This window comes from Pongo pygmaeus, chromosome 8 (assembly GCF_028885625.2).
Source record: "Pongo pygmaeus isolate AG05252 chromosome 8, NHGRI_mPonPyg2-v2.0_pri, whole genome shotgun sequence".
Lineage (NCBI taxonomy): Eukaryota > Metazoa > Chordata > Mammalia > Primates > Hominidae > Pongo > Pongo pygmaeus.
In genome coordinates, this window is record NC_072381.2 from 86,880,156 (window position 1) to 87,928,938 (window position 1,048,783).

A 1,048,783-nucleotide genomic window follows, 5' to 3' on the forward strand; every position below is an offset into this window, starting at 1 on the left:
ATACATACATCATTTAAAAAATTTTTAAGTGGATAACTCTGTAGTGGTAATTACATGCAAAATGTATAACCATCAGAACTATTTCTAAAATTAGTTCATCACTCCAAACAAAAACTATACTCATAAAACAATAGCACCTATTTAACTCTCGCCTCACACCCTACTAATCACTAATAAATTTCTGTCTCTATGAATTTGTCCATTCTAGATATTTCATATATTTGGAATCATACAATATTTGTCCTTTGGAGTCTGGCTTATTTCACTTAGAAAATGTTTTCAAGGTTCATCCTGCTGTAGCCTGTATCAAAACTCATTCCTTTTTATGGTTGAAAAATAATCCTTTGTATTTATGTGTGACATTTTGTTCATCTATTAATCGATTAAGGATTCATCTGTTAGAGCTTTTCTATGTTTTGACTATTGTAAAAAAAAATACTGTGGTAAACACTGGAGTACAAGTATCTGTTTGAATCACTCTTGAATTATTTTGGGTGTGTATCCAGAAGTGGAATTATTCTATTTTAGCCTTTTGAGGAACCTCCAAATTGATTTCCACAGTAAGTGCACAATTTGATATTCCCGTCACCAACGTGTCTTTAACTTTATCCACATCCCGGCCAACCCTTGCTCCTCCCCCTGCCCTCTTTCTCTCTCTCTTTTTTCTTTTTCATTACAGTCATCCTAATAGCTGCAAAGAAGGCTGGGCTTGGTGGCTCATACCCGTGCTACCAGCACTTTGGGAGGCTGGGGTGCCAGATCACCTGAGGTCAGAAGTTCGAGACCAGCCTGGCCAACAAGATGAAACTCCATCTCTACTAAAAATACAAAAAAAAAAAAAAATTAGCCAGGTGCAGTGGTGTGTGCCTGTAGTCCCAGCTGCTTGGGAGACTGAGGCAGGAGAATTGGTTGAACTTAGGAGGAGGAGGCTGCAGTAAGCCGATATCATGCCACTGCACTCCAGCCTGGGTGACAGAGTGAGACTCTGTCTCAAAAAAAAAAAATATATTGTTGCGTAGTAGTGAAATAGTATCTCACTGTAGTTTTGATTTGTATTTCTTGAATGACTAATGATGTTAACTATCTTTTTATGTGCTTCTTGGCTATTTGTACATTTTCTTTGAAAATGTCTATACCAGTTCTTTGCCCACTTTAAAAACAAATTTTTTAGTTTAATTAATTCCTAGCAATTTATCTTTACATTGCATTTGCTTTGGGTTCTTGGTCATGAAATCCTTACCTAAGCCAATGTCTAGAAGAGTTTTTCCAATGTTGTCTTCTAGAATTTTTACAGTTTCAGGCCTTAGATTTAAGATTTTAATCCATCTTGAGTTGATTTTTGTATAAGGTGAGAGAGGAGGATCCAGTTTCATTCTCCTACAAATGGCTAGCCAATTATCCCAGCACTATTTGTTAAAAAGGGTGTGCTTTCCCTACTTTATGTTTTTGTGTACTTTGTTGAAGAATAGTTGGCTGTAAGTATTTTGGCTTATTTCTTGCTTCTCTATTCTGTTCCATTGGTTTATGTGCCTATTTTTATACCAGAGCTTTTGTACTGCAAAAGGAACAGTCAACAGACAGCCCACAGAGTGGGAAAAAATATTCACAATCTATACATCTGAGAAAGGACTAATATCCAGAATCTACAATGAACTCAAACAAATCAACAAGAAAAAAACAAACAATCCCATCAAAAGGTGGACTAAAGATATGAATAGAGAATTTTCAAAAGAAGATATACAAATGGCCAACAAACATATTTTTTCAACATCACTAATGATCAGGGAAATGCAAATCAAAACCACAATGCAATACCACCTTACTCCTGCAAGAATGGCCATAATCAAAAAAAAAAAAAGGCAAATATTGGCATGGCTTGGTGAAAAGGGAACACTTCCACACTGCTGGTGGGAATGTAAACTAGTACAATCACTATGGATAACAGTGTGGAGATTTCTTAAAGAACTAAAAGTAAGACCACTATTTGATCCAGCAATCTCACTACTGGGTATGTACCCAGAGGAAAAGAAGTCATTATACAAAAATACTTGCACACGCATGTTTATAGCAGCACAATTTGCAATGCAAAAACATGGAACCAACCCAAATGCCCATCAATCAATGAATGGATTAAGAAACTGTGATATACATTTTATATGTATATACACACAGTAGAATACTTCTCAGCCATAAAAAGGAATGAATTCATGGCATTCACAGCAACCTGGATGAGATTGGTGACTATTATTCTGAGTGAAGTAACTCAGGAATGGAAACCCAAAGATCATATGTTTTCACTCATAAGTAGAAGCTAAACTATGAGGATACAAAGGCATAAGAACAACACAGTGGACGTTGGGGATTCAAGGAAAGGGTTGGGGGTGGGTGAGGAATAAAAGACTATAAATAGCATGCAGTGTATACTGTCTGGGTGATGGGTGGACCAAAATTTCGCAAATCACCACTAAAGAACTTACTCATGTAACCAAATACCACCTGTTCCCCAATAAACTTTGGAAATTAAAAAATAGTCTCTTTGTCTTCTGTTGCTGAGCTATAAAGTTTCTTTATATATTTTGGATATTAAATCCTTATGCGATATATGATTCACAAATATTTTCTTCCATTCCATAGGCTTCCACTTTCTTCATAATGTCCTTTGATGAACCAATGTTTTTAATTTTGATAAAGTTCAACTTATCTATTTTTTTTTTGTTGTGGTGGTGTTTTTGGTGTCATATTTAAGAATCCATTGCCAAATCCCAGTTCATAAAGATTTATCTCTAAGAGTATCATGGTTTTGGCTCTCATATTTGAGTTATTGATTCATTTTGAATGAATTTTTGTATATAATAGAAGTAAATTTTTTATATGTGGTGTGAATTAATTTTTGTATATGGGATGAAGTCTAACCTTAATTTGCATGTGGAAATCCAGTTGTTCTAACATCATTTGTTGAAGATTTTTCATTGTCCATTGAAGATTTTTCATTTTCCATTGAATAGACTTGGCAGGCTTATTGAAAATAAATTTTCCATAAATATATGAATTTATTTCTGGACTCAATTCTATTCCATTTATCTATATATCTATCCCTGTGCCAATTCCATACTGTTTTAATTACTATAGCTTTTTGGTAAGTTTTGAAATGGCAGTGTGTGAATCCACCAATTTTGTCTTTTTTTTTTAGGATTTCCATGTAAAATTCTAGGAATTTGAGAATTGGCATTTCTTTTTCAGTAAAATGACTGTTGGAATTTTGCTAAATATTGTATTGAATCTTTAGATAGCTTTGGTAGTTCTATTTTAGCACAATTAATTTGCCTTCAATCCATAAACATTGTGTTGCTTTCAATTTGTTTAGAACTTCTTTAATTTCTTTCAGTAATACTTTGCTCTTTTCAGCATACAAGTTTTCACATTCTTCATTAAATTTATTCTTAGGTATTTTGTTCTTTTAGATACTATCATAAATGGAATTTGTTTCTTAATTTTATTTTTGGATTATTTATTTCTAGCACATAGAGACAAGAATGAATCTTGTGTTTTGACCTTGTAATTTGCTGAAATTTTATTAGATCTAGTAGATGTCCGATGGATTTTTTTTCAGATTTTCTATATATAGAATCATATAATCTGAAAAGAGAAATAGTTTATTCCTTTCTTTCCAGTTTGGATGTCTCTTATTTGTCTTTCTTGCTAATTGTTCTGCTAGAAGTTGCAATGTTCACTAGTGATTTAAGCAGACATCCTTGTCTTGTTCATAATGTTAAAGAAAGTATTCAGTCTTTCACCACTGAATATGTTGTTACCTGGGAGTATTTTATAAATGTCCTTTATTAGGTTAAGGAAATTCCCTTCCATATACTCAGTGACTTTTATCATGCAGGAGTATAGAATTTTGACAAATGCTATTTCTGTGTCAAATGAGTTGATCTCTTTTTTTTCTTCTTTGCTGTATTACATCAGTAATTTCAATGTGCTGCTTTACATTGATTGATTTTATATTGAACTATACTTACATTTATGAGATAAATTCTTCTTGGTCATAGGGCATAATCCTGTTTAGGAATTTGGTTTGCTAGTATTTGATAAAGGTTTTTGCATCTATATATGTAAAGAATAATCTCCTGTAATATTCTTTGCTTGTGAATTCTTCATCTGAATTCACACTATGGGAAATGCTTGCCTCATAGAATGAATAAATAAGTAATATCTCCATTTCTGATTTTGGAAAGTTTGCCAAACAGCTGCTGCCAGTTCTTCTCTAAATGTATCCTAGAAGTCACTAGTAAACCCATCTGGTATTAGAATTTTCTTGATTGGGAGGTTTTTTACTACAATTTCAATTTCTTTACATGTTATTGGTCTGTTGACATGTATTTTTTATTTCTTCTTGAGTGAGCTTAGGCAATTTTTGTGTTTCTAGAAAATTCATCAATTTCATCTCAATTATCTAGTTTATGGCCTAATTTGGTCATATTCTCATAATCATTTTTATTTCTAAAACGTCAGTAGTAATAACCCCAATTTTATTTCTTATTTCAATTATTTATTATCCCTTTTCTTCTTTGTTAGTATAGCTTAATTTGCCAATTTGTCAACTTTTTTAATACAATCGGCTTTTGGTTTTATTATTTCTTTATCTATAATTCCAGTCCTGTATTTTATTTATTTCCATTTTAATTATTATTATTTCTTCTCTTCTACTTGTGTTTAGTTTGCTCTTCTTTTCTGGCTCATGAAAGTCTGAAGTTATATTATTGATTTGAGATCTTTTGTACATTTTTTAATGTAGGTGCTTACAACTATACATTTTCCTCTGAGCACTGCTTTTGCTTCATCTCATAAGTTTAGTATGTTGTGTTGTTATTACTTATCTTAAGGTATTTGTAATTTTCCTTTGACCCATTGCTTGAAAAGGTGCCCATGGTTTAATAGCCATATATTTGTGTATTTTCCAGTTTTCTCTTGTTGTTGATTTAAAATTCCATTCCATTGTGATCTGCAAAGGTGCTTTGTATAAGTTTAATGTTTTTAAAATTTATTGAAGACCTCTTTGTTGCCTAACACATGGTCTGTCAGAGAGAACACGTATTCTGGTGTTGTTGGGTGGAATGTTCTATGTATGTCTGTTAGGTATAGTTGATTTGTATAAATACTATTGTTTAATTCCTCTACTTCCTTGTTGCAGATTTCCTATCGATAATTTGCAGTGGCCTATTGATGTCTCCAACTATTATTGCAGAACTACCTGTTCTTCCACTCAATTTTGCCAATGTTTGCTCTGCATATTTTGGGGAGCTCTGTTGTTTGGTGCATGCATATTTATAATTGTTTTATCTTCTTGAAAAATTGATCATTTTATTAGTGTTTAATGCCCTTTTTTCAAGAGTAACAATGTTTAAATTAAAGTTAATTCATATCATATTAGTAGAGCCACACCACCTCTCTTTTGGTTTCCATTTGTATGGAATATATTTTTCTGTTTTTCACTTTCAATTTATTTGTGGCTGGGATCTAAAATGAGTCGTTTATAGAAAATATCTAGTTGTATGATTTTTAAAATCCATTACACTAACGTTTTCCTTTCAATTGGAAATTTTACTTCATTGACATTTATAGAAATTATTGATGAGGATTACTTCTCCCATTTTGCATTTTGTTTTCTACATGGCTTATAAATTTTTGTTCCTTTCTTCCATTAATACTTTTTGTGATTAGTTGATTTTTTATAGTAAAATGTTTTAAAACCTTCATCATTTTCTTATGTGTGCATTTTAAAAATATTGTCTCTAACTCCCACAAAGATTGTGTTTAACATCTTAAATTTATAATCATCTATGTTTTAATTAATCCCAACATTACTTCAATAGCATAAAACATTCTGTGTCTGTGCAGTCCCCTTACCCATTTTATATTGTTTCACAAATTACATTCATATATATTCTGTGCTGAATAACATAAATTTATAATTATTTTTATGATTTTTTCACACATATAGAAAATAAAAATGGAGTTATAAACTAAAAGTAAAATAATTCTAAGTTTTATAATTGCCCATGGACTTACTTTTTCCAGGAAACCTTTATTTCTTTATTCACATTTAAGTTATTGTCTAGTGTCTTTTCATTTCGACCTGAAAGAAACTCTTTAGCATTTTTCATAGGACAGGTCTGCAATTTATAAACTCCCTCATCTTTTGTTTCTCTGTAAATCTCTTAATTTTTTACTCTTTATGATAGAATGCTTTGCTAGATGTAGAATTCTCAGTAAGGAGTTGTTTTTTTTTTAATCTTTGTTTCAGGACTAAAACATGTTATTCCACTATCTTCTGACCTCTATCATTTGTAATGATAAATCAGCTCTTAATCTTATTGAAAACCCCTTGTACATAATAAATTGATTTTCCCTAGCTACTTGCAAAAATTGTCTGTTTGTCTTTAGCTTTCAATAATTTGACAACTATATGTCTCACTGTGGATCTCTTTATCTTACTTGATGTTTATTCATGTTTCTTGAATTTGTATATTTATATCTTTCATCAAATATGAAAAGTTTTCAGCCATTATTTCTTCAAATATTTGTCCTGCAATTTCTCTCTGTCTGCTTTTTCTGGGATTCTCCTTCATGTGTTGCTCCTCTTGATGGCATCTTACAAGCCCCTTAAGTGCCATTTACTTTTCTTTATTATTTTTTTCCTACTTCTCAGACTTGATAGACAGAATAGATAATTTCTATTGCTCTATTGTCAATTTCCTGATTTTGCCTTTTGGCTGGTAAAATTTGTGTTGAATTTCTCTATTTAATTTTTTTATTTCAGTTTTTATACTTTAAAGCTCCAGAATTTTTGGTTCCTTTTATAATTTTTCTTCATTGATATTTTTGTTTTGTTCACTTATTATTTTTCTGATTTTTCTTATTTGGTTGTTCAGGTTTTCCTTCTATTATTTGAGCATGTTTAAGATAATTTTTTAAGATAATATTTTTTTCTGTTAATTACAATATCCAGACATTTTTAGGGACGGTAGTTGCTAATTTATTTTATTCCATTAAATAGGTCTTATTTCCTGTTTTTTTGTAAGCCTTGTGATTTTTTTTCTTAAAAAATGGACACAAATATTACAATGTGATTCTGGAAATCAAATGTTCCTGCTTCTTATGGTTTACTATTTTTAATTATTGAAAGTTCTAGTAAACTGTTGGTATAGTGACTTTTCTCTGCATTTTTCAACAAATATATTTGTTGCATATATTGTGAAAAAAGTTTCTGTTCTTTGGCTTTTGTTCAGCTAGTGTTTGACAGAGTTTTCCTGAACACTAGAAACTAAAAAAACAAACAACAACCAACCAAACAACCTCTCTCTGTCTTTAAGATTTGGTTCTGTCCTGAGTACCTTTTTAAACACTTAGCCAGACTTGAATTAAGGTTAGGGATCTGTAGACTAAATAAAGAATATGTGGTACATATACACCATGGAATATTATGTAGCCATGAAAAGGAACAAGATTATATAATTTGCAGGGACATGGATGGAGCTGGAAGCCCTTATTCTCAGCAAACTAATGCAGGAACAGATTTGAACAGAACCAAACACTGCATTGTCTCACTTGCAAGTGAGAGCTGAACGATGAGAACACATGAACACATGGAGGGAAACAACACATGCTGAGGCCTGCTGAGGGTGATAGGGGGTGGCAGGAGTGAAAGCATCAGGAAGAATAGCTAATGGATGCTGGGCTTAATAACTAGATGATGAGTTGATCTGTGCATCAAACTATCACGGTACATATTTACCTATGTAACAAACCTGCACATCTGCACATGCACTCCAGAACTTAAAATAAAGGTTGAAAAAATAAAAGGTCAGGGATCTGTATCAGACAAAACAAAGCTACAAAACACTATAAAACTTAAGGACTTCTTAGGTCTTTTTTGAACATGCACTGTATAATTGGCACGTATGAGGCTTTTCAAGTCTCTCCTAACTCATGGGTGTTTTTTATTACCCTAATTTTCCAGGGAGAATCTCTGTTCTTATTGTGTTTCCAGGTCTTGGATGTTCTTTTATATATCTTAAATGTCTTTTGCCTCAAGCTTAGGTTTCTTAGGAGTCCAATCATATAGTTAAGCAATTCCTACCACTTTTACCATCTATTGTGGTGCAATAGACAAAACAGATGAAAATACCTTACATCATTCCTTCAGGTAGCCCCCATATAGGTTAAAATGGGCCAAAATAATTTGCAAATGAAGTTGTCTCTTCTACCTCTGGAAACAGGGACCATTCTCTCACACTGGAAACATGGGCTGCTGTCTGCAAGACTGCTCTTCAACTGGGGAGTGGTTATACAAAGGGAAAATAAAACTGCCACAATGATTTTTAAATTATTTTTACATTGACATTTTATTGCTTTAGTGTTCACTGGGTTGCTATAAACCTGTCTGTTTTCCAGTGTTCTGACAATGTTGATTCTGATGGCTTCTGTTCGTTTTTCAATATTTCTACGGAGGGACAGAAGCTTGGAATTGCCAAATGCAACATCTTGATTATGTCACTCCCTTCCATCTGTTTTAGTAAACTTTGTGTTTGTGTGTGAGAATACAACCATTTAAATTTATTTACATATACTCTGTGGCTGTTGTTTTGCTACAATGAGTTGAGTTCAACCAAGATTATATACCCTACAAAAAATTAAGCACTTATCTGGCCCATTGAAAAAAGATTTTCTGATCTCTGCCCTAGACTGATAAAGTCCAGATTTCACAAATTTCAAATAGATAACTTCCTTTATAGCCATTTTGTTTTTATATTCTACCTTCACATTTAATGAGTCTACATTTATTACTTAGCACTTTGTATATACCAAAAATTCTTGATCTCTTTCCTGAAATTTTACATTTATTTTATGTTTAAAAAATACTAGAACTCAGAGCATCTCAGAAATGTTCAGTCTCGGCAAGCTAGTGAATGTTGAAACAGATTCACAGGCTTGACTGATTCCAGAGCCAAAATGCTAATCAGTTTAAACATATATTTTGGATAAAATTGATCTGCCTCCATAACAAAGGCACTGGGCTTACAGTTAACCTGTAAATCAGTTGTGGATGTAGAGGCATTATTGCCAATTCAATTTGGTTGAGATAAGCTTTAATATTCAGTCCTGTTATTCTGAGTGTCAATTAGAGCCAAGAGCGAGCCTACGATGTTATCGATGTTATCGCTTCTCCTCCAGCTGAGAACAAAGTTCTAGAATGGCCAATTCATTTTTCTGGTCTTTATTAACCTAGGCAGCCTACACCTGCAGTTATACTTAATCATAATAATGAGTCTCTTTTTAAAATAGTATCACAGAGGGGGAACAGAGTGTTTGTTCATTAAATCTCTAATGAAACATTGTATGTAGCATAAGTGTATTATTTTGGATTTATTACATCATATGGAAGTACAGAATTTAACAGAATGTATCCCAAACTCCATATTAGTTTGGCCAGATAGAGAAACAATTTCCTTCATCCCTACTAAGAGCAAACTGAGTTGTGGAATTCCCAAATATAGCTTTCATTGAAATGGATGGGACTTCTAAGATCAGTAGTAGCATTTATATGATGTTATTCTTCAGTTGTAAGCCATTAATTTGATTAGTTATCTATTTGCATTTTTTATTTGTTATACTGATTTCATTGCAAACTGGAGAAAAAAATAAGGGAAAAACAAGCAAGAAGAGTTAACTTTACAAATATTTCATTTCCACTAATTTCTACTGTTTAAAAAAAGAAATTTAAATTGAAGCAGCATAACTTACGCAAAAAGCATTGGATTCATGTTTGGAGTCTGGATTCTACTCACAACCCTGAAAATAATTAGCTTCTTCTTCTTCTTCTTTTATTTTTTAGATGGAGTCTCATTCTGTTGCCAGGCTGGAGTACAGTGGCACAATCTCCCCTCACTGCAACCTCTGCCTCCCGGGTTCAAGTGATTCCCGTGCCTCACCATCCTGAGTAGCTGGGACTACAGGTGCATGCCACCGTTCCTGGCTAATTTTTTGTTGTTGTTGTTGTATTTTAGTGGAGATGGGGTTTCACCATGTTGGCCAGGATGGTCTCGATCTCCTGACCTCGTGATCTGCCCTCTTCAGCCTCCCAAAGTGCTGGGATTACAGGCGTGAGCCACTGAGCCCTGCCTAATAATTAGCTTCTTAAGCTTGGGCAAGTAATGACCATTGTGTTTCAATTTAAAATTAATGATAAAATTAATGTGTAAGAAGGTATTGTCTCTGTTTCAGAAAAATATGTGCTGCATGTTATTGTTTTCATTGGGAAATCATTGGCTAATTCCATAATTTATATGAAGCTCCTCGAATTTCATTTTCCTCATTGTGAGTTCATTCTGTACTTAACCTTGTATTATAAGATTTGCTATTGTGGATGCCAAGGCCCTTGTTCCACTGTGGTTTTACTAAAAATCTAGTTGCAAAAGGCAGATTAGGAGGAAAAAAGGCTTAGAAATTCATTTAATGAATATACACAGCAGCCTTCCAAATGCAGACCCTAAGATAGAGGGGAAATTAACAAAGTAAGGACAGCTGTGTAGAAATACTATTGGCAGAAAGGTATATGATCTAATAATGCTAATAGGCTGGGTGGGGAAACCCAGCAAGTCCTGTCAGTCTAGATTTTTCTTGACATTTCTAAGCATGTATTTTTTTCTTCTTCTGGGTATGGGGCAGCACTATCTTTGGACTGGGGGTTCTTAAGATGTTCAGTCAAACAAGGTAAGTCACACAATTTCTTTATGGCTAGTTTTTACACAGATAAGGTGGAGGAAAAATTAGAGTAATATATTTAGGTTTTATGGCTGGCTTTGAAGAAAAGAAGTTCTGTTTACTATGACCCACCATTGTGGAAGAGAGATTCTAGTTTCTATGGCTAGCCTAATCGGAGATTAGAACTGAGAGACAAGAGGACAGAAAGTCAGAGAAAAACGTTTGTTTCTGAGTCTGCTGCTGAGGCTTTCATTTGGGGGTTTTGTTTTCTGATCCCCAGAACTATCCTACACTGCAATTGCCTATTTACTTGTCTGAGTTCCTTAGTTAGACACTGTGCTCCTTGAAGACAGTGAGTAATTTTTAAATACTATTTTACTCAATTACGATTGCTTGATGTCTGGCACACAGCAAGCCCTCTACAAATCTCTATGCATGAAAGAATATAATTTTCATCACTCATTCCATTCTGAAATGCACACACACACACATACACACACTGATGAAATGATCAATGGAAAAAGAGACAGGTAGGTAGATAACAGCTAATAAAAAATAATGGCTGCAGGTTGTATAACACAATCAAAGTGTTTGTTGTTGTTTGTTTTGTTTGAAATTAACTGACATGCTGGATCTCACTGACACTAGCATCAAAATACCTGATATTATTACCCATGACATATGTTAACTAGTGGTTTCTATGACTGCTTCCCATCAGTACTCCCCACCTCAGTGATCCTTAGTGATCCATTTACTCATCAAATCAAAACTAACTTCCCCAAAGCAAGGCTATTATGAATTTGAAAAGTTGATTATTTCCCAGCAGATAACTTTAAATGTCATGAAGCCTATTTAAAGACAACTTTATATCACAAACCTTATGTTCAAGTCTTAATGTACAACGAAATGGACCAAATGAGGCAAACAGAATCAGGCTTCCAAATATAATCATAATTCTAGGTTAGCTCTCAAAATGAGATTGCAGTTCATATATTCTACAAAGTATGTTTTGACATTAAATGTAATATACTGACGATCATTTTTCTGATTTAGACTTGCTTTGGTTTCTACCTTTAGGTAGATGGCTCTAACTACAAAAAAGTAGCTATGCATCTGCCAGGCTATATCTCCCTCCCAGCAGTGAAATCATGCCCTATCCTCCACATTGCATTTTCCTTCGATTCTTATTTGCATATGAATGTTTTGCAATGATTTTTTTCTCTTTCTTCTAAAACTAAGCAGAGATATTTCCTCTATCTATTGTTATTCATTGTGAGGAGAGGCATTTTTTTTTTCTTGCAGGTGGGAGAGTATAGATAAGGGTAATAAAGTTCCCATAGTTTTATTTTTTTATTTTTTTCTGGGCATGAACTAGTGGTATTTATTTTCTTTTAAATCACAGAGTATGATTGCTGTAGCACTTCTTCTCAGTTCTATTTTCTTTTTAAAAAACAACTGTAAATTCAATTGTACAGGCAGTTTCAAGTAATCAAAACATAATGTATTTATCTTGACATCTGTGGTTTGTGTATTCAAGTCCCTACATTCTCTAACTTGTAATGTTTATGAGGTAGTGCATGTGAAGAGTTCATAAGTCAAATTCACACTTAATTTGTACTGGTTCCATCATTCATCATAAAATGTGCTACTAAACAATAGTGAGTATACTGTCTATATGTAAATGCACAAATACACATGCACACAACACACAACAAAGCAGCTTTTATGATGTACCCCTTGCATCACGATACTTTACATAGCTATACAAATCCTACAAGAGATAAAGTAAATATAAAAGCTATTTTCTGCAGTTGTATGTATGTAGATGTATCCTAGAGAAATGCTATTGTCTCTCAGAAATAATATTTGTAAACTAATTTTTTTAAATTAGCAAACCTAAAGTACTATACTATGGAATAAGTTTGTCTTATTTTGTTTTTATTCAGTGAATATAGATGAGTCTATATTCACTGAACTCAGTGAGTTCATTCACTGAGTCTTTCAGAAGAGTGTTAATATCAAAATTATCATATGGTCTGATTTTTTTTAAAGCCCAGTTCCCACAGAACAATAAGTGGTGAGGTTCTGACAATTACGAGGGAAAGTTCGTACCAAATACATATCCTAGTTCTCCATTTGCACAAGAGAGCTAATTTGTAGAAAACAGAAGACAAAAAGGTGGTAAATCAAATGTGTTTTATAATCACATCTGTGAGAGAAGAATCTTATGACTTCTGGGAATATCAAAATTTGAAATGACTAAATAACTGACATGCCAAGGAATTTGTATTCTCTTGTTCTTTTCCACACTAGGGGAGAAAATGGTAAAAACTAGTATAATTATGTTGCAAAATATCCATTGAAATATTTTGAAAGTTAAAATATGGATTTAAAATAAGACAAATGGATGTGGTTTTTTTTAGATGTGTTTGCCTAAGAGATGAATACTGTGGATATCTGCTGGCTTTCTTGATTAAGCCACAACTGGTGGACCTCACAAGTGTCAAATATGTTGTTCCAAAATGTCATCCATTTAGACTCATTCCCCAGCTTGTTATTGCTGAGTTTCATTTCACATTTGGAGGCATCCTGTTGGGGAAACTGAAGAACAGATGTTAAGTGTGAAGTATCTCCCTCCATAGTTCACGTCACATTGTTTGAGCTGCCACATGTAAACAATATAGACACTAAGCCAGCTGGTCCTCTGCCTACTGCTGACATGGCAGAAAACATCTAGGAGGTGGTCAGAGGGGCATATGTATACCTGTTAAGTGGCCTGGTTCTCCAATAGTCATGCAAGTATTGCTAAATTTGTTTCACTCCTGGGAATTCAAGCTTCTATTTCAGATTCCGAATCCACGGCAATTAATTATCTTCTTTGAATACCCAAAGCAATTTATGTTGCTTAACCTATAATAAAGTTAAGTCCATTATTATTCCTGTTTTATAATTGAGGAGACTAGGGTCTGGATTATTTAAGTAACCAAAATCACACAGTCAGTCAATGACAGAGTCCATGATTAAAATTCTGTCTGTCCCCAGATTTGTGCTCTTTAGATAATGACATTTCTGCACAGTTATTAATCTGAGTAAATAGAATCCATAGTGAATTATTAGCTGATTTAAGGAGATTCCATGCAAATAAAAGTCTTTCTGTCATTTCATGTTCTGCCTGTCTACATTAATACAAATCAAAACAAGGCAGTTTATTTAAAAATATTAAAAGTAATAGAAGATTGAATGGAAGGATGAATGGATGGATTAAGAGATAGGTAATAGATAAATTGATGAGAGAGAAAAACACACACAGAGAAATAAAATAAAATTAACCACACTAATAAAAGTATGATTTGATATGTAACAGAAAACATTCTTTAGTTTGTTGGTGTGTTTGTGTGTGTGTGTGTGTGTGTGTGTAGGTATTCTGTCATAAAAACACAATTATTTAAAACATAAAGTCTCAATCTTTTTCTTAAGAAATATTTTAAATTTAGGCTGCTTACAACTGTGAATTATTATTATTATTATTATTATTATTATTATTATTTTAAACAGAGCCTCACTCTACCACCCAGGCTGGAGTGCAGTGGCACGATATCGGCTCACTGAAACCTCTGCCTCCTGGGTTCAAGAGATTCTCCTACCTCAGCCTCCCGAGTAGTAATTTTTGTATTTTTAGTAGAGACAGGGTTTCATCATGTCGGACAGGCTGGTCTTGAACTCCTGACCTCAGGTGATCCTCCCACCTTGGCCTCCCAAAGTGCTGGGATTACAGGTGTGAGCCACCATGCCCCACCCAACTGCAAATTAAATTTATATCAAGAAAAAGGGGGAAATATTAACAAAGACATTTCTTTTTAAAAAATTATTATACTTAAGTTCTGGGATACATGTGTAGAATGTGCAGGTTTGTTACGTAGGTATACATCAGCCATGGTGGTTTGCTGCACCCATCAACCCATCATCTACATTAGGTAGTTCTCCTAATGCTTTCCCTCCTCTTGCCCCACACCCCCTGGCAGGTCCCAGTGTGTTATGTTTCCCTCCCTGTGCCCATATGTTCCCACTGTTCAAGTCCCATTTGTGAGTGAGAACATGCGGTGTTTGGTGTTCTGTTCCTGTGTTAGTTTGCTGAGAATGATGGATTCTAGCTTCATCCATGTCCCTGCAAAGGACATGAAATCATTTGTTTTTATGGCTGCATAGTATTCCTTGCTGTATATGTGCCACATTTTCTTTATTCAGTCTATCATTGATGGGCATTTTGGTTGGTTCAAAAGTATTTGCTGTTGTAAATAGTGCTGCAATAAATATACATGTGCATGTGTCTTTATAGTAGAATAATTTATAATCCTTTGGGTATATACCCAGTAATGGGATTGCTGGGTCAAATGGTATTTCTAGTTTTAGATCCTTGAGGAATAACCACATTGTCTTCCACAATGGTTGAACTAATTTACACTCCCACCAATAGTGTAAAAGCATTCCTATTTCTCCACATCCTCTCCAGCATCTGTTGTTTTCTGGCTTTTTATTGATTGCCATTCTAATTGGCATGAGATGGCATGTCATTGTGGTTTTGATTTGCATTTCTCTAATGAGTAGTGATGATGAGCTTTTTTTCATATGTTTGTGAACCACATAAATGTCTTCTTTGAAAAGCGCCTGTTCATATCCTTTGCACACTTTTTGATGGGAATGTTTGTTTCTTTAAGTTCTTTGTAGATTCTGGATATTAGCCCTTTGTCAGATAGATAGATTGCAAAATTCTCTCCCATTCTGTAGATTGCCTGTTCACTCTGATGATAGTTTCTTTTGCTGTGCAGAAGCTCTTTAGTTTAATTAGGTCCCATTTGTCAAGACATTCCTAAACAGCAACAGGTCCAATATCGGAGCGTTTATGTCTTTGTCCACAAAGCGAGTATATTCTGATGCACAGTGCAGCAGTGTTTAAGGATATATTCTCTTCATGGAGTAACATCCAACTCAAACTTTAATGGTAACTATTTAAATCTTTCCAAGCTCTAAAAGCAATTTCTTCTGCTTAAATTGCTTTTTGGGGACTGTAATACATGTGGGCATTCTTACCCTAAATATAATCCTTTTTGCATTTATTTTCAACATTTCTTTTATGGCCATTTGAGTGACTTTTCTCTGGTTATTTATGCAATAAGTGACAATCCTATTTGGTTTTCTATTTGAATATTCTGTAAAAGCCGAATAACAACTCCAAAACACAACACAAACATGCACATACACATAAAAGCACTGGATTTTATTCAATTAGTAAATGTGTTCACTTAAATTCACACACAACTATACCTATAGGCATGACCACACATACACAAACACATACACTGTTTCTCATTCCTATTTCCTTTATCTGTGCTTGGTTTAGTTATGGCTTTTTTTTGCCTCTAAAACTTTTATTTTAAAAAGAAAATTAAAATAGGTTATTGGGATCAAAGATATAAGCTTTTTGTTATTTTGAATGCTTTTTATAATTCAGAATATACACTTGTTATTTCAGTTCTTATTTTTATAAATGTTGGAAGAGTTTGTCTAATTATCCTATAAATCTCTGGAGAAAGGTGGACACCATATACTTCATTTCTTGGATATATGTATAAAATTCAGTAGGCAATGTAAAAATGTTTCTGTGTGAATTTATGTGAGTTATAACTCTAATTCTACATAAATATTAACCTCAGATTACCACATGAAAGCTTAGTCACCAAGTATGCCTTATACTGAAATACCCACTGATTGAATCAGTGGACAGGCGACTCCTGTGTTACATTAAAATCACCAGCATCAATAGAATATTTTCTTATTATCCAGATTCTCAATCCACTGCTTCTATTTCACAAACTTCTCCCCCATGAAAAACATACACACACACACATACCTATCTCCCAGATAAATTCTTATGGTTATACCAAAGTAATCCCACTGCTTCCATTTATTAAATAATTGATTGAAAATGTTTAAGTGAGAAAAATGGTTGTGTAAGAGTAATATTGTTAGCAATTGCTAAAACTGAATGTTTATGTACCTTCAAAATTCATATGGTGAAACCCTAGTCCCCAATGTGATAGTATTCAGTGGTGGGCCCTTGGGAGGTAATTAGTTGGTGAATGAGATTTAGTACTCTTTTAAGAAAAGACACTGAAGAGATAATCTCTTTCTCTCAGTCTCTGCCATGTCAGTATATAATGAGAAAATGGCCATGTGCAAGCAAAGAAATAGGCCCTCATCAGTCACTGGATGTGCAAGCACCTTTATCTTAAATTTTCCAGCCTCCAGAACTGTGAGAACAAGCATTTTCTAATTAATCACCCTGTCTACTGTAATTCGTTTTAACAGCCCAAAGTAACTAAAACAGCAATTACCTCGTGAATTTGGAAATGGTCTGTGTACAAATTATTAGTAATTAATTTTGGAAAATTTACTTATTCTTTTGCAAATCTCAGTTCTCACTAAAGAATAGGGATGATAACAATACCCTATCCCCACCATGTCCATGAAAATTAAATGGTAAAATGAAAGCCTGATGTATAATGGGTATAAAGTTTTCAATACATGCTGATATTTACTTCTTTTCCCCTTTACGAGAACATGCAATATGCTGTGATGAGGTCTTATTAAAATTCTCACAATAATTGACATTTTACAAGTCATATTATGTAATACTTTTTGCCAAACCTGGCTTGATAAGTTTTATTTTACATTTGAAATTTGTACTTAGACTTATGGGACTACTTTCTTCCATGAAAGATCTAATACCCTACAACAAAATACTTCATTATTTGGAATTAAAAAGTGAAATTATTTGATTATATCTAAGCTAATTTAAGTATTTTTAGTATATAATGTTTAACTATTAAGTAGTTTACTTCAATTATTAAAATAACTGAGTCAGAGTAACTGATTATACTTCCTAGGCACACTAGGCCAGATGTCAAGAATCAATAATTTTATTTGCAGAGCTGGCACTCATTAGCTCTGGGTTTGGAGAATTCATTTATTCTTTTCATTCTTTCTGAATAGTTTAGCATTGTTTTATAGATGTGATTGAGTTTAAATGCACTATTTGGAGGCTTATAGGCTCTATTCTTTTAGGGAAAATAATTTTGAAAAAGAGAATAAAAAACTCTAGGTCAAAAGGGATCTATGGCTGTCTCACAGCAAGAGTGAAACACTGAGATGCCTACATGGTATATAAAAATTAAAATAAAGAAGGCAAGCTGACTGTGAAAAACAACAGCTAAATTATGGCAATAAATGACAAATGTCAGTAATATCTCTACTGGGGACACTATGGAATGGTGGGGACTGAGGATAATTAGAGAAGACAACCTGCCTAAACATGGCAGCATCTACTAAGACTTATGACTCTGTTGATGAAGAATATGAGTAGATGTCCTGATGTTTAAACACATACCAAAAATTAAGATGTTCATGTGAAATGTTCTTTTTTTTGTATTTTGCTAAGTTGTTTATTTTAAAGTAATAGTATTTTTTATTCAAACAAACATATTATCAGCTTAAAGGCCACTAGTTTCTTATCTATTAAAATTTGCTTTTCCATTTAATGATTGATTGAATTTTTTCTGTGACATCACAAGTAAGTTATTGGTTTTACATGAACAAATGCATGAATGGAATTATTATTACTTTGACAAATGCTTTTACATATGTAAAATTTTCACCTTAGAAAGTTATTTTATGTGTTTTTACAGAACTACCCTCTCTTCCATGATATATCTTTGTTAGTTATATTTATTTAAGTAACATTGAAGATATTTAATTATTTTTCTGTTTTCATTTATCACATTCTTATTCCACTAAAACACCTATATTTTCTTCAGTTATATGTGATTGGATTTTTTTAACCATCCAGATAGATGTCCTGTGACATAATAGAACCTTTTTTACTCTTAGAATTAAAGAGCTACACCATAGTACAGAAAGCTTATTAATTTACTATATCACAGCTACTATCGTGTGGTATGTAAATTATGTTTATGAAAATTTATAATTATTCAGATTAAGTCGTGCATATGTAATGTTAAGATTTTTTAATTTCAGTTTTCTGAGAACTTGATTTACTAAAAGGTAAATAAATCACACTAGGCTATCATTATTATTTTAAAAGTTATGCCCTAATCCTCTTCTTACTCTTTGATAAGCTCATTCTGAAACCACAATTCCCAACTCCTCCTGAGTACAAAAAAACGTATTTTAAAGTAGTGATAAGTATTTATTGTGTCTGCAACTACAACTCCAACAAGTAATTTGTTCAACAATTGTCAGTATGAACTGGATGTCCTTTACATCAGTTCCCTAGATTTTTTCAAGGCCATTGGTGCTTCACAACATTTTTTCAGAGGTTACATTCTAGTGACTTTCTTTATTGTCCATTCAATAACACTTGCTGAGACCTAGGGTGTCAGATTCTATTTTGCCTGTTATTTGGCATTCCCTTCTCTTCCCAGGCCATTTAGCTACGTATTTCCTATTGGACTATCTGCTTTGGCATTTAGTAAATAAATACCGTAAGTCACTGAGGGTATGGGAAGAAATACTGAGTCATAGATACCATTTTCTCTTAGGGAATCTTCCTCTGAAAGCTTGCAAGTGTGGTATAGTTCAATGTAGTGCTAACAGCTTCTGTTCTAAGGACACAGCTAATTGGGTTCATAATCCAAGTTAATTTAAACAGATTATTTAACTTTTTTATGTTAGTGTTTCTATTTTGTAAAATGGCTATAATAAAACCATTTACTATATAAGATTGAGTAAGATCTTCGTAGATCTGAGGAAATATTGTACTAGAATCTGACACATAATAAATATTCCATATATTTTGGCCTTTGCTCTAATTGTTATTTTTAGCATCAGCTTTCTATCTCACCCTTGAAACCTGGCTCAGCCCCTGTGGAACTGTAGTATATCACCCCTGTCCCAAAAATGAAGACATAGACCATTTACCCTTACATGGTTCCTATATCCAAGGTCCCAGAAAGGTATAAGGGAGAAATGTCACAATAATATTCAAAATATCTGAAAGCAAACTGCTATTATTTTAGTTTGAGAATAGAGCTTGATAGAATTTGACATTGTATTTCCCTAAAATATTAAACTTGTATACTCTCAACTGTTATATTATTTTAATATCTATAATTATATATATTATTATATATGTTATATTTATATATATTATTTATATATTACATATATTATAATTATATATTTATATATTATATATTATATATTTATATATTATATATAATATATTTATATATAATTATATATATTTATATAAAATATATATTGTTATAGTCAAAATTTTCATCCTATGTTCTATTGAAATAAAAAACTACTATTAATATGAATGTAATCTCATTGAATATTACTTCTTCAACTGAAAAAAAAACCTAAAAGAAAAAACCGTCAAGAAGAAAATGGATTACAAATGAACCTAAGATGAGAAATTTTGAAGAAGAGACATCACTTGTGTTCTTGGTGGGATGCTAAATGATAGAGAATAGTTAGAACAAATATTAGTTCAATATTGAGTCATCTGTCCCCTTTCAGTTCTCTGCCTCTTTTTCTACCACGATTGTGTTTGCTCAAAAATACAAGTATGAGGCAACATAATTTGTGGTCTTCTCTTTTATTTTTAGAGATAAATACAAATTCTCTGGGTTTGAGCTTTGGCATCAAATAAGCCTGCTGAAAACCATCTTTTCCTTCATTTTTTTACATTGGGGAAAGTTTCAGCCACAAATGAGTCTTCAACAGGCCACCTTTGGACCATCTGATGTACTGTGTTGTTGACTTAATATATTCACGTATAACAACTGTTGTTATCATGCTCCAAACAGCAAGTGTTGAATATAGAGACAGGCCTACAGTAGCCTTATGAGTCACACTCCTTGCTTGACAGTCTTTAGACAGAAATTTCCAAAGAGAAAACAGCCATCCATAGTGCAATATTCTATTTCACACCTTCAGTACCTTAAATCTTCCATGGTTGGTAGTATATGTACTGAGCATAGGCTAATGGATTTTTAATTTCAATTCTCAAACTCTACATCCATTTTTTTTTCTCTGCATTAAGCACTGAGCAGGTGGCATTTTCTAATTGTTCATGTCATTTTTCTTCCATCATGAGGGAAAGAGCTCAGAGACGTGTACAGTGGCATTTGTAGTTAAATGATGATGGTTGGATAAAGGAGTGATATGTGTTCTTTGATCAGGAAAGCATTTAATTTGGGATCCATGGCAAAAGAAGTGTGTGAGGTGGGGCTGAGCCCTGCCCTCAGTAGTTTAGGTGCCATTCAACATTATCTAGCAGTGCTTTATCTTGGCTCCTGATGCTTGTTAAGAAATGATGAATTGGAGCATGCAGTTAGTAAGAGAAGTACTCATTATCTGCATTTAACAGAATTAATTTCATCTGCAGCTGTTGGTAACCTCATGGGGGGGGCATTGTTGCAACTGTGAGGAAGCTGCAAAGGATGACTGCAGCAACTATGATACAAGTTACAGGGTCTCTGCTTGTGGTTGGGGATTTAGGCACAATTGCAGATACCAGCTTTCTCATCTAATGATACCAGCTAAAGGCATCTCTTATAATTCTTCCCTTCCATTTTCATTATACATAAATTAAGAAAACAAAATACATCATGCTTAATAATAAGGATTCCGAGTAGAAACTCACCGGTTCACCTTAGCTATATTTTCCCTTTTGGCTTTCTTTTCTTTTACTTTCTTCACTCTCTGTCCTTTTTCTTTAAAAATTTTGGAGTGTAAACATAAACAACATTTTAATTTGAGTCCTTATGTGTTGATAGTATGCAGGGAAGAATGGGAAAGTCACTGTAAGTGGAGCTCAGAAAGAGCTAACAAATTCACGAAAGAGTGAGATTATTGCCGGTCTTCCTAATTTTTTTTTACTTTCTGTTTCTCACACTCTCCCATATTAAATGAATTATTTGGAACTTTTTTTTTTCTTTTTTTTGAGACGGAGTTTTTCTCTTGCTGCCCAGGCTGGCGCGATCTCGGCTCACCGCAACCTCCACCTCCTGAGTTCAAATGATTCTTCTACCTCAGCCTCCCGAGTAGCTGGGATTACAGGCATGCACCACCGCGCTCGGCTAATTGTTTGTATTTTTAGTAGAGTCGGGGTTTCTCCATGGTGGTCAGGCTGATGGCGAACTCCGACCTCAGGTGGTATGCCGGCCTCCGCCTCCCAAAGTGCTGGGATTACAGGCGTGAGCCACCATGCCCGGCCTATTTAGAAGGAGTTTGGCTGGAGCAACCTATAAGTAGAATGGTACAGAAGTCTATTCAAAGCAAGAAAGATATATTAAAGACAGCATAATTAATAGAAGGGTTCAATACATGGTGCAGAAAAGAGGAAATTATTCAAAGCTGAAACATTAGCAATGTCGGGATTAGGTTAGCCCAAAACTAGGAAGATGATTTATGAGGCTAGACACAATGAAGAATAGGAACAGGTCACAACAAATGATACATGATAAGGTAGGTAAAGCATTTCTGGACTATAGACATAAAACACTAGGAAGACAGGGGTTTATTTATCTATTTATTGAGACGGAATTTCGCTCTTGTTGCCCAGGCTGGAGTGCAATGGCGTGATCTCGGTTTACCGCAACATCCGCCTCCTGGGTTCAAGCGATTCTCCTGCCTCAGCCTTCCGAGTAGCTGGGATTACAAGCATGCGCCACTACGCCCGGCTAATTTTGTATTTTTAGTAGAGACGGGGTTTCTCCATGTTGATCAGGCTGGTCAGGAACTCCAGACCTCAGGTAATCCACCCACCTCGGCCTCCCAAAGTACTGGAATTACAGGCATGAGCCACTGTGCCTGGCCGACAGGGGTTTATTTTTATGAGTTACAAACTATGTGCTTTGAGAATGAGGCAACAGATTTAAGGATATAAGCATAATTTAAGGATATTGAAAATGATATGGGAATAAACTTTGTTTAGTCATTCATGGATTTATTCATTCTTCAAGTGTCTATGTGTGTGAATATTCAAGAATTCTAAAACCACATGGGGTTACGTGTAACTATATAGGAGCCTAATACCATAATGGAATCAGAATATACTTTGCTGAATGGAAGAGACTTTTAAATGAAAATCTTCTCTCTACGTCTTTATGTTTGTAACAAGAATCCACTGAAGGCCTACATTTCCCCAAAGGTTAACAGCCCCCTTCTCAGTTTTCCTGGTAAAGTGTTTTTATATTGGTAGAATACCTTCTATCACACTCTATATTTTTCTCATCTTAAGTAGAAAAAAATTTTGTCCTTTTGCTTGGGACTGTTAACAGCCCTGGTAGTGGATAAGTAGAAGAAAATGATTCTGTGAATTTTCTGTGGTATAAATTTTAGCCAATTTAGGACTTTTGACTGAGGGACCATGCAGCCAAAGATTTAGGAACTTCAGCTCAGGAAAGAAAACTACACAGGTGTTTAATTTTGTCCTAGCCTCTTATTAGCTGGGTAACTTTGAGCAAGTTTTATACATATCCTTCCCATGAGTTTTTCATTTCTAATATTGGCTTAGTAATACAGTATGTTTCATAGACTTGCTGTAATGATTGATGGGGTATATCTAATAGTGTTTGTTTTACTGTAACTGGGCCACAGTTAGGAAGTACACAATTAACATTAGCTGTCATTATTCCTATTATTAATATGGTGATGGGCAGCCAAAGCGCATTTAAATAATTATGATTAATATTGATAAATAATAAATTATTTGATGAATCAGGAATTTTATATTTTAAATGATATTTTTATTGATATTGGTAATACAATACTGATCAAAGACTAATATATGTTTTATATATATTTACCCTTAAAATTTTTACATATATAACTATACTGGTATAATATGTACATCAAAATATAAAAATATGGAATTTTTTTATACTTTAATTTCTGGGATACATGTGCAGACCATGCAGGTTTGTTACATAGGTATACATGCGCCGTGGGGGTTTGCTGCACCCATCAACTTATCATCTACATTAGGTACTTCTCCTAATACCCTAGCACCCCAACCCCCAACAGGCCACAGTGTGTGATATTTCCCTCCCTGTGTCCATGTGCTCTCATTGTTCAAGTCCCATTTATGAATGAGAACATGTGGTGTTTGGTTTTCTGTTCCTGTGTTAGTTTGCTGAGAATGATGGATTCCAGCTTCATCCATGTCTCTGCAAAGGACATGAACTCATCCTTTTTTATGGCTGCATAGTATTCCACAGTGTATATGTGCCAAGTTTTCTTTATCCATTATGAGATAAAATGAGACATAGAAGTTATAATCCACCATAATAGATCATCTTGCGGGGAAATAGGGATCTACAAATTCCTCTTTGGAGGCCATAGGCAACAAGATAGGAAATAAGATTCCCCAAAGGCTAAATATTCTTATATTCTTGCTTCTTTTATAAGTGGTTTTAGTTGAAGATTGTATATTCATGTGAGAGTAGAAGGAGATAAAATTATAAAACATTATTGTTATGGGCAAGAGTCTGCAAATAAAATTATTATTAAAATCTTCTTATATTCTTCAAGATAATTTCCAAGATGCTACTAGTTAAGCAAAAACTCTAATTCAGATTAGTTTTCATTATCTTTATATAATCTTGAAACCTTAAGAAATTTTAGCTAAAGGAGGATACTGGTAGCAAATAAATCTTAGAAATATATGTTGAGCAATTTTCAATACAAAGCCCTGAAATTCTTGACTTTTGTATAACCCAGAACCCCTAAAAAAGTAAGAAAGACACATGTACATAGAAGCATTTTGAGAAATTTTACATCAAAACTCTCATCAGGTATCAACTTTGAAAAGTATTCCCTGACCTCCTAGACTTGGCTAAATGTCTCCCTGTTTTAAACATTATGGTAACACTTCCTCTCCTGCGTTACCATAACTAACTTTCCACTCATGCTTCTTTTAAGTGAGCTGCTAATTTCCATGAGCCCAAATAATTTCATCTTTCTTTCCCTGATACCTAGTGTAGTACTCTGCACTTGATAGGTGTTAGGAGACAGTCCTCCAAGTGTCTTTTGCATTTCTGCACAACTGTTGTTCTGCATTAGGCTCTCTTTTAAAGGATCTTTGTATAGAGAACAGCTATGAAAGACTAAGTATCTCCCTCTAAAGCAAGAATAGATTTTCTTACCTATTGGTAATAAAGATTTCTCCCTCCAAGGCAAATCCTGGGTAGGTTTGCTTATATCTCAGGACAAAATGATTGGGCTCCTTCAGCCTAGAGTAACTCAGCTCTGATGTAAATCCACTGTGTGTAGTATCTACCCAGGTCCCTCTACTTTGTCTTGTTAGACTTTTGGGTTAAAAGGAACAATAAGAATGAGGAACTCATGCCCCTTGCTGTGCCTTGAGAAATAAAGTCCTTGTCCATGAACCAGGGGTCCTGTATCTTCTCCCAGCATTCATGACACTGTGGCAGGCTAAAACAGAAAGTAGTTAATAAATGTGTATACATGAAGAGAATATATATAAAAACAAGTACACCTGCATTCCCCATTCATATTGCATGGGGGAATTTTCAAAACTCCCATATCCTTAGAATATAGTATTCCTGATCACCTCATGCCTTTATATAGAGCAGGTCAGTCAATTTCAAGACAGTCTAACACAACTCTATTTTGCATATAAAAATCCAAAAGGTAGGGTTAGTGGATTTTTGTTAGTCCATTATTTACAAGTAACATTAAACATTCTCCATCTAAACTGATAAATTAAAAAGGGATGACTTTTGCTTTGGAAGTATAGTCACTTTATCCACCAGTGCTCTTGTTAAATACTTTTGATGTAGAATTCACTATTTTACAGATAAGTGTGAAGCACTGTATGTAAATGTGTTAATAATGAAAATGAGATATTAAGAAATTTATGAATAGATTGGCAAACTATAAATTTTAAAAAAGTACTTCATATAACAGTATCTAAAATAAAATCATGTTTGCCAGCAACTTGCAAAGACATTGAGCACAATAATAGGCCACTGAAGCCACATTTTATTCATTGTGATCGCTGGCAAAATGCCCAGTCATTTGCAAAGTGTAAAATAATGGGTAATAAAGAATAATAAGCTTAAGACCTAGTAAAGCAAAATCCCTCTTTTAATTCTGAGCTCAATTATCATTACTATCATAGTTGAGAGATAGTCCGTCTATGGCTTCTCATCTCACCTCAGAAGTAGAATAAGCCTGTGAAACTCTCAAGGTTCAATGACCTATTTTTCTCAGTTATAATTGGAAAGCACTTAGAGACGTTAATGAATAACAAGACCTTTTAAAAGTCAATTGTAATATCACTAAAGAGAAAAATTTTGTCAATATCATCCACATATAAAGATACTAAGATATTTTTATGATAAATAAATTTGTCACCAGCAAGTATTATGTATTTTCTATATAGTTAACATTTTAATAGGCTTTTGAGTTTATAGGAAAATATAGAAGGAATAAATATCTTTTTTCAATGACATTCTTAGTTAAAAAAATAAAACCAGAGAAAATGAATTAAAATATACCACTCATTATAAATAAATGTATATCAACTAATCGTAAGAGGGCCTGAGTTAAAACAGTTCTGAGTAGGATACTGATAAATTGGGAAGGCTTTCTTGAAGAAAAAATGTTTTAAATAATCTAATAACAATAACAGTACAGGTTAGAGCAGACAAAAAGAAAATTAAGGATAAAGTCAAGGGAATTTAAAAAGGTAGAAAGATAATGATAAGACAATATTGTTTGGAGCTCTGAGGGTTACATAGGTTAGTAGCAGCCCTGCAACAATTTGAACAAATACAGTTAATGAAATGAATATAATACAGCTGCTCACAATGGCTGTACAGAGAACTGTGTGTGAGCTACCCAAAAGACACTATAGCTTAACAGCAGGTGAGTGACATGAAGAAGGAACTTTTCTAATATAATAATAATAATTGTTAGCATTTATTGAAGGCATAGTATTCTGGTGACATATATCTATTAGCAATTTAATTATCATGAGAAGCATACAAATAAGATACTATTATTATTTTTATTTTATGAAAGATGAAACTCAGGCAGAGAACATTTTAATCGTTACTATATGGATCCATTGTGTGATTGTAGGTATTCAAAGATAGGCACTGTGAAATCAGAGCTATGCTTATAACCATCATACCATATTGCTTCTTTAGATAATTGTTGTAAATGTTAGTATAATTTTGAAAAAAAAATAGGTCAAGTATCATTTCAGTGAATATAAATGAAAGGTAAAAGAAGTCATTTTCAATGGAGGACCAGCTTTAAGTAAGAGAAAAAAAGAGAAAAAGAAACCCTGTAAGATAAAGGAAAAAAGAAAGAAAGAAACAAAAAGCAAACCCCAAACCTGATGTCCTTCTTTAACCCACTGTGATAGTATCACCACCACAAAATTGCCACTGCTTATTGGCACAACAAATAATGGCTAGTATTAATCCATTCATACACCAAGCTGGATATAGATCAAGTATAAATAAGAAAAAAATGTGACAACTATGTGCCAGCTAGACATTTTCTTTAATTACCATCCATTTCATTTCACAACCCAGATGTATATAAGAAGATCAAGAGTTTCAAAAGAAAAAGCATTTTGGAAGGGGATTATTTTGGTTATTCTTGTGCCCCAAAGAGTGGTCTGTTAAACATTTATATTTTGTGAAATAAATCTCTTATGAAACCCCATTAGATAACAAAGCAACTTAACCAAAATAAAGATTGCCACCAATATGACTCCCATTCAGTAATTGGATATATTGTTTAAAATGGGGTAAAAGATTATTGTCCTAGTTTACTTAGTCATGATTTTTATCTCATGAATACAGTTAGCAATGAGAGTTTAAGATAGTAGAACCACAGTTTTGGTTTCCTTCACTCAGCCTTAAGTTGTCTATTTTTTCTGATTATCTAAATAATATAGTTCATCTTTATGATTAGTACATAAATAAAATTTGAGTCTTTCTTGGCATTCATTACTTTACCTTGAAAACAGAGAGTATTTACTTTTTGTGCGGCAAAGGAGGCCTAATGGGGAACCTTGACCTTCATCTCAATTTGACGGTAAAAAGGTGCTCCTTCCTTCCCCTTTTGCTTGCCATGTGTCTCAAAAAGACTAGTATAAAGAATATATAAAGAAGTTTCAAAACTTAAGAGTGAACAAAGTCAAATTAGAAAGTGGGCAAAAGACAAGAATATACGTTTCACTGAAAAGAATATATGTTTAGAAAATCAGAGCATGAAAAGATGTCAACATCATTAGCCATTAGGGAAATGAAAAATTAAAACCCCAATGGGATTTCAATATATACTCAAGAGAATAGTTAAAATAAAAAAGTAATGACAACACTGAGTGCTGGCAAGGCTGCAGGAAACTATGTAACTCCTGCATGGTTGATGGGAATGTAAAATAATAAAGCCATTCCCTTTAACAATCTGATACTTTCTTTAAAAAGCAAACAAACAATTTAACATGCAATGACGTTATGACTCAGTAATTTCACTCCTGAGCATTTACACGCGGTAATTTTTAAAAACCACGTTAATTTAAAAACTTTACACAAATATTTAGAGCAGCTTTATTTTTAATAATCCCAAACTGGAAACAATCCAGACATTTTTGAAGGCGTAAATAAGTTTAAACAAAATGTGTTACATTCATGCAATGAAGCACTAATTAGCAACAAAAAGAAACAAGTTATTGATATAGGCAACAACCTCCATAAATCTTCAGAGAATTATGCTGAGTAAATAAATATAATCCGAAAAGATTATGTGATGTGGAATTTCCCTTATATAATATTACTGAAGTGACAAAATTATGAGAATGGAGGAAAGATTAGTGGTTGTCAAGGGTTAAAGACGAGGTGAAAAAGAGGAAAATGGATGTGGCTAGGAAAGAACAACATGAGGGATTCCATGGTAATGGAAATATTCTGTATGTTGCCTATATCAATCTCCATATATTTGTTATGATATTGTACTATAGTTTTGCAAGATGTTACCATTGGGATGTAACCATAAGGTTACAAGAGATCTCTCTATATTATTTCTTACAACTGCAAGTAAATCTACAATTATATCAAAATTTAAAGGTTATTTTAAAAAGAGAGTTCTTAAATTAATAATTCATTCTCCCAACTTTAGAAGTTAGAAAAGGAAGACTAAAGTGAGCACAAAGCAAGAAAAATGAAGAAATAATACAGATTACAGCAGAAATCAATCAAACAGAAAATGAGGCAAAAAACAATAAAGAAGTTTAATGATCCAAAGTTTGAATCTTTGAAAAGATAAACAAAATTGAGAAATATTTAGATGATAAATAAAAAAGGCTGGGCACAGTGGCTCATGCCTAAAATCCCAGCATTTTGGGAGGCCGAGGCGGGTGGATCACTTGAGGCCAGGAGTTTGTGACTAGCCTGGCAAACATGGTGAAACCCAGTCTCTACTAAAAATACAAAAATTAGCCGGGCATGGTGGTGGGTGCCTGTAATCCCAGCTACTCGAGACGCTGAGGCAGGAGAATCGCTTGAACCTGGGAGGTGGAGGTTACAGTGAACCCAGATCCTGCCATTGCACTCCAGGCTGGGCGACAACAGCGAAACTCCGTCTCAAAAAAGAAAAAAAAAAAAAAAAAAAGAAAAGAAAAGTAAAGAAAAAAGAGAGAATGTGTTGATTACCAAAATCAGGAACAAAGGTTACTACTACCAATCCTCCCTCATCCCATCCAAATATATGAATTACAAGGGAAATACTATAAAACACTCTGTGACCACAAATTATACAACTTATATTTAAGGTACGAAGTCTTAAAAATATATAAATTACCACAGCTGAAACAAAAATGAATAGAAAATCTGAATAAATATGCAATTAAATTTTAATTAGCAATTAAAAGTCTTCTGTAAGGGAATATATAGGACTACATGACTTCACTGGTAAGTTATTTCACATATTCAATGAAGAAATGATACCCATACTCAGAAAATAGAAAAAGAGAGAAACTTCCCAATTCATGTTATAAAGCCTATACTCAAAAGCAAAAATGAAAAAAGAAAGAAAGGAGAAGAAATTTTTAAAAAGAAAAAAATAAAAATAAAATTACAGATCTATATACCTCACAAATATAGACACAAAAATCTCCAATAAAATATTATCAAACTAAATTCAACCATATATAAAAATGATTACACTCCATGACTAAGTGAAATTAATCCCAGAAATGCAACATTGTTTTAGTATTTAAAAAGTAACTAATGTAATATATTATGTTATAAAATAAAGAACTAAAATGAAATGATTGTCTCAATGATGCAGGAAAAGGATTTGACAGAATCTAACATTAATTAATAAAAAAAATAGAATGGAAATTCCTCAACCTGTTAGAGGACATCAACAACAACAACAACAACAACAACTCAAAACATTACATTTTACAGCATATCTAATGGTGAAAGACTGGATGTTTTCCCCTCAAAATTGGCGACATGCCAAAGATGTCTATAATGTTCGCTCTCATTAATTCTATCCAGTATTGCACTGGAAGTTATAGTCAATACAAAGAAGAATATATGGATAAAGCCATCAGGAAATCGACGTGGCCGGGCACAATAGCTCAGGCCTGTAATCCCAGTGCCTTAGGAGGTCAAGTCAGGAGGATTACTTGAGTCTAGGAGTTCAGAACCAGACTGGGCAACAAAGAGAGATCCTCTTCTCTATGAATTTATTAGTTTTTTAAAATTAGCCAGGCATGGTGGCTTTCACCTCTCAGTCCTAGGTACCCAGGAGATTGAGACAGGAGGATTGCTTGAGCCCAGGAGTTCGAGGTTGCAGTGAGCTATGATTGGGAGACACTGCACTACAGTCTGGTAGATAGAGCAAGAAAATTTCTCTCTTAAAAATTTAAAAAAAAAAAAAATTATATTCACAATACTATAAAAATAAACCCTTGGAAATAAATTTAGCAAAATATGTCTAAGATTTGTATGCTGAAAACTAATAATCTAAGCAAATGGAAAATCATTCCATGCTCATGGGTTGGGAGACCTACTGTTGTTTTTCTAGTAATTCTCCCATCATAGACCTACAGATTTAATACTATTGTTACCATACATTAGCCATATTATATGAACATAAATATTTCATTTATGAGCCTCATATCTAATTATTTGTTAATTACATATAAAGTAATTACTTTAATATGAACTCTTTGAAAAGCACATTAAAAATGGGTCCCCGAGACCTTGGCTTTCAAGTTCAGATGAAAATATTCAATGTGAACTAGAACATTTAGTAATCAAGGTGTCATCTTCTGCCTTATTATCTTTTTATTTGGAAAACTATGTTCGACTCCAAGGTATTGAGTTGATAGGGAGAGTTGAGGCAGAGATTTCCAGTCTCTCTTTACTTCAGTGTAAGAGAAGTAACCAGTTTAATTGTTTAGAACCCGACATTTATTTAGTCATGTCTTCATAGTGTTCAGGTTTATTGTCTTCAATGATTGGACACCAATCTGCTTCCTTTTTGACTTTCCTAGGCTTGGATTCATTAGATTCTCTATTTGTGTCGTTTGGAATGCAAAGACTTTCTCACAGGGTAGAGGTTATTCATTCTCTTTCTTCATTCTCTCTCTCACTCTCTTCTTTCTCCACCACAATTTTTGCCAAGAGCAAGTCAGGTTTTTGGTCAAGCTAAGTTTTTACTTCATGCTTTCCTTCAACTAAGTATGAAATAAATCTATTAAATAATATTTAATTTGGTCTCAAATGTGAACCATACTCTCCAACCTAGTATTTCTACCAAATAACCATGAACTGAAATTTACTTCATAGTTTTGACCTTCATAAATTGTTTGTTTCCCCATTTATCTTCAATTTTTACATATTTTTAAATTATTGATATCAACTCTGGGGAAAAGAATAAATCTTACACCCTGCATAACAACAGATACAATAAAAGAAGTATGTTCCTTAACGTGAGAAGAATGTTAACCCATTTCAATCACAAGTATTTGATTCTTCCCATGAGTAACACTATGCTATGCATTGTGGAGTTTACAGAAGAGTTGAGATATGATCCTGACATCGTGGTATATAATTTCATTTGATAGGGCAAGGCATATGTGGTACAATAAAGATATAGATGTTACTGATGTACATGAGAGCCTTGTGGGCTGAGTTCCCTTATAGAAGTGGAGTTTGTGCAATCTTGAAAATGGGTAGCATCTGGATAAGAAAAGAGTCAATCAAGTAAGAGAAATGCCCCAAAATTGCTTCTACAATGGTAGAACAGCTTCCTTCAGAAAAAGCTACATAGACTTTTAAATTTAAAATCATAGCATCTTACAAACAAATATATAAATACCATTTACTTTTATGTCTAATAGATTTTGGGAAAGTATCTAAGTCAATGTTAAAAATTATATTTCAAATCCTCACATGCATCTCCCTTCACTAATTAAATAATAGTGAACTGTGTTTTGAAATCATCAGATGCTTCAAAATTAGTTTGCTTTTCAAATAATGCAATGTAGTAAAATGTGGACTTGCAGAGTTCTTATATTACTGTGGTTCTTCTATGAAAATAATGTAAAACTATTTAAAATTTTTCCTTAAATGTTTCACAAGTGTAAAGTAGGTACAACACCACAAGCAATATTTGCTGAATTATTACAATGTATTATATGTCTTTTACTTAATATGAGTTTTATATTGAGAACTTTTTTCAAATAATAATTCTCCGAGATGAAGATAAAGTGCATGAAAACTTGAAGTAAAGATGTATTCACCCTACAAGACTTAATAGTGAGACTGTGCAGAACACAAGACTGCGTTGGCCAAGGGATTAAAGAGGCAGAGCAGAAACTGCTTCCAATGTTGTTTCCCAATAAATAAATAAATAAATAAACAAACAAATAAATCTTGCCAGGTGTTTTCATCCAAGGAGAGAGTAACGCTAACCTCTATCTTCATGTGTACATTTTTCTAGGCTTCTGGAGCTTGTCAATGATTCCTAAACTTGGCTTTATGTTAGACTCACCCAGAGATGCATTAAAATCCCAATGAAACTAGGCACGGTGGCTCACACCTGTAATTCAAACTACGTGAGAGGCTGAGGCAGAAGGATCTCTCAAGCCCAGGAGTTCCAGGCTGCAGTGATCTATGATCATGCCACTGTACACTAGCCCAGGTGACAGAGTGAGACCCTGTCCCCTACCCCTCCAAAAATCCTGATGTCCAGGTTATCAAATTAGAATTTTTGAAGGTGTGATTGAAGCAGTGCTATTAAAAGCAAAGACAAAACAAGGCAAGCAAGCTAACCACTTGATTCTAATATGGAACAAAGGTTAAGAACCACCAGATAGAAAAAGAAAACAAATTCATTTATACTGATTGTCTATTACCTTTAAATAACCTAGACCTCAAGAGATCCTAATATACAAAAGCTTTGGCTAGGACGTGAGAATCTATTATAATTAGCATTTTCATTAATATTAATATCTCACTCATATCATCCACAATATTCAATGTAAGATGGATCACAGACCTAAATATGAATGCTAAAGCTTCTAGAAGAATACTTTAAGGAACATCATAATAATCTTGGGTGAGATAAACAATTATTTTTTTCTGGAGCACAGAGCATATTAAACATAAAAATAAAAATTGTATTAATGTTTTTACTATGTTAAACTTATGTTCATTTCTTCAAAAAATCTCATTACATATATAAGGAACTCCTTCAACAACAGAAAAAATAACTTAAAAGGGGGGCAAAGTGACTGAATACATTTTCTTCAAAGACATACAAATAGCCAAAAGGTATATGAAAAGATGTTCAACATTGCTAATGATCAGAGAAATACAAATGAAAGCCACAATATGCTATCATTTCACACCCATTAGGAGAGCCATTATAAAACAAAACAAGACATAACAAGTGTTGGCAGTGATGAACTCTTGTACACTCTTGCTGTAAATTGGGATGTAAATTGGTTCAGCCACTGTGAATAACAGTATGGAGGTTCCTCAAAAAAACTAAAATTAGAACTACTATATGATCCAGCAATCTTACTCTTGGGCATATGTCTAAAAGAATGGAAATTAGGAGTGGTAGACTTACGTGCATACCCCTGTTCTTTGCAGCATTACTCACAAAAAACCAAAATTTGAAAACTTAAATGTCCATCAGTGCATGAATGGATAAAGAAAATGTGGTGTATAAATACAACAGAATATTTTCAGCTTTAAGAAGGAAGGAAGGACATTCTGCCATTTGCAACAACATGGATGAACTTGGAGGATATCATGCTAAGCATGATAAGTCAGTCACAGAAGGACAAATTCTGCATGATTTCACTTATATGAGCTTTCTAAAATAGTCAAACTCATAGAAATAGAGTAGAATGGTTAGGGGAAGGAGGAAGAAGGGTTGCTGTTCAACGGGTCTAAAGTTTTAGTTGTGTAAGTTGCGTTAAGTTCCAGAGATTTTCTGTACAACATCATGCCTATACTTAACAGTTCTATATTGTACATTTAAAACCTTATTAAGAGGATAGATCACAGGTTATGTTTTTATCCCAATTAAAAATGAATAGAACTGTCACAGTGAGATAACATATTTGAAATACATAGACCTGACAAAAGATTTCTATGGAGAGTAAATAAATCCTAAAAATTGTTATGCAGAAGATAAATCACTCAATTAAAAGTGGGCAAAAGACTTGAACAGTAAGTTAATAAAAGAAGACAGCCAAGTGGGTAATCAGGATAAGAAAATGTGCTGAACAGTTGTTCATCAGAAAAATGAAAATAAAAACCTGAATGAGATGTCATTACATATCCAAGAGAACTGGTAAAATTAAAATGGCTAAATACCTGGTGACCAATATGGGAGGATAGCTTGAGCCCAGGAGTTCAAGGCTGCAGTGAGCTGATTGTGCCACTCCATTCCAGGCTGTGTGACAGAGCAAGACCCCATCTCTTGCACACCAGCATGGCACATGTATACATATGTAACTAACCTGCACATTGTGCACATGTACCCTAAAACTTTAAGTATAATAATAATAATAAAATAAAAAAATAAATAAAAAAATTTAAACATACAAAAAAAAAGAAAAAAAATAATTGGGAACTGAATATAACTGAATTGAAGAGGTTATGAAACAAAGAAAATTTCATACATTTGTGGTGGGAGAGTAAATTGTATAGCTACATTTTAAAGAAGTTTGGCTATTTCTTATAAAGTTAAACTGCACACATACCCAATGACATCGTAATTCAATTTATAGGTATATTCCAAAAATAAATGAGGGAGGGTGTGTATTCACACAACAGACAGATATAAAATTATTCATAGCAGTTTGTTTTTCTTTGTAGGCAAAAACTGGATGTAACATCTATAAAGAGGAGAAGAGATAAACAAATTATGATAATGACTTACAGAGTAACAATACATAGCAATAAAAAATAAAATATTGAGACATAAAACAGCATGGATATATCTCCAAAACATCATGTTGAGTAAAATAGGTCAAACACAAAAGCTTAAAATCTATATGACTCTAGACAAATTAAGTTTAGCGAGAGGCAAAAGAAAACTATGGTCATAGTAGAACATCCTTTGACCAGTGGTTGTTATTGACTGGAATAAAGCACCAGAAGATTTTCTGTGGTAGTGAAACTGTTCTTTATCTTAATATGGGTGGTGTGAATATGAGTGCATAAATATATAAAGTTAAGGTATACACCTTAAATTTGTTCATTTTATAAAATATAAATTTAGTCTTGGTAATGTACCTCCAAAATTACTTCTCAGCAAACCTACCTTCAAAACATTTAAATAATTTTTACTACTGCTGTTATCCACCCAGGCCAAGCCAACATCATGTCTCATCTGAATTTGTATCTCCCTTCCTGCTTCTGCATTAGCCCTCACCTTCAGTCTATTCTCAATATCCAAGCAAGAATATAACATAATATAACAGAGATCACGCCACTCTGCTCACCCACTTTTAAGGACTTCTAATTCCACTCTGAGTCATTATTGTACAGATTATACAGCTCTACTCATGCTCCCCACCAGGCACACCTCTTTGATCACAGCCCTGTTGCTCTTCCCCTCGTGCCTCTGTTCCAGCTTCACTGTACCCAACACTTCCTGATGCTCTTTGGGCAGGCTGGGAATTGTTTCTGTGTTAGTCCATTTGAGCAGCTATAACAAAATATCATATACTAAGTAGCTTATAAATGACATAAATTTATTTTTCACAGTTCTGGAAGCTAAGTCCCAGATCAAGGTGCTCACATATTCCATATATGGTAAGGCCCTATTTCCTAGTTCATAGACCCATCTTCTTCTTCATATGGTGGAGTCGTCATATGGTGGAAGGTACAAACCAACCCCCTCAGGCGTCTTTTATAAAGGCACCAATCTCCTTCATGAAGGCTGTGTATTCATGACATAAACACCTTGCAAAGACCTTAACTTTTAATGTAGCATACTGTGAATTAGATTTCAATATATGAATTTGGGGGATTGTCAATATTCAGATCATAGCACTCTCACATTAGATGCTTTTTACATGGTTTCTGTGACTGAAAACACCTGTCTTCAAATCCCTCCTGGATTGTATTCTTACCTTCTGTGTTAGTTCCTTCTCATGCTGTTAATAAAAACATATCCTAAACTGGGTAATTTATAAAGGAAAGAGGCTTAATTGAGTCACAGTTCTGCATAGCTGGTAAGACCTCAGGAAACTTATAACCATGATAAGGGAAAGCAACACATCCTTCTTCACGTGGTGGCAGTAAGGAGAAGTGCCAAGCAAAACAGGGGAAAAAAACCCTGATAAAACCATCAGAGAACATGAGAACTCACTCATATCACAAGAACAGCAGCATGAGGGTAACTGACCCCATGATTAAATTATCTCCCACCAGGTCCCTCCCATGATACGTGGGGATTATGGGAACTACAATTCAAGATTTAGACTTAGTGGGGGACCCAGTCAAACCGTATCACCTCCTTCAAGTCTTTCACTCATATGTTACTGTCTCCTTCATGCCTTCCTTTTTTCCCTACTTAAAATTATATCTCCTCCTCGTGTTCTTTGCTTTGTTTTTTTGTTTTTGTGTTTTTTTAATTTCTTTTTTAAAATGTTTTATTATTTTTTATTGTTTATTATTTTTATTACACTTTAAGTTCTAGGGTACATGTGCACAACGTGCAGGTTTGGTACGTATGTATACATGTGCCATGTTGGTGTGCTGCACCCATTAACTCATCGTTTACATTAGGTATATCTCCTAAGGCTATCCCTCACCCCTCCCTCCACCCCACAACAGGCCCCAGTGTGTGATGTTCCTCTTCCTGTGTCCAAGTGTTCTCATTGTTCAGTTCCCACCTATGAGTGAGAACACACAATGTTTGTTTTTTTTGTCCTTGCAATAGTTTGCTGAGAATGATGGTTTCCAGCTTCATCCATGTCCCTGCAAAGGACATGAACTCATCCTTTTTTATGGCTGCATAGTATTCCATGGTGTATATGTGCCATCTTTTCTTAATCCAGTCTATCATTGATGGATATCTGGGTTGGTTCCAAGTCTTTGCTATTGTGAATAGTGCTGCAATAAATACAGGTGTGCCTGTGTCTTTATAGCAGCATGATTTATAATCCTTTGGGTATATGCCTGGTAATGGGATGGCTGGGTCAAATGGTATTTCTAGTTCTAGATCCTTGAGGAATCACCACGCTGTCTTCCACAATGGTGGAACTAGTTTACAGTCCCACCAACAGTGTGAAAGTGTTCCTATTTCTCCACATCATCTCCAGCACCTGTTGTTTCCTGACTTTTTAATGATCGCCATTCTAACTGGTGTGAGATGGTATCTCATTGTGGTTTTGATTTGCATTTCTCTGATGGCCAGTGATGATGAGCATTTTTTCATGTGTCTTTTGGTTGCATAAATGTCTTCTTTTGAGAAATGTCTGTTCATATCCTTCACCCACTTTTTGATGGGGTTGTTTTTTTCTTGTAAATTTGTTTGAGTTCTTTGTAGATTCTGGATATTAGCCCTTTGTCAGATGAGTAGATTGCAAAAATTTTCTCCCATTCTGTAGGTTGCCTGTTCACTCTGATGGTAGTTTCTTTGGCTGTGCAGAAGCTCTTTAGTTTAATTAGATCCTATTTCTCAATTTTGGTTGTGTCGCCATTGCTTTTGGTGTTTTAGACATGAAGTACTTGCCCATGCCTATGTCCTCAATGGTATTGCGTAGATTTTCTTCTAGGGTTTTCATTGTTTTAGGTCTAACATTTAAGTCTTTAATCCATCTTGAATTAATTTTTGTATAAGGTGTAAGGAAGGGATCCAGTTTCAGCTTTCTACGTATGGATAGCCAGTTTTCCCAGTGCCATTTATTAAATAGGGAATCCTTTCCCCATTGCTTGTTTTTCTCAGGTTTGTCAAAGATCAGATAGTTGTAGATAAGTGGCATTATTTCTGAGGGCTCTGTTCTGTTCCATTGGTCTATATCTCTGTTTTGGTACCGGTACCATGCTGTTTTGCTTACGGTAGCCTTGTAGTATAGCTTGAAGTCAGGTAGTGTGATGCCTCCAGTTTTGTTCTTTTGGCTTAGGATTGACTTGGCAATGCGGGCCCTTTTTTGGTTCCATATGAACTTTAAAGTAGTTTTTTTCCAATTCTGTGAAGAAAGTCATTTGTAGCTTGATGGGGATGACACTGAATCTATAAATTACCTTGGGCAGTATGGCCATTTTCACAATATTGCTTTTTCCTATCCATGAGCATGGAATGTTCTTCCATTTGTTTGTGTCCTCTTTTATTTCATTGAGCAGTGGTTTTGTAGTTCTCCTTGAAGAGGTCCTTCACGTCCCTTGTAAGTTGGATTCCTAGGTATTTTATTCTCTTTGAAGCAATTGTGAATGGGAGTTCCCTCATGATTTGGCTCTCTGTTTGTCTGTTATTGGTATGTAAGAATGCTTGTGATTTTTGTACATTGATTTTGTATCCTGAGACTTTGTTGAAGTTGCTTATCAGCTTAAGGAGATTTTGGGCTGAGGCGATGGGGTTTTCTAGATATACCATCATGTCATCTGCAAACAGGGACAATTTGACTTCCTCTTTTCCTAATTGGATACTCTTTATTTCTTTCTGCCTTACTTTCCTCCATAGCTCTATCAACACTTAACATATTATATAGTTTAATTACTTATGTTATTATATATCTCCTTCCAAGAGAATATAAGCTCCAAAAAGGATGTGTTACAAGTTAGGAGCTTAATGTGAATGAATGAATGTTAGTCTTATTATCTTTTAAGTTTACTTATTTTTTTATTTTCTACATTTGTCACCTTCCTATGTTGTTTCCACCTTCCTAGGTCCTTTGGGATGTGCATACAGAAAGCAGCAATACTAAGGTAAGAAAGTTTCATCTTTGGATTAATATTACAATCTTGAGACAGTTTTGCTTTTCTGTTGCCATTAGCAAAACCACATTCCTGCTGCTGTCAGTTATGATGCACTGAGAAAACTTCAGATACCTAAACTTTTTCCAGAGAAGAGAGGCTTTACTGGTGTTCCAGTCCTAAGATGAGACCACTTATGCATCCTGGTTTATATTTTGTTTATTTGCCTTTATTCTGTTTCTCTTTATTTTTCTTTTCTTCTTTCTTACATTTTATTTCTTTTTGGAAAAGACCATGTACAAACAGAGTAATATATGGATCCATGCCTATCCATCTTAGTACAATCATGTATTAATTGTACGTTGTTGTATACATTTGGTACATAGTCTATATATGGACATATGCTATGTATGCTATATATCATAATATACATAACCATTTCTCTATTGATGGACTGTTACAGTATTTTCAATTTCTGATAGCAGCAAAAATGATCCTTAAGTTGCTATTATCAATATTTATTTGTACATATCAATGATGGTTTTAGAGGATTAAAAACTTAGAAGAAGAATTTTTAGGGAAACCATATATATACTTTTCACATTGTCATAGATAAAGAGCACTCATATTTTTTTCTCCACTAACAACAACACAAGATGACTGGAGAAAAATAAATCACCAAATATAAAGATACTTGCATGTTTTATAAGTAATTAATAACTACTTTCTTGTAACAGTAAAAATTATTTTGTTTTGTATGAGATGACTTTTCACTGTAACTTTTAAAAACTCATTACATACAAATCTATCCCATCAAACCCAAAAGCCATTGCTAGCCCAATAGCTCCTGTCTTAATATGAAGTATGAGATAAAAGGTCTTAATCTTCCAGAAAGTTGTTTATAACATGCTAAATATGAGAGCACCCAATAGTCAAAGACATTATCTCTGTGATGCAATTTTGAAAGTTGGTAAAAATTTTTTTAATCAATTTCATCCTACAAGCACAGAATTTAAACCATTCTTTTAAAGTGGATTTTAGAAGATTGGAATAGGAAGTGTCAGAAGTCAATCCCTCCACAAAAACTGCCATTAAAGTGGAAAAAATAAGAATTAACATTTTTGGAATTCTGGATCCTAATCAGATAAATAACAACCATTAGTAGAGTGCTTGATGCTATTGGTCTTTAGTAAGAAAGTGGCTGCATGCACATGCCAGATACCATCACTCATTCTTATTCACAAGAGTCAAAAAGTGAAAACAAACCTGTATGTGTGGATAAACAAAATGTGGCATGTACACACAAGGGAATATTATTTAGCCATAAAAAGGGAATGATGTTCTGACACATGTTTACAACATGGATAAATCTTGAAAACAGTATGATAAATAAAATAAGGGAGATACAAAAGGACAAATAGTATATGATTCTACTTAGATGAAAGATCATGAATAGTCAAATTCATGTAGAGGGAATGCAGATTGCATGTTTCCAGGGCATGGAGGCTGGGGCAAGGGGAATGGAGAATTATTTCTTAATGGTACAGAATTTCTGTTTGACGTGATAAAAAAGTTAGGAAAACAGTGTTAATTATACAACATTGTGAATGTATTCAATATCACTGAGTTTTAGAATTTAAAATTATTAAATTATACCTTTTATGTTATGTATATTTACCACTGGGTGATAACATTGTATTAACATAGGCAAGTCAATTTTAACAGTTGTACCACTCTGGGGGGAGGATACTGATAATGAGGGAGGCCATGCATGTGGAGGCAGGGTGTATATAATATATATATACACACATATATATATACACAATATACATACCTAATATATATACATATTATATACACCCTGCCTCCACAGGCATGTAATATATATATGCATATATGCATACCCATGACTCACTCTAAATTCAGGATGATCTCACCTGAGATCTTTAACTTTATTATATCTGTAAAGCTCCTATTTCAAAATAAGGTGACATTTACAGGTACTGGGATGGGAGAGGGTCTAGGACTCAAACACACCTTGTCTCCAGCATGTTCCATGAGCAAATCACTAGTAAATGATTGCTAGCAAGGTGTTACTATTACAATGAACCCCTAAATATCAGAGAAAGAGTTAGTTGGGGAATATCCTCTCCACCACAATCTTAGTCATTTAAGTCACAATCTTAGTCATTTAAGTCAATTTAACAATATACTGAAATATTTTTCTTAGAAGTTTAAAGTTGCATTAAAAAGTAACAATTAGAAATTATAGGTAGCCTTTAGTTATACAAGTGACATCTCAAAAGGAAGATAATTTATCAATTTCAAACTTTCCCTGCAAGTAATACTGGATGAAAATTAAATTGGCAAACATAATTAATAATCATGGGTTATTAATTACTTCTGCAAGGTGGGTGTGCTGATTTTAAAAGACTTGAATAGAACATAAATTTCCTTAATTTGATACTGTAAATGGAGTAATTTGGTTAATGTAAATGGTAATATTTAAGTGATTTTTGCTCAGATCTTACAACTTAAAATATTTTTCTAAAATTAGATTTTGTACCATCTCTTCAGCACGTTCCAGCCTATATCAGTCAGTCCAGGCTTCTATAACAAAATATCATGGACTGGATGGCTTACACAACAGACATTTATTTCTCACAATTGTAGAAGCTGGAAAGTGCAAGATTAAGGTGCTAGCAAATTTGTTTCCTGGTGAGGTCTTCTTCCCGGCTTGCTGTATCCTCACATAGCAGATAGACAGAGCGAGAGAGACAGAGAGAGAGCACTCTATAGACTCTCTTCCTGTTTTCATAAGGACACTAATTCCACTGATGAGGGCCCTACGCTCATGACTTTGTCTAAACCTAATTAATTCTCAAAGGCCTCACTTCCCAATACTGTCACAGTGTAGGGTAGGGCTTTAACATGAAATTTGAGGGAAAAGAAATATTCAGTCTGGAACAAAGCCCCATAAATTTCAAAAAGCTGTGGGACAGGAGGGAATGGGGATAGTATTCAATGGTACCACATCCAAGCAAATCTTGTATGGTTAAAACAAAACAAAATCAATATAATAACATGAAATTTTACATAGAAACCTATATGATTATAAACTGTATGCTTACCATAATCAACACTGATATACATTGTCTTAAAAATACTTAATAGTGTTCTTTGTTTAACCAAATAATAGAGGCATTAACTAGTTTCCTAGTGCTGCCAAAAGAAATCGCTACAAAATTTATGGCTTAAAATAATAATAATAATAATAATAATAATAATAATAATAATAATAATATCTCTCAATTATAGAGGCCAGAAGACCAAAATCAAGGTAGATGCAGGGCCATACTTCCTCTTATGGCTCTAGGGAAGAATCCTTCCTTGCCTCTTCTAGTTTCAGGTGACTCCTTGTACTCCTTGGCTTGTGACAGCACAGCTCTAACCTTTGTCTCTATCTTCACATGACCTTGCTTGTGTTTCTGTGTCCCAGATATCCATGACTCACTCTAAATTCAGGATGATCTCACCCTGAGATCTTTAACTTTATTGTATCTGTAAAGCTTCTATTTCAAAATAAGGTGACATTTACAGGTACTGGGATGGGAGAGGGTCTAGGACTCAGACACACCTTTTTGAGGATACTATGTGACCCATTACAAGGCACAAAGTAATTACCATAGGCAAACTGCTTGTGAGAGCTCACTCCAGTTTGGAATATATTCATGTTTCCGTGTAAGAGAAAAATCCGTCCCTGCTTCAGTTCATCTTGGCATCAGCTCAAGGCTGGGATTCAGAGACATGTAAGTGTGGAATACCAGATCCCACCACACTTAAAAAGCTGGCATACTAAGTTCATAAACAATGTGGAGTGTAAACTTGTGTCATACAGTTTAAGTATCTTATAATAGCCTTAATCACACTTTTAGTAATTTTCCCCACCATTGGGTGCAAAAAATAAAATTTGTTAAAAAATTAAATAGAATAAAAAATATATATACCTCTTTGAGTGGAAGAATGCTGTCAGTACATTTGGTTATTTTATTCCATTGTATAAATTCTCTGTAGTGCTCTGTTCATAAATGTATTGAAAGTTTGGCTAAATTGTATCAAATTTGTGATTAAATACAAATGTGAATACTATAAAATATTACAAAGGACAATCCGAATACTATGCTATACCAATTGTACAATGGCTTACAGAGGCCATAAATATTTACTTTAAGGGAGTAAAGTAACTTATAAAGTAATATTTAAGAACACCTCAAATCCTTGAATAAGTTTAAAATGTTATTACTATTTGCAAAAAGTTACGTATGAAGTCAGCTGACTATTGAAAACTTTTCAATAACAGAAATATATACATTACCTAAAACACATATTCCAATATTTTCGAGAAACAAAATACTGAATTAAATCATCTGTCTTTAAATGTTTATTTATTTTGGTTACAAAGGTCCATGAAAATGCTTAACATTGATTTATTTGATCTAAAAATTTAATATGTAATTTTTATTTTTAATGTATCGTTTTTCCCATTTATTCTTTTCTAAATAATACTTTTCATCCAAAGTAGATGACTGAAGAAACAAAATGCTGCTTTCTTTATGAACTTGTAATACATTTCAATAATAATTAAGATACTGTTCAGGGTGTTGAAATGTACAATATAACAAATTGCATTTGCAGTTGAATAGTAGCAGAGTAGAAGCTGAAAAAAATAATGTATAATAGTAGCTTAAAACAGATGATAGCAGAGCAAAGAATTTCCTGCCAACGTCCTCTGAAAATCAATCCTTTCAGGCTTTTGTGCTAGCATTAGATTTAAGTTATAGACAAGATATATATATCTGACCTTTTCCTTTCCCTTTCTATACCCTGGGGTCAAAGTCTCCTGTAAAAGGACATTTGCAGCAAATATTTTCAGCTGCGGTAGAAGGAAAGGGCAGGAGTAGGAGAGCAGAGCAGTATGATCAACTCTTGCCAATGCAATATCACTTGATTTGCAACTAGTGTTTAGTAAAGAATTTTGCTGTACAAAAATAGCGTCTTAACTGGATTATTGTAAGACAAAGTATGCATTTTTCATGTCGTATTAGTATTTTGTTAATAAGTCTAGGGAAACCTACTAAATCCCTATACTAAAGTGAATTTGATTCTCGCATAGAAACTTAAATTCTCCGGGTGATACAACTCAGTCCTTCTACTACAGTAGCTCTTTCATAAATGTCTCCCAAAGCACCAAGAAGGAACAAAGAATGTGACCCAGGAAGCTCACACCACGAGTCTACATTCCAGAAACCTTTGTTCAACAAAACTACAGATGCTCTGTTGAATCCACTGGAGATTGTCCTGATGCTAAGGGCAAGTATATAAGTTAATGATTTTATTAATTTTAACATTGTTAAATGTTTTCCTTTGGGGAATTCTAATTTATATGTCAATATTCAGGTAATATTTGCTGAAAACACAAACTCTGAGAGTCAAAATGATCTGCGTTCACATTCTCATCTTCTGTTATAACATAGAGACAACTACTTTATTATCTTTTTAGAAACTTTCACAACTACTTTAGTTTCTTCATAATTTTATAAATTAATCTATCTCAAAAAACTTTGCCCAAAAGAGTTAGTAATAGGTATCAACTTCAGAAAAACTAAAACTTTAAAAATAACTTTTAGAAGGAAAATGAAATACAGAAATAATACGTCTCATTTACACTTAATTAAAAATAATATGAATTGTCATTATTTCCTATGAAAACATCTCATGCCAAGTTCTTTTATTAAGTTTGGATTTAAAATGTTATAATTCAGTTGAAACTGGTAGAGTCTTAGTAAAATTATAACAATAAGAAATTGTTTAAATTATATATATAATATAGAATAATTACATTTAATTCCACTTGTTAGTCTATTCTGATTATTTAGCAGGTTGATTCATAATTTACCAACTTGGGTCAGAAATATTTCCTATTCTTAGCTTTTGCTGTCAGCAGAGATAATAATAATAAAAAGCCTGAACAACAAAGGGTTGTGTATTGTTTCAATTTAATTAAAGTTGATTCCCTGCTTTAAGAGAGACTCACATTTTATATTTTATTTTTTTATTAAAAAGAGAATCTAGATATTTGCTTTTCCAAATTTCCCGTAAGATAAGAAAGACATATTTTTTCTTAATTACACCCTTGCTAAGTCAAGCTAGCTTCCTGACCTTGGACAAAATTCTTAACCTCTTTGTGTCTCATTTTCAATAACTGTGAATTAAAGATAATAATTGTAGTATATTTCTCAAGGGATTATTGTGTGAATTAAATAAAATAATCCTCTAAAATACTTAGTACAGATTCTGGAACATAATAAGTAGAAAAAATTAATAACTTATTTTTATTTACTATATTATATGACATACTTTTTCTTTATGATCTTCAGGAGAATTTCTACTTATCTTAAAACCATACATAGATATTTATCTGCGGAGAAACATATCTCTGTTATTTCAAGGTCTGTGGATTACATAATGGTCAACTCTGATTTACTGATTGACTAAACAAAATTTTAAAACAAAAATAAAAATATCACAGCTATGTTGGTTTTAACCATTCTAAACTGATGAAATTTGCTTTCTGTTTGGTTTGTGACTAGGAAGCTAAACATTATTTATTAGGACTAAAAATTTCTGGTGTCTAAAAAAATTCAAGAGGAAAACTTTTAGTTTCTATTACAAATGGGTATATTTGAACTGTTAAGATTTAATTGCGAGTATGTAGATAATGCAAATATATCTTAGGGTACAACTTTTGTTCTTATTAAGTTACCCATTTTACATTTTGAGAACACTAATAGAAATTCTTGTCAAAGAGAAGATCTAAGATGGTTTAAAGAAAATATTAAATGAAATCAAACTTACTTGTCAAGCTGCATAGCACAACTTACAAGTCATAAATCACACTCTGTATGACAGCTACAGGAGGGATCTGGGTAGTAAAACAAAATGATGGATTTTATCTTTCCTGTTTTTGAGTTATTAAGAACTAGTTGAACTATAGAATGATGTGAAAGACTCACATCAGAGATGGGAGGTTATTTGCAGAAACTCTTCTTTTCTTTATCACATTAATGTCAATATTTGACATTTCCATATGACTAATTGTTGAACTAATTTTTGATTTCATATGCCAACTATTAATAATCCTCTTTTCATCTAGAAAACAATCACTTTTTGTCTATCTGTAAATTGATATTTGTTATGTTAATTTATTTTTGCTTATTACAAGGATTACCTTTTATTTACAAAAAAAGCATTCATAGATTTGTCTTCAATCAAATCTCTTAAACATTAATTGAATTATTGAAAGGAATTTGAAAATTATTGTGTTTTTTCTAAAATAGTAACATCAGCATGTATATCACGTTAATTTTGTTTACTGTTTTTTGCTTCACATTAACTATATTTAACTGATTTTAACAATCTTAGATAATTCTAAAACATCAATTATTTTACTTGGATTTATTAATTCATTCAAAAATTATATAATGAGAATCTATTATTTGCCAGGCACTAGGCTAGGCAAAGGTAAGAGTGAATGGCAAAATCATGTTCTCCCTGTTTTCCTGTAATATATTGTCTGGCTAAAGGCTGTGAAGGAAGAGTAATGTGAAGGAAGAGTATTCGAAGGATATAAGAAAAGGGCGGACAGAATTAACTGTATGTAGGCTGTTCTTAGGGAAGACTTCATCTAGAGGTGGTACTTGGCCTTCAGTAAGACGTATGATTTGATATTTGATGTTAACTAGATAATGGAGGGGATAAGATGCTTTCTCAGCAGAAAGGACATAGTAGGCAAAGTCTTTAAGATAAAAGCATAGTGCAAGCTCAAAACTAAAAGGAGGCTTGTGTGTCTGGACTCCAGAGACAGGAAGCGTTTAGAGAGTCTAGCAGAGATAGCAGAGAAGACTTTATCTTTTTTTTCTTTTTCTTTTTCTTTTCAATAGCAACCATCTTTCCTGTGAAAAATTCCCTCTCCTGGTATTTTAGTTTTGTGGATCCAAAAATTATAGCATTCTTCTACCATCATGGGGGTGAGTATATAATAAAAAAGTCTGTTATTCGAGCATATAAGAAACTTGGAAGTCATCACTCCCATCCTTACAGCAAGAAAAATGCTGTACAAACAGACTATCAACAACTGATTTTAAATCCATTAGAGGACTGAGGTCACAGAACAAACTGCTGCTCCCACCCTACATCCCCACTAAATTAGAGAGATGGGAAAATGCAAAGAATTGTAGCTTAGTGGAGCGAAAGCCCAGGAGCCCCCATAGGAGTTAGTAATGGAGTAGAAAACTTTAATATGTAGTTGATTAATTTCTGGAAGTCAATTGTGGACAAGCTTGAGAGTTAAATTTCAAAAACATATAACATGATAATACTAATTAAAAGAAAGCTGGATTAATATATTAATTTCCAATAAAAAGACTTCAGAGAAAGAACAATTTTAGGGGGATACAAAGATGTACTACATAGTAACAAAGGGTTTAATTTTCCAAGAAAACATAACAATCCTTAATGTGTATGCCTGTAACAGGCTGTCAAAAACACATGAGGTGAAAACAGAACTGCAAGAACAGACAGATAAATGCACTATTATAATTGAAGATGTTAACATCTCTCTATCAATGATGAATAGAACCAGCAGGTGGAAAATCAGTAAGCACATAGTTCAACTGAATAGCACCAAAATCACTGAGTCCCAGTCTCTCTTCCTGGAGGTTGACTCTTGAGCAGGGACGTCAGGAGTAGAGTGATGTCCAGGCCATATCTAGTAACAAATAAATCAGAATCTGGACATGATATGTAGGCAATCGTTTCTTTAAAAAATTGCCCCAGGAAATTCCACTGTGAATCCAATGTCGAGAAGTAATACGTGAAGTCATTTTCTTTGAATTCCTTCTGCCTGAGATATATAGAGCTGTTTTGGTTATTGAAATTGTTTTGTTTAGCAATTCATTCAATTTTGTGAATTAACTTTCAAGAAATGCCTTTTCCTTGTTGTAAAATTATATTGTTTTATGTTACTATAATTTTTAAATTGTGATAAAAGTTGCTATCTCAATGTGGTCAAAGGAAACAAAATTTCAATTGACAGGAGAAATAAGTTTCAGAGATCTATTGCACATTGTGTAATAGATGTATAGTGACTGTAGTTATAGTGACTATGGAAATAGTGACTATATTTAATAACAACAGTATATAATTTAAAATAATTTAAAATAACTTAAAAATTATTGAGAGTAGATTTTAAGTATTCTACATATTATTTTCTTTGTGACATGTGCATCTTCTGTCAGCTTCCATGGGAAATTTGACATTGCAACCTCACCTGAGGCCATCACTTTTTCCTTGATGCTATGAATCATCCTGTCATGTGTTTGTACCATATCAATAGTGAAACTGACAGTGCTCTGATAGGGGTATACTCTTTTATCCCAATCTATATCCCAATACCCAATAGCGCAGTGATCGTAGAATCTGGTTGTATTCATCCTCTCCTGGATCATTTCTGTGCCTTTGTAATATAGTCCCTTTCTTCCCTTATAGGCTCATAACAACATTAACAGACACTTTTCAGAAAGGCAGGTAAATAATTTGTTAAAATCTCATTACTGTTGTTTAACAGAAACATATATATGCATGTATATGTGTGTACTGTATGAAAAAAGTGGAATTAGAGTTTATCTAGAAAAGAAAAAATTACCTCAACTAAGTGCAGAAATGAGTAATCCTTTAACCAAACCATACAATTGTCTCTATCATATTTCCACAGATAAGTCAAAAATTTTAAAAATCTTATTGTTCATGCATAAATGCAGAAAACAATACATCTAGTATATGTTTGTAATCTATTATACTTTTACAGAAGCTGTTTGATACTTAATACTATGGTTATTAAGAAAACAAATCCTTGCAATGGTTTTGGAATTAAAATTTCATGTAAAAATGATTATGTAGATTAAGAAAAGTTGCAATTTTCTGGACTCCTGATATTTTAAATAAAAGTAGTTTCCAAAGGTGATTTATTTTAATTTTTAATGTAAATTTTCACAATATAATCATCCTGTATAATTTTATTTTTCAACTATTATTTTTGTCAACTCATTATTTATTAAGAAACAATTACTTCTAAATATTAATTTATAATTCTTATGCTATAATAAAAAATCACAGCTTGTTGAATAAAATATCTGATTTATTACTCCCTAAGCCAACATTAAATTATTGCTATATCATGTATTTTGATGGTCATAACTCTAGGTTTATATAGTAATTTCACTCACTTTCATTTACATACCTAGGAAATTTGCAGTTAATTCCAATATGAATAATATCTTTGTAACTAAATTTATCACGAAGCTCAACATAACAATTTAGTAAAGTTAATCTTCATTTCATTTTACTTTTGTACAACTTTTCCAATGAAGTGATCCTCTGAGATTAGGACTAGTTGAAACCTTAGGGCAAATATATAAATTGCTTAAAAGGAAGCCTTAAAATGCTTTAACTCAAGCATTGAATTTGAACATAGAAATGAGAGGAAAGCTTGGATAATTTTATAAAGAAATGCTAAGCATGTTTTCCCCTCAAGGAAACATTTAAAGTCAACTTTCAAACTGAATATTACTCAAACATCAATCATTTAACTGTACAGCCTGGGACATTTTGGGCATGGCAAATTCTAATGGAGGAGACTGCTGGAAATTCTTAGCCACATAGAAATCTGACTGCTTAATTTTGAAAGCTGCAGAGCTGTTAGTAAATTTTTTTATCTTGTTTTTACATGTAACTTAGAAACTACTCTGAAAAACTCTCTTAATAGTTTTTATGGATGAGTGTGGTGGCTCACGCCTGTAATCCAAGCACTTTGGGAGTCCGAGGTGGGTGGATCACCTGAGATCTGGAGTTCGAGACCAGCCTGGCCAACAAGGTGAAACCCTACCTCTATTAAAAATTAAAAAATTAGCTGAGCTTGTTGGCACAAACCTATATTCTCAGCTACTCGGGAGGCTGAGGCAGGATAATCGCCTGAACCCAGGGGACGGAGGTTGCAGTGAGCCAAGATCGCGCCATTGCACTCCAGCCTGGGCAACAAGAGAGAAACTCCATCTCAAAAAATAAATAAATAAATAAATAAAAATAAAAAAGAAAAGAAAAGAATAGTTTTTACTTTATTTCTCCCAAAATATGTCAAAAATGGCATAATGGCACACTTGCTTTTTCTGTAGTCAAAACCATTTGTAAATAAACTTGAAATGTACAGTGTAGAATCCAAGGGCAGAAAATAAAGGCTGAACATAAAACTAAGAACCTGTCCAGCATCGAGGCAGTGGCTTTTTATCAATTTCTCTCACTCCAGGGCAACATTTGTTCCCTTACTCTTGTACTCTTTTTATCTCTATTGCTTGCCTGTGGCTCAATAATATTATTCTTTATAACATTACGGAGGCCATATGGCTTTGCTCATTTGCTGGATGAGCATCCCTATTATATTCTTCATCTCAATTGGAATCCTCAAGTGAAAGAGGCTTATTGATTTCCAACCAATAAATGGATAAGTTCCACCTAAATCAAGTGTTCATTCATTGTCCAATCCACTGGACCAGGCGGGCTTGAATCATACATGGAAGGAAACTTCCTAACATGCTAAATGGATTGGCTCTCACAGAAGATGATCTTGAGTGAGCAGGTTTCCTTACAAAATATAATATACTAAGATTGTGGTATTCAGACAGCTCTTCAATCTTTAAGGGAACTGTGGAAGTAAACCAGGGGTGACATGGGATTATTAAATATTGTGGACCAGGTGAGCTCTAGGCTTCTCAATGTCACTTAAGGTAACTACCCTGCACTTTCATCTATTTTATAATATTGCCTTTAGTTTTTTCCATGAAAGTATTAGGTTTGGAAAAACAAGAAAAACAAGCTTAAAATTCTTTCTCTAGTGAATTGGTTGTGTTTATAAATCTTTAGCTTAGCCTGAGTCCCCGTTTGTGAAATGTATAAATCCTTTTGATACATTAACAAACACTTGGAAAATGACTTAACTTATTAAGTTGAATTCTCTAACATAAGGGTTATAAGTGAAGGCTTAATTACTCAGCATTACTGAATTCAATATACCTGCCTTTTCAGTTTGCCTAGGGTGACAAATACATTTCATTACAGCTTGCCAATGTAACACAGCCTTATTTCATTTTTATTGTAAATAAAAGTACATTCTAATATGTTTTAGCTGAATACAGCAATGTATATATTCAACAGCTTCCCAATAGGGAAAATAAAAAAAAAAGTTATTTCTTTAGCACAGAGCTTTATTTTCCTTTTAGATAACAGAAAAATACTTCATGTGAAATAAAACCTTCTTACAGGTAATGAGACCCCATAGAATTTTAATGAAAGACAATTGAAGACCCATTTTTAAATAAGCCATTAGGAAGAATTAATATAATTAAGAATAGAAAGAATAAGATAAAGATATAAAAACAATTAACCAAGGAATATTTCTATATTTCTTCCTCATTTTCTTGAGTTTTAAAAGTTGTTGAAACATTTTGACAGCTATAGAAAATGACCTAGGGAGTTCACTCATGATTTCGCTCTCTGTTTGTCTGTTATTGATGTATAAGAATGCTTGTGATTTTTGCACATTGATTTTGTATCCTGAGACTTTGCTGAAGTTGCTTATCAGCTTAAGGAGATTTTGGGCTGAGACAATGGGGTTTTCTAGATATACTATCATGTCATCTGCAAACAGGGACAATTTGACTTCCTCTTTTCCTAACTGAATACCCTTGATTTCCTTCTCCTGCCTAATTGCCCTGGCCAGAACTTCCAACACTATGTTGAATAGAAGTGGTGAGAGAGGGCGTCCCTGTCTTGTGCCAGTTTTCAAAGGGAATGCTTCCAGTTTTTGCCCATTCAGTATGATATTGGCTGTGGGTTTGTCATAAATAGCTCTTATTATTTTGAGATACATCCCATCAATTCCTAATTTATTGAGAGTTTTTAGCATGAAGGGTTGTTGAATTTTGTCAAAGGCCTTTTCTGCATCTATTGAGATAATCATGTGGTTTTTGTCTTTCGTTCTGTTTATATGCTGGATTACATTTATTGATTTGCGTATATTGAACCAGCCTTGCATCCCAGGGATGAAGCCCACTTGATCATGGTGGATAAGCTTTTTGATGTGCTGCTGGATTCTGTTTGCCAGTATTTTACTGAGGATTTTTGCATCAATGTTCATCAAGGATATTGGTCTAAAATTCTCTTTTTTTGTTGTGTCTCTGCCAGGCTTTGGTATCAGGATGATGCTGGCCTCATAAAATGAGTTAGGGAGGATTCCCTCTTTTTCTATTGATTGGAACAGTTTCAGAAGGAATGGTACCAGCTCCTCCCTGTACCTCTGGTAGAATTCGGCTGTGAATCCAGCTGGACCTGGACTTTTTTTGGTTGGTAAGCTATTGATTATTGCCACAATTTCAGCTCCTGTTATTGGTCTATTCAGAGATTCAACTTCTTCCTGGTTTAGTCTTGGGAGGGTGTATGTGTTGAGGAATTTATCCATTTCTTCTAGATTTTCTAGTTTATTTGCATAGAGGTGTTTGTAATATTCTCTGATGGTAGTTTGTATTTCTGTGGGATCGGTGGTGATATCCCCTTTATCATTTTTTATTGCATCTATTTGATTCTTCTCTCTTTTTTTCTTTATTAATCTTGCTAGCGGTCTATCAATTTTGTTGATCCTTTCAAAAAACCAGCTCCTGGATTCATTTATTTTTTGAAGGGTTTTTTTGTGTCTCTATTTCCTTCAGTTCTGCTCTGATTTTAGTTATTTCTTGCCTTCTGCTAGCTTTTGAATGTGTTTGCTCTTGCTTTTCTAGTTCTTTTAATTGTGATGTTAGGGTGTCAATTTTGGATCTTTCCTGCTTTCTCTTGTGGGCATTTAATTGCTTCAAAGAGAATAAAATACCTAGGAATCCAACTTACAAGGGATGTGAAAGACCTCTTCAAGGAGAACTACAAACCACTGCTCAAGGAAATAAAAGAGGATACAAACAAATGGAAGAACATTCCATGCTCATGGGTAGGAAGAATCAATATCATGAAAATGGCCATCCTTCCCAAGGTAATTTACAGATTCAATGCCATCCCCATCAAGCTACCAATGACTTTCTTCACAGAATTGGAAAAAACTACTTTAAAGTTCATATGGAACCAAAAAAGAGCCCGCATCGCCAAGTCAATCCTAAGCCAAAAGAACAAAGCTGGAGGCATCACACTACCTGACTTCAAACTATACTACAAGGCTACAGTAACCAAAACAGCATGGTACTGGTACCAAAACAGAGATATAGATCAATGGAACAGAACAGAGCCGTCAGAAATAATGCCACATATCTACAAGTATCTGATCTTTGACAAACCTGAGAAAAACAAGCAATGGGGAAAGGATTCCCTATTTAATAAATGGTGCTGGGAAAACTGGCTAGCCATATGTAGAAAGCTGAAACTGGATCCCTTCCTTACACCTTATACAAAAATCAATTCAAGATGGATTAAAGACTTAAATGTTACACCTAAAACCATAAAAACCCTAGAAGAAAACCTAGGCATTACCATTGAGGACATAGGCATGGGCAAGGACTTCATGTCTAAAACACCAAAAGCAATGGCAACAAAAGCCAAAATTGACAAATGGGATCTAATTAAACTCAAGAGCTTCTGCACAGCAAAAGAAACTACCATCAGAGTGAACAGGCAGCCTACAAAATGGGAGAAAATTTTCGCAACCTACTCATCTGACAAAGGGCTAATATCCAGAATCTACAATGAACTCCAACAAATTTACAAGAAAAAAACAAACAACCCCATCAAAAAGTGGGCGAAGGACATGAACAGACACTTCTCAAAAGAAGACATTTATGCAGCCAAAAAACACATGAAAAAATGCTCACCATCACTGGCCATCAGAGAAATGCAAATCAAAACCACAATGAGATACCATCTCACACCAGTTAGAATGGCAATTATTAAAAAGTCAGGAAACAACAGGTGCTGGAGAGGATGTAGAGAAATAGGAACACTTTTACACTGTTGGTGGGACTGTAAACTAGTTCAACCATTGTGGAAGTCAGTGTGGCAATTCCTCAGGGATCTAGAACTAGAAATACCATTTGACCCAGCCATCCCATGACTGGGTATATACCCAAAGGACTATAAATCATGCTGCTATAAAGACACATGCACACGTATGTTTATTGTGGCACTATTCACAATAGCAAAGACTTGGAACCAACCGAAATGTCCAACAATGATAGGCTGGATTAAGAAAATGTGGCACATATACACCATGGAATACTATGCAGCCATAAAAAAGGATGAGTTCATGTCCTTTGTAGGGACATGGATGAAATTGGAAATCATCATTCTCAGTAAACTATCGCAGGAACAAAAAACCAAACACTGCATATTCTCACTCATAGGTGGGAATTGAACAATGAGAACACATGGACACAGGAAGGGGAACATCACACTCTGGGGACTGTTGTGGGGTGGGGAGAGGGGGGAGGGATAGCATTGGCAGATATACCTAATGCTAGAGGACAAGTTAGTGGGTGCAGCGCACCAGCATGGCACATGTATACATATGTAACTAACCTGCACATTGCGCACATGTACCCTAAAACCTAAAGTATAATAATAATAAATAAAAATAAATAAAAAAAATTAAAAAAAGTAGTATAGAGGGCACTTCTATGACCTTAAGATTTAAAAAAAGATTCAAAAACTAACCATTGAAGGCTAATAAATAAGATAAATAGGTTAATAAATAGTAATAAAATAACATAAAAAATAAGAATTTGAAATTATAAAGTAACTCACTGAGAGTGAAAAGGCAAGCAACAGAATGGGAAATGCAATTTGCAAACATAAATACAATAAGAACTCTTAAAATATACTTTTTAAACTCTACAAATGAATTTTTTGAAAAAATAAAAATGTGACCAGGTATGGTGGCTCACGCCATTAATCCCAGCACTTTGGGAGGCCAAAGTGGGAGGACCACTTGAGCCCAGGAATTTGAGACCTGTCTGGGCAACATAGTGAGAGACCTCTGCCTCTACAAAAAATTTTAAAAATTAGCCAGGCATGGTGGCTCTGGCCTGTAGTCCCAGCTACTCCTGAGTATCTAGGCTCTTCTGAGTCTGGGAGGTCAAAGATGCAGTGAGCTCTGATCAACCACTGCACTCCAGCCTGGGTGACAGAGTTAGAACCATCTCCAAAAAAACTTTTTTAAATAAATAGTTAATAAAAGTACAATCAAATGAAACATCAACAAAGGCCTTTTCAAAGAACTTACCACACAGAATTTTAAAAAATTAAAGAAAAAAATAAACAAAAGGAAATCAAGCTACTTATTACTTATTAGATAAATAAAAATTAAAAATAAAAATAAATTCTACTCTGTAATTATGAAAAAGCAAAATTTTAAAAAATAAAGTGTATTTAGGGTTTCTATAGAAGCTGCGCAAATGAAATTTGCATGCGCTGATGAAGGGAATGTAAATCGCTATGACTCTGAAAAATATTCAACTTAATCTTGTAATGAACGTATCCTTTCTACCTCATTGTCCAAATCCATCCTGACTGTATATGCATATATGCGTTTGCATGTTTGTGTGTATGTATACATATATACAGTGTGTGTATATAGAAATACATACATAAATGTGTACATATACTTCCTCCTAAAGTTATGTATAATAATCTTTCTAGAAGCATAATTTATATTAGCTCCAAACTGGAAAATATATATCAAATATAGAATAAGTAAGTACAATGTGTTACGTTTACACACAAACTGCATGTTGAGTGAAAGAAGTAGCTGTAAAGTATCAACAGATGTGAGGATAATGGTGAGAGGGAGAGTAGCTACTGGGTAAGGGAAAGAAGGAATTTCCTAGAATTCGGCTCAGATTTTATTACTTCACATGAGTCATCTTTATAATGCTGTGCTCACTTTTGGATAATTTTTCAGGCTGTACATTTGATGTTGGTACGTATGTCAGTGTTATACTACAATAAATATTTTAAAAATCAACATTCCAGAAGTGTTATGAAGTGGATAAATTCCTTTAATGTGAAATCATGTTTCTTATATTTTAATTAGAGCTGCCTTTCTAACTTGTCTGTTGAGTTTACTCACCTGAAAACAAGGAGTTAATAAAAGTAGCACCTTCACAGGTTTATAATGAGACTTAAATCAGTCTAATACTTATAAAAAGCTTACAATTGTACAGACCTACATTAAGTTCCATATAAGTGTATAATAAACAAATAATTATCAATTATTAAATTAATACTACTTGTCCATCCCTGTAACAGGTGCTAGGACAATAAATGTTATCCATTCCCTTCCCTTAAGGAAAACAAAGACCGTTAGAAAATATTAATGTGAAAAGTGATAATAGCTATGGAACAGTGTTCTCAGAGTAAGATACTCAAGCTATTTGTATAAGAATCTTCTTAGTGTATTTTTGAATTTATTCTAAAAATTATTGTGAGCAAATTTGGCATTGGGGCTAGAAAAGTTCATTTAAAAAAAAATGGCAATTTTTTTAAATGCTAAAGGTGAAGAGCCAAGGCTGTATATTATGAAAAAAACGACACAACAAGAAGTAACAATACATGTTTGCTTATGAAGGTCAAGAGAAGCTTTCAAAAATACCGAGATACAGGAACGGGATCTTAGAAAAGAATAGGAGTTTTCCAAATGGTCAAATAAGGTAAAACTATTCCAGGAAAATTAAACCATGTGAGCCAAGGCCAAGAAAACTAAAATTATATGTAGTATTTCAAACATTTAAAGTTTGATACAGCAGGAATCTAGTTGCTAATGAGAAGCATTTAGAAATAAAGCAAAAGCCAAATCTCTGTCATAAATGTTTAGACACAATCAAATAAGCAATGAAAAGACGAGTGAAAAGATTTAATCCCAGAAGGCACATATATATTTAATCCTAGAAACACACACACACACACTCACACACATGCACACATAGCGTCATTGGAAATAAGGCTTAGAATAAATTACTAGTGAAAATGAATGTTGACTTTTTACTATATTTTTATGAAAAGGTTTTATCCCTTTCACATCCTTTGCATATATCCATATATGCAACCTTCAATAATGTAATTTTTATAATGATCACGGTATTGTACTCCTCAATATTTTGACATTTCACTCTCAGTCTTCCTTTTATATAAACTCCAAGAAACTTGGTCAATTCTCTCCAGACTTTATTATCTTCTGAATTGCTGCCTTGATCAGCCAAGATCTTTTTGAACTTCAGATAAAGATGCATTTTATCAGCCACCATCCAGTGGGATCAATTTGTTGGTGCCAAAATTGAGATCTCTTTTTATGTCCGTTTGATTTACATGGAGTCAGAAATACCAAGGCATTAATTCCTCAGGGAACTTATCCACCAAACATTCACAAAAACTGTTTTCTTTTTTTTTCTTTTCAAGCATTTTGTTGCTTATTATTTTCCAGTTTCTCAGTTGATATTCACTTCATTCACTCTTGCACTGCTACAATAAGGATTGCTCAAAGAGTTTGTGATAATAATAACTTTCATCTTGGAACATGGTAACTGATTTTTAACATCCCAACTACTCTAAATCACTAGACATCAGCATTGCTGTCATGAAATTAGTTTTACAAACACTTTCAAATAAGATGAAGGCAGAAACTAAGACAGTGGCAGAAGATAGTTAAGTATAAGGGTTGTTAATTAAGTAGAATTGACACATTTCATTATCAAATGAGAAGAAAAAGGCGATATTTTAAGTAACTCTACCATGTGTCTTGCATACATTAATCTAAGAAGGTAACATAGAAAGGAAAATTAAAGAAGAAAAATAATTAAATAGTAGGTATTGGAAGTACCTGTTAAAAGTTCAGAAGTTCTCAGTAGACAGATATATTTGTAGAAGTTTTAAAGAAATAAGTAGTAACAAAAGTAATGTGTGATAACCAAAGAGGATCAATTTCAGAACACTGGTAAAAATAATGTTTAATGAGCAAATCAAGCAACCAAAATGTATAATATGTTCTCCAAAGACTTGTACAATAATGTTCATAACAGTTTTCATTATGATAGAGTAATATTTGGGAAACAACTCAAATATTCATCAAAAGTAGAATGGATAAATAATTTGTGTTTACTCATACAAAAGAGGTTAAGAAAATGAATGTACTATAATGATATATAACATTGAAGCAATCTTCCAAACATTATCATGCTGAGCAAAAGAAGCCATACATAAAAGAATGCATACCGTATGATACATTTATATTAAGCTCAAAATCAGACAAAACTAATTTATAGTGTTAGAAGTCAAGGTAATGACAAACCTAGATGGTCACTAACTGGAAGAAGTCAAAACGATGATATCTGAGGTGTGGGGGCTGCCCTGTTTGTTGATCAATGTGGTGGTTATATGAGGTTGTTCTATTTGGGAAACTCATTGACCTACACTCTCATAATTTAGGACCATTTCTGTGTCTATATTATGCTCCAATAATACAAAGTAGCTAAAAATATAGAAGTAGAATCAGGAGAGGCTATTCCATGAATCCAAATGGAAAAACAGGGCACGGTGGCTCACGTCTGTAATCCCAGCCCTTTGGGAGGCTGAGGCAGGCATACCACTTGAGCCGTCTAATTAAGACCAGCCTGGGCAACATGGCAAAACCTTGTTTTTACAAAAACATAAAAATTAGCTGGGCACAGTGGCACAAGCCTGTGTTCCCAGCTACTCAGGAGGCTGAGGTGGGAGAATCGTTTGAGCCTGGGAGGTGGAGGTTGCAGTGAGTGGAGACAGTGCCACTGCCCTCCAGCCTGGGGGACAGAATGAGGCCCTGTCTCAAAACAACAAACAGCAGCAACAACAATAACAAACGGGAAAGCATTCTGGAAAGAAGGATGTGACCAGTAGTGCCAGACTCTGAAATCCATGAAGATGAGTATACGTCTAGGTAAACTCCTCAGGTGCCAGGAAAAGCTATTCACAGTGAATTGCTTCACAGAGCGGATATGCCATAAAAAAGGCCACAAGTCTCTTTGGGGAAGGCATGGGGAAATATTTACTGTGAGTGGTGCATCAATAGTGCAGAGTCCTCCAGGCACCCTGTTTAATCAAAGGGCTCTGAGTCAGAAAATTAACACAGAAACTGGGTGAGAGGCTATATCTCCACAGTGGTGACTGGAGTCAAGCTTTTAGCTGCAGACCTGAAGAATTTCTTGTTACATGAATTAAGCAATATTCTAAAAGGGTCTCTATTTTGTTCTAAGGATGTCAAAATCATTTAGCCACTGCCAAAGTTTTCTTGGTCCAAGGCACTCTGATGACCTGTACAACTCTACCAGCCTTGATTGTAGATATACCCACATTTTGTTTGGTGGTTAAGTTCTATAATGTTGTATCTGATTTTCTGGAATCACATCATTCCTACTGAAATCTGTGAGCACTTCTCAATTGTGGCCTCCTTTATGGTTCACGTCTGGCCCACAGAAGTGAGCAAACAGTACTTTCAGTGATGGAAAATCTCCCCCTCACCCATATGTTTCTTAATGCCTTAGTTAAGGGAGTCTCTTCTGGATCTTCTCATGGAATGTAATTGGGGAGCAAGTGTGCAGAAAACACATGAGAATCTATTCCGTTGTTAGACGGTTCAACCTGTGGGAATGTTTATGATTAATTGGCTCTGAGACAAGGGCATTAATAAATAATGTAATACTGTTGGTTGATTGAACAAATTCTGTAAAGTTAGCACAAACAATAGCTACAGAAATTACATGTATTTTCATCTGACATGGCTTGGTAATATTAGAGAAAGTATAGGTTTTAGAAATGTTACACTGAATGTGTATACAGGTTGAAGTAGCCATTTTCTCACTAGTTATCAGATAGGTAAGTAGTAGGACAGAAAAGCTCTTTCCTCTCTAAGCTATTCATATTTTCAAGCATTTATTCTGAGTGTGTTAATGATTTGTAAAACACACATGGCATGACTTTGATTTCTCCACTATGAATGGTGTTTCAGCAACTGGGCATCACGTAGTTTCCTTTACAAGTCTCTACGTTTTGTTATAGTCACACATTGTCATTACTTCAAAATGTTCACTTGTATAATTCTTGCCTCTGAACTGAAACATTTTACTCTTATTGTCAATAAGCTCTGCTTTTGTGGTGAAAAGATTATAATACTGGCACATGAGTCTTACAACATTTTCTGCATAACTAACTGGTTGAGATTGGACAGCATTGCTGGAGACCAATGGAAGCAGAGCTATTTATGGAGGTAGACATAAAAATAGAAGCATCCACTGTTGGATTTCCTGGACATATCCCAGCAATAGGCAGAAGGTAAGCACTGAATAAATATTTGTTTAATAACTGAATGGTTGGATAAATGTCAAGTGCCTGGTAGAGACAAGAACAATTAGGACTATGAATAGGAGAGCTTTAAATGAAGCAATATGTTATGACTTAAAATAAAATTAAATGAGGAATTGAAAACTGGGAGTCAAGATTACTTTCAAGAAGCTTGGTTGTAAAGAGAGCAAATCAAAATTACTACAAGTAAAATTATGAGTGTTTATTTGTTTTAAGACTCACTTGTACATAAGTATAACATAGTGTTACACTTAAGGCTACCCTCTTAGCAAATTTCAAGTAAACAATACAGTATTATTAACTATAGTTCTGACTTCTTTAAAACTTAAAATCTCTTATGGCAGATTTTTGATATGACTAGATTTTCTTTGTAAAAAATTAAAAAAAAATCTCCCAACCATCAACCACAGAGAACTAAAGTTCTAAAGTAGTATTGTCCAGAATCATGCTTATGACAAATATGTGTTAATGTGTTGTATAGAAGTGTCAGAATCTATTTTACTTATAGTTATATTTCTTGTAAAGTTAATCTTTGGGCTGTACTTCATACCATAAGCTTCAATTAATACATGCAAGACTGATTCCCTCGCTCTGAGACCAACAATTGATCAAATGGAATTTAGGTTTATAATAGGATAAACAGTATTATGAAAAGATAAAACAAATTATGACAGCTAAGTCATCAAATATTATAATGAGCATATACTGTCTGTTTCTATCAAAGAAAGAATGGTAAGAGATAATTTTATGCTATGTATTATTTCATCCTCTTCTATCTTCTGCAATTCATAAAGTTATGTGATAGCAGTTTGCAACTTATAGTCTAATAAATATTGTATAATTTAATTGAAATAATTGGGTCATCACATTTAAACTCTCATTACATTGACATTTTGTACTCAGGAAATAATTTGAGATTATTTCAGTTTTCCAAAAGATCATGAGATGTAGTTTGAATTCATTATAACAGTGTAAAAACAGTGTCTTTGAAATACTTTTTTTATAGATAATAAATACACTAAAGCTGAAAACTTTCAGCATTTTTCTCTTTATTTTCCAGTTCTACCATGACCTTAATACATTGACCTTAAGCCAAGGAAACAATTGTTATCTGTGAACTCTCCATTCAATATATCAAATGAGAAAACAGGAGTCATCTTCCTAAATTCAAATAGCAAAATGAATGTTTAAAAATCTTAATTTAGAGAAAGATTTGTCATTCGTTATCTGCATGTCTGTGCTCTAGCAGTATCATGTTTCCTATCACATTTTTTTTTCCCTTAGAAATTAGTGGACAGAATTTTGAGAAGAGGTTTTGTTTTATTTTCTTCACAAGTGATTCATGAGGGTCCGCATAATTATGTAGAAGCAGAATTGCGTTACTGTTTTGGTTCTTTTTCCTGAAATGCAGTCCCAAATTCTTCTCTTCAGTGACTGACCATCAATTTTACAGAATGAACAATTTCACCCTCCTCATTAGTTATATGCACCAGATTCACTTCTTGTGGGGTCATATTTGGGTCATTGCATTTGGTTAATAGGGAGATTCTGTATTGCAGTATACTCATTTTGATATTGTATTTTTCTCACATAAAACTGCAAAGGAAACTCTTTTCAGAGTGAAGGCAAACCTGCAATCTATGGTTATAATGGAGTAGATCCTGCAAACACCTTGAAGTGCCTTTTTAATGGCTCTTGTATATTGAAATGAGTGCCTAGAGGTCACTATATTATATGTCTATCGTATTGAAAAATGAAATATTTCAGTGTACTGAACTCAAACATATAATCTTGTGATTCAAGTGAGTGTCCCCTTTCGCTCTATATCTTTCCATTTCTGCTATGTTTTTTGCTTCCTGATATTACTATTAACTTTATGTCATTTAAACTTTATCATAGCACATGCCTTTCAAATATCTCTTCCTGAATTGTTTCTAGAACCCTTTCTGGTTATCCTTAGTTTTCTCATTTTTAATTGCTAGTACCATTTTTACCAAGATTCTTCTTTTTAACACTCTATATAGTCTGGTTGCCATTCTAGAAGGTAAGTTATTGCCCAGGTTGTACCTTGGTAAGTTTTTAGCAAGTACCTAATTATGTTACCAGTTCAGCCTTGTGAGTATTCTGCCTGACATTATTTATTTTAACAGTTCTCAGCTCTTTTGGTGACTTCATCTTCTTCTTGTAACAATTTTTTATTCTAGTTTGAATGCACCCTGAGGGGGAATAATGCCATATTTTCTTAAGCGATTTATTTGTATTTACTCAAACAAAAAGTAAGCACTTATTGTAGATGTTCAAAGTGAATATAATTCAATTGGCCAGATTTGCAACATTTTAAATAGAAAATATTATCTTGGACAGCCTAAAGCTTCACTACATCAATTTCTATGTTTCATCCTCTGAAGTGATTTTCATCCTCTGTTATTTATGTAATTATGGCCTACATAGAGCTAGAAATGTGTAAGAAGTGTAACATTCTAAACTAGCCTTACAGAGAAGCTAGATATCTTGTAAAGAATGTGTAAGAGGAAATAGAAAACAAAAATTCTCTCACTGCTTGATGATACTAAAATTTCTATTATATCTTTTATGAGGTTAGGGTAACATTTGTAACATTATTGAACAAAGAAAGTAGAAACATAATACCATAGGCCAATTTTATCTTGAACTAAAAGTGAGGCAGAGGAAAATGTTAATGCTACTAAATGAGTCAGTGGTTAGCTCAAACCCAGGGTATATTAATAAAATTACGACATAATTATCAGTTTATTTCAGGACTGTAAAGATGGCTATGCATTATAAAATCTATTTTTTTAATGCACCAAAGTAGTTAACTAAAGTAGAAAAATACATGGCTATTGTAATAGATAAGCAAAAGTTCAATACCTGGTTTCAATAAAAACTCATTGAAAACTAAGAATTAAAGTAACATCCTATCCTATAAACAGTAATAAAATTTATAATAAAAGTTTTCTTTAAAGGCAGGGAATGAGATAAAGATTCTCACTATCAATATGAATAATATGATTACATGCAACAAGTTGGTAACAGCAATGATTTGGAAACTTGGAGATACAAAATATCCACTTTGGGCAAGAAAATAGCCATTATTATCCTTAAATATTTCTTGTGATTGGTTTCTTGAATATAATAGTAATCAAAACGGGGAAATCCCCATTCAAGAATAAAAGTTGAAATTAGGTAGGAACTCAACTGAAATTTTAGTCACCCCCATCAACAATGGAGACAAGAAATTCTGTATTAACTAGCTTATAGAAGTTTAGTATATATACAGTTTTTTCCATTTATTTCATCAAATTTTCCATATTGATGTTATAAAGAAAAGACAGTTGGGACTGTTAGCATTGTTTGAAACCATGAAAACTATACCTCTTGGACTAAAAGTGAGGCAGGCATGGGACAATGTCAAAAACATAGAATTAAATAGCTACTCTGTAGCCTGAAGGCCTTGGTCAGAAAATGGGGAAGTGAAGTGCTATGCTTGGTCCCCTCCAAAATTCATGTTGAAACTTAATCCCTAATGTGGCAGTATTGAGACGTGAGATCTTTAAGAGGGCTCCGCCCTCATGAAAGGATTAGCCCATTCATAGTTTTGTGTATTTAAATAGTTAATTAATTAATTGGTTATCATGGGAATGAAACTGGTGTTTTTATCAGAAGAGGGAGATAGACTTGAGCACAGCATGTTATCATATGCGGCACTCTCACCATGTGATGCCCTGTGCTGGCTCAGAAGTCTGTACAGAGTTCCCATCAGCAAGAAGGCACTCACAAGATGCAGCCCTTAACCTTGGAATGTTCAGCCCCCATAACTGTTAGAAATAAATGTATTTTCAATATACATTACCTAATCCAAAATAGTCTGTCAGAAAACAGACTAAGACAAGTAGGATTGTGAGGACAATGGAGAGTTGGCCTGACTCTGAGATCTGCACTAGACGTCAGCACACAAATGAGGTACAAGTCACACTTCTACAAATGTATTGCAAATTATCAGTGATTATTTTTATCACATAAATATACTGTCACACATTTATTTGACAGAGTTTGGAAATTAAATAATAATGTGTATCATTGATGGAGAAGGAAACCAGGTTAGGAACACATGCCAATATCCAAGGTCAGAGAAGGATGCAAACCTGTCGGGTAATATTCAGATGAAATGGTCACTCATCAATACGTGAGCAGAACAGATAACACTGTGAGGAAAGAAGATGACTAAAAACAAGCATGTTCTACTGAATAATATTTGTTTAGGCTGGTGCTATTAAATATTCATCAGAAAAAATGTATTCTCCAAGCAGTATGTAAATACTTTTGAGATTCTCCTAGTTCCCATAGCAATAGTAAAAGTGAGAAGATGCTAGCCAGAGAGCTCTCAAATCTCTTTTTTCATCCTCACTTGCTTTTGCTGACCTTGCTTCTTACTATACTGTGAAAAGAAGAAAGTGTCTACAGACTCTAATTACCATATCTACCCTCCTTCTAGAGCCTCTGTTTTTCACCACCTCCTATGCACGAACTATATATTTCCCTGTCTCTACAGACAATTCCTTCATTAGTGCCTTAGATCTTACCCTCTCTCATCTACTACAGAGTGCTGTGGTCTTAATTTTTCCTTATTTCTCCTTCTTCACCAATTTTTCCACCCTACTTCCTTGAAGCAACTTCCATGTCAACTACAGACTAACCTATTTCTCTGCCTCTTCTTCCAACAAAATTTCTTGATAGAATGGTCCACTGTCATTATCTACGGTTATTTCTTTTTTTTAACTTTTATTTGAAGTTCAGGGACACGTGCAGTTTGTTATACAGGTAAACTTGTATCATGGAGGTTTGTTGTACAGATTATTTGGTGACCGTAACAAGTGTCATTTTGAAGTCATGAAAATGGAAGTTTAGTTACTGTGGGTTTAAAAGAAAATGAAAATAATAATGTGTACAATTTGTTTTTCATTTTCTTTTAAACTCAACAGTAACTAAACTTTCATTTTCATTACTTCAAACCGACATTTGTCAAGGTCACCACATACTTAATGTTGCTAAATCCATTAATCGTTTTTCAATACTCATAAGCCTTAAACAGATCAGAAATATTTGATATACTTCCTCCACCTTGATACACTTTCTCTACTGCTTACAGCTAAGCACTGAAGGACATTTACCTTGGGGGCATTATAACCTTAATACAGTTTTTGGAAACATATTCCAGCAGATGGCAGTACTGTGCCATGAGGAAAGGACACATTTTTGATTTGCACAAAATTGCCATTTGTGCTTCCTAGAGCTGGGTATCACATGGCTTTTGATTTTTCTTCTGTTTTATTTCCAACACCATCTCAATCTCTTTTGGTAGTTTCTCTGCTTCTCCCCAAGCTCTTTACATTGGAGTATTCCAGGCATCAGGTCTTAGACATCTCTTGTGTATTCATGCTACTGCTTTTGATGACCTTACTCGTTACCATGCTCTAAACACTCTTGAAAAGCCAGTAACTCACATATTTATATCTCCATCTCAGAACACTTTCTTGACTTTCCAGCTCCTATTTGCATTCCACTTGAATATTCAATATACATGTGAAAATTTTAAAAAGTCCCGGAACCTGAATTCCTAGCTTCTTCCTACTTATTTACACCTAAACCTGATCCACCTATCCCCATGATGGCAACTGTAACTTTCCATTAGCTCAGCAGAAACTCTGAAGTTATTTTTAACTCATATTTCTTCCCTCACACCCACATTTAATTTATTAGGAATAACATTGGCTCTACCTTCCAATCATAACTCCAATCCCCCAACTTATAACCAAGTCCACAGGTGCTACTCTGGTCCACGCTGCATCTCTCACTTGCTTCACCAATCTTCTGACTCATCTGCCAGTTTCTCTGCCTTCTGTCTTGTCGCCTTTACTCTATTTTCAACACAAGAGTCAGAATAAACATTTTGTAATGGAGTGAGTTTCATTTCTTTGTTCAAAGTGATCCAGTGTTTCCATACCTCACAAAGAAAAAATTCAAATTACTTACCATGTTCTGCTAAGTCCTGTTTTCACTGATCTTTATACCATTCCTGGTCCTCTGGTTACCCTCCCCATTGCCGATTCCAGTTTGCTGTATCACAAACATGCCAGGCATGCCGTCTCTTCAAGGTCATTCAGTGCTTGTTGCTCCTGCCTGGAAAGTTCTTTCCCACCTATTTACATGCTGTGATCCCATTTTAGGAACTGTCAGAACTGGAAATTGTTCTTCACTTGTTTTTCAGCATCTCTTGAAACAGTGACCAAAGCATGGAATGTAAGCTTTTCAGTTGGATATACCCAAACCAAATTTCAAACTTCAACTACAAAGCTAGTTACGTCATGTACAAGGCACAGGTAGTTACCTTTTTTTTTTTCCCGGTAGTTTCCTACCAGTTATAATTCTGTGAAATGATTTACAGCAATTTTTCCCTCCCTGCTTAGCACTCCCAAGTATCTGTTGAGAAATCCAGTATTCTATAATATTTTTTAAAACTCAGCCTGACTCAACTTGTGTGTCTTGTAACTAAGAATCCCAAAAGATAAAATATCCATAGTAAATAAACAACTCCTACAAATCAATAAATGTCAAAAAGCCTCAAAGGAAGGAAACTTTATTAATATTTAAAATTCATCTGTTCTTTGATCCAGCAATTCTTTTTCTGGGAAAGAACTAGAGGAAAGTTCTAGTTCATAAAAACATAACACCAGAATAGTTATTTTGCCAATGCTCATTGTGACTAAAAGAAATTAAGAAGAGCCAAAATATCCACAAATTGGGAAATGTTCAATTTAATCCTTTAACATAACAACACTATGAAATACTGTGTAGCTACTAAAAAGGAATATTAAAATTGTACCTCTTTTTTCAGAAGGTATCTGTAACCCTAAAGTAAAATCAAATTGCACAGAAATATTAATAATATGAGAGCATTTAAAATTATTTTAAAATCATTTTTTTAAATTCATCTGTGAATGAGTGGCTTATAAATGTTTCATGACTTTTATAATTTTTAAAATATGGATTAATAATGCACATTAATAAAGCATAAGTATCATTTGCTGAGTTCTAGGAATTTATAAAAAATTTGCTAAGACATGACTTTAAATTATCAATGGACAAAACAAATATTCTTTACTCCTGAAAATTCAGTAGTCAACAAAATTGTAATTCATAGCATCTGCAAGAGAATTTGCCATTTGTTTCTGCCAGACAGTAAAATTTTTCTTTCACATTTCTGATAGCCTTTGCAAAGATGTAGGCAGATGTGTTACATCTGTGAATTCAAAAAAGATTTTAGGAACATCCAACCCTTCTGCAGGAGTTTTCTTTCTAGAGTCTCCAGTGATTTGGGGCAATTCCCAAGGCATTCATATTGCTCACAAACTGGGTGTGGGTGTTAGGGTAGTTATTAGTCAGTGTCTTTCCTCTTTTTTATTCTCCCCTCTGCTTCATCTAATCTTTGTCACATCTATGTGGCAAGCTGCTTGAGAGAGCCTCATAGAGGCCACTGTTGACAGTGCTTCGAGTTAGGCTATCACTGTCCATGCCTCCTGATGTTCTCATAGCTCCGAGTCTTTTGTCATTCTGTCATGCTGCCAGGCCTGTGAGTGATGGCCTGCTCCAAGAGTTTAGTAGATAATTCAGTTCACCTCACAACCATCAGATTTTCAGGTAAAACTTCCATAAAATATGTTTTTTTAAAAGAATATAAATTCCTCCTTTCTTTTTTTTTTTCTTGAGATGGAGTCTCGCTTTGTCACCCAGACTGGAATGCAGTGGCGTCATCTCGGCTCACTGCAAGCTCCGCCTCCCAGGTTCCCGCCTGCCATTCTCCTGGAGGCCATTCTCTTGCCTCAGCCTCCAGCATAGCTGGGACTACAGGCGCCCGCAACCACGCCCGGCTAATTTTTTGTGTTTTTAGTAGAGACGGGGTTTCACCATGTTAGCCAGGATGGTCTCGATCTCCTGACCTCGTGATCTACCTGCCTCAGCCTCCCAAAGTGCTGGGATTACAAATTCCTCCTTTTCTTAAAGCCTAAATTACAAGAACATTTTTGTCAAAAAACATTAGAAATGCAATTCTGCATATTAACTTGGGTTCACTCAGAATAGCATGTTGTCCAATAGAAGAGAAACAAAATAACAGGTTTATAAAAGACCAGTTTACATATCTACTGTCATTTGATTAAATTGAGTTTTTTATTGTTTCAGTTAATTAATGACAAACACAAATATATGTCTTTCATGGTTTATGTAAGTGTTTCAAACTTCTATTGCATTGCCATATATAATAGGTATTAGAAAGATTTATTTTGTGTCAGATGTTAAGTTTTCTATCAACATTAATGCCTTCAATCATAAAAGTAAGCCCTAGATGTAATGTACTATTATGGCCCTCATTTTATAAATTACTGAAATTCAGAGGGGTTGCCAAAAGGTGGATGGGGCCAGGATCCTCACATACTCAGTTTGAATGAAAATTTATGTTTTTAAATAATACATCACAGTTCTAGACTTTTCACAGCCCACAAATATACCTATTTTGCTATATGAAAAGAAAGAAAACATAAAAATAGGTAAACTATTATTTATTCTTCTCAGCCAAGTAAATAGGCACTCCACTGACAAAGGTAACAATGGTTAAAGGAGATAATATTTAGAAGACACCTTCAAATTGTAATCTTTTAAACACTTATGCAGAAAAAGAAAAAGTTTTAGATCCTCATGTAAAAAACTGAGCCACATTACAGATCATCTTTGAGGATCATGTATGTTTAACCAAACAAAAGACATGAGATTTTCTTGTTTATTATAGGCAATCAATGCAAAGGGAAAATTTCTTCGTCCTCACATAGAATTGATTACAATTTATTATTCAGTGTGAACCCAAAAGTGTAAAAATTGAGCTAAATTAGTGAGAAGTGTTTAATTTTAACACGTTTTTGGCATAAACTTGGTGCTATAGTTTGGATCTTTGCCCCCCTAAAACTCATGCTGATATTTGATCCTCAATGTTGGAGGCAGGGCCTAATGGGAGGTATTTGAGTCATGGGAGTGGATCCCTTATGAATGGCTTGCTGTTGTCCTCACAGTAATGAGCGATTTCTCACTCTATTAGTTCCCTAAAGAGTTCATTTAAAAGATCCTGGCACCTCCCCTCTGCTCTTGCTTTCTCTGTCATCACGTCATTTCTGCATATGATGGATCCCCATCCCCTTCTGCCATGAGTGGAAGCAGCCTGAGGCTCTTACCAGAAGCAAATGTTCATACCATACTTCTTGTACAGCCTGCAGAATTGTGAACCAAATAATCTTCTTTTCTTTGTAAATTATCCAGCCTCAGCTATTCCTTCACTGTCAACACAAATGGACTAAGACACTTGAGTACCTTATTTAATATGATCTATAGGTACTGTCAAGCATTATTATTGCTATTTTTAAAAGAGTATTATCTGCTCCAAGGTTGAACAAAGTCAAAAATACAACATTAAAGTTATTCTTAATGATTCAATTTCTTTCTTCTACTATATCCCACAGAGCATTGTTAAAGTGAGAAGCAATAAAGACCTAGTTTAGATAAATTTTTCTGTAATACTCAAGCAAAATAATTCAATGGAGTACACTAAACCACAACATCAGCCATGTCATTTTACAGAAAATGTCCTTAGAATTTGCAATGTAATTATGTATTAATGGAATGCCCCATAGAGGAGAAACCTAAAAGTTATGATCAATATTTAAGTTTCATAGACAAGGAAACTAACTAAAGAATGGTACTTTATCACAAATGATGTATTGATGGCATTTCTTATTTCTCCACATCTTTTATACTCAGTAAATTTCGCTGAATTAAGGGGACATTTTTATTAAACACCAGAGTACAGAAACCAAAGCAACATGATGTCTGTGAGTTCCATGCCAGAAGCTAGTAGGGTTTTCACTCCCTGAAATGAAATTTCTCTTTCTAGTCTACTACTTTTGTGATCAAGATGCTTTGTAAGAGCTGTACAGTTGATGATCTTTGATATAATTCCCAGGTCTTGATTGAGATCTATGTTATGGTGAAATTTTGGTCTCCTGAGTATGAGGAGCTCAGTAGGTAATTTTCCTACAGGTAAACATATTTTGTTTTTCTCTGATAATGAGATGTCTCCTTTCAGTTATGTCTTGTGCTACAATTGCCATCAATAGATAAGTGGTTTAAGTCAACAGGAGCTGTGCTTTTAATAGGCACAAATATGTGGTTCTATTGATTTTCATTTAAATCTGTATGCATTTGGGGACATAATACCTGTTTACAGGACACAGCATAAATAAGAACGTACTTTTGTTGATGAAAATAGGTATCTTGGTTAACAAAAAAATAGATGTGGAATTTAGAAACAAAGCAAATGTTCTAATTTAGTCCATTAGACTCAATGTAAAGAAGTTTGACAGTTAATCCATGGACAGGAGTACAGGATGCATATATTCAGACAAGAGAAGATCTCCCTTTTTTAATATAAGGTAAACCAGATTACATATTAACAAGTCAATTTGGCCTACTGATGGTATTTTTCTGTCGTTTCACTGGTCAGTAGTCTGGTTGCTTTACTCCTGGTATCCATAAGAGGGTGGCTTAGTTGTTGATCAATGGGGTTATTAACCAGTGAGACTTTGATGGCTGTAAATGGCTACTTGCAATTTATAACCACCTGCTTTAGACTAACTCAGCTGTCAGTGCCTGTACTCAGAAATCCAAAGGGATATAAGTATTGATTTTTTTTTCAGCTTTAGGAAAAAACACTTATGAGCTTGGTCATTGGACATTGATCTGTAAAAGTAGTATTTTTCAACTAAGAATTATCAAAAATATAGAGTTCTAGTTATGAGCCAACTTTCAATTTCACAAAGTATTTCATTCTGAGGACACTGATGTATGAGATGAAAAATGATAAAAATAGAACAAAAGACAGGGAAAAGTTGTCATTTAATAAATTAAACATACATAATTTATCTCACCCATGGCGTAGTAATTGCAGGCTTGAATAATTTCCAAAACTTTTCAGTCTGAAAACAAAATCCACACCAACTCTCTTTGGCAAGGTTGACTGTGGCAACAGAGTCATTGAGGAAAGAAAAGGAAGGAGGATACACAGAGGAAGAAGTTGCTGTGGAAGTAGAGAGAGAAGGCAACATCTCATAGTGGGCTTCTACCTCTTGGTGACAGATTACAGCAAAGTTGCCCTCAGGTTCCTCTTGCCTCAGTGTTGAGATACATGATTGCTATTTTAGCTTAGTTTTCTTTATTGCTGGAGTCTTAATTTTATTCTCTGGCTCTTCTAACTTAGGCTGTTTCTTTATAGATTAAGTATTCTGGAAATTGGATTTTCAAGTAGTTATTTTCATCTGACTAGGCAACCCATTCAGTATCAAAAATTGTCCCTGATGCTCTCTATTGGCCTAAACGTTGTTATTAATGATATCAATTACCCACTTCACAGGCACTGTATTTTCTAGTCTTACCAGATAAAGAGGTAAAGTAGAAATAAGGTAATTAATGCTTCTGAACCTTTGTTCAGTTTGGCCTGCTTAGAATGTTAAAGAAATTTTTTTCTTTCCCTTCCTCCCTCTCTCCCTCCCTCCCTCTTTTCTTTCTTTTTCTTTCTTTCTCTTTCTCTCTCTTTTTCTTTCTTTCTTTCTTTGTCTCTCTTCTTTTTTAATGTTTAAATTTTCACGTGGGCTTTTTGGGAAATGTTGAGTTCCCTCTTATACACAGTTGATCACTGGTTACTGTAATTTGGGTCTAAGAATAAATTGACTTCCTCATATGTATCTTTTCTGCTTCTTCCAAGATATTTCTTACTAATTGCGAAATAAAGTCTTCTCTTCTAGTATTTGGTCTGACCTCAGTTCTTGACACAGAGCTTCTAAAGTCTTTGTAATTTCCTGACTCATATGAGCATCTTTTCTTCTAACGAGGTGGCTCTTGGTGAGCTCCTGGCTGGGGGCTGTTCACCAGAAAGACCAGGCAATAATTAGAATCTTGGAGCTTTCTACCTCACATCCCACTCTGCAAAGAGGGGAGAATAGCTGAAAATTGAGTTAATAATCAATCATGCCTTACATGATGAAGACTCCATAAAAATTCCTGAACTATGGGGTTCAGAGAGCCTCTGGATAGGGGCAGCATATCCATGTACTGGGTGGGTAACACATTGCAACTCCACAGATAGTGTCAGAATTGAATTGAATTATAGAAGACCCAGCTGGTGTCCACTGAATAATTTCTTGGTTTGTAAGCCAAAACCCCCACATATCTGCAAGTTTGTCAGAGTGTTCTATTGAGTAGTGTGCAAAGAGAGAAAAAAACAGAAATACGTAGAGATAAAAAAGTTTGCTTTTTATTTAGAGTAATATATGATTGTATATTCTTCTGTAGAGTTTATAAAGTAATAAGCTTGAATTTTTCTTTATAGTATATACTATGATAATAATCATTTACATGTTTACGTATTAATCAGAACTCTTTAGTTTGTAAATGCCAGAAACACCTAAGTCAAGGCAGTTAAATTAGAAAGGGTACTTTACTGATTTGTATCAGTATCAAGTCCATGAACAACACTAATATGGATGGTTATATGCAGAATGCTCAAGTAAACACACTCACCACACACACACACGCATACACAACACCATTTTCCCAACTCTTCATTCCTCCATCTCTTACTTCCCTAAATATTTAAGCAAATTCTCTCCTCCTTAAGATTGACGTTCTTCAAAAAATTAGGGTCTTCCTCACTCTTTTTAACAGAATCTCAACTGCAGAAATGAAGAAACTAACTCTAAGTTTCTGAAATCTGTTAATTAAACTTCAAATGACTTGTATTCCTATATGACTTGGTTTAAGATCAAAGCTGCCCAGATACATAATCTGGCTTGGTCTAACACATGGCCTTACAAAAGCCAATTTCACAAAAAGGGGGAGGGGTTAGATAAGTCAGGGAAACAAGGGTGGAGGGAAAGAGATTGTGTTGGTGAGGAAAAAAACCCAGAGGTTCACTGCAAAGTAATTTAAGCACCAAAAGGATGTGATCGCTTCTGTATCTGTTTTAGTGTCAATCTTCATTTATAGACATATCCCTAGAACCTAACTTAGTGCTGGACAAATTATAGAAGCTCACTAAATACATATAAATGGCTATTTTTGCATCCTACATATGTCTCAGCCATACCCTACTTAAATGCAAATTCCTTTCCTCTTTTTTTTTTTTTTTTTTTTTTTTTTTTTTGAGACAGAGTCTCACTCTGTCGCCCAGGCTGGAGTGCAGTGGTGCGATCACCACTTATTGCAAGCTCTGCCTCCCGAGTTCAAGCGATTCTCCTGCCTCAGCCTCCTGGGTAGCTGGGACTACAGGCTTGCACCACCACGCCCGGCTAATTTTTGAACTTTTAGTAGAGATGGGGTTTCACCATGTTGGTCAAGCTGGTCTCGAACTCCTGACATCGTAATCTGCCTGCCTCGGCCTCCCAAAGTGCTGGGACTACAGGCATGAGCCACTGCGCCTGGCCTCCTCTTACTTTTTTTGTAACTTTCACTAGCTTTGACTACAGTGAAATACTCTATTTGTATTTCATAACCAATTTCATATCCAAAAGCATATGGGAATATTTATGTCATCATAACAAAATATCAGTGTAAATTTGCATTCTATTTACTACAGTTTTATTTGCCAAGTTATGAACAATTACAAAAATACAAAATGAAATATAAGTATCTCATGTATGAAGAAAATAGTTTTAATTTATTATTTTTCTCATGTGTACAGACACTAAAACATTCTACAACTTTTCTATATTTTATTAAAATTTATATATGAGGCCAGGTGCTCATGCCTGTAATCCCAGCACTTTGGGAGGCCGAGGTGGGCAGATCACCTGAGGTCAGGAGTTCAAGACCAGCCTGGCCAACATGGTGAAACCCCAACCCTACTAAAAATACAAAAATTACCCGGGCGTGCTGGTGGGCACTTGTATAATTCCAGCTACTCAGGAGGCTAAGGCGAGAGAATCGCTTGAACCGGGGGTTGCAGTGAGGTTGCAGTGAGCCAAGATTGTTCCACTGTACTCCAGCCTGGGTGACAAAGCGAGACTCCATCTCAAAAAAAAAAAAAAACTATATATGCATATATAATCTCAATTTGAAAGATGATAGGGCACAAAGCATGTGAACACTTTGGCTTTGTACCAAATGCCACCATATGAGTTTAATCAAAGGAGATAAATTGTTTAACTATATTTCAATGAACAGTACAAAATACCACTACTTTTTAAATTTAATATTCCCTATTATAGGTGTAAAATTTTTGAAAATTTATTCAACAGCTCTAATATGTGATCCTTACTTCTTTTATACATAATATTGGTATGATCTTATTTAATAGGATTATAACAAGAATAGATAAAATATTCCACAAAAAAATGTGATTCACACATACTAAGCACTCAGAAAGTGGTAGCTATTATTATTTTAGGTATCTTCAAATACTGAATATTCTTCCAAATTCTTTGTTTCTAACAGCGAGGATTTAAAATGATATTAGCTGAGTCTTTTATTAAAGGGTACTGAATTGACAGAAGCATTTCAGGAATATCACTGGGAAAAATAATAATTGTAATTATTTGCCTGATAGTTTTCATCACTAAGAGAAAACTAAAATCACCTTCCTGCATAAATTCACCTATTTGACAATTTAATTATTTGAAAAAGCTGATAATATTTCTCCATGGAATAATATTAACAGATACATTTTAATTAATATTTTAGTATTTGTAGTTAATAATTATTCATACAAAACAGTCACTTGCTTATATTATTTGATTTTGTATTAATTACCATATAAATGATAACTCATATTTAATAACAATGAAAGAGATTTTCTAATATTAAGAATGTACGTTCCCTGGAAAAACTTATATTCTAATACATGTACAGAATTCTATAACAGAATGATAAACAGGTTGATAGATACAATGTTTTCAAACAATTAAATAGATTATATAATGATCAATTCTATCAGAGAAATCAAAAGAATATGTGAAAACAAAATGAAAATAAAACAGCATGCGATTTATGAATAGTGAAAAAGAGAACATTAATATATGATGAATTTTTGATGACAGGTATTAAATCACTATAGCTTTTAGATTCCAGTCATTTATATAAAAATACATATTTTTATCCTTAAAGAATATTTTTTATCATTTTTGAAATTATATACTTGGCAAATATCTAAAATATACATTTTTTTAAATGTAATTTTAAATGACAATTTAAAATCAGCCAAGGAATTACACAATACATTTAGGGGGCTTAGAGCAAAAGAAAAATTTAAGAACATATTTTACAACAGCCAATGCAATAAAATAGTGATGTAGGAGGCCTAAAAATTGTTAATGTACTGACGAAGTAAGAGACAATTTGTGAACTGACAGAGATGAACTTCATTAAAGAATTAGTCTATATTTTAACAGGTGAAGAACAGAATGTACGCAAGCTGAGGACGTAGAGACTCCAAGTTTAGATTACTCATTTTACATATGAAACATTAGAAAATGTTGAAAGTGATATTATTTCTTGAAAGAAAAATGACCTAATTGGAATAAACTTAATTAATTCATTTAAAATCTCAACACCAAGAAAGATGTTTTCATAGTTTTACTTACATCTTTTAAGAATGTAGTTGAGGAAGTTCTGCACACTAACTAGACCTCCATGAAGTTGATGGCTTGATGTTTTTCTTCAAAAATTTAATGATACAAACAGACTTAGCACAATATAAATGAATTAGGTTTATATTCTACTTGGAAAGCATTCTACACAGTAAAAAGGCAGAAAACAAAATTCTTCACTAATAGGAAGCTATTTTGTGACTGTGACAGTTGAAAAGCAACACCAAACTGGCTACATTTCTCTCATTCTTGGAACCTAAAAAAGAATAGGTATGGATCTACTGAACCATACTGAAAAATAATGTTTTAAAAAAGCTATTGCACATTTTCAACAAATAACTTAAATGTACTAAGTATACTGAATGTTGAATTTTAAAACTTAGATGTAGACACTTCTTGTAGACCATCATCATATGAGCCTCTGTCTAACGAAACAGTTAATTCCACTATTTATAGGAATAACTTATTTATTCAATATCTACATATGTATTCTGTGCTAGGTAGTGGCATGCTCTGTCCACTGGGGATACAGAAATCAAAATATTTCAGAACTCAAGGAGATTTTATGCCACATAAATGTTGTGGTGTGTCGGCTTTTCTCTTTCTCCTCCACTACTCTTCTCGGAGTCTTGTTCGCATCCTTCCCATTTCCAAGACCTGCCACACAATCAAGTTAACTTTTAAAGGGAGGGGTGTTGTAGTATCATTGAAGACGGTAGACATTCTGAGAAGTGGTTGTATTGCCAATATCAATAGTCTGATTTTCTTAAGAGATTCTTACTAACCCTAGATATCTAAAGATGTTACTGAACCCCAGTAGCCAAATTCCAGCTCTGTGGAACTCATCCTGGGTTAAACTACTAGAAGGGAATGAATTTTGACTGAACAATTACAGTAGTTAACAAGAAATTTAAGTATTTTATTAATTATTTATTACAAAGAAAGAAGATGTTCTAATTTTTAAAATTATGTATTATACAAAGGCATAACAGATTTTCCAGCAGCAACATTGCATGAAAGTTAGCAATAAAATACACATTTTTTCTTCCCAAAGTTGATTATTTCAGCACCTCACCAACATAATCAAAGACTCAGTTTCTATGTAACATTGTGCTCACCATCCTTGGCATGCTGGCATTGCCTTTTAGGCTTATTACCCTCATGACACCAAAATGGTTGCTGAAGTTTCTGGCTCTACCTGCATTTGGAAAACTTAAAGGCAAAAAGGCCTGAAATCACATTTTTAACAAATTGTATACAAAGCACTGAGAACATAGAATCTTGTGTCTAGGTAAATTGTCATTCAGTTATGAAATCTTGACAAAAATATTCAGATAAACAAGCTATCAAAAAGCCTGCCACACAAATCCTCCTCTCCCCACATTGGAAACTGTTATTGAAGAGGAGAGACAAATCTATGAGAATCCAAAGAGAGGCAGTGAGTAGTACCGATCAAGTATTACATTATAAGTAGCTGGAAATGGTTATAAGTCATAAAATGCTGAAAAGCCTAGGAATTAAGAGAAAGTCTTCAGATAAAAGTACATTCAGATATTCTGTAATATGTGAATTATTTGTGAGTGGACAATATTATGTAAAATGTGTTTGTGTACAAGTGTGTACTGTGTATGCATGAAAAGCTAAACAACAAATAGTTTAACATGGATGGCACCACTCCTTTTCCTTGCCATTGCATGATCCAAGGATTGCATATTGTAGATCTCACAGTGCTTATCTTGCTCAGACCGATTACCTCTCACAATTGAGGGGAAAAAAATTAAATTGTTACTCACTTACCTATCTTTATAAACTTTCTTGAGCTTAGCGAAATCCCTGGACAAAAATAAGTGCCTAGTATTAGTTTAACTAGATTATGACAGTGACTCAAAATAAATAATGAGACCCCTGCCCCTTTTCTTTCCTTTCTGTACTTACCTTCTTACTGATTGAATTGTTTCCCTTCTTGGGATACTATGTGGTTCCTACATGTACAAACAATAAAAATATAATACATAATAAATAACATATATCTCAAAAGAATCTGAGGAGAGTAGATAAATAGTTCACATAAGGGATTCTTGGGTATTGAAACTGGTAAGTATCTTGACTGTCATGTTAGAACCTACGCAGATGATAACACTGCACATAGAATTTGCATGTACCCACAAATGCATACAACTGAATAAAAGTAAAACTGGATTAATCTGAGTGGATACATTGCATAAATGTTAATATTCCAGTTGTGATATTATACTGTAGTTTTACAAAATTCTAATGTCAGGAAAAATGGGTAAATTTTACCAAGGATCTGTCTATATTATTTATTTATTTATATTTTATTGACGTATAATATTAACAGATGTATGCAGTTTCAGGGTATATGTGATAAATTTAAAACAGTCCAATAATTTGTAAAGATCACATCAGTGTACTTCAGATATCCATCATCTTAAATATTTGTTTTTTTCTTTATGCTAAAACCATTTGAATTCTTCTCTTTTAGCTATTTTAAAATATACAACAGATTATTGCAAACTATAGTTACCCTACTGATCTGTGTAACACTAGGTCTTACTTCATTTATTTAAGAGGATATGTGTGCCCATTAATCACCTTGTCTTTAACCCTCCCCTTCCCGCACCTCTTTTGCAATTGCGTGTGAATCTACAATTATCTAGATTTTTAAAAAAGAATCTGGTAAGTCACATCTTAGTATGGATATGTCAAAAATTACATTATATTTGCAATTTGCATTTTCTTCTCTATATTGTTTACGAACTGTGTTTTCCTTGTAATAGATTAACAATTATAATCAAGCAGATGTTTAGCGTTTTAGGTAAATAAGGAGTTTGGCATCATGGGATGTAGGAAGCCTCTGACTCCACCTATAAACAATATCATCCTTGTTTGTGTATTAATTTATCCAGTACTTATAATTTATTCATATGAATAGATACAAATTAATTGTGCATAACCTAAAGATTGGTGCATAAATTAGGCAATACATGTGCTATTCTAATTGTAGAGATATGTATACATTTTCATTTAATACCTATCTTTCAATAGAATGTAAGGTTCATGAAACTCCAAGTGGTTTAATGTTTTTTCCCCATTCCTAGTAGCCTGCCTGGCATTCAATTAGTATTCAACAAATATTGGAGAATGAATGAATAGGTACACAATTCTGTGAAATATATAGAGAAAGATATTTCTGACTGGAGATAGTCAAATAATTTTGAAAAATGAGATGTTTGTAAGAGGACTTGGAACTGGATTAAAAATTATGAGCTAGGAAAGGAGGAAAAGAACATTCTAAGGGATTGCTTAACATCTGCAAAGGCGGGGAAGCAGAAAAAATTAAGGGCAAGACATATTTGGGGAATGGTAAGCAGGATATAAAGGCTTAGAAAAAGAGATTTGAATTAATTTCTGAAACGTTTTATATATCATGCTAGATAATTTTTATTTATTCAATAACCTTGACGTTTTCAGGCAGAGAAGGGAAGCAGTGAATTTTTTATTCTAAAAAATCTAATCTGGTCTTGCTTTATAACTTTGTTTGTGGGGATGAGGTAGAAACTGGCACAGGCGTCTGGAAGGAAGGAGGAATGAGAATATGCCTTAGTTTTCTTGGACTACCATAACAAAAGACAACATATTAGGTGGTTTAAACAACAAAAAATTATTTCTCACAATTTTGAAGCCCGGAAGTCCATGATCAAGGTGTCTGCTGATGCAGTTTCTCCTGAGGACTCTTTTTTGCCTTGAAGATGGCTGTCTTCTTTCCTGTGTTCACATATGGTTTCCCCTCAGTTTGTGTGTTGTCTTGTGTCTTAATCTCCCACTAAAAGGACACCAGTCATATTGGATTAGTGCTCTTGCTTAGAACCACAATTTAACTTAATTATCTCCTGAAAGACCCTATTTCCAAATACAGTCACATTCTGAGGTACTATGGAGTAAGGACTTCCCTATATAAATGTTGTGGTGACACAATTCAGCCCATAATGGAACACAATTATTAATTCTGATGACAAGAGAATTTTCATAATGTATATCTAGACATAAATGCTATGTCTATAGACAGTCATCAAGAAATATTAAAGTTTTTTTTTTAGACTAAAGCTTTATTTTCTGTACATGGAATCAAGTTTTCTGTAGCCCAGCCAGTTCATCAGATAAGAGTATTTGGCTAAACATCTCCAAAACCTTCTCTTTATAGTTCTATTTTCCTCAATCTCCCTTCCAAGATTGATTTTCATAGAAACAGGTGACAGAGTTTCATTAAGTGATAAACAGGCATTCACACACTAAGCTGTTACCTTTCTTCACCAACAGAAATGTGCTATCATTGTACTTCCTGGCTGTCACATGTGGCATCTCTGTGGCATACCTACTGGCCTTTTTCCCGAGACATTTTCAATGGTTGACTATAATCTCATTATCCTTTTAATTCCATACGTTACATCACAACAAAATACATTTCTAATCATTCACCAGCATCAAAACTACAATCACTTCTTGTGAAATTTCTTCTATTGAATGCACGTAGAATTATTTACTATCGGATGGAAAGTTAAAGACATTTCTACTACAGAATGAAATTCTAGCTAATTAAGTTGGTAATGGAACTTAGATCTATCAAGCATGTTCATATTTTACAGTAACTTGAATTAACTAGCTCTAGTGATGCTAATGTGATTTTGACATTATTTTCAGTGACAAAATCTTAGCCTATTTTAATCAATTAAATCTGCAATTACATTAGAAAGTGTATAAACCATTTATTGAAATTATTATAAAGAAGCAAACAACTGAAAGTAATAAAAAAAGATTCATTTCTGTAACTGAATGCATCGTGGCATCTAACTACATAGTGCTCTCATATTCTTTTGCATATTTCCATAAAAAGACATCCATACAGTATCATAATTTTGCTTATAATATAGTATAAGATAGTGTTATATAGTATACTACATGCATAATATAGTATTTTATTATTATATAGAATATATAGTGTAATATATGCTATATATAGTATATTATTAATAATATAATATATTATTTTATGATAAAATATAATCTAATATAGTATAATATAGTATACTATACTATGTTATATATATATATATATATTAGAATAGAATATAATCTAGTATACCCTGATATACTGTGGTATAATGTAATATAGTGTAATATAATATACCACAGTATACTATATTTGATTATATTCTATTCTAATCTATTCTATTACAGTATGGTATAATATATTATAGTACACCATACTATAGTGTACGTAATACAAAACATAATATGATATGGTTTATTTTTCTACTTCTTCCTTTATTCTGCAGGCTATGTGAAGATATTTTTGCATCTTATTCTAAATAGGTAATAATTAAAATGACTTTAAATGAATGCCTAGAAAAAAATAAATGAAGTGTCAAGTATAAACATTAACAAACTCACAAGCACTGACACTTTCATTGCCTTATTCATTGCTTTGAACCTCATAAACGACTAACTTTTATTTGTACTGTAAATTAATGACTAACAGTTAGAAAAAAACCTAAAGTAGGATTAAAAATATCCTGAGCCAACATGTATCTGATCTGACCCTAATTCTTTGATGAGCCAAAGATTTTCTCCCAGATGCAAAAGGAAGTCTTTGAAATGCTAAAAATTGGAAGAGAAGGATAAATAAAAAGGCAATTTCTGGATTCTTTGCAAAAACACTTTTTAGAGATTTGTCTACTTGGTGAAATATTATGAAAATGGATTGACGAAACTAAAGTTGATCTGTTAATATAACTATTTTTTAGTTAGTGATAGTAAAATTTCATCTTTATCAAATGTTTGTGATGATTAGGACATTACTTAATCATTTGATTTTGATTTCACTTTTAATTTATAGATTAATGTGTAGGTTACAAAACTAAACATTTTTGCATATCCTATGATGACATGTGAGTGAAATAATATAATATGTAGTGTTTTGAGTCTGTCTTCTTTTACTTAGCATGATGTACTTGGAATTCAGTCATTGTTTCATTTGTCTGTAGTTCATTCCTTTTTACTACTAAGATTATAATACTACATTTATCCATTCTCCAGTTGAGGGACATTTCAGCTCTTTCCAGTTTTTTGCGATTATGAATAAAGCCGCTATAAACATTTGCTTACAGGTTTTGTATGAACAACAGCTTTTGCTTTATTTAAGCAAATACCTGGAGAAGGAACTGCAGGATCAAATGGTTAAGTTTATACAGTATTTAACTTTATTGGAGAGTTGTAAACCATGTTTGTTTTTGTTTGTTTGTTTTGCATACTGAATTTAGTTATCACTTGCTGTGTACCTACCCCCAAAAGTAGGTAGCTTAGAAGAGCAAACATACATTATTTCACAATTTCTGTGGGTTAGGAATTTGGAACTTGATAGCAGGGTAGCTCTAGCTCAGGGTTTCTCATGAGGTTGTAATCAAGATGTTCCCAGGCTACATTCATGAAACGCCTCACTGAGAGGAGAGGGGTCCATTTCTAAGCACTCACATTGATGTTGCAACGTGGTCTCAATTCTGCCACATGGAAATCTTCATAGGGCTGTTTTAGTGTCCTCAAGACATGTTAAGGGAATCTCCCAGACCAAATGATCCAAGAGACAGATCGATGAGAAAGCAGCAATGCCTAGTATAATGTAGTAACAGACGACACAGATCTTCATTTCCACAGCATTTGACTTGATGAAAGTGAATTACTAAGTGCAGACAACATTCAAGGATAGATGAGTTAGCCTCCCATTTGAAGGAGGGAGGAGTGAATATAAAAGGATTACTAGATATATATTTGATAACCACTACACATAGGGATATCTACTATCTCTAGCATAAATTATCAAAGAGCTACCCCTTTTCTATTTAATTGTCTTTGGCTTTCGAAAAGAAATCGAATTACCATACGTATGTATTTTAGGACATTCTATTATTTAGCATTGTTTTATATGCCTCTTTTTTATTCAATAAAATACTGTCTTGATTACTACAGATTTGAAGTCAACGATCAAGTCGTCTAGCTTTGTTCTTACTTTTCAAAACTGTTTTGTCTCTTCTGGCTTCATTGACTTTTCATGTAAATATTGTCAATTCCTTCAAATGTTCTTTGGAATTTTTATTGGGATTGCTTAAATTTATAGGTCCATATGAACACAACTAAGATCTTAATAATACAGAATCACAATCTATAAATACACTATATTTGTTCATCAATGTAATTCCTATATTTAATCAATGTTTTATAGTTTTATTCTTTTCAGGATACATATATTACATGTATTTTAGGAGATTTATACTTAAGCATTTCATGATTAATAATACTACTGTAAATAGTACTTTTTTCTAGGATCAGTTTCTAATTGTTCATTAGTAGAATGAAAATGTTAACATTTCTTATTAACCTTGAATTCTGAAAACTTGTTTAACTCATTTATTAGTTTTGTTAGCATTTTGTTGGTTCTTCACTAATTTCTATCCAAACAATTTTGATGTTTGCAAATAGATATAATTATACATTTTTCCTTTCCAGTCTGTATGTCTTTTATTTCTTTACTTGCTTTACTGCATTTGTTAGGACCTCCTGTATGATACTATGCAGGAATTGTGATAGTTGATATCCTTGGTTTTTTCCAAACTTAGAGAGAGAAAACCCAGTTTTTCAGCAATATGTAGAAACATTATGTAGAACTGTGTGTGAGCTACAGTTTTTGATTTGTTTGCCTAAGATATCCTTTCTCAGATTGAAAACATGTTCCTCTATTTTTGGTTTTCTGAAAGTTCTGTATCATAATTGGATGTTAGATTTTGTCAAATGCTTTTACTACATCTATTATCTTTTTTTTCCTTTAGTGTGCTGATATGGTGAGTTACATTGGATGATTTTCCAATTTTGAATCAATGTTTAATAACCAGATAAAACAAAATTGGTCAAGATATATTATCAATTTCATATGTCCCTGGATTTGATTTACTAATAATTTGTTAAAGTTGGTTGCATCTATGTTCATGGGAAATAATTATCTATAGTTTTCTTTTAATGTAATATCCATATTGAGTTTCAGAGGTGTATTAATTATGCTGTCATAAAAGTGAGTGATTTTGAAGGTGGTCCCTTCATTCTTTATTGGAGAACTGATTGTGTAGGATTGATACAACTTCTTCACTAAGTATTTAGTATAATTATGCAAAAAGCTCCATGAATATTGAGATATCTTTGGCTATATTTTTTAACAACAAATTCGATTTTTTTAACAGATATAAAGTTACTCTATTTCTTCTTGGAAAATTTTTGGTAGTTTATTTACTTAAAAAATATTTCCAATTAATCTAATTGGTCAAATTTAAGGACATAGAATTTTGTTAAAGTATTTAATAGCCTTTTAATATTCCTTTAATAGCCTTTTCTCTTTTTTTCTTTTTGTATTTTTTGTCAGTCTAACTAGAAGTCTATAAACTTTATTGATATTTTCAAATAACTATCTTCATTACAGATTGATTTTTCACCTCTGGTTTTCTTTTCAATTTTTTATCTATATTTTAATTTTTTTTCAAGTTTTTAATGTATATTTTATTTCCTGATGTTAGCTTTACATGTAATTTGCCCTTCTCTTATCACAGATGATTTTTGGACATCTGTATCTTCTAACAAAGACACTGAATTTTATACATTTTCTTTAAGCATTACTTTAGCTTCATCATACAAATATTGGTAAAAAATTTTTTCATTGGCATATATTTTACAGAATCTCTTTTGACTTCCTCTTTGATCCACTGGTTATTTAGATGTATGTTCTTAATTTCTAAATAGTTGGTTTGTTTTTTTTTCAAATATCTTTCTGTTACTGAATGCTATTTAATTATGTCCCAATAATACAGTTTTATCAGATTTCAGTATTTTGAGCTTGTTCTTCTGTGTCACCGGGAATATGATCCGCCTGGGTGAATAACACATGGGCACTGGAAAACAATATATAATCTCTGATTCTACAGAGCATTTCAGGATGTTGGGTAAATCACATTGGTTGACAGTGCTGTTTACTTCTTTGTACTTACTAATATGTCCTGTACTTTATCTATCAATTCTATGAAAAACTGAGATATAAATTTTGCAAACTTGTCTATTTCTCTTTATAGTTCATCAGTTTTGCTTCATATATTTTAGACCTCTACTTTTAGGTGTATGGACATTTCACATTGTTATGCTTTTTTGAGTAATTGCCCCATCATTATTTATTTATTATTTATTTATTAATCACATTATTATTTATTTATTATTTATTTCCATTCCCTCCTACAGCAACATCATTAGCTCCTCTTTTTCCACAGGGTACGACTTTTATTTTTTTCCATAAGTAATATAGAAGAATACAATCTGCATGGACTTTCGTGTCTTTCCTCAGAAACTGATGTTCTGCTTCCCCAGGCATGCACCATGGGAATGGCTTTCTCCGGTCCCGTCTGTCATTCTGCCTTCAATCTTTCTTATGAGGACAGAGTAACATCTGTATCATGTGTGGAAGCTAGAAATCTAATCAACTTACTTTAATTGGAAATTTCATCCACCGAGTGTTCATTTCACAACCCTTTTATTGTCTGATCTTATACATGGAAATCTTGAAGCTTAAAGAGCTTTTAATTTGCCCAAGATCAGACAGCTAGGAAGTGAGAGCGCTATGTTGCCTCTTTATTTTTTACTTCACTTATTTTTCTCTATACGGGGAAAAAATTATATTCAGAAATCAGATATATCTTAAACTGTTGAAATATTTATTAATATCAGTAGATCAATGGAAAGACATTTATATGCAGTTTTTTTCTTTTGCACACGTTCTATAATAATGTGAAAGGCTAGAAAAATATAAAAATGTTTTCTCAAAAACAGGCATATGGCTAGGGATATGACAGTAAAATGCTCTTTGATTCTACTCCATTTTCTTGAATAGTGTAATGTAACTCTATAATTCTAATAATTATTATTATTATTTTGAGACGGAGTCTTGCTCTGTAGCCCAGGCTGGAGTGATCTTGACTCACTGCAACCTCCGCCTCCCAGATCCTGGTTCAAGTAATTCTTCTGCCTCAGCCTCCCGAGTAGCTGGATTTACAGGTATGCACCACCATGTCCAGCTAATTTTTGTAGTTTTAGTAGAGATGAGCTTTCACTATGTTGGCCAGGCTGGTCTTGAATTCCTGACCTCGTGATCCGCCCGCCTGGACCTTCCAAAGTGCTGGGATTACAGGCGTGAGCCACCGCACCTGGCCAACTCTATTGTTTTCAAGACTCTAATATAGTAACATAATTGCCATATTTGAAAAAAAAAACTTCTAAAACAGACTATAATATCATTACAATATCCAAATGTCCGTAAGGGACATAAAAGCCTATATTTACGAAATTGAAAACAATAAAAAGGCTAAACATAGCAGTAAGATTTAGGAGCAGTGTGAGTTGAGGCTGGATATGGCAGCAGAGACTCAATTATGTAAGGGAAGAACATGGTACATACTTCTAAAACATGATAGTAAGTTTCAACTTTACCACCAGACCAGTGACAGCCATTGAAATACTTTTACAAAGCAAGAGATATGATTAGTTTTCATGGATGACACAATTCCAATTTTTGTGATATATCTTAATTTCAAAGAGTTGAATAAAATATCTGATAAATTCCACTATTGCCTAAAATGTATTTAAAATCAAAGCTTTTAATCGAATTCTCAGACCATCAAAGGCATAAACATTTATTTTAAAGTATTAGCTTTAAATGTTATCTATCAATAGTTTTTATGGAAAATATAATGGAGAAATAAGGTGAATATAATAGTAAGGTAGCTTAAAAAATCCTCTGAAGTGAGTATTTAAAAATATGACTTCATGATTAGACACATCTATAGCCAAACCCATTTGACTGTATATTACAAGGTCTTAGTTACCATTTAATTAACTGAAGACTATAAAAACACATTGAATGGTACAGTAAGTTGTACTGGTTATCATAATACATTGGTAAGTAAGCGTCAATCATATTGTGGATTTCTAAGTCCTTACTCTTTTTATAGAGCAGAAAATATAACCAGGAAGTTTTATTAGGAGATGAAATTAAAATAGGGAAAAAAAGGAATTTAGCAATTATTGTCTCTTCTAATTCAAAATGTCAGCTATAAGAACATACATCTTTCCATATATATAATTTTGAGAGTGGAATAATATGGAGTAAGGGAAGTTTTGTGTTTACATTGTTAATCGGCAAAATATAAAACTTAGTAAAATGCAGAATTAACAAAATTGCCACATTTCGGGCAGATCACAAGGTCAGGAAATCAAGACCATCCGGGCTAACACGGTGAAACCCCGTCTCTACTAAAAATACAAAAAAATTAGCCGGGCGTAGTGGCAGGTGCCTGTAGTCCCAGCTACTCGGGAGGCTGAGGCAAGAGAATCACTTGAACCCGGGAGGCGGAGGTTGCAGTGAGCCAAGATTGCGCCACTGCACTCCAGCTTGGGCAACAAAGAGAGACTCTGTCTCAAAAAATAAAAATAAAATTGCCACATTAAACTTTTTGTGAGTAGTAATAATAGTAGAACTCTAAAAAGGTTTCATATGTGTTTAGCTACTCCCTAGTCCATACGCAGAATAGTGGAAGATTTCAGAATTCACCTAGTTTAAGATTTGGTAACAAAAGTCAAGGTAGAACAAAGGTTATTTTTAAAGAAGATACTGTAAGAGGCTAGTCCTCCTACACCTAAGGCTCATCTCCGCATTCCTCTAGCCATATGCATGCTTGCTTTCATTTTTATTGCAGTGTAACATAAGCTATAAAGTTTATGAACTGTGTAACTCTTAGGTGTACAGCTTGAATATATTTTATGTATGTATACAGCCATGTAATCACAATCCATATCAACACATAGAAAGTCCAGGTTCCCAGAAAGTGCCTCATGCCCCTTCCCAGTTAATACTTGCCGCAGGGAAAAAAAAAAAAAAATTCATTTAAACATCTACCATTATTTTATGCTATTTATCAAGAGTTCGTCCTCTTTTGAAATTCATTTAAATTATTAGTATTTACCCTTTTCTGTCTGGTGTCGTTCACTTAGGATAATAAATTTTTGATTTACAGCTATTATTCATATCCGCAGTTTGATATTTTTAATTGCTATTTATTATTCCATTATATTTCATTTGCCTATTTATGTTCATTTGGTTTATTCTCAATTTGGGGTTATTATTAATAAAATTATAAAAAATACATTGTTTCACTTATCTTTTAATAGGCATACATGCTCATTTTTTTTTCTTTGCTCTGTAACTAAGAGTGAGATTTCTTGGTCATAAAATTAGCATGTGTCATAGAATTAGCCTAAGTTAATACCACTAAAATGTTCTGATGTAGTTTGACTACGTTCTCATAAGGAATATAAGAAAATTTTAGTTATTTCATATTTTTTTCAAGCCCTGGTATTATCTGTCTTATCTTTTTTAATTTCAACCTTTCTGATAGGTATATACTGATATTTCACTGTAGTTCTAAATTTGTATTCATATGATCAAAGGTGTTACACAATTTTTAATATATCTACTAGCAATTTATATATATATAATCTTTCTTCAGGATATCTTTTGATTAATATGATGTGTTAAATTTAATGATTATATGTATATACATATATAATTATATTAGAGAAGCATATATGCAAATAGAGGAACATCTGATTAACTATCAGAATTGGGAAATTTGATTTTTTCTATTATTGAGACCTAAGGAAGAAATTGAAGTCATACTTCATAAGCTATTGGAAATAATTTTTATATATAAGAACCCTTTGGAAAACAAAAAATCACACATTCATTTTTTATTAAGAAACATTCGCTGAAAGAAATTTTATCAGCAAGAATCTAAGACCTGGTTCTATAAAATCATTGCCATAAGGGCTTTAAAAGCTCAGGAAATCTAGGACTTGGAGAAGTAATAACTTATTTACTGTTTAAGACCCTAAGGTGACCCTGTAATTTCTACCTGCTTAGTATTCACTTTTGTATAACTAACTCCTCTTAAGAGTGGGAGATACTTGTCGCTTGCAGCTAGTTAAGAGAATATGGCAAAGATGATGAGATATTCCTTCTGTCATTATAGTTAAGTTATAAGACTTCATCTTGCTGCCAAGAAACCAAATGAGCTTCAAAGTGGATTAATCCTAAGTCCAGTCTCCAGATAAGGACACAAACTGGCTAATAACCTGATTGCAGCCATCTGAGATCCTACCTAGAGGACCCAATTAAGCCATGCCCAGACTCTTGACCCACAGTAATTTTGAAATAAATGTGTGTTGTTTTAGGAAGCTAAGTTTGCAGTAATATGTTAAGTAACAATACAGAGCTAATACTGTAACCATTAAATGCATAATTAATATAAAACAATCTACTCAACTACTTATATTTAATTATCACAACAATCAAATTCCCATTCTATCGAGTAGAATTTTGAAGCTTGAAATGATTATGCTTTTTCAAAAGTTCAAACCATTTGGCAGTGTTCAAGCCAAATTTAAATTTGGAAAGCCCATTGCATTTCTTTCATACTGCACACCCTATGTAACATTCTATTCTATGGAAACAGACCAGGGCAATTCTTCAATAATATCAAAGAGCTCAGGCATATTCAAATTATTTTGTCTAAATGTTGTTTATGATGTTGACTGCAGTAGGATGTGAGATCAATGAAAATTGATAGCATAGGCATGATATACTGATAATGAAAGTTGATATGCACAAAAAGTTGATATGCATAGATGTGAGACCTATGAATGCTGGGAAATAAACTGTGGTCAACAAATAGACTCAGTGTAACTCCCCTGTCACAACTTTGTTCTGTCTGCTCCTATCGATGAAGCTGTTCTGGCAGAAAGTAAGCACTACATAGATAGGGTATGAAAACTTGTGAAATCTTGAAAAAAATTCTGGAAAGGGAACCATCTTGAAAATACAGCTAGCTAATGAAGCAATTATTCCTTTAGCACCTTTCTGCACTATGTTTCAATATTTCATTCAGAATATATATGTATTCTCTTTGAAGAACATTACCTTTTGCTACTGAATAGCTAAGAGAAACCTTGGGTTTTAAATAAGTAGTTTAGGCTCATTATAATAGCATAGATTATAAAAAGCTGATGGTCAAAATGGAATAAATTTCTAATCCTGTGGGAAGGTAATAAACTTTATTATTTTGACCTAATAATCAAGACATACATGCATATTGTAAGATAACTCCAATAATTACAAAAAAAGTTCAAAGGAGAAAATGATTTTTAAATTTACAAATAAAATGTACATAAGTAGCTCATATTGACATGTAGTAGTTTTAGTAAGAAGACATTATTTATCTTAGTAATGACAAGGTTTCTATTTTTCTAGGTAGAATAGCTGTGGTTTTTACCATTCAACTTTGAGTTGGTAAAGGAGATAATTAAAGCAAACTAGTTTAATAGGAATACGGATAAGCCTGAGTAAGAAAGTCCTTGGAATAGAGGAATGGCATAGATTTTGAAAATATTCAAGTGTATTTGTGTAGGGCAAGTAGAGCAGTGCCGGCCTGATTGTTGTGTGGGTGGAGGGATTCCTGGGGGTGTCACACTCTACTACTAAATATTTCAACTTGAAACATGTGACTTTAACAAAGTTACAAAAGAGATATGACAATGTGATTTTCTTGGGACAAGTCCTATACAGTGTGCGTTGCTCTGTTCCTGCCTTCTTGGTTCAGACCTTGCGTGTATGCAGGTAGCAAACATAACAGAAGTTACTACATAACAGTAAGTCACTATAACTCAGGTCCTGAAAGAAAATATTGAATCTACACCTGTAAGGAAATCTAAGAAGTGGAAAACAGGAGAATCACAAAACAACTAGATATGGCCACAGTTCCAACCACATTTCCCCAGGGCAATGTCTGTGTAATTTCATATGAATCTACCCCTGATGCTATTGGAATCCAATAGCATCATTTGACTAACAACATACATATAATTGGCTGCCTTTATTTTCCTGTTTTATTTCTTCTTTCCCTATTAATGTCTCATAGATTCAATTACAAATAAACTTCTTCCTGTACTTAATTCTAATCAATGCTAAGGTTTTATCATGCATCAATTTTGCTAAGGGTTTGCTTTCTAGGAGAACCTAAACTACGACATTTGGTGCCAGAATTGATCCTAAGAAGTAAATACTCAGGATACAATTCCGGAATTGATCACCAGACAGCTAAATGGCAACAACGATCTTATTGCTGGTGGGTTTAGGGAAGCAATCACCGTTCCCATATAATTGAATCACTGTTGCTAATACTCTGACCTATGTTAAATTGTTATGGAATCAAGATGGAAGAGGATGCATATGATAATGCAATACCCCTGTTATTTAGTCAGCAATAATTCAAAAGGCTCTGGAGGTATTTGTGTACTATTAGTGTCATTTATGATGTGAAGGCAAAAAATGCTAGGCTTGGGTTAGACAAAGATTAACTCAGAGAATGGGGTAAATATAGTGTTAAATGAGCATTCATCTCTTGCAGTCACCCCTACCTTTACTCATTGAATCCAAAGAAAAAAACAGGGGTCAAATATCACTATGTCACGTAGAAAGTATTATTTTAGATTTGGTAAGGGAGAAGGTTACAATGTTCTATCAAGGAGGTACAGAACCTCAGAGAATGTGCTTAGAATTTTATTTTGAAGATGGTGGAATGGGGATTAGGTGATAAAAGGCCAGGAAGAATATGGAGGGAATTCCCTTCTGTGCTTTATGACTGAATTTCCAGGCAAGGCACTTGGAGCTTGTTCTCATGCACTGTGGAGTGTATCTTTGAAGTGAGGATACATGATGGCTTACCATGAATGGGGCAGAAATGCTGTAAATACTTTGTCAGAGTGTGGGAGAAACTGTCAAAAAGCTCAGAGATGTCAGTCTGTTGCAACAGATATATTTTATAATATCCGAGAATCTACCAACTTACTAAATTATTCAGGAAGAGCCAAAGGACACACTCTTTACCAAAGCAATAAATAATTTACTAAATAGAGCAGTCACCAATGTTGTTTATAAAGATAATGGTTGTTCTCTTCTGCTGGCCAGAGTTGCTCTTAAGGGATGATTCTGTAGCCAGTGGCAATTGTAACATTCCAAAATAGCATAAGACAGGTAACTGCTTAACTGAGACAAAGTGACATGATACGGTATTGAGTAGTAAGGTCAACATGGCTATCAAAAGATCTTAGACCACAGGGTCTGGGGTGTTGTCTAATAAATCTGTATTGCACTATGGGTGAGCTAGATGACAGCTAAGAAGGACATTACTTGCCTTAAATACATGAAAAACCTCAAAAGTAGGTGAACAGAAGGCCAATGTTATCCATAATAGTGAACATAATAGTAGAAAATCTGAATTTATTTTTCAAATTTTCAGGCTTAAGCTAGTTCTCAGACTTAGATGCCAGACATGGAAGGAGAGGCTTAGTCACCTTAAGAAAAGCCCCAGCAATGCCTCAGCAAGCATACATCATAACATATTCACTAATACTTTCATCAATGAGACCTATGACCATTTTCTGGAATAACTGTCCACTCTAGAAAAAGAAATACACAGCTGTTACAAGACTTACTGCATGCAGGTTCTGAGCAGACACAGATAGCAATAGAAAACCAGTCCCATCATAAACCGTATTAGAGTGAACTTGTGCAAAGACAAAAACTCATATTGCAGTGAGAGTAAGCTGCCCTGACACCCTTCAGTCATTCTTGTGGTCCCTATGTTCATAGTCAGTAAGAGTATAGTTAGCATTCTGCAGAATAATCATACCGGTTCCCAGATCTATGGAATAAAATATACTACGAAAGAATGGTTAATTGGAAGCTACTGAACTGATCCTGTCTCTAGCCAAGTAAGTAAATTAGAAAGATGTTTCATCTTATGTAGACTGGAAGAGATTAATGCCACACAAAAAGACTTAAAGGAGGCTAAATTAGTGACATCTATCTTATGTCTATTCAATTTATCATCCCAATCCCAGTAGAAGCCAGATGGATCATTTTGCATGGCAGTGAGCCACAGTTAATTATTTGTTAGCCCTAGTCACAACAGCTAGGCTGGATGTAGTATTTTCAGTGGAATAGCTCAACACAACTTCTGAGACTTGGCATGTGTTAAACTATTTAGTCAGTATGCCATTTTTAATTCTCATGAAATAGGACAATGCAAATTAACGTTCACTTGGAAAGGTCAGTAATTCATTTCATGGCTTTGCTCCATTCTTTTTCTCAGTATCCCACTCTCTTTCACAAGAGATCATCTGGTCTCCACATAAGTGCACATGAAAAGCAGAAAATGGCACGTAGTCCAGATTCTCTGGCACGACACATGAATTCTAGTAGTTGGGAGGTAATCCTGCAAAGATTCAGGGTAAACCACATTAGTAAAGATTCTCAAGTTTCAAGGTCCGAACCATGCTAGAACACCCACTCTGAATGAAGGACAGTTTATTGTACCCTGCATCTTCAATGCACTAAGAGAAAGCTAGAGAACTTAGTAGGCCTTTTTGTATGTTGAATATATGTCACATTTGGGAAGGCTCATGTCGCCTACACAGAAAGGTTACAGAGAAGGCTATTAGGTTTGAGAGGTCCAGAGCAAGCAAAGCTTCTTCAGAAAGTTCAGTGCCCTGGGCACCTCCTCTAACACCTGGAATTCAGAGAAGGAATTTTGAGAGAGACACACTTTGGGGCCTATCTAGAACCTCCACTGCCACCACCATGTTTACTCTGTTCTGAGGCTCATTGTGTAAGCATTATGCAACTACCTGGATATTTAATTCCCCTTCTGTGGTAGAAACTGTCTGTGATCATTGACCCAAGACACTAAAATCCACACACTTTCCCCCTACTCCCATGACATCCAAATGATTATTTCTTTTCCAGACTTCTTTGTATACAGTTGTCTAAATTTGATCCTTCAAGTATCTCTCACCAGTCAAACCACTTGCCACTTTCCAGGTTCCTGTAATTAATTAAGACTTTCTATATCCAATTTCTTTTTGAAATTTACTAGTATCCTCTAGACATAGTCAAACCCAATTCTAAACATGCTTTTTTTTATTAATGTACCCACCTTATGTTATGATAATACCAAGTTTGTTATGGACAATTATAGATATATTTTCTTCCTTGGATAGGTAGCATCCAGTGAGTTTCAAACAGTGAATATTCCTTGTTGTATGTGACCCGGGTTTGTCCCAGAACTCTACAAGTTAATGTAGCGACTCTGTCAGTATGGTGAGGAGGATTGGGGCAGAGTGGATGGGTCTTGCTCTTTTTAATACCTATTTCTAGAATAACACTCTCCTTTTATCTGTTTTTTTACTGGATAAAAGGTGCAAAGTGTTCAAAGTAAACAAAATTAAAATATACTGCTTACAAGAAGAAATTCTTAGAAAGTATGAAGTTATATATCTGGCTCTCTAGGGGTTTGCAATCTACTATTAAAAATAGCACTGAAATATTTACAGCTGTGCAACAATGTACATTGATAGTACTGCCCAAATTATTCAGAAGTAAGAGGGTTTTTTTTTTTTTCTAACTGAAAGAGAACTTTTTAAAAAGTGGAAGATAAATCGAATTTTTAAACTTGAAATCTAACGAATACGAGTTTTGTGAATATGAGAGAAAACATATTCTAGGCAGGGAACATCACGTGATAACATCTTGGGTATAAGAATTAGCTTTCTATTGCTGGGGTGGCAATTCAACAAAAGCTCAGGGGCGTAAAACAAACTGAACTAATTATCGTACAGTACTGTAGGTTAGCAGTACAACACCAGTCTCATGGGCTGACATCAAGGTGATGGCAGAATATGACATCTTCTGGAGGCTCTAGGGGAGAGTTGATTACCTTGCTCATTCAAGTTATTGGTGTAGTCCAGCTCGTTGTCATAAGATTAAGGTCTTATTTTTGTGTTGGCAATGAGCTGAGATCTGTTCTGTTCCCAGCTCCTAGAGGGAACCATATTCCTTGGTTAAAATGAAAACTTGCATTTTTCAACTCACATTTCTTCCTTTGCTTCTTCTGCTTCCAAGAACTCATGTGATGAGATTATTCCCAATCAGACTATTCGGGGTCATCTTATATTACAATTAACTTATTGGCAATGTTGATTCAATCTGCCTCGTCAATATCCTTATACCATATAATATGATGCATTCCTAGGTTCCAGGGATTATTAAGTGGGAACCTTGGGTTGGGGGCATTATGGCATTATTATGTCAACCATAGTCCAGATATCTAAAAAAAAAAAAAAAAAAGTGCAGTGGTCAGAACACAGAATGAAAACAAAGTACTGATGTGAGGTTATGTTGGAAAGGTAGTAATGGCTAGTATATGTAGACTGTAGTCTTCTAAGGAATGCTGGCTTTATCCTATGTGCAATAAAAATCTATTGAAGGAAAATGAAATTGTTTAAGGGTAAAGAGTGTGTGTGTGTGTGTGTGTGTGTGTGTGTGCGCGTGTGCGTGTAGGCAGATGAGCTGGTGATAATATGATTCAATTTGCATTTTAAAAAGTTGGTTACATCTATGTTATGAGGAATAGATTGGAGGGAGCACAGCCTGATGGAGGTAGACTAATTAGGAAGCTACACCTGTAGATTATGAAGGAGATGAGTGTAACTTAGATAAGAGTGGTGGTAGTCAAGATAGTGAGGAGTAATTGAATTCCTTAGGAGGTAAAATTGTTAGGAATTTTTATATTCAAAGTGCTGTGAAGTATATTATGTATAGGAATAAATAGGACAGAATTAAACTATAGGCAGGCGGATTTCTGCTTAGCAGGTTCAAGTGACAGTGAAGGCATGGTGAATATATATTTCTGTAGAGCAGGAAGAATGCAATATAAGAGGCTGAAATGAAACATTTCTAACTTGCAAATATTTGAAAATAGAAAATTTCTCCAACTCAGCTTTATAATATTTATGTAAATGGTTTCCAGATCCACTGAATCAGATTCTTGAGGAGACCTGTGAATTTTGTATTTAATAAGCTCTAGAGAAGAATCTCAGAAAGCCAGACTGCCACTGACCTACAAAGACTTTGAAACACAGCCCTACATAATCATTATTATTCCTTGAAGATAAAACATACTTAATAATTACTACATTGAAATACATATTATAGAAGAAAATATTTAAAAGATAAAATATAAAAATACAGTGCAAAACAACATTTATACACCTATACTTAATATTTGGGCCTTTAAATTTTAATATTTATATATATTAAAGCCATTTCCTTTGTATTCTGACAGTGCTTATATTTAAAGTAATGAAAAAAGTTTGCTCCAAATTATAATATGGTCTTACTTTATGGGAAGCCCCCACTCAGAAAACATCTGCATTTATTGCCCTGTGGTGTACTCCCTCGGCACAGTATCCAAGATACTATTCACAGAGGAAGTTGTTTCACACCGGTTTGAGGACCTGAAGCATAATGAGAAATATAAGTACAATTCAAATGCTTCTTTTTTTCTGCCTATGAGATTGGGTAGGAAGGAATGCTTAATTTGTACACTCGGGACACATTCTATCAGCAAATAAATCACTTCCTGGAAGCCTGCAACTGTTGACGAGGCACAAGAAATTTTTGAAAAGTAGATTTTACAATTTCTTCTCTTGGGAAGTCTTAAGAATTTTTTTCTTCAGTCACATTCATCTTTCTAACATATAAATACGATTATATTTTCTTGCCTACATCCTATTATTTTCCCGTTGCCTGAAGAATAGATTCTAAACACACTAATGTGATTCTAAAGCCCCTCATTATCTGGCAGTCCTTTCCTATAGCCTTAGCTTTTAGCATTGATTTTCCTTTCTCCTCCATAAGGTAACAGTAGAGAGTTACTAGGCAGTGAAAGACTCAGAAAGAATACGTATGCAAAGAAAAGCATCCTTAGATCCAGTTCCTCTGGAGGGACGACTCAATTTCCTAAGTACTCTTCATATTAGATCATTCTGTATCCTTATAATCAAGAACCCATTTTTGATTACATATCTTGAGTGAGTTTACATTTTTTTCCACCAATGTAAATATAACCATACAAGATGTTCACCTGCCAGAGTCTCAATTATAGCTATCTATAGTCCTGGATTCCACCCAGTTCAGCATCTTGTAGGTTTCCATTTTTCAACAATGCATCATGGTTAGGTAAATGTTATTATTACAAAATGTATGAAAGTGACAGATTTGTTCCACAAGCCTTCACTTTTTACCTCAACTTCTGCTATTTTCTAAGCAAGCATGCTCAGTGAAGATGGTTGTCATTTACTACCGTTGTAGATACAGCATAGATAACTCCTTCCTTGCAAAGTACATCTTGCAAAATGAGTTCAGAAGCACAACTGGAGAGGCATCCAGTGCTTCTCTGACTGTGCTGGGCATTTGCTGAAAAATTGGCAGTACTCTCATAGGTAATCCTGCAGTGTTCAAAATGTTCTAATACTTTAGGTCTCTTGTAGGTCAGGTCAAGGATAAATGTGGAGAATTGTACATTAGGTGTACATGAAATGTGCTCAGAAATAGGCTGCACAGCTCAGAAAAGTGAACAGAAATAGGCTCTCATAGAGCTTATAGAAAACAGTTGAGCATTCTTGCTGCGGTGTTTTGGCTTTAGTTTTTAGGAACAAATTTTTATTCTATAGTACATCCTTTTGAAATAATAAGTTTAAAATGAAACTTTAGGTACTGCAATTTAAATACTAAAAAATGTGGTGATTAAAGTATAATTTGAATAAAATTTTCATTGACATTTAAATCCTATCATTGGGGCTTCTGTGATTATAGTGATTTCACAGAAACCAAGAAAATCAGACGATAAATCCACTGAAGAAGCACCAATATCCACATCAAAGGTCAAATATTTAGAACACTGTGCTTGAAAGCAGTGGAAACATATTCAGCTACAAAACATTGGTTTACCCATTACTGTAAGAAGTCTAACTTTCCATTGACATAAAAATAAAAATCGACCATTCTTGTGCTGAAATGTAAGTGAAATGGTATCTTTAATGTTTTAGCACCATTAGCAGAAGAACAATGCCAATGTTGAAATTATACTTATCATCAGTAGCAATAGATGTTTCTAGTAAAAAATCAGGTTATCTATCATTCCTCACGCTGGACAAACAGACTCAGATAAATTCAACTATAGAGTCAACAGGAAACAAGATTTCTCCATGGAATATTCTGCAGCTGTAAAGTGTCCCAACAACTCTTTTATTTGAGTGATTACTATTTTGTTACTCAAGAATGATTTTATATTCTAAAATAGTAGGCCATACAATTTTTTTTTGAAATTATATTAGTAAATAAAACATCTTACTCTCTTCTAGAAGATCTAAGTCACCCTGACATAGCAAAGCAGTCTAATTTCCAACACAGATATAGAACATCAAACAAGTGGCTTCCTGATGTAATATTCCACATTTATCTTAACTTTGTAATTCCCGAGGGAGAAAGACCCTGTGTCAGCTTGGTTATTTGGAACTGATATTGACTCCTTTATATACAGCCCTGCTTCGTTTGTGTCTGTTAGAAATTTTCTTGGCATAAATTTTACCTAAACTCAACCCTTGTCCATGACTCTATTACAATGTCATATGGCCTTTTTTAGTTCTAATGTTTGTTGACTAATTTTTGTCTTCTGCCAGGTCAAACCCATTATTGAGCCTAGTAAATTGTTTATTCAATTCAGTTGTACATTTCAACTCCAGAATTTCCATTTGGTTCTTATTATGATTTCTATATATTTATTTATATTGTTTATTTATTGAGACATTGCCATCATGACTTCATGTTCTTAAGGATGTGCTTTAGTTCTTTGAAAATATTTATGATTACTACTTTGAAAGTTTTTTGTCTGCTAAATCCAACATCTGGTCCCTCTCACTGTTTCTATTGCCTGCTTTGTTTATTTCCTTTCTTTCACGTGGTTTCTACTTTCTTGTCTGTTGCATAAATCATCATTTTTTGTTGTTGAAATTTAGATATTTTCGGTAATATATTGTAGCAACATTCTATACTCTTTTCACCCTTCCCCACAGCTTGTTACTGTTGTTCACTTGTGTATTTGTTTAGTGACTGACAGAACTATTTTAATGATGGTACAACCTTGGGTGTGTACACTGTCACCTTGAGATAACAGTGATTTGACAGGGTTCTCTTTGACTGTCTCTTTCCTAATTACATGGAGCTATTAAGCTCCATTAATTAAATGCTGATTGCTCTGTTGTTTTCAACAATGATCTGGCACATAAATAACTTCACAGATTGATCAATTTATATTCTGGCTCCTATAACTAGAGAGTGTTTGCAATTTTCCTTTATAATTAAGTGATTTCTCTGGAAGTTTATTTTGTTTCTTCCTTTTTGTTTTTAGGGTATCTGTTACAGATTTTGCTTCATGATTACCATGATGCTCACAGAAAACATAATAATATCAAGTTTTTTAAGCACTTAACAACCTAACTTTCATAGAAAAAAAAAATCTCTGTTTTCACTTGGCCCTCCATTTTGGTGTCACAATTTACTCCTTTTAATATTGCACAGCGTTTAACAAATTATTATACTTATTATTATCTTTAATAGATTTATCTTTTAACCTTCATCCTAAAAGAGTAAGTGATTTACACACCACCATTACAGTATTAGAGAATTCTGAATTTGAATGTGTCCTTACCTTTTCCAGTGACTTTTATACTTTTACATGTTTTTGTGTTACTCATTAGCCTTCTTTTCTTTTAGCTTGAAGTACTAACTTTAGCACATTTTATAAGACAGTTCTGGTGGTGATGAAAATCCCCATCTTTTGTTTTTCCTGGAAAGTCTTTATTTTTCTTTCACTTCTGCAGGACAGCTTTGCTGGGTACCATATTCTTCAATGGCACAGATTTTATTTTTTTTCCTTCAGCACCATGAATAAATCATCCTACTATCTCCTGGCATGAAAAGTTTCTACTGAGAAGTCTGCTACAGGCATATTCGAATTCCATTTATTTGCGTATTTTATCTTGCCGCTTTGATGATTCACTCTTTTTCTTTGAGCTTTGACAATTTGATTATAATATGTCTTGGAGTAGTCTTCTTTGGGTTGTATCTCACTGGAAACCTTTGACTTTCCTGTACCTGGATATTTATATCTTTTTCCTGGTTTGATTTTTTTGTGCTATTATTCTTTGAAATAAGTTTTCTATCCCTTTATCTTTCTCCATTCACTCTTGCACACCAATCACTCCTGCACACCAATCACTCATACATTTTCTCCTTTAATACTATCTCATAAATCCCATAAGCTTTCTTCATTTTTTCATTTTATTATCCCCTGGCTGTATGTTTTCAAATAACCTGTCTTTGAGCTTATAGAATTTTTTCCTCTTGATCAATTCTGCTGTTAATACTATTACATTTTTCACTTTGTTCATTTAATTTTTCAACTCCAGGATTTCTATTCGATTTCTTTTAATTAGTATTTTAGTCTCTCTTAAATTTCTTATTCTCATCACTTGTTTTTCTTATGTTTTCTAATTGTTTATATGTTCTCGCAGATTTTTTAGCTTTCTTAAGACAGATACTTTGAATTCTTTGTCACACAGTTTATAAATTTCCATATCTTTAAGGTTGGTGACTGGTACCTTATTTTGTCCATTTGATGATGTCATGTCTTCTTGATTGTTCTAAATCCTTGTCATGTGTTTATCCCTGCACATTGAAGAAGTAGGTACTTACTCCATTCTTTGCACTCTAGGTTTGTTGAGGAACATCCTTCAATAGTAAGCCCATCCTCAGATTCTGACTAGGTCATCTAGTGTTGTCCCTAAGCCCTGACCACTGCATTTCTTGTAGTGCTAGTGGAAGCCCTAAACCCAAGACCATCATTAACTGAAACAATGCTGAACTGAACAATATTTTGGCTGCTAAGACAGGGACAGCACTGGGGTATACTCAAAACTCATGGCTGCTGAGGCCAGCCTGTTGCTGTGAGTTATTTGAAGCCCAAGGCCACTGTAGTCAGCCAGTAGTGATGCAGGCTATAACTAACGTTTGTCTCACAGGAGTTATGTGTTCTTGTCTGGTGTCAGAATGGGTTTAGATGCTCAGTCTGTGGTTACTACCTTAGAGTCAAGAGTCATGGGGTAATGCCTAGTGCTAGGTTTTACTATCATGGGCCCAATATGGGATTTTACTATCATGGCCCAAGATAAAATTCTATGCCTACTTTCCTCTTTCTCTCTCAAGTGGATGGTATCTCTTTCTGCACTGTGCTGTCTGGGGTTGGGAGAGGGTTTGTGTGGTAATGTAAAACTGTCCTGCCTGCCCTCTTCAATGTGTCTTTTATCACTGTGCTATAATCAGGTGCTGTGATCTCTCACCTGGTTCTCTTAGCTATTGTGAAGATATTTGGGGACACAGATAGTTTCTCAAATTACTTTTCTGTGGAGGGACAATCACTGGAGGGGGCCTGTTCTGTCATCCTGCTTTGGCCTCTTTTCTCCCACAGACTGGTTCAAATTCAGGAGAGTTTTAGAGCTCTCTGTTTATATGGCCTGCATCTCCGCTTAGACAAAGTCTCTGAGCTATGGACCTGGAGCTGATGCCAGGAATAATGACCTGCTTCTTTGAGTCCACTGCTACTTTGGAAGAGCTCTGGTTAGGAATGGCAACTTCTGGGCATTGTTATTTCCCTTTATCTTTATGTAAAGAAGAATGGAAGCTCTACTCTATGAATGAGCTAGGTGGGAGCAGTTGGGCACAAGTATTATCAGCATGCTTCTCTGGCAAAGACCTCATTTATGAGTGAGATCTAGTGGAAGAAGGGAGCCTCCAACCTCTTGGCCAAACTCTCCTGGAATTGCCTCTGTATCAGGTAGCTGGGGTAGGAAGGGAATGAGAATACTGATGTTCCACCCTTACCAGGAATATACCATAGCCTTCAGATGTAAGGTGAGAGAAGAAATCCGATATTCTGGATGTACTTATTAAGAGTTAAAATCCATTATGCTGGGGTAGAGGGGCTATAGGAGAAAAGGAGTAGGTTCCAGTTCTAATGTCACAGATTCTCAGTGCACTTACTGAATATTAGATTTTCTTGAATAATTTTTTTTATTTGTAATTTGCCCTTAAGACTATTTCAAGAGACTTCAAATATTCTTTTATCTTTATTTTTCACAATTTACATCTGTTTCACTAGGGAGCATGTCTGTCTGCAGAACTCCTCCCATTGCCATTCTTGAAGTGACAATCAGAACTCTTATTTTTAATCAGATAGGTTATATTCTATTCTTTAACAGAAAACAGAAGACCAGTGATTTCATCCCATAACAATTTTGCTAAAATTCACTAAATGAGAAATGAAATTACTAATTTTATTAGTTTTTTTTTCTTTTATTTGTTAAAAAAATCCTCAATTCAGTCTAAGGAATAGTGTCTATTTAAATATTTGAGATAAAATATTTATGCATTCTAAGATTGATAATGCCTATTTGTTAGCAGATTTGATCTAATCTTCCTAGTTACCTTGGCTCCTAAAGAAGGAGTATTTGCTCAAAAAATATATTATTATCAATTGAGAAGTGTTGATTAGAATGACAACAATTTCAAATATGTTGACCACAAAATGCAAATTTAAATAAGTGTTTTAATTGTGTGAAAAAAATTAAAACTGATAACAATATACTAGAAAAATTATTTATTCAGATAAACATCAACAGTTCACTTTTGAGAGATAATAATATGGGACTATATACAAAGAATGACTATTGGCTTTTTGATGTTTAGATACTCAAAATGACAATATTATATTTTTTGTAAAGTATAGATATATTATTTAGATATTTATATTTATAAAAATAATTTTTGAATATTAATTATTCTAACAATATAATAAATCTGTATTAATATTATATAAGTATTTTAAAGCAATAATTACTTGAATTATTTTTAGGGCACTACTACTTTATATTTGAGTTGACCTTGCTTGAGTAAAAAGTTACTTTATCTCCCTAATGAAAGGCACCCATGTTAAGATGTAAGTCAAAAATTTAGACTTAAAAAAAATGAAGCAATAGCAACTACTACAAATGTTGTGATTTATCTTAACCAGTGGTATCCAGAAATTCAAACAAATTACAGGAGAAATTTATTAAATTTTTCATTGTACTATTATTTTCTGTGAATTATAAAAAGTAGACTGTGGATTAGAATTGGTTGGTTAAACCCATAGCAGTGTAGAGCAAAGATGAAATCTGAATTATAGACAAACATTTTGGCTTTATAATTTAGGTAGTCAAAAGGAGGCCAAATTTAACCAAAATTTAGTAATTAAAAGATCACTGAATATGCCTTAAAATATGTCTTTTAAATTAAATTTTTCTAAAGGTTTAAAATATATGTATATATAAAAGAGATTATTTTAATGAATCTTAATACCCACATCATCAAGATTGAATGATGTGTAACATGCACCATGTTTAATTTGTTAATTTTTGATTTACCAAAGTATTTGAATCAAGAACCGTCATCATGGATTGTCAGTATGCAGCTTTTTAAAGAAAGGATTGTTTTTCAGCGATGGAAATTTGAAAGTTTCTTAATTTTATCTAATACTCAACACACTTTCACATTGACAGGTAAAACAAAATAGTATTTTTATCATTTGTTTAATTGAAACAATAAGACAAGTTCTGGGGTACATGTGCAGAATGTGCAGGTTTGTTACATAGGTATACACTTGCCACGGTGGTTTGCTGCATCCCTCAACCCGTGATCTACATTAGTTATTTCTCCTAATGCTATTCCTCTCCTAGCCCCCCAACCCTGATAGATAAGATTTTTTAAGAATAGATTTACTGGTTATAAATCTTTTCTAATCCAACTTCATTGCCTTATCGGAGGAATAAGATCAGGTTTCCTTCATAGTGTTCAGAACTCTACAAATACTATTGCTTCCTTATGGACACGTTAATCTTGTTTTTTTTTTAAAAAAATATATATTTATTCTGTTTCCTGTGAACTGAAAACTAGAGGCAAAGCCCTCAGTATTTTTTTTCAGCCTTATTGCAAGACCATAGTATGATGCTTCTATTTCATTTTACATTATATCATGAAGCACTAAAAGTCCACGCTTAGTGATGGGTCACCAGGTTCAAGTTGTGACAGCTTGAACCCACCAGTGCACCTTTTTTGTTTTCCCTTTATAATGAACAAATAATTACCACGGTAATACATTAATGTCTTGTGAATATCGAGTCACCAAACAAGTTTTCAAGTAATGGTTTTAATATCTGTTGATAATTGTTGACTGCATCAATTATATCTTGAGGGGTATTTAAAAAGCAATTTTATGATATATTTTCCTACTTTTACAAAACTCAGAATTTTTACAGAAAACTGAATCAGAAAAATTCCTGTTCTTTAATTTATCAATTTTCAAAGTAGGTATTTGGTACACTAGCTATTTTAAATAGTGTCAAATTATTATTTTTTAAACTTATTTTGAACTATTGGACTTTTAGATAATTTATGTGTCTCAATCAACTGCAGTAGTCATTAGGAGATTAAATTAAACAATTTTTGTTTTTATTTTTGTTACTCTAATGATCAAGTATTTGCCCTATAAGATTCTTTTCAGACCTGCCACCCTATCATTTTGGTTATGACTCATCAGTCTTTGATATTGTGCTTTTTGGTCAAAAATTTACATTCTAGTTCCAATTTTGTGTGTTTCTTTCCTGCCTCAGACATAAATTCAACCATTTTTTCCCAAAGAACATTAATTTCTTATATTTGAGAATGGAATTGAGAGACAAAAATATATCTGGTAATAATGCACATCATTACTGGAAGTTGCTTCCTGGTAATCATTTTAGTATCCAAAATTATGAAATACATATCTAAAAAATAAAGTAACTATAAAGATTTCCTACCACTATTCCTAATTTCCATTTAACATAACACAGTTGTACTCATTTCTTTATAATAATTTTACTTCTATATTTTTTCTTTCAACAAAGAATTTATTCTAAATATCATTTCATAGTATTTATTTTAACACTTTTCTTACAAAATAAATACAATTGATAGTTATTTTTTTTAATCTGAAACTTTAAAATGTCTGTACACCAGAAAAAAGTGAAAATTCTACAGGGTGAAGAACTCAAGGTAGGGAATATTTCTAGAGTTCAAAATTGAAGTTTAGTAGGTAAAAATCATGGCACCAACAATCCCAACACAGAAATAAGTTTAATTAAAATCACAATTTTGTTTTTCTTATGAGCAGCTGTTATCAATTTTATGAGTAATATAGATGGTTAGTAACTTGTATAGAATAAACATTTTGTTGCCCTGCACACAATTTCTTTATTAGTAGTTCTGCAATGCTTTCCACAAAATCAAAATTATAAGATGCTTCCCTGGTAATTTTAAGGTACACCATATACCAGTCCATGCCTTGACTGGTGGTTCTCTGAAAGCCTTTCGACACTTCTTCCTACAAAAAAATTAATTATTCAATGGAACTAGTGACAGGTGATTCTTACATTAGCCCCGCATCACAGCAGTTTGGAGAGCTGCAGGTATACTTGAGTCAAGACTAGAAGTAGTAGGGCTGGGCACAGTGGCTCACGCCTGTAATTCCGGCACTTTGGGAGGCCGAGGCGGGCAGATCACGTGAGGTCAGGAGTTCGAGACCAGCCTGGCCAACATTAAGAAACCCCGTCTCTACTAAAAGTACAAAAATTAGCCAGGTGTGGTGGTGGGTGCCTGTAATCCCAGCCACTCGAGAGGCTGAGGCAGGAGAATTGCTTTCGCTTGAACCCAGGAGGCAGAGGTGTCAGTGAGCCAAGATTGCACCATTGCACTCCAGCCTGGGCAACAGAGCAAGACTCCATCTCAAAAAAAAAAAAAATTTAGAATAGCAGCAGTAAAAAGAAAGTCAGAAACAGAGAAAGGTTCTTATACTGAACTCTTCAATGAAACATAGCATTCTAGTTCTACAGAACGTTACACACTTTCACTAGGCTGCATTTTTTTCACTTTCGTTAAGTAATTTAGCCTTTGTTGTAGCACACTAACCTGCTCTTGCAAACACTGCCAACATTAAAGTAAAACTTATGTTCCTTGAAAAATAGTTTGTATACCTCTGTGTTAGTCTTTTGAATTCTTATAGAGGAATACTTAAATCTGGGTAATTTATAAAGAAAATAGGTTCATTTTGGCTCACAGTTCCGCAGATGGTATGAGAAGCATGCTGCTAGCATCTTCTTCTGGTGAGGGCCTCAGGAGGTTTATAATCATGGCAGAAGGCAAAGGGGAGCCAGTGTGTCACATGGCAAGAGAGGGAGCAAGAAAAAGCTGAGGAGGTTCCAGGCTGTTTTAAACAACCAGCTGTTGTGTGAACTAACTGTGAGAATTCACTCATTACTGCAAGGATGGCACAAAGCCATTCGTGAGAGGTCTTCCTCCATGACCCAAACACCTCCCGCTAGGCCCCTCTCCAACACTGGAGGTCACATTTCAACATCCAAAACAGATGACTCTCCAAATGAGTAAAGTAAAACTCTATCACCTTGTGGCAGTGGAAATCAAAATTCATTTGCAGAAGATTTGGGGTTGTTTAATTACAAGGATAACGAAATGATTAGAGAGAGTGACAGCTAGTATCCTAGAGTTTGGGGATCCAATTGCAAATTCAAATCAGTCCAGAATCATTGCTTCTTGGGCCTACCTGCTAGCATATGTACACTCCCCTAAAATATCATTAGAGACAATTCTAAGTTTTAAGCCTGGCTGGGATTTCTAAGACAATCATAAAGATTCTAAGAATCTCCAAATTGGTTGGTTCCCATTTTATACACATGCTCCAAAGAGATTGGGCCTTAAGAATAATAAAATTTGAAGGTTTAATTTCATTTCTGTCCTCATTGTCCCCTCCAACACACCCTGCCCCACCTAATAGAATAAACCTTTATTTGACAACACCAGCTGGGCAGAGGCTGTGAGCTAATCACAACTTCTCTATGGGCATAAAAGATATAAAAGTTATATTATTGGAATGTCTGACTTTTTGAAAATAATAGGATTAGGAAACTGGAAAAATAGTAGTTTTAATACCAGTCATATTTTAAAACTAATTCCTCAAAATTAAACAATTTTGCTGAGCTATAAAAAACTTTGGAACTCATTCACCCCAACCTCTTACTTACAGATTAAATGTGTGTATTGTGTCAATTCCTAAAGTGATTGAGTTACCCTAAGCTAATTAATAACAGGTAGACCTGGAACCCAAATATTTGTACTTGTAATTTAGTGCAAACACCAGGGAACTGCAGTTTAATACAGCTGCTTTCTAATGCCAGTCAATAGGTCAGCTCATTTTGTAAGCATAAATTACTGTCTCCCTAATATTGACTATGTTCTTTCTTACTGGTTTAGGTAGGCTTTTCTCATTCTAGGTTTTGCATTGCTACTTCGGCTTATTAAAAGTAAAAAACAAAAAACAACAATAAATACTATGATAAATCACATAACAGAATTTCATATATTTCAGATATAATGAATACTATTTTTCTCTCTCCCTTCCTCTGCAAAGACCTTATCTTCTCTAAGCGGCAAGCGTGAAAAGGAGAGAAATGATGAGGAAGTAACTGTGATCAAATGTTACTTTCTTAGTTTAGTGCAGACTTCCTTTCATTATTTTAATTTCATTCTTGTTTTATGATACTGCAAAGTGATTAATTTCTTTTCATCTTGTATTATTTTCACTTTTTACTTAGTTAAAATCTTAAACTCAATTTCTTACATAAAATTTCCAGGTGGATCAAGACACTAAACAGAGGTAATGGCATTTTACTGACAATCAAGCAATCTAGTGGGGCACCGAACACATTAAAGGGAGTGAAGACTAGAAGAATCAAAAGAATTGGTACCAAGAAGCCAGATTCACAGAGTATTGTGCATCATGCTAGCAACACACTTAAGGTCCAAAGTTAAAAATAAGGTTATCTGGTAGCAAGTAAGGAAGGCAAGAGGGATGTCTGCAGGAGAGAGGGCGTGTATAAACGCTTATATTTAAAGCACCTAGTTTTGAAGACAATATAATACAAAGATGGTTTCCTGAAATGAGGCAATTCACTGGAAATGCAACACAAAATGGCTTTAGGTCTCCTATACCTTCTTAGTGTTGAAAATTTTTTTAAATATTATTTTGTCTATTTTTCCTTTCACCTCATCTTAATTAAAACTAATCTTTAAATAATCTCCAGGATAATAAACATATAAACTCATATCATCCTCTTTTGAAAAGAAATTTTCTTTTCTGCTTGACTCTTATTTTCTGTTTGCTGAGTGACTTACTTTATATTTAAAATCATGCAAAAGTATGCAGACATGCCATCAACAAGCCCACTGTCTCTAAATGTCAAGCGGACCTCAGTTATTGAAATCTGAAAGCTGGTTTTATATTGCCCTTTTTGAGCAATTTATGATTGCCATATATTATACTACCAAAAATGTAGAGGCCTCAAACCAGTCTGTCCATTACTGTCCAAATCACTGCACAGTAAAAGGAAGCAGTGACTACAGCCATCATCCATGTAGTGTCGACAAATTTCTTACAGATAAAATTTCTGAAATGTGGACAGCCTTAAATTACTCAGTTGACAGAATTTTGTCAAGAACTGTTTGGTAGCTTTTGGCAACCTTGTAGCCTAAACAGATGCCTATCAACGTGCCTGTATCCATTTTATGCCTGATCTGTGAGAGGAGAGAGAAGGCAAAATATACTCTCCTATGCATATTTATCATGGCTTGAAAAGAGAGCCTCAGTCTATTTCACACTTATTGCCATAAGTAATTTAAGTTTGAAATCTTGAATCTTTCTTTCAATTTTGACCAGTAACTTACAAGCCAAGTAATGCCCTGCCCTTACCAATACTCAAACATCAGTATTGGAAAGATGGATTAGTTTCTTAAACCATCAAAATTAGATTAATTAATTAAATGATAATTCCTCGTAGTGTATATAGTTCATAGTCTTTAAAATGCTTTCACATATTCTCTTCCTTTACATTTTATGATAACCCTCTACAGTAGAATGCATGAGCACAATTGTTTGCAGCATGTGAACAATATGAGTGTAACCTGTTTTTACATCAGAGTGTCCGTATGTCTGGATGTGTCTGGTACACTGATGAAACAGACACTAGAAGTCTATTTATATTAAGGGACAAAGAAGCTCCTGGGGAAAAAATATTTAGAAGGAAAATAAGCAAAAGCTGCCAAGGTTATTTTAAGGACAATGGATCAAGATTAAAGGAGTAGAATATTTAAATGCATAGTATTGCACTTATATCTGAAATTGATTACAATAAGAATTTATAAAAATATGTCCAGGTCAGAGGGAAAAAAAGTTACAATTAAACTTAGTCTTTATTGTAAGTCTCTGTGAGATGCAGACATCACAGAATATTAGAAGCATTGTCAGTTTCACTGACAAAGTCAGCTCTCTGAATTAAAATTATTATGAGAAAATTAATCCTTTCCACTTATAGCATTATCTAAATATCTTTCTGAAATTATTCCAAATCTTACAGTGTATTAATAACTTAACAGAAGCTCCATTTGAATTGTTTCTTCACATTTTATACTACCATTCCTTAATCTCAGTGTACTCTTAGGTTGATTCCTGTAATTTAAAAGCTATCACAGCACCATTGTCAGTAAGAGGAGTATATTTAACAATAGCGTCTACTTTGCTGAACAGCCATTTTATTCACAGGCCTAATTGAAAGATAATCATCATTAGTGTGTTAATTTTAATTCAGAAGCCCCAAAACTCCTGTCGACTTATACTGTATTAGCAATCACAAATTGTTTACAAGTTGTGGCAAAAAGACTAAGCTTATTATGAACTAGCTCTTAAAGAAATCTTTAAAAATCACTAGAAAACCGCTGAGTGTGGTGGCTCACACCTGTAATCCCAGCACTTTGGGAAGCCGAGGTGGGCAGATCACTTGAGGTCAGGAGTTCGAGAACAGCCTGGCCAACATGGTGAAACCCCACCTCTACTAAAACCACAAAATTTGGGGGTGTGCTGACGGGCGCCTATAATCCCTGCTACTCAGAAGGCTGAGGCAGGAGAATCCCTTGAACCTGGAAGGCAGAGGTTGTAGTGAGTGGAGATAGCACCACTGTACTCCAGCCTGGGCAACGGAGCAAGACTCCGCCTCAAAAAAAAAAAAGTCACTAGAAAACATCCTTCAATAAAAGTAGACACAAAAACTCTTAATAGAAGGAATAGGGTAATAGGATAAATAACGATACACACGTGACCAGGAGAAGGAAAAGAAAATTATTATTTAGCAATAACAATTTGTTTTAAAAGCTTTTGCTTTTAAATCATTCTCTTTCTTTTTCTAAATCTTATACATTTGTGTTTTTTTTTTTCCTTTACTCACTGCAATAACTTATTTAACATGATGTGAACATAGTCACATCACTAAATGGTGGAACCTGGATTCATCATAGGTAGCATGGTTTCAAACACTGTGCTCCTAACCGCTAGAGTAATCTGAGACATAATTTTAACATTCATTGATATATTTTTTAGACAGCATGCCTCTTCTAATTTAGTTAATTTTGGTTGCTTTGCAACTGTGATTATTAAAACGTGTACACATTTTTGAAAACGTAATACTCTAATGTCAAATACAAAAAGCTTTATAGTAAAAAGTACCAATCCTTTGCCCACTCTACCTGATTCCCAGTTCCACTCCCCAGAATACTGCATTTAGTTCTTTAAGTGTATATTCTGGTTTGTGCTTCTGTAATTTTTTGGTTTTTATTTTGGTTGTTAATTTTTTGGTTGTTATTTGAATGTTACATACTATGCAGTGGACAAATTATTTCGATGTAGATTTAGTTAAGTGACACATATTTTCCTTGACTTGCATTCCTTTCCTCCTAAAATATTATTTTTAGTTCCTCCCATTGATAAGTAGTATTCCTGAAGCATTTATTTTATTCTAATAATTATAAAATAAGTGTCTTTATCATTTTCATTAATAATTATTTTAGCTCTCATGTAATACTTCTTCCCCAAATCTAACATAGATGGTTATCTTTTCTAATTCTGTATATAATTGAACTGTCAAAATGGAAAATCAGTAAGTTTTTATATTATTGTGATCAGAGTTTTATTGTAATGTGAAATGATACCTGATAATATATACTACTCTTGTTTAATTTTGTTGATCCTTAAATTTGTACATACATTTCTCTTTTTGTGCTACTTTCCTTTGACATATCCTTAAATTTAACAAATCTGTGTCATACGATAGTCTCTGCACAGATTCTCTCTCCACCGCCTCTCACGTTCATTTCTGCTCTAGATTTGTTACTTTCTGAGGCTTTCCACAGATTTATCCATTCATGATTCATCATTTTTTCCACAACTCTCTTCAGTTGTATTCATTATACCTTATGTCTTCTTTCTAAATGTAATCCTTTGTGTTTCTTGAATTCATCACCAAGTAATTTGCTTAGAGTTTGTGGATAAAACATTTCTTCTATAAATACCTTAAAAAATCTTTAGTTTGCCTTCACATTTGATTGATAGTTTGGCTGTTTACAAAAACGTAGTTTCAAAATAATTTTCCTTTAGAAATGTAAAAGCAGAGCAACATTTCTGTGAGGAGCTTGGCAAAATCCTTCTCCAAACTGCAATGATAAAACTTTACAAACATGACAAAAATGATAAATTTCTGGAAACTGACTCAATGAATATGTTTATTTAAAAAATGCACTAGTGGATCATTGGAAGGGATAGTCAATAAACCCACTTCTACTTCTTCATTTTCTCATCTGTGCATTCTACCATTTTGAGTCACAACAGGACATGATAGTCATTTATATCGGTTTTATAATCTTTATAAGGCATTGCCTCCAAGTCATTATGTCAACTGCATCTTAGAAGGACATAACTATCAACCTGGAATGAACATTCTGTTGAATCTCCAGATATGCATATTAGCTGAAGTCTTGTATGAAGGAAAGACAAAACCATACCCTGAATTTGTGCAGATTTTGGGGCAACATGAATTGCTGCTCCTTTCAGTGTGAAATAGGTTCAATGTAATCAACTTGCCTCTAAGTAACTGATTGATTTTCTCAAGTAATGGACATCAGCAGCAGTTTTTTCCATTCCTTGGTTAAGGGAAACCCATAATGTTGGGCCCATACATAGCCTTGATGTGTACTGCCACAATTACTACTCATGCATTCAGTACTGCAGTAAGGTATGACAGTTTAAACTTACTAGACTATCTCTTCCTGGTGATTGCTTTCTGGAAGGTATCAGTAAGCAAAGATCTTTATGTTTTCTTCCCCACTTAATACGTCTATCCATGCCATGTGCTATTTTCCCATTCCTCCTCCTCCTAATTTTTCTCTCTTTCCCATTTCAGAACTCTGGCCAAACAACCAAGTCAGTCACCATTATCCCTGTGTCCATATATTGTTCTAATCACTGACAATTTCCCTTTCCAAACAAGGTGGATATTCAACAAGGGCATTGCCTGCAACTCTGCCTTTTGGTAACATTTCCCTTCCACCCTTCTTCAGAGCCACCTAATAGTACAATTGTCATGTAGCAGCAGGATCCTTTGGCACTAGTGGATGCTGCAGTGTGCCACTCAGACTTCTCTTCATGTGTGAAGTACTCCTTTCTCTGCCACAAGTGTTCACTACTGTTCATCCCCCAGAACAGCCTGGTACATTCACCCTCAATGGAAGAGCCATGCCTGATCAAATAACCAAACAGCCCCTACCCACATTTGACCTGTGAATCAGCCCAGCATGGAGACTGTGTCTAAGAAACTACAAGCTGCTGCAGCTTAGGCAATTGAGGCACTCACAGGCATTGATGACTACAGCTGAATAAACTGCATGGAGACTACAATACTGTGCCCACCTGGAACCTAGGCAATCCACCCTACCTAAATGACACCCAAAGACACATCTGCAAGTGAAAATTTTTCCCTATGAAAGCTACTCTAAAATATAAGAAAAGGTGACTGTTCCACTAGATGCACAGACATCAACAAAGACACAAGAAAAATTAAAAATCAGGGATGCAGAATACCACCAAATAAATATAATAACTTTGTAGTAACTAACCCCAGAGAATGGAAAAATTTTTAATTGCCTGAAAAGGAATTCATTATAACATTTTTTTTAATTCAGCAAGATAAAGGAAGCACAGACATAAAATTTGAAAAAAATGAGAAATACAATTCTGTATGACAAATTCCAAAGAGTGAAATGTCATTAAAAAAATTTGGAGTTAAAAGCCCCAGTGAGTAAAATGAAAAGTGCAACTGAGGCTTTCAACAGCAGACTATATCAAGGAGAAGAAAAAAGTTTCAGAACTTGATGACAAATATTTTGGAATAATTCTGTCAAGAAAAAAGAAGAAGAAGAAAAAGTAATCAAAGAAAGCCTACAAGATATATGGGACACCATTCTGTGAGCATTTTTTTGCATTGTGGAAGTTATAGAGAGAGAACAGGTGGAAGAAGGCACAGAAATCTTATTTAAAAAAAAATAGATGAAAACTTTCCAAGCCTTGAGAAACATATGGACATCAAAATCCATGAAACTCAAAGAATCCCAAACAAAAGAGGTTCTTTCTAAAGCACATTATAATCATACTGCCAAACTGAAAGACAAAGAGAATCCTAACAGCAGCAAGATAAAAGCAGCAAGTCTAATACAAGGAAATCCCATTAGATTATCAGCAGATTTCTTAACAGAAAACTTGCAGGCCAAAAGAATGGGATTATACATTCAAAGTGCTGAAAGAAAAAAAAATCCTGCCATTAAGTACAGTTATTTTTCAGAAATGAAGAAATAAAGTCTTTTCTAAACAAATGAAGGCTGAGGAAATTTTTCACTAAACCAGACTTTGCAACAACATGCTTAAAAGACTGCTCCGACTAGAAGCAAAATGGAGTTATTACTATGAAATCATATGAAAGTATAACCCTCACTTTTAGAGATAAACTCATAATCAAATTCATAATACACTATTACTATCCTTGTAGTATAGTATATAATCTTTCAAATCTCTAGTAGAAAAGTTAAATTTCAAAATGGTAAGCTATAATCCTAGTTACAATAAGTTGTCAAGAAGACATAAAAAATGTAAATTATGGCAACAAAATTATAAATTTTATGGTGGGGTAAATGTTTGAATTATATGCATGCAATCAAAATTAATTTTTATCAGTTTAAAATATACTTACATAACTATAAGAATTTTTCATGAAAGTGCCAGATTAGTCACAAAGGAAAAAATTACAATATATACACAAATGAGAAAGAGAAAAGAATCAAATCTTACTACTACAGGAAAACACCTAATCATAAAGTTATACAACACAAGAAGAAGAAAAAAACATTTTTTTCTACAAAATATTTAGAAAACAACAGAATGGCAGGAGTAAGCTCTTAGCTATCAGTAATAACCTTGAATGTAAATGGCTTAAATTCTTCAATTAAAAGACACACAGCGGCTGAGTTGATTAAAATAACAAGACTCAACTATATGTTGCCTACAAGAGACTCACTTCAACTATAAGAGTACATATAAACTGAAAGTAAAGGGAAGGAAAATGATATATCACGCAAATTAAAACCAAAAGAAAGGAGGATAGCTATACTTACCAGAGAAAATACAATTCAATCAAAAACTGTAAAAAGATATAAAGGTAACCATCGTATAATGATAAAGGGGCCAATTTAGTCAGAGGTTATAAAAATTGTAAAAATATTGGCACCCAACACAAGAGCACCAAAATATATGAAGCAAATATAACTAAAATATTTGCTAACTAAAGAGAGAGATAGACTTCAATTCAGTAATAGCAGGGAAGTTCAACAACCACATTCAGTAATGGACAGATCATCCAGACAGAGAATCAACAACAAAAAAATGAGATTTAAACTGTATCCTAAATCAAATGAACCTTATAGACACAGAAGTTCTATGATGGAAGTTCATAACAATAAATGTCTGCATCAAAAAAATTAGAAAGATCTTCAATAAACAACCTAACATTGCACATCCAAGAACTAGAAAGACCAGAGCAAAATTAATCCAAAATAACTATAATAAAAGAAATAATAAAGATCACAGCAGAAATACACAAAATAGAGCTTAATAAAGGAAAGCAAATAAAACAGTTTTTTCCAAAAAAAGATAAAATTGACTCCTTTAACTAAACAAAAAATATGGATAATTTTCAAACAAATGCAATCAGAGATGAAAAAGAAGGTATTTAAAACTGATAGCACAGGAACACAAAGAAACTATTATAAAAAACTATACACCAACAAATTGAGAAACCTAGAAGAAATGTATACATTCCTGAACATATACAACCTACCAAAATAGAGTCAGCAAGAAATAGAAAATCTAAACAGAACAATAACAACTAATAAGAATAAATCAGTAATAAAAAGTTTATCAGCAAAGAAAAACCCAAGACCTGATAGTTTCACTGCTGAATTTTAACAAACATTTAAAAAACCAATACCATTTTTATATAACCACTTCTAGGTTTCTCAATTTTTTTGGCATATAGATGTTTCAAAGTCTTTCAAATTCATTTCATGAGGCCAGCATCACCCTAATATCAGAACCAGACAAGGATACAGTAAAGAAAAAGAAGTACAGGCCAATTCCCTTGATGAACATAATGGTAAAAATTCTTAACAGAATACCAGCAAATGAAAAATCAAAAGCACATTAAAGTGATTATTCACCATAATGAATTGGGATTTATTCCAGGGATGCAAGGATGATTCACATATGCAAATCAATAAATATGATACATCACATCAACAGAGTAAAGAACCAGCAATATATAATCGTTTCAATAAATGCACAAAAAACATTTGATAAAATTCAACACCCTCTCATGATTGAAAACTCTCAACCAATTAGGTATAGTAAAGATCTATCTCTATGTAATACAGGCCCTATGTGGCAAACCTACAGCTAATATCCTGAACGGGTAAAAGTTGAAAGCTTTTCTTTGAAGTTCAGGAACAAGAAACGACTTTCAGTCAACATAGTTCTAGAAGTCCCAGCCAGGGTAAGTAAGCAAGAAAAAAGAAATAAAGTGCATCCAAATTGGAAAGGAGAAAATTAAATTGTCCCTGTTGGTAGAATACATGATTTTATATATACAAAACACTAAATATTCCACTAAAAGCTATTAAAACTAATAAATATATTCAGTAAATTTCAGTGTACAAAATTAACACACAAAATTCAGTAGCATTTCTCTATGCTAATAGTAAAGTATCTAAAAAAAAATCAAGAAAGCAATTTCATTTACAATTACTACAAAAAATTACCTGTGAATAAATATAACCAAGGAAGTAAATGATATATACAATGAAAGCTGAGTATTGATGAAAGAAAATGAAGACTATATAAATAAGTGAAAAGATATTATTTCTTCATGGTTTGGAAGAAGGTATATTGTTAAAACCTCCACACTAGTCAAAGCTAACTACAGATTCAGTTAAATCCCCATCAAAATACCAATGACATTTTTTGCAGAAATAGAAAAAAAATTCTAAAGTTTCTGTGGAACCACAGAAGAATTCAGATAACCAAAGCTATATTGAGCAAAAAGAACAAAACTTGTGGTGTCACACTATTTGACTTCAAAACATATTACAAAGCCATAGTAACCAAAACAGCATGGCATCAGCAAAATAGACACACAGACCAATGGAACAGAATGGGGAACCCAGAAATCAATCCATACTCATACAACCAATTGATTTTTGACAAAAGCAACAAAAATACACATTGGAGTAAAAATAGTCTCTTTAATAAATGGTGCTATGAAAACTGGATATTCTCATGCAGAAGAATGAAACAAGCCCCTATCTCTCAAAATATACTTAAGTCAACTCAAAATAAATTAAATACTTAAATATAAGATGCAAAACTATAAAACTATTGGAAGAAAACATGTGAAAAGTGCTTCACAAAATTGGTCTGGCCAAGAATATTTGTACAATAACTCAAAAGCACAGGCAAAGAAAGCAAAACTAAAGAAATAAGATTATATAAAACTAAACAGCTTGTGAACAACAAAGAAAACATCAACAGAGTTAATGACAACCTATAAAATGGGAGAAAATATTTGCAAATTATGCATCTTACGGGAGGTTAATATCCAGAATATATAGGAATTCAAACAAATCAATTGCAAACAAACACTCTAATTTTAAAATAGGCAAAATAAATACACATTTCTCAAAAGTAGACATACAAGTGAGCAGCAAGTTTATGAAAAAATGCTTAGCATCACTGTATTAGTTGATTCTCATGCTGCTATACCTAAGACTGAACAATTTATAAGGGAAAGAGGGTTATAATTGACTTGCAGTTCCACCTGCCGGGCGAGGCCTCAGGAAACTTACAAGAATGGTGGAAGGGGAGTCAAACCGGTCTTTTTTCACAAGGCAGCAGAAGAGTGTGGTGCTGAGCAAAGGGGGAAGCCCTTGTAAAACCATCAGATCTTGTTGGAATTCACTCACTATCACGAAAACAGCATGGGGAGAGTGGGAGAACCGTCCCCATAATTCAATCATCTCCACTTTGTCTTGCCCTTGACATGTGGGGATTATCACAATTGAAGATGAGATTTAGGTGGGGACAAACACCCAAACCATATCAGTCACTAATCATCAGGGAGGTAAATTTCAAAACCACAACAAAATATCCCTTCACATCTATCCGAATGTCTATTATTCAGATTAAAAAAAAAAACAAGTGCTGGTATAAATGTGGAGAAATAATAACTCATATACTATTGGTAGAAATGTAAATTATTACTTCCATTATGAGAAACAGTATGGGGATTTTCAAAAAATTAAAAGTAGAACTACCATATGGATCCTGAAATCCTATTACTGTGTGTTTATCCAAAAGAGATGAAATCATTATCTCAAAGAGATAACTGGACTTCCATGTTTATTGCAGCACTATTCACAATAGCCAAGCTATGGAGCAACCTAATTGTCCATCAATGAATGAATGCATAAAAAATATATATATACACACACACATACATGTGTATATGTATATACACACACACATACATGTGTATATGTATATACACACACACATACATGTGTATATGTATATACACACACATACATGTGTATATGTATATACACACACACATACATGTGTATATGTATATACACACACAATGAAACACTGTTCAGCCACAAAAAGGAATAAAATCTTGTCATTTGCAGCAACCTGGATAAACTCAGAGGACATTATGCTAAGTGAAATAAGGCAGCACAGAGAGACAAACACCACATAATTTCACATAGCTGCAAAATTTAAAAATCTGGTTCCAATGAAATAGAAAGTAGCATAAGTGGTCACCAGAATTGGTCAAGGGTGAAAAATTACAGATACATAGGAATAATAAGACATGGTATTCTATTACATAGTAAGGTGATTACAGTTCAAATGTTATATTGTACATTTCAAAATATCCAGAAGAGAAGAATTTGAATGGTCTTACCACAAACAAATGATAAATGTTTGAGGTAACTGATAACCTAATTAACCTGACTCTATCATTATACAATGTATACATGTTAGAAATATCACAACATACTCTACAAGCTTTTACCATTATTATGTGTTAATTAACAATAAAATAAACCTTTAAAAGTTGAAATTATCCGTGGGCTCACCATGTAACTTTCTGTTTTGTCAATGGCTCCCATCATTCAATGTCTCTTCTATAATATCGGAAAGTGGTTTATCCAGTTTCTCACTTGTTTATAGCAGATCTAGACTATTACCAGTTTCTCTGCTATATACAGCAGCAGAAAACTGATTTTATTTTAATGAAAATAGTCCTCATTCAGTAAGCACTGTAAATATTTTCAGAGAAATATTTTTTGTTTACTCACAGTAAATACAGAAATTTTAGATTTAATTGATTTGCATATTCTATGTTAGATTTCACATGATCAGAAATATGTTAGACAACAATAGAATGTAACAATACTACAAATGTTATTCAAAATTATTTCAATTAATGCAAATTATTAGGACAAATATGCTATTTGTAAAATTACCTCAGACTACTTGAAAGAAAATAAGCAAAATAAGCTATAGATAGCTATGCTTAAATTTTAATTCTTGAAATTGCTACTGAATTATTGTAGCAATATATATATATGTATTTGCTAACTGAGAAATAAAAATTAATATCTTGCTTTTATATAGCCTAAAAACATTTCCCTATATATTGAGTTGGGCATGTACAATCTTTCTAAGAAGGGGCAATGTAGGGATTTTTAACCCCTTTTGCAGTGAAATAAATAAAAAAACAGTAAATTAGTGATGACTAAATGGGTATCTCAGTTTAAACTTGGTAAAATAAAATTTTAATTAGTTCTTTTTACACAATAATTTTATCTTTCATACACAGCTTTTATGTGATATTGCATTATGGTCATAAATTATATGATACTTTCATCTTTCTCACCTTTAACATCTAAAGCCCCGATTTTAATAAAAATAATTGTTTACATAGCCTTCTTTATGACTATCAACCTTGGATTTATCTTGTGAAAATATCTTTTTACATATATGTATACATCCTCCCTGTTTTCCAAGAAAAAAATTTCAAATATTGTTTTTTGGTCTGTGTATGTTATTATATCTATTATCCGAGTTTTGAAAATTATTCTGCTACAGCAATCCTTTGTTTTAGGGTTCTAGCAGCAGCTTCAATATTTATATTAAATGCTTATTATTTTGACAGTTCAAAGTCATTAAAATGACAGATTACTAGTTTGACTTTAGAAACCATTGGCATAAAAGGAGTAATGCGTATCTTGCAAAATTTACTGTGCAAAATGGAAGCAAATATATTTAAAGCTGTCAATGTTAATTGTATCTTTTTCTGGATGAGCAATAAATAAGTGCTGTTCTGATAACAATGGTGACATGACATAGGATAAGAGCAGGCATTAGAAAAGCGAGCAGTTCATTTTAGTCACTACGTCCAAATAGTAAACATTTTCTCTAAATCATACTAAGGTTTCCTTGAAAGTACTGTCAAATACTCATTAAATTTCTCTACATTTCTTTGATGTAACATGTACTGAATGTGTTTTCACCTTTATTTCTACAATTCAGTTATATCAAGTGAATTTTAGAATGTAGACACAAATGATTGTATTTTGTCATTTTATTTTCTTTTATTATTATTATACTTTAAGTTTTAGGGTACATGTGCACAATGTGCAGGTTAGTTACATATGTATACATGTGCCATGCTGGTGTGCTGCACCCATTAACTCGCCATTTAGCATTAGGTATATCTCCTAATGCTATCCCTTCCCCCTACCCCCACCCCACAACAGTTCCCAGAGTGTGATGTTCTCCTTCCTGTGTCCATGTTTTCTCATTGTTCAGTTCCCCTCTATGAGTGCGAACATGCAGTGTTTGGTTTTTTGTCCTTGAGAGAGTTTACTGAGAATGATGATTCCCAATTTCATCCATGTCCCTACAAAGGACATGAACTCATCATTTTTTTATGGCTGCATAGTATTCCATGGTATGTATGTGCCACATTTTCTTAATCCAGTCTATCATTGTTGGATATTGGGGTTTGTTCCAAGTCTTTGCTATTGTGAATAGTGCCACAATAAGCATACGTGTGCATGTGTCTTTATAGCAGCATGATTTATAGTCCTTTGGGTATATACCCAGTCATGGGATGGCTGGGTCAAATGGTATTTCTAGTTCTAGATCCCTGAGGAATTGCCACACTGACTTCCACAATGGTTGAACTAGTTTACAGTCCTACCAACAGTGTAAAAGTGTTCCTATTTCTCCACAGCCTCTCCAGCACCTGTTGTTTCCTGACTTTTTAATGATTGCCATTCTAACTGGTGTGAGATGGTATCTCATTGTGGTTTTGATTTGCATTTCTCTGATGGCCAGTGATGAGCATTTTCTCATGTGTCTTTTGGCTGCATAAATGTCTTCTTTTGAGAAGTGTCCCTTCATATCCTTCGCCCACTTTTTGATGGGGTTGTTTGTTTTTTTCTTGTAAATTTGTTGGAGTTCATTATAGATTCTGGATATTAGCCCTTTGTCAGATGAGTAGGTTGCGAAAATTTTCTCCCATTTTGTAGGTTGCCTGTTCACTTTGATGGTAGTTTCTTTTGCTATGAAGAAGCTTTTTGGTTTAATGAGATCCCATTTGTCAATTTTGGCTTTTGTTGCCATTGCTTTTGGTGTTTTAGACATGAAGTCCTTGCCCATGCCTATGTCCTGAATGGTAATGCCTAGGTTTTCTTCTAGGGTTTTTATGGTTTTAGGTCTAACGTTTAAGTCTTTAATCCATCTTGAATTAATTTTTGTATAAGGTGTAAGGAAGGGATCCAGTTTCAGCTTTCTACATATGGCTAGCCAGTTTTCCCAGCACCATTTATTAAATAGGGAATCCTTTCCCCATTGCTTGTTTTTGTCAGGTTTGTCAAAGATCAGAGATAGTTGTAGATATGCAGCATTATTTCTGAGGACTCTGTTCTGTTCCATTGATCTATATCTCTGTTTTGGTACCAGTACCATGCTGTTTTGATTACTGTAGCCTTGTAGTATAGTTTGAAGTCAGGTAGTGTGCTGCCTCCAGCTTTGTTCTTTTGGCTTAGGATTGACTTGGCGATGCGGGCTCTTTTTTGGTTCCATATGAACTTTAAAGTAGTTTTTTCCAATTCTGTGAAGAAAGTCATTGGTAGCTTGATGGGGATGGCATTGAATCTATAAATTACCTTGGGCAGTATGGCCATTTTCACGATATTGATTCTTCCTACCCATGAGCATGGAATGTTCTTCCATTTCTTTGTATTCTCTTTTATTTCATTGAGCAGTGGTTTGTAGTTCTCCTTGAAGAGGTCCTTCACGTCCCTTGTAAGTTGGATTCCTAGGTATTTTATTCTCTTTGAAGCAATTGTGAATGGGAGTTCACTCATGATTTGGCTCTCTGTTTGTCTGTTATTGGTGTATAAGAATGCTTGTGATTTTTGTACATTGATTTTGTATCCTGAGACTTTGCTGAAGTTGCTTATCAGTTTAAGGAGATTTTGGACTGAGACAATGGGGTTTTCTAGATATACAATCATGTCATCTGCAAACAGGGACAATTTGACTTCCTCTTTTCCTAATTGTATACCCTTTATTTCCTTCTCCTGCCTAATTGCCCTGGCCAGAACTTCCAACACTATGTTGAATAGGAGTGGTGAGAGAGGGCATCCCTGTCTTGTGCCAGTTTTCAAAGGGAATGCTTCCAGTTTTTGCCCATTCTGTATGATATTGGCTGTGGGTTTGTCATAGATAGCTCTTATTATTTTGAGATATGTCCCATCAGTACCTAATTTATTGAGGGTTTTTAGCATGAAGCGTTGTTGAATTTTGTCAAATGCCTTTTCTGCATCTATTGAGATAATCATGTGGTTTTTGTCTTTGGTTCTGTTTACATGCTGGATTACATTTATTGATTTGCGTATATTGAACCAGCCTTGCATCCCAGGGATGAAGCCCACTTGATCATGGTGGATAAGCTTTTTGATGTGCTGCTGGATTCTGTTTGCCAGTATTTTATTGAGGATTTTTGCATCAATGTTCATCAAGGATATTGGTCTAAAATTCTCTATTTTGGTTGTGTCTCTGCCCGGCTTTGGTATCAGGATGATGCTGGCCTCATAAAATGAGTTAGGGAGGATTCCCTCTTTTTCTATGGATTGGAATAGTTTCAGAAGGAATGGTACCAGTTCCTCCTTGTACCTCTGATAGAATTCGGCTGTGAATCCATCTGGTCCTGGACTCTTTTTGGTTGGTAAGCTATTGATTCTTGCCACAATTTCAGAGCCTGTTATTGGTCTATTCAGAGATTCAACTTCTTCCTGGTTTAGTCTTGGGAGAGTGGATGTGTCGAGGAATTTATCGATTTCTTCTAGATTTTCTAGTTTATTTGCATAGAGTTGTTTGTAGTATTCTCTGATGGTAGTTTGTATTTCTGTGGGATCGGTGGTGATATCCCCTTTATCATTTTTTATTGCGTCTATTTGATTCTTCTCTCTTTTTTTCTTTATTAGTCTTGCTAGCAGTCTATCAATTTTGTTGATCCTTTCAAAAAACCAGCTTCTGGATTCATTAATTTTTTGAAGGGTTTTTTGTGTCTCTATTTCCTTCAGTTCTGCTCTGATTTTAGTTATTTCTTGCCTTCTGCTAGCTTTTGAATGTGTTTGCTCTTGCTTTTCTAGTTCTTTAATATGTTGTCTGAAGTTGCTGAATACCTGTGAGATGTTAACATTTAGTGTATATTGGGATGTGTAGCCAGAGAACACTTAATCTGATTACAGCAGGATTGATGGGTCAGGTAAGAGGCTAAAATGTAAAAAGTAAAGTACTGAAATAATTGCAGAGAGAAGCAGACTTCTAAATTTTGTGTGATATTTTAAAAGAATAAAATGTTGATTTAAAAAAGTTAACGACAAGGCCAGGTGCCGTGGCTCATGCCTGTAATCCTAGCACTTTGGGAGGCCGAGGCAGGCAGATCACGAGGTCAGGAGATTGAGACCATCCTGGCGAACACGGTGAAACCCTGTCTCTACTAAAAATACAAAAAATTAGCCAGGCGTGGTGGCAGCCAGCTGTAGTCCCAGCTGCTCAGGAGGCTGAGGCAGGAGAATGGTGTGAACCTGGGAGGCGAGGCTTGCAGTGAGCTGAGATCGTACCACTGCACTCCAGCCTGGGTGACAGAGTGAGACTCCGTCTCAAAAAAAAAAAAAGTTAACCACAATGCCATATAGTAAGAATATATAAAGAATAATACCATCTTACAAATATCAATGTTTCAGTTGGTTAATGCTTTCGTTGATTCAGCAATCTTGTACTGAATATTCAAGGCCTTATATAGGGAGCTACATCATAAGTAGTACAGGCAGTTGTTCAAGTCGTGAATGATTATGAAGATTATAGAATTAGTGGAGATGATGTTAAGGACTACAGTGTAACTAAAGGTATTAGAGATATTCAGATTCCATAGGTGTTTCAGAGGAAAGAGAAATAGCTTTAAACAAAAATTTTAGAAAAAATGGAATTGGTGCTGCCTTCCTCCTTCCAAGGTGACCTCAGCACATTTCACCAGGATTTCCCCCAGCCACCCCCAATACAACTGGTGCCTACACTTTTCACTGGGACATTTATGGGAAAGCTCACTGGTGTGACTCTGCCCAGCTTTGTCCTCCTGACCATGGACTGAACAGGGAACTCAGGTCACTGGGTATTCTACAGACCAACCCATCACCTCAATCACCAGAGAGCACATCTTAGTAAAGAAAGATCAAGCTCATACCCATCTGATTGTGCCACAGGCAGCTCTTAGCTATCAGAGCCAACTGTTAGCCTGGAGGGTGAGTTCAGACAAGCAAGTCAATATATAATAATGACAATTTCAATTCAACAAGATATTACTAGATATTACTATCCTTTTTTTTTTTTTTTGAGACAGAGTCTCGCTCTTTCGCCCAGGCCGGAGTACAGTGGCGCTATCTCAGCTCACTGCAAGCTCCGCCTCCCGGGTTCACGTCATTCTCCTGCCTCAGCCTACTATCCTAAAAATATATATGCACCCAACACAGGAGCACCCACATTCTTAAAACAAATACTACTAGACCTGAGAAAAGAGATAGACAGCAATGCAATAATAGCAAAAGACTTCAACACACTGGTAATGGCACCAGACAGATCAACAAGGCAGAAAATCAACAAAGAAACTTGAATTATACTAGATTCTATACAAAATGTACCTAACAGACATTTACCATTCATTCTACTCAAGAACTTTAGAATATACACTTTCCTCATCTGTGCATGGAACATTCTCCCAAATAGATATTATGTTTGGCCATAAGGCAAGTTTCACTATATTCAAACTATATTCAAAAAAAAAATTGAAATTGTATTAAGTATCTCCTTGGACCACAGTGATATAAAGTTAGAAATCAATACCAAGAAAAACTCTCAAAACTCCACAAATGTGGCTGAGCATGGTGACTCATGCCTGTAATCACAGTGCTTTGGTAGGCTGAGATGGGAGGATCACTTGTGGCCAGGAGTTTTAGACTAGCAAGACCCCATCTTTTTGTATTTTTTTGTAAAAGAAAATTTAAAAACAATTAGCTGGGCATGGTGGCACATGACTGTAGTCCCAACTACTTGTGAGGCTGAGGCCAGAGGATCACTTGAGCTCAGAAGATTGAGGCTGCAGTGAGCTAAGATCATGCGACTGCATTACAGCCTGGATGACAGAGGGAGGATTTGTTTAAAAAAAAAAGCTATTCAAATTTATTTATTTATGAAAACTAAGCAACTTGCTGCTGAATGATCTTTGAGTAAATGACAATATTAAGGCAGAAATAAAAAAAAGTTAATGAATTACACTACAGGCACAACATACCAAAACACCTGGGATACAGCAAAAGCAGCACTATGAGGAAGGCTTATAGCATTAAATGCCTACATCAAAATGACAGAAATATATCAAATTATCAACTTAATGTCACACCTCAAGGGCCTAGAAAAGGAAAGAACAAACCTAAGCCAAACTTAGCAGAAGAAAAGAAACGACAAAGATCAGGTCAGAATTAATTGAGACTGAGACCATAAAAACAATGCAACATATCAATGAAATAAAAAGTTGGTTGTTTGAAAGGATAAACAAAATTGACAGACTGCTAGCTAAATTAACCAAGGGGAAAAAAAAAGAAAATTTCAAGTAAACACAGTCAAAAATGGTAAATGCGACATTCTAACTGATACCACAGAAATATAAAAGATAACCAGAAACTACTATGAGCATTTCTATGTGAACAAACTTATCACCCTAGAGTAAATGGACAAATTTCTGGAAACATACAGCCTCATAAGACTGAACCAGAAAGAAACAGACATCCTAAGCAAACCAATAATGAGTAATAAAATTGAAGCAGTAATTTTTAAAAAATTCTTTTTTTCCCTGAAAAAATAAGCTCAGAACCAGACAGGTTCACAGCCAAATTTTAACAGATGCACTATGAAGAGCTGTTATCAATTTTACTGAAATTATTCCAAAAAATCAGGAGGAGGAATTCCTCCCGAATTCATTTTACAAAACCAACGTTACTCTAATATCAAAATCAGGCAAGTACACACATACGAAAAGAAAATTACAGACCAATAACCCTGATGAACATGGATGCAAAACTCAGCAAAACACTAACAAACCAAATCTAACAAAACATCAAAAAGATAATACATGATCAAATATATTTTATTCTAGGGATGCAAGGATGGCCCAACATAGGCAAATGAATCAATATGATTCACCACATAAACAGAATTTAAAATGAAAACCATATGATCATCTCAATAGATGCAGAGAAGGCATTCAATAATATCCGAAGTATATTCATTGTAAAAACCCTCAACAATCTAGGTCTCAGAGGAACATACCTCAAAATAATTAGTCATGTATGACAAAGCCACAACAAACATCACACTAAATGGGGAAAAGCTGAAGCATTTCCCAGAACTAGAACAAGACAAAATACCCATTTTCACTACTCCTACATGATGTAGTATTGGAAGTCCTAGCCAGTGCAAACAGTCAAGAGAAAGAAATAAAAGGCATCAAAGTTGGAAAAGATGAAATAAGATTATCTCTTTCTACAGATGACATAATCTTATACCTAGAAAACCCTAAAGACTCCTCCAAAAGACTCCTAAACTTGAAAATGATGACTTCAGGATACAAAATCAACATATAAAAATCAGTAGCATTTTCATAAAACAAGATCGTTAAAGCTGAGAACAAAATCAAGAACCCAACCCTAACTATAGAAACACTGTTACACTGTTGGTGGGAGTGTAAATTAGTTCAACCATTGTGGAAGCCAGTGTGGTGATTCCTTAGGGATCTAGAACCAGAAATACCATTTGACCCAGCGATCCCATTACTAGGTATACACCCAAAGGATTATAAATCATTCTACTATAAAGACACATGCACATGTATGTTTACTGCAGCACTGTTCACAATAGCAAATACTTGGAACCAACCCAAATGCCCATCAATGATAGACTGGATAAAGAAAATGTGGCACATATACACCAAGGAATACTGTGTAGCCATAAAAAAGGATGAGTTCATGACCTTTGCAGGGCCATGGATGAAGCTGGAAACATCATTCTCAGCAAACTAACACAGCAACAGAAAACCAAACACCTCATGTTCTCACTCATAAGTGGGAGTTTAATAATGAGAACACATGGACACAAGGAAGGGAACATCACACATCGGAGCCTGTCAGGGGTGGGGGGCTAATGGAGGGATAGCATTAGGAGAAATACCTAATGTAGATGGCTGGTTGATGGGTGCAGCAAACCACCACGGCATGTATATGCTTAGGTAACAAACCTGCACATTCTGCACATGTATCCTAGAACTAGAGTATAATAAAAAAACTCAATCCTATTTATAATGGCCACAAAATAAAATAAAATGCATAGGAATACCTTTAACCAAGGAAATGAAAGACCTCTTCAATGTGTACCACAAAACACTGCTGAAATTGTAGATGACACAAATGAAAAAAAATCCCATGCTCACTTATTAAAAGGATATATTATTAAAATGACCATACTGCTTAAAGCAACTTACAGATTCAATCAAATTACCAATGCTATTGTTCATAGAATTAGAAAAAACAATCCCAAAATTCATATGTAACCAAAAAAGAAAGTAAAGAGCCAGAGAAATCATAAGCAAAAAGAACAAAGCTGGATGCATCACATTAGCTAACTTTAAATTATGTTACAAGGCTATAGTAACCAAAACAGCATTGTACTGATATGAGCATAGATACATAGATCAATGTAACAGAATAGAGAATCCAGAAATAAAGCCACATACCTGCAACCAACTGACTTTCATCAAAGAAAAAAAAAAGTACAGTGGGAAAGGATACCATGTGTAGTAAACGGTGCTGGGAAAACTGAATAGCCATGGGTGGCAGAATTAAACTGGATCTCTAATTAACTCACAGTGGATTAAAGGCTTAAATGTAAGACCTGAAACTATAAAAATCCCCAAAGGAAACCTAGAAAACACTCTTTGGGACATTGGCCAAGGCAACGACTTTATGACTAAGATCGCAAAAGCAAATGCAACAAAAATAAAAATAGACAAATTGGACTTAATGAAACCAAAAAGTTTCCACACATCCAATTAAACTAAACATCTGCTCATCAAAAGAAATAATTAACATAGTAAATAGACAACCTCCAGAATGAGAGATAATACTTGCCCACCATGCATCTGAGAAAGTACAAATATCCAGAATCTAGGATAAAGTCACACAACTCCAGAAAAGAAAATCAAATAAACCTATTAAAAAGTGGCCAAACGCCATAAATAGACATTTCTCAAAATAAGACATACAAAGTGACCAACAAACATATGAAAAAACGCTCCACATCACTCATCATCAGAGAAATGCAAATGAAAACCACAGTGTGATACAGTATTACACCAGTTACAATGGCTATTCTATAAAAAGTTAGAAAACAACAGATGCTAGTGAGGCTATGAGGAACAGGGAATGCCTATACACAGTTGGTGGGAATCTAAATTAGTATTGTCTGTATGGAAAAACAGTATGGATATTTCTCAAAGAACTAAAAATAGTTGTACCATTTTACCCAGCAACCTTACTACTAGGTATCTACTCAAAGTAATAGTAATCATTATATCAAAAAGCCATCAGCACTTCTATGTTTACTGGAGCACTATTCATCATAATAAACTCATAGAATCAATCTGTGTCCCTCAACAGATGATTGGATTTTAAAATGTGGTATATACACACCATGGAATACTATGCAGCCATAAAAAATAATGAAATCATGTCTTTTGCAACAACATGGATGGAGCTGGAGGCCCTTATTCCAAGTAACTCAGAAATGTAAGTAACTCAAAAATCGAAAATCAAATATCACTTGTACTCACTTGTAAGTGTGAACTAAACAGTGGGTAAACATGGACATACATAGGGAATTAATAGACACTGGAGAATCCAAAAGAGGGGAGACTGGTAGCGAAATGAGGGTTGAAAAATTACCTATTGAGAACAATGTTCACTATTCAGGTCATGGGTACACTAAGAGCCCAAATCTCCACACTGCAAATCTGCACATGTATCCCCGAATCTATAAAAATAAAAATTAGAAATTATGTAGTTTTATAGAATATAATATTTCAATCAGATGCAATGGTAAAGTGCCATTTGTGTGGAGTTTTAAGGGATATTGAAGAATAGGTCTGGAATATTGAAAAGCAGGTCTTTAACATTGTTTACCCTGCATTTTTTGAAGGAGAGATTCTCCTTAACAGACATGATTATTTACTTACCTTTAAAGGTATTCTTTTCAGTTTATCAGGTGTCCTTTCATGGCCTGCATGAAGTCTGGCATGCAGTAATTTAATTGCATTGGGAAGCAGGTACCATAACTGAACACCTTGCACTCTTGTTTTAAAGACAATGTGGAATAATGAACTGTCCTATGTTTTGGGGGTCAGACAGACTTTGGTTAAAATCTCATTTTCCAACACATTAGCTCCAGTAAATTATTTCCGTTGGGCAAGCAAATATTTGATGCTGATATCAGACCTCAAGTTTCACTGAATCTTGATAAATGCTTGAGTGGTTAAAATGATTTAAAATGATAGTTATACACCACATTTTAAAATCCAGTCATCTATTGAGGGACACAGAGACTTATGTTTCAAATTTGAACAACTTCCACCGTAAGGTGTAAATTATATTTCTCTCTATATTATCATTTATTACTATGAGTTATTGAGCATAAATCTATTCCCAGAATGGAATCTCTGCTGAACATATTTATAAATCTGAATTCCCCACACTGTAGAATGAGAAGCATGTGGTCATTCTTTGAGTTCTGTCTGAAATACTCAGGATTTTTTCCCCTCTCATTCTTTTTCCACATTATTTACCATAGTACCTCATGAATTGGATACAAACAAAAAAATTCCTCTTGAATTAGGAAAATAATGAAAGCAGTTAACAAGTACATGCTTCATAATTTAGTACACTATTCATTCCTGTCAGTAATAAGGCATTACCTGGAAATCACTTAAATGATGATAGCTCTATGCCTTTCTTCCATAAGGAGAAATCAGCTGTACACGATAATAAAATCTGCGGAACCTAGATAGTCAATTGAAAGGAAAAACAATTTAAGTCAGGCAAAACCCAATTCTACTTATTTTTTTGAGAAAAAGATTAAGCAAAAAATCAAAATCGATTGTATGACAATGACTCAAAGAAGAAAGAAAATTAAAACTTGTGTATATTTTTAAATATTTAACAAAGTGTTACATTAATAAAAATGTTTCAAAAATTTTTATCTTAGTGGTAAAAGTAAGATGTTATAAAAAAGTACGTTTTTCAAAAGAGTTTCGTCTATATTCACATACAATTGGCTTTCAGTCTTAAACAAAAAATGTATGAATGGCAAAATATAATTCTGATTTTTATGTTTGTCAAATAGTTTTAATTAATATTTGATTTAGAGAAATGTATTTCTTGGAATTCTTAGTGATTTCTGTGTATATAAAATAAATATATTTTTAAATGATATGTAAGACTAAGATAATCATTTTAATGGATAGATAATCTGGAATATAATCCTGCTTTTCTATGAGTTAGACAAGCTATAATGCAAATAACTTATGTAATATTTAACTTAAAATTGATTGAAACAATGTAAAGTGTTTGGTATATATCTTAGAGCAGCACCTCGTCTAGAAGTTAGATTATTTTCCCTCTCCAAATATCCACATTAGGCAAAATACATGTGGCATCATGACAACTGGATGGAAAATTTTAGCTTGAATAATTTTTTAATATATCAGGATAATGCTTTTTACTAGTATCCAATAGTTTTAAACCATAACATTTTTCCTATTCCTGGTTCCTCAAAATATTGCATAATTTAATTTATTTCCAAATAATGTACCTAAAATATATTTGCTTCTCTGCCATTCAGATACATAATTTCATAAGTTTAAATTTATAATATATATGGATTTATCAAGGCATATACATAAAACCGATGTTTAAAAAAATTGAATGTTTGCAACAGCATATATTCTAGATGCTATTTTAAAGACATTCTGAAAACATTAAAGTATAATATTTGTATAATGTGCAAATCCAAACTTTTGGAGACAATACTTATATTAAAATAATTTGTTGATACAATTAAGCAAAATCCTTTGATACCTGATTATAACATGTGCAAAAACAAAATTATAGACAAATGAACATATACATCAGTTCCAAATACTGCAGTCAATCTTCTCTTTAAGTATCGAATGTAAGGTCTCAAAAATGGGACAATAAATATTTAATATATCATAAAAATTACCACCTAAAAAATAATGTTTCAATTTAAAAACTTTTTTATTTCAATCAGAAATGGTAATATAATGAAGACCAATACTACTTTTAAAAATTCTTAAGTACTTAACTGTAAATTTTAATTTTCTTTAATAGGAATAGAATAATAAGACTCAGAACTTATTCTGAATACATTGACTTCGCTAGTATTCATCAAAACACTATGTGGGATCAAGCCATTTGCCCAGTCACATAACTGGAATCTACAGTATCAGGATTCCGGCCTGGCTCTTTTTAACTCCAGATTGGCACTGTTAAACTCTCCTCATAATGCTTTTGTAATTTGTGACAAACGAGTTGTTGTAATTAAATGAATAAATGAAAACACTGCACCTAATCTCCAGCTATGCTGGATGCTTTTAGTCCAAATTTAAAAGGGACATTTTATTTTAACTTGAATCAGAGAAATTGGAACAAAACTAAAACTCTTTCCAAAATTAAAATTTTCTTCTATGATTGCTTACTTGCAAAGGTAATTTTAACACTTGAAAGAAAATTAAACTGTTTTGCTTGCCATTAGGAGATTCACTGCTAATTACACAGAGAATCCCCTCAGAATCCTTAGATCAAACTCATAGACACAAAAAGCAATTTGGAAAATCTGTTGGGACATGACACAAAACTAAAATTCACCCATATTTCACCATGGCAAAGAGTATGTTTGACATGTAAGTACACTTCCTTTTCTTTAAAAATGTTTCAGTGAGCACGCATGTATACGTTTTTGTGTGTGGTGTATTGGCTTAGTATTAACAAACAGGCATCTAAAAATTTTAACATTAGATTGTGACAATTTCCCCATTCCATTAAGCATTCATCGAAAACGTGGTTCCAATTAACTCAAGGTGATCTTGCTACTTCATTGAAAGCATCTTTGAGACTAACAGTTTTCATATAAGAAAGCTTTAGTTACATTATAATAATAAAGTTATTTTCTGTTATTCGCTATTTGGTTCTATATACAGTAGACAATGTAATTGTTTTGTGGTATTAAATTTTTTTCCGGAATATTTAAGAAGCGGAAGTATCTTCATGGGTCCCTAAAATTTATCAGCACAGAAAAAGTGAACCATGCAGAATCTCAACATTTATCCTTAATATTAGAAACACTCATAATAACATTAGCTGCTTTTAAAACTTATCATTCATTACTATTGCATATTTTAGAGTGTTCAACTACTTCATATACTATCCTTAAGCATGAAGATGTAAATTGAGAGATTAATTGCACAGGTGATACTAATAGCTGTCAGATACTATATTGTTAAAGGGTAACAACTCAAATTTTTTTAAGTGACATAATCATTCCTCTATATCTCAGAAGGAAAAAATGAAAAAAAAATGAAGTAAGTAACTATTTTGTTCATTCCTTCTCACTCATGGATATACCTAATTAGATATTTGGAAAAAACAGTATGAGAATAAGTGAATCAGTCTTTTTTCCTCTTGTTTTGAAATACTATATCCTCAGACTCCATATGACTCCATTACCTATGTTAGATAAATTGTCCCTATTCTACAGCTTTGCAGTTCTTCACTTTGGCCATGACCTGACAAGTTTAGGAGGATGTCTTAAGAAGCCCCCTTAACCACAGACCTAACCCATATTTTCTATTATATTTATTAGAAATAAAACTTAAAATATCATACCATAACTTAGGAAGAGAAAGAATAATTATTTTATATCCTGAAATTTCAAACTACATAAATAGCAGAACAAAAGTTAATATGTCATGGAAACAAATATTATCAAAACTCTTCCAGGCTAAACAGATTTTTTCAATCAATACAATATTCACATTAACAGGAAAATATGTGATAACAATAATGCCTTATAGTGAAATGCTTCAGAGTTGAAGCCCAGGAGAGTGTTAATGGCCAACTCTGACTGATTGCATACGTGTGTCCATTTGTGTTGGTAGGACTGTGTGCAATCTGATCAAAGGCAGTAATAAAATATATTCAGTAATATGGATCACAAAAATAAAAATTAAAAACTGCTTGCTTCATATACAAGTTGTGCAATCAGGGGTGGTACCCTGAAATACATGGAAATGCACTAGTATTAAGTCTGAAACCCATCCTGAGAAAAATAAACTACAGCACCCATAGGCTTGTGGATAGGATTTGATAAACTATGGCACCCATACACTTGTGGATAGGATTTGATAAACTATGGCACCCATACACTTGTGGATAGGATTTGATAAACTATGGCACCCATAGGCTTGTGGATAGGATTTGAGAAAAGCAGGGAATTGTCACATAAGAAGCAAAAGGTTACCTTTTTCTGCTACCTTTGACTTTCCCGTTCAAAGCCAAGACTAGTACTGCCAAAATAATAAGTCAGAAACTCAAGCATAATAACTACAGTGAAATAATCAAATGTGGCTACAAACATGTTATCCAAGACAAGCGTGAGTCAGGGATACTTCAGCTGCAGTAAAGATTACTATGGTCAGAGTCAAGGGCAGCAAAAGCTGTACTGAAAGTGATCTGAAATAGGGGAAGTTACTGTTAAAGGAGGCAGTATACTCAGGCCAAATCAAGGGTATTATTTGGAATATTTAACAATAATGTGAGAAAAATAGACAATTAACAGTAGATGTTACTTAGGCGAACAAAAACATGCACCATAACATTATATGTTACTCTTCCAGACGTATAGAGACACATTCTCAAAGCCCTTATCCACTTTCAAACACCCAGATACAAAAGGCACACACACACACACACACACACACACACACACACTTGAATTCATTAGTTCTCAGGAAAGTATACAAAAACTCATAGGAGAAGGTGCAGGTGAGTTAAACATGAGCAAATTTTGAAGTTGATAACTTGGAGGATGTATTAGTCTGTTTTCATGCTGCATGTAAAGACATACTCGAGACTGGGAAGAAAAAGAGGTTTAATTGGACTTACAGTTCAACATGGCTGGGGAGGACTCAGAATCATGGCAGGAGGTGAAAGGCACTTCTTACATGGCAGTGTGCCCGAAATTGGTGGGTTCTTGGTCTCACTGACTTCCAGAATGAGGCCACGGACCCTCGCGGTGAGTGTTAACAGTTCTTAAAGATGGTGTGTCCGGAGTTTCCTCCTTCTGATGTTCAGACGTGTTGGAAGTTTCTTCCTTCTGGTGGGTTTGTGGTCTCGCTGGCTTCCGGAGTGAAGCTGCAGACCTTGGCAGTGAGTGTCACAGCTCTTAAAGCAGTGCAGACCCAAAGAGTGAGCAGCAGCAAGATTCATTGTGAAGAGCGAAAGAACAAAACTCCCACAGTGTGGAAGGGGACCCAAGCATGTTGCCACTGCTGGCTGGGGCAGCCTGCTTTTATTCCCTTATCTGAACCTCCCCCCCCAACCTGCTGATTGGTCCATTTTACAGAGGGCTGATTGGTCCATTTTACAGAGAGCTGATTGGTCCATTTTACAGAGAGCTGATTGGTCCGTTTTGACAGGGTGCTGATGCGTGCGTTTACAATCCCTGAGCTAGATACAGAGTGCTGATTGGTGTATTTACAATTCTCTAGCTAGACACAGAAGTCCCCCCAGATTAGCTAGATACAGAGTGCTGACTGGTATGTCTACTAACCCTGAGCTAGACACAGAGTGCTGATTAGTGCATATAAAATCCTCCAGCTACACATAAAAGTTCTCCAAGTCCCCACCGGACTCAGGAACCCAGCTGGCTTCACCCCCGGGCTGGGGTCGCGGGTGGAGCTGCCCGCCAGTGCCGCACCACGACTGCACTCCTCAGCCCTTGGGCAGTTGGTGGGACCCAGGGCCACGGAGCAGGGGGCGGCACCCCTTGGGGAGGCTCGGGCTGTGCGGGAGCCCACTGCCGGGGAGGGCTCAGGCATGGCGGGCTGCAGGTTCGGAACCCTGCCCCGCGGGGAAGCGACTAAGGCCCGGCGAGAATTCAAGCGAGGTGCCGGAAGGCTGGCAGTGCTGGGGGACCCAGCACACCCTCCGCAGCTGCTGGCCCGGGTGCTAAGCCCCTCACTGCCTGGCGCCGGTGCTGGCGCTGGCCGGCTGCACAGTGTGGGGCCCGCAGAGCCCACGCCCACAAGGAACTCGCAATGGCCCAAGAGCGCCGCACTCAGCCGCGGTTCCCGCCCGCGCCTCTCCCTCCACACCTCCAGGCAAGCAGAGGGAGCCAGCTGTGGAGGTGCTGGGAGCGAGGGAGGGCTGCCAGCACGCTGTCATCTCTCAGCAGTGGCAAGAGAAAATGAGAAAGAAGCAAAAGAGGAAACCCCTGCTAAACCCATCAGATCTCGTGAGACTTACTCACAATCATGAGAATAACAAGGGAAAGAGCAACCCCCATGATTCAATTACCTCCTCCTGGGTCCCTTCCACAACACGTGAGAATTCTGGGAGATACAATTCAAGTTGAGATTTGGGTGGGAACACAGCCAAACCATATCATTCTGCCCCTGGCCCCTCCAAATTTCATGTTCTCACATTTCAAAACCAATCATGCCTTCCCAACAGTTCCCTAAAGTGTTAACTCATTTCTGGGTTAACCTAAAAGTCCACAGTTCAAAGTCTTATCTGAGACAAGGCAAGTCCCCTCCCACTATGAGCCTGTAAAATCAAAAGCAAGCTAGTTACTTCATAGATACAATGGGGGTACAGGTATTGGGTAAATATAGCCATTTCAAATGGGAGAAATTGTCCAAAACAAGGGGGTTGCAGGGCCCAAGCAATCCAAAATCCAGTGGAGCAGTCAAATTTTAAAGCTCCAAAAGGATCTCCTTTGACTTGAGGTCTCACATCCAGGTCACACTGATGCAAGAGGTGGGTTCCCATGGTCTTGGGCAGCTCCACCTCTGTGGCTTTGCAGGGTACAGCCTCCTTCCTGACTGCTTTCACAGCCTGGTGTGTTGAGTGTGGCTTTTCCAGGTACACAGTGCAAGCTATTGGTGGATCTAACATTTTGCCTGTTACCCAGTTCCAAAGTCACTTCCACATTTTGGGGTATCTTTCCAGCAACACCCCATTCCTGGTACCAATTTATTGTATTAATCCATTTTCATGCTGATGATAAACACATAGCCAAAACTGGGAAGAAAAAGAGGTTTAGGCTGGGTGTGGTGGCTCACACTTGTAATCCTAGCATTTTGTGAGGCTGAGGTGGTTAGATCACCTGAGGTCAGGAGTTTGAGACCAGCCTGACCAATACGGTGAAACCCTGTGTCTACTAAAATTACAAAAATTAGCCAGGTATGGTGGTGTGCACCTGTAGTCCCAGCTACTCAGGAAGCAGAGGCAGGGGAATCGCTTGAACCCAGGAGGTGGAGGTTGCAGTGAGCCTAGATTGCACCACTGCACTGCAGCCTCAGTAACACAGCAAGACTCAATCAAAAAAAAAAAAATTAAAAAAAAAGAAATGAAAAAGAGGATTAATTGGACTTACAGCTCCAGGTGACTCTGGAGGCCTCAGAATCATGACAGGAGGTAAAAGGCACTTTTTACATGGCAGTAGCAAGAGACACTAAGAAAGAAGCAAAAGTGGAAAACCCAGACCCATCAGATCTCGTGAGACTTATTCACTGTCATGAGAATAGCACAGGAAAGAGCAGCCCCTATGATTTAATTACCTCCTCTTGGGTCTCTACTGCAACACATGGGAATTCTGAGAGATACAATTCAAGTTGAGATTTGGGTAGGGACATATCAGAGGAGAAAGCTAATAAAGTAATTCTGATATCGTGGATTGATGTTTTCAAGGAAATGGGAGACTATGTCCCCTGTATAGAATTGTATATGTTAACAAGAGATTCCTGATACAAAACTCAGACACAAAATAATGTAAAATTGTATATTGCTAAATGTACAGTGACAATAAACAAAAGATTACTCTCCAGAATATAGAAAGTACTACATGTAAGGAAAATGAAAAACAATTCTATTTAATATGGATAAAAAATAATAGTATCTAAGAAAGAGGAAATGTGCAAGTTTATATGTGTGTACAAGAGAGAAAAGCATATGCAATATAATTACTATTGAAAAAAATGCAAAGTATTTCACATAAAGATACCATTTTATATGTATCATACTGACTTTTATTAACTACCAGCTTGAGTGAAAATTGTTATTATCCCTTTGGAAAATATGTTGGCATTATATTGTTAAGTATAGCTTCTAAGCTAGAAAATTTAATTTAAGTTTATAGCATAGTTTATAGAAACATATACAGTTGGTGAAATGCACAAATATGGTCTTTATGCAATTTTTTACAATTGAAAAAAATCAGCTCGGCATGGTGGGTGGCATATGTAAATCAAGCTACTTGGCAGGCTGAGGTGAGAGGATCACTTGATGCCAGGAGTTCGAGACCAGCCTGAGCAACATAGTAAGACCACCTATCTCTAAAGAAATAATTAATAACTAGCCAAGCATGGTGGCATATACCTGTAGTTTCACCTTTTGGGAGGCTTAGGTGAGAGGATCATTTGAACCCAGGAGTTGGAGGTTGAAGTGAGCTATATTGCACCACTGCACTCCATCGTGGATGACAAAGGGAGAAGTGATTTAAAATTTTTAAGCAATCTTAATTTTTTGCAACAAAATAAATGAATTAATGTTTAAATATTAATAGGATGAGTCTGACACAGCATTTCAAAGGAATGATTCATGTCAGTGCAGACATGAATAATAAAAATTTAAAAAATAAAAGTAAGCCGAAAAATAATGCATCCTACATAGAGTTGCTTATTAACAAAACCAGAACCCAAACATAGTAATCACATACACACAGTCCCACACATAAAAAAGTTGTGTTACATGCATATACAATGCAACTATAGGAAAAATCATGACAATGTGTCTTCTGGTTTTGATATTACAGATAAAATCTTGGACGATGTCATCCTTGTCCTCACAAGAAAAATGTAAGAAACTGAATAGTCATATTCAAGTTACAAATAATCAAAGAAAAAGAGAAAATCTACAGAAAATTTTGGGGTTGGGAGAAACAACTTTCCTATATAGGACAAATAATAAGAATTATATAAGACTTTGCTTCAGAAACCATGAAAAGTAGAAAATAGTGGAGTAAAATATATAAACTATTAAAAGAAAAAAATAACCTCAACAACTTAGAATTCAGTATAGAGTAGAATTACTCTACAAAAGTAAAGATTAAATGAAGTCCTTTCAGATAACCAAAAATTGAATTTTGTTGCCAGTAGGCCTAACTTGAAAAAAAGTTAAAATATTTTTTTCACAAAGAAGGAAAATAATATAGAGAAAAATTCGGTTCCATATAAAGAGAATGTTGGAATAGGAATAAATTAAGGTAAAATAAAATTATTTATTTTTATATTATTAATTGATCTAACAAAGAACAGTATGTTCAAATTAATAATTGCATCAATGTACTGAGTGAATGTAACTTTTGGATAAGTGTGATGTATGACAACAATCTTCTAAAAGATGAGAGGAAAAACTGGAAAGACATTGTCATAATGTACTTGCACTACCCATGAAACAGTTTATTGTTATTTGGAAGTAGAATAAATTAGTAATAAATCTATATTTCAAGTTCAGGGGCAACCACTAAATAGTGTATGGTAGTATGTTAATATTCTAATAGAAAAATAAATAGGGTTAGTCACAATAAATGTTCAGTTAAAACCAGACAAGGCAGAAAAAGAATGAAAGAACAAAAATGATAAGCAAACAATATGGGCCATAAATTAAAAACATCTATTAATACAAATATGGTAGATGTAAATCTAATGCCATTATCAAAAATAATGGCATTAAATGTGAATGGACTAAATATCATGATTAAAAGACAGAGATGGGGGTCTTAGCTCAGGATCCATAAGACCCCTGACATCTCAAGGATCTCACCTACAGTACTCCATCTGTTTTTCTCCAGAAGGCCCTAGGAGGCTTGGCTGTAGCCGATGTCACCCTGTGACTTACAAGTACTGAGATATTCATACAGAGTACTCAAGAAAGCCACAGATGCCAGGAAATTAGCATGGCTGTGAAAAAAATTGCAGCACTGCCAAGAGCCTATCTGCCAGCCATTATTCTTAGGCATCATATATTGGATTTCAGCCAAAACTATAACACCAAAAAAAATACTCCACCAATATGCACCCTGTGAAACCAAAGTCAAAAATCCGTCTGCAAATAAAAATCGATACACATCCTTGGTTCTCTGAAAGCACTCAGAAACAAAACCAATGGACTATACTCAACTCACACTGCAGTAAAAGGAACACCAGCCCTTTCAGGTGAGACAGAATTAGTGCAACAACTCTGGGAATTCAAAAAGCCAGAGTGTCCCTTTATATCCAAGTGAGCCCACTAGCTGCCCAGCAATGTTCCTTAATTAGAATAAAGTTACTGAAATAACAGACACAGAATTCAGAATCTGGATGACAAAGAAGCTCATTGAGATTCAGGTGAAAGTTGACACCTAATCCAAGGAATACAGGAAACCCAATAAAATTATCCAGGAGCCAAAAGATGAAATAGCCATTTTAAAAAAGAACCAAACTGAATTTCTGGAACTGAAAAATTCACAATAAGAATTTCATAATAGAGAAAATTGTTAACAGCAGGATAGAACAAGATGAAGGAAGACTCTCAGAGCTCAAAGACCACTTCTTTGAATCAACTTTGAGACAAAAATAAAGAAAGGGAGTTTTAAAAATAAAGCCTCTGAGAAATAAGGGATTATGTAAAAAGGCCAAATTTATGATCCATTGGCACTCCTGAGACAGAAGGAGAGAGAGTAAGCAACATAGAAAATAAATTAGAGGACACAGTCTGTGAAAAATTTCTTAATTTAGCTAGAGAGATTGACCTGCAAATTCAAGAAATATAGAGAAGCCCTGCTAGGTGCTATCCAAGACAATCATCTCCAAGGCATATAGTCATCAGATTCTCCAAGGTCAACACAGAGGAAAAAGTCTTAAAGGTAGCTAAAGAGAAGGGTCAGGTCATACAAAACAGAATACCATCAGACTAGCGGTGAGCATCTCAACAAAAATGTTACTATCCTTAAAGAGAAGAAATTCCAACCAGGATTTTCATATCCACCAAACTAAGCTTCGTAAACAAAGGAGAAATAAAATCCTTCTCAGATAAGCAAATAATGAGGAAATTTGTTACAAATAGACTAGCATTACAGCAGGTCGTTAAGGGAGTGCTAAACATGGAAATGAAGGAACAACATCTGCTACCACAAAAACAGTTAAGCACATAGCCCACTGACACTGCAAAGCAACTATGCAATAAATTATATGAAACAACCACCTAACAACATGGTTACAGGATCAAAATCTCACATATCTATACTAACCCTGAATGCAAATAATCTAAACACCCCACTTAAAGACATAGAGAGGCAAGCTAGATACAACTCAAGACTCAACTCTCTGCTATTTTCAAGAGAACGTCCCATGTAACAAAATCCACAGGCTCAAAGTAAAGGGGCAGAGAAAGATCTACCATGCAAACAGAAAACAAAAAAGACTAGGAGTCACTTTCCTCCCTCCCTACCCCTTTCTGTCTTTCTCTTCTCTTCTTTTCTCTTCTCTTCTCCTCTCTTCTCCTCCCCTCTTCTCTTTTCTCTTCTCCTTTCTTTCTTTTCTTTCTTTCTTTCTTTCTTTTTCTTTCTTTCTTTCTTTCATTCTTCCTTTCTTTTGAGATGGAGTCTCACTCTGTCACCTGGGCTGGAGTGCAGTGGCATGATCTCGGCTCACTGCAGCCTCCTCCTCCCAGGTTCAAGTGATTCTCTTGCCTCAGCCTCCCAAGTAGCTGGGATTACAGGTGCCCACCACCACACCTAGCTAAATTTTGTGTTTTTTAGTAGAGATGGGATTTCATCATGTTGGCCAGGTTGGCCTTGAACTCCTGACCTCACGTGATCCGCCTGCCTTGGCCTACAGAGTGCTGGGATTACAGGCATGAACCACCATGTCTGTCCCCACTATGCTCATATTGGATAAAACACACTTTAAACCAGCAACAAGAAGGATAAAGAAGGGTATTAGTAATGATAAAGGACATAATTCAACAAGAAGACTTAACTGTCCTGAATATATATGCATCCAACACTGGAGCACCCAGATTCATAAAACAAGTTCTTCTTGACTTACAAAAAGATTTAGATAGCCACACAATTATAGTGGGAGATTTCAAGAGCCCACTGATAGCATTAGACAGATTATTGAAGGAGAAAGCTAATAAAGAAATTCTGGAATTTAACTTGATACTTGACCAATTAGATCTAATTAAATATTTACAGAAAACCCTACCCAACAACCACAGAATATACATTCTTCTTTCCACACACTGAACATATTCTAAGATTAACCACATATCCACTCAAATAGCAAGTCTGACTAAATTGAAAAAAATCAAAACTATACAAACACACTCTCAGACCATTGTGCAATAAAAATAGAAATCAATATCAAGATATCTCAAAACTACACAAATACATGGAAATTAAACAACTTGCTCCAGAATAATCCTTGGTGAACAACAAAATTAAGGCAGGAATCAAAAACATTCTTTGACATTGATGACAATAGGAACTTAACTTACCAAAATCTATGAGATTCAACTAAAGCAGTGTTAAGGGGAAGTTTAGAGTACTAAACATCTTCATCAAAAAGTTAGAAAGCTCTCAAACTAACTTTACACCTAGAGGAACTAGAAAATTAAAAAAAACTTCAACACTAACAGGATAAAGTAAATAACTAAAATTGGAGAAGAACTGAATAAAATTGAGACACAAAAATTCATACAAAAGATCAATAAAACAAAAAATGTGTTATTCATGAGAATAAATAAGATTGAGAGACTGCTAGCAAGATTAATGAAGAAAAAAGAGAAGATCTAAATAAGTAGAAATAGAAATGATAAAGATGACTTCACAACTGATTACACCAATATTCAAAAGATCCTCAGAGTCTATCATGAAAATTTCTGTGCATAAAAATTAGAAAATCTAGAAATGGATAAATTCCTGGAGACATAAAACCTTCAAAAGTTGATTCAGGAAGAAAGTGAAAACTTGAACAATCAAACAAGTTTTAAAATTGAATCAGTAATAAAGAACCTACCAACCCAAAAAGCATAGGACCAGAGGCATTAACAGCCAAATTCTACCAGACATACAAAGAAAAAAAATGATACTACTCCTACTGAAAAAACTTCAGAAAATTGAAGAGGGAGGCTCCTCCCAAACTCATTCTATGAAGCCAACATCAGCCTGATACCAAAATCTGGCTACAACATAACAGAACACTAAAACTTCGGGCCGATATCCCTTGTGAACATAGGAACAAAAATCCTCAACAAAATACTATCAAACTTAATCCAACACCACATCAAAAAGATAATAAACCACTATCAAGTGGGCTTTATTCATGAAATGCAAGGCTGTTCAACATACACAAATCAATAAATGTGATTCACCACATAAACAGAATTGAAAACAAATATATGATCATCTCAATGGATGCAGAAAAATCTTTCAATACAATTCAATATACATTTATGACAAAACCCTCAAGAAACTAGGCATGAAAGGGCATACCTCAAAATAAAAACAGCTATCATAACCTCAAAATGATAAGAGCTATCTATGACAAACCCATAGCCAGTATCATACTGAATGAGTGAAAGCTGGTAGCATTCTCTTGAGAATCAGAACAAGGCAAAGATATCAATTCCAACCACTCCTATCAACATAGTCCTGGAAATCCAAGCCAGAGCAATCAGACAAGAGGAAGAAAGAAAAGACATCCAAAAATGAAAAGAATATGTCAACCTATCTCTCTTCACTGACGATATGATTCTATACCTAGAAAACCCTAAAGACTCTACCAAAAGGCTTCTAGAACCAGTAGATGACTTCAGTAAAGTTCTAGGATACAAAATATATGTACAAAAATTAGTAATATTTCTATACCAATAATGTTCAATCTGAGAGCCAAATCAAGTACACAATCCAATTTATAATCACCATAAATAAAAAAATAAATACCTAGGAATACAGATAGCCCAATAGGTGAAAGATTCCTACACAGAGAATTACAAGTCAATGCTCAAAGAAATCAGAGATGACAAAAATAAATGGAAAAGCATTTCATGCTCATGGATTAAAGAAATCAATATTGTTAAAATGGCCATACTGCCTAAACTAATTTACAGATTCCATGCTATTCCTATTGAACTACCGTGACATTTTTCACAGAATTGGAAAAATCTATTCTAAAATTCATATAAACCAAAAGAGAGCCCAGATAGCTGAAGGAATCCTAACTCAAGAGAACAAAGCCAGAGAAGTATCACACTACCTGACTTCAAGCTATGCTATAAGGCTACACTAACCAATACAGCATGATACTGGTACAAAAACAGACACATAGACCAATAGAACATAATGGAGAACCCAGAAATAAAGATACAAACCTGCAACCATCTGCTATTTAACAAAGCTGAGAAAAGCAAGCAATGGAGAAAGGGCCCCCTATTCAATCAATGTTGCTGGAATAACTGGATAGCGACAAGCTGAAGAATGATAGTGGACTCCTACCTTTCACCATATACAGAAATTAACTCAGGATGGATTAAAGATTTAAATGTAAGACCTCAAAAAATAAGAATCCTAGAAGAAAACCCAGGCAATACACTTCTTCACATTCTTGTAGGCAAAAAATTGGGGGCTGCATCCCCAAAAGCAATTCCAATAGAGACAAATATTAACAAGTGGAACTAATATTGTTGGGATGTTTGTCTCCTCAAAATTTCATGTTGAAATATAATCCCCAATTTTTAAGGTGGAGCCTAGTGGCAGGTATTGTCATGGGGGTGGATGCCTCCTGAGAGGCTTAGCACTATCCCTTTGATGATAAGTGAATTCTTGTTCTGTTAGTTCATGCATGATCTGGTTGTTTTAAAATGTATAACATCTCCTCCTTCTCTCTCTTCCTTTCACTCTCACGATGTGACAGTCCTTCTCCTTCTTCACTTTTCACCATGATCGAAAGCTTCCTGAGCCCTCAGCAGAAGCTGAGCAGATTCTGGAACCATGCTTCTTCTTGTATAGCTTGTAGAATCATGAGCCAGTTAATCCTCTTTTCTTTATAAATTATCCACCCTTAAGTATTTCTTTATAGTGACACAAAGCCAACTAACACAGGGACCTTACTAAACTAAAGAACTTCTACACAGCAGAAGAAATTACCAATAAGCAGCCTACAGAATGACAGAATATATTAGCAAACTATGCATCTGGCACAGGTCTAACATTCTGGCTCTATAAGGAAGTTAAACAATTCAACATAGAAAAGATAAACAACTCCATTTTAAAAATGGGCATGAACAGACACATCTCAAAAGAATACATACAAGTGGCTAACAAACATGACAAAATTCTTATCATCACTAATCATCAGAAAAATCCAAATCAAACCACGATGAGATGCTATCTCACACCAGTGAAGATGGCTATTGTTAATAAATCAAAAAATAACAGATGTTGGCAGGACTGCAGAAAGAAGGGAACTCTTATACACTTTTGGTTGGAATGCAAATTAGTTCAGACTCTTTGAAAAGCAGTTTGGAGAATTCTCAATGAACTTAAAGCAGAGCTACCATTTAACCCAACAATCCCGTTACTGGGTTTATACCCAGAGAAAAATAAATCACTGTACCAAAAAGACATAGCACTTTTTTGGTCATTGCAGTGCTATTCACAATACCAAAGACATGAAATCAACATAGGTTTCATCAATAGTGGACTGAATAAAGAAAATATGGTACATATACACCATGGAGTATTACACAGCCATAAAAAGAATGAAATCATGTCCTTCGCAGCAACATGGATGCAGCTGGAGGACATAATCCTAAGCAAATTATTGAAGAAACAGTAAACCAAATATTGCATGCTCTGACATATTAGTGGGAGATAAATATTGAGTACACGTGGACATAATGATGAGAATAATAAACACTGCATACTACTAGTGAGGGGAAGATGGCAGCAGGGTCCATACGTTGAAAAACAACCTATTGGGTACTATGCTCACCACTTGAGTGATGAGGTCACTACCCCAAACCTCAGCATCACTCAACATACCCATGCAAAAAAACTGCACATGTACTCCTGAAACTAAAATAAACTTTAAAATTATAAATAAAAAATAAAGAAGGAGGCCTAAGAGATATATTTAGAATGTATAGAACTGTAAAGACTTACAAAAGTTTTTAATAATGATGTATAAATGAGCAGAGGAATCAATGCAATACAAACTCCAAAATGCACAAAATATAAAAGAAGACATTTATTGAGCACTCACCAGGAGGTAGATATTTTTCAGGTATTGTTTATTTTTTCTCAATCTTTATTATGGTATAACTGACAAAAGTTTTATATATTTAAGATAAAAAATAAAAACATTAAAAAGACAGAGACTCAAAGTGTATCAAAAAAAGAGGACCCTGCTGGACACAGTAGCTCATGCCTGTAATCTCAGTATTTTGGGAGTCTGAGACAGGAGGATCACTTGGGGTCAGGAGTTCAAGACCAGCCTGGGGAAAATAGTGAGACCCAGTATCTACAAAAAAAAAAAAAAAAACACAAATATATTAGCTGGACATGGTGGCACATGCCTGTAGTCCTAGCTACATGGGAGGCTGAGATGGGCAGATCACTTGAGACTAGGAGTTTGTGGCTGCAGGCTGGTATGAGCTATGGTCATGCCACTGCACTCCAGCATGGGCAATTGAGCAAGAACCTGTCAAAAAAAAAAAAAAATGTATTTCTCTATAAGAAGCCCACTTTAAATATAAAGTCACATATAGATTAAAAGTAAAGGAATACAGAAAGTTATACCATGCTAACATGAATTCAAAGAAGCAGCAGTAGCTATATTAATTACAGAAAGAATAGACTTCAATGGAAAAAGAGTTATCAGGAATAAAAATGGGCATTATGTAATTATAGAAAGGTAAAAACTCTAAGAAGACATAAAAAATATATTTTTCATGTATCTAACAATAGAGCTTCAAAATATATAAAGCAAAACTGAGAGAAATGCAAGGAGAAATAGACAAATCCATGCTTATACCAGGAGATTTTAACACCCCTCTTTCAGAAATGGACAGATATCACAGACAGGCCATGTGGCAGAAATTATGACAACCCTCTACAATATGTTTCAGAAAATAACAGTGAAGAGAACACTACTCAACTCATTTTATACGGTCAGGTATGCAACCATAGTTCAAAATTTAGGAATCAATTAATGTAGTCCATCATATCAATACCCTGAAAAGTAATAATCATATGATCATATCAATAATGCAGAGAAAAACATATGACAAAATCCAACAGTCATTTATGATAAAAGCTCTCAGCAAAGTATGAATATAAAGGTACTTCCTTAACTTAATAAAGAACATCTACAAAAAACCTACATTATCCTTAAAAGTGAAAAATTAGATATTTTCTCCTAAAATCAGAAACAAAGCAATGATATTCTCTCATATCTCTCCTATTCAAGATGATACTACTGGAAGATCTAGCAAATTCAGTAAGAAAAAGAAAATAATAACCAGTGTTATACAGATTGGGGATTAAAAAGTAAAATTGTCTTTGCAGTTGAGATGATTTTCTATGTAGAAAATGTCAAAGAATCAAGGAAAAAACTCCTGGAACTAATTAACAATGATAGCAATGTTGTAGGATACAAGTAAAATAAATCAAAGTTAATTGCTTTTCCATATATCAGCAATGAATAATTGAAATTTGAAATGAAAGCAAAATACCCATTTACTTTCATATAAAAATTGTATAAATCAAACAAAATACTTACAACATCTATAAGGAGCAAACAGTAAAACTGTAACAAGGGGAGGAGCCAAGATGGCCGAATAGGAACAGCTCCAGTCTACAGCTCCCAGCGTGAGCGACGCAGAAGACGGGTGATTTCTGCATTTCCATCTGAGGTACCGTGTTCATCTCACTAGGGAGTGCCAGACAGTGGGCGCAGGTCAGTGGGTGCCTGCACCGTGCGCCAGCCGAAGCAGGGGTGAGGCATTGCCTCACTTGGGAAGCGCAAGGGGTCAGGGAGTTCCCTTTCCGGGGGTGACAGATGGCACCTGGAAATTCGGGCCACTCCCACCCGAATACTGTGCTTTTCCGACGGGCTTAGGAAACAGTGCCCCAGGAGAGTATAGCCTGCACCTGGCTCAGAGGGTCCTACGCCCACGGAGTCTCGCTGATTGCTAGCACAGCAGTCTGAGATCAAACAGCAAGTCGGCAGCGAGGCTGGGGGAGGGGCGCCCGCCATTGCCCAGGCTCCCTTAGGTAAACAAAGCAGCCTGGAAGCTTGAACTGGGTGGAGCCCACCACAGCTCAAGGAGGCCTGCCTGCCTCTGTAGGCTCCACCTCTGGGGGCAGGGCACAGACAAACAAAAAGACAGCAGTAACCTCTGCAGACTTAAATGTCCCTGTCTGACAGCTTTGAGGAGAGCAGTGGTTCTCCCAGCACGCAGCTGGAGATCTGAGAACGGGCAGACTGCCTCCTCAAGTGGGTCCCTGAACCCTGACCCCCAAGCAGCCTAACTGGGAGGCACCCCCCAGCAGGGGCAGACTGACACCTCACACGGCAGGCCAGGTACTCCAACAGACCTGCAGCTGAGGGTCCTGTCTGTTAGAAGGAAAACTAACAGAAAGGACATCCACACCAAAAACCCATCTGTACAGCACCATCATCAAAGACCAAAAGTAGATAAAACCACAAAGATGGGGAAAAAACAGAGCAGAAAAACTGGAAACTCTAAAAAGCAGAGTACCTCTCCTCCTCCAAAGGAACGCAGTTCCTCACCAGCAATGGAACAAAGCTGGACGGAGAATGACTTTGACGAGCTGAGAGAAGAAGGCTTCAGACGATCAAATTACTCCGAGCTATGGGAGGATATTCAAACCAAAGGCAAAGAAGTTGAAAACTTTGAAAAAAATTTAGAAGAATGTATAACTAGAATAACCAATACAGAGAAGTGCTTAAAGGAGCTGATGGAGCTGAAAACCAAGGCTCGAGAACTACGTGAAGAATGCAGAAGCCTCAAGAGCCGATGCGATCAAATGGAAGAAAGGGTATCAGCCCTGGAAGATGAAATGAATGAAACGAAGCGAGAAGGGAAGTTTAGAGAAAAAAGAATAAAAAGAAACGAGCAAAGCCTCCAAGAAATGTGGGACTATGTGAAAAGACCAAATCTACGTCTGATTGGTGTACCTGAAAGTGACGGGGAGAATGGAAACAAGTTGGAAAACACTCTGCAGGATATTATCCAGGAGAACTTCCCCAATCTAGCAAGGCAGGCCAACATTCAGATTCAGGAAATACAGAGAACACCACAAAGATACTCCTCGAGAAGAGCAACTCCAAGACACATAATTGTCACATTCACCAAAGTTGAAATGAAGGAAAAAATGTTAAGGGCAGCCAGAGAGAAAGGTCGGGTTACCATCAAAGGGAAGCCCATCAGACTAACAGCGGATCTCTCGGCAGAAACCCTACAAGCCAGAAGAGAGTGGGGGCCAATATTCAACATTCTTAAAGAAAAGAATTTTCAACCCAGATTTTCATATCCAGCCAAACTAAGCTTCATAAGTGAAGGAGAAATAAAATACTTTACAGACAAGCAAATGCTGAGAGATTTTGTCACCACCAGGCCTGCCCTAAAAGAGCTCCTGAAGGAAGCACTAAACATGGAAAGGCACAACCGGTAGCAGCCACTGCAAAATCATGCCAAAATGTAAAGACCATCGAGACTAGGAAGAGACTGCATCAACTAACGAGCAAAATAACCAGCTAATATCATAATGACAGGATCAAATTCACACATAACAATATTAATTTTAAATGTAAATGGACTAAATGCTCCAATTAAAAGACACAGACTGGCAAATTGGATAAAGACTCAAGACCCATCAGTGTGCTGTATTCAGGAAACCCATCTCACGTGCAGAGACACACATAGGCTCAAAATAAAAGGATGGAGGAAGATCTACCAAGCAAATGGAAAACAAAAAAAGGCAGGGGTTGCAATCCTAGTCTCTGATAAAACAGACTTTAAACCAACAAAGATCAAAAGAGACAAAGAAGGCCATTACATAATGGTAAAGGGATTAATTCAACAAGAAGAGCTAACTATCCTAAATATATATGCACCCAATACAGGAGCACCAGATTCATAAAGCAAGTCCTGAGTGACCTACAAAGAGACTTAGACTCCCATACATTAATAATGGGAGACTTTAATACCCCACTATCAACACTAGACAGATCAACAAGACAGAAAGTCAACAAGGATATCCAGGAATTGAACTCAGCTCTGCACCAAGCGGACCTAATAGACATCTACAGAACTCTCCACCCCACATCAACAGAATATACATTTTTTTCAGCACCACACCACACCACACCTATTCCAAAATTGACCACATACTTGGAAGTAAAGCTCCCCTCAATAAATGTAAAAGAACAGAAATTATAACAAACTATCTCTCAGATCACAGTGCAATCAAGCTAGAACTCAGGATTAAGAATCTCACTCAAAACCGCTCAACTACATGGAAACTGAACAACCTGCTCCTGAATGACTACTGCGTACATAATGAAATGAAGGCAGAAATAAAGATGTTCTTTGAAACAAACGAGAACCAAGACACAACATACCAGAATCTCTGGGATGCATTCAAAGCAGTGTGTAGAGGGAAATTTATAGCACTAAATGCCCACAAGAGAAAGCAGGAAAGATCCAAAATTGACACCCTAACATCACAATTAAAAGAACTAGAAAAGCAAGAGCAAACACATTCAAAAGCTAGCAGAAGGCAAGAAATAACTAAAATCAGAGCAGAACTGAAGGAAATAGAGACACAAAAAACCCTTCAAAAAATCAATGAATCCAGGAGCTGGTTTTTTGAAAGGATCAACAAAATTGATAGACCGCTAGCAAGATTAATAAAGAAAAAAAGAGAGAAGAATCAAATAGATGCAATAAAAAATGATAAAGGGGATATCACCACCGATCCCACAGAAATACAAACTACCATCAGAGAATATTACAAACACCTCTACACAAATAAACTAGAAAATCTAGAAGAAATGGATAACTTCCTCAACACATGAACCCTCCCAAGACTAAACCAGGAAGAAGTTGAATCTCTGAATAGACCAATAACAGGCTCTGAAATTGTGGCAATAATCAATAGCTTACCAACCAAAAAAAGTCCAGGACCAGATGGGTTCACAGCCGAATTCTACCAGAGGTACAAGGAGGAGATGGTACCATTCCTTCTGATACTATTCCAATCAATAGAAAAAGAGGGAATCCTCCCTAACTCATTTTATGAGGCCAGCATCATCCTGATACCAAAGCCAGGCAGAGACACAACCGAAAAAGAGAATTTTAGACCGATATCCTTGATGAACATTGATGCAAAAATCCTCAATAAAATACTGGCAAACAGAATCCAGCAGCACATCAAAAAGCTTATCCACCATGATCAAGTGGGCTTCATCCCTGGGATGCAAGGCTGTTTCAATATACGCAAATCAATAAATGTAATCCAGCATATAAACAGAACCAAAGACAAAAACCACATGATTATCTCAATAGATGCAGAAAAGGCCTTTGACAAAATTCAACAACCATTCATGCTAAAAACTCTCAATAAATTAGGTATTGATGGGACGTATCTCAAAATAATAAGAGCTATCTATGACAAACCCACAGCCAATATCATACTGAATGGGCATAAACTGGAAGCATTCCCTTTGAAAACTGGCACAAGACAGGGATGCCCTCTCTCACCACTTCTATTCAACATAGTGTTGGAAGTTCTGGCCAGGGCAATTAGGCAGGAGAAGGAAATAAAGGGTATTCAATTAGGAGAAGAGGAAGTCAAATTGTCCCTGTTTGCAGATGACATGATTCTATATCTAGAAAACCCCATTGTCTCAGCCCAAAATCTCCTGAAGCTGATAAGCAACTTCAGCAAAGTCTCAGGATACAAAATCAATGTACAAAAATCACAAGCATTCTTATACATCAATAACAGACAAACAGAGAGCCAAATCATGAGTGAACTCCCATTCACAATTGCTTCAAAGAGAATAAAATACCTAGGAATCCAACTTACAAGGGATGTGAAGGACCTCTTCAAGGAGAACTACAAACCACTGCTCAAGGAAATAAAAGAGGATACAAACAAATGGAAGAACATTCCATGCTCATGGGTAGGAAGAATCAATATCATGAAAATGGCCATCCTTCCCAAGGTAATTTACAGATTCAATGCCATCCCCATCAAACTACCAATGACTTTCTTCACAGAATTGGAAAAAACTACTTTAAAGTTCATATAGAACCAAAAAAGAGCCCGCATCACCAAGTCAATCCTAAGCCAAAAGAACAAACCTGGAGGCATCACACTACCTGACTTCAAACTATACTACAAGGCTACAGTAATCAAAACAGCATGGTACTGGTACCAAAACAGAGATACAGATCAATGGAACAGAACAGAGCTGTCAGAAATAATGTCACATATCTACAACTATCTGATCTTTGACAAATCTGACAAAAACAAGAAATGGGGAAAGGATTCCCTATTTAATAAATGGCGCTGGGAAAACTGGCTAGCCATATGTAGAAAGCTGAAACTGGACCCCTTCCTTACACCTTATACAAAAATCAATTCAAGATGGATTAAAGACTAAATGTTAGACCTAAAACCATAAAAATCCTAGAAGAAAACCTAGGCATTACCATTCAGGACATAGGCATGGGCAAGGACTTCATGTCTAAAACACCAAAAGCAATGGCAACAAAAGCCAAAATTGACAAATGGGATCTCATTAAACTAAAGAGTTTCTTCACAGCAAAAGAAACTACCATCAGAGTGAACAGGCAACCTACAAAATGGGAGAAAATTTTCGCAACCTACTCATCTGACAAAGGGCTAATATCCAGAATCTACAATGAACTCAAACAAATTTACAAGAAAAAAACAAACAACCCCATCAAAAAGTGGGTGAAGGACATGAACAGACACTTCTCAAAAGAAGACATTTATGCAGCCAAAAAACACATGAAAAAATGCTCACCATCACTGGCCATCAGAGAAATGCAAATCAAAACCACAATGAGATACCATCTCACACCAGTTAGAATGGCAATCATTAAAAAGTTAGGAAACAACAGGTGCTGTAGAGGATGTGGAGAAATAGGAACACTTTTACACTGTTGGTGGGACTGTAAACTAGTTCAACTCTTGTGGAAGTCAGTGTGGCGATTCCTCAGGGATCTAGAACTAGAAATTCCATTCGACCCAGCCGTCCCATTACTGGGTATATACCCAAAGTACTATAAATCATGCTGCTATAAAGACACATGCACACGTATGTTTACTGCGGCATTATTCACAATAGCAAAGTCTTGGAACCAACCCAAATGTCCAACAATGATAGACTGGATTAAGAAAATGTGGCACATATACACCATGGAATACTATGCAGCCATAAAAAATGATGAGTTCATGTCCTTTGTAGGGACATGGATGAAATTGGAAATCATCATTCTCAGTAAACTATCGCAAGAAGAAAAAACCAAACACTGCATATTCTCACTCATAAGTGGGAATTGAACAATGAGAACACATGGACACAGGAAGGGGAACATCACACTTCGGCTACTGTTGTGGGGTGGGGGGAGGGGGGAGGGATAGCATTGGGAGATATACCTAATGCTAGATGATGAGTTAGTGGGTGCAGCGCACCAGCATGGCACATGTATACTTATGTAACTTACCTGCACATTGCGCACATGTACCATAAAACCTAAAGTATAACAATAATAATAATAATAATAATAAACTGTAACAAAGAAAGTAAAGAACTCATCAAATGGAGAAATATTTCATGTTCAAGGATAGGAAGACTCAACACTGTAAGATGTCTGTTCTTCTCAACCTGATCTATAGGTTCAACACGATGTTAATCAAAATCCCAACAAGTTACTTTTATAGATCTAGAGATACGAATTTTAAATTTACATGGAAAGGCAAAGACCCAGAGTAGCCAACATAATATTGAAGAAGAGCAATGAAATTAGAGGACAGAAACTAATCAACTTCAAGACTTGCTATAAAGCTACAGTAATCAAATTAATCAAAGCTACATCAATCCATACAGTGTGGTATTAGTGAAAGAATAGATAACTAGACCAGTAGAACAAAATAAAAAGCCCAGAAAAAGACCTCACAAACATAGTTAACTCATCTTTGACAAGGGAGCAAAGGCTATTTAGCAGAAGAAGGGCAGTGTTTTCAAAAAATAGTGATAGAATAGCAAGACATCCACAGGCTGAACATTAATCCAGACACAGTTATTAAACCTTTCACAAACAGTAACTCAAAATAGATCATGGATCTAAATGTAAAATGCAAAACTATGAATTTGAGAGATAACATAGGAGAAAATTAAGGTGACCTGAGTTTGTCTATTTTTAGAACAATATCAAATGAATCATCCATGAAACAAAATTTTGCAAATTGGACTTCAATAAAATTAAAAACTCTTGCTCTGTGAAAGTCATTGTTAAGAGAATGAAAAGACAAGTCACAAAATGGGAGAGCATATTTGCAAAACACTTATCTAATAAAGAAGTTGTATCCAAAATGTATTTAAAAACATTAAAATTCAACAGTAAGGAAACAAACAGCCCAATTAAAAAGAGGCCAAAATACCTGAACAGACACAAAAAAGATATACAGGTGGCAAAGAACCATATGAACAATACTCAAACACCATGTGTCAGTAGGAAATTGCAGATTAACATAAGATACAACTACATACCTAGTAGAGTGGCTAAAACCCCAAACACTGACAGTACCCAATGCTGGTGAGGATGTGGACCACATAAACTCATTGACTGCTGGCCAGAATGCAAAATGGTACAGCCACTTTGGAAGATAGTTTGGCATTTTTTTAAATATAAGTAAACATACTTTCACATTATGATCCAAATATTGTTTTATGCAAATTAGTAGCATACCTATGTAGAGAGAAAAAAACTTGCACACAAATGTTTAGAGCAGCTTTATTAAAAATTATAAAAAATTGAAGCAATCAGGATGTCTTTCAATAGAGGAATAGATTATAATATGTAGTACATTTATAAAATAGATTTTTTTTCAATAGTATAACGTAATGAGCTATCATTCCATTAAAAAACACCAAGGAATTTACATTGCACATTGCTGAGTCTAAGAAGCCAATGTGGAACGCTTACATACTATGTGATCCAAATATACGATATTGTGAACAAGGCAAAACTACAGATACAGTAAAATACTGGTGGTTGCCAGGAAGGTATTGCAGGGGATGAGGGTAGATGAGGAGTTGGGAACAGGATGAATAGCTGAAGAGGAAATATCTAAAGCAGTGGAACTATTTTGTATGATACTGTAATGTTGGATACATGACATCACAAATTTGTCAAAATCCATAAAACTGTAGATACTAAGAGGAACCCTAATTTGAATTACGAATTTTATAATAATAAGAATGGTTTCACTACTGACTCATCAACTATGATAAATGTGTCACACTAATGCAAGATAACACAGGAAACTGTTTGTGTATGTGTGTGTATGTGTGTGTATGGGGGAGGTAAATGGAGATCCTCTGGACTTTTTCTCAATTTTTCTCTAAACCTCAAACTGCTCTAAAAACGAAGTCTTCATTTTTAAAAATCATGACAACTATTAAAACAAAATTTAGATTATTATTGAGGTGAAGAGATAGAGAGGAATATAATTAGGAGAGGCATATTAAGGACTTCAAAATAATTATTATGTACTATTCTTTAGGTCGATTGTGAGCAAATGAGTGTTTTATTACTAAATATATCATACCTACAAAAATTGTTGTATGTGTAAAAGTTAAAAAGGATAAATTAAAAGAGTGATAAACTTAATTGGTTTTGTAGGCTCCTTAGATTGTTTACCAATAGATCTTCAACTGATTTTTTCCAATCTTATCATGTAGGAAACTGTAGCACTTTTACTAAAATGATAAGAGAGAGCGTTCGTACTTAGTATATGTTTGTTTTTTTCCTCAGAAATGCTAACCCAAATTAATTTTAGTATATATAATATAATTTTGTCCTCCGTTTAGTTGTTTTGTTTATTTTAACATCTGAGACACAATTTCTCTCTTCCATATTGAAATCATTATATAATTTTTATTTGAGCATGGATATTTTAGTTTTCTATTGAGTGATAAAATATACTACATACCACATTATTTATTTATTATTCATAATATATAGTATATTCAGAAATATATTAACTTCCATTAAGAAATCCATGATCACTGAAACTGCATATTAAAGTAATATATAAGATATAGTCTTCTTACTCTTGGTGGAAATTAATGAAATGGTACATATATGATATAGAATATTTGAATAAACTAACCTAAAAAAATTTACTTTAGGCCTTAGATGTTGTGCTACCAAACAGCATAACTGAGACTGGGCAAATTATAAACAACATAAATTTATTTCTCATGGTTCTGGATGCTGGAAAGTCCAACATCAAGGTGCTGGCGAGTTCAGTGCCTGGCATGGGCTGCCCTCTGCTTCCAAATTGGCAATTTCTTGCTGCATCTTCCAGAGGGTATCAACACTGTGTTCTCACATGGCAAAGGAATGGAAGCAGCAAACTGGTTCCCTCAGCCCTTTTATGAGGCAATAATTCATTCCTGAGGGCCAAGCAATCATGGCCCCACCTTTTAATACTATTACATTGGGGATTAAGTTTCAACATTTATATTACAGAGTACACAAGCATGAAAATAATAAGCACTTTATGTGAAAAGTGGCTATAAATGGCCATTTTATAAATGGGCACCTTCAGAGGCTGAGGCGGAAGGATTGCTTGAGGGTAAGAGTTTTAGGCCAATGGCTGTAAAAGCCATATATGGCTTTCCAGGTATTGCTTTGATTGGTCATATATCTATTCTGGTGATAACCACCTTTCCCAAAGCAAGTTTTAGAGCTCTCCCTTTGGATTTGTGCTCACATTTCATAGGACATTTGTTTGAGACTACTTAATCTTTTCAACTCTTTCTGTGTCTGTGAATAAAGTGAGTGGGATGACTAAATAGGGTAATAAAGTTTTAATTAAGAAGTAATGATTGAGACTTGGTGCAATGGCTCACACCTGTAATTCCAGCACTTTCAGAGGCTGAGGTGGGAGCATTGCTTGAGGGCAGGAGTTTGATACCAACCTGGGCAACACAGCTAGACTCTGTCTTTAAAAAAAAAAAAGAAAAAAAGAAAAAAAATTAAAAATTAGCCAAACATAGTGATGTGTACCTGTAGTCACAGCTACTTGGGAGGCTAAGGTGGGAGAGCTGCTTGAGCCCAGGAGTTCCAGGTTGCAGTGAGCTATGATCACGCCACTCCACTCCAGCCTGGGTCACAGAGAAAGACCCTGTCTCTTAAAAAAGAAAAAAAAGTTGATTGCCAAATAATATACTGTATTTGTGTACGTCGTATGTGGTGTATATGCCATATATTGGCTCTAAAGTTATGTTCAAAAAGGGATTTTAAAATGTTGTGGAACAATGAAAGTGTCATAAAAACAACATGCAACACCTAGGTTATTGCAAAGAAAAGTCATTTTTATTCATAAGATTTGATAAATTTGTTACATAAATAAAATATTTTAAACTTACATTTAAACCTTCATATTTATTTGTAGATCCAATTTTTATCACGGAATTTAATACAATATGCCAATTGAATTTTCAGTGCTGTAAGGTCTGAAACCACTAATTCTATTTCTTCAGAATATATTACAGACCTTGGAAACTTTAGACCTCCTAGGAGTAGAAGTTTACTATAGTAATGTAAAAGGCATGTCTTTTTTTTTCTTAACATCTTTTACTCCACTATGATAAGATAATGTATTTTCTAAGGATCTAACACAAACACAATGCCATTCATAATTCTGATAAACATAATTGTTATCTTGCACGGAATGAGTAAAATTTATTTATTCAAGAAAAATTCATGAAAGTACCTACCTACTATGTACATATACTGAGAGGCTTACATATATTATTTCCAATTTTCCTAACAACCCTCCAAGCAGTTGTGTTCTTTTTGTAACTGCTGTTTATCATTCAGTGAATGAAGAATCAGAGAATTGAAGTGATTTTCTAAATGTCACCATAATGTACAAATTAGCCACACACTAGGCAAACACTTCTCTTTTGTCTATTTCCTTTATATATACCCAAGCAGGATCACTTTTCTATATGATTTATTTCAGCATTTAAACATATTATGTGCAAGCCATTGTTTTCTGAGTTATGGGAATCTGCTGACAATGAAAATATTGTTATCAATCTGTGGGGAAAAAACCTCTTTAGTAGAGTAATTTTATTTTTTTTCCTTTTGAGATGAAACACATTTACTTAATTTGCTAAGAAACCTTTATATTTTCACATGAATTTTATACCTGCCATCTTATGTTTTAGAAAGTTGTCCACTTTCAGCGAATACTTAATGTATTTCTTTACTAAAATTGTTTGGGATCTAACAGTGAATGACTGGTCTGGTGATAATAGAGCAGGTACAATTGACAACTCTGTACTTGCAGATTCCACTGAACCAAATGGACCCACAAGAGTGGCACATTGCCCCTGACAGAAGATCGTTTCTTCTCGCTTTGTTTGAAGATCATGTAGGTGCTTTATAAAATAAAGTTTGCCTGCCTCAGGATTCACCCTAATGTCTCTTCTGGGCAATCAGACCAAAAATAATCCTCAATCTAGTTAGAATGGCATAGTATAACCGAATGGAAGCTGAGCTTTAAAGAGAGAAGAGATTGTATAAAACAAGTAAGTTTCAGAATCTGGTTAATAAGTATTGTCAGAAGCTATTTGATATAGCAGGGAAAACATAAACTTGAAGAGGGGAGAATTTGTTGATATGGGAGAATCCTCCTGTGATACAAGATTTAATACTCTGACAAGAATCTTTGGGAATGATACTATCATGCTATTATGATGTCTCTTTTAATCTTGGATAAAGCAATGACTCATGCTAAATAAAGTAGAAATGCCAAAAATGCTGGTAAAGAAGGTATAAGGTACCTAGGCTTAGAGAAGTGAGGATTGTAAAGTACATATTTAACATAAGGCTAGAAAACCCACTGGCCAACTAGATTCATCAGGGATGAATCTAGAGTACACACCATTTACCAAAGTGATAGGAATGCGCAGGTGAGGGGGCACCACTGTCTTTGAGAACCTCAGTGGTGGCTTTTTTTTTTTTTTTTTTTTTTGCAGGCTAGGGCTAATAGTAAGTGATGATGCTGTAAAAGAAATTGATACTATGCAGCCATAAAAAATGATGAGTTCCTGTCATTTGTAGGGACATGGATGAAGCTGGAAACCATCATTCTCAGCAATCTATCGCAAGGACAAAAAACCGAACACCACATGTTCTTACTCATAGGTGGGAATTGAACAATGAGAACACTTGGACACAGGAAGGGGAACATCACACACCCGGGCCTGTTGTGGGGTGGGGGGAGGGGGGGGAAAGCATTAGGAGATATACCTAATGTAAATGACGAGTTAATGGGTGCAGCACACCAACATGGCACATGTTACATATGCATACATATGTAACAAACCTGCACATTGTGCACATGTACCCTAGAACTTAAAGTATAATAAAAATATATATGTGTATATATATTTTATATATATACACATATATAAAAAAAGAATTGGTACTCTGAGAGGCCAGGAGGTAGCACTGACATGTCAAAAGCTGCAACAACAGAGTGGTAGTTAAAGGAGCCCATCTTTAGAGATCTAAGGAGATGATTGATGATAGAATACAATGTTTCTACAGGGAGATGCATAAGCATTCAACAAGGGTACTGCTTATGTGATTGTCTTTCATTTGAATGTCTATCAGTTCAACATTATCATGTACTACAATGGACTCCTGATTTCTTCCTGCCACAGTTATTTGTGCACACACAAGTCTTTTTAGTACTTGCTAGCAGCATTGAAATACTCAACGCCCCCAAATTTTTCATTATACTGGATTCTTTATTTATCTCCGTACTGAAATCTATTGTCACCAAATAAGATTTTTCATCTATCTCCCAAGTGGTTCTCTACATAACGACAAAAATGAATCATTTAAAAATACCAATGAAATCTTGTTGCTCCGTACCCTGAACTGCTTCGATGACTTCGTGTTACATTTAGAATAAAATTCATATTCCAGGACTTTGAGATCCTACATGATCTAATTGTTTCTCCAACTTTAATCTGGTCTACTCTACAGACTGGACTAACTAGGACTAATTACAGACTATTAGTTGGTTTGAACTGACCACAAACTTTCCCAACTGAAACACTGCACATGCTGCTGTCTTTTTATCCTTGGCTGGAATAACTTCCTCAAAAAGTTCTTCACCGAGTGCGTTATTTAAAATAGCCATCCTGCACCATTTTCTGTCACCATCCGTTGTTTATTTAACAAATGATACCTGTGGCAATTTGGTTTTTGCACTTGTTTGTTAACCTTTAGTTAAGCTGTCTTCATACTGAAATGTGCATTATGCAAGGCCAAAGAAGCTTTCCATCTCTTTCATTGTGGAATCCCAGGTGCTCAGCACAGCTTCTAGCACATAGTATGTACTCAATAACTAATTTTGGATAAATTCATCAATGTAAACTGAGAGCTCGAGTTTACAGTCTCTAAATTCCACATGCAACTACAACAATATATGCAAGGCAACAATTATGTGGTCTACTTATCACTCCTTTTCTCAGAACAACAGCCCCCTTTATAAAACTTGCTCTACTCCAAACAGTTTTGCCCCAAAGAGAACTTTTTCATCCTTTCATTATCCAACCAAACCCTAGCCATGATTAATGTGAAAAAAATAAAACCAACACAAATAGGGAAAAACATATAAGATGAACCAATCCTTGTGTGAGATCCAATGTACTTTTGATTCAGCTTCCTTTCTTCATTTTTGTTCATTTGTTCAATTTCTTGGATTTTTTTTTTTAGCCAAAACTCATCCCCTTTCCTTCAAAAACCTAATCCCTTTCCATCAAACTTTAGCCCTAGTTAGATTAGGATCTCTTACACATTTAACTGAAAAAGTTCTAAATAATAAGATACATTTAGATTCTTTGATAGCGAGGCAGAAAATATATAGCACTAATTGTATATTTGCTTGAGTTTTTAAACACAACTACATGTCCTGCTCATCTTATGAGAATAGATGCTCATAAAAGCAAGTTATCCAGCTGGTGAGCCAATGGCTAAGTCTTGGATAGTTTTCTGAATGTCAGTACAAGATGATACATCTTTTCAGTTAAATTTAATTTGCCTTCACAATAAAAATTGAAAACCATTGAAATTTTCTGCATTTGCTCAGTATGTTGTTTCTGATTAATTTTATTGATGGTTTAACTTGGCATTCAAATTTCTAATCAAATGGATTTTCAAAGTCCTGTTAATTAAAATAACAGCATTTACAATGTAGCATGGAAATATAGATGCAAAAAAATACATTTGAGTGTCTTATTGTTAATAGAAGGCCACATATATATTTTAATATCTCTACTGTAATCCTCATTAAGATTACTGTCAGCAAGCTACAGTTCATCATATCAAATGGAAATATAATGCACAGTGATTTCTGTTTCTAATTGTACACTGTTCTTTATGGCCTTATCATTTCTATTTTATGGCAGTTGTTAAGCAGGACAAGAATATGGTATGCAAGCTAGTGTTTTGCTAAGCCATTCCACAGTGCACACTTAGTTGCAATAATAATTCATTTTATATGGTCTTAGTATATATTATGAAGCTATTTCCCAGAATGAAAATGTTGTTGATATATAAAACAAAATTATGCTTTAGTTTAAATTGTATGCAACAAGAAATAATGGATGAAGTCTGATTTGATTAGCAACCATATCATTTACATATGTATCTTAAGGGAAGTTAGTTTTAAAATTGCATATTTATAATGTGGTTTCCTAAGAAATTTGATAACTGAGATATAAAGAAGTTAAGACATGATACTCTTTTTGTTTCTAAAAATCTTTTTAGAATTTCAGGAGACAAATTATTTAGGGTTATAGTATTAAACTGATATATTTATAATAATAGCCACTTATATTTTTAACTTATTAACTATTAATAATTATTCAATATTTTGTTAATTAAATGAATGGATTTCTACCTGTGAGAAATAAGTTTCAACTGTTTGAGAATAAGTTTTTCAGCTTCAGATAATATAACATGATTTAAAAAATACATATAGAATTAAGAATACATTCTTCAAAGGTTAACTTACACACAATATAATTTCAGAATGCTTTGCTTTGGAGCAAAACAGAAGTCAATGTATAAAAAGACATACCGTTGATGCTAGTATTTCAGACTCAGTTTTGTCATTCACCCTTTTTGAACCTCAGCATTCTGTTCTACATGACAGCATTAGATTAAATCTACTCTGATTCTTTTTTTCCTCTTAACCTTTTGTAAAACTAATACGTATACTCTCAGAAGAAGCAATTGAATCTACTAGAATGTTTTGGATTTGGACAGCTTTGATAATTCAGATGATGCAATAATATTTAATATTTGGAATAATCAGAGTTTGGAGTGAGAAAGTACCTTCACATCTCTTCAGTCCAGTTTCTTTACCCCAGATGAAACATCGTTTCTCAGGAAGTTCACCAGAAGCTATCAAAAAGTTGTCTCCACACCTGGATTTAAAGCATTGGTAAGTTTGTATGCTTTTTTCTCACAATTAATTTTTGTCTTTATTCTATTTCTGTATCTTCAGTAAAATTTAGTGGGCTAATAAGAAAAAATTCAAGATTTAAAATATGTATGCTTATTAACAATATGTAATTACTTATTTTATCCACACATTTAAATTCATAGATTGTTCTCTAATTCGTTATCTAAGAGGAAGCATGTGGGAGAGCAAAATGAAGTTGCCTTCATGTCGTGCTGGCTTTTCCCAGCAAAATGTCTAAGTTCAAAAGGACCTCAAAAGGTGTGCAGAGTGATAAAATGAAGAGGATATAAGAGCACAATATCTTGAAAACACTTGAAGGGCAAAAAATGATCATGAAATTGAAAGGATATTAGTCTTGCTAGTTAAGAAGAGAAAAATAAGAGGAAATGTTCTAAAGGTCTTTAATATAAAGGTAGCATATGTTGTGCTTAGCATCACTGTGATGCGGTCAGAAGGGAAATTCCTATGTAACACAATTGAACATGGAGGATTATAGGTAGTGTCAGAGAAAACTCCTCCTGTGCCCTAATCATGACACAGAACTAGCAGGTTATTTTCAAACTAGAAGTGGTTATGAGCACAGGAATAAGATAGAACAGGGATAATGGACATTCGAGCCACAACCTTTGTTGATCTGTGAGTAAAGCTCAAATGTAGCCTTTCCTCATTAGTAATGTGATGAATTATCCTAGGATAATACAATAAAACAGGACAAGGAAGAATGAGAGCACTAACTTAGAACTTGAGTTAAATAAAATTTTACTTGTTAATGCTGCTGTTCTTGCTCAACTGAATCTGCGGACTAAGATTCATTCTCATTAAATTTGATTTAATGTTACATAAGAGAATGAAATGGATAATTGGGTAACTTTCCCTTATGTATCTGATAGAGAAGATTCAAGAATTTCCTGATGAGCTACAATTTAAAAAACACAAAATATATGCAACTGTATGCATGAATCTCCAGAACAAAATTCTGAACAAAAAATGCATTAAAAGTATATGTTTATACCCTATGATTTTATTTATATAAATGTAAACACAAGCCGTGGTCTTAAATGACAGGACTGTAGCTACTTTGGGTGTAGAGTAGTGTCTGGGAAGGGGCATGTCAGAGGCTTTTGGTTGTCTCACTAATATTGCTTTTATTCATCTGAATATTGATTATGTGTTTTTTGTAAAGAAAATTGTGATTAATTAATACAGTTGTGTAATAATCTGCATATATTTCTGCTTGCCATTTATGTTTTGATGAATATTTATGTAAAAAGTATTCTGTGTATTTCCAAGTATTGTTTACTCTAAGAATCCAAATGTGTTATAATTTCAGAAAATCTTTATATGTAAATCAGTACAGCAATAAATTAGAATAGAAATACCATAGAACTATAGTAGTTTAATCAAAACTCCAAATGAAAAGTAGAAAAAAGCTATGTAAGATAGAAAACTTTACTAGAAACTAACATCAATATTTGTCCAAAATGTAACTTATTTTATTAAAAGAATAAATTTATATATATTAATTTATATAGGTATAAAATACAATATATACACAGTATATAAATATTGTGTGAAATAATATATACACACATGCAGGTGAATTTCACTATTCAGAGTAGTTATGTTCTATAAATTCACTAAAAATACTGACTTAGAGAATACTAAGCCCCTATGGGAAATACACGGTTAGTGTCCTGTGCACTCTGGCTACACATTTTCATCAACCAATCAACACATAACCTTGTTTTATGCGTGCTTCAGTCTAAAGACACCTTATTTAATAATAATTGTTAATTCATTAACACTGAACTCACAGCCAATAACACCATCATTTGTGCCTGAACAGATGTCATCTAATACACCTGATTTCTCCATATAGCGGATCACAGTCTTCTAGCACTCAGGAATACTAGAAAGCACTTCAGCACTAGGCTGAGGGGGAGAAGCACTTGAAAGGGTAAAGTCAGCAGTAAAAAGCAAATAGTGCAAAAGAACATTGCACAAAGAGAGCTCAGAAAGGTCACTGATTAGGATATGAGAATTGAAACAAGAAGACATCTTGTTCTACCTTAGTGTTGTACATCAGGCAAATCAAATTTTTTGCTGCTCTGAGAATGTTCACAAATGATGGCAAAAACACCTCAAGTATTAACATGAGGATTGCAAATAAATTTTAGCTCATAGGAGAATTTACGAATATGGAATCTGTGAATAATGAGAATCGACTGCAGTTAGTTGAAGCAGTTGTGAAAAATTGAAGGCCAACACCACATCAGGTGTAAAAAATATCAAATTACCAAATTTTAAATGTTAAATTTTCCTCTAATATTTTAATGAATGTCAACATATAATCAACTAATTTGGAATTGCTGTGGGTGAGTTGCTAGAGAAACATGAATATTTGGAAATTTATTCAACTCAAAATTTTTTCCCAAGACAGACAATTTAGGAGAGCAATTAAAATTATTTGCAAGAGTGAGAGTGGCAACCTGCACTTCAGTATACTGTACCAATGTGGTCATTTTTTTCCCCAGCTCATCACTGCCCCCTAGGTGAAATGAACTGTTAATAATTCAAGAAAGCTTTTAAAATCATTTAAGGCATTTTGGTTTGTACTTGTAATCATTAAGAACAATTTCAGGCTCTCTGCTCTTCTGGTTCGACAGACAGCTGCATCTTCTCATGCATCACCAGCCGCTTCCCTGAGACACCATGGTGAAGGTGAAGGCCAGAGTCAACGGATTTGACTATATTGGGCACCCGGTCACTAGGGCTGCTTTTAATTCTGGTAAAGTGGATATTGTCACCATCAATGACCCTTTCAGTGACCTCAACAACATAGTCTACATGATACAGTATGATTCCACCCACGGCAAATTCCATGGTACAGTCAAGGCTGAGAATGGAAAGCTTGTCATCAATGGAAATCCCATCATCATCTTCCAGGACCAAGATCCTACCAAAATCCAATGGGGTGATGTTGGCACTAAATATGTTGTGGAGTCCACCGGTGTCTTCACCACTGTGGAGAAGGCTGGGGCTCATTTGCAGAGGAAGCCAAAAAGGTCATCATCTCTGCCACCTCTAGTGATGACCCCGTGTTTGTGATGGGCATGAACTATGAGAAGTATGACAACAGCCTCAAGATCGTCAGCAGTGCCTCATGTACCACCAACTGCTTAGCACCCCTGGCCAAGGTCATCCATAACAACTTTGTCATTGTGGATGGACTCATGACCACAGTTCATGCAGTCACTGCCACCCAAAAGACTGTGGATGGCCGTTCCAGGAAACTGTGGCATGAAGGCCGCGGAGCTCTAAAGAACATCATCCCTGCATCTACTGGCACTGTCAAGAACATGGGCAAGGTCACCCTGAGCTGAACGGGAAACTCACTGGCATGGCCTTCTGTGTGTCTACCGCCAACCTGTCAGTCGTGAACCTGACCTGCTGTTGGAAAAAACTGCCAAATATGATGGCATCGAGAAGGTGGTGGGGCAGGCATCGGGGGGCCCGCTCAAGGGCATCCTGGGCTACACTGAGCACCAGGTTGTCTCCTCCGAATTCAACAGCAACACCCACTCTTCCGCTTTCAATGCTGGAGCTAACATTGCCCTCAACAACCACTTTGTCAAGCTTATTTTCTGGTATGACAATGAATTTGGCAACAGCAACAGGGTGATAGACCTCATGGCCCACTTGACCTCCAAAGAGTAAGACCCCCAGACCACCAGCCCCAGGGAGAGCACGAGTTACAAAAAGAGGCCTTCAGCTGCTGGAGAGTCCCTGCCACATTCAGTCCCCCACCACACTGAGAATCTCCCCTCCTCACAGTTTCCATGCAGACCCCTTGAAGAGGGAGGGGCCTAGGAAGCCTCACCTTGTCATGTACCATCAATAAAGTCCCCTGTGCTTAGCCAAACAAACAAACAAACAAACAGACATAGAGAACAATTTCAGCTGCAAATAAAAGAAAATAGAGAACAAAATTTCCTCATATTATTTAGATGTTGGGAGGTAGGTCCTTACCATTATAAGTTATTTCTGATTTTAAAATATCATCAAAACCTCAGGTGTATATTTTATATGTTGCCATTTTCTGTATGCCAGAGTTACCATAATAGTTCTAGGAGTTTCAGACACATCGAGGCATCAATTCAATTTTTTAAAAATCTCCAAAGGAAGAAGAAATGTTGTGTTTATATAGTCTTATCTGAACCCTGTAAACAACTTCTTCTAATGTGTGTTTGTTCGTAATGGTGCCACATGCTCATGGCTAAACAGGCACAGGCAAAGAGAATAGCATACTTATGGAGTTGTGGGCTTCTTCTGTGAAACACACAACAGAGTGAAGATGAATGCAAATCTGAATGAATTTTGAAGTTCTGTAAGGACATAGGATGGGAAAGTGGATGCTTAGTAAGCAATAAATAACGTACACTACAGAATCATAACTAACACTTCATTAAATGACACTATTGGCTAAGGAAGATGAAATGTTACAATTTAAAATATAATGATTTTGAAATATTTAAGTTATTTTTACCAGCTGTGTTTATTTTTCAGTGTTTCTCTTTTGTTTTATTCAAGTGAAAGTTTTTGTTATATTAACATGAAAGTTGTATTTGAAAAAGTTTTCTGTACTACTCTTTTAACATCAACTTTATTTAGAACTCAGTGCCTTAGGGGACATTTGTTTTTAAAGAGGAGAAGCCCATTCAACTAAGCTTAGGTTAAAAATGGACTTCTGTATGATTTTTATATTCGTATGAAGGATTTTTATTAGGCAATATAGTCTCAAAGATGCTGCATGTATTATTTGGAAGGGGAACAGGTTGAGGAATTAGTTCTGAAAATCATTTTGTGATTAAATACGTCACTAAAGAAAATAACAAAATACAAGGTACCATCATAAAATAAAGAATGCCCAAAAATTATAATAATAAAATTATCAGAATATGAACAGGGCTAGAAAAGAAAAGACTTACTAGAACAAAATAGAAAGCAGAACCAACCTATACATGTATGTATAAATTTCGTCATTTGTATGGTAGTATTTCAAATTTGTGGAATCTAGATCAGTTAATTTGAATAAAAAATACTGGCTGAATTCCAGCTGGAAATCCTGGACTGTCCACTTAATATTTTCATTCTAATAGGCATCTTAACATCACAAGTTCAAAACAGAGTTCACGATTTCTTTCAATCTATCCTTTCCCATTTTAATATATAACAAAACTCTCTACTTGATTATTCAAAATAAAAATCTTAGGGTCTTCCTAGATTTTTATCTTTTCCGCATTTCAAACATTAGGTAAACCAATTACATTGAAAGAGATAACTGTTGTCATTTAAAAATGAAGTATATCTATAAAATTGTATATGGTAGCCCCTGCTTAGCCATGGGGGACACATTTCAAGACTCCCCAGTGGCTGCCTGAAACCAAAAATACCAAATTTAATGTATACTACATATACTATGTTTCTTCGTATAATACATATCTGAAAAAGTTTAATTTGTAAATTAGGCACAGTAAGAAATTAACCATAACTAACGATAAGATAGAATAATTATAACAATATACAGTAATGAAAGCTACATGAATGTAGTCTCTTTCTCTCTCAAAATATTTTATTGTACTGTCTTCCTCATTCTTCTTCTCTTAATCTGTCAATCTGATCACCAAGAGGACTACTGAGTGACTTGTGGGCAGGTAGTATGGACAGCGTGGATATGCTGGGCAAAAGAATGATTCACTAAGTGACTAAGGGGCGAGAGCCAGACAGTGAGCTTTCTGATGAACAGCGTGCAATTTAAAACTTATGAACTTTTGGCCGGGTGCGGTGGGTCACGCCTGTAATCCCAGTACATTGGGATGCCGAGGCGGGTGGGTCACTTGAGGTCAGGAGTTCGAGACCAGCCTGGCTAATATGATGAAGCCCCGTCTCTATTAAAAATACAAAAATTATCCCAGCATGGTGGCTCACACCTGTAATCCCAGCTACTCTGGAAGCAAAGAATCGCTTGAACCCGGGAAGCGGAAGTTGCAGTGAGCCAAGATTGCACCACTGCACTCCAGCATGAGTGTCACAGCGAGACTCCGTCTCAAAATAAACAAATAAATTAATTAATAAATCATGAATGGTTTACTTCTGGGATTTTTCCATTTAATGTTACTAACCGTTGTTGACCAGGGGCAACAGAAGCCGTGGATAACGGGGGCTACTGTACACAAAAATTACCATGATAGAGTTTTACGCAGTACAAACAAAAAACAAAATAGCACAATTCTATTTACATGTAGTTTATGTAGAAAGTCTTAAAATAATTGTGACTAGAATTAAGTACAGTAGATTACTATTAGTAATTATTTCTGATGTGACAGATGTGTTGTTATACACTTAGTTTACCACTTTCTCTTCCTAGACACATAAGAAGATATTTCTCAGCCTTTCTTGCAGTTATACTGAGTCCATGTACTTGGACCCTACACAAGATGTGGGATGAAAGCAGTGAAAGACATTTCCACTACTGGTCCTCTTAAAAATTCTAATACAAACTTCCAGTAATGACCTTGGAGACCCTATGTTCCAGATTGAGAAGTTAAAAGATAGACAAGGGCTACATAGCCTATATCAAGTTTTGGGTGAGTGAGAAATAAATATTGATTATGCTAAGACATTGATTAATATATCTTAGAAGTAGAATAATGAGAGCGTTTGTTTCCTAAGGTATATATTATTAAATTCCATGTTGTAACAAACAAACCCGCAAACCACAGTGACTGTATTGTTCCACCATACAGTGTATTTTTTATTGTGGTTAACAAAAGAAAACATATAACATGAGATCTACCCATTTAACAAAATTTTAAGGTTACAGTACCATATTGTTAGCTATATGCACAGTTTTACAACATATCTCTAGAACTATTTTATCTTGCGTGACTGAAATTTTATAACCATTGAACAGCAAATCCCTATTTCCCTCTCCTCCCAGTCCCTGGCAACCACTGTTCTCATTTCTGCTTCTGTGAACTTGATTACTTTAGATGTCTCATAGAAAATTTAGTATATGCATATAACAGTATACTAGTCAGTCATAAAAGAAGGAAACCTGTCACATACAACAACACGCATGAATCTTGAGGATGCTATACTAAGTGAAATAAGCCAGTGCATTTTTTTTAAAACTTTCTGTTGGATCTCTGTAGATGAAAGCCCCAAAAAATACACCTAAAAGTTATTTGTTTCCATTTATATGTATATTCATCCTATATTTGTTATTTTATCTATTCTTTGGAACACTTATATTTTATTTTTCACTAAATTGTACAGATTCTGCCTCTAACATTACTTATCACTGTTGAATCTTTCCTCTGCATTTCAATCTCTACCATTTTTGTTGAGCCTCTAATCTTCTATTGTCTGAATTTGTGCAAAAGCCTTGTTCCCAGTTTATGTCTGTGCACATGCATCACCTATAATTGAGACCAGATTGATTACTATGGAAAGCAAATCAACTTACGTCACCTATTCGTTCAACGAGTTTATTTGACTCCCAAGTTTTCATAGTATATTTTTAAAATCTTCGTAATTTATTCTCAGTCTACTTTTGTGCCTTCATCTCAATACCAAGTTTAAATGTCACTGTTTCTTTGAAGTCTTTTCTCATTAACAAAAATAATGATTTTCTTTCTTTCTAACTGCATATAAACTATAGCTTTACCATAGAGTTTGTAATATTGTTATAATTATTTTTCTTGCTGCCAGTTTATTGAATGGAAACAATGAAAGTGTCTTATTTATCAGTTTACTAGTTACAGTGTAGGCAATGTAGCTTAAGCACCTTAGGTATTAAAAAGTGTGTGCTGTTTACCTATGTAACAAACCTGCACATCCTGCACATGTACCCTGGAACTTAAAATAAAAGTTGATGAAAAATAAAATAAAATATTCTTACGGCAAGCAAAAAAAAAGTGTGTGTTAAACAAATTGTTGAATTCTTCATTCACTCTAGAAGTTCCCTTTTTATTTTGAAATAAATTCAAGGGTGTTCTAGTGTTTTACCACCAGCCCCATTATTAATAAATTTTGCATTGCAGTGTGTCATATTAGTTATTTGTTTTGACTAACTGAATATGTTACAGGATTCTTATTCATTGAGTTAAATTTAATTTATAGTTTAACTGTGCCTATGACAATGTCTTATTAAAACATACATAATGTAAAAAAAAAACCTAGGTTTGTATTTTCTTGACCAAGAAAATCTAAAACGTGCATTTATAAGCATAATGTAGAACTATTTTTATTTGAAAAAATAAAATTGTATGTATCTTACAAGTAGTGAAACAAGGTTAATTCATTCTTATCTGCCATACTGTCCCCCTCACAATTTATTACTCATAAGCCGTTTACATCATTTGCTTCCCTGTAATTTCTCTACTTGACAACATATAATAATAACAACTATAATAAAATTATCTGTTTCCACACTAAAGTATATTAACTTCTGCCTTCCATGTTCTGTGGAATCTCATGCCAAAGGCCTTTTTGAGCAACTGGGTCTTGACTGCTGCAGCTTGATGATAGAATCAGCACGATCTAATGAAGAATGACAGTTGGAAATCAGAGACAGTGTGCAATATAGAAACCATCTTTTTCTCAATGTCACCATGAATTATTTATGTAACTCAAAATATTTTATTTCAGGTTCAAAATAAATAAATCTGCTTTAAAACAAATTTAATAAGCTTATTGTATATTGTAGTTATCTGACACATTTGAGTATTTATTTACGTGTGTAATTATCACGAAAATCTGAGAGAGGATTTATTTTCTAGAAATTAAGCCCACTGCAATGAAATCTCCTTTTAGGTGTTCTAATACTTTTCCTTATAAACATCTTATTACCTTGCATTGATATGTTATATCAAATTTTGAAATGGGCATCATCGTCTAATTTTATTGGAGAACTAAATACTCTAGCCACTGAAAACAGTTTATGAGGGGATTTCTTTTAAAATTCTGTAAGGCTGATGCATCTAATTATCTCAGCTTCTTTCTTTTAAAAATGTATTTGACACAAAGAGAAAAAATGAATAAAAATGTATATGAAAGACAAAGACAGGTGTCATATTTTCTTTACTCAGAAAAAAATAACTTAAAATGCAAGGCAATATTAGTTAATTTAGAGAAAAGGAAGGATGAATTTAGTCAATAATTAGCTATTTTGCCTAATGTCTTTCTTATCATTGTTTAAGGCAATATTTACTTCTGCCTTTAGCAATCTTAGTTTCAGGAAAAAAGAGACATACCTTTACATTTATGAAAAATATAAATGCCAATCCATTTCAAGAGGCTAAATATATGATTATCCCTCACAGGTATACATTAAAAATTTGAAATTCTGACAACTAAAAATAAATATTAGCTACATGTCTTATGTTTTGTCGGTCTGAATATTTATGATATGATTTTTTTAATCCAATATGCTTGTAATAAAATTGTCCATTATGTGTAATTCGGGGAAGCTAAGACTTGCACTGTATTTTTCATTCTTGTTCTTTTTGGAAATGACTGGATAAAGCCTTCACATTACCCAAAGCTCTCTGGTTACACATAGCCCTGACAATGAGATGTCGACTTCCTCTGTCCTGTAATTCATCTGTTGTAGTCTCAGGCACAGTTTCCATCATGTTTTTGCTGCCTTCTTTGGGAGGCTTAATGCTGTTCCTGGAGTCAGTGGCTGATTGTTCTACCATGGCCTTAGCAATGGCATTGACTTTTCTTTGCTATTTTCTACAAGTATGGGGTGGGATAAATTGCAGTTACTAAAAGTAGTCATTGTTGGCCAGGCGCAGTGGCTCATGCCTGTAATCCCAGCACTTTGGGATGGCGAGGTAGGCGGATCACTTGAGGTCAGAAGTTCCAGAACAGTCTGGCCAACTTGGTGAAACCCCATCTCTGCTAAAAACGCACACACACACAAAAAATACTCAAGCATGGTGGTGCATGCCTGTAATCCCAGCTACTTGGGAGGCTGAGGCAGGAGAATCCCTGGAACCGGGAGACCGAGGTTGCAGTGAGCTGAGATTGCACCATTGCACTCTAGTCTGGGCAACAGAACGAGACCCCATCTGAAACAAAAAAAAAAAAAAAGAAAAGAAAAATGTAGTCATTCTTGCAAACTATACACCAAATAAACGCTAAAAGCCTTTTCTCAGTCTTCCTGTGCTTAATACCATACCTCTACGTGTCAAGGAGCAACTCACTGACCTCAATCCCATCTGAACATCAATGATATCCAGGGAATTTCTTAATTCTCATCCCAGTCTCAACTGGGCATTTGGTCTAAAAATAAAGAGTTTTCTTTTCCTTCCCCAAGATTAGTGGGCATAACAAGATTGACCCATTAAAGCAGACTCTTCCAGAAGTAGTGAACAGAATTCCTAAAGAAAAGCCAATGTTTTCACTTTTAAAAGCTAATCTCTTTTTATTTACTAAAAATGAATTAGTTCTTTCTTTTGGCTTCAGAAGAATAATGCATATAACTCATGTTTACAAAATTGCTTATAGTAGTTATACTTTGGTAATTATTACAATGTAGAAGTAAACATAATGCTAAAGTTACAAAGGCTAGGCCGGGCATGGTGGCTCACACCTGTAATTCCAACACTTTGGGAGGCTGAGGCAGGCAGATCATTTGAGGTCAGAAGTTCAAGACCAGGCTGGCCAACATGGCGAAAATCCCATCTCTACTAAAAATACAAAAATTAGCCAGGCATGGTGGCGGGCACCTGTAGTCCCAGCTACTAGGGAGGCTGAGGCAGGAGAATTGCTTGAACCCGGAAGACGGAGGTTGCAGTGAGCTGAGATCGTGCCCTTTCTACTCCAGCCTGGATGACTGAGCGAGACTTTGTCACAACAACAACAACAACAACAATGTAACAAAGGCTAATCGCCAATTAAAATAACATTGTGATAAAAGACTCTTTAAGATTATTTTTGACTTGAATCGTATTGAAAATGATGTTGACTCTGTCTGAAGACTTTTGAGGACAAAGGTCATTTTATAACACATATATTTTAATTGCATTGCCTGGCATGATGCTGTGTGTCTACTCAGTCCTGTTCTCAGCCCCCCTTCTAAAAAAAAATTCTTTTTGGACTACATAGAACTGGCTATCACTGTAAACCATATCACTCAATCTGAATTTCTAGCTTCTCTTTCTTTTAATATCTGCTGTATAAATTAGTGACAAAATATTTCATAGTCATTTATTATGTGTTGAATGGCGTTCCTTCCGAAAAAAAAGATATGCCTAACTCCTAACACCTGGTACCTGTGAATGTAATCTTATTTGAAAATAGGGTCTTTGCAGATATACTTCTTAAGATAAGATCATCTTGGATTGATGGCCTCTAAATTCAAAATGAGATCCTTATATGAGAACACAGTGGGATGTTTGAGACATATACATACGGAAGGGTGAGACAGAGTGGAAGATCATGTGAGGACAGTGGCAGAGATTAGTTACTCAGCTACAAGCCAAGGAACACCAAGGAATGCCAGCAGCAACCAGAAGCTAGGAAAGAGTCAAGGAAACTTGCCTTTTAGAGCCTGCAGGGGAATCAACCTGCCAATGCCTTGATGTTAGCCTTCTAGCTTCCAAAAGTGTGAGAGAATAAATTTTTGTTGTTATAGGCTACCATGTTTTGGCAATTTGTTACAACAGTCCTGGGAAACAACAGGTAAAAAAACCTCATTCTCTGTTAAGTCTACACCATCACTCTTGGTATTTAATTTTGCTCTCACAACCTAAACTTTCATCTCCATATAGCTAAACACCACTTGTGTATCGATATCTGAATCCATTTGAGTAGTACTACAATCCTACCAAACTCAACTTGCCCAGCACTCCCTTTAACTCTCTCTCATCATTTTACATGAAAATATTTATTTCAATTATAATGTTTTTGCTAAAATACTGTAACATGTATCTTATTTCAAGGGAGAGGAGGGTCAGAGGAAGAAGGAAGGGGCTATAGTATGTATTTTTAGCAAATTGTTTAAAACCCAGAATTATTTTTCTTTAATCCTGTTATCGAATTGTTCATCAATTCTGGTCATTTCTGTCTCCTGCACATTTCAAATTGCCAATCCTGTCTATCACCACAAACAGAATGAATGTTTGGATTTCCAATATATCTTGAAAGGGCATTTATATCTGCTTGAATTTAAATTAATTTTCCGATTTTAAAATTATCTTAAAGGCTTTTGTAAGTAGTTACAGAACTTTGATTTAGTTTTTCTTTTTTTTTTTCTTTTAGGTTTCCTTTTCCTTTGAAATTTATCGCGATATTTGGTGTACAGACAGTTCTAACTTGTTTTTTCCATATTGTAAGCCATTTGCCCCAGCTTACAATAGAGTTGTTTTCCTAAAACATTTGGAATGCCACATTTAATATATGCTGTATTTTTATGTGCTTATTCTAGTTATTACTAATTATCATTATGAATTTTGTTGAGACATTGCTTTAACCTAGTCATATCAATATGTAATGTCATCCTCAAATAATGGTTATTTTCTAAAAGTCATAAAATATTTTTATTTCTCCTTTGACTAAAATGTAACTAATAATTGGGTTTTTTGTTTGGTTTTGCTTTGCTTTGTTTTGAACTTGTATTTTTCTTTGACGTTCCAGGTATAATAATTTTTGTATTCCAAGTACAAGCATTTAGATATTTTAATCAAAATAGTTTATTGCCATATAGTCAGAGAATTCTATTTTCATAAATATAGTATTTGCAAAAAAGATTTTCTTTATAATTGAATATTTGCTAAATTTTTGAGAATGTTTCCTATGCATTTGAGAACAGGTCTATTTTCTATTGTTAGATCTGGAGTTTGATATATAGGAACAGTTTCATTAACTTTTCTTTGTAAGTTCTGTATACATACTGACTAAATATTATGATTGTATATGACTTGGACTGAGAGAGATAGGAAGTTTTATATGATTTAACATTTGTCTGTCTTCTTGAATCTACTCAAATTTTTGCTTTATGAAAATCGCTGGTGAGTTATTTAGTGCATAATTATTAATAACTGTTAAATGTTTCTTATGAAAGTCACCTTTTGCCTTATAAAATATTCTTCATTTTCACAGGTTCTTTGGCTTGAGTATACCTTTTTTGGTATATGAAAATATTGACCCCATTTGCATTCTCCTGTTGTAACCTTGTACGTCCTTTTTTTGTAACCTTTCTAGTTGTAGTTTCAGATGTACCACTATTATACAGAATAGATTTCACTTCATTAATCAACCTAAAATATTATAAGTTAGTAAGTTAAGCTTTTCAATTTATTTATATGAAAGCTAAATTTGGAATCAATGAGGTGATATGGTTTTATGCCTACGTGTATGTATATGAGGTATATGTGTATATATGTATATAAAGAGAGAGAGCACATATATATGTATTCAAGTGATCAAGGTATTATTTCGTTAGTTTTCTTCTTCTTTGTTATATTTAAGAAAGTAGTTTCCTCTTTTATGATACCATTTTTTTCTTTCTATAAAGATAAACTGAAACATCTGCTACCCATCCTCGTTTCCCACATATTAAAGAGTGATATCTGTATTTATTTCTCTTTACATGCAGGAAGCTGTTAGCAAATTATTATAATTTTATATAATCTTATTTTTCTTTCCTCATTTTTAAATCCTTCTAATTTTTATTTTAGACTACACACCATCTGTGTACTATGTTGACTTTTTTATTCCCGTTATTAACATTTCTATTTAAATATATCCTTATCCACCCCTAGACATTATGTCAAAGCTTCTCCTATAATTTCCTGTTCACATGAGCTCATTACTTAGACTTCCCAGAAAGTGCTCATGGTAATAGTCCACCCTTAATTGCTGCATGTTTAAAATTATTTGTCTGTGAACTTTATTCCTGTAGTGCTGTTTGACTAGATATTAATCTGTGTCTCCCTATATTTTCTTTAGTATGTTTGCTTCATTGTCTGCAGATGTCAATTTTCTATATGTCTGATGTTAATCTGCTTTTTGCTTTTTATTTTCTTTTAAATACTACATATTTTTGCCTGAATGCCTCCTCTTTCTTCTTCCTTTTTTGTTTAAATTTTGAGTAACTTTACTGGACTATATATCAGTGACTTCTATTCTTGATTAGTTTTTCTAATTCACCATTGTGCAGTTTCAATATTTATGTTTGTGTTCTTTAAGGAAGTTTTCTAGAACTGTATATTTCAGAGTTCATTCTGCTTTATTTGGTTTTCTTTATTTAAATTCCGATGAAACATACATTTTTGTATCTTGCTTATATTCTATGTAAGTTTTGGATCTTTTCTATTTTATTAAACTTTGATTTGATTGTTTTAATTTTCCCTCTTTATATTCTCTCTTTAGTCTCGATTTTTCTTATTATTCATTTCACGATGAAATTAGTTCGTTTTTTGTAAGTTGGTTGTCAGTTCTGAAACAAGTTTTTTCTATTAATTTCAAAATATTATCTGAGCTCTAACAATTCAGTTTCCAAATCCTCCTCCTTTTTGGTTTTCTCATATCTAACGTTTGCTGTCTTTCATTCATGCTTTTATGTGTATGTCTAGTATTCCATTCAGAATGCAGAACCTCAGCTGTGTAGGTGAGTGTTTTTAGTGACTTGTTAGGTTATTATAATATAATCATCATAGCTCTCTTTACTTCTCTCTTATTTTCAACAGAGAAGATGAAGTCAATGTGAACCTGCATTGGTGACTACATAGCTAAAACCATTCATATTCTAAACTTTGTAAGAATATCTTTTACAGTGTATTTTTTAAAAATTTTGAGGGTGGTCTGTATTCTATTGTTTTGTTGTTGCTGCTTGCCTATTTTCAATATATGTTTACATGTGAGCATTTGAAGAGATTTGAATAACACATCCTTATTATAATTTTGTTCCAATTAGAAGTCTCCCTCCCTAAGTATAAAAATTAAATTTAAAAATTGATGTTACTAGGTTCAGTTTCCTATTTGAATATCTTAAGTTAATTTTAAGACTGTTCAATTTACACAATATCAGAAAGTCTATATTCTGTTATTTATGTATTTATTTTCTTTAAATTATTAAAAATGATAAACATCATAAGATAATTATTATGGCCCATGATTATGTTATTAACTTAATAATTTCTGAAGTGATGTTTTGTACATACATTTATAAAAGAGGAATTCTGTATTCCTAAACTACAGGCATTGATATTATAACAATCATTTGTACCCATAACAAAAATTTATTTTTTGTAAGAAACATGCTCAACCCATATATACAAGTTGAACTGTACCTTTTAATGTTAATACATATTGGAAGCTGACAATTTCATATAATTAAACAGTAAATCATAAACACACACACAGGTAATACACAAAGAATGGGTCACTGGCCATTTTTATAAGAACTCTCGCGAGATCATTACCCAGTCTTAGAAGACATTTAGTTTACAACATTATGCAATGGTAACAATTGAACTTATTTATTTATATTTTAAAGTATATTATTACACTGCTAAAATTAGTTATTTTAATGATTTCTTTTTAAAGTCTGGATTTATATTCATTTTGACATTTACTTTTTGGTGACATTTTTATTTCTTTTTTATGATTTGCTTTTAAAGTGGTAATATTTTTCTTCCATGTTATTTTATCTAGTCTTACCCTGGAAACTGTATAACATTAATAATACTGCTTTCACTGTCCCTCAGAATGTATTTTCTGTTTATACAGTTCTTATCTTTTTCCTCTGACTTCTTTTCTGCATTCTTGACCATTCCTATACATTAGCTTGTGATAAAATCCCACCTAGACCTTTTGCCTAAATTCACACCTGATTCTCCAGGAACCTATCAGATAGCTGTAGTAGTTTATCTAATTAAATATTCCCCTCAAACTACCATACTGAAAATTGAACTCAATACCTTATTCAACAGGCTGCCCTCTTTCTTATGAACTCATTTTTACTCATTCAAGTGATTTAAGTCAGAAGCTTGCAATTCATTTTTATAACTCTCATATGTATTCATTCCTATAATTATGGTAATTTTAATACCCACATATGGAAATCTTTGAAAGTCATCTTCACTCATTTCCTACATTTTGCAAAAACCATAATTCAGTCCCTCATTATTGCTTTCTTGGATTATCACAACAGTGCTCTTACCTGATCTTCTACCTGTCTCCAATATTAATCTTCTCTAATCAATTCTTCACATTGCAGACAGTGTGCACTTTTAAAACTTCAATCAGATTATATTGCTCCTCAACTTAAAACTGTTTTATTGTCTCTCACTGCTCTCTTTATAATATCCAGAATTCTGCATATGACTGACCTGACCCTTTAGAATGTTACAGCTGCTTCCAGCCTCATTTCTGTCAATCTCCCCTTCACATGCCCTATGCAAAATAAAATCACAATGAAAAACATTCACTTTCAGAAAGAGTATCATGTTTATTGTTGCCTCTAGGTCATTTTTTTTCTGCTGAATCTTCTTCAAATACCCCAAATGTGAATAATTCTTAGGTTTCTTTATGTGTTAGCTTTGACAACATCTTCCATGAGAATACTACTTTAACCACAAGTCTGTGTTATCTGCCCTCTGTATTTATAGTATATTAATACTCAGCACACAACTTTTTCATTTTTTTTCTTTTCCTGTATCCCTTAATTGTTCATAAAGTTATTTATGTACCTGCACATTTTTATATCCCCAATGACTAGCACAATGCCTGGACCATAATAGGCACTTGACAAATAATATTTTCAATAAATTAACAACACCCTTGGAGATAATAATTTCACACTAACAATGGAATTCACTTCCTCCCACTTATCATCATTCAATAAGTGAGAGAAATGTGATTATCCAAAATAACACATAAATAGAATTAGAAAATATTAGAACTGATAAGAGTGAAATGCTAAACCAATAACAGCGATTATATCTCTGAAGAAAGTTGGATAAAAGATTATGAAAGTAAGATTTTAAGTTTTTATGGTATTTAAAGAAGTTATTATTAGAAAATATTTTATGTAATATTTAAAATACAGAAGTGAAAGAAACTCTAAATGTGATACACTGAGTCACCTGAATAGATGCAAAACTATTTAATGCTGGGTTCCTATTTAATATGCTCATTTTTCCAGTCTGAAGGCCAAAGAAAGCATGCAAAAGCTTATTTTTCAGGGTTCTTAAGAAAACTCATGTGGTCTCCATGATCAGGCATGTGTTATTGCTGAAGCTAAATGTATCTGGAAACACAGATGTTGAACTGAATTTATACTCTGCTGTAGCTTCCTGTGTTGTGGTAGTCTTGTGTCCTTTGGTAGATTTGAGCATCCACTTACTCAAAAAATACTTGTCCTGGCACAGAAATAACATTTCAATTTAAAGAAGGAAATGGACTAGATATTCTCAATTTCATTCCTTTGGACAAGTCATGTTTCTTCAATTACTCTCTGTGTCCTGGTCTCCTTTTTTCATTTAAACTCTAGGAATATGAGTAAAAGAAAAAAAAAATGACAAGATAAAAAAATAGTAACGTGGAAAAAGAGAATGAATGAACAAGAAAGAATAGAAAAAGAGATACAAAATGTTTTAAAGAAAGAAAAAAGGCAAGTCAATAAAAGAAAAGAAACAGATTATCCAAACACATGCAAAACACACGCACAACCAGACGACTACCATGACTACTGTCTCCCCAAATTCCCAGTTAACCTGTTAGTGACAGCCGTAAAATATCAGATCTTCATAAACAGAATTGAAATACTGTGATTTTTATTTCATTTTATATGTGCATGGAACATATATTGAAGTAGACCATATCACACACTCTGAGCTATAAAACAAACCTCAAAAAATTCATAGTAAGTCATATCATACACAGTGTATTCTGTGACCTGTGATCACAATGGAAGAATACTAGAAATCAGTAACAGAAAAATAATTCAAAAATTTCCAAAGACTATGCCAAGACCAGCTCAGTCAGGGAGACCCTAAACCAGCAGCACTAGAGGAATTAAAGACACACACACAGAAACATAGAGGTGTGGAGTGGGAAATCAGGGGTCTCACAGCCTTCAGAGCTGAGAGCCTCGAACAGAGATTTACCCATGTATTTATTAACAGCAAGCCAGTGATAAACATTGTTTCTACAGATGATAGATTAACTAAAAGTACTCCTTAAGGGAAACAAAGGGATGGGCCAAAATAAAGGGGTGGGTTTGGCTAGTTATCTGCAGCAGGAGGATGTCCTTAAGGCACAGATCACTCATGCTATGGTTTGCAGTTTAAGAACGCCTTTAGTCTGAGTGGAAAAAAAGAGTATCTTTGCTTAGAACTTCTTAGGAAAACAAATCAATAAATCTGTAGGAAATAAAAAAAAAAAAAAAGAACGCCTTTAAGTGGTTTTCTGCCCTGGGTGGGCCAGGTGTTCCTTGCCCTCATTCCCATAAACCCACAACCTTCCAGCGTGGGTGTCATGGCCATCATGAACAGGTCACAGTGCTGCAGAGATTTTGTTTATGGCCAGTTTTGGGGCCAGTTTATGGCCAGATTTTTGGCAGCCTGTTCCCAACAGACTAAATACATAGTTCTACATAATCTATGGGTCAAAGAGAAAGTCTTCAGTAAAATTCAAAAATACAATGAACTAAATCAAAATGAATATATCAAAATTGATGGGACATATCTAAATAATTTCTAAAAGGGAATACTATAAAAATAAATGCTTTCATTAAGAAAGGGAAAGTCTCAAATCAGTAACTAAGATCAGAAGTCGTGGACATTTAAAGCAGAAAATCAAGAAAAGTAAATGTTAACGGCTGGCTATTTGAAAAAAATCAACACAGTTTGCACACTTCTGGCAAGACTAACAAAGAAAAAGAGAGAAGGCACAATTTACTTGTATCAGGAAAGAAAAAGCAGATGTCACTATAGACCCTGCAAATACCAAAAGGACAACTCTACACACATAAATTTGATAGTGTAGATAACATGGACAAATTCTTCAAATGACACTAATTACTAAATTTATCAAATATGCAATAGATAATTTGAGTAGCCTTAAAACTCTAAAGGAAATTGGATTCCTAGTTAAAAATCTGTTGAAAAGAAATCTTTAGGTCCTGATTGTTTCACTGGTGAATTCTGCTAAATATTTAAATAAGAATTAACACCAATTCTACAAAATTTCTTCCACAAAATATGAGAAGGAAGCATTTCCCAATTCGTTATTTGAAATTAGCATTACCCCAATGTAAAAACCAACAAACGCAAAATAAAAACAAAGAAAAAAACTACAGGCCAATTACCAATATAGACAAAAAAATTTAAAAATATTTTCTATTTAAATATAATTATATTAGTCTAATTAGGATTAATTGCACTAATGCAAGGTTTGTTCAATATTCCAAAATTAATGAAGGTAATCCACAATATAAATAGGCTTAGGAAGGCAAATGATATAATCGTACCAATTGAGAACAAAATTGTCAAAGTCTATACCATTTTAGATAGACTATCAGAAACATAAACAGAATAACTTTCTCAAGTTAGTAAAATTACCTACAAATACCTACAGCCAATATCATACTTAGTGATGAAAGACATAGTGCTTTACCCTTAAGATTTGGAATAAGATAAGGATGTCTGCAACGTGTGGCATATTTGGGGTGATGGAATTTTCCTGAAACTTGACTATAGCAATATCATTGTCCCAACAATATTATTGGAGAACACTTGGCAAAGGATACACATGATTTGAATGAATTATTTTTACATATGTATGTGAATCTACAATTATCTCAAAACAAAAAGCTTAATTAAATATTGACATGAATCAAATTTCTAATTTTGGATTAATCTACCATTTCCAATTATAGTTTCAATAACTAAAACTCAAGCAAATCAAGATCAAAATGTCAATAAATCTAAAATTGAAATAAACTTACATATTTTCTAAAATATGGGACAGAAGAAGAAAAACAAAATTATTCTCTAAGCCAAAGTTCAGACGAATATTTATTTTGTTGAATCTCTGTATCGGAATGTATTTTTATATTTACACAATAAATAAATTTTTAAAATACACAACTAATCAACTTCCTCTAAGCTGTATTCCAGCATAAAGACAATCATATGTTATAACTTTCAAGTATTTTGTCATTGAACACTTTATTGTGAATTACAAAGTTACTCATGAACCTGTGAATGCATAAACTGTTGAAAAGCCTTTTTTCTACCATAATTTAATAAAATATAGACATGTTTTTCTTATATTTTCTCCTGTCATCATTTCAAATATTAAGCCAGACCCATTTGTCCTTCCCTTATTCAAAGCTTATTTTTCTGGGATAAAACATGACAACATTAAAAGTAGCTGGTTCTTCTTTTCCTTTTAGAAAATCTGAGTCTTAATGGTTGGGTTTTTGTAGAAAAATTACTTTGAAACAGAAATGTGCACAAATTATAAATATACGGCTCAACACTTTTAAAAAAATACAATGTATATTGAGAAAAAAATACCGATGATATTCTACAACCAAGCTGCTGCCTTCATAATTCACTTCCATCTCTAGCTGCCTCCACACAAGGATAACCTCTATTATAATTTATTTTACTATTGAATAATTATATCATTTTGAAATGTATACAAATGAGATCATGTTACTGAATTATTTCACTCAACAACATGTTTGTAAGATTCCTTCCTGACTTTTTAATGATTGCCATTCTAACTGGTGTGAGATGGTATCTCATTGTGGTTTTGATTTGCATTTCTCTGATGGCCAGTGATGGTGAGCATTTTTTCATGTGTTTTTTGGCTGCATAAATGACTTCTTTTGAGAAGTGTCTGTTCATGTCCTTCGCCCACTTTTTGATGGGGTTGTTTGTTTTTTTCTTGTAAATTTGTTGGAGTTCATTGTAGATTCTGGATATTAGCCCTTTGTCAGATGAGTAGGTTGCGAAAATTTTCTCCCATTTTGTAGGTTGCCTGTTCACTCTGATGGTAGTTTCTTTTGCTGTGCAGAAGCTCTTGAGTTTAATTAGATCCCATTTGTCAATTTTGGCTTTTGTTGCCATTGCTTTTGGTGTTTTAGACATGAAGTCCTTGCCCCTGCCTATGTCCTGAATGGTAATGCCTAGGTTTTCTTCTAGAGTTTTTATGGTTTTAGGTCTAACATTTAAGTCTTTAATCCATCTTGAATTGATTTTTGTATAAGGTGTAAGGAAGGGATCCAGTTTCAGCTTTCTACATATGGCTAGCCAGTTTTCCCAGCACCATTTATTAAATAGGGAATCCTTTCCCCATTTCTTGTTTTTGTCAGGTTTGTCAAAGATCAGATACTTGTAGATATGTGGCATTATTTCTGACGGCTCTGTTCTGTTCCATTGATCTATATCTCTGTTTTGGTACCAGTACCATGCTGTTTTGGTTACTGTAGCCTTGTAGTATAGTTTGAAGTCAGGTAGTGTGATGCCTCCAGCTTTGTTCTTTTGGCTTAGGATTGACTTGGCGATGCGGGCTCTTTTTTGGTTCCTTATGAACGTTAAAGTAGTTTTTTCCAATTCTGTGAAGAAAGTCATCGGTAGCTTGGTGGGGATGGCATTGAATCTGTAAATTACCTTGGGAAGGATGGCCATTTTCATGATATTGATTCTTCCTACCCATGAGCATGGAATGTTCTTCCATTTGTTTGTATCCTCTTTTATTTCCTTGAGCAGTGGTTTGTAGTTCTCCTTGAAGAGGTCTTTCACATCCCTTGTAAGTTGGATTCCTAGGTATTTTATTCTCTTTGAAGCAATTGTGAATGGGAGTTCACTCATGATTTTGCTCTCTGTTTGTCTGTTATTGATGTATAAGAATGCTTGTGATTTTTGCACATTGATTTTGTATCCTGAGACTTTGCTGAAGTTGCTTATCAGCTTAAGGAGATTTTGGGCTGAGACAATGCTGGAGAGGATGTGGAGAAATAGGAACACTTTTACACTGTTGGTGGGACTGTAAACTAGTTCAACCCTTGTGGAAGTCAGTGTGGCGATTCCTCAGGGATCTAGAACTAGAAATTCCATTCGACCCAGCCATCCCATTACTGGGTATATACCCAAAGGATTATAAATCATGCTGCTATAAAGACACATGCACATGTATGTTTATTGCGGCATTATTCACAATAGCAAAGACTTGGAACCAAGCCAAATGTCCAACAATGATAGACTGGATTAAGAAAATGTGGCACATATACACCATGGAATACTATGCAGCCATAAAAAATGATGAGTTCATGTCCTTTGTAGGGACATGGATGAAATTGGAAATCATCATTCTCAGTAAACTATCGCAAGAACAAAAAACCAAACACCGCATATTCTCACTCATAGGTGGGAATTGAACAATGAGAACACATGGACACAGGAAGGGGAACATCACACTTCGGGGACTGTTGTGGGGTGGGGGGAGGGGGGAGGGATAGCATTGGGAGATATACCTAATGCTAGATGACGAGTTGGTGGGTGCAGCGCACCAGCATGGCACATGTATACATATGTAACTTACCTGCACATTGCGCACATGTACCATAAAACCTAAAGTATAATAATAATAATAATAATAATAATAATAATAAAAGATTCCTTCATATTTTGTGTCCATTGGTGCATGATCAGTCCTCATTTCTCAAATGTGTTCTGTGGTACAATATAAGACAATTTCTGTATGTTCTTGATGGAGATTTCAGTAGTTTTCCATTTTAGGTCATTACAGGTAAGTCTGTTACAATTATTCCAGTTTCTTTTTTGTTGCTGCTGTTGTTGAACATATGTGTGCCTATCTGTTGAGTATATGCTTCGGGGGGAAGAAATGTCTGATTTATAGAAAGTATGTACATTTGGCTATAGTAGATATGACTCAACTATTTTCAGAAGTAGCCATACCAATTAATATTCTCACTATTAGTGTATGAGAGTTCTGGTTGCTCCATGTGGTCACCAACATTCTGTATTTTCCTTCTGTTTCGTTTTAGGCATTCTCATAGGTATGAAGAAGCACTCATTTTTTTCTTTCCTTAATTCTCATTTAAAAGAATGTAAATGTAAACAAAACCCACATTTAATCAGTCATTCAATAATACACTTGAAACTTGTATTAGTGTGTATATATCTCCATATGTTCATAAAAAGTAAAAAAAGTCATAAAATTGTATTTCATCTCCTAAAATTACTCTGAAGACTATTAAAATATATTATTTTTCTTTCTACCATCTTTCATTCTCTGTTAAGTCACAAGAACAAAGATATTGAGATAAATAGTATTCAAACAGTTATTTTGGATTAATTTATGGGAGTCTTTGAGGAGGTAGTTAAGAAAATCATTGAACCATGTAAGTGACCTTTGGAAATGTTATCAAGGGATATCAGTTTTGCTGACCTCAAATTTTGTTTGTTTTTAATTTATCTGTAGTACAGAAGCAATAGCTACCAGATTGCAAGTCTTCCTGTGTTTGAAAACAGAAAGTATTTACTGAGTGTTATTATCAATACCAATAATCTAAACTTGCAAGGTACACCTGAACTTAAAATTCATGAGCCAACCCTTACTTCCACTGAATTTTCCTTTCTTTGTTCTCTTTTTATATTGATGTTTCACAGAGAAAAAATAATAATAAAAGTTTCAAAATTTTGCAAAAAATATTGCTTCATCTTAAATCCATAACATTATTTCCACTTTAATCATGAATTCTGCATATGACTTTATAAAATACATTGTAGTCATTAATTTTTCTGTGTTTATTTGTAATTAACATACTTTAAACATTACAAATTATGACATTTAAAACATCTAAATAGAGTAATCATACAATAGTTTTTCCTAAGGCCATAGATATCATTTGGCTCTGTGTCCTCACTCAAATCTCATCTTGAATTGTAATCACGATGATCCCCATGTGTCCAGGGAGGGACAAGGTGAGAAGTGATTGGATCCTGGGCATGGTTTCCCCCATGTTATTTTCATGATACTGAGTGAGTTCTCAGGAGATCTGATAGTCTTATAAGGCAGTTTTTCCTGCTCTTGCTAGCTGTCTCTTTTCTGCCGCCATGTGAAGAAGGTCTTCACTTCCCCCTTCGCCTTCTGCCATAATTGTAAATTTCCTGAGGCCTCCTCAGCCATGCTCAACTGTGAGTCAATTAAACCTCATTTCCTTATAAATTACCCACTCTCCGGTATTTCTTTATAGCAGTGTGAAAATATACACCCAAACTTATATAGAGGTTTTCATCATTTTTATGCATTTATTTTTGTAAGTAATATTTTGTGTTTTCCCAGAGGTGTTAGGAAAGAATTTTCCAAATGTACTAAGTTAGAACATTATATCTGGACCCAATAAAGACTTCGGATTGGAAAAATATTAAACTTAGAACAATAGGAAATAATATTGTTATATTGATATTGTGGCTGTATGTTATAGGTAACATGAAAAAACAGAGTAGGTTTAACTGGCCGAGAGTCATAAATGCAGATAACTTATAGATATACAAAACAAAGTCATAGACTGTATATATTTCTATATAGTTACATAATTACAGCTATAATATAATTTTTTTTCTGCAATAGGGTTAATTTTATGGCATATAAACAAAAATTGTCATTAATATTCTCTTTCCAAATTTCCATACAGTATGTATACAATCATGCCCTTTATAATTTTAAAATTATTTTGTACATATTCATTTCATCTTCCTAACAAGAACCAGGAAAATCCTCAAAAAGTGATTATTAATTAATTAATTTATTTATTTGGCATCCTCATCAGCAAGCACAATGTTGAGGGTATAGTAATTGTGTGAAAAATGTTGCTTGTCTATACAAGTTCATATTTCATCAGGACCATCAAGTTGCAGTGCCAAGCACTTCCCAATTTTAAAATATATGAATCTGTTCTTCCTCTGGCTGAAGGATCCATTTCCTGTGGTTTATATATGAAATAACTCTTATTTTAATGAAAACAGCTCAGTATTCATTAAATATTAGTTATTTAAATGAATACATAAAAGCAAAACAACATTTCTAACTCTGGTCATACAATTATGTAACTTTAAATCAGTGCTAAAAATATTTATAAGACAGTATAAATGTATGCTGAAGCAATGAGGTAACCTTTCAAGAAGGTATAAATTGGGCACTTAATAGAGCAATTATTTTAAAATGGAAGCATTCGCACTACATCCTTATTTTTAGAAGATAAATAGTGGCGCCTTATTGCTCATGTGACTCAGGAAATTGTACTAAAAATCTTAGATGAAACAGGGAAGAGTGGCAGAGAACTCCCAGTATCTTAGACTTTTTTTTTTTTTTTTTTTTTGAGACAGAGTCTCACTCTCTCATCCAGGCTGGAGTGCAGTGGGTGTGGCTTGTCTCCTGGCAACATTCACCTCCCCTGCTCAAGTGATCCTCCTGCCTCAGCCTCCAAAGCAGCTGAGGCCACAGGCGTGTACCACCACGCCGGGCTAATTTTTTGTATTTTTGTTAGAGACAGGGGTTTTGCTGGTCTCGACCTCCTGAGCTCAAGTGATTCTTCTGCCTTGGCCTCCCAAAGTGCTGGGATTATAGGCGCGAGCCACCATGCCTGACCTTCAATATCCTAGACTTTAATCCATGCCTGGCCATGTGGGAATGTTCCATTTATGGTTTCTTGGTTATTTTTTGTGCTTTTTCTTGCAATGCGTTCACATCTATAAAAAAGTAGATTGGGGGCCTGGTGCAGTGGCTAGCGCCTGTAATCCCAGCACTTTGGGAGGCCAAGGCAGGCAGGTCACCTAGGTCAGGAGTTCAAGACCAGTGTGACCAACACAGAGAAACCCTGTCTCTACTAAAAATAAAAAATTAGCCGGGTGTGGTGGCACATGCCTGTAATTCCAGCTACTTGGGAGGCTGAGGCAGGAGAATCCCTTGAACCCAGGAGGCGGAGGTTGTGGTGAGCAGAGATCGTGCCATTGCACTCCAGCGTGGGTAACAAGAACAAAACTACGCCTCAAAAAAAAAAAAAGATTGATAAGAAGTTGATAAAGTTCTCTTTATTATTCAATTCAATATTGCACAAGTGATTCTTGAAGGCAATGGACAATTCAGAGATAGTTATTTCCATAGCTTTCTAATAACAACTCTCAAACTAACTTCGAAATGCCAATAAATAACGTCTATCTGGAGATAAGCCTGCTTATGTCAATCATATATTTTCAAAGGAGAGTCCAGTCTAGTTTCGTGAAGATAGTAAAGCATTAAAGTCAGCCACAAAAATGTTCAATTTGTAGAATGTTAGCAAAAGTAGTCATTAATGAAACTGGAAATGTTCAAGAAATACATGCAAATTAGAAAATAAAATGTCAATGTATTTTAAAATGTAATGAATTGCAATTACATAATTGTCTAATAATTGTAGAGATGATGAAAATAATAATTAAAACACTTTTTTCAAGAGTATTCCTTGATTTTTTTTTGTTTTATACAATGGTATTGCACAGATGTTCTATTATTTTTTAAAGTCACTCTTAAAGAAATTTTTATGCTACACATAATTGCATCAGAACATTGCTATCATCTGCACTTGTCATACATTTAATATTTGATCCTAGATTATTAATTTTAAAAGTCTTACGTTTTCCTTTTTTTTCTTTTTAATTATTGGCACAAGAATAACGTTTGTCATATCTCTTCCAGAAGATTAGCTCTTTATATATTCAGGATGGATGCACTAGTCCTCCTATAGTCTAAGAAACAAAGTTTTTTGGGAGATGCAATTTTGATGAAGAGTTCAACGGCACCAATTAATAAAGAAACAAACACATACTTTTTAAGATGTTAATTGTATCCTTTGTATTTGTTGCTTAAATTTAGCTAGGTTATATGTCTTATATTTGCCAATTCACAAAGTTTCAGAAATTGTCTTCTAGTTAACTTTAAGTATTACTCAGCGCTACCTATTTTCTTTTTCATTTATAAAATCTTACTATTATAGCAAATAACACAATAATCATCATAATAGAAACATTGTAGAAAATAAGCAGGATAGTTATTATGAACCATAAATGCAACATAGGAATGTTTTTTATTTAAGGTAAAGAAAAATAAGAGATGGAAGACACTAAAAGGAGGCCAGCTTTGCGAAGAATAGAGAGGAGTCAGCACGAACTCCTGCAACTACTTGGCAAAAGTAAGCCTCATTCACAAATGTATTATCTGTTCAACACCAGTTTATACACAAGATCACATGCAATTAATACTTTAGTAAACAATGAACAAATATCAGTGTACTCTCAAACAATAGAGGTAAATGATATTTTAGTTTTACTCAGCTGGATTGCAGCATTCTTCATGCAGCAGACGGAAGTATTTTCAGCAGAGGTGGATGCTGTTTCAACCGATGTAACCCTGGAGGATGAACGGGGAAAGCTCTAGTTACCATTTGCCCTAATAGTCAAAGGCACTAAAACTGACACAGGGTTCAACCACTTTCATTCATTTAGAATTGCTCCATCCAATATGGTAGCCACTAGATGTAGCCACACAGAGTTCTTTAAATATGAATTAGCTAAAATTTTAAAAAGTAAAATTTAAGTTCCTTAGCTGTTACACTGGTCACTCTCCAAGTGCCCAAAGGCTGCTTGTGAGCAGACAAATGTTTCTATCATTGCAGAAGGATGTACAGGCCAAAGCTAATCCTGGGAATAACACCTTGCCTGACATTTTAATCTTTTTAAAATCTTTAAAAGCATGACCTATATTTTGTCTGAACTTAATTAGATAAATTTTTCTTTTTATTTTCATCTAAGGGAGAAAAGTTTCATTTAGATTTAGGGTATTAACTGGCTCATTTGACAAGGTAAAGCAAGATCTGGCATAATTCACTGAAATTAAAGTGCTTGTGGTTTGTATGAACACACCACTGAAATGAAAGTGCTAATGGTTTGTATGAAAACATCACAACTGGAAATAAAAAGGTTATTCACTTTTCACGGCAAACCTTGTCTTTTTCTCTATGGTTCATGGTCTAAGGCCATTTTTTAAGACACTTTGCTATTTCTTCAATACTATTTGGAAAAACCTTTATTATTGATAAAGTATTTAGAATCAGCCTGCTTGTTTCATATAATTGAGTAGATATATTCTAGAGAGTTAAATCATATGTTTTAGATTTAGGTTTAACTTTTATGTTTTAGACCTTAAACTCAACCATACATATTATTAATTTCCATATTTCAAGTAATATCACTGCTGGTTCTCTGCCACAGATGGATGGTTCTTTCTTCTATTTTTGGTATTATCCAGGCCATTTCTCTATAATCTCTTTTCACAATAATTATAAAATTTGCCCCTTTGTCCTTCATTGTCACCGAAAATAGAGAATTTTAAATTGAAATAGAGACTTACTATGATACCTTTCTAAGTATAATGCGTTGATTAGTGGTAAAGTCTGGAAAGGCCTCTGGATTTGGACTGAGCCACGCTAACCTCTTTCTTGGTTCTCCAGCTTGCACATGGCCTATTATGAGACTTCTTAGCCTCTGAAATCAGATAAGCCAATTCTCCTAATAAATGTCTTCTCTTCACTTCTTCTTCTCTCTCTTTATATATATATATAATATGTATGTGTATACATATATATGTATACATATATATGTATACACACACACACACACACACACACATACACACACACATCTTCTATCAGTTCTGTTTCTCTGGAGAACCCTGACTAAATCAGAGTTCCTAACGGTTTTATTTCCTCTGGAGGATAATATATGTACATCTTACATATGTAATTTAAATTGCTACACATGCTACTTTTAATGCTATATTTATCAAAAAGCATGTAAAGTCTAAGATTATATGGGTCACCATCTAATGTTTTCCAAAAGGGAATTTTGAATAAAGTGAAATTGATTTTTTAAGAATAAGCTGAAAAATTAAAGATACTTACAAATCTCTAAAAACAAAATTAAAATGCTACAATTTGATTAGAAATGATTTAAAAAAATTTAAATGATATCTTATGTATATCTTTTTCTCTATTGAATTCGTAGACTGAGTAAAGTAGACTTCCCCAATGATGTAGATGGGTCCCATCCAATCAGTGGAAGTCTTGAATAGAATAAAAAGGCTGACTTTCCTAGGTGTAAGAAGGAACTTCCTCCTACCTGAATGCATTGAGATGGGACATTGGTCTCTTCCTGCCTTTAGACTCAAACTGAAACTTTGGCTTTCATTTAGTGTCAAACCTACCTGCCAGCTTTCACGCTGGAGCTATGCCACCATCTCTCCTGAGTCTCCAGATTGCTGATTGCAGATCTTGGGACATCTTTTCCCCCACAATCATGCGAAACAATTCCTTATTTCATCTCCCTGTCTCTTTCTCCTATTGGTTCTGTTTCTCTGGAAAACACTGACTAATATGATCACCATAACTGAACTCCAGATTAAAATTATGAGAGAAGTATGTAAAATGTATTTGCTTTTAGTAAAACAATAACATTTCTACTTAAATTCTTTTTTTTGGAAGAAAGTAGCTAAGTCTCGTTTTCCTGTAAAAGCATGTACATAGACATTTTGACTCATTGCTACTTTTTTCTTGTCTCAACCTTATTACTTAGAAAATATTGTATTTGTTTTACTTCTGAAAACATAAATGTCTTTTTTACTTCTGATAACAAATGGGCAAATAATGTTCTACCTTCTCTTACTAGCAAATACAATTATTTTTATTTTTTTTCCAAAAGAAACTTAAGTAAATTTAGTCAAGGGACATACTTCAGAGCATATTTTTGGTTAATGCTAATTTTTAATCTTATGTTTGCCTTTTTATATAGGGCTATTCAGATTCCTATATTATTCTGTTTTTACATATATTTATTGCACAATTTTAATTTTAAATTTTACCTGACTACAACTGCATGTTATAAACTCCTTGGTACACAAAATTTTTACAAACAATATTACTTCTTAGTGATAAAAATGAAATTATTAGGCCAAAAATATTTTACTAATTTCATATGTGAAGACTCCATTTTGATATATTAGTTAGGAAATAAGGTATATTTTTAAAACATTCTTTTTAGGTATATTCCTGTATTAGACTTTTTAAATTACAGAGTTAATTATCATAGAATTATAATATGCTTTGATATTTAATATTTGGATTTGTTTCTATTACTCCTGGAACAAATTACCAAAACTGTAGTATACTGTTTTAGTACATTATACCAGTATATTAGTATTAGTAAATCATTAAAATTAATATAGTACTATTTTCTGTTCCTTTATTGTCCTGCCTAAGTGCCTCATAAGAACTTTGAGCCCAAAATTATTATCTCAGGATTCTTTGACAAATTACTGTAATCGGCAGATTAATATAGTTTCTAATGGTCTCCATCTCCTGGGATTCCAGCCCTTGTCTAATAACCTCCCCATGTGTGTGAGCTGGATCTATTGGCTTGCTGCTATTGCATAGAATACAGCAAACATGACGAGATGTTGATTCTGTGATTAGGTGACAAAAGATGTGACTTCTGTCTTTGACTCTTTTCAATGGCTTTTTTTTTTTTGGCTTTGCACATTTTGATGAAGAAAGCTTCCATGCTGGAGAGGCTCACGTTATATGGAATTCTGGACAACAGCTGTCAAAGTACTGAATCTACCAACAAGCATGTGAGTGAGATTGATTATAACTTGTGAGAGTCTCTGAATAGAAGACCCAGTTAAGCCATGCCCAGATTCCTGCCTGGCAGAAACTTTGAGATAATGAAGGGTTTTTTTTTTGTTGTTTGTTTGTTTTGGTGGTGAAGAATATGTTTCTTATCTTTTTTTAAATTTTATTATTATACTTTATTTTGGGATAATTTGTTATGCAGGAATTGACAAATAATATAAATACTTTTGAAATGTAACTTTTTTATCTTAATAAACATTTAACAAATAATTTGAAGATGGATAATCACAGATACCTCAATTTTTACCAACATAACCAGGACCCCTCTTGTAACTTTGACTAATAAATGATCTTTTGAACATTACCACTTTGTAACTGCATTTTAGACTATGATTTAGTTGAATCACTCAAAGTGTGTAACGTCTTTTAATGTGCACTATCAATTATGTTCTGCCACAATGACCTCATTTTCAGTTCTTAACTATATTCATCTCAGTCTTGTGGGGTGACTCTTTCAAGAAGAATGACTGGTAATACCAAGAACTTCTGTTGTTTCCATAAATAACAGCCAGATTACAGCTAGAACCTCAAGGCTGAGCACACCGTTCATGTTTGGAATCCCAGCCCTTTGGGATTAATAGGCCTAGACAGGAGGATCACTTGAGGACAGGAGTTTGAGACCAGATTGGGCAACAATGCAAGATTTTGTCTCTGAAAAAAAATAAAATAAAATAAGCTGGGTATGGTGTCACATGCCTTTAATCTTAGCTACTCAGAAGTTGAGCCTGGAGGATTGCTTGAGACAAGCAGTTTAAGCTACGATAACACCACCACATCCCAGCCTGGGTGACAGAATGAGACCCTGCCAAAAAAAAAAAAAAGCAAAAAAAGCGCCAGACTTCAGGATTTCCATACATTTTGCAAAATTCCATACAAACTGCATGCAAATTTTGGGCATATACAATTTTTAAAAAAGAAAATTCACGGATCCTGTCAGACATTCTCAAATATTAAGGACCAGAGCCTAAAAAGACTAAGAAATCAGAGCAAGGGGCTGGACACGGTGACTCACGCCTGCAATCCCAGCACTTTGAGAGGCCGAGGTGGGCGGATCACAAGGCCAGGAGTTTGAGACCAGCCTGGCCAACATGGAGAAACCCCATCTCTACTAAAAATACAAAAATTAGTTGGTGTGGTGGCATGTGCCTGTAATCCCAGCTACTCGAGAGGCTGAGGCAAGAGAATTGCTTGAACCCAGGAGACGGAGGTTGCAGTGAGCCAAGATTGCGCCACTGCACCCCAGCCTGGGTGACAGAGAGGGACTCTGTCTCAAAATAAATAAATAAATAAATAAACAAATAAATAAAAATAAATGAATAAAAATAAATAAGAAATCAGAGCAATGTATATTTCATAAAGTCAGTGAGAACTTTCATATATTTTAGGAAAGCTTTTTATAAGATACAAACCAAAGGTCCGTGTTTTAAAGTTATTACTGATTCATTTATAGATATATTCAATAAATATATACTTGGTGACTAGTATGTATGCTATGCTAGCAAATCGAGATACAACTAGTATTGTAACCCAAACCCTAACTCTACCCTCTTTAGTCTTTTTGTCCTAACTCTCCCCTGTTTTTACTGTATAACAGGTTAGCTACGTTAGTAAGTGTGGCAACACATCGCAGTGTAAGAAGTGCTATAAGAGGAAATCAAGGCCCAATGGGAATATCTAGGAAGTGCAGCCAATGTAGATTTCCACAAGAAAGCTAAACCTTAGATGATCCAAGAAAGATAAAAAGATGCTAAACCATAATATGGAAGAAAGAAGGCAAGTTCTACGAACAGAGAAAATTTCAACTGCAAAGATGATAGAGTGTGTTACAATAAAAGCACAGAAGGCAAAGATTTAGTATGATTTAAACACATTTTGTATGGAGGGAGAAATTAGAAGTGACATGGAATCAGTAGGCAGAGAATACATTATGAAGGGTCCATCATGTTTTTGAATTTAAATTTATTTTGTTTTACATTTCTGATAGAATCAAGGGAAAAGCTGAAAATCCCTAGTTTCTAATTGAATGTTTTAAGAATCCTCTTATTTCTTTTAATTACAAAACAGTCATTCAATTGAAAATATACACATTCTACCTTTTATGCATTTTGCTTTTAAGATATTTGAATGATTTATTATAATTTTACAGGCATTTCTCTTTTTATTGACACATAATTATAATATGTCTTGTATTTGTCATTATAATAGTTTTAAAATTATCAGTTAATATTTTGTCCACTTTCATTTCATATAAAAATAAACATAATTGTTTCTGAAAATATAATCTCATACAATTTAAATGTTGAGTAAATGAAAAATGTTCTCAAACTGGAAAGTTATAATAATTCAGACTGAAGCCCTGAGAGATTCAAGGCTTGAAATGGCTCTTTGAGAATGGTAAGTGAGGCTTCAATCTTAAAAATATAACTTTACTTACAAATCATAAAACATTAATTGCTGTTTACTATATTTGTTTTCTATTTTTTTCCTGACATAGAAAAATAAATTACCAGCTACCACAGTTTTACCATAGACCAATCTAATTACCACATAAGATTTACACTCTCTCTTTGCTTTGTTAATTACAGGCAAAACCTATATTTTAATGTTTTTGAGAATTTAATTTGCACTTAAATCACAACACTTCAATTTATCTTATTCATTTGGAGTTGCAGCTCTTTAAATATTGAATCTGTTATAATATTGCAGAATAGATCACCACACTAAGAAAATTGCATTCCCAGTTTCTTCCCCTTTCAAAGCGCTTGTAGCTGCACAAGTTGTCAAGAAGTGGCCAACTCCTTGTTTCACCATATGCTTTTCTCTGCTGCAACAAGACTGAGATATGTATGAGGACAGGGATACAGAAGATGTCAATACATATTTTCAAAGAGTACATAAATGAGTGAATAAATAAATTAGGATCATTTGATGAGGATAGCCATCAAATATGTTGAACACTGATACTCAGAATTATAAAAATAACAATCATCAAAGTAAAACCTTAAGCCTGTAGGTCATAGATCTCATGTTAATTAGTTTACCACACATCAGGATCTGATCTTCCTTTTGGAAGATACCAATGCTGCTTTTGTCAAATTTTGAGTGGCTGACTCATGCTTAAAACACACATAAAATGCAGTCTTATAGTATGATAAATAAGTAAAATATATCATAGGGAATAGTAATTGGTTGAAATCAGTAAATTGTCTCCCTCTGATTACTCTATATGAGAAGTCACATTATAATCAGAAACAGGTTGAAAGTATAAAGGGAGAAGGTCTAGCTATTAAAGACAAGGAGCCAGGGTTCCCTGATGGAAGCTAGAACCATTTAGAGGACAGGTAATGGTGTAGATGCTACCCATGGCAGAGGCAAAGGAGGAGGAACAACCTAACTGTTACCCTTTGGGCACCGACCAATTTCCTACACACTAACTTTCATTGACTGAATCTGATCTGAATCCAGTTGGCAAACAAACTTGAAGAAATATAATTTGCAGTAGTCAACCCCTGAAAAACGGAATAACTAGGGGAAAGATGGGAAACATTCTGAGATAAAACAGGCAAAGGACCAAGAGTGGAATCTGGGGTAGATAACTACATCTGCAAAAGAGACCAGAAAAAGAATAAAAACTTTGGAAAAATCATTAAAGTTCTCTTTAATCATTTTTTGGGAAGACTCTCACATATGTTTTCATTCAATACATCATGTTTTCAGTATTACTTTGTTTAAAAAATATACTGTGTGTGTATATTTATGTGTGTGTGTATATATATACGCATAAATATATATGTGTGTATATATATACATATATGTGTGTATATATATATACATATATATGTGTATATATATATACATATATATGTGCATATATATGTGTAAAGTACACATTTTCCTTGCAATTAGTTCTTTGATCTGTACAGTTTTAGAAGAGTGTCACATAATTTTTAAATATCTTCATGGTGGTTTCATGCTTCTTGAGGTTTTAGATATCTTATTAAAATTATTTATAATTTAATTGCTTGTGGTTAAAAATTTACTCTATGTCATGTTTATTTATTTAAAATTTTGAGACATTTTATGTCTCTGCAGATAACCTGCTATGGGTAATGTTTCATAAATAATTTAAATAAATTCAAACTATGTAGTTTTTGGTAATATTATTCTATAAATGTCAATTAGCTAAAATTGATCGTGTTGAAATCTTCTGTATCTCTACTTATATTTTGTTTCCTTTTGTCAATTACTAACAGAGAAACGTGTTAAATTTCCAGCTACATTTCAGTATATTATTTCACTTCTATCAAATTTTGCTTTATGTATTTTCAATTTCTGCCACTGGGTTCATAAAAATATTGATCTTTTATTTTTATTGGTGTTCCTCTTCATCTCATGAAATACTCTTTTTTCTTGATATATACCTCATCTGACATTAATATAGTCATATGGACATGGGTTTACTGTTTGCATGGTATAATCTTTCCAGTCTCCTGCATTCTTCTTGTCTGTATCCTTATACTTAAGCTATTTTTCTTATATATGGAATATATAAAGCTTTTTTTCAAAAATCCAGTTTGAAAATCTCTAATTTTTTTTTTTTCTTTTTTGAGAAGGAGTTTTGTCCTGTCTCCCAAACTGGAGTGCAGTGGTGCGATCTCTGCTCACTCCATCTCCTCCTCCTACGTTCAAGCGATTCTCTTGCCTCAGCCTCCTGAGTAGCTGGGATTACAGACGTCTGCCACCATGACCAGCTAATTTTTGTAATTTTAGTAGAGACGAGGTTTCACCATGTTAGCCAGGCTGGTCTCAAACTCCTGACCTCATGATCCACCCGCCTTTGTCCCCCAAAGTGCTGGAATTACTGGCATGAGCCACCACGCCTGGCTCAAATCTCTACTTTGAATTGAATTGTTTAGTTATTTAATATTTACTGTGGCCAAGAAAATGGTTATTGTCATCTTATTTGTTTTTCAATTTATTGTGCCTCTATTTTTGTGCCTTTTTAGTTTGTTTCTTTATTCCTACCTTCATTTGGGTTAAATACTTTAAGCATTTAAATTTATATTCTCTGTAGACTTTTTTTAATATCAATTTGTCTTAACTTCTAAAGGTTACAAAACAATATGATATGCATACTTAACTGACCCCCGTCCTTGTTCAAAAATGTTTACCAGTATAAGAAAGTAAAAACCTTTCAATGGTAAAATTCTACCCTATTTACTCCTTCTGTATTTTTAGTTATCCTCTATTTTATATCTCCATGCTTTATAAATTCATGATGCATTTTGTTAAGTTTTCTTTAAATACTCCAAAAATGTTAAGAAATTAGAAAGCAAATTTATAGTAAAATGCCCTTTTGTAGTCACCTATACGTTTACCTTTTCCCTTTCCAGCAGTCTTCATTTTCCCCTGTGTTTTGGGTTTCTTTTGGTATCATTTACCATCAATGCTTTTAATATTTTTTTCTAGTGCAAATCTGCTGAACATATAATTTTTCTCATTTTGTCTCTTTCTGGAAATATTTTATATTGATTGTAAAATGATATATTTTTTAAAAATATAGAATTCTATTTGACTGTTTTTCTAACAGCACTTTAAAGATAGCAGGTAAACGGAATTACTAGGGGAAAGATGGGAAACATCTGCCTTCTGTTGTTTCAGATGAAAAGCCAACTATCTCATTTCAATGTTTCTTTTTCCATATTCTGTAGGTGCTTTTAAGTTGTTATTGTTGCTGTTATTCTTTATGTTGTTTTGTTTTCCTTTATCTTTCTCAGCAATTTGACTATTATATACCTCAGTGTGGTTTTCTTTATATCAGTTCTATTTGGGAATTGCTGAACTTCTTCAATGTTTGGGAAATTCTCAGGTATTATCCCATCTAATATGTCTTGTTTACTCACCAGCTCTACTTCTTCCTGAAATCCAATTAGAACTATGTTTTTCCTTTTGCCACTAAACTATAAATCAGAGACACTTTTATTATTTTTTATCTTTGTGTTTCTGCATTAATTTTTATGGATCAGTAGTTAAAGTAACTGGTAAGTTCTCCAGCTAACTTCAGTCCATAGTTAAACCCAATGAAAGGACATCTTAATTTTTGCCTTTCTGCTATAGAATATCTAAGTATTTCCTCTTCAGAGTTTCCAATGTTCTAGAAAATTCCCCAAAATGTTCACATAGTTTTTCCTTTTTCTAGCAATAAATTCTAATAAACATATCTTTATTATTCTAAAGTCCTTATGTAATAACTCCAATATCTGGATCCTTTGTGCTTCTGCGTCAATGACTACTTTTTTGTCTTGTTTATATGCTATTAATATATGTTCTTATTTTTCCTAATATAGTAGTTTATATTTTGTGATTGTATCCTGGATATGTATACAAGAACAATGGAAAACTTGGCAAATAATATTTACACATTGAATATAATGTTCATTTCCTCATCAGGCCATTAGGATTGGGGTTCAGTCCATCTGATGCAGTCCAATTTTTGTGCCCCTACCTATATGTGTCTGCCAAGAGACCTTTTCTGCTGCTTAGACCCCAACCTGCTCCTTCCAGAATCAGTAGACTCAGCCTTTTGTTTGCCAGGTAGTATCTTAGAAGGATGGACTTGTGTAACTAGTATTTTTCTATTAGTCATGTCTCTTTCAGTTGAAAATCACAGAAATTCAACTAAAATTGGTTTGGGTAAAAAAAAATAAAAAGAAAGATAGTTGATAGAAAAATAGAAAGATAAACAGATGAATGGATAATATCTATTAGCTCATAAAATTAAACTTCAGAATATAAAGTGACACTATTACGCCTCAGAGATATATTTAACAAGGAAGCCTAATGTCTGTAAGAGCCTCATGTTTCTCCTGGGTTCTACCTTTGCCTCCATTCTCACCGTCTGTAAGTAAGACTCTCCCACATATCACAATAGCCGTGGCTCTAAGGCTTCACATTCCCAATAGGATGAAAACAAAAGTAGCCCTTTGATCTTGCTGCTCTTATTAAATATCTCCATGGAATGTCTCCAATCAGCCTAGCTCACTGCAATATTATGCTTGATCCAGGTTCAGACCAATGACATTTATTGAAAATTGTAGGACCTATTCTCCCTACACGATCCGAGTAGAAGCAAAGTAAAAAGTAATAAGGGACAGAGGTTCTGAATGTAAAAACAAACTTACACTTTATTATATACTCTTGGAGCTGTTTGAAAGGTATCATTTGTACCACAAGCATAGTTTTATCAAAATAATAATTTGAGAAGTAAAAACCTCTGAAGAAAAAACCAATTTTTCTCTTTGCCCATTGATCAGAATCAATCATATTGAAATATCTATTTTGTCTGTGTGATACAGTAATACCAATCTAGCCCAAATATTATAATGCTGTTATTGCAACATAGCAAAAAGACAAGACAAAGAAAAAAATGGTAACACTGGATGGGCTGCAGTAGATATGTAATCCATCCTTGATTTTTACCTGTCTTGTATTACTCATGAAAAAGAAGGGTTCGTAATTTGTGGCTCAGTGTTTTGACATCTAAAATAGTCATAGGCCATACCCAGGGGCTCACATCTGTAATCCCAGCATTTTGGGAGGCCTAGGCAAAAGTATTGTTTAAGCCCAGGGTTTCAAGACCAGCCTGGGCAACACGGTGAGACCCCATCTACAAAAATGTTTTAAAATAGCTGGGTATGGTGGCACATACTAACAGTGCCAGCTACTTGGGAAGCTGAGGTGGGAGGATCATGTGAACTTGGGAAGTCAAGGCTGCGATGAGCTTTGACCCTGCCACTGCACTCTAGCCTGGGTGAAAGAGTGAGGCCCTCTCTTAAAAAATAAAATTAAATTAAAAATAAAATAATAATAAGTTAGGGGCTTTAGTTTCATGGAACATAAGTTTGTCCTACTAGATTCAAATTTGTTGCTAGAAATTGGGTACTATTTTCTCTTCTTCCTTCTTTGCTTCCATTCTTTCCCTATCAATAGAAAAAGATTTAGGTTTATGTTACAGAAACCATAACTCTTGTTATACACTGTAACCACATTTCTCTATTCAAGTTGCCTTATAGAAAAAAAAAACTTGAATAAGATTTATAGCCGACTGCTACCAAATGTTTAGTGGCATGCGGTTTATTTACTAACTTCACTCCAGAATCCATACTTTTGAGTTATTATTTTCACTTGACTGCTTTTTTATTTTATTTTATTTTATTTTATTTTATTTTATTTTATTATTTTATTTTATTTATGAGATGGAGTCTCGCTCTGTCACCCAGGTGGGAGTGCATTGGTGCAATCTCTGTTCGCTGCGACCTCCACCTCCAGGGTTCAAACAATTCTCTTGCTTCAGCCTCCTGAGTATCTGGGACTACGGGTGCGCATCACCACTCCCGGCTAATTTCTTTGTATTTTTAGTAGAGACACGGTTTCACTATGTTGGCCAGGCTGGTCTCGAACTCCTGACCTCAGGTGATCCACCCGTTTTGGATGCACTCCTCCCAGAATGTTATGATTACAGGCATGAATCTCCGCGACCAGACTTGCTCTCTTAACAGTTTACTTTGCTTGCTAAGGCATGTGTTTAAGTATATTTTTAAAGAAAAAGGCAAACTAATAACTAATTAATTAGAAAAATAAGCATATAAATAAGCCATTTGAATTTATATGTGATTTTTTTAAAATGACAATAGAGGGCATATAAAAGCGTATTTGTTACCTAGTTCCTTTGCCAGATGTAAGTGGATTTATTAGTGTAGGAGAAATAGAATCAGTGTCAAACTTCCCCTAGATTATTTTCTTTTGACTCCCAAGGGCTTCTTATTTGGTCTTTGTAGATAACCTTCTTCTTATCCAGAAGTTGATCACTGACTGAAAAGTACAGAGGTTAAAATGTGAGTTCTGACTCAAAAAGATCTGCATCAGTGTATTACTTTCCTAACCCTGCTGTGACAAATTATCACAAATGTAATGGCTTTACACCACACATATTTTATCTTAGTCTGTAGATCAGAAGTGTGACACAGATCTCACTGGGCTGATATTGTCCACAAGGTGCTGACCTTCTCTTAGGGTGAATCTGTTTCCTTGCCCTTTTCTAGCTTCTTAGAGGCCACCCACGTTCTCCATGCCCTCTTCCTCCATCTTCAAATCCAGAGATATCAATACGAGGTTGATTCCTTACCACACAGCATCATTCTGACCTTCTCTTCTGCCTCTCTTTTCCAGATTTTAGGCCTGCTCCAGTGATCTAGGACAATCTCCCTATTTTAAGGTCAGCTGATTGGGAATCTTAATTCTATTGGCAACCTTGATTCTTTTTTGCCAATATAACTTTACAAATTCACAGGTCCCAGGGATTAAGATGTAGACGTCTTTGAGAGACCATTATTTTGTTTATCACAATCACATCCTGAACTCCAGACTTAGATCAGCATACTGCCTCTCCAGCTCTTGGAATCTGTCCACAGTATTACAACCTTTGAAAGCTTCAGTTTCCTTATTTACAAATGGGGATAATCATCCTGACTTCACGGATTTGTTGTTAGGAAATAATGTGGCCATGTGCATAAAAAGTTTCATGTAGAACTAAACAAACAAGAAATAGCCAATAAATGTTAGTTGTAGTATTTCTGACAAATACAACTGAAGGAATGGGACAAATCATTAAAAATGTACATCTTTTTATCTATTCCTCCTAAATTTTCTTAACTTGTTCATTGGCTATAGTTACCGTAAAGGTAATTGGGAAATGTTTAAATATAATTTGAAGAGGCATATCATTAAGTTCATTGTTATATTTTAGTACTGTCGCCATAATTAGTAATCATAAAACATCGGGTTGTTTAACATTATCTCTATACTGCTGCAGAGCTTGACACAGCACGAGTGGGCCCACAAAATGCTAATCACTGTCCAGACAGACTCTGTGGACATTTTAAGGATGCTAGTACCACCCTGGCATCTGCCATGGAAGCAGATGCTATTTGCATCTGTTTGCTATGACAATCACTGATGATGGCAGGAAAAAAAAATCTACATTTTAAGACAATCTGTTCAAATATTCAAGAACATACTTGGCTTGTCAAGGCACTTTTTAAAAGTTGTTGTAAGAGATGAGATTTATAGGAAATATAAATTATTAAGCTACCAATACATTTTTTTCTGAGTTTACTACTACTTGTGAATCAAAATGTTGAGTATGGTTTCTAATCAATTGCTCTGTTGAATTCTGACACAGTTTTTGAGAGAGAGAGAGTAAGGACATTATTTTTCTTTTAAGACTTACACTAGAACTACTGACTATATTTGCCGTGTACTGTGAATTTGAAGTTTATTGTTTCTATAAGTTTATATATATATGTGTGTGTATATATATTTATATCTAAGAAAATGAGTTTCGTTATTTTTATAACAAAAGCAGGTTATAATAGGTGGAAATTCAATACTATGTACTGTCTTGTAAATTTAATCCATCAATTAGTATTAAAATGTATTTTATTATATGTATTAAACCTAGGTTATTTTCACTATTTTAGAAGAGAAAATAAATAAAATATATTAATTATCTTGTAGAAGAGAAACAGTTGTTAGTCTACACAGTACTACAACTCTTGTTTCTTTTACTTGCCAAGGCATGAAAAAAAACAAAAAACAAAAACAAAGGCAAGGACGTGCTTAGGTTACATAAGGCAGCTTTGCTATGATTGATCGCAAACACACAGTAAGTTGATCCTTCTGGGCATAGTCAAGGGAAGTTCCCTTCCTGGGCGCTTTTGGAAACGTGATCCTATGAGCCCTGGATTGTCAGAGTCCACGCCAACTGCCTGCTAGTTAGTACCCACCCTGCTGTGACCCTAAGGTCGACTGTTACCCGGGGAGTCGGGAGGCGGAACAGGAGCAAGCAGGAGCCTCGGAGCGAGTTGGGATGGAGAGAATCGGCTTCCTGGGAAGGAAATGGGAGTGGGGGTAACCAGGAACAGCAGGTGTGCCGACCTCCTCCTTCTACTGGCGCTCTTGGGCACCGCGCGGGGAAGGCAGTGGCGCACCAGCTGCAGTTCCCGGCGCGCCCGGAAGCGCGGGGGGAGCCCTAGGCCCGCGTTTGGCCACCCTCCCGCCGGTGCTCCGGGCTCGCGGTCTGGTGGAAGTCGCAGGGTCGCCCAGAGCCCTTTCGGGAAGCCGCCATGACTGAGCGGAAAACACTTGTTTCCGGACGCCAAGACTTGCGCGCTCCGGCCGCGCGCTTTTCTGCCTAGGAATTGGTGACGAGGGCCGAGGGCCGCCGTGCTGGGGGAGGTTGCGCAGAGGCTGGGGTGCCGGGGCTCCCCTCCCTTGCAGCTCCCGGCTTCGCCCAGTCCCGGGCCAATCGAAAGGGACAGCAGAGGGCGAGGTCCTTTCCGCATCCTTTTGAGTGGAAACCGATTACGCGGGGAAGGAGGTAACAGTTCTTGGTGGAAAATCTCCCACGAACGATTCTGGTTTTGTTAGTGTCGTTCCTCCTTTGGGAAAGCGCGTCAACGGGTCAGTGTAGATCTAGACAGAGTTTTGTTCCCGGAGACTGGATATGTGGGTGGGCGCGGGGCTGACCCTGCGGGGCATGGCGGGGTCAATTCCGCCAAGGAGTACCCTCTTCACCCACCATGTGAAGGGCGCCCTGCGGGTCTGGCCATGGAGTCCCCAAGAATCTGATCTCCAAGGGATTGGAGTGACCCCTTCATCCTGATGTCCCAGTGATCCCAAATAACCACCTACCAGCCTCCTGAGCCCAACCGGCACCGCAGGCTCCGGGCTAGAAGCTGGTTCTTGCCGCGCGCCGTCTGCGGGTGCGCTGGTTGCGTCCGCCTTTGCATCTGGGTTCCTGTCCCCGCTCGCTCTGCACCCAGACTGAGTCAGGAATACAACAGAAGATTTCCGACTATACTCCCCTGAGCTGGCCAAGAGTGATGTTCCCTGAAATCATGCCCTCCCAAAAAGCCTCAAAAATCAAGGACATGGGAAGTGGGTTTGGGGTGGCGGGTTGTGGTCGCGGAATCAAGGAAAGCCCTCCCCCTCAACCCGAAAGCATTTTGACAGAGTGCTAGGCTTGGAAGACCTGAGACCTAGTGAGAGCAAGAGTATGAGCGTCAACCAAGCAAATTAACTGTCCCCTGATTTCTTAGAAAATTTCACCGGAAACATTTCTATGAAGAAAAATTAAAGTCAGTTTATGTTATTGACGCTTTTCCATAGCCCTTCAATGTTTTTCTCCCCATCCCCACTCCCGACTTCTTTCTGAACCTTCTGGGCGTATTCTTCGCAGAGCAAAATGCCGTAACTGTTGCCAGTTTCCGAAGTTTCTAACACCTTTTGACAGTCCTCTTCGTCAAGTTTGGTCAGACTCTCCCAGTTCAGGACCAACATCAGAGGATGCTCTAGAAGTGGTGCATGAGAGCCTACCGGTGAATGGCCCTGGCTAGGAAGAGAAGGAGGTTACACAGGAGAGCCTACAGATATTTGTAAGCTCTCTTAGTGATCAACCTTCCCAACATAAACGCGCCAGCGCACACACACATACACACACCAAGTGAAAGAGAGAGACAGACTCCTTGACCGCCGCTAGAGGGAGGGCCGCTGGGCACTTGTGCAAAAATGAATAAATATGGACCCTGCTGTCTGGCAGAATTTGTGTTTATGTCACTTTAAAAATACTATTTTTATTTGACAAATCATAACTGGCATATAGTTATGGGATACATTCTGATGTTTTGATATTTGTATACAGTGTGGAATTATTAAGTTAAGCTGCTGTCACTGTTGAAAGGCTTCAAGTGACTAAGCAAGGAAGACCCTACCTTGGTTAGGTTGAAACTAAATAAGGAAAAACGTACAGCTGTAACTGCCTGTCACGGGTTCCTTTGGTCTTGAGATTCTCTATCCTGTTTACCCATTCTTCACTACTTTCTACACAACAAGTCTCAAGGTGCTCAGCACAGAACCTGGGCTCCTAATAGCACAGACAGTATTTTATATGTACATATAATATACACATACACACACACACACACACACACACACGTATTTCCTCAAAGGAATTGTAGGAAAGGACCACAGTAATGTGAATTCCGTTTTTTTCCACCTCTGTTTGATTCTGTGGCTTTAAGTAATAGCTGGTATACCATACAAAAACGTAAAAATAAGTTGGAAACATAATTGATCACTTTAGACAGGAAAAATAAATCCACTCTCCATTATATTTCTGAGTTTTAGAATTTAATTATTCACTGTATATCTGGAAATAGTTGCAGAATCCTCAGAAAATATCACTTATAGAAGGGTATTACTATAAGAAATACAACTTCCTTGCGCAAAGGCTCTTAAAGTTACTAAAGGGCATCTAAGTATGCAAATCGTCTTAGAATGCAGGGTAATGGTCATTTGAAGACATTTTAATACTTTCATCCATTGTGACTCTGAGTTAGGAAGTAGACAGTGGGGGTTAAGGAAAGATTGAGTATTATCTTGATTGGAATTTCAAGACAGGAAAGTCTAATCCCTTTCTTGTAAAAGACATCTCGATGGATTTCAACTAACTTTGAGAAACGAATCAGAATACCGACTCAAACCAGAGCTAAAGAGAAAAGTGTTTTTTTTTTTTTCTAAAAACCAGGTGTTGAGCTCCTTGGTAACCCAATACTGGGTGCGCGCGCGCAGAGTGGCCAGACCCCTCTCCACGCAGCTCTGGCTCTGTTCAATTCGGCAAGTGCACTCACAGCAGAACTGCCACCAGTATAACGTCTTGACGATGGGCTCCAGGGTTTGACACTCCGCAGCGCCACCAGCTCTGTTTTCTCCCCAAGTAAGCCACTCTCTACCTCGCGAGCAGATCGCCCTGTGCGCGCTACAATCCGTGGGGCGGGGAGACCTGGCGCTCACTCAGCGAGCTCGACTGGTGCTGACGTCCATTCAGGCCTTTAAATGTCTCTGTCCCTGCGCAGGAGGGAACGGACTTTGTAGCAGTCACTTTGCCCGAAGGGAGACGCGTCTCTGCTTTTGCAGGCGGCAGCTCGGACTCCCCTCACTCTTCCCAGCGTTGCGTTTGCCTCTGTCTTTGCCTCGAGTTCCCCGCAGCCTCTCCAGCGGGAGGCGCTTTTGATATTCGCACCCCGGGCGTGAACCAACAGGACTCCCCATGCCCTGTGCTTTTTCAGTGGGTTCGAAGATCAGAGATTGCGAGGTGCGCTCGGTGTTCGCTCAAGGAGCAGGGAGCTTCCTCCCCCTGATTTTGGTAGGGGGTGATTTGTTTTTCCCCCGAAAAGCGTCCTTCCCGCTCCTGAAGCTGCAACTTGTTTTGGTTTCTTCTCAGTCCTGTGTGTCGTTACAACATCAAAGTTTTTCTCCCTTACCCTTCCAAAAATCTATCCTTTTAATCCACTCTCCTCCCCCCGCGCTGTCTCCGCCAGGCCTTCTCGCTGTGCGGTGAGTGGATAGCGGGCGCGAGGTGTGGCAGTGGCGGCGAAGATTGGCGCTATCAGGAGGATCAAAAGGGAAGGATCTGCTGCTGGGGGCTCCCGGGTGACCCTTTGCCAGACGAAAAGAGCTGGGTAAGGGCGCAGAAGAGGAGCCGGAACCTTCTGGGACCCTGGTGCCTGACACTGGATTTTGATCACCATCCTTGTTGTGTGTCTCTGACCCTTTTTTTCCTCAATTGGTAACTAGTCGAGAGAGAAGCGCTTGGCAGGAGCTCTCTGCGGGACCTAAGCTCCCTGGCTGCTCGGGATCCCTACATCCGCTGCTGCTGAAGGAGCAGAGGGGAGGACGCCAGCGGTTGCTTACTGGAGCCTGGAGGTAGGCAAGGGGGTGGGATCCTGATTCTCAGCCCAGATTCCAAAAGGGTTTCTGGTTTCATGGAAACATTCTTCTCACCCTCATTTGTCATCGCACACCCCACCCCCGCTTTTCGGATTCAGGTTCAGGAATAACCAAATCCGTGGCACCCTCACAAGGTGGAAGTACCTTTCACAGCTCATCGCCTGAATGTCTCACTCCTTACATATATGTGTTTGTGTTGGGGGAATGTGAGCTTCTCAGGGAAGTTGATACCTTGCAGATTTTGAGAATGTCCAACTTGATTTTATTCAGTTTCTTAAAGGATGTGTTTCCTGTAGGCAAGAATTATGGGAAATAAATGTCAGTGTCATATACAACTGCAGTAGCAGCTCAGAATTCACCTTCATTTCCCCCCAAAAGTTTTCCCCATGCAAGTTTTCTTAATGTCCACATGTAGTGAATGGAGACTTGGCTTGTTCCATTATATGTAAGCCGGGGGGGGGGGGGTGTCACATCCTTCTCTTTTAAATTGGAGGATATCAAAGACATTAGAGTTTCTCTCCTTTAACTCTCTCATCGTTATCTAGCTCTCTTTCTGTCTCTCACTTTCCTACCATCCTGACTTCTTTCCTTATCTTTTCTTCTCTTCCTTCTCTCCTTCCTTCCTTCCTTCTCTCTCTCTCATTTTCTTTCTTTCCATCTGCTGCTCATTAATAAATATAATGTGAATTTAGAAAGAATGGAACACTTTTGCAATATACAGGGATGATAAAAACTTCTTTTCTACCTTGCCTGAAGTTTTTATTTAAGTATCTGATCCTTTTTAGTTGTGAGGTAATTTGAAGGATGACTGAACTAGTATCTTGGGTGCAATTCAGCATGGTAAGATTTTGTATACAGTATGTTTAATTGTTCCTACTCTTACACATTAGCTAATAACAGGAGTTACATGAATTGTTAGAAAAGGCCCTTGATTTTTGGCAAACAATATTTTTGAACTGTGGGGAAATGTTAAAAATCAATATTACAATTTACGTGGCAAGCATATGGATTAATAGATGAAAAGAGAGGCAAGTTAACCTTAAGAGAGTGGTTTAATGAAAAATCAGTGCCTGGAATTTCGTATCTACATACAGTGATCAGTGAAATAAATGAACCCATTAGTATTCAGATCTTGAAATGCTTGGTTCCATAAAGACACTACTGTACATTTTATTTCTGATCTCATTTGTGGGAATAGAATAATATTAGTTGGTTTTATCCACTTTTTCACACATGTGTGCTGTAGATTTCAGGATATCCTATAAAGCAGTGGGAGGCAAGATCCAAGATCTGGCCTCAATAACATTACCATCTCTCCTCTGCAAGGATCCCTTTACATTAAACTGCAACTAGTGGAATCTGGAACTTGAACTGCTGCCGCTGCTTTGTGCTTGCTTGCTTTTTTTATTTTATTTATTTATTTTTTTTCTCTCTCTCTCTTGCTCTGTACACTTGTAGCTTCCAGTCTGAACGTAAATCTGCAATGGCCCATGTTACTTGTATTCTTCCTGTTAGGGCAGGTCACAGTTGGGTTGCCCTGAATTAAAATAAATTAATCCTCTGACAGTATAGTTTATACATTTCCTGGGTATATACTATGTATGCCTAGGCTTCCTGCTGAGCCAGGTGTGTCAGAGGACATGGAGAGTATAGGGAGACCAGAGTACCATGAAAGTGGTGAGAGCAGGACTAAATTAGGAAGATGGACAGTACTTAAGGAGAATTAGGACTGTGTAGAAGAGGAGGAAATAAAGCAAAAATCTGAGAGGTGTGTGTATGAGAGAGAGTGTATGTGTATAGAAGATGGATTATCTTCAGCGGAAATCAACCTTATATTAAATCTGCATGAGCAGGTTTATCTCAAAGGGCAGATTTTTTGCATGGTAAATGCTTTGAAAAGACTTGAGAATCCCAAGGGGGGAAAAACAGATCTCATTTGTAACTATTGACTTTCAAATAAACTGTTTAGTTCCAGGCTCTAGAACAGTTTTTCTCAAATTTTAGTGCCAGAAGATGCTTAACAATTGAGATTTACAACTCCTAACACACAAGATACTTGTTCAAGAGGGTCCAATTAATTGCATATCTAACAGGATGAGTGATTCCCGTTCTCCTAGTTCAAGAAGTATTCTATGAAATTTACATGCTTAGTGTTAATGAACTTGATTTTTGTGAGGGAGGGTGTCATACTTGCATGTTAATCTAAAAACTTTCCTTAGTATTGATCTTCTTGAAATTTTCTTGCTTTCTTCTATCAATGCCATTATTATTGTCATGGCTGTCCTATTAGAAGATGGGTATTCTCAAATACCAAAATTTTATCATTTGTATATTTGCAGCCTTGGATGGTGGCCCTTTGAGATTTAAACCAGGAAGCACTAATACTGAAGTGACGCAAATGCTTCAGCATTATTAAAATCTTAAGTTAAAAAAAAAATCAGTGTACTGATGGGTTTGGTTAGATGATAGCTTTAACTAAACATTATGATGATCACTTTCTCACTGGAGAGATAAAAACTTTTTAAATTTATTCTCACCTTTTAATTTCATATATTTACATATTTATCTTTTTCCCTACTAATGCAAAGCAGTTCAGGTCACTTTCATGAAATTATACAAAGAGAAAGTAAATTTAACAGTGCCTACAATCACTTTTTTTCTAGTAAATTTCTTCATTTCCATTAATAAAACTTCACAAAGGTAACATACAAGTGAAAGAGATGATTGATCACGTTCTGAACCCAATGGTGAGTTTGGTCATTTTATTGAGTCTATTTTTGAAAATAACGTCTCCATGAAATTCTTAATTTTTCCCACTCTTTCCAGCCTAAAGATGCTGTTCATTCATTACTGTGGTCTTCAACCTGTGTGATGTTTATTGACACTATGGTGTCAGAGTTCTAATTTCCCCCTTTTGTACTATTTTCATATACAGTGCTATTTTACAGAACATGTTTTTGTCATCGTAAGCATTAGAGTTTTCTATTAATTAAAAAGTTTGCCCAATAACAGTACAGTATCACATATCAATAGACAAAAAGAATATTGTATTTGCTTATTTTCTTTAAATAACCACTTTAGTCAACTGACATTTCCCAGTTGTCTTACGCTATATCAAAGTGTTGGCTGGCTTCTAGTTTAAACTATCTACATGTCGAAATTTAAAAAAAATGCAGCTTGCATGCATTAATGAAATGTCCTCTCTAATAATGAATGTAATGGAATAATGTGAATTATAAGCTTATTCTTTAATTTTTTTATTGAAACTCTAATAATCTCTTTTGATATTTGGTTGGTGTTACACTAAGAATTCGGAAACCTGGGGAAAAAATTAGGAAACTAGTTTAATTCTCGGAAAATAACCTTAACCTAAAAGAAGTTTGTTTTTGCTTCATATTAACCCCAAATCACAGGCGTTATGATTGATATATTGAGATTGACACATAGTGCAGAGCATCCAGAATTTCTGCCATAGTTCAAGGGCTTCTTTGTAAAATAATTACACAACTGATAGCAAACACAATCAATTTCTATGTAAAAAAATATAAAGAATTTTGTTTTGTTGCTCTAGAAATTCATTTTCCTTTCACATAGCCCCTTTCTCCATAGGGTGAGAGAGAGATTAGTCCACAGGATGGCACTCTTGTGATGCATAGTATTTTGAATAATTTTACCCTTGAGCCATCTTTAGCTACATTAATACTAATGGAAACATTGACTTTTCTCCAATGATAAATTTTCTGACACTTTTTTTCTTCAAGCCAATGGATATCTATTAGAAGGTGTTAGTGCCCGTTTATTGCCAAAGACTGCCTTTTTAAAAATAATCCCCCAAGAGGATCTAGTAGCCACCACTCCTATCTTTTCTCTTCTCTCTTCATCCTCTGTGCTCTGATGAAAATCATATTATATCTATAGAATATATATATATATAATCTCTTGAATTGATTTCACATAAATCAGAAATATATATTTTTCATTAACTATAGTGTTATATATATTCTCATCCCTGTCCTATGTTCATAGAATGAGAATGGCTCTTCTTCCACTTATTACATTTGCATTTACATTGAATTCATCCATGTTACCTAAAAAAATCCATTCACACTAATAGTGATTTAATGGATTCCTTAACAAGAATGATTTGTGTTTTAAAAGAAGATCACTAGGAGAAGACAAATCTTAACACATGTCTCCCCTGAAGGTTTTCAAGTCCTTAGACAAAATGAAAAAACAAAACAACAACAACAAAAAAACCACTACAACCTAGTCTCACAAACCACAGCCACTTGTATGTAAGTCCAGTCCTACGACCTAGTTAAGGCCTGAATCTGTTTGATATCCCGTGTCTGGGAGTGCCAGAGCCCCTATTCAAAGTCTTCGGGTACAAATAAGAACTTGTGTAGAAACTCACATTTTAACAATGAGAATAGGACATTAACGTAAAAAAATATATAGAGCAGGAGGTGGAATCCAGGGACTAGCGATACTTCGGAAAGGTCAAACACCTGTTCGAGAACATGTTTGAAAATATGGAGAGCCGGAGGCAGAATCCAGGGACTTGCGATGCTTCAGAAAGGTCAAACACATGTTACATCCTCTGTCTTGGTATGCCATTTCTTGGTATGCCATTTGCTCAGTTTTATGAGTGGGATTAGACTAGAAGACAGCTCTGTGGTACAGAGAGCAAATCCAAGAGGCAGGAGAAATCATGGTGCCTCGGTCCAGCCCTTATTTTCTTTAGGAGTGGGAGTGGGGAGAGGACATTTGCCTGCAGTTTCTGGAGGTTTTTCTTTTGCCAGTGTGAGAAATTATTTTATGCTATGCCAACTAAAAGTTTGATTCCTGGTGAAAAGTGATTACTTTTTCTTTAATTCTTAAAACTATTTCATGATAGTCTTCTAAGAATTGTACTTCTTTGGTTACTTTACAGTGGAATTCTTATGGTTGATCAGCCATTCAATTTAAATAAAATATCTTACATTTTATGAAAAATACTCTTACACTAAGATGTTTCTGGACTGCATCCTACAGCTGAGTAAAGTTGGGTAAAATAGAAATATTGTCCTATGTTTTAAAGATGAACAAATCATTAGAAACGGTTTATATAACTATGTTTTTTCATTTTTCTAAAGTTCTTATTTGTGAATGACTCAGTTAGGTCTCCACCTCTTTTTCAGTGTTGAATTCCTTTCAAGAATGAAAAGAGGAAGAGAAAGGAAGTACAATGATCAGTTTTGACTTAAGATATTTAACTGTGGGCCAGGTGCAGTGGCTTATGCCTGTAATCCCAGCACTTTGGGAGTTCTAGGCTGGCAGATCACTTGAGCTAGAGTTTAAGACCAGCCTGGGCAACATAGTGAGACCCTGTCTACATAAAATGTATATATATATTATATATAAATATATATAGTTATAAATATATTATATATAAATATATAATATATACATATAAATATATTATATACATATATAAATATATAATGTAATATATAATATATGATATATACATATATAAATATATAATATATACATATATAAATATATAATATAATATATAATATATAATATATACATATATAAATATAATATATAATATATACATATATACATTAATATAAACATATATAAATATACATTATATATACATATATAAATATATATTATATATACATATATAAAATATATTATATATACATATATTATATGTAAATATATAATGTAATATATATTTAATGTATATATTTAATATATAATGTAATGTAAATATATATGTAAATATATAAAATATAAAAATATATTTTATATATTATATATAATATATTTATATACATATATAATATATATTACATATATAATATATTATATATAATATATATTATATACATATATAAATATACATATATACATATAAAATATATTATATATACATATATAAAAATATATTATATACATATATAAATCTATATTATATATTTATATTTATAATATATAAATATATTATATATACATATGTAAAATATATATATTATATATACATATGTAAAATATATATATTATATATACATATGTAAAATATATATATTATATATACATATATAAAATATATATATTATATATACATATATAAAATATATATATTATATATACATATATAAAATATATATATTATATATACATATATAAAATATATATATTATATATACATATATAAAATATATATATTATATATACATATATAAAATATATATATTATATATACATATATAAAATATATATATTATATATACATATATAAAATATATATATTATATATACATATATAAATATAGAGAGAGAGAGCGAGAGTACATTTATATTTAACTATGAATGATCTTTAAAAAGGGTTTCAATGTCATTTCCTCATTTTTTATACATTTTTCAAATCAGAAAATCATGTATATGTTAGTATATATGTCCACATATACATATGATGTTAGAGTTTTTCCTATATTTATTGAACTTTTTTTTTATAATTACCACATGTACCTTTTTTCACCTTAACACAGCAGTCCCCAAACTTTTTGGCACCAGGGACCAGTTTTGTGGAAGAAAATTTTTCACAGACCAGGGATGGCTGGGTGAGTGAGTTGTGGGGATGGGGTATGTGAAACTCTTCCACTTCACATCATAAGGAATTAGTTATTAGATTCTCATAAGGAGTGTGCAACCTATATCCCTCACATGCGCAGCTAACCGTTGGGTTCCTGGTCCTATGAGAATCTAATGCCGCTCTGAGTTCTGACAGGAGGTGGAGCTCAGGTTGTAATGCCACCCAGCATTACCTGTCCCGCAGGTCACCACCTGCTGTGAGGCCCAGTTCCTAACAGGCCAAGAGCAGGTAACTGGTCTGCAGCCCCTGGGGTGGGGGATCCCTGCTCTATGGTGTTTTCCACATTGCCAACAAGGACAGACTTTTTTGAATAATTAATAAGTTATTAAATAATCTGTGGGCTTCACTCAAAATGCTTCTATAAAGAAATTTTTAAAAGGACAACTAACAAATAGGCATGTTAGAAACCCATAATTTTCCAGTTTTTATTTCTTCTTTGCTAAAACATAGAAGTTAAATTCTATTCATATTATCTCTACTGTATATTCTCATAGATTCCAATATGCTTAGGAGAGTAAAAATTGAGTTTAGCAATGTTGTGATTTAATAATTTGATGAATCAATAGAATCTAATTGCTGTTTAAAAATAGTTTTCTAACATAAACATAATATATGTATATATTCAGAACAGTTTTTACTAATGCATTATGTATAAAATTAACATTTGCATGACATGTTATGTTCTTTAAAATGGGTTCATAAATGTATGACAAAATTTTAAATTATTTTTAATTTTAAAAGACTTTAGCTGCAAAGAGGTATACATGAATTTGAGCTGTTACCATTTGAGTTGTATTTTATATAGTATTATTTAAAAATTTTAGGAGCATTGAGTTCTTAAAACTTAATATAATTGAAAAATAATATATTAATTATTGTACCACTGCTAGATTATGTATTATTTATGGCTTTGCAATATACTTGAAAACCTAGTACTTCTTATTTTTAATTGTCTTATGTCTGTAAGAAACATTCTACTACATTATTGAAAATGGAGTTGAAAATTTTTAGGGTGCAAATATTCAAATTTCACACTCAGAATTATTGTTTTCCTCCTAAAATTCTAAAAGTTATAATAAGTAAATGTAATAATGTAATAACTAAAATGTGACATTATAATCAATGGGCATTATGATTTGCTCTCTTTAAGGTTCTGAAACATGTATTAACTAAAAAAAAGAGTAAATACTTTAAACTTCTGTAGATGTGTATTCTTGCTGACCATTTTGTATAGATGTGAGGGAATATAATTTATTCTCTATTTTTATAACTAGAGCTATAAAACATATAACCTGTGCAAATGCTTGTAACACACATGCAAAAAAAATAATAATTTTTCAAGAATGCCTGCAATTATCAAGCTTCTCACAGTCATTCACTTTGTGAAATATGTTGTGTGTTCTTAGCTTTAAGAATGTTTTTCAATTGGTATTTAGAATACATCTGGACCAAGATATACTGATGACATTTTGCATGTATTAAGGAATAACAAACCCATTTTTAAACATCCTATTTCCAAAAATAACAGGTTAAATTTGGTGAAACAGTACAGTGAATCTGTATTATTAACTGGGGGCATATGCTTAGGCAAGGGCATACTGGTTATTATAATGAAAATAGAGGAAGGGATGGGCAAGAAAGGAATAGTACTCCTACCCATCTCCAAATGGGAAAAGAAAGACTATAGATTTGGGAATTAAGTCTTAGAAAAGGAGATTAACTGTGCTAGGCAAAAATTTAATTAATAAATAAAAAGTTGGCCGGTGCAGACTTACTTTAATGAGCTTCAAAATAATTTAAGATGATAGCATTCCAGTTTAATAAATATTATATGTGACTTCTACATTAGATACTATATTTTCATCTGGAAAGCTATATTTTTCTACATGATAAGTAATCAAAAGCACATAGTAGAAATTTTCAAATATGCTGAAAATAGCTACAAGCTACAGAATTTAGATACTGAAAAATAATAATGAATTATAATTATTTTGTGCCAGTTATTACTTTAAGTACATTACATTTATTAACTCACTGGATTCTTGTTACATTACAAACTCCTAGTATTTTCTACAGTTATTGCTAGCTAGGCATTTTATATTCAGGAAAGTTGAAAACTTTGTCCAAAATTTCCCAGTTAGAAAGAGATTGAGTGTGGATTCAAAGCAAGGGTCCAGATACTGTGTTCTTGATTTCTAATAGCTCTTGAGCATATTTTAAATGAATACCACCTGTCATAATTTTAAGACTTTTGTTTGCCATTACTAAAGTTACCTCTAGCAGAGTGTGATTGCTTATTGCCAGAACCAATTATGCTGTAGATTTTTTAAAAATTCTGATGCAGTTTTCACATGTACTATGTAAAAAAAAGCCTTAATTGGTGTTTCTATATTTTACATTCTAAGACATTAATTTTATTACTCCTTGATGCCTGTGTTTTTTTCTTCATTACAGGAAGGAACTCCTGTTTTTAGTATATAAGCCAAAAGAAATATTGGGCTTAGTACATCAACATATGTGGTTGCATTTTTTTTTACAAGTTATACAGGGTTTAGCTGATCCTAAAAAGAAAGTTTCACCTTCATAGTACAGTGTTGACACAGTTTATTTACAATCACGCTTTTGTTATGTGCACATGAACATATTTAATTTTCAACTTTGTTCCAAACTCCCTTGTGTTCCTTTCTGTTTTGTGAAGTGCATTCACAGTTCTTTCTTATTTTTTTGTCATCATGCCTAAGCATATTTATTCTCTTTATCTGCCTTCATCCAGATTGGGATATTGTAGGACAAACAATTTTCCTTATGTCATGGATCTTAATGGGTTGATCTCTCATAGGCCTTTTTAGGTCAGTACACAGTACTGGGCGATTGTACAAGGTCAGTAATTGGGCTTCTAGACTCTACTGTTTAGTTTCTCTAAAACTGGACATTTTACTTGAAGCTTCTGTGCTTCAGTTTCTTCACTGCTAATACCACAAGAGTATCACAAGACTTTAATGAGATAATTCAGGTAACATGCTGATGTCAGTGCTTGATACACAGTTCAGACCCTTTAAAAGTAAACATTTTGAACAAGTGTTTGGGGGAATAGTAGTAGAAAAGCACAAAATCAGATACGACTTCTTGGTAGTTTGATGTGTATACAAAGGCCTTCTTATATAATCAAAGTGTTTGTCATGATCCTGAAAGGTAAACTATATGAATATTTATTTAAGTAAAACTACAGCTGAAATTGTTCATTTTTCTTTCCTATTAGGGCCCTCCTAGGAATGTTCAGTTTCTCAGCATTAATAGATTCATAGACAAAAGACTACAACAAATAACACTTGCATTAAATACTATGAAAGAATAATCAAAGAAGTTCACCTAAGTAAATTTTTCTGGTGAATGACTAATTGAATTAAAAATGAATCAAGAAAACAAAACATATTAACAAAAGAAGCGCAGTTTTACTGGTGTTCAATTTTTCAAAGCCTTCAAGTAGCTATAATTTAATAAAAAGCAATGCAATAGAAAAAAAATCCTGGATTCTTCTAGAATTGTATTTATTCTACATCACTAACTTGTTGAAAATTATTTGAAATGAAAGCACAGTTATTAGAAATAATTGTATTTCTTTTTATAAACACTGTATTTTATCTTGATTTCATTAGAATTACATTTATAGGATTTACATGCCTTTCTTTCTTCATTTTTCAAAACAAAGCAGTGTCCTTCAGGCTCGTTTGCTACTCAGTAACATCAGTTAAAAGTTAGAGTAAAATTAACTGAAAAGTTTAGATGGAAAATAAAGTCTTAGAATGTTCTAAAAGCTGATGACTGCCAAAGAGTGATTTGTCTGCAGCCAAAATGTCATTACCCAATGCTAAGCTGAACTGAAGGATATAATGTAATCAGTTTTCCCAATTTAAAAGATCATTTTCAGACAGATAATTAGGATAAAAATTAAAAGAAAGAGTACTGAAGAAGTTATTAGGTGATTTCACTCTAAGATAATGTAGAATCAATATAGTTTATCTGGATATGCTTGCACTAATGGTTAGAAAGAGAATGTAAATGCAGTTTATTGCCCTGCCATGGAATTATCTGGTTATGTCAGATCTTACATTCAAGCTCAGTGGAATGTTTGATGGTATAATTCTACTGATACTAATTGGTCTACTGTTCTAGCCATTTGCTTTTGTGTAGTTTTTCAACAGCAAAAATATAAGCATGTTATTGACCTTTCACAAACACACTGCATATTATTTTACAGTATTTTATTGTTTGCAGCAATTACGGTGAAGAGTATATCTTTTTATAAGACAGGTATTACTAATGTGAGTATTCTGTAGTGTTGTCTTAACCTGGGATCTGGTTATGCTCTCTTGATCTAAAACTTGTAAATTTAATCTCTCAGCTCTCCCACACACTCAGTGTGTAATGTGATACAGGAACAGGAAACTGTAGTAAACACTCCTGTTTGGATAGAAAAAGAAAGTTCTGTTTTTCTTTCATATAGGCATTTACAAAAAATACCTGAAGTTTTGTTTATGTTTGCAAAGCAAGCAAGGTTGAAAGGTTGCTTATGAGGTCTAACTGGCTTTGTCTGCTCAGGGATTCTTCAAGCTTAGCTACCATTTTAATGTATTAAGTAATACTATACTAAGTAATGTATTAATGTAATAATGTCTTTAATATATTATAATGTGTTACATTATAATACATGTAACATAATGTATTTAATGTATATTCTACAATACTATATTAAATAATACTTTAATAGGTTTTACTAGCTATCTAGGCAACTTAGTCCATTCAAGTTGACATCTAAAATTAACCACCATACTCACTATTGTAGAGACCAAATATCAACCAGTGCTAATATTCAGTGTTCTTACCTATGTTTTATGACACTGGAAATCATTAGGCACACAAATACTTCTCAAGTCACCTCAGTGCACAGTGTTATCAATATGTCACTGCCACATATCACAGGTTCCTATTCTCCCCGACTGTGATAAAAATTTTCTTGCTACCTTCAAACTGACACATAGGTGTGTTTGTTAGGGACACACCTTATTTCTCATTACAAATTTCTGTATCACTCAGAGAGTTACTCTTTTTTTTTTTTTTTTTTGCTAATTTCAGCATAATACATTGCAATAATGAAAACTCAAAAAATAAAATATATAATTAATTCTAAAATTGAAAGTTGTAACTATTAATACGTAGTTGTCTGCAATTCATCTAGCTCCTTTTTCTTTAAATAAAACAGACTACTTTTTCATTTATGAATTTGCTATGAACATTTTTATGCCAGTATTTTTCTACCATACAATTGTTTTACCAATATTATGCAGTTTCATTGTATCTATTGGTACAGCCTGGTATCAGGCTGAATTAGATTTACTGTTAAAGTGTGTTGTTACTATTTACAATTATTTAAAAGTGATTTTTCTGTCAATACTTGTAACTTGATTTTTGTCTTAGAAACTGGATTTTCTGCTTTTCTTTAAAAATGTGGAAAATTCAGAAGTAATAGAGCAACTCTGTTGCATGGTAATGGTTGGCTGCAGCAAAGAAACTGTTGTCCCACTTAGATACAACATTCTGACTCCAGATTTCAATTGTCACTGGTGACTCCACCTTAATCTTGGTACCTCTGTCTCAATGTGGCATTGATTTTGCAGTATTACAAATGCAGCTTTCAGAAACATCTTTATATATTTTTGTGCACATTCTGAATTATTTTCTTTTGTGTGTGTGACAGGGTCTTGCTCTGTCGCCCAGGCTGCAGCGATGGAATGATCATAGCTCACTGCAGACTCGACCTCCTGGACTGAAATTATATTCCTGCTCAAATCAACTTAGGTTCATATGAGTCTCCCAAGCAGCAAAGATTCAGGTGCCAGCCACTATGACTGGTATTTTTTATTTTTATTTTTTGGTAGAAACAGAATCCCACTATGTTGCCCAGGCTGATCTGGAACTCCTAGACTCAATTGACATTATTGCCTCAGCCTACCAGAGTGCTGGTATTATAGTGCTGGTATTAAGCCACCATTATTTTATTCTAATAAATTTCTAGTGGTAGAAAGCTATTGGGTTAAAGTATGCATTGAAGAGAGGGTACTAGTATACAACATATATATTTGCATTTTATTGCAGTAATATAAATTATCCCATTTATTGCTGTTTTATACTGTGCGTTTCTTAAAGGTGAGGTGAGACTGAGTTTAAAACTATGATTATTTTTCATTAATGTACCTTCATTTCTGAAATGATTTCATGACATTTGCAGTGTTTCCAATGAGTAAGTGATTTTTATTGTTTACTACTGTTTTTCACAGTTTGACAGCTTCAATTCAAGTTTTGATGTCTTATTTTCATATATGTAAGTTATATTCTTTAAATGTTGATGTCAAATCTATTAAACTTTTTTATTATAGTCACTGTTCTTAATTATTTGCATACAATTGTTTTACTATACAATCATTTGAATATTCATGTTATGATTTGTATTTTTAAGTCTTGTTTTACTGTTTCCAGCTAAGTTAATTATTTTAAAGGACATCGTCAGAAGTCTGACTTTTTACAGTTTTCCAAATAACCCAATATCTAATGACCATTTACTGAATGATTACATTATAAAATTAAAATGTGGCTCCAAATTAATGTTGAGAGCTTCCTATAAAAGGAAAATTATGTTCTTAGAAATAAACAATTTGCTGTTATTTGTGTAGAACATCTTGTGTATTTTAATTAGGTGGTATTAAACGGTAAACTGTCACCCTCCTACCAAGTAAACCTTGGTTGGCCAGTTATGACTATATATGAATGACTGGTATACCAGTTATTAATCAAATTAGACAAAAAGCTATAGAAATAAACCAAAGACTTTGGTTCATTTAAACACCTATGGTTTGAAGTTGATCGTACCCAAATAGTGACCAAACCACTTTAACAAACTGTATTATCAAACTTTTAACATCAATAGAAAATTTTATTTAAATGTAGATCATAGTAATGTTACAATTTTATGTGGAAATCACCTTCAGAAGGAAGGGTATTTTGAATTATTTTACTGTAGGTCTTTTCTGTTATAACAGAAAATACTATTAAAATGAAACGGTCTAACAAAAATTTTTCTAAGTCTTGCTTTATCCCTCATGCACTTAAAACAGTAGAACAAATTCCTTCTCATCAAGTACTTAGGTAGCTACTTGGTTTTCTTTCCAATAAGATAGAACTTTTTATGTTTCACCGTGAAACCAAAATAACTGCTATAAAATTAATGAATATGTTTGAATTCATTACAATCTCTAAAAAAACAGCACTTTCTCTGTCTACCTCTATGTTAGAGATGAGTATAAGAAAACGAACATCTCTGTTTTAGGTAACATTGGTTCAGAGATTGAGTTTACTACACGCTTCCTGACTGTTAAGTGATATATATCTCACTTTTCAAACCTAAAATAAAATTTAAATCATAAAAAAAGAGTAAAAGAGTTTTGTTACTTTTCTTTTTTTTTTTTCTTTTTTTTTTTTTTTGAGACGGATTCTGGCTCTGTTGCCCAGGCTGGATTGCAATGGCACGATCTCAGCTCACTGCAAGCTCCGCCTCCCGGGTTCAAGCCATTCTCCCGCCTCAGCCTCCCGAGTAGCTGGGACTACAGGCACCCGCCACCATGCCTGGCTAATCTTTTGTTTTTGTATTTTTTAGTAGAGACGGGTTTTCACCATGTTAGCCAGTATGGTCTCGATCTCCTGACCTTGTGTTCCACCCGCCTTGGCATCCCAAAGTGCTGGGATTACAGACATTACTTTTCTTTTAGTTTTAAATGGCTAAAAATGTATTCAGTAATTGAAAGTTGCATCAACACTTGTCCTATGAATGATTTGCGTCTTTTCTATTTTGCTTTGAGCTATGAGGCTACAACTTTCTAGAGAGTAAGAAAAAAATAATACTAGGGACTTAGATGAACTTTCACAGATTCATTCAATACATTTAGTTTGTAGGACATTTGCAAATTCATAGGAGCAGGAAAAGAAATAGGGATAGTTGTCTCCATTATCACAAATAATTATCCTTATGTGTGAACTTTCCCTTGCATCTTTTTGTTTCCCCGATGTCCTTTCAGTAAGGGAAGGAGGATGTTGATGTTTAATACAGAGCATACCTGTTTGAAAGTTGAATGTCTAGAAGTGAATAATCAGTTCACAGATTACAAGGTGGGGCATGTATTCGAAAGTCTAAAAGTGGTGTATATCCCAATTATATTTTTTGTTGGTGCTGCCTCTATGGAGTCCAGGTAACCTAATGTGAATATTCACAGATACCTAGGAAGCCTGGATCACAAGGCGGCAGGTAAAGATAGGCTATAGTGTCACCAGTTCCCTTCAAAGAATTTGGATAATTGAGCCAAGAATAATAACTTTCATTTTGGGGCTTAAGATCCAAGGTAAAGAGAAGGTGGTTAGGACACATGAGGCAAAACTAATAATGAATTACTGACTGGACACTGTCTGGGGATTCCACAATTAAGATCTGAGGAGTGCTTGCAGTGAGCCGAGATTGCACCACTGCACTCCAGCCTGGGCAACAGAGAGAGACTCCGTCTCAAAAAAAAAAAAAAAAAAAAATCTGTCTAGTAAATATGTATTGGAGAGTTTCAACTTTTCTGACAGGAAGATAGTATCCTTATAGGGTAGATTGAGAATATCATACCATAGCTTATAATAATATAGCTTGTATATTGTTTTAATTATAAAGTGTGAGTATTTGAAGTTTATGAAATGATGTGGGAACCATGCAGATACATTAAAGGCAATGCTCAGAATTTGTAGGAATTACACTAGGTTGCTAAGACATAGATTAGTAGAGCTGGGATGAGACCTCAATAATTTTTATTTCTTTTGAAAGTTTTTTTGCCATTGGCACCATTCTGCTATTCTGCATAGTACAGTCTAAAATATATACTTTATGTTTTGCTACTTTGAGAGATTTTGCTTTCATAATCTGAATAAAATCTTTGCAAATATATGATTCACTTTAAATAAAACCCTATATTTTGAAGGTTTTAGGTTTGCCATAAAATTTCAGTATTATGGGAGTTATAAGAATTTTCTTAAAATATCTGAATTTCTTCTTCTAATAAGATCTTACACAACTGACTAAAAATATGAGTATATGCAGCAGTCCCCCCTTTCCTGTCTTCTTATGATGTATTCTTTTGGATATGCCATATTCAATTTTAATTTTCAGGAAACACTTTGGCATAATAGAAAATGAAAAATCTAAATTCAGAGTCTTGGATTCTTGGCTCAGCTCCATCTTAATTTTTTATTTGATAATTAATTATCATATGTATTTATAACATACAATATGATGTTAATATACATGTATACATTGTGGAACATTTACATCAGGTGAATCAACATATCTTTCAACTCACATATTTATCATTACTTTATGGTGAGAACACTTAAAATATACTCTTTTAGCAATTTTGAAATATATAATACATTATTATTAACTACAATTACCCTATTGCCCAATAGATCACTAGGACTTATTTCTCCTATCTAGCTGAACCTTGTACCATTTGACAAATACATCTTCTTTTTCTGTCCATCCCACCTCCTCCAGCCTCTGGTAACCATCATTCTACTCTTTACTTCTATGAGTCTGACATTTTTTACTTTTCACATGTAAGTGACATCATGATGTATTTGTCTTTCTGTACCTGACTTATTTCACTTTACATAAGATCCTCTACATTTTTCTTTGTTTTCACAAATGACAGAATTTTCTCCTTTTTAAAGGCTGAATAGTATTCCATTGTGTGTATACAGTATAAATATGTATATATAATTTTCTTTATCCATTCATCCCTTGATATGCACTTAGATTGTTTCCATATCTTGGCTATTGTGAATAATGCTGCAATGAACATTGAAGTGTTGATATCTAGTCAACATACTGATTTTAACTCATTTGAGTATACAACCAGAAGCAGAATTTCTGGGTTGTATAGTAATTATATTTTTTTATTTTTGAGAAACCTCCCTTCTGTTTTCCATAATGGCTGCACTAATTTACATTCCCACCAACCTTTTACAGGTGTTCTCTTTTCTTCAAATCCTTACCAACACTTGTCTTTCATTTTTTTTTTTGTAATAGCCACTCTAAAATGAGTAAGGTGAAATCTCATTTTAATTTGCATTTCCCTAATCAATGGTGATATTGAACACCTTTTAATATCTCTACTGGCCATTTGTATGTCTTCTTTGGAGAAATATCTGTCCAGGTCTTTTGCCCATTTTTTTAACAGGGTTATTTGTTTTATTGTTATTGAGTTGAATTCCTTGTATATTTTGTATATTAGCTCTTTATCAGACATATGATTTGCAAATTTTTCTCTCATTCTGTGAGTTGTCACTCTTCACTCTGTTAATTGTTTTCTTTGCTGGGTAGAAGCTCTTTAGTTTGATGTAATTTCATTTGTTCTATGTACATTTTTGGTCATATCTAAGAAATCATTGCCCAAACCAATGTCATGGATCAGCTTTGTTTTTTTATTGGCTGTTTAATCTCAGCTTCAGTTTCTAATTTAAGAAATGAAAAGCCTAACTGAAATGATCTCAAATATTTCTTACAACACTGAGATTCTTTCATTCTACAAATGTACTTTTTTATGAAAGAATATCTTCTCTTTTGGTAACTTGCATGAAGTGCTTAGGTATAATTTCACTCTTTTTAGCTGAAATATCATATTGAGTTTACGTGCCTTAGACAATCACACAATTGTTCCGTTTAGATGTTGTAGGAAAGATTTCTGGCAAACTGTTTAGTATGGGGTTTGTTGTCACCCCATAAACACTCAGATCTTTAGACATTTTGATGACGGGCAAGTTTGACTCTGGGGGTATAATTGAATTTTCAGTGAGCATTGTCAAAATAAATGTCTAACCACACCCTACAATAGATTAACAGTTAAGTTTTCAACATAAGTAAATAAAACAGAAAAGTCTTAGCCCTTTATTTAAATAGCTTTAAGATTTCAAATAGCTTGCTTTATTTAATGAAAGCTTCAACAACTTGAAATGACTCGTACTTATCCTTTACCATCTACCAAAATGTTATTTCTTCCAGCTTTAACACTCTCTGTAACCGAGATTGGAAGTTAAAGTGAGATAAAAACCAGTGAGTCAAAGCGAAGCTAAGTCATTAGAATAGCTTTGTCTCCTTTCTGTCAGCTGAACATGTGAGTAATCACACGGAACTTAAGGGTATATAACCTGTATCACAGTGAATAATGAATGATTTAGTTCCAATTAAGAAGTTTCCTTTTTAAAAAGAACAAATTTAATGGTCCTCATGCATAAATTAAAGTTAGTTTGAAAACATGGTTTTGTTAACCAAATTTAAACTGCTTTTCCTTCACTTCTGAGGAGTTCCTGATATTGACTGGCCTTCCAGCTTCTAGAGCTTGCAACTTCCTCTTGATGTAGTCAGCCATGAAATCTGCAACTGATGGATTCAAGTTAGGATTTTGTTGTTGTTGTGCTTGGTCTTATAATTACCTAAGATACATCTCTGGAAGTTTTCAGTATAAAATCCACAAGGTTTGAAGAACACATTCTATTTTGCCTATTATTTAAAAATAGTTTCAATTTTTTGCTCCTTATGACAGTATAAATATTGTTTACAGAGCTATTTCTACTTGCTTTTGTATTACAGTTAACAATATATGATCAGATATTTATTTTCTAAATATTATCTTTACAGAACAGTGCTTTTCAGAGCAATTCCACACATGAAATCTCTGTGTGCAATTGCAAGCTTATGTACCAGATGAAGTGTTGACTCATTTTATGAATTACTTATCATTTTATGCATATGCCTGAGCATAAGCCTAATGTTAAATAGATAGCATGATTATGATTTTTTTCAGATTTTTGATATGTATTATTCTTGCATATACTATGTTATGGACAGTGTACATTAACTTGAATATTTGGATGATACAATATCTTTATACGTAAATGAAGAGGCCTTTCATTTTGACATAGGATTCCGATAGTTAGGTACACAGGGAGATATAAAGATCTGAACAGTGGGCACAATTTTTTGTAATACCTAAGAGTACCTAACAGTACTTTACAGATTATTAAAAATTTTCTCATATTTGACATCAGATGATTACCATGAGAGCTATGAGATGTTAAGGAAGGTATATTTATAGGTATTTATGAATATAAAGATCAAGGTTTGAAAGCATAGTGCATGCCCATCTTCACACAACCTGTAATGCTGGAGCTGCCTCTGAATTTCTCATCTCTTGTCATCTGGTGTAGTGTGGTTTGTATATAATGCAATACATTTATATTGGTTACACTCATCTGAAAATGCAAATCCTCTCTCATCTGTTTTTGCACATATAAAAATTACAATTCTTCCCAATCAGGTCAGATGTCATTTTTACCTTCTGGAATAGCCAACAGTGAAGCATTTAGCAAGGGACACAAGTCCAGAAACAAAAAGAAAAGTACTCAAATATTGTGTGTATATATGTGTGTGTGTGTGTGTGTGTGTGTGTGTGTACATATATATATATATAAAACATATATGTATAGTCCCATAGACAATCGCTTTTGGATTAACAGAAATTAACCCTTCTGGCCTTAAAGCTTGAAACTTACATTTGTTTTATCTGAGTTTCTTCCTCAGGAAAGGATCCCCAGGCCTCTCAGAACATATCAAAGAACAGAAACCAGATCATCACATCCAGACAATGAAATGCCAGGCCCTTTATTCACCATGATTGCTCTTATCCCACACTGAATTCCTTTTATTCTCATACATAGTTACACTTCTTTCCTGCTATATAAACCCCTCAGTTTTAGTCAATCAGGGAGGTATATTTGAGACTGATCTCCCATTTCCTTGGCTGCAGCACCTGATTAAAGTCTTCTTCCTTGGCAATAGTCATTGTCTCAGTGATTGGCTTCCTGTGTGGTGAGCAGCAGGATCTAGACAGAACCCATGGTGTTTTGGTAACAGACATATACCAATTATTTATGGATATCTATAGCTTGAAGTAAATTCATATGAAAAGAGATCTAATTTTTACCTAGCCAAGGAAGAGTCTCATCTGTTTTAACACATTTTCTGTCCTACCCAATGAAGTACAGAAAATGTGTTAAAGGAGATAAGACTCTTTCTTGAGTCCTGGAACACAGTTCATTTCTAATTTTTTTGCCTCTTCTCCCTACTGTATTTTATTATCTTTCCTCTCCCCTCTTCCCCCTCCCCTTCCCTCCGCTTCCCTTCCCCTTCCCTTCCCTATCTCTTCCCTATCTCTTCCATCCTCCCTTTCTTCCTTCCTTCCTCCAAATTTTGGAGTGTCTATATTGTTTTACAAATTATAGTCACTCGCTGTTTCTCTTCTGTGAAGTTTGTAATTGTTTTTATTCTCTTATCAGTCCAGTTTGTACTCTGTATGTAATCCATTATTACTTCTGCACTCATAGATGCTCCCATCTTTATCTACAAGCCAAAGGTTTCTTTAAGATCTAGACTCAGGTTTTGTCATTTGACCAGTAGGTGCTTTTGCTTGGATATTTTTATAAATGACTCAAATTATAAAATCTAAAATAATATTAAATATTCTCTCTCTCTTTCTCTTTCTCTCTCTCTGTCTCTGTGTGTGTGTGTGTATTTTATAACTTAATTGTTCAGTTTGTCATCTGCCTTTCATTCAAGGAACTTCAGAGTTATTTTCTTCTACCTCTCTTATCCTTGTATCTAGTCAGTATATGAATTTTTCAATACTATCTGAAGATTTTTCTTAAATGAAATTCTTTTTTATTCCTGCTACCTTAATTCAACCTTAATAATTTCTCTGATATGTTTAACAGCTTCCTATTTTTTTTACTCAATTTTATTCCTTATATCATTGTCATAATATATCTATAATTTCTCTATCACCTCTATCTTGCAACCGTTATTATTTCAATCCACCTAATTAACATCACTTACTTGTACTTGCTTATAACATATTGTGTAAAAATCCTAGTCTTGTATATAATTCTGCATAATCTAGTTTAAATCTAATTCTCCTGGCTCCTGTTTTTTACGTTATTCCTGTCTACCTCTCTCCTTCAACAACTAGTGACTTTCCACCAAATTCACACATTTCAATGTGACTTTGATTACCTTGTTTTTATCATATCCTCCTCTAATTATCTTACTATACTTTCTTCCTGTAAGATTCAGTTCAAATGCCAACTCTTACTGAAAACTTTTCCTAACTTCTTAGGATATAATTCAATATATAAGTGTATGTGTTTCTACATCATTCCATTCACAACTCTCTCACAGCACTTCTGCATTTTATTGTAATTCTCTTTGCCAAAATGATCTCGTAACATATGGAGAGCTCTCTGGAAGGAGGAACTGTGTATAATTCCTCTGTGAGGTTCTTGTACATGGAGCATTGTAAAAGCTCCAGATCATTTATTGAATGTGGTTTAGTGAAGAAATACGAGGGCATGGAAAAGGCAAAAGAAGCTAACTTTTCTCTTTTGCTACCCACAGACCTCAGGTGCGGTGGGAAACTACCATAAATATGGCTGAAAGTATCTGTACCACAATCCCAGACAGTCTGTAGGATGGAGCCAAAAATAAATAAATAAATAAATTAATTAATTAATTTAAAAAATTTCAATAAAGGAGAAGGGCAATGCAGCTTAGTGGAAAGCATAAGAACCTGAAATTTATAAGACCTGGGCACTGGTTCTACAATAGCACTCAATAACCAATAGCATATTGTGTAAAAATCCTGGTCTTGTAAGGGCACTTTGTGAAGTGGGCCCGGTTTCTCATATCCTTTCATACTGGGAGAAATGCTAAATAGATAGAAACCAACCTGGATTGCTCTGGTCTGAACTCAGATCACGAAGGAATTTAATCATTGAACAAATAATCCCTTAACAGCGGCTACACCATTTAGGATGTCCCTATCCAACATCCAGGCCATAAACCCTGTTGTTGATATGGACACTAGAATAGGATTGCACTCTTATCCCTAGGGTCACTTATCCTGTTGATGGAATTATTGGGTCAATGTGTAATAACTGACTTACACTAGTGCGGTCTTAGTTTAAGTCGTTTCGGAGGTTGAATTACGCTCCAAGGTCACCCCAACCAAATTTTTTTTTTTTTTTTTTTTTTTTTTTTTAAGACAGAGTCTCGCTCTGTCGCTCAGGCTAGAGTGCAGTGGCACCATCTCGGCTCACTGCAAGCTCCGCCTCCTGGGTTCATGCCATTCTCCTGCCTCATCCTCCTGAGTAGCTGGGACTACAGGCATGTACCACCACACCTGGCTAATTTTTTGTATTTTTAGTAGAGACAGGGTTTTACTGTGTTAGCCAGGATGGTCTCGATCTCCTGACCTCGTGATCCACCCACCTCGGCCTCCCAAAGTGCTCGGATTACAGGCATGAGCCACTGTGCCCAACCACCCCAACCAAAATTTTTAATGCAGGGATGATACGTTGAGGCCTGTTGGCTTGTTTGAATCTTTATTTGTATTAATGAATTAAAGCTCCACAGGGTCTTCTCATCTTATTTATTTATACCTGCCTTTTCATAGGTAGGTCAATTTCACTGGTTGAAAGTAAGAGACAGCTAAACCCTGGTGTGGCCATTCATACAAGTCCCTATTTAGCAAACAAGTGATTATGCTACCTTTGCAAGTTCAGGATAGTGCAACCCTTAAACATATGTCACTGAGCAGGCAGTGCCTCTAATACTAGCAATGCTAGGGGTGATGTTTTTGGTAAAGAGACGGGGTGAAATGTGCTGAGTTCCTTTTACTTTTTGTAATCTTTCCTTAGAGCATGACTGTATTGGGTTAAAATAAAGATAATAAGATGTCTATTAATCATTTGTTAATATCAGGTTGTTAATTGTCAGAGGATTATTCCGGTCTGATGTAAGCTTATGCAATGGATAGTGTCTTAATGTTACTTACACTAACATTATTGCTTCTACTGAATAATAGATTAGTTCAGTGTAATATTAGGAGTTCGACAGGGTGATTAGAAATGAAGTTAGTCAGATGTTGAGCTTAAACACTTTCTTAATTGGTGGCTGCTTTTAGGCCAATTATGGTGGTAAAATCTTTTACTCTCTATAGGAGGGTTATTTTCTAGTATCTGAAGAGCTGTCCCTCTTTAACAGTTAAACTTACAGGAGGATTAAGTAATTCTGTAGGTTAAGTTTAAAGTTGAACTAAAATTCTATCTTGGACAATCAGCTATCACCAGCCTCCGTAGGCTTGTCACTGCTACTCATGAATCTTCTCACTATTTTGCCACATAAATGAGTGTACTTTTCTAGCTGTTCTTGAGAAGCTCATCTGATTTCGGGGGACTTGGCTAGAGCTCTCTTTGTGAAGTTTATTCTAGTTAATTCATTATTCAAAAGATGAAAGGATTTGTCTTTGCTTTTTGGTGCTTGATATCGTTATTTCATTGTTCCCTTATGGTACTGTATCTATTGCACCAGAATAAGTAATTTCTGTCGCCTATACTTTTGTCTAGGGTAAATGGTTTGATTTAAGTAGTTCTAATAATATTTTTTAGCAAGGTTTGGAGCTGGAGCTGGCTCAAAGTGATCAGGTTGTAATGAAATCTTCTGGGTGTAAGCCGAGTGCTTTGGGTTAAGCTACACTTTGGTTTATCCAGGCGCACTCTCCAGTACACTTGCTGTGTTATGACTTATCTCTTCTGTATGTGTGTAGGCAATTATTAATAATAGTAATTTCTAGAGCACTACTTGACAAGGGTGATGGGCGTTGTGTGCGTGCCTTTTGGCCTTATTCAATCAAGCACTCTGTTCTTGATTTACTACTAAATCCTCTTCGAACATTTAGATTTCATGAAGGTTATTGTGAGATTTTTCTGGATGTAGAAAATGTAGCCCATTTCTTACCATCCCATGGACTACACCTTGACCTAATGTTTCAATGTGCATACTTGTGTTTACTTTATATATATATATATATATATATTTAGGGTTTGCTGAAGCTGGTGTTATATAGGCTGAGTGACAAGAGATGGTGAGGTATATCGGGGTTTATCAATTATAGAACCGGCTCCTCTAGAAGGCTATAAAGCACCGCCAAGTCCTTTGAGTTTTAAGCTGCTGCATGTAGTACTCTGGCGAACAGTCTTGTTAATATAACTATTTGTGTTTAGGGCTAAGCATAGTGGGGTTTCTAATCTCAGTTTGTGCCTTAGCTGTTGTGTCCTCGGACATTAAAGTCACTTTCGTAGTATATTTTATTTCAGCTGGAGATTTTTATGATTTAGATGGAGCTTAACTTTATTGACTGCAGACCTTAAACACTCTTTATGCCGAGTTTTATTAGCTTGGGTTAATCGTATGGCCGCGGTGGCTGGCACAAAATTTACCAACCCTAAATATTAGTATAGTTTAGTCATACTTTCACTTATTACTTAAAATTTATCACTGCTGTTTCCCGTGAGGGTGTGGTTGAGCAAAGTGTTATGAGCTGCGTTTATGCGTGCTTGGTACCTGCTTCTTTTGAACCAGGTGATCTGGAGGGCATTCTCACTGGGGCGGGGATGCTTGTATGTGTAATTTTACCGAGAATTCATAAAAAGGCCAGGACCAAACTTCTATGTTTATAGGGTTTTGCGGACCCATCTAGGCATTTTCAGTGCCTTGCTTTAAATAATTAAGCTACATTAACTGGATGAAAAACATTTGAGTGGTATTTTGAAATACTAGGGGGATGTCAGGGTAGATTCTTGTTGGGTATAAATCTGAAGTGGTCATTTACAGTCCTGGAAGTTTAGGGCCTTTAAAAAAGTTGAATTAGCAGAGGTTTTGGCTGAGGGGCCATTTGTAGTTGAAGTTATATTTGATTTAGGACTATAATATCTGGGATACACGCTTTTCAGAGAGGGATACTTGAAGTATTATATAAGTATTAAGACAGAAATTTAGTTAACATATAAATAGGAGATTTTATTTGGCTGGAGAATATTAGGATTTTTTAGAAAATTACGTTAATCGAGGGGCTACTGTTGGAGTGTTCATGGTTAAATTATGATTTTTAGGGTTCTGACTAGGTTCAATTTAAGTATCTTGTTTCTGGGGGTCGGCAAGGGTACCTCTTACCAATTTAACAACGAAGTCAGAGATGGAGGGAGGGTGGATTTTCGGATTTAATCAGAAGGAGTCCTTTAAATTATGCGTGAACGTATGTGTGTGCGTGAACGTACGTGTGCGTGAACGTACGTATGTGCGTGAACGTACTTTTGTGCGGGAACGTGTATTGATTGTTATGCCCTTCAAGCATGAATGAATTAGCACCTTATGGTTGGGTATGTTGACTCAGAATATTCAAGATAAGTACAGCTACAATCGATTCTGCAAGGATCAGCCTCCCGCCATGGTAAGTGGCAGCATCCCGAAAATTTAAAAATACCAAATGCATGACAGTGCTCCCGTGACTAGTTATTAGGGTGATAGTCACTAGTACATTGAGATATAAGGTTTGCAAATATTTTCTCCCAGTTTGTAGGTTGTCTCTCCACCCTCCACCCTCCTGTTTCCTTTGCTCTGCACAAGCTTTATAGTTTTAAGTAATCCTGTTTATCTATTTTTGCCTTTATTGCCTCTGTTTTTGCTGTACAAACTAAATCCTCAAAAACCTGCATTATCATAGTTAAAAGATTTATTTTTATCATATTCCAAATAGTTTAAAATGCTTTTGTTTGTTTGACATAATGGCATCAGATATAACATGGCATAATGTCATACTATTACCCTTTCAATTAAAAATCAAAATGTAAAAATTATAATTTTTAAATATGGCAAAAACGTAATGCATTAAAATACATTAAATGGTAAGTAACAAACGCTGTTAATCCCACATATAATCATGCCTTACTTTTATAATGCTTTGAATATTATAAAGTGATTTTCTATCTTTTATTATATTTTATAATAACCTATGGGATAGCCATAGGAGTAGATATTATTTTCTCTGGAGTAGATATTATTTTCTCTGCCTTGCATATGCCAAAAACGAGAGAGGGAGAGAAGTGAAGTGACTTTCCCTATATTACAAAGACACAATGGTGCAGAGTTGAAACTTTACTCATTATTTGAAATACTTTACAATTTTTCTAAAATATAGTGAGATCTAGGGACTGAGTGTTATGTTATACTCAGCGCTGTTTGAAAATTTCTCAGGATACTGGTTCATCCTTTATTAAAACGAACAAACAAAAAAAAGTAGGATCAAATTAAGAAAAGCAGAATGTTTTGGTAGGATTGGGATCTCAAAATAATTATCTCGAAGCCAATAAGGTGTTACATTATTTTTCTTGCTTTATTTTTAATTTTATTATTTTTGCTGTGTCTATATGGTGGTGTAATAACCTGAGAAAGACGGTTCTAATCACACATGCACTAATCACAACCATTCAACGTAATTTTAGAGTAAGATTTAACCAGGACGTAAATTTAAAAGTTCTTAAAAGTATTCAACTTCTGTGTCTATACTTAAGACTCCATCTCTAGGTGTCCGTTGATTATGCAAGTAGGATTAACAATAATTAATTTATCAACCTAATCTTTAAGCAGTGCAAGCATTATTATTAGACTTTCTTAAATGGGCACTATAATATGTATCTTGACTGAGCTTACTTATTTCATAAAAGAATGGTATTTCTAAAATTATCTTAGAGATTTTTGATATTCAATCTCAAATGTTTAATATATTTTCCAAAATTATCAAATAAGGCTGAGCACTAGCATACTCTAATATTTACGGGAAAAATGTAAATAAAAACACTTGAATTTCTAGGTTCTTTAACAATCTCAATGCCAGGATGAATTCTCTAAGTCTGAAAAAATTGCCATGACTTGGTACTAAGATCAGTATCAATTCAACTATTATTTCTTTAAAAAAATAACTCAAATAAAAGTTGCGTTTACCATTTTGTGCAGTGGTTCTTAATCCTGGTTATTCTTCTATAGTTTTTAAAAATACTGATATCTGGGTCCTTGGCCCAGTGATTCAGCATAAATTAGTCTGACATGTGGCTTTGTCATCAGGAGCTTAAACAGTTTTCCAGTTTATATTAATGGGCAGCTGAATTTGAGAATTACTGCTTTAGTCTTTTGAAATGAGGCCAGGTGTGCATATAAGGCCTTACTGTGCAAAGCTTTAAATTTGGGGGACATTTTGGTCATATAAAGCTGGTTAATACAGATGAAGTTTAAAAGAAATAGACTCACCTACCAGATATACTAATACTTTGCAGAAATCAAGATCATTTTGAGATAATTAAAAAGAAGAGAAAAATAAATTTCCTAAATGTTGAATTTATAATTACATGTTCTACCTTTCTCCTGCTATACCATTATGATTGATGGTTAGAATAAAATTCAAAGAATCTGAAACTTATCGTAGCATACAAAATTATATTTGTAGAATTTTCATGTTCAACATATTTCAGTGAATTTCAATGATTAAAAATTAATTATCCATGGGTGATATATATGATTATTCTATTGCCAAGACTGTTACATTAAGTAAGGCAGCCAGTTCCCAACAGATCTAGAAATCAATGTTGCAATCTGAAGAAGGCTTTTAAAGTCAATATTCTTAGGTACATATATAATTTTGTTATAGTCTCCATATTATTGCAATTCAGTTCTACAGAAGACCTTTCCTTTCACATCACCAGTCCAGTGACACTGGTAGAGTGTATCAAGGGAAATGTGAATTGCCTTCTTAAATTTCCAAACCAAATAATAGAGTGAATTGATTTATATTCCAACATCAAGTATGAAACACATTAGCAATTATGATCCATAGTAAAAATCCTGTTTTTATACAGTATAATTTACTGAGACTCACTTAAAATTCACATAACATTTGATTGAATTGGAAGGTGTTTACAATTGTAATTTTTGCAACATTGGAAATGCCAAATGTATTTGATTAATATCAACTTCCTGCAGCCACACCTGTATAATATTTATGTCTCTAAATTACTGTTTGTGGTAATTAGCAGTTTTTCCATTGCAATTAACCAACTTCAACTTCGAACATTGTCTGAGATAGCCTAACTTTTTACATTTTTTAGTTGAAATGTTTTAATTATATTTTACTTTGTGATTTTTGTTTTCCTTTCATCTTCTTGAAGTTTAACCTCAACAAAAATTTGAGTTGGTTCTTATTTATTTGCATCAAACAACTCTAAAATGTAATACAAATTATTATCACTCTATCTACATGGAAAAAACATTGTTAACAAATCTGTGAATGATTTAATCATTATAACAATTAAGACATTTACACACACACACACACATTTCTTCTAAAAAGAATGGTTAAAACCACCTGTACACTGGAAACATATTTTCACATAAATTTGCTCATTATTATTTGTACTTATATTGTGCAAATTATGTCAGTAGCTAGAATGACATGGATTTGACAAGAATAGAGAAAAAGTTGGTTTCATATCCCAGACTCTTAAAACATACTTTTCAGTTTAGGACACAAGCACTCTAAAGATATGTATGTAGTCCTCATGTCTGACATCTAATTCCTATGAGTTTCCTTCAACTAATACTAAATACATGTATAGAAATGGCCATAAACTGAGCTGTATGATGGTAATAATCCCCAAATGACAATTCAATCATTCATATCTTTGGGTTGTCTTAATTCCATTATATAAGGTGGATCTAATGGTCATTAGATCCCTAGATATGAGGGATCCCTAGAAAAGTATTTTCTTAATCTTAGATAATAATTTTCAATGCTTCGGTGAAAATTGTTTATGGAACTCTTCTATTTTAATCAGTCTTTGAAAATGGCTCTTTCAATGGTTGATAAGGCAAGTCATCACACAGTACTTCTATATTGTGAAAAAAAAAAGCTAAAGCAGTAATTAATCTTAATATATTTTAGGTATTCAGTACCTCTTATTTCCAGATGTATACAATAAATTCCTTTTATATCTTAGAGCTAAAACCAGAGAAAAAATTGTCTCTCTCCATAAACTATGCACTCTCTTTTGTCAGATAAAGAAAAAAGTGTAATTCGTCTTTATCTTCTTGGATATACTATGTGACTTTTAATTTTTATTGAAAAAATTGAACTTACTGATTTTTTCCTTGAGACATAAAGTATACATGTTCAGTGTCTATAGCATACATAAACAACAGTAAAATTTGTTAGAAACACCTATAATCTCAGCAAACAGAAAATTTATTTTATTTTAGTGAAAATATTACCTAACAACATTTTCGTTTTTGTAAGTATCAAAACTGTCTTGTTAGCATACATTTTCAAAAAGAAATTTTATTCTATCTTCTTTAATAACATACCAGTTTTTCTGTTATAAGTATTTTGAACATATATTTGGGTCACTAAATGCTATTTTAAAAGCATGGATTTCATTTGTTAGTATTCCATAACTAGCAATTATAAAGTTGGACATTCAGATTTATTTCAGTTTTCAATATTCACTTCCAAAGAAAGGTTACAATGAATATTTCTGTAGTTAAATCTAACCACACATGGAAGATTATTTCTTTTAGAAGTAGTATTACGTTAAGGCATTTGACTTACACTTTTAAAATCTCTTTAGAAAATGTTTTGTTATAATGGTCTATTTTTGTATGCCTTGTATTATAATTTGTATCAAATATATTTTTATATGCATGGTATATATAAGAAATGCAAATCTAATTAGATAAAGCAACAAATATATTACATAATTAAATAACAGTTTGACATAGTTTTAAGTGTATTTTTGAAAAAATACTGTGCTAAATTCCTATCAAGTCAGCACTTAAATTAATTCTTGAAAAAGATCCAGAAAACAAAGGAAAACAAACGTCTCAAATTTCTAGATATTTTAGGTGTACATTCAGGTTTCCAAAAGATAACTGATGTGGTAACTTGAGAAACATGGAATAAAGATTTGGGCACCCCACAGGGAAGCCACACAAGAATAGTCTAGAACCTCTCAGTTAGTAATAAAGGGACCCTGGTATCATTCCTAGTCCTGTAGGGGAGAGGTAGATAATGTACTAAAATCCAAAGACAGAGAAGCTTGTGAGGACAGGGCTGCCTGGCTGGATCTTTGACTTTTGGTCAAGGAAATAGTTAATGCCAGCATTCGTAGAAGCAGGAGGGAGCCAGGAATGTAATTACTTACCACACCCTTCTCTCTTCCTCCAGTTCTTGTTCTTCTCTCTTCCTCCAGTCACTTGCTCCTGCTTTTTATTGGCTGAACCCCACTGACATCAGGCAGTAAGGGAGCCCTGGAAATAATACATTGTATATTTCAGCCTCCTGGGTGCACAGAGCAGGTTTGAGAAGAATAGAGATTGGACTTGCCAGGGCAAATGAAAGATACCGGTGCATTAAGAAATCTCCACAGATATCTTCCTCCTTTTATTTTTTTCTCACGACTGCATCTAGACAAGGGAATTCATTTTTCTACTAGAAATACTTTATGTATATTCATTTATGATTTTCACTCTAAGAGGTATTCTTTCAGTGAGATGTTGAAAATCCTTATCACTTTAATTTACATGTATAGAACTCAATGTCTATGAAAACAAGTGTAGCATGTATACATATATATGTCATATATATAATGTATGTGTATTACACATCTAATACAGTATATCTTAGTATTTAATAATTTATAACTATTCAAATAAATCAACATATAAACTAGAAGTATACATGCATTGCTTTTTAAAAATTTTTTGTTATGTATTATGTGACTGTTTACAATGGAAAAGGACACACAGTGCAGTTTGACAGCTGTGTGTCAAATGAAAGCTAAACATCCTACTCCTAGCCAGGTTTTCCTACCTATTCCTCCTTACTCCTCCCCTGATACTCAGACATCTTCAGATGAGATTTTCACAGAAAAAGAAAGCAAAAGTTTGTCAAATAGGATATTCCTTTAAATCTTGAATTTTATTTTAATTAATTATGTTTAATTATTGACCCCTTGCTTTTTTCTTTACTGAAAAATGTGGATGATGACCACTTACCTTTTTTTGATACTGAAAAAGTTCTGCCTATCATAACTTTATTTATTTATTTGTTTATTTATTTATTTATTTATGAGAGAGAGTCTCACTTCGTTACCCAGGCTGGAGTGCAGTGGCCTGATTTCCACTCACTGAAGCCTCCATCTCCTGGGCTCAAGCAAGCCTCCTACCTCAGCCTCCAGAGTAACTTAGACTATTGGTGCACATCATTATGCTTGGCTAATTTTTTTGTAGTTTTTAGAGATGGGGTATTATCGTGTTGTACAGGCTGTTCTCAAACTTCTGGACTCAGGAGCTGGGGTGACAGATGTGAGCCACCACACCAGGACAGCCTTAAATATTTTATGAAGCAATGTATGTAGAGTGCCAAAGAAGTAAATTGCTAAAATGAAAACTATCTTGGTGTTTTTGATGGAAAAGTAAATGTTATTATATAGCTACTAGATAAGGCAATGGGACCTCTTTGTGAGATTTTGTAACTTTAATCCTTTCTTTCTTTCTTTCTTTTTTTTCTTTTTTTTGTTTTTGAGACGGAGTTTTGCTCTTGCTGCACAGGCTGAAGTGCAGTGGCGGGATCTTGGCTCACCACAACCTCCACCTCCTGGGTTCAAGCAATTCTCCTGCCTCAGCCTCCCGAGTAGCTGGGATTACAGGCATGTGGCACCACGCCCGGCTAATTTTGTATTTTTAGTAGAGATGGAGCTTCTCCATGTTGGTCAGGCTGGTCTCAAACTCCCAACCTCAGGTGATCCACCCACCTCTGCCTCCAAAGGTGCTGGGATTACAGGTGTGAGGTTACTTGCCTTGCCTATTCCTTTATTTCTAACAGTTTTTCATAGTGTTGCTAGGGCAAAATTTTATATTCACCTTTTTGACTTCATTTTCTTCAAAATGTCCCAGTTTGTCTTAGCTTTACAGTTTTTTTTTCTTCAGAAATGATAATAGAGCAAAGGTTTGGTAATACTAGAGGTTTTATTCTTTTTTCTCTTTGATCTGCCTCAAATGTTCTCACATGGCACATGATCATTATGACTCCCATCTTAATAAAATTATGAATTGACATTAAACTGTTATTGTCATACCAGAACTAAGACACACCATCTCATGGTCTTCTTGCATTTGTGCGAGCTTTCTTTATGTGTGTGGGTTTTTTTTTAATTGTTTCATTTTTGTTTTTATACAAACTATGATCTATATTGTATTTTGGCAAGCCATCTATAATACTTGGTAGCTTTGAATTAATGTCAGCTTTGAACAGTAAAAATTTTCAGAAGCAGGCGACTTGCAAATCTCACAAAGAAGTTTGTGGGTTTGGTACCATTCAGATAAGTAAAAGAGTCTTGGCTGCCAGCAACTTCTTTTCTGGAATTCTTTATTGCTGTCTTTGCCATAAATATCTACCAGACAGTCAAAAAATGTAGCCCCAGGTTTGCATTTGCTAATAAGGTGACAGAGGCCTATGACAACTCAAGACCAAATAATATAACACCTCCTACATCAAAGTTTTAAGCGCTTTAAAATAGAGGATCCAAGTTGCTTTGTCCATTAAAAAAGGTCAGCCCAGATTAATCTACCTTCCCACTCACACACTAGGTTATACCTGGCCATATGCTGTCGATTCAGCACTTGTAAAAGTGTCAAAACCAAAGCGGTTCATTTTCTCTGCTTTCTTTCTTTTTTCCTCTTATTCTTTTTTTGATATGACTGACATTATTCTGGTTCAATTCAACAAACCTGTACTGAGCACCCACTGTTCAGATACTCTCTCAGACCCAGGCCTCAAGGAACTTGAAAGCTAACAAATGACCTCTTAACAAGAAATTCTTGAGGAAAATACTTAAAATAGTGTAAAAAATTTCAACTGTCAAGAAAGCATCTTTTCAAAGTAGATGGATCTAAATTATCTTTATATCAAACCACCATTGTAAGATGTATTCTTTAAAGTTATTATATCTGAGAAGTCTCCTTTTTCTTTTAATCTTCACAAATGTTTTTTCTTTTGTTCACTCTGGAAGATTTTGATGTATTGGTTTTGAATGACCAGGATTATTTCAGAAAGATTAAACTAATAAAATTTTATAGGCAACAAGAGCAGTGAGGTGGTGAGAGGCATGTAAAACTGTGAGACCATAGCATTTAATGGAAACACTCATAGAAGGGAGCTAAAAATATATATTTTCCATACCAGAGCCTACTTTTCTTACTAATAATACTGAACACAGCAAATCTGAACCTATTTAAATAATTAAAAAGCCTTAAATATGAATATTGTCAACATCAATGTTGATTTTAAATAGAATGTAAATATAATTGAGAAGAATTTGCTTGACAAATCATACAACCTGCATCTTTACTATATTGAACATATTTATGTTGAAGTATTGTGATTATAAAAATGTTTATCTTGAATATATATTTTTCTTCTCTTGTATAACATGTATAATGTATGTAGTACCATTCATATTAGTATGTTTCTTCCCTGTTAACAATACAAAAAAGGTATGTACATGATTAAGTCTTTTTCTTTGAGAGAACATTCAGAAAGCTTAAAAACAAATTTTAAGTGAAACACTAGCAAAACTTTGGCCTTTATTAAAATCGTACTTCTGTTCCTACTTTAACCTGGTTCTGTAGTTTAGATTCTGATTTTATTTGTCAAAAGAATGCCTATGTACCCAATGCAAGTGACATAACATCCTTTTCAATAAGAATACAAATGCATGAATAAATACACATCTATTGCAAATAAAATAAAAATAGAAGGAGAGCAGATAATTATCGAGGTATAATATTTTGGCCAAAGTACATCATTCTCTTGTCATAAGAGCAAAAATATATTTACCAGTATAGCATGTTAATAATGCAGCCAACCATATTTTTAATCAGCTTAAAACATACATTTGGTAGAACTTAAGCTTAGCTGCATAAATGAGAGTAATGAACTTAGTTACAGACTTTTTGGACACATTTGCCCCTTTATCTAATTAAAAAGATTAGTAATATTAACATTTAATGCTGCTTTATATTTTCAAAAGGATTAGATCAGTAATGATTATAAATTTCCCTGGTATCTTTGCAATTATCACCATCCTCAAATTTATAGATGAGGGAATTTTTGGAAGAAAGTTAAGTACTTGAAATAGATTTTGAATCCAATGGGTTTCAGTTACAAGACTGGCCTAGGCTAGTGCAAAGAACTGGTAGCTTGAATTTATTCTAGAAAAGAAGGCAAGGCGTTTAGTCTTTAATCAAATTATTTAAAATAGAAATTACTTAAAATATTTAAAATAATATTATTATTTAAAATAATATTTGAATTCTGGGGTTTGTAGTAAGTTAGATGAGAGTTCAAAAACCAGCTCTGCCACTTATGAGTCATATATTCTTGAGAGAGATACTTTGGCATCTGTTTCTATATCTATTAGGCAAGAATAATCATAGTACTTATGTCATGAGATTTCTGTTCAGATTTAATGAAATGACCCTTTTTGCCCAAGAATAGAGAGCATTTGTCAAATTTGAGTATTACTATTTGGTGATGATGATGATGGTGATGATGATGATTTACAGACAGATTAGGCTGAATTCATACACATAAGTGAGAGCTGGATAGAGTCTTTTACATTTAGACCAAAAATGTGGAGATTTATCCTATATAGAGACCCCATATGGTGAAAACAACAGATTAAGATCAACAATTGCCTGGCAGAACAGTAGTTCTATGCATAATTTGACAAGCAAATTATCCTGAGTTGTGATGTTTCCATTTTATTTAAAATCAACAGAACAGTCTCTCTCTCTCTCATATATGTATATACACCCATATATATATACACATATATACACATATATACATATATACACATATATACATATATACACATATGTACATATATACACACATATATACACATATATACACACAGACACATATATATATACACACACACACACACACACACACACACATACACACATACCTGAGATGGAATTTCACTCTGGTGCCCAGGCTGGAGTGCATCGGCGCCATCTTGGCTCAATGCAACCTCCACCTCCTGGGATCAAGCGATTCTCCTGCTTCAGCCTCCAAGTAGCTGGGACTACAGGTGCCCGCCACAACGCCCAACTAATTTTTTGTGTTTTTAATAGAGATGGTTTTCACCATGTTGACCAGGCTAGTCTTGAACTCCTGACCTCAGGTGATCAGCCCTCCTTGGCCTCCCAAAATGCTGGGATTACAAGCTTGAGCCAATGCACCCGGCCAGAAAAATTATTTCTAAAGCGGTGAAGTGTTGTAACAGAAGTTTGGCATCTAATGAAAAAGTGTTTATAGTGTTCTGAATCTTTAAAAGAAGATATAGCTGAGAATTTGATTCCTGAAAGGCCAGGAAGCACTGATTTTCTTCAAGAACATTAGTCTCTGTTATCCATGTAATTGTTTACCCCAGGAAGAGTGAACAAAACAATCCCCAGTAATCCCATGAGGCTATAGGATCATAATTTTTAGGTTATTTGCAAAGAGTTATTCTTCTTACCAACTGTCTGTTCACAGGAATGAAGAAAAATGGCTACAATAATTCCATAAATATACATATCAGAAATTAATTTTATATGGTATTAATAATATAGGTTAATTTATAATTCTCCAGTATCTGAATAGAATATGAAGAAATTTACTAAGCAAGAAGGGTTTACTTAACAAATTAATGATGTCAAAATTTTCCAGGCATTAAAAAAACCTACATATTAATCAAATACTACTTTCAAGTGCCTATGATTTATTCATTTACATATAATTTACCTGCTAATACAATAATTAATTTTGTTATTTATAGCCTAACATTTTACCAAATTTAAAATCGATCCAACTGTGATCTTCAACAAAATCCTAATAATAAATATAGGATATTTATATCTATCTATATGTGTATCTACATACCTGTATCTATTTTAGAGATGAGAAAGCTGAAGCCCTGGGATTTTAACTGATTTTTTTTTTTTTTTTTTTGGAGACAGAGTCTTGCTCTGTCACCCAAGCTGGAGTGCAGTGGTGCCATCCTGGCTCATTGTGACCTCTGCTTCCCGGGGTTTAAGCAATTTTCCTGCCTCAGCCTCCCAAGTAGCTGGGACTACAGGCACCCACCACCACGCCTAGCTAATTTGTGTATTCTTAGTAGACATGGGGTTTCACCATGTTGGCCAGGATGGTCTCCATCTCTTGACGTCGTGATCTGCCTCGGTCGGCCTTCCAACGTGCTGGGATTACAGGCTTGAGCCACCGCACCTGGCCTAATTGATTTTTTTTTTTTTTTAAGGAAAATTCCAGAATTGAAATTCCAATGCTGACACTATTTTACATATACTATTTAGGCTTATGTGATTTTTCTCCCACTCATCTGATGAGACTTGACTTTCAAGACATCTAGCAGATGTAAAATCAGGCAAACTTCACCTCTGAAAATAATAAAAAATGTATTTATTTTTAGAAAAAATGATATAAGGTGGGTGTGGTGGAGCCCAGCACTTTGGGAGGCTGAAAGCAGGAATGTTCTTGAGCACAAGAGTTATTGTTCAGCCTGGACAATATAGTGAGACCTCATATCTACAAAATATATATTTTTAAAAAATTAGTGAAGCATAGTGGCATGACCCTGTAGTCCCAGCTACTGGAGAGGCTGAGGTGGGAAGATCACTTCAGCCTGAGAGGTGGAGGCTGCAGTGAGCCAAGATCACGCCACTGCCATCCAGCCTGGGTGACAAAGCAAGACCCTGTCTGAAACAAACAAAAAAATTGTATATATATATAAAATATTACTTTTCAAAATATATTTATTAAAATTTTCTGAATCTTTTTATATTGTACGTTTTATAAAAGCGGTGAAAAGATTGCATTTATGTAACCGATGTTGTGGAATTCTGTGTGTCAATAAGATAACTGTTGGCCAGGCGCAGTGGCTCATGCCTATAATCCCAGCACTTTGGGAGGCCGAGGTGGGTGGATCACCTGAGGTCAGGAGTTTGAGGCCAGCTTGGCCAACATGGCAAAACCCTGTCTCTACTAAAAATACAAAAATTAGCTGGGCATGGTGGTACGTGCCTGTAATCCCAGCTACTAGTGGGGGCTGAGGCAGGAAGTTCGCTTGAACCTGGGAGACGGAGGTTGCAGTGAGCTGAGATCGTGCCACTGCGCTGCAGCCTGGGCAACAGAGTGAGACCCTGTCTTAAACATAAATAAATAAATAAATAGGATAGTGTTAAGATCAAACAGAACATACACTTACACAAAACAAGAAACATTATGGGTCAGGTTATATTCTATTGAAGCTATGTAAATTAATGGAATGAGTTAAAGATACAAACACTTTACACTTGCATAATTCTTCCTGTGAAAACTTTAATCTCTGGCCTCAATATTTTTATTTTACTATAAGCATGTGATTAGTTTTAATGCCCACTGTACTCATTAGTTTGCCCCGTGATTAATGTGCAAAATTATCAGAGTGAATGTTAAATTTTTATAATTCCATTTTAATCAGTCATGGAGATTCATGTTTTAATTAGAAGAGCACCCCATTTTATAATAAAGATTGATGGTAGGAAAAATGTAAATAAATCTTGATATTATGAAAGTGATGGTCAAAAATTTATGGAGAAGGAATTTGCTATCCATAGCTTAATTTATGACAAGTTCATCATGATAACTTAATAAAAAGTTTTAAATTCCTAATCATGTTTTGTGAATATATTAATGGCAATTACGTATTTAAACTATCAAAATCTAACATCTGCATTTAATTTTCAATATGATTTTAGATCATTAGTGAAATATTCATCAATAACTCTTTCTGTTCACATCACATTAATAAAGTGACCATTTTGGGATAACTGCTGCCTATGGATTTAATTAATAATTCTTCTAAGCCTCATTTTCAAATGGTTACAGATTTAAGAAGGATTTTTGTGGTTGGCTGACCTGTGGTTCCATTTCTTATTAAGGCTAGGTTCATCAAATATAGCAAAAAATAAAAAGTCTATCTATCTATGTATATACAGAATAACCAGTTTGAATTTCAGATCAACCACTATTTTTTTAGGGACATATTTATATGTCCCTATATTTTATCTGCCAACATAGATATATACAAGGTAAGGCACATAATAATCCCAATTCCTTTTTACTCTTCTAGTCTAAAAATTGTATCTGGTTACATTAAGAAATGTGCATATAGACCTTTCTTTTATAACTCAAGAAGAAAGGAGCAGTTTCTGTTGGGGAAGGCGATCGTAGGAATGCTCAAGAGGATAAATTGCAGGTTAGATTGTTTTCTAAGCACTTTTAGGATTAAAGAAAGACAAGCAAGGGCCACTATTTAGAAACTGTTGCTCATGGATGACTGGATGAGCTTCTCAGCAGGGATGAGACTTTATGAGGTTCTAGATTGGTTGCACAGTACAGCACGGCTTTGAGGAGGAAGCCATTCTTGCACCCTGTGTGTGGAACCAGGACACTTTCTCAGGCACCACTGGGATGAGAAGTGGTGGAGGCCTCCGTGTCCACACCATTAGCATAGGCACAGGACAGAGAATGCTTTTTAAAGGTAGTGATCAGGATTCCCCAATTACATTCCCCATTACACGGTGGCATGTATTCACAGCTCCTTGGTAGGCTGAGGCAGGAGAATTGTTTGAACCCAGGTGGCGGAAGTTGCGGTGAGCCTAGATTGTGCCACTGCACTCCAGCCTGGGTGACGGAGCGAGAATCGGTCCCCCATGCCCCCCTCCAAAAACAAATTGCCCACATGTGTAACAATGTGTGTGTGCACGCATGTATGTGTGTGGTAGACTTTAGTGGGTTTCTTATTTAATTACTGGGCCTTCAGTCTTTTTATGCAGAAGCCCATACACCAGGTCCTTCAGACAGTTGTCTAATAAATGTCTTCTACTTTTATCTTTTATTAATATACCTTAATACATCAAGGAACTAAAATTAAGTTTTAATTTGCAGAGATTTTAAATTGACTCATAATCACTTCACGTATTTTTGGGATGTATGTGATGCAGTCCACTATTGAAAATATTTGTACTTACGTGCAGAAAAAAAAAGCAACATGCTAGGATAGAAGCAAAATTTACATTAAAAAAAACAGAGCAAATAGCCCTCTTTCATACTTAGGTAGTCAGCAATTGAAATGCATTTATAACTGGATATCTATTTAGATTGAAAATTAAACATTTTCAATGTTTCAATGAAAATTAAACATTTTCAGTCTAAATAGATATCCAGTTATAAATGCATATGTTTCTGAATATTAGCATTTGCTGTAGTAGATTTTATTTATTGTCTATTTTTGCTATTACTTAGTTCAAAAATTAGTTTAGTTTTGGAAATATTTTGTCCTTGATTATTTCACACGGTACCAAGTCATAAACTAAACATTTAAAAAAGTCTTCTGTATGTTTACTTTCCTAAAAGCACTGCTGACTCTATGTATGGCCATAGGGTAAAGATTCAATGAAAATTAGGCAAAAATGCATATTATGTACATTGAAAATATTGTATAAAATTTTAGTACATTTTTGGATTCCAAAGGAATCATTGACTCCTGATGAAGCTGCATCTTCAGAGAATTGGATAAGCAATGTATCTCATTGTGGTTTTCACATAGAGGAAAAGAAAAAAGGGGGAGAAATATTTCCTCTTTCTTGATGGAAATTGGAGTTTTCCATCTGTGATGGTTCATGAACTTCAACAATGTATGGCCTATACTAAATCAGCCACCAGATTCCAGTGCAACATTCCTCAGGACAATAGCCTGTGAAGATGCAGTCTGATGCTGATAGAAGAACATCGACTAGAGACAATGGAAGGTGGTGAAAAATGAGCCATTTTTCCTATTATATTGGAAATAGATTTTTATTCATAGATGTGCATGAACACTTGAGGATTTTTCAGGTAAAAGCCATAGTAATGGCCAGGCGCTGTGGCTCATGCCTGTAATCCCAGCACTTTGGGAGGCCGAGGTGGGCAGATCATCTGAGGTCAGGCGTTTGAGACCAGACCAGCCTGGCCAACATGGCAAACTCCTGTCTCTACTAAAAATACAAAAATTAGCTGTGCATGGTGGTGGGCACCTGTAATCCCAGCTACTCGAGAGGCTGAGGCAGGAGAATTGCTTGAACCCAGGAGGCAAAGGTTGCAGTGAGCCGAGATCATGTCACTGAACTCCAGCCTGGGCAACAGAATGAGACTTCGTCTCAAAAAAAAAAAAAATAAATAAAAAATAAAGAAGCCATATAGCCATATATTAAGAAGCCATTGGATATGAGTGAGTTATATGAATGATGAATACACAGAAAAACATATAGGTCTTGAGCACAGTGTATAGTGAAAATAGTTAAGAAAATGAAGTATATAACAAAATGTTATTTATATAAATTCACATGTGTGCATATAAAACAACAATATGTGGCCGGGCATGGTGGCTCACACCTGCAATCCCAGCACTTTGGGAGGCCGAGGCGCGTGGACCACCTGAGGTCAGGTGTTGGAGACCAGCTTGGCCAACATGCTGAAACCTTGTCTCTACTAAAAATATAAAAGCCAGGCATGGTGGCGGGTGCCTGTAATCCCAGCTACTGGGGAGGTTTAGGCATGAGAATTGCCTGAACCCAGGAGGCGGAGGTTGCAGTGAGCTGAGATTGCGCTATTGCACTCAAGCCTGGACAACAAGAGCGAAACTCTTTCTCAAAAACAAAAAACAAAAAACAAAAACAAACAAACAAAAAACAAATAAAAAACATAACAAACAAAAAAAACAACAAAAAACCCCAATACATTGCTCAAGTAATCTATGAGTGAATGGATGAATAAGAGTGGAGGGTGAGGGCAAAGGGACATTGGTTAATATTGATTACAATTCCTAGCATAATGTTTGCTGCCCTAATCATAAATATTTTTGACATCTTTTTTTTTTCTGAGATCTTAATCATCCACTAATATTAGCTACATATATTTTTGCTTCCTTCCATAATACCTGATTTTGCCACATCATACAACAAAGTTGCTTAGAAAAAACATAAGACAGTGTCTAGTTAGAATCTTGAGGAACAGAAAGTCACTTAAAGAAATCATATAAAAATTTTTAGCTAAGGACAGTTACAGAGATGAGTAGTTAAGGACAGTTACAGAGATGAGTAGTTAAGGACAGTTACAGAGATGAGTTATACAAGTGGGTGATCCAAGGGAGAGTATGGAACTAATCAGGAATTACTTCCTGAAGGAGCTGATGTTTGAAGTGTTACACTAATAATGCTTTTGAAATCATTTAAAAACCCTCATTTCTACAATAATTATGTCATCTAGCTACTGAAACATCTAAAGTACATTTATAGTACTTTTATATTATTGTTACTCATCTGAAAGTATTTCAAATTGGAGATGTGTGATACTAATACAATCAGATATTTCTGCGTAATTTACTGTTTCTTTTGAAATTCTAAATTCAGTAACTATAGTTCACATATGCTATATAAAAATTGGTATTAAATTAAAAAGTATTAACGATTCTCTTTTGTTCCAAAACCACAAAAGTTTGAAAAAATAAACATGTTTTAAAATGGAGAACTAACATCAAGAGCTTGTGCATATTCTTCTGTTTTCACATTGATATAGTTTGGTTGTGTCTCCACCCAAATCTCATCTTGAATTGTAGCTCCCATAAATCCCACATGCTATGGGAGGGAACCTGTGGGAGGTAATTGAATCATAGGGGGGTGGATCTTCCCCCTGTTGTTCTCATGATAGTGAATAAGTCTCACGAGATCTGATGGTTTTATAAATGAGAATTCCCCTGCACACTATCTTTTTTGCCTGCCACCATGTAAGATGTGGCTTTGCTCCCCCTTCCCCTTCCAACATGATTGTGAGGACTCCATGTGGAATTGTGAGTCAATTAGACCTCTTTCCTTTATAAAGTACCCAGTCTCGAGTATATATATCTTTATTAGCAGTGTGAGAACGAACTAATACACACATTGAATCAAAACTAAAATCAACGGCAATGAAAGTGCGATTGGTATAATTCAACTAAATATAATGAATGACACATTGGGAATTATCACTTTAAAATATTGTGTTTCAGGCCGGGCGCAGTGGCTTATGCCTGTAATCCCAGCACTTTGGAAGGCGGAGGCGGGCGCATCATGAGGTCAGGAGATGGAGACCATCCTGGCTAACATGGTGAAACCCCGTCTCTACTAAAAATTCAAAAACAATTAGCCAGGCTTGGTGGCAGGCGCCTGTAATCCCAGCTACTCAGGAGGCTGAGGCAGGAGAATCACTTGAACCCAGGAGGTGGAGGTTGCAGTGAGCTGAGTTCGCTCCACTGCACTCCAGCTTGGGTGATAGAGCCAGACTCCGTCTCAAAAAAATAAAATAAAATAAAATAAATAAAATAAAATAAAATAAAATAAAATAAATAAAATAAAATAATCCCGTGTTTCAGTTAATTTGAACTTTCAACCTGGCTTAATTAGACAAAGAGGCAATTTAAAACATTCAGAAGTATTTGTAATTTTTTTAAAACCATGGGTATATTAACCTTACCTGTTTTGGTTCTTAAGGTTGAACAAATTTTAGAAACTTTTAGAAATTTTTCACTTTCAATTGTTATGGTTAAATCGAGGGACTGAAAAAGTAACACTTGCTCTCTCTCTCTCCTAACTTTAACCTTTCTTAATTAAAAGATGGACTTTTTAAAAAGTTAAATTTCTCTTTTCTGAAGGGTTCAGAAATTCAAATCATTGAATTTACTACTGTGAAAAGATTCATTATGATTCTTATTTTTTTATATAAAAGATGTCAGCAAATTAACAACTGAATTCACATTTAAGAATGCTGTTAGCCATAGGTTGTGTGGATTGATCACCAAGGTGAATTTAACATTAGGCTTTATCTCCAAAATTAATTTCTATTGAAACCAATGTTAACTGACTCTTTTCAGTTTTCAATATATTTTCTTTTTTTGTCTTTTACCAGGAATATGGTGGTTATCCATAAGAACAGTGTTTTTCATTTTTATATAAAACTTAATGCCATAAAAAGTCTTCAAAATAGTTACTGATAATAATTTACATGATTTTAAGTAAACTAATAAGTTCTAGAGGATAGGGCTGGAATAAATAGTTGTAGTATAAATACATAGTTGACTGAAATAATTATTCTTTCTTTTTCTTCAGGTATCTCCACAGAATTTAGTATAATATTAAAATTGATATTAGTTATATAAGAACTGCATAAATGTAAAGATCTAAAAATTTTTCTAAACCTTTATATGTTTGTGTATGTACAAATAAAATCTGAAAATAAATTTTGGCCAAGTTTAAATATGAATTCAAATCACTTCTCTCTCTTTTTTTTTTTTAAGATGCAGTCACTCTGTCACCCAGGCTAGAGTGCAGTGGCGCAATCTTGGCTCACTGTGACCTCTGCAGCCCCGGGTTCAAATAATTCTTCTGCCTCAGCCTCCCGAGTAGCTGGAACTACAGGCGCGCACCACCAGGCCCAGCTAATTTTTGTATTTTTAGTAGAGACAGGGTTTCACCATATTGGCCATGCTGGTCTCGAACTCCTGACCTTGTGATCCACCTGTCTCGGCCTCCCAAAGTGCTGGGATTACAGGCATGAACCACAATGCCTGGCCTCAAAACACTTCTTAAACAATTTTGAATTTTTGTAGTGAAATATATTATACTTCAAAGCATGTACCCACATACATAGTTTTACATTACAATGAATTTGAGAAATTATTTTTGTTTTGGAGATGAGATGCAAATAAGTCATGTTTTAATCGAATTTTAATTAAACAGTTAAATATTCTTGCTTTCACTATTTTGTCCAACTCTATGTTTTCATTTTAGGCATTTTTTTTTAGATATCTGTTATTTTGGTTTTGGTATATAAATGAAAGTTGATTACAAAATTCATTTAATCATCAAGCACATCTACTTTTTTCTAATGGTTCATATTGATTTGAAACTAAAAGCATTTTGTGGATGAATGAAATTTATTAATCTTGTTACAAATCCTTCAGAAAATTTGACCATTACCCCATTTGGGAGTATTCATTTCCATGTAGCATTATATCAAACATGCAACACACATTATCCTTATCACAAAGTGTAATACAGTTGACCCTTAAACAATATGAGTTCAAACTGAATGAGTCTACTTATGTGTGGATTTTCTTTCACCTCTGCCACCCATGAAACAGAAAGACCAGCCCTTCCTCTTTCTCCTCAGCCTGCTCAATGTGAAGATGACAAGGGCGAAGACCCTTATGATGATCCACTTACACTTAATTATCAGCACATACATTATTCTCTTCCTTATGATTTACTTAGTAACATTTTCTAACCTTTATTTTAATAATATGGTATATATTAATAATACATATGACATGAAAAATATTTGTTAATTCATTATGTTATCACCGACTTCCAGTCAACTACTAACTATTATCTATTAACTGCTAGTAGCAGTTAAATTTCGGGGGAGTCAAAAGTTATATGCAAATTTTGGACTGCACAATAGGCAGCAACCCCCATGTTGTTCAAGAGTCAACTGAATATTCAACTCAAATAAACTAAGAGTATTCAGTGAGGTGCTGATAGAGTGAAAGTGAACAGTTCATCGTGAAGCATACTACACGTGGATGCCCCATTCTAGAGCATGTTAATTGGTAAAGATGTGAATACAACTATCAAAGCAAGCCTCCTCTCAGAGAGTATCTAACTTTATTTGGTTTGTTCTTTCTGAAAGGATGACGTTTTGTAAGTACCTTGAAGAAGGCTGATATTCAAATGTGGTATTTCATTGCTAGTCCAAAGGGAATTGTTCGTGAATTTCCTCCAAGTGTCTAACAGTATTAAAGTGCAATGTGTTTTTGGTACTTTCAGAAAATGACAATAGCATCTTGGAGAGAAATGCACTATGGACATGCACACTTGACAACTAAATAGAAAGTGGCAATTACTGCTTATAAAATGTTAACATTTGTTGATAATTTAGCTTTTCAATTAGGAATAAATCTACTCTGAAAGACTAGTCTTTTATAGGCACTTCGTTACAAACTACGGACATAAGTTTTCTCTAAAAATTAATTAATTATTTTATGTTGTTTTCCAGTATGGGGTTGAATTAATGGTATCATTTGGCTACCAAGTCTATTGTCCCCACCTCAAACATTGGAAAATAGACTTTTGAAAAAACATACACTTTTATTTGGCAAAATTTTATGTGTTGGGTATTTTCTGACAATAACTGAATCTGCATGGTTTTCTATGAAAACATTATTTGTCTTTTTTTACTTCTGATTGTAAGGATGGGCCTTAAGTCCTTATAAGATTACAAATTCGACATATTAACCAAAAACTGTTTGGAAGTGTTTGTTCTGGAAATGTCAAATTTGGACCAATGTAACTATAACACTTTTATATATTAATGAGTGGGCAGTTACAGAAATCAATATTACTAAACTGATTCAGATCATGTGTTATAGATGGAGGTTAACTGCTTCCACTGCAATCCTTAGGACCAGAGGTCAAATAAGAGAGCCAAGGAAGAGCTCTGATTTTTGTGAGTAAAAGCTCTGAGTTGAAATAATTTGAAGGAATTATACACTTTATTACTACTTTGCTTCCTATTTGGAAGTATATATAGAGATAATTATGTTGAAAATAATAATACATTTTCTAGGTTCAACCATCAAGAGATGTTACTAAAAGTCTATTATTAATGAGGTCCTATAGAGGAAGCCAGAAATATAACAATAAGAAGACAGATAAACTATTATCCTCCCCAGGTTTCCTTAGTATAACATCCATCCTCATAGAGTTTTCAGGTTCTTGCAGCAGCTGCATTTGACCCAGGGACATAAAATCTTTATTGTCTATTATATTGTTGGTGCTGTCAAAAATACTATCACCATATTTTTCTTTCTTTTCTCATTAAAAGTATAGAGTTTTACAGTTTGTGATAATTGGCACCCTGAAACTAAGGTGTGACTTGTTTCCAAGTTTAAAAATTTTATATATTTGCTGTCCACTAGTAGATTTCAGATTATAAAGGGGAAAATAGAATATTCCCCACTGCCTGCCTACATTATCCTTCATGTTGCCAATAGCAGGAGGCTTGGAAAACAATACTCTGACATTGTTTTGTGATATTCATTGATAGTTCCAAAGTTGATTGCCTACTCTGTGAAAGGAAGGCTGTAAGAGGGAGGAGCTTAGGATACTAAGATCTATGTCCTGGTCTCTAGAAATTTGTGGTACGGAAACATCTTTTCCCATGTTCTGCTCCATGGAATAGTTATTTCAAGGACATAGAAATATGTTAATTCAGAGAAACCCACGAATTACCACTATTTCATTGCCTTATTGTATATATGGTATGTCAGACTCAAAAAAATTCTGTAGTAGAGAAAACTATCCAGTTATAACTTGCTAAAACTCGTGACTAAGGAATCATTTGACAGTGCACATATTAACATTTAAAGACCAAAGAGTGTTGATTGGGTCTTAGAGTGAAAATGTTGGATGAATATATTAGCTCTGAAAGCAGTTGTTTCAGTCTTCATTGTGGTTTTTTTGTAAGTGACAATAAAACCCAGAATAAATTTCAAAATTTACAGAAATCTTATGGTATATTAATAAGGATACCACACTATGAGCTAGCATGTTTTTCATTTAATGATGGTAATATGAATATTAGCTTATATATTAATATATTTAAAAGAAACTTGTTATAATAATATACAATAATTAAAGCAATGTTACAAATCATTGCTTTCAGATAAGAAATGGAAACATCATAGACCATACATTGTTTTACACAGAAAATGGCTCAGACTTTGATACTAGCAGGATATGCCATCAAATAAAAACACATCAAAACAGTAAGCATACCTTGTTGGCTTAGTGTGAAGTATATGCTGAGTTATTACATAATTTGATATTGAATCTGAAAATTGTTGCTAATTCGAATTTTCTTTTGTATAAAGTTAAAATGTCAAAAGCTTTGAAATAGACTTTTACATTTGATTATTTTCAAATATAGCAGCTTTTCAATGAGATCATAAAATTCGATGGAATCTCTATTGTTGCAAATGACAGAATTCCCTAATATACAATAAAGAAACGTAGTAGAATTATTGAGAACTTGTAATTATTTCAAACTTCCATTTAAACTACAATGTTGAGAGAAGAAGTTTCAAGAAGTTTCATCTTGAAAGCCAGATCCTGGTATCTATCTTTCTTCCCAACTGAATATTTTATCAGGAAGCGGCTGCTGGAATATAAGGGACTAGAATTGTTAGATGATCCATCAATTTCTTTCAAGTACAGCTATACTGCCAGTTGGCAGTTGAACATTCCTCACATCTAATTACATTTACCTTTGTTGCTTTAACATTTGTAGAATTTTTGTCATCTAATTTTCTCAGCTCCTTTTCACTTACAAAGAAGCAATATTAGAGAAACTCATTACATCTGCAGCTGCAAACTAATGCTTTCAAATGTATTCCCTTGGTGTTATCATAGCGCTACATATCTTGAAACAGGTGTTTTCCACTTATGCCTTTGTAATGATCCGTTCTTCTTGTCATGTTGTCTAATAGAGTAAATGTAACATCATAATTACTAAAATTTTAAGAATCAATTCACTGCAAACAGATCAATGTATTTGTTCTAGTGACCTCTCTGAGATAATTTTCTACCATGCACTGCTTCTTTGCTTCAGCCATACTAGTCATCTTGCTGCTCTTCAAGTACCCCAAACCACATCAAGTTAGACCTTTTCAATTTCATTATTGCACTTTACACGAACACTCTGTTCCCTAATTATCAGCATGCCTTTTACCTTGATTTCATTCAGCTCACTGCTGAAATGAAACCTTCACAGAGAGACCTGTTTTCTCATAGCATCTGAAATATTGCCCTCAACACCTGCACCACCATTTCCTTCCTTACATGATTTATATTTCATCACAACCAAAATCCGTACATGACATATTCTGTATTTGCTTGTTTCCTCGTTTGTTGTTTATCTCTCCTCACTTACTCCTCATGGACTGTAAATTCCAAGATAGCATAATTGTATGTGTTTTGGTCATTGCGTTTCTTCAGTGCTTAGAAGAGTGCCTGGCATAATGAAGGCACTAAATAATTTTTAATAATTAATATTTAAAAATTATAATATATTAATATACTAGCTAGGTGGTTTATATTGCATAAAGTCCTATTTTCTAAATCCTTGTATTAGTTTCAGAACTAAAAACAAGTGTGAAGGAGACAGAATGTACTGGAGCCTTTTGAATATTCACTATACTTTATATACTCTAATATAAATTACTTTCATTTTATATTAAATATCATAAGGCAGTCCTTTTATGAATATTACTTTAAATAATTCTGGGGTACCTGTATCCAAAAAGAAACCAGAAAACTTCTCTAAACATTCCTGTATGGCTCTTAAAAATATCAGCAGTTTTATTTTGCTGATCTGAAAGCAGTTTCCCAAGGTGGATAACTGCTCTAAAGAGAGCACAGAGTCAAGTATTTGTCTGATAATCATTCCTTGGGAATATTTTAAAACTTCATAAAATATTGAAAACAATTAAAATGATATTTTTATTACAATCAGAATTATCTGAAGGAAGTTTATAGCAAGACACGTGGCATATAAAAAATATCCTAGCGAACTTATGTCATTCTTGGTTCCTTACATACTTTTATTGCTTTGCAAAGATATAGTGCATACGATGATAGAGTATAAATTTCAAGAATCTAAGGCAAGTTGGCATACTTAATCTCAGGCTTGCATAAACTGTAATATCTTTGTCCAATTCCCTACTATCTTTCTCACTATCTTAGTGTTTATTTGTAGCTCATTCTCCCTAAATTTATATTTCAGATTATGCAGTTGTCTCATATGTGTGATAATTTTAATCTAAGCAAAGTCAATGTAATACTTGAAATACAATTATTATATTTTTACCTAATAACAGATTTTGAAAGATTAGTAACTAATTTGAAGAGATTTGTTCTAGTTGCCACCTTATCAGTGGCTCCTATGGTACACATTGATGTGTAATGAAGGAGTTCTTCCCTGTGGAATTCTTAAATTATTACCTATTAATAATGATATTTACTTATTACTTTTTTCATATTTAAGCTATATATTTTGTATTTATATGAGAACTAATGTGCTTATAAAGCCATTCACATTTCTTTCCATGAAAAATATTGTGTTCATCCATTTGAGTTGCTATAAGGAATACCTGAGACTGCATAATTTATAAAGAAAAGAGGTTTGTTTAGCTCACAGTTCTACAGGCTGTGTAAGAAATAGAGTGCCAGTATCTGCTCCTGGTGAGGCCTCAGGAAACTTCCAATCATGGTGAAAGGCAAAGTGGGAACCTGTGTATCACATGGCAAAAGAGAGAGCAAGAGAGTGAGTGATGAAGTGTCAGGCCCTTTAAAAACCAGCTCTCACATGAACTCATTACTGCAGGGAAGGCACGAAGGTATTCATGCAGGAGCCACCTGCCATGATCCAAACACCTCCCACCAGGACCTACGTTCAACACTGGGGATCACAGTTCAACATGAGATTTGGAGGAGAGAAAACATTTAAACTATATCCTATATTTAGGGAATTTTGCTTTTGATATTGCTTTTATAATAGTGACCTTAAAAAAAATTCTAACATGGGGAACAACTAATAGTAATGATTATTGCCTTTGCTAATGCCAAGTTAAACAGACGACAACATTTGAAAGAAGAAATAGTGTATAACAGGGAATAAGGAAGTAGTGATAATAAGTCTGTTTTCAGAAGGTCATGCTTTTCATTAAGTCTGAATGGAAATCAATAGCATTTGAAAACATTTTCCACTTTGCCTTTATGTATATAGGCAAAGATATGATAGATATCTCATAGTAAATCCTGCAGTATAGTATAAATCACTGCATTCATAGAATAAGTAAATATATATTACTTTATACAAAAAGGCATTCTTAAAAGTCATATATAAATCAGATTTTATGCTCTTTGAATATCAAGCCATATATCTCATTGACTGACACTGTAATTTCAGAGATGTGTTCTCAAAGAAAAAAAATTGGTTCCTGAGCTTCAAAATTTCATATCAGAAAGCAGCAAACTTCTTTCTAACTTAAATTTAAAAATAAATGAATATTTTAGTAATAAATTATTTCTATTAATACTTAAGTGAAAAACTATGCCTACAATCATCCAGTGTTGTATTAGACACTTATGAAGACTAGCTCTAAAATGTGAAGAAAACAGGGTTGTCTTTTATAAAATGTTTTTCTTTGTAAAATTGTCTAAGAACCTCTTAATAATGTTTGTCTTTCTAATTCTTGTTGGCTGTATTTGTTCCCTGCCAGGTCTTTTCTAAACATGGCTATTACAGATGATAAAGCTGTCAAAAAATGCAACATGAAATTCTAGTATTTTTAAGAAACAAAGAGAAGCTATTTATAAATGCAATGTTGGTGTAAACAATTCAACTAAGAATTTAAGATGAAAGCTCTTCTTACTATCCCATGTTTGAGAAAAAAAAAAAGCTCTATTTTGCCCCAATTTAAGACACAAATATGCTTTTTGGATTTGTCTGTGTTTTTGCATTATGTAGGGAAAAATAGCACTATTATGAAAAAGTAAATTTTTTTCTAAATTATTATTATTGCATTACCTCTGCCTCAGGAGACCAACATTTAGTTTAAAATAAATTTACTGGCATTAGGGTGATGATGTATAGACATAGACAGAAATAGAACCATGTTCACATGATTACTCTGAATGAGTTTACATTAAATATCATACTTTTTATTACAGTGTTTTATTGAGCTTTACATTTTCTTACTTCTGAAAATCGCATATTTGGAGAAAACTAAGACCACTTTCAGTAATGTAGAAGGACTCACCCACATTTCCTTAGAAACAGAGTAAAATATTCTGAAGATATTCTCATCATGATGTTTCATCTGAAATTGTTATTTTTGTTTCATTTTTTTTTTGAGAAAATTCTTTGAGAAATCAAGGATGAGTTCTCTGAGTATTTGATACAATTTGGAAATTTCTGTTTGTTTTGATTGTTTTTAAAATTTATTTTTTGAGTAATTAACCTTTCCACACCTGAATAAATGAACACTCTTTGCCCTTTGTTATCCTAGAAGTGGACAGAGTATGGATGAGCATAACACTAAATGTAGGTAACTTATAACACATGTTTATATATGACCTGAAAAGCTAAAGGTTTATCTTGCTGCATTTCCATCTGCAATAAAGGTCTATCACATCTTGTTTGATACTTTTGAAAGTACTGAAGCATCTTATTGCATGGGTAATTTTAATATCTTCATGGTCCATAAACCATATACATCTTTTAAATGAATATTTATGGTAGTCATTCTTAAAGGTATATCTTATAGATCCAGGTCATTAGTAGCTTAGGAGGGACCAAGTTAAACATATTACATGGGAGTATGGTAGATGTGGTGATGCATAACTAGAATTGTGGAGAAAGTGATTTGTCGCCTTATTGCCTCTTCAGAGGAGGACATGTTGTCCCAGCATTAGGGAGTGCTTTCTGCAAACATTCTTTCACTCTCAGCAACACCACTCTCTCCACCATTTCCTCTCTCAGAGATTTCAACTAGCATCAGACAGCTGCCTTGCTCAAAGTTACCCCTCCCAGAATCCTGCGTGCAGTGACAGATGCAGCGAGGACATGGCTTTAAGACCTGGGTATCTTTGCTCAATGATGAATAACGTGAGGTTGTTTAATCTCTAGAGCATCCCTAGTGATCAAGGCTCTGTGCAGATAACTCAAAAAATTACATTTTCTGTTCCAACTTCTGAGTGTGGAATCTGTGAATGACAATATCAATAAGTGGCATTAAACTAACTATATTTCATTAGATACTTGACATCCTCTTTTGGAAGTCCCGATAACATGTCCAGTTAGCTTGTTCAAAGCCAAACTCATAATTCTGTTCTTTTAAACCAGGGTTTTTGTTTGGTTTGGTTTTTTATTTATTTATTTTTATATGTTTATATTCTCCAATTTTGTGTTTTGGTAAAAATACACATAACGTAATTATCATTAATTACATTTATATTATTGTTCAATCATCATTATTGTCCATCTCCAGAACTCTTACAATCTTTAAAACTGAAAAATTTTCCCTCCATTAGCCCCTGGCAACCATTATTTCACTGTCTGTTCTGAGGATTTTGACTACACTGAGTACCTCATATAAGTAGAATAATAGAGTATTTGCCTATCTGTGACTGGCTTATTTTACTTGATATAACACCCTCAAGGTTCACACATGTTGTAGCATATATTAGAATTTCCTCCCTTCTTAAGGTTGAATAATATTCTATTGTATACAAAAAACACATTTTGCTTATCCGTTCTACTCTTGATAGACTCTTGAGTTGCTTCTAAATTTTAGCTATTATTAGTAATGCTATTAACAACATGGGTATAAAATACATATTTAAGAAACTATTGGGTACATACCTAGAAATGGAATTGCAGAATCATATGGTAATTTCATGTTGAATTTTTGAGGATTCACCATATTATTTTTAACAACAGTTTTGCCATTTTATATTTATTCCCACTAACAGTGCACAAGGGTTTTATGTTGTCTGCATTCTTGCCAAATTATTATTTTCTGTTTTATTTTGATAGCTTCCATCCTAAATGGGTATGGGCTTGTATCTCATTGTAGTTTTTTTTTTCATGTCTGATGGGTAAAGTGCCAACGTTGTAACAAGGTTCGAGGGTGGCACAACTTGCACCTGCGTGTGAACACCCAGTCATCATGCTTATGAACTACAAAATAATCTCATTGTAGTTTTTATTTGCATTTTCCTAATGATTAGTGAGGTTGAGCATGTTTTCAAGTGTTTATTTGACATTTGTATATCTTCTTTGGATAAATGTCTATTCAAGTATTTTGACCATTTTTGAATCAGGTTGCTTGTTTTTTGTTATTGAGCTTTAGGAGTGCTCTGTATATTCTGAATGTTAATCCTTTACTAGATATATGTTCTGCAAATATTTTCTTCCATTAGGTAAATTGCCTTTTACTCTAGTGATAATTTTCTTTTGATACAGTCATTTTTATTTCATCTTTTTTTTTTTTTTACTTTTTATGAAGCCCATTTGCCTCTTTTTAATTTTGTTGTGTGAATGTCAGGTGTCTTATTAAAAAATATTGCCAAATCTGAAGTATTAAAACTTATCTTTCTTGTAAGAGTTTATAGTTTTAGGTCTTACATTTAAGTCATGGATCCATTTTGACTAAATTTTTGTATATGGTGTTAAGTAAGGATCCAACTTTATTATTTTGCATATGGATATCTCATTTTCCCTGCAACATTTATTGAAAATACTGCCTTTTCCCCATTGAATACTCTTGACACCATAATTGAAAATCATTTGACCACATATGTGAGACTTTACTTCTAGGCAACCTTTCCTATTACACCGGTCCATATGTCTGTCTTTATGCCAGTACCACAATGTTTTGATTACTGTAGCTTTATATGAAGTTTGGAAATCAGGAGTCTGAGTGTTCTAGCTTGTTCTTTTCTAGGATCAATTTAGCTATTTGGAGTCTCTTGAAATTCCTATGAATTTTAGAATGAGTTTTTTGTATTTCTGCTTTAAGACATCACTGGGATTTTGATAGGGATTGCATTAAGTCTATAGATTTGCATTGAATCTGTGGTGTTGACATTATAACAATGTTAAGTCTTCCAATCATGAATATGAGACGCCTTTTCCTTCATTTTTATATTCTTTAATTTCTTTTGGAATGTTTTGTAGCTTTTATAGGACAGGTCTTTTATTTTCTTGGTTAAATAAAAAGTAGTTTATCTTTTTGATGCTATTGCAAATTAAATTATTTTATTAATTTTGTTTTTGGATTATTCTTTGTTATTGTATAGATATGCACTTGATTTTTATGTGGTGACTTAATTTATTGGTTCTGTATTTTAGTGGAATTTTCAGCATTTTCTATAAATAAGATTATGTTATCTGTAAACAATGATAATTTGACTTCTTCCTTTCCAATTTTATGCCTTTTATTTTTCTTTTCCTTACATATTTTTTTCTGGCCAGATCTTTTAGTACTATATTGAATAGTAGTAAGCTCAGGCATCCTTGCCTTGTTGCTTATCACAGAGAGAAAACTATTAAGTTTTTCATGATTGACTATGATGTTTTATATGGGAATTTTATATATGAATTTTTTTTATTAGGTTAAGGTGGTTTCCTTATGTTTCTACTTTGTTGAGTGTTTCTTTAAATCATGAAAGGGTATAAAATTTTGCCAAATGTTATTTATGCATCAATTGAGATAACCGTGTGATTCTTACCCTTCATTGTTAATATGGTATATTACATTTAACAATTTTTGTATGTTGAAATATCTTTGATTTCCATTAATATTAATAAATCTCTTTTGCTCATGGTCTATAATCATTTTAATCTGCTGCTTAATAACTTGTTTTGCTAGTAATTTTTTGAGGATTTTTGCATCAGTGCTTATAAAGGATATGTCTATAGTATTAGGGTAATGATGTCTTATAGAATGAGTTTTGGAAATGTTCCCTCATGACAGCATTTTTGGAAAAGTTTGAAAAAGATTGATGCTAGTTCTTTAAATGTTTTATGGAATTCACTGGTGATGCCATCAGGTCCAGGGCTTTTGATGTCAGGAGATATTTTATTACTGGTTCAGTCTCCTTAGTAGTTATCAGTCTATTTACATTTTTTATTTTATCATTATTTAGTGTTGGTAAGTTTTATATCTCTAGGAATTTTTCCATTTCATATGTAATTAGACTTCTAGGCATACAAGTTTTCATAGTACTCTCTTATAGTCCATTTTATTTCCGTAGAATTGATAGCAAAGTCACCATTTTCATTTCTTATTTTAGTAATTTAAGTCTTCTCTCTTTTTCTCTTAGTCCGTCTAGCTAAAAGTTTACTAATGTTGTTGATCTTTTCAAACAACCAACTTTTGGTTTCATTGCTTTTCTATCATCTATTTTGTCTATCTCTGCTCTACTCTTTATTATCTCCTTTCTTCTACTTGCCTTCAGTTTGTTTTTCTGGTTTAAGTTGTAAAGTGGTTGATTTGAGATCTGTCTTTTTCTAAATTAAAAGAAAATATTTCTTACTTTTAAATGTAAGCATTTATAGCTATACATTTCTCTCAGCACTGCTTTTTCTATGTCTCATAAATTTTGGCATGTTGTGATTTAGTTTTCATTTGTTTCGAAATACTTGTACATTTCCCCTGTTATTTCTTCTTTGATCAATTTGTAATTTAGAAATATATGTTTAATTTCCACACATTTTTTGATTTTTCCACTTTTTCTTTTGTTACTAATTTCTAACTTAATTTTGTTGTAGTTGGCAAAGATACTTCGTATGACATCTTTTAAATCTATTGAGATGTAATTTGTGGCCTAACACATAATCCGTCCTGGAAAACATTCCATGTGCACTTGAGAAGAATGCATATTCTGTTGTGGGGTAGAATATTCTGTAAATATCTCTTACATCTTGTTGGTTTATTGTGTTTTTTAAGTCCTCTATTGTTATTTATTTCTTTACTTATCTTCTGATTGGTTTATCGATTACTAAGGGTAGATTTTGAAGTCTTCAATTATTATTGTAGAACTATTTATTTTTCCTTCAATTATATCAAAATTTCCTTCTAATGGTCTGTTATGTACATGTTGATATTTATTATAGCTTCTTGGGATATTGAACCTTTTATTAATATGTAATGTCCTCTTTTGACTCTTGCAACCCTTTAACAGTTATTTAAAGTCTGTTTTATCTGGTATTAGTATAACCACCCCAGTACTCTGATGGTTACTGTTTACATGGATCATCTTTTTCTATCCTTTCACTTTCAGTCTGTTTGTGTATTCAGATATAGAGTGAGTCTCTTTTAGACAGTATATAGTTGGATCATGGCCATAATCCATGCTGCCAGTATCAGTCTTTTGTTTCAAGGGCTTTGCTATTTAAAATTAATTGTTAATAAGAAGATAACTGTAACTGTCATTTTGTTATTTATTTTCTAGATGCCTTGTAGCTTTTTTAGTATTGAATTTATATTTTGTAGTGAAAATTTAAATTCGTTTCATACCCTTTTAATGTATATTCTATAATTATTTTATTTGTGGCTACCATGAGTATTAACCGCTAACACTCTAAAATTATAATACTCTAATTTGAATATATATTAGCAAAAGTTCAATAATATACAAAAACTCAGCTCCTATAACATCTTCATTCACTTTTTTTAGTTATTAATGTCACAAAATTATGTCTATACATTGTGCATTCAAAAACATAATCATTTTTAATATATTAGTATTCTCTATTATGTATAAAACAAAATGTAGAAGTACAAACCAAAGTTATAATAATGGGAACTTTAGACTAATAATTGTTTAATATATTAGTCTCTTGAAGTCTGTGGAAAATATAAAATGAAGTTACAAACCAATGTTACAATAATACTAGCTTTTATATTGTCCATGCATTTACCTTTACTGAGATATATACTTATTCATATAGCTTTGTGTTACTATCTAATGTCCTTTTATTTTAAGCTGCAGGATTCCTTGAGCATTTATAGCACTTAATGAACTACCTTAGTTTATGTATGAGAATAATTTATATATTCTCTGGGTGATAGGTTATGGAATTTTCATTCAGTGGTAATTTTCAGCTCCTGAATTTTTTGTTCATTTTTAGCCTTTCTGTCTCTATTGATATTTTCATTTTGTTCATCCATTGTTTCCTTGACTTTCTCTATGTCTTCCTTTGGTTTTTTGGACATCATTATAATGGTTATTTTAAAGTATTTATCTAGTAGATCTACCATCAGGTCTTTCTCGGTGACTTTATTTTGCTTTATCTGTTTTCTTTAAATGAGCCATACTTTCTTGTTCCTGTGTGTGTCTCGTGATTATTTGTTGAAAACTGGACATCTGAATTTAATTAAATGGTAAATCTTGAAATCAGATTTTCTCCCTTCCCTAGGGCTTGCTGTTTTTGTTATTATTTTGTTTATATTGTTGCAGGCTGTGTCTGTGGTGAAGATCAGCCTGAGTTGTAAACTTAAAGACTTTTATTAGTATTTTATGAACCTGCACCATTTCTTGATGATACACTGAAACTTTCTGATTTCCCTCATGTATGCAGTTGCTCTGGAAATATACTATTCTTTAATGTTTGACTTCTCAAAGGGGTAAAGGAAAAATGTAGGGGGACAAACAGCCTTTTAAATCTCCTGGAAGTCACCTTAGCCAGGAAAAGTGGGTTTTAGAACAGAAGGGAGTGCAAAACCAATGGCTACCACCTTTTTGTCTCTACCATTGTGCTCAGAAGCAGCAATGAACCATGACAGCACAGAACCTTGATAACTGAAGGATGTGGTCCTTTTTGCTGATGGTAGTTTTTGCAAACTAGAGGCAAGCTGCAGCAGAAATACTTGCACAGCTCCCTGTCTTGGGGTTGAGGGTGGGGATGGATAGTTGCTCCTGAGCTAACAGCTGAAATTAACCAAAATTTATTATCCACGCTTTCTCCTGGAAGTTGTAAGTTTCACTAAATTCAAGAATTCCAAAAGAGTTGTATCAGAGAGATTTTGCCAGTGTAATTATTAGTTATGTGTAAAGAGATTTCCAGTGCTTGCTTTTCCATCATCTTCCCAGAATTCTGTAAACCAGACTCATTCACAATGTTTCCATGAATGACATCACTGTCTATCCAGTCATGTAAAACAAAATTTATACATCCTTCTCTTTACCCCACACGTATCATTTCTCACAAAGTCATTTCAATTTTAACTTCTAAATATCACATAAATGGTTAATTACTATTGTTTGGGTGCCTGCATACTCCTGAGCGCTGATTTCATATCTTTTAATTACATATCTCAGCAAAGGCTTGGTATGCTCAGGTATGCCATGTGGACACTGGGGTTTATAGATGTACGACACACTTCTCAACTAAGTGACAAAGCTGGGTTTATACAGTCAGTTTTGATTCTACACATTTTACTGAACATGATGCCTCACATTTATTTTCTGGAAAATGATGTTAGATTAGGCTAAACAAAAGTTTTAAAACTATTATGAATAAATATTTTTAAAATAATATATACAAGTTTTTATATCAAATACATATATTTCTAATATTTCAAAACTATTTGAATTCATCCTTATAATAACTGTATAAAATAGCTAATCTTATTTCAATTTCACTGATGTATAAATCAGTAAATAAGGGACAACGATGGTATTCCAATATAAATTTCCAGCTAAACTGAAGTTCTGTGTTCTTCAGTGCTTTGTTATAATGTCCCCTTGGAACAGTAAGCCCTTAAAATGCTGACAAAATCATGAATTGTTACAATAAATTCACAAATGTTGCTACTCTTAAGACAACGTGTACAGACAGAGCATTGAAAATATGACAGAAAATCAAAGGATGTCTGTGGTTAATGTGTTATAATATTAAATAAAAAGCACAACCGTAGAAGCTTTGTCAATTAATGACTATTAATAAAAGTCTCCTGACTTGCCTCCCAGACTAAAAAATCATAAAATGACATTTAATATTTTAATTGAAAAAATAATTTTAAACTGGGGCAGTTTCTATTACTAGCAAATGTTATGACTGTAATAATATTGGGTTCTTTTCTTATTTTACTAACCATGCTACTTTCTTTTTTCTATTCTCCCCAAAATGAATCCAAATTCAAGAAATTTGAAAAGTGTCAGTTATTGGCATCTTGGAAAAACAGGCTGCTCTCCTCTTTCCACAAGTTTACTCTGGTATTTCCTTGAAATACTTGGTTTTAAAATGTACCAGGTAAGATGTTTGTCCTAAGGCAAACATGTGGTACTCTCTTCATGTAATTTATTTATGTACTAAGTGGATTAAGAGGCCTATTTGGGAACAGGAACATCTTATCATCAGCCCTCAAATCATACTATTTTGGAATTGTACTCTTTCAAAGACTATAGTTAAGACACCTGAAAAAATATTATTATCATTCATAAAAAATCTTTATTGTCCTATCATGTTCAAAAGTTTAAATACAGACAAATTTTGGATAAATATATTCTAGCTATTCCAGCTAATTCTTAAGCACTTATGATGACAAAGTTTTGTTTGGTGTGATAGTAGAAAAACAGACTAATTTTCCTAAAATTCCAAGGGTTTCACATTAATCTAGTTTTGAAAACTGTAGCCTGTATGTTTCTAACCTGGCTATAATAAAATAAGTTTATATAAAATGTTTAGTGATGTGAAAAGTTGTTAACTTCCCAGTTTTCAAAGGTCATTTTAGACATGCACTTTTACCTGAATTTCTTTCTAAAGATTAATTTCTTAACCTTTGTTCTGTGAAAGTATTTTTCAGGTTACTCCCTAGATAACACCTGAGTTATTTTTAAAATACATTTCCTCTTTTGTCTCCAGAACATTTCTAAATAACCTTCCCAGAGTATCTTAAATGAATTATTGAATTTGTCTTAAAAATAATTTTCACCAAAGAAGGCATATTTCTTAATACTGAAAATAAAATTGTGAAATTTGACTTCCATTTGTGAAATTTTTGCAACAAAAGTTACTCTTTATTTTCCTATGTTTCCCTTATTTGTATATTTCCCTTATTTATATTTACATGTTAGTCTTTATCTATTAATAGCCCAAAAATCTAACACCATTGGCTAAAAAGGATATATTAATTAATGGCACTGGAATACAGCTGGCAGATATGTCACAGGACTTGAAAGTGGAAATGTGAGTAATAAATACAATGTCAACAAAAGAGAAAGTTTGAAGATCATTGATATTACATGGTGACATTACTCTTTTTCATTACTGAATTGATTTACAGATGACAATTCACTGCGTTTTGATAAGTGGTGAAGGTTTCAGTGCTTTCAAAATGCTTACTTTTGGATATATGGTGTCATAATCATCTGGGATTTCCTAAGTTTCAGTATAGAATTATGGGTCAGAATTTCTCAGTGTGTTACTCAGGAACATATTTTTTAAAGCTCCACAGATAATTTTAATTCACTATCAATTAAGGCAATCACTGTTAGACAACCAAGACAGAAGGAAAATAACCAAATTCATTGATATGCAAATGTATGAAGGATGTTTTTGGGTGTGATAAGTCCATTCACAATGTTGGAAAAAACATCAGGCATTCCCAGTCTGAGAATTACTGGATTGTAAAATATTGTGCATATCAAGTGCTGCTTTGTGTTCTGGCCATCTTCCTGCATTTTTTCCTTCATTATATCCTCTACTGGCTGAGGGGAAAAACACTATACATTTTTTCCTGGACCTAAGAGTCTGTCACAATAACCTAAATTATTACAGAAATTTAATTCAAATTTCTAAATGTGGCAGGCCATTTTACAAATGATAGGACATGTTTGTTTGTAAACATTTGAAGGAGGAGAGTAGAAAGTTCACATGAATATCTTTTAATATAACTCTTAAATGCATTGGAAAATGGTTTGTCCTTAATGGCCTACAATGTTCTATGAGTCTAGGAGTATAATCACTGCCTGTTTTATAGTTTTATTTGATTTTTTTTATTTTTTATTATTATTATACTTTAAGTTTTAAGGTACAGGTGCACAATGTGCAGGTTAGTTACATATGTATATGGTGGCATTTGGAGACCTTTTTAGTGATCATTGGAAAGTACAGTGTTTGTAAGAGTCTTTTGGTACTTTGAAATATTATGTAAAGAGAACTGTACAGGATGTTGAAAAACATTTTTCTTTATTAGGGAAAATTCTGTCATTACTGAAGAAAGAGGACATGCACACTTTCACATCTACATGTGTAAGACTGAATTCTGCTGGCAGAAATTTTGGTTCAGTTAACATTCTCCATGAAAAAAAAGAAAATTCAACTCTAGGTTTTTTTTTTCTAGTGAGAATTATTTGTATTACATTAACGTGGAACACAATTTTTACATTTTAATATCAGTGGTCCACTTTAAAACTAGTAAAAACAAACCTGTTAACTATCTTTACTTGTGATAAAGTAAATAATGCTCCGATACTATTCTCCATGACATAATTTTATTCATTTCTCACATATGAAATGCTAATATTCCGCAGCTAGCCTTATAGTGCTTGTCATTTATAATGGCCACATATGATTTGCTTTTGAAAATAGTTTATCATTGTCTCTACACATTGTCTTTCTTTAAAAATAAAACTCTACTACACTGTATTTTGATTATATTCTGTATTTTGATTATATTAATGTAATAAAAGTTGTTATACAACACTTCTTTTCAAAATTTAAAAAACTGTTATTCAATGTGAAGTTTGAATAACTATATGATATTATTTATTATTAATTTAGAGTAATAATAGGCCTATTGACTACATTGGTATACATTTGGTTCTATTCGGGGCGTGGTATTTGTCCTACTTGATCATCTGTGATGTGCCTTACAAAGTGCTGTGTGAGATGTAAGGTGGAAGTGTAGGGCCATAATCAGGAATGAAATACCGTTATAACACCTGAAAGCTTACAAGAAATCTATGGTTATAGAGTCTGGATAGAGAGTTGGCACTGGGAGGTGACATAAGGGAGACTTCTAGAGAACTGTTAATGTTATTTATTTCTTTACCTGTGTGGGGGTTACATAAGTGTTTTCACTTTGTGATGGTTTATTTATACCAATAATATTTTTTCACATATCTGTACATGTATTACACTTCAATTAAAATGCTAACAACAAAAATAACAAATACCTTATAAGCAATACTAAAAGACTATCTCTATTCAAGGCAGGTAAAATGGAAAGAAAAACATTTCAGGAATCTGTGAGGGGGAAATTCTGAGAATAGAAACATATGATATTACTAGGTCATTTGAGTTATATTCTATATCATTTTAACAAGTTTAAAACAAATTTATGGCAATGCTAGATAATGTTATGTATAGTGCTTGGTTTAAAAATTTTGTACAGCTAATAAATAAGTACTTTTGTAATGCACACTAATTGTATGCATAGGCATTATACATTATTTTTATAAATAAAATATTCTGCAGTTGTTTTAAAACAATTCCCTGTAAATTATTTTCATATAAAATAAAAATTAGATGTAAAATGAGTTCTTTGAATTAATGCAATATTGCGCAGGATCTTGTTCAGCAGCTCAAGCACTCTGAAGGTCTTAGATAGAAGTTGTAGCTGAACACCTGCAGACATAAAGGCAAACCAAACCCATACCCATCATGTGAGTCAATTCCAATCCAGACAAATTATTTCTTCCTTAAAAATAAGATGATCACAATATCATCAACTTGTCCCCAAGAAAGTGATTGATCCTCTCAAACTATAGTGCCAAATGTGGTGTCCAGCATTTGTTTCTGTGGCTGTCAGAATATATAGTAAGCAATGGCTATAAAGAAATCAGCCCTGGTGAACAGAAGCCCATGCTGTGGAGTCTGGATTAGCCTCCATCTCTGCTACCACAGTCTCTTCACTGAGGCATCTATTATGCCGGCACTGGGCTATCTAATGACAGAGGTTGGCAGATGTCAGTTGGCATAGTCATTTTATCTACTTGGTTGTCTAGTGCCCTCTCCATGGTGAATATTATTTAGTTAGCATTAACACGAGGTTAAAGAGTCTTCATAACTTATTGATATTTCTGTAAGTCCATCAAATAGGTTTTCCCTAATGCTCTTTCTCTCCCATTTAATCTCTGTATACCCAGACCACTAAGTAAACCTCCAAACTCTTTACCACTTCCATATGTCCGTATATTTTCTTACCCGGTTCTTACTTCTTTTCAGAAAACATGAATGAAGTAGTTAGTGTCCATGGGGAAAATTTTTCTGACTTCTGTCCTTCGGGATCACTATTGATTTGGCTTTAAGATAGCAGCAATCCTTCATTACTCTGAAACCCATATTAAGCAAACCCATCTATTAAGCTAGCTGGGCCTTTTTTTCACCTCCATTACTTGGTCATAAGGTAACCCTAATGAATGAAAGCCTGAGATGAGGCAAAAGCCACATTAAGATAATAAGAGATGACAAGGGGGCTGTCGTCTCATGCAGCTTATTTGTATTCTCTGATTCTACCTCTGCCTGATCTTGAATTCATCACTTCTGGCTTATAATGGAATTCACTTCTGGCTTATAATGGCAGTCCTACATTTAACTTGTTGATTTTGACCAAATCCAGTTCATGGTAACCAGTTCTGATCATATAGCCTAATATCACAACATTTTCCAGAAAAGTAAAAATTAGTGAATAATCTAAAACAAACTCTACAAGTCTAATAGTCTTATTATATTATGAAAATATGATAAAAGAAGTTTATAGATCAATCTGCTTATGGGTGTTCACTCAATAAACTTAAATGTTTTAGCAAATCAAATCAAAGATATATAAAAATATATTGCAACTAAGTTTGTATTTTAGTGCTAAATATTGCAGATTAAAGGCAGAAGACATTAAAAGATAGATAAGTTTGGCTATATTAAAACTGGTACAATTGTGAACAGGAATGCTAAAGAATGTGTTTGCACAAAATGTAAGCAGCAGAGAGATAGTCACCAGACTATACAGAGAACTCATAAAGATCAAGAAGATGAAGAAACTTTCCCTCTGCCAATTGGTCAAATTGAATGTGTGAAAACACATTCAATAAAGAGCGAATACACAAATACGCATGATTAATAAATTATGATCGAATACTCAACTTTACTAGTTGTTAAGAAAAATGTAAAAAACTTTTTTGTTTTGTTTTGTTTTTGAGACACAGTCTCCCAGGATAGAGTACAGTGGTGCGATCTAGGCTCACTTCATAATTTGCCTCCCGGGTCCAGGCGATTCTCCTGCCTCAGCCTCCCAAGTGCACGCACACGCCACCACATCTGAATAATTTTTGTACCTTTTTTTTTTCTTTGTAGGACAGGGTTTCACCATATTGGCCAGGCTGATCTCAAACTCTGGACCTTAAGTGATCAGCCCACCTCGGCCTCCCAAAGTGCTGGGATTACAGGTGTGAACCACCACTCCTGGCCCAATGTAAATAACTTTTAAACCCAGTCTACAAAAAATAAGATTAAAACAATCTCATAGTTGCAAATTTGGGGAAAAGCATATAGTATCAGAAACCAATAGGATTTTCCACTTCCATTAGCAGCATGATTTGGCATAAGCATCTTGAAGACCAGGTTCACAATTTATGGTGGAGGCAAAGATATGCAGCAATAGATATCCCAGGAGTTCCATTCTTTAATGTAAATCTTAGGGCCCAAAGCAACTGTCTTCTATGAAAACCAGATGGCATGTGTAATATTTTTCATTATAACATGTCATTATTACATGTCTTATCAAAAATTTGGAAAAGCCTTAATGTTCACAACTAGGGCAATAAATAAGTTATGGTGTAATTATAAACACCACTAGGGCAATAAATAAATTATGGTGTAATTATAAACAACAAATACAAATTAATAATCTAGAGCTATAGTGTGTATATATGGAGAGAGAGAAAAAGAAAAAGTGTCAGATTTAGAACATTTAAAGAAGCTCATTTAAAGAAGTTTAAAATATGCAAAAAAATATATTTTAGAATACATTAAGTATAAAGCAAAACTAGTAAAAAAGGTATCTGAATGATAATGAACAAACACTGGAAGTGATTTCTTTGGATGACGTAAGGCAAATTGTGGGGAGGAAAGATAATGCGACTATAGAGAGCCATTGAAATATGTTTTTAATAATTTTATTCATCATCTGTATGGCAGATTCTCTGGTGTTCTTCATATTATTTTTATTAATTTTCTGTGCATCTACATTTTAGACTATACTTTAAAATCACCTAAAAGGAATAAAAAATCCACTAAGCACCCTCATTACTTCTAACATGTCATTCAAAGAGTGCAGAAGTTCAAAGATAGGATATTTTCTACATCTATAGTTACATTTCTCCTTAATAATTAATTTTAAATCTAGTCCATGTAAAATAAGTGGTCTTCACTTACTTGTTTCTCCTTCTTCAAGTCAAAAATTGAGAAGGCGCATCTCTAGAGAATAATAAAACATTTATCCAGGAGGAAAACTATACCACATAACCATTGCCCATTATCTGTGAAAGATATCCTTATAAATGCAGGATTAAACGAATTTTTAAGTATTGGAGAAGCAGAAGAACTTTGAGAGAAAATAAAAAGGCTTTCTTATATTGAAAGTATTGGGTGATGTAGTTGAAATCAGAAGTAAGCAGCTTTAGGGCTCAGCTCTACTGATGAGCTTTTGAACAAGGGAAAATTATATAATTGAAGAGCCCATTTTCTCATCTGCTTTGAAGATAGGGATAAGCTGATCTATCTTTTTTGATCATTGTGAGGATTAAGTGGATTTGAAACACTCAGCATAGAGTAATTTCTTAAAATAGTAGTTACTGGTAATAATTTTAATTGGTTTAGAAATATCTTCTATGATCCCAAAGATTGTTTTAATGTATCATTTTAAAATGTCTTCAAAACAGAAAATTACTTTATTAATTATAGAAATACTGATTTTCTCCAAATAGTAAGGAAGAAGTAATTGATATCTTCTAATTAACTTTTCTAGACTTTCCCAAACCCATAAACCCTTTTCAGGGGTAAAACATGGACAAATATCAGTTTAGAGGCATACTATAACATACCTGGCCAGTATGCCTCACAACTGTCTGTATCATCAAAAACAAGAATGCCAAGAAGAGCTTAAGGACATAAAACAGCTAAATTTTAAGTGGTATTTTGGATGAAATACTAAAACATAAAAGGACATTAGGTAAAAACTAAGGAAATCAAAATTAACTATGGACTTTAGTTAATATGGTTGTCCCTCATTTTACACAGGGTTTGGTTGCAGGACCACTTGCACTAATACCCAAATCCACATAAACTGAAGTCCTGCATACAGTCCTTCAGAAGCAATATATAGGAATATTTGGCCCCCCATATGTGTGGGTTTTGCATCCCACAAAATCCGTATTTTCAATCCGTGTTTGATTAAAAAATGTCTTCATAGGAGTGACCCTGCACAGTCCTAACTCAAGTTGTTCAAAGTTCAACTGTAATAATATCAATATTGGTTCATTAATGGTAATAATTGTACCTCACTGAGGGAAGATGTTAATGACAGGGGAAACTGAGCATAAAAGAATATGAGATCTCTGTACTTTATGCTCAAGTTGTCTGTAAATCTTAAACTGTCTATTAATATAGTCTATTAATAAATTTAAAAAACCTTTCTGGACTATTTTTACACATCTTATCATCTATTCTTCTATACCTTCAAAAATGAAGAAAAATACAGTTATGCCTAATTTAAAGGTTGAGAAATTGAGACTAGAAAATGTTGCAGCTTCCTAATGCAAATGTGGCACTGGAGAATGTATGCCAGTCTTCCTGAATACTGCTTCGGAATTATTAGATCACTGGTTTTGAACAGGAATTGAAAAAGTTATTTGGGCTGGACTGAGGTAGCGGGAACAAGCACAAGTTTTACGTATCTTTTGTTATGGACATAAACATTTTCCTGAGTACAGAGTACAACCTTTATTGTGAACCCCAGAAGAATTTAGGTAGTATTTTCTATGAACTGCATGTTAAAACTTGGTTCTGGTTCTTCCTAGACAAATTAAAAACTTATATTTAACATTTCCAAATTGAATCTATTTTTCAGTGCCTTTTATAGTCAAGTTCTTTAAGGACGTATAGATATCAACATCATCATTATCACCATAATCATCTTAATTATGCAGAACTTATATATATTGATCACTTAGTTTGTAACAGACTCTCAACTACATACTCATCATATTAGTTGACTCATGTAATCCTATAATAGTCCTGTAATGTAGTTAAAAGTTTTAGCTCCATTTTTGAGACAAAAAAATTTAAGATACAGGGTTTATGTTACTGATCCTTGTTCTCGCAGCTAATAAACAAGAGGACGAAAATTCAGGCTGAGAAAGTCAAATTCAGAGTCTCCTTGCAACCTCTGTGTTAGATACTACACAGGACAGAAATTGGAAGGAATGTGCCAAAATGACAATGAATGTTCATTAAAAATAGTATTTTTAATGTTTTTATGATGAATAAGTTTTTGTTTAAAGAATAAAAAACACTTCGTTCAGGGTTAGCAAACTATTTTAAAGCCTTTAGTGAGTAATAATGATTTATTTTAATTACTGGATTACATAGAAAGTTTATGTTTAACGAAAATTTAGGAATTACGTTTACTCAATAATTCAGCTATTTATGGAATGCTTCACATTTGCTATGCATACTTTGAGAATCAGAAATCCAGAGGTGAACCACACAAAATAACATGAATTTGGATTTCATGTTTTCTTTTATTACCCTAGCGATAGAAAATAGTAAATGAAATTATGTTGCTGAAAGAATCTAACCATCAGTTATTCTGTGGTCAATGATTATCTCTACTTAATTTATGAAATCAGCAATTTAAGAAAAATTGAGAGGCATATTTATATAATTAAAACTTATAAAAACTTTCATGTGTACTCTGTGTAATTCAATTAATGTATCTCACTTTGTTGTTTATCTTTTTGTTTTGTTTCTTTCCCTAATGGGCTTTTAATTAAATAACCAAAGTGACTGATATAATTCTTCACAAGATTACATGGATTAACATATTTAAGTTTAAATTATTTCTAAAATGTAAACGTTGTTTAGTATTCCCTGCATTTTAAGAAAACAAAATCACATTTATTGGGCAAAAAATGATTTGCTTACTTTTTCTCTTTTAGTACATATGTTTATAATAGTTTATAATAAAAGCCATTATGTTTTATAATATTTGTAAGTCATGCATTATTTAATATTTTCAAAGTATATTTTGTATTGGAATTCACTCACTAAATTTAAAAGAATGCATTCAAAACCATAATCATTTTCTCTACCAATAAAATGTTGACTGTAACAACTGTATATTTTTTCAAATTATGAAGTGCTAATTAACTACTTGTTCTAAAAGTATTCTTAGCTTTTGATTTTGGAACACAAACATAGGAATTAAGGTTACAATTATAGTAAGATATTTATATTTATAATACAGCTTTATTTTTACCTCACATAGCACAGGTAATACTAACAATGTGGCTTTAGTTTTAACCCACAAGAAAATAATAGATTTTATAATTGCAAAAATACTGGCAGTACCTTTAAGATTTATTTAAAGATTGTAGTTTCATTTGAGTTTCTATTTTAAGAAATTTTGAAAATCTGTTCACAATAATAAAGAATATGAAAACATTAGCCTCAATCACATGGAATGTAGAAGTGAAATGTCCCAAATCTACTCTATTAAATGATTAGAAAAAATTGATATCATATTGTTATATTAAAGGAAGTTTGAAATTAATATGAGTAATTCCAGAAGGCAATATTTTATTTGATATTTTAAAGCATTTAAGCCTTCCTTGAATAAGTCTGACTACACAGTATGAAGAATAAAGATGTAAAAAGGCAATAAATAAATTTGCTGTGCAATTCAGTGTTTTTGCATATGGATACTTTTTATTTTTTCACTTGTCTTTTTAGTGAGAGTTTAGTTGTGTTATTTAAATAAGGAAAACCTTCAGATATTGGAAGAATAAAGACAAAATAATGCTAAATTTTACACTTAGACAAGTAAAGGGAAAGTGGACATTTTATTACTGCTAAGAATTTTCAAATTAAAAGGACAAATTTAGCTCAAATTCAACATTTATGAATAGCTTTTAAAGTCGCATTATTCCTCTTTGATTTCACAATATGTACATACTCATTACATTCAATTTGAAAACACTAAAAATTATAAATAATAATTAAAATCAACCACAGTAGTAGCTCTCAGAAGTTACTACAGTTATATTGATAATGTGTATTCTTAGAGTCTTTCCTCTATTCATATATCCTTTTATTATATCCACAAATTGAGGTTAATTTGTTTTGTATCTACTTTACTCACATTTCAATATTGCCAACTTTTTTGGGGAACACATCATTAAATATTTTTTACAAGCTGATTTCAAATGTTACGTTTTTTCCTCAAATTGACAAATTACTACTTATAAATACATTTCGTATTACCAGACTGAAAGATTATTTATACTTTCCTGCTATTGAAGAATATTGTAATGGATTCTATATAACCTGTCTTAAAAGCGTTCACATAGAATGCATGTAATTGTAAACTAGATTAGGTAACTATAAAATTGCTATTGTCAACAGTAACTGAAAGAATAAGGAATTAGCAGCTGAATTAAATTTAGCAGTGTGATTCAGTTTTATGAATTGAAAATCTTGAGGTTAAAACTACTACCTACTGGCCGGGCGCGGTGGCTCACGCCTGTAATCCCAGCACTTTGGGAGGCCGAGGCGGGCGGATCACAAGGTCAGGAGATCGAGACCATCCTGGCTAACATGGTGAAACCCCGTCTCTACTAAAAATACAAAAAATTAGCCGGGCGTAGTGGCGGGCGCCTGTAGTCCCAGCTACTCAGGAGGCTGAGTGAGGCAGGAGAGTGGCGTGAACCCGGGAGGCGGAGCTTGCAGTGAGCCGAGATTGCGCTACTGCCCTCCAGCCTGAGAGACAGAGACAGACTCCGTCTCAAAAAACAAAACAAAACAAAACAAAAACTACTACCTACTACAGATAGCTTCTATTTTCATAATAGCCTTACAAGACAGAGAGAAATTTTTATATTTTACCCTGCAATGACACTATTCTTAGTATAATAAGTAATTCTCTTATGTATTAACAATCACTGGTGGGTGGTGTACTGTGGTGTCTCAAATATTAAGTATGTGCCTATTATTTTGTATTTCTTTGCTTCAGAAATAAGATTTGTGCCAGGATTTTTCTTCCCTCAAAGTATGCCAAGACATTGTAATTTAACGTACTCCTCTAGAGAAAACAGAATAGAATTCATTACAAAATATTTTGTCTCAAATATTGGAAGGAAGTTCATCTGTCTTTTTTATTATCATATTTACAAAACTGGACATCAAGGTATATATTTTGGGAGGGGCAATTGTTCTTGAAATGTATGAAGCAGAATAAGATAAGATTACAAGGATGGCAAATATTTCCATGGAGTTGTGGTTAACATTTTTCTTTTAAGCTTCTTTGTTCTTGTTTTATTCTTGAAATATACAGTGGATGTATATTTTTTCTTCATTGAGAACATATTTAGTGAAATCATTAATTAAAGATTCCTTTTGCTGTTAATTTAAATAATAGAGCAAAATATTTTGTCTTTTAAAAATGTGAAATAATAGTAAGTCTATTTAAAATTAACATATAAATTTAGACACTTGCAATACAATCAATACTTGCTTCCAGTGTTCCAAGCTGTTTTGCACAGACCTTCGTGCTCAAGGGCATGTTTGCATTACTGAGGCTGTATTCTATAAGAACACTGAGTCCATACTATGACTCATACTCTCAGGCAGTGTAGTCATTTTCAATGAAACCACAAATCTCTTATTGTCCCTAGGACAAGTCACAATGATGATTGATTTTATGAAGAGAAAAGAATCCTAGCTTTTTATTAATATATCACTAACATGTCCTTAAATGAGAGATAACAGAGTGAGTTTCACCACCCATCATTTTTACAACACTGAAGTAGATGAATAAAGGATAGAAATATAAAACTTTGATTGGAAGAATACAATAGATAAGAAGACATGCATTTATTTGTGCAGTAATTTTCCTCTCCCCCTATTCTGTCATAAGTACCAGACATTGCACAAGACATGAAGAGTAAGAAAAAGATTGACACGTATAAAACAAGAAAAATAAAATAGATATGAATTTGTACATAACAATATAATGGGCCAGGCCTCAAAGAGAAGATGGGTGAAAATACAAAATCATTGAGTCTTTGAGAAAGGGAAAAAATACAAAGTTCACTAAAATGCATGCATGTGCTCACACACACATCCCAACACTCACAGAAACACATGCATGATGCTTAGGATTTCCCACTATCTCCCCTCTAGCCTTTTCTCCTCTATTTGTCGTACCAATTGACAATGATAGAGAACACAACAGTTGCCTTTGTTTCCCACTTTTTCCTCTACTGACAACATTAGTGACAAAACAGGACCTAAGTCCCCTACTCAATCTGTTTAGAAACTTAAGGCAGGAAACATGTTCTCTTCCTATGACAATTTCAAGTCATTAGGAGAAACATTAAAAAGTCAGTGCATCAGCCAAAGACAACCGAATAACCTAAATTGAAAGGCAAAGGAAAATAAATAAAAGAACGGGAACTTCTACTTTTAGCCCACCTCATTTATCACTCTTTCTTTCTCCCTCCCTCGTTCTCTTTCTCTGTGCTGTTGGTGGTGTCCAACTTCAACTTCCTACCTAAGATTCACCCTGCTAGGTGCATAATGCTGACACAGAGCCTCATTAAAAAGAAAATATACTGCGATGTTCAATTGATGCATACCCATCATCTTGGAGTTTTTAATTTTGTTGTACTGAATGTTGTAAGCAAACTCATATTATTTTGTTTTCTATAATAATTTTAATATGTGTAATGGGCTATAAGTAATCAATGTTAAATTACCTTTTATCTGAAAATGATTTGAACTTCTATTTATTGTTAATATTATTAGAGAATATATTTTAGTAATTTAAGCACAGAAAAACAGGAGTATGAATAATTTGAACATTTGCTGGGGAAAAAAAACCAAAAAAACAAACAAACAAAAAACCTCTTCTTCCCTAATTAGATATGTCAATTCTTCAGTAGACTGAATTGTAGCTATGTTTGGTTATATTTTAAAATGAAAACAAGATGATTGAAATGTGTGTTATCCAATGTTATGTTAATATATTTTTATTTCATTTGTGGCTTCTTTGGTACTAATCTTTTTCTAATAAAGTGTGTTAAACCGGTTAAAATACTAAAATTATTCTCTTTTTTGTTTTCTAAACCATCATCTTTTTTTAAGCATTTTATCTCTTTTACTCAAACCTTCCATTTTTAATGCTACTCTAACTTCAGCTGTCATTTTTCTATATATTCTTCAACCCTTACTTCCTGAATTCTTTCTTATTCAAAGACTTCATAGTTCTCTATTCTCTCTCCTCCTTTCACTTCCCATGGTACATTTTGTCTTATCTCCCGACCCTTAAAACTTCCTTTGCTGTGCAGAAAGTACTCATGGAAAAGATTTTGTGTGTACTCTTGCTAAAGTGTATGCTTTTTGAAGGCAGAGGGTTTTAAACTTGATTTCTGTTTTCCAGCTGACACTCAGCTTTATGCTGAATGTCATAGAATAAGCATGACCACAGGAACTGCCTCCTGAGTAATCTCCCTTTCAAGGTTCACTTATTTCTAATCCATTATTTGTGGATCATCCAGAGAGTGACCTTTCAGATTTATATTTCAGACTCAGTCATATTTAAGTTTATCCTTTCATAGCTCTGCATTGCTTTCCATATAGAACTCAAATTCCTTGGGATTGAAACGAGGCATTTACAGTATACCCTCAGGTGACCTCTTAGACATTTTCTTCTTGCCATTATGTCTGTTTGTTATATATTACTGTGTAACAAACCACTCCAAAACTTTATGACACAAAATAACACTGTTCGTTAGGATCACGTTTTGTGTATGTGTGTGTGTTTGTGTGTGTGTGTGTGTGTGTGTGTGTGCATTTAGGCATTTAGAGAGGGTTTGGCAGGAGCAGTTTGTTTCTGCTCCATGATGACCAGAGTCTCGGATAAGTGTCTCAAATAGGTGGAGAAAGCTGAAATAATTCATATCTCCCAGTCTGACTTTCATCTGGATTTTTCATTCTTTTTCATGTGATGCTGGCCCTAGAATGACCAGAATGGCTTCTCAACTCACATGTCTGGCACCTAAACTGGGATGGCTGGAATATCTAGGCTTCCTCAGCTCTCTCTTTCTTTCTCTGTCTCTGTCTCTGTATGTCTCTCTGTCTCTCTGTCTCCCTCTCTCTCTCTCTGTCTCTGTCTCTCTCTCTCTCTGTCTCTCTCTCTCTCTCTCACACACACACACACACACACACACACCCCACGTCCCTGCATTGTTAGCCTGCTTCCTCACTGCAGAGTGATATCAAGGTAGCAGGAAGGTGACTGGCTTCCCTCAGAGTGAACACTTTAAGAGAGCTAGATGAACTTGTAAAGATTTTTATAGCATAGCTTCAAAAATTCCATAATGCCACAACACCTGCCTTCTAGTGGTTAAAGAAATTGGTAAGGCCAGTCCATCTTTAAAGTGAGGAAAATTAGGCTACTTATCTCAGTGGAAGAAGATCCATATTTGTGGCCACGTTTAATGTTTTTTTGTTTGTTTTTTTACTTCAGCCATACAGAATTGAAAACAATTTGTGATTAATAGCACCCACCTTACTCACCTTGCTCTCTATGTGTTGCAGCCTTTATGTAGACTATTGGTGCTGCCAAAGCTTTTCCCTCTCCTTTGTTAATCTGGATATCTCTGTCTCATCCTGCCTTACTCAGATCCAATATGCCATGTCAGAACAATTACCTCTCTTTCACCTGAGTTACACATCCCTTTCTTGGGTCCTCACAGCATCTTACTCTAATGTGTGTATGTTTCTCATATAATTGTTTATCGTATGCTCTCACCACACGCTGAACTTGTGCATAGAAACTGTATCATTGATATCTATAATAACCACGGAGGGGATCCTCTCTGATATGCCTTCATATTAGTTAAAGGGAAGCTTTCAGCCGCTGCAACTTCGGGATCTGCTGCAGCACCCATATCAATGTCCCCGGGCTGCTCCTTGCCAGTGACTGATCCCAGTGGGTACTAGAGCCAGGCCATTCCTGCCTGAGTAAAACTCCTCTAGTGGGTATTCTTCGTTCTGAATCTCCTTATCAGACTTCCTGAGATTTTTTTTCTTTTCAGAACTACACTACATTCAGATTCTTTTCCTATTCTATTTCCCTTCTTTTCCCTTATTCTTTCACAGGTATCAGACCTGCCTCATGGACTGAAAGCTCCCGCTGCCTCCTGCTTCCTTTCCCCTTCATCTTTCCCTGTTGTTTCTCCCCAAAATTTTCTTGTTATTCTAATCCCGTCTGTTCATCTGAGCCTCAGAGGACTTCTGCTGTATTCTAGTGACTATTACTATTCCGAGAACAAGATGGGAGTTCACGTAAGGCTATCAGTAAAAATAGACAAATAATTGAACAAGTAAGCAGATAAAACTATGTCTCCCTTAACCATCTGCATAGTATCCACTCTGAGGAAGCTTGCCGGTATCCTAACCTAAAGGGAAGCTGAGAACAATAACATACTCAGATCGTCTATTTGCTGTTGTGTTATATTGGTAAATAAAACCTCTAGCTTTGTAACATATATATAGTCAAAACTGTTTTGAATTTACGTTTGCCTCCTGTAAACACTTTCTTTAAGACAGAAAATCATAAATGACACTCAATAATGTATAATTTATAATAAAGTTAATAATTCAGAGCAGATATTATATATACTCTTTAAAAACAACACCGAAGTGCATCTTCCATTTTCTATAAATTTGTAATTATTCATCAAATCTTATGAGAAATAGTATCTGTGCAACTAATATACCGTATTATTTGTATTCTTTCACTAACTCATATCAGGAAAAGTATTACCAGCAACAGTCAGAAATATTAATTATGAAAAAATAATGTTTTTTATTTTGTTAAGATCAATTGTACATGTTGTTCCCTCTATGTACATTTTTCTTCCATATCAAAACCAGTGTTGTTTCTATATATAATTTTAATAAAAATGTTATGGGTTTATCACTTTGCTTGCTGAGGTAAGTAACATGTCACATCTGGTATATCTTTACATTCAGAATTAAAAATAATTATTCAGTGCCATCTGTGAAAACTTTGCCTGAAGAAATAACATCATTGACTTTTCTCTTTATAGGCATTTATTTTATTAATTAAGTTGAAAAAATTTCTGTAAACTTTTCTTATGTCCCAGTGCATCACTTCCATTCCCTTCCAGTATGATAAAATATTAAATGTTGGATAGGAAGTGATAGGTTACAATAAGAAGGTGAGGGAGACAGATAAAAATTTTACATAACCCAACTGAAAAAAATATTTTTAAAAGATTCTCAATAATTATTTTTAAATTTCCTGTATATTTATTCTACTTCTTCTGATAGATTAAATTAAATCTTAAGAACTGAGCATCTTGGCCGGGCGTGGTGGCTGGTGCCTGTAATCCCAGCATTTTGGGAGGCCAAGACGGGCAGATCACCTGAGGTCAGGAGTTTGAAACCAGCCTGGCCAACATGGCGAAACCCTGTCTCTACTAAAAATACAAAAATTAGCCAGGTGTGGCAGCGTGCACCTGTAATCCCAGCTACTAGGGAGGCTGAGGCAGGAGAATCACTTGTACCCGGGAGGCGGAGGTTGCAGTGAACCAAGATGCCACCACTGCATTCCAGCCTCAGAAACAGAGTGACAGAGTGAGACTTCATCTAAAAAAAAAAAAAAAAAAAAAAAAGAAAGAACTGAGTGTCTTCATTATTTTTCCACATTAGTTGAAATTCTTATCTTTGAGCCAATTTTAGTGACTTGGAGTGACACAGATTTAGACAGACTAAATATTTTGGTTCTATGCTACTTAACAGCACAGTAGTCTTCTTTAATCATTCATTTGATTCCTTGGACCTCTTTTGCCTCTTGTGGTTGTAAGCAAGTCCAGCTAGAGCATATTTAGGGAACTTTAAAAGGCATTTCTTTGAAGATAAACTTTAAAAAAGTGTACTACCTATAAAGTGTTTATGGAGGAGTTTTTAATTTTTTCCCTTTAAGTCTGGTTCCAAGGTTTGTTGATGCATGTGCTGTGAGATCTGCCTTATACTTCTTTTTGTGTTAGAGCTTTGCTCATTCCTTGCATAAAAGTGACCTCCGCTGATTTACGTGTAAAGTTTTCTTTTCCCTCTCTGTTCTAGGCAATCTGGTGTATATGTGTGTATGTGTTTCTGTGTGTGTCTGCATATGTGCACACACACGCCTGTGTATTGATGACAAAAAATACACCAGATTAAAACTTCAACATCTGTGATACTCCTTCAACCGGGCTTGTGCAGATTTTCCCCTTTATTGTGTATGATGGTGTCCAGTATGAAGTTTTTATAAAAGGAAGAACAAAATTCATGCTGGACACCATCATACACAAAATAAGAAAATCTTCTCCCTAACAGTAAGGAAAAAATAAACAGAGATTTTAATACTTGTTATGCCCAGAAGATAAAACAAGTAATGATCTTTATGCCTTGATTTTGGTTTTATATTAGAGAAGATTTTGGAGAACAGACATTTGAAAAATATGAATAGTTCAGATATCTTAATGTGTGCCATTTCACTCTTGGACACTTAAAATAAATTTGATTTGTGAAGAAATCCAGTATTCATTCAGTGTTAAAAGGTTTGACAGTTGTGTGTCAGAAAAGTCAAAATTACCTGAGGAAAACTAAATGTAGTAGATTTCCATGTGTAGCCAGTCCACTAAAAGCCATAATTTCATAATCTCTGTCTATACATACATGTATAAGTGTAACTAGCTACATATATGCATATATGTATACTGTCAGTATAATACATATATGTATAAGATTTGAGGAAAACTGGAGAAAAATGTTTAAACTCAGTTGATCTGCATCTTACCTGGTTCCATGAATAAATGGAGCTTAATCAGAAGTTGTTTACATCAACCACAGTGACTCAATGACTTATACCAGTAAGTAATGTGTCAGTTTTCTTTTTATCTAAATTCTCAAACAAATGAATATTTTAAGGGAGGAATTTACTAATCCTTACATGCAAATAGTTCATATTGGGGAAATTTTTGAAGAAAAAAAGGAAGGAAGGAACACATAGAAATTTTCATCAAGAATAAGAGAAAGCAAACATAAGACTTTGAGAAAATACAATGATATTTGATAGTAGCTCATACATTTATCATTAATAATTCCTATTTTAAAATAAGATCACAATCTTATGTTGCTTGTTGTAATTTGGGGGAAGTATATGGAATCAGATTTTTCTGGTCTGTAAAATGTCAACATCCTGGTTCCCAATGGCTTAAGAAAAAAAAAAGTGGCAAATATATGTGGATTTAGATTCTAGCTCTTCTTATAAGGTATGTGATCTGATCTCTCTAAATGCCGCTTTTGTTATCTGTTAAATATCCTTGGTAATTTTTTCTGACTAGTGTTAGCAATCAAGTACTGATAGAATTCCTGACATATTAAGTAGATTAGCTAAATATTACTTCTATTCACAATTTCTATGAACAACTATTATATATATATAATTGTTGCGGGGTACAGTATTTATATATATACATATATATACAGGCATTATATGAAGTATTTAAATATGAGACAAAATTCTAAGGTAGAAAAAGTGGGAACATTTGTAGCTTACTTCTTTGACTTCTCTATCATTTACTAAGCATGAATTTGTGCATATATATACACATTATATATATATAGACACACACATTTGTAATTATAATTATATGTATACACACAAACATATATAGGTGAGGGATATAGCGTATATATGTACATATACAGACATACTGTACATATGTAATTTTTGATTGACAAAAGTTAAGCATATTAAAATACGTATTAAATACATACATTACATATACTGTAGACATACTGTACACATGTACATATACATATGTATACATATACATACTATATATAGACACACATTTATATTTATATATACATACTAATATATATATTCAAGGGGCATAGGGTATATATGTACATATATGGACATACAGTATATATGTCCATATGTACATATATAGACATACTGTACATATGCACATACATGTACACATATAGGCATATACTGTACACATGCACATATATAGACATATACTCTACATATGCACATATATAGACATATACTGTACATATGTACATATATAGACATATATAGACATATATATAAAAAATACTGATTTCTTTGTGGTTATAGGTTCCAGAGGTCCTTCCATATTTGTCTGTTTCGGTAGGAAGTGGTATGTCAATCCTGTTAGATTGACATGGAGGAAATTTTAGAGATCATTTGCAAACTTTGTTCCATTGTTCCCTCTCAGGTTTATATATTGTATTCTTCTGACTCATTTATTGTAGCACAATTGAGATAAATTAATTCATTTTTTGATATTTGGCATCCTAAAATAGAAACTTTTTCTTTCTTATAGTTTGGACAAATCACAAATCTCTCCTGAGAGAGGTGGCTATAATATAATCCTAGATTCTGGTACTAACTTTGACCACTTTAAATGATTTCTGAACATCTTCTGACAAAAATGAAAATGTAATTAAATGAATAAATGAATATACAAATAAAAATGATTACTGTCAATTTGCTGCTTTTGAGGATTGGATTTCAGCCTTGCTTTATTGAAAAACCTGTGGATAGTTTAGTTGTTTCATAAAATATAAACAATATTGGTTAAAAGTAAAGTTATGATTGGTAATTTTCTTAGCATGACAAATATAAGTTTTTATAAAGAATAATATAAATTAAATGAAAATCTAAAGCACAGTAAATAAAGAAAATGTATACAATCATTAGAGGGATGTTACATAAAACAACGTAACACCTATTCAGATATCTTAGTGAATGCTTAGTATTCCTAAATCTATTTTTCATCCTTAATTTTTGGAAAAACAGTAAGAAGATGTAGATTACTTTCCTTTCTTCATTAAGAAAAGTTTTAATATGATTATAACACTACTGGGTATAATTAGATTAAATGACAGAAGAAATCCTTAGGGATATAGTTGGCACCAGAGTCAACATACCTAGATCTTCTATTTTTTTTCTTTCATAATGTTGGCTTTCTGGATTAGCTTAGACATTAAAAATGAAGATGCATTTATTTTTAAAAAGTAAATCTCACAGAAGGTAGTCTACTCACACAAATGGACTATGCACTTGAAAAAATAGATTAAGGCACAATCTGAGTTGTATCAATTGGTGATAGCTTTTTACTGTAATTTATACGTGTTTAGCAGCTTGGTTAAAAAAAATAAACGCTATTGTTTGACAGCCTGGATTTGAATTATTGATCCACAATTACATAGATATATTATCTTTGGCAAGCTTTTTATCCACTTCATGCCTCTGTCTCCTGTTTTAAGTAATGAGACTAATGACAGTAACTAACTCAACGAATTGTGAGGATTAACTAAGTTAATATCTGTAAAGTATATACAAGAGTACCTGGGTCATAATTGACACTAAATGTTTTTTTCTCTTATTATGCAACATACTAGAATGCATCCCAAGTTATTGATGTTATCATTTGAAAAATTAAGTGTATTAAAATACATTTTAATGCAATAATAAAAAATCACGACATATAGTGTGAAAACTCTAAATAGCTTAACTTTAGTCTTTAAAAAGGTTAAATTCATTCTGAAAAGTGAGAGTTGGAAATGAGCTTTGGAAATAAAATTGTGTTCAATGACCACTGTCAAAAAATGTTATTGAATATTAATTTGCACATAGTGTTTGGAGTTCTATGAATTACAATGAGAAGTTTCAAGTTTTTTGGAGACATCCTATTAAAGCATTTTACTTTCTTTTGAAGTACTGCATAAAGATGGTTTCTGTAAGGTTTTAAAATATTTTATCAATATAAAATATATTTTGAACTAAAATATGAGGGAATTACAATAAACAAGATAATTGCATAGTAGATGTCTGAGAAAGGATGATGATCATAATGATAATGATAATGATAATGATAGTAAAATGATATTAATGTAAATACCGTAATTATTTTCATTTTGATTATGAAGAATAAACTGGTGTGGCTCAGCTTTCTAGTTAAGGTAACTGTGAGTGGTAGAAATAATAATACAAATGGTGTATTACTTCAAAAACACTTGGTTAATATTTATTATGAGTTAGTGTTTGAGGGAAAAGTGAGGTTAAATAAATACAAGGGGAAATAATAGGAAGGAAGGAAGGAAGCAAGGAAGGGAGGAAGGAAGCCAGGAAGAGAGAGAGGGAGGGAGGGAAGGAGGAAGGATGCAAGGAAGGAAGGAAGGAAGGAAGGGAGGAAGGGAGGAAGGGAGGAAGGAAGGAAGGGAGGAAGGGAGGAAGGGAGGAAGGAAGGAAGGGAGGAAGGAAAGAAGGGAGGAAGGAAGGAAGGAAAGGAGGAAGGAAGAGAGGAAGGAAGGAAAGGAGGAAGGAAGGAAAGGAAGAAGGAAGGAAGGAAAGGAAGGAAGGGAAGAAGGAAGGAAAGGAGGAAGGAAGGAAGGAAAGGAGGGAGGAAGGAAGGAAGGAAAGGAGGGAGGAAGGAAGGAAGGAAAGAAGGAAGGAAGGGAGGAAGGAAGGGAGGGAGGAAGGAAGGAAGGGAGGAAGGAAGGAAGGGAGGGAGGGAGGGAGGAAGGAAAGAAAGAAGGAAGGAAGGAAAGAAGGAAAGAAGGAAGGAAAAGCTTGCCTATTCGTAACATGAACATTTTTATCTATGAAAAACTCTATTTAGTCTGGATGGGGAGGACTGATTCCAATAAATCTGTAAATGTACAGTGAATATTTATTTGATGACAACAATAGTTCTATTACTAAGTATTCAAATAAAACTGATAAATGTATTGTGACTTAACTTAGAAGTTGCTGACTGTGAAGGTGAATCCTAGGATACAAGGCAAGGAGAATGTCATCTGTGATCCTGCAGACTGATATCAAAAGGCTTGAACTGTGCAGCTCTTTAGAAGAAATGATTATCTGATCCTGGATATCTATCATTTCTCAAGCCATCATTCTATGTAATGAGTTCTAATTTAGAATTGAAGTATTAATAGTTCATTCAAGTGTGATTTTATCATGGTGAAGCCTTGAGGCCTTGGATTTGCTTAATTCTTAAATTATATTTAAAGATAGAATTGTATATTTTGTAGATAGAACAAATCAATAAATAAAAAACAAATATGTGATATCTTCACATCTGTTGAAGGTTTGTGATGTCACAGATGTAGAATCTCTGAAAGATTGTTTTAATAAATAGTATTTTATTACAGGGTCAGGAGAGACAACAACAAAGAAAACACATAGCCAAAAATAGCAGGTGTGGCCGGGCATGGTGGCTCATGCCTGTAATCCCAGTGCTTTGGCAGGCCAAGGGGGATGGATCATGAGGTCAGGAGTTCAAGACCAGCCTGACCAAGATGGTGAAACCCCGTCTGTACTAAAAATACAAAAATTAGCCAGGCGTGATGGCACATGCCTGTAATCCCAGCTACTGGGGAGGCTGAGGCAGGAGAATTGCTTAAACCTGGGAGGTGGGGCTTGCAGTGAGCCAAGATCACGCCACTGCGCTCCAGCCTGGGCGACAGAGCGAGACTCTGTCTCAAAATAAATAAATAAATAAATAAATAAATAAATAAATAAATAAATTAAATTAAATAAATAAATAGGTGTGCAGTATTGGTGTGTAACTATATAGAATGAAATGTAGCAAATAATTTAAGCAAGAGCAAAAAATGATGGCACAGAATTTGATTAACTATAAAATTATTCAAAAAACTGCATTTCTCTTAAATGTGAAAACATATTAGGGATATGTATTTTTAGCTAAGATTCTCTGGCATATATTGCTATTATTTTCTTTTCTAGTCTTACCTTGTAGTCTGGCTGCACTGGTATCAGCATTAATAATTTTTAGTCTCTGTTAATAATATTTTTTTCCAGGAATGATCTTCAATCTAATCTAAACAATGGCACAAATTCTGTACTATCAAAAAGAAAACATCTGGGAATTTGGGGCTAGATGAGAAGCTCATATGAAAGGACAGGACAGAAAAAAAATCTAAATTTATAAAAATTAAAAGAACTTTAGTGTGATCATCATCACCTAATGACAATGAGGGAGGATGATATCAACAATGGCTCATGTCTGTAAATAAAGAATTTGGACTCAATTGTAATAGATATATGCAGATAGAAGTTGCAGCTATACTGAAATCAACTGCTATTTCAGTAAATGAAAAAGTATCGAGAGAAGATGATAAATTTTGTGTTGGGCAACTTGAATTTCGTCAGAAAGTACTTAAATTTCTGCTACAAAGTTAGACATTCAAGTCTGGAAATTAAATAAGAGAGAGCAGTACAAGCAAATATCTGGTATTGCCAATTTTATATTCCTTCACTATTTTCTCTCCCCAGGTGAGAGAGGAAGGAAGTGAATGAAAAGTGCTTTTTTCCAAATGCTTGTATGCTTATGTCTTTTGTGAGCTCAAGAAGATCTTCAGTGGTTAAGAAAAATGCCGAGGAAAGTAGATATACAAATGCTACTGATATTTGCATATTTTAATATTCTATTTTTCAGTAGAGGAAATTTGGAAACCTTCACATTTAAAGATAGAAACACTTTCAAATACATATTGAAAGAATTCTTTGAGGTACAGCGATGCAAATTAAGCAGATTAGAACTGTTCAATAGGATCTGGAAACTGACAAATTTTGGGGCATAATGTGTGCTCTTCAACAAATATATAGTAAAAATCATTATAAAAGAAAGTACACAAAATATTTACATGATACAGGAATAAACAGCATTAGAAAATTAGAGGATTAGTGGCACACATCAGTTTCATATCTTGATGTTTTAAATCTTGTAATTTATTTCCTGAATATGAAATAAGTATGTCTTTTATGCATCTTAAAATTACCTGGGGAAAGATTGGGGAAACCTAGTAATCAATTGCAATATGATATAGCCTTTTTAGTATAGATGCTATATAACATGTTGATGAACTCATAGTTGCTTTCAGTTTATCTAACTGCATCAGAAGAGAGGAATAATTCAAAATATATTTTTTTAAAATGCTAGGATTTCCAACATTTAACTGCATTGTATTTTAATATTTTAAGCAAGATGTAAATGATATCTAATGTATGGTCTGATGAATTTTAATATCATATTTTTTCAAAAATGACAGTTAACATTTAGGTGTATCCCTAAATAGAGTGGAAACAGATATTAATTTGGCATAAAGTAACTTTCCAGAAGAAATGCTGACTCCATTTTAGCCCATAAACTCTCTCCCTTTCTCTGAATTTCTTTAGCATCTGTAAATATAGTTTCATATTGTCTTGTACTTCAGAGTTGTCTTTTTTCACTTTGGTTCACCAAGTGTAGACTTTACAAATAATAAAACTGATAAAAGAAAAAAGAAAAGTTGACTCCAAAGATCATGATTTTGTTGCCCTGGTAGAGGCTTATTCTATTCTCCATCTAATCGAATGATCTTATTCTCACATTTTTTAAAATTTCTATAAATTTACAGTTCCTCAAATGTTCCTGGAAGCGTCTTTACAACCCTACCAATTCTGTCAATATTGATCATGTAAATATTTCACATGTATATTTTCTTTGTGTGCATTACAATTATGTTTTTATTTTTTTTTTCAAAATTAAACTTCTATTTTAGATACAGGAGATACATGTGCAGATTTATTACATGGGTATATTACATAAAGGTAGTGAGCAGAGTACCCAATAGGTAGTTTTTCAACCCATGCTTTTCCCCTTCCTCCATCTACTAGTCCACAGCATCTGTTTTTCCCATGTTTATGTCCATGCGTGCTCAATGTTTAGCTCCCATTTATAAATGAAAATATGCATTTTGTTTCCCTGTTAATTCGCTTAGGATTATGGCCTCCAGCTCCATCCATGTGGCTGTGAAGGACATGATTTTATTCTTTTTTATGGCTGTGTAGTATTCCATGGTGCATATGTAACACATTTTCTTTATCCAATCCATTGTTGGTGGACACCTCACTTGATTTCATATTTTTGTTATTGTGAATAGTGTAGTGATGAATATACAAGTGCATGTGGTTTTTGGTATAATGATTTATTTTCCTTTGAATATATACTCAGTAATGGGATTGATAGGTCTAATGCAGCTCTGTTTTTTTTTTTTTTTTTAAGTTCTTTGAGAAATAGCTGCTTACTACAGTGGCTGAACTAATTTACATTCTCACCAACAGTGTATAAATGTTTCCTTTTCTCTGCAACATTGCCAGGATCTGTTGCTTCTTAACTTTTTCATAATAGCCATTCTGACTGGTGTGAGATGATAGCTCATTGTGGTTTTGATTTGCATTTCTCTGATGATTAGTGATGATGCGTATTTTTTCATATGTTTGGTGGTCACCTGTACATTTTCTTTTGAGAAGTGTCTATTCATGTACTTTGCCCATGTTTTAATGGTGTTATTTGTTTTTGCTTCTAGTTTTGTTTAGGCTCCCTATAGAATCTGGATATTATGCCTTTGTCAGGTGCCTAGCATGTGAATATCTTCTCCCATTCTTTAGGTTGTCTGTTTACTCTCTGATAGTTTCTTTTGCGTGGAGGAAATGCTTTAGTTTAATTAGGTCCCACTCATCAATTTTCATTTTTGTTGCAATTGCTTTTAGAGACTTAGCCAAAAATTCTTTGCCAAGATTGATGTTGAGAAAGATATTTCCTAGGTTTTCTTCTAGGATTTTTATAATTCGATGTCTTTAAATCTTTAATCCATCTTGAGTTAATTTTTGTATATGGTGAAAAGTAAGGGTTCAGTTTTATCCTTCTGTATATGGCTAGCCAGTTACCTCAGCAGCAATTTTTGAATAGGGAGTCCATTCCGCATTGCTTGCTTTGGTCAGCCTTGCCAAAAATTAGGTGGTTTTAATCGTGAGGCTTTATTTCTGAGTTTTCTATTAGGTTCCACTGGTCTATGTGTCTGTTTTTGTAGCAATACTATGCTGTTTTGATTACTATAGCCTTATGGTATAGTTTGAAGTTGGGTAGTGTGGTGCCTCCAGCTTTGTTCTATTTGCCTAGAATTGCTTTGACTATTCATGCTCTTTTTTTGGTTCCATATGGATCTTAGAGTAGTATTTTTCTAGTTCTATGAAGAATTAAGTTGGTAGTTAGATAGTGTTGAATCTGTAAACTGCTTTGGACAGTATGATCATTTTAATGATACTTATTTTTCTATTCAATGAGCATGGAATGTTTTTCCAGTCATTTGTGTCACTTTGATTTCTTTCATCAGTGTTTTATAGTTCTCCTTATAGAGATCTTAGCCGTATTCCTATGTATTTCATTTTATTTGTGGCTATTGTAAATGAGACAGTGTTCTTGGTTTGACTCAGCCTGGACATTACTGGTGTATAGAAATGTTACTGATTTTTCTACATATATTTTTATCCTGAAACCTTACTAAAAATTTTTATTAGTTCTAGTAAGATTTTGGTGAAGTCTTTAGAGTTTTCTAGATACACAATAATATCATCAGTAAAGGTAGAGTTTGACTTCAGAAGAGAACTTTCTATTTGGATGCTTTTTATTTCTTTCACTTGTCTGATTGCTCTGGGCAGGAATTCCAATACTATGCTAAATAGGAGTGTAAGAGAGGGCATCCTTACCTTGTGCTAGTTTTCAAGGGGAGTGCTTTCAGCTTTTGCCCATTCAGTATGATGTTCGGTGTGCATCTGTCATAAATGGCTATTACCAATTTGAGGGATGTTTTTACTTTTTGAAAATTTACTTTGACAAGTGTTCATTTGATTAGTGACTGACAAAGAAGGAGATGTGTAGGAATTGGTAATTTTAATGTCCTGAGAAACTGTAAAGAAATGTCAAAGTTACAAAATGGTGGTCAGTTCTGTCTTCCTGAAAGCTCATGATCAATCATGAGTTGAATCATGACAGTAAGATTATAAACTAGACATAATTGCCTTCATGGGAATTCCAGTTTATGTTATTTATGTCATGGATTCTGTGAAGGAGAGTTATTAAGGATATTTTACCCTGCTGGCAGAAATGTATACAGCTTGATGTGCAGGAATTCTCCAGCCAAACACCTGTTCCCATCTTGACACCAATCTATCAAAAACTATAGCATTTAACTGCCACCTCCTACACCGCTAGAACTGCCCACTGGCTTCAGAGGCAGCCAGAACACAAAGCTGCTTCATACAGCGTATCTGGGTTTATACTTTTTCTTAAGTAAGTTTGGCTTTAGGAAGTCTTGAAATACTAGAATAATAGCTTCTTTAAATTACTAGTTTCTAAGTTCAACAAGAGCAAGACTATTTTGTTTTATTCACTTTTGAATCCATTGCACCTATCACAGCACATAGAAGTCACTCAGAAAATGTTTGTTAAATAAATAAACTGCATGAGGTTGGAATTAATGAAGCGACTGAGTATAGCTACCCTTAATTATGGGAAAAAAAGCAGAAAGGATTGTGAAACAAGTTTCACCAAGTATTAAGATGTTTAGAGGAAAAAGGTTTAGATCTGGTTATGCCTCTTACTAGTTTAGTCAACATGAGCAGCTGCCTTAACCCCTCAAGAGACTGTTTCCCAATATGAGAAATTTAAGAAATTACTGTGTACCAGTATGCTATGTCCTGTGTATTAGGTAGTTCTCATGTAGTATTTGCTTTATTGATTCTCTTTTTATATCTTTATGATAAATAAATATTAGAAAATTATAAATAGCTATGTACAACTGTTATTCATAATTTAGATATTTTATTCATTAAATTTCCGAAACAGAATTACTTACAAAGAACAGATCTTTAATTTGATTAAGAAATCTGCTTATTCACTTCTTCATATTCATTGAAAGTCTCCAATAATTTTTCTGCTACTTCTGCTTTCCAGATATAAGCATTTTTCTTTCAATATGCTAATTGTTTTAAGGGATGTCTTACACAGGTCTCTATATAAACACTTTATGACATGCTATCACTTGCTCTATTAACACACATAAGATTAATCTAGTGATGTCATATGTTTCAAAATAATTCTTTGTGGTTAGTAGTTTCTCATTGACATGAATGTGAGAATGATCTGGCAAGTTGGCTACAACATCTGTTATTCAATTACCAGAAATGATTCCTGCACAATAATTTTAGTCACTGCCACAGGTGTGGCTCTCCTTTCTTATCAAGGAAAGATCTTAATGAGGGATATTCAGAAGGTCAAGTTTGAGTTGTAAGAAATGAAGGGTAGTCATATTGCCCATAGAAAAATATGTGTGGCTTTCAGAATTGGTTTCTAATTAAAATATCTTGGGGTTCTGCTTCCAGAGATTCCTATTTATTTTTCAAAATGGTATTCACACATTGGTAAATAGCTCTTTAGTCTACTTTAATAGCCATTAATAAGAGCCATTTATGTAAAAGATTACCTACTTTAATGAGGAAAAACATGTTTGAAAAAAACTGTTGCCTAGCTAACGAATTCAAGTGGATTTGATATAAGATAGATAACACTTGATCATAATGTGTCCTCAGTCTACTTTTTTCCTGCTTGTATGCCAGTAGGCTTTAAAGATAGCAATGAGGAAGATAAAAACCAAATTAACCTATTGAAAGTAAACTTGTCACTACATCTTTTATGCAAATTTGTGAGCAAATTGTAATTCAATAAATTTAAAAATAGCTAAAACACTCCAGTTAGTAACTAGTAGACAGGCATTATTGTTGAAGCCAAAATAAAATCATTCACCTGTATTTATATTTGTAAAATACAATGGTGCTAAAACAAACAAACAAACAAAAGCAACCCTAATTTGTAGACTTTGACCATTGTGATGGTGCAAATACTTCCACTTCAGCCGAAAACAAGTTACCAGCATGGCATCACTGAATGTATAGTTGAAAATAACTGTACACAAACCATTGAAAGCTATAAGAGCTATCAGCTCCACTGGCAGACCTACAACAATTTTATGTATTAGTTTTAAAATAATCCTGCTTCTTCTACTATGCATAGAATTTAATTAAATATATTTAGATAGCTTAAAATAATTAATTTTCCAGAGATAGGCCACAAAGACATTTGTATGATGTTCAGGCCCCCAAAAGACAAAAATAAACCAAAGAAAATAAATGATGTTTACATTTATCATGGGGAACAGTTTCCCACTTCTCTAAACTTTATTCTATTAATTCAGGGACTTATGTTGTTACTTTTTATTTGTTAAACATTATAACAATGTAAAAAAGAATATTCACCCGAAGATGTCTAATAATTTAAAGAACATAGCTGAGCAAAGCAAAATCATAGTCATCCTACAGAATCAGAAAAGATCCTCATTCAAGATTTGGCTCAGGTCACGTACACAAGAGGGAAAGATTTGGTTTAGATGTCATAGTAATCTTTCCACATTCACATATACAAGAGGATATGAATTTATTTAAAATTCATATGTGAAGCTTTTTGGGGAGAGAATGTCAGGACTTCCAGTTGAGCTCAAAATTAACTTGAGATGGATAAGACTAATAATGATGGTTAGGGAATTGTATAGGGATGAGGGTTCTTGCTCGTACTCTGAATTCCCAGCACATGCCAAATACAGGGGTTCTGCTCAAAAGCCGACAACAGTGAAACAGTTAAAAAATTGAATTAGACTCCTTATTATAAGAAAGAATGAGCTTAAAAATATGTCATTATTATATACAAATAGTGAAATAAGACACATTAGATTGAAAGAGATGAAAAGTAATGAGACAATGCTCATTTTAATAAAGGTGACTTCACTTGTTATACTCCTATTGCACTCAGATAATTTTTTTTTTGTGCTTTGCAATACTCTACATAACATTTCTTTGTCAGTTTTAGAGTTGATTGACTCATTCCTACTAATCTTGTAAGTAAATACTTTGAGGAGCATTAATGTAGCATATCCATGATTGAAAGCTCAAATCTCTTTATTTTTATGCATGAAACTCTAATTCTGGCACACTTTTGGGGACTGTGAAAAACATATATGTATTTGTGGTAATCAAATGTATACACACACACACACACACACACACACATATATACACACATACATATTTATTTATAATCCCTAAAGACAGAATTTATGTCAATATTAGTAAAGAACAAGAGAATTTATAATATCAACCCTAATACCTGTATACGTGATCCTAAAAGTAAAGTGATAAAAAAGCAAATGCATCTTGTATCTCTCACATGGATTTGTAAATAAACTGTAATTTAATAGATTTTTTAAATTGCTGCCCAGGTGCGGTGGCTCATGCCTATAATCCCAGCACTTTGGGAGGCCAAGGCAGGAGGATTTATTGGCGACTGGAATTCAAGTCTAGCCTGAGCAACATAGCAGGACTTCATCAAAAATTAATTCAAGATGGATTAAAGACTTAAATGTTAGACCTAAAACCATAAAAAACCCTAGAAGAAAACATAGGCAATACCATTCAGGACATAGGCATGGGCAAGGACTTCATGTCTAAAACACCAAAAGCAATGGCAACAAAAACCAAAATTGACAAATGGGATCTCATTAAAGAGCTTCTTCACAGCAAAATAAACTACCATCAGAGTGAACAGGCAACCTACAGAATGGGAGAAAATTTTTGCAATCTACTCATCTGACTAAGGGCTAGTATCCAGAATCTACGAAGAACTCAAACAAATTTACAAGAAAAAAAACAACCCCATCAACAAGTGGGCGAAGGATATGAACAGACACTTCTCAAAAGAAGACATTTATGCAGCCAAAAGACACATGAAAAAATGCTCATCATTACTGGCCATCAGAGAAATGAAAATCAAAACCACAATGAGATACCATCTCACACCAGTTAGAATGGCGATCATTAAAAAGTCAGGAAACAACCAGTGCTGGAGAGGATGTGGAAAAATAGGAACACTTTTACACTGTTGGTGGGACTGTAAACTAGTTCAACCCTTGTGGAAGTCAGTGTGGCGATTCCTCAGGGATCTAGAACTAGAAATACCATTTGACCCAGCCATCCCATTACTGGGTATATACCCAAAGGATTATAAATCATGCTGCTATAAAGACACATGCACACGTATGTTTATTGCGGCACTATTCACAATAGCAAAGACTTGGAACCAACCCAAATGTCCATCGATGATAGACTAGATTAAGAAAATGTGGCACATATACACCATGGAATCTATGCAGCCATAAAAAATGATGAGTTCATGTCCTTTGTAGGGACATGGATGAAGCTGGAAACCATCATTCTCAGCAAACTATCACAAGGACAAAAAACCAAACACCACATGTTCTCACTTATAGGTGGGAATTGAACAATGAGAACACCTGGACACAGGAAGGGGAACATCACACACCAGGGCCTGTTGTAGGGTAGGGGGAGCAGGGAGGGATAGCATTAGGATATATACCTAATGTAAATGACAAGTTAATGGGTGCAGCACACCAACATGGCACATGTAAACATATGTAACAAACCTGCACGTTGTGCACATGTACCCTAAAACTTAAAATATAATAAAAATAAATAAATAAATAAATAAATAAAAAATAATAAAAAAAGAACATTAGCTGTGTGATGCACATGCCTGTAGTCCCAGCCACTCCAGAGGCTAAGATGGGAGGATCACTTGAGCCCAGGAGGTTGAGTCTAGAGTGAGCCACAGTTGTGCGACTGCCCTGCTGCTTGGGCAGTAGAGTAAGAACTTGGCTGAGAAAATTTAAAAAATTTCTTTTTTAAAAGCTAAAGCACTCAGGTAGCAGTTAGTTGAGACCAATATCAGTGTAGCTTGCTTTCTCTTCTGTCCACAAAAAATACTATTAACTTCTGTTGGCACTTGTTAAGCACTAAGAAGTGTATCTTGGTTTTATAAAGAAGCAAATAAGCTACCTCATTGTTGTCAGAAGAAAAAACAATACCTATTATTGAAATATCAAATATTTAATTTATTTTTTAATAATGGATGCACTTTAAAAAAGTACATTCACAACAGCTGAAGACAGGACTTTTAGGGTGCCAAACCATTAAATTTAAGTTGTACATAAAAGTCAAATTTTTGTTTTGTTTGTATTCTGTTTCTCTTTTTTGATTTAATACTAAATTTGATAATAAGTTTGACTTAATAAGAAAGAAAATAAAATTCATATATGTTCATACTTTCATATTATTTTTGGTTGAACTGAGTCCCTTACAATATTATATATTGAAGTCCTTACACCTAGAAACTCAGAATATAACCTTATTTGGAAATAGTTACTGATGTAATTCCTTAAGATGAAGTCATCCTGGAGTAAATCGACCCTAATTACATAAATGGAGTTTTTATTTTTTTAAAAAGGAGTACTTTGGACATAGGAACTCCATAGGAAGAATGCCATATGAAGATGAAGCTCGATCTACAAGATCTACAAGGTCACTTCTGGTGAGTGACCCACCAGAAGGTAGGCAAGAGGCATGGAGCAAATTCATCCTTACAGCCTTCAGAAGGAACCATTCTGGTTGACACCTTGATCTTGGATTTCTAGCCACCAGAACTGTGAGACAATATGTTTCTCTTTTTGTAAGCCACTCAATCTGTTGTACTTTGTTATGGCAGTAATAAGAAACGAATATACACATGCACCGGAGGCAATGTCACCTATAAAATTAACCCATTCTCTCTTTATTTTCTTGCTGCTGCAAATTTTAACTAGGTAGGAAAAAATTCCCATCTAGCTCCCTTAATTCAACTGAAGTGCAAATAGACCAATCATATTTATACTAATTTAAGCAATGCTTGCCAGGGACAGTAGCTCTTCTTTATACATAATAAAAACTGCTAGGCAGTGTATAGACAACTGATACAGATTTGTACTGCCACTTCATGACGTTGCCTATAAATATAACCTAGCAGTAATAATAGAAGAATTTTAGCAATGTCTAATTCATTTGAATGATATGGCTTTTGTGACCTAATACCTACTCTGAGAAGTCGAAAGTCCATTCCTTTGACTTCTACAAGTGTTCCCCTATGAATCTCTAATTAGGAAATGGCAAGTTTGAAAATATTTACTGACAAGTTTTAATGACACAGTCACAAGTATAAATTATAAACCTGATTGTGTTGTTTGAGTGTGATAGTCTGTGAAAGACCCCAAATCAATAGTAGAGTGGTGCAAAGATGCACTTGAGTAAGAATGAGAAAACACTGCTTGATGGAAAGCACTCATGTATAACAGTGGTTTTGTATGGTAGAAAGAGTCTCACAATAAGGTGTTGTGCTAAAGAAAAAAGTATTAAAAGGAAGCCTTGCCAGATATTAAGGAAGCAGAGGGAAATATTAATTACATTCTGGGGCTATTTGAACCTTAATTGACAAATAAAAAATAAATTACTGTGTAAGTATTTGGCTAAAAATGTTAAGAATATTTTGAATTTTCCCATCCACTAAATCCACACAGATTTATCAACCATATCCTGTTTTCTACGTATTGGATATACACAGATGAATGTGTCTTAAACTTCAGAATAATGATACTTTCTACTATATTGAATGAATAAAATAGAATTGTGTTGATTATCTATTCTAAGTCAATGCTTACAAAATTTATTAGCTAATTTATTAGTCAGATACAACCACTGTCTTGTCTATTTGTAGCAAAAACCTATTCCAGTCCAGAGTCATTCATTATAACTTAGTAACACCATTAAGTGAGGGATACTGAATATCTGAGAAGGAAATAATTTTAAACAAATTGCATATGAAATTAGGTTAACTATAAATTCAAAATGCACATTTATTGATCCTGACAGCTCTCAATCTAATGACTCATTTTCATGACATAGAGTCTTCTCAGGTAATTACCTATTTTGCAGAATGCCGTCAGTCACACAAATGCTGAAGGTGTCAGCTTCAGTTTGCTTCTCTCTGATCTGTGCTACTTGCTGCCACCACATTATTGATTTCACCTTAATTCTGCAGTGATGAATAGTAAAATTATGAAGACAGATTTAGGAGTTACTTTGCTTCCATAAAATGAAAATACTTTAAAAGAACATGCTATATTCCTGAATGTATTTCAGTTCAAGAAAAATTACATTTTCTGTCAAATTGCAAAGGTTATATATCTTTGGGTTTTGGAAGTTTAGATAGGGTTTGAAATTGTTTAATGTGTCATAAATAAAAGAGTCTTTCAACTTACAACAAGAAATACATGTAAGCCAAAAGTAGACTTCCTTATAAGCCGAAATACTTTAAAAATTTAGGAATATTGCAATGAATATTTTGATAACATATGATTTATATGAGAAGTGAACAATTTAAAGTGTTTAATATATACAAGCCTCAACCTTGAATAAATGCTCATTCTCAGATTATTTATCTGGTGACTTTCACTATTATACAAATTATGATGAGAATAACTTACCTAGGGAATGAAACGTGTCTTCACATATTGTTCATAGCTCAGATGGTTGTAGCAGAGTTTTTATTTATTTTTATTTATTTTATTTTATTTTATTATTTTTTTAATTTTCTTTTTTTAAATTTATTTAATAAAAAATGTTCTGTAAAAAGCCATTTGTTTTTCTAAATTCTGAGATATTTACAATATTCAATATGAATTGTAATTTTATTTTTGTAACAAAAATTCACAATACCAAAATCCAAATCTGTTACTCTTGCCTATACCTTTCTGTTTTATTCTAAACAGTGCGTGAAGATCAGCCTACTCTACATTTCAGAGTTCTGTGATGCATTCTTCTCTGGGTGAATGATTTCTCTAAATCTAGGTCATTTTATAAAAGTAATTTTAAAGCAATAGAGTGTAGTAGAGTGGCAATGGGAGGACATATGCATAATCCAGCAAAGGTGGAGACATTTGACATAAAATTACTACTTAATGGAAGTCGGTAATTAAATTTAAAATTTTAAGTTCATTTGTTTAAAAATAACAATTTAAAGCTGTATTAGAGAATGTTTTCATGCAAGTTAACTAATTGCCTTAATTGATGTTTATATTTATTTTTGTTATATTAAAAGTGAAGCTAATCAAAAACCACTTCAAGAGCATTTATTGAATGTCCACTGTGTGCCAGTCATACAGCTGTGCTTTGGGAATAATAAATAAGCTATGGACAGTGACTCCAATACCTCACTGCGTTCTGAGGTATCAGAAACAAATACATGCAATATTTCATCCTACAATAAGATGGATATTTACAAGTGATATGGATAAAGCAGTATGAAATTACCGACCAAGAGAAATCTATTGCAAGATATGTATGCAATTTTAAAATTGTTAGTGGTTTCTTAAAGGTAAAATGAAATAGGTGAAACACATTTAAGAACATAAGTCAAATATCCAAAATATCATTTCAATGTATAATTATAATTAACACCATTAATGAGATATTTTACATTCTTTTACATACTAAGTTTCCAATTCTTATACCCACATTTCAAGGGCTTAGTAGCTACCTGAGACTGGTGGCCACTGTATTGGAAGTATGGCACTATGGAATTACAGAGGAAGGAGCTATTTACTTAAATATAACAATCCCTTGTCTCTCCTTTCGTTTTGTACCAAATCTCTTCTGAACTCAAAGACCTTGAGCCAGAAGAATAGTGCCCACAAAGTAAACCGGTATTTCCAAATTATTTACTCTATATACTTTTTCTTCAGTACTAAATATTTAGTCAGGAGGTTCTTTAACCGATTTCAATTTCATGGTAATAAAGAATAAGAAAGTAGCTTTGAATTACAAGGTAGCTATTTTTAGAAATGCTGCTGAAAAAAAAAGGTTTTTACATGTATGCCAGTTTTCAGCAGTGTTTTGGGGTAGGAGGCAGCATAGAAGAATAATTAAGAGTATGTTGGCCTGAGACTGTAGAACTGGCACAGTTTAATAGGTTCAGGATATAGTGAAAAGAGTGTGGGCTTTGATTCTAAATCCAGGTTTAAATTTTATTTGTTTAAAACAGGAGATGACATTACTATCCTCAAAACATTATTGTAGGGAAAAAATGCAATTGAGCATGTGTTACTACAATAGAGACTAGTGTATAGATGTTGGCCTTAAGCAATGTTAATCAACTTTTCTACCTTGATTAACATTGTCATGATTTGCCTTCTATATGGAATCTTATAAGGTTGAACTCATGGAAATAGAGATTAAATCGTGGTTACCAGAAGCTGGGGATAGGGGGTTGCAAAAAAAGGAAACAAGTTGTTAATCAAAGAGTACAAAGTTTCAGATAGACAGAAAGAATTGGTGTTGATATCTATTGCCCTGTGAAATGTCTATAATGCATTATATATTCCAAAATAACAAAGATAGTAAATTTCAGATGTATTTTCTTAAAAAATGATAGGTAAGCAAGGTGATGGACATGTTAATTTACTTGATTTAAGAATGCAATATTATATACACTTATCAAAACATCACATTGTATTCCAGAACTTCTACAATTATCGTTTATACATAAAGATATTATTAATTTTTTAATTTAAAGACTTTAAAAAAGAAAATTGCTACTTAGATGAACAAATAGAAAAATGAAAGAAAAAAATGAAGAAAATATATGACACCTGTGAAACACTAACAAACTAGTGAATAAACTCCTTGTGGAAGTTCTAGATGGAGGAGAGGGAGAAAAAGTGGCAGAAAGTTTATTTAAAAAATAATTGTTGCAAAATTTCCAGATCTTAGGAGGAATATGAATGTTCAGATTCATGAAGCTAATGGATCCCAAAAAAGGATCAACCCAAAAAAGATTACTCTGAGACATAACATATTAAAACTGTGAAAGACAAAGTTGAAGTTGTTACCAGTTTAAAATAGACTGTAATAACTATGTTTTATGTAAATTTCATGGTAATCACAAATAAAAATTCTCAAGTAGATACACGAAAGATAATTGGAATCAAAATATACCACTACAAAAAATCAACAAATCACAATTAAGACAACAGGGGAGAAAGAAAAGAACAAAGAAACTACAAATCAGTCAAAAAACAATTAACAAAATAGTAATCATAAATCTTTACCTTTACAGTAATTTAATGCAAATGAATTAAATTATCCAATCAAAAGAAATGGTGGATAAGTAATTTAAAAACATCCAATAGTACTCTGCCTATGGAAGACTCACTTTGGTTTGAGGACACACATAGGCTGAAAGTGAAGGGATTAGCAATGTTATTTTATGCAAATGGGTAAACTAAATGGAGCAGTCATGGCTATAGTTATATAAAACTAAAGAGATTTTTAGTCAAATCTGTCACAAGAGACAAAGAAGATCATTATATAATGATAAAGAGGCCAATCATCAAGAGAATATAATAATTTTAAGTATATATGCCGTCAACATTGGAGCAATAAAATATATAAAGCAAATATTAACATAACTGAAAGGAGAAATAGACAGCAATACAGTAACAGTATGGAATTTCAGTGCCCCACTTTCATCAATGGATAGATCATCCAGACAGAAAATCAATAAGGAAATAGCATATTTGAATAACACTATAGAAAAAATGGACCTATAGAACAAATAAAAATGTATTCGCCATCTCTATTCATCAAGGAAATGCGAATTAAAACCATAGTGAGATATCCCATCTGTTAGAATGACTATTATCAAAAAGACAATTTATAACAAATGTTTGCAAGGGTTTGCAGAGAAGAGAATTCTTAAGTATTATTGGATAAAATGTAAATTGGCATAGCTGCTGTGGAAAACAGTATGCAAGTTCCTAAAAAAATTAAAAATAGAAGTACCACATGATCCAGCAATTCTACTTCTAGATATACAGACTGGTCAGACTTATGATGGTTCAACTTACGATTTTGTAACTTTACGATGATGTGAATTCAATATGCATTCAGTAGAGACTATACTTGAAATTTTGAATTTTGACATTTTCCCAGCTAGCAACATGCCACATGATACTCTCTCATGATGCTGGGTAGTAGCAATGAACTCCAGCTCTCAGCCTTCCATGCTAATGTAAGTGTTCTAACTGCATTTAAGATAGGCTATCCTACACTGTGATGTTCGGTAGGATAGGCGTATTAAATGCAGTTTTGACTTACAATATTTTCAGCTTACCATAGGTTTATTGTGATGTATCACCATTGTAGATTGAGGAGCATCTCTATACCCAATGTAAATAAAATCTGCATCTCTACAAGATATCTGCACTCCCATGTTCACTGCAGCGTTATTCACTGTAGCCAAGATATGAAAACAATCAAAGTATCTGTGGACAGATAAATAGATAGAGAATATTTGGTAGATACAATGGTTTTACTTATGAATTTTTGACTTTAGGATGAGTTTATCTGGATATGACCGTATTATAAGTTCCAGGCCTCCTATGACTTATAATGAATTGATAGTTTCTACTGAATATTGCTTTTGCACCATCATAAAACAAAAAAAAAATCATAATGTGAACTATTCTAAGTTGAAGACCATTTGCTGTGCTGCCAGTATTAAATGCATTTCTGACTTTAAAATACTTTTGATTTATGATGAGTTTAATGGGGCATAACCCTATCATAAATTGAGGAGCATCTGTATATTCAGTGCATATTATTTAGTCAAAAACAGAAGAAAATCTTACCATTTGCACTAGCATGGATAAATCTAAAAGACATTATGCTAAGTGAACTAAGCCAGGTAAAGAAAGAAAAATACCATATGATCTCACTTCTATGTGAAATCTAAAAACAACATCAAATAAGCAGAGAGTAGAATGGTTTTTGCTAAGGGCTGGGGGTTAGTCAGAGGTTCCAAACTTACAGTTGTAATCAAATAAATTCTGGGGAGTCTAATATACAGCATGGTGACTATAGCTAGTAATACTGTATTGCATACTTGAAATTTGCTAGGAGAGTAGATCTTAAGCATTCTTACCACAAACACACACACAGACAAACACACACAATAATAACTATGTAAAGTGATAATATGTTAATTAGCTTGATGTGTATATACATATATTAAATCATCACATCGTACACCTTAAATATATACACATTTTGTTAATTATATCTCAGTCAAACTGGAATTTTTTTGAAAAGAATACAGAAGAGTAATCAGAGAGATATATCTCTTATTCATTTATAGAATACTTTCACAACAGAATACTCTATTTGCAATAGATTGTTTGTAGATTATAAAGTATCATTCTCAATCATTGACATGCTCACCGGTAGGCAAGTTAACATTATACTATAGAGAATTCTTTCAGTGGATTGGAAATATTATGTTCTGTTCCTAGAATAAGAATGATTTGTGTTCTTCCTAGAATAAAAAGCATATAAATAAATATATATACATATATATATACACACACACAGCTAATATTTTTTGAAATAATTTGGTAAATTAATTGCTTCCTAGTCTGGTTTTCATTTTCAAATAAATAAAACTCATTTATAAATAATACTTACAGTACTTGTAACTACTGAGTTTTGAGTTTTGCCATGTGACAATGTATATATATATATATATATATATATATATATATATGCCTTATAAACATGTTATTCTTCCTCAAAGATGTATGTTATGGTATTAGGTACATTTATCCATTTATCATGCCTTACTGACTTGATTCAAGAGGTTTAGAGAAGTAATATTCAATATCACATATCTATTAAACATTTTCATGTTGCATTACCTCTTCAAGAGGTAATATACATCATATGCTTAGGTTTTAAGTAACAACAAAGAAGTTGCTTGACATTTATAGTAAAAGCTTTTGAGAGAAACAATGCTTTTAATGTAATTTCACAACTGGGAAATTGTAAAAAAAAAAAGATACACATAATGGAATAAATTTTGGAGAAAATCTATCATACATTTTCAATATATAGCTCTATAAATTTTCTAATGATCATAAATGTACTTTTATTTTTTCTTTGAGTTAATTATATGTTTGTAAAAAGTTACAGAAATTATACAGAAAAATATAGTATGCACTTTACTCAGTTTTCCCCATAGTAACAGCTTACAGAACTGTAGTAGAATATCAAAGCTAGGGCTTTGACTTTGATACAGTCAAGATGCATGACAATTCCATCACCACAGGGGTCCTGTATCTTACCTCTTTATAACCACACTCACTTCCCTTCCACCCATCCCCACACACCTTCACTTTAACCCCCAGAAACCTTGAATCTGTTCTCCATTTCTGTAATCTTGTCTTTTCAAGAATGTTATACAAATAGAATTTTACAGTATATAATCTGTTGGGTTTTTTTTTTTTTTACACTCAGCATAATTTGCTGGAGGGAGATCTGTAAGAATTAAAGAAAGAGGAGAGAAACATGAAGGGTGGGTTTTCAGTCAACAGGAACAGGCTTATTTTAAATAAACCTGAGGGGGCGGCTGGCCGAGTTAGGGCAGAGCCACACTCTCTTACAGACTAAGAGTTGTTGTTTTTTTTTTTGAGACGGAATCTTACTCTGTTGCCAAGGCTGGAGTGCAGTGGTGCAATCTCCATTAAATGCAATCTCGGCTTCCCTAGTTCAAGCGATTCTTCTGCCTCAGCCTTCTGAGTAGCTGGGACTACAGGCGCACGACACCATGCCCGGCTAATTTTTTGTATTTTTAGTAGAGACGGGGTTTCACCATGTTGGCCAGGCTGGTCTCAAACTCCTGACCTCGTATTCTGCCTGCCTTGGCCTCCCAAAGTGCTAGAATTATAGGCGTGAGCCACCAGGCCCCGGCCCAGATTAAGAGTTTTTAAGGATTCAGGGTGGGAGAGTTTAACAGAGGCTTGGACTACTTCTGTGTCTCTTTGTTGTGCTTATCTGGGAGGGAGAGTTATGTGTCTGTTCCCATACATCTTCCTGCAGCTGCAGGCATATCCCCTGAGTCTGCTTTTAGCTTCCCTATCTTAGTGCACCTGAAGGGAAAGGAATGTGTTTATTAAGGCCCACTGTTTTACTGGGGCCCGTTGTATGAGGGTGAAGTTTGGAAGTTACCCAAGAGACTCTCCCCCAACCTCCCTCTGTGCCCCAGCTGTCTTATCTGTGTTTTACTGTCTGCTCTTTCTGTCTGCTTGTAGTCAGAAGAGAAGTGATTTCCTTGAAATGCATGAGGCTAGAAAGGGAGCTGGAACTTAAAAGTGGCGGTGTTTATCTGAGATGACAGTGCTCCTGCTTTGTTCATGATCCAGACTGTTACATATATTGTCAAAGATAAACAAAGCCTGACATGAGTTAAAGTAGCAAGGATAGATTTTAATCAGTAAGCTACTATTGCAATACCAAAAAGAGTTCAGCATGAACTGACATGCAATTTGTATAGACAGGTGATTGGGACTTTAAAGAGGGAATGACAGAATAAGGGAGAGGGACTCAGTAGGGTCAGGGAAGTGAAACATTACAAAAGTGGGAGAAGAGAGTTGTTCTATGTGAAACCCATCTTAGTCTGTTAACTGCTGCTAATGGAAGTTATGTTCTCCCTGTCTCCAACAGAGACTGGGAGACAGGGAACTTGTCTTTAATATTAGCCCCTGTCTCTCAGCCTTCAGTTTTCTCAGGTGATATTTAAGGAGAGTTAGGGTCATTTTAGGGATGTAACTTTAGCTGTTAGAAACTAAACTATGTTAGTGTTTTGCTCAAATCTTCATAGGCCAAGGTTTAGGTCTAGCTGAAAGAGAGCTCAGACGAGCCTGGCTAGAGTTGGTCAAAAAGATAATGTTTGTCAGTATTAATAGTATGTTCCTTTGTATTGTTGAATAGTACTCCATGGTAGGGATGTAGCACAGCTTGTGTAACCATTAACTTGTATGGATTGTTACCAATTTGAGCTACTAGAAGTAAGCTGTGATAAGCATCTATATACAGGTTTTAGCATGAACTTAAGTTTTATTATTCTATGAGGTAAATTCTCAAAAGTGCAATTGGCTGGAACACATGGTAGTTGCATGTTCAGTTTTGTAAAAAAACCACTATTCTCTTTATTTGGCCATTTTTTGTCCATTTATTTCTTCTACCAGCTTATTTCTTATTTACTAAAACTTTATGCAAATGTATAATTTTAGTAAAATGTAGAACAATGAACTATGAGTAAGAGTAAAAGCCAGGCATTCACATTTTGACTTTGGAGCTCATAGGTTACGGGTTTCTCAGCTATTAAAAGATAACTGTAGAGTTTCCAAGTTAAATATATTAGAGGTGCCTTTTGATCCTAAAATACTGAAAACTAATAGGACTTCAGTGCTCAAAATATTTAATATTTGTTAATTTACATCCTGGTTTTTCTGGAAGTAAAAGAAGCAAACAACAACAAACATCGACCAATTCACAAGTAAAGTGTTAGTTGAAGGACTTGCTAACATTTTACTATTAAATTTGACTTACCAGTTTTTTTCACCTCTCTTACCTCTAAAATCATGTTAAATTACTTTTTTTAACCTCTTTATTTATACTCTTTTTTTCAAATACCCTTAGTAGTTCTTTAGTGAGTTAATTTAGCTTTATTCCTATATTTCTTTATAAGTGTCATTTCTATTCACAGGATTTGTTCTTCTGTTCTGTACTCATTTTGGAGAAATTCACTAACTTTTTAGTGTCATTTTAAATTTGAGCCTTTATAAGTTGGTAGCAGTTTATGTAAAGTCTCCATTAGCTGATATAAAATTACAGAGGAACAGTTTTGAAATACACAGCCCATGTGATCAAATTCCCAAAAAAATCTGAAATTTTTATTGCCTAAATTGAATGATCTATTTGATTGTATTAAATTTTGGCTTGACTTGCAGTCACAAAGCACTAAATATCAAATATTATGAATCCCAAGGCATCTGGTCAAATATTCTTATAAAACAACTTATTACCTACGATCCTTCTTCTCGCCAATTGATTCTAAAATTTATGGAGAAGACTTGAGTGGTAAAAAGTACCAACTCTGTGATTTGCAGATGTTGTGAAGCTAGCAGGAAAAAAAAATGCTTTTAAGTGTTTTCTGCCATCTCCAAGGGAGAATCAGGCAGACACTGCTATTCAGAAGACACAGTCTGCGTTGTGCTCCTCCTTGAAATTATTTTCTTTAGTTTTTGATTGATGAGTGGTTAAAGAAGTGTATTAGTCCATTTTTACGCTGCTGATAAAGACATGCTCGAGACTGGATAATTTACAAAGAAAAAGAGGTTTAATGAGCTCACAGTTACACGTGGCTTGGGAGGCCTCACCATCATGGCAGAAGGCAAAGGGCACATCTTACATGGAAGCAGACAAGAGAGAATGAGAACCAAGTGAAAAGGGTTTCCTTTTATAAAATCATCAGATCTTAGGAGATTTTTTCAGTATCACGAGAACGGTATGGGGGAAAACTGTCCACAATTCAATTATCTCCCACCAGGTCCCTCCCATAACACATGGGCATTATGGCAGCTACAATTCAAGATGAGATTTGGGTGGGGACACAGCCAAACCATATCAAAAAGTATGCATAAAACAAAGCATACAGAAGCCAAGTAATAAGGAAAGCAGAGATAATTTTCTCGAAGAATGAGATTAAAAAGCATACTTTCCAGGGACATAAATATGTGTGGAGCTTAAAATTAGAAGATTGCTCAGTACTTTGGAAATCTGAATTCCTACAACACAAACTAACAAAGGATAAAGGTATATTTTTGAAAATTCTTTTTGAAAGGAAGATGCACAGAAGCCTTACAGAGAGTAATAATCCACAAAGGCTTGAATGTAAACAATCATGTGGATTAAATATAAGAGAAGTAGCCACATTAGAATAAGGATATGCACATGTCTAATTTCTTGATTTGCATGATGACTTTTTTTTAAGGTGGCATTTCTCAACCTTTTTGGTTACAGTATATTTTCTTCATTCTTAAGAGTTATTTAGGACCACAAAGAACTTTTCTTTATGTGGGCTATACATATCAATATTAACTAGATGAAAACTTAAATTGTGAATTTCATAACTACTTATTAATTAATTTAAAGGTAATACTAGATCTGCTATTTATTAGTATAAATAGCGTGGTTTAATGAAAAAAATAATATTTTCCAAACAATAGTGGGAAAAAATCTACCTTAATGAAAGACACCTAGATTCTCACATCTGCTTCTGCATTCAATCTTTTACAACAAGTTTTTTTTCTTGGATTATGGGAAATAAATGTAGCCTTCCACGATTTATAGTTGAAATACAAAGGGGTACTTAGTAGCCTTTTCAGACAGAAAATATTATTCTCAGGTGCTGCTGGGACTCAAAAACAATGCCCCGGGCAGGTGCAGTGGCTCACGCCTGTAATCCTAGCACTTTGGAAGGCAGATCACTTGAGGTCAGGAGTTTGAGACCAGCCTGGCCAACATGATGAAACCCCGTCTCTATTAAAAATACGAAAATTAGTCCGGTGTGGTGGCGAGCTTCTGTAATCCCAGCTACTCAGGAGGCTGAGGCAGGAGAATCACTTGAACGTGGAGGCGGAGGTTGCAGTGAGCCGAGATCGCACCACTGCACTCCAGCCTGGGTGACAGAGTGGGACTCCGTCTCAAAAAAAAAAAAAAAAAAAAAAAAAAAAAAAAAAAAATATATATATATATATATATATATATATATATATATATATATATGGCCTCAGAAGCCAAAGCTTTTCTCTGACCTTCTTCTGCTCTCCTGCCTGTCAGTCCTATTGTCCACCTAAGCTAGAGTAGAAAGTACAATCTCTCTTTCACCTAAGCAGGTCATAGAAACGGGAACTCAATTTCCCCACAGCCAGCCATAAAACTTAAAAATATTATTCTAACTTTCCCTCTGCCTTTCTGTGTAAAAACTGGTCATAAAGAAATTATTTGACCTCTTTTGTTTGACTGTAGGTCATAAAACCCTTATCAAGGAAAGGTCCTGTCCCATACCCAGAGGGACACAATACGTGCTCAGAGAGGACAGGAAGAATCTAGACAGACAAGTATTGCTGGGTTTCCCCATTCAGTCTGTTAACATTTGATTACAATTTTTTTGTCTAATCATATTTTTACACGGCTGTCTACGCTTCGCCGAACCCAATCATTAAAATGAGCAATTTCCCATATATCTTCAGATTTTCATTCTAAAGGCTCCCAGGTACATGTTAATAAATTTGTAAGCCTTTTCTCCTATTAATCTGCCTTTTGCCAGTGATTTTCAGCAAACTTTCGGAGAACAAAAGGGAAGTTTTTTCTTGACCTCTACAATACTATACCAAATCTCATCAAGTGGTAGTTTCTTAAAGGTAGTTTCAATGAGAAATCTGAAACCACTTAACAAAAACTTTTTGTATTGTTTCTAAAAATGCACGCTTCAATCTTGTAATTTGATGGCATCTCTTACCTTGAATGACTTTGTAATGTCATGCATCAGTCATTTGTAAAATATTAGTCGCTGTGTTATGTAGATATACATACATTAAAATATTTTATTATATGAAATCTTCACTCATTCTAAATCCTTAGAAAATTGTGACTATATACTCATGAGAGAATGGTAGTGGGTAAAAAAAAAATCTTATTAATATTTAGAAATTGTTTTGCCTTTGAAGACTCCTCAAAAAGATGCCAAGCAGCCCCATGGGTCTCTAGTCTACCCGTTGAGTATCTTGATTTAAAGAAAATAAGATAAAATTTTGCATCTGAGATGTGAAATGTAAATATTTTGATGTTTGGTACACCTTTTTAAAAGTGTAATTGAAGTAGAAGATTAGGAAGGTGGCTACAAAAGATAGCTTCTCATAAAGTATTCTCAAAAATAGTAGTGTTTGGTGCTAATATATAGTTAGCAATAATAGCAGTCTAAATGTCCTTTGCTTGTACAAATATGAAAAGGATACTCAGAAAATACTAAGAAACAGCAAGAGTTATAGCTACTATTCTTTCTACATCTTTATATCAATATAAAAATAAAGTTTTAATAAAAAGTATTTAGGTTATTATAATTAAATGCTTATTCGTGATTAAATTTCACAACATATAAACGCCAAATATTAAATAACTTATGTACATTGTTCCAACATTATCCATCTGTTTTATCACCTGTGATGTAATTGTGTGTTTATAACCGAGCATTTCTGACATTTATTTCATTTAATTTTAAAAAATATCTTTAATATGATGTAATATTCTAACCATGAGCTCTAATTGAACGAAAGGTAGATAAGCAAAAAAGGCATAATCAATACTAGAGAATACTACATAGATGACCAAGATCAAGTTTCAGACAGAGCAAGACAAGTTTAGGTTTTACTAGCAGAACTGAGTACAAGAATGCGGTTTTGATGTCATCAATGAGGCAGGGACACACTACATACACCTAGGTAACTAAGTGAGAGCCTGACTACAGAAAACAGCAGCCTTTTCATAAATCTTTATTTCATCTGTTTCTTACAATATTTCTATGAATGTGGACTGTTGGATCCTCTTAAGTTTCTACAAAGAATATTAATCACATTGTCTTAAAATGTGCTCAACTATTACTTTTAATGTCTTATTACTCTTTTTGCCAGTGGTTGTTCAGTCAATTAATCACCAAAATTATTAGGTGTCAAATATAGGTAAGACAATGTTCCAAATGAAGCCAATATACACACTAGCACTTGGTAATAGGCTGCTGTAAAACAAGTTAAAGATTTAGGAAAATCCTTGAAGATTTATTTCTCCCTTAATTGCTCCCTTATTTCCAGAAGGTAACAAATTGCCATTGTCATCTTGGTTTCCTGTAGAGGAGGAAGAAATTGTATTTAATTACTTCTCCTTCTGTTCTTTCTGCTTTGGGAAAGCAAGTGACTGAGAATGATAAAACACTGAAGCAAATGTCTGAAGAAATATGATATACTAATCCTTCCAGTGGCTTGGCCTAGACCCCTGTGGCTAGAAAACAATCTTTAAATTTAATACACCTCATTCTTCCAACTGCCAATTGTATTTACAAAAGGTGTCAAGGTTCTTAAAATAAAAGGCTCTCTGTGGTATCTGAGCAAGGGTAAACCAACAATTTTCTCCCCTAGGTTCACTGGAAGAGCTCTCAAATACCTGTTAGTCATTAACCTAGGGAAAGAGAGATGGTCCACAAAAATCACAGTTGAAGCCCTCCGGGTACCATGCATTATTTGCCCACAGCATGATTCTGTAGCTAAAATCCAGGTTCCAAACACTGTGTGAAAGTGCATTCTAGGAGAGTTAATCCCACAAGACACCCTAGAAAAACAAAATAATTCTTAAAACAAATTAGTTTGGAAAATACTAAATCCTGATTATAGAGGATACAATGCAAAATAGTTTATTAAATTAAATTGCAAATATGGAAATAAAGTAGCCAGTCTAACAGGGTTTAACTATTCTCAAACTTTTTATAGCAAGACATTATTTAAATTTCCATGAGTCAGTATTCTCATAAATACCATTTTGATTTAAGAAAATGGACTAGTTTTAGGTAAAGTTAATACCTCTCATTTCTAGCACCTCTTTAATTGCATCTTATTAAAGTTTGTTTAGTACTTTAATGGAACATTTTTCAACACTTATCAAAATGTTTTTCCCCTTCAGAAAGAGTTCTGATATTAGGCATAAATAAGAACACCAACCACAACTTAGTGTACTGTAAGCCCTCTCGCCAAATCCCCTTAAGAATAGCCACTGAAATAGTCACTGAAATAGGGATTTCAATCGCCAATGAAAAGATATGAGCGGCATTTATTTGGCTACATTCTTTACTTGAGTAAGGGAATTAATATTTTATAGTCAGTCTTCTCTAGATAATAATAATATCATTTCTAAGCTTCTATATGATTCTCACAAATATAGAAACAGCAAATACATAACTGAATCAACTAAGGTTTTGAATTTGGGCTTAATAAAAGAGATTGCTTTATTAGAGGAGCTTTGCATTAAGGAGGAGAGAAATACATCAGACTACTTATTTGCCATATGAATATTATCAAAATTAGTTTTTAAGTCTTCAACAAATCTAGTAAAAAAAATAAGCAACAACAATTTTTGAAACATGTAGCTAAATCCCAAAACATTTAGTAAATTTTGTCCAAATGGCATTTTTATTTTAATGTCAGAAGAAAATGTGTGAGAACAGAGGGTCTCCTACTATCAAACCAGTGTTTTGGCAATACTTTTGGAAATAGAATTAAGAACAATATCAGGTTTTGTCAGTGTTCTTCTCTCTGGTGGTCACTGTGCCTGATTTTTTTCTGTATGTCCTACATTACCTTGCACATACAAGGAGCACATATAGACTTGTTAAAATATGACAAAGAAACTTAGTGTCTGTTACCAAAAAGGATAGATCAGACTTTTTTCTTTCCAAAATGGCTTTTGGTACAATAAATATTAAGGACAGAATATTAGTGAATGCTGTCTTTAACATATAAAATAAGACGTGTGGTGGCTCGTGCCTGTAATCCCACCACTTTGGAAGGTTGAGTTGGGAGGACTGGTTGAGCTCAGGAGTTTGAAACCATATCTCTGAAAAAAAAAAAAAACAAAAACAAACAAACGAAAAAAAACAAATTAGCCACTCATGTTGGTGCGTGTCTGTGGTCCCAGCTACATGGGAGGTTGACATGGAGGATCACTTGAACCCAGGAGGTTGAGGCTTTAGTAAGCCACGCTCTCTCCACTGCACTCCAGCCTGTAGAAAGAGTAAGATCCTGTCTCAAGTGTGTGAGTGTATGTATATATATTATATATATATAGTATATATGTGTATGTATATATATAAAATAAATGAATACATACACTTATAAATGCACACAATATTTCTAAAAGTATAATAAAAAACCTAAATCAGTGTTTGATACAGGAAGGATAATTAGTTTGAGGTCTCAGCGGAAGGAAAAATTATTTTCCACTATTCTCTGTTATTTTTACTTTTGAATTTTAAACAGTTTTTTACAAGAATAATAAATTTTAAAAGCTAAATTACCAGAACAAACAAGGAAACACCCGAATCTATACTTAGCAGAAGTTAGTTCATCAAATCTTCCAGTAAGAAGATGGACTTTTAAGATTAGGACACAAGTTATTGAAATATTTGTAGTTTAGAAACTTTTTTTTAAACAATAAAGGGAGAAAAACATGTTCAGCTAGTGACTTTACACTATTGCTTTTCTGAAATTATTCTTTGTAAATTCCACACTCCCACATTCCATACTTTCACAATCCCTTTATAAATTTACCTGAAATATTAAATAACTAAACTTGGGGGAAAAAGTACCAATAATTTGGTTTTGACTTTAGGAGTATGTTATTCCAAATCAATATGTGATTCTACTGTATGAAGAAAAAATTTATCTTTTTCCCATCCAAATATTCAAAAAACATATTGCAGTTATTAAAACACTATCGACATTGTGATAACTTACTATAAGAGAAAATCAACATTTTTTAGAGTTAATATATTCAGTTCAGTAGAACCTTTTAACACATATCTAGCAGACCACAATACAAAAAAAGTCTCTGTTGTTAATCTGTTATATATTATGAGAAGCAAAAGTCATAGTGGAAGATAGTGGTCAAGTTTTCATTTTGGAGTCAGGAGACTCGAGTTCTAATCCAGCCTTCACTATTAAACTGCAAAGCCATTTGCCAATTTCTTGATCTCTCTAGTTAGCTATTTCTTCATCTATAAAATGGTTAGATTGTCTCCAAGGCTCCTTCCAGCTGGGAGTTTCAATAGCTCTATGATTTGTGACTCAAAGTCACAGTTGTTTCTTAAGAATCATAAATAATGTTTTGTTCCTGACGTATGACTTACACATTTAGAACCCAATTTTCTGCAAGTTTAAAATTAAATGTAGATTGCTGCCAAAGTCCTTATCAAATTGAATGTGGGGAAATTTGAGAAGTTATGTAGGGAAAACCAAAAGGTAATATGTATTATGACATATTAATTTCGATGATGGTTCCATAAAATATTTGTGTAAATTGTTCTCAATTGGTGCAATTAATTTAATGGGACAGCCGTATAAATCACATGTACATTGCTAAGTGCAGGATTCTCCCCTAACTGAAAAACAGACTAAGGAATTTGATTAGTAACTATAACCTTGAATTCTTTTTTGAGTTATACCCCAGATATTCCTCTGAAGCAGGAGAATGCTGTAAGTCTGAGAGCCTCATTTTCCTTCCACATGTGCTTGGTTTGGATTTGGTTTTTAGGTTTTGGTTTTGGACACCCAGTGTTTATTGTTTTTAACAGCGAACTATGTGCTCTAATATTTGTTACAGTCTTCACCTTTCAACACTGTATTGCAGCAGGGAATTTTATACATTTACTATTTACTATATCCTAAAATCTTTTGAGGGCATTTCAGATCATTGTTCTTGATCCTTGATTTTATTTCTGAATTAGCCCAGATGTTTGGATGTGTGCATACTTTGACAGATTGGTTGGACTTATCTCTCTTTGCCTTACTCCAGTTTCTTAAGTAAGTGCTTTCGCTAACTGTCTGTCATGTATTTGCATCAAGGTTACTAACACAATAGTATATTAAGTGTATTTTATGTATTTTCAGCTTTTGTGTTATGAAATAAAAATTTTTTTGTTTTGTTTTGCTTTGCTTTGCTTTGGTTATTTGGACCTGACATTTGAACTTGTAATATTCAGCTACCTTTATGTAGGATAATTTGACAGCAGTTCTGCTTCCTAGCTTTTATCGTGATCACACAATACAATATGACTTCTCACTTACCTGATTTCTTTATTATAATTATTAATTTTATTATACTACCCTGGATACAGTATAGTGCAGTTCCTAATATTCTTTTGAAATAAAGTAAAAAATTCAATAGAAATAACTTTTGAATAAAAGTTCAATACAATTTTCCCCAACCATTTTAGAAAGCTCACAACTTTGGAAATTCTATGTCAACTTTTAAAATCTGAAGTTATGTTCAAAGAAGTTACATAGAAAAGTAACTCAAAGTTATGTGTATGGTTAATCTCATCTGCAGGTTTATACATTCTAGGTCTAATTGAAGCCCACATAAAACTTTGAGTTAAACACACTGACGTGATCTAACTTCATTTAGAAATATCTTGTCTGAGAAACTTTTTATTTCAGTTTCACTGCTTTTCTAAAAATGTAGCAATGCTTTTTAAACTAACCGAAGTGAAATCTGTACTGATTTCAATTGATAGCCACATAGGATTCTTGTGTGTTTCTTAGTTTCGAAAAAATAATTTGTAATAGAATATATGAAAGGATAAAAAAATGGAACTGCTCTCTTCCCATGCTAATTTCATTGAACCAAAGGATAGCGCAGTCCTTACAGAATGCAGGCATGTATGCATTTCTATTATTTTCTAAAGTCATGCTAAAATTTATGGCATAGCCAAAACATGTAAAATGTATCCCACTTTAATTGTGGTCTACCCCACCAAGTCATAATAAAATCTAATTTTTAAAAATTTTCAAAAAATAAAATCCTAAATAAGGTGTCCGGGATGTTTTTTCTAAAATAAGTAGGGTAACATTTGTCCAGTTTGATTATCAAAATCACTCAAATTACAAGTTCTGATATTATACCTCAGTTTATACATGTAGATATACTTTAGGTTATTTTTATCTTTGAAAAGTGGCACAATGATTACATGTTTTTTTAATTAGCCAGAATAATTTTCATTTGGATATCTTTAATTGATCATGGTTAAGAAAAACACCTCAGCTATTGCTCATGTCTAAATCTGAAGGATTCCATACAACAAACCATTATCTTTTCTATGACCAAGCTTCAGTATTTAGGTATTTGTGGACCCTGAGTCATTAAAATGTCAAATTATTATATAAATCATTCAAATTCATAAAGACCCAAATTGGTCACTTTCTGGACCAGTTTCTCCCAATTGTGCTATATGAAAGTGTTTATATTGAAATGGGAGATCATGCCATTGCACTCCGGCCTGGGCGACAAGAGCGAAACTCCGTCTCAAATTTAAAAAAAAAAATTAAAAAATTAAAAAGAAAAGAAAACTCAAATTACTTGGGTTTCTTTATTTTTATTTTTGTAACATTGATTTTATAGCTTAGATTATAATACTTTAAGAAAGGATATAGAATCCAGTGGTTTCCAAATATATCTGCACTCAGCTGGTTTATGTGTGTGCATGTGTGCATGTGTGTGTTTGTATATGTGTATGTGTGTGTGCATATGTGTGTGTATGTGCATGCTCATGCAGATGTAGATGACAGCCACTTACCTCCCGAGAATTACTGTGCATTATATTATCAAAAGGTAGCCACATATTTTATGATTGTGATATAAATTAATACTTCTTGAATGTTTATTTGCCTGATACATGGCAAATGCTTTACATGCCCTTTTTTCATTTAATCTCCACTATAACCTGTTGAGTGACATTTTTTATGAAAATTATATGGCTTTGATCTTATGCAATTTCAAGAGAAAATTATTGTTATATTTTAAAATTTATAGATGCTGTGGTTAAGATTATCTAAATTCTATTTTAAAAAGTAATTATATGTATATACCTATATATATATCATAATTTAACAAATATTCCACGGTTTTTATGAGCTATGTTACTATTTCATGTGTTAATCTTTAAAGTCACTGAATATTCAATCAGCTTTCAGAAAATTGTAGCCATTATTATAGTTCACAAAATTTTGCTTGTTACTATGCAAAATAAAATAAATCTATTTGATCTGGGCTTTAAAAATGTATTATGAAATTGAGAACTAGACACCACTAAGAAATAGCTCTAAAACAATATCAAAGTGTATGTGAGATATTATATTCTGTATATGTACATGCTGAAGGATTCAGAACCTTGCCAGACACACTTCTACAAATTATACAATCTCTCTGGAATAAAAATTAGAGCCTTGAATAAAGTATTGAGTTTTCCAAATATTACCCTGTTTGTTCCTCCTCGATATCTCTTTTAGTTACCTTATCGCCTTCGTCATCTGACTTTTCTTTTTGAGCCTTGAAATGGTTCAGTTGTGAACCCTTTGGTATTCCAATCAAATACACTTTCTTATGTAGCTCTATACCTAGGTAACTTTATTTGTCTCTTCTAGGTAGATAACAGAGTTCCCAGACACACAAATAGTATTCTCTAACTTTAGACACATGAGAAGCCTTGTGTTATGTCTTGCATTATGTTATCACATACTGAACTATCTATTCAATAGCTTCCTTGGTACTTCCCAGGAATCTAATATTCAACACATTACATACTTACAACTAGCAGATTTCCTTCTAAACTATGTCTTCTCCAGTGTCCATCCAATCAAAGAATGTACCACCATCTACTTAGTTACCTAGGCCAAGACACCTTCATCTTTCTCCTGGAGGGACACATTAGATAATTAAATGGTATCCTCACACTCATTTTCTACCTCTAATCTGCCTTTGCACTAGAATCAATCTGATGTCAATGTCATCATTCTTGTATCATTCATGTGTTTAAAGCCTTTCATTGCTATTTTTACAACATTTTCATGTTAATGACCAAAATGTAAACATAGTCTAAGGTGACTGAATAATCTGACACCATTTATATTCTAATCCTAATTTAATGCCTCTTTGCTTTTTGTTTTTGTACTTATTTTTCAGTCTCCTCTTTAACTTAGTTAAAAGCCACTTAGAGGTTCAGCTAAAATGTCACTTCCTCAAGGAAGTCTTCATACAGGACAGAATTCTCTAAGACAAGTTTATCATATGGGGTTTAATAACTAATTGCATAATTATTTATTTTATAAGTGTCATTTTTGGTAGGATAGAAAACTTTTGAAGGACTAGATCGTGCTAGTCTTGCTGATGACTATACCTAGCATCTCTTGCAACATTGCCTGATACATGTTTGTTGAATGAATGAAATGTATAAATAAACTGAATTTAAATTCTCCTGCCATTGCAGACTCCTCAGCTCTAACTCAGATGACAGAGTTTACCTAAGACATGGACTTCTATCTTTCGTATATTGTTTATCATTGTGAATCTGTCCAGCTCAAGATTTTTGAGTCATCTGTGTATTTTTATTCTTTGACTGTGTCACAAAGTCACCATGTCCTCATCTACTAATTCCCTTAAAATTATGTTATATTAGTCTTATTATTTTCTTAAAGAATCCAGGTTATCATACCTTATGGTATTCTCCCAATATCTTTATTTTCGAAATTACTATAAACTCTAATTTCAGTTAAATATCAGTAATAAATACCTATGATCATAATTACTTTCACTTATCTTTAATAGCTCTTAATTGCTTAAACCACTAATTAATATTACTAAAATTAATTTTCAAGATGTATTTCCAGATTAATTTTTAGGCCCCAACTCTTATATAAATCTTCTAGTGCAGTATAGATTTCTGTATAAGTATTCAAACATTTCCTGCGTCTTCTCATTAGTTCATATCAAAGTATTCTCTAGAAAAACAAAAACAAAAACAAAAACAAAAAACTTGCCTTCAGAAAAGTTTCCAATGCAAGTCAGAACATTGTAAAGCCCTGAAATCAGCTCTTATGGCAAACTCCTATTTGTTAATACGCTACAAGACATAGTTTGACATGCTTGAAATTAAAAATATTTTGTCTAATTGAAGAACTAAAGCATTAAAGTACATATTTTGATTTGAATTTTCCTAGTATTTTTCAGTAAATAATTTTGTTACAAAAGGAACTCATTTAAATATATGCATTATATCTATGTATTTATTTTCTGAATGATAAAACAGAAAATATTTGTTGAATTATATTGTATATAAGATACAATACAGATATGAAAATAACTGTATAATATGAAAATATTACCTGATGTAATGTTTTTCATTAGTAATAGCCTCTATTATTCATTATTGTATGCTGTTATTATTTGATATACATTTGGGTGAATTTTTTCCTTTTAATTCTAGTTGATGAGAAAAATTCTACTTCTTCCATTTTTTATATGATGAAAAATGAAGCTTAGAAAAGCTAAATGACTTCCTAAAGTCACATAGTCAGTTATGGATGTACTGGTAATTAAACCCAAATGTCTTAACTTTAGAATTTTTGATTTTAAACACTTTACCAAATTTTAAATGACATAATTACAATTTTTTGTCTTTGAGACCTTATTTACAATATGTGAGCACTTTTTAGTTATTTTTAAAAATAATGAAATATATCCAACATATTTTAAAATAATTATTTTTAGAGCAGTTTTAGATTTATAGCAAAATTGAGATTTCTCATGTAACACCTGCCCCACATTTGCATAGCTTTTCCTATTATCAACATTCCTCACCTGAGTGATGCTTTGAATTTTTTTTTTTAATTTTACAATTGATGAATCTACAATGATATGTCATTAGCATCTGGAATGCATAGTTTACATTAGGGTTGACATTTGGTCTTCTAAATTCTATAGGTTCGAACAAAGGTATAACATGTATTCACCATTATAGTCATACAGAGTTGTTTCACTGCCCTAAAAATACTCTGTCCTCCACCTACTCATTCCTTGCTTTTGCCTAAGTCCCCTGATCCTTTTACGTTCTCTATAGTTTTATCTATTTTAGAAGTCACACAGTTGGAATCATAGAGTATGTAGCCTTCTCAGATTGCCTTCTTTGGATAAATATCAAGGTACTTGGTTGCTGAATCATAGAGTAAAAATACGTTTAGTTATGTAAACAGCCAGACAATCTCCAATATGGCTGTACCATTTTGCAATGAATGAGAATTCCTTTTACTCCTTGACAAGATTTGGTGTTTTCAATGTTCTGGATTGTGGTAATTTTTATAAGTGTGTAGTGGTTTCTTGTTTCAATTTGTATTTCCCTGATGACATATGATATAGAGCAACTTTTCATACGCTTATTATCTGATTATCTTTTTGGGAGGTCATTATACTATTTCTAATACTCATATAAATGACGTTTTATTCTCACAATATTACCAATAGTTTAAAAATTATCTTCAATGTTGTCCTTTGGCTTCCTATGCTACATTTCAGATTGTATGAAAATCTAAGACTTCAATATAATTAATTAAATTTTATTATCAACATAAAATAAAGGTTCCATTACATCAAAATAAACATTCCATATATTTAAATATATTTTAATTAATACAATATAATTTTAAATTATTTAACTATTTAAAATATTTATTGTATATTTAAATATATTTTAATTAATAAAACTTAATTTTAAAATTAGAAACTTACTGTATTTAAAATTTAATTCAAACTATGCATATATAAGATTATTACAATTTATGAAAACATTTGTTTATCTCTGTTAATTGTAAAACTTTGTAACTGTATTAAGGAACCAGTGTAGAATTCAGATATTCCCACTCTGAAACCTAGAACTTAACTCATAATAAGCATTAAATATGTGTTTAATAAATTAATAATTCAAAACTAGTCACTGTATTTTTATAAGATGTCTTTCATATTTGAGGCATGGTTTCCTATAAAAACTAATGAATGAGTTAATCTGTATAATTTAGGAAAATATATGTTGTTTAGCTATTGATGTTTAATTTGTCACACATAAAGGTGCTCCTTCAGAAATTTATTTTGCACAGTTAGGTTACATTTTGATAAGCAGTTAATTTATGAAAAATTAACCTACTGAGAATCTGTTTCTTAATATTGGAACTATTTGTTCTTCAAAACAAGAAAAAAAGAATAATAACTATAAATAAATTTTTAGTATGTACTATATTTTAGCCAATGCACTACACTTTCATATTACATCCTTTATTTATAATCACGTTAAGGATAAGAAAATTGAAACTCAAAAAGGAAAGATAGTTTGACCAATCTAACAATCAGCCCAATTACTGTTAGAGCCTAGAATAGAGTCCAGGCATTATTTCACAAGCAATCCTCTATCCCTTGACTCAGAAAACACTGACTGACTGTTTACTAAAGTTTCAAGCACTCTTTTAAGTCTTAAGGTTAAAAAGGAAGTGTGAAAACAAACTTTATCACTGCACAATAAGACATATTTTTACCTGATAATAAATACAACACTCCAATATGACATCCAGGTTATGATGGAGACATACATGTGATCATGATAGTGGATACTGGAAGTATTTCATTGATTCAGAAAATTGATGGAAGCTTTTTTCAAGAAAATATGATTGGTGGGGTTCTAAGCTTGAAAGGGTGCTCTCTGGGCAAAGAGGATGAGAAGGGGTGTTACTGCCGATGGAACAGCATGTGTCAAGGACACTGTAATTAGAGGAAGCATGGTATTTAGGAGGCATGGCATAAAGGACAATATAAGTGGGACAGAAAGAGATTGGAAATGACGTGCAATATGAGGCTGAAATGGCAGTTCAATAAGGAGAAATAATAAAGCCCTGCTGTTTTAAGGCAGGTAGGAAAAATAATAAGGTAGTCATTGTTTAAAATTAATTTTTACTTAGGAGAGGGTTTTCTTACATGTGAATGAATTTTTATTGCAAAGGTTTTTGGTCTAGGTATCACACATAGTTACAAAGACCTACAAGTGGGAAGGATGTAAAGAAATTACATACGAAAAACACATTTTAAAATATTTTTTAAAATTTGGCTATATAGTAAGTTACCTTGTTAAAAGATTGTTTTTTCATTAATTTTCCTTTAATATGTCAAGTACAAAGTAAGCGTGGATGATGGAATGACTGATTAATTGATAAGCAAGAGATTGATTTTAATCTGGACCATGGTACTGTCCATTTCACCATACAATTCACAGGCACTTTAAACAATGCCTCTTCGCTGAGATTCTGTTAGTTTATTGCTACCATTTATTATTTGCACAAATGACATAACTACTCCAAACTTGTAACTTATAGTTGGTATAATTGCACTTTCTGATTCACCTGATCTAACTTGGCAGTTTTAAGATTTCAGAGGAAATAATTAATTTATTAAAATACCCTTTATTTTCTAAAATACTATATAACCATCAAGGGGTATTATCTCATTTCTTGGCTTGTGTTTACTTCACTACCTCAACAATTTTTTTTCTTATTACAGATAAAATTAATAAATACATTATAATAGAGGAAATTAGCAAATACATAATCACTATCCAATGCTATTATTTGAATGATTTTTAAATAGTCCCCAGATATGATTAATAATTGTATTAGTTTCCTAGGACTTCCACAACAAATTAATATAAATTCGGTAGCTTAAAACAAGAGCAATTTAATCTCTCACAGTTCTGGAGGCTAAAAGTCCAAAATCAAGTTGTTCTCAAGGCTGTGCTCCCTTTAAAGCCTTTGAGGTGGATCTCTCCTTTCCTTTCTCAGCTTCAGGTACCCCAGGAGTGTTCCTTGGCTTGCAGATGTATCACTGCAATCCCTGCCTCTGCCATAATGTGGCAGTCTTTTCCTTGTGTGTCTCTGTCTTCTCCTCTTCTTACAAGGACAGAAGTTATATTTGATCAGGGCCTACTCTAATGACCTCATCCTAACTTGACCACATCTGCAAAGATCCTATTTTCAAATAAGGTCACATCTGCAGGTATTAAAGATTAGGACTTTAACATATCTCCTTAGGGACTTCAACCCATTAAAATGTCCAACTGTTGTTAATTTTGATCACAAGATCAATGTCACTTTGAAATGCATTGAGGCACTGTGTCATATAAAGAGTCAACTAATCAATATATATTTGTGAAATAGTAACAAATATGTATTATATGTATTTGGGTTAAAAGTCATAGAAGCAAAATTTACTACAGACAGCGTTCTAACTTTATATGCACTCAAAGATTTCACCTTTTACCTAAGTTCACATGGGTTGCCCAAAGATGTCAGAAATATTAGGTAGTGTAGACACAGATTTCTGTCCATAATTCCATAGGAATGATCAGAGTCTCACTATTCTATGTGAGATCAATAGACCAGCAGCATTGTCATCACTTGGGAGCTAGTTAGAACTGAAGAATTTGGGTCTCTGTTCTAGTCCCACTGAATTAGTATTTTCATTTTAATAAGATTCCTGGGAGACGCATATTCATATTACAGGTAGAGAAATGTTGCTCCAGAGAATTTTCTAATTACTTCAACACTCAATAGGAAATTTGTAAAACTTTCTTGTATTCTGACAATCTCTTTAACCCTCTGACTGCCTCATGTAAAAGTGTAATATGCTAATCAATTTAAATATAAAAAATAAGTTACGATAATATACTGTTTCATGTAATTGCTTCAGCTGGCTTAGTCCTTCATATTTAAATCTTCCTTTGAATTTCAATACTTTGGTCAAATTTATCCTAAAGTAATTGGTGCAACTATAGGAAATTTTAAAATATCATACATCCTAATACATTCTTTAAGATACCTGTTTCCTTAGTCATTTACCAGAATTCTGCTGCTCTTATTTGATTTATTAAACTATATTCAACTTTAAGATACTGTTCCCATAATCACCATTAACAATTTCTTTTCTGACTATTATAAAATTCATAATTTCATATGACTCTTTTTAGCTAACATATTTATCTTAGATATTACATTTTGTAAACTCTTTTTGCCCCGATGGAAAGCAAATATCTCATAATTTGCAAAAGGTGTGCATTTGTATATTCACACAATAAAAATTACCTAATTATTTCAATGCATTAAGTAGATTTCAAAAACATCTTTCACATTTACTTAGTCTATTTTATATGATATTTGAAATCTTTTATTCTAAAAGGAACTGTTACCAAATAAATATAATTTTATTAATTTAAATCATACATTTTAATATTGTACTTCAAGTTAAACTTAGAAGAGTTTTATTTTAACTTGCTATTTAAAACATTACAAATTGAACAGATGTACAAATTACACGTCAACATGGAATTTTTTGGGGGCTACTTTCCTACAAATACTAGGGGATATATTTTTAACTGGATAACCTTTCATCTATTTTAGCTCAGTCAGGGTTTGATCTTGACAATTAAAGAAATTGTATAAGAATTTTAAAAGAATGTACAAAGACATCTAAGAAAACTGATTAAGATTTTATTGAGTAAGAAACCTAGAATAATGAGACATGGTGAGAGATGCAACATTATTTGCGTGTGTGTGTGTGTGTGTGTGTGTGTGTAGGGAGAGTCTATAAAAAGAAGATAGTTTAAATTGCTCCTTTACAATTATTCTAGGATGGTTGATAGCATTTTGTTTTTGTATTCAAATGTATTTTTCTCAAATCCTATGAAAGATCATATGAAAATTGTATTAGTTCTCTATTACTGTCAAATTACCACAAATTTAGCACCTTAAAACATGTATTTATTATTGCTTCATTTGTGTAGGTCAGGAGTCTGGGTTTGGATAAGCTATTTCCCCTGCTCACTGTCTCACCAAGAAGAAATCAAGATTGCTATGGATGCATATGAAAATTATATGGAAATTCAGTACTCTGCCAATCTCATCAATTGTTTGTAAAATTCAAAAATTTTCTCCAGTTGACAGGCATCAAAACAATGTCCAAAGCCCTCAATGTCTTGCTAGCTGTCAACTAGACACCATTTTTCAACTCCTAGAGAATACCTACCATTCCTTGCCATCTGGCCCTGAGCAAACATGGCAGTTTACTCCTTCAAAGTCAACAGGACGGTATTGCAGCTTTGAATTGCTCTGATTTCTATCTGTAACGTCTGCGCCCCCTTCTGTACGGGCTCTTCAAGATAGCCTATCCGAACACATGAGGCCGTTTTGTAGCATGCATAGCAAGGGATAGGAGTTTGGGAGGCTATTTTAAAATCCTGTCTATCACAAAGTCACTGTCAGTTTCTGCTTTAAGGTTCAGGTGCAAGTTCATTATGAAGATAGCAATCATCTACTATAGCTGCTACTTATATAGTACTGAGTATATTTCATGCTTGGCATAGTATGACTCAGTTTTCATTGTTCTAAGATACAATTGAGTATTGAACAATGAGGTTATGAATTCATTTGTCACTTCAGGAGATATCAGACACATGGTGCCATGTTTATGTGCTTCATTTCTCATTTTAAAGTGTCCTAATGAAAAGTAGGTCACTTGAACAGTTTTTTATTTGAACTAAGTGAACACACTTTATAAAATGTGGATGCTTGATTTGCTTTTGTTGGGTGCAGCTATATTGTGGAATTTCAAGTCATTTTACAAGCACACTAATTTTATATTCTGCAGAAGTCTTTTCACTTTATCAGAAGCTATCTAGGTTCAAGTATCATGCAGAATCAAATACCCCATGCCTTTGTAGACATTTTCATCAATTACAAATCTGCAATGAGTCATTGAGACACAGGACGAAACTTAAATGTAATTTTGACTTTAAAATATAATAACTCAACCTTCTTAAAGATGTTTAGAAACATTTTGGTGGAGATAATTGCATTCTTCAATTGCTCAGTCATTTTACATTTGAATAAAGAACATGGAATCTTTGGAATCCATTTTCTTCTTCAAAGGCATAAACATTAATGAAGTTGCACTTAAGAGTAGATATAGGCTAAACCCAACAGATTTATACTTATCCGCAGGTAAAAGAGAATTTAAATCACAAGATTCTAGAAATTGCCAGCTAATCTTGTACATTTTGAACTTGATAGAATTTGAAGAGAGTTCACTTTTCCATTTCACATCTTTCCACTTACATTTATCTACATGTAGATAGAATCATCTTGCCAGATATTTGATGTGAGCTTATGTGAAATAAATGAATTCAAGTAGTGGGAAAGACGGGGCAACATTCAGAGAGAAAGATTCTTACAAAATGGGTTTCAGAACACTCAAACTAAGTCTTTTCCCAGAAATAACTTTGGTTGAGCATTCAGAAACACTGTTTTATATCTTCTATTGGTTTGCTCTTTTAATTTAAATGCTGTTAATTTTAGTTTTAAAAATATTTTATTTTCAATATAAAAATATTTTCGCAAGGAAATAAACATTTTAATGGCTGAAATTTTATGAAATTGTATTATCATTATTAATGATCAATTCATCAAAGCTGTGTTATTACTTACAAAAAAGTAAGCCAAGCCAACTCAAAATCAAAGCTTTTTAAAAAGTACCTCTTTTCAGCCAGGCGAGGTGGCTGATGCTTGTAATCCTAACACTTTGTGAGGCCAAGGCAAGAGGATTGCTTATGCTCAAGAGTTCAAGCGTGGGCAACATAGTGAGACCTTGTCTCTACAAAAAATTTAAAAAAAAAATCAGCCAGGTGTCATGGTGTGCACCTGTAGTCCTAGCTACTCAAGAGGCTGAGGTGGGAGAATCTCTTGAGGCCTGGAGGTCTGGGCTACAGCGAGTGATGATTGCAGCACTGTACTTCAGCCTGGGTGACAAAGCAAGATGCTGTCTCAAAGAAAAAATTACATGTAAAATGATGTATTCTGATGTTTTATTACGTCCTTTAATTTTTTCCGTTTAATATTTTATTTAAATTCATTTGTTCTAGCCTGTCATTTTCTACAGAACATTTTCCCATTAAAAATTGTCCCCAAAAGTATTCTGTGGTTAAATAAATCCAGCTAAACTACATATTTTGCCTATTTTGTGGAGACTCATAAAACAAATTAGCTTATTAAAATCAATGGAGAGTTATGCAGATATTGTGTAATTTTATTTACCTGACCTTTTCAGAACCTAGCCAATTATGAAAGCAGTCAATAATAATTGAAACATTAGTTTAAAACAATATATTAAGATTATTCATCTTTCACATTTGGCTTTTTCATATCAGTTTTCCATTGTATGATTACCATATATAAGCCCATATATAGTATATATAGACATATATGTGTATACCCATGTATATACTTCTGTCTGTATTTTCCTAGCTATTCTTATATGCTAAAATTAAAATGAATTCAAACTAATATCTCTAATTAAATTCATCAGCACAAGGTTTGTATTTCCCTCCTCACTTGATTATTTGTAAAGTCTTTCTCTGGCCATTAAAAACGTGGTTCCTATTTTCTACAGTGTAGTTACTTAATTGTCTAATTCTGTGTGTGTGTTAAATTTAGTTTTAAAAATATTTTATTTTCAATATAAAAATGTTTTACAAGGAAATAAACATTTTAATGGCTGAAATTTTATGAAATTGTATTATCATTATTAATGATCAATTCATCAAAGCTGTGTTATTACTTACAAAAAAGTAAGCCAAGCCTGTGTCTATGTCTGTGTGTGTGCACGCGCACGCACGCGCATTTGTGCGTATTTATTTATTTGTTGGATCACATTTCTTTGAATTTTTTTATGATCTTCTGGTTGATGGGATTTCTGATGAGAAATCTGTGATTTATGTCTTTAAGTTTTATTGAGATATAACTCATATACAATAAAATTCACCCATTTAAAATGTACAAGCCAAAGTTTTTAGTAAGTTCACGTGGTGTGCAATCATCACCGAAAGCAAATCTAAAATTATTTTTCCTCCTCCCCAAAATAGTCAGCCCATTTGCAGCCACTTCCCATCCCTTTGAACCTCACCCTACCCCTAAGAAACCACCAGTCTACATTCTGTCTTATAGATTTGCCTATTCTAAACATTTTATAAAAATAAAATCCTATGATATAGTCATTTGTAAGTATTCATTTTTTATTAACAAATAAGATTCCATTATATGGTTAGTCAACATTTTATTTATCCATTCATCAGTTGAAAGGCACATGGATTGTTTCCATTCTTTGGTTATCACGAATAATGCTGCTTTGAACATTTTTATATAGTTTTTGTGTGGGAGTGTGTTTTCACTTCACTTTAATATATAAGTAGAAGTGAAATTCATGGGTCATATGTTGAAAATTTTGAGAAAGTGAAAAATCTGTTTCTTAAAGAACCTGTAATCTTTTACATTCCCACCAATAAGGCATGAATATTCTAATTTCTCTACATGGACCACACAAGTTATTATGTGCTTTTGAATACAACCATGCTAGTGGATATGAAGCTATTTTTCAGCATTGTCTTGAGTTTCATTTCCCTATTCACTAATCTTTGCTCTGCTTTTGGCCATTGTATATGGTCTTTGGGGAAATGTCTATTCAAACCTCTTTCCCATTTTTAATTGGATTATGTATCTTTTTATTATTGAGTTCTGATAATTCTTTGTAAATTCTGGATAGAAGTCCCTTATCAGATTTAAGACATTCAAAATTTTTTTTCCATACTGTATGTTTCCTTTTGACTTAGTTAATGTTAATATTTGTAGCATGAGAGTTTTTAATTTTCATGAAATAGAGTTTATATATGTTTATGTATATTTTATTCCATTGATTGTAATTTTGGTTTTATATTTAAGAAATCATTGGCTAACCCATGAAGACATACACCTATTTTTTCCTGTAAGAGTTTTGTGGTTTTAACTCATACATATTTAGGTATATAATCCATTTGAGCTAACTTTTGTGTATGGTTTGATGGGGGGTCCAATGTCATTTTATTGCATGTGCATATCCGGTTGTACTAGCACTATTTGTTGAAAAGCTATTATTGACACCCTTGTCAACAATTAATTTACCATAAATACTAAGGCTTATTTATAAATTTATAATTCCATTCCATTAATCTGTGTGTCTATACTCATGACAGTACATCACTTTGTTTATTACTGTAACATTGTAGTAAGTCTTACAATTAGGAAGTATGAGTTCTCCAACTTTGGTTTTGTTTTTCAAAAATGTACGCACATAAGATTATATGAAGAAATAATCATAACAAACTTATAAAAGTTTATGCTACATATATATCTCAATAGCATCAAAAGAGAGAGGAATGGAGTAGAGATATACAGGAGTAAAGATTTTAATTTCAGTGGACTTCAATCACTGTAAATCTGAGGTAGATCCTGATGGGATGCATGTTGCAAAATCTAGAGCAACCACTAGGAAAATAACCAGTATATAAATAAAAGTTATTAAATGGAATAAAATTTAACTTTAGAAAATATCCTCTTAACAATAAAATAGGAAATAAAAGACAGAAAAAGGAAAAAGTCAAAAAGAATAAAAGAATCAAAATGGCAGATGTAAATTCAACCACGAAAATAATAATATTACAAATGAATATATTAAACAATCCAATCAAAAGTTAGTTGATTCAATTACTTGTGGTTTACAGGGGACACATTTTAGACTCAGAGATGCACAAGTTTAAAGTAAAAGGAATGAAAAATATAAACCAAAACAAAAAATTATAAAGGAGCTAAAGTGGCTATATGAATATCAAAGTAGACTAGAAAATAAAGAAACAATTATTCAATAATAGTAGTTGAAAATCTTCATACCCTACTTTTATTAATGGGTAGAATTATGCTGAAGATTGACAAGAAAATGAAGACTAGAACAACACTATAAACAAACTAGACCAAACAGACATTTGTAGAACATTTTATCCAACAGCAGATTATACTTTCATCTCAACATGTAATGTATGTAGACTATTCTCCAGAACAGACTGTGTTAGACCATAAAACAAGTCTTAAATATTAAAATGGATTCTAATCATGTAACGTACATTCTCTGTCACATATGAAAATCATGAAGAAACTAGAAAATATAGATTTATGCAATTACCTAAATTAGCTGAGAAAAGGAAGGAAGAATATATGTGCCACTATACTCTATTTTGTAATTCTATAAATAATTAACTTTTCCATGACTGTTTGCTTCTTATTTGGATTTGAATGACTGCCCAGAATCACTTAATCACTTAATTTCAGTCTGAAGAATTTCCTCCAACATATTTTATAAGGCAGGTCAGTTACCAGCCAGTTATTTCAGTTTTGTTTACATAAGGATGTCTTTATTTTGCCTTCATCTTTTGAAAGAGCTTTGCTACATATAAAATTTTTGATCACATATTTCTTTTTTCAGCACTTTGAAATGTCATCCTTCTGGCTCAAATGTATGCAATTAGAATTTAGCTATTTATTCTTTCCTTTTTTTTTTTTTTTTTTTTTTGAGACAAGGTTTTTCTCTTTCACCCAGGCTGGAGTTCAGTGGTATGATCACGGCTCACTGCAGCCTTGACCTCCTGGGCTCAATCAATTGTCCCACCCCAGCCTCCTGAGTAGCTACAAGTGCATGACACCACACCCAGCTAATGTTTTGTAGTGACAAGTTTTCACCATGTTACCCAGGCTGGTCTTTAACTCTTGAGCCCAAGCAATCCACCCACCTTGTCCTCCTGAAGTGTTGAGGTTACAGGCATGAGCAACCATGCCCCACCTAGCTTTTTTTTTTTAACAGTATGACTTTAGTGTATCTGTGTGGGTCTGTGCATTTATTCTACCTAGTGTTCATTGGGCTTCTTGGATGTGTTAAGATTTTTTCTCAATTTTGGCAAGTTTTCAGTCTTTATTTCTTTGAATATTTTTCTGTCCCTCTGTGTACTCCTCTAGTTATACTCATATCATGTTGCAACACTTATTGGTATACCACATTTCTCTGAGGCTCTGTTTATTTCTATTTATTCTCTAATCTAAGAGATTGTATAGTCTCTTAGCCTCAACTTTACTGATTATTTCTTCAGCCACCTCAAATCTACTGATAACATCATCTAGTGAATTTTTCATTTAGTTACTGTACATTTTTCATTCCAAAATTTTCATTTGGCTCTTTTTTATAATTTTCCTCTCTTTATTGATGGCATATATTTTGTAAGACATTACTATCAAGTCTTCCTTTACTTCTCTAAGCATCGTTGACTTTAATTATTTGAACACATCTATAATATCTGCTTTGAAGTTTTTTCTGCTGAACCTAACATTTGAATTTCTTCAAAGGCCATACCTATTGCCTGCATTTTTTCCCTGTGCACTCGTCACACTTTTGTTGCTGTTATTATCACTGAAAATAGAAAATATTAGGTCTTACATTGAGTCATTATTGAGACTGATCCCACCTCTACTCACTAATCCAAAGGGTTACTGTTACCTGCTTGGCTATTTGCTTACTTTCTTAGTGACCTGGTGGTACTAATTCCGTAAAGTCTGTTTACCCTGTGTTGTGTAGCCCCTGACATCCTTCCTTGTATTTGTTACCCTTTTTATGGTCTTTTAGCCAATTTTTGACTAATAAATGCTTGCATCAATCCAAGAGCTATTGTCTAGAAGTAGTCCCTGGATTGATATAAACATTTATGGGTCAAATATTGTGCCCAAATCCCCTTTGCCAGTTGGATTTCTGCCTTTAAGCCTTGAATGTGAGAGTGATTTGAGGAGAAAAGGCTGTTTTTACAGCTCTGAGAGATAATTTTTTTTTCTTTTTTTTGCTGTATGGTCAACCCAGAACTAAAAGCTTATAGATTCCCTTGTGAAAATTTCTGAGACATTGCAGTTTTGCTCATGCACAAATTTTTCAAGGCAGCCAATAATTACTGCTTTTATTTTATTTTTAAGCCTATATTCCTGGTAGTTACTCCTCCATCAGAATGGCTTATTGTTCAGTCAGTTTGTGGTCAGAAGTAGGGTTAAAACTTCACGGACCAGTGAGACTTTCGCTCTCTATTGATGATTTTTTTGTATGGCTTGCATAATCCTCTCAAGTACACTCCATCCATTCTGTTCTGATTGCCCTTGAGTAGGTGCAGCTTAGTGCCTGTGCACAGCCTTCTCAAACACTGAAGTTGAATGGGATTGCAAGAGACCTATTCTTAGCTGTCTCCCTCATTTTTTTCTATTAAACAGGCTGTTCTGCCATATTTGCTTGTGTTCTGGAGCTGATATTTCTTCTTAATTGTTCCCCACCAAGAGTTCTACAAATTCTTCTATTTAGAACAGAATTGAAGAGCTCCATATGTAAGATTGAAAATAACAATCTTGCACATGGAGCTCTTCAAATTCTGTTCTAAATAGAAGCAGCCCTCTCAGGCTAAGCTGCAGTTTTGTTCATTTTTCTGGTCTGCCTCTCTCTCTGTCTAAACTCCTGTGCCATTGCACAAAAGCTAGAGGCCAGACTCATTTTTCTGGAATTACTCCCCAGTAACTAGGTAAAGGTGGCAGACCCTGCAGTTCTGACTTTCCCCAACCAGCGTAAAACCTCCATCTGAAGAGCAAGGTGGGGCAGGGGAAATAGGAGCCACAATTATCTCAGCATGCTGTGACTGATGTAGAATCTCAACCTTACGTGGACTGGCTGGGTGGGAGAAGTGAGACTCAGTCCTTTCTACCGGGATTGCTGAGAATGAAGCTTTTGCAACTGAGTCTAGAGGTGGAATGAAAAATACTGGCACTCTATCCTACCCAGGGTGAAATCAGATATAGACTGAGAGATGGGGGTCAAGGGAGCCTCTGTCTTCTTGACCACACGTTCCTGCAATAGAATACACAGGGTAGAACTTCCAAAATAGATCTAAAAGAGAGGGATAAAGGAAGCAGATTGTGGCTGAAATGCCAAGGATTCTCAATGAAATTCAGCGGGCTTTTGAGCAAACTTTTTTCCATATGTTACATGGTCTTAGAAAATTTTCCAGAGATTTTACATAATTTTTTAAAAATAGTTTCACTAATAGTTACTTTGTCTTATTATTGGGAATAGGATCAGCCAAACCTTTTACTTGCCATCCCAGAAGTTCTGTCTCTCTGTAATTGTTCTTATCTTTCTTCCTCTGAATGTAATATGTATTTTGAAGGCTTCAAATTGGCTTTTTATCTGGCTTATAACAACTTCATTATGACATGCTTTGATGTGATTTTATTTGTGTTTATCTTCCTTAAGCTTTATTGACCTTCTTGGATCCATTGTGTTATGCTTTCTATTAAATGTGGTAATTTCTCAGCTGTCATTTATTTAAATATTTTTTTCTGTCTTTCACACATGCCTGCCTAGACAATAGAATTAGACATAGGTTAGACTGATATTATCCACATCAACTTAATTATTTTCAATGCACGTTTTTTAGCTTTCTAAAGTAAAGTCTAGTGTAGCCTTTACTCTAGAGCTAAGTATCTCCACTACAAATATGTGGCTCTTCTGAGGTTCCTAGGACAATCCCCATATATTCAATGATGTCACTTTACTGGCTAGTGGATACTCAAAAGATTTGCAGCACTTTATGAGAAAATAAAATTATTTAGCTGTACATTAATGGTACATTTTCTTTATCAATTGTTCCTTGCCCAGACTCATGGAGTTTTGTGTGCAGATTGTTCCTCAACCATAGACTCAAGGGTAGCTCTGTGTGTCTGAAGCTCTTTGTGGAACTCTGTCTCTTTATAGCTTCCTCTTCTTCATTACTCTGTCTTGCAAATTCTAGGAACCTTAGTGTCCCTAAACTCTGATCTCTGCCTCCTGAGTGTGGCAAAACCTTTGATTCAGTTTGTGTTTTTTTTTTTTTTCTGAATTGTAGTTGCTAAATTGCCTCCTGACAGAAAACTAGGATTATATAGAACACTTTCTGTTTATTTCCCTTTTTACATGCATGACAGTCCCCCGCTGCTTGTTGTCCAATGTCTGTAAATTGTTGTTTTGTTTATTTTTCAATTTTTTTCTGTTTGTTTTGGGAGGACAAGTTTTATAACAGTTAAAACTTCATGGGTAAAAGCAAGTCTTTAGGTAGAAAAACAATTTTTGAGTTTTCTGTAAACTTGTAGTTTATTTTTAAACTCCGACACTTCTTTCTAAGTTCCTTTGCTTTAATTTATTTTACATTGGGGAGTCATTAATTTTGCACATTTCACATAAAGTGTTGGTTTTTTAAAATTGTTTAGTTGTTTGAGCCATTATTTGTGTATATTTAAATTGATACCAGAATAATCTAATGCACTGAATAATATTTACTACCCAAGTCAGTATAATATTTTGATGCTTTAGAGGTGGCAGAAAAGTAGAAGACCATGTGTTTGCCGTCTGTGTTTAAATATGAGCTTTAGGAATTCTTACAACAATACTCGATGTTAACTACTCATCTCTCTTGGATAAGCAGGTACAAATGGAAGTACTTCTTACTTGAGATGTATGAGAGATTTACTGAGATAGCTTTCCATACCAGAATTATTCATGGGGTAACATTGGGAAGTGAATTTTACATTAGGAAGCTAAGTACTGCCTATAAAATTTAAAAACACATATTTTAAAGTGAAGATATTCTCTGAAAAAGTGAATATAAAAATTAAATAATAGGATTCCATATTTATTCCTTCTCAATGGCTTTTAAATAAAATTTTATGGTATATTATGACAGAGGTAATTTTCTAACTGCTGGTATGGTAAGACTAACCTGTTATATTTCTGACACATTTATTATTATTGGCAGAAATAAAACTCTGTAATCACTATTTAAATGACAATTTTTAGAGAATGTTGAAAGATAAGTAATGCATTGACTTTTAATCTTATAACTAAATTTATAAAGTTGCCTCAGTAGGTAATTATTTTTCTTTTAAAAGAAAATAAAAGTGATGGTGTTTTAAGTGTTTCAAGTTGTATATGTCTCTTAAATAATTGATTTATATTGAGTTGAGTATATGGAAAATAATTTTTTATAATTAAATAATAATATTCAGTTTGATTTGAATATATTAGTGCTAATGTCTTATACAACACTACCTTTTTTTTGGTGGGACTAAACTTCTTGAAATATCACTTTAAAAGAAAGATTACAACACTTTTTATTGCATTTACTTTCTGAATATTATTCTAGTGTGTTTCTTAATGCATTGCTTGATAACATTTTAGCTTAAAAACAAGGTTTTTTGGCTGTAAATGCTCACCAATATGAGGCAAATATTTCTCCACTGGCAATTTTGAATTTCTAGGTAACTGTTTTATACTTCTCATGGTAATTTTAAATTGGCGATGATGATTCAATCACTATTGTTCTTCTTTATGTAAAATTATTCCAAAAGCAGATTAAACTAAGTTTCTTTTTCAGCTTTTATCCTAATTGGCTCTGATAATTCTAGGAAAAAAATTCAAATTGGGGTATATATGTAATTTAATACTTAATTAATAATAATGGTCTGAAAAATAGCTACATCAACAGAAATGAACTATCTGATATTTATTTGAAATGTCAAAAGTCAAAATCAATTACCTTTCCTCTGCCTATAATGAAAATCTCCAGTTCAGTTCTTCTGCCAAAGAAATTTGACATGACTGCCTAAGTTGCTACGCATTGTTTGATAATAGGCTAAGTTCTGCTAATGTACTAACAGCTGTTCTGTTTAGATAATTCCTTAAGGCACTACAATGTAGACACTCTCACAAGTAGGAATCAATTGTTGTTTATTGAGAAAATGAGCCTCACCTCTAAGAACATCTTAAAATAAACTTTAGCCAAAATAATTAAAATGTTTTGATTGAAAAAGTGTAAAGCCACATTTTAAATTATGGACTTTCAAGAAAATATACAGTTAATACCAATTTTAAAATGGTGGATGGGATGTTTGTGAGATGGAGAAAATTACAATGTATTTAAAATTTAAGCATAAATTGGCAGTGTTTTATTTGGAAATGTTACCTTTACCTTGATATTAGCCACCATAAAATAAATTGCACATTAGATTTGATCAATCCTGCAGGACTGAACCTAACTATATTTTAAATAAATCTGAAGGCTAACCATTCTCTCACTAAAATTAAATATCTTATTGATTATGACTTTGAATTTATTAAAATCTTATGTTCACCTCTTTTTAACTTGAGTATAGGCTTACTTATATACAGTCATGAAGACAAGTGTCATAATTAAAATTACAATGTGATAGGTATAATCATTATCACAGAACAGACTCTGAAAGACATGTAGGCTCTGGCGATAGATGCTATACATGTGTGTTTTCAATACTCAAATATATGCTATTGGTGATGTATAGGAAAATCTAATAAGTAGCCAACTGAAATTAAATATTGAATGTTATTGTGCCATCCAGATTTCATAGCAGCACTCTAGCAGTAATCAAAAGTGGAATGACAGCTGGATTTAAGCAGGTTATTGTCAGAGTACATTCAGCAGTGAGACAAATAAGAAAGTTGTGACTGCTGGCTATAAAATGCTTAAATAGATGTGCCTCAGATAGATGCTATGAGAGGTAGAGAATGAAGGAGGGAAAGGAAATAAACACACAAAGGAAATAGGTGGATTCTTTGAGTGTTGTTATATACTTGATAAATGGATGTGCGAGAGTTTTAGAATTCAAGGAGACGGTAAGAAAGAAAAATGCTGACCGTAAATGAAGTTGAAAGAATCTGATGATGACAAACCTCAGTTGTGCTTATGAGATTGTGCCCCAGAATTGGGTGAAAGTGGAAGATATCAAAGCTTATATAAATAAAAGCTGTCAGCTAAGTTTCAATGCTCTGAGTGTGGGTGAATAAGTATTCCACTGAGCAATAATGAGGACCCATAAATATCAGAATAATTGGTCAAACAATGTAATCATAAATGTAGAAGGCATTTGGCTTATAAATATCATATAAATAGTTCAAATGACAGTAAGCAGGATGTCTTTATGCTGTAAATGACTGTACCCAAATGTCATTATAATTTGTATAGATTTAAAAATAAGCTTCTATTTTATGAGGAAAAGAAAAAATATCTTCCATTTAAGTCGAGCATGAAGTACAGGTATTTTGTGGAAATGTTGAAGTTTTAGTAGGTAGGGAGATTTTCTGCCCCATAAAATATTGGTTCTTGATACATAGTAAAACTGCTTAAAGGGAAATGAGCGGTGAGAAGAGGCCTCTGTTTAGAAGCATTGATTAATAAGACTGTAAGCTCCAACAAGCCAGGTGTAGTGAATCACACTTGTAATCTCAGTGACTCTGAAGGCAGAGGCAGGAGGATGACTTGAGGCCAGGAGTTTGACATGAGCCTGATCAACATAGAAAGACTCCAATCTCTAAAAAACATAATAAAATAAAAAAGATTCAGCAAAACTATGAGCCTATACAAGCCTAGGGAGTTTCATCTTAATAGCATTCTGGAATGAAAGGAATCAATGGTCATTACCTCTTTCCAAGGACCCTATATGGACAAGGCTAATTCATGTCTCCAGAAAAAAAGCATAATTTTATTGTATGTTTTTATAAAAATAACATACATATTTATTTTAGTTATTAATACAAAAATGTACCACATATAAATTATTATATTTTCTCTATGGCTATGGTTTGAGGCATTTCTGATTTGAATAATATGTTGTATGTAAAAAATTCTTCAACTCATACATATAGAAAAAAATTGCAAAATGATATAAATAGATATATTTGGTTGATTACTCTTTTCACTATTGAGTAACTGTATTTGCTTTTTATTTCTTGTTTCCTTCATTTATTTTTTAGGTTAAAAACTATTATGGAAGGTATCCCCAGGATCACCCTCACGTTTGGTGATTTGATAATATAACCCACAAGAAATGGTCGTCATTGTATTCACAGTTACAATTTATTACAGTGAAAGAATACAAAACAGAAGCAGCAAAGGAATAAATGGGGCATAACTAGAGCACATTAGGCACATGTTTCCAGGAGTGCCCTCCCAGAAGAATTGCAAAGCACACACTGAATTCATCCATCAGTAAGTTTTGACAACATGTGCAAAGTGTTTTTTGACAGGGAAACTCACCTAGCCTAGAAATACAGGATTTTTGTTACGGATTGGTCCCGTAGGGACATAAAGTCTATGTGACTGACTATGGTTATTGAAGTTCCAGACCCCAAAAGGAAAGCAAGTGTTTATCATAAATCACATTGGAATGCAAGTATCTCTTCAATATACTGATATAGTTTCCTTGGATAAATGCCTAGTAGTGGAATTACTGGATGGTATGGTAGTTCTATATTTAAATTTTTGAGGAACCTCCATACGGTTTTTCCATAGCGGCTATACTAAACGTGGATTGCAGGCGCCTCCTTGACATACCTATTTTAAATCCTTGGCATATATATACAGCAGTGGGATTTCCGGATCATATGATAGTTACATACTTAATTTTTTGAGGAACCTCCATACTGTTTTCCACAATGGCTCTACTAGTTTATATTCCCAAGAGCTTTCCTTTCTCCACATTCTTGCCAATATTTGTTTTTTTTTGTCTTTTTGGTAATAGTTATTCTAACCAAGGTGATATAATGTCTCATTTGATGTGTACTTTCCTGATGTTTGTGATGATGCACATGTTTTTAACCCATTTATGGCTGAGGTTGCAATTGTTCGAATTTTTGCAATCAGACCTTGGTGATGACCTTGAGCAGTGGGATATAAATAACTCCCACATGCTTAGCATTCCAATAATGGAACACTAGGCATAAATGTGACACTTATTGGCTATTTGCATATCTTCTGTTGAAAAATATCTATTCAGATCTTTCGCCCAGTTTTCAACAGGATTATTAGGATTTTTTTGCTATTGAATTATGGTCCTTATACATTCTAAACATGAATCATTTGTCAGATACATAGTTTGCAAACATTTTCTCCCATTCTGTAAATTATCTTTTCATTCTGATGATTGTTTCCTTTGCTGGGCAGAGGCTTTGTGGGTTGACAAAATCCCATTTGTCTATTTTTGCTTTTGTTGCCTATTCTTTTGAGGTCCTAACAAAAAAATCCTTCCCCAGAACAATATCATGAAGTGTTTTCCAGTAGTTTCAGAGTTTTGGGTGTTACATTTAACTCTTATTCATTTCGAGTTGATTTTTGTATATGGTAAGAGACAGGGGTCTAGTTTTATTCTTTTGCCTGTGGCTATCACATTTTCCAAGCACAATTTATTAAAGAGACTGCCCTTTCCCCAGTGTGTGTTCTTGGTGCCTTTGGCAAAAATTAGTTGGCTGTAAATGCAAGAATTTATATCTGGGTTCCCTGTTCTGTTTCTCTGGTGCCTGTTTTTATGTCAGTAACTTGCTGTCTTGTTTATTGTGACTATATAGTGTTTTTTGAAGTCAGGTAGTTTGCTGTCTCTTTGTTCTTTTTGCTCGAGGCTGCTTTGGCTATCTGGGGTCTTCTATGGTTCCATACACATTTTAGGATTATTTTTTCCATTTCTATGAATAATGTCTTGGTATTTTGTTAGAGATTGCATTGAATTTGTATATTTCTTTTGGTAGTATGAACATTTTAACAATATTAATTCTTCCACTTCATAGGATGAAGATAGGATGACTTTCCATTTGTTTGTATTCTCTTCAATATTTTCATATATGTTTTGGATTTTTTAATAGCAGAGATCTTTTATAATTTTTATAGACAACTTTTATAAATTTTATCCTTTTTTATTTTTTAATTTTAATTTCAGGGGTACAAGTGCAGGTTTGTAACATAGGTAAAATTGTGTCATGGGGGCTTGTTGTACAGATTATCTTATTAACCAGGTATTGACTTTGTACCCATTAGTTGTTTTTCCTGAACCTCTCCCTACTCCTACCCTCCACTCTTCAAAAGGCCCCAGTGTGTGTTGCTCCCCTCTCAGTGTCCATGTGTTCTCATCATGTAGCTCCCACTTATATGTGGTATTTGGTTTTCTGTTCCTGTGTTAGTTTGCTAAGGATAATGGCCTCCAGATCCATCCATGTTCCTGCAAAGGACATGACGTCATTCGTTTTTATGTATGCATATTATTCCATGGTGTATTTGTACCACATCTTTATCCAGTCAATCACTGATGGACATTTAGGTTGATTTCATGTCTTTGCTATTGTGAATAGTTCTGCAATGATCATATGCATCATGCATGCATCCATGTATCTTTTTTTTTTTTTTTTTTTGAGATGGGGTCTCATTCTTTCACCCAGGCTGTATTGCAGTGGCATGATCTTAACTCACTGCAAACTCTGCCTCCCAGGTTCAAGTGATTCTCCTGCCTTAGCCTCCCAAGTAGCTGGGATTACAGACGCACACCACCACAGTATGTGTCTTTATAATAGAAAAATTTATATTCCTTTGGGTATGTATTCGGTAATGGGATTGCTGTGTTGAATGATATTTGTCTTTAGATCTTTGAGGAATTGCCACACTGTCTCAATGGCTGAACTAATTTACACTCCCACCAACAATGTATAAGTGTATTCCTTGTGTATTCCTTTTTCTCCACAATCTCACTAGCATCTGTTATTTTTTTATTTTTAATGACCTTTCTGACTGGTGTTAGATGGCATCACATTGTGGCTTTCATTTGTGTTTCTCTAATAAACAGTAATGTTGAGCTTTTCTAAATATAATTATTAGCTGCATATAAATCTTCTTTTGAAGAGTCTGTTTATGTACTTTGCCCACTTTTTTATGGATTTTTTTGCAAAAATTTATTTAAATTCCTTATAGATTATGGACATTAGACCTTTGCTTGATGCGTAATTTGCAAAGATTTTCTTCTATTCTTCAAGTTGTCTGTTTACTCTGTTGACAGTTTCTTTTGCTGTGCAGAAACTCTTTAATTAGATATCATTTGTCAATTTTTCTTCGTTAACATTTGCTTTTGGCATCTTGATAATGAAATCTTTGCCCATGCTTATGTCCTGAATGGGTTTTACATTTAAGTCTTTAATCCACCTTGAGTTAATGTTTATATGCAGTGTAAGAAAGGGGTCCATTTTCATTGCTCTGCATGTGGCTAGCCAATCATCCCAGCACCTGAAAGAGATGGGAAGAATGGAACCAACTTGGAAAACATATTTAAGGCTATCATCCATGAGAACTTTCCCAAACTAGCTAGAAAGGCCAACATTCAAATTCAGAAAATGCAGAGAACCCCAGTAAGATACTCCAGGAGAAGATCATTTCAAAGACACATAATCATCAGATTCTCCAAGGTTGAAATGAAAGAAAAAAATGTTAAGGGCAGCTAGAGAGAAAGACCTGGTTACCTCCAAAGGGAAGCCCATCAGACTAACAGCAGACATCTCAGTGGAAATCCTACAAGCTAGAAGAGATTGGGGGCCAATATTCAATATTTTTAAAGGAAAAAAAATTCCAATCCAGAATTTCATATTCAGCCAAACTAAACTTCATATACAAAGGAAAAATAAGATCCTTTTCAAACAAGCAAATGCTGAGGGAATTTGTTACCACCAGACCTGCCTTGTAAGAGCTCCTAAAGGAAGCACTAAATACAGAAAGGGAAGCCCATTGGCAGCCACTACAAAAACACTGAAGTTTAGAGATCAGTGACACTATAAAGCAATCATGCAAACAAGTCTTCAAAATAACAACCTAACATCATGATGAAAGGATCAAATCCACACATAACAATACTAACCTGGATGGGCTAAATGCCACAATTAAAAGACACAGAGTGGCAATCTGGATAAAGAACCAAGACCCATTAGTATGCTGTCTTCAAGAGACCCATCTCTCATGCAATGACACAAAAAGGCTCAAAATAAAGAGATGGAGGAAAATCTACCAAGCAAATAGAAAACAGAAAAAAGCAGAGGTTGCAATCCTAGTGTCTGACAAAACAGACTTTAAACCATCAAAGATCAAAAAAGCCAAAAAGGCCTACATAATGGTAAAGGTTTAGTTTCACCAAGAAGATTTACTATCCTAAATATATATGCACCTAATACAAGAGCACCCAGATTCATAAAGCAAGTTCTTAGAGACCTTCAAAGATACATAGACTACCACACAATTATAGTGGGGAAATTTAACACCCCACTGACAGTATTAGATCATTGAGACAGAAAATTAACAAAGATATTCAGGACCTGAAGTCAGTGCTGGATCAAATGCACCTGATAGACATATATAGAACTCTCCACCCCAAACAACAGAATATACATTCTTCTCATTGGCATATGGAACTTACTCTAAAATTGATAACAATTGGAAGTAAATGCAAATGCAAAAGAACTAAACTCAGCAAATGCAAAAGAACTAAAATAATAACAGTCTCTCAGACCACAAAAGAATCATATTAAAACTCAAGTCTAAGATATTTACTCAAAACTATACAATTATATGGAAGTTGAATAACCTGCTCTAGAATGACTTTTGAGTAAATAATGAAATGAAGGCAGAAATCAAGAATTTCTTTGAAACTAATGAGAACAAAGACACAATATACCAAAATCTCTGGGACACAGTTAAGATATTGTTCAGAGGGAAATTTATAGCACTAAAAACCGCATCAAAAAGTTAGAAAGATACCAAGTCAACAACCCAACATTGCAACTAAAAGAACTAGAGAAACAATGCTAAACAAATCCCAAAGCTAGCAAAAGACAAGAAATAACCAAAATCAGAGCTGAACTGAAGGAGATAGGGACACTAAAAACCATTGAAAAGATCAATGAATCCAGAAGCTGTTTTTCTGAAAAAAATTAATAAAATAGACGACTAGCTAGATTAATAAAGTAAAAAACAGAAAAGATTCAAATAAATACAATCAGAAATGATAAGGGGGATATTACCATTGACCCCACAGAAATACAAACAACCATCAGAGAATATTAGGAACACCTCTATGCACATAAAATAGAAAATCTAGAAGAAAAAGATAAATTTCTGGACACATACACACTTCTAAGACTGAACCAGGAAGAAGTCAGATCCCTGATCAGACCAATAATGAGTTCTGAAATTGAGGGAGTAGTAAATAGCCTATCAACCTAAAAAAGCCCAGGACCAGATGGATTCACAGCTGAAGTCTACCAGATGTACTAAGAAGGTCCTGTACCATACCTACTGACACTATTCCAAAAAATTGAAAAGGACAGATTCCTCCCTAACTCATTACATGAGGCCAGCATCCTCCTTATACCAAATCCTGACAGAGATACAAAGATAACAAAAAAGAAAACTTCAGGCCAATATCTTTGATGAACATTGATGCAAAAATCCTTGACAAATCACTGGCAAACTGACTCCAGTAGCACATCAAAAAGCTTATCCACCATGATTAAATAGGCTTCATCCCCAGAATGCAAGGTTGGTTCAACATACACAAATCAATAAATGTGATTCATCACATAAACCGAGCTATAGAAAACAAACACATGGTTATCTCAATAGATGCAGGAAAGGCTTTTGATAAAATTCAACATCACTTCATGTTAAAAAAAAACCTCTAAATGAACTAGGTATTGAAAGAACAAACCTTAAAATAATAAAAATATATATAATAGACTCACCACCAACATCATACTGAATGGGGAAAAGCTGGAAGCATTCCCCTTGAAATCTGGCTCAAGAAAGGATGCCCTCTCTCATCACTCCTATTAAACAAAGTGTTGAAAGTTCTGGCCAGCACAATCAGGCAAGATGAAGAAATAAAAGACATTCAAATATTAAGGGAGGAAGTCAAGCTATTCCTGTTTGCAGATGACATGATCCTATATCTAGAAAACCTCATCATCTCAGCCTCAGAGCTTCTTACGCTGATAAATTCTACAAGTAGAACTACAAATCTCTGGTAAAATAAATCATACATGACACAAACAAATGAAAAAAACATTCCATGATCATAGACACGAAGAATCAATAACATTACAATGACCATGCTACCCAAAGCAATTTATAGATTCAATGTTCTCATTAAACTACCATTGACATTCTTCACAGACTGGAAGAAATTATTTAAAAATTCATATGGAACCAAAAAAGAGCCTGAATAACCAAGGCAATCCTAAGCAAAAAGAACAAAGCTGTTAAATTTATTCTTACAGGTTTTTTGCAGCTATTGTAAATGAGATTAATCTCTTGATTTCTTTGTCATGTAGTTTGTTACTGGCATATATAAATGCTACTAATTATTGTATGGTGAGTTTGTATCCTGTAACTTTACCGAATTCATTTATTAGTCTTGATCTTTTTTTTTGGTGGAATCTGTAGGGTATTCTATATATATAAAGATCATGCTGTCTGCAGAGAAGGATAATTTGACTTCCTTCTTTCCAATTTACGTATTTCTTTTGCCTAATTGCTCAGGCTATGACATCTAGTACTATGTTGAAGGAAAGTGGTGAAAATAGTCATCATTGGCTTATTCCAGATTTTAGAAGTAAAACTTTTAACATTTTCTCATTCAGTATAATGTTAGTTGTGGGTTTGTCATGTGCAGCTTTTATTATGCTGAGTTATGTTCCTCCTATAAAGAATTAGTTGGGAATATTTATTATAAAGGGATGTTATGGATGTTATCATAAGGGATGTTGATTTTTATCAAATGCTTTTTCTTCTTCTGTTGAGATAATCATATGGTTTTTGTCCTTCACTCTGTTGATATATCATGCTTATTGATTTGCTTATGCTAAACCATCTTTGCATCCCTGGGATAAATCCCACTTGATATTACTGAATAACCATTTTGATGTTCTCTTGGATTTAGTTGGCTTGTATTTTGTTGAGAAATTTTACATTCATGTTCATCAGGTTTATTTGTCTGAAGTTATGTTTTTATGTTGCATCCCTATCTGATTTTGGTAGCAGAGTAATGCTGACCTCATATAATGGGTTTGGAAGAATTCTTTCCAGTCTAATATTTTTGAATAGTTTTAGAATAATTGGTATTTTTTCTTCCTTGAAAGTTTAGTAGAGCTCAGCAGTAAATTCAGCAGATCCTGGACTTTTCTATTATGGGAGACTCTTTGTTACTGATTTAATCTCATTAATCATTATTAGTTTGTTAAAGTTTTTGCCTTTGTGATTCAATTTTGGTAGATTACATGTGTCTAAGAATTTGTCCATATTCCTTAGGTTTTCCAATTTGTTGGTGTATGGTTGTTAATAATATTATTTAATGATCTTTTTAATTTCTGTGATATCAGTTGTAACACCTCCTTTTTCATGCCTGAATTTATTTGAGTCTTGTCTCTTTTTTCTTAATGTTGTTAAAGATTTGTCAATTTTTTAGCTTTTAAAAGCCCAACTCTTTATCTCATTGTTTTTTATATTTTTCTTATCTATTTAGTTTTTTTCTTCTCTAATTTTTATTATTTATTTCCTTCTCCTAATTCTGTGTTTGGTTTGTTGTTGTTTTTCTAGGTTCTTGAGGTACAACATTAGCTCTTTTAGTTGAAATCTTTCTATTTCTTTCATGTAGATGTTTATTACTATAAACTTCTTTTTTAGAACTGCTTTTACTCTGTTTCATTATGGGTTTTAGTATATTGTGTTTCCATTTTCATTCATCTCAGGAATTTTTAAATTTATTGATTGACCCATCAGTATTTCAAGTTATGCTGGTTAATTTTCACGTATCCTGCAGATGTTGGATGGAATGTTTTTTAAATATCTGTTGGGTCCATTTAGTCTAGAGTCCAGTTTAAATTCTATATTTCTTTGTTGAGTTTCTGTGTGAAAGATCAATCCATTGCAGAAAAGTGGGATGCTGAAGTCTCATACTATCATTGCATTGCATTCTAGCTCTCCATTTTGTCTATTAACATTTGCTTCATGTATTTAGGTGCATCAATATTGGATACATATATTTTTACATTTATTATTTCCTCTTTCTGTATTGACCTGTGGTCTTTTCCATCTTTTTATAGTTTTTTACATAAAGTCCATTTTATTTGATATAAGGATAGTTACTCCTGCTACTTTTTGGTTTACATTTGTATGGAATATATCTTTCCATCTGTCAATTTTGGTCTATTTGTGTCCTTACAGGTGAAGTAAATTTCTTGTAGACAGCATATAGTTTGGTCTTGTGTGTTTTATCTATTCAGCCACTTTATGTCTCTTAATTAGTGCCCTAGTACATAGTACCAGTCAAGCCAGGAAGAGCACTTAAGTAGTATTTTCTACTTGCACTTCATTCTTTTGTTTACTCATATTTATCAAGGAGCTATTCTGGCCTGATCATGGTTCTAGGCACTTGACTAGAGTGGTGAACACAATAGGCACATCACTTACCCTCATAGCTATTACATTCTAATTAACATGTGAGATCAAAAAAGCCACATTAAGAACACTAAATGATGGCATCTGTTGCGAAATCACAAGTGTTTGTGCCAAGCACTTTGTTTCTACCATGCACCCAAAATTTATAATCCACAGAGATTGAAGGTACCAATGAGTTCTGTACTGGCATAGAAAGAATGACCATTTTCCGTCCTTGCCAGGCTATATCCTTAAGGCACTGAAGCAGTCCTACTTATGACCAGAATCTAATAATTCACTTTTGAACAGTCTTTTGACTTCTGATTCACAAATCCTTGTCCTTACCCTTATGCTATCTTATATGCAAATAGTATGCTTGAGTTCTCTCCTTCATTATTTAACCACAGTTGCTCAAACCTAGCCTGAGGAGTCACACTGAAAGGAAGCCATACCATACATTCAAGCCACACCATACTCACCTTCTGCCCTCCATGTCTCTTTTACAACCAAATGCTTTTCTCCTATCTAGGAGGAAAAAAAGATATTCATGCCCAATAATGAATGATGATTATATTCTTATGTTTGGTATCTGTTGGGGAGGAGGTAGGGATATCTGTACTAGCTAAGTCTGATTTCCTGTTCCAACGGTGGATAATATACTAGTACACACAAATAACTAAGGTATTATTGCTTACATTTTACTGTGTTAAAATATAACATAACCTTGGCACTTCACATGTTTTATTTGTTGAAGAAGTATCATATTATGGGGCCAACACCATCATGAAGGTCAGAAATATTAAATAAAACTGGATTTTTTTTCTTATTCTGTAAAGGCACGAAGGGAGAGGCAGCACAATAAGTGAGGAAAGAAGATAATCAGGGACAATCTACAGTATCTATTTCTTTCAGTAAATGTAATTGCAATGCTCTTTAGTTATATTTTGAATGCAAGAGTGCTTGGAAGGAAAATCCTACAGATTTTAACATTGGTATGATAAGTAAGAATTAAGCATATCAGGTATGGTGGGATTATTATTTTTTCATGTTTAAAATTTTCCAAAGCCAAATAATATATCAATCCACGTGATTTTTTTCTATATGTTTTTTCATTGTTTCTTTTGGAACTGTATTTTCCAAGTATGCAGTGGTCAAATATCAGTCCTTTGCTCTTTCTTTGGGTGGATTATATTTTATATGCACAGCAAAATTTGGGACATTTTTTTCCATTCCATTTTAACTTCCTAAGTAAAAGAATATTCCTGGAACATTTCCAATCATTGTCAATTGAAAAAGACATTATCAGAAGAACCTGAAGTCTAGTGTTGGAAGCTCACTGCATGATGATGGAATGAGAGATGCTATTCTAGAAATGACTCATTTGACTGCTGCTTTGCCTCATACTTCAGATGCTTTTTAAAACTCTGTCCATGACTGAGAAGCCTTTTTTTCTATTCTCAAAGGCAGCTTTTCTAAAATCTACAAGCATTTCGTGGGTAGAGAAAGTGCCTGGGGCCCTTTTAAGTCTTCTTAGAAACATAAGTCACACCCTAGCATATTCCATAGCAATCAGATCAATCCAGTAATTGTTTTAGCGTATACTTATTGAGCCTCTACTGTTATTGCACTGGATATTAAGCAGTGAACCAAGCAAAGTTTTTGTCCTCATGGAGCCTACATTGTAGTGTGGGATTAAAGCCAACAAATAATTGAATATATAACTGTTGAATGAAGTAAAACCCAGAAATATTCACCTGAGATGACTGTTATTCAGATATAGTGCAACTGGCAGTTGATTGCCAGTTTGCCTAATTCTGTTCTCCAATAAGGGCTGGCTAAAATTATGATTTTCAAAGAGAAGGGAAGTGGATAGGAGATAAGTTAGGAAGCTACTGCTTTGTGATTGTTTGGGACCATATTATTTCAGGACAGGTTGTGTATCACTTATCCAAAAGGCTTGGGACCAAAGTGTTTTGAATTTTGATTATCTTTTTTAGTTTGGCATATTTGCATATACATAATGAGATATCTTGGTGATGAGAGCCAAGTTTAAACACGAAATTCATTTATCCTTCACTTACACCTTTTATATATAGCCTGAAAGTAAATGTGTACAATATTGTAAAGAATTTGTTTATGGAACAAAGTTTTAACTGCAACCTATTTTACAAGGTCAGATGTAAGGTTTTCCACTTATGGCATCATACCAGGACTCAAAAAGTTTAAGATTTTGGATTTTTAGTTTAGGTATGCTTAACCTGTATACATTTTTAACAATACAGGTACATCTAAAAATGTTTTCCACTATCCTCAAAATAATGTGATACCTTAATAATTGGGCATCTTATCTGTTATAATACTGTTGCAAGTTTTGCTAAATAATACCAGTTAGAAATAAAAAGCAGGTAAGAGATAAAAAGTAGTGTTGCCATGGTTTGGATGTTTGTCTTTTCCAAACCCAGTGTGGAAACTTGGTCCTCTATGTTGAAGATGGGGCATAAAGGGAGATGTTTGGGTCAGAGTGGATCCCTCATGAGTAGATTAATGCCCTTCCTTGGGGTGAGCTTTCACTCAATTAATTCCCACAGATTTGATTGTTAAAAAGAGCCCGGTACCTCCCTCCCCTCTTTCTCTTGCTTTCTGTCTTGCCATGTGATGTCTGTACACATCCCTCCCTGCACCTTCCTTTATAGCAACACAAAATGGGCAAAGATGAGTGTTGTGAAGGTACTAATTTTAGTTAGATGGTCAGTAATTACCCCTTTGTAAAGGTGATATTTTGAGCAGACACCCAAAAACTCAAGTAAGCAAGCTCTTTGGAAATTTGGAGAGAGTATTTTGAAGATAGAATTGACAGGGCTTATTCATGGTAGAGAGTGTATTTTGAAGGCAGAATTTACAGAATTTGCTATTACTAAAATATGTGATTATTATGCAAAAAAACAAAAACATATGTGTTCCAGCAATCTTATTTGGACTTAAGTCTTCTGATCCTGACTTGAGCCTAACAACTAAGATTGAGAGGCAGCAAACTGGCAGGCATAACTCTTCCCAGCCGATTTGAAAGGGAGATATCTTCTCATTGCTTTCCTTTTGATACTTAACATTCCTTTAAATGGTATAAGTAAATATTATTTAAATTAAGTGGATTAAAATAATTTATATTTTGAGAATTACATAATATCTGAGGTCATGCTGGAGTATGCAAAGTCAGAGATGGAGAGAGATTCTCACCTATGAAACTCCCTATTAGCTGACTCAGGAAAGCTCATCTGAAAACTTTAGAAGTTGGCATCCTGCCAAATATACACACTTCAGAAAATTACTAAGATTGTATTTTCTGCCTGAAGCTAATTTTAGAGTTTAATGATTCAAAAATATAAATTTGTATTTATAAAGTTTTTTGTTATTAAAATGATGCTACTTTCTGCTCAGTGTGTCAGTACTCCTTCCATTCAGTGTAATGTACTGTAGTAAGATCTCTGACCTCCTGAAATATCAGCTATTTCTCTTCTGTCTGGGTGCTCCTTATACTTCCTATATATTTCTTATAGTTTTTACTTATTTTTACAAAATTTCATAGTTAATGCACACACATCTGATCTTGAATTTTTTTAATGTAGAAAATTGGTAATATTCACTTTTTTAACCTTCAACCCAACATGAATATACTATTATATGGTGGGAAGTGGCATGGTCTTGCATGCCAAGTAGGCTGGGTTACATATCTTAGTTTTCCACTTGCTGGCCATTAGAGTGATTTAGTTTACAAACACCTTTCCCAAGTCTTGATTTTGGTTATTACTTTAAAAGATTTAACAATTATATGTAACATGCAAGATAGTTGTCAAAAATAACTAAGGTAATGCATAAATAAAAATTGTCTAGTAGGCGGTGACTTCTTAATAAATATTAGCTTTATTGTTTGACTTTAAAAAGTGCTCAACAGGTGAAAGTTTTGTAATCTATTCGAGAAAAAGCATACCAAATTTTCCTTAATGCTATTGGAGGCAGATTAGCGGACATGGAATTATTAATCAAAAATTTTGCTGCGTAATGGGAGACCTATTTTTAGGTCCATCACCAATAGGGGTTATTTTCACTACAGGATTACAGTTTACTCAGGAGAGAAAAAAGCTGTTCTATGTGAATACTGGCTCAACTTGTTTCAGTTGTGATAATTTATGAAATATATCACAACTCTCTGTTTCAAGGTGTTCTAATCTGTAAAGTACTTCTTCCATGTAGTTGTTTTAATGATTACATTAGATACTTTAAAGTAGCAGCAGTGTTCCATGACTCCAACTTTTCCTTCAAGGTAAAATTCTTATTGCTGAGATTGCACTGGCTTGTGGTCTTTTTGTTAAAGAAGAAAAAGAATGATTTAGGTGGTTTTCTTTTTTTTTTTTTTAGTATACCCTACTTATGTTGTTATCTTTTGAGGTTTTGCATTTATTCTTCAAGAGAGTGCATAAAAAAGAAAGCTATAGCTGTAGTAAGTCAAAATTACACTTTCTTAGATCATCAGAAAACAATGCATTGCAATTCCACAAACCTGAATTAACACAGAGTTTATTCTGCCACAACGTTAAAATTAGAGAAAGTAAATAGTCCTCAACTGGTAAGTTTGTTTTCCATTTGTATAACTCAGGACTTTTCAAATTTGTGTTTCACTATTTATATTCTATTCATCTGAATTAGGACATTCCACTGTAACGTTGTAAGATCATGTTTTTGCAAAATTATTAGCAGGGTACATGTATAAAAGCAAAATCCCATAAAAGTACATCTGGAATTGAGTATTTTTCAAGATAATTTTATCCATCACACAACAATAAAATTATCTTTTAATAAAGAAAACTTGGTGATTTTCAAGGAAGGTTTTGGTGGCTCACGCCTGTAATCACAGCATTTTGGGAGGCCGAGGCGGGTGGATCACGAGGTCAGGAGATGGAGACCATGCTGGCTAACACAGTGAAACCCCGTCTCTACTAAAAATACAAAAAATTAGCCGGGCGTGGTGGCAGGCGCCTGTAGTCCCTAGTAAGGGAGGATGAGGCAGGAGAATGGCGTGAACCCGGTAGGCGGAGCTTGCAGTTAGCCCAGACCGCGCCACTGCACTCCAGCCTGGGTGACAGAGCGAGACTCCATCTCAAAGAAAAAAAAAAAAAAGTTCAGGTGTTTTTTCTCCTTTTCAAATGTATATGTCGGATTCTACCTATTAGAGTCAGGATTCTGGTAGCCATTCAAAGAAAACAAAGCTAAGTCAAAACTATGATTCTGAAGAACTCTCTTCCAAATAGCATAGCATTAACATACATATAATGAAAATTGAAATTAAAAACTAGGAGAAATGTGAAGAAACATAACCATAACGGAAAAACTTAATTCACTATTCTCAACATGTTCCTGATTAAGTTGAAAGCATAATTGGCACTGTAGAGAAATCCGAAAAAAATATTTAATTTAAATGGGATATAAGCAAATTTAATAGATACATGCCTTAGATGAGGTTCCTTTAAAAGCAGAGATTACAAAACTACTTGGCTATAGTTAATTTATTTCAGAGATGATCTCAGAAAGCACAAAGAGAGAGGGAAACTAAGAGAATGGAGACAAACAGTAGGTTGTACTAACGAGCAAGTTACCACTATGAAAATCTGGAATTCAAATGCACTGAGAACACTCTGAGAAACCCTATTGTAGCCTGCTTCAGAATATCTCACCAGACGATGGGGAAACTGGGCATAAAACCACCATCCTCCTTCCATATTGGCTGTGAGTCACCTTTCACTTTTCCAAGGGTATAAACACATCTAACTTTAGTTTGGCTTGTTTGAAATGGGCAAGATCCCCAGGTTACAGCACAAATAGTCCTGCATATAAGGGGAGAGGCAAAGATTTAAGTAAAGGTTGTGAACTTGGGGAACCTGTCTCTCACAGTTGCAAGTAAATGGCAAGGTGGGTGTGGGCAAAGAGACCTTGGTTAGAACATCAATAGCTTCCGCTATAATATTCAGTTATTCAATTTGGAAAAGATAGTCTGTTTTCCTGTGTTCACAAACTAACTACCCAACTGAGGCAGGTTGATCACTTTAGGTTGGGAGTTCGAGACCAGCCTAGCCAACAGGGATTTAACCACAATGTCGGTTCATCAGGCCGTGGCAGTAATGGAGGGCAATGATGTTCCAGATAAAAACATCAAAAACATTACAAATTTTAATTAGTTAATAATATAATGAAAGCTCTTTAACAATTAACATTAACATGAACTGTCCCTGCATAAACTTAGCCAGTCATGGTTAATGTAGTGATTATATAGTATATGACTTATTCATAAATTATATGATTTTTGTCACATTCTACATTCTCTTCTTGAAAATGTTGGTTCTTAATAAAAATCTCTCTACAAACTAAAGGCTATTTAATGTGCCCTAATAAGCTAAAAGAGCACAACTTTTATACTCATTAAAGTAAAATTACACTTTGTATATGTGAATGTATAAATTTAGTCAAGAAACTTTAAGGGAAAAAGAGTAACAGTATGAGCTATTAAAACATATTGTTGAGTTGAAAACGTATGTTCACACTAAAATCAGTACAGATGTTTAAGCAGCATTATTCATAACTACCAAAACTTGGAAACAACCAATATATCGTTTAGTAGGTGAATGGACAAACACACTGTGGTATATCCATATAACAGAATATTATTCAGCATTAAAAACAAATTAGCCATGAAGACATAAAAGGACATGGAGGAAACTTAAATACATATTACAAAGTGAAAGAAGCCTATTTGGAAAGCTACGTATTCTAAGATTCCAACTTCCATATGACATTCTGGAAAAGGCAAATCTATGGAAATGGTAAAAAAAAAAATCAGAGTTTAGGGAACAGTGAGGGATGAGCTGGTGCAGCACAGAGGGTTTTTAGGTCAGTGAAAACAACTTTGTATGATAGTCTGATTGTGAATGCATGTTGTTATACATTTGTCCAAACCCATAAAATTACAACGGCAGGAGTCAACTCTAATGTAAACCGTGCACGTTGGGTGCATTTGACGTGTCACTGTAGGTTTATCAATGATAACAAATGCACCACTCAACAAAGAGATGTTGACAGTAAAAGAGGCTATGCATAAGAGCCTTCTGCGTGGAATTGCTATGAACCTAAAACCTCTCTAAAAACTAAAGGCAATTTAAAAAAAAAAACTGTTATCAAAGTATACTAATCAAACTATCATGATAATAAATTACTTAAAATAAATAGAATGAAGAATTTAAGAATATATGGATTTCTGTTCATTTATCAAGCTAATAATGAACTATTTAATCAATGGGTAGGGACAAATACTTAACCTTTTTTTTTCTTTTTTGAGAGGGATTCTCACTCTGTCACCCAGGCTAGAGTGCAGTGGCACCATCTCGACTCACAGCATTCTCTGCCTCCCGGGTTCATGAGATTCTGCCTCAGCCTCCGAGTAGCTGGGACTACAGGCCAAACCACCTCACCTGGCTAATTTTTGTATTTTTAGTAGGGACAGTGTTTCACCGTGTTGGCCAGGCTGGTCTCGAACTCCTGACCTCAAGTGATCTGCTTGCCTCGGCCTCCCAAAGTTCTGGGATTACAGACATGAGCCACTGCACCTGGCAAATACTTAACTATTTAGAGAAAAGAGAAAAAATTGGATTCATATCTGATGTTTTAAGCCATAATATTTTCTAGGTAAAAAAGCAATTACAATATTTTTAAAAAGTGGAAAAAACAAATCCATGAAACACCAGGAGGAAAGATGAATACATACTGCTTTAATGTAATAATTAGAATATTAAATTTAATGTTTAATTTTATATATTGGCTTTTCTAAGTATGGCACAAATACTAAAAGCCATAAGTAACATGATCAAAATTTTGAGAAAATGAAAATTAACGATTTGGGAGATAATGGTTGTGGCAATATAATAAACAGCTAAGATTTAAAATATATGCATATTCTTGAAAATTAAATAGTTAAATGAAAACCCCTTAAGTAGAAGTGGAAATCTTGAAAATATTTAACTTTATAGGGATGATAACATTCACAGCATTAATTTTAAGGGGAAAAATAGAACACAAGTTAAATTTCCTTAATGGAAAATAATTATGTAAAATTGAGTAATATTCAATAATATTCAATAGCAATATAAACAATGAAGCATATCCTTACAGATTGTAATGAAAACAATTCTAACATACTGGCAAGGGAAACAGCAATATTTAGAAAAAATTAGGAATGTATTTCTATAAAAATTATTAGTTATTGCTCAGATCAGATATATGCATACATATATACATACATAAATATTTTTCAACAATTTGCTTAAAAATATGGAAAATAATCATAAAGCAAATTGTTGCAAGTTAACGCACAAAAAGCTATAAATATATTTTAATACCTAAATATGGCAAAACCAGGGAAATGTAAATTTTCAATACAGGTGTTAGTTTCTTTCAAGCTACCTGTTGCCTCTGTATTTGTTTCCTTTTCTCTATTGTATCATCCATAAGCCACTCTTCTTCTGTCCTTGGATTTCACTACTTGTACACCTGTAGCTCCACCTAATATTTTTTCTGTTTCATTGTTTCTTGATTTTTTGTTTCCTAAAATGACAGCTTAAAACGTTAATTTGATTCCAATTTATCAGATGCTTCTTTAAAAAAAAAAAAACACTTTTTTTTTCACTGTGACAGTTGTTGTTTTAACAGTCCATAGTTGATGAACATAAAGCTAATTTTGATAACTTAAAAACAGGATCAAAGCACAATTCCCCAAGCTTTTCAAGAATGAATTAGGTGACAGTGTGCGAAAATAAGAGATAAGTATTATGATTCTTCTCTTGCTTTAAAACTGGAGATATAGTTCAAGGTAGAATGTTTTTCTTAAATTTGAGCAAGTAAAAAACCCTGTTAATTTGTTAGTACATTTATTGGCTTGAATACCACCTATAAATCTCAAATGAAATTCAAATATTTTTTAAAGCAGGTGTTTTATTATGTTATCACTAAAGACTAAACCTTAGACAAAATCTGTAGCAGAGGATAACAATTAACAATAACCCAAAATGCTTTATTTAGACTGTTCAGATAAACATTTGCTTTAATTACATTATGATAGATAAAAAAATGTATTTCTATTTTAGAATCAAAGTAAGTTCTATAATCTATGTTTCACAGCAGGAAACAGACCTCAAAACCCATTTTAGCTTTTCAATTTTAGGCCCACAAGTTAAAATTTAAGAATATAGTGGCCTTTCCCTGCAAGGAGGTAGGAAATTTAATGCTACTCAGGAATTAGCTTTCAGCTCAAAATTCCAATCCTAGCTTAAACTATGATTGAAAAGAAATGAAAGTGTTCTAAATTCCATTTTCGACTTTCCTTCTTGTGATCTAATGCCCTAAAAACAACGACAACGAAAAGTCACTAGGCAGACTTACCTGAGTTGTAAAAGTTGGGCAACTTTCTAGGAATGATTTTAGTGTTCTCTGAGGAAGCACATTCCTAGGAATAAAGCTGTTTGCACATATTTCTATCACTAATTCTTCCCCCCTGCTCTTGAGAAACTACTTGTTTACTAGCAGATTTCTGGCAATTTACAAATATCCACATTTATACTTTGAGAATATGATTCTCTCAGTTAAGAAACGGCCATCGGGTGGATGGAAGGAAGGAAGGAAGTCCTGGCAGACGCACTCAGTTTTAATTCTTTTTTTTTTTTTTTTTGAGACGGAGTCTGGCTTTATCGCCCAGGCTGGAGTGCAGTGGCGCCATCTCGGCTTACTGTAAGCTCCACCTCCCAGGTTCAAGCAGTTCTTCTGCCTCAGCCTTCCGAGTAGCTGGGACTACAGGCGCCCGCCACCACTTCCGGCTAAGTTTTTGTATTTTTAGTGGAGACGGAGTTTCACCGTGTTAGCCAGGATGGTCTCGATCTCCTGACCTCGTGATCCGCCTGCCTTGGCCTCCCAATGTGCTGGGATTACAGGCGTGAACCACCACGCCCAGCCTCACTTTTAATTCTTAGTCAAACTTGTTGCTCTTTTTCTGATAGCTTTGTTCATATCTGAGAGACAATTGGAGTTTAAAATATCCTGCTTATTTCTGCCATTCTCTTATTGGAATTTAAATGTGGTTTAACTAATAGTGATAAAATATGGCTAAAATCCATCCATGACATTAAAATATATAATTAAACCTGTTGAGAGTTAACGTTTGTAAAATATTCATCTTGTAGATATTTTGGTCTCAAATTAATCATTAAAAGAATAAATCTCCAGCCAGGGCAATGCCCTAGTTAAAAAAAACAAAAAACAAAAAAAAAGGCAGGCCAAGATCAGGCTTTTCTTTTCCTCCTGTTTCCTTTTCCTCTCATGGGAGTGAGTGGTCAGCAACTCTGTCTCTGCTCCAATCTTGCTGCCGGGAACACAGTCTTGCTGTATTAGCCTCAGCCTGCCTTTTTTCTTTTCCTGTTTTGGTTTTTGGTTTCATTTTATTTGCTTGGATTTTTGTTTGTTTCAAACTGCGGCATTGCCCTAGCTGGAGATTCATTCTTTTATTGAGCAACTCATAAATGAATACCTATAATTGAGGAACTCTCCTTGAGGGTGTACTCAATCCCTGAGGATGACAGATACGCCAATAAATAACTAAACTTGAGCAAAACAAGGGTGATGTGAAAAATGTCATGAGAGCCAGTAGATAGAGCAGTCTGAAAGGCTCCCAGTGGATAGATCAGGGAGCATTCAGTATGGGCAGGAAAGGGAAAAAGAGCACATCTCTGAAAAAAGACTATTTTCTCTCTTGGCAGATATAAATAGGTGTGCTGTGTTTTGGGTAATACACTTGACAAAGATTCCCCATAGTGGGAGACGCTAGAAAGAAGTAGGGAGAATAAGAGTGGAAAAAGCGTCAGGGGAGAATGGGAACTGTTTTGTTTTTTCCTCGTTATATTCTTTCTTAGGTGATTTCAGTTCCTTCCGGTATCTTCCATGGTCATCTCTATGTGAGTGATTTTCAAGTCAGTGTTTCGATGCCAGACATTTCTCTTGAGTCCTTCTTCTCCATTCCAATTTTTCTTATCTTCTATTTTTATTCTAATTTGACCAGGAATTAGCTGTATAACTTGAGCAATTCCCTTACAAATTTTACACATTTCCTCATCTGCAAAATGATAGTTACCACGTCATATGTTTTAATAAAAATTCAATGAGTCAGCGGATGTAGGTGCTGAAAGTGTTTAATACATAGTAATTGATTAACAAATGTAACCATTATTATTATTTATTTATTGGGGATCATCACATAATATTTCTCCTACCTCCAATTAGATTTTAATCTCCTTTAATAAAATGAATTATCTCTATATGATCTATGAACTTTAATATAAAAGTTAGGCCAAAGTAGATATCTGATAGATTATTGATAAGTTTTATTTATGTTAATTAAGCTGTCTCTAGTATACTGTGATTTTCAGGTTTGATATGTGACATATTTTTCAGGTTGATTTTCATCACTTCATCCATGTTTGTAGTTCGCAGAATTAGGAAATAAATGATATAAATAGTAATCTCTGTGCATATTTTCATATTGGCTGGCTCCCCATTAATGATGAGCTCCAGAGGGCAGGTATTCTAGAGGTAATCATTATACCTGCACTGTCTAAGGAAAGGCAGAGCTCACAGTAGGCATGCAATACATGTATACATTGAAGTTCATTCAGTGACACTGATATCGTAAAAGCAATGACAAGTTTTTTCCCCTCAGAAAATATAAGGTAACTGATTTGTAGATGTTAGAATTTTCTTGTATTACATTATTTTAAATATGAAATACCATTGAATAGCATGGATTTTGCATCGTATTAATTTTGCTTTCACTTAAAATATCCTTTGACAAACTGTTCTCTATACTAGGTAAAAAATCAATGTCAGAGAAAGAATTATGTTTTGTTGATGTACCACCTACATCTAGGAATGTTTCCGGTAGCTCAGGGCAAATACTCAAGACAATGTGATGCTACATAGTAAATCTGTGAACTTGAGCAATGCTCACATTTATATCTTGACATATGAGAGATGATATACTTCTCCTAATTATTTCTAGACACCTCTACTTCCCATAAAAGTGGTTTTTATCTCTGGGTGCACATCAGAATCACAAGGGAAGCTTTCAAATTAAATAAGACTGATGAAAAGGGGCTGGCATTAGTACATTTTAAAAGCTCTGCCGTTGGTCCTAGTTGCAGCCAGGTCTGAGAAACACTGCAGTACACACCAGTACTCTCTCTGGCTAATCTCCAGTACAATACACCTGTGCATGTACCACCCAATGCAATTTATGCAATAGTCCTGGGAACTCCCCTAAATTATTAAACAGGTTCCACAATAAAGGAACCTATTCAAAACCAGTTCCAACCTAAAGAAATACTGCCTCCATACTGTTTTGGACTCAAGAATGCCACTCAACACTTCTGTGGGTCTCCAGCCTGTTAGCCTACCCTGCAGATTTCAGACTGCCAGCCCTCATGATCCTGGGAGTCAATTTCCTAAAATCAGTCTCTGTGTGTGTGCATACACACCCTGTTGGTTTGGAAGAATACTCATACACCAGCTTTACATCTGTGTTTCCAAGATGAGTTTAAAAGTCAGTTTGCCATCTAGTAGTCAGATCCACAACAGGGTTTGCATTTACCCAACACTAGTTTAAAGGAACAGACCTTTCAAGGTATCCCTCTTCTTAGAAGCACTGTTTTTTGTTGTTGTTGTTTGTTTGTTTTGTTTGTTTTTTTCTTTTTTTCTTTTTCTTTTTTTCAATTTAAGCATCACCACATTACCCTTATTACCAACTTGTAAACTGTGAAAATATCAAGGATGGGCACAAGTAGGGTTAAAATGAAATAAAATGCTTAAGTACAATATGACTACCTTGGAGCTAAAGGAAATTTTTATCATTGTTACTTCTCCCAATATACTGTTGCATATATATATATACACACATATGTATATATGTGTGTATATATATATATATTTACTCCCATTTACTGTTTTAGGCCATTTTTACAGTGTTTGAACTAAGAATACACCTTTATTCAGTTGCCTCTGGAATAGAGGTGGTGATTTCCACTTTCAAACACCCATGCAAAGCAATGTGAGTGCTAAAACCTCCTCGGTGGACTCAGGTCATCTTCCTTGCCATCTGTTGCTCAGGTGCTCTGGGGAACCTACTTCATTTTTTTCTTTCATTGTTTTCCTTATTATTCTCACTCAGAGTGGCATTTACATTTTTATTAAACTACAAAATGACAATATAAAGGTAAACAACTCCTTGGAGGAAAAAAAATGCTTAATCATAACAGTATTGCACAATCTCAATTCATCTTTATGATGTTTCTCAGCATCGTTGTTCTGGTGTATGTTTATAAATGCATACTTGCTTTGTAATTACTTATAAAGCTATAAAGAGAGTCCCCTAATTGAAGCTATTGACTGAAGGCTCACTCCTTGTCCTGTTCTTAAAGACTTTAAAGGAAGTGCTCCCTCCATTAGAAATGAGTTGATAAAGGAAAGGGTAGTATGAGAATCTCAACATCTATGTCATAGATTTTTGAATGAGATGAAAACGTATTTGTGCACACACACACAGGAAAACAATGGCTCTTACACTTTTCTATGTATTTCTTCTGGGAAATTTTGAGTTATGTCCCTAGTACACTTAGTGATGTGTATACTATATTGCAACAATGATGATTAAACAAAACAACATTGGTTGATACGACTCCCGGTAGGGAGAGTCTTCTGTTTATGTGTCAGTACTCCCTTTCTTTTCTTTTCTTTCTCTCTTTCTTTCTTTTGAGAGTCTCATTCTGCTACCCGGGTGACAGAATTCTGTCACCCTATCTCATTTAATAATTAATTAAATAATTTAAATTATTGCATTCGTTGAAGCCCAGGGAAAAGGACAAATGTATTGTTATACTGATCATACAAGGCTGCTGATGCGACTGAGTTTGACGCAGCTGAAAAATGTAATGCTGAAATTAAGACTAAGTAAGTACAATACATTTAGTAGCATGGCTTTCTCAAGCAGTTTATCCTTCAGTGTCACATATACTGTGCAGTGGCGTGATCATGGCTCACTGCAGCCTGCACCTACTGGACTCAAGTGATCCTACCACTCTCAGCCTTTCTCCGTAATCTCTTAGATTACAGGTACACAACACTGCACCTGGCTAATTTATTTTTATTATTTTTTTTTATAGAGACAAGGTTTTGCTTTGCTGCCCAGATTGGTCTTGAACTGCTGGGCTCAAGTGAACCTCATTCCTCAGCCTTCAAAATGCCAGGATTACAAGCATAAGCCACTGTGCTCGGCCTTCCATTTTTTGTTATGCCTCATAGGCTAGAATACATATCATCATGGAATAAAATATCTACAGGATGATATACATTATGGTAGATTTCTTATCAGTATAACTCTAGTCATTCTAGCATATGGAGTTAAAATATGATTGCTTTATTCATATTGTTCTAGAAAATTGCAATAATCCCATTCAGTCTGAAATTATTAAATCATATTTCAGATCATTGCCGGGTCTCAGCTTTTTGTTTGTTGGTTGGTTGTTGTTTTTTTTTTTTTTTTGTCTTGGATCCTGACCTTTCCTATATTTTATTTTCAATTGCAATTACCCACTTGTTTGCTCATCGTTGTTCACATACAAAGAGATGAATGTGGCTGATGTACAGTGTGCACTTTGCTTCAGATAAACACATAATACATAAAACATTTATACACATTCAGAATAAAGGCAGAGCCACTTCAAAATTCTTCTTTATTAAAAACAAGCTTCTACTGGGGAAAAGTGATACACACTTTATATTACTTGTGATTCTCAAAATATTTTGGATTTAGTATAACATATACCCTTTGCATTTACTACAGTTGGCAAACTCAGCAACCTTCAAGGCTTATTAAATTTGTTGAAACCTAAGGAAAATGACAAAAATATTGTTGTATTGATCACACAAGGCTGCTGATGTAATTAAGTTTGACCCAATTGAAAAAAGTAATGCTGGAGTTAAGACTAAATAGGTACAATACATATAGGAGCATGGCTTTCTCATACAGTTTAACTTTCAGTGTTACATACATTTCCTTTGGATTCATACTGTTTAGCAACCTGTGAGGACAATTTTACTAATGGACATAACTGTGAATGCTTTAAAGCAACAATGGAAACATTGATACTCCTTGCCATACTCGGAAGAAGTTATAAAATTTCCTGGCCAGAAAAATGTCTTATGCTCCAATTCTCTTTTAAGTTCTTACTTTCTAAAATGAGCAAAAGGAATTTGAAAGTTTTATTTGTGCATTGTATGTGTATAATGTACTATATATACATGTATACTATATATACATATATGTATGTGTATAATGTCCAGAAGGACCTGTGGTTTATTTGACTAAAAGGATATTAAGTTCCTTGAATTAAGGAAAACAGAATGTGATTTGTAACCCAAGTTTGGTCATATAAATGAATACATCGTAAAGACATGAACATATATGTCATAGATTATTACAAAAATTCACTGAATTTGGAAAATATATGAAATTCTATACTATATATTTTATGTCCATAAAAATGCATTATACTTATCAATTAGTAAGTGGTTAGACCTGTGGGAGTCAAGCTAGGTAAACTAATATCTATTTACCCTTGTCTCACAGAGTGAAAAAAACCCACAAAACCACGACTCTTTCACAGCCATAATGAAGGTGGTCTTGACCATTAATGAGTGTGACCGAATTCTCTAAAGTTGGTAGTGGCATAGTAAGGATGTTTCTATGGTAAAATAGTGAATGCTTCATTAGAGACAAACAGTAATTTCAACCAGATGAATGATAATCACAATATAATTTTGATTATATTTTTGACATTATCTGGTGGGTTTTCTGTTATTTGTTTAAGTGAGAAGTAAAATATGCTGAAAAATAAGTCCTAGAAGCCATTGAAAATTAGTATTTTTCTGTTCTGTTAAAAATTTAACAACCTCGGTTATTATTGCCTCCAATGGTGTCCAGTAAAGTAAAGGTAGTTTCTGTTTTGGTAAGAAATTGAAAACTTGACCTTATATCTGGGATGTTTTTTGAATCAAAGATACCTGTGCATCAGTGTTAAATATGAATGGTTTTATTATAAAATGAGCCCCAGAAGACAGCTAGAAATAAGATCAACATTCTGTGTCTACTAAGCTCATATGCATTGTCAAAACATGCTACGTCCTATAAAATGTTTTCCCCCCCAAAAATAATTGAATTTAGATTTAAGCAAGTCCCCAAATCTTATAATTTAAAGAATTATAGGGGGGTAGAGGAATATTTAAATACATGCTGATGTGAAAGCCATCCTGGCTAAAATAGTGTAATAGGGACTGTATTTACCTTCCTGCCTGAAATAGGTTACTGCCTAAAGAGTTTCTAGACAGTGGTGCAGGGAGGAGTATCCCAGGCAAAGCTGAACTGGCTCCCTGAATTGACAGCCTGAAGAGACCATGATGCATAGATGTCCTAGGACAGAGTGCTGCAGAAGAGAGCCATACGGAGAGAAAGCTCTAGAGATGTCAAGGATCCATTGAGTACCGATCAGTGTGGATGCCTGAGAAAACTACCTAAAGCTTGAAACAAGCCACCCAAAGGATTAGAGATAGTAGTGTCTGGAGCTAACACAGGGCTGAGAATAGTGCCTGTTCACATCAACCGCACTGGAAACCTTAAGATTCAGGTGGTTTGGGGTAGAATACACAGAACACTCTTGCTTCAGCAGTGGGGACTTATTGATGAGCACTGCATGGATCCTACCTAGCAAATTTTAATATCAGGACCTGAAAGTATCAAACTGTTTCCAAGTAATTAAACTATGTCCCAGAACAAAGCCCAAGTGTATTTATTGCGAGAGAAAAATATCCAGTGCTGAATGAGATAAAATATAAAATGTCTGGCATACAATTCAAGATAGGCGTGCAAAGAGGCAGGAACATATGACCCATAATGAGATAATACATTGGGTGCATTCAGGGTAGTGTGGCAATTACATAATTAATACCCAGTGCTGAAACAGAACTGGAAGATAAATATATTAAAATAATTATTGTAACAACTATATATGTTCAAAGTGTTAAGTAGAGGCACAAAATATGTTTTAAAAAGGCCCAAGTTGAAGTCCCAGATGTAAAAACCAAAACATGTCCGGTGAAAAATATACCAGACTGGGATAAACAGCAGATTAGATGTAGACAAATAAAGGATTAATTAATTGAAGACTTATCAATAGAACCCACCCAAAATGAAACAAATAATTCTCAAAGGAGGTTCCTACAATGGCTTTCTCCACTTCCTTCTATTGCGTTTTAACTGATTCTAGTATAGTGCCTACTACATTAAATGTGCTTCCATAGTCTCACCAATACTTTTATTTTAGCCATCCCAATACACATGATAATTACATAAGAGTATTATGGAATACAATAATAATATTAATAATAATACAAAAATAATATAAGAATAATGAAATATAATAATACCCATTAATAAGATATTAAAATAATATTAATAATATTCTTTTACATCATTATTTTTAGAAACAATATCTTTTGTTAACAGGTGGCACCATTCTCCTGATTGGTACCCCCACCTCTGTGGCATTCCTGTTTTCTTTGTCAGTTCCTGTTTTCTTCACATTCCACAATCACTTTTGTTCTGTGGGGTTCTGTTCTGGTTTTTCTTGTCAACAGTCCATGCTCCATCTGGACTACTTCATCCATTTTCATGATTGCAGTTACCATTCAATGCCCATGATCTCCCAATTATTTTCTCCAGTGTAATAATTCAATTATTCTTTAATAATTTTCTTTTTTTAGTTATATATATATTTTTTTCAATTTTTTTTCTTTTATTGTTATTATTATTATTATTATTATTATACTTTAGGTTTTATGGTACATGTGCCCAATGTGCAGGTAAGTTACATATGTATACATGTGCCATGCTGGTGCACTGCACCCACCAACTCGTCATCTAGCATTAGGTATATCTCCCAATGCTATCCCTCCCCCCCCCCCCAACCCACAACAGTCCCCGAAGTGTGATGTTCCCCTTCCTGTGTCCATGTGTTCTCATTGTTCAATTCCCACCTATGAGTGAGAATATGCGGTGTTTGGTTTTTTGTTCTTGCGATAGTTTACTGAGAATGATGATTTCCAATTTCATCCATGTCCCTACAAAGGACATGAACTCATCATTTTTTATGGCTGCATAGTATTCCATGGTGTATATGTGCCACATTTTCTTAATCCAGTCTATCATTGTTGGACATTTGGGTTGGTTCCAAGTCTTTGCTATTGTGAATAATGCGGCAATAAACATACGTGTGCATGTGTCTTTATAGCAGCATGATTTATAGTCCTTTGGGTATATACCCAGTAATGGGATGGCTGGGTCAAATGGAATTTCTAGTTCTAGATCCCTGAGGAATCGCCACACTGACTTCCACAGGGGTTGAACTAGTTTACAGTCCCACCAACAGTGTAAAAGTGTTCCTATTTCTCCACATCCTCTCCAGCACCTGTTGTTTCCTGACTTTTGAATGATTGCCATTCTAACTGGTGTGAGATGGTATCCATGCTCATGGGTAGGAAGAATCAATATCATGAAAATGGCCATCCTTCCCAAGGTAATTTACAGATTCAATGCCATCCCCATCAAGCTACCAATGACTTTCTTCACAGAATTGGAAAAAACTACTTTAAAGTTCATATGGAACCAAAAAAGAGCCCGCATCGCCAAGTCAATCCTAAGCCAAAAGAACAAAGCTGGAGGCATCACGCTACCTGACTTCAAACTATACTACAAGGCTACAGTAACCAAAACAGCATGGTACTGGTACCAAAACAGAGATATAGATCAATGGAACAGAACAGAGCCATCAGAAATAATGCCACATATCTACAACCATCTGATCTTTGACAAACCTGAGAAAAACAAGAAATGGGGAAAGGATTCCCTATTTAATAAATGGTGCTGGGAAAACTGGCTAGCCGTATGTAGAAAGCTGAAACTGGATCCCTTCCTTACACCTTATACAAAAATCAATTCAAGATGGATTAAAGACTTAAATGTTAGACCTAAAACCATAAAAACCCTAGAAGAAAACCTAGGCAATACCGTTCAGGACATAGGCATAGTTATATTTTTAATTGAAGTTTGAACATAACCACTCACATAGCCACTTCAGCACACCAAAATAAATATGTCTTATGGCCTTCTACCTGCTAAGGTCTTCCAGGTTTCTTAAACTCACCAACATTAACCATTTGCCCAGACTAAACCTGAAGTGTTTTCCTCTCTCTTAGCCAGTCATTAAGTCCTTCTAGTCAACCAATTAAATATCTTTTTAATTCTCCATCTTTTCTCTTACCCTGTAACCACTACCAATTATGAGGCTCATGGCCACCATTTTTCATTGCTTAATCATTTCTAATCTTGTTGTGTTCCAATCACTTCTTCCCACTTCAGCCTTGCTCACACAAATTTTAGATGATATCCTGATACTTTTCTCATTAAAGCTATTCAAATGTTCTTCATTTCTCTCTAGATAAAACTCAAATTACATAAAAAAGTATAGGGTAATCATTATTGACCTCTGCTTAGCACTACAGCCTAATCTCTTTTCAATCATTTAATCCATTGGATTTCAGATAAGTGGGGGAAAACTGCATTTTTCTGGTTTATTTAGCTAAGGATTCAAAACTTCCTAGGAATGAAGTAGCTACACAAATTAGGGTAATTTACTGTGAATATTTGGCAAGATTTCTTTCTTTCCTTTCCTTCCTTCCTTCCTTCCTTCCTTCCTTCTTTCTTTCTTTCTTTCTTTCTTCTTTTTTTTTTTTTGCCTCCAAGGACATTCGGCTGCTAATTGCCCTCTCTGTTTATGTAGGGTCCTTCAGAATTAAGAATGATAATCAATTCTTGCCTGAACACTGTTCTCTTGTACTTTTGCTTGTATCATCATTCCATAAGAACTTAACATAATAATCTCTGTACTTCCCTTTATCTGGTTCTTAAGTCAAACCTAGCACCAGCAATTGTGCATCCTCATTCTGCAGAAGAAAGCAGAATCACTTTGTAGTTGTTCTCAAACAAGTTTCTGCTTTCAATGTTATAGTCCAAATTGCCTGTAGTACTCTATTGCATGTTCTTATAGTTATAAATACTTTTTGAGTAGACACCTAAAACTATTTTTACTCATTTACCATTTTAGTGATTTTGTCTCATTAGTCTGTACATAATATCTATAAAACATAGCACATCGTCTGTCATTTAACAGCATTTGATAAACTTTGATTAATGAATGAAGAATTTTATCTGCAAAGGAACTCTGCTTTGTGTTTTCTCTATCTGTTACCTATTCGTTACTTTTTGATGATTCTTGCCTTACTGGTTTCATCCTTTAGATATTTTAGTTCTGCTATTCATCCTGCTTTACCTAAAAATACCAAGTTTATATTTTAGAGCTGTAATCCTGACATCTGATAGACACTGGGGTTTCTTATTTATTTGCCACTAATGAGAACAGATTAAATGGAGACAAGGTTGCTTAGGCTGTTTGCGATGTCATGCCCTAAATTTGTATTTTTCTTTAAAACAGACAAATTTAAATGGTATGATTAAGAGGAATCATAAGATTCTTTAAGGATATTTTATAGATAAGAGAAGTTCATTGCCTTTTCAAAATCAAATGTAAAGTAGAAACAAATCTGGGTTAACTCTTTCACTGTATCATTATTACATGTTCTTTATTATATTCAAGTCATCAGCAGAACCTGCAAGTGAAGACCCTCTATGGCTTTATTGAGTTCTTGGTATGTTGCATTTAAAAGAGAGAAGATATTCACAAATCAATATCAATATATTTAGAGTTTGTAATCAAGCCATTTAAAAGTTTATCTTATATGTTTAAAAGTTAAAGGATCCCTTTGGAATAAGCTAATACTGAAAACAAATGTGGAAAATTCTATTATTTATTAGGTAATACAGAATCCTGCAAGATTTATAATGAACCAAATATATATTATCTAATATTTCCAAAGTGGTATAATCCTCTATATATGCATGTGCAAGGATTCCTTATGTTGTGCACATGATTAGATCACTAGAAATCTAATAAGCCTGTGCTTTCTAAATATCTAAGAAAACCTAAAAGACAGATCGCTACTTTATAAATACTAATCCAAGAGAATAGTTATTTAGCCAACTTATTAATATAGTGACACATACAGTGACATTCAGTATATAGACTCCAAATACAATTTTTACTCTGAAAATGATTTATGGGAAATACAAAAGAGGATTATTGGTTTAACCTACCATATGCAGTCTAGCCTAAAAATGTCTGGCTTCTTTCTGTAAGAATCATAATTAAATCCATCAACATATAAAACGAAGCCGTCAGGCCCTCAGGGGTATCTTGGTACCACGTCATCCACCCTATCCTAGCTTTAGTTTTGGAAACATATTGGAGCTTGCTAATTAATTGTTTTCTCTCCTAAAAACATAAGAAGGGTCTGGCCCTTCTTGGATACCCACAGCAGATTGCAAAGAACACTGAGTAGGTTTTTATTCTAAAACTCCATGCCTTTTCTCTAAAAACTGTCACCTAGTGAAAAGCGACGCGTGTTTGCATCAAGAAAAACTGCTTTATAAATATCACACATGGACATACTAAGTAAGAGTACATGATCTGGTACACAAAAAATCAGATAAGATCATGTAACATCAATGTTTATGTTTAATTGCATATTAATGCAAAATGAGTACAAACTACTTCAACAGAAATTATTGAATTTTAGTTGATTATTCTGTGTGACAACAAGCACGTGGTAGTTAATAATTCCTAATTTATTTAAAAATGTTGAATTGCCCTAAGTAAATGACTCAGTTTTCTGTAATTACTTTGATAATGTTTGAGTTTTTTAAGGATATTCAGGTATAAATACCCTTCCCACCTTTCCTTTTGAAACAGAAATTTGTGATATGCCATTTTAGGACTTCGTACTTTCACATTGTATGCTCAGTTCATGTAATTCTGGATTTTGGTCTTCAACAGTCTTTTAAAAAGAAACATTGCCCCCATATTTGTATGTCTTCACTAGTGGTACAGTTAAGCTCAGTGGAATGATTAATTTGTGATTTCATTCAGAAAATATAGCATTCTTTCTGATAATTTGCTCAGGAAGAATGATAAAGCCTCTAATACTAATTACCAATTACTGCTCAGAACATTTACAAGATGAAGTGTTCATAGAACCAGACTCAACAGCATTATCATCTGTGGTTTCCAAAAATGATTTAGAGCAATTTTTTTTTCAGAACCAGGCAAGGCTGTCAATGTAGACTGTCATTGGCATACCTAAATTTATGATTCTTACATAATTCAGGCCTTATCCAATAAAAGTTTTAGGTAATTTTATTTTCATCCAAAATGTGTTTTGAAAGTATTGCATAATTAGTGTTATAGATTGAAAATATTCAAGAAGGTTTTCTTCCCACCTATTTAAATAGAAGCACCCAAAGTTAAATGGACTGGTTTCTGCTCCCATGAAATGACATTTTATACCACAAACACAAGATAAACAAGAGTTGGTGAATTCAACAGAGTTGCATTATTTATGAGACGTTTAACACAGAATGCATGAAGGAAATAAATGATCATAATGTTCATATATTTTCTTCACCATTAAAATATAAAATTTACAGTTTTAAGAATTCAAACCACATGTACAGACAAAAAGCAAAGAGATAACTTTTCTTGCTCGCCTCTCCAGTCCCTGTCTCCATAGGTAACTACTATGTACATTTTCCTGTTTTATTTCAAAATACATATGCAAATGAAAGTATGAACTTACAAGCACACACGTCATGATTTTTTTTTTTTGTTTACCAAAAAGCATCACATCCATAGATGCTATTATGTATTTTGCTTTTCTCATGTTAGAAGAAAAACTTTAGATAAATTAAGCAGAGTTGAAGCTATATAGAAAAATTATCTGATTGACTACAACTGGCATATGCCCTATCATGCCCACCTTAACAGCCATGATGAGTTGGCTATCTGTGATTGGTTGAAACTGTTATAATACTAAATCAATATTTAGTTCGTTTATGTATATACTAAGTAAGGTTGTAGTTCATTATGTAGGAACTCAGTATAAGGAGACAGCCTCAGGTTAATGGCTTCCTGCTTACTTAATTTAACACTCAATTCACAAATATCTTAAGACTTCTTAAAACAAGTCCTCTACTGATGGTAAATTATATGTTATCATTTCTTGTGGGGTGCCTTGTCTATAAACATATCAATAGATTAATTTGAAATTGGGGAGGTCATTAATATATAATTACATTTTTTATACAGGCAAATTGTCCTCAAAAAGAGCTATACTAATTTGTATGTTCAGTGAATTAGAGTATGTTATTCTTACGTTGAATAGAAGGAAAGCAAAAGTACTTATTCACCTTTTTTTTTACAATTAATAATCTATCACAGCAATGAAGAAACAGTACATTATTGAAATGTCTAAAGTTTTATGATAGTTCTGATAATGATTTTTAAATATTAGAATTGTGCTATGGTTTTCACAAATGGTAATTGTTGATATTATTTGGTAACTTCCAGCTGTTTTCTAGTGTCATATTAAGGATCCGAATGCTAGAATTTGCTTGATATAACAGGATCTGAATCGTAATCTTGAAATAAACTTAAGGATAAATATAGTGTGAACACACAGAAGAATATTTTATCTTCCAGAGATGTTTTACATTGTAGTTAGTGAACTATAAATAATAATTTACAATCCATGATGACTGCATACTTCCACAAGACGCAGTTATATTTGGGTGTAGTCTATTTGCTGGGTTGGAGTTACTATCCTCATTTTTCAGATGAGTATTGAAAGCATATTAGTTTGTGCTTAGGTAAAGGCAGAAAACGGCCTACTGGGTTTGAACCCAGATTTTCTTATTCAAAGACCATTTGTACTTTTACTATAATATACCATGCAACACACAACATTAACTGAGGGTACAGAGCAATATCTAGGTACTATTTGTAAGCACTTATATAAAGCATAAGATGAAGATATGTATGCATATATACATTGTATACATGTGTATAAATATGTATGTATTTGTGTGTATATATGTTTATTTATTTATATATACTCCATTAATTTCATAATAAAACTCAGGAAAAGCAAAACTTAATGGGCTTGACAAGTGTTTCAGTATCATTTATATTTTATTTGCCAATAGAATATAATAGATTATCTAGCTAAACTTCTTTTTTTTTGAGACAGAGTCTCTGTTGCCCAGGCTGGAGTGCAGTGGTGCAATCTCGGCTCACTGCAAGCTCCGCCTCCTGGGTTCACACCATTCTCCTGCCTCAGCCTCCCGGGTAGCTGGGACTACAGGCGCCTGCCACCACATCCGGCTAATTTTTTTTTTTTTGCTTGTATTTTTAGTAGAGACAGGGTTTCACCGTGTTAGCCAGGATGGTCTCCATCTCCTGATCTCGTGATCCGCCCACCTCAGCCTCCCAAAGTGCTGGAATTACAGGCGTGAGCCACAGCGCCCAGCCTATCTAGCTAAACTTCTAAGATAGAAATATTACTAACAACTCAAAAAGGCAATTACATAGGATATTACAATTTGATTTATTTTATTGTTTTGTTTTTCTCAGTTTCAATACTGTAATACCCTTTAAATTGGGGTGAAATTGTATATTATTGAACTTACTTTGTATTTAAGGGCTGATCCAGCAATTTAAACTGTTAATAAAAAAAGAAAAAACAACTTTGCTAAGCAATTCTTAATTTATAGGCTAAATTACTTTGCATGTATTCTGAAAAGTTCCTTTAAATGGCACATAGTACCATAAATGAAGCTTTTAGTATTAGATCATCAGAATAATAATGTGCAGATTTGTTTTAAATATTGAATGAGACACATTCTTATAAATATAAATATCCATAATATCTTTCTATGTTATGGTCTGGTCAACAAAATCATTTCTTTAAAATTCTTTGAATTATTTTATAGAATAAGACAAAAATTTCTCTTCTCTGGTGTTTTATAATTACATAAAAGTAAAAACCATTTTTTTCCTTTTTATTGTACATGGGATTTTATTCTGATGTGAAGGGGTGAAAATGACAAATATTCATAATTTGGTACTCTTAGATTCTCCAGATATAGCAGAAGCTAAATGAGATATCCTCAAGGGATAGTCTTTGTTTTTCAAGATATAAAGAATGGTATTTTAATGCAAGAAGAAGCCTGGTGGATGCACTGCCTAAGGTATAGAGGTAGGAGAGCATGAAGGCTGGCTTGGAAGTGGAATTGGGAGAGTGTTTGCAGTCACTTGTGGAAAGGGCCCTATAGTCGGGGTCAGTATCCAGCATTATCATCTAGAGAAATTGTAGTCGAAGCCAGGGAAATGGGACTGAGAATTAAACATAGAATCTAGTTGACCCTCCGAAACCCCCAAATTGGTGGCAAACTTTTTTCAGTATGTGGAACAAATCAGAATCAAAGTTCAGGAAAAGGAAGTGGCTGAGAAAATGAACAAGGCTGGAGAAGAGGTAGTCACGGTAATTTAAACAAGCTAGGAGGTTACCATAAAGAGGTTGGCTTTTGAGTATTTTTCATAGCTTCCTACTCAGCCTCTTTTCTGTTATATTTCTATTACAAAACCTAAACATGCATGTACAGGTGCTATGTCGATCCGCTGCAGTAAGAAAACAATATTTTATTGTCTGTATTTGAAATCAGAAAATGTTATCATGTGGGAGGGCATCTAATCCACCTATCCTCTTGCTGATGATCTTATATTTTCACATGTGATGTCCCAACATTCAGCTAGACACATGCAGAGACTGGAAAAGCAGACTGAAAGCACAGGGCTAAATGTTTCATAGGGAATAATGCCTCGGCTTGCTTAACCCTCAAACGACTCTGAGATTTAGACTAGTTCTTACTTTTAGATATGACAATGAATACATGTAGAGCTACTTAGTTTATTTGTATTTATATGTTTTTAAAATTAAAATATAAATTCAACAAATGCAGAGATAGTGCTTTATATTCTTAAAGTCCTCGCTTATTCTTTACCTTTACTGTTCTGTATTCCAAGGCCTCTTCTAGGTAAATCCTACTCTGCATTTAATATTTAAGAAATAGTATATACTCTTTGAAGGTATTACTAGGATATCAAGATTTTTTGTCTGACATCCTTCTTTATTCTGAATGTTTTTGACTTATATTTCAGTAGCTAGGTTAGTCATCACCCAACAACACTAGTTTTTTTGTGGCTATTAATATGATTAATACTGTTGAAATGTTGCCAGTGGAAATTTGTTTTTGGGGGATTTGTTGGTTTGTTGGTTGTTTAGTTCAGTATTTTTGTCTCAAAATCAAAGAGGTTTACTACGAAAACATTAAATGCAGCATTTCAGATTCTGGAGTATACACCATAAAAGAACAAAATATATTGATAAGAAAAATGCATTTTGATTATTTTTTGAATGCTAGAATGAATTATTCACTATTTCTATTGTGGGCTTAGTGTTAGGATAAGAAAGGAAACCAGAATCTAGATTCCTGTAACAAAATTGGAACATAAGCATTATACAGCAAACCTTCCTAGGTGAATTCAGGATGGGACAAATACTGTACTCTAAGCTTGGCCTGTATCTGCCCTCTGGGTCCTATTATCTCTGAAGTTTCCCTGAGTTAGTTTCTGGCTATGGGTCAAGGTAACATGCAGGCCAAACATGTGGATAATTAAGTTTACTTCAGAGACAACTTAACACAATGGCAATTTACACTCCAGTCTTTGGTTTTAAGAGGCACTCATAAAATGCAGTTTCAGAGACGCTTAAAATAGGTATGTAATCATTTTTCAAACTTACCCTCAGTCAAGTATATCCTTGAATATAACTGTCTTTTTTTTCTGATGTAAGTTAATTTTTTAAATTTTATTATCATTATACTTTAAGTCATATACCCTAAAACTTAAAGAATATAACTGTCTTAATCAGAGTATTATTCTGTCTAATAAAAGGGTATGCAAAAATGGAAAGACAAAAATATCTATTTCTAATATACAACATTTTTAAGACACTAATAAACTATTTAGTCATATCAATACTTAAAATACATTTCTTCACAATTGGTATAACTATACAGATATAACCGCATTTTTCGATATCCTGGAATATGTTGTGATATCTTGCCTTCTTTCAAAATAGAGAACAGAGACCTATCTTGAGAGATATAGCTAAAACTGTATAATTTCAAGTGTTTAGAAACAATCAGATAATCATTAAACATAGTTAGACAAATAGGTAATAGATAGATGTGTACATGCACACACTTTTTATTTGGCTTTTCACTTAATATAGATGTCAACTCAGAATCGGAGCTAAAAATAATATAGGTTTTCTCCGTGAAAATCATCCCGAACCAAGCTGCATATATTTAATTTTGGATCTTTAGTAGTATCACACATGTTTCATGAGCTTCTGAATGAATTCATTTTTACAATATTTACTACTTAAAATGAATTCTGAATGAATTCATTTGTACAATATTTGTTTACATTTTAATGTGACACAGTATGAACTCAAACTGTTTTGTTTTTTATTTTTTTATTTTTATTTTTTCAGATGCAGTCTTACTCTGTCTCCCAGGATGGAGTGCAGTGGCGCGATCTTGGCTCACTGCAACCTCCACCTCCCAGGTTCAAGGGATTCTCCTGCCTCAGGTTCCCGAGTAGCTTGGACTACCGGCTCATGCCACCACACCCGGCTAATTTTTTGTATTCTTAGTAGAGATGGGGTTTCACTGTGTTAGCCAGGATGGCCTCGATCTCCTGACCTCGTGATCCACCCACCTTGGCCTCCCAAAGTGCTGGGATTACAGGTGTGAGCCACCATGCTTCCCCCAAACTGTTTTATTTTAGAGGAAGAGGGAATGCGACACACATAGGCCAGGGCAGTGTAGCATAATAAAAAGAGCATGGGCTCTAGGTTCAGAAAACCCATATTTAGAACTGAGCTGTGCTCATTCCTGAGAAAGTCCTGGCCTATCATGCCATTGTACCTCTCTGAAATCTCCTTTGCAATCCTCTATGTAAACTTTAGAGTTAGCTTATATGGCATGTCAGGATCTAGATAGATAGATAGATAGATAGATAGATAGATAGATAGATATAGATAGATAGTTCATACCCCTTCTTCCATGTATCTAATTCTTAAAATATAATTTTCACATGTTTTATTCATATTTGAGAGACCTGGAAGAACATTTGTGTGTCAGAGGATTAGAGGTGATATGTGAGATTGCTTAGCTGGATAGTCGGAACCAGTCTCTTTTTTAGTGTCAATAACATTGATGTGAGCTCACACAAGACAAAAATAGATTCTACAGTAGCACATATACCTTATCAAACAACTAGGAAAGTGCCAGTGCTTGAAAAGAAAACCTGGTAGCAGAAAGTGTGTCCTTCTTTTAAGTGACCATATCAAGACAATACAATAAAACTACTGAAAATTGCAATGAATTTGAACAATGTACCAGTAAAAAAAAAAATTGTACAATATTTGATGTCTTTGATAATTTGCCTTTAGTACCAGAAGAGTTCTGATCATTTAACTCTATAGGTAAATGCCTGAGAGGGCTCAACTGCACTGGTATTAGGCTATTAGGTGCTTTCCTGAAGATTTTGGGGCTGTCAGACTCAGCAGATGCCTGTAGGCTATTTCTAACTTTGCTCTACTTGTTGTCTTAAGCCATCTCCTGAGAGTGAGTGTAATCTGTTATCCAAAGTGACAGTGCCTCTCATCACTGACCATTTTTTTTATTCCTTCAGACTCTTTGAGACCTTGATAAACTTTTCTCATGTATAAACGAGCCTGGGAAATAATTATATTTTATGATTGCACTGAGCTGAGCTGTCCATTCACTCTTAGCTTGTCTCAGGTTTCATTCCTCTTCTGGCAACCTAACTGGATTTTCCAGATTACATTAGAAGTCATTACCTACATTATGCATGTAGCTTGATATTATAGAACACTATTGCGTATCCCCTTAGTTCCTCAGAAGGATTTTCTAAATAAGTAAAGGTTAAAATAAAAATGCTTTAAGCCATGTTTTAATGCATATCTTTTTTATTTTATTTGTTTATATGTTCCCAGAGTCCTCAGAAATACCTACACTCAAAATGAGTGGCTTTCCTGGTGATGTTATGAAGTCCTCGTTAATGTATTTTGGGGGTGTTGGAAGTGAAAACGAACACTATAATGTTCTTCTGGCACAACTGAACACTTACTGTCCTCAGAAAAAAAATTAGTGAAAAAAACAGAATCTATGACCCAAGGGTTCTCGTATTCACCTTTTCTTAAAATGAGAAGGCTGAAAGACAAATGAAATGTTGCCATCAAAGAAGATAATTAAAATATATAGTGATGGTCCTAATAGGTATCTCAGGTCTTTAAGATTAATATAAAAATCTATAAAATTTTATTATTCCTATCATATATTTTGTTTTGTATAGGACGTTTTAACCAAAGTATTCTATCTTCTCCTCATGTCCCTTTTTAGTTTTATTTCTTTAAAAATTGTATTCACCTGTTATTTTGCATATATCTTCCTCACCACCATATTTTGACTTCTCATTTTAGACAGGGCAATCTTTCTAATAACTCCAATACATATGGATAGACACTGCATTGTAGGTGTACTCTTTGTATTTTATTGCCTGTTGTCATGAGTCTCCTATGATTTGTTATGTTAAATTCTGTCCAGCATAGATTTCTGGGGTACTTGCAAATCAGCATTTGTTTCTGATGCAACCAACATTGTACAAAATAGTAAAAAGAATCCTAAAGTCCTGTAATAGCACGTAGTGTTACCATTCTGTATTGGAACATTGACAGAATAGGCAGCAAGCCGAGCTTTGGATTTAAAATGAGGTTTTACAATGAGAACGAGGTGATTGGTGACATTTTTGAGATTGTCTTTATACTTAAAAATATTTAGAATTATTTTTACTCAATTTAAAGGCAACCTTTAATGAGAATAGTTACCTTAGATCAATCAGTGCCTAGATCTATCTATAAATTTGATTACAAATATTATATTAAGCATATTCATTAATACACATTGGGATGAAATATAAAGTATGAGATTTAGCTTATGATTGTCTACTTAAAATGATAGAATCAAACCTGATAAAAGAATTGAAAATTCTGTTTAATTAACAATTAATTCTTTTTTACTTATTCCTGAATAGGGTGGCTTCTTAGTCTCAGTAGAATGAAAAATTAAGAAATGTATTAGCAACTGAATTGATTGTTTTCAGTTTCGAAGTTTGTTCTCCTAAGTACACAACAAAGAAGTCTGGGTATATTGGCTTTCTTATAAATTACTTTTCCAACTATTGTGGGACCTTCAGGAAAATATTTTAGACATTAGTAATCATGATTATTAATATATTTTGAGAGATTTGCATCAGACAGAAACTCAGGATATAAATACATTTCCATAGTTAATCATTGCCCTTTCACCATTCAAATGTCTGCAATAACTGGTAAGAAGTTCTACACTTTAAAATGTTTACTTAATCAAAAATTCTCAAATTTCCTACTGAAAAAATGTTGTTTTTGTCTGCTGCAGTAATTATTCATGGGCCCCATATTTTTATATATTGGAAATGATTTTGCATGTATAAACTCATCCTGTAACACACATTTTCCCAGGATATGGAAGAACAAATATTTTTAAAGAATTGCACTTTGAAAATACAGGTGAATCTTGATTTATTTTTCACAGATCAGATATTTATTACAGAGTGATGTTAGTGTAAAAAAAAAAACTAACCTACTCTGTAACTTTTTGCACTTAGTCTTGTGAAAAATGCAGTTCCATGTTTGATTTCTGACAACTGAGGAGGTTAGAACTAGCTTAGCCAGGTCATTAGATGCCTATGGAATTACGATCCCCCTATGTCTCCTTTTTCACTTTGTATTTTAGTTTCTTAATGATTTTAAACTGTTGTTTTTTCTTTAAGATCAATTTTGTCAAGTAATATGTATCCAGATTTAGATGTTGAATAGTACCATAAAATTCATAATGAAACAGATTAACAACCCTCTGTCTCTTTCTCCCCCCAAATTATTCACACAACCCAGCGTTAACCAGTTTTATCCTAGCTCTTCCTTGGAAGCTATTGTGTGTGCGACTCTTGATTTTTCAATGGTTGATATTATTTGCAGACTTTCAGCTGTGAAAAACAAGGATTTAGACTCCTTATACTTATACTCCACTATAAAAACCTTCCCAATACACTTTCCTTTACTCCAATCCTCTGATGCTCTAATGTAACAAGTTGTAAATTTATAATATTTTAATTATGTGAACATAATTCTAATCTTAATTCTATGGTTTTTATAACTATTTTAAAAAATTATTTCACAACTATTTTTTAAGTCCTGAAGTTAGGACCTAATATTGCATTTTCTTTGGTTTAGTTTGCAGGGAATCTATTTTGTTCCCACACTTTACAATCATTTATATTTTGTTTTGCTGATACCATTTTCTTGTTTCCTCCTATTTGATTCTATTGCTCATTAAGCCTGATGCATTTCTGGAGACATAGGATCTCATGTCAGTATAGTCTAAACAATATTTTTTTATTTCTCTTTTTTGTTGAATGATTTCCTCAAGGGGCTTGTTAAGGAAGCATCCCTGGGACTTAAATATTCTATCATATTACATTTCCATCATGCCTTTATTCAACTCTTACCCTCGAGTATAAATTGCCTGGATGTAGAATTCTCAGTTGAAAATAATTTCCCCATAGAATTTTTAAATCATTTCTCTACAGTTGTCTCATAGATACTTGTTACTATTAACAATACTTAATGATTTCTCACTTTATGGTTTATATGAAAACTGTTTACTACACTTACCAATGCCTCCAGAAAGTGTGGTTATTTCACATCCATTTTTTTGCTTAATATCATAATTGTTACTTGATTTGTATTATTATTATCATTATTATTATTCATTGTGTTTGACACTTCTTTATGCCTTTGAACTTGCAACATTACATTCTCTTCAGTTTTTGAAATTATTATTTCTTTGATCATTTTATGACTTCTGTTTTATCTGTCTCTCTGTATTTCTGTTAGCAGTCGCTGTGATACAAACTACCCCAGAATGTAGACCTTTACAATGCTCATTTATTGTCTCACTTTTCTGCTTTCTTACTGTTGTTTGATTGCTTCACAAGTCTTAGCTGAGTGGTGCTGCTTTACACTACAGGTCTGTGTGAGTCAGTTCGAAAGACTCAGCACCATATGTCTCTCAGAGTAGTGGATTAGCCAGGTATGTTCTTCAGATGGCAATGGCAGACGTACAATAGGGCAACTGGAAACAATAAAGCCTCTTAAGACACAGGCTTAGTATTAGCACACTTTTGCTTTCATTTATGTAACATTAGAAAAGAAACATATTCCACCCATGATGAGACCATAGCAAGTATGCGCAGGTAGATGAGGCTCAACAATTGAGACCAATAATGCAATCCACCACATGCTAGAACTCTTTTTCATTGGATCTCACATTCCCTCCTTGATCATATTTATCTTCCCATTTTTATGATGCCACATTTTGGGAGACTCAAATGACTTTCTCTTCTAACCTTTCACATAGATTTTCTTCTATCATTTTTAAAACATTTCTCTAGAACCCTCATTCTCTGAATGTTTTCTTTTTAGAACTTATTTTTATCTTATTAAAGTTTTTGTTTCTCTGAGAATGTTTTATATATATATATGTGCATATCTATCTCTCTATATATTTGAGAAACCGCTTTGCTCATAAACGTGATTTTTTTTCTAGGTTTCTTTATTTTGTTTGTTCCTATTGGTGTGTTTGTGCGTGTGTGTGTGCGTGTGTGTGTGTGTATGTCAATGTGCTTCTCAACTACATGGTGTTATTTATTAATTCATTCATTTTTAAGACTGAAAAATGAAAAAGTTATTTAGAAACTCCCCATATAGGAATGGTTGCAAACTGGTTGGCCTTGGGCATAGATGAATACTCTAACTTTTTTGCAGGTAAAGGCCTGACTACCAGCATTCTAGGTACTGAATAGAAGAAATGTTTGCCTTTCTGTTGTTTAATACAAATATTTCTGGTAAACCTCTTGTTTCTAGTATGTCCCCACTTACCACCCTCATCTGTGTCTGGTGTTTCTCAAGTGAAAGGCTTCTCTGATTCATTTTTTCCAAAAAGTAACTTTATTTGAGTCTTTTCTTAAGGTACAGGAGGGGTAGTGGGATACAACCGTATGAAATGAACCAAAGGACCAAGAGGTTTGAAATGCAAAGTTGCACCTGATCCTCCTGTTTTCATCACCGACCTACATCTGATGCTTACATTTGTGAAGTTCTTGGAATTTTTTTGGTGTTTTTAACATTTATTCTTTTCAATAGAGCTTGACAGGAAGTGAGATAAATTGTGTATTTTCATTTCTTACCACATTGACTGAAATCCCAAACAACTCTTACTAGTATATAAAGCAAACCACAAAAAGAATACAATTGATTTCAGATGTTTTGTGGCATATTTATTTTTCAGTGTCTCATTGTTTTATGTAGTATGGGCTTTCAGATATAATTACTACTATTAATATTTCTTTTAAAGATGAAACTGAGGTTCAGAAAGGTTAAGTAGCTTGTCCTGTGTCTCAGAAGTCAGAATACAAACAAGGTTGAACTGAGACCTGGTTCACACTCCATTTTCTGGTAACAGAGGAGTTGAATGGTATTTTTCCCTGGTTGGGAGTTTTCATCCCTTTTATTCACTGTAATTTAGATTATTTACCAGGGATGCAGAAAAAAAAAAGCAAGAAAACCAAGGTGTTCAAACACCAGTCTAGGAACTTAAACAGACTTTTCTGCCTCATTAGGCAAACATTGAAGAAAGAAAAAGCAGAGAGAAAACAAGACATTGACACTGACATGTCTATATTCACAATTTTTGTATAATTTCAAACTTAGACATCCCAATAGGCATGATTGGGACTTTAATGTTCCCTTTCTTTTTTTGGGAGCTTCATTCATATTTAATTTTCCAGTCAATCCTTTTTCCTTCACCTCCCTTCTTTCTCCATTTAATTCTATGCATTTGAATCTGTAGAACCAGTATGAAATATCCAATATATTCATCATCTTCAGCTTAGTTCCTATTTTCCCTTTTCATGTGTCATGGGATGAATATGTGTTTAATGTCATTTAGCATAGTTCTGAATGTTTTTCAGTGCTAGCAAATATATTTGCAGCTAATTTATGATTCAACAATTTGTCAATTTTAAACAATTTGATAGAATAGTACTTTTAATGTTTAAGGTGCCTTCAAATGGGAAATGGAAATCATATGAGAATACTTGACAATACTTTCACTTTTGTTACTACAGCAGAGCTGGATTTAGATTTCTTCTTCCTTGCTGTTTTGGCAAGAGATTCTAATTTCTAATAAACTTTGGCAATTTCTTTGTTTTATTTTATTACCTAATCTGAAGACAATGTTTTATTTCTCTATTATTTCATTTGAATTAATAATCAATTAACAATAACTGTTTTTATTTTTCTTTTACTATGATATTTGTATCATATCAGGAATGTTCAATTACTGATTTATTTTCCAATTTCCTAAATATAGCAACCTTAAATTAACAGGCCATCGCAATTATTAGTAATTTTTAGGAGATGAGCAGCTTTTATTAATAGCGAGACATATAGATGTACATGTATATTTGTGTGTCTGCTTATAAAAATATAAACTTTAAAATTAAAAAATAAAACTGGCACTCTTTCTTTTTTTTTTAATTACAGTTTAAGTTCTGGGGTACATGTGCAGAATGTGCAGGTTTGTTACATAGGTATACACGTGCCATGGTGGTTTGCTGCACCCATCCACTCATCATCTACATTAGGTATTTCTCCTAATGCTAACCCTCCCCTTGCCTCCCACCCCTTGACAGGCCCTGGTGTGTGATGTTCCTCTCCCTGTGCCCATATGTTCTCATTGTTCAACTCCCACTTATGAGTGAGAACATACAGTGTTTGATTTTTTGTTCCTGTGTTAGTTTGCAGAGAATGATGGTTTCCAGCTTCATGCATTTCCCTTCGAAGGACATTAACTCATTCTTTTTTATAGCTGTATAGTATTTCATGGTGTATATGTGCCACATTTTCTTTATCCAGCCTAACATTGATGGGCATTTTGGTTGGTCCCAAGTCTTTGCTATTGTGAATAGCACTGCAATAAACATATGTGTGTCTGTGTCTTTATAGTAGAATGATTTATAATCCTTTGGGTATATAACCAGTAATGGAATTGCTGGGTCAAATGGTATTTCTAGTTCTAGATCCTTGAGGAATCACCACACTGTCTTCAACAATGGTTCAACTAATTTACACTCCCACTAACAGTGTAAAATTGTTCCTATTTCTCCACATCCTCTCCAGCGTCTTTTGTTCCCTGACTTTTTAATAATCACCATTCTAACTGGAGCGAGATGGTGTCTCATTGTGGTTTTGATTCGCATTTCTCTAATGACCAGTGATGATGAGCTTTTATTTCATATGCTTGTTGGCCGCAATAATGTCTTCTTTTGAGAGGGGTCTGTTCACAACCTTTGCCCACTTTTTGATGGGGTTGTTTGTTTTTTTTCTTGTAAATTTGTTTAAGTTCCTTGTAGATTCTGGATATTAGCCATTTGACAGATTTCAAAAATTTTCTCCCATTCTGTAGGTTGCCTGTTCACACTGATGATAGTTTCTTTTGCTCTGTAGAAGCTCTTAGTTTAATTAAATCCCATTTGTCAGTTCTGGCTTTTGTTGCAAATGCTTTTCTTGTTTTAGTCATGAAGTCTTTGCTTATGCCTATGTCCTGAATGGTATTGCCTAGGTTTTCTTCTAGGGTTTTATGGTTTTAGGTCTTATGTTTAAATCTCTAACCCATCTTGAGTTAATTTTTGTATAAGGTGTAAGGAAGGGGTCCAGTTTCGGTTTTCTGCATATGGCTAGCCAGTTTTCCCAATACCATTTATGAAATAGGGAATCCTTTCCCCATTAAACTAGCACTCTTAATTTATGACTACCAAGATAATCAGTGAATTCTGAAATGGAAATTTCTCTATTTATCCTAGATTTGTACTATAATATCTATATCTTTTTCCTTTTGATCTGGAATGTTCCATTCTTCTGCTTTTTAAAATTGGGACAAAATGTGATACACGATTATCACTAAACTTGCTTTTGGTGGGCACCAAAGAAGATCTCATTGAAGTATACGTCTTTTTTAACCTGGAAAAAAAATTGGGTAACATAGGTAAAAGTAGAAAGAATAGAACAGTGAACATCCATGCATTCACTATCTAGTTTATCATTAACATTTGCAGTTTTTGCATCTACATAAACAAATATATTAATATTGATTTACAGGATCTCTTTTTTTTTGGCTGAATTAATTAAAAGTTACAGAAACTTGATTCTGAGTGATAGCTACAAAGGCTATCCCCACCCATAGATAATAAAGATGATAACAATTAATTTATCACAGAAAAATTCAGTCCAGACTTCATGGTATGTGACTGAAGCCCCAGCTTACATATATATATAATATATATAATCAAATTAAGAAAATATCTATTTCTATTTTATTAAGTTTGTGAAAACCAGAAATAAACATTGCCTTTCTGATAATTAAAAAAAAAGAACACATGACTACATATTACTTTTCTTCTAAATCTCATCGCTGAATTAATGGATTTACTAATATTGAGCTTTGCATGCAATCCTAGAATAAATCTCCATCATCATTTCTTAAAAATCTGCCAACATATTGTTCTTTTTAACATATTGCTTCAGATTTTTTTATATTGCTCTGTAGTTCTCTTTTCTTTCCACTTTTCACAGGGTTAGGTACCTATTAGTTTCCTGTGCTGCTAACAAATGACTACAAACTTGATAATTTAATAGCTACTTACTTTCTCACAGATTTTTGAGGCCAGAATGCCAAAACTCAGCCATCAGCAGAGCCACATGCCCTTTAGTTGCTCTACAGATAATCCATTCCTTGCTTCTTCCACCTGCTGGTGGCTGTCAGCATTCCTTGGCATGTGTTCTCATCTCTTTCTGTTCCATCTTCACATAGCCTTATGCTCTGTGTGTGTGCCCAACTGCCCTCAGCCTCTTCTTATAAGAACTCTTGTGATGCCATGTAAGGCACACCTGAATATTCTACAATAATCTCTACATCTCAAGATCCTTAACTTAATTACATCTGCAAAGGTCCTTTTTCCAAATAAGATCAATAAAATCAGAGTTAGGAGATTGTCATATATTTTTTGAGCCACCATTCACTCTACCACAGGTATCATTGTTATTTTCACTTTTCTGTGCTTCTTAAAATGTTGTTAGGATTATCTGGTTTCTGAAGGTGTGGTAGGATTCCTCTTTGAAAATATATGAGACTGTGTCTTAGTGTGGGTAGGAAAGAGGTCTTAGATAAATCCCACTACTTCTTAGAAAATTGCAAATTAAACCTGTCTCTGCTGCAGTCAGTCAGTTTTTATGAAATATATTTTCTTAGAAAAAGTGACTGATTTAATTGGTTTCCTTCCTTCCTTTCTTTTGGTCTTTCAAATTTGTTGTTTTAAATTTCCAGTGTCTGTAACAGACAATCCCTAAATTTAAAATATTTTATTTGGGAAATGAAAATTTGCAATTCAGAACAAACACGAAGGCTAGGTGGTCTTCAGTATGTCCAAAGAACAAAGACAAGATTGGAGATTTTATAAAAAGGAGAAATGCTACTTATTGTTTTGAAAGAAAGTTAATAGGGAAGTTCTGATTGGTTACAGAGGTGGGTAAAACTAATCTTACAGTCAGAGCTGGTTGTTTCAGTAGCTATTAGATAAAACTGCTTTTAGGTAAGAACAGGCAGTTTCAGAAATTAGGCTTGTAGAGAATCACATTCTTAGAGTAATGTTTTATGCCCTGATATGGTTTGGCTGTGTCCCCACCCAAATCTCATCTTGAATTGTAGATCCCATAATTCCCATATGTTGTGTGGAGGGACCCGGTGGGAGATAATTGAATCATGGGGGCAGTTGCCTTATACTGTTCTCATGGTAGCCAATAAGTCTCATCAGATCTAATGGTTTTATATGGGGAAACCCCTTTTGCTTGGTCCTCATTCTCTCTTGTCTGGAACCTTGTGAGATGTGCCTTTTGTCTTCTACCATGGCTGTGAGGCCTCCCCAGCCGCTTGGTACTGTGAGTCCATTAAACCTCTTTTTCTTTATAAATTACCCAGTCTCAGGTATGTCTTTATCAGCAGTGTGAAAACGGACTATAATACATGCCCTGAGTGCTTTTTACTCCTGGCCTCTTGACTCTGTTACAGTTAGTTATGTAAAGAAAGACCCAATAATATGATCAATTTTTATGGTACCAATTATTTATTTCCCCTTATTATTTTTGGTGTGGGTGTACATTTCTGACTTCTTCTTTTCTGAATTTAGACATTTTTCAAAGAAACAGCATATTTATTGGCCTCAGTGTTTTTCTCTATTAAAACATACCTTTTTTTATGTCTTTCTCTCATTTTGTTTACTTTGCCACTTTTTAAAATTTTTAGTTATATGTCCAATAAAAATCCACAATAACTACCTCATTAATTTGATCAGTTGGCTTTTCTATATTCTTATGCATTTCTCGTCCACATGATTTGTTTTGCACTAAGAGAAATGTGTCAAAGTTGCATATAACTAGTGCATTTCTGTTCTCTTTTTATTTATTTTAATTTTTTGACATTATGAAGAGTATTCCTCACTGCTGTGTTGTTTAGTGTCCTACTTTGTTCCATTTTATTATTTGATGTAAATTATAACTTGTCAGATATCCCTATCACCACCCTCAGTTTATTTTATGTTCACATTTGTCTTACATGATATTGACCATTTATTTTTATCCATTCCAATTACAAGTAAAATTTGTCTTTTATATAACAGCGTCAAATTTTCCTCTATATGCCAATAACAACACACTTTGTTTTTTATAAGTGAGCTAAGCTTATTTGCATTCATCAGTACAACGGACCTCTTGTCTCAGTTCTTCTATACACTTTGTATTATATATACACTGAATTATTTATTGTGTTTTCAGTTTCACGGCAATCTTAAATTTTAGAGTTTTATTTTACTTTTTTCTTTGGGAAATTCTGTTTCATTCTAGTGTTTGCCTCCACACTAAAACTTTTTATAGTAGCCTTATTACCTTTCCCTTATTTCAATTCTGCTATCCTGTTTGTCAGCTTTGAATTATATCTTAGACTTCCACCTATTACCTACCAAGCAATTAGTGAGTGATTTCTGTTTGTCTCCTCTCCCTTCTTTATCCATATTTTAGTTATATGTTTCTATTTTGTCATAATGTTAAGTTGGTGCAAAAGTAATTGCGGTTTTCATCATTAAAAAATGGCATAAACTGCAGTAACTTTTGCACCAACCTGATACATATTTACTCTTATCCCTCTCCCTCAAGTTTTATTTTAATCTCAAATCTTCAGCTACATTAATTTCTTGCTCATTTTTTCTACTCATATTTTCTGGAATGAAGGTCATTCTCTTAGGTTCTCTAGTAATAGTGGCTCTTGTGCACAATGTTAATTATATTGTGGCATATTTGGAACTTTATTTCTGTAGCCTTTATACTTGAAGGTCAGCTTAGGTGGATATATACTTGTCCAGTGAAAGAAATCATGGATTTCTTCTTGTTACTTCGCTGCTGTCGTACCCTGTATGTTGCCATCCAGAATTCTGACTCATGTCTCATTTTCTTTCCTGTGTATGTGACTTGGTCTGTTTTACTTGGAGATCCTTATATTTTGACTGTTAAAAATAATTTTTTCCAGTCTAAAATTATTTTGACTGGAAAAAATAATTTGGGAGGCCGAGGCAGGTGGATCACGAGGTCAGGAGATCGAGACCATCTTGGCTAATACAGTGAAACCCCATCTCTACTAAAAATACAAAAACAAAAATTAGCCAGGCGTGGTGGTGGGCGCCTGTAGTCCTAGTTACTCGGGAGGCGGAGGTGGGAGAATGATGTGAACCCGGGAGACGGAGCTTGCAGTGAGCCGAGATCGTCCCACTGCACTCCAGCCTGGGTGACAGAGGGAGACTCCATCTCAAAAAAAGTAAATAAATATAATAAAATTAATAATAATAATTAGTATTATTATTTTTCCCTGGCAAGTTTTGAAACCTTGAATTACGTAGATTCAAAGTCCCTGACCCCATTTCAGGAAGGATTTCTTTTTAAATATTAATTTTATTCTATTTCCAGTCTTCAATATATGTCATTTTCCTGTTTCTGTGATCATTTTTAATGTGTGATTTTATTTCTATTTCTTTTCCCTTTCTCTTTCTGTACTCAATATTCCTCGTTCTTAATTGTTTCTATTTGTGCTCAGGCATCTCTCCTACATTTTTCCTGTATTTTATCATCTATATTTTACCTCTTTTTATTGTTGGCTTATTTGTAGAGGAAAAAACTATTGGTGGCAATTTTCTCAAGGAATTGTGATTAATAGGATGAGAGTATAAATGTATTACTTTAGCCATTATACTTCAGACTAATAAGCAGATTCTTATTTAATAAAGGTATAAAACAATGTAGATACTGAGGTGACTGTTGTTTCTACTTTAACTTATTTCCTACTGATTGAAACTTTCATATTTAATAAATGTTATTTTCAATCTTTCATAATCCAGGGGAGAAGATATTTTATATCATATATAGAATAGTGTTAACAGTTGTAACATATGCTTAGATGGCACAGGAAAATAGTATTTAATGAGCATGTAGGAATTGTGTGTGTGTGTGTGTATAACATTTTTTTTTTCTTAAATATAGTCACTTAGAAATAAGAAAGAGAGGCCAGGCACAGGGGCTCATGCCTGTACTCCCAGCACTTTGGGAGGCTGAGGCGGGAGGATCACCTGAGGTCAGTAGTTCGAGACCAGCCTGACCAACATGGAGAAACCCCGTGTCTACTAAAAATACAAAATTAGCCGGTGTGGTGGCACATACCTGTAATCTTAGCTACCCAGGAGGCTGAGGCAGGAGAACTGCTTGAACCCGGGAGGCAGAGCTTGCGGTGAGCCGAGATCACACCATTGCAATCCCGCCTGGGAAACAAGAGCAAAACTCTGTCTGAAAAAAAAAAAGAAAGAAAGAAAAGAAATAAGAAAGACAATTTGGTCCATTTATCTTCTGTTCTTTATGGTACTTTTTAAGGACGCTTGATTCTGATGTCTTCTCCACGCCCTCACTTTACACACATTTGTGTTGTTTTTCTAGATCAGCTATAGTTAGAAACCCTATGGCAGAAGTGTTAGATGGCATATTTAGTTTGATTTTTTTGGTTCTTTTACTATCTCTATTGTTTCTAGATAGAAGTGTCATATCTTCAATGAATAGTGCTTTCTTTCTGTCTTCTAAACCTTTAGTACTTGTATAAATAGAGCAATTTTTTCTTTATTAGCCTTGTTTACAAAACCAGAAATCACCATCCAAGGTGCCTCTTTTCCAAAATTGTGAGCTTGAACCTCCATACTTTCCAAGCCGTTTCCTTTTAGCTTCCTTGTAACTATTCTTCTGAACCTCCAGAACTCAAATTTACTCTAAAATGTTTCACTTAGGTGTGGAGAATAACCTTCCGGGTGTAAGCTGTGGGTATATTTTCAGAGCTTGTCCACTTTAAAGGGCCCAAACTCTTTTTCTGTGCATGCCCTGCCTGATTCTCTGCGAAGGGGCTGACTCAGCAGCTCTTATTTATTTCTCCAATTACAGGTATATTGAAAATTGAGATCCTTTTGTCTCCTACTTCCCCTGTAAATCTGGGATAAGAGTGATGGTATTTGATTTTCCTGTTGATGTGTGTAGCTTCTAAAAAGAAGATGGAGAGATTCAAATTGTATGGCCATCATTATACTCATTGCTTTTATATTATGTGAAACCAAAACTAGGACAAAATCACATGTGGAAATCACCCACAAATATGGGAACAAAATGACTCTTCTGAGGTAAAATTGGATGTGTAAAATATATACAGAATTCAGAAATTAAGATGTGATAGAAATCAACAAGAACATTTTTAACAGAAGGTAACCCTTTATGAAGTTTTGTTATAGTGGTGGCAAAATTATTTTTTTCTGAATGATACAAAGGAATTTTTCAAGCACAGTAAATGCTCCCACTTATAACCACCTATCTTCATAGTTACCAATTACAAAATTTACCTAACTGAAAAGAAATGCCAGTTTTTAAATACTTTGCACTTTCATTAAATGCATAATAAATACATTCTCTTTATGCAAATTTGCAGAGACAATTAGTATTGGTAGGTTTATTTTCTTGTACAAACTTATAACTCAATAGGATGGAGTCTTTGTGAACTGAACTTAAACTTCTCAATGATGGTAGTTAGGATCTCCTAGGATAATTTCATTCCATTTTCCTAAATAATCAGTAAAGAATTCTCTGGAAACAAACTAAAGCCCAAGAGAAAACAAAATTAAACAAAACAAAAGCCAAAAATAAACCTACATCCTATTAAACAGTATTTATACAAGATACAAATATCTTATATGTCATAATGTTTAAAATGTTTATAATACAGCATTGAAATTCCTGTTTCATTAAAACTGAAAAATTATTTAAATGTTTTAATCAAAACAATTTTGTCTCAGAATTTTAAAGGCACTGATATGTTTCTGTATTTTATTCTTGTATTTATCTTTTCTAATTTATGTTTTAATATTTCACTAAAGCAATCTTAAAACAAGGAATTGGAAATCCAGGGCCTTCTAAATAAAGTATTTGTGTTTGATTTGAAAGGCTCAGTCCTCCCTTTACAACAGTAATATCAAACTCCTTAACTAGGTTGGATATATGTTAATCACTTTAATTAATTTCCATAATTAAGAATTTTCAGCATTGGGTTAAAGAGATCAGATACTACTACTATGAATAAAATAAACACATATATAAATAAGTAAACAAAATTAAAAAACGATGAACTTTTATTTGTGACTATGGAATGTTATTTTAGAATATTAACACATTGGATATAACTCAGTTAATAAAAGTTGACATGGAAACTACTTTTGCCATGCACTCAACTCATTCATATCATGTGCGAAAATCATTTCTCTATTACAAGTAATTAAGCAAAATTATTTTACAGAATTAAAAATTTATTCATGTGTCTTTATTATTGTAAATATATGTAACTTCTCTGCCAATGTACTATCTATGGCTTTTTATGAGAGTTATAAATCCCAAGTTCTATAGATTTTGTTTTCATTTCTCATAGTTTTTCTCTGTTTCTCCCTGTCTCATTGTAAGTTACCCTGGTTTTCCACTTTTTTTCCCATCTTTTATATTTTCCATTCTTAATTTTTAAAAATTTAATTGAGGCAATACTTTGCAGAGCAGGAGGATGGGAATTAAACAATGAATCTCAGTTTCCTTGATCTGTGTTTTGTGGATTAGGGAAAAAAGGAAGAGGAAGGTAGATGAAATCTTGGTTATTATTCCAAATGTTAACAGCAGAGTTGTTAGCTGATGGCCAACTGCTACCAAATGTTCTCACTAATTTGTATGTTTTTAAATTATTTAATTAACTATTTGCTAATTTTAAAAGTAACAATACATTATCAAAAATGCGAGGTGTTGGTGGGACTGTAAACTAGTTCAACCCTTGTGTAAGTCTGTGTGGCGATTCCTCAGGGATCTAGAACTAGAAATACCATTTGACCCAGCCATCCCATTACTGGGTATATACCCAAAGGACTATAAATCATGCTGCTATAAAGACACATGCACACGTATGTTTATTGCGGCACTATTCACAATAGCAAAGACTTGGAACCAAGCCAAATGTCCAACAATGATAGACTGGATTAAGAAAATGTGGCACGTATACACCATGGAATACTATGCAGCCATAAAAAATGATGAATTCATGTCCTTTGTAGGGACATGGATGAAATTGGAAATCATCATTCTCAGTAAACTATCGCAAGAACAAAAAACCAAACACCGCATATTCTCACTCACAGGTGGGAATTGAACAATGAGAACACATGGACACAGGAAGGGGAACATCACACTTCGGGGACTGTTGTGGGGTGGGAGGAGGGGGGAGGATAGCTTTAGGAGATATACCTAATGCTAAATGACGAGTTAATGGGTGCAGCACACCAGCATGGCACATGTATACATATGTAACTAACCTGCACATTGTGCACATGTACCCTAAAACTTAAAGTATAAAAATAATAAAAAAAAACCTAAAAATGCGAGGTGAAAATACTGTGGTATATTAAAAATAATAGTTAATATTCTCTTCTTCCCCAATTATCTTGTAATGCCACACCCTCCAGGTAAGCAGTGTGGGTTGTTTGTATCAATACCTTCGTACCTTTAAGCTTATACCAAATAGGTATATATCTATATAGTATCTATATTTATGAAAGCCTTGCACCTTATTTTTTCTTTACCCCACAAAAGCATTATTCTGTACTTACTATTTTTTTTCTGATTTAGTTCACTTAAATTCTATTTGATTTCTTAAATCACACATTTCCATCTTCCTTCCCTGACTAAAACTTTGACTCAGCCAATCTTTCCCTCTCTATAATTTACCAAATGTATGCATTTATATTCTTCAAGTACATGACTATTCATGCTTTCATAAAATAAGTATATCTTAAAATTAGATTTTTGACTATTAAAAGTTTAGAGTTTAAATATTATAACATCAGGCTGGGTGTGGTGGGTCACGCCTGTAATCCCAGCTCTCTGGGAGGCCAAGGTGGGTGGATCACAAGGTCTGGAGTTCAAGACCAGCCTGGCCAATATGGTGAAACCCTGTCTCTACTAAAAATACAAAAATTGGCCGGGTGTGGTGGTGGGCACCTGTAATCCCAGCTATTTGGGAGGCTGAGGCAGGAGAATCACTTGAACTCGGGAGGCAGAGGTTGCAGTGAGCCAAGATCATGCCACTGCACTCCAGCCTGGGCAACAGAGCAAGACTCTGTCTCAAAAAAAAAAAAATAATAATGTCATGACTTTGTAATTGAATAATTAAATATGCTTTTGAAACATGTTAATGAAGAGCTAGATATTTTATGTCTGTGGATAAGTAAATCTGACATCAATATGTTAAACATCTCTATTTTAAGCCATAAATTGACATTTTAATAAAAAACTATACCAATAATAATTGGGAAATTATGAAACTCATTTCAATATAAATATGGAGATATAATTAGCCAAGAACAAAAGCAATAGCGTTTGAAAAAGCCGAGAACTGGCCGGGCGCGGTGGCTCACGCCTGTAATCCCAGCACTTTGGGAGGCCAAGGAGGGCGGATCAGGAGGTCAGGAGATCGAGACCATCCTGGTTAACACAGTGAAACCCCGTCTGTACTAAAAATACAAAAAAAATTAGCTGCGCATGGCGGCAGGCGCCTGTAGGGAGGCTGAGGCAGGAGAATGGCGTGAACCCGGGAGGCGGAGCTTGCAGTGAGCCTAGAGGGCGCAGAGAGACTCTCTCTCAAAAAAAAAAAAAAAAAAAAAAAGAAAAGAAAAAGCGGAGAATTTGTTTTCCTTATGTTATGATTTATCAGACTTCAGTAAATAATGCTTTGAATATGTTAAATATAGAAAAAGAGCATTAGAAAAGATTATGGAGCCCAGAAACAAACCACACATATATGAGGACTTCATATACAACAGATAGGGCACTACTTCTCAACAGGAGAAAAAAGGATTGATCAATAAACAGTGCAGTGACAGTGGTTGTACATATGAGCAAAATAAACAAGTATCCCTGCCTTACACCAGGCACAAAGATACATCCCAAGTGAATTGAAATCATAGAAATAATAATATAAATATTTACAAGAACGTTTAGGGAAATGCAATTATGTTATTGGGGAAGAAGAGGATATAAAAATTATAAATCATAAAAATGAATGATACATTGGATTATATTAAAATTAAAAATGTTTGCCAATCAAAAGATTACACAAAACAGAAAATGTCTGTTTTAGTTATTTATTTTTATTTTTTAACTTTTATTTTAGGTTCAGGGATATATGGGCTGGTTTGTTATATGGGTAAATTGCATGCCATGGGGATTTGGTGTTCAGACTATTTTGTCACCCAGGTAATAAGCATAGTACCCAATAGGTAGTTTTTTGATGCTCTCCCTCCTCTCATGCTCTACCCTTAAGTGGGCCATGGTCTCTGTTGTTACTTTCTTTGTGTCCATGTGTATTCAATGTTTAGCTACCACTTACGAGTGAAAACATGCAGTCTTTGGTTATGGCCTCCAGCTCCATCCATGTTGCCTGCAAAGGACATGATCTTCTTCTTTATTACTATTGTGTAGTATTCAATGGGGTATACATACCACCTTTTCTTTATCAAATCTACCAGTAATGGGAATTTATATTGGTTCCTTGATTTTGCTATTGTGAATAGTACTGCAATGAATATATGTATGCATGTGACTTTGTGGTAGACCAACTTATATTGCTTTGGGTATATACACAATAATGAAATTGCTGAGTTGAATGCTACTTCTGTTTTTTTTTGTTTTGTTTTGTTTTTGAAACGGAGTCTTGCTCTGTCACTCAGGCTGGAGTGCAGTGGCGCGATCTTGGCTCACTGCAAACTCCACCTCCAGGGTTCAGGCCATTCTCCCGCCTCAGCCTCCCAGCTACTTCTCATGCCTGTAATCCCAGCACTTTGGGAGGCTGAGGGGGGCGGATCACGAGGTCAGGAGATCGAGACCATCCTGGCTAACACGGTTAAACCCCGTCTCTACTAAAAATACAAACAAAAAAAAAATATGTATATATATTAGCCAGGTGTTGTGGCAGGCACCTGTAGTCCCAGCTACTTCTGTTTTAAGTTCTTCAAGTAATCGCCACATGGCTTTACACAATGATGAAACTAGTTTACATTTCTGCCAGCACTGTATAAGCAAAATTGTATGTTTTATATCAGATATCTAATGTACCAGAAAAAACTCTGAAATGTCTCTTCATATTATACCCAGAATCAATCTAAGTTGTATCCCTACCACTTGGTCCCAAGTCACTATTGTTCTCTTACCTGGATATTTGTAATAGTCTCCAAACAGGTCTCCAACTTTTCATCCTTGCCTTCCAATAATCCATTTTCAACAGCTACCAAAGTGGTTTCTTGAAGTGTGAATTGGAAAATATCAATCCTGTACTCAGAACCGTGCAATGCCTTCCATAGCACTCAGAATAAAATCAAAATCTATTAAAACATCATTTTTATATTGTCTACCCCAATTTATCTGTGACTTCATATCTTCTAGTCTACCCAAAACTCATTCTTCTCAGCCACACCAGCCTAATTTTTCAAACACAGATTGTTCTGATTTAGATCTTTGAACATTTAGCTGTAATTCTGTTTTGCAAAATATCCATATACCTTGTCCTTTACTTTCTTCCAATTCCTGCTGAAATATCAACTGATCAATGAAGTCATTGAAGGAGTATATAATTGGAGAGACTTGTGGTGTGTGTGTGTGTGTGTGTGTTTAAATGATAGCTCTGCCTATCCCAATTACTCTTGCTTTCTTTATTTTTTATAGTACTTCTCACAATCTGACATAACATATGTGCACGAAAATGTCTGCAGTATTATTTACTACAATCTCCCTAGAGTTTAGATAAACATTTGTTGGGAACAATATATATAAGAATAACAACCTTCACACATAGAATAATAGTTAACCACAAGATAAAGAGGAGGGAAATGGAATCATGGAGATTTGTGTAAGAGACTTTACTAATCTATATGGGCTTTTTTTATGGGGATGACATTTGGGTTTCAAATTTATGAGTATTACTGTCATTCCTTTTTGGATACATGAAATATTCCATTAAAAGTAACATAGAATTTTGGAAAACCCATAAACGGCTTACTCATTTAGTGTGTTTTAGTTAGTGGGACAATGCAATAACAAGAGAATTTGTCTTAAGAGATTTGCTTGGAGTATGCACATTCCACATAGATTGCTATTTTGAAAATACTTAGATTTAACAGTTTTAGAATTTCAAATTAATTTTAATTCCAGTGATATCAGATATCCAATTAGCGAAAGTTTTTAAGTTTTTGTAAGTCCTAATTATTAGCTTTATTACCTGGATTTTTTCCCTCAGAGCTCACAGATGTAATTTTTAAGAAACACAGGTAGCATAAATTAGCAACACTCTGGAAGCGAGAGATGGAGCCTTAGTCGTGACAAGATCTTATGTAGGCAGGAAACAAGCTATGCAGTTTCATTGTGATTGCAGTTCCATACATTAAAACAAAAACAAATTAAAGACAACAGTGAGAAGGTTTCATTTCATTCAAGTAGCTAGTGAATAATCTGGTCAACAAATATTTCAACAAAAGTTCATCATTTTAATTTTTGATTTACTTAAAGCTGTTGTGTATATACTTTTTTTGTATTGAATCCATTTGGAATTGAAATTTAAATATTACTCAAAATCCTAGAATTCTCACCAAATTGACTCTTTGAACCTAAGCCAGGTTATTCATGATTTTGTTAAAAGAGGAGATAAGGATTTAATACTTTACTGAATCATCTTTCTAAATCATGTCAAGGAAATAAATTCCAGCCAGTGATGCCTAATCCTGAGATAGAAATTAGAATTCATCTTGATGTGGAGTCTTGCATATTCAAAAGTTTGTAGTAATAAAATTTTGATCTCTGTTTTCTCAACATTTCATTTTTTCTATACATAAACTGGGTAGTCGTGAATTCCTAATATAATTATTAACTAAAACCAGTTTAGCAAGCATTTGGTTTATTGGCAGGCGTTGGCTTACTGTTTCAAACTAAAATGGCAGTTTTAATTAACTTTTTGACTTACATATGCAGAATAGTAATTCTAAGTATCTTAATATTCTTTGTGTTTCTTATGCCATTTTTTATTTTATTTAGTAATCTTTTCTTCACTGGGAACATTTTATTTTCTAAAAAGAATTAAAGGAATAAAATAACTGGCCTTCGTGGTTAAAAACAGAAAATCACTTCTTCTCTGGGCCAAAAATCTTGCTTCCAGTGTGAATACAATTAAATTATCATTAGGAACTTACTAATCTCCATGGTGAATGCACTTAGCTAAACAACAATGAGGTTCAAGCCAAAATTCTACTGAATATTACATGTCAAAATATATCAAAACATAAATGATTAAACCTTTGCTTGATTCAGAGACAATGTAAGCCAGATTCATTTGGCTATTTACCTATCCAGATATTTCTTATTTCCTTTTTTTTTCCCCTTCCTCTCTCACTTTCAACTTATTTATTTATTTTTGAGTCAGAGTCTTGTTCCATCACCCAGGCTGGAGTGCAGTGGCACAATCTCAGCTAACTGCAGCCTCAACCTCCTGGGCTCAAGTCATCCTCCCACATCTACCTCCTGAGTAGCTAGGACTATAGGTACGTGCCACTACGCCTGGCTAACTTTCTTTATTTTTTGTAGAGATAAGGTATCACTATGTTGCCCAGGCTTTTCTATCTACTTATTTGTGTATTTATGTACTAACCTATATTACATACCTATAAAAAATTCTTGGTGAATCTTGATTTCATTTAAAATTATGCCAAGAAATTGTTATAGTTAAATAAAAAATAAACTATTACAAATTATACATCATAGAAAAGGTTGATTTGGGGAATTAAAACTATATATTATTAAGGAGCACAAAGCTAAAGATTAAATGTAAACAGAAAACTTACACTATTATGTAAATGTAAAATAATTTATTATAAATGATTACTTATTAAAAATAATTACATGATATTCCTGCACCTAAAAGTGTTAACAGCCCAAGTTCCTAATGTTTCATATTAAACTGTAGCTAGACTAGATTGTTACTGATTAACATAAATATCATAAGTAAAATGCTTCTAAGATTTGAGGAGGCAGAGAATGCTTGTTTCTTTTCATCAATAAAAGGCAAATTCCCTTCAAAGCAAGTGAGTGTCCTATTTAGCCAAATTGCAGTACATCAAAAATTATAAACATAACTTCTGTTCATGATATGAAAATAACCCAATTCCTCAAAACCAGTGTAAAGATACAAATCTTATAAGCATCAGCAGAACAAAAAGACAGATTTTGTAGAGATATAAAACATAAGCATGACAGCAGATTTCTCATGAGAAACAGTGAAAGAGAAAATAAAACAGACCAAGGGCTTTAAAGTATCAAAAGGGAGGTAAAGCCTAAACCTGTATTACTAGTGTCCTATCATTAGCAAAAATATCTTTCAAAAACAAAGTGGAACAAAGATGTTTTAGACCTATAAAATATAAAATACTTAATAACCAGAAAATCCATCTTATAAGAAGTGCTTAAAATGTTCTTTGTGCAAAACAAGTTAGCAGATAGTAATATAAATATATTCAAAGGAAAAAAAATACCACTAGAAATGGTTACTACATGGGTAAATATGTCAGATTTTTCACATTATAAAAATGCCTTTAAAGGATAATTGCCTGTTTGTAACAGTAATAACAATATAATCTGGGGTTTGTAGAATGTGTAGAAGTCAAATATGTGACAATAATTGCACAAAGGCTGGAGAGGAGAAAATAAAGAATGCTACGGTAAGTTCTCACGTTCATTGTAAAATTGTAGAATGTCACATTAATTTAAACTGAGGTAGGTAATAATGTACACTCTAGACCAACAAATTATCAGAAAATGGGAAAAATGGATATTAACAAAAAAAAGCCAATAAAGGAAATAAAATAGAATACAAAAAATGTAATTCACGAGAGTGCACAAAATGCATAAAACACTAACAAAAATATTTTAATAGGAAACAAATAACAATACAGACTTAAACCTATTAATAATCATGCTAAATTTAAATAATCTAGTTATACCAATTAAAAGACAAAATTTATCAGATTGAATAAAAAAGTAAGCCTTAAAATGTTATCAAAAAACTGCTTTAAATATGAACACATAGCGCTCTCTGTCTGACACAGATAGATAGATAGATAGATAGACAGATATAGAGAGAAAGAATTTATGTATACATATGTATGTATCTATAATGCAGTATATAGTACATTAACACTGATAAAAAGAAAGGTGTAGTCAATTAAAGAGCAAAAATACAGGGAGAGTAGATTTCAGAACCAATTCTATTACAAAAATGAAGATCATTTCATAATGATAGAGAACTCAATTCATCTAGTACAATAAGTGTCCTGAATTTTTTATACATACTAACAGAAATGCAAAATGATAACTGATAGATATTCCAGAAGAAATAGATAAATACACAATTATATTCTTAAATTTCAATGATAATTTCACAGTAACTGATGGGATAGGTAGATGACAAATTATTAAGGATAAAGAATACTTTAACAACACATTAATATATTTGACCTAATTGATTAGGTCAAACACTAATTGATTAGGTCAAACCCTTCATTCTACAGGACTCAAAGACACATTCTCTCTGAATGTTTGTAGAAATAAGCTAAAATAGACCACATTCTAAGACATAAATCAAGTGTCAGAAAACTTAAAATAATTGAAGTCATATGAAGTATGTTCTCTGATTAAAACTAAATTAAAGTAGAAACCAGTAACAGAAAGGTTGCTGGAACCTCCACAAATACTTGGACACTAAAGAACACACTTTAAAATAATTATTTCAAATTATTGAATCAAATTCAATAATTATGTATTAATTGATTTAATAAAAGCATCCAAAGTTAATCTAGAGATATTTAGAATTATGAAAATTAAAACACAATGTAAAATTGTGGAAATCCACTATAACAATACTTAGGAGAAAACCGATGGTACCACACCCCTATATAAAAAGAGAAGAAAGATATAAAATTAGTGGCTTCACGTTCCATCTAATTAAATAAAAAAACAGAGCAAGTTGGAAGAAGCACAATAAAGGCTATATTAAGATTGTAAACAACAAATAGAAAAATGATAGAAAAATCAATAAAAAATCAAAGCTAAAACTTTGAGAAGACTGATAAAATTGATAAACCTCAACCAGAATGATCATGAAACAGAAGAAGCAAATTACTACATCAATAATGAATAAATGGCATCACCAGAGATTATACAGATACTAAAATCTAAGAATAACTTTATGCCAACTATGAGACAATTTTGAATAAATAGACACATTCTTTGAAACACAAACTACTTAAGCACCCTGAAGAATAAATTGATAACATGAATACTGAATATCTATTGAACAAATTGACTTTGTGCATAAAACCTCAACAAATTTACCTCCGTTAGAGGTAACTTCACTGTTAAAGTGCACTGAACATTCCAGGAAGCAATAACAACAATGATACACAAAATATTCCAAGACATGTAGTATAGTTTGAAGTCAGGTAGCATGATGCCTCCAGTTTTGTTCTTTTGGCTTAGGATTGACTTGGCAATGCGAGCTCTTTTTTGGTTCCATATGAGCTTTAGTTTTTTCCAATTCTGTGAAGAAAGTCATTGGTAGGTTGATGGGGATGGCATTGAATCTGAAGAAGACCTTTACGTAGCCAAAAGACACATGAAAAAATGCTCATCATCACTGGCCATCAGAGAAATGCAAATCAAAACTACAGTGAGATACCATTTCACACCAGTTAGAATGGCGATCATTAAAAAGTCAGGAAACAACAGGTGCTGGAGAGGATGTGGAGAAATAGGAACACTTTTACACTGTTGGTGGGACTGTAAACCAGTTCAACCATTGTGGAAGTCAGTGTGGCGATTCCTCAGGGATCTAGAACTAGAAATACCATTTGACCCAGAAATCCCATTACTGGGTATATACTCAAAGGATTATAAATCATTCTGCTATAAAGACCATGCACATGTATGTTTATTGCAGCACTATTCACAATAGCAAAGACTTGGAACCAAGCCAAATGTCCAACAATGATAGACTGGATTAAGAAAATGTGGCACATATACACCATGGAATACTATGCAGCCATAAAAAATGATGAGTTCATGTCCTTTGTAGGGACATGGATGAAGCTGGAAACCATCATTCACAGCAAACTATCGCAAGGACAAAAACCAAACACCACATGCTCTCACTCATAGGTGGGAATTGAACAATGAGAACACATGGACACAGGAAGGGGAACATCACACACTGGGGCCTGTTGTGGGGTGGGGGGAGGGGTGAGGGATAGCATTAGGAGATATACCTAATGTTAAATGACGAGTTAATGGGTGCAGCACACCAACATGGCACATGTATACATGTGTAACTAACCTGCACGTTGTGCACATGTACCCTGAAACTTAAAGTATAATAATAAAAAAAATTCTAAGACATTATGCAGGAGGCAAACCTTCCTGAAATAATTCTGTGAAACTACCCTGATACAAAACTAAGAAAAACACCTTAGAAGACAAGAAAATGAATGACGTGTATCCATCATGAAACTAATGAAAAAATTGTTAATATTTTAGCACAATGAATATAACAATACGTTGAAACAGTAACACATCATGAAAAACAGAAATTTTTATAGGGAATGAAAGGTTAGTTTAACATTGGAAAATCAATTAATGAAACACAATAATGGAAAACCAAAAAAAAAAAGAAAATTTTTATGATTATCTCAATACACAAGGTAAAAGCATTTGAACAGAATCTATTGTGATTCAGTAACTCCCAACAAACTAATAATATAAGAGATTTTACTTGTAGTATCCATAAAAGCCTCAAAATGGTAAAAGATACTATACTTTCCTTCTAATAGCAGGAACAATGCAGAAATGTCTACTCTATTGAACTAGCTGGCATTGTACTAGACATTCTAGTGAGATCAATAAGAAAATGAAAACAAATAAAAGTCATCCAATTGGGATGGGAGAAACAAAAATGACTTTATTTTCAGAAAGCATGAATACGCATGGAGAAAATTTAGACAGAATGTGTTATAAGGATAGTAGAACTTATAAATGATTTTTATCAATGTTGTAAGGCAAAAGAACAATATACAACAATTACTGCAATTCTGTATGTTATCAATGAACAAATGGGAAATGAAATTAAAAATCAGTTTCATTTACAATACAGACACAAAACATGAAATACTGAGAGATAAATCTGAGAAAAGATATAAAAGATTTGTGTGCTAAAAATTACAAAACTGCTGAGAAAAGTTGAAGAAGACTTCCATTTCCATAGTAATGGGAAGCATACTATGTTAATAAGTAAAACAACTCAATATTGTTAAAATGTTAATTAGTCACAAATTACTATATAGATGTAATGCAATTCCAGTTAAAATTCTAACTGGCTTTTGGGTAGAAATTGACAAATTGATTTTAAGATTCATATGCATATATAAAGTACTTACCTTAGCCAAATCAGATTTGAAAAAGAGCTGTGTTGGAGGACTAGATCTACCTGATTTGAGTAATAGAAAAAAAGTATGATATTGGCAACAATATAGAAAACAGAATAAAATAGAATAGAATAGAGAACTCAAAAGTAGATTTTTACATATGTTTAATTGCTTTTCAACAAATGTCTATATGCAATTAAATGAAACGGTATATTATTTTTAACAAGTGGTGCTTTAATTGGATATTTGTTTGAAAAAAATAAACTTTAATTAGACCACACTTGTAGCATATAAAAATTTAACTCAAAATTAGCCAGGCAAGGTGGCTGGCACCTGTAATCACAGCAATTCGGGAGGCTGGGTCAAGAGAATCGCTTGAGCCTGGGAGGCGGAGGTTGCAGTGAGCTGAGATCACGCCACTGCACTCCAGCGAGGATGACAGAGCAAGACTCCGTCAAAAATAAAAAAAATTAACTAAAAATTGATTGTAGATCCTAAATTGTAAATCCTAAAAGAAACAAATAATTTTTTTAGAAAAAAATACAAGAACATATTTTTGACTTTGGCTTAATCAAATCTTAGATATTAAACCAAATGGTACAACATTATTCTTCTATGATTCATGAAGTATTAAATTTATAAATTGACTTTGTTTTTAAAAAATCACTTCCTGTTGAAAAGCACTGTTAAGAGAATAAAACGACCAGTCACAGACTGAAGAAAAGTACTTGTATTCTTTAGATACAGAGTTAGCTGCTGTAATATTAAATGACTCTAAGATCACTGGGACAGGGAATATTTTTTTCTTCCTAATATTGTGATCCAATTGGTTGTGTAAAAATGGAGAAAAATGCATTTTACTTATTATCCTGGTATACAAAGGAGATTTTTCCAGGTTTTGGATTTCAAGTAATTTTCTAAATCATAAAATTCTGTAAGATTTTATACCAAGTAAAATCAATTTTTCATTATTCTTTATGTTTTATGAGAATTATTAAAAGGTGTTTATAACTCTTAATATTCAGTTATTGACCTATTTACTATTTGATGTATTATTTGCATTATATCGTGGAGTATAATACAGAATTTCAGTGTCTTGTTTTTCCCCATTTTATTGCAACATTAATACAAGAGGATGATGTTCTCTGGCATTATAATCAGGACTGGGTCTTACACCTTTTATGAAGACTAAATACCTTGATGCTGAGAATGTTTCACCTCTATTTTACATTCTTATAGTCTCTAAACTTCCCTTATAATAATCCAAGTAGTCCCTCCTAATCAAGCCTTATAATCACTCGTTTTCTTTTCTTTTTTGAAAAACAAGTTTTATTGATGGTGGGGGGTAGCAATGAATAGCTGATTTATTGGGGGTAGCAATGAATAGCTGATTTATTCGGTCACAAATCATAATGCTCTACCCAGAAACGCACCCCAGTAGGCAAACAGCATACATGTGTATTATTCCAGAAATGCTGACAATGACTTAACTCTAACAGAGACAATCTCAATGTTTTCAGAGAAAACAGATTTCTTCTGACTTGAATAATCAATCTTGAGTCATAAGTTGAGCTTTTCTTTATCTACTGTTTCAATCTACAATGAAATTACTTATTTGCTTTGCCTGTCAGTCCTGAAAAATGCAGTTTTCTTTTGTTAATTTAAGCTGTTTCTAGATGGACCTGTGTAAGTTTTTGTTGTATGTGCTTTCGTACATATGGGAGAGACATGTTCTAAGTACATAAGAACACGTGGTTAAATAAAGTACAGAGTTAATTAGCTGTACATTTAAGGATACTTAATAATTTCAGATGATAATATGCTATTTATATTATATGCTAAAATATGAGGAATGGAATGGTGATTCTGTGAAGACTAATATCATTTATTTTGGAATTCATATATACATAACTATACATACAAATTCCAACTTACAGAAGAACCTTCTGACCACATAGCTAGATTGAACGTTGAACACCATGGTGTTTGAGAATATTGGTGTTAAGGGGCCGGGCTCGGTGGCTCACGCCTGTAATCCCAGCACTTTGGGAGGCCGAGGCGGGCGGATCACAAGGTCATCCATCCTGGCTAACCATCCTGGCTAACACCGTGAAACCCCATCTCTACTAAAAAAAATACAAAAAAAGAAAAAAAAAAATTAGCCAGGCGTGGTGGCAGGCTCCTGTAGTCAGGAGAATGGAGTGAACCCGGGAGGCGGAGCTTGCAGTGAGTCCAGATCGCGCCACTGCACTCCAGCCTGGGCGACAGAGCGAGACTCCGTCTCAAACAAACAAACAAACAAACAAACAAAAAGAATATTGGTTTTAGGGGAACATGAGTCTTAGACCAGATCCTGGCTCCCTTAATAGCAGCACATTTTTCTACTTCTCTCTGCACATCAGTTTCCTTGTCTATAAAGCGAGTGTCTTTTTAATGTGAGGGTGAAATGTGAAAATACTTGTAAAACATTCAGTACAGGGTTAGTGTGAAGTAAACATAATACTGACAAACATCCAACTTAGTCCAATTCAAGGGATATGATTAAATGAAATAACAGAACTTCAGTTTTACACATCAGTATATTTTACATTTCTGGGGTTACTAGCATTTGGATAATAACCATTAGAAGAAGCATAAATTATTGTTAGACTTACAATGACTCTTCTTGTTATTTATTAAAAACTACTCTAAAACTTAGTGACTTAATATAACAATATACCGTTATATCTCACGATTCTGTAAGTTAGAAATTCTCTCTCTCCTCTCCCCTTTCATCTTGTGTCAATATGGCCTCTCCATGTGGATAGCATGGGCTTTCTGATAGCATGGCAGCCTCAGGATAGCCAGACTTCTTATATATAGAAACTCAGGGCTCCAAGATATTTGAAGAGATGAGAAGTGGATGTTGCCAGTCACGTAAGGCTTGGGCCCAAGAACTGGCCCAAGATATCCTCTGTTGATCAAGCATGTATAAAACTCACCCGGATTCTAGAGGAGGGAACAAAGACTTCACATCTTCATGAGACAGTAGTAAATAATCTGTGGCCATCTTTAACCTATCACAGCTACCAAAAAAGATTATAAATCTGCTAGATTACAAAATAGAAAATTATTTGCAAATGAGTATAAGAATGTCGTTAGTTAAAATAATCAAATTCAAACAAACCATTCATCATATGAGAAGAGCTATAAGTCAAGCAATACAAAGAAGCCATTATGAAAATTTAATAGTATAAAAGATATCCCAATATACTTTGCAATATTTAATGCTGGTTTGTATGCTAATTTTATCTCTTCAAAGACAATCCTAACAATATCAGGTAACACATGTTGGATTTCTAATTAGATTCTACATTTAAAATTTTAAATGTCTTTAGGGTATAATCACTCATTTTCTTATCAAACTCATCAGGCCTCCAACTAGTCCATGGTATCCTGACACACAGAAACTCTATGTTATCTTCCTCTGTATCATTTGCATTAGTCAGAGTACCAGAAATGTAAAATATACATATTTATTTTAAATTGAGAAAAGATGTATTTGTCATATAAAGTTTAACTCCCCAAATTCAACCTAATTGACTTCCCCTTCAACAGGGTAAAAATGTAGCCTCTCTGTTTGAAATTAGATATTTTTTCCCATAGAAATTATGGATGCTGGCCCAAATAACTCTGTTGTTCTTTAAATAGATCATAACCTTATACATTTTTCCCCAAAATTGTATTCTTTAAAATGCTATTTGGAGATACTAAAAGATCCTAGTTGTGAGAGTTAAATCAAACTGTGAAATGGATATTTAAATATGATATTTAATAATTTACTTTTTATTAATTTAGAATAGACAGCCAGTATAGATTATACATGAATTTGTACAGAATATGATTATAGAGGTATAAATCTAAAGTATTAAAATGGCCAACTAAACATTTAGTAATGGATTTTTAAGTCAAGTATATCAACCCATTTGTAAACACATTTTCCCACCACTCCAAGATGCCTTCTATCATGTGCAAACTAATACAGAAAAATATTTCCCTTTTCTTAACCTGAGTTGAATTTTGTACTTATTTTGTATGCTGCTCTTCATTAGTGTCAATTTATCTTCATTCAGTGTTCGAGTTTCTTCAGCTAGACCGTTAGCCCTTGAATGGAGGGAATCCTCATGCCTGAAATTCTTTTGTGTTTTTCAGAGTCCAACATTATATCTTAATATAATAGATATATTATGCAAAATAAGTACTCAATACATTTAGTATTTTAGTACTTGACACCCTTATAACATTGTGTTCTTTGTATCCAACATGTTCACCTTAGTATGGTAATGTTGCAGGTACCTTAGGTTACTTTAGTTGAGATTCTTATAAACTATTTAAAAAATGCATATTGTAATATGAGGGGAAAAGTATGGTCCAGATTTTACACATCTAAGGGTTATAACTTTAAATAAGCTGAGCTTGATTGTAATGATAGGGACAGGAGGCAGGGAGATTCTGGGAAGATGAGGGCAGGTCTCCGGCAAGGGCCCACCCTCAATCCGAAAAGCATGAAGCTGTGGCACAAAGTGAGAACTTACATCCCTGTTTTCTTGTTCGAATGTTGCCTTTTCCAAAAAAAAATCCATGGCCTGACCTACCTACCATCCTGTGCCCATAAAAACCCCAAGCTCAGCCATCATAGAGAAGAGAAGCAGGTGGACGTAGGAGACTGTGGTTGGATGACGGAGAGAAATGGCTTGACTTCAGAGGGACAGCTTGATGGCATAACTTCAGAGAAGAAATTGGCCAGAGGTGGCTGGACTTCAGGGGAAGATTAGCTTCCCACCCTATCTCCTTTTCAGGTCCCCTTCCATTGGCAAGAAAATCATCTGCATTTACCATCCTTCAATTCATTCATAAGACCTCATTTCTCCTGGACATTGGACAAGAGCTTGCATACCACCAATGTGGATGCCAAAGGCTGTCACACTGAGCCTTTGCCCTCGTTGGTGGAAGGCAGCCACTTCACATGAAAAGGCAGAGGGTCCACTGAGTTGTTAACCCTTGCACCATCCATGGACAGCCGAGCTAAAAAGCACTGTAACACTCCCTCTTTGGCTAGAGGGTTCGCGGGCACCCCCATAGATGCTGCCTTAGGGTTGGCATATAGTTGACTCCTGCCAGCACCCAAAGATTCTGCCCTGCTCCTGTACCTGCTCACCTGAGTGACCCCTCCCACGAGGGGTGGATGCAGGGGTTCCAACTGAGTGCATTTTGCCCCTGAGCAGCTAGATGACTCAAGTGCTGGTGTACTCCAGTTCATGCCTTACTTGCTCATGCACTCCCTCCTGTGAGGAGTTGAGAGCTGTGGGCTGAGTAAACCCAGCACTACCTTTGGGAGTCCCACCAAGGGGTCAGGTGAATATCCTGCTTTGTTAAGTCCTGAAACTAAGTATAAACATGTACTTCTAAAACTTTTACATAATGCATTTAATTATAGCTTTTGAAGTAGTTCTTATTCTCCTTCATGTCACGATTACCTGCTTTAAAAATTTCATTTACTATAGTGTTATACTTCTTTAAAAAGTGAATTGTTCTTACCATGTGTAGGTTTGTTATAATTTTTCCAATTCATTTTAAAACAAATAAGTATTTTGCTATGACTATACCATTTCATTTATTTCACATATATGCACATATAATTAATCTTTCAGTTAGTAAGAGCAAATATAGAAACGTTTTACAACTTGAAATTTTAATTTAAGAAAATACACTTATTTTGTTTCATAAGTTTGACATTTGTCATAAGAAAATACACTCATTTGTGTCATAAGTTTGACATTTCACAGCATATATTAATAGCTTATAAGACATTCAATCAGATACTTTGAAAAAGTTTTGGAATAAAAGCCACTGCTGATTCTGAAATAAGAAGTTTTAATGAGTAACACTGTTTCTTTTGTGTGTGCATGAAAAGCTAGTAGCAGGTAACTCTTCTCAGACCCACAATATTTTGTTTTAAAAATTGAGATAAAGGCATTTTACATTAGATTAGCAATAAAATGAAAGGAATACATTTGAGAATTTGTGGAAAATTGTTATATTATTTCTCTAAGGTATGAATACAGTATTTTTACATAAATAGCATGTTTTCTGAATATAACTATTTATATGTGCTATTAATTTTAGAAAGTCTCTAGTTATGATAATACATCAACACTTTTGCTTTTTTTCTAGCATCATTATTGCTACGTAAAATTTTTGAGCCATTGTAGTTCTTTGTTAGTTTTTTCCATGACTTTTAATTTGGAGAAATTTTCTTCTTCTGCAGCATTAGCAAAAGAGATTGTCAATAAAATTTTACAAACAATACTTAGACTCAAAATGAAATATGTATAAAATGATAATGGAGTCACATAATAAATTATAATTAAGTATTATAAAATAATTTAGTTCTATTATGTAATTTAAGAGCATATATAGTGATTACTATTCGTCTTAAAACAAAATTTAAGTCATTTCAGAATTTCTTAATTTCTTTCTAATTTTTTCTACATGGAGATATGAGCTTTTAAAAAAGCATCATTTGTTCAATTTAATAATATCCAATTAATACTTTCTATAATTTGATATATTTCTTAAAAGTATTTTGTAATTATAGAATTCATTTTCCATCTCGCTGCAAACCATTTCATATCTGTAAATGTATAAATAATTTTTTTAATATCACAATTTTTTAAATTGCCACATCAACTGTTGCAATTATGGTGTCAATTAATGGCTATCTTTGAAAACATAATTGGAATACAAGTAGAGGCCTAGAAATTGATGTTTGGCACTTCTGGAAAACTATTCCCTCAGAGTGAGAGTTTGGCAAATTAATTAATTTGCCTTTTTTCTTATATAAGCATTTTTTTCTCATGTAAGATTTTCCAGCTCTTTCCTATACACTAAAGCAGTTCGCAACGTAAATAGTAGTACAACCCACAGGCATTCATGGCATTGGGATGAAGTTGTCTTATGTTTTGAAGACACGGAGCAAAAGAGAAAAGGCAGCATTTGTGTGTAGCCTGGAAAGTGTTCTTTAGTAGGGTTGATGCCTACAATTAGATGAGGCATTGTTACATAACTGAGAGCCAACAAAGATGCCCTGGGGCTATTTAATTAATTAATGTTTGCATAGGTTTGTAATATGTGAGACCTTTCATAGTATGAGGCCAGGACAGAAGCAGCCTTTCTCAGGTCTCAGGGCACTACTAGCCATTGGCCAACATCTAACTTTTAATTTTGATTGTGTAAGAAAGATAAGCCAAGTAGGGTCTCATGATACCCCCTGACATTACCAGGGCACACACTACAATGCCTCAAATCCAGCACAAAGAATAATTAGTTCTTTCCGAACCACACCAGTAGGAATTATGGGATGTGGATCCCAAAATAATTGTGTGTATCTTAAAATGGGACATTCATTTGCCACATTTACTGTTCCTTTTTGGAGAAAGAATAACTATTATCTTCTCATACACTTTCTTGTGGAGTTTGACATCTTGTCATACATAACATCTTTCACTCAGCCTCATGAAAAAATAGATCTGGACAAAATAGTTTGAGGTACTAGGCTTTCTGCTTGTGTGTGTCTTCCTCAATTTCTGGTAATCAACATATCAGAATTATTACTGTGGATTCTAAAGCCTTTTTAAAACTGAAAACAAAGTGTAAACTGATGCTGCTTATACCCTCTTAAAGCTTTTCCTTTTCTATTTAAAAACTTACATTTTAAAAATGAAGAAAATTTTGTCCTTATGACATGTAAGCATTAAAATTATTGGAATATAAAAACATGAAGTTTGATAAATATCTTACTTAATTAAAATCTCATCTGTCCTGCTATGTCTGCCCCTGCTGCACATCAAGGTATGTTGTATATTTATTTAGGTTTTTCATAGGATCAAAACATTTCCATCCTCTGAAGTCTAGTAGGTGGTAAGGCTTCCAGCCTTGAATGGACCTTCTATCAGCAAACTCCTTTGTAGAAAGCAGTTAGTATTCCTTGCTCTAAACAGAGGACCTTTCCCCGCTTTACCTTATAAGTGAGCTAATTAGCTTTGGAAATAGTGTGCTTTCTCAGTGTGACTATAGGCATATGTGCGCATGTGTATGTTGTTTTGGTTTCCCTCAACCATTTGTTTCATTCTAGCCATGCAAAGTTTATATGTATATAGTATAGGCATCTTAGATGTTGGCATGTTAGTTTACCGTTTTATTATGTGACAAAATTTTAATTCTCTCTGTATGCATACAACTATATCTGATACCCTACAGTGCATCCTACCTTGAGGAAGTCTGTTGCCTTTTCTTTATTCATCCTTCCCTTTACATTTTAAAGAAGTACATCATTTAAAGTACATTAATTTTCTCTATTGTTCACCCTTAGCCCCCAGAGAAGCATAACAAATAAAACAAATTTTTAAATCATTAAATAATTTACAGATTTATGATAATTTTTACTGTGACCCTTTAGGAAACAATGTATCTTCTTTTAGGGATCACATTTATGAGTAAGTCCAGGTTGCTGCTGGATATAAATAAGATACATGATAACTTTTATAGTCCTTATTTTTAGTAATTTATGTACATTGTACTCTAAATTGTACTCAACATACTTTATGTGGAGTAAAGAGTCTCTTGACAAGTGTATCAGCAATATGTTATTATTTTCCCTTTGTTGATTTATAGAGATAAGCAAAATTATGAACTATGTGACATTTGTTTTAATTCCTTTGGTATTCTTTCTTATCTGTAAAATAAACTTATTAATGTTTACCTTTTATAGGTATGGAACACATATTATATGTTGAATTCAATTCTATGCCTTCCTTATTCCTTATTGCCTTCTTCCCATGCCGAGCACAACATACCCCTGGATTATTTTAATATGCTCTGCCTTCTTGTTCCTAACAAAACCTGAACTCAATAAGCTGTTATGTTGGAAAAGATCTTTCAATTTCTTTCACAGTCGAAATTGCTAATAACAACTAAAATAGAATGTTATTTTTAATTCTAAATTAGTTATGAGACATGTTCTGCAGGTTAGAGGAAGGTCATTACATTTAAGCTACAATTTATATCCCAGAGGAGACTACTTGCCTACTTTGTCATCCTTGGCTAAAATGTTAAAACCATGCTTGTGTTGATCAATGAATGGTTTAACATTATTGGAATGTATAGGAATCATATTTGATGGTTTCTCATGCACAACTCAAAATATGGTGCCTTTTGCTCTTAATTTTATAAGCATTCTGTATAGTTCTATTTTGTTAAATTTTCTGCTTACTATTCTTTAAGGTATCTGAATAATTTCAGTTAGAAGATGTCTCTTATCAAATGAATATCTACTTTATAGGTTATAATCTGAAAACGTCCGAAAAAAGGCAAGTCTATAGAAACAGTTTTTAGATTAGTGGTTGTTATGGACTGTGGGTAGTGGTGAATAGAGAGTGACTGTTAATGGGTATGGAGTCGTTTTTGGAGTAACGCATATTGTTTAAAAGTTGACAATGCTGAAGGTTGGACTAAATATACTCAAAGCCCCTTAATTACGTGCTTTAAAAGGGAATTTTAGGTCTATGAATCATATCTCAATAAAGGCATTAGAAAAATCTGCTATAAACGTGCTAATTGACTGGGCTAATAGAATTACCATTATTTTTATCTTGTCAACTGTACGTATAGGAAGAAAATCTACAAAATAGATAAATCCCAAGTAATAATTTTGTGTGATACTAAAAGCTGAGTAAAATATTCTGAAGTAAAATGTTTAGAATATTTGTTGGAAAATATGATTCACAACAAAAGAACACACAAGCATGTCATCTACCAAGTCATCTCTAGTAAATATGAAACAGCTATTTCTTTTTAAACATCTTAGAATGATGAAAATATTAATTAAGTTGGAACATGTTAGTAAAATGATGTTCATTAACATCAGTTTCTCTAGCAGTGGGTCATAGGAGATCATTTTAGTCTCCTGATAAAATTCCATATTTAATATTTGAATTCCAGATATGTTATTAGTAGAAAATAGACATATTCAAATCTAGTATATTATATGAAATGATTTTCTATTTCAGCTACAATGTAAATGTATCATATTATGAAAATCATATGTAATATATAAATTTATATACAAACAAATATATAAGTATATTAAAATTTATGCACATAATTTTACCAATTTCTTTTCCACTTTTGTTAAAAATAAAATATTATTTATAAATATTTCAGGTTATCTCATGAAACAATTTTATTAGATATCCAATTTTAAATTGATCTAATTTTTTTTATTTTTATTTTTTTATTTTTTGAGATGGAGTCTCGCTCTGTCACCCAGGCTGGAGTGCAGTGGTGTGATCTCGGCTCACTGCAACCTCTGCCTCCTGGGTTCACGCCATTCTCCTGCCTCAGCCTCCTGAGTAGCTGAGACTACAGGCGCCCACCAACACGCCTGGCTAATTTTTTTGTATTTTTAGTAGAGACAGGGTTTCACCATGTTAGCCAGCTTATAGTACCGAAGCAACTATAGATAATATGTAACAAATGGAAATGTCTGCTCTCCAGTAGAACTTTGACACCAACATTTTAATTTCATTTAATTGTCACATGTAATTAAATATTCTTTTGAAGGAAATGAAAATGCATACGCTAACGTGTTTGTCTTATAAGGAGTATAAGCAATACGTGGGATGGGTGCAAGCCCAGTTTAGATCGGTCAACCCTTATCTACCCAGCGGATTTTTGAGTTAAATAAATGTTTAATGATATTACTAAATGTTTGCTGATTTTATTAAATGCAAATTAATTTTCGCTAATGAGCCATGCAAAAACTGGAGGTGGCCAGATTTGTTTTGAACTCTGTTTTAAGATTGAAGCCTGTTTCGTCTTCTAATTTGCCTTTTACTATCTGTTCATATTTTTTTGCACTTTTCCCCCAAGAAAATGCACTATAGTATACATTTTAGTCTTTGCAGGCCAATGTGATCACGTTGCCAAGTAGTCAACTCCAACACTTGTAGCCATAAAGCAGCTATAGATAATATGAAAGAAATGGGTATGTGCTATAGCAGTGTGTACAGATAGTTCTAGAAAAAAATCTAAAGAAAAAATCATTTATGTTGGCACCAGAGGTTCAAAAGTCTCATTTTAAATGAACGTGACTTTGGGTCTTTAAACCACTATTGTGAGACTATCTTCACTCCTTTTTCCTGTCTTACAGCCATGGATAACTGCTACTATCTGATTAGTGCAATTCTTTCTCCATTGAGTCAGTCACTATTAACATTGACTTGTGGAAATAAATACAGACAATCTCTCCTCAGATGTTTCTCTTTCACTGCTGTTACAGTTCACATCACCTAGTATTGCTGTTTAGTAGATGGTTTCATGGGATACCTTATTGTGTGGAGTTTTGTAATGCTGGAAGATCTACACCTGCTTACTTACTGTCATCAAAATCCATGCAATCTACAACTAAGCATGGTATTTTCCCACACAGAAAATTTATTTGGTGTCCTAGGAGCAAATTTCATTATTGGTCCTTCAACAGTTTCTACTTCAGCTCCGTCAAACTGTCCTCCCTCCCCATTTCGCTTTCTACCCTAGCCATCTCACATTTGTTCACATGCCTTACAGCTATATTTTCTGCCATCTTATTATCATAGGAAGTTTATTATGCTGGGCTTCAATTTACAAACCCACTTAGAGATATATGAGGTTTCTGCATAAACTTTTCTGTGTTTAAAAAATTGCTATTTTGTCACACTTTTAATTCAACCTTATAAAACAAATATAATACATAGATATTATAATGTTTTCAAAAGTAGGAATATATAAAAAGAATTCATGAGGAAAAGCAGCATTCTCCAACTCTTCCTCATCTACAGGGCTAAACTTTATAATAACTTTTGCTTTAATTATTTTAAGGTTTGCCTCCAACATTTCAAAAATACTTATTTAATTTCTCAACAATAAGAGAACTTGTCAAATTTCTCCCATGAAAGATAAAAGTCTGATTTTATTATGACTTTCATTTCTCTTTTTTCTTCTAATATTAAATTCTTATATTGTCATATTTACCTCTTCTTTCGATTATTTCATAACCTTAAATATGAAGTTACAAAATGTCATCCAGAGTTAGAGGCCTATCTTGCCTGTGAGTTCTGCGTGGTCTCCATCACGTGCTAAAAAACAGTTAAATATCTGGTGGGCAGCTGCTTGCAATAGCACCAGTCCAGCATACATTTTCTTACACTCGCTGTTTTCTTTTACTAACTGACATGCCTTAGGCACTGGTGTTTGCAATTCCTATTTTAGAGTATAATTTTGTCCCTATTTTCCACATTTTAGACATTATTTTGATCCCACTACGCACATAAGGCAGTATTCCAATTATATGCCATAGAGAATGAGAGTATCAGTGCCCTGACTTTCCTCTCCAACTCCAATCTCCCACAATCAGCAGCACTTTTATTTTCAGAAAAGCTTCATATTTCTAATGTTGTTAACAGTTACATTCTGCACTAAAAATAAAAACAAGACATTCTTTGTTCATAGGTTGGCTATAAATGTTGAAGAGTATTAAAAAAATCACTTTCATTATTATGACTATTATTATGATGTTATACCCTTTAGTTATTTCTTGACCATATACTGTTCTATGATTACATTTCCTTTTGTTATGATTTATATACTTTGAGTTCAAAGCACTTCAAAGGTAGAATTTTCCTACCTTCAATCCTAAAGAATTATCTCTTCCTACTGGACATTTTTTGCTTAAAAGTTGTTTCTCATTTTAGTTTTATTTATATATGCACAATGATTAGGTGAATTTTTATTCTTTTCTTGAGATACTAATTGCATTTTTTTCTGGTTAAGCATAAAATTATTTCTTGTTAAAAACAGTAAGATGCATTTAAACATGAAGTACAACCCTTCTCCTAAATCTTCTCTTCTTGTTGTGTTCTGGATGGGTTCTGTTTCCAAAATCCAAACTCACTTGTTTTTTTTTTTCCCTGCATTTTGCTGGAATATATCCTCAAGTAAGACTTTAAAAATGGATCCCAGCAAATAAATTTTCTGAGTCCTTGTCTGTTTGAAAATGTATTTATTCTACCCTATATTTTGATATTTCTCTGGCTATAGAATCCTAGTTTATGAATAATTTTTATTCCTAAAAACTTTAAGAGCATTTCATCATTGTCTTCTATCCCCTGCTATAGCTGCTAAAATAAAAGATTTTTTTCTGTTATTATGCCTTATTTTGTTTTGCCTTTTTGTATTATAGAATACACATGAGCAAATACCTCTGTAAAAGGGGAGATGGCAATTATTTATGCTTTGTATTTTACATATTACTTTTCCTTTTTTATAATTTAGATGCTTTTGAGTCTTAAGCACGTAAAAGGTAAAATTTTCCTACCTTCAGTCCCAAAGAATTATTTTTTCCTATTGATTATTCTTTGCTTATAATGTCTTTCTCATTTTAGTTTTATTTATAGCTGCACTATGATTTGGTGAATTTTTATTTTTGGGGCCACAGGGTCTCAATCTCTGCTGCTGTAGTTTCAGTGCCAACGCAGCGATGGATAATATGTGAAAATTAAAGAGTGGCTATGTGCAATAAAGCTATTTATGGAGAATGAATTTGAATATGATACAATCTCCAAATGTCACAAATATAGTTTTTTTTAAATTTTTTTCAACAATTAAAAAATATTCCTAGCTCATTGGCCATACAAAAGCTCAGCATGACTGCTAGGCTTGACACATTGGAAGTCTTTTACTGACACCCTTTTGCTTTTCATATGTCTTTATAGTCCCTGTTAGAAAATTTCACAATGCTATATCAACATGTTTCTCCACTGAGCCTCTTTTTATTTATCCAAGAGGGCATTATTAAATTCAGAAATGAAGATCTCAGAAAATATAGGAATTTTGTTTGTTCTGTAGTGACATCACGTGACAGACACTAGCTTAGATGTCTATATATGAAATTGTATATCAGAAATTCAAGTAAACTTTTGATTGCTTTCAGCCTCACCTGTCCCTTTAATTCTCTGTGGCCAGGGTTAACTTTAACCCAGCAGCAAAGCCCTCAGAAAAGATCTTGAGTCCCACCTCTATGGGGCCCTCCTGTTAAACTCTGAATTAGCTTTTCCTGCCAACTTTATCCTTCAAATTGCTCCATATGCTTTTCTTTTTCCTCAAGTTTGATGATTCTCCTGATACCCACCCCTTAGCCCTGAACCCCATTTTCTTCTCTTCACTGTTGTCAATTTATTCATTTTTGTGCTATCATAATTTTATTTTAGGAGGATCCTAGAAGTGATAGATGACACATGTAATTACGTAGTCATCCTGAATAAAAATGAAAACACTTTCATTTACATTAGATTCTCTTCCATGAGAATATGATGGATAGCAAGGCTTACTTACAATGGTTATCATTGTTTATTCATCTGAATTGAGGCTAACTATGATAATAGCTGAAGTTCCAATAACCAGGAGAATGTAGGTATTTTCTTGTTGTTCTGTTTTCTTGGGGTTGGGGAGGATGTTACTAAGGGAAAGAACAAGGATAGAAAATATTGCATAAAACCTATTAATTTTAGTATTTATAATGAAAAACTAGTAAAATTACTTTTTAGTGTTACTTTTTTGTATATTATAAATGTCTTTCTTTGGGAGTCAAGATGTCAAGTTTTTTTTTTTGTTTGTTTGTTTGTTTTTTTGCCTCAAAAGCTTTTAACAGTGTGGGTTTTACCAACTGTGAAATGTTGAGCCTCTTTTTGAAACTTGAAATTTGCTATCGACACAAGCAAATTTGAGAAAAAAATGTGGCTCTTTATAGGTATTGCTAAGACAAACTTTTTATAGAACAACCTCAAAATGTCCTAATACCCTTTTTCAGTCAACTCATTAAATTAGCAGATTATTTATGAATGGGTACTTCGATCTTCCCATTGAGATGTTAAGCCAAAATCCCAAACACAAGTCATTTCTATTTCCTTTAGTCAAGGTAAATATGTACTTTTGAGAGTACATATAAAAACAAGACAATCATGGCCAACTTCCAGCTCCAACATTATGCTTCATGAGGACATTGATTTTATTTCATCCTGGTATCCAAACCCTTAATATGATCTAACTTGAAAATTAGTGATTTACTATAGCTAGTTAATAGATACAATTGGTGACCCTTGTTTACCACACTTAGAAAAGTGGAAATTTGAGAAATGAGATTATCATAATCAGAAACAGAGAAAGGTGTCCAATTGTAAAACGTCCTTTTATGTCCTCTAGTTTTAAATCTCAGTATTTGGAATGTCAAATACTTTTTCCAATGGATCCTAAAATAGACTATATTGTGCAATTTTCTGTTTATTATATGACCAAGGAAAAAATTAAAAAGGATATTTTAGCAGTGCTCTGATGGTTTATAAGGCAGTAGACAGTTTGTAGGATTTCTGCTCTGAAATATAAAGAACATATTGCAACAAGAAGAGATTCATCTCTGGAATATAAGGTTTATGTAACATACACAAATAAATTGATGTGATATACCACATTAACAGAATGAAAAATAAAACCACATAATCATTTCAATAAGGGCCAAATAGCATGTGATAAAGTTTCACATCATTTCATAATGAAATCTCTTGTTAAATTAGGCACAAAAGGAAACTCCCTCAACTTAATAAAGGCGATTTATAAACATCTTACAACTAACATAATCAATGGGAAAGCATTTCCTCTAAGATCCAATACAAAAAACAAGCATGCCCATTTTTATCACTTCTACTGAACATAGTGCTAGATACTAGCAAGAACAATTAGACAATAAAAATAAATAGAAGGCAACTAAATCAGAAAGGAAGAAGTAAAACTAACCTTATTTGCAGATAACATAATCTTATATGTAGAAAACCCTAAAGACTCTATACACAACACACACACACACACACACACACACACACACACATCTTGTTAGAAATAATATATGAATTTAGTAAAGTTGCAGGACACAAAATTAACATATAAAAATCAGGTGTATTTCTTTACACCAATAATTATCTATCTAAAATGAAATCAGTAAAACAATCTCATAATAGCAACAAAAAAAATTCATTAATACATTTAACAAAAGGAATGAAACATTTGTACACTGAAAACTGTAAAGCATTGAGAATTAAATTGAAGAATACATAAGTAAAAATATATTCTGTATTCATGGAAGAATTAATACTACTATAATGTCTATGCTTACCCAATGTGATATCCAAATTCAAAATAATATTCAAATTTAATGCAATTCCTATCAAAATTTCAATGGCACTAGAAATAGAAGTGACAGGTGAAGTGAATCTTGAATTTTTTTATTTTGAACATTAAGAACTACTCTTCATTGGGTTGTACTACTACTACTTAGCAGTAATGTATGAGTATACCAACCTACACACCTAATACTATAGTGGTATTTGGTTCTTTATCATTCTGAGTTGGCTTTTTAAATTTAATCTATTTTCTGTCCTCTTAATGACAAAGCATGCTTAAATATAAAGGCACACTTTTAATGAGGCAAGATAACATTGTTAAGAAAAAAATTTTATGATTTTAAAATTGAATACCGTGAAGCCATTGTTCATTATTTAGGATTTTAAAAAACTTTTTCCTATTTTAAAATATATTATTAGGGATAAAAATATGCTGAAATACATTTTTTCTAATAAACTGTTATAATATTATCTTACTCTTATATCTGTGCAATATTTCCTATTACATGTCTTGAACAAATGCCCACACAAAGACATGGTTATTTTTGACTGCATATGTATATATGAGCTAATGAGCTAAGTACAAGTGGGATAGAAACTTGACCACTCTTCATTCAATATGTGATTTTTATTTTATTCCGTTTTCTCCAACCTAAAAAAAAAATTACCAAGCTAACTTTTATTCAGAAATTGAAGAGATTTCTGAGACTAAAAAGTGTGTTAAGATGCAATTCCAACACTTGCTTATAAAGACACTTTGTAACCTGAAAAATGCTTTGTATATCATTTAATATTCAAAATTTACTATAGCATTTTTGTGAGAAACAAAAGGAAATACTGTAAAATGTACCGTTTATTTGAATAACTGAGTCTCTTTTGTTTAAAGTTGAAAAAATATATAGATAGATAGATAAATCCAAATACATAGAATTTTTACTAGTATAAGTCCCCTTCTATTTTGGAGCAGACTTCGTATCTTCCCTTTAAATGTAAAAGTTGACTATCATAAACCTTTTAGAAAAGTCTACACTCGGAACATAGAAGCATCCTAATAAAATTCACTTATATAATCCTTCACTTTAAAATATACTAAACATTTTATTTCTAGAGCATAAAGTCCAGGAAGACAGGAATCTTTATCCCTTTTTTTTATTGCCAGGATTTGAAAATGTGGAACAAACAATAAGTGCTCAACAAATATGTAAATAAATGAATAAATGTAAATTAATTTTAATTCCTATCAGACAGATTTACAATAATTGGTAGAAGGTATTTATATTCTTAATAAATATTTTTAATCTTCTGCTGGGTAAGAATTATATAAATAGTGGTATTAACATATACCCTATATGTGTTTTACAAACTAGTTTTTCTTAAGATTTAGTTTATTAATTAATGATGTATATGTTACATGATGGTCATCATTTATAATAATGTATGAATCTCCTGCAGCTTCAGGGTAACCAGTGGTTTTGTTTATTCTTTCAATTATACAGACACAGTTGCAGTTCAATTTGCTCTGTGTGTGTGTGTATGTGTTTGTGTGTGTGATTATTATTGACTTAATCTTTTGTCAGGAATGAAACTTAGAGAGATGTATGCAGCAACATGTATTCCCAAAGTAAATATGGCTGAAATTTTCTCAAACAATACTGAAAATTTCATGAACATCTCATATTATTCTGGTTCTCTAATATTTTTGTCTTCATAGCCATTAAATAGTGCAATTATCATAAAATATTTTTAGAGTTTTGTGTTAACCTCTCAAGTGCTCTTTTGTATTCCAATGTTTTTTCCATTTTATTAATCCCTCTACCTTATACTTCAGCCATTCTTTATATAATTCGATCTCCCTAATACTTTGCTTTTCTTTTAAAACATACTTTATTGCGCCATTCATAATTTGAACCCAGTCTTCCTTTTCTGGTTTCTCTCACAGTACATCTTTCTTGTTCACTACCTAGCCACACTCCCCACTCTACTCTATTGCACATATACAGGCATGCTTTTGTCTATCAAGCATTCTAGGTACAGTTTCTAAGGGTTATTAACTTATCTAGACCTACAAAAACACAGGAGATGTCAAGAGAATATTAGCCACAGAGTTTTTTTTTTAAAAGGAAAAATCAAAGTCAACATTTATCTAAATTTCTAAAAAATTATTAATTGTATGCCAACTAGTCAACTGCAACTCATATCCCCTCCATTCAATGAGAGACCTGGCTTAAGAGTTACTTGATGTGTGATGGAACTTGCAAACTAAGAAGCTCAGGCCAAGAATTTCATAAAGCCCCCATCCGTTTGATTCTTTTATGCTGCTCTGATGATTTCACATTTGCCCCTCTGATCATCATTCTCTTTCTTCTTCTTTGTAAACATTTCCAGCCCCTCCAATCTCAAACATCGCAGACTGTAAAATGTTTTCTATATTTCTAAATAGCCAATCATTCCCACTGGAATTTCACAGTTTATCCACCTATCTATATATAGTATCCCTGCGTCTATCTATCATTTATATGTCTATCTTAATTTATCTTGTTTTTCTATAATTATTAATTTTGCAGCCTGTATAGTTTACATAACTGCGGGATTATCTGTGAAGGGGACACAAATTACGCCTAAGACATAATAGATTCATCACTTATTTACAGAATTAATCAATGACAATTTACTGCTTTCTCTTTGACTAAGCCATCAGTTACATCTGACTTACACAGTGGATAATTGAAGAAAATCTGTTTCGTAGTCAATTTACCTCTAAGGATGTGGTAGAATATATTGAAAACTAGTGTAAACTGACCAAAAATTAGGTTGCAGAATTTAAAGAAAATACTATATGAATGACATCTTAATGCATTTTCGTAGCCACTGGGAAAAAATACTTGGTAAGGCAAATAGTAGTTTAGGGGCAGAAGTGTTAACTATGCCTTGGAGAGAGTATACCCTAATTATTACCCAAGTAGTAGTAATAGTAGGAATAATTTTTCTTGTTGTTTTGCTATTTATTACTAAAAGAAACATGGCATATTACATATAATTGGTAATAATATTTGTTAATTTTAGTTCACAATTATAGTAAATATAAATTATTGAGCCTGTTTTGTGCTGGGTATTATGATAATCAGTCTAAAAAGATAATGTCATTTTCTTTGATTTAATTATTCTAGCAGCACTGGGCACAATTTTACAGCTGAATAAACTAAGATGTAGAGACTTTAACTTAATTATACAAGGAAGGAGGAAAGGCAAGATTCCACTAGTGTTTCTAAATTCAAATCCTGTATGATTGACCACCTAAAATTGCTACACTAAGGACATGAAATCCTGTTTTTCTTCATCATTTCTTTAATTTTATTTTCTTCCTTTCTTCAGTTCCACCTTCATTACTCCCAATTTTATTAAAATTGCTTATAAAATAGTAAGTATTCACTCTATTCAGTGCTTGGAGTTTTTTTCAGTAAAGGTACAAAGTAATAACTGAACACTGGGAAGTTGCCTACTTGAAGGGCCTGTGAGACCAGTAGCAATAATGCGTACATGTCTAGTAATAGCCCTAGAAAACGCAAACATCGGCTTGAACATGGGGAAACGGGACTGGGAGTGGCACAAGAGGTCACTGTTGCTGCTTCCTTGTCTGACATTTGGGAGGAGTTAATTACTGAGCAGCAGTTGTTTTCTCAGCAGACAGCCTCCACAAAGCAAAGCTGGCAGGCCTGCTTTCCAATAATAGCCACTGATCCAGCCATTGTTTGGCACAATGAATCAAGCTCTCTGCTCCGGGAAATGTTTCATTGTATTATCTGGGATTTCTTCCAGCATGGATCCCATCAGAGAGAATGCTTTATCATATTATTTTTGACTGACTGGGGTAAGACTCCAGGTTTTGCTTTTCTAAAAATTATCCTGCAGCAAATCAGCTTTGATTACGGATAGAATTTACAAAGCTATTTATTCTTTGTCTCATTCCCCAGTCTCAGGAACTCCAGAGTGAAATCCAGTATGATATCAGATTATGCGGTATCTCTTAACTTCCAGCTTCTAACCCTGTCTGAAGACTTAGGAAAAAAAATTAATGAAGATTCACTCATGTTATTTCACTTAAAAGTGAACCTATTCCAGCTGCCCTGCCTCTCAGTCCTAGGAAAGCCAATACAGTGTTAAAATATGATCAAGAAATTTCACATTATATTTCTAAAAGTGAGTTACAGCTTATATTAATGGCTTTATGTGATATGTAATTTTTGGAGGAAAACAAACATTTATGTAAGTACCTAATAGGGAGAGTAAAAAAAAACAGCTATAATAATAACAACAATAATAACAAAAGGATAATAGTTATCCCTTATTTAATACTCACTATATACCAAGCTGTGCTAAGCCCTTTAAACACATTTTCTAAAATTATCTTCAAATAACCCTAAGAGGTAGGAAATATCATTTCAGTTTTTGTTTAAAACCCACATTCAGAGAGTTGAGTTAATTATAGCCTTCAGTTCTTAGTTCCTATCATGATTGGCCTGTAAGCACAAATTTCTCTTTTTTATTAGGTATGCGTATTTAATATGTTCCTCCTTTCCAGTCCCCATGTTCATTCTTTTATTTCTCAAGGGCAAATTAGCACTTTAATGTCTTAATATATGTCCCTGGATGTGCACATATTTACATAACTTTGCTAAATACACACAGCTGTGTATGTTTTTACTTTCTGTAACTGCTATTTGCTATAGATTTTTCTTTTCTATTTTTTCAGCACTATATTTTAACCATCTACTTATGGTGCTGAATGCATATCTATTTTGTTGTTTCTAACCACCGAGTGGTATGGTGATCTACCATGTGAGCACCCACTTGCATGAAAGGTAATTTTGGCTGGTGTGTTGAATAGAGGATAATCAGGGAAACAAACAAACAAACAAAAAGCCCACTGAAGTATTTCAAGTTACAGAGAAACATCATTTGTACCTTACTGGCTTTTCAGTGAAAATCATAAAAATAGGCCAGATTCTGCATAAGTTTTGAGTGATTTCATGGTTGGACAGTAACATATGAGAGACAAAAACAGGATTTAAAGATGATGCCAGGGTGCTGGGGCTGAGCATGAAAAAGAATGGAGTAGTCATCAGATGAGGTGGAGACAGTAGCAGATGAAGCAGGTTCGGTGGGTTCACTAGGGGTGCTACCAGGGCAATGTGAAATCTGAGGCACTTTTTATGTATACACATAGAGATGTGAGTGGGCAGTTGATGTTCAAGTGTGAAATTCAGGAGAGAGGTCTTAGCTGAACCTAGGCATTATGGAGTCACTGATCTATTGAACACACGTACAGTGAGGTGTGTTCAGTTACTGAGAAGTACCTAGGACAGAATCCTGAGATACTTCAACATTGACGAGTGGTACAAGTCAAGAGATTCCAGTAAAAAAAGACAGAGTGTCAAGTGAATTAGGACAAAAACATAATGCCAAGTAAAGAAAAAAACTTTTAAAAGGAGATGGTGATACACCATGCCAAATATTTCTTATAGATTAACAAGCAGGGAGCTTAAAATTGTCCGTCGGGTTTGTCATAGCGCAGATCATCCATGATTTAGATAAGATGAGCTTTAGTGAAGTGATATCAAGGAAGTCTGATCATAGAGTTGTAAAAGGGAATGAGACTAGAGGAAACTGCTTAAAAATGGTGATTTCCAGTATGTTAATCACTCTGTATTTGTGATAGCTGGGAGTAGAGTAGCATATGTGTCCATTATTAGAGCATATGTACATATTGTATACCATTCTTAAATTTCTGGCATAAATCTTACTTCAATATTTTAATATGTTTTTGAATATAGTTAGTATTTTATTTAGGCTTCTCAAATTTATGTTCTTGAGCAAATTGAGCCTGTGTTTTCCTTTGTCTCTTATTGTTCTTTACCAATTTTAGAATCAAGGTTATGGCTGGGCAAAGTGCCTCACACCTGTAATCCCAACACTTTGGGATGCCAAGGTGGGAGGATCACAAGGTCAGGAGTTCGAGACCAGCCTCGCCAATATGGTGAAACCCCGTCTCTACTAACAATACAAAAAGTAGTAGGGCATGGTGGCAGGCGCCTGTAGTCTCAGCTACCCGGAAGGCTGAGGCAGAAGAATCGCTTGAACCCGGGAGACGGAGGTTGCAGTGAGCCAAGATCGAACCACTGCACTCCAGCCTCAGCGACAAGCGAGATTCTGTCTCAAAAAAATAAAATAAAAAAGAATCAAGGTTATTTTATTTTAGTCATAACATGAGTTAGTGGTTTTCTATCTCTTTCTATTTTCTGCAGCAAAAGTTGAACATTTGGTAGAACTTAACTGTAAAATCATTGGATCCTTGGTTCTGTGATGGCAAGTTATTGGGTACCATCTTGGTATCTTTATGGTTAGTGTTGGAAAGCACATTTTTGGTGCCTCTGTGAGATCTCCTTTGATCCCTTTTTGCAGCTTCCATGTTCTCCTCCACCTACATCCTGTATGAATTGCTTGTACTTGAGACTTAGAGATGATAGTCTTTGGTCAGAAAGCCTTTTTGAAGTCTTAGCTTACGACAAGAGACTATTCAGATTCTTTATTTCTTCATGCATCCATTTTCAGATTTTATACTTTTCCAGAAATTTAGGAATTGTTGCCTTCTCCTTTCTAGGAAATGCGTCTTATAAGTAATCAGTGCACATGCTTGTGTGTGTTTGTGCATGTGTTTGTGTGCATGTGCATATATGCATGCACTTTGGAGGTTGACTAGTGAGGCTCACTGGCCAGAAGTCTGCCTGTAAATCCTCATAACTGCTTGATGCATTAGATCTTTTCCCTGCTGGAGAAAAACTCCCCTAAGATTCACAATAATCTTTGTTGATAGAGACTTAGAGAGGTTTAAGAATGATAGACAGGAAGTCTGATAGATGAAAGAAGTTAAATTATAGTTTTTCAAGCAATTCTCATCTTGTGAAGGCTGTTTTTCGTATGGAAAAGAGAAGAGTCTATAGTACTTCTCCATCTCTCTATGTAAAGGACATCAGGCAGTATTTACCCATTTGAACTCTAGTTTTTATCCCCATCACTACCAAAAGGGCATTGCTCCAGACATTCCCTACTCTTTTTCTTGTACATCATCAATTATTTTTCTGACATGAGATCATCCAAGATGTACGAATATACAGTTATTTTTTCTAAATTAAAAAAGAAGGTATTCCCTCGACCAATCTTGGCATGTCAGTTGCCCTCACATATCTCTGTTCACATTTTCTACAAAACCATCCATGTGTCTTCAGTTCCTCAACACTCTTTCTCTCCTACACGTCTCCAATCAGGCTTTCATTGCTACCAGTTCACTGAAGTTCATCATGTCAAGGCCATAGATGATCTGCACTTTGACAAATTCAATGGTCGTTTTATGCCCTCTGCTTGTTAACCTATAATAAACCTTTGGCATGGTGTATCACTATCTCCTTTTTTAAAAAAAGAATTATTTTCTTTACTTGGCATTATGTTTTTATCCTAATTCACTTGTTACCCTGTCTGTTTTACTGGAATCTCTTGTTTTGTACCACTTTTTAATGTTGAAGTATCATAGGATTGTGTCCTAGGTACTTCTCAGTTATTGAACACACCTGACTCTCCTGTCAGTCTCATGCATTTCAAGGCTTTAAATACCATTCATAGGTCAGGGACTCCAGAGAGGTCCAGCTCAGACCTCTCTCCTGAACTCCACACTTGAACATCCAGCTGCCATCTCCTGATCTCTATGTGGATACCTAAAAAGTGCCTCAAATTTAACATTGCCCTTGTAGCACCCTCAGTGATACCAACAAAGCTGGTACATCTGCTATTGCCTCCACCTCATCTGATGACTATTCCATCCTGTTACATGCTCAGTCCCAGTACCCTGGAATCATCTTTAACTCCTCTTTTTGTCTCTCATATGTAACTAACCCATTATGAAATCTCTCAAAATATTTTTAAAATCTGGCCAAATTTATCATTTTCACTGCAAAGCCAGTAAGGTACAAACGATGCTCCTTTGTCACTTGAAATATTTCAGTGAGTTTTTAATTGGTTTCCCTGGTTCTCCTCTACTCAACACATGAGGCAGAATAACCTTTTATATAAGTGGGTGTTCACTTTAGTTGTCTCTTCAAAAATCAGTTATCTGTCCCCTTTTCACTCTTGGTAAAAGCTATAGTCCTCTCATGCATACAGGATCGTATGCATTTTTACCCCTGTTATTTTACTGACCTCATCCCTTGCTATTCTCCTGCAGGAATTCTAGCCTCCTTTCCATTACATGAACATATTTGGCTACTCTGCTGCTTTATGCCTTTTTTTTTTAGATGGGAACATTCTGCCAACTAGATAGCCACATGACTAAAAATCTATCATCACTTCCTTCAAATCTTTGCTCAGATATAATCTTCTCATCGACACTGACTCTGATTACTTGATTTAAAATCAAATATTTCCACTTCTACTACTAGAACACCCTATTAAACTTACCTGGATCCTTTTTTTTTCACATAACATTTGTAAGCTTCTAACATTAAAAATAACTTTCTTGCTTATTATGTCTGTTTGTATTGTCTGTGTACCACTACTAGAATTAGGAGCTCCATAATGGTATGGAATTCTCAGTATGTTCTGTCTGCAGAGGTTTTCGAGTAGTGTGGAAAATACTTTTATGTTAGATGTACGATAAATATCTGTTACATAAATAAAATTTCTTATATATTTAGTTATACTTTAAAAATTCTGAAGTTGCATCTTTTCTTTGAAGTGCACATCATTCTAATTATAGAAATACAAATTATGTTAAAACACCTTTTGTAATTAGTTGCATGTTAATTCCAAAGATACTATATGTTAATGAGCTTAGAGCACTACAAAAAATTATACAGAGGCAACTTCCATTTAAATTTGAAGTAGGGGGAGGAGCCAAGATGGCCGAATAGGAACAGCTCTGGTCTACAGCTCCCAGCGCGAGCGACGCAGAAGACGGGTGATTTCTGCATTTCCATCTGAGGTACCGTGTTCATCTCACTAGGGAGTGACAGACAGTGGGCGCAGGTCAGTGGGTGAGTGCACCTTGCGCCAGCCGAAGCAGGGGCGAGGCATTGCCTCACTCGGGAAGCGCAAGGGGTCAGGGAGTTCCCTTTCCAGGGGTGACAGACGGCACCTGGAAAATCGGGCCACTCCCACCCGAATACTGTGCTTTTCCGACGGGCTTAGGAAACGGTGCCTCAGGAGAGTATAGCCCGCACCTGGCTCAGAGGGTCCTATGCCCACGGAGTCTCGCTGATTGCTAGCACAGCAGTCTGAGATCAAACAGCAAGTCGGCAGCGAGGCTGGGGGAGGGGCGCCCGCCATTGCCCAGGCTCGCTTAGGTAAACAAAGCAGCAGGGAAGCTTGAACTGGGTGGAGCCCACCACAGCTCAAGGAGGCCCGCCTGCCTCTGTAGGCTCCACCTCTGGGGGCAGGGCACAGACAAAGAAAAAGACAGCAGTAACCTCTGCAGACTTAAATGTCCCTGTCTGACAGCTTTGAGGACAGCAGTGGTTCTCCCAGCACGCAACTGGCGATCTGAGAACGGGCTGACTGCCTCCTCAAGTGGGTCCCTGACCCCTGACCCCCGTGCAGCCTAACTGGGAGGCACCACCCAGCAGGGGCAGACTGATACCTCACACGGCCGGCCAGGTACTCCAACAGACCTGCAGCTGAGGGTCCTGTCTGTTAGAAGGAAAACTAACAGAAAGGACATCCACACCAAAAACCCATCTGTACATCACCATCATCAAAGACCAAAAGTAGATAAAACCACAAAGATGGGGAAAAAACAGAGCAGAAAAACTGGAAAATCTAAAAAGCAGAGTACCTCTCCTCCTCCAAAGGAACGCAGTTCCTCACCAGCAACGGAACAAAGCTGGACGGAGAATGACTTTGACGAGCTGAGAGAAGAAGGCTTCAGATGATCAAATTACTCCGAACTATGGGAGGATATTCAAACCAAAGGCAAAGAAGTTGAAAACTTTGAAAAAAATTTAGAAGAATGTATAACTAGAATAAACAATACAGAGAAGTGCTTAAAGGAGCTGATGGAGTTGGAAACCAAGGCTCGAGAACTACGTGAAGAATGCAGAAGCCTCAGGAGCCGAAGCAATCAAATGGAAGAAAGGGTATCAGCCCTGGAAGATGAAATGAATGAAATGAAGCGAGAAGGGAAGTTTAGAGAAAAAAGAATAAAAAGAAACGAGCAAAGCCTCCAAGAAATGTGGGACTATGTGAAAAGACCAAATCTACGTCTGATTGGTGTACCTGAAAGTGACAGGGAGAATGGAACCAAGTTGGAAAACACTCTGCAGGATATTATCCAGGAGAACTTCCCCAATCTAGCAAGGCAGGCCAACATTCAGATTCAGGAAATACAGAGAATGCCACAAAGATACTCCTCGAGAAGAGCAACTCCAAGACACATAATTGTCAGATTCACCAAAGTTGAAATGAAGGAAAAAATATTAAGGGCAGCAAGAGAGAAAGGTCGGGTTACCATCAAAGTGAAGCCCATCAGACTAACAGCGGATCTCTCGGCAGAAACCCTACAAGCCAGAAGAGAGTGGGGGCCAATATTCAACATTCTTAAAGAAAAGAATTTTCAACCCAGAATTTCATATCCTGCCAAACTAAGCTTCATAAGTGAAGGAGAAATAAAATACTTTACAGACAAGCAAATGCTGAGAGATTTTGTCACCACCAGGCCTGCCCTAAAAGAGCTCCTGAAGGAAGCGCTAAACATGGAAAGGCACAACCGGTACCAGCCACTGGAAAATCATACCGAAATGTAAAGACCATCAAGACTATGAAGAGACTGCATCAACTAACGAGCAAAATAACCAGCTAACATCATAATGACAGGATCAGATTCACACATAACAATATTAACTTTAAATGTAAATGGACTAAATGCTCCAATTAAAAGACACAGACTGGCAAATTGGATAAAGACTCAAGACCCATCAGTGTGCTGTATTCAGGAAACCCATCTCACGTGCAGAAACACACATAGGCTCAAAATAAAAGGATGGAGGAAGATCTACCAAGCAAATGGAAAACGAAAAAAGGCAGGGGTTGCAATCCTAGTCTCTGATAAAACAGACTTTAAACCAACAAAGATCAAAAGAGACAAAGAAGGCCATTACATAATGGTAAAGGGATTAATTCAACAAGAAGAGCTAACTATCCTAAATATATATGCACCCAATACAGGAGCACCCAGATTCATAAAGCAAGTCCTGAGTGACCTACAAAGAGACTTAGACTCCCACACATTAATAATGGGAGACTTTAACACCCCACTGTCAACATTAGACAGATCAACGAAACAGAAAGTCAACAAGGATACCCAGGAATTGAACTCAGCTCTGCACCAAGCAGACCTAATAGACATCTACAGAACTCTCCACCCCAAATCAACAGAATATACATTTTTTTCAGCACCACACCACACCTATTCCAAAATTGACCATATACTTGGAAGTAAAGCTCTCCTTAATAAATGTAAAAGAACAGAAATTATAACAAACTATCTCTCAGATCACAGTGCAATCAAGCTAGAACTCAGGATTAAGAATCTCACTCAAAACCGCTCAACTACATGGAAACTGAACAACCTGCTCCTGAATGACTACTGGGTACATAACGAAATGAAGGCAGAAATAAAGATGTTCTTTGAAACCAACGAGAACCAAGACACAACATACCAGAATCTCTGGGATACATTCAAAGCAGTGTGTAGAGGGAAATTTATAGCACTAAATGCCCACAAGAGAAAGCAGGAAAGATCCAAAATTGACACCCTAACATCACAATTAAAAGAACTAGAAAAGCAAGAGCAAACACATTCAAAAGCTAGCAGAAGGCAAGAAATAACTAAAATCAGAGCAGAACTGAAGGAAATAGAGACACAAAAAACCCTTCAAAAAATCAATGAATCCAGGAGCTGGTTTTTTGAAAGGATCAACAAAATTGACAGACCGCTAGCAAGATTAATAAAGAAAAAGAGAAGAATCAAATAGATGCAATAAAAAATGATAAAGGGGATATCACCACCGATCCCACAGAAATACAAACTACCATCAGAGAATATTACAAACACCTCTACGCAAATAAACTAGAAAATCTAGAAGAAATGGATAAATTCCTCAACACATAGACCCTCCCAAGACTAAACCAGGAAGAAGTTGAATCTCTGAATAGACCAATAACAGGAGCTGAAATTGTGGCAATAATCAATAGCTTACCAACCAAAAAAAGTCCAGGACCAGATGGGTTCACAGCCGAATTCTATCAGAGGTACAAGGAGGAGCTAGTACCATTCCTTCTGAAACTATTCCAATCAATAGAAAAAGAGGGAATCCTCCCTAACTCATTTTATGAGGCCAGCATCATCCTGATACCAAAGCCTGGCAGAGACACAACAAAAAAAGAGAATTTTAGACCAATATCCTTGATGAACATTGATGCAAAAATCCTCAATAAAATACTGGCAAACAGAATCCAGCAGCACATCAAAAAGCTTATCCACCATGATCAAGTGGGCTTCATCCCTGGGATGCAAGGCTGGTTCAATATACGCAAATCAATAAATGTAATCCAGCATATAAACAGAACCAAAGTCAAAAACCACATGATTATCTCAATAGATGCAGAAAAGGCCTTTGACAAAATTCAACAACCCTTCATGCTAAAAACTCTCAATAAATTAGGTATTCAATGGTCGTATCTCAAAATAATAAGAGCTATCTATGACAAACCCACAGCCAATATCATACTGAATGGGCATAAACTGGAAGCATTCCCTTTGAAAACTGGCACAAGACAGGGATGCCCTCTCTCACCACTCCTATTCAACATAGGGTTGGAATTTCTGGCCAGGGCAATTAGGCAAGAGAAGGAAATCAAGGGTATTCAATTAGGAAAAGAGGAAGTCAAATTGTCCCTGTTTGCAGATGACATGATTGTATATCTAGAAAACCCCATTGTCTCAGCCCAAAATCTCCTTAAGCTGATAAGCAACTTCAGCAAAGTCTCAGGATACAAAATCAATGTACAAAAATCACAAGCATTCTCATACATCAATAACAGACAAACAGAGAGCCAAATCGTGAGTGAACTCCCATTCACAATTGCTTCAAAGAGAATAAAATACCTAGGAATCCAACTTACAAGGGATGTGAAGGACCTCTTCAAGGAGAACTACAAACCACTGCTCAAGGAAATAAAAGAGGATACAAACAAATGGAAGAACATTCCATGCTCATGGGTAGGAAGAATCAATATCATGAAAATGGCCATCCTTCCCAAGGTAATTTACAGATTCAATGCCATCCCCATCAAGTTACCAATGACTTTCTTCACAGAATTGGAAAAAACTACTTTAAAGTTCATATGGAACCAAAAAAGAGCCCGCATCGCCAAGTCAATCCTAAGCCAAAAGAACAAAGCTGGAGGCATCACGCTACCTGACTTCAAACTATACTACAAGGCTACAGTAACCAAAACAGCATGGTACTCGTACCAAAACAGAGATATAGATCAATGGAACAGAACAGAGCCGTCAGAAATAATGCCACATATCTACAACTATCTGATCTTTGACAAACCTGACAAAAACAAGAAATGGGGAAAGGATTCCCTATTTAATAAATGGTGCTGGGAAAACTGGCTAGCCCTATGTAGAAAGCTGAAACTGGATCCCTTCCTTACACCTTATACAAAAATCAATTCAAGATGGATTAAAGACTTAAATGTTAGACCTAAAACCATAAAAACCCTAGAAGAAAACCTAGGCAATACCATTCAGGACATAGGCATGGGCAAGGACTTCATGTCTAAAACACCAAAAGCAATGGCAACAAAAGCCAAAATTGACAAATGGGATCTAATTAAACTAAAGAGCTTCTGCACAGCAAAGGAAACTACCATCAGAGTGAACAGGCAGCCTACAAAATGGGAGAAAATTTTCGCAACCTACTCATCTGACAAAGGGCTAATATCCAGAATCTACAATGAACTCCAACAAATTTACAAGAAAAAAGCAAACAACCCCATCAAAAAGTGGGCAAAGGACATGAACAGACACTTCTCAAAAGAAGACATTTATGCAGCCAAAAAACACATGAAAAAATGCTCACCATCACTGGCCATCAGAGAAATGCAAATCAAAACCACAATGAGATACCATCTCACACCAGTTAGAATGGCAATCATTAAAAAGTCAGGAAACAACAGGTGCTGGAGAGCATGTGGAGAAATAGGAACACTTTTACACTGTTGGTGGGACTGTAAACTAGTTCAACCCTTGTGGAAGTCAGTGTGGCGATTCCTCAGGGATCTAGAGCTAGAAATTCCATTTGACCCAGCCATCCCATTACTGGGTATATACCCAAAGGACTATAAATCATGCTGCTATAAAGACACATGCACACGTATGTTTATTGCGGCATTATTCACAATAGCAAAGACTTGGAACCAAGCCAAATGTCCAACAATGATAGACTGGATTAAGAAAATGTGGCACATATACACCATGGAATACTATGCAGCCATAAAAAATGATGAGTTCACGTCCTTTGTAGGGACATGGATGAAATTGGAAATCATCATTCTCAGTAAACTATCGCAAGAACAAAAAACCAAACACCGCATATTCTCACTCATAGGTGGGAACTGAACAGTGAGAACACATGGACACAGGAAGGGGAACATCACACTTCGGGGACTGTTGTGGGGTGGGGACAGGGGGGAGGGATAGCATTGGGAGATATACCTAATGCTAGATGACGAGTTGGTGGGTGCAGCGCACCAGCATGGCACATGTATACATATGTAACTTACCTGCACATTGCGCACATGTACCATAGAGCCTAAAGTATAACAATGATGATGATAATAATAATAATAATAATAATAATAAGAAAAAAAATAAAAAATAAAAAATAAATAAATTTGAAGTAAATAGATAAATGATTTAAGTTAGAAAAGGCAAAGGCCGAAAAGATGACACATATGAGTGATGTTAAAAGACATGTATTTAAAACCAAAGGAGTCTGTCATAGATAAAGATTACTCCTTTATATTATGACAGAATACTACACATTATCTTTAATTACATGACATTAAATGATTTTATATATATATATATGTATCTTTTACCTCACATTACATATACACATATGCATAAATTGGTGTGTGGGTACTGTGTGTGTAGATATATGTATATTCGTTAATGAGATATATATCACTCTATAGAAAATACATAATTCATCCACATATTTGGTAGGTACTTCCAAAACATCATTTTTCTATCTTTATGACTTATATTTTATGCCCTGATTCCAAAATAGTGTGGCAATATAATCTTTTTTGTTGGTTGTTTATTCTTGTGTGCTAAGTTCAAGTTCAGAACATATTTCTGAACATTTCTGTTCAATTAAGTACCACTTTCTAAAGGTCAACTATAAGCTAATTAGGTGGAAGAAGACTTGTAGTTCATAAATGACCTCATATGACTTCAGATATATTTGATGATATTTGGTTCACTTAGATAACTAGTTGTATCAGCATGCTGATTAAATATAAATATGTAGACTTCTTTAGGCTTTTATTTAGGTTTAGGTATGTCTGATAGTATTTTTTATTATAGATATTATTTCTATAAAATTCTTCTTGTATTAAAATACACAAATTAAGCATCTATATTTTTATACATTCAAATGTTAAACATGTTAGTCCTTTACTCATTCCCACTAAAGACATAATTATGACATTCGCCAGATATTTGCCATTAGAAATAGGATATACACAATATCCCAAGCTATCTTCTTTGAGGTGTATTATACTTTTTGGGCTCAAGTTCTAACCCATATATTCATATTATATGAGAGCCATGACTCCCCACTTATAGTCTGATCACTGCATTTTATATATAAAACTTTAAGAAAAAAAGAACATTTGGTAATAACATATCTTATACTCATCAGATTATAATAAGTAAAATTATCCTAGCGATGCTCAGAAAAAGTGCCATTGCAAAACCCTAAGTGCTGTCACAGGACAATAGCTCTTTCCATCATGGAATTAACAGAGCATCTGGGGCTCATCAATCATAATATCTGTGGTCACTTTGCTGGTGTGCAACGTTGTTCTTTACCATCATGGGTTGCTATGCTGGTTTGGTTAATAATGTTGGCATCTGCTATAGGCTTACTGGTATGTTCTTGTCTAGATTCTGCACTTCTCAGAGAATTGGGACTAGGATAGTTATTCCTAGATATTCCAATATCCCAAGAGGAAAGTGTCGGGGGTATTCTTATTAATATAACTATACATTTACACATATTTTGTCTACATTTACATCTTAGTAATAGCTCTTTTTTATTAGCATCCACAGATTACAGTGTGACACAACCATCCAGCAACTTTAACTTTCTAGTGTTAGACTGTATCCATTTAAACTTCTGTTTTCAGACACAACCTGAAAAAAGTGATTGTTGTTAACATAAAAGTGATAAACTTCTTCTCTCTGGGGTTTAACCTCAGAAAGTACTTGAATACTGGTCATTGGTTCTAAAACTGGTTTGTTAATTTTATTTATAGCCTGTAAATTAAAAAAAATCATCTTGAATCAAACAGACAAAGCAATACTGAGCAAAAAGAACAGAAATGGGGCATCATACTATCTGACGTTGAAATATACTACAAAGCTATTGTAACCAAAAACAGCAAGTTATTGCTATAAAAACAGACACCTTAATTGCATGATTCTTTTTTAATAGAAAAAGTTTAATTGTTCCACTCTTTACAGACATATACAAACATACATTTTTATGTGTATGTATATATATATATGATTTGAAACTTCTCTGAGTGTTCTTTTTTTTTTAAATTTATCCATTGTAGCTTTTTTACTATCTTATTTCTTTTTTCTATTATTATCTTTGAATCTGAGATTAATCTTTGAGGCCCACATTAATTCTGTTTATTAAAATAAAATAAAATAGAACAAAGCATTTCAAATTCAAAAAAAAAAAAAAAACAGACACCTAGACCAATAGAGAATAGAGAACCTAAACAAAGGTGCTGAGAACATATATTGCAGAAAGAACACCCTCTTTAATAAATGGTGCAGTGAAAACTGAGTCTCAATGGGCACAAAGTAGGAAGCTAGACCCCTATCTCTCACCATATAAAAAATCAACTCAAATAAATTAAAAATTAAATATAAGACTCAAAACTATAAAATACTAGAAAAAAATCATAGGGGGGATGATGTAAGAGATTGGTGTGTGCAAAGATTTTATGGCCAAGACTTCAAATAAACAGGTAATAAAAAGAAAAAAAAAGACAAATGGGACTATATTAAACTAAAAAGCTTCTGCATAGCCACAGAAACAATCAGCAGAGTGAAGAGACCACATGTAACATGGGAGAAAATATTTACAAACTCTTCATTTGACAAGGTACTGGCACCTGGAATATATAAGGGAATCAAACAACTCACCAACAAAAAATAAAAAAATAAAAATAAAAAAGCCCACAAATATTTCCATAAAAAACTGGGCAAAGAATCTGAATAGGTATTCTTCAAAAGAAGGCATTCAAATGTCCAACAGTCAACATCACTTCAAAAGAAGACATTCAATCCGTTAACAGTCAACATCACTAATTATCTGACAAATGCAAATCAAAACCACAGTGAGATATCATCTTACCCCAGTTAGAGTGACAATTATCAAAAAGACAAAAAATAACAAACGCTGGCAAAGATGTGGAGAAAAACTCTCATATACTGTTGAGGGGAATGTAAATTAGTACCACCATAATGGAAAACAGTATGGTTGTTTTTCCCAAATCTAAAAATAGAACTAGCATATGATCCAGCAATCACACTACTGGGTATTTATCCAAAGGAAAGGAAATCTTTATATCAAAGGGACACCTGCACCCCCATATTTTTTACAGCATTATTGATAGTAACCAGTATCGGGGATCAACCTAAATGTCCATGAATAGATAAATGGAAAAAGAACATGTGGTATATATACATGATGAAATATTATTCAGACATAAAAATTAATGAAATCCTGTCATTTGTAACAACATCAATGGAAGTGGAGATAATTATATTTAGTTAAATAAGCCAGGCACAGAAAGACAAAAATTGTATATTCTCACTCGTGGAGTAGAGAGTAGCATAATGGTTACTAGAGGCTGGAGAGAGAGGAAAGGTTGGTTAGTGGGTACAAACAGACAAGTTAGACAGAAAGAATAAGTTCTAGTGTTCCATTGCACAATATGGTGACTACAGTTGGAAACAACATATTGTACGTTTCAAAATAGCTAGAAAAGAGGATTTGAAATAATCTTAATATGAATAAATGATAAATGTTTGCAGTGATGAATATTGTAAATACTCTGACTTGATCATTACACATTGTATGCATATATCAAAATATATGTACCCCATAAATATATATAATTATTAGGTATAAATAAACAAATCTCCTTGAATAAATCAGAAGTTTCTTCCCAATGGTTCATGCCAAAGCACTGTGTAAGTCATTGATTAACAAAATGGGCTTATTTTGCAAATTAAGAATCTTTTCGTAAGAAACAGGATCTGTATGAAACACCATGGGTCACTCAAGTGTGAAGTGATAAATAGAAATATGTACCCAGCTGGGGACCTTTTCAATTAGAGAGAACATTCTTTGCTTCATCTTTTTGCAAAGTTGGATTCAATTAACATGTTCAGTGGACGGTGGACTCCTGGCTTTTCTTTACAATCTGTAATAGGCTCAATTATTTTTCAGGGTAGCATCCATTCTGTAAATATGTGGATATTGCCTTGTTTAAAATTAAACGTTTTAATGAGAACTGTAGCTCTTAATTTCCATCATTCCTAGACAGCTCATACAAGCAAGATTGATAGCCAAATATCAATATGTTTTGCCTAAATATATAATGCATATTAAATGTAAACTTCTGATAATAATTCTAATCTCACTTTTGGTCTTCTTCCCTTCCCCTAATCAGCATTATCTATTTAACACAGCCTGATTGGGCAGATTTGTTCAACCTAGTGGCTACTCACTACACACACACACACACACACACACAGAGTAAGGCAAATTGGTCCAGTAAAGAAGTGGTAAGTCACATCTGTTAGTGATCCCAATCTGTTCTCTGCTACAGTAATAATATGCTGAAGATAATTGTTAGGGCGCAGACCTTTGCATTACAAATACACTGATGTACTGTGGACAGGATCACGACACTATATATTCTGCCATTTTTTCTTTATCATTTATATGGCCAAATTCCTCCCATATGACTACGAATTATGTAGCAGAATTGACAAAGAAAATTAATCTCATAAGTAAATGCTAAGTAAATACAGGTTTACCAGGCTGCCCAGGCAGATAGTCTTATCATTATTAAGCTACCATCCTGGCACACTAAAGATAGGAAACCTGGGAATTATCTCTTTGTTTCTATGCTTTACTCATTTGCTATACAGGAGTCCACATTTTAGAAGCTTGGTAGTGTTCCCGAAGCTAATTTGTGAATCAGTTGTTTGGAACTTGAAATGCATTTTACCATAGAAACAATATTAAAAATGATGGTTGTGTTCCCAGGACAACCCATAAAGTGTCTACTTAATCTATAATAAACATTAATTCTAGAACCTAACCAAGCTGTATAAAATGGGCTTGATTTGTTAGTGCTTCAGTAGGATTATATTTTTACCAAAAGGAGGAGACAAAACTCCATCTTATCTCCCACGCCACCCACTATGTACACATATGAACAAATCCCAGTTTCCCAATATCTGGATTTTAGAGTGGAGAAATCATAGTGCACATGGTTGTGGTCCCACTGAATTAGTTTAGGATTCATCTGGGCAGAAATGTTGGAATTAGGGCAAGTTAGGAAACTCAAAGTATGAAAGACTAAATAAAAGACAGGCTTCTGCAAAGTTTCTAACAAAAAGCTAAAAAATGCAGAATTTAAAAAGGGTATTAAATAGACTGTAAAATGACACTTGTTTACAGTATGAGGGCCTTGTTTGACTTCAGCTGGGAATGTGCATATCAAGTGTCTTTGTTAGTTGCTTTGCGCTTGTTCAGGAATAACCATGGGAGCACCGAGAATATTGTTTCTGGGGTTACAAACAAATTTTAGTGAGTAGGTGAATTCACAAATACAGAAGCCATAAATAACATGGATCAACTCTGTTTTAGTTTTATTCTAAGTGTAGTGAATATGTTAGGAAACACTCTGTAGAGTGCATGCTAGGTTACGTGGTGTAACAAACAATCACACGACCTTTAGTGGCTTAAAGTAAGTTTTATTTTTCACTCCTATAACTTGTCCATCACATTTTGGTGGCAGAGACTTGAAGGGGAAATTCCTGGTCTGTGTAGTCACTCAGCCAACATCACAATAGTTTACATTCATCATGCCAGAGCAAGGCAAGCTTTAGGAGGATTCCATTCCAACAAATAAGAGCTATAGCCTGCAAGTGGCCAGAATTAATCACATACCCTTATCCAGCCCCAAGATGACCAGGCTTAAGGTCACACTATGTGTCTGAAAACAGGATGAGTTGTGCATGTAACAAGAAAATCAGAAATATTTGCCGAAGTTTTAAAGATTGAACACATAGATTGTTAATAAATTATACCTAAGCAATATTGAATAACCACCTGGGAGTTTCCATCACTAATTTTGAAGATCTCATGTTAAAAAGTTGGAAGAATGATATTAAGGAAGGATCAGAAACTCAAAATGCCAAAATAATAATATGTGGGGCTTTGTTTTGAATGTGTTTTTATAGGTTCTTTTAAGCTATATTGTGGAATTATATTTTTATATTACATAAAACCAAACAGTGAATTTTTCTCAAAAGAAAAATAGACTGGAACTAAAGGATTTTACTTGAAGCCTTTTACTCCCACCAGTATGATGAAGAATCAATTTTATGATTTTGCTTTTGCCCTTGAACAGCACAAGAGACCCCGTCTCATATATCAGACCTTCTTCAGACAGCCTCAATCCATTTTCCTGATTCCACTAAATCAAGTATGCATTGTGAAGTGAGTAATCTAAGATTTATTATTGTCAGTGGGTTCAAAAACTTCTGTTGCTCTGATTCTCACACCTTCTAGGGCTTGAAGCAAAATTTGTCATGTAGAGAGTGCTTAGTGCCTAGTCGTCATCATTTCCTGGTCTTCAAAAAACTGTGTTTTTTTTTGTTGTTGTTGTTAATTTTATAATAAAATGTTTCAATTTGCTGGATGGAAAATATTCACACACATTTTATTTTTGCTTTAAAGATTTGGTCTGCTGAGCTTTTATAGTTCTCATAGCGTAAATTGTAGTGTTTTCAGTGGCAGAATATTTTCCAATGCTAAAATTAGGATAAATATTTTAAATGTTGTGTGAGATTATTTCAAATCTGTTTCTTCTTCTTTGTATTTGCTGACAGTTAAAATCCCAGGAATTTACTATTAGGTGAAGACATAAATCTGTTAATAAAGTATATTTAACATTTGTTTTACACTTTTTCTACTACATATAGAATGATATTTTTGAACAAACCAAGCCTTTTTGAATACTAAATGAATTTTGTACTTACATATACATTAAAAATTAAAATTAAAATTTTTTTTCAGTAGCCTGTTTTTCACAAGATGAGTAATTGTGCCATATAGATAACTTGTTCATTAAATTATGCTTGAATATAATAGTTATTCTACATAACATTTTTTCATTCATATATGTATGTGTCATTTTAGAGAATGGGAGCATTCTTTCTCTTTTTCTTTTCCCATAAGAGTGCATATTTTTTCTGATTAGTTTATCTATTATTTTATTCATTGAGCAAATATTTACTGAGTACCTACTATGTCTCTGCTACTGTCTCCGGCTGTGAGATATGGCAATAAAAAGACATTAAAAAACCCCAATACTTGGCGAGGGTATACTTTAGTGTGTGAGACAAATAGTAAACAATTAAATGAGCCAAGCATATAATATGCCAGATGGTGAGTAGTGCAATGAAAGGGAAATAAAACTAGAAAGAGAAATAGGTCCTGTTATGACTGGGTCTATATCTTTTGATTTGGTAAATTATATTTACACAATTATGAATTTATTTGTTTAGCATCATTACGTTTTATTGCTTCAAATAGGTTGGGGTGTGGGACAAGGGAGAAAAGAGGACAGAACATTCAAAAAAGAAACCTTCCAACTAGCAACAGGATATGAAAATGCCTCATCCTCATAGAACTTAATACTTTTCATATTCCATTTATCATGGGTAACTGATCAGGATCAGAAAAATACCAAAGCGCTTCTTTGTTGGCCTAACCCTACATCTGTAGGGGCTTCCTCTAGAGAAGTGATGAAATTGAATACTTTAAGTCTTTCTCACTTCTACTCACTTTCTTGCCGCTCATGTTCATTCGGGAGGCTAAAGGGTTTCCCTGCTAAGCTAGTCACTCATTTTTCAAGTGTTACAACAAAGAAGGGAAATACTAAGGGATTTTTTTTGTTGTTAAAACAGATAAAATTATGGACATCCAAAATAATAAAAAGGAGATAACTTGTGTTAGGGCATAAATAAGAGGACTATGACACAGTATACTTACTATGTCATATAGAATTACTACATCACATGTCAACAAACAAAAATAATGTTGGTTTTACAATTGGGAGCATTAGAAAGTGCAATAAAATTAGTCCTTCCCATAAATCCTTTTGAGACATTAGTTACCTCATTAGCATTCATCCTCACTTCAGTCACTAGACCTCCTGAAATGTAAAAGGCAGTATACAGGCTGGGCACGGTGGCTCACGCCTGTAATCCCAGCACTTTGAGAGGTCGAGGCGGGCGGATCATGAGGTCAGGAGTTTGTTCGAGACCAGCCTGAACAACATGGTGAAACCCCCATCTATATACTAAAAACACAAAAATTAGCCAGGCGTGGTGGCGCACGCCTGTAATCCCAGCTACTCAGGAGGCTGAGGCAGGAGAATTGCTTGAACCTGGGAGACGACAGAGGTTTCAGTGAGCCAAGATCATGCCACTATACTCCAGCCTGGGCGACAGAGCGAGACTCTGTCAAAAAAATAAAAGACAATATACAGGAGACAGGAAAATGAAACACAGAAACACAAATGAAGAGTAAAATAAAATAGTCCTTTTTGTTTCTCCCCTTAAAGAATTTGCTATGAGAAGGAGGTAGATTACAAAAGTAACAGACAAACAGTATGATGATAAAGAAATGGCTTTCACTTACACCTAAATGTTTTACAGAAGAGTGACGTTAATTGACTAAGTAATTACATTTGAAAAAAGAGAATAATGACATGTTAAGAGCGGAAACATATTTTCAACCTGCCTCATTGAACATAAGTGCAAAAATTTCGAGTTTTCTTAACTAAATGATGACAACTCTTAATGTAGAACAACTTTGAAAATATAGAGGCTGATTATTCAATTGTCCCTCAAGCTTTGAGTATAATGAATACTAACCAAGGAGATACATTAAAAACAATTCTTAGATAATTTATACTAGAAATATTATTGTAGCTATTACATCTAGTTCTCCTGCTGCCGTTGTTGAGTAATTTTTGTAACTACATAGCAGTCTCATTTTGAAAATAACTGGTTCATAATAGGAAATGTTCTTAAGTGAGCTGAACTTTGTCCCCTCAATACTGGAACATTCTATTTCTAAGGATACTCACACTGGGTGACCTTTTTCAGTGCCAGCCTGCCTCTATATGGATTCAGTTACTTATACAAAAATTGTAGGCTTTTTTGCCTTTTAGGAGGAACTTACTTACCCCAACCTTTCTCTAATACTGCATTGGGCGAAATTCCATGGGTCACTGTTCAGAAAGGATCATAAAAGGCATTTTGTGGCCTTTAGGAGCGTTTTTTGCTATACTCCATTTTGACTTAGCACCTTTAGATAAATAAATCTTTGACACTTCTCATCCTGGGTGCAAAGATGACCATGTACAAAGTATCTGCTTCTGGAATCTGCACCTGCAAATCAGAGTGTATGACCCTGTGATTTTGAAAAGCAGCTCACATTTGAAATCAAAGTTTTCTTTGTTTGCCTGCGTCGTTCTAATATTTCTTACTTGGCTTTTCTATTGGCAATCCTACTGGTCTCGATTAGACCTCAATTTTAGCGACTCTGAGGATGACAGCCTGTCGGATGTCACCTTGATGTAAATCTTGAAGACACCACTTAAGCTATATTTTAAGAACAAACTATCACTACAAAATTTCGAACTTTGATAAAAATCTAACCAGATATATTCTGGATGGTGTGAATATTTACAGGCTAGCATGAAACATAGTTTATATAGATAATACACTTTTAAGATGCAAAGGCTGTTCTTTGTTTTGTTTTCCTAGAATGACATATGGTGCAATTTTTTCTCTACAGGGTTAAACAGGCAACAGAGTGATGTTTCTAAAGTGCTAGAATAAATGATAGGGAAAAACCTCAATACTGCCTTTAATTCCACTGATGCAAAGATATATTTCACCTGAGAAAGAAAACAGCTTTCCAGAAAGCAATAAATCAATTATGCTAAGTACCAAAGACATTGATACATATTTCCTTAGAATTTTATTCTATTTTTTATCTAATGAATCCAGAAAATGCTAAAATATATTTTTTGTAAAATTGCATTACTATGCTAGCTTATATAGCATTTGTGAGATTAGTTGTGGAAGGCATATGACATTTTTTGGGTAGAATTTAGATTGAATATAAACATTTCTCTAAATTTTAATTATATTTTATATGCTGGGATGCATTGTATTATAAGTTTGTTTTATATTTTATGTTTTTTTTGTGATATAGGAGGATAGTGAGACTAAATTTTGTTTATACATGTAAATAAAACCCAGAGAGGATAGTTTTCTTTTTATTATGTATTGATGCAGATTCACTGGTGCTTTTATTTAACAATGTTAAATAATACAAAGAAGCTGGGCTTCATAGGCTAATTTTAAACTAAAAAATTTCCAAACTTGCTTACCTGCTTGAAGTTGCTCCTATTCTAAATTGTACAGGCTAGAGAAAATTATATAGGCTTAAAAAATTACAAATATCCACGTCTGGCAAGTTTAAGAAAATTAAGATAAAAAGTGTTAATGTATTCCATTTATCTTCTTAAGGGGACTTATTGTGACTTTTAAAATTTATTTTCAATGTATTTCAGCACATTTCAGTAAACTAGGAAGCAATGATCTGATTCACATGTAATGATCTATAAAGGAGGAAATCAAAATATTAGAAAATTGCATAATACTCTGAATATCAGATTTAACTATCAGTAACTGGGAATTTTAAAGCCAGACAAAACAATTAAGACTTAAAACAGATTTAGAACGCATTAAAGTTAGAACCCATAGAAAACTACACGTTAAAACGTACGTAGTCTCTCTCTCTCTCTCTCACACACACACACACACACACACACACACGCAGTTAAACAGAAATGTCTGTAGTCATCTGTAGTTCCTAAAACAAAGTCATCACCAAATAAGGAAACTGAAACAATCCCTTTGATAATCATTTTTTTTCAGTTTGTCTGCTTTTTAATTGTGATTGTTATTTTATAAAGATCTTTAACATTTATTTTCATAGTTAAATATTATTACAATTCACATTGCCCAAGTTAAGAAACTGAAACTTAAAGAAGTGATTTGTTTTAGAATTTGGTGCAGGAAGCAAGTATATGGTTGAGTAAGAACCTAAAGCCAGGTGTTCTAACTAAATCAAATTTCCAGCACACCAGAAGATACTGATAAATGAGCACATGTATAGAGACAAAATTGTTGATGTTTGTTGATTTTTAAAATATATCCAAACACAATCCAAAGACAAGACCATTAGCACTCTGCTTACCGTTACTTCTTTAATTACATTACACTTAATTTTCTTACTCTTTAAAGTTGTTGTTGTTGTTGTTGTTGTTTTAATTTTCTACCAGAAGATGTTTTACAAGATTGAGGAATTAGGAGATAAACATCTAATTTTAGTCCTCCAGCCAATATTCTCAATGGCTTCAAGCAAGTCTCTTTCATGTAAAATAGGAAGGTAGGACTAGAATTGGAGGCTTCCAATCCTGGCTGTATATTGAGATCTGGGGCAGGATGTGCTTTAATTTTATCTTGTAATTAACCAGGGTGTGGTAGTTTGTTTTTGTTTTTGCTTTGGTTTTGTTGTTATTGCTTTAAAGCCTTCTCACTTAGAAATTCATGTAAATTTTGTATAAGAGAAATCACATCTGGGATTTGCTTTCAAATAGACTCCAGAAATAAAATAAAAAATAAAAAATAGCATCAAGAAACAAATATGAAGGGAAAAGAAGAGGGAAGAAAAGAAAGTGAGACCAAAGTGGGAAAGAAAGAATAGTAGTAACATAAAACAAAATAGTGTTATAATTGTAGAAGCTGGTTGATTCTGTTGTCCAAAGAAGTCAACATGGCTAAATAGTACAAAAGAGGGCTTTGTTGGTGATATGTGCTTACAAACCTGGAAGACATAGTCTCTGGCATGGACTAAAGATGCTCTCTCTTCAAAGAGGGAAGGGGCTGGTTGGGTTTTATGCCTCACAGGGTCCCTATGACACAATAGGGTCACAAATATTCTGCATATTTGGAGAAAAATAAGCTATATATATTTGTAAGGGGAGGCAAGCACATGTGAAATGGGAAAACATATATGTAACATATATCCCATGTTCAGTTTTGGGAGGGATTTTGACATTAAAATGAGGTGGCATTTGGCTCTTACTTTAAAATGTGAACTACAGGACAAAAAGACATTTGTGCACAGCTTCTATGAGTTGCTGAACCTGGTTTAAGGTCTATAGTTGCTTATCCAAAAAGAATGCATGTAAGGCCAGTCTTTGGTCCAATCAGAGTTGTGATCTCGGTTGTAAGTCAGAGTTAGGAGGAATCTGATAATTTGACTGATAGCCCCTATTGTTAGAGAGTTCAGCAAAAGTGTGGGTTTTCTTGTAGTTTAAGGAATTTAGAAAATTCTTCATTGTGCCATGCCAAATGGGTCCTGAAACGTTGACCCATAGGTAACTTTTGTTTCCTTAACCTTAGGGTCTGTCTTAGTTGATGAAAGAGCATCTGTTTTGGTCTCTCAGTTTACAATTGTTACATGGGGGTTCATTCTCCCCTTAGTTTTGTATGGTTGCAAAATTTCATAAAACAAAAATAACAAATAACAACAAACTTTAGTTCTACCAGTTCTAGAGATTCTGATTTAGTATTCTGAGTCAGTAGTTCCTACGGTGTGGTGTCCAGACTAATGTTATTACCAGGGCATTTGTTTGAAATATGAATTATTGGGATCCCCTCCAGATCTACCAAATCAGAACCCCTGAGGGTGGGACCTAGCAATCAGTGATCTTAATCCTTCTCACAATTTTTATTTATACCTAAATTTGAGGACCATCAGTCTAACGCTGTACATTGGTGTTATATTTAAATCCCCAGGTTATTCTAACATGAAGATCATGCTAAGAACAGTAGTCAAGATGATCTCTGAACTCATAAGCCCTTGGACTTTCATTAAAACAAAAAGTTAAAATTCAGTAAAAACAAAAATATATACACACACACATACACTTTAGTTCTTAGATTGATACTTGCTGCATGCTATGGATTTCTCAAAAGTAAGAAAAATAATTTTACTTGTTGAGGGGATTAAATGAGCTAATACATTAAAAGCACTAGAATATGTCTGACTTGTAAGAAGGGCTAAATAGTTTTTGTTTCAGTTTCTGTTATTTATTTATATTAATTTGCAAATGCCTTCTACAAATTTTACTATGAAACAGTCTAAAAAATATTTTAAATAAATTTTATTTAACCAACTTTTAAACACAATATATTTTATATCAGCAACCAAAAATATTTATTTACCTATAGTGAAATATATTAATGCTTGGCCTGACTATTTACTCATATGTAAATTAAATAACAATATTTCTTTGATCACTTTATTTTGATGGATATAAATCAAAATGTATTTCCTCTACATTTGATTGCAAAGGCTCAAACAGGAGCCTAAGGCGACATGAGGACCAACTATATTGTGGAATCCTGGATTGGAAGCTGGAACAGAAAACTATACCTTAGTTTTCCTTAGGTATAAACTAAGGAAATTTGAGTGAAAGATGAACTTTAGTTAAAAATAATTGTGACAAATGCACCACAATAACATAAAATGTTAATACAAGCATACTTTGTTTTATTGTACTTTGCAACTATTGCATTTTTTTTACAAATTGAAGGTCTGTGCCAACCACACTTTTAGCAAGTCTATCACCACCATTTTTCCAAGAGAATGTGCTCACTCCATGTTTCTGCCACATTTTAGTAATTCTTGCAGTATTTCAAACTTTTGCATTATTATATTCATTTTGGTGATCTGTGTTCAGTGATCTTTAATGTTACTATTTCATTTGTGTTGGGGCACCACAAACCATGCCATAGAAGACTGAACATAATAAATAAATGTGTGTTCTGATTGCACCAAGACTCTTTCCCGAGGTCTCTTAATTCCTTCTATCAGCTGATAGACAACTATAATGAAACTAAACCAGTTAATAACCCTACAGTGGCCTCTAAGAGTTGTAATGAAATGAAGAGTTGCATGTCTGTTACTTTAAATCAAAAGCTAAAAATGGTTAAGGAGAAAGACATGTAGAAAGCCAAGATAGGCTAAAAACTAGGCCTCTTAGGCCAAACAGTTAGCCGGGTTGCGAATGCTGAGGAAAAATTATTGAAGAATATTAAAAATGCTACTTCTGGCAGGGCGTGGTGACTCATGCTTATAATCCCAGCACTTTGGGAGGCTGAAGAGGGCAGATCACAAGATCAGGAGTTTGAGACCAGCCTGGCCAACATGTTGAAACCCTGTCTCTACTAAATATACAAAAAATTAGGCAGGTGTGGTGGTGCATGCCTGTAATCCCCACTACTCAGGAGGCTGAGGCAAGAGAATCACTTGAACCTGGGAGGCGGAGGTTGCAGTGAGCCAAGATTGCTCCATTGCAATCCATCCTGGGCGACAGGGCAAGACTCCATCCCCCCACCCCCCAAAAAAGAAGCAAATTGCTACTTTAGTGAATGCAAGAAAAACAAGAAAGCAAAACAGAGCTTTATTTCTGAGATGGAGAAAATTTTAGTTGTCTGAACAGAAGATCAAACCAATCCAACACTGACTTAAACCAAAGCCTAATACAGAACAAGTCCCTAACTCATCAATTCTATGAAGCCAGAAAGAGATGTGCAGAAGATGTGTTGGAAGCTGGAGAAGGTTGGTTCATGAGGTTAAAAAAAAAAACTATCTCTGTAACATAAAAATTCAAGGTGAAGTCACAAGTCCTGATGTAGAAGCTACAGCCAGTTATCCAGATGATCTAGCTAAGATAGTTGATAAGTGTGGCTACACTAAACAGATTTTCGGTGTAGACAAAACAGTCTTGTATTGGAGGAAGATACCCTCTAGGACTTTAAGAGAGGAGAAGTCAATGCCTGGCTGGAAAGCTTCAAAGGATAGGCTGACTTTCTTGTTACTGGGCTAATGCAGTTGGTAACTAAGTTGAAACCAATGCACACTTGCCATTCTGAAAATCCAGGGTCCTTAAGTCTTAATGCTAGATCTACTACACCTGTGCTCTGTAAATGAAGCAACAAAGATTGTACATCTGTTTTCACAATGATTTACTGAATATTTTAAGCTTAAGGGTTGAGACCAACTTTTGAAATATTACTACTGCTCATTGACAATGCACCTGGTCACCCAAGAGCTCTGATAGAGATATACAAACAGATTAATGTTTTTATGTGTGTTCACACAGCATCCATTCTTTAGCCCATAAATTAAGGAGTAATTTTTACTTCAAGTCTCATTATTTTAGAAATGCATTTTATAATGCTATAGCTGCAGTAGAAACTGATCCCTCTGATAGATCTAGGTAAAGTAAATTGAAAACGTTATTCACCACTCTAGATGCTATCAAGAATAGTCATGATTCATGGAAGGAACTCGAAATATCAACATTAAGAAGACTTGACTCCAATTTTGAAAGAAGTTCAACTATTGGAAAAATGCTATCAAACGTCACTATATGCTACAGAGAAATCTTTCGTGAAAGGAATACTCAATGTGGCAAACTTCATTATTGATTTACCTAATGAATTGTCATAGCCACCCCAGCCTTCAGCAGCCACCAGTCAACAGCCATCATCATCAAGCCAAAACCCTTCACAAGCAAAAAAGATTCAGATTCACTGAGGACTCAGATGATCATTCACACTTTTTTGCGATGAAATATTTTTTAATTAAGGTGTATACCTTGTTTTTTAGACATAAGGCTATTATATAATTAATAGACTACAGCATAGTGCAACCATAAATTTTATATGTCCTGAAAGACCAAAAAAAGAAAAAAAAAAACTCATGTCACTTGCTTAATTGCAATATTAGCTTTGTTGCAGTGGTCTGGAACTAAACCCACAATATCTCTGAGTTGTGCCTGTAATAACATCTCACATGCAGTATAAGGAAACTCTTTGTAATCTGCTCCTAATTTTTCTGTAAATCTAAAACTATTCTTAAAAATCTTATTAAAACAATTTAATATTTTAAAATTTTACTATTGAAACAAGATTTATAATTTATTCAACATTTTGCAAGAGATTATCAAGTGATTTTTGGATATTTATTTTTAAAATGTTTCACAAATATGGCATTTTTTGGTATTTAATATTTCTCCTAGAGCTTCAAAGATAGGACTTTAGGGTTGTTTCAACTGTTGGTTTGATGATATGTATGAGAGTTGCTGAAAATTAGACTTCATTGTTCAAGAGGTTTTTGTAGGTAATTTGATATTTCTCTTATGAAGATAAGAAAAACAAGGCAGCTTTCCTGGATGCCAAAATTGTCACTCTAGAATTGCAGAGGCATTGGAGAAAATCTAGTTTAATATGAGATATATGAATATTTTGTAGAATTTCTGTTAACAACTCCACATATTTCTATTTTTAACTCGAGACTGCCTTCCTTATCATTTCATTTTCATTTTATATTTATTAACCATCATTTTATGTCTCAAAGGAATAATACAGTTGCAAATTAGAAATAGAAAAGTTTAGGTGGTGAAACTGACTATAACAGAGACATACTTTAGAATTTAGCAACAATATTTGAGTTTGAGGATGAATTATCTCTTAAAATGAAAAAAAAAATCACTGTAGTGTTCACTGGCTTGTCTAACAGCGTTGCTTTGCTGAATATATTCCATGTCCTCTCTATTTTTCCACCTCAGTTGACAGGTCTTTACTTCTTCCCTCTTCTCACACAGCATGCTGACATTTCTTAGACTCTCCTCACCCCATTCACTTTCTTTAAACTCTCCCTCAGGGAAACTGAAATGTCAGCTACTGACTCTGAAAAAGGTTGATTCATCATTGGGAGTTCATTTATCCTACATATTATTCTTCTTGTTATTGTTTGAATGTTCATATGCAAATATATGAACACAATTATAAGAAAGAAATGCAATCATTATTTTTAGTCATGGTCTTCGTCCTTAATTCAATTAGGTGATTTCCCACAATTATCATTCAGAGAAGGAACTCATATCTGATAATTTCTGAATTTTTCTCCCAAACCCCCAATATGGCTTGCAAATTTCCAGTGGCTCAGTTCCAAATAATGGGGGAGACATTAAAGTTTAATATATTCCCACGAACTAAATGTTATTGCTCTATCCAATATATTGGTAGAATTTAGTCTAGGAACTGGTTGATATTCCATAAAAATTAAGTGCACCGTAGTATATGTGGATTTTTTCTCTTCCATTTCTTTAATTTTTTAGTAAAAACATAGTCTCTGGAGGTATGGATTTTTGATTAACAATGATAAGTTCCTCATTAATATTAATCAGTTTCTAATAAAGAATTCCTATAATTGTACATATAGAATAGCATTTAGGACTTAAACCATTTCTTCTCATTATTAACACAGCAAAATCTAAAAACCCTGTTAACTTGTTTGAAGATCCTATAAAAATACCTCCATCCAGACAGACAGAAGTTTAAGTGTTATCTTGGATCTCAATGGAGCACAGAACAAAGAAACCATCAGTTGCCTTGGGGATAGGAAAGTACAGTGGCAAGTCAACAGGATTCAGAGAGAGTGAACAATGTTAATGAAAATTAAGCGCAGAAATGAAGGTCAACCAGCCATCAGAAAAGGATCAGCTCCTAAGAGTTATAGATCTAGAAGGAATCCAGTGAAGAATCCAGTAGGCAATCCTGGTTAAAAATAATGTTAAACATATGGGGAAGAAGTCCCAATTTATAGGAATTTGGCTTGGTGGGAGAGACTGATATTTGTGAAGCGGTGTTTCCAAGAGCATCTGGAGAACGTTCCTGCCCAAGCTACAGAACATAGGAAGAGAAAATTGTCAGCAAAAGTCATCTATTCCACAGAGCACTACTTTTCTGATTTTGACGGGGAAGAAGACACAATAATGTGTCTGACACATATAGGCAAACAGATTGTTCATTTTGTAATCAAATATTTGAGCCAAATGCATTTTAAATAATAGCCAGAAGTGAAGTGAGGTAGAAGACATATTTAGCTGCAATTAGAAAGGAAATTTAATGATCCAAGCATAGACATTAGAAACTAAGCCAAAATTTGAAAATAGAAAGCTCTCCATATTAAAAAAAATACCACGGTGTGTTCTATGAAGTTATAGGTTCCAGTAATTTGTTCTTCAACCAATGTGGCAGGCTGATGTGAAATGACTGCTAACTCTTTTGTAAAACCCAGACAACCTTACAGAATTAAATGAAAAACATTTTGGTTTTGTATTTTTCCTGTTTGGAAATTTGGCTCTTAAAGTGCCTATGTTTTCCAAGATACTGAACCATAGTCAAAATATATTCAAACAAGAGAGGTATAGGTGTGTGAGACTTTACTTATACATATATACAGCTGTCACATTTCAGAAAGAGCTCTTTATCTGTATGGAATTATGTAGTTTAAAACAGAACTATCCAACTGTTGTTATGTAGCACAGTTGACAGCTAGGGGATATGTTATTAATGTGTTCGCTTATATTAGGAATTTTCAAATTTTTCTAACAGTGAAAATTTTCCATTCAAACAAAATATTTTGTGTCATTTCAATTATAATATAAAAAGTGACATGGTTTGATGGAAGCTGGTGAGAGTGGGCCATATTTAGCATAATTCTGACCATGTTTCCTCCCTTTCAGCCTCCACACTGGGACCAGGTGACTATCAGCAATCCTAGGGCTCTCTGGAATGTGACTTAAAATCACTGTTGTAAAATGCATTAAATTCAGCCATGAAAATACTCAGGTCTTGGATCATATTTGTTAGTTTGTTGAAGTCATTTGGAAGCCATTTGGAAATTATTTTGTTCTTCTTACTTAACTTAGTTCAAAAATAATGGCACGACATTTTAAAAAATCAAATAAAAAAGTTATGTAAAAATGAATCAGCTTCTGATTATAATTTATCTATTCTATTTTACAGATATGTTATTGTTAATAGTTTCTCATGATTTTCTCCAAAAATATGTGTGGACATGCACACAGCCAGCCAGGTTTCTCTTTTACACCAATGAGGAAATAAAAATTATACTGATTTGTACATTAATTTGTACACCTAAGAATAAATCTTAGAAATTGCTCCAAAATTAGATATCTAGTTGTATTTTGCCACACATTACATACCACTTCGATGTTTGCATAGTCAAATATTAATTTTAGTATTATTAATAAATGATCACTTTTTAGACTAAAACACTATATTAATAATAATTGGTTAATGACCATCTTTTTTATAGAAATACTTGCAAATGTATGCAAGTATTTATGTAGGATGGAGTCCTAGAGATGGACATGCTGGATAGTTATTTCAGAATTGCCCTTCGATGACCATGGAGATTCATATCAACAGTGAAATGAAAGGGACATCCTCCACCTTGGGGTATATCATTGGATCTATGTTATCTTTGCTGGAGATTTGAAGACAATGCAACATTTTTTATTTTAACTTGCATTCTCTAATACAATAGTGAGATGAGCATATTTTCATATATTTAAAGCAGTTTCATTTTTTTTGTGAAATGCTTTCTCAGACCAGTATCACATTTTTAAATTAATTTTTAATGATTCTTCAAATATTAAGGAAATTAATACTTGATACATAGCTTGAAGAAAGTTTTCAGTTTTTTAAAATTTTATTTCCGAATTTATATTTCATATTATCTTCTTTTATGACTTCTGGGTGTGATATAAAAATTAGTTATGAGTAGTGGCAGAGACTGTTTTTATGTTGGTTAGTGACCTGTGTAATATCCACCATTAAAACAAAATTTCCCTTTGAGTCTAGGTAAATTATACATATCTTGTGTGGTTAGTGTGTTTCTTTTATTTTAATAGTAAGAAATATACAGTATTTTTTTTGACTTAAGGTGCTAGAAACTTCACAGTCAAGTTGATAGTCAATCAAATTTGTATTCACTGTCACTGTTAATATATTTTACCCTCCACTTTACAGTGCTTTTCACTTTAGATCCAAATTTTATTTTGACAGTCTGAGAACAATGCTATTTATAAATATGTGTTTGTAGATATATGTGTAGAAATATATATTTAAATAGATACATGTGTGCATATTGGTATATATATATAGGCAGAGGAAGAAGATAGAGTGGGCTAGACAGGCAGAGACAGAGGGAATCGGTTGCAAGCAGCCTTTAGTTATTAGCCTACACAGAAATTTCAAAAACTTTGTCTTTCTTGTAATTAGAGCCATATATATTCTGGTTATGTGTTTATATATAATAACTGCCATAAAACTTAATGGCTTAAAATAATATATTATTATCTCTAATGATTTTGGGGATTGATGGGCCAAACTAGACGATTGTCATTTGGAGTCCCTCATATAGTGGCAGTTAGATGGTAGCTGATATTGGAGTCATCAAGAAGCTTCTTCACTTTCTTTCAGTTAGACTGAAATGGCTGAACTAAAAGAGAGGAATTGTAATCTATCTTTCCATTGGTAATCTGTCCTTCCATGTGACCTCTCCATGTGACTATCTTGATCTTCCTCACAGACTGGCAGTTTCAGAAAAATTGATTTTTTTTACAAAGTGGCTTAGAACTTCAAAATATTCTAGGAGAGAAACATAGACCTTGATTATTATGGATGGGATCTTCAAAGGATTTGTTACCATTTTTCATTCTCAGAAGCCATGGAATCATAACAGCACATTACAACGAATAAAATTGCTTTAATTTATATATATATATATATAAACACACACATATATATATAAACACACATATATGTATATATATGAAATATATGGTGGAATATAAATAAAATGGAATATAACTATACATATATACAATTATGTATATAATTAGATAAAATTTGTTAAAAACTTTTAAAAACTTATTTGAAGAATTTTTAAGGATTTACGCTACAGACATAAAGGGAAATGACTAGCATATACCACAATTCAAGAAATAATTTTAATTTAAATCTTTATATATCAGTATAATTACCTTAATATTTGAATAGAACATACATGCTTATCTTAAAAAAATAGGGTGTTTTGAGTTTAAGAAAATTGCAATGTTATGAAAAACAAATGCTTACAAGCTCTCAAGCTTATAACATACAACATGTCTCAATTCTCTGTGTTTTACATACATGACATTGTTTAGGCCAAACACGTAAATTTTCTTTATTTATGTGTATGGAATCATTTACTGTCATGTAATTCTTTGACTCCCTTGAGTTTTATCATAATGGTATGTGTATGGATTTTCTACATTAAAGGCAATATTTACTCAAGATTTTTAAAGTGATCTAAGAAATCTGTAATTATGTATCCTTTACAAATATTTTTGCTTTTCTCTTCAAATTTTAACATGTTCGTAATATACCTATATGAAGCTAGAAAATTCTTGATGTGAGTTTATTTTTGTCTCTGCTTTCAGTTGTGCTTGTTAGTAAATTAACATGTAATAGAGTAAATAAAATTTCAAAAATCTCACAAAAAGTCTTTGATCCACAGTAGGTGTAATGAATTATTACAGTAAAGAGAGAATTCCAAAATCTGATCTGTTCTATTTATTGAATTCATACTATCTAAATATTTATTTTCATTTATTCCATGCTACATTTGTATCTTGTAGCATAATATTATACAAGTACTTATATTTTTAAATGTTGCAATAGTATTTTATTAAGCAGCTTGGTCAATCAGATAAGCTTAGAGAATAAGAAAGAACCAGGGGAATCAAAGAAAGTAAGAAGATAAAAGTCTTTTATTTTTTTCACTTCTTACTGTAAAACAAACAGACAAAATCAGATGATTCAGGTTAATTTCATTTTGTAATGGCAATTAATTTTTCCATCAGAATGAGGATGAATTTCTTCTTATCATAACATCATTATTAATGTTTTTGAGATAACAGTTTTAATATTTAATTGCCTTCCTTTGAAATTAGATTTTAAAATTCAAATTTATTAAATTCAACAAAAGTGAAACATAAACATTAATTTACCAAAATACACAATGATAATATGACATTTTGGGTATCCACATGTTAATCTTTGTCAGCTATTTTTCTTCAACAAGTAAAAGGAGATTCAGATCTCCTCAAAACAATATTACAATTCTCAAAAGGAACATTCAGGAGTGATTCTTAGATATTTTATAATTGGTAAACAGATTAACAAAGTTTAAAACTGTCCTGGATTTCTGTTTTATATGCAGTTATTCCCTGGGAATGTAAACAAGTCAATGCATCATTATTTAATGTTTTATTACTTATTAAGTATACTGTCTTAAATATACAATTTACTGAGTATGAAAAAATTCAATGCTTTTAACACAATAATAGCTACTTGTGTTCTCTTTCTTGCTATTATTTTATATGTTTAAAACATAATGACACATAATTTTGAATGTGCTTTTGTATGATAATTCACGCATACACACTGTACAATTCCCCAGTTAGCGCAAACATCTGGTTTCTTCAGATATAAGAGGAAAATTTTCTGGAATCCTAGGTATAAAACATCTTTTAGAGGGAATGGCTTGGACTCTGGTTCCCTTTAGCCCAGTCAGGTATGTTTAAATAAGATAAAAAGCAATTCAAGGCAACAAAAGATACATATCAAAACTACTACAAGTGTCTATGAGCATCCTTGAGGGACTGAGATTTAATCAACTACTTCAAAGCCAGTGACAACATGTGGAAAGCTGCAAAGAAGCTCATTTACTTCTCTCAAACAAACTCTAAATCACTGTGCCATAGAAACTGTCATTCCATAATTAGTATTGATACAGACAGGAGACAGGGAAATAGGGGGTAAAAGAGGATGGTTCCCCGGCAAAGGTTCCATTCTGCAGCCTGGAAATTGTGGCCTGAAAATGAGAATAGTTATCCCTGTTTTCCTGCCCAAATGTTGCTTTTTCCAAAACCACCCCAGCCCGCCATGCCCCTCATCCTCTACCCATAAAAGCCCCAAACTCCATTGACAGAGGAGCAGAGTGGTGTGGCAGTGAAGGAGAGAAGAGAGGAAGTGGCTGAACGTCCACGAGAGAAAAAGCAACTGCGTGTCAGAAACTACAGATAGACATGGCTTAACTTTAGATGGCATGACTTTGGAGAGGAGCCTGGATGGAGACAACTGGGCTTCAGGAAAAGATCACCTTCTTCCCATACCATCCCCCTTCCAGCTCCCCTTCCACTGGGAGCCACTCCCATCACTTAATAAAATCCTTTGCATTCATCGTCTTTCAAACCTGAATGTGACCTGATTCTTCCTGGAGGCCAAGTTAGAACCTGGTACCAACAGGATAGCATGTAAAAGGCTGTCACCCTGACTCTCCACTGAGCTGGTTAAAACTTAGCCATCCACAGATGGCAACTGTTAAAAGAGCATTAACTGTAACACACCCATAGATGCTGCTGTGGGCCTGGAGCACAAAAGTGCTTGCCCTAGCCCTGGCATCCACTTGCCTGAGTGCTCCTCCTCCCACAAGAGGTTTGATCACTGCAGTGGCCAAGTAGGCGAGCCACAAACCTGTCTCAAGTCCCGTGAAGGGGTCAAGGAACTCTTCCCCCATCTCAGTATCATTATCAAGGCCAAGATGATTCATTCCAGTAGACTCATGGCCACAGGAACTGAATTTGGGTGGGCATATTAATTTTCTACAAATTTCCTGAATGAAGAGCCTCAACAACACATATTCATTATCATACAGTTCTATAGGATATAATCCAACACGTGTCTCACTGGGTTAAAATCAAGAATTTGTTCTGGCCCTGTCCTTTGTACTCTAGCTGATAGTAAGTTTTCCTTTTTCCAGCTCCTAGAGGCTACCTGCATTCTTTGGCTTGTGGTACTTTCATTCATCTTAAAATCTACCAACAATGGTAGATTTAGTCCTTGTCACATAGCATCACTTGGACTTCACAGTCTCCTTCATCTAATTTCAGGACCCCTGTGATTACATTAGTTTCATCAGGTTAATTTTCTTATTTAAATTTAGCTGATTATTGGCCTTAATTTTTTTTCCATGCAATATAACATGATCACAGCTCCCAGGGGTTTGGATATAAGCCTCTTTAGGGGACCATTATTCTGCCTACCAAGGCAGAGGAATTAAAAAAATAATGACGTAAAAACAAGGCAGATGTCATGGTAACAATTATCAGATGAATTTGTGGCTAGTATCAATTAGGAATTTTTTTTTGTATACTCAGTGTTTCAAAATGTGACCCAAACAGGCTTAAGAAGGTGAAATTATTTAGCTTTCATATCTACATTGCTGAGGGTAGGATGAGTTATAGCTGTAGCTGGATATAGAGATTCAAACAAACTTCTTTTAAGATCTGGTTTTATCCTCTCCATCTCTCACCTCTACTTTTCAAGGGCTGACTCCTTTTTCAGACAACTTTTTTTTTCACAGTGCAAACTGGTTTCCTCCAGCCAATCAGCATGAGGGGTATTGGGATTGGATGGGATGGTAGGCAGAAGGTAAAACAGCTGGTGGTGAGTGGCTGAATCAACTTAGAGGCTTTTGTTTTCCTTTCTTTTTCTTCTTTTACTTTTAAAATTCGTTTTTGGCTTTTCACCACAGGTGCAGTACCATCTGTGCTTCTGTGTATATCCAGGTCTTCTTCTTTATTTTTTATTTTTGTTTTTTCTATGCATTTTGGTGAGTATCTGCCCTGTAGCTCTCAGTGCCTTCAGTCAGGCTAGTACCTTCCACCCCTTCCCACCATGAGCTTAGACAGGATGGTGATTTGGAGGCCCATACCCTGTAGAATTATAAAGACTTAAATTCCTCCTCTCTCTGTTGTTCTCCAGTATGCTCTGTTGGATGACCATGACCTTTCATCTATCTTGGGGACATATCTTGTCTCTACTCCTAATCATTTTTCTCTTTAAAGCAGTTGACATCAGGGGAGAAAAAGGAAATCAAAGGTGCTGGAGAGAGAGAGTGGCTCTAGATCAGCATGTAAACCACATTTATTTTTGGTTTCAAGTTGTCTGCTATGTACTGGCTCAACTAACCAGACTTCTGGCTTTGGTCAATCCAAAGCTCTACATCCTCACTGTTTGATACTATTGATTCTGTCTATAGGACCCTTTGACTCAGTGGAGACAAACACTGCCTTTTGTGATAATGGGCTATGAAACTCTTGTCTTTATTGTTATGGGAGCTCACTTTTCTGCTCCTGCCTGGAGGAGAGTAAACAACCAACAACCAAAGCACATCAGGGGAAAATTGTTTCTGTCCCTCCTCTCATTGCTCAGCCTCTCAACATTTATTAACAGGTTGGACATTAGAAAATCCTTATTGTTTCCTACCACTTGGGTAAGAACATTTACTACCTTATCCCAAAGAGGCTCTTTATAACGTCAAATAAACTTTCAGAAGGCTTTGAACCTTTCATCTTCTAAATATCTGTGTCTCTGTCAGTATCTCATTTTTGTTATCAAATCTATCAATGACTGTGAAGGGTCTGCTGTTTTACTTTGCAAGATAGCACGTTATCTAGCCAAAGTTTCATGGATGCTGGCAGAAGTCATGAGATTTCCAAATGAGAGACAAAGAACTTTATTATTTATGGTGTAGTGGGCAATATGAGCATCATGTTTGCATTCTTGGCCCTTTGTCCCTTCTCCAAGTCCTGCTTGGCCAATGCAGAGGTGGACTGAGGTGAATACTGCATACACAGTGGGATCGTGTGACAGGTCAGGAACACTGAGACTAGAAAAATCTCAATTTTTGGAAGAGGCCACTAGCAAATTCTTCTAAGCTTCACCCACTAAAGGGGGCATTATTTTATAATACTTTTCAGCAAACAAATTTGCTTTTTGCACTATCTTCTAAAGTTGTTCGCAATACTAACATCCTTGAAAAAGTGACAGAACAAAAGCTATTATTTCTTTACTCAAAAGATGTATAGAAACTGGAAAGACCCATAAAGAATTGTCTCTCATAAGTACATCCTGTATCATTAATCACCAGGCTTGTAGTATCAGAGAGTTCTTAAATTCTTCAAACTGACTTAAAAACCAATGTTTTCACATATTTCTTTCCCTATGTCTTTTTAGTGACATTGTATTTATTTTTGCCCACTGAATATTCTTTGGATGACTGTTACACCATTTACTCTCTTTATAATTCTTTCTACCTCCATACATTGCCTGTCACTTTATGAGACATTTATAAATTGAAGGTAATAGACCAGTATTTATTTTTCTCATGTGAGTTCTGGCTCTGATAACAGTCATTTTTCTCTTATAGTTTGTAACTGACCTGACTGTCTCTAACTTATTTTTTTAATCCTTCTCTTTGACACTAAGTTATTGATTTTCATTGGTTTCTTGGCCTACATTTTCAGTGTTTTATTCTTTGGTTACTATTACTGTATTTTCTTTACTCTCTAGTACCCTTAGCACTTCTAGAATAACTGTCTTCTCTGGTAGAAACAGATTTTTATCAGCCATAGGAGACAAAATTAGAGCTATGTTTCCTAATATTGTTTCCCCCTCTTTTTTTCCTGTAGTAAACAAGTGAGTCTGATGCACTTTGATGACCTTTATACTTGTGAACTAGCCTCTCAAGGAGCCCAAATCAGAAATCCTGCTTTTAAATGAAATACTATGTATGTGGGGGTAAATACAGTATTTCAGGGTATGGATTCTGGAGACTGACTGCCTGGGTTTGAATACTAACTCTAATAAGTATTTAGCTGTAGCCTTGGGTGAATTACTTAACTTCTTCCTGTCTTAATTTGCCAACATATAAAGTAGTGTTTTTAAAGGCAATAAATACATTGATATTTGTGACTTATAACCTTACTATGTACTAAATAATTGATCATTTAACAATAATTACTAAAGTACAAAATAAATATCAATATATTACTTCATACATCAGTTTCTAAATGATTTTTTATACTGATTCAGCTTTTTTTTCCCCACTTTTTCTCTTTTACCCTTTAAATACTTATTTTCTTGCCCATGGTTCTACACTTCTGGGCAGTTAGTATATTGACAAGGGTACGTTAGGAGAATAACACATTGAAGAAAGCCTCTGTGATTACCAAAGTCCTTAGACAGGATAACAAGGGAGGTGATTATTTACAGTTACATCTGTAGGGGAAAGGCAGATTCTTGATCTGAAGCTCTTAACAAAGATTTGTTTTCCCAAAAAAAAATATTAATGGGCACCATACATACATTTATATATATCAATGTATGTGCCTGGCATTCTGGTGTTCATTACAAGTTTGTTTTAAAAAAGAGTTTCAAGTGACTCTCTTCCCAAAATGTCAAAACCACTGGGTTGGGACAGTGAAAAAATAAGTTAAAGGTTGTATGGACTATTATACGGGAAAAATAAGCAATTGAATATTTTCATTCTATTTATAAGTACATTAAGGGCAAATTCAAGAGAGAGAGAGAGAGAGAGAGATGGGGAGAGTTACACAAAGAAAGGAAGAGAGGGAAAAGAAAAAGAGAGAGAGAAAAAGGAGGGAGGGAGAGGGGGATGCATTTATATAAATTGAAAAACCTAATGCTGGTTAGTAAGGTGTTATGCCTCATTTGGTCAAATTTATTGATCATAATTCTTTCTTTTTTTATTATTATTATTATACTTTAAGTTTTACGGTACATGTGCACAATGTGCAGGTTAGTTACATATGTATACATGTGACATGCTGGTGTGCTGCACCCATTAACTCGTCATTTAGCATTAGGTATATCTCCTAATGCTATCCCTTCCTCCTCCCCCCACCCCACAACAGTCCCCAGAGTGTGATGTTCCCCTTCCTGTGTCCAGGTGTTCTCATTGTTCAATTCCCACCTGTGAGTGAGAACATGCGGTGTTTGGTTTTTTGACCTTGCGATAGTTTGCTGAGAATGATGGTTTCCAGTTTCATCCATGTCCCTACAAAGGACATGAACTCATCATTTTTTATGGCTGCATAGTATTCCATGGTGTATATGTGCCACATTTTCTTAATCCAGTCTATCATTGTTGGACATTTGGCTTGTTTCCAAGTCTTTGCTATTGTGAATAGTGCCACAATAAACATACGTGTGCATGTGTCTTTATAGCAGCATGATTTATAGTCCTTTGGGTATATACCCAGTAATGGGATGGCTAGGTCAAATGGTATTTCTAGTTCTAGATCCCTGAGGAATCGCCACACTGACTTACACAATGGTTGAACTAGTTTACAGTCCCACCAACAGTGTAAAAGTGTTCCTATTTCTCCACATCCTCTCCAGCACCTGTTGTTTCCTGACTTTTTAATGATTGCCATTCTAACTGGTGTGAGATGGTATCTCATTGTGGTTTTGATTTGCATTTCTCTGATGTCCAGTGATGACGAGCATTTTTTCATGTGTCTGTTGACTGCCTAGATGTCTTCTTTTGAGAAGTGTCTGTTCATATCCTTGGCCCACTTGTTGATGGAGTTGTTTGTTTTTTTCTTGTAAATTTGTTGGAGTTCATTGTAGATTCTGGATATTAGCCCTTTGTCAGATGAGCAGGTTGCGAAAATTTTCTCCCATTTTGTAGGTTGCCTGTTCACTCTGATGGTAGTTTCTTTTTCTGTGCAGAAGCTGTTTAGTTTAATTAGATCCCATTTGTCAATTTTGGCTTTTGTTGCCATTGCTTTTGGTGTTTTAGACATGAAGTCCTTGCCCATGCCTATGTCCTGAATGGTAATGCCTCTCTCACCACTCCTATTCAATGAAGTGTTGGAAGTTCTGGCCAGGGCAATTAGGCAGGAGAAGGAAATAAAGGGTATTCAATTAGGAAAAGAGGAAATCAAATTGTCCCTGTTTGCAGATGACATGATTGTATATCTAGAAAACCCCATTGTCTCAGCCCAAAATCTCCTTAAGCTGATAAGCAAATTCAACAAAATCTCAGGATACAAAATCAATGTACAAAAATTACAAGCATTCTTACACACCAATAACAGACAAACAGAGAGCCAAATCATGAGTGAACTCCCATTCACAATTGCTTCAAAGAGAATAAAATACTTAGGAATCCAACTTACAAGGGACGTGAAGGACCTCTTCAAGGAGAACTACAAACCACTGCTCAAGGAAATAAAAGAGGATACAAACAAATGGAAGAACATTCCATGTTCATGGGTAGGAAGAATCAATATCGTGAAAATGGCCGTACTGCCCAAGGTAATTTATAGATTCAAAGCCATCCCCATCAAGCTACCAGTGACTTTCTTCACAGAACTGGAAAAAACTACTTGAAAGTTCATATGGAACCAAAAAAGAGCTTGCATCGCCAAGTGAATCCTAAGCCAAAAGAACAAAGCTGGAGGCATCACACTACCTGACTTCAAACTATACTACAAGGCTACAGTAAGCAAAACAGCATGGTACTGGTACCAAAACAGAGATATAGATCAATGGAACAGAACAGAGCCCTCAGAAATAACGCTGCATATCTGCAACTATCTGATCTTTGACAAACCTGAGAACAACAAGCAATGGGGAAAGGATTCCCTATTTAATAAAGTAGAGAGCTGAAACTGGATCCCTTCCTTACACCTTATACAAAAATTAATTCAAGATGGATTAAAGACTTAAATGTTAGACCTAAAACCATAAAAACCCTAAAAGAAAACCTAGGCATAATTCTTTCATTGATGCTTTCATTTATTCACTAGAATGCTGTCTAAAACTGTTGAATTGAGGAATGGAGAAGTTTGTTCTGGAAACAAATGGTTATATAATTTTTTTGTTTACTTTCTAAAGATATTTTATAAGTTTTTGGTTGTAATTCATGTTGTGAATCAAAAATGAGGTAAATAGTTCCATAAAAAGTTAAGCATATCCCTTTAATACGTTTGCTAAGTGAATAATGCTTCAAATGTGTAGTTCCTTTTAAGGGGATATATATTCCTATTTTATGATATGTGCTGAGTCAAGTATGAGAATAGCACCAAATTCCAACAGTATTCTCTTCTGAAATCCCAGAGCATTTTTTCAACATATTGTGATTCATCTCATTCTCCCTTCTTTGACAATTGCTGATGTATATGTCTCATATCCACCTATGTTCTATAAGCCTCTTGAGGACTTGTTTCATATTTACTTCATCTTGGAAACCTCTGCCAATAGCTGTCATAATATCTTTTTTTATTATTATACTTAAAGTTCTGGGATACAGGTGAAGAATGTGCAGGTTTGTTACATAGGTATAAACGTACCATGGTGGTCTGCTGCACTCATCAACCAGTCATCTACATTAGATATTTCTCCTAATGCTATCCCTCCCATAACACCCCACCCCTCAACAGGCCCTGGTGTGTGATGTTCCCCTCCCTGTGTCCATGTGTTCTCATCGTTCAACTCCCACTTATGAGTGAGAACATGCGGTGTTTGGTTTTCTGTTCTGAGAATGATGGTTTCCAGCTTCATCTATGTCACCACGAAGGACATGAACTCATTATTTTTTATGACTGCATAGTATTCCATGATGTGTATGTGCCACATTTTCTTCATCCAGTCTATGACTGATGGGCACTTGGGTTGGTTCCAAGTCTTTGCTGTTGTGAACAGCAATAAACATACGCATCATAATATCTTTTATACTAGGTACTCAGAAAGTATATGTGAAATGAAAAGCATATAAGAATATATGTGGTGGTAAATGGTTTGTACGAGGTAAACCAAGTTGTAATGATCAAAGAGGCCTCTACATAAAGGTCAAATATAAATGTCATAAAAATTTACTTCTTTTATTGAATTATTTTTATAGAACTTGAAACATATAGCAACTAAACATAGCAAGCTATTTTACTAGATATAGTAAGCTATTTTACTAAATATAAAAAATATAGTAATTCAATATAGTAAGCTATTTTTATAGAATATGCAAACCAAAATTTTCCTGGTTTTAAATAACCAGGAATACTTATTTTCCTTTCCAAATCACAAATTAATGACTAATTTATTTTAATAAGATAGAATTTATAAGATAGTTCTCTTTTATTCTACCCCAAATACTGGCACTGTGGGGTAGAAAATAACTTTCTTATGACATATAGCAAGTCAAAATGCTTGTAGAATAATTAATGTTTCTCTCTTCTGGTTGTAACTTAAATAGTTTGTCTTGGAAACTTAAGAGCCTAGGCCTGGTGACAGTACTTCCAGTCTGTTTTTTTTTTTTTTTTTTTTTTTTAATGAAGAAAGAGTTATCACAAAGTTAATAGCCAAGAAGCACTTCAAAGCCCTGGCACAATTGCCCAATATATGAACTAATGTTCTAAGAGTGCCTTCTCATCAAGTACATTTAAACACTAATTCCTAGCCTACCATTGATAAAATGTGTTCCTTTTAAAATATGACTTAACAGTTAGTTTTTTAAAAATACAAATATAATTTTAAGCCAGGAAGCAAATATTTAACATTCTTGCCTAGACTATTCTATTCACATTTCATCAAATGTAACACTAATAGTACATTTTGACCTGCTTAGTAAAAGTAAAGCCACGATTTCTGATGAAGAACATATCTGAAATATTTAAACATTTTCACAAAGGATCTACTTATTTCAGTGTTAAATTTCATTTGAAAAATCCACTTATAGATGTGTTGACTCTCCAAGAACAAGAGTAAAATCTGTAAGTCCTGAACTAATTTGCAATCTTGAGGCAAATTGAGAAATTTTAGTTGAAATAAGCCAATAAGATCAAAATGTTAATTATTAAAGGGTCATATTTATATGGGAATATTATGTACCTTCTTCTTCTTCAATAATCAAAGCTAAAAATAGGAGTCTCTGGAAAACTAAAGCAGAACATTATTCAGATACTGTAAGTCAAAAGCCAGATAAACACTTCTGGCCCTTGTAGAAAGAAATCATTGCTTTAAAAATCAGGGACAAAGATATAAGCTTAAATATAAGCCAAAAATAATGATATTCCATGAATAATGGCTCCTGTGATGAAACCTGAGAAGCCAAGGGCAAGAATTCTTTTGAAGTCTCAGTTTTCTCATAGTCGTACTGCTTCACATAATGCAAATCCTGTGGGATAACATAACTTATAACATATCTAAGTGGATTGAAAACTGGATTCATCTTCACAAAATAGAAAATTAAAATAAAATATCCTACATAGTATTTGGTTGCCTGTGGAGTTCTACATAATACTGAAATTTAATCTCAAACCAAACATGCAGATGAAGAACAGGAAAGGTGAAATTTTTAAATATTAGGAAATAGTTATCATCTAATATATTCTGTTATGATTAATTTCTGTAATAATCTTTTGATGAATATAAGCACTTATAAAAGTTATGATCTAGTGTGATAAATATGGTCCTAAACTAAAATGTTATATTAACTATTTTTATAGACACTATGAATAAAACAAACACTCATATTTATTAACATATTATTTTCAAAAATTACATAGTTTTTTACTCCCCTGATATATAGATTGGTGGTAAAAACTGTGTATCTAATCATATTTTTCTGATGTTTGTTAAATTTCTATTCTACTAAATTTTCTGCAATTCCCAAGAGCAAATGCTAAAGAGAAAGTGTTAATTAGGTAGGAAGTAAAAAAAAAATCATGCGGCTTATTAAGGAAGTGAACATCACAAGGGATTGAAGGTAGCTAACAAAAAGCTTTTGTCTTTTTAATTCTGGCTGTGGAGGGGAAACAAGTGCAAGTACTCTAAGATATCAGATGCAAGCAATTTGGGGAAATAAATCTGATAACTTTTATTTGGATTGTCATAAATTAGACATAGAGAAGACACTCTCCCCATAGCATTTAAAGATGCAAAAGAACAAAGACTTTAGAAGTTTTGGAAATTAATATTCTGATACAGAAATTGTGACGATGCAGATGAGATAATTTAACGAGGACTTTAAAATTTTAGAAAAACTTTAAATAAACCACGATTACAGGAAACAATGACTAGGAAATCACGATTCATTATGAGAACATTTCATATTCCAGCCTTCACTAATTTTGACTAATTTTGATCATGGGAAAAAAAAAATCACTTAAAAATCGATTTAAACATTACTTCCCTGCCATTCTTTCTTAAGTTTTCCTTAAAGAAATTTGATACCTTTCAGGAACACTCACCGGAAAGCAGCCACATATTGAATGCTTTTTTGGCAGAGAAAAATCAAAAGTGTTAGCCCTTAGTACTTGCTGTGGCAAACTCAGAATTGACATTACCACATAACACAATTACCAAAAGAGGTCATTTGTCTGTTCCAATAACTCCTACATAGCTAACACAACATATATGTGGTAAGGAACTGGAAGCAGCTGTGTAACAAAGTGGATGAAAAGATAGAAGATAGTTACTTGGTAATTGAAGTGTAGATCTCATAAAAATTTTAACAAGATTCATCATAGTAAATGTTTATGTAGAATGTCATTTTATAGAGTTTCCTTTCTACTCTATTTTTATATTGTTGGTCAGATCAATAATTCCTTCATTTATTCATTCTTTTTAATTCAAATCATATTTATGGAATGCCAGTGAGGTGCCGTGTAATGGCTGCTGTGCATCACTCAATTTTTCACAACAAAAATGATGCTTTCAGGCATCTCAAAAATAAGTTGATAAATAAAAAGTAAATATTAAAATCATTTCATCCTTTTTGTATTCATGTGTAGTAACTGTATAGAATCTTTTTATTTTTACATATACTAATAGTATTAACATTTATTTAATTATGAATTTGGGGTAAAATGCATGCCGATTTAAAGCTGCACTTTTTTTCTCATATTAAGTTTCTGACTCTTGAGTATGTCATGGGAAGCTATTCTACTTGGCATCTGTCTAGCAAGTGATATCTATTGCCTATCACCAGGAGTAGAGGCCCAAACACCTCTTCTCACTGCATCTTGGTAATGGAGTCCTCAAGGAAAACATAATTCAGTCAAGCACTGGACTGAATAAAGCTTTACACACATAGAGAAAAGACAGAGCAAGATCAGCTTTAGTAGTGGGTGTCAGTCCTCCATGGCCAGAGGGCCTCTCCCAGTAGCTGACTCAAGGCCATTGGCCTGCACACATCCCTCTTCTGCTGAAAAACAAAAGACCATATCTCCACCCCTTCCTCATAGGGGACAAATACAGCAGTGGTGTTGGCTAGGTGCCATATGACACAAAGCAAGTCCAGCACAGACTCTGTCTCTTAGTAAGGAAGAATCAAAGCCCAAAGCCCATTCTTTTATTATTATTATTATTATACTTTAAGTTCTGAGATGCATGTGCAGAATGTGCAGGTTTTTTACATAGGTATACCCATGCATGGTGGTTTGCTGCATCCATCAACCCGTCATCTACATTAGATATTTCTCCCAATGCTATCCCTCCCCCAGCCCCTGACCCCAACAGGCCTTGGTGTGTGATGTTCCCCTCCCTGTGTCCATGTGTTCTCATTGTTCAACTCCCACTTATGTGCGGTGTTTGGTTTTCTGTTCCTGTGTTAGTCTGCTGATAATGAGATGATTAAAGATTTAAACTTAAGACCTAAAACCATAAAATCCCTAGAAGAAAACCTAGGCAATACCATTCAGGACATAGGCATGGACCAAAGCTCATTCTTAAGCAGTTGGATGGGGCTCTGAAGCCTCCATGTACAAGTCTGCCTTTCCTAACAGCATCACTCCCTATTATTTCATGTTGTTATCATAAGAGCCTCTCTGATCTCTCAATAACATGTTGGCCTCGTGTTATCCTCCATTCTTAAGCTATTTCTCCTTGGGCACTGAACATTATTTTTGAGATTACCTATACTGTCCTTTTGTATTTTACTGAGGTCTAGGTATGATATCACTCAGCTTTCTTATATTTTTTTACAGTAATTACTTGGAAATGCTGCCATTTTGGGATTATTCCCCTATTTGCACCTATATTTTTATAGAAGGAATTATCATCTGCCCGTTCTAGCACAAATTCTTAATTGATACTTTCCCCCATGGAAAGACTGTGTTCCAGCTAAGTGGTTCACCTTGTTGTGCCCAAAGATACCATGGATATTTCTGCTCCTGTATTTTTAATAAAGGTATCAGAGCTGCCTGAAATAATCTTTGTATATAGCTACATAAATGATTAAAGTTCCGTAACTCCTAAGTCGTGGAGCTTTCCCCTTAACAGCATACAGTTACTTCTGCTGCTTCTTTAGAATTTTCAGTATAGTTGTTTGTCTCCTGATAAACCTGTCCGGTACGTTTGTTGCTGCCTCTATGGCTTTGGTTCTTGCTGGACTAAGAATTCCTTCAGGTCAGTTATTTTTAATTATTTTTTTAATCTTAATGTCTAGCTCAGCACTAGACGCACAAAAGCTACAGACTCCTAAAAATATCATAGTGTATTAAATTAGCTGCATTTATTTATCCATTTTTTTCTTGTTGATATCATTTAGAAATAGAGTAATAAATAGAATGCTTTTACCTGGAGATATGTTTACTCATTATGTTCCAACTTGGTTTAAATCTGTTGCTTATCTAGCACTCTCAAAGTCTTGGGAGAAGACTATGTATTACAGAAATGGTGTGTCAGAAGGGCATCTAAATAAGAGGCCCTGGTGATGTGATAGAAGTGGTTGAAGATTTTGGAAGGAGAGCCGCATGAGCACAAGTATAATGACACATTATCAATTTGGCGTAAGTTTGGCTTTGCCTCATCATGAGGGATTTGGAATTTTGATGAAGCATGTGAAAGGCCTCCTCTTGCTCTGATTCTACATAGCATCATTCACTAGAATACATACAGCTTTAACTATTTTCCCCCATGCACACTGGTCATACATGTCTATGTGTCTAAATATTGCTGACCTAACTGCGTTGTAATAGTCTTGAAGATATCCTTCGGTTGTTTGATTTTTAAGAGATCATAAAGCCATTTTTGTGTATATTTCCAGTTTAATATTTTCTACAAAAGAGTGAAAGATTTTACCCCATATTTCTCCTATGCAAAAACTAAGTTCTTAGCATGGTGCCTGCTATATGGGTGGGTGTGCAGGTGGAAACAAGAGGAAGAAAACTTGAATTAAAATGAGAAATGTGTGGTTTCAGAGCTTGGACATTTAAGAGCTAGAGAATCTTGAGTAAGTACATTTCTCTATAAGTGTAGAAAATAATAAATATGTGCCCTATACATTTTCCAGGTTTGTTATGAAGATCAAATGGGAGCATGGATGGGATGATTATATTAAGTTTCTATTGTGAATTTATTTAATTGAAACAATTAGCTGATGATTGTTCAAATTATTCTTCTTTAAAATATCTAAATTTCTATGCTTCTAGCTCACTTGTGTGAATCTGTTTGAAGTTGAGCAACGCAAATTTCTATTTAGAGAAATTACCTTAGACTTTAAAAAATCTTAATGTAAACATGAATTTACTTTTTTACCACCTTTACCTACATACTTCCTTGAGACATTAAAACATATTATTTAGTAACTGATTAAAATTTTTTTTCCATGTATTTGGATTGAAAACTACATATCTATTTGTATTACTCCATTTTCACACAGCTATAAAAAACTACCTGAAACTGGGTAATTTATGAAGAAAAGAAGTTTAGTTGACTCACAGTTCTGCAGGCTGTACAGGAAACATGGCTGGAAGGCCTCAGGAAACATACAATCATGGTGGAAGGGTGAATGGGAAGCAAGCATGTCTTTACCATGGGAGAGAAAGAGAGAGAGAGAGAGTGATGGGGGAAGTGCTACACACTTTCAAACAACCAGATCTCATGAGCACTCACTCAGTATCACAAGAACAGCAAGGTGAGAAATTCGGCCCCCATGATCCAATCAATTTCCCTCAGTTCCCTCCTTCAACAGTGGGGATTACAATTCAACATGAGATTTGGGTGAGGACACAGAGCCAAATCATATCACTATTGCAATGGTTCTTAAATTTTTAGCATCCTTCAGAATCAGCTGGAGGGCTTTTAAAAGGGATTATAAGGCCCCTCCACAAATTTCTGATTCTGAAATTTGGGGTAAGGCTCAAGAATTTTAATTTTAGCAAGTTGCCAGAAATTTGGTAATTTGTGCTGGTATGGGATCACATTTGAGAATAATCAATCTGTAGTAGTCTCCCTATAATTGACTTCTCTGAGTTTAATTTCTCATCCTTTCAATCTATACTCTCCATATCTCTATCCTATCTTTAAAAATTATCCTTTCCTTACATTGTTTTACATGGCTATATTTTACCCTATTACATGAAATTTGAAACCATGCTAAAACTATGATGCAACAAAACAATAGAAACTCGTGAAAAGATTGGCCTTGTCTTCATTTTCGTAACTCAAAAAAATGAGCTACTAGCTTTTCTCTGTTGTCACACACCCAAATTCAGATGCAACCTCAAATTTACTGGCCATTTGTCAGGACCTGATTTTGCTTTCAAGAAGTAATAATATAATTGGGGACCAATACCTGTGTTTGTCATGAGAAGTAATAGCTATGCTACTGCAGAGTGAGTCAATTGGATGGATTGTATGTTAGGGATAGTGTGAACCATTGTAGAGGTGAGTTTGAAGATAATCGGAAGAAAGAGAGTTGGCCTGCTCAGCAACTATGGCTTAAAGGTATACTTCTGATTTACTTTAAAGAGATGATTCCCGCTTTATTTCAAAATATAAAAAGGATACTAGCATAAAACAAGAAGCAATTTGTAAGGATCACTAAATATAACATTAATTAGGACTCTGAATTTCAGAAACGATTCTGAATAGATCGTTTATAATTAAGAAAGGGTACTTTTATCCAGAAGAACTGTTGGTTGCAAAACCAATAATGACCTAACAGGCGATTCATTAGTTGTTTTTGTTCTTATAAATTCAGAAAAAGGCATATTTCAATTTGGCTGTCAAAAAGAAATGCACAACACAAGACAAAGGCATGATTAGCGGTTAATTTAAAGTAACTGAAGTGTATTAGCCCTAGTCAAGTGAGCTGTTTTATTTTTGTTGCTGTCTTTAGCAATCACACAAGTATGAGTCATTTAAAAGCCAATCTGGTTGGCTCAATGCATGCTGTTTTATTGTGTTTTTTTCTTTGCCAGTGTGCACATTTACCCGTAAATGGTTCACATCTGTTCTTTGTAATTTAGTGATTATGTGAAGGCCTCTGTGTCCTCCCCATTTATTTTAAACAGACAATGGGAAGCTTAATTTGCATGAGATTTAAGGAATAGTCTAGATTTTTGAGGTTCTTTGGTTACTTACAGACTCTCCCTACAAGTGGATATCAAATCTTTTAAAAATGCTAAACATTTGAAATATTTTCAAGTTATTTTCTATGATCATTTAAATTTAGGTTATATAATTTGATGGATGGTCTCTAATTTTTTTTCAAGCTATTGCCATTACTTGACCGTTTTGCTTTCTAGCCAAAGATAGACGAGTTCATTGGAATAAGCATGTGTCTCAGTCTCAGGACAGACCCTCTTTACATCTGTTTTCCTAATGAAAGTATTAATATTCTTTTTTCATTCTGAAAATTGTACACAATTGGGTGACCAATTACATGTTTATTCTGGGTTATGAGGCATGACTGTTGAAGACGTAAGGCAAGGCATTAGATAATATGATCTCACATCCCTGTGGAAGAAGTCTTAATATAGGTGGCTGCTAACTTTAAATTTGTAGGTATCAGAGTAAAACTTTAGGAATTAATCCGTGGTTAAAAAACACAGGAATTATAGGATATTCTGTTGCATTTTAGATTATATTTTTAGTTAATGTATTTGTATAGTCTGGTGCATTTAATTTATTTAGTACGGTGCAAAATAAAATACTAGTTAATCTGTTCCATTGTCACTCTTGGATAAATGCTCTCGCACCACTGTGACCAAGGGTACTTTTTTCTTTTTATACTTATTAATAGCATCTAGTCTTGCCGACTGTAGGTACTCAATATACACTTCGTTGATTCCTATCTGGCTCATATATTCAGAGATCTGAGATAAATTTTAATTTTATTTGAGTTAGAGAGCCAGGGGCTTGATACAGGTGAAATCACCCTTAAAAGTGTGCAGAAACTACTTACCTAGCATTATGAACAATTTTGTGTTTTAGCTGAAATGCTGGATTTCCTACTGAGAACTCTAGGCAGCAAGAAGTCTCTGTGTCAATATCCTATACTTGCTTTAGTTGATAAGGTTACAGAGAGATTTGGTGCTGTGAGAAATATGAATAGAAACTGAAACTGAGGATAAGAAAAGGAATTGACCTTCTGACTATGATTATGTTTCAATGTTCTTGCTGTGTTTTTTTTTTTTGTTCCAAAAATGAGATCAGGACTATCCAAGCTGCATAATAAGTAATAAATGATTTTATAAAGACACTTTGGTTATTATAACCACCAAAAGAATAAAAAAATTGTCTGCTTTCTCAATTAATGATCTCAACACATATTCTTCTTATGCAACCTGTAGTTTTTCTGCTTACGTATAAAAAACACACTTGTATGGTTTCAGTAAAGCATTCAGTGAGCTACAGCTGATTCAAATGTCAAAGAGTGTCATTTTCTTAGGAGTTATTCGTAGCAATGGAAAGAGTACATTATACTTACTTAAAGGGCTTTCAGCCAATACTCATTAAGTCTTACTGTGTAGATATGGTATTATTCTTAGAACTACCAGTGTTATAGATATTATTAGCTGTCCATTTCACAAATTATAAATAATGGCAAATAACTCTAAGATTTCAGACTGTGTACTTTAACAGACATAGACACATTTGAGTGACTCTAAGAGATATTTTTTCTACAGATAGAGCAATCAAACTTAAATGCAGGCATATTTTAAGATCACCTAGAGTGTCAGAGTTTCTTAGGCTTCCAGAATAACTTTAAGTGATTTCTAAGAAAATTCAGTTCAGGAGTCTTTATATGTGGTTATTTATTTTATTTTTTTCTTTTATTATTATTATTATTATTATTATTATTATACTTTAGGTTTTATGTGGTTATTTTTAATTTACAAAATAAACCCAGTTGAGAGGCTGTGTGTATTTGTAGTGTATGCATTTATGCTCACATGCCTATGTTAGGGCAATGCTAAGAAAAATAATTATTTATAAACAATATAAAATGATGTTATGTGTACGCTGAAAATTGATTCCTTGCCATTGTTGATTACGTGAAATCATTGACAAACACTATGTCTGTTCATAAAAATAAAGTGGAGCGTGAGAGAGAATGAGAATAAATATCATTGTCTTATTTATTTCTTTAAGATTTAATCCCTAAGGTATTTTTGCACTATACTTAATAACATTATTATTGGACCATCCTATTATAAGTCATAATTGATAAATACAGCAAAAACTAAATGATTAAGTAGATTTAATATTTATCTGTCAAAAGAAAAACGTGTGTGAAATGGGAGGCCAGAGACTTTTTACACTTAAATTACTCTTGAGAAATCCTGTATTTGGAAGAAATAAGTAGATAAACAATGTTAGAAAATTAATTTAAAGACTCAGATGGCTCCAATGTGTTGGGTTCCTAGGTAGGAAAACTAAAGTCTGAGGTAAATAGTAAAACAAAACTTAAGCTTAACCAATCAGAAACTGTCCACTTATCTCTAACTAGGGACTTCCTGCTGGATCCAGCTCAAATAAGGCAAACACCTAGCTGTAGTCAATCAAATGTTTCCTTTGCTTCTGTGTTCAACCTATAAAAGCCTTCTGCTCATTATGTTAAAATAGAAATCTCTGAACCTCTTCTGTTTTTTTTTTTTGCTTTTGTCTCTTGTTTTGTTTTGTTTTCTTGAGAGAGGGTCTCACTATTTTGCCCAGGCTGAGGTACAGTGGCATGATCATGGCTCACTTCAGTCTTGACTTCCTGGGCTCAAGTGATCTTCCCACCTCAGCCTCCCAAGTAGCTGGGACTCCAGGCACGCAGCACCATGTCCAACTAACTTTTTTATTATGTGGTGAGGTGGGGCCTCCCTGTGTTTCCTAGGCTGGTCTCAAACTCCTGGGCTCAAGAGATTCTCCTGCCTCAGCCCCACAAAGTTCTAGGATTACATGTGTGAGCTGAGGCATCTGGCCACCTGTTCCAGTTTGAGTGCTGCTTTATCATCAGTTCTTTAATGCTCAAATTAACTCTGTTAAATTTATTTTGTTTAAAGATTTATTTTAACAGTGGAAACTATTCATGCATTTTTTTAAAGGTAAGACTATAAAAGTTCCAAATGAGAAAATATGGAAGAGGGAAGGAAGAAGAGGGGAAAACCTCACAAACCCTGAGTGATATGTGGAAGATGATGTAGAACTCCCTTCCCCAAAATCCCATAATCCCATAATCCCAGAGAATGGAGGGGTGAAAGGAAATATAAAATGTTAAAAATAAACACCCTACCTCTAACTCTCCTATTAAATTTTCTATAGAGCCAAGCAAATGAAACACACACACAAACACACACACATGCAAACAAATGAAACACACACACAAATGCAAACACCCATTAAAAACAATAACTGAACACTTTTGAGAAAATAGATACATTTTAGAAATTTTTTTTTTTTTATTATTATTATTATTTTTATTATACTTTAGGTTTTATGGTACATGTGCCCAATGTGCAGTAAGTTACATATGTATACATGTGCCATGCTGGTGCACTGCACCCACCAACTCGTCATCTAGCATTAGGTATATCTCCCAATGTTATCCCTCCCCCCTCCCCCCAACCCACAACAGTCCCTGAAGTGTGATGTTCCCCTTCCTGTGTCCATGTGTTCTCATTGTTCAATTCCCACCTATGAGTGAGAATATGCGGTGTTTGGTTTTTTGTTCTTGCGATAGTTTACTGAGAATGATGATTTCCAATTTCATCCATGTCCCTACAAAGGACATGAACTCCTCATTTCTTATGGCTGCATAGTATTCCATGGTGTAGATGTGCCACATTTTCTTAATCCAGTCTATCATTGTTGGACATTTGGGTTGGTTCCAAGTCTTTGCTATTGTGAATAATGCCGCAATAAACATATGTGTGCATTTTTTAAGTGCCAAATTCTGCATTTAGGCTTCTGCCAGGTAAAATCTAAACTAATTGAGTAGGTGTCAGCTGCTACAGTACTTCTGAGCTACGTAGGTAAAAAGATTGCTATATAAACCTTATTAAATCAGTATTATTACTAAGGATTGTTTTGTCAGAACTTAGTGAACATTCTAAATTAATCGTCTATGCATCCTAAAAATGATTTGTTAACTTCTGTCGAAGTATTTGCTTTCAGCCTACTATAGTTAGCTTATAAGAGTGTTACAATTTATTGAAGTTTGCTATGAAAAATCTCTCAGGTACCTATCAGATATCTGAGGGTTGTACACATATTATAATTTCTCTCATAATCTAGAGAAGTAAAAAAGAAACATTTTATTATCCAGGGTACATAGGAATGTTAATAGTTTCATTATGCATTCAAATTTATTATTGTTTGGGAACAACTGTTTATAATATTTATAATTTTCTACAAATAAATATAAAAATAAGTCAGCAGAATTGCTTATGTTTTTCTTTATTTGTCTTATTCATAAAGTTATCACTCTATTATAAGAAACAAAGCAGCAATCAAACAAACCAAAGCAACCAACTAAACAAAATCTTATATGTACTTCCAGGAAAGATGGAAAAAGCCCACTTCACCCTACTATTGTCACTAATTTCAACTAAAATTTACAAAGAAAATGTCTGGAGTCCATATTTCAGTACTCTAAGAAGTAAGAGACAGTAGGCATGTTGGGTAAGAAACAAGTATTTGAAGTACAAATGATCTGATGATGAGTTTCTCCACCCCTTCCATGTCTCCTAGCTTTGACTCATGACAGGATAAATCCTAGAGCTATGCATTGGGTACAGACATCAGTAAGTAACTCCAGATGAAGCTTTCTCTTTCTAATCTAAGGAGTGGAAAGGGAAATACTGATAGGATACAGTGGGAAGTATCTCATGAGTTTCTCATGAATCTATCATCTAGTGTATAAGTCTGTTTTCATGCTGCTGATAAAGATGTACTCAAGACTGGGCAATTTACAAAAGAAAGAGTTTGTTGGGCTTGCAGTTCCACATGGCTGGGGAAGCCTCACAGTCATGGTGGAAGGTGAAAGGCATGTCTCAGATGGTGGCAAACAAGAGAAGAGAGCTTGTGCAGGGGAACTCCCCTTTTTAAAACCATCATATCTCGTGATACTCACTCTCTCATGAGAACAGTGCAGGAAAGACCCTCCCCCATAATGCAATCACCTCCCACTGGGTTCCTCCCGTGACATGTCGGAATTGTGGGAGTTATAATTCAAGATGAGATTTGGGTGTGAACACACCCAAACCATATCATCTAGGTTGCCATTATCTGAAAGATTAATGAGTAAAGATCATGCTCACTCACAAGGTTATTTGCAGAAAGCTCAAGCTCCTTGTTATAGAGCTGCTCATAACAAGACAAGTGCGTTCCATGGAGTGAATCATCCAAGGGGAAAGGAGAAGGACAGTGTTCAATATAGAAACCACAGGGTCTTGTTATAACTTCACTTTAGAAATAACATACATCCAATCTGCTGCAAACTGTTGGTTAAACATATTATTCCTAGTATGGGAAGGAACTAAACAATGAGTTTAGTCTGTCCCTGGGGTGCATGGTGGGCCATCTTCTATTCTGGCTAATACCACTTACAAAGAATTGAGGAAGTCTGACACATTTTCAAGGAAAAAGAAAATCAACAGATGTCAAACCTGAGAAGAAGAAAATGTTGAAATTACCATAGCTTTAAAGGAATAACTATAATTATGCTCCAAGAAGACATGACAAAACCTGTTGAAACACATGGAAAGACAGAAAATCTTGGCAGACAAATAAGATAATTTTTTTAAAGAACCCATTGAAAAATTTATAATTGACAAAAAATTGTATTTTTTGTATTGTATTCTATTTTTAATTTATTAAAAATACAGGGCTAAATAGCAGAAGGGAGATAAAAGAGGGCAGAGTGTGTAAACTTGAAAATACATCAATAGAAATCTTTTAATCTATAGGACTAGGGAAAAACACTGCATGGAAATTTAGCACAACTTTAGGAATCTGTGAGGACAATATCAAAAAGTCTAACATTCATTCCATGACAATCTCAGAAAAGAAGGATAAATATTATGGAACAGAAAAAAATTGAAGACATGAGCCTGAAAACTTTCTAATTAGGCAAAAGACACAAAATAATATAACCAAGCGCCTCCACGAAAACCAAACAAGGGAAATCCAAAGAAACATATGCCCATGGCATCACAACAAAACTGCTAAAGACCAGAGATATAGAAATAAATATGTTGTAAACATCCAGAAAAAATACATTATATACGAAAGAACAATGACTCAATGACTGTACATTTCTCATAAGAAACCATGGAAACCAGAAGACATTTTTAAAGTGCTGACAGAAAAGAACTGTGAAGCCAGAATTCTATATCCACTAAAAAAGAATATGTAGTGACTGTTAGATATGAGGAATAATGTATTAATCCGTTTTGTGTACTGCTATAAAGAACTGCCTGAGAGTGGGTAATTTATAAAGGAAAGAGGTTGCATTGACTCATAGTTCAGCATGGCTGGGGAGGCCTCAGGAAACTTACAATCATGGCAGAAGGGGAAGGGGAAGCAAGACACTTTCTTCGCAAGGTGGCAGGAAGCAGTGCCAAGCGGAGTGGGGAGTCCCTTATAAAACCAATAGATTTCATGAGAACTCACTCACTGTCATGAGAACAGCATGGGGGAGACCACCCCCATGTTTCAGTTACCTCCGCCTGATCTCTCCGTTGACACATGGGGATTATGGGGATTACAATTCAAGATCAGATTTGGATGGGGACAAAAACAGGCTGGGCTCGGTGGCTCACGGTTATGATCCCAGCACTTTGGGAGGCTGAGGCGGGCGGATCACCTGAGGTCAGAATTCGAGACCAACTTGGCTAACATAGTGAAACCTCGTCTCTACTAAAATATGAAAAAAAGTTAGCCGGGTGTGGTGGTGCATGCCTGTAATACCGGCGGCACCGGTAGGCTGACGCAGGAGAATCGCTTGAACCCAGGAGGCGGAGGTTGCAGTGAGCCCATATCGCGCCATTGCACTCCAGCCTGTGCAACAAGAGCGATATTCCGTACCCCGACACCCCAACCAAAAAAAGAAAAAAGAAAAGCCTAAACATATCAAATAAGTTCAAGGGATTCATTGTACAGCCTGGTAACTATAGCTAATGATGATATATTGTGTTATTAGAAAATGTAAAGATAGTGGGTCAGTGTTCTTACTGTACCTGTCAATTTCTAATGAAGCTAAACAAAACATACACTGCACCTAACTGTCAATTTCTAATGAAGCTAAACAAAACGTACACTTACCACATGATCTAGCAACTACAATCTTGGGCATTTATTTCAAATAAAAGAAAATTGATATTCATACATAAACCATATGTGACTATTGATGGTCACTTTATTTATAACAGTTAAAATTGGGAACAGCCTATATGTCTTTCAGTGTTTTACTGGTAAAACTGTGTTTAACTGAATATACATTATTCATGCCATTAAATACTCCTCAACAGTGAAATGGAAAGAGCTATTAAAAATTGATACATGTAAGAATGTACTGAATATTCATCGGTACATTGAAACGTGCAAGACCTCTTGCACATTTCAGGAAATTATGCTGAGTGAAAACGAAGTCTATCTCAAATGGTTACATAAGATATGATTCCAGTTCTTTAACCCAAGCTTTCCAACCCACAGCCCATGGACTGCATATGGTCCAGGACAGCTTTACAGCTTTGAATGTGGCCCAACTCAAATTTGTAAACTTTCTTAAAACATTATGAGAAATTTTATTTTATTTTATTAGCTCATCAGCTATCATTAGTGTATTTTGTGTGGCCCAAGACAATTCTTTCAATGTGGCCCAGGGATGCCAAAAGATTGGACACCCCTGTAATCTTCTTGAAATGACCAAATTATAGAGATAAAGAAGAATTCAGTGATTTCTATAGATTAGGAAGGGGAGCAAGGAAGTAGCTATGGCTATTAAAGGATATCATGAGGAACTCTTTTGTATCTTGACTGTGGTGGTAATCACATGAATCTACACAAGTGAGAAAATCGCATAGACCTAAACATGCACACATTCATGTGCACACATACACACACACACACACACACGAGTGCATGTAAAAGTGATGAATTCTGATTAAGGCCAAAAATTGTATCCCTCAATTTCATGGCTGTGATACTGTACTATATTTACTCAAGATATGACCATTAAGAGAAACTAGGTGGGAACACATTCAAATCAACTAGAGTGTCATTTTCTCCAAGTTTGTCTAGATCACATGCAGAGGGGAGCTGATTAGTTCTCTTTAATAGCTGGCACAATCTTAAAAATCTGTCTCTTCCACTACACATCTTGAGGAAAGGTTGTATTCATCTTTGTTTTTCCAGAGCTTAGCACTGTATTCCAAGAATCTAGCCTGGCATGGTATGAATGCGCCATAAATATCTCTTTAATGAATTCCTAAATAAAATAATGAAATTCTGCAAAATAAAAAAGTACCACGAGTAGTTTCTCAGGCTTATTGAGAGTTAGATAAAAATATTTTAAAGAGAAGTGCTTAATATTATGGGTTGAAGTCTCAGACTTTTTTTCTCTTTTATTAAGTAAATTAGCCTATTTTTCCATCATAAAAGAAACATGACCAAAGGAAAAATGGTCAATACTATGTCTTAAATAGCCACAGATGATATAAGCATCTAATTTCTGTTAAGGTGAGCAGAAGAAATCACATGACTGTGCTGCTGTTTATATATTTCCAATGTAATTTCTCATCCAAGAGAGGAGATTTTCTCCACAAGCAGAATAGAGAAGGTCCATGGTAAACATAATATATGAATTATGTAGCCCCCCTTCACTTCAAAGTGAATTATTTTATATGATCTTGGGTATTCATTTTAAGAATAATAAATGAAAACATGTATTCTATATAACACTGTACATTTGTAATGAAATATCACAGCCTTTTGCTCCTATTGGTCTGATAGTAAGGCTTGAAAGATAAAAGATATGAATAAATGACAGTAAAAACTCCTTCACCTTCAATAATTCAAATTATGTCATATTTATGAAGTGAACTTCGTTCCTATATTCTTTTATCTTCTATGCCATTTCATTTCCACAGACATTATTATTGTTCATATATTTGAGGCTATTTTCTATGATTAGCAACTATCAAATAATTCCTTTATCTCACTCAGGTTATTTTGAAACTTTTTAAATCAAATCAAAGCAGAGTAAACAATATGAACTTGTACATAATGAAAAATCATGTTAGAAAAAGCTTATCAAATTTCTAATCGTTTTACTTAGAATATTCAATGTTATAGATTACAAGTTTGTTAGACTACAGAGGAGAATCATGGCTAACTGTGATTTGATTTTCCAGTATATTTGACTATTTATACAATTAGTTTAATTTTATAAAAAAGAAGATAATTAACAAGGGCACACCCCAATGAAATTTTAGAAAATAAAAAAACATCACTGTAAACAGCACCACATAAAGAAACAAAGCATTTCTGAAGCACACACTTGGGCTGTATCTAATCTCATTTTATTCTACCACCATCACCACCACCACCACCACCAAGGATAACCACTGTTCCAACTTCTAACACCTTAGAATAACCTATTTTTCAACTTTATATTAATGATATCGTGCAATATATACTCTTTTGTGAGTGGCTTATTTTACTCAACACACTTTGGGGATTCATTCATGTTTTTGGTTGCAATTGTAGTTCATTCAGAAAATGCAGCTCATTTGTGTTGCTATATAGTATTCTCCTCTATGAATATACCATCATTTATTCATCAGTTTATTCTGAATACATATTTGGGTTGTTTCCAGTTTGAGATATTTTTAAGTGATTCTATGAACATTCTCATGCTTATCTTTTCATGAGCTTAACTATGCATTTTTGTATGGCTTATAACAAATATAGAATTTCTAAGTAATGAGAAATGTGTAGGTTCATTATTGTTAAGTGCTGTCAAATTGTTACCCGGAGTGATTGTACCAATCTATACCTCTGCTGTAAACAAGATCTAGTCGTAGAATAGAATATCCATTCATTGCATTCATTGTTTGAGCCTTGAGGTGAGTACATAGAGATATCCTATTGTAGTTTTAATTTGCATTGCTATGATAATGAATCAAGTTCAGCCCCATTATGTATGTGTATTATCCATTTGGGTATTCTCTTTTATGAATTGCAGGCTCAAATTCCCCAATTCTCTATTGCATTACCTGCCTTTGTTGTTTTGTTGTTGTTACATATATTTCCTAGATATACAATCTTTTTCCTCCTATTCTGTGGCTTGTCATTGTACTTACTGTCTTAATGGTCTCTTAATTATGTTAAGTACAATTAATTGATTTTTCTCCTTGTTGGCCTGTCGTGTGTTCTAATAAACCCTTGATTATCCTAAGGTCATGAAAATAGCCTCTTATTATTTTTTAACATTTTATCATATATACACACACAATTCATGTATTTTATCACATACACACACAATTTGTATATTTTAAATTGACAAATTTAAATTATATATATTTATGGTGTACAAGGGGATGTTTTGATGAATAAATACATTTTGGAATGATATATTCATCACTTCACATTCTTAGCAGTTTTTGTGGTGAGAACATTTACAAGCTCCCTTGAAAGTTTCAAGTAAACAATATATTGTTATCAACTGTAGTTACTATACTATACTATAGATCTCTAGAACTCATTCCTCCTAACTGAAATTTTTGTAACCTTTAACCAATATGTCTTCATTCCTTTCCTATATTCCCAGCCCCTGGTAATCGCCTTTCTACTCTCTGCTTAAATGAGTTAGACTTTTTTAGATTCTACATTTAAGTGAAGTCATGAGCTATTTGTCTTTGTGTGCCTGGCTTATTTCACTTAGCATAAAACCCTACGAGTTCATCTAGATTGTCACCAATGACAGAATCTCCTTCTTTTCAAAAGCTGAATAGTATTTCATTGTTTATATATATATATACATACACCACATTTTCTTTATTTGTTCATCTATTGATTGGCAGTTAGGTTGAATACATACCTTGGAGATTGTGAATAATGCTGAATAAACATGGGGATACAGACATCTATGACATACAGATTTCATTTCCTTTAAATTTATTCCCAGTTGTGGAATTTCTGGTTCATGTGGCTGTTCAATTTCCATTTTTTTAAGGAAATGCCATACTGTCAAATTGACCATACTAATTTACATATCCACCAATAGTGTACATGAATTGCCATTTTTCCACATCCTCACCACTGTGCTTGCTTTGGCAGCACATATAAAAAATTGTTATAATTTTCAAAAACATAACTGTCTTAAGAATTTCAGCTAAATATTCATTAAGGGATGGCATGAAGAGAAGATAAATATGGAGCATAATTATAACACATTTTAAAATTTATACAAACTCAAATATGTAATGGATATATTGACTATTCACAAGGGAGGTTTAATATAATTGTGCCACTTAAAAAAAAACTATTTTATTTTACTTTATTTTTTTGAAACACAGTCTCACTCTGTCACCCAGGCTGGAGTGCAGTGGGCCACCCTAACTCACAGCAGCTTTGATTTTTGGGCATACGCGATCTTCCCACTTCAGCCTCCCAAGGAGCTAGGACTCCAGGCATGTGCTATTATGCCTAGTTATATTTTTATAAATTTTTTTTTTTAGAGAAGGAGTCTCACTATGTTGCTCAGGCTGGTCTTGAACCCCTGGCCTCAAATGGTCCTCCCATTTCAGCCTCTCAAAGCCCTGGGACTACAGGCCTGAGCCATCATGCCTGGTCCTTAAAATATTTTACATAATTATGTGTTGTTTTCCGGACACTTATTTTTCCTAAAAATGACACAAAGTAAATTGGAACTGTTACAAAAAGCAAACTAATAAACAACTTTCATCTCTGGTAAAAATAAGCCTGTTTTGTTTCAACATTCAGAATGTAGTTGTGGTGTCAGAGGGTGGCAGTAACTGTTACACATGTGCAAAGATTAGTCATTAAATTTCTTTAAACCAAAATTCCATCTACTGCAAAATGGGAATATTTATAATTTTATTAAAATTATCCAAGATAATAGTTGGAATGTGAAAAGTAGATTGCTTTTACTTTAGGTGGCAACTATTATATTATTACAACAACTACACTCTGTGAGATATGCTGATACACTCTTGAAATTCACTATAGTAGGACATGATTACATATAACTAAGTATTGTGAATATAATACCATCTGACACCAAAGACAAATTAGAAGAATCATTCATAGGAATGATAAATGGAAATGATTGGCATATTGTTTGCTGAAATAAGACTATCTGAAGGTCATTTTTATTCTTGGTTAATTATACATATAATTAACCTTACATAACTAACATTTCTACCATCCTTGCTAATAGAGAATCATGCAAATCATTCAAATCATGCCTGAATCAAATAATGCAAATTACTCAAATCATACAAAATGTTTCCTCTAAATTTCACTGTTTTGCATTATCATCTTCAAGGTACCCTTTAAGGAGTGAAAGAAGTGTCCAGAGTACAGATATATTCCTTGTTTGCATAATTTATAATTTACAGGGCCAATGCCAATGATTGTTAATAAACCCAGTACTGGATTTGAGAGCTCTTCACCCCCACTTCAAAGCATTAAAATAGCTTTTACTCTTGTGTTGGGCTGCTTTCTGCTAATATTCTGCTCAGTCTCTACAAATGGAAATCCACCCAATAAGGGTGATTTTCTTGGCACCAGGTGCCTGTTATCTCTGTTGGTTTATAAATAATATGTTTAGGATCTAAATGATTATCATATAATTCATTTTATTTATCTTTGGGAAACACTGAAATGTATGAGGGCAGTAGAAACTAGAGATGTATTGAGTTTGAGCACTTTTTATTTAGGATTAACAAAGCTCAGACAAATACCACCAAAAGTATGTTTTCTTACAATCTTTATAGATTGGCATATGCTTTATATTAATGTATGACTGGTCAATCTGAGATAAGTCTTATTATAGATGAATATGTATATAGAATAAATTAATGCTACTATTTATTAGAAGTAGTTGTGTGCTAGATACTACAAAGAGCACTTTATAGATACTGTCTAATTCAATCTTTCCCAAAAATCTCTAAAGTAAGGTACTACTATCCCTGACACTTAAAAAACAATGAGTATAATAAGATAATTAATAAATAAAACCAGATGACATAGCTAACTGATGGTAGAATCAGAATTGACCCTCACAGTCCACTCCTCACTTCCTTCTATTGAAAGTTTCTACCTTAGAGATTTAATTCTGATGTAGTATTCTTTGTTGCACACTAAAAAAGTGCAGGGAAACACACAATTTAATTTTGTTAAAAAGTTTGGCCAATCTGCGTTTTATTCTAGAATCTGATTTTTTTAATGCAATGGTTTAAAAAATATTCTAAATACTTTTGTTGCTTATTTATGTTTCATAGATAAGATTAAGGAAATAGATTTATTCATGTTTGAATTTTTCAATATAATTTCATTTTTCAAAAAGTATTAAGCTTTTGACTTGTTTACATCTTTTTCTGGTTAAATTGCCCAGCGATTTTTTATTCTTACACATTTGTACTTGTTGCTATGTACTCTTGCTCACAGAGCAAACTGTTCAAGTGATTTTCTCTTCACATATTTTCTCTGATCTTTAACATATTGGTGTTACAGGGCACTATGTGTTTCCTCATTTTTAAATTGCCTGCAGAACTTTCCTTGACGTTTCAGAATAGGAAAAGTAGAGGTGTACCTTTAATCTAAATACAAAGGGAATCATAGCAAAGGCAAAAAAAACTATAGTTAAATGCACTGCCTTGAAAGTAAACAGAACACTGAATACAATTTTGAGTCTTCTACTACAAATGATGTAATCTTGGAATGTTACTTATTTGTCTGTCTCAGCTTAATCATCTGAAAAATAAATATAGTCACACACAAATCTTACAGGGTAATTATAACAACTAAATCAGTTAATAAATGAAAAGTATTTAGTATCATTCCAGATATCTAATAAACAACGTTTGCTATTTTTATAATACACAATTTCATAGAGCTTAAATATTTTTAAAAATGAGTGATTGAATAAATGAACGAATCAATTCTATGTTTCTTTTGTTCAGCACACCTTTGTTTTATAGATATTTAAATTTTTATCATCTCTCTGATTCAGACTGATTAGATCAGAAAAAAACAAAAACAAAAATAAAACTTACCAGGCCATGTTTTTCATGTCCATCCTATTACCAATATTAGCTCCTCAGTGGCAAGTCATAACCACTGTTTGAGGCAAAAATAGTGGAGGATCAAAGAGATCCATAAACTATTATTTTCTTTTCTTTCATTTTTTTCTCTTTTCTCCTTTTTTTCTTTATGTTCTTCCTTGCCACTCTCCTTTCTCCCATCTCTTATTCTTTCCCTCTCTCATTCTTTTCTTTCATCTTTCTTTTTTTATTTCTTTCCCTTTTATTAGTTTTCAATTTTTTTATAATACTAGGTGTTGAGAAATTAGCAAAAAAAAAAAGGGCTGAACACAGGGCAGCAATTTGCAGTTAATAATGACTTCAAATTGTTGACCACTTAATTAGTTGTGTTAGAATTAGTAGAATGTAGTTGGAGCTACATATCCAGCATATACCTGGTTTATGAGAGATCAAGAACGTTAACTATTTCAGAGTTACAAACAGAGAGGTTATTGTTAAATCTGTGATGTTTGATAAAGTAGCCAATGGTGTGTAGGAAAATATGTCTTGGCATATTATTTGCTGACCTTACTCTAGAATAAAACAAGTTAATCCAGGTTAAGAATCACGTGGAACATTTTATTTTTAAAATACATATTCTTGGATGTCACATCTAGATGTTATGATTTAGTAGGTCAAAGTGGGTTGGAAACTATAATATGTATAATTTAAATCAACATTTTTAAAAAGTTAAATAAAACTTTTTAATGTGAATGGCACCATTAAGAGGAAACAAGCTACAAACTGAGGGAAAACGTTCGCAAGTCACATATTAACAAGAGAATTGTATACAAAAATATAAAGAACCCAAAACACTCAACAGTAACAAATAGAAACAAAGTAAAAATTCAGTTTTTTAAAAATCAGAAAAGACCTGGGAAACTTAACCCAGGAAGATATAAATGTGTGAAATTAGCCCATGAAAATATGTGCGACAACATTAGTAATTAGGGAAATGCATTAAAACCATGTTGCGGCACCATCACATACTTATGAGAATATCACACACAATAAACAAAACTACAACACCAAATGCTGATGTGGATGTGGAGAAATGAGAATACTTGAATACTGCTGGTGGGACGCTGGAAAACACTCGATCACTTTCTTATAAAGTTAAATGTACTTTTTCTATGTGACCGAGCAATCCAATCTTTGGCATTTACTTTACCTAGAGAAATGAACACTGATGTTCACACAAAAATCTACATACAAATGTTTGTAGCAGCTCTATTCAGAATCATCAAAAACTGAAAACCATTTAAATATCCAGCAGTGGGGGAATGAATAAGTGAAGTGTGATACCTCCATGCATTGGAATACCACCCAGAAATAAAAATGAATGGACTATTTATAAATATAACATCTTGGATAAACCTCAAAGGCATTCTCCTAAATGAAATAAGACAGTCTTAAAAAAGTTAATTCCTTTCCAATTACATTTAAATGACATTATCAAAATGATAAAATTATTGGGAGGGAGAATATCCCAGTGGGTGCCAGAGTGTAAGGGTGGGAGGAAGGTGTAACTACAAAGGGTAAGCCTGAGTGATTTTTTCCGTGATAGAATTGCTCTGTGTCTTGATTTTGGTGGTAGATTCACAATTCACAAATCTATACTTGTGTTAATATTTATAGAACTGTACATTCCACAAAAATATTTTATTTTATGTTAATTTAAAAATTAAAATTAAACAAAATCACCAACCAAAAAGCTCTCTAGTTCTGAAGCACAGCCAGGATTTGAAAGCAGCCCTATTATGAATTGTCTGAATTTCACTGATGAATGTTAAGTCAGTAAGTCAGGAATATAGACTCGTGAATTTATATTTTTAATGCATATTCTTATAAACTGTTTATGACATGTGAATAAAAGGATAATTATCTCATTGAAATCTACCTGGTAGTGTTGTAGAAGATGAATATTAGGAAAACGATTTGAGACAATATGAGGTCATCGGTGACCCAAACTTTTATACTTATCATGTTGTATTGTTATTTATTAATTGACATCTCTGTTTCTCTATTGTACCCTGAGCTGCTTTAAGTCCAATTGTGCCCTATGTCATTCGGAATTCTCATTATTAAGCTCCATGTGTGACACAAACCAAACATTTTATATTTGACTCTCACTCCATATACATGAAATGATTGTTTTCAGGGATCAGAGTTATGGGGTGATAGAGGCAGAGGTTGGTTACAGGTATCCAAACTGATGGGAGGTCAAAATCTGGATATGATATCTAGTTTACTGTGAGATATAATTACCATTGTATGTCTCATGTTTTACTTTACTCAGTGATATTTTGGAATAAACTATCACTATGTGGCTCCAACTCTATTCTTGGTTGCCCCCAAAATCAGACTAGGGCATAAGTTGTATTAGGAATCTCAGGCATCAGGAGTGAGGGTGAAGGGGTGTTGGGCACGAAAATATAAAGATCAAGTATAAAGAAGCATCTCTGAGCTATCAACTGCTGAATACAAGCAGTGTCCAAGAAGGTAAGGCAAATAACGATGTTAGAACAAGATTTTTATGAGAGAAAGGAAATCATTTATCCACTCGCTTTCACGTTTTCATTGATCAAATATACAACTCACGAGACAGTACTCCTGCAATCGTAGATATTTAGGCACCAAGGAGGGTTTTGTACTGTTGTGTGCTTTGTAATCATCAGAAGAGCCTTTGAAGTAGAAGTGCAAGGTATGTGATGAGTGATGAGGTTATGAAACAAGACTCAGTCAGGTTGCATCTGCCTGAACTTGATTAGAGCCCACACAGGACTCAGTGCTATAGCAACAGTTGGTATGATAAATATATGAGGCCAAGCAGATCTAAAGTTGACAAAGAGATACTGAATACACTTGCCTGCTCTTTCACACCCTGCCTGTAAGGTAGGAATATTAGTTTTATTTTTCTGTAGGCTCAAATTTCTGGTCTAGAACCAGGATATTTTTTATTTAATAACCAACACTTGCTCTTTCCACTAACATTCACCGGTTGACTTCAAATCCTATCTCTGCCACTTTGTAGGTTGGTGCAAAAGTAATTGCGGTTTCAGACCATGAATTTTAAGTCATTATAATAGGCTCAAACACATCTTTATTAATCAAAATAAGAACCATTAAAATCAACACATTTTTGCCAATGAGACGTGACTGTGTTTATTCCTATAGTGTAAAAATCTGTGCTTTGGGATTCGACAACCTCTTGGAAAGCATTTTCTGCATTCTCCTGGTTGTGGATGCATTTTCCCTGCAAAAAGTTGTAGAGATGCTTGAAGAAGTGGTAGTCGGATGGTCAGACATCAGGTGAATATGGTAGATGAGGGAAAACTTCATAACCCAATTAGTTCTACTTTTGAAGCATTGGTTGTGCAATGTGCAGTCGGGTGTTGTTACAGAGAATTGGGCCCTTTCTGTTGGCCAATGCCAACTGCAGGTGTTGCAGTTTTTGGTGCATCTCATAGACTTGCTGAGCATACTTTCAGATGTAATGGTTTTGCCTGGATTAAGAAAGCTGTAGTGGATCAGACCAGCAGCAGACCATCAAACAGCGACTATGACCTTTTTTTGGTTCAAGTTTGGCTTATTGAAGTGCTTTGGAGCTTCTTCTCAGTCCAACCACTCAGCTGGTCATCACCGGTAGTCATATAAAATCCACTTCTTGGTACACATCATAGTCCAAAAGAGAAATGGAGCCTTGCTTTTGCTTAAAATAAGAGGAGACAACACTTCAAAACGATGACTTTTTTGATATTTGCTCAGCTCATGAGGCTGAGCAAAAACCACTTAGCGAGCTTTTTTCACTTTTCTGTTTGCTTGAAATTCTGAACAATCGTAGAATGGTTGACATTGTGTTCTTTGGCAAATTCTCTTGTAATTGTAAGAGGATCAGCTTCGATGATTGCTCTCAACTGGTCATTGTCAACTTCTGATGGCTGGCCACTATGTTCCTCATCTTTGAGCCTCTCATCTCCATTGCAAAACTTCTTGAACCACCACTGCGCTGTAAAATTATTAGCAACTCCTGAGCCAAATGCATCGTTCATGTTTGAAGTTGTCTCTGCTGCTTTACAACTCATTTTTGAACTCGAATAAGAAAATCACTCAAATTTGCTTTTTGTCTAACAAAATTTCCATAGTCTAAAATAAACATAAAATAAACAGCAAGTAATAAGCCATTAGCAAAAAAAGGGATAAATGCATATTAAAATGATGTATAACATAACCACATTTATTTAAGAATGTATTCCATTATCAAATGGCAAATTTCAACAATGCAAAAACCGCAATTATTTTTGCACCAACATTAGCTCTTAGAAGTTGAGTAATTAACATTTTCTGCTCCGATTTTCACTGATAAACAATAAAGAGAGGAATATTTATGCAAAGGTTTAGGGAGAGATTGCACATAATTGATACATGCAAAGTATTTAGCACCACAAGTAGCACATAAGAGCCTCTCAAAATTTATTAGTATTATTGTACTTGTAATAATAGCAGTATTTGTAAAAATAATGGGAATTTTGACAAGAGAGCAATGAGACTTAACATTCAGGAACACGCAGAGATGTTGAATCAAGGAAACTACTTAGGAGAAGATTAAATTACATATGCAAGCAACTTTAACATTATTTGAAAGGGAAAACATTAATTCCTTGAAAAGCAAACATTAAGTAGCACAGATTTGGGAGCAGTGTATGGTAGGATGGTCAGTATGAAAAGAACCAATATCAAGCAAAAGAATAAATGAGTTTCTCAGACAAAGATATAAACAGTTGAATTCAGTGGGGAAAGCAAACAATGACAATAAAGAGACTTGAAGTGGCTTGGTTTGAATTTGAAACAAAAAGGGGATTGTAAAGACTTAATTTTATCAGAATGAAAAAGAGGATTACTATTGAATCCCTAGAGAAGGCTTATTTATTATTGTTTTATGTTCCAGATTACTTGAGCAACAATGATATAATGGAAATTGTATAAAACACAGTTTATGTCCCACTTATAAGGTAGTAGGAATAGAAGTCATGGATGAAAAAGCATCAATTTAGTACTGAATACAGTTGAAAAGTATGAGATAATAGAACACTTATTTTTTTTCTTCCTCCGAAGCCAATTTCAAATAGAAAAATTGTCATTGAAGGGATGCATTCATGAGTCACACATAAAGGGAGGAGAAGTGAATGAGAAGATATAAGATATTTTAAATTTGAAAGTAGTTTGGAAGAACGCAGAGAGATATTAGGAGAAAACACAGTAAGAAAAGCCACTCTTTAGGTAGGCTTAAATTTGTCTAACACATGGCAGAAGAAGAAGGAGGAGGAGGAGGAGGAGGAGGAGGCGGCAGCAGCAGGGGGGAGGGGGAGGGGGAGGAGGCAGAGGGGGAGGAGGCAGAGGGGGAGGAGGCAGACGGGAGGGGGAGGAGGAGGGGAGGGGGAGGGGGCAGGGGAGGGGGAGGAGGAAGAGGAAAAGGAAGAGGAAGAAGAAGAAGAAATAATAAAACATGTGGACCACCCATACTTAAAAACATATGATTAAATCAGATGTGTTATGATTTATTTTTAAACAATTGAGAATAGCCAATTGGTAGAATCCAAATAGTTGTGTGAGGAGAACTTCCCATGTTACTAAATACTGTGTAAAAAAACAAGAAAAGAAAAATAAAACATGCAGATAATTTTTCAACTTAAGAGCTGCACCAAAATTCTCAGAAAATTTTACTATTTAGGTTTAATAACGTGAAAAAAATTATCAGTGAAAATCCTTTGATTTGACACTTTCTAGTAAAAGTCAGCACCTGCTTGTTTTTTAAAACTCCATTTTCTATCTTTGATGAACAGAATGCTCAGTTTGAACACTTGATGTCTAGAAGTGGAAATTCTAGAATGTCAATACTGTTCTGTTTCTTCATCACTTCATTCTCCTTATTTCTAATATTTCTCCCCAATAAAGTCATAATAATCTATTTATCTATCTTCCCTGTGCTCTGAATTGTCTTTCTTCTCTTTTAGAAGAGGAGGTTAAGAAAAAAAGGATTTTGAAAATTAGTCATTATTCTAAAGTACCCATTGGCACTTTACCACCTCTCTGGTGGCCTAGGAGGCTTTCTAGTACTCAGATCATTTAAATAATGATATGTATGTATGTACGTGTGTGTGTATATATATATACACACACACACATATGAGTTTATATATGGTATATTTATAGTTGTGTCAGAATCAATTCTGGAACCAATACTCTAAAACATTAAATGTCTGCTATATGGAAAAATGGTGAAAGGGATTGAGTGTTACTTCTGTAGAAAATTGGGAGGAAGTGGCTTAGAGCTGGGTGAAAGGATAGTAGAGTGAGTTGGATGGTACCAGATTATATATATCATGGAATGGATTATTATACCAAGTGTAGAAAGGAAGTAAAAAAAAAGGTGATAACAATATAGTTATTGGAATCTCCCTTCATAAGTTAAACTCTTCAACTTGTTTAATACTAAAATATTTGTAGATATCTTTATAGCTTGCATGCTCTCTCTAAGGCAAAAGTTCCAAAAGAAGAATTCAGCCAGATTATCTTTTCTGCCATGCCTCTCTTTATCTTACAATAGGATAATGAAAATGAAAAATCCTTATAAATATTTTTCTGTAAGATTCTTTGAGCATTTGAACCTGCATATTTACTGCAAATGTTCTAGTAATATACTGTTTTCATACTATCTTTTTTTTTAGTTACCATTTGATCTCTCATTGAATTCATTTTCATCACACAATATGTTATGTGCTGTGAGAAGAGGAAATTTTTCAGAGCTAAAAAGCAAAATATCCAAAATCTATTGATACATCCGGGGTAACCATTATATCTTGAAAAAACAAGAGCACCAGGAAGTAGTCATTTTGTAATTGGCAAGAGAAAAATGGTCATTAAGATACAGGGTGAATAGACGTCTGTCAGTGTGACTAGAAAAATATTTTAATGAAAAAATACATGAAAATTTTTCTTTCCTTGAGCCTGTTCATGATTATTTAGCTATGAACATTGGTTCTGGAATTACTTTCAAACAGCCCAGTGCTTTTGAGAGTTGGCAGGGTCTTCTAGCACTGGTGATTAGGAAAGGTAGAAGACACTGGGACTTCACAGCTCAAAAGAAATAACAATCGAGCACGGTATAAGTCTCTGGACACTGTCATCCTGGTCCATGACTACAGAGGAAACATGGGAGACATAATAAATCCAGTAGAGAATGCGTCATTCTTAATAGACCCAATAGTTCTCTTCACTTCCATTGCTGCCAGATTGATCAAGTCCACGCAATCTGTCACCTAGACTCCTGCCCAGTCATCTCTCTGGTAGCTTTGTTTCCATTCCTGCTCATGTCCACGATGTTTTGTTCTCCACAAGACAGACAGAATGATGCCATTAATAAGGAAATTACTCACCTCTTGCTCGGAACTTTCCAATGACTTTCTATCTTATTTCAACGTATAATCCAAAATCCTTTAAAGGACTTCAAAGATGCAGCATGGACGTAATCTGGCCCTTGATACCATTCTTTCCTTCCAGTTACACTGGGATTATTATTCTTCCTTGAACCACAGTGAGAAATACCCTGTCTTAGCACATTTGCACTATTCCCTTCACAGGGAATATTTCATTTACAGACATCCTTAAAGTTTTTATTTTCCTTCTCTTCATTTAAGTCTCTACCAAGATAGTCTTCTTATATTTCCCAGACAAGCTTAACTAATACAACTTTCTAAGTTTTAGTCTCTTTAATGTATTTCTTACTATAAAACACTATATTTGTGTGTTTACTTATTTACTTCCCTTCCGTATATGTGAGCAGGGGTTTGTTTTTTTCACAAAGGCAGGGTTTTTTTTGTTCATTACCAAATTCTTGTCTCCAGCAAGCATTACGGCCTTGTTATTATTGTTATTATCATTGGAATGAATGAAAGCAAGCACAGGAAAAAAGAATGGAATTTGTGTGTTATTTCAAACACACGTAACAGGACCAACACTCTCCAATATATTTTTCTTCAATGATGCAAATATTCTGTATGTGTTTTCATATAGTAGCCACTAGACAAAAGAGTCTATTCAGCCTTTGAAATGTGGCTTGTGAAATTGAGGAATTATATTTTGTATTTTTTAAATTGAATTAAATTTAAATAGCTAAATGTCTATAATATTGGAAAGGGAAGCATGGGACACTAACAGAGGCAGGTATATAACTAGGTCTTCTAGCACAGCATGTGGGCCCAAGTATTCCTTGTGTGATTAAAATTTTTAAAAATACTAACGGAAATTTTTGTATTATTTGTAATAATTGCTCTACATTACCAAAAATTCCAAGTAGACTTCAAAGACCTTGTTTTGACTTAGGCTTACAATTCAATTGTGTGATGTAAGAAATTATAATATTATAAATAAAGGGTTCAAGTTTTTTTTTAGCTGATGAGAACCAAATAAAAATAAAAAGAAATATAAATAACATTTTGATTTTCAAATTTCAAAACATGTATTAAACAATTATTTTTATAATGACTTCTGCCCAGGCAGCTCTCTAGTTGACCTGTGGGCACAGACTTAAATAATTTTGTTTAAAATATATAAAACAAAGACTTTGACCCTTCAATTTCATGTATAGAAATTCACCAATGAAATAATCAGGTTCAGGTTAAATGTGTTTTCAATGAAGCTATTATTTATAACAATGCAACCCTGGGAACATTCTCAATGCCCTAGGGTAATTAATTTACATGAAATAGAAATGACTGCATCCTATTGCTGAAGGACATATGTAGAACTAAACCACTAATTTTTGTCCTAAAAATAATTTAATATACAATGAAAAATAGCATGTATTTATTTGTGTGTGTAATTTATGATTGCTTAAGCCATTGAAAATTAGTTTTATTGTACTTATTTATGTGTTTCAGGAGGCTTTAATGTTAATAACTGTACTAGTTTAGGTTAATTATTTCTGTTTGAAGTAAAAACCAACAGTTCACTAGCTCTTGACTTCCTAAGGATTACCTCAGCATATTTTATAGCTTTGCATTTAAGTAAACTGCCTTCCCCTTTATGTAAAAAAACTTCCACTATAATCTTTTTCTTAAATTTTTTATTTATTTATTTTTTATTTGCCAGTCTCCCTCTATTTCCCAGGCTGGAGTGCAGTGGCACGATCTCATCTCACTACAGCCTCCACCTCCTAGGTTCAAGCAATCCTCCCAGCACAGCCTCCCTAGTAGCTGGGACTACAGGTATGTGCCACCACGTCTGGCTAATTTTTTGTATTTTTTGTAGAGACGGGGTTTTGCCATGTTGCCCAGGCTGGTCTTGAACTCCTGAGCTCAAGTGATCCTCCCACCTCAGCCTCCCAAAGTGCTGGGATTACATGTGTGAGTCACCAACTCACTTTAATCTTTTTACCCTCCTTCTCATTTATAGTAACCTGTTCTGACCATATCTCTAATGTCTCATCTTCTCCTGGATTCTCTGCTCTCAGTCACCTGAACTTTCATCTCACAGGAACCGTGAGCAACCAGGATGGACCTACATCAGTCAAAATGCTCCTGTCTGCAAGAAATAATACTCTATTTAGATTATCTTAAACTAATATATTAACCTCTCATTGTAGATCAAAAAAAAAAAGTCCAAAGACAGGAATAACCTGGGCTTAGTTTAACGCATATTGCGTGATTCCAAAATGTGTGGGGTAATTCATTTGTTTGTTTTGCTTTTTGCATTCACTGCAAAGGTCCTGAGAGTCAATGTTTTCAGTTTGAAAACATGCTCGACATTGGAACATTCAATGGAATTTATGTATCTAAAGGAGGTTTCATTCTATGATAAATTTTTCTGGATCCACATAAACCTCAAATTAAAATTAGAGTATATTATAAGAATTAAGGGAAAGCTGATCCTCCAAAGAAAATCAAGATCAGTTATAAAGCTACATTCCTACTTCCGTATTCCTGACCACATAGAATTTCTGACTGTAGGAGAAAGATTCAGACATAATTTTGTGTAAAAAGAGTGTCTTCTTCATTGCAATGTGTATACATGCAACACTTCTATATTTGAGACCAACAGATTTGTTCATTTGTCTTTGATACTTTTTAAATATCTATAACTGTTTAGCTCTTTGATCAAGACTATTTGTTACCTCTTCCACATAAGTATTTATATGTTTTATTTGTGTGGGTTAGAAATGACAAATGAGCTATTGTGTAGTGTCACATGTGACAAAAAATAGCAGGTTGTTTGTTAGTTTAGCTAAGGTTTGTGAATGTGGCATCACAATTCTATTCTGTGTGTTGTTAGAGTTTTTTTTAAATAGTTTTACATCTTATTTTATATACCATCCTTACTTACCAGTGTTTGTTCATAGGTTAATTATGGAGAGTAATCTAATGACTGTTAATATCCACACTAAACAGGGCAATCATGATTATAAACTATTTATCATATTACTGTTACTAATAACATAACTAAATATAATTTCTTTGACTTACATATATGTATAACTTGAAAAAAATCCTCTCAAAAATTTGGAAATGTATTCAGTAGAGTGTATAAGAATATTACAAATAATAAAACATCTTATGAAGGCAAAATAAGTTGTTATACAAAATATGAAGTTCTTCAAAACAAGAATAAAAGAGTATCACACAACACAAGAAAATAGGAGTATCAGGGACAATGTACCATTGCAAATAAAATGAGAATTGAAAAAATTTGATTTTTCTACCCTTGAGTTTTTAAACTACTGTAAATTTTAGCTGATGTTTTCAGCAATCATATAGGTCTGATTTATAGAGGGCAGGACCGACAAGAGGGTGAAGGAATTTCCATAGTTCAACTCTGGCTTAGGGCTTTGAAGTGGTGCTATATAGTTATCCTCACAGTAAAATGGTTCACCTTTCATTTTATAGAACATGATGATGGATGGCACTTTGAGAGCCTTGAGGTGATATACAGCACCCTCAGACACTGAGATCTATTTCTTGTTTTTAAACAGCAATGCACCAGTCATCACCATGAATGGGTATACTGGCTTTCGGTATATTTTAATTATGTCATGGCTAGCAAATAGAATTTTCCTGAAAATGTTGATTAAAAGATAACTTCTTTCATCAAAAATAAGTATCAATATAACTGTAACTCTGATCACACATATATATAGAGAGAGACACACACTATTAGGACATAGTATATTTGAGAGATTTTAATACAAAGAAACAGAAAGAAGTAATATTGTGGCATTGTAAAAAAAGAATAATATGAAACTCTGAGACCTAACTTATTATTCTTTAAAATGTGGATCAAATTGCCTGTTTTATTTGTCGGCACATGTGTTCTGTTAAACATAAATGAGACAATATGTATGAAGTCACTTGTAAATTGATTCTAGTCCAATATCCTTTTCTGGTTTTTCTCTTGATTCCTTTTGTAAGTAATCTAATCCTTAGGTTCTATTTTTCCCATGAGTTTCTATTTTTGACCCTCTTCTCTTTCTTTTTTCCCTATATTGGGTGATTATATTCACTTCCATTGATTTAGAATCAATAAAATTGATTTTCTATGAGGATGTAGCACCAATTTCAAGTCAAGCTCTAACACACATATAAGGAACTAGCTGCTAAAGATCTGCAGCTGAATTTAATCATGTCCCTTCTGTTTTGGCTTAATCTCCATTGTGTTTCCAAGAGTCAAAACTACAATCTAAATAAAAGTCACGACAAACCTAAGTAAACTAGAAATCTGGAAATCTCACTTAATAGTTTCATTTTATAACCACGTAAATCTAAGCAACAACTAAACCCTACCCATTCTAATACACATGCTTGTAATTCATTCTATCTTTTCTGTAGTTATGTATACATCCTTCATTTCAGCTACAGCAATATTAGTTTCTAACTTGTCTTCCTACATGTTGAACATCCCACAAAAGGTAGATTGCTAGATCTTAAACACAAGCTTACATGTCCTTACCACACTCAAATCTTTTAATGGTTCTCCAACACCTATAACATATTGAGATTTTTGTTTTGTTTTGTTTTGTTTTTTGTTTTTTGAGACGGAGTATTGCTCTGTTGCCCAGGCTGGAGTAGAGTGGCACAATCTTAGCTCATTGCAACCTTGCAACCTCCACCTCCAGGGTTCAAGCAATTCTCCTGTCTCAGCCTCCCGAGTAGCTGGGATTACAAGTGCATGCCACCACGCCTGTCTAATTTTTTTGTATTTTTAGTAGAGACGGAATTTTACCATGTTAGCCAGGATGGTCTTGATCTCCTGACCTTGTGATCTGCCTGCCTTGGGCTCCCAAAGTGCTGGGATTACAGGCGTAAGCCACCGTGCCCGGCTCATACTGAGACTTTTAACATGGCCCATGTACCTTAATCATTGGGCCTCTGACAAATTATGCAAATGTCAGCTGATGCCCTGAAAGCCAGACAAATATGAGGATGCACCCCTATATCAACAATGTGAAACTCAATTTAGTTCTCTGAATACACCATTCAGATTCATGCCTCAGTGGCTTCACACATGCTGTTTCCTACATCTAAATATCTTTCTCTCCTTAAACATTTAAATAACTGTACTAATCTTTAACATCCTTTCTTATGTATTTTCTTCTATGGGAGATCACATCTATTCTGTATCTGAATTTCTACAATAATCTAGTTAAATGTCTGAACCCCCTCCCCACAACACACACACTCATTTGTAAGCTTCTTAAAGGCCTGGATGGATCATCCCGACACATGAAGGTAAGAAGGTAAAGACTTTAATCTGAAAATGTGTTATTATGGTTTATTAAATCATATTTACTGAAGAAACAGTTAATTAAAACATGATGACGCCTTTGTATACAAATAATTGCCACTAATTATCTAAAAAGGTATAATTTAAATATCTGAGTTCAAAATTAAATCTTCAGCTGCAATAATAAATTCAATGCAATGTATATTTATGTTGTTCATTTGTTTGTAAAAAATAATGGCCCAATTAATGACATATTTTCTTTTATTAATAATAAAATATAAAACAAATGAAACATCTTTGAAATAGATAATTCAAATTAGGACTGAGGTTCTTTATTATTTATATGATTTTATCATTTAATCTATATTATAAAAAGCATTTTTTACCTGAAAGTGAGCAACTGTTCATGATGCTAATGATTAAACTATCGAATACATAACATGTCAGGCATGATACTACCATAACTCAAAATTCACAAAAATTATATGAGCAAACCATACATTAAAACTGATCTTTGCTACTCTGCTTTAACTGGGAAGTGGTGGAGGTAAAGCTTCAGGCCCCAGAGATCAATAAGTATTGTTTTTTTTTTAAAAAAAAGGAGTTTTGTAGTTACATAGGCTTGGAATTTGAACTAAATCATGTTAAGTAGGTTTTTGTTTGTTTGTTTTGTTTGTTTTGTTTTGAGTAGAAGCCTTCAGAGTTCTTATAGTGATAATGTGTAATCGATCATTTGACTTTTTTTATAAAAGGTGTTTTTCCATTTTTGCCCAAAAGGCTACTAGAATTTTGATGGAGATTGCATTGAATCTATGGACTAATTTCAGACTGCCAGCTTAACGATATTAAGCATTTGAATCTGTGAATATGAGATATCTTTCCATTTATTTAAGTCATCTTTAATTTCTACAGTGTTTTATGGTTTCCAGTGTACAAGTCTTTCACCTCTTGGTTCAATTTATGTTTAGGTATTTTCTTCTTTTTGACACTATTACAAATATAACTGTTTTGTTTTTTCTTTTCTTATTTTTCCATAAGTTATTGGGGTAAAGTTGGTATTTGGTTACATGAGTAAGTTCTCGAATTCATATGGAACTGCAAGGGGCCCTGAATGGCCAAAACAATACTGAAAAAGAAAAGCAAAATAGGATTCCCACTTCCTGATTTCAAAACCTATTACAAGGCTACAGTAGTAAAAAAAAATATAGTATTGGCATAATAGTAAATACATAGACTAATGGAATAGAATTGAGAGTGCAGAAATAAACATCTGTGGCCAATTTATTTTCAACAAGGGTGTCAAGATCATTCAGCTGGGAAAGAATAGTCTCCTCAACAAATCATGCTGGGACAACTGGCTAACCACATGCAAAAGAGTGAAGTTTGACCCCTACTTCATTCATATATGAAAATTGAGTCACAACCGTTCAACAATCTAAATTTAGGAGCTAAAACTGTAGATCTCCTAGAAGAAAACGTATACATTAATGTTTACGATGTTGGGTTTGGCAATGGATTCTTTTGACACCAAAAATATGAGCAACAAAGGAAAAAGTGGATAAATTGGACTATGTGAAAATTTACAACTTCTCTGCATCAAGGAACATTATCAAAACTGTGGAAAGGCAACTTACAGACTGGGAGAAAATATTTGCAAAGCACATATCTTATAAAGGTTTAATACCCACAGGACTAAATAAATAGTCCTACAATTCAACAAAAACTAAAAACAAGTATCTCAACCAAAAAAAAAAAGAATAAAAAAGATCTTAATAAACATTTATACAAAGAAGTTATATAAGTGTCCAAAAACACATGAAAAGTTATTCAATAAAATTGTTCATTAAGGAAATATAAGTTATTCAACAAAATTGAACATTAAGGAAATATAAGTAAAATCCACAATGAGATACCCAATGAATAAATCAATAAAAATAAAAAGTGTGTTTCCCAAGAGTATTTGACAATGTTTTTTACCATATCTTTAAGAATGCTTCACAAAACTAGTATCTCAGAACTACAACCTGAAAAAAAATGCTGCTTTGAAATTTTAATTTGTAAGTCAATATTTAGCTAAAGGCAAAAATACATCTTATGTGAAAGAATTTATATTTTAAGCTTGTTTACTATATTATTGAAACAGTTATCACATATATGAACCTCAGTATTCCAGAAAATAATAGAATAATATATTGCCTTCTGGAAAATATTCAGGAAATATTCTACTGATAGTCTCTGTAGTGTACAATGGAAATGTTAAGCAACAAAAAGGAATCATAGCATAATCTGAAAACATGCAGATTCAAGTTCTTCAATGAGAAAATGATTTTGAAAATATGCATTTTTGGTCTCAGTTTCATAAGATATTTCTTTATCTGCCTCTCACAATATGCAATATATTTCAAGAATAGGTTAAAATATTATTTGGGGAATTCATGTATAGAAATCAAGTTATATCATTGTTAAGTTATAGCCTGAAGGAGTTGTGTAAAATGGAGCTACTTATGGAGACACTTTCCATTTTGAGAGGGATTAGAGATTGAAATAGAGATCAGAATAGAATAAAACCAGCATGATTCAACACAGAAAGCTGCAGATGAACAGCTTCTTCAGATATTTACACAAGTGATTGCCAAGTACAGGTATAAAGATCCATAGATGTGAAGAGAAGATAGAGTGGAAGCATCTGCTATTAAAATGGAGGAAATAGAAGGGAGCTGAGAGGAAAGGCAAGATTCATAGGAAATTATGGCTACCTCCTCATTTCTCGACAATTGAAAAGGAGAAAAGAAGAGACAGTCATCAAAGAAGGATGAAGAAAAGTGAAGTCCTTTTGAAGGGATCACTAGTCCTGAGTATGAGGACAAATCAGCAAGTCCTGATTACAAAATCATTGGGATTAATCAGAAAATATATTTTAGTAATGATGAATATATTGGGTGTGAAAAGATATAACAGACTCAGAGAGAGAGATGACTTTTTGATCGTTTTTAGAGAGGATATAAAGGAAAAATGAGAACTGCTAGTGAAATTTCAGTAGATATTAGTAAGAGTCCATGGGATAGATGATTGTTGAAGATGAGTCATTTGGGTAAAAAGGATACTGGAATGATACACTAGAGAGATATAGTAAGAGACTTCTTAAATAATCTCAGATATTCTGAGATTTTTTTGCTTGACCTAACTCATGACCCAGAAAACATTTATGCAAAATCCTTCAAAAGGCAGATAAAGAGGGTCGATAAAATACTATTGTAATATGTAGCATTATGTTCCCCATTGCTTTCTAAGTACTACTTTAATAGTGTTATCCTCTCTGCTCTAGCAGACCCAGAGTGCAACCCTTGGACCTTTTTTCTTTAGTGCATATGAATTCCCTTGATTGTGTATTTCAGTCACAGAACCCCAAATCCAAACCATACAGTAATTACTCCTAAATTTCTTTTTCAAGCATGGACCTATTCCTTGAAGTCTGTAATCAACTGCCTATTAGCCATCTCTGGTTGAATATCTCAAACATAATCTGACCCAAACTGAGCTTCTGATTATTTTTCCTCTAAAGCTGCTTCTGTCAAGTCTTTCCCACCTCAGTTTACAGCTATTCCCTCCTACTAGTTGCGTGGACCAACAATCTCTTTCGGGTAATCTTTGACTATCTTCTTTTATTCCCACATCATGTAAAATCTGTGAGTGAAAAGTTTTGATTTTAACTTCAAAGTATGTTTGACCCCTTCTCATTGTTCTGGTCTTAGTCACTGCCATCTCTGCTTTAAATTACTGCAGTAAACTCCTAATGTATCTCTCTGCTTTCCCTTGAACCCCATGAATTTTATTCATAAAATAGTAGCTAGAATAGAAATCCCTTCAAACCAAAATCCAAATGTGTGCCTCCTCTGATGCAAATTTTCTAATGGCTATCTATATAACTCTGATTAAAAGCCAAGATAATCACAATGATTTACAAAACATTTACCCCTATCATCTCTTCCAGGCTCACCCCCTTCCAGCCACAGTGGACTTCTTAATATTCCTTGAATATTGCCAGGCACACTTCCATCTGAACACATATATATTTCATTTCGTTCTTCCTGTAAGGCTTTTCTGCCTGGTGTCTCTATGACTTGTTTGCTCACTTCCTTCAATTGTATATTCAAATAAATATCTCCAATAAATATCTCCTCATTCACCCTACCTAAAATTATAACACCTCCTCTTTATCACCTATTATGCTTTATTTATATGCTTTATTTTTCTCTGCAACCTCCACCAAATATCATTCAATATATTTAACATATTAAATGTGGTTATTTTAAAATTTGCCTTGTAAGCTTTATGAAGGCATTGAGTTTTTTTCTGTTTTTCTAACTATTTTATTGACTGTGCATAGAACATGCCTGGCATGTAATATGTGTTCAGTGGTTATTTGTTTGCTTGTTTGAATAAATTAATAAAAGTTCGAACCATGTAAATCATTTACTTCCACCCTCAGCTAATACAAATTGATCAGAGTTGGATACAAGCTACACCACCAGTCAATACACATATTATTTAGTGACCCAAGACCTTAGGCATGTGATTTTTTTTTCAAGATGGGCTGAATCAATCAGAACCTCTTTTTCAGATATTTGAACTGTTAACTACAGGAATCTTGCCAGTTATATTGGGGGGGAAAGGAAGATTATGATATAAATAAGGTAAGAAGAGGTGACATGTGAAAAGATAATAGATCAGAGAAAAAAGAAGCCTGAGTAAAGAGAGAAAGATATTTGGTAGAGGGCAGAGAATAGAACAGATGGAGAAAAGTACAAGGAGATAAAGGTCATCTCTAAAGATGTTACCATTTCAATTCCAGGTCATACCATCAATTAACTCTAGAATAAAAGTTGTTTTTTTTTTTTGATAGCATACATATATCTCTGTTTTTCACAATTGTAGACAGCATGCATTTCACTCTGACTCAACTGAAAACATCTTTTAATTCCTTAGTTTGGTAAATTACCTGATTCTGCCTTCAAGAATTTCTCCTTTCAAGCTGGCCATAAACTCATAACTAGTTATTAAATGTTCTACTCACTCCCACCCAACTTGGCCTGCTAAAATTGTGCATAAGTCCAGGAAGATATTTTGTCAGGTCCTTTTGTTCAGAGACCCATATTGGTTTCTGTTGAAAAGCACTTTGTTGTGTCCTGCATGGACCCTTATGCCTCTATGCATTTGGTTTTCCCATTCCAAATTTGGAGTATAGGAAATTTGATTATCACATCCATCATACTGCAAGGACTCAGACTTCCTAGAAACAGCTCACAGCCCTTACACTCTCAGGTCCTTCTGGAGAAGAGATGAAACTCAAGTCCTGATGCTTATAAAACAAAATACCACCTTTTCTCTCTCTCTAGTCTCCAGAAATGTGCCCTCCTCAGCTTATTTCTTCTCAGAGGTACTTCCATCTCCCTTAAAGAAGAGTCTGTGAGACACTGGGAGAATTTTGTTAAGGAGTCTGTCATATTGTAAGACCAGGAGAGAGGCTGCTTCTAATTTTAGTCCTGCCAAAATCAGTGTGACAAGAAACTAAAAGCCTGGTTATCTATTTAAAACAACCACAGGCACAATGATTCACATCTGTAGTCCCAACTACTTGGGAAGCTGAAGCAGGAGGATTCCTTGAGCCCAGGAGTTTGAGGCCAGCCTGGGAAACGCAGCAAGACCCCACCTTTTAAAAAATTCTAAAACTAAAAAAAAATAAATAAATAAATAAATAAATAATAAAAAGTAAAACAAACACAAATAAATATTACTATGCACAATTCTATGGGCCAATATAATTTCTCTAATATTCTAGAATATTAGAAAAGACAGATAAAACAAATATAAACTACATTTAAATGCTTTATAACATTTTATGTGCTTTAATATAATGTACAATTTAATCATAAGATTCAAATAATGATTTCCCAATTGTATTAATCCTATAATTGATCTAAAGAAATTTGAAAAAATGGGTATAGTCTTCTAAGTCATTCACAAAACAAAGGAAAAATAGAAACAATGCTACTAAAAAGAAATATTAAAAAAATTGATTCAGGGAAAATAAAATTTTATTTTTGCCATTAACAATAACATATTCAAATAAAATGGAAAGATTGATTTTCTTTGGAATATTAATTTTTTGACCTGGCTGATGTTAATATCTGTTCTATTAGTGCTCTAATCCTGTTCAAATCTAATTGATAATCCAAAACTTGGTCAATTAAAAAAAAAGTTGTGTCCGGGAAGGGTGGCTCCTGCCTGTAATCCCAGCTCTTAGGCTGGCTGAGGTGGGATTACAAGGTCAGATCCATACCATCCTGGCCAACATGGAGAAACCCCGTCTCTACTAAAAAAAAAAAAAATATATATATATATATATATGTATATACAAAAAAAATTAGCTGGGTGTGGTGGCCCATGCTTGTAGTCCCAGCTACTCGGGAGGCCGAGGCAAGAGAATCGCTTGAACCCGGGAGGCGGTGGTTGGAGTAAGCCAAGATCATGTCACTGCACTCCAGTCAGGCGACAGGGAGAGACTGTGTCTCAAAAAAAAAGGTTGCTAATCTAGAATATGTGAAAAAATAATAGTGTCTACCTCATAAGATGGGTTTGGAAATTGATACAAAGTTGATACATGCAGAGCATTTAGAATAATTATTGATTAAAATTGCAATTACCGAATACTTTTATTACTATTATTGGCTTAAAAATCAAATTCTTGTTAAATTCTCCCATTTTATAACATTCCAATTTGTCATTGAGTATGATAGTTACTTACTTTCAAAAATATTATAAAGACTTTTTTCATAAATGATATTATTCCTATTGCTTATGTGTTTTTAAAATTAATTTTACATAGGATAAATGTGTATATTAGATGAATCTATTGTTGATAGGTATAGTAGGGAATTATAGTAGCCTTTAAATGTGAAAGAAAGGGCTTTTAAATATAATGTGTAAGAGCTTGATTTTGTACCAAGGGTATTATATCTTGACATGTATTATTTAAGCAATTAATCTCCACTATTTGGCTAATTAAATTTACTATTAAGAGCTTTGATGTGATTTAAAAAATTGAAGGTGAATGAAAAGCTTTAAAGATCCTACCAGAGAGAAAAAGAAAACAAAACAACAGAAAATGAGATTTCAAATTGTGTAAATTTTGGAATCCTGGGGTGTTTTGACAAATTATAGTCTATAAGAATGTAAATCATAAGATGTATTCTAAGTGACTAATTCACTGAGCTTATCAAATCAGCCTCTAATTATTAGGCACAATAAATCTGTTAAATTTCTTTAATCTTGAGAAGTATAAATGTTTGTTACATAAAATTCATTTGGCTGAAATATTACAAAATCTCATAGATTCATTATCATACTTCATGTTATCATTAATAAAATATAAAATCTTTCCACTCATTTTTATACTTGAGAGAAAAGATTCTTGATTTTCTGATCTGCTTTAGTTATTTATTAAGTTAGTAATATTATTTATTGGAAAGAAGATTACTAAAAATAAGATATTTGTTATACACAAATGTATTATATTGCTGATTTCCATAATTACAAAAATGCTCAAAGGCACTAATGCATGCAGATACGTGAAGTTTTATGTGATTGTGGCATATTCCCTGAAACATAACAAATGCACACTGAGTAGTCTACTATGAGATGAGTAACCTCCCATCATAAGAAAACCATATACTTTATCATTTATACCAGGATAATTTTGGGTGTAGGAGATGCTGCAACAATCACTCCAGTGCTACAGGTATAAACCAACATTGTTCCACGTAAACCAGGTTATGTGCTCTTATGGTGACCATAATAAATGTAAAAATACCATATATAAGATATATGAAATGTAATATATGTATACATTACATTAGTATGTGTATGTATTTTATATATATACATTTATACAGATTATATTTTGTAGTATATTTTACATAAAGTATATTGGTACTATATATATGTATGTGTGTCTATACATGGGTGTCTATATGTATATTTTGTAGAATCTATACTTTTTTCTATTTAAATATTAACTTCTTAATACTAAATAGAAATTTAAAAATATACAATTCAATTAGTAAGAGTTACTTTTGTATAATACTCTACAGAATTGTGTAGATAAGATACGGCAGTCTCTTTATCTTTCTGTTTCAAAAAACAACTATTTGTGGGGTTTTATTTTCTTTGTTTAATGTTTCCAGGTAAGATTTCATTGGTGAAACAAAGCTCCCTCCTTAGTCAAAGTGGACTAAAGAAAACAATACAGTTAGATTATACTTGGCTTAATACTGATTTCTCTTTATACACCTTTCCATGAACTCAAGTGTTTTTCATAAATTTTTATTTAAAATCAGACTCGAATGGCCAAGTATTAACTAAAAGCTGGCAAGATCTGATTTGCTATTTTGTACTCTGGACTGTCAATCAGTCCTTTTGTAAGATGGCTTCAAAACAGTTTATCATTTTATTTATAGAGTCCTGGGTGTGTTCTAATTTCTCAATGTTATTTTTCTTATGTGACCTGAAACTATTTATAAAACTCTTGATGGGATCTAACCAATGCAGCATAGAAAACTCTTTTGTATCCGTTATCTATACATTGATTAATGCAACTAAAAATACACTGGCATTTTTGTATTTCCACTATGCTGTTAAAATGCATTGTTTTAGTTCAATCAAACCCTTACATCTTGTTTATACATGTTCCGTGTACAGAACCAGAATTCAATATCCTACATCCTCATGACTAGATCCGTGGTCAGACAGCAGGTTACACCAAATGTCCTCATTGTAGTAAATTCTTTGTTGTTGTTGTTGTTGGTAATTATTATGGTTACATAATTGTTGTATGTATTTATTGGGCACATGTGATGTTTTAATACAGGCATACAGTATGTAATAATTAAATTAGGGTAACTGGGATATTCAGAACCACAAGCATTTACCATTCCTTTGTGTTAAGAAAATTCCAATTCTACTCTTCAGTATTTTAAAATACATAATAGATTCTTGTTAACTATGATCACACTATTGTGCTACCAAATACTAAATCTTATTCATTCTATCTAACTGTGTTTTTGTACCCACTAGCCATCTTATCTTTACCCCTTCTACCAGCTACTCTTCCAAGCCTCTGGTAACTATAATTCTACTTCAGAGGAGTCTTTCTTTTATTCTCCTTCTTTTTTTTTAGCTCCCACATATGCATAAGAACATGCAACATTTGTTTTACAGTGCCTGACTTACATCACTTAATATAATGTCCTCCAGTTCCATCCACGTTGTTGCCAATTAAAGGATTTTGTTTGTTTGTTTTTTTGTTTTGTTTTGTTTTTGAGATGGAGTCTCAGTGTCCGTCACCTGAGCTGGAGTGCAGTGGCATGGTCTCGGCTCACTGCAACATCTGCCATCTGCCTCCTGAGTCCAAGCGATTCTCCTGCCTCAGTATCCCAAGTGGCAGGGATTACAAGTGCACCCCACCACTCTCGGCTAATTTTTGTATTTTTAGTAGGGACAGGATTTCACCATTTTGGCCAAGCTGGTCTTGAACTCCTGACCTCAAGTGATCCTCCTGTCTTGGTCTCCCAAAGTGCTGGGATACAGGCATGAGCCACTGTCCCCAGCCAGGATTTTAATAATAAAGATTTTAAGAATAATATACTTTTGTGTATGTGTACTACCTGCTATTTATTGATTTATCTGTTGATAGACAATTCAGTTGATTCCATATCTTGGTCACTGCGAATAGTCATACAATAAGCATAGGAGTGCAGTTATCTCTTCACCATGTTGATTTCCTTTTTTTTCAGATATATACCCAGAAGTGGGATTGCTGAATCATATGGTAGTTTTACTTTTAGTTTTTTTGAGGAACGTTTATACTGTTGTGGTTGTACTAACTTACATTCCCACCAACAGTGTTTGAGAGTTCCCCTTTCACCACATCTGCTCCTGCATTCATTATTGCCTCTTGTTGGGATAAAACCATTTTAACTGGGGTGAGATGGTATCTCATTGTAATTCTGATTTGCATTTATCTAATGATTATTAATGTTGAGCTTTTTTTTCATATACTTTTTGGCTATTTGTATCTCTTCTTTTGATAAATGTCTAGAGATCTTCTGCTATTTTTTAATTAGACTATTTTTTTCCAATTGAATTGCTTGAGTTCATAATATATTCTGGTTATTAAGCCTTTGTCAGATGGATAGTTTTCAAAGATTTTCTCCCGTTCTGTGAATTGTCTCTATATTTTGTTAATTATTTCCTTTCATTCTTATACCTACTTAGGATATTTTTATTCTGTCATCACTATCCCTTAAATTTTTCGTTTATGGAAAATGTGATAAATGCACCTTCTACATCTTTACTAAACTCATTGATAAATGTTAAAAAGGTCATGTCCTACAACAGACCTTCCTAATATATTATTAGATACCAACATGTGGAGACTGTTATGAAACTATTAATAAGTACCTTTGAATTTTTTTACCCTATCCAAAGTACACTTTGCCGAATCAGAATGCCTGATACAAAATTTATAAAAGAATCCCTTGCCAAGGACCATACATTCTAGTATGTTACTATAGTTAATATCCGATTCCTTTCATATCATTCTTTCCCACATTACAATTATAAATTGGAAGAAGGAATGAATGGATTTAGTTTAATCTATGGGGCTTTGGAAGCAGAGACAAGGGATAACACAGCAGGCATACTGATGAAGTTTGAGGTCAGCAATGCATTTTTATATTCTTGACCCTGGGTATGATTCCTCTCAGTGTTGCTGTTATGTGGCGTTACAGACAACTGTTCATGTGGAAATAATTTTCTGTGTGAAAAGTTTCATATTCACCATCTGGCTCCAGTAGAACCATAATTTTCTTCTCCAACCCAACCCAGTCTTCTGCCTATTTTATTTTTCATTTTATCATCTGAGATTTTAGTTTTATTTTTCATCTTGAGGCTCTGTATTTCTTATTTTGTTTTTCTGAAATAGCAGACTCTGCCTTAAAACTCCTTATACTTTCTGAGATCCTCAACTGGAAACAATTATGCACTGGTGGGTATTTGACACTGCATGGAGAGACTTTTAGCTGTTACAATTGAGGGAGTTGGGGTCAGGGCTGCTACTGGCATCTAGTGGGTAGAGGCCAATGGTGCTGCTAAACATTTGTAGCACAGAAAAGATGTATTTCCTCACCAATTGCTAGGTTCATGGCTGAGACTCTCGTATAACAAAAAACAGATTAACAAGAGAAAAGCCTACATATTATTGTATTTAATTAATACAAGTTTTAAGTAACACAGGAGCCTTCAGAAATGAAGAAACAGAAAACTATGTTTTTCATGGACAGTTGTAGAGAACTTTGTTTGGAGAGTGAAAGGGTCTGATCTAATAGTAATAAATGGGGATGGGGGAGTGAAAGGGTAGGGGATGGGGGGCGTGAAAGGGTAGAGGATGGAATTTAGCAAGCCCTGTTTATTCAGATTCTACTTTGTGTCTCCGTGTCTTCAGAAATAAGGGCATTACTTTCCTCTGTGTTTAGGATAGGATAGACCCCCTGGAATAAAGGTTTTATGAATTACTTTAGAGGAAGATCAGATAATTATTTTTATTTATTTATTTATTTATTTTGAGACAGAGTCTAGCTCTCTTGCCAGGCTGGAATGCAGTGGCGTAACCTCAGCTCACTGCAACCTCTGCCTCCTGGGTTTAAGTGATTGTCCTGCCTCAGCCTCCCAAGTAGTTGGGACTACAGGTGTGCGCCACCATGCCCAGGTAATTTTTGTATTTTTAGTAGAGAGGGGGTTTCACCATGTTGGCCAGGATGGTCTCAATCCCTTGACCTCTTGATCCACCCTCGTCACCCTCCCAAAGTGCTGGGATTACAGGCATGAGCCACTGCGCCTGGCCCAGAGAATTGTTTTATGACCTGCTGCAAGGGGAGAAAGTCAGAGAGAACTTCCAACTTCTACTTTTTTTTTTTTGTTTTCCAAATACCAAGGTACCATATTTTGGGATAGCATGTGCTGAAACCCATCATATCCTACAATACACAAACCAGTTCCCCACAACAAAGAACTATCTGGGCCAAAATGTCAATAGTTCTGAGATTGAGAAGCCTCATTCTAGAAAAGTATTTTTAAAGTTGTGGTACACAGATCAACAAAAAATGGGCACCACCCCAAGGTCATTGAATCATAAAATTTGCATGGGTCTAAAGACTAAGGCATCTGCTTTTTAAACAAGTGTCTCAAATGATACTTAATCATATAACATCTAAAACTATAGCTATTATGAGGAATTACAAGTTACCCCTTTTCTCAAGAGAAAGGTCATCTTTGCGGCACAACCCATCTTCTAACTGTGTTTTTAGATTTAGATTAAAAAAAATCACAGTTTATAATTTCCTTTGGTAAGTGGGCCGGACAACTATAATAACAAACTGTGCATTTCCTGTGTGACTCTGATCTCTCTGGTCTTTCCAGCCTGTCATTAATGCTTTGCTGTTGATTTATCTGGAACTCTCTCTTTAAACTTTCTTAATTACCACAAGCAAATTACTAGCAATTATCCCTACATCATGCTGACCTCTGATAGCTGAGAGTATGTGAATCACCAAGGAAAGGGAAAGTCTTTCAAAGATTTTTAAATATCACATGATTTTCTTGTTTTTTATTTTTTCATTCGCTAATCTCCTAATCAGTAAACGTTTAACCAACAAGGATTTTCTTTTTGCTTTAAAGTCACTTTTGCTCTTTCCCTCTCTGACACTCTCACATATGTTTCACACAGTTCCTCTCTTATTCTCCAGAACTTATTCACCTGCCCTGCCCCTTCTCAGGCTCTCCATATCTCCATCCTTTAGTAAGACAATAGTCCATACCCTTGGAGGCAGATCTAATGGAAGGTCATTGATTAACTTATCTATAAGTTGAAAGGAAGAAGAAATTGAGAGAGCTGCACTTCGGGTTTTGTCCTTATTCTTGGGAATCAGCATAAACAGCAAAAAGGGGCTATGAATACTTAGGAAGAAGTACAACTGTGTTTGAGACCCCATAGCAGATTGCAATCCACTCTTTAAATGTTTTGACGACATAAATATAAATTATCTTTATTTCAGTCAGTTATAACATGTTTTTATTAATGAAAATATTCAAGACAAATGTTGACAATACTAAAATACAGGGACTACATATGAGGAGGTATAATATAATAATAGTTCTGTTTTAAAGCATTCAGCATACTGTACATAAATAATCCTCTACATTTTTAGCACCAAGGAGGTTATTATTTTCTCCATAGAGCCATGTTTTAAAAATATCTTCATACCAAAATAAAATTATTACAAAATAACAATCTAGATTTTGTTGATATTGGAATATCAGACTTTTTAAATATTGTGGGAAAGTAGACATTCAGAGTCTCAGTTTAAGAATCAGTACTCTTTATAAAAATAAAAACAGTGAAATACAATACAGATAGAAAAAAATAAAAATATGGAGCACCTGGCCGGACACCATGGCTCACGCCTGTGATGCCAGCACTTTGGGAGGCCGAGGCAGGTGGATGACCTGAGGTCAGGAGTTTGAGACCAGCCTGACCAACATGGAGAAGCCATGTCTGTACTAAAAATACAAAATGAGCCAGGCATGGTGGCACATGTTTGTAATCCCACCTACTTGGGGGGCTGAGGCAGGAGAATCGCTTGAACCCAGGAGACAGAGGTTGCGGTGAGCCGAGATCATGCCATTGCACTCCAGCCTGGGCAACAAGAGTGAAACTCTGTCTCAAAAAAAAAAAAAAAAAATATATATATATATATACACATATATATATGGAGCACCCTAGTTATGAACATCAGAGTAATGAGATACGGGAAACTAAATGCATTTCACAAAATCAAACATCTGGTAATTCAACTGCTACATATGTGCACACTGACTATACCTATACCTAGGGCTTGAAGTGGCATGCTAGAAGTATAAATAAGCCAAAATTATAAATGACAATTATTAGAAATAAAATATCATTTTATTTATTTTAAAGTATGAGAAATGTAAGGAACATAAAAATATCAGCATTTATTTTAAAATAAATGGACAATAAGCTTTCCAGTTTGCATGGAGTGTTAATCCTTTCCCTCTCCAAGGATTGCCAAGGTTTACATTCCTTTACATTTAAGACTAGTTCCAAACAAAAGCTAAAGAACCATGGCCATCAAGTTTCCTTTTATGTTTTCTTTAGCTTTTTTTTCTTGAAATTTTTATTAAGAAAAATTATGTAACTGGCACTGAAATGGAATATTATAAGAAATTCCATTCCTGCTCCATACCCCCAACACTTCAATAATTAGTAGATCATGACAAATCTTTTTTTCTGCTTACAACACAATGGTATTATTTTAGTACATCAAATAACATCCTCTGTAAATATCTAAATGATATGAACTCATTAAATAATGATACCATATTTAAAAAATTAACAGTTAATTCTTGACAGCATCAAATATTAACCAAACTAACCAGTGCTCAGTTCTACCAATTGTTTACTGATTTCCGTTATTTTGTTTACTAAAAATTTCACATATTTTTCTTGTCCCTTCCCTGCCATTTAAAATACATCCTCTTTTATTTCTGTTTCTTGAAATTTACTTATTGAAACAAACAAACAACAACAACAACCAAAAAAAGATTATTTGTACTGTAGAGTTCCCCTTACTTTGAGTTTTGCCAGTCTCACCCTCTCTCCCCTACATTTCCCCTAAATCTGTAAAGTATTAATCTGATTCAGAGTTCTTGTTCATTTGTTTGTTTATAGAAATATTTATTCTATGGTGCTGGGTACTTGCATTGGTAATCACATAAATTCTGAGTTCTCTCTCTTATTATGATGTTAAAGTTATAATTGGGTTCAAGTTTTTTTAGCATAATTTATACACTCCAAATTACCACATTATTTTATTATATTTGTTGGCTCTATCTTTATATGTTAAAAGTAGTGACTTCCATGCATTTTATTAACTAGTAAAAGCATGCATTCAAGAAATAGTTTTCTGTTGTCACGTAAAAGATGTGTGGCAAGTCTGTCTCTTGCACATCTTATAAAGGAAAAGCAGGAGTATTAGTCTGTTTTCATGCTGCTGATAAAGACATACCTGACTCAGGGTAATTTATAAAGAAGAAAAGCTTTAATGGATTCACAGTTCCACATGGCTGGAGAGGTCTCACAATCAAGGCAGAAGGCAAAAGGCATGTCTTACATGGTGGCAGGCAAAAGAGAGAATGAGAGCCAAGCTAAAAAAGGAAACTCATTATATTTATACCATCAGATCTTATGACACTTATTCAATATTATGAGAACATTGTGGGGGAAACCACTCCCATGATTCAATTATCTCCCACTGGGTCCCTTTCACAACACATAGGAATTGTGGGAGCTACAGTTCAAGATGAGATTTGGGTGGGGACACAGCCAAACCACGTCAGCAAGATACTTTATTCTTTACTGATATTGATTAGTTTTATGATCAATAATTTGGTTCTCTAGTATCCTCCAAATGTCATCAATATGAGATATATTTTTAGTGTCAATTGGAAGTTATGGATTTGATCTAGTTCTGTTTATTTTAGCTCTTATTTGTTATTGACACACAATTTGTCTTGTCCTTTGCCAATGGGGGACCTCTTCCAGTTCACAATCAAATCAAGTACTATAGTTTTATTTGATATCTGGCTTTTGGTTTAAACCTTAAATAGTATCAAATATCCATTAACTGCCATAATATATGAGATCTAGAAAACGTTATTTAATGAACAGCAAAAGTATCATATTTAATGTTTATATAAAAGACATATATATTTATCACCTTTTGCTATTTTATACTAAAATATCTCAACGTTTAATTTGGTAACCAGAGAATAAGAGAAACAAGTATCCTAATAAACCATATTGGTCTTCACAAATAATTGATATTTACATAAAAAAATAAATGTTACACCACTTGTTTCTATTTACTCTTTTATGTCAAACTTTTTAAGTTAATTTCCCTTATAGTGACTGTAAATGGCAGCCAGTTTTTATGTACATCTCCTATATCGTGAATATTAGTGATTATTTTGCATGTCATCTTCACTTCCTTCCTCTTGCATTTATTTTCCATTATCATGGAACGCTGTCATATTCAGTGAATAGATTTTATTGTGCTGAGTGAGATTTACACTATTGAAGGTCTATTTTTCCATTTCTTAGATCCTATTAACTGTTAATAATGCTTTTTCAAACTTAAAAATCAAGAATTCCAAGATGTTTCTTTTTTTATTATTATTATTATACTTTAAGTTTTAGGGTACATGTGCACCATGTGCAGGTTAGTTACATATGTATACATGTGCCATGCTGGTGTGCCGCACCCATTAACTCGTCATCCAGCATTAGGTATATCTCCCAATGCTATCCCTCCCCCCTCCCTCCACCCCACAACTGTCCCCGGTGGGTGATGTTCCCCTTCCTGTGTCCAGGTGTTCTCATTGTTCAATTCCCACCTATGAGTGAGAACATGCGGTGTTTGGTTTTTTGACCTTGCGATAGTTTGCTGAGAATGATGGTTTCCAGTTTCATCCATGTCCCTACAAAGGACATGAACTCATCATTTTTTATGGCTGCATAGTATTCCATGGTGTATATGTGCCACATTTTCTTAATCCAGTCTATCATTGTTGGACATTTGGTTTGGTTCCAAGTCTTTGCTATTGTGAATAGTGCCGCAATAAACATACGCGTGCATGTGTCTTTATAGCAGCATGATTTATAGTCCTTTGGGTATATACCCAGTAATGGGATGGCTAGGTCAAATGGTATTTCTAGTTCTAGATCCCTGAGGAATCGCCACACTGACTTCCACAATGGTTGAACTAGCTTACAGTCCCACCAACAGTGTAAAAGTGTTCCTATTTCTCCACATCCTCTCCAGCACCTGTTGTTTCCTGACTTTTTAATGATCGCCATTCTAACTGGTGTGAGATGGTATCTCATTGTGGTTTTGATTTACATTTCTTTGATGGCCAGTGATGAGCATTTTTTCGTGTGTCTTTTGGCTGCATAAATGTCTTCTTTTGAGAAGTGTCTGTTCATATCCTTTGCCCACTTTTTGATGGGGTTGTTTGTTTTTTTCTTGTACATCTGTTTGAGTTCTTGTAGATTCTGGATATTAGCCCTTTGTCAGATGAGTAGGTTGCAAAAATTTTCTCCCATTTTATAGGTTGCCTGTTCACTCTGATGGTAGTTTCTTTTGCTGTGCAGAAGCTCTTTAGTTTAATGAGATCCCATTTATCAATTTTGGCTTTTGTTGCCATTGCTTTTGGTGTTTTAGACATGAAGTCCTTGCCCATGCCTATGTCCTGAATGGTAATGCCTAGGTTTTCTTCTAGGGTTTTTGTGGTTTTAGGTCTAACGTTTAAGTCTTTAATCCATCTTGAATTGATTTTTGTATAAGGTGTAAGGAAGGGATCCAGTTTCAGCTCTCTACATATGGCTAGCCAGTTTTCCCAGCACCATTTATTAAATAGGGAATCCTTTCCCCATTGCTTGTTTTTCTCAGGTTTGTCAAAGATGAGATAGTTGTAGACATGTGGCATTATTTCTGAGGGCTCTGTTCTGTTCCATTGATCTATATCTCTGTTTTGGTACCAGTACCATGCTGTTTTGGTTACTGTAGCCTTGTAGTATAGTTTGAAGTCAGGTAACATGATGCCTCCAGCTTTGTTCTTTTGGCTTAGGATTCACTTGGAGATGCGGGCTCTTTTTTGGTTCCATATGAACTTTAAAGTAGTTTTTTCCAATTCTGTGAAGAAAGTCATTGGTAGCTTGATGGGGATGGCATTGAATCTATAAATGACCTTGGGCAGTATGGCCATTTTCACGATATTGATTCTTCCTATCCATGAGCATGGACTGTTTTTCCATTTCTTTGTATCCTTTTTTATTTCATTGAGCAGTGGTTTGTAGTTCTCCTTGAAGAGGTCCTTCATGTCACTTGTAAGTTGGTTTCCTAAGTATTTTATTTTCTTTGAAGCAATTGTGAATGGGAGTTCCCTCATGATTTGGCTCTCTGTTTGTCTGTTATTGGTGTATAAGAATGCTTGTGATTTTTGTACATTGATTTTGTATCCTGAGACTTTGTTGAATTTGCTTATCAGCTTAAGGAGATTTTGGGCTGAGACAATGGGGTTTTCTAGATATACAATCATGTCATCTGCAAACAGGGACAATTTGACTTCCTCTTTTCCTAATTGAATACCCTTTATTTCCTTCTCCTGCCTAATTTCCCTGGCCAGAACTTCCAACCCTATGTTGAATAGGAGCGGTGAAAGAGGGCATCCCTGTCTTGTGCCAGTTTTCAAAGGGAATGCTTCCAGTTTTTGCCCATTCAGTATGATATTGGCTGTGGGTTTGTCATAGATAGCTCTTATTAGTTTGAGATACATCCCATCGATACCTAATTTATTGAGAGTTTTTATCATGAAGGGTTGTTGAATTTTTTCAAAGGCCTTTTCTGCATCTATTGAGATAATCATGTGGTTTTTGTCTTTGCTTCTGTTTATATGCTGGATTACATTTATTGATTTGCGTATATTGAACCAGCCTTGCATCCCAGGGATGAAGCCCACTTGATCATGGTGGATAAGCTTTTTGATGTGCTGCTGAATTCGGTTTGCCAGCATTTTATTGAGGATTTTTGCGTCAATGTTCATCAAGGATATTGGTCTAAAATTCTCTTTTTTGGTTGTGTCTCTGCCTGGCTTTGGTATCAGGATGATGCTGGCCTCATAAAATGAGTTAGGGAGGATTCCTTCTTTTTCTATTGATTGGAATAGTTTCAGAAGGAATGGTACCAGTTCCTCCTTGTACCTCTGGTAGAATTCGGCTGTGAATCCATCTGGTCCTGGACTCTTTTTGATTGGTAAGCTATTGATTATTGCCACAGTTTCAGATCCTGTTATTGGTCTATTCAGAGATTCAGACCATTTGTGAGTAGCAGAATAGAGGTAAATATACAGCTGCAGTTTCTTTCTGGAGACCCACCTTGCTTGTTTCTACAGTGAGAGCTTCATGGCTGTGTTTTATATCAAAGCGTATCCTTGTGCACAGTTACCATAATGTTGTAGACTCTTCCCTACAACCACTTTGTTTAAACACTCAGGAATCTCAAAGCTGCTTTCTTTAGGTTTTCAAGAGGCTCTCAATGGTAGGTATCTTGGTTCTTGGACAGATACGTATCATTCCTTTTTTTTTAAGCAATTCTACTTACCATTTCTATACTAAAAAATATTGTAACCATTGGAATATCAAATATATTAATAATAATTCTGATAAGACAAAAGTTGATCCAAAGTATATATAAAGATTATTGTAGAGAAAATAGTCTCATATATGGCACATCACCTACAGTACTACTAATCATTCTTAAAAATATCAATAGGAAATACCCAAATATATTAATAACACTCGTGAGTTGTGCAACCTATATTTTGACAGAATACACTCAGGTGGTGACACTATTAACACATCGTTTTTGGCAAAGGAAGTTTTTAAAATATAGATGAGAAAAATGAAGAAATGACAGAGAAAAGCCTTGTTGCCATTGTTGTTAACATCATTTCCCTCTTGAGAAGAGAATTTCTTAAGAAATCGTAAGTATCTTAAGTATAATGGACAACATGTCAGGCATAATTTTACCAAATAATATTGGATAGGAGAGTGGCGATGCTCCATCCTTCAAAGTTTCCTGAGTCTGCCCAGCCTGCACAGCATTTTCAACAGCTCAAAATTAATACTTAAGCTAAACTGAAGCAGAGTATTCCCTCATACACACACACACACACACACACACACACAAATAAATCTATCTATTTAAGAGAGATAATGAGAAATCACCAGGTTCACTTATTTTTATTGGTAATATGGAAACCTTCATCATCAGGATCAAAAAGCTAAGCTTATCTGGTGTTCCTTTCAACATGAACACTGCAATAATGTAATGATGAGTCACACATTGATGGCTTTTCTAAAGTATCTACATGGTCATTCTCAGTGAAAATTGTAAACCTGTCATGTAAAATATCTAGGACTGCTTAATTTGTGTTAGAAATAACAGCTATAATTTCCCAATAATGTATTAGGACTTGACAACCCTGAATATGTATTTTTTCAGTGGAAATGCATGTAGAAAAGATAAGCTATTTGACAGATCTTTTCATTCTTTAGGAAAAGAAAGAAATAATCACCAGTGCCACTGAATCTAAAATACCTAATAAAATATAATACCTCATATTGGTGGTTTCTTATTAACAATGTTCTTTACATCTGTTAAAGTGGCTTTATATGTATAAGTGGTTTTCATCAGTGATGCCTTTTACAATACTGTCAAAAGCGAGGCAAATATATCTTGTTTCTTAGGCAAATAAAAGCTTGATTTTAACCTTCTGAATCTCTCATGATCCTTGAATGCAAACGTCGTGTATAAAAGCCTCAAATATCTAGATACTAAACATATTTTGAATTTAACTATTAAAATAAGTTTAATCACTAAATAATAGTGAACGAATTTAAGAAAATTTGATTTTACTAAGAGTTTTAAATTATATTTTAGGATATCTGAGATATGTCATTTACAGTGAAAGAAAGTAATGTGTCTCAATAAAAAGGCAGTTCATAACATGTCAATTATGTCATTTACAGTGAAAGAAAGTAATGTGACTCAGTAAAATGGCAGTTCATAGCACGTCAGTTGCATTATGAAGTGTCCACATTGGAGTCTCTATTACCCTAATTAAACAGTTACATATTTGTCACCTTAACAGGTCTTGGGAAGGTGTTAATACCTCCCTTTGTATGGAAAATATATGCCCAATCCTTAGGTGGACTCATTTCAGCTAAAACTCTATATAAGTAATCTGTTTCCTGTTTAATCATATATTCTTAGAACCTATATTATTGGTTGGCATCTCAAAATTATACACAAATCTCTCCCTTTATTGAGACTTCCCCACTCTCTATAGGTTTCATGTCATTGGGAAATAATAAGACTGGGTAAACAAGACTGAATTTTCAGGGCTAACCTGAGTCTATTTTAGCAGTCCCTCATCTTGCTCCCTTAACAAACTATAATTTTCTTACTAAATTTTCTCCTCATTTCCCTAAACACTTTTTGCATTTCTCAATAGAATTCATGTCCTATCTAAAAAAGTGATTCTGAATTTTTTTTTGCTTTCAAGACCCTTTTTCTCTCTTAAAATTATTGAGGACTCCAAAGAGCTTCTGTTTATGTGGATTATATCTGTTGACATTACTCTATTAGAAATTAAAACACTATTTTTAAACACAAGAATACATATTTCGCTAGCTGTCAGAGTAACAATGTACTCACAATACATGTAGCCTCTTAAAACTTCATGGTTCTCATGAGAAAATGAGAGTGAAAATGGCAAATAAACTATTATATTATATAAAATAGATTTGAATTCCCGGATCCCATGAAAGGGTCTTAGGGACCCCAAGTGTCCTCATGAGATATTTTTAGAAATATTCCATACCATTATTGTCTTACAAGTCTGTTCTCTGTACAATGTTTCCCCCCATGGAGCATGTCTTATTTAACTTTAGGTTTCAAGAACCCATTACTTCATATTTCCATACACACACACACACACACACACACACACACGTGAACATGGTATATATTTCCAAATGTTTGTGTATATCCACATTTATATATTTATGTTTGTGTGAAAATATACAGTCATCCCTCAGAATCTGTGGAGGTTGATACCAAAATTTGTAGATGCTCAAGTACTTCATATAAAATGGCATAATATTACATATAATCTATGCACATCCTCCTATATGTTTTAAATAATCTCTAGATGACTCACAGTACCTAATAAAATATAAATGTTATGTAAATAATTGTACTGTATTGTTTAGGGAATTATGACAATAAATAGTCGTATATGTTCAGTGCAGACACAGGATTTTTTTCCCCTCAAAATTTTGACTGAGAGTTTATTGAATCCACATATGTGGAACCCATGAATATGGAGGGTTGAGTATATATACAGCCATGTGCTGAATAATGATGCCAATGATGGACTATGTATATAATGGTGGTCCCATAAAATTATAATACCATATTTTTATTGTACCATTATATGTTTAGCTAGGTTTAGATAAACAAATACCATTGTGTTTCAATTGCCTGCAGTATTCAGTATAGTAAAATGTGGCACAGGTTTGTAGCCTAGGAGCAACAGACTAGACCATATACATGTGTAGTAGGCTGTACCATCAAAGTTTGTGTAAGTACACTCAATGATATTCACACAACTGCAAAATAACCTAATGACTCATTTGTCAGAACGTATCCCATTATTAAGCAATGAATGACGGTATTTCTAGATATATGCATATATATATATATATATATATACAGTTTTGTCTTATTATATTGTAAAATATATATGCATACTTTAGTGTGTGTGTGTGTGTGTATATACAATTTTGTACAGCATCAACACTGTAATTGTTATAAATATTTTTATCTTATAAGGGAAAGATGGTTGTATCTGTTCAACTAACAGCATACAAAGTTTAGTTTTACCAGAAACACTTTCCCCAAGCAATGTATTTCATATAAAAAAAGTTGTATGTTATTGTATTAAATCTTTCCAAACAACAATAGCATAAACAAAAATAATAAAACAGTGAAGGAAGTAATCATATGTTTTGTATCCTGACTAAGTGACTGACAGCCCATAAACATGAATGAAGTCTTTGGGTGATTACTATCTTGCCATACGTGGACTGTAGAGGGAGAGGGTTAATAATTGGAAAACAAACAAACAAACACATTTTTACTATTTTTAGCATAGCATTCATATCATGGCTTTATTTTCCAGGTAAATTTAGGTGTCAGCTATTAACATGCATATGTTAAATTCAACACTTTTATGCAATTAAAATTGGAAACAAATGCTTCAGTCAATTACTTATTAAATGAAAATCAGTATTTAAATATATCAGACAGTATGCTGATTTTTTTAACTCTGAAAATTGATTACATTGAATTTTGACTCATTAAATTACATTTTAAATGTAGTAAATGATCTTGGTATTGAATATAACATGTTTTCCAAGAATTAATGTGTGATGAAGTTAATCATTTTCTGTTGTATGTTAAACTTTCCTCTACTGTGATTCTTCTGATAATAACCTCAACATTTTCCCTTCCTTCAGTTCTTTCCTTTTTTCTCTTTTGCTCTCATTATTTTGCGTTTCACATTGGGTCTATATTATTTCATTCAAACTTCTGTAACAAAAATGCCATAGGCTAAATGACTTATAAACAGAAGAAATTTATTTCTCACAATTTTGAAGGCTCGGAAGTTCATCATCAAGGCACCAGCAGAATCGGTGTCTGGTAAGAGCTCACATCCTGGTTCATAGATGGCTGACTTTGTAATGTAACCTCACATGGCAGAAGGGGCCAGATATATTGCTGGGGTCTCTTTTATGGGGCACTAATTCCATTCATGAGGGCTCTGGTCCTACATCCTAATAATATCTCAAAGGCCTCACCTTCTATTACCATTACTTTGGGATTTTGGATTTTACCGCTTTTGGGTGGACATAAACAGTAATTCCACAGCAACATTTATGATCCATTCTGAATTTCTGTGTTATTTTTCTGTAAACTGTGTAGGGTCTATGTCTAGAAATACATTTGTTTTTACATGTGGTGACCATTCCAGCATCATTTGTTTAGAAAGTATTTTTAAATGTACCATGCTTGAGATTTTTGGCGCTGTCTAGATCTGAGTATTTATCTTTGAAAACATCTGGAATTTACTTTTCATTATCTCTTCATAATCCTTCTCAATTTTTTTTACAGTATACCTTTCTGGATTTCTGTTAGGTATGTGTTACATTTTGTTATTTTCTTTAAATCTGTGTCATATTTTGCATCTTTTGTTCCTTTTGTTATATTGCAAATAATTTAAATTTCTCCTTCTGTTAACTATTTACTTGCTAACTACTTAATTTTTAAAAATATGACTTACTAAACTATGTATTAAATTGCAATTTCATTATTTTTTAATATTCTTTCTTTTTTAACTTTTAGTTTCATGTGTACATGTGCACGTTTGTTATATAGCCAAGCTGTAGTATTTGGTTGTATTTTCCTGTGTTAGTTAATTTAGGATAATGGCCTCAACTCCATCCATGATCCTTAAAAGAACTGATCTCATTGATTTTTATGTCTGCACAGCATTCCATGCTATGCATGTACTACATTTTCTTTATCTAGTCTACTGTTGATGGGCATTTGGGTTGATTACATGTCTTTGCTATTGTAAATAAGGCTGCAGTGAACATATGTGTGCCTGTGTCTTTTTGATAGAATAATTAAATTATTCTAATAATATATAATATTATTAGATATATATTGTTATCTATATATATTAGATATAATAAATATCTATATATATTAGATATAATAAATATCTATATATATTAGATATAATAAATATCTATATATATTAGATATAATAAATGAATAATTAAATTAATATCCCTTTGGGTATATACACAATAATGGGGTTTCTGGGTTAAATGGTAACTTTGCTTTGAGTCCTTTCAGAAATTGTCAGACTGATTTCTATAAAGGCTGAATGAATTTACATTCCCACCAGCAAGGTATTCTCTTTTCTCTGCAACCTCACCAGCATCTGTTATTTTTTGACGTTCTAATAATAACTCTCCTGACTCATGTGAGATGATATCACTTTTTGACTTTGATTTGGATTTATCTAATGATTAGTGATGCTGAGCATTTTTTTTCATATGCTTGTATGCTGCACGTATGTCTTCTTTTGAAAAGTGTCTCTTCATGCCTTTGGCCTTTTTAATGGGGTTGTTTCTTTTATGCTTGTCGACGTAAGTTCTTTATGGATTCTGAATTTAGATCTTTATCAGATAACATAGTTTGCAAATATATTCTCCCATTCTGTAGGTTGTCTGTTTAGTCTGTTGATAGATTGTGTTGTTGGTGTTGTTTGTTTTGTTTTGCTGCACTGAAGCACTTTAGTTTAATTAGGTCCCATTTGTCAATTTTTGCTTTTGTTGCAATTGCTTTTGGTGTCTTTGGCATGAAATCTTTGCCAGTTCGTATGTCCAGTTTTCTAAGTTATCATCCAGGATGTTTTTAGTTTTAGGTTTATATTTAAGTCTTCAATCCATTTTGAGTTGATTTTTGTATATGGTGTAAGTAAGGTGTCCAGTTTTGATCATCTGCTTATAGTTAGCCAGTTATCCTAGCACTATCTAATGAACAGGGAATCCTTTCCCCATTTTTTGTTTTTGTTGACTTTGTCAAAGATCTGATGATCATGGGGGTTCAGCATTATTTCTGGGATCTTTATTCTGTTCCATTGGTCTACGTGTCTGTTTCTGTACCATACCATGCTGTTTGGTCACTGTAGCCTTGTAGTGTACTTTGAAATCCTGTAACATGATGTCTCAGGCTTTGTTATTCTTGCTTAGGGTTGCCTAGGCTATTTGAGCTTTTTTTGGTTCTATATGAATTTTAAGATCACTTTTTCTCATTATTTAAAGAGTGTCATTGTTAGTTTGATAGGAATGGCATTGAATCTATAAATTGCTTTGGGCAGTATGACCATTTTAACAATATTGCTTATTCATGTCTATGAATAGGGAATGTTTTTCTTTTTCTTTGTGTCATTTCCGATTTCTTTGAGTAATGTTTTGTAATTCTTATTGTAGAGATTTCTTACCTCTCTGATTAGCTGTATTCCTATGTATTTCATTCTTCCTGTGGCAATTGTGAATGGGGTTGCATTCTTGATTTGACTCTCAGCTTGGATATTCTTGGTGTATAGAAATGCTGCTAATTTTTACACATTAATTTTGTGTCCTGAAACTTTCCTGTATTTCTTTATTAGCTCAAGAAGCTTTTGGGTAGAGACTGTGGGATTTTCTATTTATAGAATTGTATCATCTGAAAACTGGGATAGTTTGACTTTCTGTCTTTATATTTCTGTAGGTATCTATTTGGTCCATTTGGTCAGTTGTTGAGTTCAGGCCCCGAATTAAACTAAAAAAAATTGTTAGTTTTCTACCTCAATGATCAGTCTAATACTCTCAGTGGTGTGTTGAAGTCTCCCACTATGATTGTTTGGTTATCTAAGTCTCTTCATAGGTCTCTAAGTACTTGCTTTATAAATCTGGGTGCACCTGTGTTGGGTGCATGCATATTTAGGATACTTAGTTCTTGCCTTTACCATTATGTAATACTCTTTTTGTTGTTTTAAAATTTTTGTTGATTTACATTCTGTTTTGAATGAAATTTGAATAACAACCCTTGCTTTTATTCTGTTTACCATTTGCTTGATAGATTTTTCTCCATCTCTTTACTTTGAGTCTATGCATGTCATTGCTTGTGAGATGGTTCTCTTAAAGGCAGCATACAGTTGGGTCTTGCTTCTTTATTCAACTTGCCACTCTTTGACTTTTAATTGGGACATTTAGCTCATTTATATTCTAGGTTAGTATATTAGTCTGTTCTCACACTGCCAGTAAAGATAAACCTGGGACTAGGTAACTTGTAAAGGAAATAAGTTTAATGGGCTAACAGTTCCACATGGCTGAGGATTCCTCAAAATCATGGCTGAGGATGCCTGGGCCCAGTCCACGAAAGGAGAAGCAAAGGCATGTCTTACAACAGGGAAGCGAACTTGTGCAGTGGAACTCCCATTTAAAAAACCTTCAGATCTTGTGAGACTTATTCATTACCAGGAAAATGGCATGGGAGAAACATCCCCCATGATTCAATTATCCCCACCTGGCCCCACCCTTGATGCATGGGCATTATTACAATTCAAGGTGCCTATCATTCTACCCCAACACCTCCTAAATCTCATGTCCTCACATTTAAAGACCAATCATGCCTCTCCAACAGTCCCGCAAAGTCTTAACTCATTTCAGCATTAACTCAAAACTCCACAGTCCAAAGCCTCATCTGAGACAAGTCGCTTCTGCCTATGAGCCTGTAAAATCAAAAGCAAGTTAGTTACTTCCTAGATACAATGAGGTAATGGGCATTTGGGTAAATACACCCATTTCAAATTGGAGAAATTGGCCTAAACAAAGGAACTACAGGCCCATACAAGTCCATAATCCAGTGGGGCAGTCAAATCTTAAAGCTCCAGAATGATCTCCTTTGACTCCATGTCTCACATCCAGGTCACACTGATGCAAGAGTTGGGTTCCCATGATCTTGGGCAGCTCTGCCTCTGTGGTTTTACAGGGTATAGCCCTCCTCCAGGCTGCTTTCATAGGCTGTTGTTGAGTGTCTCTGGCTTTTCCAAACACACAGTACAAGCTGTCAGTGGATCTACCATTCTGGGGTTTGGAGGATGATGGCCCTCTTCTCACAGCTCTACTAGGCAGTGCCCCAGTGGGGATTCTGTGTGGGGACACACAGTTCCCTTCTGCACTGCCCTAGCAGTGGTTTTCTGTTAGGGTCCTGCCCCTGCAGCAAACTTCAGCCTGGACATGCAAGCATTTCCGTATGTCCTCTGAAATCTAGGTGGAAGTTCCCAAATCTCAATTTTTGATTCCTGTGCACCTGCATGCCCAATGCCACATGTAAGCTGCCAAGACTTGGAAATTGCATCCTTTGAAGCTTGAGCTTGAACTCAAGCCTGAGCTTCAAGTTGGCCCCTTTTAGCTATGGCTTGAGCTGAAGCAGCTGGGACACAGGGCAACTTGTCCCGAGTCTGCATGGAGCAGGAGTCCCTGGGCCCAGTCCATAAAACCATTTTTCCCTTCTAGGCCTGATGGCAGGGGGTGCCTTGAAGGTCTCTGACATGCCCCAGAGACATTTTCCCTATTACCTTGGTGATTAACATTTGAATCCTTGTTACTTATGCAAATTTCTGCAACTTGCTTGAATTTCTCTCCCCAAATTTTTTTTTTCTGTTGCATCATCAGGCTGCAAATTTTCCAATTCTTTATGCTCTGCTTCCTCTTGAACCCTTTGACCTTCTGCCAGATACCCTAAATTATCTCTCACACGTTCAAAGTTCCACAGATCTCTAGGGTAGGGGCAACATGTGACCATTCCCTTTGTATGACAGTAGTGTTCTTTACTCCAGTTCGACAAGTTCCTCATCTCCATCTGAGGCCACCTCAGCCTGGACTTTATTATCTATATCACTATCAGCATTTTGGGCAAAGGCATTCAGCAAGTCTCCAGGAAGTTCTAAACATTCCCACATTTTTCTGTCTTCTTCTGAGCCCTCCAGACTCCTCCAACCTCTGCCTGTTACCCAGTTCCAAATGTGCTTCCACATTTTTGGGTATTTTTACAGCAGTGCCCCACTACCCACTACCAATTTACTGTTTTAGTCTATTCTCATTCTGCTAATAAAGACATACCCAAGACTGGGTAATTTATAAAGGAAAGAAGTTTAATGGACTTACAGTTCCACAGGGCTGGGGAGGCCTCACAATAATGGTGTAAGGCAAAAGAAAAGCAAAGGCACCTCTTACATGGTAGCAGGCAAGAGATCATGGGTAGGGGAGTTCGCATTTATAAAACCATCAGATCTCATGATACTTATTCACTACACCAAGAACAGTGTGGGGGATACCCCTCCCATGATTCAATTATCTATAACTGGCCTTGCCCTTGACACGTGAGGATTATTACAATTCGAGGTGAGACTTGGGTGGGGACTTAGACAAACCATACCAATTAGTATTGATATTTGCAGTTTTGATCCCATCATTGTGTTGTTAGCTGGTTATTATGCAGACTTGTTTGTGTGGTTGCTTTAAAGTGTCACTGGTCTATATTCTGAAGTATGTTTTCGTAGTGGCTAGTAACTAGTTTTCCTTTCCATGTTTAGAACTTCCTTCAAATCCTTGTGTAAGGTAGGTCTGGTTGTAATGAATTTCTTTAGCATTTACTTGTCTGAAAAGAATCTTCTTTCTTCTTCACTTATGAAGCTTAATTTGGTTGGATATGAAATTCTTGGTTGGAATTTATTTTAAGAATGCTAAACATAGGCCCAAAATCTCTTCTTGCTTATAGGGTTTCCACTGAAAGGTCTGCCGTTAGCCTGATGGGGTTCCCTTTGTAGGTGACCGGTCCTTTCTCTCTAGCTGCATTTAACATTTTTTTCTTTCATTTTGACCTTAGTAAATCTGATGACTGTGTGTCTTCAGGATGGTCTTTTTGTGTAGTATCTTGCAGGGGTTATTTGCATTTACTGAATTTGAATGTTGGCCTCTCTAGTGAGGTTGGGTAAATTTCCCAATCTTCAATATACAATATTCTCAGTTGTTTTTCAAGTTGCTTGCTTTCTCTCATTCTCTTTTCAGGGATGACAACGAGTCATAGACTTGGTCTCTTTACATAATCTCATATTTCTTGGACATTTTATTCATTCTCCTTTATTTTTTAAAAATGTTTGTCTGTGTCATTTAAGTGAGCCGGTCTTCTAGCTCTGAGATACTTTTCTTAGCTTGGTTCATTATGTAGTTAATACTTGTGTTTGTATTCTGAAATTCTTGAAGTGAGTTTTTCAACTCTGTCAGAGTAGTTTCTTTCTTTTTCTTTTCTTTTCCTTTTCTTTTCTTTTCCTTTCTCTTTCTCTCTCCCTCTCTCTCTCTTTCCTTCCTTCCTTCCTTCTTTCTTTTCAATGGCCCATTTCATCTTTCATCTCCTATGTAGTGAAAGTGTAAGGCATAGAATCTTTGAATTGGGCTTGACTTTCTCCTGATTTTCAATAATATGTGTTCTTATTGAATATCCATATTCTGCTTTCTGTTTCTGTCATTTCAGCCATTTCAGCCTGGATAGGAACCATTGGTATGGAACTAGTGTGGTCATTTGGAAGAAAGAAGATACTCTGGTTTTTTGAGTTACTAGAGTGATAACACTGGTTCTTTCTTATCTTCATGTGCTGGTATTCCTTCAGTCTTTGGCATTGCTTTCCTTTGAGTGTGCTTTTTATTTTTCTTTTATCTTTGATATCCTTGGGGGTTTGACCATGTTATAACATGGGTTCAGTCAACTGGCATCATTTCTGGAGGACTTTAGGGAGCCAAGGCTCTGCATACTCTAATTCTTGGGGGGGGTGGCATGAGGCCCCTGGCTTTTTCTCCCTGGCCTCACATTAGAAGCTTGCTGCACTGGAAGGGCCAAGGTTTTCCAGGACTGCTGATCACAGTATTCCAGTGGGTGATGTCAGCCAAAGCACTTCATCAGGCAGTGACAGCAGGAACTTTGCTCTTTTACACAGGCTAGCAGCGGGCAACATGGCAGGGTGCATGTTTGCTGGCTGGACTGGGGCACTGGCAGGCATAGCAGTACTGGCCTCTATGCAGGTGTTTGCAGTGGTGGTGGTGGGGGCATGGCGTGGGGTGGGGTGGGGAGGTTTGGAGTGGTGTTGGAGGGGGTGCTGAGGGAGGCAGCGGAGCTGCTGACATCCACGTGTGTGTGTGCCAGCAATGGCCAAGTGATGGTGGGGTAGTTTGCACTCATACCAGCAACAGTGGCACAGTGGAGACCAAGCACACACAGCACCTGTAGAGAACAAGCAGCAAGGTCTGCCCATGCACACATGCATTGACAAAGTGATGTGGTGCATGGCCGTGGGCAAGTGCATGCTGGCAAAGCAGCACAAAGGAGGCTGCAGTCTGAGGAGGGCAAGAGGAGGCTCCAGTTCGGGGAGGCTGCACTAAATGCGGGTATGGCCAGGCTGGGGCCCTGGGAGAGGCCAGCAGACAGGGATACTCAGGTTGGGACTACCCTGTCTCATGGGCAAGATCACCCTGCTCTGTTCAGATCCAACAGTTCCCCTAAGGCTAAAGTCTACTGTGGGAGCAAGGCAAGCCCTGGGAGATGGGTGTCACTGGCTATGCTCCACTGCAGATGCTCCCACACCAAACCCTCTGGACTCTGCACCATCTGGAGTTCTGCCCCTATCACCTGTCTAAGCAGCTGTCCCTGCCAACTCAGATGTCCATTGGAGTTGTAGGGTAGCTTGCTGACAGGATTCCAGAGGTCCATAGCCAGTGCGAGTTGTTCTTTTCCTGCTCAACTCACCCCTTTTCAAGGAGTTGTTGGGAGCCGGGAACAAGTCCTGGTTTGCGATAACCCTATGCAGAATTCCCAGCTACCCCACTTCAGCCCAGTGTCTGTGTCCTCCCTCCATACCCCACAAGGTCTTCCCTCTGAAGATCTGCTTGGAGTGCATCAGTCTTCCCGGTGACCCAGTCCCTCAGTAGTAAATGTTCGTCCTGGCTATGTCTAGTCAGCCATGTTGCCACTCTCTAGTTAGCCCTATCTATTTTTAAAATTTCTATATGTTTTATTTGTTTAATTTTCCAGTGAAACTCCTTTGTTTTCTCCTTGTTCCATTTATGTTAACAATTGACAAACACACATTTATATACTTGCATTTAAATATGAAATATTGCATTTTAAGTCATGTTTTATAATTCCAGTACCCAAATTCTCTTGAAGACTGGTTTGTATACGTGTTATTTTCTTCTGTGATTCACACATAGAGCCTTTGGTCCTTGTGTCTTTTGAGACTGTTTACTTTGAACTGCACCTTTTTCTTAGAACTGTGCTTATGGGAATTATTTGATGGCAGGATTGAAATTGTACTGCTCCATAGGGAAATTGCGTGTGTTTGTGTGTGTGTGTGTGTGTGTGTGTGTTTTGTTTGTTTTCTTGTTTTTGCAAGGTTCATATGGACGTAATAACTCCAAACTACTACAAATAAGATTCTCACCTTAAAAATTTTCAGACCACACTGAAAGTGAAAAGGCATTCCAAAGCCTATGTTATGTGCAAAGTATGGTTATGATTTGCCAGAAAAAAAAAATGCTTTTTCTTCCCTTTGAGAAAATTCCAGTTTCAAAAAAAGCAAGTTTCTTTGAGTTTTCTTGTTGTTCTACTTTCACCAACATGTGTCTCATTATAGATTTGTTTTTATTTATCTTGACCTGCACTTAGTGCCTTTAGTTTGGAAATAAATGTACTTGAGCAATTTTGGGATATTATACTTTCAAATATTTTCTCTCATATTATTTTTTACATTTTGATTTTCAATTAAGCATAATTTCCATCTTCTAACTTTACCTTTTCTTTGCCATGCCTCTTTTCATATTTTTTACATTTTCTCTGCACTGAATTCTGGGTACTTCTTCATTTCTGTCTCCTAGACCACATTTTTCCCTTTTCAGAATTCCCTAATCTAGTCTGATTTATCCACTGAACTTTCGATTTTTATTACTGTTTCCAAATTTTGAGCATTCTTTTTGTTTTAAACCTGAGTTTTCAGTTTTCAAGATGAACTATATTTTCATTACGAATCTATATCTGCTTTTATTTCTTATTTCAACATACTTAATTTATTATCTCTTTCAAAGTAATGTATTATTTCAAGTTATTCAGATATTATTTGTCCTGTAGTTTGAGCTCATTGATATCCACACCCCTGCCCCCAACACATACTCATGTACTCTCTCCCTCTCTCTCTCTCTCGTGTGTTTTTTTCATAAACTTTTCTTTTCTCTGAGGGTTAAATTTTTCATATGGTACACCAATGACTATGGTATAAAAATGTTCCAGCGGAGTGGTTTTTATTTTGCTCCATCAGTACCAAAGGAATTCAATTGTTCTTGTCTGATTGTTATTTTACGCTCTAAACTTGGAACTCCTGTAACTACAGGTCAGTGCTTCTGATATTTCACTAAGACTTTATATAGACGACAACTTTTCCCACTATTGCTCTCAACAAGTGAGTCAGATCTCCACCTTCTTTCTTTTATTTTAACTGAAGGAATAGTTTTTAGCAGTCCCAAGCATAATTCATGTAACCTTGCTTTCCATGATCCAGAAGGTGCCTTTCCAGTTCCATGCGTGCAGGCGACCAACCTCTTGGGCGTTCAGCCATGTGTAAAACTGTCCTTACTTTTCCCCATCTGACTTTGATTACCTTTTTCACTTGTATCAACTGAGGATTTTCTATTCTCTTTTTTTTTTTCTGTTTTAAGCTGGGTTTTGCACTAAAATATTTCTTATTGCTGTATTTCAACAACCATTTCTGGGTGACTATAGTATGAGAGGGTTCTGTCCAAATTGATTGTTCAGCTTTTCATGTTAAAGCACTCCATTTATAAATTTTGAAGAGCTTCAAGCTGAAATTATTAAAAACTCAATTAAAGGGTAAGATATTAAAACACATGGGAAAGAATAGTGTACATATAGGGGAAAACTGCCTATAAGGCCCTATAAGAGTTCTTAATTGTTTTGATGTAAGAAATACATTTGTGATTAAAAGAAAATTTTAATTTAATAATAAAGTAATAATTAAGTAATAATAAAGTAATAATCGTTAGCATTTATTGAATCATTGCTTTGTGGCTGGTAAAGTTAAGTTCTTTGCATATACTAACATTTAATCACAACAACGTGTTGAGACAAATCTTAAAAATGTTTCTACTTTAAAGATGTTGAAATTAAGGCTCAGTTTCCTCTCTTATGCCCTCCTCCTCTATCTGCCCCTGGTTCCCAACCAGTGTGCAGTAGAGCTAGTATTTTATTATGATGACAATGAATAGTACTGCCGGTTGATATAAGCGTCATGAGAAAATCTAAGCCAACTTTAAGCAAAACTGATTTATATGGGTAAAGATGCTAAATTCTGTTTAGAAACATTGAGTTTAGAATCTAGTCAGATTTCAAATTTGAGTCTAGTGCTGGGGGAAAGCTCAGTGCGAGAGCTATAATTATACAAATAATAATCAGAACAATATTAGCCACTATTTATTGAATTTATGTTGTATTTATGTTTTTATGTTATGTTTAACACTTTTATTTTCTCATTTTCAATTTCAAAATAACATTATGAATAGCATATTAATGTGCCCATATTACAGAAAAGGAAACTGATACTTAGAAGTTATCTGTTCGAAATCAGTGACAAAATTTAGAAAAATGAATCAGCCTCTGTATCTGACTCCAAAGCATTCTTCCTTTCTTTATAAAATCTGTCTTCATTAATGTATTCCAAAACAAATACAAGCTGAAGCTACAAATGGGTTCAGGAAAAGTTGTAGAAACTTTGTAATGGTATATTATTTAAAAGAATTAATAGGAAATGATAATTTTATAAATATTATTAATATTCTGCAACTGATATTAAAATTCAATATACTTTTTCACAAAATATTAAGAACGGATATAAACACCTGGAAATTCTAGAAGTTTTATTTATGAATGTTAAGATTTATATCATTTGCAATGTTCTGAAAGTCATGTGTATGTAATTCTACATTTAAAATAATGTATTAATCTAGGTTATGAATCTCTTTGTGGGCCATGTCTTGTCAAGCTGTAAGTTTCCCTGACAGGTAATCAGTGAGTTTGAGAAAAAAATGCTGTAATGACATTAATGACCAGTGACAATATTATTTATTTACAGTAGCATATGTATTGCTGTAGGTACTCAACTTCTTAAATAATTTCAAATATACAGAAAATGGAAAAAATTTTGGGACATATACTCATTTACAAAAAAAATTTTTAGATCCAACTTTTGTGTGAGTCCCTTTGATTAGAAACATTTTGTATTTTTTGTTTTGTTTTGTTTTTAGAGGGAGCCTTGCTCTATTGCCAAGGCTGGAATGCAGTGGTGCAGTCTAGGCTCACTGCAACCTCTGCCTCCCAGGTTCAAGTGATTCTCCTGCTTCAGCCTCCCAAGTAGCTGGGATTATAGGCATGCACCACCACGCCTGGCAAATTTTTGTATTTTTAGTAGAGACGGAGTTTCACCATGTTGGTCAGGCTGGTCTTGAACTTCTGACCTCGTGATCTGCCTGTCTCGGCCTCCCAAAGTGCTGGGATTGCAGACAGGAGCCACCAAGCCCAGCCAAAATATTTGTATTTCTATAGAAAGTTTGCAGACTTCATTACTCCTGAGAAGTACTGAATGTATAAATATGGACATTTTTCCCCTGCATAAATCAATATTATAAAAAAGCAAGGTTGATGAGTAGATATGTAAATGTGGGGAAGGTGATGAGGGTGGAATAAAAAGTATGACCAAGACACAGAAATAATTTAACACAGTTGTGGATAGGTGATTGGGAGGACTGATTTGAGAGACTGAGAAACTAGAGATTTAGCACAAGATAGACTATTAATAAACTGTGTAACTTTGCCTATAATTTATATCTTTGGAAATATTTTTCAATAAGGCTTTGTCATCTACAGCACTTGAATTAAACTCTAGTATATTTTAAAATCATACTTAATACATTTTACTTTTTTCCGTATTGTTGCATTTTATACATTTGCATTTGTAATTATTTTACAAAAACTTTGCAAGACTTAAAAAAGAATAGTTTTTATAATATAGTCTAAGAAAAATACCAATTCTTAACTGTGGCTGAGTGATCTTTTGAAATTCAAATATAATTATATATTGTCAAATATTATTATCTACTATTATAGAAAGAAATTACAGTAAGTATATGACAAATAACTATGTTCACATGTATACTAACTAGAAGAATAAGTCTAAAACTATATAGATTTCTTTCTGATCTTTAAGTAGAACACCAACTATATCTTCTGTGTTTATAAATGAACAAAGTATACAGATGTATAAATATTACAAACACGTATCATTATGAATCACCAGGTATTTATAGTATGTTTCTGTGATTCTTAATAATAAAGTATTCAATTATTTTAATTCATCGTGAAACAATATCCAACATTACAGTCAAGAAGTGTATATTTTAACATAAAGCTTTTCTTCTGCATTCTCTGTAAATCATTTTAAAAAGCCACATTATAGAAACTCAATAAACTTGGATGTGGAAAAACGTAACTGAGCTACTTAAGAATAAGAGGACAATTCTATTACATTTGATGCCTTTGTTTTGGATTTTAAGAAATATAACTGATTCTTTTGTCTCTTGGTAGTGACTATACTGTAGTGAAAGGGAAAAAAAATTACAGGCAGTTGGAATTTTTTTTTTGTTTGGAGAGCTCTGTAATATATAAAATGATGAATATTGTGGTGACAAACCCAGGAAGTGTTGGATAGTAAGAAATAGCTACAAACTCTGTTAGCCCAAGAATGAATGATATGGAATTGTTTCCCATTATGATGAGAGCCAGGGTTTCAGGAGAACTCTGCCTCTATCTCAGCTGTCTTTTCTTGACAATTATTATTTTTGTTTTTCTTCAGCAGTTAAATGTCCTTTTTCCCACCAATATGTTCTGAGTTAGGTCAACATTAGAGAAAACGTATAAAGAGAAAGGTAGCTATAATATATAACAGTCCAGAAAGAGTGGTTCTCCAGCGTAATGACGAACATTGAGATATTATCATTACATATATATATATGAAAACATATAATGCATATATAATTATAATTTATTATATATTATAAATGATGTCTACATAGAACAAAGTAGATAAGAAGATGGAATTTCAAGACAGAATATATCTGGGTTCAAATCTATATCTGCTAGTAACTGGGTGTGCATCATGCATTCAATAATTTAAACTTAATAAGCCTAAATTTGCTCTACCCTAAAAGGAATATTATGTTCCTGTATTGTGAAAAAGTTCCCACAAGTTATTCTGCTCTTCTCTCTTCCTGATCCCCTACACTGTCTACCTCCCTCATCAAAAGCCACTTATGTCTAAGTAGAACACAAATAGCGTATTTTTATAGGTACATGCATTTTGTTTTACTCACAATATATGTAACATGTTTTTCAACATAATTGGTCCAGCAATTTTTTTCAGGTCCCTTCAATTTAATAAGCCACTGCACATTATTCTATTCCACTTTCCCATGTAAATAGAAGTCTGGCATATAGCATTTGATAATAGAATGTGCAATATAATTAATCAACTCATAGCATAAAACCTAAAGAAATATGTGAAGACAGAACTATTTACAACTAAGTAAAAAACCACTATGGAAATTTGCATTTGCCTAATAATTCAAAGATTAATTGTCCTATGCACTAGCAAGCAATGGGTCAACTTTAAAACATTACAAACTTCAGAAACTTACATTGTTACCATTTCTTTCTTTTCAATATCTGTAATGCCATCCCAAGGGAAACGTTTACACAAAATTGTCTATTAGGATGTTAGTTCTCCACAGTTGCACTTTTAAATAGGCTTCTAAGAAGGAATTTAACTGAAATTTTGGAATTCTAAAAAATGTATAAGAACTGTATTTTTTTGTTAATTCCCCATTTCTCAAGCCCCTCAAATCAGAGCTGCAGAAAAGAAGGGAACCACTGTACTGAAGAGGGTTTGTTTTATAATATTTATAATTAGTGATATTTAATATCTTAAGTTTCTAAACAATTTTGTTTTTTTCAATATCTTCTCTTCAAAAGAGACATTTGGAATATATATGTATGAGTAGTGTCATATGTGCAGGAGAGCAGAGGAGCAATATTTAGAGCACTATGGCTTCTTTCTAAAATAGAAGTTCTATGGGGACAGGAATTCCTAAGTACATTTTCTTATATCCAGTATTTCACTATTATTTTTAGTTCACAAATAAGTGTTAATGAATTTAAGAATTCTATTTCTTAGATGTTGGACTATAGTTCTGTACTAAATACAGCATCAGCATACCATAATATGGACCTTTAAATATCTCTATTCCTGGCCGGGCACGGTGGCTTACGCCTGTAATCCCAGCACTTTGGGAGGCTGAGGCGGGTGGATCACCTGAGGTTGGGAGTTTAAGACCAGCCTGACCAACATGGAGAATCCCCATCTCTACTAAAAATACAAAATTAGCCTGGCGTGGTGGCGCTTGCCTGTAATCTCAGCTACTTGGGAGGCTGAGGCAGGAGAATCGCTTGAACCCAGAAGGTGGAGGTTGTGGTGAGCCGAGATTGTGCCATTGCACTCCAGCCTGGGTAACAAGAGTGAAACTCCATCTCAAAAAAAAAAAAAAAAAAATCTCTATTGCTTAGAGCAGTCAACATCTATGATAAAGAATCCATGCTCATATTCCTTTTGTATATTCAATGAGAGCGTCATGGGAAATTCACATTTTGCCTTTTTTTAAGTGAGACACACAGCAAGCTACACTTATTATACAGTGCATGGCATAATGTGGGTTGCTATCTACTCCATGAGAAATTGTCTCATTATGTTCATACTAACAGATGGACCTCCAGCTGCTCACATTTCTTAAGCTTTTAGGATCTCTTAGGCAATGCAAAATATTTTCACCCTTTTTAAATAAAATATTTTTGTTTTTTTAATAACTGATACCCTTTACCATTGCATTCATATGGCATTTTTTACCTTACAACAGAAAACCTCTAGGATGCATGAGTTACACAGCTAACTGACAGAGTAAAGTTAATAGCTTTCTTCGACTTTTTTCTTGATATGACACGAGTGGGTTTTTATACTAATGGCTTATTTACAATAATCTCCTTTCAGCAGTTTGCCCTCGAGCAACATGAAAACACAATTAATACAAAAGTTTACCATCACAGTGACTCACAGCAGATGAAATTCACAATCTCCAAATTACAACCTCTTTTAATAGTGCTACTCCCTTGGTTCACAGCGTGTAAAAATCAGAAGCTGTTTCCAATTGTTCTAGAGTTGGATGATTCATCGGTTTATCATCAAATGGCACCTAACATACTGAATACATAAATATTGAAAACTTAGTTCTGCATGTAAGATCAAAATTTTAAGAAACAACCTTTTTTGGCTGTTGGAAGAGTATTAGCACACATCGAGTCTACTTGTCTGATTTTATGAGTGTACAGTGAGTTACGTGTAATTAGGACTGAAGTCTACATTTTGATTTGTGCTCTTCAGCATCCTTTAGCCGCAAAGAAGAGAACACACTTCTGTGGAGCCTTCCTCTGTGAACCTAGAATTGATCAGGCTGCCTACCTACTACCTGATCTTCAAAAATCTACTCAATCTCCTCATTTTTCCAAAAGGTCTATTTCATGAATATTCTACTAAGGTGCCATTGTAATCCTTTTTATAACTTTTCAAGAATGCTAGATAAACTATGGCTAATGCATTTGGTTAAATACGTTCAGTAAACATTCATGGGGCACTAATATATGCCAGGCACTGTGATACACAGGGAAGATAGAACAATAACTAAGATGTAATTACTGTATTCAAGATGATCAAGGTTCCACAGTCACCGCTATGGAGGCACTCTTGAATGCAGGACTGAATAACTTCCTGCTTTAGAGGCATCTCTTATTAACAAGCTGATGGATAGAGACTGAATAGCTCACTGACACTCTCTGATCCTTATGAGATAAAAGCGTAAAGAAGCTGTCCCATCTGAAAATTTTAAAAGCAAAGTAGACTTTAGCATGCATTACCAAATTTTATGTTACTGAGGAACGTATTGTGAAACCTGATAGAACTGATTCTTATTCAACAGTGTGTTAATGATCTCCTAAAGCCACCTTCTCTGGAAGTCATCTTTTATAACACACCATAAAATAACACTTTTGCAATGCTATATTTCATTTGAATTGCACAGATCACAAACCACTATCTTTTTTTTAAATTATTATACTTTAAGTTTTGGGATACATGTGCAGGTTTGTTACATAGGTATACACATGCCATGGTGATTTTCTGCATCCATCAACCTGTCATCTACATTAGGTATTTCTCCTAATGCTATCCCTCCCCTAGCCCCCCACCACCTGACAGGCCTCAGTGTATTATATTCCCTTCCCTGTGTCCATGTGTTCTCATTGTTCAACTCCCACTTAGGAGTGAGAACACGCAGTATTTGGTTTCCTGTTCCTGTGTTAGTTTGCTGTGGATGATGGCTTCCAGCTTTATCTATGTCCCTGCAAAGGATATGATGAACTCATTCTTTTTTATGGCTGCATTGAATTCCATGGTGTATATGTGCCACATTTTCTTCATCCAGTCTATCATTTTTAAGTTGAATTATGTAAGCTAATAGTCTATCCATATCAAATTCACTGGTTAATTTTCAACTTTTTAACACATGCTGTATGTGTTTATATGGCACATTATTTTCTTTAGCATAATTTTACCATTTCAGATTCAAAATTCTTAAATAAAAAGTTAGCCTAGATTGGGAAAACAAATAGGTTAGAATTAACAAGTTCTTTTATAAATGAAATAATAGTTTTATTTTTTTCAAAGTGTTCAAATTCATTTACTTTCACTATATTTTATAATGTTTACTGATTCAACAATATTTATAAATGAATAGAATAATTAAGAAAAATTTATTAAGGACCCATTATGTGTCAGACACATGCTGGGGGTATAATAAAATAGAAATATTTCCTGCTTTTGGAGCTTTCATATGCTAGAGGAGAAGTCTGACTTATGAGAAATAAATAAAGGAAATAATTATAGATTTTTAATGTGATAATAAAAACAAATAAGTGTTTTGAATTAAATAATGAGAAGAACATGCTTGATATGCGTTTAAGTTCTCCTAGAAGATATTTAATGTAAGCTCCAAAAGGGAAAATAAATGTAGCCATGGAGGAAAATATAAAAGTGAAAAAAAAATGCATTTCAAGGATGGGAGGAAATGTGAGCAAAAACTTGAGATAGGAAAGGGAAGAAAATGGAAGTAGAATCGGCATAGAGAAAGAGGATCAAATAGGCTAAATAAGTCAAGCAACACGAAGAGCAGTCATGACCCTTCTAGCCAAGGTGATGGGTTGGGATTCATCTCAAGTAAGGGAAGACATTGAAGGATTGATTTTAACCTGAAGTGGGACATGGTGGAATGTAACTCTTTTTAAAGAACACTTTACATTTAAGATAATGAAGGTGCACACAGAATTTGTTGGAAAACAAATGTAGTAATCTGTTTTTAATCAGTAGATTTCCTGCTTAAAGTTTAGTCAGAAACTATTTTTTTCCTATTGTGATCACCTGTTGATTTATGTTATATTCTTATCCTAGTTCAGTATTTTCTCTGGATCCTGAAAAATATCATTAGGTTCAGCAAAAGCACAATGTCAAAGAAAGTATCTTTTAACTTTTTTTTTTTTTAAAGATAAAGTCTTGTTCTGTTGCCCAGAATGAGAGTAGTGCAGTGGCATGATCATAGCTCGCTGCAGCCTCGACCTACTGGGTTCAAGTGATCCTCCCACCTCAACCTCTTGAATAGGTGAGAATACAAGCACATGCCACCACCCCTGACTAATTTTTAAAATTCTTCATAAAGGTGGGGTCTTGCTTTGTTGCCCAGGCTGGTATTGAACTCCTGGCTTCCAGCGATTCTCCTGTCTCAGCTGCCCAAAAATGCTGGGATTACAGGTGTAAGCTACAGCACCCAGCCTTTTAACTGTTTTTATTGTCATAGATAGAGAATATTATACAACTTGAATATGTTAAAAATTGAAATTTGCAAATAAATAGCTAAAAGAGCAGCCATTGTAAGAGAATGCTTAAATTACAATGACTGGATTTTAGTTGGAAAGGTGAAATATGTCTGAGTTGTAGTATTCCTGTAACATGAAAATATATTGGCTCTTTTAGTTTCTTTCTTAAAACTAAGCAGTTTTTGTCGTGAGACTATTGTTTATGGTCCCATCTGTATTGCTTTGTGACTCACATTCAAGTTGCTGAGATTAAAAAGGAGTAAATATATTGCTTTCCTTGCAAACTGACCTCCAAATTGAACATGGCCACAAATTCAAAATAGCTTACCTTGGAAACTGCGTTATAATTCTATGTAAATATCCACAAAAGTCTTTAGCAATGTGATTTTCTTTTGCTAAAATTCTCTTAAATGAAGGATTGCTGTTTAAGGAAAACTACTTATAGTTAGAGCTTGGTCTTCTGGAATAGTTCTTTCCTCTTTTCACTAAGGTAAGTAGGAACAGGTGATTTTAAGTCTATGCTGGGAGGACAGGGACAATGAGGCACCTAAGATATAAGTATATTTGAAGTTCTAGTTTTATGTTTGTTTTATATTTTAAACGATTATTTTCTTTGCTTTCAGAGTTCGATTCTCTGATCTCTGTATTAGAAAATGACTTCAGATAGAATGTGCTTATAGGTAAGGCACTTTCCTACTCAAAATAATGAGATTAACAACAGATACTATGCTCTTCATGGACCATCTTTCCTGTCCAGCTGATGCATTATTCCTTTGCCAGTCTCCAATCCAGAAGGTATACGAGTGGAAATTGTTTCTGGCTATCATCTAAAGAGATCAGAATTTAATGCTTACTCTGGCACAGCCATCTTCAACACTCTACTTTGCTTTCTCCACTTGTGTGCCCTGTCTGGTAGTGGTGAGCTCAATAATTCACCACTTTTTATAGAGACACACATCTCAAAACCAAGGGCCCATGGAGAGAATTAAATGGCTTACTCCTTTTCACATTTAATCAGATTAATTAGGTCTCATTATAATCTGCCCAACTATCCATTTTATTTAGTGAAACTCACTTGATAATAGAAAAATATTTTCTATAATATTTATTGTGATGCATTAAAATAATCTTTTTAAAGTAATTTTTAATGATAATGCACTAGTAAAATGGGAATGCATGTTGGTATGACTCTCATTAATCTCTAATTCAGAGGGATGTGATTATTGAATAAAAATTTCTGATTTTTTTAAAGAAAATTATTTTTATTTCAAAAGAGCAAATTATAAACATTTTTCTCTCTCGTTAGAAATAACTGCATAATGTTATTTTTTCTGTAATTATAATTTTAATATTTATAAAATCAAATAATTAGTAGGATAGTCATCTAAAATTATTATTAGGAAGTATGTTTTCATGGTGTCTGAGGAAGAATAAATTTTTAAAAATATTTTAATTATTTGGTTTGGGGGGCAAGTTGGATCAAGAAGACTAACAGAAGATGGGTAGGAGGTGTGGCAAATATCTTTGTGATATAACAATGAGGAAAAAGAAAAAAATAGAGAAGCAGAGAGAGAGAGAGAAGAAGAAAGTAAGTTAGAAAGCAGAAAAGAAAAGATAAAATGTATAATTTTGTAAGATTAATTTAAGATTAACTTTTGGGAAAGAAAATATAATTTTTTTTTTTTTTTTTTTTGAGATGGAGTCTCGCTCTGCTCTGTTGCTCAGGCTGGAGTGCAGTGGTGCGATCTTGGCTCACTGCAAGCTCAGCCTCCCGGGTTCACGCCATTCTCCTGCCTCAGCCTCCTGAGTAGCTGGGATTACAGGTGCCCGCCACCATACTCGGCTAATTTTTTTTGTATTTTTAGTGGAGACAGGGTTTCACGTGTTAGCCAGGATGGTCTGGATCTCCTGACCTCGTGATCTGCCTGCCTCGGCCTCCCGAAGTGCTGGGATTACAGGCGTGAGCCACCACACTGGTCTGAAAATACAAATTTTTAAAAGAAAACAAGTGATTAGAAATATAAAATATAACATATAATTTTTAAGATATCTGATATTTCCAATAAGAATATAAAAGTTATATATAAAATACATATTACATAGCAGAAAAATATTTTAAGATGTATTTTATTGAGAAGACATAATGATAGCATTATTACAATTATTCCTTTAGGAAGCTTAATGTATATATACATATATGTATATATTTCTAAAAATATTGAATACAACTTGTTTGCCTTAATATTTTAGTTTCTCTATCAGGTATTCAAAGATCTACACTTTTTCCACGTCTTCAAGAAGATGTATTTTTCCTTCATTGTGCCATGTTATTTTTTGCCATTGGAACTTTGCCATTTCTTTTCTTCTGTATACTCATCTTTGAATGGGAATATGAATGCAAACATGTTCATTCCGAAATCTGTCTGAACATTCTATTTCAAGATTTTCAACATGAATAATGTAAGATTTCACTTTTCTGTGTCCACTGTGGCAATCAATAAGCATCTCTTATTAGAGTTCTAATCCTGAGAATCTCGAGTTTCTATTAAATCTACTACGCCTCTATTAAATTAAATGGTAACTTCTTTTACATTCCTTCCAGGTTCTTGACACTTGAGATTTATAGGATACTCAAAACTCTGCAGTCCTGAGAATGCTCTATTATCACAGTTTTTACTGCCGTTGCCTCAATTTTCAGAATATATTTTTTAAAGACTATACTCTCCAAGAGGGAGATTTATGATTCATGATTTGTGTCCTTACCAAAAAGATCCCCTCATTAGTTTTAGATTCAGGGTAAATGCAGGAGGTGAAAGACTGATAGGAACTGTGTAAGGGGAAAAACATTTCATCACAAAACCCAAGTGTAAAACATCTCAGTTGGTATAAAACTTATGTTTTCATTCTAAGAAATTAGAATTAAAATCTTGCTGAGTTAACGAGCTCTATCTCAACTTTCAGGGGGCAAGTTCAATAGCAATAAAATACCGATGGCTCATGGTTGATTATTTTTATTAGATTTCATGTTTTACCTTATGGTAAACTCTTGATTGATTTTGGAAATTGATAGATTATCCATATTTTCACAATGTTAATGATAGTTTGGGTGGGTCTACTATTTACATTTAAAATTATACAGGATTGCCATTTTATCGGTAAATTCAATGTTAATTAAAAAAATCAGTTTCAGGCTAAAGTTGTTTTTAAACTTAAAAAATAAATATTACTTTATTATGCTTTGTATGGGGATTATTGCAGCTTAAATAATTCATTGACTAGAATAGTAGATATAATGTTTTGTCATTGGGCATGTTCATATTCTAGAAGGAGGAAGGTAGGTATGGTAGATAAATTTTATTTCCTTTAAATTTTCATAGCACTTTAAAATTCACAAAGTACATTTATGGACATTGCCAAATTCTGTCCTTGAAACAACATAATATTATTTTCATTCCTATTTTACAAATGGGAAAATTGACATTCTCAGTGAAGCACTGCCTTATCCAGTGTTGGACAGCAAGGGAAAGAATTGTAAATCAGAGTAGTTTATTCCCATTGAATAGTTTTGCAGTGCCTATTTGTCCTATAATGTCTCAGACATTATGTTAAGTCTTGAGGAAAGAAATAAATCACATGTCATCCTTCAACTTAACATTCTTTGTTTCTCTTTCTTCTGTAATGGCAAAGGCAGCTCTGTGCCATGAGGCACAACAGTGTCTGGGGGCCTCAGCTGGCTGCAGGCTTTCACTTTGGTATGAGGACAATGCCACTCTGCCTCTCTCTGCCTCTGAGCCATCAGATGTGCCTGTCTGCCCAGGATATCTTGGTTGTTGTGATATTGAAACATTTCATCTCTGCTTCTGTGTGATATCCCTTCCAAATTCATATGCTTGGCTTGAGCCAAAAGGTTTCAATTGAAATTAAATTATAAAACCAGGCAGATCCAATTCAACTGGTGGATCATGAGCTAGTCATGTAGCCCAAAGTTTTGACTCCTTGTTCTATTACCAGCAGCACCTAATACAATGCTTTCTATGCAGCTGCAGTCACTGAATGAGCAAAGGGATAGATAGATCAGAATGTTTACTTGCAAGATAAGCCAATTTAATAGTTACCTTTTTGTTCTGGATGGAATATGGAAGCAGTGGCTCCTTTTTTCACAGATAGCGTTACTTCTTCTGGAATACTATGGGCTTAAGCCCTATGGTTTTATGATTCTTCAAAACGATCTGTATTTGAAATATTATGAAAATACTGTCTACTTGAGGGAAATAGTTCAATCAGTATGTATATTACATTGAATATTAGAACTGATATTAGTTTTCTTTAATTGTCAAGTATGATATAAGAGAACTTTACAACATCCATATACAATAATCATTGGATATTGCCAAGCAGGTTGGTACTCTGGCCTATAGATGCTAACTTATAGTTAGCCCTCTTTCCTAAGTGAGAACTTAAGCCAGGATACATTAAATGACTGGAATTAGTTCAAACTGAGTAGCTCAGTGCAGATAAGAACTACATTCCTTTTTCAATTAGTTCAGAATTCTTAACGCTATTTTAATGTAGTGGATTTGAAAGCAATGTTTTTTTTTTTTCTTTTCTGAAGGACTTATAAAAGCAATTTGGAGGAGTCAAAACTAGATTATAAGGAAGATGAAGTAGATGCACTTTTCCTTATTTCACCCACTAAGTACAACTTAAAAACATGTTATGTTAATATAAGTTACATTTATATACGTAAAACATAAAAACCTGAAAGGTGGAGAAAAGATGGCAGGAAGGCAGACTGGCTAGGAACCATGGAACTCAAATAATTAACAGTGCAGTGATATACTTAGGTTTTATTTTTTCCTCATGTATCCTAAATTGTGTGCTGGAGAAGGTGATAATCTGAAAGCACCAAATAGGTTCAGACAAAAAAAAAAGGAAAACCTCCCAAAAACCTATTATTTCCATCCAAATACCAGGAAAAGTGCAGCTGAGCATGACAGAAAACCTTCAGGCCCTACTTGCAGTTCTGCAGTCAAACGCCAAGAAAAAAACTCTAGTCACACCCACCCAGGCCAGCAGAGTGCAAATGAGGAGCCTCTCTTGCTGCACTGTGACTAGCTACTCCAAACACATCAAAATTTGTGAGACACAGATAAAATGGTTATTAGAGGGAAATGTAAAGCACTAAATACACACATTTGAAGAGAGGAAAACCTCTCAAATTAATAACATAAGCTCCTTTCTAATAACTAAAAAAAATGAAGTGCAAAATTAATACTATGAAACAGAATGAAGGAAATAATATATGATCAGAATAAATAAAATTCAGAACAAAGGAAAATCTATAGAGACAACCATGTCTGTTGTTTGAAAAATCAATAAAATAAGCCTTTAGACAGTCTGACAAAAACAGAGACAGGCACAATTTATCAATATCATAATGAAATAGAGAATATCACTAAAGACTCTATAGGTATCAAAAGGATAATAAGATAATATTACAAACAACTCTATACACATAAAATAGACAACTTAGATGAAATACACCTATTTCTACCAAAAAAACACCAACTACCAAAATTCACTCAATATGAAATAGATACTTTGAATAGCCCTATAACTAGTAAGGAAATTAAGCTGGAAATCAAGACTGCTGCCTGGCCAGTTCAAAACCCTCATGCCTCTGAGTCAACAGGCAAATAAAAGAGTTACTCTGTGGTTGTGGTGTTTTCTCCTGATTACCAAGGGGAAATTGGACTGTTACTCCACAATGGAAATAAGGAAGAGTATGCCTAAAATACAGGAGATAGCTTAGGGCATCTCTTAGTATCACCATTCCCTATGATTAATGTCAACAATAAACTACAACAACCTGATTCAAGCAAGAATACTAACAGCCCAAACCCTTCAGTAATGAAAGTTTATCTCATTCCACCAAGTAAAGAATGCCTGCTTTGCTGCGGGCAAAGAGAATGCAGAATGGATTAGAAGAAGGTAGTCATAAATACTAGCTATGACCTATAATCACTTACAGAAATGATAGGACTATAACTGTCATGAATATTTCTCATTTTGTTACAAAAACATTTCCGTGTGTGTGTGTGTATATATATATATATATATCTCGAATATCTTTGTTTTCTTATCTTATAACCTTATTATAGAACATAACATGTATTGACTTCATATCATAGCATTTAAGTAATGTTAACTTTGTGTTGTAGTATTTTAGTTACAGGATTTTAAGGAGATGAGTGAAGATCACTCAAGGTCTTTGCATCCTTTTCTTCGGCAAGAGTTAGTGCATTTGTGGTTGTATGCTGGGTACTTGTATCATGAAAACGAGAAATATGACTTTGTTATTGTCTTTGCTTGAAGATTTAGTATGGATTAAAGAAATGGGTGACATGCTTACAAGGTTTGGACTTTTGATGTTTAATTTTATATTTAAATAAACTAGGTATACATAAAGGTTAGGACATGGTATCCAGCTATTTGGTCAAATGCTAGTCTGGATGTTGCTTTGAAGTTATTTTTGAGATGAGATAACCATTTAAATCAGCAGAGTTTGAGTAAAGGAGGTTAACTTCCTTAATGTAGATAGGGTTTATCCAACCACTTGAAGCCTTAAAAAGAAAAGGCTGGCTCCCCTGAGGGAGAGAGAAATCTGCCTACAGCCTGTCTTCATACTCTAGGTGCAAAATACGTTTTTCCTTGGTCAGCCTGCCAACTTACCCTGCAGATTCTGTACTTACCAGCTTTCATGGTCATATGAGGCAATTTCTTCACACAAATTTCTCTCTCCCATCTCTCTCTCCATTATATTTATGTATATTAGTAATGAATATTTGAACACGATACCATTTACAGTTTCTCAAAATGGAATGAAATATCTAGTGAAATATATGCAGTGTTTTTATATTAAAATTATAGAACTTTATGAAATAAATTAATAAAAACCTAAATAAGTGAAGAAACACACTTTTTTCATAGAGTGGAATATTCAGCATGGTAATTATGCCAATTCTGTCTACATTGGCATACATTTAACATAATTCTTACAAAAAATTGAGGTACAGGTTTGATAAAATTCCTATCAAATTTTAGACAATAATATTCTAACATGTATATGGAAAGGCAATGGAACTAACACAGCTGAAACAACTTTGTAAAAGAATAAAGTGGAAGAAAGCAGTCTAATAACTTCGTCTGATTTTCTAGTCACGATAATCAAGACAGTGCTGTTTTGGCTGAAGGATAGACATGTAGTTCAATAAAACAGAACAGAGAACTCAGACAGTCCCATACACATTTCCAACTGCTTTTTGACAAAAGCGCAAAAGCAATTCAGTGTAGGAAAGACAGCCTTTTTAATAAATTTTGCTGGAGCAATTGAACATCCATATACAATAAAATGAATTTCAACAGATGCCTCAAAAGTTAGTAAAACATTAATTCAAACTGGATCATGGACTAAAATGTAAAATTATAAACCTTTTAGAATAAAAACTTAGAAAACATCCTTTAGGCAATAGAGCAAAGCAAAGTGTTCTTAGACTTGATATCAAAAGTATAATTTATAAAAGGAAAAATTGATAATTGGGCTTCATCAAGATTAAAAGTTTTGCTGTACAAATGATACTGTTAAAAGGATGAAAGAAGAATTTGAAGACTGGGAGAAAATATTTTCAAACCACACATATAATAAGGGGCTAACATCTAGAATATAATTTTCAATGTGCAACAGTAAAAAAGAAAAAAAAATCCAGTTAGAAAATGGGGCAAAAATACAGAAATAGGTAATTTACCATAGAAGTTATAAGCAATTAAGCACATGAAAATATATTAAATGTCATTATCCATTAAGGACATGCAAGTGAAAACCATAAGGAGGCATCCCTTCACACCTATCAGAATGGATACAATAAGTAACAATTATAACAGCAAATACTGGGAAGGATTCAGAGAAATTTACTCACAGTACATTGCTGGTGGGAATGTAAAATTGCATTACCAACTTGGAAAACACTTTGACAATTTCTTACCAAATTAAACATACAACTATCATATGATACATTACAGCACTCCTGTGCACTTATCCTAGAGAAATAAAAATTTATGTTAATGCAAAAACCTGTTCACAAATGTTTGTTTATGGTAGCTTTATACACAATAGCCAAAATTGAGAAACCACACAGATGTCCTTCAAAAGGTGCATGTTTTAAAAACTTATGATACCATGTAGATGTGACTATAAAAGGGCAACATGAGAGATCTTTGTGGTGATGAAAATATTCTATATGTGACTACATCAATCTCAATATTCTGGTTGTAATATTGTTCTAAAATTGTGCAATATGTTGTCTTCAGTCCAAACTGGGTAAAGGGCAGATAAGATCTGTCTGTATTATTTTTCAAACCGACATGTGAAGTTACAGTTATCTCATTTAAAAAATCAGACTGGCTCTAATCAGTGTTCAGCATGTTGTGTGATATAAAAATTTCTCATAAGCTTCCTATACATGTTTTTCTAAATTGAATCAATTTTGAATGTAATACTTGAGCTCAATTTTTAAAGAATTCCTGGGAAAATCTCATCATTATTTAGATGAAATATGAAAATGTTGATTTAAATATTGGGTGAATTTCCAATTTTTAATGTGCTGATTTTTTGTTAATGAGAGTTTCCTTATGCTTCTATAAAGTATCATTGTCATTGTGACATGTAGAGAGGTATATTGCTTGACAGAAAATGATGCGGGATTTTCAGAATCCTTTTCCTCTGTCTTGGATTCTCACTGTGCCTACAGGTTGTATGTCTTTGGTGAGTGCATCTTACATAACGTGTCTTCGTGTGGCATGCATGTCAACATATCACCTCTGTTGAAGGCTAAGATCATCCAGGAAGCCATTTAGACGGTGTCTGTATGTACTGAAAACAAGCACTCATTTTGAACAGTGGCCTCTAAAGAAAAATATCACTGTAGAATAGTAGGTTAAATTTGGATTTGAATTTCTGTGGAGAACAATAAAATATTTCAGAGGCTAATGTAGGGTAAACTCTGGATAACAAGTGGAAGTGGTAAAATGCAGTCTCAGGTCACCATACAATACAGACTGTAAGTATTTTAAAAAGCAGTGTGAGAATTGTCTAATCAAATTTGCCAACAATATATATATTGCATTTATTAATATGAAATTGATAAAACAGGAATGCATTTAGATTATTCTTAGAAAATAAACAAAAATGTTATGTTATTTATATAATTCTGTATTCTTCATGTGACATGCCGCATTCATGTTCTTTAACCATTCATTGTTAACCCAACTTCATATATAGTATGACCAGTGTAATTAGTGAGTTTTAATGGAGAGAATACTGCCTTGTGGAGAACTCTAAAACTTTCTTGCCTGTTGCCATTTGGTTCAATTATAATTGAATACTTAAATTAGCTAGGGACTTGAGTGTCATCTTTTATTGGAGGTCAGTCCAATTCTGAGTATTAGCATTTGGATCAAGGTCTTCTTTATGTCTGTCACATCCCTCATTGAGAAGTGTAAGTAATCTCAAAGATTTGAAACTGTAAAGTATATGAATTTGCTAATTAAAGGCCAATTATTGTCAGATAAAGATTTTGCCCAAGCTTGGCGAATTAGAAAATTCCACTAATTTCAGATCCCTCCCGAATTATGTGCATATTAGGGAAGCAAATAATTCTATTAACCAGGTCAACACTGCTGTACACGAAAGACATCATTTTCTGATTATCTAATTTATGAAAATAGGCTTATAACGTAAGATGTGGGGAGTTTGCTCTCATCTGCAAGAGGAGTAATGGCATAGCTCATTATCTATGGGTTGACAAGTAGCACCTTTAATTAAAAGAGCCACAACACATTGCATTTGCTGTGCTTTGAATGGTCATTTTAATGACCTCCATGAGAATTGATAGGTTACATCTTATTTCTATGTGTTCAAGAGTTGAGAAAGTTACCACACGTCTCAATTCATCATGAAGGAGGACCTATCTTTTGTATAGTCTGGAATAAATCATAAAATGGGATGAAACCAGGACCAAAAATAGATTATTCATTTCAATCAATTATATTAAAATCAGATTATAGATTCAGATATACAGTGAAGTAATAATATTTTAGAAATCAGCTGTTAGCCTGCATACTATGCTGTAAGTAGCCATCTCATTGCAGTCCAAAAGAGATTTTTGAAAGGGACCTTCTAGGTACATGGCATTAAAACTAATACTTATGAGAAAATTATAGAAGCTACTTGAGACATTGGATATGTATTTCAAATAAAAGTCGACACTATCGCTGGGCGCAGTGGCTCATGCCAGTAATCCCAGCTCTTTGGGAGGCCAAGGTGGGCAGATCACCTGAAGTCAGGAGTTCGAGACCAGCCTGGCCAACATGGTGAAACCCTGTCTCTACTAAAAATAAAAAATTCGTTAGGTGTGGTGGCACATGCTGGTAGTCCCAGCTACTTGGGAGGTGGAGGCAGGAGAATCGCTTGAACTGGGAGGCGGAGGTTGCAGTGAGCCCAGATCACTCCACCACACTCCAGCCTGGGTGACAGAGTGAAATTCCCTAAAAAAAAAAAAAAAAAAAAAAAAGGCGACACTATCCAGTTGGTATTCTATAAGGTATTCAAGTATTACTTTCTCTTTCCATTAACTGTACTCCCAAATTGAAAGATTTATGGTTTTGTTCATTTACAGAGTTCAGTTTTCACTAACTTAGATCTGTTCACTTCCATGCTCAGAATCTGTGAAATCCTATTTACTCTAGAACTTACCTATAGAAACTTTTTCATACGTCCTTTCTTTCAAGGAATATTCCTGCAGCTGAGGATTCTAAGAAACAAATTGGTTAGCTGTTCCTAAATTTATAATCTTGTAAACATAATTGCATGAAATGATCAATTTTTTTTACATTATTTTTCTGTTTGAAGTATAGTGTGCTTTGTGAAAATCCTGGGTTTAAGTGCATTCTTATTCCCCTTTTCTCCTTATGAGTATTTTGGGTTTGTTCATGGATATTAAAGGCTTTTTCTCGAATCCAGTGATTCCTGGCCATCTTTTCCCATGTAAGAGTGAAGTGTTGAAGTCTGTCCGGGAGCTCTGTGTGGCTGAGCAGGGCTTGTTGACTAACAAGTTACACTTATAAAAACCAGGAGCAAATTCATTCATTTCTTTAAGAACCACTCCATCTCCTCTCCCAAATGTTAGTATTCTGGAGGGCTTTACTTCTAGAATGGTCGGTTTCACCAGGAACAAATCCTCCAGTCTCCTGCTTGCAGATGAAATATCTATGATTGCTAGTGGGTGGGGAGTTTCTAAAGGAAGTAAGGAGATAATTTCATAATTTTATCTGTGCAACTATTTAGTTTGTAAATTTGTGTTCATTCTTCATTCTTTTCTCAGTCTTGCCCCATCCCCTTACTGGGGTCCTAGAGGTCAGATAGGCTGGTTTCATTTAGGCATACACCTTAGTATTCAGTTTTCCAGCTTTAAGAAATGTGCTGACATCATTCATACATATGAATTAATAACTTTTTAAATCATTTAAAGTCATATAAATTGAGTCTTGAGAGAATGAAGATATAATTTCATGTGCTTAAGTTACAACCAAAATATGAAATATTTCCAAATTTTTCTAAAAATTTATAATTTTACATATGTATTTTAAGATTTATTTCCTATCTCTGCAGTTTTCAAATACATGAAAGAGATGGACTTAAATTACAAATAAAAACAATGTAATATAGAGAAAAGGAAAATCAATGACATGGTTCTGTGAATTCAATTAAGACTGATTTAAACACATTTTAACGTAAATTCACTAAAAATAGATTTTATGAAATCCAGATTATCATCAGGTAAAGATTTGGAATTTGAGTAATCTTTATAACGATGGAATTACTTTTGTAATGATCACCCTATATAAATTTGCAATCATTTATCTGCAGCTTATCACTTCCAATCTCTCTCTTTCTTTTTTCTTTCTTTAGGGTATTTTTTTTCTAACATACTATATAATGTTCTTATTTATAATGCTACTTTTTGCTACTCATCCTTTCCCCCATTGAAATATGTAAACACCATAAGGCTTTTCTATTTACTGCTCTTTCCCAAATGACTTATAGAGTACCTGGTTTGTAGTAGTTATTTAATATTCATTGAAAAAATAAGATAACTTCAGCAAATTTTTTTTTTAAAGTACATCCCACAAAAATTATAAAATACAATTATACAATTACAAAATAGAAATAACAGAAGTTAGTCTTACAGTGTTTGTCTTTATATTTGAAGGAGGTACAAAGGGACAATATGAGATGATTTTGGGGGCTGTTGATGAAATAATAATGTGTTTTGACTATGATGGTAGTGATGTGACAATGTGTTTGTCAAGATTTATGGAACTGTACACACACAGAAAGTTAATTTTACTATGTCTAAATTTTAAAAAAATAAATTAAAAAGCAGGTCCATTTTCAATGAAAGCGTTCTGCAAATCAATGTGTTAATGCTTCTGTGATGTAATAAAATGTACAGATTTAGTCTCTACCCTCAGTTCCTGTTACAAAGCTTCTAAAACCCTTATAACTTCCTGAATAATAGGAGTGACGGGAAAATCTTTTGTTATAATAGTTGGTCTTCGTCCCAGTTTCCTAACACAAGAGCTTCAAAAACCTTTGGAATTTACTAAGTGATACCAGTGAAAGGAACATCTTTTGCTAATCATAACAAGATTTCTTCAACCACATCCAAGGTTATGCTAATAAGATGACTTTTGGAGAATGGGCATTGATTGACAGAGAAAGCAAACATGGTATCAGAGGGCTGGAAATTTCAGCACCACCCTTCAATCTCCAGGGAAGGAAAGGGTCTACAGATTGAGTTCAGTCACAAAGGGCCAATGATTTACTCATCCATGCCTATTTGGTGAAAACTTCATAAAACCTATAAACAATGAGGTTCACAGAGCTTCTGGGTTGGTGAACAATGGAGGTGCTGGGACGGTGTCACACCTTGAAAAACCATGGAAGTTGCACATCCCATAATCCACACCTTGCCCCATGCATCACTTATTTTTCATTTTTTTTCTGAGTTGTATCCTCTATAATAAACCAGTAATAAGAAAGTATTTCCCTGAATCGTGAGTCATTACAGCAAAGTATAAGATCTGAGGAGAGGGTTGTGGGAACCCCTAATTTATAGGTGGTTAGAGTGCAAGCGACAACCTGGGACTTGTGATTAGTGTCTGAAGTGTGGGGAAATGTTATGAGGCTGAGACCTTAACTTGTGGTGTCTGTGCTAAAACTCTAGGTAGTTAGTGTCAGACATGAATTTTAGGACACTCTATTGGTGTCCAGAGAGTTGGAGAATTGGTTGGTGTGGGGAAAAAAAAAATCCCACACATTTGTTGTCAGAAATGTTGTGTGAATAAAAAAAAATAAAGTTTTCTTTTTACCTCAAATAATATTCTATGGAGATAAGTTAAAAGAAGGAGTGAAAGCATGCATCTTACGGCTAGTCCCACAAAGTGAGAGAGAAATTGGACATCCCAGAATATGTTTGGGTAAATCATTTTTCATTACCTAATACATAAGATTTCCTTCTCCTTTTTCTATGAAGGCGAGAGCACTGGAAGTTTTGTAGCATGGTATTTTTTGACAACTTGCCTTGCAACAATTCTTAAATAATTCTTATTAATTACATTGCTGGTTTCTCTCAACAAATTGAAATAAATCCTTGGCCTAAGCCTGACTTTCTGTGCCTGGATTTGTGGAAGTGCGCAAGGCTGAAATCATAACAAGGAAGAATCCTTGCTGTGTTATGTGAAGGTTAATGCTGAAACTGTAGTTTCAAACTAGTTTTGCTTTTGATGTATTTTTAAATTTGAAATACTTTTAGAAAATGAAGAGAAGCAGTAAGTAGGAATAAAAAAAGGAGAAAGTATAACTGAGACTAGATTTTGCATATGTACACAGGAGTGGTATGTTAGAAATTAGATACAATATTTTTCTTTTAAATGATGTTGACACAAAACTTTCTTATATCTATCTTACGAATGTTACCAGAAAAAGACTTCAAGAGTCTTCAGCCTTTGAAATAGCAGCTAATGTGGATAATCACCTTTAAGTGAAAGTATTATCTAAAAAGAGGTGGAACTTGTAATACTAATATTTTAATAAAAATAGTTCAGGAAAAGTACTATTTAACTTTTAACCAGATCAGAGAAAAATTTTAATACAGAAAAATATAATGAATTTTGATGTGTTCTGCTTGCCATTTAAAGTTCTAAGCTATTTTTATTATTTGGAAAATACTCAAATGCAGAATTGACAAATATGGAATGTAGTAACCATGGTCCAGAATATGTACATTATATGTGAGAGTGAGCAATTCCTGAGTTCAGGTCCTTACATAACTGACTATTCAATATGTTCGTAGGCTTATTGGGAACGATGAACACATTGGACTCCTATATGCAAAGCATTATCACAGAGATTTGGTTACAGATTAATATGAACAGGACATTTGATGAGCAGAATGTATCAAAATAAATTATCATAATAACAAAAATAATACATTTCTGAGTCAAGAACAGTGAAGTATTTTCCAGTAATGGTGAATTATTACCCCTGATTCATCTTCATCTTTCACCAAGAACATTTACTTCAGAACATCTCCCTGGGATCAATACTTCAGTATGAAGTTAGGGACAGTGGTAGCAGAACACAGCCAGGAAATTTAACCAATATCTGACTTTTTTAGTTCAACACCTAGCTATACATGACCATAACTAACCACGAGCAATCCAGAGCATTAATAAGAATTGACATGGTGTGGCTGGGTCCCTACCCAAATCTCATCGTGAATTCCCACATATTGTGGGAAGGAGCCAGTGGGAGGTAATTGAATCATGGGGACAGGTTTTTCCTGTTTTGTTCTCTTTATAGTGAATAAGTATCATGATATCTGGTGGTTTTATACGGGGAAGTTTCCCAGCACAAGCTCTCTCTTTGCCTGCTGCCATCCATGTAAAATGTGACTTCCTCCCCCTTGCTTTCTGCCATGACTATGAGACCTCCTCAGCCATGTGGAACTGTAAGTCCATTAAATTTTATTTTGTAAATTGCCCAGTCTTGAGCATGTCTTATTAGCAGTGTGAAAATGAAATAATACATTAAATTGCTACCAGAAAAGTGGGTGCTGCTGAAAAGATACCACAAAATGTGGAAGCGACTTTGGAACTGGGTAACAGGCAGAGAAGGGAACAGCTTGGAGGGCTCAGAAGAAGGCAGGAAGTGTGGGAAAGTTTGGAACTTCCTAGAGACTAGTTGAATGTCTTTGACCAAAATGCTGAAAATGATATGGACAAGGAAGTCCAGGCTGAGGTGGTCACAACTGAACATGAGGAACTTGTTGGGAAGTGGAGCAAAGGTAACTCGTTATGTTTTAGCAAAGAGGCTGGAAGCATTTGCTTCTGCCCTAGAGATGTGTGGAACTTTGAACCTGAGAGAGATGATTTAGGGTATCTGGTTGAAGAAACTTCTAAGCAGCAAAGCCTTCAAGATGTGACTTGGGTGCTGTTAAAGGCATTCAGTTTTATAAGGTAAGCAGAGCATAAAAGTTTGAAAAATTTGCAGCCTCACAATGAGATAGAAAAGAAAATTCCATTTTCTGAGGAGAAATTCAAGTCTGCTGCAGAAATTTGCATAAGTAACAAGGAGTTGAATGTTAATCCCCAAGAAATGGGGAAAATGTCCCTAGGGCATGTTAGAGTTCTTCATGGCAGCCCCATCCATCATGGGCCCTGAGGCCTAAGAGGGAAAAATGGTTTTGTGAGCCAGGCTCAGCATCTTTATGCTATGTGCAGCCTAGTGACTTGGTGCTCTGCATCACAGCCTCTCCAGCTGTGGCTGATAGGGCCCAACACAGAGCTCAAGCCATGGCTTCAGGGAGTGCAAAACCCAAGCCTTGGCAGCTCCCATGTGGTATGGAGCCTGTGGGTGCAAAGAAGTCAAGAATTGGGGTTCGGAACCCTACCCCATAGATTTCAGAGGATGTATGGAAATGCCTGGATGCCCAGGCAGAAGTTTGCTGCAGGGGCCCAGCCCTCATGGAGAACCTCTGCTAAGGCAGTACAGAAGGGAAATGTGGAGTCAGAGCCCCCACACAGAGTCCCTACTGGGGCACTGCCTAGTGGAGCTGTGAGAAGAGGGCTGCCATCCTCCAGACCCCAGAATTGTAGATTTATTGACAGCTTGCACTGTTTGCCTGGAAAAGCTGCAGACGCTCAACACTAGCCCATAAAAGCAGCCAGGAGTGAGGATATACCCTGCAAAGCCACAGGGGCAGAACTGCCCAAGGCCATGGGAGCTGACCTCTTGCTTCAGCGTGACCTGGATGTGAAACATGGAGTTAAAGGAGATCATTTTCGAGCTTGAAGGTTTGACTGCCCAGGACGGGTGTGGTGGCTCACGCCTCTAATCCCAGCACTTTGGAAGGCCAAGGTGGGTAGATCACCTGAGGTTAGAATTTTGAGACCAGCCTGGCCAACATGGTGAAACTGCATCTCTACTAAAAATACAAAAATTAGCCGGTCGTGATGGCGAGCACCTGTTATCCCAGCTACTCCAGGGGCTGAGGCTGGAGAATCGCTTGAACCCGGGAGACGGAGTTTGCAGTGAGCTGAGATCATGCCATTGCACTCCAGCCTGGATAGCAAGAGTGAGACCCAACTCAAAAAGTAAAATAAAATAAAATATAAAATAAGATTTGACTGCCCTGATGGATTTTAGACTTGCTTGGGGCCTTGTAGCCCCTTTGTTTTGGCCAATTTCTCCTATTTGACATGAGTATATTTACTCAAATGCCTGTTACCTCATTGTATCTAGGAAGTAACTAACTTGCTTTTGATTTTAAGGCTTATAGGCAGAAGGGACTTACCTTGTCTCAGATGAGACTTTGGACTGTGAACTTTTGAGTTAATGCTCAAATGAGTTAAGACTTTGGGGGACCGTTGGGAAGGCATGATTGGTTTTGCAATGTGAGGACATGAGATCTGGAAGGGGCTGGGGGGAATAATATGGTTTGGCTGTATTCCTGTCCAAATCTTATCTTGAATTCCCATGTGTTGTGAGAAGGACTCAGTTGGAGGTAATTGAGTCATGTGGGCAGGTCTTTCCCGTACTGTTCTTGTGATAGTGAATAAGTTTCACAAGATCTAGTGGTTTTATAGGGGGCAGTTTCCCTGCACAAACTCTCTCTTTGTCTGCTGCCATCCATGTAAGACATGACTCCCTCTTCCTTGCCTTCTGCCATGATCGTGAGACTTCCCCAGCCATGTGGCACTGTAAGTCCATTAAACTCCTTTATTATGTAAATTGCCCAGCCTCAGGTATGTCTTTACCAGCAGTGTAAAAATGGACTAATACAACAAGCTTATGTTCTTTTGCCCTTTTGTGACTTCAAAGAAGCCAGTCCTCATCTGAGAGCTTGGTAAATTTTCTTCATTGAATTACATTGTCTGATCTTTAACTTAGTAAACACATCTACTATTGGTCAAGAATTCCAGGAATTTCACTTATTTAATCTTTTGGCAAAATTAACATGCTTTCCATTTCTCATTTCGGTTGATCTTTTAAATTGTATAACAGAAGTGCTGTTGTCATTCTAAACATTATTAAGAATGTATTTTCTTGAAACTCTGGCTTAACATCAAATAGTAATAGAATATACAGATTTTAGAATGCTGATAAGCAAGCTGTGAATAAAGACTTGTCATTTGCTTCAATCATATATTCAGGTGTTTCTAAAGCAGAGAAACCAGAGATGAAATGTTTGGTTGCCATTGTATTAAGTTTTAAGTATGTGTTGTGTTGCTTAACGCTTTTCTCAGATTTTCTTAACTTTCTCCTGGAGGGAAGTTAATGAAATGAGTTAAGACTTTGGGGAACTGTTGGGAAGGCATGATTGGTTTTGAAATGTGAGGACATGAAATTTGGGAGGGGCCGGAGGGAAAGAGAGAGAGAGAGAAACATCAGAAAAGATTATTTTTCTTTTCTAATGAGAATGTCATTATAAACACCAGAATTTTTATCCTTGAAATTTATGAAATCTTAAGATCACTAGTTACACATTTGGCTAAAAATGTTGTGTTGGGAATTTAAAGAAGACACTTGGAATTTTTCAGTTCTGGACATTTCATAACTGTGTGTTCTTTAAACACACATTAATCAGAGATATAGATAAACTTTCCTCCTCCCATCTTTTTTTTTGTTCAACATACCTCTTCTTGTTTTCTAATTTTATTTCCCATTATTTGTTCTATAATTTTCATTTCCATGGCTAATTCTATAATACTATTGTAACTGTCACTATTTGGAGGTATTGGCATCTAAAAAATAAGAAACAAAATGTAGTAGTCTGTGTTGAAGCTTATGTCAACTTGGTTCCTCTGGAAGATACTTAGAACCCATTTTCATCTTGCTAAGATGAAATGCAGTGATACAGTGGTATTAGGTATTATCTATATTAAAGAGGTTGGAGTTGGGTACAGAAAGTGGTCAGGGAAATGCTCTTATTTAGTAAGTTAGGGTCCAAATTAAAATTACCTAATAAAAGCAAATTTTCACTTTCCTTAACACAATAAAAATGCTGTGTATTCATTAAGTTTTAACTTTGAAACACTTTAAGTATACAAAACATACAGAAAATATTAAGACACTTCACCCCAATACCTTTATTGTCAATAGCAGAGGTGATCTCTAACCACTATCCCTCCCCAATACACACTGTGATGTTTAAGATATTAAAAGTATTAAACACTTAATTACTTTAATACATACATAGGAATATACACATTTATACACATTAACAGGTATCAGAATTAGGACTTCAACCCATCTCCTTGAGGGACACAATTCAATTCACACAAACATGTACGGTTTCTGTAAAATTTATGTATATTATATCTAGTAATACAATGATAGATGCCTTTGTTCATTTTCTGTTGCTATAACCAAATATCATAGACTGGGTAGTTTATAAAGAAAAATTTATTTCTTACAGTTCTGGAGGTTGGGGAGTTCAAGAACTGGAACTCAGGTATCTAGTGAGGGTCTTCTTTATGTTTTCTTATGGCAGAAGAGCAGAAGAACTACTGAGCACAAGCAAAGGAAATCACAGAGGCAGGCATATTGCTTTTACTACAACCCACTCTCAAGAAAACTCGCTCAGTCCCGTGAAAACTGATTCACTTCCTAGAGTACTCACTCCCTAGATGATGATATTAATCCATTCACAAGAGCTCCACCCTGGTGACCCTATCATCTCTTAAAAGACCCACCTGTTAATATTGTTACAATGGCGATTAAGTTTCCAATGCATGAACTGTTGGGGGATACATTTAAACCATAGCAATAGATATTTAGATAGATAGATTAATTAAATGGAACAATTCAGATACAATTTTAGGAAATTTATGGATCCCTATATAAAATGTGCAAATTCTTAGGGGTCCATAAGATGCCAGTTTGAGAAGCTCTGGAGTAATGTTTTCTTCTTTTTAGGTCATCTCTCTTCTTCCTTTGGTGTTTTTTTTTTTAACACTTTTCTTTCTTCTTTCCTTCTTTTCCTCTCCCTCTCCTATCCTCCCTCTCTCCTTCCATTCCTTCTTTTGTTCCTGCCTTCCTCTTTTCCTACTTTCTTTCATTCTTTTCTTTCTCTTTTTCTGTCTCCTTCCTTCTTTCTTTCTTTTTTCCCTTCCTGCCTTCTTTCTGTTTCAAGATGATTTTATTAAACAGGCAATTCTTAACTTCCACATTTTAGATTTGTATTTCTCATAAACATAAAATGGTATGAGAGTATGTAAATTTAGAATCTCAGTTCCTGGTTTTGTTAAAACAATTGGAACAACTGGTTTTTCTTTAGTGATTCACAAGGTGTGGGGAGAGCCTACAAATACAGAGGTGTCTTCTCTCCTGTAGAAAAGAATGCAATGATAGATTCTAGTACGCAGCTGTGGATTAACAGATAATTATTGCAAATAATGACATTTCATTTGATTGGTACTTTTATGTCAGTAAGTAAATATTTAGAATGATTAAATAAATGACAGCAAATTATAAAATTTAAATAGCTCACCAAAAAGCCCTGGATATGGGAAACAATTTGGTAGTTTTTCAAAAAAATTAAAAATAGAATTACTGTATAATCCACCAATCCCAGTTCTACATATATATATATATATATATATATAACAGAATTGAAATCATAAGCTGAAAGAAATAGCCTCACTCTAATGTTTATTGCAACATTATTCACAGTAGTCAAGATTTTAAAACAAATCCACATAAATGGATAAAGAAAATGTGGTATGTACATACAATGAAATCTTATTCAGTATTTACCAAAAGGGAGATCCTGCAATTTGTAATGACATGGATGAACCTGGAAAACATTCGCTAAGTGGAATAAGCCAATTAAAATAGGACAAGTACTACATATTTCCACTTATGTGAGTTATGTATTTAATACATTAATTCAACTCATACAGGCAGAGAATAGACTGGTGGTTGCTGGAGGAGGGAGAAGTAGGAAGGTATTAGTTAAAAGATACAGGGTTTCTATTATGCAAGATGAATAAGCTCTAGAGATCCTCTGCATAACAGTACCTAGAGTTAGCAATACCACATTGTGTACTTACACATTTTCTTTTGATTCGTGTTTCTTCAGTTTTGCTCTGATGTGCTTAGATGTGGGTTTACTTTTATTTACTTTGCTTAGTTGAGATTGCTATGTGGTTAAAATCAGATGCTTACATCCTACAATACGTTTAATTTTGAATATGAACATGTCTATTCGATACTAGATAAACAAGTTTTAAAGCATTATTTTTCCCCCAATTTTTTTTTCTTCAAGTTAGCCTACGTGTGCCGTTACTGTATACATGGGCATATGAAAGCAGAAAAACTGATGTCAGTAGCATTTTACAATGTGAGAAACAGAAGAATATTTTTAAACAGAGACAATCTTACACACATATATATAAATTAATATATATATTAAGTATCTTGTGTCAATATTCAGTACTCAATACATATTTACAAATATATAAATTAATTTGTATTTTAAATATATCTCATTACTTTGATTAATAAATGACCCAGCTGAGTGAACTCAGCCTTGTTCTAGTATCCACACCCCTAAACATGATGCTAGATTTGAAGGTTGTTTAAAGATTAATAATAATTTGGTGTGGCTGACATATGAGAATAGTGGAATGGAAGATACGTTGTCTCTGAGATTTTGCATTTCAGTACTTTTCTCGCATGTCCTAAGAGCTAAGCACATTTTATAATTCACTTTCCTTTCTAATTTGTATAGTATTTTCCCCATTGAACTATCAAAGATAAAGAAAATTAAAGAAAATTAAAACACACACATACACACACTACACAAGAAAAAAGCTGACTTAATATTTTCAGACCATACTTGTCATTAGACCTGGAGAGAGAGCAGCATCTAGCATAGTGCTCAAAGCTTACTGTCACTGCCTTAGCTTACTCTGAATGCAACTCAGGCATTGAACATAGTCCACCTGCTGGTGAAATTACCCTTTTCTTTTTATGAATATTAAAGAGGAACGTGTAGCCTTTCTAAGATAGTTTCCCAAGGATAATACTTTTCAAATCACTAATTGATAGTCATTTCATGATCGTATTGGCTAGGTTACCAACTCATATAAGTTTAATGATTTATTCATTAATTAATCAATATTTAATGCTTATTAAATGTTAGGCATAATATTATAGGAGCAGGGGCTATGTAGGTGAATATAACAAAGTCTCGTTGTAAAATTTGCACATAAATTTTAAATTGGCTGACCTTTAAGCAAAATGATCACAGACTCATTGCATCTTCAACTTGAAACAGACTTTTGAGTAGAACCTTCTTCTCAACACAAGAATCTATTACTTTGTGCTGAGGCAACTTGAAGTTACTGATTTTTTTCTTATTGTGAATATTTAAGATATTGTAATCAATAGCTTTTATGACTTGGCACTGTGTGTCTGTATTATTGAAGAATAAAGCTTTTGAGTTCTAAATATAAAATAAGTGAATGCCCTATTTTAGGCAAAAGTAAGGAAGTAATTTAACAAATGGATCCTAAAATAGTAAGTCCATTAACTCTGTACTTGGCTAATACAAATGCATGAAAAGAAATATATAATAACACTTAAGAAAGTGCAAGGATGCAAAGAGGAATATCCTTCATCATGAGTACTGGAAATGGAAGAAGCCTGACTTTTCAATATGAAAAGTGATAATGCAAAATATAGGCAAAGGCTATAACTGATGGGATAAATTCAATTCAGCAGAGGTCAAATGGGAAGCTCATTTTGTCCTCAGACTTGGCCAAGTTTTAAAATACAACTGTGTAAATGAAGGTTTGATGTTTTGCCTGCTGTTTTCCTTGTATTTTTAGCACCTACAGCAATGCCAACATAGGTGACATTCAATAAATATTTGCTGAATGAATGAAGACATTACATAGAACAAAAAAAAAAAAAACCCTCATAGACTATTGCTACAGATACGGCCAAACCTAATGAGGTTTTCATTATAAAGTTAAACTCTGTATTACAATAACTTATGTACTGCAAAGAAATATAAATCAATATATAGCTACAAACAGGTATAGGTATATAGTTTAAAAAATTTCTCATATTCAAATACTTTGTAAGGGGACTGACAGTAAAATTTATATGAATTAGCAATTAGCTAAAATACAGAGCATGCTGTTTAGAAAACTGTAATTGTTGCTTAGTATTTTTTTAATGCAGTCATTTTCTATGAAGAAAGTGATTGTAACATAATAGTAGCCTGCAAGTGAAGTTTCAAAAGGCCAATTTTTCTTTATAGTTTGGATATTTTTAATGGAAAAGAATGAAACATCAATAGGTATTTTATGCATGTTCTTTACTTATTCTCATGTGAATCTTAAAATGAGAGTTTCATGTTCATAACATTTCAGATTTTATCATCACAGCTGTTATTGTTTAAATCTTTGAATAATGCATGGAAATAAAAAGAAATAAAACAACTTTTCTCACAAGTGTATCTGTACTCAAATTTAGGTTAAATATCAGTATATGCTTCACTAAAGCAGTTTTAATAAATGAAGCTGCTTGGCGCAGCTAGATGATTTCATGTTGAATAAAAAACAGACTCATAGCTTGCCATTCCAGAACCATCTCAATGTCATGACTATGTCTTATTTTCTATTAACTCTTTGAGAAGGAGATGAAATCCAGGGAGGTACCACATCTTACAATCGTTTATTTGTTTGTTCATTCAAAATTTTCACTCAACAAGCATTAGTTGAGAACTTACATGTTTCATATTTCACCTCACTACCCAGAAGTGCTAGCTATAGGAATTCATCCTAAGAAAAAAAATATGTTAAGTAGAAACAAAGATTTAGTAAAAGAAGTCTATAAATTAAGAAAGAAAAAAGAAAAAAAATGAACATCCTATAGTTCTAATAAAAGGGGACTTACTAAGTTAAATATCATCAAATTTAGAAAATGATGTTTGTTATTAATGCCCATTAATGGAAAATATATTCACAATATCTTCCTAAATAAAATATGCATGCTGAAAAACAATTTGGACAAATCATAATAATATATGTACATATGTGTATAAAAGTACTGCTTAAATGTATATTAAAAAATGAGTTGATTTTATGTGTGGTTCATAATGTTATGGAAGAATACCATTTTTAAAAATTGATTTTATGTCTGCAGAAACTATATTCCACTGTAAAATTGTACTTACCATATAAAAGTATTATAGAAAACATAGATGGAAAGCTCAATATCTTCAGAGAGATTAAGAAAACTATTCAACTATAGTTAATATTTAATATACTCTAAATTAGAATTTGAAGCGATCTCACTTCCCCTACTTTTTTCTTCAAAACCAGAATCTCTTTGTTGTTTATACCATCTTTTGACTATTTCTTTTCTTTATCTAGACTCTGATTCCCTATGAATATTCAGAAGAAGCCAAACATCAGCATTACATAAACCATATAATGGTTCTAAAAATACACACCAAGATTTTAGCATTCATTTCTGACGCTCTCGTAACTCCCCCATGATAAATATTTGTCTAACTTCCCTGGCCAAGTAGCAGTTAATTTACATGTGACATGAAAACTTAAATAGAAGTATTTAAGTCCAAAGACAAAAGACAGGTTAGAGATTCAAACAGTGGGATAGTAAAGATGCCCTAAAATTTTTACTACAGTAAATACAGATTGAGTGACTGACTGAAATCAATTATTGGTATGTAACAATGAAAAATAGAAAAAAATAATATGCAGAAAACAAGTGCAAAGGTCAGAGTCATAGAATCATTTTTTTATATCAGAGTTTCTGCAGAAACTGTACCTTTATGACCATAACTCATTCTTTTGAGCAATACAGCACTGATTCTGAGTGACACATACCCTCATTTTTTTTTTTTTAATTTTCAAATCCCTGTGAAAACACTGGGGAATGGCCTGTACCCATAGTGAAATTCACCTTTATTTCCTGTTGAGAACTTACTCTCAGTGTAGTTTATCCAAAAGGTAAATTGAGTATACTATCAGTCTGCTGTCCATCGTGATTTACTGGGATATCTGCCTTTAACTGTCCTAAGGAAGGTTTAGAAGCATTCTCTGAAGACCTTTAACCTCAATAGCATAGGCCTGAGTAGCTGTCTAAAGGACACATAACTCATAAAAAACGAAATGTTTTCATTAGAAAACCATAGACAGCAGTCTGTATTATGTGGGATTTGTGTGGAATTTTATAACCAGAGCATCCATTGCAATATCTCCGGGTTTCACAAGAGAACTCCATGGAAATTACTTAAGAGTCAAGATTGAGTTTAATACTAAAGCACTGTAATATACAAAGCCATGTATTGTATAGGGCATAATTTTGATTTGCATAGTTCACAGAACAAATAGTAACAGACATTCAAAAATGATAATGACAGCTATAACAACTTTTTAATTTAAAAAAGTATTTCTATGATTTGTTCTTCTTTTTCCACTTAGTTTCCAAACAACTTTTAGTAGATGTTGCACTTCTTATTCTACTTGACAGACTATTAGAAGGCAAACATAACCTAGTTAACATTGTATAACTAGAAAGTGTTACAAGCCGTATGAAAATTGATATTCTGATTCATTAATTCATTTTACAAAGGTTTTTGAGCATCTAAGATGTACAGAGCTCTATACCAAGTACTTAATAGTGACTGGATAGAAAGCAGGTGGGCAAGAATGGAGGCAGGCAGGACAAAAGGAAGAATAGTAATAAGAAAAGTAGTAAGGAAGGAAAGAAGCTGTGTCTGTAACTGCCCAATGAGTTTTCCTTGCCCGCCGCCTTGACAGAGCCGCTTTATCAAGACAGGGGAATTGCAATAAAGAGTTTAATTCATGCAGAGCCAGCTGTACCAAAGAGGGGAGTTTTATTATTATTCAATTCAGTCTCCCCACGAATTCAGGGATCAGAGTTTCTAAGGATACTTTGGTGGTTAAGGGACCATTGAGTCAAGCGTACTGGTTGATTGGGTCCAAGATGAAATAATAGGGAGTTGAAGCCGTCCTCGTGCGCTGAGTCATTTCTTGGGTAAGGGCCACGAGACCAGATAAAACAGCTTATCGAATTAGGTGGTGCCAGCTGATTCATCCAGTGCAGGGTCTGCGAAATATCTCAAACACTGATCTTAGGTTTTACAATACTGATGTTATTCCCAGGAGCAATTTAGGGAGGTTCGGAAACTTACAGCCTCCAGCTGCATGACTCCTAAACCATAATTTTAATCTCATGGCTAATTTGTTAGTCCTGCAAAGGCAGTGTGGTCCCCAAGCAGGAAGAGTGTTTGTTTTGGGAAAAGACTGTTATTTTCTTTGTTTCAAAGTTAAACTATAAAGTAAGTTCCTCCAAAAGTTAGTTAGGCCTAAACCCAGGAATGAACAAGGACAGCTTGGAGATTAGAAGCAAAACGGGGTTGGTTAGGTCACGTCTCTTTCACTGCAATAACTTTCTCAGCTATAATTTTTGCAAAGGTGGTTTCAAATCTATTGATGAAATTATTGAAAGCTCTCGCTTAATCTTACTGAAATGTTTCTAAACAGTTTGGGCAAGTTGTCTGTCATATGTTTATTAATTTATTTATTCTTATAAACATTTTAATTAATTGCTTAATCATTTATAAGAATAAAAAATTATATTTGTAAATAAACTGTAACTTCTTTTATGGAGACTTTAATCCAACAAAGTCTGTTGAATTAAAGTCTTCATCAAATAAGTTACAATTGAATTTACTCTCAGAAAGCCTGACCTATTAAAGATAATTTGTATATGTATATATATTCACCAAATTATTAAAAATTAATGTAAAATTCAGTCTGTGAATAGTGCTTAAATTTGAGGACATAGTGTAATAACAGTGTAAAATAGATTCAGTCATTAGTAGAGCAACTGAAGAAGTCTTAAATCAAGAAATGATATTTGAACTGAGCTTTGGAAATTAAGAGAGAGTTAACCAGGTGAAAATGAGAGATGAGAAGGCAGAGCAGGTACCGCAGATAGACAAACCAGCATATGTAAAGGGTTAGCGTGTAGAAGCGTCTGGTATCTAAAAGGCACTAAAGGAGGGCAGCATGGCTAGAGGTCAGGAAGTGAGGCACAGAGTCTTACAAACAGTATTATTATTAAGGATCTTGGTCTTGACCATAGGAATAACGGGTAGCTATTGATAGTTCAAATAGAGGAATTAAGTGATTGAATTTGCATTTTTAAAACATTGCTCTTTCTTGGCACTGGGGAAAAGGGTTAGCCAAAGTCAATATGGATATAATAGTTATGAAGCTATTTCATTAGTCCAGGTCAGATATAATGGTAATTTAGACTAAGGAGTTTGTTTCTGAGAAGGAGAGAAGTGTAGACTTTTATGTAAATATTTCGGAGCAAAATCAGAGAACTTAGAAAAGTTTTAGAAGGAGAGAAAGTATAAGGAATAAATCTCATATTACAGGGTTGTGTAACTGGACATACAGTTATGGCATTTATCGAAAGAGATAATTCTGGAATAGGACTCTTTCTGTGTAGAGTGAGAAGTTTGGTTACATATGTTTTCACTGTCTTTGAAGAATTTCAGTTTTTGTGAGCCAGGTTAATACATGGATTTGATCCACGGAGATGATGATTGCTGCAGAGATACATGTGCAAGTCATTGTCATGTAGATGGTAAGTGAAGCACTGGGATGAATAAAATTTTCTGTGGAAAAAATAAGAGTTAAATGATCAGAAATAAGCGTTTACTCAATAAAAAGAGTAGGCGGAATCTGCTCATGAAAATGAATAGAAATAGCCAGTGACAAAGAAAGAAAAAAAGAGATTCTCATGTCGGAGATGATAAGAGTTTTATTTAGAAAAAAAAAAGAAAAAAAAATGTGTTTTTAGTTGTATAGTGGTAATGAGGGGTGAGATTTAAAAAAACATGAAATTTAATAGTATACAGTTTACTAAAGCTTTCCTGGAATGATGAAGGAGGCAATAAAGTGGAGCAAGTGAGAAATAAGAAAATAAAGACAGATTATAAATTATTTTCTTCTATTATTATTATTCCAAATTCTCATGCCCTACACTAAACTTGGCCTCTGAATTTCTGAGTGGCTTCCTATTACTTGGGATAAAAGAAGAAACTACATTTGTGATGTTACAGAAAACAAATATAAGGGGGAAAATAATATTTTTTACACATTTATTGGCTGCATAGCATTGCAGATATTCTTTTACTAAACTGTTAATATGATATAGTATTAGAGTCTTTTTTCTCCATCAGTATCTTACATAACATCTGGCTACAGCCTATTATGGATAAGTTAACTTTTAAAAATCCATTATGCACTTCAAAATTAGTTCTGTAATTGTATTATCACTATGGAAGAATTGGCTACATTTCAGCATGAAATATAAATGAATCTGACTTTTCTCATTAATATTTCATAGTACATAGTTTAATATTGAGTTGAAGCAGAACACTGAGGTGGTCATGAAAAGGACAATTTATAAATGTGAATTTAACTAGAGAAAGATAAAATAAATCTTAGTTTTAGTTCTTCTAGGTGAATGCGGTTTACTAGACTCTATCTACATAAAAAGTATATTCAGTAAAAATAGAACATCATCATTACTGTGATAAAGATATAATCAACATCTTCCTGTTTAACATTATTCAACAAATACAGTTTATAAAGAATCAACAGGCCTGGCACGGTGGCTCACGCCTGTAATCCCAGCACTTTGGGAGGCCGAGGGGGGCGGATCGCCTGAGGTCAGGAGTTCAAGAGCAGCCTGGCCAACTTGGTAAAACCCTGTCTCTACTAAAAAAAAAAAAAAAAAAAAAAAAAAAAAAAAAAAAAAAAAAAAAAAAAAAAAATGGGTGTGGTGTCAGACACCTATAATCCCAGCTACTCAGGAGGCTGAGGTAGGAGAATCACTTGAACCTGGGAGGCGGAGGTTGCAGTGAGCTGAGGTCACACTACTTGCACTCCGGTCTGGGTCACAGAGCAAGACACCATCTCAAAAAAAAAAAAAAAAAAAAAAAGAATCAAAATAACCCCATCCTTTCTGTCTATAGCACAACTTTTGTCTTTATTCATGCAATTGAGAGATACTGACATATATGATGAATTCACATTTCTTCCAAAGGAGATTGCCCAGCTCTCTACATATCATGAAATTTCAATTTGCCAAATGGGCTGCATCTATTACTTTTGTTCACCTGCTTGTCTTTTATGGCAAAGAGATGCTATTTGAATTCTTACTTTTGGAATATAAATGCCTAGCAATAAATCATCTTGCTTATTTTATGTGGAACCCTGATAGGCTGGTGGATATTATTATGTTTACTTTTTAAGAAAACAGAACTTCAAAAACTCCTAATATTAAACAATGCCATCTCTCACCAACTAAACTGCAAGTTTATATAGAAAATGAAAAACTGTGATTTTGAATTGGAAGAACAGTATTTGCCGAGCATTTTGTTTTGATAAGCCTAAATAGCCATGAGGACCTCAATATGATCACTCATGGGCTCAGTCCTTATTGTAGTCCCATTTCTGTCAATCGTACAACCAATCCTGGGAAAAATGATGCCTCTTTCTATTGATGTTTTGGAGATTGCTGTTTTTAAGTTCAATTTGTATTATATAGCAGAAACAAGGCTGATTACATAATTTCTGGGACCCAATACAAAACGCAAATGTGGGGCTTCTTGTTAAAAAATTCTGAAGAATTTCAAGTGGCAATGAAACAGCATTAAACTAAGCATGAGGCTCTTCTAAGTGTGGGCCCTATGTAGGTATGCCGGTTGCTTATCAAGTCAGCCTAATCAGAAGACATGTAAGCAATCCTGAGAGAACAAAGTCAGAATCTCAAAGTTCATTTCAAAGGAAATCTAATATTTATTTCCAATATTTGTCTCTCAGAGCTCATACTCCTTTCCAAAAAAGGCTGAAAATTTGTGTCCTTGCTGTACTTTTCTGAATTTAAATATCTGTGTAATTTCCACACACATCTACCACACAGTCTGTTTTTCTGACAGCTCCTCAGACATTGCATATCAATTAGATGATCTGTGCACCACCTATTAGTGATGCTCCCATTATTTTCAGAGTATAAGTTGCAGTTCATTTTGAAGTTAGGCTCCCTTTTGTGTAGCTTTATGGTCCTTAGTTTTAAAAATCAAGTAAGATTTTCACAGTTGTAAACAGAATGGCTGTCACTCATCTCGGGCATCGTAGCTTAGATTTGCCCAAACTATCTTTCAGGAGTATTGAATCCACACCTATTGCCCAACTCACGTAAATGCTGGAATGTTAACACTGCAGACTAAAATGAAGTTTGAGCATCAAATGAAGTGTTAAATGGAGTAGAAAATTGAGGCAGCCTGTTTTAGAGTGTGGGTTTGCCTGAGGCTTTGCACACTATCAGGAAAGCTCAAACTCTGGGTACTTTTCAGTTTGACAGGAATTACAGAATCCTGTCTGAGAAATTGTAAATGAAAGAGAGAGAAGGTAAGAATAAGAAACTCTCAAGACATAATCCTGTGATTCAATGGCATTTTTAATTTGTCTTGTCAATTTATAAATATTCTTTAAAAGTTTACAAATACATATTTCAAATGAGAACCATCCAAATTATAAATTCTTACTGATTCTGGTTAAATGAATTATCTTAGTTACTATTTAGCTCTTTATTTATTGAAGCTAATCCTACTGTTGATATGGATAAAACTGATCATTGTCTGACCTAACAAGCTTATTAAAAATGTGTAAATCAAAATCAGATATGGCCAGATGTTGTGGATCATGCCTGTAATCCTAGCACTTTTGGAGGCCGAGACAGGAGGATCACTTGAGGTCAGGAGTTCGTAACCAGCCTGACGAACATAGTGAGAGAAACCCTGTCTCTATTTAAAAGAAAATATAAACATATATGAAAGACAAAAAAGGAAAATAGAATAATTATTTACAATAAAAACATGAAAATCTAAATTAATATATATGTATAAACTGTCTACCCACAACTTAAGCTTCTTTAGGTTTTTAACTTTTTTTTTTAATGTTCATGAAAAGATATGTTAGTCTCACTTTCAAAAAAAGACAAAAAAGGACTATTCTGTTTAATTCCTTTGAAGTAGCAAAGCTATCCATGGAGATTGCTACTATGCTTGTTAGATGCAATCTCAACAGCATATTAACATATCTACTCATAACCTTTGACTGCACTGACATGTAGTTTATGATGTATCTTTTTCTGTCCATTCAGACAAGTACCACAAGGCTTTTGTTAATGTTGAGTTGATGCTCAAAAATTATATTCTGAACATGATTCCTTCCAAACTTAGCTAGTCCTAATGACTGTAATAATGAAAAACAGTAGTAAAAAAAACCTGAGACATTGGCAGTGGGGATCAGAAAAGACATATTTTGAGATGATGTTTCCTCTATTTAAAATGTGGTAATTTGTCCTCTAATGAACATTTTATGAGGTGGAGTCTCAAACACTTATAGAGTTTGAGACCATGATAGCCTTCCTAATTACTCTGCTAATGGTAGCAGCATAATAGAGATGTTGCTTATAGGCACATATTGAGTAGAGTGAAGAAAAATCATCTCAGAGCTGAGAAGCTCTGAGACAAGTTCTACATTACAGTACATCTTGGGGAACATAATAACAACAAACTTAGATCATTAGCTGTTTTTAGCAGTCTGTCATTATACTAGTTTTGTATGCTTCCAGGAAAGCAGGGTGAATTATCACAGTGGTGTACAGGTTCTTTTTCACTACTTGAATCTACTCTGATATATTTCAGAATGAATCCAGGAAGAAAAAAGTTTTGTAAATATTTACAAGAACTAAGGTGTGCCTACTATATAACAGCCCTAACTTGCCCAAACTGAAAAATGTGGATAGATTTCAGAAACCATTCCTCTTTTTCAACAGATAATGAATCACAGGGTTATTTTTAAGGTAGTATACTTTTAAATTAATATACAGTTAATATACTAATCATAAACTACCTGAAGAAAAGACTGGCTGAGTTGCAAAGAAACTTAGATTTCTGTTTTGGTGTCTCTTATTTACTGATGGTCAACCTGAAATCAAGACCATATACATTAATCAAACTTTAAATATCAAGTAATATCAGAAAAAATATAGGTCATGATAGTATAGCGGATTAGATACTCTCAATCACCCTCTGAACTGGAATGCTAATCTAGGTAAGAGATTTTACAACATATCTTTTTAAATAAATGTAAGAGCTAACATAACATTAAGAAATCTGTAGATCCTCCAAACAAAGTGAAAGCAGGAACACTCAAGAAAGAAAGCTTTTGAGAAGTGTCTGTTCATGTCCTTCGCCCACTTTTTGATGGGGTTGTTTATTTTTTTCTTGTAAATTTGTTGGAGTTCATTGTAGATTCTGGATATTAGCCCTTTGTCAGATGAGTAGGTTGCAAAAATTTTCTCCCATTTTGTAGGTTGCCTGTTCACTCTGATGGTAGTTTCCTTTGCTGTGCAGGAGCTCTTTAGTTTAATTAGATCCCATCTGTCAATTTTGGCTTTTGTTGCCATTGCTTTTGGTGTTTTAGACATGAAGTCCTTGCCCATGCCTATGTCCTGAATGGTAATGCCTAGGTTTTCTTCTAGGGTTTTTATGGTTTTAGGTCTAACATTTAAGTCTTTAATCCATCTTGAATTGATTTTTGTATAAGGTGTAAGGAAGGGATCCAGTTTCAGCTTTCTACATATGGCTAGCCAGTTTTCCCAGCACCATTTATTAAATAGGGAATCCTTTCCCCATTTCTTGTTTTTGTCAGGTTTGTCAAAGATCAGATACTTGTAGATATGTGGCATTATTTCTGACGGCTCTGTTCTGTTCCATTGATCTATATCTCTGTTTTGGTACCAGTACCATGCTGTTTTGGTTACTGTAGCCTTGTAGTATAGTTTGAAGTCAGGTAATGTGATGCCTCCAGCTTTGTTCTTTTGGCTTAGGATTGACTTGGCGATGCGGGCTCTTTTTTGGTTCCATATGAACTTTAAAGTAGTTTTTTCCAATTCTGTGAAGAAAGTCATTGGTAACTTGATGGGGATGGCATTGAATCTGTAAATTACCTTGGGAAGGATGGCCATTTTCATGATATTGATTCTTCCTACCCATGAGCATGGAATGTTCTTCCATTTGTTTGTATCCTCTTTTATTTCCTTGAGCAGTGGTTTGTAGTTCTCCTTGAAGAGGTCTTTCACATCCCTTGTAAGTTGGATTCCTAGGTATTTTATTCTCTTTGAAGCAATTGTGAATGGGAGTTCACTCATGATTTGGCTCTCTGTTTGTCTGTTATTGATGTACAAGAATGCTTGTGATTTTTGCACATTGATTTTGTATCCTGAGACTTTGCTGAAGTTGCTTATCAGCTTAAGGAGATTTTGGGCTGAGACAATGGGGTTTTCTAGATATACTATCATGTCATCTGCAAACAGGGACAATTTGACTTCCTCTTTTCCTAATTGAATACCCTTGATTTCCTTCTCCTGCCTAATTGCCCTGGCCAGAACTTCCAACACTATGTTGAATAGAAGTGGTGAGAGAGGGCATCCCTGTCTTGTGCCAGTTTTCAAAGGGAATGCTTCCAGTTTTTGCCCATTCAGTATGATATTGGCTGTGGGTTTGTCATAAATAGCTCTTTTTATTTTGAGATACGTCCCATCAATTCCTAATTTATTGAGAGTTTTTAGCATGAAGGGTTGTTGAATTTTGTCAAAGGCCTTTTCTGCATCTATTGAGATAATCATGTGGTTTTTGTCTTTGGTTCTGTTTATATGCTGGATTACATTTATTGATTTGCGTATATTGAACCAGCCTTGCATCCCAGGGATGAAGCCCACTTGATCATGGTGGATAAGCTTTTTGATGTGCTGCTGGATTCTGTTTGCCAGTATTTTATTGAGGATTTTTGCATCAATGTTCATCAAGGATATTGGTCTAAAATTCTCTTTTTTTGTTGTGTCTCTGCCAGGCTTTGGTATCAGGATGATGCTGGCCTCATAAAATGAGTTAGAGAAGACATTTATGCAGCCAAAAAACACATGAAAAAATGCTCACCATCACTGGCCATCAGAGAAATGCAAATCAAAACCACAATGAGATACCATCTCACACCAGTTAGAATGGCAATCATTAAAAAGTCAGGAAACAACAGGTGCTGGAGAGCATGTGGAGAAATAGGAACACTTTTACACTGTTGGTGGGACTGTAAACTAGTTCAACCCTTGTGGAAGTCAGTGTGGCGATTCCTCAGGGATCTAGAACTAGAAATTCCATTTGACCCAGCCATCCCATTACTGGGTATATACCCAAAGGACTATAAATCATGCTGCTATAAAGACACATGCACACGTATGTTTATTGCCGCATTATTCACAATAGCAAAGACTTGGAACCAACCCAAATGTCCAACAATGATAGACTGGATTAAGAAAATGTGGCACATATACACCATGGAATACTATGCAGCCATAAAAAATGATGAGTTCATGTCCTTTGTAGGGACATGGATGAAATTGGAAATCATCATTCTCAGTAAACTATCGCAAGAACAAAAAACCAAACACCGCATATTCTCACTCATAGGTGGGAATTGAACAATGAGAACACATGGACACAGGAAGGGGAACATCACACTTCGGGGTCTGTTGTGGGGTGGGGGGAGGGGGGAGGGATAGCATTGGGAGATATACCTAATGCTAGATGACGAGTTGGTGGGTGCAGCGCACCAGCATGGCACATGTATACATATGTAACTTACCTGCACATTGCGCACATGTACCATAAAACCTAAAGTATAATACTAATAATAATAACAATAATAAAAGAAAAAAAATACAAAAAAAATAATAATACCCAGAAAAATGCAAATTAAGACAATAAGACATGACTGGCAAACGTTAGAAAAATAGAAAATGTCAAATGTAGATGGGAATTTGCAGCTCTAGGAGGCATCTGCTCTGCTGGAAGTGTCAGCTAGGCAGCCATACTGGAATACAAGCTGGTATATGGACTTAGTAAATACACACTGACCCTATGACTCGGCTTGCATAAAATGTGAGCATATCCCCAACTCACACCGCAGGCCACTCAGCTCTATATGAAGCACTGCTTGTGCCGGTAGGGAATCTAGAGGAACTTGGATGTGTAAAACTGTCAGTGGATCAGTGAAATGTGGAATGCAATTAGAAAAAGAAAATAGATGCACACGTTACTCAGATGACTATTAAGAACACAGTATTTTTGTGAAAAACGTAGGTCAGAAAAGATGTATATCAACAGTATTATTTACATAAACTAAAATACGTTGCACATAAAGCAATGTATGTTTTGCAAGAACGCATGTAATAAAGACAAATTAAACACACTAAGTACTTAGCTATGCAGAAGAAGTTGTAAAATTTGAATTGGGCCAGGAAATAAAGAAAAATAAACACTTTCATGTCTAAACGGTCAAAAAAAAAAAAAAAAAAAAAGAAAGAAAGCTTTAAAGACCAATGATCATACTGAGAATTCTTTCAAAACCTGGAAATCTTTATCCTCTGCTTTGAGAGCCCTAAGTTCATTGGAAGTAAGAAATGAACCTAGGACCTTCCCAATCTGGGTAACTTATGGGAATCATATGCATAACAGTAAGTAAAGGGTTCTAGTCATAAGACAAATTATATTATATATTATATATTTAAGGAAATAATGCGTCCAATTTTATACCAAATGATCCTGAGAATAATAAAATAATAAATTTTCCTCAACTCATTTTATGGGGCGAACAAAAATTAGATAAATTTTATAATAAATACAATGCAAGAAATTAAAATCACAGATTCACTTGCAAAATTTCCAATGATAATATAAAAATATTGAATGAAGAAGTTATAAAAAAGGTATACTTGTTGGATTTAATTCCAGAATTTAGGTTTGCTTTAGTATAAAAAAATTGTTTAAAGTAATTCATTGCATTAAAAAAGGGAGAACAAAATATAATAAACTCAATAAATTTTAAAATATTTTGAATGATATAAACACATGTTCGTGATTTAGAAAAAAATTAGCAAATTAGAAATACTATGAAAATTCCATAAATTCATAAGGTCCATATATTCCTGTACACAATGATCCTATCAGTAAATATTATATTTAATGGTAAAATATTGAAAGTATTTCTTTATAATCCAAAACAAATCAAGGATGTCCATAGTCACTACTTCTATTTCATATTATATTAGAGAATCTTAAGAGTTTGTAAGGAATAAAGGTAAGTTCTTTTAAGAAAAAAATTACATTTTTATTATTTTCACGTGATGTAGAAAACTAAAAAAAAACACACAGACAAATTTATGGAATTAATATGAATATTTTTAGGTTACTAAATGCAAAAATCAACATGTAAAAATCATTTTCTAACCAGCTACAGTTATAAATGCAAAAATCAACATGTAAAAATCATTTTCTAACCAGCTACAGTTAGAATTTATACTTAAGTAAATAAGAATTATTATACTTATCAAAAATACGATAACATGCCTAGAAAAATATATATTTTATGAAAATAAATTACAAAACTTCATTGAAAATACCTAAAGAAGAGCTAAATATTTATAATTATATACCTCATTATTGGGTAGAAATAAAGAATAAATATTGTATAGTCATCAACTTGCCCTAAATTGATTAATAGAGTCAACAGAATTCTAGTATTTGAAATCCCAAAAGACTTTTCATGGATTTTGACAACCTGATTCTACAATATGTAAATAAATTCAGAGAGTGAAATGAAACAAATACTCTACAGAAAAAAAAAAAGAGAGACAAGCCCTACTGATTTCAAGATTTATAATAAAGATATAGTGATTACATCTAAGTGAAATTATTGTATAGATAAATTAAAAAGTTCAATGAAACAAAAAAGAATGTATGAATACCAACCCAAATTCTTATAAGTACGGATAAATGATAGAGATCGTGTAGATCAGTGCAAAAGGATAGCACTGGGACAAAAAAAAATCATTTTTATCTAGTTGGAAGATTTTAGTGGAAAAAACAAAACCCATAGCACATCGAGAAGACACTATAGAAGAACAAATTGATACATGTGCAATAGAGATATTGGGAAGAATTTCTTAAATCTGGGAAAGAGTACAAATCATACCTGGAGCAACTGATAAATTCAACAGCAGTAAATTTAAGAACTTCTAATAATGAAGAGACACTAAAGTGAGAGTAGAAATAGAAGTTATAAAAAGGGAGAAGACGTTAGCAAAAGTTATGATTGATGAAAATAACATCTACGACGTAAATAATTCTTATGAATGAATAAATTTGAAAAAATACCATTAAACAGATTGCAAAATTAAAGAAAAAAATATATTATCAGGCATTTTATGAAGGGGTCAGAATATGTTAGAATGGTGAAAGATCAATTTGAAAAACACCAGTAATTCAATAAAAACATCACAGAAATATGGTAAGAAAAAAAGAGAAAACAGCAGGAAATGGAACTCTATAATTTTTTAGTGGATTGAGCTTTAATGCAGGGGTCCCTACCCTTGGGCCACACAGCAGGAGGTGAGCAACAGGTCAGTGAGCATTACCGCCTGAGCTCTGGCTCCTGTCATATCAGTGGTGGTTTTAGATTGTCCTAAGAGCGCGGACCCTATTTTGAACTGCACGCGCAAGGGATCTAGGTCACGCTCCTTATGAGAATATAATGCCTGATGATGTGAGATGGAACAGTTTCATCCTGAAACCAACCACCCACAGTTCCCACCCCTGCCTCTCTCATGGAAAATTTGTCTTCCATGAAACAGGTTCCTGGTATCAAAAAGGTTGGGGACCACTGCTTTTAATACACGGTATAAGAAAAGCAGGTTTGGAAAAAAGTGGTAAGCTCTTAGTTTTATTGAAGACTAAGGTTCCTGGACAGAAGCAGGAAAGAAGAGTAAACAGCTTCTAGACAGGTTGATGAATGAATAAAATGGAGTCATCAGGCAATAACAGAAATCTAGGAGAATGGGACACCCTATGCTTTCTCTTAACCTTGGTTCCCATTGGGAAAGATATGTAGACAAATCAGGGGACAGGTTTGCTAGAGAGAAAATATTATTTCCTCTTCAGTTAAATGTGTAGGGAGAGTATGCTTTAATGACCAAAACAAACAAACAAACAAAAAACACCTCACTATTTAGGCAGTATTCACTATCCTGAGGTATTCTGCCAATTCCACGCATCATAATCACCTGTAGTGTGTTTGTGGAATCTCTCTGGGGTCTATTCAATCAGTATTGCTGAGGGAGGACACCCTGTTTCAAATGTGTTGGCAAGTTGAGATTTCAGCATCTGTCATGGTTCATTTCCAATGCATAAGTTTTGGCTCAGTATACAAACCAACTAGAACAAATGTTCTTGGGAGTTTTCTGACAAAAAGAGGAAATTCTTTAACAATGAGGACTACATAACTCAGAAAGCCTGTCTGCATGTGCACACACACATACACATACATACATGTATACATACACATTGCGTATTAATTTTACATGGATGGCCTTGTATTTATGTGTGTGGGGGAGGTGTTAACTTTTACACTTAACTAATTTGTTATTGAGCCTGGATTCTTATACTTTCTAAATCATTGTTTCAAATTGTTTGTGAATTTTCTAAAAATACAGTAGGTTATATGCTTATTTGGCAAGTGATTTTCTTCTTCCTCAGGTACATGAGAATATACACAGCTCTTCAGAATACTGAGTTAATTTCTCTACATCTCTCTATAAATTAAGTTCGGGTGACTGATATATAAGGAAATTTCTAACAGAAAGTGTAAATTCACATAGTGAGTAGATGGCCCAAGCAGTGTTAATAACTTAGCAGCTTTAAAATAATTTGTTTTGTTACTAAGGTAAATGTCTATATATAGAAATGTTAACATACATCAGTCATACACACCGCCTTGCCCACCAACCCACCCACCACATACACCCTTCTAGTTTGCGGAATTCGTCATCATTCTACCAGTCATAATAGTTTCTTAAACTTTGTATAGGAGATAATAGCTTCTTAATTACCTCCTATATTAAGACACTTGACAAATCAAAGGCAAGCAGTATTAATAATAAATGGCCATTGCCTGACCAAAGTCTAGGTAAGAGGTGTTTCATTCATTTTTCCTTTATAGCAGGTACAATAAGATGTTGAAATGACACTTGTTTTGGAATCATATTACCCAGAATTTAAATCTTTGTTCAACCACTTACTCTTGTGTAAAAAAATTAAGTCATTGATTTATTTTAGTATTATTTTTCTAATTATAAAATGAGAGTAATAAAAACTATCTCACTCTAAGTTGAAATAAACTTACACATCATATGATACACGCACAATGCCAGGAACATTCTTTCACAGTTTTTCATTCAACTTTGAAATCAGTATCACCAGGCACTGTGCAACAGTCTGCTTGGGCTTATAAAAATGAATAAACAACATTTCTGCCTTCGTTTTTCACAGTTTCATAGTCTCATAGGGGAGACAGAGACACACAGCACATCGCTTTAATAGAGTGTTGTTAAGTATACAGTAAAGATATGTTCGGAGTATTTTGGGAGTTGAAACAAGAAATAAGCTACATCTCAAAGTATATAATGCATTAGACAGGCTGAGGGGAGAAGGAATTGTGAGTAGAAAAGTCCATCCAAGTAAAGCAAAAAAGAGGGAAAGCATAAAACTTCCTTTTTCTTTAATGTCCTTATCTGTCCAACCTCGTCTTGCCTTCTAATTCTTAGACTGAATTCTTATTTTAAAATAAGGCATGAAAGGCCAGGCACAGAGGCTCACGCCTGTAATCCCAGTACTTTGGGAGGCCGAGGTAGGCGGGCAGATCACTTGAGATCAGGAGTTCAAGACCAGCCTGGCCGGCATGGTAAAACCACGTCTCTACTGAAAATACGAAAAATTAGCCAGGTGTGGTGGTGTGTGTCTGTAGGCAGGAGAATCGCTTGAACCCAGGAGACAGGGGTTGCAGTGAGCCGAAATTGCGTCACTGCACTACAGCCTGGGTGACAGAATGAGACTCCATCTCAAAATAAAAGAAAATAAAAAAGAAAATAAAATTAAATAAATATAAATATAAATAAATAAAAATAAAATAAGGCACAATAAAAATATTCAACTTTGAACTCTGGAATGAGCTATTATGAAAGGCAACATAAGAATTTAATATGTCATTTCAACTTAACTGTATTCTGAAAATTATCTTAGTTGTTTTGTTTTCAATCCTGATTGTTCTTTTCTTCACTTTCAGATTGAAATATTCAAAACATTATTTCATTTAGTCCTCTAATTGGCATAAGCTTCTGGATAATTATTAAGTTCCCTACTATTCTTATGTGCTACTCTTGTATAAGGAATGGTATATAGAAAAAATACATAGGTATATTTATTTCCTTAAACTCGTGGCTTATTTTCGTTCTCTGTTTCAGGCAGCAGGTGTTATTACTGCATAATAAGTCTAGATAAATTCTTTATTCTAGATAAATACCATATGTCACTCCTGTCTAAATAGTAGGTTTTTATGCATGTTTTCTCTTAGAAAAAATTTAACAAGAGATGCTCAGTTCATATTTGCAAAATTAGTGAATGAAAATTTGCATCTCTTGTGGGAAAATGTTTGGTAGGGAATTTAGAAAGGTCAGTTTCGGGAAGCTGCTTGAAGATGGGGAGGTCTGAGCTTTAGAAATACGCTTCCCAATTGAGGAAGGTAGAGGCCAGAGTACCAAGACCTAGTACCACAGCATTTGGGAAAGGTAGGAAGAGGACAATGCTGATGAGTACAGGAGTGACCACTGCTTCAATCTGTCTGATCCTGACACTCAAAATAATCTGTTTCCTTCCCAGTTGCTGTCCCGTATTTGCTGGAAGCTACAAACAATAAATTGTGTGGTCCACTAGTCTTTTTAATTAAATATGAAAATGTTGATAGCAAAATAGCAAATTTTGTAAAGCACCTTTGCAATGTTTATTTTTGTTCATTGCTCATAGCCCTTTCTCTTTTCAATTTAAGAACATATCTGATTAGAGAAGATGTAAAACTACCCTTTTTCAACCATCAGAGAAAAAAATCCTTTTTTTCTCTATGGCAAAAAGTATTAAGATAATTCATGAAGGTAGCTGAAAATGTAATTGGATAAATTATTTTTAAAATATTTTTAAGTAGATTTTTCTTTTTGTCTTTTTTAAAATTCAACTTATATTTTATAAACAGGAGGTTCACGGTAGGTTTGTTGCATGGATATATTGCATCCAGGTCTGAAACATAGTAACCAACAGGAAGTTTTTCACCCCCTGCCCACTTCTCTCCCTTTCCTCTCTAGTAGTGACCAGTGTCTGTTCCCATGTTTATGTTCATGTGTGCTCAGTGTTCAGCTCCCACTTATGAATGAAAACATGTGGTATTTGGTTTTCTGTTCTTGTGTTAATTTGCTTAGGATTATGGCCTCCAGATCCATCCATATCACCGTGAAGCACATGATTTCATTCTTTTTTTATGGCTGCACAGTGTTCCATGGTGTACATGTACCATATTTTCATTATTCACTCCACCACTGATGGGCACCTAGGTTGATTCCACATCTTTCTTATTGTGAATAGTGTAGCAATGAACAAGTGAGTGCATGGGTCTTTTTAATATAATGATCTATTTTCCTTTGGGTACATACCCAGTAGTGGGATTGTAGAGTAGAATGGGGTTCTGAGCTCTTCGAGAAATCTCCACACTGCTTTCCACAGTGGCTGAACAAATTTGCATTCTCACCAACAGTATATAAGCATTCCCTTTTCTCTGCAGTGTCAGCAGCATCTGTTGTTTTTTATTTTTTTAACAATAGCCATTCTGACTGGTGTGAGATGGTACCTCAATGTGGTTTTGATTTGCATTTCTCTGATAATTAGTGATGGTGGACATTTGTTTCAAGTTCATTGGCTGCTTGTAAGTTTTCTTTTGCGAAGTGTCTTTTCATGTCCTTTGCCCGTTTTTTAAATGGAGTTATTTGTTTTCTTTTTATTTCTTTTTGTTTTGTTTAAGTTCCTTACAGATTCTGGATATTAGACCTTTGCCGGATGCATAATTTGTGAATATTTTCTCCCATTTGATAGGTTGTTGGTCTACTGTATGATATTTTCTTTTTCTGTGGAGACACTCTTTAGTTTAATCAGGTCTTATTTGTCAATTGTTTTGTTTTTGTTCCAATTGCTTTTGGGGACTTAGTCACAAACTCTTTGCCAAAGCCAATGTTCAGAAGGGTATTTCCAAGGTTTTCTTCTAGGGTTGTTACAGGATTTGAGGCCTTGCACTTAAATCTTTTATTCATCTTGAGTTAATTTTTGTATACGGTAAAAGTTAAGGAGTCAGGTTCATTCTTGTGCATATGGCTAGCCAGTTATATCCCAGGACCATTTATTGAATAGAGGTTCCTTTCCTCATTGCTTGTTTTTGTCAGGCTTGTGAAAGATCTGATAGTTGTAACTGTTCAACTTTATTTCCAAGTTTTTTATTCTGCTCCATTGGTCTATGTGTCTTATTTTTATACCAGTATCATGCTATTTTGGTTACTATAGCCTTATAGTGTAGTTTGACATTGGGAAATGTGATGTCTCCAGCTTTGTTCATTTTGCTTAGGATTGCTTTGTCTATTTGGGCTCTTTTTTGGTTCCAGATGAATTTTAGAATTTTTTTTTCTAACTGTGAAAAATGATATTGGTAATTTGGTAGGAATAGCATTGAATCTGTGAAATCACTTTGGACAGTATGGCCATTGTAACAATATTAATTCTTCCAATCCATGAACATAAAATATTTTCCCTTTTCTTTGTTTTGTCTGTGGTTTTTTTCAGCTGTGTCTTGCAGTTCTACTTGTAGAGATCTTTCACCTCCTTGGTTAGCTGTACTTCTAGAGGTTTTATTTTATTTTTAGCTATTGTAAATGGGATCATGTTCTTGATTTGCCTCTCAGCCTGAACATTATTGGTGTATAGAAATGCTACAGATTTTTGTACATTGCTTTTGTATCCTGAAACCTTACTAAAATCTTTTATCCATTCTAGCAGCATTTTGGTGGAGTCATTAGGATTTTCTAGGTATGGAATCAAGTGTTTAGTGAAGAGAGTTAGTTTGACTTATTTTCCTATTTGAATGCCTTTTTTTTTTCTTTCTCTTGCCTGATTGCTCTGTCTAGGACTTCTAATACTATGTTAAATAGGAGGGGCGAGAGTGGGCATCCTTGTCATTTTCCAGTTCTCAAAGGTAATGGTTCCAGCTTTTGCCCATTCCATATGGTGTTGGCTGCAGGTTTGTCATAGATTGTTCTTATTTTGGGGTAGGTTCCTTCTATGTCCGGTTGGTTGATTGTGGTTATCATGAAGAGATGTTGGATTATGTTGAAAGCTTTTTCTGCATCTATTGAGGTGATCATAAGGTTTTTGCTTTTAATTCTGTTTATGTGGTGAATCACATTTACTGATTTGCATATGTTGGACCAGCCTTGGATTCCAGGAATAAATCCTACTTAATCATGGTGTATTAAGTTTTTGATGTCTGCTGGATTTTAAGTAGATTTTGTCTCCCATCTAATCTACTTTTATTTCTTTCCATAATAGGAAGAAGAAATGAGATCTTGATATCTAGTCACTATTAAAATTTTTCACTTCAGTAATGAATTCTGGTATATTTCCAGAGATGGCTAGGTTTCAACTTGCAAACACTATGCCAACTGTGTATTAGATTCAATTTTAGTGACTTATAATTCCAAAATCTTAGGTCACTGACACATCAAAACTTCTTATAGTTTTTTATATTAAAAATTTGTGTTTTATGTTTGTTTTACGTAAGTAACAATTAAATATATATTCACTATAAAATGTTCAAGAACTGTAGAAGAATTTAATACAGTAAAAGGTGAACATACTCTTCATCACCAGTCCTCCATATATGCTAATTTCCTTGAAAGCAACCATTGTCAACAATATGAACTATATGTTAAAGTCCTAATATTTTAAGATAGCAATTTACTGAAATCACTTTGGATATGTTGAGAATGAATCCATATTATCTCATAAGTCTGTATGTTAAAAATATTTTGGTATGTGATTTTGTGTGTATGTATTTGTGTTTTTGTGTACATATGTGGGGTTGGTGGGAGTGAGAAGGCTGGAGTCAGATATTATTATGTTCGAATTCAAGCCCCACCACTTAGTGTCTAGTAGAATTTGAGCAAATCATTTATTCTATCTAAGCTTGTAAATAAAATGATATAGTACATAACTCAACGGGTATCTGTGAGAGTAAAGTGATTAAAGCAGTACTAATAATTGTAATTAATACAAATAGCACAGCTTCCGTTTCTCTATCCCTCTACATTAGAAGTAATAATTACTTTATTACTTTTGTGATACTTAATTGATACTTTGAGGGAGAAGTATAACAATGAAATGCTTTCAGTGCATGACAACAATACGCAAGCTAGCACATAGTTATTCAGTTGTTCCATAATCAATTTCAGACATAATAAAAAAGGATTAAACTTGAAGTTTGCTTTATTTTTTTAAGGATGAGCGAGACATGACAATTGGACAACTATATTTCAATTGTGTCTGGGACACCAATATATTTTTAGGCATTGATTTCTGTGGAACCTATCTCAAACTTTCTTCCTCCATTCCCCCAAAGGAAATCCCAAAAACCACTATTCATTGTCTAACTTGTTTTAGATACTGCAATCCTATTTCTTAAATTTAGATGTTTTATTTGTATTTGCCCAAACAAGAAGGCAGGAAGTCATAACCATTTTTGAAACATATTGTTTGCCATTTTTTGAATAAGAAAAACATGTATTTGAATAAATATGAAAAGGGACATTGTTATAGGCTACTTTACTGTAGGAAACCAAAGACAACTTTTCCTCTCCCACCACCTTATTTGGAAAACCTCTCCACAAAAGCACCTAACATAAATTTTGTGTAATGTGAAATAAAAAGTTGATAAAAAGGACAAATTGGTTTTTATAATCCTAGTTTGGCTAACATACACTTAGTTTTGCTAACATACACTTCTCTTAAATGTCAAAAATTAATTGAAAGTTTAATTTAGTTAACACAATAATTACATGATACAATTATCTGAGACTGCAATGCTGTTCACTAAGGTAAATGCTTCAATGACACATCTAAGGATTCATCTTTAGAGGTTCAACCTTAAAGATAGATATATGGATAGATAGAGAAAAGTAGATACATGTATATCTTTAACAATGTCTATACATATATATATATGTGTGTGTGTATACATTTCTTTCTTTTTTTGTCTCTCCCCTCCGTCTCTTCTCCTACCCTCCCTCTCCCTGCCTTCCTTTATTCTTCCTTCCTTTTGAAATGGGAAAAGTTCCCTTGTCCTCCTCACAGTACATGCGATGGTAGTGCAGCTTGCATCTTTGGTGCCTCGCTGCTCAAACCTCTAGGGGAAGCAACCAGGCTGTAGGGTTCCAACCCCATGGCAGCGTCTAGGGGTAAATGTTAACAGCTGAAGCCCCAGTGGGCATGTGTTAGAATGTGCTCTTTCAGTTTAGCCATCTATGGGCAGCTTGTGTTAGTCAGCTCAATTAGATCCTCTGCCTTATTGCAAGAACAGAGGTGGTTTTCCCCTGGAGTTGGCCGCTTAGCGGCTGGGGTCTCCTCTGACCACCTTGGCCAGACTCTGTGTCGTTCTGCTGGTCGACGACCTGCCTGCATCTGCCAGTACCTGTCAGTGTGCTTTTCTGCCAGTGTGTTCCTCTTGATGTTCAACCACTTGCGTGTTCTTCCTCTGATGTGTTCCTCTCGCCCTCCAGCTGCTTGTGAATCTCTGCCCGCAAGGGTCTCAGGGTTTTTACAGGTACAGCATGGGGTGTGGCAAGCCAGGTTGGTCTTAGGAAATGCAACATTTAGGAACAAAGACAGAAATGCCTGTCCTCACCTAGGCCCATGGGCACAGGCCCATGGGAGCCCTCACGAGGGACCTGCCCTTCTCTACCCATGCCCCCCTCCTGTGTCATCTCCCCCCTCTGAAGAGGTACATCTAACTGCTGTTAAAATATGGACGATGACTAGTCTTAAGCTACTTCCTGGTGACAGGGGGTGTTGTTTTGGGGAGAACAGCAGTCAGATTCCTCCCGGGGGTCTGTCTAAGGGTTTCTAGCAAACAGGAGCTATCATCCAAGGCTCCAATTGCCTGGCCATTTGGAGTTTTATGGCTTCTAGGCATGAGAAGAAAAAAAAAAAAGTTTTATAAGGTTAAGTATGCATGGGTTAAACATGTGTATTATACAAGGAAAGAATTTAGTGCCAAAGATTACAGAGACAAGAAGTGAAATATACTAACAACAACATTGTACCCTGAGGTGTTTCACCCTGGTGAAAGATATTAAACCTTGTATGGGAGTGGTTAAACTTTAGAAGACAGCTAACTGTTTTTGCCATATCTTTAGCAGTTAATAGGTGCACCCTGTTTGAGGTCTTGCACGATGGTCATTAAAACTTCTGCCTGTTTCTTGCGTCTCCCTTTCTCTATTGTAAAAAACTGAAGTGGCCACTTCAGGAGGTTCTCTAATATATATCTGGTCCCAGGGCCGTTTCTGGAACTTCCTCCTGATATGAGGGGCTGCCTGAGTAATGCATGTATCCTTTAGGATTAGCTGTTTCTTGACTGAATCACGAGATAGAGAGGTGTGTTTTACCAAGGCCTCTCTTAGCTTTTCCAGGAAGGCAGTGGGGTTTTCAGCAAATCCCTGGTCAATAATGAACAACATAGCATAACTGAGTGGCTTGGTCTTAGTCCTATGCAAGCCCTCCATTATAAACACCTGAAAGTGTCTTCTCTCTTGTCATTGGGATCCCATTTAGAGTCATTCCCTGGTTCTGCTTTTCTTCCAGTTGCATAATATTTGCCCCCTTCCCTGATGCTATATGTGATGCAAAGTGCATCCCCAAATCTCTCTGCTGCTTGCAGAGTGTACTGCTTCTCATTGTCCATCAGGGTCTGATTCAAAAATAACATAACGTCTCCCCAGGAGATTTCATATATTTGGGTGAAATTCTGGAATTTTACCCAATATATCTATCTCTATATCTATCATAGAGATATATCTCTGTATCTATATATATATATATCATAGAGATATATCTCTGTATCTATCACAATATATCATCTCTATATCTATCATGGTCATCTGGAAACTTGCCGAGATCCCCCTTGATTTGCTTTAAGCACTATTGGGAGAAGAGGACCTGGAACTTACTGGGCCCAAATTTACTGGGCATCTGTTGGAGGGGCAAGAGTGAGACTGGGGCTTGTTTAGGGTGAGGATTTCTAGGAGGGAGCAAGTGAGAGGCTGAAGGTAGATAGGGAAGTCAGGGTGCCCCCGGAGGAGCAGAGCTGGTGGAAGCTGGCTTCTCAACTGGGAGTGCCTCGGATTTGTATCTTTAATTCCCTGGGCTTGCCCCTTGCAGCCTTCCCTGAGACAGCAAACAGGAGGGCTGGGTCAATCTTACACTGTTGGCAAAGGTCTGGATTGCCTTGCAAAGTATAGAAAGCCTGCACATATGGGGCCTCAGACCATCTGTCTTCACATCTATAGAAAAGTTCCAGCTGCCAAAGGTCTCAAAATGAATGGTTCCTTCCTGAGGCCAAGCAATTCCTTGCTGTAAATCATAATTGGCCAAACCTTTGTGCAGAAGGCTATGAGGAGTTTTTCCTTCAGATTTTGAGGGTCAAAACAGTCCCAGTGGTTCAGGACACACTCCAGAGGAGTATAAGCTGGGGGTGGTGAAGAGAACTGGTTACTGATTCTGAAAGACAGGGAATAGAGGCGTCCCTCATTTCCTTCTTTCTTTCAGTGAAAACCCAGGATGTGATAAAGAGAGAAAGCAAGCGTCCTCCCTATCCCTTCCACCTGTCATCCCTGAGGCCTGGCAACCTTGGCAGGTGCTGGCCATAAGTACTGATGTGATACGTACCCATGAAGCAGGGAAAACCTGGAGAATAGGAATTGACCGGCCTCACCTATGCCTTTTGTTTTTCCTGCTGCCAACAACCTGTGAGTTCCCTGGGCCTGTTTATGCCATGAAGCAAGGTCTCCTTCTGTGGGGTTGGGGGTGGGGTTTAATCGGCAAGAATTGGTCCTGCCCATTTATATTGTGCCTGTGGCCTGGGTTTGGATGCCTCAGACCTGGTCGTTCTTTCTAGGGCCTTACCCTTAAAAAGAAGCTTGGAATCGAGCTTCGGATTGAAAAGGTATTTTAGGGGCTGTTTTTATCCATTTAGAGTGTCTCAAATAAGCCCTGCCGAATTTGCAGTTATCAGCCAGCAGGGGTCACTCCTCCATTAATTTCCCTATCAGAAACAGTGCTGGGAGTGGGGAGCCCCCTCACTTGGAAAAACAGGCCCGGCGCGGTGGCTCAGGCCTGTAATCCCAGCACTTTGGGAGGCCGAGGCAGGCGAATCACGAGGCCCGGAGATCGAGACCATCCTGGCTAACATGGTGAAACCCTGTCTCTACTAAAAACACACACAAAAAAAAAAAGAAAAGAAAAAGAAAATAGCCGGGCGTGGTGGTGGGCGCCTGTAGTCCCAGCTACTTGGGAGGCTGAGGCAGGAGAACGGCGTGAATCCAGGAGGCAGAGCTTGCAGTGAGTCGAGGTCGCACCACTGCACTCCAGCCCAGGAGACAGAGTGAGACTCCATCTCAAAAAAATAAAATAATAAAATAAATTAAAAAATACAGTTTAAGGGGCAAAAGGGGGAGATCCTGGGGGAAGAGCCTCTTCCTCAGTGCAAGTGAGTCCCTCTAATCCTTATATCCTTCCCCCAGTGGAGAAACATTCTGTTGGCCTGGTGGGTGAGAAGAGCCCGTCTATTGGCCCTGTGGGGTTGTGGCTACCACCAGAGCTTTCTCCCGCTCCCCCTCGTGGCTGCTGGGTGCGAGCTTTGCAAGTTGTACACAAGCCCAGGCACCTGAACTGGGAAGGGAAAGGGAAAGGTGAGGTGCCCTGAGTCATGCATGCCTGCGGCTGTTGGGGTGGAGGCATAGGTGGCACCTCTAGGCATAGGTGGTCTGATTTGCACCTTTGGCTGCTGAGCGAAATGCTCATTTTACCTAGTAACATTGCCACAGCCTGTAGCAAATCCCTTAACATTGTAAAGGAAGAGATAAAAGCCATTTCAAACCATAAAAGAGAGAAAAGAGGTAAAGTCTGGGGGTTTTTACCAGACTGGTTAGGATGGTTTAAAACTTCGTGAAGGGAAAGAGAGCGTCTTACCTGCAGGAAAAATAGAGAGGTGCCAGGGTTTTAGAAGAGAGACTGATTCTTTAGTTTCACATTTGTATTCACCTTCCAGGATCCAGGATGAGACCCAGTTGAAACAGGAAAAGTTGCCTCATCCCCATTACAGGGCATGTGATGGGGGTGTGGCTCACTTATTTGGTGCCCCACTGTTCAAACCTCAAGGGGAGCATGCAGATGGGCAGGCTGTGGGGCTCTGACCCCAAAGCAGCATCTAGGGTTGAATGTTTACAGCTGAAGCCCCAATGGGCATGTGTTAGAGTGTGCTCTTTCAGTTTAGCCATTTATAGGCAGCTTGTGTTAGTGAATTCAATTAGACCCTCTGTCTTATTGCAAGGTCAGAGAGCTTTCTGTTTCCCAGGGTTTCTTGCCTTGGTGTACCAGAAGAATCAGGTCACACACGGGCTTGGAGAATGAGCGCAAGATTTTGTTGAGTGAAAGTAGTTCTCAGCAGATTGGGGAACCAGAAGGGAGATGCAGTGGGAAGGTGGTTTTTCCCTGGAGTCGGGCTGCTCAGTGGCCGTGCTCTCCTTAGAATATCCTGGCCAAACTCTGCATTGTTCTGCTGGTCGATGGCCTGCCGGCATCTGCTGGTGCCTGTTAGTGTGCTATTCCATCGATGTGTTCTTCTCAATGTTCAGCCGCTTATGTGTTCCTCTGCTGATGTGTTCCTTTCAGCATCCAGCCGCCTGTGTGTCTCTGCCCGCTAGGGTCTCAGTGTTTTTATAAGCACAGGATGAAAGTATGGTGGGCCAGGGTGGTCTTAGGAAATGCAACATTTAGGCACAAAAACAGAAATGCCTGTCGTCACCTAGATCCATGGGCCCAGGTGTGAAGCCCTCACCAAGGACCCGCCCTTCTCTACCCAGCACTTCTTTGCCCCCATCCCATATCACTTCCTTCCTTCCTTTCCTTTCTTTCTTCCTTTTGTTTTCCTTCCTTTTTTCTTTCTCACTCCTTTTCCCTCCCTCCCTTCCCCCATCTCCTCTCCTAGCCCTCCTTCTTTCATCTTTCTTTTCTTTTCTTTTTTCTTTGTTTTCTCTTCTCCTCTCTCCTCTCCTCTCCTCTTCTCCTTTCCTTTCCTTTATTTCCTTCCATCTTTTCCTCCTTCCTTCCTTTCCTTCCTCCCTCCCTCCCTCCCTTCCTCCCTTCCTTCCTTCCTCCCTCCCTTTCTTCTTTCTTTTTCTCTTCTTCTCTTTCTTTCTTTCTCCCAGCAGTGAAATGGAATTTGAGATGACATGCAGAAATTAGAGGCTTTCCATATTTGTTATGTTTGTTTTTGACTTTCTGAGGACCAAGTTTTCCTTTGTTGCTAGTGCAATAACAGTTGGCTTTTAATCATTGACTCCAAGGGAATAACAGACAATCTAATAATGAATGATGTAAGACACACATAGTTTCTAGATATGTCTAGAATTTACTTTTTAAATATGATTTAGAAAAACTTATTACCCATCTCAGATTTGTTCTTTCAGGAATAGAGGTTTCAAAACTTGTTTGAACTTTTGAAATTAAGAACAGTCATCTAAGGAACCTTCCAAGAATGATTCTCGGGAGATCAAAATGGGTTATTCTTGACCCATTTCCTCTAAGTTTATATAATTATATGAATGTATTTGTTTAATAGTGTCACTGATGAACAGGTTAACATTTCAGTGGTGACCTTCTGGAGATGCAATGCACAAATACATGCTAATACATTGGTATAACATAGTGAATCTGGGGGTAGCAGGCGTTCACCTGAGACATCAAATGTTTTCAAGACAGATTACCCTTTTAACATCACTCAAACAACAGTACAAGACTGGCCACACATGATGGCTGTGCCCTAAATTTCATGCCCCTTTTTTCGTCATGTACAAAGTTTCACCAATCAATGGGATATTATTACGAAGAAATGTTAGCCTTAACACAGTAGGATTATTATGAAAGACTGAAGGAAGACAGGCTATTTCAACTCATACCAATTATATTTCATATGTCACAACCATGAGTTTGGCTGAGGATCATTGAGGCATACATTGAATTAATCAGGCTGCCTTTTGCTGCTTTAAATTAAGCCTAAAGAATTTTGATTTGTTGCATGGAAAGAATAACATGGCCAGGTGTACTATTTCACTGTTCTGTTTCTTGTTTTTTAGCCATCTAAAAATTTCATTTTTAGTGTTGGTGTTTGTGGACCATGACATTACCCCAGAAGCATCACTATTCAATAGAAAAAAAGCTAACAAGCCCAAAGGATTTCACCATGAATCTGTTCATTATACAAGACACAGTTCACAGATCAGGTACAAATATGGATTTCAACCCAAAATTCCAACCGAGATCAAAGAAAAGGCATTTGTCTTTCCACATTTCACATTAAGTTTTGAGAATTGAAGTCTAATACTTAAAAAAAGATTTTGCTTATCTATTCTTTTTATAACATTTTAAAAGCCCTACAGGTAGGATGAACTTGGGTTAACTTGTTAAATGCAAATATGACATACGTTATTTATATTTAAATGACTTTAACATCCTGTAATATTACCTAGAGGTTTGCCTTCCAAATGGCTTAAGAAGAATATTTTAATGAAGTCAGCTACAAGTAAAACTAATCTTCTTTTTTTTAAGATTGTTTAAATTAGCTATATCCATTTAACTCCATGGAAACATTGATATAAAAAATAGAAACATAAAATTTTGTGTTTTTGACTAACTTATTAGTATTTGAAAGTTGTGTTTTCTTTTAATCAATTTTGGAAAACTTTATTTCTTCTCGAAAATAATGTGCAAATTACTTCTATGTTTAATAGGTAATCTCTTTTTTTGCTTACCAGCATCTCTATCTTCCTTTTCTGAGATTATTCTTCCTTTTATCCCCTTTCCTCCTCTATATTTGCTTCCTTCTTCATTGGCTTCCTTTTAGTAAGAAAACAGAAATAATCAAATTAGAATATGAAATTGTACCAACATGGTGAAAATGACTCCTCACTAGTATCTGTACTCATAGTATCCTCTGGCTTCTTTTCACATATAATGGATAAACAATTAAACAATTCTTACTGTCACTGAGAAGGGCAGATACCACTCCATTTGTGCTTTGGACCCCACAATGTTTCATTCAAATGTGTTTCATCTGTCAAGATTTCTTAACTCTCCAGTTCCATCTGTCTTTCACTCTCTATTGGATTATCTGTTTTAGCCTAAAACAAAGTTATACCATTAACCATCTTTCAAAAATCTGATTTCTTATATCCTTCTCTAGTTCTTTATGTTTTCTGTTTTTCTCTTCTTAGCCAAACTTTGTTTTTTTTTTTTTTTTTTTTTTGAGACAGAGTTTTGCTCTTGTTGCCCAGGCTGGAGTGCAATGGCGCAATCTTGGCTCACCTCAACCTCCGCCTCCCAGGTTCAAGCAATTCTCCTGCCTCAGCCTCCTGAGTAGCTAGGATTACAGGCATGCACCACCACGCCCAGCTAATTTTGTATTTTTGGTAGAGATGGGGTTTCTCCATGTTGAGGCTGGTCTCGAACTCCTGACTTCAGGTGGTCCGCCCGCCTCAGCCTCCCAAAGTGCTGGGATTGCAGGTGTGAGCCACTGTGCCCGGCCTAGCTAAACTATTTTTAAAATGTGTATACTTGCTATCTGCATGTCCTCAGGTCTCCTCCTATTCTTAATTCACTCCAAAGAGTCTTTCACCACTTGATTGATAGTAAAATTGCAAAAGTCTTCCATTTTCTCAAATCAAATGATTGCCTTTCGATCATCTTACACAATGGCCTGGCCATTTTTAGGCATAGTTAACCACTCCCTGTCCCTTGAAATACTTTCTTTACTTAGATTCTGATACACTTTTGCATTCCCATTTTCTTTTCCCTTTCCAAGACTTGGGATCAGTCTATAATTTTTTTAATTCATAATTTTCTATCAGATTTATTCTTGTCCTATGCATTCAGTAGCTTTTATATGTTTATGTATCTCTTGGCTCATTTTTCAAATACTACTAGACCTCCTGAAGCAAAGACTCTTGTGTTGAACTTTCTAGTTGACATTGTTACTGATACACCAGGGGTACCATCTGGGTCCTGCTGCTAGCCACACAGAAAGCTGATCAGTGAGACAATGATTTTTGCCAAGGAAGAATGGCTTAATCAGTGCTTCAGATGAGGAGAGGGAAATCAGTGTCAAATCCATCTGCCTGACCAATTAAAATTGGGGATTTATATAGCAGGGAAGAAATGTAACTATGTGTGAGAAAACAGGAACTTGGGTAGAGTAAGGAAGCAATCATGACAAATGAGGGACATCTCATTGTCTGGATGCTATAATCTGGTGAGTTTCAGTTTTTTGATACTTTTTGAGAGGCCCTGTGGTTACAGTTGAAGAAGGTACTCAGATAAAACAAATGTAAGTTTCAATCTTTCAGACCAGAAAGGTCAATATCTGTTTATTAAAAAAAAAAAAAAGCAGACAAACAAAATCCTGTCTATGAAACTATTGGGTCAGTTACAATATCTCCTCTTAAATATTCAATGGTTATATTAAATATAAATATTTATACTTAGCATTTATATTATTATGCTAAGCATCCCCTTTCCGCACAAAGCAAACTCACCTCACTGAATCTTCCATATGGGTCTGCAGCAACCTCAATTCTTGCCTCCTCAGAAGAAAAAATTCAACTGAGGGGTATAAAGTAGAAAAAGAGATTGAAGCAAGTTTCAGAGCTTTAGAACAGGAAAGAAAGAAAAGTACAGTTGGACGAGACCTAAGCAGGCAACTTGAAGGACAAATGTGGAATTTAAATTTGATCCTAGGACTTTATACGCTGGCCACCTCTGGTGTCATGCACCTCTTTCCCATGATTCTTCCATTACGGTAGGGCAACAGTTAATTTCTATTAATACTTACCTAGTTCTAGTTCTCCATAAGCTCACGCCTGGGTCATTCAAGAACTAATTAATATTTTATCAGTAATCTCCATTTGTCTTAAACCCTTTTAGGAACAATTATAGTTTTCTTAAAATACTCCAATTCTCATGTCCCTATTATTTCTAAAAGCCTATAGCAAATTCCAATGATAAGATTAAATCCAAGCCAAAATCTAGGCATATTTTACCTGTCCAACTTTAACTGCTAATCTTCTATAGCATGTTGTGGGCAACATGATGAACTGAAAAGACTTGTAGACTTTCTGCCAAGAGATCAGCTGTTAGTCTGATGGGCTTCCCTTTGTGGGTAACCCGACCTTTCCCTATGGCTGCCCTTAACATTTTTTCCTTCATTTCAACTTTGGTGAATCTGACAATTATGTGTCTTGTAGTTGCTCTTCTCGAGGAGTATCTTTGTGGCGTTCTCTGCATTTCCTGAATTTGAATGTTGGCCTGCCTTGCTAGATTGGGGAAGTTCTCCTGGATAATATCCTGCAGAGTGTTTTCCAGCTTGGTTCCATTCTCCCCATCACTTTCAGGTACTCCAATCAGATGTAGATTTGGTCTTTTCACATAGTCCCGTATTTCTTGGAGGCTTTGTTCGTTTCTTTTTATTCTTTTTTCTCTAAAGTTCTCTTCTCACTTCATTTCATTCATTTGATCTTTCATCACTGATACCTTTTCTTCCAGTTGATCGAATCAGCTACTGAGGCTTGTGTATTCGTCACGTAGTTCTCATGTGGTAGTTTTCAGCTCCATCAGGTCCTTTAAGGACTTCTCTGCATTGGTTATTCTAGTTAGCCATTCGTCTAATTTTTTTTCAAGGTTTTTAACTTCTTTGCCATGGGTTTGAACTTCCTCCTTTAGCTCGGAGTAGTTTGATCGTCTGAAGCCGTCTTCTCTCAACTTGTCAAAGTCATTCTCTGTCTAGCTTTGTTCCGTTGCTGGTGAGGAGCTGTGTTCCTTTGGAGGAGGAGAGGTGCTCTGGTTTTTAGAGTTTCCAGTTTTTCTGTTCTGTTTTTTCCCTATCTTTGTGGTTTTATCTACCTTTGGTCTTTGATGATGCTGGCATACAGATGGTGTTTTGGTGTGGATGTCCTTTCTGTTTGTTAGTTTTCCTTCTAACAGTCAGGACCTTCAGGTGCAAGTCTGTTGGAGTTTGCTGGAGGTCCACTCCAGACCGTGTTTGCCTGGGTATTCAGCAGCGGAGGCTGCAGAACAGTGGATATTGGTGAACAGCAAATGTTGCTACCTGATCATTCCTCTGGAAGTTTTGTCTCAGAGGAGTACCTGGCCGTGTGAGGTGTCAGTCTGCCCCTACTCGGGGGTGCCTCCCAGTTAGGCTACTCGGGGGTCAGGGACCCACTTGAAGAGGCAGTCTGTCCATTCTCAGATCTCAAGCTGCATGCTGGGAGAACCACTACTCTCTTCAAAGCTGTCAGACGGGGACATTTAAGTCTGCAGAGGTTTTCGCTGCCTTTTGTTTGGCTATGCCCTGCCCCCAGAGGTGGAGTCTACAGAGGCAGGCAGGCCTCCTTGAGCTGCGGTGGGCTCCACCCAGTTCGAGCTTCCCAGCAGCTTTGTTTACCTACTCAAGCCTGAGCAATGGTGGGCGCCCCTCCCCCAGCCTCGCTGCCACCTTGCAGTTTGATCTCAGACTGCTGTGCTAGCAATGAGCCAGGCTTCATGGGCGTGGGCCCCTCTGAGCCAGGTGCGGGATATAATCTCCTGGTGTGCCATTTCCTAAGACCATTGGAAAAGTGCAGTATTAGGGTGGGAGTGACCCGATTTTCCAGGTGCCATCTGTCACCTTTTTCTTTGACTAGGAAAGGGAATTCTCTGACCCCTTGCACTTCCTAGGTGAGGCGATGCCTCACCCTGCTTTGGCTCATGCTTGGTGTGCTGCACCCACTGTCCTGCACCCACTTTCCGACACTCCCCAGTGACATGAACCTGGTACCTCAGTTGGAAATGCAGAAATCACCCATCTTCTGCGTCGCTCACGCTGGGAGCTGTAGACTGGAGCTGTTCCTATTCGGCCATCTTGGCTCTTTGACAAACCTGACAAAAATGAGCAATGGGGAAAGGATTCCCTATTTAATAAATGGTGCTGGGAAAACTGGCTAGCCATATGTAGAAAGCTGAAACTGGATCCCTTCCTTACACCTTATACAAAAATTAATTCAAGATGGATTAAAGACTTACATGTTAGACCTAAAACCATAAAAACCCTAGAAGAAAACCTAGGCAATACCATTCAGGACATAGGCATGGGCAAGGACTTCATGTCTAAAACACCAAAAGCAATGGCAACAAAAGCCAAAATTGACAAATGGGATCTAATTAAACTAAACAGCTTCTGCACAGAAAAAGAAACTACCATCAGAGTGAACAGGCAACCTACAAAATAGGAGAAAATTTTTGCAACATACTCATCTGACAAAGGGCTAATATCCAGAATCTACAATGAACTCCAACAAATTTACAAGAAACAAACAAACAAACCCATCAAAAACTGGGCAAAGGATATGAACAGACACTTCTCAAAGGAAGACATTTATGCAGCCAAAAGACACATGAAAAAATGATCATCATCACCAGCCATCAGAGAAATGCAAATCAAAACCACAATGAGATACCATCTCACACCAGTTAGAATGGCGATCATTAAAAAGTCAGGAAACAACAGGTGCTGGAGAGGATGTGGAGAAATAGGAACACTTTTACACTGTTGGCGGGACTGTAAACTAGTTCAACCGTTGTGGAAGTCAGTGTGGCGATTCCTCAGGGATCTAGAACTAGAAATACCATTTGACCCAGCCATCCCATTACTGGGTATATACCCAAAGGATTAGAAATCATGCTGCTATAGAGACACATGCACATGTATGTTTATTGCGGCACTATTCACAATAGCGAAGACTTGGAACTAACCCAAATGTCCAATAACGATAGACTGGATTAAGAAAATATGGCACATATACACCATGCAATACTATGCAGCCATAAAAAATGATGAGTTCATGTCCTTTGTAGGGACATGGATGAAATTGGAAACCATCATTCTCAGCAAACTATCACAAGGTCAAAAAACCAAACACCGCATGTTCTCACTCATAGGTGGGAACTGAACAATGAGAACACCTGGACACAGGAAGGGGAACATCACCCACCGGAGCCTGTTGTGGGGTGGAGGGAGTGGGGAGGGATAGCATTAGGAGGTATACCTAATGTTAAATGACTAGTTAATGAGTGCAGCACACCAACATGGCACATGTATACATATGTAACTAACTTGAACATTTTGCACATGTACCCTAAAACTTAAAGTATAATAATAATAAAAAAAGAAAAGACTTAAGCTAACTAGCTGAATTATTTTAAACAATTCCTATGACATGAGATGTAAGGTTGACTAAACTGTTTCCAAAACAACTTGAATTTGAAACTTCTATTATTCTCTTGTCTTCTTGCCATAGCAATGTTAAGACCTGCAGATGCTGCTCATTTCTTCTTTCACAATCTTATTTATATTTCAAATTACATAAGCTTCACAAAGCCTTCCCCATTTATGAAATGTCATAGCACCTGTTGCTTTTACAGATATTAGGGCATTGCAATTATATTTTCATGTCTCATATTGCTTTGCCTTTTGTAGGTAAGATTAAATTTCTTCAAAAATGGTAGGTTCCTTGAGAAAGGCAATCTTGATATGTATTTTTTTCTATGTCCTGTCTTGACCAAGTAGCAGAAGTTTATAAACCTCTGTTCAATTGAATCCTCTTTTGCTTTGTTCTGTTACTCACCTTTCCACTGACAGTTTGCAACTGGAAAGGATATCTTGCCCTTATTACCAATGTTTCCAGGTAGAGCCTTTGGATCAAAGGTTCTAGATGCTGCTGTAATTGAAATTTTGGTGTCTCTGAACCATAGTCCCTAAAAAAAAGCCTCTTCCAAAACCCTCACTCAAAAGAGACATCCATTTTGTAACCATAACCGCACAGAAAATCAACTGAAGGAGTTGAGTCTCTTTTGAAAAACCTGCCTTATTACGTACCATGTTATAATTTCTTGGTATTGGAAGTAACTATTTGTGTTAGACATACATATAAATAACCAGATTTTTAAAGCATGATTTTAGTTATTTAAGTTACATCAATATGCATCAAACTTATAAATTGCTATCATATGTTATAAATTTTACAAATGTAATAAATCCATTTTCATGCCTGCTACCAGTAATGATCAAGTAGCTTTCAAAGAAGACCTGTATTTAAAAGATGCTGAGATACTAAACGTTTTTAAAGGATAGAGACATATAAAAGAAATTCAGTGGCTCACCGGCATTTTGTGTAATTATCTGTCTAAATTACTAGTTTTATTTCAAATTTAATATTCTTACCTAATCATTGAAATAGCATGTTTTCACGGTTGACTACTTTGCAGTGTACAATGTGCTTGGCTTAAAATGCATAAAATACTGTTTGAACCATTATGCACTCAACTTACTGAACCAAATAGTGAAATGGTTTAATTTTTACCTATTTTACAAATGTAGCCACAAATTTTATTGATCAATCAGCACACTTCAGTGATTCAGCTTTATGTGCATTGCTGAATGAGCCATATACTTTACAAGAATAGGTTTATATGTTTCTGAAATTTAGCTTCAAATTCTCCTAGAAAAAAAAAGAAAAAGAAAACTTATTATGGTTCATTTAAAATGCACAATGGCACCTTGCTACCCATTCTGTATTAGTAAAGTTACAGTCTCAATAAATCTCAGCAATTCCTGTATTTGCTTTAAAAAGTTAAACTATGATAACAATTAGTAATTCAATACAAATTAAATTATAAGCTTGAATGAATTCCAAGACTTAGGTAGTAAAATTTTAGAAAGCATAGGGATCAAACTATATAGATATGAGAAACGACAGGATGGTTTAGGAGTTGTCAACCTCAGCTTTTTAGAAAAGAAAGAAATATGTTTTTCTACTAAATATTTGGTTTGGTTAAACTTTAAGTTCTCACATGCACACACACACACACACACACACACACACACACACACACGCACGCACATACTCTCTGTCTATTTCTCCATGCCCTATACTCTCTCCATTCTCTCTGTTTCCGTCTTTGTCTTTCTCCTCAGTTGAATTGTTTAGAATCCATTAGATGGAGACCATGACTCTACAAATAATTGAAACTTCATAATGGTGAGAAATTAAACAGGTATCATGACTCTCAATATTTATACTTAAATTTTGCCTTATTTAATAAAATGTCATCACAACCATTCCAGACCTTCTATGCTAACTAAACATGATTGGGCAAAAATTTATTTTTATTTTAGAAAATTTCTTTCTCCTTTAGCTGAATGTTGAAATTACATATTTATTGATGAATATGATTATTTTAGACAGTTTTTAAAATATATTTTACAGGCTTCTTTAGTGACTAAATTGTAATTGTCTTCTAGTTTAAATGTGTGTGTTTGTGTGTGTTCCTTCCTTTGAGCTTAAATTAGTCTCCTTTATTGATGACTTTTACCTTTTCTGAGGATATAGTGAAACATTTTCCTTCAAATTTTAATGCTAACTTGCTCTAGGTTTTTATTGCTTTACCTCCCTTGGCCTGTGGATTTATTTTTGTTTCACTAATATTTTAGACTCCTCAATGTGACTTTTGTCAGCTAATTAATGTTTATATTACTCAATTAAATGTTGAATTATATTTCTTAACTGCTTAATTACAGGAAAAAAAGCTTTGGATTTCTTTTTTTTATTTTATTATTATTATACTTTAAGTTTTAGGGTACATGTGCACAATGTGCAGGTTTGTTACATATGTATACATGTGCCATGTTGGTGTGCTGCACCCATTAACTCGTCATTTAATATTAGGTATATCTCCTAATGCTATCCCTCCCCCCTCCCTCCACCCCACAACCAGCCCCGGTGGGTGATGTTCCCCTTCCTGTGTCCAGGTGTTCTCATTGTTCAGTTCCCACCTATGAGTGAGAACATGCGGTGTTTGGTTTTTTGACCTTGTGATAGTTTGCTGAGAATGATGGTTTCCAGTTTCATCCATGTCCCTACAAAGGACATGAACTCATCATTTTTTATGCCTGCATAGTATTCCATGGTGTATATGTGCCACATTTTCTTAATCCAGTCTATCGTTGTTGGACATTTGGGTTGGTTCCAAGCCTTTGCTATTGTGAATAGTGCCGCAATAAACATACATGTGCATGTGTCTCTATAGCAGCATGATTTCTAATCCTTTGGGTATATACCCAGTAATGGGATGGCTGGGTCAAATGGTATTTCTAGTTCTAGATCCCTGAGGAATCGCCACACTGACTTCCACAACGGTTGAACTAGTTTACAGTCCCGCCAACAGTGTAAAAGTGTTCCTATTTCTCCACATCCTCTCCAGCACCTGTTGTTTCCTGACTTTTTAATGATTGCCATTCTAACTGGTGTGAGATGGTATCTCATTGTGGTTTTGATTTGCATTTCTCTGATGGCTGGTGATGATGATCATTTTTTCATGTGTCTTTTGGCTGCATAAATGTCTTCCTTTGAGAAGTGTCTGTTCATATCCTTTGCCCAGTTTTTGATGGGGTTGTTTGTTTTTTTCTTGTAAATTTGTTGGAGTTCATTGTAGATTCTGGATATTAGCCCTTTGTCAGATGAGTATGTTGCAAAAATTTTCTCCTATTTTGTAGGTTGCCTGTTCACTCTGATGGTAGTTTCTTTTTCTGTGCAGAAGCTGTTTAGTTTAATTAGATCCCATTTGTCAATTTTGGCTTTTGTTGCCATTGCTTTTGGTGTTTTAGACATGAAGTCCTTGCCCATGCCTATGTCCTGAATGGTATTGCCTAGGTTTTCTTCTGGGGTTTTTATGGTTTTAGGTCTAACATTTAAGTCTTTAATCCATCTCGAATTGATTTTTGTATAAGGTGTAAGGAAGGGATCCAGTTTCAGCTTTCTACCTATGGCTAGCCACTTTTCCCAGCACCATTTATTAAATAGGGAATCCTTTCCCCATTTCTTGTTTTTCTCAGGTTTGTCAAAGATCAGATAGTTGTAGATATGTGGCATCATTTCTGAGGGCTCTGTTGTGTTCCATTGATCTATATCTCTGTTTTGGTACCAGTACCATGCTGTTTTGGTTACTGTAGCCTTGTAGTATAGTTTGAAGTCAGGTAGTGTGATGCCTCCAGCTTTGTTCTTTGGCTTAGGATTGACTTGGCGATGCGGGCTCTTTTTTGGTTCCATATGAACTTTAAAGTAGTTTTTTCCAATTCTGTGAAGAAAGTCATTGGTAACTTGATGGGGATGGCATTGAATCTGTAAATTACCTTGGGAAGGATGGCCATTTTCACGATATTGATTCTTCCTACCCATGAGCATGGAATGTTCTTCCATTTGTTTGTATCCTCTTTTATTTCCTTGAGCAGTGGTTTGTAGTTCTCCTTGAAGAGGTCCTTCACATCCCTTGTAAGTTGGATTCCTAAGTATTTTATTCTCTTTGAAGCAATTGTGAATGGGAGTTCACTCATGATTTGGCTCTCTGTTGGTCTGTTATTGGTGTATAAGAATGCTTGTGATTTTTGTACATTGATTTTATATCCTGAGACTTTGCTGAAGTTGCTTATCAGCTTAAGGAGATTTTGGGCTGAGACAATGGGGTTTTCTAGATATACTATCATGTCATCTGCAAACAGGGACAATTTGACTTCCTCTTTTCCTAATTGAATACCCTTGATTTCCTTCTCCTGCCTAATTGCTCTGGTCAGAACTTCCAACACTATGTTGAATAGAAGTGGTGAGAGAGGGCATCCCTGTCTTGTGCCTCAATAAAATACTGGCAAACAGAATCCAGCAGCACATCAAAAAGCTTATCCACCATGATCAAGTGGGCTTCATCCCTGGGATGCAAGGCTGGTTCAATATACGCAAATCAATAAATGTAATCCAGCATATAAACAGAACCAAAGACAAAAACCACATGATTATCTCAATAGATGCAGAAAAGGCCTTTGACAAAATTCAACAACCCTTCATGCTAAAAACTCTCAAGAAATTAGGTATTGATGGGACGTATCTCAAAATAATAAGAGCTATCTATGACAAACCCACAGCCAATATCATACTGAATGGGCAAAAACTGGAAGCATTCCCTTTGAATTAAGGATATATTTCTAAGGCAGATACAAAATGCAAAACCCTGAAAATTTGTCTTTACAACTCTCAAAATGTATTGGCCTCTCTATAAGTTCATGTATAATAAGTGTTTTTTTCCAAAATGATATCTAAACATCATAATATCTGATATATAGGATTATACATGTATACATATGTGTGTGTGGGTGTATATGTATATGTATTTGAGCAGATACAGTACTCTTCTACCTCTTTGTAAAAAATGGACAGATTTCACTGAAACGATTAAAAAAGCCCCAACCTCTGTAGTAAGATATACATTCAAATACAAGTGTAAAGGTGAAAGACAATTGTACATATAAATATATGTATATAAAAATAGAAATAAATAAATGAGTTTCTGTAGTTACACTATTTGTAAAAAAAAAAAAAAAAAGCCCAAAATAAGCAATTATAAAAGTATTCCATTTTAATAGGATAAAAATAAAATGTATAAATATATTTTTCCTTTTTTTTTTTTTTTTTCCAGACAGCATCTCACTGTCACCCAGGCTGGAGTGAACTGCACAACCTGGGCTCAGTACAATATCTCTGGCTCAAGCAATCCTCCCACCTCAGCCTCTCAAGTAGCTGGGACTACGCCTGGCTAATTTTTATATGTTTTGTAAAGATGAGGTTTCGCCGTCTTGTCAGTTGGTCTCAAACTCCTGAGCTCAAGTGATCTGCCTGCCTCGGTCTCCCAAAGTGCTGGGATTACAGACGAGAGCCACCACACCTAGCCTCTATTTTGTTTAAAAAAAAAAAAAAGAATTATAATGGTGATAAACATGTAAAAAGTTGCACTGCTTTAACTCAGCTATCAGTTTGACAGAAATGCCACCTCCACCTCAAAAAATAACATGCTGGATAACTCTCTTAAATGTTCTTTGCAGAGTATAAACGGACAGAGACTTTTGAGATATAAATTTGGCTGTCTTTCAAAATTGGAAATAAACATGGCCTCTTTGACTTGGCCATTTACTTCTGTGAATTTACATTAAATAAATAGTCTTACTTGTATGTAAGAATATGTACGTAGGATTTCTACACCAGTTTTATTTTCCCATTATGAAAACTAGAACTACCTATAGGCTGGCCACTGTGAGGGAGTTTAAACAAAGTGTCGAAAAATCTAAACTAAAGAGTACATTGCAGCAATGTAAAAGAAAAAGATAGATTTTCCTTAACTAACATGAACAAACTCTAAGATACAGTGTGAATTGATGAAACACAGAAGGTAAAAGTAGTTCAAAAATAGAATTTCATTTGTGTAAAACATAAATATATCTGTGGGGTAGGTATGAATCTATGTTTGCATATTTGTGCTTAAACTTTTACTCATATGTGTTAATCAACATACAGAAACAAAGAGACCTACATATCAAGCAAATAATAATAATTTTATATGAGCAGAAAAATAGTACTGAAAATTTAGATCAAAGGGGATATTTTGCATTTTGTGCTGTTTTCCTCTGTAGTTTAATATATAACAAGGAAAATATAATTTTAGTCTAAAATTGAAATGATAATAACTAAAAAGAAAAGAAAGAATGTTAGATCTTCTCTGCATAAACCTACAAATGTCTTAACCTCTCCACTAAGTTCATCTGTAATAAATGATTTTTTGCAAAACAATATCTAACTTTTCTAAATAAGACACCTGATACACATGAGCATATATCTGAGTACATACAGTGGCTTCCCTACCTTGTTGCCTTGAAACGCTATTTTCTTTTCTTACATAATACAGTTAGATTAGAAACAAAATTTTCCTAAATTGGCATTTATTACCCGTTAGGTCATAAATCCAATATTTCTACAACTGAGAACTTTTAAATTCCAATTTGAGTGCTTGCTTGTTATATTATTCATTATTCTTTTGCAACTTGAGCCTTTCCACTTAGACACTGGAAAATTAGCTGAGAAAATGAAAGTAATTCAGACTCCTCCCTCATATACTTTGCCTAATACAGATAACATATATTTATTCTCAATATTATCTTTCATTCTCAGAGCAACAATATTCATATATCCATGTATATCTGATTGGATATCATTCGGAGTGCTGTGAAAGCAAGTCTAGAACCTAGATGAGAAAAGAAACTACATGCAAAAAAATCTTCATTAGCTTGATATTTATTCATAGCCGATAATGGTGAGACTTCTAAAATGTTTGCTTTTCCTTACTCTTATCTCTTAATTGAAGAAAGTCACTATGAATAGCTACTGGCTGGAACAGCAAAATAGTGATAAAAGACCTATTTCTGGGCCATTGATGCAAACTTTGGTTTGCTTTATTGATTTTCCAGATGCTGCTCTGTGTAGGATACTGGTATTATCATGGCACCATGAACTGGGTAATTTAGCCGAGTACTGATTGCCAAGTGCACATCTGCCCTAAGTCAGCCTTCTAGGCATGGTTGCCAGCATAGAACTGTTTGGTTTAGTTTTCTGAGGCTTTGGTATGAATTTGCTGTCTACTCTGATTTAAGGAAAGCATTTTTGAGAAGTGGAAACTAATCTTCACAAATTCCTGTTAAGCTGTCTATCATAGAGTGCTGCGGAAAATATTACAATGGGGCCAGGCATTAGATCTAATAGGGTTGATCATATTGACTAGAGTGCCATCTCTTCTGATACATATCCTGGGATTTTGGACAAATTTCTGGACACCACATATATGAAGTAATTACCAGAGTATTTGCCTCTCTTTGAGGGTTCAGAAATACTCCAACATTGAAGGATTTTAAGAACATAATCCATTTTTAATAGAGATACTAGGAATAGCAATTTCTGAATGGCCTGGCAGTTTGAATTTTAATCTAGTTGAAGAAGACTGAATTTCCATAGCTTGGGTCAGATTAAAAATATGGAAATAAGCATACAACATCGAAATTTGATTTTAATAGCTCAATGATAGTTAAGAACACAATAATACAGTAATATAAGATGTTTTGGGGGGTGTTTTCTGGTTTTTGGGGTTATTTTTAATTTACTTTGTTTTGTATTTTCCATCTCTACCACTTTCACATTTATAATGTTTGTTTTCTATTAAATTATGTTGAGGATCTTGTTTCAAAACAGTACAGCAAATGTTTCTAAGTGAAGACAAGTGAAGAGAATTTATCTTTAAACTCATGTTTTATACTTCTAGAAAATAGAACTGAAGCAGTAACTTCTATTTTTATGTTTTACACATCATGATACACTCTAAAAAGTGATTGACTTCTTTGACTACCAGCTTTGTGTTTTAAACACATGCAAAACCACTTTGATTTTCAACTCTTGCATGAGTAACTTCCCAAAACTGGTGAGATTTCAAAGATAGCAATGGTTCAAAAAAAGAAGAACCTTCAGAGTAGAAGACAGAAAGCATATTTGTATCATTTATTTAAGGGAACAATAGTGGTGCAAAAAATAAGGTCATCATTAGGAAGGATGTTAATCTACAGCAAAAATTAGACTTACCATATCTTCGATACAGTGATTTAACTTTCTTTAGACTTTTTCAATGAAATGGCTCCCTGGATTATATTAACAGCTACATTTCTGCACATACTAGATTCTGGAAACAATTTTCTAATAGAAATTAATGGATTCCTGTATTCTGACATTAATGTATCTCATGATAGTGAATTCCATTGGGAACTCAAGATTATATTGTAATGCTTTGATATCAGTTGTTCCCAAGAATACCAGGTGGTGAGGAACTAGAAAACTCTGGTGGAGGATGGTGAAATTCAGTGTGTTTTTGTGTGTGTGTATAAGTTCAGTTGTTACACACAGAACAACTCAGAAAACTGTGAAGACTGCATATTTTCCAGCCCTTCTTTCAGAGATACAAATTCCATAAATCTCATATGGGGTTTAGGAATTTTCATGTTTGTCCAGTATTTCCTTTAATTTAGAAAAGATATTCTGCGGAACATTGGTTCAAGCAGAGGGGAAACTGTTTTCTTCTATTATTTCTAGAGGTCTATACATGTTAGTATTCTAGCTTATTTTTTTAACACTAGAGAAGGTGGCAAATCTTTCACTCTACTAAAAAAAGTATCAAAGAATGAGCTTAAAAGACAAGCAGAAATGACAAAAATTCCACTGTAGTTCAGTGCAAGACACAGAAAACAGTTTGACTAGGAAATGGAAAGTAGAATTTTATTTTCATTTCGAATTATGAGATTGTGCATCACATTCCATTTTGGTCCAGATCAATGTGGTTCAGAAGTCTCTAAAGAGAACTAAAGACAAATTATCAGAATATTCTTATTTTGAAGATTTTTAATTGACATTAATGAGTTTTTGAAAGAAAATTTTATGATTTTATATAATATATAAAATCCAGACATATATCCAAGACTACAAAGTTTTCTAAAGAAACACTTGTAACCTGAATTTACATTATTTTGTAGGGTCAAATGACAAGCTAAGTGAGAAGAAGCCATTCACATTTAGCATTCAGAGAGACAATAAGATACAGATGATTTCTTCTAAACAAAGGAATAAGTTCAGGAAGGTACTTCATGCCCAATGTTCCGTGATTTGAGTAAAAGCTGTTCTGAATTTGGAAATAAAGGAGACACTGAGAGCTTACTTTAGAGAGACTGTGTTTCTGGGAGGCTTTTAAAGCCAGAATGTTGATTATTATTGTCAGTTAATTATTCATTTTTAACATTTATTTTGTCCTTGCATTGTGCTAGTTACAGAACAGAATATGGCTTTAAATGCACTGATTCCTACTGAGCAGATGTGTAGTTTTCATTTTAGGATAGGGTAAGAACCCACTCCAGGAGAAACATCAGTGTGAACCATCCTAGGAAAAGTAAAGAAATTGAACAACAAAACCTCTGTAACAATAGAACATGGTAGATAACCATTAAATGGAGGTTTTTGGAAAGTCTGATCTTGTTATTCACATAAATTTTCTTTCTAAGTAGCAAATTGGGACCATTATTTCCCCATGGTATTTTCATCACAATTTAGATTCAGTAGAGTCTCCTTTTGCCGTTTGCAATTCCCTGTCTGCATTTAATATTTATGCGATATTGAATTAAATAAAATCCTGCAGTTCTACTCTTGTTCATTTGTTGTGTGTTTGGGGGAAGCTGTGCAGAGTTCAATAGAATATGAAAATGCACTGTATTATGCTCATCATGAGCATAGCTGCTAACTGATAGACTATCCTGGGAAATAAACTTCCTTTTCAGACAAAGTTTCTTTGTTTTCTTTTTGCCTACTCCTAGTTGTTTTATTTCCTATCATAAATGAAGGTTGTTTTGAAAAAAAAATCTATAAGCAAAATTTTTCTGTAAGGTCTCTATTCCATTTCCTCTAGAAAAAAATCTGTTAAAAATTATTCCAAATGTTCCAAATCATTTTCTCCCAGCAGTCTTCATTATTAATTTTTAGCTCCTTCAACCTATTATAAGTTGTGAATTCATCATTACTTAATTACTAACAGTGCGTGCCTTTTTTTTTTTCTTTTTGTTTTGTTTTAAGACAGAGTTTCGCTCTGTTGCCCAGGCTGGAGTGCAGTGGTGGGATCACGGCTCAACCTCCTGGGCACAGGTGATCCTCCCACCTCAACCTCCAGAGTAGCTGGGACTACAGGCATGCATCACAATGCCCAGCTATTTTTTTTTCTTTTGTATTTTTTGTAGAGACAAGGTTTTGCCACATTGCCCTAGCTGGTCTTGAACTCCTGGGCTCAAGCGATCTGCCTGTCAACCTCCTCAAAAGCTATAATAGGATTATAGACATGAGCCACTGTTCCTGGCCAACAGTGTGTGATTTTATCTTCGCATTTAAATGAAAGGAAAGCAAACACAAAAACTATATATTTACACATTAAATTGATTTTGGAAAATTTACACATTAAATTGATTTCTATTTTCTTATGTAGAAACTAAAACTGTGATTTAACAGATTCAAAGTTCTGTAACTAATATAAATTTACAAGCAAAGCAGTGGCAACTCAGAGTCTCATTAGCTATTTATATCCAATTTAAATAGTACATACAGTATTGTAGTTAGGATTGATCCATTCTCAAATATCTTTGTACATACAAGCAGGAAGTGGGCTGCACAGAGAGAAAGATAATCATTTCAAGCTGATATATGCTTGTGGCTACCCATAGGAACGGACACACTGAACTGAAGCAATGCCAATGGTTGGAAACTAAGAAGAAAGAACATTCTTTCTAATAGTTAAAACTTCATATAATCACTCTGCCTCCTCACTAGTCATGTGCACATGCAGTCTATCTTTTATTATATACTTCCATATATATTATGGATCATCTTGGCTTATCTACAAAAATACTATTACGTCTTCTCAATAAACCAATGAAGAACATAAACCACATAATCTTTATCACTTCACTCTCACGCAGAGACAAACACTGGTAACACGTTTTATGAGTTTTGAATATATTTGTGATAAGTTCTAACTCAGAAAAGTTTTAGGGTTTCTAATGAGTACTATTTTCTTGTTAATGATATACAGAATAGAAATCCAGGTAAAATAAGAATGAAATTGTGCTTTTCATGAAGAAAATGAAGTAGAAGGAGGCAATTATAGAAGGAATAAGATTATGAGAAGGTCCAGAAATTAAAGTGGCTGGGCGTGGTGGCTCATACCTGCAATCCCAGAACTTTGGGAGGCCAAGGCAGGAGGATTTCTTGAGCCCTGGAGTTTGAGACCAGCCTGAGCAACATAGTAAGACTCTGTCTCTACAAAAATTAACAAAAAAAATTAGCCAGGCATGGTGGTGTACACCTGTGGTCTCAGCTACTCGGGAGACTGAGGTAGGATGATCACTTGAGCCCAGGAGGTTGAGGCTGCAGTGAGCTGCATTTACACCACTGCACTCCAGCCTGGGCGACAGAGTGAGAAAGAAAAGAAAGGACATTTAACAAAGAGTAAATAAATTCAAAATGAGAGAGAAATCTACCATGTGGTTCAAAATAATTTAATTTTAATGGTGATAAATGCTCAAATTAGCAACATTTGCAGGTTAATGAGGAAGATAGATAAGCATGCAGTAATAAATGAGAAAATTTTAAACCAGTGATAGTTTTTGCTGAAGAGCCATATTCTAGAAGTTTGTTTGTTTATTTGTTTGTTTTTGACATGGAGTCTCGCTCTGTCACCCAGGCTGGAGTGCAGTGGCACGATCTTGGCTCACTGCAACCTCTGCCTCCCAGGTGCAAGTGATTCTCCTGTCTCAGCCTCCTGAGTAGCCGGGACTACAGGTGTGTGCCACCACACCTGGCTAATTTTTTGTATTTTTAATAGAAATGGGGTTTCACTGTGTTAGCCAGGATGGTCTCGATCTCCTGACCTCGTGATCCGCCCACCTTGGCCTCCCAAAATGCTGGGATTACAGGCCTGAGCCGCCGTGCCCGGTCTTAAAACAGTTTTTATAAAAATGAATATTCAATTCTAGATGTGCATTATAACAATCAATTTTTTGGTTTTGAGAGTGCACTATAATTTTGAATGTCACTTTTGAAGAATGCTTGGTAATAAGAAACACTAGATTATTTTTGTCAATTTTTGTGAATGTATACTTATTTTAAAATAAAAAGATAAAAGTATAGTAATAAAGCAAATAAGGATATATGTTAAAAATGCAAGAGCTCTGGTGAACTGTCATAAAAACATCAGTAAGAAACAGAGAAACATATTATGAACTATTTTGCAGAACAGTAAAATAAATCTGCATGCACCCATACATCTTTCAAAACTATTTATTTTGCATCTATTGTGTTGATAGTTAGGTCTTTAGAAATTATCTAAGCATGGAAGAAGGATTAGTAATACATTACGTGTTTCATTTTTAGGTGTTTCACAATGTCAAGATGTTGCAAGACTAAACACAATTCTGAAAATAATAACAGCAGTTTATATTTTAGCATGCATAATTATTTAATTTGTTGTTTTTTTAAATGGACAATAATTTTCTTGGTTGGGGTAGAGGGCACAATTGTTGAGTAGATAAAAGTAGGGTGATGAAATTCCAAAATTATTTAGAATCAATGATAGAGTTTAGACTTGTCATACTACTTTGTATATTAAATACAAATTTGTAATACTGACTAAATGAAGAAAGATTCAAGAGGTTCTGAAATCTCTATGATGTATCAATTTCCTTTCTTTTGAGTATACATGCAGTAGTAAGATTTCTGGATCATATGGTAGTTCTATTTTTAGTTTTTTGAGGAACCTCCACACTGTTATTCACAGTGTGTATACTAATTTGCATTTCCATCAACAGTGTACGAGGGTTCCCCTTCCTCCACATCCTTCATTGTTTCTTCTTTTTGGATAAAAGCCATTTTTACTAGGGTGAGATGATATCTCATTGTAGATTTGATTGGCATTGCTCTGATTAGAATTTTTTTGATATGACTATTTTTCATACACTTGTCTATATGTATGTCTTCTTTAGAGAAATGTCTATTCAGATATTTTGCCAATTTTATAGTCAGATTATTTTATTTTTTCGTATTAGTTTGAGCTCCTTATATAGTCTGCTTATTAATCTTTTGTTATATGGGTGGTTTGCAAACATTTTCCTTTTCTAATGCATTGTCTCCTCACTTTGCTGATTGTTTCCTTTGTTGTGCAGAAGCTTTTAGCTTGATGTGATCCCATTTGTTTATTTTGGTTTGATTGCCTGTGCTTGTGAGGTATTACTCAAGAAATCTTTGCCCCAAAAAATGTTCTGGAATGTTTTTCCAGTGTTTTTTTAGTTTCATAGTTCGAGGTCTTAGATTTAAGTTTTTAATCAGTTTTGATATGATTTTTGTATATGGCAAGAAGGGTCTAGTTTCACTCTTCTGCATGTGGATATCCAGTTTTCCTAGCACCATTTATTGAAGAGACTATCCTTTGCTCAGTGTAAGTTCTTGGTACCCTTGTCAAAAATGAGATCACTGCTAAATGTGTGGATTTATTTCTGGGTTCTCTATTATGTTCCAAGTGTCTATGTGCCTATTTTTATGCCAGTACCATGTTCATTGCAGCATTATTTACAATAACTAAGATATGAAATCAGTCTAAGGGTCCATCAATGGTTGAATGGATAAAGAAAATGTTGTATGTATACATATTGGAATATGATTAATTTATAAAAAATAATGAAATCCTGTCATTTGCAACAACATGAATGGAACTGGTGGACATTATGTTAAGTGAAATAAGCCAGGCACAAGCCGAAAACAAATTTCACATATTCTTACTCATTTGTGGAAGCTAAAAATAAAAAATGAGAATAAATAAAACTCATGGATATAAAGAGTAAACTGTTGGCTACAAGAGGCTAGGAAGGGTAGTGGGGAGTGGGGAATAAAGTAGAAATGGTTAATAAGTACAAAAAATATAGAATGAATAAAATAGTTAACAATAATTCATTGTATATTTTAAAATAATTAAAAGAGTGGAATTGTGCTTACAAAAGTACTTTGTGTTCCTAACACACAGAAGTGATCAATGCTTGAGGTAATAGATACCCTAGTTACCTTAATTTGGTCATTACACCTTGTACGCCCGTATGAAAACATCACATATACTCCATAGATATATACAACTATTATGTACCCATAAAAATTAAAAATATATATAAATTAAGAGAAAAAAAGTGATTCAAGAACTTAAAAATAAAATGGAAATAAAAATAAATTATTTTCTGCTGAAAGTAATTTAGAAGTGTCACTTTTGTTTAATAAATGAGACTTTTGTGGTCTTGTTAAAGGCTATCATTGGTTGATTCAAGGTCAATGGTTTCGACATTAAACCATGTATTTTACTCAAAAAATTGTTTTATTTTTCTTAACTAATTAGCACTTAATTTTCTCAGTATTGGATATGGTCCTTAAGAAAATATGAATGCGGCCGGGCGCGGTGGCTTACGCCTTTAATCCCAGCACTTTGGGAGGCCGAGGCGGGCGGATCACGAGGTCAGGAGATAGAGACCATCCTGGCTAACATGGTGAAACCCCGTCTCTACTAAAAATACAAAAAAATTAGCCGGGCATGGTAGCGGGTGGCTGTAGTCCCAGCTACTTGGGAGGCTGAGGCAGGAGAATGGCGTGAACCCGGGAGGCGGAGCTGGCAGTGAGCGGAGATGGCGCCACTGCACTCCAGCCTGGGCTACAGAGCGAGACTCCGTCTCAAAAAAAAAAAAAAAAAAAAAAAGAAAATATGAATGCATGAAGTCTTATAGATAAACTAAAGCTTATTTTTAAGTTAAATCTTATTTCAGGTCAAAAATCACGTGTATAATTTTTAAGTGTTTATCAGTTTAACACACTGCAGGTTGTGTATTTAAATTCAAATGATAAAAAGACTTGAATTTGTATGGTCTCTTTTGTATTCAAAGTGGTAACTGAAACCTAAATTTTAGTCATTTTAATTTTCATCAAGAAAAAAATCATATTTATAATTTAACATTGTATATCCTGAATATTAAAATAGTTTATATAATGTGTTGTTATGTTCCATTTTTTTGAATTCTAATACATTGAAAATATTTCTTAAATATCCACAGAATGCATTCAATCTACCAAGGTTTTCTATTTTTTGTTTTGAAACAAAACAACATTTCAGAAGAAAAAATAAGGCATGATCAGTATCATCCAATCAGGTTGCCCTTAAGAGTTGTGCAATAGTTCCTGTTTGATGTTTAGGTAAGCAGCCAAATTTCTGAATATAGAGAATTATACAGCATCAAGTTTAGAATGATCTCTTTGCACTAAGAAGGAAATCATTGTAATGAACACAAATAATGATAATCTACTGAAATCTCTCCTACTAACAGTATGAGTGACTGACCAAGTAATTTAAATTCATTAAAACACAGTTTTCACATTTGTAAAATGGAAAGACTGAAAGATACTTCAAATTCTAGAATTTCTTGTATTCTTTATGAGTTAAAGTTAGTTTTAAAGATAATATATGAAATACACATGACGAGTGAGTGAAAATGGCCAAGTATTCTGAGCTAGAAATACAAATTAGCTCATAACCTGTCTTTAAGTAAAAGGAGGGGCTGTTTTTTCTTCAACACAGAAATCCCAGAGGTCAGAAAACAAAATATATAAAAAACTCTACCAAAATAGTGCATTGTACAGCCGATTTCATCCTTCAAAGTCTATCTAAAAAATTGTTTACCTGACAAAGTTTTAAACTTTTCTAATGTTAAAAAGAAATGAATTACTGAGAAAATGTTTTGTTAGATTCTGCATGTTTGCAAGTAATACATAAATTTATAGTTTTTGAAAATGACATCAAACATTAGCCTGTTTGATATGTTATTAAGCCCAAATTCTTTATAGTACTGTTGCAAAATAAGATCCAGTGATGTGTACACATGACTTTTGAATAGAAATACTATATTAAATTTCTATCAAGTTAATTTCTGCAAAAATTTTTAAATTATTACAGTAATCAATTATATTAGTATTTTATTTTATTATTTATCAGAATTATATGGTGCATTTTAAAACATATAGTAATGCACTATGATTTACCAATTGTATAAATATAACGTTCTTAACGTTGATGTACACTTACAGCTAATATTTTCCATCAAATGCATAGTTTTGATTCATATAAAAGCTAGGTATATTTAATAGGAAAACACCAACTTTTGAATGTTCAGTATTATTTCAAAATACAGAATGAATTTTGCCTGTAAAATGTAGAATTGTAACTTAATTTGTGGAAGAATTTGATTTCTGTTTATGATATTTTATTTGATTAGCAATATGGGCATTTCTATTAATGTTTAATAAGGCACAAATTGCTCAATATTTGAAAATTAGTATATCTCATTAAATGCACACTTTCTGTTGCTCACCTCATTAACTGAGCAATTAGGAATCAAACTACTTGTATTATGATGGTGAAGGGTGTAAGTGTATGTATTTTCAGAAAGGTCTCTTGTTCTACTCAGTTTACCTTCAACCACATCCCGGGGAATATTTCTGTAGACATTATTCTAATGTTGCTTCTAATTTGTCTGAATTGAATAATTTTGAAGAGGCATTTTTCAGTACAATTAGAGCAAGAAGGTGCTTATTTAATTATAGTACTCATGGTTACCATTTACTGAGTATCTAATATGCAACAAGACGTCTGCTAGATACTTCATTTAAATCAGGCTATTCAAACTCCACAGAAACACTGCATATTATTGAATATTATAACTACCTTTCAAATTAAAAGAAAAAAAAACAGCAGGACAGAGAAGAAAAGAAAGAGGAGGTAGACTAAGGTGATCCAGACTTCAAATGTCTTTTTTTCTATTATCTTTGCGTTCCAGCAATTTTAAACTAACATTCCAGTCAGAAAATGGAAGGAGATTCTTTTTGTTGTTGTTGTTGTTGTTGTTGTTGTTGAGATGGAGTCTCACTCTGTCGCCCAGGCTGGAGTGCAGTGGCGCAGTCTCGGCTCACTGCAACCTCCACCTCCAGGGTTCAAGCAATTCTCCTGCCTCAGCCTCCCGAGTAGCTGGGACTACAGGTACATGTCACCGCACCTGGCTAATTTTTGTAATTTTAGTAGAGACAGGGTTTCACCGTATTGGTCAGGCTGGTCTGGAACTTTTGACCTCAGGTGATCCACCCACCTCGGCCTCCCAAAGTGCTGGGATTACAGGCATGAGCCACCGCTCCTGGCCAGAAGACTGTTATTGTTCTTACAGTCCCTGGGTGAACGTGAAGTCTGGGCAATGTGAGCATAGCCTTGCATTTGCTAGGAAAAATGAGAACTCTTCTCATAGCATAATACCGTATTTTAAATTTAGTTTCTATTGAATGAGACCTTTCTGGGGAAGAATGTATGGACTTTAAGAAAAGTAGACAAATAAAAGATTTTTAAGATGTAAATCAGTGGTTTATAAAGTACAAAGACAGCTTGGAAGATAATTCCATATTTTTTAGGGTTGACAAATCAAAGGACTAACTTACCAATGGAAATTTTTGCTAGGAGAAAATATGAGGCAAAGAGAAAGAAAAAGGAGGATCTTGGACTTGACTGAGTCTAACTGGTAACATAAATTTACCTATTTTATAATGACTTTCATGTCCTTGTTTGACTTATCCATGTATAAAATTGTTAGATTCCACTGTGGTTGCTAATTTAAATTATTATGATATGAAAGCAGAAATTGATATATTTTAAAATTTGGTTAAAATGCCAAACTCCTTATTTTTTCACTTCTTTCCGACTTAAAACTGGATTTCGTGACTTTTATATTGAGGTGGTATATCAAACCTAGACTTTGTGGCTGTACATGGCAGGGTTTTCATTAGGATTTTTAACTTATTTTTGTAAATTTTGGAAAAATTATGGAATCTTACTGCATTACCATTTTCCTATGATATTAGAAAAATAATAATATATACTTTCATCAGCTGTGATAATAAAAATAATATATACAACTTTTGACATATAATATTTATGAATGATGTACTAATGTTTATTAGCACTCTCATTGTAATAATTAGGTAAAATTATGTGGACTTCATGAGTAATAAAAAAGTGTGATTCTATTAAGCAAATATTTTAGAATTTTATTGTCTCAAAATACATGTTTTATCAGAAATCTCAATAGAAATAACAAATCCTGGCTAGGCGTGGTGGCTCACATCTGTAATCCTAGCACTTTGGGAGGCCAAGGTAGGTGGATTGCTTGAGGCCAGGAGTTTGAGGCTGGCCTGGGCAACATGGTGAGACCCCATTTCTACCAAAAAAAAATCCCCCCAACCAAAAAAATTAGTTGGGAGGCTGAGGTGGGAGCATCACTTGAGCATGGGAAGTTGAGGCTGCAGTGAGCCATGATTGTGCCACTCACTCCAGCCTGAGTGACAGAGTGAGACCCTGTCTCAAAGAAAAAAAAATGACAAATCTGTACTTATTGGTTCATTAAATTTTTCATATTAATTCATTAAAAATGAATATTTTATTTTTTAATTTAAATATGAAGATCTGCTTTTACAAAACATTGTTTTTGAGTATTTGGTAGCAACACCACAATATTTCTGTAACTTTCGTGTCAAAGAAAAGTTAGATTTCAACTATTAACAAGTTCTAGATTGTGGAATCCTATTCTACTTGGTTGATTTAATATTTGAAACTCAGAGCTCTTTCATTCAGATTTTAATTTGGTGTGTGTATGTGTGGGTTTATGGGTGTGCGTTTCAAGAGGGGAAGGGTGTGTGTGTAAAGACTACATCTAAATACTTATTGATGAAGCCATCCTCACCTGCCTACCTCTTCTCAAACAGAGCCATCAACATAGCCTTCAGGTAATATAAGATGAGTGACACTGAGCTTTTGTGTTTAGTGAAGTTTTATATTGGCTTCATCCATACTCGTTCATCCTCTTTAGTTTCATTTTGTCACAATCATTTTTGGGGGTGGTCTCATTGCAGATAACAGTATACATGATCTTATTTATTAATGGTTGGTAAACAAAGCACTATAGTATATTGTTTCTCATGAGAAAATAAAGGAATTAATTATGTTGCTTTTATCTTATTCATTCCAATGCTTTACATCTAGTGAATTGCTCATGAAGGCATGAAGCCAACATAGTAAGGTGTCAAAACCACACTTTCTCTCTCTTCACTGTGCTTTTATCTTTTGCATATCTAGGGACGAGATTAGAAAAGCACAAATTTGGTAGATTGTTAGGAGAAAAAAAAGGGGAAAGTTTACTCAAATATTTGAGTAAAAAAATGAATCGGTGCATTTTATGAAGATGACTTTATTTTTCTTATCCTTATGACACATGTCTATGCAAAAAAGAGATATTGATAATATTATGTCTAAACTTTCATGCATTTACTATAATTTCTTTTTCTTTATGTGCTTTATGAATCTAAAAATAGTATAAGTTTTATCTCTAAAAGCTAACCAATTTAGCAGTAAAGCATCTAGTTATTGTGAGGTAGAAATAACTTTGCAATTAAACATACACCGAAAAATGTTTTCCACGGTTAAACGAAACTGAAAGTAAAAGCAAAGCTATTGATAATAACAAAAGCTTTTGTATATAAAGGAGAAACGTGAAAGTTATTGAAAAAGCATGTTTATTTTAATAATCCAAGACTATTTAATTGTATCTCCATCATGTCAAAACAATTTTTAGTTAATATAGAAGCAGTATAGATACCATATTTTTATCTCTATAAATATACAGAAGTATAACATCATTTTAATGTAAAGAAAATTGTGAGACAATATTTTCTCTGTGTATTAGTTTTCTATTGCTAAGTAACTAACTATCCCAAAACATAGCGGTTTAAAGCAACGAACATTTACTCTCTCATAGTTTACTTCAGATGCCCAGGCACAGGTTACTGAAGTTTCTCTAGATCAATGCATTCCAAAAGGCCACAATCAAGATCTCAGCTGAGGCTGCTGTTTTATCTGAAGACTTACCTGGGAGAGACTAGGCTTTGGAGCTTATATAACGTGATTTTTGGCAGGATCCATTTCCTCGAGGATTGTTGGGCTGCGTGGTTCAGTTCCTCTCTTGCTATAAAGTGGAGGCAGCCCTCAGTTCCTTATGTATGGGACTTCCCATTAGACATCTACTGACATGCCAGCTGGCTTTGATCATAGAAGATAAGAGAGTGAAATAAAATGAGCACCCCAATTGGAAGTTACAAACTTTCTGCAACTTAATATTGAAATAACATCCCATGATTTTTGCTATATTCCATTAGAAACAAGTTATTGGTTTCAGCCTACACTCAGTAGGAGGAAATGTACAAAGATGTAAGTTCCAGGAAGTGGGGAAATGTTAGGGATCCTCTTAGATTCTGCCTAACACAGATTATTTGTAACTTTTTTTGAAAAAAATTTTACATTATATTATTCTGTATGCAATATTATAAAATAACTTTCTACAAGAATAAACCTTTTCCAAAATTATTCTTTCATATTTTCTCCCTAACAAATTTTCACTTTTTAAATGTTAATCCACAAAACATTATTCCATGAATGTTAACACTGAATATTATAAAGTTCAAAAATTATTTACAAATTGAATGATAAAATTACTCCCAATGATATCTAAATCTAATATAACATATGAGTCCTTATATTAAAAAAAGTTTAAGATCTACCTCATTAAACTTCACATATCTAAAATTCAACAAAACTCAGACTATAATTTTGACAGTGTTACAATATGGCATAGGGTCAAATAGACCTTCATCTAAATAAATATAAAGTTGGTTTGGATTATATAATTGTTTCAAATTATATAACTACATTTATTAAAAATAAAGTTGACAAACTCTTTGTAAACCTGGCACAACTTTGACAGAATTAAATATATTGTCCAAACAATGGAAATATAATTACCCTTCCTATTATTAATCTTATTATAGAAATTATTTTCTTCCTCTACTTGTTCTTTACAACAAAAGAAAAAGTAAGCAAATATCGAGAATTTAGTAATAAATTATTTTCGATATGTAATTTAAGATTTATTTATTTCAAAGATGTCACAAGATAGCTGTATCTTTTTCACTGTCGTGGTAAAAATCATCACCTTTTCATTTGACAATTTTAATACCTAGAAATTGTGTACTCTTCCTTTCTATTCTTGATCCATGCAAGATAGCCATCCATCTAAAAACAAATTTGATCATGCCATTTAATTGTTTCAAAGCTTACAATAATTTCCTATCCTTAATGGAAATTTGCTAATTTCTGGAATCAACATTCATTTCTCATTTTATTGGAATAGATTACCAATTTTGTTTTAGAGGATAATCTCCATTTTGTGTAGATTTGATGAAATAATAAGCAAGAATGCATTATCAAAGGATTAGCTTAGTGGCCTTAGCTAGTTAGTTTACTCAAAACAACTCTGTTATTTTGAATAATGAACTAAATGGAACAAGGACTTAAACTTTATATTATTCAGGTGTCAGTACGCAAGACTCTTTGTAAGTACCTGGGACCCACATCCCAAGAATTACATTAGTTTTATTCTCCTTCAACAAAAGTTCTCCAGATTTCTTAGCAATTTTAGGAACTTCTCAATCTCTTTTCAACAAGTTTATTTTCTGGTTGAATTATCCAGATTCAGTTTTTGTTGCTTGCAACCAATGAACCCTGTTTAAGATACCATCATTTATGTGCTAAAACACCATATTTCTCAGAGATGCAAAGCTATATTCTGGCTACATATATTACTTTATTCTTCACCTCATTGTCTATATATCACAAATATTGAATTACATGTAATTCTTCAAGTAAATTACACTGTTTCTCTGTATCTCTACATATATTTCTTTTGGGGGTCTTGTAAGCCCACCAGTATTAGGAAAAGACAGTTGTCTTTTCCACCTCTAAAATATCTGGCTGGGCATTTAAGGCCTTTCAATGTATGACCATTATCAACCCCTTCAGTCTCAGCTTCTGCCACTTTGTAATAATATGTATGCTGAGTTATTCTCCAATTATACTGTTCACTTTTTCTGGTTTCCATAATTTTTCCAATTTCAGTCTCTCTTTCTATTACAGTTACTTCCAGCCACCAACAAATCTAGCATAAAATTTTCTACTTATCTGTAAAGATTTAGCTGAAAACATGACATCACACTAAGGCACTTTCCATTCTCCTAGACAGAAGTAACACTGTCCACTGTCTCTGCAAGTTCCACATACCTCTGCCGATTATTTCTTTCTGTAAATCTCCTTTTATACCCTGCTTTCTTTGCAAACTCTATCTTCATATTTTCCTTATATTCAATGCATGTGTGGCACCCTGTGCATGCACAATAAATGTTAATGTATTAAACACATGAATAAATATCTGATATATGAGTCAAAATGTATTGCTTAATCCACTGAGTAAATATTACTTAAATATGCTTAAGTTACTGTATAAATCACTAACAAGCCTCTGAAGAAGAGTATTACACCAGCCTGAGTGCTGAGATTTTGTGTTAATATATGTATGTCAGTGTCTGTGTGTATATAGATGCTAAATGTTATTTTGTATAAATTATGCAATAATCAAATAATATTGCAACTCCGAATTAATTGGAAATTTAAAAAAATTAATAACTCTATTCCAAATAAATCAAAATTTTAATCTGTAATCTTTTTGAAGGAGAATGAGCTTAGGACAAATAAAAGGTAATGTTCTAATACTACTTTGTTTGTGTATAGCAATATTGAATATAATTTAGATTACTGACATATACTTAGCCCCACTATGCTATAGGGACAGGCACTAGGTTATAAGTGCTTTTCATAAAATGCTTAATTTGTCACTCCAAACACTATATAAAATAGCCCCGTTGCTATTGTTCAGTTGTTCAACAGACACAGCAGAGTTCAGCAGGTTACTATTATTGTCCATATAGTTCAGAATTATAGCACTAGGCCATGAGAAATAAGAGTGGTGAAGTGTGCATGGGTAGAGACTTGTCAAGCTGGAATCCCAAACCAGGTCTGCTCAAACTAGAACCTCCGCTTTTATCAGTATTTTATTCTGCTGTCTACTACTCCAAAGGAAATTTCTCATTTACATGAAAGAGTGTTATTTTCTCTTAAGCCTGCAGGATTTGTTTTTCATTTACCAGATGGGTCTATACAATGTTTGAAGTAAAACTAAAGCCAAAGAAAATGATATTTGGTCCAGTAGTCTTATTTTTCCATGTTTGACTTATCACTGACATTTTGAATAATGGACATAGTTGCTCATGCTGTTGATAAGAAATTACCATCAATAAAGTCAATACAGTAGGTGGCTTGAGTTAATTTCACATACAGAGTCATAAAAATGTAAGATATACATACCGAGAAATTTGCAATTCACATTGTATTTTTTTCTTTTAGTGTATTTACTTTTAAATATATATCCTTCTTCACATATTGAATAGTACACATTTCTAGGTGAGGCCTATTTAAGGCTTTTCATAACAACAGATTATAAACCTCTATTTTATTATAATTTTAGACACCTTATTATTTACTTTTAGGGGACATATATCATTTATGGTAGTCTATTTGAAAAATTTTGTTAGGCACTTTTTTTTTCAAATAATACCTTACATTTTATTATCTTTTACTCTCAGAATAGCCATGTGCTTATCCTATACTATAAAAGTATGTGTTTTTAAATACGTTGGAGAGAATTCTATATTGTGTGAGTTTTATAGAAAAAAAGTAACTTCAGAGACTTTTTATTTGTATAGAGTTTACCTCATTATATCAAGTCCAAAGAGAATTAAAGATACTCCTATACTGGAGGAAAAATATGATATTGCTTAATTCCCATTTGGGCCTTTACTTTTGTTGCTGATAATTTTTATCTGCTTTTGGAACCTTGTAATGTAATTTATATTTAATGCTCATGAGCTTAGCTAATCATTAAAACTAACAAGAAATTATTAAGGTATTGTGATGGGAGTAAATGATAAGTACTACTATTTTGTTAAAATTGGAATTGTGTCAGATATAATTGAAATAAGATCACTAGATCAGGAGAGGTTTAAAATGTTGGTAATAAAATTTACTAAAAAGATTTTGTTTATCATAATTTAAAAAATAACAGATACAAGAGGTGTTTAGAATATTATGTGATGTGTCAAATGTATAATTGCTAGGGTAATTTACCTTGGCAAGCTCCCTTAGTTTCCCAGTTCGAAAAATATACTGAATTGAAATATGAGATTGAATCAAACATACATATATTTGATAACTTCTAGGTAGGTGAGCACAAGCATGCTCACATTTAACACTCAATTACAAAATAATTTATATGTGGTAAAGAGAAATGCTTTGGTTTTATTTCATTTAATTTTTTTCAATGCAATACATGTACATTTTTTTAAAAGTCAAGCAGTCCTTACGAAGCTTATAGTAAAACAGAATATTCATTCCCCGTCCTACTCCTATACTGATTTCCTAGCTCACACAAATTCGTTTTGATCTTCCTAGATAACATTTTTATAGAGTTATTTCTCATTTTTTAAAAATAACACTTGATGTATGGACTTTTTGCACAGGATGGCTACAATGGCCTGAAACAGGCAGATATACATAATAAGTGATTTATTGATGTTACCTTACCGTGCATGATGTATGCAACATGATACATGATATGTTCATTATGTTTCACCCACCTCAGCATGGTCAAAGTGCTTGTCCCTCAATAGCAAGCTATATTTCAACAGATTGTGAAAAATTGAAATGAATGCAGTGCATGAAGCATTTTCATCAGTCCCTGCATGTGCATCTGTGATGCAATGTCTCAGATGGATTGTGTCTTTGATTGATTTTCACTAAATAAACCTGCACATTTAGCATACCCCAGGACAAATAGTCAAGGGTAGGGGAGTTGGGGATGGGGGGGACTGTCAAATCTGCAAGAAAAAAAGTAAAATAAAAATTATGTATGTTTTGTGGTTACTTTATAAGGTGAGGATTGATTTTTTTCACTACTCCTTCACTTCGACAAATATCCATTGCCTTCTCCCATCCTCTGAATATAATACATGTGTCTTGTTAATGATCATTGTACCCATTATTATAATTCTGTTAATATTGATGATAGCTGAGCAAAGTACGATTACATTTCTTTTCTTCTCCAGTTCCTTTTATCCTGCCAATACAGGTTACCCACTTTTATACTTTTCTTAGTTCTCAATAGACCTCTTATGACCTAAGCCTTACATTTGTATTAAAACTCTGTAACATTTATCAAAATGGTAACACATACTAAGAAGTCTTTCTCCTGGCACCTTGCATCCTTCTGCTCTATTACTGCTGACTACCCTCTAAGCCTGCTGCCCAGCAGTTATCCTGGGAATCAATCAATTCTTACCTTAAGATCCTATGTTTCTTTCTTGTGTTGGATTATCTGTCTCCCCATTCCATGTCTTGTTGTTAATTGAGGTATGTTCCTACCTGGGTAGAGTAGATCTTCGAATAGTTTTTGAGAAAGGGTGCATTCACAGCATATGCAAATGATTGTATTCATAGTTTGGTTTTACATGTAAATTTAGTCGTCCGAGAATTTTAAAAACATTTATCGATTTTATTCTAGTTTTCAGTATTTTTGTTGAGAAGGCTGACAGCATTGTGATTTCTGACTTCTTTCATCTCTCTGGAATTTTTAATGTCTACTCTATGACGTTTTGAAATTTCATAATTAGATTTTTGGTTTGTTTATATATTTCAACATTATGGTTGAAATGTATATACATTGTGGAATGACTAATGAAGGTAATTATTTTTAAAGTTGAAAACTCATGTCTTGTGATACTAAAACATTTTCTAATTTTTTTGTTAATCTTTTGTCCATCATTTCCGCCTTCCATTTTCTATGTATTTACTTATGTTAGCTGGATAGTGAATCTCTTGATCTAATCCTCCAGTAACTTATATTTCTGTTTTATTGACTTATATCTATCTTTTTGTTCTCATTTTGGGGAAATTTCCCCAACTCAATTGTCTGAATTTCAATGGATTTTTAAATATTTTCTGTTTTAAATTATTATTGTAGTTATTTTGTACTATCTTATTACGAAAAGCTCTTTCTTATTTCCTACAAGTAACCTTTTTCTTTAACTATTCTGTTTTGTTCCGCCATTTTGTTAGTATTCATCTGAAGAAATTAATTACTATAGAATTAAATAATATTTTATGTTCTCTCCTTCATCAATCTCTTCTCCTCTGAGACTATTCTTGGTTATTTGATCTGTCTCATATGCTAGAAATTTTTCTCAAATGTCAACTATTTATTGGCTGCCAGTTCATATTTTAGTGTGTGATACTAAAAAGCTGATTAGAAACTTTGTTCAAGCCTTATTAACTGACGTGTTTAAGCATACTTTGATTTGATAAGAGTAGTTATTTTCTCTTGGGCTGGTGAAATTCTCCCAAAAGAGCTCCTCTAACCCTTAGTCTTAGAGACAGGACTCTAACTCAGCATTCTGAAAGCCAGCAAGGAAGGGGACTTGTTTCTTACCATTATGGATGTGCTTTCAATCAATCAATAGAGCATCTCACTCTTACTCTCTGCTGTACCCACGGTCTCCAAATTCAGAGAATCTTAGCTTCAACATTGCAAAGGAGTAAATTTTCTCTCTTTACTTAAATAGTAAACGTGTATAGGGGAAGGCTTGTTGGGGTGAGGGACATTCACTAGGTGTGAAATTAGAGAGGAAATTTGGGGATCCAACTACTTCTTATACTTCACACTCATAGTTAATTAATCCTCCTGCTTTTATACCTCTCTCCTTCTCTCTCCCTTTCTCTCTCTCTCTCTCTCTCTCTCACACACACACACACACACACACAAACACACACACACAAACACACACACACACACACATCCCACAATCTTTTAAAGGCATCCGGAACCTCTAGGTGTGAAGTGTTTAATAGATCCTGCTGCATAAATTAGTTTTCTCTTTTCTGGCTTCCCACAGGACAGCAAAATGTCATGGTTTTTGTTTTGCTAAGCTGTTGCTACTTGGCTATCCACTTCTAATCATACAAAATTAAGTTGACAACTCTTATCTGCTCTAGTCTATCTTGCTCTAAAGGGGATTTTTCTTTTATTTATTTGATGCAATGATAATAGAGTGTTGGGAGCATGTAACTTAAAAGCTTAGGTTACAGAAACAATCTCTGATGTTAGAGGTTATAGCAATAATTAATCCAGAAAATACTTAATTAAGGATATTGGGTTTTTGTTCATCTGTCAGTTGGGGAAATTAGATGTTGCTTGTTCATTTACTTGTTATGTACTTTTGTTACTAAGTGTTATTTCCTGGTCTAAGTGCTATTTCCTGGTCTAAGTGCTAAAGTGCAGTTTATGAAATAGTGGAGATAACCAAAAAAAACAAAAGTTTCTTCTCATGAGCTTACACTCTAATAGAAGATACAAATACTAAAACAATAAGACAAGAAACAAGATTGTTTTAATAAGGGTAAGTGTTAAGAAGATGTCTAAAGAAGAAAAGAAAATAACATGATATTGACTAAGGAGTGGCTTTGCTGTACTGAGCTTATCACTGGGAATGCCTTTCTGCTTTTCAAGATGAGAATAGGGTCATGATGTGGTTCCAACTACACAAAAAGGAAGGGTAAACAACAAAAAGCTTCAGAAGTGAGAATGGAAAGGTAAAGAAGTGTGTGGCTGAAAGTAGTGTGAGGTGAGTTGTAAGTTGGAGGACAGGAGTTATATCATGCGAGCCCTGTAGGCCATGGTATGGGTTTGGGTTTTATTCTATGTGCAAGTGGAGAATTAAGCAAAAGAACACTCATTCATTCAGTGAGTATTTATTGAGCTCCTACTTCATGGAAGGTGGTGTGCTATGTACTAGTCAAAGAGCCTTATACTCAGTGCCTTGCATGCTTCTGTGCTACTTACCATCTATCTGCTGCTGGATCAGCTAAGGTTAGTTGGTCTAGAGAGACTTCAGCTTTGAAAAGACTGATCTCTGCTTCATGTAAGGAGCAGGGTCGCCTGGATTTGTTCACATTGTGGCTGAGCAGAATTCTAAGAAGTCAAGCAAAAGCACACAAGGACCCTTAAAGCACAGACTCAGAACTAACTCACTTCCTGTCTGCCTCTACCACCTAGTCAAAGACAGCCCTTATGCAAGGAGAGAAGAAAATAGGTGTCACCTTTTGAGGGAACATTTGTGAAGTCACATTGCAAAGGATATAGATACAGGAAGTAAAAAAAAGATTCTGACCGTATTCATTTATCTGTATTTTTTGTTTTTTGTTTTGCTTTTGTTTCTGTTTGAGACAAGCTCTCCCTCTGTTGCTCAGACTGAAGTGCAGTGGTGCAATTTGGCTTACTGCAACCTCCACATCCTGGGCTCAAATGATCCCCTTGCATCAGCCTCCCAAGGGGCTGAAATGGGGCTTCGCCATGTTGCCCAGGCTGGTCTCAAACTCCTGGACTCAAGTGATTCACCTGCCTTAGCCTCCCAAAGTGCTGTGATTACTGGCGTGAGCCACTGCTCCCAGCTGTATTTGTTTATTTACGGATTTTGTTTTGCTTGCTTATATCCATTATTATAGAGGGTATGTGCTTCAGTACTATGTGTGGTAAACTGAAAGGTAAAATTTTCAATTATAGGGGAAACTTTATCAAAGATAAATAATTTACAATTGTTAGAAATAAACCCATCTATATTTGGCAAAATCTTCCTTTATTTTAAAGACCAGAGTTTAGCAGATTACAGCTTACTTATTTTTACAATAAATTGTATACTCAGATTTATGGCTTCGTAATGATCTTTCATTGACTAGGCCTGGTTGTTGATAACTTGCTTGTGTAAATTTAATGAGGGGGCAGAGTTTTGATCGTGCTATTATGAAGATGTTTCCAAATCTGTAGTCATAAAAGGAAAAAGAGGACCTCCTATATATCAAGTTGCCAAATGAGTTGATGTCAGCATTTCTGCCCAGTTTCCAGGAGGCAGGAAAAGAGACTACGTTTCTTACAACTCTTTCAATATAGTCATAGGCATTGGGAATTCTGAATAAAATAGATATTAGAATGTTTACAGTGTTATCAAGGAGTACAAAACAAACCAAAATAATTACCAAAGAAAAGTCTTGACTGTATCCTTGAAAAAAGTGCATGTAAAAGCTGCAGTGAGAAAGATAAAGCTGAGTTTATTGTAGTTAAAGTTGTAGATTTACTATTGAGGCTCTATGACCAAGGGGCTTTTAACTTATTGGCAATAGCCTCTTGCCACATACAAGTGTTTAAATCTTCATTATCTAAAGTAGTAGCTACTAGTCAATTGTGGCTATTTAAACAAATTAAATGAAAATAAATAAAATTATACTCAATATTAATACCTCAGTCACATAAGCAACAATTACTTTGTGCACAAGCCTGATGGGGCCGCTGAATAACCTAATGGACGGCACAGGTATAAAACCTTCCCATCATTGCAGAAAGCACTGTGGGGACTATGCTGGTTTAAATTGAGATTCAGTCTGTTAAGAAAGATTTAAAGAATATGTAAAGAAATCTAACCAAAAAAATTGTTATCAATAACTATGGACAAAGATAAAAGATTTCACTATAATTTGTGCTTCATCCAGGATTAACTCATGCTTTGGTCTCAATTCAAGATGCCCAAATTTTAGAATGACATTTCTCACTTAAATCACCATGGGAAAACAACATGTCAAAACAAATAAAAGAGAGAGAAACTACATATATATGTATATATATATATAAAGATATAAAATTATCATTAGTTGTAGATGACAATCAACCTGGCAGATAAGAGAATCAAGGAATCAACTAAGGAGTCTTAAAATTATAAAGAAAACTCAGTAGGATAAAAAGATAATTATACATCAGTAGTTCTCCAGCTGGCACGTTAAGAAAAAGAAAATAAACAATGAACAAAGAAAAATACCATTTTACAACGTTAATAAAAATAAAAAGACAGACATATCATAATCCCGGATGAAAAGAATCAATATTTTAAAGATGTTGATTCTCCTCTCACCTTTCCAAAAGACATATATTAAATGCAAGTCTAACACAAACTTTGATATGTATTTTTGTGTCTGTTAAACTGAATAAGTTTTGATAATGGAATACACCCGTATAACTACTATTCAAAACAAGTTACAGAATATGACTATCACTGCAGAAAGGTTGACATTAGCTAGCAGTAGGTTATCAGGAACAATTGTTAATATTTGAGGCATTTTGCAAGCAAGTTGTTAAACGGGGAAATAATTAAAAATTAAATTATATAGGCTGGGCACAGTGGCTCATGCCTGTAATCCCAGCACTTTGGGAGGCCGAGGCAGGTGGATCACAAGGTCAGGAGATCCAGACCATCCTGGCTAACATGGTGAAACCCCGTCTCTACTAAAAATACAGAAAGAAAAAAAAAAAAAAAATTAGCCGGGCGTGCTGGCTGGCGCCTGTAGTCCCAGCTACTCAAGAGGCTGAGGCAGGAGAATGGCGTGAACCCAGGAGGCGGAGGTTGCAGTGAGCTGAGATCAAGCCGCTGCACTCCAGCCTTGGCAACAGAGCGAGACTCCGTCTCAAATAATAATAATAATAATAATAATAATAATAAATAAATTATATAAACTTAATATTAAATAAACATTTTAAAAAGGAAATAGTCTAGATTTCTTGATTTCTAATTGTTTTTCTACATTTTACCATATCTGTGGTGTGAAGTTATTGACATATACTACACTTCTATGGAGGACGTGCATTCATGTGTCACTGTGTATCTTGTCTTAACTCCACCTTCAGTTAAACATCACATTGGTAACTTGAAATTAATGCCGGAGCTGAATGAGATTTCAGCTTAATGAACATATTTTATGAGAGAGTGTGGTAATTTACAGTAGGTCAAATACCAGATTTAATGACAATAAATTTACTGGGACAAACGTGAGCAGGTAGGGACATGATTCTATTTGTCTAGCCATGGTTGAATTGCAGTAATATCAACAGATACCAGAGAACAGTAAACATCAGCAAAAACAGTTTACAGGCTGTATGACATTTACAAAGAAGAGCACTGTATATTTTATTATGTGTAAATATTGCTACATATTTTTATATCAGTAAAATTTTTAATAAACATATTTATATACACGTATCCATATTTTAAAGGCTAGACATTCAACAGTACATCACTGCTCATGTCTCTGTTCTGTATCGCTACCTCCACTCCAGAGGCAACCACATTCTGAATTCTGTCACCACAGACTAATTTTGCCTGTTCTTGGACATACACTACGCATTGTGCAATGTGTGTGTGTGTGTGTGTGTGTGTGTGTGTGTGTGTGTGCTATCTGTTTCTGCTTTCTTTCACTCCACATTTTTAAGATCCATTCATGTTGTCGTGAGTAGTAGGGACTTGTTTCTTTTCATTGCTGAAAAGCATCACATTATATGAATGTATGTCCTGATGATGAGCCTTTGGGTGGTTTCCAGGTTTTAACTATTATGAATGAGGCCATTGCTACAAACATCTTGAACATACCAGATGGAATTTATTTTATAATTTACAAGCTAATTATAAATTTTACCTAGAAAAATAAAGCCCAGTGAGGAATATGTAGAAAACAAAAAACAAAAAAAACACTGAACGGAAAATGTGTACCTAACTTAATGGCAGCAAAGTGTCAAATATATATGATTTTTCTATCCATAGGAAAAAATATCCATTTATGTGCCACATAATGATGTTTCTGTCAACAACAGATGGTGTGTATGATCATGCCCCCAGAGAATCATGATATCATATTTTTCACTGTATCTTTTCTAAGTTTAGATACGTACGTACTTACCATTGTGTTGTAATTGCTTACAATGTTTAGCATAGTAACATGCTGTACAGATTTTTAGCTTAGGAGAAATATAGTCTATACCACATAGCCTAAGTATATAGTAGGCTATACCACCTGGGCTTGTGTAAGTATACTCTATAATGTTCATACAACAAGGAAATTGCCTAAAAATGCATTTCTCAGAATGCATCCTTTTTATTAAGTGACACATGACTGTATATGTTTCTGTGGATGATTCTAGGGCAATTAGCTATTTTTTAAGTGACAAGTTAGATTCCTATATCATGCCATAAAATTAAATTCTATAAGTCAAAAATGTGTTTTAAAAAAACAGCGAGACTTACACTTTGAAAATAAGAAGAAAATATGGAAACATCATATGATCTCGTTTGGTTCAGATCAGCGAGAGTTTGTTGGTACAACTCCTTGATGTACCACCACACTGCAATGTTTGGTACCATTATGATAAGTCACCAATAGGGTGATCAATATACTTAGGACTGAGAGGATTTATAAGACATAGGACCTTAAGTATAAAAACTAGGAATGTTTTAGGGTAATTAGCCAAGAAAATAGAGAAATAAAATAATAACTTGTGGCTTTATTTCTGATATCTCATGTGATACAGGAGGTATCCATGTGGTCTACCATAGCATGTGGTCCCTTAAAGATATTGGAGAGTTTAGAAATAGAACATTTATTGATGACCTAACATGTTAGGAAATTCACTGTGTGTGTGTGTGTTTGTGTGTGTGTGTGTGTGTGTGTGTGTGACTGATATCAGGATCGCTAGGCCTAACATTCTGTGAAACACCTCCAATATTATTTTGAAAAATAATTAGTTCTTCAGCTCCTTATTTTTCCTTGCTATGTACTCATTAAAAATTACATTATGTTAGCTGGAAACGGAGGCATCTAACAATTAATGTTAGTCTTTAAAAAAAAAAACTAAATGTTATCTTCTTAAATTATTGCTATAAATTTTCCTTAAAACTTTTGTGACACTGCCATTTACTTTATCATATTTGAATATTAAAAAGCATTTTATTCAAAATTAAATATATAAGAAAATTTATATTATTATATATGTTTCTGATATTCTGAAATAGTATATTAATTAAAAATTTTGCCACAGGGAAAAAAAAAAGTGAGAGTACCAATATATGATGTACACAAGAAAAAAAGCAATAATAAAGTATCATGAACTTTAGGTACATATATCTGACCATAAATAAAAATATAGCCATCCTTAATGTTGTAATGATTCAATGCTGCATCGGGACTGTTAGCAATAATATAAGTATAGAATTTATCATGCAACCGGGAACCATTTTGAGATGAAAGAAGACACAATCAGTAATTATACTAGAAAAATGGGCATACATAGTGATCATGACCCTAAGTACAACAGGATGTATAGCCACATTAGAAATAGAGAAGACCCTACTTATTTATGGTCTACTGATCATGAGGAAACTTTATCTGGGATATATTTGACAGGGTGAAACATATTGAGATTAGTGAAAATTTCCTCCTAAAGAATTTTGACCTAAGGCCCCTCATATCAATATTTCTACCAGGAGGAGCAGTAAGCATAGAGATTATTAAAACAAAGTCATTTGATAATTATGAGAGAATGTTGCTTCCCAGAGACTCATTTTCCTGTGAATGATATTCATTTTATTATATAAATCCAGCTATAAATGGAGAAATCAACAAAATGGAGACGTTGGCTGTCATTTACATATGAAAAATACAAAATCACTTACACAAAAAGTGGAAGAATTCTCATAATTGAAGAACCGGAGTGTAGATGAGGATTTAGATGCAGGCAGAAATGAGGTCAAATGGGGTCACAGAGCTTTATCTCTTAGCTCCCCCTCATTTGAGATAGCTCAATTTTCTGAGAGGCTCAGCAAAGTAACCAAAGTTTTCCACACCTTACAGTCCAAATCCACCAGGAAAAGCAAATATTGAACTCAACAAACACATGATTTTCCAAGATTGATTTTAACTTGCTTTGATGGCTTACCTATCACGAAGGATGACTGGATGAAGTATGTGATTGACATAACTGTAGATCAAGTGCTCCACATGTATTGCTTGCACTTTAATCAGCTTACCCAAAGCTACTAGGCTGAGTCAGGGAAAGATGTTCTCCAAACCAAAGGCAAGAGCTGTTTCCAGAAAAAGAGTCAATGGCAAAAAATAATAATGTGAACCACTGGCTTCTCTGCTATCCTCTTTCCATTGCTTTTCCTCATTCATATCACCATTTTTTCTATTCTATATTATTTTCATCTGCTTCCTATTATTTTGTTAACTCGTGGCTACTGTATTTAATATACAATGTACTCCATAGATTTCACTAGAGAGGAAATGTGGTGTGGAGGAAAGAAGTGGCCTCTGAAGTTTGTTAAGATTGTACTGGAAGCACAAATCCTCTTGCTATCTGTGTGATTGGGAACAATAAATTTCATTGCTCTGAGCTTTCACTTTCTCATGTGCAAAATAGAAACACACATGCCTATTTTAAAAGGTTATTGTGAGGACTAGAAATACTGAATACAAGGAAAGGATAGTTGGTGTTCTAAATAACCCAATGGCTAAGAAAGTGTCAGGAGAACTCTTCCTAAAAAGAGAGAAATGCTCCTACTGACAGGATTTTAAGGCACTGCATACTGATCATGACAGAAAGCATTTTTTAAAATCTGTACATTTTGTGCTTCATAGTAAGATTCTTATGTTTACAAAAAAGCTGTTAGACTAACAAATAAAAAGAATCTCTTCTCCAAACATGAAATTTCTTTTCTTTTTTTACAGCAGTTCACCCCTTGATTAAGACATAAAATACCATTTGATTAGCTAAGTATTTATGTATAAAAAGAAAAATAGCAGTGTTTTATGTGATGGCTAGCAGTTTTTTTTCTTTTGTGTCATTTAACAAAAGTATCTTGTAATCATCTTTAGCAAGTGTTCATTAATTTCTGTTGTATATTAGCTAGTAATGCTTTATAAAATTGTTCTATTATGATTCAGCATTATGAATATAATGTCCCTTGATCAATAATAGCTTTTTGGGAATTTATTTTTAAAGCACATGAATTGTGAGCAGGTCAGATCCTTGAGCTCTATTTCATGTGTATCATTTGCTAAAGAATAATCAAAACTTTCATTTTTAAAACATTTAACAGTGAACATAAAAAATAAAAATATAAAAATATGAACGTTTTTAAAGCATTTGTGAATTGATATGACCAAGAAACATACACTCAGCAACAGAAAATATTTTGAGAGTTTTATTATGGCAAAAACCAATTTGTTTCTACCATTTTTATTTAAAATTGAAAAGCATTTTATGAAAATATTTTCCCTATCTATTGATATGTTTTCAGTGAATAAGAGATAAAAGTAACCACTAGAAAACTGTCTCACAAATTTCTTTCGAGTTGACCAAAAACATTGCTTTAACAGCAATTTACAGTGTCATGTATATCATTGTTCATTCAGCTGAGTCTTTGTGTTCTGTGTTCAGGAACCCACCCCCTAACATTCTTCTGTGAAGAACTTTTATATATTGCATGTATGTTCCAATCATATTATAAGTCATATGCCAAAATACCAAACTGTATGCAAACATGAGACCCTCAGTTTAGCATTTCTGTGTTTTGTAGAATTCACAGAAAGAGTTTGTTTTAGCAGGATAAATTTAGCAAATAAACCAAGCTTTACTTACATGGAGAAAAAAAAAATGTCTATTAGGTATCAAGGCTCTGAGGATATGTGACAACCTGATGGAAAATAGCCTAACAGTCTTCTATATTTCTCAAACATTGCTTTGTCTTAGTCACATAGGAAAAACAAAAGGCTTAGGTAAAATTTTTCGAGTGCAAGATTGAGACATAATAATTGTACATATTTATGGAGTACAACATGTTTTAATACATATATAAACTTTATAATTATTAAATCAAGGTAATTAGCATATCCATCACCTTAAACGTTTATCATTTTTTTGTGATGAGAATATTAGAAAACCTGTCTTCTGGCTGTTTTGTAATAAAAGATATATTGTTAACACTAGCTATCATACTATGCTATGGAACACCAGAACTTATTTCTACTATGTAACTGTAACTTTGTACTCCTTGACAAGTCTCCTTCCATTCCTCCACTTCTTTTTGGCACTTTACCAAAGCTATAAATTGGTGTATACCGTATTTGTAAAATTTTATTTAAAAATTGACTTCTAACAAAGAGATACAATTAAAGTTATTAATTCTGTAACATATTTAATAATTGAAATTGAAAATATCAGTAGAACAGAAAAACTAGGAAACTTTTCCTAAGTAACCACCACATATTTAGGTATTTCAGATCCAAATGTGACTTTCAACATATATCAAAAGATTTATATAAGGACAAAATTAACTAGATGTGCAATGCAAACTAACATTTGTTGAGCACCTATCCTCTGCCAAGGACTTTTATATGTGCTTCCTCATTTTTTTTCTAGGTGATGAGCATTAATATATTTTACATGTAAGGAAAAATTGGCACAGATAAATTCATTAATTTTCCCTAGATAATACATGTAAGTAACAGACCTGCAAATGGAATCAAAGCTACCAAATGCCAGAGTTTGTACTGTTAATATCTCTTGTCAGTGCTTTCTCTACTCCCATACAACTGTCAAGCACTGCATTATACTGCTTCGTGTTGTGTCATAACACATCAGATTGTAACTTCAGAAATCCTGGATGTCTCTGAGACACAGAAAAACAACTGTGACTATAACTTATGAGGAACTACTGACAGAGTCACAGACAACTGAAGGTAATTTTGGAAGAAAATGAAAACAGATGCTCACACATTACATGATGTTCATAAAATTGCTAACTGCATTGGCTACTAATGAAAATTATCCTGCCATGGAAGCCCTAGCTAAGAGTTTATTAGTATCCATTGAGTAGTATACATACAACACTTATCAATTTACATTGATAAGGCAAAAAAGTGATGTAATATTTCATTTTCCCCTCTACCTAATACAGTCTTAAATTTTAAACATGTGACCTGTGTTGTTTTCATTACATACAAGTTGCTTAGTACTAAATTAACAAGGAGGGAAGTAAAGAATGTAATCACAATAAGGGATTGTAAAATAATTTATGTAGAATTGTGAAAGATAATGATAAGGTAACTGGATTCATGTATGTGCTCACATGCAGAATACTGCCCACTGTACAAATGCATGACTACTTGCCAATGCTAACTACGTCAGGCCTAAGTACACACTGAATTTTCACTTGAATTCAAATATGAAGGATAAATAATTCAGTACTAAAAAGAAAGTTGTATCTCTGCCTTTCTTCAATTTTCAAAGTCAACAAATTAAAGTTTTAAAATATTTAATGTTGTTTTCTTGCTGCACAATGGATTCATTGCTGTATTTGTCTTGCTTAGATGCTCAGAGCTAATGAGCCTAAGATCATGGATTTGAGCCCTTTGGGGGCCAATTAGTTTTAATATATTTTTCAACTTCAAACTCTACCTAAATCCTACATAAGAATTCACAATGTATGTTTTACTTACTCAGATGAACAAGAAATAAAGAGTGCATTAAAGTAAATAAATATGTAATACCTTGTAGAAGAGTTCTCTCTCAAATTCAAGCTTACCTGAGCATAGCCAGAAGCACTACCATTACATTGTAAAACAGATTATAGAATTTAGGAGTGAGAAGTCCAGAGAGTCTTTATTACAGTGGTTTGCTATTGAAATGTGCAAACAATATGATATTTGAGTCAGTACTACAGACTGGTTAAACAGGGTACAACATCTAAAGCCAAGCATAGTGGTATGTACCTTTGGTCCCAGCTACTCTGGAGACTGAGCTGGGAGGATCTCTTGAGCCCAGGAGTTCCAGAGCAGCCTGAGCAATGTAGCAAGAACCCATCTCTTAAAAAACAAATAAAAACAGCCCATGAAACATAAAGTTTGAAATAAATATTAAAAGATATATGCCAGGAAAATGTAACCCTTTCCCATCCCACAAAAAAAAGAATAAATACCAGATAACAAGGAATTTAAGACAAAAAAAAATTGGATATAAAATGGTCATGTATTATGATAAAAGTTCTAATTCCACCACGACAAAAAAAAATTTCAACTTGTGCGTGTCTAAATACATAATTTTCCATATACATAAAGAAAAAACAATGTAACTGCAGAGAGAAATAAATAAATATATCATGATTGTAGAAACTTTGTCATACCTGTCTCAGTAGTTAGTCTATGAAAATAATAAAAAAAGAACAATAAGGCTATATAAAATTTGGACTTAAGATAATTTAAAAGCTTTAACTATTCAATGTATATTAATTGGTGCATTTAACAACTGGAAAACACACCTTTGCTTTCCAAGTACTGTTTTATAAAAATTGATAACATATAAAGTGATAAAACCAGTTCTAACATATTTTTAAAAACAAGTACCATAGAGAATATGTTCTTTGAACACAATGCACTTAAACTAGAAATCAATATCAAGATAACATAAAATATCATGTATTTAGGAATAAACTTCTAAATAATTTTGAGTTGAAGAAGAGCTTCTAATGGAAACTAGATAATGCTTAGAATTGAAATAATAACATCATGTATCAAAATGCATGCAATATAGCTAAAGTCAGTTTGATTTTTAATGTTTATACTGGAAACAAAAATGCTGAAAATTCAGAATTAAATAGAAAGATAATCAAATTATAAAGGAAAAACAAAATAAGCTGGAAGAGATAAAAAGAAAGAAGAAAGTGATAGTTACGATAGAAGATAATAAAATAACAAACACAATAAAGAAGTTCAATAAAGCTAAACGTTTTTGTATTGTAAACATTAAGAAGAATAAGAAGGTTTTTGTGAAATTGACCATGGGGTGAAAACAAGAAAACAATAAACAATACTAGGAAGGGAAGAGGACTTAATATAAATATAACATATATTTAAGGTTTTTAAAAGATTAAAAATATAAGATACATTTATGACAAAAAATGTAAACACTAAAAAACACAAATGTATAAAATTTAACTTATAAAAATGAACTCAAAGTTAACATAGAAAATCTGAAAGGTATTATAAACATTAACAAAATTGAATTGGTGACTTGAAATGTTTAGATGAAAGTACACCCCTGATAACTGTTTTAGTCGAATGTTCTACCAAACACTCAAGGAACTAATACTTATCTGATCAAGGAAAAGCTTCTTCCATAAACTGCGAGGGGAGAACTTCTCAAGTAGCTCTATGAAGTTATTCATTTAGGTAGTGTAAATGAAGATTCATGAAACTAATAGATGATAATGATCTATCCACCCATCCTCATGCCTATATATGCACATATTTTAATCCAACCATCTATTTTCATTGTCCAAATATCTGCTATGATCCCCAAACCATGCCAGATGATACAATGAAAAGATGAGTCAAACACTTAATTTCTACTCCAGAAATTGCCACTCACAGTTTAGTAAAAGAACCATTATGCTATTTTAATCATGTCTTTATGTGCTCATGTGTTTGAACAGAAGGAATTAGGAAGAATAAGAAAGTTTCTAGCTTGGACACTTTGGTGAGGTAATGTTGAGCTCTGCTGTTCTACCTTATAATAAGAATACATGCTGTAATTTACTAAAAACTATTCCCTGAATAATATAACCTTTAAGACGGAAAGTAAAAAATTTTATTTTAGGCAAAAAATTATTTGATAGATTTTGAATGGAAAGTAGGACTATAGCCAATGCTGACATTCAGATGGTACATTGTGGTAGACACCCGCCTGTGATTAAAGAACTGCAGTATTTCTGAACCTGTTGTTAAAGAACTTCAGGCTTTTGCTACTCTGCTGACTTTTATGGACCCCTACTCACATGACCCAGAGCTTCCCAGAATCTAGCATCAAATTTAATATTTCACAGAGCAGGAACATCCCTGACTGTCATTCCCACTCAGTTCATGCGCTCTGTTTAGTCAGTTACTAATGTTAAGTTCCCCTTGTTAACTATTTAAATTATCATTCCTGATTATAGGGATCTCTTTCTGAAACTGTTTCATTGTCTGGAGTATCACCCAAGGTTCATTGTCCTACAGCCACAGTCAAGGAGAACAAGGACACAGACGCACAAAGAGGGAGGTTAAGAGTGGAAATTTAATAGGCAAAAGAAAGAGAATAGCTCTCTGATGCTGCAGAGAGGGGTCCTGGAGAAATGGGTTACTGGATCTGCAGTAAAATGAAGCAGTTTTTATAGATGAGCTGGTGAAGAGGTGGTGTCTCATCTACATAGGGTACGAAAGACTGGTTAGACTAGGTGTGTCATTTGCACAGGCTGTGAAAAACTGGTTAGGACTAAGTGTGCCACCTGCATAGGGTGCAAATTTCTGGCCTCCCTCAACCTAATATTTTATTACGCATTTCTGCCTGAGCTGCACCATGTTGCCCATTTCTTTACTGTGCATGTGGTAACAACAACAAAAAAGAAGATGGAGCCTCCATGTTGGATATGCCTGGCCCACAGGTAGCTGTTTTCTATTGGCACAGCTGCCGGCATTCCACCGTGCAAGCTTCCAACTTGCTTGCAGCTCAATTTTTCAGGCTGTTCTTTGTTAGAAAAGAAGTTATTTGGGGGGCTGCTTTTTGTTAAAAGGGAAGCTCTGCCGAGGACTCTTTTACCTTCAATATCTGCATAAATGATTTCTTTCTACCTCGTATATCATTTCTATAAATAACTTAAGTCCGAATTTCTAGGTTTTACATATACGTAGGTTTTCCTTATGGGTTAACTCATTGTAGTAACTTTCTTTGTTCACTTTAAGTCAATTTGTCTATATATGTTTAGTGTCTGCCTGCTTTATTGGCTTGTTGGTTTATAATTTTAATCTGAAAATGTTAATATTTGGTCTTTGAGAGGAAAATAACTTCATTTAATGCTATTTAGAAATATCAATCACCCTTTGCAAATATATTCAAGGTCATATATTCAGAAGCAATATTTGGGTAGAGAGAGAGGAAAAGTGATCAGTATTGAGCTGTTAGCCAAGCACTTAACACTAGTTTGATAGCTCCATGTGAATTTCTTTTTCCCTAAATGTTTATATTTTCTGAATGAACTGTTTACTAGCTTTCCTTGTGTGTTTTATCATTGGAAATGCAAATGATTACATTCCAACAGAATTTAAGCTCTTATTAGAAAAAGCATTATGTTTTAACACTCAGTTGCTAATCAATTATACATTGGCTATTTACTGGCTTTTTTCTAAATTTCATTTCTGTATTGGTGGGGCACTCTATTCACTTGAAATATGGCATCCTTTATAATATTAACCTATCATCCATGTTATCCAGTTATTCACAGAGGACTACCATTTTCTTCTTCAAGCTCTCTCCCACTTTCCCCTTTGGTCTCATTCTTGTTACCACTGCCTTCGTCACATCTTCATTACCTTGACCCTGCCATTTCTAAGGCTTTAGCTGGGCTGATGCTAGTCTCTGTTCCCTCCATTCAAGGTGCCCTGAGGAATCTTCTTAAAAACATCATATGTTCTTATTAGTTATCTGCTTATAAATCAAAAACATTTCAAGGGGATTACAGGGAGGGGGACTCTATATTTACAGTCAGTTATTAAAAGAATCATCAGACCGGGCACGGTGGTTCATGCCTGTAATCCCAGCATTTTGGGAGGTCGAGGCGGGAGTATCAGGAGGTAAAGAGATCAAGACCATCCTGGCCAACATGGTGAAATCCCATCTCTACTAAAAATATCAAAAATTAGCTGGGCGTGGTGGCGCGTGGCTATAGTCCCAGCTACTAGGGAATCTGAGGCAGGAGAATCACTTGAACACGGGAGGCAGAGATTGCAGTGAGCCGAGATCGTGCCACTACACTCCAGCCTGGCCACAGAGCGAGAGTCCGTCAAAAAAAAAAAATAATAATAATAATGAGAGCCAAATTCAATTTACTTTTTTTTTCTCCCACAAAATTCCTCCATGCTTCGACTATACCATTTCCCCATTAGTTCTGATATTATGTGTTGGTCATTTCTACCAGATGTCTATGCTTCGTTTGCTATTGTCTATGTTCTTCAAATTATGTTTTAAATGTTGTGGTCTCTTATACTTTCCTCAAATACTTCAATGATCTTTTCTTCAAAAAAATTAACATATGTATTCATTTTACTTTTATTTATCTACTATTTTCTAGGGTTAAAAACTTCATAAGTGCCTTAACTTCTAGATTATAAGATTGTTTTTGATTTAGGTTTAATTTTCTGTTATTCCTGACCCCATGACTCTGTCCTCTATAGTATAATGTGGCATCATCCTCTGTAACACTACACATTTTAATTGAATTAGTAATTACATTCATTTATCTCAATTGATTTTTATTTCTGGAACTCATTTTCCTTGTGTTTTTTTCTTCATTTTTAAGCTTTTGAAATTTATGCCTCTTCCCAAAACCCCTCTTTTTTGGCTTCTATGATAGCTTTCCTGGTTCTTCTCATAGTTCTTAGGCTGTTCTTTCTTAATTTCTTGCACACTCATTCTTCTATCATATTAAACTTGAATTTCTTCAAGGCTTAGTTCTAGAACCTTTTCACTTCTTCCTCCTCTGTCTCCTTATTTTCTAGGATATCTGATCCATGATTTTACTACCAACAACATATGCATGAATCACACATACAAATCTTTAGCATGGATCGCTTTTTTGAGCATAGTGCTTATATCCAGATACCAAATTGGTATTTTCACTAATTAATCTCAAACACTAAAACTCATGTTATTTAAAAAAACGTATTTTTTTGTTATTTTTTATTTTATTATTATTATTATTATACTTTAGGTTTTATAGTACATGTGCACAATGTGCAGGTAAGTTACATATGTATACATGTGCCATGCTGGTGTGCTGCACCCACTAACTCATCTCTCCCATGCCCCTTCTCAACTCTCAATTGTATTAGTCTAGTTCTTTTCCACCATTACGTATATCAATGAATAGAATCATTTATTCATCCACTGCACAAACAAAATACCCAGGAGTGGTGCTGGATTATTTCCTCCCTCATTTTCATATGTCCAAACCAATACTAAGTTATGACGGTTTTTATCCCACCCCTCCATTATCTTTAATTTGTCCACTTATCCTCACGGCCTCATCCATCACCTTCACTTTTGCTCACATCGTCCTTTACCATAGACCAGTACAATAGCCTCCTTACTTGTCTCCTTGTATCTGTCCTTGAGTCCTACTCTCCATTGTTCACAAAGATGTTAGAGTGATAGATTTAAAGAAACATATTTTCAAGTCATCTCTCTCTTTAGAATCATCTGATGTCTTTTGATTGCTCTTAGAATAAAAGACAGTTTTTAAGGTTCTGCATCATCTCAGTTCAAGCCACTTCTACAGAAGCCACAATCCTGTCTCCATCTCCTTTACACATTCCACCAGCCTCCACTCTTGTTTCAGTGCCTTGAATGCATCATGTTACAAGGTCTTTCTTTGCCTGTGTAAATTCATCATCATTTAACAGTGTTCTCACTTAACCCTTTTCTTTTTTATCCTGTTTATATGATTTGTTTCTATCTCAGTTCAAATGTCACTTCCTTAAGAAAACCTTCAGTCCCCCAGAATATAACAGATATTTGTGTTATAAATGGACCCATGTTACTGTTTCCCATCTCCATAGTGCTTATTACAGTTGTAATTTTAATTTAGTTCATTATTTCATTTTACTTGCCAAACTATACTGTATCTCCTTGACATAAGGGAGCATGTATGTTGTTTCCTTCATAGTACCTAAAATAGTGCATGGTATATAGTAACTTGTCAACAATATTGTTAAATAACAAAATAATAGGTTTTAAACAATTCATTTTGTCAACCTTCCTTAAGCACCTACTTCATAATCATGGAAGGCATCCCAGGGGTATGTAGGAAAGGAAATTTGAATAGGAGCAAATATGTGAAAAGCAGGCAGACAAAAAAAGTGTATGATTTGATAAAGGAGTAGCAGTATTCCTGGCTAAGGAGTCCTACATCTATATAAGTGAGAAGGGAATTTTAGAATATCTTTTCCCTCTTTTTCCCAATATTGGGAAAAGATATTCTAAAATTGAGAATTGCCTGGAAAATGTTGGAGAAATATGAGCAAGTTGAAAGCAAACACGTAGAAGGTTATTGAAATTACTAAGTTTAGAGTATGTGGGAGGAGGTGAGTGTGAGAGGTGGGAAGCAGGTTGTGGTATGAGAAGAATGAGAGTTGAGTGGAAAAAGTTTGAATCCAGAGATGACGCTTTACAAGATCATACTTGTGGAGATGACACAGTGGCAGCTAAAGGGCAACAAAGGATGGAACAAGGGTTTTGATTTTGTTTTCTTTTGATAAGCAGAACACATGTATGGAAATATCTCCAATATTTATTTATTTAGTGGGAAACAAGTGTTCTTCCATTTATATTGATAAATACATCTGCAAAGATTTCTCTATACACTTTTATTTCTACAAAATAAGTATCTACTCTACATAATTAATATGTTTTTACACCTCTGCCAAGAAAGTAAGCAAAAGAATACTGTGAAATTATAGAATATTCAAGCATCTTTTATTCATTCATTACAATAAATCCCATGAGTTAAAAAATATATATCTGTATCTATTAATTTTGTTTGTTTGTTTGTTTGTTTTTTGAGATAGACTGTCACTCTGTCACCTAGGCTGGAGTGCAGTGGTGCAGCCTTGCCTCACTGCAACCTCTGCCTTCCAGGTTCAAGTGATTCTCTTGACTCGGCCTCCCAAGTAGCTAGAATTACAGGTGTGTGCCACCACGCCCAGCTAATTTTTTTGTATTTTTAATACAGACGGGTTTCACCATGTTGTCCAGGCTGGTCTTGAACTCCTGACCTCAGGTGATATGCCCGCCTCAGCCTCCCAAGTGCTGGGACTACGGGCGTAAGCCATGGCATCCAGCCTGTATTTATTAATTTGAACCTATTTTATTTTCAAAAAAAAAGAAAAAATATCTTCCCACTAATTATAACTGAGTAGAAAAATTGCTTAGCTATATTTTAATTTGGTGCCCTTAATGACTTTAGTAATTGGAAAGAGAACTTGTTAGTCAATCAATCAATCAGTCTATCAGAAATTCAGCATTAAGACTACTTGGGCCACAACAAATTCAAAGTTTCTAGGCTTGACTGGCTAAATAACGGAGCCATTCTTAGCAATGTGAAATGCATAGTGGTTACTCGGGCCTGACAACTACTAATTTAGGCAAATATGCTTCAGTCTTCTGAGGTTTAGGGAATACTCTTGAGATTTAGGGGAGACTGAGATTTAGGGGAGAGTGTAACGTAAAACCATACTACTAAACTCTATGTGTCTCAACATATGGCATACAAGTTCCATATTGATATGGATTATATATGTCTTATTCCAGCTATATCAAAAAATGATTAAGCAAATTCATCATGTTGTAGGTGCTAAATTACTATTTAATAAATAACAGAGTTTTTCAGAGAAGTAATTACTCCCGACTTCTGATGGCAAAGAGTCTCTGAGGTGCTTACTTTGATGATTATTACTTGATTCTTGGGTTAGAAGGGTGTGAGAGAAAATGGTGTGCGTATTCTGATATATATAGAGAGAAAGAAAGAGAGATCAATATAGAGAGATCTGAATCTGAATAACTCTATCAAAAAAGTCTACAAATTAGTATAAAAATCCACATTTATGAGATTGCTTTAAAAGGTCAAAAATCATTGATCATATCTTTCTACTTTTAGCTTAATTTCCTATTTTCCAAAATTTCAAAATTATTTATTCAGGCAATAACTTTGATTCCGTATTTAAGTACTCAGATGTTTAAAGACCTCTGATTTTAAAACAACATCAGAATGATATTTCATTATTTAATATGTGATATAAGTATTTAAATGTAGATATTACCAACTTGAATACGAAAACAGACTGCTCCAAAATGTGTCTAAAGTTGTAGTCTAAGTTTTAAATGCACTTATATTAATTATAGCATTGTGCGATGTTAATTGTGAAGAGAAAGAATCAATAGTCCCATAGTCTGACCTCAAACCCACAAAATTCCTTTTACTTTCGTCCCAAGCCTGCACCGAAACTGAAGTTAAGTAACTAAATAAGACAAGCTGAGAGAAAACTACTAACGCAGACTTTTCTGGTTAAAATTTAGCCTTCCAGATGATGGCGTTTGCCATCAGTGTCTGTGGAGTGCACCATACCTGACTTAGGGGAAAGAGTCTTGGAAAAGTAGTGATCTTTTATCACTCCATCCAAGCAAAAGCTAGATCACAACTTGACATTTAAATTAAATATATACATTTTTAAGTTTTCCAGATTTGGAATGCTGAAAACTGAAAAACAAAAACTGCCAAGCAATTTGCAATATTAGTATTTCCTTTTGATCTGTTTGTTTCTGTTTTTCATCATGAGCCTTCCTACAAGTTTTAGGAGGGTTGTATAATATGTCATCTCAAAATTACGAAGGTGACATGGTTTGGCCCTGTGTCCCCACCCAAATCTCATATTGTACCTCCCATAATTCCCACGTGCTGTGGGAAGGAACCAGTGGGAGATCACTGAATCATGGGGGTGGGTCTTTCTCATGCTGTTCTCGTGATGCTGAATGGGTCTCATGAGATCTGATAGTTTTAAAAACAGGAGTCTCTGCACAAGCTCTCTCTTTGCCTGCTGCCATCCACCTAAGATATGACTTGCTCCTCCTTGCCTTCTGCGATGACTGTGAGGCCTCCCCAGCCATGTGGAACTGTAAGTTCAGTAAACCTCTTTCTTTTGTAAATTGCCCAGTCCCAGTTATGTCTTTATCAGCAGCATGAAAACGGCTAATACGGAAGGTAAAAACACCAAAATACATGCAGTATGCTTTCTCATGTGTGTGTGTTGAGGGTCGGGGTGGTAAGCAATTAAACATGAAGGAAAGAATCCTGTATCTTATCAGTAATATTATGGATCTTGACAAATTTTGAAAGCAATAATATACCTAATGTCCTCAAAAATATGTTTAAAATTTTCTTGTTTCTTGCATTCATTATTGGATTATATAAAAATTGTAGTATATCAAATATTTCAATAGACTATTAACTAATATTATATTTGAAAATATATGTAAGTATATATGAACACACACATATATATATTAGATCTCCTATTAGATTCTCAATAAAAATACGTAATTGTATGTCCTACATATGTTGCTATCATTGTTACTACTGAGTCCAGATTCTTGTAGAAATCTGTTTTCCAGGAATAAGTAGACCGATTTCCAAAGGGATGCCTTATAATTGCTTTAATTGAGAATTCTAAGTACTTTAGGTTTATATTATCATAGATATCTGTTATAATTTATTAAATAAGTTTTGCAAAATAATATTTCATACTGAGTTAATTGGAATTTATTATAACTTTTACGTAAGTTGTTTATTTTAATATTTCTTTTATTTTTATCACTTCTCTATCATACTAATTCTTGAAATTATACTTCTTATAATTGCATATAAATAGCTGGCTTGCTTGGAAGTAAGATCTGAGGATATCTGAGGAGCCTGTTTATTCAACCAACTTCCAGAGAACAAACAAATATTTACAAAACGGAAAAAATAAAACCCAAATTTGTGTAGAAAATCTGTTGGTATTATAATTTTAAAAATTATTTAATAGATTTAATCCAAGCATAGTTATTTGAAAAAAATAATAAAACCGTGTGGATCTCAGACAGTTTTAAATTTGAGTTTTCTTAGTATGTAAAATGTGGATATAATAGTACTCACCACATAGAACTGTTGTAAAAAATTAAACATGATTCATACTTAGAATGATAGCTATGACAGTCTGAGTCCTTGATAAAGATTTTTTATTTTCATACTATTAAAAGAAACCAGTGACTGTTTGCAGTGCATGTTGGAGTCCATAAAAGTTGTGCATTCCTGACTCAGTGTTCTCTCCAAAGTTAGGATCTCTCCAGCCCTTTGCAAATTTAGATTTTCTGGAGCCATTTAACTGGGACTTATAGACCTTTAGCAGATCATTCTCCTTGGCAATATTTGATCAATAAGATTTTATACGGACAAAGTATATATAGAGTAAATATCATTAGTAGCCTTTTCTAAGGATAATTGAAATGAAGATATTAGCACTGCATTTATAAATGTTAATGGCATAAGCACTTCCAAACTACCAACAACTATGCTGAAATTCAAGGGTTTTATATTTAATGTATTGCATTATATGTATATATACATGTACATATGTGTATATATATACATGTGTATATGTACACAAATATGTGTATTTGTATATGTATATATGTGTATATATACATAAAATCAATATATTAAATAAACACTTCCTTGAATATATTAAATATTTAAAACTCTTGAATATATTAAATATTTAAAACCCTTGAGTATATTAAATATGTAAAATAAATATATTAGTATAAAATCCTTTAAATATATTAAATATTTAAATTACACATTTAATATATTACATTATAAAATATAAATATATGATTAATATATAATAAATGCACTATATATAATTTTTATAAATTAATATCTTAAATAAAAATAGAGACAGGATCTCACTATGTTGCACAGGCTGATCTAAAACTCCTGGACTCATGCAATCCACCAGCCCTTAGCCTCCAAAATTGCTGGGATTACAGGCATGAGCCACCAAGCCCAGCTGAAATGTATTGCATTTTAACCACCAAAGCTCTTTTAGAATCACAGTAAATAACACAGCACTTTAGAAAGGAGAAATTTGGGGTAGAAACCAGGTGGCCATAATTGAGTAGAACACTTTTTAAAAATTTGGTACAATAGAGGTAGAAATCATCTTTATCCCAGGCTATGCTCTCCGGTGGATATTAGGAATCTTTCCAAAGTTTCTGAAATGTCCAATCTACTTAGTCTTCTTGGGAAAATATTTATCTCTATTTAATGAGAAAGATATTTAAAGGATTACTACTAGCCAACTACCATGGCCCCTAACTGTCTGACCCACAGTTGTTTATACCAGAGGATTATTCTGAGATGACAGAAAAGTCTAGTGATTTCTGAGCAAGGAAGCCTTCCCTTTTTAACATTCCCCACTGCTGTTCCTAATGTCGGCTTCTGATGACTGACATCTCACCATGGCAAGTCAAATATCTTATTTTCTGTTTCATTTCCTTTATCTTTAAAAATATGGGTAATAATAGGACTCTCCACGTAGCATTATTGTGAGGATTAAATATATATGTAAGATATAAGAGATTAATACCCTTCTGAGATATCAGAACTCATAATATTGTTATAATAATAGTAATAATAATTCAGAAATCAGCTACTGTCCTGAAGGCTGAGAAAACAAATGGAAGTTGTAGAATTTATGGAATTAGAAGGTTAAAAGAGAAGCCCTGCAGAGGTGACACTCATCCCTTTGAAAAAAGACACTGTTTGATATTTCTGAGATCCAAGAAGAGTCCAGGAGGAGCTAGAGTCCAAGCCTTTCGGGAGGGCACTAGGGCATGCTGGTGCTGGTATCTCATAGGGGCATGATAAGACTGATTCTTATCTGTAAAACTGTTAATGAGATTGAATTGATGGTATTGTAAGGAACTGGAAGCAATTGGAAGCATTGTTAAGTATGTGTTTTCACATTGCTATAAAATACCCAAGACTGGATGATTTATGAAGGAAAGAGATTTAATTGACTCACAGTTCCAGATGGCCTGGGAGGCCTTAGGAAACTCACACAATTATGGTGGAAATGGAAGAGAAAGCAAGCACCTTCTTCACAGCAGGCAGGAGAGAGAATAGCGAAGCAGGAACTTCCAAACACTTACAAAACCATCAGATCTTGTGAAAACTCACTATCATGAAAACAGCATGGGGGAAACCCATGATCTATTCACATCCCACTAGGTCCCTCCCTTGACACGGGGGGATTACTATTCAAGATAAAGTTTGGGTGGGGACACAGAGCCAAACCACATCAAGTAGAGTGACATGGACAAGAAATGAATGCAAACAAGGAGAGTGCCCATTTGTCTCTTTCAAACTTGCCTTCTCCCCCTACCTCCTTTCTTCAATAGATAGAGGCAATTAATGAATAGAAATGTGGTTTTCAGTGTTCAGCTCCAGCATCACAAAGAAATGTATAAACAGTGTGTTTGAAGCAGAAAGGCACATACCTTGTAACTGGAGCACTATATTATCCTTAGGCCTATAATGGGAAATAGTATTCATCTTTGCACAACACATGGTTTAAAATTAGCTATATCTGCCATGGGTGATGGAAGGGAGAAAAGCATGTCTTTTAATTGCTGTCTCTACCCTAGCAGCTACAAATCCTGGCAAAAGTATTTCCCTGTGGCTGCTTTTTGACTTGCTATCTTGGAGGTCATTTATGCTGGCTCTGCGTAGATGAAGTTTCCAATAGCATTATAGAAGCCACAGCAACCCCTGGTAATCATGGCTTTCAGAAGCTCCATACATTGGTAGCTTTTGTCCGTTCAAAATTTTTCTATCTTTAATTCAGCAAATGGCTTAGTACTAGTTTCTCCCCATTATCTTTAGAGAATAATTCACTTCAGATAGTTGGTTAAAATCTCTAGTGACAGCTGTGATACCATAAACACTTTCAAGGAAATTACTACAAGCAGTTTATCCCAGAATTTTCTAAACCTAGGGGGAAAAAACGAAAAACTTTAAATTCTTTGAAGGTGCAGCACAGAAAAACTGGCCTTTTATTATGCAAAATTTTTAAAAAGCACATTGTAAAGTAGACAAACCTATTTATTAAAGGTATTATTTCATTTAAAAAAGAAAAAGCAGTGTTCCACCAAAAAAGCTTAGAAGTCATATCTGAGAAGGAAAGGGAGCTCTTCCAAGTGAATGCATTTGACTTTGTGAATAACTCATCTGATAATCTATTTTCCCACTTTTTCACGTATCAGTGGAATGTCATCAATGAACATCAATAGTAGGTGGACCAGCACTAGACAACCACTACATCAGAGTAAAAGTCCTTGATATCTTTCTGCCAAAGCATCCACAACAATTTCAGTCTTCCATAGGTGTTCCTGGAAGACCTTAAACTCTACATTCTCATCCAGCGTACAAGTCATTAGGGGAAGAAGTAAATGACAATAATGATGCAATTGACATAATTTAAGGTGCTTATATAATAAATCATTAGCAATATTTTCTCCTACATTTTGGGTTTTTCCCCCCTCAGTTGCAAGTAACAGAAACACAACTTAAACTAGTATGCATAACTGAAACAGGAGTAAGGCTGGTTCTTGCATGGCTTGAATTAATGATTCAGATCATCTTATTACGTGATTTATTCATCTTCAGGTTCTGCGTGACCCGATTGACTTCATTTTTAGCGAATAGGGAGGTCTTCTTTACCTTGCGTGACAAAAGTAGCTTCTGATATTTCCAGCCTTATAGTCTATGAGTGTAGCTACTTAGCAGAAAGAGTAATAATTTCCTGAAATCTTTTCTTTTGTAAGGAACTCATTGTTTGGCCTCAGGTTATGTGTTGTTGCTCAACCAGTCACTATACTAAGGATATGAAATGCAGTATATCATACCTAGGTCGTTAATCAATCTCTAGACCTGTGTATTAGTCTGTTTTCATGTTGCTATAAGGAATTACTTGAGACTGAGTGATTTATGAAGAAAAGAGGTTTAATTGTCTCACAGTTTCACAGGCTTTACAGGAAGCATGGCAGGGAGGCTTCAGGAAACTTACAATCATGGCAGAAGGTGAAGGGGAAGCCCACATATCTTAACATGGTGAGGCAGGAGAGAGAGAGAGAGTGAAGTGGAGAGCACTACACACTTTCAAACAACCAAATCTCATGAGAACTCACTATCATCAGAACAGCAAGGAGGAAATCTGCCCCCAAGATCCAGTCAACTCCCACCAGGTCTTTCCTTCAACGCTAGAAATTTCAATTCAACATGAGATTTGGGTGGGGAAATAGAGTCAAACCATATCATTCTGTTCCTGGCCCCTCCCAAAGCTCATATCTTTCTTACATTTCAAAACACATTCATGCCTTCCCAAAAGTCCCCCAGAGTCTTAACTCATTCCAGGATTAACTCAAAAGTCCAAGTCCAAAGTCTCATCTGAGACAAGGCAATTCCCTTCCACCTATGAGCCTGTAAAATAAACAGGTTCAAGTTACTTACTTCCATGACACAATGAGGCTACAGGCATTGGGTAAATGATTCCATTCCAGACAGGAGAAATTGGCCAAAATAAAGAGGCTACAGGCCCCTTGCAAGTCCAGAACACAGCAGGGCAGTCACTAAATTGTAAAGCTCCAAAATAATCTCATTTGACTTCATGTCTTACATCTAGGCCACACTGATGCAAGGGACGGGTCCCCAACGCCTTGGACAGCTCCTTCCATGTGGCTCTGCAGGGTACATTCCCCATGAATGTTTTCATGAGCTAGTGTTGAGTGCCTGTGTCTTTTCAAGGTGTACAGTGCAAGCTGGCAGTGGATCTACCATTCTGAGTCTAGAGGATGGTAGCTCTCTTCTTACAGGTCCACTAGCCAGTTCCCTAGTGGGGACAATGTGTAGAGACACAAACCCCACATTTCCCCTCCACACTGGTCTAGTAGAGGTTCTCCATGAAGGCTCCACCCCTGCAATGGACTTCTGCCTGAACATCAAGGCATTTCCATATATCCTCTGAAATCTAGGTGGAGGCTACCAAACCTCAGTGCTTGCTTTCTGTGCACCTGAAGGCCCAACACCATGTGGAAGCCACCAAGGCTTAGGGCTTGCACCCCCTGATGCAATGGCCTGAGCTGTACCTTGGGACCTTTCAGCCACAGCTGGAGCTACAGCAGCTGGGATGCAGGGTGCTATGTCCTGAGGCTGCAAAGAGCAGCAAATCCCTGGGCCTGGACCATGAAACCATTTTCCCTCCTAGGTCCCCAGGTCTGTGATGGGAGGGGCTGCCACAAAGGTCCCTGAAATGCCCTGGAGGCATTTTCCCCATTGTCTTGGCTATTTACATTCTGCTCTTCTTTACTTATATAAATTTCTGCAGTGGGCTTGAATTTCTCCCTAGAATTTTTTTTTTTCTTCCACATGGTCAGGCTGCAAATTTTCCAAACTTTTATGATCTCATTCCCTTTTAAATATAAGTTGTTTTTACTTATTTAAATGAGCATTGGCTTTTATAAGCAACCAGGTCACATATTGAATGCCTTGCTGCTTAGAAATTTCTTCTGCCAGATACCCTAAATCATCTCTCTTAAGTTCAAAGTTCTGCAGATCTCTAGATCAGGGGCATAATGCCACCAATCTCTTTGCTAAAGCATAGCAAGAGTGATCTTTGCTCCAGTTCCCAATAACTTTTTCATCTCCATCTGAGACCACCTTAGCCTGAACTTTATTGTCCATGTCACTATCAACATTTTGTTCATAACCACTCAACAAGTCTTTAGGAAGTTCCAAACTTTCTCTCATTTCCCTGTCTTCTTCTGAGCCCCCCAGCTATGCCAACCTCTGCCCATTACACAGTTCCAAAGTTGCTTCCACATTTTCAGGCATCTTTATAGCAATGCCCCACTCCTAGTACCAATTTTCTGTGATCCTTCCCACACTGCTATAAATAACTACCTGAGATTGGTTAATTTATGAAGAAAAGAGGTTTAATTGATTCACAGTTCTGCAGGCTGTACAGGAAGCATGGCTGGCAAGTCTCAGGAAACTTAGTCATGGCAAAGGCAAAGAGGAAGCAAGCACAACTTACAATGACACAACAGGAGGGAGGGAGAGCAAAGGGGGAAGCACTACACAGTACTTTTTAAAAAGCAGCTTTTGGCTGGGCGCGGTGGCTCATGCCTTTAATTCCAGCACTTTGGGAGGCCTAGGCGGGCAGATCACGAGGTCAGGAGATCGAGACCACAGTGAAACCCCATCTCTACTAAAAATACAAAAAAAAAATTAGCCGGGCGTGGTGGTGGGTGCCTGTAGTCCCAGCTACTCGGGAGGCGAGGCAGGAGAATGGCGTGAACCCAGGAGGCGGAGTTTGCAGTGAGCCTATATCGTGCCACTGCCCTCCAGCCTGGGCAACAGGGCGAGACTCTGTCTCAAATAGTAATAATAATAATAATAATAATAATAATAATAATATAATTAATTAATTTTTAAAAAGCAGCTTTTAAATACCAGATCTCATGAGCACTTTTAAAACAGCACTTTTAAAGCAACCAGATTTCATAAGAATTCATTTACTGTCACAAGAACAGCAAGGGGGAAGTCCGCCCCCTGAATTCAGTCACCACCTATCAGGCCACTCCTCCAATACATGGGGATTAAAATTCGACATGAAATTTGGGTAGAGACACAGAGCCAAACTATATCAACCTGCAATGTAAATCCTACTCAGTAGAAATACTTAAATTGAGAATGAATAATAGTGGTTTATTGAAGAGCAACTGCAAAAAATTATCAGCTACCTTAACAGTGATGAAGAACATATTACTTGCAAGACACTTCATAACTAACCATGATTTGCAGATCGTTGTCTGGTCCATTGATTTCTTACCATTCACTATCTATCTATATCTATCCATCCTTTTCTACCTCCTAAGGCAGAACACAGAACCACAGATTTCCCTTTTACATAGATGTCTAAATATTCAGCGCATTATATTCAGCCTTAATAACTGCACTAATATTGAATTGTTATCTTTTAAATGTATCTGAATCTTTATATCCATCCATTTTAGAGAATTATGAAACACTGATATATAAGTATGGTATCTTATCAATGGGTACATTCAAATAAATATTAGATGCATAATGGGAATATATTATAACTTCTAGCTCACTGTAATACCACTTAAAAGCAAAATATATCATTTCGAGAAGATAATGTAGTTACCAGGAATAAACACTTGCTATTTAGGCCCTGAACCAGGAGACTGAGGCAGGTGAATAGCTTGAACTCGGGAGGCAGAGGTTGCAGTGAGCGGAGATCCCACCACCGCACTCCAGCCTGGGCGACAAAGCCAGACTTTGTCTTTTACTTCATCTTTTTTAAAGTGTCTTGCAATTATCAAAAAAAAAAAAAAAAAGCCATTTTGAAAGATAGGAAAGGAAATCTACCTATGCAGGCATATTTTATATCTATTTTTTCTCTATATTTTAATTCACATGTTACAATAAACATATTATATATGTATATACATATAAACTCATAAAATACATTATACATATAAGTGTGTGCAGGTATTCATATATATATATGTATGTGTATGTATGCATGTACATATGTCTGTGTCCTTGTGCATGTATCTATATGTATATATATATATAGAGAGAGAGAGAGATTTTTTTCATCTGTAAAACTCAGAATTTATTTCCTTTGACTTTAATGAAGAAAAATGTTTAGTGAAATAAGCAATACCTTAATATGTAGGTCAGGAAATTGCCAATATCAAGATTAATTATTTGCTATAATGTGATTCCTTGGGATTAGTCTTTGAAACTCCCAGATTTCAATATCCAAAACATTGCAAAGAAAACTTATCAAAGGCAGGAAAAGTATTTAAAAAAAAGAAGTGACCCAGAAAATAACTCACGCTGCCGTGAAACATTCTGAGTCGGTTTCCTCCTCATGTAATATCTATTCAGAGAGAGAAATAACTTTTTTATATGGGAGTATAGGGTATATTTTGTCTTCTAGGTCCCTGTGGGACCATTTTATTTTTTTCCTAACAAACATCAATCTTTCTTTTATAAATAGTATCATATCATAAGCCATCTGGGGAATGGCACTGTATATAACCCCCCAGTGGTTTTGGTTACGGAAGAGACAGAGGAAATAAAATTTACAAATTTCATCCTGTCTCTGAAGAAATTGGCGCTTAAACTTAGATATTCAGAGTGAGATGAACTAGCTAATGAAGCGGAGTGCCTGTTCCACATTGCCTTGTCATTGCTTTCTCAGATATTGAAATGAATATCCATAGGCTATGGAAATTAAGAAAAAAAGTCCCTTTATTTTAGTGTGATATTATTATCTTACACCTGACAATTGAATAGCTAAACATTTTCTTGTCTGAAAAGTGTGACTTAACGTCTATTTTTTAACTATAATTTTTTTAGTAGTTCAGACATACGGGATTTGCAGTGGCTTTCTATCTTGTTCAAACACAGTGTCATGCTTTGAGAGGCTGAGAACAAGAAAGAAAAAAAGTGCCGTATGAATCTCATGAAAATTGTTTGGGAAAGTTACAGTGAAAGGTGAAAATCCCAAATGTTTGGGCTACTGAAGACAACAGTTGGCCATTGACTAGATAAGTGGGTCACTTCTTGGGTTTGCTGGGGTTTCAAGTCAGTGTAAGAAACGAACCTTCATAAATTAAGTGCCACTTATCAACTGATTATGGAACAATAATTAGTCACGTGATTTCATCTTTATTGTTGCAAACATCTTGTAATGTAGTTATAATTCCCATGTTAAAAGAGATTAAATAATTTTACATGAGTAAGCCATACCTCTGGATTTGAATTTAGATCTGATAGCAAACCAGGTGCACCTTTAGTCATATCACTTAGTTTCCTAATCTTGCATTCCTGAGACAAGTGTAAATGTCACATAAAATAACAAAATTATGCTAGAAAAGATAAAAACAAAAAATATGTTAAGATACTTAGGATCTTACATTTCTTGGTAATTGTAGCAGACTAGCTGAAGATAAGTGACATGTAAGTGAATAATGTAGGTAACTATGCTGTACTTGAAAAACTGCTGATAGAAAAGTAGATAAAAAGTGATCCTGGTCATGCTGAGTGCTTTTACTTAGAACTAACGGATATGTCACACACACACAAAAAAAAATATCTTAAGCTATAATAAAGATAATGTTCAGTAGGGACTGAAAAATCAGAGTCTCTAATCTCTATGATGTTTAATACAAGATGGTATCCAACCAAGAAAAAAATCCATATTTTTGTTACATTCACCAGCTAATTGCTAATAAAATCTGGCTGATAACACAAAACAATATTACTTTAACTCTTAAAAAACCCCAAATATTTTTTGCTGGAGAAAGAATATTGTATAAGACATCTGTCAAAATGAGTTTATCAAATGATATATTAAATACGACAGACTGCATCTGACCATTTCTGTTAGTGTCAAAAAAATAATGAATTTGGTTTGATTTTAAAAGTGGATCAACTCTTTTATAAAGAGTAATGCCTATTATATCTACCATATCAAATCTTATGTTTTAGGCACTAAATGAGAGTTTCATTAAGCATCTTACCAATTTCACAGATGGATGGTAAATTATTTTTCTGTAAAATCTCCTAAACATTGTTTCAATATGCAGATATTTCCTACCATCTAAATTAAATTGTGTAATATTTTATTGATGTGCAGTTGGTATTCTAAACATCTATTTATAATGTATAATTTAGAGAACACTTGGTCAATTATTAAATTATTATTAAACTTAGTATTTCTGTGACTAGTTTATGTTCACTTTTATCTAAATGTAATTGGGAATTGGTATGTAAGGGTTTTAAATAACACTTATTTTGACCTGTAGCTATGTTCTCCTGAATATGTTTGCACATTATTTGACAGATACCGTTCAAACTGCTCTATATAACTTCTTATTTAATCATAACTTACATACAGTAAAATGCTTGCTTTTCCTTGACAATTTGCTGGATTTTCATATATATACCCCTGGATAAATTATTGTGCATGTATGCACTCCAATAAACACTACTGGGATCAATATATTGAAGTTTCTATGACAGCAGAAGTTTGTTTTTTTTTTAATAACTTCAGAGCCAATATGACACTCCAATATGTAACACTATTCTGACTGTCATTGCCATAAATTAGTTTTGTCTGTTCTTGAATTTCATACAAATAAAATCGTGAAGTATATATTATCATGTATCTGGATTCTTTTGCTTGACATAGAGACTATGAGATTCGTTTATGCTTTGTGTATCTGTAGCTCTTTCATTTCATGCAGGTTTAGAGAGACCATAATTTGTTTCCCACATTCTTACTGAAGAATACTTGGATAATTTTCCATTTTATGTATCAGGAATCAAGCTGCTATGAACATTCTTTGGGTGGACATATGCACTCCATTTCTTCTGTGCCCATATCATGCATATTGTATTAATAAGTGCTGGGTCATGGGATAGGGAAATGCTTAGCTCTAGTGAATACCATAAAAATTTTTCTAAGTATTTGAACCAAGTGACAGCTCCATTCATTAATGTATAAGAACTACATTTACCCCAATTTTTGTCAATGTTTATTATTATTAGTCTACAATCATTATTTCAGTAAAAATTTCTCAGAAGTGTTAAAATCCTTTATTGCAAAAAAAGAAAAAGAAACTCACCTTCTGAGATATAAAGAGAGCTAATAGGAGTAAGTTGTAGAGTTGAGATTTGAATATAGTTTATGTAAAACAAAGTTCTTAAACATAAAGCTATAGAAATTCTGCTCACCTCAAAACAAAATCAAGTTCTGGAGAGTGTAAATACAATCCCTAGAGTTCTGTAGAATCTGTAACATTTTGTATCAGCTGGTCTAACTTTAGTCACAAAAACATGAGGTTATTTAATTATCTCTATAGCAAGAAATGGTTTGATTTTCAGTATTTAAATAGCAAATGATAGAAGAAAGAGAAGGATTTTCATTGGGCAGACAGATTGTTGAACATACATTTAAAAAAATCTTTACATGATCTGAAATATTGACTTAAATTCCAAGAGAGCAAAAGCAGATGAAAATTCCTATTGTCAATTTTTTTAGATTTGCCCAATCTAGGCAAATAAATGCTAAATTTGGAAGGCAATAGTAAAATTGTTTTTTACAACTAACTAGCTAATTCAGTCAAAATATGTAACCCTTCTTGATATGAACAGTATTGGAGTGCCCTTGTTGCTCATCCATGCTCCTTGTGTAGCCATGAAACACAGTAGGAGAGAGTATCAGAACAATAAAATTATTTTTAAAGGTAATTTTTTGATGACCAATATACTACTGCAAAGGTAACCTACACTCAGCAATAATATGAAAAGCTCATCTGATATGAATAATTATTTTTCTCTCTATTTTTTTAATTGTTGATTTTGATGAAATATCCCTGATAAGTTCCATGTAACTGTTTCTACAATTTTAGAAATTTGGGCCAAATTAAAAGTTCTTCAGGAAGCAAATGGTTGAACTTAATGTGGTACAACAATTCTGGGGAAATATTGACATTGAAATAATAAGAAATTAGTTTACATATATGTATATATACACATATATGTAAAAATAAGAGAAAATAGCAGAGGCTATTGAGATTTTTAAGAAAGTGAGAATTTAAAGGACCATAAGTTTATTTATTTTTTTAAAACGGATACTATAAAAGTTTGGAAATTGTCTTATGGCAACTAATATAACTGGAAAAATGATTGTTTTAGATTAGCTGTGCAAAATGAAAAAACGCTTATAGGTTACTTAAGCAAATTAACAAAAATAGTTTCTTAACTCCAGTAGAGAAGCAGTAAGGGTCTGTTAAATGACAAACCATATTTAAAGTGAATATGACTGCATTATTTTCTGTCTTTAACAAAATACATTTGCCACCCCTAAGTTGTTATTTTGAAATTTGATGCCAGAAAAAGTAACTGATGATCAAAATGGAAATATATAAAATAATGATATTTAAGAAATACAATAACTCTTGTAACTATTACTTTTGTTAGCATTCATTTGCCATTGCAGATCATTGTCTTAAAAAAAACAGAAAGCATGAGAAAATTATATAGAATTGGTGAAAGGAGTTTAATTCTAGAATAAATAAAAAATTATCTGTAACATAAACACGATATAAAACGTGCACACTCTGGGTTGTCACTTCCTAGGAAAACACCACACAGTGAGCAGTTGCACATGTTTTAAACTGTTTGCCTACCTTCATTCACCAAATTAGCAAATTCTGTTGATTTTACCTTCTAGTTATAGCCCAAGTCCTGTAAATTTTCAGCTCCTCCAAAACTACCACCCTAGACCTAGCCATTCCCACCTATTGCCTGGACCATTGCCATAGCATCCTAACGGATCATTCGGCTTCTGCTCTTGACTGCCTGCAGAATATTTTCAACACTAATATTAAAGTAGTCATTATAAAATATAATACATATTATGTGACTCTCCAGCTCTCAAATTCTGATGACTTTCCATCTGGAATTACCACATTTTTTTCTCCTCTGAAGACCAGAAAGTAAATATTTTAAGCTTTGTGGCTCACATACAGCCTCTCTCTGTTACATGTTATTTTTCTTTGTTGTTGATGTTCATTAATGAACATTTAAAAATCTAAAAAATAAAATACTGGCTTATAGGTCACTTAAACCAGCCCATGAGCCAGCTTTGGCCTCGGAGCTGTAATTTGCTGAATTGTAAATCTAAGATTGGGCCATGGTCAAAACCCTTATGTGACCTGGTCTGTACCTGACAGCGGCTCTCATGTCATCTTCTAGGTGATGTCCCTATATTATCAGCCCTAAAGTTGTATTGGCCCTCTCCTCTTTTCAACATGGCTTTCACACTCGATGGTCCCTCCGATTCTAACATTCTATCACCACATATTCACAAGACACACACTTTCACCTTTTTAAAATTTACATTCGAATACAACTCCTAAGAGAGCTCTGTCTCATGTATGCTACCTGAAATAACACTTTCAGTTGTCTATTTGAATATTTACATATTTCAATACAAAAATAGAGATAGTTATGCATTTCAATATGAAAAAATAATACTGAGTTTATCCTCTATGTAATAGTATTTGTTTGGGACTTGGAAATTATCAAAAAGATTTTTAAAGCTCTTAATGAAATATTACATACGTATGAACTTATCTCCTCTTTGTTCACACTCCACTAGACTGAAAGTACTCTGTGTATATGAACATTGACTATCTTGTTCAATATTTTTTATAAAAGGAATAGGTATAATAGGTTCTTAATAAATATTGATTAAATATAGAAAAAATAAGTGCATTTATTCATTGATTGTTGTAATGCTTAAAATGATTATGTTATTTATTCATTCAATGCTGAGAATTACCTTTTATTTTTATTGTCTTCCCACACTATACTGATATAAAGAATGACTTTCATAACTCTATACCAAAATATAAGCTTGGTGAATTTAAATTTTACCAACTAAGTACTGAAGCATTAAACAGTATCTGATGAGTCTAATTTATTGAAGTGCTACAATATCAGCAACTTACTAGCAAATTGTTCAGGAAAAAAATATATATATACACACACACACACACACATACAGAGAGAAGAGTATGTGGTAAACTGTTAAAGACTGGTAATTCTATGTAAATGTACATGGTTGTGCATGGCACAAATCTAAAATTTATAGATTTTTGTAAAAATTTAAGTTTTTTCTAAATAAAAATTTTTAGGAAAATGTTTACTAGCAGCTGTGAAAGCAGACTACACTTCTGGTAGTCTTATATTAGTTGTCTATTCTGCCAACTGATTGACTAATTTAAAGTTAAAGCAAGCACCTAATAGTTTGTCCAAACCAGGATACATCTATGAGCGAAAGACAGTAGGCAAACTATTAAAATTATTGTTTATATATATATTTATTAATTATATTTGATTTTATTATAGTGGCAGATCTTGAAATCTTCTTTTAGGCTGTTTTAAAAAGTTCAATTTTTTTTTTTAAAATACGAAGAAAAATGTCTCATACACAAAGCAAAAAGTTTTTTTTTTAAATATTGTTCAACTAAAAATAAAAAACATAGAGCAGAATAATTAATAATTAGCCAGTGGATTTTCATGTACTTTAATCCATTCTTTCTTTGTATGACTAAAATCATTTGTATTATGTTTATTCAAATAATGTATTTTTTCAATATAGTCTTATAAATTTTAATTTATTTACTCAAATAGGCTTCAGTCTTCTAACATTTGTTTTATGATTAATAAAAATGAAATTGTTGACATCCTTGATGACTTTTCTCTGTAGATCATTTGTTTCTGAGGGAGAAAATCCTTTTGATAATTTCCAAGTCCCAAACAAATACTAATACATAGAGGATACACAGTATTATTTTTTTCATATTGAAATGCGTAACTATTTCTATTTTTGTATTGAAATATGTAAATATTCAAATGTATAAATATTTCAGTCCAAACAGTTTTACAGGTACTGTTCTTTTCCTCCATGCAGAGGGCCTCTTTATGACAAATATTTTCATATAACAAAACTCAGTATATATTACCTTCATTTGTGATTGTTTTGAATGTTTTGTCAACGTTCGAGGCTGCAAAACTGAGAAAACTTGTCAAGGTTTTCTGTTCATGCACAGAAAACAAAACACTGTATCCAAATAAAAATAGAAGCCCTGTCAAATGATTCTTTCCACATAATATTCCAAAGAAAATTTATAGAATTTGGGAATAAAGTCTTACTCAATGACTTTTATTTTTAACTTGCTCAACCCCTCATATTTTTGTAGAGCTACACTGATATTTCTCTTCCTCCTAGCAATCTTTATTCCTGATAACTAAAACTTACTAGAAGCTTCAAAAGATTACTTATTTGATGTTGCACTCATCAAAGTCTTTTAATAAAGATTCTGAGCTGATTTTTAATACAAAATTTAAGCAAATTTAAGAGGCCTAGTTTATAGAAAGTTTCAATAACGTTTTAAGACATGCAACTTGATTTACAAACTAGGTCATTAAAGCCTCAAATATTTCTAACGTCTGATAGATGATGAGCTACAAATAGACAAAGTGTATACCACCTAAACATTTGTTTTGTCTCAGATCTTTAGTGACCTGTATCTCTGGGTATAGAAATATATTTTAGGTTTATAAAACAGTTTCTGTTAAATTCCAAATAAAATTTCAGTTTATTGGTTTCTTAATGTGGTTAAACATTGTTTTCACTATGACCCTGTGCTTCAAAAATGTTTTTAATATTATTGCCACAAAAGCAAATTATTTTACCTTAAATAGTGGATTACTTAACTGACTTTCTATTTGAATTCTTAATAATGGTAGATTTTTCACATCCAACTGAAAGAACTTCTAAAATGTTTACTTTGATTTCTGAATTCCATGAAATAATCAATCCATTATTAAAATTAGTTTAACTTGTTTTCTGTTTGGCATTATTTGATAAATGTGGCAATATTTGACAATTTTGAAATTCTTATGTATTAATGGAACTGATATCCATGGCTTAACTTTGTGTGCATGTATAAGCTTAGAATAAAAAAGATCAACTTTAATTTTGAGAAAAGTCATTTGATTTAAATAAAATATCATGCTTCCCAAATGCTATGAAAATATAGCCTCTACAGCTGTATGTGTTAAATCTTTATTTTAGAGCACTGTCTTAATATAGCTACTTATTTATAAAATTGATGGTATTGCTTCTTGAGCAATTTTGTCTTTTTCTTCCACTTTCCATGTGAGTGATAAGTATCGTAAATGTCAACAGACATTGTGTACAAGTAACATATTATTCATCAGCTTTCTTGAGAAATGGAAATTTATTTCTTAATTTTTTTTTATAAATGCATTTTTGAGGAGTGACACTGTTTGTTGTTGCAGATGGAGTTTATGGCTTAAAAATAAAGAAGCACTAAAATAGTAAATACTTGAACAGTATAGATTTTCACCAAACAATAAATGACAAGTCCTTTGTAGTGAGTCCTCACACCACTCTCTATATTCTCTATGGCAGTACGGCTGAGTCCGTATTTCCTGTAGTTATTTCACATGCGCCAAAACTATAATTGTCTCATTGTTCCACCAACCTCCCCAGCTACCACCAGTGCTTTGTGGTTTTAAGCATTTCACAAGCTGAGGATGCATAAACCCACATCTAGGTGGAGGGCCAAGTTGAGACCTTAGTTACCAGCTCTGAATACTTCTCCCACCACTGCCTTTTACCATGCAGGGTCACATACACTGTCTGTAAAATATTACCAAGAGTTATACAGCTTCTGGAAAGCATCAGAAAAAGAGAGGTAAACCTGATAGCTTACTTGACCGTGTGTGAAATTATGAATGCTGTTCTCAATCCATTTATATTTTCACAGCTAGAAGCACGAAGTGAGGATTATCAAAATAACCCTAACCTTTTTAAATGTAATCATTAATAATAATTTTTAATTGAAAAATCTGAGACAAAGGCTAACAGAAGTGATGCAAGGAAAATAGGGATAAACTAGTACTGTCCAGGACAAACAAAACGTGTGGTCATCCCATGTACAGCATTACCAATAATGTCTTAACCAAATTACATTCTACTGGAGGCATTCATTTGATAGCATAAACCATTTTTTTTCAATTAGAAAAAAAAAACAGGTTTCAATGTTGTTACCCCTCCTTTCCTCTGAAAAAACAATGTAAGCAGTTTTAGTTTTTGAGTTTAATTTTTTTCTTGTTTTTGGTTATTTCATTTTACATTATTTTGAGACAGGGTCTCACAATGTTTCCCAGGCTAGTCTTGAACTCCTGGTCTCAAGCAATCCTCCTGTATAGCTAAGATTACAGGTGTGCACCATGAAAACCAGCTTGTTTTGGGTTAATTTATTGGGTGCATAGAGCGCTTTTCTTAAAAGCCACATTGTGTACATATTTCAGGAATAGTTCTGGAACTTATCTCAGATTTTTTATTTCATCAATGATACTTTACAATATGTATCAAGATGTGGAAATAGCTACTATGTTTTTATATCAGGACATATTCTTAATGATGGTGATATTACTATTCCTTAAAACACTTGACAATATTTCTAAAATGAGACATTCATAAGGACAAATGGTATAATGCAAAATATATGATACTGAGAAGTAGGTTCAAATTCTATTTCTAAAACTGAATAGATTTTGACATTAGATAAGTAACAACTTTTTCAAAATCAACTGCTTCCTCTGTACAATAATAATACAAATACATACCATATCTATATCTCATAATGGATTTGGGCATCAGATGAGAATATAGATGTGAAGCCATAAGGAAGGAGTCCATATTTAGAGCTACCAAGGGTAGTGCTATATGTTTCTATCTGGGCTGCACAGTTTCTGCCCACCTGGATTGGATACAGACCATTGGCTCACTTTGCTTTTAAAATCACAAAAATTTAAATGTCCTTCAGTTTCTTTCTCACTTTGTCTGCTTTGTCACAAGGTCTTGCTAAATGATTTCCTAACTTGACTGAACACAAGTCATTTCTCGGAACTAAAAGTACATCATTTCTTTCCTCCTAATGAAATCCCACAGTTTTCCTCCTATTTTCTTTCCACAGACTTTGTGCTGCTATGCATTAAAACAGTAATCATGGTAATGATGTCATTTAACACTTACATCATACATACCATCTGTACTTATGTATTACTTACTGTTTGATAGTCACTGGTCTAGGTAATTTGCATATACCAATTCATTTACTCTAACAACATAGGCTAGAATATGCTTTATAGATCTGCTTATGGATGAGGAAAGTAAGGACTGATAGATAAAGTAACCTGTCCAAGTTGACAGCGATCAGTGACAAAGCCAAGACTTAATTCCAGGTGGAATGATTTTAGAGTTTGTGTTATTAACCACTATGATATGTTGTATTCATGAGCAAGTGCAAGTGTGTGTGTGCATGCACATATGTGTTTGTTTAGGTGGTAAGAGAAAGTCTGTGTATTAATGGTAGATAAAGAAAAGTAGGATAGAAGAGTAATTTTATACTTTGAAGTCAGGTTTAATTTTTTGTAGTTATTTTTATTCACTTGTTGGTGTCCTTTTGGTTTTGTTTCCAAATATCTAAAGAGAAAATATCTCACATGGCACAGTTACTAACTTTCCCATATACCTCCCTGAAGCCTGCATGTAAAATAAGTATCCTCATGCTAGAAAACGTCAGTGCCAAGAATCTTGTTTTCTCCCAGATTGTATTATATATTACTAAGTTCTCTTTTATTATGTTTGCTGAGAACAAGACACGGTTCATCATGTTGACACCCTGGATCTTCTCCTCAATCACCAAAACTTCTGAAGAAGGACAATCTTGATACAGAAAATTAGATTATAGAGATTTAAGTCTAGTAAAGTGTGGGGGATAGGTCGATAACACTAATAAAACAGTATTCCCCAAATTTTCTTCTGAGACATCTAACATTTTGAATTTATAAAATCCTACTTAAATACCTCTGTATTAAAAATTATTTTAGTACACAAGAACAAGGCTTTAAAGGAATATTCAGCTTTTAAAAATCAGAAAATCATTTTTAATCTACATCTCATTAGGCCTCTTTTTAGTTTAACATAGAAGTGCATATAATATATGCATTTATACACAAAATGATTTTGAATTGGTGTAGGGTCCTCCAATGTTAGCCTTCTTTTTTAAACAGTTCAAGATCTTTAAAAATGTTGACACTCTTAGAAAATTATCGTCAATAAATTTAAAATAGTCCTTAAAAACTAACAATGAAACAGATTAAATATCTACTTAAATGAAGATGATGTACTACCTGGCATAATTGTGGATCAAGGTGCCAATTTTATCCTAATGGGAAAACTTAGACCCAATGTATCATCACAATAGAAACATTAATTAGTATATTTTAACACAAAAGTTCAAATTCAATACAAAATTTTAGTAGAGCTCATTACTTTGGAAACCCATTTGTTTAATGATCATAAGCAAAAGAGTATGTTTAACCAAATACTTAAAACTTTTTCCCTTAAGAAAAAGGCAAAACAATAATTATAATATGCTGGCCAAAGCCCAAAGCCTAAAGAATTATAAATCACGAATATCAGGCTTTATTTGTTCATTTTCCCAGCATGGCTTTTACTTGCTTTATTCTTGCCACCTGAAATGATTTTTCCCTCAGACTTCTATTCTCTTCACATATTTTAGGCCTCATTTTAAATATCACCTTGCCAGAACTACTCTTCTTTTCCACGCTATCTAAAGTAAGTCCCAATTCCTAATCATCTAGGTCTCTGTCATAGCCCCTGGAATAATCTGTTCAAAGCCATATCTTTTAGTATTAAAAAAATATGTTTTTTCTCTGAGTTTTCCCCCTCTAGGAACATGACAGCCAAGGTATTTTTATTCCAACTGGGCTAAAATAAAATAAACATAGAACAGAAAGAGTGCCATATAAGTGTTAACTCAAAACAAACACTTTTAGAAAGGTAGCTGGAAGTGTTGGAGACAGGCATCTGCAACTGAAATGTGAGTTTTGTTTTCCCCAAAATTACATTTGATTTAATTTCATGACATTTTTGCCATGAAGGCAAATGTGTAAATATGCAAACAAATTTACAATCTATTATTTTATAGTTTCTGTGTTTTTGTCATATTAGAAAGACATACTATCATCTAATTTATGACCTTAATCTTACCTGAGTTATTGCACTCTATGCCTTTCTGTGGTGCATAACTCAGGACAATGCCTGATTCATAGCAGGCACTTCATAAATCACTGTTGAATAGATGGACTAGATGGACAAGTGAATAGATGAGTGAATTAATACAATAGCTTCTTAACTATTTCCCCTTTTATAATAAATTTGATTCTACCTTAACTTATCTAAAGCACATACTGGTGAAACGGTCTCTGATTAGAAGCAATAAAATTAAAACTTTCCATCTCAAAGGTATAGAATCCAGGGTCTTTAGGTATTGTAAGAAGTCATTTTGTGACCTGTTCCCGACTTTCTACAATTGTACAACTGGAGCCAGCTTACATTATTTACAGATTATCAGATTTTCCTGGCTTTTGATACTTGATTATTCTGATTTTCTCTCTCTTTACTTTGTGCTTCTTTTGTGGATTTCACCATCTGCCAAATCTCTCTCCAACTTCTCAGAGTTATTTAAAGCCATTTTGTGACTTTTTCCTGACCACTTCCTTCCCTGAATCTTCTCAGCTTTCCAGAATGTTCTGGTGAGTTTTCCCATTCTGCTTGAATTGTAGGTATATGTGAACAAGAGCCAACTTATCTCCTAGATTTAAAAACTCCCTTAGAATAGAAATGTGTTTATTATTCTTTGTATCTTAGGCCCATCTATGCACAGTTTTGAATTTCTGAGAGATTTTTACTGCTACTGTTGCAGCTTTTTCACTCCCGTAGTTCAGCAAGCAGGAGGGAGTGTCCCCCAGTGGCTTCTTCTCTCCCATTGTGCAGCAAGTGGGAAGGAGTGTTACAGCTCTTTTACTCCTGCCACCTGCAGATCAGCAAGCAGAAACAATACAGCTCTTTCACTCCTGCAATTCAGCAAATTCTAGGTTCTTGTCCTACAACCAAGAGGAATAGGGTACGTGGAAACCAGAGAGTGAGTAAGGCAGAGGAGAATTGTATTGAACGACAGAAAGTAAGCTCTCAGCTTCTGAGGGGACCTGTAAGTGGGTAAGCTATCTTTGTGGCTGAGTCCAGGGTTTAGAATGGGCTTAGAATGGGGGAGTGTGTGCTGATTTGTCCATGAGCAGGCTTGGAAAAAGATTGGTTAAAAGGTATCATCCAGAAGGAACAAATTGAGGGAGAGTGGGTAAACCTGGGACAGAAATTCTCACTCTGGTCATGGACTCTATCCAGAACTGGCATCTCAGTTTTCAGGCTTCAAACTATCCTGGCTTGAAGGTTGGGACCTGTCCTAGGCAGGGACCCTGCCTGCCTAGGAATTCATCTGTATCCTTTCACTATCAATCTCCCCTCGGAAGAGGTGCATCTAACTTCCATTAGGATAGGGACAATGACTGCTCTAACTGCTTCCTGCTGACGGGGGGGAATTGTTTTGGGAAAACGGCAGTCAGATATCTCTCAGAGGCCTATCTAAGGGTCCCCAGTAAAAAGGGAGCCATCATCTGAGGCTCCATTTGCATGATCATTTGGAGTTTGATGGCCTTTAGCCAGAAAGAAACAAATTTTACAAGGAGGTTAAGTATGCATGAACCATGTATGAGTATTATAAAAAAAGGAGCTAAAAGGGAATAATCTTGTGCCAGAGATAACAGAAATAAGAAGTAAAATAGACTAATCATTCTGAAAACAATGTTGTGGCCAAAGCAGTTTCACCTTTGTGAAAGAAATTAAATCTTATTTGGGGGAGGGCAGTTAAATTTTAGAAGAGAGATTGCTGTTTAGGGGAGTAGATAATCCCATGGGCATTCAGGATTAGAGGTCCTTGACAAAGACACCTAATGGTGAGGAACAGAATGAAGGTGAGAACAGCAATCATAGGCAGGACTATAAAGGATATCCATGAAAGGTGAATTATTGACACTTATGATCTTTAGCTTGAGGTTTCCAATTTCTTTACATTGGTGCTTTGAGTGCTCTTCTGGGTCAACAGAGATAATTCCATCAGTTCTCCAGGCCTTTACTCTAGTATAATAAATCCAAGAATCCATTCCAGTGATCTTCACTGCTGAAGAAGTAGAAAGAAGTACACTGTAAGGTCCCTCCCAACCCAGGCCTGAGAACAACCATTGGGCTAATTGATAGGTTTAATCCTTTGCTAGGTGGAAGGCTTAGTGAAGGATTTGAAGAACTTTCCATTGGTTGAAAGCTGCTGGATGAAGTTTGCCATACTCTGATTGTAGTCATCCTGAGGGCTGAAAGGTGTATTCCCAAGAGGTGGCCTATTCTATTTCCTCAGAAGAATATTGAGGTTTTATTTCTCTTATGCAGCCCTCCCAGATTAGAAGCCTCAAGTGGGTCAGATATCTGTGGAATTCTTACTGTCAATTTAGCTGCTTGGTCTGCCAATGTATTTCCCTTGGCTATTTCATCCATCCATTTTTGGTGGCCTTCACAATGTATCAATGCCACTGCCAATGGAAGGAAAGCCTAGAATAATAGTCTGTTAATTTCCTGATGGTGTTTAAAGGGAGGCCAATTAACTATGAGGAAGTCTCTCTCTTTCCAGATATTGGCATGGGCATGGAGGATTAGGAAAACATACTTAGAATCAGTATAATTGTAAACTGCTTTTGCTTAATTCAAGCGTTCTTATGAGGACAATTAGCTGAACTAGTTGAGCACTTGTGCTCCAAGAAAGAGGTGTGCTCTTTCTTGTCATTCAGGGTGACTACTGCAAACCCTGCTTTATGGTTCTCTTGTTCTATAAAAAAAAATCTATCTGTAAAAAGAGTCCATTCTGGGTTCTCTAAGGTAGTTTCTTTGAGGTTCTCTCTGGCTGCATAGATTTGCACTACTATCTGTTTGCAGTCATGTTCAGGTTCCCCAGCTTTTTCTGGGAGGAAGGTGGCTGAGTTTTGACAGTGACACATTCTTAACTGGACTGTAGATCCCTCCAATAGCAGAGCTTGATATTTGAGGAGATGGTTGTACGTTAGCTGGAGACTCCCCATGGAAGACAGCAGTCCTGCCACATTATGTAGGGTATAAACAGTTAAATTATTGCCCATTGTTAACTTAGTAGCCTCTGGCACCAGCAAAGTTACCACTGCAACTGCCCAGAGGCAGGCCGGCCATCCTTTAGCCACCAAATCAAGCTCCTTGCTTAGATAGCCTACAGGCTGCTGGACTGGATCTTGGACCTGGGTAGGAACTCCCAGGGCCATTCTCTTCCTGTCTGATCCATAAAGATTGAACGGCTTCCCAATGGGAAGACTAAGGGCTGATGCCTCAGACAAGGCTTGTTTCAATTGGTCAAAGACGCTTTTAGCCTCTGGTTCCCAAATTAGCTGCCTGAGCTTCCTTTATTAGGTGATAAAGGGATGAGCTATCTCATCATACCCAGGTATCCATAATCTGGAGAATACTCTAATGTCCATGAATCCCCTCAGTTGCTTGAAGGTTTAGGGGAGGGAAAAGGAGGACATGAGCTTAATCTTTTCTTTGCCTAATGCCCTGGTTCCCTCTGACAAGACTAAACCTAAGTACTTCACTGAAGTCTGATAGAGCCGAGCCTCAAATTTTGAGATCTTATAGCTTCTGTTAGCTAGAAAATTAAGGAGAGCCTTATACCCCTCCTGAGAGATTTCCTCAGTTGGGGCACAATGGAGAATGTCATCTACATATTATAAAACTTTAAATTGTGGATAAAGAGAGATCCCTTGACAATGCCTGCCCAAACAGGTAGGGCCTGTCTTAGAATCTCTGTGGTAATACCATCCAAGTTAGCTGGGTAGTCTGGTTGCAGGGATCCTCAAATGCAAAGAAATATTGGAAGTCAGGGTGTAGTGGTATGCAGAAAAAAAGCATCCTTTAGGTCCAGGACCGTGAACAATTTAGTACCCTCAGGTACTTGAGTTAGCAGGGTATAGGGATTGGGAACCACGAGATGGATTAGAACCACAACATCATTAATGAGGTGGAGATCCTGGAACATCTCCATTTCTTATTGGGTTTCTGTACCCTCAATATCAGGGCATTACAAGGGTTGTTGCAGGGTTTGAAGATGCCCTGGAACATCAAGTTATCAATGATGGATTCTAGCTTTTTCCTAGCTTCTGGTTTTGGGGATCTTGTCTCTGGTTAGGAAAAGAGGTTGGATCTTTACAACGGATCTGGACAGGTATGGCAGTTGTGGCCCAGACAATTTTCCCTTGAGTTGCCCAAACTTTTGAGTTAATATCAGCCTCCACCAGGGGGAAGACAAAGAGTATACTCTGGAACCATAAGGATGGTAGTTCCCATAGGAGCTAAAATATCCCTGCCTAGCTGAGGAGTTAAGTTTTCAGGCATGATTTAAAAGGCAGGAGTAAACAAGAGGTTTTCCCAACTGCAACTAAGGGGTTGGGAAAAGTATCATCCTGAGACACCTCTCATGGTCGTACTGAAGGAGGAGAAGAAGCCTGGATTGGAGAGGAGAACAGAAATGGCCACTCCTATATCCAGGAGGAAGTTATCTTCCTCCCTTCAACCTCTAGAATCACCCTGGGCTCCTGGATGGTAATGGTGGTCTGAGTTGTCGGAGCTGGAGAGAGGAGGCCTTGGACCCATCAGTCCTGCTTGACTATTTGGGAGACTATCTGTACCCGGTAACCTGCATCTCCTGGGACAGTCCACACTCCAGTGGTCCCCACTGCAGACTGGAGAGGGTAAAGGTGGCTTCCCCGTGTTTCCTGGATGGTCCTTCTTATAGTGCCCTGGCTGCCACACTTATAGCAGTTAAGAGGTACATCTCAGGGATTCTGGGATTTGCAAACCTACAGCGTAGCCACTAGAGCCTCTGCCTTTTTCTCTCTCCTCTCTCTTTCTTCAGTGTCCTCCTGAGCCCTATTATAAAAGACTGAGGTGGCCATTTTCAGGAGGTTTTCATTTATTTATTTATTTATTTATTTATTTATTCATTTATTTATTTGAGACAAAGTCTCACTCTGTTGCCCAGGCTGGAGTGCAGTGGTGCAATCTTGGCTCACTGCAACCTCTGCCTCCCGGGTTAAAGCGATTCTTTTGTGTCAGCCCCCCAAGTACCTGGGATTATAGGCACACACCACCATGCCTGGGAAATTTTTGTATTTTTAGTAGAGATGGAGTTTCAGTATGTTGGTCAGGCTGGTCTCAAACTCCTGACCTTGTGATTCAGCCACCTCTAAAGTACTATCTGGTCCCATATCCTGTTTCTGTAGCTTCCTCCTAATACCAGGTTCTGCCTGAATAATAAACTTATCCTTTAGGATTAGTTATACCTTGATTGAATCAGGAGATAGAGTGGCATGCTTTACCAAGGACTCTCTGAGCCTTTCCAGGAAGGCAGTGGAATTTTCATCTGATCCCTAGTCTATCATGGATAGTTTGGAGTAATAGAGAGGCTGTTAGTCCTTCATAAGCCCTCCACTATGCACATCTGAAAGTGCTTCCTTCTTCATTCTCCTGTGTCTTCATTGGGGTCCCATTTAGGGTCCTCCAATGATACTTCTGTTTTTCCAATTGGATAAGGTTCTTCCCCTTTCTTGGCACTATGTGGAAAACAAAGCTCATCCCCAAACTTCTCTGCTGTTTGCAAGTCAGCCTGCTTCTCAGTGGTAGTCAAAAGTAACATAACATTCTTCCAGGAGATTTCAAATGCTTGGGTTAAATGCTGGAAAGCTGCTATATACCTGCCAGGGTAGTCTGAAAACTTACCAAGATCCTCCTTAATTTGTCTTAAGTCTTGTAGAGAAAAGGGGACCTAAACCTTAATAGGGCCATATTCACAAGGTATCTCTTGTAGGGGCATGAGTGAGGCTGGGACCCACTTAAAACGAGGATTTCTAGGATGGGACAAGTTAAGAAAGAACATGGATAGGGAGGATAGGATGGATCAGGAGGAACAGGACCAGAGAGACTGGACTCGCCTGCTGGAGGCACCCTCTGGAATTTGCTTCCCTTGTCCCTTGAGATTGCCCTTTGCAGCCTCTCCTGAGATGACCACTAGGAGGGCTAGATCAATTCTACAGCATTGGCAAAGGTCTGGAATATCCTGCAAGGCAAAGAAAGCCTGCACATACGGGACCTTGGACCCTTTGCCATCACGTTTACAGAAAAGGTCCAGCTGTAGGACAGTATAAAAATACGTTCCTCTGGAGGCCAAGCTTCTCTGTCCTGCAGTTATAATTCGGCCAAGCTGAATTACAAACAAATCTAGAGAGAGTGGGTAAGATGAGGATAGAAGTTCTCACTCTGGTCATGGACTCTTCAGAACTGGCAGCTCTGTTTTCAGGCTTTAAATTGTCCTTGGCTTCAAGGACTCGGGTTTCAGTGGGGACCCTGAGTCCTTTCTGCCTGGGAATTTGCCTGTCTCCTGTTGCTAGCATCAGTATTCAATTGGTAGTACTTTTCACATCTAAATTCCAAACTAAAAGATGCCTTCCAAAAAATAAAAGTAAGCATGTATCAATTTAAAATCGATTTTATGTCATGGTAATGAAGAATAGTTATACAACAGTATTCTATTATCAAGGATTTGAGAATATAATTCTACTTTTATAGCAAAGATCTTCTTATTTCTGTAAAATTGAATATTTCTGTTTCCATGATGGATCAGCAAAATGTACCATAAAGTGTGAAATAATAAAGCTTTGAAAGGTAGTAATTCATATTTGGACCCATAAACACTTACCGTACATCAAAATCAATTTCATATACATTAAATATATTGGTATAAATTTTCTAATATGAAAATAGATGAATGAAACATAAAAATATCTGTACTAAGGAGTAGTTTCAGTTTAAGGGAAGAAAAAATGCAAGGAAAAATGATACATTTTTAATGTATAAACATTTCACATTTATGTCAAATACTGCAGAATGAAATCATACTACAAACTAAGAAAAGGGATCTAGCAAAAATGTAAACAACATGAATATTGGCTCAATAAATATCTCTAATAACTTTTTATATGCTAAAAAGTTATAAAATAGATTTTTTAAATGGATAAATTGAGAAAGTTGATAATTTTAAGAAGAGCAAATGCATTAAAGCTTTCAACCACACATGTATGTAAAAAATACAAATTAAACAATGTCATATTAATTTTTACCTATGAAATTAACTATGATTTTCTATGAGATTAGTGAAATCAGGGAAGGTTGCAAAACAATGAATGGGCATATACATTGTTACATATCTTAAAGAAGATGTTTATAAGCACAGTCTTCCTAACCCCCATCCTTCTACATACACATACACATACACACACACACACACACACACACACACACACACACACACAATCTTTCTAATATAGAAGCAAAGGATTCCTATTTTGTCACTTCCCCTCCCTATGACTTAAAATAGTTCTCTAAGTGCTTATTGGACCTTTGCCAATTTAAATGTAAAGATTCAGTATGTTACCTGGAGGTTAAAAAAAAAAAAAAGTAGCAAGGAATTCTAAGGTGTTTTTTTTAATTGCCAATTACAAAGCAAAATCAATTTTTTGCAGAATTGATACATGTCCCCAGCATTAGTCAAATACAGTTATATGGCTATTTGTATGTGAAAGAATGACCTGAAATCTGAATCAAAATAAGCAGCCATTCATCTTTGCAATATGATTCAGCTGACTTGCTTAAATTTGCATAAAACAAATCTTTTTTGTAGACCTTTGCATTTAAAAGGCTTTTAGAACTTCTAAAGGTGCTTGCAACTCTCAAAAATGGTGCCCTTTTTCTAATAACAGCTTTCTGAAGCACAGACAATCTAAAATAAATACATATGTAATAGATATATATATTTAAATTTTGTCCTTGTTTTAACATACATCGGCCCCATCTCTCCTTTGGGCACTTTTTAGTTTTTTTGTTACATCCTAATGATACCATAAATATTCTATAAAACATAATTTAAAGAATAGTGTGTTCTGTGTGAAATCTCTCAGCAGGAAAATGTAATGACAAAATGCATACTCTTAAAGTATGCCAAAAATAATTTCATGGAGTTATTGTAGCATGCTGAGTATTAGAAGGCCTTTTAAATTTCAAAATGGTGTTATAATGATTTATAATATCCAAATGCTCTGAAGTGGCCATTCATTGCACATCTTGTTATGCAAAATAGTAAGCTTCCTCAAAAGTCATATATTAATCACTTTAGTTTTGAACAAAACACTGTTCTCTTAGCAACTGTTTCTAGGATATTATGCCCTATTTTTACACGGAAAAAAAAATTCAAAAATCAAAGGTCATGCCTTTATTTGTACACTTTTGTACTTTTATCTTGGAAAAAAAAGCTGCAATATTTTGATTAGAGGAGTACTTAGGTTTAAGAAATAATACCAATAAATAATTATAGTGAGTAAGAGTTTCTTTTCCTGTTTAGGTGTTCATTTTTGTCAGTCAAGGTTCCCTATTAATACTGACATTTTTATGAAATATAAATTTATTCTTTTAATTGACAATTTATATTTTATATTATTTATGGTGTTGAGAAAAGCGAGCACAATATTTTAATCTTTTGAAAAATCTCTAGATTTACATAAAGATAAGTGGTCATAAAATCCATTCCACAGCAACCAGGAAGAGTTTATGTTATTGTTTCTAAAAGTTTTGAAATGTAATATCCAACATATTTCTGAACTTATTTATTGGTTTGAAGAAGGTATTTTTAATAGAAGCTTCTTGGCATTGATTTTTTTTTTCTTTTCTGGTTAAATATACTGCTGATGTGAACATTGTTTGGCATACATCACTACTATTTAGACATTCAATATCTTGAACATAGCACTTTTTTTCTAGATCAGTAATCAAATCCTTATTCATATAACAGTCTACTACCAAATGACTAATATTAATTCTTGAAGTCAGTATCAACTTCTGACCTAAAATCGTGTAGTCTCGCATCACAGATCTGAAAGACATATTAGAAATCATACCAAAATACCTACTATATCAATATGAAAATTAAAGTGTAATTAGGCAAACAACCTAGTCAAATGCCAAATAGCAGAGTAGGATGGCCCCCTCCTTATTATCTTAAACTTCTTTTCATTTTTCTTTTATCTCGTTGTTGTTTTTTTAATTTTAATCCCCTCCACTGCCTTATATTTTCATGGCCTAAAATAAGTGGGGATTTTATTAAGCTGAATGAAGTTACTAGAGGGATGAAAAGAATAATAACACAATTTATGAGTCGTTAGGACTTTGGGAATATATCATGAACATAGAAATGTTGGATGAAAGAGATTCAAGAAATAGTGAATTTCAAGTTTGAGGCTTCATGTGTATAAATGCATCATTTAGGCCTAAGCTGGTGGAAGAATAGAATTGCTATTTATAAAGAGTTGAAGAGCTGTAAGAATCAGTAGCTTGGCATTGGCCATATTAATTTTGAAATGACTACAGACCTTAAATTACATGTGAAGGAAAAAGCCGGAGGGTAGTAGACTGACATGCTAATTTTGGTGTTTTTGAGATTTAGATGATGTTTAATTCCATAGGTTGAATAAAAACAGCTAGAAAATTATTATATGTAGAAATGAGAAGAAAGTTAAGGTCAGTGCCCTAGGGCATTCTGTTATTGAGAGATGGAGAAATGAGAAAGGACCAGCAAAAAAGGAACCAGAAATGTAGGAGATAAATCAGGAAGTGAGGTATCCTGGAATCCAAAAAAGAAAATATACTAAGAGAAAAATCAATTATGCTTTCTTTTTCTTTTTTCTTTTTTTTGAGATGGAGTCTCCCTGTGTCGCCCAGGCTGGAGTGCAATGGTGCAATCTCGGCTCACTGCAACCTCCGCCTCCCAGGTTCAAGCGATTCTCCTGCCTCAGCCTCCTGTGTAGCTGAGATTACAATTGCATGACACCATGCCCGGCCAATTTTTGTATTTTTAGTAGTTACGGGGTTTCACCATGTTGGTCAGGCTAGTCTCGAACTCCTGACCTCATGATCCACCCGCCTTGGCCTCCCAAAGTGCTGGAATTACAGGTGTGAGCCACTGCACCCGGCCATCAATTATGCTTTCTACCAGTGTGCCCTGTACATATACTTGCTACTAGGAATCACATTTTTAAAAATTTCTTAGCTCATTTTTCTCTCTTCCTTCATTCAGAAAAGGGGGTGGTAGTGGTATTGTCATCTCTCCAGCTTTAAGACACCTTTAAGGCTGGCACGGTGGCTCATGCCTGTAATCATAGCACTTTGGGAGGCTTAGCCAAGAGGATCACTTGAGCCAAGGAGTTGGAAACAGGCCTGGCCAACATAGCAAGACTTGTCTCTGCAATTTTTTTTTTTTAAATAGCCAATATGGTGGCATACATCTGTAGTCTCAGCTACCTGGGAGGCTGAGGCAGGAGGAATGCTTGAACTCAGGAGGTCAAGCCTGTAGTGAGCCATAATCATGCCACTGTACTTCAGCCTGGGTCACAGAGTGAGACACTGTACCAAAAAGCAAAACAAATAAAACAAAACAACAACAACAAAACATTCAAAATTCAAGTAGGTTCAAATTAAAAAATCTCCTGTCACATTGTAAAGCATCAAGTTCTCTTCTACTCCTTCCCTCACTGCCTACTTAATGTGCTTCCTTCCTTCTTTCCTTCCTTCCTTCTTTCCTTCCTTCCTTCTTCCTTCCTTCCTTTATTCTATCAGTAAATTTAAGTAAGTCTATGGAATTTGACTCATAGAATTTTATGTCTACTAATGGTTAATAACATTATTTATGTGGAAAGGCAAATCTTGTTATTATTTAAATCACATTAATTTTGGTATCCTTAAGGATTTTCAAAATTCAATTAATTATACTAATGTTTGCTATTTCCACTTCACACCTAGGTGCATATTTGTTTTTTGTTTATTGTAATTACCTCTGATAATTGGCAGTCAGTAATATAAATGCCTACAACCACCCTTGTACTTACACAGCAATATATGACATAATTTCACGTTTGTATCAATTTGTAGTTCTGTAGTGTTTAATTATGGCTTCACAATTCAAAGTATCGCCCTTTTGTGGATAGTGGTTATGAAGACTGAAACTGCCTTTTATAAAACCTGAAGTCTTTTACCTTAATAAATTTTAATTGATTATTCAGGTTTTGTTGAAGGTGGAATGGTGTTCAATTAGATCGCAGCATAAACCTTTCTGCTGTTGCACATTTAGTGACACCTTTAAAGAGTTGAAATGTAGTTAAATAATGAATCTTGTTGGGTAAATACTGTGTTACTACAACATAGAGGTTAATCATGAATAACACATTTTTTAAAGCAAACAATATATTTCTTAGCAATTGATTTTTTAATTGACAGATAAAATTGTATTTACTGTGTACAACATGACATTTTCAAATATATATACACTGTGCAATGACTACATTTTGACACTAGTTTAGGTTCATTATATAATGCATTTCCAAAGCAATCTGTGGGACATTGTATGCTTTAAATTAATAGAATCTCTTCTTTTCTTATTTATTCTAGCTAATATTGAAGCAGTTGAGAGCAGTTAAAAAATGTTTATTTTTGGTATTGTGTAGAACTCTAGAAGGGTACTGTTGAAATATCAATCTAGAAAAACAAGTTTTTAAAAATTAAGATTCACAATAAGTGAAATACCACAGAGAGTTGATACTCACTCTAAGATACGACTTTTATCCCGTTTTCCAATCTTTATAAACATAAATTATTCATTTAATTGAAATCCTACACTCTCTATTTAAGATCTAATTTATAACTCCCCAAATCTAGAGTAACAGAAATGTTTTAAAAGTAAGCATTTAAGTAATAATTTGATCTTTGGAACTATATTGATAAAATGTGTGCACAATCACATGAAATTAATTTTTACATAATCATAATTACATATACTGAAATCATAAAAGATAATCTTTCATTCATCTTTTATCCCCTGACCTGAAGGTGTTAAATGCTTTAAGTGTTAATTTATAAATCTACAATTTCTGCTATATTTTATGAAATGTGTAATCATGACTCAGAAATCATAAGCCACCCACTGTATTACTAAATCGACACAAAGCACAGTGCAAAATGCCTTCCTTAGAATGAGACTAATTGAAGGTTTAGCACTATTCACAAATGTACAGAACCCCTAGGGGAATATCTAGCTATTTCTGGTGTTTGATGCTACACTCAGAGCTGATGTCCAGTCAGGAGGTCACTGCATAAACTTTCCTCCTATTGTGGTTATTGTTGATTAAACAAATTGAGAAAATTTTACTTAGTCTTTGCAATATCCGTTTTATAGCTTTTGTTATTAAAGAATGTTAAAAATGATTTATATCAAGAGTTTTCAAAATGTGTTCTATGGAACCTTGGAGTTGTATAAAATTGTCTCATATGGTACCAAGGGGACACAATGGGCTTGGGGTCGGGGATGGGGTGGTGGTGGCAAATATTTAGAAGATCCCATCACACCTCATCCATAATTTGTCTGGAAAGGATTTGCTGCTATGTTTTACATATTGCTGTTAAGCTTAAATTTTATTGTGAAAAATTGCTGAATACACTGCTTATTGTTTTTATATTTTGAATATAGTACTATTTATTTTCTCCTTTAAGATAGGTATATATTAATCCCCAAAGTGTTATAAAAATTGACTTGTATGCATTTTTTAATTTTTATTTTATGTAGAGATCTTTATATATATATATGAAAAGAAAGTGTTTTAAAATTTTAATTTATATGCTCTAGATTTTTATAAATATGCATCTCCTTTTTCAGGATGTTATTTACTGTAGTTCACTTTAGAACCATTGTAAAATAATAATTTTTTCTAATTATTTCCACTTATTCAGTAGATCACAACCAAACTTTGGTTGTAAGAAATAAATCATAGTTTTGTTTTCCATAAATTAAATGCATCTGTCAATTTTATATTCTACATGTTTATGTGTTTGAAACAAAATATAGCTATTTCCACATATTTCTGTACCTATTTCTTGACATGTACATGAGAGATGTGAATAATTAAGACATGTTCTCTAACTTTGAAATCAAAACACAGTAGAAATGATACCAATGTTAAAATCTCTTAACAACTTTTATAATTTCAACTTTATATTGCATCATCATAAAATTAATTTATTTATACTTTGACAAAGCATAAATACAAAAACTGTGCCCCTATGGCAATAATAAAATTATTGGTATAAAATAATAATGGTATAGTATAAAATTTTGAAATCCAAAAGTGCTGTATTGCTGGGTGACTCACACCTGTAAGCCCAGCACCATTGGAGGCCAAGGTGGGAGAATCACGTTGAGTCCAGAAGTTTGAGACAAGCCTGGGCAACATGGCAAAACTATAAAACTCTACAAAAAATATAAAAATTGCCTGAGTATGGTGGCACATATCTGTAGTCCCAGCTACTCGGGAGGCTGAGGTGGGAGGATAGCTTGAGCCCAGGTGGTTGAGGCTGCAGTGAGCTGTGATTGTGCCAATCTGGGCAACAGGGCAATACCTTGTCTCAAAACAAAATAAAATAAAAATGCTAAGGAATCAAAAGTAACTTTCAATCTATATAATTGTCCTTAATTGTCCTGAATATCTACACCATATCATAAAACATCATATATTTGAAGTGTCATTTAAGGAGAATTTATGCAGTGCTTCATTGTTAAGACTCTGGTGAAATGGCAGACTCTGGTCATACCAAATATGCAGGTGGAAGTGGTTTTTCATTTCCTGGGTAAAGAATATAACCTGAGGCATAGATATGCATTCTGAGAGTTAAGTTTTAAATTAGACTTAAGTTTTCCACTTTTAAACTTATATTTAAGATTCTTGCAATCTTTTACTCATTTACTTTTGAGAATTTGCAAGAATTTATTTTAAGCATGAGAAATCTTAATATAATCATAATCTGTAAGAAAATGAATTGCTCCTATGTTTTGCACTAGAGTAACGACTTTGATTTTGATGTGGTGTTGATCAATAACTCTATTCTGTAGGAAAATGGAAACATCATTCCCTAGAAACAGTTGAAGTTGACAGACCTAGAGGTTGACGAAAGGACACGACACTAGGGTGAGTAAAGTGGTATCCTCCTTTATAATTTTTTCCTTCTCCTTTGAAGAATAACAATACATTACATCTATATTTCACAGTAAGTTCAAGAACTGTGTATGGAGTTAAATTTCCAGGCATTGCTCAATGTCTTTAAGCAGATATATGTTATGTTGGATTCACATAAGCTAGACGGAGAGAAAATAGTTAATCAAATAGTAAATAAAAGTCTTTCCCTAGAGAAGTGAAATACCCGTTGTTTCTCTTTTAATACGTTTAAAACAAGCAAACCTTCTACCCAGTTTAGATTTATTATTCTTCATTGATTGTTTCATTCTCTTGGAGAGAACATTCTGGCAGTAAAGTAGTAGACACATTGCATCCATCATCGTGTGTCAAAGGGCCATCAGGTCGATGGCTCTTTTTGAACTTTGTTGTTTCAGAAAACCATAGCTGAGTATTATAGGCAGAAGTTTGACATTTTCAGGATGAAAATCAATTTTCTTTTATGTGTTTCTGAAGTGAGGCTTGTGCTTCAATGGCGGAAGAAATAGCTTTTATAACATTGGAGTAACAAAATAGAAATTAAAATAAAATTTGGGTAACAATAGCTTCAATGAAAGTGAGGAGAATTATATTTTAGTGGTATAATATTTTAAATCCATTGAAATAGAATCTGAAATAGAAATTTATGGAAAAAGGTACAGAAATAGAATAATGTCTACGAAATCAAGGTAGTAATGAATAAAATTTATAAATAAAAACTCAGAACTGGAACAGGTTTAAAGAAATCAAATATTATTAAAGAAGAAATATATAACTGTAATTTGCAATTTATGATATACATATATGTTATGTGTATATAAACACATGGCTGTTTATCATACTTGCTTAATTTATCTCTTGCTCCTGGCTCCAGAAAAAATGTAAGAACTCTCTTTAGTCCACAAGTATATGAATACCATTTATCATAAAGCTGTGGCAAAGTAGGCATTCACTACTATTTGCTACTGAATATGTTAAAATACTAAAAATAAAAATAATTTTACCATTTTATACTTTTTAATGTATAAAATGCTGTTTTGCAGGGGGATTTGTGGAGTTTTTATAAAAATAAAGATTTGAAATAACTTTCTCTTTTAGTAATAATAAATTGTATTTTAAATAATATGCTCGAGTTTTAAAAGTGCTGTAGGTCCTTCTCTGTGTACCTAAGACATTTCTGTGTCAGTACACTTAAAAGGATATGAGGCTGAGCCTTAGGCTTTATATTTTTCAACCATAATTTTATTCCTCATATATGCATATTTAAATTCCTATGTAACAATATATTTCAGATATAATTTTTTCATGCAAAAAATCACATGAAATTGTTTTAAAATTATGATTTCATTGTTTGTTGAGTATGCAAAATCATGAAAAGAATACTTGAAAAGACAAAATTTTCACGTCCCCAAGATTCTTTCTATTTAGAGTTCAGGTGAGTTTATGATAAACTTTCTTTCAGGCCATTCAAATAAAAATGTAGCACAAATAGCTTATTATTTAATAATCATTAATACCATATAGGTTCATATGTTTTCATATGCCCAAATAGATAGATGACGGATAGATAAATAGATAATTATAGACCAGTATCAAAATTTCCAATACAAACACACTAATATGTGACAGTTCTCAATTCTCTACCCTTCTGTATAATAAATTCCTTAAAGGATTAGGGTAAGTACTCTATACATACACCTTTTCAATCCACTTGCATAGTATGATTGTGTACAAATGATGACTAATAATGATGAGGCCATTTTGATTCAGTTTCATCAGCGGTGTAAAATGGTAGTCATGAAAAACATAAGACATCTTTAGTTTTTCCTTTTTGAGATTTTGTGGATTTCTGTTTTTGTCCCGACATTAGTACAAAGAAAATCTGTTTCTCTCCTTGGACAATTAAAATACTGTTGTTATGTAATAAATCAACAAGAGCACGAATTATGAAAATTATGAAAAACTTTGGTAATTTTGCAGAAATATCCTCAATACTTATTTCAATTACTTAACCTTTCTAAGATGTTACTTTTTCTTACTCCAATTGTATTACTTAAATATTTTTCTTACAGCATTTTGTATATCTTATATATCTGTTTAAAATTCTTATTATAATTATATTGAATAAATATATTTAACAGATAAATTATTCAAAACAACGTTTTACAATGATAGGTATTATTACTGATATTCCCAATTGTCTTAACAGGTCAAGGAAACAAAACATTGACCAAAAAGAATATTAAAAAAAATCAATAAATTTTATGTTGAATAGGCGAAACCCAGTTATACCACTGACTGAGAAAATACGAGATAAAGTTCCTTTAGTATCTGTACTCAAGTACTCCAACTTTATTTGTCAGATATTTTTTCTCATGTAAAGGCTTAAGTTGTGTAATACCAAACAGAGACTGAGACTCAAATGTGGGTCTGACTCCGCAGCCATAGTAGGCTCTACTGCATCGTGTTGCCTCACCATTGACAACAGGAAGGCCTCTGGTCTGGGGTTATGTTACCGGAAAGGGGTCCCAATCCAGACCCCAAGAGAGGGTTCTTGATCCTTGTACAAGAATTTATTTATTAAGGAAGTAAAGGAATAAAGAATTGCTACTCCATAGGCAGAGCAGTGGTATGGGCTGCTTAACTGAGTATACTTATAGTTATTTCTTGATCATGCGCTAAACAACAGGTAGATTATTCATGAGTGTTTCAGGAAAGGGGCGGGCAATTCCTGGAATTGAAGGTTCCTCCCTGCTGTTTTAGACCATATAGGGCTAAAACTTCCAAATGCTACCATGGCATTTGTAAGCTGTCATGGCTCTGGTGGGAGTGTCTTTTCGCATGTTAATGCATTATAAGTAGCAATTAATGAGTACTGAGGATGACCAGAGGTGACTTTCTTCACCATCTTGGTTTGGGCAGGTTTTGGCAGCTTCTTTACCGTAATCTGTTTTATCAGCAGGGTTTTTGTGACCTGTACTTTGAGCTAACATCCTGTCTCATCCTGTGACTAAGAAGGTCTAATCTCCTGGGTATGCAGCCCAATAGATCTTAGCCTTATTTTTCCTAGCCCCTCTTCATAATGGAGTCTCTTTGGTTTGAAAGCCTCTGATAAAATCAATAAGTTTTCATGATGTATAAATCTGAGGCTGTGGGTCTTTATATATTGAATGTAACTTTGTGAGATAGTTCTAAGTAGTCTCTTTGGAGTATACATGCATCAACATAGTGATAATTCCTTATGGACCTATCTAACCACCCAGTGGGTTCATCTTGCCCAGATATAGCTGATTTATCAAGATAGGGGAGTCGCAATAGAGAGAGTTTAATACATGTAGAGCTGGCTAAACGAGATACTAAAATTTTATTGCTACTCAGATCAGCCTCCCACAAAATCTGGAGGCTAGGGCTTTTCATGGACAGTTTGGCAGGCAGAGGGCTAGGAAAATTGCTGAGTGGTTGATAAGGTATGGAAAATGCTCCTTCTGGACTGAGTGTGCTTCTGAGTTGCAGCCACAGAGTAGTCCCTGGCCTAGGTGGAGTCATCAGGTTTTCAGAAATGCAAAAGTCTGTAAAAACACCTTAAAAAGCCAATCTTAGGTTCTAAAATAGTGATGTTAATTACAAAAATAATTAGAGAAGTTGCAGATCTTGTAACCTGTAGAACAATGACTGGTAATTGTTTAAGCCTAAGTTGTGTAATACTAGGCAGAGGGACTGAGACTCAAACCTGGGTCTGACTTCACAGCCATAATAGGTTCTACTGCATCATGCTGCTTCTCCTTTGACAATAGGAAGACATCTGGTCTGAGGTTATATTACCAGAAAAAGGTCGCAATCCAGACCCCAAGACAGGGGTCTTAGCAATATTCAGGCCCCTCTCAGCCTCCTAGCCTGGTGGACTTTCATTAGTTTTACAAAGGCAGTTTCGTCTCTGGGAAGGGCTATTATCATGTAAATTATAAACTAAATTTCTCCCAAAGTTAGCTTGTCCCATGCCCAGGAATGACTAAGGGCAATTTAGAGGTTAAAGGCAAGATGGAGTTGGTTAGGTCAGATCTCTTTCACTGTCATAATTTTCTCCCTGTTATCATTTTTGCAAAGGCAGTTTCACTGCTGTTCAGTTAAATGAATTTGATCACTAAATAATTTGTGCACACGTCTAAAACTTCTGGAAAAAAATACATTTTGTTTTAGTACCTTTTTACATCAACACTATGTTTATTCAAGTTAAAGAAACATAGTTATTTTAGAAGGGATATAAATGAGACCAACCATAGTTTCTTAGGGAAAACATTGAGGTTAAAGAAAGCAGTAATTTAAGAACTATAAGAAAATATGGAAAGTTCTACATCTAACGGAATTTATAATTGTGTGATCTATCCAAATTAATGTATCTAAAGTCTGGTATTCCTGACTCCATTTAAATTAGATTAAATAATTTAAGTCCAACATTGTAGATTCTCCCTCAAGTACATTTGCTGCTGTTTTGATGTTAATTATCCACATCACTCAGATAATTACCACCTAACTTGTTTATAGCACAAGGTATGCTGTAACTTTTTATCTCAAGGAAGCTTAAGTATTTCTTTTATCATGGGCCAGAGCAGTTTTCTATGTGGCTTAATTGTGTCCTAGAAAATTACTAGAATAATAAACACATTCACAGAGTTAAATATTAACAGATGAGGCAATTAATTGAAGGGAAAATTGCAAATCATTTTAACAATTTTTTTCTTGCACTTTTTTAAAGCAGCATTTACCAAATGCGATCCTCAGATTGCTTGGCCTGAGAAGATAAGGTCCGTTAAAAATTTTTCTGTGGTGAAAATAATTTTGACAGCTCAGGAAAATGATATGAAAATTTGTAATAGTAATCAAAGGGTTAGAGAAGTTCTGCCATCCAGAAAAATGCTAAAAATTTGTTTTTCTAACATTGTTTTATAACCTTCCTAATAACAGTTTTCAAAGATTTTCTATAAAGGGCAAGAGGGTAAATAGTTTGGGCTTTGTAGGCTGTATGGGTCTCTCTGGCATCTACTCAACTCTTCCTTTATAGTGCAAAAGCAGACTTAGATATTACAGAAACAAATATGTGGCTGGGTTCCAATAAAACTTTATCAAATCAGCCCACTGGGCTGGATTCGGCCTGTGTGCTGGAATTTTCCAACTCCCGCCAATATTATGCAGAGGTAGTTTCAAAAAATGTGTGATTTGGAAATCTCTGTTTCAGATTTTGTACATAAATCTCAAACTCTCTAAAACTGTATCCATAAGATAGCCCTTCCTCTTTGCTTACTCTCATTCTTGAGAAATTTGTAGCAGAAGAGGAGGGCATGAAGAACGGAATCACTTTTTGCGAGAATAAACTCTTTCAGCCTTGGTACCCATAGCTATCCCATCACTATTACCTTTGTGCTATATACTGTATGACTAAGGAAAATGAATCACGTACTCTTCCTGCCCTCAAGGAACTAGCTCTATGGTCTACTGGGAGTGAGGGTGATAATTTTGCAAATGACAAGGAATGTGTCTACTGCACATAATAATATGATGAAATGTGTGATATCAATGCCACATGAGCAGTAACAATTTCCCCAAGGAGATTAAAAGGAAGAACATAATTTTGATTACAAGTACCAGGCAAGGCTTTAAATGAGAGATAATGCAGGCAAGGCTTTAAATAAGAGATATTGCTGTAGATAAGCTTGTAAAGAGTATTCCTAGACGTCAACAGGCAGTGCTGCAGAGGAGAAAATTATGAGAAAGTATTGCTGCTAGATGGAAGAGCATAAATAAGGAAAAGGAGGTGGCAATGGTAGCAAACAGTCACTTAGCAGGAGCATATGGTGTTAGTCTGAAAAGTCTGTCTGCATCAACAAGGTGCTTATAAGGTACCATATACTTGATCCAACAGAAATGCAAAGGTGCTAAAGAACGTTAGCATGATAGGGACCCCTTTCATTCTTTGATTGAGGAGGACCCGTTTGCCCTTAGGTAAGAATGGTGCATATTTAAAATGCCTGATGATGCTGTTAATATTGTCTGTCCTAAGTAGTGACATAGCATGTGTGTTAAGTAGTTTCAAGAGTTTTGGGGACCAAAAAAAGCATTATTTGGATATTTCAGATGTGAATGAATATAAACAGTAAAACCTACAATACCTCCCTTCCCTCTGCCTCCACCTCCCACCAAGACAAATCCAGAGGATGGCAGTTGTTAGTATGTTTTCAGTAGTGCAAACATGTCAGGGCTGCCTCCCGGATTGCTTTCAACTTTCCTTTAGGTGGAGAGATTACTGCTGGCTCTCTAGTCATTGTGCTCAAATTTAAAGCAAGAAAAAAGTAAAATCTGCACGAAAGCTTTCCTCTTTACTGTGAGAAAGCCAAACTTTCTCAGAAGCACAAATTTTTACATTGATATTTTATGACCCAGAACTGGATCACAGGGCCGCTTCTCACTGCTAGCAAAACAGAGACAACAATTATTTGGCTTTCTTCTGTTTCGTGTGGGAATTGAAAGGGTAGAAGATTTGGAGTAGCTTTAAAGATGCCTAAAGATGTCCAAATAAATGTTTAAGTATTTTATGAGAAAGTTCAGAAGCACATAAGATGGTTTTAGGCAAACTACTTCATATATTTATTTTTCACCTTAATAAATATAACCTGATAATTTTATTGAGAGAGGAAAAAAAACTGTCTTTTGCAAAAGGATAAACAAAGATGTAATATATATGTTTTATATATATCTTTATATATATATCCTTATATCTACTTATACATATATCTTTATATCTCTTTAAAATATATACATAATATATATCTGTATATAACAGATAAAATATCTTAAGAAATATATGTCTCTTTATATATAGCTCTTTAAGATATATATATATATTTATTTATTTACACATTTACAAAAGACAGTTTTTCTTTTCTCTCTCAATAAATTTACCAGGTTACATTTATTTTGTCACATCCTAGTCTAACAAATCTAGTTGTGTGTGTGTGTATATGTGTGTGTATATGTGTGTGTGTATATAACATAGACAGATCTTTATATAGTATATGTATAAGTAGATATAGATATATAGCTTTATAATATATATAATGTGTGTGTGTGTGTGTGTGTGTGTATATATATATATATATATATTTATATGGTAATCTTACCTCCTAAAGGAAATTTGAAGAGATATATGTAACTATATATAGATAGATACAACTGGATTTATTAGTCCAGGATGTGACAAAATATTCAATTTGAAACCATATTAGCAGCTTTTTAGATTTAATTTTATGTATGAGTGGTGCATTATAATATGAAGCAGTTGTAAAACTTTTAAGGACTTTGCAGTCAGAAGATCTGAAATATAATCCCAAGACCACCATTCACTAGCTGTTTGTCTGTACTAAAGTCATTTAGCCAGTAAGGACATCAGCCTCCCTTTCATCATTTTTAAAATGAGGATAATAATAACTGCCCTTCACACTGCGTAGGTTTGTTGCAAGGCCCAAATGAGGTGATATTTTTAAAATTGCTTCATCAACAGCAAAACACTCTAGCACTTCTCTCTCTATATCTTGATCTGTTTTTTTTTTCTCTCTCTGTCTCTTCTCCCTCCCTCTCTCCCTCTCTTTCTGACACACACACCCCACACTCATTTCCACATAAAGCTCCCTGCTCAATCCCTTGAGATTACAAATGCCATCACAGAAATATATCAAGTGCCTCTGACAGCTTCTGGCTTCTGTTACTCAGTTAGTTTTTTTCTTTTTCTTTCTTTCTTTCTTTCTTTTTTTTTTTTTACTTAGAACAAATTGAATCATGTTATTAGGTACCACTTCTTTAATGATTTCATGTATTTGTCACTTCAAAAGCTTTTATTTTTGACCCCAGACCCTCTGAAAGCCTGTCAGATATAATCAGCTGTTATTCAGTTTGTCTGAACATTGAGGTTCATACCACAACTAGAGAAACTGGTGGTGGAGGCACTTCTGTCTTGGAATATAATCAATGGCTGAAATAACTTTTGGGTCATTAAGAATGAAGATTTCCCCTCACAAGGTAACAGAGGATTTGGAAATCTTTAAAATGTGGAATGTCAGTAATATTATTCCCCATCACCCCCACCTACCACTTTACTTCTGTCTCACATCTGTTTACATCTAACCCATTAGTAGAATCTCAAAGCATTAGTATCCACATACCAGATCAGAAATCCAAACCCAGCACTCACTACCACTAGCTGCATATAACATTTTTATAATTATTGTTTCCACTCTCGAAGAGAAGAAATGTAATTTGTATACATACAAATGTGTGTGTGTGTGTGTGTGTGTGTGTGTGTATAAAACCTGAATTTCTTTACTTCTAGAGTGGCAACTTAATAATTATAAAAGATATATATATATATAAATATACACATACACACATATTTGTGTGATTTTGAATCTAAATTGTTTTGGAGCTATAGAGCATAATAAATTTACCAATAGTTTGCACAATATTTATGTATTTATGTTAATTTTTTTATTTTTTATTATCCTTTAAGTTCTAGGGTACATGTGCACAACGTGCATGTTTGTTACATATGTATACGTGTGGCATGTTAGTGTGCTGCACCCATTAGCTCATCATTTACATTAGGTATATCTCCTAATGCTTTCCCTCCCCCCTCCCCCCACCCCACAACAGGCCCCAGTGTGTGATGTCCCCTTTCCTGTGTCCAAGTGTTCTCATTGTTCAATTCCCACCTATGAGTGAGAACATGCGGTGTTTGGTTTTTGTCCTTGTGATATAGTTTGCTGAGAATGATGGTTTCCAGCTTCATCTATGTCCCTACAAAGGACATGAATTCATCCTTTTTTATGGCTGCATAGTATTCCATCGTGTATATGTGCCACATTTTCTTAATCCAGCCTATCATTGTTGGACATTTGAGTTGGTTCCAAGTCTTTGCTATTGTGAATAGTGCCGCAATAAACATACGTGTGCATGTGTCTTTATAGCAGCATGATTTATAATCCTTTGGGTATATACCCAGTAATGGGATGGCTGGGTTAAATGGTATTTCTAGTTCTAGATCCCTGAGGAATCTCCACACTGTCTTCCACAATGGTTGAACTAGTTTATAGTCCCGCCAACAGTGTAAAAGTGTTCCTATTTCTCCACATCCTCTCCAGCACCTGTTGTTTCTTGACTTTGTAATGATTGCCATTCTAACTGGTGTGAGATGGTATCTCATTGTGGTTTTGATTTGCATTTCTCTGATGGCCAGTGATGATGAGCATTTTTTCATGTGTCTGTTGGATGCATAAATGTCTTCTTAATATGTTTTTAATGATTTGATATAGATATAGATAGAATGACTGCCTTCACGTATGTGTTAAGATACTTTATTATGAAAGTAATAAAAATGTAACTAAAATTATCACACAGACTACAGTATATTCATTGGCTTATGAATCTGAAGGTCTAGAATTCCTTTTAGGCTTCAGGCAAGGGCTGACCCAAGAGTTTAGCGATATTACTATCTGTCAGCTTTTACTTCATTGGTCATGACTTCATTTTAAGACAGTCTTCCCTCATAATTTCAGCCTATCCTATTCCACTTTCAAATTCATATGCATAACACTTTCAACAGTCACCAACCCCTCTCTGTTTAGCCCACCATTGTAACATATCCATTTCTGAACCAATAGATGATTGTGTGTAGTGCTTATTGACTTAGCTTAGGTTACAAACTCCCCCTCTGGAATAAGGTCATTATCATCTTACCCATAATCACAGTGATCTCCAGAGATTGCAACTACTGAAATCAGAAAGATGCAGAGTGGGAATAAGTAAAACTTATTCTACTTCTGTAATAAGAGAGTCAATTTTATATGCGCACGTAGATATATTTATTGTCTGGATTCTAACTCCTGATAGAAAGCATAAAGACAGATTCTCCCATGAGTGAGTAAAATAAATTTGTCCTCATGAACTATTAGGTTAAGACACATAAAACTGCCACATTGAGGTGCCAATTGGTCAAAAATCAGCAACATCATACCATTCAACCTAGAAGAAGGCTGCCTTAGGGAAAACTGACCACAGTTGCTTTACCTATACCAAAGACCACAACTATCAGTACATGTAATATCCTCCATTGTTTCCCTAGCCTATTTAATATATCTGTGTGGCAATGATCTCATTAGTTTTCCTAAAATTGTATGTTTTCTTAATTTTTCCAAAAGTTTTAACAAGATAGAAACCTCCTAAAGCTAAATATTCCTTGAATGCTTCATTGGTATATTTTAGCCTCAAGCTTCACATGAAGGATCATTATCCATACATATATTTTGCAGATATAAATTATTTGTGCGATGGATTGGAGTGTAGATCCTTTGTATGTATGAAATAGACCCCTTTATTTCTGGGAAAACATTGTTCTCTTCATGGGTTTCCTGTGATCACGTGTTGTTGCTATCCATGTGCAGGTCTTCTTTGAACTCCTCTAGGATGATTCAGCCACAGCTCTGGCTTTGTTGACTGCTGAATCGTGTAAATGGAGGCTTGGTGAAAAATATCTCTACTGAAGTGCCTTGTCAGAAATCGATAATAGCTGATCTTTACAGCAAAATATATATCAAAAGCTGGTTTTACAAAACATTATGTAAGGATCATTGCTTCTTTATTTTGTATAGACATACTATGTGCACTGAATTGTCAGCTCACTCATCAGGGACTTGATGAGTACTTCTGGCATCCTTGGGATAGTTTCATATAGACAAGCTCTTTAAAGAAAAAGTCCCAAGAATTATGTTTCTGTTTCTATCAAAGGGTGGTTGTTAAAAATATTTATTACAAACACAACTTTTAAAGACCTTGTCAAGAAATACTTATCTTTGCCCCTAAATGAGGCCTGAAGCCTGAAGTACTTCCTTTTTCTGATCTATGATACTTTTATTAATTATATATAGTTGATTATTATTGCTTTTTTTTTTTGCACTGATTGCCAGAAAGCTCACAGCCAAATCTGTGATCACTGTCTTAGAAATGTGTGCAAGAACTTGGAACTTTAGTGTTCATTAAATTTCACCCATTCTTCAGTTTTCTAAATTTTTATCAAAATAACACTGTTCATAATAACTAAAACGAGATTGAACAGAGAACATATAAATAATAAAATTATATCTGAAACAACAACAAAAAAGTAAACAGAGAGAAAAACCTGTAATTACAATCCACTGAAGTAACTGCACCAAAGTAACTGCGGCTAATATTTAGACATATATTCTGTAATGTCTCACTTACTTATCATTTTATCATTTATCATGTTGGACCATTTCATTGTTTGCCTCCTAAAATCCTTATTGCGATAATGTGGTATCTATACTATTATACCTAACTACATCTATAGGTTGACATACCATCTCTTCTCTCTGTACTGCCAGGAGCAGTCTTGTCCCCATGTGATGGTTGCAAGAACTGAAAATAGTTGGTTTATAGCAGGAGGCTGTTAATGTCACAACAAGCTCAGTTAAACTCTTAAGTATGTCAAGGGTGTGAATTACTTCATCTTGTAATCTGAGAACCACACCTTGAATGAAACTAATTGGTAGAGGAGGTAAAGCAACTATCACTGATACACTAATTTATTTACATTGATGTAAAGAGAATTGATTAAAGGGAGAAAGAAGACAGTAGTGATATCCTAGCAGTTCTTAAATGTGCATACTTGATTTATATATTTATATGGGATGAAAATTCTATTTGCCCTTTTATGACTCCACCCAATTATCTACTATGTGTTTTCCTCAGAGTGGTCTATAGCACTATATGAGGGAATCCCTGAATGCTGCCTGCTTCTTAACATGGCATGAAGCATAGTATTATTGATCATCTTTGCAGCTGCTGCACCCTTCACTAACTGATAACTTTAAAGCTAGTTGCTTTACTGTTAACCAAGTACTAAGCATAGTAAGCTTCGGTAATCCAAATTTTACAAGTAATTAAGTCTATTTTTGTAGTGTGAGCCTATTTATATTTGTTGTTTCTAATTATCTATAGAGTACCTTTGTATATTTTATTCTTGATTTGCCCCAGGGTTCTCCATTCATATGTATGAATACACATGTTATCCCTAATACAAATGAACAGACGTTTACAAATTCATTTTTTAAAGTTTATTTATTTTGACTAATATTACACTTGTTTTCATTATAGTATGAAATATATAAGATGCTAACATCGTAAAAGATGAATTCATATTTTCTTTTTACATACTTAAGTAGTGTAAAAATTGATTTCACTTTAACAATTTATCTCCTAGTGGTCTCTAAAATTATCTGAATATATGTACAAATAATGTACTTCAATGTTCTGCCAGAAATTAGGCTGTATAATAGGAAAATAATATAGGAACGACCCATTTAATGAATGTGTACATGGTAATTTCTCACTCTGTGTATGGAAATTTAGGTATAGATTTAGTGATTTTCAGAACTCTAGTATTTTTAATGAGAAAGGCAGTTTGTAAATGTTTAAATGTGTTTCCATCCTTATAAGGATTTGACAACTCTGGCTCACAATACTTTGCTGACTTGTTTAAGCAGAACTTGTCTTTTCTTCAATATAGTGTTTATTGCCTAAGGCAACATTTGGGCTCTAAAGTAGCAAGGTCAGAGCTCAAACCTAGACATTCATGTTCTTGAACCTCAAGCACCAATGCTGGTGATACCCATGTTCTTTTCACTACATGAAACTGGTTTTGTGGAAGACAAATGAAAAAGGAGCAGTATTTGATGTCCTTAAGCCTATTAAGGTAGTGAACAAGTAAAGGGGAGTTTAGCACAAGGCCGCCAGAGGCTATTAGTACTGAGGTGCATTTGACAGACCCTCCACTGAGGGTCTTGGCTTTAACAATTATGAGCTGTATGACTTCTAGCTTCTGCTGTACTCTCCATTTTATCTGCCATCATTTTCTCTTTCCATTGTTATAAATTATACGCCCACTACAAAGGTGAAAAATTGCATTCTGCTTCACCCAATAATGATTACAAAATTTCAACCATTATGGCAGAACCACTTGGGAGAGGCAGCCTGTCCTCCAGGCTGATGCAGCCCATGTCAAGGTGAGCAACTTGGTGAAGGGAAGAGCAGGCTGGATTTCACCTCCCACTCAGGTAATCTTGGGGGCCACAGTGGGCAGGACACAACCTGGGCAGCTCCAGAATGGCTTTTTGTTTAGGTCTTCAATCCTACTCCGTTTATCCAGGCTGGTTTTGTTTTTACTGATAAAGACATTTCACTTATGGAAACCATAGGTGTGGGTAACTAGATAAAGTAGATCAGTTAAATGATACAACTTGAAGATAATGATACCTTTCAAAGTAAAGTATTAACATAATGATAATTTGTTATCTTGGATTTAACCATATGTTGTGTCTTTAAAAAATTACTTGTATATTAATTATTAGGTTTGCTTTTCTAAACACAAAGTTATATATACCTACATTCAAATAAAAAAAAATTCATGGTGGTGAGAGGGAGTTATATCTTTAACCTTAACCAAGTTATGTAATTTATATAATTATTGTGTGTGTGTATGTGTCCATACACATAAACATAATCACAACAGTGCTATGCTTTTTTATTTTATGATATAGTCATTGAATTTAAGTTAAAATATTACAATTATTTTTCTATTCAATTGCTAACTGCAGTCTTAGGGCAAATGTAAATTTCTCTTTAAATATCAAATTAAGATATCTAACTCTTCCTATTTTCTTGAACCTGTCTTCTCTATCACAGTTCAAGTTCTCATCATCTCTCATTAGAATCATGTCCAATAGTCCCCTGAAGATCCTTCTAGCTTTCAGATCATCCTACACATAAGACCTGTGTCATCTAGCAGGAAAGATTGACTTATGTCTCAATCTTATTCATTTTAAACCTTGGCTCTAACATTTATCTGCTCTATGACCTCTAGCTTCTGCTATATTCTCCAATTTATCTGCCATCATTTTCTCTTTTCATTTTTATAAATTATATACCCATTAAAATGAAATGAGTAATTATAGGTCTGTAGTCACTTATTCACATTTTCAAAATTAGAAAAACAAATCCGAAGCACAGATTTTTTTTTGGTAAGTTGGCACATGGCAAAACCTATACAGACCTATTATGTGACTCATTTTGACTGTATTTACCCACATGAGTTAAATATTCATGTTTCACTGTAGAAATATTATGTTTGATTATGAGATGTAGTTTCAGACTACATCTGAATGAGATGTTATATTCAGTTTATGAAATATATTACATATTTATTTAAAAACATCTGAATTTTGGCACCCATCTGTAATCAAGAATTTCAGAAAAGCGATCTATATTTATAATTGTAAGAAAACCTAATATGACCAAGACTCTGTGTGCTTGTCTTACTGGAATGACTCTTTTACCATCCCATCCACGTCTACCCTCATCTCTTTCATCCACATAACAAAGTCTCCTATAGCACTCACAGTTCAACTCAGTCATTACTTCTTCTCTGATTTACCTCTCATCCTTGTTAATAAAAAAAAAAAAACATCCTTTCTATATCGTGTCTTTATCCTTATCACCTGCTATTCTTCTCATCTATTTACATGTGTCATTTCTACTAAATCCTAAAATCTTTGAGAATTGGAATCATGGCTTTTCATTCTTTATATCATCAGTTCTTAACATTATCTTAATATTAAACAGAAACATAATAAAAGTCAGTTATATTTTATTTAAAAATACAACATTCTGGAAATGTTAGTCTGCAAAAATCTGTTTGATCTTACCACATGGTCATGTGATAGAGTAGGCTCTGTGATTCACTATTAAATTTTTACCTTTGGTTATTCCAGAATAAATTTAAGACAGTGAAGTATCATCTTATGGAAGGTCTGAAGGTATTTTGCCTGTCTATTAAATTGGTACATAAACCACAAAACTGGAAGAGTTAACTAACGAATATCTACATTCTTGTATATTTTTAGATCACTAGTATTTATTAGTCAAGTAATTATCTGGCTAGTGAGAGGCTAAATTTTTAATACTTTCATATAGAAAGTCACTTAATAGAATACTTAGCTCTTATTTGTCCAATTCCTTATTATTTTAATTTTGAGGATGCATATGTGCTCAAAGTTTTTGAAGAAAAAATTAGTCAATTTCATTTTTCTGTCACTTGAAAAACATTATGCAATTACCAAGTTCTTAAATGTAAATTTTCAGTAGACTCAAAATACATCTTTTCTGGATTTGAGAAATGACAGAAATTACTCTCTGCCAGATAAGACAATTAAGAGGGGAACATATCTGGCAAATTTGTTTCCTCTTTTTAATTTTTGCTCTTAAAGAATGTGCAGTAGGATCTATGAAAGGCACAATGGAATCTGTATCATTGTTGAATAGGAAAATACTTGGCTTTACTCAAAAGTACTATCCTACTATTGACTGTGATATTCAATTTATCTACTTCAGAAGGATGAAGAGATAAATTGGCTGCAAATGTGAAATTGGAATTCCAAAGTGTCTCAGTTACTATTCAGCCATGCGTTGCATTTGATTTTCTTATTTTAGTATTCAACAGTTTCAAAATGTAACTGAGAGCTCTTGGCTTTCCAGTCCTGCTGTGTAAAGCATTAACAATATTACATTCACTGCTTGTATTTTGTTTCTGAGCAACTACTAGTAAAACTTGAATTCCAATGATGATTAACATTTTTAAAGATATTTTAATTGTAATTTATATATCTCTACCATCAAGGAGTACTGCATTTAAGAGAGATATCATGACATTGTCATTTTTATGCATTATACTGGCTTCTCAGTGTTATATGGTTACATAAGTTGCTGGTAAAGACTATAATTTTTACCCTCCAGTTGTGAAATAATATCAAATTTATAATTTTAGTATGTGCAAATAATTGAATCATTCACCTGTGGAATATATTTTTGTATAAATAGATTGTAACTATAAAATACACAATATTCGGGGGGGAGAACCCCTATTTCTCTATTTTGGACTTTAAATAACCAAGTTTTCAATTACTCTTTATTTTGGCTTTGCTGGTGCCAAAAAGCAAACAACCTAAAAATTGGAAGGCTGATAGTATCACAGAGCTTTCAGAAATTCTTTTTTTGCAGGCCATTTATCTTGCGTATATCTTTTCAGTAACTGAAATTGTTTTCTCATTAAAACATGTTTCGTTTTTCCTGAACCCCCTTGGATTGGCAGCTGTCAAATTGAATTGGCAGATTTTCAGGTTGGCTGATTGGCTGTTGCCTCTCCAGAGTATCCGTTCAGTGCATTTTCTCTCCTCTTCTCTTGTCTTCACTCCTCTCATCTTCTCTCTTCTCCTCCCCTCCCCTCCCCTCCCCTCTCCTCTTCTCTTCACTTCTCTGTCTCTCTTCTCTTCTTTCTCTCTCTCTCTCTGCTCGCTTTCGCTCTCTGTCTCTGTCTGCCTCCCCCACCAAGTTGGACTAGCTTTTCCAGCATGTGTTTGGGTGAGAATGCTCCCAATTTTCAGGTGAAGGCCCTCAGTGTTTAATAATTGTAATCCAATATGTACATACCATTCTCTTGACCATAATTTAAGATTGAGAACATTAAGAACATGATGTATTTCCAGATGGTCACAGTCAATTGGTCAGAATTTCTGGGGCTTTTGAAACTAGAATAGAACTTAAAAGTAGCTCAAAAAAAGGTTGAAGTCTTCTTGGATGTTAACACCAAAGAAGCATATCTGAGAAAGGAAGAGAAAAAGAGGCCTCTCCCTGGTGAAAACCTAAAAACGACTCAAGAATTGGATATCAGATATTAAACTTCTATGGGAACCTTTAGTATATGAAACCATAAATTTATTTGACTGTCCAAACTGGTTTTAATCATTTATTTCTGTCACTGTCAACATGGATTTCTAACTGTTATAGATGGAAATAAGTTTTTCCCCATATAATAACAAGTCATTCTTTTTGTTAAATATGCATTAAATGATTTTACTTTATAGTCGTATTCTGCCTTCTAATTTTCAAATTGATACTGTATGTGTAAGTATATATCTTTTAAAAGGTTATACCTTTTTGGTAATACTTATAATATTACCAACATTTTAAGGCTTTCATTGAATAAAGAAAATGTATGTTTTATGTAAAAATTATTAAATAAGTGCTAGAATATTTTTTAAATATTTGAATATTTATTAACATTTATTTTTAATTAATTTAGAAGCATTTATTGAAAGACTGCTCCATTTCTAATACTTTGCAAATAATCATGTTTTTTGTCATTTAAGTTACTATAAACTAGATAGACATATTGAAATGTGTTTAAGCAATATTGCTTATTTTTTAACCACCACATTTTATGTTTGTATCTATCATTTCTAGTCTATGAGATTTAACGTCAAAAGCTAGATATTCCCTGCATTTTCATCTAAGATAATAAAGATTACATTGATGTCAATATAACAGGCAAGTTCCCCTAAGTTTTATTCCTCTTTAGTGTCTAAGATGTAATCAGTATTTGTCTTAAAATTCTGTCATTAACTTTATTTGAGTTTCAATTTCAAGAAATCTTGCTGAGAACCCATTATATATAATATATATTTGTATAATATATATAATTGTGTTGAAATAGACTGCTGTATAAAATTCTCATGTTTTATATATAAGATTTGACTTTTGAAGATTTGTTTAAGAGAAAAAGAGTGAAATCTCAAAAGACATTATCAGTGCATTTAATTCAAACAATTAAATGACATAGATTTTCCAATAAAATATGGAAACACATTTTTCATAGTGAAACTTTATATGCTACCAAACTTAAGTGCTGTAACTTACATTTAATTGTAGATCTGAAAGATTAAATTTTAATACTAATCTTAACCAGCCACGATGAAATCATGGGGTGGATCTTGCAAAGAAGGTCAACCATTCCCTGGGTTGTAAACTGAAATAGTCCCTATTAATTTAAATGAGTTAATATGATGATATATTTCTCTTGAGTAATGGACGAATCCCATAGGTCCTAGTCCACAATGTCAGAAAAATGTTAAGAATTTGTCAATGAACTTTAATCTCTACTTGATTTATATACCTCACTTTTATGGTTACTTTGTGACTTACTGTCTTCTGGGCCAGTTAATAAATGTTCTTACTACATTTTGAGGAAATCTCAATCTGTTCATAAATATTAATACCTCAACTCAAACAAAAGTGTTTTGCCACTCTTTTCCTAACACGTAGTAAGAAATTTTGTTTGGGAGAATGTTGAGGTACAAGAAACAAGGAATATTAAGCAGCATTTTCAGTACTATTTGATAGTGGAAGTAGAAAAGCCCATCATCACCTGTAAGATACAGAATTTTTTTCTGTTAAAATATTTTCTTTAGCTTTAAGCATGTTTATAGGACATGATTAAATGGAGCAAAAGACAATACAGGTAGAGTTGAGGAAGAAAGGGTATTTTCCCCCCTTTTGGGAAACTATATTTTAGCAGTAGTTACTACTGAGTTACCAAGGGAGAAGCAAATGAAATATGAAAATCTAATCCTCAAAATTGAAGAGTTTCTAGTGGAGATGAGGGCTTAAACAGAAGGATAGACAGGAAGAGGAGAAGGAGGAAGAACATAAGAAGAAAGAGGAAAGATAGGGAGAAAAGGAGACTTAGACAAAGAAGTCAAAGAGAGACACAAGGAGGAAAGAAAGAAAAGAAGGGTATATGAACTTATGTGAGCCTATCTACCCTAAAGTCCAGAAACTGAACACTTTTACAGGACTTTGTATTTTCTAGATACATGCAAAATATTTTCATTCCAAAAAAATTTTAAAAAAAATTGAAATTAGGTGCTTTTAAAAATTATGGAAAATAAGATGTAACATTGTACATTTGATGAATTATACGTTATGTTACTATTATCTATTTTTCTGTACTATACAATGGTACACTACATATATGTGAAGAATTTTTTTCTACAATAGCTATGAAAATTCTTAATTTTACTTCTTTTCATTTTTTTTTGGTCAGTTTTATAAGCCATGCGATTATTTATCCTCAACTCATAGCAAATCCAGAAATACAACTGACCACTGGTGATTTTAAAAGTCTAGACACACCAGTCATATAATATATTCTATTTATATTGTTAAATATATCTTCTTCTGTTAATCATTATATTTTCATCTAAATTTAAAATTGTAATTTATTTTCTAATAGCAATTGCTAATAAATAATTTGCTCAATTGGTAATTGCTCTTGTTTTAAAACAATTTAAAATAAATAAATTTTAAAGTAATAAAATAGATTCTTTTTAAAATAGATTATTTCTTTGTTTTTCAGTCTAGGTCTTCCCCCTACCCCGCCACATATACACACAAAGAGTGACTTCAAATTCCTTTGAACATTCAGCTCATATAATTTTGTAATCATAATAAGTCAGTAAAAGTACATATGCACACTTGGTCTTTTGAGATAATTGCTTATTTGTAGTTTTTTAGTCAACAATAAATTGCTTAAAATATTTATACATCTCATAAACACAATGTAAATTTTGTCAAAATGTCTATTTTAATAACAGCCATGATACTTTCACTTAATATAAAACATATAGAAGTTATAGTAAACTTTTAACTGTATTATGTAATCTTTTGGTGCTTATAAAACTTGCAAGCTCTTTCATGTGTAACAATACAACACTTGTTTTATTAATGTCTTGTTACAAATTATCACGTTATAGAACGCTGTAGCAGAAACCTGAGTATAGGGGCTACATCAGGAAACTTTTTTTCTTTTCTAAGTAACAAGACAACTAAGCGTAGGCTGCCATTGAGAATCCAGATTCCATCTTCCTTTTGCCTCTACCATTGTTAATGTGTGGCTTTCTTCCTCAGACTCATAAGATAGTTTTATACTAGAGAGTATCACATATGAATCATGGATAAGAAGAAAGGAGAAAACAAAAGGGCAAAATCTTCCTGCCAGCTGATCTGATATCTTTCAGTCAAAAACAGTAGTTTTCACAGGGACCTCTTGCTTAGAACTCATTGCCCAATTATGAGTCATTTGGCGAAACAAGTTGCAAGTTAATCTAAGTTATAGGGCTGTTAACCACGAGGATTTCTGCCGTGAACAAAACCAAGATTATGTTAGTAAGTACAAAAGGTACAGTGGTTAGTAGTGCTTGTCACAGACAGCCAAAAAAATAAGCGGGCTTTTCCATAAAACCTACTGTATCAGCTGATTATACAGAAAAAAGCTGAGTTCAAAAATTTATTTGGTTTGCTAAGTGAAATTGGAAAGATATTCCTGTTTATGGTTGTATGGTTTGTAGCTACTCTATATTTCTACTTTACCTTTGGTCAGTATGTTTGTTTACATCTGTCTATTTTGCTGTCTGGTGATAGGGTGACTTACAGTCAAGAGTTTGTAAGAACAAGTACTTAACTGGATTATTTTTAAAAGCAGTGATTTCTTATGAATCTCAGGAATATACCTCAGTGATAAATGTTATTGAGTAGGAAAATAATATTTTTTTGTTCTGATTTAGGAAATTGTTGATAACTTGCCTGAGATATCATTTTTCTGGAATCGTATTATGCTGATGATTTACATTTAGGCAGAATGATATGACTAATGATATAAACACCGCCCAAGAAACAAAGGATGTCATCTACTTCCAAAACACACAACAGCTTGATTTTCTCTCAGCAAAGATATATATATATATATTCCTCTATATTAATAAAGTAGAAAAAGTTTATAGCTCCTACAATTATGGGTCTATATAAGTTATATCACAATCAAAGAACATGTTTTAAGGACTAATATGCAAGTTCAGAATGTTCACACTCTTCTCTAACATTTCTTGAACACCAGGAAAGAAACGTAAAATCACCTGCAATATATTTATTTCAATTTTTTCTCCATTCCGTCATAAACCTCAACTCTTTTTATTTAAATTTCCTGAATAAAATTCTTTCTGAGCATAGCCTGTTTATTTCAGGAATACCTTTTCTCCCTTTCTGCCAGAGCATGCCCCTCTGCAAGCTTAAATATCCTGCAAAACCTGGTCCTCCTCTGAGCAATTAATGACAGATGGTGTATGGGGAACTGGGAATTAGAGGTAAAAATAAATTGTGCAAATCTGAATATATTTCAAGTGTCCATGAGAGGAAATAGCTGGAAAGAATCATGTGTTAAAATGTGTTACTCTGTTGTAGTTGTCCAAGGTAAGTTTTTTCCAGACTTCCACAAAAAGTTGCCTACTATTTATATTTGCCATGTTAATAGAGAGTTTCTGTAGTTATAATCCAAATGCATTTCTTTTTTTCTTTTTTCTTCTCTTATTAAGAATGGCTGTAATTTTTCTCACTTGCCTCTGGATATATTCCTTGGAAAAAAATATGTGAAGTCTACTACATGTTATTTTTTAAATAAAATATGGAACACTATAATGAATGTCCAAATAAAAAATCATTTAAAAAGTATATTTAATATGCATTGTGCAAATAAAAATAAATGTGAGCAAGTAACTATATAAACCTGTTTGTTTAAAATTGAAACTTGTGACAGTTACAAACTCCCACAGATTTGGATCATACCGTGTTTATAGTAAAGTCTGCAAAAAACAATGACTTTTTAATCATTGACTATATCAGTTGGTCTTATGGTCAGTATTATACAATCTTAACCCTAAAACCTGCTCTGGGTCTAACCTTATTTTTACAAGTAGACTGATTCAAGGAGAAAAGCCATGTCTGCATCAATCCTCTTTGTCCAAGTCAATTTCCTCTATCAGGTAAGAATCTCATTAAGAAGTTCTGCAGATCAATAGATCCACCTCTGTGTTATACTTACCCTAATTAGGCTTCCTAACAGTGAGATATCAAGGCAGGAAGAAAGCCAGTAGTGTACACCAATTCTTAATTGTATATTGCTTCCACACAGACAAAGTTGAGATGTTTTTGAGCTCTAGGACTTGTTTTATTATTTTCCTTCACATAATGTATGTCACAGTGGATTTTTTTTTCTCAGCCATAATACAAGAGTAGAATTTGTCATATAGAATCTGACTCACTGTACAAGCTTGTATATATCCATTCTTAGGTCATGAGTCAGTCATAGATAGAACAAAATCAGTTATATTGGCTTTGACAATCTTTCAGTTTGAGACTTAAAAACATTTTTATACATAGCAACATCTTCTGGCCTGTAAGTGTGCCCAGTCATCAAACTTCTACATGGAATATTTATCTGCAACACAATGTGTTGTGTTTTTTTTTCCCCTTACACCCAAGATAGGACTCTGAAATTTCTCTAGGTCCTAATGAAAATTTGTTTCAGTAATTCAAAAATATATCTAACTAGGTCAGTAAAAAGGGCTAAGATCCCAGGGGCATTGGTTTCAACTTGTAAAATTTGGCAAGTACTTTGAATTAATTGCAACATATTTGAATCACTATCTCCTATAGTACCCACCAGGTAGAACTTCTTAATAAATAGTGTTTGGCAGAGGGTTGAAAACAAATTTCTGGCTGATAATTTTAGCAGCTTGTTTCATAGGCTAATTCAAGTCAGGGGACTCAAAAAGTGCTATGTAATTACTGGTCTCTACTTGAAATATAGAACCCTCACATCTGTAGTCTCCTCCCTAAGAAAAAAAAATTCAAATATTAATGTGATCTCCATACTATCTCTTCAGCAATTTATTTATTTATTTATTTTTCCAAAACACTGTGATAAATCAGCAGTCATGGTGAAAATACACTCTCAATTCAAAAGGAAAACGATAAAGTTAATCTAAAGTATTGATAGATGGATGTGTCATGATACAGTTTGTGTCAAGAAAGAAGTCCAGTGACCAGAACCTATCTCATGTTATTTAGTAACTCAAAATAATTTAAATTCCTTTTATATCTATTTCTCAAAAACTGTGAAAGTAGAACTTCTGTAGTAATACTTTTAATTCAATCTATTTCTCTCTTATCAGGTATACATATATATTGTATTTTCATCCTCACTGTATTAGTCTGTTTTCAGACTAATAAAGGACTACTAGAGAATGGGTAATACATTAAAAAAAATAGGTTTAATTGACTCAGAGTTCAATATGGCTAGGGGGGTCACAGGAAACTTACAATCATGGCAGAAGGTAAAGGGGAAGCAAGGCACCACTAACATGGTGGCAGGAGAGACAGGGAGCGCGAGTGTGAGCAGGGGAAGGGCCACACTTTAAAATCATCAGCTCTCCTGAGAACTCACTCATTATCATGATAACAGCAAGGGAGAAATCTGCCCCCATAAGCCAATCATCTCTCACCAGGCCTCTCCTCTGTCATGTGGGGATTACAATTGGAGATGAGACTTGGGTAGGGACGCAGGGCCAAATTATATCACTCACTTTGCATTTATTCCTTCTCATTTATTTCTTCACTCCATCTCTCACATTTCTTATCCTGCTCCCCTAGTTACAAAAGACATTGCATGACAGCTACCCAAAAGAAGGAAAGATACTTCTCAGAGGGTTGAAAAATAAGAGACTTGAGTCTGCCGAACCTGAGTTTTATTCAGTGGACCAACTGAGAAAAATGCTTGGAAATATTCTCAGGTTAATATTAAATTATCCATCTTTTTAGAGATATACCTAGATAGGAATACAAATATACTTATGAAAATATATAAAAATAACTGTAGTATATGCAAAAAACTATAGATACACACAATCTATGTACCTATAAAATTATATCATTACAATTACATTGCCGTTTAAAATATCTGTGAATGAGAATACCTAAAAATATATTTAACTTATATGGGCATGTGTACCCATCTATGTTGCTCTCCATCTATTTATCCATTTATGGCTATATCTGAATCTACGTCCATATTAACAATTTTGGTAGGAAAAGTTATACTCTGTATTTGATAAAATTAACAGTATAATTATATTTTTGTTTACTTTTCAGCCAATCTAAACTATTAATGTTATCGTTTTCTAGTGATGGCCCTAGGTCATTGCCAGACTCAGTAGTTTTGTTCTTTTTTTTCTATAATAAGATGATAAAACCATTAGAAAAATGGAAGAAGGTGGGATAGGAGACACATCAGTCAATAAGCTCTGAGACAAAGATATAGAGACACAGATCATAATTTCTTTGGTGGTGGTTTGCTTTCACATTCATTACTTTCAGCTGCAGTCACAATGAATGTTTCCAAACAATGATCTCATTCTCTAACTTTAACAAATATATTCTGCCATATATTGTGCAGATAATGAAGTTTTAGGTTTATGTGCAAAGAATCAAACCTCTGAATTCAATAAAGTCTCAGAATGTGGCCTTCCTGAATAATTGTTTCCTGTGTGATGCTATTAAAACTGAATCTGATGTCCACAAAAGATGTATCTTAAAAAAAATTAAAGAATGTAAAAAAAAAAAAATAAACCTTTTACTTTAAAAAACAGGTTTCTCCTCTAAGGTGAAAACAGGTCTTTTAATGAGCTTACTTTTGTTCAAATGCATTTCCTTTTGTGCAATTTACATAACCATCTGTCTTTTCCTTTAATGTTGAACAGCTTACAAAAATTGTAATGTACTGAATTAACAGTTAAGGTGTACTTATTTCAAATTATTTTAAGACTCTGTCTTAAAATATAAAAGCATTTTACTGTTTCCTATTGGAATAACTTTTACTTTCCAGATGAATGATAATGATATCTAGCATTGTCATTTGAAATTATTTTAATTAGTATTAGAAAATGCAGACAACATAAAATGTTTTCTACTTTGGCCAAAGATGTCTTCAGCAAAAGTCACTGTGGAAGAGAAAAACTTTCTAAGTTACTTCTCAGAAATCTTAAGAAAATATTAAAGTGTCACTTCTTGAGAAAGAGAATGGCTATATCCCTGCTTTTTGCAGCAATTTGACTCTAACCCAGTTCTTTTCAATTGCTCGATATCTGTTTTTCCTTTGGCATCTTTCCAGAAGCAGTTCTAAAGTCATTAGGCTTATTTGAGCATTAGAGAAAAAGTTATAAAGATGAGAACACTAAATAAACACCTATGTTTTGACAACATTAGATGAGCCGCTACATTTGTAATTCATTTGTAATGTTGTTGTCCCAGAAGAAGAGCAGACTTAATAAAATACTTAAATAAATAATAGCTGAAAGCTTTCTAAATTTTGCAGAAGGCAAACTTACAGACTCAAGGAGGTGAGTGAACCCAGAGCAAGATAAACCCAAAGAAATCAATTTAAAAAAGGAAAAAATCAAAGTGACAATTATCCATGACATGGATGAAGAAAGGAAAGGACACAAATTACCAGTATCAGAAATGAAAAAGAGTATATCACTACAGATTCTGTAGACATCAAAAGGATAACAAGGAAATAATGCAAACAACTATACACATGTCAATAGGACAACCTAGATGAAATGAACCCATTGCTCAAGAAGCAAATCACCACAACTTACATAAAATCAATACTTTCATAGCCCAATAACTCTACAAGAAATTGATCAGTAAAAATATCTCCCACAAGAAATCTCCAGGTCCACTGGAGAATTCTACCCAATGATTAAAAAATAATTGATATCAATTGTCCATAATATCTTCCAGAAAATAGATCAAGGGAGGACAATTTCATTTAATGAATAAGCTAATATTTCTCTGATATTAAAACCTGATCAAGACAGTACAAAAAATAAAAAATAATAAAACTTTTTAACAGTATGTCATGAATGTAAGGCTAGTTCAATACATGCAAATTAATCCATGTAATCTAATATATAAATAGGCTAAAGAAGATAAATTATGTATCAATTGATGAAAAAGAATTTAACAAAATTTTACAACCAATTATGAGAAAAAGTTGGAAAAAAGGCTTAATCGGGACCTTTGGCCACAGACATCTACAAAAATTCCACAGCCAGCATTAGACTTAATGATGAAAAATTGAAAGCATTCATCTTAAGATTGAACATAAAATAAGAATGTTTCCTTTTAATACTTTCATGCAACATAGTATCAAAAATTCTAGTTAGTGCAATAAGCCATCCTTATTTGCAGATGATATGTATTTATATGGAAAATCTTAAAGAATCTACAAAATTGAAAAGAAAAAATATCCTAGAACTAATAAGTGAATTCAGTAAGGTCACAGGAGACCACATAAACATTTAAAAAATCAACTGCATTTCTCTATACTAGAAATGAACACATGAATATCAAAATTGAAAATAAAAAACTATTTGAAATCATTCTAAGAAAATTATTTTCTTAGGTGTAATTCTAGCAAAACATATATAGGATTACTATGCTAAAAATAATGAAACTTTGATGGAAGAAATCAAAGATCTAAATGATTATAGACACAATGTCATAGATTTGAAGAATCAACATAGCAAATATGTGACTTCTCTTTCAGTTGATAGGTATGTTCACAAATTCATATTAAAATACCAAGATTTTATATTATATAGATAAAATGATTCCCAAGTTTATTTATAGAAGCAAAGAAAATATAATAGTTACAAAATAATATTGATAGAAATAAAGAGGGAGGAAGTTGTCAACCCATTTAGATACTTAATGTATAGCAATCAGGACTCTGTGGGATTGGCACAAAAATAGATCTGCAAATCGATGGAATAGAACGAAAAACATAAAAATAGAACAACATAAATATATCCAACTAACTTTCGACACAATTGCAAAAGCAATTTAATGAAGAAAAGATAGCTTTTCAACAAATGGTGCTGAAACATTTGGAACATCTGAACATCTAAAGGCAAATAATGAACCTCAAACTAGGTCTCATACCTCATTCACATCATTAACTCAAAATGGAGCATGAACTTATATCTAAAATACAAACCCATAAGACTTTAAGAAAATAAACGTGGAGAAAATTTTGCAAAATCTAGGGCTAGGCAAAGAGTTCTTTGATTTGCCACCAAAGGCACAATCTATAAATGAAAAATTATTTTAAAATTAATCAAAAGTAAATTTTTTTCTCAAATACCTCGATAAGAGGATTAAAAGACAAATCAATCACCTATCTCACACATGATTTATATCTAAAATATATAAAGACCTCTAAAAACTCAAGATTTAAAACCAACTATTTAATAAAAAGCAAAATATATAAGGAGGCATTCCACTGAGAAGGGTATAAATATGGCAGATAAGAACATGAAAACATGTTCAACATTATTAACCATTGAGGAAGTGCAAACTAAAATCACAAGGAAATATCCTTCATACTTATCAGTATGGCTAAATGAATATACAAAGTCTAATATACCTATACAATGGAATATTATTCTGCAGTAAATAGTAACAAATTACTAATACATATGACACTATAGATAAATCTCAACATTATACTGGGTTTAAAAAATATACAAAGGGACATACTGTGTAATTCAATTTTCATGAAATTCTAGAAAATGAAAACTAATCTATAATAACAGAAACTGGAGAAATTATTGAGCGCAGGTTGATGGTATAGGGAAGAGGGAGGACACAGTAAAATTTTGGGGTGATAAAAATATTTTGTATCTTGTTGGTACTGATTTTACAAGTGTATACATCTATCAAGACTCACCAAATTTGATACCTTAAATCGTTGCAGTGTATTTTATATAATTTTTGCCTCAATAAAACTGAATTTGAATTGTCATCAGAAGACCTAGAAGAGACAGTTTTAATTTGGCCTCTGAGATTGACTCCCGAATGAAGGATGCTGAGCTGGCAGGGCAAGGGAGCTCCTACAGGACACAACATTGGGGGAAATGCAGAGTTCCCTACAAGTTGTGGCTATACTGGCCACAGTCACAAGATTGCCACAGGACTTACTTCAAGAATACTCTATTAGAGTTGCAAATCAGGGAAGAGAAGGCCACTGTTATACTTGACAACTATTTCTCATCACACATATAGCTTATGATTTGACATAGAAAATCTCAATGTCTACAAGTAGAGGGTAAACACGTAAAAGAACCCCTACTTATATTGGAATGTGACATAAACAATGAATACGTTTTTTATTATAAGTATTTACTAAATATTGCATTGGACGTACTTATACTAAAAATGTATTGTTTAAAGTATAACTGATTTTCTTATATGTTTGTTTGCTAAATTTGGCAAACCTACTCCAAGATCAGACTTACAACAGCTATAGCAGCAAGAATACCCTCCTTATTTACAAATTTCAAATCTCAGGTAAGTGCATCTAACTAGCAAAACTTACTTGCATCTAGAAAATTACCTGCAGGGAAGAAAAATAATAAAATAAATACAAGTGACAGGTTTTCAGGACTTGAATTATAGTAAAGCATAATACGTGTAGGTTGGAATGGATGGTCATTTAACCAATTGTTATTACCCTCCTGCCCCCAGTAGCTTCAGATCACCTACAGTAAAATCCAAAATTTTCACCAGGACTAAAGGCTGCTCTTTTATTCTCCTAACTCCTGTAGTTATCTAATTTTCTATAACCCTCACCCTGTTCACTCTTCTGTAAGCTCATAATTTTATTGTCTATGAAGTTTTAAATCTTGCTCCTGACCGAGGGGTATATACTTGCTATTTCCTCAGTAAGTAACTTATAATATTTGTTAATATTCAGCACATAAAACAATATTTGACCTGTTTCAGCTAATTAATATATCTTATTAATTGAATAAATTTGTCAATTTTCTATTTATATTACATAGAAATTATTTCTCAGTGATTTACCCTTAAAAAAAAAAAAACCGAATCTGTTACAGTCATGCATCACTTAAGGTTGTGCTGAGAAATGCGTAATTGGGGAATTTTCACATTGGGCAAACATTATGGAGTGTACTTGCACAAACCTAGATCATATAGCCTGCTGTAAACCTAGGCTACATGGTATAGCCTATCACTCTTAGGCTACAAACCTATACAGCATTTTACTATACTGAATATTGGAGGTAATTATAACACAATGGTAAGTATTTGTGTATTTATACACATATAAACATAGAAAATGTACAGTAAAAATATGGCAAATATGGCATATAGTCTTAGGAGACAACCATTGTATATGCAATCTGTTGTTGACTATGAAATATCATAGGTACATGACTGTAATGTATGAAATATCATGCGGTACATGACTGTAATTGTAAAGATATCTATAAAAATATTTTTAGATATTTGACAGTACTATATAACAAGAGACAGTTTTATTTGTTAATTTTCACATTTTCTAAAAGACATTAGGGAATTAAATGTAACCATCGTTAAATTTAAATAAGCCAAAACCATGTATAATTTCTCACAAATATAGTTCATACTTCAAGATGACTACCTTTATTTTCACAATCCTGCTGCTATTTTTCTGTGTATTGGAGGCACTTTGCAGAACTGCAGAAGGAAAAGTCAGTATCTGAATATTTTCTTCAATTTTCTTATTAAACATCTAATTGTTTATTTTAGCTTATCTAAGGCTTTCTGTAAAGAGAAGAGAGGTGACTGGTTAAACTGGTTATAGTATTTGAAGCATCGTATTATATTTCTTTCAATGTTTGGTCTTCTGATTGAAATATTACTTTGCTTTAGTTTTTCATGAAATTTGGCTCATAGGAATAACTGAAACAGTTATAAATTAAATTTCTCTTGAAGCTTTAAGCCTTAATGCTTCCTAGGAACTTATTTATTTCACTTACTTCCTTTACCCGTCTTTGATTTATCTATATTCAACTCAGTATGGTTCATTCACATATTAAACTGCCTATTTTATATGCCAGATACAGCATCTTCTGTAATACTCTTTTTCTTCCTTTAGAAAGGAAATGACACCCTCATTCTTAGAAGTACGTTATTTTTTAAATATCCATAGGCAGAAATATTTTCATTGTCAATATGGGAGGAGGTTTTGTTTTGCTTTGTTTTAATGTATTCTCCTTGAAAATGAAAAAAAATATTTAATCACAAAACTGGAAAGAAACTTGGTGTTAATCCAATCCTTTGTTTAACAGAAAACAAAACATTTGCCAGCAAATGTAGTATCTAACCCAAAGTCATAGAGCTACTCAGCAGTAGGCTTAGGGTTTTTCAAAATTACAACATGGTGAATCTTTACCATACTAGAATAATTTTCATTTATTATATTTACATAAGTGCCTTTGTGCTCTAACATACTAGGATTATTATTTTCATAATAATATGTGAAATAGTATATGAATATTATATCAAATAATATATGAAATAATATATGAAATATATTTGCTGTATTTCAAATAGAGCAAATAAATTTATTTGCTCTATAGTTGTTACAAATTTATAAGCCCAGATATGAAATTCATTTAGACCACTTGTTGTACTTCATTATTATGTATTTTGCTTTTGTTGTGGTCACACTATGAAAAAAGGATGAATCTGTTCCTGCACCCAACCCATACGTAATTTGATTCAGATTCAAGATGCTATATACAAATTCAACAAGAAGGTATGAAAAAGCTTTATGTCAGGTGCAGTGGCTCACGCCTGTAATCCCAGCACTTTGGGAGGCCGAGGTGGGCAGATCATCTGAGGTCAGGAGTTCAAGACCAGCCTGGCCAACATGGTGAGACCCCATTTCTACTAAAAATACAAAAAATTAGCCAGGCAGGGTGGTGTGTGCCTGTAACCCCAGCTACTTGGGAGGCTGAAGTGGGAGAATTGCTTGAACCTGGGAGGTGGAGGTTGCAATGAGCCAAGATAGTGCCACTGCACTCCAGCCTGAGCAACAGAGCAAGACTCTGTCTCAAAAAAAAAAAAGAAAGAAAAAAAAAGAAAAGAAAAAGCTTTATTACTTGCTTTATGCAGTTTCTGGGGAGACTAGGGAAGGCTCCCAAACAGGTCTGAAAATGGCTTGAGACAACAGAGAAAGGAAACTAGCTTCATTTTTATTGTGTTTAGGGAGTGGAGCTGGGGACAGGATTCTTGCCTGTATGTGTGCTGGGGCTTTCATGGTTTGAAATTAGCATGAGGTCCAAAAAATGGAGGCCCTAACTTTCTTATCTAGTTACTTAGATGTAAGGCAGAGGCGAAGATGGAGTGGTGGGGCTTGATAAAAGTTAGCAGATAAACACCAGAAATAGAGTCAGACCCTTTATTATCCCTCTGATCATATTATTTATAATTCTTATTATGATACTAGTTGAGTTCTTTAAGATAATAGACTCAAATTACACTATTCGTATTTTCTTAATTTATTATGAAATTTAAATTAGGAAGCTGCAAAAAAACTCAATGGTTGTTTAATATGATGATTGTCTTTTCAAATTATCAAAAATAACAAAAGGCCAAATTTCCTGATGGCACTTATATAGGAGTGACCACATAAACAACTGTTGTTTAAAACTAAGATCTTGTTCCTTAAGTAATGTTATGTTGAAGCTCATTTTTATTAAGTTTTCTGAAGGGGCTAATACACCAAATCTATCTTACTGAAGATTCTAAATTTTTGTTTCAAGAGTCATACCTGGAGAAATCCTATCTGTGGCCTTGTCAAGAAGAGTTATACTTTAAGAAGGATTAGTCTAAAATTAAAATTGATCACAGACATAAACACTCAATCGCTGCTGAGCTGATCATGGAAAACTCATGTGAACTGTTGAGATTAAGTCCCACCGAACAGTTTTAAAGTTCTCACAAAATGTAAATATGATATCAAATGATAACCTGCCTAATGCTACCTGTTAATTAGACTTCCAATCAGAAAACAAAAGACAACAAAAACCAGAAGATAAAATTGTATTTGCAAAATTCCACGAATCCTAATTATGGAGTAGGACATCACAAGGTACAAGCTGCATGATGATGAAAATAAACAGGCAAAATACACGGAACTGGTGACAATACCTATCTCTCTTCTGTAGCCATAACAGATATCACCAGTACAGTATATATTTTCCTTTGAAAAAATAATGTATAATAATGAGTCAATATTATACTATGAGGCTATGTGGGATCTGAAGTGGGTAGAAGAGGAGTGAAGGTCACTAATTTGTCTTACTGAGAAAATAATACTTGGGCAAATATTTTAAGTAGCAGAGATAATTAGCTGTGCAGGCAACTGGAGAAAGAATTTCCAGGAAGAAGAACAAATCAGTCCAAAGGTTCAAGGCTGAAAAATGAATTGTTGATTTGGATGAATAGCAAGGCTGCCCCTATAGCTGGAAGACTGTAAATGTCAGGCAGAGCAGTGGAGAAAAGATGAGAAGAAATGGGAGAAAATATTATGTGGGGACTTACAGGCCATTAAATTGAATTTGGCTTTTATTCTTAAGAAAATGAATATATTTTGCAGGATATATAGTGAAGGAATGACATGATTTATATTAAATTTTTAAAGGATTATTTTAAATGCCATGTTTATAATATACTAAAGGAGATCAGAGCAGAAATAGGGGAACAGGATAAAAGATTAACGTTAATGAGTAATGATGCTGGTTGGATAGGAGGTCAGCACTGGAGGTGCTCGGAAGTGATAAGATTCCAGATCATTTTGAAGATAGAGCCAATGGTCTCTAACAGGATTTCTTTATGTGTTAGATGTGGTTTCTGAAAACCAAAAATGACTCTACGATTTAGCTTCAACAATGGCAATGCTGAAGTTGCCAAAAACCAAAATACATAGGGCATCAGATTCAGCATATTTGGGGAAAGAAGATCCATAATTTATATTTTGACAATATTGATTGTTAGCTATCTACCAGACACCTATTAAACTTGTGTGAAAGGAGGTGGGGCATAAGAATCCAGAAATCAGGAAAGAGGTCAGGGCTAGAGATGTAAAATAGAGTTTCATCAGCACAGACATGGTGTTTAAAGCTCTGAGATGAATGGGTTGTAAATGCAGATAGAGAATAAAAAAAGGAAGAGTAACCCTGGGAAATTATTTATCAGGAAGATACAATATCAGAAAAGAAGGCTGGGAAGGAGTGGCCAGCTAGATTGAAGGAAAACATGTAGAGTATGGTATCTTAGAATTTAAGGAATGATTTCTCAGAGGAAAGAGTGTTTGGCTATGTCAAGTCACTGATAGTTTAAATAAGATGAGGACTGGGAACTTCTCATTGGATTTAGCAACATGAAAGTAATCAATGACCTTGACACCAACAGTGACCTTGACCAGAGCCAGCTTTTCTATATATTACTTCATTTAATCTTTTTAACAACTGTTATTGATGATTAAACTTAAATTCTAATAGCTTAAGTTCCTTTTTCAAGTTCACAGAGCTAGTGAATGATCAAGCATTAATCAAATTGAGATCTATCAGTCTTCAAAGTCCACACATTTCTCATGTGCTAAAATATCTCCTAAGAGTGGCAAAAGATTTTACAGTTTATTTTTTCACCAGAAATGTTTCCATGCTTTATTTGTCAACACTTGGCTTAAAACCAAATAACCAATGAAACAACTAAATTAGGAAGAACTTATTTATAAGTTTAAAGTATCCTTAAGTTTCTCGCCAGACAGTATTAACTCTCCAAACCTTACTCTGTTAGGTAAATGCTCACAGTCTTAACTAAAATATGTAGAGTAAAGTGAGGATGACTACAATGTTTCAGAACAATATTTATCAGTAAAGTACAATACTCTATGTACTTCAGTATAGGAATTATTTGAATGGATGTATTTTTACATATAAGTGTATTAAACTACATAAAATACTTGGATTTGTATTTCCATGTTTCTGCTTTTTTTAAATTCTTTTACATTTTGAGTGAAATAAAATGAACATTTAATTATCTTTCAAATTGGAGTATAAATTTGTAAGTATGAATTTGTATACACAAATGCTTCAGACATCTAGGAATATATAAAGAGACAGTTTGCAGGAACTTACTTTAGTGCTATCTCACATTAATTAGTGGGAAGCACATGCTTTTTATTTCTTTTAAGACCCCAAACGCTACTACTCTCTTACATTAGGCAATGGTAGGAATTACTATTTTACAAAAGAAGAATTAGATTTATTCTGATGGATACTTTTCTTGTTTATAGCCACCGAAGGACATAATGCTCTTTTTTCCCAATTTTTGTAAACTTGCAGTGCAATAATTCTGTTTTGCAATTATGCAATATAACAGAGCCTTTTGTGAGTGTTTTGCAAACAAATAAGTATAAGAAGTTAGCCATATGATCAAGCAGTTGTGATGGCAGTGGTGGGCCATCTGGAACAGCTGTTGTGAAGACACAGGCTGCAGCAGGGGAGGCACGGCTGGGGCTACACACTCCATGGAGCTAGCTGGACTCATTCCCCCTTCCAAGTTGAAGAAGTGGGAGCCTCACCCTTCTGGCTACAGCTGCAGGCACCCATCCACATGAACAGCTTGGGGACTGTGGGTGCTGTGGACAGTGGGTTTATGGTGGCAGGATGCAGACAGACTCCTGGGTGGAAAGGGGTAGGTCCCTATTGAAGCCCCACCTTCAAGCCAGGCATGGCCTGAAGCCTAGGGACCAGGCTCTCAGTTCTGCAGATCAAAGTGAGAATTTATGGTGCTTTTTCCAGGCCCATCCATGGCTGCCCATGGACCAATCAGCATGCACTTTCTCCCCTTTGAAGCCCATAAAAACCCCAAACTCAACCATGCTCAGGCAGATGATGGAACAACCTGCCTGCAGAGAGGAGCTACCCACTCCTGGTCTCCTCTCCACTGAGAGCTGCATAGACACTAGCACAACCTGCCTGCAGAAAGGAGCAACCCACTTTAGGTCTCTTAAGAGCTGTAATGACACTCAATAAAGCACCTCTTCACCTTGCTCATGCTCCAGTTGTCTGTATACCTCATTATTCCTGGACATGGGACAAAAACTCAGGACCCGCCATACAGCAGGACTGAAAGAGCTGTAACACAAACAGGGCTGAAACATGCCTCCACCTCCTCACCACGTTGTGGGTGACAAGAAGGAGAGAAGATCTGTGGCCTTTCAGGGAACCCAGACCAAGGAGCTCCCTGAGCCAAGGCTTTGACACCCTCTTAGGGGCTCTGCAGTTCCTGGCATCTCCAAGCTTCTGGGCACCACTGTGTTTCCCAGTGCCCACAGTGGAAGCTGCCTGCCTCACTGCAGATGGCATGCCTGCAACTATGGAGACAATGGAAACTATGGAGACAGTGAAAAGGTCATTTGTTATGAGGGATAGTGGGGAAAGAGGGATGAAAGGATGGAGGACCAAGGATTTGTGGGGCAGTGAAACTATTCTATATGACACAATAATGGTGGATACATGCCATAATACATTTTTCTGAACCAGTAGAATGTACAGATACTGAGACTGAACTGTAATGTGAACTATGAACTTTGGGCATTTTTTTTTAAGTCAAGAAAGGAGGATGTTGTATTGTAAATTAACTTTCTCACAACTGTGCTTGAAATAGAATCAATATAAATTTTTCTTTGTAGAGTTGAATTCATTCACACTGATCCATATAAAATATTTACTTAGAGGTAAGATAGCATTTTTTATAATAATTCCTTCTCTTTTCCCCCAAGAATAGGTCAAATTTTTAACTTTTTGATTAATGTGAACTATACAGAAAGGGCTATCCATTAGTACAATGTTATCTATGAAAAGGCTAATTTTATTTTTTCTCCTTAGAAGTGCCTAGTTATGGATTAATGTATATACATACACACACACACACACACACACACATGTCTATGTGTGTTTATACATGTTAAGCCATAGGTTTAAAGTAACAAATATTACAAATGTTATACAAACAAAAGTATGTATACATGTTAAGCCATAGGTTTAAAGTAAGTAACAAACAAAGGGTTTGTTACTTTAATATTTCCACCTTACCTATGAGTAGACATTGACTCACAAGAAGGTTAAATAATTAGCCCAGCATTAGGTTGCTAAAAAATGACAAAGCTGAGCTTTGACCCCTGGTAGTCCAGCTCCAGAAGCCGTGTTCGAAACTACTAAGTGGTAGTATTTCACCTGACTGACTTTCTTATTTTCTACCGATCTCATTCAGATCCAGCCACATGTTCTTTTGTAACCTCTTTTTTCTTTCTCAAATATTCCTAGCAAACTTTGTGTTGCAGCTTTTGTATTAGCTATTCTTTAGGCCTTGACTCTTCCTCCCCAGATACAAGCATGGCTAGCTCCTTCACATCCTTTCAGAGTCTCCTTAAATTTCAGACTTCCCTTGACCACCTACCTAAAGCAACACTCCTCCTATCTACATCCACTCCAATTAATGTTTACCTTCCCTAGGGCAACACTCCTTCCCTCATCTACATCCACTCCAATCACTATTTACTTCCACTATACTGCTTGGTTTGCCTTCATAACACTTATTTCTATTGTTCTCAACCTTCATCTGTATCAGAATCTCCTGAACAGCTGAAAAAGATGGCAAATTGTTTTAGAGCCAACCCTTAAAATGCTGAATCAATGTATTTAGCAAAGTGACTGAACAGATGGAATTTTCTAAATTAACCAGGTAATTTCAATATATAACCAGGAATGTACCTCACATTTATTGTATATTATATAGCATTGCATATTTGTTTGAATATTATCTATCTCCTCAACTGGCATATGAACTTTAGGAATAAAAAATTTGATGTTTTATCCATTTTTGTATTTTCAATGCCTGGAACCAAGTTGGGCAAATAAATATCTGGTAAATCAATGAATAAGTATCAAGTAAATAAATAAAATTAATGTTTAATAAAATCAACCAGAGTACCATTAGCATAAGTCTTTCTTTAAAACTAACAGGTTCAGAAAGACTATCCTAACTTTGGAAAGGAGGTTAATTATTTGGGGTTTTAGCAGGAAAAGATCCCCAAATTTCAGTTCATTTTGCAAAAAGTTGGGTAAGAACTATTGTCATAAGAGAGAAGAATTGACTATGTAGATTTAGAAGCTTTGTTAATTTGCATTTTATAAGAGAGATGAGAGGAAACTTAGGTTTTAAAGTCATACACAAGAAAGTTTGAGAGGAAGAACTTCAATGACAAGGACCTACAGAAGTTGCCATGGAAAATTCTCAGCCCTTTATTGCCTTTCATGGTGGTTCTTCTTTGGCATTGGGAAAGAGTCTTTTGCGACCTAATTTTAGTTTATCTAAATCTCTAAATATACACCTCTCATGTTGGTTAGGAGACAATTGCTCATGAGTTTCTCTTCTCTGCAAATCTTACAAGTGGGACATTTAATACATTTATTCTAGACACTCCTTTCAATGATGTTTGTATAGCAAATACTGGAAGAAAGAGTGTCTTCTTCTGTAGCAGAGAGCAAGAATGCTTACTGTCCACTTACAAAAGATTAAGGTTCCCTAAATTCAGAGATCCTATCTTATAAAGGAACTGTTAATTGTGCAAGCATCCATCTAATTCTGTCTTAATCCCATGGGACATCAGGCAAGGGGAACTAACACAAATATATTGATGTACAGATCATGGCTACTGATGTGGATAATCCTTTCTGTCCTTTCTTCCTGACCCAGGAGTTCTGTGTTTACTGCAATTATTCATGAAACTCTGGCAGGCTAACTTGATGCTTGCAAGTAGGGTTAAGCCTCCAATACTTCAAAATTCTTGAAAGTGTTGGTTGAAGCCTCAGGTCTCTATTGATGACTGCCTTCACAGCTCTCATCAATTTTACCTTTGTATTATAATTGAATTTAAATTGTTTGTCAAGTGAATGGCTACCCATGGCATTTAATATTCTATGGAGAACACAGAGTTTAGGGGAGGGCAGAGTGAGGCAACGAAAATTTCTGTATAAGTGTATGACAGTCAGGAGGTTTGCCCTCCTTTAGGAAAGGAAGAAAAATAACAGGTTAAGGTGCTGTAACAATTGATAGAAATATGTGTGAGCAAAAAGAGAAGTACTTCCTAGGGGATCATTTTAGATGCATAAAAATGGTAGATTATTTTATTCTAAAGTCTAAGCCACATGAGAGAGCATGAGGTTAAGTAGGGAGCCTAAGAATTAAGTACATATAAGTCTCAGTTAACTCTGCTGTTAACTGTGGCTATTTTCACTACTAGAAAACAAATAGGCTTTTATTATAGAGCAAGTAAGAGAGTAAGACCCATAAGCATTGAGTCTGTAATGGCCATTGTACTGTTGAGTTAGAATCCTCATTTTCCTCATATTCTCATTTTCCCAATCTTTAATATGCAAATAGATAAAAAAGGATGGTAGTAAGGAAGTCTGAGTATATAAGGTGGGAGTGAGGGTTGAGAGGGATAGCTTTGAGCTTCAAAAGAAAGTCTTAGTGCATCTTTCAAGGGCAGGGTATGACAGCATTAGATCATAAAAAGTGGCTTCCAGTTGGAAGCAGTTGGGAATCCAGCATCTGCACTCTCTAAATCTAAGCTGTCTTTAGATTATTGCCTGGGGAAAGTCTTGGATATACTCCAATCTTTGAGGAGAAAGAGACTTTGCTTTTTATAGATTTCACAATCTTGAAAACCACTTGGGACTGACAAAAGTGAAGTTTATCTTTAAAGATTTTGCATTTTTTGTTTCTTAATACTGTAAGCAAATAGAAGCATGTCCACAGATTCTCAATGTGGAAAGTATAATGAAACAACAGCCACATATTATGTAAGATTAGGGTCCTAAAAAATGGAATGTCTCCAAGGTTATATGTAAATGATTGCAAGAAATATTGCTGCAAAATCTGATAATCATAACTGTCTAATTGATTTTCTCGGTTGATTACAAATAGACAATTTAATCTGCATGCAAGAGAATCCAGAGCATATATATCTACACTGTAAATTCAGCAGCAATCTTTGGGATTGAACATAGGATTATATTAGGGTGAAGGACTGCAGATAAATGAGAAAGAATAGTCTTTTCAACAGGTGCTACAGTATGTACAAAATAATAACAGTGAAAATTTGTCTATTTTATGGGTAGAACAGGGGTATTACTTGGTCAGTCGAAGATTATGAGTCCATTCTATAGATATGTGGATATGATAGTCCACAGTCTTTAAGAGCCTCTCTTTCCTTTGGCTTTTGAATGACTACAATAAGGGCATAAAGAAACCAGTTGGTTCAGCCTCCAGTAAGTGTTCCACATCTGAAACATATTTGTCTTGGAGGCAATAGGAAAAATATTTAAGGTATAAAATGATAAAGCATCAAGTAGTGGCTAATTAATCTGAGCCATGATTAAATAATTGGCCAGTGATTCTCTTCTGCAATTCCAGAAAGGGGAAGTTCTGGCATATTTAATGGTGGCTTCCAAGTTACAAAGTAGATTTTTTGTCAATTGATTCACTGGAATAGGATAATCGAGCAGAGAAGCACGTGAGTAGTGAGATTGTCAGTTAGTTGCAGAGTCAGAAAGTAGCTAAGACAAAAGCATTGTCAGAGTGATATTTGAAGTGTGTTCTACTAGTTTGTGTGTGTGTGTGTGTGTGTGTGTGTGTAGCACTCGAAGGAAAGAAGGAATGTGGAACAATATTAGGGTTTCTGGTAGAGAGTATGGCCTTTTTATCAACTAGAAATAAAACATTTTGTTTTTTTGCAAATCCAGAAAAATGTCTCCTTTTTGTATTTAAGGCAATTGTAGGAAAACTACACTGGATAGATATACTTAGAGGGATGTCATGTTGTATAAAGTTTGTCCTTTGTGTTTTAGATTATATCTTTCTGAGACAGGATAATTTTCTCCTAGTATTCCTTTTATATCAAATATCAACTGATATCTCTGTCTAGAAATAATGTTATCCTTTGTTTTGAGTTTATCTATTTGTTCAATCTAAGAAGTTATTAATTTGGTCTACAATTTTTCTTTTTTTTTTTTTGAGTCAAAGTATCTTCTATTTTCTCAGCAAGGTCTTGTAATTCAGAGTCAACTGTCTGCAATCCTATCTTCTATTTTCTAACTAAACCTGTCAAGTCACATTTAAGACCATCCACCAAAAAAGAAGATTGCACAGCTGTGGCATTTTCACCCCTATTGAGACCAAAGTATATTTGGAATGTGCTAGTTAAGCAATCTCAAAAATCAGAGATGGATTGTTTAGAGAGTTGGATTCATTGCCAATAAATCTTAAAGGAAAGTTCACAGGGATAGTTTTGAAGAATCAGATTTTGGACAAGGTTTATAACTATTCCAACTATGGGTTATTCATCATCTCCACCTACTTTATAAAACTTACGAGGGAATATTGTCCAGTGAGAAGGATGTGCTTAGGAAAGGGCGGGATAACAAAAGGGAAGAGCAATGGTGTGAGAGAAGAAGCAGAGCAGGAATAAGAGGAAGTCAAGATACATGGAACCAACATGAAGGTCAGTCCAGAGTTGCAGCAGGAAAGGGAGAAGAAAAGGCTGAGTTTTTCAATATGGGGGAAATGATGACTATATTTAGATCCCAGGGGGACCTGTGAGTATCCCCTTACTCAAAAATCTTGGTCAGTGGAAATACATTGCAACTTAACGAAGACAGATCCCCACACAAATCATATGCGTTGAGACTTGGGTCAGCTGATTAGGGTAAAGAACACCATTTAGCCAATATTCTGACCCAGGATAAGATCATGAAATGGATGGCGAAAGAAAGAAGCTATGCCTACCAAGCTATGCCAACCTGCTGCAGAAGCAAGGATTATAGCAGCTATGCTTCATTAATTATGGGGACTTCTATTCAACCCCTTGCCTTTTGCTACTCTGTGTGGAAAATAAAAACAAAACAAAAAAACTGATGCTGTTTTAGTTTTCAGGGATAGGACTAGGATATGGTGACGCTGGTACCATGAAGACCTGGTAGCTGATGAGATTTTGCTTTTTTTTTTCTCTCATAATGGATATAGATTTTTCATCCAATAGACAAGACTACTGGTCAACACTAGATATCTTCTGTTTGCTCCTCTGGATACATTCTGTAATCTTCTTCACCCGCCTTAGGAGGCTGAACTTTATGGTTTATACCAATGGGTTCCCTTACCCTCTGACTTCCACTTGCAAATGAGAAGACTTTACAGGTCATTAGAGAAGGGAGGTAAGTTGGGTTAGGTAATTTGAATTGAATGCCTTTCCAGAGAAGCAAATGTCACCCTGGGATGGAGTGTGTCCCTAAAGTTAATGCCTAAACCCTTTAAACATTCCTATCTGTTTTGTGATTCTGTAACTACTACTTTCAATAACTTCAGATGCAGTAATGGTACTTGGGTACCACTGAATAAATTCCTGGGATTTCTCTATGCCTTGCCTAACACAGATTTTTGTTAAACTTACACACACACACACACACACACACACACACACACACACAAAATTAAAAAAAAACATTTAAAAAGTATCCTAATTTTGATTGTTTGTGTGTTTTCTGCTGATAAATTGACTGATAATATTTAATGGCTAGTTCTAGATATGCCTAAATTTAGTCCCATCAGTCTCACTTTTAGGGCCTTTAAGTTGTTAGAGCCAATAGGTCTTTTTTTATAGAGAGCATTTTAAATGGCTTTTGTGTCACCTGAAGTCCTACAGTCCTGATGGAAAGAATTTGTAATGAGGATATCTGACTTATTTTTGGAACTCTACCTCTGTTGTGTCATATGATCTTTGATGACACAACCTCTCTAGATCTCAGTTTTTTCACCTGTCAGTTGGTGCCATTGAAATATTTTCTATCCAAGGGTACATAAAATTTGATCAACAATTTATTGGGTTAGGCATTTCAAAGCAGGTAAAATATACAGAATATTTTTCTTAATATATTGCCTAGAAATTCTAGTATTATTCAAGGTCCAGCCATTTAGTTATATTTAATATATTTTCACCTTAAATGTGATAGAGAAACACTGACAGAGAATAAAGTAATGGTCTTGTGAAAAGAACCTGTAATAGGGAGAGGATCAAAGTTGAAAGAAAAAATGATCAGTGTCAAAATTTCCATTTATAGCTGTCAATGTAGTGCTGTGGGTTTAGCTCTATTCTATTAAATTATTCTATTAAAGTTTTAAAAAAGCTCTAATACAAGAAGTGTGTGTGTGCATGTTTACATCATTCAAAATCATCTTGAATGGGTGTTTACTTTATGGATCATTAGAATTTTATCCACATATAACCAGCGAATAGCTGACATATCAACCCTACCTCAGAGAGCTCTAGAATATCTAGTAAATCTATGATCAGGAGATACACTATGTAATTCTGTGCCTTTATTAAAACTGCTCTTGGAAGAAAATGACAGAATATAAAGCAGCTATTTAAATATATATAGCCTTTTAATAAAATGTGTATTTCTAAATGGTTGTTTATGATTGGCATATTTGGAATTATTTTTGGAAATGATAGCTGATACTAGTCCCCAGGTATGATTTGTATCAGTGTCTTCAGGGGTTAAAGAAAAGCTCATTGCAGCCCAATTTACCTAGGAAGTATATGTGTATATGTGTTACATCAGTCTCACCCCAGACACTGCTATGGTTACCAGTTCTGCAGACTCCAGCCTGCTTCAGGCCCCATGTCTCTTTCTTCCTGCCTCAGGGCTTCTCTGTTGATGCCAAAGGGAAATCCATGTTTGGGGATGTCTTATCTAGGTACAAGCCTGGAGGTTCAGAAATGTAAATATTATCGTGGATGAAACTGACAAATGGAGAGCAGGAGCCCATGGGTAACCATTCCTCCTCAATTTTCCCAGAGAGGAAGTTCTGAGACACACTTCATATAGTTCCACATGTGTTTCTATGGGATTTGAGTTATATAAGTCATTCCTATTGTTGACCAATTAAATAATGCACCTTTGACTGGCTCTCCTCCATGTCTGCTTAGCTTCCCATCTCACAGTCATTCTCTCAGAATCCCACTCTCCAAAATAAAATGTTTGCTATTCAGCTTTGCCTCAGTTTCTAAGGCAGAAGGGTTAAAAGTCATCCATGAGTAGTGTCCCTTCTTATCATTACATAATAGAAAATGTGGTCAAATATATTTACAACACTGTGCTCAGATGGTGATGAAACCCTTTTCATAAAATCAGCTTTGAATTTTAATTAAAACTATTTTTATCATTGTATCGTTAAAAAAATTTTGTTTTTACATTAGAGAAGGCTGATTCTTAAATTTAAATCCAGAAAAGTGGATAGTATCTTTAAAAAATGAAATGCTGAGAGAAATGAATGTGTGTAAATTATTATTTATTAGTTTGTACTCCATAATTTTAAAACTTTATTTTAAAAATTACTATAATATACATGTTTTTAAATAATTTAGATAACACAGAATATAAGACAGGAAAATTAATTTTACTAACCAAATGTAGGATGGTTTCATATTTATATTTAAAATTAAATATGTTATAAAATTGAAACTTATTCGTTTATAGAGATAGATATCCTACCTTTTTCCATGTTCCATGCCATGAGCATTTTCTCTCTGTATTGAATAATCTATGAAATGTGATTTTCAATGGAATAAATTATTTTATTTCACTTTTCATGAACATTTAAGTTTCTAAATTTTTACCTTAAATAATGTTGCATTGAGCATGAATATACATAAATCTTTATGTTCCTTTCTGCGTATTGCTTTAGGGTAATTTTCTGGAATTTGAGTTACTCTGTTAATGTATCTGCATTTTTAATGGCATATATATTTGTATTTGTCACCTATTTTTGTCCCAAAAGCTTAGTTTAGATTTACATTTTATAAGATTTGTTCAGCTACCAATATTTTTATTGTTACCACTGGCCAAGCTTCTGAGGTTTCACTTGTACATGGATAATTTTAACACACAACATCTCTCTTTTATTTCCAGCTTTGTTTTCTATCATTCACTTTTGTGATTTCAACATTCCAGTCGATGATAAATTCATAAACTAATCTTATCACTCAAATAGCAATATTTTTCTCATTTCTATCTTACATGCCTAATGTTATATTGTGCCCTTCAAACTCTCAATTCTATGCTTTTATAAATATTTAAACTTAGCAAGTCTTTGACCACACAGATAACTCAAATTAATTTACTCAATTATTTTATTACTGTCAAAAATCCCCATCTTGCCCACACTTCTCTCCTATCCTTACACAACTTAAAGTTTCTAGCCCGTAGTTATAACTAACTTCTGCTTTGAAAATGTCTAAACTTCCTTACACTTATCTTTCACAACATACTTCTGGAAAGTCTTTTACCTAGTTAAACCAAATACCTGAGTGTTTTAGCAGAACAGATTTGGAAAGAAAATCCCATGACCATATTGGCCAGTCTCACTTAAAATTAATGACATAAATAAAAAATGGACACTAAACAGAGTCTAATACTTAATACATCCTTGTAATATGCTGTAGCATTCTCTAAAATGACAAATTAAGAAGGGAAAGATTATCCTTTCCCTTAATTTTTCATAACTTCTTCTTTTTCCTATTCCTCTGGTGATGACCTTGCCTTACACTTCACTGAGAAAATAAAAGTCATGAGAATCTCTCTGTCTTAGTCTGTTTCTGCTGCTATAACAAAATACCTTGGACTGGGCAATTCATAGATAGCAGCCATTTATTTCTCACAGCTCTGAGCCTGGGAAGTCCAAGATCAAAGCACTGGAAGATTTACTGTCTGCTGAAGGTTGGCTCTCTGCTTCCAGGGTGATGCCTTGTTGCTGGGTCCTCTGGAGGGGATGAAAGTTGTGTCCTTATATGGCAGAAGGAACAGAAAGACAGAAGGACAAAAGGACAGAACGGTAAAAGGTCAGAAGGATCTAGCTGGCTTTCTCCAATCCTTTTATAAGGCAATAATCCCATTCATGAGTGCTCCACCCTTATGAATGAATTGTCTCCTGAAGGCCCCACCTCTTAATACTATCACATTGGGGTTTAAATTCCAACATATCAATTTTAGAGAGACACATATATTCAAACCATGATGGTCTTCCCATGGGCCCTCAAAATTAATATCCTTCTTATATACAAAATACATTCATTCCATCCCAATAGCCCTAAAAGTCTTAACTCATTCCAGCATCAACTTCAAAGTCTATATCTACAGTTTATTTTAAAGCAGATATCAGTGGAACTCAAGACACAAGTCATCCTAAGGCAAATTGCCCTCCAGCTGTGAGCCTGTGAAACTAAACAAGTAATACACTTCTAAAATATTATGGGATAGACATTCCCATTTCAAAGGAGAGAAATTCAGAAAAACAAGGGGTAAGAGGTCCCAGTCTAAGACCCAACAAGGTAAACAACATTAAATCTTAAGGTTTGAGAATAAACTTTGACTCCATGTACTCCTGCCTCTGAACAATTGGAGAAGGGTTTCCGACCCTAAGGCTCCAAAGGACCGCATACCCATGACTTAGGTGCAGCCTACACAGCAGCTCTCATGGGTTGGAGTTGGGTGCCTGCAGCTCTCCCAGACTGCTGTTGCAGTCTGGTAGTTCTACAGTTATGGGTTCTCAAGGGCAGCACTGCATCCACAACTCTATTAAACATTGGAAATGGCAGCCCCACCACTGTGACGGTTCTTTGCCTCACACCTGAGGCTCCCTGAGGCACTATTTGCAAACTAGATGGAAATAGCCATGCCTCCACAGTTCTTGTACTTTGTGCACCTACAGAGTTGGCAGTGTGCAAATGCCATGAAGATTTACTAATTCTGCTTTCTGGCAAGTATATCCCAAGCTGTACCTGAGCCCACTTCAGTCACAACTGGGGAGACCAAAGAGCACGGCACAAGAATAGGGGAGCAGATACTTGAGGTGAGATCATGCATCAAGGGATGTGAGATTATTATTTTATTTATTTATGTATTTGATCTCATCATGTTTCCCTGTTTCCCTAAAAACACATCTTTCTCTTGATAGTTGTGATGCCACATCTTTGAATTTCCTCATATGTCAGTGTTCACTCTTTCTTAATTACATTTCCAGGATCTCTTCTATTTATTCTCCAAAATTGGAATGATCCAGATCTCAGTCCTGGGGCTTCTATTTTTTTAATTCATATACTCCCTCTAGATCACTATGTCTAGTCCCAAGGAATTGGGACTCTTCTTGGTCTTCTCATCTCCCTGGAATTCCAAACTGAAATATACAACTGCCTACATGGTATTACCATGTGGTAATGCAATAGGTTTATTTACTTATCAAATAAATCATATTCTTCCTTCTCTCTTCCTTCACACCAGGTCTCATCTTTCTTCCCTCTTCCTCATGTCTGAAAATAGCTCATCATCCACCCATAAATATACACAAGAAATCCAGTTGGTTTTTTCCTTAGTTCATATTTTATTCATTCAAAATTTTTGTTTAATTCACCTCCAAAACTGGAGTGGAATCTCTTGTCCCTGTTTCCTCTATTGTCAGTTTCAGTTAAGCCACCATCTTTTATCTGAATATTGATATTTTTGCCTAAAATGTTCTCGCTGGTTCTCTTCTTGACAGTCTCTTTCCACTCACTCTTCTGGAAAACAGAGCAATTAAAAAAAAATTTTAAGACAAGTTATGTTACTGTAGTCTTCACAGTGGCTTTCTTGCATATTTTAAAAATAATCCAAATTCTTCATCTTAGCTAACAAAGCCACACATATATACTAAGTCTCTCCAATCATCTTTTGTCACCTGTTACCAGTTACAAACTTTCTCTTTGATGTCTTGCTTCCTGCTTAAGTTCATAACCTAAGCTTTCATTTATTTTCAAGTGAAATATGAACGTTTTTTCCCTAATATTACTTCCCTCCTGAGAGGAACATAGTTACAGGCCATTTGGGCAATACATCGTTCTTTGACGTATGTGTTGTCAAATAAGATCTGTAAACTCAATTCCTGTCAGAGAGCAGAACCTTGCTAGGGTCAGAGGAAGAGGAAGAAGTTCAAAATGGAAAACAGCAAGAGTCAGCAGATGCAAAATGGAATATGCAATACCCTGCCTTTTCCAGGTGCAATTAATTACATTTGCTTACCTTTTTTTTTTTGTATGAATGATAAAGACTAACTTCCTCGTCTCAGTAGTGCAAAAAATGTAGATCTCAGAATTAGTAGTATAATTACTAGAAATCGTTTATCAGAATTAGGCTTTTCTGTGTGTCAGTCCAGCAAAATGTAGGAGGAAAGATTCTTAAGCTAGTTTTAAAATAAAACTAGGAAAAAGTCAAAGGTCAGGTTAGAAACATTGCCACTGAAGACTGAAGAATAGAGTCAGCTTCCTGGGTGTGTGACCTATGCAATCTCAAATGGTCCTATACTGAGAAGGGACCTGTATTTGGTATAATGATCTGCCATCATCATTTTAAAATTATTGAGAATTTTATCTTGTTTTTAAGTGAAGCCTGGTGGGACAATGAAACATGCATCAAGGGACATGCAATTTCTACCTACTGAGGCAGCTGGTGAAGCAAAGGACGTGATGCTAAACCAGGAGAAGTGCCAGGTGCAGGGCCCAGGAGAGAACTGCCTGCCCATTGAACAGGGGGAGCATGGTCCTTAAGCAACCGTGAGACATCAGTAAGGAATTCACTATGTGGTGGCAAAGGAAAACTTAACTATACCACAGTATGTTGATAGTGAAGTTTTAAAATCTCTTCCTAAGTCAATTATAAGTGTTGTCACCTGAAGGCTGGTATGGAAACATAGCATCAGAGTCTAAGTCCACTGAACCAGCTCCTCTCACAGGTGCTGAAGAGGTGAAGTTCACAACAGGTTCTTTCAGACTTTGCTACTTAGGTGTCATCTGGGAACCAATTAATAATGTAAAATTCTGGGCTTCACCCTTAACCTATTGAATCAGAATCTGCATTTTTACAAGACCCTTTGGTGGCTAGTTAGCACTTCAAATTCTGAGTAGGACTGTTGTAAAATGGTAGTTTTCAACCTTTTCTTGCATTGAAATCACTTGGGTGCTTTTAAAAACACGGATTACTGAGTCCCACGTGCACAAATTCTAAGACAGTTTGGGCACTGGGATTTTTTTAAAGTCCCCTCAGAAAATTTTAATTTACAGTCAAAGTTGAAAGTCATTGTAAGGGAAGTTGAATGTCATAGTTCAGTCTTCCTGGAGAGTAAGGACTCAATGCACCAAAAATGGTATGCCCTCATGATGCAGCAGCTAGAAGCCAGCTTTGTCAACGTACATTTGCCTGACAGATTATAAAGTAAGATAAGGAGAACTGGCACAGATTCAACATTGTCTACCTAGAGGACCCAGATTTTTTATTTAACCTTTTTGTATTTTGAATTTCATCCCTGAAACAGCCCTATGACCTTTCTCAGTCTGTTTTTACTGAGCTCTCTGTCTTGGTTAAGATAATATTTGTCTATATGAGAGTGTTCTTCAACTTCTAATCTCGGAAATGGGAGCTGGGGTGTCAGATCCCTCTTTTCCAGAAGGTTATAATCTTCACTTATTTTCCTATCCATCATATTCTTTTAGGGAAAGCCACATAGACATCAAACTTCTTATTATAGCTTTCTCTTGAGCAAATGGACTCCACATGGCCTCCATTTGCATAACTGAAGGAGACTTTTCAGGGCATCTTTTTCAGTAATGAGACACACAGCACAGATATATTACATGGTGATTTTCTCTTTCTGCTTAGATCTAATTTAAGCTGAATACTCATCCTCCCAAATGAGAGAAAAAATAAAAACCAAAATTGACCTCTGTAGAGCAACTTTTGGTACCTTGTAATGGTGTTTCTTGACTTCTTCTGTTGATTTCTCATAAGTTCTAGTTTGTTTTCATCTGAGTTTTAGATTTTCTTGCCTCACGGAGCCTGTACAAATTACCTCCTTTATTTCCCTGGATGTCCTTTCTGGTGTCAGGTTCTGAGGTTTGTTCCAGACTGAATATTGAGTCTAAATAGTACGAAAGGCTGTTTTGTTTCTCTCTGGGCATCGTGGTTCAAATGGGGACACTGTCAGAAAGCAAATGGACAGACTTTTTATGTCCCCTAGAAAATGAAAGAACTTTCCTTTCTTTGAAGCCTAGGACGTAATACCTCAAGCCCACAGTATCTTGTCTATGTTTGCAAGAACTCTTGTTTTCCTTTGGCCTATGAAGCGTAATATTTGGTATTTCTGTTGACAAAAGAGTCTGATAGCTTTTTGCCTGTTTAAAAACACTCTGGATAATGTTAATGATTTGCATGACTTAGAGCCAGGTTCTAATGAATACAGCAGAAGGCTGGTTACTCTGCAGATTCACCACAGGAACAATTATGATTTCATATTTAAAAAGAACAGCCTTTATTTCCCTTGTAGGGGAGTGAAGATTTATTTTCTTCATCCATCACTAGATTCTTGGCTAAGACACCTGTGACAAAAGATCGATTAACAAGAGAAAAGCATAACAAATGTATTTAAGTTTTACATGACCCAAGAACCGTCAGAACTGAAGATCCCCAAAACAGGGAAATCTGTGTATTTTTATGCTAAGTTTGATGAAGAATTTGATAGTTGTGAAGAAAGATTATTAGAAGACAACAAAAGTGTCACCTAATGGTAATAAGCTGGTGGGAAGGTGGCATTTAGCAAGGCCTGTTAGTTTAGACTATTCTTTCTGTTCCGTGTGTCTTCAGAGATTAGGGCATTATTTTCTCTCATTATGTGGAAAGTACTTCTGGAATGAGGACCTTATGGCCCACTTCAGAGGAAAGCCAGATAATTCTTTCATAGTCTACTTCAGAGGACAAGGGATGGAGAAGGTCAGAGAATGACCTTCCTGCTTCTGCTGTTTCTTCAAATGCCCACGTGTCATATTTTGGGGTAGCATGTCCTGAACTTCATTACCCTTTTCCATGATTCTGTTGTGGAAGCTTGCCAGATCACTTACTATATAAGATTTCCTAAGTAGCAGAATCACTGCAAGCATGTATATTGCCTGCACCATATTTCTTTATCCTAAGCCAATTTTTGTGCCTTATCATCATCTTGAATTTTACCCTCACTTGATGCATATATCTCCATCTTTCCCCTGAATCTTGGGCAATGAATCTAAGTGGCATACCTACAGGTTAGTAAAAGCATAAGAATAAATTGAGAGAGGAGAAGAGAAAAATTTTGCTTACCTATTATATTGAACTATGTGAAATTACTAATATTTAAACATTTTGACATTCAAAATGACATTTATGTATAGCTGAGTCAAATAAATAAAGGAATAGCATGCCTTGTTATTGTAAATAATCTTAATAGATTTTAGTTACTGAATTCAGAATGGTTGAAAGATTTTTTGTTAAATCAAATAGTAATATATAAGCCATTATTTATTTACTTGCACATCTTATTCACCTGGTTCTAAGATTGGCTCATAAACAATCTTTTAGCTACTCCACTTACCTATCATATCATAATGTCCATTCTTGCATTAAAGTCACTGGTCCTGACCAACAAATCCTTTAAGATTGCAGTGTCCTCAAATTTATGTAAATAGGATAAAGGTCAGTGTATTATATCTGACTCTAGCTACTTTCTGAGGTGTGTAGATACCTGTAGGACTATTGTTCTTTCTGAGAATCTTGATGCATTTGGGAGTGTAAATTGGATATTGGAGCTAGTGATAGCTAAATTACTATATATTCTCAAAGTGAAAAGAAAGATGGAGCTACTGTGTTTAGGCTATTCAGTCCAATACAAGATTTCTTTTAATTCTCACAACGCTTTTAAAAATGTGATAAAACTAACAAAATGCAATTGGATTTATTTTGAAATCTAGAAAAGGAGCTAAAATTCCTGTTATAGTGACATGGCAGATGGAAGATGAAACTGTAGCAGCAGATTAAGCTCAATATTATAAAGTCCCCAGAAACAAGCAGGTTGTCAGGAAGGCTTTATACAGACTATAAAATTGGACTTTCCAGCCTATTTTAACTAGTTCTTCAAGGAGCAGGAACCTCTTAGCTGACACCTTGGTTATACAACCAATTAAGTAGCCTCAGGGACAGTGCCAAGATCAAAATGACAAGGAATTTTCGAGTGGTTTCAGCTCTAATACACAGTCACAATACAGTCCACCAAACAGTATGCACAAAAATATCCTTCTATTTTTATTCTTGTTGTTCCAAGGCTGAGTGCTTTCACTAGCATATTGTGAAAATTAAACATTTAATGAAGTAACAGAAGACTGCTGTTACAGAAAGCTGCATGGATGCTACCAGTGTCAAAGGCCTTTTCTTCTAATGTCTCTTACATTAAGATTTTTTAAAAATGTCTTTTACTTTAAGGCAAATAATGGTTTAGAGGCAGCCACTTTGAAATTCACTGAAAAAAGCAAGGCAGTTTTGAAATTCATTTCATAATAAATCAGTGTTTTATTCATTTATAATTAATAGGAGGAAAACAAATGGTTCAAGTATAGAATTTATTACCTACAGAAATTTAGATATGAGGTTCTACATAAAAATTAATTTATTTTTCAAAGCTCTTCAACCGAGCAGTATAAAAAGACTACTGTTGATATAACTTAACATTAATTATTTCATTGTTGCCAATATGCTTATTAATATTTTTAAATGTAGTCTTTTTAATTTGTGTATTTAAAATTTGAATATCTAGCCATCTATTTTATGGGATCTATCAGTCATGGTGCGTAACAAATCGCAATGACAGACACCCAGAAGTATAAGGATTTAAATAACACAGAAGTTTACTTCTTCCTTTTAAAATGGCTTAGAGATCGATAGTACAGAGCATGGTGGGAAAATCTGTTCTATGAAGTCGTGAAATCCAGACCCTTTCTATCTTGTAGCTCTTTCACTTCCTAGGTTTGTGTCTTTGTCCTTATTGAGTGCAGGGAGTTCATTAATCCATGGACAAAGAAGACATCCAAGTGTAGATCTGAAGGAGCTAAACCGAAAATTGCTTCCATGTTACTTTCTTTCATACCACATTGGCCTAACTTAGTCATAGTTGTCTTACATAGCTACAGGGGAGCTGGAAAATCCAGACCATAGTTAGATAGCTATGTGCTTAGCTAAAACGCAGAATGATCTATTATATGGAAGGAGAGATGGCAAGTGAAAGAAAGCTAGTGGCTTTTACCATATTAATCATTCTTTCTTACTTTTTGGAAGTATAGGTATATTGTAACTGAATGCAAATCTAGTTGCTCATCACTGGGAGTCAAAACAGGAAGAGCAAGATACTGTGAAAAGAACATAGTTTTATTAGTCAAAGGCTAGCAATTGGGAAACGGCCAGGCTCATGCCTTTAAAATACTTTTTCAGCCAGGCACGGTGGTTCACTCCTGTAATCTCAGCACTTTGGGAGGCCGAGGCAGGAGGATCATGAGGTCAGGAGATCGAGACCATCCTGGCTAACACGGTGAAACCCCATCTCTACCAAAAATACAAAAAGAAATTAGCCAGGCGTGGTGGCGGGTGCCTGTAGTCCCAGCTACTCGGGAGGCTGAGGCAGGAGAATGGCGTGAACCTGGGAGGCGGAGCTTGCAGTGAGCCGAGATCGCACCACTGCACTCCAGCCTGGGTGACAGACAGAGTGAGATTCCATCTCAAAAAAATAAATAAAATAAAATACTTTTTCAAAGTTTGAGCTGAATGAGGGAGTTAAAAAGGGAAAACTTGGCATGACAGTATGTGGGAGAGGTGCAGGATAATACAAGATCTACCTACCTCTCTCTGTTGGCTATCTTGGGTTATTGTCCACCAGGAGTGTGGGCTTGTGCTATCTCAAAAATGGCCTGGTTTTAGATTAACTGCCTTGCGGTAATCTCTAGATGGGGGAGGATTCTGCAGCTAGATCTTCATACCTGATGAATTTCAAGATTAGCCCCTGGAATTTGTAAGCATGCATGTAATTAGATAAGCTAACACAGTATAAGGAGTCTCCAGTGGAAGTGGAGGAAAACAAAGAGTTTCAAAGTATATTTCAAGGCTAAGGCTAGAGAAAAGAAAAAAATTGTAAAATGCATTTTGAAGCTAAGCTACTCAGTTACAATATCAGTTTGGGAATTTGATGACTACCTTCTTCCATATATTTTAATTAGTTTGCATGAGAAAGGGGAATATAATTCTTCATTTTTTTTTTTAGCATGGAACTTGCATGTAAAAACCTAAGCTCTTAAAAATTAACATACATCACAAGCAAGAGGAGCCCAAGGAGATATGATAACTAAGTATAGTGTCTTGCATGAGATCTAGCAACAGGGAAAGGACATTAGGGAAAACACCAAGAAAATATGAATAAATTATGGACTTTAACAATAGTTATCAATAATAATTCCTTAATTGTAACAAGTGTTCCATACCGTCTTAGTCAATTCAGGCTGCTGTAACGAAATACCAAAAACTGAGTGGCTTGGAAATGACAGATATTTATTTCTCACAGTTTTGGAGACTGGAAATTTGAGATAAGGGTACCAGGGTGGTTGGGTTCTGGTGATGTTACAGGATGAAGCCATGCAGTTCCAAGTTCTTGGTGTCACAAACAAAGAACTGGAGGAGACACGCACAGATAACAAAGCAAGGCAGCAAAAGTTTTTTAAGTGCAGTATTACACTCTTGAAGAGGAAGAGTGGACTGACCTCTGTGAGATGAGACATGAGATCAGCCTGAGTTTGGTATATTTTGGGTCTTTTTATATGTTGTTTTCCTTCTCTTCCCAAGGCTGCCTAATTTCTAGCTAGTATCTGCCTTTTGATTGATAAGTGTGTTGCTTAGTTACTTTGGTCCCTGTGCACTTGCTTGTTGCCTCTATCCCATAATTTTAAGTAGGTGCCTGATATGCATTCCATATGCATGAGCTTTAACAAGCTGATCGTCATATGGGATCATGTTAAGGCTACTTTTTCTCTTTAATGCGCATGCCTGTTCCTGAAGAACTGCTCCTTACTGGTTTGGTCTGGATCCCACCAGCCATGGGGTCCTTACTCACTTCTCTGTCTTTGTGTTTTGACTGCTTAACTTCTGCCTCTTATCTTGCTTCTTGCTCACCTACACCTTTACCTTGTTTCTCTCTCTCCTTTTACTCATTCCGCCCTTTATTCAACTTTTAATTCCTTTTGCTTTCTTCCTGCCTCATTTTTCCTATTTTCCTGCTTCGTTTTCCCTATTCTCCTGTCTCAGTGAGGGCCCTCTTACGGGTGGTAAGCAGACTGCCTTTATCTTATCATTGAATCTTCACATGGTGGACAGAGGGCGAGAAAACTCTCTGGGTTTTGTTTTTCTTTTTAATAAAGGTACTAATCCAATTTATGAGGGCTCCACCCTTATGATCAATTTACCTCTCAAAAGCCCCACCCTTCTAACACCACATTTGCCTTAGGATTTCAACATGTGAATTTTGCAGGAACACAAACATTCAGTTCATTTCATATACTAATGAAATATATCAATAGTAGGAGAACCAGGATGTGTAATAACACAGTAAATCTCAGTACTCTCATTGCATTATTCTGTAAATCGAAAAAAGTTCTTAAAAAGTTTATTAAATAAATGTGTTACTGTGTATTTACTATCATTATCAATATACTATTATGTATTATTACTATTTGCATACCTTATGGAATGCAGCACATAATCATAATGTGAAACACAGATAACAGTGAAACAGCAATTTGAAAAAGAACTTTCTTATTTTTTCTTTTTTTTTTTGAGTTGGAGTTTCACTCTTGTTGCCCAGGCCGTAGTGCAATGGTGCAATCTCAGCTCACTGCAACCTCTGCCTCCCAGGTTCAAGCAATTCTACTGCCTCAGCCTCCCAAGTAGCTGGGATTACAGGCTTGCGCCACCATGACTGGCTAATTTTGTATTTTTAGTAGAGATGGGGTTTCTCCATGTTGGTCAGGCTGGTCTCGAACTCCCCACCTCAGGTGATCTGCCTGCCTTGGCCTCCCAAACTGCTGGGATTACAGGCGTGAGCCGCTGCACCTGGCAAAAATAACTTTTTTTAATTTTTTTTTTAAATAATATCTCTGGACTCCCAATTGAGTTAAGCATAAAATAGTAAAGGATTAAATTAAATGAACTTTTCACTTGAAGTACCAATTAATTATTAGCCTGAATTTCTTCTTAAAATAAGCTTGCCTTATTCACTCAGGCTGTTAATTCAGAAGACAAATTTATTTTGTTCATTTGTGTTAATTAAAAGAAATCTATCTTCATTTTAAAAAGTTGTATGGTCAATGTACACTTTCTCAATTAGACTAGATGTAAATTATCTAATTGTTTTTGTTTTAAGAGGATTTATAGATTGCCTTAATAAACGATTAATTAATCTATACCACTTTTCTGTGATAAGTCTTCAGACACATATTAATGAAGAAAAATATTACCAACCTACAAAGCTGTTTTCTTATTCTACTGCTTCTGTGAATTTCAAATGTTGCTCCTTATGAAGAAGAAGTTTTTATTTCATAGTCATTTCAGAAATAGACTATGTTTGACATTGACTTTGTTACTAAATTTAGGCAAAACAAAGTTTTAAACTCATTTATATTTACAATCTAATTGCTATAAGAAAAGGAAACTCTGTTTTGTGAGATAGAGGATATAAACTGATATAATTTATACTAGTTAAAAAATAAGAAATAAATAAATAAATATAAAATAAGTCAATGCCTGCAACAACATTGTCATAATTACAGAAACAATTTCTAACAATATTTTGTTTGTTTTTTCATGCAGTTTATCCCTTTTCTAATTCTTTTGTTCTTGGTTCATGGGGCAATAAGGGAGTACATTCTCTCCAAATGAATGCCATCAGATCCTTCTTAAACTCTTTTTAGGTCAGAATTGTATTTTAGTTAGGCTGTCTTTGCTTTTAAGGAACAGGAACCCTCTTGTTGGTTTTGTTTTTTTTATTGTTATTTTGGTGATTTTATTTTAATCGTATTTAAATGAGGGTTTATTAGCAGATACAATTACTCTAGAACTCTCAGAAGACTAATCTAACAACTGAAAGTTTGAATCCATGTAAATCTGATTGTTATGGAATTAGAACTGGTTGCAAGCAAAGCTTGAAGACCTTAGAATAAGGTTAAGTGAGACTTAATTCTGGTAAACATGCACTAATAGAATGAGGCTTTTTAAAGGACTACATTCTCACTAAGGCTAATCAGCTATTCTGTAACTATAGGTTCTTAATGAAAACATCTATTATTTATTAAATACTCCTGATGTACCAGACACTGTTCCAATATACATTGAATATCTCATTAAAACTTCACAAACCCCTGTTGTGATTTCTGTATCCTTAGAAAGTATAATGAACTTACCTGATATAACGTGGAGGAGGGCAGAGCAAGGACACAAAACATATACAGCCCTTATTCCCTACATCTTATTGGCTCTTTAAGAAATTAAGTAATTTTTAGAAATGTCTTATAATATAATATTATACAGGCATTGAAAATGTTATTTAGAGTATTAATAAACTTTATGCTATAATATTAAAAATCAATAGTAACTACAATTAATACAACAAATAAAATATATATACCTTTATGCATAGATTCAATATGTGAAAGAATTATGTTAAATGTTTATACTGTTTATCTCTTAATAAGTTGACTTGCAAGTGCTTATTTTTCTTCTGCTTATTTGATTTTGGGGAAATTTCCACATTCTTTACATTATGTAATTTTGTTAATTTGGAAAAAGTCATAATAAATTTCGAGAATAAAGCTCAATCTGTTGCTTTCTGTCTTCTTTATTCCATATATGTATATTTGGAAACAAGTATTTCCCCTAAATTTGTTTATTACTGAATGAATCAAAAATTTGTAACTTTGACATACTTGTACAATAACATTAACATAGGAAGCAGAAGGAAAAGGCAGGCTTGTATTTAACAATTTATTTCCCCTAAATTTCTTTATTACTGAATGAATCAAAAATAGGAGTAACTTCAACATACTTGTACAATAAAATCAACATAGGAAGCAGAAGGAAAAGGCAGGCTTGTATTTATTAGACAATGAAAATAATTTTGAGATTTTTCACCGACCTTATAACCCCTCACTGTTTTGGATAGAGTGGAATTATTTTTATAGTAGAATGGAGGTAAAATGAGCAATTTTTCATTTGTTTCAGCAAAACATTTAATACTGATTTCCCTTTTCTCTGTAATCTCATGGCTGAAAACTTCTCTAGACATTTAAACAATGGAGTTGCAAACTAATGTGGAATCTTTCCAGTCATACTTACTTATGATGCTTCATGTTAATTTAGAATTAGATTTTAGAATTAATTTAGGGTAATAAGTTTTATTGGATAAAGTTGTACCCTATTGAGAAGTTAGAAATGCAAGGGATTAAGAAGCAAATGTTTAAAAATTTAAGAAATTTGCGAAATTTAAACTACTTTGGCAAACTACACATTCTTCGATAAACTCTATGAAGTGGTTATGAATCTTAGTTCCTAAATATAAATATTCAATGAATATTTTAATTAGCATAAATCTGAATGAAGCTTATGATTCTGAGCTCATGGAAAATTCATTCTCACTCATTGGGTACAAAGTTGGGTGAGTGTTCTGGAGTATTAGGTAGCACCAAAGCAACAGGTGCCCAGTCACTAATCGTTAGTCTTTGCTTACTGGTTACTGATAAGTATACACTCTTGCCCTACCCATCTTAGTCTCTTAAGGTGCAAGATTCTGTTGTTTCCATGAAGTACTTGAACATGGGGATCATCATTTTGGTAGTGACTGCTGTCTATCCTCTAAAATCTGTTCTCTTTTCTTTCATAATAATGAAAGAAACTTGGCATGTCACAACATTTCCAGGCAGTACTTGATTGTATGTGTGACTGTGTGACTAAGTTCTTTTCAAGGAATTATGAAGGAAGTACTATTTCAGGCCTGAAACTATAGACTTGCCATGATTTCTCCCTACCTAAAATTTATTGGTTTTTTTTTTAATTTGGAAACCTAGCCAATTAGGAATGCTTTACGTTTACTGGTATGTTAATTTGAAACATATTGGAAATTAGCTACAGTTTATATTTTGATATCATAAAATATAACAGAAAAGTATATTTTAGAACAAATAAAAATCGTACCTAATCACACACCATAATACTATTCACAGTATAGCAAATGTCCTTCTAGTCTGTGTCCCTATCAATACACATATTTTACATAGCTGCAACTTTGCATATTTAGTCATTTGTGTTCTGCTTTTTGTTGCATATTTTACAATCTATTTTCTACTTCGTACACAAAAATTATGAAAGTACTTAGAAAATGTAATAAATCCATAACCTGTAACTCTATTTAAATACTATTATTTGCATATAAATAATGCTATAATGAGCACATGCATGCTTAGGGCCTTTCTGTATCGTGGATAATTTATTCAGAAGTTCTCTTAGTCCTTCCAGGTAGCTATAACAAACTATCAAAGACTGGGCAGCCTAACCAACAAACATTGATTTCTCACAGTTCTGGATGTTGAGAAGCATAAGATCAGAGTATCAGCAATTTTGGTGTCTGATGAAGGCCTGATTCCTTGTTCAGAAATGGCTGTTTTCTGACTTTGTCCTCACCTGGTGTTTGGATTGAACACTGGGCTTTTCATCCCTTTATATGGGCACCAATTCTATCATGGGAGCTTCATCCTCACGACATTATTCAAACCCAATTGCCTTCCAAATGTCTCATCTCCAAACGCACCATCACATTAGGGCCTCAATATGTGAATCTGGCAGGGAAGTATAGTCAGTCTATAACAGAAGTATATTTAGTTTACTAAATAAGTTGAATAGCAAGAGTGTAAACAGAAAGCAAATTGATTCTTTTACATCATTATGAAAACAGTAACTGTAAGGCCGGATGTGGTGATTCATGCCTGTAATCCCAGCACTTTTGGAGGCTGAGTGGGGGGGTGGATCATGAGGTCAGGAGTTCGAGACCAGCCTGGCCAACATGATGAAGCCCCGTCTCTACTAAAGATACAAAAAATTAGCCAGGCATGGTGGTGCACACCTGCAATACAAGCTACTTGGGAGGCTGAGGCAGGAAAATCGCTTGAACCCAGGAGGCAGAGGTTGCAGTGAGCCAAGATTGCGCCATTGCACTCCAGCCTGGGCAACAGGGTGAGGCTCCATCTCAAAAAAAAGAAAAAAAGAAAAAGAAAAAGAAAGAAAAAGAAAACAGTAATTGTATTTTATCTATTACTAAGAATATTTATGGTAAAAATTCATAGGCCATCTGCTATTGCTTAAATGTTGTAAAAATTTTCATATATGATCTAATAAAAGTGTCTTGATAAGCCTATTGTTAACATTTCAATATCTCATCCAACTTATGGCCATTGATGCCATGTAATCAACCAGCAGCAGACTGCAGCTTGAAATGTATATCATTGGAAGAAACAACACTGGTAATTACTCCTGGGTTTAATTAACAACTCAGGTAATCTCCAGACCTTGAAGTGTATACCAATAGAAAGTATACTGCTAATGGGCTGCAGCCTCTAAAAGAGAATTCTTCTGGATGCACTCATATATTTCAAGAGGTGGTCTTCAAATATATCTAACAAGAGAGCAAAACTGAATCAATCAAACTGACTTAAAATCCATTGCAAAGGCAAAGTTCTTGCTTTCTATGTTGAAAAGAAATTAGTCTTTCATAAATTATGGACTAAAGATTACTCCCTTTGCTTTATTCTTCTGCCCTTCACCAAAGGTACTAGCATTTTCTGTTTCCTCTCCATCATTGTATTATTGGATTTCTTGGGAGGAGTTAAGTTGAGGAGTTAACCATGTTGAGCTATATGCATAGTTGACCTAGGGAATTCGCAGATAAATCCTAGATTGGAAATAGATTTAATAATAGGATAAGAATCTAGGATGTTCCCTTTTTTTTTGTTGGGGGAGAATTAGTATTTCCATTTTGGACCATTTTTTTATAGTTGAGAAGATTTGCTCATGCCTGCAATATCCCAGCACTTTGGGAGGCCGAGGCAGGTGGATCACCTGAAGTCAGGAGTTCGAGACCAGCCTGGCCAACATGGTGAAACCCCTTCTCTACTAGAAGTATAAAAATTCGCTGGATGTGGTGGTGGGTGCCTGTAATCCCAGCTACTCAGGAGGCTGAGGCAGGAGAATAACTTGAACCCAGGAGGCTGAGGTTGCAGTGAGCTGAGATCATGCCACTGCACTCCAGCCTGGGCGACAGGAGCGAGACTCCTTCTCAAAAATAATAATAATAATAATGATTATATGCAATGTATATTTATGTTTGTTTCATATCTTCTTATTCTATAGTTTATGTCAAAAACATTTCCCTTTTGTTTGATTTTGTCTAACAACAGAAACCCTTACTGTGTTTTGGTCTTTATATGTAGTCATATTAACCAGGAATAGTTCTGATTTATAGTATTTTCCAATATCCATGTGTTTACTCCAACCATGGCTAATTTCAAGTTACAAAGAGTTTAACCAGCCTGATAAATTCCTGAAAATATTGCAATCCTATCTTGTAAACCAGCTGTAGCATGTCACTGGATTTACAAACTTTATTGTGCCTTGTTTCTATTGAAATAGTCAACACACTGATTAAAACAGAAAAGTTGTAACAGCCAAAAAAAAATTCATAATACAGATGAATAATATTCTAGGTTCCAGGAGTATTGTCATTGAAAATGGAATCCTGCACCTAAAAGAGAGCTAGTCAGGATAAAATGATTTGGATTACTCATTCCATGTAGTCATTGAAGGCTCATAGGATTTCCTCTTTTTATGTGCATCTGAGAATATCCATTTAAGAAAAAATCACTTTTTTTTAATGGACTGATTGTTTTTCAAGAAGAAAATGTCAAATGTCTAACTACCATACATTATCCAATATTAAATGTATTGTTACACATGCAGGTAAACACACAACAGAAGAGCACTCTTCTGTTTAGGAGAGCCTTAGTAAATAAAGCAATGGACATTTTGTTACGAGCTTTAAACAATAAACATACCTGCTGCTTATGACTTAAGTTTTCCAAAACAGCCAGATGGATAGAGAAGAATTCATCTACCCTGCGTATGGAAAACCACAGGATGAATAGGATCCTCCTCCTGTAATATTAAATAAACATAAAATATCAGGCTTAAAAAAGTTCCTGTGACAAAAGCAAATGTGGGCATTTACTCATGATACAAAACATCTTAAGTTTTATTAGTATTTGCTATAGTAAATAAATACATTGTTTGTGATTTTTAAAACCCTAGAAATACAGTATAGTTGATCTTTGAATAACATGAATTTGAAATATGCAGGCCCAGTAATATGTGATTTTTTTTCAAAAAATGTATTTAGAAAACTTTTTGGAGATTTACAACAATTTGTAAAAAGATGAATCACATATATGAGAAATATTTAAAAAAATAAGAAAAAAATTAGCATGTCATGAATGCATAAAATGTATGTAGATATTATTTTATCATTTCCTACTACAAATTAAGCACAAATCTATTATAAAAGTTACAATTTATCAAAACTTATGCAAACACTTACAGACCATACCTGACACCATTCTCAGCAGAGAGAAATGTAAACAAACATAAAAATGCAGCATTAAGTCATAACTGCACAAAATTAACTGCAGTACATACTGTACTACTGTAATAATTTTGTGGCCACCTCCTGTTGCTATTGGGATGAGCTCAAGTGCTGCGCGTATCTGCTTAAAACACCACATGAGGCTAATCATCTCTGCATGAGCAGTTCATCTCTCCAGTAAACTGGATATCACAGTAAAATGTGATCTCCTGAAGTTCTTGCATATTGTTCATCATGTTTAGTGCAGTATCATAAACCTTGAATAACACCATGGGACCCATACAAAGTGCTACTAGTGATGCCGGATTTTTTTCCTTGAAAGCAAAAAAGAAGTCATGAAATTATAAGAAAAAGTTGAATAGCTTGATAGTACTGTAAATTGAGGTACAGTAGTACCTACTTCAATTGCCCACAATTTCAAGATAAATGAATCCAGCATTTTAGGACCATTTTTAAAAAGTAAAGAAGTCATCACTGCAGCTACACCAAAAGACACAGAACCTTGCACTTTTTGTGAAATACCTTCTTTTTTCTTGTAATGAAAATGCATCTTTTATGTGGATGCAGGATTGCTGTAAGAAAAGCATACCCATGCACACGTATGTTTATTGCCGCATTATTCACAATAGCAAAGACTTGGAACCAAGCCAAATGTCCAACAATGATAGACTGGATTAAGAAAATGTGGCACATATACACCATGGAATACTATGCAGCCATAAAAAATGATGAGTTCATGTCCTTTGTAGGGACATGGATGAAATTGGAAATCATCATTCTCAGTAAACTATCGCAAGAACAAAAAACCAAACACCGCATATTCTCACTCATAGGTGGGAATTTAACAATGAGAACACATGGACACAGGAAGGGGAACATCACACTTCGGGGACTATTGTGGGGTGGGGGGAGAGGGGAGGGATAGCATTGGGAGATATACCTAATGCTAGATGACAAGTTGGTGGGTGCAGCGCACCAACATGGCACATGTATACATATGTAACTTACCTGCACATTGCGCACATGTACCATAAAACCTAAAGTATAATAATAATAATAATAATAATAATAAAAGAAAAAAAAAAAAAAGAAAAGCATACCCATGGACTCAAATCTGATTTTTAAAAAAGCAAACTCATTATATGACAACTTAAAGCAAAAGGAAGGTGAAAAATCTAAAGCTTGAGGAAGTAATGCTGGCAAAGTGTGCTTTCATAATTTTAGAAAGATGTTTGGCTTAAAAAAAAGTCAAGATAACAGGAGGAGCAGCTTCTGCTGATCAAGACGCAGCAGACAAGTTCCCAGACATCATTAAGAAAGTCACTGAGAAAAAAAGATATTTGTATGAACAGGTTTTTAATGCATAAGAAAGTGCCCTATTCTGAAAAAAAAATGCTACAAACGATATTTATTACTAGAGAAGAGAAGTGAACATCAGAATTTTGGGCAGAAAGTTATAGGCTAATTCTACTCTTTTATGCAAATGAAATTGTTTTGTTTATTTTGTGTGTGTGTGTTTGTGTGTGTGTGTGTGTATGTATGTGTGTGGGTATTTAAATCAAGACTGCCATTATCTATAAACCTGCTAACCTCAAGGTTTTAAGGCTAAAGATCTTGCTTGTAAAACAAGAAAACCTAAATAACAGGAACCTGATTGGTCCCATTGATTCTTTGTCCTTGAAGTCAGGAAGTACTTTGTCAGTAAGCAACTGTCTTTTACAGTTCTTTTGATATTGGACAATACCCCTGGCCACCCAGAACCCCATGAGTTAAACCCAAAAGACATTAAAGTGGTCTACTTGCCCCTAAACACAATATCTCTAATTCAGCCTCTAGATTAGGGAGTCATAAGGACCTGTGAGTTTCACTACACATGGTACTCTATGGAAAAAAACTGACAGCACTATGGAAGATTATCCCAATAAAGAGAATATCATGAAAATCAGGAAGGATTACACCAATGAAGATGCCATCATTGCTATAGAAATAGCTGCAAAAGCCATGAGGCCCAATACAAATTTCTGCTAGAGAAAACTGTCCAGATGTTATACATGACTTCACAGGATTTACAACAAAACCAATCAAGAAAATCATGAAAGAGATTGTGAATATTACAAAAAACATCATGGGTGAGGGATTGAGGCAAAGGGTTTCAAAATATGGATCTTGGAGAAATTCAAAAGCTAACAGACACCCCAGCAGAGGAACTAACAGAAGACAACTTGATGCAGATGAGTGCTTCTGAACCAGTATCAGATGAGGAGGAAGAAAACATAGAAGAAATAATGCCAGAAAATAAACTGACATTAGACAATGGCAGAAGTGTTCCAATTATTCAACACTGCTTTTGACTCCTTTTATGACATGGATGTTACCATGATATCACTGGCGCTGAAACAAATGGTAGAAGGAGGATTGATATGATATAGAAACATTTTTAGAGAGATGGAAAAGCAAAAAAAAAAAAAATCAGAGAGAAATTACCATGTATTTCTATAAAGTTACACTGAGTGTGGCTGCCTCGCCTGCCCCTCTTCCACATCCTCCACCTCTTCTGCCTCTGCCACACCTGAGACAGCAAGAACAACACCTCCTCTTCCTCCTCCTCAGCAGTCTCAACATGAAGATAAGATAGATGAAGACCTTTATAATGATCTAGTTTCACTTAATTAATAGTAAATACATTTCTTCTTTCTTATTTTCTTAATAACATTTTTTCTCTAGTTTTTAAAATAAGATTACATTATATAACATATATAACACAAAAATATGTGTTATTCAAATGTTTATGTTACACATAAGGCCTCTGGTCAGTAATAAGCTATTAATAGTTATATTTTGGGGGAGCCAAAAGTTATACACAGATTTTCAACTCTGCAGGGATCAGTGCCTTAACCCCTGCATTGCTCAAGTGTCAACTGTAATTTCTCCCTTATCCTTGCTTTCACTTATCTGCAGTCAATTACAGTCGCCAAATAGGAGAGTACAGTACAGTATACAAGATATTTTGAGATAGAGAGAGGGGTCATTTATATAACATTTGTTATAGTCTTTTTATAATTGTTCTATTTTAGTATTAGTTATTGCTGTTATTCCATCACTCTGCCTAATTTATAAATTAAATTTTATCATAAGTATTTATGTATTAAAAAAACAGTATATATAGGGCTCAGTACTATCCCTAATTTCAGGCATCTACTGAGAGTCTTAGAATGTATCCCTTGTGGATAATAGGAGACCTCTCTAATGGGCTCTCTGAAAGAAGTCAATAAAACTAGAACGCAAAGTCAACAGCTAAGATGCTCAGAGTAGAAACAGAAAATATAAAGTTCATATCCAAGAACTTGAAAAGAAAAAACCTCAAATTCAGAGTAAAGGGAAAAAATATACTGAAAATAAAGGTTAATTATGCAAGCTATTAACATAAAAAACAGAAAAATATATGAGTTTAAGTATGCTTTTAAATGATGTATAGTTTTTAAAAAACAAGGTACAATAAAGATGAGCATCATAGTCTTAAAACATATTCAAAAATATAAAGAAGTTGAAAATAAAAGAATAGAAAAGCAACTAACAGACTCTTCATCGCAGTGGATTTAATACATGAAAATAGATACATAACATTTTATAAAACATTATATCCTAAAAATGTAATTATTTTTTCATATTGATATCTAACAATATAATTATATAAATAGTTGTAAGAAAAATATAGATCTACTTCAAAGATGATGAAAATGCACTTAGTATTTAAAATTGTTCTTTCTGGTAGTCAGTGGAAGAAACTGAAAATTAAGGGAAATATATATATATATGCAAAATATATTTATTATATATGTTTCTGTATATAATTTATTTATCTATACTATTGTATCATATTGTATTCTTAAATGATCTAAACTCTGATAATCATACTTTACAAACTAGATCTAAAATTTAATTTCCAGTATTTAAAAAATTTATATGCCAGTAAAGGTTAAGTCTATCTAGGTGACGAAAATTTCCTACTACAACAAATTTAAGTAGTCGGAAATACACTTATTCCCACATTCAGAATGTACGTTAGATTTTGTAGCCCAGACTGAGAATTTGCTGGAGGCTGTTCTCTATTTTGCATGGCTGTGGAGTAACAATATTTATTAGATAAGAGGAGTGACCATAAAAAAAAAATTGTTTTTGTTTTTTTTTGTTTTGAGATGGAGTCTTGCTCTGTCACCCAGGCTGGAGTGCAGTGGCACAATCTCAGCTCACTGATCACTGTAAACTCCACCTCCTGAGTTCAACTGATTCTGCCACTTCAGCCTCTGGTATAGTAGCTGGGATTACACGTGCGTGCCACCCTGCACAGCTAATTTTTCTATTTTAAGTAGAGACAGGGTTTTGAGATGTTGGCCAGGCTGATCTCAAACTCCTGACCTCAGGTGATCTGCCCTCCTCTGCCTCCCAAGGTGCTGGGATTATAGGCATTAGTCACCATGCCAAGCCCATAAAAATATTTGAATCCCATTATATGAGTCATAAAAATTAAGGAACTGAATAACATATAAGTGATGATTAGCAAAAAAAGTAAACACTTGGACAGAAGAGACTTTAATTCTTAGGAAAAGTATACACAATACACCAAAGATGAGGAAGATAATTTCTATTTTAGGAATTGCAGTGAATTACTCTTGTCCTACTTCCCTTATTCCAGATCTTGATTTCCTACTACCTTTACAGAAGGGAGAACTTTAATGCTATGGTTTAGATATTTTCCTCTCCAAAACTCATGTCAAAATTTGATCCTCAATGTTGGAGGTGGGGCTTAATAACAGGTGTTTGGGTCATGGAGGTTGACCCCTCATGAATAGATTTATGCCTTCTCTGTAAGGCAGTAGTGGGGATGCATGATTTCTCACTTTATTAGTTCGCATGAGAGCTGGCTGTTAAAAAGAGCCTAACACCTCTCCCTCTCTTGCTTCCTCTCTTGTCATGTAATCTCTGCACACACTACCTCCCCTTCCCCTTCCAACATGAGTGGAAGCAGCCTGAAACTCAGCATATGCAGATGCTGGTGCCATGTGTTTTGTACAGTCTGCACAACCATAAACAAATACACTTTTTTACTTTACAAATTGCCCAGGTTCAAGTATTTCTTTATAGCAGCACACAGCAGAGAAGACACTGTGGATTCAAGAGTATGGTGCTGATCAAATAAAAAATATCGGTAGGAATAATTTATTTGAATAAACTTATTGCTTAATGTTTAAATGTTCCTAAAATATGTATTGAATGTCTAAAGAAAACTTTCAATTTAATTATATTAAATTTTTTGAAAGCTAAAGAAATGTAGTTTAGGGACTCTAAAACACATGATTAGGAAGTGGCCTAAATACTTTTGCATAAAACTTTCTGATCTGAACATATAAGAATAAAATTACATAATTCTTGCTAAGGTAGTAGCAGTTCATGAGATACAATGATTATTTATCATTGTATTTTCTGTATAAATGCTCTTGGTAAGTATTCACTAGGCACATAGTAAGTTAATTTTTAGGAAATTGTATTGAATGTGTTCTTTACCTCTTCTAAGACATTATGATAGGTAACACTGCTTAAGAGTTTGTAAATTAAGGATTATAATTTTTTTTGGAAATATAGAATATTTGAAGAAAATGATTCGTTATCTCTTCTGTTTGTTTTATATGTCACTTAGAATTTACCCCAAATGGATTTGTGTATATCCACTGCTATGAGTAACGAAGAAAGCTGATAATAAGAAAGTTAACTTATATAGTCATCTGTTTTTTTTTTTAGCAGTCAAGTTTGCTTTTCTTCTTCTCTTGCTTGCTACTTCACTTTATTGGCTGAAAAGCAACTTTTTTCATGGACAAAAAATTTCACAATAATCAAACAACTCTTATTGATATTACTGATGTGGTTCTGTTATCCAGAATTAATCTTACTGAGGAATATGAATAGAAAGTGTTCTAATTTTTACCTGCTGTAATGTGGAATGAAGATAATTCCAATATATCCTTCAAAAGTTGATGCTTATTGTGATTGGAACATATTTTATCAGATGATTACTACATTGCAATAATTCACCAAGGATGAGACATATTATATAATTCTTTATTGTTTTCCTGTGACGTTTCTCATTTAGTTCAGATTTTTTTCTTTTTAATTGTAATTTAGTAGTAGCAGCTTATGATAGTCAAGTCCAGTTTCTCCAATCAACATTGACTTTGCATCTTCTCAAATTTCTATATCTTTCCATTACATATATTTTTCTACTTATGTGTGTTTGGACAATGATGAATATGAAATTTGAAGGAGCTATAAGTAGATTGATTTAACAATAAATGAGTGGCTATGTGTAGCACATTTTCTACATAGGAAAAACCAACATAAAGGAGAACCCCTAGAGGCCAGAACTTTAAGACCAGCGTGAGCAACATCTCTTCAAAAAAATAAAATAAAATAAAAATTTTTAAAAAGAATACAGACACTAAAACTGAAACAGCATCACTGTCTGGGGTAAATACCTGAGGTTCATCATCTCAAGCCAAAAAGATTAAGGACACGCAACACACACGAGGAGTGAGTTTAGGAGCAGAAGTTTAATAGGCAAAAGAAAGAGAAAGGATAAGAGCTCTCTCTCTCTCTCATTGAAGTTTTAATGAAAGAACACATGGAACTCAAAAGCGTTATCTATATTCTCTGTTTCAAAGAGAGAGAGAGAGAGAGAGAAAGAGAGAGAGACGCTTCCGAAAGTGAAAAACCAGCCCACTGCAAACTATACCAGATTTTGTAGCCAGACTTGAGGAGGTGGTGTCTGATTTACATAGAGCCCACAAATTGGTTCCACCAGGTGTGACGTTTACATAGCATGCGGGGAAGGCTGGTCACCCCACCCTAATCTTATGCAAATGGGGTCATTGTCTGGCTGGCTCCATGTTGTCTTCTCCTTACTGAAAACGTGGCTTGGCAAACAGAGGGAAGATGGAGCCACCATTTTGAACATGTGTAGTCTGAGGTAGCCTTTTCCTATTGGCACAACTGTTGACATTCACCCACGCAAGCTTCCAGCTTGCTTGTCTATGTGTGCAGCTGGATTTCACAGGCTACTCTTTTTTAGAAGAGAAAATGATTTGGGGGCTGCTTTTCATTAAAAGCAAAACCTTACCAAGGACTTCCTTACCTTCACTACCTACCTAAATAATTTCTTTTTAACTCCTATGCCAAAACCAGACTTCTTGAGGTTGATTCTGGTTCTTCCATTTAATAACATATGGCCCTCCACTACTTCAGAGTTAAGTTACTTCAACTTTCTGTGTCTTAATTTCCTCATCTGGAAATGAGATTGATAATACAATATTCCTTAGAAGGTTTTTGTGAGATTTCAATTAGTTATGTAGTGCACTGTAAATTCTATATATGACTTTGTTAAATAATATGCAGAAATGATATCAGTAAAATCAATATATAAAAATCATGCAATGTTTTTTCACATCCAGTTCTTCCTTTCTGTAAAATTATTTGTCATGCATGACTAGGCAATGCCTCTGTTCTTTTTTGGAAACTTCATTTTCTTCTTTCATTATCTTGTCTGCTTCTGAGGGTAATATTGAGTGCTGAAATCATATTTAGGATACTGTAAATACACTTGTTACCAAGAACTCAATTTTTCTGTAAATAAAAAAATAATGAAAGTCAGTCTTTAAAGTACAGAGTGTTTCCCTCTCAACTACAAAGCGTTCAACAACAGCTATTTTCTACTTAGGATAATTTTCTGAGGAAAAATTACAGGTGTGACTCTTCAAGATTCTGTTTTATCTCTCTCTCTCTCTCTCTCTCTCTCTCTCTCTCTCTCTCTCTCTCTCTATCTGGTGACTTCTTACCTCTTCCGGAAAACCTTAATTGTGCTTACTTGTGAATCTTAAGTGTGCTCTGGGTTTTACAATACAGAAATATAACTTTCTGTAAGTGCACTGTAGGAATGTGTCTTCTGTTAGTTATCTATCCTTTAATTTATAGAATGGTATCTTTTGTCAGTACAAAACCCCCACTGGAGAGGACTGACCACTCAGAAGTTAGGACGTCTCTTGTTCTTAGCCTGAGCTTGAGTTTACAGTTTAATGGTTCAATGTCATTGAACATGTCAGAAGACTAAAGACCCACTTTCACTTCCTAGCTCCCCCAAATCCCAGCTATGTACCTTCAGGCAGGTTACTATACTTCTTAAGCTTTAATTTCTCATCAGGCATGATTGATTAGAAAACACCCACCTTATAATGTTATTATTTGAATTAAGTTGCATGTAATGTTTCGCACAGTGACAGGATATAGCAAAAACAAAACAAGAATAATTAAAGCTATTAGTTTACCATTAAAATACATGTGATTTATACTTGGTTAGTAAGTGCTTTGCTTAGTAAAGTACTGGGCACATAATAAATCCTTACAAAACACTAGTTGACAACTTTTTTATTTGTTAAAGAGGCATAACAGTATAGTTTTCTTATTCCTTGTATCAGACCACTCAATAGCTTAGGTATTAGGGAAATTGTAATGAGATGTGTGCATTTTCTTGTGACAGGTATTAGCAATTATACCTTCCAATATTCAGTTGGGATATGTGAGCTGTCAGCTGAAATATTTTTTTTATTTTCATGTGTAAATTTAACTGATACTGGAAGTTTGCTAATTCTACAATCTATATTGTTCTTTAAAAGTTTTAGAAAAATCAAGGATCCAGATGAATAAATTTTTACTTATATAAAAAGTTGTATTAATTGGAGGACATTATGCTACACGAAATAAGCCAGACACAGAAAGACAAATACTGCATTATCTCATTGATATGTGAAATCCAAAAAAAGTCAAACTCATTGAAACAGAGAATAGAATGAGAGTTACCAGGCAAGGGTAGTAGGGGAAATCAGGAGATGTTGATCAAAGGACACATGTTTGCAGTTATAAGAGAAACAATTTCTGGAGACCTAATATGCAGCAGGATGACAACAGTTAATAAAAATGTATTGTACACTTGAAATTTGCTAAAAGTAAATCTTAAGTATTCTTACAACACGCACACAAAAGCTAACTGTATTAGGTGACAAATATGTTAATTAGCTTGATCGTGGTAATCATTTCACTATATATATGTGTATCAAAACATCATGTTGTACAGTCTGAAAAAAACCATGTTTGAAAATTATACCGATTGAGTGTAACAAGTATAAAGCCAGATGTCAGACCTAAACCCATGAATGGAATTTGGAGAGACCATTTGAGTTAATGTCTAAGAAAATGCATTTTAACTATCACAGATGTTGGAAAACAGCTGATTTTCCCCATGGGATGGTGGTTTCCTGTCATGAGAATTATTCAGGCAAAATGGAAATTATAGAATTTTTTTTCATGTTTCGATGTGCATTGAACCTAGTTGACTTGTAAAATCAGACCCAAGGATTGTGTTTGTTTTTGTTTTTGTTTCCAATCAAATAATCACATGGCTTTAGAACTGGGGAGATTGCTAAATATGTCAAGGCCCAACACACATTGATTTTCAGATAGGGTCGTTATGATTCAGTTATTTCAATGGAATTTTACATGATCCTATTATCTAGCTAAAAAAAGAATCAATAGGACCCACAGCTCCTGATTTTCAATTAATCACTTAAAAATCTGTAACTACTTTTGCGAGTATAAAAATATAGGTACCATGAATCCTTCCAGGTATTTAAAATTTGAAGATTTGATATTATATGACTTCCTGTGATATTAATCTCGATGCCATATGATAAATAAAGCACAATTTTTTACCTGTTATCACTGGTGAAGTAAAACCAAATGTCAAAAATGTTATTGGGAAGCTTCCGGCCATGTTTTCAGTATTTGGCCTAGAAAGTAATTTTAATCTTTTGCAAATACATAATAATTAAATAATCTTGAAAACTAGGCAATTGTAAAATAGTTAACAATTCTTCCAAAACCTCTACAACATCTAAACTTGCAACAAGTGGGTTTATTTTGAGGTAGAAAGAAAAGAAGGACAAAAGCGTGGAAGATTTTAGTTGTATTTGAGAATATGAGAGAAAATCCAAGTAATAAACCAAATACAAATTTGTATAACTTATTTCAAAATTAAATATAAAATGCCACTAAATTGAGAGAAAATAATTTGGATATTGAATATTTTCTTCAAAATTAATATATTTAACACTTTAATTTTATTTTTTAATATATTTAAAATAAACAAGTATATTTAAATACATTATTAAGATGACATCATAATATAGTGGAAGATTTAAATAATTTGGCTACAGTGGCCAGATGTGGTAGCTCACACATGTAATCCCAGCACTTGGGAAGGCTGAGGTGGGAGGATCACTTAAGCTCAGGAGTTTGAGAGCAGCCTGAGCAATATAAGGAGACCATGTCTCTACAAAAAATAATAATAAAAATAACAACAAAAACAAAATTAGCCAGGCGTGGTGGCACACACTTGTGGTCCCAGCTACTTGGAAGACTGAAGTTGAAGTATCCCTTGAGCCAGGGTGGTTGAGGCTGCAGTGAGCAGTGACTGCTCCACTACACTCTTGCCTGGGTGACACAGTGAGATAAAAAAATAAAAAAAGAATTTGGATATAGAGCTTGTTTTTTGGTGTGTTTTCATCATGTCATTTTGGGTATATTAACATATCAGATTTTTGTTTTTCTCATCTGTAAATATAAGAAATAATTCCCAATTACTGGGTTGTATTGAGGACTGAATGAGATTATATGTAAGCACTGATGATAGTGCTGGTTGTAGAGACTGAGAAGGAGTAGGGAAAATTAATCTCTATTCCTTCGTTAGATTTGAAATATGAAATAAAACCATGAATGCTAAAAACATTGAAATATGATACAGTTTGGCAACCTATATATAAGCCTTCATCTTAAAACATTATTGTAAACTGTAATAAAAAACTTACTTATTTCCATGTTGCCAACACTACCTAATTTTTTTTAATTTTATTTTTTATTATACTTTAAGTTCTAGGGTACATGTGCACAACATGAAGGTTTGTTACATATATGTATATGTGCCATGTTGGTGTGCTGCACCCATTAACTCATCATTTACATTAGGTATTTATCCTAAATGCTATCCCTCCCCTATCCCCCTACCCCACAACAGGCCCCTGTGTGTGATATTCCCCACCCTGTGTCCAAGTGTTCTCATTGTTCATTTCCCACCTATGAGTGAGAACATGCGGTGTTTGGTTTTCTGTCCTTGCGATAGTTTGCTCTGAATGATGGTTTCCAGCTTCATTCATCCATGTCCCCACAAAGGACATGAACTCATCCTTTTTTATGGCTGCATAGTATTGCATGGTGCATATGTGCCACATTTTCTTAATCCAGTCTATCATTGTTGGACATTTGGCTTGGTTCCAAGTCTTTGCTATTGTGAATAGTGCCACAATAAACATACAAGTGCATGTGTCTTTATAGTAGCATGATTTATAATCCTTTGGGTATATACCCAGCAATGGGATCCCTGGGTCAGATGGTATTTCTAGTTCTAGACCCTTGAGGAATCGCCACACTGTCTTCCACAATGGTTGAACTAGTTTACACTCCCATCAGCAGTGTAAAAGTGTTCCTGTTTCTCCACATCCTCTCCAGCATCTGTTGTTCCCTGACTTTTTAATGATCACCATTCTAACTGGTGTCAGATGGTATCTCACTGTGGTTTTGATTTGCATTTCTCTGATGGCCAGTGATGATGAGCATTTTTTCATGTGTCTGTTGGCTGCTTAAATATCTTCCTTTGAGAAGTGTCTGTTCATATCCTTTGCCCACTTTTTGATGGGGTTGTTTGATTTTTTTCTTGTAAATTTGTTGAAACTGGATCCCTTCCTTACACCTTATACAGAAATTAATTCAAGATGGATTAAAGACTTAAATGTTAGACCTAAAACCATAAAAACACTAGAAGGAAACCTAGGCAATACCATTCAGGACATAGGCATGGGCAAGGACTTCATGATTAAAACACCAAAAGCAATGGCAACAAAAGCCAAAATTGACAAATGGGATCTAATTAAACTAAAGAGCTTCTGCACATTAAAAGAAACTACCATCAGAGTGAACAGGCAGCCTATAGAATGGGAGAAAATTTTTGCAATCTACCCATCTGACAAAGGGCTAATATCCAGAATGCTACCTAATTTTTAAAGACTTTTTCTGGCATCTTGAAAATAACCACCATTATTTGACATAGGTAAAACTGAAAAAACAAACTATTCATAATTACAATTTGTGACACATTATGTAGTAGCTAGGTTCATCACATAAATTACATGATACCCCAGTTCAAGTTAAATTTCAGATAAATAAATATTGGTGGATATTTTTATTTAAATTGACAGCCCAAACTATAATGGATACCATATAATATCTCATATGTATTTTCAGTCTGTAGAGTATTTCATATTTTTTACATTTTCTGTGAAATCTAAAATTTTGATTCAATAGTATTTTATCTGGTACCACAGTTCATCTTCATTGTGCTATCTATCTGTAAGATTTAATTTATTAATAGCATCTCACATCCAAAGAATGCTTTGTTTTTGTTTTAGTTTTAGTTTTATATTAATCCATGTTCAGATATATGTATTAAAAGTGAGTAACATCTGCATTAGATATGAGAATGTTTTTTCCAGTTTCTTACTTGTGATGTGTGTGTGTCTTTTGTTGTTTTAATATGTGAGTCTGGATTATGTATTTTTGTTAATTGATCAATTTATTTATATTACATAAACTTACTTTCAAAATTTAAATAGAATATGAGACAAAGAGAATAGAAATAAACAGACCAATAAGCATGTTTTCTAAAACAATTCTTGGTGTAGGTTTTTATTGGTGCATTCTAATCTGTTTATCACTGATTTGTTTTCTTCTCAAGTCAGTTAAGACCATATTGAGCCATTTTGTTTTATGGTGAAAAAGGCAGTTTATTCAAATGTGATAGGACTCTTTTTAACTACCATCTAAATATTAGTATTAACAATATTAATTAAAGTGCCTTTCCAAATATGACATATTTTTCATGCACCCTTGGTTTAGAATTCATAATTTTTTTCTAAATACCTTTGGCATTATGGCAGTTCTTTAAAGAATAGCATGTTTTCTTCAAGTTTTCATGAAAGATAAGTGAAGTCTCACAAGCTGCTCTTAAAAAGAAAAAATAGGTAATCTGCACCCTTGGTTTAGAATTCATAATTTTTTTCTAAATACCTTTGGCATTATGGCAGTTCTTTAAAGAATAGCATGTTTTCTTCAAGTTTTCATGAAAGATAAGTGAAGTCTCACAAGCTGCTCTTAAAAAGAAAAAATAGGTAATCTACAGAGTTCGTATAGTACCTGAGGAGACATAGCTTTACTGTCTCTGGTTGGAAGCTGTGTTGCTTTTGGTTGTTTCAAGTGCTGCTATTACTTGTAAAGGGTGAGTTTATAGAGAGGGAAGGTTATCTGATTTTGATATTTTCCGTCTCCGTTATTTCTTTTGAAGTTAATATTAGCGCAAGGAAAATTAAGACAATTATTCTTCATTGGCAATACATAAAAATTTTAGTACCTGAGCTTTTCTAGAGATAATTTACAATGGAACATTTTCTTTATACTCTTATGAGTAATATTAGAATAGATTTCTGTGAAAAATGGAATGAGGGGGAATGCCATAAAGTTATTTTCATATTTTAATATCAAATTATAACAGCAAACTAAAATCTTGGTTTTACCCACTGTCTCTGGCATGCACTCACACCGACCCCTAGTGGTAAGATAAATAGTTCACTATACAATTCTCAGCTAATAAATGTTTTTTGTTTGTTTGTTTTTCGGTAAGGATTTGTATCATAATTACAGGAGTCCTTACCAAGTTAGGTAATAAATGAGAATAAAACAAGAATTTTAAGAATTAAATTTTGTGTTGGCTGGTATCCCTAGGAAATATGTAGTAAAAATAATTGACAAAAATCCTGAATGAGTAGATATGCCCGCATAACAAATATAATAAACAGCATAACTATTCCTCATATTTAAATTATAGTTACCTTTCATAGAACTAGGAAAATAAACATTTCAACTCTTATATGTGTCATTAGAAATGAAGTTGTTTTGTTTTAGTAATTGTACCCTTGGTAATTTAACTCTTGAAAGTTATGCATCACTGACTGCTTAATCTACTTAAATTGTTACCCATACGGATTAATTCACTTTAGATCTCTACTGTAGAATTAGCATTTTTAAAAAGTGCATTGTAAGACTCCTGGTATGGGAAACCTATAGAAACTGGTGTAAAATGTTATTAGCAAACTCTATAGAATGCAAAACTTGCCATAGTTCACTTTAATGAAATCCCAGATAGTTTCTTTAGACTTTACTTGACAAAAGATAATTTTCAATATTCAATACAATGCAGTATACTTAAATACTTAAATATATTTGTATTTAAATTATCTACATACAACATAGGATCATTAACTGTTTCATCCACCTGAAGTATAATTGAGGGTCATTATGTTTCAATAATTTTACTACAAATTTGATCTGCAAGGATTTATTTCAATAAATATTGTATTATTTTATTTTTAAAACTGTCTTTTGCATTTGAAAATTATGAAACAATAGTAGAAAAATAAATAACATGTCATAAAGTAAACAGTATCTATGATGATCTCAGACATTGTTTCATGGAGCGCAGTTCTGCAGGATGCTAATAGATATTCTACTATAAAGAAGTACTTTAGTCCAAAAAAAAAAAAAAAAGAAATAGTACATTTTAATTAGTTAAAATGACGTCTTTAGTCTAGAATGCCTTAGCAACTTTTAATATTCTAATGTCTGAATTTCTAAGAAAAGGATATAAAATGCACTGTCTTCCAAATCAGTGCAGAACTTTTTTGCCTGCAGTATATAGAAATAATGTGAAAAATCCTGACTTTCACACTTCTTCAAAATCTCTGTATGCTTTATTCTGATTCCCACATTGCGTGTTTGTTGATGTATGTGATGAAATGTGTCATGTCAAAGAGCTGAATGTGGTGATAGAATAAGGCAGATTATTTTTCCCTCAAGTTCATGGAACAGGAGGATCTCTTCTTGAAGGTGAGTCTTGTAGTCTCCTACCGCTTATGGAAGGAGGTCTATATGACTTTAATGTGCACCTTTAAGCTGCTACCTACAGCCACAACAATTTTACCCTGCTGTTAAATACAGATTTAGCTCCAGGGTGAGATCTAAAAGGGTGTGATCCTAGCCCTCTTCTCAGTTAGATCGTGAGCAAGCCTGAGTATAAGACTTTATTCATTTTTGTTAAATGACAACGAAAATATATAACTATTATTGCAGGATTTCTCCCTAAGGCTTTACTCTGTGCTGAAATGAATATTGCATAATTCTTGTTTTGGTATTTTTTAAGTTGGATACTGAAGATCTCAGTAACTAATAAAAAATTTAGAAGTTTAATACTTTTCTTTGATAACTGATGAATAGTTCATCTTTTCTATAACATTAATTTTTCCGATTAAAATATTTTTCAAATAAACTAAATTATTATTCAGCATATTGCAGAATTTACCATTACTTTCATAACTTTCTTGCGGACATTATTTTTCTCAAAAATATTCAATATTTTTAATCTTTTAACTACTCATTAAATGTAACTTTATTATTTTAGCCTCTAACAAGTTAATAACCTCCATTATTAAATATAGGTTTTATACCTCCCCACACACACTGATAACTAAAAGTTAGAACAATTTTTGTAAGTGGTGTATTGTGGAAAAAAATGCTTATTACTTTTAGAAAACCAGAAGTAAGAGGAACATTAACTTCCTGAATAAATATCCTTCCAGGAAACCGGCCTCTAGGAAAGGCATGGGGCTTTCTTCTTTGATGTTCTAATGGGATTTCCATGGAAGCATTCACCAGGGCTTAACCTATAGCCCTGTTTTACAAGTTCTGAAATAAGATGTGTGTTTTCTAAATATTTTCTTCAGATATTCTTGTATTTGAATTTTTTTTTTTCTTTTATTGTAATTATTATTATTATTATTATTATTATACTTTAGGTTTTATGGTACATGTGCCCAATGTGCAGTAAGTTACATATGTATACATGTGCCATGCTGGTGCACTGCACCCACCAACTAGTCATCTAGCATTAGGTATATCTCCCAATGTTATCCCTCCCCCCTCCCCCCAACCAAATGTCCAACAATGATAGACTGGATTAAGAAAATGTGGCACATCTACACCATGGAATACTATGCAGCCATAAGAAATGATGAGTTCATGTCCTTTGTAGGGACATGGATGAAATTGGAAATCATCATTCTCAGTAAACTATCGCAAGAACAAAAAACCAAACACTGCATATTCTCACTCATAGGTGGGAATTGAACAATGAGAACACATGGACACAGGAAGGGGAACATCACACTTCAGGGACTGTTGTATTTGAATTTTACAGAGACTAAATGTGGAAAGCAGAATCCCAGTTGCTTTCAATTTGGAATGATACAAATTCTTCAGGTTGTTATGTAAGAAGCAGAATTTGTTTATTTTAATGAAAAATCTCAATCATGGGAAAATACAAAATGAGATTCTAGAGCCACACAGTTAGTTTCAGACATCAGATTCTGGGACTATTTTGCTGTTTTTAATTTGAATTTTTGCTAGACACTTGAAAAAAAATGTGGTAACATTACATCAGACAGATATCAAGTAGAGAAAGTGATATTTTTATTTTTGTTGATTTTATCTATAAGAGTACTTAGTATTATTTAACTTATTATTAACTATTACAAGACGATAACAAGGGTTGAGTTGAAGTCTCTTGTGACTGCTGCTTTTTCCCTTTCACAAACCATTTTATAAAGTAAGTCCAAGTTGTGATTTGATGATTGTATTGTGAAATAACATGCTTTAATTATTTAATGATAAAATCTTATGAATTATGTGATTATTTGGTTTTACAAAACATTAGACTACTGGACAATTTAAAAATACTTGAAGAAAATAGAAATTTTAGTCATATAATCTTATTCAAGGCTCTTAACCTCTTTCTTAATATTTCACCATGCTAAATAACTAATTAGAGATACAACATCTTCTTTTAAAACAAGAATTATCAGTTTATCTAGAATATATATTTCTCCCAAGCAGTAGTTAAAGAAATGCTTTGAGCTCTGCATACAAATTCAAATATATATGTTTTAGGGTGCTAAATATTTAAAATTCAAACTGATATGAATATCAATGAGTTAACTTCTAAATGGAAAGTGAGTCTCTTTGGAAAACTAGAAATATAAATTTCAGTTCTTTTGGTCAATATATTATTGATTTATGAAGGTATTCTTTAAATTGTGTGTTAATATTATATGTAATATATTAAAAATAGGCTCATTAACCTTATGCTTATAAAATAATGAATATGCAAATATACGTGCACATATACATAGGTATAAATTCCACCTGTACATTGCTCTTTTGTGGCAATATACTCCATGAGTATCTCACCAGATATACAAAATTATTTTTAAATTTATGCTTCCTAGTCTGGGAGTGGTGGCTCATGCCTGTAATCCCAGCACTATAGGAGGCCAAGGCAGGCATATCACTTAGGGTCAGGAATTCAAGACCAGCCTGGCCAACAGGGTAAGACCACATCTCTACTAAAAAAATACAAAAAAATTAACCTGGCATGGTGGCGCACAACTGTAGTCCCAGCTACTGGGGAGGCTGAGGCAGGAGAATCACTTAAATGTGGGAGGCGGAGGTTGCAGTGAGCCAAGATCACACCACTGCGCTCCAGCCTGGGCAACAGAGTGAGACTCTGCCTCAAAAAAAAAAAAAAAAATCCTTCCATAGTAGTGTTATTAATTGATGACCAATCACTTAATACTTGTATAATAATAAAATGTAATATTTAGGTGACCTGGAATAGCCTATATGTAAGGACCTTTACATTTTGGTCAATTTCATATGATAGACATAGATAATTCAAGATGACACAAGAGTAGTTTTTGTGTATTAGAATTAAGAAAGCCAGACAATTAATATTTGGTTTAGAATATAAACATAAAGCATTTAATCATGTACATTGTGTTATTAGTTCCAGTTTTTGTAACATGTGTAGATAATTAACTTGATTATAAATTATAATGCACATGTAAGGTAATTTAATAGTGAATATTAGTAATATCTATAAATCTTTTATTCTCTAAATTTAATCTAATTCACTCATGTATTTTATTAGATTTTAACGTTAGACTACCATGTAGAATTACACTATGAATTTGTTATTTTTTTCCTGCAACTATAAAGTGTTTCTGGACTGGCAGACTCTGTGTTCTGACTTCTGGGGCTTCAGATATCCTGTTGTGATCCAATATCTTCTGGTTCTGCCATTGCAGAATTGAAAATTCACACTGTCTTTTCCCTTTGGGAGCCATTACCACCTGCTTTCATCTCCACGATACCTGTTTACCATAACAGTCTGTAACTCTTCTCTGGTCTTAGCTATGCCAACAATAATCTAGGGAAGCCTCCACCCAGCAGGATAAAAAACCCATTATTTTACTGAAACAATTTCTTATTGATGTTCTCCAAACTCTACGAACAATGTCTCTGCATCTCTTTCTTCCATTTCATTATACCAAAAATAGCACCTGTCAACTTGGTATGTCTAAGCAGAACTTATCTGGCTTATCAGCCAAACATTTCACATTTCATAGTTATGTTTTCTTATTAGTGTATATTCATATTCTTTCTACCAAGTTATCCTTGAAGACATAGATCTTTGAAGGCATAATCAAGAATTCTTTTTAGAAGTCCTGATTAACTGTCTTCACATTTGGATTCAGAATGTCAAAGTAGCATGTAATTTCATATGTGAGCAAATTATTGACTAAATATTCTTCCGTTTTCAGAGAAAATCAATGAAGGCATTCATCTAAAGTCTCTCCACACGGTATAAAACTCACATTCTTTTAACAAGTATATTTTAATGAGATTAGCACTCAAGTAATTTACTCGTGTATATTATATGGGGCACCAAGCAATATCTTAAATACTTGAGAGAGCAGCTTTCTTTTGGCTTGTAAAACTTTAATTTTAGAATTGATATAAAACTAGCAAAAATACTACAAAGAACATTTTTATTCTTGAACCATTTGAGAAGTTGCTAACACAATGTCTCTTTATCCTAAGATAATTCAGAGAGTATTTTCTATGAACAAGTACGTTCTTATACATAACCACAAACAGCCACCAAAATCAGAAAATTAGTACTGATGAATAATAAAACCATCTAAATATCAAACTTTTACCTATTTATAATATTTATTTGTTTATCTACATTAAAGTATGTGTGATATAGTTTTTCATCTATTAGAAATGGCAGGAAATTGACTGTGTGTCATTTTGGGGAAAGTCTTCATGTTCACAGAATTCCATTGAGTCTAGGGCCTTTCAATTGGTCTTTAAAAAGTCTGCCGGTTCTGTGACTGGTCTCATTGCTCTTTCCTTTGGCTTCAACCTTTAAAGTCTGACTGCTCACGTTATACAACAGGTTTAGCTCTGGTAGATGTGTACTCAGTGGAAGATATATCTATAGAGGGGGCATAGTCTAACGCTTATACCAGGACTTGCAAACATAAAACAGAAGAGAGAACCTATGTTATTTTATAGTGATAATTTTTAACTATGGAGAATTTACTTTACATTTTTGATTTGTTTATCACTTTTTACTGATCATAGAACTATGTAAGAAACACAAAATTCAGACAATCTTATATATACGTATATATTTCTCATATATGTTATACAATAGAGAATACAATTTAATATAGTTTTCATCTGAAAATAATTAAATGGCACTTCAAACTATGAGAGTGATTACAATGAGGTACTGCAGTGAAATAATTATTCCCTGGAAAGTTTTAGCATTAATATTTCTCTAGCCAGGTAAATTAAATCTTCGGTAATTTTTAGCCGATCTTCGGTAATTTTTATGCTTGAGCTGATTTATGATCTTTGGTAATTTTTAGCTTGAGTTAAATATCTTCCAGCTTTTTAGAAAATTTAAAAATAATACACATTAAATATATCCCCAAATTACAATTTTTTGAAGATTGTATATGTATATAATTTAAGAATAGTTGAATATTAAGAGACAAGGCTAGAACAACATTCACACTCCTTGATGGATGATATAAGAATATTTATTCAAATACATATAACTAAATAGTCGTTAACATATATTATTGTGTCTTTATTAATATAGTTACACATGGATATTGAAATTACCTAATTTTAATTAATATTTTTGATGTAATTGTAAACAGATTATTAGCTGATTAAACTCAATGCTGTATTTCAATAGGAAAAGGACTTTTCATCTGTAACTACTTCTAAACTTGCTCAGACCAATTTTTTATTCACTTAATTTGACTATATATATGAAAGTCTCATAGGATTCTAATAATTTTGAGGCATAAGAACAGTTTAACTTTAATAATTTTTTTGTTTAATTTATATGGGTATGTAGTAGATGTATATATTTATGAGTTACACGAGAGATTCTGATAAAGGCATATAATGCAAAATAATCACATCAGGGTAAATGAGGGATCTGTCACCTCAAGCATTTCTCCTTTCTTTGTGTTACAAACATTCCAATTATACTCTTTTAGTTATTTTTAAGTGTACAGTAAATTATTGTTGGCCACTCTTGTGCTATCAAATACTAGATTTTATTTATTCTAGCTATATTTTTGTATGCATTAACCATTGCCACTTCTCCACCACAAACTTATTCCATCATTCTACTCTCTGTCTCCATGAGTTCAACTGTTTTAATTTTTAGCTCCCACAAATAAGTGACAGCATGCAAAGTTTGTCTTTCTGTGCCTGGCTTATTTCCTTAACACAATGACCTTCAGTACCCATACCACCTTTTCTTTATTCATTTGTTTGCTGAAAGATACTTAGGTTGCTTCAAAATCTTGGCTATTGTGAATTGTGCTGCAATAATCATGGGAGTATAGATATCTATTTGATTTACTGATTTTCTTTCTTTGGGTATGTGCCTAGCAATAGGATATCTGGATCATAGGGTAAATCTATTTTCACTTTTCTGAGGAACTTCCATACTGTTCTCTGCAGTGGCTGTACTAATTTACATTCCCACCAACAATGTATGTGAGGTCTCTTTCCTTCACATTCTCATCTGCATTTGTTATTGCCTGTCTTTTGGATGAAAGCCATTTTACCTGGGGTGAGATGATATACATTTGTAGTTTTCATTTGCAGTGCTTTGATGATCAGTGATGTTGAGCACTTTTTCATAAGTCTGTTTGCCATTTGTATGTCTTCTTTTGAGAAATATCTGTTCAGATCTTTAGCCAATTTTTAATCAGATTGTTAGATTTTTTCCTATATAGTTGTTTGAGCTCCTTATATATTCTGGTTATTAATCCCTTGTTAGATGGATAGTTAGCAAATATTTTCTCCCATTTTGTGGGTTGTCTCTTCATTTTGTTCAGTTTACTTCGCTGTACAGGAGCTTTTTAACTTAATGTGATCCCATTTGTCTATTTTTGCTTTCTTGCCTATGGTTATGGAATATTACTCAAAATATATTTGCCTTGATCAATGTCCTGGAGAGGTTTCCAGAAGTTTTCTTTTAGTTTTTTTGTTTTGTTTTGTTTTGTTTTTTTTTTTTTTTTACAGTTTGAGGTCTTAGATTTAAGTCTAATCAATTTTTATTGGATTCTCATATATGGCAAGAGATAGGGGTCTAGTTTCATTCTTCTGTATATGAATAGCCAGTTTCTAAGCACCTTTTTTTGAAGAAACTGTTCTCTCCCCAATGTACGTTCTTGGCACCTTATTCAAAAATTAGATTTATGGATTTATTTCTGTGTCTTCTATTTGGTTCCATTGGTCTATGTCTTTTTTTTTTTTTTTTTTTTTTGTCTACCACTTTGTTTACAATAGCTGCTATTTTGTTTACAATAGCTTTGTGGTATTAATTTGAAGTCAGCTAATGTGATTCCTCCAGTTTCCTTCCTTTTTCCCAGGATGACTTTGGCTATTCTGGGTCTTCAGTAGTTTTCATATACATTTTAGAATTTTTTTTTCTATTTTTGTGAAGAATGTCATTTATATTTTGATACGAATTGCATTACCTTATATTGCTTTGGGTAGTATGGACGTTTTAACAATACTGATTTTTTCAATCCATGAATGTGGAATATCTCTTCATTTTTGGGTTGTGTCTTCTTTGATTTCTTGTGTCAATGTTTTATGGTTTTTATTGTAGTTTTTATAGTTTTCATTTGTTTGGTTAAGTTTATTTCTGGGCGTCTTGTTTTATTTGTAGCTATTGTAAATGGGATTACTTTCTTGAGTTCTTTTTCAGATTGTTTGCTGTTTTCATATAGAAATGCTACAGATTTCATTGTATCAATTTTGTACTCTACAACTTAACTGAATTTGTTTATCAGTTCTCATTGGTTTTATTGTGTGAAGTCTTTGGGTATTTCCCACTTATAAGATTATTTCATTTGCAAACAGGGATAATTTCACTCTTTTGTTTTCAATTTGTATGCCCCTTGTTCCTTTCTCTTGTCTGATTGCACTAATTAGGACTTCCAGTATTATGGAAATAACAATGGTGAACACAGGCATCCTTGTCCTGTTCAAGATCTTAGAGGAAAGGCTTTCATTTTTTTACTCTTCAGTATGATGCTACCTGTGAGTCTCTCATATGTGTTTTTTATTGTATTGAGGTACATTCTTTCCATACTCTGTGCAGCTTTTTTTAAATTATAAAATAATGTCAAATTTTATCAAGTATTTTTTCAGTATTTCAGCATCAATTGAAATGATCATTTTTTTTGTCCTTTATTCTGTTGATATGAGGTATCATGTTGATTAATTTGCATATGTTGAACCATCCTTGCATCTCTGAGATAAATTCCACTTGGTCATGATAAATTATCTTTTTAATGTATTGTAGAATTTTGTTTGCTAGTATTTTTTTTTGCAAATTTTTTCATCAATATTCATCAGGGAGATTACCCTATAGTTTTCTATTTGACATATCTTTGTCTGGTTGTGGTTATCAGTACTATACTTACTGACTTTGTATAATGAGCTTGGAAGTATTCTCAACTATTTTATTTTTAGGAATAGTTTGAGTAGGATTGGTATTAGGTCTTGTTTAAATGTTTAATAAAATTCAGCAGCGCAACCATCAGTTCCTGGGCTTTTCTTTGCTGGGAGAGTTTTTATTATGGCTTTGATCTCATTACTTGCTATTGGTCTATTAAGGTTTTGGATTTCTTGATAGTTCAATCTTGGTAAGTCATATATCTCCAGACATTTATCAATGTCTTCCCAATTTATTGACATATAGTTGGTCATAGTAGTCTCTAATTATCTTTTGAATTTCTGCCAGATCAGTTATAGTGTCTCCTTTTTCATGTCTAATTTTATTTATTTTAGTCTTCTCTCTTTTTTCTTTTTTAGTTTGATTCAAGATTTGTCAATTTTATCTTTTTAAAAAGCAACTTTTCTTTTTGTTGATATTTTGCATGTTTTTTTTTCATTTCAATTTCACCTATTTCTGCTCTGATCTTTCTTTTCTTCTACTAATTTTGGGTTTGGTTTTGTTTTGTTTTTCTAATTCTTTAAGATGCATTGTTATGTTGTTTATTTAACATTTTTCTGCTTTTTTGATGTGATTGCTTGTTGCTATAAAATTTCCTCTTAGTATTGTGTTTGTTTGATATGTGTAGGTTTTGATATGTTGTGTTTTCATTTTTGTTTGTATAAACTTTTTAATTTTCTTCTAATTTTTTTCATGGATTCACTGATCCTTTGGGAACATAATGTTTAATTTCCATGTGTTATAGTTTCCAAAGTTTATCTTGTTTTTGATTTCTAGTTTTATTCCACTGTTGTCAGAGAAGATACTTGATATATTTTTTTTGAATTTTTAAAGACCTGTTTTGTAGTTTAACATATTGTCTATCCTTGAGGATGATCCATTTGCTAAGGAAGAGATTGTGTATTCTGCAGCAGTTAAATGAAATGTTCTATAAATATCTGTTAGGTCCATTTGGTCTATAGTGCAGATTAATTCCAATGTTTCTTTTTTTGCTTTTCTGTCTGGATAACCTGTCTAATGCTGAAAGTGGGGGTGTTGAAGTCTCCAACTATTATCATATAGGGGTCTGCCTCTCTCTTTAGTTCTAATAATTTTTGCTTTATATGTCTGGGTGCTCCAGTACTTGGTTCATATATAATTATTATATACTGTTGCTGAATTGACCCCTTTATTATTATATAGTGACCTTCTTTGTCTTAGTCCATTCAGCCTGCTATAACACAATACCATAAATTAAGTAGCTTATAAATGACAGAAATATATTTCTCACAGTTCTGGAAACCAGGAAGTCTGAGATCAAGGCTCAAGCATATAAGGTTTGTGGGGAAGAACCTCTTCTTTAAAGATGAGCATCTTCTCTTTGTAAACTCACATAGCGAAAGGGCAAGGGAGCTTTCAGGCATCTTTTATAAAGGCACTAATAACACTCATGAGGACTCTGGCATCATGACCTAATCATTTCCAAAGGCCTTGCCTCCTAACATTGGTACGGTATGGTTAAGATTTCAATGTACGCACTTTGGGAGTAAACAAACATTAAGATGAAAGTACTCCAAAGTTTATATCTTGAAATCCTACCTCCCAAGGTAATGGTAATAGGAAGTAGGGCACTTGGAATGTAATTAGGTCATGAGAGTGGAGCCTTCATAAATGAGATTAGCGTCTCTATAAGAAGAGACAAGAGGACATTATTTCAAGATGGCTGACTAGGGACATCAGATCTCATTCTTTCCAGAAAAAAAGAACAAAACTGTGAAGAGATAATCATACGTCAACTAGAACATCTAAAAGACAACACTGAAGCTCAACATAGGAAACATCTGAGGCAGAGAAGGAGATGGAAGAAAGTGGCCAGCTTGGCTGAGATCAGCTGGGAGCCTGAAGGGAATCCCCATTGCATTCCACTATTGACTGCTGCAGTCCTGACCATAAGAAGCCTCCTCTGTGCACATGAATACTCAAACTAGCATGGGCATTGATCTGGAGACCCCAAAAGCTCCTTGTCTGTGGCTATGAGAAGTGACCCCACCCCCAGCAGCAGCACAGATTCTGCTTGGGTTTATCTAACAATGGGATTCTTTTCCCTTTCCGCATACTGCTACAGCAGTTATTGCCACTGGGAGTGGAGGTGGGCAAGCCTGACAACTGACTGTCTGGGGCTGGGAGCAGCAACCCCACCCTCCATAGCAGAGCAGCATTTGTACTCTGGCTCACATGTAGAAAGTGAGCAGGGTCCCTTCCTTGCTTCTGCATACCACTGTAGCCATACTGCTGTTGATGCTGCCAGGGACTGGGGTAGGTGGGCTGGAGGGCTGCCTGTCTGGGACTGTGGGTGATGATCCTACCCACTCTGGTAGCACAGTCTCCGTGCTTATGCCTGTGTGTGTAAAGGACGAGATCCCTCCTCGACTCCAAACAATGCTGCAATTACTGCAGCAGCCAGGGACCAGATGATGTACTACCCAGGACTCCCAGATGGCACCTTATTTGGAGCTGGGAGTGCCAACCCTGCTCACACAGCATGGCCTCTGTACTCCAGTGCAGTGCTCCCCAACATTTTTGGAACCAGGTACTGGTTTCTTGGGAGAAAAATTTTCCACAAACTAGGATGAAACTATTCCACTTCAGATCATCAGGCATTAGTTAGATTCTCATAAGGGGTGTGGAACCTACATCTGTCACATGCACAGTTCACAATAGAGTTTGCACTCCTATGAGAATCTAATGCCACTGCCGGTCTGACAGGAGGTGGAGCTCAGTTGATAATGCTCACTAGTCTGTTGCTCACCTCCTGTTATGTGGACCCATACTGGTTCACAGCCAAGGAGTTGGGAACCCCTGCTCTAGTGCACATTCTGAGTACAGGCTCCCTGTGCACACCGCTGTGGCCATGGCTCCTGCTGGAGACAAAGTGTGCACTCCCCAGAACCTGAGAGGTGCCTGCATGGGACTGTTGAAGACAATCCCACAAACACAAATAGCAGGACTGCTATGTTGTAGCCTGAGCCCTGAGGCCAGATTCTTCAAACCCACCACCACAGAATGCCCTGTTCTACCTACTAGAGCCTAAGCCCCTGCACACTACCTGGGGCCTGAGATCAGACACCATCAGTTTATCTTTACCAGTCCCTCTCCACCAGAGCCTGAGCAAACCTTCTGAAGACCTGGGAATCACTCCAGCTATTGTGCCACCTCTGGCATCAGTGTACTTTCGTCATGAACCTGAAGACAGGATCACTCACATACACCATATAGAAGCCTAAGGACCAACCCCTCCAGTCCATTAAAGCCACTGCCAACACAAACATTCACTGTTTGGAACCCAGAGAGTCATCCCGTTACTGCCATTGCCCATGCCACACTAGCTGTCCGGGGGCCTAAGAGCCTGCCTGCCCACCTGGTCCACTGTTGTCACTGCTGGCATCTGAGGAAGCCATCTGGAGGCCTGAGAATTGGCCTGCCTGGACCACCTAATGGTGGTATCAATAAGCTACCCTGGGGTTCAAGGACAGGCATGATCAACCCACAATTGTCATGACTGAGGCTAAAGACTAGACTACCTGCAATGTCTGTTCCCAGCAACACTTTACACTTTACCAGAGCCTCCATTAATAACCACATTCTAAGTCACCAAGGACATCACAGTTACAGGTGATGTTTAAGGCCAAAGAAATCATACAGAGACTACATTACTAAATGCATGCAGAATCAGAGCTAAATGACCCTACAAAACATGGATTCATTTTCACAAAAATATCCCCCAAAGAAAGCAAATTCAGGATATTGGAAGAAGTGAGTATTACAACAGGTGCATAGATATCAACATAAAGACAGAGAAAACAAGTAAAAGTAAGGAAGTAGTTATACCTAAAAGAACACAATAATTCTCTAGCAACAGATCACAATAAAAAAGAAAGTCCCAAAATCCCAGAATAAAAAGGGATTCTAAATATTGATTTTAAAGAAGCTCAGTGAGATACAAGAGAATTCTGAAAAACAATACAAAGAAACTATTAATGAGAAATTTTCCAAAGAGATATTATAAAAGGAAAGAAATCCTGGAAGCTAAGAACTCATTGAATAGAATGCAAATTATGGAGCTGGAGGCCATTATTCTAAGTGAAGTAACTCAGGAATGGAAAACCAAATGTCATATATTTTCATTCATAAATGGGAGCTAAGCTATGAGAACACAAAGGCATAAGAGTGATATAATGGATTTTGGGGACTCACGGGGGGTTTGGGAAGGAGGTGAGGGATAAAAGACTACATATTTGGTGCAGTGATACTGCTCAGGTAACAGGTACACTAAAATCTCAGAAATCAACACTAAAAAATTTATCCACAGAACCGAAAACCACCTGTACCCCTAAAACTATTGAAATAAAAGAATACAAATTATATTCAAGGGCTTCAACAATAGACTATCTCAAGCAAAAGAAAAAAAAATCACAGAACTTGAAGACAGGTATTCTGAAATAACCCAGTCAGTCAAAAATAAAGAAAAAAGAATAAAAAAGAATGAATAAAGACTTCATAATATATGGGTCATCATAAAGTGACTACATATACAAATTATCAATATTTCAGAGGATGAAGAATGAAAAAGTTGGAAAACCTATTTGATGAATAATAGATGAAAACTTTCCAGGTCTAGCAATATATTTAGACATCCAGATACAGGAGGCCAAGCAATCCCCAGACAGATACAATGCCAAAATATCTTCTCCACAGCACATTATAGTCAATCTCTCAAAAGTCAAAAACAAAGAGATAATTCCAAAACCAGCAAGAGAAAATCATCTAGTCATCTACAAAAACACTCCCATAAGACTAATAGTGGACTTCTCAATGTAAACATTACAGACCAAGAGAGAATGGGGTAATATATTCAAAGTGCTGAAATAAAAAAATTCTACCCAAGGATACTAACTCCATAAAAATGATACTTCATAAATGAAAAATAAACAAAGCCTTTCCCTGAAAGCAAATGCTGATGTATTCATTACAACCAGACCAGTCCTACAAGAAATGCTGAAAGAAGTTCTAAACCTGGAAGTAAAATGACAAGAGTTGCCATCATGAGAATACACAAAAGTATAAAACTCACTCATAAAGTAATCACACAAATAAAGAAGAGAAAAAACTGAAATGATATCATTAGAGAAAACCACTGGCCGGGCACAGTGGCTCACGCCTGTAATCCTAGCACTTTGAGAGGCCAAGCCAGGAGGATCACCTGAGGTCAGAGGTTTGAGACCAGTCTGGCCAACATGGTGAAACCCCATCTCCACTAAATATACAAAAAGTAGCCAGGTGTGGTGATGCATGCCTGTAATACCAGCTACTTGGGAGGCTGAGGCAAGAGAATCGCTTGAACCCAGGAGGTGGAGTTTGCAGCGAGCCAATATTGTGCCACTGCACTCCAGGCTGGGTGACAGAATGAGACTCCATCTCAAAGAAAGAAGGAAAGGAAGGAAGGAAGGAAGGAAAGGAAAGAAGGAAAGGAAGGAAGGAAAGGAATGAAGGAAGGAAAGGAAGGAAGGAAGGGAAGGAAGGAAGGAAGAGAGAAAACCACCAAACCATAGGGACAAAAAAATAAGATGAAAAGAACATTGAATACACATGCAAAACAACCAGACAAATACAATGTGAAAGGAAGAAAACCTCACAAATCAATAACCTTGAATGTAAATGGATTAAATTATTCACTTAAAAGTTATAGACAAGCTGAATGGATTAAAAAATGATACAATTATAGGCTGCCTACAAGAAACAGTGTAATTGTAAAGATACATATAGACTGAAAGTAGTGACAGAGAAAGATATTCCACTCAAATAAAAACCAAAAAAAAAGGAGTAGTAGCTATACTTATATTAGATAAAAAGATTTCGCTGGCATGGTGGCTCATGCCTGTAATCCCAGCACTTTGGGAGGCTGAGGTGGGCGGATCATGAGGTTAGGAGTTTGAGACCAGCCTGATCAACATGGCGAAACCCTGTTTTTACTAAAAATACCAAAATTAGCCAGTCGTGGTGGCAGATGCCTATAATCCCAGCTACTCAGTAGGCTGAGGCAGGAGAATTGCTTGAACCCAGGAGACAGAGGTTGCAGTGAGCCAGATCGCACCATTGCACTCCAGCCTGGGCAACAGAGCAAGACTCCATCTCAGGAAAAAAAAAAAAAAAGGCCACAGGCCACACACAGTGGCTCATGCCTGTAATCCTAGCACTGTGGGAGGCTGAGGTGAGTGGATTGCCTGAGCTCATAAGTTTGATACTAGCCTAGGCAACATGGTGAAACCCCGTCTATACTAAAATACCAAAAATAATAATAATAATAATTAGCCAGGCATGGTGGTGTGCACCTATAGTCCCAACTACTTTGGAGGCTGAGGCACAAGAACCATTTGAAGGCAGAGGTTGCAGTGAACTGAGATCGTACCACTGCACTCCAGGCTCAGTGACAGAGTGAGACACTGTCTCCAAAAAAAAAAAGTCACCAAGAAGATTAAAAAAAAAAAAAAAAACACACAGCAAGAGGATATAATTCTAAATATATATGTACTCAACATTGGAGAACCCAGATTTATAGAACAAATATTACTAGAACTAAAGGGAAAGATGGACTCCAATACAATAATAGACAGATCATATAGGAAATAAACCAATAAAGAAACATTGGACTTAAATTGGAATTTAGAACAAATGAACCTAACAGACATTTACAGAGCATGTTATCCAACAACTGCTAAATATACATTCTTCTTACCAGCACATGGAACATTCTCTAGAATAGGCCATATGTTAGATTACAAAACAGGTCTCATTTTTTAAAAATAAAATCATGTCAAGTGTCTTCTCAGACAACAATGAAATAAAACTAGAAATCAATTCTAAGAAAAACCTTGGAAACTGTATAAATACATAGAAACAAAACAACATGCTCCTGAATGACCACTGGTTCAATATAGATATTAACATGAAAATCAAATATTATTTTGAAACAAATGAAAATGATAATGCCACCTACCAAAACCTGTGAAATACAGCAAAAGCAGTACTATAAGGGATAGTTTATAACACTGAATACTTACATCAAAAATAAAAAAAGAGACTTCAAATAAAAATCTAATGATGCAACTCAAGAAACTGGGAAACCAAGAATAAAACAAATCCAAAGTTAGCAGAAGAAAAGATACAATAAAGATCAGAGCAGAAGTAAAAGAAATAAAGACTGAAAAAAAAAATACAAAGGAGGAGTAAAACAAAAAGCTGATTCTTGAAAAGTTTAAACAGGCCAGGCGCAGTGGCTCATGCCTGTAATCCCAGCACTTTGGGAGCCTGAGGCGGCTGGATCAGGAGGTCAGCAGACAGAGACCATCTTGGCCAGCATGGTGAAACCCCGTCTCTACTAAAATACAAAAAATTAGCTGGGCATGGTGGCACATGCCTGTAATCCCAGCTATTTGGGAAGCTGAGGCTGGGGAATCGCTTGAACTCGGGAGGCAGAGGTTGCTATAAGCTGAGAATGCGCCACTGCACTCCAGCCTGGTGACTGAGCAAGACTCCCTCTCAAAAAAAAAAAAAAAAAAAAAAGTTTAAACAAAATTGATAATCTGCTGTAGAGCTAACAAAGATAAAGAGACAAAACTCAAATTAACAAAACAAGAAACAAAATCGAGCCTCACAATTGATACCACACAAATAAAAGGGATCATTAGAGACTGTTATGAACACCATATTCTTATAAACCTAGAGGAAATGGAAAAATTCCTGAAAACACACACCCTACCAAGTTTGGGTAAAGAAAAAATAGAAAACCTGAAATAGATCAATAAGAAGTAGTGAGAATAACAGTAACCAAAACAGCATGGTACCGGTACAAAAACAGACATATAGACCAATGGAACAGAATAGAGAACTCAGACATAAGACCACACATCTACATCATCTGATCTTTGACAAACCTGACTAAAACAAGCAATAGGGAAAGCATTCCCCATTTAATAAATGGTGCTGGGAGAAATGGCTAGCCATCCATAGGAAACTGCAACTGGACCCCTTCCTTACACCTTTTACAAAAAATTATCTCAAGATGGATTAAAGACTTAAATGTAAAACCCAAAAACATAAAAACCTTAGAAGAAAATCTAGGCAATAGCATTCAGGACATAGGCATGGACAAAGATTTCATGAGGAAATCGCCAAAAGCAATTGCAACAAAAGCCAAAATAGACAAATGGGATCTAATTAAACTAAAGAGCTTCTGAACAGCAAAAGAAACTATCATCAGAGCAAACAGGCAACCTACAGAGTGGGAGAAATTTTTTGCAATCTATCCATCTGACAAAGATCTAATATCCAGAATCTACAAGAAACTTATATAAATTTACAAAAAAAACCCCATAAACAACCCCATTAAAAAGTGGTCAAAGTACATGTACAGACACTTCTCAAAAGAAGACATTTATGCAGCCAACAAATATATGAAAGAAAGCTCAACATCACTGATCATTAGAGAAATGCAAATCAAACCCACAATGAGATACCATCTCATGCCAGTCAGAATGGTGATTATTGAAAGCTCAAGAAACAACTGATGTCGGTAAGGCTGTGGAGAAATATGAACACTTTTACACTGTTAATGGAAATGTAAATTAGTTCAACCATTGTGGAAGATACTGTAGCAATTCCTCAAAGACCTAGAACCAGAAATACCATTTTACCCAGTGATCCCATTACTGGGTATATACCCAAAGGAATATAAAAATATTCCTTTGTATCGTTCTATTACAAAGATACACGCATGTGTATGTTCACTGCAACATTATTCACAATAGCGAAGACATGGAATCAACCCAAATGCCCATCAATAATAGACTGAATAAAGAAAATATGGTACATATATACCATGGAATACTATGCAGCCATAGAAAAGAATGAGATCATGCACTTTGCAGGGACATAGATGGACCTGGGTGCCATTATCCTCAGCAAACTAACACAGGAACAGAAAACCAAACACCACATGTTCTCACTTATAAGTGGGAGCTAAACAATGAGAACACGTGGACACAGGGAGGGGAACAACATACACTGAGGCCTGGTCAGGGGAGTTGTGGGGGGAGCAAGAGCATTAGGAAAAGTAGTCCTTAAAAGAAGTAGTGAGAATAAATCAGTAATAAAAATTCTCCCCCCAAAAAAAGCCTACGGTTAGATGAATTCACTGCTGAATTCTCCCAAATGTATAAAGAATAACTAATACCAATTCTTCTCAAAGTATTATAAAAAATTGAAGAGAAGGGAATTCTCTCTAACTCATTTTATGAGGCTGGAATTACTCTGCTATCAAAACCAGACAAAGACACAACAAGAAAGAAAACTACAGGCCAATGTCCCTGATGAAGATAGATGTAAAAATTCTTAACAAAATACCAGCAAACCAAATCTAACAGCACATCAAAAAGATAATACAGTCTGGGTGCAGTGGCTTATGCTTGTAATCCCATCACTTTGAGAGGCCAAGGTGGGTGGATCACATGAGGACAGGAGTTTGAGACCAGCTTGGCCAATATGGCAACCCCCATCTCTACTAAAAATACAAAAAATAAAAAAAATAGCTGGACATGGTGGAACACACCTGTAATCCCAGCTACTTGGGAGGCTGAGGCACAAGAATCGCTTGAACCCAGGAGGTGGAGGATGCAGTGAGCTGAGACTGCACCACTGCACTCCAGCCTGGGTGTTGGAGTGAGACTCTGTCTCAAAAATAATAATAACCAAAAAAGGAGCAGAGAAGGCAATTCCATTTACAATAGCTACAAAAAAGAGAACTTATTCATAAATTTAATCAAAAAGGTGAAGGAGATCTGTAGGGAACACACACACATGCACACACACACACACACACAATGATGAAAGAAACTGAAGAGGCTACAAACAAATGGAGAGACATCCAAGGGCATGGAGTGGTAGAATTAATATTAAAATGACCATACTGCCCCAAGAAATATATAGATTTAATGTAATCCCTATGAAAATACCACTATCATTTTTCACAGAAATAAAAATAAATCCTAAAATTCATTTGAAACAAAAAAAATCCAGAAGAGCCAAACAAATCCTGAGCAAAATAAAACAAAGCTGAAGGAATCATACTACCTTATTTCAAAGCATATTGCATGTCTATGGTAAACAAAAGAGCATGGCATTTATATAAAAATACATGCATTGACCAATAAATGAGAATAGATAACCCAAAATGAAATCTACATGCTTACAGGAAACTGATCTTTGATAAAATTGCCAAAATTCACTGGGGAAAGGACAGTCTCTTTAATGAATGTATCTTGGAAAGCTGGATAACTATACGCAGAAGAATAAAACTAGACCCCTATCTCCCATCATATACAAAAATAAACTCATAATAGATTAAAAACTTGAACATAAGATCTGAAACTATACAAGTATTATGTTGATGCAAAGGTATAACAAAAAACATAAGAAAAACTCTTCAGGACATTGGCGTAGGCAAAGATTTTACAGCTAAGACCTCAAAAGTACAGGCAAATAAAACAAAAATGGACAAAATGCACTACATTACAGTAAAAAGATTCTGCACAGCCAAACAGACTGTAGAGACAACTTTTTAAATGGAAGAAAATATTTTGAAACTACCTATTTTACAGGAGAACAATATTCAGAATATACAAGAAATTCAAACAAGTCAACAGTAAAAAACAAATAATCCCATTAAAAATGGGCAAAGGACATGAATAAACATTTTTCAAAAAAAAGACATACGAATGGCCAACAGGCATATGAAAAAATGCTCAACATCACTAACCATCAGGGAAATGCAAATGAAAACCACAATAAGATATAATCTTACCCCAGTTACAATGACTGTTATTAAAAAGACAGAAAGTAACAGATGCTGGCAGAGTTGCGGAGAAAATTAGACTCTTATACACTGTCGGTGGGAATATAAATTAGTACAACCACCGTGGAAGATAGCATGGAAGTTTCTCAAAAAAAAATAAATAAATAAAAATAAAACTATCACATTATCCAACAATTCCACTGCTGGGTATTTGGGTATTTATTCAAAGAAAAATAAATCAGTATACCAAAAAGAAACCTGCACTCACATATTTGTCAAACCACTATTCACAATAATAAAGATATGGAATCAACCTAAGTGTCTACCCATGAATGAGTGAATAAAGGAAACGTGGTATATATACATAATGGAATACTATTCTGTTGTTAAAAAAGAATAAAATCATGTCACTTGCAGCAACTTGAATGGAACTGGAGGTTATGTTAAGTGAAATGAGACAGGCACAAAAAGACAAACACTACATATTCTCACTCATATATGAGTGACAAAAAACTTGATCTCATGGACATACAGAGTTGAATGTTAGATACTAGAGCCTGAGAACTGTTGTGGGGATGAAGGGAGGTTGGTTAATGAATACAATCATACAGTTAAATAAAAGAAATAAGTTACAATGTTTGACAGCAGACTAGAGTAACTATAATTATACCTTTCCTGGTTTGTATATAGCCATCTTTGTATTGTATCCGCACATGGTCAAGAGAGAAATCACCTCTTTCATGTCTCTCTTTTATTCTTTTGTTGATACATAATAGTTTACATATTTATGGAGTAGGTGTGAGTGTTTATTACATGCATAGAATGTGTAATGATCAAGTTAGAGCACTTGGGGCATACAACAGCTTGAATATTTAACATTTTTATGTATTAGTATAATTTCAAGTTCTCACTTTTAGTTATTTTGTAATATAAAAAATGTTAAGCATAGTCACTCTAGTCTGCTATCGAACATTAGAACTTTATTCGCTCACAAATAAGACTATACATTTATAAATTAATAAATTAAAATAAAAACCTCATGTAATTTGTGAAAACTTAAAAAATAGTTTTGAGAGAAAGGAACAATATTTATAAAATGTGATACAGAGAACACTGCATATCAAATTCACAGTCCAATCTCTAATTAGAAACATAACTCAAATACTCAAAAAAAAAAGTTACTTTTGCATTCACTTACAGATCTTAGAATAAAACAAATCAATCCCAAGAGAACAGTAGAAAACTTTAAATATAAATTAATTAATTAAAAAAAGGAGAACTGATTAACCAGAGAATTGATTCTTTTATTAAAAATTAAAATAAAATCACACACATTTATCCTGGTGAAAGAAACAGATATTAAGGGAGAAATAAGAGAGAACCGCTGTTAAGAAAAAAAAGTTTTAAGAAAATACCCTTATATGTCAATTAAAAATATAATAAGCTGATGATTTTTGTGATAAGTAAATAGCATATAAATAAAGCAAAAAAATTCCTGATATATGTAAACAAAAATAAATGTGTAAATAAAAATTAATAAATTATGGAAAATACTGTGTTTGGGGAATAGTGGGACTTATATGTATAAAGTGGCCTTTCTATTTTGATCAAAGCAATCAATAACAGTAACAAAAACTGAATCACAATCACGACAGAGTTTTTAACCTCCATTTGACCAAATTATTCTTAGTCGGTATGAAATAACACATATCTGAGCATTGTCTAGAGAACTTTAAAGTTTAAGAAGGAGAAAGACGGGCCAAAGAACTTGTAGAAAACTAAACAAGAAGCATAGACTATAAATAAACTGGTCTAACTATTCTAATGGAGCTTTAGTTTTTATTAACAGTGTACTAAGAATCCACTATTTTTGTTATTTCACTTATTTCACAAATAATTTTGACTTCTTAAAAGTTCTAGGAGCTCTTCTAGATGCTGGGCAGAGGGGCATTGTTAAGGAAACAGTATCTACTCTCCTGGGTTCATAGAGCGGTAAAACAGTTAAAAAGCATGTAAACAGATACATACAAGACTATTTAAGCCAACAGCATGTGTTTTGAAGAAAGTCAGAGCAAAGTGGTAGACATGATAGAGAGTGACTGGATAGTGCTGAGGTTGCCTTACTGTAGAGTCATACGACAGGACCTTTCTAAGGAGGGGACCTTTGAACCAAAACCTGAATGATTCAGAGTCAACATTACCATAACTGGGAGAAAAGGTGAGCATTACGTTTTCTGGTTAGATGAAAGGGGAAAAGGAGTTCAATAATTTGAGGAACAGATTAGGACATTGTGCTAGAGGATAAGAATGGGGATTGGAAGTAGATGGTAGGAGATACGATCAGAGCTATAGACAGGAAATTTTATTTCTAGATAAGGAATTTGTATTTATTTTAAATGTAGCAAGAAATCAGGGGAGTGACATTATTTGTCTTCTATTTTTAAATTGTGATTCTTATTTGTGTCTCACATCTGTAGACAAGTCCTGTTGCTGAGCTTCCTATGGACAGCCCTTCTAATTAGCTGGCTGAATATTTTCATCTTTCATCCAGATATTTTGCTATTAAACTGCAAGGAGAGGACAGATGATAAAGAAAAATAACATCTCATTGAGATATTTTAAAAATATTCTATGTATTGTGATAATGATTTGGGAGCCTGTTAAAAAGTCACCCAAAAATGATCATTGTGCTTGTAATGTCTCAAATGAGAATAGTTTAGCATAGCAACTTTGTTATTTTCACTCACAGTTAAAATGTCTTTGTTTTCATTTGCTTCACGAGTATAAATTGGTACTATCAAAATTATCACAAAGCTTTACTGATGGAGAGAATTAGAAGTAAATGAAAACTTGTAACTACATTATGCTTGATTTGCTTTTGACATCCTAGGTCTTTTGGCTCATAGTACCTTTTTGAGAAAAATATGCTGCTAACAGATTTAGGTATTTTAGTATAAGTAGCTATCCCCTCAGTGAAAAAAAAAAAAGTTATATTTTAAGAATCAGAGGTGCAGAAACTAGACACTTATTAATCAAATGACAATGAATTCCATTTTTTTCTCAGTATAATAGAGATTATATGCCCCAACCTAATATGAGTACCTTTGTGTGCACACATGTGTGCTTTTCAGGCACGTGCAAGGGATTTCAAGCATGATGTTACATGTCACTACCATGGCTGAAAGGAAAGGTAGCAGCAGACTATGCATTTATCTACAGGATGTCAGATAATCTATTAAATCTGTTAAAAGTATCAATCCATTAAGTCATTTTGATGAGTAAATCTAGTCATTTACACAAGTAGCAGTAGCGGTAGTAATTATAGTGCTAGTAGCAGTAACTCCTAGATAATTACTTGTATGTCAGGCCCTAGGAAGAGTCAAAAATAATCTCTAATAGAACACTTGCTTGAGAATCTTTTCATTAGGAGATTTTTCCACATATATTTATGGTGACTACTATTTTCCCATTGCTTTCTGAAAGTGCTTCTCTACTTAGATTCTCACAACTGTAGAAACCTGGAAAAATAGGAACTATTCCTTGTACATAACATGATCATGCTGCGTAACTTGACTCAGGATTGCTTCATCTAAAGGCATGAAACAGAATATTTAATATCCTGATTTGATCCCAGCAAAATGTGAAATATTCAAGCCAACAGCCTTTATCACAGGATAAACAGCATACTTTCTACCAGTTGTTTGTTTACCCTCTGATAACTTTGGAGTCCCAGAAGCATGATTCTTTTTATCTGAGTGTCAGATTATGAAGCATGTGTGAATGCAGAAATAATTTGGACAGCTTTATGGAGAGCTCGACTTGTAATATCATAAAATGAAATAAACAGGTTGATTTGAACACTGTTAATGTGATTTATAATGTTTATTTACATCTGTTGGTTCTACTTTTCAGTAAACCTGCCAATTAATTTTAGTAATACAAGAAATATGCCCCCTTCAAAAGAAATACATACAAACATGCACACATGTACAGAAAAAGATAGTAATTCTCCCCATGTCCATTCTTTAGTGCCTTACACCTTGTATGAGGGAAAAATGGCACAATAAAATTATATTCGGCAGAGAGTTTCAATGTTTATATAAAATTATATTCTCACTATCACCCTGACAAGTGACAGATATATTGTTTCAGAATTGAAATGTGAGAGGAAAAAGTAGAGAGATTAGGAATGTTGAGTTATACTATGGCACTGCTTTATAATGACTTTATGTGACACTGCTAGAAACATTGTACTGGCGAAGAGAAACTGTATTTTATAAAACGTCCAGGTTTTTTAAGTTGTAGAAAGTATTATTCAGAAAATTATTAGGAGAGTCTACTTATGTACATTTTCAGTTAATAAAAAATAGAGACATATTAAATTATAGAGATTAAAAGTATGGATTTTGGAGTCACACAACACAAGTTTGAGTGGACAATTTACCAAATGTTCCCTTGGACAATTTGAATAGCTGTTCTGAAACTGAGATATTGTAAAGCCAATATGGGGCTCATAATGATGAGATTCAAGATGATATGTATTTCATAGGGTTGTTTTGGGGATAAATGAGGCAATTCACATACATCTTTTATTACAGTGTCAAAAAATATTGGCCACTATTATTTTAAAGATTTTTTAAAGCAGTTTTAGATTCACAGCAAAATTGAGAGGAAGGTACAGAGATTTCCCATATATCCCTGCCCCAACAAATGCACAACCTCCACCATTACCAACATCCTCCACTAGAGTGGTATATATGTTGCAATTGATGAGTCTATAGTAATACTTCGTTATCACCCAAAGTCCACAGTTTACCTTAGGGCTCATTCTCAGTGCTGTACATTATATAGGTTTAGACTAATTTATATTGACATGTGTCTACCATTATAGCAACATGCAGAATAGTTTCACTACCCTAAAAATCCTCTGTGCTCTGCCTATTTATCCATTTTTCCTTTCAACCTCAGGCAATTACTGATCATTTCACTGTCTCCATAGTTTTGACATTCCCAGCATGTCATATAGGTGGAATCATACAGCATGTAACACTTTCATATTGGCTTCTTAGTAATATACTTGCTTATTTCTTTTCATAGCTCATGTCTTAGTCTATTCTGATGGCTATAACAAAATACAATAGACCGGGTAGTTTATAGACAACAAAAATTATTTCTTACGGTTTGGGAGGCTGGAAAGTCCAAGATAAAGGCACCAGCAGATTTGATGTCAGTGAGACCAGGTTTCTGATTCATAGAGGGTGCCTTCTCATTGTGTCTTCATATGGTGGAAAGGACAAAAGAGTTATCTTGGGAATGTTTTATAAGGGCACTAATCCCATTCATGAGAGCTCCACTCATGACTGATCACTTCCCAAAACCCCACCTTTTAATACCATCACCTTGGGGTTAGGATTTAATATTTGAATGTTGACATTTTGGGGAAGAAAGATTAGTCCATTGCACCTTACTAGCTAATTTCTTTTTTATCTTTTGTTTAATTTTTATTTATTTATTTTTTTTGAGAATGAGTCTTGCTCTGTTGCCAGGCTGGAGTGCAGTGGCACGATCTTGGCTCACTGCAACCTCCCCATCCCGGGTTCAAGTGATTCTCTTGCCTCAGCCTCCTGAGTAGCTGGGACTGCAGGCACTCGCCACCATGCCCAGCTAAGTTTTGTATTTTTAGTAGAGTCGGGGTTTCACCATGTTGATCAGAATGTTCTCAATCTCTTGACCTCGTGATCCCCCGCTCCTTGGCCTCCCAAAGTGCTGGGATTACAGGCATGAGCCACCGCATCTGGCCAGTAGCTAACTTCATTTTAGTGCCCTGAGTAATATATTCCATTGTCTAGATGTAGCACAGTTTATCCATTAATCTACTGAAGGGCATCTTGGTTGCTTCCACATTTTGGTAATTATAAATAAAGGTTCTATAAACATGTTTGTGCAGGTTTTCTATGAGCATAAGTTTTTAATTCCTTTGGGTAAATACCAAGGAGTGTGATTGCTAGATCATATGGTGAAGGCTGTTTAATGTTGTAAAAAGCCGTCAAACTGTCTTCTAAAGTGGCTATAACATTTTGCATTTCCACCAGCAATGAAAGGGAGTTCTTGTTTCTCCATGTCCTTGCCAGCATAATCAATGTTCTGGGTTTTGACCATTCCAAAAGGTATATAGTAGCATCTAATTGTTGTTCTAATTTGCGTTTCCTTTGTGATGTATGATGTGGAATGTCTTTTCATATTCTTATTTGACAACTATGTATCTTCCTTGGTGAGGTGTTAAGGTTTTTCGCTTTTTATAAATTGGATGGCTTACTTTTTGTTGAGTTTTTAAAGTTTCTATGCATATTTGCATAACATTACTTTATTAGATGTGTCTTCTCAAATATTTTCTGTGACTTATATTTTCATTTTTTTGCCATTGTCTTTTGCAGAACAGAAAATTTTAATATCAATATAGTATAGTTCATCAATTTTTCTTCATAGAATTTGCCTTTGGCTTTGTATCTAAAAAATCATTGCCAACCCCAAAGTTATCAAGATTTTCTCCTATATTTTCTTCTAGGAAGTTTGTAATTTTGCATTTTATATTTAGGACTGTGATTAATTTTGATTGTGTTTTTGTGAAAGTCTAAGGCCTATGCCTAGATTCCATTTTTTGTTTTTGATGTGGTGTTCAGTTACTCCATAACTATATGCCCTAAGTTGAAACGGCTATCATTTCTTCATTGTATTGTTTTTTCTCCTGTATCAACTACAATCAGTTTTATTTTTCAAAAACACTATCAAATACTATTAGTCCATGAGAAACTTCTTAGCATATAAAATCATTTTTTTGAAAACAATTGTTTTCTAATTTTCTTCTCATTTTATTTTGCTTCCCCTATTTTCCATTTTTCTTGTGAAAGGTATTCATTAAACCTATTTTTGCTGGCACCTATGTGAAATTCAGAGAAATATTAATTATCTATATATTTCTTAGAATTCTGTGATCTATAATACATTGCATAAATTAATTATACATAATAGTTGGTCCTTTCACAAAATTAGCTCATTTGACTTTGAATATAAACCCAAACTACATGTTTATGTTTTCCTTTCCATTTAGAGATGTGGCAACTAAGGCATTGCACTTGGTTATGCAGATAGTAAGTGAACAATAGTAAGTGTAGGCCTTCAGATTTCAAACCTAAACCTTCCTAATGTTATAAACCAAATCAATTTAGGAAAACTGCCATTTGATTAATAATATCAATAAATACTTTTGTGCACATTGAATAAAGTAATGATCCACATATGATATCAGTGCTTGGGTTAACCCTCCTTGCCCAGATCAATGAACTGAGACTATTTAATGCAGTAATAAGTGAGAAAATTGAAAAGGAAATTTCCAAAAAGCATAATATTTTCACGAATCATATGAGACCTTAGTGCTTCATTTTATGTGTATTCTATTATTACATTGGACTGTATGGTGATACAATCTGCAGTAGAGCTGAACAGTGGAAATATGTAATAAGGACTAAGTTGTTCCAATTCAACTAATTTTTTAAAAATTTTTTATATAACACTACATTCAGAAACATTTGCATTACCAAGTGGATATTTAGCCTGAGTTTTATGATATTATTTCTATTCATCTATTCTATTTAAAATTATGTCTATAATTTTAAAATCACATGCAATATTATTATTGTTTCAACAAGGTCATTAAATAACATTTATTAGGTGCTTATTGTATGTCCAGCAATATTTATCAGCGCCTGTGTTTCAATTTCTAAGTATTTTACAGGCATTATTGTTCTTAAACTTCATTACATCTCTCTCAAATATAGATTAATGTCAGTAATGTCAGAAAATATCAGAATTATAAGCAAGAAAATTTGTAACTCTAAACAGGCATTCAGCCTTCCTAAGATCTTCACACAGCTGGCAAGAGACATGCACTGGAATAAACCTTTGTGATTTGCAGATATACATTTTAATTGATTTATCTATTGTTCATGTGAGTTACCCCTTGCTTTCTCAAATAATGTATTTTGTTTAGCACAATTGATGCTAAGTAGGCAACTATAATGGATTAAAATTCAAATAATAGCATATATTGAGTTGTCCATTTGTTAGATAATAACTTGGCATTTATTATATTCTCCCCATAGAATTAATGTAGTGGCAGATAGAAAAGTGAAACATGGATTGTCTTTCAGCAACATAGACAGTGGACGTACAGTGGGCATAATATATATGTATTATAAATGACAACATTTGTAGTAATCAGTCACTTCATATTTTTATGGGTTGGTAGGAAGGTGTTTAAAGTACTATGGCCTCCTTGTTTTATATAGTCACATGGCCTTCAGCCACACATTTCAGAACTTTCCACATATTAACTCTTAAAAGCCATCTAACTTTGGGTAAATCTGGTATTGACTTTATTCCTACGCTCCAGTGACCATGTTGCAGCAGTAGTCACAGAAAGCAGTAATTAGCTCCAGCTCTAGAACGTGATTTCAGGGACCGTGATTTCATTACCGTTGGAAACTGCTCTGCTTTGTGGTTTTATGTGATTCAATACCTGATTTAATGAGTGATTCATGCCGTCAACTGAAATGTTCTCATAGACAAGCTGCTCTGGGAATCAAACATTTACGAAAATTTAATCTTGTATCTAACTAGTGTAAATGAAAGACAGGGTTATGGGAAGTTCAATCCATCCAATAGGCAGAATAAAGAACACTGATAGCATGCTTTGTAAAATGAATACTAGCCTCCACAAGTGACCTTTCTAGAACACACATGATGCAATATGATATAGGAGAGAATCTATTTTCAGACCTGCCAAATATGATAATATTAGTACAAATTTGAAATGTATATACATACATAACAAAAAGATAAACATACATTATGTGTATTAATTTCAGTTGTATGTATCTCTGTGTTTTGTAATATTCTACACGGTACACATTAGAACAAAGAAGGGAGAGTGATAAGTGGATGTTTGCAATTTAAAATAGACTAAATAGGCCGGGTATGGTGACTCAAGCCTGTAATCCCAGCACTTTTGGGAGGCCGAGACAGGTGGATCGCTTCAACTCAGGAGTTTGAAAACAACCTGAGCAAGACGGCAAAATCCCATCTCTACAAAAAATACAAAAATTAATCAGGCTTTGTGGGTGCACCTATTGTCTCAGCTATTCTGGAGGCTGAGGTGGGAAGATCATTTGAGCTCAGGAGGTGGAGGTTAGAGCATGTTGTGATTTTGCCACTGTACTCTAGCCTGGGAAACAGAGAAAGACCCTGTCTCAAATAAAATAAAATAAAATAAAATAAAATAAAATAAAATAAACTACAGAACAAAATATAATTAAAGATAATTATTGCTTAAAGAACAAAATTACACATGGATGCATTTGAATGAATATGTAGTTTTTATTTTGTATCTAGCATCCTTTTAAATCCCTTTCATAATCATTAATACACTTGAATGAGTTAAAATATAAAATGTACAGAATGCAAACGATTAAAAAGAAGATGTAGTTAAGATAAAGAAAATATAAGGCCCAAGTTAATAAAACAAAACATTTAAAACCTGGTAATATGAGCCCTAAAATATAAAGAACAAGCATTAATTGATAATAAGCTTAAAATGTGTATATGTTAACAAATGAAAGATCATTTAAAGAATGGAATGCCAATAAAAATAAAATAGGTATAACAATAAGATGAGGAAAGATAAGTAGAATCTAGTGAATGCAACTTGAGTTCTTTTGGCTTGAATTTCTCCAGTAGGAGGATTGAAAAGGAGAAAGATAAAGTAAAGTAGTCTAAGTTGGTAGGACAAGGTTTTAAGTCAATGGCTTAAATCATGGAGAAAGGAGAGAGGAGAAGAAAGGGATTCTAGCATTCAGAATAGGGGAAGAGGTTAGGAAGAAAAGGTTGGGCCTCAGTTCTGAGAACACTGCAACCATGCGTTCTGTACGTCAGTCTTCAAGCTTCCCACAGCAACTTGTAGAGTGTGCTGTCAGGGAACCAGGAAAGGAAATCAGGGCTCAAATTGCTTCTTGAGTAAAAACAAATTCCTGAGAAACATAAGAAAAATTATTCAACCTTATTAATAACTTGAAAAATGGAAATAAAATAATGACAAAATTCAAATTTATTCCCAACTAGTAGTATTACAGGAAGAAAAGCATCAGGGTGTTTTTGTTTGTTTCTTTTGGTTTTATTTTATGTTTTGTTCTTAACAATTGCATGTAATACCAAAATACAGAAATCAAGGGAAAAAAATTACAACCACTAAAGGAAAGAAATAGCTGAAAAGATTAAAGACCAAATGATAAAAGAAGGAAAAATAAAAAGTTGTCTGAGATTTTGGTTGGACCCAGGAGTCTCTATAGTGTAGGTCCTTGTCTGATGATAGCACAGGGTAGCCGATAATATAAAATCTATTTATGTTTTCTTCATTTCCTCAGGCCTATTTGTTTATTCATTCATTTAATAATATATTAATGGAAACTTACTAATCAATTGTGATTAAATATAGGGGATGCTATGCTGAACAACAATGATAAACAAATTATTGTATAAATGTAATTTCAAATAGTGATAAAAATGGCAGGGTGCGGTGGCTCATGCCTGTAATCCTAGCACTTTGGGAGGTTGAGGCGGGTGGACTGCCTGAGGTCAGGAGGTTGAGACCAGCCTGTACAACACGGTGAAACTCTGTTACTATTAAAGTACAAAAAATTAGCTGGGTATGGCAGCATGCACCTGTAATCCCAGCTACTCGGGAGGCTGAGGCAGGAGAATCGCTTGAAACTGGGAGGCGGAGGTTGCAGTGAGCCAAGATCACACCATTACACTCCAGCCCGGGCTAGACAGCAAGACTCCATCTCAAAATAATAAGAATAATCATAAAACAAAATAAAAATAAATCAAATAGTGATTAAAAACAATGAAGAAGGAAACAGAGTCTTATTGAGGTGGAGAGAGAGAATGGAAACTTAGATTTTGAAGTCAAGAATTTCTGTGAGGAGCACCTACTTAAATTGCAAGTTAATGGTGACTCAGTGAAAATTTTGAGAAGCAGATTTTCATTAAAATAGGATTTTAATAAAAAGTACAAAAACTTACAAGGTATTCTGAAGAATAAAAAGACTTGTTTGGCTGGACTATAATGATCATGATGGAGTATAATAAACTAGAGCGAGAGAGTATTTTGAGATGAAATCAGAAAAATGGGAAAGGATTGATACCTATGAGACTTTAATATTAATTAGCTTTAATGTTTAGTGGTGTTGTTGTTCATTTATTTTTCTCTTTTCTGATTACAGTGGAAAGTTAATAGAGGGTCTTTAATCAGGGGAATCACATCATGAGATTTAAATTGCTAAGTGAATGCTTTGACCCGTATGAGGAATTTAGATGGTAAGGCAACTAAAGTAGAAGCGTTTAGGAGGCTTTGGCAAGGTGGTACATTGGGTTAGCGTTGTGACAATGGAGATGGGAAGAAATGTAAAAGGGTGCCAATTAATATATTTGGGTATGAATGAAAGGTACATCTTCAAGTTATACTATTTTCCTTATTTTTAAGTTAGAAATGGTTTTCTTTAGATTGAACATTATCAAAACAAAACATATATTTGCCAGTCCATATTTTATTTCTGAGCCACCCTCCTTTCTTTTTTTCTTTTCTTTTTTATTTATTTATTTTTGAGACAAGGGCTCACTCTGTCACCCAGGTTGGAATGCAGTGGCACAATCTTGGCTCACTGCAACCTCCACCTCCCAAGTTTGGGTTCAAGCGATTCTCCTGCCTCAGCCTTCTGAGTAGCTGGGACTACAGGCACTCGCCACCGCACCTGGCTAAATTTTGTACTTTTTGAAGGGATAAGGTTTCAACATGTTGTCCAGATTGGTCCCAAAATCCTGGACTCAAGGTATCCACCTGCCTCAGCCTCCCAAAGTGCTGAGATTACAGGTGTGAGCCACCTCACCAAACCTCACCCTGTTTTCATGCAAGAAGAATATTATGTTGTTTCAAAATGTGCAGTAGGGGTAAGCAGATGGATATATACAAAGGCTAGTGTTGTTCTCCTTTCAGAGATAGCAAAAGGCACTCTTATGTAAGCTTGCTCAGTTGTCTAGTAACTAATATCATTCAGGGTTTGTTTCTTCTGCAGGTACTCATTTGTTGAGTATCTGAATTACTACTTCTTACATACATCTCCAATTAACTGAGCTAATCAATCATTAGAAGACTTATTTTTCTAAATGTTGGTTGGACAACAGGCTAGCCATATGCAAAAGATTGAAACTGGATCCCTTACGTACACCATATACACAAATTAATAAGATGGATTAAAGACTGAAACGTAAAACCCAAAACTATAAAACTCCGGAAGATAACTTAAACAATACCATTCTGGACATAGGAATGGGCAAAGACTTCATGATGAAGACGCCAAAAGCAATTGCAGAAAAAGCAAAAATTGACAAATGGGATGTAATTAAACTTAACAGCTTCTGCAAAGCAAAAGAATCTCTCAACAACATAAACAGACAACTTACAGAATGAAGAAAAGCTTTGCAAACTATGCATCCAGCAAAGGTGTAATATCAAGCATCTATAAGGAACTTAAAACAAATTACAAGAAGAAAACAGATAACCCCTATTAAATATTTGGCAAATGATATGAACAGACACTTTTCAAAAGAAACCATATATGTGGCTAACAAGCATATGGAAAATAAGCTCAACATCACTGATCACTAGAGAAATGCAAATCAAACCACAATGAGATGCCATCTAACACCAGTCAGAATGGCTATTACAAAGTCAAAAAATAACAAATGCTGCCAGAGAAAAAGAAATGCTTATACTGTTGGTGGGAGTGTAAATTAGTGCAACTATTGCAGAAAATAGTGTGGAGATTCCTCAAAGACCTGTAAAATAGAAAAAACTATTTGACCCAGTAATCCCATTTCTGGGTATATACCCAAAGGAATATAAATTATCCTGTCATAAAGAAACATGAAAATGTATTTTCATTGCAGCACTATTCACAATAGCAAAGACATGGAATCAAACTAAATGCCCATCAACAGTAGATTCAAAAAAGAAAATATGGTACATATACACTATGGAGTAGTATGCAGCCGAAAAATGAATGAGATCATGTCCTTTTCAGGCACATGGATGGAGCTGAAGGCCATTATCTTTAGCAAACTAATGCAGGAACAGAAAACTAAATGCCACCTATTCTCACTTGTAAGTGAGAGCTAAATGATGAAAACACACAGACACACAGAGGGGAACAAAAGACATGGGGTCTATCGGAGGGTGGAGGGTGGAAGGTACATCAAAACAGTACATGAGTAGGATTTAAGTAAACCTTCCAACAGAAGAAAAGGATCAGGAAAAATAACTAGTGAGTACTAGGCTTAATACCTGGTAATGAAATAATCTGTACAACAAACCCCCATAACACAAGTTTACCTATATAACAAACCTGCACATGTAGCTTTGACTTTAAAATAAAAGTTAAAAATAGACTTATTATTCCCTTCACTGCTCATAGTTTTTAGTTTTCTTCGCTTTTCTCTAATGGCTATTAAGGGAATAAAATAGATCTAGGTAAATTAAGAAACAAATGCCTTTTGAAGAGAAGCAATGATTATTTCATTTATTTGAAATTGTTGAACATCTTCATGACGATAGTTAACATGTTCTGAACACTAACAGTGTGCTGGACACTTTCCATGTGTTTTCTTAATTAGTTGTCATCAACTCTGCGAGGTGCTTGTACCATTATGACCTGTACTTGCACATAAAGAAACTGAGGCTCAGAGTAACTAGGAATCTATCAAATAAGTCAGGCAGAATTCAAATTCAAACAATACAAAGCCAATGAGATCAAGTTTATTGCCTCAGTATGTTAGATCCCAGCATTTCTAATATATTTAACATAGTTTCTGTGAATATACTTGCATGTGATTGCAGCATTTCTCTTCTCTTAATAAAGACATTTTTGTCCCTTATGTTAATGTTGAAGTCAAATATTTTCCACAAATACTTTGAACAAGAGAGTGATTTCTCCTGTCAGAGGGTTTATTTGAATGCTACTCATGTACCGTCTTGATGTAGCTCTGCTTCTGTCGGTGCTGGGTTAGCATGCTTTTATACAAGTGGAATTGGAAATGAAATGCTATGAAATTGAGACTTGAACCCCTTCTAGACCTTCAGAGCACTACTTTGTGCTAAGATATGTATCATACGAACTTCTATAGTAGTTTCCAATTAGGCTGACAGTCAAATGTGAGGTCTTGAATAAAAAAATCATGTTGAAAGATTTTTTTAATCTTGTAGGTTATAGGCTCTGGAAGGTTTGAAATTTGTCAGCCACATATAATAGGATTATAATGTCCTTTCGTGAATGCTATTTGAATGCTAGGTTCTTGTCATGTACGTTTAGAGATGAGGCTCCTTGTCTCTCACCAACTTGGTTGCTTACATTGAAACAATGTCAACATTTATAGACAGTCCTTCCCTGAAATGTTCAATTTCAGTCTTTGCTCCTGCGTGTCAAATTTCATTATTTGTCAGCCTGTGTTTACTGTGATGCTCTTTCTATTTAAGGTTTATGTATTGATTTTGATGACAGAAGATTTATTAAATTCCTATAATTAAATAGTCCAAATATCATTTGTGATGAGCCACTAGAGACTTGACCTTAGGATATTTTGTTAATGTATTTTTCATATGCTTATAATTATTATTATTAATTATTTTGAGTCAGGGTCTCACTCTGTGGCCCAGGCTGAAACGCAGTGGCGTGATCTCGGCTCACCACAACCTCTGCCTCCCAGGTTCCAGCGATCCTCCCACCTCAGCCTCCCTAGTGAGTAGCTGGGACTACAGGCACCCACCACCATGCCTAGCTAATTTTTTTTTTTTTTTTTTGGAGAGACAGGGTTTCACCGTGTTTCCCAGGCTGGTCTTGAACTCCTGAGCTCAAGGTATATGCCTCCATCAGCCTCCCAAAGTGCTGGGATTACAGGCATAAGCCACCACACCTAGCCTCATATATATATATTTATTTTTTTAACGATAATGTCAAGTTTAATCTGCCAAATATACAAGTTGAATTTGTGGAGCATGTTTTGCCTGGGTGCCACACAGTAAACAGAGGTTTCTTGAAATGATCAATGGGTAGGGTTAAAATCCTATTGATTCTTGGCCGGGTGCGGTGGCTCACGCCTGCAATACCAGCACTTTGGGAGGCCGAGGTGGGTGGATCACGAGGTCAGGAGATCGCGACCATCCTGGCTAACACGGTGAAACCCCGTCTCTACTAAAACAATACAAAAAAATTAGCTGGGAGTGGTGGTAGGCACCTGTAGTCCCAGCTACTCGGGAGGCTGAGGCAGGAGAATGGCATGAACCCAGGAGGCGGAGCTTGCAGTGAGCCTGGGCAACTGAGCGAGACTCTGTCTCAAAAAAAAAAAAAATCGTATTGATTATTTTGATAAAGTCACTGCCTATTTTTACTGTGACTTTGTGACGTTTTTATTTTTTACAAATTCTTATCTTTTATGGTATCCTCACATTTATTTTTTCATTTGATCCACCCTATCTATGGGTATATATACATCACTGGAGCAGGCTGAGTGAGGCAATGGTCTATTTCCCCAAGGCCAGAAACATGAGAAACCAAATGAGCACTGGAGCCCAAGTATTCTGGCTGTGTGTTCATATACTTAAATTTCTCTTATTACTAACAAATGATCACACTCAAGTGTGAGAAACAATTGAATACATTTCCAGGAAAATTCTGAGCTCTGTCACTATCTGACTTTGGGCAAATCATTTAACATTTTTACGACTATGCTCTTTGGCAGATGATGAGAGTTGTGGTCAGTGATTGTTACGGTTTCTGTATGCTATAAAAATCTATGATTTTATTTCCAGTTAAAATGAAAGTCAGACAATAGTCTCAAACTTGAAATGAAAGGAGTAGAAACTGGTAAGAAGTGCTTAGGACTGGAGAGAAAAGTAGGATAACTGGAATTCAGGAATAAGAAAGATTTACTTTTAATTTATACTTTTTTGTATCATTTTATACCTGGTACAAATAAATGGATTAAATTATTTAAATAATAAATATTTTAAAACAAACTAATAGAAATGAAGAATGGTATTGCTACTGTTTACTATATTAAAATACATTAATGCAGTCATAACAAAAGTTTCATGAATCTAATTATCTGACTTTAAATGCTTCTACATTAGAGACTATATCTATTTCTTTATGTTATAACATTTCCACTTGATATTACTTGCCTCATAATGCAGTTTAGCTGTAAGGAAGTTAGTTATTTCTTAAATAGTTCTGTTTGCATTTTTAATATATCATTATAATAATTGCATTATTTAATATATGAAAGGTGACCATGAATCACAGTGCTGGGAATTGAGACTATACCAAAGATAAAGGTATAAATCCAGATGATTTCAAGCAAAGTAAGATGTAGGATCACCATAAATATATGGGATATTGTACACAATTAGCAGTAGTTACATGGCATGAAATTCTAGTGATGTAGCCTTTCTTAAAGTGAAAATTATGAGGCAAAATTATGGAAAAGCACTTCATACTATTATTAGAAACATTACTGATAACCAATGCATTAAATGTTGACAGTATTACAAATGTTCATTATTATCATGGTAAGTTGAAGAAATTTGCAGTATGAGAAGTTCTTGAATTTGCATCATGAATTTGCAATATGAAAAGTCCTTGAAAACTTGAATTAACTTTGGGTACCGGAGGATTTTCAGACTGCCTATGCAGGAACTGCCAGTTATTCCTTTTGGCAATATATAAAAGAGATAAGAAGGGATTTTAAGGAGAAAAATAAACCATAAAGTAGAGGATATATCCTCAATATAGAGGATATGCCAATACAGCTTTGGAATAAATACAGGGAAATAAAGCTCATAGGACAGTGTTTTGCTTTATTTTGAAGCACTTTTAGCTAAATGTATCACAAAGAATGTTAATAATAATTACTGAACTGTATTGGACATTTTATATACAAGGTAGTTTGTTATATTAAAACATCTCATAGGACACAAGCTCATAGGACAGTGTTTTGTTTTGTTTTGATGCACTTTTACCTAAATTTATCATAGAGAATGTTAATAGTGATTACTGAAATATATTGGACATTTAATATACAAGGTACTTTGTTATTATATTAAAACATCTAATTAGATACAGTTATTAGTGTCATTAAGGTTGCTAATCCATAATGTTTAATAAAGTTGGCCAAAATCTCATATCTTGCAAGCGGCTAAACTGAGAATCAAACCCAGGACTTCTAACCCTGAAAGCTCACGAAAAACTGTTATATTTTTTTCTATATGGGTTAAACAATACATCCATGCATTGGAGAATAATTTTTGATAAATATTTTCAAATGGACATAATGTGCCCCTTCAATTGTACCAAACTGAATAGACTACATAAAATCTATCTAAATATTTTGTTTCCCATACTTCCAGGTAAACATATTTGTAACTATGTTGGAAAATAGATCAACAACTGCAAAATATACATTCAAAAGGCCATTGAAATTTCCAATTAAAAATCAAAGGGAGTGGTAGAGTTTTTAAAACTCTGTTTCAGTGCAAAATAGTCTTACCTGAATTTTGCAAAATTGCCAGGAATGTAAGCATGTCAGCAGATTTTCTGCTGGATGCAAAATAGTTATACAACTCATATTATTATTTAAGAAACACGAATGTCATTAATATTTTCTTTATTCAATATTTTTTAAGTAAGCTCAGGAAAATTTATTACAAATAGATTTTTAAATTATGAAAACACTGTTTTATAAGTTAACTAACCTGTACAGTCACCACATCTGTTTGTTTTGGTCAAGATGTTATTTTATTATCTATAGTATTGCCTGCCACATAGCTGCTAATAAATAGTTATGTGTTCAATAAATTAATATATGAAAGAATGAAAGAGTTCTCTATTCATGTTTTTCCCAGCCCTGCACTTTTCTCCATGAGGCTATTAAATTATAAGAAGGGTTACCATAATCCTTTTTTTTCATGAATGCAGCCCCCATAATAATGAAAAACTAAGATGTTACTTTTTTTTCTGAAAAAGAGATATAGCTCAACAGTCAGTTTCCTCACTGCATTTCCGAGAAGCAAATATTTGAGCTTTCATGTTGTCTGAAGATACAGTCTGTATGACTAAAGTGTTCATTGCATGCTGTGTTCAAGAAAGTGACATACACAAATAAGCCCAATAACCTAATGCCCCTATTGCATATAACAGCTGTTATTTTTAGTGCTATATTAGAACTGATTTTGCAATTCACAAGCTGAACAACAGCTTGGGTCGTTTGAAGATATAAACAACATCAAAAATTTAAGACTTTGTGACCACAAGACTAAGAGTTTCATTTGAAAATTTATTCTGATCATTTGTACTCACCCTGGAAAGTCACTCTAAGAATGAGGAAATTTGAGTGGGTGAGTGCAGAAATGGTCTCTCTGTCTTAGGCTGTTTTTCAGCAATTAGAGCAGCATGACTTAACATGTTGCAGGTGTTCACAGTTATTTGTTAAATAAACTATTGAATAACAAGACAGACTCACGATGAATGAAAATAGCACAAAAGCATGAAAACTTCTATTTATAACCTCTAAGATCTTGCTTTTTATCTTACACATAAAAGGAATATTTCTGTGCTGAAATGAATAAAAATTAAGCTGTGCCAAAAACTGAAATAATACAAATGCTGAAAGGTACAATAAATATCATTTCTAAGTTTAGAGGCAGTTACATTGAAATAAAAATATATTAATAAAAACCAATGATAAATATCCACTGATTTAAAATTAAAATTATTTGTAAAAATGGCTTAGAATATGTGTTTTAAATCTATAAAATTAGGAAAAGTACAGATTTGGGTTAAAAATGGCCATGCCACACCACTTGACTGAGAGTTCACAAGATGCAGTTAAGATATGTTATTTTTCTCAGTTATGATATTGTGTAACTTTTTAAAAACAATTAATGCTATGAGAGGCATAACATTTTCTATAAAGTGTTATTTGCTTTATTAATTATTTTATCCATCAACCATCTCTATTTTTTTGTGCTGTTCTTTCTTAAAGTATTTACTGGCCTTGGATAGTTTTTTCTATTGAACAAAACTCAGGTTGAAAGTTTAATGCGTAAGGTGTAAGGAAGGGATCAAGTTTCAGCTTTCTACATATGGCTAGCCAGTTTTCCCAGCACCATTTATTAAATAGGGAATCCTTTCCCCATTGCTTGTTTTCTCAGGTTTGTCAAAGATCAGATAGTTGTAGATATGCGGTGTTATTTCTGAGGGCTCTGTTCTGTTCCATTGATCTATGTCTCTGTTTTGGTACCAGTACCATGCTGTTTTGCTTACTGTAGCCTTGTAGTAGAGTTTGAAGTCAGGGAGCGTGATGCCTCCAGCTTTGTTCTTTTGGCTTAGGATTGACATGGCAATGCGGGCTCTTTTTTGGTTCCGTATGAACTTTAAAGTAGTTTTTTCCAATTCTGTGAAGAAAGTCATTGGTAGCTTGATGGGGATGGCATTGAATCTATAAATTAGCTTGGGCAGTATGGCCATTTTCACGATATTGATTCTTCCTACCCATGAGCATGGAATGTTCTTCCTACCCATGAGCATGGAATGTTCTTCCTACCCATGAGCATGGAATGTTCTTCCATTTGTTTGTATCCTCTTTTATTTCATTGAGCAGTGGGTTCCCTTCCTTACACCTTATACAAAAATTAATTCAAGATGGATGAAAGACTTAAACGTTAGACCTAAAACCATAAAAACCCTAGAAGAAAACCTAGGCATTACCATTCAGGACATAGGCATGGGCAAGGACTTCATATCTAAAACACCAAAAGCAATGGCAACAAAAGCCAAAATTGACAAATGGGATCTAATTAAACTCAAGAGCTTCTGCACAGCAAAAGAAACTACCATCAGAGTGAACAGGCAACCTACAAAATGGGAGAAAATTTTCGCAACCTACTCATCTGACAAAGGGCTAATATCCAGAATCTACAATGAACTCAAACAAATTTACAAGAAAAAAACAAGCAACCCCGTCAAAAAGTGGGCAAAGGATATGAACAGACACTTCTCAAAAGAAGACATTTCTGCAGCCAAAAGACACATGAAAAAATGCTCATCATCACTGGCCATCAGAGAAATGCAAATCAAAACCACAGTGAGATACCATCTCACACCAGTTAGAATGGCAATGATTAAAAAGTCAGGAAACAACAGGTGCTGGAGAGGATGTGGAGAAATAGGAACACTTTTACACTGTTGGTGGGACTGTAAACTAGTTCAACCATTGTGGAAGTCAGTGTGGCGATTCCTCAGGGATCTAGAACTAGAAATACCATTTGACCCAGCCATCCCATTACTGGGTATATACCCAAAGGACTATAAATCATGCTGCTATAAAGACACATGCACACGTATGTTTATTGCGGCACTATTCACAATAGCAAAGGCTTGGAACCAACCCAAATGTCCAACAACGATAGACTGGATTAAGAAAATGTGGCACATATACACCATGGAATACTATGCAGGCATAAAAAATGATGAGTTCATGTCCTTTGTAGGGACATGGATGAAATTGGAAATCATCATTCTCAGTAAACTATCGCAAGGACAAAAAAACCAAACACCGCATGTTCTCACTCATAGATGGGAATTGAACAATGAGAACTCATGGGCACAGGAAGGGGAACATCACACTCTGGGGACTGTTGTGGGGTGGGGGTAGGGGGGAGGGATAGCATTAGGAGATATACCTAATGCTAAATGGCGAGTTAATGGGTGCAGCACACCAGCATGGCACATGTATACATATGTAACTAACCTGCACATTGTGCACATGTACCCTAAAACTTAAAGTATAATAATAATAATAATAATAATAATAAAGAAAGTTTAATGCATTGGACCATATGTTTACTCTTTTATCTTATAGCTTTCAGTGACTCTCCTTTAGAAAATGTTGTTTTTTCTTAAAGTATTTACTGGACTCATATAATTATTTCTATTGAACAGAAGTCAGGTTGAAAGTTTAAAGCATTGGACCATATGTTTATGCCTTTATCTTATAGTTTTCAGTAACTCTCTTTTAGAAAAGTGACTTTTTCATGATTCTCCTCCTTTTTTCTTAAACATGTGAGAAGTATCAGGTCATTCAAAGTGCCAGTATTGATGAGCACCTGTTGCTTTATGGTATCTTTCTTCGGCTAATGTGTAAAATACTCTTATTTAAATAGTAACCCTGCATAGTACTGATAACCCGTTGCTTGTAAGATGAAGGTTTGGCTATTGATTACCACTTTTCAACTTAGTAACACAATCAACACACTTACTGATTAAAATGTGTCCACATTTTTATTTCCGATATTCAAAGAAAATAAGTTTCCTACTAGATTTCTCTGATAACTGAAATTATGATGAAGCCTCAATATGGAACTTCAGATTCTAAAACTGAAAAAAAAAGTAGGTTCAGAAGACATTCCATTAAAAAATGAGAAGGAAAACATTTATTTTTTTGGAAAGTAGGGGAATTGTATGCTAAAAATGTGACCTACAATCAATTTCCCCAACTCATTCTCCATAAATACTTTCCTACTCATACCTCTTAAAGTACCCTTGCATCTCTCCAAACCTTAGTGCTTGTCACTTCCTCCTCTTTATTCCTACTTTTTCCTGACTACATTTTAATTTGTTGCTTATTTTTCCTCTTCCCAGTTAGCTATGAGTTCTTCAAAAGTAGAAGTTACTTTTATAAGAAAATATCTGAATTGCAGAGGATAATATATAAGTTTAAGATGCAATCTGATCTGTTTAATTCAAATGAATTGAAGTCTTTACATTTAAGCAACAGTTACAAAGACTTTACATAATTTTATTATTAATAATCAATGTAATGGATATGTTTTGCTCTACTTATAATACTTTAAAAAGATAATTTTAATTACCATTAGTAACCAATTTTTTTGTATTTATGTCTATTTTTCTTACTATATATGAGTGAATCTTTGCTATGTACCAAGAATTAAATAGTATTAAATATTTCAACCATACTAATAATGGACTAGCTTATTCAAGTTTAAATACAATAGAACTTGACACTTTTGATGAATATTTATCAGATAACATTTTGTTCCTTCATGTAATTTTCTAAACAATTTCTAATTAATCTTAGATATTCAACTGAAGCATGAGACTGTCTAGAATGTAATCGAGATTAAAAAAATGCGGCAAGCTGTCATGTTTTTACTAACAAGAACAACATTGAATATAGATGAATATGTAATTTTAAAAGAGTCACTTCTTTTTGCTTTCAACCTCATTACTTTAAATTAATAATGTATTGAGATGTGATCTATATCACCCTAGTCATATAAGAGTCTGGGAAATCAGTGATGTGATTTTTTAGGAAGGTGATGAGGCCATGTGATACAACTGTGTGAAAGAGATGCCATAATTTATGCACTGCTTCCTCACATTATCTTCACTTCTATAACTTTTTCAATTAAATTTCAACAAAAATGTCAAATCCAAAGTGGTTTCAAGTTCCTCATCTGCCTTTTGTAAAGTGATTCAGTTTATGTGCTGTGGGAGCTACTTATTATGAAATGTTGCTGAGCTTGCAACTCCAATGCAAGTCAGCAGTCTGGAAATTTTCTCAGATCTATATCATTTAATGTAAATTATTCTCTGCCTTTTCATAACCTTATTTTTAATTATGTGCTTGCCAAAATTAGGGTTGAGTCCCTCCTTTAGATCAGGCCCAATGTCAGTTTCTACAAAATGTATAATGAAGTTGAGGTTTTCATTACCCAGAGCCTTACAGGCCAGTTAAAAGAGATTTTTATTACCTTTTTAATCTATATTTAAAACAATTGTACACACCATTCAGATATCACCACATGGGATTTGTGAAATATCTGTGAGATTTCTTTTGTTTTTTGTATGCCTGAGGAGCTTTGAAGCTCCTCTTTTGGGCTGCTAGATACAATTTTCCTCACAAGCGGATATTTCCTTCCAAGGAGGCCAGACTGTATTTTGCAAGCCTTCTTAAGGCAGAAGTGAAAATGATTATTTATAATTGAGCACAATAAAAATCTGTTTTGCTTAATTTGAGGCAGCTACAGTGAACAAATCCCTCTGTTTGCTTAGTAATATTAAACAGAGGCTAGCAGAATTTGTGAACAAGAATTTCACTAAAGTTAATATATACCATTTGATGCAATAAAACTTGCATGTCTGGGAAAGTTTCACACACGTTTTGATGAGTCCTACTGGAGAACAATTATTTTACAGCTATACTGTATATTTCTACCTTTTTTCTAAGTGAAAAGTCGGGGAAAAAGACATTAATTTTGTGGTAAGAGTCATGGTGCTTCAGGATGATAGAGGAAAGTTATCTCCAGTATCTCTGAATTTTTCTCCATCACCAATTGACATTACTGGCCTTACTTTTTTCTGAAAATGCTCTATCATGAGCTGTTCTTTATAAGAACATGGATTAATTTTATCATTCATTTGTATGTGCTACATTGGCAGAATTTTGTTCTCTTAAAGAATTAAAGAAGTAGATAGTATTGGTCAAACTATATTGGCCAACTTTAACCTAAATGGCAAAACAGTTATCTTTAGTAAATTCAAAAAACAATTTGAACATTGTGAACAAGAATAAAATATGAAACATTTGAAGTAAATAAAAAGGTATGTCATGATTGTGTACCCACAAAGATCTTGTGAAACAGATTGACTTCTGAATAAAGACTTCTCCTCCCTATATTTTTCATGCTTTATTATAGTACTTAGGACATGAGTAAGTTATTTGATTTTCAATTATAGATTATTTTAACACTGACATCAAGGAAGTGTAAATTTTTCCACAACATCTGACACAGACCTAAGAAAATGTTTATTGGATAAAATGAATAAAGAACAAAATCAATGGTAAAACATATATTGAGTCATCTACGTTCTATAAGACATGAGGCTTGGGTACAAAGGAAATGTAAAGATCAGTATGACATGAACACTTTGAAATACAGTCAAAATGGAGAAGGGATAAAATTAAATATACAAGTAATAATTTTATCAGAGAGTTTAATAAGACAATATTTGGTGTTTTTAGAGCAGCATGGTATTGCATCTAATAGAGAAATGTCAGAAGAGATTTTGTAAAAATGTGTCACTTGAGATGTGTTTAAAGAATGAGTATGGTTTGCAGGCTTGGACACAGGTCAGGTAAGCCCACTAATAAAAAAATATATTCAACAGCTTGACCCTGGTAAGGTTGGGGAAGGAATGGGTATCTAATGTTATCACTGGAAGATGAGTCCATTGAGGGAGGGGAGTGTGATTTGCTCATTCCCTATATTTCTGAGACATTGAATAACACCTGACACATGGCAAGCCTTCAATAAGTATTTGTTTAGTGATAAAATAAAATGTTAGAAAACTTATACTAGGAATTTTTTAATGGGAATTGGAGGGATCTAGTGTAGACTCATGTATATAAAAATAGTGAGCAATAAACATATAGTACATAATTAAGTTCTAAATTGTATAAGGTAATTATAGTTTATTTGACTGCAGATCTCTGGGAACTGAACCTTTTACATTGGCTCAGAGTCTAGAGAATGTAGAGGTATGTCAATACCTCTGATTTCCTATGAATTGACATAATATGTAAAATTAATATGGAGGTAGTAGGTTTTTTAGGGAAATTGGTAGGCTAAAATGAACTAACTCATTTTGTGAAATACTGAAAATAAGTGGAGTCACAGTGTTGAAAACCTTGAATGTTCTCATATGTGTTAGGTTTTCTATCTAATACTAGGAGGTTATTGTCAATTGTTCAAAGAAGAAAAACCAATTGAAAGTTGTGTTTACTTCTGTGACATGACTACATACACAGAATAGATTTGTAAACTTGAAAACTGGTTAGGTGAAAACCAAAGACATCTGAAAGAAAGACTATGGTGCAGTATTTCTAGTAACTGTGCAACGGTGGTAGTATTACCTAGTTGTTCTTGTTTATGAGGAGATTGTCACCTGCTTCTGGACATTGTCACCTTGTTGAGACATCAAAAATGTCCTTTCATATCTCCATCACTATACAGGTGTTGAAGTTCCAAGATGTCTGATCAGAGGGACTTTTAAATATTTTAGCTGATGGATAGTGGCTGTCCACAAGCAATTTGTTATTGGAGGACCTATATTCTGAGTCTCTTTTATTATTTCTGGTCTTTATATCAAATGCTCGTTACCATTCAATCTTTGATGTATCTGGTCTGTAGTTTTTAACCCATTCAAATACCCTCTCATATCCCCCCTCTTTTCTGCTCCCCTTCCCATTGCCATTGATTCTTTGCTAGCAGAGCAACTGGCTATGTAAGCAAGTATCCAGATAGTCTTTACCTGCACTCATGTAAGAGGTTTCTTTGAGTGTTTTTTTCTTTTTCTTAATCTTTTATTTATTTATGTATTTATGTATTTATTTATTTATTTTCTATTTAGACAGGATCTCACTTTGTCACCTAGGCTTGAGTGCACTGGCACAATCATGGGCTAACTGTAGCATCGAGCTCCCAGGCTCAAGTGAACCTCCCACCTCAGTCTCCCGAGTAGCTGGGACTACAGACATGCACCACTGTGCCAAGCTAATTTTTTAAATTTTATAGAGACGGGATCTCACTATGTTGCCCAGGCTGGTCTCCAACTTTTGGGCTCAAGTAATCCTCCTGCCTGGGTCCTCCAAAGTTCTGAGATTACAGGTGTCACTGTGCCGAGCCTTTTGTTTTATTTTGTTTTTCCTGTTTTTTATGTAGACAGAAGATACTTTTAAGAGAATCAATGAGAGAACAGAGAAATTAGTCAGGTGAGTGCATCCAGATATAACCCTTCATCTCACCTATAAAAAAAGGACAGATGATTCCAAGATAAAAATCTTGTGGAAACTTGAAAATAAGGTTATAATAAGAAACAGTAGGAATTGAGAGGAGAGTTATGGAAATTTATTGGCTTCCATGCAATATTCCACTTAGAAAAAAAATCGACTTCCCCCTCACCAAAAAAATAAGTTCTTAAAACAAACAAATAAAAAGAAAACAAAGGTTCTAAAAACATTCCTTAGGAGCAACACATACGGTATTTTAGATTACCAGCGAAGAGGTAATGAACAAAGTGATGAAAATGAATGAGTTCTCAAAACAGAATACAGACAAGACAAAGAGAATGTCAAGGACTGACGTGCAACACATACACACACATACAAGTAAAATTATTTTTAGCTTACACATATAGGCCAACCACACACTTAATTTTCATGTAAATTAAATATGGCTTCCAGGAGTCTTAAAATATCAAAATGCATTAAATAAATTCATATTGAAAGACTGGAAGGCAGATCATACCATGGGTTTGTATAATTATGTCAAAAAACAGGCGGCCTCTTCTCTGTCACTGTTTTGATCCAGCACTTCATTTTCTTATCCAGTTAGTGCCTGTGCATAAATTCACTGAAAGATATGACTTTGAATGACTTTTAATTAAAAAAAAAATATCCCTTTGACTTGTTTGGGTCAAAACAACAACCATTAACACTAATGTATTTTGAATTATTGTATGACAGAGTGGCATAATTTGACAAGACTAAAAACATGCCTCAATACATAAATAATGTCTCTTGCTTTTATTCCAAATTTATGAATAGATTTATTGCAGCAAAATATGTATCACTAAATCTTTATTTCTTTTACGTAATATCGTTTTACTGCAATGATCTCACTATATGCTGTATACTTCATCTCCCCTCCAACACCACTTCATTATCAATTTTTCTTAAGCACCATTTTTAGTTGTCATATCCTGCCAAAATATTTTATTTAATAGTTTCTATTTCATGATGTCAGAATTCTGTTTTCAAGGCCCTCTCCAAGTAGTCTACTCCTTATATTTGCACTATAATTTGTTGAGCTCATGTTGTCACCACCCTACAAGGTCAGCATGCCTATTCTTCCTTCAGAGGTTTATAAACATGGTTTCCTTCACTCTGAATTTCCTAGAGTCTCATCTCCATGTCTGAGAATCCTACCATTTGTTAAGACCCAGCTAAAATCTTATCTCAAATACTCAAGAATGGCTTGCTCACCACACTGGCTGTGCTAACTCTTCCCACCTTGTATCTGAATAAGCCTTATGATAGAGTGAAGACCAAATTAAATCATGAATAGTAATACACTGTGTAATATTATTTTGGGTATGCTAGTATAATATGTTCAGTTAAATGAGACAGTCTCATATAAGAATGATGATTTATGTATTTGTACTCTATTTAGGGCCCAAGCAATGAGTGCTCACTATCTGCTCAGCTTCTATGCAGAACTTGTTTATAAGTTAAAAAAAAAAAAGAAAAATCCTAAAATCTGGTTTTCTAAAAAAGTTTATTTCTAAATCCCAATTCAAGCAAAATTATATTGGGGCACCATAAAACTAATCCCAATGTATTTATATTCTTGAATAAGAAGATGGCAAGTTATTAGACAAAAGAGTTTTGTTTAACCAAGACACCAGGATCAAATGAACAGTAACCAATATTCCCCCTTGCTGTCCTGTTTAGAATAGATTTGCCTGCTGCCATTCTTAAACATTTATGATTCAGGAACACTCCAGGAAAAAAAAATGCAGGACATTTCACAAGATTGCAATGTGATTGCTTTCATAAAATATCAGGAGATTTCTATTTTTCCTGTTGACTTTGGAAGTAGGGTATTAAACACTTAACCAATGCAATTTCAGTTGTATTTGGAGTAAGAACCCTTCAGATTAATGATGATTCCCTACATGATTCACATATTAATTCTAGCTCCAAAACTAGATGGAAATTTCCTTGAAAGATGTAGATGCATTGTTTTTGTCACTACAACTTTTAGACTTTTAGCACTGCTCTTGATAAGTAATTTAGCTAGATTTTCATTATATATTGAAAGTGACTACTTTCATTTTTGCCTTTCTGTTATGGTTAAGATGGTGAGAATACATGTTTTACTTTAAATAGCTGATATGTAAAATAGAAATGCCTTTAGTCATTGGCTGCTATAGGATGATAGACATGGGGTAAGGGTTAAACATTAGTAAAATAAAATATTCTTAAATATATCACACATTTTTCATATACAAGATAAATAATATTTAAATGTAGGTTTAATAGTATGAGAAAAATATTTATCCTATAATAATTGGATTGCTAATAAATATAATCAAGGAATCTACTGCCATTTGTTCTTTATGTGTTAGTTTGAATTTCTTATTTCAAATTATTTGTATAAAGAACATGGTTATCACTTCACAATGTTGATCTCATCTCTCTCTGAAGATACAAATAAAGTAGAAATGGAAATGAGAAAAAAATCATACAAATAGAACTAGATAGAGAAATTAATTTACTTTAGTGTTACAGAACATGAAAAATAAAACTATTATATATTGAAATTTAGAAACATTTTCTTCACCTCAAGATATTATTTTCTAAATGAGTTCTTAAAATAATAACATTGTTCTTAAAGACTGTGTGTATGTGTGCATGTAAGTGTCCATGCAAATGTTTAAATCACAATTTTCGAATATGAACAGTATGGTCAGTCTTCCCGATGGAAAAAGAGGACAAGAAAATATAGAATGCTAATTCCTTTTAACATTCTTTCTTTCCTCCTATGTGTTTTTTTTTCTTTTTTTCTTTTTTTGGTTCGTGTTATCCAGCTGCCTCTCAAGTCACTCACTGCCTTGGGAAATCTCACTGCCCCTTAGACATTTAAATGTAAAACAAGGAAGAACAGTCTGGGCCTGTAGTTCGCAGTCAACCCCATTAGAACAACCAGGAAAGTGCCCACCATTCTTTAAAGCCTGTGTCTGCCTGTCTGTTTTCTTTCTGGACACAGCTTGAGTGTGTAAAATATCCTTCAGTTACATATGAAATTCCTATCGCTGCCGTTGACAAATTATCGCCTACTTATTGGCTTTTAAGAGCACAACCACAAGAGCACATGATCTTACAGTTCTGGTCCTGTAAATTAGACACTCAGTAAGGGTCTCAGAACATTATTTCTATTATTATTGCCATGAGATCTTATTAGAGTATTTAATATATTTTTATAATTTAATATATTTTTTCTTGGTTATGTTAAATTTGGGTAATTCTGTTTACAGCCATTTGTTGTAAAATACTATGGATGAATGCTCCATTACTCCTTTTCCCATATGGGATACCTATGGTTTGATGGTGGTTTTTTTTTGTTTGTTTGTTTTGTCACTTTTGTGTAGACTTGACACTTACTGGGTTAGTACAGAGTCCTGTGCTTTTTGTCTGGTCATTTAGCTCAAAGTCACTTCATTCTACCTAAGGAATTGGCATAATTTACTAAATCATTTATAAACGCTGTAACATATCACTCATCAAAACTTGTCTTGGATTGTATGATTTCTCTTTTTCACTAGTTTCTCCACACTTGCCACTTTTACTTTCTCCTCCATCTCCCTCAAGTTTTTTCAATAAGAAAAAGAAAATCTGCTTGGTGTGTCTTTATTAAAACTTCTCTTCCAATTTGGGAGTATTCAAGAGTTTCTCAGAATTTGCCTTAATCATAGCTTCTGAGAAGCAGGCAAAGCATTAGGAACTATGTTAAAATTATCAGCATCTCTGTTCCTTTTTATATGCATAACTACTGGAAGAGGAAGATCCTTAGAATTCTCATCACTCTCCTTTTTATATGCATAACTACTGGAAGAGGAATATTCTTAGAATTTGCATCACTCTTCAAATTTTCCTGAAAATCAGTAGCCCTTATTGATTCATTTAAAGATTCATTTTTTTCTCATTTCTTTAATCTCTTCATTGCTCATGTCTGCTCATGTCTTTTTTTGTTTTAGTCTCTTCTTCATGAACACAGTTAAAACAAGCTCTTTCTGATTTTGCCTTCAGTATCTCACATCTTCTTAATTTTTTACCTTTCTCTCTTTTTTTTTCTGTATTCTGGGAGAGATTTACAAGTTTTTTCCAATCTAATTTCTAATTTAGTTTTCTGTAATGAGGTTTGGATCGGAACCTGGGCAGCGGTGGAGAGAGGGAATATGCTGGTTTGGATGGTAGAGAAGAGATGTTGAGATATGGGATAATTAATGAGAAAATTTTTAAAAGATAGCCACATTTACAATTTAGAACTGCACCTGTAAGAAATGAAGAAAATAGAAATAATAATAATAAAGAAGCCTATATAGTGGTTAAGGTGGACAAAGCGGAATAAACTATTCTTTTTTTACTCTTTTATTCCCATTCCTGATTTAAGATCAGAGAATTTTTACACTGTGGAATTCTCTTGTTTAGGTCAATATGGCTTCCTACAGGTAAGATTTCAGTAATTCCTGCTTCCACCCTTGAAATATGATGATCATAGTGAATCCCCTCCAACACTGCTACTTTGAAAAGTTTCGGGTTTCACCACCCAAATTGGATGGACATGCCACTCAACAGTGGCGATCATTACTACTATAGAGTCCCCGTCCCACAACTGCCCATCAGAACAGAAGATCTGGATAATCCAAATGGTTATTAAGGGTTTGCCCACTTTCTCAGAAGCTTTAATTAAGGCAAATCCTGATATAACCAGACTCATATAAAAAGAGTTAAATTCTGCTTATTGAATGTTTTCCAGTTTTGCCTCACTTTAAGTGTGGCCTACAACCATTGGTTAGCATAAGAAAACAAGTTAGCAATTTTTGATTCTCCTTGACCAGTACAAAGTATTCTCTGATCCATATAGGTTTTAAATATTGCATTTTAAATCAAAATAGGAACTAATATTTTACTTCTATTTGCAAGATTGTGTACTTTAAATATCTATTATGAATTATTTTACAATTTATAGAAAAATTTACTCTTGGAGAAAATAAAAGTTTTCTTATTTTGAAATTATTAATCAAATTCCAAAGAAGACTATACTCACATGCAAACACATAAGCATAAATGTTTAGTTATTGTTTTGCTCTTTTGAATATGTATATAGATAAATATGGTGTATATATATGTGTTGTGTGTGTATAAACAGGTAGCTCAGTGGCCACTGACACCCATATAATAAATTCAGAATAAATCGTAAGTAATTTGAAATCCAGACAAGTGTTTAATATATTTTATCTAGATCATTTCTGTGTTGTTGTGTGGCCACATTATACTTAATTTAAAATTTACTTGTGGGTTTTGCTTTTTAAATTAATTTAAGCAGAATAAATAATATGGGTACAAACTTCTGAAAGTCATATGCACTAGATATCACAGAATATCAACATGATAATATATTTCATTCCAAGATAACACTTTGATAAGAATAAAGATATTACATTTAAGATGACAGATAATTACCTTAATGCTAAAACTATTAGATATTGAACGAAAATAGCGTAACTGTGAGACGAATCATTAGGACAAACAGTATACTTTTTAAGAGTCACAAATAAAAGGTAACATTGCCATGAGTCCGCAGATATTTTACAATCTTCATAAACAGAACTTTCTTTCTAAGCTAATACTTCAGCTAGTTGTCCTTAATTTCAGATCCACGATCTCAAATAGCTATCTGTAAAGACATTTTTCTGTGGTTTTCAAATACATTTATGATTTCTTAAAAATTAAGATGTCATTGGCCGGGTGCAGTGGCTCACGCCTGTAATCCCAACACTTTGGGAGTCCAAGATGGGCGTATCACGAGGTCAGCAGTTCGAGACCAGCTTGGCCAACAGGTGAAACCCCGTCTCTCCTAAAACTACAAAAATTACCCAGGCATGGTAGCCGGCGCCTGTCATCCCAGCTACTTGGGAGGCTGAGGCAGGAGAATCGCTTGAACCTGGGAGGCAGAGGTTGCAGTGAGCAGAGATCACGGCACTGCACTCCAGCCTGGGCAACAGAGCGAGACTCCATCTCAAAAAAAAAAAAAAAAAAATTAAGATGTCATTAACAATTGACCCACATATTTAAAACTGAAAAGATCAGATCCTTTGTGATATTTTTCTTCTTTCTATTGGGAGGGGATAATTAGTTTTGATTAGCTTGAATTTTACCTTCCAACTCTTTGGAAAATAACATTATGTCTTCTGATTCTGTGATGGGAAAAATGTCTAACTATTTATCTTCAGGGGTGACAGGTTAATTTTCAATTTTCCATGTTTTTAGAATCAGAAGTCTGATCTGAAAGACAAAAAAAATTATGTTAGGTGAATATTTAATTTTTTGAAAGCAAAACAAAACCAGCTTGCTCTAACTAGTTCCCAGGTATACTAACACAGATAAAGTGCCTTTTAATTTCTCTCATACAAGATGAATTTTAAACAATCCATCTAAAATAATAGATGGATATTTCATCTAAAGTCATTAACAATATGCTTGTTTTTTAAGTTTATTGTTTATAGTTTAGATAAATATACAATATGTTTTTGAGAAACACATGGAAAGCTAGAGTTACACATTGGTTAACAGATCTTCTGAGTACAAATATTCTTTTACGGCTGGATGCAGCAAAAGTCAAGGAAATTGTAGTTACTTTCAGAGTACAGACCTTAAGAAGGAGTGGCTGAGGAGGCATATACTGCCACAAATCTTCCACAGGCTGGTGCGAGCTAAAATGTGAGCTGGACCATAAACTCAGAGCTCATATTTTCTGGTACCTGGAAGTGGATCAAATTTCTATACTACAGAGTAGGGAACCAGAATCTGTCTAAGCTAAGTCTCTTAACATACCAGAGCTTGTCTTATCTGGGGAAATTGTACATTCTAAAATAAACCAGTATGGCTTTAGTGTGATTTGTGCATAATAAGTGTAATAGTTATTTCAGTGTGTTTTGTACTGCTATAACCGAACACTACAGGCTAGGTAATTTGTAATTAACAGAAATTTATTGATTCATGTTTTTGGAGGCTGGGAAGTCCAAGAATAAGAGGTCAGCATCTAGCAAAAGCCTTCTTGCTTCATCATCTCATGGCGGAAAGGAAAAGAAATGGTGATAAACAGCAAGAGACTGAATTCATTGTCTCAAGTCCTTTCATAATGGGCATTAATCCATTAATCCACTGATGAGAGTGGAGCCCTCTGACCTAAAGACCTCCCATTAGTCTCTACCTCTCAACACTGTTCCTTGGGGAATTAAGTTCCTAACATATGCCTTTGGGGGGACACATTCAAACCATAGCAAGGTGTACAATTAACTAATTGTTAAGAGAATAAATATAACCAACAATTTTATTCCTTCTCATTCTTAATACATCTATTCAATTATAGGTCATGACCAAAGTATTATAAAAAAATCAGACATTCACACTCTGGCTACCCCCTGTGGCCATTAGTGGAGCATTTTTCTCTTGTATTTTGTTTACATTATCACACATATTCATATAATTTATGAAAAACTTTGTCTGTGATGTCCTTCCATTCAGCCAAAATTTAAGTAATGCCTTTGGCTGTTTGCATAATTATCCATACCTTATTTACTGAATAAGCATTTATTGAGCATCTTCCTTTTCTAAGTATCTATAATATTTTAAAAAATGCAAAATTAAATGCAATGTTGCTCTTGCTTTTGTCCCAAGAAAATCCCAGAGTACCATGAATAGTTAACTTTATTACGCTGTGATGCATGGTATACTAGGATTATGAACATATTGGAGGGAACAAAAAATTTATTTGGGTCTCAAGGGAAGTCTTTATAGAGAGGATAATATGAACTGGGCCTTAAGTTCATAAAAATTCACAAGTAAGAAAAAGGGAAAAAGGAACAAAATGGCCTTCCAGAAAATGAATCAGTGTAAGGAAAGACAAGATAGGCTATGCCCAGGAAGTTTTTATTTGGGACAGGGCAATGGGTTGTATGAAGTATCCTTCAAGCAGAGAATGCAATGCTAATTGCATGCAAAAAGAATGCTATAAGAATATAAATTTTTTTTAATTATCCACTCAACATGCTAATGTTTACTCTTCATTTTGAAATTAGGTTTAAATGAAGATTAGAGTTCTTTTTAAAAGATTTAGATTACATACCTTGATCATTATATTAAGATTCCCTATGTTGGAGTTAATTTGTAATTTAAAATAGTATCTATTTCATGTAAAGATACATAAAAACATTTCTTTTCTGAAGACACTGGCCACTAAGGTTTGTGCTTAAAGGAAAGCAACTATATCCTCCCAGATCATTCCTCCAGAGAAACTGGCTATTATTATCAGCCTCTTCTTTCCTATTCCTCATTCCAATATCTTTTCCATTATTTTGAGCTTAATTTGGAATCTAAATGTTAGATATCTATATGAAGTAGTAAATTTAACTAACATGTATAAAATGCATTAATAAATATAAATACAATAATTGCAATATAAGATTTCACCAAAAAGGGTGTTTATCAAAATGACATATCACAGGTTTTTATAAAACATAATTGTAAGTATTTTTTAGAATGTCTGTTTACTGTGTTTCATTCTAGAAATTAAATGTAAATGACATATTTTATTTATTCTTATTAGTTTAGACTCTAGATTCTCTTTAATTTCTAAACAGTGCCAACAGGAATTGATCTATTCATGTTTTGTATCTCCAGTGCCTACTTTGAGTTTGTGTCTGAAGTGAAATAATTGTGTCCTTCTACTGGTTGGCCTATAGTAGGCAGTCAATAAATGCATGCTTAATAAATGGTAACTTACAAAGAAAAGAAAAAAAATATGCCAAAGTAATCTAAGATTTATATATTTGTCTCAAGTTCTTGAGTCTGCTCTAGAGTATCTGCAATTGATCATTTTAACATTGTCAGTGACGGGGCACATTACCTTCCCTATTTCCTGAAATAACATTCAACTCTCACTGTTAGGAATGCTTTGTCATTCAGGAGAAATAAATCACACAGGAAAAAGTATTATTTTTATGCATTATAACCCTTCACTTGTTGGGTCAGTAGGTAATCTCTTGCTTCCTAAAGAAAAAGTAGTTTAAGAAAATTTAGTGTATTTATCACTCTGAACTCTATTTGTCTGAGTCCTTTTGGGCTGCAATAATGAAATACCACACTGGGTAATTTATAAAAGCAAAACAAAATTTTTTTTTTTTTTCTCAGAGTTCTAAAGGTTGAGAAGTCCAAGATCAAGGAACTGGCAGGTTTGGTTGTCTGGTAAGGCCACATCCACTAGGAGGAGGAATGCTGTACCCTCACATGATAGAAGGTGGAGGGACAAAAGGGACAAACTCCCTCCATCAAGCCCTTTAATAAAGACATCTAATCCCATTCAGAAGGGGAGAGCCCTTATGTCCTAATCCCTTTTTGAAGGCCCTACCCCTTAATACTATCATATTGGCAATGCCTGAATTTCGGAGAGGACACAGTCAAACCATAGCATTATGTCCCTAGCTCCCTCACATTCATGATTTTCTCACATTAAAAAAAATTCATTTATTCCATCTTAATAGCTCCAAAACCTCTTTACTTGTTTCAGAATCAACTTTAAAGTCTAAGTCCAAAGTCTCATCTAAACATCATATAAGTGAAACCCAAGAGTGTTTCATCCTGGGGTAAATTGTTCTCCAGCTCTGAACCTGTGAAAGCAAACAAGTTACATGTTTTCAAAATGTAATGGTAAGACAGACACAAGACAGGCGTTTATATTCCAAAGGGGAGAAGTAGGCAAGAAGAAAGGGGTAATAGATCCCAAGTGAGTCCAAAACACAGTGAGGCAAACCACATGTGAACAATCTTTGACTCCATGGCCCACTTCCTGGACACACTGGGGTAGGGTTGGGCCCCAAATGCCCCAGAGGACCCTATTAGCATGTCTCTGCTGGGTACAGCTCCCTTCAGCTCTCATGGGTTGGAGATCAGTGCCTGTGGCTCTCCCAGACTTTGGTCTCTCGAGCAGCCCTGTTGCCACAATTCCATCAATCATTGCACTAGTGGGTGCTCTCTGTGATGTAGCAGTCCCCCTGCCCACTCCTGCACTATGCCTCTCCCTTTGAGGACTCTCTTTGGTGCTCCCGCCCGTGACACAATTCTCTGCCTAGAACCTGAGGCTCTCTGAGGTATCACTTGAAGTCCAGGTAGAGATGACTTGAAATCCAAGCCTCCACAGCTCATGCACTCTGCTAGCCTGAAGATTTAGCATCATGGTGGCATGGTTAGGGCTCAATGCTTGCACCCTCTGGAACATTGATTTCAGGCACAACTGGGCCACCTACACCACAACTGAAGCAGCCAATTAGCACTGCACAAAAACAGTGGGTGCAGAGACTTGAAGGAGTTCTGGGCTTCAAGAACATTTGGAGTACTGAAGTTCCACAGGTAACCTGAGCTCTTCCTCACTTGAAACTGTTCTGCCACCAAGGTCCTGGCACTTTGGACCTGTGGTGGGCATGACAGCATTAAAAAACCCTGAAATGTCTTCAGAGTCGCTCTCCCACTGTCTTGATGAATAGCACCTGGCACCCGTCTATCCAAACTAGTCTCCTTATCTAATAGTAGATGACCCACTCCCTTGGTTTTCTCTGCTAGACAGATTTTTATTTTCATTGTTTATGTGGCCAGCCTGGGAATTTTACAGATTTTTACATTCTGCTTTCCTTTTGATTTTAACTCATTTATGCCATATGTGGCAAATATTTTTGTCAAAAATCAGACCTTGGTGATGGCCTTGAGTAGCAGGGTATAAATAACTCCCACAAGCTTAGCATTCCAATAATGGAACACTAGGTGTAAATGGGTTAAATTCTGTCTTTTAATTTTTTAGCTCTTCTCACATTTTACCATAATCAGTTAACAGATCTCTGGTATCTCCTTCAGCAATTTGCTACTAAGAGATTTTTTTTGTCAGATATCCTAATTAGTCATTCTTAAGTACTGCCTTTCACAAAGTCCTAGGACACAGACAGCCTAGCCTTTGCCACTTTGTAAACCAGGATAGCCTTTTCTCCAAATTCCAATAATATATTCCTCATTTCCATCTGGGACCTAATCAGAATGGCCTTTATCGTTCATATTTCAACCAGCATTCTAGTCATGACCACTTAGGTAATCACTAAGACAACTGAGGCTTTCCGTACAGTTCTCCTCTTCTGAGCCATCGGTAGATCCCCCTTAATTTTCAGTTTATATCAATAGAGGCTTTTTCTAGCAATCCCTTCAAAACTCTTCCAGTCTCTACACATTACCCTGTTCCAAAGCTTGCTTCCGCATTTTTAGATATTTGTTACAACAATAGTCCAATCCCCTTACCAATTTCTGTCTTAATTCATTTGTGTGTGTGTACAGACTGGGTAATTTATAAAGAACAAAAATGTGTTTTTCTCATAGCTCTGGAGGTTGGAAAGTCCAAGATCAAGGCACTGGCAGGTATGGTTGTCTGGTGAGTCCTGCGTCCTCCAGAGGGGAGGAACACTGTATCCTCACATGGTGGAAGGTAGAATGGCAAAAAAGACAAACTCCCTTAGTCAAACCTTTTTATAAGGGCACAGTTCATGATTGGGCCTTATGGCCCAATCACCTAAAAAACCTCACCTTCTAAATACTATCACATTGGCAACATCTGAATTTTAGAAGGGACTTATTCAAACCACAGCACCTCCTTTCCTGAATCTGACACCAAGCCCTACAGTTGTCTTTTTAATGCCAGTCTGAGACCCATGCCCACAAAGTTGAAAAGCTTTGACTTTTGATGAGGTCTTGAAATAACCAACTTAAACCAAATAATCCTGAAGCCTACCCTGCTTCCTTTTATATGAGATGATAAATTTCTCTATTTTTAGCTAATTTGATTAGTGATTGTCTTACTTTTAGCTGGGAGTAATCTGGCTAGTACAGAAACTATGAATACAATGTACTGGAGTTATAAACTGGAGTTATAAATTCATAGTACAGAAACTATGAATACAATGTACATGGAGTTATAAACTGTATACCAGTGCATTTTTTATTAAATCTTTAAACATTGTTTCCTAACAACACAGATTATGATGTATTTGCTCATTTAGAATCAGCATGCAAATAAAACACTAGCTTAAAATATAGGTGGAGACGGATTTCAAATTCAGGTCTTTCTGCCTTTAACCACTAAACTATACAAGGCAGGCATAAACAAATCTTACAGTGTCATCAATTTGTTTGGGATAAAGGAATTCCACTAGGCAAGGTCTTGTGTGCCTACTTTGAGCATTTTATGTGATTGAAAAAAAAATCTGCATTTCTTTTCAAGGAATAGCATTATTTATAGTTTTTTTCTTTTTCAATTCTCTTACCCTAAATTGTATTTAATTAGTGTATTTTTGCATTAGCATTATTTTGGAAGTTTAAATTTACAGCTTACTTCTTTTGCCATTTATTTTCTATACATATATGTATAATTATTTTATCTTCCCCTACTTCTGCAAACATCATTATTCTGATCCATTTATTTGATTTGCTCCCATTATTTCTAATGCAATTTTTCTACTCATGTGAAAATTCACAGAATGTTTCTTTATTGCTGCCTATGACAATTTGTGATTCATTGTAAGTAATATTTATTAGTTTAAATAAACAAAACAGAACTTACTAAGTTTCTAATTTGATGGTTTAAAATATAAATTTAAGAATTGTGATATGTTTCTCTCTTACTTGATTGATCTAACTTTTCCAAAAAGATTTTGTTGTATTTAATTGTTTTTCTGTCTTTCCTAGTTCTTTTCTGACCTCAGCGTCCAGATTGTTTCTCTTAAGTCATGACTCAATTTGCTAAGCCTTGTATTATCCAGGAATCTTTTGCAGCTCATTTTAATCTTAGAAATATTAGCTGTGTTTATTCTACAAAATATCCCTCAACTTCACCACTGTAGAAATTTCTCAAGAAAAATCAAACAGACAGATGATTTGAGGAAACTGAGACTCGTGCTCTCTGTATGATTCCTCAGCCCTCTGGCACGTGTTAAGATCCCACACATGATGATAATGGCTGTTCTGTGGTTCTCCTTTGCAGTAAATACAGCATTGCAAAGTAAAGAGAGGCACATGTTGGCACCCAACTTCTAATTTACACCAGCTGCCTACATATGAGTATTCATATTTTTGGAAAGTGACTTAATTTCTATGTGTCCAAAACATTATAAAATCTTAACCAGCTCATCAGCCTAACTTGTGTAAGACAAAATATTTTAAACTCATATTCCATCAATTTCTTAAAGAATAATTGAAGAAATGATAATAATATAGTTAGGGTATAAGCTTTTATTCACCTCTTTGAAATCTTGGTGGAACCACGTCATTACTCTCTTGTTTTAGGATTAGGAAAATTCAGTTTCTTTCATCACTATTGGCTGTCTTTTCTTTCTCAGAGTCAAGTTCTTTTGGGCCTTGGAGCAACTGGCTGCTTCAACTTTTGTTGCTCTTTAGCTAGTTTGTCCTTTCTCCTCAACCACATTCCCTTACCCATCATTGTCTACATAGAAGTGTCAAGAATTAAGCAGAGAGAAAAGTTGGTGCAGCACTTCTACGAATTCAAATACACAAGAGTGGGCAACAGGAATAGAAGGAACAGGCAGTTACCATTGATTGACCAAGACCATGTTAGGGTGCTTTCTAGGCCGTTAGGGTTGTTTTGTTTCACTTTTTTTGTTTAGTTTGATTTTCTCCCCTAATATCCTTTACCAAAGTTTTCTTGTCTCTCCTATTTTTCTTATTTTGTTTTATCTGCATTCATTACACTTCAGCTCAGCACAGAAGTGTTGAGTCTAGTGTACATATAGAAGAGTTAATCAAATTTCTGCCTTTAGAAAACTACATCGTTTATTTAAACCTGATTGTCAGCACCATACTACATCTGCTGAAGCAAAATTACTAGTGGATAGGACAATTGAATTTATATACATACATGCATATTCATATATATATGTATATTATATACACATATTTATATAAAACATAACAGATGCTATTTTGGGTATTTGGGATATGTAAAAGGAACAACCTAACATTCTTATCCTGTAGATGTTTGTTCTAGGTACAAGGACAGAAAATATGGCTGGGAATTTTGTTTAAAGAACAATGCTGAAGAGTAAGAATGATGATACAGAAACATTTATTCTTAATTACAGCCCTCAATTTTCAAACGTACAGGGCAACTTACAGCAAGTTACTCAATCACTCAAAGTCTCGCTCTCCTTATTGGTACAATGGAGTATTAATAATATTTTAATTGTTTCCCAAGTTTATGGAAAGACAAAAAAAATTTGAATGCAATTTTAAAATTGTTAAGTAAATGTTTTCACTATGATTACGTGAAAAAGAAAAAGCACTTTAAATCAGAATATGGATTAATATTTAACAATGTTGTCAAGTATGATATATGAAAGTTGTTGGTGATATGTAGTTATCTATCACTAGAAGCAGATAAACATGTACGATATTTAAAAGTTTCATGTAGCTTACACCAGACAAAAACAGGCTAAAAATTTGTATAATTTTCAGAGAATCTGTATAATTTGCCAGAGAAACTTAGACATGAATATGGTTGCATCTTCATGAATTGTCAATTCCTTTTATGCTCAGATGAGCATCACTGGAAGATGAAGAGGTAATGATCACATTTCAAGAAAAAAATGCCAAGTCAGGATATTGGCTAGTCTTGTGTTCCATATTTTTTCTTTTAATATTTAAAGTTAAATGTAGCTATTTTATAAAGTCATGATATGTTATTGCATTTCCAAATTCTCAAAATTTGTCTTTGTTATAAAGATAAATGCTTTCTTTTTCAGGTAGTATGTGTTTGTGCATGTGAGGTCATTTTGTCTGTTTGATCTTAGTTTTAGACGTGTCGTTGAGCTCAGATGGTATTCTTATTAAGAGTCATTCATCCCTTGAAATTTTCTTCTTAGATTTACTTACTTTTTATTTTCTTTAGTATTGCCCTAGTAAAATAAACCAATTTGGGAATCACAAAGATTTGGTTCAAGTTAGTTCCACTATTTTTAGCCATATTATCATTAGCAATTTACTTAACCTCTTTTGTTGGTTTCCTTTACTATAAAATGAGAAAAATAATAGTACTACGTCATACAGTTAACCTGAGGGTTAAGGAGAGAATATATGGAAATATTTAGCAGAAAATGAATCCCAAAGTAAGTGATCAATACATGAGTTCAATTACTTTTGCTGATACTGACCTTTGCTTGAGGTTTTAAAGTAAAATCTGGCACAGATTGAGTTTTTTGTGGTTGCATGTAAGATTAATACTTATTATCATGCTGAAATATCAAAGTAACATTCTATTTTTCCTCCCCAATACTTAACACAAGATTGAATAGGAAGAAATTCACTTAATAATTATTTGCTGAATGAATCAGTATGTTGAAAAATATTAAAATATTATTGACAAAAAATTATACTACCTCAGCTACTTGGATGATACACATGCTATGGTAAATGACAAATTTAATCTAATTGAACAAGAATTATAAACACAGCAAATAAACACCAGAGTGGTATTTTAAAACTACTCCCCTAAATTAGAGTCCTATCGCTATATTATGAACTATGATCTATGCATACTGAATACCTATGACAGGGGAAGAGAAGTTGTGAGGCTCTATTATGTAACATTCTTTAATTCAACTTTGATTGTTCCTCCTCACATTTCTCATATAGACTCTTAACAAACGTTTTCACCCCAAATAGAAGCCCTCAATAACAATCCAACTTCACCTACTTTTCATAGGACAGAAATTTCTAGCTGTCAAGGTTGGGGAAATCATTCAACAGGAACTCCCCACCCCCTCATTCACCTCTGATATATTTTTAGTTTACTCTTCTTTGTCTCAGAAAAGAAAATAGATCTCTTTAAATCTAGACAGTGTGACTTTGCTCTTGATCTCATTTCCTCCCTTCTGAGATCCCACTCTAGCAATTTTCTTTTGTTTTTCTCTTTGCATTTTTAATATTTCGATTGCCAACTAGTTCTTTCTGTAACTGTAAAGCATGCCACCCTCCTGTCCTTTCCCAAAAAAAACACAAAACTCCCTCGTACTTTTTCCCTCTGAAGTTATTGCATTATTATCTTACTTTTCATGATTTAAAAACTATTTTAAAAATTTGCTTGTTATCTCTGTTTTACTACTACCAGTTAACTTCTCATCCATTACATTGTGACTCAACTTTCACATCCTCCTATCCCATCCCTCTCTTACGCGCCAAATGCAGATGTTCTTTAATAATTTATCTTTGGCCCATGCCTGTTTTTTTATATGCCCTTTTCTTGGACTATAATGGCTTTAATTATCATCCCAATATACACACTTTCCAAAACAAAATGTGCAGTAGTAAGATGTCATTTCTTTCCTCTCTCCTATATTCTTCATTCCCTTAAGTCCAACTTCTATATTTTAAACTTCTTATAACTGGCTATTCTTTTGATACCTGAAAATGAAAATTGACTATGCCATCTGTCTTCCCATAAAAATATCCTCCAGATATTGACTTCTCCTTCAAGCTTTCAGGCATTTTCAATTCCTCCCCCTCATTCTCTCTTTAAAGCCACAGCTACCTAAGTGATGTAATTTCTATCATCTATGCTTTCCCACTTAGTATAAGGCTACTTTCCTGGCCCAGGTCCATATTGCTCATAACATTAATTTACCTCCCTCCTGCCTTGCACTGTATTTCTGTATTCCTCTCTTTGTAGCTGAATTCCAAATAAGTTACAAAGTATTGGTTTTGTGAATATGTAGTTAAGCCAGCTAAGTCAATGTCCCTATCTGAAAACCAGTAAGAAAACACTAATTCTTAGTGAATTTTAGTATTCAGAATGTGTTGTTATATAATATATGACATAATATTATATACATAATGTTAAATATGTGTGCATTTCAGGCAGTATGTATCTCTTCTGGCACACTGCATAGACTATAGTTAAACATTTGATAAATATTGGTACCTAATGTCATTATCATAGAATAATTATTATCTATGTTAACAGTTGCCTCCATAAATTTGCAATCTATTTTGTATATAATTATGAGAGCTCATCTTCCTGTTCAGAAATGTGAATCCTGTCTTCCATTTGTGGAAAATATTGAAATGACTTATATTGTGCGGTAGAATAATGTGAAACCTTGTTAGCCTGAAATTCAGACTTTTACAATTTCATTTTAACCAATTACAAGCTTATCTCTCACTTTTAATATGTTTTGTCAAAACTTCATTCAAACTAAATTTTACTCCCGATATGTTTTTCATCTTAATATTCTGCCATCTAATCAAATAATCATTTGGTTAGATCAAATGTAATCTTATAATCTTTACTGACTCTAAAGTCCCCTTACACTTGATCTGTACCTCAATCGCAGGAACCTTTCTGTTTTATGTTGTAGAGAGCATTTAATATATACTAAATATCAAAACCATCATGAAACTTCAATTTCTAATCACATGGTATTGAATAAACTATATTATATGTATGTAACTCTTCTATACAAGTATAAATAAGTTATAAAAATCTGTTATTGCATTCTAAGAGTATAGTCTTTGATAAAATATATATTTTGTAACTCCTCTAATATGTATAAAGGTCATACTAAGCTATAATTAATCTACATATTTTGTCTTGAAGTAAATATTTATTCACAGGAAGAATTATAAAATAAGAATATAGGAGTTCTAAAAGTAACTGACTATAATAATTTTCAAAATGATTAAAGTCAATTTGTCATATGGTTTTAAAGAATGGCTGTAAATAGATGAGGTGGACTTTAAAATGAAACAAAAACTATGCAGTTTTGAAATATTCAATTGTGTCGTATAAGGCTAGATTATTTCTCTAATTGCAAAACACACATGACAATTGAGAAATTACGGAAAATAGGAGGGAACACAAAGAAGAACATAAAACCATCTGAAATCTCATGAGCCATATCAAAAAGTACAATGAAATTTTGGTTTCTCTGTCTCTTTATTTCTAGTCTTACTCTGTCTCTTCATCTTTCCATCTCTCTTTCTTTGTTGCTGTTAATTTCACTCAACACACATATACAGTCACACACACATGCATACCTACACAGAAGTACTAGAATTGGGGTATGGCTACAACATAATGTATGAAAAGAGACATTAAAAGGTATCAGAGATACAGGGAGAGAGGTTGTATGCCTCCTAAAGAATTTAGATTTTATCCCATTGACACTGCAAACCTTAAGTAGAAGAGTCGTATAATCAGATTCCGCTGTCAAGGAGATGTTTAAAAATCCTATTTTGATTAAAAAAAATGGTTTTGCCACAGCCTGGAGAATGAATTAAAGAGGAACAGCGGTGACTACTGGCAGGCAGCCAAGTTAAGGGGTTGTCACTGCAATCTAGAATAGAAATAATGAAGGCCTGAAATAAAGCAAACCCAGTGGCAGTGGGGATGGCAGGAGGGGATCACACTCATAAGTGTATAAAGGTAGAGCTGATGAGAATGCATGCCAATTAGGCATGAGCTTTCAAGAATATAAGGAAGTAAGGATAATTCTTAGATTTCTAAGTCAGTTGACCTAATAAATAATAATGCCATTTCTTGAGATGGGGTACATAGAGGAAGAAAGCAAGAGGAAGATGAGTTCAGTTCTAAACCTGTTAGATTTGATGTGCTAATGAGATATGTACATGATATCATTGATTACACATCTGGACCTGTGAGTTTACATCTGAATCAGAGAAAAAGATTATATATGTGTGTGTATATATATATACATATATATGTATATATATAAAATATATAATCCCTTTATCTCTTTCTATATATACATGAAATCTCTCTGATTCAGATGTATATCTGTGTACACACACACACTCATATATATATATACATATATATTTCTTCCTATATATGGGAATATATATATATTCCATCTTACATATATATTCACATAAATATACTCCTTCCTGTATATATGAGTGTGTATGTACACAGATACATATCTGAATCAGAGAAAGAAATATATATATATTCCTTTATATATATATATTCCTTCCCATATATATATATTCCTTCCTCTATATATATATTCCCTCCTATATATATATATATATATTCCTTTCCATATATATATATATTTCTTCCCATATATATAATATATTCCTTCCTATATATATATGAGTGTGTGTACACAGATATACATCTGTATCAGAGAAAGAGATTTTATATATACATATATAAAAAGATTATATATATGAGATATATATAATCTTTTTATATATGTATATATAAAATCTCTTTCTCTGATTCAGATGTAAACTCCAGACCCACAGGTCCAGATGTATACAGAAACACACTCACTTACATATATACATGTATATATATAGGAAGGAATATATATATATAGGCATATATATATAAGTGTATGTGTGTATATATATATGAAGGAATATATATATATAGGAATATATATGTGTATGTATATGTGTACACAGTTATACACAGACACAAATATAGGATATTTGAGACACTGTGTGTGGATGCAAATAATCAGAGAAGCCTGTGTTTATTGTAGCAGTAAGTAAATTAGATTTTAAGAAGGCAGGAAACAAATAGGTCTGCCATTTCAAATAATGAGATATAAATAGCAGAAATACTGCCTTTCATCTTAGCAAACACTTGTGTGTGTGTCTGTGTGTGTGTGGTGAGGAAGATTAATAGTCGATCTAGAATTTGTATACTAGTTTATATCACAGCATCTTTTAAAAATTCATGCTTATTTTATTGTAATTACAAAATTTATCTAGACTTTACATGTAAAATTGTAGTTTTTAAGAGATGTTTTGTGTTAAAATTAAATATTAAAATGTTTTTCTATCGACAATGGTTCTAAATTGCCATTGGGATTTTATCTACACTGCGTTTGTTTTATTTGAATATTAGTTTTCTTCACAAAACAAGAGATACACACTTAAGTTACCTTTTTTTTAACCATTATGGAAATCAACTGTCACTGTAAGCAATAAAATTTGTTAAATTTTATTTAACAAATAAACCGGGTGTGGTGACTCATGCCTATAATCCCAGCACTTTGGGAGGCAGACGCCCGGCAGATCAAGAGGTCAGGAGATTGAGACCATCCTGGCTAACATGGTGAAACCGTGTCTCCACTAAAAATGCAAAAACTTCGCCGGGCGTGGTGGCGGGCGCCTGTAGTCCCAGCTACTCGGGAGGCTGAGGCAGGAGAATGGCGTGAATTTGGGAGGCAGAGCTTGCAGTGAGCGGAGATGGAGCCACTGCACTCCAGCCTGGGCGACAGAGCAAGACTCCTTCTCAACAAAAATGTATATATAAATAAATAAAATAAAACAATAAAAATAAAGTAAGTTTTTTCTGAGCCTTGAAAAATAAAATTCATTTACCTGGGCATGGTGGTGGGCGCATGTAGTCCCAGCTACTCAGGAGGCTGAGGCAGGAGAATGGCGTGAACCCGGGAGGCCGAGCTTGCAGTGAACCGAGATCGTGCCACTGCACTCCAGCCTGGGCGACTGAGACAGACTCCGTCTCAAAAAAAAAAAAAAAGAAAAAAAGAAAAAAAAGAAAAAGAAAATTCATGTTTTAGCAGTTTATCAAATAAAATAAACATCTTAAAAAGTTATTTTTCCTGAGATAATGATTTAAAATATGTATTTTTAAATTGACAGAAAAAAATTGTGTGTTTTATTTAGAACATAATGTGTTGACATAAATATATACTTTGGACTGGTTAAATCTAGCTAATTAACAAATGCAGTACCTCACATGGTTTGCATTTTTGTGGTAAGAATACATAATATCTCTTTCCTTTTTTTTTTTTGGAGACAGAGTCTCGCTCTGTCACCCAGGCTGAAATGCAGTGACATGATCTTGGCTCACAGCACCTCCGCCTCCCGGATTCAAGTATTCTTCTACCTCTGCCTCCCGATTAACTGGGATTTCAGGAGTGTGCCACCATGCCCAGCTAATTTTTGTGTGTTTAGTAGATACAGCGTTTACCATGTTGGCAAGGCTGGTCTTGAACTCCTAATCTCAAGTGATCCGGCTGCCTTGGCCTTCCAGAGTGTTGGGATTACAGGCATGAGCCACCAAGCCTGGCCTACATTTTTGAATAATACGATATATCATTATTAATTATAGTTACCTTGCTGTAAAATAGATATTTTGAAAATTATTCCTCCTATCTAACTTTATATATCCATTGACCAACACCTTCCCATTCCCCTGCCCCACTAACCACCCCAGCCTCTGGTAGCTATCATTCTACTCTCTACTTTTATGAGACCAACTTTTTTAGATTCCACCATGTGACTGAGATTATGAGGTATATGTCTTTTTGTGCCTGGCATATTTCATTTAACATGATGCCCTCAGGTTCTTCCGGGTTGTTAAATAGCCTTGATTGAAACAAATTTACTATAATAAAAGAACAGTTAGCAAATATGCAGACCCATTTATTACTTCTTAATGTGCCTTTCTTCACAAGTGACAGTATGTTCTTAATTGATGTTCAAGATACATATAGAAAAGTACACAGATTTACATCACTTATTGGATTTTCACAAATTGAACTTGCCCATGAACCCAACATCAACATCAACAGCCAGACATTTATGCTATTGTTTTGAAAGAAGAATATCTATACTTTAATTTGAGATTTTAAAGTTTTATTTTAACATATTATGGGGATATTCTAAAGGTCAAGACTCACTTCTTTCAGGGGTAATCAGGGAAAAATAGGATTGACAAAACCTTCAAAAAAGACCAAATTCTGAAAGATGATGGAGAGAAAGACACCCGAACACATCCTATAATTTGCCATTGTGACTTGCTCCTCTCCATCCCTTCTTATTTCCAATAAACCTTTCAGACTTACACATCGTATTCAGTAACTTTTTGGTGGAAAATAACAGTAGTTAATGTGAGAAAGCTAAGGAGGGAAGTCATTTTGTGAGGTTCTAAATGTCCCCCATCAGAGAAACACCATGTTAAGTCTTTTGGAGAAAAATAATAACAGAAAGAGATGGTTTAGTAACATATTTGTGGTGGAAGAGTAACAAGATAGATTGAACTGAACAAAGGTTAGATATAAAGAATGGCCAGTTAAAAGAATGTTTAAATTGTCAATCAAGAACAATGACCTAGACAAATCTCAATCATTTCAGGAAGTTTATTTGCCAAAGTTAAGGACACACCTGGGAGACAAGTCTATGCCTTTCTCTGAAGATGATTTTGAGAGCTCCAAATTTAAAAGGGAAATGGGATATTGAGAAATAAACATTTTTCATGTAAGAGGTGGGTAGGGGGCAATAGTCATTTATGCCTTTGTCTGGCTCTGTGAATCTGCATTTTTGCATAAGATAAGATAGATAATAGGGCAAGGGGTACAGTCAGATATGCATTTGTGTGAGGTGGGCAGAAAGATGACTTTGAGTTCTGTCCTATGCACCTGTGAAGATAAGGCATCAATTTACATTGTCATGGTAAATTTTAACAGAAAACCTTTACAGTTAAGATCTTGGAGCCCACTAGAATTTTCTCATCTGTAAAACATGAGGGAGATGTATATCCTTTCATCTTGTAGCCATCTTATTTAGGAACGAAAAGGCGAATGCAGATTTTTGTGACCCAGTTCCCAGCTTGACTTTTCCCTCTGGCTTAATGAGTTTGGAATCCCAAGATGTATTTCCCTTTCACAAAATGATCTAAGGATAAATGAAAAAAATGTAGTAATAGATTGTCAAATAAATCCCTTAACCATGTATCTGTTTTTCCCTTTGTTTTGCTTGTCTTTCTCTCCTATTACAACATACTCATTTAAAATCTAACCAATGCTTTCAAAGCCCATTAAAAAATTTGCATCCATCTTCCAGGTGAAATCAAGTCTTCTCTTTTTTTTGCATTCTCATTACTTTATATTTATCCATCTTTTCAGCATTTACTACACTCTGTGTTTCAATTAATTACTATTACATGTCCAAATCCCCTCATCAGCTATTTGTAGGAAGGGATTATTTATTCTCTTTGTTTCCCTAAATTATTTGCATGGAGTATTTGCATAGTAAGTGCTCAATAAAAGTGCCTGAATCCAAGCTTATTCAAATTGATTAATTGAATATTATAGGAAGAGTGGAAGAAGGATAAGAAATTATATATATATATGTAATTATACAGATATATATATATAGAGAGAGAGAAAAAAATATTAATCCACTACAATTTTCTTTGAGAAGAAATAAAGACACTCAGTATAACTTACTCTGCTGAGAATTTCCAAAAATGACATAGCTCTTTTGTGACTTCTTTCTGTTACCTTGATTTGGCTGGGGGTTCAAGAGTAGTAAAGAGTTTCTTTTGCTTCCCTTCTAGTAATGCAATTTATGTTTGTCTTATGGTTATTTTTATTCTTAATATCTATTCTATTGACATTGTGTTGAGTATTGAAACAGAAATAATTCCACTTCAACATACTATTACAGATGATTTCAGTTTTAGGCTTTTAAGACTGGATTAATTTACAGAAGTGAGAAGTGCCAAGAACTCTGAAGGGTATGAGATGTTGCTCTACTTTCAGACTGACAAATTAGTTGGCCACAGTTTCGTGAATACTGGCAACAGATGCAGGATTCCTGGGTCAGAGACAAAGGGCAGTTTATTTCTTAGTACAGCAGGAGTCACAGCATCAGAATTTTTGTGTGATTCTCCTAGCCCCAGTTTCTAAAAGTTAACATGAAGAGGGCCAGATGGCACTTGCACACAGTGCAGTTTGTTACAGGTCTAGACCCTGAGTTGTTTTCAGTTGTTTGCTATGAAAACGAACTTGAAAAAAATCTAAGGAAAAAAAGGGGTAGTCCGTGTCTCATTTGAAAGTCATGTAAAATGCAAGAGAACCATGGAGAATTGTCTCCTAAAAGATAAAGGTGGCTTGTTAAAAACGAACAAACAAACAAACAAAAACACATGAGTTCAAATGTTGTATTATGTTTGAAGTGAGAGGATTAAATATCTACATGTAATTTCTGGGTAAATGTTTAAACTTGGGAATTAGAGTTTATTGTATTAACTTCTTGATGTAATGTAAGTTTAGTGGAAATAAATTTATTCATCTGTAATAAAAAGGAATTGACTATTAGGTCATATAGAACTTTAAAATCTCATGAATTTGTGTTAGTGATTGATAATGTAATCTTACAATAAAAAAAGATTTAGAGCATTTCTTTAAAGGTGATAAAGAGCTGCAAAATAAGGTATTTTTGAATACAATTAAAAGAATAAAATTACTTATGGGATCTTGTGAATTGATAGCATTGTGGTTTTTGTTATGATACTTGATAGTGGATGTTTTCTGCTGAGAAAAGAAAACTATATTAAATTATGCCATCTATTATATTCTAAGATACACTAGAGAAATCCATAGTATTTTATCCAATACGAGGTATATATTTTATCAGTGTGCTAACATAATTTGGGAATTCCACAACATCTAGCCTCAATATCAACAAACGTTCTAGCTGCTCTTGAAAACAAAAGATATTTATCACATTATTCTAACTACTATTTTTATAAAGCACTTGACTTCCAAACCTAAAAGTTTTAGAGATAACAATTGTTTCATTTCTTTAAAAAGTTTCTTCAAATAGTGCTTCTTTTCTTTATCCCTACCTTATCCTCATTCAGACACATTTATTTCCTTATTCATAGACTATTGCAGTACAGTTATTCTTCAGTATCCCTGGGTTCCACATCTGCTGATTCAACCAACCACGGATTGAAAATACTTGAAAACGAACAGTAAAAAATAACAATACAACAATATAAAATAATAAAAATAAGAATACAGTATTACAATTAATTACAAAATGTCTTCATTGTATTAGATATTAAAAATAACCTAGAGAAGATTTCCAGTATAATGGAGGATGTGCATAGGTTAGGTGCAAATACAACACCATTTTATATCCGTGACTCAAGCATCCATGAATTTGGTATCTGTGATGGTCCTAGAATCAATCCCCACTCTTTGTACTGAAAGACAACTGTGGTTCCCTAAATGTTCATCATAGATCAACTTTTTCGCATTGATTTTTTCCAGATTATACTACAATGCAAAATTAATCTTAAAATATTACTGGCCTCTAAACATCAATAGGTTAATGGGTAGATGAAAATTGGTTACTCTTCAAGACAAATTTCTTCTTACCTCAAGTTTATTTGAAAATAACATTCCCAATTTCTAGTCTTTACTGCTGTTTTGGAGTACAAACATAAATATTAAATTGATGCTTACTTTGAAGGTTTTTTAATATGTTAATTTGTCTATTATATGAGAGCTAACAATAAATGTCAGCTAATTCAGAGTTAAGAGTGTCAGCTGGCCACTGATATACAATTAAAATTTGATAATTGTGGGAACATTTTTCCCATCATCTCACTACTGAACACACAACAACTAGTCTATAGACCACTGAGTTTTTATTCACCTCTAATAGGCCTTTGGAGGTATACTATCCCATTATAATTGTCCTTAAAGATTACTGTATGTTATATATTTATATTTCCTCAAAGTCAAAGTCTACATGTTGTAGCCACTAGATAATAATTTATTGAATACTTAAAGCTCCAGAGACATATTATTGTAAAATTTCTCTTGGGCATATAGAGGATATTCTACTCTTGAACATGCTTATTCAATAATACATGTGATTTACATATTTGGATTTAAGCATCCACATATTACACTGTCAGGCAACAAAATGTATTTTTATGGTAGAAATGTTTCCAGTTATTATTTTAATTAGCAATTAAAATCTAGAGATATTGAACTTAAGTGCATTCATAAAACAGGAAAAAGTTGCTCAACATATATAGATGGGAAGATCTTGTGTTATTTTTCCAAACTATATTTTACACACATAATACACTCCCATTAGTATTATCATATAAGTTAAACTATATTAGAACAGCAAGAGGGGAAATAGAGTTATGGGAGAGACTAGAAGGAGGCATAATTAATTTGGGTTTGGAATGTAGATTCTGCATTGTGCTGAATGGAGGTGTTCTATTTGCCCCTTTATTCTGTGGCTGACTTGTAGGAACTACACAGATGCGTTTTCCTGTCTTTTGAAATTTGGTTGATTCGGCCAATAGGGAAGTCCAGCAGTCTTGAGAAAAGGAAGAAAGTAAAGTTGGGGTGTCTATTTCCCTTTTTCCTCTTTGTGATAGATGCATGCACATACTTTCTTTGACTAATGTTAGAACTTCTATCTGATAGCTTTTTGCACTCACTTCTCTCCCTCTCTCTCCCTCTGTGTGTGCGTGTGAGTGTAACTGCTTTATGCTCTTACTCATCAGGGCCCAGGGGTGTATCTTATTTTTTTCTCCCATGAAGAGTTGAGAAAAATACATGCGTAGAAGGAGTTTATTAGAAATTATCCCAGAATCAAGACAAGACAGAAGAGAAAATCAATAAAAGGTATGTTACTGGATTATTTGGTTCATATGATCCAGCAATCCCACTGCCAGGTATATACCCAAAAGAAAAGAAATCAGTATATTGAGATGTCCACACTTCTGTGTTTATTGCAACACTGTTCACAATAGCCCAGATTTGGAAGCAACCTATGTCCATCAACAGATGAATGCATAAAGAAAAGTTGGTACATATACACAATGAAGTACTAATCAAGCACAAGAAAGAACGAGATCTTGTCATTTGCAAAAATGGTTATGATGGTTACTGGGTTAAGTGAAATAAGCTAGGCACAGAAAGACAAACTTTACGTGTTCCCACTCATTTGTGGGAGCTAAAAATTAAAACAATTGAACTCATGGAGATAAAAAGTGGAATGCCAGTTACCGGGGGCTGGGAAGGTGATGGGTTGTAGGGAAGAATGGATGGTTAATGGGTACAAAAATATAGTTAGATAGAATAAATAAGATCTATTATTTGATAGCACAAAAGAGTAAATACAGTCAACAGCAATTTATTGTACATTATAAAGTAACTAGGAGAGTGTAATTGGGTTGTTTTTAACACAAAGAAAAGATAAGGGCTTGAGGTGCTAAATACATTTACCTTGATGTGATTATTATGCATTGTATGCCTGTATCAAAATATCTCATGTTCCCCATAAATATATACACCTAGTTTGTACCCACAGTCTTTTTTTTTTTTTTTTAAAAAAAAAAGGTAATTGAGGTGGTTAAAATTTGGTCAATTATAACTGAAGCCTGCTGAGAACTTTCTAAGGAACCATGTAGAATGTTCTTCTGGATTTTCTCTCTGAAGGATGGAAAGCATAGGCCCTTACAAATTCCCAGCCCACCCCATTTATTCTAGAATATTAACTCCCCTGCTCTTCTATGCAGTTTTTACCCTCATAGATCTCCTGTGGCTTCTGAAAAATTCCAAAACACAAATGAAGAGGGGTTGCAGTGTGCACAGAACTGTCGAACTTCCCTAAGCTGAAATCAAAGGTAGGTTAAGGGGACATAAAACAAGGCACCTAGCGCATCTGCTGCAGGACAATCAGAAGTGGCCCACTGATACTAGCTGCAGGGAACAACCTTCTCCTGTGGTTTCCTCATTCTCTGTCCAAATCTTTCACATAGTTACTATATTAAACTCTTCATAAATTACCCAGTTTTAGTGGACTTTCTGCTTTCTGCCAGGACCATGACAGACACTCTCTTTGTCAGTAACGGTTGACCATATAACATAATCTTGCCAAGGACCCAGCAATTGGACCCATCCTCGCTTATTTTTGACTGGACTTCCTAAGTACATTGAACAGCGCTCAGTACTCAAACCCACCTCCTAAATGCACTGCTGGGAAAAGTGGGTTGATTGTATTTTATAAAAGTATGTCTGCGTTTGCCAGGCTTTGTGTCTCTATAATGAATAAATAATGTAAATGAGTTTAGTGAGGCATTGAGGTAGAATAAGTCCCTGTGGTAGGAGATAGACAGCAAAAGTGTTCTCTGTGAAGCCTACTGGTCAAGAAAGAAGAGGTAGACGAAATAGATTTTAAATTTATATTATAAATCAATTTAAAATATAAATTTAAATATATTTTAAGTTTAAAATGTGGTGGGATCTTGGCTCAATGCAACCTCAGCCTCCCAAGTAGCTGGGCTCAAGTGATCCCCTCACCTCAACCTCCCAAGCAGCTGGGACTGCAGGCACACACCACCATATCCAGCTAATTTTTATATTCTTAGTAGAGATGGGGTTTCACCATGTTGCTCAGGCTGATCTTGAACTCCTGACCTCAAGTGATCTGCCCGCCTCGGCCTCCCAAAGTGCTGAGATTACAGGTGTGAGCCACTGTGCCTAGCCAGAGACAGACAATATTAAATTGAGAAAATTTTTAACTGACACTGTGGAACTGAGGACATGGCGACACAATAGTTTTAAGTATTTCTTATAAAAGAAACATTTTATATAGTGTGATGCTTGGAGGACTAATTTCAATTAAAAAAGTATTTTTACAGTTACACAGTTATTAAATATAGTAAAGTAGCATGTGTCTCTGGTAAGGTATCTGATCAGAGTAGTCTAAAGAAACATTTTTTATTCATTATAATCAACATGCTGATTTCTTCGTTATTCAATGGATTAGAAAGACAAGACTATACATTTTGCATTGTAGCTTGTAGCAAAACGAATATAACATCCTCTTTCTAAAATATATTTTTATTTCTCTGATCTTTTCATTTTTTCATTTTTTCACTGTATAGAAGTGCTGCTCACTAGTACAAAAATTTTATTGAAGAGCAGCACTCTGGTCTGGTTATAAGCATCATTTCTTTATATATTTTGCAAATAAGAGCAGAACTTGCCATTTGCAATGTAATTTATTTTTCCCCATATAAATGGAAAGTGAGGCCCATAGAAAATGACTGTAAATATTGTAAGGGTGGGGTCACAATTAGCAAAGGTGAAGAAATAAGTTTGTTTATTGCATCTCACCTAATTTTTTCCTTATAATAGACACATGTATTTTTCTTTTAAACAAGTTGTAGCATAAGTTATTGCTATTAAAGTTCCACTTTGTAATTATAAAAAAAAAAAATCTCAAGGTGTTTTCCTCCCTTTGAGAGAGTTAGTATTATCCAGTCAACTTTTGAAACGCAGAACTACTTTCTCATTTATGCAAAAATGTAAATAGATTTTAATGGTAGTATACAGTTTCTTCTTACTTTTGCCTTTTGCCTTAAGTAATTATTTATTATAAGCTAACTGTTCAGTATATTTTTATATCATAATATCTAAATAAATACTAGAATCTAAAAGAAACTTCAATGGTGAGATTGAATTCATAGAGACTAGAAGATTCAATGAGATTAAAGTGGCCTAAATTTTAGGAATATAATTGATAGTTTGAATACTGTTCTAGGGTTGAAATTTTATATTTATTCATTCAGTTTCTTATTCATTTGCATATTCACTGATTTTAAAATGTTTAAGTACCTATTTGGAGCCAAGCACTATTTTATTTCCTGTGGATAACATGTTAAGCAAACGTCTTGAATTTGACCTCATGAATCTTGCAATTTAGTGAGGAAGACAGATGTTAATTGAATAATCACATAAAAATTTAATTATACATTAATAATTTATTTAAATAAAAATGTGGGTATATAAGGAAGCACATTACAAGGAGAGTTGAAATTATTTATAGAATCACTGAGTTGAGGTTGGTGGTAGGTACTGCAGTTTACTAAGCAGAGGGAGTGGGAAGAGGGTTGCTGATATATTCTGAGTTAAGGGAAAGGCAGATGCCCTGATGTGAGATAAATCATGGTCAGAGTGGTGGAAACACAGTAATTGAGAGAGAAAAAGAGGTTCAAATTGCCTGGTGTGATAACCAGGTGCCAATTCTTGCAGAAATTTTAGATTTTGATAAGAATTGTGTTTTTTATCTTAGGAAAAATTGGCAACACATATCCACATTTGCATTTTCAAAATATTTTTTCAGGTACCATGCACAGAACTGTTGGAGGAGCTAATAGATGATGAAGAACTACCCATTAGGGTGCAGTTTCATATCTCATGCAAAAGGCCACATCCAGATGGGAAATGTAGACAGAGAATACATGAATGGATTTGTGAGATGTAGTTTGAAAGTAAAATCAAAGGGATTTAGTGACAAATTTAATACAGATGTGGAAGTTATCAAATATGATTCCTATGTTTCAGCTTGGGGGCAATAAATGCACAGTATCCCAACCATGATATTTGAGAACTCTGGAGAGAATTTGATTCCCAGAAGTAGATAAATTATGTCTTTAATGTAGGATATATTGAGCTTGAAGTAATTTTGACACATGCAAAGAGATGATTAATAGGCAGTTAGTTATATTGGTACTTAGTTTAAAAGAAAAGTCTGGACTAGAGTCATTTATTGAATAGATACCCATGTAAATGTTAACATAATGGTACCTTTTTCTAAGAAGAGATTCTGAAGAGGAAAGATAAAGGGGCCTTGCACTGTCTTGACATATGTTAAAATGTAATGGTTGTTAAGTAAATGAGTCTTCAAAGGAGTCAGAAATTTAGAAGGAATAAATAAAAAGACATGGTTTAGTGGAAGCAAAGAAAAATGTTTCAGAGAGAAATAGTGAGTGGCTCTGACAAACACTGAAGAAAGCTCAAGATGACTATTTTATAAAGCACCATTGAATTTAGAAATACAGAAGACATTTGATGACCTTGATGTGGAATGTTTTCACTGGGCACTGTAGACTACCAACTATATTAGAGCTGAAGAAATGGAATCACTAAGTAAAAACAAATTTTGAAACATTGGCTCTAGAGAGGAAAAAGATACGGCCACAGTTAGATAGCTAAATTACCTTTTGACAATAAAACCTGGCAAAACAGATCTTTATCATTTTTTAAAATATCTAATTTTTAAATTGTTATAACCAAATATCCTAATTTTGAACATTTTAGAAAACAATTATGTGTATTGCAATACTGTATACTCAAAACTTGTATGACTGAGTTCTTAAATGACCAAACAATATTTTTAATATATCTTTTTTGACTGCAAGCATATCCTTGATATCTATGAATAATAAAGCAAGAAATAGAATAGTTAATAAGTATCAACTTGATTATTTTTAAATAAAAGAGGAAGAGATACAATACAAAGTAACTTTCAGAAAAATTAAGACCTACAAGGAAGAAGATGGGGGTGTTTCCCAAAATTGGCTTCAGAAATATACTTCATGCCAAGGGAGAAATGGTTTTTTAAGAGGCAATTTTTAATTGGCTCTTCCTGTTGTCAGAAATGGACCAAAAGACTTAGTATTGTTTGGATGTTCTGGAGGCATCGAAAATTGATTTCTCACCTTAGTTTTGTGTGCTATGTCTCTATTAGTATGTTTTTCATACACAGTGGCTCAAGTCCTCATCATGCCATTTTTTGAGTTAATCTGTAATATGACTCTTCATCATCATTTTCTTGATCCCTTTTTTCATTTTCTTTTTTATTTCGATGTTTAAAATTTTCTTTGAAATTGCATTCTGTCTTTCCACTCCTCTTATTGACATCATGACCTATTAATATAGCTCTATTTCTTCCCCGTTATTTCCTAAGTATTGTGTCTGTTTTGTTTAAATTGAAAAATTGAAAGAAAACAAAAATGTCTTATAATTAATTCTTATGTTTCAATTGTTTTCATTTTTAACCATGAATAATTTAAAGTATGTAAAATCTTAAGTCAAACAACCTAGAATTCCTTCTATGTAAATCTGTGTATCAGGGATTGAGAGTAACACAATCACAATGAGAAGAAACCTTAGTTTTCCATTTAAGAAAAGACTCCATAGCACTTTAATTAACTAATTTCCATGGCTAAGTATATTTGACATTATAAATGTCTTCCATAATTTAATTTCATAATTTCTTAAGCAGCTTTGCTTTAAGCTTATATTCTATCTCAATTTCAGAAATAGAAGCACTGATCATTTGGTCGTTTGTCTCTTTATGTCTGAAATCTTAATTATATATTTTCTGGCAATTTCTCCACTTTGTCCACTGTTAATAAATATAACAATTTTTTCAGTATGTGTAGTTATATGTTTTTCTATCTCCTGCATTAATCATATCATAGTTGTCTAAAATGCATATGTGTGCATGTGTATGTGTGTGTGTGTAACAAGAAAATCATTTGAGATTATTTGTGTTTACTCTCTTGATATATTTTTATCCTCTTTCAGTTATTCCTCTTCAAAAATTGTGTATTTTATATGTATTTTGTTGATTCAAGGGAGCAATATTCTTTAGGGTTGAAAGTATTAATCTTGTATTTCTGGCTTTTGTTTTATTTGAATGGGTTTTGCTATGAAAGAAGAGAACAAGGGAAGCACTGTTGCTAACAGCCTGAAAAAGAGAAAGAGTCCAGAGACTAGAGAGATGGTATAATATTATGAGATGGATTGTGATATAAATGCCTTTTTTTTTTTTTTTTTTTTTTTTTTTTGCTGTGTTCCATGGAGATTAAGAAACCTAGGTTAGTGGTCAACAAAAATGGCTGTAGAATATCTACCTTTTACAACCTGAGCAACAGGTTTCCGGACTTGACAAAGATACTGGTGCCCCATATACATGTATATGTAACTGGACCTCAAGGAGCCACGTAGAACTGAAAGAGTGGGCAATCCGGTAGGAACCACTGAGAACCCAGGTATAAGAATCTCATCGAATTACTGGATGCTTCAAAAATGACAGTAAATTTTACATCAGCCAAGAGTAATAGAGGACATGAAATCATACTTAATTTCATCTAAAGAAAGAAGCTAAAGTCTTATTCACTACCCACATGATACTTTTCAAAGGAAATAACAGAATGTTTAAAAACATAATATTGACAAAATGATTATAAGTCTCCTCCCTGCATTTGTCATGCATAAACAAGACTGCCCTCCTTCTGTTTTTATTTGTACCATGATTGTTTCTGTGTAAGGCCTTTGGACCTGTTGCCACCTCAGCCTGAATGACATGGCTGACTTCTTGTCATTCAAGTCAGCCTCAGCTGACACATCACTGCCTCAGCGAGCTATTCGCTGCAAGCCAAATTTACATTATGCCTCCTACCCAAAGTCCCTCTTTGTTATCTTTATAGCACTTATTCTAAATGAATTTATCTTGTTAATTTATCGATGGGCTTCTCTATTGTTTAAATCACCCACTAGAAAGTAATTTCCACGAGCTCAGGGGCTTTGCCTGTCTTTGCTACTTATGTTAGCCAATCACATAGTCAGGCCTCCCTGCATACTTGTTAAATTAATGGATAATAGCCCTGTAGTCTATCTGCATACTGGAAAACTCCATCAATGTATTTATTTATTTATTTATTATTTCTTCCTTTTTTATTTTTTTACTTCAGGTTGTACAATCTTATTAGACTTGATGGTGCATAATGGGTTTCTGTAATGAGTGATTGGTCCATTGCTAGCCTTATTGCTATTATAAGTCCCTGAACAATAGTCGTCTTATTTTTTCTCCTATTATTTATATAAACTGTATCAGAATACTAAAACACTATACTTGTATTGTTAGTAATGCAGACTTAGTGAAAGTCTGATTAAGACAAAGAGAACAGAAGATTTATCAAGACTTTAAAAGAAACATCAACACATTTTTTGCAGTTTTCCAAGGCAGGATGCTATTTAGAAGAGTTAATGAACTAGAGGTATGCAGTTCTGAGAAACAGATACCATTAAGCAAAGTATTGATTTACCCATTAGAAGACAATTAATCATTTTTGCTGTAAACAAAATGAGAAGCTTTGGTTGTTAATCAAGGATTCTGTTTCGCTCTTTAGTTTTCAATTGCAAAGAAAACTAGATTTCTTTTCATGCTTAGTAATATAGCTATTTCTTTTAGTCTTGGAACAGGTAACACCTAAATAATAATAATTCTTGTAAAGAATAATGAAGAATAATGAGACATAAAATGGCCATTAATGAAAAATTGAAATTATACATAAAAAGAAATCATAAAAGATAATAATAATTATGAATTTTGCTTACAGTCTCAATAAGTGAAATAGAAGGTGGCTTCTATGAATTTTCTCTAACTACAACTCTCGTGAATAAAATATTTTATAATCCTAAAATTTTGGTAGTAGATGGCTTTTACTAAAGCCCTTATTCTTCTTAGGGTAGTAAAAGCAGAAAAAGTATCTAGTCTTGTTAATGCTGTTATCCTTTCAAGTATTATAACCTTCGAACTTTTCCTTACTGTATCCTAATTACAAATTTCCATTGCCACTTAGCACACACATAGGCACAAACACACACACACACACACACACATACAAACACACATCTGTGTGTGCAATTAAAAGAAAATTTCAGGAAATAATTCTTGTCTTCACAACACAAGACTGTTTTTGTTAAGGTTGATGCTACATTAAAAACTGCTAGAGGGATAACATGAAGTTTGAAAAGATCTGTCATAATTTAAAAGAAGACTTTGTTTTATGTGTAGTTCTGAGTGGGTGTTTGTGTACATATTAATTTACAAAGCACCGGATAGTACAGAATTATTTTGGCGTTTGGAGGCCTTTATTGTTTTCTTCCAGAGTGAGACAAGTATGGAGGATCTAGGGTTGACAATTCATCAGAAACATCTTTTATACTAATATGAATCATGAGAGTTTTTTTTTTGTTTTTGTTTTTGTTTTTTTTTTTAACCAAGATCAAGGAATGGGCAGCAGTAACCACTGTAGCTGTTGATGTTTAGTAATTTCAGCATTCATTTATTCCAAATAACTATGTATATTTTTTCATAAATTATTTGACTAATCACCAACACAATGACAATATATGAAAGGTGGTTCTTCAGTTTTAGTAGCTGGGGAGGGTTAATTGGAGGCCTACCTGTCTTTGAGTCCACGGATTTACTTGTTGCTGGGGGTATTATGCCCTAAGTCAGTTAGATATCAGATGACATTTTTAATGACTTTGAGCTTGAAATAGTTACTCTGCCGCTCTACAAATACTGCAGTTAGCAGGGCTGAATCACATAACTCATCTTACAAAGACCAATGTACATCTTTGTTTGGGCTGTAGTGAGAGAACAGAGGCGTGCAGAGGATTGAGAAAACATTTAAATTATCCAAACCTGTATCAAGTAATTCATATACAAGTAAAGAAAAGAAAGGAGCAACATATCCTTGTAAATTCCCATAGGAAATGATCTAGCTGATCTCAAGCTTCTGCTTACACATGCTACCTCTGTGATTACCGATACTAAGCTCATTACTGACATGTGCCCATAGAGTTAAACATAAAGAGAAGACTGAGAATGTTGTTTTTTTTTCAAAGATGTATCTACATGGTGCTCCAGAATATATCAGTGGAATATCTATGCCTAAATTATCCAGTTCTCAAGTAGACTATTGACTTGAGTAGTCCAGATTTGCAACTTTAGGCATTTCGAAACCTACTATTTAAAATGAACAGACATAGACTTTCAAATATATGGCAATTATTTCTTCAGATGATGTAGTGTTTTACTAATATTAAGAAATACTGGGAAGTAATCACTACTTTAAATACTAACATTTTTTGAAATAATGAATATTTTCTTTGAAATAAAGGAAAATATTCTAAAATGTCTTTTATAAGTTGTAAAATATTATTGAAGCAGGATCCAATTTCATGTATAGTATGCAGGTTTTTGTATTTAGTTTTATCTCTTTAGTCATATTAATGGCTAAACCGTCCTCTCCCCTTATTTATATTTTTATATCATTTACATTTCGAAGAAAGAAGCATTGATTGTCTTTTAGAATGTATTATAATTTAGATTTGTCAGATCACTTTCTTGTAGGGTTTTTCAAGTAGTCCTTCAAGCCAGAAGTCAATAAAATATGACCTCTAGGACAACCCCAGGCTGTGATTTATTTTTAAACAACATTCAAACTAAGAAGGAGTTTTATATGTAAAGGAACAAACAAACAAGAAAAAGAACAATATACAATATAGCCAGTATGTGACCCAAATGCCAAAAATATTTACTACCTACCCTCTAGATAAAAACTTTGCCAGCCTCATATACTGTTAAATTCATGTTAAACATTTTGACAATATTAGTTTATCAGTTTAATGGGAACTGCATATGACATTACCTCAGGAAGCAAAGTTGACCTGATACAAATATGCTATTTATGAGAGTTTAACTAAGATGATGACAGCCACAACACTATTTTCTGAAAGTATGATTTCTCTTTGAAATTAGCAAATAATGCTGTTGGTAATAGTTAGGCACCTTGGAAATCTCATTTCCTGTCTCTCTTTCACAAATTGGTTTTAGTATCAGTACTAGGCTGTTACTGCATTGCTATGAAGAAATACCAGAAGCTGGGTAATTTATGAGAAAAGAGGTGTAATTGACTCTCAATTCTGTAGGCTGCACAGGAAGCATAGTGGCATCTGCTTCTGGGGAGGCCTGAGGAGGCTTACGATTATATTGGAAGATGAAACAGGAGCAAGCACATCACATAGCGAAAGCAAGAGCAAGAGAAAGATATATAGAGATAGACGGTTGTGGGTGTTGGGGGGAGGTGCTAAACAGTTTTACACGACCAGAACTCAATATCACAAACACAGCACCAAGCCATGAAGGATCTTCCCCCATGATTCAAACACCTCCCACCAGGCCCCACCTACAGCAATGAAATGGAATGTATAGGCATTGGGTAAACAGTCCTGTTCCCAAAAGGAGAAATAGGTGAAAAGAAGGAGGCTACAGGCCTTATGGAAATTTGAAACTCAACAGGGCAGTCATTAAATATTAAAGCTCCAAAATAATCTACTTTATCTCCATGTCCTCCATCCAGGGCACACTGGTATGGGGTCGGCTCCAAAGACCTTGAGCAGTTCTGCCCCTGCGGCTTTGCAGGGTTCAGCCCCTCAGGCTGCTCTTACAGTTTGTTGAAGTGCCATACACATTTAAATGACAAGACCTCTTGAAAACTCACTATCATAAAGACAGTACCAAGCCATGAAGTATCCACCCCCATTAGCCAAGAGGAATATAATTTATCTGGACTCTTAATCCAATGTTCCTTCTACCTTTTAGCTTGTAAGTATACCTTGCATTTCCTAAATATGTCCAAGTTAAAACATGTCTAACAACTATTATAAGCCTTAAACAATTAAATTTTTATGTGCTTTAAATTAGATATTATTTTGGTGGTTTATTTGGATGGCTTAATAATACATTAAGGGAAATTTAAATTAATAAATCATAGCAATAGAATAGAAAGGTAATAACGAAAGGCTGGGGTTGGCAGTGGGAGAAGGAGTGATGAGGACTTGAGAGGTATTGATCAAAGGATATAAAGTTTCAGTAAGACTGGAGGAATAGATTTAGTGATCTATTATACTGCATATTAACACAATTAATAAGAATGTATTATATATTTGAAAATTGCTAAAAGGATAAATGTTTAACTTTCCCATTACCCCAAAAAAATGATAAATTGGTGTGGTGATGGATAAGTTAATTACCTTGATTGAATCTTTCTACAACGTATTTGTAGATCAAAACATCACATTGTACATTGTATTTATATAAATATACATAAATATTATTTATCAATTAAAATAAATAAAAACAGAATAAGTGTTTATAACAGACAACTCTGAATTATGCAGATAATTTTTATAGAGCAAAACAGGAATATTTATAGAGCAAAAGAGTTCTGCTCTAGTTACCATTGTTTTGTTTTGTTTTCTTTTTGCTTCAGGATAATCAAGCTAGATTTTAAAGTGTTGGTAAAAAATCTTACCCTATATACCTATTAAATTTTTATTTTTTTGTTATTACATCAATATGGCTTTAGAAATGCTGCTATAATTGTTCATTAGAAAATAAGAGAATAAAATTAGTGCTAATGACACTGACACTGGGTGTGTTATAACAATAAATGAACTTACAGAAGAATGGAAGAAAAAAAGTGTGGAAGTCAAAGTAGAGAAGGAAAATACAGTTGCAGTAGCTTGATGACTGGGAAAGAAGAAATCTATGAGATAATAAAAGATAAGTCCTTCAGAAAATGATTTGTCTCCAGAAATCAATTAGTAAGAGATGCATATTCACGTAGATACTAAATGAACCTTGAAATAAATATCTTGATAAACATAAAATTGAGATTAAAAATTTCTTAAAGTTGTAATCATCTGCTAAAAGAATTCGAATTTACCTTATTTTTGATTAAAATAATTGATCTTGGAACATGTGAAAACATACTATGGAAGATAATTTATGTAGAAATATAATTCCTCTTGATTTAGAGGGTGGTGGCCACATAGTAATGGACAATTTGGAGTACAGATAAAAATACAATTCTACCAAGAGGCTCCATTTATTATTATTATTATTATTATTATTATTATTATTATTATTATTTAGAGACAGGGTCTCACTATGTTGCCCAGACCTGTCTCAAACGTCTGGGCTCAAAAAGTCCTGCTGATTCAGCTTTTCAGGTAGCTGGGATTACAGGCATGTACCATCACCCCTCGCTCCATTCATTATTATTGATAGAACCTAAAAATGGTTTCAACACTATCTTATTCATTTTTTATCAAGTCTGAAATTTTCAGCCTTTTCATGGTCCCAGAAGGTTTTATATCATTGGAACACCAATGTGTTCTTTGTGAGGGGCTACACAAATTTTACTACCCATTCTGATATAAAAAATTTTGCCACTTTTTTTCTTTTTTTAATACTGAAACTATCCCCATATTTCAAAATTATTGTCCTTAGCATACAGAATAATAAAAATTATAACTGATGTTATCAAAATGCCAGAGATTCAGTGTAGGTCTTGCTGCTCACTGCACAGAAAACCAGTCATTAAGATGAATGTTGTTAGGGAAGAGGGTTATTCAAGTGCCACAGCTGAGGAAAACAGTAGTTCAGTCTCAAATCCATCTCTTCAACTGAACTAAAATTAGTGGTTTATATAGGAGTGAAGAAATGTAACCATGTGCAGGAAAACAGAAATTAGGGAGGGTTAAACAAGAGAGGAGTTGATCAACAGTTCACAGATGGTGGGTAAGACAATCATGATAGGTGAGGAGTCTGGTGTCTCCAGATGTTGTGATCTGGTAAGTTTCAATTCTTTGATACTATCTGGAGGCCTGGTGGTTGTTTTCCTGAGAAAGGAACTCAGATAAGACAAATGTAAGTTTTGAGACATGGAGGGTAAATTTCTATGTTTATTCAGAAGAAACCGTAAACATCAGTTCTATGAAACAATTGGGCCAGTTTACCAATTTCTCTTGCTGTTTACCAATTTCTCAATTGTGAGAAATCTCATCATGGATCTTTCTGCCTGCTTGATGCCTAGGAGTCTTTGTGGGCAACTTCATACCAGAGGTGGCCACTGGCCACCCAGGAATCAACAGTTAATGTAATTATATAGTTTTCTTCTGAAATGCAATTTTTCTCTCTCCATTCCCTCACTTCCACCAAAGACAAATCACAGCTGGATAAACCTACCTGCAAAATAAACTTCAGTCCCATTACACTTGGCCTGATTACTCACACAAAATATAGCAAGTATCATTTTCTATATACCTCTCCTAAGTTGGCTTCATTGGAACCTCTCACAAGGAATCTCAGACTTGGCCTCCAAAGGTTTCCCAAGCCCAGCGAGGGATCTATCTGCGCCTGCAGATACGTGCATGTATTCAGTGAACCCCTTTTTCTCCAGGCCCCAACTTGAGAAACTTGAGGTTCCTAGACCTGTCAGAAAGTGAAATTGTCAACTTACCACAGGCCAGAAACCCTGCAAAGGAATGTGTAGACAAGGTATGAGGCCAGTCCTTCTAAGGGGGTCTCATCAGCTCTATAAAGTTAATAGCAATTTCTCAAAGCAGGCTGCTCATATCTGAAAACATGACATTTCAGTCAAAGCCCTGGGAAAATAATTAGTTCCTACAATTCTGTCCTATTGTAACATAAAATATACTCTTATTGAACTTATGCAAACAACCACATTGTCCTGAATAAAGAATATTCACAGTTTCTGAATTCTGGAAAAATCAGGAAGAGAGAGAAACATGCTTCAAATTCTGTTTACAAAAGTATACTCAGTTGTTAAAGCCTATAAATAGTTCAAAAGAAAAAAATTCTCTAGACTCTGAAAAAAGAAAAGAATCAGCAATGTTTCAATATTATTTCAGTCCTCCATTAGTTCATTCTGTGCAATCAACTCCTTATCTACTTCATGTTGGGTTAGCAATCTTTATGAAAACATAAGCCTTTTAATTTGTGTCCTAGAAATTTTCTTTCTAGTCTAATGGCACAATCTCAAACATTATCAGAAAACTGCATTCCAGAGTCCTTTTCATGAACTCCCTGAAAGAAGCAAGCCCTGGGCTGTAGCTAATTACAAGCTGCTCTTTAGAAAAATCAAAACAAAACATTGTGGATAACAAAAGTCTTAGGACAGACACATTTGACAATAAAATTTGGTTATTTCTGTGGCATATAAAAATTTAGAATAATAATGATAATCACTACTGACAACATATGTTAAAACATATCAGAATTTCAGAAATCTCATACAATCCTGGAACACATATTAACAACACATCTATATAAAAATAACTCAAAGAAAATTAAAACCACCTCACATTTGAAATTAGTTTGACCATAAGGTAAGAATTTCATAAACCTTTTATAACTTTTTTAAATTTGCTATTAAAGATCAGATCAATGCTCCAAGAAAACCCTGTTATTCTGACACAGATACCTAAATGCTGGCTTGCATCAGTGTCCTTTTGCTATTAATGTTTAATTTATAGAAAAACTCTGAACTACTTTTATCCCTGGAACTGGCTTTTACAATCTCACATGCCCACTTCTTCCATAATAGTCCTTGGGCCTAAAGGGCCTGAATAGTTTTAGTTTCTGGCCCTGAGTCTCTTGAAAGTAGTCCATTTTGATTGTCACCTTTTCCCTGGTCTGAAGAGAAGGCTTTGGCTGCTGTCAATGCTCAAGATTTGGCAGAAGTCAGTGCCTTTTCTTAGATAGACAACTCAAAGCCCTGTAACTTAACATCACAAGGATTAGTTAATAGGACATTTATACTGAAGAAAGTCCTATCATTCTCTCTAACACGTCACAAATTAAAACACTATGACTTGGTGTCTAGGCAAAACATTGTATTAATGTGGTAAGGTTACTCCTTGCATACATCTAATTGCTAGCACTCTAGTGAAAGTACTGTGAGCAAAGCATTAAAAAATGTGATAGGTTCAATGCAAACTTGCCAAGTAACACAGTTAACTTTTCCTCATCATTAAAAAATGGTAAATGCAAATATTGTTTTTGGAAATTCAGTATGAAAGTAAATAATCTTTCACTTTAAGACTATTCAGCAAAACAAGGACAAAGGAAGAATAATCACACAATATTTTCTTTTAAGCTATTTAAAAGATTATTTAAAAGTAAATAATCTTTCACTTTAAGACTATGCAGCAAAACAAGGACAAAGGAAGAATAACCACACAATATTTTCTTTTAAGCTATTTAAAAGAGTATCATCACACATTTCCAAGATCAGTTTCTAGGTACAGTACTAACAACTAATTAGGTAACTTCCACCAGTAGAATCTTCAAGCTAGTGTGACACTTGTACATATTTTGTTTTCGTGAAGACACATGAAGGCCCATCAGTGATAAACATCTTGGGATCAAAAAAATTACCAGAAAGTCTCACATTTTTTATTACTACTTAATCCATTTGAATATCACATAATTTTAATAATGGTAAATACAAGTAAAGTAATTTAGAGAAATCCCAGTCAATATAATTGTCAGAGGATCTTTAGGGCATTGCTTTTCCAGCCAGAAACCTCTGTGGCTGGTGGCATCTTTGCCTGAGTTTTGCTTGGGCTCACTGGGCTCATTCCACCTACTTGGCCTGGCAGGCTGTGCTTGGATTGTGCTACCAGCCTGGATCCCATGCCTGCCAAGGGTGAGCCAGGCAGGGATCAGTGAGGGGTGTGTGAGTGAGTGAGCATGAGGTCTCACCACTGTACACAGCCAAGGGCGCTGGCTGTGTCAGGGTGGGCAGCTCCAGGTGCCAGCAAAGGTGCCAGCTCTGTGCAAGGCTGTGGGCGGAACAGGCATACCACTGACAGCCTTGCCCAGAGGCTTGGAGATGTTAGGAACCACAGAACTCCAACGAGGGTGTCACAGCCCTGCCTTGGGGAGCCCCTAGGTCTGGAATCCATGAAGGGCCTCAGCTATTTGCTCCTTCTCGTCACCCACAATGTGGCAAGTGTGTGTGTGTGGAGCGGGGGGTATTTTAGCCCTGTTTGTGTTACAGCTATTTTAGTCCCACCATTCGGCATGTCCCAGGTTCTTGTCCTGCATCCGGGAAGAATAAGGCATGCAGACAACTGGAAGGTGAGCAAGGAAGAAAGGAGCCTTACTGGGCAACAGAACAGCTCTCAGGAGACCTGAAGTGGGTAGCTTCTTTCTGCAGGCAGGTCATCCCAATGAGTGCCCAGCTCTCAGCAGAGAGGAGACCCGGAGTGGGTAGCTCCTTTCCACAGGCAAGTTGTCCCTATGAGTGTCTAGCTCTCAGAAGAGAGGAGAGGAGAAGATGCATAGTGGGTAGCTCCTTTCCTCAGGCAGGTCGTCTCAAAGAGTGTGTGAGTCTAGCTGAGCCTGGGGTTTTTAATGTGCTAAGAATGAAGGAAGTGCATGCTAATTTGTCCATGGGTGACCACAAATGGGCCTGGAAAAAGCAACATCAGATTTGCCAAGCAGTCATCAAAGAAGTTCTCACTCTGGGTCCCCAAGAGTTCAGGGTTGCTGGAGTCTGGACTGTGACTGGACAGTTGCAGCTCTGTTGCGGGAAGTCAGGGACCCCAAATGGAGGGACCGGCTGAAGCCATGGCAGAAGAACATAAATTGTGAAGATTTCATGGACATTTATTAGATCCCCAAATTAATACTTTTATAATTTCTTACGCCTGTCTTTACTGCAATCTCTGAACATAAATTGTGAAGATTTCATGGACACTTATCACTTCCCCAATCAATACCCTTGTGATTTCCTATGCCTGTCTTTACTTTAATCTCTTAATCCCATCATTTTTGTAAACTGAGGAGGATATATGTCGCCTCAGGACCCTGTGATGATTGTGTTAACTGCACAAATTGTTTGTAGAGCATGTGTGTTTGAACAACATGAAATCTGGGCACCTTGAAAAAAGAATAGGATAACAGCAATGTTCAGGGAACAAGAGAGATAACCTTAATCTCTGACCGCCAGTGAGCCGGGCAGAACAGAGCCATATTTCTCTTCTTTCAAAAGCAAATGGGAGAAATATCGCTGAATTCTTTTTCTCAGCAAGGAACATCTCTGAGAAAGAGAATGTCTCCCTGAAGGTAGACCTCTAAAATGGCCACTTCGGGGGGTGGCCGTCTTTTATGGTCAAAGCTGTAGGGATGAAATAAGCCCCAGTCTCCCATAGCACTCCCAGGCTTATTAGGACGAGGAAATTCCCGCCTAATAAATTTTTAGTCAGACTGGTTGTCTGCTCTCAAACCCTGTCTCCTGATAAGATGTTATCAATGACAATGCATGCCCGAAACTTCATTAGCAATTTTAATTTCACCCCAGTCCTGTGGTCCTGTGATCTCACGCTGTCTCCATTTGCCTTGTGATATTCTATTACCTTGTGAAGCACGTGATCTCTGGGACCCACACCCTATTCGTACACTCCCTCCCCTTTTGAAAATCACTAATAAAAACTTGCTGGTTTTACGGCTCAGGGGGCAACACAGAACCTGCCAACATGTGATGTCTCCTCCGGACACCCAGCTTTAAAATTTCTCTCTTTTGTACTCTGTCCCTTTATTTCTCAGACCATCCGACACTTAGGGAATATAGAAAATAACCTACGTGAAATATCGGGGGTGAATTTCGCCTGATATCTGGCTGAATTTCCCCCAGTATCGCTCCACCCAGTACTGTGGCCTCCTGCCCTGCCAACTCAGTAGGGGGCAGAGCTCTCACCTGTTCCTGGCTCCCACCGTCTCTGAAGCACGCAGCCCCGGCTGCACCTCCCACACTGAAGCCAGGATCCTTAGAGCAGCCACTCCACACACAGCATCGCAGCCATCATAATTATCTTAAGAACAAGGCCAATCTTTCCCGAACATTAAAACTTTGTAACCGTATCAGTTTTTCCTCATTACCTAAAGGAAAAGATCAAAAACCAACTCAAATTATGGACTGAATTAAGTTACCTTGAAAATAAATACCATTTAAACATTTCTACTCCTAACTACTTTTCCAAATAACAAAATAAATAATGTACTATTCCTGTTCAGAACTTAAAAAAAAATCTTTCATTTATTTATTTCCAGAATCCTCAAAGCTCTTGAAGCTCTCTAGGTCATCAGAGGTAAGCAAAACATATTGAATTTTAAATGGCTAGGTTGTCCTATCAATTTTGGGAGGCTTGACAAAGGTAACTTAGGGACTTTTGATAAACAGAACAAATGATGAATTGTTTGAAATGTATAGGAAACAAAATGACTATTCAAGGAGCCAAACATGAGCATTCTGTTAGAAACCAAAAGACAAAAAAACAACAAAGAAGTGTTTTATATATACATATATAAATAAAAACTAAGAAAAAACAGAAAATGAATAAAAATTAAAAGCAAAACAAAATAAACAGGAAAGCAACCCCCACATTTTATCTTACTCAGTTTACATTGGAGACTACAGTGTTATCCAGGACATAAAAACATACACTTGGTGGATATTTTGTTCCTGATACACAACTGAATATCTTTAAGTCTAAAAAATACCACAATGCATTTTATGCAATTAAGAAATTTTCTTCAGGCTTTTGACAAGTAAATGTTGTAGTACTGGTATTAATAAACAGAATAGCAAATTTAGTGTTAAATAAAACAAAGCAAGCATTTATGTGAAATTAGGCTCCATGCTAAATCCAGCTTCATGCTTAACAATATTAAAAAAAGAATTGCCAAATTGCCAATGTATTTCTTTACAATATTTCTTATTTTACCTTCATAAACACTAAGAGCTTTAACACTAAACACTAAGAGCTTTAACACATAAATACTAAGAGCATAAACACTAAGAGCTTTAACACATAAACACTAAGAGCATAAACACTAAGAGCTTTAATTTATGAACAATGTTAATTAGTCAAATGTCTCCAATTATCTATTGGGCTTCAAAGAATATTTTATTATCTAAACATTTTCAATTTTTTATTTTCTCTGAATGGCCATGAACATAGACACACAGAGAAACAGGAAAAAAAAATTATGACTTACACAGACAATGACATACTTGGAATTTCTGTTTTATTCTAATTTTTTTTTAAAAGTAACCACTCATTTTATTTTATGGCAAAACTTTGCCATAGTCCATAATTTGAATAAACCTTTAGATGACTTGTGAATTAGACAAAATTATTGTTTTTTTCAGTAAGAACACATCTTCTTTGGCACATTATATATACAGAATGATATATTAACTAGAATTCTTATTCTAAGTACCCTTACATTTTAGTGAAAGCCTAGGAAGCAAGAAATCCTGAACTTCTACCAATTATTGGATTTTATACATGAGAACATTCTACAATTTTAAAAAATACATTTCTGCATATCATAACCCTTTCTTAATTGGAAGTGACCCAGACATCAAAGGATCATCTAAAATAATTTTGTTTTTATATTCTACAAAAAGTTCACCAGCAAGCACTAATACCGTTCACATGTACTGGAATCTTTCATTTTTTTTAGCAGTTTATCTAGATTACTTATAAGAACTGAGGTATTAGACAAAATCAGCATTTCCTTGTTAACCATTTTATAACCTGTAAATATTAGGTTTTATAGTAAGAACCTTAAAGTTAAATACATGGATTATTTTGCCAATAATTCCGAAGATTTAGCTGCTTTTATTAAACCAAAAACATTATATTAGTTTTATTTGTCAAATAAATTTGCACAAAGATCATTTTGTTTTGGTTGGTTTTATAGTTTTATAGCCTTCTGTGCCAAACTGTGATATTTCAAAATATCTAGCAAAGACAAATATAAAACCCAGATGAAAATGTATGCTGATAATTCCTAAGAAACTTTTATTTTAATTTTACCAGTAATTGTAAAGCTAACTTGTTTATTTAAGATTTACTTAAGTCACATGAATTTGAAAATTGCCTGGACTTAACTTATGAGCACTCTTATTTAAAAGCCAATTTGATAGATGCAACATATGATAAACACATCTAAACATGTATATACACACACAAAGATCCAATAGTTTTTACCTTGAAACTCTAGCCATCAGATAGCAACATGAACTCACCAGTTTACAAATATGGTCACATGGCTAAACTTTGTTTGCCCCCATAGATAATCCAGTGAAGGTTTTGTACCAATATTTTGGGTGCAGCAGTTTCCAAGGCAGTTTGATTTTTTTTTTTTTTTTTTTAGACTAGAGTTTTGCTCTTTGTTGCCCAGGCTGGAGTGCAGTGGTGTGATCTCGGTTCACTGCAACCTCCATCTCCAGGCTTCAAGCAATTCTTCTGTCTCAGCCTCCTGAGTAGCTGAGATTGCAGGCGCCCGCCACTACACCCAGCTAATTTTTGTATTTTTAGTACAGACGGAGTTTCACCATGTTGGCCAGGCTGGTCTCGAACTCCTGACCTCATGATCCACCTGCCTTGGCCTCCCAAAGTGCTGGGATTACAAGTGTGAGCCACCGCGCCCAGCCTGCAGTTTGATTTTTAAAAGCCAAACCTCCCCAGACTCCAAAGAACACTCAGGCCAAACAGCAACTCACAAGAACATCATGTACTAACCTGACCAATCCCTGCTTATAACAGCAGCATAAAAGCCTAGGTTCACAAAACTCCATCCTGCTTTCCCATTCAATAGCAAAATGAATCCAGTTGTAAGACAACAGTACCAATTAAAGACCTTCAAAGATCAGATGAGATAGACACATTCAGGGCCTGGCTCACAAGCCCATACAGACCAACCATGAAGAAGGCACCCAAAAGGGCTGTATTCTGGGATAGAACACTGACCTCCCGTGACTACATCAACATACACACAAACAATAACCAAAACACAATCCACATACTGAGCAACAAACTAGCCCCAAGTGTCCAAAGTGAAACAGCCAGGGTGTTTTCCTCTCTGAATTGGTTGGGCTTGTTCAACCTTCAAATGGAAATTCCTTCGGCATTCCCCAAATTGAGGATGGCAGATCCAGCTATTGGTACCTACAAAAGACACTCAGCCATCCAAACTCAGATGTCAGATGTCAAAGGCTATTCTTCCTAGGCAATCAGAAGTGTGGTTGGGGCCAGAAGTGGCAGGGCCGAAGAGAGAATGAGACGAAGCTCTGGCCAAAAAATGGTGAAGCCACTGTTTAGGAGGGTTTCTGAAACTCCTGGCCTACTGCAGTCTGAGCCATGAGCAATGTATTCCTGGTCAGGAAACCAAAATCTGTTACTGAAATGCTAGGGGTTCAGTCTAGGTCCTGCTCCCCACTGCACAGAAAACCAATCATTGAGACAATGAATATTTCTAGGGAAGAAGAATTTAATGAGGTAATGCAGCTAAGCAGATGAGAGATGAGTCTCAAATCCATCTCTTCAACTGAAATTAGGGATTTATATAACAGGAAAGAAATGTAACCATGTGTGGGAAAATAGGAATTAGGGAGATGTAAGGAAGAGGAGTTTGTCAACAGACAACAGGTGGTAGGTAAGACAGTCATGATGGGTGAGGGATCTAGTGTCTCATCGTCCAGATGCAGTAATCTGGTAAGTCTCTGTGAAGCCCCATTGGTGGTTTCCTGAGAAAGGAACTCAATAAGACAAACGTAACTTTCTTAAGTTTGAGACTTGTGTGTGTGTGTGTGTGTGTGTGTGTGTGTGTGTGTGTGTGTGTGTGTGTGTTGGCGGGCGGAGGGGGGTCAATTTATATGTTTATTCAGAAGAAACTATAAACATCAGTTCTATGGGACAGTTGGACCAGTTTCACTGACACCATTTAGCACAGAGAATATTAGAAGTTGTTATGGGCAAAATTGCCTCTCTTAATCCCTGGGATTCATACAATATACCAGACCAAAATTTTTAAAATCTTCATGATGATTTTATGATATTCCAAAGTAAGATAATTTCTTTTTTCTTTTTTTTTTTTTTTTTGAGACGGAGTCTTGCTCTGTCGTCCAGGCTGGAGTGCAGTGGCGCGATCTCTACTCACTGCAAGCTCCGCCTCCTGGGTTCACGCCATTCTCCTGACTCAGCCTCCCGAGTAGCTGGGACTACAGGCGCCCGCCACCACGCTTGGCAAATTTTTAGTATTTTTAGTGGAGACGGGGTTTCACCGTGTTAGCCAGAGTGGTCTCTATCTCCTGACTTCGTGATCCACCCGCCTCGGCCTCCCAAAGTGCTGGGATTACAAATGTGAGCCACCGCGCCCGGCCTAAACTAATTTCTAAACCTTTTCCCCAGAATATACAATAATCATAAAACCTACCATAACTACCTACATTCTTGTATCTTAAGATGTTTAGTCATTAAAGAAACACCAAACCTTAGGTTTTCTTAGATCTCTGAAAGGAGATATAAACTTTAATGTAATTATGATATTACTATTTTGTTTCTAAATGATTAATTTATTTTGGAATACACTGATAATTTATCACATATAATCTGTAGAAATGTAATCAAAGTAAAGATCTAGAAAGGCAGTAGAAGAAGCACAAATAGCAAAAACCTATGTAATGGTTATAGATTAGGTTGTGTTTCTTCTAACAAAATATTAATGTATCCCAAGTAAATGGCTATTTTATATGAAGTTATAGGTATTATACACACATACATATACATATATACACATAGGTTTTATAAATACACTTGGTTTATAATAGCATTGTCTGACAAAGATACTAATCTTTTATGCTAGTTATAATAATAGTTATAACAAAAGTTTATAATAAATTTTATAATGTAAACTTCTATAATCTGAAAATAAAACTATCAACAAGTTTCTCAGAACTCACAGAGATCACAAAAGTTTACTGTATTTATAGACTATACCTAGAAATATATACTTTATATTTTCTAGATATAGTATTTTTTTCATTACTGGTATAAAACTTCATCTTCTTAAGAATTCTTTGTATCAGGCAACTGCTTTGCAGATACTAGGCTGTTATTTTTGACATCTGAAGTAACTGCCCCAAATTCGTGGTTTAAACACCTGCACTTGCTTTTATGGATTTGTCTTTGTGAAACTGAAATTTGTTGTACACATTCTACATTGATTAGGAATGACAAAGAGTCATTAATTAGGACATTAATTAGGAATGACAAAGAGTAAGGTGAAGCCAGGTTGCAGTAATAAAATATTCGTATGAGTAAAGAGAAAACATCATTTTTTAAAAAGCTACATAATTTTAAATTTTGAAGAGACTCAACATCTGTGGATTCTCTTTGGGATTTGGTGTCATGTTTTTTACATCTGGGTTTAAAACTTTACTTCTTTCAAGTGAATGTAAATTTTAATAACAACAAAATTATGTACATGAGTCTGGTTAGATTTCAGGTGAACAGTGTTTGAAAAAATGTTCTTATTTTCAGAATAACTATAAATGAGAAACACTTTTTGTCATTGCTGTAAATGATAATTTCTGACTTTTTAATTTGTTGGATGAGGGATGGTTGATATTTTCATGTCATTAAAGTAAAATTTATCTTATTCAGTAACAAACAAGAAATATATTTTCACTGTAGATTTTCTCATTTCTGTATTACTAATTCCTCTCTTTTTAGCACCATTTCCAGAGATATCTCAGCATGTTCTTGTTATCTGGTGTCTTAAGAGGCTCTACCTCACTTGTGTTTTTTCACAGCAAAACTCATGAAATGTGTTGTGTGTTGCGTATTACTACTTTTTTACCTCTAGTTCATTCATCAGCTACTCAAATTCAGTGTGAATTTAAGTAGCTGTCCAATATCCATTTTGTTAAATACAAGATACCTCTGGAAATAAAAGTCTAAGTCATCCAAAAAAAAGGGATCCCTCTATTTCTACAAGATTTCCTGATGTTTTCTTAAGAGAGTCGACAGAATGTTTCATAATTCCATTACAGAGGACATAGTCAAGCAGGTATTCATGATTTGTGGCTTAATGTAGATATTGTGGTTGCATTTCTCATATTGCATATAGCAGATGACCTACCCGGACTCTCACACCCAACCTCAGAAGCTTTCAGTTCTATGGCTAATCAAATTTGGCTATAAGCAACTCAGCTTCAGGTCTTTATTTATTCTTCTGACTTTGAGGTCTTTAGTTGTTTGTTTAGCCTGGAAATTTCTTTGAATTCTTCCATTTCCCTCATCAAACCCCATATTCAATCTGTCCCCAAGTTCTTTCAGTCGTATCTCAAACCAATCTCATATGCATCTGTTTTTCTTTATATTTAGTGTCTCCACACCATTCTAAGCCACCATAATTCTTCCTTTACAATGCTACAGTCAAGATCTATCAATACTACACCAAGATCACCATCTTGGTGGAGTTTCTGCTATTCCAACTTCCCTGACTTACTCTGACTATGTTCAACCAATTCTATAAAGAGCAGCAAACATTATCTTTTAGCATTGAAAATAAGGTCATGTGATAAGTCTGTGAGACCGTTATCTCTAAAATATAAATAAATAAATAGTAAAGCAAACCAGAGACCCAAAAGCTAGCAAGGAAATCTCTCCATCTATTATTTTTGCTTGTCTTCATGTTGACTTCACTTTTTTTTTTTTTTTCTTGAGATGGAGGATCACTCTGTTGCCCAGGCTGGAGTGCAGTGGCCTGATCTCTGCTCACTGCAAGCTCTGCCTTCCAGGTTCATGCCATTCTCCTGCCTCAGCCTCCCGTGTAGCTGGGACTACGAGCAGCTGCCACCACGCCCGGCTAATTTTTTTGTATTTTTAGTAGAGACGGAGTTTCACCGTGTTAGCCAGGCTGGTCTCGATCTCCTGACCTTGTGATCTGCCCGCCTCGGCCTCCCAAAGTACTGGGATTACAGGCATCAGCCGCTGCGCCCGATCGACTTCACCTTTTTTCACTGGATCCTCAGGTATAAGAGGATGTTGCTGAGGGCGGGTCTGGTTTTCTGTCCTGAAAACTTTAAGACAACTGACTTGAGCTGCATGCTCATCCTTGTATCCTTCGTTATGAATTTATTGCCTCAGCTTGGATCAAGTGTTCACGTTTTGACCAGTAGTTATGATCAGGAGGACATTTTCACTTCAGACAATTGCCGTTTACACATTGATCAAATGGCAGGGTGGTGGAGAAGTGTATTTTCCATAGAAGTGAAGATGGATTTCTCAGAAATAAGTAGTGCAGGGTTGGTAAAATATTTAATAATAAATTTTCCTTCTAGGGGTTTATATTATAGAGTGATTTTTAAAAAATTATTTTTTTCTTTTAAATATAGTTAAATATTATCATCATAGAAACATGTGCATCAAACAAGTAGGCATTTTAATTTTGGGGAAATAATATAAGAAAGCATGTTACAAACTGAAAGATATTATATAAAATATGTTAGCCATTGTCTTATTTGTAAACTTAAATAATAGTTTTGAGTTTCTAATATATCAATTATTTAACATTTTAAATATATACTGAAAGCACCTTTGGAAACAGTATGCCCTACTTAGTTGCTTTTCAGCTAGAATATATTTCAATAAGGCATAATATTATAAAGCAAGTTTGTAAAAAGACATCAGGTTTATTTTTCAGCTCCACTGATAAATAAGTCATGTGATTTTAAATATCTCCTCACCTAGCTGATCTAACTTTTGACATTTATCCCTAATAGACATGTTGAGAAGGTCAAAATTTTTATCATAGCTGCTGTCTTTTAAATGAAAAGCACCTGAGGTATGTAAGACATTAGTAATATTTTAACGAAAAATTACGGGATAAAAACCAGAAATCTCATCTTCTGATCAACCATGTTTTAATTATGTCTGTGACCCTGTGTGTATAAAATTAGTAATTATTTGAAAGGCCAAGATAGTCTTCAGGTTCAAGTTTATATCTATTTACTTTTTATTGACCCATTAAAGTAAAATGTTTGGTTGTATACAGTATACATGCCCAGCTTTTCTCTTTTTTCAATTACCTCTACTTCTAAGGCTGAGAAAAGAACTTTTCCTCAGACAATTACATCCATCTACTCAGTAAGTGGAACAATATATTTAAATGAAGTCAGTTATCATTGTTACATTACATTAATGTTGTTGAAGACAAATTATGCCCTTTGGTTGGTAATAATGCTTTTTATGCAAGAAACTAGCGTTCTTAAAAAGACAGTGGTCAGTACTATTGATTAAACAACATATTCACAAATAAGTATCCATGCTAAGCATTCATTCACTAGAAAGTATCTTTCACAATCATGTCCAATAGAATGTAAAATGCAAATGAAATGAAAGTAAATTGGGACTTCAAAGCAAGAAAGAGAAACTTACAAAAATATTGTGGAGCTTTATTATTTTACAAATGATTATTACTAGGAATTAGATTTGTTTTTTTTTCTTTTAAAATTTTATTGGGGAAGATTTGAATTGCCATAATAGTTTGGAGCAGGCAACTGGAACTACTTAATGTTCTTTTGTAAATTACTATGAGAAAACTAAAACAACATTATTATCCTGAGGGGATTTCCTTTCCTTTCTATTTAACATTCAGATATATTCATTTGTCATTCACCTGACCAGAGATCAATCCAGTTTAAAACTGAAAGGATAAAGAGAGATTTGAATATTGCCAGGATCCTTGAAAAACTGACTAAAACGGCAACAGATATGAACATAAACATCTTGTTGGTCATCTCAGAATTTCTAATTAGCAATGATGGTTTATATAAACATGTACTATATGTATTACCTAATTTTAAAAATATCTCTCCACAAACAACACTGGGTAGAAATTGAAAAAGAGTTTGAAAAAGTGGTAACCAATTTCAATGAAATTTATTTATTTTTAATTCATGACTTTCAAAATAGAGAAAAATAGCTAGAAGCTAAATTTATAAATAGATAGATGAGTCTAATAATTCCTACTTAGTATTCCATATGTGAAGTAATCTTACCAGACATTCCCTGAACTGTAAAATGCTTAGAGGACATTTTCTAAATCCAGTAATCTATTTAATACCTTTAAAGCACTATTTTTTGAAATGTGATGTGTCATTTTAAACAATGGTATTTTCCACTCAAGTAAGCATGGGAAATGCTGATACAAATAAAGTTACAAAGATATATTTACTGCAGAGTTTATTAAGGCCTTCAGTAAGCCAATTTTCATAAGAGATCTCTAAGAAATGCTATGCTTTGTGTATTAATCTGTTTACATGCTGCTGATAAAGGCATACCACAGACTGGAAAATTTACAAAGGAACGAGGTTTAATGGAGAACCCACAGTTCCATGTGGCAGAGGAGGCCTCACAATCATGGCAGAAGACAAGGAGGAGCAAGTCACATCTTACATGGAGGGCAGCAGGCAAAGAGAGCTTGTGCAGGGAAACTCCCCTTTTTAAAACCATCAGATCCTGTGAGACTTAACCTCCATCATGAGAGCAGCATGGGAAAGACCTGCCCCTATGATTCAACCACCTCCTACTACTGGGTCCCTTCCACAAGATGTAGAATGCAAGATGAGATTTGGGTGGGGAAACAGCCAAACCATATCATTCCTCCCCTGGCCCCTCCCAAATGGCATGTCCTCACATTTCAAAACCAATCATGCTTTCCCAGCATTCCCCCAAAGTTATAACTCATTTCAGCATTAGCTCAAAAGTCCATAGTCCATTGTTTCATCTGAGTAAATACATTACCCATTTCAATGGGCAAATACAGCCATTTCAAATGGGAGAAGTTGGCCAAAACAAAGGGGCTACAGGCCCCGTGCAAGTCTAAAATCCAGCAGAGGAGTCAAATCTTAAAGCTCAAAAATGACCTCCTTTGACTCCATGTCTCACATCCAGGTCATGCTGATAGAAGAGGTAGGTTCCCATGGGCTTGGGCAGCTCCGCCCCTGTGACTTTGCAGGATGTAGCCCCCCTTCTGGCTGCTTTCATGTCCTGGCATTTAGTGTGTGTGGTTTTTCCAGGCGCACAGTGCAAGCTGTCAGTGTATCTACCCTTCTGGGGTCTGGAAGACAGTGGCCCTCTCCTCACAGCTCCATAAGGTGGTGCCGAGTAGGAACTCAGTGTGGGGGCTCTGACCCCACATATCCCTTCTACACTGCTCTAAGAGAGGTTCTTCATGAAGGCTCCACCCCTGCAGCAAACTTCTGCCTGGGCATCCAGGTGTTTCCATACATCTTCTGAAATCTCAGCAGAGGTTCCCAAATCCCAATTCTATGCACTTGAAGGCTCAGCGCCACATGGAAGCTGACAATGCTTGGGGCTTGCACCCTCTGAAGGCACAGCCCAAGCTCTATGTTGGCCACTTTCAGACATGGCTGGAGTGGCTGGGTGGCAGGGCACCAAGTCCCTAGGCTGCACACAGCATGGGGACCCTGGTCCCAGCCCAAGAAACCGCTTTGTCTGCCTAGGCCTCAGGGTGTGTGATGGGAGGGCTGCTGTGAAGATTTCTGACATGCCCTGGAAACATTTTCCCGATGGTCCTGGGGATAAACTTTTGGGCTCCTTGTTACTTATGCAAATTTCTGCAGCTGGCTTGAATTTCTCCTCAGAAAATGGGATTTTCTGTTCTATCATGTTGTCAGGCTGCAAATTTTCCAAACTTAATGCTCTGCTTCCCTTATAAAACTGAATACCTTTAATAGCACCCAAGTCACATCTTGAATGCTTTGCTGCTTAGAAATTTCTTCTTCCAGATGCCCTAAATCATCTCTCTGAAGTTCAAAATTCCACAAATCTCTAGGGCAGGGGCAAAATGCTGCCAGTCTCTTTGCTAAAACATAACAAGAGTCACTTTTGCTCCAGTTCCCAAAAAGTTCCTCATTTTCATCTGAGACCACCTCAGCCTGGGCTTTATTGTCCATATCACTATCAACCATTTGGCCAAAGCCACTTAATGAGTCTCTAGGAAGTTCCAAACTTTCCCATGTCTTGTCTTCTTCTGAGCCCTCCAAACTGTTCCAATTCCTGCTTGTTACCCAGTTCCAAAGTCACTTCCATATTTTTGGGTATCTGTAGCAGCAGCCCACTCTACAGGAGGCATCATGCTACCTGACTTCAAACTATACTACAAGGCTATAATAACCAAAACAAACGAAAACAGTATGGTACTAGTACCAAAACAGACATATAGACCAAGGGAACAGAACAGAGACCTCAGAAATAAAACCGTACATTTGCAACCATCTGATCTTCGACAAACCTGACAAAAACAAGCAATGGGGAAAGGATTTCCTATTCAGTAAATGGTGCTGGGAAAACTGGCTAGTCATATGCAGAAAACTGAAACTGGACCCCTTTCTTATACCTTATACAAAAATTAACTCGAGATGAATTAAAAATTTTAATGTAAAACCCCAAACCATAAAAATCCTAGAAGAAAACCTAGGCAATACCATTTAGGACACAGGCACGGGCAAAGACTTTATGACAAAAATGCCAAAAGCAATTGCAACAAAAGGCAAAATTGACAAATGAGATCTAATTAAACTAAAGAGCTTCTGCACAGCAAAAGAAACTATTGTTAGAGTGAACAGGCAACCTACAACATGGGGAAAAAAAATTTTGCAATCTACCCATGTGAAAAAGTTCTTATATCCAGAATCTATAAGGAACTTAAACAAATTTACAAGAAAAAAAAATCAAAAAGTGGGTAAAGGATATAAACAGACACTTCTCAAAAGAAGACATTTATGTGGCCAAAAAACATATGAAAAACTAGAAAATCTAGAAGAAATGGATAAATTCCTCGACACATACACTCTCCCAAGACAAAACCGGGAAGACGTTGAATCTCTGAATAGACCAATAACAGGATCTGAAATTGTGGCAATAATCAATAGCTTACCCACCAAAAAGAGTCCAGGACCAGATGGATTTACAGCTGAATTCTACCAGAGGTACAAGGAGGAACTGGTACCATTCCTTCTGAAACTATTCCAATCAATAGAAAAAGAAGGAATACTCCCTAACTCATTTGATGAGGCCAGCATCATCCTGATACCAAGGCCTGGCAGAGAAACAACAAAAAAAGAGAATTTTAGACCAATATCCTTGATGAACACTGATGCAAAAATCCTCAATAAAATGCTGGCAAACCAAATCCAGCAGCACATCAAAAAGCTTATCCACCATGATCAAGTGGGCTTCATCCCTGGGATGCAAGGCTGGTTCAATATACACAAATCAATAAATGTAATGCAGCATATAAACAGAACCAAAGACAAAAACCTCATGATTATCTCAATAGATGCAGAAAAGGCCTTTGACAAAATTCAACAACGCTTCATGCTAAAAACTCTCAATAAATTAGGTATTGATGGGACATGTCTCAAAATAATAAGAGCTATCTATGACAAACCCACAGCCAATATCATACTGAATGGGCAAAAACTGGAAGCATTCCCTTTGAAAACTGGCACAAGACAGGGATGCCCTCTCTCACCACTCCTATTCAACATAGTGTTGGAAGTTCTGGCCAGGGCAATTAGGCAGGAGAAGGAAATAAAGGGTATTCAATTAGGAAAAGAGGAAGTCAAAGTGTCCCTGTTTGCAGATGACATGATTGTATATCTAGAAAACCCCATTGTCTCAGCCCAAAATCTCCTTAAGCTGATAAGCAACTTCAGCAAAGTCTCAGGATACAAAATCAATGTACAAAAATCACAAGCATTCTTATACATCAATAACAGACAAACAGAGAGCCAAATCATGAGTGAACTCCCATTCACAATTGCTTCAAAGAGAATAAAATACTTAGGAATCCAATCACAAGGGATGTGAAGGACCTCTTCAAGGAGAACTACAAACCACTGCTCAATGAAATAAAAGAGGATACAAACAAATAGAAGAACATTCCATGCTCATGGGTAGGAAGAATCAATATCGTGAAAATGGCCATACTGCCCAAGGTCATTTATAGATTCAATGCCATCCCCATTAAGCTACCAATGACTTTCTTCACAGAATTGGAAAAAACTACTTTAAAGTTCATACGGAACCAAAAAAGAGCCCACATCGCCAAGTCAATCCTAAGCCAAAAGAACAAAGCTGGAGGCATCATGCTACCTGATTTCAAACTATACTACAAGGCTACAGTAAGCAAAACAGCATGGTACTGGTACCAAAACAGAGACATAGATCAATGGAACAGAACAGAGCCCTCAGAAATAATGTCGCATATCTACAGCTATCTGATCTTTGACAAACCTGAGAAAAACAAGCAATGGGGAAAGGATTCCCTATTTAATAAACGGTGGCTGGGAAAACTGGCTAGCCATATGTAGAAAGCTGAAACTGGATCCTTTCCTTACACCTTATATAAAAATTAATTCAAGATGGATTAAAGACTTAAACGTTAGACCTAAAACCATAAAAACCCTAGAAGAAAACCTAGGCATTACCATTCAGGACATAGGCATGGGCAAGGACTTCATGTCTAAAACACCAAAAGCAATGGCAACAAAAGCCAAAATTGACAAAATGGCATCTAATTAAACTCAAGAGCTTCTGCACGGCAAAAGAAACTACCATCAGAGTGAACAGGCAACCTACAAAATGGGAGAAAATTTTTGCAACCTACTCATCTGACAAAGGGCTAATATCCAGAATCTACAATGAACTCCAACAAATTTACAAGAAAAAAACAATCCCATCAAAAAGTGGGCAAAGGATATAAACAGACACTTCTCAAAAGAAGACATTTATGCAGCCAAAAGACACATGAAAAAATGCTCATCATCACTGGACATCAGAGAAATGCAAATCAAAACCACAATGAGATACCATCTCACACCAGTTAGAATGGCAATCATTACAAAGTCAAGAAACAACAGGTGCTGGAGAGGATGTGGAGAAATAGGAACACTTTTACACTGTTGGCGGGACTATAAACTAGTTCAACCATTGTGGAAGTCAGTGTGGCGTTTCCTCAGGGATCTAGAACTAGAAATACCATTTGACCCAGCCATCCCATTACTGGGTGTATACCCAAAGGACTATAAATCATGCTGCTATAAAGACACATGCACACGTATGTTTATTGCGGCACTATTCACTATAGCAAAGACTTGGAACCAACCCAAATGTCCAACAGTGATAGACTGGATTAAGAAAATATGGCACATATACACCATGGAATACTATGCAGCCATAAAAAATGATGAGTTCATGTCCTTTGTAGGGACATGGATGAAATTGGAAATCATCATTCTCCGTAAACTCTCGCAAGGACAAAAAACCAAACACCGCATGTTCTCACTCATAGATGAGAATTGAACAATGAGAACACTTGGACACAGGAAGGGGAATATCACACTCTGGGGCCTGTTGTGGGGTGGGGGGAGGGTGGAGGGATGGCATTAGGAGATATACCTAATGCTAAATGACGAGTTAATGGGTGCAGCACACCAGCATGGCACATGTATACATATGTAACTAACCTGCACATTGTGCACATGTACCCTAAAACTTAAAGTATAATAATAATAAAACAAAAAAAAAGAAGAAAAGCAAAGTAAGAAATAAACCTTAAAAAATAAATAAATAAATAAAACTGGGTATGGAAGTTCAAAAGAAAAAAAGCTCAACATCACTGATCATTAGAAAAATGGAAATAAAACCACAATGAGATACCATCACACTCTAGTCAGAATAGCAATCATTAAAAAGTCCAGAAAAATATAGATGCTGGTGAGGCTGTGGAGAAATAGGAATGCTTTCACACTGTTGGTGGGAGTATAAATTAGTTCAACCATTTGGAAGACAGTGTGGTGATTCCTCAAGGATCTAGAATCAGAAGCACCATTTGACCCAGCAATCCCATTACTGGGTATATACCCAAAGAATTATGAATCATTCTACCATAAAGATACATGGACACATATGTTTATTGCAGCACTATTCACAATAGCAAAGACTTGGAATGAACCCAAATGCCCATCAATGATAGACTGGATAAAGCAAATATGGCACATATATCCCATGGAATACTATGCAGCCTTAAAAAAGGATGAGTTCATGTCCTCTGCGGGGACATGGATGAAGCTGGAAACCATAATTCTCAGCAAACTAACACAGGAACAGAAAACTGAACACCACATGTTCTCACTCATAAGTAGGAGTTGAACAATGAGAACACATGGATACAGGGAGGGGAACATCACACACTGGAGCCTGTTGGCTGGGGGGCAAGTGTAGGGAACTTAGATGACTGATTAATAGGTGCAGCAAACCACCATAGCACACATATATCTATGTAGTAAACCTGCATATTCTGCATATGTATCCTGAAACTTAAAGTAAAATGAAAAAAAAATGTTTTTCAGGATATTATAGATATTTGCTTGATAACTCTAGGGATGGCAAGTTTTACTACGTAAATTTCATGATAAAATTTCATGATAAATATATATGATATACATATGAGAAAAATATGATGCGTTACACAGGCACATCAAAGCGGTAGTTACAATAACGTGTTGTAAAACAGTGATTATGAACACAATACGGAAGTTTAATAGCTTGGCTTAAAAATTCAGCTTCACCACATTTTATCCATGTGGCTTTGTTGAAAGTTTTCTGAGCTTCAGTTTTCCTACCTTTATAATGGAGATAATCATAGCACTCATTCATTATCTATTAATATAATTACTAACTTAGCATCTTGACAATGATATTGAAACACTGACTCTCTCACTCCTGCTAAATAATTCAAATACAGATTTATTTTGAATTTTCAGAGTTATATCTAGTGGAAAAATTCAGTATAGAAAAGTACAAAATCAGATATCAATAAAATATTAACTCACATATTTTCCCTCTGGAATTGTACTTTTCAAAATATATGTCATATTTTTGTTTTCTCAATCATGTGTGCCTGATGAATTTCTGGCTGTATTTTGCTCTTGTTTGGTACCTACATATTTCAAGTTTTGTCTCCTTACTTATTTGACTTGACAGAAAGCTACAGTGCATCCCCGCCATAGTACCCATGGGTATAGCCTCTCCCTCCGCACTTCCCTTGATGCCCTCCTTTAGCTAGGGCAAAACGAAAGTACATTTCCAAGATTGCACTTCTTAAAAAAAAAAAAAATACAGGGCATTGCATTTGAGAATAAGACAACAAGATATTCTTCCAAATTTCTTCTTCCTGTCAAAAATGCCAAGAGAAAGAAATTCCACAGAGGATTTTAAAAATAGACCTTTTCTTCAAACCACAGGTTGAATTTTGCCTTGTGTTATTTTAAATCACATGTCTCTAAGGCCTAATGCCACCTAGTGTCAACTTTTAATTCTATTCAAATAAGGCATGTCCTGTTTGTTGTGAGAGGGTAAAAGTGTGTTCACTTTATTATTATTTTTAAACCATAAATATCCTATTGATATGTGAGATATGGATATGATCCCTGACTTATAATGCTTCAACTTAACAATTTTCCAATTTGATGTTGGTGTGACATGATATACATTCAGTAAAAACTTTACTTTTGAACTTTGAATTTTCTCTATTACTAGGCTAGCAACATGCTGTGCAATAGTCTCTTTTGATGCTAGGTGGTAGTAGCTAGCCACACCTTCTAGTCAGTCACCTGATCATCAGGGTAAATAATCAGTACTGTATGGTGTAATGCGTGGACAGATGATTTTGCCCAACCGTAGGGTAATGTAAGTATTTTGAGCACATATAACAAGGCTAGGCTAAGTTATGATGTTCATTCAGTTAGGTGTATTAAATAAATTTTCAACCTGTGATATTTCAATTTACAATGGGTTTATCAAGGATCTAACCTCATTGTAAGTCAAGGAGCATCTATACTACATATTAAATACTTATGCATATATATATATGCATACATCTGAGTATAAACACATAAATATATGTATGTGAATATATGGGTATATCAAACGTCTATCCCTTTTTGTTGAGAGTCCATATCTATTTTCAATTCCTTAAAAGTTTACTAAGACTCACAAATTGTATATGGATACCATAATATACCTAAGGCATGAGATTAATTATTGCAAATCTAATGTTAAACATTAATTTATTAGAGTGAAGAATATAAAATTGCCCATTTTGTAGGTCAAAAAATGCTCTAATATATTCATTTTTACATGTGGCTTAGCCTAACATATGGGTCATATAATGTTGGTCAAAGCCCTGGGAGGGTGGAAAGGTGTGTGATACTTTTACTTACCCATCATAAGGGTCATGGCTAATACTCCTATAACAAAAGTCAGGATAACAAGAGAAAAGCCTTAAAAAATTACTTAATCAAATTTTCATGTGACAGAAAAGACTTCAGAAGAGACTGAAGGACTGGGAGACCAAAGGACTCAGGGAAAACTGTCTTTAAAAAAATTTTTTTGGAGACAAGATCTCACTCTGCCGCCCAGGCTGGACTGCAGTGATATGAACGTGGGTCACTGCAGCCTTGCTTCCTTGGTTCAAGGGATCCTTCTGCCTTGGCCTCTTGAGTAGTTGGGACTACAGGCATGTACCATGCCTAGCTAATTTTTAATTTTTTTTGTAGAGACAGTGTCTTACGATGTTGCCCAGGCTGGTCTCAAGCTTCAGACTCAAGCAATCCTCACACCTCAGCCTCTGAAAGTGCTGGGATTACAGGCATGAGCCACTGTGCCCAGCCAAAAACTGTCTACTTTTATGCTTAAGTTCAATTAAGAATGGACAACCATGTAGAAAATGTGATTGGACTAAGGATATGCTGGTGGTAATAGACTGAGAAACACAGCAAGGCCTGTCTGTTCAGATTCTTGGCTTCTCTGTGTTGCATTTCTTCCTCACAGGTATGGGGCAGGATCTCTCTGTAATGAGTCTCCAAGGGAAAAAGGAGAAGGGAGAGAGTGACTACTGTATGTTTTATGACTTGCGTGGGGAGAGGAGCTCTAGTTTCAATGATATCCCCTTGGGGAAGGTAAATTTTGGTTTCCCTCACTTGTGGGGAGAAGAGGAAAACGGGTAGAGGCAAGAGGGCAGGAGAAGATCAGAGGGACCTTGTTTCTCAGGCCTTTCAAATCTTCAGGTTAAAGTATTCAGCATGCCAAGCCACCATACTTTGGGGTGTCAGCTTCTGAGCCCTGACAGTCCCTTCATAGGAATTGATCTCTAGTCATGATCTAAAGCCTTTACTTTTAATCCCCTTCTTATAATTCTTTACTTACACTTTCTAGGTACCTCCTCCTCATTTCCTCAATCCTTGGAATTCCAGAAATCCATATATATAGCGTTTATGCTACTTTCTAACTTTCAAATGTGGAGTACTTGAATCACTTTCTATCAATTGTATTATCTCTGTTTTTACAGGGAATGGGGAGAGGGTGCAGAGTTAAAGAGACATTTTGGGAGACAGGGAATAAACCCACTTTTTAATCATTTGTAGCCAAACAGAGCCCCATGGAATTTGATCCCACCAAAAGAAATAGCTTCTTTCTGTCTGGGATCAGCTCAGGTGATCAACACCAGCCATCATTAATAGTATTTTTCCTGATTACATTAGGATTAAGAATCATACTAACATGAACTGCTAAGGTTATAATAACATTTAGTGAGGTGAACAATAGGTTCAGACTCTTTTACTGAGATACTTTGGGATAGAAATTAAATTAATCAATAGTGACCCTGGGTTACTATCTCTTCTCAGGCCTGGTTATTCCAAGAACACTTAGTTGTCTCCAGGACAAATAATTTGCTAAGCTCTATTTCCTCTGGCCTTATGGAGTAGAAAATCGTGAGACACTCACCATGCATGATGTCAGCATACATTTACTGTCAGCATACGTTTACAAATTTTTTTTCATGACAAGGTTTTCACACTATTGGTCAATTTTTATATTATTTTGACCTTCACATAGAACTGAACAATCATATTGTTCAGAAATAACAAGATCAGCCTAAGAACTACCTGATTGTTCTCTTAGTCTTATTTGATTATGCTAAGGTGACAAGTACCTAAAGTAACAGTTGAGATAAAATTAGCTTATAATTTCAAAGGGATTTGATGGATAAATCAAGTATTAATATTTATAATATTTAAATTAGTTTTAGCATATATTTGAATAGGCTTTTTATTGGTAGTGTTTGTGTTTCCTAATAAACTTGATATATGCCTACTCAGAGAAGCTTAAATCATTCTTTATTGTTCAGAACATAACTTGTAAATTCAGACTGAATGTTGTAAGTAGGCGCTACATTATGTTAGCTCTATTTTGGGGGGTCAAATTACTCAAGCTGTTGGAGTCTCTGTTTATATACCTGTAACACAGGGATAGAATCTAGCTCCAGGGGTTTTGTGAAGATTGGGTTTGATAATAGATGCCAGTGTGTAGTACATAATTATTAATATTTGCTAGATATTATCAATATAATGCTTACATTTTGAGGGTAAAAATCAGCAGTAAAATTGCTAGATTAACAAAGAAGCAATGCAAAACTTAAGCAGTTAATACTAGGTTATTGCTGAAAAATTCTTAGAAAATAGATTTTACAAGATTTTACTAATGCCCCAAATCTTCACTCTAGCAACCATATTGTTGGACTCTTTTGTGTAATGTATTTATCATTATCCTTTAGCATCTCGTCAAAGCCCTAGGATATTTCATACATATTTGCAAGAGGTGAACCTGAATTTTAATCATCATCAGATTATGAGTCGTAAATTGTGTTTCTCTCTTCTAACATATATTTCCTACCTATGCAAATAATATTTCTTCTTCAAGTTTTATCTCAAGTGAATAATGTTCTGATGCTTGCTTGATTTACAATCTTGATATAGATAAACTTTGACTCTTTTTGAAGCTATATAGTTTTGTGTTTAGGCTACTCATATATTAGGTTTAATTATAATTTTCTACATACTGTTTAGTTTATCTTCACTGTTTTTCAAGCACCCTAACCATAGGATTGTATCTATATTGCCTCTAGCATTTGAAATATAATATTGAAGATAAGAGGAGTTCAATAATATTCAAGATTATTATTATCACTTTACGTCTCTGTATTGAAAGATACCTATGCGTAATTGCTGTTTATTTATAACAGCTTTGTTTTTTGAACGGCTCTGAGGTAAGGAGAAGATCATCTGTAAATCCAAGGTTCTAGGCAGGCCAGGAGCAGTGGCTCACTCCTCTAATCCTAGCAGTTTGGGAGGCGAAGACATGAGGATTACTTGAGCCTAGAAGTTTGAGAAGAGCCTAATCAACAAAGTGAAGTCTCTTCTATAAAGAAAAAAAAATAAAAAAAATTAAAGGAAAACAAAATGTGCACCAAGAGTTCTAGCTACTCAGGAAGCCGTGATGGGAGGATTGCCTGAGCCTGGGAGTTCAAGGTTGCAGTGAGCTATGATTGGGCCACTGCACTGCAACCTGGGCAACAGAATGAGACCTTGTCGCAAAATTAATTAATTAATTAAAGGAGGTGGGGGGTGCCAGGAAAAATAAATAAACATGTAAACAAACAAACTCTGAAGCTTGGCAGCAAATTGCAGCAATATTACTTATCGTGATGCTGCAGAAAAGAATGGAGAATATATTGACACAAGAAATATTCCTTACGATTAGGCTAAGTTTTCAAAGAAAAAAACCCTTTTGTTTAGTTTAATTTTAAATCTCTTCATTATTATCTCTTGGCAATCTGGTTTGATATGCAATAAGCCCTACCATTTAGAAATTTTTATCAGTCTTGTTTTGGCAGGTGCTGACTTCTGTGTTAACTAACCAGTAGTTACATCATAGTTGATTTCAGGATACAAAAATAGCCAATACCTCCTTATAGAAGTATGCAGGATAAAAAATTGTATTCATCAGAATTTTCCAGGGAGTAGGGTAGTGAGCAAGATATGTGAAGGTAGGGATTTAGACTCATGATAGTGATGGAATTTGGTATGGCAAGGACAAAAGGATTTTAATTGGTGAACAACACATCCATGGGGTTTACATTGATGAGAGTAGGGGAGGAAGCTGGAGATTTCACCTACTGCTATGAAATGTATTGGGAAGGTGAAATATATCTAAAAAAGATTCGTTTCCAGTTTTTGTTTGTTGCATCATTACTTTATGTTCCCCACTGAGGAGAATCAAAATGTAGATATATTTTGCTTCATGGATTTTGATACAATTTGAAAGTATTAAATGCTTTTTGTCAATTTATTTTTTTTTTAACTTTGATGGATGGAAACACATTTCAAAATGGCCCAAATGAACTTGGGTTACAACAGAAGATGTATGTTTCATTTTATACATCTTTTAAAGAGAGTTCACTTTCTTTCTATGAGCAATTTCTATGAAAATCAGGTAGATTTTTTTCACTCATTTCTATATTCAATTTCTATACTTTGAAAAAATGAACTCAAGACCCTTATGGTATGCCATGGTACAATTTTAATATCAATAAATCATCTATTATAAATTACCTAATGGAATAATACACCTAAATTTGAAAAAAGTCAATTTAAATTATAAATGCATTTGATTGAAAAGTGTAACATAAAGAAAAGTAGAGAATCAAACAAAAGAAAATACTCAGAAAGTAAAAGACATAATGAGACTAAGTTGTGAATTTGATAATGTTTATAGTATATCAATATACTACCACATATAGTATGTCAAAATGAGAGTTAAAAATCTAGGGTGTATAGTTAATTATCCAGATAGGTTGAGAAAAATGGGCAGCCTAAATATGTTACTAAATGCAGAATACTTGAAAAAGAGAGGAAAATGTAGAAAACAGAAAATAATTTTATGTTTAGGGATAATGACTTAATGGTAATTCAATAAAATAAGAATTATAATAAAATAAGAAATGTTTTGCCTGGTGATATTTTTTAATTAAAAAAAGAGAGTATTTACTCTATCTTCATTAGATGAATTGAAGATACATCAAGGAAAATTAAATATAGATACGTGCAAATGTTACACTTAGAGCATGCTAATTGGCTTCGTGAGCACATTAATCTTTCTTTTGAAATGGACTGTCTGCTGGTATTAATTATGCCTAGTATTCCATTATTGGAATGCCAAGCATGTGAAAGTTATTTATATCCTACTGCTCAAGGTCATCTCAAAGGTTTGATGGCAAAATTTCAAGAAATTGCAACCTCAGGCATAAATGGGTTAAGGTTTTAAATCCATAATGGATGACCACCAATCATTGCCCATTTAGTGGTTAAGGAGAGCAATTGCAGATGTTCACAAATGTTAAATATAGTACAAAATATTGTCACTATTATTGAAGACGCATTTATCTACATTTCATTCCTGGAACTCTGCAATTCTACAATTTTATATATCATTAACCAAAATTTATCTTAGGCAAGTATTGCATCAAAAAGTATTTAAAATCTTTTTATGTTACAATACATTACACATATTATATGTTACGCATAGAATATGGCAAATAATATTTAGCCATAAAAGATTTCATTCTTTTTTATGGCTAAATAATATTTCATTGTGTATATATATCACATTTTCTTTATCCATTTTTCTGTTGATAAAAATAAAATTCTTTTTTTTTTTTTTTTTTGAGACACAGTCTCACTCTGTTGCCCAGGCTGGAGTGCAGTGGCACGATTTTAGCTCACTGCAACCTCTGCCTCTTGGGTTCAAACGATTCTCCTGCCTCAGCCTCCCTAGTAGTTGGGACTACAGGCACGTACCACCATGTCTGGCTAATTTTTGTATATTTAGAAGAGATGGGGTTTCGCTATGTTAGCCAGGCTGGTCTTGAACTCCTGACGTCAGGCGATTTGCCTATCTTGGGCTCCCAAAGTGCTGGGATTACAGATGTGAGCCACCTCACCTGGCAGGAAAATAAAATTCTTTTGGATCCTAGTCTCCCTCTTGAAGCCACAGAAACAAGTCCAGCTTCTTTTCACAAGAGAACTATTCAAATAATTTGAAGTCAGTTAACATGAACTTCAGTAATTTCTTCTATAAACTTTTGTTTCTATTTCAAGTATCCATTCCTCATATAGCATTGTTATCACCATAACAAATCATTTCTGAATGGTCATTTTATCTTTAAAAAATGTAGTGTCTTGCTTGAGAGTATTAGCTTTGGAGCCATATCTCTCTGTTCTTTACCACATATGTGACCTTGGGCAATTATTTAATCTCTCTGCACCTGTTTCTTCACCTATACAATTGATAAATAATATTTACATCACAAGATTGTAGCTAAAATTACAAAAATTCATTTTATTATAGCACTTATAGAGGAAGGAAAGTGATTTTCTTTTAACTCATTCTGAATTCTTAGCTGGGGTGCCCTATGACAAAAGACAGACTAATAAGAGAAATATGAGCAAAATTTTACTAACATGTATACCTCCTGTAGATGTGGAAGAAATGTAGATGAATTAGTAAATCTTAAAGAGATAGCTTTGAACTCAGGCTTAAATAGCATCTCAAATAAAACAAAGTAACAGGAATGTTGAGGGGGGCCAATTATGGGAAGATGACCAAAAAGCAGGTTAAAAAGGTAGGGTTTGATATGCAGATTTAAGTCAATGCCTTTTCCATTGATCACAGTGTCTATTAAATCTTCTCTAGTGAGTCTTCTTGGAAAAGAGAGAGAGACCCACTTAAAAACGGACATTTTCTTCATAGATGTAAATTTCCCAAAAAAGGGTAACTTTGTTTTTAAAGCTTCTTCTGTGCCTACAGCTTCCCAACGTAATCAGCTCATAATAGTTCTTATGCAAATAGGCGCAATTTGGATGGCATATTCTAATCTCTTATACACTTATGCAAGTCTTGGGCATTATTGACATTATAATAATTGTAAAATTATCTCTACCCTCATTCGAAGTAGTCATATAACACGCGTGATTTTTATCAGTTATAATACATAGTCTACTCATATTGTTTTGACTATCACTAAAATTCCAAACTGAATCCCCACTACTTCACAGGTATAATTGCTAAACCCAGACTCCCTTTGTACTTATATAATTGAGATTAGTGCTAAACTTTACCTTCTCTGTATTACCTTTACTAGTTTCAATTTGTTGTTTCACCTCAGCCAGTTTGGTTGTCATAACATTATCATTTCATGCATTTAGGTTTTTATAAAAATATTTTGTCATCAATATACATTCACATGTATGATTGATGTGCTTTCTCGAATTTAATTCAGGTTATAGGTAAGAATATTAAGAACTAGGCTAAGACTATAAATTGACTAAATGCTATGAGAGGCTTTCCAAAGAATAAAATTGTACATAATTTAGATAGTTTTCAATATTGTCCTTCCGATAATTATTCTATCTGAATGTCCTTATGTTAGTTAACATGTGCTATATGCTTACAATGTTTCTGTAAGAATTTGTCAAATATCTTTATGATAAATACAATGTTGTGAATACCAAATACACAAAGACACTGTATTTTTGTTACCAGAAAAGGATCCTGATCCAGACCCCAAGAGAGGGTTATTGGATCTTGCACAAGAAAGAATTCGGGGAAGTCCACAGAGTAACGTGAAAGCAAGTTTATTGGAGAATAAAAAAAAATGAAGGATGACTACTTCATAGGCAGAAAAGCCCTAAGGGCTCCTTATTGGGCATTTTTACTGTTACTTATTCATCATATGCTAAACAAGGAGTGGATTATTCATGAGTCTTCCAGGAAAAGATTGGAGAGTTCCTGGAACTGAGGTTTGGGGTTTCTCCCCTTTTTGGACCCCATAGGGTAACTTCTGAATATTGCCATGGCGTTTGTAAACTTTCATGGCACTGGTAGGAGTGTCTTTTAGTGTACTAATGTACTATAATTACAGTATAATCAGCAGTGAGGATGATCAGAGGTCGCTTTCATAGCTATCTTGGATTTGAGGGGTTTTGGCCAACTTCTTTACCATCATGTTTTATCAGCAGACCTGTATCTTATGACCTGTGTCTTATGAAACCAGTCCTAATGACCTTCTTTCTCATCTTGTAAGAATGCCTAATCTCCTATGAATGCAGCCCAGCAAGTGTCAGTCTCATTTTACCCAGACCCTATTCAAGATGGAATCCCGCTGGTATGAAAGCCTCTGACACTTTCATCATTTTCCAATCTCTTAAATTTAAGAAATAATTGAGTTCAATCTGTTATAACTTACTCTTAAAGCAGTTGTGCAAGTTACCAGTGAATCATTGTTCTTTATGGTCATTTTAATATTATTTGAACAAATGAAACCACCTTTGAAAGATTATGACTGTGAGAAAATCTAATATGCTAACTCCACCTTTCTTCCAGCCTCACAGGCTGGCTTTCTTCATAATTCCTAGGTGGAGACCAAACTAACTAAGGGAGGAATTTAGCTTATGGTTTAACTTGGAATCAAGGATAACAGTTCCTCCCTAAAACTAATCCCTTCCTTGTTTGGGGGCTGAAACCACCTCTGTAAGAATAATGAAAGTAAACAAAATTAGAATTATGGAAGGAACCTAAGTTCTGCTAAAATGTAGGCAGAATTTCTACAATCCCTTACTGTTCAGGAGCCATGTGGCTAGAGGTCACAAGATTGGTGACTTCCCCAGTTGCTCCTATAGATAAGATCACTATTGTGGAAACTAAGATTCGTCTTTTGAAATATTTTTCAGACTGACCTTACCACAACTCACGACTCATGACTCAACTGGTTCTGTCGCACCACCCAGAGATGGAATAAGTGCATGAGAACTGTTTTCCACACCCTTAGTATTCCATCCCCAACCAATCAGCAGCATCCTTTCCCTAGTCTCCTGACGATTAGGCTATGCCTGAAAAACCCTGACATCTGAGCCTTTGGGGAGACTGATTTGAGTATAACTCCTTCTTCTGCATGACCAGCCTACCATAAATTAAACTCTTTTTTAACTACAATACCATGGTCTCAGTGAATTGGTTTTGTCTGTGCAGCAGGCAGGAAGAAACTGTTGGAAAATTAGACAAATAGTTCTAGAACCAATCTTGAGATTGATTTTAAGACTATATCTGATATTTTGTTTTTTTTCTTTGAAATTAATATTTGTCATTTTCTTGTCTTCTACAACTTTTACTCCAATTCCTCAAATATCAATATTAGTAATTTAGTGAACTGAGGAAATTTTCTCATAATTTTGAAAAGATAATTGCTAGGCTGAGAGATTGCCTAATTCCGGGTAACCAGTTGTTTTCATACACTTTTAAAATTCCATGATACGCTTAAGGATGGAAGAAATGGTTCAGGGTAAACAGAATTACCATAGACACTTCACTTCAACTTAAGGACAATAAAATTTCAGAAAAACTTTGGGTTCTAAAATTCATAACTGACAGCATAACCAATTTTAGTCATTGAGGGATTCCCCAGTGTGCTAATTTACAAGTTACATAAATTTCATAGTAATTTATGATATAGCCTTATTGTTTCCTTGACGCTTTCCTTTTTTCTATTCTACAGTGTTTTCCCAGCCATACTAAACTTTCAGTTCCATTATCATACAAATGCCATATTATCATATGCTATATCTCACTTAACTAAGAGACTTTGTGACCTTACTTTTTAAGTCTCTCTCTTTCTGCCTCATTTACTAACTTCTAGTTATCTTTAATGTTTATCTCAAAAGTCACCTCTCCTAGAAAGCCTTTGCTGCCACCACCACTTCTCATCACTCCATCTACCTTGTCTCTGTTAGTTGTTACTGCTATGAGCTCTTCTACCTCCCTATATGATTTATGTATCACACACCATATTAACAGTCAGTTCACATATCTACGGTTCCGCAAAACACTAACAACAGTATGGAAAAAATATTGATAAAATATTAAGTCCTTATTATGTGCCAGCAACTCTTCTAGACTATGCATACACGCTCTTTTCTTTACGTCTATATTAAAGAGTTACCTAAATTAGGTAGTTGAAACACAGAAGGCTTAAGTAACTTGTGAAAGATCACACAGGGATCAAGGAGTGACCTCAAGAATATCTGCTATAGGCACCTAATGACTACACTAATACCTTCAAAAATCTAATAGGAAAAGCATTTCTCAAATAATCAAGATATGAGATAACAGAAAGCAAATAGACCAAATGAGAATATATTGGAGATATTTCTAATTTTACACACCAAAAGCTCAGCATGTAGAAAGTGCTCAAGGTATTCACTGATGGAATTAATCACTTTTAGGGGGTGTCCAATAGAAGAGCTAGTACCTGAGAAGATGTGTGTTTTGCTTGCCCTGTAGGACTTGACCTGAGGCCTTACTTTGCTATATTTATGACACTGCACACCTCTAAGTATGTTATGGAAACTTATCAACTCTTGAAATCCTCTATAAAAATAAGAATTAGGATTTACCTTAAACCCAAATAAATATGCATGAAAAAGTTCTCTAAAATTCATGTCTACTTTCTATATGCATTAACAGGACAATGTTAACTTTATTATTTCTGGGACACCACATTACATGGTAAGGGCAAACTGTATCAAAGGGTATATGATAGCTGCTCAGAATTCTGAACTTATTCAACCTTTTACAACTCTGAAGGGTTTTCATGGAAATATATATTTATTTTACTGAGATCAAAAGAATCATTTCATTAAGAAGAGAAGGCCAGGGAATTTCAATGTTAAGAAAGTAAAAAGGTAGGTGGAAATATTTTTATGCATTGCCTGAGTATAAAAATAATTTGCAAGTATATATGTATATTATATATAATATATGTATATATTTATTATATACATATATACACACACACGTTCATGTATATTACATGAATTATTTGCCATTAATATATTTAAATTTTTTATGGACATAAAGTATCAATGTAAATAGAGCTTTCTTAGTGAAGCATAGTATGCTAAATTATATGCATACATATCATGTATATTACATGAATTATTTCCCATTAATATATTTAAATTTTTTATAGACATAAAGTATCAATGTAAAAGGAGTTTTCTTAGTGGAGAATAGTATATGCTCAGTTGTATAATACTTCTTTAGCTTCATTGTGTTCACTGAGTTTTGTCAAAGACTGTTAAATTACCATGTATTATCTTAATTGGAAAGAGATTTGCTTTAGTCTCCTAGGCTGTGCCATTGTGCATATATTATCTGTATGTGTGTGTGTGTGTCTGTGTGTGTGTGTATGAGAGAGAGAGAGAAGGAAGGAGAGAGAGAGGTAGTATGAGAGTCTCCAGTATAAGATCATTTAGCCTATTTGCTTTACTTCCTGGTTTAGTAAATAAATGCACAAATGGTATATTTATCTACATTTGGGAAATTACTTTTTAATTTTAGATTTTTAGAGATATGAGTTTAATGATTAGAGATAATTCTTTTGCTCTTACAAATACATTGTGTGTGGTTGTGTATTGTGTATATGTTTACCACTATTTGGGTTATTTATTCCATGATAGAGGTTGTTTCTTTTTCCAGATCTAGCTTCAACTCCCTTAGATAATTTTAACTGTCATGATGTCAGTAAGCCTTACATTTTCTTCACATGAGATAAGGCACATGTTTCATTTAAATTAGTCCTAATTCTGTCACTTCAGTTGTCTGCTCATGTAAGCAATAATGAAGCTTGATCAGTCACCCTTGTTTTCTACACTAATATTGAGCCAATTCTGAAACTACTGCAAGCAGGCATGATTAGGGCATTCTAAAGTGGGAGCAAAAATAAAGATTCCAAAGGCCTTAAGAGCTAACTGCACAAAATAGTAGCAAATTATCAGTGTTGCTTCTGCAACAAGCACAGATACAAATTAAAACACCCTTGGGTTACAAATGTGCATATTTTTATGCAACCTAAAAATTTTAATCTCTAATGTTATATATAAGGAATTAATTTGAGAGAGGTTTCAAGGAATGAAAACTGATTTTCCACATTAGGTTTAATGTGTATAACCCACATTAAACCTAGCCTTAACATATACACTTGATCTGCATACAGCCTTTTGCATAGCAACTTCTTCTCTAAATATGTGTGTTTGTAAAGAATTATTCACAATGTAGCCATATTAACAAACCAGTTATTTTTATTATTCTGCATTCCTTTTCCAATCCTTATTCATGTTCACTCATATTTTCACATAGCATCATAGATTGATTTTTGTATTCTGTATATTTTTACTTTATTAATCATAACCATTTCCATGTGGCCACAAAGCACTCATCATTATAATTTTAATAATTTAATAATATTATATCATTGTTATTCTTGTAAGTTTAACTTATCACTGTTATTAAATATTTTGTAATAATACCGCCTTCTTTTTTATAAAGTAATTCTAAGGAGTGTATTTTCTAGGTAAATATCTCTGAGTATTCTTTTTTTTTGAGATAGAGTCTCGCTCTGTTGCCTAGGCTGGAGTGCAGTGGCACGATGTCGGCTCACTGCAACCTCCATCTCCCGGGTTCAAGCGATTCTCCTGTCTCAGCCTCCCAAGTAGCTGGGACTACAGGCACATGCCACCATGCCTGGCTAATTTTTTGTATTTTTAGTAGAGACAGGGTTTCACCGTGTTACCCAGGATGGTCTCGATCTCCTGACCTCGTGATCTGCCTGCCTCGGCCTCCCAAAAGTGCTGGGATTACAGGCATGAGCCACCACGTATGGCCTGAATTGTTTTTTTTTTTTTTTTTTTTTTTTTTTTAAATCTTTTTGAGACAAAGTCTTGCTCTTGTCCCCCAGGCTGGAGTGCGATGGCACGATCTCGTCTCACTACAACCTCTGCCTGCCAGGTTCAAGCAATTCTCCTGCCTAAGCCTCCTGAGTAGCTGAGATTATAGGTGCCTGTCATCATGCCTGGCTAATTTTTGTATTTTTAGTAGAGATGGGGTTTCACCCTGTTGTCCAGGCTGGTCTCGAACTCCTGACCTCAGGTGATCTGCCTGCCTCAGCCTCCCAAAGTGCTGGGATTACAGGCATGAGCCACCGTGCCCAGCCAAGTATTCTTATAAATCATATCAAATACATATTAAAAGGGCTTTCTATGAGGCATTATTGTAACTTAGATTGTCACAAAGTCATAAAAGTTTATAATTTGGTGTATCTTGAAGTACTATTCCTATATTGTACCTTGCACAGAACTTTTCCCTTTTTGAAGCCCTGTGGGAAGTACATGGGAGAGTGGTTCTAACTGTCTACGGCTAAAGCAATTTCTCAGAATGCCTATCAAGTTTTCCTTCTTGATTGTGTTTGTATCCATAGTTAATGACATCAGGGAATCAACAGTGTCCTGCCTGGGGAAGGTGGGGCATAATTAACTCTACAGGTATACCAAATGTAGATATAGAAAGTGTTAACATTTTCTTAATCACTCTAAACCAGAGAACTTAATGACAAATTATATTTAGAAATCTATACTAAACTGAAAACTTGAGTTTATATATATGTATGGGAATATTTAGTTCTTAGCCATGGCTGCCTTTACATTATACATCAATTATCTATTAAGTGTTTACTATATACCAAATATAGTTGTAGATTCTGGTGATATGCAAATTAATTTGAAGTTTACATCTGTATTGTAGTTATTGAAGTGGGAGGAAGTGGGAGGAAGTGGGAGGCAGTGCCAAAATACGTTTCACACTTTGTTATTAACTGATTATTCTACTGAAGATTTCATGGGAAGATATGAAAGATTTTACATTGTACTGCTGTCTTTTTTTTGTGCGGCTACAATAAAATACCTTAGATGGGTAATTTATACAGAAGAGAAATTTTTTCTTACTGTTCTGGGGACGGGAAACTGAAATTAGGGTGCTAGCAGACTTGTTGTCTCGTAAGGGCCCAGGCTCTACTTTCAAGACGGCATTTTTTTGACAGGTCCCTGCAGGGAGAAATGCTGTGTTCTTACATGGTAGAAGGGATAGAAGGACAAAAGGACCCAGCCAGTTCCCTCGGCCATTTCCTATGGCCCTGATCCAACCATGATGGCTTGCTCTCATAACCTAAGAACCTCCTCAAGGCCCCACCTCCTAAAACTATTGCCTTAGGAATTAAGTCTCAACATGAATTTGGGAGGGGACACAAACATTAAAACTATAACATTCCACCTCTGGACCCCCAAAATTTACATCCTTCTAATGTACAAAATACAGTCATTCCATCTAATTAACTCCAAAATCTTAACTCATTCCAGGTCCAACTCAAAATCCTAAAGTCTAGAGTCTCATCTAAATTAGATATGGGTTAGGATCAAGGCACAATTCATTCTGAGGAAATTTACTCTTCTGCTGTGAACCTGTGAAATCAAACAAGTTAGGTATTTCCAAAACTCAATGGTGGAACAAACATATGATAAATGTTTTTATTTCAAAAGGAAGAATTAGTAATAGAGAAAGAGGTAACGGGTCCCAAGGAAGTCTAAAACCCCACAAGGAAAACAACTTTAAATCTTGAGGCCTGTGAATAATTTTTGAGACAAATCAAAGTGACTAAGTTACTAACAGGCAGGTAGCAAAGGTAGTGTGGATACTGTGTGGAAAATGATGATTCCATCCAGGGTAGGATGGAACATGGAGCAGGATGGCAAGAGATTTTATTACACTACTCACAATGGTAACCAATTTAAAACTTGTGGTTTGTTTCTTTAGGGAATTTTCCATTCAATATTCCCAAACCAAAGTTAACCACAGCTAAATGAAACTGCAGAAAAAAAATTTACAGATGAGAGACTACTGTACTTTGTTTCTTATTTTCATCTGAGACTTTATCAGAATTGTCTTTACATTTTCACCAATGTTCTAATCACAGCCACTTAATCTCAGGCTTTCTTCAAAACTTTCCTTTTCTTCTGAGCCCTCCCCGAGACAGCACTTTATGGTTCAACTTGTGGCTATCACCCAGTTCCAAAGCTGCTTTCATATTTCTAGGTGTTTATTATAGAAATACCTGACTTCTTGGTACCAATTTATGTATTAGTTCATTTGTGCTGCAATAACAAAATATCAGAATCCAGGGTAATTTATATAAACAGAAATTTATTTTTCACAATTCTGGAGGCTGAACATCCAAGATAAAGGTACTAGCAGGTTCAGTGTCCAGTGAGGGCCACTGTGTACTTACGTGGCAGAAGGGACAGAAAGACAAAAGGGCCTAGCTAATTCTCTTCAGGTACTAATCCAATCCAGGAGGATGAAGCCCTCCTGGCCTAATCATCTCCTAAGAACTCATCTCTTAATAATGTTGCATTGGAGATTACATTTCAGCATGAATTTTGGAGAGACACAAGTATTCAAACCATAGGAAGTCTTGCAAAAAGACAACAAAAAATTCTTCAAATAATTGGAACATCTCTGGGGAATTTTCATTTTAATCCAGGATACAGTAATAGAGTCTATATTTTCCTATCTGACTGAAACAACTGCAAAATGAAATGAAGTTAGTTAAAACACATTTTCATATATTGATTATCAGAACAGTGTTCCTTGAGAGAGGAGAAACAAATGAAGTGAACACTGTGGTTATGCTGGATTATACTCTGAAGATACTTGTGAGCTACTTTTCAGAGGTAATCCAGGTGAAGCATGGAGGTATCTCTGAGTTTAGGAGGCAAAAGTAGGTGACTGGTAAGTCTAAGGCAGCTAGAATTCATATGACAGAATACTGGAGAGAAAACAGCTGTACAAAGGGGCAGCCCATGAGATTTTCAGAGTCTTCCTTAAGTCTGCAGTTGAATGTTGATTGGCACAGATATCTAAGGAAACTACCTGAGGCTATGGAAAGAACCAGAAAAGAACAGAAAAATCATCTCAACATTCATATACGACTAAGAATAATTTATATTCTAACTAACCAGGGTGGAAAGTTAATTCTCGGAATGGAAAAATTCTACATTGGTTGGAGTATTCAGAAGGAGTCTGACTTAGTAGAGGGAAATAATTAGTCCTACTACTGAGTTCTGCTCTTAACACAGCTTATAAATAAAAAAATCCATACCAAAAAGGATCACACTGCTTCCAAGTAATGTGTGTCTCTCCTAGCACAACATTCAAGAGTATCTGAAGAAATAGAAAAACATTTATCATGTAACCAGGTAAAATGTATAATGTCTAATATTCCAATGAAATATTACTAGGTATTTTAAAAAGCAAGAAATTGTGACCCATTAAGTGGTAAAAAAAAAAAAAAAAACAGAAACAGACCTCAGAGTTACAAATATGATAGAATTAATAGCCAAGGACACTAAAATGTTATTACATTCTAAATGTACATGAAGATAGAGAAAGTTTGAGCATGATAAATAGAGCCATGGAATATATGAAAAAGGAACGCAATGTTTGATATGAAAAATATACTGGATAGGATTAACAGATTAACAAAAATAAACACTTTGGAAGAAAAGGCTAGAGATGTTGAAGATAGAACAATAAAAACTATCTGAAATGAAACACATAGAGAAAAAATAAACTAAGCCATAATAAACAGAGCATCCATGAGCTATGGGACAATGTCAAATGGCTATGATATTCTTAAAAGAGGAAGGGGAAAGTATTTTGTGACACAATGGCTGCAAATTTCCAGATTTGATGGACACTACACACAGGCAGATTCAAGAAGCTCAACTAATCCCAAGCATGAGAAAAACATGAAGAAAACTTCAGTAAGACACATCATAATAAAATTTTTCAAAGCCAAAAATAAAAGTTAAAACTTAAAAGCAGTCTGAATAAAGCAGTCAAAGATAACAGCAGATATCTCATCTGGAACAATACAAGGTAGGAGACTGCCAAGAAGCATCTTTAGAATCCTGAAAAGAAAAAAAAATGTCAATCTATAAACCATAGTCTGTAAAAATATCTTTCAAAAATGAAGGTGAATACCAAAACAAATAGGTTGTAATAAAAGGATATGAAATTATATACCATGTTAACAATAATGAAACAACATCTGTTAGAACTGCAGGGAAACAATGACAAAGCCAAATTTTGCATTGAACATTTCTACTCCTGTCTCTTACTAATTGATATAATAAGTAGACAGTGGGATGCTGGTGGAAATAATATGCCACGCTGGAATACAGATTAGCAGTTTAATGAACAGTTATGTACATATATATGTCTACCATTAAGTCCAGCCACTCCATTCCTAGATGTATGTATAAGTGTAAGAAATAATGCAAATGGCCATAAATGGTTGTGTTATAGGTTGTGTTGTGACTCCCCAAATGCGTATGTTGAAACTATAACCCCCAATACCTTAAAGTCTGACTGTATTTGGAGACAAGAATTTTTAAGAAAGTTATTAACTTAAAATGAGGGCATTAGGGTAGATCCTACTTAAATTTGACTGTTGTGTTCTGTGAAGACACTGAGCACATAGGGTGACGCCAATGAAGTGCACACACAGAAGAAAGTCCATTTGAGGACACAGCGAAAAGATAGCTGTCCACAAGTTGAGGAAATAGGCCTCAGAAAAAATCACAACTGCTCTCACCTTGGTCTTGAGCTTCTAGACTCCAGAACTGTAAGGAAATACATTTCTGTTATTCAAAGCATCCAGTCTGCAGTATTTTGTTATAGCATCCCTGGGAAACTAACACAGCTTATATAGGAAGGTTCATAACAGTTTTATTCATAATACCCAGAAAATGGAAACAACCCAAATATCTATCATCAGGTAAAGAAATGCAATGGAATACTACTCAGAAGTAAAATATATGAGCTAGATATTGCTATACAAGTGAAAGAAGCCAAAATATACATAATTTATACTTTTATTTATATGTAATTATAAAAAAATCAACACTGTTACACTGACAAAAGAAAGGGAAGGAGGAATTACAAAGGAGTACAAGGAAACTTTGGAGGTGATGATTACTTCAATTACCTTGATGGTGGTTATGGTTTCACGTGTGTGTGCATGTGTGTGTATCTCAACACCTATCCAGTGGTACTCTTAAAATATGTGCAATTTAATACACAGTTATGCATAACATAATGTTTCAGTCAATGACCGACCACATATATGAAGTTGATCCCATAGGATTATAGTGGAGCTCAAAAATTCCTATAGCCTACTGACTTTGTAGCCACTGTAACATTGTAATTTTTTTATACATTTAGTGTAGACTAAATATACAGCATTTATAAAGTCTAAAGCTGAGTACAGTAATGTCCTAGGCCTTCACATTCACTCACCACTCACTGACTCACCCAAAGTAACACCAGTCCTGCAGCCTGCACTCATGGTAATTGCCCTATACAGGTGTATCATTTTTTATCTTTTATAGTGAATTTTTACTAGACCTTTTCTATGTTTAGATATTTTTAGATACACAATTACTTACTGTATTAGTTCATTTTCATGCTGCTGATAAAGACATACCTGAGGCTGGGTAATTTATAAAGAAAACACAGTTAACATGGACTCACAGTTCCACGTGGCTGGGAAGGCCTCACAATCATGGTGGAAGATGAAAGGCGTGTCTTTCATGGCAGCAGGAAAGAGACAGAATGAAAGACAAGTGAAAGGGGAAACCACTTATAAAAACATCAGATCTCATGAGACTTATTCACTATCATGAGAACAGTATGGGGGAAACTGCCCCCATGATTCAATGATCTCCCACTGGGTCTCTCCCACAAGTGGGAATTATGGGAGCTGTAATTCAAGATGAGATTTAGGTGGGTACACAGCCAAACCATTCTTACTTACCATTTTGTTATAATTGCCTATAGTATTCAGTAGAGTAACATACTGTATAAGTTGGTAGCCTAGAAGCAATAGGCTATACCATGTAACCTAGATATGCAGTAGGATATACAATCTAGGTTTATGTAAGTACATTCTAGGATGTTCAATGAACAAATCACCTAGCCATACATTTCTCAGAATATATCCCCATGTTTAAGGAGTGCATGACTGTGTGTCAATTATGGCTCGATAAAGCTATAAAAATAAAATAAGTAAACAAAAACAGAAACTAGCTATTCTTTCCGGATTTTTTTTTTTTACCTTGCTGCTATCTTTTCTCCCTACCATGCCGAAAACAATATTTTTTTAAAGAAATTACTTAGTAATCCAGCTTCTGTTCTTAGCCTGCATTCTCAACTCAGCAAAACTGAAGTCTAAGTAGTTACTTGAATGCTGTTGACCATGTTCCTATAGAATATTCTGTATGATTAGTGATTTATATTTCTGTTTTACTTGTTCCCACTTAATACGAATGTATATGATGTATTTATGTATGTACAATATATGAATATATAATATGCATTTATTATAGAAGGTCTATTATATAATTATGTATTATATAATATGTGATGCATATGCTATATAATATACACTTATATAATATACTATATGTGTGCATATATATGAGTGTGTGGGTATCTATGTGATATTAATGATTTTGTTATTGTTTTTCATGAGTAAACTACATGAAGAGTTAAGCTATGTGAATTCATATTAATTAGTTTATTTTATTTTAGATTCGGAGAAAAGGTTGTTTTTAATCAGGATTACCCCAGTGAGGAAATGTTTCAAATTTAAATGTGGTTTTGTTATGAAAAAAATTAATGTGGCTTTTCAAAGACATAGCAAGCTAATCCACATATACCCAAGCATATATATATATATATATATATACACACACACACACATATATATACACACATATATATGAAGCAAAGTTTCACAAAACTGTACTATGCATATTAGTCCATTTTCATACTTCTATGAAGAAACCACTAAGACTGAGTCATTTATAAACAGTTTTAATGGATTCACAGTTTCACATGTCTGGGGAGGCCTCACAATCATGGCAGAAGGTGAAGGAGGAGCAAAGACACATCTTACATAGAAGCAGGCAGAAGAATGTGTGCAGGAAAACTGCCCTTTATAAAACCATCAAATCTCATGAGACTTATTCACTGTCATGAGAATAGCATGGGGAAAATCCACCCCCATGATTCAGTTACCTCCCACTGGTTCCCTCCCATGACACTTGGGGATAATGGGAGCAACAATTCAAGATGAGATTTGGGTGGGGCCACAACCAAACCATACCACTATGTGAGATACATGTTGGTAATTATACTACCTTACCTTCTACCTTACTTACAAAATGTTGTATTTTGTTCAAAAAGCAGTAACTTCATTCCTTGCCCATGAATGGGTTAGAACACATTGATTATGCTTAGATTAATATGTATATATTTAATATGCATATTATAGCTGATATTCTCTTGTGTCAGACCTCTAGTAAAATGTAATGTATCAAATATATTTAAAATGGTACTTCAAGTATTCTACAAATTAACAAAACCTTTCCTATGTGTTTGCAAAAGCTATGGAAGTTGTAACACATTGTCTCAGAGTTGGCTGCTCTTTCTGACTGCTGAGAATACATTATCATTCATTAGTGCCTTCCTAGTGGTCTCTGAGGCAGTTACACCTTTTCCCACCTTGTGATTCAGGGGAATTGTAATTAAGAGCTTTATTGCCTTTCAGAACTTGACCTCTCCAGAAAAATAATGTAATTTTAAGCCCCAGAGAAAATGGCCTCTTACTTCCTGGAGTTCCCTTGCAAACTCTATCAGTGATATTATTACCATAATTTTGTCTTCTAAATGTTTAAGGATCTTATAGGTTTTTGAATATTCACAGTGTGATAGATGGAAAGGGAACAGGTTGTCTTCATATCTGGATCTTGTTGTGGAAACAATGGGACCACACCCTTTATACAATTTTGAGAATATGTGCTCCAGTAATGAGCACATGAGATCAGAGGGATCACAGAAAAACCATATTTTTCCAGGCTAATGTAGTTTCCTCCTATAAAATTGGCATGAACTGTTCTTATAATAGGAGAGTGAGGATAATTACATGAAAAGTGATTAAAGTCACTGCTACTTTCTAAGTGTTTCAGGACTTAGGGTCAAAGATGTACTTACATTCCAAAATATTTGCCAGTTCTTCTGACAATGTTTAGTCCTAGTATTGAAACTAGCCCAATTGCCCCATAGAACTAATGTTTATGGTTTCTTTTGAATAAACATAGAAATTGACTCTGCCAGCTTTAAAACTTGAAAAAATTCCATTTGTCTTATCTGAGTTCCTTTCTTAGGAAGCCAACCATCAGGTCTTCCAGATAGTACCACGAAAATGAAACTGACCAGGTCACCATATCTGAACAATGAGACCCAAGATGCCTCACTAGTCATGATGGCTTAACTGACCACCTGCTTCCTGTTGCTAACTCCTCTTCCTTACCTGTCCCTAATTCATTTTTCCCCACACATAGTTACATCCCTTCTCTAGTTTTAGCCTCTTCAGGAGATGGATTTGAGATTGACCTCCCATCACCATTGTCTCAGCTGTAGCATCCACGTAAAAATTTCTTCCCTGGCAATTTTTTGTCACAGTAATTGCCTTTCTGTTTGGTGAGAAATGGGACCTAGAACAAGACCCTGGAATTGTATTGGGGCATTTGATTTTGCAAACACATTAATGAAGGACTACATCCAAAAGAATACAGTGTACAGAGATAAAGTGGTCTGTATAGGAAAATTGAAAGAGAATTAAGTTGAAGAGGGGAGTTCTAGTAAAATAATTGGGTTATGATCTTTCGAAGATGTGGCTGGTGATAACATTCAGTTGGAAGGTAAAGGATTTTTAAATGCAGTGTTGCCTAATATTCACCTTTACATCTGTATTATGCTGCATGATGAAACAAACTTATCATCTTAACATCTTCAGTCAAATGAATTTTTTCAGGGAAAATCCATGAACACTGGTTAATTTACACAAAGAGTTGCTACAGAAAAAAAAATGAAACAGAAAAATACGGGAGACAAAATGTTACTGAGATATGAAATATACATATATTTTAGTAAGAATGTGGGATAAGGGGCTCAACCCAATCTATTTCCATTAAAATAGTAAAAAAAAAAAGACATTATTTTATGTCAGTTAAGCAGATATTCTATCCTTTTTTGCCACTGACACCTTCCAGGAAGGATTGTCTTTATTACCTACAGCCAGTGGAACTGAAGACTAGAATTATTGTAGCAGCTCAGGAAAGAAGGGATGAGAATTACTAGTTTGATTTACTGGGCAATGGGACTCACAATTTTCCTTAAATGTCAGAAAAACTATTTCATAAAGCACCTGATAATCACTGCAGAAACAACAACAAAAAACCCTTGTATTTAACAACCTTCTACATAGAGATTTATGACATTAAATTAGATGTGTTATCTTAAGGTAAATGTCATAGTTAGATGTACTTGACCTGGAATTTAGTAGTCAAGTCCATATCTTCTCAGATTTTCAAGTATGCATTTTTCATAAACAGAGTTCAATTCTGTCACGGGATCCTTCAAGTGTTGCTTCACTAGCCAGAAACCTTTGTGTTTGGTGGTGCCTTCTGCCTGAGTATTTCTCATGCCTGCTGGGCTCATTCCACCCGCTTGGCCCAGCAGGCTGTGCTTGGCTTGCAGTACTATCCCGGATCCCATGCCTGCTAAAAGTGAGCCAGGAGTGTAATAGAGAGGGGTGTGTGAATGAGCAAGCAAGGGGTCCAGCCACTGTGCACAGTCAAGCAACCCGGCTGCTGCGGCAAGGCGGGCAGCTCCAGGAGCCAGCACAAGTGCCAGTTCTGTGTGAGGCCATGGCTGGACCAGATGTACAGCAAGCAGCTTCCACTGTTGGCAACTATGTCTAGATGAGGGGAACACTGTGGTACCCAAAATCTTAAAGATGCCAGGAACCACAGAGCCCCCAAAAGTGTCACAGTATGTCACAGCCCTGGTTCAGGGAGGCCCAAGGTCTGGGCTCCCAGAAGGGCCCCAGTTCTTCTCTCCTTCTCATTGCCTGTAGTGTGGCAAATCGGGGGAGATATGTTTCAGCCCATTTATGTTACAGTTCTTTCAGTCCCACCACCCTGCTCTGGCCCACAGCTCCTGGGCTGGTCCAGTCCTACCACTGCTTCCCATCATGTGGGGCGGCTGCCCAGTGCCAGCAGAGAGCAGGAGGACTATAATGTTAGAGCAGCTCCGTCTTAGGGAATACCAAGGTCTGGGCTCCCAGAAAGGTCACCACTCTTCACTCCTACAGTCCGGGAGCATGTCACTGCCTGCAGCTTAATGAGCTGCCCAGACAAGTGTTATAGCTCCTTTCACTCCCACCATTCAGTGGGTCCCAAATTCTTGTCCCACATCCAGGAAGAATGAGGGTAAGCAAAGTGGAGAAGAGCTTTATTGAGTGACAGAACAGCTCTCAGCAGAGAGGAGACCCAAAGTAGGTTGCTCCTATCTGCAGGCATATCATCCAAAAGAGTGTAGAGGAGACCAAAAGTGGGTAACTCGTATCACCAGGCAGGTCGTCCCAGTGAAAGTAGAGAAGACCCAAAGTGAGTAGTTCCTATCTACAGACAGGTCATCCCAAAGAATGTAGAGGAGACCCAAAGTGAGTACCTCTTATCTGCAGGCAGGTTGTCCCAGTGAGAGTAGAGGAGACCAGATGTGATTAGGACCTTTCTGCAGACAGATCATCCCAAATTGTATAGAGGAGACCAAAAGTGGGTAGCTTCTAACTGCAGGCAGTTGTCCGGAAGATTGTAGAGGAGGCCCAAAGTGGGTAGCTCCTACCAGCAGACAGGTTGCCCTGAAGAATATCTGAGTCTGGCTGGAGTTTTTATGGGCTCAGAAGGGAGGAAGTGCATGTTGATTGGTCCATGGGCAGCCATGAGTGGGTCTGGAAAAAGTAACATAAGTTCCTACTCCAGAACTGGCAGCCCAGCCCTCAGGCCTCAGGCCGTTCCTGGCTTGAAGGTGGGGCTTCACTGAAAACTTGCCTATTCCCACCTAAAAACCTGTCTCTCGCCATCATCAACATGCTGTCCATAGCAGCCAGGCTGTTCATGTGGAGGGGCTCCTGCAGGCTGGCACTGAGCCACCCTCAGCCCCCAGCCTCCCTCCCACACTTGTCAGTGCCCAAAGTCTGGAGGGTGCCATGGTGGCAGGGGGCTAGAATGGATGAATGTCAGTGCTGCCTGGAGTGTGTGCACAACTGGCCAGGTCACAACAGCACCCAGGCTCAGTCACAACTATGCTCCACACTGGAGTGGGCACCAGGGAGCATGCATCCCTGTCTGCTCCTCCAACACTGCAGCTGGCATCACTGTAGTAGTTGCTCCAGACGGGCGGCCACAACCATCAGTTTGATATATATTTTTCCTGCAGTGTTCTAAATACTTTTATTAAATTCTTTCTTATTGTTATTGCCTTTGCATTGATTTGTTTTAAGCACAAACATAGCATCAGAATAGGCCTGTTTTTAATTTCCTTGTGATTGGCCTGCAGTGTGTGTGCCTATGTGTTATAGGATGTTCTCTAATCTGTTATCAGAATCTGTTATTCTGGAATACACCAGCCTACATTGTAGACTTGTGGATATATTACTATATTTCTGTACATGCCTAGGAAAATTGGCTCAGTGTACCTTTTAAATTTTATGATAACTAAATTTCTTTTAAAGGAGCAAAGGTTATAAAAAAGCATTCAGTCATATATTTCTACTATAGGTATAAATTTCAACCATATAATTATTTTTGTAAAAGAAATTTTTGACCTTCTTAATATTGGGTTGAGAAAAGACATTTTAAAATTGATTAATTTAGTTATGGAAAACAAGGACTGGGTGTTACTTAATCTTTTTTGATTATGTACATATTGACTGAAATAAGGCCCATAAATCACATGGGAACTCAAGAAAATAGCATGGGTAGAAAGTTCAAGAGTATTAATTTTTTTTATTAGCTCTCTATGAAGGTAGTGTGCACCTTTGTGAAATACTGTCCACCTCAATGAAGGAAATTTATATATCCATACACCTGAGGGAAGACTAAGCAACTTATCATAAGCACATTATTTCACAGCTTTTAGAACTTTTCATATATTCCCTTATTAGCTTATTAGAATAGACTCTTGAGGTAAGTCAGCCTCATATTTTTATTTCTATATTATATGTAATCAGACTAAGGCACAACTTAAATTATTGGGCAAAGTTTGCCTAGATAGTCACTGATGGAGATACTACAATCTAATACAGATATAAAAATACAGACTACAAAGTCATTCATACTCAAGCAATCTATAAATTCAAGAATTCCAGGTGAAGCAGAATAATGAAGAAAAATAAAGGTCATAAGACTGGATGCTTCAAATTTGAGTCAAAAGAAGTAAACTACAAATTTTCAAAGACCAAAAGGCTATTACTACTACTATGATCGTTCCCAGCCTTTCTGTATGCATTGTCTCTAAATATCATTGCCTCACCTATTGGCCTGACCAGATACGTATCAGGATGACAGTCAACAAACTGATAGGTTATTGTTTGTTTTTCAGTCACTTTTGTTCTAAAGCAATTGCTTCACTTTATTTTTTCATGACATTTTTTTACGAGAAAACTTGACAATTTTTCCTACAGAATAATTTTTATTTGTCTGATTATTTCCTCTTGGTGTCTTCCACGCTATTCCTTTATGTCCTGTAAATCGGATGATAGACATAAAGGCTAGGTTAGATGCAGATTAAACTTTTTGTGAGATTATTTTAAAGATCACTTAATAATTCACATTGATAAGCACATATGATAATATCATGTTGTCTCACTATTAGTGATATTAATTTCCTTGCATAAGATAATGATTATAAAATGTGTTCACTTCAAAGATAAGTTTTTCTGTGGATCTTAGCAAGTAGCCTTTGCTGCTTAACCTTTTCACCTTAAAATTTTCCCGTTCCCAAAAATTAATAGATGTAACATCTATTTGTGATTCTTACTTGTACCAATTATTTGATTAGAGTTTGCAAAATGGTGGTTTTTCTAATTCAATCATTCGTTCTACATATATTAGTTGGCATTCTTCTATGTAATTTCCTCTCTCATTTTCTGAGAAAGTAATATGGTTCTTTGTAAAAAGGAATAGTTAATGCTTATTTTTTTCCATTACCTATTTTTATCTTAAATTATTACAATAATACTAATCTCTAATGACAGCAAATCTTGTTTTCATTTTCTTTCTCTTCCTTTCCCCCTCCTTCTCTTTCTCTTCATCCTTTTCCTCTTCTCTTCCTACCATCTCATGTCTTTATATGATCACTGTGAACTCCTGGATTTTCATTTACCCAGTGACTCATACTCACTTATAGTTATTTTAAGTTTTCCCATTCAACTTTTCATTGAATATAAGGTATCCATTAGTTGACTCCTTAAAAGGTCATATTTGTATAGTATTTCTTCATGTTACTGCTCATTTATAACCTTTTCCTAAGCTCGGCAGTATGTCTAAGGTATGAACTATTCCGAGTCAGTTTTACAAAGAACATAGGTGTCATTTTAATATGCATATTGGGGATGTCTTTTCTTTTATGAAAATTATCTAGAACTTTTGCTTTAAGTATTCTGGTCATTTTGGAGAGTGGGGTATTTTTTTTTTGACTATCCTTTCCTCTGTTTCATTTCATCTCTTTTATGCTCTGTTTCCATGGTGTTGGCTTTATTCTTTCCTAGTTTCTATCATACTATTTTGTGTAGTAAGTTGTACTATACTTGGCAACTTTGTTTTTAAATTCTGAGGTGATATAATTTTTTCTTCAGCTTCTTCAGAGTTTATTTAGATTCCATTTCTAATCTTACTATTGTTTGTTTCTATCTTTGATATTTAAATGTTTAATTCATAACTGAAAATGCCATTTTAATTATATTAATGCATGTGGGAGAGTCAAATAACAGTTCTCTTTCATTATTTTGGGTTTTATCTTTTGTCTGACGAAAGTTTGATTATTTTTCGTCTTCTTAAAGTGACTTTGAATGCATTTGTTTTATTAGGTTGTGTTTGCTTGTGTTTGATTTTTCCTTGAATTTCACGGGATACCATGGTGATGTAGGTGAGACAAAACCAATTTTCTCTTTATCCTTCATACTTCTTATCTGAGAAGAACCCTTGTAACAAAAGACAAATTACCAAGAGAAAAAAAAATACAAATTTACTACCCTGTATACTTCACATATACATGGAAGATACCAAGGAAATGAATAATTCTAAAAGAGGTCGTTTTGAATTTTAGCTTATATAGCATCTTCAACAAAAAACAGTAAATTTTTAGAGAAGTGATAAGACAAATGAAAGGAACTTTGAATCTTTAGGCACAGCAAATTTGAGAATAGGAGTTAGTAAAGTTTGCTAATGTAGATTCTTTTGGTCTCTAACTGAAAGGGTCTAAAGTTGTCTTCAGTGGGTCAATGTTTTTTCTTCCTGGTAGAGAGGTAAGGAGGCATCCCTTTGCTTTCGTAAATTTATGTCTTGCTTTTTAGGCAAACAGGGAGAAGGCAGAGAGCTTTCCATGTGTTTGTCATTTTCCTTTAGTTCATAATAATTCTTATGCTAAAGTGGCATATTTTGGGATGTCATATTCTGATCTCCTATATCAATTATAAATTTCACCTTTTAACTGCTCAAACTTAAAGTGGCTTCTGATAATTGGATATGTTAGAGATCTAAATAATTCAAATACATTCCCTCATTTTGATCATTGTATTTTCTGGCATTTTCCTTCCTGCTGTGGAGAGATCTACCACCCCAGTACCATTCCACTTGATCTCTGTATTACAGTTACAGTATTTCTTTCCTGCTCCTTGAGAAATGTGTATTGCAATTACTGATGCTATATTCAGGGATTTTTCTTATTTATTTCCCTTAAAATGCTACTCAGCCATATATTCACTGCTCTAAACCTGTTCTTTTTGAAGCGGAGGAAAAAAACTTTTATCCTACCACACACACTCCTTTGTAATGCTGTCTTTCATATTGAACTTAAGAAAAAGTTCGAGCATTTTGCTCTCCAAACCTCAAACTGAATGTTATATGACTACCACACTTTCAATTTCTGCTTGCATTATCCTCAGAAGGATTCTCCTAACCTCCTTTCTTTACTACTGATTTTTTTTTTTTTGCCCAAATTCTTCTCATCCCTTTCAGTTTATTTACTCTGCCTATACAATTCATATACTTTAGTTTGAAGTTTGCACTTCATTTTTATGTCTGTGAAGTAGAGAACACAAGTGTAATTATCCCCACATGGTAGTTAGAAAACTGAAAGTTATAAAGGTTAAATGATTTGTTAATGATCACTGGGCCAGGAGCAGAACTGTAACACAAATAGCAGTCTTATGACTCAGTATAGGGCATTTTTTTTCTGTCATATCAAACTGCTTCATCTAATTAGTGACAGTATAACACAGTGGTTCAGCTTTGGACAGATATAGGTTCTCTTCCTGGTTCCACCATTCACTGTTTGATTGCAAGCATATTCCATATTCAATGATGCCTCAGTTTCCTCATCTATAGTATTGTTACACTAATATTTTCTAACAAAAGTTTTAAGTGACATAAATATTGGTTTGAACCATACAATATTTCTCAATGTCAACTATTTCCGTCCCACCAAACAGCATGTTTAGATGATATATACTAAATATTCAAGGTGTGTTAAGTATTACTACTAAATAGTCCTGGATAATTGCTGAATAAAAGTATAATAATGTTAACAACTTTTACCAATAATTCCATCTCTTAGACTATTGTTATGACATAGTATTAATTTTATATACCATGATTAAATATACCTTATTCTTTGCTGTTTATGTAAGATACTATCTTCTTTGGCAAAGTAGAACTCTTTTTTAACCTTTAGAATGGAAAATAATAATTATGAACATTCGCAGTTATTTAAAGAATATTTTATCTCAAGTGTATGTAAGTTCAATCTGCATAGTTTTGAGTTTGCACATTTGAAGGACAATGCTATTTTTTGGATAATTTATTAATGTAAATGAATCTGCCACTCATGGAGAAAAAATCATTAGTTTATATAACTCATTGTTTACCATGTAGTATCTTCTCAAAATATGTGATATAATTTCAACAAACAGATTTGAAATAGACAAGTCCTGTTATGGAAAACAATTTCTAATAGTTTTTGAAATTTTATATATAATACACAATACTTATGGGGTCTAGTCACCTGTATTAGAGAATAGAATGATACTTATTTTTTGGCATGGCCTGTGAATCAACACTGGCACTGAGCTCATGAAAATAGCAGGTCTCAGCTCTCCAATTTGAGGAAGAAAATAATATGGATGTAATTTCATCCATAATATTTTATGAACTTTCATATATTTCATTAAAATAATAAGGTTCAAGTAATTTCAAAGTGAAATTCATTATTTCAATAGTGAAATTCAAAGTGAATTTTATAATGAAATACTGAATTTCATTATGGCTTTGCAATTATATGTAGTGCATGTAAGTGGCTAGAGGTTTTCAGAAATCAGAGTAAATTTGTCTATTTAAGAAGTTTGCTTGGATTTTCAGTCAGAGCATGTTGATAGTGTGCTGAATGTCATAAATTAATTGCACTGCTACAAGTGTCAACTATAGGTAACTCTGCCAAGGTTACAGGTGTAGTTTCAAGATGTGTGCCTACAGAATGACAAAATAATTTTATTTGGTAATTGACCTATGAAATTATATTTTTGATTATTTACTGACAAAATTGCATACTACATAAAAAGAAGAAAATCAAATTGATTTTATGAATATTAGTATTTATTCTATAAACAGTTCAAGAATTATCTCTTTTCTCTGAACATAGCTACATTTAGAAAAGAGGGCTATGGAAGAAAATATGAAACAAACACACCTTGTCAATTGGTACTATTTTATTTAATTTTTTACTGGAACAATGTGAACATCAATCTAAAAATATTGAAATTGTAGGTAAACAAAACAATCACCATTTGGAGAAATGGTTGCAAAAACCAAAATACTTTTAAGTTTTGAGTTGTTTTTAAAATCTGAGATAATAATTGTTTTAAAACATTGGTACAATTTATGGATGAGGTAAAAAGAAAAACAAAAGAACAAAAGTTCTTTTCCTCTTATTTCTATAAATTGTGGAGCAATATAATTATTTGATATGTTAATTGTACCTGTATGTTTTGGCCTTCAAGCTTCTAAGTAATTTGTTAAGCATTATTTTAGTCAAGGAAAACAGCTATAGTGCCAGTTGATTTGTTTTTTCTTGCCAAGAAAGCTTCTGAATCCAATTAATGCAAAAAAACACAATTCACTATTGGACAATAACAAAAGTAATGAATTACATTAATAGTTTGTCACAATTAAAAAATGACCTGAAACCAAGAATTTGTATGGTTTTTATGAACTATATTTCATACATTTCATTAAGATAATAAGGTCCATCTGTACATACATGTGTAAGACATATTCACAAGGCACATATATTCCTTCTTTAAATGTGTTATCCTCTAAACTAGTAATTACCTATTTTGTTCCAAAGATTGTGTCAAGGAACAAAATTATTGTATGCTGATCTATACTAATCAACTTCCTTCTTTATAGTCCCAAAGAACTTTAATAAATAGGAGAACACCATTAAAATAAGTAACAATATTCTTCAGCAAATTATAAAATCCTACCAGAGCTAAAAATTGGTGTAAATATTTTTGTATTAGACAATACAAGTGTAAAGCAGATCTATTTAGACATTACCTGGATGATTTCAGGGGAAAACATTGACTTGTAAATCAGACTTTAAGAAATGATGTTTTGTTGGAATAAATGCAGAGGGCTGGGCGTAATGGTAGATTTTGAAAATAGAGAAAGACAAGGTTCTGTCATAAAATATTAGCAAAATAGCTAAATTTCATAGGACTGCCAAGGCAATCTTTTAAGAAGAGTATAAGAAGGGAATATGAGAAAATTACATGTAGGATAATGCTAAGATGTGTTCAATAGAGATGAGAAGATGGGAAATACTAACCTGTAGGAAGATATTATAATTTTTTTTTCAGAATGGATGATAGTTTATTACAAAAAGCCCATAAGGAAAGGATGTGTTTTCCTGATAGATGAGACTCTATGTACAATTTAATAGAGGCCTGAGTGAAACCGATAAGTTAAGCTAAAATAATTTAGGAGACAAGAGATTAAATTGCAGAGTTAAGAAAATGTCTGATAATGTGGTGCTTCAATGACATTCTATTATTTTATCCTTTAGAAGATAGGACAGAATTCAGAGATTTTAAACAGAAAACTAACAAGACAGTGTTAGTGCTTATAAAACATGATATAGAAAAGATAAGATTTCCATTGATTTTTAAATATTTGGCTTCCCTCCCTAAAAATCTGTACTGAGCATTATCTATACGTGAAGAATTAACACTTAAAGTACCAGAAAAAAAATCCTATCAAAATATTAAACAAAACTGAAAATATTTAAAATGCTAGAAAGAAACTTAGATAATATTTTTAAAATAAACAATTGTAAATAATATTCGAGGGACATAAGATAAAAATATTTAAAATATCTCATTGTCCTTAATATACAGTTTTAGTATCTTATAAACATTGGTTTACCAGTATTAATCTCTAAATTCTAGGACACACCAATGAATATACAAGTGGAATTTTCATGGAATATGATAATCTGACTAAAAGTTTCCTTTGTAAGAGTATGTACAAGTGCTATTAGAATAATTTTAGGCTATTAGAAGTGACTTGATATATATCAAAGCATATGATGAAGCTACGTCAAAAAGACATGAATGAAAAAAATAATGCTAACTGGAGAGCCCCAGGTATCAACTATAGCAATAGATTCGGTGTATTATAATGATTTCTTATGAAGCCAAGAAAAATTGTTAGAAATTTGGAACCTGGAAAATAAATTCCTATTCAAAAACTTGTACTCTCAACAAAATACTAGCAAATTGAATCCAACAATGTGCTGAAAGTGTACACTACAGCAAAGTGGGATTTATTTCATATACTCAATTCTTCATCAATATTCAAAAGCTAATTAATGTAATTCATCACATCAACAGCTAGAGAAGAAAAATATATATGATTATATCAATAAATAGAGGAAAGGAATGTGACAAAATGCACCGGTTGGTCATCATGAAAATACTTAGCAAATTATGAACAAAGAGGAATTCTTCAACTTAAAAAAATCTACAAAATAATAAACAAATAAAAACAACTAGAGCTAACACCATACTTAACATACTTAATGGTGAGAAACTAGGTGAGTTCACATGAAGATGAAGAGCAAGGTAAGAATATCCTCTTTGAAAACTTCTACTTAACATTCTACTGGTACACTTAACTAATGAAATAAGAAATAGAAATTTTTAAAAATACAGATTGGGAAGAAAAGAATAAAACTGTCTTTGTTCACAGATGATATGATTGCCTATGTAGAAAATGCAAAAGAATCAACAAAAAACCCTCCTGAAACTATATGTTAATATAGCAAGTTTGCAAGATAAACAATTAATTTTAAAAAGTTGGTAGGTTTCTTATGTGCCAGTAATGAATAATTAGAATTTAAAAATAAAAACATGATGCTATTGACATAAGATCCAAGAAAATGAAATACTTGGGTAAAAAATCTAACAAAATGTGTACAATGCCTATATGAGGAAAACTACAAAATTCTGATAAAGTGCATCAGAAATATCTAAATAAGTGGAAAGATATTCTATGTATATTGATGAAAGACTCAATATTGTGAAGGCATCATTTCTTCCCAACTTTATAGATTCATGCAATGTCAATCAAAATCCCAAGTTATTCTGTGAATACTGACAAGCAGATTTGAAAATTTATATGGAGAGGCAAGTGATCCAGAGGGCAAACATAGTTTTGAAAGAGAAAAACAGAGTTAGAGAACCAACACAACCTGACTTCAAGATGTATTATAAAGCTACCCCGATCATGACGGTGTGATATTGGTGGAAACACACAGGCAGATCAATGAAACAGAACAGAGATCCTCGAAATAGACCTATGCAAATAGAGATAGCTAATCTCTGACAAAGGAGCAAAAGGCAATTCAATGAAGAATAATAGTTTTTGAACAAATAGTGATGGAACTAATGAACATCCAAATATAAAATATTAATCTAGACACAGACTTTTCATGAAAATTAGTTCAAAATGGATTATAGGCCCCAATGTAAAACTTAAAACTATAACATTCCCAGATGACCATGGGTTTTACAATGGCTTTTTAGGCACAACAAATGCATGATCCATGAAAGACAAACTTGAATAGCTGAATTTTATTAAAATTAAAAGCTTCTTAACTATGCAAGATATGTTAAAAGAATGAAAAGAGAAGCCATGGATTGAGTGATGCAATTTTCAACATAATTATCTTATAGAGGTATTGGATTCCAAATATTTAAAGAATTCTTAAGGGAAACAATAAAACAAAACAAAACAATTCCTAATGGACAAAAGATCTGACCAACCCTTTACCAAAGAAAATATGCAGATGACAATCAAGCAAATGACTCAAATTTATATGCCATCTGGGAACTGCAAATTAAAATATGAGATACCTCTGTTTGCCTATTAGAATGGGTAAAATTCAAAATATAACACCAAATGTCAGAGTGGATGTAAAGCAAAAGTAACATTCATTATTTCCCGAGGAGAATGCAAAATGCTATAACTGCTTTAAAAGACAGTTTGACAGTTTCTTACAAAACTAAAAACACTCTTACCATATTATTCAGCAGTTATAACTTTTCATCTTTGCCTATATGTGGTGAAAACTAATAACCACACCAAAATTCACACACAATGTTTATAGCAACTTTATTCATAATTGTCAAAATGTAGAAGCAATCAAGATGTCCTTCTATAGGTGAAGATAAATGGTGTTATATCCATAAAATTGAATATCATTCAGTAATTTAAAAATGAGATATCAAGCCACAAAAACATATGGAGGAAACCTAAATGCATAATGCTAAGTGAGAAAAGCCAATCTAAAAATGCCATGTACTGTTTGATGCCAACTATATGAAATCCTGGGAAACATGAAGCTATGGAGACTGTAAAACTGTCAGTGCTTTCTAGAGGTTTAGAGTGCATGAGGGAGGAATGAATAGGAACACAGGGTAACTTTTCAGGCAGTGAAGCTGTTCTGTGTGATATTGTACTGGTGGACACATGTCATTCTCTATTTGTCAAAACCCATAGACTATACAACACAAAATGTGAACTCTAATGTAAAATACAAATTTTGGTTAATAAGTCAATATTGGCTCACCAATTTAAACAAATGTACTACACTCATGAAAGATATTAAGAATAGGGGAACCTATATTTTGTAGGGGTGGAGGTGAGGAAATATTTGCAAACTGTATTTTTTACTTCATTTTTCTGTAAGTATAAGACTTCTCCAAAATTTAAGCTATATTAATTAAATTTTCAAAAACACTAATACCAACATAATTTCCAAATAGAATACAAATATAAACAGATATAGTTTGGCTATGTCCCCATCCAAAATCTTATCTTGTATTGTAATCCCCACGTATTGAGAGAGACAAGGCAGAGGTCACTGAATCATAGGAGTGGTTTCCCCCACACTGTTCTCATGATAGTGATTGAGTTCTCAAGAGATCTAATTGTTTTATAAAGGGTAGTTCCTCCTGTGTTCATTCTTGTATTAGTCTCTTTTCACATTGCCGATAAAGACATACCCAAGACTGGGCAATTTACAAAATAAAGAGGTTTATTGGACTTACAGTTCCACATGGCTAGGGAGGCCTCACAATCATGGCAGAAGGAAAGGAGGAGCAAGTCACATCTTACGTGGATGGCAGCAGGCAAAGTGAGAGCTTGTGCAGAGAAACTCACGATTTTAAAACCATCAGATCTCATGAGACTCATTCACTATCATGAGAACATCACAGGAAATATCCACCCCCATGACTGAATCATCTCCCACTGGGTTCCTCCCACAACACACGGGAATTATGGGAGCTACAAGATGAGATTTGGGTGGGGACACAGAGCCAAACCATTTCAATTCTGTTTACTGCTGCCTTGTGAAGAAGATGCCTTGCTTCCCCCTTTGACTTCTGCCATGATTGTAAGTTTTCCGAAGGATCCCAGCCATGCTGAACTGTGAGTCAATTAAACCTCTTTTCTTTATGAATTACCCAGTCTCAGGAAGTTCTTTACAGCAATGGGAAAATGGACTAATACAGTAAATTGGTATCAAGATAATAGTGCACTACTGTAAAGACATCCAAAAATGTGGAAGCAACTTTGGAACTCAGTAACAGGCAGAGGTTGGAACAGTTTGGAGGGCTCAGAAGAAGACATGAAGATGTGGGAAAATGTGGAACTTCCCAGAGACTTGTTGAATGGCTTTGACCAAAATGCTGATACTGATGGACAATGAAGCCTAGACTGAGATGGTCTCATATAGAGATGAGGAATTTGTTGGGAACTGAAATAAAGGGGATTTTTACTATGCTTTAGCAAAGAGACTGGCAGCATTTGGCCCCTGTCCTAGAGATCTGTGGAACTTTGAGCTTGAGAGAGATGATTTAGGGTGTCTGGTGGAAGAAATTTCTAGGCAGCAAAGCATTCAAGAGGTGACTTGGGCACCGTTAAAAGCATTCAGTTGTATGCATTCACAAATAGATGGTTTGGAATTGGAACTTAAATTTAAAGGGAAGCAGAGCATAAAAGTTTGAAAAATTTGCAGCTTGACTATGCGATATAAAAGAAAAACCCATGTTTTGTGGAGAAATTCAAGCTGGCTGTAATGAGAAGTCAAATGTTCATTACCATAATGATGGGGAAAATGTCTCCAGGGTATGTCAGGGGTCTTCACAGCAGTCCCTCCCAGTGCAGGCCCAGAGGCCTAGAAGGTAATTGAATCATGGGGGTGGTTTCTCCCATGCTGTTCTCATGATAGTAAGTAAGTTCTCATGATCTAACGTTTTATCAGTGTTTGGTAGTTCCTCTTGTGTTCATCCTTCTTCTTGCTGCCTTATGAAGATGGTGACTTGCTTCCCCTTTGTCTTCTACCATAATCATAAGTTTCCTGAACCCTCTCCAGTCATGCTGAGCTGTGTATCAATTAACTTTGTTTCCTTAATAAATTACCCAGTCTCAGGCAGTTCTTTATAGCAGTGTGAAAATGGACTAATACATAAAGTTAGGGGAAAAATTATGCATTTTAGATGAAATCAAAGGCACTCATAATATTTTAGTAATCGACATTATTATATATGCTTTCCTCCATGTCTCTTACAAAATTATCACTAGATTATTAGTAAATATCTGATATTTACTAATGTCCATATGTACGGTATGTGCATATGTGACTGTTTTATGTGTGGAACCTTGAAAAAGAGACCAAGGCTAACATATACTGTGTTGATTATGTAACAACTTGATTGGGCCAAGGGGTCCCTGGATATTTAGCCAAAAATTATCCCAGATATATCTGTGAGGGTGTTTCTGGATGAGATTGACATTTTAATCACTGAACTAAGTGTATTAGTTAAGGTTCTCCAGATAAACATAACCAATATGATATATAGAGCGGTCATTTTTAAAGTTGTTATAAGGGATTGGCTTACTTGATTATGGAGCCTGACAAGTCCCATAAACTTGTCAGGAGAAGTTGAATGTCCCAGCTCCAGTAAAGAGAGTAACTTTTTAATCTCTTCTTCTGCTTTATTTTTTCCACTTTTTTGGGATCCTCAACAGATTGGATAATGCTCATCTGCATTGATGAGGGAGTTCCTGCTCACTCAGTCGATTGATATAAGTGCTAATCTCTTACAGAAGCTCCTTAATAGACACTCAGAGATAATGTCTCATTAGCTGTCCTGGATATTCCTTAGCTCTGTCAAGTTACACAGAAAATTAACCGTCACATTGATAAAGCAGATTGACCTCTCTTACGTGGATGGGCCTCATCCAATTACTTGATGACCTGAATAGAATCAAAAAACTAAGGGGAAACTCCTCTTGTCTGACTGCTTTGAGTAGGGCATCAGTCTCTTCCAGCCTTTGCACTCAAACAGAAATAATGGCTCTTTTTGGCTCTTAAGCCTGAAGCCTTTCAAACTGGAACTTACACCACTTATAACAATGGTTGTCAGACTCAAACTGGAACTACAAATCAACTTGCATATGCTACATCCTGGTTGCACAAATATCAATGTATACAAATGGTCTATGAAGAATAAATACCAAAGAGTTAGTAAGAATTCCTGGGAAGGAAGATAGAAATCAGCTTGCATATGATACATCCTGGTTGCACAAATATCAATGTATACAAATAGTCTATGAAGAATAAATACCAAAGAGTTAGTAAGAATTCCTGGGAAAGAAGATAGAATTGGAAGGAACAAGCGAATGGGAATTTCTCATGTTCATTCTACCTAATATGTAACTTAAGGAAGAATTTTTGGTGCTGCAGAATAAAAAAAGGATTTAAGAAAATATTTAAGGGAAATAAATTAATAGAATTTGATGACACTGCTTAATATGAATAAAGACAGGATTTTATTCTGGGATGACTCTCATGTTCCTAGCGTAAGTAATTCATGCCATTCAAGATAGTGAATATAGGAAGATGGAACAAGTTTAGAAAGAAAGCTGAGTTTCATTTGAACATATTGGGTTTGAAAGATGTTCCATTAAAATACAAACACATGTGCATACACACACACATATATAGACATTAAACTAAAAAATATTCCTTAGCTGTGGGAGATGGTATAATTTAGGCTTTGGCTTCAGAAAATCTGGGTTTTAAGAAATAGTTCTGCCAGTAACTAGCTGTGTGACCTTGGGCAAGTTATTTAAATGGGATAACGATGTAATATATAATTCGAGGGACATTCTTGAAAGGCAGAGGATGTTCTATTAATAATTACATAAGAAGAACAGGCATAAACCAGATATACAAATCTGCAAAAACAAGGATATAAGTTTGCATTATATTTAAAACTATCTGTATTGTCATTTTACTTCTTTGTTAATGGTTAGTAACACTGAGACAAAATTTCTAGGCTTCTAAAGGGACTAAATGAGCTAAGTCATGCAAAAACCTTAGTAGCACAGTGCTGAGTTATGGTAAGTACTCCAGAAATGTTAACTAGTGTTATGTCTTATTACATCTTACTATTTTTTCTGTTGCTTAATATAGTGTCTTATATATAATAGCTGTTCAATTTTGCAATTAATTAACAAATAAACATAAAACCTATTGTAATGCATTTTAAATTACTCAGTCCACAAGGAAAAGGCAATACAGTCATTAAATTAACATTTTGTTTATTTGTGTTTTAGAAGATAGCTTGGTGGTAACTGTGAATAGAGCATTGCTAATACAGATGTACCTTATTATACACAGCAGATGAAGTTCTCAAATACTGTGTTTTATTCAATGTTTTGTGAATTGAATTATCTATTTACATCTGATTTTATTAGAGGAGCACAAGGAATTTGATATTATATCTGATTATCACTTAACTAATTCCTAACACCAGCTTGAATAATCCATCTCATACAATTGCTCCATCAAGTAATAAGATCACTTTGTAAAGTGCTTAAATTTACTAGAGAACATTATGATTTAAAGGTACATTGCACACATTCTTTAAATTTGTTTCAAAAAATGATAAGAATCACTTTTTTATTCAGGCAATCATCCTGTAAACTATTATTTGAAATTGTCAGGGGTGGGGGTGTTTCCTAATGGATGGTCACAGCTGTGTTTCCAAAAAGACCCAGCAATCAACATTATTTAGACATTGTGTATGTTTTTGTGTAACAAATGTAAAAATATAATGTTAGGGTGTTGTTCTTTGTCTGTTCATTCCCTCACTCCTTAACTGTGCTCTTTGAGTTAACACTCTGTTAACCCAAGAGACAGTGTTAACCCAAGGAGCACAGTTAAGGGGTGAGGATACTCCTACTTTGAGATCATTGTTTCAACTAGGGCAAATGAGCAGACAATAAAATGTTAATAGAACAGCAAGAGAAGTAAAACTTGAAAGTGAACAACCAGTGTCATCAAGAGGAAGGGAACCTATACCCTGGGCTGTGATATCTCTCATCTATATACCACTCATATCACAGTTTTTGAAATTCATCTTTCATTATCTATGAAGTCTTTGGTCATTAAAATTATACAACAGATTCATCTTAGTGTAATTCTAATCTGACCAAAATATTCCCAATAATAACATTGGTTTCCTATATATTTTTTACTAAGAGATAATGAGCAAGCAAAGGAAATATGGTTAATATATTTCTCAGGGTAAATTAACTGACATTCTTCTGTCAATTCAGCATGTATGACTAACACACAAATTGAGTAAATTGAAACACACATAATATTTATTTAAAAGGCAGGTGCCACGCATTACAACAAATTTTGTCACAACAAAAGTACAACACTTTTGAGAATATAGACTCACCCAGTCTTGCAAATAAATCTGCAGATCCCAATACTTGCTGACATTGTTCGTTTCTTCTATGTGAACGTAATGCAGCCCCTGGATGAGGTAAGATTGAGCCCTAAAGAATGAGTGAATAAAAGTGCTTCCAGCCATTTAAACTCCAATGGCTGCTTGAATAGCCATTTTAGACTGGCTAGTGTTTAGAGTAGGGTGAAGGAATCAATTATCAGCAACATAAAAACAAATTTCTCTTTAATACCATGGTTCCAATTTATGAATATTTACCATGAAAATTATATATTTATATGCTCTTCAAATAGTGATCAATACAAATTTCTCATACTGATTTCTCAGGCAAATGACAAACTGAATCACAACATCAAAAAAACACCAAAAAAAACCACACAAAATAATTCCATGTTTTTGAAAGTTGGAAAGACCTCATGTAGTCATCTGAGTCTTGTTTTTATTTACCTTTATCTATCTATCTATCTGTCTATCTATCTATCTATCTCTCTATCTATCTATCTATCCATACATCCAGCTATCTGCATCTATCTCTTAAGATTCTAAGAACAATGATAAGACAGCCCCTTTCATTGGTGTAATTACATGTTCTGTTGCTTGGATAATTGTTCAATCCCTTTCTTCCTTTTGAAATAGTTTCACTGTTATTGTAAAATATCAGAAAGTATTTATTTTCTATGTATCTTTCAACAAAAATATAATAAAACTTGGTGCTGCAATAAAATTGAAAAGAAAAATTCCACTGATGCACAATATGTTAGAAGGATTATATCTGCTGTAGCAGAAGTCAACCTTTGCACACAATGACACACATATGAAAAAGGTAATCTTTTCAGTTTTTCATGACTGATCTTATCTATTTCTAGTGTCTTCAGGACTGCTTACAGTATAAATACAAATAAAAACAAATTGAAAAAAAAATTGTCCATTTAAGTTACTCAGTCTTTTCTAGTTCAACATGATCTTTTTAAGGTAAACAAAGTTTCCTTTTGATAAATAATTAGGCTTTTAAGGTTTCACCACTCAGTCTAGCCAACTATTCTTTATATTCTCCCCAACATATACACACACCTTAGTCTCACATATAGTATCTCAATAAAATTTCATACTTACCTGATGGTATAAAACCACCCAAAACTCATATAACAACCTGAGAGAGGGGTAAACAATAATTTTTTAAATGCTTCTTCTGACCTCTGACTGATATGTGGACTTGTCTTTAGTCAACAGCCTCTGTATAATGGATTGGCAGCTTAAAAAATAACTAGCATAAACTGTATATTCACTGCCTAGATAATTCTTGAGCATTAGTCCCCAAAAGCTGGACAGCTCCTCTGACTGTCCTTTAGCTGATTCTGTTAATCTTGCGCTTCTCAACCATGCCACATCCCTTCCTTTAAATTTAGTTCACAATGGGCTTGCTATCATCTTACACCTCAGCATAGAAAATCATTAGACGGTCTGCTGACTTGTAATTCACAGAAACCTTTTGCATCCCACAAGGCACATAGGAACACATACATTTTTGTCAATGTCAGATGCAGGCTGTGGGGAAATAGAGAGACATTTTATCAAGCCCTTTCTCAATCTAAACACATGCTACCATACTACAGTTTTACTTTTCCCTAATCATCCAATTTGGTCATGGGGAATTCTAGAAAATGAATTTCAAATGTTTTGTTGTCAGCCACCCACTTTGCTTATGTAGGATTTTACTCCTTTTGGTCCATGCTTTGGGTCTTGGCCTAATTGGATGAGACATACGTTCTTAGAAATTTAGACAGAAATTTAACCCGGGCCTTATCTGCTCTCAATCTTTATTCTTGGCTAAACTACCTACTGTTGAGAAAGGCTTTATTTCTTGCTGTGGGATAGAAACTCCCTTTAAACCATGTCTTTTATCCTCTCTTTACGAGATCTTTACTCAGAAAGTCATGCTTTTTTTTTTTTCTTTCTAGCCAAGGAAAACTCTTTGGAATTTAGAAAAATTATTTTACTCTCAGAAAAGCCTGCTTCTTAAGATCGTGCTCTTATTTAAGATCAAAAATTCTGATTTGAATCTTAACCAGAGGAATTACCACTTTATTCTAAGATGTACTTGCTCTGCCCATGAAATGATGGATGACATTGATACAAAGGATGTTGAGTCGCAGAGAAACAAGATTTCTAAGAAATAAAATATATACTGGCTTTATGTATCAAATGCATTATATCCATTACAATGCTCTTTAACATACTCCATAGTTGTGTGCTTGCAATTTTCCCAGTAGCACTTGGTATCTGATACTTCATTTCATAAAAACCATATGTTTTCAAGTTTACTGTACCAGGGGCAAATCACTTAATATTCTGAGCCACAATTTTGCCATGAGTTAAATGGATATAAAAATAGTACCCAGTTCCTAATTATATAGGTAGAGCAAATTTATCTTAGATTATTCAGGTGAGCACATTGTAATCACAAAATGTCTTAAGAATGGAAGAAAACAACAGAAGAGAATGTTAGAATGATGCAATGTATGAAGGATTTGACCTGCCATTATTGGCTTTGAGGATGAACACCAAGAGACAAGGAATATGGGTGGCTTGCAAAAGTTGGAATTGTCAATGAAACACATTCTCCTCTAGAGTCTCTAGAAAGAAACATAGCTTTCCTGCTGAAAACTTGAGCCCAAGGAGATCAGTGTTTGACTTCTAACATACAGAATTGTAAGAATAAATAAATGATGTTTTAAAACAAATAAATTTGTGATTTCTTACACCAGCAATAAGATACTAATATAGTATCTGACAACCATGGAATAAATTCAGCAATATTCTCCCTCGGGAGCTTTGCTTTATGCTCAGCAGTGACTTAGAGAGTCAATTTCACTCATTCTGTGAAATAAGGCACCACATTATACATTGCCATAAAGTATGACACTCTTTAGCTTAATCTCTGACCTAGCACAGAGTAAAGTCTCCATCTGGGTATTTTATGATGACAATAACAGAAGCAGCATCTTTACTTGGCTTACCTATTATTCAGTGGTTCTCTAACAATCTATTTAACTACACTGAAAATAATTTCAGCAATAATTGGAAAACCTGTTTTCAGGCTCCGCACTCTATAAGAAATAAGGAAGTTGTAAAGATAAGCCTTTGACCTTGTGCTACATATTTAACACAAAAAGCACATACTGAGATTATAATGTGTGCAGAAGTGTGGCTGTGATAAGTCATTCCAAGTATGAAAAATACAACTAAGGCATAGCTACTACCTTTACTATAAGCATACATGCTTATAGTATGCAAAGAATTACATTACATAAAGAATATTTAAAACATGTTATTAAAATTATTTGAGGACTGATTTCTGGAATGGTGAAGAGCTATGAACCTGCTCCCCAGAAAAAAAATAACTCGTGAAAATTATTCAAAAATAAGCAAATAATTTAAAGTCTCTGGATATTTTCCAAAGGACATTCCTCAAATAAAATAAAATCTACTAAATCCTGATAGAAACAATGCAAACCTGTGGCATTGGCACCACAACCCATATCTCCCTCAGAATGGCAAAGCATATCTGTGGTTCCTAATCAACAACACGGAGGTTTGACCCAAGAAGAGAAAAAGGGAGTGAAAACAGAGAGCATCATGTATCTTCCCAAGGAAGCAGAATTTATTTAGAATGAAATTTAGGAAAGTGTAGACCGAAGAGCACAGTCAGAATAAGCCATAAACGTTGGCCTTTGATTCCTGAAGATCAGTCCTATTCTGATTGGACTATATTGGGGAGATATTCCAGCCCCAGAGTATTGTCCAAAATAATAGTGCAATCAGATAGGAATTAGTAGAGGGTAACAACTGGGTGTGATACTTGGAGTGTCAGATAGCTTACCAGAGAAATCGTTGAAAGAGACAAAGAGAGTCTGACTAAAGCAGTTACTGCATCACCCAATGAATATGCACATTCCCAAGGCTGACTCATTTGAAGTTCAATATTAGATGTTGTACGATACGGGGGAAATAGACTTCAATAAAGTAGTCAAACCAAGTTAGTAAAACCTATAAACAAGAACATAACAAATATAATCTCCAGTATAGAGCAGGGAATCAGTATGCAGATTTGCTAAAATATATTATTTTTTAAAACTCTAGGTTTTAACAAAAAATTACAAGGTCCACAAAGAGGTAATAAAGTATGATCATGCACAGGTTAAAAACAATGAAAACAAAACAATGACAAAAACAGGCAGATGCTGGGTTAGCAGACAAATCTTCAAAGTATCTATTCTAAATGTGGTCAAAGAACTAAAAGAAATATTTAACAACATACAGTACAGTAAGATGGCAATACCTCATAAAATAGAAAACATCAACAAGGAGCTAAAAATTATTGTAAGAAACCAAAAATAAATCTTGGAATTGAAAAGTACAGATGTTGAAATGAAATGTTCTCTAGGGAATCTCAACAGATTTGAAGTAAAATAATCATTGTACAATGTAATATGTATAAAATTATAGCACAAAAAAGAGGGGTACAAAGGGAATAGAGCTATATAATGTAATGTTTCTATATCTCGCTGGAGTTAAATTGACTATGCAGGTGAAGTAGTTTAAAATAAGATGTATATTTTGAGCTCTAGATTGAACATTAAGAAAATTTTAAAAAGTAAGCATATTGTTAAACTAATTGAAATATTGCACCAAAAAGTATTTACTTAATGAAAATTAAAGAAGCAAAAAAGAACACAAGACCCAAAAAAGCATATAGAAAACACAAAAATAAAATGGAAGACATAAATCTAATTATATAAACAATGACATCAAAAGTAAAGAAATGAAACAATCTAATAAAAAAGCAGTCATTGCTAGACAGAATTTTTTAAAATCCTACTTTATATTGTCTATAGGAGACACACTTTAGACTCAAAGATTCAAATAGGTGGAAAATATTAGGATGGAAATGATAGCAACCACAAGAATGCTAGAGAAACCATGTTAGTAATAAACAGTAGGCTATAAAAAGTTTTTTTTAATTACCACAGATAAAAATGAAAACTTTCTAATGATAAGAGGCACACTCCATCAGGAAGATATAACAGTTACAAACACATATTCACCCAACAGCAAGACACCAAAATACATGAAGAAAAAAATGGACAAATTAAGAGATAGAGAATGCCACCATATCTGCAGGCTGCAATGTCCACTTTCAACAGTAGATGGAACAAGTAGAAAGATCAACAAAGAAATAGAAGACCTGAACAACAGCATAAACCAACTAGATCTAGATCTAAGAGATACCTATAGAATAACCTATCCAATACAGCACTATATACTTTCTTTTCAAAGGCAAATGGAACGTACTCAAGGATCATATTGTAGGCCATAAAACTAGCCTCAACAAGTTTAAAATATGTGAAATCACACAAAGTTTCTCTGACCAAAATAGAACTAAATTAAAAAAAGCAACAGAACAAAACTGAGAAAATTTACAAATATTTGGACAATAAACAACACATTCTTTAACTATCAATGGACCAAAGAGAATTTACAAGGGAAATTCAATCATATTTTGAGATAAAATGGAAATACAATATAATAAAACTTACAGGATGCAGTGAAACTCATGCTTAGAATGAAATTTATATCTGTAAGTATATATATTTTAAAAAATAATAATCACAAATCTGTAACCTAACTTAAACCTAAAGACACTGATACATTTTAAAAAAGGAAAAAACTAAACTTAAAGCCAACACATGGTAGGAAATAATGATTATAGATGAAATTAATGGAAGAGATAACAATAGAGAAAACCAAAAAATGAAAAGTTGTGCTGTAGTCTGAATGTGTCCCCCCTCCAAATTCACTTGTTGAAACCTAACCCCTAAGGTGATGGTAGGTATTAAGAGCTGGGTTGTTTGGAAGGTTATTAGGTCATGTGGGCTCTAATCTCACGAACTGGATTTGTGCTCTTATAAAACAGGCTTGAGGGAACCTGTTTTGCCCCTTGCACCATCTGAGCACACAACAAAAAGGCATTGTTTCTGAATCAGAAAGTGAGTCTTCACCAGATATCACCTTTGTCGGTGCCTTAATCTTGGACTTCACAGTTTCGAGAACTGTGACCAATACATTTTTATTTTACAAAACCTTCCCTTTGCTGATTAAAAAAGGAAGAACACTCAAATTACTGACTCAGAAATAATAAAAGAAGGGACTTTATGGCTGGCTATACAGAAATGCAAAAATATTTTAAATGAATACTACGAACTACCAAATGCCTACAAATTACATCACTGTTTTTTTTTGTTGTTGTTGTTTTTGTTTTTTTTTTTTTTGAGACGAAGTCTCATTCTATTGCCCAAACTGGATTGCAGTGGTGCGATCTCGGCTCACCGCAAGCCCCGCCTCCCGGGTTCACGCCATTCTCCTGCCTCAGCCTCCCGAGTAGCTGGGACTACAGGTGCCCGCCACCACGCCCAGCTAATTTTTTGTTTTTTTTCGTAGAGACGAGGTTTCACCGTGGTAGTCAGGATGGTCTCGATCTCCTGACCTCGTGATCCACCCACGTCAGCCTCCCAAAGTGCTGGGATTACAGGCGTGAGCCACCACGCCCAGCCTACATCACTTTCAATAAAATAGAAAATTACCTAGAAAGACACAAACTACTGAAACTGACTCAATAAGAAACAGGAAATTTGAGTAGACTTATGTGTTTATTTTATATTGCTGCTGCAAAAACATACCAAAAATTCAGTGACTTAAATCAACATAAATGTATTGTTTTACATTTCTGTAGGTCAGAAAACTGTCACAGTTCTCAAAAGAATAAAATCAAGACATTACCAGGGCTTACTTTCATTTTGTTAGGTCTTGTTTAAAATTCATTTCTGTAACCTTCCCAGAATCTAGATGCCAGCCACAATCCTTGGCTTATGGCCTCTTTCTCCACTTTCAAAGCCAGAAACTTTACGTTTTTCTGTATCTTTCTTCCAGAATGACATCTCTCTAAGATTAGAGCGGAGAAAAGTTCTCTACTTTTAGGGATCCATGTGGTTAGATTGCAATCACCAAAATTATCTAGAATAATCTCCCTTTATCAAGGCTCTTAAATTAATTATATTTGCAAAGTCTTTTTGACATACAAATTAACATATCAACAGTTTCTGTTATTAGGAGGTGAACATTTTTGCAGAATGATCATTCTGCCTACCACAATCTATAATGAGTAAAGAGATTAAAATAGAAAAGTATAAATGTCTCACAAAATAAATTTCTGGCTCAGATGCCTTACTTCATAAATTATGACAAATATTTAAGAAAAAATTAATACCAATTCTTCCCAACAATTTTTTAAAAATAGAATAGAATATATTACATCCCAACACATTCTATGTATTGCTGGCATGTGAAAGCTAGACCGAAATATTACGAGTAAGTAAAACTATAAAGCAATATCTTTAATGAATATAGACAAAAAAATTTCACTTAATACTAGCAGACTAAATCCATCAACATATAAAAAGTACTATACACTATGACCAAGTGTGATTCATCTCAGAAATCTAATGATGGTTTAACAACTGAATAAAGAACACAAAGCACATGACCATCTTAATAGATGATGCAAAAAACATTTGACAATCTAGCACACTTTAATGATAAAAAATATTCAACAAATAGGAATAGAGAGAACTTTCTCATACTGAAGAAGGACAACAATGGAAAACTAAGAGAATCCTCTTACTTAAAGGTGAAAGACTAAATGTTTTCCCTTAAGATAAGGAATGAGACAAGGACGTTTTCTCTTACCATTCCCATTTGACATTGTACTCAAGGTTTTGACAAGGTAGTTAGGCAAGGAAAAAATAAAATAAAGTCTTGGAATAAGAAATTTTAAAGTATCTCTATTTGAAGATGACATAATTTTGCATATGGAAAATTCTAAGGAATTCATTTCCTAATTAAATTATTTTCTGTAGTAGTAATTTAGTAGTAATTATTACTAAAAGTGATAAGTAAGACCATCAAGGTTGCAGAGTCTAAGATCGACATCCATAATTCAATTGTATTACTATACATTAGTGATTCACAAACCAAAAATTAAACCAAGTGATTAATTACATTTACAATAACACCCCAAAAAACAAAATACTAAAGAATAAGTTTAACAAAATAAGTGAAAGTCCTAGATACTGGGAACTAGAGAACATTATTTTAAAAAATTAAAGAAAATATAAATAAAAGGGAAAAATCTTACGTTCAGGGATTAGGATATTTAATATCATTAAGATGGCAATATATCTCTTAATTGATCCATGATTTCAGTGCAATCCTTATCATGATCAAACTGCTTTTTTTGTTCTTGCAGAAATCGGCAAGCCAAATCTAAAAGTCATTCTGAAATTCAAGGGCCCAGAATTTCCAAAACAACCTTAGAAAAAGAATAACACATTTAAAGGCCTTACATTTTCCAGTTTTATAACTTACTACAAAAACCACAGTAATCAAGAGTATGATCTTGATATAGAATAGACACAGAATTCAGAATTCAAAAATAAGCCTCTTCACTGATTTTCAACAAGAGTATTGCGAGATTTCAATGGGGTAAATCTTTCAAGAAGTGATATAGAGACAAGTGGATAAATACATACACAACAATTAAGTTGGAACTGTTCCTTATGCGATGCACAAAAATTAATTCCAGATAGATGATAGACCTGAACTTAAGAAATAAAACCATAAAACTCTTAGAAGAAAGCATAGAAGTAATCATTGTGATTTTGGATTATGTGATTATTAAATATGACAAAAAGCACAAACAACGAAAGAAAAATAATTAGACTACATCAAAATTAAAAATTTTTTGCTTGGTAAAACATCAAGAAAGTAGAAAGGCAATCAACAGAAAATTATACATATAATAAAAGACTTGTTTCCTAAGTATATAAAAAAAACTCTTAAAACTAAAAAAAACAATAAAAATGTGAAAAAAGTAATAGACACTATTCCTATGAAGATAAAAAATGGCTAAAGAAAACATGGAATTATGATTATCATTAGCTATTTGTGAAGAGAAAATTAAATTCACAATGGTATATATTTTTACATTCATCAGGGTGATGGCTGTAATAAAAAAGACATTACAAATAGATATCAATGAGGATGTAAACAAATTAGAATCTCTACACATTGTTGGCTGGAATGTAAAATGTTCCAAAAATCTTAGAAAACTGTTTGGCAGTTACTCAATATTTTAAACAAACTTGCCCTTATGACAGAGCAATTCCACTCCTAGATATATACCCAAGAGAAAGGAAAACATGCGACTATACACAAACCCGTACACAATGTTCAAGCATTATCATTCATAATAGTCAAAAGTAGAAAGAAGCCAAATGTTCATCAACTAATGAATGGACATATATAATGTAGTATATCCACACAATGAAATTTAATATGGCAATAAAATAAATATGCTTGCAACAACGTGGGTAAATACTGAAAATATTACGCTAAGTGAAAGGAACCAATCATATAAAGACCCCATGTTACATGAGTCCACTTATATGCCATATCTTGTATCTTCAAATCTATAGAGACCCAAAGTCAATCTGTGGTTGCCAAGAACTGAAGGTGTTGAGGGGAATGATGAGTGACAATTGATGGTATTTCTTTATGAAGTGAATAAAATGTTATGAGAATTTATTGCAGTGATGGTTGCAAACCCCTGTGAATTCACTAAAATCACTGAATTTTGTACTGCAAATCGGTAGTTGTATAGTTGAGTTATATATCAATAAATGTTAAAATGCTTTCAGAACATAAAAAAATTCCTTTTGGGGGACATGTCTCACAGTTATGGAATTTAAGAATAACTTAATTTAATAATAAATTAAATTCCAGTGAAATGAAATAGTATAAAAAATTCAGAGGCAATAATAGAAAGGAATTATGTGGTAGATGGTATGTAATATTGTATGAAGGGGATATGAAGGAAAATTGCAAAATATAAGTTCAGGAACTGAATATGTGAGTACAATTTAGAGGGTAAAGCTACCATGATGAGAGATTTTATGTTTTACTTTGTGTGTAATTTGGGGCAAGCAAAGGTTAGCGAGGAAAGAAAAATGAAGTTACCAGAAGTGCACACTATAGTGACTTTTAGGATTCAACTCCATTTTAGTAATGCATTTGAAGGGTATATTTTAAGCAACCAAACTAATAAAATTGATTATACAAGGTGGACTTAATGTCTGGAAACATAGGCAAATATATTTAATAAATGGCTCACAGTAAAAGATTCAGTTGATGTATTGTCCCTTGGCATCAATGCATTCAGTTAGCTCTCAAAAGTTGCATTGAACTTAATGAATTAATGCAGAATTTTCATCAGTGTCTGCATAAGTATCCGTGATGTGTATTTTAAAATGAATTTTATCTCCAATTTTTCCTGAATGTCCAGTGAGTTTAGCATAGCCCAGAATAATCAAGGAGTTCAATAAAAAAAAAAAATTAGTATTTTCAGACTATAGTCACCGTCCAAATTATATATAACTATTAACATAATATCTTAGTATATACACATGAATATTTTCTGGTCCTCTCTCATGTCATGTATTTTTAAATCATTTTAAAATTTGGAGATAAGTTTAAGAATATATGAAGATAAAGTATGTGCTTTTAGTAACAGATACACAAGGGAAAAATAAAGAACAGATAATAGGACAAAAAAAATCCCACAGATCATTAAACACTATAGATTTCAAGTCACAAGTTTATTTACTAACGTCACAATTCCTTACCTAAAAATCTGGTTTGCAGTTTATATACACGATGTTATTTTAGGAAATCAATTACTGTTCTTTGATGTTACACTTTTATATCGATAGTGTTTCTATATCTTAATTCATTATGTTCAGGGTACACTGAAGTAAGAATGCAAATAACTGGACTTTTAAATTTATATTCATAGTAAGTAATAGCAGCCTAACCTTGGTACCTCATGAACACAGGAACAAGTGCTAAAGCAATTGTCTACAGATAAGGATTTAATTTTACTTTACACAGCTTTCAGAGTTATTACAGAGTCAATTTAAAGTAAGAGTGCCACAGTATAATGGCAGTTTTTCACTGATAAAGTTTGCACATGGAATCCATAATTAAAATATCTAATTAATATTACTCACCTAAGGTGCATGGGTTTAAAGAGGCCAGCTTTTTAAGGAATTTTATCAAGGTTTTCTTGGTGGGAAGTGAGTACTGATTAAGGCAAGCAAGTGGATTTGTTAAATCTCAAACTGGCAATTAGCTTTATGCTGATAAATTTCCTGTATCAGACAAATTTTCAAGGATAGAACAGTGGTGATACCTTGTCTTCTCTTTTGCTCTTCTATTCCATTGTATGTGTATCAGGTTGTAGGAAATGAACTTGAATCTTTCTAATCTACACTTCAAGAATAATCAGGTTTTTCTATTATATACCTGCTGCTCTTAGTTAGCAACTGGTGGGGAAAAGCAGAGAGGTCTCGCCCAAGAAACAATATAAAACACATTTTTTTTTTTTACATAAAAACTGTCACTATCAGCAGACCCATCACAATTTTAATTCACAACTACTTGAAATTACTCAGCTTATTGAGGGCAATTAATCACAGTCATGAAACACTGACTGACAGAGATACAGTCTGAGAAATGTGTCATTATGAGATTTTGTTGTATGAACATCATAGAGTGTACTTACACAAACCTAGATGATGTTGTCTACACACGTAGGCTATATGGTATAATTTATTGCTCATAGTCTATAAACCTGTACAGCATGTTACTATATTGAATACTGTAGACAATTGTAATACAATGTTATTTGTGTTTCTAAACATATCAAAACATAGAAAAGATACAGTAAAAATATAAATGATAAAAATGGTACACCTTTATAGAGCAGTTACCATAAATGAGCTTGCAGGAATGAAACTTGCTCTGCGTGAGTGGGTGAGTGAGTGAGTGATGAGTGAATGTGAAGGCCTAAGACACTACTGCACACTAGTGTAGACTTTAAAAACATGGGCTGGGCGCAGTGGCTCACGCCTGTAATCCCAGCACTTTGGGAGGCCGAGGAGGGTGGATCACCTGCGGTCAGGGGTTTGAGACCTGCCTGATCAACATGGTGAAACCCCTTCTCTACTAAAAATGCAAAAATTAGCTGGGCATGGTGGCACATGCTTGTAATCCCAGCTACTCAGGAGGTTGAGGCAGGAGGATTGCTTGAGGTTGCAGTGAGCCTAGATGGCACCACTGTACTCCTAGGCGACAAAATGAGACTCCGTCTCAAACAAACAAACAAAACCATGATAAACTTAGGTGACACTAAACTTATAAAATTGTCTTTTCAACAATAAATTAACCTTAGCATATTATAACTTTTTTACTTTATAAACTTTAAAATTTTTAACATTTTTTAATCTTTGCAATAAGACTTAGCTTAAAACAAACACATCGTACAGCTGTACAAAAATATGTTCTTTCTTTATATCCTTATTCTATAATTTTTATATAAAAAAATTAAGCCACAAACACACACATTAGCCTAGGCACACACAGGGTCAGAAAAATCAATATCACTGTCTTCACCTCCAAATCTTATCCCACTAGAAAGTTTTCATGGGCAGTGACATGCGTGAAGCTCTCATCTCCTCTGATAACAATGCCTTCTTCTGAAATACTTCCTAAAGGACCTGCGTGAGCCTATTTTACAGTTAACTTTTTTTTTTATAAGTAGAAGTACACTCTAAAATAAGGATTAAAAGTATGGTGCAGTAAATACTAGGTGTTAGAGATTTTTCAGCTCCATTATTATCTTATGGAATCACTGTAGCATATATGGTTCATCGTTCATCAAAACATTGTTAAGAGTCATATGACTATGTATACAGTCTAAGTGGAGTGTGAAAGCAGAGTGGTCTTCAAGATGGAGCTGCATTTTCTTTTCCTAGGGTTATTTACTTAATGATTCTGGAGAATGCACTAAGCCTCTCTGAAGTAGAGAAAACAAATGAAACAAAAGACATGAAATGCTTTCTGAAACTACAAAACACTAGACTGTGAGTTCTGCAAGGATTAAAAATACCCTGCAAATCCCAGTATGTATTAATGGTTTATTACAAAACTTGCAAAAATGCAAAAGGCAGTACAATCGCCAAAATGAGGATTGTCCTAGCAGATGCATCTTTATTTCTCTGTCTCAAAGGCAGGACTTCCTAAAGTTCAGGATGAATAACAGTGAATACCACCCACTTACAGATTTTTGGGACACATAGAAAAGATAGTGTTTGTAAGGCACACTATATTAAGTGGACACTTCTGCTTATACACCAAGGTATCCATCTGCTCCAGGGAATTAAATGGGTTCATACCTCAGCACAAGCAGAATTCACTGGTTGCCCACTAGTGTGGAGTAGGAAACTCTCCCTGTGTACGAGAATATCCTGGAAATCTGACCTCATTCTATGACATTTGCTTTGGAATATAGAGGTTAACTTCATATTTGAGTTTTAGCAGATGTTTCAAAAGTAACTGAAAAGTTACACAATGATTTAGTTGAAATAAATGATATGTTTCTGCTTAACAGAGTATCTTCCAGAAAACACTTGGAAAACGACAAGCAGGAATGTATCAGAATGATAAAAGCCAGAGGATAATATAGCTCATCACTATCACTCTTCATGCCAGTTTTCAAATGCTCAAAATTGTGGTTTTGATATAATTTTATGTATCTGAAATAAACATGAAGTTGTTATTTGATAAAATGGTATAGTTTGAAAGTAAAATACTCCAGGAAAAATGGAATGTAGCTCCAAAGGAGATTAAGTAAATATATAATCCATCATTCATGCCAGTAGTGTGGCTAATTCATAATTCTGATGGAAATACATTGTAAATTATTCATAAGAGACAAAAGTTGCCCAAACGTTTTGTTACTCTATTAATAAGTACGTATGTAATTGATTACATATGTCTTATTAAATTTTTCATGTTATTAGATCTCTTTGTTCAATCAAACAAGAACTATTAACTGAATTCCTACACTTTACAGTTATTTGGAATGCAAAGAGGAACATAAGCTAGGACCTCAGAAATCTTAGAGTATTGATAGGAAAGTTAGTATCATAATGTTAATATGTAAGTATTATATAATATAATAATTTCAAGGTTTATTATTTCTATAAGAATAAATAAGGTACAGAGTCATTAAAAGAACATTTAAACCAAATGAGAGAGCCAAGGTTACCTTGACCAAGCTAGTCACACAAGTGTTGAAATCAAAAATTCAAGTAAAGGAAAACAGAGTAAACAAATTGAAGCAGCATCATTGTCTGGGGTAAATACCTGAGGTTCATTGTCTCGCACCAAGGAAATCAAGGATGCAAACACACAATAAGTGGGTTTAGGAGTGGAGGTTTAACAGGTTAAAGAAAGAGGAAGGAGAATAGCTCTTTCTCCTGTGAAAGAGAGGGGCACTTGAGTGGGACTTCCGGTCCTACAGTGAAGCACTTGGAGTTTTATAGACTGGCTTGAGGAGGTGGTGTCTGATTTACATAGGTCTCAAAGATTGGTTATACCAGGCAGGACTTTAACACGGGTGCGTGAAGAAGCTTGCAACCCCACCCTAATCTTTTATTATGCAAATGAATTTTTTACTTGGTTGGCTCCCGTTGTGTGCTCCTTACTGTACACGTGGTTGGCAAGGAAAAGGAAAGATGGAGATGTCATGTTGAACATGCCCAGCCTCCAGGTAGCCTTTTACTATCGGCACAGCTGCCAGCATTCACCTGTGCTCCAGCTTGCTTATCTATGTCTGCGGCTCAATTTTACAGGCTGCTCTTAGTTAGAAAACAAATGATTTGGGGACTACTTCTCATTAAAAAGTAAACTTTACAGAAGACTTCCTTATCCTAACTATCTGCTTAAATAATTTCTTTTTAACTCATATGTTAAAATGGTACAGCAGACCAGATATTAGAAACAAATGAGCCGAGCAAGCCACATGTTAGAAAGTAAAACTGTTGAGAACTGTGGTGAATTCCTCACACAGCTCCAGCTGATTGTTGCTATGTGTGATAGTTGCAGATTCACTGACAACACATTTTCTAATATTTTCCAGAAAAGCCACACATTCAGACTTGTTTGTGAAATTTCCTTTTAAACTATTGGCAACTTCCTAATTATTTTCTATCAATTGTAAAGGGTACAAGTAACACATGTCTGCTTACCAAATTTGGCCCATGGGCCACAATTTTCAATTGTCACAATGGTCAGAAGGTATGATAAATTATGGAAGGTCTAAAATAGTTTGGTGTATGAGTACCATAATGATCTCCAAAGTGACTATATGATTAATAGTAATGTCTATACCAAAATCTCTCCAACATCAGGAAACAAAAAAAATGCATATAAGAATAAAAGTGTCCCACACCCTGCCACAGCTGATGATCGTGCACCCCACCATACTGCCACTGCTGCTGCTATTGGCACATGCGAACGAGTATAGACCCTAATGTTATTGCACTACAAAAAGATTTGTCTGACACCACCCATTGAAGTGTAGTGACCAGGAGTCAAGGAGCACCTCAGACCCTAGCACAGTGGATTCCTTACATTGAGTAGGCAGATGACAAAGTTGGGGCCCAATACAAGCCCCCCAGAGTTAGAGCACATGGTCCAGGAGTTAGGAGCTGAACACTGGTCCCATGAAATCATCCAGAAAGAAAGCCATTCAACTGGCTTATGCCACAATCAAATTCTCATGGTCATCAAATAGGATAAAAGGAAAAATAAAACTTTCAATGGTGAGCAACATCAAAGATTGAATTAACATCAGCCCACAAAGATGAGAAAGAACCAATGCAAGAACTCTTAACAACTCAAAAAGCTAGAGTACATTCTTTCCTCCAAACAACCACATCACCTCTCCATCAAGGATTCTGAAGTGAGATGAGATTGCTGAAATTACAGAAATAGAATTTACAACATGGATAGCAACAAAGATCTTTGAGGTGCAGGAGTATGTTGAAACTCAATCTAATAAGGCTGTGAATCACAATACAATGATACAGATGCTGACAGACATAATAGCCAGTACAGAAAGGAACATAATCAACCTGGTAGAGTAGAAAAACACACTACAAGATTTTATAATACAATCACAAATATTAGTAGCAGAATAGAGCAAGGTGAAAACTTGAAGAGATCAGCTTTCTGAAATAAGTTAGTCAGAAAAGAATAAAGAAAAAATAATGAAAAGGAATGAACGAAACCACCAAGAAATATAGAATTATGTAGAGACAAAATCTGTGACTCATTGGTGTCCCTGAAAGAGATGGGGAAAATGGAAGCAACTTGGAAAACATAGTTCAGCATATCATCTATGAGAACATCTTCAACCAGGTTGGAAAGGCCAACATTTAAATTCAGAAAATGCTGAGAACCCCAGTAAAATACTTCACAAAAGATCATTTTCAGGACACATAATTATCAGATTCTCCAAGGTCGAAATGAAAGAAAGAAATGTTAATGGCAGCTAGAGAGAAAGGTCAGGTCACCACAAAGCGAAACTCATCAGACTAATTAATAGCAGACCTCTCAGCAGAAACTTTGTAAGTCAGAAGAGATTGGGGTCCAATATTCAACGTTCTAAATGAAAAGAAATTTCATTCCAGAATCTTTTATTCAGCCAAACTAAGCTTCATACGTGAAGGAGAAATAAGATATTTTTGAACAAGCAAATGCTGAGAGACTTTGTTACCACCAGACCTGCCTTATAAGAGCTCCTGAAGGAAGCATTATATATGGAAAGAAAATATTGTTACAAGCCACTACAAGAACACACTTAAGTACACAGACTGATGACATTATAAAGCAACCACATAAACAAGTCTACATAATATCCAGCTAATATCATGGTGACAGAATCACACCCACACATAACAATATTAACCTTGAATGTATATGGGCTAAGTTCACTAATTGAAAGGCACAGAGTGGCAAGCTAGATAAAGAACCAATGCCTATTGGTATGCTGTGTTCAAGAGACCCATCTCTTATGCAATGATACCCACAGGCTCAAAGTAAATGGATGAAAAAATATCTACCAAGCAAATGGAAAACAGAAAAAAAGATAAGGTTTCAATCCTAAATTTCAGATGAAACAGACTTTAAATCAACAAAAATCAAATAAGACAAAAAAGGGCATTACATAATGGTAAAGATTTTAATTCAGCAAGAAGACCTAGCTATCCTAAGTATGTATGTACCCAATACAGGAGCACTAAGATTCATAAAGCATGTTTTTAGAGACCTTCAAAGAGACTTAGACTCCTACACAATAATAGTAGAAGATTTCCATATTTCATTGACAGTTTAAGACAGATCATCAAGGAAGAAAATTAATAAAGATATTCAGGACCTGAACTCAGCATTAGATCAAATGAATCTGATAGAAATCTACAGAACTTCACACCCAAAAGCAACAAAATATACATTTTTCTTATTACCACGTCACACACTATAAAAATGATCACATAATTGGCCACAAAATACTCCTAAGCAAAGGTAAAACACCTAAAATCATAACAACCACTCCCTTGCACCACAGCACAATCAAGTTAGAAATCAAGACTAAGATATTTCCTGAAAACAATACAATAACATGGAAATGCAATAACCTGATTCTAAGTGACTTCTGGGTAAATAATAAAGTCAGAAATCAAGAAGTTCTTTAAAACGAATCAGAACAAGTATACAACACACCAGAATCTCCAGGACACAGCTAAGGCAGTGTTGAGGGAAATTTATAGTACTAAATGCTCACATCAAAAAGTTGGAAAGATCTCATTTTAACTACCTACCATCATGATGAAAAGAACCAAAATCAAACAAACTCGAAAGCTAAGGACAAGAAATTGCCAAAATTAGAACTGAACTGAAGGACTCTGAGATTAAAAAAAAAAAAAAAAAGAAAACAATTAAAAAAGCCCCAACAAATCCAGGAGTTGTTATTTTCTTGTAAATTTAATAAAGTAGATATACTACTAGCTAGAATAATAACAAAGTAAAAAGATCCAAATAAATGCGATTAGAAACAACAATGAGATATTACCAGAGACCTCACAGAAATACAAATAACCATCAGAGAATATTATTAACACATCTATAAACAAAAACTAGAAAATCTAGAAGAAATGGATAGATTTTTGAACACATATACCCTTGCAAGACTGAACCAGGAAGAAATTTAATCCCTGAACAGACCACTAATGGCTCTAAATTGAATCAGTTATAAATAGCCTACAAATCTAAAAAAAAAAGCCCAGCACCAGCCAGATTCAAAGCTGAATTCTACCAAATGTACATAAAAGCTCTGGTACAACTTCTACCTAAACTGTTCCAAAACTTAAGGAGGTGAGACTCCTGCCCAATTCATGCAATGAGGCCCACATCATCCTGATACAAAAACCAGGCAGAGATACAACAACAATAAAAAACTTCAGGCCAATATTTATTATAAACACTGATTTAAAAAACTCCACAGCAAAATACTGGCAGACCAAATCCAGCAGCACATCAAAAAGCTTATCAACCATGATCAAGTAGGCTTTAACCTTGGAATGCAAGGTTAGTTCAACATACTCAAATCAATACATGTAAGTCATTACATAAAAATAACTAATGAAAAAAGTCACGTGATTATCTCAATAGATGCAGAAATGCCTTTTGATAAAATTCAACATTCCTTCAGGTTAAAACTCTCAAGAAATTAGGTATTGAAGGAACATACCTCAAAATATTAAGAGCCATCTATGAGAAACCCACAGCCAACATCATACTGAATAGGCAAAAGCCAAAAGCATTCTCATTGAAAACTGGCACAAGACAAGGATGCCTTCTTTCACCACTCCTATTCCACACAGTATTGGAAGTACTGGCAAGATGAAATAGGCACAATAAACAAATAAACACATCCAAATAGAAAAAGAAGAAATCAAACTATCCCTGTTTGCAGAAGACGTGCTCCTATACTTAGAAAACCCCATAGCATAGTCTCAGCTCAAAAGTTTCTTAAGCTAATAAACAACTTCAGCAAAATCTCAGGATACAAAATAAATGTACAAAAATCACTAACATTTCTATACACCAACAAAAGCCAAGCCAAGTGCCAAATCATGAATGCAATCCCATTCACAATTGCCACAGAAAGAATGAAATATCTAGGAATACAGCTAACCAGGGAAGTGAAAGATCTCTGCAAGAAGAACTACAAAACACTGCTCAAAGAATTCACAGATGACACAAACAAATGGAAAAACATTGCATGCTAATGGATAGAAGAATCAATATGGTTAAAATGGTCATACTGCCAAAGCAATTTGTAAATTCAATGCTATTCCTATGGAACTACCAATGACATTCCTCAAAGAACTATAATGAACTATCTTAAAATTAATGTGAAAACAAAAAAAGGCTTGAATAGCCAAGGAAATCCTAAACAAAAAGAAAAATTTGGAGGCATTATACTACCTAACTTTAATATATACAACAAGGCTACAGTAACCAAAACAGCATGGTGATGGTACAGAAACAGATACATAAACCAATGGAACAGAATTGAGAACCCAGAAATACGGCCACACACCTACTACAATCTGCTCTTCAGCAAAGTTGACAAAAGCAAGTAACAAGGAAAGGATTTTTTATTTAATAAATGATGCTGTGAATCATATAAACCTGGACTCCTTCCTTACACCATACAAATAACAAATCAAGATGGATTAAAAATGTAAATATAGAATCCAAAACTATAGAAAAGCCTAGAAGACAACCTTGGCAATACCATGCAGGACATATAAATGGGAAAATAGTTCATGATGAAGACGCCAAAAGCAATTGCAATGAAAGCAAAAATTGACAAATGCAATCTTATTAGACTAGATAGCTTCTGCACAGCAAAATAAACGATCAACAAAGTAAACAGATAACCTACAGAATAGGAGAACATTTTTACAAGCTACGCACCTGAAAAAGGTCTAATATCTAGCAAATTAAGGAAATTAAACAAATGTACAAGAAAAATACAAACAACACCATAAAAATTGAGCAAAGTACCGGAACAGACACTTTTTAAAAGAAGACACATATGCAGCCAACAATTATGTTTTAAAAAGCTCAATATCACTGATCATTAGGAAAATGCAAATCAAAACTATAATGGGATACCATCTTACACCAATCAGAATGGCTATTTTTAAAAAGTAAAAAAAAATAACAGATGCTGATGAGGTTGTGGAGAAAAAGGAACACTTATACGCTATGTGGGGAGTGTAAATTAGTTCAGTCATTGTGGAAAAAAATGTGGTTATTCCTCAAAGACCTAATAACAGTACTACTATTCAACCCAGCAACCCCATTACTGGGCATATATCCAAATGCATATGAATTGTCCAGTCATAAAGACACATGCATGTGTATATTTATTTCTGTACTATGCACAATAGCAAAGATGTGGAATCTACTTAAATGCCCATTAGTAGTTGATATGGTTTGGTTCTGGGCCCTACCCAAATCTCATGTTGAATTGTAATCCTCAGCATTGTGGAAGGAACCTAGGAGGAGGTGATTGGATCATAGGGGCGGATTTCCCCCCCTGCTGTTCTTGTGATTGTGAGTTTTCATGAGGTCTGGTTGTTTGAAAGCGTGTAGCACTTCCCCCCTACTTCCTGCTTCACCATGTGAGAACAGTGCTTGCTTCCTCTTGACTTTCTGCCATGATTGTAAGTTTCCTATGGCCTCCCCAGACATGTTACCTGAACAGCTTGTAGATATGTGAGTTAAATTTCAGTCTCTTTTTTTATATAAAGGACCAGTCTCAGATAGTTCTTTTTAGCTATGTGAGAATGTACTAATACAGAAAATCAATACCAGAGAAGTGGGGCTTTGTTATAAACATACCTGAAAATGTGGAAGCATCTTTTGAACTGGTTAATGGCGAGAGGTTGGAATAGTTTGGAGGGCTCAGAAGACTGGAAGATGAAGGACATTGTTGAACTTCCTAGAGACATTTTAAATTATTGCACAGAAAATGCTGATAGTTGTATGGATAGTAAAGTCCAGACTGAGGTCTCAGATGAGAAACATTTTAGGAACTGGTTAAAGGTCACTGTTGCTATTCCTTAGCAAAGTGACTGGTGGCATTGTACCCTTGCTTTAGGGATTTGTGGAACTTTGAACTTGAGAGAGATAATCTAGGATATCTGATGGCAGAAATTTCTAAGCAACAAAGTGTTCACATTGTGACCTGGCTGCTTCTAAGAGCATAAGATCATACGTATTCACAAGGAAATGGTCATGAAAATGGAATTCATATTTAAAAGGGAAACAGATCATAAAAGTTTGGAAAATTTGCAGATTATCCATGTGGTAGAAAAGAAAACCCCATTTACTGGGGAGAAATTCAAGCCTGCTGCATAAATTTGCATAAACAAAGTGGAGCCAAAAGTTAATAGCCAAACAATAGGAAAATGTTTCAATGGTGTTTCAGAGACCTTCATGCCAGTCCTACCCAATACAGGCCTGGAGGCCTTGGAGAAAAAAATTGGTTTCATGGGCCAGGCCCAGGGACCTTTTGCTCTGCACTGCCTCTGGATGTGGCACCCAGCATCACAGCCAATCCAGCTCCAGCCATGGCTAAAAGGGGCCAAAATACAACTTGGGCCATTGCTTCAGAGGGTACAATCCTCAAGCCTGGGCAGCTTCCATGTGGTTGGGCCTGCAGGCATGCAGAGAGCAGGATTTAAAGCCTGAGAGCCTCTGCCTAGATTTCAGAGGATGTATGGAAATACCTGAGTGTCTAGGCAGAAGTCTGTGGCAGGGGCGGAGTCCTCATGGAGAACCTCTACTAGGGCAGTGCAAAGAGGAAATATGGGGTTGGAGCACCCACACAGAGTCCCCACAGGGGCACTGCCTCGTGAAGCTGTGAGAAGAGTCCCACTGTCCTCCAAACCCCAAAATGGTTGATCCATCAACAGTTTGCACTATGTACCTGAAAAAGGCATAGGCACTTAATCCCATGAAAGCAACCATGAGGGCTGTGCCCTGCAGAGTCACAGAGGTGGAGCTTCCCAAGGTCTTGGGAGCCCACCCTTACATCAGTGTGGCCTGGATGTGAGAAAGAAGATTGTGGTGTCAAAGAAGATTGTGGGTATTATAATTCAACATGAGATTTGGGTAGGGATACAGAGTCGAACCATATAATTCCACCCCTGGCCCCTTCCAAATCTTATGTCCTTCTCACGTTATAAAACACAATCATGTCTTCCCAAAAATCCCCCAAAGTCTTAATTCTTTCCAGCATTAACTCAAAAGTCCAAGTCCAAAATCTCAACTGAGACAAGGCAACTCCTTTCCACCTATGAGCCGGTAAAATATTTTAAGCTTTGAGATTTAATGACTGTTTGGCTGGGTTTGGAATTGCATAGGGCCTATAGCCCTCTTGTTTTGGCCAATTTCTCTCTTTTGGAATGGGAGCATTTACCCAATGACTGTACCCACATTTTAACTTGGAAATAGCTCACTTGTTTTGAATTTTTCAGGCTCATAGGTGGAAGGGATTTGCCTTGCCTCAGATCAGATTTTGGGCTTGGACTTTTGACTTAATTCTGGAATGAGTTAAGATTTTGGGAGACTGTTGAAAAGGCATGGTCATGTTTTAAAAATGAGAAGGACATGAGACTTGGGAAGGGCCAAGGTGGAATGATATTTTTTGGCTCTGTTTTCCCACCCAAATCTCATGTTGAATTGTAATACTTGTATGTTGGAGGTGGGGCCTGCTGGGAGGCAATTGAATCATGGGTCAGGATTTTCTCCTTGCTCATCTCATGATAGTGAGTGAGTTTTCACAAGATCTCATTGTTTGAAAGTGTTTTGCACTTCCTTCTTCACTCCCTTTCTCTTCTGCTCCACCATGCAGCAGGAGAGGTGCTTGCCTCTCCTTTGCCTTCTGCAATGATTGTTAAGTTTCCTGAGGCCTCCCCAGAGATGCTACCTGTACAGCCTGTGGAACTTTGCGTCAACTAAAACTATTTTCTTTATAAATTACCCAGTCTGAGGTAGTTTTTATGCCAGTTATAGAGTGGACTAATACACTGTTAGACTGAATGAAAAAAATGTGGTACATAAACATTATGGAATACTATGCAGCCATAAAAAAGAATGAGATCAAGTCTTTTATCAGAACATGGATGGAGCTAGAGGTGATTATCTTTAGCAAATTAAGACAGTAACAGACAAACAAATACTATAGCTTCTCACTTATAAGTGGGAACTAAATGTTGAGAACACATGGACACATAGAGGGGAACAACAGACACTTGGTCCTACCAGAGCAGGGAGGAGAGGAGGAGGGAGAGCACCAGAAAAAAATAACTAATGTCTACTAGGCTTAAAACCTGAGTGACAAAATAATCTGTACAACAAACCCTTGGGACATGAGTTTATCTATACAACAAACCTTCACATGTACCCCTGAACTTAAAAGTTAAAAAGTAAAAAAAAAAGAAAAATTAAAAATAATAAAAGTTCTTGAGGGTATATATTGAGGCTATAGAATCAGGAAGCAAAGATAAGCAAAAAGTATGAAATTTGGACAAGCCTCTATATAATGTTGAAAAATTCAACTCTAAATAGCATGGAAAATTGAGAGTGGTAAGATGCAAGAATTTAACTCTTCTAGGTTATGGATAAGAGTCTTTTACCACATCTTAGAAGTGTAAAAGAGGGCATCATTTGTAACATCAGTTCCAATAAAGTTTATACTACACACAAATGAAATGAGGATCATAACAGAAAAGGAAATGCCACAGACCCACTCATGAGAAGAATGGGGCTTCAGTGGCAGGCAGTATGATTTTAAGGCACTTTTTTATTATTACTAATGATATGATGGTCATCAGTCAATAGACTGTGGGTTACTATATCAAAATAATTCATCATTACATTTACAAAGCCAAGATGAAGCCTCAAATATTTTGGCAGCTTTCAAATACCTCTTGTTTGGAAAATAGTTGTGTATATTCCATTCTGGTACAACTGCATAATTACTAAAAGAAAATAGAAACACTTATGCAAGGCATTTTACCTTCTATCTTAAATTTATGTGGGCTATTATTTAGAGGTTTTCAGGACCTCGTGAGAAATCACTGCACTTACTAGTGAAATATGCAATTTAATCCCCTGGCATTTTCCAGTTGATTAAAAGTGCTCAAAAAGTTTTTAAGGGATGCTTAAATCAATGTGATACAGATATATATATTTAACCTCTATAACAATGATAGGTATATAAAATTCTTTGAGTACCTTCATTTTGAGAATAAAATAGAAGATGAAGTTATTACACAATAATAGAGATCTGTTCATTTAAAGAAAAAAAATTATACCTAGTATGTTTCCATGTAATTCACTGATTTACTCTGTGAGTATGCCTTCACACAAAATCTAATAAAATCATTTTGATGAAACATACTTGTTTCATAACTAAAAAAAAAAAAAAGAAAATAGAAACACTGTGTTTACTCTATGATTCTTATTCATCAAACTTGTTTCCAAAGTAGAAATTCACAATTCTTAATTCACACTTGTTAGTGAAGGCTTTGTGTATTCTGTGGGTTCAATAAGTTGGTTTCTATGGTTGAAAAATAAAAATATTCAGGGAATAATTACTTTGAGAAGACTAAGTCTCATGCTAATTTGTATAAAATGCTTCTTAGGAATGCCACAGTCACACATGTACTGATCGCCTAATATATATACACACTGGAGAAATTTTTTTTTTTTTTTTTGAGACGGAGTCTCGCTCTGTCGCCCAGCCTGGAGTGCAGTTGCGCGATCTCTGCTCACTGCAACCTCCGCCTCCCGGGTTCAAGCCATTATCCTGCCTCAGTCTCCCGAGTAGCTGGGACTACAGGCGCCCGCCACCATGCCCGGCTAATTTTTTTGTAATTTTAGTAGAGACAGGTTTCACTGTGTTAGCCACGATGGTCTCGATCTCCTGACCTCGTGATCCGCCCACCTTGGCCTCCCAAAGTGCTGGGATTACAAGCGTGAGCCACCATGCCCGGTCGAGAAATTTTTATTTTGTTTTTCATTGTCACGTCTTTCTGAAGTAATGAATGGTTTAAAAATTGGAACGAACATAGAGAATATTAAAAAGTATGGATACGTAAATTATTCAACTCAAAACGAGAGGATTATAGATCATTATTAATCATGTATTAGATGGAAGAATAAATACGTGTCTCCCTTGCTATGCTTCTTAAGAATGAGGGCTACATTTCCACTTAGGAAAGACAAAGGTGAAAATAGTCCCAGTGATGACAAGAAGCAGAATGAATTCTCAAATGTTACAGGGACTTTCTTTTTTTCCCAAACCTCATAGAATTTACGAGCATTTCAGTGGTATCCCCAAATAGGAAGGTTGTATAAGATTTGTAATGTTGCTTGGTTTTCTGGAAGAAAATCGTAGTTCATATTTCATATGAAAGTAACGTTTAAACTCAAATCTGTTGGGTTACCTATGCTTGAAGGACAATGCAAGAGGAGAAATGTAGACAAGTCCTGCAGTCTAAAGTCAAAGTTATGGCCAAGCCATTCAGCAAGCATTTGTTTAGTATTTACTATAAATCAAAACAAAACAGAAACAGAAAAACACCAAAAATTAAATAGAGAACTGTACAGTAAGGGTAATGTATCCAAAGCAAAGGAGATATATGTGAGTTACTCTGGGATGCATAGAGAGATATTATATGTGTGGCTTTATATTTTGGGGTTCAGAGGAAGTATCTTAAAGCATTATGGCTTGAAATTGTTCCTAAAGAACAGCTGAAAGTAAATCAAGTACAAAACGTGGGTGAAATTGTTTCAGGCTAATAGAGATTGAGCAAACATTATCCCTTTTGCTGGTTAGATGTGGCTCAAAGATAGTTGTTGATCTTGCCCTATATAATGTTCCTACCTATAAAATGAGAACAGAAATCATATATTGTAGGGAAACTATGACTACGCAAGGGATACTAAAATAATATCACATCTGATTTATATATTGAAGCTAATAAGTTCAGAAATGGAATCCCAAAAAAGAGTATTCAAGGAACATGAATGTGTAAAAGACAACGAACGATTAACACTGAAACAATTATGCAGACAGTCTCTGACTTATCATAGTCCAACTTACGATTTTTTGACTTTACGATGGTGAGAAAGCAACAGCATTTAATATAAACTACACTTAAATTTTTGAATTGTGATCTTTTCCTAAATTAGTGTTATGCAATATGATACTCTGGCAAGCTGCAGCTCCCACCCAGCCAGTCTAATCCAAGTGTTCTGATCACGTTTAAGGTATGTTAGGCTCAGTTATGATGTTTGGTGTATTCAGTATATTAAATACATTTTTCACTTAAGATATTTTTAACTTAAATTAGGTTTATATAGACATAAACCCATCATAAGTTGAGGAGCATCTGTATTTGAAAAGGTGACTGCTAAGGAGAACAATATATACTTTATATAGGCTTATACATACAAGTATTTTAATTTGTTTTGACTTTTTATTAAAAAAGAGTAATATTGGGATATAAGGAAACAGTGTATCTACATGCAATTAGAAGCAAATGTTTAATATGGCTCATGCTGGTGTTAGTGCAATTACCATATTAATAACAGTGTGTAATCAGGAAACTGAAGTTTTCATTTTAGTGCTGCCACAAATTAGCTGTGTGTTTCACAAAGGCGCTGCTCCTTTTTCTGAGACAAAGTTATCTCATCTCTTAAATGAGAGTGTTGGCCCAGCTATTCTAGTTTAGTCTAATTAACATTCTGTAATTCCACGGAACAGTATTTTTTTTAATGAAAACTACTCTCCGTTGTAAGGTGCTTTTTAAGAAACCAAAAAAGAAATCCTATAATTTGACTATGATCATTTTTTTTTCTATAACTTCTTGTTCCTCATATAATACAACCTATCCAAGAAGGGACTTGTCATATCTGATTTTTCTGTTTAATTTCAGAGTAATGTAATTTCATCATCCTCCAATCAAAGATAGTTGAAAAGGCTGGAAAAGTTGAAGCAAAATTAATAGAAGTGTATGGTCATAATTTCTCAAAATAAAGGCCTTAAGCTAGAAAAGCAAGAAAAAACGCATTTTGCATAGCTATTGTTTGGGTTATGATGTTTAACATAAATAAGGAATTCATGAGAAACTTAAAGTATGGAGAGGGAGAAAAGCTTTGAATAAAATCAGAGAGAAAATCACTATCTTAAGTGAGAGAAATTTTAAATATCAGTTTACAAAAAAAGTCATACATATATAACTGACCTCATAGAAATGTGTACTGAGATAATTAGTATTGATATCATCCACCAACATATATGAGTAAAAATATATCTCCTTCCTTTATTTTTTAAACTATTTGAATATGCCTTAGTGCACAAATTTGTCAAGGAAACACAGATTCAGTCACATTCACAGAGAACCTCCCCCATTCTTATGGTATCCAAAAGAAACTTGAATTTAAATTACCTAAAAATTTCTGGAGACCACCTCTAGTCTTCATTCTTCACACCAGGTTTTGATGCCCCTTGTTCTTTAGAGGCAGGCTTGGTTGCATTGAGTATTCAAGTCACAGAGCATAGTTTCTAGCCTTCCCAGAAACTGTTTCACTTGAGCTGTATGCTCTATATGGGCTTGAGTTAGATGTGCGAAGTACAGGGATGATAATCATAGCACAGTCAATAAATGAGTTCAATGTTGTATTATGATGTACTGTATTTGAATATGGTTTATTGTAATCTTCATTATATTGGTGGTGAGGAAGGAGTCCTTTAATGAAGTCATCTAGCAATGACAGGATGTCCTCATTATTCTGTTCTTAGCAGAAATGTTTGCCTGTTTGTTCAGACATCAGCTATGTTCTTTGCACAATTAAGTTACCGGGTTTCAGGAATATTGAGTCTCCTCTAGGGCTCCTCTTCATATTTTACTGACAAAGAGATTATTGGCTAAATCTTCTAAATTGATGTATTTCATGTCTACTAAACACAGAAAATATTACCCACCATGCAAATCTAAGTCTTTGATTATACCATACATATGTTCTAGCCAAATGCATTTTACATATTTATGGTCCAACTAATATATTACTCTTGTACAATACCATAGGCTTTGTTTCTGATCAATGCTATTCAACACTCTTCCATCTGCAGCATGTCTTCTAAATTTCTAATTTCCTGATGAAAAAAGAGCTCAGTCTACCCTTACTCTCTTTCTTGTTTTCTGTGTATTATGTCCTGCATACATGGTCGTCTTTCCGTTGGGACTCTCCTATGTGACAGTAAGCACTACATACCAAGATGCAAGCCGTCTACCATTCTCATCACTTGCAAAAAATCCCAAGAATCCTCCCCTTTCCTGTTGCTAGAAATAGCAAGAATCAGCAGTCATGGCACTCTGTATTCAAGTCAAATATTACCAATTTTAATCTTCCAATTTGGAAAATACCAGCTTAATTTTTATAAATGGAGTTTAAAAATCAATTACAACTATGGAGGAGGGGAGATATGATGTAAAAGGTGATATCAGATTGTGAGATGTGTATTGATGGCTTTTCCTCCTAAGAATATAAGAAAGTTCTTCTGAAATATATGCCATAGGATGGAAAAGATATGATTTTTTGGCTCATAATACACAGCTTTAAAAAGTAGAAACTTTAAAAATGTTTTGTTTTAAACAAATCACCCCATTAAACTGGTTTTATACTTAGAGCAAACAATAGATTTGATAGATGTGGCTATTCAGACACATACCAGACGAGGAATGATATTATGCCATTTCCATATAATACATATGAACTAGAGCTCTCCTTTTGCTCTAGTAACCTAATACATTTAAGTTTTACTAAAAAGAGAAAGCTGATAGAGTCAAATCTCTGTAGTGACTTCCTATATATGCACCTTGGGGAGACAACAAATATTTTCAGGTAAATAGAATTAGGTAATGTCAGCCAGGTATGGTGGCTCATGCCTGTAATCCCAGCACTTTGGGAGGCTGAGGTGGGTGGTCAGGACTTCAAGACCACCCTGACCAAAATGGTGAAACCCATCCCTACTAAAAATACAAAAATTAGCCAGGCACAGTGGCAGGTGCATGTAATCTGAGCTACTTGGGAGGCTGAGGCAGGAGAATCGCTTGAACCCAGGAGGTGGAGGTTGCAGTGAGCCAAGATCATGCCACTGCACTCCAGCCTGGACAACAGAGTGAGATTCCATCTCAAAATAAATAAATAAATAAATAAATAAATAAATAAATAGATAATGTCAAGATATTTAATGGATACAAATTCTTGCACTTTGAATAATTATTTAGAATCTTACAGAATGGGAATGAAATATTCTTAATACAGAAAACTTCAGCTTAAGGAGGAAGGTTTCCTGCTCAATTTGGAAGTGACCTGTCTTTGAAATATACTTGATTTTCAAAACTTATTCAAATTACACGTGTTCTGTATATTATTTCAGTACTAACACTTTATGTAAACCCTAGCTACTGTGCACACCTAGCAGTCACCCCTATCAAGATGGAAATTTTTCCAGAGGCCTCTATTTTACATGTTATGAATTCTCATTTTATATGTAGAGCATGAATAATCAAAGAGTGCATTATTTCTCCATCCCCAGGAGAAAACTTCAGAGTTTCATGTAACCTTCTTAGCTATGAAAGCCCTCTTCTATCTCATGGACTCCTATATTCCAAATAATTGTGAGGATTTTTTTCTAAGGCATATTAGCATCATTAATATCTGTTATTCACTTACTTATTATCTTGACTGAAAAATGAAGCTTTGTAGTGGGTTCAATCTTCTGTTGTAGAGATTGTACTAGTCAACCTTCAAGTAGCATATGGCACACATATCATCAGATCTTAGACACAAAGTTCATGACAGCACTCTAATTTATTCCATATATTCCATGGGTTCCAGAATGGTAAACATCTTGATCGTTCTTTTATGTACATAGTACTTCTTAGCAACAACAATGATAATAAGTAATTGATCATTGTGGTAGATACTGTGACTGTTTTATTTTGTATAATTTGATGATTAGACCTGTGTCATATGTCTAAATGTCTAGGTTTCACCAGTGATACAGGGTAAAAAGTGGCATATGCCACAAAGAAGTAACCCATCATAAGGTTCTATCTTTGCTTTTTCTGCTCTGCCATGAGAATGGCATGTCCCAGATAAGGAATGCTCCTTGAGTGAGGACAACACTTACCATCTGTGAGCAAATAATATGAATGTCAAGCAAATCTTTGTAGCCACACACCACTGAGATTTGAAGGGTTTAGTTATCCCAACTAATTTGGGAAAAGCTGAGTATTCTATGAATGTCTTAGTAGAAGCCTTATGTAGATTATCTAAAGCTGTTTTCAGCATGAACCTATGAAGTGGACTCAGTTATTGTCATTTCTCAAAGGAATGAGGATTTGAGAGGAGGTTTAATACACTGCCTAGTGTCCAGAGTGGAAAACTAAGGCACAAGATTAAAGTTTCCAGCATGAGACCCACTATTCCATATGTATTGAGTTTCCATGGAAAATTAGTAACTTTGATCTCGATTGTATGTAACAATTAGGAAAATTTCAGATGAAATTTTAGCATGACTGACTGAGATAGGGATTAAAACAATTTTTATTTATGTCATTTTGACATAAATAATTTCAAACTGGCCCACCACTGCAAAACAATTCAAATTTGAATGCAATGTTATGTAAATCAAATGTTAAACTCAATATTTTGGAAGGCTTCTTATATAGGTGGAATATTCCAAAGTTCTAAATATATTTTCAACTGTGATTAGTGGAAGAAAGATGACATAAGTGTTTCACAAAGCTGACACTGACCATGTGTTATTTAACAATTTTTTTGTTTCACCGCCTAATATAGGACTTCAGTGAACATCATGGGACCCCGCCTCCTCAGTTTTCTCCATTAATTTCTGGTATTTTAATATAAAACTATTACAAAAGATGTGGAGACATTCTTTGTGTCCAATAATTTGCAATTTTCCCACCCAGATTCTACCCCAGAACAATGTGTGATCATAAAGTTGTCTTATTAATACAGTCAATGTAAGATGATGAAATGCTGAGAATAATTGTAAGCTGGATTCATTAGACAAAATTAAGGCAGGGACCACAGTAAATCTCATCCGTTGCACAGAATTTGGCTATCTAGGCTATATGGATCTTTACCAGCAAATCTTTTCCCCAAAATACTTCATTATATAAAAGAACTTTCTAGGGATGGTTACAACTAAGGTTATTCAAAAGAAACTGATAAAACCTCTATAGATTAGATTAGAAATCATATCAAAGTTAGGATATTTTTCTCTTGTCAATGTCTCTACTCAGCTGGCCTGGAATCTTTGTCTGGTTAAACATACGCTCTCTCTTTGTCTGTATGTCTCTGTCTCTCTCTCACACACACACACATATACATACACATACACATACACATACACATACACATACACATAGATACACACACACCACCACGCCAAACCACAATAAGATAAAACCCACAACAGAGTGGTGTTCAATTTCAAATGTTGCACAATGTCAGGAAGTTAAGAGCTCAATTTATTTAAAATGATAGGAAGGAAATTCTATGCAGACAAGCAAGCTATGATAGTAGATAGAATTAGGTTTTTAAGTTTACAAACATAACAATTCACCCCACTCCCATTCTTTATGTATTAGAAAACTAATGACCTTAATCTCCTCAAATGATACATTTTTATGGTAATAATGAGCAAACATTTTTCTTTCTCTAAACTTATTGAATTACATATGCTTACATAAAAACAATTATATTTTAATTCAGAAATGCATTAAATCTAGTATTAGTCTATTCTTGCATTGCTATAAAGAAGTACCTGCGACTGGGTAGTTTATCAAGAAAAGAGATTTAATTGACTCACAATTCTGCCAGCTGCACAGAAAGCATGGTTGGGGAGGCTTCAGGAAACTTACAATCATTGCAGAAGTTGAAGGGGAAACTGGCACATCCTACATCACTGGAGCAGGAAAAAGAGAGAGCAAACAGGAAGGTGCCACACCCTTTTAAACAATGAAATCTCATGAGAACTCACTCCCTATCACGAGAACAACAAAGATAAATCTGCCCTCCCGATCCAATCACTTCCCACCATGCCCCTCCTCAAACACTGGGAATTAAAATTCAACATGAGATTTGAATGGGAAAACAGAGCCAAATCGTATCATCCTGTCCCTGGCCTCTCTAAAATCTCACACCCTTCTCACATTTCAAAACACAATCATGCCTTCCAAATAATCCCTGAAAATCTTAAATCCTTTTGGCACTAACTCAAAAGTTCACAGTCTAAAGTCTCATGTGAGACAAGGCAACTCCCTACTGCCTGTGAGCCTGTATAATCAAAAACAAGATAGTTAGTTCTAAGATACAGTGGGGGTACAGGCACTGGGTAAATATTCCCATTTCAAAAGTGAGAAATTGGCCAAAACAAAGGGGCTGCAGGCCCCATGCAAAACCCAGCAGGGAAGTCATTAAATCTCAAAGCTCCAAAATAATATTTTTTGACTCTGTCTCTCATATCCAGGACACATTGATGCAAGGGGTGGGCTCCCAAGGAATTGGGCAGCTCTGTCCTTGTAGCTCTGCAGGGTACATCACCCACAGCTGGTTTCACGGGTGGACATTGAGTGCCTGCAGCTTTTCCAAGCACTTGATGCAAGATGTTGACAGATCTACCATTCTGGAATCTTTAGGACCATGGCCCTCTTCTCACAGCTTCACCAAGCAGTGCCCCAATGTGAACTCTGTGTGTGGCTCCAACCACATATTTCCCCTTTGCACTACTCTAGTAGAGGTTCTCCATGAGGGCTCTGCCCCTTCCACATTCTTCTGCCTGGACATCCAGGTGTTTTCATACATCCTGTGAAATTTAGGCAGAGGCTCCCAAGACTCAAATCTTGCCCTCTGCACACATATGGAAGCTGCCAATGCTTGGGGCTTGCACCCTCTGATGGCTGGACCTGGAGTGGCTGCGATGCAGGGTGCTATGTTGTGAGGCTGCCCAGAGGAGAAGGGTCCTGGGCCTGGCCCACAAAACCATTGTTTCCTCTTAAGCCTCTGGGCCTGTGATGGGAGGAGCTGCCACAAGTTCTCTGAAAAGCTTTTGAGGCATTTTCCCTATTGTCTTGGCTACTACCATTAGGCTCCTCTTTACTTTTGTAAATTTCTGCAGCTAGCTTAAAGGGTTCATCCCCAGAAAATGGGTTTTTCTTTTCTATCACATGGCTAGGCAGCAAAGTTTTCAAACTTTTATGCTCTGCTTTCTTTTTACATATAAGTTCCAATTTCAGGTCATTTCTTTGTTTATGCAGATGAGTGTAGGCTTTCAGAAGCAGCCAGGTCACATCTTGAGCAGAGGCACAATGCCAACAGTCTCTTTTCTAAGCATAGTAAGAGAGACTTTTACTCCAGTTCCCAATAAGTTCCTCATTTACATCTGAGACCTCATCAGCTGAGACTTCATTGTTCATATTCCATTCAGCATTTTGGTCACAACAATTTAACAAGTCTCTAGGAAGTTCCAAACTTTCCCTCATCTTCCTGTCTTTTTCTGAGCCCTCCAAACTGTTTCAACCTTGCCGATTACCCAATTCCAAAGTCACTTTCATATTTTCAGGTATCCTTATAGTGATGTACCACTTCTCTGGTACCAATTTCTGGACTAGTCTGTTCTCATATAGCTATAATGAACTTCCTGAGTCCCCACTGGATAATTTATGAAGACAAGAGGGTTAAATGGCTCACAATTTTGCAGGCTGTACAGGTAGCATAGAAGGTGAGGTCTCAAGAAACTTACAATCATGGTGGAAGGCAAAAGGGGAAGCAGGCATATCTTCACCTCATGGAGCAGGAGAGAACAGGGGAAGTTGCCACCCTTTAAACAACCAGCTGGCATAAAACTCATTCACTGTCATGAGAACAGCAAGGGGGAAATCTGCTCCATGATCCAGTCACCCAGTCACCTTGCACCAAGGCCCTCCAACACTGGAAATTACAATTTAACATGAGCTTTGGGTAGGAACACAGAGCCAAACTATATCCAGTATCTTCCTAAAGTCATATAAAATTTTTAATTTCATATTACTGGTAAATACTTATTAAACTTAACTGAATTAGCATTTATTTATAAATATATATATGAAAATATTTAAAATTTGTCTACTATGGAATGGTACTGTGTTATGACACACAAAACAGAATCAACAAGTCTAGAATAAAAATGTAAGAAAGTTAATGTTATTCAAACCTACTATTCATATATCATGTCATTTCTCCATATCTACACCAATAGACACAATAATAATAATGAATGTGGTTTGCTACAGTTAAAGACCAAGGGATCATTTTATTAGTTCGTTTCTACACTGCTATAAAGATACTACTTGAGACTGGGTTATTTATAAAGAAAAGAGGTTTAATTGACTTACAGTTCTGCATGGCTGGAAGGCCTCAGGAAACTTACAATCATGACAGAAGGTAAAGGGAAACAAGGCACATCGTAACAAGGTGGCAAGACAGACGGAATGCAGGGGAAACTGCCAGACACTTATCAACCAACCAGATCTCATGAGAGCTCTCTCACTATCAGGAGAACAGCATGGAAGAAACCGACCCCAAGATCCAGTCACTTTCCACCTGGTCCCTCCCTTGACACCTGGGGATTACAATTCAAGATGAGATTTAGGTAGGGACACAAAGCCAAATCATATCAATGCCTAACAGAGAAAAATCTGAAAACATTTGGCAAAAAGTTAAAAAGAGTAAAGTTGAGTGTGTGTTTCTCTAGGTACTGTGCTCTTTTTATCATTCATTTATTGTATTTTATACCCATCATATAGATTATTAAAAATAGTTTATTGGTCTAACATTTAAGTCTTTAATCCATCTTGAATTGATTTTTGTATAAGGTGTAAGGAAGGGATCCAGTTTCAGCTTTCTGCATATGGCTAGCCAGTTTTCCCAGCACCATTTATTAAATAGGGAATCCTTTCCCCATTTCTTGTTTTTGTCAGGTTTGTCAAAGATCAAATACTTGTAGATATGTGGCATTATTTCTGACGGCTCTGTTCTGTTCCATTGATCTATATCTCTGTTTTGGTACCAGTACCATGCTGTTTTGGTTACTGTAGCCTTGTAGTATAGTTTGAAGTCAGGTAGTGTGATGCCTCCAGCTTTGTTCTTTTGGCTTAGGATTGACTTGGTGATGCGGGCTCTTTTTTGGTTCCATATGAACTTTAAAGTAGTTTTTTCCAATTCTGTGAAGAAAGTCATTGGTAGCTTGATGGGGATGGCATTGAATCTGTAAATTACCTTGGGAAGGATGGCCATTTTCATGATATTGATTCTTCCTACCCATGAGCATGGAATGTTCTTCCATTTGTTTGTATCCTCTTTTATTTCCTTGAGCAGTGGTTTGTAGTTCTCCTTGAAGAGGTCTTTCACATCCCTTGTAAGTTGGATTCCTAGGTATTTTATTCTCTTTGAAGCAATTGTGAATGGGAGTTCACTCATGATTTGGCTCTCTGTTTGTCTGTTATTGGTGTATAAGAATGCTTGTGATTTTTGCACATTGATTTTGTATCCTGAGACTTTGCTGAAGTTGCTTATCAGCTTAAGGAGATTTTGGGCTGAGACAATGGGGTTTTCTAGATATACTATCATGTCATCTGCAAACAGGGACAATTTGACTTCCTCTTTTCCTAATTGAATACCCTTTATTTCCTTCTGCTGCCTAATTGCCCTGGCCAGAACTTCCAACACTATGTTGAATAGAAGTGGTGAGAGAGGGCATCCCTGTCTTGTGCCAGTTTTCAAAGGGAATGCTTCCAGTTTTTGCCCATTCAGTATGATATTGGCTGTGGGTTTGTCATAAATAGCTCTTATTATTTTGAGATACGTCCCATCAATTCCTAATTTATTGAGAGTTTTTAGCATGAAGGGTTGTTGAATTTTGTCAAAGGCCTTTTCTGCATCTATTGAGATAATCATGTGGTTTTTGTCTTTGGTTCTGTTTATATGCTGGATTACATTTATTGATTTGCGTATATTGAACCAGCCTTGCATCCCAGGGATGAAGCCCACTTGATCATGGTGGATAAGCTTTTTGATGTGCTGCTGGATTCTGTTTGCCAGTATTTTATTGAGGATTTTTGCATCAATGTTCATCAAGGATATTGGTCTAAAATTCTCTTTTTTTGTTGTGTCTCTGCCAGGCTTTGGTATCAGGATGATGCTGGCCTCATAAAATGAGTTAGGGAGGATTCCCTCTTTTTCTATTGATTGGAATAGTTTCAGAAGGAATGGTACCAGCTCCTCCTTGTACCTCTGGTAGAATTCGGCTGTGAATCCATCTGGACCTGGACTTTTTTTGGTTGGTAAGCTATTGATTATTGCCACAATTTCAGCTCCTGTTATTGGTCTATTCAGAGATTCAACTTCTTCCTGGTTTAGTCTTGGGAGACCTAAAACCATAAAAACCCTAGAAGAAAACCTAGGCATTACCATTCAGGACATAGGCATGGGCAAGGACTTCATGTCTAAAACACCAAAAGCAATGGCAACAAAAGCCAAAATTGACAAATGGGATCTAATTAAACTAAAGAGCTTCTGCACAGCAAAAGAAACTACCATCAGAGTGAACAGGCAACCTACAAAATGGGAGAAAATTTTCGCAACCTACTCATCTGACAAAGGGCTAATATCCAGAATCTACAATGAACTCCAACAAATTTACAAGAAAAAAACAAACAACCCCATCAAAAAGTGGGCGAAGGACATGAACAGACACTTCTCAAAAGAAGACATTTATGCAGCCAAAAAACACATGAAAAAATGCTCACCATCACTGGCCATCAGAGAAATGCAAATCAAAACCACAATGAGATACCATCTCACACCAGTTAGAATGGCAATCATTAAAAAGTCAGGAAACAACAGGTGCTGGAGAGGATGTGGAGAAATAGGAACACTTTTACACTGTTGGTGGGACTGTAAACTAATTCAACCCTTGTGGAAGTCAGTGTGGCGATTCCTCAGGGATCTAGAACTAGAAATTCCATTCGACCCAGCCATCCCATTACTGGGTATATACCCAAAGGACTATAAATCATGCTGCTATAAAGACACATGCACACGTATGTTTATTGCGGCATTATTCACAATAGCAAAGACTTGGAACCAACCCAAATGTCCAACAATGATAGACTGGATTAAGAAAATGTGGCACATATACACCATGGAATACTATGCAGCCATAAAAAATGATGAGTTCACGTCCTTTGTAGGGACATGGATGAAATTGGAAATCATCATTCTCAGTAAACTATCGCAAGAACAAAAAACCAAACACCGCATATTCTCACTCATAGGTGGGAATTGAACAATGAGAACACATGGACACAGGAAGGGGAACATCACACTCTGGGGACTGTTGTGGGGTGGGGGGAGGGGGGAGGGATAGCACTGGGAGATATACCTAATGCTAGATGACGAGTTGGTGGGTGCAGCGCACCAGCATGGCACATGTATACATATGTAACTTACCTGCACATTGCGCACATGTACCATAAAACCTAAAGTTTAATAATAATAAATAATAATAAAAGAAGAAAAAAAAAAAAAAAAAAAACAAAAAAAAAAAAACAAAAAAAAAAAAAAAAAAAAAAAAAAAATAGTTTATTGGTTTATGGCTGTTATCATTCTTTGAACCTGTATATCCAGGCATGTCTAAACTTTTCATTTATATCCACCAATTAATTTCCTAAAATCAGTATAATTTTAGGATTTCTAAAACTTATAACAGAAATTTGTACCAATTGATACAAGGCTAATGGAGGTTTAGATTTGTTAAATATGTCTCTTTCCCTGCAAAGTAATCATAGTAAGAAATGAACTCCTTCTATGAAATCTGAGCTTAACCAGTGAAACTGTATCTGAAGACCTGTGTGATCTGCATCTGCCTCAGAATATGGCTGCCAGAAAAACTAAGAGTGAAACTCAAAGTCTTAAAAATTAGGTACTAGGGCAGATATTTCACTTCATCCTTTCCAGATTGTGGAACTATTTTCATTACATTCTTGTCAACCAATCTTTCCCTGATACCTGAGCACTAATCTCATCTCCAAAATGTCTTTGCTTCCTTTTTTCTTACTATGCTGATTCACCCTTTAATAATTATGGTTTCCACTGTCCCATCTCAATTGCCTCTGCACTGTGAAGTCTGGTGAAACCTGACCACATGATGCAGTCCCATTTCCTTGAGATACAATATTGGATCCAATCTCTGCTGATACTGGTTTGTTATTTGTTTGTTCATTTATTTATTTATTCAACAAATAGTTAATAGTTCACTGATTTTCTGAATGAAAATTTAACAAAAACCTATTGTTTTGCATACCTTATTATACGTACAAAGGATAAAAATCAGTTGAAAATGTTGGAGTAGGTATTATCAATAGAATTTTGGTAAAATGAAGGGGTAGTCAGGCAAATTTTCATTGTAGTTAGGTGATCTGATGGGGATTAATATATTGTGCACAGAAAGGAAATGGATCATATACCATTCTCAATCCTGAGGGTTAGGACTAGATTTCCAATGATGACATCTATCTTAATCTAATCAAAATGTTATTTGTTATTTTCTGTGGTGAGACTAAGAAAATATCTCTTTTTAAACAAAGCAGTCCATTAAACAGATAACATAGACACTCAAATATAAGGAAAAAAATATGCTTGTAACTCCCGTTTATCTTTACCTTCAGAACTTGAGTAACTGAAGAGTGAATGGAGTCTTTTGCTCAGGAATATATAACTCTCCCCACTTGGTGCAGGGGAGATTGTACCTTGATGACAGAAGAAGGTATTGGTGGTATTGATGGCCGCCGCAGGCTCTCTGGAGCAGGTGCCGCCATCCAGCCAGCTGCAGTGGGTAGGTGTCAGTGGTGGCAGCAGGAGCAACTGTGGGAGCAGCAGTGGTGGCAGTGGGACCCCTGTGTCCCACATCCCTGAAGCAGCTAACTGTGCCACCGCCACCCTCACACAGATGGGCAGGACCTGCTCCCAGGCCTGGGGCCTTTGCCATGGCCTCAACTTTGTTCCCCGCTGTATTTTGGTAGCCTGAAAGCACCCAGCTGAAGGCACCACCAGGAAAATGGGGAGAAGAGAAGGACAGTTCCCAGAGCCTTCCCCTGAGAGCCCCCCTGGAGACCACCTCCCTGGGAGCCATCGTGAGGGGTCTGGCTGAGTCACCTGATCACCGGGGAGCAGTTTGTTCCAGCATGAAGGCTGGAGCAGAGAAGGGCCCACAAGTGGAGCAGGTCCGAGGTGGTGCTGCGCTCCACAGAGCCAGTGGCTGCTCCCCAGGAGCAACTGCAGCTGTCCAAACAGCTGCTGTGACCCAGACACCCCTGTGCTCTGGGAGGTGGGAGCAGGCAGGAGGCCCACCATCCCAGGCACAGCTGCAGCTGCCCAAGCTGCAGCTATGGACCAGGGAATCTTTGCACTCTCAGGGCCCAGGAAGGCCTCCCTGTCACCGCAGACTCAGAAGTGACTGCTCACACTGTCTGGCTTCTCCCCACAGTTGGGCCTGCTCAATCAGGGAGCAAAGATGAGGCCTGTCCTAGGTGTTGTCACAACCTGTCCAGGGGTGCACATGCTCGAGGCAGTGCTGATATGCCAGCCCCATGCTACCTTGGCCTCCTCGAGACTTTGGGTGCAAACAAGCCTGGGAGGGAGGCTGAGACGGGGGCTAAGGAAACCTCTGCACTGGCCTGCAGGCACCCCTTGGCATTAATAACCTGGGCACCATGAACAGAGGCAGGAAGCTATCAGGCTTCTTAGAGGAAGACGGGGTCTTGGTGAAGCCCCACCTTCAAGCCAGGGAAGGCCTGAAGCCTGGGGACTGGGCTCTGTGTCCCGCAGACTGGAGTGAGAACTTGTGGTGCCTTTTCTGGGCCCACCCATGACAGCACATAGACCAATCAGCACACACTTTCTCCTTTTGGAAGCCCATAAAAGCCCTGGGCTCAGCCAGGCTCAAGGAGATGATGGGATAACCAGCTGCAGAGAGAAACTACCCTCTCTGCTGAAAGCTGGACACTCGTCGGGATGACCTGCCTAGCAGAGAGGAGTTACCCTTTCTGCTGAGAGCTGAAGAGATGACAGGATGACCAGCTGCAACAAGGAGCTACCCTCTCTGCTGAGGGCTGAGCATTCATTGGGATGATCTGCCTAACAGAGGAGCTACCCTCTCCACTGAGAGCTGAACACACATTGGGATGACCTGCCTAATGGAAAGGAGCTACCCTCTCTGCTGAGAGCTGAACACTCTCCAGGACACCCTGGTTACAGAAATGAGTTGCCCACTGCGGGTCTCCTCTGAGCTGTTCTATTGCTCAATAAAGCTCCACTTGTCTGCATACCTCTTTCTTCCTGGATGGAGGACAAGAACTCTGGACAAGAACTCTGGACCTGGCAAATGTTAGGGCTAAAAGAGCTGTATCTGTAACACGATATGGGCGGAAACTTGCCTGTTACCTGCCATGTTGCAGGTGACAAAAAGGAGGGAAGAGAGGAGATAAGAGCTGTGGCCTTGTGGGGTCCCAGACCTAGAAGCTCCCCAGGCCAGGGCTGTGACAGCCTATTTAGGGCTCTGCAGTTCCTGGTGTCTCCAAGTTTCTGGCACCACACTGCAAACCCCACTATCACCTGTAGAAGTTGGTTATGGTACCCTTGTCCAACCACAGTCTCTCAGGGAGCTGGTGACTGTGCCAGCACCTGGAGTTGCCTGCCATGCTCCAGCCAGTGTGCCTGGCTATGCACAGTGACTGAACCCCATGTTCACTCACACACCCCTTGCCACTCTGGGCTGGGCTCACCCTTGGCAGGCATGGGATCCAAGCATGTAGTGGAGGTGAGCACAGCCTGCCAGGCTGAGTTGTCAGAACCAGCCCAGTGGGCCAGAGCAAAACTCAGGCAAAGGCACCACTGGCCACAGAGGTTTCCAGCTGGTGAAGTGACACCCTGAGGATCCCGTAACAATGTCTCTGTAGCCTGTGTGTTTCTGGAAAGTTCTGGGTTGGGTTTCTCCCAGCAGAACATTCTGTCTGAATTTCCCAGCAATGTAACAGCATACTTCTTCAGAAAGAGGGGCCAGGGTTCTTGACTTCTTAGGCCTACCTTAGGGTTGTCCAGTCTTTTATTGAGAAAGACCAGCTTTCATAGGGTATGGTGTATCTATACAAATTTCTTAAAATTATTTTCAGTCATATCATTAGGAATTTAAAAGGGTTGCAGTACAGAAAATAATTATCCCTAGATCATAATATTGCAATATCATGCATATACCTCATTGGTTTATTATTGTGCTTACAGACATAAACTAATTTAAGGGACAACTTGGGGAGCAAAGAGGATAAATTTCATATTTTTTTTGGAGAACACTGTATTTATAGAAATGAATGTTCCCAGGGAGCCTTAACAATAATAATAGCAACAACCATAACAATAATGAGGATTCATGTGAATCAAAGGGAAGAGACCAAGAGAGGATACAGTGAAAACACAGCTAAAGACAGGATAAATACTAAGTTCAGTATGTGACGTCTTCATCACATGACACTGCATTGTGGAAGTAATAATTGTCAGCAGTAAAAATGCTGTAGTGCTTGGAATGGGGATTTATAGTGTATCCAGAGGAAGGGTTGTTTTCTGATTCAGTTTCTTCTCAATACATTTTGGAGAATATAAAAAAGAAGAAATACATGCATAATTATATTGGGTGAAAATCAGATATTTTTAAGTTAGTCTGTTAGAAGCATACCTGGAATATATTTAGTGTGTTATATATTTATTAGTATCATTAATTTTGCTTTCTTGTTCAGTAATTACTACCTGTTTTCCTCAGAGAAATATATACATTTGAATTATAGCTGAGTCATCAATGACCTGCCAATATACACTCATGGAAAGGAATCATCTCTTTCCTTTTCTCTGTGACTTCTGCCATGAAAAGAAAATACAGAGTGATGGTGCACATACAAAAAGCAGAAAACGTGGATCCATTAGGTTTGTGGCCAATATATTGCAATGAAACTCACTTTTACTGGATACTTCCTGTTTTCCAGACAGAACCTCAGTGTGCCAGGTTCTGAGGAGACAACAATTATTAGGGTAATATGATCTCTGCATGTTAACATGATGCCTGCATGTTAAGACCTAATAATCTTATGAGAAAACAGAAATTCCTAGGGAGGGACTGATGGTGGGATTTTAAACATTTCTTAGCATATCTGATAACATAATATTTAACATACAGTCATGGATTCCTATGTACTTGCTGTCTTATATACTAGGATGTACCTTTATAAATGAACCTCCCTTACCCTTTGAATTTGCAAAATGTTGTGCACTCTTTCTCCTCCAGGTTATTTCTCAAGCAAACTGACACGGAGATGTTGGAAGAATATTACCCCTGGAAATTAGTTAAGAGCCTAGCACTGAGCTAATTGTTCTGCCTACATTATTTCACACAATCCTCACATAAATCCTGGAGTCTAAATTATGAAATTAAATATAGAGAAAACAAAATAAAATTTAAAATCATCACATTGTATGTACATATGAACGCATTTATTTTGGAATTTATTTTTTATTTTAATGTGAGCTTGGTAAAATTACTAACAGACCTGGATTGAAAATATATTTAAATTGTTGCAATTTAAATTAAAGTAGAAAGAAAATAAAAAAAAAAATCTAATTGATTTCTGAGTCGTATTTTAAAGACTGTTGTATTTGAAAGAGAATATTCAGAGAGAATAGTCATCTGGGTCCTCCACTGCTAATGATTCTTGTGCAGACTTTCAATAATGTGGATAATATTCTGGAAGTATTAATTTACAAATTGGATGTTGGATTCTTTTCTACCTAGGAAATTTCTGAACCAGCCCCTTTTGATTTCTCTCCCTTGTTGCTTAGATGCAGTTCTTTGGCAGTTTAATGCCTGAAGGAAGCTCACTCTGACCTTAGGGTGAGAGAAAGGTTTTACCTTTTCCTCGTTTGTCTTTACTAAAGAGTTCCCTCTATGTAAACCTTTGAATTGTACATTGTTACCAGATGTGAGGCCAAATGAGATTAACCAATTTAACTTAATCTGAGTATATTTAGAAAGTAAATCTGAGCATATTTAGAAAGTAAATCAGTTAATCTGCTGCATTAAAAGTGGTTTATCCTATTGAAAAGGAAATGTTAAGAGGGAGAAATTTTTGTATTCATGACACACCTGCAACTGTTCTGTTTTGACAGAAGAGTTCTGCATGACTCAGAGATCTCAACCCCTGTTCCTGTCCATAGGGAACTATTGAGCCTCATATTAGCATTGGAAAAGACAACTCTATCCAGCTTTCTAAGGATTATAGCAATATTCTCTTTCACGACCTAGTTTCCTTGTAAAGACTTGCCTTCTCAGGCTTCCTATAACTGTCCTAGGAACTGGAATTTCTTATCTTGTTTGCAAATAATCTCACATCATCTGAACTATTACAAAGATTTTAAAGTGATAAAGAGATCAAATAATTAACTAGTTGCATTAGAAATGAAGAAAAATATGGAAAAATTCATAAATGCATGATTCTATTTCTTTGACAGCATGCTTGGAAACTCCATTAGCTGAATTTATCTCATAATTGATCAAACAAATTCATTGGCTATGCCAGGATTTTATACATTTCAGCGAAATAAATACAATGTTGCTTGTATGTGCTTATGATGATAAAATAATGATTAAATGAATTTTAAGGATTAAAGCCTGTGTCCAAGTTCTGACATAATTATTATTATTAATCCCTGTTGGAGAGAAAATAAAAAGAAATACTTTTGATATTATTCTTCTATTTCAGTGTGTCAACATATTTATAGTGTGGCACTGTGCAACTGAGGAAAGAATCTGGACTGTGAGGCCAAATCCTTGCTCTGTCACTCATTTATTAGGTGTGGGACCTCAGACAACTTCTCTGAACATTGGTTTTCTTATGTGAGTTTGAAAGAGGTATAGTCATTTCTGCTTCATAGTGTAGTTGTGTGGCCAGAACCAAAATAGGTAATAGAGAATGCCTGATACATAGCAGATGCTCAAGGAACAAAAGCTAATTTAAAAATATAATTTTTATTTATCTTATATTTTATCTTTGTCCTTTTTGTTTTTTTTATTTATACCCATCTTCTTCCCTTTTCTCCACACTTTACCTCTTGACCTTCTGAGAGTGAGCTGTGATACCTCAAATGGCACATGGAAATTGATTAGAGTTAAGGAATTGGGGCATACTGAAGTGATGTGATAAAGTGTGAGGCAGCTAGGAAAAAAATTATTCTGTTTTTGTTTGTTCATTTGCCTGATTGGTAGTTTATTTCTAGTCTTTCCTCAATGCACCTAAATGTCAGGGTTCATTCTGATGGCACAGAGAGACAAAAGCTCTCTCTCTTTATATTTCTATCCATTATGCTGTTATGTAAATAAATCATTGTAAATGCAACTTAGTGGAAGCTATAACTGAAATAGTTATGAAAGTATTTTGTCATCTTATTATATGGATTTTGTTTCAACCTGAGATTTTTTTTTAATCATCATATAATTGAACCCAAACCAGGTTGATCTAGGAGGGAAAATATTTAGGATAGGCATAAGCTACTACAATCAAGTACATAAATTGTAACTAGATAGTCTCTTCTCTTTGTATAGTTAGACGGAGTATGAAAACCTATTAGAGGTATTGTTTAAAGTACAACCTTACATGAATAGGCTAAAATTTAGGCTTAAGATGCAAAGTTAAAATATAATAATAAGAAGAAAATAACATTAATTATACTTCCACAGCAGAATATATAGTGATTTTACAAAGCTGAAGTTAAAAGGAAGAGAGAAGGGAAACAAAAAAAACAACCAATGATTTTTAGTTTTGCTTTTATCTTTAATTTCACAGCATGATATTGTTTCATTACATATATAAAATAAAGCTGAGGGCATCAGTATCATGTTAAAAGGAATAGGACAGCATCCTAACTAAAGCCAGTGAAAACATTTGCTTCAAAAAGGCAGTTATTTGTGCCGTAATAGTAATAATATGTCATTGTCTAGAGTGCACTCAGAATAAATGGCTCAGCATTACCAATTATGCATCTTGACTTGGCAGCCTGTAGTTTTATTGTTGTGGGAGGGAACCATGCTCTTCATATTCCCTTGACAAATGAACTCTACCATTTAAATAACTGTTGAAACACTGCAATAAAATGAAGACATACAGAATAGTGTGTTTGTGGAAAAAATGATTTGGTTCCTCTGAGTTGTTTTAGAAAATTAGCACAATGCATTAAATCAGGTGTCAGGAAATTTCATGGTCATACATACAATAACTTTTATTTTTGAATTGAACTATTATTAGATTGTTTCTAATACTGGATTACAGTTTAATTATACTAAGTGCTCTTTAATGCTTCATAAAATACTTTTTCCAAAAAATATCATGGCACAAAATAGGTTTAGTTTCTTATTTCTATTTTTATTTTTCAGATTTCATTTTGTTTTTGTAGTTACAATATTATATGTGACCTATACAGGGAAACATTCTAATGGGGAACAAAGTGATCATCATATTCTTAGCTATTACACTTTGGGAGTCTGAATGGTATTCAAAATGAATTTGATATATTTTCTTAACCTGTGAATTAAATAATACCTTCAATTTACTTTAAAGGTAATGAGTAATGCTTTGCTAAGAGTATTTTAAACACATAGAATATAATAAAATTTGAAATTGTGTGTTCAAAAAAGCCATATGTTCAATTGTTTAGTGGTGTAGCCACTTCCCATCCAAACAAACACTGTAGTGTTCATTTTATTGGCTTGGTATCCCTTGTTTTCTTTCGTACCTAGTCTCTTTCCTCCTTCATACCTCCAACCGTCAGCTTTATGAAGGACACTCTTTTCTGCATTTGAGTAAAGGAAGGGCAATGAAAATACTCATATATATTTGGCCACCTAAAGAACAAAGTCTAATTTGAAAAATCAAGGATAAAAGCCATTACTTGTTAAATAGGCTAGGTTCCATATTATATACATTGTGATGATAATCCCCCTAATTAGGAAAGAAGAACCTGTAACCCGAGGAGATGAAGCAGCTTGCCCAAGTACAGTGACTGCTGAAACTGCAGCACAAAACTGCATATCTATGGCTGTCTTTAAAGCCCATGCTCTTTCCCTTCCTCTCAAATGATTGAAATAAATAGCTAATGAGAAAATGCAACCAAGGCACAAACATTCCATGAATTTATTTATCTCGAGCAGATTACAACCATTTGCGGGAGAGGGCAAATATACATCCTCTGTAAGGGCACTGACACTTCGCCCAGAAATGACATATCTCCTGGTTTCTTGTTATATTAGTCCATTTGCACACTGCTATAAAGAACTACCCAAAACTGGGTAATTTATAAAGAGAAGAGGTTTAATAGACTCACAGTTCCACAGGCTGTACGGAAAGCATGGCTGAGGAAGCCTCAGGAAACTTACAGTCATGGCAGAATGGCAAGGGGAAGCAAGCATCTCTTAATATGGTGACAGAAGAGAGAGGGACCAAAGGGGGAAGGGCTACACACTTTCCAACAACCAGATCTCCTGAGAAATCATTATCAAGAGAATGACAAGGGAGAAATCTGACCCCATAATCCAATCATCTCCCACCAGCCTCCTCCCCAACATTGAAGATTACAAATCAACGTGAGATTTGGGTGGGGACACAAAACCAAACAATATCAGTGGTGTATCAGCTCTTTCAAATAGGGTAGTGACACGTGCATCCACATTTGTTTTTGATCTGACATGATAATATACGAAAGTAGGTATAGAGCTTATTGATTAAGTCCAACAGCTCAATATCAAGATATAAAATAAAATTCATTCTTTGAATATAAATGAGACAGTCATTTGTTTGCTTGTTTCAGTTACATTAAACAACTGGTGAATTTGAAACTGTGATTTCGTGAGCTTTTGGAAGAACGGGTCCTGTAACATTGCAAAAAAAAAAATCATTTGAAGTGGAATTTATCAATATGAATATTTGGTAAATTTGCTTAATAAATATTTATATAGAAGACCTTCAGATGCACAGTTATAAAATTATGATTTTCTGATGAGAAGAAATTAATCCGTTCCATAATAATTAGGTTATTTCCCAAAGACATTTTATAGGATTTATTCCTAGAACTTCTGAAATAAATGACTACAAATATTTCACTTTTACTTGCTCAAACTGATTTATTAAAAGAGGCAATAGGGATCTTAACTATATATTCACAAGCATTATCAAGTCATTTTCAGTGAGGTTTTTCTATAGAAGTAATGGATTATAATATGAGTCATATAAGGACTACATAAGACTATGTAGGTGCCAGGTAAATTACATTGACTACATGTTAGAAAGAAATGACATTTATTTAAGGTAGGAGTAAATCTCTAAAATAATGTGGTCATGAAATAAATATATGTGTGTATGTCAATTGCTAAAATATAAGGCAAATTCGTGAATAAATAACATTATTAGCATGTATATTGCCACCAGATGATAAAATTATCTGTGTCTTATAAACACCAAAATCTGCATTCAAAAGCAGTATTACATATATTTCATAGAGACTTGACACTGGTTGATGAGTTTCTGCAATAAAATTGTACCAATTAAGCAATTCCAGAAAACTGTAACCTTAATGCACTAGCTTAGTCCTATTTTATTTTATTCATTTATTTATTTTTGAGACAGGGTCTCACTCTGTCATTCAGCTCACTGCAACCTCCACTTCCCAGGCTCAAGCGATCCTTCCACCTCAGGCTCCTGAGTAGCTGGCATACAGACGCCACCACACCAGGCTAATTTTTGGTAGAGATGGTGGAGGTGAGTCTCACTTTGTTGCCCAGGCTGGTCTTTAACTTCTGAGCTCAAGTGATCCACCTGCCTTGGCCTTCCAAAATGTTGGGATTACACGCACAAGCCACCACACATGGCTGCTTTGTTCTATTTTAATATTCACTTGGTTATTGTTATCACAAGGTCTAGAGCACAAATGATATCCTAAATGTGAAAATCTAGTGCTGCATCTTTTAATAATTAACTCCTAAAGAAATCTGAACATTGCCTGTTGACCAATACTATCATAATACTCTAATTACAAGATAAAAGGGAAGAGCTTTTTGGTAGCTTGGCTTATTTATTCTGAAACTAAAATATTTTGTGACAAGTTTACTACATTGAAACTGAGACATAAACTGGGTCACTGAAGGTTAATTTCCACACTATGCTCCTATTCAGTAGTGAAATTCATATCTAGAACAAGGTATTGTTGCCATTTATACATTGCCATATATACACTTTTTGATTAGGCAAATTGGAATATATCTTGGTGATGTTTGTGTTAAAAAACCAAATCGTAGCAATGCTTTTAATGTCAAAGGCATTCCTGAAGAAATCTGTAGAATGCAACTTTTATTTGTAAAAGTAATGGATTGAAATTAATTTCTTCCTTTTGAAATGCAAACAAGTTTAACTTTTATCATTTATTTAGTTACCACCTTAACTAAATACTAACAAACTTTATCCTAAACTTTAGATAAAATCAACAAGGATTATTTAAGACTTTGCTCAAATCTCCTTCAGTCTGCCCTGTTTATTAAATATTATGTTTCAGCCACCCTACTCACAACCTTCTTTTTTTACACTGACAATTTTCCCCTTAAAATTATCACATTCGAATATGATATATAATTTACTTGTTTTATTTGTGTTGCACATTGTTTATTTCCTGGGTATTGCTTCCAAGTAAGTGCCAAAGTAAAAGACTTTTAAAAATGTGTTTACTGATATATTCCAGTTGTATAGGAAGATGGCAGATACACCTGGTATATAGTGATCGATAAGTTTGAACATGCCTGAAATAAGTAAGTAAAATATTTAAACAATTAGTGACAACAACACAGTAAATCTTTTGTGGGTGTATATGTTTTAATTTTTTTTCTTACAATTAATTGCATAGGCAGATAAAGAATACTAATTGTTACAATTGAGAAACATTTTAGGGAGGCTTTGATTAAATGTCTTTTTTTTTTTTTTTAAAGCACTTTATTATTGGAATGCACAGCAAATTTTAAGCAACTCTAAAAATTATTTTCTACTGAAATACATATTTAAAAAATATGTCATTCCTTTGTTAGAAAGTTATAAGAGTAATACAAATAGAAAGATATCATCTTTGGTCGGGTGCAGTGGCTCATGCTTATAATCCTAGCACTTTGGGAGGCCGAGGCAGGCGGATCACGACGTCAGAAGTTTGAGACCATCCTAGCTAATACGGTGAAACCCATCTCTACTAAAAATACAAAAAATTAGCCAGGCCTGGTGGCAAGCGCCTGTAGTCCCAGCTACTTGGGAGGCTGAGGCAGGAGAATTGCTTGAACCCGGGAGGCGGGGGTTACAGTGAGCCAAGATCGCACCATGGCACTCCAGCCTGGGCCACAGGGTGTGACTCCGTCTCAAAAAACAGAAAAGAAAATTAGGGAAGGGAAGGGAAGGGGAGGGGAGGGGAAGGGAGGGGAGGGGAGGGGAGGGGAGGGAAGGGAAGGGAATTATCTTTAATCATGATCATGAAGTAAAAATAAAACCATTCCTGTGATAATTTATAAACTTTATAAATTTATTTTCTCACTCTTAGAAACAGTTGAAAAAGAAAGATAGCACCATTTAAATAGATATTTGCTTTCGTATCCTTGTGATAAATAATAAAATTTGAAATATTAAGATAAAAATTAATGAATTAAAAAAACCTTAAGGATAAACTATTTCAGCATCAGTTATTTGCGTCATCTTAATGTATTAGGATATAACTTAGATCCAGTTTATATTTATCTAATTTCCACAAATAAATACTCTAATTCCAGCGAGTGAATTATTTACAGGAACTTCATACAGCTGAATTTCTTTTTGTGTAATAATAATTTTTTTAAATGGCAATCGTTACTTTTATGATAGCTTCTAATTCCAGTCTTGTTATGAATGTGCTGCATGACCTTAAGCAAGACTCTATCTTGCAGAAAAATGGAGTTCAGTCTCCATGATCTCCAAGTTTCCTTCCTCTTCTATGATTTTGTAGCTTTGTCTCTTATTGTACCATATATGATTTCGCTTTTGTAGTAAAACACTTAGCATTAACAAATATACATCTACTCTTTTAATTTACCAGTTTTGTATTTTTTAAATGGACATGTTATACTGAAACTGTGGTTAGAACTAGAATCTTTCATGCTACATGTTATCTATATAGTCAGGATTCAAAATGTTTCTTGTACTGTTTTCCTTGGGACTACATTTTAAAAAGGAAAGTGCTTTCATAGGAGTCTGCCTTGTTCTAGGCAGTAAATAAATACTGGTTAGAACAATACTGAACTAGGTATTTACTGGATAGAAAATTCAGTATTCCAATAAGTACTTAACTAGGTATTTATTGGCTAGAAAAATGATACAATGGATTATATCTTTATCTTACTGAGAGAGAGAGTTGTTGAAAAATCTGGGAAATATAAATAAAATATAGTGTGATTATCATCCTGGAATATTCCTTAATTATCTTCTCTTAAATATTAACTTAGATATCTTGTCTCAAAGCCAACATAATAAATTATAGTTTTTTCAGGATATGTAAATAACCCTAATTTATTATTGTATTATTTCATCCAAAACTTTATTTTGATATTCTTCAAAATATTCCAATGTGAAATATATCATTCTTCCATTTTTATATAAATGAACATATTAAATATATATACTATGTGTTATGTTGTTCTTGCATTGCTATAAAGAAATACCTGAGACTGGCTAATTTTTAAGAAAAGAGGTTTAATTGGCTCATGGTTCTGCAGTCTGTACAGGAAGCATTTTGCCAGCATCTGCTTCTGAGGACGCCTCACACACTTTTAAAGAACCAGACATCGTGAGAACTCACAGTCACCAGGACAGCACCGTGCCATGAGGGATCTGCCCTCATGAGTCAAATACCTCCCATCAGGCCCCACCTCTAACACTGGATATTACATCTCAACATGAGATTTGGTGGGGATATCCCAACTATACGATACAGAAAGAAGGATTTTTTCATAAGCTATTTTATTACCCAGGTGTAATCATCAGATATATTCAGTTATATTTATTGCTCAGTTTTAGGTAAAATATCTAGCATATCAAATCTAAACACAATATGCCTTATGCATTATTTCCATACTGCTTGTGAAATTTGAAAAATTAGTTTCCAAAATGATCTAATATCTGAATCTAAAAGCACTTAAAGATAAAACATTTTGTGAATACAAAATTTAAGTAGAATTAACACATTTCTAATGGTACACACATACATTACATTTGTTTCTGGCTGTAAGAACATATAAAACAAGCTATAAAATATATAAAAACCAGAAGTTATAAAGAAATACTTAGTAGTTAACAAACAGTTTTCTTTTAAATAATACGTATTTGTTGTTTCAATTCAAATTATAAAATGCCTTTGACTGAATAAGTTCTTTTTATTTACAGGAATTTGCATTGTCATGTTTCGAAATACCATTCCAAAGACCTGCAAATAAGGTATGCTATGTTTTATTTAATATTCAAGTATGTGTTTAAAATTTCATGTCAATGGTTTACAAACTAAGAGCTGTATCTCAAAAGAGAATCATAAGTAGAGTGTTGATTTTTGAATTCAAGTTATAACTATCATCTATATGTTGCAATTACTTTGTGATTGTTCTTTCCCTTTATTGAAAACCCACCTATATAGAGATGTCCACTATTTGCTGGTTTATTCAAATACAGTATCAATTGTGTGAAGCAGAATGCAAATGTTTGTTTTGCTTAATTTTTTGCCATCCAACAAAGACTTTCTTGCCAACATATTATGTGGCAACTGTCATGCGACAATTCACATACAGAATGTAACTCATGTAGAAACATTTATCCAAATCAAACAGGAGCAAGACCGTGGGAAAGTATGAAGTAATCAATATTTGGAAAAACATAAGATCTAAAATCTGAATTTGGGTTATAGTAAGACACCGAAAGAGTTCTTTTTAAAATATATGTGTATGGCTCTTTATTCTCAATATGTAATTGCTTATTGGAGTCATATAAAAGCACCTAATATTAAATTGAATTAATTTATTACCTGAGATTTTAATATTAGAAACACTGTTTTTTTTTTACTTTGTGTATTATTAGGGGAAAATATTGCATTTAACAACAAAAGCATTTGGATATACCAATTCACTTAATTGTGGCTCTTTTCTCTTTGAAGAGACTCCTGTAACCAATGTTGTTCTGCCTGATTGGTTGCTAAAAGGAAGGAAGAAAGTGCAGAAATATTAAAATCTGAAAAGTAAATGCCAATCTTCAAGGCCCTGGCTTTTAGGAAAACTTAAGGAGAAGAAACATTTTTTTAAAAACATCTTATTGGCATGACTTTGCATTCATATTACAAGTAAAAATCTAGCTCATGGAGCTAAGCTAATTTTTTGGTTTTTTTGGCTGGGAAATTCAGTTGCACCTTAATCTAGGGAATAAATCAAGAAAGAAGCAGTGTAGTTCCTTATTTCAGTCATGTTTTCATTCTTATATTCTCACCAGAACTTTCAGAAAAGTCAACAGCTGGATAGAATAATTTGGAATCTTTTCAAACTCGTATGTCTCAGCTGTTTCTCCTCTAGTTTTTGCAGGAGGCAAAATTAGATGTGAATGCTTTATGATTATACTTTCAATGCATGTTTCTAATTGAATATAGTAAAATAAAATTGAAAGTTAAATAAAAAATAACTGATTTGCATTTATGTTTACCTACTTTGTTTCTTTAAAAATACTCCTGGGCGTGGTGGCTAACCCCTGCAATCCCAGCACTTTGGGAGGCAAAGGCGGGTAGATCACAAGGTCAGGAGTTCAAGACCAGCCTGGCCGACATAGTGAAACCCTGTCTCCACTAAAAATACAAAAATTAGCTGGCTGTGGTGACACGCACCTGTAGTCCTGGCTACTTGGGAGGATGAGGCAGGAGAATCGCTTGAACCCGGGAGGTGGAGGTTGTGGTGAGCCGAGATCGTGCCACTGCACTCTAGCCTGGGCAACAGAGCGAAACTCCATCTCAAAAAAAAAAAAAAAATACCCATACACCCTTAGCTATTTTTCAATTATAGTATCACCAATAGCCAAATAAATTTTAAAAGAAAAGTAGACTAACGTGTATGGCTAAAAAAAACCTTGACTGATTCAGCTTGTTCTTTTTAGTGATATATACCTCAAAATAATAAGAACTATTGTTTCTTTGGTTCCCAAAATAATCAATAACCAAAACAGAAAGACAAATTGCAATAAAAACATCCCACATTAAACAAAATAATGTTTTGCAGAGGAAATTTCTTGCCTCTTTTAGGAGTATTATTAGTATTATTTTAGGAGTATTATTAGTAGGAGTATTATTAGGAGTATTATTAGTTATATTAGTTGCCAACTAATATAGTTAAATTACTAAAAGAATCTTAATAGCCTCTGACAAATGAGACAACAGGGCAAAGCGGGCAAAATCCTCTTCTCTAAGCTGTTATTCAGAGAACAGAAGGTGTAAAAATACAGTAGTGGTGAAATAAGTTTTTCATATATTAAACTTATCTCTTGTCTTTGAGGCATTTGTCTGAGTATAGTACAATGAAGCCTCACCCAGACATTCAGCTCAAGAATTGCTATGACTTCCAAAGTCTTCAACCTGAGTGTTTAGATCATTCTTCCTACTGCCTGAGTGGTAGTAGGCTATGAATAATCTGTAGAAGTATAATCCCTGAGGCAGTAAATCTAGGATTTCTTATAGATGGGCCCTTCATGGTTGACTTTTAGGAGAAGAGGAATTATGAGTAGCCACAATCCAAATGATTGGTATGTGCCATTGTTCTACTCTTATCAGGGTAAAATGAGGATACACTGTAGTTATTTTTATTGTTCCTTCTAAGAAGCTGTCTTCAAATATGTATTTTTATGTATGTCCCATATTTAAAAGATAAAAGAATGCACATCATGCTTTCTTATCTGAATTTTTATTCTTGATTCTGCTGTCAGAGTGATGAATATGTATAGATAGACATGTTGCAAGAGAACTTCTAAGAGTGATGGAGATAAGAAAATATTTAGTATTCTCAGTAGCAGATAAATGAAAAGGAAATCTGTTGGTTACATTTGGTGTTCAGTTCTTTTAATCAGTGCTGGTAAGGCAGGCTTCCAGAGTGTTTTAGAATATTTAACATTCGCTACTTATATACAGGCCCAAAGGACATTAAGCAAGCAGAAGGTGCCTGCTTTGGCTAATTCTATCTCTCCTATTTTTGTAATGCTCTATAATAAACAGACTTCCTTCATTCACATGCCATTTTTATTTATTTATGACCTTTGGTTTTTTTCTGGTTGGCCATAGGAATACCTGAATTTTTAACACAGAAATGAAAGTCACTTTCAACATTGTGCTTGTTACAGGTATAGACAATCAAATAACTGATATTTGAACTACAAAATGTTTCAAATTTGGAGTTCAACTCTCAGGTCAATCTGAATAACCTCTTAATTTTGTATCTCTTCTTTCCTGTGCTGTATCCTCTATTTCTAAGTCTGGCTAGCCCACATTACTTTTGTTTTGGCTTAGGTGGTTCATAAAATAATTTATGTATGCCTCTCTACCCTACGCTATCACTTAAGACTTTTTTCAAGCATGGCTGCTAAATTCTTCCCTAAACGTTATGAAGCCTTGCTAACCTGAAGTGTGTTTTACCCTCATCATGTATACTCTATAAGTAACCACAGATTATAAACCCCTTGTCTTCTAATTGCACTGAACAATATATTGCTTTATGAATGCACTTTGTTGTCCGTTGACAATACATTGTATTAGTGTTGTCTCTCCAGCTAGATGACAAGTTTCTGGTGAGATGGGCTATGTTTCTATGGGACAAGAGACACAAAACAAAAACACTTCTGAATTCAAATAACTAAAATGATCATGTCATATGTACCTGCTTAGCAAAAGTTTCAATAAATTAATTGATAATGTATTATAATAAGTGTATTATTATAAACAGCAAGCAAGCAGATTACAGACTGTATAAATGCTGCTTTTCCAGTGATCAGATGATTAGATAAGCAAGGCTACAGTGAGAGAAATGTTTGACCTATCCACAACGTAACTCATCTAGGATTTAATAACTGATTTTCTTCTCCCTATAGTCACATTTTAAGAACCTGTGAAGAACAAGCTTTAATTCCATCACTTGTTTAGAGCTGTTATATAAATAATTCAGAAATTCTGTAACAGTTTTATCTGTCATAAGTATGAATTATTATATTTTATATAATCTAGGAAATTATTAGTCTCTATTTTGTAAAATGAGAGGAATAGAGAATGTTTACATAACCAACTCTTTTTCAGTATTTGTTAATTTAATTTAATCTTGGATTAAAATTTTATTGTTTTAATTTTTAAGCAATATTTATATGCTTTCTCATGGAAATGCACCCCCGCACCCGAAACACATACACACTAACCAAGCAAGTTATTCTGCTCAAGGACAAGTTACTTTATTAGCATCATTAAATCATCAGTGAGAATATGGAGATAATAGTTGGGGTGAGGACTCACCTCACACAAATAATTTACAGATTAAATATATTATTTTAGTTAAAATATTTAGCTAAATGGCACTTAGCAAATGCTTAATAAATAGTATATTCAATCAATGGTAATCACATAAACATTTATGGTTAAATTTCTCATTTTCAGTGCATTATAATACATATTTCATATTTTTTAAAATCTGGGTATTATCATTTTTGGGTTTTAGTGTATTTTTTAGAATTTTTAAAAAAATTTCCTTTTTTGTGTATTTCAAAATTCCTATTTACTATGAACACATGTAACATATTTGCTGGAATAAAAATTTTAAGCTGAAACTTTTCAAGCTGAGGGCCACCTAATATACCCCAGTGTCTAATAATGTAGATAGTTTGTCAATCTAATTCCAATATCTTTGGATGATTTTCCCTCTCAATCTTCTATATTTCCTTGTCATGAACGTTTGAAAAGTCCAGGAGGAGATATGTTATGTTACATTTCTCATTAAGTTTGCCTGGAAATGAAATTTTTAAAATGTGATTTCCTTTAAATTGAGGAAAAATATCTTTTAAAAATAGGTGTGGTGGCAGGTACCTGTAAACTCAGCTACTCAGGAGGCTGAGGCAAGAGAATTGCTTGAACCTGGTGGGCAGAGGCTGCAGTGAACCAAAATCATGCCATTGCACTCCGGTTTGGGTGACAAGAGTGAAACTCCGTCTTAAAAAAAAAAAAAGGAAAATTATTATTGTTTCCATTCTCATTTATTTTTTCCAGTTAATTTCTCTAATTTAGTGATGGAATATTCCAGATCAATCCTCCATGCATCTCAATGTTGTTTGTTTAATTATTGGTTTATAATCACCCTTTTTTTCATTAATTTCCCTAATTTGGTGATGGAATATTCCAGATTAATTCTCCATGCATCTCGATGTTTTTTGTTTAATTATTGGTTACTCTTTACTCTTTTCTTTTGATTTCTGAGAATTTTTTTGCATTTTTTTACTTTACTAGATACTGTGTTTCTTCTTTTACCTGTTATTCACTGCTTTTTTCGATAGCTTTTAATTTTAAAACATTTTTCCTTGTCTTCAAGGAAATGACTTCACATTATTCTTATAGTTAGATCACACTAATTTATTGACAAAATTAAATATTTGATCTACTGAGAAAGTAAAATTTATTTTACTTAAACTGTAACTAATCCAGCCTACAACAGGAGCCTCCTTATTCTTGTTAGCTAGGGAGAAGAAATAAATAAATCCAATTATGTAATTAATCGACCTGTGCATTATTTGGTCTCTTTTGAATAAAAAATGCTCAGTCGTTTGGTGTTGCCAAAGTTTCCTCCAAATTCTCTCACTAAAGTAGTGTCTGCAGGTGTATGTATGTGGGGTGAGGAACAAGAAGTGTCAGGTATTGTATAACTCAGAAAGTCTTCATGATCATATAAATAAAAATGTTTTAGGAACTATGCCCTCTGCCTCCTTTATTCTTTGATACGACATTCCTTGTTCCTCCCAGACCTTTACATCTGAAGTCAGAGTCTCTATGTGATTTGTTACCTTGATTAGGGCACAGTGGTGACCAGCACTTTGCACTGTGATGAAGTCTGAATTTGAATCCTGCTGGCTGTAAAAAAAAATGAGGCACATTCTACAGCCTTCTTCAAAACCACCTGTCCCTGCTACAAATACCTGTTTTGGTCCACTTATTAGCTAAATTCTCTGCTAAGATGATGTGTATAACACGTAAGAACTTATGACTGCTAATAAAGCTTAGAATTCAGAGTGCCCCTCTTTTTGACAATGATAAACTACCAAGTTTACTTTGATGAGGCTTTCAGAATTCTCAAAGGCATGTGAAGGCAGGAGACCACACTCTGCCTTTGGCATTTACCTATCTTATACCAAAACACCTCTCTCTGAATATATCACTCTTCTGTCTAAGTTTTCTTCTCACGCATGTTGTAGGCTAGAAGAAGAGACCACACTTTTATTCACCATCCTCTCGCTATTGATCAGACATAGAAAGTGTAATAATCTCAGGAGAGATCGCTAGATCTGAATCCTATGTTGCTTTTGCGCTAAAGTAGGTGTGAAGGCCAGAAAATTCTCTCCTAATACAGTGGCCTTGCTCACAAGGCTACTGACTCACATATTAGGAAAATGTATGTTAGAAGATAGAATTTGCCTATTTTTTTCTCTCAGTATTTCCTCTAAAGATGTTCCAATCTTTTCCAGACTGTCTAATGATCTGAATAGAATAGACATGATGGTCTGGCACCCAAAAGACATGACAAAAACTCCTAATTTTCAGTTGTCTTTTGAATTTTGTTTAGAACATTGATAATGTGTTTCTCAACCATGTCCTCTATTTCCTATAGTGCATCGGTGTCAAAAGGACCACTCATTTCCAATATGAGATAAGGTTCCCTTTTCTGATATTATTTTTCTCAATATGACCCCCTTCTTTCCTTGACTTGCTCATCCTTTTGAGTGTGATGCAATATCTTTATATTATGTATATGTACAATTAAGCATGAGTTTATGTGTTTTATTGAAGATTGAATTACAGCAGCTGTAATTTTTCAGAGAAAGAGGACAACTTTAGGTCTAGATGAGTTGCAAGATATCTTATGTAGATGGTTGCAAGTACCAAAGTCAAGAAAATTATACTCAGTTTGGATGATGACATGTGCCAGGTGTACCAATTTATATTCTGTAGGAAGCTGAAAAATAATAAATATTTTTGATGGATAAAGACAAATGGTATCCCAAGTGATGTGTTATACTCTACCCAGCTAATGATCTCTTGTGTTTTGTTATTCTGTCCTTACCTTCATGAGGATCTGTGAAGGTCAAACATGGAGCCTAAAAGAAATAAGCTGGGCAGCACACGGGACCTCAAAGCCTTTCTCTTCTCTAATGTTTTCCCCATTCTCATAATAACAAGTAAAAATCTCACATAGTATGTGTTAAGTAGAAATTGCCATCTGTAGACTTAAGCACTACGGCACAGTTATATTCTTTATTACATTTTATGTTTTATTTACATTTATCTTTTTGCTTGCCAAAATGGACATTAAACTCATTGATGTATCTTATAATTTTAGAATATTTTTGGAATCCCAGAGACTTAATCATACTTCTTAAACATGTATGTTTAGAGTTGTATCAGCTTTCCTCTTTTACACTTATTTATGCAAAGCCATTACAGCTATATCATTATCCACACTCATGTGATGATGGGGAACATTATTTTATTTTGAAGTTATTTATTAAGGATTCATAGTCACCTGTCATATCATCTGAGTTCATTAAAGTGATCTTCTCACTTCAAAAGCCAAAGACACAGTTGATCTCTGTATGTGCAATATGGGAATATAGGGCACATTTATCTAAGAAATGTATTATCTCAATCTAAACAGTGTGCAAAGCACAATATTTCTATATTTTCCACTTTATCATTTAATAAATAAAAGGGTACAATTATGCGACTTTTTCTCAATGGCTAATGTTTCTCTAATTTTATTTCAAGATACTATGGGTGCTGTGATATTTGGTAATGAAGTACTTTGCCCTCTCATATATAAATGGTGTTTGAGATTTTAGGGTTATTCTCACAATGAAAAAGTGATTATTTATATCACATTCTCTTTAAAGAATGTAAGAACAATTAATTCAATATATTTAATATATTAAAAACCTTGTTGTCCCTCATATCTGCCTCTCAAATGTATTAGAATCATTTTTTATGACCTACATGATTATAGATAATGTATCATCTCAGAATTCGTGGAGTTCTTGAGGGTTCTCAAGTAGTCTTAATATAGAACAAGAAGACTTTTTCATGTGTGGATTTATCAGGCTTCTTTTTCATATGCAGAGAGAATTAAAGAGCCTCTCTACTATCCTAATTTTGTATATATAGATCATATATATATATATATATATAGATCTCCACAATTAGCTATTCAAAATACTTAACAATTTACATCTTTCTGACCTTTATTTTCTTATATGAAGTATTCTGTTGTGTGTGTGTGTTTGGGGAAAGATTGAATTTTTAATTTCCTTGTCATTATGCTATTGATAATAAGGAAGCACCTAGAATGTGCTAATTACTTACTCAGAGACTATACTATTCAGTCCCCCTAACAATCCATAAAACAGTATTTCCCCTTCTATGCATGTGAGGAAAGTACACAAAGTTATACGTGATTAGGAGAACTAATAATGCACAAAGGTCTGTCTCACATCAAGGTTCATTGTTCTGCAGTTTTACTTTGCTACCAATTAACTGTACTAAATAGTAAAAATAGGAGGTTCTTAAATTTTGAGAGTCATCAATTCTTCAATGAGCCAGGTCACTGATGCATATTACACATAACTTGGTTTTGGCCTGTAATATTGTTATGCTCATATATATGGCTTAGTGGAGACATTATTAATAACACATTGTGTGTGTCAAATGGACCTCGTGGAACATTTAACGAGATAGACCAATTTCTAATTGTATTCTCACAATACAATTAAAAGAATTCAAGTCAAACCAGAGTCTGGGAGAAAGTTTTTTTCCAAATAACACATCTGTAAAAGACATATATCATTTAGCATATACAAAAACTCAAAACTAAGTAACAAAATAACCCACTTAAAAGAAAAAAGAAAAAATGAACAAGCACTTAACCCCAAAAGGTGTACTGAAAAAAAACAACAACATGAAAATGTGCTGAACATCATTAAGGAAATACAAATTAAAACCACAATGATATACCACCACACATCTATTAGAATTTCTAAAACTACTAAAATTACACAATTGTTTTGGAAATCAGCTTGGCAGTTTCTTAAAATCATTAAACTTATGCCCACCATATGAACTTGCCAATCCATCCTAAGTATTTACCTAAAATAAAAAGCATGTATGTATGCAAAGATTTACACATGAATGTTCACACTAGTTTGATTTGTAATAGCACCAAAATAATAAAACCAAAATGTCCACCAAGAGCTAGATGTGTATATACATATATAAATTGTAGTACATCAGTGCATTGGAATATTCATAATTCAGGGAAAAGAAATATTGATATACCCAACCACATGGATAAATCTAAAAATAATCAGGCTGAGTGAATAAAGTCAGACAAAATATCAGTACGTGCTCTATGAGCCCACAAATATGTAAGTCTAGAAATCCCAAACTAATCTATTGTGACAGAAAGGAGATTAGTGAATGTCTGGAATGGCAAAAGCAGAGAGGAGTAGGAGAAGGAAAAGGTTTAACAGAGCCCGAGAAAACTTCTGGGGGTGATACATACGTCCTTTATCTTGATTGTAATAGTGTTTCATGTTTACATACGTTAAGCTTGTCAAATTGTATGCTTTGCATATGTGAAATATACTGTATAACAATTAAGACTCAACAAAGCTATTTAAAAAATACTCATTGTGGACAGCCTTTAGAGTCAGAGACATCAGCAAAAGTTCCTAAAGGGAATTCTTGAATACCAAATTTGATTGTGGGAGAGCAGAATATGACATCTAGTTGGAAATTGTAAAAGATGTACAAGATAGAAATTATTTGTTTTTCATTGTTGAATAGAAATAAGTTATCATTTTGCCTGGAATATGTATCGTTTTATTTTCTTTTCCTATAATTAACTATCTCACTGAAGGAAGGACTAAGACTGTGAAACCTAAAAGAGGAAAGGTCAGCCTTTTATTCTTGTATATGAAATCCACCAGTTTGTAATAGCATTGCATGGTAAGCATTGTGAATATTCAAATGAAACACCTATTAATTTTCAAAAAATGCATTTCTTCTTAATTATGTCTAATATAGTTTATAATTTATTCTTATTTAATTTAAAATTACTTTGCATTACTCTTTTGACCTAGTTTTAAATTTTTATGGTTTTCTTTATAATAATTTCTTCCTATATTATTAAAATGATGTTGACAATGGAATGATAAAATTGGATTGTAATGAATTTGCATATGAATCAGTTAATTTAGGGTGAGAAAGGGATATAATCATTTAGAATCTCAACTCATAAACTTCACTTAAACATTGTGTCTATAACAAGTTTGTTTATATACAGCTATACAAAATAAATACTATAAATATGTATATTTTCAAAAGGCATCTCTTCATCATGGAAATTTTCATGTGACTTCATTAATAATTGCAAGATCTGTTGATGTGAGATGCTCCAAAAAGATCCAAGGAGAGTAAAACAAACACAGAGACTTTTGATTTATGAATTTTAGATGTTTCAACAGAATTGGATTCAACCCAGAAGTGCAAAGAAAGTGGTGCCCTAATTGACTTTCTGCTTAACTCTAGTTATCTGCTTCCTTTCAATCAAAAACAGGTAGTGCTCTTGGTTGAGCTCTGTCACATCCTTTCTTGCATAGTCCTTGGGGAATTTTGTTAGTTCTTTGCTATCCCAAACTAACACATGCAATAAAAAGAACATCTGTAATTTTTAAAAGAATAGACATTTAAAAGAGCCTTATTCAAGATTGTATGTTTGTGTACACACAAAACTCACAATTTAATATACACAGAGTTTCCTGTTATGTTAGAAATGTGGACAGAAATGGCAAAAGCCTATTTATTGCCTTTCAAAATCTGTTTTTCCAAAGTAAACAACACAGAGAAAGGAAACCTGGCAAAAATAATAGCTAGATCATTCTTTCTTTTATTGTGACGGAGTCTGGCTCTGTTGCCTAGGCTGGCTCGTTCTCCACTCACTGCAACCTCCTCCTTCGGGGTTCAAGCGATTCTCCTGCCAAGGCCTCCTGAGTAGCTAGGATTACACACATGCGCCACCACACCCGCCTGATTTTTGTATTTTCGGTAGAGACGTGGTTTTACCACCCTGGCCAGGCTGGTCTCAAACTCCTGACCTCAAGTGATCTGCCCACCTTGGCCTCCCAAAGTGCTGGGATTACAGGCATGAGCCACTGCACCTGACCAATAACTAGATCATTCTTAAGGCAACTAAGTTATTGCAAAATAGCTAATAATTCTTAGGTGTGTTTTCTGGTGCAAACTCTAAAAACAGGAGTTTGATATTTCTCTTAATTCAGATATTAGACATTTAATGAGAAAAGCCAAAAAGTCTTTTATCTCCGTAAGTTTACAAGTCAATTTAAGAAGTGTTTCTCTGGATGGTGGAAAATTCATTTTTAAAAAATAAAAGAGATCAGTTTCCTGCTCTTAGAGGATTAAATATTTTCCTATTATTAACTATAAATTAAATGTCTCATTTACGTAGATCTTTGAACTTACTGCCATTAACTTTTGATGTAATAATCTGTCTCTATATTTGTGATATACAAAAACAATGCTAAAGAATGTAAGTCATTGAATTATTTATTCTGAAAATAGCTTCTTATTAAATTAAATTGAGGGCAGGGGAAGAGACACAGAGAGAAAAACAGTGAGAGAGATTGTGTATGTGTATTTGTTGTTTTGTTGGGTATGTTTAGGTGAAGTTAAGCATCTCTCTCAAATACCCTAAATTGTTGAAAATTTAATAAGGAAAGCATAACTGGGTGCATCCTTGCAAGCCAGGAAGAGAAAAAAATGCATTCACATTTTATTTATCCCTGTCATGTCCTTAAGATCTCTTTCTTCCCATATGTAGGAACTTGGCCTTTATTGTGTTCTCAGAGTTTTTTCTCATAGAACCCTACTGTCAAGCTTCAGTATGTATGGAATAGTGAGAAGAAAAATCAATTTCCAGAAATAACTCTGTGTCTGTCTTACAGTTACCCAAATATGAACATATTTGGTGTCCAGATGAGTTTGCAATCATCCTAAAATTATGTTATTTTCATACTGATTACTATGTTTACTACTTGTTGTTCTATACCACTATGAAGTATCAGGGATGACCTTTTTTTAATTATTATTTATTTTGTTCCTTTCTTCTTTTATTTGCTTTCTACTAGATTCTGTTTTCATCCTGTTAATCTGTTTGTGACCAAAGCTAGCAAAACTCTAAACCTCTGCCTTCTTCCCAGTGGAGTAGTTACAGTCTTTTAATGCTAATATCACTTGTTTCATATAGCATGATTTTGATGTGGCAGTATTATACTGAGGTAAAATCTATTATTTTTTTTCAAATGACCTCTATCAGGATTTCACATGACAGTCAAGCATTCAAACTTGTTTGTTTCCCTTCCCCCTTCTTGAAGCGCTTGCAAGTATGAAATTTTTCTAGGAATAGGATATCTGCTAGTTTAGTACATTTTACCACTGTTATTAACAGTGGTAATGACCAAAACAACTTGATTTTTGGTCATTTAATTATTTAATTTTCAAGATCAGTCATTCATTTATTGTATCAGTTGGTGGCAATAAAGCTGTGAGTTAAACAAACAAAACCTATGCTTTCAGGGACTGATAATCTTTGAGGGAAGAGACTAAATTAACAAATGAATGTTATATGTATAATTATTAAAACTATTAGGGCAAAGAAACAAAGTGAAGGAAATGGAGAATTAGAGGTGATATTTTACATAAAATTACATGAGAAATACTTCATTTTAAGCCACATATCTAATTGAAGACTCATTTTAATGTATTTTTTAAAACATTGAAATGGAAAATAGTAAAATAACTCAATTGATATGCAAATAAGAATTTGGCTTTAGTTCTCAGAGCACATAGAATCATATTTATTTTAAATTCATATTACACTGAGAAAACTATTACTTTCAACACATTTCAAACAATTTGGCTATTCACTTCAGCGTGTCTCTTTGTAGTCCCACATATTCTCATTAAAGCCTGTTTCTCTCTTGAAACTGTGTTTGGAGATTTTAAACACTGTCCCAACACTGATTTGTAGCGTGGAAAAGATTTCTACTCTTGAGAATCTGGTCTTGAGGGCTTAAATATGTCAAAGAACTATTGATGAAAGTCAGGAACATGCACACAGGCGTGCACACACACACACACACACACACACCTATCTTAGTATTCTGCTCATGATGAATCTATGTTTTTGTCTTCATTTGATTTTTTATTTTAAGTGAAGTTGGAAAAGTCAGTGTTACTTTAAGTTTGGCTTTCCTTCAAATCGTATCATAAAGTAGAATGTGAATTTGTGTGATTATTTGATTTAATGTGTCTCTCTTTGCAATTAGCATTGATAACCTTTTCTTTTGAAATTATCCCCAGGCACTAAATTTATCTCCTATATAAACTACTTAATCTAACAAAGGTAATTTTATAGATACAAGATTACTACCTACCAAAAATAAATACATAAAAAGGGTATTGGAACACCCTTTCCCACTGTTTTCTTGTTACTCTGATACCTGGCTGTAATAAAACTGATTTGAGTGTGCAGTTGTACCATTTTGAGCCACATAAAAACATAAATCTCATGATATTACCTCACTGTAGTCCACATAATGAGTTAATTAAATTCCCCATGTTATATTTTCTTTTTAGTTATAAATATGTTATCTCCAAACAATAAATTAAGCTGAAACATAAAATAATTTCCCACCAATAAGGACTACAACTTACACATTATCCACTTATATAAATTATATAAAATTATCACACAACAAAACCAATTTAATGTTTGTGGTTTCCTTTTAGAATTTGTGAATATGAAAAACTGGCAATCAATTTTATTAACTGATAGCTGAAGAAAATCATGACTGAAAAATACTCTGAAAGTGATATGTTTGTTATTACATGTAGCATTGTATTATAAAATCATTTCCTTTCCAGATTATAAATAATAATGAATTTCTATAGTGTAATGAAGTTTGATAGCACATAAAACTGCTGGAATCTATATGGTATACATTACTCTTTCCTTTCACCTGGAAGTATTTTTTATTGGTGAGATATATAAATATGAAGGTGAGTGGTTCTTAGACAGTCATATTTACTTCAAGATACTTCCTACCTAAGTATAAAGCTTGAATTGGAGATATTATTTATCTCTTTCATGTCACCTGGAGGAAATTCTCCAAACTGAACTAAATTAGATTTTAGGATATGTGGGGTATATTCTAAGAATATGCATCCAGAGTAATCATTCATTCAAAGGATCCAGTAAAAATGTATTATAAAGTTCCTTTTCTTTGGAAAGCCATACAATGTATACTTATAGAAGTTCTGAAATAGGTTTTACTTTTTTTGGAGGTAATATTTTGAAACACATGTTTATTTTAACTATCCGAAAGCTTTTCATCAAGTGAAGCTTAAGTGCTTTTTAGGGCAATAGTTTAGTTTTTGAATATAAGCCAGAATAAATTCAAGAGAGTAGCTGTTAGCTTCAGTTTTCCCTGGATGATTACATATAGGAAGACAAGGGTTGGTCCAGAGGAAAAAAAAAACACTTTCTCTGAGGTCTGAAACTCCAACTTGGGAAGACAAAATATATCAGAGGGAATTCCTCTGACAGCATCACTTGCAGCTTGGTTGCTATGGTTTTCCTTGTATCTAATTGAGCTAGATTACAAATAAAATCAACTTAGCATGTACTATATGCACTCTGTGGACAGCAATGCTCTCAACCTCATAATCTGGTTAAACATAAAAACTGACTGTTTATGGCTATGGAGACAGTACATCATACTAATTCACTTTGCAATGTCTTCGTCTTCTTATGGAACTAACTGCCAAGACTACCAAGAGATCTTTGGGTTGCTATATTTTTAATTAGCAAGAAGACATGTCTATTCTGAATGGTATTTTTTGTGGACTTTGCATCAAATTTCGACTGTAAAGTAATAAAATGGAAAACTAAGTATAATCAATGAATAGTAGATTCTTAATCTATTTTATGTCCATTATTCATTTTAAGTAAAACATTATAAGGAAAGTTTTTGAAATATAAATATAACATATTATTAGAAAGAATGAGATTCCTCATTTAATAGATTGTTTATGTGATGTCTAGTGATTTGTGGGGGCCAGGGCTGGGTGATAAAATTTACTTTTATTCATTATACTTTGAAGCCTTAAAGAAAAATATAATTAGGTTTTGCATCTGTTTTTAAATAAGGAGTTTTCAAAATCCTTTTCTGGCTCCTTGAAAACAGTAAGAACAAAACTGTGGGAAAGTAGACATTTTCTGACTTTATGAGACTATGGGGGAAAATCCTTTAAAAAGTGGCTCCTTTAATATTACTTTAAAAGGTAACAATGGGAAACTCTAACAGGCTATATGAAGCAAACTTTATTTTAGCTCAAAGATGAAAACAATTGCTCACTGTATCTATTCACAACACTGGAAATGTGATATTCTTAAAAGTCCATTTCTTAAATATATTACTAATAACAGATGAGATTCTTCTCTTTTCTTACTATTTTTAAGCTATTGTTTCATGCTAAAATAAAATACTATCATATGAATTCAGTATTAAATAATGCAGATGTAGGCATTTATCAAATGAACACTCTTAGGAACCAGGCACTCTTCTGGACTCTGACAATATAGATGGGAACAAAACAGAAAAGAAATTTGCCCTCATGGCACTTATATTTAGGCAAAACTGATATTTTCAAATATATATTACTACTGCACTGGATATAATATTTAAACTTTAAATGGAAATATTCCTGCCCATTACTTCAAAACACTTTTGAGAAAACACTTATAAACAAAAATATATTTTGAATACTTAAAACTTTGGCTTTACGACAGAGATATGTGAAAAAGCCCCACCAGTCTATTGACTATGATTTCCATTTATTATCTATTTCTATGTAATCTTTAAAAATTGAGGTAGAGCCTAATCCATTTATGATATTGAATAGATACCAGGTACACTGTTTTTTGAGGTAGACAGTATCATCTATAACTACGGATGATTCACAGTGTTAATTGTGATGTCCCACTTAGCAAATGAACTTTGAAGTCTTTGCATCAGGAATCCAAATTTAGGAGGCAACATACAGAAGAGCAAAAAACAAAAGGTCTTTTTGTTAAATCATGAGTGAGGAACTTCATGCTATTTCTACACCCTAATATGTGCAAAGCACTCAAATTATTAATTAAAAAACGAAAAGCACAGACTAAACTATTTACCCAATGTTCACAACTTGGAACTCAAATAGAAACTGAACTAAATATTGCTTCTGAAAAACTCTGTAGAGAGCTTGTTCATATGCCTTAAAGCAAAGAAGAGGCAAAAGCATTTCCTTACATTCATTCTTTCAGAGGGGAGAACAGGTCTGCCTGTTACTCCTCTTTAATTCCTACTGGCCCCGCTGAGTAATTCCTCAAAGCGCCCCTGCTATGAAGCTGCCGAACTATGTTCTCCTTTTACACTGGAGAAAAACCAAAAGTATCAAAGGCATAGGAAACCATCACAGATCATAGAGACCTTACTTCCTCATTTTGTAAGTGCCCTTTAAAAGTCAGAAAAGATGCTGGAAGTCAATGCTGAGCTTAAGTTCAAGCCTTCCTATGTATATCCATCTTCAATCTCCGAGGAAATTTTATCTCAGATGTAAAATATTATTGGAGAGAACCTACAGGAGTATTCTTTTGTTCCTTTAGATACAACTCGCTTAAAGTATTGATGGCATAATGTAATTTGTTTGGCATCAACAAGAAGTCAATCAAATGTTACATATACAAGTTTTAAAAAATCCTGTTTTATCCCATTAAAGACTAAGAATTTTCCTTTATATATGCCACTTAACATACATATTTCTAGAATCTAGTATGCACTTCTCTCATTCCTTGTGTGGAAATGTATAATTTAATGTATTTTCTTTTGATTTAGGTCCATCATTACGAATTTTGATTATTGTATCCAATTTTAATCTGCGAGATAAGAAGTCAGTTTTCATTCCAACTAAAAATATATTATTTTGAACAAGTTTTTTTTTTTAACCTTAGTGAAAATTAAAGTTTGTTCCTTCTTTGCTACACTTTACTGCTTCTCTTAATACTTTGGTTAGAACCAACTTTAGGGTTTTAAACAAAGTGGCAATAGTAAGCAATTTGTTTTTCTCAATTGTTAGAAGAATGCTTCTGAATTTCCCCATCAGGAATGGTATTTGCTATAGTTTTCTGGCAGGCACATTTAATTAGACCACCTAATTTAACTGATCTGCTTATAGGAATGGAGTGGGGAGGCATCAAAATTGCTTAAAAACTCCTCTGAAAAATCTTTTATGTGGACAGACTTGTGAATCGTCATGTTGGAGCCATAAGGGCTGTAGAAGTTAAAGCTGGCTCTTATCTCCATAGGGGTTTTCATTAGCAAGTTAGCAACCTTAACTCTGAGACTTAAGAAAGCCAAGGAAATCGTAGTTCGAGGAAATATTCACAGTGCACATTTTATTTTAGCTGTTGTTGATGATGATAATGATGGGTGTAGTATGCAAGGTATTTCATAAGGGCTCTGGGTGTAAAAATATTGAATCAGGATTTTAATTTGTTCTAAACATACATAGATCTACTTCACACATTTAACTTTAGTGAGGTAGTGATCACAGTGCAGATAGGGAAGAACTGAAAGTTTAGCTGCATCTCTAATTTTTTTTCTTTTACTTTTAATGAGACTTGAAGCTAATATGGAGAAATGTTAACATTAAGAAATCATGATGATCACAGTTATCTGCAAACTTTTCTCCAAGACATTATAATATTCACTACTAACATTCTACAGCTATAAAATTAAGATCAATATGTTAATATTTGTTAATGGATTTATAGAAATATATGTTAGTTTTCATGTTGGTTATAATAATGTAGGAATGTGAATTTCATTATGAACTATATATTACACTAAAATATTAATATATTTAATATACATTAAATATTTTACCTTAAGAAAATAAACCAATATTCAGTTTTAGGGCTTTTAAGAAAGATTTTTATTATCATTTTATATTAAGAATGCCTGCTTCTCTACTCCAATAATATTAGTTTATTACAATAGATGTGTTATTATTGTCTGATTTCATGTTTATTGAATAATGAATGTCTTTAAGAACCAGATAGCTCTTAGTTTGAATAAAATCTTTCTAATTTCTAAGTATCATTTAAAAAGTCAGTTAAACTGGGTAAGCTTCTGCTCCCTCATGTGTAAGCTTGAGTTAGTAATATTTACCAGAAATTTTTGTAAAAGTATGTTTGAGACATTACAAGTAAAATGCCTAGAGCATACATAAAATATACATTGAGAAAATGATGAATTATTACTACTATCTCTAAAGAATGCCAACATTATACCTAAATAAACACTAAACACACACACATACAAGCGCGCACACACACACACACACAACAGCACGTGGTCTGCTCTTTACCTTGTATTCTAGCATATGTAAAGTTGTTTAAACTAGCTACATTTGAATCTAATGTTTTCAATCACAAACCTATTTATTGCAATTGTCAAATGTTAACATTTTATAATTTTACTTTTCATAATCATCATTTGATGTTTTGATGCTAGGATGTAGTTTTATAATCAAAGTAGTATTTATATTAATTCCAAATAAAATAATATTTCAGCAAAGAATTATAAATAAATAATTTCAACCAAACACTGCATGATCTCATGTATAAGTGAGAGCTGAACTATGAGAACACATGGACACTTGTGGGGGAACAATATACACTGGTGCCTGCTGAGTGGGGTAGGGGGAGGGAGAGAATCAAGGAGAATACCTAATGGATGCTGGGCTTAATACCTGGGTGATGGGTTAATCTGTGCAGCACACCACCATGGCACACATTTACCTATGTAACAAACCTGCACATCCTGCACATGTGTCCCAGAGCTTAAAAATTGAAGAAAAAATATAAATAAATATGTAATTTCCTCTATGCTCACAGCATCGCTGTGATGTAAGTGCCATTATCATATCCATTTTAGAGAAGAATACAGAAAAAAGAGAAAGTTTGAATATTTTCATAACTGTGGTTTCAAAGTCTTGAGGATCTCTTGAATCTCCTCAAAGTCGAAACAATGGAATGAGCCTTCTAGGGTAAATAGAAATGGAGGACAGTTCTAGGCTGATTAACTCGTATACATTCTGGCTGTCTTCTTGTGGAATATCTGCATATTTGTATTTGTAAATAACAACAGGAAAAAGTACTATGTACACATGACAAGGAAAAGAAGTATTTCTAGATGGTAAACACATTGTAAATCATTTTCCCTAAAGTTGCTTGATTACTAGATCTTTAAGAGAGAACTTCTGGCGGGGTGCAGTGGCTCACACCTGTAATCACAGCACTTTGGGTGGGCAAGGCAGGTGGATCACCTGAGGTCAGGAGTTTGAGACCAGCCTGGACAACATGGCGAAACCCCGTCTCTACTAAAAATACAAAAATTAGCCAGGCATGGTGGCGCATGCCTGTAATCTCAGCTACTAGGGGGACTGACGCAGGAGGATGGCTTCAACCTGGGAGGCAGAGGTTGCAGTGAGCTGAGATCACGCCACTGAACTCCAGCCTAGGCACCAGAGCGAGATTCCGTTTCAAAAAAAAAAAGAGAGAGAAAGAGAACTTCTAATTCTTATTTCATTGTTTTACCTCTCACAGAACAAATAAATGCTGTCAATATGTTCTGCTTCTTATATAATGTTTAGAAAATTGTTAGTATAATTCACAGGAAACTATTAATCTTGAATGCCATTGAGGAAGGGCTGGTAATGGAAGGGATATAAACTATATAAACTTTTGGCTATTGGGCAAAATATAGATGCCCTCTTCAATACTTCTCTCCCAAACTAAGTGACTGAAATTTTAAAATATTTATATTTTACCCAAACTAGTTTGTATGTGCATGTATGCTCATATAATTAATAAGTACTAATATGTTATTTGTTTCTTTTAGATATTCACTCTTTAATAGTGCAGGACATTGTATTATTGAAAGTTTCAATGATACATTTACCTCAGGGAAATAATTCATCAGGGAGGTGTTCTTAAGCAAGTAAATTGGTTAAAAATAACATGCATCATATCCATGGTCCAATACCATGGAACTTGTATTTTTAATTTGTATTGTGGAAATTAGATAATTGTCATTTTATTCTGTAGGTAGCTATTTTCATTAGGTGGTAAAATATTTGGGGAAAAAAGTATACTGTGAAGATATTGTGTGTAGGGTTCCAGACCAAATAAAGTCAATATTGCAATAAAGAGGTTACACAAAATTTTCCCCAGTGCATATAAAAAATATGTTTACACTCAAATTTAGTCTATTAACTGTGTCATAACATATATCTAGAAAGCTTCTTTAATTTAAAAAATACCTTATGGTTAAAAATGTTAATGATCATCTGAGACTTCAGTGATTTGTAATCTTTTTGTCATTGGAAGGTGTTACCTTGATGTTGATGGCTCCCACTGATGAAGGTAGTTGCTAAAAGCTGGAGTGACTGTGGTAATTTCATAAATTCAAGGGAAAATAAAGTTTCCTGCATTGATTGATTCTTCCTTTCAAAAAAGATTTCTCGGTAGCATACAATACCGTTTGATAGCATTTTAACCAAAACAGGACTTCTTTCAAAATTAGTCAATCCTCTCAAACTCTGCTATGCTTTATCAACTAAATACATGTAATATTCTCAACCCTTTCTTATCATTTTAAAGATGTTCACAGCACCTTCACCAAGAGTGTTTTCCATCTCAAGAAACTACTTTCTTTGTTCATCCATTAGAAGCAACTCGCCATCTGTTCAAGTTTTATATAAGATGGCAGCAATTCAGTCACCTCTTCATGCTCTGCTTCTAATTCTAGTTCCCTTGCTATTTCTACCACATCTGCAGTTACTTACTCCATTGAAGTTTTGAACTGTTCAATGTCATTCATGAAGTTGGAATCAAGTTCTTCCTAATTCCACTTGGTGTTGACATTTTGACGTTTTCCCATAAATCATGAATGTTCTTAATGACATCTAGAATGGTGATTCCAGAATCTTTTCAAGGTACTTTGCCCGGATTCCTTATAAGAATCACTATCTATGGCAGCTATGGTCTGATAAAATGTATTTTTTAGTAATAAATCTTGAACACCAAAATTACTCCTTGATTTATGGGCTGCAGATTGGCATTCATGAAAATAACATCTCCTTCCTTGTACATCCACATCAGAGGTCTTGAGTTACTAGGAACATTGTGAGTAAGCAGGAATATTAAAAAATTTTTTTTCTGAGAAGTAGGTCTCAATAGTGGGCTGAAAGTATTCAGTAAACCATGCTGTGGAAGGATGTGTTGTCATCCAGCCTTCGTTGTTATATTTATAGAGCACAGGCAGAGTAGATTTAACCAATTTTTAAGGGCCCTAAGATGTTCTGAATGGTAAGTGAACACTGGCTTCAACTTAAAGTCACAAGCTATATTAGCTTCTAACAAGGGAGTTAGCCTGTTTTTTGAAGGTTTGAAGTCAAGCATTGACTTCTCCTCTTATCTATAAGTCCTAGATGATAATTTCTTTCAATGGAAGGTTCTTTCATCTACATTGAAAACCTGTTTAGTGTATCTACCTTCATCAATTATCTTAGCTAGATTTTTCTGGAAAACCTGCTGCAGCTCCACATCAGCACTTGCTGCTTCACCTTGCACTTTTATGTTATGAAGACAGTTTCTTTCTTAAAGCCGCAAGAACCAACCCCTACTAGCTTCAACCTTTTCTTCTGCAGCTTCCTCACCTCTTTCAGTTTTTATAGAATTGAAGAGAATTAGGGCTTTTATTCTGGATGAGGCTTTGACTTAAAGGAATGTTGCACCTGGTTTGATCTTCCATCCAGATCTTTCAAACTTCTTCCATATCAGCAATAAGACTGTTTCACTTTCTTATTATTTATGTGTTTACTAGAGTAACACTTTGAATTTCCTTTAGGAACTTCTTTAGTATTTACAGTTTAGCTAACTATTTGACACAAGAGACCTAGATTTTGTCCTATTTTGTCTTTAAATATGTATTCTTCACTAAGCTTAATTATTTCTGGATTTGGAATTAAAGTGAGATACTTGGATGCTTGGGGGCCACTGTAAGGTAATTAATTGGCCCAGTCTCAATATTATTATGTCTCAGTAAACGGGGAAGAAGAGAGAAGGAGGAACAGCCAGTCGCTGGAGCAGTCAGAACATACACAATATTTATCAATTAAGTTTACTGTCTTATATGGATATGGTTTGCGATGCCCCCAAAACAATTGCAATAGTAACATCAAAGATCAGTGATCACAGATAATGACAATACATGTAATAATAATGATCAACGTTTGAAATATTGTGAGAATTACCACAGTGTGACACAATACCATGAAATGAGCACATGCTGTTCGAAAGATAGCACTGATAGAGTTGCTCACACAGGGTTGCCACAAACCTTCAATTTGTAAAAAATGAAAATCTGTGAACCACAATAAAATGAAGCGTGCTTGTATATAGGCTGTAAACCAGACTTTTAATCAATTTCCTATTTGCAAATCTAACTACAATATAAAATCAAGTATATATCTGGGAATTTCTAAGCCTCCTCCAATAAACAATGAAATTTCTCATGGCTGTGATTTCATTAGGACAATAAAATATATATCATATGGATAAATTAAAGTGTAAAACATTGATTGATAAGGGGCTAAGGTTGTAAATGATTTGTTTAAGTAATAAAAATACATTGAAAATTTAAGATGATCATGATTTCTATTATATAATGATTTTATCTCCTAAAATAATTTACTTTGCATTCTAAATCTTTTATAAAATTTTCAGTAACATTTTCCTTTTTTAGTGTTTTTTCTCAAGTCATTTTATTTAAAGAAAACTGAAAGTAATGGTATTTTAATTTATTCATTACTATACAGTTTCAAAATCTATTTATTGCGTGAAATGAGCAGATGACCACTCAGCTAATAGGCTGAATGCCCACATGATTAAATTGTTATTTTTCTTATATCAGTAGAGCCAACATATATATATATACACACACACACCACACACACACACACACACATATATGTATACACATACATATATATACATACACATATATTATATATATATATATATAAAATGCAGCAGTTTCTTCAGATTTTTTATCACAAAACTATCACCTCAAGGTAATTTGGAGAGGATATATGGGAAGATTACACACTTTGTAGAAGCTACTAGAGCCAACATATATATATACACACACACACACACACACACACACACGTATATGTATACACATACATACACATATACATACATGTATATATATTATATTTTATATATATACATGTATATTTATATACGTGTGTGTATATATATATATATCAAATACAGCAGTTTCTTTAGATTTTTTATCACAAAACTATCACCTCAAGGTAATTTGCAGAGGACATACGGGAAGATTACCCACTTTGTAGAAGCTACTTAACCCAATCACGTTTAGTCCTTTTAACAATTTACCCAACTGTATTTCACAAGGTAATCGTTATTTAGGTAGACTTCATTGATTGGATATCCCCATTATAAGCTGACAAATACTGTGACCTTGTTAGGGATAATATACCTATACCATAATTTTAGACACTACTAAAATGTCTGAAGTGAGAACCTACGATATATAAAAAACATATCCCCCTTTTTAAAAAGTGTATCAATTCATTTCAGAGCTTGCAGCACTTATAACACCGAAAAGGTCAAATTTACCATTTGTTTGAGACATAGTTGCCCAGAAAATTGGTGTAACTTATGGAATTCGTCACCTGCAGAAAATTGGTTCGTTTTTTTTCCTTGATGGTTGGTAGCTTTTACAATTTGTAGAGTGGTCTTAGAACATTTTCAAAGTGACAAGTATGTCCTTTGAGACCTTGGTTTGGTGTCTCAACACTGTGACCTCTGCTTTCCAAGGAACGAATGGTAAATTGTTTCTCTTTCGTGCAGTTTTTTTTGAAATGAGATGTCAAAGATTATGTTTTATAGACTGTATTTCTTTGGTACATCTGGCCTATCAGAGATTGATTACTTGCTCCTGTGATTGTTCTTTAATCCTGATAGCTGCAGACACTTCGTGGCTCCCAGTGACAAAAATCTCATAATCTAATTATATCTAGCATGATGCAAGGCTGTTGATGAGGAAATCGTGGTTTGTACCCTCTTTACCATAAAGCCAAAAATGATGACCATTAAAGGTTTTCAGGAAGTTATTTGTAGTAAAATAATCAATGATGAGTCAAAGCATCACCATCAGTCAGAAATAATCCTGAGCATATATATGGAGAGGTATTGAAAGATAATCTTTCATTATGCCAAAACATTCCATATAGAAATGTATCAGTATTCCTAAATAATTTATTATTTGGTAGGTTTATAATTTTAAGTAGACATATATTGGCTTAAAGTACATGAAACACATACCTAGGTTTTATTTGAAATTACTTTTGGCCTTTATTTTCAGAATGTTTCTATGCAGTTATCCAGCTCTAGTATTTTCTGAGATAAATTAAATAGGTGACTAGGTCTCTTTTTCATTTATAACTAAAAGAAATAAATGAACACCGCAGGTATTCACTTTTTTGCTATATGAAACAAACATTTATAATTTATCTTTTTTCTCCTTATTTATTAAAAATAATAAATACATATATACATATTTCAGGTGAAGAGTAAAGTTATGTGAAAAGAGCAACTTCTAAAATAGATAAAGGAGTTAAAGTTACTTTATTTCAAATCTTCTTAAATATAACCACTTGTTTTTATTAGATTTCACTGGATTTAGTTTACTAGGGCTCAGATTTTTAATAGTTATGCCTGACACACAGCTGCCCCACATCTTGTTTAATCTTATTTATGGGGACAAAATAAATTATCATCTCATCTTTTTTATCTGGAAAGTATTACACTCACAGTAGTTTATTTATAATTAACTTGTGTTCTATAGAGATCCTCCCAGGGAAAAATATTCATGGATGTATGTATGTTGGAGTAGAATGTATTGGGGTAGTTTTTAATCATGATAGGCTTAACTGTTTAATCTTTCTAAGGATGACAATATTTAGCAAAAATTAGGAACAAAAATAATTTATGAGCCTGGGTCCCACTGATTAGTGTAATGTTGATTTTTTATTAAAAATCAATCTAACCGAATAGATTGATTAATAATCAATCTATTAAAAATAAATCTAAACATATGTATCTAAACATAAACATATGTATCTAAACGTAAACATATGGAATATGACTTTTTTATGGAATTTTCCCATTTGTGAACTTTACTCTTTTAGAGATGTAGTCTCAGGCAGACTAGAGTTCTATTAAAATTTATCTTATTCTCCATGTGATTCCATTCTTTTTGGGATGTTAAGCTGGTAACATGAGTTACAGTGTTTTTTCTTTCCTCTCAGACTTCGTCTGTACTAGACCACATTTTTTTTCAAGTAGTTTATTTCTGAGACTTGGAATACATAATATATGAGAACCTCATTATCTACAGTCTCATATATATACAAATATTCTGTGACACATCTTGAGGCTGTCTTGTCTGAGAGTTCCAGAGTGTTCAGAAATAGCAGTTTTTTCCTTATTGTTAGGCAGAGACCTTGGTCATATAGCCTTTGATAAATCTGTTCAGATCAAGTAGTGGTTCTAAATCTTGTCTGCACGTTAGATTTAATTCAGGAATCCCTATGCTCTGTGAATGCAACCAAAAATTACAATGTAATTGGTGAGAGATGTGGATTTTTAAAGTTCCACACACAATTCTAATGCAGCTCTGGTTGAGAGCTACCCTTAAAATAGCGCTTCAGAAGCTAGAGCAGATCCTGAGACTGCCCGGGAGCTGTAAGTAAAAACCTGAGTTCAAGGGCTTATTTTCAAAATTATACTTTAGCTAAGTTACTACGTAGATAACAGTTTGAGGGACTTTTCTTTTTGTCCTTACATCCTAGTTGAGTGGATAGGAGATACCAGCGAGAGAATGGGATGTGAGATATTTTTCCGTGGAATTTTTTTATTTTTTTATTTTTTTGAGAGGGAGTCTCTCTCTGTCGTCCAGGCTGGAGTGCAGTGGTGCGATCTCGGCTCACTGCAAGCTCCTCCTCCCGGGTTCACGCCATTCTCCTGCCTCAGCCTCCCGAGTAGCTGGGACTACAGGCGCCTGCCACCACGCCCGGCTAATTTTTTTGTATTTTTAGTAGAGACGGGTTTTCACCGTGTTAGCCAGGATGGGCTCGATCTTCTGACCTCGTGATCCGCCCACCTCGGCCTCCTGAAGTGCTAGGATTACAGGTGTGAGCCACCGCGACCGGCCTTTTTATTTGGAATTTTGATCCAAGTACTTGCAAACGAACTCAGTGACTTTAGATGTTTATATTTTCAAATAAGTATCAAGAACACTAAAACAAAACTATCAGACTCTTGCTGCTCCCTACTTATATGGCCAGTGTTTCTCAAAATGTGACTCCCAGGCCACCTGCAACAGCAACACATGAGGGACCTGTTAAAATCTCAGATTTCTCACCCTATAAATCATAATCTCATGAGCACGGTAGCTGAATAATCTTCCTGTAATACAAAATTTCCAATTGATTACCAGACATGTTAACAACCACTTGTGTCCGCCAGAGCTCTGATGGTCACTGAAGAGCTCTTTCTGATTTTTCTTAGATCTTCTTGCCTGTTTGACAACTTAATGGAAATCAACTATTTGCAAGACAGTGTGCTCATGAAATAGACAAACAGGTCAGGAAAATATAAGTCTCTTGACTTCATTGGTGGCGAGTTACTGCACAGGGGAAAAACAGTTAAAAAAGTTGTTTTTCACTTACTTTCCAAGCCCATTCATAAGTGATATTTTATGTCAGTTCCAATTTTCAAGCAGATGGAGTATTGCTAGAGAATTGTAGACATCTAGGCATTGCTGGCTATTGGCTTGACCTCATGTGAAAATGTGTCAGTGTTTAAAGCAGTGTGCTTATGTGAGAGGTGCTAGTGGTCCTGTGAAGGGGGAGAAAGAGATCGAATGGTTGTTTTAGAAGTGTCGCCTTGAACTTTGGGATCACTCTTGTAGAGTCATTATCTTTTGAATACATATGTAGCGCTGTTATAATATGCCAGGCACTGTGACATTGATTTATGTCCATTATCTTATTTCTTCTTGCTAAAATCATATGAAGAAAACACAATTCTTATTCTCATTTTACATGAGGAAATTAAGATTTGAATTGGATAAACAACTTGCTCCAAGAGAAAGTACTAAGTGGTGGATCTGAGATATAAGCCTGCTTTTTAAATTTCAGAGTGTTAATCCCTATTCTCTACACACACTGTGTACTCTTTAATATATAATGACTCATAATACTTATTATTATTATCAACAAATATTACTTTTCCAGGGCTGCTGTAATGACCAAGTAGCTTTAAACTACAGAAATTTATTCCCTTATTTATCTGGAGGCTAGAAGTTTGAAATCATAATGTTGGCAAGGCTGTGCTGAACTCTGAAGCCTCTAGGATAAGGTCCTTCTTAGTTTCTTCCAGATACTTGTGGTATGGGAGCTATCTTTGGCATTCTTTGGCTTGTAGCTGCATAACTCCAATCCCTGCCTTCTTGATCATATGGCATTCGCCTGTGTCTCTGTGTCAAATTTTCCCTCTTATTATAAGAACCTCAGTCATTGGTGTGGTTTCACATGAATCCACTATTCAACTCAGGAGAGCATTCATAAATGCCTTGTGGAAACTCTGAAGCCACCTGACAACACACTTTGAGGTTATCATGGTGAGCGGGCTTTCATTTCTTCGATTCACCCTTAGCTTCAATTTAATGTTCCCACTAAAATATTACTATTTTATTCCATGCCATGGCTTCTGTGATTGTGTAACCTTTTGGAGAGGAAGGGAGTTGGAAACACTCACCATACATTAGCATGTTTGTCTTCTTTTGTATCTTATATGTCTACCAAGACAACAGACTTCTGCATGGCAGACTTTTGCTAATGATCATGATTAGTAGTACAGATAATAACATTGATTGCTACACAGCTGTTTCCAAAATCTAAGTTTAAGTTCTTTCTACTAATCTATATTGACTCTGTGATACACTGATGGTGATAAAAATATGAAGAACAGTTTTGCTGAGTAGAGGTTTGGAGAAGAGTGGCATGTTTGCTGTTCAAAGAAGAGAAGAAGCCTGATTTGAAATTTTGAATGGTGAACAGAGAGATGGTGTGGTAAAAATGGGATGAAAATGGGATTAAAGGTGGTCAAAGATGTAGAATGTGATCTGATGAAGCAGCTAGAGTTTTAACTTTCTCAGGAGTGAAAAGGTCACAGGACATCTGTAGGAGAGGATAGCTGTGGGGGTGAGGGAGGAGGAAGAGAAGAAGGAAGCCATTCAAGGAATGTAGAATGAGGTCATTTCTCCAAACATGCTACTTACTCAAGAAAAAGTAGTCTAGGTGTCTTAGAGAAGGTGCTTATGCGTAGTCATCAACAACTGATGTCTGCAGATAGATCACAGATGCCATATAGACAGGTATAATTCAAAAGCATAGAATAGAATCATCTACATCTATAATTTGGGATACATGAGCTTTGTGGAACATGGATGAAGACAGCCATTTGCGGTGTGTGTCATACTACTTTTTATTTGTTTCAATTTTACTTTATCAATATTTGCTATAACCATTTTCCCCTCAGCTTTATTAAGATATAATTACAAATAAAATTTGTATATACTTACATTGTACAACTTGATGTTTTTCTATAAGTGTACATTGTGAAATAATTAAGACAAGCTAATTAACACACATATCACCTCATATACTTATTTTTGTGTGTGTGGTGAGAACATTAAATACCTATTTTTCTTAGCAATTTTCAGGTATACAAGTGTTATTATTAATTATAGTTAGTCACTATGCTGTGCAATAGATCTTCAGTTACCAGTCTAACTGAAACTTTGGACCCTCCATCACACTGTTGAGCTAGAGGACAAAGTATTGGACTAGGTATTCGTATATAGATATTGGAGGGCTGACTTCAGAAATCAACTAGATTTTTTGGTACCTTGTTTTTCAGTTTAGTATGTTTGGTCAGGAAAGAGTAGAAAGAGCGAATTAATTGCAATATTGTAATATATAAAAAATCTGGCATAATATTATTAATGACCATGACATTTATCCTTATTAGTTAGAGGGTATGTTCAAGAACCCATATCTTCTTGAAAATAAAAGATTTGAAGTTAAATTCTAACTCCCCTTGCCACGTCCTATGTACATATGTGCAATGTCATTGTAAAAAATAATGAGTGTCTCTATTAGATAATAATGATGTTGATTATATTATAATTAGATAATAATGATGTTGATAATGTCAAGATCATGTAAAATAGTGTGAAATATAGAACAGAAAAATGTGAAATGCCTAGAATTAGGATGCATTTATTGCAACAATTTTTACATAGTAAACATCAAATAGCAATTTGGTTCAATGGTTTAAAGAAAGCCAAAAGTAAATAATCACCAACAGAACAGCAAACATAGGGTCCACTAGTATTTGGAAAGATCACAGTTCAAACTTTCCGGGTGCTGAATCCCAGTGCACAACACTATACCATGGAAGCTCTGAAAGCACACTGTTTATTCTCATTCCCAAACCACATTGCAATCAAAATTAGCTGCCTGATATTCCCCCAGCCCTATCTTTTGCCTATTGTAGTAATACCAAGGAAATATTGGTGGGTAGCAGCAGTTGTTATTTGATGCTATGTTATATCCCACAATTCATTTTTGATAAGCAGAATGTCTAAACTTTAAAGATCTCATAATTACTTAAGTAAGTGTTTATTTTCATCTTTCCTCAAAGAGAAAGCAAAATGACACTGTGTTCATTTCTCATCAAACAAGAAATATTCCTAAGAGACCTTTTCCTTGTTCAGTGCAAGCTCTAATAAAATTTGACAGCAAAGAATGTTTTTCTCTGTGTAAATATTTGACAGTAAGTAGATATCTGTTACAGATGCCAAGTTGTTAATTTCATACCACCAACCTACTGTCTTTCTATCTTTGCATTTTTATTCTATTTAGAGGTTAAAGGGATGTAACATAACTTTTCTGTCTTATAAGGAAAGAGAAAACTGTTTATACATCTGGATGCCATTCAGTGTTCTTCATTCAAATGATTTTAAAAAGAAAAGAATAACTACTAAATAAAAATTCTGGATTTCGACAAAATTGAGAACTTATGAGATGTTTTAATCCTAGGATGAGTATTCTGAAAGTATTCCTGTATCATTAATAATTAGAAAAGAATTGCTATCTTTGATTTTTGACTTCATTCTTGTGCTAATAACAAGGTGCTTATAGCTGTTCTAAAGAATTGTCTGCAAACATGACAAAATCCAAGGAAAAAGAGACATCTTGTCTTTCCTACCACTCTCTGTCTGTTCCAGAGGCCTATAGTAGACTTCTCACAAATCATTCTCCAAAAATGGGCCATATCTATAATCCTGAACTGTTCATTAGCAAAAGGGTTAGACTTTTAACAGTTGGCATAAATTAAATTTACTGTGGTAACAATGGGTGTTAGGATGAAGAAAAGCAATACCTTCAATAATAACATTCCTTTGAATTAAAGTTCTAATTTAACGCATGAACTAAACTATTCAAAACTATTCCTGGAACATCATCAGTACTGAGTGCATGGCTGAAGTAGACTATGATTCCTCAAACATTTTTCCAGGTCTAATTCCATGTTTTATTGACTTATTTTTTTGAGGAAAGTTTCTCATCTATCAAAGTCTTCACAAAAATCTTGATCATATTCACTTTGTACTACTCTAGTTTCCAATTCACTGTCTTCCGATTTCAAACCTTGTTTCATTAGAGATATATATTATTGTTCTGCCCAAATTCTTTATCCCAATCACTGAAGTATACACAAGATTATTCCTAATTGATTACTTCAGAATAACTCTGAATTTTCTTCTCCCCTTAAGCCAAGTTCTCCAAACATTACATCACTAGATTGACTTTACTTTGTGTTCTGTTTATTTTTCTAATTTAACATTTATTGTTCTCTCATATGGTACCCACATTAACATGTTCTTTTCCTTTCTCTAGCTTTGATTTTTGTCTTAGTCTAAATGATTACATTGTGATATGGTTTGGCTCTGCACCGCATCCAAATTTCATCTCGAATTGTAATCTCCACCTGTTGAGGAAGTGATCTGGTGGGAGGTGATTGGATCCTGGGGGTGGTTTTCTCTATGCTGTTCTGCTGATAGTGAGGGAGTTTATTAAGAATACTTAACTCATACGATTAAAAAGAAAAGTCTTACAATAGACCATCTGCAAACTGAGGAGCAAGGAAGCTAGTAATGGCTCAGTCCGAGTTCCAAATCCTCGAAAGTATAAAAGCTGTCAGTGCAGCCTTCAGTGTGTGGTCGAAGTCGTGAGAGTCCCCCGCAAGCCAGTGGTGTAAGTCCAAGACTCCAAAGGCCAGAGATTCTGATGTTAAAGGGTAACCAGCATCCAGCACAAGAGAAAGATGAAAGCCAGAAGACTCAGCAAGCCAGTTTATCGCACCTTTTTCTGCCTGCTTTGTTCTAGCTGCACTGGCAGCTGATTGGATGGTGCCTACCCAGAATGAGGCTAGGTCTTCCTCTCCCATGTTACTGACTCAAGTGTTAATCTCCTATGGCAACACCCTCACAGACATACCCAGAAACAATACTTTACCAGCTATTTAGGTATCCTTCAATCCAGTCAAGCTGATACATAATATTAACCATCACACATTGCCTATAGCACAATTCAGAGATATTTAATAATGTCTATCATGAAACACAGCCTCTATGATAGCTGCCTATGATCTCTATGTTCTGGTATTCACATCCTTCTTTAATTCCCTCTCCTTGGATGTGGGCTAAACTTATTGAATTGATTCTAAAAAAAATGTATTTGAAATAATGGGGTGTTCCTTCGATATTTGTTTATACAAGAACCGTGGCATATGTTTTGGTCTCTGTCTCTCTTGCTTTTTCTCAGATTGCTCACTCTAGGGGAAGCCAGCTGGCATGGGAAGTAGTGCAGTGGAGAAATGCACATGGCCAGAGACTGAGACCAATCATTTGAATGAGTTTGGAAGCATCCTACCCACCACTGTCACCACTCAAGTCTTCAGATGAGACTGCAGCCATAGCCAACAGCTTGACTGCAACCTCCTAAAAAACCTTGATGCAGATTCACACAACATTGGACTTCTGACCCATAGACAATATTATATAATAAATGTTTGTCTTTGCCACTAAGTTTCAGGATAATTTGTTATATAACAATAAACAGTACATCTATCCTTGATATAAGTTTCCCTGTATTTTTCTGTAGCATCTCCATATTTTAGCCCATTTATTTTATTTTGCTTTATGTTTGTCTTAGAGTTGAATACCATATTATAGTTCCCTTCAACAATCTTATATATGACTTTTTTATGAACATAATTTATGAAACATAATGAAAAAAGAGATCAACCAATTTAGACTTTTTCTCTTAATTGTCCCTTCTCTTCTTTATCCTGCTTTTCACTTCACGCTCTTTGCTGTCACCTATATCTGCTCTTATTATTATGGTCACTGATTCTGTGGAATATCAGGTTTTTCTTTCTGATGTGTTTACACCATATATGCCAAAGATGTCAAGTGTATGAAAATATCACTGATAAGCCATCCCTATATGGCTAAATATCCACCGTTATATTAAGAAATTTATAAAACCTTCATTTTTTAGATTTTCTGGGAGCTACCAACTCCTTTGAAAATTTATCTCTAGATTTGCACTGATTGACATGGCATGATGGATTTTTAAAGGGACTTTTTTCAAGGAGAGCTTTAAATATGATCACTTATTTAACAGAATAAGTCCAATTAGGCCAGTATTCAAACATTACTGCTACATTTTTGATATAATTAAACTTACTATAGCTAAGGAATTATCACTCAAAACCTAGTTACATCCTGAAATCCAGTCTCCCTAAACAACTTCACTGCTTTCCTTATGACTGGCAGTTCCACTGGAGGTTTAATATCAATTTTAACTGTGACTCTTACATAGCCTATCAAAAATAATGAAGTTTGACAAATAAAACTTTAAATTTTCCTTTTTTTCTCCCACAGTATTTGCACTTCCAACACTTGGGTCCTTTCTAAACATAAACAGCAGCTATTATCTCTTCTGGCTCTTATTTTATGATTAAGAAAAATTAATGGCTTCCTTGCAAGTTTTGTAGAACAACATTCAGTCAAATATATACATTATTTTGAGATGGAGTCTCACTTTGTCACCGAGGCTGGAGTGCAGTGGCATGATCTCGGCTCACTGCAAGTTCCGCCTCCCGAGTTCACGCCATTCTGCTGCCTCAGCCTCCCGAGTAGCTGGGACTACAGGTGCCAGCCACCATGCCGGGCTAATTTTTCCTATTTTTAGTAGAGACGGGGTTTCATCGTGTTAGCCAGGATGGTCTCGATCTCCTGACCTTGTGATCTGCCCGCCTTGGTCTCCCAAAGTACTGGGATTACAGGCGTGACCACCATGCCTGGCCTCAGTCGAATATATTTTTATAGAAATAAATCTTAAAAATTAGAGCCCTCTTTCAAAGCTAGCTGTTAATCATTTATGGGAAAATGCTACCATCATAAAATTAATGATAGAACATCATTATAACTTAAACTATCTATAAATGGTTAAAACAGAATAACACATTTAATGAAAAATGCAGCTTAAGCGTAGTTTGAGGAACATTGATGATAATAATATGGGATGTTAGAAAATAAAGTGGTATACTTTAGGTGTTTCTACTACAATATGTTTATAGTTCCTATAATAGATAAAATTTTATTTGTATCCTTTCAAAAGTGGCTGACGTCTCAGTTCATTTTGTGTTACAATAACATAATATCTGAGGCTGCATAATGTATAAAGAAAAGAGGTTTATTTGGTTCATAATTCAGATGGCTGGAAAGTTCAAGATTGGGCAACTCCATCTGGTGATGGCCTCATGCTGCTTCAGCTCCTATCAGAAAGTGAAAGGACAGTGAGCATGTCCCACTGGCATATATGATGAGAGAGAAAGCAAGAAAGAGAAACTAATGAAGTCAGATTGTTTTAAATGACCTACTTTTAAGGGAATGACTTTTAAGGGAACTAATTTATTCCTGAAAGAGTCAGAATCCACTCAACCCCTGGGAGGGCCTGAATCTATTCAAGAGAGACAAGGCACCAGGACCAAAACAACTCCCACTAGACCCAACCTCCCAACAATGCTGCATTGGGGATCAAATTTTAACCTCAATTTTGGGAGGGACAAGCGCATGTAAGCCATAGCAGCTAACTGTGATCAAATAGGCATAAAAACTATTCACACCTTCTCAGCTAAAATGAAATTGTTTTCCCACAAATCCTCTCCTCCTCTATATTGACAAATAATTTTAATGAACATGAGGTTTTATATTGTTGCAATTTATATGTTATTTTCAGACTTTTACCAACATATGCTCTAAACTTTCAAATTATTTTAATTTTTTACAATTTCATCTACATGAGAAAAAGTAACTGAGTCAAATGTTTCCTAGAAACATTTATGGAATCTAATCTCAAAAAGAGATTGCATTTTTACTGAATTTGTCTGTAATTATCTGTGTGCATTGTTTGCATCTTATATTCCTACAAAAAGTTATGCATTGTATATAGATATATTACTATGATGTATATAGACATATAACTATGATGTAATTATTATTCATATTCCATCTCTGAAGATTCTTTAGAAGTTGTTATATATTTAGTTCTTTTTGAACAAATTGAGTCCGAAACTACTTGAAATTTATATAACTTAACATCATTGTAGCCAGTCTTGTCAGGGATACTCCTAAAGTTAACTGAAAGTGTATTTACCCAGCAACTGTATGCACTTCCCTGAAAGACGCACACTCAAATCTCATTTCCTGAGAGAAGCAACTACAAAGAGTACTTGTTTATGTATTTTTAAAGTTGTAATAGATTTAGGAGTCTTTTGGAGGAATCTTTAGGGTTTTTATGTATAAAATCATATAATCAGTGAACAGAAATAATTTAACTTACTCTTTTCAAATTTGGATGTCTTTTATTTCTTTCTCTTGCCTGAATGCTCTGGCTTGCACTTCCAGTGCAATGTTCAATGGGAATGGTAAAAGTGGGAATCCTTGTGTCGGGGAATACTTTAAACTTTTCTCCATTCTCTATGATGTTGGTTGTGGATTTGTCATATATGGCTTTTATTATTATGAATTATGTTCCTTTGATGCCTAATATGGCTGTGAATCCATCTGGTCCTGGGTCTTTTTTCTTGGGAAATTTTTTGTTACAGATTCAATTTTACTACTCACTATCGGTCTGCTCAGGATTTCTATTTCTTCCTGGTTCAAACTTGGGAGGTTGTATGTTTCCAGGAATTTATTTATTTCCTCTAGGTATTCTAGTTTGTCCATGTGCCATGCTCATAGTAGTGCCTGATGATCTTTTATGTTTCTGGGAATCAGTTGTAATGTTACCTTTATCATTTCTGATTGTGCTTATTTGAATCTTCTTTTTTTCTTGGTTAATCTAGCTAGCAGTCTGTCAATGCATCTGCCTTTACTTTGATTCTGTAGATATTTTACTCCAGAAGACCAGGAGATGGACATTACAAGGGAGACCGAATTTCAAAATCTTTAAAGAAGAATGACAATATAAGGACAGTTATTTTCATGATTTCATTTCTCTAGATTAAAGAGAAGAGAAACAGAGTTCTCAATGAGTATTATAAAATAAATGAATCAGATTGGTTAATATTAAATTAAATTATTGGGACAGGGCACTTAAATTAAAACATACCATTAAAAAGAATATTCCATATTGTGCTTAATAAATAAATTCTGTACAAAAAATAGTAGGAGAAATTGCTTTAATGATCACCTAGGACGCTCAGTTACCTCTAAATTTCATCTAAACAGTGTTTTCAATCTGCCCACAAATAATCAATATATTAGACAAAGTTGGTAACATCCACTTCAAATTTTCAGTAGAGTTTGTGTGAATATAAATTAGTTCAGCCATTGTGGAAAGCAGTTTGAAGATTTCTCAAAGAACCTAAAACAGAACTACCACATGACCCAGACATTCCATTACTGGGTATACACCCCAAGAAAAATAAATTGTTCTACCAAAAATATATGCAATCATATGTTCATCATAGCACTGTTTACAATAGCAAAGATATTGAAGCAATCCAGGTGCCCATCAGAGGTGGACTGGAAAAAGAAAATGTTGTACATCTATACCGTGGAATACTATGCAGCCATAAAAAAGAATGAAAGCATGTGCTTTGCAGTAACATGGATGGAGCTGGAGGCCATTGTCATAAGCTAACTAATGCAGGAACAGAAAACAAATACTTCATGTCCTTACTTATAAGTCTGAGCTAAGCATTGGGTATACCACATGAACATAAAGATGGGAACAATAGACACTGGGGACAACTAGAGTTGGAGGAGTGGGAGGGGGTAAGGGCTGAAAAACTACCTACTGTGTATTATGCTCACTACCTGGGTGATAGAATCAGTTGTACCACAGTCCTCAGCACTGCACAATACACCCATGAAACAAATCTGCACATGTACCCTGAATCTAAAATAAAAGTTGCATTTTTAAAAAACTCAGTAGAACAAGGAAAGAAAAGAATAATTTTAAACACACACACACACATGCATACAAACATGTAGATATATATCATTCCAAACTACAAAAGAAACAAACCATTTTTGCTTAGCACTGACCAGATCATAGCTGGAGTTGCATGGTAAGTCTGAGTTGTCATAGTTTATTACATGCATTCATTAATGGGAATAGATGCTTAAGAGTATGAGCAGTTTAGAAAAAAGGCTGGATAATTACATTATTTGCAAGAGAAAAAAATCCTGAGATCTTTACATAAAAAAGAGAAATACAAGTAACACTACACCTATTACAAATTATTAAGTAATTTGTTCAGGTTCACATAATCAATAAATGTACCATAATCAGCATAGCAAATTTATTGATTATGTGAACCTGAACAAATTAGTTAACCTTTCTGAGGTTTCAAATTACTTAACCTTTCTTTGTAAAACAGATACACTTATATCAAAAGTACATGGAGAACACTGCTGTTGATCAATAAATGTTGGTTTCTCTATATTTGACTGAACAAATGAAACTGCCTGACTGAGAACTAGAAAAAGCTTGGGAAAGGAGATGAGCTATAAAGCAGTACTCTGGAGTTAGGCAATTATTTTTTAGTTATGTTCGTGTACAAAATGAGATGAATTTTAACTAAAGAGTTTTATAGGAAAAAGACGAATGTTTGAAGAAGAGTTTTAGGAAAAAAACAAAGTCCTATAAGAAGTAATTTACACTCTGTTTCTATGGACAAGTATACACAGGGAGTGAGAGGGAAAAAGAAGATATAAAAATTGTGGGTGTGAAGGACAAATATGAAAGGATTATGCTCATTGTAATGGAAATGAACTATTACTAGTTAGATTTGGGATTTATGAATATTAATTTGAGAGAAAGTAAGACATATAAATGAGAGTTATTAAGGTGTCTTTACAAACGGAATTGACTTCATATTTCTTCCCACACAAGAAAAATGCGAAGGCAAGGGAGAGCCATAAAAAGCAAATGTGGTGATATGAATTCAGTTGAGACATAGCTAGAAGAAGATAATACAAAGAGCACTTTACCCTGAGGAATAATGATACACTACTAACCTGGGCCATGCTGATTTAACTACCATATTAATATCACAGGATACATAGAGCTATGTGTATATGTCTCCTTTAAACCTAGGAGCAAAATTCTATAAAAAGGAATTATATCATTGTGGCCCTATCATTTTCTTTTCTTATTCAGTGTATATAAAATTCTTCAGTAGTTATTGTTTTCAGATAAGCTACTCTAATCTGAAATTAAAATACATGGAATAATGTCATGCCATTCACCACACAGACGTTATCCATTATAAATTATATAGTTATGCACGCATATGTATATATAATTATTTTATCAAAATATTTATAAAACAAACCTAGGTAGGATAAAATTATTATTACTTAAATATAGATAACTATATAATTTATTAAAAGCTATCAATGTGAAGATTATATATGCATCTGGTGGTTACATAATGTTGCCATCCTTGTAGCATTCTGATTAACAAAGAAGCACTCCCATGCAATATGGGAGGAGGAATTCTACAGAACACCAAAATTTAAACTTTAAAAATATACTAGAGCTAAAATATGTGATTGCGATTCATTGAACATCACCATTATCAGGGCCTAAGCCCAGAGGTGCAAATTAGGGCACTATATGAAGGGACAGATCATGGATTTAAAATAGTTTCCTGACAGCTATACAAACAAGGAGTAGCAACCATGTTCATTGCAGCACCTTTCACAATAGCAGAGATATGGAATCAACTGAAGTGTCTATCAATGAATGAATCGACAAAGACGTGGTAGTATATATACACAACGGAATATTATGTAGCCTTCAAAAAGAAGGAAATTGCCATTTACAAAAAATGAATGAACCTGGAGGTCTTTATGCTTAGTGAAACAAGCTAGGCACAGAAAGGCAAATGCTGAATGAGCACACCTATACTTTGGATTTGAAAATACTTTAATTCCTAGAACTAGAGAGTAGAATTGTGGTTACGGGAGATGCTAGTCAGAAGGTATAAGGTTTCAATTAGACAGGACAAACACGTTTTCAAGATCTATTGCACAGACAACATAACCCTAGTTAGTAATAATGCGTTGTACATTTTGAAATTGCTGAGAATGAATTTTAAATGTCTCACAACCTAAAATAATGTTAATTAGCTTATGCAATCATTCCACAGTGTAAACATATATCAAAACATTGTATTGTAACCCATACATTTGTATAATTTTTATTTTTGAATTAAAAATGTAAAAATGAATAAGGAATAGTAAGCATGCACTAAGAGTGAAATAATTATTGTTGAAATTCAACTTTAAAAGATATTCAGTCAGGCACATTGGCTCTTGCCTGTAATCCCAGCACTTTGGGAGGCTAAGGTGGGAGAATTGCCTGATGCCAGAAGTTTGCAACTATCCTGGGAACATAGCAAGACCCTATCTCTAAAAAAAAAAAAAAAAAGAAAAAAAAAATTAGCCAGTCATGGCGGCACGTGCCTGTAATCCTATGTACTCAGGAGGCTGAAGCACAGAATCTCTTGTTCCCAGGAATTCGAGTTTGCAGTGAGCTATGATCATACCACATCACTTCAGCCTGAGTGACAGAGTTAGAACTTGTATGTTAAAAAAAAGTAATTAAATCAAATAAAATAACAAATAATATGTTGTGAGGAATCACTAAATTAAGATTTAAGTATTTTATATTATATTTCTGATTCAGCCATTATTAAATGAAATGGAAAACCTTGTGCAAATCCTGTCACATCTTTTGAGATTTTATTCTCTATGAAATTCACTGTTAGAATTAGTTTATATTTATGAGTTCATTTAATTTCCATAGTATATGATTCTATAAACTGGTTTTATGACTCTTCTGTTATTTAGCAAATATCTGAGTGTTTATTTTCCAGATTCTAATGTAAGTGATATAGATGCAGAGGTGAATTCAATGTCCACTAAACCCACAGTACTGAGGCAATAGGTATGTAACAAGCACTGAACAGAAAGTGCACACTTATGACCTGCAGATTAGTTTTGACATTCCTCCTCTAGTAAAGTCCTCAGAGGGTTGTGTCAGCATTTTTCAGATTTAAGGATAAGAAGGAAATATTCACTGTAAAAAACAAAAACAAAAACAAAACAGCACAAAATTAAAGATAATACGTAATTGAAAGCTATTAGAATAAGGTCCAGGATCTGCCACAGCAGTTCTTATCACTGGATTTCTTGTGATGTTTGATTATTCACATGATATAGATATCTAGAGGTGGTAACATAGTCCAAAGGTCCAAAAATGTCACATCCGTAGACTACAGTATTTGTAAGAATATGCACAGGACCATCAGACGCACATTCAATGAAGCAGGTGTCAGGTCTAGAGGTAGAGACTGAAATACTGGAACACAAACAATATAAATATGTTAAGGATAAAATTAATTAACAAGCCAGGGTGAGTGATCAAAAGTCAATACATAGAGATCAGGGCATAAACTTTGTGGCTTGAAGATTAAGAAAGCTATAAAATAGGGGCAAATGTTTATATAAGTGACACTTATGACCATATTATATCTAACATATTTTGGAGCTATGAAAAGCACATTTTGTTTTCAACCTCTGGGATATTTCTCCATCAGCTTTAGAGTATGAAGTCTTTGATTACATTCTATGCAGACTACCTTGTATTCTGTTCTCTAGAGATGGCTGTCCAGTACTGCTTCCTGAGTTAGAAGTGATATTGTGCTTTTTCCAATAAAAGTGTTGATGTCTGAAGCCTCTGCCCCAATTCCTGCCTGACCCATGCCCTCATATCTGAAGTGTGCATTTTCTGTTTCGTGTTTGTCACACACCTCTTTCCTCTGTACTATGAAGTTTAGTGGCCACTGAGTTTACCTCTGCATCCCTATCACTTACATTAGTGTCTATCAAATAAGCAGATAGTTGATAAATGACAAACTATTATAAAAATGTTTCTTACAATCGTACTATTTAAATGAAATGCAATCATATATATTAATCATTGTGCATGAATCTTAACTATCACAATCTGAAAAGAAGGAAGATGTGCAATTGATACTGTTTCTATTCCTCGGTTTATTTGCCTATGAAAAAACACCCTCTTTGTAGGAAGGAATCTATTTTTCCCTATAAATTGCCATTAGTTGATTTTGATATATCTAAACCAAGCATATCCAGAGTATACATCCTTGCTTTCAGGAGCCGCAAATGACTTCTGCTATTGACAAGTGTGAAAAGGAACATAGCCTATGCCATGCTACTCAGTGAACACAGGGAAAGCACCAGGAAGCCTTGGTTAAAAATTCACATTAATGTTCTGGGCCTTGTAGGATGATCATCTTTCTCTGAGTAAAAAATTAATTATTAGAATAACTTTTTAAATTCTTTTTTATACTCTTACTTCAATAATCAATTCAGGACTAATGATTTGCAATATAAAGATCCTCAGATACTGTATTCGTGATATTCATTTGAATTCATCTGAGAGCAATTTAAGAATTCTGTGGAGTGGAAGCTTATTTGAGCCCATCATGCCTCAGAACATAGGAGAAAATATTTTTGTAGCAGGATGCTATGAAATCATACAAGTCCATAATCTTTTACTCTAAATGATGACAGTGGCTGCCCATCAGGAGTGGCCCCACCTCTTCTGAGTTGGAATGGGAGCTCCCCAGGTGCCTCTGCAGCTGCCCAAGCCATGGCTGTGGACCCTGGCTTCCCTGTGCTCTCAGGGCCAAGAGCAAGCAGGAGTCCCACCCTCCTGGGCACAGCGGCAGACACCCACATCATGGCTGCAGACCTGGGTCTCCTTCTCCTGCAGATGCAGAGCCAGGAATCCCTGCACATTTAGAGGCCTGGGAAGGCCTCCCCTGCCCTTGCAAGCTTGAAAATGCCTGCTACCACTGCCTGGCTTCTGCCTGCTGTTGGTACTTGCTTTGATCTTGGAGCAAAGTCAGGCCTGAGCCTGGGTGTGTGTGTATACACCGGGGCAGTGCTGACATGCCAGCCCCCTGCAGCCTCAGCCCCCTCCAAACTTTGGCCGGAGACGAGCCTAAGAGAAACGTGGATGGGGTGTTAGCATAGCTTGGAACTGGCCCACAGGTGCCCCTTGGCATCTACAGCATAGGCACCATGGAGGCAGCAAAAGGCAGACAGGTTTCCTGGGTGGAAGGGGGTGGGCCCCCAGTAAGGCCCCACCTTCAGACCAGGGAGGGCCTGAAGGCTGGGGGCTGGGCTGCCAGTCCTGCAGACCAGAGTGGGGACTTGTTGTGCCTTCTCTGGCCTGCCCATGGCCACTCATGGACCAATCAGCACGCACTTCCTCCGCTCTGAGGCCCATAAAAGCCCTGGGATCAGCCAGAGCTGGGCAGATGTCCTGATGCTCAGCTGCAGAGAGGAGCTACCCACACCAAGGCCTCCTCTCTGCAGAGAGCAGCAGATGTCAGGATGATCAGCTGAAGACAGGAGCTGTCCACTCCAGGGTCTCCACTCTGCTAGGAGCTGAACACTCATTGGGACACCCTGGCTGCAGAAACGAGCTCCCCCTGCGGGTTTCCTCTTAACTGTTTTATCCTCTGAACTGTTTTGTCTTGCTCACTCTCCAGTTGTCTGTGTACCTCATTCTTCCTGGGCACAGGACAATAACTTGGTTACCATGGAAGGAGCAAAGGAGGCTAAAATAACTGTAGCACAAATAGGGCTGAAACATGCCCCTTGCTCACCATATTGTGGGTGAAGAGGAGGAAAGAAGAGTTGCAGCCCTCTGGGAGCCCCCTGAGTCAGGGCTGTGACTCCCTCTTTGGGGCCCTGGAGTTTCTGGCATCTCTAAGCTTCCAGCAGCAACCGTGTTCCCTGGTGCCAGCCGTGGAAGCTGCTTGTGGTGTGCCTGGTTTGGCCACAGCCTTGCAGAGAGTCAGTGCCTATGCTAGCATCAGGAGCTGCCCATCTTGCTGCAGCAGCTCTCATGACTGACTGTGTGCAGTGGCCAGATCCCATGCTCGCTCACACACCCCTCACCATTCTATGCCTGACTTGCCTTTGGCAGGCATGGGACCCAGGCTGGCGGCGTGAGCCTAGCACAACCTGCCAGGCCAAGTGGGCAAAAGGAACCCAGCGGGCCCGAGCAAAACTTAGGCAAAAGCACATCCAGCCACAGAGGTTTCTGGCCATAAAAACAACACCCCAAAGATCTTGTGGCATAAACATTTGCTGCCAGTTATGTTTCAAAATTCAAACTTGAAAAGAACATTTTGTAAATGTGATATGACGCATACCCAATAAATTATGTAATCCTCCTGATGGGTTCCTGACAGCTATTACACATCAAACACATTAATATTTTTCTAGCAAACCTGTCTATTCAGTTCAGGTTTTGCTGCCAAATGCATTTAAAAACAATTTTAGTGAAAAAAATCTTTTTTTTTCAGAGCTTTTTTAATTTTAGGAATACAAATAAGGTATTTTGGATTTATATTTGGTTAATACATACATGAAGTGGGCTGGTGAGATTTATGAGATTTCTTCTACAAACTCAACATGGCATTTTTATTCAACAATGGGAGCAGTTATTTGTAATACTATATATATATATTTGAGACAGAGTTTAGCTCTTGTTGCCCAGGCTGGAGTGCAGTGGTGTAATCTCGGCTCACTGCAACCTCCGCCTACCAGGTTCAAGTGATTCTCCAGCCTCAGCCTCCCAAGTAGCAGGGATTACAGGCATGCGCCACCATGCCCCGCTAATTTTGTATTTTTAGTAGAGGTGGGGTTTCTCCACACTGGTCAGGCTGGTCTCTAACTCCCAACCTCAGGTGATCCACCTACCTCGGCCTCCCAAAGTGCTGGGATTATAGGCGTGAGCCACCCCACTCGGCCTGTAATACTATTGATAGTGTGGCATTTTAAGATTTTTGTGTATCTGTCTGTCTACTAAATTAACTAAAATAAATTAAAATAAACTTTATTTTATTTTATTTTATTTTTGAGATGGAGCCTCAGTCTGTCGCCCAGGCTGGAGTGCAGTGGTGCGATCTCAGCTCACTGCAACCTCTGTCGCCTGGATTCAAGCGATTCTCCTGCCTCAGCCTCCTGAGTAGCTGGGATTACAGGCGCCTACCACCACACCCTGCTAATTTTTTTGTATTTCTAGTAGAGACGGTGTTTCACTATCTTAGCCAGGTTGGTCTTGAACTCCTGACCTCGTGATCCACCTGCCTCGGCCTCCCAAAGTGCTAGGATTACAGGCGTGAGCCATTGTACCTGGCCTAAAATAAACTTATTTCAAACACCTTACCACAATTTCTTTTTATATTTTTTATAGGAGTTCTCTTTTGGTAGAAAGCCCAGACATTTTCTCTGGGAAACCTTTTCTATAACATCAGTGTGTACCCTGGGCTAATGTCACATCCTCCATAATCTCATATCCTTTTTAAGAGGCATTTTCCACCTTCTACTGCAGTAATCACTTTATGTTTGTGTCTCTCCAGGCTATGTATTACTGGAGGGACAAAATCCAGGGTGGAGATGAGCTATTGCCGTTTTAATCAGCTGATGGAAATTTCTTTCTAAGAACTACTCAGCAAGAATAAAACCATTAGAAACAATTTACTCAATATACAGGTTATGCTTTTTCATTCATACATTGTGATCTCCCTAGATACCAAAAATAATTTTGTGATCATTTCTCTTTGTCACTTATGACTGCAGACCTTCGATGCTCATTTTTCTACATCTGCCAGTATAACAGAGCTTTGGAAAATAGTAAACACTGTATTACTACCTTTCTGATTAGCAGCAATGTATGTATTAAATTTAAACTCTTGTTATATGCTTCAACCAAATAGGGGATTAGCTCAGTATAAGAATAGGCTGATTCAAAAAGTGGCCAATTTACCAGTTTTCTATAAAATGTGTTATTTTAAAACTTTATTTTTATTACCAAAATTTGTATTAAATTATATAATAATCAGGCCGGTCATGGTGGCTCACACTTGTAATCCCAGCAATTTGGTAGGCTGAGGCCGGCAGAACACTTGAGGTCAGAAGTTGGAGATCAACCTGACGAACATGGTGAAACCCCACCTCTACTAAAAATACAAATATTAGCCAGGCGTAGTTTGGGAGGCTAAGGCAGGAGAATTGCTTGAAGTCAGGAGGCAGAGGTTGCAGTGAGCCGAGGTCATGCCACTTCACTCCAGCCTGGGTGACAAATGGAGACTCCGTTTCAAAACGACAATAACAACTACACACACACACACAGAGACACACACACACAGACACACACACACACACACACACACACACACACACACATAAAATACTCAGAAAATATTTTTTAACCAGTAATAAAAGTTTCAGCATGCCATAAGGGCTTATATTAGTTTATATTGACTAGTGTTAAATAATCTCTGAAGACAGTTTCCAAGTTCTATTTTTATGCTTTTGTCTGTTATCTCAAGAATTACTTTGTCAATATCTCAAACACCATATTTATTAATCATTTATAGTAATTAGTAGTCAAAATTTACTATATTTATTTTGTCATTTTAAAAATGTATCTTCCATACTTGTTTTTTAGTCTTTTTAGCATTTTTGACTAATTTTTTTAAAACTTCCTTTTTGAATTTTTGTGGGTACATAGTAGCTATATACATTTATGGGGATATATGAGATGTTTTGTTACAGGCATGCAATGTGTAATGATTACATTGTGGAGAATGGGGTATCCATCTGGCCTACTTGATTTTTGATCCTTTTTTCATATTTATGGTCAAAATACCTTATTTGTCTTCCAAATATTGAAAAAACTCTGAAAAAATCAAAAGATCATGTTTATGATCAACATATAAACTAAAATGCTAGTCACAGTTTGTGTTATATGATACTTTCTAAGATTTCACATTTCCTTATTTCTGCATTGATCATCTTACTCTTTCATGCTAAAGCCCTCTACAGTCAACTGCCACATTGATGTATTCCAATTGCTCCTTGTTAGAAATCAACATTTTAGTGTTTCATCTGATATAGGGTTGTTTCAGCAACTTCTGAATTTTTCAGATGTTTTATATATTATTTTCCTGGAATGTAAATGTAATTACTTACATTATAATTTGGCAAACTCTCAAGTAGCATATGTGATTTAATTTTGAACTTCTAGCGATACATAACCAAAACTTTGGCATTTCAATTTTATGTAGCTGTGTTGGAAAGTTTCTCTTCAATTTTATATTCATAATGAATATATCAGGGTTGTGGTGTCAGTCTTCTGCTGAAATTTGGGTTACACTTATATTATGAAACAAACATTCTCAAATATTAAATATATGCCTAAGAATCAATGGAAAAACCAAGCATTACATGTTCTCACTCACAAGTAGGAGCTAAGCTATAAGGATGCAAAAGCATAAGAAGGGTACAATGGACTTTGGAGACTCGAGGGGAAAGGTTGGGAAGCGGGTGAGGGATAAAAGACTCCAAATTGGGCTCATTGTATACTGCTTGGGTGATGGGTACACCAAAATCTCACAAATCACCACTAAGAAACTTACTCATGTAACAAAATACCACCTGTTCCCACAAATCCTATGGAAATAAAAAATAAAAATATATATGCCTAAGAAAACCAAACCATCTTATGATTTCTATCATTTCACAGAGTATTAATGTAAATGCTGCTGAGAAGACTAAGAAAAGTCTTCTCAGCAAAAAATTGGTAGATACTATTAAAAGTCACTAAAAATCATTTTATGCCATATATATTGCTTTATACGTTTAAGCAACTAAAGTACATTTTTGAAAATTTGGTAAATTTTCAAAATTTAGAGAATTTATTATCCATAGATTGTTAGGCAATTGTCTCAGAATCTCTATGAACATGTTAAATTCTGTCTCAGTATCTGATACCTCTCCCAATCCCACCATTTATTTTATCCTAACACAGATCAGGTCATGATATACCCTTCAAATAGTCATAGAATCCTAATTATGAATATTAAGTGATATTAACTGAAAAGCACAAATCAGTTCAACCACATTGTAAATATTTGATAAATACTAAAGATTCAAAGATATATCAATCAAGACTTCCACTTTGGAAGTATTTATAGTCAACTTCATTTTGATTCCAATCTATTTAGATTGGTGCAAAAGTAATTGCGGTTTTTTCCTTTGAAATGATTGGCAAAAACCACAATTATTTGCACCAACTTAATAATATGACTGGGTGGGTGTTGTATGACTTTAAATAAAAACTAATGCACCCATCATCAAAACAAGAATTAGAAAGTCATTTTTACTTTTATTATTATATGGATGGCCAGTGAATCAAAAGCCCCAACTGAAATAGGTCATTCTGGAAAGTAGTCGAGCTGAGTGACAAAGGGCAGAACAACCTAGAAATGAGTGCCGACTTAGCAGTAGGTGCATGGGTTATAAAAAATGGCCTAAATTAAAGCTTCGCATTTATTCACAAAGGAACAGAGGGAAACAGCCAAGAGATTTGGAAAAAGGTTGGGAAGATAAAAAGAAAGCAGATAAGATAATTAAGCCATCATTTCTTACAAAGGCTTGACTCAAACAGCTCAGATCCCAGGGCTCACTAGTAAGCAGGAGAAGACACAGAAAGGTTTTGTGAGGATTTAACAGCATGCTAAAGAGAAAAATAGGCTGAAATTCAGAAAGTGTAGTTTTTTTTTTTTATTAAAGAAAGAAGGTGAAATTTACTAAGCTTTACTACAAATTTAACTGAACATGTTATTAGAAGCAAAGCAATCTTTAGCATATGTATTAATAAGAAAGGGAAACACATAATTTAGCAAAAGCAAAATTATTCAACGTAACTTTTTTAAATTGTATAGATAACAAGATATGTAGAACAATAAAGTTTATGCTCAGCCATATCAATGTCATATGGATCATAAATAATTTTATATAGCATTTTCTCCCTGGAATGACTTTCAATTTTCTTTAGTCTTCACTTGGCAAAATCCTAATAATGCTGTATGATTCAGCTTAAATATTGCATTTTCAGCAAGACCTCATCTAGCCTCTCTGCTGAAATTAGTCCTAATGCCTCAGGTTTACAATAAATTCTTGAAGATTGAATGAAATAAATATATGTGAAGTTTCTAAAATAATGGAGGCACAGAAAAGCACTGAAAATATTTTATTAGCAGTGGTGTGATCAGGGTCAATGTATTAGTCTGTTTTCTATTGCATATAGCAGCATAACTGAAACTGAGTAATTTATAAATAAATAAATTCATTTTCTATAGTTGTGGAGGTTGAGAAGTCCAAGATGGAGGAGGCACCACTGGTGAAAGCCTTCTTTCTGATAGGGTCTCTTGCAAAGTCTCAAGGCAGTGCAGCATATCACTTGGTAAGGGGGCTGAGTGTGGCATGTGTTAGCATGCTCAGGTCTCTCTCTTCTTGAAAAGCCACCAGTTCTATGCCCATGATAACTGATTAATTAATTAGCTTTTTTTTTTTTTTTTTTGAGATGGAGTTTTGCTCTTGTCACCCAGGCTGGAATGCAGAGGCGTGATCTCGGCTCACTGCAACCTCTGCCTTCCGGGTTCAAGGATTCTCCTGCCTCAGCCTCCCGAGTAGCTGGGATTACAGGCATCTGCCACCATGCCCAACTAATTTTTCTATTTTTGGTAGATAGAGATGAAGTTTCACCATGTTGGCCAGGCTGGTCTCAAACTCCTGACCTTAGGTGACCTGCCCACCTCAGCCTCCCAAAGTGCTGGGATTACAGGCATGAGCCAATGCACTGGACTAATTTATTAACCTTTTAATCCATTAATCCATGAAGTCACTAAGGCAGATCCCTCATGATTCAGTCACCTCCCAAATAGTTCACTTAACACTGCCACGTTAGAAATCAAGTCTCAACATGAGTTTTGGAGGGAACATTCATAACATTCAGTACTGTATCATACAAAGTATATGGGCTTGGCCATCAACTGCAGTATATTCAAGCCCTGTGCCTGCCATGGGTTAGCAGTCCTCAGTTTGAGCAATGTTCTTGAAAATTCTGAACATCAGTATTCTCATTTGTAATGGAGGAAAATACTAGTGAATTTGATGAGGCTTAAAATAGTAGACATATATGTGGGTGCTCAATACACATTTATTCAATCACACCCTTCTCATATCCCTTTCCACCATTGGCTTAAATCAAATTTAATTTGTAAGTAGAGTAAAAATTAATACAATTTCAGTATGCTAGTTATCACAGAGCAGATAAAACAATGTCCTGAAGTGTATTGTGTGGTGTACAGTGTTACAACACCTAAATTATTCAATTTAATTCCAGGTAAATTATAATTGATTCTTGAGATTCTAGGTGGAATATGTGTATTTGGAGGACAGAGTTACTCTGAGTGTAGTTGAAGAGTAAAACTATACTTAAAAAGGAGGATTAGTCTTAATGGGAAAAAGAAGATAAAATATTAATAAAAGAACAATATAATTGTACAAAGTATATTAAAATATAAGACAATTAAGTACATATTAGGGCTGCAGTATACATGAGAAAAATACCTCAAAGTAACATTCTAAAATGCGATACTGCAAGTCTATTTTTGTAATACTGCATTTAAAACATGTGAAGTTTGGGTTTTGTTTTATTAGGACAGTGCTACTTAGATTAAAAGATAGCAGAAAGCAAGCAAATTGATTTAGTCTTCATGATTATGAATCATGAAGGTCAGACAAAGTCTATGCATTTTTCACATATTTAAAAAGAACCAGTAGGGAGCAGTTAGTAAAATCCTCAAAAGGTGGATCAATGACAAACCTTTCAGAGTTATTCGCTCATTTGAAGCTGAGGCCAAGAATTCTAAGCAATAAACTTTTCACAAAATTACCTTTCCAACAGTAAACTTTGATGTGGCATAATATAAATGATATGGGTGATAATGTAAATGAAGTAATGTACAACATGTGCATTATATGTATCTTATATCGTACTCAAATGCTGTGTAACATCCGCATCTATTCTGCTATCTCTTAGTTTTATATAATTTTGTTATTTTTTTTTCTTAAGGGTTAGTCCGGTTGGGCAGTAATGAATTCACAGACCTGTCACCTAAAACAATTAGTGTATTGGCAGGAAAGGGTTTTGGCTTAATAATTGGATACAGGTGGAAGGAAAGTCATGCCAAGTTCTATTCATTAGCAGTGACAATATATCCTTGCACAGCTCTCCTTTCCTCGCAATTCCTATTTTAAAAAAAGAAGAAGAAAAGCTGCACTGTTAAACAAATGAGAAGAAAAGGTAGATTTTTTTCATATGTTAAAAAGGATGTTGAGTTTGGCATGATGGCCGAATGGTAGATTGCTGGATGCATTTCCCCACCCTGCCTCAAAGACCTTACCTCCCTCAAAAAAACTTCAAAAATGTAGAAGAATCAGCTCCTAATATAAAAGAGACACATGGATAGCTTCAAGTTGTGACAGAAAAATCATTTTATTCATCATTCATTCATTCAGCAGTGATTTAACAAACCCTGAGGGACCTGCCATTGAAGTGGCCACACACATGGGTTTTTAATAGTTGACCTAAAAAACTTTTTTCTAGAAGATTATCCATTCTTTTAAACTTTAGAATAATGAGCAAAAATATATAAAAACATGTTGATAACACTTGTGATACTCTGGGTTTTATTACATTGAAGCATTATTTTCCAATATGTCAAGGTGAAGTGCAGGTGTTATTAGAGATGCAGTCAAATAGCAGCAATATCAACAATCAAATTAGGGAAAATAACATTTTCAGACATTACTAGATTTTCTTTGGTGTCATATTTAATATGCAGTAAAGGTAAGTAATTAGTATAAGAATATAAAACCATATTGAATGGTTTTTAGAAAATAAATTATGTGCTTTTTAAGTGGAAATATTACACAGTCATTAGATTAAAAAATACATTTCTGGTCAGGGAAAACTGTATTTCAAATTATTTACCTGGTTCATAGGCATTGGATGTGGTGACAGTCTAGTATTTAGGAAGTTAGTTATTTCAGTCAATATCCAGTCATTTTGACTTCCAAAAAAATTGCATGTTAAAGACAGTGAACATCCTTACATTCATTCCCTGAGCTGTCTTGTTTTCTCATGGATTACTTTTCACTCTTCTTACCATTCGTATTACACTTTGCTCTCTCCAACTGAATGTAAACTTTCTCACAGCAAGAGCCTTTCTCTGTCTATTCAAAATTTTATCCTGGGAAGCATCAGAAAAACTTCAATTCTCTTAAGACTTCATAAAGAATATTAATATAATAGATAATAAAAGCCTGTATAAGGCTTTGGCTATTCCCTGCCCAATTACATGCAGAATTTAGACCACATCCTTCAGTAAATTGACTAGCATCACTGGCATTTTTGGTCAAATTACGGAACGGCAACTTTCTGTGTAGAGAAAAATCCAAATCATGTTTCATTCTCTAGTTTGACCCAACCTTGATCGAGGAAGCTAGTACTGGGAAGTGGATCTCCTTTTGGATTTCAGTATTCACTTCCCTCTCAACCAAAGTCTTTTGTGAAGTACACTAATGTCTTCATCAAGCCAGAAAACCCTTAGTTTTCTCCCAGCTATTATGTGGCAATTCAGAAATAGCTATTCCATTGTTTTCTGTACTATTTTCTTGCCATAATGAGTTAAACATCACTTAAAATTATAAAATTAACATAATGCACATTCTGGAAAGTAATTAAGCACATTGCAAAAAAAGAAAAAAGTAAAAAAGGCTTTCCTTTTCTAAAAGATTTGATTCTAAGAATTATTTTAAAATCCCTTTTTAAATGTAATTTTAAATTAAAATTATAAATCTTAATTTCAACATGATTTTTCATTAAAAAGAACTCAGGAAAGCAGAAGAAAAGTAAATGAAAATAGTGATAATTTTAAAAAGCCTGCTCTTAATTCTGCTTTTTGAGGCTAAAATAAAAGTAATTGCTCTGAAACATTTAAATTAAGGCTAAGTTTTTTTAAAAGTCATTATTGAAACAAAATTTCTGAAAAAACATCAAGTGCACGCATAATGGCCGTCACCAAATTCATAGTGGAAATGTATTGAAAAGTTCTCCCAAAGTTCATAAACTTTATTATTTTAATAGTTAACATTGAGGCAGTGAGATTGAATTTTGTTTCTGAACTTCTTAGTGTTAACAGTGTTTTCGGTGACTGCTGCATGTGGATACAAATTTCTGAAAAAGTTATTAATATTCAAAAAAAAAAAGCAAAAGAAAACTTGCCTTTACTCAGGATGCACCAAATCACAAGTGAAGAAAATCCATCATAAATCCATCAAAGCAGGAGTGAGGGAAAGCCTATATGTGACTCCATCAAAGCAGGAGTGAGGGAAAGCATATATGTGAATCCATCAAAGCAAGAGTGAGGGAAAGCATATATGTGAATCCATCAAAGCAAGAGTGAGGGAAAGCATATATGTGTCAGCACTATGAAGGCATGTGCCTAAATTTCTGTTTAAAAAGTAGGGAGAGTGATATTATATAAATAGCAGGGCTCCAGTTAACAAAATAAGTTGTTCTTGAGTTCTGGCATCTCCTCAAAATGTACTGTATCTTGACTTTAACAAATACAGTTTGTTCTTTTTCTCTGTCTCTGTCTCTGTCTCTCCCATAACTAACACACACATTTATATTTCATAAAAAAATAAGATTTCTGAAAGTATTACTGTAGCTTTCCAAGGCATCTAAATCATCACTAGCGCCTCTTGTCTATGTGTATTTGCCAAATGGAACTGGCTGTGTAGATATCATTAGCCTTCATCATGTGGTTGAATGATGTAGACATATTTTTACCTCTTTTAAATCATGCCTTTCTTAACTCAGTAGGATAACACTGAAACATATAAGAAAGGTTATTTCAGCCATGCTCTGTGTTATATTTTGAAATGAGATTCTATACTAAAACTATTTTCCTATTTTGATAAACAGTCACAAGACATGTTAAATCGTATTTTTGTGTTCACTGCCATTTGTCATGTATTTTCCAATTGCCATTTGTCCAATTGTTCATTGCCATTTGTCAAGTATTTTCCAACTGGGGACTCAAAACACTGATCCCCATAAGATGTATCAGGGAACTGTTCAGAAACTTCAATTGCTTGTCTAGCACTTTTACTACTTTTTTACTTTATTTACTACATTTGTTGAAGCAAACTCTTTTGACTAGTTTTGTCATGTTAACAATCGTCAAATTATCTTAATGAAATCATCTTAAGGAAATTCACTCTATGTTATAAAATGTCAAAATATAAGAATTGAGCAAATGTATGATGTGTGTGTAGAAAAGCTAAATAACTATCAGAGTATAAAGTTGACAAGCAAAATCTTCAATTTGAATTATGTCTCTCAGGACATAAAAATAACGTTAAGCCAGTAAGAGAGTAAGTAAAGATCAAGTGTCAGCCTGTCAGACACATATAAATCACAATTAAGTTGTTTTCTAATTATAAATGCATTTCTTGGCATTAAACTCCAGCTCGAGCATGTCAGAAGGAAATGTTAATATTCTGACCCAGAAGTCTGGCGGCATTAGACTTGCCTGATTGTTAAGCTTACATATTAATATAGGATGTACCTTGGTTTGGCTCAAATCCCTCTCCCTTGAAGCAGGATGACAATTATTTTCCATGCCAATTTTTCAACTGCCAGGGCACAGCTTTACTTGTTCAGTTCTCCTTAAAGTTCATGAAGCCAAATGATACAACAATGAAAAGAATGCTTTATTAAGATTGATTTTTAAGGGCTTTCTGGATACTGCTGAGATACTGCTGAGGGTATGGGCTCTCAGTATTACATTTTGAAAACTATTTGAAATGTGTGTTAGAGGTCCTTGACTCTTAAATGATCGTATAAGCTGTAGATGGACTATATTTCAGCTCTGTTGTCTTTGTTCTTTCCTATAATCAGTTTTCATTACATTAACATACCATGACACTTATTTCTTTTTCTTTTCCTCCCAATAATGCCTGCCTTCCTCTTCCTTGGCAACAGCAAACCTATTTACCCTGGAATTTCCGTATGAAAGCTGCTTGCTATTAAACACCTAGAAAAAATAAGACTTTCATTATCCAAAAGATGCTTCAGTCTGTGTCCTAGAGATTTTTTTATGTGAGGTAATATCATACAAACTAAAGTTGAATTTTACTGACTGTATATAAAATAAATAAGATAATCACTGTTGTAGTTATATAAATTGGAGCAAGGATGTAAGCAGACTAACTACAAAGTCCTCAAATACATTAAGATTCTTATGACTTTATATATAGTTGTAGCAATTTACATTATTCCTAATCTATGCTTACCTCACACATCTACAGAATATCTTAGTAGAATTTCAAAACATATTTTAAAATTAGAACCTTAGATGATTTCCTTATAGAATTTAATGACAAGATTTCCTCCTGAGTTTTGAACCTTAGTGGAGTAGCAAAGATTCATTGCTCTAAGAAATGGATGCAAACAGGCAGGTCACAAATTACTAAGTGTGAGTTACTAGAATCAGAGGACATGATTTGAGGGAGACATTAACAAAAGATATGTTGTAGAAGGAAAGGGTGCTAATAGTTAATAATTTTAACAATAGGTCTGAACGGAGAAAAAATAAAATTGCAAAGACTCTACCAATTAAATCTTTCTCATTTATTCATATTCTCTCTCTCTCTCTCACACACACACACACACACAGATACACACACTTTTCCTTTCTCTTTTCAGTACCTTGACAGATTTGAAATTATCATGGAAGTTTATGGATTTTGTAGTTACATAAGAGAATAAGCCCAATTTCAAGTTCCTCGATATAACTAAAGATCTTTATTGCCTATGATGTGATTTATTCTCTTAATTTGACCCTCTTCCCCCTGGAAAATAGAATATGTGCTCATTGAAATGAACTTAAGCAATACAGAACTAATATGGCATCATATAAAAATAAACATTGTTTATATCAGGTAATTATCAGTCTGGACATCACTATAGGCACATATGCAGGAAGAATAAGAGAGTGCTACAGATCTGTTTAAAATGACAAATGTGTTCAAAAATTATTGTAATAATATGCATTATATATTCAATTGAAATGTTAATTTTGTCTATTTTTATTTAAGAAAGCAAACTGAATAAAAATTGAAGTAATTGGTGAACTTTAAATGTTTTTTTAGTTAAAATTAACGTAAATTGGAGAAAATATTAGATTAAAGCCATTATTTTTAAAACTTTTATTTATGCATTTTTACCAGCTTTATTGAAATATATTTAACAATAACATTTTCTATAGTTCCTTTTTTGTCTTTATATTATTTGTTGCTCTAATTTTTATTATTTCTGCCCATCTGCTAACTTAGGTCTTAAAAGATTTTTTTTCGCTAGTTCTTTGATATGTAAAGTTAGGTATTTATTTGGAATTCTTTTCCTTAATGTAAGCATTTATCACTATAAACTACCTTCTTAGGACAGCTTTTGCTGTGTCCAAGAGGTTTGGACATGTGTTTTTAAAATTTTAAGATGCTTTTTTATTTCTCTCTTTATTAATTCTTTTGCTCATTGGTTGTTTTTGAGTGTGTTGTTTAATTCCCAAGTTTGTGAATTTTCCAATTTTCCTCCTTTTGTTGATTTTTAGTTTCATATCATGGTGGTCAGAAACATACTTCGTATAATTTCTGTCTTTTAAAAGTTGTTGAGACTTGTTTTGTGGTCCAATATGTGATATACCCTGAAGAATGTTTCATGTACAGTTGAGAGGAACTTATATACTGCTGTTTATGGGTGGAATGTTCTGTGCATGTCTGTTAGCTCAATTTGGTAGTATTATTAAAGTCTGCTGTTTCCTTATTGACTTTCTGAATGATCTATCCAGTATGGAAATTGGGGTGGTGAAGTCTCTTACTATTATTGTACTGCTGTCTACTTCTCTCTTCAGTTCTGTTAACATTTCCTTTATATACTTAGATCTATTGTTGGGTGCATATATATTTACAATCATTATATCCTTTGATGAATCAATACTTTTGTTGTTATATATTGATTTTCTTTGTCACATGACAGATTTTGACTAAAAGTCTATTTTGTCTGAAAGAAGTATTCCTACCCTGCTCTCTCGGTTACTATTTTATAGACTATCCTTTATATTCCCTCCATTTTAGCCTATATATATTCTTAAAGTCAAGGTGAGTCTGTTGTATGTATCATATTGTTAGAGGTTTGAAATTCACTTGGCCACTCTTTACTTTTTCATGAGAAAATTTAATTCATTTAAACTTAAATATTAATAAGTAAGGACTTAGTTTTGCCATTCTGTTAATATTTTGACTGTTTTGTACTTCCTTTATTCCTTTCTTTTTCTCTTCCTGTCTTCGTGATTTGATGATTTTTCTCTACTACTTTGTTCCGATTTTTTTTCTATTTATATTTTGTGTGCCTACTAGAAACTTCTTTGTGGTTACAATAAGCCTTATATAAAATATTTTATAGTCATAGGTGTGTATTCTAAGCTCGTAGCAACTTAACTAAATTGCTATAAAAACTCTACACTTTTACATCTCCCACCCAGACTTCATGCTATCAATGTTACACTTTACCTCTTTTTATATTTGTGCATCCATTTAAAAATGACTGTAGTTGTAGTTATTTTTAACACTCTTGATTTTTAAATTTTAAACTGGAGATAAAACTGATTCATGCTCAGTCATTATAGTATTAGAGTATTCTGAATTTGCCTGTCTATTTAACTTTACCAGTGAGTTTGAAACTTTCATATATTTTCGTGATGTTACTTAGTGTCCATTTATTTCAACTTGAGAATTATTTTGGCATTTATTATAAGGCAAGTACAATAGTAATAAACTCCTTTAATTTTGTGTGTGTTCATGTGTGGTTTTTTTGTTTGTTTGATAGTGTGTTTGGTCTGGGGATGTTTTTATCTTTCTTTTATTTCTGAAGGACATCTTTGCTAGGTATAATGTTGGTTGGCAAGATTTTTTTTTTCCTTCAGCACTTTGAATATGTAATTTCACTCTTTCATGACCTGCAAGGCTTCTGCTGAGAAACACGCTGATAACCTTATGCTGTTTCCCTTGTATGTGATGAGTTGCTTATTTATTTGCTGCTTTCTAAATTCACTTTTTGGTCTAACATTTGGCAATTTGATTGTAATGTGTCTCTTGATGATCTTTCTAGGGTTAATCTTGCCTAGAGTCTTTTGAGCTTAATGAATCTTGATGTCTATATCTCTCCCAAAATTTGGGATATTATCAGTCATTATTTCTTTAAATATGCTTTCTACCCTTCTCTCTCTCCTTCTTCTGGAACTTTCATAATGCATACTTTGTGTGCTTGATGGTGTCCATGGATCCTCTAAATTTTCTTTACAGTTTTTCCTTTATTTCTTCAACTGGCTAATTTTAAATGACCAGTTTTCAAGATTACAAATTCTTTATTTTGCATAATAAAATCTATTTGAGATCTTTATTACTTGTTTTCAATTCTTTTATTGTATTCTTCAACTTCAGATATTCAAGATTTGTATTTGAATCTCCTTTTGTGGTTTCTAGTTCTTTATTAAACTTCTATTTCTTATGGATTGTTTTTTCTTCAGATTTTGTTTAACTGTTTATCTGTGTCCTTAAAGTAATTATTTGGAACTCTTTGTTGGATAATTCATAGATCTCAATATATTTGTGGTCAATTATGGGAGCTTTATTAGTTTCTATTGGTGGTATCATGTTTGCCTCTATTTTTGTAATTCTTACAGCTTTGTATTGATGTTTGTGCATTTGAAGCAGTAAACCTCTTTTAGCCTTTACAGACTGGTTTTAGCAGTTAAAGACCACTTCTTGTTGGATTCTCAGGGTGATAGGAGTGCCTCTACAATCCCAGTTGAGTGGGATTAGAGCTGAGTCACAGGGCCTCTGTGTAGTCTGCAATGGGATCCATGGTTGCCAGACATATTACCAGAGGGCTGGGTGGGCATGAATCCTGTCTGGTCCCTATGAGGTTTCCTATTGAGTCAGTGGATAGATTTCTGGCCAGGCAGAAATGCTTCCAGATTGCAGCTAAGAGTGGCTGGCACCAAGTTTCAGGGCTGCTTCAGGATCTGCACTAAGATCAAGATTGACAGAACTGCCTCTAGGTACATAAAGCGACATGCCTCCTAGAGGGTGGGAAGATGTACTCCTAGACTGCAGCTGCGTAGGTTTGTATCTGGGTTACGTGGCCATTTGAGAATCTGCTGTGGTACCAAATTAGGTGGGCCTGCCTCTAGTGACACAAATAAGCATGTCTCCTGGTGTGTTTCTAGGCTTATTAGTCTGTTCTCATACTGCTGTGAAGAAATACTTGAGACTGGGTAATTTATAAAGGAAAGAGATTTAAAGGACTCACAGTTCTCCATTGCTGGGGAGGCCTCAGAAAATTTACAATCATGGCAGAAGATGAAGGAGAAGCAAAGGCACCTCTTGCATAATGGCAGGTGGGAAAGCATGTAAGTGAGTGCAGGGGAACTGCCTTTTCTAAAACAATCAGATCTCATGAGACTCACTCACTATCACGAGAACCGCATGTGGAAAACTGCACCCATGATTCACTTATCTCCATCTAGTCTCTCCTTTGACACATGGGGATTATTGTGATTACAATTCAAGGTGATATTTGGGTGGGGACATAGAGTCAAACCATATCACTAGGTGGACAGCACTGATTCCAGACCTAGACTCTAGCTGGCAGGGGGTAGAACTGGGTTACAGGACCTCGTCAAGTACTGTAGTTCGACTAAGTTAGGTGAACCTCCTTCAAAGGACATAGACAAGTATGTATTCTAGCATGTTCCTAGGTGGGAAAGGCTGTTCCTAGGTTGTGATTGAAAGAGGTTGGAGCCAGGGCTGAGTTTAACAGGACTGTTTCCCAGAGCATCTGTGTAAGGTCACTCATTCATTGGCCCTCCACAGTGAGATGGGACTGTTTTGGGTCTGTAGCCAGGACTACAGTTGGTAGCCAGGGTATAGACTTGCTTTCTCAAAGTGACCCTCCTTTATTTTATATATTACCAAAGTTTTGCAGCCTCGTATCTCTATTCCAAAGCTTCCACAAAGGCATTTTCATTCATGAATGGCTGCCAAATTATTGCTGTAGTGGCGTGTGAGCAGGGGATCTCCTATTTTTCCATTTTGCTGACATCATCATTCTATTATATTTTTGACTACATTTTAATTTACATAGTGTAGATTGATTCGTTCAAAGGAAAATTGTAATAATAATTGATTACTTTTTCCCACTTTCCAATTTTATAAGTCACATTATTTTTTAAAAAAGTAACAGTTTACAACAATTAAATTCAATTTTGCGATCATAATTTGCAGGTTTTATTCTTATTTAGTTGGATTCAAATTTACTTTTCATCTTTTAACCATGGTTTTTCTAATACTACTTGAGTTTATTATTCATCTTAGTTTTGCAATTGGTGCAGTGTGTGTGTTTAGGGGTGTATATGGGGGCATGTGTCCCTAAAACTCATGGGAATTACATTAGTTTTTATTGTTTTTATTTTCTTTTGTTTACTTTATACAAAAACAATATCCTGACTGGGTGTAACATGAGTATTATCTCATTCCTCTACAAATTCGTAGACATTGTCTGCTAACTTGTAGTTTTGATTCTAACTCTGAAAAACTTTCAAGATCGTTTAAATCTTTCTTTTTAATGAAATTTAGTTTTTTTCCTGAATAATAAAAACTTATTTATACTTGTTATTCAATATTTTAATGTAAATGTGTTGTATTGTCATTTATATCCAACATTTCTAAAATATGGTTTTCTCTTCCCAAAAATATTCTTCATTTTGTTCTTTTCAGAAAATTATTCTTGAAGTATTTCAACAGGTTTCTGATCCATTTGTTAGAATTTTTACCTAAATAATAACAATAATTTTATGTGACACTATCATTGCCCTGTATATGTTATCTTCTCAATAGTTGTTTGATCTTTTCTGTTTTGCACTCACTTTGATTATTTTTCAAACTTTTCTCCTTTGTCAGCAGTTTAATTTTCAGCTTGTCATTCTATTTGTTACTTATTAGTTCTGCAATGGTATAATTTTAAACCATTTATTAACACTGTAATTTTTTCTTTATCTCAATCTATTGTTATATTTTTTGAATTGATTTAGTTTATTCATATTAAAGTAGTTATTAGTGTGAAAAATGCTGGTGAGATTATATCTTTTTTTCTCAGCTAATTTTTTTGTGAACTAGATTCTTTATATCTCTTTCAAAAAAATACACACACACGCACACAGAGAAACACACGTACAATCACACCATTTTCAAGGTTTGAATTTATTGCTTAGTTATTACAACTGTGTAACAATTGCAATGTAGGGTGGATTACTTCTCCTCAACAAATATAAAATATATTTTTCTCTATTTTGAAGATGATGCTCAGTGGAGACTGTACGGCTATGAGTGTGGGTGTGGGTGTGGGTGTGTATGTGTATGTGTGTTTGTAACAAGATCATGTCCTCTCTTTTGAGATTTTATTAAATGTACTATAACAAGATTCACTCAACCTTGATATTTATTTTACTCCAGTCAGGAATGTTCTCAATTTCTGATCATTCAGTCTACTGAGTTTAAAGCCTTGGAATTTTTAATCTGTCAGATAGAGTTACACTCTGTTCTTCAATTCTAATTGTTTAATCATCCCTCTCCACTAACTCTTTAATTATCTTCTCTCCAGACGTTTAGACATTGGTGATGAATCTCAAATGTTTTTTAACTTATTATACTTATTTCTGCAAAGTGAGAATAGAATTAGGAACTTTTTTGTGTTACAATAAAACCTTCAGTTTTTTATAGCAATGAGTTATTCTATTTCTTTAAAACGTATGACATTAGTTTTCCACCTTGTCTTTGTGCTATCGCTAGTGTCTTTTAAAGAGGTTGAGAATGTTTGCATTTAATTTTGTGATGTTTGTTTGTTTATATTTTGGGAGTTTAAAAAAAATACCGTATCTTTCTTTCTTTTATAAGTGACAGTTTATTTCATCAGGTATTTGAGAGGAAGAATCTATAATCTATCTACAGACACATAGCTCAAAATTTCCTGCTATGTGATTTTAAACTTTACAATTTTATATATTTTTCTGAATCTTGATGAATTTCCTCTGAACATTGTAATATTGGTTTTTTCATAAATATTTTTGATATGTAATGGACAGGAACTATGTGGTTGAGGGTGTGTGTGCATGGCAGTGTGTATTTTAAGGAAATGCCTGGTGTTTGGAATGTGCATGTTGGTTTCCATGTGCATCAAGGTGGGGATGTGTATGTTGGTGGTGTATGTCTTAGTAGGGATATGTATTGGGGGACTGTGTCTATGATTGTAAGAGAATATGTGTATACTTATGGAAATTATATATGGATATGTATAGGTATATATATAAAAAAGACTGTGTGTGCATGTATGAGAAAGAGAGATGGAGAAGGAGAGAGAGAAATAATTTTTATGTGAATGGAAGCTTCTGAACTTGGCAAAACCAACAGGAAGTCGATAGACACATTTTATATCATAAATGACAAATTTGTGGGTTTATAGATGAATGCTGATGCTTAAAAATATTAATATTAATTCTAGAATTAATTCATTGTGACCATGAAGATATGCTTCTATTCCTTCTCCTGCTTAAGTCTACTGATGTTGTTCTTTGAAATTCTTATTGTGCTATTGTCTCTTTTCAACATAATATTATTATTGGGTGAATGACCAAACTATCATTTTCTTGCTGTTTAGACTATAAGAGCACTGAGCTTCATCAATATAGTTTTTCACTCCCAATTGTATCTTCACATTCTTCAGTAAGAAACCACAGGGCATGAACAACGCAGTTAATTGACCTTTAACTCTCACTCCATGTGCTGCATGAAATAGAGATCCTCGGCAGATTTTTTAAAAGTTAAAAATACAATGGGTGCTGTATCAGCATGAGCCTAAGATGGTCAGAGATTAACACAATGCATGCTAGGGTAAAAAGGCAGACACTTTTAGAAACAACATTGCCACTTAAAAAAAAAGTTCATTTTCACAAATAGGCAGGACAAGTGCAAAAGTAACATACTTTCAATGTTTCAATAATCGTGGGTCATTAAATCCTGTCTAAATAGATAATATAAACTAAGACATCTTAAATAAGCATAAAATCTATAGTATAGACTGTTTGTTTCAATATTATACCTTAAAATCCTAAATATTCTAATAGAGAAAATTATTTTTTCTTGTCACTCTCTTGTTTCTTTCTTTCTCTTTTTTCCTTGTCTCTTTCTCTCTTTCTTTTTCTGTTTTTTTACAGCTATCATACACATTGTAAGAATGTGAGTTTTGCAAATTATTACAGATCTGAGTTTAAATTCTAGTAATAAGCCAGGCGCAGTGGCTCACATCTGTAACCCAGCACTTTGGGAGGCTGAGGGGGATGAATCACCTGAGGTCAGGAGTTCGAGACCAGCCTGACCAACATGGCAAAACCCCGTCTCTACTAAAAATACAAAAATTGTCTGGGTGTGGTGGCGCACCAGCTACTTGGGAAGCTAAGGCAGGAGAATCACTTGAACCTGGGAGGCGGAGGTTGCAGTGAGCCGAGATTGTGCCACTGCACTCCAGCCTGGGTAGCAGGGTGAGACTCCATCTCAAAAAAAAAAAAGGTAGTAACAACAATATTAGGTATGTTTTACTATTTGATAGTTGGTAGGCAATGTGTTAAGCACTAGATGTCCATTCCAGTATTTAGCATGGATATTATTAACATCTCCATTTTATAGATGAAGAAATTAAGACTCAGCAGTTATAGTAACTTGTCCATTAAGTATCATTAACATAACCAAAGCAGATTTCTCCATTCTAGAGCCCAAGAGCCTAATAATTTGATCATATTATTGTTAAAAATATTAAAATATTTTAGTCCTTATTTATAATTGGTCAATTCCTCCTAACTCCCAAAACACCCAATCTACCCATAATCAAACACTGAAGAGGAAAGCCCCAACATAAAAGGCAATCTTCCAGGGTCCCATGAACTAAGACTAGCATTCATTCTAATTAGTTGGTACTCACAATATATTGACTGTGAATAATTTTATATCACATTGTGTATTATCCAAGTTTCTCCATAGCAACAGAGCCAATAAAGTAGATACAGAGACTAACGGGAGAGCAAGAGCAAGAACGAGAATGAGAGAGACTGATTTTAGGAACTGGCTTACATGACTGTGAGGGCTGTCAAGTCCAATATCAGTAGGGCAAGTCTGTAGGGCAGAAAATTCAGACAAAAGTTAAATCTGAAATCCATGGTGCAAGCCAGCATGTTGGAAATTCAGGAAAGATTTCATTGTTGAAGTTTTGAGGCAGAATTTCTCCCTCTTCAGTAACCTTAGTCTTTGTTCTTAAGACCTTCAACTGTTTGAATCCATGTCATGGAGGGTAATCCACCCACTTCGTGGAGGGTAATCTGATTTACTCAAAGTTACTAATTATAAACGTCATTCACATCTAAAAAATACCTTCACAGAAACATCTAATGTTTAACTAAATAAATGGACAGCATTGCCTAGACAAGTTAATAAACAAAATTAATTATCGTACTTTGTAACATCTACACCTTAATAATGATGCAATCATGAGAGAGTAATTTAACTGTTCCGAACTCTTTTTGAAAGTCTATTTCTCATCAGTAACACATGGCCAGTGATAAATGCATCATGGTATTGTTAGGTGAATCAAATGAGATAACATATGTGATGGAATTAAATGAGATAACATACGTGATGTTCCTGGTATATTGTAAGTAAGTAAATAAATAATATATTTTGCTTTTTTCTTAGTCCCTTTTTCTTGCATAAATATAGAACTGCCACTTATTAGCTGTACAAACCTGGTAGTTTCTCCTTGCAAAAAAGTTTTAGTTTCCTTACCTGCAAAATGCTACATAAAATCTAGAAGTTCTTGAGCTCTCTTTCATCTATGATGTTTAATGACTTATAGTGTCACCACTTCTGTGATATTTGTTTACCTCATCATTCATAACACTCCTAACAGAACTCTATTTTTATCTGTTAACAGAGATAATGTTTTTTGTCATATTGCACTAATTATCAAGTAATAAAAGGGTCCTCATTTTTCCATTAGTGGTAGTATTTTCAAACTGAACCATCCATATTGTATTGTGTGGTTGCCCTGGTGATCAAAGTCATATCTTTCATATCTTTGTGGGAAATGAAGTAAATAATCAGGAAACACAATTTTTATTTCCATACAAATGTACTGGCCTGGGTTAGGACTAAATAGCATGTTAGATCTTCACTATGGTATGCACGTGGGCATGGAAATGAGTGAATGGCAGGAAAGTAACCTTAACCTTTCATAATAGAGTTATATTGCAAAGACAATTGTTTACTACATCTAGTGTTTTCATTTTGCTGCTTAAAACATATCAACAAAATCTCTGCATGTTTATATATCTAATTAAATTGGCAATTAAAATAGACATGTTATAAAATATTAAATATTCTCAATTTATATATTCCATTGATTATTTGTACTCGCTCAGAGTTAATTCAGGTCTGACCAGTCTGCTGTGACTGATTCAGATGGGCAGTATTGGAATATCATTGCCAAGGCTCCTCCTGGGGTTCCTCATCCTGTTCCAAATCAGTCTCTTTATGTTAACAGCCGACAGGGACATCAGCTGTGCAACTAGGTTTTTCATGAGCCCATCTTGGCATCAAGATAGAGAACTGGAACATAAAAGATCCTTTAGAAATGTAGATACTTCAAAGGCAATAAAAAAACTATAAACAATTTCTGTTTTCTGAATTCAAAGTATTTAAATACCAAGGAAAATACACCAAAATAGACATATAAATATTTATGATTTAGGTTGTGCATCAGGTTACTAGTTTAGTTATGATTTATTATTTTATTTTTATTTTTTCCCTGAGCTATTATAAGTCAATGTATCTGTCTTAAATTTGAGGTTCTCTTGTAAAGTCTTTATACTTTGTCTTTTATATATTAATGGGCTAGTGAAGTACTATGGCCAATTGATCATGTAATAAATGTGTTTTTTTGGTAGTAAAATCTCTATACTATCTAAACAATATTAAATTAACTTTATCTTTTTAAAAATGTAAAAATATGCCCGGAAATGAAAATATGCTGATAGGCATGTGGAATTCAAGATAATTTTCCTCTTGTGTGATTTAGCTTTTGGTTATGGTGTTTTGTTCACCAAATGCCAGTTTGTTTCTTAACTAGTCATTGTATTTCCCAAAGCTACAGTAAATAGTTCACACAAACACTGAAAATTTGTGTTGTGTATAGAACAGATCCCCACTTGGAATAAGTTAGAAATGTATTCTCACAAGTTAGCAGACATCACAATGTTAAAAACTGGTAAAATAGAAAAAAATAATGTGACTGTTGAGAAATCATTCAATCCTATACCTTACTTTAATTACCAATATATTGATGTGTCTTTTGAAATGTATTTGATATCTGACTTGCACGAATTATTTCAAATGTTTAAAATAAGTTTTTGCTGTCACACCAAAACCTTATTATTTTATTTCATGTTCCCATAAATATCAAAAATATAAAATATTAAGAGCATGAAAAAATGCTAAACCTAATTTTTTGTTAGATCAGGAATAAAAAAATTATCTTACATGTGTCTTTTATCCAAATCTCTATTTTCAGGAAGTTAAATAGATGTTCTGTGCTGAATGATTGTATTTATTAGAATTTATTAAATTAAGCAGTAGGTACAAATGCATAGTGATGACCTAGTTCTTCCAAGAGTAAATTAACTTTCCATAAGGATAATCACCCTTTGCTAAGGTATACAAATTATTTGTGAAAAGGTTTCTTATTGCATAATTGTATTGATTTTGTTGGTAACTCTTCCATTATGAAGTTCTTGCTTGTTAATTTTGTGAGGTACTAAAAGTTGAGGAAAGCATACAAGTGATTTGCTGGAGTTCTTTTTTCATCATTATAGAATATTTTTTGTCTCTGTGTTGACATGTATTGCATGTCTTGCTGTTTGCTTTTAACATTTTTTCTTCTTTTTTTTTGCCTTTTGGAATATGAGGTTTCCTTTTTTTATTATTGTACTTTAAGTTTTATGGTACATGTGCACAACGTGCAGGTTTGTTACATATGTATACATGTGCCATGTTGGTGTGCTGCACCCATTAAATCGTCATTTAGCATTAGGTATATCTCCTAATGCTATCCCTCCCCCCTCCCCCCACCCCACAACAGTCTCCAATGTGTGATGTTCCCCTTCTTATGTCCATGTGTTCTCATTGTTCAATTCCCACCTATGAGTGAGAACATGCGATGTTTGGTTTTTTGTCCTTGCAATAGTTTGCTGAAAATGATGGTTTCCAGTTTCATCCATGTCCCTACAAAGGGCATGAACTCATCCTTTTTTATGGCTGCATAGTATTCCATGGTGTATATGTGCCACATTTTCTTAATCCAGTCTATCATTGTTGGACATTTGGGTTGGTTCCAAGTCTTTGCTATTGCGAATAGTGCTGCAATAAACATACATGCACATGTGTCTTTATAGCAGCATGATTTATAATCCTGTAGGTATATACCCAGTAATGGGATGGCTGGGTCAAATGGTATTTCTAGTTCTAGATCCCTGAGGAATCACCACACCGACTTCCACAATGGTTGAACTAGTTTACAGTCCCACCAACAGTTAAATTTTTTCTACGTTAGTCAGTGTTATAATTTAGAAACAAAATAGACTTTGATGTTTCAATGTTGAGGTAATGGAATTAGATAATCTGAATGAAAATGAGAACTCTTTTCCTGCAAGCCTCTTTCCATGAGGCCCTACAAATAATGGAGCAAAGGAAAAAGATATCCTTACAAATAGATGGGGAGATTTCTCCACATTCAGAATAATATTTATAGGTGTACTCCATTCATTGATGTGATAGTGCACACAACAAAAAACCATCTTGGAGCCTTAGCTATAGTGTGTACATCATTTAGAATCACATTTCATGCTTTTGAGAATAAAAGCAGTGGTTATTCATAATGACATGAAAACAACAAGAAAAAATTACAACTGTCAAAATGGTCCATATTGTCTTTTTTGAGTTAGACAACTAGGAAACACATGGATATGTGGAAGCCTAGTGAGGAAATGCACAGACAACATTTTGAAACATAGAGTGAGTACTCAATGCCTTTGGAGTTGGACACAAAAATTCAATTTGGGCTCACTAAATTTCTGGCTGTAGCATTTACTAGATGTTCAACTTCGGCAAGTTATTTAACTTTTTTGAGTTTCAAACTATTCACTGAATAACAAGGATAAATGTAGCATTATCTGCTAGTATTGTAGGGGTGGTTTCTTAAGATTTTACATATTGAGCCCTTAGAACAGTGCAAGGCATCAATGATGCAATCATAAAATATTTACTTCTACCAGTATGGCCTTTTTGTTGATATTATTATTAGTAGTAGTAGTAGTAGTAGCAGCAGCACTGGTTACAGTTCTGTAATTATAGCTTTAGAATGAGAATTTAGGTAACTAACTGACCTCTCATCTAGTGTCTCTGCTTCCACTTCACAACCATTACTATACCACTATTATTCATTATGACTTCTCTTCACTACAGAAGAGCCAGAGTAATTCTTTTAAAACATTGCAATGCCTATTCATGACACTTGAAGTAAAATCCAAGTCTTTAGTCTTTATCTACAAGGACTGTGTACAAAAACTAACCTTGGAAACATAATTTCCTCTCCCTCTTGTCATTTCTCAACTCTGCACTTTAATACTCTGTTTTCCAGCAGTTTTTTAATACACTATGTTCTCAGGTCTTTCAGAATCTTTCCACTTGAGGATATGTCAAACAGGGACTTTCTTCATCAGATTCACAGACTGTGTAGTACATTCAGGTCTCTGCTAATAGTCTCATCTGAGAAAGGACTCCCTAACCTCCTTATCTAAAATAACACTTCTGGCTATCTGTTTCTTTACTCTGCTTTATTTCTCTTTATAACACATGCCACTACCCATATTATGTCACTGTTTATTTTTGTTTGTACCATTAGAATGCAAATTTGAATATGTCATCATGTTTTAGTGTTGTATCCCAGCACATAGAGCCATGCCTGACATATAGGATCTACTTAAAATAATTATTTAGTGAATTCATGAAAGTAATGAATGAAATAATTGAATGTATGAGTGTACTCAATAAAAGCTCTTGTTTAAACAAATTAAGAGGATAGAAAATGCATTATTACCATTATTTCGATCTATAACTATAATTTTTCCTGGGAGAAAAAATATACGCACACAAATACACATACACATACATATATCTTGTGCAACATCAATGAGCAGGATTTAGGGAAGTAGTTAAGCAGAAGTCAAGTCTGTAGCTAAAGGTCGTAAACTGAAGTTATAAATTGAATTACAATAAAAAAGCTTGACTTTACAGATTATCAACATCCTCAATTTTCATTTTGGATCTACCATTTATTTCCTTTTAGTACCCAGAGAAGGTTATTTCCTCTTTCTCTGTCTGTCTCTTCAACTCTAGAATGTTATCGCAGGACTTATTATCTCTCCTGCACTCTATGAATGGGTAGTATGGGTCCAAGCCAAGATATATTAATGCTTCGAGCATGCTGAAAATTTTACTGAAATTATATCCAAAACATTTGCTTCCCTGTAACCTAGTTGATAATTAATTCAAGGTATCAGTACCAATGGTAGTTGATAAGCCACAGCATTTATGAAATATCCAAGAGCAAAAGAAAGCCTTCTAAATAAGTTATTCAGTTGTATAAATGTATGTGTTTATATATAAGATTGCCTATCTATGTATATAATGTAAGATTACATATATGTTGGTACATAATGTTTAAAAAGAAGTTTAGTGGGGAAAATATTATTGATTCATATAAAAACTTATTTCATCACCTGTGCAAAAAGTTTTTTAAATCCCCATTCCAAATTACCCATATTGAAAATTTGCTTTCTTATACATTGTTGGGCATCATGTTCAGATAACTTGGAACATGGTAGATACACTAAATATCTGTTATCTTTGCCAGCTAAATGAAAGTGGTGATTAGCTCTACAATAATTTTTAAAGTTTCAGTAAGCCCAGCAGGCAATTTAATAAGATGCAGTTCTTTTCTGCCAGATCTTCTATGTTGAAAAACAGGACTCTGCTCCCAATGGAGAGAAAAAGGAATGAAATTTAGTTGATTTAAAAGACTGTGTACTGAAAATTGCTTTTTCTCTCACTGTCTATCTTGCAGACTTGATGAAAATAATTAAAATTAAAAAGTACAATATTGAAAATTAGCAGAATGAAGACGCTTTTAAGACCAAGACTCAGGAGGCTAATAAAAATATTTTTTCAATGGATCATCTTGTAGTCACTAGTTCATACGCTGCCCAGTTTAGGATTATTGAATGTTATCATCTGCTGTTTGTTTGACAATGTATAAAAAATAAAGTGTTCACTGCAGTATTACTTGAGCAAGCATTTGAAACCATTATATATATTTGTATTCTGGCTAGTGGACTCAGGAAAGACTTCATACTGAGTGGCGTTTCTTTGCAGGAGCACTTGAGACATATCAATGACATTGCTATGTTGACATCACTGTCCTGTTAGAGCAGCCACTGTCATCCAGAGGTGAACTGGCTATCTGGCCATCTGCTATCATAAGACATTTCCTGGACTCCATTCCCTACAGCACATGTATTCCCATATGTGCACTTGGAACCAGGTTCCTGGCATGCACAGAATTTCAACCAGGATGCTTTCGTGTGTTTGGTAGGAAAAACAAATATGTCTCTTCTCAATAGACAACTCCTAGTGATTGCTTGTGGTTGTGCAAAGTGCCATGTCCCAAATTCTAAGTCTGCATATAAGTTCGCTAGAAAAGTATGTTAGGAACAATTTGTGATACCTTCTAGGGAGGGAATAGTAGTTAGTAATACAATAGCTTTATAGTTGCCTTTTCTGGTATATATTAGCCCATCTTTGATAATTTAGGAAATGGGAAACTTTTAATGTCCCATCCTCATATTTTTAGTGTAGATGTAAAAATAATGAGTCTTAGCATGCTTAAAATCTTACAGGTTATTTGTATGATACAACAGAAAATTATGACCCACTGTTTACCTGAAATTTTTACCACAACACAGCAATTTTGCTTTTAATTATAAGTCAAATTAGATTTTCCAACTCCTTTTCCCTCATATTACATACATATATATATACACACACACATACACACACATACATACATACATATGTATGTATTCCCCACAATATGACATATTGCTTTAATAGATCTATAAATTATTTCTGTTGGGTGTGCTAATCTCATTTCAGTTTTTATTGTTTCAGTTGTATCTTGCCATCTTATATTCTCCTCAAACATCTACCATTTTAAATCCATTTTGAACATAATTTTCTTTGATATGATTAACCATAGTTTTATTAAACTATCTTTATGTCAGGAAGAATTTCCACAAAGCAATATAGCTGATTGAAAATTTCCAGATATCAGACCTACAGACTGATTGGATATTTTTTCAATTAACAAACATTTATTGACTCCCTTATAAGCAAATTAGGCCTTTTACCAAGTTCCTGTGGTGTAAATATAAAAAAGACAAGGTATCTACAGTGTAAGGCATAAAGATATTAAACAATAACTTATAGTATATAGAAAGAAGTACTAACTACTAAGTCTATCTGAAGGCATGAGGCAATGTTTCATTCTACAATGGAATTAAAATTTTTATCGGAAAGTTTGGAATACTGACTGAAAAATTTTAAATTAATGGCATAATGGACTTACATATTCAAGGAATCACTCAGTATTAGAGGCTCTATGCATAATAAATATATTATTGAGAATATGGTACTTCCTGATGTTTTATATGTTTAAGTGCACTATGGATCGTGTTAATAACATCACTAATTAAGTACATATCCTGGCATGAAAAAGGAACATATTAAGTGCTAATTAGTCAAGATGACTCCGTTTAGAAACCTATCCAAAATGAAGAACATTTAAATTGTAGAAGTAGGCTTTTTATTGTTTATTTATTTAATTTTATAATAAAGAAAGATAAAGTAACATAACATTTTCCCATCTTGAGGGTAAAAGTGGTGGTGTTATTTCCATCTGTGTATTTCCTCCCTATGCATTTTCTCTGAGCTTTTGGGTTAAATAAAGATCTATCATTTGTCTTCCATGGAAACAAATAAGAGCAAATCCAGGCTTCTGGGGGCATGCTCTGTCATTTTTACCAGGTCAGGGGAATGAGGCAGAACTGTGTCTACCACGTTTTTGCCTCCCATTTCTTCCTACTCCACGAATAATTGGCTGACAAACATCACATAGTAGAGGCCTCTGGGAACTTGTTCTTTAGAACAGAAATGACAGCAAAGGCTGGAGAGTGCCTCCTGCCTACTCACGCATCCTGATTCTTCTGTGCTCTTTCTTCAAGGTAGCAGATGGGAGAAAGCCTCAGTCTAACCAGAGTAGCCATCTAAGATGCCTGACATCTTTTCCACAGTTGTTCTTTTTTCTTCTCTGATGAGTTGTGAAACTGGCAGTAACTTGGGTCAAACAAGGACTTTTACTTCTGGCTTCCTGCTCATTATATAAATTATAAAATTTAATAATCCCTGTAATAGTGGTCTTCAATACATGTATTTATTATACACATGTTTAAATCCTGACGCAGTACTTTGGAATCAATAAATACATGGTGAATTTATACAGGTACTGAGAGAACTAAAGAAAGGAAATAAAATCTCTTGGGTTTTATGAGAGCACTCCTGTGGAAACTCTTCCACTGGCATTCAGACAGAAGAGGTAAGGTTTGCCTTAGAAACTTTGGAACAATAAAGAGATAGTGCTAATATGCTTTGATAGCAGGAAAATGCCAGGGCTAGATAATATGCTTGACAAGTTGTGGATTTATAAACATTTAAAATAAATTTGTTTGTCTTTTCTGGTATAACCTTGGGAATGCAGGAAATAAAAATTGCATATACTGTTCAAATAAGCTTTTTGCAAAAATCTAAATCAAATATTGTTTCTTGGGTTGTATGATTTCAAGAACAATTATTTTTAATCTTTTTTTGAGTCATAAACAATTTCCATTATTTTTTCTAATTTTAAAATTACATGCTGGAGTAAGCCTTCATTGCAGAAAAATGAAGTAGAATAGCACCAATGGGTACAAGATTTGTTATCATTTGGCTTATTTTTCACTGACAAGATACATTATTATTAGACAGCAATACAGTATAGCCATTAACAGCTCTGACTTTAGGAACAGAGGAAACTAGATTCAAGTCTGATACTTCCTACTTATGATTACTCAGGATCCTCTACCCTTCATATAATTTAACATAAAAATATATAAAAATGCTTATTTCACAGGGTTGTAGTGTGGAGTAAGTGTGAAACAACTATGAATTGCTCAGAACAGTGTTGGAATGTTACCAGTGTTACAAGCTTTTACCATTACATAACAACTCTAAGTCTTTCTTGCTGTGTAATAATAATGGTAATGTTATCTCTTAGGAGGGAAGCCTAACATACAGCTACCCAAGTTGAAGTTGAGGAACACTTTACTGTCATGCAGTGCCATGCAAGACCACACTGGAGCCTGAGCAAAGTGAAAATTAAATGTATGTGTGTGTGTGTGTGTGTGTGTGTGTGTGTGTTTATGCTGGTGTTTTAAAAAATATATTAACCCATTACAGGCTCACGCCTGTAATCCTAGCACTTTAGGAGGCTGAGGTGGGCAGATCACTTAAGGTCAGGAGTTTGAGACCAGCCTGGCCAACATGGTGAAACCCCGTCTCTACTAAAAATTCAAAAATTAGCTGGACGTCACGGCACCCACCCATAATTCCAGCTACTTGGGATGCTGAGGCAGGAGTATTGCTTGAATCCTGGAGGCAGAGGTTGCAGTGAGCCGAGATTTTGCCACTGCACTCCAGCCTGGGCAACATAGCAAGAATCCATTTAAAAAATAAAATAAATAAATATATTATATTAAAATGCTTTTTATCTTATTATTTATGAGATTTTTTTTCATCCCAGTTATATGACTTTTAACAAAAAGACAAATAACAATGGATGCTGGCAATGATGTAAAGGAAGGGGAATATTCCTATTCGCAGGAATGTAAAGTAGTATTGCTGCTATGGAAGGGAGTATGGAGGTTCCTCAAAAAAATAAAAGTAGAATTACCATGTGATCCAGCAATCCAGATGCTTGGTATATATCCAAAAAAAAGGAAATCAGTATATTGAAAAGATACTTGCACCCCTATGCTTATTACAGCACTACTCACAAACAGCAAGCATGTGGAGTCAACCTAAGTTTTCATCAAAAGATGAATAGATAAATAAATTGTGGTACGTACACACAATGGAATATGATTAACCCATAAAAAGAATGAACTACTGTCATTTGCACTAACATGATGGAACTAGAAAACATTATGCTAAGTGAAACAAGTGAGACTCACGAAGACAAATAGCACATGGTTTCACTCATATGTGGGAGCTAAAAAATTTGACCTCATGGAGGCAGAGAGTAGAGTGGTGGTTACCAGAGGCTGGGGGGGAGAAATATAAAGGCTTTGGTAAATAGGCACAGAAATACAGTTAAAAGGAATAGGACAGTGGCACAGAAGGGTAATTGTGGTTGATAATAATTTATTGCATATTTCAAAATAACTAGCAGAGAAGATTTGAGATGTTACCAACACAAAGAAATAATAAATGTTTTAGGTGATGAATATCCCAATTACCCTGATTGATTGTTGCACGTTGTATGCTTGCATTAAAATATCACATGGACCTCATTAATCTAAACAACTATTATGTATCCTTATAAATTAAAACATAAAAATGTTATTAAAATGAGTGTCTCACTTGCTTTAGTTAACAGTGGCCCTGATCTCCTGTGCCCTTCTAAACCCCTGGGAGGGACTGTAGCAAAGTAATTGATGAATACTAAAAATTCAAAGAATATTTAAGATTAATCACCATACCAAAACAAACAAGCATAAAAAAAAATTTCCTCCAAAATCTTAGAGTTCCTACAAAATGAAACTTGGTAGAGAATCTACCAAAAATGACAATGCTCACAATTTATAGTTGTGAAGCTAAATACAATTCTGAGCTATTGATAACAACAACAAAAAGATAATTCATAGTAGCCAGAAGACCAGATTACTTTTACATTCTCACTAGAGATATTAATATCACAAAATTGCAGTCTTGTGAAGAGGTAGTCAAAGATAATACTACCATAAATATAAGAAAAATGTGTATTATAGATCTGTGTCATGTGTGGTCACTTATTTGTAAAAGTATTTTTTCTATATATTGTGATATTCTTGGTATGTGCCAACTATTAAAAATGTAGCTTGTCATGATTTGTTTTCTTATTTTAAATAAAGATTCACTTTTACTTCTAATTTTACATTTGTAATTTTTTTTTATTAAAAAGGGTTAGAAAATTGTATAAATGTTAGGCCCTACAACAATGGGACTCACTGTACCTAACATCTTGAGGTTCTAATGTACATAGTTGGGTCAGGGTTTGACATAAGGTTGTGCTCAAAACACTATACTTAGGTATTTAACATTAGCTAGGATGCATAGTCTAGAACTGTGTTGTAAATATACACACAAACATGGAGCTTAAAAATGCTGATATGGATTTTATGATGCACGGTTGCATTAGCATGAAAAAGACACGTGTCATTTTATTTCCTCAACTGGAAGCATGGGCTAGTTACATTATATTTAATTGTTAATTTTTTTTTTTCTGGAAATAATCAAGACTGGGTAAGTAGAAGTGCAAAGAATTGATAGTAGTATTAAGAGGCAAAAGAGGTACTGTATTCATCATATGTGTTTTGTATTATATGTTTCATTTTCCATGCAAGTATTTAGCTATTTCTATTAAAATAGCTAAGATAACATTAGCAAAATACCTTTAAAAGTTATTTGAGGGTCATAAAATTCTTAAGATTTTCCTTTCTTTATTTTGAGTAATTTTTGCCATACATGGAATTAATATAATTAATTAATGGTGGTGGCTGGAAGAGAGTAATACTTGATAATATGTGGCTTTAAAGACAAATGTGGATTTTCCTAGGTCTTGGAAGACTGTAAGTTAATGATCCTCTGTAGACATCAGATTTAGCAGACTGTTGTTTCTTTAACTACACATTGCTTTATGGTGCTCATAGGAACTCTAAAACAAAGTTGAACATCACAACTCAGGACATTTAAGCAACATTGAACATAAATGATAGTTTCCTTCAAAAATCTTATAATAAAAAGCTTATAAAGTCAATAAGGCAGAATTTAAAATTTATTTATTAATCTTGAAAGCTTTTAAATATGATTAAATCAGGCAGGGCCAACTTTGATCAACATGATTTCTGTCAACTTTAAGAACAACTTTAAAAGAAAAGATTCAAAGAAAAGAATAAAAGAATGTCATATTCTTGCATCCTACAAGACAAAATGAGATCATCAATATGGAGTGATGTTGGCAGCAAAAGGAATGTCAATGTACTCTAAAAAACGAAACTTTCTTTATCCTGATGAGTGAATCATTTCATGTAGAACACAGCGACTGGAAGAAGTATCTCAATGGAGCCCAAAAAGGTGAGTTACAGAGACTGAAAGCAAATGTAGTTACACATCTACATTGGATTGTTACACATCTCATTCCATTAGATGGGTGTGGTAAGTTTCCCTGTCCTGCTAAGACTACTTTCCTTGTCACTGTTGGAATGGTTTCTATGGGAAAGATAACAAAACTTTCACATATATCACATAATCATACACTTTGATAATGATTTCTTGACCATTGCTTGATTTTTTTCCTGGAAACTTATTTTGACAGCAGTTGATACTACTTTAATCAAGTAATGCTTTAGTTATAAGGCTAAATGATATGTATTTTTATTACAAAGGAATAAACTACAAGAAAGAGAAAAAGCATTTTAGAATAATTATGTGACTACACTTTTTCTTCACAGAGAAGGAAGTAATGAAGATAATCTAGTCGTGATCTACATCATCTACTCACAAGTGCTTAAAAATGTATTGAACTTACCACTTCCCAAAGGCACATACAAGACATAAAACAAAAAGAAGTGATTCCCAGTCTTTGGAGTAATGGCTTAATGTAATTTTTTAATAATGTATAGGTGATATAGTCTCCTTTTATTACATATTATTGAATGCCACACTAACAGTAAAAATTACAGAGAAACATTAGTGAAAATAATAATTTTTAAAGAATCTTTATTAATACACCTTCCTAATGGATGCAATATTGATATTAACCCTTGATAATAAGATATCAATAAGAAAAGTTGTCCAATTTCATCCATATCCCTACAAAGGACATGAACTCATCATTTTTTATGGCTGCATAGTATTCCATAGGGTATATGTGCCACATTTTCTTAATCCAGTCTATCATTTTTGGACATTTGGGTTGGTTCCAAGTCTTTGCTATTGTGAATAGTGCCGCAATAAACATACGTGTGCATGTGTCTTTATAGCAGCATGATTTATAGTCCTTTGGGTATATACCCAGTAATGGGATGGCTGGGTCAAATGGAATTTCTAGTTCTAGATCCCTGAGGAATCGCCACACTGACTTCCACAAGGGTTGAACTAGTTTACAGTCCCACCAACAGTGTAAAAGTGTTCCTATTTCTCCACATCCTCTCCAGCACCTGTTGTTTCCTGACTTTTTAATGATTGCCATTCTAACTGGTGTGAGATGGTATCTCATTGTGGTTTTGATTTGCATTTCTCTGATGGCCAGTGATGGTGAGCATTTTTTCATGTGTTTTTTGGCTGCATAAATGTCTTCTTTTGAGAAGTGTCTGTTCATGTCCTTCGCCCACTTTTTGATGGGGTTGTTTGTTTTTTTCTTGTAAATTTGTTGGAGTTCATTGTAGATTCTGGATATTAGCCCTTTGTCAGATGAGTAGGTTGCGAAAATTTTCTCCCATTTTGTAGGTTGCCTGTTCACTCTGATGGTAGTCATTCTCAGTAAACTATCGCAAGAACAAAAAACCAAACACTGCATATTCTCACTCATAGGTGGGAACTGAACAATGAGAACACATGGACACAGGAAGGGGAACATCACACTTCGGCAACTGTTGTGGGGTGGGGGGAGGGGGGAGGGATAGCATTGGGAGATATACCTAATGCTAGATGACGAGTTGGTGGGTGCAGCGCACCAGCATGGCACATGTATACATATGTAACTTACCTGCACATTGCGCACATGTACCATAGAGCCTAAAGTATAAAAATAATAATAATAATAATAATAATAATGATAATAATAAAGAAAAAAAATAAGAAAAGTTGTCAAAATCATAAACATTAGTAATATCTAGAAGTTTTTTAAAACTAGAGAAAATTAGAAAAAATAAGCTCTGTTTTTTATTTTTTATTTTTTATTTTATTTTATTATTATTATACTTTAAGTTTTAGGGTACATGTGCACAATGTGCAGGTTAGTTACATATGTATACATGTGCCATGCTGGTGTGCTGCACCCATTAACTTGTCATTTAGCATTAGGTATTTCTCCTAAAGCTATCCCTCCCCGCTCCCCCCACCCCACAACAGTCTCCAGTGTGTGATGTCCCCCTTCCTACGTCCATGTGTTCTCATTGTTCAATTCCCACCTATGAGTGAGAATATGCGGTGTTTGGTTTTTTGTTCTTGCGATAGTTTACTGAGAATGATGATTAAAAAGTCAGGAAACAACAGGTGCTGGAGAGGATGTGGAGAAATAGGAACACTTTTACACTGTTGGTGGGACTGTAAACTAGTTCAACCCTTGTGGAAGTCAGTGTGGCGATTCCTCAGGGATCTAGAACTAGAAATACCATTTGACCCAGCCATCCCATTACTGGGTATATACCCAAAGGACTATAAATCACGCTGCTATAAAGACACATGCACACGTATGTTTATTGCGGCACTATTCACAATAGCAAAGACTTGGAACCAACCCAAATGTCCAACAATGATAGACTGGATTAAGAAAATGTGGCACATATACCCCATGGAATACTATGCAGCCATAAAAAATGATGAGTTCATGTCCTTTGTAGGGACATGGATGAAATTGGAAATCATCATTCTCAGTAAGCTCTGTTTTTTAAAACAAATAGTGTAAAATGAAAGTCAACTATTATTTTTAAAAACAGAAAAAGTAATTTCAGTTTTTAAAATTTAAACCAATTGAAAATGATTAAATATGAGCAAACATTGTGAATTAAAGACCCAAAATATGAGCAAGAGATATTAGATACACTAATTAAATATTATTTGCATATAATATTTATAGAGTTGGTATTTCCTTATTCTATCAGTTACCATGAATGTTTAAAATGTAATATTATGGGACCTGCATGTCCAAAATGAGGCATATCTAATCAAGTCTTCAGCAAATATTTATGTATTAACCGTAGGCACATAATTATCCCTAGATGCTGTTCTGAAATAATTTATATTCTAGGTCAGGTGCAGTGGCTCATACCTGTTAATTCCAGCACTTTGGGAAGCTAAGGCAGGAGAATTTCTTGAGCCCCAGAGTTCAAGTTTACAGTGAACTATGATCACCCCACTGCTCTTCAGTCTGCACAACAGAATGACGCCCTGTCTCTAAAATAAATAAATAAAAATAAAACATGTAAAAAGAATTTATATTCTATTGTAAGAAAAATCGGTGCCCAATTTATTCTGGCTGTATAACAGATCATCTAAAAAATTAGTGGCTTAAAGCAACAATCAAATTTGCTAGATGACAAGTTAGTGGGTACAGCGCACCAGCATGGCACATGTATACATATGTAACCTGCACAATGCGCACATGTACCCTAAAACCTAAAGTATAATAATAATAAATAAATAAATAAATTTAAAATAAAAAAATTGTATTATATCTCATATTCTGTGTGTTTTCATGGCTAGAAGTTATTTCATAGGGTCTCTAATTCCATTTCAGTCAGATAGTAGATGGAACAAAAACACTCGGGAAGGGGGTTAGAATAACTGAAAGAGATATCCAGGCATATCATTGTCTTCATGTAATCTCAGAAACTCTTCATTTAGTCTGTCTGCCTGGCGTAATTTGGACTTCCTCACAGCATGGCAGTAGTCAGACTGCTTATATGGCAGTTTAGGATTCTAAGTGAGCATTTCAAGAGAACCAGATGGAAGATAATGGCCTTTACCACTTACTTCCAGAAATTACAGTTACTTCCTCTGGATTCAGAATAACAAACCAGCATAGATTCAAGGAAAGAGGTTATGCACTCTGCCTCTTAATAAGAAAAGTGACAGAAAAAAAGTATGTTGAAAGAAGAACATTTGTGAGGGGGACTATGGATGTGGCCATCTAGTCTGGAAAGCACAATTTGCCACAATTTGCAATCATTAAATAATTTTACTGAATATGCCCTAATAATTAATCAATCATTTTATTCTCTTCTTAAGTAAAGATCTTTAGGTCTTTTCCTTAAAAATTTTTAAATCTAAATGAATACTTGTCATATGAACATTCTAAACTATATATTAATCAGTGAATTGTGATAAATAGGTAGTTTAAACAAAAATAATCTAAACTGCATGGCTAGATAGAGGAGAGGAAAAAAAAGATGAGATGTGATTTATGGATTTTAATACTCCAAACTTTAGGGTAGTTACTAAGTACTAAGCTTTATGCTAAGATCAAGGAGGATATAAAGAAGAATTAAACATTGTCCCTTCCCTAATACTGCCCTCTGAGGTATTTAGGCACATAAGTAATTAATTATGATTCAAGACAGAATGAAATATACGCTTTTAGCATATGTGTAAATATAAGGGGGACTGTAATATTAATAAGATATAGCTACAGCTATTAAAATGAAAATAACTTTCAGATGTTAATGTCAGCACATATTGTAATTCTCTTAGTAAATTTAGCATTGACATGTATAAAAAGAAATAATGAACATGTTTTATGAGAACACATTGTATAGATGATATACATGGGTCTCATAGTAACCCCCAAAATACAGTGTATTTTTCCTTCTAAGATTTTTTTAACGCAAATGACTTGATTGAAATTACTGTGAATTTTTCATCATTGAACTATCTCACTTATAATTTTACTAATAGAATCATCTCAGTGGTAAAGATCCAGGCAGCAATGTTGAGGTGATGGGCTAGGTCACAGGATTTCTCTTTCATTTTTTGATGAACAAGAATTCATTTCAGCTTCTACGACATTGAAACAATTGATAGAGATGAGTAAGAATGTGGGTTTTAGAGACAGCCTGATTGATTATCTTGCTCTACATTTTAGTAGTTGTGTGATCCTAGAAAATTAACTTAGAATAATTCAACCTTAATTTCCTCATTTCTAAAATAACATATATTTATTTTTAAGGATTTATGGCAACTTTTATATACAGGACAGCTATGCTATTATTATTACAGCTTCTAAGACTATTATTCAATGTAATATAGCATGCACATTTTCACAAACAAAGTATGACAATACATTCTAAGACTGATTTTACTGAAAATTTCTCTTAATGTATTTTACATATATAATGTTAGATTAAATATTATTTCTTGTGCATTAAATATTATTTTAATGAGTAAACCACAACAAAACTTGGTCCTGGTTGAAAGACTGGCATAAATTATAACTAAGGTTTAGGTTGCCTACCTTTCAATTAAATACAGAACATCCTATAATTTATTCAAAAATATATGAAAGGGTACACTTATCTTTCTTAAGATAAAAGTAAATATGTAAGTTTTTCTTGAGTGGGCACTAAAGTTCATGAAGTAAGAGGAGGGACCTGTAAGGTCAATGTAGCTCAAAACTGTTGTATTTCATACCATTAGATAGTGACTTGCATAGGGACATCATTACTTAAGAATCCATTCTGTAACTATATAAAAAATATTTGTGGACCACAGTTGCATATTTATAATTCAATTGATTTTTGTACTATTGGGCACCTACAGCAGGTCTGCTAACGTCTACTCTACTGTGAAACATTCAAATTTATTTAACATTAATTTTGGAACTAATAAAAGTGAATTCCTTTGGCTTTTGTTTATTCTTCTGAAAATGAACAGATTATTGTGTTGAAACACCCCCTCTTTACTTTTCTGCCCACACAAATCAAAAGGCGTGAAAAATATCTTAGTTTCTCATTTTTCTTTGGAAAAGGCATCATGGCAACAAGCATGGCTGGTTTGACATTGTGATTTATGTTAGCTTTCTTGTGCTATGAAATAGTCGTTTCCTAAATAACTAATAAGTTGTCTTGAAATGCTTCTAATTTTGTAATTGTATCTTTCTTCCTCACTCAGCGTTTGTAGACTCTCAAATAATCTACTAGATTTTAGTTATATCCATTACCAATTTCTGCATATACTGAAAAGTCATGAGCTTCTTAAGAGACAGATCTGAGCTTAAACCCTGGCTCTTGCATCCATTTATTTAATACTACGTAAATATATAGTAAATATCTCCAATATGTCAGGCACTTTCATAGGTACCTGGAATATAATGTTGAGAATTACATAGTATCTGATCTCTAGGAGCTTATAATTGTGGAGGAGACGTGTAAATATTTGCAATGTACAGTTGACTCTTAACAACACAGGGGTTAGAGGTGCCAACACCTACACCGTCAAAAATCTGCATATAACTTCTGACTTTCCTAAAACTTAATTACTAATAGCCTACAGTTGATCAGAAGACATACTGATAAAATAACAGTCGATTAACATATATACTTTGCATGTTATATATGCAAGCTAGAGAAAAAATGTTATTAAGAAAATAATAAGGGAGAAAAATACATTTAGAGTCGTGTACTGTGTTTATCGTCTGTTTGCAAGATGAATCATCTGTCTGAAATGATGGTCCACCTCAGCTGCAGACCTCAATCTATATAGTACATATTAAGCAATTCCACTTTTTCTTGTAATGGCATGACTTTGTTGCCTGAAAGTACTTTCGGCATCACTAGTGCCACTTTTATGGGTCCCATGGTGTTATTCGCAGTTTGGGTATTGCATTAAACATGACGAAAATACATGAGAATCTGAAGAGATTACTTTTTACCGTGATATGCAATTTACTAGAGAGATGAACTGCTGATGCAGAGATGATCCACCGCACATTGTGTTTTAAGAGGATACTCACAACACTTGAGCTCACCGCAATAGCAACAGGAGGTGGCTATGAAATTAATACTGTAGAACAGTATATAATGCAGTAAATGTTATGCAGTTACAATACTACATTTTTACATTTGTTTACATTTCTCTTAACTGTGAATGGTGCCATGTATGGTCTTTGTTTGTGTGCCCAAATTTTGATAAATTTTAAGTATTTATAATAGATATATGTACATTTTGTGGTAGTAAATAATAAAATAGACTAGTAGCTACATATATTTTATGTATTCATGCCATACTTTTTTCTTAATTTTTTCAATATTTTAGGTGACACAGTTTGTGAGATTTTCAAGTTGTCACAAATATAAAAAAAAAAACCAATATATTTATTGAAAAAAAACCCACATATAAGTGGACCTGCACAGTCCAAACCCTTATTGTCCAAGGGTCAACTGTAGTGAGGTATGTTAGAATAAAGGTGATCATTGGTGCTCCTGGTGCAGAGGAGGGGCATTTGACTAGAATTGGGTGACAAAGACACTATCACAATTTAACTATTTAACTGAAAAGTATAAGATTCAAAGGAATAAACAAGATTTCCAGTGTCTGGGAGGTGGTATGAAGGTCAGGAAATAAAATAGCCTCACATCAGATGGAAACAAGAGGAAAGACTCAGAATCACAAACATATTTGGCCATTTATGCCTAGTGTTCCATGATTGGAACGCTAAGCATGTTGGAATTATTTATATCCTACTGCTCAAAGTCAACACAAAGGTCTGATTGCAAAAATTCAAAAAATTGCAAACTCAGGCATTAATGGGTTAATGGGGAACTGTAATCATGTCTTATAGCTGATATATAGGATATAAATGGAACAACAGAAAGACCTTATTCTGATGAAGAAAGTGTTGACCAGATCAGAAAAGACCCTTTATGTTACAATAAGGACTTCTCATTTATTAGCTACAAGGAAGTGCAAGATATTTAGCTTCTCCGAACTCAGCTTTCTGTTCTGTAAAATGCTATATAATGACCACATTGAAGGGTTATTATAAAGACTAAATAGAAATCATACACAAATATTTTTGCCATACTTTTTTCTTAATTTTTACCTGTTAGATACACGTTTAATTTTTTTCTGTGTTGTCATTTCTGTACTTTCTTAACAAATGAAACTATTTTAAAAATGAATTTAAATAAACATATATGTATCCATTATTTTCTCTGTGCCAGTCATTATGCCAGATTCTGGAATATAGTGCAAGGGCAACCTAGTCTCTTATGTCATTAACTGTACGGTCCTGTTAAGAAGATCAACATTGTAAAACAAATGGAGGAATAAAGGACAAATTACACAATGTTATGGTGACACATAAATTTGCTTATAATATAAAGTTTAATTTTTCAGGAGCTTGTGATATTTGAGATTTTAGGAACATCTATGAATTAGCTGGCATAATATATGTATGGAAGGTAGACTGGGAATGAAAATCATTTTTTTCAGCAGAAATATTAGCATATGAACAGGACATAAGTCTGGAGTGATTGTGACATGCTTTATTAATTAAATAGTGTTCAGAATCACTAAAATGTAGGTAGACAAGAGGAGAGTGGAATAAAATGTTGAAAAGAAGTATGAGGCCAGATAAAACTAGATATTGAAATTATGTAAAGATCTGTGGGCATTAAACAAATTTCAGAAAACAATAGTGGATTCTAAATGAGATGTGACTTAATCAGAAATCTTTTCCACATGTCATTCTGATAATGACGTGCAGAATAGTTTGAAGGGAGAGACGGTAGTAGAAAAGAAGCGTTAAGAGACGATTGCTGTAGTCTTGAAGAACAATGATTGTGGTACACAGAGGATGGAGAATAAATAAGGAATAGAGTTGAGAAATGTTTATGAGGTATGAATAACTGTATTGGTATGCATTTGATTGGAAAAGAGATTAGAGAATATTAGGAATGAAAGTGATCCCCCACCCCGCCGGACACACAAAAAGAGCTGTTCTCAGATTTTTGACTCCAGCAACTGCATAGATGGGGGTATCTTTTGCAGAGAGGGAGAATGCTAGACCACAAGTACACTGTAGTGAATAGTGGAAGGTTTCAAGGGAATTGCAAATTTGTTTTGAGTTTCTGGTATAACCACATGGAGACATCTACTAAGCAGATGGTATGTGAGAATGGAGATCTACACTTGAGGTGAAAACTTGTGCATCATCTGCTCCATGGGAAACCTCAGTTATCTGAGTGCATGAAAGTCTAAGGAGAAAGACAAGGTTGAATGTATTAAGAAAAGTGCCTAGGAGAAAATCTAAATGTTTTAAAAATTTGAGAAAAGATAGAAAAGGGTAACCACTAAAACACTAAGAAGGAAGAGCCACAGGCATAGGAGAAAACAGGAGAGCATGGTGTTTGGCAATCCAGGAAAACAAACTCTAGGTTGTTGGAGGTTCTGAAAAGTTTTGAAAAGGCGAAGGCAAAGAAAGGGAAGATTGGAAATCGAAGCATCTGTGACAATCAGTGAAATGTTTTAGGTAGGTGTTAGAATCCACACTTAAGTGTCAAAACAGTAAGTGCAAAGTGAGGATAGTCTTCTTGAAAGAAGTTTGATATCTAAGAGTTTGCTATTTAAAGAGAGGAAGCACTTTGGGAAGCTGAGATGGGTGGAACACCTGAGGCTAGGAGTTCGAGACCAGCCTGGCCAATATGATGAAACTCCATCTCTACTAAAAATAATAATATTTTAAAAAGGCTGGGCATGGTGGCTCACACCTGTTATCCCGGCACTTAGGAAGGCCGAGGGGGGCGGATCATGAGGTCAAGAGATCGGGACCATCCTGGCCAACATGGTGAAACCCTGTGTCTACTAAAAATATAAAAATTACCTGGGCATGGTGGCGGGACCCTGTAGTCCCAGCTACTCGGGAGGCTGAGGCAGGAGAATCACTTGAACCCAGGAGGCGGAAGTTGCAGTGAGCTGAGATCGTGCCACTGCACTCCAGCCTGGCGACAGAGCGAAACTCCATCTCAAAAAACACAACAAAACAAACAAACAAACAACAAATTAGTTGGGTGTGGTGGCACGCACCTGTAATCCCAGCTACTTGGGAGGCTAAGGCAGGAGAATTGCTTGAACCCAGGAGGCAGAGGTTGCAATGAGCCGAGATCCTGCCATTGCACCCCAGCCTGAGTGACAGAGCGAGACTGTCTCAAAAAAAAAAAAAAAAAAGGAAGAAGAAGGTGGCAACTGGAAGGAACCAACAATTTTGCATTTGTTTACTGTTTGTTTTTTTAAGCTGCTATTGGGAGAGTTTTTGAATATCTGAAATAGAAACTTATTCTTCTTGATACTTGGGATTGTTTTATAAAAATGTTTTATAACTGATATTCTCATATTTTCATCATTTATGTTACTTTATTACTTAGCTTAATATGTTGATTAATTAAGAATTATGGAGATGCACTTATTCTTTGGAGAAGGACTTACAGTTAAGCTTTCTTAGAAATTATAATTTATTGATGTGTATTTATAAATGAGAGACAGGATTTAAGATGAAGTTTTAAAAAATGAAAAATAAACTTTAGAAGAGTTTTAAAACTGCCATTTAGAGAATAACTGATTGCATTCATGTTGTTAAACTCATAATTACCCAGTTTAGTTACATTTACTGAGATGATTCTAAGAGCACAAATCGATTATTAAAATATAATTATTTAGCTATAACTGGCCAGGCGTGGTGGCTCACGCCTGTAATCCCAGCACTTTGGGAGGCTGAGGTGGGTGGATCACGAGGTCAGGAGATCGAGACCATCCTGGCCAACATGGTGAAACCCCATCTCTACTAAAATACAAAAAATTGCGGGGCATTGTGGCGCATGGCTGTAGTCCCAGCTACTCAGGAGGCTGAGGCAGGGGAATCGCTTGTACTCAGGAGGCAGAGCTTGCCGTGAGCCAAGATCTTGCCACTGTACTCCAGTCTGGCGACAGAGCACAAATACATGTCAAAAAATAAGAATAAAATAAAATAAATTATTTAGCTATAACAGAATTAGCACTGTGTTTCATAAAAATTTACAGCCTACCAAAAATTAAAAAGAATGGCACAGTTCAAAGATCTCAAAACTAGAATTTTTCATGAAGTTAACTATATCAAACACCCCATCAGTGCTTGGGCCCTGGAGAATCTATATGTGTTTTTTATCCTCCATAAATTTCTCTCAGGAAAAATATTTTATTTGCTTATGTGAACATGCTATTAGAAGCAAATCATTAAAGAAAATGTTCATATTTGTTTATGTTGTGAAGACATTGCACTTGTCATATATATATTTACATATATATACATAATATTGAATAGTCCCAATGTATTTTTGAAACTCTACTTGTTAAAAATATGAAATAACTATGAGTAAAAATGTTGTAGTCTTCAAACTTACAACTATAGATGCGTAATGGATTACTCCACTTATGAATTTCTACAGATACTTTTTGCTCTTCTATTCCTTGTTGACTTATTCTCCAAAGTCATAGTATTATTAAGAATAATACTATTTTTTTATTACCCTTATGTTTAAAAGAATTCTTAAGGTAGAAGATCATCCATAGCTTACTTTAATCAAACGTATTTTCTCAAAAATTAGCCTATGTTGTGAAAAGGAAAACATATTTGATTTAGAATTCAGCTAAGTTGGAAATTTAAATTTTAGTTTTTTATTGCAATTATTTTTTCTATCAGTAGAAAAATAAAATTAGCTCTCATCATATTTTCAAATAGGATCCTTTGTTAAGAGTTTAGCAGAACACATTCATTGTACACTCTAGGGGCTGACACTTGTTTTAGAATGAAATAAAGAGCGAAAATGTTAGAATCAATGCAAAAGATTTGGGGCACCATCAAGGTATTAAAGTATGTTATTTCTTGTGACATATTTTATTATATGAATCATGAAATCTGCGTTTGTTTTCCGAATTTGTTGATGTTATATCCAGAAAGATGTACAATATCCATATTTGGTACATTAGTAGGCAAACCAGGAAGACATAATATTGCAAGAGGCACTCACTCCTCAATAGAAGTCTAGGCACATGCTACTCCTGTAATAAGGAAAATTCCAGGTCACATAGCAAGCTGTTATGGTAGGTGGAATTGTTCTTTGGTATATGAGGTGAAACATAAACAAAAATAAAAACAATACTTCCGAGATAAGAATGAGAATCCGAAACTTATTATGCCTGAACATTGCACACAGACCCACTTATTATAAGAGGCCCCAAGGGTGACGATGAAGATAATCCAGTACTCTGTCTATTATTTATTTTTGAAAATTGACTACAGTATCCTGAGTATTCATTTATGGGGGGAGCATCTTGAGGCTATTTAAAAGCACACATTGAGAAACATTGAACAAAAGTATCACTTTTCAGAAGACAATATATTAAATGTTTGATCAAATTGAAACTGAGAGAAGTATCTCCTCTGAATATTTGTTTCCCCCAAAATGTACTTTCAAGTCTTAAAACTACTAATGGCTAGCGTAACACATTCTCATAGCAAAGGTGACTGAAAAATTATCTATATTTGTTCCAATTACTCGAAAGTATTAAAGTGGGAAAATTCTGGGTTGAGCAAACTGACAATATAGTCAACTTCCTTGTCCAACAAAGTTTTTTTTTTGTTCTTTGTCTCTTTCAATGATCCAGATTTATTCTGAGGAATATCCGCTCTTTTACATGCTTTGTTCATGCCTGTCTTATTATTGTGTTACCAATCCCTACAGCTTTGCCTGGCACGTTGTTGGCTCTCAATATTGAATAACTAAACATGCAGCATTTCAGATAGTGTTTCTATGGATTGAGACAAGATGAGGTTTCTGAAAAGGGGATAATAATACAATGTATACATAGTGTGTAATAAGCATTCCTCTATACGGGAGACTGGATTCTCATTATATTTTTATTGAAATATATTTGCCAAACTTGTAATTTCTTACTATGTTGGCATTTAACATAAAAATGCTAAAGATTGAAGCATTTAAACGGTTTCATTTTTTGCTAGAATGTCTTTTTTGAACTTCCCCAGAACTAAGTTTCATTGATACTGTCAGAATTGTGTAGGAATTACAGAGGAAATCAGTGATCCTAATAGATTGAGTTTTATATTTCCTTTATTTAATCTATAAATTTAAGTAAACCCAAAATCTAGGAAGATATTACTAACAGAGAAAGTCGATACAATCTAAGGGCTGGATTAAGATTGTACAAATCAATGGCAATTTTAGAATCCAACAGCTTTCCTAACATGATACAGCAAGATACTCTATGGTTAAGTAATTTACAAATAATATTCGTACCTTAAAAATTTGCAAAGAGTATCCCTCAATGTAATTTATGCTCTCTTACTATGGCCACACAGGTCAGATTTTATTGTCACGATCAGGATGAAAAATACTGTTTCTCAGGTTGTCAGCATTAGGGTAGTGTCTTAACACAATCTGTGGTTTTTTTTTTTTTTTTTCTTTTCCCAGCCACTTAAATTCTCTCTAGAGCTAAATCAGCCTAAAAATGAACTTGAGTTTAGTTAAAGATATAATGTGTCTTGGAAGGTAACCCTGCTTCTATATTTCTACCTGTTTCCATTAACTGCAGAATTATCCTGTCATAGCATTTTGAGTCTGGAGTAGAACTTGACCTTGTTCCAAAATATGTGACATGGTTATCTGTTGCTATGGAAATTATGAAACTCCTTTAAATGAAGCTATAAAGCTGTTACAAATTCCTTCACTCCAGCAGAACATGGATTTGAAGGAAGAAAATTGTATACATTTTGGAACTAGCTGAATAATTGCCAAGAAATAAATCAGCTGTCCATTACTCTTTAGGATCCAGGTTTTGGTGGTGGCTCTAAAAGGTGGCAGTAGGAGCTAAAAGATGAGACTGCCTGGGTTATTGACTTACTTGATAGAGTGCGAGTGAATAAAATGACTGCATCTAGTCAACACCTCTTCGCTGATTTCAATCTGCTCTGCCATGCAAAGAAGCAGCTTGCTGGGCTCAGCAGTAACTCGGACTCTGTATTCCCTCTCTGTGTGGGCTTGGTTTGGGAATGTCTAACACATGTGCTCTCTGATTTTGCATAAATGCCAGTTTTCCCTCAACACCCTTGTCTAAGGCTGCTTTTGGAGGAGAATGCAAAAGACAAAGAATGACAGAATAAATTATTTTAAAATTTTTCTTCCAAATTTGTTCCTTGAAGTGGTCTAAAATAGTGATTACTGAGTTAAAGAGAAACCAGTATAAATATAAAAAGTAATATAATATCAGTCTCGGTTACAGCAGACATTGGTGATTTGTCTCATTTCCTCTAAAGATAATATTTAGATAAATGCATCTAATGTTGTTTCTGGTATAGAAAGTGCTTGGCTAATATTTGTTGAAACTGGGAATGCCAAAGAACTATAAAATTTATATAAATTTTAAAATTTTAATGTTGTAATTAGAAATAACTGAGGCCATTTCAGTGAAATATTATGCTGATAATTTTTCCATAAGCTGTCAAGGTAGAAAAGTGATGAAGATAATTCTAAATCTATACTCGTTCTATAATTTAAAGCCTAACAATAAAAGCTTTACATAATTAAAATAATCCAATCATTACCTATTAAATAGCTTTGTTTTTGTTTACATGTGAATTTTTATACTAACATATAAGTATATGCATACTTTATCCATATTTATATATAAATATTATCAATATATTATATACTTATAAATATATAAATAAGTAAACCTTGTATGTAGTAATAGTTTTAGACAAGAAATCTAAGAGGCTAGCTTGGTAATCTTCTCTGGAATTTTCTATTAAAGACAGACAACATAAGGCTGGCTTGACCTTTTATTTTACTCACTAAAGAGAAAAAAAAGTTCCCGAATTCCTAGCAAGTTATATAAAAAGTACAATGTATAGTAGCCACTATCCTACAGTATGTGTTGTACCTCTGTTGCATGTAGCTTAAGGTTATACTGAGATTCTTTTAATACTTATTTTGGTTTATTTTTGGAAATATTTTTCACAACTATTCCAGTTCCAAATATGTCAACTAAGTGATCAAAGTGCTTGTAGTTTGATGGGGCTCATATTATTCTTTTTTCTCTGACACAATTATGTATAATTTTACATATAAAATGTTCTATAAGATTTTTAAACCTATTGAAAGTATGTTTGATTGTTCGGAATCTTCAACAACTTTACTAAATTACTATTTGTACACATTTAGATATAATTTGCTGTCTAACTGAATATGCTAAATACTTTAGGAAATAATTCAGCACAGCAGACAGAATTCTAAGATGGTCCCTTTATCTGGGCCGCTAGCATTAGGTCTTGTATAAATCCTTTCCCTCTGAGTGCAGGAGGAAATCATAACTTGCTTATAACCAGTAGACTAAGGCAAAGGTGGTAGGATATCAATCCCGTGATTATGTTGCAATACAGATGTAAGATTTTATCTTGCTAGTATACATAGCTTCTCCTGGTGGCCTTGAAAAAGCAAACAGCCATGTTTTAAACTGCTTATGAAGAGGTCATGTGGCAGAAGGAACTAAGAGGAGCTGCTAATGCCTCAAGTAAGCTTTAGCCAAGAGTTGTTAAGCCTGGAGTGGTGGCTCAGGCCAGGAGTGGCGGCTCAGACCTGTAATCCCAGAATTCTGGGAGGCCAAGGCAGGCGGATCACGAGGTGAGGAATTCGAGACCTTCCTGGCCAACATGGTGAAACCTCATCTGTACTAAAAATACAAAAAAATTAGCCAGGTGTAGTGGCGGGTGCCTGTAATCCCAGCTACTCAGAGGCTGAGGCAGGAGAATTGCTCGAACCCGGGAGGCAAAGGTTGCAATGAGCCGAGATCACACCACTGCACTCCAGCCTGGGTGACAGAGCTCTCTAGCCTGGGTGACAGAGCAAGACTCCATCTCAGAAAAAAAAAAAAAAAAAAATCAAGCCAGAGCCTTCAGTCATATAGTCATAACCAAATGATTTTTTTTCCAAACAACCTGAATTCTTCCCCAGCTGAGCCTCAAGAAGAGAACTCAGACCAGCCAATACCTTGATTAGAGCCTGTGCGACCCTGATCTGGACCTCTGACTCACACTGTTTGAGATAATAAATGTGCGTTGCTTCAAGCTACTAAAATTGAGATAATTTGTTATACAACAATACAATACTAATACATCCAGCATATAAGAACTGGAATTGTGAAGAGGTAGCGTATGTAATTTTTTTTCTGTTTAAACCAATTAAACTATTTTGTAAAGTCTAAATTTTTCTCCTTAGGAAAATACCAGAAGTATCCCTAAGGAAAGTATAAAATAGCTTTAAATAATAAATATGTTAAATTTAAAAAAGTATTTTACAAATATTATCTGCACTTCTTCTCTTTAGTTTTATTTTCCAGGTTTCACATAATTTTAGATTATATGAAATATTCAAATAATTTGACTTTATAATACCTGATCTCACTCAAGGATAAAAATAGTCCCTATTTGAAAGCCCAACAGAAATGCCTAGAAATAAGTTTCTTGCTCTAAATTTAATGCTCTTTAAGAATTATATTTTAAAAGATGATGTGAGCAGTTCAACATCTTTACATATTTTACTAAATCACATTGTATATTTATTATACAACTATAATTTTATGAAATTAGTTACTTCTTGGAGCATTGCCCTTAAGCTACTGTATTATATCCCAAATTGCTTTTCTCAAATAATAGTCTGCCTGTTGGAAACTCAGCAGAGACAAGTATTAAATAAAGATTATACTGTTCCTTATCCCTCAAATTGTCACTATAAAACAGGAAAGTGCTAGGGTTAAAAAAAATTGAAAGTAGATATTGCTGGCAAGAAATTAAATTAACTATGTCTACCTTGAATTCTGACAATAAAAGGGTGTCAGAATAAAAAACAAAGCTATGCAACATGAAATCATGACAAAGACTTATTGGTGTAAATACAGATGACTCTCCAGTTGCCAAGTCCCTGGTTAAGGTCTTTTCGTGATTATAACCAACAGCTTTGAATCTCAACTCTAAATGACTGCTGACAATAAGTCGTCTAGAATGACTTGATCCCAGGCAACTTGGTGAGACACTGCTTGTAATGAGCAAGGCTATTTTGATAATACTGCAGAAGCTTTCATTCAGTAAAGCTTTAATTTGGGTTTTAAAAAAATGCCTTCTCTGCCTCTCTTTACTTTGCAGTTCCTGTTGACTCAAGGACTCAGCCCTCATCCTGAGGATAGACAAAATCCTCTTATGTCTTCCTTTCTCAAAGACATATATTTGAGAATAATATATGAGTTAGTATTGGTTTGTTATATTTAACCCGATACTTTGAAATGTTCCCTACCAAAACACTGGAGTCAAATAAATGCCTATAAGAAATATTATATTTAGTTAATATATACATTTGCCAGAGTAAGTCAATAGCATAAACAGTATTTTAATTCTCTTGCTGGTGAGAGAACTAGCTTTGCACTGTAGCAAACTCTGTATATATATATATATATATATCTACTACTAAAACAAGTCAAGATTCCAAAAAATTAAATACGGAAAAAGAAAGTTTGTATCTTTGACTAGATATTTGCTTCTTATTGTTCATTAAATACCAGTGCACAGATGAACTGGCATGAATACAAATGTTTATGGTAATCTTCACAGCTGTGTGTAGGATGTAGCTAATTTTTGGCATACAGTAGAGCAGTATGTGTTTCTATATCATTGCTTTGTGGAATGTAAAAAATACTTTTTTATGAAAAATACAAAATTCTAATACAATTAGATGAAGATTTAGAATAAAACACAGAATATATATTTGTGAACCAACATGAACAAGCACAAATCTGTTAAACATATTCATTTTCTTTTTTTTTGGAAGGGGAGGTGAATGACAAGAAGATGGTGCTAAAAAGGAATTTAAGAAATAAAAATCCATGAAAACAGACATCAGGGAAAGATTCAGCATGGTCTCTACAATAATCATCACTTTATAGTCATCATGGCATTGCCAGTATTTATGAATATAGACATGTTTGAATGC

The 1,048,783-nt window shown here is 34.4% G+C and overlaps 2 long non-coding RNA genes, 1 other non-coding gene and 1 pseudogene across 3 annotated transcripts; 2 read left to right on the forward strand and 2 right to left on the reverse strand.

The window, feature by feature from the left end:
• Positions 1-78,516: 78,516 nt before the first annotated feature.
• LOC134740215 (uncharacterized) lies at positions 78,517-131,096 on the reverse strand. Its single transcript, XR_010127512.1, has 3 exons — positions 131,033-131,096; positions 80,276-80,426; positions 78,517-78,564 (listed from the first exon to the last, which is right to left on the reverse strand). It is a non-coding gene; the product is annotated as an uncharacterized LOC134740215 (long non-coding RNA).
• A 28,020-nt stretch (positions 131,097-159,116) lies between these two features.
• Positions 159,117-168,205, forward strand: LOC134740216 (glyceraldehyde-3-phosphate dehydrogenase-like; annotated as a pseudogene).
• A 39,610-nt stretch (positions 168,206-207,815) lies between these two features.
• Positions 207,816-955,511, forward strand: LOC134740169 (uncharacterized). Its single transcript, XR_010127437.1, has 3 exons — positions 207,816-208,966; positions 681,175-681,250; positions 955,467-955,511. It is a non-coding gene; the product is annotated as an uncharacterized LOC134740169 (long non-coding RNA).
• Positions 261,609-261,712, reverse strand: LOC129007017 (small nucleolar RNA U13). The gene has a single exon (XR_008492197.1). It is a non-coding gene; the product is annotated as a small nucleolar RNA U13 (small nucleolar RNA).
• Positions 955,512-1,048,783: the final 93,272 nt, after the last annotated feature.